Raw genomic sequence first — 1141705 nt, forward strand, 5'->3', positions numbered from 1 at the left:
CTGGCATCCAAAGGATGACTTGCCTTGCTATCACTGGGGCTTTTCCTAGTGTGCCGGGTGCAGCTCTAGACTGTTGCCCCCTGAGCATTGTTATTCGGGCTATGGCCAGGAGGAGTGCCTAATGTCTTCAGCAAGCGGGACTCTGGTCGCGCTGCAGCAGTGGGCACCGTAAAATTAGTATCCTGATTCAAGAGGATGCTTTGCACATGATCTCTGATCAGATGACACCAAAATTTTCGTTTGACAAACCCTTTAGGATCGTGATACCTCCTAGGGACGATTGGTCGGAAGGAAGGAAACTTCTCCTACCAGCGGAGCTTAAATGGTTTACAGATGGCTCTAAAACAAAAAGCGGCACAGGCGCTGGTATTGTGGGAGTGAGACCGTGCTGGGAGGTGGTCGTCCCTATGGAACAGTTTTTCTGGCGGAGGTTGCAGCCAGACCGTGCTGGGAGGTGGTCGTCCTTATGGAACAGTTTTTCTGGCGGAGGTTGCAGCCATTATGAAATGTACTCGTGATAATCTTTGTCTGCGTTATAGGAGTAAGACGATCAATATTTTCACGGATAGTCAGGCAGCAATGATGGCGCTGAACTCTTGTGTGTTTGAATCCAAACTTGTCTGGGATTGCTATCAAGTCGTTTCTTCCCTAATTACTTCTGACAGAATCAACTATGTGACTGTTTGTTGGTGGAGGTTGCATCCGGACATGAGAATGAGTAGAATGGTACTACAGTCGCTTTCTCCTCCAATTCTGGAACAACAACAAAATATATAAGCAAAATATCAAATAGGTTGGTTATATGGCCAACTGCAAATATTATGGTCAGGACTGGCCATATTACCATCAAGTGATAATAATAATGTACCTAAATATTTGCTCCCTTAGTAATGTTATCAGTCTATTAAGTACAAAACACTGTTTTGATTGAAAAAATCAGATCAATTAATAGTAGTAACTAACAAAATAGTAGTCGTAAACTTACCTGAATAATCTAGTAACAACGTTTGTATTTCCACAACAACTTAGGAAAAGAATGGCTACTGTTCACTGAAAAGCGTCCTCCCCTTAAAATAACGTACTCTACCCGTCTTTATGACATACCAGAAGAGTATCCTCACGCATTCTTGTGGAACTCATGCGAACTAATTATACTATTAAAAATTATTCACATTATCATCACCCACCTTATTTAAATTATATATAATTGTGCACTAAGAAACCTATTGAATCGACTGGACACTGTGTTTCACAACCAAAATATTAATACTTGTTGTGTCTGCAAACACTCTGACTGACTTTGTTATGTACTTACTGAGTAAGAAGCAAAGAACTAAAAGGGCTTTGAGTTAGGGGAATGAAGGGATGCATCGGACTACAGTACTTCTTTGCGATCAAACAGATCTGTTATTGGGGCCTATATCAAACATGTTATACATTTTAGGGGTGAACTGAAATTGTATCATGTTTGAATTGATTTCGGTCGGTTTCCATACTATGCCATGGACTTGTATAAGGTTTTGATTTGATTTTGAGCTCTACATTCGTTCAGTTATTGGGAAAACATCAGTTTTAATTAAACAAGGCATAATAAATTATCCATCACAAATTACGTAATGAAGAAGTACTGTGTACAAAGATAGAAAGATGTGTGTTTTACAAAATATTAGTATACATTGTGTCGTTGTACTGTATGTCTGTACTAATTGGATACGCCACTACAGCGCACATAGTTTTCTGTATATTAATTGTATACGCTTAAGTTGTGCTCACAAAAAAATCGGTGGTACTAGCACATGATAAGAACACTGAAAATTGTAGTGTGTGGCAAGAATCGCTGTAATCCCACCCACTCAATAACAGGTTACGTTGTAGAAAAAAAACACTGCGATTTTGTAAATAGTGTTTGTAAATGACACTAACTATAACAGTGTTAGTTGATGACTCTAACTATAATAGGATTTTTGTCTGTTACATCTAGCTTGTGTTATGTGATTTTTCAAAGAATGGTATAACCGCAGCTATTCCCTTGGTAAACAGTATAGTATCTATTATTTGGGATGTACAATACGCTGATGTCTGCCTTACATGCATGACCGAGAGAAAGTCGACTAGTCTCAAAGTTCAGCACACCGTAGAGGGAACCCCGGCTCTGAATGCGGTAGCTCCGCCTATTACAGGCATTATTATGTAAGATCGATAGAGTCGGGCTCCGGAACGCCACATTGACCGGCTGTCTGAAGTATATTATATATTTCGTCCCCCCTCTTAATCTCCTTGTGGGATCAGCTCAGCGGTATTGTAGGTTAGTGAGGATCCACAATCTTCTTCTATCTGGGACTTTATCTATCACCAGAGGCATTTCTTCTCTGCTCTGGTTTGAATCAATGATCTGTATTAATTCTGGTCTACTGTGTCTGTCCCACATTTCATAAAAAGTTAAAAAAGTCAAATAAACCAGCGAAAAGAGATTTTTGAAATACAAGAGGAGCCTTTGGGAAATAAGACGCAAGAGCAGTTGACCGTAAATATCGCTTTGCGTCAGTAAGTAGCCTAGTGTAGAAGATCGAGGCCAACGAAAGGAAAAGACGGAAACGGAAACCCCTTCCGACCTCGTTCAGAAAATCGTAACCTCGTAAGAAGACGTCAATAATCACTTGTCTCAGTACGACACTACCATTCCTCCCGAGACACTGCTCCTTCTCTTCTGATACTTTGCTGTGTCAGTCCTAGTTGAAATTTCTTTCATTACGTTATACGTTCTGAAACCGTCCAACTATGTTAACCTTAGTTGTTGGGTTCTAAAATATTTACTTATTTTCATTGCAGGACAAATTAAGTCCATGTTATGTTATGTATAATAAGGAAAATACTGCATTTACAAAAAAATGGCATAACTTATTTTTCGATTAAGCAATGACACATAGTTCAAAGTTCTAGTCATTCCAAAAACCGTAATTACCTTCTTCAGCGAATAAAAGACGTCTTTAATCATTTTGCATCACAAATTGCAATATCCTAGCAGATGTGTAGGAACAGATCACCGAAATATGCCACTAAGAAACGGTCGTATTTGTAAACTAGTCAAGTCAATGGGAATGAAGATCCCTCTGTGTACTTTGCTTAAGAAATTATCAATAGTATTTGAATGTCACGTATCACGCCAAGAATTAATGACCAGAAGTAAGACACAGACATTTTACAAATGTAGAGTTCTGACAAGAATCAATTATATTTTCGTCCTAGTTGTATTAGAGCAATGTTCGGGAATCATGAAAATAAAAAATTGTTGTTGATTTCAGTTAACATACAGTTGAAAATTCATTATCAACAATCACCGAATTAGTAAACCATTTCGAACGTAAGTATACAACTCCCGTCTGTTCTAGCCCCTGAGTAGGCGGCTGATGCACCAATTCTGCTGAACGTGTTAGTTGTATTTAATTTTGAGATTTTCTAAAGCTTTAGTATATACATTTGAACGATATAATTCGAAGATGTACAACAAAAAACCATGTCGAACATGCTAAGTTAGATTTCAACAAAATGTAGGTTTAAGTTTGTATATTATATTTTCTCTGCCGTATTTCAAATAGTTTTAGTAATTTTTGCAGCGTTATATTATTAAAAATCAGTACAATTCATGTTTTCAGCTATTCTAAATATTGAACGAGACTGATAACTGATGAGTCAATACTAGTCCTGCTGCTGGGCCATCGGTTGGGTTCTGTCCGTTTTATAAGAAAGCCATTGCGACAAACGTAGTGACGTTAACAAAATCATAAGAAGTATCATGTTCTATATGCCGTAAAAATATTGATTTGTAGGGTCGTAGTAAACTGTAAGGCACTCACCTACTGTTAGGGTTATTAATAGTATTTGAAACACATAAATTACTCATTCCGTCCAGAAATTAAAAAAAAATACTTGGAAACTATCGTAAAAACGTGATTGAATGGAAATTAAATGACGCAATTTTATTTCCTGATATCTGATCTTCATAAAAATATATAGCTTATATTATTATTTTATTTTGTTATTAGTTTATTTACAATTATTGTGGTAAATCAATTCTTGTTCAGGCACAGGCAACCTTCTTATTGGGTAACTTTGCAGCATTGAAGTAGGCTACAAGAAATCGTATAGTGTTCTTGTACTGTTATACGATTTGAAATGGATTACAGCTATCTAGAATCGTTGAAAAATATTTAAGAATATTTTGACCTTTACGTTCCATCAATGAAGAGTATTTCAGTTTGAAAACACAATAAGTTACATTTGGATACTGAAAGCATTTCAACGTTCTGTTATTTCGCTCACCTTTAACGGCAGGAATATATTACAGGAAAAACTATGAGTTCTCCGAAGTTCTAAATATAAGGGTAAATTGATAGTTACACATAAGTGATTAAAACATTTAATTATAAAACCATGACTAACGTAAGTTACAATCAGTATCTTACTTTATTCTATACAAATATATAATAATAACAATAAATTAGTCTCACCTTGTGTTCACATAACTTATTTACCCAACACCACTAAAATTAACTTCAGCTGAAGATGGCAGTTATTGATTAAATAGGTTGCATGTGTTAATACAAAGCTTGTGTTGTGAACGAATTAGCAAAACTGAAAATATGAAATGTAGCCAATAGGAAATCGATTTGGGCGTCATTCCATATTGACAGAAGCGAAGCACGATGCGCTCGGAGTGATTAGAACTGAGAATTCTCGTTACAAAGTGCGAATAGTAGCATTTAATAAACATTTATATCTGTTTAAAGTAGTGATTTATACAAAAGAAGATGCAAAAATATAATGAGTTTGCCCTACAGTCGTTGGAAAGAGATGAACACTTTTATGACTGGGTTTTATCGTACGTCGATATAGAAACTATAATCGCGTATCTGTTATTTATTGTGTTCGTTGTCATGGAAGGACTCAATCGATACACTGCATATATTGCTGAATTAGATACCCAGGAACAGAGAGATCATGCTCTAGCTGAGAGGATAAGACTGAGGAAGAGAGGTAAAAGAAACCGATACAGGAGAAATGTGATGTATGCTAACAGGAGTGGACAGGACACTGATGAAGATGTTACTGAAACAACCGCGGAAGAAACTGAGTCTGGAGGGAGTGGATATTGTGGAGGAATAGAATCTGGAGGAAGTGGAACTTATGGAGGAAGCCTTGACGAAAGTAACTAAGAAGAAATGTAAACAGTTACTGGTGTGTTACAATAACCTAGGCTAACTAAGCTAAAGACAATGTCAATATCATAAAATTTTCTGGGTACGTTGTTTGGATTTTACATTTAATAACATTGATAAAAATACTTTACACTTCAATATTAACTATCTCATTGATATTTCTTCAATTCTTTTGTGTTTTGTGGAATATTGTTTATTGACATGATTTTTAGACTAGGCCTGTCATTTTTTCACCTTGAATTGTTTAGCCTAGTCAGTAATAAATAACACTTATAAAAATAGTGAGTTATTATTTACTACCTAGTTTTAGCCTATAATGAAAATTGTTAAATCTTAACAGGGATGAGGGATTAATACTACTAAATTAACTTGTAGATTGTAGATCAAACTAAGACTATAGGCTACTGGTGCACATTCAGACCTCCATAATCATCTGCTCAAAATATATACATACTAGGGCCTACCATTGTTTTATTAACTCAAAATTTAGTAAAATTCAATGAAGTGTTAATGTAGGCTAACAATACACACTAAGTTTAATTTAAAAATTCAGGGGCCTAATAAGCAACCTACAATCTTTATTCTATTGCTATTAATGAAAGATTCTATATATTATCCCACTTTGATCTTGTATAGTAATTGTACGCAACAAGATTAATGCGTTAACATTTTTATCACATAAATTTAACTCAACATTACAAAATAACAAAACCAACTATGGCCTAGATGTACATATCAAAAAAGCGTTACAATATTTAACTTATAGCTTACCCATACAAGTGAGCAACTGCATCTGTGAAACGGAGGAAACCATTCCCCCCATGGTTTAACAGGAACCAAACTCACATTTCAAAGCCATTTAAACAAATCTTATTACTCTTAAGAAATATTTCACATAATTTCCTCATATTGAAATTTTCAAAATATTTCTTGAGAATAAATTTCGAATAAAACTTTTTCAGTGATGAATCTAGTAAACTTAGAGTTTTCTAAAGTTGAGTTAAGTTTAGTTATTAGATTTAAAAACATGATTAAAAAAAATTAAAAACTATATACTGACAGACATTGAACAAATAAAGGATAGACCAGAGCTAGCATTTACTTTTTTGCTTCTCTTGGTTTATGGAACAATATCTAAATTGTATGCAGAGAGAGCTTTGAAAAACTCTGTGTATAATAGGTCACCAGTGGGAAAAAATAAAGGATATGTGTTATTTATTCATCATTAACCAGAATTTTATAATTATATGATTTTCACTCATTTGCATATGCACATACAGGAATGGACATTTGAAGAAATTCACTCTGCGACTGAATAAATTAATCTTTTATCTATCAATAAGTCTAAGTTAACACTTAAAAAATAAAATAATAGTTGTTTAATAAAATATTTAATAGTTATTTTTTAAATAGTTTCCAAAAACTATTCCAAATGTAATTTAATGAAGTTTGGGGTAATGTAAAGAATTTGAGACATAAGTAAACTAAAATTTTTTGGTTTGGAAGTAAATCTGTGTATTTAATAGAATACCACCGGATGCAACCAGGTAAAACATCAACACTTATTTTAATCGTATAAATAAGAACTTCATATATATATACAGGGTGTATATTATGTCTGGAAACACCCAAATATATCCTTTAATAATTTAAATATAAATTTTAAACCTCTTACAATCGTGATAGAGATTGGGCATCTACTTTTTGGAACAATGTTTTGTTATGTCACACCAACGGGGGACGTCCCTGCCGAGGGTATCGTGAATATTCTTAATGGAAGCCTATACCTTGTGATACATAATTTTAAAGGTAATAGCTTACTGAATTGAATGCCACAAACCGCATCTCAAAGGAATTATTCTATCAGAAAATAGAGCATTTTTAGTATTGAAAATTTACTGATGTTCAACAATGTAATTTTAACGTGGTTCTTGCCACAAAATGTGTTACACTAATTTTTTAGCATTTTTTTTAATGTTCAATTAAAATAAAATAAACAATTTATTTTTAAGCTGGTTTCATTAGTACAAATTTACCAGTTTTATTATACAATGAATAAAACTTATGAGTCACTTTCTCTGATTACTTATGAATCTGTACTTGGTGTTTTCCAGTCAGCAGGAAGGTTTAAAGAGACAAAGGTCACTAGCCTATGAGAAACATTATTGTGTTATTAATCATCTGGTCTACAGGTTTCAGTTTGTTGAGCATGGAGCTTTCACTAGACAGGTCTAAGCTTGGGAATTACAAATGGACAAAGGTCATATCATTCCTGTCGAGTTAATCAGTGTCTCTGAAGCATTGCTGTCAACAAGTTATCTAATTACAGTAGTTCAGTTTTTTATTTGGCATTTTAATGGAATTGTCTGAAAGAGAACGAATTACTCTGTTGATGATGCGAGGATATGGCGATCGTCAAAGATCTTATCGGGAAGTTTGTAATTTGTTTTAATGACACTTTCCCAGAAAAGGAATCCCATAAGTGTTTTCAACAGTATCAAAAACTATTGAGCGTTTTGAAATGACAGGGAGTGTACGTAATCGGCCAAAGTCGGGTAGGATACAATCTGCAACAGATGAAGAACATGCACTAGATGTTTTGCAAACATTTATTGAAGACCCACATACATCGCTCAGAAAAGCTGCACAGCAACATGATATGCACCCTATGTCTGTGAGTAAGATTTTGAAAATTAATAAATACAAACCATTTAAAAGTTCATTTAGTCCAACAGTTAAGTGAGGATGATTACGACAGAAGAGTTGAGTTTTGTGAACTTGTGATGCGCAAATGTGATGACAATAGAGATTTTCTGACCAACATACTATTTTTCTGATGAGGCAACTTTTTTCCTAAATGGCAATGTTTAACAGGCACAATTGCCGTTACTGGGTAGTGAAAAACCCACATTGGATTACTGAGTCCCATTCACAGCAACCACAAAAACTGAACGTATGGTGTGGAATTTTAGGTAACAAAATTGTTGGACCCTTTTTCATCAATGGAAATTTAAATGCCAAATTTTACTACAATATGCTCCAAAATGAAATAAATCCCAGCTATTCAAATTGCAATCAGGAGAATACTTTGATAATGTATGGTTTCAGCAGGATGGTGCTCCACCCCTTTATGGGAGACAGGTAAGAGAGTATTTGGATTTAAGGTTTCCTCATAAATGGATTGGCCGAAGAGGAGAAATCGAATGGCCTCCAAGATCTCCGGATTTGTCACCAATCGATTATTTCCTATGGGGTCATTTAAAATCCAATGTTTATAGAAGAAAGCCTCATAATTTGGAAGACCTAAGAAACAGGATTATAGAGGAGATTGCTTTGATAACTGAAGAAATGTTAGGCAACTCTGTCGAATCATTTTACACAAGATTGGCTCATTGTCAAACCGTAGAAGGAACACAGTTCGAACAATTGCTTTGACACCAAATGCAGGTAAAACGTTTGTTGTAAGACTTTTCTAACAGCATACATTATTTTTTTATTTGTAATAAGAAATCAATAACATAAGTATTTCCATAATTGTACTGTAATAAAAAACTGGCAAATTTGTGCTAATAGAACCAGCTTAAAATGAATTTTTTGTTTTATTTAATTGAACATTTAAAAAAAATGCTAAAAAATTTAGTGTAAACACATTTTGTGGCAAGAACCATGTTAAAATTACATTGGTTGAACATCAGTAAAATTTCAATACTAAAAATGCTCTATTTTCTGATAGAATAATTCCCTTGAGATGCGGTTTGTGGCATTCAATTCAGTAAGCTATTACCTTTAAAATTATGTATCACAAGGTATAGGCTTCCTTTAAGAATATTCACGATACCCTCGGCTCAGGACGTCCCCCGTTGGTGTGACGTAACAAAACATTGTTCCAAAAAGTAGATGCCCAATCTCTATCACGATTGTAAGAGGTTTCAAATTTATATTTTAAATTATTAAAGGATATATTTGGGTGTTTCCAGACATAATATACACCCTGTATATATATATATATATATATTGTAATTTGGGTAGATTGATGTAAACAGTAACCTGACAGAGAAGAAAAAATATTTAAAATAACAGAAGAGTTACATGCATACAAAATTGTTACTTCTAATGTTTGGTAGTAGATGATAATATCCACCAGGAACAAAGTTAAACCCTAGGTCCAGCGGAGTAACTAAGGATGGGATAGGCTGGATAAAACCTCACAAGTCCTCAACAATTGTTTTTGCAAATGAGGTGTAAAAAATGTATGACCGCACGAACCCTTGGCCTTACTGTAAACTAAGCGAGCAAGTGTGAGACTCTCCGACAGGTGTATTCCTGAAGGCGTACCCACTAAAAAAAAAAAACCATCTTCTTCTTGGACCAGGCTGGAAATGGTGTCCCCAATACTTTGGGCTAGGCCTTTTGTTCAAGCTTTATTTAAGCTCTCATCTGGTTTCCTTTGTGCCTAGATTAGTTGTTTACAATGTAGAGTCACCTTTTTCACCTATAGGATTTTCTCCACGTATTTGGTCACCATATTCCAGCATCCCTGTCCTCAGAGCATAACTCCAATGACAGTCTGCGGTTAAAGATCTTCTTCCTCCAACTGCGTCATCAGCTCTCTTCTTTCTTCTGTCCATCGTCTGCATCTAAAGAAGGTATGTTCCGCATCATCCAGAGGTGAATCTCCAAAGCAGACAACTCCTGATTCCCCATCCTATGCAGGTACAAAATAACTGTGGCCAACAACAACTGTGGGAGGAAGAAACCCACAATGCTGTCTCTCAATCCACTCTGTGATGTTTTCAATCAACTTTTTCGTTCAACTTCCACAGGATTCAGCATCCCAGCGATCTTGCTCTCTTATTATTCAGCATACATGCTCTCTAATTTTGCAACTCGCTCTCCTTCATCATTTCTAAGCTCTTCCTTGCTGTCAAAAACATACTTATGTACTTGCGCTTTTAAATCGATGGACATTACACTTGACAGAGATTGTCAGATACAAGCTGGCGGCCTTCAAAGCAGCTTTATTCTGAGCAGATGATATTCTCTTTTGATATTTTCCTTTCCTTATAGTGTTGGCCCAATCCTCAGATCCGTAGAGTGGAGTCAGTAATCGACATCAAAAGTTGCCTTCGCACTGCGGTCAGGCCCCCAATATTCACCATAAGTGTGCTCAATGCTGCTGTTTCTTTGGTAACTTTTTCTGATAAGTACCGGATATGCATCCAAAATGAGAGCTTGGTATCCAGTCATTATGGTACTTCACTGCAGGGTTTATACATATTTCAACCCTTCCAACTTGGGAGTTGGATGGTTGTAGGAGTTTTTTTATGTAGTGGGTCCTCTGCCGTGCCCACCTGGAATGTACTTACCACTTCTTTGATGGCATCAATGGTTGACTTCGCCTACCTGAAGCCATACTGTGTGGAGAGGTCGCCAGCCTCCTGATTCCCTTCGGACAGATGTGGCCGGAGGAGTTTCTCCAACACCTTCCTTGCAACATTGAGCATACAGAGACGCTGCATGCTGATAGGGAGCTTGGATCTCCCTTACCTTTGCTGACAAGACTAGATGCTGTATTTTCCAGATTTTTCTAAATGCCCTCCTCCAAACAGTGGCTGTACACTCTCAGGAGCACTTCTGGACACACCTCAACTTTTTATTCTGTAAACAGTGGTATACTCTGAACCGGCGCCCCATGCACATATAAATCTCTCATAAGATGAGTTGGAAAGGGAAAGTCGACAACATGCACCATCATTTCTGTGTCTATCATGAGGCTGGTAGACAAAGATCTGAGCTTTCACATTATGATCGTTTATCCCAGTGGTCTGTGTTAACATGTCTAAGGTGTTCCCTCTTGAGGAGAGAATTGCTCTTATTAATTACTGAAAACTTAAGTTCTCTTCTTGCACCCTATATTCCAAGTGAGCTTTGTCTGAACCATTACCTGATCTCCTTCTCACCCTGGTCAGGACCCTACGCCGATACAGACATCATATCCATAGACCTGCAATCTCATCTGTCCACCTCGCGGTTTTTCTCCCTTGTAGCATCGACTTCTTGGGCATGAAGGCATTGCAGGCCCTCCGTAATAAGACCATGGTTGCTTCCACAAGGTCCTCGGCTGTGCCTGCCCCATCCAGTTCTACCCTGTCTTGAGTACCTCCAAAAGTACTTCTTCATTCATTTTCCTCATGTTTCAACTAGCAGATGATGAGCTCACAGAAGGTAGCAAGATCATGGTTTTGCCTGAACTGCAAGCTGAAAGTGATATACTGGTGATCACTACCAGTATAGTCCTCACTTACCCTCCAGCCTACAATATAATGTGCAAATAATATGTTTTTAAATTTTTGAGCTAATTTATCATATTTCTACAACTTTAATATAATTAACAAAAAACTAACCTATCACCTGATATTATTGTATTAATATTTTGCACAAACAATATTTTTTTTAACTATGGTACTCAACTATGGTACTTTTTTTATGGTACTCAAGAATTTGACATAAAAAAATGGTAGTTTCAAAACAACAACCAACAGCTGAGTTTGACATTTCCCTTCTTAAGGTATAGTGCTGACAATGAACAGGACATTCCAATGATAACAGGTTTTCTTCCTGCAAAGTGACTGACTGAGGCAAAGTGCAGCTTATCTTATCTGTTACTATATAGAGTAATAGCCCAACTGGTATAGCACTAACATTCAAGTCTGAAGACACCTGGATCAAATTCTACTGAGGAACAATACCTTTTTGTACTCTGGAATATTAATTGTTTAAAAGCATTTAATAACATATCTAGATCCAACAATTGAATTTAATTAGAAAATGTTATTATAATGTGTGTGTGTGTGTGTGTGTGTGTGTGTGTGTGTGTGTGTGTGTGTGTGTGTGTGTGTGTGTGTGTGTGTGTGTGTGTGTTTGTTTGTTTAATCATGTGTATACACGTGTATTTTTTTGATATAAATACATTCACACTAAAAACATTGTCTTCTGCTTCAGTAAAACTAAAAAAATCAACTGAATTTATTGGAAAACAAAATATTATTTTTCCATTACTCTAATATGGGTTATCAAAATTAAAGGTTGGAGAAGAAAGGTAAGAAAATGGAAAAAAAGGTATTTGTTAAGGAAAAATTTATATTTATTTGTATATAAAATCACCACAAGGGAAAATATTTAGATCAAGAAAAGAATTATTGAAATATATTGAAGAAAAAAAAACTACCATGCAAAATAAAAGACATATTTCTACAAAAAAAAAAGAAAAATCCAATGATAGTTTAGCTACTGAGTCGGACTGCTCTAATTTAGTGTCAAATAACACAGAACATTGCTCCATATTTTATGACAGCATCTGTGAAGAAAATGAACAGGAGGTAAGTGAAAAACAGTACTGACCACAGAAAATGGGTCAGGTTTCCATGACATGAAAAAACCACACGTAATTGATAAGGAGATGTTAATCAAAATTTTGCCAGTACCCCATTACATATTAATGTATCAGAAGCACATATAGACTACAAAGATAGGTTCAGCCTCTCTCTCATTAATAATGAATGGATCACTTATAACATGTATCAGCTATATTTCGATCTTATTGGTTTTCAGATAACGAATAGTCAGACTACCTTTATCGGTCCTGCAGTCAGTCATGTTGTCAAAAATTTTAATGACATTGACTTTATGTTAACACCTTTACAGCTTCAAAATAAAAATTATATATTTGTACCAATTAATAATGCTGAATCATTGAATAAAAACAGCTAGCTTCCACTATATTTTAATTTTTACCATAGAAATTATAATATTTTCTATTACTTTGTCTCTATGAGCTTTAATTCTCATCTGGTTATGATTACATTCCAATGCTAGTCATTAAGCATGCCAGTTCATTTTTATTAAAACCCTTAATACATGTAATAAATTCATCTTTTATCATAGGTAATTCTCCTACTAGCTTAAAAATTGGAAAAATGAAACCAATTATCAAAGGTGGAGATCCAAAAGAAATTCAAGATTCAAGATCTTTATTGGTCTTTAAACACATTCAATAGTGCAATGGACTTCGTCAAGTTACTAAAATATTCTAAACTAAAACACTAAACTAAAACAAAACAAACTACTCAGATCTACCTACTTCAATCCAGACCTACCAGCAAATATATAGATCTATACAATTAATAAACAATAATAACCAAACAACCAACAGATCTATATAAATTAACAATAATAAATAACTATTAACACATTTAACATGGATAAAATTTTAAAAGTCAACAATATTAAAACTAAATAAATAATAAATAACTGAATAAATAAATACATTGAGAGACAAAATTTAAAAAATTATTCATTTATGTATATTACAGATAAGTTAATAAATTAAAATACATACTATATCATGAATAAATAAAACAAATACAAACAAACAATTACGGTTTATAATTTAACAAATCAATGGGACACACAACGAATATTAATTTTAAAAAGCATAAACATGTAATATCGCTGCTTAAGAAATCTGAGACTGAGTAATAAATATTATTCTTGAACCAGTTCTCTAAATACTCTCTTAAAATTGTTTAAAGGTACAATCCATGCATTTTGTGGTAATTTGTTAAACAGTTTAATTTTCATAAAAATATGGCTACCTCTAGTTTTTTCTAATCTTACTTGAGGAAGATCTAAAAAATACTTCCTCCTCGTATTATACCCATGTACTTGTTCCCTAATTGTAAAGCTGGGGAGGACTTCTTTTACACTTACTAAACAACAGTAAATATAAAGATTTGGCAGTGTCATAATTTTTATACTCTCTAAATAGAGGAACACAAGTTTCTCTGTCTGATACATTTTTTATTGACCTAATCGCTTTTTTTTTGCCATATGAATGCTCTTTGTGCACTAGTACTGGTTTCCCCATAAAGTTACACCATATCTTAATTGCGATTGAAAAAGAGCATTATAAACTAATAACAATGTTTCAATAGATACATAATTTCTTAACTTTCTTAGAAGATAAACTATTCTAGATAGTTTTTTACAAAGGTAATCAATATGATAGGCCCAATCCAACTTACTGTCCAAACAAATACCTAATAACTTAGCAGTTGAAGTACTCTCTTCTAATAATAGATTTGTTTAAAGAAAAAACTATTTTCTCCGTCTTATTACTATTTACAACAAGTGAGTTTGCTTCAAACCATTCTAATGCCATTTTTAATGCTTGATTTTCTTTGTCCATTAATTCATCTAAATGTTTTGTGCTGTTAATCAGAGTAGTATCGTCAGCATATAATACTGACTTACATGTCACATTGAATGAGAAATCATTGACTGCCATTACAAATAAAAAAAGGACCTAAGATCGAGCCTTGAGGCACAACCTCTGGTAATATTCTTAAAGCTAGATTTATCAATTACGTTGTACAACCATCTGTTTTCTGTCATTCAGATATGACCCTTAGTAAATTAAGCTCATTATTTTCTAATTCATAACTGTGAAACTTATCCACTAAAATTTTGTGATCTATACAATCAAAGGCTTTAGTTAAGTCAATTAACATAGCAGATGTTGTCATACGCTCTTCAAAACTCATTAGAATATTATCAATTACAGTCTCTACTGCTTTGATTGTACTTCCCCCTGGAATAAACCCAAATTGTTCTTGACAGTATACATTATTTTGGACAAAGTAAAAAATGAAGTTGCTGTTTAAATGTTTAATTCAAAATATTTTACCAAGTATAGGTATTAAGGAGATTGGGCGGTAACTTGAGGGATTTGATTTGTCCCCTTTCTTGATTATTGGACACACTCTAGTTAGCTTTAATGCCTTTGGAAAAATCCCTTGCTCCAACATCTTATTAAATAACCATGTAAGAGGTGTTACTATTCCTTCAATAACATTTTTTAATGGTTTTATTCGAGAATCCATATATATCTACACTACTTGAATTACTTAATCTAGAGACACAGTTTAAAACTTCTTCTGCTTTAATCTCATGCCAATTAAAAGTTAGGTTTGTATCAATATTTTTATGTATAATTATACTTAATTAACTAGGTTTAAAGCTTTATAATCAGGTACACTTTTACTCTTATTAAGATTTAAACTACTCACAATATTAACAAAATAATCATTAAAGGTACTAGAATCTATAATACACTCTGAACTCTGGGCTGTTGAATTAGACTCTTTTTTAATTATCTCCCAAGCAGCTTTACACTTATTACTAGAGTTTTCTATGTAACATTCATTCTCCAACCGTTTGGCTTGATCTATTCGTATTTTAAAACAATCTTTTGGCTTTGATATAATCTTTTTTGTAGTCTGGTTCCTGGCTGTACCTTTGCTAATTTTATATCTATCGTAGAGGGCTAATTTGTACTCATTGATTTGTTTCAGCTCAGGTGTGAGCCATTTTAATTTTTACCTTCTTTTGCTTATCCTTAACCTTAACATCTTTAACTTTACAATTTTTTCTCAAAAGAAATCGTCAACAACTCCATAAAATAATCAAAGGCTTGTTCTACATCATTAAAACAGTTTAAAATACTCCAGTTTGTTTGAAGTAAGTCATACTTAAAATTAAAAATTGCTCTTTCACTCATATCTCTAATACATTTTTTTTCAAATTTAGGCTTATTTTTACATACATACATGTCGAAAAATTGAGCAAATACACCAGAATGATCAGATAAATGTGGTTCTATAACATTACAATTAGTTTTTATTTCTACTGATTGATGTTACAATGTTTGTCTAGGCAAGCCTCGCCCCTAGTTGGCTCATTGTTTAACAAATACATGTTATGTGATCTTAAAATATTTAAAAACCACTTCACTTCTGGTTTATTTTGTCGTACATTAATATTGAAGTCTGAAGAAATTATATACTGTAAATTATTGTATTTGTCATGTAAAAATAATAAAAATAAATCAAGAGTATTTAAAAACTGTGGTACATTAGAGTCTGGCGTACGATATAGAGTGACAGTTATTAACTTAAGTTTAGGCAAGAGAATACCTGCTACCTCAAAAAGGCCTGTTACACAAAAAGGTCTTAAATCAATTGTTTTAAATTCAATCTCTGGCTTAATATAAATAGAACATCCACCACCTCTTTTAGATAGATTATTCCTAGTAAAGGAATTAGCTAAAATAAAATTTATTTGGAATATACAAAGAAACTTCCTCGTCAAACAGCCAATGTTCATTCACCATGAAAATGTCACAATAAAAATCATTCAAAAAATAGGTTTATTAAGTTTAATTTATTTCTAATTGACTGGGTGTTTAAATGTAAAATACTAAGAGGTGATGTTTGTAAGTTTGCTACATTATCTGGGTTGTTGATGCTTCCCGGTAGTTTCCCATAGAGGCCTCCAAGTTTCCTGCCAATTCCACGCCAAGCGACGAGGGCTGCTGCAGTTCAACGTTGCCCTGTTCAGGGTGCTTCATGCCTTCATGCCTCTTCAGTGAAGAACCCTGAAGTTCTGCACCGCCCTGTTCAGTGTAACTTCTCAGATAGTTCCTCCTTCATTAAGGCTCAGCTCCATATTGACCAGAGCTTGGCTTTGTGCATTACTGCCCATCTTGTTTATTGCTTTTGATATTTTTTCTGCTAGCCAAACTTTCCCCCTGTAGTTGTAGTGCATACCCTGTCGGGTGTGAAAATGCCTTTCTGCCTCACTTGCTTTTACCAGCGTGACGTTTGGATGCTGTCGACAAAGTTCTTCCAAAGAAATATTTGTTTTCCTAACCTCTTTATTTACACACGACCATGATTTCAGATCGTACCTATTTGGTAAGTCCACAAGTACAATATTTGTATGTTTATATTTGTTTAACGTACGAGTTAACCCCTCAAGGGCTTCGCTAGCCTCATTTCTGGCCACATCGTTTGTACCACATATTAGGATTAAGACATCATTCTTTTTTCAAATTTATTGTCTCTAAGTTTGTATCATTTAATATATCCTTGGTTCGACCTCTAGGCCTAACAAAACCACATGCATTATTCGACTTGCGCTTTTGGTTAATATGATATGCCAGGTCCACGCCCATGGCTGTCGCCATAGATGTTAGTATTCGGATTGTGAAACTTCTTTTATCGCCCACATCATCTTCTTCCCCCTCCTCGTCAGCCCACAGCCAAGGGTGGAAAAACCCATTTGTGCACTGTAAACCTTGAGGTGACTGTGGATGCTTGGGCCAGCCAGCTCCTCTTCTAGATTGTGTTATCCAGGGGGATGATGAACCTGAAAGGTCCATATTGGAATGTGATTGTTGTATGGCTGGGAAGCAACTCAAGCAGGTTCTCTTAGATGTTTGTATTTCTTGAATTTTTATTTTCCAAACACCTGATTTCTTCCTGTAGGATTTTAGATGCTGTTCTTAAATTTTCACTTTCCAGCTTTTCCTTTTTTAATTCCTCCAGAATAATCTGCGTCTGATAGTCCTGTTGTGTCGTGGGATGCTTTTTTTTCTGTTCATTTAATTCTTTTAACTTGTTTCGCAATTCCCCATTTATTTTTTTTAGCTGTTTATTTTCTTTTCTTAATTCGTTTTCTGTTTCCTCTTCAATAATTGAGATGAGGTTCTCGTTATCTTCTTTTTCATTTTTAAGTTTTTTTTCTAAAGATTGTATTTGGCTTATTAGTTCTTTTTCTCTTTTATCAAATGATTTTTTTTGTGATTCAATGGTTTCTTCATCATGTCGTATCTTATCTTCGAGTTCTAGTACTGTAACGTGTCTATAGTAAGGTTATCTTCTATAAAACAAATCACAACTATTTTTGTTTTAGTATAAGAGCGATTAATTGTGTTCTGAACTAATAACCCTTTATTTTAAGAATGCACAAGTTCCAATGGAATTCAATAATTAAACTCAGTATAAAATAATAGTAATTTTAATAAAATTTTAAAATCAATAATACAGCAACGCCAAGCTATCTTTTTTACTTAGAATTTATTCTCAATTATTTCATGTTTTTAACCCATCAAAAGTTCACAAGTCCAGTCTTAAAACTAACAATCAATCAATCATTCAATAATTGTGTCCTTCAAGTTCTCAGTGCTAATGTTTCAACACAAACTCAAAATAAAAAATCTTCATTAAACTTCAAAATAAAATAATCTTCTTATAATATAAAATACAACAAATAATAAAATACGACTTCTTCTCAAAATAAAAATCAAACAAATTAAGATAATATTAATATTTAATTTATGATGAACAAAGACAATGTCCAACCAGTTAAAAGTCAAAATTGTAATCAATTTCAAACTACTTATTTTCTGTAAATTTCCATTTACTAATTATTGAATTATCTAGAATTATCCGCTTGGCTTTGAATGTTAAATTTTAGGAACTTGTTAAAATATATATAGAATCTCAGAAGATTAAATAAATTTTCTTTTGCAGTAGATTATTCCTGATTAAACCAAATTGAACAGGAAAAGATCATCAAGTAATTTTCTATTTCAATATTAAATTCTAACTTTCACAGTACCTCGCACATCTGCTGAAGACTTCTCCAAGTAAACTAAAATGACTATTATAGATTAATTAATTCAAACTTGAGACTTTAAATTTGAAAAATAAATTTTAATCTTACAACTCAACAAACTCAACCTTCTTCCCGAAAAATCAAAACGGCAAGAGTAGGCTAAACCTTAATTACGTCTACACTCTCTGAGCACACAGCAAAGAATCTTCTGAAAAAACGTGGTTGAAGCCACCGGAAGGATCTAGAAGTCCCTCCCACCATTTAATCAACCTAACATTGGCCAATCAAAATTGAGCAACACAATGTCTGAGTTGAATGGTACCTATCCAACCCAGACCTGTAACCTGTGCTCAATAACCTACATACAAAAGGAAGCTTCCAGCATTCCTCGAACCCGAATTGACAAGAAATTCAGCACTGCTGGAAGGTTCACAATCTTACAATTCAATTACTATATAAGTTTACAATTCTCTTAATTAAAAATAAAAAATATTCCTATAAATAATTCAATAATATAGGAAGCATCCTATATCCTCCCTACCTTCAATGCTAGAAGCAAGGCTTCTAGTAATAATACGGGCAAACTACTAACATCAATTAGCAAGGGGCTTTATTTAATAATGAGGACAAACTACTAACATCAATTAGCAAGAGGCTTTAGTAATAATGAGGAACAAACTACTAACATCAATTAGCAAGAGGCTTTAGACCTCACCTACCTTTTACCAGAAATAAAAAAAAAAATTTTTATACAACATTCCACCTTACAAAGTTCAACCTTGAATATCCCTTAAACCAAGCAGATCAAAAGAATAATTTCTTCCTACAATATGTTTACTTACAATTACTTACAATATGTTTACCTAATCACCTACAATAAAAAACAAGTTAAATTCAATTTAAGTTCAGAATATTTAAATTAGTACATCATCAATTAAGTTTTACAGTTTAAAACACTAAGTTACTTCTCTAAACATTATTCTATTGAAAAAACCATAATTTATTCTGTTAATTTAATTACACTACATCAAAACAATCAATATTTTAGAAATCACTATAATCTTGTTACCTAACAGACTCAGCTATATATAAATCAAATATTTACATTTAATGTTTGGTTAAGTCCAAAACTGATGAACATATGTTTACAAACAAAGTTTAAAATGTAAAACAAACAAGAATTATTAATGAAAGGTTAAATATATATACTATGTTTCTTAACATCAATTAGACTACTAAAATATTATTTATTGTTACAAATCTTTGAATTTTAAAACCTTAATTCTCCAAGTTTGTTTTGTACCTTAAAGGTACATAAAGTAATAATAACATATTTTGAATTTATTATCATTAAGTCAAAAGTTTAAAAAATCCTTAAAACTAATTATTTAATTATAACAAGTTTACTTTTTACAATCAATAAGATACTAGTCAGTGTATAAACAATTGATTAATTTTAAAATGAATTTAAGCAAATACAATGATCTAATATACAAATGATGCAAATACAATGATGTTTTTACATTTATTATCATTAAATCAAAATTTTAAAAGATCTTTAGAAGTAATTATTTAATTATTACAACTTTAGTTTAACAATCAATAAAATATTAGTCTGTACATAAACAATTGATTAATTTTGAAATAAATCATAGCAAATACAAAGATCCATATTTTTACATAATTCTTTTATTTAAAAGTAAAGTTAAGTATTCTAAGACTAACTGTTTTGATGAATTCAGAAAATGGAAAGTCTGTAGATAACGGTCCTGGTTATTGATCGGAGTAGTTAACAATCTTATCTCGGTCCTTTGTTTGCGATGCCCACTGATAATCGACAGTCGCTTCCGAGACAGCTTGGACGGTAACGACGGTATACAGCTCCTGGCCAGGTCGCTCATCATCTCCTGCACCTCGTACATAACCAATGACTTCGTTCCCTGATGTTGGATTTGTCTCGTTCTCAGCAATCGTTCCATATGAAACCATTTATTTAGAACCCTTTAAAAGTATATCTGTAAAGGTTAAAATTATAAAAATGTCCCTTTTTTATTCACTCAGTACAATTCTTTGTATACCCCCAAAACGTTTAAGTTATTTCATAAATACATTTATTTCGTCAGTCAACAACTTCATCAATCCACAGCACAAATCTTTACCATAAGGAGCTTTCTACAAGATCATCTCTTCTCATCTTTAACTGTCCAGTGCAGTGCTGTTAAAATAATGTTCTTTCTTTAAAAATTTTGGTAATCTTGTGGTGCAAATTAATACAAGTTAAATTCTTTTTATTTTAATTTTACTCAGTGCTAGTTACTTGTTAAGTTATTATGGATAACCAATCCAGGTAACAATTATATATAAGCTGTATCCTTTTTCACTAATTATTTTAATCTTAGTTTAGTGCTTATAATGAGATAATATCATGTTGTATTTTCTCACTTTCACTGTGTAAACATTTACTCAGGGTTGTTGGGAAAATTTCCTGTTATAGACCACAACCTGGGATTTCCACAACAAATACAGATTATTTTTCCATCCAAATTTGTTATTACAACAGTAAGGGTAGGACTCACATTCACCAAATATATATAGTGTAGCTGTATGCGTGAAGTAAATACCTATCTCATTGTACTTTCACTCATATAGTAACATGTATGTAGATTTCATAAAACATTAGTAATATCTATAACTAATTGGTTTTGTTTATAAAATCCCACATTATTACATACTCATTAATCGTACAAGTTTCATGTATTAAACACTCATAGTCCATGTCCAACCCTACCGCACACATGTCTCATTGTACTATCACTCATATGGTAACATGTATGTCGATTTCATAAAACATTAGTAATATCTATAACTAATTGGTTTGTTTATAAAATCTCACATTATCACATACTCATTAATAGTACAAGTTTCATGTATTAAAGACTCACAGTCCATGTCCTACCCTGAAATTTACACCATACACTTTCTACACCTATATTCATTTTACCATCATTGTTTTACCAGCTTCATGTTTATGCTGTGAACTCGCTTATATATGTTTGCATCTCTCAGATCTTACACCACAAAACTGACATCTGAAATTACAGCAATAATTTTGTAGGGTCCTTCGTAAATGGCATCCAACTTCTTTCTCTGAAAATTAACTTTACAAAACACAATATCACCCTTCTTAAATCTAAAATTGTTACCATATTTACTTAGTTTCTGATTTTTTCAAACATTGTTGCTTCAAATTTTTTGACTGCACTGATTAATTTATTTTTATTCTTTCCCCTTAATTCATTATCTATTAAGTCCTTCAGATTCCAACCTCAAACTTAAACTATTATTTGGTTTATAATTAAACATCAGTTCAAACGGGGTCGATTTCACACTTTTATTGAATGTACAATTTAGTGATAACTGAATTTTTTCCCAAATCTTTAGCCCATACTCTTTTATTTTCAGAATAATAACCAATTAAAAACTTGATTTAAAATTTCTAAGTATCTTTCACTCTTATTCCCTTTTAATTAAAAAAAAATTTGTATTCTTCAGTAGTTAAACACATTGCGTTGTCATCCACTATACATTCAGGTAATGAGTAATTATTAAGTAATACTATTTTCTAAGGCTCTTATCACATTACCTGATTAGAAGGTACATTCCCGCAGTGGAAGGCACCAAGTGAATTTATTTCATATCTTCTACAATAATCATTATATACAGATATCCATCTAAGATGTTCCACATTGAATACTACCTCTAATTTAATTAAGTTGTCATAATCTTTTTCTTGACTCTACTGCCACATACCGGTTTAGGATAAACACCCCTAAATTTAAATTCAAACAACAGTTCGTCTTTACTAAGTACGTCCACCTTCAGCGACATCGTTCACTAATTAAAGTTCAGTACTGTTCACAAAAGTCACTTTATATCACAGTTTATTCATAACAGAATTATTTTTTATTAAAAATAATTTATCAATAATTTAATCTTCCTTAAAGTTCACACAAACACCAATCACTGTTCAAATCTCCTTCACATCAACCGCTCAATTATACCTAGCAGAGTGGCGCAATTATGTAACGTGTCTATAGTAAGGTTTATCTTCTATAAACAAATCACAACTATTTTTGTTTTAGTATAAGAGCGATTAATTGTGTTCTGACTAATAACCCTTTATTTTAAGAATGCACAAGTTCCAATGGAATCAATAATTAAACTCAGTATAAAATAATAGTAATTTTAATAAAATTTAAAATCAATAATACAGCAACGCCAAGCTATCTTTTTTACTTAGAATTTATTCTCAATTATTTCATGTTTTTAACCCATCAAAAGTTCACAAGTCCAGTCTTAAAACTAACAATCAATCAATCATTCAATAATTGTGTCCTTCAAGTTCTCAGTGCTAATGTTTCAACACAAACTCAAAATAAAAATCTTCATTAAACTTCAAAATAAAATAATCTTCTTATAATATTAAAATACAACAAATAATAAAATACGACTTCTTCTCAAAATAAAAATCAAAACAAATTAAGATAATATTAATATTTAATTTATGAACAAAGACAATGTTCCAACCAGTTAAAGTCAAAATTGTATCAATTTCAAACTACTTATTTTCTGTAAAATTTCCAATTTACTAATTATTGAATTATCTAGAATTATCCGCTTGGCTTTGAATGTTAAATTTAGGAACTTGTTTAAAATATATATAGAATCTCAGAAGATTAAATAAATTTTCTTTTGCAGTAGATTATTCCTGATTAAACCAAATTGAACAGGAAAAGATCATCAAGTAATTTTCTATTTCAATATTAAATTCTAACTTTCACAGTACCTCGCACATCTGCTGAAGACTTCTCCAAGTAACTAAAATGACTATTATAGATTAATTAATTCAAACTTGAGACTTTAAATTTGAAAAATAAATTTTAATCTTACAACTCAACAAACTCAACCTTCTTCCCGAAAAATCAAAACGGCAAGAGTAGGCTAAACCTTAATACGTCTACACTCTCTGAGCACACAGCAAAGAATCTTCTGAAAAACGTGGTTGAAGCCACCGGAAGGATCTAGAAGTCCCTCCCACCATTTAATCAACCTAACATTGGCCAATCAAAATTGAGCAAACACAATGTCTGAGTTGAATGGTACCTATCCAAACCCAGACCTGTAACCTGTGCTCAATACCTACATACAAAAGGAAGCTTCCAGCATTCCTCGAACCCGAATTGACAAGAAATTCAGCACTGCTGGAAGGTTCACAATCTTACAATTCAATTACTATATAAGTTTTACAATTCTCTTAATTAAAAATAAAAATATTCCTATAAATAATTCAATAATATAGGAAGCATCCTATATCCTCCCTACCTTCAATGCTAGAAGCAAGGCTTCTAGTAATAATACGGGCAAACTACTAACATCAATTAGCAAGGGGCTTTATTAATAATGAGGACAAACTACTAACATCAATTAGCAAGAGGCTTTAGTAATAATGAGGACAAACTACTAACATCAATTAGCAAGAGGCTTTAGACCTCACCTACCTTTTACCAGAAATAAAAAAAAAATTTTTATACAACATTCACCTTACAAAGTTTCAACCTTGAATATCCCTTAAACCAAGCAGATCAAAGAATAATTTCTTCCTACAATATGTTTACTTTACAATTACTTACAATATGTTTACCTAATCACCTACAATAAAAACAAGTTAAATTCAATTTAAGTTCAGAATATTTAAATTAAGTACATCATCAATTAAGTTTACAGTTTAAAACACTAAGTTACTTCTCTAAACATTATTCTATTGAAAACCATAATTTATTCTGTTAATTTAATTACACTACATCAAAAACAATCAATATTTTAGAATCACTATAATCTTGTTTACCTAACAGACTCAGCTATATATAAATCAAATATTTACATTTAATGTTTGGTTAAGTCCAAAACTGATGAACATATGTTTACAAACAAAGTTTAAAATGTAAACAAACAAGAATTATTAATGAAAGTTAAATATATATACTATGTTTCTTAACATCAATTAGACTACTAAAATATTATTTTATTGTTACAAATCTTTGAATTTTAAAACCTTAATTCTCCAAGTTTGTTTTGTACCTTAAAGGTACATAAAGTATAATAACACATATTTTGAATTTATTATCATTAAGTCAAAAGTTTAAAAAATCCTTAAAACTAATTATTTTAATTATAACAAGTTTACTTTTACAATCAATAAGATACTAGTCAGTGTATAAACAATTGATTAATTTTAAAATGAATTTAAGCAAATACAATGATCTAATATACAAATGATGCAAATACAATGATGTTTTACATTTATTATCATTTAAATCAAAATTTTAAAAGATCTTTAGAAGTAATTTATTTAATTATTACAACTTTTAGTTTAACAATCAATAAAATATTAGTCTGTACATAAACAATTGATTAATTTTGAAATAAATCAGAGCAAATACAAAGATCCATATTTTTACATAATTCATTTATTTAAAAGTAAAGTTAAGTATTCTAAGACTAACTGTTTTGATGAATTCAGAAATGGAAAGTCTGTAGATAACGGTCCTGGTTATTGATCGAGAGTAGTTAACAATCTTATCTCGGTCCTTTGTTTGCGATGCCCACTGATAATCGACAGTCGCTTCCGAGACAGCTTGGACGGTAACGACGGTATAACAGCTCCTGGCCAGGTCGCTCATCTCCTGCACCTCGTACATAACCAATGACTTCGTTCCCTGATGTTGGATTTGTCTCGTTCTCAGCAATCGTTCCATATGAAACATTTATTTAGAACCCTTTAAAAGTATATCTGTAAAGGTTAAATTATAAAATGTCCTTTTTATTCACTCAGTACAATTCTTTGTATACCCCAAAACGTTTAAGTTATTTCATAAATACATTTATTTCGTCAGTCAACAACTTCATCAATCCACAGCACAAATCTTTACCATAAGGAGCTTTCTACAAGATCATCTCTTCTCATCTTTAACTGTCCAGTGCAGTGCTGTTAAAATAATGTTCTTTCTTTAAAAATTTTTTGGTAATCATTGTGGTGCAAATTAATACAAGTTAAATTCTTTTTATTTAATTTTACTCAGTGCTAGTTACTTGTTAAGTTATTATGGATAACCAATCCAGGTAACAATTATATAAGCTGTATCCTTTTTCACTAATTATTTTAATCTTAGTTTAGTGCTTATAATGAGATAATATCATGTTGTATTTTCTCACTTTCACTGTGTAAACATTTACTCAGGGTTGTTGGAAAATTTCCTGTTATAGACCACAACCTGGGATTTCCACAACAAATACAGATTATTTTTTCCATCCAAATTTGTTATTACAACAGTAAGGGTAGGACTCACATTCACCAAATATATATAGTGTAGCTGTATGCGTGAAGTAATACCTATCTCATTGTACTTTCACTCATATAGTAACATGTATGTAGATTTCATAAAACATTAGTAATATCTATAACTAATTGTTTGTTTATAAAATCCCACATTATTACATACTCATTAATCGTACAAGTTTCATGTATTAAACACTCATAGTCCATGTCCAACCCTACCGCACACATGTCTCATTGTACTATCACTCATATGGTAACATGTATGTCGATTTCATAAAACATTAGTAATATCTATAACTAATTGGTTTGTTTTATAAAAATCTCACATTATCACATACTCATTAATAGTACAAGTTTCATGTATTAAAAGACTCACAGTCCATGTCCTACCCTGAAATTTACACCATACACTTTCTACACCTATATTCATTTTACCATCATTGTTTTACCAGCTTCATGTTTATGCTGTGAACTCGCTTATATATGTTTGCATCTCTCAGATCTTACACCACAAAACTGACATCTGAAATTACAGCAATAATTTTTGTAGGGTCCTTCGTAAATGGCATCCAACTTCTTTCTCTGAAAATTTAAACTTTACAAAACACAATATCACCCTTCTTAAATCTAAAATTGTTACCATATTTACTTAGTTTCTGATTTTTCAAACATTGTTGCTTCAAAATTTTTTGACTGCACTGATTAATTTATTTTTATTCTTTCCCCTTAATTCATTATCTATTAAGTCCTTCAGATTCCACCTCAAACTTAAACTATTATTTGGTTTATAATTAAACATCAGTTCAAACGGGGTCGATTTCACACTTTTATTGAATGTACAATTTAGTGATAACTGAATTTTTCCCAAATCTTTAGCCCATACTCTTTTATTTTCAGAATAATAACCAATTAAAACTTGATTTAAATTTCTAAGTATCATTTCACTCTTATTCCCTTTTAATTAAAAAAAAATTTGTATTCTTCAGTAGTTAAACACATTGCGTTGTCATCCACTATACATTCAGTTAATGAGTAATTATTAAGTAATACTATTTTCTAAGGCTCTTATCACATTACCTGATTAGAAGGTACATTCCCGCAGTGGAAGGCACCAAGTGAAATTTATTCATATCTTCTACAATAATCATTATATACAGATATCCATCTAAGATGTTCCACATTGAATACTACCTCTAATTTAATAAGTTGTCATAATCTTTTTCTTGACTCTACTGCCACATACCGGTTTAGGATAAACACCCCTAAATTTAAATTCAAACAACAGTTCGTCTTTACTAAGTACGTCCACCTTCAGCGACATCGATTCACTAATTAAAGTTCAGTACTGTTCACAAAAGTCACTTTATATCACAGTTTATTCATAACAGAATTATTTTTTTATTAAAAATAATTTATCAATTAATTTAATCTTCCTTAAAAGTTCACACAAACACCAATCACTGTTCAAATCTCCTTCACATCAACCGCTCAATTATACCTAGCAGAGTGGCGCAATTATGTAACGTGTCTATAGTAAGGTTATCTTCTATAAACAAATCACAACTATTTTTGTTTTAGTATAAGAGCGATTAATTGTGTTCTGAACTAATAACCCTTTATTTTAAGAATGCACAAGTTCCAATGGAAATTCAATAATTAAACTCAGTATAAAATAATAGTAATTTTAATAAAATTTAAAATCAATAATACAGCAACGCCAAGCTATCTTTTTTACTTAGAATTTATTCTCAATTATTTCATGTTTTTAACCCATCAAAAGTTCACAAGTCCAGTCTTAAAAACTAACAATCAATCAATCATTCAATAAATTTGTGTCCTTCAAGTTTCTCAGTGCTAATGTTTCAACACAAACTCAAAATAAAAATCTTCATTAAACTTCAAAATAAAATAATCTTCTTATAATATAAAATACAACAAATAATAATAAAATACGACTTCTTCTCAAAATAAAAATCAAACAAATTAAGATAATATTAATATTTAATTTATGAACAACAAAGACAATGTCCAACCAGTTAAAGTCAAAATTGTATCAATTTCAAACTACTTATTTTCTGTAAATTTCCAATTTTACTAATTATTGAATTATCTAGAATTATCCGCTTGGCTTTGAATGTTAAATTTAGGAACTTGTTAAAAATATATATAGAATCTCAGAAGATTAAATAAATTTTCTTTTGCAGTAGATTATTCCTGATTTAAACCAAATTGAACAGGAAAAGATCATCAAGTAATTTTCTATTTCAATATTAAATTCTAACTTTCACAGTACCTCGCACATCTGCTGAAGACTTCTCCAAGTAACTAAAAATGACTATTATAGATTAATTAATTCAAACTTGAGACTTTAAATTTGAAAAAAATAAATTTTAATCTTACAACTCAACAAACTCAACCTTCTTCCCGAAAAATCAAAACGGCAAGAGTAGGCTAAAACCTTAATACGTCTACACTCTCTGAGCACACAGCAAAGAATCTTCTGAAAAACGTGGTTGAAGCCACCGGAAGGATCTAGAAGTCCCTCCCACCATTTAATCAACCTAACATTGGCCAAATCAAAATTGAGCAACACAATGTCTGAGTTGAATGGTACCTATCCAACCCAGACCTGTAACCTGTGCTCAATACCTACATACAAAAGGAAGCTCCAGCATTCCTCGAACCCCGAATTGACAAGAAATTCAGCACTGCTGGAAGGTTCACAATCTTACAATTCAATTACTATATAAGTTTACAATTCTCTTAATTAAAAATAAAAATATTCCTATAAATAATTCAATAATATAGGAAGCATCCTATAAGTACATAGAGAGAGCTATTGTTCTTCGCTATATGTAGTTCTTGTTTAAGTTCCTCATTTTCATGTATGATAGATTTGTTAATCTCATCGGCAAGAGAGGGAGAATTTACTTGATCAAAATTTTCTTCATTATTTTTAATTAATACACCTTTAGGGATTTCATTTGTTTGCATGTTATCTTGACAAGTTATACATTTCCACTCTCCCACGAAATTCCTCCTTTTCCCATAGTTTTCACATTGGATAAGGTCAAACTTACGCATTTAAAATGAAACCATTTGCTGCATAGGCCAGTACATAAGATTGCTGATGACCTTACATTAATTTCACAAATTCCACAAGGAAATTTTTGCCATATTATTTTCTGTGTGCCTAACGTGTGTCTTAAAAACTTTTGTACAAATAGTCAAATTTGTTTACAAACAACAAAATAAAGCTTTAAATTTAAAGCAAATTTATTTTTCAGTGGAGCAAAAAGATTAACACTCCTAGAGGGAATTGAACCAGGTATCTCCCAATTAGAAGTACAGCACTTAACCTTCTGAGCTATAGTAGTTGTTATCAGGGGCAACAGATAAAGCCAGATAAGCTGTATCAGTACCAGCTGTTTGGTGTCCAGATAACCTGCTTACACTGGAAAACCCCCAGTCCTATCTTATGAAAAATGAAAAAGTCAGAATCAGTTGTTGGTTGTTGTTAAATAGGGTTTCTTCTTCAAATATAATCAAATAGCCAAAATTGAACTATAAAGTATGACTTTACTTAAAATACCTGCTACCAAAATGTGCTGCAGAAAGGTTAGTTTTAGGTTGTAACTTTAAATAATTTGATGATTTAAATAATTTTAACTTAAAAACAGAAACTATTTGTTAACCACTTTAACACTGTCTTGATATACAATTTTACCAAAAATCTTGACAGAATTCACTTTAAAATAAAAAGTTTAAACACTATTCAAATGAACTAGTTAAAACACCTGGGTCCCACAAACTAGAGTAGGTTTTTAAAAAAATGAAAATGAAATAAAGAACTATCATCCAATTTCTCTATTAACTTCATTTTCAATTTTTAAAGATGTAATGTTTAATTAGTTATCTAAATCCTTGGAAACAAACAATTTAGTAGAAACAGATCAGCACAGCTTTTGGAAAAACACATCTGTCATCACGACTGCAACACATTATATTGAGTCGGTAATCAACTCTTTAGATAAAGGGGAGGAGACTGTTGGGATTTTCATGGATATATCGAAAGTCTTTGACAGTGTTTCACATTAGAAATTGTTACATTTTTTTATCAAGTAAAGGTCTAAATAAATGTCTCTCTTGATTTCGGTCATAACTAAATGATAGTGAACAGTTTGTTGAAATAAACTATATAGATAAGTTGATAAAAAAGAAGCCTTCGAAGAGCTTCACTGAATATTTTGATTGATGATCATGTCTTGGAGGGGTTGTCAACAGGACAATGTTATAAAATCAACATGTTAGACATGTCTGTAAAAAAATTTAGCTCAAGTTGACACAGATGTGACATATAAGTAATACTGAAACAATACGGGTAGTTTATTTTCCATTATTACATTTCCATATAGCATTTGGAATAATTGTATATGGAGCCACACCTTTAAAAATGATAATGAAATCCTTTTAATTCAAAAGGAAGCAATTAGAGTAGTTTTAAAATCAAACTGGCAAGATTCTATAAAACATCACTTCTCCAAATTGGGAATTATGACCATTTTCTGCCAACATATAATTATGACACATTGCTTTAAGAAAAAAAGAACAGCATTGATTTACCCATTCTTGGTATACGTCACCAATACAATACTCATGGTCGAAATGATCTTGCCTTTCCCTCATAGGTTACAGCTGTATGCTAACAGACCATCATATAAAGGAATAAAGTGTTTTAATTGTCTTCTAGATTCCATAAAAAAGAATGAAATTTTAATATTTTTAGGAATATATTGAAATAGTACTTTCAGCCAACTATAACATTGACTTTTTTGTTACTATTTATTTCAAAGCAAATGTTATTTAATTTAATTTTATACCATGTTATCTTGTATAAATTTCATAACTTGTATAAAGCTTACACATGCAACTTGCTCGTAATTATAATTTATACATGTATATTTTTAACTTCATATCTGACATGATTCATACTTCTGCTTTGTATCCTTGGTGGAAGTAGGTGGGTTTTAATGGAAAAGACATTTCTTAGATACTTCCACAATAAATTTATTAAAAACTGATGATGCCTTAACCGGCGAAAGCGCTATTTTTAATAAATTTATTGTGGAAGTATCTAAGAAATGATTCATACTGTACATTGTACTTTTAACGAATAATGTTATTGATTAATTGCTTGAAATTTCTCTGTTGTCTGATATTATCTGCATATACCATGGCTTGCAAAAATTGGATGAACTTCCTTTGTTAATCTTTGCAAGTTCTGTAACCATATAAAAAATTTATTTTCTTCTGACATCTGTACATATCAAACCCATATCCAAAGCTTTCGTGTTGAAATTACCGGCAACCGCAACATTACCATCAAACGTTCTTAGGGTATCCTCCAAATTGTCAATCTTTGCCCGGAAGAAAAGTAAAATCCGCACAACTCACCCAAACGAGTTCTCTTCCAGTGGCATAAGTTTCAACAAGCATCTTACCATGTTATTGCGATACTAATCACTGATGAGCAGAACATCTATCTATGTGTTTTCCCAACTTCGTTTGATATAAAATAGCATAAGATATTTAACCTCTGTGAAGATTCTCCTGTCCCTGGCAGATGCTTCAGTTCAGCAGGCCTCACATTATTCTCCTAGCAGAGAAAACAATGTGATCGGTCTTGGATTCCTTCTTTAAGTGACCTTTACCTCCTCACTGCAGACACACACCATCTTTTCTTCGGACAGGGCCATTACAAGTCGCTTGCTAGTGACCAACCCCAAAACACTGGAAACAGCAAACAACTGTCACACGGGATCGCACTCAGCAGTACATCCAACCAATCCTGATACGACCAGTGTCCACAAGACAGGTGGCAGCCGGCTCACCAAGCTCGACTATTGCAAGCCGTTGCTCCCATGACTTCGGTCTAGATAAGCTTAACCTGACTTCCCCCATGATAGCCCCAGCCTTCTGCCGGCTCTTCTTCCTCTGTTGGGTAGCCCAGACATTTCGTGATTACACCTGAGAGTCGGAGAGAAGTTGCCGTGGGAATATTTCAGGAGGCACTATCACCTTCACCCTCCACCTTGTCCATCTGTCCTTTACTTCTTTACATCATTGCTGTTCTTAACTGGGTTAGTTGTTCCTCGCTTTGCAGTAGGTGTGGGTGTTCCTACCATCGAGGCCATTTGCACAGGTGTCTGAGTGCACGAGACTTGCATTTTTGCTGCTACATCAGCTATTCTCTTTTTTCCATGGTACTCTGCATGACACTCTTTGGTCATAGTTCACAATCAATAGTGTTACACAGCATCAGAAAAACGTTCTTCACTTCAGAAGACATGGTTTTTTGTTTTGTGGTAACCTGGCGCATCTGCTCTAGGATCTCCTGTCAATAGTGCCACATACATAGGTCAGTGCCATACCCACTCTTCTTCTCGGGAATGATCTTGTTGGATCATGCGAGTAGAAAAACCGAAATCAAAATTTTCCACTTTGCTAATATTCAGCCAATTAAATAGACCTGAAGCCAAGCAATTACTAGATAATTCCTCTCATATATTGCAACAACGTTGGATTTTAGTAAACGAAGAGTAGGGACTAAGTCAATGTATTTTTATTATTATTATACTGTAGATAGTAAAATACAAATCAGGTGGGGATTATGTTAATATACAGTGCTAAATGCTTTTGGTTCCATAATTTAAGTTACGCCTACCCAGAGTGAACATCATAATGTTTTAATTTATTAATACTATGCGAATGTTGAGTAGGAGGTGTCTTTGTACAACATACTAGCTCATGAAGCACTATAACTATTATAAAGAGCCACATAATAGTGATCAATTATTTCTATTCAAAAGTTTCATTTTATATAGATGGAAATTACTAAGAAAGTCACTTACAGTACTATATAATATAAAATCGTAGCTTGTTATTTGTCAAAGATTATGTATCTATACAACATGGCATCTGTTTGGAATCCACAGCCGCCTATGCATGAACCACTAGTTGCAATATTCCAGGTCCCTTGTTTGAAGTTTGCTTTTGGCGATGGAAGGATTGTGGAGGAAACATGATTTTTCCAGACATTTTCCATCATTCAGTATAAAAAAAATAAATTTGTATCACTTTTTTTGTATCAATGTAGCATTTTGTATCAATGATTTTTTTGTATCACTGAAAGATGGCAAATGTCTGGAAAAATCCTGTTTCATTCTCAGTATTCCAGGTATTGCATGAAAACTCCTTAAGAGCACTTGATTTTTCAGCATAAGATTAGCAAATTCACTTTTATGTCCTTACCATTTGATCATAGAATTATGAGAAGTCTTATTTAAAAGAATGACATTACTATTGAAATTAATGGCTAAGACTACCATTTCAAAAATTTCTTTTTTTATTGCTGATGTGGGCAATTTTATTTTGTGTGTGTGTTTTTTTAATTGTATGGGAAGAATAAATCTTTAAATGTTTTCCTTTTAAATAAAAATTCTCTATGCCTTAATAATTCATTGTCAGACCTTCTGGAATTTCGATCTATTATCCAATGGGTTCTATCTTGAATGATGTTTTGCGTTCAGAGTTTGGTATAGTCCTAGCAAAACATAATCAAATGCTAAGGCAACGTTATTTCTTAGGTAAACATTAAAGGTACCTTTCATTTAAAAGTGATTTTTTGAGATGAAGATACGCATAATGTTAATGTACCATACAGATATAATTCATACGCCATAAAAAATTTTGTTTGTAAAGCATATACTTTTTGTAATATGTAAACAATGAAGTAAAAGTATATTTCAAATTTTTGTCTAAATAGCCAATAATAATACCAACAAACCAAAAAGCATTTTGATGTGTAAATTACTAAAGATTGTTGGGGACCTTTCCTGTTTGATATTTCTAAATAAACCTGAAAAATTGCATTATGTGATTAGAGATAAACACATCAGGCCGTTATTGTTCCATTTTCTTAAAGTCACTCTTAATTTTTAGCTGTATTATTTTTTATGTAGTGAACCTACACTTTCATGAACAATTAATAAAGTGTTACTGAATAATATAAAAAAGAAATGAAAAGAAACAAAAAGATATTTATAAATTATTCTGATGCACTGGTAAATATATTTCAGATTGCTAAATAGGCTTACATTAATTGATTTTTTATATAGTGATCTTCATACATTTCTATAAGTCAATTTATTTACTTAAAGCTTATTTTTACTGTAAATTATTTGAATTGGTAAAAGGACTGCTTGGACAACTGCCATTTTGAATGCTACAACACATTTTTATCAGTAAACTCAAAAATTTAGATGGTTGACCGAAACATTACAAAATAGATATCTGGATAAATAGTTATGTTTTGAGACAATAATATTACACAAAGTGTCTTACAAGTTTCACCTTCTGATTAACTTTTGAGTGGGCGATGTTTTATGAGATGATAATTACTTTTTCACATAACAAATTATTTAAAATCAATACAATTATTTGTAAAAGGCTGTAAATGTAAACATGGCATTTATTTGCCAATATTTCCTCTACCACTATCTTAAGTGTTAACAATTCCTTGATGACAGTACATTTACATGCAATATATTACACTACTTTGCAATTTGAAAAATTTGACTTAAAAGGTCTCCAAATATCTTATGGGTATTAAGGACATAAACAAAATACATGATTTACAACCCAAGAAGCACCTTTTTATGCTCAAATTATTCATAAAACATAGAAATAATGTAAAGTAATGAAAATTAACGCAATAAAGCATTACTGCAGTTAAGCTAACTTCTTGATTACTATACTAACACAGAGGAAATATTTTCTGTAATGTTTGCAACAACAGACTGGTGCAAAGTTTATTCGGTGCAGAATATTTGGCGGAAAAGTGACCACGTAGAGAACCAGAATAAGTCACAGATGGAGCATCAAGCAGGTGAATATTAAACGTTTGAACACGATTGAATTTATTTGAAAATACATTATCATTAAACAACTGGTTTAAAGAGGAAAAGCTCATGTCCTCTTGGTTCTTTTGACAACCACATGCTCCCTTAAGCAAATTTAAAGACATATTTTAAAATTTAATCAAAAGTAAAAATGTATTTGTAGTAAATTATAGCATACATTTTACATAAAATATGGACATACAGTATTTCCTACTTATTTGCGATTAGTTAGTCACTATACCCACTGTGAGATTTAGACAAGAAAATACTGGAAAATAACAACAAAATCAATATTGAGCAAATAAATACTCTACCACATGAGTGGATTCTATACATACACCACAGCTATCCCTATTTTAAAACACAGTTATGGCTATAATATTGTGTAAGTTTAGAATGACATTTTTGGTAGTTATAATAGATTCCTCAACCAGGCTCCTTGCCAAAACAACTGATTAAGTTGATTTTTCCAGTATTTTTGAGATTATTGATGTACTGAAAGTATTGCGACTGTTTGATTTACATTGATTGTACTGGATAAGAACTTATGTTGTTTATGATTGATTCATATCTAATACATTGTACTAATTGTACATTTGTATGTTCAGCATTACCATGTGGAAAAGTATTGTTATTAGGTTTGTTGCATTACAAATACACTACAAGATCTGTAATCTGACAAGTTAATGTATAAGAAATTATTGAGAATAATATTAGTAAAGGACTCCCAAACTTCATAGTTCAGTGGCTCTCTTACTCGCTGTGAACCAATATTAGGATTATCCTAAATATCATGGAATACATTTAATATCACAAACTTAAGTGTTAAACCTTCTGTCATAATGGGAGGAATAGACTTGATTATACTTTATCATTTCATGAATCCTTTTATAAATTCTATATAAGAACACAGTTTTCTTGAAATGGCTGAGTAAAATTTATATTTAATTTTTTAATGAATATTGCACAAAGCCACCATTAAGCAGTTCTCACAATTGAACTGTATTAACATTTGATATTTTTTTATTCTTATTACTGGTTACTCACCTCTAATTTAAACACTTAGACTGGAGCCAGGTTTAAGTGTGAATCTGTAGAAAATCCATCAGTTGTTCTGCTTCCTCATTCCTGGAAGTGTCTCTGCATTCTTGATGAATTAAGTTTAAATACAAGTTCCCAAACGTAATGACTAGTTCAAAGAAGGAAAAGCTCATATTGTATGTGACAGTTTGTATTTGGACTCAGTGTTGTCATCAGTATAGGATCTGTAACCTTCTTGGGCCATACGCTGCCTTTAGAAATTGTTGTCAAATTTAATTATTTATATTTTTAACTTTTATCAAAAGTAAACATTTATTTTTAGTAAACCATATTATATCAAATATTGACATATAAGCATGAAAAATGTTGTTTTTATTTCATTATTATTATTATTTTATTTAGAGAGACAGCCATAACGCTCATTCATGCCATTGATGCCACCCATGAACGTTGTGAACATTGAGCTAAAGAATGTTATAAGGAAAAAAAATTGGTGTTATGCACTGCAGTTAAATATAATGGTCAAATCGATCTTGAAATACAAAAACCCATTAACCTACATAAACAATTACAACAGTATAATTTTTGAGAGTGGCAAATGTGGAAAGAGACACCTTTGATAGTTCAGAACATGGTGTATGAGGTATTTTTATAATGCAACTTTTATTCACATTGATGTTTGGTTTATTCCTTTCTGTGCCAACGTCCATTTTTACGGATGACTGAAAAATGTGCAAGAAGAGCCAATGTCCATTTAACAGGACAAATATAAAATATCAACAAATACTGAAAATAAAGTATAATGATTGCAATATTGTGGGTTTTAATAGCCCTAAATGTTTAATTTTTGCATTTGAGGGTTTTTATGTCAATAAAATTGTGTACATAACATTTGTTTATGAATTATTACCAAATCATGAAATATTGCTACTAGATGTGTCTCATATAATTGAGCCTGAAAAGTGTATTTTCCAAGATAGTTTAGTGAATTTTTGAAGTTATGTACTTTAAATGCTTCTAGTACTAATTAATATATATTCTTCACAGATTATCTTTTCAGCCTTCATACTTTACTTTTGATTTCCAATCACCAGTCTTCGAGAAATAAAACTTTATGTGTACGAAATGTGTAATAACACATGTTAAATTTCTCAACACTAAACATTAAAATAGCTACTGAACATTTGTGTAACCAGCAATTGAACTTCAAAAGTAATGGGTTGGAAAATGGAAACAAATAAGAAAAGCTAAGTAATTTAAACACATAACTATAGTAGGCTGTATATAATAAATCAAAGCAGAAGAGAAACTAATAGGTCTACTCTTTTATCATTTGAATGAGTTAGTTACCATTCCTTTAACTAATTCCTTAATCCTTTCACTGTCTTATCAGCAGGCCTCAACAGAGACTCCCTTATCATACTGGGTTTTATCATTATAAGTATTAAATTTCCCAGACTATTTTATGAAAATCTTAATTACTATTGGATTCTTATTAACTATGAACTCAAAGAAAATTACAAAACATTGTACTTCGACAACAAAGGGGCTTATAGATGATATAATAAATGATTATAATATGAACAATGTTTTTCATATTATTATTAAAATTCTCAATTCACATTTAATATGTTTAAACTAAAAAAATTTAACAACTTAAAACCTATTAGTTTGGTTTTCATTGCATAAAGTTACTTTTCACAAGAAAAATTTTGAGCTGTATATGTTAGTGTATTTACAATTGAATAATTCATCATCCACAAAACTTTTATAAAACAAAAGACATTTTTGTTATTTATACTAGTTCTTACTCAAGGCTAATAAAATGTAAAATATGACAATCCATGTGGAGGGAAAGCATTATTAAAACATTACCTCAAAACCAAAGAATGGGGAGTTGTGATGAAAGTCCCATCTGATACCACCTTACACTGATGAGCTGATAATACTTTACATAAAATAATTAAGGTAACAGTGCTGGGCTTAATAAATATCATTACAGACCACATGTACATATAGTTTAGTATAAGTTATGGAATATAATACAGGCCTAGGTACTTAATGAAACTTCATTTATAAATTGATATGTACTTCATTAACTTTACTTTGAGGGATGGAAAAGATTCAGGGACAACTCTGTTGAAGGTAGCTAAATCTTACTTAAACTGTTCTAAGTTGCTCCCCTTCAGAAGCAAACATCCTAAAACTGCTCTGCCAGATAATATTTTTGCATATATGGATTTCCCGTATTACTAACAAAATTTTAATTTGCTCCTGTTTGTGTTCTTAAATTCATTTATTGCTTTATAATTTCTATTTTAATTATTTTCATCCATTATTGTTTTATTGACATAAACCGTTATTGTTTGTTTGATATGGTTTATTTATGTTATTGCCAATTTATCAGTAAATAACATAACCATCAGTAAAATCCTTTCAGTTCTGTTATTAATCATCTCTATTTATTGTAATATTAAAATTGTAAACCATTACACATTTTTCTCAACTTTGCTATTATGATACACCCATGTATAAAAGACACCGCTATCTGTATTGCGGTGTATTCTTCTATTATTTTTAAATCACATCAAGCTATTGTTACAGTATACAATACATGAATGCTCGGTAAGACATATTTATTCTCAAGCATGATTCGAACCATGGTAGAATTTTGGTGTTCTGTCATCCAGCCATTCATTGTTATCAAATATTAATAAATTAGAGGAAGTGATTAGAAACTTGGGCTATGGCCAAAAATTGGCTAATAAGTTTGTGTCATTTTATGGTGGTGTAACTTGGCAGTGAAAGATTTAACTTATTCCTTATTGCTGTCAGGCTGCACAAAATTGGCAGTTACGGAGCAACACATCTCTTTCACAAGCGACATTTTCTGTTTCTGCTGCATTCAAAAATGTTCAGGTATGCAATCATTTCATTTGGCTGTATGTAATTAGTTATTTGTATCGTTAGGTCTTACTCAATACTGTATATAGCTCATTATGTAAGGATAGAACTGTAAATTAACAAATAGATAAATGATAGGTCATAATAGTTTTTCTTGCCAGCTGTGACAAAAATGCCTGTTTGTATAACAGTTGATCTAAATTTGTGTTATGGTTTGCTGTCTAAAATTGGGCTAGTAATCGAATTTTAGACTTTACCTATTTACTACACTAAAAAGGCTATTTGTGCCAAGAAAAACACCCAAGTAAATACAGAAAAATAAAAAAATGTGCAATAAATCAGATATGATCACTAACTGCATAAAACAGAATGAAATCCATCAGGATTTGATAAATATATTTATTTTTTCAGGCATAGAACAATATTTTGTGATTTAATTTTAGTTCAGCTGACTGTAAGATATGGCGTTTCAGTTAGCCACATGTAATGCGTTAGAACATATTTTCAATGAATCAGTAGCTGAATGGTCTCGGCTAGATTTATTTCTTGATGGATAATATTAGTGCATGCCAAGGGAGTCACAATTGTGTATTAATCGCATTACCAACCCATAAGTTACAAGAAATGAATAAAAACTTATTGATTTACTGAAAACTATCATTATGTTTTCCGCCGATAAAATAACACATAAAATAATCTTATATGTTATTTATGCTATGCCATCCATATTTTTGTACATTTATCTGACAAAAAAATCTGACCCAATCAGTTTATGTTACTATGAAACACTTTTGGGAAAGCTTACCTGAATATTCAGAACAGCAGGAATACTGGAAATGGTTGAAAGAAAGCTTCTCGATGATGGCAATCTTAAGTGAAAGTTGAGGAAGCTTTTTTATTTTTGTAAAAGATCATTCTTTACAAATGTAAGGGAATGGATTCCGTGTTTGATTTATGGTACACTGATTGTTGAAGTGAAAAAAGATAAGTTGATTCGCGACTATTATAAATAGTTTCAGAATAATATTCTAGTTATTTGAAACAGATGAAATATTAAATCTGGTATTTTCATATATATTAATACTTTTTCTCAACAAATAGTTTTAAAAATTATAAACAAATTTTATTATACATTTACATTTTACAGAAGGCAATATTTGGATCACATTTCAAAAGTTTTGAGGCATACAAAAATATTAATTATACCTTTTAATTTAATTATTAGATAATATGTAATTCTTTCTATATAAATAAATATATATATATATATATATATATATATATATATATAATCATGTATTGTTTATTTAAATTGTTTTCTTAATAAATTTTAGTTCATTGTTGTGAAATGTTTTTGGCCAGTGAATACAGAATATAAATGGTAGCTGAGGCTGGACCAACATCTCTACTAACTGAAAGTTACAATTTTATACAACCATAAATGAATTAACGTACATCTTCTAGATACGCATTGCTTAACAAATTAACTGTAGGATCATTTCATGTCAAATCAATACAGTCATCTTATTTCAAAATCTCAGATTTTAATGAAACTTGGTATAGCATACACCCCAGTTAGATTAGGAAAAATAGCAAATTTCAACTTGATTTCTCTTTTGGTTTCAAAACTTTACCTCATTTGAAATAAAAAAAACCTTTTATAAAACTTTAAACTGCTTTAGCATATCACGCTACAATGATTTCTGTAAGAACCCATTATGAAACATATTCTATCAATTAACCAATATAAAAGGAGTATTTGAGATTATTTCCATATTGTAAAGGGATGCATTTATCATTATTATAAATTTAATTTTTAATTTTTAAATTGGCAAAAATAATGTTATCAAGACCCCTGTAGTGATACAGATTTTTGTCTATGGCTTGAAAGATGCTGTAGAATGACACCCCTCCCATCTTTCCAACTTGATTCTAAGACATCCTGTAGCAGTATAAAGTTCATAAACAAGGTGATTTTGAGTGTTGTTTACAAATATTTATGAGCCATAATTTTGAAATCAGAAGATGTATCAGGGTGATAATTTTCTTAGTACAACTGGGTTGTGTGAGCATATGAAATGTCATTAAATTCTGAGACGGTTAGGTTAAATTTTTATTACAACTGAGTTGAGTAGATTGGAACGACCCTCTGGTGGACAATCGCTGCCAGTATCGTATCTGTCATAAAGTTGGTACACAACGGGTATCGCAATGAAAGTGTTAACGATACTGTAGCTAAAGATGTATCGTAATGTAACACATTGACTGCGGTGGACAATCACTGCCACTGTCCCAGCTGTCATAAAGTTGGTTCACAACGGGTATCGCAATAAAAGTGTTAACGATACTGTAGCTGAAGATGTATCATAATATAACACATTGACTGCGGTGAACAATCGTTGCCACTATCCCAGCTGTCTTAAAGTCGGTATAAGAAAGATATCGCTGTGAAGGTTTTAATGGTACTATAGCTAGAGATGTAGCATAATATAACACATTGACTGCGGTGGACAATCGCTGCCACTATCCCAGGTGTCATAAAGTTGGTTCACAACGGGTATCGCAATGAAAGTGTTAACGATACTGTAGCTAGAGATATATCATAGTATAACACATTGACTGCGGTGGCCAATCACCACCACTATCCCATCTGTCTTGAAGTCGGTACACAACAGATATCGCTGTGAAGGTTTTAATGATACTGTAGCTAGAGATGTAGCATAGTATGACACATTGACTGCGGTGGACATTACCCACCACTATCCCAGCTGTCTTGAAGTCTGTACAGGACGGATACCGCTGTGAAGGTGTTAATATCCACTATAGGTGTGTATAGCTAGAGATGTAGCATAGTTTAACAAATTTAGTGCAGCAGACAGTCACTGCCACTATCCCAGTTGTCCTAAAGTCAATACAGTTACTGCAGCAAAGTGAGCAGCTCTCTCATTTATAATAGCACTTTTGGAAAACCATAACAACCCTGGTACCTTATGTCTTGGTTCAGTAGCCTATGTTATTTGAATGCCTCTCTTGCTATTTTAAATTATTCTTAGTAGCCTAGTTATTGATATCATGAAACACTGCATTTTGCTAGTCTATACTTTTTATCATCTTAAATATTATGTAGACCTAATTGTTAACTCTCATTGTAGAGTAATGTGTGTGTAATACATATAAGCTATTTTAGAGGTAATCTAGTCACATCTCTCAGAGATCAAAGGAATATTTGAAATGATTCTGCCTTTATACCATTTAAGGAATATGAAAAGTTAACTCTTTCTTAAACGTGATAAAAATTAAATTATTTGCTGCTACGTAAAGCAGTATAGGCGCTCATGAGTTTCAAAACAAGGATTTTTATTGTTATACAGAGTTGTCAAGCTTAGCCGAATAAAAATTGAGACAATATTTAATAGAATTGGTGATTCTAAAACCGAGGTCAATTTTAATATAAATTTGTACTACTTTTTATAATATAGTTACGTGTAGATGGATAAAAAAATATTCTGGAAATATGAGCTAGCGACACGTTTCTTTTCTGCTTTCTACATTTTCTATAATTTTATTGTTTTTATGCTTATCTATTACAGGCTATAGTTGTCTGCTAGCCAATAGAAGACTGAATTTACGTTGGATTAGCTATAGCTGTTATTTTAAATCTTAAAATTTAGTTTTATTATTCATAAGATACCTTTAACTCTGTATATACAATTGTATTCTTTTTAAATTAGGTGTACAGTGTTTAATGTCAGTTGTTTCAGAAACATTTAGTAGGCATAAGGTTAAATTAAATAATACATAGAACTAATATTTTTTTTTCTGTTGAGTTAATATATGTACTAGCCTTCCTAAGAACAGAGACCATAAATATGGTTCACCACTAAGACTCACCAGTTAATTACATCCATCAGCAAGTTGCGGTCTTAGCTATCATGCTGGATAACTGAATTACTATATGGTAATAGAATTGTCTATCGATATTATACAGTTAACACCTTCACTGCGACTCAAAAATGAATGATTCTGGCTACTCATAACACTACACTATACACTAATGCGTCTTCTGCTGCTGAAATTTTTGTGTAAATTGGCTTAGGATACTGCTAGTAGGACTGATAAGATAAAGTAACAAAGTACAATTTATTAATAATTTAATACATGAAAAATTTTGAATAGGATAGAAATATCACAGTATTCTTGGCCATCTCATTAAAAATTTTGAGCAGGATAAAAATGTCTCAGAATTCATGGCCCTCTCATTAACAGTCTCTACATTGTCTATCTCCATACAGGCCTAGGCCTGCACTTTTCCACCGTTCGACTTGATTTCTTCTTAGGTATTTCCTTGGACGTTTTTCTATATTTCAGTTCTTCCAAGCTTGCCGCATGAGCTTCGTCACCTTCCTGTATTGTTCTTATCTTCAGTTTCGGGAATACTGTATCACGCAGCCTCATGTGCGTTTTCGTGAATTTTCCCGCTTCTTTGTAAACTCTTCTCCTGTATTCAGCTAAAGATTCCTCATCTTCCTCTCCGTCTTCTTCTAATATAATCTCAGGGACTTTTAACTCTTTGAATACAACACTGAGTCTTTTGTGGGGTCCCGTGTACGGAAATTTCTCCATCGAATATAGTTCATTGTTCAAACATTTAATTGGGCCTATTTGAGCTGAGGGTTGATTCTTTCCCCAATAATATTCAATAATTTTACGAATCTCACGAAGAAAAACGTGTTGCAACACATCGCTTAGCGCTGATACAGCCACACTTGTAAACAAGTTTTCTACGAATTCCATAATTAGTTTTATTTAAGATTAAACCGCAAACAATTTTGAAACCCTGTCTAGTATTTGTAAACAACTTGGCCAGAAATGAAATGGCTCTCTGAGTTTTCTCCTAATGCATGAATCAATTCGCAACATGTGATTGGTTGACTCTAGTGTGACGTCATACGTCAAAACATCGGATATATTAATAATTGGTCTGCGGCATAGACGTATAAATAACTGGATTGCTAATTCAATGCAATATACCGGTATCCCACAGTTCCAACTACTTAATGTATATAATTTTTGTTCAATACTTTTATTGAATGTACAGTTAACAATCTTGTTACAGTTTTGTAGCCACGTAGACTTTAATATTTCCAAAAGTAATATTTAGTCGGTTCAATGTAACAGTAAAGTTTCAAATGTTGCAGGCCTAATTGTTAATACCTTAAAACAAATTGGATTGAATCAAACAATAACATTATTAGTATAATAATTGAATTAAAACTGATTCGCCTAGACAACGTTTAACACCTTCGATGCCACAAGAGTCACGTTACCAACTATAGGATAGCCGGAGGGCAATAGTAAAGTCCTTGCACCACAGTCAATGTGTTAAAAGATTTGCAATTAAATTGGGTTTGTTTTTGGACACATGAATATTGTAAACAGATTTTGTAATGGACGTTCTATAAATAAATCAATATTATAACAGTTAACTCGTAGGTTGATTATCACGTTTTTAATCAAAACGTTTTCCGCAAACAATATGCATTAATATAACTAAGTTTAATTTAGTTTACGGTATATATTTTGTTTTAATGTTTACACCATGATGCCATTTATTCGTGATTATTATGTAAATAAATGATTTATTTGTGTTGCTTTACAAACTTTAGTTACCAATGCACATTGCAATTAAACAGAATAACTGTTCTAAGACCGACCAAAATTGACCACAGTATCGTAATTTTTAAAATCTTCAGCCTTTAAATTGTCTCAATAATTTTAACCTCCCTACTCGTAGCACTGGTCAGAGTTGGCTGTTGCTCTCGGTTAAATGTAACGCATATGCAGGAGCAAAAGTAAAAAAAACAAAACGTTTGATTCATAACCAATTTTAAGAATATTACCACGGAGACCGTTAGTGGCTTTACTTGATGTGTCATAATAATCAGTATCCAGACTGAGGATAAACGGAAGCAGCTACTATTTTTTTCACTTGTCTATAGGTGAATGTCATTTCCTGAATAATTTGAGCCCGATATTAGGACTGGAGATCTTTTAATGTGTCATTTTAGTTGTGTGCTTCATGATAAACACAAATATTGGCTTTTAGAATTGGCTAAGGAGGCCATAACGTGAGTAAGGAGTGGTGATTTCACTGTTCATTACCAGAATGTCCATTGTATAAAGACCAAATTCGAAAGAATGTTTCTGTCCTTGGCAGGCATTGGCTTTACTTTGGCTTTTTGCCCTGTCGGAATCGTGCTTTCATTCTAACAAAGCTGAGAACTACCAACCTCATCTGTGTAATGGAGAAATCTTGCTTGATATCCTAAAAGATCTATTTTCTCTCAGAATATGAATGATTCAAATAATTTATTCAGCCTAACTACAAGTTGTAATAGGCTGTGTCTAGAGGAAACAACATTCAACTAAAATACTTAGATGCGTGCAATAATTAGAGTCCGTGCACCAATAGATGTCAATCAGGTCATGCACTAAAAATATAGATTAATCTAAGCATTCATGCGGGTATTGAAACTAAACACTAGCCAACATTTTGTAGAAGATTACATCCAAGAAAATAAAGATTTGACTAAGAATTACAAGTTAGTGTGCATTAGTTCAGGTGCCTGCACTAATTAATGTATAAGGGGCCATTCACTAAAAACAAATATAATTAGGCATATATTTGAAGATTAAAACAAAAACTAGGCTACATTTTGTGAAAAGCTACATTTATAAGAATACAAAACGGTCATTATATAACTAAGAACTACCACTGTAATCAGGGCGTATTAATTCAAGTTCATGCATCAATTGAAGGTCCATTGGGCCATACATAGTGTAATGACCAAAAATACTAACACTAAATGCATGCAGAAATTAAAAACAAATTAATTTAAACAACCAAGCAGAAGGGAATGGTCAGATTTAAAATATTCAACCAGGCTGTAGTATGGAGTGTCTGACAGCCAGGATTTAAGGGCAGGACCAAATTTCTGTACCGGGAGCTGTATAACTGTAAAGGGTATCGAGTCGAGCATTTTAGTGTCTATGGCAGGAAAATTTGTAACCCTGTGTAACCTACATTTATTTACATGAACATCGAGGCATTTCCTGGCCCCATACCTATCTACACTTTCATTAGTGATGTAGATCTTTATGCTTCATTGCTGAAAGACATTGGTGTATATGTAGGCTACAATGCACACTGCCATAATCTGGTGTTGAGAAAACAGTGGTAACAGTCTTCAAGCAGCTGTGCCCCACTTAATACCCTAAGGGCTTTCTTCCGTAACCTGAAATCATTACACTTATAATTACTGTGATAATTACTATTATGGGCACGAAACATATTCGAAACGAAACATACCACTTTACCTATTTCTAGGTGTCACTGATGTCGAAACGATGTTTCGTTTTGAGCTTTTTTGTCGTCGAATTTCATTAGATCTCTTCAGACGAACATGGCTCCAGATTCCAGGAGTCAAGCCTGACACAGAGTCAAATACCAGACGCTGCAATAAAAGGAAGGTGAACTGGAGCTAAATTCCAAATTTAATCTAATATTATCTTGACTTGCAATGGATTGTTTATCGGGAGTTCAAGATTAAGTGGTTGGTATACAGATCTCTTGTGTCGGTGATTTACTGTGTAATCGCTTGGAGAAAGTGTTACAGTCTTGAGTTCAGAGAGATTTTACTTTTTAAACTATGTGCATAGGCTTAGGACGCATATAAAACACGATGTTGACAAATATAGCATTAGCTATGAAAGATGTGCTTGATGGTGGTCAGTAAAAAGTAATGCGTGTAAGTGTGATGATGCAACATTCCAAATTAGTTTATCCAACCGATTTGCGGTCCCTTCAGTGGTAGTCATGGGTCCCTATGATCTTGTTTCGGCGCCTGCTAAAAGGAAACGTAATAGATTTGTTCGAGTGTTGCATTGACAATGACTGTACCGAGAATGTAGGCCTAAGTTTCATTTTATCAGAAACGCGAATCAAGTCAAAACCACACATTGCATCGCTAGATGTCGAAAGGAAAATAACAGCACGAGTTGATTTTCCTATATTAATTTGATTGTAGAATTGACCAAATTTTAAGGGTATTCGTAACCCGAGTTTGGTGGGTTTACTTCTCGCATGTGTTATTACGTGAAATGAGTTATATCGACGTGGAAGTCGAAGGCTGAAGTAATTTTTCGCACTCAAAGCTTCTGTGAAACTAAGCAAGAGCAGCTGTTCCTACGGCCCTCTTGCACTTGGTATCCTAGTGTCCTCATATTTCAATAGTATATAAAATGTATGCATAACAAATACAATTATTTTTCTGTATTCTATGGAAAGTTTTTATGGCCAAACAAACAATATATGTCCACATTAATAACACATATCGTGAACTGACATTCAATATTAGATTTTTGTATTTCAACAATCGGATGTTGAATAAATATCAAATGCGATTCTTTATTTTAATGCTCATCCATGGCTCTACATGCTGGGTGTTACCCTAATATTTGATAACTTTAGTAATAGTCTTAATAAAAGCACAAAGATACAAAACGGCACACTTTATTATAAAATACCTTGTAAACCTAGATTTTGGTTAACTTAATACTTTGACACGATATCAATTACTATCTCAATTCAAAGCTATAATGAACATGTTATGACACTTTAAATATTTTACTTGATTAATCAGTTCCAACGATGTGCAAATAATATGGTTAGTGATTGATACTCTAAAATGTACCCAAGGGAACACAAAGTAAGGTGGAATATGGTTTCCTGTAGCTGAAACTGGTGTAGTGACGGTGACTTTCAGCTGTAACGGCACTGCCTGTCAGCGTGTATGCTTAAGGAGCGACTTCTTTTTCAAATGCGAACAATCTTTGCAAGAATGATATAACTGCAGTTATTCGCTTGGTATATAACTGCACCATAGTATACCGTATATATATACATATATATATATATATATATATATATATATATATATATATATATATATATATATATATATGTGTGTATATATATATACATATATATGTATATATATATGCATATATATATATGTTTAAACATATATATATATATATATATATATATATATATATATATCGCGTATAGTATATATTATTTGTGATGTACACTACGCTGATGTCTGTCTTACATGCATGACCGAGAGAAAGTCGACTAGTCTGGGCAATTCAAAGTTCACAACACCGTAGAGGGAACCCCGGCTGTGAATGCGGTAGCTCCGCCTATTAGGCTACAGGCATTATTATGTAAGATCGATAGAGCCGGGCTCCGGAACGCCTCAGTGTCTGAAGTATATTATATATTTCGTTCCCCTCCTAATCTCCTTGTGGGATCAGCTCAGCGGTATTGTAGGTTAGAGGATCCACAATCTCTTCTATCTGGGACTTTATCTATGACCAGAGGCATTTCTTCTCTACTCTGGTTTATATAAATGATCTGTACTAATTATTCTGGTCTACTGTGTCTGTCCCACATTTCATGAAAACTCAAATAAACAAGCGAAAATGGTTTCTTGAAAAACACCACCAAGAGAAGAATTTGGGAGGAAAGACGCAAGAGCAAATGACCGGACTCTCGCCTTGCGTCAGTTAGTAGGCTATTGTCGGAGACTCTGGGTCGACGAAAGGAAGAGACCGAAACGGAAACCCTGCCTGGAGATAGGGAAATCCCAGAGATTACAACGGCTCACGGGCCGCAAGTAATGTGATATTGCACTATTGCTTGGGAAGGAGCTTTTAAAACTGTACTCGCGTAATACAAAAATCTATCTTGCTGAAATTGCAACTCCTTCACAAAACGGTAATTTTTCTCTCTGTCCGTCAACTTTTTGTAAAACAACTGTTAATTTACAATTTAAAAGATGCCCACTTAATACTATTTCCATTCTCTCAGAAACGTAACACACGATATGCTCAAAATGTTCAGATAATATCTGTCAGCATTAATAAATCTATTTCTAGTATTAATTCGGTTTGTACTGCCCGCATATTGTATAACAAATTATTTACGTAAGCAATATCCGCTTGATAATGTATTTGAATCGTATTCTTATTTATTTTCTAGAGATGCATCGGTGAACCGCTGTCACAGTTTGGAACAGAGCGAGTCCCGTCAGCGGGTACGGGCGGACTTTGATGTCTCTGCCCCGGGGTCCCGCCATCACTGTTATATTGTGCTTTACCACCGCACATCTCTCGTCCTGGCGCCCACTGCGACCGGCCCAGCCCTGTTATTGTGGAATGGGGTTGGGGAGACACCTTTCCCCTATAGGATCTCCTCTACCTTCTTCGAGATGTTTTTACACCCAACTATTTTACTACAGTTGTGTAACTAGTATAATCAAAGGTATAGAGTGATGGTACAGTGTACTCGCTGTTTTGAGTAGTATTATATATACTTATATTGCGCTTATTACGATGTAATGCTTATAAAAAGAATGAACTTCTACTTGAGAGTTTAAGATTTAAACTTTCTGAGGACAGTCAAGTCCGAATATGTTGACTTCTTCTGTTACAAAATTGTATCCTAAGAATAACAAATTTAAATAATGATGTAATAATATTATAGTTGGAGTATCCACCTGACTAGAAACGTTTACAAAATAACTGGAATGTGAAGGTTATGAGTTTTTATTCCAGAAATCCAGTTGTGAACAGTGTTCTCAATTTTTGTCGTATAGTTTTATTCCTGCTCCAAAGGAAGCCGTTGTTATTTCCTTAGCACACCTAAAGATAAACTTTAAATCGCGACCATTTTAGTTAGGTTTGACCTTGAGATGTCTGTTTCACGGCATTGTTTTCTATTACTTATGCCATTGTGACGTAAAACTTACACCACGACATTATTTAAGATTTCTCTTCCTTGTAGGCCGACCCCTGGCGTGATAATCAACTGATTGTTACTTAAAAAGTAAGTTTTTTAAGGATAGTATTGATACACACTCTGTGCCAAGGAGTTTACATTTTGAACAGCCACCAGAGTAAACCAAATTGTGTGAATGTTTGTATACAGTTGGAAACATTCAAAAATATGAAATTGGCCGATGCCAACGGCAATGCATAGGTTTGAACAGTAGTTTTAGAGTGAATTTTCATGACTACTATATACGTTTTATGTTTTATTTTATCTATATCGGTTAAAAAGTATTAAACTGTTCCGGGCCTTTCGTACCACACTACATAGACGAATACGATTAGCAAATATGTGGGTTATTATAAACAAAGACTGAAGCTGACTATATAAAGTGATACACAAGACTCATACCTTCTCGTCCAAAATTACCTCTACATCTTTCTCTGCCCTTCAATCTGACCACTACATCTAAGATCTGAATCTATAGTAATACCAAGAAGAAATATTGAATTCTAATTGTGCACCAAATTTTATACAGCATACTACTACTGCAGTACCTTGAGTTAAAAAGTACTGCAGTACCCTATATGGAAATGAACAAAATTACGTTTGTCAACATTCAAGATAGGATTATCGCATGACAATCACCTTTGAAGTTGATTTAAAGAGGGGTTAATTATATTGTTCCATGTCTCGCGTGACGACTTTAAAAAATCTTGCGGTACCATGGTGTGACATAGGAACTGCCGACCGAATTGGGGCGGGCCGGTCGGACTGGGTGCCGTGCCTCAGAGCGGTTTCACAAGAGACACAAAGTGCCGTCAAAACATTTGGAAATGTACATACCTTTCGCAGCGAATTATCGGGTTCCTTTCAGACGGCTAACGCAAGTTTCAGCGTTCTACTGCGATTCACGTATGACTTCACTGTCTCTTTCAACAGTAGTCTTTTGATGAAACATAGATGAACAATGTTTATTTATTACAATACTTCGCTGCTCCTTGTTATTCAACAACGAAGAAGGGTGGCAAGACCGATCTGAGTTCATCTCATCCTGCGATCCAGATTTGTATCATGAAGTCAGTTTTACCTACTGCACTCAGAGCTTAAGATGCTTACAATTTTTGAATTATTAACTTGTGTCCGATATATCGATTATAACTGTGAAATAGTAACTTGTTTCTTGATTCCACAACACAGGCCTACACTCTACTTCTATTATAAACCGTTTAGTGTCAAAGTCGCACATTTTTAATAGAAAAATATGTTAAGCAGAACTGAAACGAAAGACACCTGTATTCAAGCTGAGTTGATAACGCGAAAACCGGATTTGGCGCCAAAGTGCCGAGTCTTGGGTCACTACACACGCTCATGTCAGTGGCGAAAAAGAAAAACCTCAAGATAGTACCTAAATTCAAGCTGCGCTAGCATGTAATGTGTCTTCTATTTTATTCACGTTTTTTAAAATGATTTTATAAAATTTGTTGTGTTTTATTTATTCTGTGCATTATAAGTTTGTAACCATGGTTAGTAGTTGAAATTTAGTTTAAAGCGAGAGGAGGTGGTTTTGTGGTATGACATATGTTCGTAGCCTAACCTAACAACAGAACTAATCAACTGGCTAAACCAAGTGAACATGCATGCCCCTTCGCTTCGTCACGCACCTTATATACACCTTGCGTTATCTTATCAACATCACTCTCAGTCTAGTGGCTAAATTACCAAACTGATAAGAGGGAGTTCACGAGTTCAAATTCACTCTATCATTCCTATATTTTTTGCTGATCGACATTATGAAAGTACAAGTTCAATAATTATTTATTGACTATCAATAAACTTACTGATTTTAAGTTTTGTAACTGAAACTTTGTTTAATGTTATTGTTATCGACTTATTTATTTTAACTAACGTCATTATTATTTTAACAGTTTAAATCGTATTTATTTGTTATAAAAATATTTTAATCGTATTACGAAATATTCGTTAGAGTATATCTTTTTATAAAATATAAAAATATTACTATTCTTTTTTATACTGTTTAATGTTTTATTGTTGTTACTTTAAGTTATTTAGCTAAATTATTGAACAGTTTTAATATTATTTATTTATTTTTAATAGAGTGGTTTAATTAAGGTTTTAACTGCATTACGGAATATACGAGCTAGCTACAGTGGAAATTTCGCTTGAAAAGACAAAACCTGGGAAGCCCCTGTATAATTTATAATGACTACAAATAACGACAATATAGAATTCTAAAAAAACGAGCATATTTCCTGGCGCTGCCTTGGAAGAAATTATAGCGCTTCCCTAAAATCTGATCCCGACATCAAGTCCGTGATTGTGAGTAGTGGAAGACATACAGGTCCACACCCGGTCACCATGAGGCGCCTGTCGTCGCAGTGTTCGTCGCCTGCCAGTACACCCACCAACTTGTCTTCTACCCCGACGTCAACAGTCTCGACTGCCACTGTCTCGCCACCTGTGGCAATGCCCCTCGCTTTATCACCTCAGGGAACCCCGTTGTCATCTTTAGTGTCCGCAACATTGTCACTGTATGTAACAATGGGCGCCTCATCACCTGTCTTGTCACCTTCAGCCTCCTCTGATACGCCATCGCCTGTTGTGACCAATGACATGGACTCCATCCCTGCAGCCTCGATTCCACTGATGAGAGAACTGATCGTTGAGAATGCAAGTTTAAAGAAGGAAATTATCCAGCTTAAAACTGGGCGCAGTGACTTGAACCATTTAATTCAGTCTGGCCCTCGACTCCTCCAGTACCCAGTATACTGTCAGATATTCATCGCTAATGTTTCTGATTCAGCCGCAAAATCTAGTGCAGACGAATCGAGACGCACTTTCGCCGATTTTTGCATACAGTGAGAATTGACTCCCGACCCCATTAATTCTGTCTACACAGTAAAAAAGAGCGATTTTTCTGCTCAATGCAATTTTTTAACGGGATTGGCACAGGAAACTGATGAACTTATCTGCGGCCTGAGGACTACAGTGGAGGTTTTAGAGGCAGTAGTTCAATGTTTGAGTGACAAATTGAAACCAATAAATTGCACAAGTGGAAAGGAGAAGCCATGGGTAGTAAAAGGGAAAGAAAGAAATAAAGGCAAAAATTTAAAAACACTACAAAACCAGAAGCAAACTAAACATTTCAACCGACTCAATAACTTTACTGTAGGAAAAACTTATGGGACGAGAAAAAACAAAAATATGAAGAAACCAAAAAATACCTGTCAGCAGCCCTCAAGTACCTCCGATAATTTATCCAAAGTAAAGTCGGTAACAATAGAAGATGATAGCCATACTAGGCACATTGCCGGTCTGCTAGCAAAACAGGTTACTCTGGCCACTGTTGTCTGCGAATTTTGCAAACCAGGAGCTAAATTTCTCGAGGTGACGGCAGCCAATTCCCCACCATCTGACTGCATTGTGCTGATTGTCGGGACTAATGACGTTGCAGCCAGGGAACAGCGCAATATATATCGCCACCTGGAGGAGTGGATTGTATCCAAACCCTTTGAAGGCAGACTGATTGTCACCACACTTCCACACCGCCATGATCTGTTCATCAACCATACCATCAACGAAGAAGTCGTGCACGTGAATACCTATATTGAAGAACTTTCTGTCAGGCACAACATCCAGGTCCTTGACTTTAATAAAATCAGCCGGAGGTACTTCACGAGACACGGCTAGCATTTAACGAAGAAATGCAAATGGCTCCTAGCCAAATTGATAGCGGTTACTCTGTATAAGGTGGACCATGAACTTCACGAGAAGGCTGACCTAGCTAGCTGTAGACGCTCCCCTCCGTCAACGCAGGATGGGTCTTCTGGGACACTGGCTGCGACACCGCTCTCACATGACACCTACGCGGATGCTGTGAAGTCGCCGGGAAGAAGGAATGAGGAAGATATTGTTAGCAGACGTAATTTTTTAGGAGAAACTCCTGTCTTTTGGCAGCAGAGTTAGCTCTAATGAAATCTAAAACTCATTACAAATTCAAAATTATTCATCAAAATGCGCAAAGTGTCACAAATAAAGTAGAAGAATTTGCATTGCTTTGTGATGAATTGAAACCCGATATTTTGGTTGCATCTGAACATGAATTCACCAAAGAAACCATTGGCATTTTGGCAATTGAACAATTTTGAATTGGCAAATTCTTTTCATCGTGAACTATTTAAAGGAGGGGATGTAGCTATTTTTGTGAGGCAAAATACATTCAAAATCAAGCCCTTCAAAAAGTCTGCTATAGTTCGGAAATTGAATTTGAAGTTGTAGGTGTCAGTTTTCTCTAAATGTATCTGAAACTTTTGTTGTTATTGGATTGTATAGATCTTCAAGTGGGTGTTTTAGTATATTCCTAGATAAACTAGATTTACTTCTAAATCCTCACCAGCATCATAAAATCTTCTAATTGGCGATTTTAACGTCAATGTCCTTGACCTCACCAACCCAGCGATTCCGCGACGTACATGATTCACATAATTTGAAATGGTCAGTGAACTCACCAACTAGGGTAACCAAAACATCGAGCACCGCCATTGATAATGTGATTACGAATCTAAAATATTATCGCGTATCCGAATTTGATTCCTCTATCTCCGACCATTTTGCACAGGAGGTAGTCGTTTTGGGATGTGACCCGCTGGTAGAGAGGCCCAGACTAGTTAATAAAAGAACATTTCTACCCCAAAACATTAGAGAGGTCAATAAAAGACTTGAAAATGAATCTTGGAATATTTTTTAATAATTTGTAATTTATGCAATGACATGTTTAAAGCTTTTCCTAAATGTCTCTTGTATCACTTAGATTATTAATGTCCTCTTAATACTTCAAAAGTAAAAGCGAAGATACACAAAAGTTCTTGGATTACCCGCGGAATTCTTATATCACGAGAAAAATTAAATTTTTTCATTCAATATATCGCCAATCTGACAATGAAAATTTCAAAACTTTTTGCAAAAATTACGAAAGAATTTACAAAAAAAGTCATAAAGGCCGCAAAATCTTATGACGTAGATTCAAAATTAGAAAACGCCGAAGATTTTTCAAAAACTGCTTGGCATATTGTTAACAAATCGAAATGGCTTCATTATTGATGGCTGTAACGGAAAGGCGTCATCACCCAAGAGTACAAAGGGGACATTAAACTCTCTGCCTGGCAAGCATATCGATTTTGGAATACAAAGAGCTGATATTTTTAAAAGTGTTTGCAAACAGCTGTGAGCAAACACTCCGCCGTCTAAGAGCCGTCCTTGGTTACCTACCGAAACGGAGATAAAGCAGTAATTGGCGTCAACTACTGCAAATAAGACGATGCTGAAAAACGTCTTGTAATACTCACTTCCAGTGTTTATTGGGGCTTGTATAGAAATATGTTTACCATCCATGCTCCCGAGACAGTGAGGGAAGTTACACTTGTCATTGTAGACTATTCATTTACATGATATAACCACTCCTCTTCAGTTGTTGGTAGCTGAAAATATTAAAGAAAATACATTGATAATAATAATTTTTATTACTGTTAACAAATTTACATTGTTTTAGCAAGTTTTTAACCTAAATAATTTGAACATAGCTCACATTATAAGCTTTTTATTATCAATTAGTTATGTTACATTGGTAAAAAAAACTCACTTTGTGTATGAAATGCGTTAAAATTCTATTTAAAACTTCATTTATATTTAAAACTTTTTTAGGAACTAGAGGACAACAATGATAGCGTGAGCCAACTGGAAGAATCGCCCTCTTATACTTCTCGAGCTTCCAGTGCCATTGGTGAAACTTCTACAATCAGACCTTCTCCTACAAGCGCAGTCAAGCCTTCAAATAAAAGACGTCGCAACACCATGGTTGATGAAGCTTACTCTCTAATGAAGGAAGTGGGGAACAATAAAAAAAGTCGAATTTGACATTTTTGGCGATCTTGTTGCTTGTGAATTGCTTAAATGATCTGATAAAAGATTTGTAGCATTTGATGTGGAAATGCATAAATTTAATATGGAACCAAAATCAAATTAAGATTGTTCCAGTTCACTTTCTCACCATGATTCGTCTTCACGCCCGGTTGGAAACGATGAAGACGTCTTCCAAAACTCTCCTTCTACCTTGAATCCGGTTATAGACAAAGCTAAGGGAAAGGCAGTTTGGGATACTGAGTTGTTCGGGTCCGATGAACATGTTAACAACACATTTATCGATCTATAGGTTTCCTTTGTTTGTTCTGAAGTGTTTTTCGATTTCATAAATTGTGTTAATACATTCTACATTGTATTTGAATTATTAACTCAACTCTTAAGTTCAAATTTTATTAATAAGTTAACACTGATTGCAACTGTTTTTGTGTAAATTTCTTAATCAATACATAACATAAAACAATAAAATGTATCTAAAAATAAGAATATTCACTAACTTATTTAACATTTACTCACCTGTATGTTATCCTTCAGGAAACATATCAAAGGCTCACAAACATCTGGCACAAAGAGAGACATCGCACTTTTTGAAAATTTAAACAAATAACTGATGCTTGTATAAGAGTCGCCAGTTGCCAAAAATCGCAAAGTTATAGCTAACCTTTCACGCACTGGAATTGCTTTCCTGTAGTTAGTATCCTTTTTCCTAATTATGTGTCCAGTACCAGCAATTAAACATTCAAAATCGTTGCTCGGCATTCTTCAAAAGTTTTTTATACTGCCATCGCATCTCAATTCTCCCGTCAAAGGATCTGTATCATCTCTATTTAAGTCATTCAATAGATTGATGCACTATACCTTGCTCTTGCCTGCAATGAAGGGCGAACCCAGAATCTTCTCCGTCTTCTCAATTTAAATAGAACAACATACGCTGCCACAGCAAGTACAACCTCTTCCGCACTCGACATTCTATATACTGTCTAATTTTTTGGTTGCAAGTTGCAGTAAAAATTAAGCAAACTGTGTTCATAGTTGCAGATACAAATTGCAAACTTCCATCGGCAACTAGCGTCGGCAATCGGAGTTGGCAATTTTTGGTTGCCAATTCCGGTGTAAACGCGGCTTTATGGTAGGCCTCAGTATCTGACATAACTTTTTATTACTTGTGATCACTGAACTTATTTTAATCTTCGTATTTTATAATATATGTTTCTTCTTTTTTCAAGTTTTATTGCATTATATGTTATTGTATGTTATATATTTATTTATTATTAATTATTTGTTTTATATATTGATAATTATTTATTTATCCATAGCTATTTATTTATTTATTTGTTAATAATCAACAATTATCAATTGGTTGATAATTTATTTATTATTTATCAAATGTTTCAAATTGAGAAAAAGAGACCTGGTAAACCCGGCATCATCTTCAATGGGATAAAGTATAGGGTTCTGAAAAACGATGAGACATCTTGGCGATGCTTGGGGAGAAGTTGTAGTGCTTCCGTCAAAACTGATGTAAATCAGTCTTCAGTGACTGCAGGTAACCAAACCCATACTGGAGAATACCACCTCACTATGCGGTCGCTCCTGTCACTGTGCCCCGAGCTGTCGCATCACCCGGATCCTCGGCGCCCCACACGCCGCCTGCAGCACCTGCGGCTGTCTGCTCCACGCCCGGCCCAGAGTCTTCACTGATCGCCACACCATCCGCACCTACAGCCTCGACCGCACCTAGCGTTGAAACATTAGCCAGCTCGCCGCTTCTGTTGTACAGCTGATCCGCGTACACCATCGGTTCCTTGTTCGTCACAACTCCTCATAGAAAATAAAGCTCTCAGTCAGAAGATTCTCGACCTTCAGGAACAGATGAAAGTCATCCTTGACCACACGACATAGTCGGATCAGAGCCTATTCGTGTACATGGATCAGGTTATTGTCGCACGTTCTTCTGTGAACGTGTCTAATTCTTCACCTCATGCCAAAAAAAAACCAGTATTGTCATACCTCTTAGGGCTGTCTCTATTGTAGGCGACAGTCATGCCCGGCATCTTGCCAGTATGATGAGGGTGATGGTGGGAGGTGATACTGGGGTAAGTGGAACATAGTAGAGATGCTCGAAATTAAATGCATCAGGCGACAGTTATTTATCTCTCAAGGCCAACATCTTCGCGAGGATGGGAAGCGACTACTGACGGACCTCATGTCTTTGCACCTATATAGGCTGCATGGCATCGGACCCTCGCCGCCACCATCTGACTGACATGACGATAAAGGATACAACATGTATCGTTATGAGAGATTTTAACATCTACGTCATTGATATCGATGGTCCCATGACGAAACATTTCTCTGACTTGTTGGGATCATTTGGTCTTGTCTGGTCGATAGACACACCAACGGTTGATGAACGGCTGGTACTGTACATTGATATTAAATGAAAAGTATTGAGGTGTGAATCAGAAACACAGTTTGTAGATGTGGCCGAGGTGGACGTTACTGAGTCAATGTAATCATACAAATAATCGCGAATTCTTAAGCAAACTTCAGGAATAGGTAGCCACTCTGGTGCCGCATAGACATGAAGTAGGACAAACAGCGTGATACAAATATAAATTGTAATATTGATAAGAAGTAAGCTAACTAAAGTCGTTTAAGAGGAAACAGTTCAGTTTATTATTAGTACATATCCTATGTTTTCAACAGATAATGGAAAATATTACGTAGAATGGAAATATTTTATTGTATGATAAGTTTAATATTGCACTGTATAGGTAATTTGCTCCCCACCAATAGAAACCTTCTACATTCCTAATAGGGCAGTCTTGGGCAGCAGCAGATCAATTTTGAGCAAAACTCATGTGAAACACAAAATATAGGTAAGTATAAGAGCTGTAGATTATAGCGGTTATTCTAAATACATTCATAATTCCAACTAAATCTTGTACAATTTAAAAGCACAATTTAATTTTTTTACAGAATATTAATAAAATAAGGGTATGTATGCCAGCAGTTTACGCAGCAATATTGAGTAATTTTTAAGTTATATTTTATTTTATAAAATCGTAATTAGTATAATAATAACATTCATCATTTTGTCATTAAACACAAAAGTTCATAGATAACACAAAAATAAAAATACAAGTATAATTAATCAATTAAACATCCCTGCAACATTGTTCTTACTTTTTAAGTTGCTGAGGGTTTTTATTGCAGAGGGCAGAGTATTATATTCTTTTGGTCCAAAGTGTCTAAATGCCTTTTTTCCTAGCTCTAATCATAGACTAATCCTTAGTAGGTGTAACAGACCATCCTGTTGAGTACAGCGCTGACTCACCTCGTGCCTAAAAACCAGCTTTCTCCTAAAATATTCTGGCCTCCCTGTCTGCAGAACCTTATGAATCAGCTCAACGGTTTGAAGATGGCAGTAGCCCTCCACCGATAGCACCCCCAGCACTTAATCGGTACTCGCTGATGTGCGCTCATATACCGGATGACCAAGACATTCACTATATCCTGTCCCGTGTGAGGTGTTTGAAAGGTACGCCTTATGGACACAGGGACTACCCTCAACAAGTACGAGACAAAAGAGCACAGACGAAATAAGCGTATTGTGAAACTAAGACATGAGGTGGAGCGAGTCACGGGGAGACGGAAGATGCCTCTATATCACGATCATCTCACCATTGACGGCATCAAATTTTCTTGGACTGATGGGAAGCTGATATCCGGGCACCTGGACGGCGCTAAAAAATTAAGCGAGTTGACAGGATACGACTTCACTGAATTCCTGACCACGCTCGAAGGTGAGGATGACGGTGACCGACCGAGGAGTCGGCGGACACCTTCACCGGGGGCAGTAACAACGCTTCAGGCCGACAGCAACCACCACCGATGAAGGGACTACGCCAATCCCAGGATACAGGAGAAGCGGACGCCGGGACTTCGGGCTAATGTTAATATGTTAAAGTACACCAGGTTCTAGTGTTTAATGTATGTGGCATAAAGAGCAAGCTTTCTGACGTAAGTTTTATTAATTTCGTTAGTAGTTATAATATAGCAACTTTATTAGAAACTTTTGTTTTCTAAAGTGAGCAGAATAGTATTGTTAATAGTTTTCTAAGTCATAAAATTATTTTTGATTCTGTCTAAAGAGTGGGTAGGTTCGGGAGGAATATTGGGGATCTGCTATGCTTATTCTTAACCATTTTATGAATCAGATCATTAACATTTTTCATTTAAAAAACTATAATAATTGGTATCATTAATTTAGAAAACTGCAAAGTTGTAAATATATTATTAATTTAATTTTTATGGGGGATTTCAACGAAAGAATATACGCGAGGAACAGGCTTTTTATAAGGGAGAATTAATAGGAACAGACAATGCGTTTATTAATGAACACAGAGTTTCTAAAGATTTAGTTTTAAATTAACGGGGTAAGCGTATTTTGATTTTGTTTGAAGATAATGTTTCAAAAGGAAAGTGAATAAGCTGATTGCCACAGTCCTAGTAAATGATAACATTCAAGAGACGTAGGTAGCGTTGTTAACTGCATCGCCAATTCTGATCATTCACAATTAAGGCCAGGGGGTAATTAGTCCAACCTAAAACGGAAACAGCCATGTTTTGATTTTAAGTGTTTAAATTTCAGGAAACGCGTTTTCCGTCTTGAGGAATTGTCTATTGAGGAAGTCAAATTCTCCTGAGGTTAGAAATAATTACTTAGCTGAGTTAAAGCGGTTTAATATTATTTGTAAAGAAAATAAGAGATGCTATATTAATAGCTTATGACATAATTTAAATCAAGCATCAGACGCAAAACAATGTTGGATGGGCAATTAATAGATTTAACGTGAAAAATGAAAACAAAGTAGGAAACATTCCATCGAGTGAATGGGTGAGGCATTTTAAAACCTACCTGTGACTGGTCCGGGTAAACAAAGCAACTGGTTATGACAGAATACCCTATGCGTTTTATAAGAATGAGCCTGAAAGTTTAGTAAATAGAATGTTTAAATTTTTAATATTATTTTTTTAAAAGGGCAGAATTCCTGCTAACTTTAAAAAAACTATTATATTGCCTCTTCATAAGAAGGGTGATATCAATGATGTTAAAAATTACAGGGGTTTTTAATTAATTAATTGTATTTCAAAAATATTCACCAATTTAATGAATAATAATTGATTGTGTATGAGTAAGAAAAATATTACAGAATTTCAGGCCGGATTCAGAAAAAGATATTCCACTGCAGACAATATTTTTAATCTGTCTTGTATGGTTAACCTGCAGTTGAATAACAATAAAGAAAAACTATATAGTTTTTTGTTGATTTCTCTTCAGCGTTCGACACAGTTGATAGACGTTCATTTAAAACATCCCGTTTGGAGGTCTCCACTAGCATATTAATTAACCATATTAGATTACACAGGCCAACGAAAAATTTTTTTGTGAAAACTTTTTTTACTTTAATAGGTGATTTTTATAAATTTTTATGTGCTGAATCCAAATCTGGCCTTAGTTTTTTTGTATCACCCATAGTTTTTCTGCAATTTGGGTTTTTAATGTAGTATACATTTTTATGTAGTTTCTTATGTAGTATAAATACGGTATATGGTGAAATTAATGAAACACTATGTTACATCATAATTATGAATATATTAATACAATAGGTTACTTGAAAGAGTTATACATGTGGTATAATACAGGTTCCATTAGTCATCTGGGATTGGTTTGTATTTTCTTTCCCTCTTTTCTTTGAAACTTCTTGTGTAGCTTTTTCTACGATGAGTCGCCTGCTGAACTTCTCTGTGAAGTGACCAACAGTAGTCCCCCATCATGTTAGTGTTCCAGCGGCCCTGATAGCGTTTTTTCCATCATTTAATGTCCTGGTGAAAACGATCTCCTTGCTCCTCACTTACATCGCCCAAGTTTTCCGGGAAGTAATCAAGATGACAAGATGTTCAGGAAGTGAACTTTCAGGCTCATCAAACATCCTAACTTTTTAAAGTTCTTTAACATGTTAGCAACAATAGCAACATATTCTGGATCTTTTTTATTCCCCAAGAACTTGGTAACCACTTGCTTGAATGACACCCATGCTTCTTTCTCATTTGAGGTCATTGTCGATTCAAAGTTAAGGTCTAACATCATTTTTCTAATGTCTGGTCCGACAAAGACGCCTTCTTTCAGTTTAGCTTTCTGAAAGGTGTGGAAACTTTAGGCAGAGATACATAAAAAACATGGCCCATCTTTAGGCAAAGCCTTGACAAACTGTTTCATGAGGCCTAACTTTATGTGAAGAGGTGGTAGGAGCACTTTTTTTGGATCTACGAGGTTTTTGCGAAGAATGTTCTTTTTCACTTGGTTTTAAAGATTCCCTAGCAGGCCAGTTCTTTTTGCACCAATGTTGATCTCTAGCCCTACTGTCCCATTCACACAAGAAACATGGAAACTTGGTAAAACCACCTTGTTGACCAAGTAGCATACATGTTACTTTTAAATCACCACATATCATCCAACCATGATCACAATAGCCTATTTTATTCAGCACTATTTCTAGGTTTTCATAGATTTCTTTCATGTGTACAGAATGACCAACAGGTATAGATGCGTACTGGTTTCCATTGTGTAATAAAACAGCCTTTTAAACTTCTTTTGGATGAGTCAATGAACAGCCTCCAGTCTTCCTTTTTGTACTCAACACCAAATTCATTCATCAGACCTGGAATGTCTGTACAGTACACCAAATCACCATCTTGTTCAAAAAACTTTGAAAATTGTTGCTCTCTCTTTCTATACACATAAATGCTGGTTCCAGCACCCCAACAAGTTCTTTTCTTTTTAGTCTAGAGCCAAGCCATTCAGCTTTTTCTTTAGTTAAGCCTAGATCCCTAACACCAAGTCATTAAGTTCAATCTGAGTAAAACAATTTAGGCTCTACATTTTCTGTTAATACATCGAAATTCTTCATCATCTTGTTCATCTAACTCAGATTCTATATCATAAGATGGTTCAGTTTGAATGGAATCCAAATCATCTGGAGGTTCAGGGACCGGCAAATCTTGACCGTGTTTCACTGGTCGGATGGCAGACATAAGGTTAGGGTAGCTTATTACCTTCTTATTTTTTGAGTTGTGACCAGTTACATCAACACTGCAAAAGTAAAAATTATCAGAATGATTTCTTGGCTCTCTCCATATCATAGGAACAGCAAATTTGAATGATTTTTTCTCCTTTTTTGACCATTTTTCTTAGATCTTCAACACATACATAACATACCTTATGCGGCGCCCAAATATTTATCCTGATCTCCAAGTAAAGTTCCAAAGTATGATCGATAAACATTTTTCACAAAGTCCGTAATGTTTCTTTGGTGTTTTTTAATCACAAACTCACCACAAATATAACAAAAACTGTCAACAGAGTTTTTACAACCGCGGTTAGACATTGTGTTGAGCACGTGTACAAAAACGTGAAAGTGAAAGTGAGGTTAGATTGACAGTAAACAAACATCAGCTGTTAACGTTTCAAATGGAATCTACCTTTTTTGATCTTTTAGTGTGTTTCAGCAGTTGCTACCAACACAATTTAAAGTCCATTACCTCTACTTTTTGATTATATTTAAACTCTGTAGAAATCGCTTAGTTAAAAAAATGTTACTTCAAAATGTGAAGAAATTTGTGGGTGATACAGCTTTTTTAAGCATCATATTTGGATTCAGCGACCTAAAAAAACATTAGAATAAGGTATTTTTTAGTAAAAAAGTTTTTTCATCGTTGGCCTGTGTTATTATTATAAGGACACAACTGTAGGCGTGTGGTGTAATGATGAAGTGACTGAACGGTTTTATATAAAATAGGCCTCAGGCAGGGATGCATTCTCAGTCAATTAATGTTCTGACTATTTGTTAATGTTTTGACCGATATTATAGAAGGGGGTTGTAACTCGGTGGTGTTCGAGTTAATGTACTCCTTTATACCGATGATATGTAATTCTGTCTCCCACGGCTGCAAGTTTACAACATATGATTAAGAGCCATGATACCTATTGTGACACCTGGAAACTTCAAGTAAATTTAATCAATCAAAAATTATGATTTTCAGACAAGGTGGCAAATCCAGAGTGCAAGATAAATGGTGTTTTAAAGGTACCAAGATTGAGGTGGTCAATGAGTGCAGGTATTGACTACCACACCTGCACCACCACCTACCACCTACCACCTGGTGGTTTGGGTATGGTATTGACTAGCACACTGTCCTGGAATTCCCATTTAACTCAGACAGCTAAGGTGGCGAAAACTGCTGTAAATTTAGCTTGGAACTATTTAATAACCAATATAATAGGTGCCACTAAGTGCTAAGCTTTTTTGTTTTACCTTCGTACCTTGAGTTTCAAACCGAAACAGCACCAACAAAATACGAAAGCAGCTGTCTGAGGAGTGTTAAACAATAGTTCAGAGTGTTATAAACAATAGGCTGAACTAGTTCTAGTCACTAATAGGCAGAAGCACTAGTGCAACTAATGTCTGAGGTACCTCATAGGTGTAAAATCGGTTCATGACAAATAAATAGAAAAATTCTGTTTTTTCGTGTACAGTATAGTGTACTATTTTGAAATATTGAGTCACAATATTTGGAAAAATCAGGTCTGAAGAGGTTAAAACGGTACAGTTTTAGTAATACGAGGTGTGTTCAAAAAGTATCGCGAATTTTGTGTATTTTCTAAAATTATTTATTTATTCGTGAATATCTATTTTATCCCCTTCAAAGTAATCCCCCTGGGATATTATACACTTGTGCCAACGTTTTTTCCAATCTTCGAAGCACTTCAAAAAATCATTTTTTTTGTATCTTGTTCAGCTACTCCTTCGATGCTGTCTCTATCTCGTCAATCGTGGCGTAGCGTCGTCCTTTCATGTATCTCTTCAGTTTCGGGAACAAGAAAAAGTCACAGGAGGCCAGATCTGGGGAATATGGTGGCTGCGGTATCATTAGTGTGTTTTTGGCCAAGAAGTCGCGTACAAGCAGCGGTGTGTGAGCAGGGACGTTATCGTGGTGCAAAAGCCAATTTTTGTTTTTCCACAAATTCGGGCGTTTCTGGCGGATTGCTTAGCGCAAATTGCGCATAACTTGCAAGCAATATACCTTATTCACCGTTCTACCTTGTGGCAAGAACTCATGATGCACCACGCCCCTGCAATCGAAGAAAACTTTCACATTCGACCGAACTTGGCGTGCTTTTTTCGGTCTTGGTTCGTGCGGCAGCTTCCATTGAGATGATTGAGCTTTGGTTTCCACGTCTAACCATAAACCCACGATTCGTCACCAGTTATGACCCTCTGGAGCAAATTCGGGTCGTCGCAGACAGATTCCAACGTCTCATTAGCAATGTTCATGCGATGCTGTTTTTGATCGAAATTGAGCAATTTTGGTACGAATTTTGCGGCGACACGTCTCATGCCCAAATTATCGATTAAAATCGAATGGCACGAGCCAATCGATATGCCTAGGTCCTCGGCAATTTCTCTAACGGTGATTCGACGATTGGCCAATACCATTTTCTTCACTTCATCAATTTTTTCGTCTGTTGTTGAAGTGCTCGGGTGTCCGGCACGCTCTTCGTCGTTCACATCTTCTCGGCCTTCTGAAAACATTTTGTACCACCGACAAACGTTGCTTTTGTTCAAAGTAGCTTCTCCGTATGCCACAGTCAACATTCGGAATGCATCCGCGCACTTTCGTTTTTCACACAAAATTTGATACAGGTTCTTAGTTCCATTTTTTTGAATAGGTAAAAATCGAAGACGAACTAAAACACGTGCAAGCAAAGCAGCTGTCAACAATTAACTGAACATTCAAAATGGTCGAAATTGTCAACGTAAGTGAGAGACATATGTACCAACATAACGCCACAAAAAAATCGAAATTCGAATATACGTAACCCGCGAAAATTCAAAATTCGCGATACTTTTTTATATACAGTAACATTAGGGAAATATTGGTGAACACTGTAATGCCTTAATGTCTAGCCGAGTCGAACTATAATTGGTTATTCACCAATAAAAAAGTCTATTTTCATACAATAAAAGGTTTCAAGCAAGAGAGAAGCTATTGCCACTAAAGTTGTGCAAAACGTTATTCTCCGGTATTTTACATGATTGTCAAGCGTTAATTTTATAATTCCTACACATTTTTCACTTTTCTGAACTTCAAGTTGCAAGATAAAAAGTCCTAATTCCTAATTATTATTCTAATTTTAGTTGGTTATATAAAATTTGGAATATTAATGTTCATATCTCAGATGTTACCCATTAGACCCCAAACTAAAACTAGGGTTTTCAGAGTATTCTGCTCAGGTCATTTTCAACAACATGCGATTTTGTTGTATGTCATTAGGTTTTGTAATATCGGCTATTCAAAAGCTTTGCAAGTATATAAAGTATAGTATATTAGAATCGGTATAAGTAAATACGTTAACAAACATAAGTCCTGATTGTAACGAAATCAATAATGAGTTTTTACAAACAAATTTATGTGTCTAAGATTTTTGTTTGCAAGGTTTCAAGACGATATTTGGAGCTGTAGTGAGTAACTTACCAACCTTCATAGTAGTCATACCTTCAGTGTTGTACAAATTAACTATCTAAACAAAAAATGGTTATTTAGTTTGACATTTCAAAGACGGATATCCCACGTAACCTTTCACTATTTTGACTAAACCGGAAGGGATATTTATTCTTAAACCGAATATATTTTTCAGATTTAAATCTTACTCGTAATGCGAATGTGTCATACCGGGGTGTCTATATGTTTTATGTAGTAAAGATAAAATCAAAATATTAGTAGCACGGAAGGCCCTGGTTTCGAATACATACTATAACTGTTGTAAATAGGAAAATAATTTGCCTTATAGATATAGCTATCGACACTCGTTGGAGAGTTCACCGACCAAACAAGGCCAAATGATTTTAAAAAGTAGCGGAAACGCTTGGTCATGGGGTTATTGAGAACTAGAATGTTGATATTATAATCCCCTATGGCAACAAAAAATACCATTTTTTGTCAGATCATACAAAAGTTGTTTGAATTTTGAGAAGAATACATTTTCGTCTCCTTGGAGATCTGTACAGTCCAACTATTACTATTTTTAATCGTTTGTTTGAATTTTGACCGTTACTTCAAAATGTTTGTCAATCGACTTTGTATGTTTGTAGGGAGTGAAAGTAAGATTGTTTTCTTTAAGAAAATAGCTGCACCACCCAATTTAGTGGATGTGAAGCAGTACAAACTTGCGGTTTGGTAATTCGGAATTTTGAAAAGATTAAATTTTCTGCCGTTGAAACCGTGTTCAGTGACAACTAGTAGTTAGCGATTGGGTTTCTCACACATGAGCGTTGGCTCATCCCCTTTTTTGTTGCCATTTGTGCATTTTGGTGCACTAATGTCAACTGGTTGTTTGTGATGTTTGAATTTGAACTTTTTTATTTTTCCTCGGTTCTCAGTTAATTGTGTAGTCGGCTGAATGCGGATTCTCTAAAAAGGTTTGATTAGTTACACTTGAAATATCTTCACTGGTGTCTTGCTGTTTCTCTGAAGCGAAGATCCTCTGGAGTCACAAGGGCTTCTTGGCAGATATGACGGCCTCTGAGTGCGAGTCATACGGCAGTGTCTTCAGTTCTCCAGGTTTAGGATTGGATGCAGTCACTCTTGGCGTTGGAAGTGGCTCGGTGGCTGGAGCCGAGTTGTGAGATTTGGGTGACATTTTGGCCAGGTGTCTAACTAGCTGCACTTTCCCTCGTGTTCGTAGATGAATCCCTTGATGCGTGAAATATTGACGATTAATATCTGTGATGTAGAACATTTCGGTTCCATCATATCGACAGCAGAGCTCTGCCATGTAGTGGTTTGCCAGTGTAATGGCGCTGGTGGATAGGGCTGTTTCGTCAAAGGTCATCTGTAGGAAATAGTAGAGTCAGTAGTATTCTAGGGGACTTGGAACAGTCTTGAATGATTTTTTTCTGTTTGTTTGAAGATTATATGCTAACGTCCTGCACTCATATTGTTAGCTCCAGCCAGTAAAACAAAACAATGCTCTGTTTTGTGTGAAGACTCTGGTGTTAGTCAATGTTCCCAAGACATGTACCCGGCTTGCACATCCCGGAGACAGAAGATCCCTGGGTCGCCTTTAACATCAACGAGCGAGCCTAAGTGCCGCGCGTGGCTATCGCCTACGACAGTCACGATTTTGAAGGGGATTTTCTTTTTAAGGTAACTACTGTTGTTTAGGTGTGCATTATTTTTGTTAGCCTTATTAAACTTTTTAGCGAATGTGGGCTTGGTTTGAGCTATTTTTGGAAGCTTATTTCTGTTTTTATTTTTTCGTTTAACAATTTTGAAGGATTCCTCCTCTTCGTCTAAGGCGCAAAGAGGGTCGAGTCTGCTACGCAGCTCAGGTGAGGTGGTAGTTGATGTAACGGAGGTGGAAGCTGAAGCTGCAACGATCACATCCTTAAGAGTCTTGTTTTCCGCTTCTAGACATCTAATTTACTGTAATATTTTATTTATTTCTTCTCTAAAAATCTTACAATTTTTACAGGGAACTGACGAAGATCCAATGTATTGCTCTAGTTGTGCATTTTTCAACTTAAATTCGTCCAGGTTGTTTCTAAGTGTGACATTTTCTGTAACCAACACAGTAGAAGACCTTGGTGCCTCTGTTGTAGGAAATGTCGGCGTTTCTGGTGTATCAGGAGCCTGCGGTTCTGTACAGGGTTTTCATTTCAAATTTTAAACTCGTATTAAATGATAGCCCAAGTATCAAAATCCTGTAAACGGGAGTGTATAGTACTAATTGGGGGATGGATTATTTTCAAAATGGGAGTGCTCACCCCATCCCCCCGTACCTAAAGAAAAAATTTTGAAATGGCAACTAATCCCTTGTGACACTTCAAATTAAAGCTCATAAAAAATGCTGTATTTTGGTAAAAAAATTGAAATCGGCAAACCCGTTTGATATCAGCAGCCAATAATGTAACTTCCTACATTACAATTATTAGTCTACAAACTACTGCTAATAACAACACCATTACTTACTGAATCCAATGATATTGCCAAAAAGCAAAAGGTTTTGTGTAATATTAACATAATTACTAATTTCGCTATCAGTATTTGTAAGTAAACAGGACAAGCAAGTGTTTTATCATTCAATGTTTCAACACACCAAACATTTGGGAATTCAGTTTCATTTGTTTAGTGACAGTGGTGCGTGTTGTACGTCTTGCTTCACAAGGAAAATGGTTTACAGCCTTCAAGAACGAGTGGAAATTATTTTTATCTTTGGATCCGAGAATAAGTGTGCGAATAGAACTGCTAACGCATTCAACACACTACATACTGGAATGAATGTGTCACCTAGGTACATCATAGATTTAGTTACAAAATTTACTGACAGTGGTTCAGTTAATAACAAGAAAGGTCTGGTAACAGAGTTGTTGACGAATTATTTCAAATTGAAGTGATCCATAATTATGTTTAAAACCCTAATACACCCATTCGTAAACTTGCTGTTGAAACTGGATTATCTGTTGGTTCCGTCCAAAAAGCGTGGAAAATTAAAAAAATTTCATCCTTACAAAGTTAGTTTGTCATGAACTTAATGAAGATGATCAAGACCGTCGGATTGAGTTCTGCGAACAAATGGGTGCAATCATTACTGGCAATGAAGATTTTATGAAAAACATTCGCTTTAGTGATGAATGTACATTTTATGTTAACAGTTTTGTTAATAAACACAATTTCCGCTTTTGGTCAGACCAAAACACACACGTATTCTCGTTGAAGAATCAACCCAATGGCCTGAAAAAATTAATGTTTGGGCAGGAATACTTGGCGACACTATTGTTGGACCTGCATTTATTGAAGAAAACTTAAATGGAGAATCGTACTTACGTCTGCTAGAAAACATTATTGATCCTATATTGTGGAAACACTTGAAAACCGGTTAAATTAAGTTAAATTTAGATGTTGGTATGTTTTATTTTCAACAAGATGGAGCTCCTCCACATTATGCTCTTCCTGTGTAACAATGGCTAGATGCATACTACCCGGATCACTGGACCGGAGAAAAGGATCAACTGAGTGACCGGCCAGGTCTTCAGACTTAACACCCTTAGAGTTTTTTGTGGGGCCACTTGAAATCAGTAGTTATTAAAACACATCCTACTTGTGTCCAAGACTTAAAAAACAGGATCACTGCTGAGTGCAGACGCTTATACAGAGAAAGATTTAGAAAGGTTATTTGAAAATAGGTCATTTTTTGCTTACAACAATAGCTACCAATTTAAACATTTGATTTGAAGTTTACAAAGGATTTACAACAGTATTCAGTAAGTAATTTTGTTGTTATTAGCAGTAGTACAGTAGTTTGTAAACTAATCATTGTTGTGTGAGAAATTACATTATTGGCTACTGATATCAAACGGCTTGGCTGATTTCAATTTTTTTTACCAAAATACAGCATTTTTATGAGCTTCAATTTGAGGTCTCGCAAGGTATTAGATACCATTTCAACATTTTTACTTTGGGTACGGGGGCATGGGGGTGAGTATCCCCATTTTGAAAATAATCCCCCCCCAATTAGTACTACACACTTCCGTTTACAGAATTTTGGTACTTGGGCTATCGTTTAATACGAGTTTGAAGTTTTCAAATGAACACCTTGCATGAAGAGTTGTTTGATCTGATGATGACGGTTGTAGTGTTGGAGTGCTGACTTTCATCGTAGGTATTGTAAGATTTGAAAATGAATTTTCTTGATAGGTAGCCGGATGATCATGGCTGCCTTTTATTTTTGTGATTTTAATATTTTTGAGACATGTTTTGTGCGCTGGAAAAGCCCTTAGGAAAACATCTCGAAGAGACAGTTCCATTTATTAATGTGTGATTCTCTAAATTTAAAAATTCGATCAATCAAGTGTTTTTTTTCAGCTATAATAATAATAATCTTCAACGGCATACTAAGGTTGATCACAGAAAAAATTATGAATGCATATAAAATGTAATATTTAAGTTTGCATTAGTGGCAAAAGTAAATATTATTAGGCTACTTGTACACAATATTACGTTGTCATGTGCGTTGAAAGTTCAGTAAAAAGTTTAATGGAGTTACCTGTTATCGAACTTGCCACCTTGAGATGACAATTAGAGAGCGTATCCATTAAGCTGCTTGATGACCTTGCTTCGCTCCGATAAGACTCTTACTGATAAGGTGCGTGAGAGATGAATGCAGCGTGTGCATGAGGCACGTTTGAGTTTAACGTTTCCTAACCTAGAAACAACTAGCGAACTACGATTATGGTTGTTAGATAAAGAAAGTCTCGAATAATCACTCTTACACTTCTGTCACTGTCTAATTCTGCTTAATAGTTGTCACTGAACGTTTTTTGATTGAACAACACGATTAGATAAAACTTAGTATTTGTTTGAAAAAGAGAATTTAAAGGAGCGATACTGTGGGGTTGTTTAATGTTGGCGCTTGCTCGTCCAGTCATACAAACTTAGTAGTAGTAACAACTTAGTAGAACAAACAGTACAAACTGTTACAATCACCATTGCCCATATGTTGGTTTAAAAGGTAAGATGTCAGTCAACATGAATTGGGATTTCAATACTCAAACTTTAAACTTGTATGCAGACAATATCACATAAGTTCTCATACATGTGTATCAGTGTAAACGTGCCTTACCTTTCAGTGTTGTGTGTATATGTGATCCTACTCTCTCGGCACATGTACAGTATACAACAATAACAGACTTGAATCTGAACACTTCACCAGTTCACGTGTAACTAACATCGAGGCCTTACACTGGTGAAACGTCTTTTAGAATGAAATTTGAGGAAATTTCATTTACCAGACCTGTCAACTTTATTATCAGCAAACAATTTAAAAAGTAATATCGTTTTGTAAATTCATTATTTAATTTACAGATATTTACTTGGTAAGATCAACTTAAAATAATAATGTTGCAGAGTAAATTAAAAATAAATAAGCTTTAATCAAATTTTCATTCAAATAAAAATGCTTGTATCAAGTACACCGTTATTGAGATTTCATTATTTTAAGCTCGTATCTCCACACCCCTTGAGATTAGTATATAAGTACATTCCCATCAACATATTATAAATATAATTAATTCGATTTTATACAGAAATGATATCAGATTTAGAGTTCGATTCCAGCCCTTTCTTAATACTTTTTGCTTGGTAATTTTAATTTGTGTTACTTTTCTTTTATTTATAATGTCTACATATCTGAAAGAGATAAAACTACAGCCCTTATTAATTTGTATAAAATTGTTATTGATAACTATACTGACAAACCGTGAGTGGTGGAGCACAGTAGGTCCATGAGCCGCGACATCATCGCCACTGTGTTGGTCGAGAGGATCTCCGAGATTCCTGCCTTGAGGTCTTGTGGCAGGACGACAGCGAGTTTTTCCTCTGTGGCATCGTCTCTGGAGGGCTGCGGGGCAGAGTCCTCTGAGCTAGGAGTCGGTCTCTGGACTTCAATGGAGCGGGGTTTAGTGTTGATGGCTGGGACAGCCTATCTTCTGGACCTCTCGGGTTGCTGGTGGGTGGGAGGACGGTGAGGCTGCGAGTCCTGGGCCTTCGTCAGAGGACGGGCTCCACGGTTCTGCAAGGCGCTGGCGGCGCCTTCTCACCGGCTGGAAGTCGTCCTCCTGGCTTGGTGTGGGGACTCAGGGCCTTCCTCCTGAGCGTCTGCAGTAGTAGCAGGGTTTTCCCGTGGAGTCGGCAGCTCGGTCTTGGAAGGTGCAAGTCTCTGCGTCACAAGTCACAAAAAGCTTTATTCAATAATGAACAGGATAATTTACAGTCCCCATGCACCACAAGAGTGCGTGCGAGGAAAATTAATACATTTAAAAAAAATATATAATTCCTTAATATCTGGCAGTCTTAGGAAAGTTAAACACGTTCCATTTATACTACACTGAAACTCCCTTACAACCACAGACAATGGTTACATGTTAAGTAATTGGCGAATCACTTTTTAATTTATATTAATTAATTAATAACATTTTTTAAATTAAACATATTAAACTATTTAAACAAAACAAGCAATAAAATATAAAGAGAGTGACGTGCGATAAACTATATAAACAAACAAGCAATAAAATGTAAATTGAATATAAAGCAATAACAATTAAATATAAATACAACAGGAATCAACAACAAATAATGTATAATTTACCAGACACCACATAACTATAAAGAAATAAATATACTATAAACAAATAAACAAAACCCATACTGATTCTTTGAAAAAAGGCTCTATCAAGAAAATGCTTCTGGAATTTATTTTTAACGACCGCTTCAAAAATCTTACCCATCGTATTTATAAGAGAGACAGGTCTATACGACGATATTTCATACCCTTCACCAGACTTAAAAATAGGCACAACACACGCAATCTTAAATTTATCAGGAAATATTCCTTGTTCAAGTGACTTATTAAAGATACTATTCAGCATTGGAGCAAATATGTTTAAATTTCTCTTTATTGTAATTATACTGATACCATCAGTTCCGCAACTACGCTTTTCCTGCAAGTTACAAATTACATTCGGAATTTCGTAATAATTCATCTTTATTGCATTAAAAACACTTCATACTCTTGATTGTCCTCGTAAAACAAATCACTTCCAAATGATTCAGTTCTTAATTTAGCTAACAAAATAATTATTGAATTATTCGCTACCTCATACTCATTACCTTCCACCAAACATTCTTTACCATTTATCCTAATGCTGCTCAATGACGTCTTTTTACTCTTTACAATTTTCTTTATAACCCCCCAGTATTTATTTGAATCCCCATTGCAACTGTCTATCGAATGAGAATACAAGGTTCTTTTCGCATATTTTATTTCTCTATTTAACCTTCCAGATAACCGTTTATGTTGCATTTTAACATTCAAATCATTTCTGTTTCTAGCGTAAACTTTAAAAAGATTATTTTTTCATTTATAAGGGTAATTAGATTACCTGTCACCCAGTCGCTGCTTCACCTGGTCTTAATATTATTTCCCTTTAAAATGCACGCAGTATCATAACAAACATTATAAATAATATAAAACTATTAACACAAGAATTTACATTATTACAGTCCACAACCTTACAGAACCCTTTAATCACTTATCTATTTACATAGTCAATATCATACAATCGAACTTTTAATCCATAATGATCCGTTATATTTAATAGTTCAATGTTAGATTAAAAAAGAACGACTTTTGGAATTTCTAATGAGAACATGATCTATACAAGAAGCTGACCCATTGAAAACCCTGGTAGGTTCATTAATATAACTTTCAAATCCATAAGACGAAATTAAATTAAAATAACCCTGACCAGAACCTTTGTTTTTTAATAAGCATAAATTAATATCGCCGATAATCAATACTGGGTCATAATCAAAGCTTTAATATGTTTTCGAAATAATTTTTAAATAGATTAAAAGTGTATTTACAGTTCTGATAGATTCAAAAAATAAAAAAACTCAAGAAACTATGTTTAAACCTTAACTCTAATCTAACATTAACAATCTCGGAGGTAGGATGTAGTATCAGCTGATAAGAGTGGGAAAGTTGACAGTCGATGTACACAATGACTCCACGATCTGCGTTATCTAATCTGGGCTGGAATAGCATGTCATAACCGGGTAACTGATATCTGTCCTCCTCATAGATCTTTATCCATACTTCGGTCAGAATTACACTGTCATATTTTGAAGTTAATAAGTTTAAATAAATAACAAGTTCATTATAGTGTTTACTGATGTTTCTGATATTTATGCAAAATATAGTAAGATTACGGTAAAAATTCGTAGGTTTCAGAGTCATTGGAACATTACATTTTTAACACCTTTAAACCAGCTTATTTAATTTTCCTCGTCCACTTACCCCACTTCTGTAGATCAGATACATTTTTATACGAATTTTTCCGTCCGTCTCAGATTTCCTTGCAAAAATCTTCTCTTCCGCAGTCCATACATATTTAAAACCCATTTCCTTAAGTCTTTTGGCATGAAAAAGACCGTTTTTATTTTTTTTTCAGTTAGGTGTTCATTTATGTAAATATTAGTACCTACTTGGAACACCAGCAGTAAAATTCGTTGATTTAAGACCAGGTTTCTTCGCTTTGCTCAACACGGCATCTCGCTTTTGCCGGTTTGTTAACTGTATTACAATCGGCTTTGGACCGCGAGCACGCCTGGTTGGAATTCTATGCATTGCCTGGATATCCTTATTACAAATTATTTCTTCACCAAATTTATCCGACAACTTCATAATAATATCGGTCATTCCTTCATTGGCGACCTCTAGAACTCCATCTACCTGCAGATTTCTGTTTCAATGTACTGTTCCAATTCATCCGTTTGGTGTTGTACATTAGTTAACTGTCTCTTAAGTGCTAAGTTTTCAATTTTAAATTCTTCATTGAATTTATTAACGGATTTTATTTGAGTTAGAGCACCATTTAATTTGACTTCGTAATCATAGATTTTTAAAAACAAAATCTATAGATTTTTTAAATTCAGCCATTTTGACAGAAAAGTTTTTGTCATAAATGGCAAATTTTTGTTTGATTGTCTCTTCCATTTTTACCAAAAATTCCTCATGCAATTTATAAATTCATCCTTTGACAATGGAGGTTCTTTATTTTGGTTTGAATCTTTACCTTGCTTGCAGCACACCTTACAATTCCAGGCATCCTTTCTCTTCACTCCCATTCGGCTCCATGTCGATTCGGCAATATCCACACAGTCGAAGTAAAAACACAAATTGCACATAGAGCATTTGGCGAAATCGCTATTATCGGGTAACGGATAATAGAACAAATAGCACATTCACTACTCATCTTGACGAGATAAGGCAGGTGTAGAGTTATAGGTTAGGTTTAATGAGCTCGATGCAAGCATGTGAGAATCACAACTGCCAGCGGCAGACTGTCTGTGTGGACTTGGCTGCCGATACGTAGGAGAGTTTGCGCTCTCTCTTGTAGCTCACTCAATCCCTATAGTTTGCCGTGTGGGCCTCGCCACAGTTGCAGCACTTGGTGGGGGTGGACGCCCCTTTCGGACATACACTGTCAGGGTGGCCCTCTCCACAGCGGACGCAGTGCAGATCCCGCTGGCAGTGACTGGATCCATGCCCGGGATAAAATACTAACCCAAGGAACTCAAACCATTATTGAAACATAATTTTAAAATAAACAATCCCGTTGAACCAGAACATGACGATAAATTAAATGAAAAAAATACACACTCACCTATAAGTTCCTGTAATAATTGAAAATTATTCACATAAGTGACTAGTGAGAGACGGTCTAGTGGACAAGAAGCTGGAACTCAGTGGATGTGGATCTCGCTCTTCTTCAGGAGACCCAATTCATGAAGCTTTGGGAGTAATGTTGATGGCCTGGGGAGGGAGGGGGTGAGTCACAGTCAAGTATCCAGATTCCTCAAACGCACGCCATCCCGCTGCTCTGCTCCCAGTGTCACCATACACTAGCCTTGTACATTCGCAATTATGGTGTTTACCAACTATGTACCTAAAACATACTATCTAGGATAATAAAACAACCAGTGACCAGTTTTATAATTGTAATTATGGTGCGGACCTCTAGGCGCGCGCCTATGTTGCCTATGCTTAAATACGGCCCTGGTTTCACAGCTAGTTGTTTTGGCTTAAGGTGCGATACAAGTTTATCCCATCTACATGTGTTGAATCAATAAAAAACGTTCATAATTGTTGAACCAAGTGAAACAGATTACGACCTACTGCAACTTTCGGCAGCGTTATTGCCAACCAAGTTTAAAGTGTGGCTGGTGCAAGGCACGTAGAATGCTTTAGGACTCGTCTCCAGTATCGTGGCTTGTAGTCCTGCACGTACTCCTGACATATTTGAGGCATTGTCGTAGCACTGACCTCTGCACAGCGCTATCTATGTCCAGACCTAGAGCATTCATACTTTCAGTACTTTCTCTATCAACTATTCTGCTTTGTGTAACTTGATGGGAGTAAAGTCAAATAATCTTTCAACTGGCTGATCATCAAATGTGACGTATCGTATTACAAATGTCAACTGGTCTACGTAACTCAAATTCAGGTGTTGTAGTCCAGAGTTATGGCAAAATATTGAGGTTCTTTAACTTAGTCATTGAGAGTTTGTTTTAGGTTTGCCATGAGGGTTAAAATCTCATCATAAATCTGATGAGACAAGTAGTTAGCTTTACCTGGACCACAGGTTTCATATTTCAACAAATAATGTTTGTTTAACAAACTCTTATTCAGATACTTTTATTTGTACCAAAAATCTGAGATGATTCATGCTCTCTATGAGATCTAAAGGAAGTCCAAGTTTAGCGAGCGGCTTAACAGTGGCTACTAAATGATGTAGGACTTTCCTTCAGTAACCGCGCTTCTTTCAATTTGAGATCCTTATTCAGAATCTACTCTACTTTTTAAATGGCTTCTTGCAAAGAAACTTGTCATAGCTGTTAAATGAGCTTTTCATGTTTCTTGGATATCTAATATTCTTGATATTCTCAACCTCAGAAAACCTTTCAATTAGGATATGAGGACGATCAGAGTAACACACAGTGTTGAAACTGTTGTAGGATGTGCGTGATGCCAATATGTTATTGAATACGTTTAATAAATCAAAAGCTACTTCAAAAACTGAGTCTTAGTGTTCGTATTCCTATTACTAGAAACAATTGACTTATCTATTATATATTTTTTTTCTAGTTACAATAAACTTAATAAGTTGCATTAAAAGTTAATTAGGTTGTTTCGTTATTTTTATATGATGATTTTTAGTTTTTCTAAAAGTATAAAATACAGTACAACTAACAAGCTATTGTGTTAATCAGCAACAAAAATGTCAGTAACAATCATTTTCAGACTGACCTTGTCAGATACTTTCGATATTTCACATAACAGCTGATATCAAAACCGTGTGAAGTGAAATATCAGTTAGTTATACCAACTATCCGAATAGTAGAATAAAAATCCCTTCACACGGCCGTACAAAACTGGGCTTTCATGAATTATTTGATGAAAACCGTGCGGAACGTACAACACATAATTATTTTTAAATCAGTAAAAAATCTCCTTTGTGTTGTTGACTAAGTAAAAAATGAGTCGTTCCAATTAAAGATATTGAGTCAAACCCTATACCTCCTACATGCTGGTGTTTTTGTATTTTCCATTATGATATTTAAAGAGAATTTATGCAGATTTCATGTAATAAACATTGCAATATAGGTACTAATAAGAGAGCTGTGAAAGTTCGAAAATGTTTAACAAAAACAGTTGTTTGAGCGCAGCGACTGAACGACGCAACCAATAATTAACTTTATCAATTTAATCTTTGCTGTATCTCTTATAGTTACCAAGCTACTTCAGTGTGCATAAGATTTTAAACACAAATTAATTCAAAGCATATTAATTCCTAAACATAAAATTGCACTCAAAACTAAGCTTTTAAATATTCTACTTTAAGAGTTCTTCATCTAGATTTTATCATTATACTATAAGCCACTGTTTGCAATGATCTGTGGATATGTTTCAGGAATATTTAAAAAGAGTAACAACCAAAGATGTGGCTACAAAATGTATCAAACAACTTGTTTCTGCTTCATATACAATTCAGGTAGGTCAGTCTCAATTTGTCACTTTATGTTTTAACTGTTGGAATTTGATTATTTTTGTTATGTTGTTCCATGACCTTAGGAGTACGCTTATTCCCACCGTATCAGGATGAGTGAATACACTACACACAGTAAATCTATACAACACAGTGTTTGTTTTCTTTAAGAAAATTAAACAATGAATTTTAAACTTCAGTTATTTAAAAGTGATGTTTATGTCAATTATGATTTCATAATGAGAGTCATAAAAAATAATCAAAAGTGCTTAAAAGAGGATATATTATTGTAAAGCCAATTTTTATCCCATAGACTAATGTCATGTAGACAAATATGAGTATTTGGCTAAAAGTCACCACCCCTACCCCTATAGCGTTTGGCAGTTTTTTGTTTACAACCCACATCTTTGTAAAAATGATGCATTGTAGAAGTAAAATCTCTTAACATTTATTTTTGTAGTTACATTATATTAAAATAACGTCACATTACATATTTTGGTAAGATTGATTGTTTAATAGATAATAAACTAAAAAATTAATATTTTTGTGTTTTCAACTTCCATTTCTCGTGTATTTTCCACCGTAACACTTTGTATTTCGGCAACATTCTACAAATAGCAGTTGTAGCACAATTGTAATTTAGCACACCTCGTATACTACACCCGGCCACTGCTCCAGTGTATCAAAATAACGATAACTTTTGTTTCGTAAGGCATGTATCGTTATAGTTAAATGACATGCTTAAACAAATCTGTTAGCCTTCAAGCAAAAATGATAAATTTCTAATATAAACTTTATTAAGATATATGCATTTATGCTAAATTTATATTCAAAACCCACATCGGTACAGCTTTATTCTATCTAGGTTAAAAATTCGACCGTCTTCATACAACTCCTTATACCTATTAGAGTTTTATCAATAGAAAAATATTAAATATAAATTTCTGACTATTAGTAATTAGTACTGTTTGTTGTATTAAGGAAACCGATTATAGAAAGAATGCAAATTTACCAAAACAACTAACACGATACTTCTACAATGTATATTTACACAGGTATGGGCTGTAAACCAAAAGCTTGTCAATAATACCTTTAAGGGTTAGTTGATGGGGGAGCATTAATTAGGGTTAGGGATTGGAAAATTAATCCAGACACTTTTCTGTGTGGTTGTAATCGATGGGAGAAAAATTAGTCTTATGGTTATTAGATGTTTTACGGGACACATTGTCTGGACTGTTATTGTCGAGCGACTATTAATAGTCAGTTATCAATTTTCAAAACTCCCTCGTTAAAACTAGGCGTAACATGGAGGACCTTGATGCTGTTCTCGTGGTACGATATGAAATATGATTCGTGGCAGTGATAAGTGAAATTTATTCGTTTTAGTAGTATTTCATCCAGGGGCCATTTAAGTTCATCATAGTAATTTTACTAGTACTTATTAAATTACTTTTTTATTTCACACATAATGTTGGTATGGACTAGTAGCATTTGTGAATAAAAATATAATAATTTATGGATTAAAATATGATGAAGATAAACTGGGAAACAAGATTTGATGACAAGTCTTCATATAACACCTCTTTATGTTCAGTGTTATCTTCATCACCACTTGTACTAGCGATCCGCTCTGTTTCCTGACATCAATAAACTCATTGTCATAAAACTCAGTCACCGTTATTAATTTCTTTTTTAATTGTGATTGTAATTTGTTAGATAATTAGGTGTACAAACAAGGTATTTCAGTTCATAGCACGGAAGCATATGTAGCTTATGTAGGTAAGTAAAGAATGTAGGCGTACGTGTGCATGTGTGGTAGTCTGTATGTCCACTCCATAAATTCATGTTAAATGTGAGTTTGTTTCCTACGCTTCTGCTTTCAAATCTTTAACACATATCTCTCCATAAGTTATCAAACGGCTTCATAAATACCTACAAATAGTTTTTACACAGTTGTTCGCAATTATTACATTTCTATTAATTGTATTTATAACATAATTTATTTAATGGTTATAACAGCTGAATCATGATCACCGACCGATTAATTATTGGAGTACGAGACTTTCGACTCTCAAAATATTCCTGTATCATAAATGTGTCTGTGCTTTTCTGAACAAGAACTTGCTTTTGATCCTATCCCAATTGATTTGATGATTGTTTCTGTTTCTCTACTTCAGTATGCCTTGAAGGCCAGTAACGCTTGCCATACTTGTGGCTTAGATAATTTTTAAGGAACAGAACTCAAGTTGTCCAAATTTCAAATCAGCTTTCAATTCAGTTGAGCTATGGAGTCCCACAGGGGCCAATTCTTTGCCAAATTATGTTTCTCACATATGTCAATGACATCGGGTCATCAATACTGCAGCGAAAAGTCGTACAGTATGCTGGTGAGAAGACTCTCTGATTCAGTGTAAAATTAAAATCTTTTTGAAAGATCGAATTTTTGTTGAAATCAACAATTGCGATCAACATTTCAACAGTCTCAATTCCAAAACAAACACTCAAAGTCCAATGTCATTAACTTTACTCTGCGGCAAAAAAACACAGAATGTGGCCCTGCCGTCATATTGGTAGATTCAATTATGGAAGAAGTCTACAGTACTAAATTCCTTGGAATACACCTAGGTCGAGGGTTGACATGGAATGATCACATTAACCATGTTTGCAAATTATCCTTAGGTATTTATGTTTTGAGGTCATTAGCCGACTCAGGTTCTGATGACGGCGTATTATGGCTTGATTTACCACCAGCTTACCTACGGAGTGGTATTGTGGGGTGCCAGTTCAAACAACCAGTTGATGAAAGTGTTCAACTTGCAAAAGCGAGCGATACGGATAATTGCCAGTTTGAATTTAATAGCCTTGTAGAGAAACCTTCAAAAAATTGCAGCTGTTAACTCTGCAAATCTCTATATTTTCGAAACAACTCTGTTCTGTGTGTCTAAATGTGCCATCACTACTGGCCAAGACGTTCATTCGTATGAGACCAGAGGCAGGGTATACCGTACTACCAAACTACCGAACTGGTAGACACAGAATGGTAGTTTACGAACATTTGCCCTCACAAACAAGTGTTCACTTCATCAACATGTTGCCCAATTGGATAAAGAATGCCGTAACACCCAAGGTGCTCAAAACTCGTCTGAAACGCTTTTTAACTGCACAAGCTTTTTGTAATGTTGCAGAGTTTCTGTCATTTGACTGGGAGATTGACTTCAGTGATGTAGGTGGAAAATTGGCAAATGGATAAAAGATGTATGAATGTTGAATTGTATGTTTGAATGTGAACCTGATGAGGTGATAATGTACAAAGTTTTAGCTCTGATACTGACGGTTGCTATACATGTGTATCATGTCTCTGCAATAAAACATTGATTGAATGTTTAACAGTAAACTAAACATTTCAGGATATGTGTACGCGTGACAGCGAAATAGAACCTCGACCGAGCCGAACCTTAGTTGAACGGCTAGTAGTGCCAGAGCCGCGAGCCCAGACTAATTATTTCCAGTGTACCTGTACATGAAGATAATTTATTTTTTTATTTTTATCTAAAGAATGCGCTCACTAAATTTGTCCATTGTGCCTAGCTCAGGCTTATGAAACCCTATTCAATATTCATTAACGATCGCTAGTTTGTTAAGTTTCATTAATTCGATGCTCTGAAAAATAACAATTGCGAGTAACGCCATAATTTATAGAGCATACATGTGTAGCTGTGTATCGTTCATTTAGTAGTGTGTTTTATTACCTCATATAGTAACGCTGATGTTTGAATTTGATTTGAAAAGTGGAAGCTTCACTACACATCTGCTGGGATTGTCTAAAGAGTACAAAGAATAGTTATGCATTTCTGTAATCATTTCTATTTTTATCTATAATTATGTCTTGTAAATGAAATATTCCTTATTATAACTAATTTATTTATTTATTTGATACACTACCACGTACTGCTTCTTCCCAACTGTAAATTGTTATTATATTCGTATAAACATGCTTATTATAAAAATGATCTGACAGAATAATTAAATGCCGTATCTCCGAACAAACCAAAATAATGTAAGGACAACAAATGGACATTGGTACCAGGTACTGAGGTTCCTGGCAGCATAACTTTACTATCTGTATACCTTTACTATCTGTATACCTTTACTGTCTATCAGTTGTTTATATCGCGCCGTCATTATTGCTGACGCAGTTGAACGCCACTATTCGACCGTCGAAAGGTGATAGACTGTAGAGAGATGTTGACTATAGAGACGTGTAGTATGTTTCGCTATATGTAAAAGGATAGTTAGATTTATTCTACGTTATTACACTACTACCAGACTTCGTTTCATTATTACTGATGTAAGCATAACTAACACTAACATTGTAGATTTTACGCTTATAAATAATAGTTTATGTGGGATTAGTTCGTTTATCGGATGGAGCGAGGAACATTATGTTACACGATGGAGGGTTTTGACTGTAACTTTGTGAATATGGGTATGTTTACTGTAACTTTGTGAACGCGGGTATTTTTACTGTAACTTTGTGAACGTGGTTATTTTGACTCTGGTAGCATACACATTTTTAATTTTAGTATGTTTTTAGAGTTTATGTTCTATTTTATGTATTTAATGGATTTAAAATGTTCATATAATTTAAGAATACCATGTTAGTCTGTCATTTTTAGTTGTTTTTGGAAAAACTCTTATTAATGAGAATAATATTGTCCATTTCAAAAATTCCTTAAATCAAAATTAAGTTAAAAATGGGTATCTTTTCGATTATCCATGATTCCGTCTATACCAATTCCAAGTTAGTCCATCAGTGTAAACAAAACTATTCTTTCTACGTTAAACAAATCGATGCTACACTTTGCTGAGCAAAGCGACCTAAACCAGTTTTCAAGGCAGGATAAACGAGTATGTGAAGAAAACAACTAAGTTGTTGAAGCTAAAATAATTGCAAAATACATTCAATCTATGTGTTTTGCTGTCGTACGTATTTGACAGTAAAATGTGTAATAAAAAAAACAGTACTATCCTGTCCATTACTTAAAAATTAAGTAAAAAAAAGATAGAACAGCAATATTTCAAACAAAATCATGCAGATTTATAAGCCACAAATGTACAGCATCTATTTGGAATTGCTGCATTTCGTACACTTAAATTGTATCGTCTATAGTACTTGATCTGGCGTTTATGTTGCTTTAAATACAATAGAGTTTTAGATGTTTGTGGGTAGCTAATAACAGTGCATATAATGTTTTAATATTTGTATGAATCCTGTAACAATTATCAGGTTTTTGAGATAAAATATCTCATTTCAGGATGGCTGAGGAAAAAGTTGTGCTGAGAGTAGCAGATGTTAATCACTGCATTACTTGTCCTCTTTGTAAAGGATATTACATCGATGCCACGTGTTTGATAGGTTGCGGTCACACATGTAAGTATACTTTTAATAATCTACGTTGATATTCTATACTTGTGTAGTTGAAATGGCAACAACAAGAATACAGCGCAATGACGCAATTAGTTTTTTTCCAAAAACTACATTTTTGTTGAGCTTTATGTACAACGGCAACAATGAAATAGATACAACATAGTATAATCAAACAAAATAATGTTAAGGTGAATCGATGTTTGGGTGGAGCTTTATGTTCAAATAATTTCTTTCACTTTTAATGGAATACTATTGCATCTAAAAAGTGATCTTTGACTACAGAATTATCAAATAAAGCCTAATTTGGTGTTGTGAGCAATATTTTTACAAAGTTCAGCAGAATTCATAATAATTTAAAAAGTAAAGACCTTACAATTCTATAGAAAAATAGAATATGTTTGTAATGTTTCAGAAAGACGAAACTGTAAATTATCTACTTTTTTATAAAATGGTTTGTATTAATGACATTTTTCTGTATAGGTATATTATACTATGTCAGGTATAATTCTCCTGTATTGTTACAACTGCAATTTTAGGCATTCATTGCAAATCCAGTAACGTCCTATACACCAACAAACTACATAAACTGGTATTTATAAGTACCTTATATAAGAATAATTTGAACACATCATAATGGTTTTAAAATTAAATTCTAACTTGTAGAAAACGTTTCAACATTGCCTGAGCAGTAGATTTATTTAAAGCATGGTTTTAAAACCATAATATCACATTGTTTTTAGCTTGTTTACAATTGTTACTAATTAGCAATACATAAAAATTCGGCTTATCAAAGCAAATCTTGGTAGTTTAAAATATTAGAAATATATTTACGTTTAAATTAGGAATAGTTTAGGCATAAGTGTACATAACATATACAAGCACAATATTAAATTACTACAACTAACATATTTTAAAAGTATGAACATTTTTGATAGTGTTGCGGTGGTTTTAACTCCTTTGTTAAAGGTTTCCTCTGTTGAAACATCTCGGTCTCACCGTAAAAAACCATTGTCAGTCAGCAAATGTTGAAACATAACTAGCCGAAATATTTCAAAATTGTAGTATTCCAAAATGTATTACTATTATGAAATAACTATCTGTTACTGATTTTACAATTTAGTGCAGAGCAAGAATAACGCATTTTAAGATATGTGACTTACCTTCCTTTAAATTATTTTATAGTAGTTGTGTTCATACAGGATTTCAGGCAATATGCATTCTGAAAGAATTACATTCTTTTATGGGTTTTCTTATGTGTGACGATATTATATAATTGTAACATATCTTATAGTACTTTGTTTATACATAGTTTTTAAGACCCTATTGCTGTTTGAAGGGAAAAGTACCATGGAAAAGTACCATAGGGCGAAAGATCAATCTTTGACAGAAAAATGCTCTGTCCTTTGTTAGTCCCAGTAAAATTCATTTTTAAATGTAAAATTTAACAACAATTCAAACCAGAAATCTTATTCCATTTATTAATACACGTTCTATATTCAAATTCCTCAATAAAATTACAATAATTCCGCCCTGTTATCCACTTTAAGCATCATTACCTGAATAAAATCCAGATTTTTGTTATTGTAATTTTATTCTAGAGTTATAAGTGTGTGTATTGTAAACATCATATCAAGAAAAATTATACCAAACAACGTATAATATGCTGGAATTGTCACCGAGCATTGCGTAGTCGTGAGTGTAAAATGTTAGTGAAACTAACAGTGATACTAGGCAAAAGCAAGTGCCGGGCAAAATCCCAACCCAACGCCGTGCCTATGAGTGTGGAGGTGCGTGTGTACGAGGTAACTACTACCTAGCCCTTCAGTAGCAATCACTAATTGCTAATACTATAGTTCCTGATAGCCGGGCTATTCTGACGCTGAGATAGGCTCATTCTACACACAGCAACAAAAATTCGGCGGCCCAGTAGCTTGAAACTTTTGCTCATTCTATACAAGCGCTTTGACTCTGCGCCGTTGTGGATGGGAAAACCGGCTAGAAAAACGAGACCCTTTCTAGAGCCACAAAACTCCTCATATTTACCATGCATCCTGTACAAGTAGGGTGTGTAGCTGTGCACCAATTAACGTTATCACGTTTACTGGACAATAAACATAAAAAGGCGTTGACGGGTACGCCCAGTTGGTGCGATTTGCCTGACATAGGTTTTTCATCTCAACTTCGTAGAACAACTAAAGTATCCATACATTTTTCATTACTATGGGATGTCTGAAGAACTTCGGGGGTTAGCCAACCCACGCATAGCAAAAGCAGACACAGTTATGAGAAGTTTAGCCTTGATGTCCCTGGTGAGACTTATACAAGTTTTAATTTTGTATTAATTACTATACAAGTTTCAACTAGAAATACTACAAACTTTGAGATGGTATGTTGACAACCCGGCATATTAAAATATTTTATTACTCCCGTTCTTGAATAACTTGATGATCCGAGCGGTACTGGTGTTCCTGAGAGGATACTGCATGTTATTTTCATATTGTACACATGTGCATGAACCTGAATATGTAAAGCAATGATGCGATCAGCACTAATATGTTGGAAAATGTTACTGCGTGCTATTCACATATTGTATGTAAGGTAACCTGATGATTTGAGTAGCACTAATGTGTTCCAAAAGGTTTCTGTGTATTATGTGCATAGTATATGTATGATACTGTATACAAAAACTTGATAATCCAAGCAGCACTAGTGTGCTCGAAAAGTTAACTGTGTGTTATGTGCGTATTGCATATATGGCAACTTCATTATACAAACAGTACTGCATATTTAGGTTTGTTTTACTGCATATAATTTTGGTTTTATAATTTTTTCTTAGTTACGTGTTACTACCATTACTAATATAAATGTGCAGTCATTGTGTGTAATGCAAGTAATTTGCGAAAAGTTTAATTCAGTAAATAATTATTCAAATAAAAAGATAGTATGAATAGAAATGAAGTTTTTTTATATCTTAAAACTTTGTCAATAGGTAAAAGTTATTATTGCTAAAGCAGTTATCTGGAGTTAATAAGGTGATAAAAAGCTCACATGGCGTTAGCGTTATTATTATGTTATTGTTTATTTTCACAGTCTGTAGGAGTTGTATTGTCTTGGCCCTGAACAACAAGCCTGCTTGCCCTGTTTGCAAGCTACATGTTAACCAGGCTAAGCTAGGAAACCATTTGAAGCGTGACAATACACTTCAAACGCTGGTATACAATCTGGTGCCTGGCCTCTATGAGTCTGAGATGACGAGGAAAAAGACGTTCTACGAGAAACGTGGCTTTAAAGGTTCGATTTATCATATTTAATTAGAGTATTTAATTTACTATCAATTTTATAACTTAATTCTTGGTATTTCATAACATATTTTCCTGTTTGATTATTTAATGACATGGTTGCGGGTTAGCTGTTAAGTAAGACCCGCAACGTTGTTTATACTTTTAATGCCTTATAACTTTTATTTGTTGACAAACTTTCTTGAAATTCTACTCAAAATATTATTACAGTACTGTTTAAAGGATGCCAAACAAGTGTTATAGGTGTATTAAAAATTGACAACAACACAAATTGTTGAAAATTTTCATACAATACATTTCAATAGAAACAGAACAAAAATTATTATTATTTGTATCTTAATAATAATTATTATTAATAAATATAGTTTATAAATGTCAAAACCTCTTCGAATAGATCTTTACTTAATCTACATTACCGTCTGAACCTCTCTTCATCACCCTCTAAATAAGCTATCAAATGGTGGAATTCGCTAAACACTTTTCATATTTTATTAATGGGGCGCACCCAACGTTTTCGATTACTAACTGAATACAGTAGGGCTGTATTTTTGTCATCACTGTGGAACTGTCAGCAGCAATCCATGGTACACTTCACACAAAGTCACTGCTACACCAAGGTACACTAAGTGTATTTCAATGTTTCCCTGACGGAGGTCACAACTCAACTGAAATACGAGACCCTTACTTGATCGGGAAGGTTTTCTACAGTCTTCAAGATGCTCTTGTGATGACCCATGTCTTGATGAGACCGATAGTGTTTTGTAGAAGGAATAATTGTAACAGTAATTGTAAAAACTTATACAAAACTGTACTTTGTTTACATTTAGATTTTATGTTCCAGTTCTGTTCCTTTGCTTTGGTATTAATTACTTTGTATACTTTTTATTTGTTCAGAAAACCTTTGTGTTATATTATGTAAATAAATTATTCTCATTCTTATTCTTGTTCGTAATATTTCTAATATTTCCCGGGGGAGGGCCCCCTATTGCTCCGACTGATCTGAAGAGTATTCCATAAAAAAAGCGGGTAGTGGCTAAACGAGATTTTCTCGAACTATGTTTATATGCAGAGAAAGATCAGAATAGTTCCGTGGAATATTTTACAATTAAAAAAATATTGTAATAATGATGTTTTCTGATCAAAATTTAACGAGGTATATAACAGCTGTTGACACTGTCAGTTGAATTTCGTCAAGCAGAAAAAAACATTTGTTTACAGTTTAAATTTTATGACAGTGCTTGCTCAGAAAAGATGCAGGCAGAACAATATTTGATATATATCTTTTATTCCAGATTGCGCCAGAACGCTGAATGTTTCGGACTCAATCAGTTACACTCATGTGTTCTCCGTGTACGTAGAAGGAAAACACAATAACTTACCGTTAGATTATGATGATAGATGATATTATAAAAAAACGACTGAATCACAAATACCGTTTTACTATCTCGGTCTCACTACTTTCTTGAGTACATTTTCAGAACTTACTAAGTTGTGTTATCGGATTTCAAATTAATGTGATAAATGTAATGCAATTTTTCGTAGGTTCGGTGAACACTCCAATTTTTATTTCTTCGCTGGACCATAGTTATGCTCAAGTAATAGATAGACGTGTCATGTAATTTCTACTGAAATTTGAACGTATTAACACGAATTCTTACATCAATAGCGGTTTGAAAATCCGTAGTAGGCAATTTATTCTTAAGTAATATCTTATAACACGTAGCCCAGTCTGGATCCTTTCGGCAGGAAGAAGGCATAGCGCCATAAGTGTGCCCAATGCATTGCCACCCGCCTCGAGATTACGAGCTATTTTAAACCCTTTAAGGACCAAGGGACACATGTGTCCCCAGAATAAATAATTTTTTTTCTACATCCCAGTCAAGTTAATATTCATAAATATTAATTATTATCGATTCAAAAAGCTTAGAAATACATTTAAAAAATATTCCCACCGTAAAAACAAAGTCTCCTTTATTTTATTAAAAATATCTAATTATGCAATATAATTATAAATGTGTTTCTTAGTTTTATTATTTTTGCACAAACATTCATAATGCACATTTTTATGAATTGCTTGATATATTATCATAATACAACATGACCAATATATTCAGGAAGAAAATCTGATAATATTATTTTTTTATTTGCTTATAATTACACTTTTTTTTTCGTTGGGACACATATGTCCCTATGGACTGTGAGGAAATTAGGTTGGCTAGCCTTATTGAGAACAGCTGACTACAGTTACCTTCAGTTTTGGCAAATTAGATTTTGAGGTTATGCCATTTTATTCTTTCTTACTAGTTAGTTAGGGTATTGAATTGAAGTTGGTGAGATGGATTCTGTTAGTGAACGTTTTATTTTACATAAAACAAGATGAAATTTTACAGTATCTTGTGGCAGAAGATAGTGATAATGAAGATAATTTACTCCTTGATGAAGAAGATTGTCAGTTTTTAGGTGAGGATGTTGGATATACTAATAAGGAAGTTATAATTGAAAAGCCTAAATAAAAGTAATACTCAGAAAAACTGATTTGACTATTGTAACTCAAAACCAAACTGATTCTAAAGTACAGAATGACAATTTGTCTGATTTTCTTTCAACTTCACATTCTTTCAGTGAAAATGTACATCAAACCGAACCCCATGCTGATAATAACATACAATTTGAAAAACATAATATAACTTCAAAAAGAAAAAGTAATTTGTGTAAAAATGTTAGTGATGTATCCTCTGAAAGGCGTAGACCTAATTCAAAAAAACAAAACCAGATCAAATTTTGACCTGGAAAAAATGTTTACAATAAGCCTGTTACAGCCCAAAATACAAATGAAGAAATTACACCAACATGTTTTCAAACATTCTCAGATATCAATATTCCTTATGATGGTAACAATATCGAATCCTTTACAAATTTTCAATGAATGTGTAGGATTTGACAGTCTTGTTGAACTTATCGTGCAACAGTCAAATCTGTATATGGAACAAAATGGTGAGAATTTTAAAACTGATGAAGATGAAATAAAAGCTTTCCTCGGAATGAACTTAGTCCCATGGGATACCATATTCTTCCCTCAATAAGAGACTATTGGTCAACTCAACCAGACCTTCAAGTGCCATATGTTTCTAATGTCATGCCCCGTATATAAGATTCGAAAAAATTCGCTCTGCACTGCATTTCAGTGACAACTCCACGCATAACGCTAATACGCGATCTTCCTCAACCTATGACAAAGCAAAAAAAATTAGGCCAGTAATAAATCATCTAAATTTACATTTTCAAAAAGCCCGAGAAAATTCAGAAAAACAATCAATTGATGAGCATATGGTTAAATTCAAGGGTCAAAATGCCATGAAACAATACATAAAAGAATAAGCCTGTAAAATGGGGTTTCAAACTGTGGTGCAGATGTGACTCTGAAACAGGTTATTTGTACCAGTTTTGATATCTATACTGGAAAGAAAACCAATCCAGAACGTGGCCTAGGGGAAGGTATTATTCTACAAATGACAGAAAAACCTTGGTGGTAAAGGTATCCAGTTCTATTTTGATAACTTTTTTCAACTCTCCCCTTTTACAAACTGAAATGTTAGAAAAACAACTGATGGCATGTGGTACTGTTCGTTCGGAACGTAAAGAAATGCCAAATGCTTGAAGTCAGACAAAGAAATGAGCCGGGGTGACATTGACTTCGCTTTCAACTGACAAAGGTTGTATCATGTGTCAAGTGGATGGACAACCGTTTCAGTTTTCTTATGATATCTAATTTTATTTCTCCATTAGGCAAGGTGACTGTTGAAACGCAGACAAAAAGGTTCTAATGAAAAAAGTGAAAAATTGACTGCCCTAAAATGGTAAATGAGTACAACAAGTACATGGGCGGCTGTTGACCTGATGGACCAGAAAAAAGTGACTTATGAAGTAGACAGGAGGTCAAAAATTAAGTAATTACCTTAGGTTATTTTTTGATCTTTTTGACATTTCTGTCAATAATGCTTGTATTATTTACAATCAGTTGTTGAAGAATGAGAGCTCAAAAGCTGTTACATCTCTTGAGTACCGACAAATGATAGCACGAGGTCTAATTGGTGACTACACAAATAGAATGCGTTCACTTCCCAATACTCCATTGTCAAGGAAATCTAAATATATTAGACCCTCATTGAAGCCAGAACATATCATGAAAAAGACAAATATCAGACGTCGATGTGTTGAATGTGCCAAGAACAAAGTAGAAAACCGAACAAACTGTACATGTGTAATATGTCAAGTTCATTTATGCTTTACCCAATGAAAGAAACTGCTTTGAACAGTTTCACTAATCAACATAAGAAACAATGTTCTATTGTTATTTTTTTATAATAAAACTGACACGTTTTCGAACATGTATATTGATTAATTAAGTTTTGTAATTTCATAATTTTGTAAATAAAATAACTTTTTTATTAAATAATATTTACTTCAATCACCTAAATAAACCTACAAAGACTTGTAAAATTACAGAAATATAGAGGACTACTCAATTTACTAGGTTTTACTAGAGTCCGCTTGGGACAAATATATGGCATTGCAGTATCTTTGTCAAGTTCCGTTACCGTCCGTAGGGACATATTTGTCCCATGCCATATATAATAAACTAGGTGTACTAATTATTTTAAATACAAATAAATAGTTTAGTTACATAACTGCAACATGTTTTTACAAGAAGAAAAACTTTTTTTTCATGCCACATTTCTTATGGTCCTTAAAGGGTTAAGGGACGCAGTTGCACAGTGGAAAGCATGCGGAAAATTGCCTGGAACGATTGGAAACTTCATGATGTCAGCATTACAATTTATACGTGGAGTAATTTACTTCTAAACTCGTCTGTTTCTTCTTAAATTATGATGCAATTTATTTCAGAGATTTATGTTTGATGATGATAATTTGGAGAAGTAAAATCCGAGTAGTATTAATCTAACCTGGGCGTAATGGAAAAGCATCTCACTATACTTGCATGAGGCCAGACCAGGCGAGCGGCATTCCGGATAACCATCTCTAACTGTCCATGACTATCTCCGGATGCCACTGCGGCACTAACTGCATGAGGTACTGGAGCACCCCCTCGTACGCCTGTTGAGTTTTTCTCGTCACTATGGCGAATGCTACAGGGAAGAGCTGAAGAAACCATCGAGTCATTTACCAACGATTCATTAAATTAAGAGTTGTCTTATGTAAGATATCTTCATATTATTTGTACGTAACAACAAATTTCACTCAGCTATTCACGTAATTCAGGTATTCCGCGTGGACTGTTAGAAATTAGAACCGTGTCCCAAGCTGCAGCGGCAACATCTTAATTGTTGCATCCATGTGGATGCGTATATTGCTGCAGTCCACCCTTCTTCACTAGCCGGTCCAATTAAACCCCTGAAAAGGGATAGGCTTCACTATCTTCAGAAGTACTCCGTTCCAACTCAGGCTATTGCTGTTGCTGAAGGATCTCTGCAACTTCTTACAGTGAACTAGGCACTTCTTGGTGGAATACTCTGATGCAGGTGACGGATACAGAAGATCTGACTTAGGAAAGCCGACCCTTACCGCAGCGCGGGGAAATTACGTCAAAAGTTACGTCAAACAATAAGATATCAGAATTATCAGTAACATTTAAATTAACTAAATGTATATATTATACATTAGGTAAACATTGTGTACATATAGTAGTTAAATAACGGTAGAGTCTTCGCAAAACACTCAGCCAATTAAATCAATCAATCAGCCAGTAAATAATAATCATAGTCAAATAATTTGCCGATAAGGTGTCCCTCACGAATAAAACACGCTACATTGAACAAACTTACATATAGAACCTACAAAGTTTCAGTCAAACATTGGATTAAAATACCACTATGTTTTTCTTACTATGGTCGTGTGTCTACAGTTTTTTGAAAACATTTTATCGAAATATGTAATAAAATTCATGTAAAGCAGTTATTACATAGCTTCAGATATAACAGAAATTCGCTATCAAAAAGTTGTAAGTTATTTATTTTATTCTTTTAGGTTAACTAGAAAACATATTTCCTATACATCTAATTTATTTTTGTTTCAGGCTGTGATAAGCAGGATGTTGATACAACAAAATAATGAGAAGCATACTTAAAATGTTGTCTACAAGTTTCTACAGTTAAAAATAAATCTGGTATACGTAATAGGCATATTAGTTTTCCCCGCATCTCTACCGGTTCACCCGAAAATGTTGTCAAAATCAAAAATGTTGTCAAATTTTGGCAACTGTCACGTGCATATTTGTATTTGAGTCCCTGTAGCGTCTAAACCGTAGGTAGTAGCTCTGATCTGACGGATATCGTTAGTGCGGAGTGAAATTATCTATACAACTTTCCTGTGATTTTTTTTACTCTATCTCACTTGATAAAGCCACTAAACGCGTTTAAGGTCAAAAATTTTAGTTAAATCTAGGAAATTTTTGTGTTTATTTGTAATCAAAGGCCATTGAAATTCGGGAACATACTTCCTGGTCAAGGTTTTGAAGTTTTTAGCATTAGTAGATAAGGGCAGTATGATTTTTACATCTACTAAAGTATCAATTGTACAACATAATGAACTATTGCCTGCTGCTATATGCAAGTACAAGAAACCAAGTACAAAGAGAAACTTATAAAATGATATGATATAATGAATTCAGCTGAAGGAGAAGGCCCTGACGAGTACTATTGTGTGCTAACCTGACTAAGAATTAGATTTCAGGTGTCTAGTATTAAAATCCACGAATTCACTTTTTTGGCAGCAATCACTATCACAAAGAAAGCTTTGTTCAGATAAATATAATTTTTAATAAGAAGAAGTAACGTCAATCAAATGTAGAAAATGTTAATATTTTACAAACATATTTTCTTTTCTTTATTTAAATTGGTATTAATTTATGTTTGATTTGAAACTCTAAAGATGGGAGGTGAAACTGAATTTCACTGTAAGATCCTTCTTTTATTTCATTTCCATTCTTGTTTGTTGGAGGTTTTCATCTTTACGAGTTTCTTGAAACATGGAGTAAAGTGTTTATAGGAAGTAATATCTTCCTATAATGTCTCTTTCCTTATCAAGATATTAAATTTAAAACACGTTATGTTATATCTTTCAATACCTTCAATTGCTAATCAAATTATGACTGAAAGTGAAGTAAAAAAGATCACATCATGGGAAGTCACTTGACTTACTTGAACACGCTTGGGGTTCATTGGCTCACTTGGATGCAGCGAAATATGAAACCAAAACATGGTTTAACCCTGGTTGGATTTGGCAGATTTTGATAATAAGCATAGTTTTGTGGTTTTTAAACGAATCAATTTAATTTTGAATTCAGGATTCTTTTTAAACTATAAGGAATTATATACAACTCAATTTTTATAAAATTTGGATTTTGGTGGTTTTGACCATAGGCACCCCATATCAAAAACAAGACGAGGATACTATTCCACAACTCCTTCTGGAGTAATACATGAAAATTGTTTAAAGTTTTTTCTGTGTTTACATGAGTATAAGTCAACAATATGAATGTTTGTAAAATTAGACAATTTAACTAAGCGAGACTTTTCAGACCTGATGTTCAATAACTACAATGATAAATGAATACCATTACGTAAAAACATTACGTACCAATGGGGAAAGGCCCTTTGCACATTACAGTTCGAGGACTTTAGCTGTGCGCGTGACCTTGCCGAGTGTGTGGTGATTGGACTGGAGAGTTGGCGAGGTAGCATTATGCGCTGCATCCCGAAAACATTTCCTGTGACTCATGGGCATATTTCCCTCCTTTCAGGAATCATATTGACCCAAATAACTAATCACGCTCACTACAATCAGTCTGTTTTGTGACAGTGCTGATTGTGGTGGAATTAAATATAAGAGAATACCAGATAATAGCAATAATAAGGACTTATCCTATAAAATGGTGCTATGGTGGTGGTGCTATGGTGCTTGGTTATAGTGTTTTTAACGTGTTTTTGAAAATAACGTATTTGTCAATACTAATATGCAAATCGAAATCGTGAGTTTAAAGTCTTTAAAGAGATTGTTGCGCCTTCATCTCAGCGGCTAGCACATAAACGCAACCCGCCACACAGATAGCGTTTATTTGTTGAAAGGGTAGTATTTGGGCCCTACGAGAACAGCTAAATTCCTAAATACACGATTTTGCCCGTCCGGGGATAAACTAGACGGTTTCAAAACGGGGTCTGTTGATTTTCACAAGCACGATTCCGCCCCGGCGGAAAAGACAATCGGACAAATCGAAAAGAACACCAGTTCTATTGAAGGTGCGGTCTTATTAATATAGTTCGTGAGCAAGTTGTTGCATTATGGCTACTGTATCGTCGGCAGAAAAGAAAAAAAGGTGCAATCGATTCTGGTTTCGTTCAATTTATCAGAGACGTGAGGAATTCGGGACCTTTTACGTATTATTTTAACACCTGAGAAATGACGACAGCACTACTTTAGTATATCAGTTTCTTCTATTGATGAATTGAACTAGATGGATAGCTTTAATTCAACTAATGATATAAACATTTCAACAGCAATTACTTCATAACTTTTAAATAAACCACTGAAACACACAAACTTAAAACACCGCCAAAACGCAACCTAAAATCAAACTGAATGCACACTCCAAGGTACAGGTGCTGACGATTAAAATCGTCTAGTGTGAAAGCGTGAATTTGGTCACATAGGCCATTGAGTTGGGAGGGCTGCTCCGTGTGGCTCCATTGGCACTGGGCGGTACAACCAGGGCTAGTTCTGTCTGAACAGGACGGGAAATGTATGGTCCCCGGTTGGCCTGTCAGTTTGGACTGTACAGGAGGCCGGTGATCGAACGAAAATCTATTCGGCCATCCGGCCGGCCGGAAGATGATTCAGGCGAGCCGGTCCGTGTGTGGGGATTTCCGGCCACCAAAAAGCGAAAAAAACGCGTTTAAAGTCAAAAACTTTAATGTGCAGCTACCGAAAAGAACTAAAGAAGGTGAGGGATGCTCCGAGGTCTGGTTCTTCTCGAGACGAGATATGTGTACCAAGACTCACGTAAAACAATCTTATACAGTTTGTGGATGACCAGGAACTCGAGAAATTCAAGAAGCAACTTGGGTGACAAGGGAACTACTGAAAATAACGATGTAAGTATACATAATAAAAATGTATTTTATTTTAACGAAACAATAACTGATTTATTGTAAAAGTCATACGCATGTTAGGTACTGTACACCACGTTTATCCTTGCAATGACATGCCTAACTTGTTTTGGCAAACACACTTGCCGGTTATGAACGTTTACAGTTTCTTAGTCAATGAAGTTTATTTACCAAGGAACACTTCCTTCATTAACAAAATAATTCATAAACCTTTTCCGAACCGTTCTTGCAACGGTAATCGCGTTTCCAAAACCTCTTCACTGTAAACTGCGCATGTTCGCTGTTGCCATGTTCACAACGATAACCAACACTCGTAATACCCGCTCCCGTGTCATCGACATCAAAGCATTCTGGAGAAGAGTGTGTGTTCGGAACAGTATTGACAAAAATTGAGTAATGCACAGCACGCCATCACAACTGGTTCAATTTTCTTAGGACCCATATTAACGGAAGAATGAAATATTCTGAACCTAGCGCTCAAAATTCCGAACTCATTTTTCACTATGCGTCTTGCTCGACAAACTCGATAGTTGTATATCTTAGTACTGTAATCAGTTAGGCTTGCCATTCGAAATGGCTTAATCATGTCGACGCGCAACTAAAACGCGTCATCCGCAAATATATTCAATTGACTACGTTTTAGTTTTTAAAAAAATGAAGTGTTTTGTAAAACTCTACCATCAGACACCCTAACATATGTTCCAAAATCACACATAACGAATCTATAGCTCCCATAGGCAATTGCCATTAACACCATGCTATGATTTCCTTTGTAATTAAAGAAATCATATCAACTCAGATCCACTTTCTGGGACAGGGATGACAGTCGCATGCTTTCCATCGATAGCTCCAAGACATTGTAGGAAATTCCGACGCAGCTCAGATTGCCTGGCTATGTTCTTGGATTCGTGGAAAATGGAATAGCAAAAATCAGTATTTATAAAGTAAAACTAAATATTTCCTTATTTGGCATAAAGTTTGCTACGTTATACATATTTTGAATTGTAGTTTTTTTTAATAAAGCAACAATTATTCTTTAAAACTCAAACCATTCAATAAGTTTTCTTACGTTACACATGGTTTATCTTACCTTCAAGTGATCCTTATGTAGAAGTTTGTAAATGGCTTCACAGATTTCAGGTATTATTTTGTCTAGTGCTTGTGGTGAGATGATTGTAGAATATCTAATGTCCTCAAAACTCCTCCCAAGAATCTGTTAGACTGTTGCTGTTAGATGTTCACGAGGGGGATATCACACTTTTCATCACAGTATTTTTTTCAATTAAAGGAGCAACCAATGACAAAAGGTTTAGGTACGTACTTTCATCCATTCGAAGGTGGTTGTGTCAATCGTAAGTAATAATTTAAGTTTCTAGACGTTTGCTATACATGTTAAACATGTTTTCGCAATAAGCAATTTGACTTTGACTTGACATCGTTTGGGGTTCCCTTCAATTCACTTATTAAATTTACGTGTGAGTAGCCTACGTACCCCTCTTCGACAACCACTGTTTACACCACAACTCGCATTTTTTGCCCCTTTCCTATTACCATTTAAGACTACTAATAAGGCCAAAGTGTCATTCGCATCTTCATCACAGGAGGACATTTCAATTACATAACACGCATTGCAAGTAATTCACTACACATAAAAATACCGCTTGCCGGACTGGATTAAACAGTATGGTGTTATCAGGTCAACATGTTCAGGCAGGACTGTCGGGCTTGTCGGTACGTGTATGGACTCCGGGCCGGGCAGGCTCCTTTGTGACGTCACAAATAGTCCCAGATACTGATCTGTGCCCGTTTATACAGCATTGGGAGGACGCGCACTCGCTCTTTATTATTGGCCTAGTTCGACACCTATTGTTCAAAATGTATACAAACTATATATAATTTGGATCTTTATTGACCAGCGAACAAAATTATATCAATTATGTTTAATTACGATTGAGTAACTGATTTATAATAAGAAATTAGTGTCACAACAAAGTTTGTTTATTTCTTTTCACATATTATTTTGATGACAAGTTTCTAGTTTTTTCTTATATTTTTTCTAATTACGTAATATGTCTTTATCAGTATGTTGCAAAGTATAGACACATGCCTGTTTACCAAAATTAAATGAGATATTTTACACTGAACATGTGTAGTTAAATATAAATTGCAGCATTCTTGAAGCATTACTAATTAATCTATGTACAATATTTTTCTTTGCAGATTCTTTTGAAGGAAACCTTCTTAGTGTACTTCTATAATACACTTAAATAAGTTCTATGAAAGTACACACTATTACATACAGGTTTAGGTTTCTTCAGACTACCTGGAATTCATTCCTTTCTGAGCTTCAAACCTACAAACTGGATGTATATTCTTAATATTTCATGTAATACTGTCCTTGACTTACAATGTAAATCACTTTTATTGCTTACCAAGCTAAACACTTTGTAATCGCAACATCCTTCAAATAAATATTAACTTGCAAAAGCGTATGCAAACTGTCAAACAGGTCCCTTTATAAATGTGTTGATTTTACAAAAGCATATACAATTTTCATTTTTTATTAGAATATAAACATGTTTCTAATTTTAAAAGTTGTCAACATTCTTACTAAAATTACAAAAACTATACATTTTATACTGTTTGAAGTCAATTTCGGATTGTCTTTCTTCATGCGTTTAATATTTTTTGTAAAGTCTCTAACACGAAACTGGGTTTATTTTAAAATAATGTAAGAAAACATCAATTTCTCAATTTTTTATCTGCCATTTTACAATTAATAAATGTTCCATCTATTCTTTTTACACAATCTTCCCTAATATTCTATTCTGTAATGAATAAAATAAAATGATCTTCACAAACTATATAATTTGTATTAGGTTCGAAATTGTCTTTGATAAATAAATCTAATCCATATTTGCTTTGATATTCGAGCTAACCTTTTTTTTTAAGTAGTACAAATATGCAGTGACTTAAAACTACCTATGGAATTTGTAATATCTTGTTTTCTAATGAAAATTTATAGAATAGGTTTTTATGAAATACACTTTTTATTATTGTTGACCTTGCGCAAAATGAGTTTGATATAGTGTAATATCTCTTAAGAATAATATTTTATACATTGGTTGCTGCTATGTATTCTCCAAGATGTATTTGGAACGTGAACCATAAAGATACCACAGAATATACTCTCACTGGTCTTTGTGAAGTTGAACGTGGCTGGTGAAGGAAGCTTGGGATGGCTTGTACCTGGAGGGACTGCTATTGTTTGAATTATTTCCATTTGTTTGAAAAGAGCCCTTTCATAGTTTCAGAAGGTACTTCTACAACACTGTACTAGGAATGTGTGGTCAAATAGATGCCACCATTAACTTTACAGTTATACTGTAAGATTAGCTATTAGTGGTAAGAAGGTGTTCACATTACCTTCATTTTGTTACGATTTATTGGCCCAAGAGTTCTCTTATTTGGTATATAATGAATTAAAAAAGACTCTGCAAAAGACAGCAAAACCACATAGTCATTTCTGAATCTTAAGGAAGATTAGTGTCTGTCAAAATAATAAAATAAAATGGAGTAAACTGGTATGTTAAGTTTTGTTAGTTTACAATATATCATTCATTAAATTTAAACTATTTGTTTCCAAAACTATTTCTAGAATTTATTAGATCGTGAAGTGACTCTGGCTGGAGGGTGAATAAGAGTCATTTATAAATTTCTTGTTTTAAATCTGGTTCTAGCAGAACCATGTATATTCTACAAAGGAAATCCGCATGCACTGATTACACGGATTTCATCATGATCAATGTGTTTCATCTATATTCTCATAAAACGACAGTTCATAATAACATAGTCAGATACTACTGTTGACTACCAAAGGTTATGGAATGTAACTAAAGTGTATATAAATATCATGGTGAAAAACGATTTAAAAAGTAACATTATTAACAATATTATTGAAAAGCAAATATACTTCAATTATACCTGAATAGGAACACGACCTTTTGACTGACCGTCCATAAGAATTAGGTAAATTTCTGTTGCAGTTCATAAGACTAGTATATTGGAACTTACGTCCACAAGACATGCATGCACTGAACCACCTAATTCCATAAATCCACAAGAATGTACATTACACTAACTCTGAAAGCTCACATCTTCTGAGAGTTACCACCCTCTGTCTGATCCCTGATTTTGGAATTTCTCATAACTATACAGTTCTCAGCCTCTAGGAGCTTCTGGCAGGTCCCGGTCTCTAACAGGTCTCGTCCTTTGGGATCTTTCGTACTTTGAGAGATCTCAGCCTCTAGAACCTCCCAGTCTCTGGAAGTTTCTGGCCAGTGAAGATAAGCTTAAAAGAAGATGCTGGAAATATAGAAGGCCAAAATAGTCTGACAAGTATGTCTAGATTCAGTACCCAGCTGGTAAAGTGGTCTACATTATTAACAGGACTTTATTTTTGTTTTCATAAGTACTATAGTAACATAATAAGGGCTAATTTAATTTAATGTCATCATTGAGCGCCACTATTAACAGACAAATCCACCAGCTGTATATTTGATCAATCAATCCAATGATATATATTTCAAATTTTTCTCCTATAAAATATACATACAATTCAGCATTTGTATTATTTATTAATTTTACATATAAATTAAAAAAACACCTATGGAGATAAACATATTGCTGAATCTGTTATAGTTGAAATAGTGCTGAAACATGTTATCAATAATATACCTTATTATCACACACATGGTTTATAGAAATAGATTTTAGAAATAAAGCCTAACATTTTTCATTTTTTGTGTCCCCTGGAGTTTTGACCACAAAGAATCGTTTGGTGCTGATCCCAACATTGGTTAAATTTAAGATACCTCAGATTCAACCCACGTTTATGACCAAGCTTTTCGCTAAATTAACCCCCTATTTAACTTCAGGGCCCTATAGTTTTATTTATAACCAGCTGCATGTGTCATTAAACCAATTAACAAATTATCAGACAATCAGCGGATAATTTCCCATATGGTTATTTATACATAACCACATCTTAAAGAATTATTGGTTGTGTGTTAATTTTTTGAAATAATGTGTGAAATATTTTTGGATTTTTTTTGTTTTCCTTGATGGATTCAATTAACATGCCTGCTGGAAGGCCTCCAAAACATCCAATCACAATCAAACTCGAAAGAAGTAATGGATCATAAAACAAGCAATTGAATGAACATCACTACTTCTCTAATTAACGTGTGCAGAACAAAACTGGCAAAAGTTAATTAGGCAACTGTGGTCTACATGAGAGTATTGAATACACAACGCTGCAATTTCTCAAAGAACTAGTGCTACTATTTAATGCAAGGAGTTGCTTTTTAATATTATAATCGATCATAATAAACTGATTTGTCAGTTGTAGCGAGTCACCCCTTTGAAGTTTCTAGCTCAATACTTGATGAAAAGCACATCATCCAGAAATATCCGAAGTATATTAAGTGTGGTAATTAAGTGTGATATCCAGTAGTGCAGGACAGCTCTTTTTTTTTTAGTTAATATAGTTGAGTTTTCTGTAAAATTATTATAAAACTTGTACATGAAAGTGATCAGTAAGTAAGCCACATCATTATTACATTTCTTATTTTTGAGGAATTTCACAAAATGGTGCTGAATTAGTTTGTAGATTTGAATATACCTGGTTCAATTCCAACTAACATAAGCTGAACTTTTTGCTTCAAAAAAATTATTATTAATTATTGATATTTTTTTTCAAACTGTACATATTCACACAAATTATTTTTCTTCAACAGTTTGTATAAATATACAGGTTTATCTTCATACTTTTAAAAAACAAGTCCTAAATACCAATACACTGAAAGGGAATAGGCATAATTTATAAATAAAGTGATACTACATATACAGTTCGTTTTTTTTTTTTTTTTAAGAAACGTGATGTATGCAAATTACAGGACCTTTTTGCATTTGATAGCTACAAAGAGCATTATATCTCTAAAAAGAATACTATAAAAACATTATCTGCGAATGGTGATTGATGAAGTAAATAACTTTAAGAAAAACACTCTCAAGGACGAAAATGTTATAAATATGGCTGTAGAACTTATGAACAAGAAGGTTGCTGATTTTGCCCAGCAAAGCTACAACATTCTTAACAGTATATGTTTGAAATATTCCAGTGAAATAATTACCTATATTGTGCCTGTGCTTGTGTTGCTTCTAAATAAATTAGAACTGTCACTTAAGGACTCAGATGACCTTAGAGTGGCTTTGAGAGAATCCTTAATGGAAAGAGAATCATTCAGGGGGTCACTTGAGGCAGAAAAAAAGATCCACAAACTTGATCTGGAAGCCTCTATTTCATATGAAGATGATGTAGAAAAGATATGTTTCTTTTGAAGAACAAGTCTTTTGTTGAACCTTAGAACTGAACAAAACTAAATTAGTGAATGGACTTAAGTCTAAAAGTGGACCTTCTCAAAGCAGATTGTGATAGGCTCTCCAGTACGATTATTACATATGAGAAGATGTTAAACACATGATCTTTAGAACATTTCCTTAAATGAAAAGCCAAAATGTAGTGTCATGCCATTAAATCACCTTCAACATGACATTGTCTGAAATAACGGATATTCCCTACTCTTCTGTGGTGAAGAAACTATTTTTGAGCAGCTTGAGATCTTGAAAGTTGAAGCTAAACCACAAGTATCACCGTTTCAAAGACAAACAAAGCCCCATACTCCTCGTAATGACTCACAAAACAAACTTATGTCACTTTATGGCTGGTCTTGCTATTGATCACAATGTCTTCGTCCATTCACAACCTGGAGTGCAATGAAGCAGGTATTGGCTGCAGTGAAATATTTAGTCTCAGAGCTGACTGAAGATGACTTCTTAGTACTAATGGCTGGTACTAACGATATGGGAGAAAATGACTCAGAGCATCTAACTGTGTTTCAGGGACTGTCTGAGCTCCTTGCATGGAAATTGAAGACAAACATTTTTGTGGTAGACATTTCCTACTGATATGATAGTACATCTCTTAATAATAGCATTTACTATGCAAATCTGATAATTCGGAAGATAATAAAGGTCTCCAGTGGTTTTACTAACTGTACATGTCCCTGTTAATGACATACTCACTAGACCTATGTACACCCGTCATGGACTACACCTGAATGGCAGAGGTAAACTTACTATCGGTAAAGTGCTACTTAATACTGTTAGAAACTTTAAGACAGTCAACCATCTACATCTGAATACCTTCCGGCTCAAGTTCATGTCCCAAAGCCTGCAGAGAATAAGATTCTAAGGACTGGTCATAGCATAACGCCTTTATCAAATGACTGCTGTTTCCTGACACAGGGGCAAGTAGCCCTTCTGACAATCGTCTCCACATACTACTCGGCAGTCAGCAGAAATCATCGCAGCTTCCTCATGAAAACTTCAGCCTAATGTCTCTGGAAGATTTTTCACCTATAAACGGTAGTCATATCGTGGAGACTGATTCATCTTCGTCTCTATTGTCCCAGCACCTTGACCGAAGTTTTTTTAGAAGATTTAACCCGAAAATGTGCAATGAAGTGTGTCTAGTGTAGTGACCCCAGCTTTCAGACTTCCCAAACCTTCACCAGGATGTATTCTACTGCTTGTGATTCTCATATAACCTGTATATTTCATTGTAACATTCAAGGTATCAGTCAAAGTTTAAAAACAGATTTTTTAACATCTGTCTGGAAACTATTCAAATCAAGCCAATTTTTTCTGTTTTACAGAACACTGGTGAAACAAAGAAAGTATCTTTCTTAATACACTTCCTGATTAAGATCTTGTTTCTTCCTTTGTTAGGGAAGACACAATCAGGAGAGGGGTGTGCATCCTGGTTAAGGATGGAGCCTTGGAGTTCACAGTTCCTGAATTGTTTGATTTCTCTCCCAAAATTTTCATTTAATTTAAGTTTTAATAAAAAAAAAAAATAATAAACCAATGTAGCTTTAAAAACACTACACTTCTCCATACAGGATGTTTAAAATATGCTGCCACTCTTTTCAAGTCTTCTAAAGATTCTATATCGTCAGTAATAGTATTTATTTATAGACCTCTTAAAATGATCAACTTAATTTAGATCTTTTTTTAAGTACATTAGACAAATTGCTTACCAAATTAATACTTACATTCAGACATGCTCAGATATTGATTACTGGAGATTTCAATGTAGATACTATGTCTAATGATAATATCAAACATAATTTTGTAAATAGTTTCAAATCATTTAATCTTAAGCCTAATTTTAACTCTCCAACTAGCATTACACCGTCTACTGAAAGCTGTCTTGATACATTTTTACCAATTTTGAACCAGCTTCTTGTAATTTGGTTGAAGCTGGTCTTTCTGACCATTTGGCTAATGTTTTATATTTTTAATTGGAAACGATAACAAAAAAATAATTTATGGTCCTAAATTTAGTTTTTCAGTAACGTTTTCAATTTCCTTGAGATATTACAACATGGATTCGGTGATTTACAATACCTTTGACATTAACGTAACATACAAAATATTTATAGGCACCATTGGGAACACTCTGTTCACAGCCTTTCCACTAAAAAGTGGTAGAAATCTTACCTATAGAGCAAGACAAAAAAATTGTATAACCAATGGAATTCGTATATCAAGTATACAAAAAAAAGACAACTTCAATATGGCTAAATGGAATTGAGATCCTTTATTTCTGACATATGTTAACAAATACAGTATAAACTTATATTAAAAAAGGTGTGAGAGAAGCTAAACTTAAATATAATTGTAATTACATTAAACAATCCAAGAATAAAATAAAAGCTGTTTGGGAGGTACTACCTAGGAAACTGGACAAGAAAACGCAGAAACAAACTAGGCAAGATTGTTTTCAATTACCAAATTATTACTAATAAGAATGACATGGTATCCATTTTAAATTCTTACTTCTGTGATATTAGTGATAGGTTAAATGTAGTTTTCAGATGTTGATAAGGCTATAAGTCACATGTCACATGCAAACAAACACAAGGACAGATTGAATTGTTATCATTTCACAACTGAAAAGTAGGTGGTTGGTATTATTAGATCCTTACAACCAAAAAAGCAGCTGGCTGGGATGATGTGTCTCCTTTTATTTTAAAGAAATGCTCTCATTTAATTACCATACCTCTAGTACAACTGATAAATACATCCTTTGAAAGTGGCATTTTCCCAGATGTTTTGAAATTTTCAGTTGTAAAAGCAGTTCCAAAACAGAAACACATACATACAGTTGATAATTTGAGACCAATTTCCATTCTATCTAGCTTTTCAAAGGCATTCAAGAAGATCGCCTTCAAAAGAATCAATGGTTATCTTGAAGCAACAACTTCTTGTCCAGTTGATGCCATTTTTGAGTTTGTGGACAAGGTTTCAAGGGCAGTGGATGGGTCACACTTTGTTGTGCTTTATGTGACTTATTCAAGGCCTTTGACTGTATTGACTTCAAATTGTTGCTGCTGGGTAAGCTTAAATTTTATGGAATTTGCGGAGTTGCCCTGAATCGGCTACAATCATTATTGATGAACTATCAACAAAGAGTGGCTGTGGATGATAATGTTCAGAGCAGCTATAAAAAAGTCATCTCGGGTGTCCCTCAAGGGTCAGTTCCATTCCTCTTCCTTATCTATTACAATGACCACTTCCATAGTTGCTTTAGCAAGTATCCAACAACTCAATTTCTAGTTCGATGCAAACCAGCTTAAAACTAAATCCTAGTAAAACAAAGTTTATACATTTTCATTTAAATCATTACAATACCCCTCAGGCAGACTCTTCATATCTCTAATCTGATTTTAATACTGTTACATGTACTACATTTCTTGGCTTGTTCATTGACGATTCACTCACTTGGTGCCAGCATATTGGTTCTTTACTTCCTAAACTCAGCAAAGCTTTCTATTCAATTCTAACTCTTTCGCAAGTTGTTGATCATCTAACTCTCTGCCAAGTGTACTTTGCTTATTTCAATTCCTTAATATCCTATGGTTTGATTTTTTGCGGCACCTCCAGCAAGTCTTCTAGAGTGTTCTTTATGCAAAAAAAGTCATCAGAGTTCTGACTGGCACTGGCTTCAGAGGCCCTTGCCGGAAATTGTTTAAAAATCTCAAAATGTTATCCCTTCCCTCTCTGTTTATATATCAATGTGTTGTTTTCGTCAGAAGTAATTTAGACAAATTTTTAAGTACGAACCATGTACATTCCCATGCTAATTGAAATTCTTTTTTGATACAGTATCCGTTACATAAAACCACCTTCTATGAAAACTCTCCATATTATACCTGTATCAGCCTGTTTAACCATTTCTAAGATTACATAAAAAAGGAGAAATCTTTTACAAAGTTCAACTGAGAGACTTTGGTTTTTCTATCCAGCCACTGCCTTTTATAGTGTTCAAGAATATTTGGCTTTTACTTCAAGAGCACAAGTCTAAACCTGTCTAAATATTTTCTATCTTATCATCTGGATTATAATAATTAAAAATTATGTTAATAGAGAGGAAAATTGTCACAAAAAAATCTAGTAGACTTAGATTATACTCAATAGAGGAATTATATATATATAATTATATTGTATAAGAATACAATTAAAATGTTATGACTATTATGAAGAGTATGTGACCCTATTCAACAGTATCACTTCTCTTATAGTCCCCATAATATCTTCTTTAGTCCTTAGTCTTTGCGAGGTAAAGAATGCCCTTAATCCTTCCCCACAGTTTGGCCTCCATAGGTGTCATGTCTGGTGATCGAGCAGAAAAAAGTACAACACTATTCTCCTATCCATTGCTACTATAACATGAACACCCAGAGAGTGGAGTGGTGGAACAATATCTTTTGTAGCCATATTCTTTATTTGACTACATTATTTTTTATTCTCAAAGGACCAACAGGCCTGCTGCATATTATGACGGTTTACTTTACTGTTTCTATGAAAAGTTGCCTTGGCAGACTAAAAAATATACTTGAAAAAGTCCTTATCCTCCCTTAGCTTTTCTAGGGCCCACACACAAGAATAAATGCAGTGGAGATAATGATCTTCAAAAAGTTCTTGATGTAAGGACATCCTGTTTGGATGCATCTTATACAGGTATTGTTTTAAAATTCTGCACACTGTCTTGTGACCAATGCTTGAGTCAGCCACTAGTCTTCTGATTGAATTTTGCAGGTTTTGCTCAATAGCACCCAAAATACCACTAGCTCTCCTGTCAACAACTGGCATTACAGTCTCTTTACCTTTCTTGTGATCAGGCTGAACGTTCCCAGTCTTTCAAATATGATCTGCGAGCCTTCAAAACATCTTGCATGAGTGATGTTCCTTTCAAGAAAGCAATCTGCATACACTGCAGCGGCTGCAATAAAGTTTTGAAAATACTCCCTAACTCAAATTGACATAAGATACCCCAATAATATTGCTTATAATAATATTGCTTTTATTCTCAGCATTAGAATAAGGCGTCTCAGAATGAAGAGCACTGAAGCAAAGACAAACTCAAAAGTGTTTGAGTCTAAGAGCAGTAAATAAGCAAGAAAAACTAAATTGCTAATAACTTTTTATTTAGGATAATGTTATCTACGAATTCCAAATACTACACAATGGATTTGAAATTTCTATACTGCATTTAAAGTTATTGAAACAATAATTGAGATCGTATCGTAAATTATGAAAAATGATAAGAACAACAAAGAGGTAAAAGGAAATCCAGGTAATGGTTCTAATGTACGATAGAAATGGAAAAAAATAAATATTGAGTGATAGTGTACAGTGCTAATTAAAAGTCTAAAGTAATCAGCAATGTTTATAAGTTGAACAGTTTATTGGTAGGAAGTTAGTTATAGTAAGACAACAAACAAGGGCTCAGACATTAGACACCAGCAGTGATCAGTGACAAGTAGTTGTGAGTCTGTCTGGTACAGAAGCAGAGCAAGGCCAGAGCTGTGACAGTGAGGTTCTGCACGCACACACGTAGGTGTGCACTCCGGTTGTGGAGAAGACTCCTAGTGCTACCTCTGTGCCACCACAAGCACTAACTTAAAAGCGCTCTCACTCAGTCTAAACTTTTAACACAGTTAGTGTTCTCGTAGTTTTAGTATTGATTGCTATAACTCAAAAAATATTAGAACAGTTTTGAAATAAAAGTAATTTAGGTTTCAAGGTACATAATTCATTGAGAATAACATATTTACATTCAATTTTTTTAATTTTAGATTTTACCTCTGTATTACTATCTTTCAAGTTAAGATTCCAAAGTAATGAACCTTGTGTGTAACAGCAGTTTATAAATTAACTCTGGAAGCACAATTTTCACGTTGTTATTAAAAAAATGTATACATATTTCATATGTTTATAATTTACGTCACTGAATAAAATAACTGATTTTCAAAACAGAAATGATTATCAGAATATATATGAAATAGTATAGAAATATTCAAGAGTAAAACAACTTGAAAAACACCTTTTCACACTTGGTGATGATAGTAAAAAAAGTGTATCAAACATAAAATTATTTCCAGCAGTTGTGAAAACATACAAGTACAAAAATTCTATAAGAGAACCTTTGATAAGCAGATAGATTTTGATAGAAAACTTTAAATGTCATGTTGAATGTTTTCACCTTTAATTTTAATCCTCTAAGCACTGAAGAAAATTTGGCCTCGGTTCAATTAGTGTACATTTAGATTTTTTAAATCTGTTTTTGCCAAAGTTTAAATGTATTTTTCAGTTCTTAGAAAAAAAACAAACAATTTTTTTAAGCTGTTTTAAACGTAGCCATATGGTTATATACTCGTGACGTACAGTTATACATGCACTAGCTGTCGCATCGTAAGAGGAAATATCAATAAAAGAATAGCACAGTTTTTTTTATGGATTAATAAATATTAGTAATAGTAATAAAACTGAAAAGATAAAATGAAAAATCAAGTTGGTGGCTGAAGCAGGAGAGAGTAGAACGGATGAACACTGTTACAGAAACGTTCAGTGCGGCTAACTGCATATGATAATGCAAGTAGTGTGTGTATGTACATATATTTTGCTACACACAGTAAATGCTAGGTAATGTGTTTGAATGGTCGACAATTGCAAGCCATCAGGTTTGCTGGGCCTATTTAAATCAATGTTATACACTTAGCTGCAACATAAAATTACAGAAATAATTATTCTAATTAATGAAATATCCCAAAATAGAGGAAGAATGTAATAACACTGTACTTTGTAATTTTCTTTATTTACATTTTATATATATACACGGCAGTTACTATATATATATATAAAACTCTCTTTGGCTATCATGCAACAATAAACATTTTTATGGGGAATTTGACAATCATACATTGACAAGATCCATATTTCTGTGGTGATTTAATATTTAGAATTACACTGGTGCATCTTTAAATACAAATAATTAAAACAGTCACAGTTTACAGCTTATGGGTGATTACAAACAATAGCAATGATCAGGAAGTTACAACACAGATAAATTTAAGTCTTATAAAGTGTTTGCTTGAGAGTTCAGAATCAATATGATTTCAAAAAAGCCATAAAGAAACATTTACTGTTATGGAAATTAGATGAAAACATTAATAGGGCAAAGATACCACTGCGGTTATAAATTAAACTTTGTTGATTCCTATATTTGACCCGGCTTTTTTATATTACTACAAATACCAAATAATATTAAACAAAACTACCTTGTCACAACAAACACGACATGTAACAGAAACACTATTACGTTGTAACCCATATTACGCTTCAAAATTTCAATCATATAACTTTTGCTGGTTAACCCTAGATCTGTGTGTTAATGGATGCGTAACCTGGATCTTCAGCATCGACTTATCATGTGTCAATGGAGATTTTCCGTGAAATAAGATTAATTCATGAATAGAAAGAATGTTTATTTTAAAATCAATAAAAAGAGACAATTAACACTCTGAGGATTTATTCACCTGCATGTATTGTACATCAGAGCTGAACTTTAATTTGAGGGATGTACCACGTCCTGTTCCTAATATTCAACAATAGCTGTATGGCGTCTATGTTGGTATTTCATGATTCGTAAATCAAATGTATAGTTCTATCATAATATTGAGTCATAATGGAGTTTTAGTGTTATTTAGTAATCTATTAGTATGCCTACTAATGAAAAATGTTAACTATTGACGATTTTGAAAGAAGTCTGCAAATGTGAGTGGCATAAAACTATTTTCTTATTTTTACTTGGTTCTAAGCAACCATACTAAAATAATACTAAAGTGAAACTGTTTTTGAGATTATTTTCAAACATTGCAATATACAATAATCTTTTATGAGTCAAAAAAGTAATTTTTAAAGAATAAACAATTCACATCTGCAAAAAACTAATTAAGTGACATGTTGTTATTGCTGATTAACAGAGAAACTTTGGATTGTTTTGAATTTTATGATACATAATAAAAAATACATTAATTAAAACTGAATAAAGTTTATTTGACTAAATACTTACTATTATTTTAAATAATATGAAAACATTTAAATTTTCTTATATAAAAAACTATGTAATAAGGTACATTTATAGTAGGCCTAATAAGTAAGATTTTCAAAGTAAATTTGTAAAGTGCTGAAAACCGGATGATAATTTTTAACATTGAACAATGCACAGATCTAGGGTTAAACTCTGCCAATTCTACAATGGTTAAAATGTTACTAAAAACTATTCCATTTTTGCATCCAATTGTGTAAGTTTTTGTAATTTTATAACCATTTACACCATAAAAGAATGCTATGCACATGACATTTACTTTCTCGCAAGTGCTTATATAAAAATTTTTTAACAACAAAACCGTGTTACTATGAATTAAACAAAGTATAGTAAAATATAACTGTACATGAATACTGTAACAAAATAGATGCTCTTGTAAATTGTACTTTTCTTCAAATTTTAAAAGACAATTAATTATTAATAAATAACACATGATTAGTGACACAATTAGTGAAATGCTGCCAATTCTACAGTTAAACATTCAATTAAGAATCTTTCAACTGTTTGTAACAAAGTATTTAAGATATGGAAACTCCAAAACGTAATGCTTAAACTGCATTATATTAACCTTTGGCCTTAACAATTGAAATTGAAAATATTTTTGAAATAAAATCTCAGTTATAATATGTAAGTATCTTATTTTATAAACTCTAGCATATACAGGGTAGAATTACAATAACCCAAATTATACCTGACAATAAAATCCTAAGTTTAGACTTATAATGGGTGATTATTTATAAGAAAACTTGGAAAAAGTTTGGTTTCTAATATTGTCATGATCTTTTTTCTCAAAAAAGAAAAGGGAGGGATTGTGTAGAGTGTAACTTAAAATTGTCAAATAACCAATCATATCCTTGGGACACATGAAATAATAAACAAAAACTAAATGCAGTACACGGTTCAAAAAACATTTGAATTGTTTTTATAAAATATGATGGGTGATTAAAAATTAACAAGATCAATGAAAACAAAACAAAAGATGTTTTAGCTACCCTTTCAAAAATATGGTGGAGGTTAATCAAAATTCTGAAATAGTAACACCCATTATGTACTTATAAATAACTAAATCCAAAGCCACTTAAAACATATTTTGTTTTGTGATAATATAAAAACTGGACTGACTGATTAAAAATACTTATATAATAAACCTATATACCTAACAATGTAGTGTATTTTTTTGTTTTATATATGCAACAACCAGTTTGGGAATAAGAAAATATAATAATATTTAAATGTCCAATTTAAGAATTCAGTGATATTTTCCAGAATATATTTATTTCAAATTTGAATAGTTTTGATGAGGGATGTTTATTATTTACATCAAAATAAGGAGCTCCGAACACTCATTTAGAATTTCAAATGTTTATATAGAGAAGATGACAGTTTTATAAATGGTGTTGCATTTTGGCTTTTAAAAACATTTAATAGATCAAAACATGATGAATGCAAATTGTAAAAGTTCCTTCCTCCTCCCCCACCCTTATGAGAAAAGAAACAGACAGTTACTGGAAAAAAATTATTTTTGACAAGCTTATGGTGTTTTTGTAGTAACAAACATTGAAAATCAATAATTATGCAATATACACTTTGAAATAAAAACTATTTTGGCTCATTAATGTTTGACACAACATTAAAAATCTATTTTAGATAACAATAAAGTATTTTAATCATCAGCTAAATTATAACAATCGCCTCCTTATAAACAACCTTATAAATCAGCTGATACTTGTTTTGCAATGGTGGGATCTGATTAGGATTTTCCCTTCATGCCTGTTCTTTTTCGGGCATCTGTAGGTTATATATTTTGATTTATTTAATAAGAAATTTACTTTAAATTCCCAAAAAGTATTTATAAAAAATTTAATAACAAAGAAATAAAATAATTTAAAAAACTGATGACATGATGACGGACAGATCTAAAAATAAAAACTTTTACTCAGTATTTATAGGGTTTTGTTATTCTTTTAATAGATTAAATTACAGTTGCAAATTAAGTGATGTTAGATTGAAGATTTCTGACCTTTCCACTTGCAGAGGCAACATGTGTCTTGCAATTTTTATGCTCTATATTAAAAATGAAAGTACAAATCAGTAAAATGGGGGATGAAAACAAGGATTAATTAATTTCCACCCTGTACACCTCTTCTAGTTATATTCTCAGTAAATATAAATCATATTCATTTATGTTAAAAATCTTAAGTGGATCCTGGTATCCATAGATCATTCAAAAATATGTTATTATTATCAGTCAAACCCAAATTTAATGCTATTTTGGATCCAATTATTTACATTCAAAATAATTCTATTTACAACTCTACAAATACCTCTATTCCATTATCAAATGTTTTGCCAACCTATTAAAAAATTCGTATTTGGTTAAATACTAGAACTAGAAGATTGGATTTTAAAACTTACTGAGCTGTATGGTATAGCAAATTACAACAATACGTTTTTTAATGATCATTTACAACTGGTATTGTATTCTTGGACATTTTTACAGCTATGTTAAATTCATAAAAAAACATATTTATCAACAAATATATAAAGATTGTTTACATTCTTAATGTTTTGTTTCATAATCACGATTAATTAATTTAACATAATATCACAAAATAAATATAAAAATTGAACATTATCCTCTTAAGAAATGTTCATATATAAATTAATTAAAAATATCTTGTTCCGCTCAGTGAAAATAATAGTTGCCATAAATTACTGTACATTACTTATGATTATACAACATTACAAACTGCGGTAACAAAACTATCATTCGTACGTACAAATTAATTCTGAATTTATTTATAACATCACATGATTTGGTTTTCATCCAACAGTATTCAGCCTTATTATTACAAATAACTTTACATAAATAACTTCATAAATGTTAATTCTGTACTGAACAGTTAAAACTGTTTTCTTGAGATTCAATTGACGGTGGATGTGAAAAACTAAACTAAACCTCTAACTCCTCAATTTAAATGTATAATGTTTTATGATTTGATAAGACAATACTATCCACTTTTGACTCTTTATGCTATACAAACAAAGTAGCTATTGTTTTAGAGCCACAAAATACTTATTTAAATTTGCCACTGAAATCATCGACAAAATTGTTAAAAACGTTTGAGATGTTTCAATGTTTGTAGCATATCTGTAACCAAAGTATTCTTACCAAGTGCAGACCAAGCAATTAATGTGTTATCTTTGAGCCTTTTTCAATAAACAAATTTTATCTCGATATCTATGTATATTTATTATACAACAAAATTTTATAATTACATTACACGAATTTAAGTAGAATAATTCATGGCTTTACCCATATGAATAACACAGAAAATGGATTAAAATGTATGCTTACTAAAATTATTATACGAAAAGGAAATCATGGACAATTCAGATCTGTTCAGATCTATAAAGAGATTTGATTAACTTGTAAATTCACTAGAAATAAACAGCATAAAGAAGACTTATATTTAATATACATACAAGAAACATCACAACTAACAGAACATTTACCCTGATACAATCAACAATAGTAGGAGTCCCATGAAAAGCGAAAACTTACAGTTACACTGGATGTAGTTGGTGACTGAACTCGGCACTTAACATCTGGGAACAGTAGGAGAGGGGCAGGGTACTGCTGAAGGCGTGGTATAAGTACACTTGGCTTGAGCGTGAAAGTTTCTATAAAATCACCGCTGCTACCGTTTGGTAAATATTGATTTCTGTACAGCAATTAATTTAAAACAATATATACAAAAAAAAACTTAAAATTATATTTAGTTTACAAATAAATAATAAATACACGATGCAGTGTATAGTACAGTTATAAACATGAGCAGCTTGCAGACATGAGGAAGGTGAACAGTAAGTCCGGTTACAAAGAGACGGGAGACAGGACACGAGGACGAGGACGGGTACCACAATGGCAGTAATCCGCCTTACTTACACTGTTACATTTTTACACTGAATCACTTTTCATTATACTTCTTGAATTGATTGTTAAGACAAGAAATTAAAAATGGCCGCTCTATTGACAAGAGATCATTTTAGTTCCTTTTTGTGACTGAAATATTCAACAGAACTATTAGTTAATTTTTCACATTTGTCGGAATCAAATTTTACTGTGCACCTAATAAAAAAAGATGATAATCTAAAATTGTTTATATAAATCCAGTGTTAGTACTATTACAGTTACTTCACTTTTCCTTTCAATCTTTACAATAGATTCAATTACATATTCCATTTATATACACATAGCATAAATTTAGTTATGCAATTTATTTTAATCATGATTCTTTAATAATTTCAAAAGAAAAACATAGTTTTATTGGGAAAAAAGTGTTTGATATAATGGACACAAACAAACTGAATTTTCATGATATAGGGTTTTTTCATCCACTTTTCCAAATAACTAAGAAATCATGCATGTATTGTTTTATGTTTGTTCGTGTATTTTCAATGCATCAGTATTTTATGAAAAACAGAAATAATATATTAATGTTTGAAATAATTTATAAAGCTTTTGTTAATAACAATAATATAATTCACAGTATGCTACTGCCTTACCAGTTTCTAAGAATGGTACATTTTATGTGTAATATTTATGTTTGCTTCTCTTTATGGATATTAAATTAAATTTCATTCCAAATGATATTAAACATTACAACATAAAATATGTACTAAATGTGTGGCCTCTAATAATTTATTTTAATAGCACTCCTATTCCTTGACCTGTGTCCCAATCTCCAGAATATCAAGTGGATTGCCAATCAAGCTTCTTCATCTCCAAATATACTGTGAACAAACCATTAACAAGACCGGTGCTTTCTTCAAGGGATTTAAAGTATATAAGGTAACTGAATATCATCATAGTTGTACCTCATTATAACACAATATATAGTTATTTACCCACTACATAAGATAATAATTAGGTAGAACAATTTCCAGCAGTGTGGCCAAACCAAGAGAAGAAGTGGGTTTCTAGATGACACTGGCAGGCAGCTTGTCGAGGGCCGGAATGTTGTTGTGTCGGGCGGTTGTCGGGTTAGAAGCATGCTCTGGAGCACCGGTGGCCACCAGCAACTCCACCAGAGCCCCTGCTTGTGCTCCACTCGACTCCGAGGCTCCTGCCGCTCTGTGAGCCGCTCTAGCCAAGGCTAGGCATGTCCTTCCATCCTGGTCCACTGACTTCACATTGGCGTTATACTGCAATACAACAGAGTTAAATATCTACAGATTTACTCCTTTTACTGTGATTAAAAATTTCCTGCTGCTTTCAGTAAACGGTTTCTAGTAAGAAAGCAGAAAAGTTTACTCACTTCACACACAAATATGTGTGTATATATTGTCTGTTTTAAGTTTACATATGGTTCAATGCAAATATTTAAATAGCCTTTATAGTCAAGCCATTCAAAAATGAACTGATAGATAAAACTATCTTAAACTTATCTGTATTTTACGTATGACACAACGGGGTAGTATTTCACAAAATACACACTAAAAAATCTATACTGCTTTAATAACATCAAAAAGTATCAAAGAAGTTTAAATTTGTTTTCCACATTTGGTATGGATACGTAGTATTTCAAAATAAATATAAGGATTTTAAGGTATTTATTCCTTAGTATTCCTTATTAATAGTATTATTTCATTTGACTTACGATTTAAATAATACATCAACTGAAGGAGCACAACAATTACAACTACAATTATTTAATGTGAGTAGCATCTATCAAACTGCAGACATCCAGTTGATGTGCACATTCTTGCCTTACCTAATTCTAATATTTTCAATAGTATTTTATTACAAAATTATGAATAAAGTCAACAGAAATGATTAAAATACACTTGGAAAGTCACGATTTACTAATATCTAACCACTAGTGATGTGTCAAAGCTGAATCTCAAATCCACCAAATCTCAAAAGTTTATTCACGGATGACAGCAGGTCAATGGTACGCAAATTACAAATTGCTAAAACGTGTTATTGTTGTGATTTCTGTAAGAAAAAACAGGGACAGGCAACACAATGAAAGTTGTTTTTTTGGAACAATACTTGGCTCACAGTTCATATATTTATGTCTGCTGTGACTATTTACAGACAACAGCAGATCGGCAGTACGAATATTACCGATCACTAAAAGATGTAATATTTTGCTTATAGTTTTAATATTTTGTATATTTGTGTATGGCCAGTTGTCTGTTGCATGGACGTAGGAATAGTGGGTGGCTGAGAAAGGGTTCTCAATGATCGCTAATATTTGTTTACATTGTAATTTTTGCAGTTGTATAAATGTTCTTTAATATATGAATGGTTATATCTTAATAAATGGTTTTACCAAAGATAAGGATTTTTGGAAATTTTTAGTTGGCCGCTCCAACTGGCCAGATTTGCTTTAATGGTAACAAAACAAAACCATGTAGTGTATTCTTGGTTACTATTCATGATTAAAGAGGACAAAAAGCAAGGTTTTAAAATCAGAATTTATATTGGACAGGATGATCAGGCTTACTTTTGCCAGACTGGAAGGATATTTCCCTTCTTCTTCATAGTGCATTTCTTAATGTCTTTATTACGTACAAGAGGAATATCTTTCCAAACTGGTAAAAATAAGACTATTCTTCCTATCCTATCTAAATTCTTTAAATACTATTTAGTTATTATTCATACAGGAATCAGTATTATATTTAGAATCAAGACCAAATTTTGGTATCGATATATGAATCAGAATCTAAAGCAAAATTATTTGGTTTTGGCCCATCCCTAATAAAAATGGTGATACAATTTTTTAAGGATTGGGTTATATCCTTATTTGTTAGTACAAATAACACAGGAATCAATATCGAGAATCGGTCAACTACTAATATTTATCATACTCATAGATAAATACCTCACGTCATCAATTCCCTTTAGATTTCAAGATAGTCATATCACGACATATTTGACACGGTTCCTTTTTTTTCTTTATTAAATAACCTACGATACAGCTATTTAAAACTGATGAGAATCACCATAAGCCCAATATGGTATACAAAAGGAGTCAAATCAAATTTGTGGATTTGATCACCAAATTGCACGATAACTAGTCAATATTAGCCTATTCCTACCTGCCCTATCATGATCAATTTCTTTTATTTGTTACACAGAATGTTCTTTTATTTATTTTTTCCTTGCAGTGTAAAATATAGTTCCCATCTCCTACACTGTAATGTAGCACTCACCCATATCAGCAGCTGAGCCATGGGAAGGTTCCCCATGGCACAGGCAAGGTGCAAAGGTGTCCTCAGGTCACGAGGACTCAACACAGTGTTAGCCATGTCTGATCCCCCATGAGCCAGCAGTAAAAGAAGAGATTTCATGTCAGACCTGTAAACAGTACACAGAATTATTTAATTTGCTTATTCAGTTACCGTATGTCTGCTACGTACAGAACACTTTAGTCTTTACTACATCGTATTGTTGATTTTTAAAAGATATAAATCCACACAGAGGATGTCAAATAAATATTTTTTCCTAAATAGGATGTATACTTTATTTTGATAAAGACAACTTTAAAAACTGTTAATTGTAAACAAGAGTGTTTAACATACACATCTGTATATATGTTTGAATTTGAAATAAATAAAAAATAATGAAAAGGGACTAAAAAAACAAGTAATCTTTTCAATAACTGTGGTTGAAGTAATGATAAAGAAATGGGTATTTAACATAAATTTATATTAAAGTTGATTATTGTACCAATGAACATAACTAATGTTTCTAAATAGTAAAACAAAAGTTTAATTCATCTCACATTAATAAAATAATGGTTATAGAAACAAATAACAAATCTTTAGAAACGTTCATACTTTTATTTTTTTTCTTCTTCAGAAACAGATTTATTCCAATGTATTGCATCATATTAAATCTCAAAAACAACCTTTTAAATACATATTTATATCATATTTGATTAAAAATGAAAGTACAATACACTAAAAAAAGATTTCTTTAATGTAACCTCATTGTGTGCAATTTTACGACAGATATTAAATATAAATATTGAGTAGACCTGTTAGCTCCAGCTCAGAGGGTTTACATTTACATTTTACACTAAAAGTGTTTGACTGAGCACAGAGCAGATTCTGTTCCTACAACATGATGGCCACATTAAGTGTCATGATGCTGCTTGTACACAATACACAATATGGTGGTGATGTATGTAAGAGTAGTTGTAGGACACTGTAGACACGATATTGTCTGCAGAAGAGGTGACATGTGTTACCGACACCCACTTACTGTGTAGAGTGGTCTGTACATCATGAAAGTGGGCAAGTATCAGGGGCGACATATGGACGGACAGCCCTAAGGCCTTTTGACAGCAAAATCATTAAAGTTTTTCCTAGGACCAAGAGAAATTGACGTTTCAAGTTTCCAGGAACTTTCTATTAGCAGTTAATATACAGATGAGCAATATGGACTTCCCTTTGACCTTTTGACCTCAAAATCAGTAGGGTTTTCCTTGGAAAAAGAGGAACATTGTACCATGTTTCAAGGTCTCTAGCACCTTTTTATCAAGAGGTTTTTCACAGACAGATAACGACATGATTTCAAGAAGTCACTGTCAGGTCCGTAATAAGTAATTATTATGGTGCAGTATCTGTCTCGTCACTGACCTGCAGATTGCATCAAAAAGCTGTTGTATGGATGAGGGCAGGGATGGGCTGGTCGGCAGGGAAGGCAGAAACTCCTTGGCTTCATATTTGCTGCGTATCCAGCGCTCCTTCTCCTCCCTACTGGACCCAGGTGTGGGCTTGGCCCTCTCCCGTACCACAGCTTCCCAGACGGAATTGCCCATGGCGTTTCCAATACTTAACATCACAGCCAAGTGGCCAGGACTGAAAAGTTCAAAATCACAATTTAAACTGGGTAGCAGCAACACAGAAATTAGTTAGGCTCTCAAACAACAATAGCAACTGCAGCTCAAAATGACAGCATCGTAAAGATTAAAAAATGGTAAACCTTTACATACAGTTTGTATTCAAATAAATGTTAACACATAGACTGCAATTACGTTTCAAAATATTATTCACATATCAAAATTTTTAATGCAACCATATTACATGGGAATATCTGAATTATGGCAGGTTTTGTTAACTCTAATGACATCTATAGTAATATAGTCTCATCAGTAAAATGTTAATTCAGTCAGGTTATTTAAGTGTAGAATTCATAGCTTCTATTTTTTACCATGTAAAAACTGTCCACATGGAACATGTATTTGTAAATATGTTCAGATTAATTTGTTAGTGACAAACTTTAAAACCATTTGTTCTTAAAATACATAAACAAATAATAAAAATCATTGTTTTTTATACTCACAACTGAAGTACAGTTAAATAATTTATGCAGAAGTCTATGAGGAAAGTAATGAATTATTGTATGAATTTTCATCTATAAAATAAAAGCTTCCTCTTTTTACATATTACTGATAAATATAAAATCGATTGGCTTGAAATAACTTATACACAAAACTTTCAACAGAGATAATTATGCAAACTTTCCATAATATCAAACTTACATTTCAATCAATAAATTTAAAAAGATACAGTAAATGTCAGGGATGTTTTGATGTTAAAATTTCTTTTATGTTAAGTTATAAAGAATGCAACAAACAAAACGTTACTGTATTTTATGGGTCATTAAATCTACCAAAGCAGGTAATGTAAATGATGAAATAATCTTACGGCCACTCGTCGAGGTGTAGAGATCGCACCCTGGATATGTGGGAGCCAAGATTCCGATGGACGCCACAACATTCGATACACATCAGCACTCCCAGGTTCAGGCTTGCCCATTCAGGGTCTGTGATAGCAAAGATGAGAATATGTTATCATATATCAATATCAATCAAAATTACATAGCTTAAGTATGAGTATGTTTTATAACATGACCTTTCCATAGTAAATTATCAATGAGTACCAGCTTTAAATATTTAATGGTGTTAACTTTACCGATCTGTATAAAGATACCCTCATACCCTCATTTATAAATTCAATATCATGATAAGATGGATTTTCCAAACCAAATTCTTGACAGGACAGATAATGTTTACAAAGTTTGATCACTTAATGCCACATAGAGTGATTTTTAATGTCCTCTTCCTACTTTTCTTAAGTTTATGATTATCTTTTACGTTCTACTACAAGTATTTTATGTAGTTACAAAAGATTTAGTTTATATTGTGTTCTTGGAGTATTATGCACTGACTTCTAGTATACCCAGAGGAAAGATCAGTAGTGTAGAGTATAAGACTAATGTGTCACACTAAAACAATAATAGGAAGTATACACACTTGGAGCATCACAGTCAACACAGTGAGTGTTGCCTGGCACCCTGGTCCTGATAGACTGGAGGGAAGCCACTTCCACTGAGCTTTGTAGTCGAGACTTGACCTTGCTGCTCTCATTACCCTGAAATCATAATAAATTGTCTGTCATGTTGTTTGTTGTTGTAACCTTAAAACATGATCCATCAACACAATGGAATCATATTGTTAAAAGTTAAATTAAAATATAGTACACAACACAATCTTTATATATATATTTCTTGTGTACGTGTGTATGGGGCTGAACTCCTCCTAAACGGGTGGACCGATTTTAATGAAAATTTTTGTGTCTTCAGGTGGATCCGAGAATGGTTTAGATTCACAATTCGATCCAATTTAAATTGTTTATATAATTAATTTTTTATGTATAAATAAATGTTGTTGATCTTGGAATATTTTACATTGGATCTGCCAGACTGCGCTACGATACGTAATACAAAGTGAACTGTTACTTAACAGCTGTTAACACTTTAAGCTTAACCCTTTTAACCCCGGCCATTAAATCAAGTGATGTGCCAGAAATCCCAAGCCATTTTCAGACAAAATGTAAGGGTTTTGTAAAAAATTCATAACTCAGTTATTTTTTTAAGATATTTAGGTAATTCTTTTTTTGTTTTACTTCTTTATACATGTAGCTTACAGAAATATACAAATAAAATTATTATTTTGAAATTAATTTTTTTTAAATGCATATACATATATAAAAAATAAATAAAAATGAAAAATTTTCAAGTTTGATCATGGAAACCATATAGATAAAAAAATATTTGACACAAAAATACCCATTTAATTTATGATACATTTAATCCTTAATAAAAGGAAACAAAAATTATAGGCCTACCTTATTTACAAATTGAGTAACATCAATTATTGTAAAGCCGTGTAAATTTTTCTTTTTGCCATTTCTGGGCAAGGCAATGTAACAAGACCTTTGAAATTCACAGTACTTAAAATAAACATAAAACCAAAGTTATTTCTGACAAAATAACTAAAACTGTTCATAATCTAAATTTTAAAAAGTTTTAAAACAATATTTACATCACTACAAAATGTAAATTTTCAAGATATCCATCACTCAAATCGTCGTCACTAATCACATCCACACCATTTGCAACTAGGTTACTAATTACTGTATTTTTCACTTACGGGAGACTTTGAACGATGTCTTTTACTCATTTTGAAATAAAACAAATAATAAACTAAACTTTAACTGCCGTACTTTATACTGCTTTAACCTAAAACTGTGAAGAAAACGGAATATTCACAACCACGTGATATACAGCTGTCTGCAACAAGCGTGAGCAGTCAGTCGAGACGAACTGCAATTGCTCAGTCACAGACTGACAAAATACGAAGTCAAACCATTACAAACTAATATATTTCGATGCAAAATATCTTTGTGCACAAGTCTGTGAAATTTCAAAGCATTTGGTGAAATAGGTGGCCAGTAAAGTAATAAAAAGTGCACGTCCGCACTATACGGACGTCGGGAGTTGACGCCATTTTTTACGACGTCCGTATAGTACGGACGTCGGGGTTAAAAGGGTTAAGTTCAACAAAGAGGCAGAAAGATTTGTAGAAAATATAACGTTATTATAAAGTCTTGATCAGTAGTGTAATGCAGATTGCAAAGATGAAGTTTCACCAATTGTTCTATGTAAACATTATAATATTACAACACAGCCATAATGTTTTTTTCTATTTTAATTCCAGGTTTTCCCGACAGTTTGTGCTGCTATCAAATTTGTGTGTTGTTTTGTAACATCTGTAATTATTGTGTGAGTGCTAATTGTAATAATACATTAATAGAGATTGAAGATGTTTGAAGTGCATAAAAAACTATAGTTATTTATTAAAGTTATTGAACTCATTTTGCAAATTTATTGAAGAAAGTATATTGGTCGCATAACCTCAAATAACCTAAGTAGCATACAAATCAAAAGGTTGTGTTTCTATGTGTGAATATTGTTAACAGTTTAGATAATCAAGTTTTAAACTAATTGGATTTAAAATAATTTGTTGTAATTTACATTTTTAATCTGCAGTCAGAATTGGTCACATAAGTTCAAATTAAGTAGCATACAAATCACATGTGTGAATAACTACTTATTGTTAATAGTGTAGGAATTGGTTTTAAATTAAATTCTGTTGGCCAGTTCCGATACTATACTGTAATTTTAAATTACTAATTTTATAACAGGTATATTTTTTCAATTTACAACTTAATTTATCGTAATGCCATTGAATGTACAATATTTTTTGTTAATCCTTCAGGAGTGTACACAAACAAATTAGATGGTTTTCCGATAGGGCTGAAGTATAATAAGTGGCCTCCATCACAATCGAATTATTGATATTTCTGAATAGCCTATCAAAACTACTATCCAAATTAGATTATAGTTATTTAACCCATTGCCGATCACTGACGAGCTGGGCTAGTCACGCAGCGGCCGGGCCTAACAGCACGGTGACGAGCTCAGGTCGCAAAAGCGGTCTGCTTTTAAATTTCCCTCCAAATAGTTTTGTTAATGTCTGATAGATCGGGCGATCGTCTTCACTTGTCTACTAAGAGTGTTTAACAACGGTCTACGTTTAGAGTTTTCAAAAGTTTTATAAATATCCTACAGATCGCAGTTGTATGTCGAAGTTGAGAAATAAATCATTCATATGAGTTTACTCCCTGTTTTTTAGCACTTCTGATTGGGTGTTTTCCTCAGTTGTTATTATAATACTTTTGAGGTTAGTGACACAACTAAACGACGCAGACGTACATGTTGGTGGGTTTAGTCTAGACAATGGTCCGAATGTTGCAATCGATTCGCCCGAGCCGCTTTATTTAGACTATGATTCAGACATCATCCCTGCCACGCCGTAACCTTGCTCGCGTGTTATCGTTCCTACATCACGGATACCCCAGCAGGCCCATGTTCCATCTGAACGAATACCTTCGCAGCTGAATTTTCTAGTATACAATAGCGAGCGATACGATGTGGCGCACCATTGCTGTTCGTGCGGCCGCTGCCCATGAATGAATTCGCGTCCGCTGGTGCCCGTGCGCCAAAACAATACGATCCGCAATGGGTTAAAGGCTGAAGTGTAATAAGGGGCCACCATCACAATTGAATTATTGATATTTCTGATTAGCCTATCTAAACTACCGAATTTCATTATAGTTATTTAAAATTACAGTATAGTATCGGAACTGGATCCGAATTAGATTATAGTTATTTAAAGGCTGAAATATAATAAGCGGCCACCATCACAATCGAATCATTGATATTTCTGAATAGCCTATCTAAACTACTAAAATGACGATCCGAATTAGATTATAGTTATTTTAAAGGCTGAAGTATAATAAGCAGCCACCATCACAATCAAATTATTGATATTTCTGATTGGCCTATCTAAACTACCGAATTTCATTATAGTTATTTAAAATTACAGTATAGTATCAGAACTGGTCAACAGAATTCAATTTAAAACCAATTCCTACACTATTAACAATAGTTATTCACACATGTGATTTGTATGCTACTTAATTTGAACTTATCTGACCAATTTTGACTGCAGATAAAAAATGTAAATTACAACAAATTATTTAAAAATAACTTGATTATCTAAACTGTTAACAATAGTTATTCACACATAGAAACACAACCTTTTGATTTGTATGCTACTTAGGTTATTTGAGGTTACGCGACAGTAGCGTAGCCAGAAATTTTGTTCGGGGGGGGGTCCGAAACCGGGGATCCGGGGGACGTTTTGTGTGTATTTACCAATGAGTTCACTGGAAAAAGGTAAATACCAAAAATATGGAGCTTTAGTAACTACGCCTTATAGAAAGTGGAAAGATGTAATAGGCAAATTCAACTCTCACAGCAACTCTAGTACCACAAATTTTCTTGTATAGCTACAGAAACTTTACGAAGTTCGATTTTGGCCTAGTAGAAGGCACCAATGTATGTTGCATTCACTAGATAAGAAAGAAGAAGAACAAAACAGAGCTTCACTCAAGCATATAATTGACACAACTATATTCTGTGGAGAATATGAAATCCCCTTCGGGGACATTGGGCCACTAGCGGCCGAAAACCCTTTAGAAAAGGAGGGCAATTTTCTAGCGTTGCTCGGGTACAGATCAAACTAATGGTCGGAAAATGCATCTGAAAAACTCTACTGATTAGAAGTTCGGCTGCTTTTGGATTTCACTGATTGAGGTGTTTATAAATGAGTTAGGGCGACGATTTTTTTTTATCATTAAACTGTACTCGGCTAACTATATAATTATCGAGAAAAAAAAATCACTTCCGGTCGGTAAATACCGAAGAAAAGCTCTCTACAGATTCAAGTTTTGACGTAAAATGACCGCTTAGAATTAAGTTACGACGTTGATTTTAGATGTCATTAAACTGTAGGCGTGTATATAATTATCGAAAAAAATATAAAAAATCACTTTTGGTCGAAAAATACACTTGAAAAACTCTATTGATTAGAACTTCAATTAATTTGGACTTCAGTGATTGAGGTAAACGTGGTGTTTTCGGTTGAGTTAGGACGACGATTTTTGTTATCATTAAACTGTACACTGTACCTATATAATTATCGAGAAAAAATCATTTTCGGTCGGTAAATACCGAAGAAAAGCTCTCTACAGATTCAAGTTTTGACGATTTTGGATTTCACTGGTTGAGTGGTTGAGGCAAAAGTGGTACTTAGAATTATGTTAGGACGTCGAATTTTTGGTATTAATTCGACGCCGACTAATACATATATAATTATCGAGAAACAAAACAATAAAATCACTTCTGGGCGGAAAATACCGAGGAAAAGTTCTTTACAGATTTAAGTTTTGACGATTTTGGATTTCACTGGTTGAGTCGTTGAGATGAAAGTGGTACTTAGAATTATGTTAGAACATTGATTTTAGGTATCAATTGAACGCCGACTAATAACTATATAATTATCGAAGAAATATTGAAAAAATCACTTCCGGTCAGATAATACACCGGAAAAACTCTACTGATAAAAAGTTGTTCAACCACTCAGCCGGTGAAGTCCAAAATCGTCAAAACTTAAATCTGTAGAGAGCTTTTCTTCGGTATTTACCGACCGTTAGTGATTTTTTTTTTCTCGATAATTATATAGTTAGTCGAGTACAGTTTAATGATAAAAAATCGTTGCCCCAGCTCAATCAAAAATGCCACGTTTACCTCAATAACTGAAGTCCAAATTAGTTGAAATTCTAATCAGTATAGTTTTTCAAGTGTATTTTCCGACCAAAAGTGATGTTTTTCGATAATTATATACACGTCTACAGTTTAATGACACCTAAAATCAACGTCGTAACTTAATTCTATGCGGTCATTTTACGTCCCCAAGACGAATTTGAACAAAGTAGTCGCTAATTTAAACTGTTCGCCGTGTTACGGTTCAGGTTACTTTGCGACGTCACGTGACCGCGCCCTATAGAAATACCGTGATTACACTACACTATCCGAAAGGCCGAGCCCAAAAGTATCGTTTGATACTTCATGATTTAAACGAAAGGACAATTATATTTTTAACAACGGTCACTTTAATCAATTTAATGTTTGTAGACAAGAGTAATGATAACTCTCCTTTTTTTCTCCTGCTCCATGCTTCATTTTTTAATGTCTTAAAATTTCGGGGAGGGGGTCCGGACCCCCTGGACCCCCCCTTCACTACGCCACTGTTATGCGACCAATATACTTACTTCAATAAATTTGCAAAATGAGTTCAATAACTTCAATAAATTAACTATAATTTTGTATGTACTTCAAACATCTTCAATCTCTATTAATGTAATATTATAATTAGCACTCACACAATAATTACACAATGTTACAAAGCAACACACAAATTTGATAGCAGCACAAACTGTCGGGAAAACCTAGAATTAAAGTAGAAAAACATTTGAAACTGCGATCGTAGCGCATTCTGCTGGATGCAATGTAAAACATTCCAAGATGGTCCATCCGTTTAGGAGGAGTTCAGCTCCATACACACGCACACAAGAAATATGTATATGAAGATAATGAAATTCGGTAGTTTAGATGGGCTAATCAAAAATATCAATAATTCGATTGTGATGGTGGCCACTTATTATACTTCAGCCCTATAGGGAATACTAATTTTGTATTTTAGATAAATTAAATTCTGTTTGCCAGTTCCGATACTATACTGTAATTTTAAATAACTATAATGAAATTCAGTAGTTTAGATGGACTAATCAGAAATATCAATAATTCGATTGTGATGGTGGCCGCTTATTATACTTCAGCCTTTAAATAACTATAATCTAATTCGGATCGTCATTTTAGTAGTTTAGATAGGCTATTCAGAACTATCAATGATTCGATTGTGATGGAGGCCACTTATTATACTTCAGCCCTATCGAAAAACCATCTAATTTGTTTGTGTATATTCCTGAAGGATTAACAAAAAATATTGTACATTCAATGGCATTACGATAAATTAAGTTGTAAATTGAAAAAAATATACCAGTTATAAAATAGTCTGTTTCAACTTTTTTACCTTCAGATTAAATAAGTTTAAGTTTTCATTTAAAACATCATCTACATTTCACTTCACTCATGTTATACTCACACACTATTGGTTGGTCAAAGTGTGATTAAATGTACATGTAATGAAGTTAGATATTGTAATAACTTTTTAATAGACATTTTTATCAAAACAGCCCAGATTGTTACAGATTAATCAAAGTTTAAAATTTTCGAATTAAAGCCGTGTGTACAGGATAACGTCTGTCAGGTCTGCTAGTTACTTATAAATAAATGAAAACATTGAATTTTTTATAAAAATATGAAAATATTTTAGCACATCTAAAAATTAAAAATAAGTTGATTCCAATGCTTGATACTTAGTAATATTAAGAATTCTCAGTACCACGGCTCTTTTCACTTCATTCCAATACCAATATTTTCAACTTTTTTATTACAAAACAGTAAATAAAATCAAGAGAGGTGGTTCATGTACGCTTGTAAAGTTATGATTTACAAATTCACAGCTACTAATGTATTGAAGCTGAATCAGATCCACCAGACAGATTTTCAAACAAGTGTATTTACCGTACTTTTTGTATTTAGAAATACAATGCCATGTTAAAATACAAAACTTGCTTTATATATATATATATATATATATATATATATAGACAACTATTTATAAGCTAAACTGCTGTTACAAACTTTAATCTTCCCGTTTTCTCTGGTGCCTTCATACCTGTAGAGAATTAAGTATTTGCTGTTCGATGGCCGACACCCATTCATCTCTCTCTTCCGAGTTGCTAGCCTCGAAGTGCCACTGTTTGTTATCTAGTGAAACTATGAGGAATTCGTAACCATCTGAATCTGTAAAAATAAAAAAAACAACTAAATTGTTAGTGATTTAATGTCCTGAGAAAACTTGTAGGTGATTTGTTATTGTAATATGTACTTACTACTAAATTGGTTATTATTGAGCACTACTCAAATGTCAACTTACACTAAAAATTAAGTGGAAAATGTATGAAAGCAGTTCTTTTTTAAATTAATATAAATTACAATATATTATTCAATTCTAAATATAATTCAGCATTACATTTAATATCCTATATCAAATCTAACAGAAGAAAATTACAACAGTAGCATTAATAATAAGTGTGACCATGTAATTAATTAGCTAACCATGTCACAAATATCCCTATCTTTATTATTTATATATCTGATGCAATGAGTAAAATGAGGAGGAGAGGATATGGAAGCGGTAAAAAGCTGGTCTTTATTGTATTACTGTATCTATCAGGTGGGCTAACTGAATGTTTTTTATTCTCTATCTACGTTCTCTAACTTCATTTTAGTTTTTAGTTTGATTAAAACAACTTACCTGTCTAAACGCTTAGCAAATTTCTGGAGATATTTTGGTAACGATTTGGTAACAATTTACAAACTGTAAATACTTTAAAAACGCAAATTAACAGTAATTTATAATATTTAATAATAAACTAAATAATAGCTGCAATTATAATTAATTGTGTTCTAAATTTACATTAGAAAATAAAAAATATAAATAAATCGCAAATTGTGTTGTTAAGCACTAACCTAGAAACGACTGAACAATTTCGGCTAATTCTTTTTATAAAATATTTGTTGAAATCCGAGGAAGGTTTATAAGAAGGGAAAGATTTGAAAAGTGACCTGGAATATTTTGGAATAATTCTGAAAAAATTGGCATTTTAACAATGCTTTAAGGAAAAACAGAAAAATCAACACTAACATGCCTCAACAATCCACTCTTTCCTAGACAATAGTCCGAAAAACAACAAGACCTCACAACGCAAAACCTTATAAGCAATTATTTTGGTAAGTTGCATGATCTTAATAAGAATTTCCCTTTATACCTGAAGGAAGTAGGTAGGATTTGAAATAATGAAATAATGATTTATTTCCAATTATTTTTTACATAGTTATATACATACATAAATCATCTGGAAATTTCCTGGCCATTTTTACAAGTATTGTGGCGAGGTGAAAAAAAAAAACAAATTTGTAATTTAAATAGAAATTAAAAATGAAATTATGAGTCTAGCATTAAAAAATTATAGTTGAAAAAAATGTAGTTTTCTGCAGCACCTGAAAAAATTCTAAACTGGACTAAACTGGAAAAGGATTTCCCCCTGGACTGAAATAGGCTTCTCAGTCCTACATATGCATGTATATTTTTTCATTGGTACAGCAAGGCAAACTCAACTATGGCACTGGAAACACCTTAGATCGAAAGTATATTACAAGAGCCGGAAATAGTCATGCATTGACCAAACTAGACTTCCAAGAGTATATAACTTTTTCATAGAGGCAATAAAGCAAACTTAACTGTGGCACCAAAAGTGATTTTATACAGTTGGAATTAGACACCTTTTAACGGAAGTAGTTTCTCAGACTTACATATGAACAACTCTACTATAGTATTGGAAAAATCTTAGACCGGTGTAAATGGCAAGGACTGATGTAAACTCTTTTTTGACTGAAGTAGGTGAGACCTATGTATTTGTATTTTTGATCAGGGAAACAAGGCAGACTGAGATGTGGAAATACAATTAATTTAAATCATAAATGCTCCTACACGTACAAAACGTGATATAAGAGTCAGGTTAAACTCCAATACTATTAAGGATGAACACTAAAATAATATGTACGTGATGTAAGCCTACTTTAGTTTGGAAAATTTCATAGGATTCTATCATAAATGCTTTAACTAAGTATTATAAGGTCTTTGATTTTGAAAATTGTGTGTGAAGCTGGGGATAACAGCTAGTATTGTTATATTATTTTTCCATTTCCAAATTTAAAGATTCTGATATGATATTCATTTATGGTATATATGATAAATCTTTTTACAGAATTGTAACATACACAACAAAAACCATAACATGAGTCACTGCTCTATGACATGTTATACTGCTATAACTGTAAGAATATTTTTCATACCATTGGAGTAAAATTATCAAATTAGTAATACTGTTGCGGAACACATTGAGCGGAATTACTATTTATTTGGTAAAATAAAAAGCTACATGACTTAATGTCAAAACGAAATGTTTTATAAAAATATTTAGTAACTGAAATAACTTTTTAACTAAGGTTACTATCTCACCATCACACTCCTGATTCTTCACGCCACTGCTCTTGATCCGGCGGTGCCGCTTCTTGACGTTGGGAGTCTCAGCCTTGCAATCGCCAGAGCCGTTGTATAGTGAGTTGTTGGAGATTATCATTGACTCGTCATTGCTGGAAACATAGACATGCGAGTATGTTAGTCTGTATTTACATACACCACAGCTTATAAAATCCATATAATACCAAATCTCTAGAACCATCACATGGATTAATATTAAACTAGCTAAAAGTACCTGTGCTTTGTAATGGTAAAATAGTGCATAAATTACGTTTATGATGATAGCTTTAGTTGCATAGTTCTGTGTTTTCTTTGTGAGCACCTAACAAACTTATAAAAAAGTTCTCATGTAAAACTTTTATGTGTTTTTAATATGTAATTGAAACGGACATGTTTAAAATATGATATATAAATGTTATTGGTACTTTCAGAGGGTTCCTGATAATAAAAATTGTACTAACTATAATTGGATTTTTCCTGAATATCATCCATTACTTATGAAAACAACAAAAATCAATTTGAGCTTATCTATAGAACATGTTTACAAACGTAAAGGTCTTTGCAATTTTATAACAACTCTAATTGTGATAAAAATTGTCATTAAAGACATCACAGTTTTTCATGGACTTTCAAGGTTATGCTGCAATATTTTGTAAAAGTGATCAATAGTTTTGAAGATATCACGATAATTTACTCAGTGACTTAGGCTTTTATATATTTATGTCATTATAGGTATCACAGATTAACTAGTTTAGGCTGCAAAGTTTTCAAACCCATTTCTAAACGAGCACTTAGAAGGTAAAATGAACATGTTTACAATATAACATATTTGTGAACGTAATTAGGTAATTATAATGTATTAAAAAACTCATAATGTGATAAAAGCTGTCATTAAGACTTGCACGGTCTTTCCCAGATTTTCACAGTTGGGCTGCAATATTTTCAAAACCGCTTCTTAGTGAGCACATGGAAGGTAAAACAAACATATTTATTGTCTGTAAGACAAACTTGTATACGGAATTACATATATATGAGTTCTGTAGTTTTCGAGATATCATGATGAGTCAGTCAGTGGATTTCACTTTTATATATACAGATTAAATATGACACTTAATCCCACTTCTTAGGTACTTATGGTTAAAAGAAAATGGAAATGGTTTCAAAAATTTTAATCCAATAAAAAAAACTGAATCTTAGCAATCACAATCATTCTTCTACCTATTAGGAGCTCAGACTAAAAACATTTTACTACAGTCTTGTTCTTGGTCATAAGTACCTCCATAGAAATGGCATTGAGAATTTTTGTATTTAAAGTGAGAAAATTCATTAGATATCTGTATAAATTCATGAAAATCCATGGGATCAGTTAAATATCATATTTAAAACACTTCCTAGCCTGCAGAAGATTCCATAAAAGTACTAAACTTCACAACATTAAATTTAGTGCACACATTCATGTATCTCTTAGATGTATACTAAAAATATGGTTTTCTTTCCAATATTGAGGAGGTGGGGAGAGGAGAAGGGAATTACTCGTTTTTACATACGAGTTTACTTTTTCAGGGGAGCAATACATGTAAACAACAACTTGTAAAGGTGCTAAAAAGAAAAAACAGTCAAGTGGCATAGGGAAAGCAAAGAGCAACATGATATCACATTCATACCACATTTCCATTGTTGGTGACAGTCAATGAATTCTTTTGGTTAGTTCGGACAGTTTTTAAATTGCTTAAGCATAAAAAATGTTTAGATTCAAGAACACATTCACAGTTTCTTCCACGTTCCAAAATCATTCAATTGTAGAAGCCATTGTGTGCCATTTCAACTCACTTGGGAGGTTGAATAACTCGCCCTGGTTCCTTGAGAAGCTCAAATGCAGTCAAGAGGACTTTATCAGCAACCCGCTTCTCCTTCGACTGGTAACCTGGAAATACAGACACTGCGCACTTGTTAGTTTCATACATTTTGTAATACTGGTGGTAACATAATATTGGTTGAAATTGAGAGAGAAGATGGTGGAGAAAGGCTGGAATAAAGAACATTGGATTTTACTTAATGGTAAGCAAATGGTTAAGATCTTTACTGAGATTCATAAGGAGATTGGAAAAAGCAGAGAAGAATTAAAAGGGTGAAACATTTCAAGACAAAACTTATAAAAGTTAGAGAAATAAATTTGAAACACAGCAAGCATAAAATAAACACTTATCCAAAAAGAGAAAATAATAATTGGGACATGTTAATATATAAATAAAGTGTAATCCTAAAATGGATCATAAATGATCAATTCAACTGGTAGTACTATGAATAACAGTCTAAATCATAACCTGCTAACATCATATCAATCAAACAATGAAAAATTGATAGAACATACAATGTATAATGATCAGCATTTTCATAAACTGTTATCAGTCTTGATAGTGAGCAACAACTTAATTAGCCAGAAAAAGCCTAGGATACGATTAAATAGTTATAGCTTAGTACACTTTTAGTTAAGCATACATGATTAGTAAAACAGTGAAGCAGACTTATCTTGTGCAAATAAAAGATATACCTCTGATTATATCCACTAATATGATCAAGATATTGATGGACTGATGTATGAATGAAACTTTGATTTACTTTGGTCTTTTGTCACCCTGTTTTCAGTCTATCATTCCACACCCTACACAGTCAATATCACTGTTAGTATTTGAAAACAGTCTGAAGATCCATGATCTGATATATGTATAATCAATTACACTGGGTTGAGAAAGAAATCTCTAGTTTCCACTGTCCTTCTTCTTTTATCAAGACCTTTCAGATGAGGTGTCACTTCATAGATCTTGACATTAAAAAATGTTGAGCCATCTCCCCCAAAATCCCATTTTGGGAAAATGAGCAAAGTTGCAACAGTGACTAAAAGGGTCACTTTTATTTCATAGAAAAGTGTCCCGGTTCCCATCCCTCCATTTTTATCCATCAAAAACTAAACAGAGTGCATCCATACTTTTAACTCACACTAAATATATATATATATATATATATATATATGTGTGTGTGTGTGTGTGTGTGTGTGTGTGTGTGTGTGTGTGTGTGTGTGTGTGTGTGTGTGTGTGTGTGTGTGTGTGTGTGTGTGTGTGTGTGTGTGTGTGTGTGTGTGTGTGTGTGTGTGTGTGTGTGTGTGTGTATGATTGAAGTATATAATAGACCCCGGTCTATTAAAAACCTAAATAAGTTTAACAATACAGCTATGAGATAAAACAAAACAAACACTTCTAGATACTTTATCTTCACATAATTACAATGTAAATGCCCTATATTTTGTTTTATTTTTGCTAAAAAGATTATCTGCAAAATATTGACTTATTATCAAAGAAACTATGACAATATCTAATTTGTGGTTTTAATTCTTTGTCTTCTTTCTTTTATACCTGAAACAAAATTATAATTCTGGCAAGCTAAACCGTTACAGGTATCTAATATTCTGCTATTTGATTTTTATAGATCCAGGTTTGTGAACTAGAAAAAAATATAACATTTTTTATATTTAAAATTTTTTTAACTGATAACTTTCAGGGTGTAGTACAAAATAGCTAAATAATATTTTATGGAGATTTCACTTGAAATTGTTAAAGAAAGGTTAATATTCATAACTAATCATAGTGAGATATAAGTTAAAATAGAAGAATGAAACGTAAAAGGTTAGGAACTTACAATTGGTGGTAATGGAAAGGGAGCCAAGAGAATCATGTATGCCATTGGATGTGGGTTGAGAGATGGTCTTGGATCCCCTGGGCTTCTGTCCTGGGACCTTCACAGTGACATACTGTAGGGAGATTTCCTTGCCATGGACATCATCCATGTAATCCTGTCAACATCAATACACAACAATAAGTAAAGTGGATCTAAGTTTCTAAATGTGTTGAAAATGAGGTTGTATATCCTCTCAGTCAACTTAATTAGTTACTAACAATATTTAAATGTAAATTCTATTAAATTGATGTTATCATGTGACTTTAATACTGATTGAAAGTAATGACAAAACATAAATAACATACCTAATAAGTTGAATCAAACTAGAGCAACCACTACTTTCTTAACGTTTTTCATAAAAAATCTGTAGATAATTGTTTTTTTAGTCTTGAAAATAAATTTAACCAAGTGAAATTGACTAGATTTGATAGAACTAAACCTACATATTTTGTGATTAACACTAGCCTAGAGTAACAAAATTACATGATTTTCTGGGTCATTTATTATGTTAAGCGATATATAAATGAATATCTATCAATACTACCATACCAAATTAAAAGTAGTATTCTTTTTATATGTGAATTCTAAATATAATATGAATGGCTTTTTGAGTACTTTGTATAAGTGCTTTTAATAGAAATGTCTTAATTCGTGCAGTCACAGTTTTTATAGTGTCTACTAGAAGTTGATTTGAAAAAAATAATTACTGGGTAGCTATACCAAATCCATATTAATATATTGTGGTTTCTGTATTATCTGCAACAATGAAACAAATGGTAGACACACTACACATCACCATGTTATATATCTAGGCTATTTTCTGATCTTCTATGATCAGGTCTGAACTTCTAAGTTTAGTCTTCTCACTTAGAAATTACTTTTTATTATGATCAATGAGTGCTTTTTTATTTAGCACAATACAATTATTTTTAATTAAACATAATTGAAATTAAATAGACCATTAAAAGAATCATTACATTTTGAAGGTTCATTGCCATATCATAATCTTCTTGCACTTGGATGACCCTACTCATCCTGCACCCCAAAGTATTCACTTGCGTGTTTGTCATGAGATAATGATAAGATCTGAGAACCCTACTTACATGGAGGCTCGGATGGTAGGTGAGTCTCCCATCATCACAAAGGGTCACATACTTCTTCTTCCACTCCTTGTTGAGTGCCTTGCTACTCCTCTTGTACAGGTATCCTTGCTTCAGTGGAATAGCTCTCCCACTACCCAGTTCCCCTCCGTTACGCAGCTTCTCCTCCCCCTTCTTTGATGGAGTGAACAGGTTTGATCTTCGCCTTGTTTTACTGCAATCACAACTTAATTATAGAAAAATAAACATATATTTGGTATATTTGCATACGTTATTGTGACATGGAAAGAACAATATCGTCTATATTTTACATAGAAAAGTGCTGACTAAAATTAATTCAGGCAAAACAAATCAAACACATATTTTTGTTACAAAGTGGTTAGTGACTCTAACTGGCCTTTGTTTTTTTAGCTCATTTCACATCAGATCAGATTTAGTGTCTTGAAATAGTAATCACTTGAGTTCTGCCACTCGAATATTCGCCTTTACTGAACTGTATGACAATTTTGATGGTTCGCACTGCACTCCAATTTCAATTATTAAACACTATGGTAAGCTTATTCTTGTTATAAAATGCTGAACACTCTAGTTAGTGAATAGAAGATTAGAAGACTCTATAGGACAATAGTACTTTAAATGTCTACCATTTTTTTAAAGGGTGTCCAAATGTTGTTTACCTTGTATCATAAGATTTCTAAATTGATTTACAACTTGAATTATATAATTACTTTTAAGTTTTAAACAGTCCTTATGGGCCATTCTTAGGAAATACAAATTTATACAGATGAGCATATGTCTGCTGTATTTTAACTTTGTCAATGAATATAAAATATTAGCATAACAATAACAATATTAATATTACTATAGATATATAATAAGATCTAACTTTCCCTTTTTAAATAAAACTAGGTTCATTAATATTTCTAATATAACTAAAAAAACTCTTGTACCATCAGTCTTGCATACATACTGATAGATAGAATATGGGCCAATTACTTAGTTCACACTACAAATTTAAAAAAAAGTTATTCACTTGTAAGCAACGTGTTACTGATGTGAATTAAATATATACAGGATTTTATTTTTTTTAGTTTATTAATTTAAAGACACCAGGCAATTATAATTTATGTTTCTACATTTTCCCACTTCAGAAATACATATTTCTTGTCAAGTCAAGGCATAGTCAAAACAACCTTTATTAACATGAACCATCTGGCATACACCTTGTAATCTATCATTAGTGACTTATTCTGACCTGTTCTACAATTTCTGATGGTCTCACGTCGATCGTCCTCAAGAATATCTTGAACGGCACAAATATTTTTATCTGTAATGCTGGTCTGACAATGGCAATTGTGTTACTGCATTTGCACACACTCTACCTTCCTTGAACTCTTTATGCTAGGCAAAAACACGCATCCTTGACAATGTTTGATGACTGAATTTTGCTATTTTCCACAGTCATCAACTTTGAGTCTCTGGAAAATATTGGTTGTTTGAACTCATTCACAACCAAGAAAGCTTATAATTATCTGTTGTGCAAATAGTGCTTACTGACAGAGCGGTTGGAAGAATGAAATGGCAAGCCCTCCCCACTCATGAAGGTTCCAACTAAGCATACTAGAAGAGTGGGTCCAATCCTAGACACTGCTGATGCTCAGGAACAAAAATACAGTTTTTATTTTATTTACCCTTGTAAAGAAGGAAACATTATCAAGTAATATGACCTTACTATCCACAAAGCTTACATTTTTTTGTGTAGGAGGGACATTTTCTTCACTTTATTAGCAAAATTATGAACATTCTTTTAGATACTATTGTACAATAATAACTCTTTTGACCAAACGCAGATTTACAGAATATGGCCCAGCACTGTGTGCATACAATTTTGGAAAATGGCTGCAGCAATCAAAGGGTTAATTTTCAATTAATCATGGGCATTGATAATTTATGACTAAAGTTCAGTCAGGACTAATAATTAGTTATTGTATTATTATTGTATTAGATAACTAACAACGATCATGCATATTTTAAATTATTTAGAAGTTAAAGTTATAAAACTTAATACAAAGTGATGTTTCTCATTAACTGCAGTACTATTATTACCAATTAACTTTTTGTGTTCTATGGTTTTCATTAAAAGCAATACAGTAGATGCTCACCGAACAGTGGTGGGGGTAGAAGAGGGGGTGGGCAGATCCTTGCAATTGACTGACAGGTTGTCCATCTTGGTAACATTGTTGTTCTCAGAGAGCAGGTCGGACTTGTGTAACTGGTGACTAGAGGACGATAGAGCATGGGACAGCTGGCGTCCCAAACCTCCCTCCTGCTCAGAAACATTACACAATTTATCATTTCTCTGCTTCCCACTGACAAGACTTGCAAAGATTAAAAGTTGGTATAATTAAGACAACTAACAATCAACCTCAAGGAAAATACAGATTTGATGAGTTGAGCTGCTAAAATTCTTTACTTGCTGTATTTATTGTCAAACGTGTTTAAGTTACTTAGGCAAGACTTGCAATAAAACTGGTTTAAAAACTGGTAACCAGAACCAGATTCAGACAACAATCAGAAGAACCTTGTGAATAATGAGTTGAAATGAACAAAATTATTTGTTTGTTTTATTACTTTCAAAGATGTCTATGTTTACTATTAATAAGTTTGCATCGTTGATGATATAGTGGTGTTAGTTATGCAATTTTGTGGAAGTTACAATGTTTTGAGATTTTCTTGTAAGGTTTAATTTAAATATTTTTACACTAGGCATATCATAGGCAAATCTGTTCAGACTCCTTCACCAACTAAAATAACAAATAATTTTAATATACAAGTTTGGCCTGACAAAAATATTGCATGGTTTTTCATAGGATTGACACATTTCAACCATACTGAACCAGAGCCAGCACATCAAAGACCAAAATGATTCGTTACATAAAATATGTAAACTAAATATTTTATCTGAGCTTGTTTACTTTCCCTTCTTGCCAGTTTGAACTAGAAAACCACTACATTTGCCATTGCTGTAAGACAAACCTCAGACGAAGTTGCCAGTCACTATGACCAAATTGATATAAAATACCAATTTTATATCAATCTATTTTGATCATTCTATATTGCGGTTTTATAGTTTAAATAGAGAACTTTTTAAAAATAAAACTAAATATCAATTTTTACATTAACCGTAGTATAGGGATAAAGCTGCGGCTCTCCAAACTTTGATTCCTGAGGGACCAATACAAATTTGGAAATAGATTTAGATTGTTAATTGCATTTAGTGCAACTTATCAAAATGCCACTGGCGTAGATATCAACGCATTAACAAAATTGTGATGGATGATTCACATGATTATTACTGGAATTGCTATCTCAAAATCAAAACAATCCAAAACTTTCCTCTTAAACAAGTAATATTCGGACTCTCAAACTAGGTGTAGCAAATTAGTGGTTGTCCAGAACAGGCTTTACATTTGCAGCCTCGTGTTGTCGCGATCGGAAGAAGGCACCTTTCCAGAGGACTAAGTATTTACCGTGGATCCGCCACTAGACTTCCCCTATCCAAACCTAACTGGCTTTGATGAGGAAATGATAAACTAATAATTTAGATATGGTTCCGAGAAATTCCCTAACTATAACACTTAAGCCTAGATGATTTACAAACACTTCTATCCGGCTTACTCTATATGATAGCCACACAATGACTCCAACAAAACGTGCGCTCTCTGCTAGCTATCCTAGGAAGGAAATATCCCACCAGAATCTGTCCAGTAGAATTCTAGATAGTAGGAGGCTCCCATTGTTAAAGCTATGACCTAAAGGTCGGTGCAGCTGGCTATCATGTTCACGGTTACTGATAGATTACGCGCCAAATTCAAATCTATAGTGGTACTCGCCGTGCACATTATCAATTTACTGTTGCGATATTAGTAATAAAAGAACAGGACTTGATATTGAGTGACACTGATCCAATAGTAAATACCAATTGAGAGCATATACCCAGTTGATGATATTTTAAGATCAAATAAGGTTTTAGAGGAAGCCTTCAATCCTTTTAGTGATACAGATATAGATTAATTTACTCCTGTAACTGCTAGACTTTTCTTTCCAGTTAGGTAAAACTATGAACTCACTAATCTAACGTGGGTATTAATCTGTGTTTGTTAGTTGGAAGAGTGATTGATTTATATGGCATTTAAAATGTTTTCCAACAATGAAATATAATATAATATTAAATATAATAAATAAAATAAATAAAATAAATATTAAAAATATTAAAAACCCAAAACAAATTCTGCTTTAATATATACAGTCAAAGTCTCAAAATGCATCAAACAAGCAATGTTTGAAAAAATAATTATTGTAGTAGTATAGCCTAATTTTAAAAAACAGTCAGTCATACATAATTAAAAAGTAAAACCTGATATAAAAGTAAATTTCTTACTAGAAAGCAAGGGGCACTTTGCCAATCTCCACAAGCTTTCATAGCAGAATAGGAAATAAATAATTATATAATGAAAGGCATATTGATATCAATACTTAGACTTTATCAGTGCACTTTTCATACTAAAAGTGTGGCATTAAATTGTACAGACAGCAATATTTAATTTAATACATAACAAGAAGTCAACAAAAGACAATTTTATTTGAGACATTTCTTTAATAATAACATAACATAAGATGTTATGGTAGTTAACATTTAATTGGATTAAACTCATTACAGGAAAAATATTGATACCGATATTATTAAAATATTGATACCAACAGATATTTATTCAAAACTGAATACAAATTCATATACTGAAATTAAAAATTTAAACTAGGTAAGACAGCATTTATGGAAACATCATTAAGGTGTCTTACTGAAGTAAAATGATAAGAAAATACCTGAAGTAACCTTGCCAGATTTTAAAACTTTTATATATATATATAATATATATATATATAAAAAAACAAGTTGAAAAAGTTATCATGCACATTCATCCCAATAATTCATTTACAGGGAGACATTTTAAGAAAATGATCGATCTCAGATTAAGATATAAGTTGTTGAAGTGTGGCATCTGTACGTAGCGATTGAGATTACATATTTATTCTCATAACTAATGATAGAATACGGGTGTGAGTTATTTTGTGATTGTGGGAAAGTCGGTTACCCTCTAATACATATTTTAGTATGTACGTACCTTGAGCGAGAGCGTGTGGGCATGGCTGGGCGAGTGGGGGACAGGCTGGGGCAAGGTAAGAGGTGGTGAGGGGGCGGGGGCTAGCAGACGGGGCGGAGGTGGGGCTCCCAGAGGCGTAGAAGGACGAGAGTTGCTGGGAGTCGCCAGGCAGGTGGTTGACTGAGATAGCCTCTGTTGCACTATTTTTTGACAAGCTGTAACAATACCAAACAACTCATGTAACCTTGCAAGGGTGTCACTATAATACTAGGCAGGTACAAGTAATACCAGCTGAGCAAGAAAACAGTCACCTATGGAAATCAAATAGGTGTATATCATATCATACCCATATTTATTTTTTTATTAATTTACAAATATTTCAATGTAACGTGATTAGATCATATTAGATAATGCATATCATCATGTAAACACTAAGTAAGTATAGTCAGCCTTTTTTATAACTGAAAGTCAGCTTAGTATAGATTGAAAAAGTTACTGAAAATAGTAAGAAAGTCTAAAGTATAAAGTACTCTAAAATACAGTGCATTGCATTTTGTGTTGAACATGTGCATGATCCTATTATGGGCAGTAAATCCATGTGTAACCAAAACATCAAACATTTGGGATGCTAAGTATTTCTAGATGAGAGAGTGGCACATACTGTACTGCCATTAGGCTTAATTAGTATCTTCAATATAATACTACAGAGTGAACAACTACACAAAATCAATATATGAAGTTTTTAAAAAATAATCCAGATTAACTTTATTAAGAAAGAAAGGTTTAACAACAATTTTGAAGCTTACAATCAACCCAAATTGTTCCCTCCTAGTGCCTCACACTTTTCCCAGTGCAGTTTCTAATGCTTGAAGCAGGTTTTTAAGACACTGTTTGGAACCTCAGTAAGTTATTGTGTCACACCAGTAATGATTGTTTTGAAACAGGTTTCATGATTTTATAGCACTGGATGACATCTTGAGCAGTTGAGATGCAAGCTTTTTTTTTGAAAAGATCAAAGCAATTTCGGGACAAATTATGAAGAAACATGTTTCAAACCCAACTGTAATTCCTAAATCCTCACTGATTTTTTTACAGTTAATCAGTTGCTTAATGTTTCTAATTCCCAAATGTTATCAAATTTGTTATCACTTCAACTTATGTGTTCAAATAATTTAAAATCCAAAATCAAGACTATAAGTCACTACTTAATGTAAACAGCAGCTAAAACTCTTGAAGATCAGATATATTTTTAAAGATATACCTAGTAAATAGTTTGAATGAATTTCCTTGAAAAGTATTATTTTGCAGTAATATTAGTATTAATCGCCTAATGATAATTTAACTTGGCTCCCAGAATCTTTAACAAATTTGCAGATATAAAATAAAAACAAAGTAAGCTATTCTTCAAGGTGGCAAGGCCAAGTAAAAGCCTGATGCAATTATAGTAATAGAGGTAAAAGGAAGAAATTAAATCGTGTGAGTATTCAAATCCTGTATTTTTACTATTATCAGTAACAAATAATATATTTGCAGTTCTGCATATAACTTGTGTATAGTGTTACTTCGTTTGACATACTGTCTCAAACAACAAAATCCCATAATCCAATTATTTCTAAATTTATTAAATATAACTTTTTAATGAACATTACTTTACTACAAATACTTGAATGTTTTACTTTTAGAATTAATTTATATATGTCTTTCGATTGTAAATGTAATTTTATGTCTGAAAGTGTTTTTCAGTGCACTTACCTAGTTTGAACTTATATGCTAACAAGTATATAAACTTGAACTATTTATGCATAAAAATATCACCAATTAAGAACAAAAATACTATGTATTTAACTCTATGTAAATATGAATTATGTGCACTTTGATTTCTTACCCTTATGGAATATACTCAGGTAGATTATATATTTTTTAGTCTGTTTATATATATATATAAACATATATATATATATATATATATATATATATTCAATTTGGGTGGTAAAGGGCAAAAGAGTAATAATATACTAAAACAAATGAATTAACACTTTTGAGTGCTGTTTCTTCAATGCATGGATATTTATAGCCAGTTTTCAGTGATTTTCAAATAATAAATAAGGACAAAACATTTATAAAAAGTCATGAAAGGGCTTGGTCACCTTTACTTTCTCCTTTCTTTACAGGGGAGTTTGTAATTTCAGTTATACATTAAAAATCTTTGGATTCATATTAAAAAAAATATAATAAACCAGGTTTTATTCTCAAAAACGTATTGTAAACATATGTTAGGTGTGCTCAGAACAATTGTTAGAGTTTTTGTAAATATTTTACTGCATTTTTTTGTTTTTTTTTCACTATCAATGAAGCACTTGACTAACTAAAACAAAAACCTTACAAGCAAATCTGCTTTAGGTATGGAAAGTGGCCAAACTAATGCAGTGATTCCATTTTTGTAGTGAATTAAGTTACTAATATTATTACAGAAATCATATAGTAGGAAAAAGGCCTTCATGATTAAATAAATATAAAACAATGATTCCTAATCTGCATTCCTAAGCAGTTTCGCATTCCACCAAATGATGAAATGCACAATATATGTGTTAAAGTACTCCAAATCATATATAGTAATAATAATTAGAAATTACTATTTTATTTTCTTCCCATCTTTCTAAAGTATAAGAAAGAAATCAACAACTTTGACTAACCATCTTGGAATACTCTTTCCACATTGAGCCCGTAGGTTGCACAAGTCTCGTAATAGGAACAGCGCTTGAGGTCAGATGCCAACTTCCGAGCCCTCGCATCATCTATCACCCTAGGATTGTTCTCACTGATAGCATCTGTAACAACATTGCCATCATTACTTTACTACATGTTTAAAGTGTAATAAAGAAAAACCACATTTTGTGTTACATATAATCCGTAGAAAAAGGAATAATAATTTAACATTTGTGAGAGAACTCAATCCTAGTTAAAAATTATTTTTTGTCTTTCTGGTATTATGAAAATGAAAATAAATATTTTAAGATGAGGCTTTGTTATAAAACTTTTGAGAGTTCAATTTTTAACATTTAAAAATAGTGAAAATAACATAACATTTTACAGTTTTCCTCTTTACTTCTTTGATAAAATGTTGTTAGTTTAGGAAAAACATTAAAACTCAATAAAAAATTAAATATAACCTTAATATATATTCAAACAAAAATTAAATTACTGCACAATAGGATATTTGAAAAATAAAACCCAATGTAATTCAAAATGTTGTTCCTTGTATAAAAACGAATTTATAAAGTAATATTGTCACTAAATACCCATAATTAGATAATATAATATTATATCATCACAACTATGAATGCTACGTTGTGCAAGAAAAGGAGGCTGCCAAACCTTGACCATTATTCACATCACCTGTTTTCTAATTTAGATTAAATAAAAGTAAGAAACTAAATATTATCACTCTTGATACAGAAACATCTAATGTTGGCTAAACAGACTTTTGAATTTAACAAATGCGTGGCCAACGTAATTTAATACTAAAAGTCGGATTACACAGGTCACTATATTGCTTTAATAGATATGTCACAAAGGAGTCACACAAATTGGAGTTTTCACCGGATGACTGACCTTGGGTGCCGACCAGGATGAGAGGTATCTCAGCAGAGTTGCGATAGTGTGCCATCTTTGTATAGTAGCTGTAGATGGCGTTGAAGCTGGCTTCGTTTTCCAAACTGAAGACAAAGATCACAGCATCCACCCACGCAGTAAACTGAAACATAGTTACAATCGTTAATCAAACAATTCATAGTAAATCGTATTCACTTACAGAAAATTAAAATAAACGTAAGTTACACATAAATCGCGGAGAAAACGGACTGCAAGATTTCAACAAGTCAACCAGATCTCAGGCTCATTATTGCTCTGCTGTTCTGGTATCAATCTTCATTTAACTGGATAAGACGCTTCAAACTTGGTCCCCAGGGAATTAGCATAACAGTAAATAAACCACTCTCCATTAAAAAGGGAAGAATTGTGGTATTAAATTCAAATATACTTCAGTAATACAAACAAAAGTTGTATCTGAATTGTATAATTTACAGTTTAATCTAGAGCAACACGGTTATATATTTAACATTTTTGAAATTTACATATAATAAATTGAGCAAAAAGTTACACAGGCACTGAAGTAAACTATGAGTATTCAAACATAAACATGATGCATAATATATAAGGGTTTGAAATAAATTTTAAATATAAAGTTGCTTTGCTTTTATGCTGAAAAAGCTAACAGAACATACATTTTGACATTGCAGAACATGATCGCAGTATTTTGGACGAATAGGGTAGGACAACTAAACCAGGTGACCATGCGGGTACTGACAGGATTAAAATAAACAGGTTCATAAATCAGTGACAAGGAACAGCTAACTTGAACCACCAGCTGATTGATAAGAGGGCTATTTGGTTTTATCAACAATAAACATTGCATGTCCTGTCAACAGCAGTGATAACTCAGAACATATGCTTATGAGTGTGAATGTAGACCCCAGACTCTAAATCTTATTTCATATAGCAGACTCTCATGAGTTCTCTGATAAAATATCAGTTAAAATCATACCGTTACCTAACTTATAGAATCTATGTTGCTTGAGATGCCTTTTAGTAAAACATATACATACAAAATATAGTATATACATACATCAGATGATATTGCAGTCCAATGTACCAGTAAACATGAAATTTAATATAATAATTGCAGCACTTGTCATTTTTATAGTAATGTATAAAACTACATCTTCTTGCAGTACAAAGGTTTCATGGATAGGAGAAAAATTGTAGTACAGTAGTAACCAAAAATTGCATTTTTATATTCTAACATACTCACTTTCAAAAGTTCATATAGAATTTCCCTAATTTGGTCTCACTTTGTATAACACTTTTCAAAATTAAAACCGTATAAAATATACTTCTCTTCCAACTGTTTTGTGGATGGAATATTTTCGGATTGACACAAAACATGACAAATCTGTAGTTATGGAACAAAACGTTCGTGGCATCCAAGTGAAAAATGCATGATGCGCGTCAGGTACGTAAATCTGCGCTAAAAACATCAAACAACATAATATCCATAAGTTATCAAAAATAATGATGTAATTTCGTTTGATAGCAATGGCTTACCAGAGAACTCACGAATTAGCGTCCGAATACATAGACAGTGATACGACGCGAAATTACCAAATACACAAATACATATGGATTAAAGTACACAGATCGCGTTGGGTCGTGTTTCAAAATATTTTCTATGTAATGTACAGTCAAAGACAGTGTAGCAGTAAATCGCAGTAAAAAGATTTTAATTGTAACCCCACAAAACAAGAGAACGAACACTTTTCTTGAAAACGTTTGCTAAATACCGACAAATATTTCTTCCGGCTCTTTTTGAGAAAATAAGCATCGCACTCAGGAACAAGAAGTGGGCTTTGATAAAGTGTTAAGTATGAAGGATGGTCTTTGGGGGAGGAGATAGTATCTGCAGACGTGGCCAATCTGTTATCTGAAGGGCGAGGAGGGGGTGCGGGAATTAATAAAACTTGCTGCCACTAAACCTTCGACCTGACTCCGCGGTTATTGCTTTTTGGCAAAGCCCTTGCTCTTCTTACTGCCTCATTTTTATCGATAACCCGTAATTTGTTTTAATTTCGCTACGGCAACGTTACAACATTCATTGCTCAAGCAAAAGAAAGACAATGCACGAAATTGAAGAAATTCCCTCAATTATTTATCGAATTGTTTCGTAATTTAGATTTCAGTTTTTAAATCTGTAAAAGAACATAATGCTCTTGTCCCATACATCAACAGTGACGTCGGAAATAAATGTGCTATTGAAATCGCCAGAATGATGACGAGTATATCTCGAACTGTACGATTTAAAGGTTGGGACACACATAACCGCACCGTGCCCGACACGTGAGTCGGCCGAGTATCGGTGCGGGCTCGGCTCGGTTACCGTGAGGCCACACATGTCCGTATGCAGTCCGAGCGCAACAATCTCACTGTTTGTACTAGAGCATGTTTCTTTTGAATTCGAAGTGACAGATACTTAAAAAATATTCGGAAGATTAAGTATTGCTTGAGATAATTGTTAATTTCATTGTTGTTATTTTTATTAATCGCTGTGGTGAATGAAATATTGCAATGCTACAGTAAAGCTTTGTACAATCAGCTAGTATGTAAAATTTGTAAATATCTTTATCTTGGTTATATTTTTTATCCCTATTTTTTTAATTCTTGTTCATTGTGTTTCATTGCAGTGAATTTTGGTCAAATACACTATAAACAGTATATTTGGTGTTTTTTGTATTAAACCCAAAAGCTATAGAGTTTGCCATGTTGCAATATTTGTAAAATATATACTGGAGAACATACAAAAAACAGATTTTACCAAATGTTTTTCTTTTATAGCTCCGAGGACAAATAATTTATTGCCAGAATTACTCAAAAATAGTAGAAACATAAATATATTTTCTAAAAAAATTAGAGTATGGTTTATCGGTCAAAATGATATTGAGTATATGTTTAAGATAATAAATTAGTGTATGGTTAGTCTTGTCTGCTAAGTTACAATAATATTTAAATAGACACGTTAGAGCATTATAAAATAATTATTTATAATATAATATTTAATGTTACATGTGTAAAGCCTAATATTTGAATTAATTGTAAATCATGCATAAATCCTTTTTGTTTAATACAGCACACTAGTTATACTAAATTTAAACTTTGAAACGTAATATTACATTATTTACTACATAAGCTACAATAACTCATTTTTATCATTTTATTCTTGCTCGATTCCGCTATTTTTATTTTGTACCCTTTTTGTATATAGTATCCCCAACACAGGCACAGCCTCTTATTGGGTACCTAAATTTCCCTTATTTTGTAAATCTGTTGGCCTAATTATTAGTTAAAAAAAAGAAAGAAAAATCTAAAAGGATGTAACCTACTTTTTTATATTTTATTACTCTAAGTAAATAAATTAGAAATAAAGTAAGTAGAAAACATTTTTTTGTATTTGTTATTTACTGCTATTGTAAATACGTTATATTATAGTATTATTTATTAATAAGCACTGGCAATAATATTTATTTGTAATATTCAGTTTGTTATTATGGGGAAATAAATGATTTATTATTATTATTTATTTTTAACATGGGTTTTTCTTGCTTGAAAATCTTATTGTAAATAAAATATTTTTACTTTTACTTTATTGAAGTGAAAAGAATAAAAAAATAAAAATGTCATAGAAACATTCTAAATATGACCCTTACAAAATACCGGAATAAATGTATCAAGTAACTTCAATACAACAAAGAAAGATAGATTTTCGCGCAAATAATTACATGCTTGTTATTTTTTTAATTAATGAAAAATGTTTATAGATTTTTCATAATTTGAATTTAGTTGTTTAAAATCACTTAAGGTACAACATGGTTTTCAAATTTGTTGTAATGCCGGGTCCACACCAAACCAAACAAAACAAAAACTCCAACAAATCAGCAACACAACAAAACTGCAAGTTTTCGAAAACAGGAACTAATTGTCAACTGCTGTCCACATTATGAAAACAAAAATCAGTCAACTTTGTGATCCCGATAGAAAATGTGGCGAGCTCGAAATTTGGAAATTACAAAGGAACAATTGAATTATTTATTAATGGCAGCTGGTTTTCTATTCCTAAACCAAAAAAAGAAAAAACGTTTTTGGGTTAGGCCGAGCTTGAAGAACCGACAAAAAAACTATGTTGAGGAACTATTGGAAGATTTAAGAAAAGACGATAGAGGTATTAGTGAAGAAATGCGATGCAGCTTCAAAAACTTTTTAAGAATGACCAGTACTGATCTTGAAAATCTAATAGAAATCATTGGACCCTCGATACAGAAGAAAAATACAAATTTTCGAAATGCCATTAGTGTAACAGAACGTTTAGTGATTACTTTTAAGATTTTTGGCAACTGGGGAGTATTACCAGAGTCTGATGTATCTTTTCAAAGTATCCAAACAGGCAATATCAGTAATAATTCCAGAAACCTGCGATGCTCTCATAAGTGCCCTAAAATACATATGTCAAGGTAAAATTTAACATTATTAAATAGGTAGCTGTTAAAAAATAAACAGATTTTTTAAAAATAACTTTTATTTGGAATGTATCTGAAAAATTACATGTATGACTGAGCTGATTCATTTTGTTGTTATCCGCGTAGCTGGCCAGGATTCATCAATCTGGGTGGTATGTTTTTGATTCGATGAGCAAGACGGACTAGTCAGTATCTCGTAGGTTTGAACGCTGGGTGGGTTTTGAATAAGGTTGTATGCCGCCTGGATTTGAGTAGGTTCCAACGCTAAGGGTACTTGCGCAAGACCGAATGCTATCTGGACTCATATAATTGTGGTTGTTTGTATCTGTAGAACTAGTGTGAACTGCAATTGGAGATCGAAAATGAAGGAACGGTGTCAATTGCTCTTGAGTTTCTGTGTTTTTTTTGGTTGGTCATATTCTCCTATTTCTGCTTTGTAGAGAAGATCATTGATCAAATGCTGCACAGTAGCTTGCGCATAAGGAGTACGAAGTTTTCGCACTTTTCTAGCAACTAGCTCACCAAATATATCAAAATCATCGGGTTGTACAGATGTTCCTTGCTGATTTTTTTTATATACTTCTTGTAGCATTCCAATAAACTTCTGCATTTTTGGCTTCTCACTAGTGGTTAGAACTCTTTTCTTTGGTGTGGTAGATTTTGCTTTTAAGCTTTTGGTGTTTTTATCAGTAATTTCCTTTTGAGCCTGCAAATCTTCGTAGCTTTCTTGTAATTCTCCCATATTACTTGTACTCTGGCTGACGCTAGCGGTATCATCGTCATTTGTTTCGGATTCTTTTGCCTCTTCATCACTGTCTGAATCATCACTTTCCTGTAAAGTAAAGAATGTATGTTATTAAAAAACTGCATAAAAAATATATTAAAAAAATGTATATTAAAAAAAAATATATAATAAGAACTTTCAATTAAATTTAATTTGTATTTTATTTCAGACTCCTAAAAGTGAAGAGGAATGGGAAAAAGTTAGCGATGATTTCAACAAGATTTGGCACTTTCCACATTGCATAGGCGCAATGGACGGAAAGCACATTGTAATCGAGGCACCTACATTCAGTGGCAGTGAATTTTTTAACTATAAAGGAACATTCAGTGTAGTTCTTTTTGCTGTTGTTGACGCAAATTATAATTTTCTGTATGCAAACGTTGGTTGTCAAGGACGAATCTCTGACGGAGGTGTTTTTAAAAATACGCCATTTTACAAACTATTGGTTGAAGGAAAACTAAATTTGCCACAAAAACGTGTTCTTCTTGGAAGGGACAAAGAAAGTCCTTATGTTTTAGTCGCAGATGATGCCTTTCCCCCTTAAACCCATGCATTATGAAACCATATAGCGGCCATCAAGATTAAGGGGTCAATAGAAAACGTGTCTTCAATTACCGAATTTCACGGGTGCTCGAAGAATAGTTGAAAATGTGTTTGGCATTTTAGCGTCTGTGTTTCGAGTGTTTCGCAAACCAATGCTGTTACAACCAGAAAAAGGTAGAAAAAGTGACTTTGGCATGCATTTGTTTGCATAATTATCTAAGGTGTGTCTTGTCGAAAAATAAATATAATCCACCAAAACAGCTTTGATGTAGAACATATTGATAGTGGTACACTAGAAGATGGCGCATGGAGAAAAGATCAACAAAACTTTACAGTCGTTTTTTTAATCTACAACAGACTGCAAGAAAATCATCTGTAGAAGCTATGGAAATAAGAAAAGAATTTGCTGAATATTTTATGTCTGAGCAAGGTACAAGTTCCATGGCAGTTAAAATTTTGTTAATCTATTGAGCAAAAGTACTGATTTTTTTAGGGGAAAAATGATTTTTTAATTGATTTAATGATTTATTATTCTAATTATTAATAACTAATAACAAGTTCCATGGCAGTTAAAATTTTGTTAATCTATTGAGCAAAAGTACTGATTTTTAAGGATAAAATGATAGAATGTATATATGAATAAATATAAGTAAATAAATAATGCATTAAATATATGTAAATTTTATATCTAATAAATAAAATAAATAAATAAATATCTACCTGTGTATTCGATAATCCGCCTATATTCCCACTTGGTCTTGGCTTGTTTTTTTATCTTTTAAGAAACTTAATAGTGAATAACCCAAACCACTTCGAAAACGAAAGTTTTTACCAGCTCCGGATTTTTTCAATAACTGATAATTTCTGTATTCTCTTTGGTACTGGGTATTGATGTTTTTTTATCTTTCTGTCTACTTCCTCTGAAGAAACATTACACAATATTCCCTATTTCCTTTAAGGCGTCTGCCTTTTTATAACGATTTTTATAATCAGGGTGTCGGGCATCCCATAACAATTTACTTTCTCTATAAAAGTTCGATTAATTTACATGTATTTTCAACACTCCATTTTATTGCTTTTCCCGATGAAAGTCATTTTGCACACAGCACGAGACAAACTGAACCACAAATTTTTAAGTTTTGTTTTTTCTTCCTGTGGAAAGCGTACACACTAGACCAACAAAGTTGCCAGAAACACAAACAAAACAGCAACAGTTTGATCTTTACCGCCAGGCGACGGGAAAACAAAAAGTTGTTGAAAACACGAACAAAACAAAATTGTTGCCGAAATGTTTCGCTTTTGTTTCAAAAATGTTGGGAAACATTGAGTTGCTGTTTTGTTTTTCTTTTGTTGGTTTGGTGTGGACCCGGCATAATAAGAAAATATGCACAATAAGAAAATATGACTAGTTTACTCTAAGGTAAGAAAATGTAATACTTTTAATAATAAACATGATTTTGTACGCGAACACAGGATGTAGCGTTAGTAGGCTATACTAAATAATTCACTGAAATAGAACGTGTAGACTACTTAAATAGTTTTAAAAAGAAGAACGCAACAGTAAACAACATTTGATGCCGCTCGTAGACCGCACCGTGCCCGTCAAAATTCAAACTAAACATATCGGTGACGGTGCGGGCACGGTGCGGCCACGACGGTTTGGTGTCGGTGCGGACATGTGTGGACTTGCAGGTTGAAAACTGCGCTGCAATTCTTTCACCGTATGACGGCCAGCATACGGCCGACTGACGTGTCGGGCACGGTGCGGTTATGTGTGTCCCAACCTTAATGCTTTTGACCACTAAATTTTAATATACTGCTTTTCCTTTTATTATATGTAAAAGGGACTAAAAAAGTGGGTGGTGTGGTAGTTCTAAGATTTCACTAGGAACACATGTATAATATCTATAATTTTATTACAGTTCAAAACTAACATCGAACAACCATTACTTATGTTGCAAAATCTACCTGATACAAAGAAAATGTCAAATATTTTAAATTTCCTTACCTTTGAATAAGATATAATTGAGCACAGAGCACAGAGAGTTACCAGAATAATTGAATATATGTGTAAAGGTCTACTCACCTACTATACAATTATCTCCGGAGCTAGTCTACAGAGCTTGGAAGAATGGTTACAATAATGAGACTCGCTAGTTTTATTGCAAGTGAACAATTGAACGTAAAACAATCAGCTTGAAATTGACAAAGAGTACGTTCTTTCTATGTACCTATACAATTGATTTGATCTATTTTAATCACAACAAGTACAACACATTAGTTTTGTGCATGTTTATTATTCACGGATGATTTGATAAACTAGACGAAATTTGTGATTAGATCATTGTGCAGATCTCTAATGTTTCTATATCTTAATATTATAATTGTAGCGAGTTTTACTGGGATACAAAGCATTTTTAAACACTTTGACTGACTGTGATATGCTGTGATACAACACTGTACTGTGTATAAAGTACCAAACCAGACCTTTGTAAGGGTTGTAGGGTGAGAGGGGAAGCGGGGGTTTATTAGCAAGTTGTGATCGGCTCGGCGCCGCGGCGCGCCGTGTTGCCAGGACGCCAGTCTGCACGTACGACAGGGCTGTGTGCCTAGTCTGCAGGCGCTTTGTGTGTCAATTGTATGTGCCTAGTCTGCAGGCACTTTGTGTGTCAATTGTATGTGCCTAGTCTGCAGGTGCTTTGTGTGTCAATTGCATCAAAATGTTGGTGTGCACGAAAACCCTAAATTATTAATGTCAGTAAAATGTTGCTCTTGGAAATAAGACATCAATTCTTTTTGTGAACGAAAAATTTTAAGTAGGCAGACTTTTATGGTTTCTGCAAGATAGGTGACGAAAAATTAAAATTGTGGTAAAAATTGTATCAAATATATTTTGGGCGCTATTTCCTGCGCTTGAGGAGGGCTGGTGAACTTAATTTCTACCTGTCTGTCTTTCCGAACGATATATCGAAAAACTTACCTATAGAATAAGCATGGAGCTTCATTTTTATAAGAGGAACACCGGGTACGATTATGGTGCATGTCACTTCACGGGATTTGGCAGAGCGTTAGTTAATACTTTACATTGGGCTTATGGGTAGCCATGATGGCAACGAGAAAATAGCACACTAAATAAATATGTAGACAAACTCAGTACACTAATAAGAGATTTTAACATTTAACATATAAACACATGTAGTCTAACTATCCTAATCATACATCATTTTATGGTGAATTGGTGTGTGAACTTTTATTATTTAAACACTGTTATTAAACCAAACTTAATAAACAAAAATGTGAACGTATCAAGTAGCAATAAAACTAAAAAAATATTTCAACTGTGGTCTTGAAACTTTGCATGAAATTTTATTTCTAAATACACAAGAATGAACTGATGGTGCTTGTCTAACCATGGAATTTTGCTGAAAGTATATCAGTCAATAGGACACAATGAATTTCTCTTTTGTTTGACGGAGAGTGTAAAAATGTCTTCTTCACATGATTGATTCACTGTCGTTCGATCTGCCAATTAGTAAATTACTTGAAATTTTGAATTGAATCTGACAGAAGCCTGATATGCAACACATGGTGTGGCGTACCCTGCCTTATTCATATAAGTACATAACATTTAAAAAAATAATACAACTAATCAGTCTTCTATGGGAACACACATATACTTCATGTTACTTTTCAAAAACTAAAAAAGATGTAAATACAGAGTTAGTAACACACATTATGATGAATAATAATTATTCTGTTTCCTTAGTACAAAATTGACAGTTTACATTTGTTGTACTTACATGAACATTTCCAAAGAAAAAGAGGACTTTACAGAATAAATTCTCAAATAAACTTTAGTTACAAAATCATTATGAGATAATAAACCTTCCCCCCTCGGGGAAAGGTTTGAACAATTTTATAAGACTGAGATTTCCCATATAGTTTTTATAATTTGGATCAATTGTTCATAAGATAATATAACCAAATATCAGAGTAAATAACTTTATTCGTAGACGTCTGTTAGTACTATATAAAAATAGTACTAGCCACTTTTATATAGTCGATGGGAAGTGGCCATGTTATGTTTAATTAGAGAGTGTCTGCAAACGAGAAAAGTCCCGCCAAACGCACCCACAATGCATGTAGTAGTTACATGGCCTCACAGGCGCCACCGCCATCCCCTTTACTTTACGTCTGGCAGTACAAATCGATGTGAATTGCGCATAATTAGAGTGTCTGCAAACGAGAAAAGTCCCGCCAAACGCACCCACAATGCATGTAGTAGTTACATGGTCTCGCAGGCGCCACCACTATCCCGGTTTTACTTGGTACATGTCAAAATGTACAGTTAATAAAATTTATGGTCGGTTTTTACGTTTTACGTTCTATCCTTAAAATAACTGTTTGCTAAAACTGTTATTATCTGCTTTTCTTTTATAATGCCTTTTACCGATGTATTTTATTAGAGAGGTAAGAGTTATTTTGATATACATTTATATATTATCAATTAACTCATCCTGTACAATTTTGAAGAAAACGAGACTTGTATAGCTTTACCCATACATATAACAAGTTATAACATTTGAATAGAGACTGTTATCGAAGATATGTCAAGCTAAAATAAGTTCAATTTTACAATAGTTTGGGTTGTTATCAAAAGTCTGCCGGCGGATGTAAGACTGTATTTCTGTACAATTGTCTGTCTGTCCACAAGACATGTCTAGAATGAAATGAGCTATACATTTTACACTTTCCATGCAATCTCAGCGCAGCCTGTTGCACGACACGTATGTATCGTACTCCTCCTACCTTGTAATGAATTGTTCAATATAATTACTTATTTTAATTGCACAAATCGTAAACAAACTGACTTGCACTTGATCACTTGAATTGGTACACATCTACTATATCTGTTAATTTGGAAGTGAAACCAATATGTGACAAATTATTCTTTCCCGTAGATTTGACGACAATTAGGAGTAATGAAACACCACGTTTTATAACATGAAAATAGTTTTAATTTAATCGCCATAAATAACTTTCGTGTCCTATTATTCGAATTTTGGGCACTCCAAAACCGTATGACCTAAAAAATTATTCAAGCTAGGGAAAATTACTTATTGGCTATACGGCTTATTGACTACGGTTGATATTTTCAGCACCTCTTGAACGCGGCCATCACTTAAAGGGTTTCATTCCCTTGTTGAATCCCGTGTCCGCCATCGCTACCTCCACCCCTCACCCACCTGACTACATAGCTACCCTCACAACCCTTCTCATACTTCGGCCATTATTCAGTCACGTACGGCCTCCACTAGTGTTTCCCAGTATTCTTGATTTTATAAGTACTTCATTGTCTTACGTAAAAATGAACAATAGGACATTTTTAGAAGGAACTGAATAGCGAAAGTATCCATGTTCCCTGACGTAACATAATAATAAACTATAATCGAGGTCCACATTATAAAACCATGTATAAAATGAGATACAAAATAAAATAGAAGGATGTATGCATGTAAGATAATCACATATTACATTAAATTTTAATATAATTTTTACTAAATATCTGATTATAGATAATAAAAATTACGACCAAGCCAGAATCCAAATATTCGCTTGTAGTTAGTTATAGGGCAGGACAAATTGGCAGGCTACGAACACCACCGCTGTAAAGCATGGAGTTTGTAAACGGTGTTTCAAATAAGGCAACTCAAAGCGATTGTGAGAAAATGTGTTATTCTAGAATAACAATTCTAAATGGTTACGTTACAAAACCCATTCTTGAGAACAAGATTTAAAATACTTACACGAGTGTTTTAAGTATAGGGTGTGCCAAAATGTGTATGTCTGGGGTTAATTAATTTGAGTTTTTTTAATACGAATTTTTAAGTCTACAATATAAGTCTACAAGATAATGCCCAATGGAACACACAATAAAGTATATTGCTAGATATAATCACCATTAATCAACCACATAGCACGATGGAAAATAAAGAAATAACCAAATCACAAAAATACATGCCACAAATGAGAACTGGAAATATTTATCGAGTATAATCAATTCTGATTCTAATGGTTTATTCGTTTAATCGAATGGAACTAATATCATATTGATGTAACTAACAGATTTTGAGGTAATCAGATTTTTGGATCATCTATATATTATTACTATATTGTTTTTTTTTTCAATAAATTATTCTAAACTTCAGACTTATGTATTTATTTTGCATTAAAAAATAATGTTTCGGGATAGTAAAGAAAAGTAATAAAAAGAAATAATCGTCCATCTGCATTTTATTTGGGCTATTTTAATTGGCTAGGCGTTAGCAAGGCCTGTTATCTGATGGATGTAAACATTTATCGACAGTATATTTTTTATTCCTAAAAATACATGTAGCAATAGAACTATACTGCCGTGAATATTTCTCACAAAAATCTAGTACAACTAGATAAGCACTGACTGTCAATTAAAAGCTGACGTTATATCAGCATATAAGATAGCTAAATCTATAATTTTTAGGTTTCGGAGTAGTACAGTAACAAGCAACGAAATGTGATATTCAATGAATGAATATGAAGTACGAACTAGACAGCAAACATGAGGCCATGAGTGGAAATAAGCAGAGATAGGATTGAACTAAACAGTGGCGCCAGACCATTACTGTGTATTATTATCGCACTACCCTGATAGACCCTTCTCGAGTGGACTATGGACGCAAATGGTGGGATATGACGGTAAAATCTATAGACTATTTTTTCAATATGTAAATCTATGACAATTCTACTCCAGAGGCGACTGTCATCGACAGTTTTGATTCTAGTTCTATTTAACTATAACCTCTGCTGAACGTGCTGTAATTTGTTATAAAAATTCCTTAGTTTTATATATACTAAACATACAATATATTATAATAATAAAAACATTGGCTTTCAAAACGCTGTCTATTATTATGAGGAAAATTTTAATTTTAACAAATATTAAAATTCCTTTATAACACGTCATGTATACAATACAAAATAAAAAAAGAAACCAGACAAAATATATTTTTCAACGTGTATGTTGGAGTCGAAAAACATATTTTTCAACTGAAATGAAACAATGGCGGAGACTGCGGAGATTTCTTTTCCAATCATCGAACCACTGTGCGACTTAATAATCTTCTAAATGAAAAGAACGGATACCCAGTCAAAACAGATATTAAAAACCCTTTCGAATCATGACGACAAGACAAGTTGAGTTAGATGTATATGTAGATATAGAAATGTAAATAGATTTTGAAACCACTTGTATCAACGGAAGTCAATAGTTCCGAGTATCTGAACGAGTTTATAGACAGAACTTTCCCTCCCTATAATGAAGGAAGGGGTGAAACGGGGTGGAGGGAGGCTAGGACAGGCAATTTGTCAGTCTGACATTTATCCACATTGGCGCCTACAATCCTACTTGAGGCTGCACGCACATCTTGCACGCTCTCCGGACGCACTAACACCGAAAGCACAAAAACTCTGGTACGCATACACCAATCAATGAAAACTATTTAAAATTATTAAATGACCGTAATAGTAAACTATTCTCTTTTTTGAAAGATGTTACAGCATTTGGGAGAAAACTGGAATAAGTTATGGCGAGAAAGTCTTTTGTAGATCCGTTCACACGGTATATTTTAGTGAGTATGTATACTCGGCTACCAATTTGTCAGCATATGCGATCAGTGGATTCCAACCTGAAAGCGATAACAACGATTAGTCTAGTATTTGGCAACCATCCGCCGGATACGACAATCAGACCGCAATGTGTTCACTAAAATATTAAGTAAGAATCTTGTTATTTGTCGTTTCATGCGATACACCAAGGAATTGCTTGATAACTAATGCAATTCTCACGTCTAGAATAACTCTGTAAAAAATAGGTTTGACAATTTATTCAGCAGGCACGAGGGCGGTAATTTATATGAGCGTCATATTTACATCTTAGTTGAGATCTGTTATATAGTTTAGTAACCTAGTACAACTTATAAGCATATTTATTGACACACAACGAAGGCAGGTCATCATAATTACAATTACTCCTCCCAATACAATCAATACTTCATTTCAATATTGTCCGAAAGATTTTTATTACAATAACAAATGTGGGAATAAAATACAGTGGCCGCATTTAAAATACTTATTCCAACTATGCCAGATCATTCTTTATAGGTTAGGCTGACATAAAAAGATTAGCTACTTGAAACCGTGTAAAAAACCGATCTAATTTTAGAGCCGTCAGTGACGTAACTAGAATGCGGCAATTAGGGTGCGTGATGACGAAATGAAGAGGGGATATTTCCGGCAACTAAAAGCATTGTCATTCGAGTTAAGAAAATAATAGAACAGGTATGTGAAAAAAACGTGAAATAATACTGTGACTTATGTCATTAAAATCGCGAAAACCTTTAACATGTGTCATACAAAACGATAACACTTTTTCAATAAAAATAGAATTTTAAATATCTTAAAAGTGAAACGTTTTTAGCGGATATTCAAAATTAGGCTTACAGTCTGGATTTCAACATTAGACCATGCTAAGGACTAACATTTTTAAATTTATAGAATTCTACCAAATTCATTCCTTTCAGTTTGTAAGCGAATTTACTTCAGTAAATTCCATTTTGTATCATTTAGCGATCATCTCACTTTAATGTGCAATTCAAATACAACAGCATATCTATTGTGGTGCGTAATACAATAACTAGAATTTCCGCTAAGCTGAACTGATAAATACAATTCATATAATCTTTAATGTAGAAAGACAACGTATCTGTCGTCTGTCAATGTCTAACTCACAAGACAACTTGACACACAATATTGGAAACCCAAGGCTAATAAACACAAGTGTTAAGAATCGTGGGTATTCCAGATTTCGAGAGACTGTGAGTGTATGGATATATAAGCAAGAGTGATACACCACGAACTCGACATTGCATAAGTTACATCTGGATGTATAAATATTGTTTCTTGCATACATGGAACTGTATATTGAAATTTGGAATATAAACTCGTTAATGATTTCCACATTGTGTTTACAAATGAGTTGCACGGACTTGCGAACTCATGTTTTAATAATATTTTTAAAATAATTTTCTACTTTTAATTTCACTGTTGTGAGTTATAGCTAGGTGATTAGACAATTAGTCCAGGAGCGAAGAGCCAATTTGCATTGTATAAACACAAAACCGATTTATATTGGAACTCCCCGTTTCAACTACCACGAAAACTAGCGTCGCTGAGGAATTCTCAGGATAAATTCCTCTATCTATTTCAAGAAAAATAAGGGCGGTGCAAGTTCTCTTGGCTCCTGCACTAAGTGAAAATGTAAAATGACACAATACTGTTTGGATACTAATGCTTCGTAATGCAGTGATCAGGTGCAGTCATCACTTAAGTACAGATTCCAACTAGTCCCTGTTTCCGGCAATTTATCTTGGCTTTTTTTTGAAAAACAACAAAGTTAAAAACCTTAGAATTCTTGTCCAACGAATACAGACTAAAAGTTCGTACGAAATATATACGTGTAAATGTGAAAAGATTTGTACTTATGACTGACAGCAACTTGAAAGTAGCTTTAAACTGACAGTGGGCGACGGAACAGTAAGAAGTGCTCGGGGTGTGGGAGACAAGTTTGCAGCGCAATGTTCCCTCACAAAAGTGGCGAACTCGTCAGCAATACGAGACCGTCGTCAAAACTCGCTCTGAAAGCGGGTTAAACTGTGGAGGAAGTGGGTCAGATGAAATTACGACAACCACGAACCGACAATAATGTACCAGCTGTCTACTCCCGGATTGGAGATTTTGCAGTCAAGCGGTGGTCAGGAGTAATTAGTTTCACTTCGTTGGTGGTTATTGAAGTTAGGATCTATAGTAATCAGTAACCTATATATTTAGTGCATAAATACACTATGTACGAGGTACTTTAATACGTATCATATATGTTTTACATGGCATGTTGATTACATTGCCATTACGAAGACCGTGACAACATCGATTCTAGTATCATAGTACTATTAAAGTAATTTTGTTTTCGTTTTCCAAAATTACATTAGCATTCAGGGTAAATTAATGAATAAAAAACATCTAATTACATACAGCAATTGTTTATTGGAATGTATGGTTGTTTAATTAGAAGATTGCTGTTCTATTTGACTAAACGTGGCTTTCAATGCAACAGATTTGCCTCTGTAATTTGCCTCTGTAATACAGAATAGAACACAGAAACACAGTTGCTTTGTGGTTTTTGAAACGTTACAACGTTTTGTGAGTCCTAAATTTGTAACGTTTTATTTAAGTAACGTAATTATTTGTGATAATTAAGTATCTCAATTACCACCGGCCATCCAGTCAAGAGATAACAAACTAAATGTCAGTAACCCGTCGTCCAGGCTGGTGGTTGTGGTTGTTAACTCAGGAACCCATCTCCCCATGGTGATCTTCGGTTGGTGGGAAACGTAATGTCCCTAAACAATTAATGTAGCTACGAGACTAGACGAATATTCATTTATTGCTATTATTTAATTATATACCTATTATATAACTATATTACCTACGATGATTGAGTTGTACCATGAAGTGCTTGTTCTACAAGCAATAAGATTAAAGAATTATTCAATTATACAATTTTAGAGTCCATGATATATATTTAAGAATGGATAATAAGGGATTTAAGGTCGGATGTACGACCAATTATTACAACCCTAAAAGGTGTAGAACACGAAAACAGAACGTACGGCTGGTGTGATACGCCGTATTGCGGTGCAGCACGTCTTTCCCGCCATCCAAGGTTTCACCTACGACTGGACCGCAAGTAAAGGAGCCAATTACAATCAGGAAACCCGACAACTGCTTAAAACTACGTTGTGCTGTAAACACCCCCTCCTCCTACACCCCCTCTCCTTACGTGGACACGACAGTCATGTTTGTATCGCCTACAACAACAAGTGGAATCTCGTATATATGTTGTATGTATTTCCAGTTCTGTATTATTTACATAAATGATGTTCACTTGTATATTTATTTTTGCTATAGCAACCTTTACATTTAATTAGTACCACGATTTATTTCAGGTTAAGTCCCAGTATCAGCATTGTACCACAGGATTGGCCCAGATCTACATACATATCAAGAACCCAGCGGTGTGTATTAAAGTTGAAGCGCATAAACCGCGAGAAACACGTACACGAATATAGGTCACAAGGGCGTCCATACTCGCACTAAATCTCACCTTACACTTGCCACTGACAGCTACAACCGCTTGGGGGAATCATGGATGTTTAACACAACACAAGCCACGACATATCGCTATGGCAAGTGTCGAACACGAGTTTACTACATTGAGTAAGTTCAGGAAAGTAATTCCAACTCCTTTTTCAGCTTTTTTCAGTAAGATATCCTATTCCGCTCTCATAAAATGAACGTAATTTGCAATTAAAAAAAATAATTCAACTCGTGTTATTGCTATCTCCTAAAGTTGTCCTACTCGTAAATGTGTAATAAATAAAGGTCACATTTATTAACTTTAGATTGATAAAAAAAGTTATATAATTCTAATGCAATAACCAACAATAATACTTTATTGACTACTATTATACTACACCATAGTGTATTATACTAAGCAAATAAACAATGTTTGTCTTTGCTTAGTTATTAAAAGGTAAATATTTCAATACAGCAAGAGACTGGCTTTACAAATGGACATGTTTTGAAAGAGCAGAAGTAAAGAATTTTAATTACATTGCCTTGCAGCAATGCTAATTAAACGTTGTATTTTTCAATTAGAGCTTCAGTAAAAAGGAGTTTGTGAATTGTAAACGTTAATTCGAAAAAACGTTACAGCAGACTAGACAAAAATGACATTTACTACAGGATAAATGTCGTGAAGCGAATGAATGGAGGGAAATGTTTGTCCGATAATCCTACAAAATATTTCCAGAGCTCAAATGCCCTAAGGAAAAAGGGTGATTAAGCATCACAAAATAGAGATGAAAACATAAAAGATGCCTTCTTACCTTATTTAAAACATATTAGAAAATACAATCCATGAAATACGTTTGTAAGTCTTAATGATTTGTAATGAAAGATATGCTTAAAAATAATGATATTTCTTGTTCACAAAATAACGCAATATTACAATTTGCTATATTTATAACAAAATATATGTTATATCTGAATGGGCAGTCATGATATTGCATAGATAAAATTGCATATAAATTATAAGTAGTAAACGTTTGTTACAAAATATAAAAGTTTGTAATGGTTAAGGTTGCGAAAATAAAGAAATTTGTTTAATAGTGTTGACTTTTGATGTATCTGTTATTGTTCAGGAATATTACATTAGCTTGATCCCGCATAAATCTCTACAATTTAACGAAAGATACTCTTAGTAATTGGACTGATATGATTTAAAAGTTTACTGCTTAAACTAAGAGCTCCATTTTATGCATATTGTATGACACAATAAAACGACAAACTGGGTCAGCAGATGACCCAAATAGTCTACTCCCCGGTAAACTAGGTTGACCCGGAACGTAGCCAAATCATTTTGACTTAACCATGCACGAGTTTTGGAGATACAAACAGCACTCTGTCGAAAATTAACAAATACAATAAATTCAGTAAAGGTTCATTAAAGTACAATAACAATTTGTTTGCATGATGTATATGGCTGTTGATGAGGTTTTACTATTTATAATAAAATTGAACACTAATACGCATATTTAAAGCGAAATAAAAATGTAAGGTCGCTAAGACAACAAGGCGCCTATTAAAGTAAAAATATATTATAGGAAATCTGACATACAATTAATAGGGGAAAATATAAATAGTAATTATTTATGTAATTGGAGCAGCAGTACAGATACTGAAGGTGAAAATGAGGTAAAAGCTTTTCCTGTTGTATGAAATTACTTGAAAAATTGCACACCTCCTCATCTAACGCTTAACTTAAAAAGTGATATTTACTCGATGTGTACTTTTTACAATTTGGAGGTATAAACTCACTCTTGTATGAAAAACTTCTAAAAGTCCAGATTTACGAATTATAAATATTTAATTCATGTCTTTTTATATTTTATATAATATCTTAGTCTTCAATAGTCAACACTTTTATTGAAGACTTGAAACGTGTTACTGTTATACATATGATAAATTGTGACTTTTCAAAAGTTTTCAATTGTAGTATGATTATACTTTAATTCCCCCAAAAAACCTTATAGAAGACCTACCTACACCTTATAAAAGATACCATCTATTATTGAAACATAGCTTTAAAATTAAATTTATGGAAAAGTTGCGTAAGAATTATATTTGGATGAGGATAAATTTCAAGAAGAAGAGGAACGAGACAATCCTTCTTATGCCACTGGACATTATTAAAATGGTCAGTTGTCATTTTATTCATGAAACTTATTTTTTAAACAATAAAATCATTTATCAAACTATTATTACATGTTTTCTGAAAAACTATTTTACATATAGGTACACTTTTTTTTAAAACCACTTGCGCTAGAACCTTGAAATATGAAACTCATATAGTGAACAACCACTCCAGTTGGTTAAAAAACCTTTTGTGTATGATTTTTAAGGGTTTCAAAACATCTTTTGAAACCAATTATAATTTATTCTCTGACGAAGAAAGAATGATTCCTACTGGATAAAGTCTTACTAATGAATGTATAAAGAACTCTTAAAAAGTACAGATATTTATCTGCAGTAGTTCCAGAGAAAAGTGTACCTAATCTAACATGGGCGGGGGTAGCGAGGTCTGCTCCCATTAACCTGTTAACATTAATTTAACATTTATCCAAATTTAAGATTCTAAATCCGTCTAAACTCTCAACATTTATTTTAGACATATGAATAAAGTAAACTGGTGATTAATTAACGGTACGCTTAATTTTAATGTTTGCTGTCGAGTAATAAATTTTAATACCGATTTCTTCTCCAAATCAAGAAAACAATTTTATTTTCATTGTAAATCCATTAATTTTCAAACTAATGACTTCTACTTATGTTCAGTTTAAAGGTTTTATCAAGTACTTCAAAAATGTTTTTTTTATTTTTTTTTTTTAAGAAAAAGTTTGCGTTTAGCTATCTTGAAAATTGACATCAACTTCAAAGATATAACTCAGTTTATATATCACCTAGAAAAATAAAACGAAAACCAACCTCTTTGTTATTTAATAGCTTTAATATTTATTTCTTACAATTTTTTTCAAGATTACACTTGTAGTTTTTGAATTATATGGAGACAACCGCTAAAAAATATACATTTTTTGTGCTAAAAATTACCACCTTCAGGCGCCAATGTCTCAAACCGTAGTCACTGTACAAAAATACAGTACAGAATATATTTTTCTTACAATTTGTTCTTGTCTTGAATGGTGAGGTTATTTAAAAAAAAATTCCAACCTTTAGAAGGGGTGGCATTTACTCTTTAGGGTAAAAGCCCACATCGGCACTATATCAATTTTGTTTCATGGTAGCCCATGCAATCCGAAAAAAATGGTACCATACCCAAAATGCTTCAGTAAATGTAATACAGTTGGTTGACGTACACAATTGCCGGTATGCACCACAGGGCGCTCTGTTCTGCCATTAGAGGCTTTCCTACCCCAGTAACGAGTAAACACATTCAATACGACGTTTTCCTCTAAACAAGTATGCATGTCAGTGTAATTGGAGCAGTTGGCTGACGTACACTATTGCCAGTCTGCACCACGGGGGACTCTGACATTAGCGGGTTTCCTACACCATTACCATTAACGAGTAAACACATTAAATATGACGTTTTCCTCTAAACAAGTGTGGATGTCAGTTTAATTAGACTAGTTGGTTGCCGTAGACTATTGCCGGTCTGCACCACAAGGGACTCTGACATTAACGGGTTTCCTACACCATTAACGAGTAAACACATTCAATATGACGTTTTCCTCTCAACAAGTGTGGATGTCAGTTTAATTAGACTAGTTGGTTGCCGTAGACTATTGCCGGTCTGCACCACAAGGGACTGACATTAACGGGTTTCCTACACCATTAACGAGTAAACACATTCAATATGACGTTTTCCTCTCAACAAGTGTGGATGTCAGTGTAATTGGAGCAGTTGGTTGACGTACACTATTGCCAGTCTGCACCACAAGGGACTCTGCCATTAGCGGGTTTTCCTACACCATTAACGAGTAAACACATTCAATGTGACGTTTTCCTCTAAACAAGTATGCATGTCAGTGTAATTGGAGCAGTTGGCTGACGTACACTATTGCCAGTCTGCACCACGGGGGACTCTGCCATTAGCGGTTTTCCTACACCATTAACGAGTAAACACATTCAATGTGACGTTTTCCTCTAAACAAGTATGCATGTCAGTGTAATTGGAGCAGTTGGCTGACGTACACTATTGCCAGTCTGCACCACGGGGGACTCTGCCATTAGCGGGTTTTCTACACCATTAACGAGTAAACACATTCAATGTGACGTTTTCCTCTAAACAAGTATGCATGTCAGTGTAATTGGAGCAGTTGGCTGACGTACACTATTGCCAGTCTGCACCACGGAGGACTCTGCCATTAGCGGGTTTCGTATCTGACTTAGTGTTTGGGTTATCGCTAATTTATTTATTATTACTCATGTTCGTATTTCCAAGGGCCTAATTAATACTAAAACTTGTTGTATTGACTAACAGGTCTGTTTTATTGAGGTGTGCAAGTATATTTCATGTAAGAGGGTAGCGACTTTTTACACTTGAATGTTACTTCACTGGAATATTCACATCGAGATAATTAAGTGCCACTAACTTTAATACTACTCAATAGATTTTTCTGAAAACCTATCTTAGTATAGAATATACTGTAGGGCAAAAGGTAAGTTAGTTTCAACTTATAATATCAACTTATTATGTTATTTTAACTGATTGAAAAAAAATTAACACTTGTTTCTTATTGGAATTATTATAACATTTTTAATCTTTGAAAGTTTGAAAAATACTAGCACACATTGTAGCTATATTAGTAAGCAATATTCATTAAAAAATTCAATTATTTGTTATTTGACTGTAAACATTATGAATTTACTATATATATATATATATATATATATATATATATATATATATATATATATATATCGCGTTTATACACTTGGACAATCACAGTTTTTATAGAAATTAGCCCGGCCTAAGTAGCAACACAGTCTGTTAGTGACGAGTATTTGTAGGCAAACAGACCGGACCGAACAGTGCAGTGGTTGGCTCGATGGTGAAGTGGTGATTGATACCGTCAGCTTTGGTTTCTGCGGTCACTTGGGACTGAGGTCGCGGGAGGCGTCCAATTGCGCTTACATACGACCAGCAAACACATATTTTATACTTGCTTCTTGACGTTCAGCTTTTCCGTATTTGAATCCTAGACGCTCTTTACAAAGCATCTTCCCATAAATCAATGTTATTAGTACTTAGTACTTGTTAATATGAGTTCGTACGCCACAGTTATCCCATTTTTGCCGGTAATAAAGAATATATACTTCACACTGTACAGCGATGAATAGAAACATTAGAACATTCTTTTCTTTATAAATTTTTAAAGAAGTTATGATCTGTATTAAATTTTCAGTATCAGAATTGCTTTGTTGTGATTGAAGGTCTAATAGATCCAATATGTATAAATCGCCACTAGGATAGGAGTTTCCACAAAATTTTACCTAATAACTGGAAAACAAGTATATGAATATAACTCGTAATAGTAGTAAAAGCGCAAACTTTAGAATACCGGAGCGTACAAATTGTATACACGAGTACACAGGTAATCACTGATTTTCTCACTTCCGCTCTGATAAAAATTTGGTGAACAAATAGTTAACAACATACTGTGAATATAGCAAGCATTCAAATCCACCTATATACATTTTTATTGTTATAGGTACGTTTTCTATGCTCGATTAAGTATCTTGTATTTGCATCAGGAGTGTTATGGTGAAGAACATTAATTGTTTCATATGTGAATATAAAAATTCGATAGAAATAAGTTGTTGCAATAAAAAAACAACTTAACCAAGCATTTAAAAATTGTAATGACTAAAAATTATATATCATAAGGTACTAAAACATGAGTTTCGAGGAATCGATGATTCCCCATTTCATTAATTGGTTTTTCCCAATTCAAAGAAAGATATTAAAAATAAAACCAGAAAAATATGCCCTTTGAAAAATACCTGGAAACCATTTCAGTACATAATGTGAGAAAGAAAAAAAATACTTAGAAACATTATTAAATTGAATACATTGGGATCAGAGAGAAAATCCCTTTTTCAATATTTTTTCATAGAGCTAAAACTTTATATAACTATAAAATAAACCGCTGATATCTGTACTATCTTTAGTGACGATTGGCTGTTTCACAGCCCCTATAATATTTATTACCAACACTACAAGAACTGTTACGAGAACTGACAGAAATCTTATAACTGTTCTGTACTCTACTGATAAAATGGTGATGCCCTTACTTGATACGACGGTGATGGCGAGGTCTGACGCGTCCTGCGGGTAGCCAGGGACACAACGAACTGAGACAGTCCTGTAGTACCGCGTCCCACCCTCCGCCACACCACACTGTCACATCGATCCTACCCCCGTCCCGCACCCACACTACGGTCTACTGTGTACTGTGTACTGTGTACCATGCAGTGTAGCAGTACTGTCTGCTGTGTGGTACTGCGCATCGATCAATTACTCCGATACTTGATTACTAGACAGTCTAATAATCACAGTTGACCTCGCTCTTCAATCCGGGTCTTACCTGACAAATACCTCATGTCACGTCAAATCCTATATCAGACGCACAGCTAAGCGCGTCGATCAACTACTGTGATACTTGATTACTAGACAGTCTAGTAATCACTGCTGACCTTGACCTCAACATGACCTCGCTCTTCAACCCGGGTCTTACCTGACAAATACCTCATGTCACGTCAAATCCTATATCAGGCGCACAGTTAGGCGCGTGGATCAACTACTGTGATACTTGATTACTAGACAGTCTAGTAATCACTGCTGACCTTGACCTCACCATGACCTCGCTCTTCAACCCGGGTCTTACCTGACAACTGCCTCATGTCACGTCACATCCTATATCAGGCGCACAGTTAGGCGCGTAGATCAACTATTGTGATACTTGATTACTAGACAGTCTAGTAATCACTGCTGACCTTGACCTCACCATGACCTCGCTCTTCAACCCGGGTCTTACCTGACAACTGCCTCATGTCACGTCACATCCTATATCAGGCGCACAGTTAGGCGCGTAGATCAACTATTGTGATACTTGATTACTAGACAGTCTAGTAATCACTGCTGACCTTGACCTCTCCACGACCTCGCTCTTCAACCCGGGTCTTACCTGACAACTGCCTCATGTCACGTCACATCCTATATCAGGCGCAGTTACGTACTGTGATACTTGATTACTAGACAATCTAGTAATCACTGCTGAACTTGACCTCACCATGACCTCGCTCTTCAACCCGGGTCTTACCTGACAGCTGCCTCATGTCACGTCACATCCTATATCAGGCGCACAGCTAAGCGCGTCGATCAACTATTGTAAAAGCTCTGTAGACGTGTAACCATGTATGGAAAAAATAAGTGAATGTGTATTGAAAACTTATTAACTATAGAGGAGTGGACGATTAAACGTATGTTTAATTCAATTCAGTAATTTGTACTAAACTTCCCGTTCGCTTTGGAGCTGAAATGCAAACGCCTGCAACGAGACAGTGTATGCAATAACATCGCGGCAATGTGTAACCGATTCAGGAAATACTGTAAAGGTGTTCAAATGTCACGATGTTTTTTCTTTTCAATTTTCCTTGTGCAATATAAGATATCTAGCAGTTTATGACTTATCGAGTTATTTGATAGGTATAATAGTATTTAAAGTATTAGTATTTTTGGTAATAGGAATTTGAGCTAGTTTTATATTATTGGCATATATGCTCCTTAAAAGGAAGGAATAGAACGCATTGCTATAGATTTTATAAGAATTCAATTGTGTTTCTCTGCCTAGTCAGAAATTCAAACTTATTCATTAAAAATAAAAATACATATGTCAATTTAAAACCGTGGGTTTTGAGGTACTTAAACAGTGCTTACTAGCCTCACATTACTGGTATTACATGTAACCAAAACACGGTCCCTGTAAATTCAGAAAACACCTATGTTTCTATGACAGCAAAAAATGTATATGTTTGGACAATGAGAACATCAAAACTTGTGTTAGGAATCTGATTTATGTCGGTGGAAATGTCGTATAAACAATAACCTGTACGGTTGGACTAATTATAGGCGATGTAAATATTTACCCTGATTCGTTGGGAAAGTGCTCATTCCGGAACGTTAACTCATCCCAACTGCAGATGGAAACAGAACGATTATTCGATGATTCTACCTCACTGAACCTGCGGCAGTACTCCGCTATGAGAAACAAGTTTAAGAGGCGTACTTTTACGCTTTATATTTAAAACGATTAAATGGTTATATTTAAAACGAACAGATTTATCACTAATCCAGACCGGAGATATTTATACAAACAAGGAGTGTGTTAATTACTCTACACATATTAAGGGTTTTAAGATTATTAACAACAGCCCTTTATTATATTCTATCAACGTATATATTTCAGGTAAACTCATTCAGTACCTAGTGTACAGTTAACAAGTCTCGAGGCTGGCGTCTGACAAGATGTTGCACTCGAATATTGTTGTCATATTTGGATTTCTTTGGCAGACATCTTATTTAAACATGAGCACTTGGCAGTATATTTTGCATTTTAAATGCATTTCTCAATCGTAACTCCGTGTTGAATATTAGTATACAGTAAACTTAAGATATTTAATTGCCGGTTGTACTCAAAGGACCTTGAGTATTACCCAATAAGTAGAATGTTGACACATATAATCGTAGTATCATGAAACATTTTTCATTTTTTAAATACGATTAATATGTAGGTACCTAAACGCTGTTTAGTTCTTTCTTTTAAAGTGTATACGTTTTTAATATATAAATTATAACGTTTAAAATGTTTTTTATAATCACTAAACATATCAAAAACTGTATAACAATAGGAAAATTATTGGTTATATGTTTAAAATGAGACATCGCCCATAACTGTACGACCAAAATGTGGGAGTAAAAGTGTTAAATGTATAATATTTTTCTTATTGTGCTAAAATGCGCTGAATTCAAAATTATCACCGACTTTTAATAACGACTCCAGTCTTCTATATATTTTTTTTACTCTATAAATAAAAGTGTCACCTTTACACATCTCGTACAATTCTTGTTCATTTCATTTTGTTTACAAGTGTATTTAGTCAGTTATTATCTCGCTTCTATGATGATTACCCATAAAATAATGATTACCCAATGTAAAATATTCGCCAACCCCCAGGCAAATCCAATGGAGTGAAAGCGACTATCACCGAACTCAGAGTTCCTCATACAAAAATGAAGTTCCACGCAAAATTTCAAGTCTGTAGGTCAGTTTGTTTTCGAGATATCGTGCGGACAGACAGACAGACAGAAATGAAGATTCTCCAGCACCACCATCGATATGCTGGCTAAAGCTCGCCAGTAAACAAAAATGTAAAAGGTATATGAATAACAGTGAAAACAAACATTAATATTTCAGAAACTACTAACAATAAAAAATGTTTAAACAATAATTTATATAAAAATAAATAAAATAATTCTTTGGTTGAAGTATTGAATAGAAAAAGTAAAATTTGATGTGATGATCGAGAGATAAGATAACAAGAGACAAGTAATAGCGGCTGGCGTGGTGCAGGAGAGAAGGCGGACAGGTACAGATCAATAAACTAACCTTGACCGGATATCAGCAGACTCTCTTCCAGTACGCGTACCAGATGTGGTAATCGATAATTACTAATTACATTGTAATTATTGTATGTAAACAGTTGTACAATTATTCATTAAAAACAAAAAATTTAAACCGGAAGCTGATTACAAGAATTTCATGAACATCTATTGATAATTTTGTTTTATTGAGTAAGTAGTATATGAGACAAAGTGCTTCATACATTAAGTTTTGACTAAAGTGGCTAGCCTTCTTAAGTTTAAACAAATGACCTGCAAGTGTTCACCCCCAAAAGTCGTAAACATTTATTTGTTAAAACATAGTTTGGCGCCTTATAATCTGATTATTGTAAGGATTTTGGTTCTATGTGGTGATTTTCATTCCCTCTTCAATTAAAATTCACATAAACGCACAGTGAAGACTTAAAATATAAATAAATAAGCACCAAACGTCCATAAATGTCTAGGAAAATATTTCTGACAAATCGGTTATTCAGCAATGTTATTCTTAAATCATAAATTATCAAATTGTAAATACAAGGATTATAACATAAATCCCGGTTTTCACACCTTATAAATTGTGAACTCGTAGAGAGTAAGCTTCGTCAGTATTTGATCGATATGCAGTGTAATCCTTGAAGATTGTTTTCGCTAAGGTATAATGGAAACAAGGCAGACAGCTATGTTTTATACTCATAACAACAGCAAGTAATCACTTGTCTTGATACGTAACTTTGTCTTTAAAACTTTTAAGTAACAAGCACCGAGCCAAGATGTGCAACTTCTTAAATCTATGTCACCTGATCAGGTACTACGATAGCTGGTCTTGAATGATAACCACACTAATGTCACCAATCAATAACTGGAGCCGCACACGACGATGGAAAGATCATACTACATAGTCAAGGTAAAACGGATGCAAAATAATCCCAAACCCACCATAGTTTTTAACTATTGATAATTTTCCACTTCACGTGTTCGATGGATTCAAAATTATGTCCCTCTTCCCCAAAGCGGTGGGCGAGAGCCTACTCAATCCTACATGGGATGACGCATCAAGTAATATATCAAATTAATATTCTTGATAATACAAAATCAACGACAGCAAGAAATTGACTTACCGATCACTTCGATCCAAAGAGGTACAATTTGAACAAATCTAAAATACTAATTTCAAATTAATGCCATGTAGAATAGAGTCAACTTAGATCTCTGCGATTCACATTACTTCAAATGTTTTTATGGTCCCTTTTATAGTAATTTTATGGACCTTTCAATATGAGGTATCATACCGGATTACTCTTAAAATAACATTTGTCCCTCCCCATAAACTTGGTGTTCGTACAAGTAACACGCTTTTTAACACTAAACCCACCGTGTGACACCTCATTTTAAAAGTGGTCCTAATAAGTTTAAAATGGTGAAGTTTAGATGGCTTTAAGTTTACGTCATCCAACGTAGTATGGAACTGACTGGATAAGAGTGAGTCGTTACAGCCAAGATTGGCAATACCGACAAATGATATCAAATAAAAATCAAACTTATTTCTGTAACTTGCACACATACATAGTACAATTTATAAATATTCTTTGACAAATAATAGTACGTTCACTGACAGGATTTGGACCTCCGTTATCTATGGAGTTGACTTAGTCCCACGCCTCGGACTTCACATCTACATCATACAAAGACGAGTTCTTTATTAAAAATTCCAGAATGCTCCGAGGATACAGATATCATGAATATGTCACCGTTAGTATTCAAAAAATTCCTAGAATTATTAAATTTTTAGACTAAACCCTAATTGTTTTAGATATTGTTGAATTTACGTGCAGTTTAGCTATGCGGAAAGACATAAAAACATATAATGAACTCCTTAATCCTTGTAATTTAAATCAAAGGTTTCTTAGATAGTATGCTACGTGAAATCACTATTAATCTTACTGTTATACTACCACGTGAAGTACAGACGGTAAAATCAAAACTTTTATCTTGAATTTAACAAGATGTAAGTATAAACAAAGAAGTCGCCTTGAATAAGGGCACGTCAGGTAAAACGTGTAAAGTGCTTTATATGTAAGTTTCACTATTATTGAGATACTGAAGTACTTGAAACAAAACATTTGAGATATTTTTGGATTTCTTTAATATCATTGTTTGGATTTGTAAATGAAGATTTAAATGTTTACTACTAATAGCGAGTATCATTTTGACTACTAAATATACACTATAATTAAAACTTGAAATTTAGTGCCCGTAAAAAAGATGTTTTCAACATTCTTCGATACATTAGGTGTGTAATTTCTATGATGATTTCCCGAAATGTGAAGCAAATTATTCAAAATACTTGTTATTCTCCTATATCTAAATGAGGTATAAAACGTAAATTGAAAAATGTTATGATCAACCAAATAATAAATACGTACAAAAAAAAGGTTTTAAGAATGCAATAATGATGATCTGTGTGGACTAGCGAGCGTGAATTGACAATGCAGCAGCAATTGCAATTAGATAGCACGCGTCATTGATAATGGTCCATTACATATTGCAAAAAACAGCTCCTTAAAAATAAACGTCTATGTCCACAAATTTCAGTATGATCCAAACCAATCAAATTACCTTCTTTATACATAGACTACTTGATCTGTTATGCACGTCCTACGATGTATTAACGAGTACTTAATGCCATTATCTTGTCTGAGCACAAACCATCCTCGCTTTACAATTAATTAATAGGCTAGCACTGCTTCTGATGTTACATTACGTTGGCAGGTATATTAAGAAATGCGTGCTTAAGTTTTGAGCACTATGAAGCGTTTCATTTTTATCACAGCTCAACGCTGCTAACATTGGTAAACCGAAAAGCATTGCATGGGGCAGGCTTACACAGTTTCCAGAAGTAATAACAGAGCTGTTATAAGCTCAATCCTTTACATTGGCCAGTGCTGGGTACTTTACTTTGGGCAGACGTGGGCAGGATACGGAACAAATCGTTTTTAGTGGAAGAAAAGGAATTAGTCTTTATCAATTATTTTGAATTAAGATTAGTATTAATTATCAATTATTTTAAGAATCTAGTTTGGACCTTTGACCTCTTTTTCTAACATGGAAAACCCCATTACTGTTAAAATACAAAGCTGAAAATATCTACTAAATGTTTATAGACAGTTTTTAGATGTAAGTTTGACATCCACTATTTTCCACAATTTTGGTCGTGAAAGTTTACTTACAACTATCACTTTAGTTTGTGTAAGATACTAAGTTAAATTATTTATCAGTTACAATCCAATTCAATTATCCAATTTATCAATTATTTGTATGTAATTTACAACCCAATATCTTGTTTTTTACGATATATAAGAAATCAATTGATAATAAGACCCCTGACTTACTGGAATACTGGAACAAACAATAATATTCTCTAAGTGATTTCAACACAAGAGTGACTCTAAAATATTAAAATGTACTCTACATCCACAGTTTAAAAGGGGGGGGGAGGATAAAAAGTAACCTACACAAACAAACAATGCGCAAGTGGTTGAAGAGATTGTGCACCTGGGCAGAGCAAGTACGCGGGTCGGACTGATGGAGGGACGAGGACCACTCTGCCGGATAAGTGGTACCGATTAGCGCTATACTGGTTGGCTGGCAGTTAAGTCCAAAACTCTACATTCTGAACTGTTCGAACGTGAATACCCAAATAGCTGGCAGTTAAGTGCACAACTCTATACTTTATACTATCACATCAAGAAAACATAGGATAGCTCAGTTAAAATCCAAACTCTTACATTATATATAGTTAGATCGACAATATCAAAATAGCTGGCAGTTATGTGTAAACTTTACTCTGTTTAATGTCCAATCATAAAGAATCGACAGTAATATTGACATTATAAAAAATTAAATTGTAATAAAAATCCAAAACGTTGCTTTCTTGGCTCTTAGTACTTACATTATGAGACTCCACTGCATCAATAAATAACTAGATTTGGAAAGTGTGTTGCAAAGGTGGATTGTTACAAATCAATGGTCAATACATGCAACAGAGTTTAGGAATTGGAGATTGACTATGAATAAGAAATGTGTGCAGTAATTAATTACACAAACATTTTTATTACGGATTACGACATAAGCACGTTTTACATAAGAGGTAGTATATTTACGTATTTCACTACTTGCATTAGTGATAGGTCGACAACCTCTAACGTAGAACTAACTTTATAAATCTTGTATTAATTGGTTGCATAAGAAAACAGAATCATGGTGTTCTAACAGCACCGGTTGAATTGTTATATTTGTAACGATACTAATTTCAAATGATAAGTTGTACACTAAGGGCGCGATCCTTTTCCGAATTTATACACGAATTAATACTCAAAGTAATCAAATATTAATCTTTGATTTCAAAAAACGGATTGACTAATGTTCCTCTGCAACTGAATTGTGTTCCTTTGCTTTATGTATTTTGCCGTTAAAATATTATACATATGATGTTTAGGTTGTACGAGAATACCTTTTTATTGTTAACTATATTGCATTATTATAGTATTAGTTTCACTCCGGTATGTAAACTACACCGTGTTGCAATACATTACAGCCTCGGTTACACGCTGATATGTAAACTATACCTTATTTGCAGTATCCTATCACGTTGGTTACATTCAGATAGTTAAACTATAACGTGTGTGCAGAGCCTTACCACCTTAACTTACCTTGAACTACTACTCGTACTTGACAAACAACAAATCGAAAAGTTATGCGGTTTCCGAAACAGCTATCGATGATAGTTATTGGACGTACTATTTTCAAACTTCGGCCCGATTATTGTTTAACTGCAGTTCTACTATACACCTTGTATTTCAAATGTCACGAATTCTCACAATAAGAACCAATACCTATGGTCCTTTCACTCTTCCGCTTAAAACTTCATTTGCGCCTCACGGCTAAAGCTACTGCGCCGATCTCGTGGCAAGGCTGGCATTCCCCTCAACTCGAGTAGGCGTAAATTGAACATTAACACCGTCAATTCGTCGTTAAACGGAAGCAGAAATCTTGGCTTGGGACGTTAAGCCGCAACTACACTGCCGGCCCCTCACCCTCCAACAATAACAAATTCATTCCGTTTGCTTCCCTCAGTTCCGATGTACGGCGACAGTCAGTTATCACACGTGATCGACATTTGGCGACTTCGTGCACTTTGGTCATGTGCTAGTCTAATTTGTCGGGAATCTCGGTTAAAGAGTGTGTAACAATGATTAATATCTCAGGATAAGTTTGATGTACCGTACGGTACTTTATGGGATGTAATATAATACTAATACTTTACACAGACTTTTAATTATATTTTGCAAGTATGTCTTATATTCCTTTTAATCTCTAACTTTTTACATACTAAGTGCCTGAGTTTTTTAAATCTTGTTTTTGCTCCCTGACAACCATAAAGTATTACGATACACAATTATTTTCCCATTTATCACTGTTCCACAACGCGTTGCAACACCTTTTTGGCAGAACAATCCATCGACGATGCATTAGTCGATCGGCGCCGGCTAGCCGATAACACAAACCGTGTCGACAATTGGACAAAATCAATCGTCAACCCTTCAGAGCAGAAGCAGTGCAAGGCCCCATCAACGCGGGGGATGGGGAGGGGAGGGGCACGTGGCTTCACCGAACTTTGAACACCGCTGAATTATTTAAAGGAATGAAATATTAATCGCGCCTTGATAAGTGGACTCTAATCCAAGCAAAGAAGGGTTATTGACGGTCGATAGGATAACGCGGGTGTTTACGACACCATGGACAGTACAGCCAAGGAAAATCAAGTCAACTTATTACAGAAAAATCACCACAAAACCACTGGTTGCTTTCATACAAATTTCAATCGAATGTCCTTATGTACAGCGTCGAGAATAAACGGCGAGTAAAACATCAAAATATGCGTATTCTCGTCATGATAGTATTACTGCTCACTCTAGTTATCAGTCAATTCATAATGCACATTCGGCATGGTTTACAAGTCAGGGTAACAGCAATTAAATTCACTAATTTTATAATGAATTCTACGCAAACCGCATAATAAGGCAAGGATAGATTAGGTCTTTATTATGACGCACTCCATATTTGATGCACATCTCTTGGGTAGACTAGACACTTCAAAATTCTTTTTGTATTATTTAATTAATATAAAACAACTATAACCAATTGTTCTATGAAATAAAGATCCTCCAAGAGTTTAAAATGTGTCTTCTACAGGGTAATTAAAAAGTTATTGTTGTTATAGTGCTTTTTTCATTCAACACTTAATCTGAAGCAAAAGACCGAATTTATTTTAGAATTTATACAGACAGTTTAATATGTCTGTTTTAGGGGTTTTTTACTCAAAAATCCATAGCTTACAAACTGTACAAATTACAGAACTGTGGTTTTCTAATGAGTGTTTGTATGTTTTTCTGAGTGATACCTAAGATAGGAAGATAAATTTTCTCTGTTTAATAATAACGAACATTTTAAAACTGTAATGTAAACTTTTATAAAAACTGGATCGTTACCAAATAAAAACACGAACGTTATCAAATTACTAAGGTAAAAACTTGACGATTTCGTAGTTGCCCGACATACGAGTAATTACAGACAGTTGCCATTGCCATTATGATACGTGCATAATGCTTTTTCAGCAGCAGACGTTTGTTGTCTCGTTAATTTTTGTTTGTGCTGCTAAATTGGTGCTCGGTTCTAGCATATGTTAAGTTTTGAAGGATAATTTTATACTGCTATAGTTGACTTATGTGTGTTCATCGCCATGTATTTGAATTGTTACTTTAGAATATGATTAATCTCGTATTTTAGGATGTGTTACCTGAGGAAGAGGGCACATATCAATCATCGAAATGTCGTGCTCATTTTATTGTAACACACAATGATAGAAAATTTTTGTAATTCTGTCCTCCTTTCAAATCATTAACTATCAATGACGATTTTGAATCAATGAATACCATATATGTAAGAAGCATATTAACATTTTCAAATTTACGTTTAAATAAACGCAAGTAAAATTTGATAAATCTGTAACACGTGGCTGCACAAGCTAAGAAAACCTCTTCTATGAATCAAGATAGAAATAAAAATAGAAATATCAAAGGTTGAGATAAATAATTAATTTTTTATTAGAAATCTATCAAGGAACTTAAAATGTTTTATACCTTGCACAAATTAGACACAACACACAGAGGAAAACAGACACTAAACAAAAGGAATTTGCTTTAAGCCGCAGGAGGACCTTTTTCTACCTAAATTAAATGTAAAAACATAAATTATACTCATGGTTGAAACTAGACAAATCAGTTCATATAAGACATCCTCACATTTATTAACAGGATGTCACAAGTACCTCAGTCGAAGCCAAATAATATTTCCAGCATTTCTAACTATCTAGTAATGTGATAAGATCGGGTAACAAAACACAAATAGTTTGCAGGATAATCCAATTTAGTTTATGTATACTGAAATTAGAAGTAGATATTTAAATCCTAAACCAATTTACAAACCCTAGCAATTGGAATTAATTCCGATCAGGCCATGAATTTAAGGGTACAAATTCTTCCACTGAAACTGATATTTATTGGTATTAAACTCTTTATAAACTAGATTTTCAGTTAAAGCAGTTCAATTTACAATCGTTATAAAATTATATTTAAATAATGTGATATATTGAGGTAAGTAAAATAGATATTAACTGTGTATTAAAAATTAGCGACAACATTATTACGATTGGCTAAAAATTACAAGTTTAATTTTATTATATAATCACAAATACCACGTAGTTTAGGATTTATTTTAAGCTTTTTTAAGGTTTATGTGAGCTTAATGGTTTAAAGCGTTTTAGTAATACACCTTTAATAAAGAAAACTACTCGTTAACGTTCAATTTTGTATACAGATATGTCATGATTTGTAATTTAGTGTTAGTAATGTCCTGTGCAAATTTTATACAAATCAATTGAACAAACAACTTAAATATGTAGTATTTAGTATGAACGGAAACAAATGATTTACTATAACGTAGACTACATGTTTAACATTATAAAAAACAAAAAAATCAAGTTTTTCTCTTTGTTATAATCAAGAATCTTAGTTTGTCTAATTGATTGAATTTTGAGAAATAAAATTTGAATAAATGCAATCGATAAGTTTGTTTTAATTTTGAAATTTTGTTCTTATTGCAACGATAATTCCTTAATTTTTTCGCATTAATTCCCATAAGATTTAACGCAATAAAGGTGCCAGTGTATGCATACTCAAAATAAGTGAGAACGTCGTGTTGCAAAGGTTTATGAAAAATAACCATAAAGATCTGCAATTTAGAGTTAGATTTGGGACTTTTAAATACCGTGTTCCCATAGAATCACAACGTTGTAAAATTGATCAGTTATATTCTTGGAATTTTACATGTATAAATATATACACTTTTCGAATATTAATTATGTACTCTGATTATTTAAATTACATCTAATCTGTAACCAAAGTTTGTACGTGTAAAACAATTTTTAAAAGTTAAGAAAATGTAACATAATTATTATCTTCTGCACAGAAGAGGAAACAACGTTCTGGTTCGACATTAATGGACCTCAATACCAATAAAACTAAGCGGTATCTTCATAAATTAGTCACGATCAGTCTGAGTAAGCGGTCTACACAGAGTAACCATTATCCTGAGAGCAGAAAGCGCGTGATGGGCGCGGCCGTGATCACAGCCAGATATAGCCGTGACAACAACGCGCCCCAGGAGAATGTCATCAATGAATGTTGCAGTGCTGAGCGAATCTATGGGATCAGTATGAAAGCCCCTGCTGATGTCATACATCGTGTTGCCCGTACAATGCTGTATCCTGTAATAGAACAGGATCCAATCAACTGCACTTCGATTGCGGTTAAACTGTTTCTAGTAACAAATTTATTCTATTAAACAATTGTCGACATATAATTTTGTAGATGTTAAACGAAAAATGTTTTAGTGAGATATGTACATATCACGGATGAACCGTACTTCATGGAACCAATAAAGTGTGATTAAAGTATGTCACGAGGAAATTGGTTCGTAGGTGTGGAAAAAGGAGACGTGAAGGGTTTTAGAAACTAATACAAACGCATAATCAGTAATGAAGTAGTACTAATATTCTCAGTGTGTGTATGGAAGATTGTTCATCAATATTTGCGCCTGAACATCGAAATCTGTACCATACAAACAAGCTAACTCACTTTGCTTATTCTGTGTTCTGCACGGACACACACAGTTAGTTGAGCTGACACAAATAATATTTATCATTTCCAAATTTTAAAACCATATGTTTTGAATCGTCGTGTTACGAATAGATGTACTGAAAAAAAGGAATTTTAAACCTAAAACAAATTTTCTCGTTCAACTTTGATCGAAGAGTTTAACAACATGTCTATTTTTTTTAATGCGACAGTAATCTAACTTACAACGTTTTAAAGTGTTTTGCTAAATAATGTATCAGAAATACCTGAACTCATATAAGAGGCTTTTGACGCTTTTAAATCGTAACTGAAAAATTACAAAAATTAAATTTTAGTACACCAAATTCAGGATGATCGTCAGCAAAGCTTGCTTTACATTTCATTTACCGTGAGTTAGAATAACAAAGTGGACCTCATCATAAAATCGCAAAAACCTCGAAAGTTTGTTCCTATATTGGAAACGTTATACAATAATGTCAAACCACAATAGAGTATAAAGAAAATCTGTTTCTTTTGTGCACTTTTAAATCAAAACAAAACAAAACAATAGTTATAGTCGACGTTTGCATCAATAACTATTAGATTACATACCTGGTAGAGTTACTACTATTATACAACTATACCAGAGCTAGACATAGCAACTACTAGACTAGGTCTATTCTCAGAGTTAGCATTAAGACAACTATATCTTGCAAGTGCATTAACCGTACACTAAAAATGGAAAGATACGACAGTCGGAGTTAAGAAATATGAAAGGAATTATGAATACTGCATGAGCCACGATATTCTCTACATCTGCTGCGTCTTTGAAAAACTGACATCGTAACAGCAGCTGCTAATGGAAATTAATGATTCATACTTTAAGAGGCTTTGTTTTCTACATGTTAACAATTGCATTATATTATACATTATAAATGCTCACTGAATCAAAATAGACCATATTCTCGAGCTGATTATGTTTCAGTTATAATCATAACTGTAAACTTATGTAAACAAACTTAAGTGCATTAAAAACATATACATTTTAAATATTATCTACACATGTTATCTCTATATTAATAAACTAACAGATGTAGGTTCAAAGTAAATAATAGTGTTCTTTGACACTGATTTCATATACGGGGGCGGCAGGCGTTCTCACCCATTCTAGAACACATTTTATTCGATTTTCACCTTCAGAACCTTTAAAAAGTAATCCGTAAAGGCCTATGTTATAGCAATGCAAATACCCCCGGTCCAAGATGTAATATTAATCACATGAAAATGATGCATGTGTTATTAACCATATAAAAATAAAACCGTGATATAAATACATGATAGTAAGTGGTTAACGGCATGTTGTATACGTACTTATCAATAATCAAATAAATTGGCCGGATTTTATTAAATTTAATAGGACGATGATGATTTTCGTTCAATTACTTATACGCAACTGGATAACGTCAAGATATAGACACCAAATGCTTAGGATCTGTAACAATTTAAAAATACAATTACTAACATTTATGGTTGGAAATATAAAAAAAACACCAAAAAGCTATAAAACATGTTTTTGATCTCGTACTATCATAGACTACAAACGAATTTAAAGAATGACACCAATTTAAGTATTGCCCTTTTTGGGGTCTTCACTGGCACACATGTTTTATAAAATTACCTTTGAGATAACAAATACAAATGACAACACTAAACTTGTTTAAAGTTAATACTAACCATTCTAATTACTACTTGGTTTCAATGTTCCCCTAATAATAAGTATTTGTTTGATCTAAACTTCAAAATGAGCCCTCCTACTTAACGTCAACGGCATGAAAATGTGATTTTCTCCAATTTACTGAATCACTTTTGGCCTTAGACCAGACATCAGGGGAGGACGCGAAGTAAACACATTGTCATCGTCCATTCATAGACGTGGCGTGGCGTTGCACTGTTTATTAAACCCAACTTAGGTCCCGGTAGGGCTTCCACTTCTGGGGCCTCTTCTGTCTGCATTTGACGCCCCCCCCCACACCCACTGTTTACATCTAAATTCCAACACGTAGCTATGACTGGTGGCTTCAGGGTATTAGAGAAGCCAGTCTTGCTTGAGAGGGCGACACGTCAACAACCTATATACACGATAATCCATACATATTGTTGTTTACTATCATGTACAGGGACATAGAACCATTGTTTTTAATTCTTGCAGTATAACCTCTTCAGACATCTCAAAAAGAAGAAATCTAACAATTTATTAACAAAGCATTAAATAAACTAACAATTATTTGTGTGACAACACAGGGGTATACAACATGTTGTTCTTGCAGACGAAGAACCCCTGTGGAATTCCGAGGAATGTACCATGATCATAGTCTCAGGGGGATAACTAACTAGACATCGCCTTTAGAAATCCTTAAAATAGTCTCTGTTTGCGTCATGTACCCATATTTGGCTTATGGGATAAGAGCAGTTGTGCAAGAAACGAAAATTTTCGTTTTTTAATTAAGATGAAGCAGTAAAAATCATACAGGGGAGCCTTCAAGGAGCTTAACTATTCCTTTTGCCTATCCTGTTTGTCTTTGAAGTACCTTTACTTCCTTTCTGTTGATTAAAACATGATATGACTCATAAGAGAATCTTCTGACAGTATACAAGAGGCAGGGTTTGAAGTTAACCAACCAAAGTTCTCAAAGAACTTAAAAATTTAGGGTAATCAAAATTGACTAAGGGTTTAAATAAAATACATACTGGAGTTAAAGAGTTTTTAACTCTTTCATGAGTGTTATTGTATATCTCCGTCATGTTAGATTAAGTAATGAAAAGGAAATAGTACTATCATATAATTGTTGGTAAATTAAAATACAATGGAACGGACTAATTACCATTACGAATGCTGATGTACATTATTTAATGAAAATCATGAGTACAAAAGATGACATAACAGCTCAGATTGTAAACAAATGATCTAAGAAACAAACTATTTGTAACATATACTGTAGATACACTTTCATTATAACTAAAAATCTGCAGCCTATCGGGTAAGATTAAAGATTATTTAAATTCGATACGACACTCCTTGTATATTATTAATAAGAATCAGGAAATTAAACCAAGTGGCATGCATCACACAATACCAAGGGTTTAGAAAGGGTACTAACGTTATTAGGAAGTAACGTCGAGTACCTACACCAACGAAACCTGCCAGGAAGAATGCAGAGCACAAAAAGAATCGATCAGTACTCATATTTTGTTTAAAGGAAACACCGGAAACTTGTAAACAACGAAGATTAGCTAGCGGTAAGGATAAAATGAAAAAATCGACGAAGAACAAGATAGGTGAGGAAAATGTCGTCTGATAGATGGTGTTAAAAATAATTTACTGGAAATAGAAAGATATGATACCTGTAATTCCGGCGGACCTCCTTCGTCTCTGATCAGGAGCAGGTGGCTCTGGCCGTCCAGGAGGATTTCCTTCTTGAACCGGCCACCCTCCGGGCTCTCCTCCTGCATGTAGGAGCCGGTGAGGTAGCGATGGACCAGGGCGGATTTCCCGGAGCAGAGGGAGCCGACAATCCCCAGCCGCAAGTCCGGTACACATCGTGACACCGTCCACTCCTGAGAGTTGACGAAGGAATCTGTAAAAGCCACAGGCAGTGTTAAGAATATTTCATTTACATGAGAAGAACAACTATTTATCAAGTACACGATTGATATGTTGTTAGCCTAAATTCTGGAACAGTTCAAATGTAACTTGACAGCATGATAGGATGCTCAGTCGTACACTTTATGCTCGTTCATGTTATGATCAACCCGCCTCCAGAATATTAACGCCATGTGCAGCTTCACTGACTCAGTTGCCCTGTCTAAACCTAGACCGGTTGTCATGCATAGAGAAAGGAATTGTCAAAAACTGATCTGTATTCCGTGTTTGGCCAGTCTGTAGTCAAGATGGTCAGGAAAGCGGTGTAACCTGTAATCCCTTATGACCTACACAAAAAGTGAGGACTTGCGTTTAACTTGCTTAACAGATAAGAGGTTAGTGCTTCCATCGGTTGAAATATTTCTCCCGGTTGTGTAATAATATTTTTTTGTTGTCATTAGTATTTGGCATAAAATGTGGTTGAATGGTTGCACCACAACTCGGAGGGTTGGCAAGTTCAGACTTCATCTCGGCTAATATAAAAGAGCAATCCTATAGTGGTAGAACATTAATAAATGACAAAATAATGACAACTGGTAAACCATATGCTAAAATATTTTTAGTATTATCAATTAACTAATACATTACGTATTAATTGATTTACTGAAAACTGTAAGATTACCCAAATCACTGATCACAACACGTACTAATTTATTTTAATGAGATTATGCAAGTATTACAAGGATGTTTGAGCCTGTTGAGAAAATAGATTTCTAATTGTGGTAATTTAGTATTAGAATCAAGCAGACCTACATGGATACATTCAAAGTTATATCTACCAAAAATATAATTACGGTGTCTATATCTAGAAATTGTAGAACTTATTTAGTGTAATATAATAATTAATTCAATGTAGGTTTCAAGTTTACAGTCTGAGTAGCATTGTATCACTACTAGAACACAGCCACTACTAGGTGTTGCATTAGTAGAGGACTTAATTTAGAACGATAAAATAAAACCAATGAAAGCTCCAATATGAAATTTTAGTGTTAGAAAATGATTACATTTTCTATGAATCTCTTTGTGGTTTCTTTCGAGAGTTGAGAAATAACTTAAATTGCTTTGAAAAAGAGACAAAATTCAACTGTAAACAAGGCTATAGGATTAACAACGGGAAAAACAATACTATAAAACCTCAAGAGTTTGATGATCCGACACATGAAGTTCCTGGTTATTTTTAAGTTCTGACAATTTATCTGTAAATACTTTTCATGTAATATTAGTTTCCACGCATTCAGAGCTGAAGAGACGAGGGGGGAGATGCAAACATTATTCTCCTAAAAGGTTTGGATTTTTATAAATATTTAAAATGACTGGAAACTCCAGAATTAACATTGCAAGCGCAGGAGCTGTTTCTAAAAGCACATTTGTTGTAAAACAACGACGAAGAGAAACAAACTATGGCTCTACTTTGCATGAGTAAGAGTGTCTGTGAATCGGGCGTGGTAGATATATACCCCAATATTTATACGAGTATAGTCTTGAGAATGGCCCTTCGTGCTCCTGCAACAAATTGTACATGGGAAAGATCCTCCTCTACACTTCCTCTAGATCTAGCTGACCGCCTGACGGCTGCAGCCTTGCTAAACTATTAAAGGATTGCTGACACAGTAGATTCAATACGATGACGTGACTGATAACATTCCAACAAAAAAGGACGAAAGTACGCCCTATATATTTGTTTAACTCTCATTTAAGTATATTGCTAAATTTATTTTTATTTATTTATTTGTTATTTCTATTTATGTATTTTAATTACTTGGCCAAAACAAGTGTTAAGTATATGTCTTGTAGCAAATTACTCAACTTAAAATGTTAACTAATAATTTAATATTTTAACTATAATGATTAGTGGAAGGACACTGCATCGCACAAATGTGACATTTCTCACTACCTCCAATAATTATATCGTTTAGATAGATCAATCTAAACCTATATTCGACAATAACACATCGGAGATTACTAGTGTCCGAACGAACGTGCAACGTTCGGTCGAAAGAAGGGACTGGTCGACATCTTCCGATAGCCCTAGGGGCACCACATTTGTAAGTCCGGGCCTAGTTTCAGAGCAGCGTTGGACAGTTCTATCTTTTTTCACGAATTATTCTATGATAAGAGACCTTGAATGTCTCTTGCACCATACTGTCACACATATACATGCATCACCCTGTGTGATGATCACGGGCTCACAGAACGAAAGCTATAAACCCACAGAAGGTACGCCTGACAAAAACAGACCGGGCCAGTGGCCGGTGGCACCGGATGCAGGTTTGAGTAGGAGTGTATCCGGTCGTTTCTTCAGCTGATCGGCATGCTAACGTTACAGAACCGCGCAAAGCTAGCGAGTCGCCCGTTGTGTGGTGTCCGGTCCTGCGCTCCTGTATAGTATTACGAGTGTCTCTAGACTCCGGAACTGTTAAAACTGTACACCGCTTTGTCTTGGGAGTGACTTCAGATTTTAATGGATATTAATACAGTTTGCGTAATATAACGGTACCGGTGCCTGCGTTGTAAAACTTGTGATTAGATTAAGCGTTTACAAAAGTACTTCGATTTAAAAAAATCAAATAAAAAACTAACCTACACGTATGAACACTTTTTAAATATACAAATAAGTGTTCTTAAATTTCTAGTCAGTTTTATTTTTACTTGTAACCTACCAATAAACTAAATTTATTAAAGCTCTAAATATCATGAAACTATTAGAGAAGACAAACAATGATTTATAAGTGAATGGATTGAAAGAAATACTAATAAATGAAAAACAATCCCCTACCCATCGTTTTTATAAGTATATTCTAGTTTGGAGTGAATCAAATTATGTACCTTACAATTCTGATAGAGACCACTTTTTACACCACTTTGGGCAGAGAATAATATATTACTTTTTAGAGTAAATTACAAGTCCGGGACTAAAAAAAACCGCACCTGAGAATCAACGCGAAGACTTCACGGGGAGGCAAAAATCTTTCGTCGGATCTATTTCTTAGAATTAGTTAAATTTAATGTAGACATTTTGCCCAGAATAAATAAAACCTTTATGGATAACCCCATATTTTAGTAGGACATTCCCCCATTGCTGTGCGGATCCAAGAGATTTATGGCCACCTGTTGATTCCAGCAGTAGTTAATTAACGGCGATACAGATGCGGCGAAGGGACTACGGGTCAAGAGGTCAAGGTCGAGAAAGGGTTTGAAACAATAAATTATTTCCGACTCCATGTCATTGCTTTAGATATTTTAATTGGTGAAATGGCATAGCATTTTAGTGCTACAATTCACTAGTGAAAACAAAAACGTACTTTTGAAATTACCTGTACAAACCTGTATTGCGGTAATTTCAAAAGTACTGTGTTAAAATCACTAACACTAAATAATATTTTTTAATAAGGAAATTAAAACAACAGGCTTGTGAGAAAAAATATGAATTAAAACAGTTGATTCAATTCAATTATCATAATGATATATAATGTACTAAAAAATACACTTTTGGGCAAAAATATACTTCCAACGCCGCCGTACAGTAGTACAAGAATATTGAGGATTTCATAAAACAAAAAGTATTATTAAAATATTTAGTTGCATTGTTCATTATTATAACTAACTCGAATATCATGAAATCTACAACATTTATATAAAATGGTTATTATTTTTGGATATAATTATCGTTAATATGGTCATAACATTTTATATTTTTTACGTATGGTTCCGTAATGCCACCGATTATCCTAACCGACATTTCATCAAATACAAAACTCGTCCCCTCCGAGTGTATAAAGTATGTAGACACGGCTGCTTTGAAGAGTACAAACAGTAAAAGAAGAATCATTTAGTTAGTATTTATAAAACACATTCCCTTCAAAACTGAATTTTGTTACATTTTTCCAACGTCAAAACCTAACGTCGAAATGTATCTCACGTCTAGTTCATTAATGACGGCAAGGTTTATGGAAAATAATTCAAATACTTAACTCAATCCTTACACGGCATATAACTTTAATGAAATGAGGAAGAAGGGAATACAGGAGTATGTACTTACATAATTTACGACAACCAGTAAATTTTAACGCTATCTATAATTTTGATCAGTAACAAATGAAGACGTCAGGGGAAAAACAGGCTCAGTCCCATTTTTTTCAAAATACGTTTTTTTCTATTTATAATAAAATTGAACATTGTTAAACATATCTATACATCAATTTTGGGCAAAAACAAGCTCAGTCCCTAGTAATAAGAATAAGAAAAATCCACGTCCTGGGGAAGAACGAGCTTAGTCCTACTTTTGTGGGGAAAAAAAGGCTCAGTCCAGCTGAGAACTGTGGGAGGGGGATCAGCTGATCTGTTTATTTTGTCTTTCTTGGATTTGATTGGTGGTGTTGTTTTAAAAGTTAATCCTGTTAACATGTTCACTCTGTTATGATTGTAAAGTTCCTCTGCAAGTGAAGATAGTAAGCTTATGTTTTTATGTTTGTAGTTGAGCTAAAGAGGGAAATGTGATGTAGGCTAATTTTTTAGTGAATGTGTCAGAACAAGTGCAAATTTAACATAACCTCCAAACATTAGTTGTGTGAGTAGCAAGATAACTGTAGATATATTGCTTAGGCCTTGTATATTTAAGTTATTGGCATGGATAGTGGAGAGGACGATATTCCTCAAGTGCAATGCCTTGCTGCAACAAAGCAAACCAACGAGCAGCTTTCAAAAAAAACGGAAAAAATATGGCAGGATGTCGGCTGTGAGTAAAATGCTAAAAATTCAAAGCCATGAAATGGGCAGTGACTGTCAGTGTTTGCGTGGCTGTTTCAGACGAATAAATGAGACATCTCGGAATAAGATTCTCTCCGACTTTAATCTTATGAGGTCACATGATGAACAAAATAGCTATTTATGTGGGTTAATAACTGTCATACCTGTTCAGCGTAGAAGGCCTAGAGTAGAAAATGCTAGAGAAAATCAAGCATCTTATGCCTATAAAGTACGAGTATTGAAAGATAACATGTTAGTAGAAGAAAGCATTTGTCGTAAGGCATTCATTTCTTATTCACGGAATTTTCCAAAGCCAAAGTTGAGTTCTTGGTTAAGAGTCTTAAATCTGCTGGCACATCACCAAAGGACAAACGTGGTAAACATTTAAATAGGCCACATAGAGTATCTAATGAAACTGTAGATCTTATACGTGATCACATAAAATCATTTAAAAGGAAGATCATCGCACTATAGCCTCCACAAAAAGTAACAAAACCTACCTACCTGAAGAATTGAATGTTTCGAAAATGCATCAAAATGTTTCAGACAAAATATCCAAATGCAAAGGTATCATATGAAACATATAGACAATGTTTTTGCAGTGACTTTAACATCAGTTTTGGCTACCCCCAGAACTGACACTTGCAGTAAGTGCGATGAACTAACGGCCAAAATTACAGGGCTACAGAAACAATTAAAAAATAACAGAGAAATCCGATGATGTTGCTAACATTTAATAAGGAAATAACTTCTCTTGAAAATGAAGCAAAAACTCCACAAAATCAAAGCAGATGTGTTCTACAAAAGGAAAACACGTGCCAAACAATTATGTAAGGCAATCAGTGGAACATGAGGCCATAAGTATGGACTTTGGTAAGAATTTACAATTGCCCGAATATTACCACTAATGACATCTACTACAAGCGGCAGTTATCAATGTATGCTTTTAACATACATGAGTTGTCTAGTGCGAAAAGTATTTTTTACCTATATCCTGAGACTGAAGGAAAGAAAGGGAGTGATGATGTTTCTTCTTTCCTACACAATTTTGTCTATGAACATCTGGATGAAAAAATTAGACACCTTCACATATTCTGTGACTCTTGCTCGGGCCAGAACAAAAACTTCACAATGATAAGATTTTTACATTATCTTGTTTACGAAGCAAAGAAAGTTGACTCCATCAAAGTAACATTCCCTGTGCGTGGCCATTCATACATGGAATGCGACAAGAATATGGGGCTTTGTCAACGCAAAATCTAAGGCAGAACTTCCTTCAGATTGGATTGAAGTTTTTGAAAATGCTAGAAAGAACCCTTTTCCCTTTAAAGTTGTGAGTATTGACAATCAATTCTGTAGACAGTGGACAAAATTCTTGGACACATTATATATGAAAAAATGCCCATTTGCTACCAGGACTATAAAGGAGCTTAAAAATTTCCAAGGAAGGCAATGGTAATGAACAAAAATTGATGCTGAGGAGTTCTTACTATGCAGCGTGGGACAAATGTTCAATCCTGCCAAAGAAAAAAACCCATTCTTCAACAGTATGTGCTGAAAATGAATTTCTAATGCCAGAAAAATCTTATGATGGTAAGTGAACATTTTAAAGAACCTAATTTAACTGTTAAAACAATTTTAACTTGCTAGGCCTTATTGCAATTTATTATTTTGTTACAGGTCCACTGCCTATCAAGAAGGCCAAATACAATGACTTGAAAGATTTAAAGATATTTTGTAGTAGTGCTGCCCAAGAATACTTCACCAATCTTCCCCATTTGGATGAATAAAATTAGGGTCTTAAATGAAGCAATCCAAATTAAAATTATATTTTCAATGTGCTAAGTTTTATATGTAAAATAAATATCTGTATTATTTTGGACTTGGGTTTGTGTTTAACTATCCTAGTCTCAATCCTCGTTTAGTACGATGGGGAAGAACAGGCTCAGTCCGGGACTGAGCCTGTTTTTTCACTGTAAAAACTGTATTTTAACCAAATATTTTAAAAACGTTGATGTTAATATTTATTTTTTTTTTAAATACACAATTAAATAGTGAAATTAAAAGAGTTAAATATTAACAAGAGCATTAACCTGACCTTAAAAACTAACTTAGAAACTAGACTTTAAACTTTAAAATCTATTTCCTGAAAAGTTTGCAAAATGTGACTGAGCTTGTTTTTCCCTGACGTCTTCAAATGATAGATAATATTACTAACCTTGTTTATTTTAAGAGTTAAAAGTAGCTACACATTTGTTAGCTATACAGATTTATAAAGAGCGCAGATTTTGTGGTTAATGCCGACTAGAGCGTGATTTATTGATCCACGATGTACTCCACGTGATGACCTACAGAACAACCGAGTGGAACAAAGAAATGTTAGTTTTATAGTTGGGTAGGTCAAGAGAACGCGGAAGCGCCGCGCACCGTAAAACAACAGCAAAGTAGCGGTCGGAAATTAGCGGCCTTATTGTTATTACTGTTGTAACTGGAGAGAAAGAAGCAGTCTACTTATGTCCTCGGGTTACGGTTCGTGGCGTTTACTGTTTTATGCAGGAATATCGACACTGTATGATGCATTAGAACTAACGTTTTTACATCACGGAGTTTCTGTCTGTAGTATTCCTGATGCAAACAATGCCCGTATTGTTTATTTACTGAAAGTGAGAAGCTTTGAATACACATATTAAGCTTCATTAATATTTGTGTGATTTTACCACATGAGCCTCGGTGTTGAATGTACCTACAGAAGGCACATAACTAGTACGTTTCACTTAATGTGTGAACATGATTGTTTCACCACAAGTAAGACAAAGACATGTGTCAAAATATGTCCATAATATCAGTACACTCGGTGACTTACAACAAGAATCTAATTTTAACCACTAAATCGGATCTAATAAAAGCAGTAAAACGCAGTTTTTTAAGGCTAGTTAAGTGTTAATGAAGGTCATGAGATTATTTCATTATGTCATAGAACAATTTAAAGAGCCGTCTTTAGTGAAACGACCTCAAGTTTACAGCATATGATAAGTGTTAAACTTCAAACACTTTTACACGCGTATTTATCGCAGTATAATTATGGTTATCGTCTCATTTTCAAGATATGGTCTATACGCAATCAACCACTTTTGTTGTTCTTGTAAAGTGTATACTTTTTGAATGTTTAAATAATAAAATATAATAATGTTTGAGATTGTTCTGGAACACCAATAAACATTTCGATAAGTATAAAACAGCGTTTAGATGCGTATTGATTTTTTAATGAGTCATCTATAATTACACGACCCAAAATAATGGCATAACATGTTTTAGGTTTCACGATGTACTTAAAGGTCTTTATAATATATTAAAGAGTATAGTATATTAATTTAGTAAGAATTGTTTTCTAACAAAGAATCGGGATAGAGCAGTGTTCAATAATAAGTACGAATTATGTACACGGCATGAAGTTTCGTAATTCAACCAGTAGCCACCTCGAAAGATTGCATTTTGATTCCTCGATGAGCTAGCTACAGCTTTGTGCGAAGCTCCGTAAGATTGAAACTTGAGGTAGCTATTTTCGACCGAGGAGCACTTACATTATCGCCTCAGGGGGTGGAATATGGAACCAACCTACCCGTACCATCATTACGTACACGTACACGTACACGTACACCGTACACCGCTAAATGTATTAGAGGCCTGACACCTACAGCCCCGGTTGCTGCGTAATAGCCCCCACCCATCAAGACGCCCTAATTTGAGGTATTATCTTGTGCTCCACTTCCATCAAGCCAGGCTTAGTTGTAATTAGTAGCCATCTTCCTACAAATTTCCAAGTTGGGCGGTGAAATACAGTGCAATTAGTATTAATTAACACTATTACAAAACGCATCACTTAACACTATTGCTTAAACTTAAATAACATACACGATGTTAATTTTAGGCGCGACGGCTAGATACGTGCATGGCAACTAACCAATTATTGTATTCTCTCTATTAGTATTATAAGCATTATTGGATAGCGTGATTCGTTTTCGAACTTTTTACTGTGCGATAATAGCGGTCAGCAGTTCTAACTTCTTCATCGCAAATTATTCGCCAGCAAATTGTCCTTCAATCTGGATTATGCACGCAGGCTTCAGTTTTGTGCTTCAACTTACGGCTCAGCTCGAAGTCGTGCAAATTTTGATACTAAACACTATCATATTTATCCTGCAAAGTTTCGGCCGAACCAGGCATTATTATCTACAATAACATGAGGTTTAGTTATATCCTGATTAACTAGAAGAAGAGATTTCAGTGTTATTATTCAAGCCACAAACGTGTTTCATCTGTAAATTCCACACAGAATATTCTCGGTGTAGCCTATCTACAGTTGAACTCCAGAATTAACTAAATACATTAACTTGCGTGACGATGTGAAAAAAGAACTGTTATACTCTAAACTACTTGCTATTACGATTTAATTATGAACATATTATTTTAGTTTATTTCCTTATTTAAGGCTTTAAATTAAGCTTAAACTTAATGAAGCTTGTAACAAACAGCTGTATTAGTTACATGAAAGTAATGAGTAATGTTACTTGCTACAATTCCTATTCTTCGAGCAGTTTTGTAATGATTTAAATGTTAATTTATGGGATAATTGTAATACAAAATATGGCAAAGTTTAGAGATGTCCTGCAAAAAATGTTTTTATCTTTAAGAATTTAAAATAAAGCCATTACATTTATATAAAATATTCTGTAATTGTACAGGTTATAACATGGAAGTTACATTTCCTGACCAAAGTGGAGTACGTGAAAAAGTTATCTAAATTGCAGTTTTTATATAAAAAATAATTTAATAACAAATATATTAATTAGTATTATGTAGTTAGTTCAAGGATGTAAATTTGTCTTTCAATAGGCCACTCTAAAAATAAAGAGGAACCTAAAACCAACCATTCACACAATGGTTCGCTATTATTGTTGTCTGAGGGAAGGGAAGAGATGTGAGCTCGGGTAATAACACGAAATTCCACTAAATACGATTTTGCAAATCCGATCTACTTCCGGATTTTGCTAGTTGTTCGGTCGTAGGCATTTTCCGTGCCCTCGAAAATTGATCACACCCTTTGACCTCATTCAAACCTTATTTCAGGTCCCTAATTGAATGTGGAGTCAACTGTTCTAGGCAAACCAAAAATGGTCAAGCCTGTTCTATACCTTTAATAGATTATTTAAAGATATTCTATAAATCCTGCAATATTTAAAATGCCAGTACTGGGGGCAGATAAGAACGTGCTATAATTTGATGTATTGATTATGTATTGGAAAGAAATGATTATTCCGTCATCTTTGACCTCACTTACAGCAGACCTTGGCTGCCAATCACGTAGAGAGCCACATTATACGCCAGTAATTTGTAAGTAGACAAAGTAAACATCTGATTTTGACGTAAAAAGAGTTTAAAAACCGTAGTAACCTTATTGTAAATGATAGAGTCACATGATAAGGAATTTCATTTTAAAATTTAGAGCTTTCTTCAAAATGTCCAAGTTTTTGGCTTGTGGGCACATTGAGCCATGAATAAAAAGTACTATTTATGTCTTATAAATACATTATGAACTTGGTTTTTCTATTCCAATACACTAAAAACTCACCTGAGTGTCTAGATCTATAATTATCCCTGTATTACTTTATTGTTTAAGTTGCTATTTTGATCATAGACTTCAGAACGAAGTTAAAGGTAGTTAAATATTCAAATAATATACAGCACATCAACGAGCGAATTTCGTAAATATAATATTTAAAATCTACGCAGATTTATATATGATGATATAAAACAAAAGGATTTTAACATAAAAAATCGTAAAGACGCAAAGGGAGACTCGACGTAGTGCAACAGAAATAAATTTACACTGGTAGAAAAACGTTAACCAAGTAACTATTAAGTAATAAATAATTAAGGAATTTTAAATGTAACAGTAATCTCGAAAATTCTTGTAGAAGTCAAGGCAGGGTTGAACAGCCCTGATGTGACATTAACCATCTAAATGGCAGCCATTTGTTCCTGAAATGGCAGTCCCATGTTGGCCTTCTTGCAGATACTAGACCTATTCCTTTACAAGATTAATCTAAGATAGCCAACAACCTTAAAGCCCATAGTGTTATACGTTTTTACCATCAAGAATTGTTTCAGACTGTGGATCTAGTAAGCATTAAAAAGTAACTTGTTCTTTTGATTATTTATGACTTCAATACAAGTTTTTCATTTTATAAAGTATAATTTCAAAAGTAGACGTTGTAAAAAAATAGACAACCTTACTGAAAACTGTTAAAATCGCTGGTTGGAGATTGATTGTTTTTGTACTTAACTTCCCACGCAAAAATACTTTGATCAATATAGTTTTTAAATGGGTTTAAGTTTTTATCGAAAATCGATGCTGTTAATATTAAAAGTTATATAATCAGACTTTTGCGAATGTTGAGTTAGTACCATTTCACCTTTCCGCTCAGTATTCATATCCCGAAAGTATTTAACACTATATCTATGAGCACACTGCTATCCACTGTTTTATCAAGGTTAATGCCATAAAATGCAGATTTATTATATTATTTATAGCTTGTAAACTCTTAAGTTTGCATAAACATAATCATCTAATCAATTGTAACTACAAAGACAGCTAGCACTTTTCAATGACACCAGTCGTAAGTGATTCTTCGAGCCTCGAAAGAGTGAGAACCACAGGTGGACCGTAGTTAATTATTCAACACAATCATGGCCACTACTGAATGCTTTGTAGCCCAGATTTAAGTGTAAGCACTTTACAGAGAACTTACTCTGCTCATTGGGATATTAATAACCTTTTCGAAGGATCAGCCTGCGTAGAAACAGGACAACAGAAACAAAGTTCGGTTTATTAAAAACCATTAAAGTATTTCATACAAAATCTTTTTAACAGCATTTTTTAAATATTTTCACTGTAACAAATGAAATAAAGGAGGGGCGTGAAAAATAATTCATGTAGTAAAATTGAGAGATTCAAACCTAAGTACTTAGAAAGTTATTCGATTAGTTCTACCAAACCTTGATCGCTGGTGATTTGAAATTTATGGATACGTTGAACAACTTTCACTGCGAAACACATGGATACCACAGCGTCGTGATGAAGCGTACATGTCCAGTAGCTTACACGGATTGGATTGATTTGAAAAGCAATCTACAGGGGAACATGGTATGCTGAATTAAAATTCATGAGACGAAATTATTAATAATTAAAACATTTGCATTAATTGTGGAAATTTTGCACACTTTCGCTGAGAAAAAGCGGACTTCGTTAATTTACATTCACATTAATGATCATCTATTAAATAAATTAACATTCGATGACAAATCCTGTAAATTGGCGCGTATATAACTAAGTTACGTTCACCTGAGTTAAAATACGAACCACTTTTGAACTACTACAATACAGACACTAATATAATTTTTAAATGCAAATCGTGAAATTCACAACGTTCTTTGTAATTTATTTTAAATCTTTCTTGTACAAGGAATGTACAAAATTCCTGAACAGACAGTGTTATGCGCCTTAATTATTTTTTAAGTCTATATTGTTGTATCGTAATAACTCCGAAATTGCTACAAGACCGACATAATGTGCCTTGTAGGAATGTACTATTCATTACATCTACTCGACATTGTCAATTTAGAAGTTAGTAGTTATGCTACATTGACTAAAATCCTTTCCTACATGGAAACAGCGAATCATTCAACTTTGTTTTATATAAATACTTTTGCTGTATTTAACTCATGTTGAAATTACAACGCAATAAAAGAGGAAATATTCCTAGTCTATTCAATTTATTACTACATGGAGAGAGTTAGGGCTATAGAAGCGGGCATATTGAACATGAGAGGTCCGTCTAATTCTAATAATCTATCAACATACGTTGTCCTTCCAGCCAAGAATGTTTGGGTTCGAGCCAAGTCTCTTCCGTGGAGGAATGTATCGGCGACATAAAGAGTCATTCAACCAGGATATTCACTACCGGAGAGGCTGCAGAATTTCAAAACAGGAGGCAGGGAAATATGTCTTCTTGCTAATTGATAAAACACACGCCCTCCAACATGTCAGCACTATTACTGGACGATTAATCAGGAAGACTCTACAAAGGTGTATTATTTTTAAATTCACTTTGGAGTGCCAAGTAACAAGCGATGTGTGTATCCTTATTCCTTGCATTATTAAATAGAAGAAATCTACACTGGAGATTGGATCCTCTACAGGTGATAATTATCAATGAAACTTGATCACGACAAATTTACGATATCGCTAAACCAGGCTCGGTGCTCTAGTACCACAGTTGGACAACCGATATCTCTTTACTACGGTTGGTCCACCAAGCCAGCCAGGTATGATCGGATAGCTGACTCCAACCACAGCTTAACGAGGCAGATTGCTACCAATTGGCGGTCCTTCAATCACTGCCAATGGACTACCGTACTACACCAGTGGACGATACCAGTGTGTGTCAGTTAGTAACACATTTTCCCATGTAAGTTAAACATGTTCCTGCTACAATCCTAACTAATTATATAACAGTGCACTATTTACGTATTATTTTATTAGACAGACCACATGTTACAACGGAATCAATATTTATCGGAAGAAAATTTGAATACCAATCAAACAAAAACAATGCAATCAATTTTTGTCTTCTGTAACAAGAAAATACCACCAATCTCTTAGCGATCGAAGACGATATACTCTTAGTTGCATTGTAACAACTGGGCTGACTGGGGACTATCACATATTTTGGGACGGTGCTTCCTCACAGGCTGCAATATATATATTTTTATCTTACATGAGTTAGCAATCTTTGGATCCTATATAGTCTTCCAGACTATAACTAAATACCTACAGGCTAACCTAGAGTTGCATTGTAACAAACTGGGCTGACTGGGGACTATCACATATTTTGGGACGGTGCTTCCTCACAGGCTGCAATATATATATTTTTATCTTACATGAGTTAGCAATCTTTGGATCCTATATAGTCTTCCAGACTATAACTAAATACCTACAGGCTAACCTAGAGTTGCATTGTAACAACTGGGCTGACTGGGGACTATCACATATTTTGGGACGGTGCTTCCTCACAGGCTGCAATATATATTTTTATCTTACATGAGTTAGCAATCTTTGGATCCTATATAGTCTTCCAGACTATAACTAAATACCTACAGGCTAACCTAGGTATGTTTCCAAAGGATCGGTTGTTACACTATCCCACGACATTACTCGTACAAGAAGAGGTTGAGATGTTCATCTGTACGAGACTCCAGTAGGCAACACACTACTACTACTAACTGATGTCACAAGTTGATATCCGAAAATGACACGTTGAGATCAATGAACTCCCTGACAGTATGAAAACGAAACGAATTACCATTTCAACCAATTCAAAAATTGGTGTCCATTGTTTTAACGAATTCAATATAAGTTGCAGGTCAACTACATGTAAAATACCAAAAAGGAGCTGGCATATATGTCGAGCGAATATACACATATATTTATGTGTTTATATTGCAATAATTGGATCTATCCACTGAATCATTTTTAGTTAACGACAAAAGTATAATCTACTGTGATTCAATTGTATTATTGTACTCACACACCAAATAAAGTTATCATTACTAATAATTGTTGGATATTTTACGTAATTGTTCATTGGACCAAACAAACAAAAAACTCCAAATAAATTATCCCTAGTTAGTTTCGCTTTTACTACCTCTATGGGAATATATTTAATGGAATTTGCGTAGGATTTCGTTAATTTAAACGGCAAAAATTAATTGTCTTAGTTAATTTTTAAGCCATCTAAACAAATTTAAATATGACAAATTTTGCTGGTCTTTCGAATATTTGTATGTTCCATGAACAACTTTTTACCTATGTCTGCTTTAGTGAAAATTTGTAGGGATGTTAATACGGCCGCCATTTTATGATTAATGTAAATGTGTTTTTAAATGTTTGGCTAAAATTTGCAACATGCCTTGTGAGTCGTGAATTTTTAAGTAAAAATACATTCAGGCAGAAAAAAGAGTTTAAGCGTTTAAATTTTAATGTGGTTACGTTTTATACGGTTCAAAAATAACGTCTTGAAATGCTCGCCAAGAACAAAAAAACGCCCTGCATTCAATACATACTCGCAGAATACTTAGTGACTATACCACATAACAAGCTATAGTTTAAGTGCAAATGAGATACAAATGAATGTATTCTACTATAACCCCAACCCGTCCATTGCACATAACGGACCAGGGGTAGCATGTGAGGGTCTAATGTGGGGTAGGCAGGGTGTGTGACAAGTGAGCACTATCAGACTCCATTATCTACCCTATATTGTATCTATTATGCCCCATCTCGGCTTGCTAATCTTTCGCAAACACTACTCCAGTAGCTGATCTACCGCGTATCGTTCATACTGGGCTTATGCCCAACACCATAACAAACATTTATTCCGCATACACTCAAATTTGTACAATGAGTTTAGTTAACACATAAAAAACGATTAAACAATTTGTACATACCAATAGCATGTTAGTTATATCCACGTATTCCATTTTATTATTTCCTTTATTCCATTAATTATATTTTATTATAATTTGTATTGTAAGTTAACGTTAAGAATAAAGAAATGTTAAAAAATAAGCAAACGTTGTTAAACTCATCATTATGTTGAAGGAAAGAAGTTTGAATTGAATTAATAAAGAAATGAAGACGAATTTGTTTTTGTTTGAAAAAATATTGAAGCTACTGATTGATAGATATATTTCCTAAATACTGAAATCAATACTCCTTCAGCTGTTTAAAGCATCAATCAATTAAGAGCTTTACAAATACAGACATTATCTTAATTTACTTGGCTTTAGGTTTGTTACATTAATTGCAGAAAGTACATCTTGGAAAGAAGTCGGAAAACATTGGTTCTCTCTTCTCCACTAACTGTTTAAGACTGCTATTTTTAAATCCAATTAGAATATTAGAGGCGTCAGTTTTAACGAGAGACAATTGTTTAGATTTGATTAAACGCGTGAGGTATTATGTAAATAACTGCAGTGAAAATCCTTTCACAACATGAAATGAAAGGGGCATAGCTAAATTATGGAAACAATGGAAGATGTTCGCGAACAACCAAGTGTTTGACTGTACGGTTCGAGTTTAAGGGTCTACGGGAGACTCCACAATAAAGGTGAGTGAAAGAACGCCTGCCCCAGGAGATGGGAGATAGGGGAGGAGTAGGCAGCCACCTCGACTGCGACCATAGTTACTATTATCATTAATGACTTGTCGTTATCACCGAATGGAAGAGTCCGAGGGGAGTAACTCTTGGTGTATTCATTAAAAAGTTGAACAAACTGCCTATAAAAGGACCATAATGTCGACTCATTTACCATCCCACCTCCATTGACTACAGGGTGGGTGGAAAGCAAGCGAAAGCGAAGGAAAACGGTTAAAAGATAGTTGTAGTAAATATGCAATTTTAATAACAATTAAATTAAATCCACATTCTCGATTACACAGTAAGCAATATAATCCGTATGAACTAATAGGAATTTCGCGGCACAGAAATATGTCAGTGGTAAACCGATATTAAACCATCGAGTACAGAGACAGCAGTTAAATTCAATAAAAGTCCCACGTAGAAGCAAGTGGTTAAGCCACTAGAGTATTGAATTTATAGGTTGGTAGGTAGCAACCAAGACTTGATTGCTATCGCAATGCCGACATCTGTAACAAATGCTGGCGGTTCAATATTTTGTTTATCAGTATTCTGTGTTAGACCGTCACCGCCTCCGATAGAGCTAATCTGTAGTGCTAGTCAGGTTGACAGAATGAGACTTACAATCAGACAAGTATTATGTGGAAATCTCGTTTGATGTAACAACTTGTATCATTACATCTTACCTAAAAACTGTGCTCGTTGAGATGGTTGGATTATACAAAAAAACAACTAGTATATTTTTGGTGTTGATAGGATACTGAATATTACGCGAATACTGTGCAAGATAAATAACACCTTAACTTAGTCAAGGTTTTAATAAAAGTTCTAACTAGAACTTTGATACAGTTGTTATGTAACTCTTGTGTATCTTCTATAACATCTCAACCATCAGGTACGGTACCGCTCAAAACCGTGGAAACAAAACTTAAAACCAAGAATGTAGACGTAAAACAAGAATAAATCGTAATGACCTTTTTTCAATATTTATCCAAAATAGCCGTTATAAATACAGTAATAAAGCTATCAATCACATATTTCAAGCTGTGGTTGCATGAGTCTGACTTATTCACGTTTTTGTACTTAAACATGGGCTAGTGCTAGTTGAATGATATATGTTTTACATTAGCTCTAGGTATATGATAGCCACTTTTAACACTATAACAGCTCAAATTTAAGTTATATATACTTATAATAAGTGCTGTCTAAAATTTGCAGGATGTCTAGAATGTTTTCCAGTTTCCAAACATTACGAATATTAGTTCGAGTTTTCAAACTTTAAATGCAGCACTTCAATATAGGACCTACAACACAAACATTTTGTACAAACATCATATTTTCAGGGGCTAGCCCGTGAGGAGTCAGTGGAACATCTTGAATACAAGCATAAATAAACTTTCGTGTAATTTTAAAGGTCTTAAATGATAATAAGCTATGGGAATGAAACAGCTACGAATAAAAATCCATTTCTTGATCATTCTGAGTTTCTTGTGATTCTTCTCTCGTAAGCCTTATGTATAGAATAATATGGACTGCATATAAGAAATTACTAAAACATAGTCATTATTTTATACGACCTTACAAAATAAATTTTAATGTCATTATTTTGTCTCATTAAAACCTTTAAAATAATACAATTCCTAAAGATGAGAGTTACCTGATGACACAAATACGCGGTTTTGTACGTCATATATTTAAATTGTTTTTATCAAAAGTGTAAAACCTTACCAAGCCGTTCATGTTTTACGGCGGATTCTTGCGATGACAGCAGCCGTTCTTGGGCGCTGATGATTGTATCACACGATTAAATATTTGTATAAACGGATTTCATTACTTAATACGATATGCCTTACTCGTGTACATCATATGATAGCAAAACATGATGACGAACCGAATATCTCTGCCAATTTTAAGTCCCTTCCAATATATACTTGATCGCGTTTTGTTGAACGTTAAAAGTTACTTAAATTATTTCTTATTTCATGTTACAGCTAAGGAACAAATTTGCCACTGAAAAAATTATATTAAAAAAAAAAGAAAAAAATCTGTTACTCCTGAAACGGGCCGGATAACCTCCCACGGACAATTAGTTAACCAGTCCACTAAGGAACAAATTTGCCACTGAAAAATTATATTAAAAAAAATCTGTTACTCCTGAAACGGGCCGGATAACCTTCCACGGACAATTAGTTAACCAGTCCACTAAGGAAAAAATTTGTCACTGAAAAAATTATATTAAAAAAAAAATCTTTTACTCCTGAAACGGGCCGGATAACCTCCCACGGACAATTAGTTAACCAGTCCACTCTGTAAAGCACACCTTGCCCCAGGGCGTCGAAGTTCCGAGGACACTTCGCTCCCCAGGGAGATTTAACGAGTTCCAGAACTTGTTCCGACCCACTTTACCCTCCCCCTTTGTCGCGAGAACCGCCCTTCACTTTCTGGACCGCTTCTGCCGGCGACAACCCCCCCACTTCTTGCAGCTAACAAACGTAACAAGGTGTTGAAAGCTTTTAGAAAAACCATTTATCTTATAACGCTATAAGGATCTCTTATTTCATAAGAATCATCTATAATTATTTTATTTGTGGATGGAGAAATGATTGCGTAGTCACAAACATTGGTATATTACGTGTATATCAGTATACACGTAAAAAACCTCACAGTATTTTAAACATATGTAGCAAACAGAAAACCTTAATGCAACAACGAAAACATTATATGCTGCACAGAAATATCGGAAACCGACGATTCTCTGACCGTGTATTTTTTATAGAAAGAAATTGTTCAGCTCTCTCCGTTATAAAAATTGTTAATGCCCAAATTAAGATTACGTATACGGATTTAACTTTTCCAAAAATCTTAAAATGTGAAAGTGTATGTATAATAATTACACTGTGGCATTAATGTGTAACACTAGAAAGAGAATTAAGTGTCTTACATTTTTTACGAAAAATTTGTCCTGTTTTCAATTTTTATTTTAGCGATTTCATCGCCATATCAGAAGTATGTGCTTGCATAACCTTGTTTTTTAACTTGAAGAAGAGGATGGCTTCCAATCCAAAACACTATACAATATTAATTTCGCAAGAATATATGAATGGGAGAATTATGAAGACGAATTATTAAATTGTGTTTTTTTAAATAGTTTATACATGACTGACAACACGTACTAAACTTGTTCGTTCAATAAACATCTGTCAACCTATGTGCTATTTTAAGACAAATTATTTTACCCACAATTTTAAAAATTAATACTTACTATCTATGAAAATACAAGTATTTAGTATATAGTGAACCTTTACATTGAAAGACAAACATATTATGCGTATAATGTATGTTAAGGTTTGTAGTAGCGGCTTTTACTTACTTAATTTCACGGTTTACAATATGGTGAAAGTAAATCGAAACTATAAAATAACAAAGGGTCAGATTAGCGTAATCTTTATAATAAATAAACTCAAATGGAGATGACAGTTAACTTTTGAAACAATTCGTCTGATCATTCTTAATAATGTTACACTCTTCTTCATTTTGGAAGCTTGAAATTGAACCAGCAGTTCTATAACTAAAGGTAAGAAGGCTATATGCACAAATCACATTATTTTCCTTTGAGCCGCGTACCCGCGAAATGTCCTAACCTACAAAAGCATGACCGTGTAGTTACGTTACAGAGTCATATCGATTTAAAAACATTTATGCGTGTATCATTTATCGTAAACAACATTCAATTACTTTTATGCAGGATCCTAATCACATGGAAAAGCTAATCAGCATTATTTGACGAGACGCTGAATCTGACGGGATATGAAGTGCGTGATGATGTACAGTGCAACAGCGTCAGCATAAACCATTTGAAAAGTGATACGGACAATAAACGATCTAATCTGCAGTAACAGTCATTCACATAAGCAATGGTTCTCAATTACATAGGAGGGATAGAAAGTAGATTAAAATCAAAGCTTAAAAAGATAAGACTACCATAAATAATCTGATTGTTTGTTAGCACGTAAAGCGAATTCGATTTCTAAGCGTACTGTAACAATAATCAATTTTGGTTTGAAAGCAACGAGGAATTGTTTTGTGATATGGATCACCCAATTTTCCAACGAAAAAAATTCTTACTCTGCTTTGTGTATCCAATGAAAATAAGGACTGTTTTTTTTTTTTGAAGTTATGAAGGATGGTACGTGGATCAAAAACGAATATTTTGTACGACAAATATTCATGTCCGATCCTTTACAGATCCCGTTGTCAGGAACACGAGGAGCAGGGGTTACAGAGATGTAGCAATTATGAACGCTACATCCTGATCATTTAGATGTTTGCGGAGCTGGTTGAAGTAAAACAATATTTACCTCAGGGGGATCACTGACATTTGCATTATCTAATGGATGAAATTCACAATAGCAGATCTTCCAAGTTGACTGCTTTATTATCTGAATCCTAATCGAAAGTCAACCACTAGTACTCGCGGCGTGTGGGCCAATTATTTCATACTTTGCTTAGCGTCACATTTCAATTAAGACGAATCAAATAAAAGCGATAAACTACCCAAATTCACTGACGAGGTAAAACGATTTTGTTTGAGGTATAAGGCGGAAGAGCAGAAGCCAAGTAAGAATACTTTAATAAAAGGTCACCCAAATAAAACATACTTAACTTTAATCTTGAAATCTTAAAGTATAGTTATGCTTCGTTATGAAACTGGTTAACTGATAGTTTAACAGTTTTGTACTGGAATGTGGTACTCCATTGTTTTACAGGAACCTAAATTTAAAATGAAAGCCTTAGAATATATACTTAACTTGGGTTTGATGTAATGACATCAATATGGAGTGATTTATTTATTGCTTGGATCGCTGTTGATACATTAACAGTTAATAATGGCTATGTTGCACAGTTGTTAGTACTTATTTATTACATTTTTGGATTTTCTGACATTTATTGTTATTAGATATGTATTGCTTATTCGATATGTATGTTTGTTGGATATTTATTTAGTTATTTCAAGTATTTTATTGACCATCACAACATTTATATTATCAATGTATTTTTTTATTGTCACGTTAATATGATTATAGTTATTTATTGTCATGTTAGATTATATACATCACTCAGTTATTTATTTATTCATTATTAGTAATTTATGTATTAATTATTCTGTTTGTTACTGTACTTTATAGAAGTATGGATAGATTAATTTCCTGTAACCATATGAAAGAGTAGGTGAAAGTGTAAGTGTCTGATAATACACGAGTCATGTATTAAAGACTGAAAATAAAAACAGCTAGAAGACTCTGATATAAATATAAGTGTTTGTACATTTTTCATTTAGAACGTGCCATCTTGGCATATGAAATGTAATAAAACATGTAAATTTTCAAAAAAGATTTTTGAACTTGAACTTCATTGTGCGCCACTCTATAAACAGAACTGCGTTTCTCCATCCTTCCAGTTTATATGAGATTCGTTTTGCTAAATTTGGATTACGAAAGGAAATTCTGGGACAATGGCATTACAAACTCGGAGGAAACCATTTGCTGCGGCTCACTTTTCTAGGCTCGTCAAGGCCCGGTGATTGGCCAATCCTAGACTCGCTCCACTCGGCGTGAAACGCTAGCGTGGATTTAAACACTGTGATTAACATCCAGTAAACTTCACGTGTCCCGTAGGCCTCCCGCGTAGACAATCTGTGTGTTTCGTTGCTGTAGGGTCGTATTGGAAAATCGTATTTGTTCCCACGTCTGGAAGGAATTACAATATCGATGAAGTTATTGGCTAGAACCTGCGATCAGATCATGCTGGTCAGATCATGATCTATGAAGCGATGAGGCTTGAGAAGCAGGAGCAAGGTCACTTTACTATATCTTAGGCCACCCTTGAATAATATTTAATTCCAAACGTCAAAAGAATAAGAATGTTGGAGAAAAGCACTTGTGATTAGGTTAAATTCTTTCCTTTTAAAACATCTACCCTACATTAAACTCAATCCTGTGTATGATATCACTATAAAAAGCTTCTTGTTGTCCTCTGCTTACTAAAAAGAAGTAGTATTAATAAGTAAAATACCATCAGAAATAGAATAGATTCGAATTAAGAATACTGAATTATAACGATAACGATGACTTTTCATAATGTTGCGAATGTATTTTAAAGCGAATATATAGAAATAATGGGCGAAAACTTGTAGTTAATGGTTGATTTCTATTACTGCTTTGCGCAATAACCAACGACAACTACATGAGTTCTACAATGTCAGGTCTATTCCGAATCAATGGGAATTCGCTATTGGCTATAATATATGTACGCTGCTGAAATTCAGCTTTCAATGCTGTACACCAACCCTTCAACCCATCCATCGATAAGTGACCCGGGCAGGACACGTTCACGAGAGTCATGTCATGGAAGGGGTTAGCAAATACTCTGGTGACACGGAAAGACCCATCCCAATACGCCCTTGCCTGTCTAATCATCCTCAAAGTCGGACCGCAAAAACCTGGATTGCAGGTCTCGTTACCTCAACAACACTCTCCGCATTACACAAACCACTAACTCTATTCGGTGTAATATACATGGCTGGGCTGAAATCTACTACACAATTCAATCTTATTGATTTTGCAAAATATTGTGCATGGCATAAAACTATCAGGTTTTATATCTAGAAATTGATAGCAATTATTTTTCCTTGCATTACCTGGCTCGTCTTCAACACAAATTATCACTAAACTTTATTGTTATTACGAAAGTCTAGGACTAGAGAGCCTATGTTCATATATGCAACCAACCTAATCTTTCGTGAAATATATAGAGGAATTTCCTTCAGGAAACAATTTATTGGTAACCGTTTGTTTTCATGGATTTAATTGCTTTAGATAAAGGCGACGTTTGAGGCTGTCAAGATGATATAAATGATAAAATTTTACGTATTAGCTTAAAACGTTTAAAAGCAACCATTAGATAATGTAAATAATAATTATGGTTTACAGTCAACTAACGAGATCTTAAGAATGAAAGTGGCTATTTTTAGCCAAATCGTCAGGCTTTATGTGGTTAGATGACGATTAAATTTTCCATGCATGTTGCAGGTGGTTGGATTAATTCTGTCAAGCTAAAAAAAATAAAATCTTAGAAAAAAATTACGGTTTGAATGAATTTTAATACTCTCCGTTTTTGATCCCATTAAAATCAAATTGATTCCAGAACACAGAGTACTAAGAACGTCATCGGTACTGCATTGTAAAACTAAACAAATTCTTGGGGTTTTTAAGCGGATTAATCGTCGTTTCTGAATTGCGATACACAGAACAAGAACACAGTTGTCAGTCTCTATAATATACGTAAAATGTGAACAATGGAGTAAAAAAAAAAAAACACACGGTTTACACCGGGTAAGTATTTCAAGGTTGTATCGTGCATGTGAACCTCTTATCTTATTAGCGCAAGGTTTCTGCTATGAGCAAACTGTTCTAAGCGAGGGGAGGTAAGAACAAACTCGGTACACCTCAGATGATATTAATTGGAACAATAATATACAAATATTGTATATTTATAATATATAAATAAACAACAGTATGGATGAATCTGAAAGTCTGTAAGCGTTTACCCATTAAAAGTTATTGTAGCAGGTCCTGAGTTAGGTCTAAATAGGACTCAATGTAAGATGTCAAACCTCTATCTCATCGGATTGCAAAAACCTTACAGCCAGCAAAAAGCCTTCATCCGCGGGCAATGTTTAGGAGAAATAATACCCATTTACAATTCGTGGTGCAAATACTCGTCTATGGTCCACGGAGTTTATTGGCTGGAAACCCAATCCACTAAACATGATCTGTTATGTATATTTCTATAAATAGAAAGAAGTATGGGAGTAATTAAATACACGCAGACAGAGTACCAATTTTTCTAAGTGTCTCACTTCAATGAGTAAGCCCTAATTGGATGGCTAGGGTTCCTATCACTTTTTGCCTCAATAAACAATTTTTCGATCAAAGCCTTTTTTAAGGTTTTGTTGTGTTGTATATTATGTATTTATTGCACTGAAAACAAAGCTTGTACAAATGCAAGGTCCTGCTTGTTCAAATCATTCCGATTCCCACATTCCCCCAACTCAATCACTCCCATCAATATACATCAGAACACCGATCATCGACACTGTACATTGACGCGTAATAGTTTTAAATGATTTATTTCACGGCTTCAGACTTTTATTTTATAATTCAAACAATAAGCAAATAATTTAATAAAATTACAGTGATAAAAATAATTCAAAAACATTCATAGAAAATGACCACAAATATTTTACATGTTTGTAAAACATTAACACTGTTGATGAAACAACGTTAAACATAATTGATACTAAACCAGATACCACATATCTGTAATATAAATGGAGGAAACTATTTTCTGTCGAGTAACATACGTGCCTGATCTTAAGTACACTTTTTTCCATTTCGTTCGATCTCGCAACTACTTCGTGGTCAGAGAGAGAGAGAGAGTAAAAGTTGTAGTTTCTGCCTAAACTCAACCGTCAAAAATTAATTGTGACCAACCGTGGTTGCCGAAGGCCGCCTGTTCGTGGTTGGATGGGGGTAGCGGCCACCGGGTACCAGCACGGCACGAAACTTGAACTGGTGGCCGTCGGCAAACCGGAAGAACCGAGAACCGGTTAGACCGTAATTATAGGCTGCAGGTGTTATCGGTGTAAATGGTACATTTTTAGTGTGCCTTTCATCAATCCACGGCACTTAATCTTCATAGCCTGTACTTTCTTCTCACAGGATATTAATCGAATACCAGTTAGAAAATAAAATAAATCAGTTCTGTTTCGAAACGCACGTTTCACTGACTTATAGATAAATAAAACACATTAACTAATTTCAATTGGATGCAAACAGATGAACGCTTCTCTGAGTATTTTTTATAACTTTAATACATGGCGTTACATACAACTAATGCTATTACAACATTCCTCAACTGCATAACTTAAATTAAGAGACTCGGACTATATTGGAACAATCATAAGGACGATGGGACATTGAAAATTAATTATTGCTTTAAGAAATTAAATTAAATTAATTGTTGAATATTGTTTACTATGTACTTTTCTATATTGAAATTAATCGCCTAATATTATTAAACATTGTAGCCAATTTAGTTACCAACCATGAGCTACATTACTACATACCATCACCGTAAGTAACAATGATTGCGAATTATGTATACGATCTGACTTGTCGGTGGCGGTATCACGGCAGCTAGTATGAAAACGTCCAGTGCAGAAAACGCCACATAGACACAACTACGGTATCGACACTGAGCATCGAGCACACTATATGGTGTAGAGGACTCTGTGCTCGTTTCTAAATATATTGTTAACCAGAGTATCACATCAACACCTTATTCAATCCCCTGCCAATCGGGACCGAGCGCTTGCCAACATCTTATTTATGTTAAGCGTATTGAACACCTGCAGTTACCTCGAATATATTTGGTACAGTTGTGAAATGAATACATAGGTTAGAATAGGACAAAATGTCTACAATAATCTTTGAAACGTTTTGTATGAGAAAGACTTAGAAAATAAAATAATAACATATATTTGCTTCTTTAATAATATACTTCTTAATATTGTGAACAGTCGCGTCTATAACACAAGTAGTCTATCAATTACCACATTATCGTATGGTACTTACGTACAGAGCTATCACAGTATATCTCATTACCTGAAACAATAAACATGTGTTAGATTAAAAATTTTTTACATCATGTAGGCTGCTTCAAATTACAGCGTTTCTTACAAAAACAATATTGTTACAAAACTGAATATGAATGATATGCCTAATGTGTGGAAAAAGTAAAAATTAAATTAGGTTTTGTCTTTTACTGTCATGCTGGTTTCCTACTGTATTTTGGTTTAAGACTACTTCAAAATTACTTTAGAAGAGACGCTTATGAAACTTTTCAAAGTTAAAAATGGATACAGAAGAAATTGGCTATGCCAATTAACTGACTGGATCAATGTAAGCATAATATAATTTTAAATAAAAAATGTGTCCGGCAGCTTCAGAACATTTCTCCTAAATTGGCATCACGATTTCGAAAATTTGGTTGGTAGCTCGGGGTATCGTACAGTTGTAGGTCCAGAAGCATTCACACGAAAGAAAATTGAGTAATAAAAGTGAAGTTCTTTGTCAGCACTCATCATTGTGTACTTGCGAAATCCAGTTTCACTTTTTTTCGCCTGACTTTACGTGCTCGGCTGGTAACCTAAGAGCCGCAACGGTTCTTAAGTTCAGGAACAGTTTGCGTTAGAACTCGTTCATGAAACACTTACTCCGAGTTGACACGCCCAAGTGTTCCTAGTTATATTTAGCAAACTATTATAGTGGACACGCACGTGAGATCAAATAATTACGTTGGCTATTCTAGTGGCATGCCAGTCCCAGGCAACATTAAACACAAGAGTTCGAAACTTCATGTCGGAGTAAAACAGACACTGTACAACGAAGTTTGAAAATGGTGGTATGTTTTGACAACTTATACACATTACATTTACTTTAATAAATTGTATATGTGTACGATGCAGACAAACGCGATTTTAAACTGAACAAAATCGGTAAACATTCAAATGAGACAACAATAACAAATTTATCGTGTGAAAGTTAGAATTCGTAACCTATCAAGGATTTACGTTATTGAATACAAGACATATTGTAATAATTGTGTTTTCTACTTAGAAAACTACCGGAAGTAAAGTATATCGTAAAGAAAAATCTATGATTTAATATATTACAAGATTAAGGAATAAAATACACGAATCAGACAAAGTCTGCAGCTCGCTGTAGGTTATTGAGAACTGAAATAACCACTTCACACACAAAACGAAGCTGAAGTTGATGGGATATTGCTAACACCACTTGAAGGGTTCACTGCCTGATTAATATTGTTTGCGACTGCATGTTGAGCTACTTCCACGCTTCGCATTTTCACTTTTTTGCAAATTTCAGAGTATAGAGACCAAGACAACAAATGATGAGTGGCATAGAAGATCACGGATGGCAAATTAAGAGGTTTGACAAGACTCATCGTCTCTAAGTGAAATTGAAGTTGGTTAACTTGATGGTGGAATTATCTGAAGGCCTTCCCTCAAGTGGTGTTAACATCTATCTGGACAGGTTTAAACTAGAAAGAAATTTCTAAAATAGATAAAAACTAATATTGTGAAAAACTTTTTTAGTCCACAAAAAAACAAGTCTTAACTGATATACTCCTTAAAACTCGTACAACTTTATTTGTTTATAAAATGTATAATTCCACTAAATACTTCCCGCATTCAACATCAGTTTTAATTATTCTTTACCTTAATGAGTAGTTAAAAATATAATACGATGAGTTACTAGAGTACAGGTTTGTTGAATTATTTAATGCGTGAATTAGCTTTTACGATAATACTTCAACAAAACAGTGAGTAGTAAATGTTTATTTACAAGTTAGATAAGATAAGAGTCCTAGAACACTCCCAACACTTTAAACGCGTCTTATAGGTAACGAATACATATTATTCGTTACCTATAAGATGTAGGTGAAAGACGAATACATGTTTAATAAAGGGTGTTCTAAATTTTATGCACGCGGATGGGAGCTTGGAAACTACAAAAACAGCAAACAAGACATGCAATAAAGTGTTCAGACGTTATTACCAACGAAATCCGCTGTCTCCAGTTTTGTTTGCAAATGTAATTTAAGACAACATAAACATAATACGAGTTAATATAGAAACATTTTTGGCTAATAAATTATCGAAATTACTCATAGAATGCACAACAGCAACTTTTATTTTATCGTTATACATAATATCTTTCTACTATAGAATAGGATTTAGGTTGATTTTTTCGACGCTATTGTAAAAAGTGAGCTGTACTAATGCAATTTCATTTTTCAAATACAATCCTTCTCATCATGCAAAATTCTAAAGGGATTTAATTAAACACATTTAATGTAAAACACATTTATCCCGTATATAGATTCATCCATGAAGTCGCAACCACAGTATAACAGACTGAAGAGCGAGGATATTTACACATAACAGTTTTAACCCTGCTTAGAAAGCCATGGAACAACTAAGTACAGTAACGATTCCCTGCGTGACGATCGCCAGACTTACCACCAGTTCACATACCAGTTACAAAGTCACATACCAGACTTAACATACCAGTCCTGGGTTACTGCCTGGACAGGTGCCTCTGCACTGGCGTTCTTGATTGTAATAAGAGTATTGCCGTGAAAGAATACTGTCTGTTCGAACTAGAACTGACTTTAAAGGAAAGAAATAGGTCTAATACTAAAACGCCAAATTTTAGAATTAGAAAAATAATGACAGTAAGTTTAAAGAATAGCTGACAAATAATACAAAATAATTCTTTATAAAAAAATCTACCATGATATTTTTAACTCAAATTAAATATAAAATGCATTTGACAAAATATCGTATAAAAACCATAAGTATTAAACTATATATAATTAACGTATATATATATATATATATATATATATATATATAATATATATATATATATATATATAATTACGTATCTTATGCTGACATCGTGTGGGGTTCTGCAATCTACATGGCTTTAATTTAACCTTTAAGTGAATACTCATTTTTAAATTGAGTCTAGTAATGAATAATCGTCAGTTAATGAGTTGAGTAGTCAGTAACATACACCTGTCGTATAATATTTATCTTATCGTGCATATGACATTTGTTCCTGACTTTAGATTAGTTTTATACTGATTAGTCAGTATAAAACTTATTGTCGGGCTTGTGCCCCTCCAGACTATAACGCAGAACAAGAAACGCTAAGTTTAAAAAAGGACATGATCATAACTTCGCCTGGATAGATAAAGAATTCATTCATTCATAACAAACTCATCACTACAGAACCTACATTGCATCACTGTTTGACATGTGCCAGACATAATGCCGATTATATAAATGAGAGGCATCATCCGTACTACGCAATCATTTCAGATAAACAACTGATCAGCGATATGAATCCATGTGTCATTACGATACAATATTCACTTGTTGAACTGTGTATACCAATATTTAAACTCAGTTAAATGCTATTCAATTTGCACACTGCCAATAGTAAAATATGTATTCTCGAAGGTATATTGGAACTAAACTGAAAATACACATTGCATCAACCCTTCCCGCCATAGCTAAGTTACATGTAAAAAAGTCAGTTGTTCCACCGTGCATAGACATCGTGTCTAAAACATCGTAGAGCACTCGATTGTGAACTTGAGGTGACAATGAGAATAACTCTTCACCTAGATTACACTATACTTCGTTGTTTGGGCGTCACTGATGTCGAAATTATGTTAAGAGTTATATAGCTTCATCATCGCCGACTTTTTTTGGATCTCTTCAGACGAACATGACTCCTGATTCCAAGCGTCAAATCTGTGACAGCACTCAACTAAGAGGTAGGTGAACTGGAGCTAAACTCAACATTCACAAAGTTAGTGTCGTCGGATAATCCATACGTACCATAAGAATCCAAGAGCTAATACGTTATTAATGCTCGAAGACAAATATATCCCATTTAACAAGAAACTTAAAATGAAACATTTTAGTTATCAGAACCATCACCTTGACACGTCTTCAAATACGTGATAAGCCACTACGTGAAGTCAACGTTGATAAAACAAGTCCGATGAATGTGTTGATTTAGAGTCACATAATGAGTTTATTTGTAAAACAGTTTATTGTAAACTGAAATCGGATAACGAATAAGGACCCTGTTTATTTATTATATTTGCTAAGCATTGAAATGTTGTATGAAGCTTCATTTCTATATAAGGCAACACTGAGTTCGATGATGGTACACGTCACTTCATGGGATTTGGCTGAGTGTTAGCGAACATCCTTTTATTGTTCTTATGGGTAACCATGATGGTAACGATAAAATACGAGAATAAACTTGTACCGAGTACAATCATACGAGATTGCAACATGTGACAAGTTAACACGTGTAGCTTAACTACCCCAATACATATAACATCATATTTTAGTGACTCGATGTGTAGAGTTTTATTATTGAAAACTGTCATTAAATCAAACTTTATAAAAAATAAAGTGAATTGATCATGTAACAAATTGTGTTAAGAAAGATTGCGTCAGTAAACTTTAAATTTTGCACGAAACTTCATTTTTGTATAGATAATAATGAGTTCTATGATGGTTCATCTCCAACCATGGAATTTGTCCGAGCGTCATCATGGAAGTCAATCAATAGCCTGACACAATTCCTCTGTTGTCTGCTGGGGGATGTACAAATGTCTCCTATGTACAGTATGTCTCCTGTATGATTATCTGTCAGCCTACTTGTACGAAGGACATCTTGAGAGTGAAATGTTGCATGACACCTCAGCGGAGCCTGTTACGCGACACTCGGTGTGGAGGGACGCGATTAGAATACGAGTGTATTGTTATTATTGCACATTAAAATTCTCCCTGATCGGTAGGACGGATAGAGTATTTAATAGAATTGCTAGTATCAGGTCTAGCCCGTAGCCACAGTTGAGCGGTCCGTGCTCACCAGCTGTCGACCTTTGGCAGGTTTCGCTTTCTCGTCGATTTCCATACGATTACAGATAGCAACTTCCGTGGTGCGGCGGCGGCGGGCGACCGACCGTGAGCACACTGAGTGCAACACAGTAACATATGTTATACAAGTATTTGAAAACAAACTTATTCAAAATATCATTTAACACAAAATTTATTGTCACGAAAGGGAGTCAGTTTTTTGTACATCATGCGAGACGGATATTTTTCGAAGTAAACATCGTTATTTGGTTTAGTTAGAGAAAGGTCCCAAAGAACCATTAACGTAACCATAAACTTATGTAGCCTCACCTACTTGTACATGAATCATGTCCCATCACCCAATACCCAATTCTGTGTGACCTTGGACTATTTAAAACACGGTCACGATCAACGGTACCTGACAACTTGGCGAATGTAACTGAATAACCTCGAACAAAACATTCTGTCCGTTGAGGAATTAATTACGAAATGGTTAATCGTACAATAGACAAAGAGATTAAAAATTTCCAGTGAAAATAAATAAACTACAAAGTTAAGTTTTTACTTTTTTAGGTCAAAATCAAGGTTACTAATCGACGGCGTGTTTAGTCACTGCAGCATATATCAAAGTTAACTTGGCATTTAATCGTGAAAATAACGAGGATCATGATTTGCATGTCTAGGCATAGGAGATTGGAATAACCATTGACGACATATAGACAAAGCCTATCCTCAATGGGAACAGCAGCAGACGCACTCGGGACACAATAGATGGGGGTTACACAATGGGTGACTGGTCTGTAACAATGGCTATTCGCATGTCTAGAAGCTTGATAAATTCCAGTTTCAGGTTAGCTGCATTATTATTTTTTATTAACATTGCAATTTGTATTTCATGTTTAAAAAATTAAATTACAAGAAAAGCATTTAAACCATACTTTTCAAGAAAAGTATTTATCTAAAAGTAATTGTAAATGTACACTAATTGTATTTAATTTCCTAACACTACCGACAGTGATAGTTTTGTTACCATTTGTTATTTTATCTTAAACTGTCATGAGTTAAAAACAAAATTTAGGTAAAATGCTCTGAATCGACTTGAAACCTTAAGGGGCAGTTCTTGGCTCAACTTGGCTTGGGCATTGGTCCACGAGTATCTCCATCCAGACACACAAGTCAGTTAAAACCGTAGGATTTTCATTACAACTTTTAGTGTTAACTAACACGATTACATCTTGCGCACAATTACATTCTAGGCATGAAAAGCTAACAACTTACTTATGAGGGTGGTTTATGTTGTTTTGGTTTTAATAATTGTATCGTAAAACACGAATACAATAAATATAACCTGTTCATATTAATAAATGGTTTATAATTAACTTTCATTATAGAATTTGTTCTGTGACAATCTATACTAGATATACTTTATTATAAAAAATAATCGTATTTTTACAATGCATTAGTAATGAGCCACTAAAGTCAAAGTTTCTATAAAATTATGGATTTTAGACGAGTTATATTCATAAGTCAGTTTCAAACTTTAGCCACGTTACAAGCGGAGCCTGGGATGCGCGCGACAGGCAGTACACTAGCGTGTTCTCTTTATATCTCTGTAGTGTTGCAGCAGCTACTTCCTCAGTAAATACTGAATAGCACTTATACAATTATTCTCCAAATAAATCTTCTACAGACGTAACCCACTTATAACTATTAAAATATGAGTGACTGCAGGACTAGCACCACTCCAGTACTCGCTACACAAACGACAACCCTCTTAGGGACTCAATCACTAAAGTAATATGGTCAGGTATTTGTTTCCTAGAAACACCAGAGCCAACGACTCTGCTAGAGTTCAACAGCTGGCGGCAACTTTGAGGTGACACGTGGGACCTTGCCGTAGCGGCTACACGGTGGACACAAATCGAATTACGCCTCTGATGGGCACGGGGTCCCTGCGCGGAGGGGATGATTTATTAGGCGTAAAGTCGAACTAATGTTGGACAATTCACCGGACACCGACGAGGTATAAACACGGAACACTAATGCGTATCTGTGGTTACAGTAACGGTTATACGCCACCAGTACATGGCTACGGTTTACTTTCCCATCTAGTAGAAATCAGACACCAACTAAATCCTGACAGTTCTAAATGTTACCAACAGTATCTGACATTTCGTACATATTTCAATAACTAATTTGTCACAGAATTCAACAAATTAATTTCATATGATCAACTACGCAATATACTCTATTTATATACTCATTTGTTTATTTTGCGCTTTTCTCGTGGTTACCCAAAACACCAATGTAGAAGGGTTAGGAATTTACTTATTAGTTTGCTAGCCTTTGACCTCTCAACCCCATATTCAATAGCGATTTTTCTTGGACAAAAGGAACCTACTTACGAAGTTTCTTATCTGCAGGTCCTGTCCTCCCTATCAAGAGTTATCGCACAGACGTATGGGCAGAAACAGACCTAATTCAAAAAGAATCTGTCGTGTCGTTAATAAATAAATACCTAATAAAAGAGATTAAATTATAAATTTAAAAAAATACAGACATACAATTTCATAATCTTCCTTCTTGTTTAATAATTGAGATGATTGAGATTATTTTCGTCACTCATGTAAGTTTTCAGTTCTTTAAATTGATTACTATATTGATATCTATGTTTTCTCGTGTATTAGTGATAATTCTGATGCATTTATTTTTTGTTCTGTGCCTAGCTGAGAAATTTATTTCCTACTTGGTTGAAAATACGAGCAATGATGTGTTGATGCAATAATCTGCAACTGTTCTGAAAGTCTTATGTGGTTTCTAAATAACTTTAACGGAAAATAAACATTTAATTCATTTAAGAGAATTAGAATTTTTTTCAAGGTGGGGAAGAGTGTCGGTGTTTGACCATAAAAACCAATAAGTACTTTATGCGAGTTGATAAAATGAAACAACCTCAATTGTGCGTTTTCAGCAAACTAGTGTTGCAAATATTGATAACAATCGGCATGGACAATAGCTGCAGCACTCGAGACAATCCATTCATTAACACCGAAAATTAGTTCAAACAAACCAAACGCGAGGTCAGTATTGGTCTCTATAGAATCGACACTGGCGAAGCTCTGAAATCCATGTACTTTGCATATTACTATACAACCCGTCCATAAACATTAATAAATGATGAAATCTGAACATTTTGTCATTAGCAAAAGTGATTTTATGGAGCACCGAATCGCGTGGAAGCTTAAATCGTTACCTTGTCACGTATGGGAGTTCCAAATACATTATACATATTGCAAACGAAAAGATCATGAGAGAAAAAATTGCATTGAAAATAGAGGAGAACAAGAGGGTGGGATGAGGTTGGAACCGCTAGACCGTGAACAGCAAACTGTGTTCCGGATTCTCATTTGTTATTGCTGCCGTTGGCAATTGTACAATTTCTGAGTAAGAATCTTAAGAATCATCGACAATCTTTCATAGCAATATATTTGTATACATGTTTAAAGAATTTACGAAACTATTGGCATATTAAACTCCAATTATTGTCAGATCTTAAAAAGATTGGCATTTAGGTGATAAAAAGGTGAATGCTGATTACTGGAAAGACTATCATATTAAACTTTAAGAGGTTAATGTGAAACGTACTGTAAGAACGGCTTAGGTCGCACACGAAGATATTATCTCCGTATCGTTAGAGATATTCTCTCTCTAAGTATTTGTTGTTGAGACCAGTTAAAATCGTATTGGGGACCTTTTTACATGTCCAAAAGTCTACTAATTTAAAAAGCAACTTGACCACGAGACCAGTAATCGCACGTGGAAGGATTGCGATCAACCATTTCTCCGAATGATGATGGAAGTGTCTGTAATACGTATTGTTGCATTTATTGACAGCAGTACTTCGAGTTCTGTCGTGTTGCCACAACGTTCTAACCATTCCAGGATAACATACATTTATATTTATGGGACTTAAACTCGTCAAGTTGTTGCAGCCAAACTACTCGCTCTTCTCTTATCGTCACACGCTATATTATCGTAATAGATGTTATAACCAGACTCGAACCAGTCCCATGATGAAAATGTCAATCCACCGATGTGAAGAGTACAACAAAGATCCCCGCAAGAGAGGGGAATGCCTCAAGTATACGGCGGAGTTGAAAAGATGACGTCACAGTAGAGAGCATCTGTCGAGCAGCTGCCAAGTTGATAGCAAAAAACCGATATCTTCCGACGCAATGCGTCTTCGATCTCATTATGGCTGGCTTACCGTGGCAAGCCATTTAAGTGTTTCCATAAAAGGTATTTATTGCCTCTGGACATTTCTACGGTAAAAATGTCCAAATAAGCTAGGTTCATAACCTATCGGTTATGTTGAATATAGCAGACAGTTAAATGAAAAAAATATAAATTAATCATGATTAAATTAATTTTTAATAACTGCCAAATAGATAGCAAAAGCTGATACCTTCCGATATAATGTGTCTTCGATCTTATTGTAACCGACTTACCGTGACAAGCCTTTTAGGTGTTTCCATCGAATATATTTATTGCCCCTGGACTTTTCCACGGTAAAATGTCCAAATAAGCTAGATTTACAACCTATCGGTTATATTGAATATACCATACAGTTGAATGAAAGAATATCTTAATATATTATCATACGATGGATGCTAATTAAAGTCATGCATTACATAACAACAATGCACATATAAAATACTCCAGGAAATCCTTTTCAATCAATTTCTTAAATTCGCCCCAGACTGTTGTATGTTGAAAAAACTAACGGCCATTCAAACTTTACATTAATAATTTACTTTTTCCCAAGTTATATAACATTTTGATTTGATTTTGAGCCGTAAGAACCCCCAACGTTTATCTCAATGCGACATATGTTTTTCTAAACGATTATATTATTTCAGCAAAATTTGTTTCTGCCGACATCTCCTAGAGTGACACATAATTCGATGTGAAACGTTTTTTAAGAATTGACTAATATGCACTCTTTCTCAACTTCGACATCAAATCATCATGAAATATTTCTTTAGTTTTATTTAAGGATGGGAGTTTTTTTCTAAATCTAGTCCCTAACAAATCCTCCTAGAAAAAAGAGAAAGCAGCACAAATTTCTAGCAGAGATCTTGGCACTACAACCTACCTGATTTCCGCTTCTCCTGGACGACCAAGCTCTTGGACCGCTTGACCCTGAGAGATCGCCTCCTCAGCGACCTGAGGAAGGACTCTTGAGGTTCCTTCACCTTAGCGGGGGTATCGCTGGTTTTCCGAGCCGGAGGGGTAGCAGGCACCAGCCACTTTGTGGCCAACATCATCACTTAACACTGTCACTTCTCAAACAAGTCACTTGTCACTCAAATCTAACCACTTCAAACCACTAGCGTTGTCATCTTGAAAGTTCTGATTTTCTTTCCTGTTGTGCCTGTCTGTACGCGTACTTTCTAAGTGAAATGTTCGAACCACGTACGTATTGTTCAGTCTAAGCACAATGAATCATTCTGTGATATTATGAATTTAATGAGACACTATAAAAATATTTAGATGATTTTGCGGCAGTTAGAAATTTTACTGTTTTAAGATAAACTAATAATCGAATGGATGTACAGACCATTAACAGAGTGGATACGGAAAGAGGACTCGGTGTGTGCTATTCACACAGTTGCGAGTTTCAACACCAGCAAATTTCCGTTACAGTTCATCAAATACACCGTGCATTCATTCAAGTACGCTATTCAGCATAACTCACGGGGTTAAAGAACAAATCTATGTTAAATACCAATATGTTTCCTGCTGTATCACTTGAATGCTATTTCGTTGTAAGTAGCTATAAACCCTACTTTGGCAGCAAAGAATGAAAAATTATACTCATTTGAACAGTTCGACAAAAGAGCACAAGACTCGGTGCATCCATATACAACCTAATTTTACTAGATAAAGGAACTATGGAATTACACTTTAAGGTTTAATAGCGCTAATAAACTGTCGGTTTTAACACACATGCGACATTTATGAGTTTTCCCTATCAACGACAAAAAACAAGAGGTGAGTGCATCGCGTATCGATCGGGATCGGGATCGGGATCGGCGAAGGCGGGCGGATATGGATGTCGGATCACTGACACAGCCTTATCTCGGCTTATCGCTGCTGATACCGTATCTGACACGAGGATAAACAGACAACTCTCAGACATCGACGTCGGCCTTTCTGTGCTGGAGATCAGGATATCGGCCTTTGAAGAGGCTAGGAAACTACTATAGGATTCACAATTAATTTGACTTAAAACTACTTGTTTTCTATCTATATTGGAAATTAATTTATACATTCCCTACTGTAATGCAAGGGGTTTTTTCACAAGCAGATTAGTTCAAGAAAAACCAAACATAGACAGAGTTTTGATAATCCTGGCGAAATAAAGCGCTATGGCGCACTCACTGATTATGCTGCGCCTGTTTATTAATTAAATTACATTCACGGTGTTGGGCAAAGACTGCAACGACCTTTCAGACGCAGTGACATTTAACTAACTACTCTTCAGGCAGAGAGAACTCACAAAAACGTCAATACAACGAACCTTACCAGGCAGCCTTCCTTTACTCTCCCAACAAATACAACTACAACATACACTTGTTTACTGTGTTTATATTGTTAAGAAGTATTTGCAATGGTGAAATGAATATAGAAGTTATTTTACATTTGCTAAAGCACGTCAATATTTACACAGCACAGTTATATTTACAAAAACAACGTATAGCCCTTAATGTGCTTCTGACGTAGGCTGTCGTATCGAAGCGTATTTAAAATAATGTAACTTGTGACTTTGTACACCATAATCTGCTGTTTTGAAATGTGTCGATTACATTAAATATTTCAGTAAAACCCAACCAAGTTGTCTCGAAAACCAAGTTCGGAATGTCTGCTGATTATCAATACATTCACAAGTTAAATCGTACACTCCACTGTTGGCCATCGTACACAGGCATAGGCTAGAAACAAATGTCTATGCCTGGTACGATGTAGACCTCTAGCGGTAAACGAAAAGGTCCAGTTAAGGAAAAGATAATGACGGTGTTTTGTGGATTATAGAGTGAAGCAAGTGAGAATGAATCATGGGAGGAAGCACGTGGGACGAGATGCAGACGACGAGGCGGACTAGCATACTTATGAAGGTAATAGGGAACGGCCGCAGCTCAGGTCTCTGGAACTGTGAACCTCGCCGCCTCGTTTAACATTATATATGGTTTATAAGAAACCATTTCAGGTGAAGTATTTTAAAAGTACCTCATCTCATATGATGAACCGTCCTAGCTATTTTCTAACAAAATTTGTGACTTTTTGTGTCAACAGCTCGTCGATGATTATTAACAAACATCCCAATTCTTTTAAATCACATAAATGACTTGATTGGTGTCTAAAATAAGAAAAGGCTGATTTATGTTTATTGTATGATAAATATGGAACAGTGAATGTAGAGTCAAAATAACAGTTAATCACGTTTCCTTCAAATAACAGTGATTCATGTGTATTTAAGTTTTTCTTAATAAGGTGAATTAGACTAAACTTGATCATTATACATAACAGCCTTTCATGAAATATACGTTTTCCAGACAAACAACTGAAAAATACAGTATGCAACAAGTAAGGTTCAAGCCTATTAAAGGATTTATTTGGAATAATTGATGTCCGAGATGGACCCTCCCAATCTTTTTAGGTAGTGTACTGACGAAAAACGTTATTAGTTCATTAGATTTATAACGTTATAATTCAATATCCGTGCACCAGTTTTATAAGTGTTTCACAAATTAATTAACACAGTATTTGTTTGTTCACCAAATTACTAAACTATCACAACCTAGTAACGTCCAATGATAAAGTGTTTTAGAATGATAACAGTGCACATAATCAGGTCATGAAAATACTACTGTTATATACATTGCAGATTAGTTAATCGTATTGACATTCAATAACAACTTTATTATCATTTTATGTTTTCCGTTACCTCTTACTACACCACATTTACAGTACTAAAATCATACTTGTGTATTTGTTTAGTATTTACACACTGGAAATAAAATAGACTAAATTAAAACGGCCTTCCAGATCCAATGCCTTAAAAATATATAATTTAAATCGAATTTAGATCGTCGTTTTTCGAAACGATTTTCAAATTGACATTTAACAGTAAATTAATTTGAAAGTATTTGGTATTTAACTGGTCGTTTATTAACCGAGGTACTCATTAGTTATAAATGTACAATGTAAATTATTTAATACATTAGGCAACATTTAAAGGTATTAAAAGTAACAGAAAATAATTATTGTAACTTTTTTAAAAAGGATATATTCAAAACAAATTGAATAATTAGTTCTAGTTATGAGTTCAAATTCCATGCTTGATTGATAAAACAATAACACTGATTCCTAAGATTGTTCCCACTGATATAATTGGTTGATAACATTATCAAATTGACAAGAAGTAGTGGACTGTTACTTATATAATGTATGGTAAGTAAATAGGCTACAATTACAATGTAAACTTTTACGTTTGCTCGATTTCGTATGTAAATTGTACAATGTAGCATTGGCTCAACTAAAATGGCTTTTCAACAACTGGATTAAATATAAGTTAGGATTAAAGATTGAGTTGAAATGTTCTCGAATTTCGACAAAAATTGGGACCAACTAATATGTATAATTATAATTAATTAATTTAATTTTCATATTTAGATACTAAAGAGTAAAAGTTAGAGAAAATTATCTAAGTAATACCTAACTATTCCGACAATGTGTGATAAAAGTAGTTAAAATGTATTGTAACAATGATAGAACAGACTGCACAAAATCACATAAACTGGCTAAAAGCACTGTAAAATCACTCGGACTGTTATTAAAACAGAGTTGTACTCGTCAGTGTTGACGTGAGACCCGCACGGCGACACCGCAACAGATGAGAAGTGAGGGGTTACAGCTCGCGCTCACTTGTATCGGGCCAACAGCACACTACATTCAACATTCAGCCACAGCGGCAGCCGCGTCACCCCCCCCCCCCCTGCTGCCGTTATCACAATGGTCAACCTCCCCTCAAACTCCCCCCTCCCTTACAATCATCATCTGTAGCGACCTTGCAGTCAGACACTCATTACCATACAGACAGGTATCCCACCGCTTATCTCAGACTATCTGTCTTGGCCGGGTCAGTCCATGAAATGCCTATTGTCACACACAATGCACCGACCAATTCACACAAAGCACATTAGTAAACAGTTTTGAGTAATTGTAGTTTGAGCAATTTTTCCACATTACTTTTCGCAGTTTATTGGATTTAAAAGTATTGATGATTGATGATTGAACAGTTGCAACTCATTCAATTTTTTTAGCTAAATACTACGCAGTAACCGAAACATGTAATTAACAAACAGTTAAGCTATTCAGTCAGTGTTTTTTATACCAGTTCCTGCCCAAAGAATACAAATAATACATGTTAAATGTTTCACAATCCTACGAATTGGCGTAGAGGTATGGTTTAAAATGTTTAGCTCTAAACTGGGCCCTCATTTCTATAAAATGGGTATTTAAGAAACTAAGTATCATATGCGGAGGTTACTTTGTTGCTTGTATAACATTGATAAAATAAGATGCATTACAAGAGATAAATTAAATACAGAGAAGACACGGACCATTTCATGTTTTCAATGTTGGATCATAGCATTTTGTAATTACACCGTATCGAAAAATGTATTTCCTAAATAATTCACAATGATATGCACTAACTATTGGGTGAGTAAAAAATTACAAGTGCTTGACATTGTTTTATTTTACTACAATAAACGTTTTAGATAGAAACTTGCCTTATCTATAGCTGCGTTCTGAAAATCGATTCAATTTTCTCCTACTTACATTCTGAAACTGTTTCTGTTGATCGTATTTTCGTAACACATAAAATTATAAAGGTCGAAGGTTTTAATTTAAATTAATATGATCGAGAATAGAAAACGTTCAAATTTATGAAATACAGAATCGAAGCACATATATTAGCAAGTTACGCAGAATAATAAAGTTTCGACTCTCGTGATATCAGGTCTAAAATATCGTTCTAAAATAGGATAGATGGTCTAGTTGTTTATTAATATTTTCCAATTAATATATATGCACGCCGCGGATGCAGCTTATCGTTGCAATATATATGTTTATTAATATTTCTGTAATGTATGTGGTCCTTTTAATCCTACACCGAAACTGCACGTCGGGAAAATGTAAACCACGAGCAACAAACAAACTGATCCCATCCAGAAATGTTACACGATGGAACTGCATTCCATCCTGTTTAATTGTATTTTAGTGGGAATTCTTTCCAGATGAAATAGATTAAGGTAATTGCAAACACAACAAAGAAACAAACAGTTGTGGATGTACTCCTTGCACACCTACAAACTCACATGAAAATGCGACTTACCATTTTACCACTTTATGTTGAAATTTAGGTTTAAAATTAACATTGAGGAAGACATTTTACTGAGAGTGTCTAACTCGATAACTCCTAATAGAATAAGTTAATCGCTCGAAGGCGATCGGTACATTTGGTCTTGTATCAAAAAGGCTTAAATTATAACATGGGCGAGGCTATATTAAATTGACTCGCTTTCAGATGTAGGTAGGGACTCATTACAAGAAGAGACTGGTAATGCGATGTAGCGCAGAGAGGAGCGGCGCGGCGGACCAGAGCGAGGTTTCAGACTAAGCTCGCCCGGCCGGATCCCCTTGGAGTCAAAGAGAGCCAAGAGCACGGCCCGATTCAAAAAGCCCCTCTCCCTCAGGGGGGACTCACAAAAGAGCCTTCAAGTCACTGAATCACCGCAGGTCGTCGCCTCCCCCTTCATCTAAATACGAGCAAAGTACGTTACTTTCGGCTCATATATGTAACTGGGATTTTTATTTTTGACTCTGCCAAAACTGACTCCAATGTTTGTTATAGAAAGGTTGGCCGTTCATCTGAAGACGAATGCAATACTATTCGGGGTTATATGGTATAGACTAGTTGTACAACACAATCTATTACAATAACAGAGTAGCAGGACGGTACAGCCTGTTTGGAATCAGGAGGGTCAAAGTGCCTGCACTCCTTGCACTACCTGATATGTGGATTGAATCCAACATTACTTAGCGATAAAAAACACCAAGTGAATCGGCAACCGCACAACACTAGTAGCGTCTTTCAAGACACGAATAACGGTTCTCGTCTGAATATTAAGAGTTGAAGAAATATTAAAATAGTTTGAGAAATGATATCACTGATACGTAGTAGTTTCCAAATTTAAAAATTAAAACAGTTTTCCATCTAACATTATTTACAAACTTTACTAGCAAACTGGATGACCACAGACATATCTTAAATAAGTTTGTTTATTAATTTACGTTACACACAAACATTTCAATATACAATCATCCTACGGGATAGCAACAAAATTATAGATTAACAAACTGAACAATTATTAAGTTCTTTTTTAGTTGATTTTGTCTCTACTATTTATATTTTATTCTGGTAAAATTGATTGAATTTTTTCCAACCCCTACCATTTAAAATACTTTACATGCATTTCTGATTCAAGTTTTAGAATTTAAATTACATAAATTATGGTTCATGAGTTTCGGATATTGTTCGGTTGTACAATTGTATGTTTGTGGGAATATCTCGGATAGTTTATTCGTTTATAAAACATTTGCTGTGGTTTCATTTTATTATGAACAGTTCTTTTCTTTGTATATCAGGATTGCTGTATTTGTGATAGTTGAGAGAAGTCGTTTTAAGGGTATATTCTCTTATTTTGGTTACATGTTAAAAGTGTGAAATAAATTACAGTTAGCGTAATTTTGTTACAAGTTATTTCGGTAATAATTAAAATGTCAATACCAAGATTTTCATATTTAATCACACAGTATGATGGAAATATACATTTCACTGAATGGCAAAAGAAGTTGGAATTGGTGTGTGAGGTACAGAAGATTAACGGATTTGAATTAGTTCTTCCATTATGTTTGTCTGGTGGAGCTTTTGCAGTGCATGATGGACTTTTCGAAGACGTGAAGTGAAATTGCCAAACTCATACTCTTCAACAAGCATTTTCTGTAAACGGTTTCCAACGTATGAGCAGTTCATATTAAGATTGCTCCCAGGTACGTCGCTACTTCATGTTACTGAATCGAAGAGGTTCCATGCTTAAAAACTTGTGTATCCTTCCGTATCCGATGAATGGGTCAAGAATTCTATGGTGCATAGTTTACCGCCAAACACAGCACAAACAACAGCAAACAGGGTACAGAGGCAGCTTGTTTCCCTCAAGATATGAACTATCACAAGTAATGGAGAGAGTGCTAAGTTTTATAACTGCAAGTGAAAATAACATTGGGACAGTAGCCAATCAAGCTTGAAACTGTACAAGGATACTAATAAAGATAGCATACGATGTTTTGAGTGCAAAGTGAGGGAACGTTTAGCATGGTTTTGTCCATTTAAAAAACAGGAATACCTCAAATTTGATCTGTTCCGTTATGTAGGGACAGGGCATAATGCCTCAACGTGCCAACAGTCTACAAAACACTAGTAAGAATAGCCGCTGTTTGTTGCGCAGGTGCCACAGTTGGTCTGCGGAATTGCCTACAGTTGTTTTACTGAACTCAGGCTATACAAGGTCAATTACTTCACCTGATTTGGCAAAACATTTGGAATGGAACTGAAAACAACGAACCAATGAACAATGAATACAGAGTCCGTTCTGTGTAATTGCATGTACACTTTGTTATTTTGTTAGTTTGTTATTTGTGGGGTTCAAATTGAGCTGGATTACTTAGTTTTACAAGTTTTGCCCAAGTATATAATATTTTTGGGGTTAAATACATTATCAGTAATGGGCGGAGTCTCAATTCAAGGAAATTGCAATGTGAAGTTTAAGACGCGTCAGTCGGACATAAATTTGGGTGTAATATCAAAAACGTATGTAATTTAAATTAATGATTGTGATTTTTGTGCAAAGTTTGTAAAGGAAAATTGATTGTCGAATTGAATTATTTGGGTTTGGACATAACACATGTAATAAAAAATCATATACCAATGTACGAATGTCCCTCTGATGCTCAGCAAGCCTTTGAAGATGAGGTGGAAACATGAATTGAAAATGGATGGCTTGAAGCTTATGACGGAGAGTTTTACGGAGCCATCCCTTTGATGGCGGTTATTCAGCCTAATAAAGAGAAGGTAAGGACGGTTCTGAATTACAAAGAGCCGGTACTGAATAATCAATGTGTTTTAAGTCACAAGGCAGGTAGTAAAGTTTGTGGAGCTAAATTAAGATTATAATTAAGACAAATATGAGAGCAAGTTAGTACCATTTCCGTAAAGCGTATCTACAGATACACATTGCCCCACACTTGTGGAAATTGCAAGGTATTCAGTTCAAAGGGAAACGTTATTGTTTGATACGACTTGATTTTGATCTAAACGTTGCACCAAAAATTATAAGTAGTATTGTCAATAAAGTTTTATCAATACACAAACTAGTGTTAGCATTGGTACTGATTCTTATGTCATTATTATTATTATAGTAAATGATATAGTAAACGATATTATAATAAATGAAAAAGTTGTAGACAGTCAAAGTGAGACTCAGTTATTGTAAAGTACAATATGGAGGCAAAACCAGTAGAACCTCTTGTTGGAAGTAGAGTGTTGGGATTAAGACCATCGAAAGTAGATGGAAAGATAAGGTGGGCCAGAGACAACAAACTTAACACTTTGGGGGACATCAAAAACAAAGAGAGACTTATTTTCATTGTTAAGTAGCCATTATACTGTAGCAAGTGGGCTCCAGCCGCATGTAGTTGGGTTGAGATGTTTGTCTGAAATAGGGTAGGAGGATAAGCTTGATGAAAAAGCTTGTTGATGTTAAGAGATATAATTAAAGGCGTCAATAAAAGGGATCCTGTATTTGGAAAATGGGCAATAGGTCCATGTGAAGAAGGTACGTATAGTATGGTGCGACGTCAGCAGCCTTGCAATAGTAGTTTGCATTGAAATCAATAGTGAAATAAGTTGAGGATGCTTCTTGGTTGAGGAATAGAATGATGTTGCGGTCATAACTTGCTGAACTGGAGGCGCTGTTGAAAATGTTGAATATGGCTTTGAAATGGGGGTTGAAAAAAGTACGCGTGATCACAGATTCAGTAACAGTCTATGATTGAGTGTCATCTACGTTAACTCAAGATTATCGTTTTAAGTCCCACGGATTAAATGAACTACTGGAAAGAAGAAGATTGTATTGGTTAAAAGACCTTATTGATGACTGTGGTCTGAACGTTCAAGTAGAGTTTGAACATATAAGGTAAATCCTTTAACGAGAGCTTCTAATCGATTGGGCTCTTTTTACAGCTAAATTTTGTAATCCAGTATTGATTTTAGTAAGTATGATATAGGAAAGGTTATACAATCACATAAGAAATGTTTGTCTATAGACCCTTCATCAATTAAGTGGGAATCCGGTTATTTAGACTGTAAAGAAACAGTGTAAAAACTCATTATGGATCACTGAAGTATCTAACAATAAGACTGTAGCCCCAGCAGGTTTTTTATTTGGAGGCGGATTTGTAATAAAACAGAAGAACAAATTTCAAAAGTTTTGCTGGAAATGTTTGCTAAACGAGGACGACAAAAAGTGCTGATGGACAACCTAATTGTGAGACATTGTATGATCTGTTTTTTCTCTAAGTAAATCTTTTTCCTGTATCAATCTCATTAAAAAACGTTAATTTCTAGTCACATCCACTCTACAAATCATTTTTAAATCTCATTTTAGCAAATTAGATATTAAATCAAATGTACAAATATAAGATCAATCACACCTACCATTAATCTTATTATTGAGGAAAGTTTTCACATTTGATTTAAACAGCATCTTGTATTTTAATATAATCTTGTTTCAAACACATCACGGTCAGGAAAAAGGTAAGGTACGCTAACATAAAGTTTACTAAGGTCAAAATCAACTATATACTTTTTTTGAGTATAGGCAAATGTACATGCCAAATATCAAACCTACACAAAGACACCATCGAGTCAGCCACAACCGCTATTCATGTGTTCTAATTATAACAATATTTGTCTCACCCGTACCGATAACGTTAACCTGTTCCTTATCAATTTATTACACGAGCGAAAGTACCTGACCTTGGCCCAGCAGCAAGGACCTCAGTAGCGACAATCGATCATAAATCCTACACGAGACCTACTAAACCAAGTTAGCAAACAAAGGTAGGTACGCAACATTAATAAGCTAAGCAACAATCAACACAATCAATAGCACGAGCCATAGTTAGTTATTTAGTGTACCCGTCAAGCGCCAAGTCTTTCCAATGTATAAGTAACATAAAAAAATAATAATAGTGTCTTTATTAGACCAAAAACTAATTACTAGAAAATACTATACAGTAGATAAACTTTCGTTATGAAATGAACTGTCTAAACTAAAACATACAGAATTTATGCGATTGGCCCTAAAATCAACCAGTTGGTAAACTGCATCACGTCGACATTTCTGAATTGCTTCCTTTAAAAGAGAATATTAATGAATCTGCCATAATATTAAGTATATCATATTGTCCAAAGAACAAAGAAATTACCAAGAGATTGAAACGCTCCCACTTCTCTTATTTACCACATAAAGCAAGAAAGAGGCATGTTGTTAAGTAGTATCGTGACTAGAATCACTGAACATAGGGAATTAGTTTGATAAGTCAGACTGGTGCGCAAGTTTGTACACGGTTGAGTCTGTCATAATGATAAGTGTATCGCATTGTCCGAAGATCAAAGAAATTACCAAGAGACTGAAGTGCTCCCACTTCTCTTATTTACCACATAAGGCAAGAAAGAGGCATGTTGTTAAGTAGTATCGTGACTAGAATCACTGAACATAGGGAATTAGTTTGATAAGTCAGACTGGTGCGCAAGTTTGTACACGGTTGAGTCTGTCATAATGATAAGTGTATCGCATTGTCCGAAGATCAAAGAAATTACCAAGAGACTGAAGTGCTCCCACTTTTCTTTATTTGCCACACAAAGCAGGAAAGAGTCATGTTGTTAAGTAGTATCGTGACTAGAATCACTGAACATAGGGAATTAGTTTGATAAGTCAGACTGGTGCGCAAGTTTGTACACGGTTGAGTCTGTCATAATGATAAGTGTATCGCATTGTCCGAAGATCAAAGAAATTACCAAGAGACTGAAGTGCTCCCACTTTTCTTTATTTGCCACACAAAGCAGGAAAGAGAGTCATGTTAAGTAGTATCGTGACTAGAATCACTGAACATAGGGAATTAGTTTGATAAGTCAGACTGGTGCGCAAGTTTGTACACGGTTGAGTCTGTCATAATGATAAGTGTATCGCATTGTCCGAAGATCAAAGAAATTACCAAGAGACTGAAGTGCTCCCACTTTTCTTTATTTGCCACACAAAGCAGGAAAGAGTCATGTTAAGTAGTATCGTGACTAGAATAACTGAACATAAGTCAGACTGGTGCCCAAGTTGTAACCTGTTGGGAGATGAGTTTTGCCCTCTAAATGCGATTGTAGCCTATCTCATATTTACAATTTCATTTTATCCTACTAATAGGATTTGCAATGAACGGTACGGGGGAATGTTAATAAACTTCAACCACAAAGAAAAAATAGTGTTTTTAAAAGCATTTAAAATTACAAATTAAAAGTTCTGTCTGTGTCCCATACGTTCTTATCACAGACTGTAAACTTGTTTGAGTATGGCTAAACTCTAGCGAGCAGGCCGAACTGACAGCTTCGCCCATTTAAATTATGAGTACAGTTAGATGGTAGGAGTGGTATAATGGCGAGGCTGCCTCTAAGTTAATTTAGGTTCTGCGACATTTGTCTGACTCAGTACGGCGCGGCGGTGTTCCGTCAGTCACCGACCGTGATCTCAGTATTCCATCAACCGCCCTCCGTCATCCTGAGATCATGATGACACGCTCGAGACTGCAGGATGTGAGATACGCCGAGTTGTATGTGAGGTTTTACTTACTACAAACATTTACAGATTTCTACACAGTTCCAAATCCAATCCTAAACTGTAAACACTTTCCTCGTCACTAGATGTCCACGATGAGTGTGTGTCTAGTCGCGTCGTCGTTGGAGATTACCCAGAAAATTGTCCGATTCAATGCGTGTGATTACTGGTTGGTTTGTACTTACTTCACAGAATCACGATTACATCCCTTTTTAGGAAATGATCTAGTAAGAACAGAACGCGATCTATCTTCCATTACCAAAAAACATTATACTTGATAATTCACGTTATTTGTCTCAACAAGAACAAACTGTTTGTGACTATTCGTTATCCTTTCAAGATCTACTGTTTTTTATTAGACAAGAACTTGAAATGTATGAAATGTTACTTCTGAGCAATATAAGATAATGAATTACGTTACGAAAATAGGCTTGGGAATAGTTCTTGATTTATTCTTGTAGGTTACAAACATAACGCCTTTTATCTACACACACTATAAACACACTTCGAGAAAACCATGTGTTCTTACTGACGATAATTATTCGAAAAATATTGATGGTTTCCCGTTACCGTTGCACGGGATTCCTGGCTCATTCGTCGAAACTCACATGACCGCTCTGAAAAATGAGTTATAAGCGGACGCTGCAATACCGATTGCTGACAGACTGGCGGCTAGCGATGCGGTGCTGATCTGTGGATTTACGGGTAGCCGCACACAAAGCGTCAGCAAGTACCACGTCAGCACGCAGCAGCGATAGCTTATGTAGTTCGTACGAGACACTCGGTCACATTTGGTCACACAAAACTATTTATAACTAGAAAAGACGAACTGGTATCAATATCCTAGAGTTAGCTGTGACGGTCATACAGGGCACTTGTAGTTAGTTATAATATTTGTACCACAACACATGATGACACTATATAATGATGATTTAAGCAAAGTTTAAAGAAAAGCTTCACTTTTCACTAATAACATTGAACGTATTAATTGAATTGTATATATCTTCAAGGAGGACATCAGAAATGAAATAGAACTCTTCTTGGTATGTCTAATTTGTTATTTCCAGGCAGACTCAATTACTCCTGGGAATTACTTCACCAAATATGCAGAAGTGTACCGGAGACAGGAAATTTGTTAATGTTTCAATCGGTTATAAAATGTATTTTTTGGAAGAAAGTAACTTTTATTAATATGTGATATATATATTCGTGCACTTGAAATATATAATTAAATAATCTTTTATCTCTATATCATAAAAACCAAGGTTATATAACTATTCAATTTAATTAATCCACAGTACACATACCGGTACAGGACAGGATTGCCGCCCAGTGTGTTCAACAGGAGACTGACGAGATACCTACCTACAAAGCTGAAATATTTTCCAGGAGTAATTGGTTCTGCATACCAAAATTTGGTTTTGCAAACCATGTGCTTATTTGCTAAAACCCCATGTCGGCATCTTAGAAAGAAGTGGCAGTGGAGCAGAGATACGTCCTTTTCCTTCCTTCTTGTGGCATCACTCTAGGACATCTTGTGACTTTAACAGTAACGATCAAAGGATACAGGTATGGTGAACACACCCTTCCTCACCCCAAACAAATCTGCATTCGTATCGTGCTTTGGTTATAGGTATTTGGGTAATTACTTTATATTGAAAACCCTCCTTCCACGAAAAATTACAATCACGAGTCCAACGTTTGAAGCTTGATCCTACTGATACGTTGTGACAGCCACACTTTATCAGTAGCAGTATTGCATTGATTGACAGGGTAGATATGTCGGTGTGTAATTTAAAACACTATATTGTATTTTTGTATATTCCAATACGTGACATTGTACTGACACGTATGATAACAACAGTTTTAATCGTTACATTTATGTCTAATGAATATATACATACATATAATCTGCCCCTCACTGCACAGTTGTTTTTTCGAGTAGGCCACGGGGGAAAGAAAAGAAATATTGAAATGGCAAAGTTTAAACATATAATGTGATATGTATTTGAATACTTTACTTACAGCATACGACATGTAGAACTACTTCCATAAAACACTTCATTTACCTGAAAATAACAAAAAAGCATATAGTTTTTGGTGAATAGCCACAAAATTAAATAATTAAACTAAGCAGCTTATTTCGTATCACGCATGTATGGACATTTCATAAAACATAGCTTCTAATATCACATAGCTTAGGTTACAAAGTCTCCTTATTAATATTAATTAATTAACAGTCGTTTATAAGTAAATAACAATTTTACACTACCGACCCAGAAAATAAAAACTGCTGTGTGTCTCTCGGAGTGACTAATCTGATTATTTTGCCGCATTGCGAATCGACAAGTAACGGCAATAAAAGTTTAACAGGACCGGCTCGACGATCACGGCCAAAGTGTCCCCGAAGGTCTTCCCTGGGGTTGACCCTTGTTACCGAGCTAGACCCGGCCCTAGTCTAGAGGTCACATGAGGTGCCTTGTCAGCAGCACACTGCAGCAAACTGGATAAATACTTTTGCAGTATAAAACACTAACATTTTTGTTCATGCGAAGTCTTCGTCAGTGCTCTCCGCTCTCCCAGTTGCACTGCGAAAATCCTCCCTCCCCAAATGAACATAACTACCATTTTAAAATTGACTCCATCATCTTATATGTTTTCAGAATAGCTTGTCTTACTATCGTGCACAAAGTTAGGAAGACTTATTCAATATTTAGATGTATAATACATTATATGTTGATTGATGGATTATATGACCGTACATCGTATGGTATTTGAGCACACCCTTCCAGTGTAGTTTTCTTCGATAAGAATGTTACATTGAGTATATATATATATATATATATATATATATATATATATATATATATATATATATATATATATATATATATAGCGAATTTGTTTACAGAGGTTTAGTAAACAGTTGTAAAACACACTTTATTGTAATTGTAAGACGAACGGAATTGGAAGACCAAAAAAGATATATATATATATATTATATACTTGGGAATTTTAAACAACTATAGGAAAAACAAGAAACAACTAAATTTGTTAAAAGCTGATTGCTCGAGCAAAACAGGATAACAATATATTTTCTTCTAGAAGTCTACTTATACGTCCTTGAACATGTAAGGCCGCGATAAACCTATACAAGTTACTTATCACAGGAATATGACCCAAGACAACTGACTGTGTTAATACGAAAACTGCACGTCCACAAAGCACGCCAATAGTTTTATAAGCATGACGACCACGGTGAATCTCCAAATTCCCTCTCCTTAACATATACCATCTTTACAGCAGGGAAGCGCCCCAAGTCAAAACAATGGCGCGAATTACCATATAAATGTCTTGTATAACGACTGTTTTGTAGACATCGTGGCATTGTCCTAGTACAATAGAACTGTAGCCTAGTTCGACGGAGGTAGTACGGGTCGGACGCACACACACACGCGCAGACACAGAAAGAGGGAGGGCATTCTCAGGGGAGAATCTGGAAAGCACCTCTATTTTGGAAAGTTGTAACACATAAATTTTAATAGTTATTTCTAAAAACTGTTAACTAATTATGAGAACTACAGTGGTTTTGTACTGGATATTTAATTTGAGGTGAAGTTTCTAAGCTGGTCAAAAATGTCATCGCTCTAAGTGTTTTTAGCTTGCTTTGAATTTGATGTTAAAAAACTAACAGACCATCGAATATTTCACCACATTATGAAATTAAGTACTACCAAGTGGCTGAGCATACTAAAACTATTTTGGTCTAGATAAACAACCAAATGACCCCGTACATCATGTCTCGAGGAATATATTTAATTTACACAGTCCATGTAAATTAAATTAAGTCAGGTAAATGTGACGTGGAATGTTCGGTGCATTGGGGTTTCTAAACGATTGGATTAGGGTATAACACGATAACCTTGTTACCTTATTATGTCGTTATGGCATGTTCAACAGATTATGCACGTCATTTTATGGGATGCATCAGTGAGTTAAGCAGTTGCAAACGAAAATGTTGTTGTGAATGTTGAGTTTAGCTCCAGTTCACCTTCTTCTTAGTGCAGCGTATGAAATCTGATGCTGTCACAGACGTTGACTCCTGGAATCTGGAGAGTCATGTTCGTCTGAATAGATCCAACTAAAGTCGGAAGAAATTCAAAACGGGCTCTTTGCATCGTTTTGGCATCAGAATCACCTAGACTGCAAAATTTAGTGTCATACAAGTGAAGAGGTATTTTCATTGTCTCATCAGGTCCACAATTGAGCGGGCTGAGATGTTTTAGATACGATCCTAAAGCACGGTGGAACAACCCAGTGTTCTACACACATCGTAGCCCCGGTAGTAAGAATCGATTCAATGGAATGTTGAATTTAGTTCCAATTCACCTTCCTCTTAGTGCATCGTTTGAAATCTGACGCTGTCACAGACTTGACTCCTCGAATCTAGAGTCATTTTTGTTTAAAGCGATCCAAAAAAGCGAGGCGAAGAAACGAGACTCCTAGACTACAAAACATAGCGTAATCCAGGTGGAGAGGTATCCTCAGATATTTTTAGATTTGAGATTGCATTAAGAGGAAGGTGAACTAGAGCTAAACTCAGCATTCACATTGAATCAACCCTTCCCCCCAACTTACGTGAAAATGTTGTTAAGACACTAATACTACCGAGTAGCTGGAAATAATCCGACATCAAATAAATATTTATGACCAACCAATGAAGCACTCGGAAATTAATTAGGAGGCCGGCTGTACTGTAGCAATCTTAAGCTTTTCCTGTAGGAACAATGTCAAACGAGAATCTTATTCCTCTGTGTCTTGTAACTTAAGGTTCTGTAAGTTGCCTCATTTTACACAAAAGACGCTAAGGCATCATATTGACTTTGATATTTATAATACGTTAAGAAAGTGACTATATCCCCAGACCATAATAAAGGTTATATAGCATACAACATTAATTAACCAACTAATAGCTCTATTACTAAAAATAAGAAAACATTCCATTTATGGGATCTCGGTGTGTTATTGACAACGTTATAATACATATTACATACGTGTAAGTGAACTAATAAGTCATGACGCATCGTCAACTAAAAAGCATATCCTATTTAAAAGCAAATATATGGAACACTCCCAAAGGAATCTATATCCAACCATCAGCCGCCACACGTAAAGGCAACAAACCTGAACCATGAAAGCGACAAAAACTGTTTGTACATGTAGTGGGTGTCGCGGCTTCAATATCACCTTGTTCGGTTACAGGCATCCGTGCCCTTTCAAACGTAATGAGGCCTTGTTTCGGGTGTTGGTTGACAAGTTTGCATTTATAACGGGTTCATCGAGGCGTTATTTTGCTTTCCCTACGGTATAAAACTGACAAATATATAAACTGTTGTTAAACGATTGTCCTTTAAAAAAATAATTAAAATACAATATTAACTTGTTATGCCAATTGCTAGCAGAAATGTGATCAGAAAATACTACTAGAAAATACTAACCTAGGCAAAAAAGGAATAGTCACGAAATCGTGATAGGATTTTACCTGACACGGGGACAAGGATAATGGGAATACTACTCGATATTCTGTGAGCGCATTTCTCCCCTCTTCACAAGGGAACGTTCCTCGCGAGGGCTGCTCCACAGAGACAAGGAATGCAAATAAACAGAAAATGTAAGCACAGAAACCCGTTGCCTAATAACGGTAAAGTTCACACCCAAAATAATGACAACAACCTTGCATTATAAAACTAAACCAGAGCATCCATAACAGTTTGCTCAAACATGAATATTTATAATTGCGAAGGTCCTGTGTGTGTTGATTGTTTGTCAGTTTACTAAAACAAGTTATGACTGTTATAGTATCCGTACTCTTAGAACTGACAAGCATAATGATGTCTTGATTGCAATGTAATCCAGAGTGTGTAGTGCCAGAATTCCAAAGAAACATTGCGTTACAAATAACGATATACATAGTGAACATCAATGACTCTACCACACTTCACCATTTGATTTGTCAGATCCTTTTCTTGCTTAGTTTACCATTTGTATGTATGTGTGTTTTGGGGAAATAATTTTCTCTTTCAATTGAAAAAGGTATAAAATTCTAACTTTTCAAAATTATTCTAATTAAGATCTATTTAGAAAAAAGTTCAGAAAAGTATCGTTTAAAATGGTGACTATACAAACTTTTATAACTGAAAAACGGGGTATTTTATTAAACATTTACAACGAAAATAAAATAAGGATTACATTTAGATAATAACTTTGATACCAAGTTTCATTCATTACGACAACTAATAACTTAGTAGTAAAGGTTTGACCAAGGTTTGCCAGAGAACTACAGGTTTGTTATGTATGTTTGTGTCTCTATGATTATATAAAGCGCCATCCCTATAATCCACTTACCAAGTTATTAACGTTGCTTAACCGCTGATTAAATTGTGACTGAAAAGTATTTTGTATGTTCAACCGTCTTGGACATGTTCACATTTGTTTCTGGAATACACACGAGTCAGACGGTACAAAACAATATTTTGTGTCATTTCATTTACGGTTTTTTTATTTAAAATTATTCACATGCATGTTTCATATGACATTTGGGGTACTGTACCTTTTCAAAAATTATAAAAATATAAAAAATTAGATTCTATTTATATCCTTGTATGTGTACACTAGGACTTGCAGCAAATTTCAAGTCTGTAGTGGATCCGAAAGTATTTCAATCCGTTACATCAGTGAGTGAGGGAGCCATTGAATTACCTTGACTGGCTTTGATTGAGTCACCTTTGTCAAACAAATTCCAAACACAAAACTGTTTCACTCTCCCCTTAAATAAAATGTAACAATATTCAAATCTGTATTTTTGTACATAGTCTTCGTTAAACTTTTGTCACGCTTTAATCAGATTATTGCTTATCAGGTTAATAATCAAATTATTTGTCCGTGGACAAAGAAAAGCACTGGCATAAAACCAGATTCAGTGAACAATAAAGTTTTATATAGTCTTTGGCGACCTTTATATGTTAGCTGGTGACCTTTCGTCAGCTACAGTGAAAAGACGGCGGGGAACGTATTGACTAAAACACATATTTTAATATATCATTGAAACCAATAATAGTAATTACATTCTTAGACCAAAAAACTCCAGAAATGGATAAAAGATAATTTTTCCTTTTAAAAAAATGCAGTATTTAAAAATACATTCTCCAAAACGACATTTAACAGTCTTTTAACTCTCTTAACGTCTTTCAATAGTAAAAAAAAACTCTTGGTAGCCATAGGGTGTTGTCTTGAAAGAATATTTTTATTAGAATCATTGCTTATTATTGATTTTATGAAATCCATCCGCATAACAATGCGAGGTCATGTAGCGTCCTATTAACCACGTGCAAATTTTAAACATACCATTATATCAGCCTGGAGAGTCAACATAGACATCTTACAAGAGGGCATTGTTAACAATAAATTGTAATAACGGGTCCAAAATGACGTATTGGTTGGTCTATAATCTCTAAGAAGCTATAAATGTTAAAATTGATTTATAACATCAAACCTCATACTAATTGAATTATTTTATTTTGCTTTCGTTGATTATCAGTCGAGGAGCTGGAAAAAATTCAATTTCTATTTGTCTTTCTGTCGCGAAAACGAAATTACCTATAGGCTTGAAATTGTGCATGGAGCTGCTATATGTGGAAACCAAGTTCGACAATGGTGCGTGTCACTCCATAGGATTTGGCTGAGCGTTAGCGAACATGTACATATTGGTCTTATGCGTAACCATGATGGCAACAAGATAATAGTAGAATAAATAAATTTGTAGACAGACTCAGTGCACGCATAAGGAATTTTACGTATGACATACTAATACTTGCAGCCTAACTATCCAAACGCACTAAACGCCATTTTCGGTGACGTATTTTTATAAACAATAACATAAAAACCCAATTTCATGAACACAAATGTGAATGGATCATGTAGCAAGACGTCTAGAGAAAGATTCCATCTGTATGTTTTAAATTTTGCATTAAAATTCATTTCTACATATACAAAAATAATTTCTATGATGGTGCATGTCTAACCATGGAATTTGGCCGAGCGTCGTTGAATCGTTGAGAAGGCTGACACAATTTCTCTTTTTGTGCGCTCGGGGGTGTACACATTTCTTTTACGTAAGGTTATCTGTCATTTTCTTGTCATTTTACGTAAGGTTTGTCAGTAATGAAATGAGCTATAGATTTGAAATTTTGCATTACACATTAGGGAAACCTGTTACGCGACACATGGTGTGGCGTACTCCTACCTTGTATCGCCTAAGTGTCTTACGATTTTATAAAATTTTCTCCAAACAGTTAAAGTCCAACCCTAAAAGAAACTTGAATTTTGTTGTCACATTTACATTGCTTATGAAAGTAGCCTTTCATTCCAAGTGAAGCAGAGATCATTAGAAAATCTGGACCTAAACGTTTTATATGGCCGGTATTACACAGAATTTCCACCGCTACGAATATAAAAGGCGAATGCTGCTCGTTATCAAACGGAAAACGCTAAAAACTGTGCGTTAAAGCAGCTTTATGGGCCTGTGGACCTGCGTAGGGACGCGGAAGCGGGATACGGCTCAGAGCAGAACTGACACAATAGTTTGTCAGTCTTCCAGCCATGGCGAGTCTTTTGTTTGGCCTCAGTGACAGGGTTTGCTACGTCAATACAACCTTCAGTTAGCTTTCCCTGTCACTGAACGTGCTCTGGTAATAGTGGTGCGGGCACGTAATCGCACGTTTAAAATACATCAACGTGAATCTCGGTCACAAAACACTTCACCTAATAATCTTTTTATTTACAGCTAATAAGTAAACTGCTCACAAATCAATAGTGGTAGTTGCCTAAACCAATATATATCTGCCAGACACTTTTTAACATATCACAACCTGATATATAGTGTGCTGTAAAACCTTCTTATTTAATAAGCATTACATTATTTTCTACTTATAAAATAAAGTAAATATACATTTTCAATTTTTCATCGCTGAGGACCGATGCGAAACCCTTTCGTACCTATAATACAAGTTTGAACTAATCTATGTGTGTTATTCTTTCTAAATGTTTCCTACTAACTAAATAAGTATACACTATTGGGAATTGTAATGCTATAATGTAGTTAATGATGTAGTTTTATTTTCACGGAAAACAATTTCTTATTGTATTGTTATAACAGAATTTTTTATAATGTGAATGTTTTTTAAGGGAACGGAATCATCGTTATTTTAGGTAAGAATGTTGAATACAGTGAAGTAAAGCATGCGTACCGTAGTGGATTGTTGTTACCCTGCAAACCTCGGTCTGGCACTCAATAGGTAAAACTTTAGTCGTAAAACATGTTGCATTAATCTTGCTCAAGACACTTCGTAAGACTTTATACTAACTTTATACTTACGTAATAATATAGAGTACCTTTATACTCCATACTATGGCATACAGCTTCATATAATCGTTCTCTAAGGATGATACTTGTTTCCTCGAGGTGTTCATTTGTTTAGAATACATACTGAACTCTTGAAGGTTGTTACCATTTACTCTAAAGCTAATACATGTTTCGTAGAGGGTTTCAATGCTTTTTTAGAATATCATACTGAATTCGACAAGGTTGTTACAGAATACTCTAAGGATAATAGTTATTTCCTAGATTATTTCATTGGTTTTCTAGAATATAATACTGAATTACCCAAGGTTGTTACCGGTTAACTCCAAGGATAATACTGGTTTCTTCGAGGTAACTTACCAACATTTTGTTTTGTCTCCATTATTTTGCTATAAATATAAAATCCATTTGCATGACGATAGTCTTTGACATTTTGAATGGAAACTATAAAATTATGTTAATGAGGCATTTTTTTACACGGTACCGTTATTGAGGCCTTATCATATATTATCGTAAATGGTAATGAAGATTCGGTTATTTATGCTTCATTAGGAAGGAACACAGATAATTTAATATGCAAATAGCAAACAGTTGAACTCAATAAAATAAAAATTCGTGAACGCTAGTTTTATTGGCAACGAACTGTGAAAATATCAAGTGTTGTTTCTTTACTGCTTAATTTTGAAGGCGCACATACGCCTAGTATTTACGCTTAGTATATTCAAATCTAATTCACTAGTAGTAGTAATCACTGCAAACCTAAAAAAAGGTTTGATATTTATTTCAAATCAATGTCTGTGATGTATACAACTCTAACTAAACATCATTTTGATAAAAAGTGATAAAACATAAAAAGAAAAGATATTATCTCTATTTGAAACCATTATCGGCAGATGTCTTGTTTATATGGTATTTTGTATAAGATGTAGCAATAATTTTAAATAAACTATTTATATAGCATAAAATGTATAATGATTAAATTTATTGGTACTTATATAATTGTAAAACGGTCACAGAACTAAACATTATAAGGTGTGTAATATAGGTAATATTCGGTATATTTTCATTAGAAGTTATAACCCAAAACATAGTCAAACAGTCAGCCTGGGACTGATGCGGCACAATCTTAAGACGTTATTTCTGTAATCCTCTAGAAATGTTAAATTATAATTGTAATTTTTTCAAACGTAAAATATGGTATTAGTGTGGTCCACGAAATTTGGCACCCGTATAAATCTATTAGCTTTGTTAATAATCCATAGCTCTTAATGGATAACAGTTGTAGTCCTCACCGATAATGATAAGGTACTTTATGAGGCGAATATTTAAATCACAAATAAATAAATAATATAATAAATAAATATGTGAAACGTATAAGATACTCATTTATAATAAAAATGTATTGCACGAATAAGATGCCAACACTTACTTGTACTTATTTCTCTACACAGCAAGAAGGAACTCCGAATTCTAAACGAGTTACGAGTATAACGGGCACGATTATACAATTTTGTGCAAGCAATACATATTAATGTACGTAGTAATCCATATAGTTCTGGAGTAAGTAACCGAAACGTCCAAGTTTATGACATGGTTTATTGTAAAAGTAGATATTTTAAACTGCCAAAGTTGAGCTGCCAGATACGATTACATCCGGCAGCTTCCATACGTTGTTTGTCAATTATTGACAATTCCAAAATAAACTACTGTAAACAAAAACATTATTGTACTTTTATAAGAATTATACAATTCCACACCATTAAGTTTAATTAATTAGTTTAAAAGTGCACTATTGTAATTCGCACGAAAATTGTCCGCTGCCATTAGAGGTGGTGTTGCCATATAGCTGCTGACCGATAAGACGTGAATGGTCAAATACTGGCTGCTGGATTTACACGTTGTTTGTAAAACGAAATCAAAAGTACTTTAATTTGTTTACGATAACAGCTGGTGATGTTCGTTTATTGCAACAGATGTCGAAACGGGTCATTAATTTTCCATATAAATAAAACAGACAACAGTAATGGACGCGGGGTATTTAGGAGAGCCATAATCGGTCTATTTCCGTGCGGACCGTTCTGGAAACATACATCCTACATTCACCGAGATGCAGGACGAAGTAACTGTCAGAACCAACATCGAGTTAGTGAGAAGAATGGATAACGCGAGTCGGATCGCCCAGTGTACAGCATAAGTGAGAAAATAGTGACTGAAGTGCACGGCTCCTGAGCCACCCCTCACACACTGACTCACGCGTCACGGTGCCGGTCCCGGGAGTCTCGCTAATCCCAGATGATCACATTAAGTAAAGAGAGATTGGCTGTCCCCCACCCTCCCCGCCTCATCCAACCTAGTATTATAGAATTAGTATGCAATAGCATACACCGACGACTTCTTATTTAACTGATACGTCGTGAATCAAAGAAAACAAAACAGTGTTGGAGTGGTCTGTATGAGAACAAGTTTACAAAACATGTTGAATGTCAGTTGATTCCTACTCTGCCAGTTGTTTCCGGTTCACCGTGCAGTTCGGGTCTAATGGTAGATAGCCACGCTAGTAACATTTACTGTGAACAAAATGATTATTGTCAGGCGGTTTACGTCAACTGCCCTCGTGACCCGCGGGAAGGTGTTTACGAGCCGGATGCTGAAAATTACCTTTGTTTTACCATATAACAACAATGCTAAACTACTTAGTGCCCTCACTTTTGGTACTAGAAAATTAAGGTACGATGAATACGTTTATTTCGGTTTTTTTACAGTGTAAACTTTTTGAGTAATTGGACAATGAAATACAACAGTTTGTAGAATTATTTCTAAATATTCCATAAAAATATCGAAAAATTAAAAAACGTTCGAATGTATATCGACTTTAAAATGAGACAGTCCACACTTCACCACAATTTCCTATTTATTCTAACATACAACAATGCCAAATGTCCGAAATCCAATTATCCGTACAAATCTTTTTATAAGTATTTAATTTTAATTAGTTCAATAAGAAAAGTAGTCATAATGCAGATGGAAACGGAAAACTTGTATTGCACTTACTAATGCACAATAGGCTGTACTCGTTGGGCTGATAACATCGATACCAAATAATGAAATAGTGTGAACAATTTCTGACTAATAAAAGGTGGAATGTTATCAATTATGTTGCTACCGAATAACGTGAAAATCGTTCTCAATACAAGTACAGTAGAGGTGGTCCATTAGCTAACGAGACCAGTCGTTGGCTTCACAGTCGAGGGCTGTGTTATGTGAGTATTATGGTAAGCTTGCACCGAACGTGAGCCTAGCGAACAAAAGGCCTGTGCCCCAATTACTTGTCGCCCCCGCGTGCAGCGTCGCCCACCCCCCGGTGCATGTATTAATTAACAGGAACCCCTTTTTAACTGGGGAGAAACCCCTAGCCCACTCACGGGCTGCATCGTCAGCTACCCATAATGCCGCGACACTCCTCCATCCCATCCCCCCTCGACATTCGTACTATTGTTGTAAGATGGGGTGCGAGCGACGAAACGATCTCTCCGAGACGGAGATGGAAAGGGTTCATTCGCGTATGCTAAAGTGATCTTACTTACAAGCGTATTTTGAGGCTAATTTGTCTCCAAGTAAATAAAAACATACTCGATCTTATCGGTTGGTCGTTTAATTATGATTAAACTCCCTGAAACAGAACCTAGCAACTGAGAGTCTTTTGATTACTATAAGAGCTCTGCCTCAGCTGATAATAATGACCAATTCGTCAACAGGGTGTTTCATTAATGGTGGCCCAAACACAAAATATTTGTTTCAAACATACGCTCCTTTATACTATACATACATATTATCCTTTACAATTCCAAAGTGATGGACGAAAAACTGAGAAATGTAAGACTACATATTGCACCTTAATAAATGCAGTTATATAAATAGTAAATTTGTATTTATATCTACTTTCACGATACACTTATGATTGTGTGTACAATGATAATTCTCTAAAAGTGGTTCTCTAAATTTTTATAGCTCAAGGTGTTAAAATGCTAACAAATGGCATATTATAACATAACTTTGTTCACCTTTGGAAACGAAACCACTTTTGCAGTAGAAAAAATCTACCTCCAACGGTATTCACATTGGAATAATAAGGTGTTTTAACCCTAAAATAAAATGTTAGGTCGATTTAAGTAAATTTATTCAAAATAACAAATATGCGTAATGCCACTCATTTCTGACGTTTCGTTTCATTAAATAAGGAGGCAACCATCAGCATAAAAATTTAAAAGGAAACTTCCAGGAAATGTATGTAATGTTTAGTCAGTGAACCAAACATAGTAGTCACTAAGTGATGCAAAAGTTTGAACATACGAAGGATGTCTTAAACATTAAAGAAACACAACATGAAAACTGCTTGTTTACATCAACTAAACTGCCCATCAAGATCCTCTAAAATTATAGGAAGGTTTCCATCCTTGGGGAACTAAACTATTTAACACCGTTACAGTTTATGACCGTCAAGTTACAATACATTTAAATTTTAATGTTTATGATAATTTGTTTGAAATTTGCAGCAATACCACGTTACAAATTCAACCAATAAATGAATATTTAAATACTAATTGTTTATTCACAATATCGTAGTACATATAGACTAATCACGATCAACAGTTTTCAATAATACAAGTGAATAAATAAAAATTATGTAATGGTATATATATTTTACTCATTAACTGAAGACTAAATGAATCGTTGTGTTGTTTAATGAACAATAATATAAGTAAACGAATGAGACAATTTCGTCTGTATAAGAATTATACTACACAAACATCAAGCTTTTATTTCAAGACTAACAAACGATCGTCTACACGAGTGAATGACTGAATTAATGAATCAATGAAACATTTCTTTAATTACAAAGGCATATTGAACATGCATACCCTCCTTACAGTTTAAACATTAATCAACAAAGGAAACGTGTTTTTAAATAAAAAATACATGATTATTGTTCAGAGTATTTTACACTAAACATCTTTTGGCAAACAATGGACTGGGTTTAACCCTTAATTAAAAGAAGATAGTGGTTTCTATGTTAGTATCTACGAAAAGTGCAAGATCAGGTGTAACTAGCCAATTAACACAGTTGTATGTAATTGTTCACACACAAAAACAGGTGTGGTGGCCGTGCTGGTAGGGAGCGACTAAAAGGTTTACCACACATAATTACTAGGACATAACTTCATTTTAGACCTTGTTACTTGCGCACTATACTCATTTTAAACCAGTTGTTACATAGCTGATGCCAAAATACTTTACCTGGTTTTGTTACTAATGCCCCTAATAACTTACAAAATATATGTCCTATTGGATCTGATGGCGCAATAATAGTTGGATATAATATCGGGTGGTTCCAAACGTTTGGAGATATAAAACAGACAATAAGAAAATTACAATGTTTTGAAAATAAAGTGTGGAGCTGTAAGAGGAAGCAGTAACGACCACTTGAACGGTTTGGATCAACAAACAAGATCCGTTATTGACCTGGAATGAATTCAAACAAATCGATTTCAAGTCGATGCTTTACGTCTGATATAAATCTCATGTCGTTTACTTTCGTATACTTACCCTCCCAAACAGTACTAATATATTTATCTCGCAATAATGTCTTAAAAATTAATAAGATAGTTACAGTTTTGTTTAGTATTGTAAAACTGCAATACAAACACTGTTCAATATAGGCCTACTTGTTTACATTTTATCGAGATTTATTACATTTTTAGTGTATTTGTCCATTTTACGGGTCTATAACCAATCCTGAGCCTCCATTCATGGTTTTCATTCTTGTAACCCACAATTACTAACTTCGTTTTTTTTTCAGTTTTTTGTAGGCGGTATTTATAAATGGTTAAGTCCTCTAAAATGCAGTAATATAGCGTTAATATGGGTATTAATTGTCCATATAATTGCTACTCAAATTTGACATTGTTTTCACGATACAACTGTTATAAGTGTTTCGGAGTTAATCATCTACAGTACCGATTTGCAACGGCATCTGCGTTTTCCAAAAAAGGTAAAACAACACTAATGAGAAAAAAGGGGAGAATAGACAAGGCACAGTGTTATTTTTTTAAACGTGCAGTTATTAAATAACCAGTGCTCAAACACTCATACACTTTCAAAAGATATGAAAGGAGGAATGCGAAATTACGGAAACAACGAAATGATGGCTTTAAAATGAGAAGCAAGTATGAGATCATCTCGTGATAAAGTAAGGCACTTGACCATTGCATAATGCAACATTTATAACAGAGAATTCCGCAACTCCTGGATTCAAACTGATATTTTATACTTCAAAAAGCCATAATTCACATGTTTAATTTATTCCAACTATATTTTACCTAATTTTTGCACTTACAGCATTCATCTCCTTCTTTGAGTCAAATAACTATAGAATTGTACAGTAATAAATGTAAACTATGCTTTGTATCTAACAATATTATGCTACAGTCTAAGTATCTATTAATAATGAAGTTCCAATAACCTATAAGGAACATTCTTAAGTCGTTGAAACGCCTTCAGATCACTAACCGCAATTCAGATACTGAACACATTGTACGGTATTTGTTATCAACCAGGCGTTAGGTAACATTTCTCTTATTATTATTACGATCGAAGCTCCTTCCCGGAATGTTTGATATATAAACTATGAACACGAATGTAGGTGTAATTACATATTAGTACTCCAGTAATAGACATGTGCAAAAATAACTAAAGCACTGGTATTGATCGGAAACCTGGGCAACTGTAGAACTGGGTTCTATTGGAATCGTGTGGTTTTACCATTCCAATACAATCTAGAGGAATGTAGTTCCTGAAATTGCAATTATTGAGCACCAACTATTAACACACATCCAAATTTACGTATTCCCGTAAAAATGTGCTAGATTTAGGAATGAAATTTCAACTGATAGAGCATTAAATGTCAATAAACAATATGAAAGGATTCAGTGTTGTTTGTAAACTAACAGTTACAAATGTTGTTTAAATGAAATTTATTTGATACAGTTAAATGTATATTTAAATTAAACTGGAAAGTCCGTAAATTATTTGTTTTCAATTACCGAGATAAAAGTTGGTAATTCAATTCAGATAATGAAAAATATATCAAAGTATTACTATTACTCAAAACCATTTTCCTGTTAATATGAATATTTCAATCACAAAAAGAATCAACGATATCTTGGAATCACATTCCATATATTGTGTTTATACCGAGACAGCCTATTCCCTTAACAATACTTAACTGTAAAATATAAACTAATTTTATAAAATAAACTGTCCAATATGATTGAATAAATGACATATGTATTCCAGTGAGATGCCGCAACGCTGCGGAAGTGCCTCACACGACATCTTGCGGCGAAACTAGAAACTAATAGTAGTCACGTTGTGCCGGTAGTTCAGGTGGACACCGGGTGATGGCAGTGTAGTCGCGCTCATGTTGTCTGGAGTATATCAAGCCTAGTATGCAATTTATGAAGAAAAGCTAATCACACACGTTTACAGATCTAAAATACAGATATTTAAAATGAAGTTTATTCCTATAGTAACAGAAAATTTACAAAGACTATAATAATACTAATAATAATAATGTGTTTTTATTCATACTGTGATATAATTATTTGCATTAATTTGCTGAACAAGGATAAAAGATAATGTTAAATGTATTTTTGCTTTTTAAAATTGATTTTTAATTTGTTAAAAATTAGCACCTTTTAAGCATTCATTTGTTAAATAAACTTATGGAGCAGCTGGTGCTTGTTAGAGACATCGCAGTTTAAAGTAACTGTAAAAGTTTAAACTGTATTGTTGTTGAAAGACGAGAACTATTTATTTTGTGTTGAACATGGATCTTGTGTATGGTAGTTTAAAAGTTTCTATTAAGTCACTTTCTTGTCTGTCCATTAAATACATATACTTTATAGACTTTTACAATAACTTCATTACCTAATACGAAGAGGTCATGAACTTTTAGAACACAGCTCAGAACAGTGTTATATTATTCAAATTAATAAATTTTACATACGTGTATATTATCATGCGAGTACTTCCATATACTTGTGCCCTCAAACAGATACCTTCTGCTACACGAAAATCAATAGATATTCGTCACAGAATAATGCACGTATTATTTATTAGACGCAAGTGAACCGGTTTGTACCGATTTTTAAATCCAGATTTGTTCCCTTAGAACATATTCACACATTAAGAGTGGCCACTACTACATAGTTTTAATTGGTTGAACATTAAGCGAAGTCTGTCCCACCAGGAAATTTCCGGCCTTGTGTGTGTCAGTCTGTATCACCCAGGGAGGATTTAGTCTGAAACTCTTCCTCTAGCACCTCTATATCGAAACTGAAAATGGTAAACATCGGTCCATTAGGAATCGCTCTCCGGGCCAGGATGTCGTCCGTTGCGGGACGAATGGGAACTCTCCCAAGCTGACCCGAGCCTGCCCGTACGTTTCATGGTTTATATCTCAATGGAAATTTATTTTAGTGAAAAGGAATAGTTCGAAATTCATTTATACGTAAATCTGCGTTTGGAAAGTGTGCAAAGGTTGCATGCAGAACACGTTTTTAGTAGGAGTTGGATTACCTGCATCATAAAATGTTATTGCTGTGCGTAACAGATAGAAAGAAACTGGCGAATGGAAAAGTTACAAGGGTAAAAACGTAAGGACTGGAGAGTCAGGACTGAAAAATTGTAAAGAGTTCAAGAACAAGTTCTTAAGGTTTTTCCAAGCTGTTCTAGAATAGGCACCTGAAAAGTTTTAGTGGTGACCATAATGTGCAATACATTTTGGAAATATGAGTAACTGTATAATTATTAACACATGTGCAGACTGTGTATAATAAGGACTTACTTTCTGAGGAGTCTTCTTCTAATTGGTTTTCTTAAAAAAAATAAGTGTATTAAAGGTCTGGTTAGTTCTTATTTTTTGAAATTGTATACAGTCTCCAAATAATATAATTACCGTGTCAAAACTGTAAGTTTTTTACGACAGCGACAATGTTGTGCATACAAATTTCAATAATATGCTACAATCACTCATTTAACAGAGTCGACAGGTTGTCAAATAAATTAATATATTTATCTCTATTAATATAATTTATCATCTCAATGTCCATATTAACCTAATACACTGCAGAGATATTCCTACTTTCTTCGATTAAGCAAGGATCGGTGTGTGGTTTCGACTCCGTTATATTTATCTAAAAGCCCCATCTTGTAACTTGATATTGAAATGTTTATTAAAAAATTACAAATTACAAGACGTGTTCGGCAAAAATCATTACGTTTTGAAAAATAACTAAAAAAAGCTATAAGGAAATCTGTACATGGAATTCGGTATCTAACTGCTCCATCGTGAGGTGTGCTATTGACAAAAATTACTTCAGAAAAAACGGCAAAAATTAAAATCTAAGTTGTCACTATTTAAAATTATTTCTAAACAATTCAATTCAATAATTCTTTATTGTCATTATTTAACAATAATACAAAATTGTATGACATGCGTCACTAATCCTATTTTTCAGCCAATAAGCTTCGTCATGTATAAAACATTAAAAATTAAAATTAAATAAACATTTCAAATAAGTAACAGTAATAGTAATAATAATAAAATTACATCCAATAAATAACTACACATATTATAAAATCTGTCATATTAACTCAGTCGCACACCCTTCCGCTCCCCACATCTTTCAGCTCTGACAACGTTGGTTGCTGAGTTCCAGGAACTCGCCCATGGAATAAAATGTGTTTTCTATTAAATATTGTTTCAATGCCTTTTTGAATTTTGATTTATTTGTGATAGATTTGATATTTTCTGGTAAACAATTAATAAATCTGACACCCATCTGAGATGGGAGATGGCCATGAAGCTGTAGTCTGTGTTGAGCAACTCTGTAGTTTTCTCCAGCTCTTGTATTATAGCCATGGACATCCCTACCTGAAACGACAGAACATGCTCGTCTCAAGCACGTACAGCGCAGGCAATGTCAGTAATTTGAGCCCCTTAAAGGATTCTCTACAAGACTCTCGGGAAGTTAAGTTATTGACTATGCGAACAGATTTCTTTGTAATATAAATAATCTTTGAAAATACGAATTTGGACAAGTACCCCACAGTGTAATTCCATAAGATATGTGTGGAAAAATTAGTCCATAGTAGGCAATTCTCAATAAGGGCTTAGGACAATGATGTGATAATTATCAAATATATATTAGACGAAATTCTTTTACAAATATTTTCAATATGCGTACTCCAGGACAGACAACAATCTATGTTGATACCGAGGAATTTAGTTGTATATGTTTCGATCAATGATTTTTCACCAATCATTACCGGTGGTAAGGATTTATTTAAAATTCTCTGGCTATTAAATACCATATAGGTTGATTTGGATTCGTTGGTTACTAAATTCATTTCTTGAAGATACTGAATACAACTATTTAATTCCGTGTAGGCTGATAATTCTACTAGGGCTTTTGATTTAGCCTTGAAGGTGAGGCTTGTATCATCGGCATACTGCACAAGATTACCGGTATGTACAACATCTTTAACGTCATTTACGTATAGCAGAAATAAAATAGGTCCAAGGATTGAACCTTGTGGAACCCCATACTTTAACTTGGATAACCAGGACAATTCGCCCGAAACCTGTACTTGCTGACTGTAACCAGAGAGATAGGATTGCAGCCAACTTAGAGGGATTCCTCTAATTCCATAATTATACAGCTTATCAAGTAGAATTGCATGATCTACTCGATCAAAAGCCTTTGACATGTCCAGAAATATACCAAGTACTGTATCACGTGCCTCCAAGCCTTCAGTTACAAATTCAATAAGACTATTAATTAATTACAATTAGACTAATTAATTAAACGTACATGATGCAAATTCGTTTAGGTACAACCTCTTCGGATTTTTTATTTATACTTAATTTGTGAATTTCATAGTTGATGACATAATGTTTCTGACGTTTTTCATCGTTTATTGGTATAAGAAAACCGTAACACGATGTTTCTATATCTACAATCCAAGACCTACTCTGACTAGTCTCGTTTAGTTCAGTTTATAATATTAGTGTTTGTGTTGGGTCTAAGATGGTTCATACCTTAGATATAGTGTGCATGTGACAGAACATGATGATTTGTGATTTCTAACTTAAGCGTCCCACAATATTTTGATGATTTGATTATTTTAACCTAGATTGTAGATATGCTAGTTATACATCTAACTGCAGATCGCGAAAGGTGTTACTGATTTCTTGTACCACTGAAAAATGGCGAATGTAAAAAAATAATGTCTTTGGATTGTGTTTCTCGGAAAGTTATAAAATCTGCGAGATTGGAAATTTATATGGAAATATAAATTATATTAAATTTGTATTAACAAAGTACAGGTGAATAGGATCAGAAATTAAATGGGGTTTCGCGCTAGTATATAATGCACAACTGGATTTCGATAAAAGTAAAAATGGAGCAAGGAATAAAAGTGATTTCCCATTGTCAATCCCATTACAATTTCAGATTTTTATTATACCAAATGTGATCGCCATGGCTAAAAAGTCCATATTCAAAATCCAAATAATGCCGAGAAAAATATTTTAAACCAGATTTGTGGATATTACATTTACCGCACAGCAAACTAGGCTAGGTCCACAAAAGACGAACACTAAAGTGTAAGAACAAACGGGGGCAGGAGCTGAGAAGGTCGGCGAATGGGTGTTGGTGTGTGTGTGTGTGTGTGTGTGTGTGTGTGTGTGTGTGTGTGTGTGTGTGTGTGTGTGTGTGTGTGTGTGTGTGTGTGTGTGTGTGTGTGTGTGTGTCCTATAAGATATTTACCAAAAGTCCTGGCATGGCTGCTTGCAATTTGTAACTGTTGGCTGGGAAACAGAAATCTAGCCCCGAGGGGTAGTATTAAATGTTAACTTACACTGATAATTGTTGGCTCATTTATCTCTAGTTAATATTAAATAAGGCCTTTCAACATTAAAATTATTTCAACTATAACTAAGCATTAAGTCTTCATGTAACACTGTTAAAGAAATTTCCGCTTCATTACATGAATTTCACTGGAGAATCTTAAGAAATATAATGTAAGGCAGTATGCGACTTTTATCTGACGAGGCGCACTATACTTTCAAATCTAATTACAGGGACTTTAACTTGCTTCCCTGATTGGCATTAATGTGGCTAATTTGCACTTCACGATATGTATCTGCACTTCACGATAAGTATCTGCACTTCAAGACAAATATCACCGACGTGACAGACGTGACGTATTAACGTTTAGAAATTAATCGAGTTATTAAACACGATTATCGAATTGTTCTAAATATTACAGCGTAACCAGGTGAAGATTGGGCGAAACGAGAAGAATGAGATGGAAACGAGACCGGTGAGATGGCCAGATACCGTATGATCGATAAACCATTGAAGCATCGCTTATTGGGTTCGGCCGACTGATTACATTATGGCCGGGGATAGCCCTTCTCGGCGAACTACCTGCAATGGAGTATTGTGGCACCTTTTAGCACATTACTAACTAACACTGTTAGGCTGGAGTTGTTGTCTCTGTGTTGGAATAATTTGATTGCTATCCATGTACTTCCTGTGGAGGTAACACAGCATATTATATCTATTTGCAATTATTCGTCTAGGGGGTCTATAGATGTTTACTTGAAAATACGTACATTGACGAAGGTGAAAATTAATACATATTTCAACTCGAAACTTTTCTTAAAAACCAAGTGCAAAAGAATTGTTTAAATTTTAATAAATTATCTGTATTAAATTATGATGAAATCTACTAACTTGAGTACCTACCGGATGTTAGTAAACATATTATTAGCGTAATCTTAGATAACTATTCTTCTAAACAAAACCTTAAGATGTTTCAAAATCTCTTTAGACGATTTATTGACTACACCCAAGCGAAGGCTCTCCCTCAGGTAAAAATATCGTTACTTTTATGTACTCGTACGTTTATCACAGCTCCCGTATAGCCGAGGACATCGCTGACATTCACTGTGTACCGAGACAGTAAGGTACTATGACTTTTATGTACTCGTACGTTTATCACAGCTCCCGTATAGCCGAGGACATCGCTGACATTCACTGTGTACCGAGACAGTAAGGTACTAAGACTTTTAATTATGTTAATGGGCACTTAGTGATTATGAAAATGCAGTCGTTCCCTAGGGCGGTGGCACCTTGTGAGCAGGGTGGGCTGAGAGAATCAAGTCACGAAAAATGCTGTTGGGGATAACGACCTAGTTACGTTAATTATATAGTAAGACAGTCAATATTCCTAATTAAGTTTCAGAGGAGTTAAATTTTATAAAAGTAATTGTCATCACGCAAATCTTTGTTACACAATGTTAGTTAAGGAATATTTTGCTTTAGGAATTCGAGTTTAATTGAGAATAAATATTATAAACTGCGACAGTTAATACTCTCATTTCTCATATCAATGACCATAGAGCTCCATGTACTATTTAATAACGTAAAAATGTACCTATCTCGGCCGGTGCGCCTTCGTTTTAACTGGCAAAAGAAAATCGATCTGGAAAACGAGTATTCAATATTTATGTACGAATATAAAATTTACTTCATTTATATTTCTTGTTAAACAAAGTAAATGATAAGTTAAAAAACCGGGTTTGTCCATGTAATTTAAAACGTATAAAAGTCAAATTATAAATTAATTATGAGTAATACTGCGTAGTACTCACTATAATTCTTCATTGGAGAAACTATTTTTTTATCACAAGGTACTGGTTTTAAACCAATGTATTTTAAATGGAAAGTTACTTGACCAAAGACACAAATTCAAATTAGTATAAAAAATAATAATAATTGTGCTTTTATAACGCAGTGGGTACAAAATTAACATATGAATATAACTAATCTAATTATTACCAATGTAATAACCTGATAGGGCAATGGTTAAGATACGGTTTGCATACGGATATAGGTGTTACATTACATCGATTTCTGTTTGGTATACATTTCTGATTTATTACTTGTTACAATAACTATAATTGTTGTATACATTTTCATTGCAATAAGATAGTGACATTTTAGTTCGGGAATGCCATTAAAAATTGATTGTTTGCCATTCAAATTGTATACGCGGTGGGAAACTTCTTTTTTAGCTAAAAAAAATTAGATTTCCTTACATAAAAGAGTATCCAGCTGCAAATTCTATTATTTCATCGATGATAGGTCAATGAACACAATAACGAAGTTCAGCTAAGAAATCAGCTTTCCTTACATTAAAAAGTATGCTGTTGCAGATACTGCTATTTCAACACAAGTTCATAAAACCTACATACAAATTTATTAAAATTGAGGTAGGCGAATCATCTTCATATATTAACTGGTTTACTTTACATACGAAACTGCTCGCTGGTGATACAATTGTTGTACGTTGTGTTTGTAGCAACTAGAACCGGTTTCTAGAGTATAATACGTCTGTGGTAACGTACAATATTTTGATATCCATCAGGTAATTATATCCATTAACAAAAAATGTGCCACCCGTTGTGAAATTGTGGCTGAAATTCGTGATAACAATCAAGCAAGCATGTCCCTTCACAAATGCACCACCCATTGTGAAATTGTAGCTGATAAAACTCAAACAGGAATGTCCCTTCAATACGCCACCCATTGTGAAATTGAAAATGTGGATTACTGTCATATAATTTTGTAGTATATTTTGTTCGGATAGTGACAGCCTGCTCGTACGTCAAGGAAAGGCCTATGTTACATCCATCACATTTTATGAAATGGGAATATTTGCGAATGAATTTACTAAATTCGGAAAAGAACAAGTTAACGATTTAAGAATGAATATGAAGTGCTCGCTACAAGGGGGGGGGGAGGTTATTCCTTTGAACACCATGGAAAACCTGAGAAGTGAAATGCCCTTCACTCCCACTTGAAATGAAATACAATGGAAGTACTCACAATGAAAAGCACTAGCCACCTTTGCCCACGCCCACTCCTGATGGATGGCTGGTAAAAATGCCATGTTTGGCTTCTGCCGTTTATAACACGAGATATTGCAGGAGCCTTAACATTCCATTTGGATACAAAAAGAGGAGGAAACATGCTCCTAGTCTAGAGCTTACTTATAAATAAAAAAAACATCTTCATTTGCCTGTTTCAAAGATCCGCGTTCGGTATTGTTAATTACCGCTTATTTAAAGAAAGTTTATACTTTAAAGATTTACCAAATTATACAGAATCATGCTGTAGACAACCAAAAATCAATTCGTTTTGGTACATTCTGTACTATAATTAATCTTTCATAAATAATACAGAATACTGTAAACAGTGTGATACAATTTTATATCGGAGGGATAAGGCTGGTTTGAATCAATATTAAATCAGTAATATCCACAATTATTCATAAATCCACTTTAATTCAGGAGTTGCGATAAGTAGGGATGACGAGCTGCAAGTAATTCTTCATTGTACTGTTTCCACGGATATCTTCAGTATCACCCTTATCAATGTCATCAATTAAAGGTGTAACCGCAGATAATTTCGGTTTAGCCGGGACTCTACCGCTCTGACAAAGTAAAACCAAATGAATGTACTAGAAGATTTCTGGAACATTTCTGCAAGCTGTCATGCTATTGCCATCAGAATGCATAAAATCTTATTTTCCTCATTAATCAAAACATTATTACTATTTAGAGAAGCTGATCTTAACAAAAAAAAGAGTTTAAGGCACTAAGGGTATCATATAAATTGATCAGTGGTGAAGGAAGACAGTGTGAACCTTACATGCCCTGCCTGTAACGTTAGGGGTAGACCGGACACACACAAGCCGCCACAACCACAACACAGTACAACACAAGTATCCAATTTGTACTCCCCTATGAGCCGAGCCAACTGCAAACATATTTCTCGAAACCACTACCGGCCCCAGTTAACTTGTTCGACCCCAGATCACCCTTGCTTGGAGTGTACCGCCAAACCCATAAACAGGGCGTTACCAAACTTAACTATTCTTACCTACGTCGGGCTGTTATCCGCGATTAAAATTAAGGAAAAACTAAAAGGTTCTCAGTAATAAGGAATCCTAAATACGAGAATAACTTTAATATACATCTTAGCTGATCCTATTTATTCATATTTCTGAGGCATACTCTCAATGTTAAAAGACCCTTTGAAACCAAAGCAAAGGGGTTTGCAAGCCTAAACGTCCCTGTCCCTTTGACAGGTAAAGGCTGGAACTGACATAGTGTTGCCACCTCATGGCATGGTTATTGCGCACTATGGGATCTCGGCAGGAGGTGGCTTCGATCCTCCACCCTACACAATCCTGAATATCCTGTCACTCCAGAAGCTACGGATTATGTGCAGTGAGCGGTTACATCAGCATCTGTTACATGAATAAAAAAAGAAATGTACAGTACTCGTATATCGCTTGAGTCAATCACTGACAAATCGTTCTGAAGGATGTACCGAACTTGAAGAAAGTCAGATTTTATAAGAGTTCTGATGTTCCTAATCGATTACGGATTACAGTAGGAGTATATCAGTTGTTAAATAACTTCTGATATGACAAAACTTTAATATTGTGATTACTTATTAAAATAAATTATACATACTTTTACTTAAATGCCAAATAAAATACGACAAATATACCAATGTAAACCCATTTCGTAAATAATAAGTGTTCTTTTATTTTTAGATAGACTCATCCCTACATTTTGCAAAATCAGTGTAGTGTTCCGATTAAAAATCATTATGACAAAAACTAGATAAAACTTTGCAAATGCAAATTCATTTGTAAACAGTAACGGTTATGGTTACTTGTAGGAAGTGACTCCTTAAATTTAACAACATGTGTTACGTACTGAAGATGAGCATTCCATGTATTTTAGCGCGAAAAAACAAGTTTAACATCTCGCAAAAAATATCGCCATTTAGAATCGATATATTTACAAGATTCAAACGTACTTTTATTTCTTTGTAGTCTTCTCGTCTATTTACACACGGTTGAAGTTAAATTTTGTACGAACCACTCTTGCTGTTGAAAATCAAATTCCATAAGAAATTTCTACAACGGGTGAAAAACAATTCAAATTCTGAGCTATTCCACTATATAAAGAAAACGTGTTTGAACTGTATAAATTTTAGATGTCACGATTAAGTGTATAATGTTTAATTCCGTCTCATTGTCTTTTTCACATGTGATAAATTAGGATAAACCGTCATATGATATTATAGTTTCACAATATTTCTCGAGTGAATTAAACCTACGATGTTACGAGTCAGGGACTCTAAACTTGCTCAGACGTGTATTGCAGAGGTGGGGACGTGTATTACAGAGGCCGTGGCGGTGCTGATGACCCGCTTGTAACGCTGAGGCCGCAATCAGCACGGACCCCCCTTCTAACATAGGTACTACTCTTGCAGCTCCACCCCCACTCAAGACCGTGTGTTGGGAAGTGTGACTGCTAGACGGAATACTTGGTACGATGCCATTTGGCCGGGGTTTCCTGCCCTCACGCTTATCCCACAACAATCACGTATCACCACTTCAGAGCTTGAAAATTCTTAAAATACTTTAAAACATATACACCATAATAATAAGATTTGTATTGGTAATAGAAAGTTACCATTATAATTGTGGAAGATTCGTACTTACAAGTTCTAGAGAATATAAGACATATACAAAATATAATATAAAATATGCGTATATATTTACTGTTGTCTACTTATTGCAGAAATCAAAATACCTAATAAACATTTCCGCTGAGATAATATTGCTTAGCTTGCAATCCAGCGCCCCTTCCACCAGAATACTGTGGTCACAATATCAACAGATTACTGTACTGAGTTGAAAAGTTCAAAGTATGGGTCCAATTACAAAAACTTGAAACGATAGTATAAAAATATTCACAAGAAAGATCTTAAATGTCATGAAAATAATACCAGCTTATTACTTTTGTGTCTATTGTGGTTTAAAATACACACACTCGCCCAAAATCCACTGCTTTAAGGTTTAAACGATAGAATCTGTGATCAGTTTGTGTCACTTCCATAATCATCTACTGTGTTTTAAATAAGGATAATGTAATTAAAACTGTAATATACCTTTTAAAGTATTTTGGAATTTTAGTTAAACAAATGTATTCTAATGCTAAATAAATTAAATATCTAGAGATAGTAATTCAACAATTACATCTACATGTCAAATTTTATCAAAATCGGTTTCTAGTTTTCTAGGTTTCACAAATCGGTATCACAAGGTTTCTAGTCTTCCTTGTAGTTTCTAGTTGTGGTTTTGGACGGAAAGACCTACGATGTTTCATAGGGATAAGGCTGGTTTCAATCAATGTGGATTCAGAAATGTCCACAGTTATTTATAAATCCTCACTTTAATTCAGGAGTTGAGATACGTAGGGATGAGGAGGTGCAAATAAGTCTTCATTGTCCTGTTTCCACGGATAACTTATCAATATCGCCCTTAAGTAAAGTAAAGTAAGTATTTTCACCAAAATATCAATACAAATATTTTGCTCCATCATAATAAGTTCTCTTCCATGTATATTCTCAAAGTAAAACGTTTACAATCACGTGTAGTTATTCTTGCAATGACTATTTGCTCTACACATGACATCCAAATGCAGACAGAATAAATCGCCAGTACATACGCCTTAATTCCACACGCCACTCCAATCTTGGTAAGCAGAGCGGACCTTCTAGCCAATCGTCAGCCATTGGTTGTAAATAATTGAATATAAATTGACTGTTAATCTGTAATGAACATGGAGTCCCCCCTTTTCCCTCTCCACCGCTTGCAACAATCACCGATATACAGCTTTATCAGCATATCTTTATAAGTATCAGATGGTAGAGACGGCTTTGTATTTTTACTTTATCAATAAAAATAACCAATCAATATACACACACATACATATATTTATTATATATATATATATATATATATATATATATATATGTAATCGTACCAATTTTATATGTACTTATGAATTGAATTCCGCATTTTATCAAAGGTAATACCATAAACTTAAAGAAACCTCATATAGTACTTGAATTACGAATTACACGTGTATGCAAGACACCTCTACGATTAATAATGTATATAGAATCCTGTTATTTTAACCTACCATAATCACTTAAAAATTAATTATGAATATTTGAAAATCATTAATTAATTACTTATTTTGATGACGTGTTTGAATTTTAAAGAGAATATAATAATTTTTTGAGTAAGCGATAGATTTATATACGAATAAATTAAGAGTAAATACTTAAAATTGTTAAACTTGTTATTTAACAAAACGTGATTCTCCAAAGACTTAGCACTTTAAACCATCACTGTTTTATCGTATGATGATATTATTTAATTTATTTGTTTGTATTTAACGTTAAAAATAAATTACTTTCAAACAATAAATTAATATTACTCCTTCCCTTTTTCTTTTTTCTTATATATATATATATATATATATATATATATATATATATATATATATATATATATATATATATATATACGGTTGAGAAAGAGAGAGCGAGAAGGAATCGTGTATATGGCTGTATCGGAATCATCAGCTAGTTACATGTATCGTATACCTTAGCGCGTCTTTATCCGCAAAATCCTTAAAGACATTCAAGCGAGAACTAAAATAATCCCAGCTTACCTTCACCTCCCCAAGTACAAGGCAATGTGATGTCAGCCTCTTCCCACCAGCCTGAGAATATCCGGCTTTTACACAAACACTTCAACGTTGTCATCTGAATTGTTCAAATATATATCGTTTACATTTCTGCACTAAGAAAATAGGTATATAACACAGCCATGTCTTCCAAACAAAAGAGTTACATGATATGAGACGTTAAAATATAATATCTTGAACACGTAATAGTGGTGAAAAATTACGATTTGTAGTTTCAATGTAAGGAGAGTGGAAAGGCCCTATTCCTGTTAATTTGTGAATTTTAGGTACATAAGAGATATGGCGTTGACATTTTAAATCTGTATTCCCCTATGTAATTTAAATTAACAGCACAAAAATTATTGTATTATGTTTTTAAATAATTAAAAAAATATTTCTTTTTTGAATCCATTGTGTTTTACCGATTTTTTACATACAATTTTTTTCTTAAATCACAAATTTAACTACAATAATTATAGTACTGTAGCTTGTTATTACAGGCATAAAGAATTTCCAATCTGTATCATTCATAGTTCCTTGGTACAGAAAAATCAATTATTGGTAAACAAACGACAAAGAAAATTTACTTTCCGTTCTGCTAAAAAGAGCCTGCACCATAATATGGATCATCAGCACCAACCTTGTGTTCTTGTAGCTCTCTTGGCATGTCCAGCTGCTTTTGACATTTCTTCAGTTGCCTTTTCTGCTTTCTTTAATCGTATGGTAAGAAGCGCGTCGACCGACTTTTAAGCATGTTTAGTCCTAATTTATCAAACACTCTCAACTTACTGGAATAACCATCATTTCAGGTTATAACTGCATCATTGGCACCAGGTTTCAAGAAATCCAACCTAACAAATGTGTTTTTTTGGAACTTTTGATTAAAACTTTCATTTGGGTTTGTGTTTGGCCAAGAGGACACTTTTTTAAAGGTCAGGATTTGATAAGTCATAAAATATAGTTTTCATGGCAAGTAATATAGTTTCAGTAAGGCTGCTTCAGTTCTTTTACTTTATTAAAGATACAACAAGAATCAGCTAGCTCCCTTTGGGCTTAGGCCATGCTGAGGGTTTCGTTGGTTGACAGCTTTAGGAAATAAACGGCCCTTATATTCTTTCTCATGCCTTGTACTCCCGGTTTTATCTGACACAGCTCGTCTTATGGCTAATCCATAATGTATCTGTAACTGGACAACATCAGTAAGTCTATTTTTACCTCTAATATTTTTACCATCATCCAACATTTGCCTTTCAAATCCCTTTTTAGAAACACTAATTTTGTTTATGTTGAGTAAAAGAAAAAAACAAACTCAGGTGTTAGCAGTAAATAGTACTGACTGTTACTACCAACACAGCAGAATCAAAACACACCGACAATTTTGTGGAAGTAGTAAGACAGTGAGCCCTATAGTAAAAAAAAGAGTCATAGTAAACCAATTTTAAGACCAGATCAGGATCTTTCAGTAAAAAGGAAGTTTCGTCCTATAAAACTTAATTAAAACAGAAAATCGCCAAAAAAATGTATATTTTACCCTTAACTTCTTATAACAAATATGAGTCTGCAAACATCTTTACTACGAACATACATTGTTTGCGATATTCTGTCTAAATCCGTTCTGACAACAACTTAGTTTGTAATTGATTTCAGAAGAATAAAGCATAAGCTTTAAAAGCATTTCATAGTTTATTTTCCTCCTGACGGGTCATACATAATTCACTGGAGAAAAGGGGTCCAATGTCAAAATGATTCAGTTTGAAATCAAAACCGACGTACATAATTAATGTTGAATGTCAACATTTCAAGTGGCGTGTGGCATATTGGGGGGTCTTTTTACTATATTTGTACAACTTTTGGTGCAGAAACGTACGCGTAAACGAAAATAAGGAAGAGGATTAAAGTTCTGATCACTCTATTACAACAAAGTTAATGAAATACTTCTATAAGAATTTGGGTATGAAAATACATCATTCAAAAAAATCATAATTTAAAACAAATCTGTACAGTGCAAGCTTGTCTGTGGCTAAAACAAAGAGTGCTCGAATGAGCCCTTTTTCAGACGATCAATAAATAATAGCCTTAGGCTGTGCTTAAGTTTACTCCCCCACCTCCGGTCGGCTAAAAGTTAATTAATTCGCTTGATGAGTCAGTACTTAGTAGCGCTCACTCTAGGATCCGTCGCTACATGAGGTGACAATTCTACATGAAATTCTTCTCATCCTTCTTGCAACCTGAATTTGAATTCTCAATGGCAGCTTGTGATCGTAATTGAAACGAGCATATGGCATCTTTAACGCTTTGGACTTCAAGGACAGATTTTATCAGTGAAGTAGAGCTCTACGCAAAATTTTATACAAACGTCAAGTTCTTGATGAGAGAGCAAGTTAAGTTGTTAGTGTTATGAATGGCGAGAGTTTATTAACACTTAAGAAATAATACTTAGAATTAGACACTCACTGTGCGTAATATATCACAAAAACATTTAAATGTCAGAAACATTATGCTTTAAAAGAAATCTAAGCTATTTAATTGCTAAAACGTTTGAACATTATTTCAGTTTTTATAATCCGGTTATTTAAATTTGAAATTTTTAACTACTCTAGCAAAAATTGTATTCATGATTTTGTGGCAACAAAGTAATTTATATGTCTCGATTAGTCTCTCTAAAATAGCTTCCTAGCTACAGAAAAATTAAACGTATACTATTAAAACAGTACTTGAACTTTATTTGTTAATAATTGCGTACAATTTACTTTTATTCTTTATTTCCTATGCTGTAATTAGGATTAGTTTTCTCCTAAACTAAGTTACCAAGTTTTTTTTACAATGGCCTGAAAATATGTTTTGGGGCCTTACATCCTCAGAAATGTTCTATAAATTACTAATACAATTATACAAATGAATTCTTTTTTGTATCAAAATATGAAGATATTAGCTGTTAATCCTGTAACAAAAACCGAGATTGACGACGGAATGTATAAAAGTACACCCTATTAAGAAAGGATACAATTAAATGTGCAGTCTATTAATAGTTTCATAATTACATTATACAACATTACTTAAATTATTTTTTAAATTATATGGTATAAATTTAAGAATGATCTAAGTGAACTTTTGAAAATATAGTTTGGAACTAATATGTATCACTTTCCAAATATCTTTCGCCGGCTATAATGTAACAACGTATTTTTCTTCTTATTATTAAATTTCGTTATTATTTAACATCTATAGGCCATTCCTTTTACACAAAGTGTTCCCTAGCAACCATTGTTTAAATGGTTGAGAAAACCATTTAACCAGGTGAAAAGTTTTCATATGATGGATTATTATTCATAATTCTACCCGTACCAACTCTCATTTGTGAAGTGAAGGGTAAAAAATTTTAAATATCCCTCGATTCCTTTTTTATTTTTTGAACAAGTGCAAATGAAAAGTTTAATTCAGTGACTGTTTACAAAGTACAAGCAGGAGCATTTTGAGTAAAGTTAAATAATAACATTTTTCATAAGTTTTATGTGAAGTTATTTCATACGTAATCTAAGAGCTAAGATAGACTAAGACATGCTGAAGATAGAATATCCATAGTATAAAATCACAATTTGTAGATTGAAACCAACAGTACTTTCAACTGTAAGAACAGTTATTGTCGAATAAACCGCTTTGTCCACATGATCCCTTATACTGGTTTCAATAGAGCCCCGAGGCAAAATTAGACGGAATTTCCAACTACGAGGTCTGAATGGTATGCGGAGACTTTAGCTCAATGGCGTTACCACAACAATTGTAGTTAGCCGCTCTGTCCGGTGTTCAGAAGTCTTTGTTCTCCAAACATTTTCGGGAGAGTGCTTAAGATTAGTAATAGAAATTTTTCAGCCAAGCTTGTTAAAAAGTGGTATAAATCCAACACAGACATACTAATAATGCCTGGGAACGTAACATAAAACATTCATTTGCTTTAAAAAACTATCTTATAAATTCATAAAAATAATGAACGTTTCTAAGGACCTACATGTTTCAAATATTTTCGGCAATGCTGGAGTGATTTCTAATATAGGTATAATTCTTAAACCCCCTTCGTGATTTGAATGCCCCCTCTCTTCGTGTATCACACTCAAATCAAGATAACGAAAAGGTATACCTTATGCACGTATGCCGTTTTATGTGAACTAGCATTAATTAATTGCTTGATTATTAAAATGTTGCTTAGATCTCATCTTTTAACAAAATATTTAAAATAGCATAACAAAAGCACTATAAAAATATCTTACGCGTTACATTTACATGTTGTATTTAAATTTTGTGTGGTAAATAATAATCTACTTCTTTGTGAAGTATAAATAATCGAAACGTATGTATTGTAGTACAGGTCAAAAACATTTATTTGGTGATAACATAGAACATAGATGACAACAAGTTTAGTGTATATAATCAATGTGCGCTTTGTAACAATAACGCCAAACGCACATATTGTCGGACGTAATAATACTTGATATGTAAATAAAACAAAGATTATCTGAATTATCGCATCATTTTCAAGGAACTCTAACAATTATTTACAAAACAGCTGATTGTACGTAGAATTGGATTTGCAATCTGCTGATTACAGGCGGATAATCTCGTTACCATCAGCTGGCTGACTTGACAATTAGCCACATCGCCAGTGTTTGTCAGTACCGTTACAGGGTTACAGGCCAGTGAGTTAGTCGATACGCCTGGGCCGGCCTACTTTTTTTGGGCTTTCATACCAGCAACATGACAGGATTTTCTCAGTCTATTCAGTCTTGCCGTTACTCTGAATTTAGTATTAGCGGAGATAGAAATTTCTACTACGATCAATGTTTACAGAGCTAAAATAATGCTTTTTTATGGATCGAATAATTTTTCCAAATGACGGGAATATAGAACTCAAAACTGAAATATAAATCTCCATTGAGCCATATCGTATTTCTGTTTATTGTCTTGAAAACTAATAATTTTATTTCAATTGTTTTGTAGGTTACAAAAGTATATATTTTAGAAGTTGACAATTTAAACACATACTAGTGGAAATGTGTATCCATTTCCACGTGTACTTACTGAACAAAGTGGAGAATTAAATTCTGAAAAAGTGACAATATATATATATATATATATATATATATATATATATATATATATATATAAACGAATTATATAACACTGTAGAAATTTGTAAAAATAGTAAAGTTAAACGACTAATAAAATCCGAACTTAGTAAAAAGAATATTTAAGATCGGCATGAATGAGAAAGAAATTTCAATGTTCTTCAAAGCTGTCATTGTTTATAATACATTTACGTAGTATTACAAACTAAAATTGATTCGCCTTCAAAGTTCATTAGAGAGAAGCAGTGTAACCTATTCAGGAGCGCGTTATACATGTTCACAAATTTCACCAGAACAATCAATGCAATTGTTACATAGTTTGTGTTATATGTGATTCCTGTCTACTGTTATTTTATGAGAGCAAAAGCATTTAAAATGGAGTGTATTTTGCTTTACTTTATGAATGTCAATTTCCATCTACCCAATACGCGTTAATCCAAAGGCATTAGATCTGGAGACCGTAGTGGCCAATGTATAGTCACTCTAAAACTAAAACACTTGTACTTTGCCACATAGCTAACCTATGGTTGGAAGGGTTGATTCAATGTGAAGGTTGAGTTAAGCTCCAGTTCACCTTCCTCTTAGTGCAGCGTCTGGAATCTGAGGCTGCCACAGACTTGACTCCTGGAATCTGGAGTCATGTTCTTCTGACAAACAGTTTGTCGCCAACTTTTCTTGGGCCTCTTTAGACGAATGTGACTGCAGATTCCAGGAGTCCAGCCTGTGAAGCTTCAGTTTTTAGAAGTTCTACTAAGAGTTAACTAAGGTGAACTGGAGCAAAACTCAACATCCACAATATACTGTTCTACAAACGTTTACTTTAAAATGCTGATATTACACAGGTTGAATGTGAAGAAGATCCGTCAAGCTAAAACCACATGTCAATCCGGTTCTGCAGTAGGATTTCACCCATAAGTAGAAAAAGACTATTGTACAAGACCTATGCAAATTTATCTAGCAAGATAACGATTTAAAATGGTGGATCTATGGACAGGACATCAAGCATTTTGCACCACAAGACATCATCACAGCTAAGCTGGATATTAGTATCCATAATATCCTTTGTATTTAGTTGCGTTAAATAGTTTCTTTATATTGTTGATACCAGAATGGGTAACAACAGCTTAGACCGTAAACAGTAATGTTCAGCATAAGTATCTGACATTATTGAACCGAAATTAAGACAAGAGTTTAGTTCCAAAACTAAGACCACAAATGATAGACACAAATCATAACTAAAATCTTCTCATCCACAACGATAAGATATTATTCAGTGGTGGCAGCTTGATAATCGCGGTAACAATCTTAGAATTCCATAGCAATTAGCTCCTTTGTTTACAAGTCAGGATTATCCAATGTTTTCTTTTCCTTAATTAACTTATAATTAATATTAATTAAATTTATAAAAGTATAATTATCAAAGTATACTGTAATTTATTTTCTGTAGATAGTTTAATGAAAATTTCTCAAGAATTCTCTACATGATCCATTCACAAACCGTATAATTTAACATTATATTTACTACAATTACTGTCCTTAAAACAATAAAACCCCCAGTTTTATCTAGGAGGTAGATTTTTGGAACTAAATTTATTCCATTTTCAGGTGATAAAACTATTAAATCATTCATGTTGCCCTGTAATTCTAGTTTTAGGATTTTATACTTATATCCATCTTTTTCTTGAAGCTAACTTATGTGCAAAATCCTTCTATGCCTGTAACTACCTAACAAATCTTATTTAGACGAAACTTTTATAGACAGGACATCCAAATGTCAAAGTCAACTGTTTAAGATGATACACCTTCCAGGCAACACAACAACTTCTTCAACTTCACCATAATCAAAATAAGAAACGATATTATAGTGTTTTATGTGTTTCTTGGAATAAACAAACAAAGTAATATTTTCAAATTCCATGTTACTCGACAAAAATCGTCACTAGAAATTTTCCAAGTTTCTTTAAACATTGTTTATGGAGGAGTTACTTACGAAATACATCACAAACGTCACCACCCACCTGTAAAAACGAAAATATATTACTACACAAAGAAATAAACAAGTGTTTAAAATGTAATATGTTTCTAACATGCTGGACTTAATTATTATAACTATTAAATTTAACGATTACATCTTCTGGTTGCAGTGTATGTTGTCATAAATAACGTTCGTGTTATTTGTTTTACTATATATTATTTACAAATTAAATAACCTAATAAACATAAGTTGAAATAATGTGAATTTCATTTTAGAACGCTCTAGAATGAATCAGGTTTGACTAAAGAAGTATATATCAACGATTACCATGGATAAAAATTAAATAAACAAGCAACAGACAAGGAGTTGAAAAAAAGGAAAAAACTGAAGGAGTGATTAAAGTATATTTAAAGAACAGGAACATTAATCCTTCCTAGTAAAACTCAAGATCAAAGCTTAGTGTATATTTGGGCGCAGGAATAGGAAGATGTGAAAGACGTGAATAAGATATAACGTTGAATAGGCAAGGAAGCAATGTGGCAGCTTATGAAGGATATAAGCGTGAGTTCAGAGACGCGATGAGAGAAATTTCACACCAATTCTCGGTAGACAGAGTATCTCACATCAACGTGACTGCACTCTGTGTACCTGAATTCGTGTGATTTGGGCTAAGTCCGTGGATCCCTGGAAAATATTTTTGATGTGCAGGAATATGAATATATATATATATATATATATATATATATATAAAATATCCTTATATATGAAGATATATAATCTTATAATATATTCAGGTTAAAATAAGATATAAGAAGATATTCATAAACGATTTCTATATTTCGGTTTAAACTGTCTTCAGGAATTTAAACAAAGTAGTAGAAATAGAGCTATAAGAACATTGGAAAACCCCTATACACAATTTAAATTGGCGAAGAAGACCTTTTACCAAACATGGTTAAGAATTGTTTCGTAATGTATTGGATGATTTGACAATAAAGTGTATCCCATTAACGACTAACATACGGTTTCATATAAATATGCCCAAAATTTTTTAATTGGTATATCCAATCATTAATTGATATAATTCTGTTACTTGACCCCAATTCTAAAACAGTTTATGTATAAAAGTTGTTCTTTTACAACGTGTCAGTTATGTAGGGCATTAGACGACTTAATAACTGCTAACTGTCGACCAGAGAAGAAGGTTGCAGACAATAATACGAGTATATCATTCCATACCAAGCTCGGATAAAGTAGACTGTAAGATATGCCCCAGGACTGTAGTAGGTCAGAACCATTGACCTACTACTGTAAGGGTCAATTTTGAACAATACCATTGTCATTTACACTATCTAATGTGGAGGATGAGGTTCAAGAAATCTACCTTAAAAATTATATGAGCACAACCATTTACCAATTAATAAAAATATAAAAAAGCAGTATTGAATTGCATTGTTACAGTATATTCAACAACTTAAGACATAATGTAGATTACACATGGGTTACTCCTTACTTAAATAATCCGTTATAGTAACATGGAATACGTCATTATGACCTGCCATAATTGACACAGGTCATCTAGGTTTTGGGCAAGATAAACTGATTGTCAGGGGAGTGGTTATTTCAGAAAAAAAAGGAATATACGTCCAAGATTTTATGTTTCCAGGTTCCACTACGCAAATCCGTGGTTCACAATACATCTGCCTCGTTCTTGTATATCATCATCGCCTTCGAGGGTAAAGGTAAAATATCCAAATAATCTGTAATGTTATTTTTCAGTAACATTATTTGATTGCATATGCACTAAAAATAATGTTTGTTATCGAGAACTCACTTATATGTACGTGCCCCTGTCCCCTGTCAATGGGGACATCAATCACTTCCCCCCAGAAGAATCACACAACCAATTACTGAACCCGTTGCCTTGTATCTGTGACAACTCCAGACTTCAGCTACACCTCCATTAGTATTCCAGGCATAGTGAGTCACGGGTGTTAAGCGCTTCCTCCAGTGAGTAACGGCCAGCGCCCGCGCCACCCGCCCATAGAGGCCCTACATGGAAGTCTGCAGGAAGTCATCACCGCGCCGCGTCTCTCACAGCACAGTAATTGGCACAGCCTTCACCTTTTTAGACCTGTTGAATCGTTATCCCAAATTCGTGTCCCAATTCTGACAATAATAACATTGCAAATATTATAAGTATTTGACGAACCGCTTGGGATACTAAAATTTGAATAAATATTAGTTGTAACACTTCCAGTACGCGACGCCCAACCTCAGTTCAGAATTCTTCAGAATTCATCTATTACCTGACATTCATACTAAAGTAAAAATTAAGCCGCTGTGGATTTGTGTTGTGAGAGCTTATGATTGTAAAAGCATGTGCGTGCGAAATTAAAACATTATATGGAATTGATTTTGATCTTGAACTAATACACTGAACTATGATGTAGATAACAGTTCTAAGTTCAAACTTCCAGCAGCTAACGCAAATTTACAACAAACAAGTTAGCCATGAGGTCTCCAGTAGGGAGAGATGAGTGATTAGATATTAAGAACGTTTTCTTAACAATCTACCAAAATTTGAATGGCCTACAGTGTCCCCCGGTATCCCATACTCTTTTACTATTTTTATTTCTGATTTTAAGAGAAAACGATTTGTGTTATGAGGACGACACGACTATTTGTTTTAAAGGTTAAACGACAATGTATGAATGTGAAATTACCCATACAACGGAATTCGTGCATTTAATATTTAAATTAAATTGGAAAACAATCTAAATCAAGATTGTACAATTTTATCTATGACTAATATGAGTATACCCGTATAGCGCGACCTGCTTTTGTGACATTTTAGAGAAAACTGACTCCACAACATTTATTTTTTGATACAGAATTGATCCGGAAAGATCTATGTTATATGTAGCATATGTTTATGTGCTAAAGTTTATTCCCAATGTGTTCCTCTTTGCTGGTGAGTTTATAATAAGCCGCAGGGATGTCTAAAACACTGCGGGATATAATTTTTATGACAGTTTTATTGGTGGAGGAATACATACATTTAAGTCAACTGTGAAATTAATTCATTGACGGGTGTTTGAGAAATTAATAATCGCGTTACAATTTTATATTGTACAATAACTGCAATACTGCTTATTATTGTTAATTCATAACATGTTTATTTTTCGTCAAAATATTAAATACGAATTTTAAAGCAATTACTGTGCTATGTGGGAGTTATAAAGCTAAGTATTGTATACAGAATGACAAGCGACTTCTGTTTTAGGATTGGCAACATCCAAACATGGACGTTCAACGGGTTGCATCGAGGACACTGCAGGAGCCTTCAAAAAGCTGCCGCCACATTTCGACGATGTAATAATATTGGTGATATAATGAATAAATATTAAATCTACTATACAGTTGTAACAAACAACCCATGGTAAACCTCTGTAATGAAACGATGCATTTTAACTCAATAACATACAAGTAAATTAATGCACTTTTTAGGACATGACAAATGGAAGACGTACATACACTCGTGTTTACACTATCAAGTTTACATTGAGTAAAATTAAAGTATTAAAATAAATATCACAAGAAACAACTATTGAGGAGTTAACTTTAATCTACTTTTTGTTATTGAGAAACATAGTATTAAATATAACTTTAGCTTTTGTTAATTTTAATACAAAAAATGTGGAACTCAACAAACATATATTTATGAATGTGGATAGACGAACTTAATTTTGAATGTTGCATCAATTTGATGTTTAACTGCAGTAAATATATCAAATTTTGTAATTAATATCAATTACACCAAATTCACTGGCCAGCTAGGTAATCTATATCTCATTTACTGCAATTTAAATTTGTTTACATTAAGATAAATCAAATTAAGGTGTTCAGAAAAATAAAATGTTAAAACTCTGCAATCATTTGATGATTTCTGATTAGATTATAAATCTATGATTTAATCAAAATTAATAATCAGAGTAATTTCAAGTAGGGGAAGAACACAGTGAAAAGTACAAAAAAATAATACGTTAGATTCTAAATGGCGACTCATGTTTAATACAATTTAATTAATACTTCAGGACAGGATATGTATATTTTAGCGTTCATGTATTACCATTTCCAACACATCTTTAAGAATTTTATTTTGGAGTTTGGTCGTTAGTGATTTTAGTTCGGAAGTTTCCCCTGACTAAGTATTTTTACCAAATGCATATTAAACATTTTAAACTATTTTTGATTTCTGGAAGTTGGTCGGAATGTTTTTGAGTTACTTTGTCCAAGAGAGGTAAAGAGGCATATATCTTATAAATCCAAGTAATATTGTTACACCATTCTACAAATTCACCGGACGGTTCATGAAAATTTGTTCAGAATATTAGACGAAAGTATTTGGTCTCAATTTTACAAGCAGTCTTACCCATTTGAGAAGATTTGTCTTGCTTTTAACTGAAAAAACACCCAGAAATGAGGAATAATAATTGTTTGCACTGAAATGTACTTTTAAAACTCATAAAATACACATTTCGAAGTTCCACATATAAAGTGTGCAAAAGTTAATTATGTGTTCCAGTACTTTTCGTATGAGAACAGTATATACGCGAATAATTCTTTAGGATTCCAGGTCATAATGTTATTGAATTTTTACTAGATAGTTACTAGTTACTAGATAGAATCAATGATAGTTCATTCGTCGAAACTATTTTCCTTGACAAGCCAATTATAATTTTTAAACAGACCGACTTTCCAAGAGATTTTGCCTTCGCGATAAACACTGATTCTGCAGTATCTAGTTAACAGATTGTATACCAGCGAGGACGACAATGGTTGTAATTGTTATTTTAAAAACCTGTCCAATTTTATACACAGTTCGATCTGATTTAAATTTTGGTGATTGGCTAAATGAACAGGTACAAGAAAGAGGGAAAATAGCTAGTCTAGAGATCTTACTCGTTAAAAAAATCCAATAACTTTACATTTATTAGGTAGGCCTCTAAATTCCTTTTCTAGGTTTTCGTTTCTTATGCAATAACTAAAACTAAAAATCCCAAACTAGCTACATATATGGAAGGTTCACGTTCTAATGGGACATAAAACCTTATCAAATACCTAGTATTCAAGAACCCGGCAAAGTTTACATTCGTAACATTGTAGGGACAACAGTTATAATAGTTATAATTTAACGAAATAAGGAGTTAATATTTTGCAGTAATGTAATTTCAGTAACTGACATAACTTAAATCTAAACTGGCACTTAAAAGTAGAGTTTATTGGATTACAATAAAACAATAAACCGCTCGACATCAGACAAGTTTTTGGTATTTCTATTCTTCATTTCATGACAATAAAAATGTAGTAAACCGTGAAGTAACTAGAAATGAAACAAGTTCTTCTTGTCTTTATACGTTTATTGATTAGATTTTCTATAAACTATTGGTCAGTATAGATTTCGGCATCTTTCCCGACTGCTTTCATTTTTACATGATAAAATTCAAAGGATGTACTGCTTTTTAAAAGTTTGACTAATTTTTAAATTAACAAACTGAACTCTCACAAAGCTGCACACGGCGGAAATTGGCGAACACGTAAAAACAAGAACAGACAAAGTCAGTGTACTCGTTTACATCTAGGGCGAATTCTTGTCCGAATTTATCACTGTTATAGGATGAATCGTTACTTGTGACGAAGGAGAAAATTAATGGTTTGCAGAAGAAAAATGATCCAACTGAACAGGTGCATTATACGGAACAACTGATATGGCCAATCTTAGCGAAAATTCTTAGTCAAGAAATGTGAAGTTGAATCACAAGTCGTTCTGATTACTGTCCAAGAAGATTTATTATCTCCATAACTTCAGTATTGCTGTAATAAATATTTGTCAATCCACCGTTGGGTTATCAATAACACAAATACGTAGTTTGCTGTATCAGTTCTAAACTAATGATACTTTTGGTGTACGTTTACGAATGAAGTATCCATATTTCCTTGGATCTGATTACAATATTGACCATAATTACTATTTTAAATGCCTACAATTTCCCATGGAGTAATCACGAAATTGTTTTCCTATGTTTTTGTTTTAAATGCCTATAATTCTCCATGGAGTAATCACAAAATCGTTTTCCTATGTTCGTGTTTTGTTTACAATGAAGTAAGCTTAAAAGGGCGGATACTTAACAGGCTGACATTAAAAAAGTAAACCAAACTAAAACAGAATAACGGGGAAATTCTATATACTCGGGGTCAGAGAGTTTGAGCAGGAGATTTAATTAAATGTGTATTACTAGAATTCAAATTGCTTAAATGTGTGTTCAAAACCATAGCTTACCGAATTAAATAACCTCTTGCAGGGGAAATTAGCGCGGTAGCGCTAATATTATATATTATACAATATAGATAGCTTTTCAGATATGTATGTGTGTTGTCATAATATACACTTATCTACAATATTTATACATGTAGATATATATTCTTGCTGATATATTGACATACATTGATAAATAACTGTTAATTTATCTCTAGTAGTTACAAAATATGATATCTACGGCTACAAATGAAACTTGTGACAGTATAATGAACCGCTTGCGAATGAGCGGGCAGTAAGGAAAGTAGCGCGATAGCGGGGACAGGAAGGAGACAGATAGTATGACAGGACACGGATGTATGGGAGGGAAGGGGGTATACGGAGTGCGTGTACGCGTGTATTGTGAAGGATACGAGGCGCGGTGTATCCTACCCCTGTACGAGGTATTGTTGATACACAACGGCAGACAGGTGAACAACAGCTGTATCACCCGTGTAATCTCTGCCTCTGCCTGCCTTCTCTTCCGCCTGCGTCTCATACAAGTTCGATGTCATAATATTGTCTCATAGGTTGGTACAGAATATCGTCCAAACCTCCCAGGAACAACAATGCGAAGACAATTAGACGAATAACACATATGTTTGCCATTATTGCATTCGCACGATGTATTTTGTAACGTTTTTCTGTGAATGTTACGCAAAGAAGAAAAACAACAATCAAAGTTACTTTATTAAAAAAAAAATCACTTTATGGATCACGAAATGTTATTTCGTATAATTAACGCACAAAAAAATGTTCATTATTTTTATCCAGATGTTTATATTAAAAGCATTAATTAATTAGAGTGTGAGCCATTCTAAAAGTCAATTTTTTTAATATATTCAAAAAAATATATACCATACGATTACATTTACTTTTTTGGAAACATTTAAACTCACAAGAATATACTAATCAGAATCAGAAAACTTTTATTTCTTTGAAATCACACATAAAGAGCCACACGGGACGAATCCTGTGCGTGGCTCTGGGTTCAATTAAAACATTGTGCGTTCGCTACGTAATTAGATATTTGAGAAAGATTTTTTAACCAGTACTAGATATATGAAAATTCAAAAAAAAATAAAACAATTGGACTGAACATTAATTACTAAAATAGGTAACGCTACTAGTTAATGTAATTTCTGTTCTAACGCATTCACTGTCATATACACTTCTCTATAAATATTTTTTATTATTATATAAATACTTTTTCAGCAATATGTGTTCCGTTTTCGTTCATTTGAAATTTTCGGAGTTTTATTGTTAGCTTAACGAACAATTTAATTTAGTTTTGATTTATTCGATGAATAACATACGCCTTTACGCATGTCAATAAACATTTGCTAAATTGATTACAACTAGTAAAGAAATATGAGACATTTTCAAACTAAACACTACCGCGTAAATGTTATTAAACCACAAAGAAAGAAATCTTCCTTTGTCTGAGATTAAACGTTAGTGTTTTCACTTGTTCAATCAAACCTTTAGGGCTTGTCCGGGATGTCATTTTCGATCAGTCAGAAGAACTTTACATGTGGTTGTTCTACAATCGATTCTTTTCGATTAGTTTATAATGCTATTCTTGTTATACGTAGAGTATAGCAATTCAATTTATTGATTCATTCTAATTGGAAGAAAAAACTAATTGGGACTAGAGAAAACGAGATGGTTAAGGTAATATGGACATGTGTCGACTAGAGCTGGAGAAAGGACACATCGACAACGAATGCCATAACTTACATATTTTAATGCACAATCTTCTGATCTAGTAGTTATCTTATACAATATATACATGTGTGTGAGTTACGTGGGACCTTTTGTTCCATAACCATAAAAATAGCTCCAGAAGGAGGAGTTGCAAAACGATGACATGACCACTTAACAAACCATCGTTATCAGAATCGTAATCCAGACTGAAGTGCTTTCCTCGTAATGGAACTTTTATTGGTCCCCATAGAACAATCTGAAAAACGCATAAACCTCAAGCGAATAGTCTTAACTGTTGACTAGTACACATTAGAGCAGCCAGGCTTCATACTCGACACGTCATGTGCTCTATAAAGAATTGAAAACTGCAACTGCAAACATAATCGGAACAAGACACAGAAAAGATTCGATAGTGTTTTTCTACATTAGTCTCATCTTGTAGTTCTGTTTACGTAACATTATAATTGAGTCAAGACTCAAAAAGTTCGTAAGATCACCGTTATCTATATTCTACGGTACTAAGTGATCTACTTCAATGTAGCTGGTTAATCTCCCAGGTTTAGAAAATTTCTGCACACAACCATTTTAATATGTCTTAGGCTCTTAGCGGTTATAGTCTTAATGTTAGATAGATAGATATGACCACTTCTGGAAGAAATTCCATGGTAAAATGTGAACTACCGTGATGTACGGCAAATAGTCGAACCTGGTAATTTAGTGCTGCATCACCTTCACTGAAGGTAACGTAGACTGCCGCAGAAGGCGGAGCCGGGGTCATGATTTGCTTGTTCATACCATCGTTCTTTTTATTAGCCCATGTATAAATGAGAGAAATAACCGCGTTGTGTCAACCACCGACTGCTTCTCTCATAAATTCCCCTTTACCTGATCCCTTCCTTGTTTCTGTAATATCTACGGAATTTACAGATCGTGATTATCCAACTATTCTTTTAGCACTGCTTATTTCAAAAATGACCGTTATCCCTGGAAGATACCTGCAACTGTAAGGTACGCCAAGGAACCAAACTAATCCAAAACCTCTTGCAGGGAAAATTAGCGCGGAATAATGCAAAACACTTTACACCTTAACCAAACCACACACACATTTGCAACTTTGACTCCTCACAAACACAAAAACTATCAACCATACCTAAAAATAATGTGTGTCAGTATGTTTTGTCTGTAATATTCTTATATAGGCGTGAACGGACTTGCCAAGTGTATGAACTTAAGAGTGGAATAACTCACTTGCCTAGTAACCTTGTTGCTGTAGGTGATAAAAGTTTATGGAACACTCACCTCATGGAAGACGAACAAATTATCATCCGTAATCTGTCTACGGATGACATAGTTCAAAATGTGAGTAAGAATATTGTACAAAGTCGTCGACGGTATAGAATTGCGGACATTTTTGAATGAATTGATTGTAAAGATGTAACCGATAGTTCGCAAGCTTTGTGATAACTGGATCGTAAAACATCTCACTTTTACTTAAGAGTTTATTTAGTACCTAAAAAGATCCTATATAAAAAATACAACCTATAAAATAAAGAATATTACACAAATCGCTATTACATAATTAGTTTAAATTATAGAGATATTATATAAGTAATACAATTTTAGTGTTTTGTATATTTATCTTGGATTATAGTAATAAATATGTTTTTTTTTAAATTTAGTATGAACTTGCCATAACAAACATAATGTATACAGCCCTCGTACAATGCTTGTAATTAATGTGCAATGTGTCAAATGAGCCTCTTCACTATTAGTGATGTTAGATGATGTAGGCTTACTGCCTAGACATACAAATAATGCCACAGAGCTCATTATCCACTTCTCAAATATCTTACAAAACAATAATTTTATAGAAACATGTTCCAGTTTATCCTAAGAAATACAAATTCATCTCCATTCCTCCGAAACATAATGTATTATTATCATTATTTATAATATCTCTACTGCTTCAGATAAATGCAATCAGATGGAAACACGGCCGAATGGAGAAATGATATATTTTTTAAAGGTCAAAAGTATTTGTTAAGTAATGTTTTATTTCTTCATAACCATACGATGAAAAAGTAACTACTTAAATAATAAAATATGTTTCAACTCTTTTTACAGCTCATATTTCACTTTCACCGCGATGTAAAGCAGTTGAGAACGAATGCTTTTGGAAAATAATTAAATGCAAGCGACTGTTGACTAGAATTGGGGCGTTGCACAACGTAATAATCCAGAAATGTCAGCAGCCCGGGCCGCGCGGTTTGCTATGCGGATTGAAATACCTCACCTGGAGTTATGATTGCATGCAAGATACCTTAAATGTCACTGCACAATGGAAGACGGCATCCGATCTAACTTACTGAACTGTTATATAACTCTCTGACAATAGGAATAACTCACTCGAGGTAGCACAGATTTGTATAGCTTGCCTAGTACGCTGTACTGTATTATGTTGGAAACTTATATAGTAACAGAGCTGGAATTTATGGAAAGCAGAAACTGGAACTGATTATGATGTAATAGTAAGTCAAAATTCTCTGCTGTAGTCTAGTCGGGAATGCTCTAAGCGTAATGACGTTTACACATAAATTTTCCACAACTTTTTTTTAGTTCATTGCAAAATATGTTGATATATGATTTTCTTTTGTCCTTATTTCAACAGAATTGCTATAGGAGTTATAAGAAAAAGAATTGGTATTGAATAAATTAGGAATACACTTTTTATTACAATTTCCATGTCTCTACTTTCTGTTTTTTCTTTTTATCTAATTTAGAAAAAATGTTATTTTTGGAAAAAGACTTGTGAATTCAGCCAAAGATTATCTGAAGAAGTACCATGACCCTGTACTTGAATATACCCTAACAAATGCCTAAATTAAAAAAGAATGCCTAGTATAAACACTTTAAGGTTCATACGTCGAACTTATTCACCTCCCCCCGCCGCTTACACGCATTAAGTATGATGACAATCAGTAACCGTGTGATATATGTAAAAGATTTAACGAGGTGTAATGAGTTGAAACTTCAGATATACAACAAATACACAACAGAAACAGAAACATATATTTTATTCTGTAATAACATCGATCCCACAATAATACAAACATATGAGTGTATGTTAGAAATGTATCTGTAAATCAAAGATTCCACAATGTAAATCATAACATTTCATTTGTTATAAAAACATTGTAACTATCTAAAATGCAGTCTCAAATTCGAATGGTATATCATGTCTTGTCGAATAAAAGAGACTGAGAACGTTACAAGATTTACTACTGGAAACGTGTAATGACCAAAGGTGATATGTATTCACTGTCTAGGACGATTAGAAGTTGTACTGCAGTTTTATATTTAAGAATGGCTGATCACATGAACCATGAACTATATGAAGGGTGCCCATCCAGAGGAACCGTAAAAGTAACATATAACGGACTCGGACTCCAGCATATGTAGATGTGAATGTGTTACAGTAATACAATGTACGGTGCTTGGCACAATAACGGTTTGACGACCGCATCAGTTCTCTCGCCACGAAATGTATGCCCAGGTCGTCACGACAGCGTCAGGGACCCGCTGAAAAGCTCGCATGGCTGAGTGACGCTCGTGTCCGCCAGAGCATACCAGGAAGTGGACATGGCATGGACACGACTATGACCCTTTCAGTATCCGTCCTCGGGCACAAATCAGTTAGTAAGATGCGATGTAGGGTCAGAAGGGTATGATCCACGTAAGTGAAGGAAGGCTATTACAAACAAACTATCTTTCACTTTGTACGCGATAGATGACTCAAAAGACAAACAAACGAATTATTTTCTTCCATTGACCAACGTAATACACCATTTCTTGTACCTGCTGTTAAACAGCGTATTAGGCGTAAACGGACTTGCCAAATGAATCTTGCAAAAGATTTTAATGCAGTTTCAGGAAGTGTAATTTAATATAAAGAAATACGAGTCCAAGTCGTAATTGGGTTTGTTGGTGGACGGAAATTATCTATCTGGCAATTTCACCTTGCACGAATAAATTATGTATTATTTAGATCGTCACTATGCTCAATCTAAATGTGTAAACAGCCTAATTCTTGGGATTTTCTCCTAATCATGAACATTAAGTTAAACTTATTTTAAATACAATATTAAACTGGGAATTTTGATCTGGATTTACTTTTTATTACTAAGCATAAAAAATTATTACTCATGACAACCTGGGCATATATTTGTCCCAGGAAGTGTCTTGGTTTCAGCACTTTCAAGATAAAAAAAAGTAAGAATAATATAAATTTATCTGTGATTTTAATTCTTAAAAGGTTCTATTGAGTCATGAAATACATATACATTTTAGCGAATACATATGTAAACACATAAGAAGAAATAATAACATAGGAATATGGTTTGTGACATGTGATTAATCAATAAGATTCTTCTGCCAATAAAAAGTTGCACTTAGGACCTTGGTAGATTATGGTGTTTATGTTTACACACAGGAAACATATAAATAGAAACACTGTAGAATTAATAGAACTGTGAAGCTACAGTTAATATAGCAACAATTTACAGTGGGAAATTAAGGATGATTATAAAGGATTTGTGTCTATGTAACGCAATAATAGTAATAATAACTTTTTATGAAGTTTTCAAAGAATAAAAATTAAAATAAGAATAGAAATTATACATACAGTATGGACAATCAATGTAAGTATTGAGTAACGAATTGTGTGTTTGTTTTGTCACGGTTTACCATATATGTTACAGATTTTTACATTTATATATGTACGCAGGTTAGTGGTATAAAACGCGTGTAATTTTTTGTTACAGTAAATGAATAGAAAACTAATACTGAAAGACCAGGGAAAATTACAACTAACACGAACAATTGTATCAGACGCCATTACATACACCTACAGTCCAGGAAACCCACGCAATAATTGATAAATATTCAATGTGCTGAACGCGCTGGAATAAACGAGGTATTGTACGAATTCAAATGCAAAATTACACGCTTTAACGGATCTACGTGACATACTGCATGAAATAATTTACTGCAGAACAATAAAGTGGTCCGACTTCATCTTAACGATTTTTACTCGACAGCCACGCGGTAATTAAAATTCCCAGACGAATTACTCCTGAAACATCACCTGCAGTGAGTGTTATGTGCCCGGAGCTTTGTTCGCTGATCGAACGGAAATTTCAATACTGCCATTCCGCATATTTCCAAGGCAACCGTGTAACAGAAGACTTCCAGTTATTGTTTGTTGTGTTACTGCGTCTTGTAGTCTGTGTTCTGGGTTCCAGCTACATCAGTTATTTTTAACTAACGTGTTTAGACAGACCAATTTGTAAATGTCCTCTCTTCAGAGCAAATTACTATCATTCCGCCTATATGTCTCCTGGTGTTATGACTCTGTTACAGCTGAAGTTGACTTAGGTTTATAACGATACACTAACATCGTGTTTAGGTAGACATTTCGAATGACATCCACAAGAAAACACGTTCAGAACGACGGTCAAATTGTTATTGATTGTATCAGTGTATAAATAAGAGAAGTTTTAAACCAGTGTTTCGCCTCCATACATAGTACATAAATACATTTACCTGTATACGTACGCATTTCTCGGTTCATACAATTTCAGTTGATGGTTTCTGAAGTAACGAGGCGCTGTTACTGAGGGTGGAGTCGCAGTGGCACGACCTATAACCCCGTCATCTTAAAGCTATTAAGGAAAGCCGCGAGGTGGAAGGTGGAAACATAAATCAGCCTACGGTGTTACCCGTCCATTAACTCGTAAACCACTCAGCTCGATTCTTGACAGATTTCAGGATTCAACGCAGGTTTGAGGAAACAAGTTTCTTATCTCCCCATCCAGTAAATATGAAACAGACCAAATGTTTGATCAAACTGTACATACAATGTATATTAAATTTATAACGTTAGATGTCAATTCAAATTCAGTTTTTTATATATATATATATATATATATATATATATATATATATATATATATATATATATATAATCATAAGTACTTGTCTACTTAAAAACGTATGATTCTTTCTCAATATTTGGATGTTACATGGTTGCAATAAGGTAACAAATGCTCCACTCTCATTTAAGTAGGGATATGTTGTGATTGGTTCAACTTCATATAATACCAAAAGAAATATTTCAGGGGCTATAAAATATTTTAAAACTTCAAACGATTTAACCGGATCCGAAGAACAAAATGTTTATTCATAAACTTACAGCATAAATGATTCTATAGATACAGAAGAAAAAATGTTTTTTTATACATAGGGTGTTTAATTTAGAAACTATTTAGAAACTGTTAAGGAACGAACAACTGAAGTTGCCTTAGTTTTATAACGATGCTGTAACAACGCGTTTAGTTAAACATTTAGAATGATATTCATAAGAAAATATTCTCCGAACGACGGTCAAATTGTTATTGGTAATTGTTAACAGTGTAAAAAGAAAGTGTCACAAGGGAGAGCTGGTTGCCAAGCGATCTAGGGTGTCGGACTTAGGGTATGAGTTGATAATAGCGCAGGTCCAAATCCTGTTTGTGGCGTTTGTACTTTTTATCAGTACTGTTCAATTGTGCTAAATCAACCTTCCTTCTTGTTCTGTTTGATATGATCCTCGCACAGACCCACGAGGAAGGGCAGAATGCGGCTAAAAAGGAAATCGGCCTCCCCTTTTATTAAACAAAATTCCATACAGGAAATACGATAGTTTTAACGACAAAATAGCATTTCTCCGCTGAGGCAAACGCCCATGTAGTATGGTACATTGCTGTTATATAACGATAGAACCGACATAAAAATAATGAAGTACGTTTCCATATTTACATAAAATTTACTGACTGCGCGTCGACGTAAGTGGGTGGCACTTCAAAGAAGACGTCAAGCGAATGTGAAAAGCGTCAAATGACAGCGGCATGTGTTTTATTTTATTTGATTTAACCTCGTTAAATTCCCTGAAAGGTGAATGAGAGTGGAAACGAAGACAAATTCGATATGAAAGAGGAAACGCTATGAAGCTGCAAAAGGCTCTTGTTTGGTGCGAACGTTTTTCTCTTTTCCTGCCGCTTTTTCACGCAGTTGTTCAAACTGAGGACTGCCTTACACAAGTAAAATGTGCCGTTCCGTTTTAAGCGGTACGAATGTAATTTTGTTCAGAATACAATACATTAATTCTAAACATACAGTTTAAAAATATCGACCTAGAAAATAAATACATTTTCTTTATATACTTTCAAAAAGTTATTATTAAATTTAGTAAAGACAATATTATTTAAACCAGCACCCAGTATTAAGTAGTTGTTAATGAATGTATAATGATGGATTTTCACTCAACTGTATGCCTCTATCTGTGTACATACCAGTCATAATTAGATGGCATTAAGACAATAGAATCAAACGTGCGTACGCCAGTTAAGATGCCAATTTAAACTGATGTATAAGTAATAAAACTACAATTTAATTATATTCTTTTGTATTTAATTCCTCTTAGTTGAGTATTATATGTTTAATGTTTATACGCATAGGAGGGAAAATTGTGCCCGAATATTACTTTGTGCTATATTACTTTTAGTGTAGTATATGTTATCGTATAGCTCAAAAAGTACACATGTTTTGGCTTTTGTAAAGAAAGTACGTACCATGGTAATACGTGGGAACATTTTAAACCTTTTTGGATTTAGGAAAATCTAACAATTATTTTCCATATAAGCTAGTGCAATTTCCTCTTTACACTTTTTGATATGTTAATGTCTATAGTATCACATCTTCAGTTTTATTTTACTACAATTTGAAAAAAGTACACATATCCAATTTACAAACTTACAACTTACTCTCGTAGTGCTTGAGCTGGAAGTTTTTTTGGGCAAAAATCCCTTACTATTGGAACCCTGAAACTTAATTTGACCATCAAATACTCATTTCAGTCTATTTCTTCGAAAAAAATGTCGGAAATATTGGACCTAAAACTCCATTTTAAGGCTTTTTTAACTCATTTAGTTAAAAGAAAATACAACTAAAATGTTGCTTCTGGAGCTTCTGGGAAGTGATTACATAAGATATTTTAGCCCCCCTCCTACCACCAAATATAATATTTTCCCCCGGTTTCTAAACCAATTTGGATTAGGGAAAGTACTTATTTAATTACTCTTTTAGAAATGTGTGAGAATGTACAATTGAGATCCTAATCTTTTTAGCAACGTTTAAGCCATATTTTGTTGTGGAAAGTTTAAATCTTATCAGTACCTTAGTAATTTAAAAGACGTTCCAATACATTCAAGAACTATTAAACGTCAACAAGTTTTATTCGATTAAAAGGCAAAACAGAGTAACAAATGTTTGTGAGACATAGCTAAACGTTGTTATAGACACCTAACTAAACAGTGTACGAGTTTACAGAAATGCAGCTAAAGAATGGCAAATAGCAAGCAATAGTTAACATTAGTTTATGGGAAACCACATGTCTCTGATCTTTATACCTTTGTTATACAGTATACTAATGCATATTTCAATCTGTGATCTGTGTTTCTGCAGATGTAGGCGGTATGTTCTTATAAATTGTACCATAGCCACTAACGAGCACAACGAAATCTCAACCTGGCTAGAAGTTAAACTATTCACTAATCAAATTTGGTTTTACTGCATGTATTTGAAAGGTTACAGTGGCACCTTTTCGTTTTTATTACAACAATCATAGTTTACCATTTAGACAACTATAATAAGGAAAGTACAAAGAAGAAGAAAGCCTACTGACATAGAATACCAAACCACATATGCAGGCGCGACCTTCGAATTATCGACTGTATATGTTTTAAAGTTATATTTAAGGTGGTGCGATTAATTCATGTTTGGAAAATAGCTTTTATGTTAAATTCATAGATTTTTAAGATAGCCTCCCTGAATACTGTTACCTGAGCTGTTAATTTAAGATTAAAACAATATTTTCCAAGCCCAAAATCGACAGCACCACCTATTACCCCAGAGTGACTCAATTTTCAATTAATTTTCTGCAATGGACCAAAGATTTTGATAGGCCAGAAAGAGTGTGGACTTACGAGTGTAGCGCACCTTACAACGATATCATGACTAACAGGTGTCCTACCTACATAAATATGCATATGAGTCGTGTTCACCCATCATAGTCACTTGGTCACTACAACGTAGGTCGGTCACTTTGATGTGTTTTATGCATTGTTCAATATAATCAGCATGGCAGAAGCCCACAAGCGCCCTGTTTCCAACTACAGAAACCCGGTTTGAATTCTGTAACTCGAGTCAGTGCTCATCTCGCAATCCCTGCAACAGACCAGTAGATGCTATCCTGAACAGATGGAACTGTTTACAAGCGACGACGGGGCGAGGGCGAGCGGTATGCCCCGGGTAAACTAAGGGTGAAGCGGTGAAGGGAACAAAGGGTCGAGTCAAGGGTTCTTATAAACTGACTAACTCACGCCCTTCCTCCCATCTAGGGGCTTATCGTTACTGCTTCAGTGGCAAGCAGAGCCCTTAGTACACACTCTAGTCGTGCCTTCAACCTCAGCAGTTCATTCCGCATTAGTGCTTCCAATACAATGAACAATCGTGTACCATGTGTGGGATACATGTGAATACCGAGTACCTACCAACAAATCTACAACCTCTACACAATCCGCGATATAGATACACTGGGGCCATTCACAATCTGGTAACGTGTTACCCGCTCTGTTATCTGGACGGATGTTTACACCTGTCACTCAACTATCAAACCAACAGCGTTGTAATGGACAAATAGGCGGACAGTGCGACGTTGTCACTTTTAACAAATGGTCTTCGACAAATACAAGTGCAACATTAGTTCGGTCTGAACGCTAATTAAAATGTTATCCAGATGACGTCACCAAATCGTATGTTCAACAATCAGGCTTTATTACTGAATTGATTTTTATTTGACCATTTTTTAACGCTCAGGGATCCTGTTGATTAACTTTTTTCCCACCTGCGATGGTAAATACTCAAATGCCATCCTTCGGTTTAACTAGCCACAAAGTTGTCTCTACCGCCTTCTCGCGTTGATAGACACACTACAGTACTTGCCTTGCGTCAAAGTACACTCCAATCGACAGAAAACGATCACCCCAAAGACAAAGAGCAGGATAAAGTTAGCAATCATAGCTCCTTGAAGGCTTATTTAATCATACAATTATTCTCATTACTTTCTACAACCGAAAGATTTATTCTTTTTTGTTCTTGTGTTTTTCACAACAGTCCGAAAGAGTTATTCCATGAGCCAAATGTGTGTTATACACGACTTATATTCAAAAGGTTTTGGAGAATCATTGTGACGCAAGTCTGTAACTGACATTTTTTTTCCTACGTCAGACCTCGAGCTAGCTGCAACATATAAAAATTCATTTATAATTTAGAGGTTGTCAGGATATTGAATCGCCTTTCGCTTTCCAATCGATGAATTTCAATTATTGACAGAGAGAGACAGCTAACATGCTGACCCCATGATTGATCCCTGAAGGACTCCAGGTGTCACTTTTTATTTTCTCGGCGGAGCATTCAACATCTGAATGCATTGATGTCTTCTCTGACGATACGACGAGATCAATGGGACATTCAAATTGGGCCAACAGTGTCCCATGATTTACACAGTCGTATTCGTTATAAAGATCGAGACGTATAGTGAGCACTTTATATTCTCTCACAAATCCATCGACAACAGCTTCAAAAAAAATACTTTTACCGCATATATTGTTGTTTTTCGGAAACCAAGTTGTTCAGAGAGTGCCGATTGCTGTGCGGTGTAGAACGTCGAACTTTGGACACAGATTAAAGATATCGCAAGTTCAAATCCTGTCTAAGATCGTTGTATTTTTTATCAGTGCCATCGCCCTTGTATTGTATCGACTCTTCTCATTATTCTGTTTGACAAGATTCTCGTACCGGCCAGTGGCCCATAAGGAAGGACAAAATAGGCTTAAAAGGGGATCGGATAACCCTAAAAAAACATATACTTCTAAATAATCTTTTTTTATAATAAAACTTTTTGATATGGAATTGATATTGTTGTTATTGACCATATGATAACAAGGTCAACATAGTTATAATAATTCTATAAATAGTAAAGTAAAGGTTAATTTGAACACTGTCTCTAAATTCAGTCAGGAGATCTAAACGAGCTGTTGCAATAATGTGCTGAGCCATTAGCAATAAACAATTAACATTGTTAACGTAGATTAACAATAACGGAGACCGGTACAATTCTTGACGTTCTCATTTCAAGACATCTCTACACGGCACACAAAAACGAGCACAAATTCCTGAATTCCTTCGTTACTTGCAATACAGGGGCGAGGAGCCAACATGTACTTTACATGAGTAATTTTTGATTGCGTTTTATTGCCATGGCTATCGTTACATAACGGTGTTTTAGTAACGCAAAATCTAAGGGCTTCGAACCAAGTAAAATAAATATTTCACGTCGAAATCCTGGTTAATTACAATAGAGCCTTATGGTTAGCCTGTTTTTATTTTTATTTTTTTTTATTTTTTTTTGGCTTTTATCTTCTAAAACCATTTTTTTAGGAATGTTTTAAATAAAAACAAATAAAAGGACCTTGAGATAATATACCACAATAGTTATACACCACAAATATTAAATATCCACCTTAGTTTATACGCTATCAAACTGTATGCATATAGTAGTTGATTTCACGTTAGAATTTGATTAAGTACTTTCACTAACATATCTATATCACAGAACAATTTTATATTTACCCCGTAAATATGAATAATCCAGGCGTTGTAAAAAAAGACACTAACCATATGAAAAATTCGTTCGATGAACTTAAGAGCTTCGAACTAAGTAAAATAAATGTTTCCTGTAATCCAGTCAGCACATACATAGTATAATACAAAGATAGCTTACTCAAACCAATAGATGCAAGCATATGTATCTAGTTTAATTTGAATATGGCCAATATCAGATTAAAACAATTTGTGAAAAAAGTTATTGAAATAGACTTTCCAATTGTGTTCATCTGCAATATATTAGTAGCCCACGAACAACAGCAGAAACATTCCGGCACTATAATTACCGGTCGTCAGCCGATCTTGGCCCTCGCACGGTTCGTTACGGTAGCATTCCGATGTTTCTTTACATCACAAAATGTAAATTAAACCTCGTCACGTGTATGAGGATGGTGACATTTATAATCAGCGGGAATTCCTTAACACCAACTAACAAAAACAGAACGGTGATTAATTAGTATTTGAGCCGGTAAACAATGTGGACGACGGCGCCGCTCTAGGCGATTTGGAGACCTTCCAAGAGCCGAATACCGTCCACACAGGCGCACGCACGCGTACACACACGCACACATACACGGTTACACCGAGGACAATGGTAAGCGACGACTCGTAATCGCCGCGCCGGCCTGAGATTTGTTGCTAACACCTTGCTGCTGAGGTGTGGCTAGTCCGTAGTGTCAGGCTAGGTTCACGACTTACTATCCTGCCGGCATATTCTGTTGAGCGGAAACGTGTTATATTGTGGAATTCTACAGAGCTTTTGCGGACGGTTGAATGGAAAATTTAAGGGAGGATGGACCATTTCAAAGACTGGTGGAATGAAAAGAGAGGCGTCCTTTATGTGTGGAAGTTCACAGAAGCCTGCATTATAGAACCTGAAGGTTCTATAATCCGGGACAGAATCTACGAGTGCGCCCTTAGTTTTGGAATACTATTCACAATGAATAAGGCAAACATGTACTTCTAGTATTCTTGAAATAATACGTTCTATAAGGAGTACAAAGCTGGATGATGCAGATTGGGATGCGCGAGAACTGCGAGCGTGAGGGCTGACAGCGAGATGAGAGAACTGGGTTAGGGTCAAAGGTTAACCTCACTAAGTCACGAACCTTTTACTCGTCACTGGTCAACACAAACACTCTAAAACTTATGCCAAATCATTAATGGAACAGACTTCAATCTTTCTTCTAAATAAATAAAAGTTACCTTCGATTTCAAAATGAAACCTGTCTAAAGTTTGATATCGAGTTTAATATTTTTATATACGAGATTTATTACACTATTGAACACTTTGGTTCTATAAAAACTTTGTGCTGCTCATTACAATGACTTTTTACGTTTCAATTCGTTTAAATATTCAAATTCGAACTAAAATGAGGCTTTTAAATGGAATAAGAAATTATATTTAAAATTAAAAATACACGTTTTTAGGACATGTGGACACCCATAGAGTACTCGTTTTTTTATCAATTACAGGGGATCGTGAAATCATCAAAGCTATTTATAAAATATAACCCCATCAATATGTGGCACTTCTAGTTCTATTTCATTATATATTATTGCAGTTTTAGCTGTATCATTAAATCGCTCTTTCCAGAAATAACAGAACAGAGTTAAAATATTTTCAGGAATTTAACTTTTTATAAGACAACTCAAACTCAAGAAAATAGACAGCGTGAACTAAGAATGGGACCCAACGCTTTAAAAAGGTTAAGTAAAGATACAAAAAAAGTTTCCCTTACTATGTATTTTATCTTACTTCTTTTATTAACGGACTGTTTTTTAATTCGTCATTAAAAATAATTTATGTAACTTTATACGTAATTTGTAACGTCTAAGTATGATTTAAGATATTCCAAAAATTTAAAGACTTTAAAGAATTCAAATAAACACCGTTTTCAGTTACAATGTAAAATTTAACTGTGATATTATGTCGGTAAAACTTAAGAATAATCAACATATCTCATACAAGGCAAAAGCAATGCCTCATGTTTTTTAATTACATTAAAAGTAACTGTTAAAATAAATGTTTACTATTAAAATATCAGTAAAAACAACAATAATACGAAATCCTCAAAAGTTTTAAGTTTCTAGTTTATTTATTTTCTTAGATATATATGGAAACTAAGCACTAACCTAACCAAAAATTTAATTCTACGCATAAAACATTAAATTATGTTTTTCCGTATGAAAATATTTGCAATTACATTTGGAACCGTGCTGTATGGCAGTCGTTAGTTCACCGACTTAAGTGTTTAACGGTAATTTTTAATGGTTAATTCAAGAAACGTTATATCAAATATTCCATATTTTAAAAAAATAACAGTTCCAAATATTGGGTGGGCCACTGGAGCGGGTATAGTGAACGTTCGGTAATAATTAACAGGTTGCTGTCGGTAACGGGTACTAGCGCGCTCCTGCTAGCCGTGCCCGGTCTCAGTATGACGGTCTGCCGCTGCCGATGATGCTGACCCCGATGACCACTGTCCAGTCAATTCGGCCACTCCATAAACCTAGTCCCGGTTCCGTAGCGCCGCGTCGTAACGGGAAGAAACTGGTTTATCGTCGGCGATATGCACAGTGCGCGCCGGCCTCACTCCAATATCGGTTTCATTGAAGGCCACGAACGGAATTCTGTAATTAGTTCGAGATATCGTTTGAAATTATACGGCGAAAACGGGAATGACCGACTGGATGTCGTACTCATGCACCAGATCTACAGAGTAGAAACCATTGATCAACTAGTCGCTACAGGATCGATTGTAACCGACAAACTATTTTTATTGATACAGACATTTTCTTTCATCTACAATAACGAGGGAAATTGAATTACAACAGATCTTTAAGTATGTGATACACAAAAACGTTTATATTTTCAAGAGTGCCCACGAGACATCTTATACTAACATACCAAAGTGTAAACAAAAAATTAGACTACAGTCTTTATACCACAGTAGACCAAATTTCCATACATTATCTGAGCGCAGGTACACAAAATTGTGCTACAATAGTGTAAGACGAAGGAGTAAGATGGGGAAATGTCTTTTCGTTCAACTCTTGATAAGAACCACAACTCAAAATACGTTTTAAAATGTTACTAAAACTTGAGAGCCGACAGTATCAAACCTTAAGAAGAAACCAGTTCAATGCATATGATTAGTAATCCTTAACACCTTAACACTGAACAATAAAATTTATATAACATTACTTTCATAGGTTTTATAATTCCGCATAAACAGTTGGGATACAACTAAATACTAGTGGTGGTTCGGAAGTCACCTTTAAGCCGTTGCGTTGGTCCCCAGGTTAAGTGTTAGAGAGGCCTTCTTAGCCCTAACTTCGCCTGGTAGAATAAGACATCTTTACTTTACTTTTACTTTTTTAAATACAAAATACGACATAACAAAAAAAACCCGTACTCTTACGTTGACTCAATAGCTAACTGGACTTGCAGAGATGGACTATAACTAAATTAAACTAAAACTAACTGTATATTAATAGGCGGCTATCAAAGGCTTAATAAAATCGACATCAGTTCTGTTACAAAACAGATACTGAACAGCAAACAATTAGTTAACAACGAAAAAGTAAAAAAACCTGGAAATAATTGTCAACAAAAACCTAGGATGGGCTGAGCAGGTGTCGCTAATAGTCTCAAGTGCTTTGCTCAATACTTGCCGTTGGATGCCAGAGTGATGCTGGTGAAGACTAGTTTTACCTCACTTCAACTTCTGTGACGTGGTGATGACTGTTGAGCTTTTTAATAAAATTCAGCGTGCACAGAATCATTGTATTTTGTTCATTTTCAATTTAAAACGTGATGATCATGTATCTTCTTATTTTGAGCAGTTATCACTATTAAACCCAAAGAACTTAGAGATCTCCATTTACCTAGTCTGTTGCACGCTGTAATCCATGATGGTTGTCCAAGTTATTTGGCCAAAAAGTTTGTTTTTATGTCTCATATTAGTGTTGGTAGAAGTCGTAGGGGGGCATCTTTATTACCAATTCCAATTCATCGGACAGCCTTATATAATAAATCTTTCACTATTTCCGCATGTCGATTGTGGAACGCTCTCCCAGATAATATCAGAATTAATGACAAGCGCGATCGGTTTGGGGCTGAAGTTAGGGCCTTTCTGCTGAGGACTCGGCGGGAGTGACGGTTGATGGTTCTTGTGGTCGCACTTGGGGTAACTGCATGTAAGTTGAGTGAATCGAGAATATAAGCTGATAAGGATGTCATAATTATATTATTTTATTGTTTTATTAGATCGTTTCGTTATAGTTCAATCAATATACTCAATGTTTAAGTTTTAAATGTAAATTTTTATGTTGTATCGTAATTAATTATTAAACGTAATTTAGTTTTACATGCCAGTTACAATATTGTAATATGAATTATTTTCTTTTTTTGCGTTAAGAGGTTAAGTGGAAGAGAGGACTTTTTAGTCCTAACTATCTCTATAAATAAAGGATAACTCAAAAAGTCTAGAGAGAGGAACCTTTTTGAGAGTTGAAGTATGTTTGAATATATGTATGAAGTTACTATCGGTGCACGTTTATTTAAAGGCAAACAATTATTAACAGTTTGAGTGAGGATGCCGTATTTACACGTCACATAAACGGAATGACGTCATAAAGACAGAACGACGTCATCACGTTTTGCCGTCGTCAGACATTATCTCGCACGTACATCCCAGAAGTAAGAAAATAAACCAAAACATATTCAGGTTATTAATATCCAATATCATTTTGAAACATTGACAATTAGTTTTACATAAGTAGAAAATATACCAAATCAATTCCACTGCAAAGGGATTTTGCTATTGTACAACGTGCCTGTAATGTGAATGTTGAGATAAGCTCTATTTCACCTTCCTCTTAGTGCAGTGTCTGGGAGCTGACGCTGTTACAGACTTAACTCCTGGAATTTTAAGTCGTGTTCGTCTGAAGAGATTCAAAAAGATCGGCGATCCGGCGATCAAGAAGCTCAAAACAAACTCTTAGCATAGTTGCATAGTAATCAGAGGCACCTACATTATGAAATAAAATGTAGTCTAGGTGAAGAGGTATTCTCATTGTTCCACCAGGAGCAAAATTGTGATGCCAATCGTAGAGCACACTCTCTGACACTATCAGAAATAGGCTAACCGCACTAAATAATGAGATATACATATCCAGGAGTGAACGCGAGACCAGGTTTTGTGCAACTGGCCATTTTTTATTAAAGAATGCCAAGGGAATGCTTCTACTTGAGATTTATAGATACCCTCTTAGCCCCCACCTGATCCCGTTTTGTGTAAAGACGCAAATAAGAAAAAAATTCAAAGATAACTCTTAAATTGCAAAATAAATAACCTCTAAAATCTTTTACTTTTTATTTAGATCCTAAAAACAGGTTGGTAGATTCACTTCTAAATTTCAAGAGTTTCACGTATGTTTATATTATTACAAAATAAATTCGAGGTCGAGGCTTCTTTACGTACCAATTATTGTCCTTGTTATTAAACACTTGAATCATTTCAGTTTCGAGTCAGTGTAGAATACATTCATAATCTCTTACCAAACGTGCGTAATTAGGACAGGTAAACGGCTAATTTTTTCACATTCCATCTGTACATCGTACGGTATAAAAATATAGCTTTAGACATGTAACATAAATTGGTATTCAGCTGCAGTTATTATTAGTTGCACACGGAAATAACAGAATGGGGGCTGGCATTCAGAGACTCAATGAACAATATATTTCTTCAGCGAATTTATAAACAACGCAACAAACGTGTCTTTTTGTCGGTCCATCGAGAAATCTTAACTTAAACCCACACTCCATGCTGAAGGGTGAGTAAGCCTAGACAGTATGTTTAGAAACTACCGAAGGAACCGGGTTCGCCTACAAATCACGCTCTGAATCACCCACTTGAAGGCTTGACAGTCGCTATATACCGACCGACCGTCAACAGCACAATAAGACGACCTTGCTGACTGATTGTATACGGAAGTCGACTGTTATCTAATCAGTCAATTGAGCAGCAATATTGACGCGCTTATAGCTGCACATATCTTTGCCAACTGTCTTGATAACCTATCAATAGCTAGTCAGAGCGTCATAGCCCAGTGCTGATACCGGTTCTTGTAGAAGTCTATGCCTCATCAGCATTGTTTACACTGCGATAACAAAAGCTTGTATAAGCGAAAACATTGCAGGATATTTTCATGTTAGTGATAATATTAGATTGCTTTTGTAGCAGTATAATCATTTGAAACTCGATACTGTACTTGAGTTATTACTATATAGTTTTGAATTACCACGACCTATACTATTTTTACTCCACATTACCAACTGTCCTGATCATTCAGAACTCGTATAGTTCGTTTCAGTGGGCTGCAATGCAACAACTATGGTAACAACTCAGTACATGAGCTAGAATTCTTTCCAGGAGAGCAATCTTTTAATTTGTCGGATTACTTTCCATGCATCTGTAGAAAAAACACAAATACGATTAGTATACAACTAAACTATACTGATTTTGCAAATACTTTACCATCTATAAACTTTTGATAAAGAGTACAGTAATTTAATTTGGTGTCCATTAAATTATCCACCAATCTTCAAAAGTTGTCAATATATATATATATATATATATATATATATATATATATATATATATATATATTCCGTCTCCATTGCCAGAATCTATTCAGGAATAATAGTGGTAATTTAATATAAATCATTTTAAACACTAAAAATATAATTACAGCTTAAATATATTTCTAAAATACTTAACAGTACTTATAGTATATTATATTGTAAATAATTATTATTAACTTGTATTTTCAATACAGCTGTTTTGGGATAATATTCCTGTAGCTATTGTACAAAATAAATAAATAAAATATGGTATTTTGAGAGGAGTCAATTTAGAGGTCATTGAATAATGTTTTACAGCAAACGCTCTCTATTACCCCCTGATACTTAACATCGACTTCAGTAGGGGTGGGCCAAAACATACTTGTGTAATACTTGGTAAGGGTAACTTAAAGGCAAATTCAACTATTCAAGGGAGAAGTTAAGAAAACGCCTGAATTAAATAAATATGTTACATTTAAACCATGTTTACTTTGAAAAGAATTTGTATCAAAAATAATCATAGTAATTTAAATAGAAATCATATGTAATAACGAAATGAGTCATTCAATATATAGTTTTGTAACAAATAAATTTGAATCTATGAATAGCACTCAACTCTTACATCGTGATCTTGGATAATATAATTCAGCAATTAAGAGGTCCATATTCTCCGAGATCAAATGAGGAGATAAAAGCGGACACTGTGAGCTGGAGGAATTTCACTGTATTGCTGCATCAGATTTAAGATGGATTACACTCGCGTTGACAACTATTATTGGCTACATCTTTATGACAGCATTTATTGGTGCCAATAACTGTAGACAGTCTATAACTATAATCACCAGTTTTAGTGTTTTATAAAAGCAGCAATTGTTGAGGAGATTGTTGTTGGAGCTGCGTATATTGGTTTGGTATTGTGCAATCGTTTTTGTTTGGAATAATCTTTAAAATTACAGAAAACAATTTCGTCACAACCCTTTGATATCTGTTCCGATCAATAGAGACGAAAAAAGAATTTTCATTTCATGGTAGGCACTTGAGGCAGAATTTAGGGAGATCATGTAATCAGACCAGACATCGACGCGTAAATGTTTAAGTCGTGGATATGAATTATTACAGAAAGTACATGAAGAATTACTTTTGTATTTTTTTTAAATCATTCCGTATTCATTTCATATATTTGTATTAAAAACATGTTACTTTCTTAAATTATACTTCACTAAAACATTTATTTCCACGCTTAAGTCATTCATCATTACAAAACCGCTAAAGCTCATTTACGTACTGTAAACAATGCCCATTTTTATCTTCAGCCATTTTTATTTTACATAGTTTTTAATTTCCTACTTCAAGTTCCTGTAGCTCCTCGTGGATTGGGCCAAAACCATTTGTTTCTACTTCAGATTTATATCATCAGGAAAGTTATCTTAAAGGACTATTCTTTATAATATAAAAATATCACAACCAAAAATCGATTGTACCACAAAGAGTGGAATGAAGTGGAATTGGGTGAATAAGTGATTGCTAGGAATAACTAACTAGGTATACTGGAACCAACCAACAGACTTCAATGAAGATGCCACTGATCCTCTGTCCTGAGACTTAAGGACTGATGGGGCAAGATTTAAAAAGATTTTAAGAGTGATTAGTTAGTTGTGATTTGTATTACCTTTCACCTTTTCTAAAATTGTTAAGCAAAACAATCGTTTCAGAAAAGCTATTCCAGTGTTAGTGCCTTGAACATTCATACACAAACTTATGCCATTAAAATTTATAAATTTAAATTTTTTTGTATATGCCCGCTGATTTTTAGATTTTTTTTAGTAGCATACGGTAAGCAATTAGATAACTTCAATGCCTTTTTGGAAAAGAATAATCTGTATATAAAAAAACGAAGGTATCATGAAATAAAATGTTCAACACGTCATTTGAGTTTCAAAAAGCTAAGGTCGATTCCTAACGGCTTTTTTAACTGGTTCTTCTCACTCCACGATACATCTCCAAGAACACTCACAGAGATCGCAATAGAGAACTCGTCAACACCACTCAGACAGTAACAAAGGTTAAGCACTATACACTATACAGGCTACATTAATAGTATTAGTAGAAGATGGCACACTGCCGCAGCTGTTGCATATGTTGTGCAATTTCAAATTAAAACAGTACTTTGTGTTTGGGAATAACCTGTTTACGCAAGTCATTTTACGTATGTGACATCAAAGTTTTCTGCGTAGACGTCAAAATAATACGATTTCTTAATACTGCCATTAATTGGCTCCATAAATATAAACCATTTTACTAGAATATATGTAAGGGATGAGTACGAACTTTTAGTAAATCTTATCTAATACGCTAATAAGGAGAGCGATAACTTGGCTGTAGAACTTTCGTTCAGCATATTGTAAGTGATGTTCAGAATACTTCGTAATTCTACTGAATCTGAAAATAGTGAACTAAGAGTGGGCCTGTACGGACATTTACAACCTTTTACAAGGCAAATACGTCGCTCAAATGCACTGCACAGCCCATCAGATATTAAACTACTCAGAAGACATTGTATAGTTCCTTGTCAATAGCAGGTAGTTTGGATGCCTGCAGGTACACTATTCCGTTGAAACTGATAGCACAGAAATCTTCAAACATCAGGAAAGCTAAAACGTAAAAATTCTAAGAATGTTTTAATAGTCCCAAAGACTCTTTATTGGATCCTTTAAAGCGCACAGTAATATGTGTTGTTTGTATGTTTTGGTATAGTATTTTAAAGGGTTTACATTATGTGATAATAAATGAAACCACATTTATAAATGTTAGTATGCAAATACATGTAGGTAAGTCAAATTTGTTACAATTATTCTCGGTCCATGGCATATGGGAAGCGTATTGTGTACATGTGTGCATATATTTTACACGCGCATATTATATAAGCCTATATACACGCACACTCTTAGACAAAAGTTTCACCTACCATCGTTTTGTATAAAGTTTGTCATTGATTAATACCAATATGAATTTTACTTTTTTATTTTATACTGAAGAAATACGAAATAGTCAATAACAAATGTTAAAAAGCTATTTTATCCCAAATATAAAAACATTTATGCAACAAATAAGAGAATAGAGATAAACCCGATTTCAGTAGGAATACAAATTGTTTGCTACCAGATCTGATTAACCGATTCTATTGTTTATCGGTATCTTAAGTTTCCACCTCTCGATGATGTTCAATATCTTGTGGCATTGACTTCCACTCTTCAATCATTGAATATTGTAAGGCAGCCATGGTTGTTTGGATGAATAATTGAAACAATCTTTTATTTTAGCAAGAATTTCAAATTTAAACCAGTATAACAATATCCAAGTGCAAACTACGCATGTGCGGATAACTGTAATGAGATATTACAAGAGTTTCTGGCTCAAACCTTTATCAGTTTCCTAATTGTGCTCTACAGAATTGAGATCCGTGCTCTACTCCTTGAATGGCCATTCAATTGTGTCTGTACCAACTTCCGTAAGGCAGCCTCGGACTACTACAATTTTATAATTGTTTATTTAAAGCTGGTCTGCGAAATGCTACGAGCTCTGTCCGTGTGTAAAAACTAATACCACCTCAAATCATAAATAAACCCTCACCAAAGGGTATCCAAGCAGAGAAGCAGGTTTGAGTTAGCCTTTTCCAAACGTACTGGCGTCTATCTGAAGAAGCTACACAAATTCTGGTCTCGTCTGAGAACAAAACCTTCTTCCAATCATTCATACTACAGTTGACATGGTTTTAACAAATCTATATCCGGACACTCGTGACGAGAGGTGAGGAGATGACTTGCGCAGGTCTTCTGCTATTGGCACTCGTTCTCCTGCGTAGACAATTGACGATAAGAAATCGACGATTTCCTCTCTCTATGGCTGGTCTGCCCTAAACTGGTTGTCATGTCCAGTTTGCAGCAACCATAGCTCTCCCAACCGTTGAACAGTATATTCCAATATTATAATCACTTCTTTTAGAGAGCGTCTGTTAAACCAAAATTCTTGCTTTCAACAACAGAACGTGCCGCAGCAGAAGTCAAGCGACGGACGGTGAAAATCCATTTTTGGATTACTTACTATACAGATTATTGATTGCGATCACTAATATAGCTCCTTACAGTTCAAAAATGCTCAGAAGCGTAAAAGATAAGATATGATGATAACTGTAAGAATGACATTCATTTGACATTTGGACTGTACATTAGATAACGAACTGAAACTATGATAGTAAGAATATTTTATAGTTGTAGATTATCTTCCTTTAGAGGGTCCTAGTTGATTAGTGTATTAGCCATGATAACAGTCCTGTAATATAATAATTGATAATGATCTCCAGAATCTTACTAAGCTTATCTCACAGCATTGAGACACCAACACCAAATGAAGCTCGCTACAATCAAAAATCCACAATATGATATAATGGAATGCTTTCCATTAGCCTTGTTTGCTTAGATTCTCACGCAGCTTTACTGAAAGCCGCGAGGCTCCTTTAATAAATGTCCAAATTTGCAGAACCTATTGCAAAGTTCATTACGCAGTTACAATACATATGAGCACATAACATTTCTTACTTTCACTCATAATAAGAGCCAATATGGCCTCACTATTATTTCAACACGAGAAACAATCACAGTTACACAAAACTATTTACTGCCTTACGTTTTAGCAACATTACATGAAATTATAGACATTGACTACAATCTCAAAAACAGAACGGTACGTGTAAAGAATTTGAACAGGATAGGTAAATCTGTGGCTATAGCTATGAGAAAGGTGTAAAACAGGTGGTGCATGACGTCACACACCGGAAGTTCAAGGTCACACAGCCACATCCGCTCTCACAGGACGTTGAGGCTTCTCCCGTGCGCCTATGTGCCATGTCCTTCATCTGCTTTGCTTTCTTCACCTATTTCCAGTGCTCGCCCTTACAGAGTGGATCTCTCCAAAGCGCCGACACTACACTAAGTGCAGTGCTGACGAATGGTAATACGATGTTTAATGTGATGATCTCGCGAAATATCTTCGATAAATGGATTCGGAGACAATCAGTAAACAGGACTTAATTTCAAGTAAATTCTTCCTCGTAATGAATGTTTTAACATTTAGTGGCATTTTCCATCGTACCACTGCTTTTTTGTTAGTTTTATGTACAACATTTAAAAGTGACACGCTGAAAAGTCTTTTTTTCTGGATTCGAAAATAATTATAAAAACCATATTATTAAATATGGCAATTAAGGAGCTATGTATCCTAGACGTATCCAGGTAACCAGCCGGCCTCTAGCTTGCTCTAGGTAACCAGAGCTTCAAAACAAAATAGGCATTTTCGTCCCTTAACCTAAACAATGTTCGAAAAGGTAACGTAGGATGTGTATAGTCTTCTAAACTAAATTATTTTCAATGTGTCTAAAACGCGGTACTGAGGCCCTAAATTTTAAAAAATGTCCGCAAAATCAATCCCCACATTCACCCCACCCCCACCCATCATGGGAGGTATTGTATAATCCTCGACCATCACCGGTGGTCATCATCACACCCCATCATCATCAAGCACTCTTATTACTTAATATGGTTATGCTTATAAAATCTAAAATGTAAACTTGATTATCTTATTATAGATTGTGTTGAATTATAATGCCGTGTCTGTAATAAACAAGACATTGATTAAAATTAACTCTTAATGGTAATGAAATATTTTTTAATGGGACTCTAAAACCGGTAAAAGCAAAAGGTAAGCGATATACCTTACTTTCCTTTATTAAAACTAGGATCCAAACTCAATTAATTCAATTAAAGGATTTTGAAATAACATTGATATTGTTATTACGTACAATTCAACTACTTAAAGTGGTCCATTAAAATATGTAATTATAATTCTATTAGGCTTCAGTGAATGTCGTGTTTTACTTCTAAATATTGTACTATACCAAGGATACGTGTGTTTTACAGATATATAAATGTATTAATTCGTCAGCCATCGTATAATTTAGTTGGGGGATTTCGCAAAACGGGTGTACATGAACTTTAAACTTGGGTAGTACAGTCCCACTGACAAATCACGTTTTGAGAATTGGATCCGCCAACGGGTGTAGCGGCGTGTTAGGATTTGTTTTCATTCCATCGGATTTCCTCGCTGTGCTATTTGCCTAGGCGAGGGACGCGCCCTGTTTACATTACATTGGCATCACATCAACGTCAACAACAAAACGCGTGTCGGCGTGTCGCAACCTTCCATTCGGCAGCCGCCGTGATTCCCACACGAAATACCACCGTTGGAATTCCTCGGCTATTTCTCGCTTGCGTGCTTTCGCCGCCGCCAATTTTGCTGTCAGCACAACTCCGGGTCGCCGTAACCACTCGTCATCTTACATCGGACGGGTTTTCTCCACGTCAAATCTAACCGAATGTACATTTGACTCATGACTGCATTAGCACACGAGGGAACTTGACTACTTAATTTTTTAGTATTACTTCATCTCTATCGGATATCTCAATACGGTTAAGATACCAGAACGTGTTGTAACTCCTGGTTGGACAGCCATATATAATATGTACGAACAACCAAAAAACAGCACATGTTCTTTCGTTTTGCACGTTATTTAAAATGCTGACAAGCCAAAAGCCGGTACTTAAACTCAGACATAAGAGACTATTCTTTTACCACGTTTATTTATTTATTTAACGCATGTAAAGTTCTGCTTCTACAACTGAGTAAAAGTAACGTAAGTAAATGTATTGAAGTTCCGATGTGCAGCAGACATACTGAATCCTTACCGCCCCAGTATAGAATTTCACACTGGTGAGTCACGTGCTTTTGCGGTGAGAAGACACAACACATACGCGTATGAATCATCAGCATATGCAAGAAGAGATGAGAGAGCGGTTGTGTGAAGTAAAGAGGGCACTGAGTCTGAAAACACTTTCTTGAGGTTATGCGCTCGGAATACAAATCTCCGTTTAAGAGCAGCTCGTCTGTCCTGGTGGAGTGATAGACCTACAGATTGAGATCGATTAGACCTACCGCGTAACATGACGTAAGCCACTTCCTACCTGAACAACTGTCACGAATTCAATATTGAGGGCCCTCCGTGAATCAGGGAAACCGGAGAGGAAACGCTGAGGACTGAACAGATTCGCCGCGTTGACGCAACCACCGGAGCTAACCGGCAGAGGAAGCGCAGTGGTGCAACACTAGAAAGTGGTGCAGGACATAGTCAGAATCGAGGAACAATTGTACAGTGGAATGCAGGCTACATCAACAGTTACAGAATACAGAACACTTTCCCGTCACACTGATCCTAGCTCGGTGGAGGGGACTGGAAGCCGCATGTAAGAATGCAGGAAGAACGGCACTACGGTCAACTCTCCCTTACACTTTAACTGTTTACGTCCCTATTTCGAGCTCACGAGTCATATATGGTTTACATCTGAATGAAATTATTTACTATTGATCCAACAGTACTTTTCATTCCTCCTGCGATTCCATCACCAAGAAACACTCATATGTGAATTCAAAGAAATACGCAAATCAAACAGTATAATGATTTAAAGTAGATAATATTATACCACACATAAGATACAGTACAAAAATTTCATTTGTAAACAAAAAAGTGTAAGTAGTAATTTAAGTGCTTAATTAATATAAATGGCGAACAAAATTTTTTTTTTTTTTTTTTTTTTTTTTTTTTTCTCTCTCTTAGGACAAGAAGCTTATAAATTGCACTTAGTCCTGTAAGGAACTTTGCGCTGCTTCCGGAGTGATAGGATATTCAGGATGGGTAAGGTTAGGGAGTAGGGGCCGCCTCCAATCGAGATCCATGAGGAAGAATTAGGGCACTACATCTCAAAGTCATCCCGGAAGAAGGGAGGCCAGCTGTGAACCAGCCTCTCCAGTCAAAGTAGGCAGGGGGGGGCAAACCCTTGTTGAGGTTAACAAGAGCCTCTGAGGTAAGGGATCAAACCCCACCAACTCCAACAGCCATCTTCCACAGTAGACTAGACCTATTGAATTGCCCATGAACCCCAGAATCTCAATATTTGCGGTTAGTGATGAGCCGCTACTGGACATCCATAAGGTTGCCCAGATTGAAGTGACACATCGGTTTTTGCTGTACCCAGTGGTGGATTCAACTGGTAGGTATAAACCAGCCAGAAGTGATCCCTGCTGGGTAGGCGAATAACATACAAACTATCAAAACAGTGTTATTCTGACAACTCTTATAATGTTACCCTAAAGTTTTATTTAATTTTCTTATTTCACACGTCTAATCTGACTAAGGCAAAATTAATAATTAATATAATTTTATCATCGTTCTTGTCAGAATCCATAATATTATAATACACATTTCAAGATGCCATAAGGTATTAATATTCCAATTATTTCTGTACATTTTTGTCATGTATACTCCCTTTTTATCCAAACGCATACTTGTTCTTCTTGATGTTCCTGGAATATGTACTTCTTTCTTTCATAATATTATCGGCTGCTACAAAAAAAACCTTTTGTTTTGTAAAAACTTCCTCTTTTATTTACTGTTTTTCTAAAAACATCCAAACTCGGTAGATTTTATCTTTCACAACTTAAGATCACAAAAATTATGAGTTAGGAGCTACAAGCCCGGTCGGTCTCATGGACATAGCTGTATAATGTCATTCAACGTTTCACCCATTCAAAAACCTATCGAAAATACGGACAACAAACTCTTCAATTACATACGCCGATATGCGTTTTGAATCAGTATCTGAAAGAAGAGATCAGAGAGAGGTTGTGTGATGAATAAATCATTTGTTTCAATGTACACTGCACACACAATGTACAATGCTCACTGTAGACAGCCTAAATCTTTATAGCCTCAGTATAGAATTTCACTCTGCAGAGTCCATATGCTTGTACACTGAGAAGATACAACACACATGCGTTTTGAATCTTTAGCAACTTCGTGGTTGGAATTCGCCTAGATAATGCTTAGCGCAAGCTATAATTAACTTTCTAACTATGCTGCATCACACCGTTCTGGATGCTTCAGAGTACGAATTTCTCTTTGGCGTTAAATGAGAACTCACAAATTCAATGTTAGATGACACCGGATCCGTCCTAGAAAGCGATAAGTGAGAAGTGAGTTCAAAACTAAAGATGAGTATAAACGTGATGTATTGTTTTGCAAAAAAATCTGACTACGAAGTAGGTACAAATTCACAACAGAAGAATTTTTGTTTACTTTATAAAATCTTCTGGCGATTCTTTAATGGATTCGAGATAAAATTTGATAATAAATAAATGCAATTTCATACGATCCATTCACCCAGAGGTGAAAGTCTTCAGAAAGCGAATGAGAACCAACTGCTGATTCCAAGGACGTGAGTATGAGAACGCTTTTCTACAATATTATACAGGACCACGAAGAGTTAGTGAAACTTGGAGTGAGTACGTCCAAATACCGCCTTATTTAGAGGACACGCTATTCGGCTACCAGCCGGGGGATAAACCGTAACACTGCATTATAAATATGAACACGTCTCAAATCCATAAATGTATCATTTTTAAACCGGAGTTTAGTGTCTCAATGGATGAATTGAGTCAAAATACGAGTATGTGTTAGTTTTAATAGTTTATAATTTATATTCAATATAGAAAATGTCTTATGTGAAAATATATACGGAATATAAAATGTAAACAATTAGTATTAGCAGATAACCGTATTTTTTACAATTCATTAGCATGGATTTCATAAATGTTTCTATTTGTAACAAAATGTTAAGCTCCCTTAACATTAAAAAACGGAGTCTCAAATGCGCGGCCGGTATCTGATTAGTATTCCGATTTATGTTGCAATGTTTATTATAAACAGTTCTTAACTTGGGGATAAAAAGGGTGAATTACTGTACGAAAGATATTGAACCTCCGGCCAAAGTTCTGCCGCATGGCATGCTACATATTTTAAACAAATTTTCTTTATTCTCATAGACAACTTGTACAGTTTATTGAGACAAACTATAGTATACTTTCTTATATAATAATAATAAATTAATTAACATTAAAATTCTCTAGCCAATACCACTTACTTCAAATAAATATAATCACTGATCTCATTGAGTAATGATCAAAAGCTCTTTCAGTGAATAAAAACATTTTACTGATAAAAGTTCTTCAATTTAGTTTTAAAAGAATGTTTAATGGTACAGTGTGTTGTTACTTTTAGTTTTTTTTTCTACTGCGTTATTATTTATATATATACTTATAAATTATAAGTTCCACAATTAAGAATTTTAAATACAGAAAATTAGTCCTTTGTACAGTCTGTTTTTTAGTAGATTTTATATCTCCTAGATTTTATATATTTTCATTAAACGGAATCAGAATATTAATTTTTCATACATTAAACCATGTTTTGAGGAAGAGAGACATGGTTTGAGAGCAATCGTGACCATGCCGGACAGTTCAACATTACTGAGGTCATAAACATAGGGACTCAACCAAAGGTACCTCGCCGATAGTGCAAACTGCCAGACACATTTACTGGAATAGAACTCCCGGTGGCAGCGGCGCGTGTCCTACTGAACTTCAACAGGAGAAAGTCCATGAGAGCTACGACTGCGGCTGGAGACCGGACCCGGGAACGACGCCGAGTGAAAGACGCCATTGTCAAGGTCGTTATTGCAAGAACCTGCTTCCTCTGGAGAGGGAACATTCATAAACATGCACATGACTGGCCGAGTGAAAGTTGAGACTGATGATGGAAGTGGAGTCTGATCGTTGGACGAGACTTGGAAAGTTAGTTAGCACTTGGAGATGGGGGTTTTCAACGCACCAAGACTAAATAGAATGGTCCAGCAGAGTGAACGTTTTTACTCGTATGATACCACAAACATTTAAAATTGTTTTCAGCCACATTAAAGTAAAAAAATTTATATCACTGTATGTTCTAAAAGAATACTAAAATATGTTTTAAAATTGGAAATGTCCAACCGGCTTTGAGGAACTGAAAGTAAGCTAAAAACTTCATCCTTATCCTTATCTAAGATGATATACTAACTAATTAGTCGAGTAAAGTAGTTTAGAGATTAGACCACAGTCCAGGCGCAAACCATTTGGCAGCTCAGTTTGTAAACAAGCAACGGTTACAATATCAACAAACAATTTCAAAATAGTGACTGAAACGTTATATTAGCTTCAAATAAGTTTAAATTGTAATAATTGTTGCAACTATCAAGTCGATTAGTATAAAACTAGATTATAGATTTTAAATACCGGTAATTAATTTTAACTCTATATTACTTACAAAAACCAACTTCGTAAGCATTCTACACCAACCTGGAAAAAAACAAAACAAATGTTCAGAATACAATTCACTAATAAAACGTAAGAGAAAATACAGTAGCATAACATGGTGGTTTAGCGAGCACTACACATTTCTTGGAATTCTTGTCATATTTTACTTTGTTTCTTTAATGATGGGTTTACTGGCAATGTTAGTATACAGAACACAGTGATAATGTTCACGAAAAGTGGTGTTTGTTACCTCTCAACATACTTACTCGTACTGACAGTTTTGTCGCTTCGCTCTTGTGGCTCAATTGATAAAGCGTTTCAGTCACGAATAATTCCTAGAAAATGAGTGTTTTGCGTCATATACCCTAATGAAAGAATGTTATCCCAAAATTCCTCATCTATCTATCTTGGGTTTCTTCTCCAAACTGTTTCAAGTTTTAAGTGAATTTCCTCTTAGTCAATCATAAATAAGTTATTGTTTGCCATATTATTTTTGTTTGACATTCATGTCAGTCGATCTCTCAATAATCTTAATTTCTTAATAACAGCACTAGCTGATCTTTTTACAAGATCTCCCCAAATGACAAAAACTACAAAGATGCATATAAGACGCAAAAGATTACAAAAACGAAATATTAGTTTTTAATTCAAAAGGTATTATTATTCATTTAAGCAATTGAAATCCGTACCAGCTCTACACTTTTATTTTCATTTATTACATTTATTTATTATGTATTTTCAATCTACAAAATGATATAGTGGTGGATGTACCCAGTATGACTCTCCCAGATCAAGGTCAGGGCAGAGTGCTTGACTGTGACGTCATAGAAATTATCCATTGGTCGACAGCTGTCGTAGAGCTACTCGAGGAGCTGAGGCCTAATTTGTGCTGTACAAGAACACATCCTAGTCTTAAGTGAAATCGATAAAAGAATTGCCCCTAAGAAAGTAATCGATGAACAACCGTGCCAAGTTTTGGTAGGGGTCGAAATGGCAGGGTTGAGAAAGGGTTGAAAAATATTAAATCTCACAGATATTTTCTTTACTTGACACGCTTTGAACCAACCTTGATTCAGGTAAATAATAGTTATATTAGCGCCAGTTATCAGAACAAAGAAACTGAAAGTCTACGTTTTATGGCTCTGTAAAACACCTCTTGTTCATCATCAAACTCAAACTCTTTTATTTACACGCAGTTTTAAACCATTTTAGTGCGATGACATTCGGTGTTTGACACCGATGACAAAACAGTGGAGCTCTTAGACAAAACAACAACAAACAAATGCACAAAACCACGAGTAACTTTTGTAACTTCATAGATAACTTACATACAAATGTAGTTAAATATTTTGTAATGTAATAAACCCCACTTTATTTTCAATATCACAAGACTAACCGAGCTAAATACATTGTTTTTGCAATACATTACACACAAGTTAATGTTTATTAGGATTACCGAATTTAAATATTGTATATTAATGACCATTAAAATGTATAAACATTATTAGTACATATTTAGACATCATGTAATCTATTTCTTTTTGTGTACCTATTGTGTAATTAATTTAGAATAAATTATAGTTTCACGGATTACATAAATAAAAACAATGTGGAATAAAGGGTTTAATCTTTGTATGAAATATTTTTTCATTATTAGTAATTGATTGTTACTTATGTGCCTCTAGTGTAATTAATTTGGATTAATAGTTTCATGAACACTAGAAACGAAAACAATCTCGAATAACAAAATTTACATTTTTTAAATAATTACAGAGCATGTGATCTACTGCTAAATATGAACCTGTGGTGTGATTTAATTGTATTAATAGTTTCATGGTCGGAAATCCATACAATGTGAAATAAAGGATTTAATATTTCTTACGTATAAACAAGTTCGGATATTATCTATAAGGTATTTCTTATTACTGTTGCGTGAATATCGTGAATAGGACAATATTGACATTTATTATTATTAGTCATCAATGAGAGTAATTAAAGAGCTGAAACTCTGACGCAACAACTTAAACAAAGAATATACCGCAAGATGAATTTAAATACGACCACAATATTAGATACCGGTATCATATTTTCCACAAATAAATGTGTCAATAAACCAAGAAACAAAAACAAAACTACGTCCAATACGCTTTGCTAACTCACGCGGGATTGTGGCCGTACAACACAATTAGTTCTTCAAACGTGTTAAATGTTATAATGTTTCTAACGTTTCCTGAACGTTTATCCAACTCAAAATTCCTCAAAAGACAAAGCGTGGAGTAAAAGAAGTATGCGTCGCGCCACCTGCTGGGTCAATCATAATAGAAACTCAATATGATATCTAAACTAAATAGTTATACACACACAAACTAAACATTTCGGCCGAGTATTTAATTCCCTTTAATTAATGAAAGAGAGAAAACAAATTACATATAAGGACTGAAATTATTTAAATAGTTTTACGCCTTAACCATAATAGTGTTAGAAAAGAGATATAGCTCCATAGTAAAATATATAACCAACTACAAATTAAAATAAACGCCAAAAGGATATTACAAATAATAATGTATATTTGATGTCAAGAAAAAAGGATTGGGGAAGCACAAGAAAGAGGAGTAGGGTTTTTGGGAAAATATACCATTTATAAGGGTAAGGCGGGAAACAATTCAGTTTTCCCGAAATTAATTGTGACAGCGGGCTATATTTAGCTTTCATTGGCTGGAACGTGGGCGAGAGGGAAATTGGGCGGTACATGCGGACAAACTAACGATAACTGTGTCATTTCCCGCCGTCCTACATCCCGCTATCCCGCCCACTCGCACGCTGACATTACGAGCGGTTTTCGACAGAGACTGCCCAGAGTACATACACTCCCGACAGTACACAAATATCAAAAACCGCGAAATGAAACTAAAATTTAATAAGAACAAAATACTATTTAAAATCTTACAGAGTAGCACACATTGTTGTATTTTGTAGGATATAGTGTTTTAATGGAGTCCTTACAGTCACACTCTGGTGGCGTGTTAAGTGGTTTGCACACAGCGAAAGTGACCAAGTATCGAGATAACCAGTCATTGAGGCTGGCTCTGTCTCAGTGACATCGTATCGCTATGAATGAATACTTGGGGTGGGATAGTTTCAGTTTACGTTGGTTTAGGTCTCACTTCTCGGCATCTTACGGGAATAACGAATTGGGGGTTCTCCGGGTAGCCATATTAATTTTTAATTACTAACTAAATAAGAGGGTGCACAACTTCAAACATATTTATACTGAAAGATTTACGTAAATTATTTTGGAGTGGTAGAATAATCATAGAGATCACTGATGTCAATTAGTCAATGTCATCCCATTAGTCTCCTGGGATAGATATGGAATAGCACGGGAGACGAGAACTTCGATGAAAAGACGAGGAAGATGATAAAGATAAGTTTCTCGTAAGAAACATACGAACTTAAAAGGTTGTTAATAGGTTGTTATAACATTAATCAAAATTATTACTTTTTAATAATATAATACGTCAATCGATGATGAAAAATCCCCTTTATTCAACAGGATACTCTCTGGAAATCTATTCAGATAATGTTCTGTAAGAGAATCATACAAGAATGCAACACAAATCACACGTTCTATATATAAATAATAAAAGTCTAAATGACATCTTCCGAAAATCAAGCCTGTCCATAGTATATTTAAATGAAGCCATGAATCTACCAGACCCACAAGGTGAGTCACCATGTGCCCACGTTCGTCATCCCGAGCGCCTTCCAGTGGGTACTGTTCCAAAACACCTTATCGCCAATATAACCCACATGTCTGGATCATTTATAACCGAATGTTTAGTTTCAGCTTGGCCCGTAAACAAATGGTTTTTATCAATACATACGTTGCTATTTCTGACCCTCTCGTATTAGTTTTTTGCCTGACACTTTGTTTATCAATTGGTAATATATTTACTGACTGTTTAGCATTAACTCACCTCTGATAAACACTGACAATTTCCGATGACACGAACACCAACTGATTAATTGATGTATATTGACAGTGTTTAGAACAGCAAAGTAATATGTTACGTTGTCGGCAATGCAAAGATAATACGTTGTGATGAGTTTGAAAGGTGCTGGGCCAAACAACAAATCAGTCATCCCCACGTGTTGCTACAGTAAAAGATAACAAATGATTCGCAGAGTGACCTCATCATCTGATCCCGCATCACGAAATTCATAATGTACTATCAATATGAAATTAGCTGTAGTGTCCTCAGTGCGAATTATGTAATTACGTCTATAACTAATTACCGATTGGACGAGATTTTGTACTCTTGTGATCTGTTGCAAGTTCGGAGAACTATCTATTCCAAGCAAATTCGAAGCCGTTTACCGAATTAAATCAGGCTAGGTCCAGAAGTGTATTGCTTGTTAAAATGCTGTGCCCAACCCGTACTTGGGGCGATAAGCTGAGGTCCTCGGCACGCAACGATGATTCCTCAGTTAGCCTAAAGTACACGTCTGATTCAGATTTCAGACGACAAGACGATGGTGTAACGCAGTAGCCGGTGAGCGGCTAGGGGCTGAGATGGCAGAGGTGGGCGGGCAAGGTCGACACCCTGACCCACAACCGAAACCAGTTCCGCTCCGACCCTGCCCATTTTCCGGCCGCAATGGTCTAGACCGGGTGCCATCTGCCATCAACTAATTCATTTTCACTGGTTGAAGCAGATGGAAATGGAAAACGCAGTTTCCTTCCTCCCCTCCAGCTGATAAATAAACTGGATTACATATTTATAACGAATAAAAAATATAAAGTGATTCGCTCATCAGAAAAAGCTGCGGTTTTAATAAACGTATACAGATATTGACTTCAATACTCTGTATAGCGTGCGTACTCTAAATGTTATGTCTCCTAACAGGTGAAAGAACGGATAGAATGGATACCGAACCAAACTTTCACGATTTTACTGTAGGTTCATAGTTTAAGGGTATTTTACTGCAGAACAATTAGCACTACTATAGTTAACTCTCTTAATGAACATACACGAAATGATTGTAATGCCTCTCAAATTATGTAATAGCCGCAGACGTGAAATAAATTAGAGAAACAGGACTATTACGAGCACTATACGAACAATTAACTAACTGACTCGCGTGTTAAATAAACTATTTTAAAATTCGTATAGATACGGACTTCGGGATTGTGTGACTATTTGTTGAATTCTATGACAATTACGACAGTATAGAAAGTACATAACGAAAGAACACGTAGCGTTCTAGGACTGTAATCCAGCTATACACAGACATGGTACTGTATATGGGAAATTGATGTTGATGGTGTGTCCAGGTTGGTCAGTAAAGCGTAAATAATACAATCACACAAAAATCAAGACCTAACTACCTCGTAATACGCGTAAAAGCTTTTGACTTCAGTTGCCAAATTTATGCATCTGTGGGCTTCGGGCTAGTAATTTGACAGTATTCAACATAAAAGAACAAATCTGCAGAACAACATTTTGTATAATCCATATTTTTATGATATTATCTTTTTAATCATAAACCGAGTGTTTCTGGTCTTGTAAACCGTACTCTGATTCCGTTAACTCTTACCCGTAAACCCAGAGCCAACGACTTCATCACATTCCAGTGACCTTTATACAGGGTGATACCTAGAATGTATCTAATAAAATATTTAACCGTCAATATCAACAAAACCAAGGTGTATCTCGTATTTATCAACTTTTTGATACAGACAAAAGGTTTTGATTTCTTGTAAACATTCGATCTTTTTATAAAATAAATAAATAATAATAAATCATCTTTATTTTGCCAAAAAACAAGTACAAAACAGTACATTTTCATATACAAGTACACAACACAGTTTTTACAATACCATGAGTTCAAAATATAACAATAAAAAGGTAGAATAAATTAACACAATAACAATATAAATAAATATAAGGCAAAATAAATAGGAATCCCCTAGGCAAAGCCTGAGCTATCTAGGGATCTCCATCACTTGTTTTAAACAAAAAGAATGAAACCGCTAGCAGCGAAACGTAAACACATAGTTTAAAAATTATGTATGAAAAAGAGATTGATTAAAAAAACATACTGTGCCATTGAATGGAAATTATTTCTTCGTAACTTCAATGGTAAAAATCTCCTTCACCAACATACCAAGTAATTATATTTACAATTCAAAGAAATAAAAAAGACACTAAAGAGATAGTGACAAATACCAGTAAGCAAAACAAATAGATGTACCAAAAACACATAGGAAATTCAGGCAAGCAGTAAGTGCAAGCGATTCAAAATGTTCAAGACTCAACCTACTTTACTATTTTTAATATATTTTATCGACAGCTTCTTGTTCAAAAAGCCATTTTTTTCAATTTTTTCAAAAACTCTCTCTGTGTTGTGAAGTCGCCAATTTTATAACTAATTATGTTAAATAATCGTGGTGCAAAACTACTGTAAAATATTTGATGTATATTTAAATTTGATTTAGGCACACTAAACGACTTGTACCGCCGCTAAGATTGTAACTAGGCTGTCTTGTTATTGAAAAAGCAGAGCTTCTAATGTAAAACATTTTTAGGACTTTAAAAATGTATAAATACCGTAGAGGAAGAATTTTCATCTCAACAAACAGTGGCCAAGTATGTTTTAAACCTTGTCTTTTTCGAAATAAGTCTGATGAATCTTTTTTGAAAAATTACTATCGGATATAAGGTAGTACTGTATGTCCCACCCCAGCATGTGATACCATAGCTTATCCTGGATCCTACAAGAGCGTGGATATACATTGATTAAAATTTTATTAGACCCACACAACTGATTTAATAGGTAAAAACTTTCTCAAACTGAAATAAAGCTCTTTTTTTAATTTTGAAATATGGTTTTTCCAGGTCAATTGATAATCAATGATTAAACCTAATATTTCATATTATTGACTTGCTGTAATTCCAAACAGTCACAATCAGGAACAAGCGGAACAAGGCATTTAGTTTCATGAAATTTAAGTGGGAAATTAAATTTGGAGTCGAATCTCAGACTGAATAACATGAACTTAGTTTTTTCGCTTAATATCATAAAGTTTTTGTCAAACCATAACCTTAGGAAAAATAAATCTTTTGACATTGATTGGTAAAGCGAATTTAAGTCATGGTTTGTATAAAACAAAAGCAGTGTCATCGGCAAACGCAAACCAATTTACCATTAAAACAACCATTACAAAGATCATTGACATAAATTAAAAAAAGTATTGGTCCCAAAACAGAACCCTGCGGAACACCAAATTCAATTTTCCCTGGATCTCCCATGACGCCACCAATGTTTACCCTTTGTTCTCTCCCCGTGAGATAACTAGAAAACCAGTCAAGTGGTAAACCTCTAATACCAGCCAGCCATAACTTATGAAGTAAAATTTCATGATCAATCGTGTCGAAAGCTTTTGTAATATCAATGAACAATGCAGATACCTTTTTACTATTATTAATTGGCTCGTAAACTGATTCCATGAATGAAAGTAAGGCATCCTCAGTAGACATACCCTCTCGAAACCACAAAACTGATTATTACTAAAGAATTTGTTTTTATTAAGAAATGAAAGTAACTGCTTTTTTAACAACCTTTTCCAATATTTTTGAAAAAACTGAGAGCAAAGAAATTGGTCGGTAAACAGTTTTGGCTGTGTAGGGTCCCCACGTTTTGAATATTGGAACTACTATTGCACTTTTTAAAGCATCTAGGAAATTCCCCTGTCATAAGACTGAAGTTATAGAGATATGTTAATATCGGAATAATACTGGGAGCTATTTTTTTTATCATCGTTGGACTGACCTTGTCAAATCCTGGTGATTTGTTGTTTTTCAGACTAGAAATAAATGAAGAAACATCCTCACTTAAAATAGGTTGGATAAAAAAAGATTTAAGATTGATGCGTTGATTGAATACGTTGTCGAAAACCGTGTGCTGCGCTAGATTCGATTGATCTATTTGACCTCTCAATTTCCGAGGGGCATTTAAAAAATGTGAATTGAATTCATTGGCGATAAGTTTAGGTTCGTGTATAATACAAGATTCCCCAACGACCTCCCTTATTACAGTATTTTTTGTATTTTCACCAATTAGTTTTCGTTAACTATTTTCCATTGTGACTTAACATCATTGATCGAACCCTCAAACCTATCTCTAAAAAATGACTCCTTTGAACTTTTTAATTCTAAATTTAATTGATTTCGAAAATTAGTGTAATACCCATTTATTTCAATGATGTCTCAAAAAAGGGAGGCTAAAATTTGAAAACTTATACCAAAGTCCCTGTTTGTGAAAATAATATTAGTTTTCTCTGTTCAAATTACGTCTTACAAAGCGTAGGCACACTTTGTAAATCTACACCAAAATGTACGTATCATTTACGTAAAAGTATTTTCCAAGTAATTTTTATATATTTTGGAATCCCTCAAAACCAGCATGAAACGGCCATTTTCGCCACCTTGTTTTAGTGTACCAAACTGCACAAATCCTTTCCAAGGCCGGGGTTTGGAACCGCAAATAATCAATTCTCTCGTCCGAGAACTAACAGATCACGAGACTACACTGACATGGATTCAATCATCATACAGATCATCAAACAGATTTAGTAAAATTCCGAAATCTATACTGACATGGATTCTTAAGCCCTTACACACTATGCAATCATCGTATACATCATAGCGTAGATTTAGCAAAAGTTCGAAATCTGTGCGGTAAATGCTTAGGAGATACTGTATACTAAGCACAGAAATCGTTTCGATGCTAGCACGTTGAATAAACATATCAGTCTTTCTCCACATTTTCATCAAATCTGCATTAAATCGCATAGTACGGAGGCGGTGGCACCGATTTGGCAACGGTTGTGATCGAGTCTGGCACCGCACAAGCACGGGCCCCGGCACACCGAGCATTTACCCGTCAAAAATTGCACTGTACACATAACGTACGATTTCACTTATGCTTTGAGGAGAAATTATAACCAAAAACTGGAGATCCTCGAATCTGTGAGCAGTTCCCAGATATCTTAGGGTCTTACTGAGTCTTTCGTCACAAGTAACTCTTGCCATAATGTTAGTAAATTTTTCTGATTATAAATCTTACTACGTCCAATTATTGCACATGCAATGTTTCGTGTATTCATACAATGCACCAGTCACTAAATTCACGCCTCAATGCGCTTATTAAAGTAATGTGTGAAAACCATATTTTCTTTTCCAATCCAACCCATCATCGATTTTTAGGTTTATTTGTCTTATTTGTTCCTTAGAAAAAGACATTAAGGGATTAAATACGTCACTGATCACTGCAAAAGGTGAAACAAAAGTGTTGTTTGGAGAATGCTCGCCTGCACGGGAAATGTTCCTGCAATCCTGCAGGCCATCGCCATGCTTGTTAAATGCGTACGATATTCGATCATGCGACGAGGATCCGAACGATGATTGCATAGTGTGTTCGGGCCTTAAGATATACGTAGAATACTCAACTGTAGGATCCGGCATTTATGATCAATGCTGAACAATTAATTATCTTTCTAAGGATAAGACGGCTTTATACATCACCAAAGATGTATTTGGTGCTGTATAAGGAATATGTGGGGATTATTCCTTTACAAATGATGGTCAATATAAGTAGGCGTTAGAAAGCTAAACAATTAATTTTAAATCTGTAATTTTATAAAAAATAAAATATGAATTTACTCATTATAGTAACAGTATTTTTGTAGTATCAGAAAGCTTGGTTTTCGGTCTACCTCAGTAAACTCACCGTAAATACTGTAATTATTCGACCCATAGAATGGAACTGAAAAGGGATAGCAGAGTAGTCGACGGTACAAGCTAAATTATGGGGTCGGGGTTTGACTGTACTTAACAGTTTAACAATGCTAAACTGGCTGCTTTTGTCTCTCCTAGGGTACTAATGGAAAGCATTCGCTTTAAAGCGCCAATTGTAATTCTGGTTGTTTGTTACCGATGCGTAGTTGCTAGTAATTAACATTTATCTATAAGGCATCTTTGTTTATATTACTATGTTGACAAGATGGGAGGTTTGAATGTATAACAGGAATGTAATAAACACCATCTTTAGTGCATCAAACTGTACTCATTCACGGCCTCGGACCCTGCAGCTTTTCTCTCTGATATCAGTAACCGTACGTCGTAATTATTTAACTCGAATAACTAAACAGTATGGTTAGATTTTTTTAATACGAGAATGAGCACAAGAAATTGGTTAGCAACTTTTTTTATTATTCAATACCAGTTACGTTTCTCATAGAAGTACCTCAAAGACTCGAGTTGGCCATTTAAGTTTATCTAATTAATCAAATAAATACTTTCCTTGAAAGACCGCTTGGTTAAATATAGTTTAAAATTTAAATTATTTTCTCTTGAATTCTCACCACCTTACTAAGACTCATTGACTGTCTTGCAGATCTTTTCAGTCAACATGGCCTGACTTCCTATCAATGATTTGATTGGTTTTAAACCAGAAGAAGTGAACCCTAAACAATAAAATCCAAATTAACAAGTTAAAACGAATTATCCACATATGTTCTGTCCTTTTTAAAAACAATTCAACCCACTTCCCTTCATCCACCGTTATATTTTATTTTTACCTTATCGGTTTACATCATGGGGGTCCTTCTACATTGGGATAGTAAGAAAGAAAAAATTATAACTATGACAATTATTTTCATTTAAAAATAAATAAATAAAAAAATTTAAAAAAATCTCATGACTTGATCATACGTGCATCTATATATACACTGCACTTTATATATATATATATATATATATATATATATATATATATATATATATATATATATATAAAGAAAAAAACCGTACCTAATGGTACAAAATTAGTTCCTGAATTGGTATATGCCCTAGGTTTGGGAGACAAAACATAAAACTCTAGGTTAGGAATCAAAAATATGATAAATGGAACTAAACCCACCAAAGTTTAGCAGCGCGTCAGAGAAGTTTCATGTCATTACTAATTTAAACAAAAGAAAGATACCAACATTTGTTGTTATTGAGCGATGTTATTATTTATTTGCTTCTGGCGTCTTGGAAGGTACTCAGTAGATGTTAACAGTGTTTAAGAACTATATTTATGTCATACTGTATTGAAATTTATGTTTGTAACAAATATCTTTAATCCCGTTTTACCAAGACAAAAAGTACTTCTTGACAATTATTTTGTTCAAATAAAAACAAACTTTCCTCGACCAAACCCTTAAAACAGATGACGTTAGCTGATGAGAACACCTATATCCACAATCTAAGAGTCTGTAACAAGTTGTAATGAGTCAAATAACGTATGTACACTACACCGCACGCACGCTGTAGTTGCCCACTCCAGCGCTATCCGCCCGCCTCGACCCACGTCATACGAAGGCCGCAGGTGACTAATACGTCGTTGAAAGACTGGTTCCATGTTGATTACCGCTTGCTTATTAGTTGCTTCGATAGTAGACACAATAGGCTTTCGATTATCAACAGAAACGGCAATATTGATAAGGTTTATATAAACGAGTTCGCCTCACTGCGTATTATGTATTACATTGTTATAGCAACAGCACAAGCGCTTTAAATACTAGTACTAGATATTCGGTATAGGATCGTATAGGTTTGAATAACTACTTTTCTCTACCACTCATGTACATATAAGCAAGCCATTTCATCTCCTCCAGTCATATTCATATAAAAGATCATATCTTTACTTAAAGAATTGATCCTTTATTGTGATTATAATGGCCCAAAATAAAACAGTACTTTTATTTCCTAGTGGATCCACAAAAACATATTTCAATTTATTATTTTTTTTTCTTACGACCCGACACAGACACCGGATACATGCAATGCGCATGCACGATACAGTAGTAGAGTGAGAGCCGTGCGAATTAACGCAAGCCGCACTTGAGCGTCGCGAGTCTGCGGATCTGGCCACCATAGTAACTCCCTGCAGCGTTAATTGCTTAATACGCGTTTTAAATACACGAATGTTGCAACAGCTAACAAGCAGGCATGCTCGTTAGTCGAGTTTGTGTTTCTATTTGCAGGACTTTCTCGGCTAGGTCAATGCACTACAGGTGGGGTACGTCCCGATGTGCGTTGTCAGTGTTTCGCACATCAGTATGTATGGAAGAATAAATTTTTATTTGATTTAGGTGCAATTTGATCGGTTACTGCCTAGTGTTTTCCATGGAGTTTTAAAACACTTTGTACTGTATACTATTTTAAGTATGGAGGTTAGGAGGTAAGTAAAACCTGAAAACATGTAGAACTTAGTGCAACCCCCGGATAGGTCATTCGATCCTATGATAAACAACGAGCGTTTACTACTCGTACTTGAGGTAAATCGACATTGGTATAATAGGAAAGGTCGAATTGGTTGAGGTCAGAGAACATATGGTATCCCTATCACCAGCCGTGCTTGCGAACTTCCCCACGACAATCCAGGAGTTGTTTCAATCCCATGGCGACCTCACATTCAGCGGGGCTGGTCAAAGGCCTGGCTTGGCTGAGCAAAGACTATCAGCAAAATACTCTAATCACTAGCAAATTGTCAAAAGTTTCCCTGCTAGTTCAACCTAGCCATCTTCCCAAGCCATAGACACTCAACTGAATACATCATACGGACCAAGAATATTAGTAGAAAACTTGATAGAGATCAAGTTAAATTTGACTCATATTTAATAAAGAATGAGAAAGCCCGTATTTGGTGCAAGTGCCAGTGGTTGTTGAACTACAAATAACTGCCAACAGTTAAAATGTGAAGTTAGAAAAATTAAAAACGTGATGTCAGTCCAAAGTGCTGAGCCTTTAGGGTTATGTGTTTCATACAGAACGTTGATTTCATTTTGTATTTGTGTATATTTGAAAGTTAAACAGGTTAAGCGTTTCCTACAAACATTTACTTAGCACAGATAAAATGCTATCATGTATATTATACGTAAATCGAACAGTTACGTACAACTAATCGCTCCTCCTCATATTTTGAATGAGTCGAAAGGTTGGCATTGAACAGAAACGAAACTCACAGATAATAAATAGCCTGACTAATATAACAAATTTGTCCTAGATGGTGGAGAGGAAAGTGTTGTTAATAAGTCCAATACAAAACTAGTAAGCTAGGTAATTTATGGATTTTAAGTGTTATTAGTAATCAAGACTCAATAGTACATTTATCAATACAGTCATCAGAAAGGAACGGTTTTGACATTAAAGGCACTATACAAGATAACAGCTCGTGTACGTAGTACGAGACACGTGTCTCACACGAGATAGGAGGCACGCGCACGAGCACCCGCGTCGATATACGTCAGACTCAATCGGGCAGTCACAATACCGCCTATGCGCGCCGTCTCTATTGTGCACCATGATAAGGCTTATCAACAATAGGCTAATAGAGGCAGCTTTGCCGTCGTCCCGGTGTCCTGGTCACACTAACGGGTTTCGGCTCCACGAGTACAAAGACTTTATATTACTCAATTCAGTAATAATCTTTTACAAGGGGGTGTGACATTAATTTAATGACTTCCACTTGTATGGATGCTTCCAAGGCACGAGTCATTCCTCTCGAATATGTCTGAAGTGAAATTCGATAGCTTGTAAATAGAAATTGCGTAAAAAATCCAAGGCTGGTGAAATTTTACCAACAGTCGAATCTTAGAATTATTACTGAGTAATATCTAATAAAGATACAACAAGTGCAGATTATATGACGAGTAAAATGTGTATCTAATCACATATACTTTGCTCTCGATTAACATCATTACGATTAACATAATACCAATTGACATAATTGGTTGGGGTTGCTTCATTTCTAAAATAATACATCACGTAGTTGTAAACCACTTATAATCACATTACAATCTTAAACATGATGTTACCTGTTATAAGTCACATGAATTGTACTTAATTTAGTCTTTTGATTTCGTAACTGTTTTTATTATCACTCCGCAACTTTACGGGAACATCTACATTATCTCAGATCTGTAAACATTTAATATCTTAAGTTGGTGACATTTATGTCTAATAACGGTAATAATGTCGTGTAGTTAATAACGGAAATGTGCTCAATAATACATACGAGTATCACAGCCTCGATCAAACATACAAAGTCCCGTAGGCACTTCAATATTTCCTCAATGCCTAAATGAATGGATTGTACATCAATACTATCATTTATTGGGGTACGTAGCCCCTGAAGGATAAAGGATCCCCACCGTCGACCTTACTCACACGCACCTCTTCATTTTGACCCAATTTCCTTCTTTTTTTATCATGTAGATTACATCATTCATAAAACTATGTAAATACAATAAGAAATCAAGAAGAACTGTATGTACGCCATGCTACCAGTTTATGACTGAGGTTAGGAAGATAGAGTGGTTACGGTAACCAGCTGTGTTAGTGTGTCTATTATCTTTCAGGGACCACTATTATCTGTACAGAGTAAAGCAAGTTACATTTTTCAGGTACCGGATATCTCTCGGAAAAACTGCACGTACTGCAGATTCCAGAACACTGGCCGTCCCAGGTGCTGCCTGGCCTCCACCCCTTTATTGGTTTGAACGGCTCAAGCGACTATCCCTTTCTACTCTTCTACTGTGTTTTAGTTGTCTATCAAGTGGACACGCTGGAATAAATTTACATATCCTCCCCTCCCTCTCCGACCTTTGAGGTATCCACATACCGATCTGTCTCGCCCATCGAACATACCGGTTCCCCATCCCGCCTTCTCTTCCCCCTCCGCACTCGTCTGAACGTAATACCGACTCGTCGCCATACAACATACTCGTCCATTGTTGTACAACAAATAGCTGAAGGAAGTAAGCTCCAAGGGCTCATCGGTTCCCCATCCCGCCTTCTCTTCCCCCTCCGCACTCGTCTGAACGTAATACCGACTCGTCGCCATACAACATACTCGTCCATTGTTGTACAACAAATAGCTGAAGGAAGTAAGCTCGAAGGGCTCATCGAATCCCCGCACACCACAGCCTACTTTTGTTTGTATAGAGCTATTTCAGAAAATTAAAAATAACACCGACGTCCTAATCGGCAATACAAACACAACTATTATCAATTTATCATTTATGACTCTATAGTATCGTGTATAAGAGAGGCCCGTGTACACACATTTGGCAGTGCCACCGAAAACATTAACGCTTCAATATATTTATAAGAGATTACATTTTAACATATGAATGAATACAGGTTATTTTGTTCCACATAGTCCATCTCATACAAACACATATTAAATATGGATGTTGGGAAACGTAATCAAAAATGACCATGTGACCATAACTATGTGCAAGACGAATAACATAAAATAAACTGCTACAATTAAAGACCAGACGCGTCGTGACTTCTATCAGATTATTAAAAATAATTGTACTGTAACTGAATTGCAAAGCTTTTAACATATTATTGTCTTATTTAAAAAAGGATTAAGGTGTATTGTATTGCTCTCTTACACTATAATAGGTAGTTCCCATTACCACAAGACGAGAATCGTCTAGTTGAACAAATGCCATTACTAACGATGCCCAATCAATGCTTTAGTCTTAAATTGAACTGCAGCTGGTTAGTATGCGCGTCAAACATATGGCCGCCAATTCTCGGGACAGTAAGCCCGCCTTGGATAAAAATAAACTATCAGGGGGATTGCCGTACCGACCGTTGTCCGTGTAAAGGTGTATTCAAAACTCGGACCTTATCTGTACCGTTGTTGGTGAACTGAATTTTTTAAACAACATTTGCGTGAACGTTAAGGAACCCTGGGTGTAGGCATCAATGGAAGGATGGCATTGCGACCGCCGTGGCGTAGCGTGGTCATGGGCGACCCACGCCTACTCAATAATCCAAGGCCGCCCTCTCCCCATCATGTGACGTAACATAGAGGAGGATACTGTGCGTGCGATTCATTCCTTAGCGTTAGTAAACAATGCCGGCCGCAATATACTTTTTTCAGTTGTACAACAGAGGAGAGCAACGGCAAACTTCATCCTTACAGGACTACAGCAGTCCCCCTCGCCCGCCACCCGTCTCAGGAAAATAGAAGTAAAACAAGAACACACTAAGATACAAGGAGTTACAAGCAGAAGAATTACACTTCTTTTACTACTAACTTTTGATATCAACTCAAATTTATCATTTAAAGGGATTTTAGTTTTGAAACCCAAATAAGAGCATTGCATATTTATTAGAGGCGATAGTGTACATTTGTTACCGCCGATCGGTTCGGCGCGGCAGCGCGAGTGACGGACAGAAATACTTTGAAGGAGTATAGTGCATTCACATTACCAGAACGTCCCCCCCCCATAATTTCTTACTGACACTTCACAAATATCAAACAAATCTATAGCAATCAGATTATACATCATTGTAAATCTGGCACTACTCGTTTCCTCCTTGCATCCGTAAAACTTTAAAGTTATTACATCTGGAACTCGGCCCGAAGGGGCGTTCTTAGATGGAACTGGCATTCTAACAAGATTGCTATATAGCTCACGTTATCATTGTAAAATATTAGATGTAGAGGCATTGCTTTGTGCACATTTCTAAGCAGGAGACAAGGAGGAAAAGTTTACAGTTACAAAAGTGACTGATTTGCTTGCCCCCACAAACTTGATCGTAGGAGTTATACAATCAAAGAATCTTATAATATTACAGGGTGTACCTTTAAAAGGTACAGCTTACATTTAAATTAAAATTCTTCATCCCTTGATTTCAAACCGACCCATTTAGTCATGTTCGGAGTTAAAACGTGGGAGGGTTACTGAAGCAAAAAAAGGGCAAAGCAAAATGTTTTAATCGTGTTTAAAAATGTAGTAAGTTACTTGGGAGTTTATTTGGTCTAAGTTTTTGACAACTATTTAAAGAAAAATTCCCCTCCGAGATTTTAAGAAATTGGGGTTGAAATTGGCTGCAGAGCTGCGCACTTAGCACTAATATTTTATTATTTAAGAGTGTTCAAAATAAATGTATGAATAGTTGTAATATTCTACATTTTTAATTTCATTTAACATATCCCGAAAATACTTTTTACAAAATGAAGTATGTTTAAGTTTGAAATGCCGTATTTTGAATTAGATAATAAGCAGCATTTAAACTTATAATTTTGTAATAAACGCTTAATGAAAATAAACCACTATAAAAATATAAAAAACAAACATTATAAGTTCTTCTTCCCCAGAGAATGGTGCTGGCGTTTAGTAAACTCAAAACAAAAAATATACATTTTTTGTAACCCAAAATGATGTATTAGAACAAAATCACAATATTTTTGTAGTTTTGAATTAATCTGTAGTGCTTTTCACAAGTGTCACACGATAGCGTTACTATTTCAAACCTTTAATTCCTTCTCATTTGAAATAGAGACAAAACATTCTGAAATGAATTCAAATTTTCTTCCGGAAATTTTGTCTGTTTTTAATAATAGTTATGATAAAAGATTATGTTTTTGAATTCATATATTTAATGTTTAATTACAAAATTTACTAAACTTAAAACTTTCTATCGACCACAGTTTGAATGGTATTGTAATGTGTAAATTTACCCTCCAAGTTGATAAAAAGGTTAAATAAAAACACCTAAAACTCAAAATAGTTTATTTCCTTAAGAGGACGCAATAACCCCCGAATACCTTGAGTTTAATCCATACAACAAATGTTAATTTCAAACAGTCGTTCTGGCCTTATTTTTAATCGGATACATAGTTGTTGTATCATCGTACTCATTAATTCATTGCTTCGGGAATCTAGTGTTTGTTTTTCCAAAAAAATAATATAAAAGTATTAACATGAACTGTTGTAATTATTTTTAATTCATTATTTTTATAAACCGATAAACTGAAAATAACACTGCATTCCTTTACAGAAAATATGCTTCAAAATACTTTTTGTTGCGCCAAATTATCTCGACACGAAATTTCAAGTACCTTGATACTATATCTCGTTTAAAATATATTGCATCAACTATGCTTCACAGTACATTTATTGCACAAGAATTGTGAGCGGAGAAATGCGAAAGAGAATCATTTCGTAAATAGCTGCTTTGAAATCTAGGGGAGCAAAGGGTAGGGAATGACGAGCAAACGGCGCGGGGAACCGGGTTCTCGCTAACCTCGCCCCCTCGCACCAGTGACAGGTGGTCTGCGCTACGACAGCAATAGTGTAGTAATCACAGATCCTCGACCGCCAGATATGCTCCTTGATAACCGTGTAGGTGGAGAATGTTTACGTGGTAATCTGACAATATAAATGACATTGTTGAGTGGATTGTGCTGAACGGATTGTGATGGTGCGACAGAAAATTAGGTTTAGTAGTTCTGTTATGCTGACCCTGAATACGAACAGTATAATTAAACAAACTAAAACTCAAATTGGTGTACAGTAAAAGATCGTAAAATTATAGAAATATGATATTTTTGATTGATTAATAGAACCATCGGAACATCACGGCACCTGAGGGTGCGGGTTTTGTACCCTGATTCTGAAAGAAACCAATAGTATTTAGCTTCAAAACCTGATACATTTTTTAATGTGAAATGTGTTATTTAGAAATGCAGGAATCAACCAATATAAACTTGACAAACATTGTACTTGAACACATCTGTGGCTTGAGTAATGAATTTGGACGGAAGATCACTAGTCATGTAAATCTGGCGGCACCATTTAAAAGACAACTTGAAATATTATATATTTATATAAATAATTAGTTTAATAGGTTTTTTTTGTATTTAACACATAAATTACAACGCCAAAATAGCTAAACAAACTGTAACTGGGCGTACTTGGGTGAATGAGTGTCGCTAGCTGACCCTAATTTGTTTGTTTTATATATTTTGCACCTGAATTTCTAACCAATACTAAACATACCTAAATAATCGGTTCTAATATATTTAGAAGTATTTTTCGAGAGGGTTGAATATCAAAATCATGTTGTGATGATAACTTGAGTGTTTTAACTGTAAAAGTAAAAAAGACACATAATAGTTAAACCCTCAGTAATAAATAACCCCAAATATGTTCAGAAATCTTGTAAAAATACCTTATATACCCAGTCTTGCGCACAGTGATTTGGTATGGATTCAACATCAGCATCTAAATTACAAGTACTACATCATACATTATAGCAACTCTTAGTTATTGCAACTTGACATTTCTCACAAGCTATAGAACTAACTCAGATCCGATTCTTACACTGTCTCTGAAAGAAATAAAGTATTGCATATTACAATTATTTTAGTGACTGAGTTTTTCGTATATAGAAACATAAAATTATTTTCGGCGGTCGGTAGGTCCAGGCAACAAGCACTCTTAATTTCAATTTACTGCCGCCTCTCCTCATCCGGGCGCGACACCGACGCACCGAGAGTCCAAATGAATCCTGAACTTTTACAAAGCGTACTCGTTTATCCATTATTAAAAAGGCGCTTACGCGTGATTCCCTTCACGAATTCCATGTTATACAAGCACACATTATATTAACAAACACAACGTTATCTTCTCAGGAGGGCAATTCCAAGTCAAATCAACATACTCAATTTATCTCACCATTTTAGATTTTGCTAAAATCTTGTATTCTCATAGTAAGTACTGAGACTAGGAAAATACCAAATCGTTATCAAACCATAACTGGAATAAGGCTGTGTAAATTTTCCAACCAAAAAAGACATGAACAGACTTCTAAAATTGCTCTAGGAGCTCTCCTAATTGGTCTGGAAAGCTGGGATAGGTGTTATTTTTCAGCGTTGTTTATGCTCTTTCCAGTGATATGTAACACAACATCGGTTATAATGGACAAGCCATTCTCATCCCATATATATATATATCACTACGCGATTAAACATATTATTAAGTATTAATTGACAAATTTACAAATACTGAAGTTCCACAGCTCTCTACGTCAATTAGGCTTCAAGAGCAATTTTAGAAACTTAATTTTTTGTGAATTTTTGGAAACGTTACAGAGCCATATTTCAAAAACGGTTGGAGAAAAAAAACTTAATATCTTTTACAGTTTTAGCACACACTATAAGTATACCAGATCTACGAAAATCTAAAATGGTGATGTAAAACTGTTACCTAAAGTTTGTTTGTTGATTAGCCGTGGCAAATTACACAGGAGAGTAACAAGATCTAGTGGCATAAAAGTAGTCCTGCAAAGCCACGTTTACGCGATTCGAATTACTTTGCAACAACAAGCAGCAACATTTTTTTTATATATAATTAGGTGCACCTGTTCTACACGACCTCTAGCTACGATACTGCAGTGCTTCACTGAATGTACAACGGAGGAGTTCTTTTTATTTAGTAACCAATTCCGCATAAGCTTTGTATTTCTTGTTCCTGTCCGAATATGTTTTACTTTTCACTTATCAGAAATACGAAAGGCTTTTTTACAAATCTATAAATTCAGTTTAGAAGTCACGCGAGGCTGACATATTGCTAAACAAATCTTCGACTTGGACACAATTACACAAAACTCAGTAAAACAACGAGCACTGCTGACTCCACCACTGTAACATCGAAACTGATGTCAGGAGTGGAACGATAACACAGCGTCTCCGCCAACCTGTCGCTACGACTTCGAGAAATTGATACCGATCCGACTCCAACTCCAACAAACCGTTGCGACTTGCGATTTACAAGCTACGTTTTAAAAACGGTTTGCGGTTTGCGCTAGTCTTACGATAAATCGTAAATTGCAAACCCAGTTTAATCAAGCTAAAAACACAACCCGGTAACGTATGAATTAACTGATCGATTTTCCATACACTGTGTTTGTTATTTGGTCCCAGGTCACTGGGATACACATCATCCTGATCTGAAATCCCACCTTAAATACTGACTTCCTGTTTCTAACTGAATAGACAGTAAAAGCTTTCTGGAATGGGATACCCATACATAAAAGGCAATATTGTAAAAGCACAACAATACGTACCAATAAAACGGGCCATAATTATGTATCTTTTGAATGCTAAATGAAATGTTAAATGTCTTATGGTAAACTCATATTTAGTCAAACCTACTATTCTTCTGGTTTATTCAATCCACGAAATACTAATTTCATATTTACTGATGAATTGGGTTGGTAACTAAAACTAATCCAATGTAACTGATTATAAAAACACACTTAAATCAAATAAAAATGAGATTTTACAGATGAGTAAGTTGATTTGCGACAGCTAGTTATGTAATGTTACACTGTGACAGACAGACATAGGGCGGATTTCAATTAACATAAACGTTACACCTGACTGGAGTTTCCGCTAGGGCCGCACCCACCCCCTTAATCCCTGCTTCGCCACACCGCATTCAGCACAAAACTGACAGAATGTGGTAGAATTTGTTGTAAATGTGTGTATTGTGGTGTCGTATAATCAACTTACGATATAATACGATACCACAACTTTACGAAGGTAACTGTACATGAAAGCAGAAGCAAGCAGGAAAAAAATAGACCAAGCACTTCCATATGATTCTTAATAAATTATTAAACTTAGATGTATCTCAACGAAAAACTTTATATACCTAAAGTCCAAAGGCATACGACGTACATGTAAGTGTAGTTAAATATGTTCAAGTACTCGGTAGCAATCATTGGTTTCGTTTATATACTTCATTATACACTGAAAAATCACCATAATTATATGAATATACTTACGGAATGTTTGACAAATGACAGAAGTAATTTGATCAATCATAGTCTATTTGTAAACAAATCTAATCAGAGTGTTATTAATCCGCGATCGCTATAGCATTTAAATGGTTAATTCATATTTTAGCCAAAATCTTAGTACACATGCCTGCGAATAGCAAATCACGACTATTGTGATAATATTTTTTAAATTCAGTGAATACTTATATTTGTTCTCCCTTGAAAGCAATCTTGAACATTATTCAATCGTTTAGTAAATTGATTCAAGCAGAGCCACTTAAATATTTGAGAGCGAAACCCCTAACAACTTGTATTTCAAGGGGAATGGAGTTGAATCAAACTTGTTTAATACTATGCATCAAAGATATAAAACATTTTGAAAATGAACCAAATACAAATAATACGGTAAAAACTTGTAAAAATATATAAAGGATATGATCAACTGTAAAAAGTCCTAAATATCGTCACCAGCTTAATCAAGTACATGGAGCTACGTTACTCCTCTGTGGGAGGAAGTCTGCTCAACGAAGATTACTGTACAAGGTTCTAAACGGCTTCCTAAAAACGGGCTATCATTCGATACAGAAAAAACTAAGTTTCTGAATGTTAAGCGTTCTAATTCATCATACATTGTAAAGTGTGATTTAACATATGGGAGTCCGGCCAAATACTTGAAACAATCAATTTTATTGACCTCCATGTCGATGCCAATTTTCATTAGGATCTGAACGTGGACCACGTATGAAAACGAGTTCATCATTGTACTATGTATGCTCTGGTATTTTCCCAACTATGCAGCACTGGTGTACTTCTTGCAGTGTACCATGTAAATGTAGAGGCAATTCTACGTTATAGACTAATTTTCTGGAGATTATTAAGTCAAAAAGATTTTAGTGAAATTTTCAAATTACAGAAATGCTGCTTGACAGCTGTTGCTAAAACGAACATCAGAACCTACTGATTAATTGTAGCACTGTTCAAGCATGTGACAGCGTCAGATTCCTGGCGTTACACTAAGTAGAAGGTGAACTGGAGCAAAACGCCACATTCACACTGATTAATTTACTGACGTTTACTGGACTGGTGGGTTACGAGTGTTGTACGTTTGTCACATCATATCTCTGTTGGTGTAAAGTTAGGTTATGGAGTTTTTCATGTGCACCCTAAAAGCGGGAGGGAACAGCTTGCAGTGCAGGTTCACTACACGCATAATTATGAAGACTATTTTATCCATGCCACACAAATTTTAAGAAATTACTAACGACCTGAAAAAATATAAACGTAGCATCTGCCTTTGAAAAAGGTCATCGGACTATTTTATTAACATGTGTTTTATGGCATAAACGTATTCAATTCATTGCCATGGAAATGCTCTATAAAACTATAGTTCATTAGTAATTAGTTTTACGCACATTGTTTATTGTAACTAACTTTTTTGTAATTTATGTGAACATTAATTTTATTGTACAAAAACTATTTTGATGTGTTGGTACTGTATATATTATACTTTGTAAAGAAAGAATAAACGATTATTATTATATATAATATTTTTTTAGATTGATAGAGTAAAATAAAGAACTTATGGACAGGTATACCAACTTTCCATAATACAAGGGACGGTCATCTTTGGAAATATCTCCATACGAATACACATGGGATCAATCAATCAATGTTTATTGCAGATACATGATACACATGCATAGTAACCGTCAATATCAAAGTATCAGAGCTAAAATTGTGTGCATTATCGCCACATCACATTCAAACATACAATTCAGTATTCATGCAACTTTCATCCATTTTCCAATCTTTCACCTACATCGCTGAAGACAATTTCCTGATTGGGCGATCTCCCAGTCAAATGCCAAAAACTCTGTAACATTATAGAAAGCTTCCGACGCTAAAAAGCGTTTCAGACGAGTTTTGAGCACCTTGGGTGTTACGGCATTCTTTATCCAATTGGGCAGCATGTTGATGAAGTAAACACTTGTGAGGGGAAATGTTCGTTAACTACCGTTCTGTGTCTATCAGTTCGGTAGTTTCCCCTGCCTCTGGTCTCATACGAATGAACGTCTTGGTCAGTAGTCATGGCACATTTAGACACACAGAACAGAGTTGTTTCGAAAATATAGAGACTTGGCAAAGTCAACAGCTGCAATTTTTTGAGGGTTTCTCTACAAGACTCTCTGAAATTCAAACGAGCGATTATTCCATCTGGTTGTTAGCACTGGCACCCCACAATACCACTCCATAGGTAAGGTGGGGGTAAATCAAGCCATAATACGCCGTCGTCAGAACCTGAGTAGGACAATATTTGGCTAATGATCTCAAAACATAGATACCTGGGGTTAATTTGGTGCAAACATGATCAATGTGATCATTCCATGTCAACCCTCGATTTAGGTGTATTCCAAGGAATTTAGGGCTGTAGACTTCTTCCATAATTGAATCTACCAACATGACGGCAGGGCCACATTCTGTGTCTTTATGCCGCAAAGTTAATGACATTGGATCGTGAAGGTATGTATACTACCACACCACCAATAAACAATGATTAAAATGTATTTCTAATGTTATTACAATAGTCTATTATATTCGTAAACATGTTCAAAATAAAAGAAAGACAGTTCAGAATTACGGCAACCCTGATGTAGCTGAAAGTGCCACGATTCTACCTACGCGCAGGCGAGCCCACCCGTGGTGCCGCGCGTGCTGGGCCAAGTCGAGTCCGGCCTTACGATCGGTGGAAGTAACTAATGCAAATTTATCACTCCCAATTCAATATGCCAGTGTTTACATTTAGTTTTTCTAAAAATTCTACTAACTAAATACAGATGAAATATAAAATTTTATTTAATGTTTCAAGTTGGAAATAAAATTCATAACAATGCAATAGGGTTTTATTTTTATACGGTTTTGAGGCAAGGTCCCCCGACCAAAATTGAATGCACATAGAGAGTGCCCCAAACAACAAAATTCGCTATACAGGCGCTACCAACAAAGTACTAAAATAAAACATGACGTCATGTCCCCGTACAATGACCCAAGACGCTCCTATGTGTCCTTGTTTACACGGTGAAGTGTTTAGCTAAAGATTATAATCTCGGCAAACTTATAAGGTCTGGTAAGCCAGAACGATAAGGTGTGGTGTCGAGTGCTTTAGTGCTATATAAATCTGAGCAGATATCTGCTTGGCCCACTGCTTCGTTCTTCCTTGTTCTACTCTTTCAAATACTTCAATTAATTTAGTAGCAATTCAGTATCATACATTATTATTCGTGATTCAATTTGGTTGGAATACCTTTCGACTTTGAACCAAAATCGATGTTTTTGTGATTTGATTATTTGCTGTGTTCTTAATTCCAACAAAGTTTTATGTGGCTTTTAGTAACAAACCATAAGCCAATGTTAAAAACACACACAAATCCAGTTATTGTAATGTTTTTTTTTAACTGCTGGTGGAGTTCAGAAGAACAGAACATCCGGTATATCATATATGATACTTAAAAGGCTCATCACGAATTTACTGATTCTTCCGTGAGTCAAAGTACAGTGAATAAGGACATAATCCTCAGAAGACAGCAACTTCCTTCATCACCTGATTTAGACCTATTTGGATAATACACCTCTTGCGCACGTGTATACAATAGTCTTCCTGTACAGGCTCATTTACAATCTATCCTTGCATTTATCCCGTTTCCTTCAGAACTTTCACCTAACGGAAGTGCCCAAGGTTCACCCACAATCATGAAGGTAAAACAAGGTTACGAGATATCAATGCTAGCAGATCTATATATCTACTGATGTAGTTTGTAATTTAATAGTATCCTTACTGAAATACTGGGTATATTAAAGCTCTCACAAGAGAAAGAGCTACGGGAATTTACACATATTACATAATTGTTTAAAGATGATTTAAAATATACTGTTTAAGTGTATGGTCGGCAAAAAATTAACATTTAAATTGAGTTTCACTAATACACGCGAAAAGCACCTTTGTGAAATTTGAAAATTGTGAAAGCACAATGTGTTCAATTTAAGAACATTGGTGCAACAAAAGTTTAAAATAATGCTATATGGGTTTTCTTGTTTTATTATTACATTTACATATAGAACATAACATATTCATTATAAATTCTATGACAGCTATACTCCACTGTTTACATAAGTAAATATTTCTGTTTTAACTGTGTCTTGTATTATTCTAAGCCATGCACTGTCATTGGCCGATCATCACGAGAGGGCAATAAATACATTTTCGTATTGCAACTATGGGTGCAAAGTTGAGAATTCCTCCTTACTTAACTGTTCTAATGAAATCTATTAACAATTATTGGTATGCTGTTATTATAAATCATTTTAAAAGAGAACTTAATAATTTAATTAATGATTTTCAAACAGGTAGTGATTTTACTTTATTTTACAAATTATCTACGACAAAACGGTTTCACCTAAAACAGTTAACCAACATGTTTACATGATAAGAAATATGGGATGTAAGTGTTAAATTGCAACATGAATTGAAAATTATAAATATGATTCAATCTAAATGAATTCTTAAATCAAACATAACTTTTAAACCAGTGTGCCCTCAATCAATCAGAAGATCATATTATCCAACAGATATCGTAGTAAACGATTAAGGCAAAATAAAATACAACAGTGTAATAAAGAAAAAAGGATCGAACAAAAGTTCTACAAAATAAAATGTTCAGTTTCACACAGTTTGTAGCCTGTAAACTTTTTGCTTCTATTAATATTAGAGTTTTGATGTAGAGATGAACTAGATTGCCTTATTTTGATTATTTTCTATTTTCTCAGTAAAGTTTTTTCAGCAGATTTCCTATAACTAACCAAAGCTAAGCTGAAATTAAATAGTTTGGAATCATATGAGCAAAAAAAACGGTAGTCCTTAAATCTTCAACTAGTATAATCGTAGCTGGTCATTGCACTCTACATTATGTTGTATTTATTAAACTTATATATATCTTAAAATACTGCAATTGACTCAATCCCTCAAGAACTAGGTGCAACAAAGAACCTGTTATACTTACCGCAACTTGGCACTCAAAGATTATTATGATAACTGAGTGATAAAAATTGAAGTGCCTATAAAAGGTTACGAATTATAAGCTTGATCTGTTGGGAGGATTAACATTTTAATGCCCATGACTGGGATTATAATGGTCACAAATTGCCATGATCAAAACTATACATTAATGTTGTATAAATGTCTAATATACTAAACTACAAATATCCTTTGTAATATTAAAAACCTCTTCAAATAAAAAACTGTACATTTATTTTACTTAAACACAAAAAAAACTTTGGTGTCACAACAAATCTTCAAGATTTGCTTTTACCTTAATACAGTACTGAATATAATATTCTCCTAAACGACAAAACTAACTTAGTTATCTCGTTATATTACTAGTAGCATCTGCCAAGAACTGGCAGAAACCACAGCACTTTATGACTTCCACTCACAAATTGTGGTTCACGGTATGTGAGCATATTAAATATTACAGTGATCTCTCGCGGAGTGAGGAAGACCAGTCTGCCAATAATTTCTACACCTAAGATGAACTGAATTTGAAAAAATATTAAATTATTATACAATTGTTACTTCCTGGTTTATGATTAGCTGAACTCAACAATATAAATTAAGTAATTTTAAAGGAATATTAGACTTCTTCAATCAATATGAATTTATAAACATTGAACATAGCTACGAAAAATCTACTATATTAATTCCCCACAACAAAACATGTGGAAAAATTCAAAACTAGCTACATTTTAAAACTATACAACATACATTCAAACTTTCAAATGGCAGAGATACATTCCAAAGAAAAAGAGATAACATGATATGATTCCCTATTGGTGAATGTTGTCAACATATTTAGAAATGAAGTGAGTGACAAGAGGAAAAATTACATAAACACAACCCATAACATAAATACATATACACCCAGATACACACTCTTACACATATACATACATATTGACACAGATGTTGATATAAATTGACATGTACTTTGTCAATCTACCCATTTTTGCACTTTACTCCTGTACTGATTGGTATGTTTGATAAGATCCTCACACAAGGTTACCAAAATAAAGTGTAAAATTTTATAAGCCTTTTCTTTAGAAATAACCTCTTTTCTAGACTAAGAATGGCATGTCCTTCCTACAATAACTGCTGCCCTGACATGTTTGTGAAATATCCCAGTAGTTGAGATCGGTAACATACAACAGTAGGGTTGTACAGAATGCTAGTCCATTTTGGGATCAGATCAAATAATTTACATAGTTAAAATTCTTTTTTTTAACAAAATAGTTACAGTACTTAGCAGATACACAATCATGCTGGACAGCTACTTGATGAACAAGTACTGGGAATTGGATTTTGTACTTAAACATTTGAAAAAAGCCTCCAGGCCATATTTTCGGAGGATGACAAAACTACAGTGTTATGAAGTCCAGAAGGCCTTATGCTTGTAATATTCGAAGACCAATTAAAATTAGACTTCACGAATCAATGACTATAGCCATGACCCAAAGCAGATAATGTGAAAGCACTTTGTCATGAAATAAAAGATTGGTTTCTATTAATTAACCATCAGCGCTGGGATTGTATGTTACAATTTTCTTCTTACAAAAATTACTTGTGTGATAACATGTTATGAAGAAGTGATTATGAATGTCCTTGTATTATGAAATCCCTCAAAGATGACAGTACTACTGATTCATGAAATTAGAGAAGTCTGGAAAAACAACACTGCAGACCAAAGAGTACATAGATACAAGTAACATTATGGAATATACCATTATGTAACACTCTTGCTGTAACGTAAGGAAGAGTTATGCAAGTCTAGTAATATAATAAAACCGGTGATACCCCAGTAGTGATCCTTTCAGCTCTATACCTGTGCAACCTGTTCTTGTTGTATTCTTTTAGTACATTTTTTAATCTCCCCATCAAACTTTACCTACACATTAACATCACACGTCTTATTGCATCTGAACTTAGTACTATTATATTTTACACGAAACAAAAGAATTGTATTTTATCAAATTACGAAAAAGTAATAATATATGTAGTAGCAATAAATAATTTCAATGCTAAGTTACTAAGAAGTTGTATTTCAAAGACACAGCTAAGCTAAAAAAATTGGAGCCTAAATAACTGAAATGTGTAATCATATAATTAGATTCAAATGGTTTATGTTTACAGGTTTTAAAAAATGCCACTGCTGTAGATTGTATTGTAAATTGGACACTTATAATATCTCTTCCTGTATTTTTAATAGGAAAATTCCATGCATTTTCCTTTTAGAATATCTTGAAATTCTGATTGACCAGTTATCGATACCTTCAAGTTCCAAAAGGGGATAATTTGAGGGGTTTGGAAAGTCATATGAACTTCCCTAATATGAACTTCATATGAAAAGTCATATCATTAAAAATACAAATCAATTTTTCAGGACTAACATGACAGTATTGATACAGATTTATTATATGATATGACTTTTGTAACTTTTGATAGATTCGAAAACTTAGGGATTTTGAATAAAAAACAATGTCCTGAAGTAATAAGTTTACTGTCAAAAATATAATTTTTACTTTATAGCAACTTGTAAAAACAATTTTAGAATCAGTTCTTAAATGTAAGGAATAATTAGTCCCTCTTCTACAGCTGAGGAAAAGAACCATATATTATTTTACCAATGTTTGAAGCGTTTGTAAACAAGATTTTACACATCTTTTGTCAGATCCTACTTAATGTAGATTTACTCTAAGAGCTATATTGCTCGATAGTAGGTGTGATTAAAAAGAATAGCTTTACTGATGCTGATTATCACCCAATTATTGCTATATTTAATGTTCTCACGTGAACACTGCTTAACCAGATGGGAGCAAAGTATTGTGCAGCAGAGTACACTAGTGATAGAGTTCATGTTCAAAAGTCTTTACATTCACCCCCAAGTTGATCCAGCTGTATTTTAAATTATTAATCCTGATCTATACTTTACCTGCTATCTTTTGCAGATGGTTATTGAAAGTAAGAAAATGGTCTGATGCTGATGCTGTTTAAGCTTTACACCATTAAATTAGGTAATGGGGTTGTAATTAATCCTATTAGTGAGGTGGAAGCAGGCTACTTCTGTTTCAAAAGAGTTTGGTTTCAGCTTTCAGTTTGAAAAATAACTACTAAGAACAGTAAGTGGCCATGTGAAAATAGTTCCATTACACAAACATTTCTGTGTTAAAACACAATAGCAATTGTAATACTGTGACACTTAGTATCATTAATGTGAAAAGTATAAACATTAAAAAGAATAGGAACAAGAATGGAACCCTGGAGAAGACCAACGTAAAGCTATTTAAAACTGTTCTCCTAACATCCCAGATAAACCTTAATTAGTCAGTCATTCAATATAGCATTGACAGGGCAAGTCGTTAGTTTTAAGACTATCCTAGAAGATTATTTTTTCAAACTGTATTGTAAGCTGCTATTAGTGCTACAAGGCAACAAGTTTCTTTTCATACACAGTGTGAAGAACATTTTCATAATATTTTGTGAAAGATTTTCATACCATTTTGTGAAAGAACCATTAGAGAAGATAGTGTTAAAAAATAAGGTTTTAAGCCTAGCAAATCTGATAAATTCTTAAAATATACTGTTCCAATCCAGCTTCTCCGGCTAGTATTGAATGATATACAGCCTCACCAAGTTCATCCAATGAAAATGGCCTGGAGACTGCCAGAGAGGGCTGCTAACATTCCTTAAATTTATTTAGTCTATATGATATTAATTTATTACATAGGTTGTACGTAGGTTTGGACAAAAAATATTTCTTCTTGTTATAATCATGAGAACACATGCGTGGAAAATTTCCTTTAAAAAGTCACCACGCCTTATGGTTGCTGTGGGTAAAATCCAACTCCTTCAGCAACCTTCATGTGGCTTTAAAGTTAGGTTCTGACTTCATGCAGAAGACTATCAACAATAGGGTAAAACACTTGATTAGAGAAAAGTTGTAACCCAAAACTTGAACTTCACATGATAGTAGAGGTACAGCATCTAGAAACGCAGCACAACTAAACATTGTGAACCTGACTGTCAATGACACATAGTTCTACGCTTCTTTTTCTGTAACAAGCAACTTCTCCTTGTCTACAGCCCAAAAACCGTATGTCACCCAACAAAGCCACATAATTTTATTGCTCTGTATTTAATGCATAGGAGTTTTTTCAACCAAAAAGTTCTCAAGAAATACTGTATTCCTTTTTTACATTCTTTGCTAGAAGTGACACACATATTCTTACTGAAATACCACAGATGAACTATAGGACCATATGTCTCTCAAGGTTAAATATAAATAATCATATTGTTGAAACCATACCATTTTGATTTTGCTGAGCACAAAGCTATTTATCTGTGAATTGTTCTGGACCAAAACATAGAGTTGTCATACTTCAAGGAATTTTCATGCCTATTGGAAAATAAATTGAAGAATGACTTCATACAATTAAATTTGACAAAAAATTCATATCAGTCCAATTTTAAAATGGAATTTAAGTTTACTCAAAATAAGTAATTTAACACTCCAAAATACCTTCAGAGACACTTCTGAATCTCATGATCTTTAAATTCCTGTTGGAATCCTGAAATTAGACAACTAATCCTAAAGGCGAGCAGCCTTCGAAAAACAAGTCTTTATGCCTAGTGCCAGAGAGGCCCTTTGCTTATAAAAAATTAGCTGGTTGCTCTTCCTAGTTTAATTGGCCTGTGGTCTAGTATAGAATGTCATTCAGTTTCAGTTTCAATTTTGTATACATATTTGCAAATATAAAACCAACTTGATAAAATCACATCACTCAGTATTCATGGAATTATTACACTTACTTAAAATCATTTTAAAATGGTTTCCTGTGGTCTCCACCCACCATGACCAAGAGGAGTGGGTCATCAGACATGTTTTATTAGTTCTCATGATGTAGTCAATGAATGGTCATTGTGCAAAGATCTTACCCCACACCCTATCCTGTCTCACATTACCAGGTGAGGGTGGAACATGGATGTCATTGGGAACTCTCACTTTACTACATTTATAACGATTTGAATGTAACGAGTACCTGAAGAAACCAGATACTAAGCGGCAATGCTATAGTATTATTGATATTTGACTTTCAAATATATAACCAAGCACGGATCGGATCCTGACTTTCATCGTTATGTTCACAACCCCAGGCCAGAGAAACACTCCACTTACCATCAGAATAAAAACTCATGTCAAGTGTTCATGTGAAAAACAGTCGTGTCCTACAATATGTGATGGATGATAAGGTTGTGTCAATAGTGCTCAAATATTGTATGATAAAATCAATGCAGAAATTTATAGCAATGATAAGCTTTCAATTTGAAAAAATTATTTATTTGTGTTTCAGATTAATATTGAGTATTCTAATTCATGTTCCGTACAGATGACTACATTTTACTGTGACAGTAACTAATTCATATGTTACTGATTACAATGTACAATAAGAATATTACAAAATTTTCACTAATACATATCAACAGTTGTTAATTATCCTATCAACTTGTTACCAGTATAGTCCAGTCAATGACCATTTTCCCGTGTATTTATCCCATACAGCATTGATTCTCCTCAAAATTTGGATTTAGGTTCTACTTATCCTCTATTTCAAAGTCTACCCTGTACCAGGGGGTTGCTTTTCCCCTGGGGGTAAATGCCACCCCTTCTCGGAGGTGAGCAATTTTTCATTGAAAATAAGTGCGTAAATCGATGAATTGACTAATTCTAATGCTTACCCCACACCTAAAATCTAATCAACTAATCTAATCAACTTTTGTTCTATGAAGTTTTGTCTTAAGACCAATACTTTTCGACTTATTCACAAGTGACCATGTCGGTTTTCACGTTTCCGGATGGTTTATCACGAATAAGTGGAAAACTATGCATTTATCAAAAAACCTGCTGAGCAAAATTATAGCTTATCAAAAACAAAACAAAAAATCGTGTCTTATTGCTTGTTGAAAGTTGATTGATATTTTCAAATGCCAAAATGGAAGGTATCTATGTACAATAACCAAAAACCAACAAATTTATCGGGAAAACCTCATAGAACCATTTTTAAAACCCTTTAAAAAACTTTTTTTATTTTTTATAGCATCAACACTAAGCGAGTTATGGAGAGAATAATGTCAATTCCTATTTTTTCGTTAGGAAAAATAGTGACAATATCACATTGTCTTCCACCCCATTTGAAAAAAATCGTTGACACTTTACTTACGATTAACTTTATTTATTTTCTTATAAAATGTTCTGAGTGTTTGACTATATTAAAATGCTTAGGCCTTTTGAAAATAAATTGAGCTTGAAGTGAGAAAACATTTTTTTTAATTTAGTAAAAAATTACTTTTCCTTCAAAATAACTCAAAAACTATTACTGATACACAAAATTTTGTAGAGTACGAAATTGTAGGTTTTTATTTTCTGAAAATTTGGTCGTTTTATTATTTTGGGGGGGGGGTAAAAATTGAGTAAGATATGGCCGTTTAGAATTTGCATGCCTTTATGCTCAGTACCTTTATTGAGCCCTTTTAGCATAAACCTTTTTAAAAATAAGATCTGAAAATTTTTTATTTACATGACCTTATAACTCTTAAAAAAGCTTAAAAAGGACTTGTTTGCTTAAAAACTGAGTGAGTTATGGGGAAATTAGAACATGCATATTAGTATATTGATGAATACACATAGTGGCTATATTTTAGTCTTAGTTGAACCGTGGCTATATTTTAGTCTTAGTTGAACCGTCACTTGGTGTCCCACGAGTAAGCCGACAAACTTCTCAGGTGGTTTCCTCTCGTCAAAATAATGAAAAAAGTTCATATAAACATATGTCCGGAATTGGTTTGTTAGCAAACTACGACTAGCGAAAGATTTCACTCGATTTTCTGGAAAAGAACAGAAATAAAGCGAAACTGATGTTTTTATGATGCCAAGATAGGTGTGAAATTTAAAAATTTAGGTATTTTAAGTAAAATGAACTTAAATATTGAATAAAATACGTTCCAGAACTGTAAGACCACCCATATCTGATATATCAGACAAAATATGCAAAATTCAGTATCAAAAACCTGTTTTGTTTAGATTTGATTAACATTAACTTTATTAAATAAGTAATAAACACGCAATCTTTTTAACCAAAACTCGTAGAGAATTTTTTCATTTAATCAGTTGAAACAGACATGGGCCTTTCAGAACTTTTAGTATCCTGAGTGCTTGTACGGCTACGTTGTAAAACCTAAAACCCAGTGTTTTACAATAGTAAAGGGTAGAGTTACCTAATGTATTCACCTTGATTTTTGTAAGAGACAACTTGATAAAAAAAATGTACTCTATTCTTAATCTTGCTTCATTCTTTCCTTATGTAATTAAATCAAACTTGGTATTACAAAAAAAATACATAAGCAGAACAACACAGGATAGTTCTCTCAATGACTCAAAGATAATACTGGAAAAAGATTAAGTTGATAGTTCACATAATAGGATTTGGTCCTAAAAAACTTCATGTCAAGGCCTGAAATTTCTCATCCCGCATGAGTAGGAGTATTTGTAGGGAAACAGTAAACGAATTGTTTCCATCTTGAATTTTTATTTTTCTAACCACTGGGGTAATTCCAAGTCCATCTTATGAAACACAACAAAGTGAAAATCGATCTATAACGGTCATAAATTATTTTACTTCTAGCAACAATTTAGTACGTACATTCCATTTAGACTTGTAATATTCTCATTATACATTGTAGTTGGTGGAAAATAAATAAATATTAATTTCTGAATTTTTATGATAAAACTTCAGTGTATCTTAAATACAATCTGTTGATACAGTGAATGATTTTATCTGTTATTAAAGTACTGAATCTGCTTCATTAAAAATTGCTAGTGTAATTGAAATATTTTGACATTTAATCTGCTTTCTTTAATCATAACGAGCCAATAGCAAAATATAAATATGAAAATTAGGTAAAATCATTTATTTATTAGATTTTTATGGATTGTCTCTGATGAAGTTAACTTTTAAAATTTATTTTTTTATTAAATTATTTCAAGAGAACAAGTTTGAACATTTTTGTAATTTTGTTTTAACTTTTACGATTTATGATCCCAATAAATAATGATTTTTACGTTATGATGCAAAGTAAAGTTTCAAGTCTAAGAAGCCCTTCATACGTTTCTCATCTAGTATCATCTCATAAATTAGAGACAAACTGTTTTACTCCTCAAGTTAAGTCCCAAAGCAAATATGAATATAGAATACAATATAGAGTCCGGTAAAAAATATATACTGTATTCTTTGAATTGATACACCATAAAAGGAACTGAGCGTGAGTTTGAAAAATGTAAATCCTAACTTTAGACCAGTTTTAAAATGAACTAAAACTAAATTAAATTGTATGTTCTATCTAATTTTTTTAGAGCAGAATGAGTATTAGATTTAAAAAACTTCAACTCTCCTGACAGTATTATAATATTAGCCTACTGTAGGCATGGTTACGAATCAGGGTCAAACTTATTGCTAAAATTAAATAAAACCACTTTTATTGGTTTTGCATGTTAAATTTCACGATACTCTCTATAAAAGGAAACAAATGCCATACAACCAAAAGCTTGGCCCCTTGTTAAAGAAAGTAAACAAATGATAATAATATCTTTGGGTAACAGTAATTGTAATTTGACCTTCGTAATCGTAAAAATTGACCTATTGGATTTAACATGCCAACATCAAGTTACACAACACAGAATTGTATTCTAAATCAAACAATGTTAAACTAATGTTTTTAGTTTCGTCAATTAACTTAGAGGGCATACCAGTGCTCGAGATGTTGAGTTTCCATTGGTTTTTTACATTTATAATAAAAAACTAACGTATTATTTATTTTACTGTGAAATTAACTCCTTTAGTACGTGTTTAAATATGCAATTAAGTGTCATAAGAGAGTTTACAATTGTTAAAATATAAACTGTATTAAAGCATTTGACATAAAATATATTTGTAAGAAACATGCTCAACATTGATTGTTGGTTGTATGAACCCGTATTTAATAAATTTAAAAGTAAGTTTTATTCTTGGCTCTTTAAAACCCGTTTTATAGTATGGACAATTTTTTTAATATACCTAAATAACATTACTTATGATACATACATTTTTATTCAATACTCATTTGTCTCAAATTATTTCTCAAGTTTCTCAAGTTTTTTCCTCCAGTTGTTGTTTGTAGTTGTAAGTAGTAATTAAGATATTGTTTGACCTGGCTACATGCTGTAATATCTGACATTGTCAATGATTTGTAAAAATTCAAATGTCAAATAAAGATTACTATTAATATTGAGGTTTATAATCTTTCAATACTATATCAATTTTAGTTTTGATAGCCTATACGTCAAATAAATATAAAATTAATTCAAAGTTATAAGAATATACACCTTAATTTCCAATTTATGTCTTTTATCATCAATTTGTATTAAGTTATATGACACTTAAACTTTCAATCCAGTTGTACTTAGATACATAACACAGATGCCAAAGAGTAAGCGGATGCTGGAGAGTAAACCGAATGCTGGGAGTAAGGGTTGACATTGCGAACTATAACTACTGAGGATTTGTTGGATAATGTTATATAACTTAACTCTTATTGGACCACAACTAGGGCCTATATCAGATAAGTTATATTGTAAAGACTGTCAACATTCGACCAGTGACCTCACTGGAAGTATGATTAAATACCTATAACTTATAATTTAACAGCTAAATTCAATCATTATAATTTTTTAAGTAATTACCACAAGTCAGCTGTGCCTTTTTTATAGATATTGTACTGCTGACAGTTGGTAGATTGTTCAAATCTTAAAATTTTTAATTTTCACTGACTAATTATTAGCATACAGCACCAAAATTAATAAAAATTGTAATGACTAAAACATACAATGGCATGTAAAGCTTTCATATTTGACCAAATTCTAAAAACTGCACTACATGTAAAGAAATAGGCACGTGAAGTTGGTTTATTTTAATATTAAGTCTATGTACGAAACTAACCTAAAATGACCTACTTAACCTTACTTAGATAAGAACAAACTTTTGAGAAACTAATTACTGACCTTCAATGCAGACAACATGGTCCCTTATTTGTTGAGCTATCAAAGTATCAGGAATAAGTTCTATAAGGTCATATATGGCGTAAATTGAAGGATGTACACTTTCAAATCTCTGTATCTCCTGACGTATAGCAGACGAGTTGTTCATAAAAGTCTGCAGCTGTCTTGAATTCATGATGAAACTTTTAACTATCACATTATTTATCTAACACAGAAACGGTAATATAATAACTTTATCAATCACTTTATTTAAATTTAAAATCAGTTTTATTTAACAACTATACAGTTTACCGAAAAGAAATGACAAGTTAATTGGTAATTAAATTAGAGCTAATGAAGGTAACTGTAAAAATATTTATGCTAGTAGCACTAAAAAAGAAAATCACAGAACGTCACTCTTGCTGTGACATAAAATTGTTGATGTCTCACTTGAACTTGTAACAATCACCATTCACGTATTCATTACACGCAGTAAGACACCGAACTAACCATCTAATGCTATGCTACCTCCCACCGCCATTATACTCCTCCATCATGTTTTGGTAACTTTCACAACAAACCAGGTGGACGATAGAAACCACAACCCCATCTATGAGTAAAAGAATGAACTACGGAGTACAACCACAGAGATTTCAATATGACGCATTGAGCAGTAATGCCAATTTTTACGGGAAAAATTCTTTGTCCCTCCTGTAGCTTTTTCAAAAGTTTTGTACTTTTACAGTTCTAGAAAATCTACGAGAACAACCCACCAACCAACAACAACCCACGATCCTAGAACACGTCATTGCATTTTAAAAGTATGTATGCATATGCTCTCAAAGATTGGAAACTAGACTATAAGAGCTACTACTAAAATCACTATGTCATAGACAGAAAATAACCTTGTATCTACCTTTAATTCAATTCCAAACGTAATGCCTAAGGCCATACCAGCTCTTTTATTCGATTCTTCAATCAATTGTTATCAAGAATTAATGGTACATCTTAAATATTGTTGGTCAAGAAGGGCTGCACATTTGAAATCTTCTAGAAGTCAAAGGTTTATTTAGATGTATGAACATAACAAAGTTTTTGTCACTAGTAGTGGCTAATACTGTGGATGAATGATAACATCAAGTTGATGTTTTATAACTTGACTTCCAAAGGCATCATATATGATTCTTACTCCCTGACCATTTTGAAGAAACTTTTTGCTTTGGATTTTTACCTAGCCTTATTCACTGAATTAATCACTATCTTTCAAAATAAATACTTAGAGTACAGTTAGGTGAAGTGTATTAAGTGAGTTTCGTTAGTGACCTTCATACTCCAAGCTCCAATTTGGAACCTCTTTTTTATCTACACCTATATTGAACTGAAACATCCGTATTTGTGATATTAAGACCTCTCTAATAATTATTGAAGTTCCAGACTCTTTAGGTCTGCAATTAATTATTACTGCTGCTATAAGGCAGGCAGAAGACAACCATGTGCCTCTAAACCACTGGAAAATTATGCTGTCTTTTACTCATAAAACAAAAGTGTTTTTATGGGATTGAGGACTCTAAGATCAAAAGAAAGTATATTATACAGTATCTTGTACATTCCAATCTGTATTTTTCTGTATTCGTAAGCAGTTTCTATTTGAAAACTAGGATGTTTTGGGTCTTATATGTAGATATTCTGATTATGTTTTATGACAGGGGCATGTATATAGCAACTGAGGCTATGTAGGAATCATTTCCTTTCATGATTAATTTGGAAGTTTCTTTGTAAAGTTAATATACACTGGCCCTGCTACCCTAAAATACCATAAAGGTCTATCATTTTTCTGAATAAACTAATATGTTTAGTAATGACTTGAGTGCAGTATCAGGTTAGACCAGTTAGTTCCCTTTGTTGTTCAACGTACTCATATAACTTTTTTTTATAGTAAAAAGAGATTTGTAAAAGAACTTTATCTCCATTGAGATTTCATCATCATTCATATTGTTGTATTGTAACTGACTTGTCTTTTTACAGTGGCAAGTGAGTAATGACTCTGTAACTGATTACTCATACTCGACTTTGTTTAAAAACTAATTTTATTATGTGTGTGTCTCAAGGCTGTTTAGGATATGTGAGTCTTTATAAGAGGAAACAAGAGCTCTGCTAGTCAGGTGTCGTTGGCAAGTAATGGATGTAGTGTTATCCACAAAAAATATTGTCTGTAGAAAATTTAATAAAGTATTCAGCTGTATTCAGCTGTATTCAGCTAAAGCTTGATAACTCAAACCTGAAGGGATAGGGATACAAATCCAGATAGGTTTGAGTTACCATGGGTGAGAATCACTTACTTTGATTTATAAAAGGCCATGAAACTTACTGAACTTATATAGATTGTTTTGCTAGTCTTTAAGCTTGAGCATTCATATAAAATATCAGACATATAGTATCTACCATTACGCTACACACAAAACAGCATCATGGAAAACAAAACTTTATTGTACAGTAAAATACTTGGTGGATAATAATTAATATTCACATTCACGTAAAACAGAAAATCATAAAGCGTGGTACAGAACAGTGCCGTAAACAGGAGAAATTACAGCCAGTGGCAAGAGTTGTGGTGATTATTGTAACAACATGAAAGTTTGCATGGAAATTGTTGCCTTGTTTTCAAGCACTGTTTCTGAATTTAAATTTACTAAAGTATTTTTACTCATCTGAATATTTGACTTATATTCATGTTCAACGATCTGTGGTGTCAACAGCGATCAAATGCCCATTAATTACGGAGTGATCCAAGGAAGCACACTTGGGCCCATTTTATTTCTATTATATATCAATAATATATCTAAGTTGAATATAACAAGTAAATTGGTTCTTTTTGCCGATGACACTCTTATTTTAACGCGGGGAAAGACCTGGAATGAAGTACGCTTAAATGCTCAAAGTGATTTGGCAATAGTGAAAACATGGCTCGATCAAAATATTTTAACACTAAACATTTCAAAAACTAAATTTATGCCAATTTCGTTGTCTACACAATCAGTTTATGTACTCTCTGACTTGACCATTCACTCTTGTGGAAATTACACAAACACTAATTGTAACTGTGGAAATATACAGCGTGTTAGCAGCTACAAATATCTGGGAATCATATTTGATAATCGTATGAAATGGACGGAACATGTTGAGTATTTGAAAAACAGATTAAGGAAATATATTTTTGCTTTTAAAGAGTTAACAAATATTCTGAACGTAAACGAAATTAGAGTAGCTTATTTTGCATTTGTACAGTCGATTCTGTCTTTTGGTATTATTGCGTGGGGTGGAGCAAATAAAACTTTAATTCATAACCTTAGTATAATTCAAAAATCAATATTAAAAGCTGCTTTTAGGAAGAGTAAGCGTTGCCCGACCAGTACCCTATTCCAAGAGACTAGAGTTTTTACGGTCAGACAAATTTTCATTAAAACTGTATTAATTCACACGTTCAATAATTTTACCGAAATATTTATTCCAATTACTCATAATTACAGCACTAGATACTCTAGAAACATAGGAATTACTACCTCCAATCTTATTAAATCTTTTTCAACTACTAATTGTTATTACATTTCTCAACTACTCTACCGAAATTTGTGCTTAAAATATGAAGGCGTAGAACTTTTTCAAACAACTGCATTATCGACTTTTAAAAGGAAAGTGTCGGAGCTGCTTATCAGTCTCAGTGACGAGGAAGTCGAGGCCCTCATTGTGACCGGGTACAACAGGCGGACCTGACCTTGACCCCCCTCACCTACCCCTCAGTCATTGCGTCATGTATTGTTGCGTCCGGCTGCCCCTGGAAGGAAATAGTTGTATCCGACAGATATTAGATTGTTATGGTTTGATATATTTTTATTTATTTTTTTATTCTTTATTTTTAGCTTAAAGAGGTGGGTTTGTTGTCATTGTTAGCTGATTGCTCCAAAGCTATAAACATTAATGTATTGTATTTCTTTTATTGTTTTACTATTTAATTTTTTCTTAATTACAAAATATTCTATCACATATGATTAATTTTTTTTCCTAAAAATCCGTTCCTATATCGTTGCCATAATGGCTCGGGTCTACGCACAGGCTACTTGCCCATGTAGACCCTATTTTTCCCTGATGGAATAGTATTATTGAATATTTTGCAGCCGTTTTTTACCATATTTAGATGATTATATATTATGTTAATAATGGATGTAGGATTTATAGTAATATAGATACATTGTACGTGTTATTAATTTGTATTTGGGAAATAAATATTATTCATTCATTCATTCATTCTGCTAGGCTTTCTAGTTATATATTACATTGTTGTTAACCCAAGACTGCCTATAAAGCAGTATAATTGCTGTTGGTGAGAGTAAAGTTCTGAGAGAACTTTAATTGCAAGAACTGTCACAAGTACTTACCACAGCTGCATCGCTGGTTGTTGCGGCATATATGCAAAATCTTTTCACACACAACATTAATACCTCTACTATGTTTAGAATTAACATTTTTATTCAGGACTGTATTGCTGCAGTGCTCTCTAATACATATTAGAATATTAGAGAGAGATTATTAGAATATTTTAGAGTCATTATAATGACGATTTAAAATGTCTCTAAATATGTCTTTATTCAACTTCATGAAACAAATTAAATACAAGACGGATATAAAAATTAATTTAGAAAGTCTCTGTGATTCCCTGTAAATTGGTTTTTTTCCCTATCTGTGGAAGATTAATGCCTTAGATTTTTGCAACTTTGGAATCTTAGGTCAGTCTAATTCGTATTCATTAGATTAATTTTCCTTTTTAAAACCTACGAAAAAAATTATTATTGTCAAATCACCTTTAGATCCCAAAAAATATACCTACCTGTCACGAAAGTTCACAACCTAGGCCCTCAGCAGTCAAGTATCCAAGATTGGAGAACTAGGAAATAGCTTTCTGGGTATTCTTGAAAATTGAGGGTTCTTTTGATAGTACCTAATTAAACTAAATGTACATAGCAGCAAATAAAATAGGCATAGATCAAGCTACTCTTCTTGCTAGAGTATCATGGAGGGGTTATTCTTTATACTAGAAGCCTAAACCATTGTCCAATGACAACTCTTGAGGCTTTGTAAGTGAAGGGGAAACAGCGTGGATGTGACAGTGCCATAAGACTACTAAGGTGAACCCTAGGGAGCCAAATTACTTGGCTGGGCATTTGTATATAATTAATAACCTGAATAACTCACATAAGCATGTATCTTGATTGGACACTATGCCAAAACAGTTTTGTTTAGACCACCATCCCTTCCAGGTGTTCATAACAGAAACACCAAATATGGCATTGGGGTGGTTCTACTTTTTATAAGATAGTACACATTTACACATACAGAACAAATAGGGATGGAGGATTGGTCCGAGTGTTACAGAACCAAATTTCTGATACTCCAGTACCCTAGTTTCCTTCCCCACCAACTTTCAAGCAGAAATGCTTGCAATATTGTTTCTGGGTTAATCTAAAAATAAAAATAAAGAGGGCCAAGATCTACAATGTATCAGACAGTGAAGCTCTCTCAGCAACTGTATCTTTATGTTTAAGTTGGTTTAGGACTGTCTACTATTACTTAGAGCCATAGCTATCTGCAACAGAGTGATACTGATGTAGGTGCCAGGTCATGAAGGGTTTGAGGCAGTAGTTAAGTTGGCGAGACCTCGAGCTGTCATGTCTCAAAGTGAAATATCAAGTTAAAAATGCCATAATAAAAAAGTGACTGAAGAAACTTCTCTCGATTTAAATAGCCTCCCAGGTCTGAGATAATTGAAAGCTGTCATAGACCCCATATCGTTTGACAGTGAAGGAATTCTTAGACTCGGAAGGCCAGGCATCAGACATTTGTTACTGCAAAGCAATTGCTCTGACAAAGTAAAAAAAAACTGCTGAAGTGGAATATTCAGCTCCTAGGAACATCTTTTGATTAATTAAAACCCTCAAGGTGATTCTGGCTGTCTAAATTACTTGTGATTACAATTTGAGTTCAAAAATACTATAATAGATGAATAGCATTCAAGAAATAGTTTAAACTTTAGTAAATTGTTTTTAAATTTATTGTAATGACAAGTGATTTAAAAAGGATAATATGATTAAATCAAAATTTGTTGTGATGTACTTTTGTATTACAGCTTAAATAATATGACTTTGGTGTGTTTTACACCATATTTTTTGTTGACTTTCTAGCAATCATGTTTTTGAGTTTGTATACTGAAAAAGAGAGCAAATACTAGTTCTCAAAATTATTAAGTTTAAGTTTTTGTAATTTATAATGATGTCAAATATCCACAATTTTGTCACATACATTTTTCTAAAGGACTTTTCTTAATCTTTTTCTTCAATTGTGCAACATCTACGTCAGATTTTAACCATCAAACGGCCAATAAAAAAGCTTAAGAGTCGAGTTGAAAAAGCATGGATATTAAGAATTTTTTTATGGGATGGAATATTAGGTTTTGATTTTACATCTTGTCCTGTAACAGTGCTGAAAAAATCCAAAAATATCTGGAGTCCATACCAAAAATAACAAACTATTAATAGTACAGATGGATAGTACAATAATTTACAGTTTAAAATGGATAACCTTTGAATGTATGTGAATCTTGAAATAGATTGCCTATTTTGAATTTTAAAACTTGTACTTTAGGCTTCTTAAGTAAGCTGTATTCACAAGATACAAAGGTAGCTGTAAGAAATATTGTAAAACCTACTGTAGTTGTATCCACACTTCCATATCGCTATGATCAAGCTAATCTCAATTACAATATAACTAGTGTAAATAGTGACATAAAATGTAACTTAGGAAATGCCAATGAAGTAATATTTGAAATAAATTAGGCTTTGAGCAGGCGGCACTACGCCGGGCACGGCCTGCACCTGAATAAGTTGGGTAAATCAAAGTCTCGTGGCAGGCTTGCCAGGTGTATTGCCGCTTGCCAAGTACGACACCTAGTTACTGTTGCATCAATGCCTGTATCGCCATTGCCCACCGACCCTACTCCCATACACTTCCCTCCCGTTTCGGTCCTGTCTCATTCATCTCCACTACCTGTCAGTGAAATCAGACCTTCCAATCACTCTTCTTCATCCAGTTCAACTCAAAGTCATAGCAGTTTTTTAGAACCCAAAGTAAAAAATTGTTCTCTGTGACAGGAGCTGGAGGCTTGTGCGGCTCGGGACGGCGACGACTCAGCTCTGGGTCTAGTAGAGAGATACAGTTTACATGGCTAGCTATAATATAAGAAGTGTTAATCATAAAATGCCTGAGTTAACAGTCTTCATGCAAATCTTCCACAGCGTCCGGATGTGTTATGTCTCCAGGAACATGGACTAATAGTAACAGTGCTGCTATTTTGAATACTTTGGCATGTTACAAACCAGTAACTGTGTACTCACGCATTAAACAGCGTGTGGGTGGCACTGCAATTTTGATAAGAAACGAACTTCAATATAAAAATGTTCCTTTCCCGAATCATATAAGCTGTTCAGAAGGCAGTTTCGAGTTCTCTACAATTGAAATGAGTAAACATGGTGCATCATACTATATCATATCTCTACAGAAATCCAAATAGCTCCATAGACGAATTTTCTCCATAGACGAATTTTTTTTAAACTTGAAGAAATGCTTACATTCTTTCAGCCAAAAATAAAAAATAAACACTATTTTAGCTGTGGATTTCAATATAGACATTTTATCGGGCAATAAGGATTTTATCGAGTTTAAGAATTTAATTACATCTTTTGGGCTAAGTAGGAGTTTTAGTGATGCCACTAGAGTAACAAAACAATCTTCAACTGGAATTGACAACATAGTAACAAATTTTACTCCAGTTGAGACATATACACTTGAACCCAGTCTATCAGATAACAAAATGTTAATTCTTTCATGTACCATTCCAAGATTTCAGCAAACTCTTTGTAAGAAAACTCAATTTAAGAGAAATTGTAAATCTCTATACATTTTTAAGTTTTAAGTTTTTACAAATCCAATAGTGAACAGTTCCATAAAAATCAAGTATTTCACGATTACAATACAAGGAATCAGATACTACACCATCCTGTTCATCGGTTAAAACTCTATGAGCAGGGCATGTATTATTCTGCATTAAAACTTTACAATAAATTGCCAGAATCTTTAAAAAATGAATATTCAATTCAAACATTTAAGAATTCCTTAAAATGCTACCTCATAAACCAGGCATATTACTCTGTTGAAGAGTACCTAAATACTTAATTTACATATTTATATTTCTTATTTGCCTTAAATAAGTTTTTTGAGCAAAAGTGTAATTTGTACTTTTAATTTTTTGTATTGACTTTGACAATTCACGTGTTTATTTTAGCTCTGCTAAAGAATGTAAACATGATGTGAAACTTTTATTGAATAAATTAATAAAAGGTATTTTAAAGAAAAAAAGAAAAATCTACCCAAACAAATAAACCAACACTCATCTTCTTACATTTGTCATATATATGACAAACATGTTATTCATATTTCAAATCTGTAACCAAGACTAAACCAAGGAATTCTAATTCATATGAGCAATGTTGAACTGTTTTCTAAATATTTAATTCCTACATTTTGACAGTTTTATATTCAAAATATTGTCTACCAGTCAATTAAAATTTACTACTTTTAAGGAATATCATAATTTTGAGCTATTTCGTACTGCATTCCACTAGAGAGTGAAATCTCATCAGCATGCGGATTTCATTGCTAGACAGATTTGTTCAAATATTTGATTTTAATCACAAATATCAAGAAATTTATTACACAGTGTAATGTTTTAAGTCATGTTTACTGGGTAAAACGTAACTACAATATTGATAGATACCATAATATTTATGAAACTCTAAATGTAAATCTGTGCGTTAAATATCCACAAAGAAACTTTGGTTATTAATTAAGATGTGTAAAACCTGATAAATTATAATTATATCTAAATAAACTGATTTTGGCTTACAAGGTATATTGGAAAAAAGTGATTCATTTGCTTAAAGTTCCTTATAATATATAAAACAATTAAAAGTCACACAAACCAGATCCACATAACATTATCTTAAAACATATAATTTTAATTTAGTGTAAAATATGATTGAAACTATGATGAGCCAAAGTCCCAACCTATGCTACAGGGTGGTAGGGCAAATGGTAAATACAACTGCTAGTAAGTAAATTTAAATGTTTCTACTATATTTTGGCAAAATTTATCCATAGCAAGAATTTTATTTACAGTATTTTACTATTTTACTTTTTCAATTTTTAACATATAATAAAAATATTGAAAGTTAAAAATGTATTCACTCAGCTTTTTTGGATACAATTTTCCACTAAATCAATATATGAATTTATGAAAATAGTAAATGTAAAAAATTTGTCTTCACGATTTCTCAAGTTCTGAAGTAAGGCCTATTTCTCACATGTCAATTAAAATTCAAGCCAGATATCACTTTTCAATTTACTCATTTGTTATTCTTTCTTGGAAATAGATTTTAACCTTAAATGGTATACAAATAATTATTAAAATAAATTCAAATAAATATTTTTAGTACTCTTCTGTAGGCCAGTAAGTTATACTGTTCATACTTATATCTACAAGGTTTTTAAATAAATGGACCCTTTTAAGAATTACTTATTCTAAGGATGTAAGTATGTATTTCACATTCATTTACAGGTTTTTATACAACTTATATTATTTACACTAAAATAAACAATTTAAATCCATAATATATTTATAGTAAAATATGTAGTAACAACAATACAAAACTCTAAATGTATGGTATTTTCTATACCTAAATACACAGCCAGTATATATCAAGATAGAATTTATAATTTTAGGTTCAGGAACCTTTTGCTTTTGAAAAGTACTCAGAGCTTAACTCTAATTCAATAAAGAGGGGACACATCGACATTTATAGTATGATGCCCTAACACAAGCCTTCTACCTAATCACACAATAGAATTATTGATTGCAATTTTTTTAGTTTTTAATAACTTGAAACAATCATAAACAAATAATTTTAAATATTGTACAAAATTTGACAGTTAAAACTCTAATTAAATAGTATTGATTAGTCTAAGACCAAAAATTGTAAGTGGAAGCAGAATTTTTAATTTTATGACATTTAAATAAAAAGTAAGACTGACATTTCTGTATACCTTTTTTATTAACCTATAACATACAGAGTGTATAAGAGAAGGTAGTGAGTGTAATGTAATACAGTAGTATTATAGGTTAGTAATACTATAATTAATACATGAGAAACAGCTATGTTGCAGAAAGGAAATATCAACATTATGTCGATTACAGTATTTATACATTCAAAACTTTTGAGGAGATACAGTATTGGTTTTAAAAAACTTTTCCTTATAGGAGTAATTTTAATCAGGACTGTACTGGTTTGGTTTGTTATCTACGCTATTTGAAAGGAAAAATAATAAAGACCACTATTTAATGTTTTCCAGCTTAGAAAACTATTACAACCCTCCCAGAGTGAGCCAGAGTGTTGTACTGGTGGTGTAAGACACATTGGAGATCTATTTTTATATACAGTAGCTAAATTTCAGAATGCACTGAAAACATCACAGAACAATATTTTGTGGCATATTCCAGAAATCAACAACACAGTTTGCCAATGCTATATCTAGATGAAACACTGATGTAAAGCAAAGCACTAAAGCACTGCAATGAGGTACACATCTAGATATTAGTTGGAACCAATAGGAATCTACAGCTGAGATCAAGCTCACAATGTTGTGTTAGATCAATAGACAACGGTAATATGTATATTTCACTTTAGATATTTGTTTGTATTAAATTTCAAAATTAATGAATTCATTAAGATCCTTAAAACTCATTAAGCTGAAAAACTTTCATGAGAACCTTCAAGTCACTAATCAGATAATTCATTGTGGGAATCCTGTAAGCAGCGAATTAGGATAAAGACTAATACAACAGATGTAAATACATTTTTAGACATACTTATTAAAAAAAATAATTTTGTCAAAAGTTATTGCAACTATTTTACATAAAAAAGATTATTTTCAAAAGCTAGAAGGTAATTTTTTTACCAATGTTATAGAATTCTTGTAATCTACACATTGATTGTTCTCTCAAAATATTATCCATTGTCGTAGGTTTCCCATACTGTTTTAATTGTATTTATAACATTTTCTATTTCCTGTGATATATCTCGTATTTTCTGTTATGTATTCTTGTTTTTCTTTTTAATCTAGTAAGAATATGAATTAAATCCTGGCACTATTCTTGTATATATGTGTATATGCTAAGTGAATAAAGCTGTTTTGAATTGAAATGAATTACTTATTTTTTTTGTAGAACACTCAATTTAGTTATTAACTCGCCCAGAATTTTAATAAAACTGCTTAAATATTCAACAGGTCAAATTTACATGATTGTGTTATTAATTTATACATTAAGTAGGATCTACTTCAGAATTAAAATAGGTTGACAATGTCTAAGTATAGAACAATCCCACTTATTTGACCTCATATTCTGGGTATTTTTAGCTTGAATCACCAAAGTCTTGATACCAGCATTGCATGACTGAATTAAAGATGAACATTGATTGTATTTAAATAAGGTTTCCTCACTGTTGGAAATACTTTGTTTTCGTTCCATAAACCCTTGGATTACTTTCCAACGAAGATAGTTTTTTAAGAAAAAGCTCTTTGAGTCCTTTCAAAACGACTTATAAAAATTATTCAATCTTTTCTGGCGGTAATAAAAGTATTACGTTAACTGACTGTGAACACTAAAATTATATTCTATTTTTTGGAGTACTAATTACATACAATTTTTGGGAATGATCTTTATCAAATCTACAAAGAACAAAATTATTAGCTTCAAATCCATGCCCTAAATAACTAATAGGTTTATAATAATAATCAACAATAGTTCACAATAATCAAATATAATAATATAGTATTGATGTTTTGACCCAATTTCTAATTTAACTGAAAATACAGTATGAAGACACTCAAGAGTTGTACTGTTATTTAATTACCAATATGAATCATGTTTTATTAGCCAATTTATTGTTATTTTCGTCATCCAATAATTGATGTACTGGAAACTTTTATGTGGCGAAAAAACAATAGAGCAATCAATTTTGTTAACACAATGCCAGACTATTGTGCTGGAAATTATTACCAAAAGCTTATTTTTTCTGAAGAATTCTGATTATTTTTGCGTATTCTATTTATCAAGGATTAAGATGATCAATTCCCCAGAGCAAAATTTGAAACTGAAATCCACAAACTAAAACATACAGATTATTATTTTAAATTTTGTTAGTGGCTTAACAATAAGTTATTAATAGTTTTTTAGTATGAATTTATTATGACCAAAACATTGTCCAGAGAGTACCCCAAACCTCTATATAAAAAGTGCATTATATTTCATACCATCCTCCTTGATAAAGATCCTATTTGAGCTACTGAAACAAACAGTTAATTGTTGGGCACTATGAAACAATATGGTGAATTAGTTCAAACAAAAATTGAAAGGCAATATTCTGGTTTTACAAAATAACAGACGAAGAATGGGATTTTCAATCCTATTCTAGATTATGAGCACTTTCCTTTAACAATATTTTATGCCAGTGGGTATGAGAATCACAATGTTTAGGCATTTGTTGTTTTTGGAAGCGATTGACCATGATAACATTTAAACACTAGCAATACTTCCAGCCTGTTGAAGAATCCATATCACAAAAATGAGGATAATGTCCTTTTTTGTGTCGCCTTATATGTGTCAAGAATATACATCAAAGAAATTAATGGTAAAGTGTTGCTACAAGTATTTACAATTCAGTTTCAACTTGACTTCCAGTATCCAAAGCTAGTTGTTGATGAGCTTCTTCTTCTGGAACTGACCAGTGAATCACCATGACTCCCTAAAACTGGTGGAAAAATAAAATATATTTGTTGTTGAGACCACTCCTGAAAGGTTAAATTTACAGAGAACCTGGAGAAGAGACTGAGCAAGCCTTCTAGACTAGTTTGAACCCACAAACCGAGTAGAACGCCTGTCGGGCAGTGTTCTCGATCTTCCACTCCCTCTCTGTCTTACAACTGAAATGCACTCAATGGTCACAACACAACTTTGACAATAATCGGAGTTTTGTAATTGTGTGCTATTGAAACTTGAAGTAGAAAATATTTATATCTAAAAGTATCCTTTCAATTTTTTGTTGGAAAATAAATAATTTTACTTGAGGTTCCTAGTTTTTATGATTTTAAAAATAATTATCAATTTACAAAAAGTTACATTAATAAATAACTCATGGGGCAGTTTCTCTGAATTATCATGGCTGGCCATTGTACTCTTCCAACTCATAGCCTGGGGAGGGATCTGAGAACCTCTCCTAAAACGAAACACATCTAAAGAATAAGCAATTGAATATTCAATCCTCTAGATATCAGTCTGGGTTGTTCAAACATTTCTTTTACAAAGACATACATATTTGGAAACTTATAAGTTCTAGAATAGGACTGATAGCATATTCTGGACTGTTAAGGACTGTTAAGCAACAGATTTACCCACTTGCTAAAGCATGTTTAAATTATATTAGCCTGAATTTGGGTGTGAAGACTGTTCTGTCATTAGACCCACTTAACTATCCCATTTATTCATTTTGCATCTTGTTCTCGGCATCTTTCAAGTTTGTAAGATGTAGCATCAGTGGAAATACAAATGGGCAAGGGTGCAATAACAATTTTTAAACCTCCAATTATTATTTTAGTGATTGTGATGTATGAACATAATGTGCAGGTCCTTGACTATATTTATTATTCAATACTGTTAAAACAGTTGTTCCTTTTTGACTTGTAATATTACTCCAACAGTGTTTAATAAGATTTCAAAAAACTATAGCACAGTCGAAAGAAAAAAATATGTCATGTACAGCTTGAAAATATCCAAGGCTTAATGAATAATGTCTTCTAATCGAGAGATTACAATACCAAGGCGTTCATGAAAATTTAATATTTAGCATTATAAGAAATGAACTAGCTAACTAAGAAGTCTGTATAGTGTGAAGGCTTAAAACACATGAGAAACATGAATATTAATTCTTGCCAAACTTGTTGCTTCAATTATGTTTTAATGGTTGTCAATTTGCAATGTACATTTTTCAAAAATTTTACTGTGGGTAATCTTGGAGCATTTTGAAAAATCAAGAACATTATAAAAAGAAAGTTCTTTGAAGCTGTAAATATTCTAAAACATTTATTTACAAATTGTAACCTACATCTCTAAATACCTCAGATGTAATTGTACACTTTATGACATTTTGATTCACCTTAACCATCACATTTATGAAATAGTAAAAATGCTAGAAAAAACAAAAGTTGTACTAGTAATTTTATATTTCTATTTCCATGTTTTATTTTAGCTGCATATTTAGCATATTTTATTTTACCTTAACATTTTTTATATCTTTGTGTATAATCAAGTAATAATGCCGAAGTATCTTAACATATAGGTTGGTTGTGTTGGTGGGTTATATGGCTGTGGCCATATTTCCACAAAATCACTTAGTGATATTAATTTGGATATTCGTGTTATAAAAATTGTTTAAGGCTCAATTTTACAAAAATATTTCAGAGAGGTCCCACACCTCCCTCTCAATAACAGAGGAGAGGAGGTCAAAATCCATCAAATCCCTGATGTGTCTTTTCCAAATCAGAATCCTGGTTATTTCCTTGTTTTCAACTTGTAAATTTTTGACATTAATAAAGTTATAAAGTACAGAATGACTAATTATAAAGTAGGCTAATAAATAGCATTTTTACATTTTATTTTTACACATTTAAAAACATAAAACTGAGATGTGTAATGTCTGCAATAAAGTCACTATAAAACCTTACAGTAATTAATGTTGCTTTTCTTAAGAAACATACATTATTTGGAAACAAAGTAATATGTCCCCTCTTAGTAAAACATAAAATATAATTATTTTGCAGTCTAATGTACAAATATAAGTATATATAGTTTACTGTTTTATAATATTAGTAACACAAAACAAAAGTTTCTTCGCTCATTTTCATCAACATTATACACTTCTAATAATAAAAATAATTATTATTATCATTATCTTTTTCAAATAGGTTTCTGAATCTTTCTGCTACCTATTCAAAACTCAGAACACTTTTGACCTTTCAATCTTAAAATTTATCACAATAAACATTATTATAATTTAGATCAAATCTATGAGTATATTGTAACTGTTATAATTAATTTATATTATGATTTATACAATATTCTTTTCCATCAACAATACCAAACATCCAATTTGTATGTAGTAGTTTTCTCGAATTTGAGTAGATACAGCAAATAAAATATAACTTACAATAGAAAAACATTAACTACAAATAATATTGCAGGGTCTAAAAGTAACACATTCCTCAGCCAATATAGCCATGTAGTTCTCTGGCTTCAGAAGAGACGCACAGCCCTTGTACTTCCACCTCTGAATGTTGGAGTTTTCAACCTCAGATTACTATATTAAAAATATGGGTTAAAATATTCCATAGTCTTTACAACTGTTCCAATTATTAACCAAAACAGGTTTTAGAACCATTAACTGAAATTAAAACTTAAGTATTCCATTTCTATGATATAGGAACACATATGAATACTGTGACTTTACTGTAGATGGATGTTTGAGAATAATATGTTTAAACAAGTTAAACAGTGTTTCACGACCTTCATATAGTTAATTCACTATGTACCGTTTTGCAATTTTTATCCTCTACGTTTTTAACTTGTATGGTGGCTTCTTGAGCCAATTTATATATTTATAAATTATGTGTATATTTTTGTTATTGTGTGTAACCATTTTACATATAACTATGAACTCTTCTGGTAAATAGTGTAGTGGTTTATCACTTTTCTCAAAGAATAATGTTCATTATCATTATTGCCAGGTCCATTCCTATTTTTTATTAATCTAATTGTATTAATACACCGAAGTACAACATGCACATTTAATTAAAATGCTTTTTAGAATTATACATTTTTAAAATTAAACTTTATTTTAAAGACACTATTCAAAATACATAGATAAATAGGTAATTTTTAAACCCCTAGCTTTTTGTGTGCTTTTGGGTTTTTGAAAAACTTAAGGTAATAAGTATCTTCCAATAAGGGTGATGAAAAGAGATTCCATTTCTCTGTACATTACCAATGAAACTATTGGATAGAATTGTCTGTAAAACTGTGAATGAAGATATACAAATGATGGACTAGAGTTCGTACTCAGAGAACCCATCTCTAATCACGAGGGAGGTCTTGAGCAGCAGAGACAACAGCAGATGATCTTCTTGAAGCTCCTCAGTGGGCTGTTCTTCTCTGGTGGAGGAGGTATGACTGTCACACTGGTGAGTATTGACTCTGGTGGGAAGTGAACGTGAAGGGGAACCTCCTTTGGGCCAGTCTGCAGACTAGAGCGGCGAACTGTAGGTTCTGCACCCTCTGGAACTGTATCAGACAGTTGAGGTTAGAACTATGAGGAGTAATAAAATTTATACATGAGATATTAAGTTCTAATTTAAAATACTGCATAGTCCAATTATTATTTTTAAATGTCTTACCCATTCCAAGAAGTCCGCCAAAGCTATAAAAAAGTACTTAACATCGAAAAATGAAAGAATAATATTTCAGTTAGAAGGTAATTCTGTATTTGGATTAAATAAATTTGTATAATTGAGTAACAGAAGATTTAAAACAACACAAATTACAAGGTTTATAATTTAAATATAATAAAGGTTTTACTTCCATACTCATTGAATGTGGCCAATAAGTTTCATACCACAACCTTAACTTTTATATGGTTAAGAATTTTTAAATCCTCTTTGGGGATATGCAATAACATCAGCTGTGCCATAGTTTTGATGGCTTTCAAAATGACTCCCTCTTCCATAGAGGGCAACACAACATTTTAAATGAGATGACTCATCGAGTGATACCTCAAATTAAAGGTTATGAAACAAACTCATTAATACAAAGAAAACCAATTTATGACCTTTCTATCCAAAATGGATACCATACTGTTTGAACAAAGGTAAAATTCAGTTTAATTAAACGCTAGCTTATCAAAACTTTTAATTTGAGGTATTACAAGTATTTTATGAGTCATATAATTTCAATTTTTGAGTTACCTCCAAATCTTACATCATTTTGGAGAGAAGGGAATTGTTTTGAAATCCACGTAGAACGTCCTTAGGTGATATTACTATACAGGATGTCTCAGAACTTTCTACCAACTTGTTCAGGTATTATTCCTCAACCAAAGACAAACCAAAATATCATAATCAAAAATTTGAAAACTCAATAACTACCCAAGCAGTCGCCATTTTGAAATTTTTACTTATCTATTTTTAATTTGAGGATTACTTACTTTAATAACTTGATATGTTTTATACAGCTTTAAAACTTAAAGACCTAATTACAGAAAAACCAACAATTTTTTACAAGCTTTATTTTTAAAATGGGGGCTTATTAAAAACTTTAAGTGTAAATATCTTATTACTGAAGAAAATTAGGAAGAACTAGAATTACATTTAGAATATTAAGAAAAAAGTATAAAATTAAAATGGCTTAGAACACAAAACACTATTAGACAATATATTAAGAATTCTGCTCTCTGAAATGACCAGTTCGAGTGCCGATTTTTCATGCTTGAAAAGATAATGTTATTAGCATCAAAATCGTACTTTCAGAACAAAATCAGCCTTAACAACTGGATATCCATCTCAGTGGTGTGCAAACTACTCAAAGAAGCAATTCCACCCAATACACAGAGCTTTGGCATTTGAATTCTGAGTATCAATAGCACAGAGTTCATAGGCTCTTTTGCATGTCATATTGGGTTTATGGCGTTCATCAATAATGTCGAACATCTGCTCTTATGTTACTCCAACCACAGAGTCAAATCATGACTCTTAATGCAACCACCATGCATTCTGTGGTTACATTGCATGATAAGCGAACCAGTCTTCAATGGATGAAAACCTGCACACCACTGGACATTTAAATACTGTTGTTCATATTCTTTAAGAGATATATTTGTTTTGAATGTGGACAAACTGTACACAACCCTGACCTGGAATCCCACAGGAAGCAGGGTCCACAGTTCAAGCTGTGATAAATGAATTGTCCCCAAGTTCAAAACCATCCACTGATCTGTGAAGAGCTATGGGCCACTTCTTTTCTCACAACCACCTTTTAGTTATGCTTTACTAACCTAAGTGAGTATATTCTGAGCTCAATCAAATACATTTTTTCAACCCATTTGGAACGGGAAAACTGCTGTAAATAAAGGGAATGATGACATACCACCTATCCAACCAGTTAAGCATCAAGGCAATGTTAGTGAAAGCCAAAGTGGACCAACGTAATTTGGTCCCAACTTGACCTAGAAATCCACGTTGAGACAACACAACTCCTTAGAGACACACTCCAGAGAATAATTTCAACATCTTCTACAGTAACATCTTGTAACTATCTTGATCTTCTTAACTTTGCTGGCTGGGATGAAAGACAAAACACTGTACTTGGGTGGATAAAAGACAAGGTCCTCCAGTGCTGCTACCTCCTCCATTTGATTATAAATTTTATTTGTCTGAACATCCAACTTGAATTCCGAAAACAAGCAAACATTGTCAGCAAAATTAAAAAGATTGACTTTCTGATCAAACTCAAAGCTGTATCTCAAACACACCCCTCACAACTACCTCTAAAATGAGGCAAAAGAGGATTCACAAAAACAGATGAGCATGCTTTACACATGAAACACTTAGGATTAAACATTGTGGGCTAATCTCTTTATATCCTAAATTAGGTTCAGAACTTCTCTGACAGTACCTACTAATTTAAACTTTAACAGCGTTCATATGATTGGATAGCACCAATGCGTCTTTACCACCAATGCATTATGCAGTTAAATATGTTAAACTGATTCATAACTGGTATGCAGGAATCTCCATCCTGGGCATGTTTCTGGAATTGGTAATTAATGACTAGTGTCTAATTTAAAAAAGAAGGATTTAAAAAAATCAAACTCTAGAGTGTTTGTCAAGAGGTTTTCAAATCGCTGACTGGAGTAGAGTTGCCAGATGTATAGCTCTTCTGCTCTGGTAATATGTTTAATGTGTTAATTTAATATGTTCTTATCGCTGAACAGCTTATACCATGGGTTTGTTCTGGTCTACTTAGTATGTCTTGGTATCTTTTCTTTATCGGTGTGTCTTTCCACTGATTTCCAGAGACTCCCTGATGGCCTAAGATTAATCTGAGCTTTACATGGTTACACGGTGCTTATACTTTGACTTATAGACAATTGTGCTAATCCGAATTAAAACCAAATTTGTGGGAATTTGTACTACCATCTGATCTTGAAACGAGAATCCAACAATTTAATTGTTTTATCCTATAAAGCCCCATACTTATTATTTTATACATAGAGAATGATGCAGTATGTACAGGGTGCTCAGAAAAAGGTGTCACAAAACATCTGTGGGTGATAGTATTCATCATTTTAAACAGTAAATGTCATATAACCATAGGTCGAGAAATGTCTTGTTTAGCCGCTAGCCGACATTTTTTATTCTTAAAAAATTATTATCTCTAAAACTAGTTAAGAGTAACAGTTAACTAACTAGTTAAAAGTAACTAGACAAACCAAACTTAGCACATAGGTTTGAATAGAGAGGAGGAAAGTTTACAAAAGCAATTGAGTTATTTTCTTTAACATTAACAAAATAGTGTCTATTAAAAATGTTTAAAGTCAATTAACAACAAAACCAGTATTGTTATAAAACATTTACTAGACATCAACTATAAAATATTTAAAGATTTCATAACGAAATCCGTCATTGCATAAGCGAACACGACCACTTTAAGAGTATGTTTGCACAATCCGGGAGGAGCAAACATTTTGTCATTCGATAGGTATCAGCTGTATTACATCAGTTATAAAAAATGTACAATGTACTAACTATTTTGAAATTGTTATAACAATTCCAATAGTACTTTTTCAACGAAATCCGTCAACACATAAGCGAGCACGACTAGACTAAGCTTCCATGTATTACCTAATTTTAACTAGTTTCTAAAACAAATATTAAAATTTTATTAATTAGCTGACCCTTATAAAGTGTACTCAATAAGCAGGAAGGAATAATTTTGTGAGTTTACAAATTCTCCAGTAATCTTTGATATTAATTCAAGGTTAAATCTGAAACCTGTACTAAACCCACAGCACACTAAAAAAGTACTGTTGGAATTTTACTAAATGTTTTTTACCATGTATCAAATTTGGTTTCTTTAGCTTAACTAGTTTTAGAGATAATAACTTTTTTTATAACAAATACAAAATGGAGGCTAGCGGCTAAATGAGACATCTCTCGACCTATGTTTATTGGACATTTTTTGTTTGCGTACCATCAGCCACAGAAGTTTGTGACATCCTTTTGTGAACATCCTGTGCATATATTAGAGCTTATATATAACATATACTCTATACATAATATAAATGTCATACAATAATATAAAAGTGTAGTAGGGTTTATATACAAATAAATACAATTAAGAAGAATCTTACCAGGGATATAAAAGAGTTGTAATATACTTTTATCTTCTGTATTTCTATATCTGGAAATATGAACTTAATTTTAAATTCAAGTGGAACCATATTAGTAACTATACTTTAGAAGATCTCTTGTGTTTTTATTGAAGAAAATCTAATCTAATCATAATCTAAGAAAATAATCGTGTACTATAAATAAGCATTCATTTATTGATCTCATTTATCATGAAAATTCCAGAATTGCTCTGCCTCATCTATTCTGCTTATTCCTAACCACAGCACTTTAGCTTTTGATAAAACTTTCACTATTATTCCATGCTACTTGTTATCCTTCCAATCCCCATCATATCCAGTGGAATCCATCCCGGTTTTTAGCTGCAATGAAGTTGTATATAGAGCAGATGACCGGAACCTATTCCTTCTAGGTAACCCAGATTGTACCATTGACGTATAATTGTATGTCTTAATGATTGTGTACAGTATTACTTTTACAGAGATCTCTTATATAGATAATGTCATTATGAAAATTGCACAGCTATTTCTAGTTTACAGCACAAAATTAGTTCATTTTTTTAAATTTAAATAAAGGTTTAAGAGTAAGAAAGGGCTATGTGGTCCTACCTTTAGCTGTTTATTATCTATTTAAAGTTATGTTTATTTTTCTTTTCTTAAACATGTGAAAGAAATATTTTTATTTTCTACATTTTTACACCATTAGATTGGTTAAGTTTTAAATTCAATTGTCTGGAAATGGTGTGCTACGTTTTGAGAAATAAACTGTATTTTCATTTTTATAGAAAGGTCTGATTTAGATTAAGGAAAACATTATAGCCACTATGTAGGTTTTAATGATGTAAAGGTTTAATTTAATCATACAGAATATCATATTTGTTTAAAAACAGTGTTTGGTATTTAAATTAGTCATGTAGGAGATGGAAGTAAACATTTAGAAGAATAGTAAAAGGGGACATGAGTTAGGATACAGCACAGTGATAAGGGGTAAGAGGATAGTATATTATAAACATGCAATGTATACTTTTAGCTCATTCAGTCAATACATCAACATGGTAATAGGATTAGGGCTCATTGACTAAGGGTTTCACAACCCCTTCCGCACCCCCTCTACTCCATTCCTACCCTGAAGAGACCCGAGTAACAATCCCTGAAATTCATATGATCTCGTCCTTTTTATTATTGACTACAATGAACACTAGATATTAGATTATTGATCATTGAATGTTAGATCTGATGCATGCAATGTTGGACATTTGTTTAGGAATATTGTAATATAATATAATTTTTACAGAATATACATTTTTATCGATAATGTACAAATTTACCATTCTAAGTTGCATGACATCTGAGTAGTAATCTAATGACAATTCTGAAATTTAAAATGATTAAGTGATAAAATGTTAATTATATGATTAACATTTATGATAATGTTTATGAAATAAGTGTACTAAATTTTGAGTTGTTGTATGAAGGTTTTTCAAAGAGTTTCAATGACTGTAAGTGTTTCACAACAAAGCGTTGGTAGGTGAGACTCACTCCCACTGAATCTACCCTCTGTTCCAGAATTAATTCCAGAAATACTTTAGCTGTTTTGAGATTTTCAGTTTAATTGTGATGGTCAAAGACTCCAACTATTCTGGTTGTCATACTTCCATCTCTTACTTCCATTTTTTAGATTTCCAAGTGGGAATGATAAGACTATGGGTATGATCCATGAAAGTGAAGGTGATTTCTTTCACCATGTTTGTTGCGCAATCTTATGTGAGGTTCTCCATGACGACAGCCATAGAAAGAATACTGACATTTTAATATGATCCAATATTACTTCATAGAATAAATCCCAATTGAAAATTGTCTATTAATAATTCTTCAGATAAGCAAGGTTTGGGGTCAAAATTCTTGCCAAGACTTTACAGCACTCTCAGTTATGATACGTTCACGGTTTAGTTGAGCACTTATGATTGTGTCCATTAAACGTCTCAGGACATGATCACCCTTCTAGGTTTATCCGTGTATCCAACTGTGAAGGTCTCCCAAGTATTACTACATGGAGGATCCTATCATACGTGATGTCCCATAGATTCAATACCAGGATTAAGATTTAAACTGTAACAGCTTTGGTGGCCCATTGGCTGTCATAATATTACAGCTAACGATCTTTAAGAGGCATACTGAGGAAGTAGTAAGGACATTGTCACCAGGGCCATACTCAGCTTTGGCGGACCCCGGAAAAGATATTCGGCCAGGCCTTGTGCTGTCCCATCGACACGGTTCCTTCAAACAGACGTGTGTCGAAGCCCAGCCCGAACCCTGGTAAAATTGTTCGAAGAAACCGGTTTGAGTAGCAGTAGTAGGCACTACCGGCCAGTTCAGATCTTCTCCTTAATACCAGAAAGATTGGCTTAAAAACCGCATGTTGCTGCTCCAAAATTTTGCTTAGAATCCAGAAATGGGGTGAGAAAGATGATTTGGTGGATACCCAGTCTACGAAAGAGTCATCGTTAATGCTAAATTTAATAATTTGCTTTAAAAATAAGCTAAAGATTTATTTGTCCCATTTGGCGCACATGCTCTAAATTATGTGCATTTCTGTTGCCTAGTAACGTTTGTGGTGGTTATGTGAATCATGCAAGTCTTGTTTTACTCCTTAGAAAGAAAACTCTTTTGAGGAGGGCAATGTCCTTTGACCAATAATAAACTAGAGTTCAACTGTAGTGCCTGGACACACTACCTATGGCATCAGGGCGCTGCAGGCCCACACAATAAATTCCATTATCCGAACCCTGTTGACGTCTAAACTCGTTCCCAAGACTGTATCTTTTACCCAGACTTTAAAGTTCATCAGAATGTCATATTTTAGTCTGGGTGTATTCGGCCCTTGAGGTCGAGTTCTTTTATGTGCTTTGTGACTTAAGGTGATGTTCTCATGGTCTGAAATAGTGTAGTCTTTATTCACAGTTCCCAGGCCGCCAAACATCCTGATGTCACTAACACAAGGACCAGTAATATTTCCCAGACGATCGCTCTGCAAGGGCTTTTTTCTGTTTGGAGTCCAACTGCAGGTAACTATTATATATATCCTCGGTTTACTCGAACACTTACGATTGTGTCCATTAAACGTCTCAGGACATGATCATCATTCTAGGTGAGGCTTGTCCGTGTATCCAACTATGAAGGTGTTCCAAGTATTTCTATATGGAAGATCATAGGTGACGTTCACAACACAAGTTCAACACCAGGATTGAAACCAAAACTGCACCACCTTTGGTGGCCCATTTGGCTTCTACGAGTATTACTTTGAAGTCCAGCGGTTCATTATTTAAAGTGCTCACTTCTGAGCATGACAAGAACTTAACTGGCTCATGTTTGCTAAATGCTGTGAATTTCTACACCCGAGTTCTACAGCATGACATTAGTCTGGTTCTCCATATCAGCATAAATCTTGCGATTACAAGTTTAATGGAAACTATTGTATCTAGGTAGACCATTCTCGTAGCTCTTGCCCTCGGGAGGTCTCTGCTACAAGGACGTGTTCGGCGTCCTAGAGACTGCTACTCTCTTCTCACCTTCCTCTGTTGTTCCCTTTTGTCGCATAGCCTTTCCAGCTGGCAGGAAATCTCATAGCTAAGATTTCTGTCCACGCTTGGCAAAAATATTGCAGGAGGAAATGTGATAGTTGCCGCCAGAATCATTGTTGGTCTTTTCTTGATCTGGGACTGACTCGGTGTCACAGCAGTTGTTTTAGTGGTAACCGTCCCAATGTGTCTGTTCGCAGCGGCGAAACCACATACCTTTTTTCTTTCTTTATACCTAACACCAGTCGGGATCTAGGGGGCAAGCTGGATTTAGCATTTAATAGTCTAACTCAGTAGCTTGAGATAATAGCCCTCGTCCTCACAGCATTGTCGATCTAATCTTGAAGTTTCTTCTGATTTATGTATAACTATTCAGGCTGGATAACGGCGAAGGGTCAGTGTCTTACAGACCGTATAACTTCATAGAAAGTGGGTTTGACCCCTACTGCGTCCTTTTAACCCGGTATCTGGCACCTGCGCAATATTGCACAGAGTCTTGCCCCGGGGGTTTTCCCGTGAGCCAACGTCTTTCCTCTTAGCAGTGCGTGCAACAGCGAAATGAAAATGATCCCACTCAATCCCGGAATAAACGTACTTAAAATGAAACGAATATATTCCCCCTCCAGTGGGAAATCTTCCCTCGACCGCCATTCGTTTCCAGGCTTCCCTAATATCCACTTCTTTTAACTCATCATAGCTTGTAATGAAGTTCCAGTTCTGTGCCCGGCGCGGTGTAGTAAATTAGAATGAACACAATCTAATGCAATTCACCTATTTATCACTCAGCACGGTATAAAACACCGTTTGTTTAGTGTTTGACCTACACCTTAATTAAATAAACTTGTCCTAAGTGTATACTAGTGTGAATTCTAAGAAATTGTAAATCCATTAGGTAATCTTCAGCGTAGATTTCGAGATATAAGATTAGGATTACTATAAACAAAACTGAAACATTAGCAACTTAACCAGCAACTTGGTTTCATACCAAATGTCCATACCAAAAAATTAAAACTATCTTAACTTACACTCTTTATGTTAACACAGTTCTGAAAATGCATAACGTAGTTTCAATTTTAAAGAAACTGGCGGACACGGAATACCTTTAAAGTAATTTTATTGTCGACTGAAATGTGTTTATTTAATGTGATATAGGAGAAAATGCACAACATTTCAAGGTTAATACTCAAAACAAGCTAATTGTTAAACATAAAAACCACACAGAAGTAAGTATTTTAAAAATAATTTAGGCTTGGAACCTCACCACCTAGTAGAAACATCCCTCGATCAAGAAACTCTGTACTTGTTTTATATGTTTTATCCCTGCATTATACATACATAGACGTAAGGGAATATTTTACGGTTCAATCTACCGTATTCCAGGAACCAATAGTCAATTTGCACTTTACAAACACAACATTATATACATAAATTATAGTAATATCAGTGCCAGCCAATGAAATGCAGAGATTGAAAGTCGCCGTTTTCAGTTCTTAGGCCGTCTTTATATCGTTCGGCTGTCGTTTTACATCTTGTTTACATATCTGACGGGTGGTTTTAAGCGTGCCACTACAAGAAAATATAATCTGTAAAAATGGTACTTTTTGATATTTTCTTTTCCATACCCTCCCGTTCAGCCTTCGCCTCCACAAAATCTAACAGGACTGACAATTAATTTCTTTCTCTAGAGAAATCTCTCTATTGATTTCACCAAAAACTGGGTCGTGTGTTTAAACAATACCAATTTGCTCCTGACTCCTGGACTACTCGTATATTAGGTTCTAACGCGTTGGAAGTGGCTGTAATTTATTCAACAGGTGGGGGTATGGCGTGCTGAGGGGTTGCGAAAACTCGCGAGGTCAGGGACGGCAGTGGTAGGGTCGGGGTATTTCCGTTACAGGCAAACCGCTAGCACTAATGGCGTGGGAAATGTGGCAAAAAGTCTACCAGTAGGGGTCGTCTGGACGTGTGGTGAGCCTTGCCCGGTGACCGAGCTGGCAGAGTGGAGAGAAACTGCCCTTCAGATCGTTTGCAAACTTTATAAGGTCAATTCAAACTGCATTAACTCTCTTCTATTTAAAAAATGTTTCATAAGAGTTCTTTATTGGGACTACTCACTCTTTTTAAACATAGCCATCGAAAACATATAGTCCTACAATCTTTAAATTTATCTCTCAAATCCTAGAGCCTCTTCAAAGTTACATGGATAGGTTACTTTAACAGATCATCAAACTGACAACTGTCCAAATATATTTATTTGCATTTATGACGTGAAGAAGAAGCTCCTTCCTTGTTACAATAAAGCATAGTGCTTGGTTTAAGTAAGCACAGAATTGTTAAATGCCAGTCTTATGGCTATCTCGGAGACTTTGTCTGACGGTGTTACCCAGTATTAAACAACATAAATAAATAAAACATAAGAACAGCTCTCCTTATTAGATGTCAGGAGATGTCAAATACCACTCTAACTCGGTCAGCATGAGATGCTCCAAATTTGTGTAACAGATTTTACAATTACTACATAGACTCACGTTTGCCGCGACCACTGCACCATTTTATGCTTCAGCTATGTTATTACATTATAAAATATCCTCAGTTTTCGAAAAGTATCTTGGCAATTTTTGGTTGCCAATAACTGACGCAATCCGTAGTGACCAAGCGTAATTATCTATTTTTATTTAGGACGATATTAAATCATCAAACTCTTTTAATTGGATTGACACCAATTACAAACAGGCTAAAATATAATAAATATAATTTTTATCTTACACCATACATGTGAACGAATATAGGTGATATGAACATGTTTTAAATACACACAAATTCTAATTTTTCTAAGAGTGTTTTTTTGATTTGGAGCCAAACTGAATTAGATTGTATATATGCTTTCTTTGTGTGCATTCATGTAAACACTTATTTACACCGAGGAGGATACAGATAACACCGACTCCTCCGACCGACTTGAAGGAGAGGCTTCGCCTATGCTCAGCCAATTAATTTTATTAATCATGCTCTAACGAAGTACACTCTTACTTGTGTGGAGCGAGCTCGGTAAAGCAGTAGGGGTGTGAGGATTCAAAAGAATAAATACCCATAGCTGTGGTATTAGTGATGAGCGTGGGTAACGGACTAGTTCCCAAGGAAATTGTATTGTTTATTTCCAAGAGGTGTGGGACAATATGCATCATACCCATAAAGAAACAAACCATCTACATTATTAATACTGTATAAATACGTTTCTAACCCTTCTTACAAAAAAAAGAAGTGTCTGGAGACTGGAAAACCTAAAACCATCAGTAAAATACTTGCCGTTGAAAAGGTTACATGTAATTAAGGTAAGTAGAAGACTATGGGCTAGAACATTAAGACGAAATGAAGACATGAATATCTGTGTAGAAGGAAAGGGGGTTGTAATGCTTTTACCAAACAGCCTTTAAACATTACAACTTCCTAAGTAATGGCAACTACATCAGCATATTAACTCCCAGAGTAAAGTAGTTACCAAAGTAATGCGAATTAAGTAATATAATAGAATTTCTCCATATAAAATTTGTATAAAATATTTTGGGGATTTAAAACTGCCAGTTTACACATATTCTAGGGTGCTACATTCAAATGTAACTATTTTAAAGTAATTATGGATTAATTCAAATGAATTCTGAATTTTAGTAGATTCCTAGGTTAGTCTCAACCTCGTAAAAAGACAATAATTAATAAAAACGACGTACTAATTGCGACACCACATCGATCATGTTGTGGTATTCTCTGCATATCAGAAACAGAATACCATAACAACACAATAGTTACTCAACAAAACCCTTGAAGGCGAACTTGAATTGCTCGGAAGGACCTTCCACATTAATCCCTAAAGCTAGTTTAAAAGTCACATGGAGGGACAGCGAAGATTAATTCGTAATTTGTGAACTATATCTATGCAAACAGCTGAACACATAACCGCCGGAGGTGAGGTTATTGTATGTTTAAAGTTATTTGTATGCCGTGACAGTAGCAAGTTCCTTACAGACTATCTGGAATACAAATGTTGAAACTTATCTCGCTGATGTATTTGATGCATACCAGGTCTCCGTTGAAATTTAGTCTCATTTGAAAATTAAAGAGGCTCAAATTTATAGGGTTTCATTTTTTAGCGTAAAAAGATTTACTACTGGATTCCTGGAATATATTTTTTGCAATAACTCTTTCCCCCTTCAAATATCTTCGTCTCAAGTGCTTGGGTTTGAAAATCCCCCTAATTCATAAGTCATTGCAGTCGAACACTTTTATATGAATGTCTTCCAAGTTTACTTAAAAAAGAATAGCAACAAACAAACAACGCACAAATAAACATATTTTCTAACATTAAAACCTTATCAATTGGTACTTTGAAAATGTTATTATTACACTTAGGGATATATTATTTGTGTTTTGTGAAATTATATTTCCCATTATAATAGTTATTTAAAACAATCAAAATGATGTCTTTTTAAGACATAATTTAGTAAATTATTAATCTAGTCTCTCCTAAAAAACTTGTTTGGGCACTAAGTATCTCAGTATTGCCGAAACTGAATTTAATAATTTAACATTACTATTAAAGTAACAAAATGTGTTTGATTTGAGTTTATATTACAATTCAAACTCTAATATAATTCACGTTCGTAAGTAAGCTTCCTCTTGAACAACCATCTTGACAAAACAATCGTATGGGACGAAAAGGAAATGATGAGAAAGATTGACCTTGGAAGCTATTACCAAAGTGATTATCAGTCAATCACGATGACCACCAGTTGTACCAGTGGCGTCGCCTCTGTAATCTTAGGGACCTGAGGCAGGGGTCCGCCTGCTTCCTCGCTGCCTGTTGAGGCCAGCAAAGTTCGGTCGGGATCATTTTGAGCGGAAATGGAGCAGTCATCGCAATGAACAAATGCAAAACCATTTAGCTTTAGTTACGGGTTTAAAACAGTAAAAACTAACTGTAATAGATGGGTGATTTTTTAAAAATTTGTTCATGAAAGTAAAATATATAATCAATGGTGTTGCATGATCTTTAAAGTTACAACTTTTTAATCGAAACAAGTTTCGAAAAATTAGGTTTTATTAATTTTTAATTGTGTTAAAGAAACTTTTTTACAAATTCGCGTCACAAATAATAAAACATAACTATAAAAAAACACAATATTAAAAAAAAAAATAATCTTATAACGCTTTTAGAATTGAGAAATTTATGTTACGCCATTAAAAATACACTTTTGGAAAACATCGGAAAACAAAAACAATTAACTTTATTACTTTACGTACCTTAATAAGACCTACTTACATTAATACTGTCCAGGAACGTTAGTGAGAACTACACGTTAGAAAGAACAAATATACACAGATGCTAAGTTTTTGAGATTCTGCAACTAAAAACTCCACTAAAGTACCACATTAAAATGTTTGTAAATTGGAAGCAAAGCTGGTATGGTCTTGATTTTGACTTTTTTACTGCAAACAAATAAATTACTGCAAAATAAAAATACAACAAAACACATTTTTGAAAATTTTTGGACGGTTTTTGGAGCGAAATACCCAATTACTTACTAATCCTTAATTCATTTAGCCCAGCTATTGATAATGACTGGGTTTGCTCTCACTCTCACGCTGTCTATTCATCTGAGGGTCTTTACCAATTTAAAAAGTAAAAAAAGAAACACAGAACATTTTATTTCGATTAGTCATCTGGTTGTATTAAAAAATCCAAAATGATAGCTGGAATTATTTTAGATATTAATTTTATAAACTAGTTACATCGAAACCGTGAGTTAAAATCCAAGAGTTTGTCAACTCAGTAGCATTTTAACGGTAGAAAGTCGAGTAGTTTAGAAAAACGAGACGCGTTTCCCAGGGATGATAGCAGTATGAGATGTTTATTTCAATGCGTCACGCGACAGTGAGTGATCAATATTCCTGCTACACGTGTGTTTTCGCTAAAATATAGTTTACTTACATTTACGTTTCTGAAGAACCTACCTAGCCCTTTTCACTCTAAATCATCAATTCTTATATTATTCGGCATTCTGTACAATAGCAATAACAGTATAAAAAATTACATTGATATTAATGAAATCCCCTATTTGAGCTATACTATCTCATTTTATAGATTGAGGATTCACTTATATAATTGGCAGTAGACGAAGACTACACTACAGGTTATGAGTAATATTCCACGAATATTTCTATAATATTAAAAAAAAAAAACCAAATATTAGTAAAAAAAAACCATCTCCGTATAATAACTTAGAAACATATAAAAGTCGGCCTTGTATGTCTTTCAGTACTTCCTGCAGAATGAACGTTGTTCAGTTTTTATACGGAACTCCACATCTAGAAGTGCTGCACTTACCACCGTGGCAAAAAGCGTGTTGAAACCATAGATTACAATAAGACCAAAATAATTGTAATAATTGGTCTTATTGTAATCTATGGTTAAAACACACACTACTCCGACTTTACTAGGTACCATTCAACTAACATTTGCAAATTTAAACCTTTCAGAAGCTTTATTAAAACGATGTTGTCTTGTCAAGCACCTTTTGGAAGTTAATTTAAATAGTATCAACCTAGCTTCGACACTCAAATGCAGTGTTAGTCACGGCAGAAGGTGAAGGATAACTCTTGAAAGAATAAAGAACGTATAAAGAAAGTGGACACAACCTTTACATATATCTTTTGAATTACGCGTACAGTAGAAATTGGTATAAAACTGGAGAGAGTGCGAGGGCCAATTTTTGGAATCGGCGTTACCGCGGTCTTCCAAATAGAAAAGAAATTCCTTTCAATGAACTCCATGTGAACAATGATCCACTGTAGCAACGATATCGGATTATGATCGCGGGATTATCCTCAATCCTGGCTGAGAATTCATAGACTCTGCGATCTTAAGGTTAGTGATGGTAGACTAGACTTGGATTGTCAACGCTTCAGATATCTTTATATTGCAACTGTTCTTCATTATTAACCGATCATTGTGTAAAACGGTTAAACTGTCGTGTTAAATATTGTGATCAGCGGTGGTAAACTATACCAACCGCACGAAATAATCCGATAGTGGCCGATACGTCTGAATCCCGTCTCTACACCCCGCGCCCAGCTCTGTCGCCAGCTTTATGTGTATTGAAAATTACTGATCCATCTCAACATCCGTCTCAATAAACATCACCAGTCGTTACCGTAAACATCTTACGTTAGATTTCATTCATCTGTTTTGTATTTAAATTAAGCATACAGTAGGTGACCGTAGTACGCCATTGCGGGAACAAAACGGTGGTCAACAACGAGATGCCAACACCGCTTTAAATATCATCGAACTATTTTCGTGCAGGTTATGCTGGTAAGGCAACCCAAAGGAGCTGGAAGCGAGATGCGGACCCACAAGGCTATAGGAGAGAGTTAACTCGCCCGCTATACCTCAACTGTAACAGTGAGAGTCAATAGGGCATTGCGAAACACTTTACACCAAGATTACACGATATATTTAGTGATATATGTATAATCATGTAGTAGAATCTTGACTTTACTGAAAAATGAGTTTTTGTATAGCTTTACTTCATATTAATATTGAAACGGAACACATTTAACATACTCTGTAAGTATTACTATTATTACAAGATAATCGTTGTTATATTTACATGTTTACACTTTTGCAATACTGCGTGCGTGTGTGCGTGTGCGTGCGTGCGTGTGTGTGTGATGTATAAAGATTATGTATATGAGCGCGCGCGCGCGCACACACACACAATCACACATAATCACACGTATATACATGTTACTATTAAACCTCTGAAATAAGCATCTCAAATAAAACAGTTGAAGCTTATAACTGACATTTCTTTATATTTTATTATTTTGTAAAAATTTACTAAACTAAATAAAATTTACTCGTCTATATTAAGTGGAACTATTTCAGTGTACCTCATATTGTAGAGTAAGACTGTGTAGAGATATTGACTTATTATTTAGAAGATAATCAAACAAAAATATAACACCAGTATTTCAAAACAATTTTTATTAAAACAATGTATGAGGGAAATTATAATGTTTGTATGTGCCCTACAAGTGCAAATACAGTAACAATTACGGTCTGTTATACTTTTGTGCGTTTTTAGAGTGATTCACGTAAAATAACAGTAGCGCCGAATTGAAGAGATAGGCAAGATTTTGAAAAAAATAGTCCAGGAAAGGCAAAAGGATATGTGCTTTTGTAAAATAAAAATTATGTAAAATACAACATTTTTCTTAAACTATGCTGTACGGGAGAGGACGTTGTGTAGTGTTAAGGGAAGGGAGATATATGAGGGGAAATTGGTGGGAGGGGAGGTATGAAAACTACTGTAGAGAGAAGGTACTAGTTATAGGCACTTATTTACTGCATTTTTACACTACCTTTTAAAGCTCTTATATCCAGTCTCATAAACCTGAGGAATTTAAAGTGCACATAGCCGTAACAGCAAACAAAGATCTTTTAAGTGCCACACATCTTGCACTCACATATATTGCAGGGATTGACGCAATGTGCCATGCTCCATTGTATGACAAAAAGAAACATGAGGCACAAGAAAACAACAAATTGATGAGTAGCAAATAATAGTAAAATATAATACGTGAAGAGCACAGTCAGCATTGATTTTTTATATTATCAGCAATGTATGTTATAATTTCAATAATGTAGACTGAACATTTAAAAATTCTCTCTTATTTTAAATATACCATAAATCATCAGTAATTATATAGTATGATCAATATAAATATAGCAAATAAAATATAACTTAAAATGTTGTTATTTTCATTATTAATTGTTTTTATAATTTGTTATTTTAGATAGTAAATGCGTAATAGTATATAATGAATATAAACTTACAAGCGTGATGTCATCAACTAAGCCGACAGAGGGAAATTACAAGCTCAAGGTTTCAGTCAAGGATAACAATAAACTTTAGAGCTTTGAACTCCATATATTATATTGTAATGTAAATGTAAAAGAGTAAAGAATGAATATAAACTTACAAGCGTGATGTCATCAACTAAGCCGACAGAGGGAAATTACAAGCTCAAGGTTTCAGTCAAGGATAACAATAAACTTTAGAGCTTTGAACTCCATATATTATATTGTAATGTAAATGAGTAAAGAATGAATATAAACTTACAAGCGTGATGTCATCAACTAAGCCGACAGAGGGAAATTACAAGCTCAAGGTTTCAGTCAAGGATAACAATAAACTTTAGAGCTTTGAACTCCATATATTATATTGTAATGTAAATGTAAAAGAGTAAAGAATGAATATAAACTTACAAGCGTGATGTCATCAACTAAGCCGACAGAGGGAAATTACAAGCTCAAGGTTTCAGTCAAGGATAACAATAAACTTTAGAGCTTTGAACTCCATATGTTATATTGTAATGTAAATGTAAAAGAGTACAGAATGAATATAAAATTACAAGCGCGAAGTCATCACTAAGCCGACAGAGGGAAATTATAAGCTCAAAGTTTCAGTCCAGGATAGCAAAAAATAGTGTTATGTATTTGTCTAAATAGTTTATACATAAATAAATAATATTTTTTGTGGTAATAATCGTATTAGTACAGCACTTGAGTTTAAAACAACTATATATTATTTTTAGATTTTATCAAAACGTATTCTAAAATATTTTTTAAAATTAACATTTTATACATTGGCGTACAAATCTATACATTTTAGTCTAAGAAATAAAATAAAGTAAAACTTACAAGATTTTGCAGGCTTCATTTCTTTTCTATAATCAGTTTGAATTTCTTGCGATATATATTCAAAATGTAAATTAGGAGATCGATAAGATACTTCACTGAATTATCTGTAAATTTGCAAATGGGAAATTGTTCTTCTATGTTCAATATCCAATATGTTTAATATGTTAATATAATATAATTATTCTGTTTTTATTTTATTTTGATATCTCACTAGTTTATTTAAATAATAATAATCTATTCGTTGGATAATGTCTATAATACACAGAGCAAACTAGGTTAAATACACACAGATTGGTGGCAAAACATTAAATGAGTGGTTGAGGTGTTATATTATCTTATTGTTAGCTTGCAGGTTTTTTATTGCCTTATTGTGATCATGAACCATTTCATGTTCTATTGTTGCCATGAAGCGTATTATTTTCATATTGTCTTTCCGAACAGTTTTATGGCCTTACTGTCACTTGTCTTATTATCAGTTTCATATGGTTTATTTAGAATGATAATTAGCATGTAAATGTAAAATATATCATATTACAGGTGAAATACTTTCCATGAAATAACACATTTTCGCCGTTGTTATAAATCAAAATTTTTAATCTCTATTCGGATATGTTTATTCATAAATTCTGAAAAGAAGAGAAACATGCACAAATTATGACCGTATATTTGAAAATAATCTCCTTCCTAGTCACCAAACGAGGATATTGTACTAGCCAGTTAGGTATTCGTTAACGATTCTATTCTATTATTTTATACAAAAAGTAAAAGACGAGTAAGAATTTAAGGGTCAAAAGGAGTCGTATGACTAATTCCAATGCATTGGCGGGAATTTGACATATGTCTTATATATCACCGCATAAAAGTGAACTTCCGCCGGTAGTAGCCTAGACCGCTGAGTCGCGCTGATAACGGTTTTGATAAGAGGTGGTCCAGTTCATAGTCAGTTCTCGACACACCAGTGACTACAGAACACAGCTCTCTTTGATAGCACGCTGTCATTAGTCATTAGCTTAACCTAGCTCAGGTTCAGATAACGATATGTGTCAAGGACATATTTAAATGAATTAGGCTTCAATGTGGGCATGGCCACAGAACGGTTTTCACTCTCAGATAAGTTTTCGGTACAAAGGATGAGTGTTGGGGCATTCGTCCAAAATTTACATTTCGAAAAAAACCCCACACCTAACAGTGAGCACAATGAACGTACACTGTATAGCATCAAGTTGGATAAATGTTGGGCCATTTCTTTGTTACTTATTGAACGTATTTAAATTTGTTCTAAAGAATTTCTGTATGATTATTTTTCAAGGTAACTCTCGTTTTATAACTCAATTCAATCATAGACTTTATGAAACGCAATATGATTTTAGTAACACGTATGAGATTTTGTTTATCTTGACCATTAACAAAATTTGTTACAAATAAAAACCAGCCATTCATGTAGTATTAATCTATTAATAGGAATGTGAACACAATATTTAAATATTAATAATGTGTGTGTGTGTGTGTGTGTGTGTGTGTGTGTGTGTGTGTGTGTGTGTGTGTGTGTGTGTGTGTGTGTGTGTGTGTGTGTGTGTGTGTGTGTGTGTGTGTGTGTGTGTGTGTGTGTGTGTGTGTGTGTGGTGTGTGTGTGTGTGTGTGTGTGTGTGTGTGTGTGTGTGTGTGTGTGTGTGGTGTGTGTGTGTGTGTGTGTGTGTGTGTGTGTGTGTGTGTGTGTGTGTGTGTGTGTGTGTGTGGTGTGTGTGTGTGTGTGTGTGTGTGTGTGTGTGTGTGTGTGTGTGTGTGTGTGTGTGTGTGTGTGTGTGTGTGTGTGTGTGTGTGTGTGTGTGTGTGTGTGTGTGTGTGTGTGTGTGTGTGTGTGTGTGTGTGTGTGTGTGTGTGTGTGTGTGTGTGTGTGTGTGTGTGTGTGTGTGTGTGTGTGTGTGTGTGTGTGTGTGTGTGTGTGTGTGGTGTGTGTGTGTGTGTGTGTGTGTGTGTGTGTGTGTGTGTGTGTGTGTGTGTGTGTGTGTGTGTGTGTGTGTGTGTGTGTGTGTGTGTGTGTGTGTGTGTGTGTGTGTGTGTGTGTGTGTGTGTGTGTTGTGTGTGTGTGTGGTGTGTGTGTGTGTGTGTGTGTGTGTGTGTGTGTGTGTGTGTGTGTGTGTGTGTGTGTGTGTGTGTGTGTGTGTGTGTGTGTGTGTGTGTGTGTGTGTGTGTGTGTGTGTGTGTGTGTGTGTGTGTGTGTGTGTGTGTGTGTGTGTGTGTGTGTGTGTGTGTGTGTGTGTGTGTGTGTGTGTGTGTGTGGTGTGTGTGTGTGTGTGTGTGTGTGTGTGTGTGTGTGTGTGTGTGTGTGTGTGTGTGTGTGTGTGTGTGTGTGTGTGTGTGTGGTGTGGTGTGTGTGTGTGTGTGTGTGTGTGTGTGTGTGTGTGTGTGTGTGTGTGTGTGTGTGTGTGTGTGTGTGTGTGTGTGTGTGTTGTGTGTGTGTGTGTGTGTGTGTGTGTGTGTGTGTGTGTGTGTGTGTGTGTGTGTGTGTGTGTGTGTGTGTGTGTGTGTGTGTGTGTGTGTGTGTGTGTGTGTGTGTGTGTGTGTGTGTGTGTGTGTGTGTGTGTGTGTGTGTGTGTGTGTGTGTGTGTGTGTGTGTGTGTGTGTGTGTGTGGTGTGTGTGTGTGTGTGTGTGTGTGTGTGTGTGTGTGTGTGTGTGTGTGTGTGTGTGTGTGTGTGTGTGTGTGTGTGTGTGTGTGTGTGTGTGTGTGTGTGTGTGTGTGTGTGTGTGTGTGTGTGTGTGTGTGTGTGTGTGTGTGTGTGTGTTGTGTGTGTGTGTGTGTGTGTGTGTGTGTGTGTGTGTGTAAAATTGTTATTGTATCCATTTTTAGAAGCCAAATAAATAATAAAAACCAGTAACGCAACAGATATTAACTTTTCATATTTGTAGGGTAGATTTTTTTATCACTGAGTAAGCTGTTGCAAGAAGTTTCGTAACTATTATACATGATATTAAAACTTAAAATTAGTGCTTGATTCGCAGGGTAGACTTTAAACCAAATTTGTCTCTAAAAATGGTTTAATGTTTGATTTTAATTGATTATTACATGAGACCTATACCTATTGTTTATTATATTGCTTTTAACGGGTGTCCTTTTTCTGAAGTCGAGTATCGCTAATTTATATACTTAAATAAGCTCTGAAAAAAGCGCTTAACCTTTTAATGTTGTAACTCTTTTCAAAGCCATTGGACCATCATACAAATAAAAGTCTAGTGTATTTAAGATGATATGTTTCCCACGAAATATTAAAACTTATTATTCTTAAATGCTATTATTAAGCCTTCGTGATTATTTAATGCTAAGTGAAGATCGTTGTCTCAGTTGAGCCAACAATGTTTATTAGTTTTATTCGTGTTAAAATAAACTACACGCGTTTATGATCGGCCCATTTGGTTTACAGATTTTTGTAAGTCTGCACCCTGCCTGCAGATAATCTAAAGTCGGGCTTGTAAGTAATGTTTGCAATTAAAGATGTTGAGCGTTAAAAGCAATGTTGTTAGTAAATCGCACATGTATCAACGTAATTACGTTTTATATTTTAATCTTACCGGATTAAATATCATAAAATTGACAATGGGTATTAAAAACCCATTCATCTTATCAGTTGATAACATTTCGTTGGAATATGATAATAAAAGCCGATTAAATTTTACAATTCGTATGAAGTTCTCAAAAAAGGAAACAAAAGGTCTTCTACCTCTAAATTAAATCCTAGGGTTGGATCCTACCTTCATTATGAATCCGCCTCAGCAATCTCCTCCTGAAGTATTCCAAAGGCATTCGGCATTGATGGGACCCACTACTGAACGCAACGCACCTATGTGTAGTCGCTGACTCTCTGGCTCTCTAGCTCGCGTACACCGGCATGCCACAAGGTCCCACATCGGAGCCTATAATTTTCCTTATGGGCTATTCAATATTAACGACCCGACCAATCAAACAGTGATTCCAACATGAATAAAAGCTGAGAGAGAGAGATAGAGAAGGGGCATTGATTGGCATTCATGGGTATATCTGTGACGTACGCCCATGTGTTACGTGTTCCGCTCGGCGTAGGGCGCTTCGCGATGTTCAGGTGGTGAATACGACGTCATACTCTGTCACCTGTAGAGCTTCTCTACAGGGAGAACAGCGACTTCGCCGTCTTCCAGCCTCTTAGTGCAGGGACTGACTCGAATTTGGCCATACCTCGAGGTATATCTACTCTAATATGTACCAGACTGCGGTGTTTAAGTTTCTCTATACTACGGTACAGTATAGAAACATGTTTAACCATATTTATACCCAATTATGAGGTCCACAACGATTCCCCCACCCCCAACTGCTCGAGAGTAAATGAAGTGGAATTTTCATATTTGTGAGTAATCCCTCTCTCAAACCCTACCTTAAATGAAACCAAATTTCTATATTGCCCTAAAACAATTTTTTGCATTATAAATTGTCAATGACAGCATTCTTATAAGGTTCTGATATAAACGTAGCTGTTATTAAAACCTCATTTTATAATTCCACATTCAAAAACATCAGCGCGGTGAACCAACCCTACTGCAACCCAAAAATATTTGGTTTAAGACAGGAGAACTTGGGAATAAAGTTAATAGTATTGATTTTAAGTATCGGCTGGCACATACGTTGAATTTCGCTCCAACTAAACTGTAATCCAAACCACGACTTGTGCCTACACGCTTTCACTTCACTGTAATAATCTTACGGTTTCATCAGAATTGTGAGATTCACTCACTCGCCACCTTCTGAGCACACGTAAACATAGGACAAACGATTAGCCGTAGCAACAGCGACAAGAATACGTTTTACCTGATTTTAATCAACCAGCTTAGTTGACAGGATTATCTGATTAAAATCCGTCAATAATTTAATTGTATTGTTAAATAAACAGTAAAGCGTTTACAAGCTACGTGAAAGTATTTCAACAATACGGCATCCCAAGTTTTGTAATAAATTAACTATTGATGTTTTTATACCCCTAATAAATAAAACTGATGCCGAATAATTACTATTGAAGAAATTATTCTTGGCCCAATTAACCTTTGGCCAATGACCGAAGCATCTTGCCTGTACATACTACTGGAATAATATTTTACTGGATAATAGGGCCGGGGACACGACTATGTTGGTTAGTTAGTTAATTAGTGACGGAGACTGCACAGCGTACATTGGCATCATAGTATATAGAGGGTAAATTAAACATGTAAAATAATAGTAGTCTTTTAATTTTAAGAGATTATATGGTATTAGTACATCTGTGTTCTGGGTGTCAAAAGTACTTTCTGGTTGTCAAAAACGAACCTCCAAAACACAGCGTAAGAAATGGATTTCAGTGATCTCTTGTTGCATTCGTGCTTCATTTCTATAGCTAATCTTTTAACGTTTTATATGTATATATAACATGAGAAATATAACATCACTAAAAACGTGCCACATATAAACATAAATTGATAGTTAGTATTTGCTTAAAACAGCTCAAACTTTGCGATTTACATATATTTAAAGTTATACTTTTGATGTTCATTCGGAAATTGTAATTTATAGAATCAAAAGTCTTAATAATTCCACGTCCTTACAAATTAATCGTGGAATTATCAAAATTTGCGTGTACTGTAATTTTGACGAGGTCTATATTAAATTTCAAATATTCAAAACTGACAGCAGTTTAGAGACAACTCAGTACAGTCAGTACGAGTCTATACAAACAATCTAGTACATCCAATTATCAAAACTGACAGCAGTTTAGAGACAACTCAGTACAGTCAGTACGAGTCTATACAAACAATCTAGTACATCCAATTATCAAAACTGACAGCAGTTTAGAGACAACTCAGTACAGTCAGTACGAGTCTATACAAACAATCTAGTACATCCAATTATCAAAACTGACAGCAGTTTAGAGACAACTCAGACAGTGAGTACGAATCTATACAAACAATCTAGTACATTCAATTATCAAAACCCTCATAACAATATTCAACGTGGTTTTTCTTTTCAACAAAACATTTAAAATGGAGGTAAATAAATTTGAATAAATTAAGTTCCCAACAAATTGTAACAAATGATAAGCAAACTTTCATGCTCAATGTTTTTACTGCAATAAGTATAAAACAGGTGAAGAATGGGGCAATAATGTGAAAGGGATTCTGCAATAAACATGATATTAAATTGCATAACGTTCAACTTAAAAAATAGGATTTGTAGTATTTTTACAGCATTTTACAGAACTATACTGCACTCTCACTATTGTACTGCTCACACAACAGTGTCTATCCAGATACAGAGTGTTCGAGACATTCTACTACATCAATTACAAATGGAACGTTGAAGCCCAATTGGCATACATGGGGATGGGATAGGAGTTTCCATGCCTATTTATATTTTAATTGAACAATAAATCACTGAACAGGTCCGAGAACTATAAGCATTTAATAAGGAGGAGGGCTCTACCACACCGCTGTCGTCGAAATCAAAAGAAGGGAAATTGTTTGAAGTTTTTTGATGAAAGGTATTAATTTGTAAGTGAAACTTCCTGAAAAACGGTATATCGAGTCTAGAAAATATAGAAATAAAAACAATATTCTTTTCTTTATTCTATTTAAACAGTGATTACTAACCTATATTATACCTTTCACCTTTCACCACAGAAACTTTATCTCCCCAGATTACGACACAGAATGTTACATCGTGATTGTGAAATTTTAAAAGTGTTTAATCATTTAATATATGTATTTATTTGTTTGGCAGCCTCTGGTTTGTCCTCATAATGTTCAAAATCGACTTAGAATATATTTTTAACAACAATGATTCTAATGGATTCTAACGTGCTAGAGCATTCAAGTATAAAATTTTCTGGTTCAGGATACTACAAACCGAGGTGGTTGAGGCGACGTGTTTTTAAATACGATTAATTAGGTTCTACTGATACACGTTTTTTAATACCAACTAAAACTATTGTTTCGTAGTTGCTAAGTTTTCAATATATCACTCAACTATATAAAAGTAAAATGTCGACAATGTACATACGCCTAGAAGTCATACAAAATTCTTGGAATGTTATAAAGGCCATTATGAGTATTAGGAGAATAAAGTAAATAATACCATAAAATTAAATTTAGAAGGCAAACTTCCTTGAACTGAATTTGACTTGTAATAGAAGAAAGCAATTTCACTTATTCAAAATTACAAATCTCACTAAGACGAAGTATTAATTGTAAACTGAACTCTACGTTATCAGTATAACGATCAGTATTGATAATTACAGCCTGAGTGACATACAGATTTGTACCCCTTACAGGATTATTATTTTCATAAAACTTATTAATATGATAAGTAGCTGAATTTTACGAGTAATTTATGTTTACATGGTACAATAATAGATTGTACTACGCGATGCGCCGGCACGCGTACAAAACTACAGTTGATTGAAATTAAGAATGATGGTTGGTGCTCCCACATGTAATCAATTCGACTGTCTTGTCTCTCATGACACTGAAAAGATTGATAGACTGATGTATTGAGAGTAAGCAGTGTTGTTCAGTCTTTCTTCAGCTTGTGCTTTAGTCTGTAATTCTACAACCTAATTATGTTAACCAACAGGGTTTTGAAAGAATATGTTACTGAGTTTCACCTGCAGATTTTACTTTGTGTAATTTTATCGAATATTGGAAAGGAATTAAACGATCTGTTTATGTATTTTAATCGTTGAATTGTTAGCTGCTTTTTAAAAATAGAATAAAAACAAAAAATGTTTGTTTCTAAATATTTATAAATAAATTCTTTTGTTTTTATTCTATTAAAAAAGACAGCAAACAAATAATTTTCTAAGTCTTAAACTGAGGCATTAGAAGTCGTACAGCTAACGCAAGGGGTTTGGATCTGATGCCCTATTCCAGAAAACTACCCCTAAAGAAGAGTAGTTTACAATAAATAATAAAAGTTAATTCTTTTAAAAATCAAAGATATAAATATAGGCTATATCACATATTTCGTTTCTAAATGTTATAAAAATAGAACTCTGTTATTGAAGTTATTATATGTTAAAGTTAAATGTTGAATATATCATATTGAAGTTAGTATTTTGTGTTTATGCCTACTACAGTTTCCATTTCTGATAAAATATTCAAAAGATTAAATATCTAGATATGCAGCCACATAGACATTTTTTTATTTAAGCCTCTATCAACTATAGGAATGGTATCAGTTACTGATAAGACGATTTAATACGTGACCTGGCACTACTCACATACCAAAAAACGAGTGATAGTTCGAGTTTATGGATTTGTTATATTAGCAAATAGACTAATAGAATCCATCAAATAACAGATAATTATTCAAAGTTGATGTAAAACGTTCCAAAGTATGCAATTATCTGAGTTAAATATTAATCGATTGATGTTTACATAGTTATTGAAGATTTTTTAATTGATAGCATATTACAGCTTCAAAATACAAACGAAAGTGTCTTATCTGCATTAAAATGTTCTAAAAATACTTTAATTATGATCCACTTAGTACTTATCCACAACGAATTCTAACTCGTATACTTACAAGTGTAACTGATGGTGTACAAAGTAAACTACAGTCACAAGATTTATGTTTTAAAAGTAATACGATAAGAAGTTATTGATACAACAAAAGATAGCAGATATTTTATAGACGCGCATAGCTGTCATTCTAGTAATAAGTAGTTACGCTTTTATCAACTTAAGGCAAAGCACCCGAACTCGAGGTCTAAGACATCTGATAGCACGGGAGAGTACATGGCAAGAGATCAGACATGCCGCACGAGACAGACCACTAGTTGATGTAGAAGGTTGCAGATGCATGTACATACCCGGCGACGTCTCCGGCGGTGCCTCGCTCATGACCGACCATGGTGCAGTGCCGCCCAAGACAGGAGTCGGAGCCGGACTGCCATGAGCTTAGCTCGGAGTTGTGCGGCTTCGCAGGAAATCGATATCAGCCCTGGTTGACCGCAACACAGGCCTACTACTCTTGTCTGTGCCGGACTGTCCCCGAGCCACACAGTCACCGGCCCTGCCACTGCCTGCAACAATTAAATAATCACTTGCCCTCATTGGGCACCAGTACACAAATAGTCGCTTGGCGGCGCGGCGTCGGCGTTGTGCACGCAATGGAAACTTTTCGTGATCAAGCGTTTACTTGAAGTTCTCCTTGAAATTTTTGATCCTGAAGAACTGTGGTACAACAGGACCGCAACGACCACGACCACTTCTTTACCACCCACATTGAACAACCGTTTTGGTGATCCAATTTGTCGGCAGTTGTCCAAAGTTGAAACAGGTTCATTGTGACTCCGAGTCAATTTCTAAGAGATATGTCGTTATTAAAGGAATGCATTGAAATTCGACTTACCCATACTGGACATGTCACAAATACCAGAATGTTATAGAAATGTGGTCATATCAGATGCAATGACTATTTACAAACAAGATTTATGTAAAGTAAACACATATGGTAAGTTAGAACATTTCACAGTTCACATTTATTTTAAAAATTTCAGTTTCTCTTGAATTTGAAGTGAAAACAGTTTTATACGATGCACGAACTGTGCAAATTGAGTACAGAATTTAATGCAGTTAGTTACGAAAATTACCAACATATAAATATAGTTGTAAGTGTTACACAGACAAACCAAGAGAATGCATCCTGTCAGCCAAGTTTGGCTATAGTGTGAAACACAGAACGGGCCAATTTACCTTATAATAACCAAAATCGGGTGTTTCAGTTTGGCGCTCCCACCGTCGATTGAAGACCACTCTAAGAAAGAAAGAAATCTTCAACCACGGAAATTTGGTGGGAGCCAAAAAGGAAGGTCAGATAAAGGATTAAATATTTAAAGTTATAAAAAATGTCATTAATGAATTAATGAATTGATGAAATGGTTATATATATATATATATATATAATGTACATATAAATATATACATATTATTTTTGTTTCAGATTGACACACTTAAAACTAAATATCAGATTCGTAAAAATTAGTTATGACAGCGTCAATCAACGAGATAAACAAACCTAAAGTAGCTATTTTCAGTATCTTTGTCTCGTTAGCTGACGATGGTATATTATTTATCTGTCGCGTGTTTGGCGGTTTGTTTTCAGTGAATCAGGCTAATACTATGACATATTAAAAGTTTATAGTTTGACATTTTAACTACCCTCTCATTTCGACCTCCTCCAAAATTAGCGTGACTGGCAATCAATTCCTTTCTTGGAGTAAATTCCTTTATAGATTTTACGTCAAATCGACTAGTGTTCTTAGAAAATACAAACTTTTCACGCCTACCTAACTAAACTGACAGTCTACAACGACCAAACAGTGAAATAAACGCACCGTCATTAATCTTTCTATTCATAATTAGTATTGAGGAGGCTAATAATAAATTATCCTTAAAGTATAACATTTATAATTAAAAACACACGTATTTCGTTGTAATTAAAATTGCATTTCCTCAACTATTATGTTTTTTTGTTTTGGCCTTTTTATAAATCGGTAAAATTTGTCTAAACGTGCCACCAAAAAGCAAAACATGCATGCAAGTGATGTTATTCTTATAGCAAACAAACTCGCTGCGGGAAAATTAGAAATGGTAAATATACTGACTACTGAACTTAGTTTATCTGCGAAAATAAATTTTTACAATGGCATGCTCTTCCCAGTTTGGATGGCAGCTAATGAAACTTCCTAAAGTCATCGACAATTCTTTTATTTAACAGATATATCTCAATGGGATTAGACTACTTTGTAAATGAGTGCAAATGACGATTTGTTTTGTAATTACTCTGCATAAGCTTTTTAAAATAAGCACAGTAACTGTTTGTGCTTAATGAATTGTTCCGGTCTATTTCCAGGCCAGCTAGAAATATTTTTAAATTATGAAAAAGTAATTGCAACTTCATATATGGGGTATTGCGCGTTATGTAAAAACTTTGATGATCGCGATAAATTATGCAATATGAATATTATAAGCATAATATTGTTTCTACACCCGTCTTGGGTTTCAGTATCACTTACTTGAGCTCAATAACTGACTAACAGGTCGTGTTTGTGCAGAAAGAAAATAGTTTTTTCTTCATCACTCCACTCTCCAGACATGTCCGTTCAGAAGAATACTCCATAATAACCTTAAATGTGGGTATTTATAATCATCTGAAAATGCTACAAACTAACTGAACTATGGACTACACAGTTTAATATCTGATGTTCCGATATACCAATTCCAATAAGGGATTTTCACTCTTGGCCGGCGATACTTCCAGGATTGTTTTTCTCTCCGAAACAATGTTGTCCTACTGACCGTAGGACAACAAATGTTGTTCAACCCAGGTAGTTTACAGGGACGGTTAATAGTATCTTGTTGTGTGACAGAAGTAGAATTTCTATAGCTGTAGGGTGGTGAAGAGTATGTTGTTTACTAGGAATCTCTTTTATTTCAGGAAATCTGATCTGGAAGTATTCCTGAAAGTGTTTGGTTCGAGGTTTGCGTATCTGGGCACAAATTCTCTTTATTTTCTTACAACTGCTTGTCTTTTTAAGCATTACTATTTCCTCAAAACAAAAAACCAGGATTACCAAATTTTCTCGAAACGCAGTTGAGGAAAATTAATTTAATCTACGAGTACTGTAACATCTTGATGATGGTCGGCTTTAATGGCTTAGGTTATGTCTTTCGATGAGTACTCCATTTTTATTGTTTTTATTTCAGTGCAAGAATGGATTCTTTTATAAGATTTATGGATTATTTGAATTTATCACAGACCTATAGAGATCAAAATGTTACTTCATCCTCACTATCTATAAATCCTCTGGCGTTATACAGCGTTGTCTGCATAAACGGAGACCCTTCATTTTTTTATAGAGACATTGAAAATACATAAGTAGAGGTATAAAAATGGCTCACTTCCATAGTCGTTACATTGAATAGTCGCTAATCTGGAAATTACCTCGGGAAACTCCCAGGTTTTCTGATATCTTTAGATAGAAATCACTGCGTTAAAACATTTATAAACACTGCTTAGAAGCTGGACTTGTCTAATGTTTTAAAAATGTCTTAATTGAGTACAAAACCACTGTACGTTTGAAACTTAAAACACAAAACCTCACTGTTATAAAACTCTTAATTCGGATGATGAATTGTGAAACTAAATGATAACAACAAAATATAAAATCAACAAATTGTTTAAAACAGGGTAAAACATAATTTAACTAGTACACCTTTTATTGAAACCAATGATTACTATTTTCTGGAACAATTATATATGTAACGTTTCCTTACTGGATGACATGAACTCCCAAGCCTGATACAGCAGACACGATGAGATAGAAGGATGATGATTTGTTCTGGTAATCAGACACGGCCTCAGGGCTGCTTGTCGACTCCTTGCCGTCCAGTAAAATGTCGTTCCGGTTAGAGAAATGGAAACACTGATGTATAGCACTGCTTGTAGAACAGTAAACCCCAACCATTATTGTTGTCGCTGGACATTGGCGTTCAGGCAATAGTTCTTGCACTTTAGGGGGTTTGACGTCCAACCAACATCAGTTTGGCATAGTCAATAAGGAATGGACTAATAAAACAAAGCGACGCTACCTGTCATGCCACGGCATAAATCTAATGAAACCACGTGTAACCATAATTGTAAAATACAATTAACAACAGAATTTTTCTAAAAATCAGATAAGTCTACGAGGGCTTAAATTCTGAAGAACTCATAAATGTTGTTATAGTTATAACATCCTGCTTATTCACAAAGAAACGTATAGGGTGAAAGATGGAACGGAGGATGTGTCGGATGTGACCGACACCAAGTCGGTTGGTCAAGCGAGGGAGGCCACTATTGTATTCCAATCTGGGGAGTGTAACGATAGCTCCAGACATTCTGATTCATCTCCTGAATGTTGTGAGTCACCTTATAAACTAAAACAAGGCGGCGAATTATTTTATTGGACCATAAATTATGTTCTCGAATAAAACATTATTCAAAACCAACTGTTTCGGAACTTTGTTGCAATTTATCGCAACATCTAGCAGCTAAAGAAGCAATCAAAACTATTGATAAACATTGAAATTATGGAAAAAGATGATCCATTGTATAGGTTTTCCAGAAAAGTATGTTTTTTAGCATAAGATAATTTTATGCCACTGACAAAGCGTTAGAACAGTTTTACAGCTCATGGACAATGGACGAGCTAACACCCATGACGGTTTAATCAACGAAGCGGCCTACCTCGGTTAAATTTGGCTATAGAGGAAATGAAATACGGACAGTTAGAAATGGTGGTTCAAGTACGGAAGTGTATGACTTTGTAGTTCATTTTGTTTTATAAGCAGTCGTTCCCTCGGAGAATAAGTTCCAAAAACAATATTTCCACAATCCCGAAAGACGGGTTAAATTCATCTTCATGTGTAACGTCAACTAATCAGTATATTCTTTGTTTGAAGGTTATTTTTGACGATGGAAGGATTGTGAAGGAAACAGGATTTTTTCCGGACATTTGCCATCGTTCAGTGAAACTAGAAATTATGATTTCTTGTATATTTACCAAATCTTGCATGAATAAAAATCGGATTTCAACTGTAATACAATGTAACGCAAGGTATATTAATCAATTATGCAATGAATAATGCCAGATTTAAATTAATGTGTAATTTTATTTCTATTATTCGTAAACATATATATTATAATTAAATTAAATTACGATTATTTTGATATACATTTAAAGTTTTATTTTTTAAGGATCGGAGAGGCCCTTTTAAACCTTCTTCTGTCCTTCCTCATGGGCCACTGACCTGTGCAAGGATCTTATAAAACAGATTAAGGGTTGAGAGTCGATATACGGAGGCGGATGAAAACGTTTTGAAACTAAGTTATAAAGAAAGCAGGACTGGCTTATCTATTAGCCCGATTCCTTATCTTATCTCTCTAAGAGAATGCACTCCTAATATCTAGAGGAAGGGGTGCAAATGTGGAAACATGAGGGTAATGTGGAAACGTCAAGTATCTCGACTTCAGGGAGATTGCCGTAAATATTCACTCTAGTTCCTATTTTAAACGGTACAGCGCTAGGAGTTAGTCGGGCATTGTAGTTGATGGTGGTGCATCGGCCTCTGTTTCGTGAATTTCCAAAAGTTTTGGAAGGTAAGTTTTAGATATTAGTTAGTATATCTTATCATAGAGATAGCGTAGTGCGTATCATCGTATTGGAAAAAAGGGAGCTGTATGGAAGTTATTGTTGGGTTTCAATGAATATGTAAGCTAACTTTTTCTTGAATTAACTCGTAAAATCCAATATGGCTAAAGTGCGGCTAACCTGGAAACATGTATATGGGAGGCAATTGGAAACGTTTCCACATTACCCACATCATATGCATTGTTTCTAATATGCTATGTGCTTCTGTTTTAGATGCCAAGGAAGCACATCGGGCCGAGGCGAAAGTCTCTTTTGAAGAAGTGGGATCCTGTAAAATATGATTAAAGCTATAACAGCATACAGGGAAAAATAAGATGGGATTAAGAAAAGTGTGTAAAGGAGTTTAAAGTACCCCAGACAACACTTCAGCGATTCGTCAAGAGTGGTCTATCACCTGAAGAATGTGTTGGTTTAAAAGTAGGACGTAAACCTGTCCTACCTGATTACTATGGAACAGCAGTTGATGGAGTTTTTGGTCGAAATGGATCATCGTTTTTATGGCCTTACTAAGTTTGATGTCAAAAAGATAGCTTATCAACTAGCCCTAAAGAATAATATCAAGCACCCATTTACCTCAATGCAACTGGTAGGGCTTGGTTTGATCTTTTTATTAGGCGACACAAAAACAAAATCACAATTCGCAAGCCTATGGGAACCTCATTTTCACGTGCCAATGGGTTCAATAGGGAAGCAACAGGCAAGTTTTTTGACTTTCTGGAAGCTGAGTACGACAAGCACAATTTCACAGCTGATCGTGTCTACAACGTGGACGAAAACCAGACTAACTGTAGTCCAGAGCAAGATACCTCATGTAGTAGGGCTTAGAAGTAAACGTAAAGTGGGGGGCAATTACAGCAGCTGAACGAGGTTCGCTGGTGACTGTGATATGCTGCATGAGTGCCGGTGGAAGCTTCATTCCACTGATGATCTTTCCCAGGAAGAATTGGACAGATACTCTAATGAAAGGAGCATGTAACAAACGCCTGCATTTTGATAAAGTGTCGGATGCTGAAGAACACAACGAATCCATATCTTCAGGAGAGTCCAATCTAGAACTTCCAGCTGGTGTAGAAAAAACCCTCTGATGAAGATGCCCTGTGCATATTTTGTGGCGATCCATTTTCAAAAGATGTGCATGGTGGAACTATGGATCCAATGTCAGTTTCTGTGATGAATGGATCCACTCTGAATGTGCCGGTGTGGAAAAAGACATTTATGTTTGCGATTTCTGCAAGTAAGGACTATGTTGACTATGTGAACATATTGAGACTATGTTAAATAAAACTTTAGAAAAATTTAAAGACTTTTAAATTTAAAACTCATCCAACTTTGTAATAAATTAAAATATGTTTTATTTATTTTTCCTTATCTAAAATTTTTTCTATCAATAAAAAACAATTAAAAAAGAATATAATGTGCAAATTTCAATATTCCTACTTGTTTAAGACATTATTTACTGTACATTTGGGATGTTTCCACATTACCCACACTTTTTTTTAACAATCTGAATTTGTAGTAAGTTTGCTAAACATTTTTATAGTTTTTAAGTACATGGATTTTGCAATTATGGTTGATGATTATCTGTTATCAACATTACAACGTATTAAAAGGTAATTTTTCAGGTTGAAAATAACAATCCTCTGATTTTTTACTAATTAAAAATGAACAGGGTTTCCACATTTGCACCCCCTCCTCTACTCATTTGGTTCAGAGTTTTTCAGCTGCTTAACAAACATGGCAGATTCCAATGAGTTTAAATCTGAGTACCGCAGTGCAATCATATGTTTATGTAAATATAGGAGTTCCGCGAAGGAAATTTACGAAAGAATGATGAAATTGTGCGGTAAGAAATTTCTTTCTTTTTCTTACAATAACTCGGTGGTTCAATGAGTTTAAGCGTGAACGCGAAACCATGGAAGAGGACCCACGGCCAGGGAGCCCTTCCACCTCGACTGACCCAGATCATGTTGCCCATGCTGAAGCAGTGATTTAGAAATATCGGCGGTTATAGGTTTCTGAAGTTACTATTAAACTAAATATATCCTATGGCAGTGCATTCACAATAATTTATTATTACGTTCTGGCTATGTCCTAAGTCTCAGCCAGATGGTTGCATAGAAACCTCTCCATTCATCAGTGTCATCATCGTGTGACTTCCTCTCTGGAGCTTATTCACTTCTATTACAATTACCCAGAAGACTTCATGACCCGACTAGTTACTGGAGATGAAACATGGCTTTACCAATGGGTCCGTGAAACCAAGCTGCAGTCCATGCAGTGGCAGCGTAAGAAATCTCTACCCCTAAGTTCATAATTGTAATCAAATGACTTTATTTGTATCATAATCATAATGTACGAGGGGTGAATCCAAAATCAGTCAGAAAAATGATAGCCACATTTTTCTGGGATTCCAAGTGTATACTGATAATTGATTACCTTGTCAACAGAAATACAATAACAGGAGTATATAATGCTGAACTACTCCAGAATTTAAGACAAGCCATACTGGAAAAGAGACTAGGGATGACCAGCAAATGTGTTCTCCTGCTGCACGACAACACTCCAGTTCATCAGTCTTGTGTTTCGAGCAGCTCAACCACTCACCCTACATTCCAGATGTGGCACCTAGTGATTATGTCCTGTTTCCCAACTTTAAAAAAACAGCTTAAAGGAAGAAGATTTGAAGACTTGGAATCCGTGAAAGCTGCTATAGAACAGTAGTTTGCGGACCAGGAGGAAACATTTTTTTACGAAGACGTAAGTAGTCTTCCGAACTGGTTGATTATACTTAATCAATTAAGGGATTATTATGTAGAAAAATAAATTAGTTTCATATTTTTTATGCCTTTCTTTATATCTTAGTTACAAAACTGTTTGATCCTTCCTCGTAGTACGAGTACAAGGTCGATGGTACTGACAAAAAGAGCTAAGATCACAGACAGGATTTGAACCTGCATTATCTAGCTCAGATTCAAAGTCCTTAGATCTTAGACCTTAGGGCCATCGGCACTCTATTGTATCCAGTTTCGATGCCAAGCACGCTGCTGCACTCCACGATTCGCTTGTCGAACTACTGGACTGGTCAGAGTTTTGTCCCGCTTGATCTTAAGTTATTATATTGTAGTACAGCTTACAGTCTGTAGTTGTAGAACCACATCTCTGGATGTTCCCTCTGGTTTTCATATGAACTAACCCTTGAACTGAAGGCAGTGTACAGTTGGCCAAGGGTGAGCAGTCACTACTCAGCTTCATGCCTTAACTAGAAACTGTGGATGTTTGAACTGGAAGTGGTGGCCCGATGGGCTGAGAGGAATGGAGAAATAAATACACTTTCAATTTGGAAGACACACTTTTCACACCAGTAAACATTGTATTTTCTAAAACATATTTATTTTATTATTGATCTTCATGTACTGATGTACAGCTTCAGTTGATTGAGGTTTTACAATAGTGTGTAGGCAGTATTTCAATGAGCCTCCCAGTGGAGGGGGTGTTAAGTGAGCGGAAAAAATTATCAAAATGTTAGGTTAAGTCCTTTGCTTTCACCACAAAGTCAGCAAACTCATATCTCACTAGCTGAGTAGGCAAGTTCTCTGACAGTGTGTTACTGGAAATTATGTAATCGTGTTTAATGTATGCCTTTTCTTCATTTTCAAGGTGGACAGTAAGATATAATACAGGTGGAAACGTTCATGAATAGAAAAGCTCAATATCCATCATACCACCTCAGAGCTGCAAATGAAGCACCCAGCATCAAATTAATACACCTCATACCTCATCCAATTCCTCAATGGTGAATAATGCTAATGCCTAGTCAGTCCGTGCATTCACACATTTACATATGGACTTTATTTCAAAGAGTTGTATTATCCAGCATTGATATGAGCCCATGTGACAGGACAGGGTTAAAGGACTCTACCCTGAGTTTGCAAAATACTATCATATAATACTTAGGCTTGAAATCTCGTAGACTGGATCATATTCAATATTACAGATGTCGACACGTTTGACTTTGTTGATTATATCAACCTTAATCTTTTTCTCTAATTCTGAAAAATATGTACATCAAATATGTTTTCTGTCACTTCACATGTGACATCTGGTAGCTCTAAAAGTGCTGCTCTTAATAAGAGTTTGTATTATGTTTCATTTTTTAAATTAAATATCTGCTTTATCATGTCATGCCTATTCTGAAGACTTTGACCTTCTTTTTAAATTGCATTGATTTCTAACTATTTTGTATTATATGTAGACATAACAAAAAGGTGAAGATGGTTCTTTACAAAATGATGGCAGGAGCATTAATATTTTGTCCATTCAGAAAGTTGACTGTCAGATATTATTACAGAGGCACTTAGGTGCACAGTCTTTGTAACTCAATGAAATCTAGTTACCAAAGTCTAGAGCCAAAAATTCATTAATGAGAATGATGTTGAAGTATCCATCTATTTCATGGCAGAATATCCGTACTGAAAGGCATTGTAGATACAATTTGTCTTTTTGATCACACTTACCTAATGTGTCTATTATGCAGTAAGATTTTATTCGTTTAAACTTCGAGACTTCTTTGAGTTCGAGACTCTTGCATTAGAGTGATGGAACCTCTCAGCACGCCTGCAAGAACTCTGTCAGTGTTGATTAATACTTGGAATTCTTACTGACCCTCAGGAGGGTATTTGAGCGTGGACTTGAAATTCTGAACAAACTAGTTGTGTTGAACCCAAACTAGCTGTGTATTGAACCTACTCAATTGTATTTATTTATGTAAATAGAATAAAAATATGTAAGTTAGATGTGTTGGAGTACTTAAATGTATGTATTTTATCAACATATATAAAAGCCATATACTACTGATTGTCTCACCATTAAATCTGCAAAACTACAGGACAAATTTACAAGAAATTTGTTACACAAGTTCGTCTTACCTCTTTGGTGCTTGCTAGAAAACAGTTTTGAAAATTTTGCAGCCTAACCGAGGAAATCCATTAAAAATCTAAATACTTTAGTGACAATTTTTATCACATTCAGAATTTTTAAAACAATAAATTACTATTAGGGTCCCACGTGAGTCCTATAGATACACTAAAGAAAGTTTGGTCATGTTTCTAGCCAACATTGGAAATCCACAAAAAACCGTAATAATTTATTAACAATTATTATTACATTCAGAATTGTTAAAAACATTAAATCACTATTAGCGTCTCACATGGGTCCCATAGATACATTCAATATAGGTATTTTTGCATGTTCTCAAAACCAATCACGAGAACTCATGGAAAACAGCGATATCACTCACGTAAACTCAACACTTTTTGTTATTATTGGATACCGAGGTTTGAAATATGGATTGGAAATTGAAAGTTTCCTTACAATGATGACTGTAGTGGTATTCAATGATGTCCATATTTGAATCCATGAGATTATGGGTCTGGTGCCGAGAGGAGAGTTAGGGTAAGAAAACAGTGAGTTTTTCTAATGTCTGTCACAGATTTTAGCGTTGTTAAAACAGTTTGAACTACAACGGAACTCTAGTCATTCATTTGTTTATTGACAACAATAAATTTCTTTTTAATTAGCTTTGATGTAATAAAACAAATACTATTCGGTACTTATATATAATCAGTTTTCAATGTTAAAACCCTACACTTTAGATTTGTAAATTCAATCAAAAATATTCTCCATGAAGGCTAAAAGAACTGCAAAATATTTACATTACACTTAGAAAGCTGTGTATAACATATTACATAATAGACATATAGAGATTAGACTGTCACAGCAGTAGTAGACTACAGTTTATTCAAATATTTAAATTCTACATATTAGGAAATACAAATGTCATGTTAATTACATGTTAAGCATAGCTACGTAGAGAACTAAACATAAATAATGTTCTTAAAACATATGAGAATGAAAACACTAAAGCATCATGTGACAGGAAGAGGTCTGTAAGATAGTCGGCTGTATTAAAATTCAGGTGTCATCTATTCTATTAATTAACTTAATTCTTAAATGACTATAGTATAAACATAGTCTTTTGCAAGCTGTTTTTGATGTATTTGGCTAAATTTGTAGAAATGTTCCAAAATGATCAGTGATGTTTATAAACAGAGTGCCTCTGATTGATACTCTTAGATGATTAGAGATTACAATTACTATTTATTAGAAAGACAGATAATGCAACATCAGTTCTTTTTCTTATTTAACTTTTAAACCTCCTGATTTACTATTTAGAACTCACCAACTTGTTTCAACAAACAAAGGTGGTAAGACACAATAATGAGAGCATTAATAAGTAATAACGGAAGTAACATATTGCCTTATTAACATTCAACTATTGTGTTTATGCATTAAAATGTATTTTTATAGAGCTTACTTTGATAACTTCACTGGTTATAATAATCTATGTTCATATCAGTTGTTGAGATTCATGAATAAAATATGCAAAGTAGAATACAAATTCTTTGACTTTAATAATTTCTGAAATTTAATGTTAGTTTTTACACACATTTGTTTCAATCAATTCCTAAAGAAATAATTACAATGTTTATCTCCGTTTTAATATGTTTATTAATTTTACTCACCAAAAAGCAGCAGTTGATTTCACAATTGCACAGGGACGATCCACAGAACACATAAGGAGCAAACAATAAACGCAACATACCTACAGGGTGGTCAAGCGGCGATATTCAATTCCATCCCTTTTATTTGTTTAATTGGAAAATTGATTACTGTGCATGTTTAGTAGCAGCTTTATTACACTTTCATTCACTCTTCTAGTCTTAATCACTGAAACACAGACATAACCCTACAAATGAGACAATTACTTAATCAGTTCGAGATAAGACTACACAGTGTGCATCCCGGCTAACTAAAGCAAATTAAATGTATTTATTATATTTAATGGTAAGGCACAATGACTGTCTCTTAGATTAAATATTATTAAAATAAATTTTTACAATTTGTACTTTTACCATAATGTAGGAAAATAAATATTATTTTTTATACAAAAACTTGGCTGTTATATAATTATCCAAAATTTAGTTTATGTATGAGAGGATTTAGAACATTTTACAATACATCATTATCATTCAAGACATGCCAACGACTTAGATTAACCAAATCTGCCTACAATTAGATTAACTAAATACAGCAAGAGTTGTAAATACTTGCAAATCATGCTCTTTGACAAAATTCCTAAAGAATAGAGAATATTAGAGTTAAAAATCATCAAAACCAAAATTTCCAAAAGGCTCACCACTCAAGGTTCTTACTCTGTAACTTTGACCTCAGAGGTGGATATCAATGTTTAAACTTCTTGTTACACTGTATTTTGTACATTGCTGTTATATATGTGTTTTATAATTGGTTTTATCCATTCTGTCATGGAAATCACAATAGAGTGATTCTGAATCTGTGTTAAACTACAATTTCAAACTAAATGAGTTGTGAAAAGCTTTTTCATTAAATAGTATTAAAATAAAGTTTTAACGTTTACTTAATACAATAATTTATGTATTTTAATATAAGCAACATATTATTATTGCTAAGTGCTAACATACATATTTAGGGAATAATATTGTAGGTTCTGCCCAAACTGTCTGTGAAAACATTCTCTGAAAAAATATAATTTAACTAACATGTTTATCATCATATAAAGTCTATATTAAATGCATTCATTGTTTTTAAAACTCAAACAAAAACAATAATATTTGTTCAAGAATACATACAAGAATAGTTACTTTCACCTATTTTTCTTATATCTTTTGTTTAAAGTTTGTTTTTGATGATGGAAGGATTGTGAAGGTAACATGGTTAATTTTTTAAACATTTGGATATTTGCCATTGTTCAGTGATACAAGGAATCAGTAACACAACCTTTCTGATGCTTGCAGTTATGTGTAAAGTTATTTATCAACCTGAGAATGAGGTCAGATTGCAGATCTCAAAATGTTATGTTAATAATTTCTTTTATCACTGAAAGATGAAAAAATCGTTAAAATATATCCGTAAAAATCCTTTCTTACAATTCCTTTCTTATTATTCTTTCTTTATATTTTATATTTTGATAGGATGTGCACTGCTGTCAACAATACAGAGCCCTGTTTGACTCACTCAAATTTCAGATGAGAAAGTTGAAACGATTATCTGACCACACCCAATCCCTGCAATTCTCTTTGCTGTTTTATTTCATCTTGTACAACTCATGGCTGCCTCTAAGAATCCTACTCGTGAAACAATCAAACCCAGAATTGGTACTCACCAATTATGATGGAGAGATTTGGCAGAGGCGTGGTCATGAGCTGGCGGGAGAATAACATCAAAACTGAAGAACAAGGAGGGGAGGAGGAAGTCGAGGACGGGATTTCGAAAAAGGAAGTTCGGGAGTGCTAGTGCTTGTGTTTGTGTGCGGAAAAATATCTCTAGGCGTAATAAGTGTGAAGTGGAATAAAATGTAAGTAATTTTAGGAACTTAGTATATATCAGGGTTCATTAATCATTTACAATTCCATATCTATTTAAATGTTCACAATTTCGAAAATGTAAATTCATGTAAATGTTTAGCTATTTTAAAAGAAAATTTCTCACGTTAGTCCATGAATTCATAATTATTGCAACACTACAAAATTACTAGTAAATGTTATAATAAATTAAATTAAAAATAAATTGTAATGAATAATTTAATATTAAATATGTCTTCAAAGTATTAAGGTATTAAAACTTGTGCTTAATATGTCGGTTGACGCAATCAATTGTTAATTAAAAATTTTAATAAATTTAATGAGATGTTGTCACAAATAAAATATGTGTTGGTTCATTTGAGGGTATTGTACTGCCAATCTAACCTATTATTAAATCCTCTCACAGCAACCCTTGCTCATAATATGTCACAACCTTAATCTTAAACTAAACCAAACTTAACAACCTTACAGAGTACATTGAAAATATCAGTTCTCTTCAACTATAAGTAAGAGCATTTCGAGTATAAGCAATGTGCTCCTTGTCCCAATCGGAAGAAGGCAAGCTGGATGATTAGAAATGATGATTTATACAAGTTTTATAGCTTGCAAAGTATCAAATATGAAAGTGGACTCCTAGTCCATCATAGCACATAGTAGCATGGATAAAGGCCATAGACACGTCCTTGGAAGTAACAACCGTTGTTGAACCAAACATTATACAAAGCAATAATATCTCAGCTTTCCATATGTTATGTTACATAGCATAAACTAGTGATAAAAATAAGAAATGTGAAATGGGCATAACATTTGTATGTGTTAATGTAAATATACCATAAGCTACTATTGTAACCTTTGGTAGCAAATGTGTTATTGCACATCTGGGAATCCCCAGGGAATAAACGCACCCTCTCCCAACGCAAATTGGATAGCTATAAATATAGCGGTTTTTATAAAAGTTTGTTGGCTGGAACAACAGCTATAAGGCTGCATTTTGCTTTTTTGAAGGAAGCCAATGTGCTGTTACCTTTCCACCTGATCTAGGGTTGTCTGAAGATCCCACTTTGTCTCAGCAATCAAGAGTAGATTGTAAGTGAAAGCCAAAGAACTGATCTGCTAACTCTAATGTCATAAAGCCAATGTCAATATACCCCTGAAAATGAAATTCACAATGAAGTAAAATAAAATTGATGACATTGTAACTTCCTGTCTTACACCATAGCTACACAATAAACCCACAACTCCTTGCCTGCCTCTTGCTTGAAACAGGTTGAACTTTGTTCATAGAGGCTTGTCATGTACTCTCTTACTCATATGTCACCTAAAGATATAAATAAATGTTTGGATGTTATAAATCCTAACTCCGAACTACATAACTCTATATAACTATAACTGAACTCTGAATGGAAACTTTATGATAAATTGTCACATGCTAAAATAAAGAGTTAATATTATTTTTTAATTTAATACAATTTAACTTTTCAAGACTTTTTGCTGCTATTACATTTATTTGCCAAATAAGGTGTTTACGCGCCTTAATGTTGAATTTATATGGTACTTAAATTTGTTAACTTTTCTAGATTTCTGTGAGCAAGTATATTGATTACGTCAAATAAGAATTTTGTGCTCTTTGATGTTCAAATAATTCAGTACTTAAATTTGTTAATGTTTCTTAGTGCTATGTAAATATTTTTTATTAATTTCATCTTGCTATCCACAGAAGTGAAAGAGTCAGGAGGAAGAGTAAGGAATATTTTGAGTTATGTTGTGACTTTTTGGTAACCTTCCTCTAAGTGTTGCTCATAAATAATAATTTTAAAAGTCAAGAGACGTGTAAAATTTCGTAAATTGTTATCCATTTCAAGGCCATGCCACTTAAAACCTTCTATTTCTTTGACCAGTTTCTCTTTGTTTACATCTTCTAGATAACTATCAGCTAATATCTTTGCTCTGATTTTTAAGCTCTTTGAATCGATTTAATTTATTTGAGAGAAGTAGTGTAGCGAAACACAACGCCGAGTGGGGCATGGTGAATGTAGCTCCCTTAGACTGGGCGCACACTGGAGGAACAAACCGTCAAGCCGAAAGCAAGTGCTATGAGTAATTTTGTCAAAAGTATTTTGACACTTTGCTCCTCCAGTGTGTGACAGCTTGTGACAAAGACACATTTTGAATTGAGAGGTTATAAAATAACTTGTTGTCTGTTAAACTTTCAACGTAAATGAACAAGAGGACCTTTTGCCTCTGACGGTTGTCGTGGAACATAAAATTTGAGTTAGACATCTGACACTGTTTTAAGTGCTCACAACTTCTTTAGACAGACACTCCATTTGTTTGCAACGGCCCATTTGAATGCATGGAGAAATAGGTATCCCACAAAATTGTAGGAGCAAATTAACTCGCAACGCTTTCTTCCAACAGTTTGGTTCTCCAATGTGCATCCAACCATAGTGTTATAGGTGGCCTAGCTTTAACATACGGAATGCTATCCCTGGCGCTTTGACTGAAGAGAATGGTGCAGGGCAGGCCTCCCCTTATTTCAATGAGACATTACTGAGATACAGTGCCCTCTTTCACCCTCCTCATGTTTCTCGACATGAGGCAGTTACTATACCCACTGCACCCATCCTAAATATCCTGTCACTTCAGAATCAAGTGTCCTTTTTGGACTAATGAAGTTTAGTGTAATGAGAAGTTTCTCATTTTCTTGCCCTAATAGTACAAAAAACAAAAACAAGTTAATAGTTCATCAAACTTAAAGTATTTTAGAATTTTCAAAATTTTAGGGGAAGTCTTGAGCCCCCTGAGTTCCCCTTTATATAGACCCATGATTGTATATGCATTGACAAATCATGGAGAACTACATATTTTCATGGAGAACTTCTATTTAACTATTTACAATCCGGTTTTAAATCACAGAATTGTACATTAACATTACTTTATTCATGTTGTAAATGACATTAAGAAGTCTATGGACTCAAGGCAGCTTACTTTATTTAACATAAGTAGTGTTTCATGAGTTCTGTATACCACTAGTTAATAATGATTAAACAATGATTGTCAGTGAAAGCTTAATCTGAGTTCTTATGTACCTATGGGATGTATCAATGTGTTTGAAGAAAACTGTTCATGTTATAAAGCAGTACATACAGAAAGACTAAAAGTTCACTTCTTAGTCCACTTTTTATATTAATTACTAACTAACTAATGTACTGACCTGTTAAAACAATCACTTATGTCCTAATAACCTCTAAGTCTACTGACAATTTCCATCATCTCACTTTATTAAAACAGTAAACTACACTAACGATGCAGCCTCCATTGTTCCCTGGGACAAATTAAATGGCCTGTCTCAATGTGCAAACTGAGCTTCTTTTAATCATCAGACACGCTGAGTTGCTAAATAGAATAGAATTTTATACACAAAGAGAGTCATTACTAATGTGAGAACAATACTCAGTTTTAGTGTTGTAATTCAACAATGGATCTTGTCTTTACTATCAGTGTCATTAACATGTATGGATCATGTGACTTGCATTTGTAACTGTGTGTTTGCAGCTACCTGTAAGTTCGTTCATACACCATTATTTCCATCTACCTGTCACTATTAAAATTATTAAGTCCCTTGCGTTTCCATGTTTTGAGTATTGTGCTGTATACTACGATAACATGCCCATGGAATTTAAACCAAGCCATATGGATGGCATTTATTGTAAATGTCAGTCCTAGTGCTGAAATCACGCTACGCGATATCAGCAAGCCATCCAGTAGTGCTAACATCATACTGTGCGAGGAGAGGTCGATGTTTACAGCAAACAACACAACATCCATAATTGATGATATTTCTCAATGTAAGAGTAATAAACAAGAAAAACAGCACTAGTAATATATCTACATGCCGCCTATAATTTTCTTAAATGCTGTTGCTAGACAACAGATGATTTTAGCTACATACATTGTCAGCTGATATTATTATTTCTTATGCGAGTAATTCTTATATAAGTATTTTGTTTTTGTAGATAACTAAAGAATTTTAGCTTTTTTAAATTGTAATAGATGTCAGAAATTTTTAAAATATCAACAAGAACTGTTTTGGTTGCTATAAAACTCACCTGTTAAAGTAATTGTTTAAATCTGCCAAAGTTTTAGGGATTTTCAACAGGCACAAGCCTCAGTTTAGTTCCTGTCCTTTTTTTTATAGAAACTACATGTGCAATTTGTATACATTTTTTGAATTTTTAATGAATTTGTCTTTATTTTGTATATTTTGGATATTTATTTGAGTGAGTTAATAAAGTGCTGTTCTAAATGTGAATAAAGTAAACAAAAATTTTTTTGTCTACAAAACCAGTCAATAACTTTTCAACATGCAACAATAAGTAATTGTAATTATTATTTTATTATTATGTAGCTCATTAATAATTTTTAAGTACTTATTATTTATTTTCAGCTTAGAAGTTTCATAACAGTGCTTAAATCTATAATAAAAGTTTGACTACATTGTATCTTATATCTGCACTGCTAGCAGTTACCCACTCATTTGCACGCAATTTAGTAGGCATTGCACGTTCATGACTACTGCTGGTTCGAGTAAATTATATTTCCGATGCCAATGTTGAATTTGCCTATTGCCACAATCAAGAAAATATGTCAAACAGTTTATAATTATGGCCATGTTGTTGCTATAATTAAGAAAATACGTCAACAAGTTGTATTTATGGCCTTTGTAATTTACTTTGTTCTTAGTATATTTTGTTCCATAGTTGATTGTTTTGTTTCCCGATCAAGAATATATATATATATATCTCACAGATCAGAGACGCCTACTTCTCTCTAAAGAGAACTAAGATAAGTTTTACATCAGTCTTTAAATATATAGTAAAAGTGTTTTAATATTTTTGAAAATTTAGAGCTGGAATAGGTATATTAGTTTAAAAGAAATTTCATCCAACACAGTTCTTTTCAACGGTTTTAAAGAGTGTATTCGTAGTCAACTTCTGACCTTCTCATGCTCTAGGACATTTCCTAAGGTAGATTAGTACTTACCGAATTGCTGAAATCTAAATTCTTAATAAAAAATCTACTCTTTAGACAATTTACTCACTATAAATGTAAACAAATAAATAAAAACGTATACACAGAATAGTTGATTACATTTTACAGGCTCATTCAATTAATATTACACAACTGATGGCATTTTTTGCTACTCTAAAGACCAGTGGATTTAGGAAATATAGAATAGGCCTATCTTCATCCTGGGGACCCTAGGATCCTCCATGTAAAATTTCAGTACGATGAGTTGAATAGTTTACGTGTGAAAACAAATAAAAGAAACAAAGCAATTCCGCATATATTATATTATTAGGATATACATCTCATTAAACATTTTTATAATTGGTTATTTTGTGTTTCGGTATGTAGATATTGGAATAATCTGCCTTAGTCAATTAAACATTTTAAATTAAACTAAATTTCAGTAATGTTAATATATCCTTTAACAAGTAACACATAAAATTTTAATTCATACAAATTAAAAACGGGAAGAGTGTACTGTATTTTTAAAGATAAAACTGGTTTAGAAATTAATTAAAGAAGAATTCTCAAACTTCCATCTTAGTTCAAATCCAAATTAAAATTGCATTTATGTCCATAAAAGATAATTCTACACACAGAAGTAAATATAATAAAGAATAAAATAATATGGAGCGTTTGAATGAACAAATAATGCATCATAATTCTGACAAGTAAAAATTAAAGACTAATAATTAATATAAAAACATCTCATACTACACAAAATAAGTCCATATAACGAAATTAGGCAAAAGAGCATATATTTGTCTAAATGCCCTCTGCAGAATCAATTTTAAAGTTATGATTTATTTATATTTTTTTATCGTGAGCAGTGCATTTATCATGAAAGATAAATGAGCATTCATTTATAATTATTTTATTTATATTATTAAAATTAGTGATGTATTTGATTTACAAATTCTGATACATTAGTAAGTCATATAGTAAAAAACAAGTAATGAAAGTAAAACATTACCAACAATAGGATAATTATTGTAAATGAAACCAGTCTTTCATTATAGTTTGGAGAGGTAACTATGGTCCAGTCAGTTTATGTCCATCTATGTCAACAGAGATAAGTGACTGGGCATCCTCACTGCTGCTAAGAATCAACGTCTTTACATTTCTCTTGTAAACTTCAAAAGAGCAATCAAACAGCTTAAAATTCAATAAAAATAATTATGATATAAAATATGTGCTACATAAAAATAATTTGTTGTTAGAAATAGTTTGTGTTGGTGATATAATAGTGAATATTAATAAATAAATTCAGTATAGTTACAATAATTGGTAGAAGTGTTGTTTAAAAATGAATAATACTATCCAGATTGTAAATTGGTTTGACATACTAGCTATTACTATTACAGTATTAATAATAGAATTTAATGAGATGTTTTTGGCCTACACTTATTAACCCCAAAGTGGTAAGACATCCGATAAGAAAGGGTGTGGCGTAATTAGCATAAAAACACAATGATTGAAATAACCGGTTTGTATGTATGTGGTTGTTTATGTGAGTTATAAAAGAGTTAATCACTTTAAAAATCAAAATGGGCTGCAAAGAATACCAAATCTATCATCAATACCAGTTTTTGTTGCTTTTTTTATTTGCTTTCTTTACATTCATTGTAAAATTATACTGATCTACTCAGTAAGCAGGCAGCTGATTGAGTAGAGCCACACTTCTTCTCTTGTAAAATGTGTACATTATTAGATGCATTTAAAATAAATTATTTCACTTTTAAATAATTCCTGAACATAAATTGCTTCAGGATATTGTGTACAGAACTTGATATAAATATACTTTTAACTGGTCATTATAGAACAGGTAAAAGAAAGGAACAATAAGATACATTTTGTAAAGTGTTAAGTTGCGTTGTTTCATGCCGCATCCTTTGTTAGACTTTTAAACCATTATTAATTTCAAGATACCAAGAAGAGGCATTCCATCAATAATATTATTAAATAAGTATATATTCTCCTTATCAGAACACTACTCAAAATCCAGTAGTTGGTAATATGTGACAGGGGCTTAGGTTTCTGTTATTAATTACACAAGATTATCAGTACTTGCCCTCTTCTACTGATCATTACTTGACATAAGTAAGTGACTATCTTGGACCATGTGCTCCTAACTGGTTAACACTTCGCCTCACCAGGTGTAAGCGAAATGAACAGCGTGTTCTAGTTACCGGTCACAGACCGGAGACCCTGAAGTGAGTTTCAATGAAGCTTGAAAATTCATTTCTGGATCAGTGTTTTTCAGAGTTTTAATCTTTTGTAATAGATTTGAGATCTAGAGGTCTTGCACTTTGTTGCACTTCAGGTAGTCATACATTTTTGTTCTTCAGAACGATTCTTGACTATATGTCCATTTTCACAACACAGAGTACACTTTGTTGCGATATGGGCAATTCCAACCCTTATCTACATGGATCATCTGCCAGCATGGAAAACATTGTAACTTTGGCTTTCAGGGAATTGCTAGGTAGTTACAACTGTATTTTATTCAAAGGCAGAAGGGAATTCAAATTAAAACAAAACAGTTGATACATATAATTTAATTTATTATAAATTATTAGCTAATTTAACATTTATTTCAGTCCTGAAACACAAAAGCAAAAATATGCCTCAAAACAAAAAAACAGATGCAAAAAATTGCCACCATATTGGACCATGTCATGTTTAAAGGAAATAAGAAACATAATGGCATAAGCATAAAATTGAAATAACTAGCTGTAAAATATATGAAAAATATTACAAATGATGAAAGTGGAAAAAAATAAAGATTTGCAAAATTTATAAATTGATATAAAGACTTAACTAAAAACACTAAAATTGTATTCACTATTACAAAATTAAATCAATGTATGCAAACTAAATTCGGTTCTTACAACCAATTATAAAAAAACTTTGGTAGGATAAGTAAACACATTCAAATATAAATGGCTTTCTATAAACAATATGATACAAATATAACTTGTATAAAACCCATATGGATAATTGTCATAATATTATAAATCTAACTATACAAATGTTTTGAATGCAATAAAAAAATTCAAGCAAATACGAGCTATCGTAAATGTGGATAATTTATAGAATGGATCTTAGAGAAAGTGGAATGCGCAATCAAAAAATAAATAATTCGATTAAAAAAATGTATCAGCAAGATTCATCTCATTAAAAAGAATCAGTATTATAACATTACTGATTAATTTTATATCTTGATAAAAAAAAACTTTTAACAATGAAAGCAACAATATATAATAAGCTTTGAGTATGAAATAAAAAAGGCACCCAACTTCTTCAGACATGGTATATTTAAAATCTACTGTATTGCATGAAATAATTATGTTGAAGACATTCAAAATTAACAATGCTTAATTTACTTCCTTTTTTTAATATAGTGTATTAAGTTTTTTTTAGGAACTGAAAGAAAGTTTTTCCTACAATTACTTCTGTGCTGCTTGTATACCAAGTTAAGGGCACAACAGTAAATTATCAATTTTTGGGTAAAATCCTCAACAATGACGGTTTTAGTAAAAGTAGTAGACATCAAAAAATGTTTCATATAATATTTATCTACACATGGTTGACGACCAAGTTAATAAACAACATGGAAAAATATATATTCTTTTCATGAAATCCTAAACTTTCCATCTAAATAAGTATGGCAAAATGTTCAGAAAAGCAATAAATTAGTTATTGTTGATGTGCACCAAAATTTTAAATTTAAGTTATCCAATGGGAATTTATTTTCTGCCGGAATTTAGCATATTTGCTATAAATTAGTTAATATTTCAAATCCAGAACATAATATAACTCAATTTATTCTACATGAAATATAAACAAACATAATACAATAACTTACAAGTAAAAAAAAGTACGTAATTTCCTAGTAATGTGTGAATGAACAAATTCTTGAGATCATCAGGGTAGCACCTCTTGCTCGTTTCACAATTCAGACTTTAACAAAGTTTTATCAAACAAACATATTGCAATATGCGACTAGATTTGTTCTATTGTAAAGTTCACACTCAGTGAAGTAAGAAAATAATAAAATGAAGAGATTAATGTAATTTGATGGTGCCAAATTCATTCAATAACTTAGATATATCCAGTATATCTCAAGTATTTCAAGTGAATTGGATATCCTGGAATGAAATGAAGTGTATAAATAAATACATAATAACCCAGATCCTTGTTCTTTGTTATAAATGTTTACCATATAATGAAAATTAAAAAAATAACATTAGAAAAATAACTGCATTCATTAACACTACTTTCTGCAACGAACAGGACAAATACACATTTAATTTAAGGTCTTTGGTAAACAATTTTGTTCAGAACTTCTCATAGCAGTGTCTTTATTGTGATCCCCATTTCTCTAAACTAATTGCAAAAATAAAAGAAGTATACAATCTCTGTACATGTTACGTGTACTGGAGCTCATTGATGTATTTGACACAACAGGCAAAAGACCAGGAGGAGCATATCAAGGTGTATTTCAATCTACAGTTCTCTGATTTGACATTTCCACAAATAGTTCCAAATTAATCTATTAGAATGCATCACCTGTGTTATTCCTTGTGTATTGAATATTATGGTTGGTGAAATGTTGGTGTTCTCTAGTCTTCCGTCAAGTAACAAGTTATGTTTTGTGTATTTATGTATTGTGCTTATTTTTTTGCAGAGAATAATTAATTTTGAACCAAGCAGGCATATTACCTTAAGTTATGGTATGAATTTTTGTTTTTGATTTTGCAAACAATTTATTTAGATTATGTCTGTAAAAATATGCACAATGTAAACATTTGGATACTTTTGTATTAGAACGGCCTTGGGTTTTACAACATAAGAGTGATATTAAACATTACCCATTTTTATGTAATTATTTTGAATAGTTAGCGGAGATATAGCATTTTTAAAGTTATGTTTAATACACATCCATAGCTATTCTATAAAATGTATATTAATTTTCAAACAATGTAGTAGGCAAAACTTAAGATTTTTTAAATATAAAAAACCAAAATGCGTTTGAATGTGTATTATTTTATTGCATCTCTAAAATTATTTTTATCTCTATCATAAAACTATACAAGATGGAAATAAAGTAACCGCACTCTGAACTCAAAGTCTTTAATCATGAAAATAAAATTAAGTAATAACCATTTCCTATAGCTTTTAAATTTTATTCTCATTATTCTCAAAGTTAAAATGGGGAGTAGTTACTTCCAGAAAAAGGAAAAACACATTCAAACATTATATTGATATCTGTAGAACTCTATTTCAATAATCTACCCCTTAAAAAAACCCATTTTTAATGGAACTAGTCTTGTATGCACTAACAGAAAATTATTGTTATACAATTTAGTAACCAGAAGTCTTATCCAAACATGAAAACTTAAGATTATAATAAGTTAGCATAGAAAACCTAATGGCAAGAGCTGTAAATATGCACAATGCCACCCAACATCAATGTGTAAGACAGCAGAGTAGTAGCTCACCCATGTACCTTTGAGTGCTGGCACTATAGCTCGCATTTATGGCTACGGACACTGGCAAGAGCTGTAAATATGTACAATGCCACCCAACACCAATGTGTGAGACAGCAGAGTAGTAGCCATGTTTTAGTGCTGACATTAGAACTAATGGCTACAGACACTCAATATTCAAAACCTGCCCGCAGTTGCTAGCTTATTTGCATTTTCAATATTTTACATTTATATGAATATATGGTCAATAAAATTTAAACAGTTAACATATTGTATGGTGGTTATTTTTATTATAAACACAAACACAACCCAATTCATTGATTAAAGTTAGAATGTTTCCCATAGCATAATTTTGCAAGGTATTATCTAAAATTTCACCTGAATAATTTATCAAAAGAGTGCATACTAGAGAACTATTTAAATCTGTTTAGAGCCCATACAAAGTTTCAAGGGTGACCACAATAAAGAAATAATGTCCAGGAAGTACAAAAATATTTTGGTGAAACATTTTAAATCACGAAAAGTTACTTATTTACTGCTGGTGTGCTGAAGAAAGTTTTATTTTATAGCTAAATACACTTGATGCTGTTTTATTGACATGTGTATTTATGTCAACCTATCCAAAAAAAGGTGATTATGACAAACAAAGTATTAAAGAACAATAGAATCGGTTTAAAAATGTAACATGTATTTTAACACACTAGCGAATGCAGGCCAAAAAAGAAACAGGTATATTAATATCTTTCTCTTAACATAAAACAATTCTTTGTTTAAAAAGACAGCATAAAAATTGAATAAAAATAAAAATTTAATTTGCCAGACAAATAGTAAATAGATTTATGTCTAAAAAAATTTAATTCAGAATATCTGTAAACACTTACTCTTACGTAAGGAAAGAGAGCAAAACTAAGATGGCTGAAAAGATAAAGATATACTATGTAAGAACAAAATCTTTGGAGACAAATTATGTATTACAGTGTCATCAACATTTAGTTCCAATAATGAAGTTAAATTAAAAAATAGTCTATTTAGTAAACCTGCACCGTTTTCTTTTCAGCCACCTTGTCCTAGTTGCAAACTAAAACTCACTTGCGAACAATGCAGCCTAAGTGATATACTTATACAAAATGTGTTAAAATACAGCCCTAAACACTCGATCCATACAAAACTCTGCCGCCTGTGCTTAATAAAAACCTGCACTATTGCTGGCGCATCTATAAAACTTAAACAATACTGTGATTATATACAGTCGGAAGTAGACAACTAGATGAAGCCATGGAGAGCCAGGCGACTACACAGCCTGAAAAAATATCACAATTAATATAATATTTAACCCTTGACTACTGTAAACACACACGCGCGCGCACACACACACACACACACACACACACATTTCTGTGCATTGAGCTCTCACTACATCTGTAAATATATGGAACTCGATATCTGCTGCTTTAGATTAAACAGGTGCATGACTAAGGGATGCCTGCCATGATCTCAGTTTTTATTTGTAAGGGCATTTTTGTCGGATTTATGTTTATTAAAAGAATAAAATTTAATACGTTACACTCCTGATGACGTATGATGAGACCCTCCCAATGGTAATACAGTTAGTTAGACCAGTCCAACCACACCTCCATAATTCATGCACCAAATTGGGGTGATGGACAGTAATGTGCAGAAGCAAACGCTAGCCTCTACAGCTCCAATGGATGACTAACAACCTTTCCCCACATACCCAATCTAACCCAGCATGTTTAATATTTTAGGATATAACAATACTAACAACTCTTTTCCACATACCCTATATAACCCAACAGCTGTTTGATCTACCAAAATCATTTTTAACATTGTAATATTGTGAAAATAAATACAATCATATGAATATAATCTAAATTAAAAGTAACAGATCATAATAAAGTGTTTGATATGCATAAATCAGGAATCACAATTAACATGTTGTACATTACATACACACATGCACAAACTATGTGTGGGTGTACTCTATGTACACCATCTCTTTAAAAATATGATTTAGTGAACACTAATAATTACAACCGTTGTTAGTGATTGGTAATTTTAGTATATGTACTGTGAGACCTGTACTCTTTAGTTCAGATAATAAAATCAAACAAATTATTTTTTCCCTTTTATTTACTTATGTTTGATTACGTTGTGTATTATGTATTTTCCTTTTAACATTTATCGTAACACTAATGCATGGATACCTGAATAACGTTCACTATGTTGACAAAACGCATTGTAATATTACAATAAAAAGGGAAATTTACAATTATTAATAACAATTTTAGTCAATAACAGAAGTATAGGTAACATCACTAATATAAATATTATTCTACTGTAAGGTAGCACAAAATTATGTGCCACAAGTAAGTTAGTTTGGTACGTGTTGTGTACACTTAAACCTAACAGCTGGGTTTAAGCTGAGATAAAAATTTTCTTAGCAAAAATGCTACAAGCTCTTCAGACCTTTCAGCAAAAATATTTGTCCTGTAGCATTTATTAATAGCATTGGTGTTCAGCGGAGATATTTTAGCCTCTAGAAACATTATTTACATTAATAAATATAATGGTGTTAAAATAAAAGAATTTAAAATACTCAATTATTAAGTTTTATTGTGAAGAAGCTTGATAAAAACTGTTCACTTAGAAAAGAACATTTTAAATTTATTATAAAAATATACAAAAAAACTCAAAGTCTTCTCTCAAAATGAAATAAAGTATCATGATTTTTATTTTAAAAGATTACTTTTAACATCAGTTCATCTTTAAAAACTAATTTGGCCCTACCAGCATCATTAAATCTATAGCCTTCTTTGTTTTGTAAACACCAATGTTTAAACTTCATTGAAAAGGATTCCTTTCTATAGTACCTTTAATAGAGATCATTAAAAAATTGCTTAAATTGGTTATCCTTAACCTTTAATGAATGTCTGTCATTTCAAAATAAAATCTGACAAACAAAACCTCAAAAAAATCTGCAGTACTAGTTACAGATGCCAGGCAAGATGTTTAGAAGCTTATAAAGTTCGGTTTTGTCTGTGTGTGTGTCAGCCACGGCGCATCAGCACTGCTCTCATAACAACAAGCATGGCCGTTCGTTGGATACTACTCTCGTATAAAATAGTATAGATAACATAGTTGAACATTCACCACAAACTAACTGGATGAGCAAAAATTACGGGAGTTAAATCTGAAATATTTATTTCTGTCAAACAAAGCAAATTGTTTACAAACATTAAATTTAAGTTTTGATGTCAGTAAGAACGAAAAATGATGCTGTTATTAGGTGTCTTCAACCAAAATGCAATTTTGAACATTCCTAACCAGGAAAACTTGTAATCCTATTAACACGTTTACTGCGGGTGAGGTCTCGGGACCTCAAGCGGAGGGTCCGGCGCATGCGCATGAGGTCTCGGGACATCATGTGCACATCACCTCTTTCTTTCATTAGTGTGTCCTTGGCACTTGCACGGGACGGTTGAGGTTATGTTTGTTTTGTTGTATGGGCTCGGCTGAATTCTCGGCACCTGTAGTTTACACTTCCTGTGCTCGGCGAGTCTGTGGCGTTGTATTAAAAATAAACGTCACAAGTATGGAATCAAGTTGTATACATTGTGCGATCCCCATGGATTTATGGTTACATTTTTAATTTACTGTGGAGTTTTGGACGATATGGGAGAAAAAGGGCACGCCACAAATGTTGTTCTGAATCTAATGAGAGAAAAACTCCACAACAGCCACAGTCTGTATATATGTAATTATACAGGACATTTGGGTGGCTGGTAGGGATGTATATATAATTGTAAATATGTAGTTATGCATATATTTTAGCTTTCTCACAATATTTCTAGACATAAGAGACAAAATGTGTTTTGCACGCAAATGATAGTGACAAATCGGGTGCTATGTGCGCGTGAGGTCCCGGGACCTCACGTTTTATAAATCGCCTAAATATATAATTGCCCCTTTTTCGGGCTACAATTGAATATATTTTACCTTTCTGACAATAATTCTATACATAAGAGACAAAATGTGTTTCCTTTGCGCAAGTGATAGTGATAAGTCGGGCGCTGTGTGCGCGTGATGTCCCAGGACCTCCAGTTTTAAAAATGGCCAAAAAAACTTTTCCAAGCTACATCAACAAAATACGATCCCCAGTCTACAAGAAAACATCTAACCTTAAGTTTAAACAAAAAATATATTTTAGTATATTGGGTACGTAGTGGGCTGAAATTCAGCAGTGAACGTGTTAAGACCAAAATTTTATACAAGATACGCACAAGTGCACTAATTTAAAGTATGTAATTTTTGAATTTCTGAATTATATGGATAAAATTTTTTGTCTAATAACCATTTTAGCTTTTGTTCTTAACCAGGTTTAGTTAAAAAGAAACTCTGCATTGGTCACATTATTAAGATTATAGTGTTATTATGTTTATTTTAAAGCTCATTTATTTTTGTAAATAATTTTAAAAGTATAGTTTTAGACATAATTTTAATTACACAGTTTTTGTTCATTTATCGCGGTTGGCGGTGCGACGATTGTGCGAGGTGCACTCGCGGCCTTAACTGCAAGAAGAAGCTGTAATAAATTAAATATTGTTTTAATGTATTTGATCATTTTCCATCAACTTTTTTTCATATGGGCCTGAAAAACTGCAGTTTACTAGTAAAGTACCAAAAACCGATACCTTGTTTCACTCTTATAGACATAAAATCTGGTTATTGTTTGTAAATAATTTGCTTTATACATCTAGACGCAGAAATAAACAAGCTAAATTTTAATGTAACTTCCGTAATTTTAGCTCTATTAGTTTGTGGTTAACGTTCAAACTCAGGTATTTAAACTTCTTGATCAGAGAGTAGGCAAGCGTGTTCCAACGAGACAGTTCGTCGGTCAGTGGCAGTGTCTAATATTTCATATACATGAAATTAAATGTGATGACAGATTATATCTTCCTATATTATAATTCAAAAACTACATTTTTAACACTGTAAACTTGTTTTCAAAATGCTATGTACTTTTCTCAGTTAGTTGTTCTTTATCACTTTTCTCACAATTTTGTGAGAGCTTTTCTCAAAAGCCACATTTTCTCGGCGATCACAACTTAACACTTAGAGTGCTAATCCCGTAATTTTTACGGAACGGCGAAACTTCCGAAGAATGCTAATCCCGTAGTTTTACGTGGTTGTCATTTCAATTGGTATTATATTACATTGTCCGTATTTAAACGGGTTTTGCCTACTCTACAATGTTATTTGGGTTTTTAGTAACACAATTCACCGCTAGAAAGCGTCAGATGTATTGTATGAGCTTAATGACAAAGCAACTTCGCTCGCGTTGTTTACGTGCCGCTAACGTGATGTTCGTTGCAGCCGGCAGTCGATGTCGCAATCATGGATTCTCGCAGCTTGAACGACGTTGCGATCAGTGATGTATTAGATAAAGATAATTTTATTGGAGTAAATAGTATTTTTGACGATTCTGACATTGATCCTGATTTAATGGAAGAAGATTAGACACATACTTCAGGTAAGAATAAGTAAGTCTATTTATCATATAAACATTAGTCTAAAAGTTTTGGTTATGTTATTGTTTTCGTGAATCAAACTATAATTTGTATTATAATAAATTAACTTTATACAAGTAATATTTTATTCTTATGAATAAAATAAAAATATATTCATATTTTACATAGTATATTATTATGTTACAGATGCTGAAAACAGTGCTGACAGCGAAAGTGATGCCGACGCATCAATATGACGGCATAGTTTTTTTGTCAAAAAACTACAAAACATAAAAACATGATTTGTATTATTCAAAGGACAGTTATATTTGTAAATGGGTCATTGTAAATAATTGTATGTATGCTTAGTTTAGTAAGTTAGATAAAAAAACTGTCTCAAAAAATAATTTTTTTTCCAAAAATATATGTTTTTAAAAAAACATTTTTTATGTGTAGTTTTTAAAAAAACCACAAAAAATCTCACGTTAAAAGAAAGACGAAAGTAAGCTGAATTAAGGTATGTAAGTATTTTTCTCATACCTTAAATACTTTTTTTTTAAATAAATTTTTGAAAACCACCAAAAACGCCCAGCATTCTTCAGAGTTACATGTCATTTAGGGCCAGCACTCAAAGTGTTAAACCCTGCCTATCAGTGAAATGTTTTGTTGAGTAATGAAGGCAAAAGTCAGATTTAATATATATCTATATATATATATATATATATATATGGATAACTAACCGATAGGTGACAACATAACTACAATCTGCGTTAAAAATTATCAAATCATACCAAAAATGTTGTGAGAAGCATAAGTCAGGGATTACAACAAACATTACAAGGCAACTACAAGCATACTATTTCCAAAAAACTGAATAACGCAGCACTAACTGTTATAAACTAAAACACAAAAAGACCACTACAAATTATAATGAAACTACACAAAGGAAACACATGAAAGAGTCTAAAACAAAAATTAAAACATTTCCCAAAGTTGTTGGTCCAAAGATAATTGTATGAATTGGGATGAATATAGCATAATACATGAGGAACCTCATTTCTTTAAAAGGAAATTAGTTTTAATTTCATATGTAGATCTACCACTCAATCAAATTTCATATGAAATCCACTTTCCAATAACTAAAAAACAAATGGTTTTCGATATAAGAATGTTTTATTCAATAATAAACTTAACCGATTCACACCAATCAATTACAATTTTCATTGACAACCTATAGTTTTAATATGAGGAAATAATTTCAAACAAAAAAAGGATTTAATTTAATGCACTGAAAAGTATTTGTATGAAATAACAATGAAAAAACATTTCCAATTAACTGTAATGAGAATTTACATAACAATTTTAAAATAAGACATTTCTTAATGTTTTTTAAGTATAGATTAGTTTTATATAACAATTAATGTAACATTTCATAATTTGTTACGTAAATCCCTAAACAGAATGAATTTTCTTTTAAAATTAATGTAAACATCAATCACAACAGAATTCCAAAAATAGCTCTTGCTGGATTATTATATGAATAATCCCAAGCAAAAGTCAAGAGGTAGGATGGAGGGATTACCAAAGATTAGCATTATATATAGATCTAGTACTGTAGCAGATCACATTACCTGTTTGGAATGTGGATGGGTGGCATTCGGACCAATCCAAACCCTTTTATCTTTGCCCTCAGCCTCCTTTTTCTTCTTTGAATCTTCCACTTTTTTCCAGAGACTAGCGATCTTACTGGTTGCTTCTTTCTTCCCTCCAGGTGTATTCAAACTTGAGTTGCTATTCCACCTGGCACCGCCAGAGCTCAGACTTGTGTTGCTTCCAAGAGTTTCACTTTTCAAACTCTGATTGCTCTTTGATGATCTCACCCCAGTTGCTTTCTGAGGAGGATCGCTCCTGGGTAAACTTCCTGCCCGTCCCCTTCCTACACTGGTTGCTACTTTCTTTGCCTGAGTTGATGCTGAAGTAGTAGTAGTAGCTGTAGTAGTAGTGGGAGTTGCTATATTGGTTGTTTTTTTCTTCAAGCCTGTTTTAACTGGGATTTGTTTTTTAACACTGGAATATACTGGGATTCCAGATGTCACTGGAGGAGTTGGAGGCTCATCTTTAGTGAAAGTTCCTTGTCGTTGTAAAGGTGCTGGAGGTTTGGGTGACTTTGATTTGTTTGCAGGGCTACGGTTGACAACTGGAATGTGACTTCGAGCCTTCTTTCTTCCTCTAATTGATTTCACTTCTGCCGGTTTTACCACTATTGGTTTTGGTTTATCATCATCACTTTTCTCATCTTCATTTGCAAATTCTTTTTCATCACCACTTTCACAGTCTTGCAGAGCAATAGCTTCATCATTCACGGTTGTTTCTTGGACTACAGTTGTAGATATTTCTGGTTGACTTTCAGAGGATATGACTGCAGGTCCTTCTAATGTTTGTGTTCGGAAACGGTCTTTGTCAGCTAAACGCCTTTCTCTAGGAGAGAGTGGGACAGGAATCTGCTGATCACCTAATGTCCTTGTACGGAATCTCTCTTTGTCAGCCAATCGCTTCTGTTTCGGTGTAAGTTTCTTTGGTTTTCCAGGAGACTTTTGTTCAGCGAGTTCTGTCTGTGGCTCTCCTCCTTCCGAGTCCAAGTTTATATCTGCATCAAGTGAACTGTCTCTGCTTGATTTGTCTCCTGTGATCGTGTATGTATTAAACCTGCAACAAAAATAAAATATTTATTACTTTAATCATAATCATTGCTATAATTTCCATAAATTTATACCAACAGATGCTAGGATTTTGCAAAAAACAGAATACTGATATTGTAAATATTTCAAATTATGGACACATATAACATATTTTATGAACACCATAACATTCTTTTTATATACTAACATTGTCACTTTAATAAACCTTAAATTCTCTTGCCTTATGGAGTTAGTAAAATAATTAAAGGCTATACAAATTACTATAGAAACAAATTGTATTAAGGTAAGAATAGTAATTAGTAAGATTGAACAATTGGTTATTGTTATTAGATTAAATAACATTAGGTATTAGTATTTTGTTTATACTTAACTTTACTACTTATTGGTTTACCTGATATGAATTTAGAAATTCCACTACATATTTCAATAATATTACCCAAAAATAACTAATTTATTTGTTCAATGTTTTCCAGAGTTAATTCAAAATTTGTTCTTTGATCTAAATTCTTTTAAAAATGTTGTTTGCTCCAGAAGTCCATATTGCAATGTTTTAGCATATTTCTCAGATTTGTTAGTGTATTTTTATTTTTCTTTTACTTAGGTTTAGGTCTTTCAAACAAGATTAAATTACAACTAGATGTGTTTTATTAATAGTTAATAATTTCTACTTTTTCTGAACATTTATAACAGTTGATCCTAGAGGCTTCTTCGTTCATTTATATAGTTTTTTTATATGCAAACAGAAATTATAGAATTGAATATTTCAACAATCAAGATAATAAAATTAGGGATGATTTTATTTTATTTTTCAACTATTTAGGTTATTATGTTTATGATTATAAAAATTATTATGGAAAACCAAGAGATTTTTCAATTACTAAGGACTACATTTTTTAATTTTCAGAATCTGTAAAAAAATAATCTGTAAATTATTCTCAACACATAATTTTATAAATACAATTTTTCTTAAAAAATGTCAAACGAAAAAAATTGAACAGTCAATTTTGTGATAAAAAAATAATAAAGAAAAATTTTGATCTTCTTACTATTCTAAGAAAAAAATAGAGAATAAAAAAAAATAGAAAGTGTTATTATTTCGTGAATGAAAATCACATTTTTAATTATGAAAACTTAAGTTTAGTACAATTGAAGAATCATAAATAATCTTTTAAACAAAATCAAAATAATTTGAAAAATTGAAAGATATTGCAGAAAAACTTTCTTTTTGAAAAATTGATGGCTTATTGAGAAAAGTTTTGATAAAACGTATACAAATATTTTTTAAATGCCAATTTATTTTGGCTTTAGAAATACAAAATATATTCAACTCTTACCTGTTCAAAATGGTGTGAATATTGCTAAAAATTGTGATTGAAATCATAAAGTTTTAAAAATTCTTCCGAAATCCGAAGAAAATATTGTATATAGCCAAATATTATCATCTATAAAAGGGTATTTTAAAGAATATGTTCTTTCAAATTTAGGTGAAGATTTTTACTTCCACATATTTAGCATCTGAAAGAGCTAAAATTTAAAAATTGATTGAAAAAATGTTGAAAAAAAATAATAAGATAAATTAAGATTAGAATGTGAATATGAAAGAAAATAAGTTAATAACGAAGCTAAAACTACTAAAATGCATTTTCAATTGAGTCAGTTTGATAAAAGTTTTATTTGTGAGCAAAATAACTAACCAAATAAAGAATTTGATTGTATTTTAAAAAGATGCACTCAAACGATTTAAAAATCGAACAAACATGATTCTTTAAATGCTGCATCATATATTGAGAATTACCTAGAGAAATTAAATTTACAAAAGCTTTAATTATTAAAAATATGAATATTCAAAATAAAGACAATCTTTGTTTTATGTATGCTATTAGATGTGCTATTAAAAAACCCGGGACTCATGTTAACAGATTTAAAAGATATGAAAAATTTATAAAAAACGAAATATTTTCTGGATTGGACTACCCAATGTCATTTAAACATGTAAAATTATTTAAGAAACGAAGCTTTGAATCAAAATATAATTATCAGAAAATATTAATAAATATCTATAGTTATGATAAAAAACTCAGTACTGTTCCAATGTAAATTTCAGAAATTTATGATCTGGAATTAAATATTGATTTGTTTTATATATATATATATATAAGAAGAAAACTCCCATTATATTTGTATAACAGACTTAAATAAACTTCTATTCTCACAAATATCTAAACATACACAGAAAAAAATTTAAAATAGGTTATGTTTAACACATTTTTACAAATACTGTAATTCATAACATCATTTAAAAATTTGTCAAACTCATGAGGTTTTTAAGGCAATAATGCCATATCCAGGTCAAACAACAAAATTTTTCAATTATCTAAAGAAATTTCCTCATCCTTATGTGATTTAAATGGATTTCTAAAGTATTTTAGAAAAATTTACGACGTGTAAAAATAATCCACAAAATCCAACAACTAAGACTCAGAAGCATATTCCCTACTGTTTTACTCTACATTTCGTTTCAAATGTGGTAAATAAAATGTACAAGCCTTTATGTTATAGAGCTAACAATATTTGTAATTTAAATAAAAAATGTCCTCAAAATATTCCAGTTTATCGTCATAATGTGTCAAATTACGACACTCATTTATACATAAAGAATTCACAAAACAATATGGAAATTTTGATCCAACAGCAAATATAGATGTAAAATATATTAATCATTCTGTCATTCTGGCTATGGATATGAATTTGAGGGTGAAAAACAAGAGAATTTATAAAATTTTCATTTGTACATACATTTAGATTTATGGCTTGATCCATTGAAAAGTTGCTAAAAAATTTGAAAAAAGAAAATTTTAAACATACAAAAAGATGGTAAAACTTTAAATTAAATATTAGAAAGACAACCAAATAATGAAGAAACAAATCTTTAAAATTCTTTCAGGCATATTTCCTTAGAGTGTATCGTTAATGTTAAAAAAACTTGATTATACAGAAGAATTAAAAATTCAGGATTTTTATTCAGTTTTAACAGATGAGAAAATTTCTGAAAAAGATTTTCAATATTATTTAAAGGTTTGGAACAAATTAAAAGTGAAAAATCTAGAAAACTATTTGGATCAGTACAACAATTCAAGATGTTCTATTGCTCGCATATATATTTGAAAACTTCAAATTTGCTTAAATTGTTATAAATTAACAACAACCCGTTAACAGCACCTACCATTAGGAAATAACCTGGAAATGATAAGATATTTCAGACTAAGAGAGTTTTTTCGTATGAAAAAAAAACTCCTACGAACAAACTTTATGTAGTATAACTATAAAAGCAGTAAAAAATAAGTATTGAAAATTCAGTTGACCGTAGTAAATTAAAATGTCAAATCTACCTGTCCTTAAGCATCTGCCGTTTCATCTTGGGAGTGAGGCGAGGGGTGAGAGATGATGGTTGGTCTGTCTCAGCTAGAGTAACATCCTCGCTGACTGAGTTGGCAGGAGACACTGCTGGCGAGTCCGCCACCTCTGACGTTAGGCTTGCACAAGACAGAATACTGTTCTCCAGCTCCAAAACCTGTTCAGGATCACCATTAGCACAACATACATAAGATACATTAAAGTTTACTCGTTTAGTTAATCAGTTTACAATAACACATAATAAATCAAAATAAAATTGATTAAAAAGAGTTTTATTTAATCCTTTGCACGCTGTAAGTGGAATATATTGCGGTATCTAAGAACAAAACATTATATTAACGTTGGTTCTACAGAAGTCTATCAAAATACGCGAGGGTGTTATAGTGTGACACAATGTGCAGCCTGACTCATCAAACACCCGTTGACAGTCTCAAGTTAAGCTTTTGTTTATTTGTCAGTGACGCACTCTCAGTGACCAAGCGCACAATAAGCAGAAATGCTCATGTCAATCAGCAGCTGTGAAGATGCTTTGTAAACTGATAATTCGCTATTAGTCACTGTTGTAAGGTAGTCTACTTTTGAAATGTGACTTCAATCGTAGTTTAATATATAGTTTATAAAGTTATATTTGATTAGTATTTTTTATTTTACTACACAACCATAGCAAAGTATTATCTTGTATTAGTATTTAATAATTCTTTAAGTAGTACAACATTACTATTATTGTTCAGGGTGGCCACTCAAAACCTCTTTTCAAATTCCCGGTTTTTCCCGGTTGAAAATTTTTGATTCTCTAGTCTATTTTCAACCAAACAACTGCAATACTGCATTTAACCCTTACGCGAGTTCAACGGTGATGATTTATTGTCACCAGCTGTATTCGCAAGAAACGCCACAAAGCTGCGGTGCTCTAGCACTTTGTCGCTAGCGATACGCGATAAAATCGGTGACGATTTATCGCTATTACCTACTTAAACTGCTTAGTTTATAACTCTGTGTCTTTCGATGTGTCGACGAAACATCGTGTATACCTAATAACTTTCCTTTCTGTGATGTTTGGGAAATACATGTATCGAATATGGAATAGACAAAGATAACAAATAAATACCAAAACAGCGCTACCTGGCTGACTGCAGTCCAGCATTGCGGGCCAGAGGTCTGCGGTGGACGAACTTCCGGTACACAAGGTCGGTCCATATGATACTTCATCACATACTTTCATCTGAAGTCTACTTAATCAATTTATTATTTTTTTTGAGGGGGGAGCAAGTCTAAGAATACCACGCTACTTTAAAGTAGTTTGCAGAGATTCTCCTTTTAAATTATAGAAATAGTAGATTATAAAATGAGCTTCCAAAATATATTTCATGTACGTGCATACATTTTTATGTAGCCTATGGATATATTTACATTTATAGAAAATCTTTTTATGAACAACAACTCAAAGTAAGACTATATACTTAAAAGAAAAATGAGTAATCACCCGTTTTCCGCTGAGGAGCTAACGTCAGCGCATAGAACAAGGAGACACTATGGCGTTGACAAATATAGACATAGAAATATGAACATCAATTTAAATATCATTAATAAATCCTGGTATTTTGTTACTACATTTTTCTACATAGTTTTTATAACACACAGAACTACAAAAACACGTGTCACCAATCAGTAATTTGCGTACTGCCGATAGTTTTTGTCCACAAATAGACGGAGCAGACTCTCGATGATGCATCAAAATAAATATAAAAAATACTAATTATAGCTAAAACATTATTTTTAAACTACATCAGTTTGTTAATTTGGTTGTATAATATAAATTTTTCGTACGGAAAGCACTAACACGTTTTAGCAATCGGCAATTTGGGTACTGCAGATCAGTAGTCGTCCGCGAATAGAATTATTTTTATTCAGCTTCCCAATATCAATAGGATACTGTGAAAACATGATTTTTCAAGTGTATTTAAGTACTTCTGTTGCTATCGGAATTGAGTGAAAAGAGCCGCGGTATATGGTATCGGAAATGATCCATCCCTAGTAAAAATTCACGCACATCTACGCATGTTTACCAGAGTCCGAAATTCATGCATAATAAACGCTTCTCCAGATTCGCATCGTTGGCTATAGCCCTGATTAGAGTCCCGTGAATTTACCGTGGCTCTTAATATATATCCTACTGACAGACAATACATGAAGAATGCATCAGAAAGTTATCTACTACGGCAGTTACCGAAGTGCGGTTAGTTATCTGTAGAATAAGTACATAGACACTAGTACAGAATAGCACCTTCTACAGTTGCACCCAGAATACGAGCACAATTAATGTTATTAATTACTGGCTCCTAAATATTTTGTGTCAGCCTTTAATATAATGCAAGAATAGAATCACCCCATCACGAAAAAACACAACTACAAAGTAAATAAACGCACGAAAGGCTGTGGTTCGTCAAACGAGTTCGTTAGATTATAATCATAGACTCTGAAACAACATGACATAAGGCTCCTTATACATGTTGGACTATTTGGTTTGGACCGTTTGAATCGTCCGACCGACCGATCGTCATGTGTGCGGAAAAGTCGTTCAGGTAAATAGCTGATCGAAGAACTGACAATTTCCAGCCGTCGTCCAATCAATTCCGCTCTGACGACGAAACTGACGTGTGTGGTTGATTTGGTCGCTCACTGTCTGCCGTCTGTAGACTGGTGACAATATTAAGTTGCGTTCATACTGGCAAGTAAAGTTGCAAGAGAATTTGCATAACTATTGTAGCATAATGTGATCAGTATAAGCAATTTTACTCACGAGAACTGTCGCAAGTACTTGATACAGTTGTATCACTGGATGTTCTGAGAGTCAATTCGAAATATGGCTCTGTTCACACACGGCAGTGATGTCTCGGCAATTTTTATAATTGAAATTTTAATAGTCGAGAGACAGATCTTCAGTTTTTTCAAACAACTGTCCGACACTGGTTGCGGCAGCGCTCGTGAGAGCTCAATTATCTCAACCCTTTGAGACACAATTTTTACAGTCGAACAAAAAACTTACGCAATTGTTTGCCAGTGTAAACGAAATTCAGTCGAGGTTTGGATGTGACCGTGATATCATAACATAACTTTCTTCGTAACCTATGTAATCTGATGACCGATCGGAACGTGTGCGAGGAGCAATCATTCATAGACCAACTGAGGTCTCGACCACGATACAAGTCTTAAGTGGTGGGCGGTGAGCGCTGGATCAAGCGGCAACTTTAAGGTTTAATGTTACATTTGGGGGACAGACGTGAGCGGCAGGGCGGTACCACACGATGCCGCGTATCTGCCGCCAATTCTGGACAATAAATGTTTCTCCTGCCGCTCAGCCCTCAGCTCATTTTTATATTGCTGTGCAACATGTTCCAACACAAAGCCGAAAACCAATGCGCCTTTCTTGGCGTTACTTCTTATAGCTTACCCACTATTTTCTTCTCCAAAAGGTATTTTATCAGGCCTGGTAAAACTCCCAACTGAAATTCTGGTGTACTAAAAAACAGGATATTTTAAACCGTGAAACATATTATATTATTCAACGAACCGAACTATGAAGCCTGTTTATAGCCCTACTTCGACGACTGAATAATACTTAAATACATAAAAGCCACTTGTATCGTGGTCACTACCACTCTGCCGCTTTAACCGCTTAATGCGTACCTCGTTTAGTGCCGAAGTCCGGAACAGCCGCCGATTTCAAATTGTCCTATGCATTGATTGTTACGTGTTTTTTTTGGGGGTGAGGGGATTGCCGTGGCTCAGGAGTAGAACTAACAAAGATTACACTAGTGGAGGCAACCCTCAGATGAAACTCGCGAACATATGTCGATCTTCAATCACAATTTCACGATCCACGTCGCATATGATACGATGTTTAGAGATTAATACATTATTGATTAAAGCTGTCAAATAATGTCTTGATTTAATAACTTCTTAGAGATGGAATTTTGCAATTTTCCCGCTTCTCAGAAAAATTTCTGGCTTATTCCCGGGTTTTTCCCGGTCCGTTAAATTCCCGGCTTATTCCCGGTTGGGTGACCACTCTGTCGTTACTATAATAATTATAACTTTGTGTACTTATAATTAATTCATCAAAAATTTATTTAAAATGTATCATACTTCAAGTCAATTTTAGTGTGCCTTTATTTATCTTTGCATCTTTTTTAAATTTATTCTCATTATCTTGTATTTACATTTATTTTTTACTAATATAGAATTATTATCAAACCAACTATTATAATTATGTACCAACTGTATGTAATTATAATTACATCAAAAACTTTATTTTGGTTTATTTTTATTACACCATTTAAGCAAGCAATAAATGTAATAAAAATAAATATTTTAAAAATAACATATGTTTTCATTAATTTGGACACTAAGAAATCGAATTAACTTTGATACAACCCTCAAAGTTTTTTTAATTTTTTTAATTGGGCTTTACAGAAATAGTAAGCGATTTCATTTTAGTGTACAAAAAAGTTAATTTATTACTTTATAATCAAGTTTTTAATTTGAACTTGAACAATAAAATTATAAAATAAAAGTTATATTAAAATATGTTATTCAAATAAAATAAATTAATAAAATTGCTTAAAAAAATGATAATGAATTAAATTCCATCAGAGAATCTAATTAACTTGTCTTGGCTTTGTGGTAGGTTCAGGTAGTTGCTTGCACCACAACGCTACCACCCTGTCAATCGATATTAAATGATGCGCAGAAAATGCTTAGCTTTGAGCACTTCATTTAGAATTAACTAAGTAAGATCACAATATTGTTTAATATACGAAGTTTTGTGAAGTTATCATTAGTTATCTGACATGACCCTTGCAGGTTCATGCTAAAAAGGTTAACCATCCGTCCAATATTATTAGATTGGAGGTATAAGTTCTGGCGGACATTTATTATGAAGTTCTGTTTATATAAAATTTTCAGCGATACATTTGATGGTTTTATTGAGAAGCAAAAAAATCAGTAATAAAGAAGTCAACATTTATGCCTACAATACATCCACATATTAGTGGTCAAAATTCATTGGTAACACCTGTAAAATTACCTACAGTAATGCTCGTAAAAATTTCTGAATACTTTTAGAATACTAAAGTACAGAATAAAGAAATTAAATTGCAAGATAAACTTAAACGGAAGAGAATGAGGTTTATTGCATCACCTCGTCCATGCCCTCAGGAGGCCGGATACTATCCAGATTGTGCCAGCTGAGACTGTTGTCAGTAGTTGTGTGTAGTGCACGGCGAGCCAATAGTGAACGCTGTGTGTGCCTACGCTTGTCGGCTTCGCTCACAGACGCTGTCAGTGACAGCAGACTGCCCATGCAAGAGGGTGGCCTCACTGATTCCAGGTCCACTGATGTCAAGCTGCTCTCCATTTCCAAGTGGGAAATTATGCCCACCTACGACATCATAAATTTTACTCACATTTTAAAGCCAATAGAAATGTTTCTATTTAAATAAAATTGTCTTGTTATTAGGGAGATGAAAATAGTGAAATTTTAAATTAAATACGTCTAATATACAAAAATTTAATAATAAAAACATAAAAATTAATGGTTATTCTTGGGTTAGAACATTTTTGTTAGAAAGGAACCAATTGGTTCCTTTGATCTTCCTTTTATCTTGTTGCATTTTATCTTGAAGATTGGCATAATTTTATTTTACACCCAAGAATTAGCCAGTGTCCTTTTTTTTATAGGCAAGTTGTCTGTCTATACCTTTTTCTGATGAAAAGTACTGTGGGGGAGCTGTCATAGGCCATGAAGTGGAGAAGGCCTCCCTGCCTGATCAGTTATCGCATATGACACTTGGCGAAAGTGAAGCGCTACGGAAAATTTGAGCGCAGATTCCTGAGGTGTTGATGTCAAAGTTAAATGTCACAAACCTACTTGAATATGAGATTGATCTTAGCAGCACCTGTTCTGTGTGACCCCATCCCTATAAATTTGTCCCACCCAGATTGGAAAGTATCAACACAAATCTTCTAGAAAATGGAGTGATACAGCCTTTGCGTTCGAGGTTTGCCAGTTGAGTTCCTTACTTCAAAACCAAATGGTAAATGTAAACTGGTGTTGAATTATCAGAAATCCGAACTCCATAACTCTCCCAACCTTGTATTCAACATTTGACAAGGTTCAGTAAGGACAAATAATTTTCCAACTTCGACTTCAACAAAGTTTATAGTCTCAGATTCCTGATTCTAGACCTATCTCTTTTTTCAGCATTTAATGGAATTTATACCAATTAACCATGTCCCAAATAGCTGTGGGGACTCAAATCATCACTAATATTCTGGATTCAGTTTTTCATGATGGTAAGTTTAAATTTGTATTTAACTACCTGGATAATCTTGTGGTATACAATAAGAATTTTATAGAACATTTGATTCATCTACAAGTTTTAGTTAGGTTGCAAGAGGGTGGCTTTACTGTAAATATGGAAAAGTTATGGTCAAGGAAAGATATCTTTTATTGGTCATCTAGTGTCATCCTGGGCTGTCTGTACTGATTCGGCTCGAAAACAGGCTATCAGACAGGGCTATTCCCTCCACCCAAGGCTGCAAAGGAGCTTGCTAATTTTGTGGGTACGATAATTATACGATCTTTAGAACACAAAAAACAGCAAAATTAATGATTTTGTTACAAACAGACCACCAAACACACTCCAGAATGCTTCCATATCTCTTTTGGCTAAGAAAAAATGTTATTGGGTGATAAAAATATTGTTCTATAAGTTTAAGGTGTGCCACATGTCCATGGTAGCAAAAATGTTATTGATATTAGTATGTACCATTCACCCAATGATCAGCCTTCTGATTCAGAACTTACATGAAAAAGATGCTATGCTCTTGTATTGTTCACAGGTCTTTTCTAAAACAGGGTGACTACTCAAAACCTTTATTAAATTCCGTGTTTTCCCAGTCGAAAATTTACGATTGTCTAGTCCATTATAAAATGAAATGTAAACAACTATAATACTATCTTACCTATACTAACTTTACTCCGAGTGCCATGGTGACAGTTTTTTGTCACCAGCTGTACTTGCAGGAAATGTGATATATACATACAAATACTGTGTGAGTAGAAAATGTTGTTGCTAGTGCAAGAAATTCGGCAACGATTCATCGATACACCTCTATTATGCTCACTTGTTTATATCTCTGTGTCTTCAATGTGTCAACATAGTATCGTGTAGGCCTATATGTAATTTTAGTTTCTATGATGTTTGTAAAATATATGTATTCGTTTCAGAAAATAAAGGGAACAAACAATTACTAGCACAGCGCTATCATAGGATGGATTGCAGTCTAGCATTGCGGATCAGGATCTGTGGTGCAGGATTATTTGGTACGACACTTCAATTTTGCTGATATATAAAATCTGTTCGGCACAATAAATAAATAAACTAAAGAATCTTTTTTCTTATCTTTACTTTTAAATTTATTTATCCTTTAGAGGGAAAAACAAACCTAAGAATACCACGCTATTTCAAAGGAATTTGCAGATGTTCAGAGAAACGATTATATTGTTAAAACTACAAGTCATATCCTCCCAGTAAAAAATATAACAGGAATACTAAATTACAAATTGGGCTTCCAGAATATATCCCATGAACGTAAAAACATATGGGTTAGTTATAATACCAAAATTTGGGAAAAAATAAATAATCTTTATTCGCGATTAGATAAATTTGAGATACGGTTTTAGCATATAATGTACATATATATATATATATATATATATATATATATATATATATATATATATACACACACAAATAGACTCACCAGAACCAAAACAATGCGCCAATATAAATACAGAAAATACGAATGATACCCTCTGAATCCTCCCTCTATACCCAACACTCAACACTGGTTTTACCTGTATTAAAATTACAGATCCATCTCAAAATCTCTGTTGCTATACACTAACACCATCAGCTGTTACCTTAACAAATGTATTTGTGTTTTATTTCACTATCTCATTCATCTATTTTGCAGAGAACATGTAAATTAAGCATGTATTACTCTTTTAAGACATAGCCACATCATAGTGTACTCAGCTGGTTGTTAGCAGCGATATGGCAACATCACCTCAAATGTCATTACACTATTATGGTACGGCCTGCTCTAGTCTTGATGTTGTGAAATCTTGACTTTACAAGCATATTTTAAGTACTTCTGTTGAATGATTCAAATGATTTTATTCAAGCCATTCAACAGACAAGCTATAAGCTACATCAAATATACATGTTTAAGATAAAATATAGTTAGCTAGAAAGCAGTTAAAATGTAATAATAACTTACATAATGCTTAACGAAAACATGCTTCCATGCTATAAGTTAGGCACTATGAAAAAACTACATGCTGCACACCATGCAATCGGGTAATGGAAAGAGGAAATAAAATTAGAATTACAATAGTTGTTCTATAAATTTGATGAAATACAGTGCAGTCTCTATAATCCGGCCGTGCACTAATACGGCACGTCCAGTAATCCGGCACTGTGCGAGCGATGACGGGTCGGGTCAATGCCCTTCGGTTCATGTCACTGCAAGCACAGATGACTCACCGGCCCGCCAGATTAGGCATACTGTACTGTTTGTTTATTACGTTTTATTGTGTATTTAGTTATTTTCCAATTGTACTTTTGCGTTCTACTTATGTTAAACTATACTTTAACTGGTTTCTAATAAATTTCAATGTACATTTGTATGTTTTTCGTACGTTTTTACCCATACATCCATTAATCCGGCAATTTCGGTAATCCGACACTACCAATCCCGATATACTGCCGGATTAGCGAGATTGCACTGTATTAGCCTAGATAATAACCCAAAATTCATTTAAGATATAGAAAGGAGTGTCAAGCCAAGACTTGGCAACAGTTTTAATTTATTTAGTGTCATTACCTTAACACGTTCACCGACGACCAATATTTACTGCAGTTTCTAATATGACGACGCCATTTTAGGTATAGTATAAAATTCTGACCTGTGGACGAAATTGAGATTTTCGCACAAAGAGGCCTGTTATGACTATATAAAAGGCCATGCGTCATCGAAAACTAAAAATATTAATTGCAAACATATGATTTTCAAAATTTTTTTGCGTGACCCACCGGTGAGGGGGGGGGGGGGTGTCACGACGCGTATTCTAAATACTGTATTACAAAGGCGCGTCGTGACCCACCGGTGAGTCACGCTGTATTTCAGCTGTTCTCATAGCCCCACGTGTTCCGTTTCGTGCTCAGCCAGACTGCTTGGCGCCAAATAACACGTGAGCCAATCGTTTTGCTCCATTTGTTCCAATCGTTTTGCTCCATTTGTTTACAATGTAATTTATTTGTTCTAACCTCACTTACACCAGTTGTACTTCGTGGTCTCACATCGTTTACATTTATTTTCGTTTGTGAACATTGTAGGTGCAAAGTGACTGGTAAAAATGGATGACTGTGATATAGAAGACGCGTTGTTCTCTGACATTTCAGAACTTAGTGAACTTCAATACTCTGGAAGTGAGTATGTTCCATCGGATTCTGTGAATAGTGAATCAGAAGATGAAGTTACGGAGGACGAAGATGAAACGATAAATACAACTGCACTATTGTCCTCTGTAAGTATTTGTGTAAACACTGTAAATAGTTTTAGGTGCCAGTATTCAAAACTATGGTCAGGCTAATGATAACCGACCTGGACCATCACATACTATATCTCCTGCATCTAATGAATCTACTGTGGATAATTGCAAATGATGTAGGTATTCAAAACAATGGCAGGCCTAATACCAACGAACCTGAACCATCACGTACTACATCTCCTGCAGTTGATGAAGCTACTGGTAGTGATAACTGGAGTGACTGTACATTAACTGAGAGGGATTTCCCTTTCACTGGAGACGAGGGTTTGATGTATGACTTTGATAGAAGCGATCCCATGACAGTTTACAGGCAGTTTTTTACTGATGAGGTTTTACAGTTAATAGTAACTGAAACCAACAGGAACGCTCGTAATTACTTATCAAGTCATGAGGTAAGAAGACGATCTCTAATGAGAAACTGGTTAGACTGTGACGAGATAGAAATTATGAAGTTTTTTTGGAATCATTTTGATAATGGGAATATGCCCTCTTCCACAACTCAGACTGTATTGGTCCAAGAATAAACTTTTTGAAAATGAAGTAATTAAAAAAAACCATGAAAAGGGACCGTTTTGAGGCAATTTCTCAAATGCCTCCATTTTTCTAACAATGAGGAAGTAGCAGAAACAGAGCCAAGGCTTGCCAAAATTAAGAAAATTGTTGATATGCTGAACAAAAATTTTCAATCAGTTATGAAGCCAGGAGAAAAACATTGTCATCGACGAAACAATGGTGCCTTGGCGTGGGCGCCTTCATTTTAGGCAATACAACCCCAACAAGACACACAAGTATGGAATCAAAGTGTACAAGTTGTGTTCTGGTGAAAGCATACACGTACAATTGTAAAATTTATGCAGGTACAAATGATATTACAGGGAATGAAGGACATGCCCAGAAAATAATACTTCTGTTAGCTTCTGATTTGTTGCTTCAGGGTCGCACTATATTTGCCGACAACTTCTATAATTCTGTTCCTCTCGCAGAATTTCTTCTCCACAAAAGAACATACTTATGTGCACCCTTCGTGCAGACAGGGTCAATAATCCAAAAGAGCTCGTCAAGAAAAATATCAAAAGAGGCGAAGTATCTGCTCTTCAAAACGAAAGGGGAGTCAAAGTTATACTCTGGAAAGATAAAAGGCGTGTCCTCATGAATTCTACCCGTGCAGAAGACCAAGGGATTTTAAAAGACACTGGTAGAAAAAATAGCAAAGGACAACCTATTTTAAAGCCGTCGGCAGTGCTGGCATACAATGGAGCCAAAAAGGGAGTTGATGTTTCTGACCAGCTGTCGTCGTATTATACCCCTCTCAGAAAAACCATTCGGTGGTACATGAAAGTAGCATTTGAGCTTCTTCTTGGCACAAGCGTGGTTAATTCACTTGTAGTATACAACCACGGTAAACCTAAAAAGGACCATATGGACATGTTAGGCTTCCGGTTAGCACTTATAAGTAAAATGATTGCTAGCCCAGTGACCAACAGAATACAAACACCGGCTCTGCGTGCACCAGATGGAGAAGTAAGAAGGCGGCCTTTGTTGACCCACAAACTATCTCAGCGGGAAGGACCTGCCCGGACTTCTCGCAAAAGATGTCTGCCGTGTTATAGTGAACTGGCCGACAGACTTGGAACTAGTGAGGCGAGGAAGAAAGCAAGAAAAGTCACTACATTTTTGCAATGATTGTCCTAATTTTCCTTCTATGTGTATCTTATGTTTTAACTCTAAGCACAAGTAAATTGTAAAAACATTACTCACTCTGCATTGTTTGCCATATAGTTATATATCTTACTATGTTTTTCAAAGTTAATAACGTTTTTTAAATCCATGTTCTGATATTACACATGCTGCATTTTATAATAAACCGTTGTCCATATAGGCAACATGAAAAATACTAGTGTTTATATTTTTAAATCCTATAATATCACTGTGTTAGTAAACGTGTTCCTGATATGCCTACATGTTCCCACAATCTTCCTGGTGGACGTGGTTAACATTAACGGCCAATTCTTTGACTGTATAAAAATCTACAGCCATACAGAAACGCATTGTTACGTGACTCACCGGTGGGTCACGACGTCCATGTTTGTAATGACCGTCGTGACCCACCGGTGGGTCACGTCGTCCTTTTACGAATGGGCCCGTGACCCACCGGTGGGTCACGTCGTCGTGAACGTGTTAATGGCTACTGGCAGTTTATTAAAATATTTCATACCAGTTACAGGAAATGATTTGGAGGTTAGGTGCAATCTAGATCTATGGATACAAAATGTTTCCTTTAGACCTGGTATCATATGAGTGAACATCACTGTTGAGAGGTAATAGTAAATAATCCTTCTTAATATTGTTGGTATCAGAATCTAGCAGAATTGAGTATTGGAATCGACCCATCCCCAGTAAAAATTCCATGGGCAAAATATTATTATAACACATAATACACACACTTTTTCCCAGAGCCAAAAATTCACGCAAAATACACACTTTTCCATGATCAATGTCAATCTTGACTGTAGTCTTGTGGAAGTGTGAACAATGCATCTGAAAGTTATCTGGTATTTAAGTTACAGAAGTGAATAAGTAGACACTGCTACGGAACAGTACCTTCCTTATTTTCCGCTAGAATGTGAACATAATCAATGTAATCAAAAACGGGTTCTTAAATATTTTGTGTTTACCTTAAGATGATACCTAACAAAAAAATAAAATCACGCCATCACATGTTCGTTGGATTGTAGTCTTGGACTATAAAACAATACGACGTAATGCTCCTCATGCACGTAACAATTTGTTGCACGATTTGGTTTGAACGATTCAAATTGTCCTAACGATTATCACATGTGCGGGGAAATCGTTCAGACAAAGGGTTGATCGGCAAACTGAATTTCCACTAGCTGTCGTCCAGCCATTACCACTCTGATGATGAAAACTGACGTGTGTGGGGATTGGCAACAATATTAGTTAAGTTGAGGTTTATAATATAAATCATAACCTCAATTCTTTGTTTTAACCAATGTAATCTACAACCAATTGGATCGTTTGTGAAGAGCAATCGTTCACAAACTACATTCAAGACGATTGGTCAGCAGACGAAATCAAACGTCGAACAGATCGTTAAGTGTATGGAGGACTAAATGTGACGTAGAGATAGAACTAACCAAGATACATACCACTAACTAACTAGTAGAGTGAACCTTAAATTAGCTGAAGTCAGTTGTGACTCAGGAGCATATTGTTGATTACACACATTGTAATAACCACACACTCTCTAAATACCCATACCCCAATTTCTTTGACTTCATATTCAAATTATTTCTTGGTATTTCTTCTATATATTATATGGAAGACAGGAGAATACCATCTTGAATTACTTTAAAAATTGTTTATTAATAAACCTCAAATTAAATCGGTATAAAATAACAATTCTTTAATAATAATATCATTTATTGTGAAAAGACAATATGACAACCGTCCTTAATCTAACCTAACCATTCTTGCTTACAATGACCCACTCAAAAACCTCTCTCTTACAGTTTACAGGTCCGGCATTACGATTTTGTGAATTTTTGTGCTCTTAATTGTCCTAGCGATTCATTATAAACTCATCAACAGAGTAAAATGCCATTGACACCAAAATGGTTTTCAACTGAGCTAAAACTAACCTTATAAGTTATGAATATTTACATTTAGTTCCCAAATGCTTACTCAATCACTTTTGTTCTAAAAGTTTTCTCAAGAAAAGGTTTTCTTAACAAAAAAATAAAATAAAAGTTAACTTCTTGATTCAAAATTAAAATCTAACTAAAAATTTAATTTTCATATACATTGCAAACAAAATAAAAATTTATAATTTAATTCAACATAAAATGTACTTTTCTTTATTATAAGCGAAGCTAAATATAACTAAAAACTCACTGTAAAATTCTTTGTACCATGTGTGTACCTGTTACTGTCAAAGTTAAAACTGTAATTTAACTATATTTCACTCAAAAATATTTACTATATACTTGATACCTTGATGTATTAAATTTATTCTGAGGGTTGGATACTAAATTTCTTTTGCATGTAATTTCTTTTGTATTTTAACTAATATTAAAATTGAAAACTTTACTTAAACAATACTTGCAACAACTTTAAAAATCTTGTGTTACTTATTTAGTGATTTCCAAATCTTCTTAATTCCCCTTTGTATCAATATAATACAATAATCCCTGTTAAAGAGGGATAACATTAGTTGACAAGAAACTTCCCATATGAAAATTGTAATTCGACTATAAAAGAGCAACTTACGCAAATTCCACACAGATTTATAGAAGAATTAGAATCGGAAAAACGCTCAAAAGACGCAGAGATGCACGTGTCAGAGGTTTTTATACTAACTCCTGCCCTTTTTTCTCCCCTTGGGGCGGCCTACTGCCATGCACTTAAGCCTCAAGGGCTTTTTGCGCACCCCAGAAACACACCATGAGGCCTACCAGTCTATGATTTCAGCAGTTCCACAAACCGCCGAAAACAACCTATCAGGTTCTCCTGGGGAAATTCTCCAACCTTGCCCAAACTACCAAAGATGGCATACTGCTCAGCAGTTTCATCCTGCTCATCACATATTCTACAGAGCGGATCCTCCTGAAGGATGCTGACTCTGTGAAGATGCTTCCTCAGGTGACCATGTCCCGTGATAAGACCAGTAACCCGAGAAGACATTGATCTATTTAACAAGAGAAGGTCCGACGCCACTCTGGAGGAAGGCGACTGTAATACCATTCTGCTCATTCTCAAGCCCGGATGCAACCTCCACCTTATCTCATGCTCCGCGCGAACCCATTTCGAGACAGCCCTAAAGGATTCACACCTTGAAACACCGCAGAATGGTTGAGGGCCCTTCATAATTGACACTGAGCCCCGGTTGGCCAGGGCATCAGCTCTTTCGTTCCCAGGGATCCCCCCATGACCAGAACTCAACAAACGGTCACATTGTTGATTCTGGCAAGGGAGGAAACGGCTTGATAGCAATCCCAAACTAGTTTGGATTTGATCACACAAGAGTCCAGCGCCATCAGTGCTGCCTAACTGTCCATGAAAATATTAATCGTCTTGCTCCTATATTGCAGACGAAGATTCTCACAAGCACATTCCATAATGGCTGCGATCTCCAACTGAAAAACTGTTGGATACGGACCCATAGGGACCACCAGCTCCCTACATGGTCTCACTCCCACAATCCCAGTGCCTGTGCCGCTTTTTGATTTAGAGCCGTCTGTGAACCATTCAAGCTCCGCTGGTGGAAGAGGTTTCACAATGCGATAAATATTACAATAGACAGATGTCTAGGAAATGTACCATAAATGAAGTTATATAATAACACTTTTGCAAGAATGCAGCCAGAGTTGGAGAGCCGTGCTTTATACATAGTAGTAATCGAAGTAAGAGCAGCAGGCTCATGTTTCATTGATAAGTATTTTGTTATCACTTTTCGCTGAGAGCTTGTACACAGCTTATTTTTCTTAATTTTTCCGTGCTCGTATTGATAACAAGCAAGTTTACAACACTAATACAAGTTTAATATTGTAATTGTGTGAAACATTCACCGTAAAATAATTGACTATGCCATTACAAAAGCGGTTTCAGAATTAAATCTATTTGCCTTACCTTCGGTACACCAGCAAGATGAATAAACCAATATCAACTGTGTGTTTTAACAATGATTTTAATTAGTGAAAACGTTATATTTAACTTAAATCACGCCTATCTCTTGTTTTCGTTATAATTCGTGATATATCTTGAATGGCAGATAGGATTGCCTAAATCTATTATATGTGGATATCATCAATACGATCATCGATAGTTTGCCACAAATTTAAACATAATTTTCAATTTTAAAACATACAACATTGGCCTGGATAATTTAATTTAGAGATAATACTAAAACATTAGTAAAACACTATCTATGTTGAAGAAACCATTCTGGAGTCTATGTAAATGCCCACTTGAAACAGCCGGAAGAGCAAACATTATTGTTAGTTAATTATCATCATCGTTATACCTAGAGGGTATAACAATCCTAAAGGGTTTGTCACAAGAAAACTTTTGTGGCATCTGATCAAAGATCATATGCAGAGCATCCTGAATCAGGATGCTAATTCTACATTGCCCACTGCTGCAGTCCGACCAGAGTCCCATCTGCTGAAGACAGTAGGCACTCATCCTGGCCATAGCCCGAATAACAATGTCCAGGGGACCCCTGCCGTAACCAGACTATATCATCATCGACGCCCTTGACTGGCTTCTGACTATCCAGTCACAAGGCTAGAAAAATGAATTCGACATCCACATAAACCGGTATACTATACCATCCCTTACATCTGTGGACCCTTGCTTGAGAACTTACATTATTACTTTTACAAAACTATTTAAATCCTAAAATATGTTTGTATGTATTTCTCCCATAATAATTTGGTCATTACATATTAATTTACCTATTTAGCTAATGCTACAAGGACTGTGCCTAGAGAAAAGGGTTGTCTGCAGAGTAAGGATAAAGTCGTCCCTTTAGCCGTATCGAAACTACTCTTTATTCAGATTTTTAATTCCCAGGTATACATGGACTAAATCGTTATCGCACACCAAGGGACCACATAGCGGTATGCCCACCTAATGACTGTACCTACCTGATGTGACACCATGGCCTACGACCACAACCAAAATAACCCTAGTATCTCAAATCCAAAAAAATAAAAACAATTTTAAAACAATAAATAAACTTCTAATTGGCTTTACAACTAATACCTATAATTTCGTCGATCTCTACCTTGGATGGTCGACGCTGCAATCCATAGTAGCTAATAGGATGTGGCAGATACGTCCCACTCGCTAGACTCCCAGTGACTGACTCCCTGCCGGCCGCACGCCGCCCCTCCATACCGCTCGCCGCCACTCCACGCCCGCACCCGCACCACGCTGCCGCCGCGTCTCGCCCCGCCTCCTCGTGGTGGGGGAATGTCTGCTCATGCTCACCTGATTATTGCCTTTATATTTTTCTCTTCTCACGCTTTTTACCCCAATTTTAGATTTGACCCATTACTCCTCCTTCGAGATAAAAAAGAAAAACCATAAGAAAAAGAAAAGTCTTTATGATTTATCTTGAATTTGGCCTACCCTTACCCTACCATCTCTTCTTCATCTCATACATGTTTGCGGCTACGCAAGGTTGCAATTTGCAAGGCCCCTGACAGTGGCGTAGCGAAGGGGGGGGTCCAGGGGGTCCGGACCCCCCCCCCGAAATTTTAAGACGTATTAAAAAAATAAAGCATGGAGCAGGAGAAAAAAAGGAGAGTTATCATTTACTCTTGTCTACAAACATTAAATTGATTGATTTAATTGATTAAAGTGACCGTTGTTAAAAATATAATTGTTCTTTCGTTTAAATCATAAAGTATCAAAACGATACTTTTGGGCTCGGCCTTTCGGATAGTGTAGTGTAATCACGGTATTGCTATAGAGCGCGGTCCACGTGACGTCGCAAAGCAACCTAAATTGTAACACGGCGAACATTCGACCTCCAGCGCTCGTTGTGTAAACAACTACTGGAACAACATGAGTGACATATTCAGAAGATGGCACAGCGTGCCTTTGGAAACGCCGGGAAGCCAGCTAAGAGGCCTAGCTCTCTACCTGCCCAGCTCGGCGCCTAAGAAGGTCGTTGCTCCAGCAAAGGGCCTTTTTAAAGGCCACAACGTCACCACTTCTACTGTGACATCTGACCAACCTACGGCTTCGGTTTCCTACGCCCAGGATACCCTTGCTGTTCCTGGACAGTGTTCCGGACTGGCCTACCCACGCCAAGAAGTTGGAGGAGTTGGCGCGGGACGGCCTGACGACAACATTCCACGGTGCTCACTATCGCTTGAAAGTGACCACCGTGGAGGACTTCAGGGCAGTTCAGCGGTACCTATGTTCCAAGAAGCTGCCCTTCTACAGTCACAACCTTGGGCGTGAAAGATCGCTTAAGGTTGTGATCAGCGGACTGGCCCGACACCGATGATGTGGAGCTCTTCGATGTCTTAACTGACGAGGGCTTCGCCGTCGACGAGGTTGCACGACTTCGGACAGCCAGGGGGACCTACCAGGAGCTGGCTGAGCACGGCTGACCAGGGACAGTGAGCGAGAGAGAATCCTGACACTAAGCGGGCTTGCCAAAATCAACAATGTGACAAGCCTGCTCCATGTCAGGGTCTCAGTCACTATCTACAAGAAGCCGGTCGGCCCGTCGCAGTGCTACCGGTGCCAAGGTTTTTGGCCACGGCTCCGGCAACTGCGGGAGGCCGAGAAAATGTGTCCGCTGGGGGGGGGAAATCATCTGAAGATGAACTGCCCCAAAGTCTCGACGGAGAAGGGTTCACTGCTGCAATTGTGGCGGCGATCACAACGCCAACTATCGTGGGTGTCCAGCCTACAAGGAGGCCAGAGCGGCAGCTGTCCCAATTAGGCCGCAAGTCCCGGCCTACCAAACCAGCGGCGAGGCGATCAACGGCCCAGCCGCCCAAGCGACCAGCGCGAGATGAGTCACCAGCGGACTCCGTATCGGAGAATGAAGCTGGAGGACCACATGCCGCAGAAGAAGAAGCGCCGGAGGAAACCCCAGAACCCAGCCAACCGACTTCCTCGCCCGCCGGCATCTGTGGCTGACCTTCCGGTCACACAGAGGCCCAGGGCGACTCCCAGGCAGAAACTAGAGTGGCCACATACACCAGCCACTCTGCCGCAACAAACGGAGGCGCCAGCAGCTGATGCAGCATCAGAACCAGCCGCCCCCGCCCAGCGCAGCCTACAAGCCGTCTTGAAATAGCTGCGCAGCTGACCGCCCTCACCCGGCTCTTCAATGAAGCTGTGGCCCTCAGTGGCACACCGACCAACTGATAGACTGCTGCAGGAGCAAATGGTACAGTTGACAGGCAAGTCATTGAGCTCAACTGCTCAGATACTGCCCACAGACCAGGAGGAGCGCCCAGAGGCCATCCTAGCGACCCGACTTGGACTTGGACAGTTTAAATTAGCGACCACTTCGTTCAAATTCGTCTTGGGGGACGTAAAATGGCTGCTTAGAATTAAGTCACGACGTTTTATTTTAGTGTCATTAAACTGTAGACGTGTATATAATTATCGAAAAAAATATAAAAGATCACTTTCGGTCGAAAATACACTTTAAAAGCTCTACTGATAAGAAGTTCCGACTACTTTGGATTTCACTGACTGAGGTTGTTTGTCTTTGCCTACATTTTCCTTAGTATATTCCGATCTGAAGTGATTATTTTTGTTTTTTTTTCTCGATAATTATATATTTATTCGTCGGCGTTGAATTAATACCTAAAATCAATGTCCTAAACAAAATTATAAATACCACTTTTACCTCAACCACTGAACCAGTGAAATCCAAAATCGTCAAAACTTGAATCTGTAGAGAGCTTTTCTTCGGTATTTACCGACCGGAAGTGATTTTTTGTCGATAATTATATAGGTAGTCGAGTACAGTTTAATGATAACAAAATCGTCGTCCTAACTCAATCAAAACACCACTTTACCTCTATAACCGAAGTCCGAAGTAGTTGAAGTTATAATCATTAGAGTTTTTCAGGTGTATTTTTAATTTCCGACCAAAAGTGATTTTTTAGATTTTTTCCGATAATTATATACTCGTCTACAGTGTAATAATACAAAAATCGTCATTATAACTCATTCATAAATACCTCAATCAGTGAAATCCAAAGTAGCCGAACTTTCTAATCAGTAGAGTTTTTTCTGGTATTAGTAACATTTTTAGCAACATAGTACATTTTCCGACCGTTAATTTGATTCTGTACCGGAGCAATGCTCGAAAATTGCCCTCCTTTTTCTAAAGGGTTTCGGCCGTCAGTGGCCCAATGTCCCCGAAGGGGTATTTAATTTTTTCCACAGAATATAGTTGTGTCAATTATATGCTTGAGTGAAGCTCTGTTTTGTTCTTTTTTCTTTCTTATCCAGTGAATCCAACGTCACTTTGGAGCCTTATACTCGGCCAGAATCGAACTTCGTAAAGTTTCTGTAGCTATAAGAAAATTTGTGGTACTAGAGTTGCTGTGAGAGTTGAATTTGCTTATTACATCTTTCCACTTTCTATAAGGCGTAGTTACTAAAGCTCCATATTTTTGGTATTTACCTTTTACCAGTTAACTCATTGGCAAATAACACACAAAACGTCCCCCGGATCTTCCAGTTTCGGACCCCCCCCGAACGAAATTTCTGGCTACGCTACTGGCCCCTGACTTTGTTTAGCTAACTTGCCCACGATCGCGTCCGCTGCCGACGATAAGACGTAAATCTGGCATAAGTCTCCCAGTTCATATACAATTTTACGACGAGGTTGTAATGCTTCAATTGCCGTTCAAACGCACTTCTTAAATTCTACCAGTATCTATCGTGAATCTGTTTGAGCATCTGCTCCCGCTCGCCATGGATTTGCTCTAATATTTTCTCTTTAGGCTCCAATGTGTTTGTGAATACTGGACCTCGGAGATCCAGTAGGAGTCTTAGTCGCGACCCATACAGAACATAGCCGGAGTGAATTGCGTTGAATCGTGAGGCGCTGTACTCATCGTAAACTGGGATTATCCAAACAGTGAGTCCCAGCCCTTCACAAACTGTGACAACATAATCTTGACGACGTGGTATGCTCTTTCGACGGAGTTTGATTAGGGACTATAATTCCGTATTCCTAAACTCAATTTTCAGTTAGTTGCTTAAATGACTTTGAAACGAACTGCACCTCGTAGTCTGTAATCGAAACTTCCGGTGTATACCATAGTAGGATTTCTCCATAAACTTTGAAGATACTGATTACCAATTGCAGAAATATAGGACTTAACTCGGCCCATTTGCTGTAAGTGACCTTGAATGCGAGGATGAAACGGTATACCCCTTGATATTGACAATGGGCACAAAATGTCAGCGAAGACAGTGTGCTACGGGCCTTGCGGTTTTCTGAAATACATTTTCCCTGCTGGAGTTTATGGCGACGCCTTTTCTCCTGACAAGTTGAACAGGACCTTACATACTAGCTCCAATAGTAATTAGCTCCAATTCTACTTTTTGGACATTACATTGGCCTTTTTAATATCCAGATGACCAGCCAAAGGACTGTCATGGTTCTCCACCACGTCAGGTCTGCGGGCGGGTGGTACCCACAGGTTACAGATAGGACCTTTCTTTAGCTTCCATTTGCCGAAAGATCTGTGTAAGTTTTCTTCACGGAGACAAAACTAAGAAACAACAAGAAAAAAAATTTGATGCTGAGGAGATTTAAGGACATTTCCCAAGTGCGTTCATACCACGACACCTGAGTTGCCTCATTGTTCTTAAGCGTCTATCCTTAGTCACAATTTTGTGGACCTCTGGGATAGGCCATCATCTTCGACTATGACCGCAACATTTGCAGAAGTAGTCAGACTCTAATGGTTGTTGGGATAGGGCATTAGCACTGGTTGTCGACTCCAAATCACCTAGCACGTCTACTCGATAGTTCCTTAAGCTTCAGAGCTATATGGTTGGTCATTGCAACAAAATGTATAGTCGGAACTTTAGGACTGCCCAGACCAACGTCAGTCTTTCAATGTTTTTGAGAAGTTCCTCTCCTAGTCAGTATATAACCGGTTGGAATAGCAATTATAACTTCTCTCCCAGTCTGGTTTGAAGTGTCAACTTGCCTCCAAAAATCAGGATACGAAAGCACCGGCATTCAACACAACTTAATTTTTAACTCCTAAATAGTAGCTACTATTTAGGAAGAAGCTTCTTGCTCTAGGTTCCATCACCTGTTTTTATTTTGAAGAATTTGGAAAGATCAGTTAAGTATGGCGAAACCACCAACAAACCTTCGACACCAGCTCACCAGCCCCAAAAAGCTGCCATAAGACCTCACAGTTTTGAGGGTAAGAAACTCCTCTATTGCTCGCACTCTGACCGGGTCAGTTACAATATCACTGAAAATATGTCCCATATACATCAGTTGTGTCTAACAAAAGTGACATTTTTCTATACTTACCCTTAAGTTATCCTCTCATAACCGAGTAAAAACTGTTTTTAATAGAGCCAAATGCCCGTAAAATATATTCACCAGCACCAGGTCATCCAGATAAGTAAATGTGGTTCTAGGTCCAACCCAATCACCATGTCCAACAATATTTGGAAGGTAGTGCCAGCGGAATGTAACCCAAAGGTGGAATAGTCCCTTGTCAGACACTGTAAAGGCCGCAATAAATGATCCTTGCTGAGATTAAACTGCCAACAGCCACCCTCGCAGTTGACAGCATTTGGCATTTTATTAATTTATTAGTGAATAGTTGTCACTACTAGGTTTTGTTGCTTTTGTTGTCATAGCCAGTTTCTTAACCTTTTTCAGACATGTTTACATCAGTAACTCAATATATTGTTACTGAACACTGAGTATATCTTTTCTTTCTAATTTGGAGGTTATTGCTGAGAAAGAGAATGATGATGAGTTTTGAAAATATACAAAGTGATGGTGATCTTCTTTAGATAACGTTCTTCCAAGACTGAAAAATGTAACTGACAATGATTCTCTGTCCTATATCCATCAGGCCTAGGTTGAGGCTTAACAGCAAATATTAATGGTAGTGATGATGGCTTTGACAATAATTGGTTGTTTATAAAGGACCTGATTTTCCTCCTTTTCATTACACAATTATTGTTAGGTGAGAAATTACCTTTAACAATGTGTAAGGAAAATTTCCATGCAAATGCAGCACCAATCGGAAACATGAAACTGACTGAAAATGAAATAAAAGTGGAACAGCAAAGTCGTGATTTCGGACAATGACCAATATATTTCTGATGTAACCTCACCACTCACACAACTGACGGTTGCCCACTGGCCACTGACAGTGAAAGGCAGTGATGGCGGCCTACCCCACCAGCGAGCCCCACCACTTCCTTTTAGGTGGTGTGATATTAAGTGCTATAAAACTCCGGAACAATCCTTTAGGTGCCATGCGACTCTTAGGCATTTCTTTAGGTGCTGTGAGATTAAATACTATGACATTAGGTACTATGAGAATCAACCTTATTAGACGGTCGAATTTTAGGTACTAAGACACAAATACGTTTTTAAGTGCTATGAGATTAGGTGCTGTGAAATGCCACAGCCAAGCTGTCTATATGAGCTGACAGTTAAGCAAGGTCATAGATCAGGACAATGTTAGTAGTTGTGGAGACTTATCATTGAGAAGGACAGAGGAAGCAAAGTGCGCGGGCAGGGTATCTGCCTCGTGACAGTCAGGAAGCAACATCAGACTTTATTCATGGGGCAATATATGAATCAAATAAACCAATTAAGAGCAAAGCTTGGTAATTATTCTAATAAACTACTAAAGCAATAGAAAATACTCCATGCAAGATACAGCATGAACAAGCAGACTTAAACAGAATTACTACGTTCTAGAATATTTTGAAAAAAATGTATCTCAATAAATTAATTTCCAATTGGCTAGACAACTAATAACTATAATTTCAATCTCACAGCAATCGCATGGCAGTAATAACCACATCACAGAGAACACATAATCATATCTGTTTATCTCTGACTCATTTAGGTTTGACCAAGACACTTCACGGTGACTCAAAAATGTAAACAATGATCTGTCTCTACGCTTACGTCAGATTCTTAATAAGGCAGCTATGATGACATTTGTTTAGCAGCCTTTCAGCTCACACCCTCTTCATTTATTACACTTCAGATCAGTTTTGTGACTAACTTATTTACTGAGGGGGACATCTTTCTATCTAGGTGAATTTCTAATGCGTTGTTAAAATTACAATCAGCTGTATTCTTTCTCCATATGGTTAAACATTTCTTCTTCAAATATATATATATATATATATATGCAGAGTGTCACAAACTTCTGTTCCCAATCAACTAAAGACATTTTTTGGCAGTAAATCAACATTTGGAAACCAACTATGTAAAGTACGACATAGATGTGGGAATTTGGCACTGCCTTCCAAAAAATAGTCAAGAACACAAAAAAACTCCTTCCAAATTTTGCACCAAAACTCACAGGCCACTACAAATAAATGTTTAGTTTGAATTTGATGACTGATGAAATTATACCTGAGGTGATGTTTTTCACTGATCATCACTTCAACAAGGATAATTTTCACCACTTCTAGCTGGAAAACTATTACTTAAATAGTACTTTGCTCGATGTAATTGAAAAGGTGAAGATGTTGCATTGTTTGTCAGAAAAGGAATATTTGAAATTGGATGCATTGCCAGTTGGTTTAAAAAAGATTTTGTAGTTGCATCCATTTTAATTACAATGTAAATAACTAATTTTTTTCTGAAAGGCCTCTACAGATCCCTTAATGGTGATATTGAAGTGCTTACTAGTAAAATAGATAATTTGTTGTTGTAAGCAACTTTAATGTCGATGCACTCTACACAACAGACATTAGAACCCGGAAGTTAGGGGATCTGTTGAAAACATTCAATCTGCACTGGTCTGTGAACTCGCTGACATGGCTTTTGAAAGAAAAAAACTTGGGGCTGCCTTGGGAATTGTTTGGGAGGTTACAATATGTTTATAACGTTCAATAGAGTATTACTATATTACTTGGATATTGGATGCCCCCAGAAAAAAAATGGTAAAAAGAAACAAAAATACTGTAAAAGTAGCTGGATTAGAACTGGAATATTAGTAGTGATGGCTAAATTAAAAGAATATTATCAATTTTCAAAAATAACAACAAATAAAAAATTTCAAAATATAAAAAAAAACAAAAAATATTATCAATTGAGTAAAAATACAAACTTTGTGTTTACAATGAAACTGACATCTGAGGGAAAAGTTAACAAAACACCCTTTTAGGGTAGCAAACATGTTTGATACATTTTTTTGTAGGCGTGGCAGTGAGAAGTTGTAGCGCACATTTGTCAACTCTAACAATGGCGGAGGTTTGTGCACCTAAGTAGCATTGATGATGTTGACACCTGTTACAGAGGAGGAGGTGGCTGCAGTGATCTGGAACTTAAAGGCTAAGCACTCTAGAGATGTTTATGAAATGTCAGAGTGCAGAGTGGCTTCTTAAACAGTGTTTCCACACAATGATGCTGTCTCTCAACTGATCGACATCGTGTTGAAGGGCATAGACAGTCAAGCACATACACTCAGTGTGTATCTTGACCTGTCTAAGGCATTTGACTATGTGGACCACATGACTCTCATTTCCAAATTACATGACTGTGGAATACGAGACAAACCACTCTCGTGGGTTGAGTGGTACCTGTGTTGCCATCTCCAACAAATTCATATAAATGGTATTTCATCAAATAATGCCTTTATAAAATATGGGATCAATTCTCGGCCCAGTTCTTTTTTTCAGTTTACGTCAATGACCTCAGGAAATCCATATCATCTGGCCAAATGATCCAATATGCGGATGGCACCACTCACTGTTTTCAGGGCAAATGCAAAGCATCCTGGTAATCAAATGTTTTCATCATGATTGCAATTTTTATCAAACCGTCAATCTGCAGACAAACAATTCTAAATCCAACTTAACTTATTTTCAGGGCACAGAGAGCTACAGAAGAGTCCATCAGTTGTGCTAAATGACACTGTCAATGAAGAACTGAACAGCATCAAACTCCTAGGAATTCACTTTGACAAAAGTCTGACCTGGGACATCCATGACTACAACACTAGAGAGTGGGGCGCATTGAGATCCAAACAAAACAGGATCCAGACTTTTGAATTCCTGCCATCAAGGGCCAGACTTATCAACAAGTTGCCTATTGACCTATGTGCTGAAAAAAGAAAACCACATTTTGGGAGGATGTTAAGGCGCCTATTGGGGTAAGAAACCTGTTGCTCTGTTGTTCTAACATTGTTTAGGTACATGCACAGCTCATGTGTATTTTTTGAGAATTAGTTTATGAATTTAATTTACAAAATTTTATTTGTGTATTTACTTGAAGCATACCATGCAATATTGTACTCATTGTGGATACAGCAATAAATCAATCTTTATTATTATTATTATAGGTTATGACAACTAAGAGAAAAACCACTTTAAATGAACTCCAGTCCAGTCTCCAAAAGTAGTACCTCTAAAGTGGTAGTACTCAGTTATGCGTTGACGAATTTTTGTGAAAAAAGTATCATTCAAATTGTTATAAAATTTGCAAAATAGTTGGTATTTTTTTAATTTTGTATAACTGATGCAAAACATCTGATGCCTTGCAACTGTACTACTTCTAGATTTATAATTTTTTTTCTAAAAAATACAAAATGGTGGCTAGCAGCTACATGACATATTACTCAATCCATGTTTATAGAAAATTTTTTGTTTAGAATCATCAGCCACAGAACTTTGTGACACCCTTTTGTGAACACCCTGTATATATAAAATAGAGTATATTTCATGTCTACATTGTTTAATGAAACTTTATTTATTACATGTAAAAAAGTGATGGGAAGTCTTTTTTACCTTGCCAGCTTCTAATTGAATTATCCTCGAATCGGTTTGTATCTCCGGTTTAATAGGATCCTCTTCGAGACTCTTGTAGCTGGTTATGAGAGGGGCTGTGAGGCTGATGCTGGGGAATGTAGGGCTGGTATCTTCATTCCATGTGTCTCCACTCTCTTTCATGATGTCGCGGTCACTACTCTCTACGTGTCTTGCGTCTACGTCTGCCGGAGTGGTTCCGACAGACGGATTTATCCCGTTTTTTGTCTTGGGCATGCCAGAAGTGATGCACTGTTCTAGGAGAACCTGCTCAGAGAGTGATACTTGGTCTTCCGTCCAGTCGGTTAGAGACCCCACACTTGGCTGGCGAGAGAGCACTGTCACAGCCTCCTCCACTAGACAAAACAAGTTTCTTACCATATGTCAAATATCATTGTCACCTATACTATTACCAGGACACCTTAGAGAATAATAAATAAACTGTTGACCAAGGAGTTACAAAGACCTTCCACTTTCATACTGGTGTAATGATTAATGCTAATAAGAGAGGTTCATCTTTCTCACATCACACCCCTATCTATAACAACATCATATTAGTGAAGCTCTACATTAAATAAATACATTGAGGCACATTATCAAGCCTTAACATATTATTAAAAATACGTTAAACAATAGTGTTTCTTTCAAGCCATATGTTGGGCATGTGCATTTATAAATTTTTAATTTGAATGAAATACTTCAGTATCTTGTTGAATTTTGTGTTGAATCAAGTACTGGATTACAAAATAAACATAAAATGAGAGCTATATCAAAAACTTTAAATTTAGTAACTACAGTAAGAAAAATAAATGAACTAAGCAAAATAAAAATGATTAATGCACATACAATTTCAAAAAGCTGTATCATTAAAATGAAAAAAGATTACACTAACACAAAAATCAATAGAGATAATTAGGAATAAGATGAGTGATTTTGATAAATCTTATGAGAAAAATTCTAAATGATGGGTAAGATAGACACTGCAATTTGAGAATTTTAAAACAATCCATTTTTCTACAGTAAAAAAATGCTTCAACACACTTCAAGCGGTCTAATGAAAGATACCTGTAATGTATTGAATTACAATAATAATTATAATAATAATTATTATACATATTATAAATTGTTACTGGCAAGTTAAAGCCACAGCCAAAGACCAACTGTATGATCTATGATGCTGTGACGTCATATGGGGTGATTAGTTTGAATAAATGCCATTGGCTGTTCTCATCACGCCACCAGATCACACCACCTACCACTTCCAGTGTCCTGCCCTTGTCTCTCTCTCTCTGTTACCCTCCAACCTTAACCGAGCACAGTCGATGATGTAAACTAATTCAGTCTTTTATTTCCGATTCCCCGTAACCCGTACACAACAATTGGCGACGAGGTATTAATGCGATCCCCGCGAGTGCAATGCAACCTGTTCGATTGTGCGTAAATAATTTCTCCCGAAAATTATAGTGGGAGGAAGTGTGTCTGTAGTTTGGCGTCACGTGGACTCAAAATCGGTACATTTTGATGTTGGAAGACAAGGTCGTAAATTAGAACATTTCGTCTTTATTTAGTGAAACAGTAAAAATGGCGGGAATTATTGGCGGAATCGGTGACTTCGACAACAGTGCAGAAACTTGGAATTCGTATGTTGAACGATTTGAATTATTCGTTGACTGTAACAGTAATTAGTGAAGACAAAAAGGTTAGTACGTTACTAACAGTCGTGGTGTGAAACGTACAGTTTGTTACGAGATTTATGTACGCCGGAAAAACCTTCAGTGAAAAAGTTTGATGAATTAGTGAAGTTAATTCAGGACCATTTGTACCCGAAGCCATCATTCATAGCTGAAAGGTACAAATTCAGCAAAAGGAAATCAACAGGAAGGAGAATCATCGCAGAGTACATCGCCAGCCTCAAGAAATTGTCTGCATACTGCGAGTTTGGCGCATCCCTCAACGACTATCTCAGAGACAGACTGGTGAGCGGCATCAGGAGTGAGTCGACCAAGCAGAGGCTGTTGGGAGAGACCACCCTAACCTTCGACCAGGCTGTGAAAATCGTCTGCTCAGTGGAAGCGGCGGAGAAGAATGCGGCGGCATTGACAGTGAACGGCGGCAGCCGGGTCCAGCGGATGGCAGCGCATCACACCACCCACATGTGAGAGTCGGCGGCAGCGGTGGCAGCGCGAGCTACAACGCAAGGCACGAAGTCAAGGTGCAGTGTACCTGCTGTGGGCAGTGTGGTCACTATAGGTAAGCAGTGCAAATTGTTTGGTGTTGTGTGTCACAAATGTGGTAAAAGAAATCACATATCTAAGGTATGTCGATCTACTGAAATTAGTAAGTTACCAGACAATCAGCTTTTCGAAAGTTAAGAAAGGTATATCTTAATCAGTCTAATTTTCAAAACAAGAAAAACAAAGATTAATAAGAAACATAATTTTGTAAATGATAGTTCAGAACTGTCAGATTCAAATAATTCTAAGAATTATGTTCAGAGTGATGAAAATCTTGAGAGTTATGTCGAGGACATACAGAATTTTATTTAAAGTAAATGAAACTCACCGTAAAAGAATTAGAGTTGACCCAATTAAGATTAAAGTCCTAGTGCAAGGTCGAGAAACCATATTTGAAGTTGATACTGGAGCTAGTGTCACAGTGTGTAGTGAGGATTTTTATGAAAATAATTTTAGTTCTTGTAAATTGTTAGAAAACGACCTAACTTTGAGTTCGTACACTAATGAACCTATTATACCTGTGGGCAAAGTTAATGTTGATGTTTGCTATGAGAAAATACATAAATGCTTAGATTTGTATGTGATTAGAGGAGGTTCACATCCTTTAATGGGTCGTGATTGGCTTAAAGTACTGGGAGTTGACATTTCATTTAAAAATAACTTGTGTGTTTATAAACAGACCTATAGATAACAAGGCTAATTTCGAGACAATGACGTCCGAGCTAACTAATCAATTTCCAGAAGTGTTCACTGAGAAACTAGGTCAGTATACAGGCGAACCAGTAAAACTAAATCTAAAAGAAAATGCTAGACCTAGGTATTTTAAGCCAAGACCGATACCATTCTCATTGAAAAGTAAGGTAGAAAAAGAACTACAACGCTTAGTTGACGAACAAGTGTTAATTCCAGTAAGCAGCTCGGAATGGGGAACACCCATTGTACCAGTATTAAAAAAGAACGGTGAAATTAGGTTATGTGGAGACTTTAAAGTTACTCTAAATCAGTATCTAGAAGTAGACAAGTACCCTATACCTAGAATAGAAGATTTATTTGCAAATTTACAGCAGCATAGAGAACGTTTTCTTTCTCTAAAATAGATCTTAGTCAAGCCTATATGCAATTAAAGTTAGACAGTGAGTCACAAAAAATTATGTACAATTAGCACGCATAAGGGTCTTTTCTCATATTGTAGAATGCCTTATGGAATCTCATCAGCCCCAGGCATATTTCAAAGAGTTATTGAACAATCTTTGCATAATTTTAGAAGGCATATCAGTGTTCATGGATGATATTCTTATCACCGCACCTAATAACGAAACTCATGTAAGTAGGTTGCAAGAGGTTTGTAAACGCCTGAGTGAAAAAGGATTTTACCGTAAAGAAAGATAAATGTACGTTTCTTTGTAGACAAAATCGAGTATCTTTGGTTTTAGTATCGATAAAGATGGACTGCATACCTCTGAATCTAAAATTAAAGCTATAAATCAAGCACCTGTACCTGAATCTGTCACTCAAGTCAAAGCTTTTATTGGCTTGGTAAATTATTATGGAAATTTATCAATAATTTGTCAACAATCTTGAGTCCGTTGTACAACTTGTTAAAAAAGGACGTGCCATTTGATTTTGATGAAAAATGTCTCAAATCATTTAGCCATGTCAAGGATGTTTTTGACTAAAGCCACCAGTTTTGGCGCATTATGATTCAAAGTTGCCTGTAAAACTAGCAGTAGAACGCAAGCTCGACAGGGCTGGGCTGCGTACTTAGTATCATAACCCCTGAAGGCGTTGAGAAACCTATTGCATACCACTCTCGTACTTTATCACCAGCAGAATGTCAATATTCACAAATAGATAAGGAAGCTTTAGCAGTAGTATATGGAGTAAGGAAATTTCATCAATATTTGTATGGCCGAAAATTCACATTGTGTACTGATCACAAACCTTTAATTAGCATATTTGGACCGAAAAAGTGGTTTTACCTGTTTTCGCAGCAAGCCGATTACAAAGAACGCATTATTTTTAAGTGGATACAATTTTGATGTACAGTATGTAAGGTCAGAAAAGCATGGTAACGCAGACGCATTATCACGCTTACCATTAAGCACTAAACACGTTGTAAATAATAACAATGAACCAAGGTGGAAAGGTACCTATTTACACTGTATCGCTGAAAGTTCAGTACCTTTAACTTTTGAAGATGTAAAAGCTGAAACCCCAAAATGATCCTATTATAAAACAAATACATAACTATGTGATGTACGGATGGCCAAATTTTTGTCAGGAGAGAATAGGGAATTGTTACCTTATTTCCAAAGGAAGGACGAGCTAACAGTTGAGCATGGCATTGTTATGTGGGGATATAGAATTGTTGTTCCTAACAAGTTGCGTAGCTACATATTAAATGAGTTACACGCGAGTCACTTGGGAATTGTAAAAATGAAGTCAGTAGCAAGATCCTATATTTGGTGGCCAAATATAGATGAAAACATTGAAAGCCTAGCGAACAAATTGCTCTTCCTGTCCTTATGGAACGTTCTAGTCCTAGTAAGAGTAATCTACATGTTTGGCACTATCCATCTATGCCATGGGAAAGATTGCATATTGATTACTTGGGTCCTTTCAAAGATAAGACCTACTTGGTAGTAATTGATGCTTACACTAAGTGGTTGGAAGTATTTGAAGTAGGCTCTACTTCAGCTAAGCTAGCTATAGAAAAGTTAAGAGAACTATTTTCTAGATTTGGATTACTGTCACTATCCATAGTGATAATGGACCACCATTTACCTCCATTTGAATTTAAAAATTTCATGCAACTTAATGGTATAAGACATACATTTTCACCAGCTTATCATCCTCAGTCTAATGGTCAGGCTGAGAACTCAGTTTAAGTATGCTAAACGTAAAATAAAGATTGGCTTTTCAAGAAAATATTGATACTAAAGTAGCCTTGAATAGGATGTTATTTGATTACAGAAACTCCGTTCATAGCACTACTAAACAAGACACCTGCCAAATTAATGTTTAATAGACCACTAAGATGCAGGCTAGATTTACTCAGACCTAATATAGCCAGAACTGTGCAATTAAAACAGGACAAACAAAAAGAATATTTTGGCGGTAGAAAAACGAGAATTCTATTTCCTAAATCAATCTGTATTAGTGAGAGATTATCGCTCTAAAGACAAATGGATAGAGGGCATTGTAATAAAACAGTTTAAATAATGTAATGTATTCTGTTTATGACAAAAACTGGTCTAATTTGGAGTAGACATATTGATCAGCTGATAGGACTACACAGTAGTATTGTTGACAGTGACAGTCAAATTCCACCATCTCAGGACCGTACAGTTGCGGAGCGTGAGACACAGGCGCTCAGTGTCCGCCAAACTCCAAGCCCAGTCAGAATTAGTAACACTGACCTCACTAGATCAGCTGGTCTCTCCCCCTCCTCACCGCATCATACCTCTCCATGTCACATCACTACCCCTCATTCTAGACCACGTCTTTCTCTACCCTCAGCTGTTCCTTCTCCTGTCACTAGAACAGCTGATCATACAAACAGATACCCAACTCGTATTAGGAAACCTGTAGAGAAAATTAAACTTGTAAATAACTTACAGTACTTAAGGATGACATTTAATAATGATATGTGTTATTTATATTTATATGTGTTTATTATATATTTTATTATTACACTTGTATTGTTTAATTTATCTATGACTTGTGTGAATTCAATTTATTTTGAAATTTGGAAGGGAGGAAATGTAATGTATTGAATTACAATAATAATTTATAATAATAATTATTATACATATTATAAATTGTTACTGGGCAAGTTAAAGCCACAGCCAAAGACCCAACTGTATGATCTATGATGCTGTGACGTCATATGGGGTGATTAGTTTGAATAAATGCCATTGGCTGTTCTCATCACGCCACCAGATCACACCACCTACCACTTCCAGTGTCCTGCCCTTGTCTCTCTCTCTGTTACCCTCCAACCTTAACCGAGCACAGTCGATGATGTAAACTAATTCAGTCTTTTATTCCGATTCCCCGTAACCCGTACACAACAATACCTTAAGCCTTTTTGTTTTTCTATAAATCCAACAGTTAAGATATATGTTAATTTGACTTCAAAAATCACACTTTCAACTTAGACAAATTTAGATCACATTTTTTGTAAAAAGCATTGGATTTAGTACATTGAGCTCTATAATTTTATGGTTCACAAGATAGGGATTGCTGGTTGAAAATATTAAGCTGACCTCTACCCACAACTTTGGAAAAGTGGCACAGAGGTTTCAAATGGCAGAAGTTTACTTTATATTCACTCTATATATAATACAAAACACATTGTGCACACAAGGACTTTAGGAAAAAACTGTTCTGTAAAACAAAAACAAAATCTCAACATAATAATAAATACTAAAGTGTAAAATATTACCATCAGGTTCGAGAGATGACAAAGGCGAAGATCTATCATCAGGTATGGGTGACATCAATCGGCACCTACAGAACAATTATTGGTTATCAGACTACACAAGTTATTATGAACCTAAAAACAAAAAAAACTTTTACAGTCTTATAAATATATATGCCTATTAATCTATTAACCCATTTAACAGTATAAGTTGATTACTTGTTCAAGGTCCTAAACCCATCTGGTGCATTATATTGTGTGACAGTAACACTGTTACATTTGGTTTCTCTCTCCTAAAATGAGACTTATTGTTGGCTTTCATCATGTCAGCTAATGTTTTAGTTAGTCTTTTGCGTTATAATGTTGTGCCATGTTTTTGGTGCACACTGTGTTTCACCAGATTATATTCTCTGGATTTTAACTCTAAAGACTCAAGTACTGAAAGCTTGTATAAACTACTGAATTTAAAATTCTGTATTGCTTCCTAATTCAAATACCTAATTTAAAATTTTGAATAAAATTATTTTTCCAAAATATCTGAATTTTCAAGGCCTCTCAAGTACTTCCCATACTTGTTTGACAAAATACACTTAAATTATTCTTATTACTTAGCTACTACTTAATACAGGGTGGCGGAAAAAGAACGCATAGATTTGAGTAACGTAGTACCAGTGGAGGGGAGCGGTCAGTGACCGCCGAGTGACGCCATTTTGTTGGTTGGAGCGTCCAGTTTTAGTAGCAATGGAGCAGTGCAGCATCGCGTGTTCGCTGTTGAACACTATTTCAAATCATATGAATCTGTCATCACTGTTCAACGAAAATTTCGTTTATAGTTTAATGTCTCGGTACCTGATCGCAACTCGATACTTCATTGGGTTAACTCGTTTCGTACAACAAAATCAGTGTTGAAGAGTAAATTGACTGGTCGCCCTCGTACGGCGCGAACTCCGCAAAATGTTGAAAGTGTCAAAGCCTCAGCAATTGAAAGTCCTCACCACTCGACTAGACGGCGTGATCCGACCTTCGTGATATCACGTCGATCGCTACAGCGCATCCTGACATGTGAGTTACAATTCCACCCTTACAAGATAATGATTGTTCAGAAGCTCCATGAACGTGACTTTCACGAACAAAGAGTTTTTTGCGAGAGAATGCTTGATGTCGTTGGATATGACAATAATGTTGTAATGCTGAGTGATGAAGCTCATTTCCACTTAAATGGCTCAGTAAACAAGCAGAATTGCCGCTATTGGGCAGCTCACAACCCACAGGAAATGCATCAAAAACCACTGCATTGTCCTAAAGTTACAGTATGGTGTGGGGTCTCTAAAATTGGCATCGTTGGACCTTATTTTATTGAAGAGCGTGACCAAACTGTCACTTTTAATTCTGAACGTTACGTGACAATGGACAATGCTACGCACATTTTTGCAGCCAAATCTTGAAGCTTTGGGGGTTGATATGGAACAAACATGGTTTCAACATGATGGAGCCATAGCCCACCCGAGTAATCAATGTATGGCTGTCGTTCGAGGAAAGTTTCCTGGTCATGTGATTTCACGTTTCGGCGGTCTCCATTGGCCTGCACGTTCGCCAGATCTGACGCTGTGCGACTTCTTTTTATGGGGACACCTGAAATTCAAAGCTTACCGTCGTAAACCTCGGTCATTCAAAGAATTGAAGGCTGCAATAAGTGAAGAAATTGCCGCTGTATCACAGGACACATTGAACAAAGTTATGGAAAACTTTGAAGAGAGACTTCTAATGTGTATTCATGCAGGAGGACGCCATCTTTCCGATGTTATTTTTAAAAATTAGTTAAGTCTTTTATAATTGTTAACACCCAACTCTCAAATTGGATTGATTGATGATTGTTTTGGTGTAATTAAAATTTTGGTGTGATTAAAATTAATCAACTTATAGCCTTTTAAAATCCATGCGTTCTTTTTGCGCCACCCTGTATTAAATTTTATAATTTCTAAACTAGATCAATGTTGTGAATAATTTTGTGAATGTAATAGTTTATAACTAAAATAAACAGTAAATTTAAATATGTCCATGTAGGAGGAGCAATGTTAACATTACTCATAACATAGACACGTTTGACATTTTATAGAGTTATTTGACCTTCGAAACCACAGACATGTACTTGATTTAAAACCTTTTCCTACACTCAACTCAGCTTAAAATTCCTAAAATAAACCATGTATAAAGTTAAAGATTAGATATTTACCTTTCTGGTTTAGAATTAGCATCAATTATGTTTTCCGAGTATGTTACATCATTTGAATCTGTGGTCCTGTGGAAATGAAAACAATTAAATGATAACAAATTGCACATTTACAACTATTAAATTTACAACTCTGTAAGTCTTATTTTTATTTGTTATAAAGACACATTATAAAATTGTTTTTGGCTTAATAGGTAAAAGTTAAAAAACACTACTAACTCTCTAACCTTCAAGAGTATTTAAGATACAATAATAGTTTCTAGAATGGAACAAATCTTTCTCCCATAGAACCCTAAAAAGTTAATTTATCTTTTAACTCAATAAAAAATAACAAAGCTGATTATATTCATATATTATATACACTTATAGATATAAAGTGTATATTATATCTTAAAAACTATGTTGTTCCAGTGTACAAAGACAGATATAAACAATTGGAAATTAACTATAGACTAATATCAATTGTACCAGTAATATCAAAAATATTTGAATCTCTACAACATGAAAAAATATGTCATTATTTGAGGACCTCTCTATATTTTCAGATAATCAATATGGTTTTAAGCCTAAAAGTAGTATATGTACTGCTGTTGTTAAATTAGTAGATCATACTGTTAATGTTTTGGAAGATGGTTATGTGTTAGTTTTAGATCATTTGGCATGTCAAAAGCTTTCCATACTGTAAAGCCTAATGTATTGAATATGAAACTTTATTATTATGGGTTTGAACCTGGTTCTGTAAAACTTATTGATTCATATTTGTCTGATAGAACTCAGTTTTTTTATGATGGACTTAAATCAAAGGAAGTGTTGAGTATAGTGTACTACAAGGTTCTATTCTTGGACCTATACTTTTTAACATTTACATTAATGACTTGCCAATGAACATTGAGAATACAGATGTCAAGGGTTTTCTCTTTGATGATTACTTTGAGCTCAAAGTTAGTGGTAGGTAAAGGATTATACATGTTGATGAGACTTGCAGCTGTTGTAAGCAGGAGTGCATTGCTCACTGTATATTATGCTCAGATCTAAAGTTTGCTGACTTATGGTATCGTTCTCTGGGGTTCAAGTTCTTCTTGTCAACAAATTTTTATTCTACAAGAAAAACCTATTAGAACTATTTGTGGTGAAAAAAGTTAAACATCTTGCAAAACCATTGTTTGGTCAGCTTTATGTATTAAATTTGTATTCCATTGTACATTCCCTGTATGTACTGCATTTGCATTATGTTCTTAAAAATGCTGACTAATTTAGAACCAATGCTGATTTTCACTGTTCACCAATCAGAAGGTAAAAGTCAAAATATCTTTATTTACATTATGTACATGGGTACAATAAATAGTGTCACTACAACTAAGTTACATAATTGGATGATTATAGTAGATCATGTTGTTGAATAAAATTCTTCAAATGAATAAAATGCTTTTCTAACTAAATAATCTTTTAATATTGATTTAAATTTCTTAATATCTTCAACTCTTGTTATTGTTTTTGGAATTGACTTAAAAAAATTTATTCCTGCATAAGAAGTTTTTTTTGTATAAAATTCTAAATTGTGTCATGGTATTACTAATTCCTTCTTATTCCTAGTATTGTAAGTATGGGTTTCATAATGAATTTTAAATTTAGATTGATAGGTCCTAACATACATAACACATTCCAAAATATAAAGGCTATGCTCTGTTAAAATATTTAGTTCAGTGAAATTATTTTTCACTGACTCGTCCTTCTTCATTTTCCACATCATTCGTAGTGCTTTTTTTTGCAAAATTAGAATTTTATTTAGGTTTTGGTTTGTGGTTCCTCCATACACTCCTATCCCATATGCAATGTGGGATTGAATATGTGCATGGAAAACCATCTTTAGTACTGACAAACTGCATAAATAAGAAAGTCTTTTGATAGCATATAACCCAGAATTTATCCACTTAATTATCTGTTCAATATGTAGATTCCAGCTAAGGTTTTTGTATATTGTTAGACCGAGAAATTTTGTGTAGGAAACTTGATCCAAACTGGAATCGTTTATCAATATGTTAGGATTTAAACGTTTTCTGTCTTGTTTTGTATGAAAAGAAATAAAATTAGTTTTATCGGTATTTAAAACTAATTTGTTGTCAATGAAAAATGTTTGTACATTTGAGAGTTGCAGATGTGCAGATATCTCCAATTCGACTTCTGTTTTTGCAGATATAATGAGATTTGAGTCATTTGCAAATAGGCACAGCTGGTTTTTTGAACTTTCAAGATTACTAAGGCAGTTTGGCATATCCTTTATATAACATATAAATAATATAGGACCTAAAATAGACCCCTGGGGTACTCCATTTTTTACTAATTGGGTGTTGGATTGAAATTTTAGTAATTTGTTATTTTTTATGTGAGTTATTTCAACGTATTGTTCTCTTTTAGATAGATATGACTCGAACCACTTTAAATGAATATTATGGATACCTAAATTTTGCAATTTGTTAAGTAAAATTTCATGAGATATGCTATCAAAAGCCTTTGATAGGTCCATGAATATTCCTGTTACATTATCATTTTTATCGACTGACTCTATTACAGACTCAGTGAATTCTATCAATGCAGTTATAGTAGATTTATTTTTTCTAAAACCGTGTTGTTCCTTGTCATAAAGATTATTTATTTCTAAATGTTTGACCAATCTATTGTACATGGTTCTTTCAAAAATTTTTGAAATTGATGGTAAAATTGAAATCGGACGATAATTTTGAATGTCTGTTACAATACCTTTTCTGTAAATAGGTACAACCTTAGACAATTTTAACTTACTAGGAAATATGCCAGTAATGAGAGAAGAATTTACCAAATGCATTAATGGTTTAATTAAAGAGCTTTTTGCAAATTTTATCAAGGTTAAGAAATTATTTTAATATAAGCATAATGCCTTTATCCCAGCAAGAAGTGTAAATAACTCACTTTAGCCTAGGTGTAATGGGCTGAACTGCTTTGGTCACAACTGGGGAAAGGGGAGGCTGGCTCTGACGGTGTGGCAGCAATGATTGCTTTACTGGCATAGGCAGCACTGTCGCCACCTTAGCCGGCTTCTTCAGGGTGCTGTTTGGTGTAAGCCGTGCCTGTACAGACCCAACCTTATTATATATTACTCCTATACATATCTTAAACTTATGAACTAAAACAAGGTACTTTCAAATTTTGGGGGTAAAAAGTTGTAAATATGAAGGTTATTGAGAAAGCAATCTCTGCTGTGAAATAAAATTAAACCCGTGAAGATTTCAATTTTATTGTGACGACCCCCAGCATATAGTTCTAAAACCAGACCGGTAACATTGTATGCGGTCTTAATCAGCCAATTTAAAATATTAAATTATCAGTAATATATTTTATTTTTATTCAGCATAACATCTAATTGTAGTAACGAGTAATGAAAATATGCAGTCAGACTTATTAGGTTAAGCAGTGCAGGTGGAGAAGATATATAGTTTAATTCAGCACATGAATTGTAAGTGCAGGTCTGTCAGCAGTAAGCCTGGTAACTTTCCATACTCAGAGCAGCTGCGCAGTTACTGGGTGGTAAACAAGCAGGAATTTTGCTGAGGTAGCGTCTGGTACAACGCTGCTCCCTGGAGTTCGTTGTTCTGAGTCGCAGTCGTGTCGGGATTTTGAACGTGTCAAGCTCGCGTGAAATCGCTCTCTCTCCCGTTCTAAATTTGTAATTGGTTTGGAACTGGTTTTAAATTATGTAATAAAATTCAAATTGTTTTCACAATAAATTAAATTGTTTTATTTGGCCAACCGAGGAGAGCATTTTTATTACAACAACCTGATTGATCTGGGCTAGTTTCCATCACCATGTCCGATATTTAGAACGGTGTTTGATATTTATTGAGGAGAGAATGTTTACTAAACAAGGATATTGTGCCTTGCTCTCCACCTCCTAGGTAACTGTAATCTGTTACCTTGTGTAGCAGAGTTGCTGGAATCTGCAACTCCTCAGCTACTTATCAGAAAATCAAGTTTAAATTTATATACATTTGAGGTTTAAGTTCAGTCTCATTAAATTTTGAAAAAGGGCACTCCAGAAAAGAAGGAGTATGTAAAAGCGAGTCGAACGCTCGTACCGCCCAGTGAATTGTGATTATCATCAATGACATGACATCACTTCTTTTCACTATAATGTTGTCTTGTAGTGGTCTTCGGACCTATCTACGACCTGAAGAGACTAAACAAAGTCGAAACAACAGAAGCACACCTCCATCCTGAAAGACGGAATGGGTTGTAATTTATTGACGCAGGCTCAATCAATTTAGAACATTGCAAGCCACGCCGGAACGGATTCGGACACACACGAAACGTAAACGTGCGCCGACATCAATACTCGGAGAGGTTGATGTTTTGGTTTTGAATTCTAAATGTAATTAAAAACAATTGGCAAAGGGTTTATCCCTTTCAACCTTATAAAATGATAACCTGTAATGGCGTCAATAATTCCCCATCACTATTACGCGCAACCGGGTTAAAGACGTGGGGCACGCTGATGTTGTTTTTAATTACATTTAGAATTCAAAACCAAAACATCAACCTCTCCGAGTATTGATGTCGGCGCACGTTACGTTTCGTGTGTGTCCGAATCCGTTCCGGCGTGGCTTGCATGTTCTAAATTGATTGAGCCTGCGTCAATAAATTACAACCATTCCGTCTTTCAGGATGGAGGTGTGCTTCTGTTGTTTCGACTTTGTTTAGTCTCTTCAGTCGTAGATAGGTCCGAAGACCACTACAAGACAACATTATAGTGAAAAGAAGTGATGTCATGTCATTGATGATAATCACAATTCACTGGGCGGTACGAGCGTTCGACTCGCTTTTACATACTCCTTCTTTCTGGAGTGCCCTTTTTCAAAAATTTAATGAGACTGAACTTAAACCTCAAATGTATATAAATTTAAACTTGATTTTCTGATAAGTAGCTGAGGAGTTGCAGATTCCAGCAACTATGCTACACAAGGTAACAGATTACAGTTACTAGGGAGGTGGAGAGCAAGGCACAATATCCTTGTTTAGTAAACATTCTCTCCTCAATAAATATCAAACACCGTTCTAAATACAGACTCGGGTGTGCCCCCGTGAACTCAGAAATCAGTTTGTTCCAAAATTTCAAAATTACAAGTTTGACCGAATTAAGTTTCAATTGATTTTAATTCGTTTTCGAAATTTTATACTTCAGAATCTCTTCATCTGAAGTTAACCTTTAATTATTAAAATCTGTCGTGTACTAAAGTGTACACCTGATGAGGTACGAGCTTTTTAGCTCTGAGACCGAAAACAGATGGTACTTCTTGGTGTTGCTCAAGGCAACACACATTTACATTGGATGAAACGATCCGCCACTAGGGCGTTCTTACCTGATGTAAACCCCAAATTCATAGCACTTTGCTTCTTTCCACAAACCTTCAAAATTTAGAATTTTAAATATAGAAGTGAAGTGTTGAATACTTGCACCTAACTAGTGTGTAACACTCAAAATTTGTATTGGTATAAGGTGTTGCGGTAGGGTGTGTAGTTCTTAAATCCTCGGTGATATGAGGTCGTCTTCTCAATCAGACGTTCAAGATCGTTTGTACCATCAAACAGTTGCACGTTTAGGCTCTATTTCACAATTCGTGTCCAGCAATCTGCTTATCCGGCGATCGTGTGGGTTCCCATAGCCAAGATGGCTTTTACTGGTTGATAGCTGCGATTAAAATCAGCGTGCCCCACGTCTTTAACCCGGTTGCGCGTAATAGTGATGGGGGAATTATTGACGCCATTACAGGTTATCATTTTATAAGGTTGAAAGGGATAAACCCTTTGCCAATTGTTTTTAATTACATTTAGAATTCAAAACCAAAACATCAACCTCTCCGAGTATTGATGTCGGCGCACGTTACGTTTCGTGTGTGTCCGAATCCGTTCCGGCGTGGCTTGCATGTTCTAAATTGATTGAGCCTGCGTCAATAAATTACAACCATTCCGTCTTTCAGGATGGAGGTGTGCTTCTGTTGTTTCGACTTTGTTTAGTCTCTTCAGTCGTAGATAGGTCCGAAGACCACTACAAGACAACATTATAGTGAAAAGAAGTGATGTCATGTCATTGATGATAATCACAATTCACTGGGCGGTACGAGCGTTCGACTCGCTTTTACATACTCCTTCTTTCTGGAGTGCCCTTTTTTCAAAATTTAATGAGACTGAACTTAAACCTCAAATGTATATAAATTTAAACTTGATTTTCTGATAAGTAGCTGAGGAGTTGCAGATTCCAGCAACTCTGCTACACAAAGGTAACAGATTACAGTTACCTAGGGAGGTGGAGAGCAAGGCACAATATCCTTGTTTAGTAACCATGTCCGAGTTAGAACCCGAGAACATTAAAAATTAAATTACGTGTGGTCGTCACGCTACATTATTATATATAACTGAAAAATACATATATTTTTTCTCTGATTTTCTACACAATCACCAAACAGATTCAGCCTGTGTATGTAGCCAACCTGTCATGGCGGTTTCAGCTCTTCATCATTGGTGCTCCGCTGAGATGAAAGCCACTGCTTCATGTTAGGGAAGAGGTGAAAGTTGTTAGAAGCCAAGTCCAGGCTGTATGACAGATGATCAAAAATGTCCTATTTGAACTTGGCCAAAGTCTATGACAGAACTTATTTTTTTGGTTTTGATGTCGTTACACAAAAATAAGCAACAAATAAGCACAAAATATGTGAAGGGCTAATTTTTCTGTCACTATCTTGTAAGACTCAGAGAATTCAGGAAAATGATTGGAAAGTTCAGTAACTGTGAAGCGACAGTTCTCATGACTTTCATTCACTTTGTTCAATATGTTGTCACTGAAAAGACAAGACCTCCCACTCTTTCTTCATGAATGTTTGTTCTTCCATTTTTTTAAACCGCACCCATTGATGAAATACAACATCACTCAATATTTGGGGCATAAACCACACACAACACACAAAGAATCTCAGCTGCTGAGTGATTATTCATCCTGAGAAACCTCAAAACACTAAGCTCTTTTACTCTTAGTGGGATTTTCTATTATGGCACTCCTGTTTCAATGTTATAACTGGAAATGCATGAATGTACGATGCTCTACCTTGTACACTTAGAAGGGCATTGAACCAATATACACAGCGATGTCATCATGGCGCTAATCCCACTACTTCTCATATTATGCATAAATAGTGGTTACGTTTTGAAAAATTCTTGTATTACAAGTTTAGTAACTCAAAAATTAAGTAAATTAAGATATAAAACAAAATAACTAAAAAAAAAAATTACGAGTAGTGTTAATTAACTTGTTTTATAGCAATAATTTAAAAACTATCTTTGTTCATTAAACCAAACACAAATAGAAATAAAATGAATGAAATTTAATTATTGAAATGATTAAACTGCTTTATCTATACTGTAATAAGTTGTTAAATTTATAAATCCACTGAATAAACTAAACCTTTGATTTACAATGCATTGCAGTGTAAAAGAAGGAAATCAAACATTGATATAAACTTGAATATAATACAAATACATTTTGTGTTTAATTGTGTTGTGTTGCATGCCTTTTTTTGATAACGACCAAAAATTTAGATACAACTTCCAATGAAAGCAGATATTTTAAATCCAAATTATCATACACTTCACATCTACATGGAAAATAAGAAGTTCTTAAATTCTGTATTGGAGAATAACGACAAAAAGTATTAACAAACTTACCTTAAAGAATGTAAGCCAAGTTTACACTGATCCAAAAGGAGTGATCAATACATTTATTATTAACCTTATATTAATACAGTTCCAAGATATGCTAAGTAACATCAAAATGAATTAAGCAACTTTAATGAAGTAATTACACATTTCTATAAGTATTTCATACTAAACCAAAATATAAATTTGAAGTAAAATATGTTATTAATTCCTTTAAAACTATAAGACTCTAGGTATGATTTTAGCAGTAACAATTCAAATCCACATTGCCTACAATAACTAATAACGATAATCATATACAATTACGTTGTCACCTTTTGATCTTTTTATATTGTGATACAGGATGGCGCAAAAAGAATGCATGGATGAGTAGTGTAGTATCAGTGGAGGTGAGTTGTCAGTGACCACTGAGTGACGCCTTTTTGTAGGTTAGATCGTTGAGTTTTAATAGCAACTTTCTACAAAGGAGCCTCATTTCTTCAAAGTTCTCACTGCCCGACTAGGTGGCGTGGGGATATCACGTCGATCGCTACATCTCATCCTGACACGTGAGTTGAAATTAAATCTTTACAAGCTTATGATTGTTCTGAACCTTCTCGAACATGATTTGGATCAACGAAGATTTTTTTTGGTGAGAGAATGCTTGATGTTATTGAAAAGGACAATGCGCTTTTAATGTTGCGTGATGAAGCTCAAATCCATTTAAATGGATCTGTAAAAAAGCAGAATTGCCGCGATTGGGCAGCTAACAAAACACAAGAAATGCATAAAAACCATCTCGAAAATTGGTATTGTTAGGCCTTATTTTTTAAATGGCTTGTGCAACTGTCACAGTTAATTCTCAACCTTATGTGGAAATTCTAAGCATATTTTTGCAACCACAACTTGGAAGCTTTGGTTGTCCTCACAGGAAAAATATGGTTGCAACATGATGGAGTCACAGCCCACACAAGTAATGCATCTATAGAAGTCGTTAGAGAAATGTTTCCTGATCACATGATTTCACATTTTGGCGATCTCCATTGGCCTGCACACTCACAAGATTTATCGAGTGACTTTTTCTTATAGGGGTACTTGAAATTAAGTTTACTGTCATAAATCTTGTGCACTTGAAGATATGAAGGCTACATACATAAAGATATTGTTACTGTATTAAAGGACACTTTGATAAAAGTTACAGAGAACTTATAAAAAGACTTTTAATGTGTATTAATGCAGGACGTCATCTTTCCTATGTAATTTAAAAAATAATTCAGTGCTTCGGAATTTTTATATCCAATTCTCAAATTTAGTTGATTCCTGATTTGGTGTTTTGGTATTAATAAAATGTTTGTTTTATTAAAATAAACTCACTTATTGCATTTTAAAATACATATGTTCTTTTTACCCCACCCATTATTTTTGCTTAGACTGAAATGTAAATAGTATAAAAGTATATTTTAGTTGGTGGTAAGAAAAGAAATATTGAATTTTTTACCTTAAGATTGCTATTGTCATTTGTTTCAGAAGTTATATCGACTGCATGAAACCTACTTCACCTTTAAAAATTCAATCACTGACCTTCAATACAATGTGAGTATCCATCACACATAATTATATTCATGATCAGATAATTTGGAATATTAGAATGGGCTGGGGCAGCAACATATACTAACTACTAACATACAATAAATGGCAGACACGCCGGCCAAATTACATATTGTGATCTTGACATTTTCATACCTGTAGCTGCTTAAGTGGCTGTAAATTGACTTTCAAGCACTTAATGGACATTTCTATTTTCTACTGAATATTATTTCACTCTTAAATCACATTTATATATGAAAAAATATTTAAGGATGACAACAATTATCTTAAAATTACTCTAATAAACATGACGATTATATAATATTACATTAATAAAAATGGGCTTGATCTCTTGTAGAATCTGTAATGTTAAATAAAAAAGTTTCAAGTATTGTTAATATCTGAAAAAGAAATTATGGTATATTTCCAGTAACAAGATGGATGAACACTATAGTTGGAGTAGAAAAAAGCTTCTTTTACATATTGAAAAACCAAAACCTCTTGATAAAAGCTATATGAGTTGACTACAAAACTAAAGATTGTATTATTTACTATTATAAATAACAAAAATATTAATCAAGATTGAACATGGAAGGTGCCTCACAAATTAATCTTTGCTTTGTTCCTTTATAAAAATGTAAACTGATGATAAACTGATGTTTCCTCTACATTTTATAAACACAATAAAGAGGTTTTTAGAATTTAAAATGAACCATGTGACCATGAATATGATGGAAGTAGAAGAAGAAGATATTTATGGTTCAAGAAAACAAATTAAGATTTTATTTTTGTTTTCTTCGAGCACTTTATGGTTGAGTTGGCCCAGTTTTCAAAATCATTGAGCCAAATACTAAGAAAAAGACAAAAGCAAATTTTTAACCATTAACAATATTTTAATATAAATATTTGTTTGTATATATTCTAATAAGTTATCACTTTATTGAAATATTTTAGGTTGCTTTAAAGTTTTATTCTTCCCACCCCCATATCAAATCATATTTGTATATAATTGTTGTTATATACAAATTATAATTACAGTTACAAGCCAAGTCATAAATATAGTCATATTCATTATTATAAGATTGAAACACTGGTGAGAATATATTATCAAACACGAGTGAACATTGTGATAGATGACCTGAGGAAAGTATTTACAATCAATCTGTATTATCAATTCTATTAATGATAGATAATACGTAATAACTATATATCTACCTGGGGCATGCCAGACTGTATGCACTCGGCCAGTATGTTGTCATGGTCTGAGTCGTCTGAGAGGGCACACAAGTTGGACAGATCAGAGTGGGATGTGGCGTGGCTGATATTGGCTGGAGTATCTTCTGTACGGAAAACTGTTGTTGAATCTCCAAGCACCTAACAAACAGCCATCCGTCAGTGGAACTTTATTATCAATACATGATTTAGTACCAACAAACAGTAAAAACTATCTACAAAAATTGCTTGGAGCCAAGAAAGATTAAAGTTGTGCAACAACACAACTGTGAACATGAGATTTAGGGGAAATTTGAACAATGCTGATGAATTTCTTTACATTTTTGGGCGAAGATTATCCCAAGTTCAGTACAAATATGAAACTAAATCTTGGGTCAGCTAGGAGTATCTAAACATGGGTGTACAATTCAAAAGACTTAGGGTAGCCAAAAACCAAAGGTGGATCATTCAAACCACTATTCATTGATTAATGTCAGTAATTTAAAATCCTTATTTGTTCTAAAACATAACGTTCCTCTAATACATGCATTATGAGAGCTGCTAATGATGAATTGCCTTAGGCAGCACATAAAGGATGTTCCAAAAGTTGATGTTCAGTAAAACTCAATAAAATACTAGTTATAAATTTATTAAATATACATTGCTCAGAACTACAAATTGATATTTTGAACACACTGTATGTTGTTTTACAATTGAGCTGATTTTGTGTGTGTTCAAAATAGAAGACCAAAATAGAGGTTACGATTGGTAATTATTGTCTCTTTTTGTTCAGCCAAACAATAGCCAGGTAAATCATGCCATACTACTGTAGAGTATATCAATGAAGTAAAATGTCAAACTTGGGACAGTGATTACAAACATAAAAATAAATAACTAAAGTAAAAATATATGGTATATATGGCTTCATTTAGCACCTCTCTTATTATTAGAAAATCACAATAAAGTTCAAAGTTTGAATGCTGTAAGTTTCCATGAACTTTGTGTTATTGGATCCTAGCACAATTAACATATTTCATGGAAACCAAGTCCTTTTTTTATTGTTGATGTCTGCAATATTCTTGTGGGATGAGATGGTTCCAATTCTCAATTTTGGAACTGCTTAAATCTTAGTGGTACTGCAACATATATGTTTTTGTAAATTTCCTACAACAGTACACTTTTTTAAAAGTAAAACAAAGAAGAATTAGGTTGATACTTAAACAAAATTGTATATTTTGTTAAATTTTGCATTCCTTGCAGTATCCCATATAAATTAAAATTTTAACAACTCAGGACTATAATTTTAAGCCTGTCCAAAAAGTATCTGACTGCCGACCAGTAGGCCGCATATCAGTGGAGAGTGATGACTGATCTAGCAGGCCTTCAATGCTGAAAATGTTGAATGTGTTCGTGCAGCAATTAATGAAAACTGTCGATTGACTGTCCGAGAGCTGGAAGAAGATTTAGGAATACCAAAATCGTCAGTTTGTAACATTTTACACTAAGATTATTAAATGAACCGTGTTTCGGCAAAATTTGTCCCTGGGCTGCTGACAGAAGACCAAAAGAACTGTCAACTTGAAATCGCACAGGACAATCTGGATTTGATCAAAAGTGACCCAGGGCTATTTAAAAAAGTTATTACTGGTGATGAGTCATAGGTTTATGGCTACGACCCTGGAACAAAGGCTCAATCTTCACAGTGGAAAACTCGCGAAGAGCAACGGCCGAAAAAGGCAAGACAAAGTCGAAGCAAAGTCAAGACAATGCTGACAGTTTTTTTTACCAGGACGGCGTTGTTCATCACGAATATGGTCCAAGAGGCCAGACAGTGAATAAGGAGTATTATCTTGAGGTCCTAAGGTGGGTACGAGATGCAGTGCGAAGGAAACAACCTGAACTGTGGACAAGCCGTGACTGGATCCTGAACCACGACAACGTGCCAGCTCATTCCTCAAATCTTACTCAGCATTTTTTGGTCAAACTTGACATCAACCAACTACGACAGCCTCCCTACAGTCCTGACATAACTCCTTGTGACTTCTGATTATTTCCGAAATTAAAAATTCCTTTGAAAGGAAAAAGATTTGACGATGTTGAACAAATAAAACAAAACGTGACGAAGGACCTGTTAGCCATTCCGCAAAATGAATTTAAGGAGTGTTTCCGGAAGTGGGAGGAGCGTTGGAATAAGGTAGTGGCTTGTGGAGGGGAGTACTTTGAAGGGGACTAGATTGCCATTGCCGCCGAGTAACGTCAGTTCATGCCAGACGTCAAGGTCGGATACTTTTTGGACACACCTCGTATTTACTACATCAGGCAAACATTCTTGAGATGTTTATAAAATTTTTAAAGGTTAGAAGTGTAAGAACCTTGGACAAAGACTGACATAATTAATGGCTTAAAGGTAGATATTGTTTGGGCAAACACACATATAGGTACCTCATTAAGGTGAAGCTGATACAGACTAAAATGGTATCTTTAGGTTTTTTATAATGCTGAGACAATTCACTGTAATAACAAACGAACATAAAAGGTTAAAAAAAAACAATCATTTAAATTATTTTGCATGTTATTACAATGTGTATGAGCAATAGAGCATTGTATGTAGGATATGATTTAACACTGGCCAATTGCAAGATTTATCAACATCAAAATATACTTTGCTTTTTAACAAAAAGAATTTACATTAAATTTGTACACAGTAGTTGGTTTTGCTCAACCAGCATACTGAGAAAACCCTGACTGCCTCACCACATGCATTTTGGACTATTTTTTTAATAACTACTCACTTGGCTTTAAAATTGTTATGGAACTCATAGTGAAATCTTCTGGATTGTTTTATTAACAGATAAATGATTACTCACCTTAACCATCCTCATTTTTAGGGTCTTGGAGACCAGTTTCGATTTATATTAAATCATTTTCAGTTACATGGGTATATAGGATAACTTATGTTACTTGTCTATCACCCGTTTTGGATCGTTGGATTTCCCATTCAGCCTGTGACTGAAGATGACTTCATTTAAAATCAAAATCGGTTCCACAACACTACAAATAAAGACTGATGAAGGTCAGTAATGATTCATAAATTTATGGAAATTGCAGTATTTATGACAATTAGAAATTAAACAATGTTTACTAAATAATTTGTTTTTGTGCTTATATACTTCATCATAGTGTTTTTACTTTTTGATTATTTGGCATTTTTTATTTATTATTATTTTAAACTGATTTTTAAAGAATTACAGAAATAAATTATTGGATTAGCCATGATTTTAGTTGAGTACTGAGAGTGTGAACTGGCGTTAGGTGCATGCTGGTTTTCACAGTTTAAGGCCCACCAGTGAAGAGTTGTTACTTAAAGATCACTGCTTCACATTTAGGGGGTTTTCTTAGTTTATGAGTTTCATTACAAATATAAATATGCAAAGACAGTGAAACTAATTTGATTGTGTATCAGTATTTACAAAAACAATGGTAACAATTTATCAATAAACTGTTTGTAGCTTAAATTTTTGTTTTTGTTGATTTTGAGTGGTTAGGAGGCTTCCAAGGTAGTTTGATGCAAAACTCAATATAAATTGCTTATAGAACCACTGCTGGAAATCAAAGAATACGAAACAGGAAAGGAAGATATAACGAAAGGAAAAATGAACATTTTACTCATAAATATGACGTCAAGTGGAGCAAACAGGCTCTTAGTTATGGAACAGGTGTTAGCTCTGATGCTTTTCAGAGCCAAGACACCTTAGTGACTCAATTAAGAGAGCACAAACTCTCTTTCCTGATCCTATGGTTTGTTTCTGTTCAGCCAGACTTTCACTAAGAGTGCTAGGCACCCAATGTTTTTCTCAAGATAGAAAGAATTCTAGTTATGTAATCCAGCTAAGCATAACAAAATTTCTGTGGTTTGTCTGAACAAGATTTCTGTGGTTTGTCTGAGCAAAATTTACATGTGCCTACCTCAGAATCAGGAATGTGAACAGGCTTGGCAGGACTTGCAGCTGGTGTCTTCACCGGTATTCCAGTACTGCGGGGGATGCCACTGGGGCGTTGAGTGGGTACACAACGTACCACAGGAGTAGCCTTTCCTACTACACTCCTCCTAGAATAATATCCTCTGTTGAGCAAACCGAAATTGTGTAGGTTTTAGAAATGAAAACTAATATCACTGACTGAGGATAAACATGACAAACACACATTTACAATTAATATTGACAGACAAACAATTGATATCTTATAAATGTATGTATATAACAGTTAAAATAAAATAAATAATTAATAAATTAAAAATGAATTTATTAAGTAGTCTAGATCAATACTTTGTTAAATTATCAAGAGATATTAAATGTTATGTATGTCAATGAAATTTAAGTAGATTACTTCAGCGAAGTATAAAACCTGGAATGCATTCTTACTTCGTAGACTTATACAGCAAGTGCCATGAGTACCACATAAGTTTTCTGGTTCACGCAACTAAAATTTGGAGTGGCCATGCTATGATAAGCCATCTTCAGTCAATGTTTAGTTTTAGGTCATGTGATCGGCCTGAGCATGCAAACAAAGCTGAATGCATCTATATCCTAGCACAGTCACTCGAGCCATTCCTTAAATAATAGAAGATAAAGTCGAATACTTTTTGAACAAACTTTATACTGTAGATGCTGATCTACAAATTTCTTAATCTTAATCACTTAATACTAAACGAATGCAATTGATGATTAATAATGACAGTTATCCCATCATTGATATCAATAATTTATGCTCCCAAGTAGAGCCATGTTAATTCATCATGACCTAGACAAATAGTATGTACCTGTTACTATGCTGCATGCCGATGTTGATGCATGCAGCTAACATATCTTCATCCTCCTCCTCATCTACTGGGGCCAGCTCATTTGTTGGATCACATGGAGCTTGTTTCAGGAGCTGTAGTTCACTCTTGCTCACTGGTTCCATCTTAACACCAACAATGTAATTATTCAACTTCAAATATGACTAATGTGGAGTAAATCAGACAGAAACTGAGGTAGATATTTACCAGAGATATTCAGGAAGTTACACATATTTTTATCAAGAATTTTGACTAGTACTAGTATCATGTCTTTACAATTTAATGGTATGGTAATTTTACTATTTTGCTCAACGAAACAAAAAGTTATTAAAATGGTTGCTGTCATTAACAAATCATATTAATATGGATGAATGCATTAATTGTTTTGGACAAACAATTTTAAAATAGATTAAATTCATTGTAAATTTTGTACAGTTTATAGTAAGGACACTATGCACAAAGTGCCACTACGATGTTGCCATTTTATGTGGATGAGACAATGTTCAGGATCAAGGACAAAGTGATCAGCCAACCACTACAACTTCCACTTTTTTCTTTGGTAGTTATCAGTGATATTTTTTCTTGAAAAGATAAATGAAATAATTCTAGAAAATATAAAACCAATAGAGCTTCATTTAAAATATGAAAAAAAACTAGTAATTAGTAGCATTTTCTTTTTAACTAACCGGTTGTTCATCTTCAAAGGTCAAGTCACTGAGGCTGGTTGCAGTGGAGAATTGTACAGGAGTGCTCTCTTCCTTAAAGACAGAGACTCTCTCTTCAAACACACTCACTGGCTTGACAACTGAAACATAGCAGGACATCACATCAACTGCTACTATTGCTCTTCGGAAGATCTAGTTTAAAGTGGTTAAAACCGAGATTAGCTGTGATACGCACTTAATCTACTAGAAGTTCTTGCAAAGAACACAACAAAATTGGCTATGGATATATATATATATATATATGTTTTTGGCTTAGAGTTTTGTAGGCCTACGCCTAGCCATATACATATATAGATATATATATATATATATATATATGTATATATATGGCTAGGCGTAGGCCTACAAAACTCTAAGCCAAAAACACACCCGATACCTAGGCTTTCAGAAACTGTAGATAGTACCCAAGCTATAGCTACATTAAATGTTCAATGTATGAAAACCAAACTAAATGTTCTGTCATTATTTATTGAGGACTTAGATCCTAATGTTTTATGTGTTACCGAGTACTGGCTGCGGGAATGTGAGTGTGAGCTATACAATAGACTCTGTAATTTAACGTTGGCTAGCGTGTACTGCCGCCAAGCCTGCAAACATGGAGGTTCTGCAGTGTATGTACACTCCTTAGTTAACTACAAATAAATAAATGTTCTACAATTCTGTGAAGAATTAACCCTGGAATTGGCGGCAGTGGAGCTCTTGGATAGCTCTGTTATCGTGATGTCGGTGTACCGTTCTCCGGATGGAAATTTCAATGACTTCTTAGAACGACTGGAGGACTGTTTGAGTTATCTCTCTCTCTTAGAAAAAAGAAGATTGTGGTCTGCGGAGATTTCAACATAGATCTGGAAACCCCATCCACTGACTGAGGAAAGACGCTTCACAAACTTACAAATTAGCCAAGGTCTATTTGTGGAAAATAGGCTCCCTACCAGAGGTCACTCTTGCCTAAAAGTTCTAAAAAGCCTAAAGTTGTCAGTTCTTCGAGTCCAGACTCCTTTAACAACTTTTTTGTCGACACTGTAGAGGAAACTGTGTCAAGCACACCAGCTGGAGTACAGGACCCGTTAAATTTTAGAACTATAAATGCCGAGCATGGCCAGGGCCCTTGCCTCAGCCAATGGAAAGAGGTGACCCCATCAGAGGTGGTCAAAATTGTTAAAAACTTCAAAGCATCAAGTAGCCCTGACATCTACGGAGTGTCATGCAAGGTATTAAAGGCGGTGATTGATACTGTGGCGGTTCCTCTGTATACAGCTATAAACAGCTGCCTTAGACAGGGTGTTTTTCCTGCCAAATTGAAAGTTGCACGTGCTGTGCCTATCTTTAAAAAGGGAAATGCAGAAGACATTGCAAACTACAGGCCTATCTCTGTCCTCCCGATAATGTCTAAGGTGCTAGAAACAATTCTAAAAACTCAATTGACAAATTTCTTTGAATCTCACCTTCTGTTGGGAGATCACCAACATGGCTTCAGAAGAGACCGCTCTACCACCACTGCTCTTCTGTTTTTGTCTGCTTAAATTATCGGGGCCTTTTGAGGATGGGGATTCGCTGGCCTTAACGCTATGTGATCGGAGTAAGGTCTTCGACTGTGTGCCTCATAGAATCCTACTTGATAAGATGAAGAAGTATGGAATAAAGGAAATTGCTCTACAGACCCTGGAAAACTACTTGGAAAACAGACGCCAGATAGTCTCCATCGGTGGCGCAACATCAAGCAGCAGGGAAATTATGCACGGCGTCCCACAGGGCTCCGTACTAGGACCATTGCTGTTCATCGTCCTAGTTAACGACCTCAGACTAAACGGCCAGGCATTACTTTTTGCCGACGATACCACACTGGTCTCAAGAGGAAGGTGCACGGATGAAATTCTCAGAGATGCCGAAGATCTACTGTCTGTGGCGAAAATGTGGTTTGCAGCAAAACAAGCTTAAATTAAACGAAGATAAAACCCAGGAGATCTTGTGCACTTTGAAGCGGACAAACCCGGAAGATAATGTGGAGGCTGTTAAGCTACTTGGTTTTTGGCTTGATCCTAAGCTGGATTGGAATCAGCATATAACGCAAATCTGCACAAAGCTCTCCAGGTTAGTTTTCCTTCTCTGGAAACTCAAACATGTAATTACGGAGAAATACCTTGAAATTGTGTACCATGCACTTTTTCACAGCCACCTGTCCTACGGATTGCTTCTCTGGGGACATGCCCCTATGTGTGGTGAGGTATTGCTGCTCCAGAAGAAGGCTATGCGCACCCTAACATCTGCCAAACACCTGGACCACTGTCGTCCGATCTTCAGACGACTGGGAATTTTGACAGTATATGGGCAGTACTTTTTAAACTCGTACGTAAAGAATAACCAGCAGAATTTTACTCAAAGACAAGACGTTCACAACTACAACACCAGAGGAGCAAAAGCGTTGAATATCCCGAAATGTAGACTGTCAAAGTCCCAAAAGTGTTTCTCCGTAGCAGCATTGAAACTCTTTAACAGCCTACCTGAAGAGAAAAAAGCGTTGAACAGTTTAAAGTTCAGAAGTGAAATCTACAACAAATTAATAGAAAGGCCTCTCTATTCACTCACTGAGCTGGATGCGACGCCACTCTTCTAGTCCCACCTTCCAGGATCAACCAACCAAACTGACGCAATCTATCTGGAATTCCAGTCATCGATGAAGACTTCAAGTATCAAGTAAGTATCACTTGAAATAAATTGCCTTTACCTTTAGTATGATAGCATAAAAATATCTCCAAAAGCAAACACAGAATTTAAACTTTTATACCTTCCAAAGCTTGTTTAAACTTATACAATGTAAGTTTCCTTTAGTGTAAAACTATCTTTGTTACTCAATAGATTTTACTGAGAAATTCATATTTCATTCCTCTCTCAATGTTGAATTGGCAAACATTTAAAATATGACAATTTCTTGCTGCCCATTTCCTAACTTATCTGAGACAACAGATCAGCTACCAGAGATTGTTGTTTGATTAGAACCAACTAGGAGGTATGTTAAATTTAAAAGCTGTCTCTGGAAAAAAAAGAAGTCTTTTGAGGAGTTAGTGTCAGACAAGTGCCGGTCATTGTTGGTGTCGTGTCACGAGCGGTTGCACGCTAGAGTGAAGTCGTGTCTTTCCTTGCGTGTAAATATGTAATTCTTTGTAAACTTCTCTGCACTTTCTCTTTTTCCTGATTACAGCTCCCGGATAGAATAAAACATACAAAAACACGAATATAGTGATTTTGGGGATAAATAAACAGCAGAAAACTTTCAGTCGCATATACAGTTTCTCACTTATACTATTGATGCAGGCCGTCAAAGCGAGAACATTTTATAAGTGAAACAAATATAATTAAATATAATAAGAAGGTAAATTGAGATATGCAACATGTAAATTGTGGTAAATGCAAATGTTCAACATACTAATAAAATTAAGAGAAAATTAAAGAAAAACATTTGCTGGGCAACTTTAAAGAGATTTTGCTGGTCAAGTGTATGTTAAAGATAAAGATTACCCCTCAGCCTGTCTTAGAACACATTAAAGTACTGCACACAGTACCTGGCAATGGCACTGGAGGCTTTACACAGTGAGGACTAGGAGGGACTGTCTGGGTGGGCGAGTCCGGTAACTCACTGGGTGATACCATTCCACTGGTCATGCGACTGAAACACACCACACACTTACAAATATGTTTGGTAAAGTATAGTAAGTATAGCACCATGAGTAGTCTTTTCATATCTAAAAACTATTGGGAAAAACAACAAATTTGACTGCTTTCAAGTTGAAAATGGCTTGTCCTTTATTTCTTATGCTGTAACAAAACATGATATTTTAATTTGTTTTAAAAGAAAAAGGACAATATAACTGAATATTATATTGGGATGTGCTTGCTATAATATATTTTTTTTCAGTTATACCATGTGTAATTTTGTTGTCAATGTTAAAGGTTTAATGTTATAATATTACAACTTATTATTATTACACTTGTTATTATATTAGTAACTTCAATGAAGTTACTATTATTTTAAATATTTACTATTCATATAAAATGACATATGAAACCATTTTAATTTTCACTGCCAAAATATGAGAACTGATTGACAAATACAGATCATGCCAGTATGACAATTTTTACAGCAGTCTTTCTGAATCTGGTTTGGTAGAATTCCAGAACATCCAAAATTTCTATTATTTAAAATTATTTAGAGTTGGCACAAATATCAAGTTCTAATAATAGTGCTGTGTGTGTACTGAATTATACATTACTATTATATTCCATGTAGACTCAGAGCAGTACCTGAATTCACTGACAACAGAACTTCTGTCATCTGGAGGTTCACAGCTGCTGAGTGAGCCGAGTGAGCTGCAGCGAGAAAACATGAGGGGAGTCTCAAAAGTCACTACTTTACCTATAAACAAAACATATCATGTCCATAAAACTTTTTAGAATTTTTAGAACTCAGTGTTCGAATTCAAACCAGATTAATAATCTCAAACTAACATTTAGATTTGAAAGAACTAATACATTTGCTTTTTGTTAATGTTTCAATTAACTACTAAGAGTGTGATTACTTTTAAAATGTTCTCTAAACTAGTACTATATGAACTGCACTATAAAACAAGGTGAACTTAAGTACCTTCTCTACTTTCCTCCTTGACTTGACTGGGTATAGGGACGCTGACAATGTTGTCATCATGGGTGAGTGAACCAACAGGGGACAGCCCTCCACTCTTGGCTTCCAGAGACTGCACAAACACATTGTTTCTTACTCTCATGTCCTTGCTCTAAATCAGTATATGATATTATTAATACTTAAAAGAATTATATGGATCAGGCACAATTGTAACCAAGTAATCAAGAGTCTATGAATTTGGTTTTATATACATGCTTGCATTGATACATTTAGAGATGCACTATAAACTATGGTTTTAAATATGGATAACATGAAATCAACCTAATATTGTCTCTGAATATACCAACTGATATCTGATCTATGTTACCAATTCATTCATGTTACTGAATCATTTCATCATACATAGCATTTCATCAAGTCCTAACTGCATATCAATCTAAGTCTTTGACATATTTCATACTTGCATTAGACAATTAATGAGCAATCATTAAATATTGCATTTTGTATCCACATTCATGTTGTAAAACAGTTAATGTAAAACCATTGATAACCCATAGTTTCATTTAGGTTATGTGGGTGTGTTATTTTTAACCTTTATAAGGCTAAAAGACGTACAAGGCACCCAGTAAGTTATACTTACTTTTACAGCTAACAATTGTAATAAGCATCCACAGTTAACTTGCATACGCAACCGGTGGCTATGATCAGCGGGATGCCAACTGTTTTTCAATTTGCTGGTTTATAGTTTTTCCAAATGCTATGATATTAGGCCCGTACTGCTTAGTCAAATATACAAGCTTCATAAAATTATAAATATGAATTTTTGAAAGTCTTCTTGGAATTTTGATCAAATTTGAAACATATCTTTTCTTAACTGTTGTAACTAAACTTTACAAAAAGTAAGCAATTAAAATTTGTTTTATAAAGGTAAAATATAAGTTTGGTTTCTAATATGAATGTGAAAATATAAAACAATGCTCAATATTAACACTTCGTATCTGGAGCCAGAGTAAAGCTTGAGCCTCATTCAATGCTTGGATGATGATTCAAACTTTCCAGTTATGTTTATTGATTCTTTAAGTTCATATAATTTGTTTTAACCCTTTGAAGGCCAAGCCATAAATTCATTTGTACTTCTAAACACCCCAGCCATTATATCCAGATTACTTGCCAAAAAGGCCAGCCTCAAAATGGCACTTTCGACACACTCCTACAAACACTGGTGTAACTCATCTATAAATAGTAGTATCTTAGTGATGTTTGTTTTGTTTTATTTAGTAGTATATATAAAAGCATCAAAATATATTTTTGTAACAATTAAACTTTTTTATTATTTTTTTTTTCAAAGTATTAGGATTTTTTTTTTAAATTTTTTATGTTTGATTGGTAACAACTAGAATAAAAAAAAATATTTCAAGGAAACCATTATTATTATAAGAAAGTATACATATTTTCAAACAAATATAGAAAAAATCATATGAATGTCTTCAGAAATAAAGTTTTTGGAAATATTTTTCTTGAAAACTACAACACAGCACACCATGCGAATCAACATGAAAGTTCGATATAACAAGTGTTTACCTTGTAACTCCTTGTTTGTCCATAGGCCATGTGTATTACTGTACAATGGTCACCTTATAGTTTTCTCTTGTTTACACAATTGTCTTCAAACACTTTATACATGAACATTTAAAAATGTATAGTAATAATAATTATAGTTAACAAATCTATATACACTATTTACACGATCTTTTGTGCTTCTTTATGCACATTTGTGTTTATGGAAACACTCTGCATGTACTCCTTTGGTACATTTTAAACAATGCAGTCTTGTTCTCCTTCTTTGATTTTTTGTACTGCAGACACAGCAATTTTCTTTCTTTTCAGGAATCTTATCCATTCCAAACCGACTAAGGGGCATTTGGCCATCACCTCCTCCTAAATTAGCTGGAATGTTCTTAGCAATTAGCCAGTCTTGAACAAGTGTCTCAATAACATTTATTGTGAAATTCAAACGTGACTTAGGTTTGTCTTTGCAGTTCATTTTGTATAGAATATAAGAATTCAAAATCATTCTAGACAAAATATTGAATGTGATCTTACGCCAATATTTTACGGTACGCCTCTCGTCTAGATATGAATATAACATCTGGTCCGTGGTGTCGATCCCACCCATAAATTTATTATACTGGTTGATCATGTATGGTTTTGTTTTTATTACCACTTTTGTTCCCTTACTCCTGCTTACTTGTACGTTAGCAGCTTTGCTATCAGAAGACACAAGAATCACCTGACTTTTTTGAGATGACTTCTCTCTATAAGCTAATCCTAAAATTTCCTTAATTCCTTAAAAATCTTAAAATATCTTCAAATCTATTTCTGCTGAACAATCGAGAATACCATGGTGTAACCTGAAAAGAAGAAGAGCTCCAGTACATATCTATAGAAGGTTTTTTATTCAGTCCCATATTCAAATTTGCTGCTATGAAAGTTTTCATTTCCGCAAAAGAAACTTTTTCCCATACCCTGTTCATTCCACTACTATTTATGGCATCTTGAGCATAGCGGTTGGTCTCGGTAACAAAATTTTCAATAAGGTTATTAGTGAGAAAAAGCAGCACGTACATAATGGGAGCTGAGTCTGGAGGTGGGCAATGTCTTGGACCAGGAATTTCATTGAATGAAAAATCATGGTTAGGCCTAATAGATGAATCATCATTTTCACTGACAGGAACCCATATTCTTTCTGGAGAGTAGGCTAAGTCACTATCATTAGGAGTAGCATTAGTACTACCCTTAGGCCTACCTCTAGGCCTTGGAGTATTTGTAACACTAGGGCCTAAGCTAACATTTTGCTCAGAATCAGAACTAGAACTCACATCAAAAAGTCTAGGCCTAGTTTGTAGGGGCAGACCAAATCTGGTTTGTTTGTAATGTAGACGGTCCTAAACTGGCAGGATCGAATGTAGGATCATCGTCCGTATCGTCCAAGTCACTAGTGCTGTCTTCAGAAGAAGAGAGATCGTAATTGGAAGTTTCATTACTATTAGTCCTTACATTAGCATTTTGAAGACAGGAAAACAACGTGTCCTCACTTACAGGCGATGCTTCACGACGTCTTTTGTTACTCATTGCTAAATTTAAACCAGAAAAGAAACATTACTAAACTTCACAGCAAACGTAACATAACCTCACACCACAACGTCTAAGAGCAAAACCAAGTGTACAAAGCCACAACAAACAAACAGCTGCTACCAAAGAGAACCGAACATTTTGTTTGATACGTCACTGCCTTCTGAATTGCATCTTTCTACTGAACAAAAAAAAAAGTGAAAACATTTTATAATAATTTGAAAGGATATATTTTTACGTTTCGTTTGATATTATATTACAAACTAAAAATAAAGAGGTAAGGGAATAATTTAATCAAATGAAGGGTGCCGATTTCTCGGTGCAATGCCGTTTTCGAACTGATTTTTCTATGCCGATATCTCTCGGCTCACGGCCGTTTCGGAAAAAAATCCGAGAGATAGTATATCGGCCCGTGGCCGTCAAAGGGTTAAGGATTACGTTTCAGAAAAGAAATATGCACATTTTTGTAAATTGCCAACTACTTGGACAAAAAAGCAATGTAGCTACATATGTATTTTGTGCCTACATTTTTACATAGTATTCAAGTCCATGTGATAATTTCATTTTTTAAATAACTTGTTATAAATATACATATATTTAAAAAAACCTTATACATCTCCTTTTAAAATGATACATAGTATGATATATTCATATAACTGCTGAAATAACACTAATAGCTGATAGAGTCCAGTTAAGGATCGATCAGTTAGAAACCTATTTTGAAACAAACCATTTTCTCACTTCTGCTCAGTTTGGATTTAGAAGAGGATTATCTACTATTAAGGCGGTAGAAAATCTGGTTTTCAATGTTATGGAGGGTTTTGAACACAACGAAGAAACTAGAACATTACTTTTAGACCTTAGTAAAGCTTTTGACCTTGTTCCGCATAAAGAACTTCTAGAAAAGCTTAATTTCTATGGCTTGGAGAATGTTGAATTATCTTTTATGAAATCTTATTTGGTATACAGGTCACAATTTGTAAAACTTGGAGACCAAAGATCGGACCTGAGGATGGTGACGAGGGGGTTCCACAGGGCTCTGTCCTTGGTCCCTTCCTTTTCATAATTTTTGTAAATGACTTACCTAATTTTCTTCCAGAAAAGTGCCTTCTTTATGCCGATGACACCACGCTTTATACATCTAGTCCTGATCGAGAACGTAATGAATTGGTCATTAATTATATGAAAGAGCGTTGTGATCTTTGGTTTTCATCCAATAAGCTTATCTTAAATAATGATAAAACTGAAGAAATCATCTTTAGTTTAAGTAAATCTACTCTTCATAAGACAGTTTAAACTTCTTGGAATTAATTTGGATTCTAAATTTATGTGGGACATTCATACAAAGCATTTATGTACTTGCCTTTCTAGAGTTTTATTTCTGATCCGTAAATTAAAAATGTGTACTCATTTAGATTTAGTGACCCAAGCTTTACTATGCATTTTTTCATTCACGTTTACTTTATGGTATTACTCTTTGGGGTAATTCCAGTGGAGCTCAAGAAGTTTTCATGTGGCAAACAAAAGTGGTCAGGTGTATAAAAGGTCTGGGGGATAGAGATTCATGTCGAACTATATTTCCTGAGCTTAAAATACTCACATTACCTAGTCTATTTATCTTCTACAGTCTCACCCATGTCAAGGAAAACTTAAATAGTTTTGTTTCAAGAGGTTCAATCCACTGTTACAATACCAGACGTCAAGATCTATTGGATGTAAGATATGCTAGACTGAGTAAAACCCAAAAGTCTTTTAGCTTTGTTTGTATAAAACTTTTTAATAAATTGCCCTTGAATATTAGAAATCTTCCAATTAACACTTTTAAAACAAAAATTAAAAATTGGCTGATTAATCAAGCATTTTATAGTGTAGCTGAATTTGAAAATGGGAATTTCTATTCTATAAAATTTTAATCCAAGATATTATGTAAATATGTGTTTTTTACTTTAATCTTTGTATTTATTTGTGTGTTTAATTTATTTATAGGTTTTATTCATTTATATGTTTTTAACTTGTTACACTTATTGTTATACATTTTAAAAGTAGATTTACAATATCTTATTCACTTTTGTTGACTATAGATGTATTCTATTTGACCCATATAATTTGACATGTAACCTTTAATATCTAAGATTAAGGAAGGATACACTAAGGCTTACAAGTTTGACTATGTCTATTGCAACTACTGTTGATTAATGACTATAAAAATATTTCATTTCATTTCAATATATTAAAATATTAAAACAATCTGAACCAATGATGAGACATGTATTAAGGGCCCAGGGTACAAAGTGTTAATTATAAAACATCAAACTTAAAAAAGTATATACAACCTTCTTAACTCCAACTACTTATTTAAAAAAATCACTATCAGTTCAAAAGAGTATTTTTCTTGAAAGAATAAATTATGAGAAAGAAACAGACAGATGCATTTTCTTTTGATGAAAAATTAAAATTGTACCACTTAAAAAAAAAAAACCTATGTTCAGTGGCTGAAAATGACTTGGCTTTCAAGGCACTGAGTACATGGTTAATAGATGCCCTTCTCCACACATCCCTCCTAAAATAGAAATGGCACTTATGCACTCCACCTTTGGTAATCACATCGTTCCCATAGACTTCACAGAGTTGACAATCAATCTCAATTAGTTTATTGTACTTAGCCAACAAAAACCTAATTACTAACCGTACTTCACAACTTGCGGGATTTTCAATTGCGTCAAAAACTTTAAACCACTATTTTAAAATAACAAAGAGGAACAGTAACCTCTCACTAGCACGACTGGATAGCCAATGAACGAAGAAACGCCCGGACATCAAAATGACCGCGATAGTCCTGCCCCTAGTGGCTACAGAGCGAAAAGTAATCGACTTTCTGTTATGCTCTCATACTAAAACCAATGATTGAGAAAGGTAATCTTTTTAAAAAATCAATATGCAAAGAACTACTGTTGAGTAGTTGTTTAGCTAATATGATTAGAGCAATATAAAACTGCTTGTAAAAATGAGAAAAATACACTAAATAATAAATAGTTCTGAACAGAAATAAGATAAAACGTGATGGTTATATAGACTATCTTAAAAAATATATTCTCGTTATACCTGGACCTAAAATACAGGTACAGGAAAGTAAGTCATAAGAAATAGCTAGCATAGAAACCTTATTATTAGTGTCTGGAGTCAATAGATCTGAGAGTGATGTAGCAGTGGAGAAATTATATGGGGTCCCTTCGGTACAATAGGTCTTGGGTTTCTCTGTATCTTCTTCTGCGTAGCGCAGACTGTAGTCTGTTGGCTGGTCCAAGTCAGTTTCTGCGTATACAGTACCTGTGTAATCACAAATTTGTATGTTATACCCATAGAATTCACCTCAATTCTCTACAGAAAAATTGTCACTCATGCCATCAGTCCCTTATGCAATCACTGGCCGGCCCCCAAGAGGAAGACAAAACCAGAAATCATTTCAAGGAATAAATGTTTTCTTGAGAATGTTCTGACTTGGAATTAGGTTAATTGTGTATCTTAGGTTATTTTATAAAGACATAACACCATTGAAATCATTTGACAGATGTATGCCAAGTATGTCCTAAATTTGTGAAAAAATAGGATATATTAATACATACGTGAGTTGACTCAGAATAAAATTATTTCCATTGTCAATGCAAATAACTTCAAGTTTTGAATAAGTCTTCTTGGCCTTTGCTTGACCAACTAACTCACTAAAGTCTCTGACTCTCATATAGCTTTCACTATACATATTCATAAATTGCCTTTACCCATTCTATTACTCTATAAACTCTTTTGTCTCTTAAACCTTCCAAGGATTACTGTTTAGTACAGAAAGTGGGATGAATGCAAACTTCTGTTTCTATAAATTTATGTAGTCAGTAAAGTCATTTTACTCAATGTTCAGTTGTATTGTCAACAAACAACTCTAAATACCAAGCCAAATAGTACTGGTAAAATCTCATATGTTCAAACTAATTTTGGTCTTCAACAGCAACTTCAGTATAAATCAGTATAAAACATAACATTATATCACTGCTGGTGTGTTTCTATTAACACCCCACAACAGTTTTATCTTGATAACATCATTGCACCAGTCAGCCCAACATTATATCAGCAAAGAAACACTCACACATCGCAGCTTACGCAGTTCTAATACACTCACTCAACTATACTAAAAAATGAATAAAATCCACAACACACTAATTCAGTCACAAATTATAAATTAAGTTTTAGAAAGAATACAATATTACCATTATTCTACAAAATTGACAAACATGTTCACACTACTCACTATCACCAGATGGTTGATCCACCTCTGCTTGTTCGGCAGTCTCGCTATACTTGAGACTGTAGTCAGTAGGCTGGTCCAGGTCAGTCTCGGCATAGTCCTGGGCGGAGGGACTGAATACTACTCTCTCCACTCTTTCCCTCTGCTCTGTCCCCCCACCACACTTGCCTTCCTCAGGGTACTTGAGGCTGTAGTTCACAGGTTGCTCTGTCTGGTCAGCAATGGGTGGAGTTTCCTGCTCGGTATACCTATTGGAAAATTTGGCATCTTTAAAGAAAGAGGTAATAAGTGCTGGTTTTAGTTGAATATAATTTAAGGCTGATTATAAACACTCTATTAATAACTGCCTGTGTTTGAGAATTAAAATACTAAATAAGACACAAAAAAACACAAGACTGTGACCAAAATATCAAAATCTAGATAACACTTTTAATATCAATATATTAACATTTTAGCTTCCATGCTTGTCATACCAGATTGGTAGATTCCCCTGTAGTACACAAAGCTAATTTTTCAGCTCATCTAATTAAAAATGTACTAAAATCAACAAAATCACTTGTTTATCCTTTAATGCATTTTAAACTAAATGTTAACAACACATAAAATACACCCGAATAAAAGTTAGAACACATTTGACTAGAATGACTTTTTGGTTATTTTAAGAGCACACTGTATATTTCCTGGCATAAATGAACTCTCTCATTTTATCAGGAACACATTAAAAAAGTTGACCAAGGCATTTGGAGATACTCTTCCCTCCCTTCGTCACTGGAATTTCAGAACAGTGTTTATAAACATTAGAAGTTTAATTTTATAGAGCATCCAGAAGATAACAATGTCGATGACTTATTGAATAGATTTCCTTTTTCATTGGAGGGGAGGGAAAGTTAAGGAACCAGTCATTTAAACATCTTAATCTCTGATGAAAATCAATTCCAAGAGTATAATATGACTGTAAGTAAGAAAATACTCACTAGAGATAACAAATGGACTCACTTGAGACTATAGTTGACAGGCTGATCGGAAGTGAGTGGAGTCTCTTCCAGTGTTAGTCGTTCCATCAAAGCTTCTGGTTGTGGCTTCTCCTCTGTCTCCTTGACACGCTGCCCTTGACCCAGCTGTTAAAAATACCATACTGACGCAACCTCCATTTCCACATAATTTACAGTTAAAACACTGTCTAAACCTTCTTTCCTATTACTATGATACAAATACAGGTTTAATTTTTCAGACACTGCAAGAACACAGAGACCCTACTGCAAATTGCAATAGTGAGATAAATTAAATGTTAAAGGTCTATGAGATTTGTCTACATTCAAGTGAAAAAAATATAGCAGCTGACACGTGATATATATCACAACATCAATTAGCATGTACACTGACAGTCAATTAACTATTGATTATACAAATAGGAATCCAATTGCTTCAAGTTGATTTCCTCTAATAACCAACTATTTTTTGGACACACAAACGAAATTACTTTTTATTAAACTGTAATAAATGTTAGCTGTTATGCTACTTGTCTGTCAATGGTCAGGCTTCTAAGCACCCACACACTCAGCCACCACACCCACTGAGAAACTGGGGATCAGGGACAATGGTTGAAGAGATTTTGAGACACAACTTGTCAATTGTACTGGAAAAAGGTCCAAAGAAAGCAAAATTTTGTCTTAATTTATTTTAGAAGTTGCACCATTCTATATTAACACCATAAAGTATATTTAAGTGAATTTAAACATGATAAATAGCAATGAAATAAGTATATTTAGCAACTAGTTGAGAAATAGAATGTTTAGGCTGTGTTTACACTGGTGAGTAAATTGCACAAGGACTTGTGCAACTGCAGTCGCATAATTTGAGTGAGAATAAACTTTTTTTGTAGTGTCACAAGTGCTTGTGACAGCTGCTGTCACTGGTTGTTATGAGAGTCAATGCAAACTCTGTTCACACACAACAGTAATATATCAGTAACTTTTAGAACTGAAAATTTTACTGCCCAACACCACTCTCCGATTCTCATGTACAACTGTCCGATAGGGCTTGCGAGAGCTCTTGACCCCCCGTTTAGACTAGCAACTAGACTGCAGGACACAAAACTTGTGCAAATTCTTGACAGTGTACAAGCAGCTTAACATTTTTAAAGGTGGGTTTTTCAGAGTGGCTGTGCCCACAAAAGTGGGTTTTAAACGAGTTTACACAACAAAATGTTGTCAGTATTTTTATAATACATGTAAGGCACTACATGATCCATTCCCAAATTTGATTAAGTACCTTTAGAAGTTTTTAGTAATGCAAAAGGCTCAGAAGAATTTTGAGACTATAGCAGAACGTTACGCTGACATCCATGCAGTGCTCCAAGACGGTGCTGCTAACCGACACAGTCTTTATCTGTTGAATCGTTTTCAGCACTATTGGAATCATAATTACAATATTCACCCCATTCTACACAATCGCTAATTGCACTAATGATTATTCCCTAAAAGTCACTTGCAATCCATAAATATCACGTTTACTAACTACGTAAAAATGAGTACTGCACCCAACTTTAAAAATAGCCATTACTTCACAAAAGACAAAAAATATCACCAAGTCGGGTTTTGAATTATGATCTCTGTTATTAATTAGAAATCAAATTGTATTTTTTTTCATTCTTACTTGTTAATAATATTATTTGGTTTGGTTACAAAAACTTTGAAATTACTTTTTAATACCAAATGATTTGCGTTTCCAGATCATAACTGATCTAGGCTCTAAGTAAATCATCAGTTATTTTATTGTAAAATAAAACTTTTATGTGAATATTAACAAATATTTTTATTAGTTATGTGTGGTATTTATTATTTTAATTTATATTCTACCAATCTTTTATATATTGATTTTTGTTCGAAGTACATTATTGATGTTTTTTGTTTCAAGTGCATTATTATTATTCTTTCAAATTGTAAGTTATCGAGGTTTATTCAGCAATTTCAAATATTTTATCTTAACTTTTTAGATAATGATTTTTGAATATTAAAAAGGGGGTTTAAATATATTTAAGGTATGTGGGCACTAGCTACAGTCATTTTTTTTTGAGTTTTTTTGTTATTGAAAAGATAGTTTATTGATAATGATTGTATGTACTCACAAAAATAGAACTTGCAGGTCCTTAATAGTTGTATCCAGCAAATTCTTATTTTGAGTTTGAAACTTATGTTGGTTCTTAGTTTTAGAAGGGTATATAAAAGTTTAAGTTAATTTAAGTTAATTGCCTGTAATATAACAAGGCCATATAAACATATAAAAAAAACAGTCTTTTAAACTCCATAATTTATAAATCCCTTCTAACAACTCAAATACATTTTTTAAATTAAACCTCAACAGTCAATTCTCCCAAAATCTGTATTTACTGAGTACTCACCTGTAAAGAGCCAGATCGATGACAGATGGTCCTGTTCCTGTCAAAGATGTTATCGGACTGTGTGCTGGTCACCGACTCCCGACTGTCCCAACGCTCTACAGGCTCAATGTTGTCACACGTCTCTGCTAGCGTAGTATCCAGCTCCTGCTCTAAAGCACGTCGCTTGCGGACGAGCAGAGTCGGCATGCCTGTGTATACAAATTCACTTACTACAGAGTTAGACATAAACTTACAATGTGACTCTTCTAAGAAATAGTCCTTGGAAGATTAATAATTTGTTGCTTGATTACTTTTATTAAATTTGTTTAACTTCTTTACCTAATTATACTGATTACGATAGTAAATTCCCTCTTTGATTAACATTGAGCTTTAAAAACCCTTCAACTGAATAATAAGAAGACAACTCAATACATAATAATACCAAATCAAGTGCTGAAAACATATATTTTTATTACATATTACTATAGAACATCATACTACCATAAAAAAATATCAAATATGATAGAATTAGTACCAAGGAAAAGTTGTGAATACTGTGTGGCACTATGAAAATTTCTACTGGCAGATAGAGATTAATACCTACATACAGGGTGTCCAGTAATCAATGACCAGAACTTTACCAACCAGAAGAAAACAAACAAATTTACTACTTAGTTAAAATAAAATAAAAATTTGTTGGTCAACTCAGAGTTCACATGACAACTTTTAACGCTTTGACTGGTGGGGTTTTCCTCAGAGTGCTCTAAACAATGAATTTTTGTTTATTTTTGATATTTTTTTAGGTGATTTGGGTTTACTGCAGTATATGTGTTATGAAAAACACTCAATTAAACTTTTGAGGTTTTTTTTATTTATACAGAAATTAATCTAATTATGCACTAAAGTTATTATATTTACAAAATATAAGAATAATATAAAATATTCAGCATTTTCTCATAAACATACTAAGGTACAGGTTAGGTACAAGTTAGTAACAGTATAAAAGTCTCCTCAGAAAACTTAGTATGTAAGGTCCAAAAATAGCCTGTCACACAAAGTGGAACGTCGCAATCCCGGCACATCGTGTCCCAACGTTGGTCTATCTGCACATGTTGCATGCTCTCTTCGGCTTGTCTTTCTTATCTGTAGTAGGGATGGTGGTAAGAAAATACAGAGCAGAAAGTCTCAGGGAAGCATCTTAGCCAAAAATTTCTCACACCATTTTACGTAATCAGTAATTACACAAATAGCCATGTTTATTTACTCATGGTAAACACAACAAAACGTTTAGAATCAAGGCGACCGGTAATGTGAAAGTGAGGTTACTTAGAACAACTGATTGAATACCGTCATATGGCCTGAGTACCATCAACTGTGTCTGAAAGAAATAAATAAAAGAACAACTGTGATCTAGTGGGAACAACAAAAACTATTTAAAACTGTTTCTTATTTATTCCACTAGATTGCATTCGTATTCAAGAGAGATTATTCATCACGCTAGACATTATTATAAAGACTGTTTAGCGTGACAGCACTTGCCGCACGGCAATCGGGATTACTGCATGCAGCACGTAGGGCACTCCCAAATTTATTGCGGGATTACTAGTCAAGGGGCAGTAGTTTTAATCTATATACAACAGTTTAAAATTCTTTCGTGTTAATAAACCACATACACATACATACATAGTGTTAATAACACTTTCACAATACACTCCTCACCTCTGGAAGCCCTATCCATGATATCGGCTTCAGGCATGGCTGCCAGCAGATTCTTGAGTGCAGCTGCTGACCCCATGCTAATCATCTTGTGTTTTGAGTGCACCAGTGAACGCAACATGGGGACAGCACCGAGGTCCCACAACGTCCTCTGGTCTTGCGCACTGCGTGCACTCAAATTCCACAATGTACCACAGGCATTTGACACTACTGTCAGCGAGGCAGACTTTAGCTGTTGGAGAAGGAGTGGAATGCAGTTGTGTTCCCTCAAGATTTCTCTGTTGAAATCATACAATATGAGTAACTGTAACTATACAAAAACATATTTCACTAAGAACAAGAAAAACATATACCAAACATCTTTAACTAAAAATGAGAATACATATACCATCTCCTTCACTATATTCCTTTTGCATTTCTTTCCCATATCAGTCTCTCACCTTCTTTCGTGTGTTCCGCATGTGTTGTGGAGTAACATGGTTTTTGATTTTTCTGACTGCTCAGGGCTTTCAGGTTATGCTCAATTTTGTTGTTATCATCAAGTTTAACTTTGGCAAGTTTATCGCCATACATTGGTTAGTTTTCATTTTTTATGAATGCTCAATCTTATGTCATATGGTTTTTTACACTTGAAGAAGAGGATAGATCCCAATATTCAAAATTTTGTGTTCTATTTTTGTAAAATACAAAGATGGTAAATGTCTGAAATCCTGTTATCATTTTAAATTTTATTTGTCAATAATAAACTAAAAACTTTACCATATATTAAAAATTACGCTTACTAATTCAGTTCACATGCTATATAAATATAATATATTCTGAAATAAATGTTTAGTTTCCCAAAGTTTTACACAAAATTTTAATGATCATCTAAATATTTAATAAACTATAGTGCAATATGTTGCAGTCAGAGTATTTATACCAAACCCCATAGTAAAATAATGTATAGTAACAAGGTAAATGCAGATAAGTTTATTAGGACAAATAATAAATTACAATAACATTCAATACAGAGAGATTGAAAAATTTGAAATAAAACTTCATACTAAAATTCAACTTTAATAGTACAGTAGAGAGAGCATCAGCTAACCAAATAAAGTGAACAAACTAAATTGATCACAAAAAATCTATGAGAACATTTAAAATAAGGTAATAGTTTAATACTAGTTTTAATTTGTATTTTGCTGTATGTTATGCACAATTAACGAAACTGAGTTGAATATTTGTTCATATTGTGTATATGAACTGCATTATGTAGTTCTATGTCCTTAATTTGTTTCCATATTCACTTCTTCCTAGTAAGATTTCATTATGATTTTCAGTACCAATGTTTCAGTTTCCGAGTTAGTCAGTTTGAAATAGTATCGAGAATCAGTACAGAAAATTGTCAAATCCCTATCTTTTTAGGATTAGGCTTCTTACATTTAACGTAGGAAAGGACTCTTTTAAGCTTTTATAAATAGGATTTTTAAATAGCTTTTATTAAGCCTTTGGCTGGTGAAATGGTGCTTTAAAAAGAGTTATTAATATAATTTGGTGAACCAAATGTAATATTGAAAGAAACACTGATCTAGAAGGAAGAAACACTGTGCCTATTTTAATTTTAATTAGTAGGAATGTTTTCAAAATTTTAAAATTGTTTATACTAATAATATACAATACAAATGAAATTAATTTACAATTACAAAAATGCAGGAATATACAGAAAATGAAATAACAACTAATTACTTTCATTACTAACTGTTCTGATCTATTTCACTATTCTAAAATGGATAACAAACCTCAGTTATTCAGTGAGCAATTATACCTAAAAATAAACTGAGAAAACAAACCACTACACTCTATTGGGAACAACAGAAACTACGTGAAAGTACTTCTATGGTTCTTCCCTAGTCACCTACATGTTCAGGCTTACAATTATAACTAAAGAAACAGTACAGAAAATATTGCTGAGTGACGTAGCAGATCCTGCAGTAGCAGATCCTGCAGAGTGAAGGTACTACTAGTCAAACTGTTCAATAACATATCTAGAGTTTCAGGACAACGCCACAAAAAAAAAAAAAAAAAAAAAAAAAAAAAAAAAAAAAAAAAAAAAAAAAAAAAAGCTATGCAAGCTATTTTACTGGAAAAGGCAAAAATATTATATTCAAAATGTTCAGCAACAAACTGACTAAAATGATATTAAATATGATTATTCTACAAAATTTTATTGATTTATGCTTTCAATTTTGAGAACATCTTAAACTTTGTATTTGGTAATTATTTATTTGATAAAAACCAATCACATGCCTCTTCAAGGCCATTCTCTGTCAATTTACTATTATTTAAAGGTAAATAATGCTTATTTTATGATCTTAATTTATTTACTGAATTACGTAGTGCAGTGCAAAATAGTAAAAATGGCAGTGTAAGTTAACATCTCTGATCAGTTTTAAAATCTTTTTATAGGACTATTTAGCATTACTCTAATTTCCATGTAGAGTATATATGGAATGTACCTGTAATCCTCTCTAACTGCTATATGACTAGAAATGTTCCTCAGAATTCCTCCAGCATTCTCAACAATGGCAAGTGTTTTCGAAGGTGCGTCCTGGTAGCGTAACATCTCCACCAAATATTGCAGGGCACCTTTCACAGCGCAAATGTCAGCCTGGATCATACATAAACATAAATTCTTCGTAACATTAAACTATCATACATGTTAGCACTGTCATAATATATTTCTACTGAACATTATTTTAGTATCATTTAATTTTTATTTTTGGAACATTTACTTGATAGGAATGTTAAAATTTGTTGTGCAAAATGAATAATATGTAGATGAGAGAGTTTGTGTCATCCTGTGTAGCCTTATTACTATGGAAAACAGGCTAATCCTTCTTAAAGTTTAATAATCATCCCACTAATGATTACATTTTACATTGATGATAATATGGTAAGTTGTCTAATCAGGAGCAATCTTTATTTTAAGATTAAAAAGTTTCCTAACAGTGAAAATATAACAAAACTAGCAGTCCAATAATATGTGTATATGTAAAATATGTTATTGTGAGACATCTAATTTTGTACAATTTTTACCTGTTATATAAATTCTTTGTAGAACTCTGAAAGATTAAAAAAATAATCAAACTTTCACCATAGTTTCTTGTTATTTTTTTATAGTTTATATTGTTATTTTTGTTTCTTTAAAATACTTTTTGCAAACCAAATCTGAATATGCTGAAGAACTAAAGAATGTGGTACTACACAGCACTGACAGATGAGTGGCATAGTGCTTACAGAATCAATGAACCTGACACAAAGATACACCTTGCATTACAGTCCAGTTCCAGTTCTTTGCTTGCAATTTAATTTCAACACGTAATAGGATATATGGATGTTTATTTTACCTGTATAAAAGCCAAGTATCTGTTTAATTCTTTTTACAATAAAGAAACCAGATATGTGTTCTTTACAAAATGTATTTGTTTGTTGTTAATTTAATATCAGGTTTCCATAATGCAGTTTTGTCTATTGCTAACCAAACGTATTTTATGTTTTCTGTACCTAAACTCACCCCTATGCCTGTAAAGCTTGTTTTCAGGCACATGTCTTATGTCAAATCTTATTAACACTTACAAAATAAATATCCACCAGAAAGAATGAACATACAAAATTACCTTGTTCATATTACAATGCGCTGAGAGATTCCATAGAGCAGACAGAATAGACTTCATGGTGGACTCTTTTTTGACGTCCATTGCTGTCAACATGAGAGCGGTGCATGCATTCACTTGCCGTAACGCTTGCTTGCTGTGGGTATCTGCACGCCAGGACAGGTTACGTAGCACACTGGCAGTCACCTTATGCAATAAAAACATATGTGAGATATTTTTTGTAATTTTTAGTAATATTTTTCTCTCATGATCATTTGAGAAAATGTCTTACAAAGGAGTTGTGAATAAAATTCAAATGTATTTAATGTCCTGTATACTAGTCACAGCTAAAGGTACTTTTTATAAGTTGCAAACGCCATCAGCTGTGTCTAATTGTCATGAACTACATATTATAGCAAATAACTGAATATTGGTGGGATAGGAGATGAATTCTTAGACTTTATACCTCAGCTTTTCAAACCAGGAATTAATTCTAGTAAAATTTCTGAGAATGTTTTATTTCTGTGTTTTAAATGTCATCAACTGAATTATTCTCAGGCATCTCAAACTATAAAATATTTGTAGAGAAGTTTGGGTATCATCCACAAATAATTTATGCTAGACTTGTATTGAGTTGAAGTTGATGTGATATAGCTATGTTAATTTCTAATATGCATAAAAATATAATTGCAAGATTTTTTTAACACGTTCACTGCTGAAAAAATATGACGAATTACGCCGAATGCGGCATGTCAATTTTTATGCTCTGTTTCTGCTTAAAACTATTTAAATGGGTATCTTTTGTACATTCAATGACTAATTCATCAATAAAATATAATAATAATAAATAACGCCAATTGGCGTTATTAGCATATATCATAATGACAAATACAATATGCAGGTAACGCCAATTGGCGTTTTATGCGTATTTATTACTAAAAAACTGTAAATAATTGTATTTATAGTACTTACCATTTCCGTTGGTTCAGTGATGAGTAATATATATGTTGTCAAGTCGTAAAAATACACATAGAATACAGTTTGAGCTGTAGTAGTCCCTAAATTACTATATACACGAACTTATCTCAATTTAATTCTTGTGATAAGCTTTGAAACAGTCTCCGAGGCATAAAGCTGGCTTATTTTCACAAGCCTCACAAAAGTAGGTAGTATCCTTTCTTATCCCATTGCCATTACACACGATACAACGTCTTCGTAGAGGTCTGCCTTTTTCACCCATTTGGAATTTTGATGGGAGGTGTTGTGTTGCTTTTCTTTTGGGTTCTTCAGTTTTTAGTGGAGTCAGGAGACTATCAATCACTTTTATCCTGAATTCCAACAGTGATAGTTTATTATCTATGTTGTGTTTGTTGTATAAAAAGATAGCATTTACTATGCACATCTGCAAAATGTGTATGAATAACTTTTTATACCACCTAATGGTTTTTCTTTCACACGGATAGTAACTGAGTAGCAGATCTTGTCGGTCGATTCCGCTCACATACTGATTATACTGTACTTTACAATTGGTAGTGGTTTTTCTTTTGCCTCTCCTCTTTTATTAACATGTTCTGTCATTTCATTTTCATACTGGTTTGATATATAAAAAACAGCCCTTTTGTCCTTCCACTTCCCTACCATTGTCCCCTCGTGATATTTTGCAACAGTTTCTCCCTTTTTTAGTTTTTTGGTCACAACTTCTGAAGGATTGTTGATCCTATTGACACACAGTGTCCCAGTAATGTAGGTTTTTTCAGTCAGAAGTTTCTTGGTCAGTGACACACTGTTATAAAAGTTGTCAACATATACAGCATGACCTTTACCTAGCCTAGAACCTAGAATAATTTATTTGTTTTCCAATAGTGTTGAATGGTTGGCATTTTTACTATTCCCATATGAAAGAAAAGCCCTAAAAAGTTTTTGAACTCAGCTAATGTTATATCTTTCCACTGACTTATTCAGGAATTCTCATGAGCGCCAGAAGACAAAAACACTTCCTCTGCATTTGCGTTGGTTTCACTGATAATGGCTTTGAGAAAGGGTTCGTCAATAACAAGGTTAAAATAATCAATAGGGCTATTATTTTCTGGTGTAGGAACACGTAGTCCAGTTGATTGATTAAATAAAAAAGTTTTCATTATTGGGTTATCATCCCAAACTAGTGGTATTTGAGAAAGATTTGTGTGTCTAATTTGACTGGTGCTTGGTTGGAGAGAATCGGGATTTGAGTGGCTACTCACGGTTGACGCGTCTGGGCCGCCACTTGCAGTATCTGCTTCCATTTCAGACTCAGAAATCACTTGGCCTGTAACTTACTCCACTACTGTATGCCTCTGATCCAGATTCAGAGTCGTAATATCTATCAATTTTACTAACTGTCAAATTATTTGGATCTCGCGGCTCACGGTTCCTATTATTATTCATTTCGGAAAACTATTAAAAGTATTGCATGGAAACGACACGCACAGGATAATGTCCCAGACCGTACTCAAGGCTAATCAAGGTTAGTTGTTCTGGCTAATCAAGAGATAACGCTGAAACCAGTCGGGAAGTAACATCCCGCCCAAAACGCCAAATAGCGTTCGCCGCATTCGTCATAGCATCACAAAACGCCAAATGGCGTTTGCTGCAGTGAACGTGTTAAGAAGCTCTAAGCCTTTGAGATTTTATGAACAAGTACTACAAAAGTTCAGTAACTTTTTAGTTCAAAATTAAACAGCACGATATTTGGACAGTGCCTTTTTTATTAGGCAAACATGTTAACTTCATGCTACTGCTAATCTGAATTCAAGTTTTTGGATCTCATAATGAACTGATGACTTTGTCTGTCACTACAACTAATATTACAGGGTCTGTTCAATAAGCATTGGGACTGGTTCCAAAAATCAAAATTTATTGCAGGCATCATTACAATTACTTAATAATCTTCAAAATACATTCCTCCTGTATCGATACACTTAATTTGGTGAGAGTGCCACTCGTCAAAAGCCCACTGGAAGTCGGTTTTCGGAATATTGTTCAGAACCTTTGTCGTTGCCTCTTGAACCGCCTCCATAGAGTCGAGTTGAGCTCCCTTTTTATTTTCAGAAACAAGAAAAAGTTTGATGAAGCTAGGTCTGGGCTATAGTGGGGTGAGACAACATTGTCACACCGGATTTCGCCAGTAGCTGCCACACAACAACCATGGCATCGCGCATTGTCAAGTTTCCAATTCTTCGCAATGGCGGGATCACACACGCATTACGCGAATTCGTAGGCATGTCAGTATTTGCACATAAAATACAGCGTTCACGGTTATTTCAGTAGGCATGAACTCCTTATGAACCATGCCACGTCGGTCGAAAAAAAAACAATCAGCATGGTTTTGATTGACATCCGATTTTTGTGCCATTCTGAAATTTAACATTCTGTTTCCGGGTCGTACTAGAACACACACAGTTCATTGCTGGTAATAACGTTGTCAAGAAAATCTTCAACTTCCTGGACACAGTCCGAAATTTCTTGCAGAATTTCCACTTGCAACAGTTTTTGTTCCTCACTCAAGGTTTTAGGCGCCAGTTTCACTCACACTTTCCTCATCGAAAGACCCTTTGTTACAATGTTGTGAACGGATCCAACTGAAAGGCGGTCTCCTCACCAATAAGCATGATGGTTAAATACCTGTCAGAGTCCAAAACTGAGTACCTGAGCATCGGTTCAAGCGGTTGTCAGGCGTCCGACGTGGTAATCGTTTTCGACGAGCTACTGGCCTTCCTTAAACATTTTGTGCCACTCAAAATCTCTTGTGCGGTTTAAAGCATCATCTCCATAAGCTTGTTTCATGAGTTTATGTCACACATCACAAGAATCCACCTCCTGTTTCAACACATGCCTGTAGGCAACTGAATTAAAGTGTGCCTGAGTGGCGGGGAACTTCTCTACTGAGGTCGGCCGGTCGGCCCCCCCTGCATCGCTCCATCAAGGATACAGTGAACCAGTCCCGATATTTATTGAACAGACCCTGTACCTACATGGATCATATTCTATGTCAGTTTTAACTACCTTAATGAACACCTGTTTAATTGTAAAAATATTTTACAGTCTATTACATTAACTACACTCTTCAATGTCGGTAATTTTGATGCAACAGGTCTAATTCAATGAGATTTGATACACTATTGATCCTACAGGTACAAACCTGTCTCAAATCTTCACTGGGAGACTGCAGCTGAGCGACCAGGGCTGCTAGGAACCCTCTCATGGAGCAGAGGAGGGCTTTGTTGTTGCAATCTCCAAAAGTGAGGTTGGTGAGAGCCATCCCGGCGTAGCGGCGGACTGTCACACAACTGCTGTTGTTGCTGTCACTGCCATGGATCTCATTGTCAATCTGAAAAATTACCGCACAATTCAACCTCTTCAATTCAATATTTGCTTTATAAATATTTTCCCTGTAGTAAGACGTCAAAGTCATAAAGCCTCAAATATTTTCAAGTCTTAATAGATTTTTCCACAGAAGTGTGTGCATTGTTGATTGAATATCATATTCAAGAAAGTTAACTTAACCTATTGGCTACCGATGACATATACTACCCATCATCAGTTAGCACCTTGTAATTACAGATCATGGGCACTGCCCGTCACGCTAAATTTCACAATTTTCAAGTCAAAAAATATTCCCGATATCAATTATTTTTGCATTTTTCAATATTTATTGTATCAATAGTCATAACATGTTCGATTTTGAAGCTGATTGGCTCTCTCGAAATCGATTGTTGTTTACTGTTTCATCTGTTGTTTGTTTTGATTAGTTGCTGTCTGAAATGACGTCGAGGAAAAATCGCGTCGTTCTTTTCAGAGAATTTATTAACTTTGTGGAGAACAAACTCAATAAAAATACAAATAAAGTGAGTGATTTGTAGACTCTTGGAGCAATTGGAAATTCTTTAAATATTATTAAATATTAATAAAAACACTACTTTTCCAAATTGTTTATTATTTCGGGCGAGGCCTCGCCCGAAATAATAAACAATTTGGAAAAGTAGTGTTTTTATTAATATTTAATAATATTTAAAGTGAGTGATGGTAACCTTGATGACGAAAGTTTGAGTGAAAGTGGCAATGAAGAAAGTTTTAATATATGTGACAACGCCTAACCTTCTTGGGAGTGGCCAAGGCAAACTTATGATCCATGTAATTTTATTTTTAGTGATAGATATGGTATTGTTGCAAGGCAACTAAATACTTAAGGTATAAGATAATAAATACAATGTAACGTATTACAATTTCATTAAATACTTTTAATTGAGCCTAAACACCTACACAATTATTTCCATTGCAAAATGAAATTTAAATCTGTACAAAAGGGTAAAAATGTTTGAATTTTAATTGGTGATAAAAAAATGGGTAAATAATACTAGTTGGAGCACAAAGTTTTCAACCAATGTTTTAATCAAAATATGAACATTGCCAAACAAGATTGGTAGGTTACACTTGAGAAGGTATTGTTTGGATCTCGATATGTCTGAGCACTGAGTCTGGCCTTGTTTATAAATAATCCCAGAAGAAAAATATCTGCACATTTAGATTACATTTTAGACTGCAGATATTTCATATAGAAAAGCTACAAAATGCCCTCTCTAAGAAAGTAATCACTAATAATAATTGGATTACATTATTTATTTGGAAATAACAATTTTTGAGAAACCAATCTATAACTTTAAGTTTAAATCTGTTAAATGATGTGGTTTGAGCATTAGTGAAAAGTTTATTAAAATATATGTGAAATTCTATTCTTTCATTTTACTATTACTCGAAAGTGTTGCAGAATGTCATGCTTGGTTCCGAACCTTTGTTTATTATTGGAAATGGGTGGTTTGAAAGTATGGACATTAACCGCTATTAAGCATAAAAAATATCAAATCTCAGCATTTTGTAAAATGATATCTACTTCCTTCTTTATGTGACAAACAAGATAAACATGCAGTAAGGCTTTTATGTATTGTGCGATAGTAAATGTGTTGATGTTTCATTTTACTTAACTTGGTGGTGTGTTTGGTTTTCCTCTGTTGTGCTGCTTAACATCATGTTTCCCAATTTGTCAGTTTTTGTGCATATTTAAAATTATGTTTTACGTTTTGCCTTTGAATAGATAAGCAATGACAAATGCTTGTACAATTTATGTTGTCTATTTTGTATCTTAAGTTTTGTATGTATCATGATTAGTGAAAAATACAAAATACTAGGTTTTAGTATAAATTTAAAAAAGAAAATCTGAAGTATATACACATTAATAACTGTAAGAATATCTGTAAACTAAAAACATATGTCACACATTATTTTGGCCCAGCAACACAAATTATTTGCATTACCTTCTTCTGAAATTACAAAACATTTAACATTGGAATGAACAAACAAAATCATACCATAGGCAATGTGGAACTGAAAACAACCAAAATAGGTCATTCTAATATGCTCACTTGATACACAATCTCTGTATATACAATAAGCTAATTACTTTAGTAATATTTTATATAAATAATTGACTTGGTTAATACAATTCAATTTTTATAAAAGTGAAGAAACCCAGCGTTTACATACAAGACCATCAAGATAAAAACAAAGCAATAAATTTTTCTTTCAAAATTTACATGAAAATTTATCAATTAAAACTAATTGTGAACATCAGATTGACCTATTTCTTGGTTTAGCAATAAATAAATAAATAAATAAATAAATAAATAAATCTTTATTTGTCGTTCGAATTCTTACAATCATTGACAATGTCATATTGCAGCCTAGGGCATGGTCAAAATAAAACAATTTTATCAAAATAATTTAAACTTAAACTAACATACAAAAAAGAAAAAACAGTGCTTTAGTAGCATAAATTAGTCAGTGAAGGTTAATTTAAAATAAACTAGGCCTAGATATATAAATTAAATAGTAAATAAACAATTGGTCAACATTTACATATAAAAATTATTATATATCTAAAATGTAATGTTTTTTAATTCTAAAAACTCGTCTAAACTATAGAAAGGCGTGTTTCAAAAGCCAACTATAAAAGAGCTTAGTGAAGGTTTTATGTGGATACTTATTTACCAGAGGTTCCAAAAAATTATAGATTTTCAGGGATGTTACCATGTGACTATTTAAGGTTTTACTGAGGCGGGTGATAACCAATTGCAGCATTGTTTTTAGTTCTAGTATTGTATGAATGAATTTCGTATATTAAATTTTAAAAAATTTTGGGATTTTTTTAGAATATAGTTAATTAAATCAAATATATATAGATTGATAACCGTTGAATCTCTAACAGAATAAAAAGTGGTTTACAATGTTCCAGCGGTTGAGAATTAGTCATTAGTCTAATAGCTTTTTTTTGAAGAATTAAGATGTCTTCAGTTCCTGAGCAGTTGCCCCAAAATATCAAACCATATCGAAAAACTGCTTGGAAATACGCAAAATAGGCAGTCCTCACATAGTTTTTAGGAACAGCACTCTTAAGGCGACTTTAACAGGTAAATAACTCTAGAAAGCCTTTTGCTTATATATTCTGTATGTTGGTTCCAGTTTAGTTGGTTATCTATATAGATTCCTAAAAATTTTATATTGGAGCTAAAACTGTTATCAAGAGGGGCCAAATAAGGTTTCAAGCTAAAAATTATATTTTGTGTCTTTTCTTCATTTAATAGAAATCCATTAGATCGAAACCACTGGGAAGCACCTATTAAGGTTTCATCTGAAAATTTTGAGAGTTCTCCAATGTTATTTGCAATGTTAATAAAAGTTGTATCATCAGCGTAAAGTATTGTTTTAGCTGTCACTGAGAAAGGTAGATCATTTATACTGATTAAAAAATAGAAGTGGTCCAAGGACAGAGCCCTGTGGGACACCATATGTTACTGTTATGTCCTTGGACCTTACCCATTGATGGTAACTATCTGTTGTCCGATCATGTAAATAAGACTTGAAAAATTTCAATGTAGGATCTGAAAACCCGTAATAATTTAGCTTTGTGATAAGATCACAATGGTTAACACAATCAAAGGCTTTGCTAAGGTCACAGAAGGTGACCTGAGCAAAAAGCCTTATTTTTCAAATACCTGATTAATTTGTCTAATCAAATCATCTATTGCATCAACAGTAGATTTAGTCTTTCTAAAACCAAATTGAGATGCATTAAAAAAGATAATTGCTCTCCAAGAAATCAACAATCTGTTCGTAGACACCAGCGTTTCAATTAGTTTTGATAGGACTGGAACAACAGAAATGGGACGATAGCTCCCAGGCTCATCCTTCGGACCCTTTTTATATATTGGGCAAATTCTGGAAACTTTAAGTTGTCTAGGAAACACCCCCTCTTTTAGTAATTGGTTGATACAGGTTGCTAGAGGATTTACCAAACTTAAAGCTATTTTTTTTAATAAGTTATTTGACATATCGTAAAAATCAAGGCTGTCAGAAATTTTTCATTTTTTTAAATGGCTTTCAAAACGTTCTCTGGAGTTATATTTTTCCAAGAAAAGTACTGGTTTGGACACAATAGCTGGCAAGCAACTCATGACTTTGAACATTATTTACAGATGATTCTATGTTTCGTTTAACTTCATTTACAGAATTTACAAAATAATTATTGAAAGTATCAGGATCAATGTTGGTTTTGAAATTATTAACTTGAACATTATTATTTTTTATAATATGCCAAGCGATTTGCATTTATTACTACTTTGCTCTATATAATTTACATTACTAGCTAGTTTTGCTTCTTTGATGGACTTTTTATACTGATATTTTAATTCGTTATACCTATCTTCTTAAGGAAACATTTTGATTATGATTGCCCTTTATCAAGTCACTAAGAAACAATAATTTTTCTTTCATTTTCCTTAAATTGTCAGTATACCACATTTTATTCTTTTTTTTTTGGATAATTGTTCGGTTTTAATTTTTTTAATACTTTAAAAAAAATTATATTGTTAATGATAACAGTGAACAGAGACTCAAACATGTATTCCGCACCATTGAATTTAGTTAGATATATTAAATTTTTTCCAGTCATAAGTAGCTAGCTTTGAAGATAGATTTTCAAAATCACATTGAGGGATAAACAATTTAATGGGATAGTCAGTTCTAGAATTATTGTAATCGTTTTTAGTAAATGTTCTATTTTTCATCCTAATGTTGACAGTGATGCCAATCATGATCAGAGAATGGGAATTTGAACGTACTGACTGAGGCTGTCTTGAGAGAATGTCTTCTTATAAAGACATTAATCTAGACAATTTTTTTCCTCTAGTTGGTGTATTATTTAAATAGTAAAAATCATTACTGTCTTAAGATATTAAGCAGTTTGCTAACTGTTGCAGTGTTTTTTGTAACATCAAAGCAAATATTAACATCGCCTCCCAATATAATATCACAATTAGTCTTTTGCGTAATATATGACAGCAATGTGTCAAGAGTGCATAAAAAATATATTTGGGGTCACCATTTGGAGAATGATACAAAGATACTACCAATATTTTAAGATCATCAATAAAAATAGCAGAGGCTTCAAAGTTTAATTCATCACAAAATCCACTAATGTCCCACTCCCTAGATTGTGAAATTTTACCATTTACAAATATGGATGTCCCCCCTCTAATGTGGTTCTGTCTGCAATATGCAGCTGCACAGTAATAATTATCCGGAAATGATAATTTAATTTCATCATATCCAAGCCAATGTTCTGACAGGCAGATTACATGCACATTAGGCATACTAATAAAAAAACTTGCTAAGACATCAATTTTATTTTTTAAACCTTGTATATTTAAAAATATTATGTTAAACTCTATGAAATGCTGGTTAGATGGATTTCCAGAAAGAGTGCGGAGTTCAGTGATTGAGCTAGTTCCTGTTTTACATTGGCTAAATTGGTAACTTATTAATAGTTGGGTTAGGTGAAAAGACATGATTACTTAAATGTATTAAACTATTATCTACAGAAGAAATGTTCCGAAACGTGTCTTGCAGTGTAGTAGTAGTATCTTGCAGTGTAGTATCAGCCACATTGACTTCTAGCACATCATTTGATATAGAAGTATTTAGAGCATTAGAGTCTTTAGTAGTGGTTTGAGTCAAGTCAAGTGTAAAGAAATTTCACACTTCAATTTTGCAACAAAATCAGAGTGCATCAGTCCATTTCTAAGTTTACCAGCAGATGCTTCGTCAGTTTTAACTATCTTGACACAGGCATTTGAAGCTTTCTGGAAGAGAATAAGATTAGCCACAAAATGTTCTATGGTAATGTGATCCCTTACACATCCCATTGGAGAGCAGATCAGTGTTCTTAGTTTTCTTCTTTTAAAATCTTCCGTTAGTTTAGTGAAAGCAGTATCATAATCACACTTTTCTGGCTTTTGATGATATATCTTTTTGTCACCAGACCGTAAACAGATGCTCCAAACCTGGATGTCTGATAAGTCAAAAAATCGTTGAGGACAATGTGACTGGGTGGGTTTCCCAAAACGGTCTCTGATACCAGCGCAACCCCTGCACTCATCTGTTTTATCATCACAGAGGTCAGCGGAGATACAGTGGGCAAAGCCAACTGTTTGGTCATGACTAAACTCATCCATTAAGTCATTCATGTCAGCCTCAATTACATTGATGAGTTCACAAACTGACTTGTTACTGGATTCAACTTGATTGTGTGATTTACCAGTAGAATGTGTGTTTGCCATAACACCTTTTAAATCACCAATGTGCACTTCCAAACTCTGCTGTTCCTTTTCTGGAAATACATTTTTCAGAATGTCCATAATTAAATAGCCTAGCTTAGTCCTACCCTCTGCCACTAAGGTGAAGGCCATGTCTGGTTAAAATGAAATCGTTTTAGTCTGTCTAAGTCAATAAGGATAGGTAGATTTGATACGAAACACCAGTTCTCTAATGTAATTATTAAGAAGGTCAATAGTGTTGTGTACTGGGCTTAAATATGTCTTGGTCATATCTTCTTGGAACTGTGGCTATTATTACTGGCTTGTTCTTGCTTAAAAGTAATTAGATCACTTTCCAGTGATTTTATATTGAGGAGACATCACTTTGTAGAACATCATTAGTTCCCCCCAAAAGAACTATGGCATCATCTGTTGATGACAATGCTGCTTCTGTCACTTGGAGAAGACGAGCATTCGGCATTACACATCCCACGGCTTTGATTTCGTTTTGATTTGCCCTTTCAATACCTTGAGCCACTTCATGCCCCTGGCTGTCTGAATAAACTGCCAATTTAATTTTTTTCCCAAAAGTTATTTTTGGTCTTGATTGAATTATTTTATTTTTAAATTTCGTTTGGTTTTTTGTTTCTTGTAAGTTGAATGTTTTCTTTTCTATAGTTTTGTTTGTAAATCATGATTACATAAGATTTGATAATTATTTGAAGTTGATATTGCTGTTTTCTGTAGCTGAGGTAGCTTTTTTAGGTTAGTACCATTATTATTTTTGTTTCTTCTAGAAACTGCTAAGGTCCACTTATTTTCTGAATGATTTTTGTGTGACTTATGTTGTACTTGATTTTTAAGGAGATCTGTAGTGTTATGTGTTAATTTGTATATCTCTGAGACAAGCTCTTGGTTTTTCAGAAGTATCTTATTCATAATTATCTTGTAAGATTTTTATTGCTAAATTTGGAGATTATCAGCTCCTGTATGGCAGATTTACTCAAACTCAGGTACCGATTCTTATGAATTATTAATGCAAGCTGGGCACGCTTTGTCAAAATTTCCCATTCAGTGGGAGTGCTAAGGCTTGTGTTAGGATCTCAGGATGTAAAGCAAAAACTTCACCTGGTTAAGGCAGAAACAATAGCATCAGTTACCAAGAGCATGTATACACCGCAGTCAATGCTGTTGTTTTTGTTGAGGTGTCAGCCCTTTGATTAAAGGAAAGACTGTTGTTGGGTCTAGATAAGTACTGATTCTTTTAGAGATCTTCTTTGCATGTTCAAGATTCAAATCACTTCCTGAGTCAAAATGATAAAAGTTCTTTTGTTTTTTTATCAAACACTAAAAGGCTCCAGTGGGAGGATCCAGAACCACCAATATTTTGAATTTCTGGCGAATTATTTACTGGAAAGAAAATAAAGTCTTTATTTTGCAAACAAATGGGTTGAATAATTTCTCTGTAGTCTTCAAGAGTTTTTATTGCTATTGTTATTACAGGACTGACAAAATAAAACTTATCATTTTGGAATGCATTGTTCAAGAGATCATAGTAGATTTGAACCGCATCATCTGATACCCATTCGGGACTCTAGCAAAGATTCACAGATGTTCATTTTTTCATTTTGTGAAACTGAAGGATTGGGTTTGTTGTTATGGTTATTATTCATTTTAGCTGAATCTTCAACTACTGTACTTTGAAGAGGTAGTGTGTCAGGAAGGAAAGTGTTTTTTGATTTAAATTCTTGGTTTCCATTGTGGTGTTGTTAAAAATCTGAGGTGTTTGTGGAGACTTAGGTGTAGACAAAGACTTTTTTTTGCTTCCACTTGTTTTGGTTTGTATATTTTTCGGGGTAGTTTGTCATTACAGTTTTGGGCTTTGCGAATTTGATCCAAGGCCAGGTTGAATTTGGCGTTATTTTCTCTCTGGATACCATATTTATTTTTAAATTCCTCATACGGATAAATGTTTAGTTTGATTGCATTTTGAAGTTTTCGTTCGTCGTTCCAAAAAAAATTACACGAAAAATATCTATATTTATTGTTTTTGTGTTCAATTTTATCTATTTGAGCTGGCCAAGGAGGATAACCACGGACAGCAGCAAACACAAAATCCCCTTCTTTTAAGTCATTTGTATTTTTTACCACCATTTTAATGAATAGATAAAAGTTCAGATTTTTAGATTTACAGGCAGGTGTCACAAAAAACACAGTTATTTAGAAAAACACCAGTAAAGCATGATACACTGTTTAGCCATATTCTGCCTCAACGTATTACACCAAATAAATCAATGAATCAGAGATATTGTATTGGTGGGCGGTCAGTTAAAGATAGTGATAATAGTAGTTGACCTTGAACTGTTATTGTCTGTCTACTAGATCTACCTGCAGACAGATTAGGTAGACAGGTACAGCTGATGACCGATAATGCAATCTATTATACTCTGCTCACAAATTGCTTGTTACCACTGGAGTCATGTTAGTAGGCCACTTCCTGCCAGTAACCATTTGATTATTAAATATTATTATTATTTGTTCTTCACAAACTACTTTTCAAATAGCAATTACAATTAAAATAGTGAGTGTTACTGTAAATGGTTAAACTGTGGACTGTCCCAAAACTCTTTAGTTCACTATTAAAATTTTGCTTACAACCATGTGGTTTTATCTCCTAGAAGAGTGAGTAGCATATATTTTATTGTAAATCTTACATAGTCTAATATAAATAAAATTTAATTGCCCTGTGAAGAGTTTATACTTATACCAAACTTTTAGTCCACTTTTTAACTATACTATAACTTTGGTGTAAACTGAAAAAATATAAATTACTGTCACATTCACTGATACTGTCACTCACTCCTCATAACCCAGTCCAGTCCAATGAAGCCATATATACTTCTGTCATTATTAAAAAATAATCATCAGCAAATATATCAACTGCACTCCAATACTGTTATGTAAGCTATTCATCTCCCAGTCTCATAAGTAAGATTCAACACATCAACCTTCTCCTAACAACTAATTTTTGTTTGTGTGCACTGGATGATTCAATGAAATCTTTAGAATAATTAGATATGCCAGATTTAAAAAAATTTGATTCATCATCGTCAAAACTGCCAAGGCACTAACAACTATGTCCAACTGTCTGTTATAGCATACCACTTCTTAAGTCAAATTGAGAATTATAAAATAAAGTATGAGATCAAAATAGTTAAGCTAATGACAACATAAAACACATAAATTAACAAAAAATTCCATTTTAATATCCTGAATTTATGGTAAATTTATATTTTTTACTGAACTAGCCTTATGATCATATCTTCAAGGTTCTTCACAAAAGTTTACAAGGTAATCTGGTGTTTTATTTGCTTGCACGTAGTCCATAGACGTCTATCTACCAGATCATATCACAAACTGTGTTCTACATTAGTAATCCAAATCTCCAATATCATTTTATTGATAGTAAACTATTTGACATAGCCAATTGTCTCATATGACAGACTGGATAACAAGTAATATACTTTTATTGTTAACTCCTTATTATTGTCTAATGTAGTGTATATTATTGTAGTAGCGAAGTCCACTACATGCTATTAATGTATGGCTCAATAAACATCACATAAATTTCAGTCCAATCTTAACCTTTTAGTAACAGATGGCAATTTAATTCTACTATAGTTCACTTCTTTGCAATCAGCCAAAATTACTCAAAAATAACACTGTGTGTACATATTTGTTATATTAATGTAAATAATCATTGAATGCAACAGTGTTAATCCTACTATATTATTAAATGTTGATTTAGAAAATAGTTTTTGTTCTATACTGCATTACTGAATTAATGATTCGGTAAAAATTGGTAATCATTTTATATCAAATTCAGATAAAATGCAGAGAGAGAGTTATAGATTACAGCTATTGTTATCCTACTCTTATTACTTTTTCTGTCCGAAAGTAGAGGAAACGTAGAAATAAGATGAGATTGTTAACAAATATTATTTAATTTATTAAAACTAAAATATATATGTTCAAAAGAAAAGAAAGAACATTTGATGTAGAATTGAATGGTACCACAATAATTCTTAAATCCATAAAAAAGAATTGTTTACAAGTGAGCAGTTTTTTACTCTTATAAAAAATAATACCATTTATGACTTTATGGCAGTTTAAATGCATTCATTCAGTTCAAAAGGGATTAAACTCCATTAGTGTGACCGTGTTCTTAATGCATGAATTTGGTAAACATTCTACATCAGACCTATAAAATAAATTTTAGAGTGTAAATAAATATTATGAATATGACTAAACAAACCTGAATAAGAGCAGCAATCGCTTGCACTGCCCCCAGTTGGCACATGGCATGTCTGTGTTCCTCATCAAATGACAACTTCATGAGCGCTGCTATAGCAACTCCAGGATGTGCATCCTCTGTAACATTTTGATTGTGTAAGTGATACTTCTATTGTCTGTGCATGTAGGGAGATTCAAATTTTAAAATGTCTTGTAGACGATTGTGGTAAATTTAAATTTGCTGGTTCAGTTTGGAGGCAGAAACTGATGTAATCTTAATTGAGATGATACATTCCAAAAAAGTTAAAATATTAAGAAAATGGTACATATTCTGGTAATATTCCTTCAAATGTCTATTTATTGTAACCAAAATAATTTTTATACTTTTGATGCAGTCATTCTCAAAATGTATGTTTACTGTTAATAGTAAGTAGTACTAGTACTAAGTAGTAAGTAGTACTGCCAAAATTTAGTGGCATGTATCAAAATAAACATTTGTGTAACAAACTTTAAGCTACATACATTTACAAGCTTTTTTATCAAATGTTCATGTTGTTACCAATGAAACTAAATTTTAATTTCCTAACCAGATCCGCTATTGTTACCTTGATCTAAAGGTTGAGGTGATGTTATGTTCCCACAGTACTCTTGTATTTGTTCTATGAGCCGCAGCACCCTAGCCTCTCTCCTGCCTCGCTTGTCATCTGTGTGGCAGTGTACAAGATTGTGCAAGGCTTGCGCTGCACACTTGCGCACAGATTTGGACTCTTGTCCACCATGCACCAGCTGTACAAGGAGAGGAAGGCAACCTGCAACAACAGAACTTAGGTTTTCACCAAAAATGTAAAATTTTCTAAATAAATTAAAGTTAGTTGTTTAAAAATGTTTAATTACACTTTTTTTGCTCTATCACTCTTCACTTGTTACCAATGTAAGACTTATTTTTGTTTGTCCTCAGAAATGTATACAGAGAAATTACTTCTGGGTTTTAAAAATAAAGTGAAAACATACCTTAATTATACTGTATTACCACATAAAAATGCAAGACACATTACATTGGTTTAGTAAAAATTGAAAAACTTTAATTTTATGATTATTCTTAATTATAATAAATTCATATTATTGTAATTATTAAATACAGTTAATATTACATCATTGTTTCCTAAATTATAACAATAGTAACAACCTTTATATTAATTCTCATTTTTATAAAACTGTATTTCTATTCAGATTATATTAAGAACAAAAGCTACAGTTTTATATTATCACAAAATAATATTGCACATACAATTACTGTAAAATAGTTATAATGATAATAACTACAAAATACACTTATATAAAAAAATGGGAAACACTAAACAAAGGATACTTCCATATTTGTACACAAAAGCGTGTTTTAAACTATGCTTTAACTAAGTCTCTATCCTAAGGCAACTTCTGTGTTGTGAGGTTAAATGGTGGGATCTAAAATACTGTATCATACTCATAGTTGAGTGCTGTTCAAATCAATATTAACTAAGTGTATTTGGTTTTAATAAGTTATATAGGCAGCAACCTCATACTTCAAAATTTAAAGACTAAAATTCTTCTTGAATATAAATTTTTAAATGATTTAAAACATTGTATTTACATAAATAAAAAACTAAATCTTGTGTATAAATTGATAAGATCGATGACACTATAATTAGTATAATAAATAACAGTGCCCTGGAAAGTAATTAAGAAAAACACTCAACCCTAGCAAGCCCCACCCCTTCCGTTACTTCCCCAATCCAAACAACTACTTCCCTCTACGTAACATAAAGGTTTGGGTCTTAACCATAATTGTAATATCATTATTCAGAGAACCCAGGACTTTTGGAGAAAAAAGGGGAAAATACAGACCTGATGTGTGAAAAATAGGGACTTTTCAAGACCTCTTGTAAGAAAATGGCCTAAACTAGGGTTGTTTAGTTCCAATAAATATAAATAATATTCCTCCCCATGGTCAATCCATGTCAAACCAACACATAATTTCAACTAATTAAACCATGACATCAACTGACCATTTTGATACAATGTGATACACAGGTAATGTGTAGAGTGAATAGAAAAAATCTTTTAATATACTAAATAGTTGCAAGAATATACTTATGTAAGGTTTCTAAAATGGACCAAAATCACAATACCCACATATTTTGATATCATCAAAGCACCTGTAGTAACTAACCTAGACAGGGAGTGGTATCATTTTAGGCTGTTCTTCGTGTTGTTTCCTATGATATACAACACAAAATACTTGTAATAAAAAGGTTTTCAAAATTTTAATTTTCTAAAAAATTATGTCCTTATAGTTTCAAAAAAATCCTGCCCATATTGTGCATCATTAAATTACTGCTAAAATTTAAAAGTGGGTGATATTGGGATGATATTATCTTTTAAATAATTTGCTTTACATTAAACAGTAAAATTACACACATCCAAATGTGCTCTATAAAAAGTATAATAATGTAAATTTTGTTACTAGTGTTTTGTAATTGATTTCCAATGTTGTGTTGTTGCTCATTAATTCCCAGTAAAAATGCTGTGCTGTGAAACTTTCCTGGACAAAACAACGGCAAGCATAACAATTTTAATGTTTATTCGGCATCAGTTAAATTGTTTCTGGTATGAAATTAGAGCTTTTGATTCAAATAACCAACATTTGAAAAAATGATTGGGGAAACAATTGTAGCAGGAAGAAATTATATTCCTGACTGTCAAAAAATATGTATTTAAACATATTATAAAACAATTAGGTAAGTGACTTAAAATTGAATTAACTTCTTATGTTGGTTAATGAAACAGCAGTTATATGGCAAATATTATCATATTCGTAAATCCTGCGATGTTATATCAAAATATCAAATAAAGGCTTCTGGTTTAAAAATAATTATTTTCAATGTTGGTATTATAAGAAATTTGTAAAACACGAAAACAGGAAAATTTGTATAAGTTATATTATAATTTTAAGCTAATTGTAACTGGCATTAACAAATGCATTAAACTCTGTTTTGGAAGACCTACTTTTGAAAATGTTTCAGGAAAGGACTCCAAAGTTTATGCATTCTGTTAATGCAACCCTTTCCATGACAATACACTAGTTTTTTTAAGTGTGCACCCATGCCACTTTATGACACGTGAGGACTGAAGATAATCTCACCTGATTGTTTCATGGCAATACAGCTCTCTGGAGAACTGCTCATAGCCAACAGAGTTCTTGTCATTTCGTCCCTGTCATGTGTTCCCAGCATGGACAACAGGCTGTACACCATTTCCACCTTGGCGCCCAGCTGGTGCTGACTGTAGCTACGAGGCCCCATGCTAACTTCTTCTTGCTATTGACAAATGCGTAACTTGTCAAGATTTTTTTATGTAAGAAGTTTTAAAATTGTTATGCATAGGTGAAGAATCTTTTGAAGTACTAATGTATTAAAGTTACATTTTACAATATTGAAACGACTCCACATGGCTTTTAGTTTTAGTTTGTTTTTAAAGAACACTTCAAATATATAAAAATAGCTAGATAAATGTAAAATGACTCCAAGAATCTAGAAAATTACAATGATTATTAATTATATTTGGCCTGTAAGTAAAACTAAGAAAATTCAATTTTTCAATAAACACAATCTTCTCAAAATTACAAACCATAGCTTATAAGTTTTGTCAGTATTACATTTGAACAACAGACTACTACATTTGGAAATATCAACCATCCATACTAGAGGTTACTTTCAACATGTTCAAGTTACTAAATTTTATTTATAGGACAGTTATCTCCCAGTTTGAACTCATTACATAAAATTTTGTTGTGATTGAATATTTTTGCACCACAATCTGCATTAAAAATTATTAATGGACATCAGCATATTCCATAAGATTTCAATAAAAATAAACCAAATACCAAGAACATGACAAAATAAGCATTTTCTTACAAAATTATAACTAAATAAATTGAAGGGATGTCCCTTTGTTGGATAACTTGAGGGTTAAATTGATAGTACTCACCGAAGACGACTGCTTATTGGTCGCTGGCCCGACACTGTGCCACAGGTTGAACTCTGTTGGTGCCCACTTGTGCGTCGGATCCCCTGGCGACATGGTCACTGACGTCTGAAACACAAACATGTGTAAGCTGCCTGAATAAGTGAATATTCACTTTAACTAACAGATTTCTTTTTCTGAAATAGGTAATGGAAGTGATGACATTTCACAGATATGATCAGTTCATCAAAAAGTAAAGCAGATTCACCCAAGTACCCAAGTTTAATATTTATCTCTCACATCCCACTCGACTTCAGAGTGTTGGGTAGGTGGATGAAATTAACCAGTTCAGCACCAGCTGCTCTATTACCCAAGTTCATGTGGTTGTGCCAGAGAACTCTAGGTGAGATGTGAACTACCAAGATTAGTCTACTCTGTCAACAGATTTTGTGCCAAATGAATTACAGAGAGAGTATTAATCTCAAGATAGCCTAAGAGACAAGCCAACCAATGACTGATTAGCTTGATATAAGCTCACTTTCACACAACCAGAAGACAAAGTTAGACTGTTATTGAAAGTTCTAATCCATGCATACACTCCAAATCATTTAATAAACACTACATTAAGTATCTTTACAAACTTACTTTAAGTTTGACCTACTTTCAAGCCAGCCCTAATTGGCAATATTTATAGGGATGGACAGTATATACAGTCGGGACTTGAATGAGTAGGAATTATTTTTCTTCCACAATTCAGAATAAAAACAAGAGCAATTTTGTTCTAGTTCTTAATGTAGGCATTTGAAATTTTATTTTTACCTAAGTGAAAAGTGGGATCACAAAAGTGTACACATTACTTGCATTGTTAAATTAATTGTTATATGAAGGCTATAAATACATTTAAGTAATTTATAATACATTACAGAATTTAACTAAAATTAATAGTAACTGTATCCTAGTAATTTAATATATTATATATTTTATTTATATGTTAATTACTACCGACCAATTGCTTTGGTGCCTGTTGTGTCCAAGATAATCGAAAGCATTATTAAATTCCAGGTTGAACATTATTTTGAGCAGAATTGCTTACTCTCATCGGAGCAATTTGGTTTTAGACAAAACCTCTCCACTGTTAAGGCTGTAGAAAACATTGTCTCCTATATTATTAATGGTTTTGAAAACAAAGAAGAGATATGCACTTTATTGTTGGACCTTAGTAAAGCTTTTGACATTGTACCTCACTCATAACTCATTGGAAAGCTTAACCATTATGGACTCGGAGATGTTGAACTATCTCTTTTTAGTTCTTACTTGTCTGATAGGTACCAGTTTGTCAAACTAAGTGGCCAGAACTCTGATCTCAAGAGAGTGACTAGGGGGGTTCCCCAGGGCTCTGTCCTGGGCCCCTTTTTGTTCGTCGTCTTCATTAATGACCTCCCAAAATTTCTACCAAACAAGAGTATCTTATATGCTGACAACACTACTTTGATGTGTTCTAGTAAACTTCCTGAGCTTAATCTTGTTATGATGGACTATATGAAAGAGAGATCCTACCTTTGGTTTACTGCAAATAGTCTAAGAGTTAATGAGGATAAGTCAGAGGAAATAATATTTAACCTATGTGTCAACTCTGTAAATAAGTCTGTTAAGTTGCTAGGTCTCCATCTTGACTCAAGGCTTACATGGAGAGCACATACTGATGCCTTGTGTGCTCGTCTATGTAGAGTTATCTTTTTACTTAAGAAACTTAAACTTTGTACTAGTTGTAATTTAGTTTTAAAGGCTTATTTTGCTCTTTTCCACTCTCACCTTCTGTATGGCACCCTTCTCTGGGGTATTTCTGGGGTGGATCTAGTGGTGCTAAAGAGGTTTTCTTGTGCCAAAAGAGGGCTGTGCGTACAATTTTTAATATTAGCTATAGTGACACCTGTAAACCATATTTTATAGAATATGGTATACTTACGCTTCCTTCAATTTTTATCTTACAAATTTTATCGTATGTAAAAGAAAACTTAGAATTATTTAATTTAAGAAGCTCAGTCCACAATCATTATACTAGAAACCAACATTCTATTGATCAGACGTTTGCTAGACTATCTAAAACACACGGTGCATATCTTTATTTAGGCGTAAAACTCTTTAATAAGTTACCATTAGTTGTAAGAGACATTTCATGTAAAGATTTTAAGAATTCAATGACTAAATGGTTAAAAGAGAAAGCTTTTTATTCTGTAGAAGAATTTTATTCCTGTAGTATAAGTGATTGCATTTTCATGTAAATTGTGCTATGTTGATTTTTATGTGTCATGTGATTTATAAACTGTTTTGCTGTAGGCTATTTTAATTTTAATTTATGTGCTCCTATATGTTGGTCATATTTATATATTTATTTAGGCCTACTAGTGCTATTCTGACATTGTCAATACATTGTTATGTGGGATGACAATAAAGATTCTTGATTCTTAATATAGTTGTTTTTTTTTTTAGAAAAATTTCAGACAAGTGCCGCCTAGTTTCTTAATCTACATTTCACTGTTTCATCAAATTTCCCTTTTTATAACATTAATTTTTTATGAAACTCGACAATTGATATTTTATTAAAAATGGAGATAAAATCAAATATTTTTAAATTATTAAGAGGTTAAATGATATTGGATGATTTAGACTCCAAAATGTTCTCTAAGTTCCTAAGTAAGTGCTTTTAGAAGTATGATATTACTAATAATGCATTAAGAAATATTCAAATTATATTGAGGAATGATAATTAAAAGTGAAGTTGTCTTTAGTGGAACTAATAACACAGAGAATATTTAGAGTGTTGTTGAGTTACGTCCATTCTTCTTACCACACGATCGAGTTCGTTTGAACTACATCGTTAAGAATTTCCTTGTGCCGCCCAAGGTTGTTCAAACTTGTCTGTGAAGCTGTGGTCTATGTCGAGAAACGTTTGCAATGTATCGTTACTTATTTGCTTGTATCACGGTCATTCATGCTTAACAATTGCTATTCTTGTCTGTGCCGCATCGTTCGTGTAGCATCGGATCTTTGCGCCATGGTATTTCGTGCTTGTCAAGTCGTGATTTTAGTATGAACCGCAATTGTGCATAGTTGTCAAAGTGTATGAATCACAGTGGTTTGTACCGATTCGAGTTATGTACTTTTTGTTGCACATGTTCACATTTTTCAAAGTGAACTTTAGTTTTTATTGTATTGAGTTATGTATTTGATGTTATGCACTCATGGTGTTTGCCTAGTAGCGACCTTTGTTTGTATCACAACTGTTTAACATATTGTCGTACTACTAATTCATTTGCTTGTGTTTGGCAAGTTAGACGGTGACATGTTGGGTTGAATCTTTATTGTGCTGATAATACTATTACTACAAACCTGCGTCTTATTGTATTACATACTTAGAAATTGAACTTTGCAAATTGATTTTAAGTTTGAGTTCTTTAACTGAGTAATAATCATAATATTTCTTTATTAAATAATAAAATTGTTGTATACAACTTATCATAGGGGGGGGGTACCGCAACAATCAAGATTCAAACTTAAATTGATACACTACATTCACACACACTAATTTACTTGACACCAACCAATATCTCTAGCTATATTTGAAAATATTGACTAACTTGAACATGAACAGTATATTCACCATTAAAACATTGTAAAACTATTTATCATTTCACATTGTACTGCCCATTAATACAAGATATATCAGTAACAATTGTGGCAGAAAGAAGCGCACTTACAACTTCTAGTAGTTTTTCCAGCATTACATAACAAAATTTTCACTGAAATACAACAAGAAGAATTAAATTGTTACTAAAGAGGCGGAGAAAGTAAGTTTTCCTGAAGTCAGGTAGAGTTGAATAAGCAACTCAGAATGGCTTCAGGCACAGCCTTTGTAAGAGTGAAGTCAATAGGATTGTATAATATCTAGTAATGAGACCATACTATTTTAATATTATATTTTAACAAGTAAGAATTGCCAAATAAAATTACATTATTCATATTTATATTATCAAATTTACTTTCAATAAAACTTTTTATGCTAAATATCAATATGTAATTTTCTAATCACAATGTAATAATTTAATGTTTTATGTAATTAATTTTACAGCCAAATATTAATTTTAAATAATACTAAGAGCAGATGTTATTGCAAGAATTTTATTTATAAATAGCTTGTATTGACTGGCCACGCTAATTTCATTTGAGCTTTTCAATGTGCTCATTTCACTAATCTTTCTCTCCTTGTAAGGTTTCAGTAGAAAACGGTACTCCCGTTCCCTCAGTATAAACACAAAATTGTTATTAGCATGTTATGTCACGTTATATCTGGTTAATCCCAGTAAAGCATTCAATATTTAATAATACATTATATTTCATATTATTATTTTATAGCAAAGTCATTAAAAATCCAATATTCTAAGCTAACAAAAGAGTAAGTCATAATAATAACAACCTTACATCTTTAAAATATAATATACAGTGTAAAATATCAGAACTTTCATTAGTGATAACCCAATAAGTTAGCATTTTAAAATGGAGTTTACCAATCACTTGCCTGTTTTAAAACTGTTGATATTCTGTGACATATTTTAAGAAAAACTTTAAATAATTAGGCCAGTGAAATTAATACTAATACAGATTTGACAAGAGCCAAAAATAAAAAGAGAATATTCATTTTTTACAGATAATTTAGCTTTTTTACATAAAAAGTCTCAAAATACATAAAAGGCAAAAACAACCTGTATGTAGAATCAACATATTTTAAACAAATGAATTCTATAGGAATACATACTAAGTACCTATTTGACTTGTGTTGAGTGAGATAATAAATAAGTGAGGATATGAATGTGCACAAAAGTAACATCTTTGGTCAAATAATCGTAAAGTTCAATTCATTAAATACAGGTTTTATTTGCAGCAGTATAGATTTAATTTCCAATAAACTTTATTAAACAAATCAAAAGACATTTTTTTGAATAGGATATTGAATGTCATAAATATAGAAAGTAAAGGGAAGAAATGAGAGTGATAACAGCAAGTGTCAATTACTCAGCAAGGAGAAGGGAAATGGAGAAGTGTGTGTTGGCTATTGTACAGGAGATCTAAAAGCTATTATGCTGCTGGAAGCAACCATTCACTGCCATGGAACCTATTATACTAATGTACAGTTTTGCTCCTGCAAACTTCTCCACATCTACGAGTAAACCTCCCTACACTGTTAGGTTTTTGTTCCACCAATGTTAAAAAATGGGTTTTTTAACTATTCACTATGTTATGCAAAAGGTAAAATATCATTTATTAGGGTTTTTTATTATGAGACTTAAGTTCCGTATTAAGACTACAGTATCATTTTTTTATAGTAAATATGACAAATAAAACCTGCCCTTGTACACTTTATGAGATGCAAATACTGTTCAGAAATACCATGGATTTATAAACTACAGTGGAAATTAAAATAGAATTATTTCAACAGATTACCAGTTTTACAAATTAACACAATTCCTTTATGGCATTTTAACATTTTGTAATAAAATCTCATTGTATAGTTGTCGATCAACAAAAGAAGAGAAAGTTATTTTATTGTTCAAGGAAAACCTTTGTTGCATAGTAAAATTTAAATAGCATTCTTTTCCATTTTTACATATCAAAGAGAGCAAACTATTTAAATATAGTCTGATTAGTCTCCAAATCAGTACTCATTTCTTGTAACGGCCATGGGTGGATGTGAGGGAAGAGTATCACAACAGTTAATTTAATGTTATATTGAAGATTAGTCAGTTTGAATTGTAGTATATATGTACTTTTAGCTGTTTATAACACAGAAACGTATATAGTTTTTCCTATTAATAATGACAACAAACAATACATACTACCATAGTCTACATACAATTGTGATAATGAAACTAAACTCTTATCAATCCACAAAATGAAATTCAGAGTATGTCACCGAAAGAATGCGAAAAACAACAAAGTGGAATACAAATTTAGATAAATTATTAGAACTTTTTCATAATAATTAAATGTAAAATTATAATGTAAAATGATCGGCTCACCTGGTCATGAACATTTATAGACTTACTAACTAGAGAAAATAAAGCAATCTCAATGCTTACTAAAATCAGGCATAACTTCCGATTTTTAGTCATGTCACAAACACCAAAACATCAATGGTATACTAACTTAACAAAGTTGGAAAACACAATAAACAAATTTTTGTTATTGATAATATAATAATATTGTTTATGAACATACAACATAGCAAATAGCTTCAGAAAAAATGCTCAGACTGTTTTATAAGGACCGTTTTATAACCAAACTGCAACTTTTACTTTATGCATTTCTGTTTTATTTCATTGTGTGTCTGGACAATAATTTTTTAAACTTATTTAATATGCTGCCCAGTACAATAATGAATATGATTAATTATGAAATAATGCAATACATTTTATGTATGATACTTTATTCATACTTTGGTCTATTAACCACAGCTTATTTGTTTCATATATATTGTATGATTGGAGCAACCCACAAAAAAATAGTCCAATGACATTTGAGACAATGTTGTTACTACCGTTGCTGACCATCAGCTGTTTCCTGATGTTGATGCATATCAATAAGTTTTCATACACTTACTATTTTGGTGCAGGTTGCATTATTTAATATTCTTAAATATCAATTTATAGGTTTAATATGTTAATATACCTGTGTTTACAAAATGTTTTTCACCTTTCAAATAATGAAATGCACGCAAGTATTAAAACTGATAGAGTAATTTGAATTAGATAACATCAACGTTAAATACTTGCTCTTTGTATGAAGTAACAAAGGGTCTTACTAAAGTAGGATAGGTCATTAGAGTGCGCTACTGTAATTGTATCATTATAGTTGACATAAACTGTCAAATTAGTGGTTGGATACGCTTTCTCCATTACTACTAAAACACCTGACGTTGGATATAATTTCCGGTTAGAGTCGATGATAAAAATTTACAATTACTTTCATGATTTACAATGTCTGAATTGTGTTTACATTAAGTGCAAAACAACTAAGATAATTATTTCATGCACAAATCTAAACTTTTGTTTTAATTTAAAATTTATAGCAACAATACTGAGAAGAGAAGTCTATTTTAAGTGTCAATAACAACATACAAAGAGAAGCAAGGAAATTGGCAATGGAACAGTTTACTAAACAACTAGCACTAGCAAATGTGGAAACAGTACTGCGTTAGCTCCATAAATAACTGGTACATCTGTGGTTTCTCCTGAATTACAGAAAAACAACTGAAATACAAACAAAAATGTTTGAATTTCATTGTTATAGAAACACTTTAGGCACACTTACTTTTTCAAGAGTGGATTGGATCTTATGACAAAAATGTTTGAAAAACCATTAAAGAATTCTGAAATTACACACTAAATCTGTATAAATATTTTCTACAGCCTATTTGTTAGAGCTGTCTAACACCAATCATAACACTGTAATGGTTAACTTATAAAACAAAGTCATTTGTATAGAATTATTAAGTACAAAGCTTCTACAATGGTCCATTTTAGTATTTTTATCCAGTATCACTATTCCAATGGCTAAAATTGCTAGATATTAAGTAGTAGACAAAACTTGTTAGCCCTAACTATGCCTCATATGTAATTTTTCTTTTCATTTTTATACATTGGTAATTTACGAGTAGATAGTTGGACTGTGAAAAATTATACTTTGATCCAAGTAGTAATGGTTTATATATTAACGATTGTTCATTGAAGTTTGACAATATTCTGCCAAACTTAACCTGCCAACATATGTATTACCTTAAATGTTTGTTCTGCCAGGGAAGTTTTGAGTTTTACTTATTTATAGTCTTCAATCTGAGAGGCTTAAATTTGTTAACTTATTTATTTTACATAACAATCTATATTCAGTTACAAATTAGTTACAAGTTACAAGTGTTAGTTAATCAAATATTAAGCTCAAATTAAATCTTACACAAGGAACACAATAAAAACAAATGACAAAATACACGAAAGAAATAAAGCAAATAAATAGTACAACAAACATGATAAAGTGATCAATTCATAGATTAAAGATGAGAAAAGAGATTCCATTTAGTTAATATTGTATCTAGGGAAATCGCCATAGCTTTAATTGAGAAATCAAGCATATTTAACTGTATTTTAATTCAATTAATAATAAAGTCATAATTGAATGATTAATAAGTAATATAGACAAACAAAATTGAGTCTTAAAAGACAGTAACGCAATCTTTTAAAAATCTAAACTGACACAAAACACATGTTATAACCATATTGTATATTCTTTTTAATATATTATGTTTTTTAAACAAATTCAGACTTGTTTAAACATTTTTGATCTATCAAACATAAATTAAATTCATTATCTACAAAGCTGCAAAGCATATATAACAAAGGTAACATAAAATTCCCAAGTGTGAACACAAAAAAAACCATCTTTCGAATACATAAATATAGTTTTTGACACCTACAGTTCAGTTGCAAAATAAAAAGATGGAGTAGAATATATAAAGAGGAAACCTTTCTTTTCATTTCACACTAATGTGAAAAAACTATCAGTTTTGTCTTTTTACACATCTTTCTTGGATTTTCATCCCCCTCTTTCCTAATTCCTTGCAATACTTACTTTTTTAACTGATAATTTACCAAATGATAATGTCTTTCCTGCTCAACTTATTTGAAATATCTCTTGATTAAAGATTCATTAATATACATTACTAATTGATACTTCACACTGCCATATTTAAATTTAAGTCCATTATGGTTATTACTGAATTAGTTTTACTGTTCTGGCCTCGAAAGCTCAAGTTGGATCTCTGGTGAGTTTTGCAGCTTCCTTTAAATAGTGTCCTCAGAACTAACAAACATGTTCTTAGGAGCAGGCCAAAAGTATCAGAGGTTTTATTGATGCCATCTATGAGTTTGTTTTTCAGCATGTGACAACAAATATGAATGAGTTTCATTGCCATAAAGAATGTTAAGCTTATTGGGATGGCATCTGACTATGATTCTTAATGCAAATGTTGTGAGGCTTAAGAAACTGATCCAATATTTCAAGTGAGTTAAATAGCTTGGATTCTACAACTGTAAAATGATTGGTCTCCTAACTGGGAGAGTCTGTGGTTGGGCTTTTCCATTCAAAAAGAATTTGGAACGTACCATTACACAGGATTACACTTGACACTGAAAAAATGGAAAAACACCCTGAACAATTAAAGACCTACACTCACCTCTGGTGTAGTTCTCTTCTCATCCTGTTCCTTAGCTTCTGGTGCCGTTACCTCTTCTTTATTTGGCCAACTGAGCAATCGGGCCAGTACTGCCCCTCCTCCATTGTTCAGTACCTGCAACAGGTGTATCTTGTAAGCGTTACTGATTACAGGACCGCCAAGAGAGAAAATAATAATCAGGGTATTTTGTCCGAGAACAACTTTCTTGCAATCTTTGAATATTAGTTTATAGTCTGTGAGAATCATGTGGAGAAAAATCAGTACAAAACCAGCAGCATGTCCACAAGGAAGGTATGAAGTTATATCTTTACACCAATTTTGAGATGTACAATATTCTCTGTATTCCCTTATCCCCATATCCTCTCTGTCCATCAAGTATCCAGTGCTTTTCATGTGCAATATTTATAGCCTTTTATTAAAAAAAAAAACAAGTTTACCAACAAAGCTCCTAATTAAACTAATTTTTCTTTTGTAAGGAAAATTCCTCTATCGATTATCATCACAAAAAATAAGCACACAGCTCACACAATGCATTGGTTCTCGGCTCCTAGACATAACTCTGAGTAGTAGACTTACACTCAAAGTGCCATTTATATTTTTTGATAAATCATCATGTCAGACGATTAAGGGAAACATCTCTGTATGAAAGTTAAACAAAAATAAAACTTTTAAGATGAGTGAAGTAAGAATAAAAATAAAAATTGTAATTTAGACTAGGAAAGCAAATCAATTCAATTCAACAACAGTATAGTATTTATTTTCTAGGTCAGTACACTCTGTGAAAAGAAGGTACAGGTGGCAACAGGATGATAAGGGAAAACAGGCATGAAAGGGAAATGAATCCCTTCAACCTCCTTCATTATTTATAGAAGCTATAACTGTAATTGATACATACATTCAGAGAAGATTGCTGGGAAAGAGTAGCTGATTACAAGTAATTATGTCTGCATACCAGTAATACAGACATAGTTCTTCAGTTAATTTATGTATACTTTATTGATTTGTATGTCTTCACTATGTACAAAGTATACATTATTAATAAGGCGTATGGAACATGACCAGAACTTCTCAATTTTGGATTACGTCTCAGTTAAAAGTAACAAATATGAAAATTTTTGTGATATACACCTAATACTCCCTCCAAAAAACACTTGATTGGGTTATAAATTACTCCCTGTAGTAGTAAGATCACTGTAAATCATAACCCTACTTGGTATAATCTCTACCTTGGTCCTTCCATGCAGGTGGTTATTGTTGATGCCAGAGTCCACCATGTGGTTGATGTTCACCACCGCCAGTTCCCGCCACATGCTGCGGACACCCATCATTGTCAACTGTCCTGTTACCGTTCTTACAACCCACACCCTACTGTCTCATAGGCTCTCATACAAGTACAGTTTTGCTAGGATATTGTGTGTGCATCAATAAATCAAACATATCACTTTCTGTAATACTTTATTTTTTAACTGTTTAAAAACTGTATTACTTTTCCAACTATTTAAAATATCAAGACCATTGATATCAACACTACTTAAAAGTGAAGGTGCAATAAAAGAAAAATTATTACACTCTATTGAACACAAAGTATAATTACGTATAATTCAACTAAACCAATTCAGCACTAACATGTTAGCATTAACAGCTTGTAAACTCTAGTTCCTAACAGATCGGTACAGACTTGATTTATAAATAGCAAACAGTAAATATTATTAAGGTGTTGTTCTATGGAACACTATCATTAAATTAGTTGTTAATTTCACTTTAGCTTGAGAATCTTTTACCTCGTGAAAATGATCTATTTACTTTGGAAAAATGTATTAAATCGTTTATACTAGTTGTAATTTGTATTTTATAATATGAACCTTTGCTAATGATGTTATTATAATTTATAAACAATGTAGGTCATAACTAGCTCTTATAGATCCAGTGGTGATTCATTGTGTACACAGAAAAGCTGCTTCACTCCATTATAGTTGTATCTTAATTAACACCTACTGCAGCCCATTCTCCCTCTCCTGGACAATCACCTAAATCGCCTCCGCTTTATCATTGCTCTCTACTTTGTGCTGCCATCATACTGCTAATTATACAACTGCTAATGTAAATATTTAATAATAGTATTGTTTTTATCATTCATTGAATGTTTCTATGACCAAGGATGCTATCTTTAGGAATTGACAGTGATTTAGTTGGTTTAAATCCTATCTTCTTACATATTGTGCTACTATTTTATACAATTATTGGAACTATTTGCAACTTTCTGCAATATTACTGTTTTACTGACATAATATTGTTATGTTGTTTCACAGTCTGCCGTTAGCTTACTCGTTCTTTACTACTAAAATGGATGGTTGAAGCCGGCGTTTGCGTAATGGTGAATTATAGATAAGTTTTTTTAGATTTAATTTACGTCATAAATGTAATAAATTTTAAAATACCACCATATTATCCACATAATTTAATAATCTTTAAAACAGCGTATAATATGTAACAGTTGTGTTCTAATAGAGTTTTTAAAACAATATAAACGCCAAAGGGTCCTCCCGCGGCCGAGGAGTTGAATCAATTCAGCCCGTTAACGCCATGAGCGCGTCGCGGTAATTCGACCGTGAGAACGTTCAGGCACATTCTTCATCACGTAATTAGTAAAAATCTTGACACCTAAAATTTAAAATTGTGCTTAAAATGTTAGAACTAAAAAACGTTTAACGTTCCATAATTAAAATTAGTGTTGGAATAGTGAATTGCTGATTATTTGTAAGCAAGTTAATAAATATGTATAAATGGCAATAGCCTAATTTAATTTCAATAAACATTGAATCACAAAAAGTACTTGTCCCGGCGGAGCAAGTACTTTTTGTGAGTCAATGTTTATTGAAATTAAATCAAATTAATAAATAAAAAATATGTGAACAATTCTGACATAAGTGTTAAGTATTAGTTTACATTTCAGGCGTGTGATGATGGAATTTGGATTCCACAATATTAAAATACTTTAATTTCAAATGTAATTTAACTCATAGGTCTATTAGGCTATAACAAATATATTCAAGATGCAATAACATTCTTTGGTATACAAGTTGGTAAATTACTATTTATATACCAAATTTCAAACGTCTAGCAGAATTTTTGGATGGGTGTTAGTTAGCGATATTTACACGAAAATACTAAATGGTAATCAGTTAATCTTGCTAAGACAGTTAATTAGACAGCACAATCTGGACTCAGTTATGCCAATGCCACAACTAGTTCACCAACTGCAGCAACATACTTGTAATAAATTACAGAACTTTAATCTCTACATAAACTCTCTTTAAATATCTGCAAGCCACGCAATTCTCATTATGTTAATGAACTTTTATCTCCGTTTTTTGCATTCCAAAAAGCTTTAATTTATGATTTCAACGTCTAGTGATTAAAAGTTAGTTACGTGCCAAATTAAACTAGTTTTTATTCTAGTTCTAGTTCAGATTTGCTCTTTGAAACATTATAATGCACTACAATAAGTATTTTTATTGAAACTGATATACCTATCAGAGAGGAAGGAAGTGGAGCATCCAGGATATTTAAACAATCTCTTATATCGTGTTTTTTTAGATAAGAAGTATTTGTAAAACATGTAGTCTTAAGTTCTAAAAATGGTTTAAATGGTTGTAATTAAAATGTTTGTACGGTATAAAACGTTCTACTTAGCAGCGCATGGATGTATGTCCATACTTACAACATTGCAATAAATACCATAAACTAAATAATGTATTTACTTCCCGTATCTTATTTACTCTCTTACTTAGGTGTTCTCTGGGGACACCTCTAAATTGAATTCCAGTTGTAATATACTCGATCTATGCCCGCCACAGAACCTATTACTATTATCTCAGAGGTGTAGTAAAAGTAGAGGTATTTCCTCTAGACCACTCTCTAAATAAGCCATTTCAGCAGGAATATTGCAGGATTATACTGTTAAGTATCGAATATTGCCACGTATGATTTCACTATTAATCTGAATGGAAACCAAAACCTTAGTTATAAAACCTATTACTGCCCAATGTACACTTCTGCTGCAATTATAATGAACATCAAATTTCAACTAAAGAGAATTTCATTTATAAACCCCTTTTAATTTCATTCACGAATATTTTAATTAGCCTTTATTACAGCAACTAAAATTACTTGCCGTATTTTCAGCGATGATATATAAGAGATTTAACAAGACACAGTACGTAACCAAACGGAAATTAAGTGTTCAAATATTCACTTTCTTACATTTTTACTACAATCCCAGAAGAACTGAACGAAATACGATGTACTATAACAATTTGCCAGTAAATATATTTGAAACAGGCACTCTGAAACACTACGAAGGTTACCAAGTATACAGATAACCAATCATTAAGGCTAATGCCACGGCCAATTAGTTACAATGGCTTGTCATAGTGCATTTATTAACTGGAGTGCTATTTTGTGGTCTTTGGGGGCACAAAGGCTTGGATACCACAAGCTTAGACTGTTCGTATGAATTTTAGTAGTTTAAGTAGGGTGAACTAGAGTTTCTTGTGCTGCACGAAGTCGGTTAGACTCATTTACTTCAAAATGTGGAAGCAGAATTAAAAGAGTAGGCTATTATGTTGAGGGTGCCCCCACCATTTATACATAATACTCGTACTTTCCTGTCCTTTTCCATCCAAGTTTTCTCAAGTTCCTCATTTTCCTTCAGCTGTGCTTCTTGCAATAAACAAAAATTTATTTTTATGAGATAGTTCAATTTATTGAAATTTTTGGAAACATCCAAATATTAAATGAAACAATACATATTGCTTTAAAACTCAAGCGTGTATTAAAGAATTTAATCGATTAAATTATTTTAAATAACATTAGATACTTGATATTACACGCTATTTCAGGTAAAAGAGAACTAAAAAAAACATGCAAATCAACATGAATATGAACAATATAAGACTTAAAAACTTAATGTACTATGTTTAACAATAATAAAGTTTAAGTGAGTTGTCAGAGTACAGAATCTAATGTGAATATATTTATACGATTTCTCAGTTTCAGACAACACAACTGAATCAATTCCAACACAATGAAGCACTAGAGTTTTAAATCCTTTCTAATAAATAAAAAAGTAATATATTGAAGTACAAATTCTAAAATAAGGGAAGTATGCATATGAATCCTTTTGTAAAAGATGTGACACACAATTACGTTTTATAACTCAAACTTCAAAATCAAAATATACAACATTTAAAAGAAATGGTACTTGAGCATGGATCTGCAGCGTTAATATGTTGCAGAGTCAATTAATTAGTCGTTGTGAGAGAAAGCAAGGGTTAGTCAAATAAAAATGAGCTGGGCTGTAATTACACACTCGGTGTGCAAACACTTAAAGTGATCACTGGAGTCAAGCAGTGTGCAAACTCCAGTTCTCTTACACGAACCATGGGTTATGTGTGGGTTAACTGTATTCAACACGATGCTACTGTCGATACTTTTTCTTTGTTTGTACTGTAACTACAAAATTAAGAAATATGAGGCCTACAAAAAAGATATCACAACCGTGTTATGTCATATAACTAAAATGTTCAGATCTTAAATCTCAGCACCTCCGTTCTTCGTAAAAAAACACCCATTACCAATCTTAAGATCAAACTGAATCTTTTTATAAATCAAACTTCAGACGTTGACAGACATAATGTTCTTTACAAGGATGTTAGACATTTAACAAAAGTAGTAAGTTATCTATAACAAAGCTGAAAATTTGTATTTAATTTTTGTTATAGTTATTTACAAATTTCAAGATTTAGCAAAATTTAATAAATCCTAAAAACTTCCTTGTTGAAAAACTATTCTTGTTGACAAGCCTACATTACCTGGACACAGCAGGCATGAGAGATACAAAGACTTTTCATCAATTTTCAATAGAGCTGGCCCATTGTTGGTCCCTTCCTCTAGTCTGTCCGCAACGTAGCACGTCCCTGGAGTTACTACTCATCTTATGTGATCGCTGTTACTACTGCTGTACTCGCCTTGAGGACATCACACTGTTAGCCGTATGTAACATTATTAATGAAAACATACTAATAACTCCTAAAATTTCTGATGAAATATAAGGTCGGTTTTGTCTTTAACTAGATTGGTTGAAAATGAAGTGAATTCGTTTGCGGCGGTTTTTAAACTACGTACTCACCATTGTATGTGAAACAATAGGGTGGCTTACACGAGAACAATAGTTGGACAAGGGGTGTTTCTCCCCCCGCTTCTGTCACGACGCCGTGATAATCCCTCCCGATGCTAACCACCGCACCCGCACTACTGAGCCACATGGCCTGACCAGCCACCCCCGAGATGGAAATAGTCTGGGCGCTATCTGTCAGTCAGCGGGTCTGCTGTATACAACCACTACGACCTCGGCAACCCACAACTGCCGCTATCGCCACTACTTATCTGGCACGAGGTGAGGATCAACGGAAGATGGCTGGGGCAAGTGGCTGAGGCAATGCCGAGCTTCATCTTGCCACACAATCGTTTGGTTAGCCGGCATTTGTAACATTAACCGTTGTTGACCCTTTGAGACAAAACACCATCACGATGCTAGAAAAACTATGAAAATATGTTATATTTATGTTTAGTGTATTTAGGGATCAGAATTCCGAGATTCAGGATACCGGTATCCCGCACGGATTTTAAGCCCTGACAATCCCGGGATCCCAACACAGCAATCCCGGGATTTTTGGCATTTAAAAGTCAGGACATATTCATAAAAATAATTCAATAGTGAGAATGTTTGTAGCAAAGACATACATTTGCCATTCAAACTAATCTATATTAGGTTTTCCCGTTAAAATAAAACTGCAGTAATACCATTACCATGATAGTGTGTCATCACTTTTACCTTACCTTACATCGTTATACTACATATTTTAATTGTCAGTTAGATCATTAATATTTTTTGCATATGTACGGAAATCATTGAGCACAGAAAGCGAATGCTTAGCAACTAGAACACGTCAAGACCAGGCGGAATAGCCTGTTAAATATGATGGATCGTTTTACTGATTTAAAATTATGCACTCAATAAGCAACATTAGATTTTAACAAAAACATTGTGATTACAGATCGAGATTGTTCAAAGTATTAGTTTATGTACTTTCTCCAATTCAAATGGCAGTAAAGGCTTTATGTTGTAGAGATTCCAACTTACACACAGATTATGCAGCATTAAAATCCCTTTTTTTAATTGGATGGAAATTATAAGGATATGACGATAATACAACACACGCATCAAGCAAAGATGGCCGACGGGTAGTTATCTTGTATCTTGATGTTTCTTCAGAATGCACATGCAGTAAATCGAAGGAAGATTCGAACCTAATTCCACGAACATTTTCTATCGCTTCTCAAAATGCATTGGTAAAACAAATAACTAGTTTAATTGAACGAATAAATAGCAATAGTTCAACGCACAAATTCCTAAAATTTGCCCACCAACACAACTATTGGAGGAACACATCAATAAAAGTATGAGATCATTCTAACCTAAAATATGACCAGAAGACTTAACACGACCATTAAAAAAGATATAGCCCTTTTCATAAATGGAGGGAGGGGCCAACGGACATAATTTAGAACTAGTTTACAACTATCTATTAACAATACCACCAAGTGTTTAAAGCAGGCAGAGCTTTTTCATATTCGGGCTGCCTGTGCAATTAACTAAGAATACGACTGGGAGAAACTTTAAATGCACTCGTGTTTCTCCGCACGCACTTACAGTTAGTAAAATGAAAATACCAGGATTAGTGAAGGACAATAAATAAAGCAGTAATCAATTTTAATTTTATTATTTAACTGTATTTTAATTTAGTAAATATCAGTAATATCAGTAAATATAGTAATATCATTAAGTATTTAAAATATTTTATTTCATTTTTAATTTTGACTACATCTTTTTAAAGAAACGTAGGCTACGTCATTTTGTATTTTTAAATTTTGTTACGAATTTTAACATAATTTGTATTATTAAATTTACTCACTCGCTATAGATGTAAATCAAAACTTAAATATAAGTAAATAAACAGTGATAATTCAATTTCACGATTTTCTATTTGAAATTATGAATTATCTGAAATTATATAATTTAACAGATAATTATTTTCGATAGTACTAATAGCCGCTAGATATGGTACAATTATACACCGCGGTTAAATAAATTTATAGTATACATAATTATTTCAAATATTTTGTTGTCAAATTTACGCTATTTAAACGTGAAAAAACATAGTGTTTAAATCCCGGTATCGGATCTCGGGATTGAGCTGTTAAAACCCCGAAATCCATACATTACAAAAATGGTCCGGCACTACAACCCCTAATTATATTATAATAGTGAGAACTAGTAAGAAAAAATTTAATATAGTAATAATACCAGTACCTTTTTATAGTAGCCCGAGTTTACCGATGAGTGACAATTGATGTTAAGTGATTCCGCACTTCCAAATGTTGTCATCAACTTAACAATTGAGAGGTGCGTTGCTTATTAGGCGAGTGAGATATTAAGGGACACGATAATGTTGGGAAATATGTATATTAACTATTCTTTGTACGCAAAGAATACAATGTAATCAGAACTGAGGAGTATAAGTTTTTCAAACAAATTCAACACTTTTACTACAGACTTTTACTTATGAGTCATGTTCAAAATTGTTGAAACAAATGTTTTTTTAAATAGGATTAAACAATCGCGTGAAACAATAATGTTACAAGGCACTCCTAGATTCAAAGCCTCTTAAAACATTGTAACATTTCTATTCTAAGGCTCCAGAACTCATGTCGAGGATTGAAGATGACGTGCTCGCTGCAACTACTGGCGACAGACGAGCACCAAGAAGATACTGGTCACTGGGTACTGGGCAGCAAGAGAGGAACGGCAGTGAGTTTAAAGACCACAATAAGAATAAACTTGATGCAAACGCAATTTACAAAACTCATCCCTACTTAGTGCGTGAACACTAGATGTTCTCGTGTCGGGCAGAAGCAGAAGGATAATACATGTTTGCACCATTATATCCTTGCACCAGACAATACATGTTTGAGTAATTATAAAACATGACTTATAAGGTTTAAAACTTTCTTGAGATTATTGGAAACATTGTGATTCAAACGCCACGCTGCGGTACAAACATGTACTTTCATGCAGTAGTGACGAAAGGGGGAGGCTAAAGGGGACTGACTGCCTTACCAAGCATCTGGCGGATTTTTTCATTCACTAACAATCTGCGTGAAACAAATGATTTTAAACACTGGTAATACATTTTTAACCCGTATAATTTGAAATGGAAATAAAGATACTGTAGTATCTTATTCACTATGTTTTACCTGGTTACCTTTAACGCTGAAAGAGGTCTAAATGTTGTTTGCAGCATTCGTTCTTAAACCACAGGGGATATTTCCGGGAAAAGTCACCCCCTTGACTAAAACTCAAACATCGCAAATGGTAATATAGGGCTTGATAGATATTATGAGAGCAGATTAAAATACCAAACAAAAATCATTCCAAAACACCCGTCCAGCAGTTATAGTAAAAAAGGTATATTTTTTAGTAACGGAAAATTACTAAACAACGGAATATTAAGATAAAAATCTATAGAGTTCAAAAACAAAAGTCTTACCTATTATTTGGAAATCACTTTGGACCATTCTACAATGTTTGTTTACCAAAAACTTTTTTTTGAAAACTAAAAGAGAGATAAATATGCGGTATAATTATTTGGTGTCGATCTGATACTTCCCTACCCACCATCACTCATACTTTAGAATGACCTACAAATTAATAACAGACGACCGCATCAAACAATATAGTTGTAATTCAACCTTAAAATGTGCCATACCAAGAAATAAATCAACATTTTAACGACAAATTTACATAGAACTTACTTTTATGGATCATATTGTTAAAATGTAGAAGTGAATATTCCATGGACACTTCGCTGCACTGGGAAGTTTGTCACATTCTCCAAAGTGGCCTGACTTCCCATTGAGAATAAAATCACATTCTTAGCTAATAATTAAGAAAGTGTTAAAGCTCATAATCTTCAAGAATACATATGTTGTGGTTCTTGAAATAAGACAATTATTACAAATATTAAACATTATTGATCTGTGTATTTTGGCCGAATGAATGAACAAAGAAGTCTCAGTGTATGGCTGAAACTGACTGTCAACTATATGCATGGTGCTGTCCCTAGGAGTTTGCCTTGATGCGATCTGTAGTGACCACATCAACCCTCTCCTGAGTATCGGATGTATGTGGCACACCGACCTGACTGCTGAAGAGGAGATCCGACTGCGAAACGAGTTGTGGATACCGGTCGTTCTCTGGCCGATCCGTGGTCTGCCTCCAGTTTTTCGTGTAATTTAACACTCGAGGCGATTCAAAATTTTGCAAATCTTCGAAGTTTTCACCAGGTGGCCAATTTGTAAGCATCGATTGTCGCCGGACGCGGTTTCTCCAACTGGCGAGGCGTGGCAGAGATGTAATTCGCTGAAAATGATAAGTAAATTGCCAAAAGGAAGCAACGTAATTATCCAAAAAAGCAAATGGAGAACAATTCTCTAATTTATTTGAAGCGATTTTCTTCAAATGTATTTATTATGATATTTAAACAGTGATAATAGTGAAGAAAAAACCACAAAAGGGGTCCAAACTCCAATTTCAAAAAAGGTCACGGTTTTAAATATGTTACTTATTTAAAATATCTTATTAAATGTCATATTTAAAACGAATAATTAGAGGGGGAAATTAAATATAAGGACATGAAACATATTTTATTCAAAAATATTTATGAAATTACAACTATACGTTTTAATTGACAATTGTTATAACTGTTAACACTTGCAAACCTGTAACCGTTTTAGGTGAAAAACAAAACGGAAACACCTCCCAACCTACAAGATAAAATCTCAATATCTACAATAGTTCCTGGGGCCACATATTACAAACTACAAATTCTTAGCCACTGGCACCTTCTAGAACACGGTATTCAGGAATATAACTACTTGCGAACTGTTATATGACATGCCAGGATTGACGTAAAGCAGTCTTGAAATCGATGAAGAGAAGTTTGAATTGATTATTTTAATATTGAACTTAAACAGTAGTTGTTCCGAGTTCTCATGAATTTACAAAAATAAAAAAATAGTGTACTGACTTCTTTGAACTACTAACTTACTTAAGAAAGAATTATTGAAGCGGTATTCTATTTCTTCAAACTGCAAACAAACGACCAACCAATCCATATATGATTTAAAACTTTGTAGAACGCATATCCATCATAACAAGAACATGAATATATTTTCCGGAAAATTTATTGAATTACTACTGTACTGAATTGTTACGCGTAGAGAAGTTATATGAACTCAAGTGTCAGAAGAAGCTCCAACCCCAATCGGTATCCAATATGTTGGGAAGACAGCGATTGGCAGCGCCCAACGACCTCGAGCGAGAGGTGCCAATCGATACCCCTGTGGTGTCCTACCATGTGTCAATTAAACCAGATGTTGTTAGCAGCGCGGTAGATGACGAGTGGAGGGGGTGGGGAGATGACGTCAGCTGCGGTGGGGAAGTGGAGCATGACATGGGGGGGGAGTTGGGAGGGCCAATTGCTTTATTTTGTCTCCCAGTAAGGTTTCCTGTCAATAAACTGTTTACTCCACCTGCTGGATTCACTGGGTCGACAACGCGCTTCGACCTTGAACTCAGCTGGGATGAACAGGAATATTCCTGACTAAACAAACTAAGAGAAGGAACCAAAAGGTTTTTGGTCACACTGCTCATCGAAAAATCATTTTGAACAGGACCATAATTGGTCAAGTGTTTAACAAAATGGAAAACGTTTCTTAAACTATAACGCACTACTGTAACCACGGTGCCAATACAGACAAAAAAGTATAATCTTTTCCCATAGTGTCCGTTTCTCACAATGGCCGGAGGTAATCCCTCCTCCGCAAACTATATGACATTACAACGTGCACAATCCCTAATTCGTGTAATTATGGATGACATAATCAGACTTCATGATTTAAAACATTTACGTTGTCCTCTAGTTTGGTTTAGATCGAGAACGGATTTCTTTTATATCCAAATTAAAGTTAATCCTGCAGAATTTCCAAATACGGGAATGGTTTCACTTTTCCTGATATTAGAACTCAAAGTCACATATTTTGGTTGTGTACGGATAAATATTTGTCAATTTATGCCTGTCACCTTAAACAGTATTTTTTGCCTACACGTCTATGCCATCTTTCGTGATCATAACACTCTGTGCACAGTTTCAATTATTACGACCTAACGGAGATGTGAATGTACTCGTACACTAGAACATCATGGTTGTTCCGGCAATTTCTGTTATAAAATACGAGGTCTTCAGCACAGACACACGTCCATTTTACGTTCGACTTGTAACTTTCAAGAACAGTGACAAATTAAATAAGGCCTAGGACTTATGGCTGCAGATTCCTAGGAAAACGTAAACTTATACTGTCACTCCCTACCATAAAAAGGTGACTAATAAGCTTTCCTAAACGAAAATGTCAACAATATCCTTGGTCCTCTTAGATGAATCACATAGCATATGTGATTAATGTATGAACCCCCAACAACTCGAAAAAAAACCAAGAAAACGCTACTAAACTAGCCTATGATGGCTCAAATTTTCTGGTCTTATCCCTGATCCATCCAGTTCTTCTCTTAGAGCTTTATTCAAACCGTTTACAAACGTGATCTAAATACCCCTTGCAGCTTTCTGCAAGTCAAGAAAACTGCCCTAACGATTATTGATCATTGCCACAATTTAGCTGTCTGTATTGAAGTGCTGAATTTTATCAAGTATGAAGGGCGCTAGATAATATATCATTTACATAAATCTCAAATGCCTTAATTACAGCGTCATGGCAGGATACGCCTGATATAATGCTTAACAGGCAGTCTAACTTCTGCATATAACGAGTCAATGGACCTACAAGTCGAAAATTGCAGTTATATAGCTCTTCAGCAATATATTCGTGCGAACTTTTATCTGTCGAACTCCGTGCTTCAACAGGTTGACGGGGATGCAACAAGACAGTCATCTCATGGCTTCGTGGATTTGCGACTCAATTTAGCATCGGCCCGTGAGGGAACAAAACACCTTTAATCCTAACCATTTAAAATAATCCCATTTGCCGTCTGTACATCCATTTCATAGATAATGGCAAGTCAATTAACACAATCCAAGCCGGCAATTAATGTCACAGCTGACTTAATACTAGGTCCCTTTAATAACTGGAAACCAAGTACGCATGATCCAAATTGATGACAAACTATACTCCCCAGTAAATTCTTTAAACAGTTGCAAAAATATAAAAAAATATTTCTATATCATCATTGCTGATTTTTAAAGACATATACATATGAAATATTAAAGATTTTCAAGTGCCCCTAACTCAAAATGTTCAAATTGTAAAAACAAGCATTTTGGAATGTACCCAAGACCATTATTCCTTCTGTGTTACGAGTTACAAGTCTCACACTATTTTACCATTACCTACTTATTAAAAAAATGCTAGAAACCCCTTTCTATATAATCTTAAAAATTGCTCACCCAAATCCACAATTCACATCTAATTACAATGTTAAAATAATAAGAATATTTAACTAGTATTAAGTGAAACTGTTCCAACACTATTACGATATTTAAAAAAAAGTACAAGTTAGTTTCTGATGTCAAAGGAGCAATGTTAAGCAAGATAAGACAGAAAGACTTTCTTTGAAACCCCTTAAAATGGATTTAAAACATTAAAACATTGAAAACGTTACAAAGGGGATTCCCTGGATCTATATTTTTACAACTATTGGCATAAAAAACTCTAATTTGATAGTTTTGAGTGTTAATGGTGTATTTTTAAGAGTACAGTGGCAGCGAAACTAAGTGTTTAGCAGTAATACATAATTTATAAGGAGCGTTTAAATTTGATTTATATGTTTTTGTAAATAGGGTGAGGTTTAATTTTTATAAAAATATCTCAAATATATACAAAATATGAGGGTATTCAGTTGCACCAAATGTTGTTTGTATACACTTATAGAATGTATTCCAAATGGAAGGTTATTATCTGCGAAAACTTTGAATCGGAGGCACTCCCCCCTTCGTAAATTTAATATTTATGCATAAAAATTTTGTATATACAAAAATTAGGCATTATTGACCTAGGTACATTGTGCTAGTATCGTTTTTCTATCTATAACCGTTCAATAATTAGTAGGGACAAGACTTCCTGAGAAGCAAAGCTCTCGTTTTTTGGAATTTCGAGTTACGTGTTACCACAACAATTAATTCTCTAAATCACAAAATTTTAATTTACAACTATGTTTAAATTTTCTCAAAGTGATTTTACTTCAACAAATCGAGACACGACTCAACGGATACGCTGCAAGTTTTATCCATTGATGAAGTACAGCATTTTTGTTAATTAACGTTTTCAAAAGTGGAAAATTACGTTCCTTAACTCAATATGAATAATTATATGCATAGAGAAAAGATACATTCGTCACTTCTGTCCATGGTTTGGCTTAAGGCACTAATTATTTTGCCTTAAACGCAAAAATGCAAAGACCAGTAGGGCAAAAAAATGATAAGATTCGAACACGAACGTGCTGCTTAGAAATGTTATGATAAGGTGTGATGCTGGTTTTGTTGTTTGATTTAAGGTTTGGTTAGATGCTCTTGCCAGCCGCACACAAATAACCAGGATACAAGTAAGAGAAAGGTAAAACCCGAAATTGGAGAAATCAGAAAGTGGTATGAAAGATTCACCACGAATAATCTCCATAAAGAGGAATGATAGTGACTTAGTACATACAGGGCGCAAGATTAGAGATTCTCTCTTTAGGTCGCGAACGGGCAGTGAAAGTGAACATAAATGTGCAGCAGCACGGTGTGCCATGGCATGGTTTTCGTGACGTCTTAATAAAATTAATGCACGCAACACCTCCCGAGATGTGTCAGAGCAGGAGTGGTAAGTGCACTTTCACAGCGCACGAATGCCCTGGGACTGAGCCGTCGCCGCAGCCGCCTACCGTACCTTACTTATACTAGGACCGTACAACACGGCAAGAGTTCCATATCGCACGTAGTCCGCAATCAAAACCCTATCTTCTTAGTTTTGACACGACCCACAACACTAGTGACGAATACATATAATCCAAATTTGATCTCTCTAAACTTCCTGCGAGACTAATTATTAAATAACTTGGGTTTTGTACTGAATCGTGTTAGCTGCGTTAAAACTAACAAACAATTCTCACACCGTATGTGAAAACTACTCAACCCTTGGCGAATGAATGGAAAGAAGTAAAGCAATGCACGTAACTTGTAATTTCACTAGTAGCTTATGGACAATGTACTGTTTCAATTAATAAACATGAAAACAAATCCAGATTGAGTACATATTGCACATATTTATTTATGAAAGGGTTTGTGAGTATGTGTATACACATGTGCAAACTACCAATGAGTATTACACTAAAGTAAACTGCAGACGTTCAATGCTGAAAAATAAGTATATACGATCTCTTATGGTTAAAAATATTTCATATCGATATAGTTTAGTTGGTTTAAAGCCAAATATTTGTCGGTGACAGCGCAGGTGACGCCGAGCATTAAACGTATTGATGAGCATGATTATATAGTAGATATATGGCTTATAGAACAAAATTAAACGGACTTGAGGGACTGCTGAAGTGCTGAAATTGAGGCATCACACGAGTGATAAAACAAGACTTGCTGAACAAACCAAGAAATAATAAATCGAAACTTTGATATATTTTTTGCACTCTTTATTTAAAACTATTATCAATGTTAGTTTTAATTGAACATTTCAAGTACAAAATGAAATAGCTCGTGTTTAAATAAGCGAATTAAATAAAAACACTAACAACTTTAAAAGGCACCATTTTTGGGCAGCGTCATTTTGATCATTGTTCGCCCTTGAATTTTAATACCGCTTAACACAATGTTTCTTACTTTGAACTTCCTCTCTTGCCTTGACAGAGAATGTCCCTCATACGATGAGCAGAGGAATGTGTACATTCTTAGCATACTTCTCTAAACAGGACGAAGACGGCTTAAATTCTTGGTAAATAATATTAGTTTCCCAGAATTTACGGCTGTGTATCATTTGTAGTTGTCACTGTAACTTGTAGTATACTATATAATAGTAGTTCGACAGCTGTGCTGGCAAGGAACGACATACATAATTTTTAACAACCGTGTAGCATTGTCGTTTAAAATTAATGCAGGCGCGTTACCCCAGCGCTACAGGGTATGGGCGTGACTTCGTAACTAATTTATTTTCTTCCTCACTACTTTAAAATCCCGGAACACTCTATATTACAAATATAACTATATAAAACTCTAGATCAAATAAAAATCTTACTTACGATGTAATTTTACTTTCTTTCTGTAATTCAAAATCATTATAATTCGAGACTGGCCCTGGGGATGTATCTTAGAAACAATGTTTTAATCCAATATTAAATATTATAATATATACGTGACATTGCTTGACAGTATTGCTTGCCAGAAATTTTCTTCGACACTAATGTAACTCCACATATTCAAAGTAGATATTGCTAACATTGTTGACAAATAAAACGTATAAATGCATCTAAATTGTTTATATCACACTGGGAATTTCATTTAGTTTTTAACTGTTGTGAATTTTATGTCAGGTTTAAAAATATTTTTCGTCAGTTAGAAAGAATATGCCCGTTTTTGCGTGATATATGACATTTTTCCAATATTGTCAAATATTAGTGTCTATTTGAAACTATGACAAATATATTACATCGGTCAGTGGCCAACACATGGGTTTAGGCAATAGGTTCATTGCCATATTTGTTTGTAAACAGTTATTCATGAAACAAGAAATTCAATATCGAACAGATTTTCTTGTACTACCTTTATGAGTATCCTATCTATAACTGCATACGAAACTGTACTTACTAACTGGTTCGTGATTGTTATCACACAACAATTCTACGTGTTAAGAATTTTCACTGTGATTAAAACTACTATTGGGATTTTTAAATATTGCTAATTATCATGACTGGGAAACAAAAAGCTACCATCACAGAGAACTGTCTAATCCGTTTTGCTGATGAGATCAATAGTTAGTAACATATTTGATGTGATTTAACGTTAGTTGGAGTTGCAAATCCGTTTCAAACTATCAATGTATTTCAGTCTATCCTGCTGAGATTGAGAATAACTTATCTGTAATATCATAAATTTTAACTTAAAAAGAAATTATTATTGAATCAAGATTTATAGAACCAATCAAGATCATCATTACAACAGGGAGCTCTCGATATGCGTGATATATAATATATTATGTTATTATAAATATTGACGTGTTAATAATGGCTCACATTATTAATATATAACCTTTTGAGCAAACATGCGTAAGTGAACATACCAAAATAAATAACTTACATTGTAATACAAAATAAACAACACTTAGGATAATGTGTATGGAGAGCCCGTGAGACAAGTATTTTAACAGTAACAGGACAATTGAATACGTTACCACCTACCTCGCCTCCGTCAGGTCCACGCTCTTATCTTACAAATGAAAATATCCAAACTTTACCGTAACACTTATCAGAATTATTATGTAAAGTTGAACAAGGATACATTTAAACATCTCAACATCTTCCAACATACCGATTTCAGTAATCGAATGGTATGAGTTTTATGCAAGAGGTAGGCCTATTGGAGATTTTTCAGAGAATTGGTGGAGCCGGTGACCAGTAAGTACAACACGGATTGAGCGGCTGGTACTTCTACTTCATCCGTAAGTACGTATGTCTCGCTTACTTCCCCCTGTACTCAATTACCTGACTTGCACAACTATGTGGGTTTCGAATTTTGCGATGATTTGAACGACATTCTTTGCAATTGGAATAACATTTTGATAATTACTAGCTCCAATATTGATAAATACTAAATGAATAGTGCTCTTTTATCCTATATGTAAAAAGTTAAATACAACTTTAAAAAAAATGCTTTGTTGCTCTTACTTGGTTTTAGAAGAAAGGATTTCTAGCCTAGGAGAATAGTGATATTACGCGACAATGGGACAAGAAATACGCTAAAAGAATCTTTCGACATAATATTTGTGTGGTCTTGTTTTGTTGAATGTTTTCAACTAGGAGTTTATCGAACATTGTCCCCCGGAGAATTTTAGAGACTCGACAGATAAAGACCACTGAGTAAAGGCAATCGATCAAATTCACTAACTAGAACTTTAGTTTCATTTCGAGTTCTATAATGATTTTAGAATTACCTATTTGTACCGAAAGATACCGAATATGTCATTTTAACTGTTTCTTTTCAAAACAGTAGTATATGCTTTTATCTTTTAAGACGTTTTTGTCGTCATAGAATATCGCAATTCAGCCCTCTTTTGACAAAAATGCGTTGAAGAGACAGTCATAGGGTCATCCTCTGATTTTTAAGACAATCAGTGGTCTTCTAGCGGACAGATGGGGGGTCTGAAATGACGACTTACCGCGCACCGTGACCGGAGATACACTTCATTTATGACTTGACACTTGTCTGTCTGTGTGTTTCAAATGTTTGTGACGATTGCGACGTGACGGTGACAACAATAGCTGTGGTGAGGATGCTACATACGTGGTACAGCTCACCAACCACGTTTAGCATTTCCATTTAAAAAGATTCTCCGGAACTATAGGTTTTGATATCGTCAGAATCCAGGAAGTCATATTCAAATGTATCAATTGTTGTATGGCTTGGTTTATTAAGAGCTCGAAGAGAACCTCGTACCGCTAGAGTATGATCTCAGAATTCAGAAAGGAGAGTTAGGATTCATGTCAATTGTATATATTTATCAATAGATTCATATGATGGCTAGTACTCAAAATGCATCTTGCCTGAACAGAGCAATGGCAAATTTCGCGGTCTAGGCTTTTTGTTTCATGAAACAAAACATCATACGTATCTGAATTTCTCTGCAAAAGTAATTTACAAATTTCAGATTAGCCTATATATTTTGAAATGGTCCATAATGATTAAACTACTCACAAACACGCTAGCTTAGGGCTCACGATACTTGTGGATCGTTTCCTGTTCATTTTCTGGTTTAGTACCAAACTATGAAAAACGCTGCTTAAACTATGGTGGGAGGGGATAAGTTTGTCAACGATGAACTCAATTCACTTAAAAAAAACTACTACTAGGAAACTAAACAAGAAAGTTTTAGTCGGTAAGCACAATTATTAAGAGCAAACATGAAGATCTTTTATAAAATTAACTAATATAATAGATTCGCTTATTCTCTCGAGCTTTCAATTGTGTAAGAGGCTAACAATACGAAACAAAGCAACAATAGAAATCCAGCCAACGCAGAACACTCCCACTTTTCCGTGCCAAATCCGATCCAGCTATTATGTCAATGCTGCAGCATCTTTACTAACGATATTGTGTTATAGATATAGCGATATCGAAGGTTCACTTTTACAGTGAGTAGCTACTATGGTTTACAAACTGTTGTTGAAAGTAGCATTTAACATTTTTACAAACTGTTACTTTTAATGTATCTGCAGTCTTTATCCTTTACGCCATCCTGTTTTAACAGTCCATTATCAAATTATAAATTTCATTACACAATAAAAATACCTACACCTCAACTATTAAGCCTTCAGTTCACAATCAACCCATTTTTAATTTGATTTGACTAAACATAACATTTAAATTCAAACAAAATGTTTTAAAGTTCCTAACAGGAAAGGAACTACTACAAAATCCCTAAAAAAGTATTCCTGAAATTTACTAGCTGGCTGAGTTCGACGATTCCCCCCCTCTCACCACCTGAATATTACCCTTTTCATATATATTGACTAATACTATGAATATAGTTTATACTATTGTACTGTATTTTGAGAACCCCTCTTCAGAAGGATAAGACCTGTGTTTTGCATTAAATTATAAACTCTTAATACACGGATTTAACAAGTATCCAAAAACACTTGATAAATAATAAGTTGTATTATATTTGACCACAATAACTATGCGAGTTACAGGTAGTTATGGAGTAATTTCACAAAGGATCTTCGTTTTTGTTATGCCGAAATTTTGAAGCATACATGTAACGGGCATAAAAGACGTGTGATTTGATTAGACGAATTTAAAAAAGGATGGGAAAATAGCAGAATACCTTTCTTAAACCATGGTCTGTAGTACTCTTTAATTTTGTGATTCTTAGCTACAAATTTAAGTCCCAAATACTGCATAAGAGCGATACAAACGCACTTTACTATGAACGGCGATAGTAGTATCGGAAAGCGACAAAATAAAAGAGAAATGTTTCTCCCGGAATCGGACGCGGAAGACGATTGCTGCTCGGCACGGGAGGTAAAGACGATGGAGCGCAACGGACGATTGAACGGTCAACAATTAAGACGTCAAGATAACAGTCTTGGCTGCACTCGGTTCACTGGTTGTGTACTAGTACTGTACTTGACAGGCATGTTGCTTCCGCTCGAGCAGTCAATCGATCATCCTGTACAACAAATCTCGCAAAAAAAATGATAAAATACATGTAACAAAGGATCCGCGCGTAGCTGTAGGATCACGATTCTGTAACACTATAACGGATCTTAGACAATAAATCTGGCTGCCATTCTTTACAAATACTGACCGAGTAGGGTGTGAAGTTACAAACTGAACAACTGACTGACAAAAGACCAAAGCGAACAAAATTGTTTGCTCACATTGCATTAGTCCACCAATCTCTTGAGGTTGGTGGGGAGGCCACGTGTGGCCAGCACACACTCATTCTTCACTTGGTCAGTTTGTTGGCTTTTCCTGCCCCACCGTGCCGGCGACGTGACAAGTTCCTACTCCAGTGACCGCTTTAAGTGCGCCTCAATTAAGCTACCTAACCAGTAATTCTTGTCGTGTCTCTGCCCGTTTTGTTATTACCATGCTGATGCGCACAACTGAACCTGACGAGATATAACCGATGCGCATACTGACCTTGTATAAAGCAGGGTGGTATGATTGATGTCTATATAATTCTCAACACTGACAGTTAAACTTATCGAGTAATAGGATACAGCAGATAGTTTTTTTTTTATTCTAAGACCACAAACGACTATGCACATAATCTGTTGGGAACATTTCTGTAAAGCAGCGGATGATCTTCAGCTTAGAGCGAAACTTGAGGGAACTAAAACCATTTCCAGGATTAGTTAACTTCACAGCCCACCAACTTTAATGTGAAACCTTACTTGTAGCCCTCCATACTCAAAAACTAAACAAGGTGCGACACATACTAACTTACATTCAAGGGGAAATGTATTCACATAGTAATTTTGATTTGTATTCAACATGTCCAAACGTAGAATTTTATTCATGCCAAGGAGAACTCATTTGTAATGAAAAAAGTCCAATGTTAGTTTACTCTAACGGTAGTACACCCTTCAATTCTGTATAAGCAATTTTCTGACGGATACATAAATAATCTTCCGTACTTGTAGTTTAAGAAATAAAGCAAGGAAAAGAAAACAAGAAATTGCCCAGATTAAAAATCCGCATCGAGCGTGGACCTTTCGGCAGAGGTTCGGTAGTCTTACTCAGGGGTCGGAGCGGAGAGCGTAAGCAGGTCGTCCACATTGTTGTTGTGACTGGGGGCAGCCTCGTTATCGTTCCGTCGCTGGAGTCGCCTTCTCCGTCTGCTGGTGGCCGCCATCTCGGAGGTGTGTTCTCACTACAACCACACTAAGTCTACTATCTACTGGACTACGTACACACACTGACAACTGAAACTGAAACTGAACACACGGCTGGGTAAAAGCTACTGTGTGTATGTGAGTGGGTGGTTACAGAGCAGGTCAAGGCTTAGGGTCGATAAAACAGGACTGTTGGTGGTATGGAGGATTACAAAAAATGTAACATCTGCGTTACTATACTATTATGTAATTTTAACGTTTAGGCATGAGTCACACCAGGCCGTTTACATTTCTCACAACAATAATGTTTCCTTTTAAGGTTACAAATAATTTACAACAGCTATTTATACGTTTGCAGCTGTTTGAACTCAGACTTAAAGGGATGAGGCTCAATGTCACTACTGTGAAGTGAACTGCACTTGTTTGGTAGCTTAGGTTCATGAATTGTTTATAGATAAGGCTGTAGAGGCCGGTAAACAATGTGCGTTGGAGAATTAAACATAGACAAAATTTAAAAACACCATTAAATTAAAGTTATGAAACTAAATAAATGTGTACACTGCCTGATTAAGGCCGAACAACACTGAATACTGTACAGAGCTAAAAAGGCGAATAGTCCGTGATCGACGCATGCCTCTAGCATTACCGATAAAATAAGGCCAGGGGCTTACTGATCTCGGGCTGGTATATTGCAACAAAGGAATATAACGGAGAGAGAAAGAAAATACATATTTGATATTTCACAAAGACCTCGCTATGCACTCGGTTATTGAAGTGGAATAAAAAAGTGTAATAAAAATATTATAAGTAAATAGCACGAATTACATCAAAATTTAACCAATTGAAACCTGTTAAAACAAACTGGAATGAACATTTCGCAATTGCGGACACGAAAAGAACTGCCTTAAATACACGCTGTTAAAAATAGACTTTCATCGTCTTAGGATGGTTTTAGAGACCTTTTCGTCAAGGTTGTACAGTATGGTGGGAATTATGGCTGACCAGCTTCTTTAACACACACAAAGTTAACGAAGTGAATTACTACTTGGTAACCGTAAGCATTTAACAATGCAGACAAGGGCCTACATTATAGCCAAACGAGTCCTGACCTATCTAATATGTTTTTGTAGAAGAATGTCGAGAGTCTTCGTAACATGTTTTTGTGAAGATCCATTGTGCATGTTCTAGGGCTGTCAGCGTTATTATTATACTAGCTTATCTCTCTGTTGAGTCTTTTAAAGGTGCGAGAATAAACTCTGATCCTGAGAACATAAAGACGAGGTCAATCATACGTGACCTCAAGCTTGATGTCTGTAAATGCACAGCCTTCCACATCTAACCACGGTAATTAGAGAGGAGTTAACAGGTGGTAACGTGCATCTAACAATTGATGTGGGAACGTCAAATACAGTTTCAAACGTGAACACATAGTGAAAACGTCGGTTTTAATCCTCATGTTTTCTGATTGTGTCATCTACGTCATCCAACATGATATTGGACGACATACGGGCCTGTACAAAAATACTGATCCTAAGGCAGAAAAGATACCTCTTGACCGCAACCGCATTTCGAGAAAAGACATTGACAGAATTGAAAAGGGGTGGAAGGCGGCTGCATGTTACATTTATAAGCTTTACGTAAATACGACCTAATTTCAACTTATGGACGTTTCGCAAAGTCGGTGTTAATATTAAGCGGGCTGCTGATTCGTTGCCTTTATCAAACGTGTCCTTATTCTTCAGGAGACCCTCGGAGTTTGTTGGTCGCAGTTCCTGACAGGATCACTTTCACTAAAAAGCACTTACGGCCAAATAAAGAACTTATGGCCTGTTATATTCATTAGTGAAAAGACGCGCAAATGAAGTGTAGTATCTAAAACAGAATTAAAAATTGTCATTTCGTTAAGATTATTATTCCTGTGCCAATTGAGTTGTTCTGAAATACCATTTTATCGTACCGTGGGACCGCTCTATAATAAATTGGTCTTCATTACTTAGGTTCAACAGCTTTGACAGAAGAAGGTTGGATTCCACAACTAATAATATTGAAAGTGATAATGTTTTTATATCTCAGATATATATTGATATATCTACTGCTCTAACTTCATTTGCACAATTCTTCATATGATTGCCACAATCATATTTCGCATAATACAGTTTCAAACCTGACAACAGAGTGAGAAGACCTGTATGTGTGTATATATAAAAATTTTCGATTTGGAATATATATATATATATATATATATATATATATATATTAGTATTTGATGCATATAAATTAATCTTATTATAATCAAAACTAATATAATGGGAAAAATAATTAAGTACGTTAGTTAGATTTACTTTTTATGGGTATAATCGTGGATTTGTGAAAAATAAACACAAAAATAATTTGCCAGTAAAAATTAGCATAAATTTACTTTAGTCCTAGTAGTGTTCGGATTACTGATCTTAAAGCAGCAGTCAAAAATATACATATTTCACCAATACATACACAAATGTATTGGTGAGGAGGTCAGTTTTGATTCCTCTTGAATCAAATCAGTATTCTCAAATCCTTTTGAACTAGTATTCTCAAAAACGCTCGGGTTTACGACGTTCCCTTAATTTTTCTAGAACCTAGAGTGTACAGTGTAGGAGGTTGTGTATGGTTTCACCTTCACAGTCGCTCCTTCCTCCATAAACCGGGCCATAAGCCGTTCCAGACACAACAATCGGGGACCAACAAAACAAGACCGGAACGTAATTAATAAGAACCGGGCATTGGTTCCGTTTCGGAGCGGCGTATGCCCGCACTACTGCCACTCCACTCACTGAAGTCATAGCGCGGAAAAACAACGACGCGGAGTTACAGCCGAGCTGGAGTCAGCCAGATGCTCGCTCGTGTCTGAGGAATGGTTTACTGCACACTGTAACCCATTTCATGGTAGGCAACTCTCCGTTTCTGGTACTGAACCAGGATTATAACGGTTTGAAGACGAAGGTAAGCTCACTTAACACTCTAACGTATAGTTCTAGTTTGTCGCTAGTTTGATTATACATTTTAGAGCAGATCAGTTCGGCGGTAAGGATGTTGCATGTGTCAATGGAGAAAAGCGATGCTCGGGTTAGGCTCCAGGAGCCACTTCCGGTAGCCGATTCAACGAGGAGAGTAGGGCATCGAGAAAGTTCCTTTCATCGAACGAGCACGGCACTGTCCATCTAGGACCGAATCGACTTGCTTCGTAACTCTCCTTCTACTTTATTCCACTTGGATTCCTGCACGTCACTCTAGATAGGGGGTCAAAAGCAAAGGATTCGAGGAGAGATCCGAGTACCAAATACATTACTTATGAGCGATTTCCCCACGTTCCTAAAAATCGCACCCGCTAAAGGAAAATAACTTTAAGCCAAAGTAAACTACAAACCCCATTACACCCGGACTTGCGACTGTCACTTTAACTGCTACTAACACAGGAGGTAAGATGGCGACAGAAACCTCAGAGTTATTGAATACGTGCAAACCATTCAGCTCATGGGAGAACGCTTACCATTGCACGTTATACAGTGTGCTTCAGATATTTTAAAAAAAATACTGTAATTGTAGACTTAAAATAAATATCTTTCGTATATTGGTTTCATTAATTTACAATCTTAAAAGGATATAAATTTAAAATGACCTATTGTCAAATGACACTCGAGTGTTTAAACGTAGAGAGCATTTTAACAATACAGGCTATTTAACCTATCAGAAATTAAATCAGAAATTTTCCATTCAAAACATCAATGATATATTGGAAAGTCTAGATAAAATGTAAGCCGTCACTTAAAATACACACAAAACGGGACTTGTGCAACACACGGCACATCGCATAATACTTGGAGTAACACAACCGCAAGCAATTCAAAAGAAATGGTTCAGTTGCTCCCTTCCCAGTACCCAAATTAGTGGCACTCCACTTCGTGACACATCTAAAATTCCAAAATTCCAAATAAACAAAGTTCTAAACAACTGCATAATTCGACTACAGATTAGACATAGCCTACAATAAAAATATTCTTCATTAATTTTGAACTCAATTAATTTACGAAACAGTAAAGTGAGTTTCTTAAAGCGTTTTATAAATAGAATAACATCACAAAAAGCTCAATGGAATAGCACTCTGTTAACAAGACTTGACAGAACGAAATTAACATTTAAACAGTTGGAGCCCGCATGCTGATTCATACAGTTCAGCAACTTCAAACTTTTCGACGTTTTGGACTGAACACTGTCGTCTACGAATTTGTGCCGTTATTTATATATGGCTTAGACTTAATTTTTATAATCGGATACTAAGTTCACCGTAATAGTAATGTATACTAATAGCTAAATAATAATGTAACAAGTAATCACAACGCATAGACAAAACATTAAATAGAAAATTGGAGCAGCTAGTTAAAGGATACAGAATCACTACAATAAATGTAGTAATAATATACGATATTGATGAAATGTTACGGTAGTAGTTTTAAAACTGAAATTTACACTGCTCGTATTAACTCATAATTGCTCTTTAATTGAATTTCTCAATAACTGTCATGCTATAATCTTTGCATTATTCTGATTTTCACGTAAAACACACAACTCTGGCTACAGGAAAGTGAACGTATAAAAACACAAAGTTTATCTGTCCCATGCGTAGACAAGTTAACCACAGACTGATCTCCACCCCACCGCCCTAAATGTACTACGTAAAACACTCACTTCTGACTACAAGACGTGACAAATGGTACAGTACACAGTTTTAAATATCTCTAAAACACATATGCGTTTTTTATTTCAAAAAAATTTATTTGTTTCCAAATGTGGTGTACCAAAGAATGACAAAATTTGGGTTTAAAACCCCATTATTTTATATCTCTACAAATAAAATAATAAATACAGCAGTTTCTTAACCTGCAGTTAATTTTTTATAAGTGGAATATGCCATATCTCTATTCAAAAAATAAATCTATACTACATGATAGATGTTTAAAAAAAAGAAATACTTTTTGGCGATTTATCATTCATACAAGTAAGTGAACGTTTAAAACTACAAAATGTATCTCTTAACGCGGAAATGTATCATTCACTGCTACAAACCTGCTAAGACCACTCGCTGTATACGCTTTCACGAAAATGTCATATTTTTATAAAATGCAATGAGGAGAACAAGTTTACCAGGTCAATTTATAGTAGCTGTGTGATGTCAGCCAGTAAGTTCCAAAATGCAGAGAGGAGGACTTGTAAAATATATAAAACGATACAGCGGTGTATAGAAGGCCCTGAAGGAACGTAACCGAACTGACTGTAGCTTTGCTGCCCTTTGACCTTTTGACCCCAGACCATTGGTTCTTCTTTGGACCAAGAGGAATCTATAAGTTTGTATACGTTTATTTGTCTGTTGTATAAATTTCAAGTCTCTACGACATTTCTATCAAAAGTTACCTCACGACAGAACGTACAGTGAAAAATAAAGTACTTATTTAGCATTATTTGGAACTTTCTCAAAATTGGAAAACATAGATTGTCCACCTTAAATATAATTTAGTAATAAAAAAATTAAAAAAGTTAATTAAACAGTAAATAAAATGTAACAAGCTTTTTAAGTTATAATTTACTAATATTTACTAATTTATGGATATTTACTGAAAAATATAAGTACTAGTTTTATAAGTAAAAAATATATAATTATTTTTTATTTATAATTCATATTTTACAGTATATTTAACAAAGTTTTATTTATGTAATTCACATAACACTATGTGCATATCTTATCAAAATAACAGCGTATTGGGTTTTTTCAAATTTAAACTAATGATATGACCGATCGTAAAGGTTTGGGGTTGTAGGTAGTAAGCCTGAGATTCATGAGATTCCGCGTTTAATAAGAATCTTGGAGTAATTAAGAATACAGTAATTAATTACATTTGCTCTTACGCCAATAAAATATGTTACTCTTTGGTTACATTCGGACATACAATGTTTAATTCACTTGATTCTGAATTAGGAGAGGCCAGTAGGAGAGGCTCTTATTATGTATGTATAACCATCCCCGTTTATCACATTATATCGGGTTTACTTCCACTTCAATATCCACCGGTAAGACATATTCTTATACTGTATAACCATCCCCATTCATCATATTATATCGGGTTTACTTCCACGGCATTATATCCACCAGTAGGACATACTCTTATAATGTATAACCATCCCCATTCATCATATTATATCGGGTTTACTTCCACGGCATTATATCCACCAGTAGGACATACTCTTATAATGTATAACCATCCCCATTCATCATATTATATCGGGTTTACTTCCACGGCATTATATCCACCAGTAGGACATACTCTTATAATGTATAACCATCCCCATTCATCATATTATATCGGGTTTACTTCCACGGCATTATATCCACCAGTAGGACATACTCTTATAATGTATAACCATCCCCATTCATCATATTATATCGGGTTTACTTCCACGGCATTATATCCACCAGTAGGACATACTCTTATAATGTATAACCATCCCCATTCACCCAAATTATATCGGGTTTACTTCCACTTCATTGTATCCAGTCACAAACAAATCGCCCACAACTAATACCCGCCGTGTGAATAAGGGTCTCGAACAACACATCAGGATGATCCTCCTAGACTTGAATGAGAATCAATGATGTCGGTAGATCCTCCTTTGGAGTGTATACGCGGTACATTGTGAGAACACGACAAGGACGCCAGACGTTTATAAACTCACAAGACGCATGACTAAGTGACATCCTTGCGGGATGAATAATTAATGAGAATTTGGCTACCTCGACGCTGCTTCACCCGTCCGAACCGAACATCTCACGTACAGCTGGTACAGTCGGTAAGTCTTTATTTCCACAAGTGGAAACCGGTTTTATAGCTGTCGCATAATTAAAGCTTTTCAAATTAATTATTCTTAAATATTAGGGGGATTTCATTAAATATGATCATTTTATTGGCAATTCATTTTATTTTTTTCTTCTCAAGTTTTTTTATCAAATGATATATCACCAAAAATGTTTTTAACATGTATCATGTAGTATAGATTTATTTTTTGAAAATGTAGAGATATAATTTAAAGGTATTACTAAAAAAACTATAGAGATAGACAGGTAGTTTAAGAGTAGATACATTTCTATATTTAAAATAAGGCACAAAATGACATACTCTTCCACTGAATTTTTGAAGTAACACATATTTCAACTTTTAATGTTTTAAGATGGAAAATTGGTAAATATATTCGAAAGTGGCATATTCCAAGTTACTTATAAAAAATTAACTGCAGGTTAAGAAACTCCTGTATTTATTATTTTATTTGTAGAGATATGAAATAATGGGGTTTTAAACCCAAATTCTGTCATTCTTTGGTACACCACATTTGAAATAAAAAAACGCATATGTGTTTTAGAGATATTTAAAACTGTGTACTGTACCATTTGTCACAGATTTACTTCAGAATCTTTTAAGATCCCTCCTGCCCACAAAATCTCACGAAACAATTTTTAATTAATTCCCTTAATGTGGTTTAGGAAGGTTTCACTGTTGTGGCTGCAATCGTTCTCTCAATACACGTTGTCCGCCTCGCCGACTAATGACAGCATTATATAGTTAGTGTTTATTCGTAATTTTGGTAGAGCAAGACATCAACTTTTTAAGGAGAAGCCGCCCCTTTTAAGCCTTATTCTAACCGTCCTCATGGGCCACAGGCCTGTACTAGGATCTTATCAAACAGAATAAGGCGGGGGAGTCAATACAGTACAAGGTCGATGGTACTGATAAAAAACGGTCACAGAGGATTCGAACTTGCGCCATCTCCAACTCAGACTGTTTTTCTTGAAAGAAAATTTAGAGTATCGTTGGGGAATGCCGATGGCAGAGCGGTCTAAGACGTTGGACTGTACTCATTTTTGAAACTCTATGAATATGACACGATACCGCATACCGCGGAGACAATGTATTCATGGTGTTATACACGTATATATTTGAATAATTTGTCAGATTTCAGTAGACTCAGGCTTATTATTATGTGAACATTATGTATAACATACATTGTATAACAACGTCATGCGGTCATGCGACATCAACAACAATAAAATAATCCTATGATGCAGGTTGTACTGACGAGTCACATACATCAATACATTGAAATATAAAGTAGTAATACATACAGATCAAATCTATGTTTAATTGTATAGTTTTAGTCTTTACATAATTATACAAACATATAACATATAATTTAATACTTAATAGTTGGTCATGTATGTATTAAATAAACATTCGTTATTTATTCATAATTCACACAAGAACACACAAATACACGAATGTCTCTTGGGAGGTTTTAATTATTGGCGATTATTTGTAACTGGCTTTATCCAATAAATTTTTGTTATTAACCTACTGAACTATTGCTCATAAGCTGCAAACTGAATCTAGAATGCAATTCAAAACAAAATTATGAATTATATATAATACGTCATCTGAGGCAAAGTTTGAAATTGAAGAGCTTACGGGGAAAGCGTGGAATTTCATAATTTTTTATTAGACAAAATTTTAATGAATATTGTTAATTTAATTGTGTTATGACTGGAATTGATCAATATTTGACGTTAAACTGGTTATAAAGGTTAGTAGTAACGAAATGAACAATTAATACCCAGCACATATATCGTCCTGCAATATTATTAACCAAACAAAAAATGACAAATTGCTAACTGTTATGGTCACTAAAGTTTTGATCTGAATTGACAAAAATAATTTCAAATGTTCTGTTTCATTTGCTTAATTTTATAGTTACTGGCCAGGGAGAGTGGTGAATTCGTTCTTCAACGTAAAACGTATGTCATTATACAGTTTATACGATTCTCATTGAAATCCAGGATTGATTTATTATGAAATCGTGTACCTAGGTATTTTATGACATATTTACTTATATACAAAGCACATATCTATATGTGGTAGAATAAGTATAAAATTTAGTATGCGAAGAGATAAGGTGAGCGAGCCGATTGCACCACATACACCATCTGACGGCCAAGGACCTGATAACGGATCCTCCGTGTCTCGCGGACGAGGACAAGGGTTCAGGAGACAGTGGTAGAGGACAAGGAAGGACTCGGGAGTAACACCACACTCACAAAACAAGCGCTACAAGCGGTGGCGAAGCGACCCGCGATGCCGGGGTGCACTCCGGTTCGGACTGAGATGCTGTGCTCCCCCGTTCACAGATCAATCCACGCGGCCGCGCATGTGCGTACGTGCGTCCTGCGTCCTCCTTCCTTTACCCTTGAAATTCTGCCGGTAGTATTATTTAGTGTTAGCAGCATCTGTCGACGACCAATATTCATTAATGCTACCGTTTCATACATTAATTATCAAATTGTTCTCTTCACTTCAGAGGCACAGGTTACAGTCCACTGCGTCATTTTCTCGTTTTACGCGATATTACTTTAGATGAAGCCATGCCATCAACTCAGAACATTTAGTATTAATTGATAAACAGCTATTTCGGGATAAACGACTACGTAAGTTGCAGACAAATTGGGCCACTATGTCTTTTAAGGATCACCCACGCGATCTACACAATCGTCAGTGGCAACAAATCTGACCACGTCCATTTTTTACACACCCCGACAAAGTTTACATGCTGACACTCAACCATTTTCCTCATGCTCCAGAGTGGCCGAGCATGGGCTTTCAAACTTAAATAGCACGTGACATATTGGGAATCAATCATTCATTCATTACCAAATATTTTTTAGAACTTACCGGAGGATCTATAAGAAGGTCATACGTGTAGCTAAAGCCTATGACATTAATAGAGCCTTGGGTGAATGTGAAAATTTTTCAAAGACAGCCTGGAAAATCATCAATAGTTCTTCTCGAGATATGAGTAAAGACAAAAACAAAGGTTCCAAGGTAATTGCAATCAAAGTTGAAGGCAAAATTGTTGAAGATCAATTACAAGTGGCAAATGAATTCAATAAATACTTTACTTCTGTGGCTTCAATGAACTCGTCATTTGCAGGAACACAATCTTGTGAAGGGCATGTTCTGGAGCCGGTTGCACCCATGACTCTGACTCCTGTGTGTGAGAGGGAGGTAGCACGCGTCATACAGGGATTGAATTCGAAAAAAACATGTGACAGAAACGGGATGTCAGTGTGGTTACTTAAACGCTGCTTCAGGCACGTATTGGAACCACTCACAAAATTAATAAATTTTTCATTTGAATCTGGAACTTTTCCATCGCTTTTGAAGACAGCCAAAGTCATTCCAATTTTCAAAAAGGACGGACGATCCTTGCATTGCCAGCAACTATCGTCCTATTTCAATTCTGCCCGTGTTTAGCAAAATTTTTGAAAAGGTTTTCTCTGAAAGACTTGAAAGCTTTCTGGAAAACAAGCTAGTTCTGAATCAAGAGCAATTTGGATTCAGAAAAAATAGATCCACAATCGATGCCGTGAATAACCTTTTGGACAATGTTGTCGATGGATTGGAGAGGCGAGAACATGTGCTTAGCATATTTCTTGACCATTCCAAAGCATTTGACTGTGTGCATCATGAGACACTGTTGCACCAGTTGGAGAGATGTGGCGTTCGGGGGCTTCCACGGTTATGGCTAGCCTCCTACCTAAAGGAGCGAGATCAGACAGTGGAGATTTCGAACGTCTCATCAAACAAAATTAAAGTGCCTCATGGTGTCCCTCAGGGATCTATTCTTGGGCCTCTTTTATTCCTGATTTATGTCATTAGACTGAATTCTGTGATCCAGCATGGAAAACTCGTTCAGTATGCTGACGACACGACTCTCTGTTTTAAAAGCAAAACATTGCAAGAACTTGAAGTCACAACGTTCATAGAACTCAATTCCTGCATTCAATACTTTGCTGAAATGAACTTGGAAACAAACCAATCCAAATCGAATGTTGTACATTTCTGCCTTAGGCAGAATGAGCTTTCAGAGCGGCCAGCTGTATTTGTGGATGATGTCCTTTTAGAGGAAACATACTCCACAAAGTTTCTAGGATTGTTCCTTGACAGAGGATTGACCTGGGATGACCACGTCGACAATATGTGTGCTAAAATTTCAGCAGGCATATACGCCTTGCGCCACCTAGCAAAGCTATGTTCCCCTAAAGTTCTAAAAATGGCCTACTATGGCCTAATTCACCCACACTTTGCGTATGGAGTGAGACTTTGGGGAGGCTGTGCCAAAAACAAATTTGAGCGAGTCTTTAGACTCCAAAAAAAGGCTGTCAGAATAATTGGAAAGTTAAATTACAGAGAGTCATGCAGGGAATCTTTTAGGGAGCTTGAATTTCTGACATTGCCCTGCCTCTATATATACGACGTGATCATGTATTGCAAATCAAAATGCACTATGGTCCGCGGTGTGGACATTCACCAATATGAAACCAGAGGCAGGGACAACTATCGAGCCCAACAGCACAGGCTGACGCTTACGCAGCATCTGCCACAACAAGTTGGTGTCGGATTAATCAATAAGCTCCCGGAAAGTATAAAGAACTCCAACAATAAGAACCAATTCAAAACTCGTATAAAACGCCTATTGGTGTCTAGAGCGTTCTACTCTGTCGATGAATTCATGATGAGCGGCTGGGATTTATGAGAGGCATAGGATCTAGAGTCAGTGAGAGTGTGCTTGGGTGAATGTGTGGAAGTGTAGGTTTGGATGCATGTGTGAATGCTTTAACTTTGGCATGTGTGAAACTATTTACAAAATGATTTAGAATGATTTACTGACATTTGCAATGCAAAGTAAAATTGTAAAAATGCAATAAAATGTGATTTGATTTGATTTGACCAACCGGAGTTAAAAATGTATTGTTTTCATCTTGTTTTAAAAGTCTTAAGTTTTGATTACCTAGATAAAAGAATAGTATTAACACCAAATATTTTCTTAAATAGAACGATAACGCAATATAAACGAGTTCAATGATATCCCTACTTCTACTCGTCATACCCGGTACACGATAGTTTCCGAGATCCCGCTACCGAATATAACAACACTATAAGATTTAAATGTTGGTGCTCTAAAGATTTCTGTTCACTGATACCCCTACTTCTACTCGTCATACCCGGTACACGATAGTTTCCGAGATCCCGCTACCGAATATAACAACACTATAAGATTTAAATGTTGGTGCTCTAAAGATTTCTGTTCACTGATACCCCTACTTCTACTCGTCATACCCGGTACACGATAGTTTCCGAGATCCCGCTACCGAATATAACAACACTATAAGATTTAAATGTTGGTGCTCTAAAGATTTCTGTTCACTGATACCCCTACTTCTACTCGTCATACCCGGTACACGATAGTTTCCGAGATCCCGCTACCGAATATAACAACACTATAAGATTTAAATGTTGGTGCTCTAAAGATTTCTGTTCACTGATACCCCTACTTCTACTCGTCATACCCGGTACACGATAGTTTCCGAGATCCCGCTACCGAATATAACAACACTATAAGATTTAAATGTTGGTGCTCTAAAGATTTCTGTTCACTGATACCCCTACTTCTACTCGTCATACCCGGTACACGATAGTTTCCGAGATCCCGCTACCGAATATAACAACACTATAAGATTTAAATGTTGGTGCTCTAAAGATTTCTGTTCACTGATACCCCTATTTCTACTCGTCATACCCGGTACACGATAGTTTCCGAGATCCCGCTACCGAATATAACAACACTATAAGATTTAAATGTTGGTGCTCTAAAGATTTCTGTTCACTGATACCCCTATTTCTACTCGTCATACCCGGTACACGATAGTTTCCGAGATCCCGCTACCGAATATAACAACACTATAAGATTTAAATGTTGGTGCTCTAAAGATTTCTGTTCACTGATACCCCTACTTCTACTCGTCATACCCGGTACACGATAGTTTCCGAGATCCCGCTACCGAATATAACAACACTATAAGATTTAAATGTTGGTGCTCTAAAGATTTCTGTTCACTGATACCCCTACTTCTACTCGTCATACCCGGTACACGATAGTTTCCGAGATCCCGCTACCGAATATAACAACACTATAAGATTTAAATGTTGGTGCTCTAAAGATTTCTGTTCACTGATACCCCTACTTCTACTCGTCATACCCGGTACACGATAGTTTCCGAGATCCCGCTACCGAATATAACAACACTATAAGAATTAAATGTTGGTGCTCTAAAGATTTCTGTTCACTGATACCCCTATTTCTACTCGTCATACCCGGTATACGATAGTTTCCGAGATCCCGCTACCGAATACAACAACACTAAAAGATTTAAATATTGGTGCTCTAAAGATTTCTGTTCACTGATACCCCTATTTCTACTCGTCATACCCGGTATGCGATAGTTTCCGAGATCCCGCTACCGAATACAACAACACTATAAGATTTAAATGTTGGTTTTCTAAAGATTTCTGTTCACTGATACCCCTACTTCTCTACTCGTCATACCCGGACACGATATGAATATAACAACACTATAAGATTTAAATGTTGGTGCTCTAAAGATTTCTGTTCACTGATACCCCTACTTCTACTCGTCATACCCGGTACACGATAGTTTCCGAGATCCCGCTACCGAATATAACAACACTATAAGATTTAAATGTTGGTGCTCTAAAGATTTCTGTTCACTGATACCCCTACTTCTACTCGTCATACCCGGTACACGATAGTTTCCGAGATCCCGCTACCGAATATAACAACACTATAAGATTTAAATGTTGGTGCTCTAAAGATTTCTGTTCACTGATACCCCTACTTCTACTCGTCATACCCGGTACACGATAGTTTCCGAGATTCCGCTACCAAATATAACAGCACTATAAGATTTAAATGTTCTTGCTCTGGAGATCTCTGTTCACTGATACCCCTACTTCTACTCGTCATACCCGGTACACGATAGTTTCCGATATCCCGCTACCGAATATAATTAAACATGCTTTTAGATGTAAATTTTAGATTTTTAATAAAGATTGATGCCTTTATTTATAGAGGAGCAATATTGTTTTCTTGCACAAATGCAGTTAAAACTATAAGATTCGAACTTCCCAAAACCCATAGTGTTTAAACAGTAAAATAAAATGTCTGGTATGTATGATGTAAAGGCAGAAGTGTGCCTTGTTTTTAACTACGGATTTATTTTTGTTATAGTTTATTTTATTTAGTTAAATAAATGTAATACCTTCATTCGAGTTACTTCTTTTGCTTGAAATTTTTTATTTTATTTTTTAATCAAAGTACCGATAGTAAAATGTAATTCATGAAGCTAGTTTAAACCTTGTTGAGAAAATCTTAATAGTTTTCTGTATAAAACTATTTAGAGTGATGGATTTATTAGACAAATCTGATTTGTAACCAATACAGTGAGAACTTTACAGTAAATTAAATTTCGTTGCTTAAATAACTTGATTTTAAAACCAAAGATGAGTGTTCTTTAATAATGAAATGTTTGGTATAGTTAGTATGAGACAGCTGCAGGATAACACCCAGCGAACACACGAACACACACACCGACCAGTTCTAATAACAACCAATTACCGCTGCAGCTCGGTTCTCCAGACAACTTCATTACTCGGTTAATTCATTTGTTCAACACACAGCCGTGAAGCTCAGCTGTTCATTTTCTTGGCTTGACCTCTCCAAATCAAAAAGTTTACAAGGCACATAATCTGGCACAGGTTTCTAACTGCAAAACACGCTTTTATTTTCACAAAACCCTGATAGTATTACTACTTTTTAATTTCTATAGCACAGATCAATCTATTCCCTCATGCTATGTACAAGTAAAGCTCCAAACCTCTAACTACGTGACTACTATTGACTACTTTCCTCTTTTAAAACTCTATTGGGTGAGTATTAATGAACTACACGTGAATTTCTTTGTATAATTTTAAATATTTCAAATCGGATAGTCTTCAATCCATAACTTCAGTCGATGGGCTTATGAAGAAATAAATTACCTAATGTTTGGAAACAACAAGTATTTTACACACATTTACAAATGTTATCACATTTAAAAAACATAATCAGTTTCAACACTTAAAATCCTAAAAAAGTGTGAATGAATCTGTTTTGAAAAAGAATGTGTCTCCAAATTCATACAAAATTATAATTTTTACTACTCTAGTTTTGTAAAGGCCTGCAATCATCAAATGTTCTCAATACTACATAAATACTCTGTTTAAATAGATTGTATAGACCATTCTCATTTAGCTGCATTAGTATCAGGTTCTGTTTTGACATAGAAGATGAAATTTTCTCTTTACTTAAAATAGAAATAAAACTTTTAAAAAGTACAAGGATAATGTTTTATAAACACAGAATGAAAGTCATCTTTAGTTGAAGAGAAGTAGGCAATCGTAAGTCCTCTTTTCGAAATATCCCCAAACAGGATAAAATAAAGCAGCATTCCTTTTGCTTTATTTTGTGGTAAATATTCAGATGGAATAATATTTTTTTAATTTATTTATTTAAGGTAAACTTGAACCTAATATACATTTATTTATAATGTTTGTTCTCTTCTTTCCCTTCAGAATAAATCATACAAACACGCCATTCTCCAGAGTCCTCTATAAATTCAACACAAATTTGCATTATCAAGAAATAACAATACGAACAACATATCAGAAGAAATTATTCTGGAGATATTTCAATTCATGAAGTGTGTGCCAGTGTATGTATGCAAGCCCCATCAACATCTCGCGGACTAACGATGTTGCGTGATCAACCCAAGGATGGGAGCGGTTAATTCATTTCCTAAAACAGCTCACTCCCCTTCGACACAACTTACATCATCACCCCCACGAGTCACACTACTAATATTACTTTGTCGTCTTTATAAATGTCACTATGTGTTGTATTATCCACTATATACTACCACATTTAGTTCATTTTAAACTCTGGGTAGCTCTATGAGGGGCTTAGTAACATCACTATCCAACACCATTTTGTCATACTAAGTTTTGAATCAAAGTCTTTCATATATTGATGTTATTTTTTAAATGTGCTTCTTGTTTTAAATCACATAAGAACAATGTTGAGTTTGAAACAATTTAGCGCCTTATTGTTAAGAATAAAAATGTGTACAAAATTTAATTTTAAAGACATAATTAATATGCAATCAAACACTTTTTAGTTTCATCGGTAATTTTATTTATTAGTTATTTCAAATTAAATATCAACAAATTTGATATTTCATTATTTGAATTTTCAAACAGTATTTATTAACTTTACAAAAAAACGAAAAAAGATTTGGATGTAACATAATAATTGAAATCCTATCTATCTTACTTCTATAATGAAACATAAATTAGATATTATTCTTATGTGAAAAAACTCAATCTTCTATTACACACAGCTTTTCATAACACATAGGATAATTTTGTTATCTGTGCCACCATTGGAATCCAATCTTAATCTTTATGTGTCCACCTAAATACACACATTCTTAATTATTGTTCTAGTTTCCGTGATGTGCCTAAGAACTATATAACATGTCTATAAAATCCATATCATTCTTACTAGAAATCTTGAATGGACTATTATTTTTTTGTTTTACACGTTGAAAAGGTTAACATTTTCTTCAATGTATGTCTTAATTAAAGTAAAATATTTTTTATTACATTTCATTGCTGTTTTTTATCTGAATTAAATATTGAGAATTTAGTGAAAGTGGGTCAATTCATTAAATAACTGTTTTAGGTGAGATTCATCTTTTTTGAAATTTATATTAAAATAGTTTTAAATATCAATGTATTCTTAAGGATAGTTTAGTGCATTATCACAAAAATATAAGATATAAAATAGCATAAGAGGTATGCATTTTTTTACTTGTGCATGCCCTTAAAATGTAAATCTACTAAAATATAAATAACTATGAAACTATCAAGAATTAGATGAGAATTTATGGGGTTTTCTTGGAAATGGCCTTCCAAACAACTTTCAACGTTTGATCGTGCAATACCGAAAAAAACCAAACAGCACTATAAGATTTAAATGTTGGTGCTCTAAAGAATATGCTCTATTTTATTTTATTTTTTTTATTTGTCTGATCTATTGGTGGTGTGCTGTGTATATGTACTAATGGAACACCAAGTATACATATTGTATGATGAGAAATCCCAGAAAAGATATTCATTATTCAACTTTTAAACAAATTAAAGTTGAAAAAATAAAACTTTATATACATATTTTTATCATTGTGGATTAATATTTATGTATTTTGCACTGATATCTTGCTAAAGGGGGATAACTAACTGAAGGTTAAAAAATTCCTTACTAGAAACATAGGTCATATCATATTTTTTATTAAAAATCCTTGTTTGTGAAACATTTAGGTGACAATCAAACATGGCATACATTTTAAATTGGCAAGAGTTAAAATAAAATAAAAAAATATTAAATTACACTCTTAGCTATGCCACTGGTAGTTGGTACAACCCAGATTCAAATACTCCATAAATAATAAGAAGTTTGGGGGGACTTTAAGTCATTCTGTATAATACTAATTAAAAATTATAATGCACTGTAATATACTGTTTTGAATATGTTAATGTATTATTGAATTTCTATTGTTTTTAATCTTTGAATTTACCTTCATAATTTTATATATTTGGTTGACCAAATCAGTTGAAATTTACTTAACTTATTCTCTGTTTTAACACCACTGTTTAGTTCATTTTCAGTTTTAACATTACTGTTAACATACTGTTATTGTAGATAAACATGTTACTGTAATAATGTTGGGCAGAAAAGTTAATAACATTTTTCAACCAATACTGAAGTTAGGTTTATTTTATTATGTTCATAAATTCTAGAGTTTCTGAGAGATTTTTATTAACCCAGTCCAGTTTTATTAACCATTAATATTTAATACTTAACTAGGTGTAGTTAACTTATTAAATCATACATTGAAAAACATTATATTAATTAAACTGCCACCTTACAATAATACTGCACAATAGTAAAATTACTCACATTAGGGTCAGGTAACTGAGGGGGATCAGAAGAATGCATCATGGCAGATCTGGAAATAAAATACAATATTTAGTTTATATTAACTTAGCTCCATAGTATTTTATTGACGTTAGTATATAACTACCTTAAGAATTATTGTTAAACATATATTGACATTGTGTTTAATGGAATTTGATTCATTAGTGATAAGAATAAGAAGAATAAGAATAAGAATTCGTTTATTGTCATAGAGCTTACACAAGCATCGACACAAGTCATGTATAAAATATAAAAATTAGCATAAGTCCAGACAAGGAAAATTCAGTACCCAAAATATGAAGTTGCCAAAACAGTCACGCCACAATTTAAATTATTTTAAAATATAAATAAATAAATAACAAATTAAAACAGGTATGTAACAAATAAACAAATAACAAATAACAACAACAAGTAAAACACAGCCTCAGAAATTACAACAACAGAATTATATAACATTGATACATTTTTTAATATAGTTTGTATACCTAAATAAAAAACCATGACATTAACATTTAAAATCTAATCATTAAAACTAAATAAGTTATGTCTAGAAACTAACAGTTCTACAGTCAAAAAAATTCTTTCAATGAATAAAATGGATTGACTAAAAGCCAGGAATACAATTTTTATTTAAATTCATTACAACTCTGGCTCTATCCATATTAATTGCATGATTCTTTAAAAAATCCAAAAAGCACAAGATAAAAAACAATTCTCTGTTTTATTGGGCTTGTTTGGATCTCACTGTGTAATCTGCACTCAATAAAGTAAAATTCCCACTCAAACACTACAATTTACTGAATTTTCGAATGACTTAATATACAAAATATCCAGAGCAGCAAAATTGTTTCATGGAAAATTATAATCAACAATTTAATAAACAGATGTTCTCAAATAGTATAATTCACTTCTTGCTGACATTACATTTTTATTTTAAAACATTAATTACTCAAAACTGTTTACTGTGAAAGCTTACAAGTGGCGAAACTGGAGAAACACACCCCGTGCTGCCACTGTATTATGATAAAATTTAACTTATCAAAACAAAATTAATCAGACATAAAACCACATGTTATGTACGGCTGAAGGTTTTCTTTCATTATGATTGATTAGCTAGAAAATTAAATATTTTTGTAAACATGTGCATGCATGTGAGATAAACACTTGACTTTGCTGATGTTACTCATCACGATAATACTGTGAGATAATGATTCATAGCATCTCTTCTTGTACAAGAAACAAATGATGCCACATGTGCTCACAGCTTAGCCAATGCCCATCAGTATGCCTACAGCACGCCCACTCACTCACTTACTATTGTAGTGTAAACAGCTGTTGTGTCTAATTGCCTGTGTATGACTCACTACTATCTAGCCTGCATACCCTAGTATGCACAAGGTTGCTGGGGTAAATGGTCCAGTGTGCTCAAAGCTTAGCCAATGCCCATCAGAACGCCTACAGCATGCCCACTCACTCACTTATTATTGTAGTGTAAACAGCTGTTGTGTCTAATTGCCTGTGTATGACTATACAAAGGAATCCAGTTCAAATTTAAACTTTGACATTTTTCTAGACAATGACAGACTTAAACAAGTAGACCACACAAAGTTTTTAGGACTTATAATAGATAAAAATTTAGCTTGGGATAAACATTTAGATCATGTTACTAATAAGATGTCTACTGGTCTATATGCATTGCAACAGATGAAAAAATTAGTAATTTACATACACTGAAATTAATATATTTCTCACTGATCCACTTACATTTAGCTTACAGAATAAAATGTATGGAGTAATAACAATAAGCAATTTAGATAGGTCCTACAAAAAAATCTTTGAGCATCATGACAAATTTAAGATATACAGATTCTGTTAAACATGTTTTTTCTAAACTTGGAATTCTGACAGTATATGGTTTTAACATATTTGAATCAATAATTTATGTAAAACAATTTTTTGATCCGATACTAAAAACTAATAAACATACATATAATACTCGTTTTAATAGACATATCGATCAATACAATCTCGAATTTTACAAAAAGAAAACATATTCAGAGGTGTGAGATATTTACATAATTTACCAACAAAATTTATAATGGAAACATATCTGTTAAAATTTAAAAAAAGAAGTAAAGGATTATTTAACTAATTTGTCTCTATATTTTTTAGGAATATTTCAATACAAAAACCGATTAATTCATTGAAAAAGAATTGAAGATAAATTGTTAAGATGTTACCATTTGTTTTTATCTATATTTTAAAATTACTATTAGTATTAAGTTTTATTGTAGTGATGCTATTCTTTGTACCTTGTACATATTACGGAATAAAGTAGTTTGACTATGACTATGATTATTTGTGTATAACTCACTACTCACTACTATCTAGCCTGCATACCCCAGTATGCACAAGGTTGCAGAAATAAATGGTACATTGTGCTCAAAGCTTAGCCAAAGTACTAAAAAGTCATAGAAAAGGTTATACTGCCATATCTCATACAGTATCTGAAGATAAATCACAATCTACCTAAGAGACAACATGGTTTTTATATCTGGAAAATCAACCACTAGTACCCTTGTAGATCTGTTTGTAAACCTCATAGACAACCTTAAGGAAGGAAAAAATTAATATATTATCAAAACTTGGTTATCTAGCCATCAAGGGTACAGCACTAAAATTGTTAAAAGCTACTTGCAGGGAAGATAGAATGTAACAGAGAACAAGCAAGTTTTTGAATATTAAATTTGGAATATCTGTCATGGAGATTAAACAAGGTGTTTTTCAATAATCTGTTTTGGGTTGAGAAATGTTTGTACCTTTTATTAGAGAAATTCAAGAGCACCTGAGTGAGTGTTGCTATCCATCTCTAGATGGATAAATTAATCTCGTCATGTACAACAAATCGGTTCAGGCACTGGAAATTGATACCTACACATTAATAACTAGAGCTCAGCAATATTGCCTGGACAACGATTTGGTCTTCAATGCATCCAAAACAAAATGTGTTATATGCCAAAGACATAAAGATCTTTGCCATTATCTGGAACGAGATAATTAACAATCATCTCTCATGGAATGAACAAGTGTTATGTTAAAAGCTCAGCAAAGCACTTTTTGTTTTAAAGAGACTCAAACCCATTATCACTCTTGAAGCTACCAGAATAGCTTACTTTACACTATTTGAGACACATATTGGCTATGGAATAGTGTTTTGGAAAGAGGGGTCTTTATCACCAACCTCCAGCTAGTGCTATTTTGAACATAGTGCAGTGTGAATCATGGCTAGCTTAATTCCTCAAGACAGTTGTAGAGAGACTTTTGAGTGCTTGGGTATACTTACAGTGGTGTCTGTTAACATCATTGAAGTAATTCAACAGGCCTTAAAGGGAATCTTTTGAGGAACAGCGATGAACAGTGATGGCGATGACTTTAATTTGCCAGCCCATAAATCAGCTATATTTGCAAAAAAGCCATCTTATGTAGGTGCCAGGCTTGGCCCTCAGGTTTTGAAGAAGAAAATGTTCAAGTGGCTATTAAAAAGAAGTGTTTATTGTCTGGAAGAGTTTAACACCACCATCAACGACTAATATAAGTTTACATTAATGTTTAACTTTTAATTGTAACTAATGTATTGATGCTATCTCTGTTCTTAATGAATATAAATAAAAGAATGTTGTCTATATACATTGAACAGGCAGTGAGTGAGTTAACAGCTAGAGTTGTGGGAGAAAAAGGATAGACACATCCCTGTCACTGACAATATTTTGTTACTACTACAGTAACATCCACCACAGAGTTTACAAATTTTGATTGCCAAATTAATTATTGTTATGTTTTAAGAACAAAGGTGCTTATATGATGAAATAATACATTCACTTCATAGTTCAGATAAAGGACACTATAAAATTAATGAAAAGGTAATACTGTTATAATCTAATCTAAATTCTCTGTGACAACAGAATACCTACTACCATTATCTATTTCTAGTTAATTTTACTCCATTTCTCCTTATTTCTTCTTTCATTATTGGTCTCTTTACATCAATTGTAAAGACACCTATCACCTTCAATAATAAATCTCCGAGTCTGTGAAACTTCAAATTGATTTATTACCAGACTTTCATACCCATCCTTAAACGGTAATCATACACATGACATGTTACCTCTAAACAGTGCCGTTCGTTTAGTAAGAACTCAATTGATCATCTATTTGAACCTCGTCAATTATCTTTTAGTGGTTTTGAATGTTATAGTAAGTGTTCACAAATAGATTAATATTATTAAGGAACATAAGCGAACTATGTGTGGGTTGTGAAAGTGAAGGAAAGCATGAAAGTAATAAGTACCCTGTGAGGACAAAACTATCCTGCACAACCCAATTGCCTGGTGGCAAGGAATAATCCAGCTTAGCAAGGAGTAACGTTAACCCATTGTTATGTATGGAATATTGTAGAATCTGATTATTGAATTAAACTTTTAAGGGGTTCTATTAAAAATATTTTTATTCAGAACTGAAAAATGTGTTAAAACCAAATAACTTTCATTTGGTGGACCAAAATCGCATTAAGGAGAACAATATTAATTCCAAGTCAACTATTTCGTTAAAATCTTTCATGAAATTCTTCACTTTAACTCATTAATCACTTATGATACAATCAAGTACAACACAATATTATTAATTATATTTCTTGTTTTTAGTAAACATTATCTTAATTTCTCTCATAGGTTACGTGGAAAAACATAGGACAAATTCTGAAGAAAAAGAAGGATACTTTTACAGCATAACTGAATGTCAAAGAACATAAACAGCAATAAAATTCACAAATAAACAACAACCTTTTAATAAATCACAGATGTCTGCCAATGATTATAACGGTTATTTTACTAATAATTACTAATGTACCATACTATATTCAACCAGTGCTACATTTAATCTAAAAAAAATAAAAATAATGACAGATATATAAAGCTTCTATTGTATTAATATGAACTGATACATATTACTTTTGTATGTAACTAAAAACTAGTTAATTCATCTTGATTAATTAACAAAGAAATATTCAAAAAGAAATATACACAAAGTTAAATACACTTCAAAGTAGATTTTGTACGTTAGTGAAAAAATGGTACATTCTATGAAAAATATAAAAAACAGAATAATGACACGTACTGCATCTATGTTCCTTAATTACTTTATGACCACACAATAAGAAACAATCAAAATACAAATATAGAAACAATGTTGAAAATTATGATTTTCTAAGCAATATGTCATTACAGTGAATGCAACAAAGTCCATTAATTTTGTTTCGCAATTCCTATCTATTTTTCCAGAGCTTATAGGGAGGGATAACATTGGTATCACAATGAAAAATAAAAGTTTTCATTTTATCTATAAAATTGATAAGTAATATTAATTTCACATGTACATGACCCATGCTAATATTACAGTATACAAAATATATATATATATATATATATATATATATATATATATATATATATATATAAATATATATATATATATATATATATATATATATATATATAGTTGAAAGCCTCTAGCATAGTAGTAGCCTTGTAGTTTCAGTGTCTCAATAGGTCTGTGACTGTGCCAACAGCTGACAAATAGCCAGGTGCTGGCACTGAGACAACCCATGGCCACACAAAGCCTAGCGGCCACAAAGCCTAGCGTTGCTCACAAAATGTGCTACCAGACAGATAGGCAGACATTACAATGCATGATATCTTAAATATTATTAAAAAAAGCTACTTTTCACACACTCAAGGGGTAGGTCGATGAGGTAGAGGAGTATATAGGTGGTATGTCGATAGTTGTACTGTCTCTAAGTTAGTTACCAACCCAGCAGGGATCATTTTTGGCTGGTTTATACCTTCCAGTTGAACCTACTACTGGGCATAGCAAAAACCGATGTGTCACTTAAATCTGGGCAACCCTATGGATGTCCAGGAGTGGCACATCACTAACCACAAATGTCGAAATTCTGGCGTGTAAGGAAGGGCAATTCAATAGGTCTAGTCTACTACGGGAAATGACTGTTAGAGTTGGTGGGGTTCGTTCCCTAACTTCAGAGGTTCTTGCTAGCCTCAACAAGGGTATGCCCCCCCCCTGCCTGCTTTGACTGGAGAGGCTGGTTCAGAGCTGGCCTCCCCTTCTTCCGGGAGAACATGACTTTGAGATTAGTGCCCTAAATTCTTCCTCATGGATCTCGATAAGAGGCGGCCCCTACCCCCAACCTTACCCATCCAGAATATCCTGTCACTCCGGAAGCAGCGCAAAGGTTCTTATAGGACTAGGTGCAATTTAAAAGCTTCTTGTCCTAAGAGAACAACATAAAAAAAGTTGCCTGTATGGATTGTTCTAAAGCGCCAGATATATATGGGCTGTCAAACTATACCCTTAAAAATATTGTTGATGTTATTCTGATACCTCTGACCCATTTAATTAATCTTGCGCTCTGTACAGGAATTTTACCTGACTGTTTAAAAGTGTCAAAAATTACAACTGTAAAATTATTAGGCATGTGCCTTGATAATAAACGAATTAATCTTGCGCTCTGTACAGGAATTTTACCTGACTGTTTAAAAGTGTCAAAAATGACAACTGTAAAATTATTAGGCATGTGCCTTGATAATAAACGGACTTGGTACTCCACATAACATATCTATGTAAGAAACTCTCTAGAATAATATTTTTGATGAGGAAACTTAAAAATTGTGTGAGTAATGAAGTTCAGATTACTACCTATTACGGCCCATTTTATTGTATTCTGTTGTATGGTATTTGGCTATGGGGTAATGCCAGCTCTGTCTCCAAAATGTTAGTCCTTCAAAAGAAGGTTATTAGAATAATGGCTGGTTTGTCAGATCTTGAATCATGTAAAACTAGCTTTAAGACATAAAATTATGACCGTGCCTTACCTGCATATATATCCTAATTTAATATATGTAAAAAATAATCTAGAGAATCATCCTTACAGCACCAGGAACAAACATAATATTGTACCCCTTTCAATAGACTTAGTAAAATGCTACTTAGTCACAAATATCGACAATATAATTTTTATAATAGATTACCGCTTTGTATTAGCTACTTGGCATACATGCATTTAAAAAATCTACTTACTAGATGGTTTAAAGAAATGGGCTTCTACTGAATTTTAATTTTGATAACATGATGAATTGTTAATTGCCAATATTTAAGTAACTCCTAGGTAGGCCTACAATATACTATACTTTGTAAGCATTGTTATAAAATTATGACAACCTATAGCACAATTGTGTATAATAACCAAATGAATTATTGATTGATTGGCACTTCAAATGAGACCAAAAAAACTAAAATATTAAAAATAGTATTCAGGCTACAGTACCCTGAAAATTACAGTAATTAAAACCTTAAGATCAATGAAGATAAAAAACTGTACTTTATTTAAATACATACGCTGTAAAAAAATGGACTATGAAGAATGGAATATTATCCTAAATTCATTTTCGGTTTGTTTTATATTTATTGATCTCAAGTTTCTTCATATATATTTTAACTTTAACATATTTCTAGATTTTGTTCTACCTTTCTTTTAAATGGAGCTGAACACAACATTTGAATTTTCTTTTAAATTGTTTTTATCTACAGCAGTAATAAACACATATGTACTAAAAAAACTTGTTAAATCTCATTTTTACATAAATCTGGGAATTTTAGTGAATTGCGCAAGCTGAAGAATCTAAAGAAATATTTCAGTTTTGCTTGTATTTTGCTTATTTGCTACTGGCAATTTTTCTGCAGTATAGCACTTAATAACAAAATGAAAGTTTTATCCAGCCCATCCTAATGTATGTATTTAATCATAAAGATCATTGAGTAGAATCTTCCAAAAACCTGTATACAACTGTAGTAAACTGGTTTTATTTGTTTTAAGGAAGTTTTTTGTTGGTTGTGCTCATCAAAACTCATCAAAGAATAAACCAAACACAATTCAATTAACTAACAAGCAAACATGGTCTTTGGCTTGATTACTGTAGCCATCATCATCAATTAGGGTTGTTCTACACCATTTCACAAGGGCTATTGTTCCTGGCTCTGTCTAAACATAGAGTAACAAATTATAGAACTGAAAGGTGTTATTACTACAGTTGAAAGAGACTGTGACAGCAAGATTGATTTGATGTAATCAGCAAAGACCCACAGAGACAAACTAACTTTGTAATGGTTACATTCATGCTATAAAAATGGAAATAGGCCTTTTTTCTAATATCGAATAAAAAGTTTTACTAAGTAAAAAATTTAATATATTTGTTTTATGTGCAAACATTGTTTTAAATTTTAGCATCATATAATACAATTGTATTTACATTAAGCATGTCTTTGTTTTTTAACTATGGTTTCAACTATAGTAATTTAAGATATGTGTCTTAAATTTACACAAATTTTTATTAATTAATATAAATTATTATCTTGAATGTTTTTTATTATAAAACTTAAACTCAAAATATTTGCCACCCTCCAATGAGTTAGAAACATTAAATTTGAAACATAGGTGGAATTTGAGTTCAGAACACTGTAAACCATACTTTTCAAATATTTTGTTATGTTATCACTTGACTATAAAGCTGAACCACCTGCTTGATACATTTAGTTGGAAATTTTCTGCTGTTAGATTAAAACTTTAAAATTTTGAACAAATTTGATTAAATAAAAAATGTTTGATAGGATCCTCGCACATGCCAGTGACTATGAGGATGGGCAGAATAAGGCTTAAAAGGGGATCGGCCTCTCCTTTTAATTTAAACAAGTAAAAAATGTTTGATTTTTTTACCCCCAATTGATTAGATGTTTGAGTTTAAACATGATCGACACATACAGTTTAGTGAAATTGTGCTTATTTCCCACAAACCAAAAGTGAAAACTGGACAACGTTTGAATTTTTCCGGACAAGACTTGACTGCCACATATTGAATTGAATTGAAATTTCTTTATTCATGTTAGTACATAAAAAACACATGAATGGTGTCAAGCATTTAAAATAAAATAACAAATATATTTTGACTAAGGATTATACTATAGTTGTGTATTGACTAATACGGTTTAATTTTGTATTAATAATAACAAAAAAAGGAAAAATTATCTATATTATGAGTCTGGTTGCTATTATGAAATGATAAATTGTGTTTTACAAGTGGTTTCAATGAATAAACCTCTTATAAGAGTTTCCGATTATATTACGATAGGGGGATTGTCATTTGAAAAAAAGTTTGAAACAAGACCTGTACGCTCCATGGCAATTTGTACCAAGTGATGTAAAAAAATTGAGACAAACAAAGTTTAATTCATTTTTGTAAAATAAAAATTTAATAAAATAAAACAATTTTTTTTTTAATGAGGATATTTTTTAAATTATGATGAATTTAAGCATTTAAAATGATCGTAACTCCTAATCCAGTTTTTTTACAATTCATAACTATTAACTGTAATGTTAATTATAACACTATGGCTTACATCCATACCATAGTACTAGGTCTCATTATCTGCTGGGAATCTTATCAGAAGATAAAATAAGTTATTAATTAACACCATTACTTTCATATATTTGTAACAGAAAGGAATTTTCTAAACACCTATATTAACACTTTATGTTTCCTATTAATAAGTTACACTAAACTTAGAGAAAATTACAGATAAGGTATGAGAAGATTACATTTCTTACTAAGTAAGAGGTCATCTACCCAGGGGTACATGGTTTTAGGCATTATCATTACTTTAAAAGATATCTTACCTACTTTTTGTACTTCAAGAAAACCCAAAGACCATTTTTCACACAGACATACTAGTCACTCTGCAGTTCTAACCTGACAATTCAGTGAATCTGAAATTTCTGACAATGCTTTTGTAAGATTGTTCAAATCTCAGAGTAAAAGTGTACCATGACTGAGCTGTTCTCGGAACTTTAATATTTGCTTAGCTCTCTACTGTATATTTGAATAGTTATCACTTAAGAATGTCACAAGCTGTCTGTCAACAGCAATCAGTCACATCTCAATTCTTCAATTATAAATTCACTTTTTGTATAACAAACATTTTAAGCTTTCATTCATAAGCAATTTCAGTTTCTTGAAAATAAGACAATCTTTGCATTATTTGTCTCATTTACTTTTAGATTTATATTGTTTTAGATAGTATTATGTCATAGGATTACTTCACTATAATATATCTAAAGATTAAATAATGTATTATAAAAAATCTCAAGTAAGGTAAATGACCCTACACAGATAAAACCCTATTTTAAACATTTTAAACTGAACAAACTAATTTGTGAGGTCTGAATATAGAAAATTATTTTATTTGAAGGAAATGTATTTAACTTTCTAAAGCTTCTATCCTGGTTACTGTAGTATTACTACACAGTAGCTTTGAAGTATTTTATTAAACGGATTTATTACAATATTGTCACAAGTATTAAAATCTACAAAATACTTCATAAATTTTATTTTAATATCGTTTTGATGTACATAGTAAAAAATGTAATGTTCTAAAAACCTAAAATAGTTTAATAATATAAATATAAAAATTTGTATTTTATAAACATTTACCTTTCTGACTCATAAATTCGATCATTTACTCGCATTACAACAGTGATAGATATTTCAGAGATATAGATTATTAAGTTATAATGGTAATGGCTGAAAATAATTGTTATTTTTTAATATAAAAGATTCACTTTGAAATGGAAAACTATTCTGGATTGCAAAATAAACAAATAATAATTGAAAAATCTAATGATGTGAACTGTGTTTAACATGAACAAACCTTTCTTTCTCTATATCTCTTCATTTACAATAAAAATTAATATATACTGTCTGACAATAACGTATTTATGTATGTATTAGATATTAAAACTCACCTGTCAACCCTGTGAGAGTAACTCCAAGAGGAGCTGCTACTCTCCCAGTTGTTGGTCAAGCGTTCTGTAACAAATATGGAAACAAACTTAGTAAGCAGTTTAACCATTAACAAACATACAAAAAGTGGTAACAGGTACTCAAATAAATCTTAATTAACTGTTATAAGAGAAATCATATTAAATATGATAGTAAGAATTTAGTATTAAATGACTATTAAATTGGTTTGGTAGCTTTATTTTGTACAGAGACAATTTAATAAGGTATGATGAAAATCATTTTCAGAGGTCTTTTTCTCTCTTGCATTAATACAATGAATAATACGTCCTAGATCATTATCTCAGTTGGCTATGGGGCCTGACCTGCCTCTTCCCTCCCCTAAGCTGATAATAAATGTTGATTTTTATGTTAATGTTTATACTCGCAGCTGATGTTCATTCTGTTTAAATGTCAATAGTATAAATTCAAATCATATCATTGTTTTCATTCCCCAATTTTTCTTTAAATTAACTGGTACAAATAATATTCATTAGGTATTACACCAGGCACAAATTTTATTTCAATATATAAAAAAACACCTCAAGCCTACGCTCAGGCTGTACTACCTGTGTAGACTTACTTCCTTATTTACACCCGTTAGTTTCTTTTCAAACTTAATTTTCAAGCATTGTAGTTATATTTTAATTTCTTTAATTTTAAATGTTGTTTAATTGTATTATTAATTATCAAGTTTTAAATTAATAAATTCTATTTTAGTGTTCATAAATGATACATGTTATGATTGTTCATAGATTACTACATAAGGTTAGTTGAATTTTATAACAAAAACCTGACTGTTGTATGTCCCATCAATTTTTTCTGTTAATGAATTTGAAAATAAATTTTTTCTTTTCATTCATTTACTTCATTTCAAAACAAGTTTTTTTGCTGTTACTAGTAAATTAATGGATGCAGTTCTAGAGATAAGTAACTAAAAAGGATCATTCCTATGAATTTGAATAGCCCTTTGCCACACAAATAGTACTTTAAATAGTACACGTACAAAGAAAAGATGAATGTTGTGAAAATGATGTGTTATAAAACTATAAGTGTTATTTGAAAATTTTGAGTTACCCCCCACCTCTTTTCCCCCTGAGGGTCAAAGGTTTGAAAACTATAATTAATTGTGTAACCCTTTGTAGCTATTAAGAGTGCCACAGACAGATTTCACATATCTAAAATAATACACAAGTTTAGGGGGGTGCAACTTACTTTTCAACATTATACGTTTGGGGCTGCGATTTCTTGTAGAGTGGTCTGATTTCAATTCTTTCAGTGTATTTGTTGTTGACTAACCAAGACCTTTAAAATGATCTGTTACAAGACTATAAGTGGTATTTGAACATTTTGAGTTGCCCCCCCACCCCCTGTCCTCTGAGGGTCAAAAATGTGAAAAATATCATTATTAGTGTAGTCCTTTGTAGCTAGTAAGATTGGCGCAAACATATTTTATATATATATATATATATATATATACATTTATTTATTATTTTAACCACATAAATTTATTACAGAAAATTAACAAAATAACATAATAATAAAATAAATAATATAATTGCACAGACAACTAGAATCCCTCAAAAAAGTTTCATCTGCATTTGGTACAGGGAAAGTAACATCCTGTAGTGTCTGTTGCATCCAAGTGTGATGAAGTGCCATAAAGATAAAAGACGTGGAATAAAACTAAAGCAGTAGTCGCTGGCGAAGGCAGAGTCAGTAGCCTGAGAGTCATTAAACTAGTCGTAAACTGGAGCCGCTGAGTCAAACACCAGGCAGCCAATGACGACTGACACATGGCAGCTTCCCAAGAGGCAACTCAGCCTACTTCTGTTAGCCCATCATTTTTGTGCACTTACTTACTAAAACCAGTTATGGGTGATTAAAAAAAACAATGCAATTGGCAAAGTTGAAAACAAGATGTAGAGAAATCAGATTGATAGTTAGAGATATTTACAGAATAAGAATGAGTTGAACTGTTACATATGTATATTTAATTAGTAAATCTTCAACTGTGAAAAACATAAATTGAACATTGTTGGTTGCCAAGTAAGTTTACACAATATAAATGTACATTTCATACATTTTATTTTGTGTAGTTATTTCTAACCTATTCAAAAAATATGTCATCATTGAATGGATGAACTTTTATCTTTAACATCTCAAGGTGAACACCAAAGGTGACAACAGAGTTTTCTCAAATTACAAAATACATTACAGTCAGCTTTGAAATTGATGTAAATGTTATTTTAGCACTGAGGTATATTATAAACATAAAATATAGTTGAACAATTACAGCACTGTAACATGAGTAAAAAAAGGGGTTTATCTTGAATAAAAAACATCAAATGAAAAATTGTTGATTGCTTGCTTATTTAATATGAGTGTGTGTGTGTGTGTGTGTGTGTGTGTGTGTGTGTGTGTGTGTGCGCACGCGCGCGCGCCCGCCCATGTGTGCGTGTGTGTGTGTTCCATACTTTAATCATTATGTTCATTATCAATAACAATTAATTTTACTGTGTTTTTTCATCAGATACATGATTGATTGGGTGAATAATAACTGAAAACACAAATTTGTTTTTGACACAGCAATGCATTTTTGAGTAAAACCACCCAAAAATAATTATATTTCTAAGGTTTTAAGGTCACACTTTTTCATATTTGAATTATAAACATTATAGTACATAATGTGATAATTGATAAACTTGTTTCAAATTAAAATAAGTCAGTGCAACTACAATTTTAGACATGTTAAAAAGTTAATATATTGTTGATATGTTCATATCATATCATTTCTTGTTTACACTTTTTAATCCAGTAAGAACTTTTTCTCATTTTTAAACTTTAACTAAAACAGGCAATGTAAAGTAGGTAGCTAGTTTTTAAATGGGTAGATTGGTTTAGGATTCTTGTTTTCAATATTCTAACACTGAAGGCTTACTTATCAGGGTTGGCCTAGGAGGCCAAAACTCACAAATATAGACTTAAGTTTCTATGGATATAACTTAAAAAAAAACTATTGATAATGAATAAATTTGTTCCTTTACTGTGGCGTGAAAGAAAAACTAATCACTCTTGCAACCACGACTGCATCCCGCACAAAAAAATCAAATCACAATGTAATATTATCAACATGAGTACTGTTATCATTTCGCAAATTTGCTAATGGTCTTGCAAATTTAAGGCTCACCACCTGATAAAAACATATTTTATTGACTATTTTAAATCAATTTTATTATGAAACACAACAGTAATATTAATTCAGCAATATATTACAATTATTTAAAGTATATTGAAAATGTAGATGAGTTTTTATTAACAAAACACCAGATAATATGAGAACACTTAAGACACCACATTGGTAGATACTACAAAATTAGAGCTACCAACATAGTACACATGCGCACTGCTATCCTCGAAAACCTTCCAACTGGTAGTTAAAACTCCCTCTTAGTGTCTGGCCATATTTGAGTTATTAGTACCCTTTCTATAATGCTTAGTACTTGATGGGGAAATGACCATTGTATCTTTAAATCAATTTCATTTTGACATATAAAATCTCTAGCAGCCATCATCATGTACTGTTACAAATAACATCGATGTAAACTAGCAAAATGACATTTTTACAAACACACAATTTCTAATGATTCACGATCATGTGATACTCAGCTGTGGAATCAAAAGTAGACATATCTGAACTGATTTCAGATATATAATTGATCATAGCATGCCAATGGTTTAAATAGTAAACTCTGGTATGAACGGAATGGTATATTTGTTTTCTACTGCAAGAGAATTATTTTCTTAGTTTAATGTTTAAATCAGAGAAATTTTAATTCACCACATGTAAATGAATCACTATGTATAATTTAAGTAACATACCGTTGTCATTGTGGTCAAGCAGAGGACTGTCAAGCTGACGCTGAAGTTGTCGTGTCTCCTGCGTGAGGCTGCGCACGCGGTTTAACAACTCTTCGTAGCTTGAAACTGGGAGTGTCATCACCTTTCATCTAGCAAAAATCAAAAACACACAATCAGTGATAATAACATATAATATTAACAGTAGCATCAATACTATCAGCTTTTTCATTCCATTTTCACATACTATTTGTACATAGTATGGGTTTGATCTGGCATGAATTTGGTGGTCTGCAGCTACACATAATTTAATTATCTACAACCAACAGAAATTTAAGAGAGCAAACAAATATTATATATACTTCTCATTATACTGATTAAATATTTCCTAAAAAAAGTTTAAAAAGTTTCAATTTCCAAGGCAAGTTTCTCTTAAAAATAAAGGTTGTTAATGAGGCTACAACATAATATCTAAAAACATATTGTTCTTGTAACATAGATAAATATAAAACAAGTACAAAAACGAATCAACAAACATGAATCAAGAATCTTTATTGTCGGCCCACAATAAATGCATTACAACTGATACATCTCAACTGTGACAAGTTTGGCGCTCCCGGCTTGTGCAAGCATATGTTTAAAGTGGTCACGCTCGCTTATACGTTGACGGATTTCGTTGGAAAAAATACCATTGGAATTGGTATAAAAAGTTCAAAATAGTTAGTATCTTGTAAAATTGTTGTAACCTATGTAAAACAGCTGATGCCTATTAAAAGACAAAATATTTGCTGCTCCCGGCTTGTGCAAGTGTACCTTTAAAGTGGTTGTGATCGCTTATACATTGACGGATTATGTTAAAACAAGTATCATTGGAATTGTAATGAATTTACTCAAATAATTGGTGTCTAGTTAAGTTTCTATAACTACTATAGTTGTTTTGTGCTTTGACTTTTAAAATTTCCAACAGAAGCCATTTTGTTAATAATAAAGAAAATAACACAATTATTTATTTTTCTTTTTCACTTATTTATTCAAACTTGTGTCCAATTTGTTTTCTGTGGCGTAAATAGTTCTAGAGATATTAATTTTTTTCTAAAAAATACAAAATGGCAACTAGCGACTAAACGGCACTTTTCTCAACCTATGTTTATAGGACTTTTTTGCTCTATATATAATATATATAATTATATAGGGTGATTCAAAAAGAGCGCCGGTTTTAATATATCAAATTAAGAGATTTATTTTAATGAAAATCTGAAATCAAATACATAAACATGTTCATCTAAACTTCCGATTTAATGTATGAAAAAAAATGTCATGCATGTGCCCTCCTCTGGTACGCTGGCACGCAACAGCTCTGCCCATGAAAATAGCCATGACTGCACGACAAGTTTCAACTTCAATTTGGCCGACAACTCGTCGAATTTTCTCATTCAACTTATTGATGGTTCGGGGTTTATTGGCATAAACTAATGACTTTAGATAACCCCAAAGATGAAAGTCACAGGGTGTTAAGTCACAAGACCTTGGTGGCCATTGATGGTCGGAATTACGAGAAATGACGCGATCTTGAAAGCGGTCACGGAGGAACACAATTGTTTCACAGGCAGCGTGGCAGGTGGCTCCGTCCTGCTGAAACCACAACTGGTCAATGTCTATGTTATCCAAATGAGGCCACAAAAACTCCCTAATCATCGTACGGTATCGGTCTCCATTCACTGTCACAGCTTGCCCTTCCTGATCTTCAAAAAAATAAGTTGATTGGGTATTGAGAAATTCGCAGGAGGAAGAAAACTTCGCAATGAATATCACCTTCAGTGATGAAGCGCATTTCCAATTGAATTTGTTATTGAACAGAACTGCCGTATCTGGGGTTCAGAAAACCCTCGCATGATTAACGAAAGGGAAATGTATCCACAACAAGTGACAGTTTGGTGCGGCTTTTGGTCGGGCGGCGTCATCGGCCCTTATTTTTTAGGAAGGGCAAGCTGTGACAGTGAATGGAGACCGATACCGTACGATGATTAGGGAGTTTTTGTGGCCTCATTTGGATAACATAGACATTGACCAGTTGTGGTTTCAGCAGGACGGAGCCACCTGCCACGCTGCCCGTGAAACAATTGTGTTCCTCCGAGACCGTTTTCAAGATCGTGTCATTTCTCGTAATTCCGACCATCAATGGCCACCAAGGTCTTGTGACTTAACACCCTGTGACTTTCATCTTTGGGGTTATCTAAAGTCATTAGTTTATGCCAATAAACCCGAACCATCAATAAGTTGAATGAGAAAATTCGACGAGTTGTCGGCCAAATTGAAGTTGAAACTTGTCGTGCAGTCATGGCTATTTTCATGGGCAGAGTTGTTGCGTGCCAGCGTACCAGAGGAGGGCACATGCATGACATTTTTTTTTCATACATTAAATCGGAAGTTTAGATGAACATGTTTATGTATTTGATTTCAGATTTTCATTAAAATAAATCTCTTAATTTGATATATTAAAAACCGGCGCTCTTTTTGAATCACCCTATATATTATTACATTACATTAATTAAATTTGTATAAATGGCAAGAGCTGATATATATATAATTATATATATTATTATTATATATAATATTTTGTATACACATATAATATTACATTTTGATTGGAGCGACTGTCTTCATCCATGTTCAAGTTATTAAATATAGTAATTATAAAAGTTTTATAAAATTTGATGCCATTCTTATTATACCATGTACAATTTTATAAATAAAGCACATTTCATGCCTGAACAAAAATTCTCTTAAAAATGTTAAAATATCTATAGACCTAAATGGGTAATCTTAAAGATTTTCTAATTGAAGTATAAAATTTTATATCAGTTGATATTTTGAATATAAAATGTGTTTCTTAAAGTAAGCTATAAGTGGTACAGTATTACGAATTATAAATCACCCACTCTCTTCCCATGGCCAAATGGGAAAAGATAAACTCATACATGAAATATCCATTTATTTTGTAACAAAAAATCTCTTAATTTTATAATATAAATATAAGTTAGTAATAAATAACAGTTTTTATTAAATGAATAAACAGTTCTTCTTAACTTTCTCTAAGCTAAAAAATTACAACTATTAGTGTAAAAAGACTGCATGTAAATCGTTTAGAAAATGAAACTGCAAAAAAAGGCTCCTAGATTGTCTGATCCAACCAGATGCAATCACCTTTGGAGAGGGAAAACTAAGGTTAAAATTGTAAAAATTTCATTTATTACTTGAATATTCATATTATGAGTTCATTTATTTCATTGATTGCATTTGTCTTTTTTACTATCCTTGAGAATATGAATAATCCTAGAATTTAATTTTGTAATAAGCTCTCAGGCTCTCAGAGCACATTTCTCGGTTAATATTTTTTAGCTTAACACACTTTAAACCAATGTTGGACACGTAATCAATAATTTTATCAGTCAGCCAGACATGTTAAAGAGTCTGAATGACCTTTAGGTCATTTCAGTCTCTTTTATCTTGTTGGTTGATGCTCTTGATTCTAGATTCTGTTTTAGAATTGAGGTTGATGCTTACTATTATTTACATGTCTGACAGTTAGTTTCATTGCATCAAGCTGAAAGAATATAACATGAGCAGAAATGTAACATCATTTTAACAATTTGTTACTTTCCCATTTTAATCCACAACATAATTAGCTCTACTAACAACCAATATGTTTCATTAGGGAAACTTCAATATCAACTTTATAAAAAACCAAGTTTATTTGTACTACAAAAATGTATATTCACCTTGCAAATTATTATTTATAACATGCACAGATGGTTCTCTATTCTTTATACTATAATAATAACCTAAAATAATGTGTACTGAAATTTCTCAAACAAAAGGCATCGAAAATTACTGACAAATCGACATTTGAATTAAATAGATTTAAACAGATGCTGATTAATAAGTTCATAATAAAAATAAAATTTAATTTTGGTGAAATAATTAAATAACGATTCCATTTAGGCTATTGAAACTTGAGAGCCAGCCGTATTGATGGCCATCTTAAATAATGACTCCAATTAGGCTATGGAAACTTAAGAGCCAGTCATATTGATGGCCATCTTACATAACATCTCCAATTATGCTATGGAAACTTAAGAGCCAGCCGTATTGATGGCCATCTTGATTTTAGCCCCATATGAACAATGGTAAACTTTAAAACACTTAAACAACCTTAACTTTAGCAATAAAATTATGAGACATATGTCTCATTTTTAAGATACGCTATCAATACACATGTGACACATTTTAGTGTTTTGTTAACTGTTTAAAACAAAATACAAATTTATTTTGAATGTGGTGATTTTTAAACCAAAACATGATAGTGTCTTAGGAATTTTTGGTAAGATCTATTCATTATTTTAATTTTCATCAGACTTTCACATAGAATTAACATTTTAAGCATGGTTAAAGTAAACACGTAAATAGTCAAAATTTTAACTTAAACCAATATAAAAATATGTTAATCGAACACGTTAAAACCTTCACTGCAGCTCTGTACTGAGAGAGATAACTAGTATCAACAAGATTCTGCGCTGTAAGGCGTACAGCACAGTCTACATGTTAAACGACTGTACAATGACTATCTAGCTATAGAAAACATAGTTAAAACTTTCATTGCAGCTCTGTACTGAGTGAGACAACTAATATCAATCTGTTTCTGCGCTGTAAGTCAAGGTGTTAAACTACTGTAGATTGACTGTCCAGCTATACATGTAGTTAACACTTTCTGTGCAGCTCTGTACTGAATGAGACAACTAGTATTATTCTGATTCTGTACCATAAGGCATCTGCTGCTGTCAACATATTAAAGAATAGTTATTACTTTTGAAAGCAAATATGGTTTCGGTAATGTGGAGTGATAGTGAAGTAGAAATCTTATGGTTTTTAAAAATATGATTATTTTTGGTTTAAACATTATTACATATAGTATGTTTGAGTTTTTAATATTTGTTTTAATGGCTTGAACACCGAATTTTCCCAAAATATTACTCCATACCTTCAAACTAACTTAAACTGCTTGTTGTTTACGACTTTGGTATATATACAACAAAACTCATTTATATCAAAAATATTATGTTTAATAATGTTTTTAAATCCTGACCATAGTTGCATTTTAAAAATTAATTCTTTTATTTAAAAAAACAAAGAAAACTATAGCACTTATTATAGTTCAATAAAGGTCAGCATGACCTACCCGATGCTTGACAATGGTGGCAGGATATTGACAGACCTAGCGAGGTCTGGGTTTACTGCACAGTTTGAATGTCAGCTTATGATACTTTGACCTTCAAAGAGAAGAAAATGTTTCGGTAACTTGGACATTTACTGATTTATTATGGTTTCTTTATACACTTATGACCTTCATAGTTTAATACATTACTAAAGTGGGTTTATATGTTAATAAATCAAAATAAATAATAACAAAGCGTGTAAAATGATCTTGTTTTATTTCCATTAACATGTTTACTTTATTGTAACACAAATACTAACTTTTCAGATAAAAAAATCTTTTTTAAATATATATCTATTTTAAATATATACCTCAGGAATTCCTAATAGAATTCACTTTAGCATCTTGTCTGATACTATTTTGAAATATAAACCTCAACTAGAAGCAAGGCTGCCCTTGGCTCGTGGATGACCCGCTGTAAAGTTTTACTGCGAGACCCAGGGCCGCATTTACAAATTCAGCGCTCCTAGGCCTACATACCAAAGAGCGCCCCCCCCCCCCCCCAGGGGACTCTGATTACACTGACGTAGAAATCCAGTAAAAATTCTTAATTACGTAATTTTGATGAAAGATAATTACAATAGTATATATATGTATATATATATATATATATGTATATATATATATATATATATATATATATACATATATAGGAGTGTTTTGAATAAATAAAAGCAATGAACCAATGAATGAGTCAACGTCGCACCCCGGACCTAGTCGACCTTGGCCACCCGCCCCGCCGAGCGCCAACACCACCCGCCGCCGCAACTTTTTTCTTTTGTGTACTTTAAAATTTATGCGCCCCCTAAAATTTTACGCCCTAGGCCTGGGCCTAGTGGGCCTATAGGGAAATGCGGCGGCACTGGCGAGACCTCTTAATTTTGCATCCATCTTGCACCCCTTTACCCTATAATTAGGACTAAATATTACGTAAACTCCAGAAGACTGTTGGAGTGGGAGCTACCTTTGTGATAAAGGCTGCTGCTAGCCTGGACTTAAGTTAGTGCTGTCCCCAGTCTGCTTTTACTGAAGAGGCTGGAACAAAGCTAGCCTCTGCTTCTTCCAAGATGACATAACTAAGATATAGTGCTTGTTATCCTTCCTTATGGGATCTTGACATGAGGCGGCCCCTAACCCCAACCTTACCCATACTGAATATTCTGTTACTAAGGGAACAAGCACAAAGGTCCTTTTAGGACTAAAGGCAATGATTGGCTTGTCAACTTGTTTTCTTAAGTAAATACGGTATGAAACATATATAATAAAAGAAAATATGTTATAATATTTATAACAAATAACTCAGAAATAAAATAAGAAAATATATTAGGCTATTAATAAATTAAAACAAACTTATTGAGGATTTTTTTGACATTCTCTTTAGTTTACATAATTGATGTGAATTGTAAATGAATAGCAGTAATTCATATCCATAAGTTATGTTTTTTATTGGTGCATTACTGTCTGAAACATTGTTAAATCTTAAGTTCTGAGTTTACACACCACCATACACTATATACAAACTTTCCTTAGAATTTTCTAGCTGGTTTTAAATAACTTTATATAAAACTTTATCGTCCATTAAGACGAGCAAATAACAACTGAATCTTATGTTAATTTTGTGAACGATATGACAGAACCATACAGCTATCCTCTTTTATACTGCAGAAGTCACACTGAATTCCAATAATGTTCTTTAGGCTCGTAAAACTAACTTTATTATCATTGTAAATTTCTATTAATAAATAGTTTACATCAGAAAAACAATTGTAATTAATAAGTAGTGCTTGTTGGATCAAATGTGAATCAAATTTTTAACAGAATAGTTCCATTTTAAACCTTTATTTATATAGAGTTAAGTTAAATAAAAGGATTCACACAATTTTGGCAAGAGTACACATACACAGAACCTGCAGAGTGTATCATACAGAAGATTATTTTTTAATATTAAAAAATATATAATTATAGGATGATATACGTTTGACAATCAGAATATTTTACAAGGCATGTGAAGCATCCTGAAGTTATAATTATAATTAATCACATTTTATAACTTTGCTTTGGTTATACATAAATGTACCTATATTTGCATTCTGGTGAATATATTTTTGTTGAAATTTTGATTCAGGAGGTTAACATTGTGTTAAATGTTATCTAAATGTCATACACAGATTAAGTGTATATAATCTACTTAATCTACAAATGTACCATTGGGTGGTAAGTCACTTTTTATTACATTTTTGAATATAATTTAAATTAACTGAATCTTAAATTTCTTGGTATTATGAGATAAGACTCCTAGTATTTTGAGCCACTATCATAAGCTATAAGTGATGACACTAGACACCAATGCTGAATTGGCGTAAAGACAAACAAGATAATGAATTTACAGTAAATAAATTAATGCATTAAATAGGTGTGCTATTGATATAAAATAATTTTTTCTGTAGAGTACTGAAGGAGCAAATAAGTTTAAACACATTTCAACACAATGTGAGATGGGTTTGGAGTATTGGTACCCTGTAAAGTCTGCATTTCACTGTTCATGATCATGTAATTTCTCTACAGTGAATCACCTGTGTCTCCTCCTTCAATTAAAGGTCACTACATGCTGACCCACTGCCACTGCATCAGCCCCTTCTCCCTGACCTAGATTTCTCTGAATCAGTACAAAAACCTAAATAAGTTTTCTTTCTCTTCCAATACGATACCAATCTGTTGATAATTTATTGGGTAGGACAACCGAGTTACAACATAATTTAAAGGTACAATTTGTCAATTTCAATTATTGGAGTGTTTGAAAACCTAAGGACTATGAAACTAATAATATCTTCACCAATTTTGGTGTGAAACAACTATGGAACATCAGGTGAAAAACTTGTTGGCAACTTAAAGAATTGGGAAAATATATGTATAATAGACCTTATTTATATAGGCTAAATAAAATAGAAAAACAAAAATGCTAAGGTACATGAGAGTTTCAATGAAGTTTAAAATCTACATTTTATGATTTGATAAAAGCTTGTGATACGGTAAATCCAGGGCATTTTGGTTTCTAAGCTGAAGTTTCATGGATTTAACAAAATTACATGTAGATTTTTATCATCTTACTTCGAAGATAGGAAACAATCTGTATGTTTTAATGGAATATTCTCTACTCAGTCCTTTGTAAGAAACGGTGTTCGACAGGGATCAGTTTTGGGACCTCTTTTATTTATAATTTATATCAATTACCTGCCCAACAACCTTAATTGCCCGAACTCTTCTTGCTACCTTTTTTGCACATGACATTGCTTTGAATTCAAACCATAATAATTTATTTGAATTAGATAGTTTACAAAATCCTTGCTTTACACAATTTATAATTATCTGAAGGGTGAAAAGTTTGAGAACGAGAGTCATTATCCTCGCCAAAAGACTAGTGTAACTTACATCAACATTGAAGCAGTCCAAAAGCTCATTAAGGGAAATTGGTGAGCCTCTTTTAAATTTTTAAGGAACTCAATATTAGCTAAATGGGAATGACCGGCCGATAAAACAGAAGACTTGGACTATTACAAAGTATCCGCTGAATAGGTTACATATCTGTATCAGAGAATCACAAGCGACATCGATTCGAAATTTCACAACAGTTCTATTCCAACAAGGAGACCTTTGTGAATCGCTTATTGCCTGTGATGAAACTTGGTACACCTGATACTAAAAAGGCAAGTATGGAGTGGATAAAGAGCAGTGAGAGGGCAGTTATGAATGCAATGCCACAGCTGTATGCTGGAAGGTAATGGGAAAAATGTTTTTTACTGGTAAGGTGCTTAATACAATGAATTTCTTCATGATCAATATACAATATTATGGTGAAGTTTACTAGAATCATAAAAATTATCATATAAAAAGAAAAGGAAGCAGCAATCGGCCAGAAATATCATTCTTTTACTCGATAACGTCACGCCTCATGCAGCTAACCCCACAAGACGATAAATGGTTGTACATTAGTATATGAAACACTGACACATCTATCCCCTATAGCCCAGATTTGCCACCTAGTGACTTTCATCTTTTATACCAAATAAATAGCCTCCAATATGATAGAAAAAGATTGATTTCAAGAGTACGATAATGTGTAGAAAAATACTATATATTTGTAAGTTTAGTCAAATAAAGTTCAAAGTTAAAAAAAATACAGTCACATTTATATACAGTGTTTGATACACACTGTCGTACAAAGTTTTTTACATCCCTGCCAGATTATCAAACGTGATCTAAGGTCGGGGAAGTTGAACGATCTTGGACGTCATCTGAAGTTGGAAAGTACCAATCGAAAATTCCCTAGCATTCGGTACGGGCTTCGTCACCACCCTGCACTTCTGGCAAGAAAACAAAAAATCCCTCGAGATAGTACCTAAATGTAAGCTCATATCACATAGCATGATGCTACTACCGAAAGTGGATCAGCTGGTAGCAGGTTACTGGAATGTAATACCTGACCACGTTATTTTGGTAACAGATTATGATTATTGAAAAATAAAAGTATTTTCCATCTCTAGCGGAAATTACTCAAATAACATATACATGATTTAACTTTGTTTGAATTAATTTTGAACTATAATGTCCAACCGAATTACGTTACAGGCATCTAAGATTGTGTTACACAGTATTGTTATTCTGTAAAATAAAAAAACTGGTAATTATTAATAATGAATATCTATAAGTAAAATCTTTTTATATTTAATAGTTTAAATATTTCTAATTGATAAATAATTCGATCGTAGTGGTTGGTCACTTATTATACTGTACTGCAGCACGTATAGGCTAAGGGCCAGATAGTTAAGAAATTTATTTTGTTGATGAATCTGTATATAGTCAATGAGCAACCTCTGTTGTATAATAACAGCAGTAACTCAAGGCTTTGTTCTTGATCCGCTTTCATTAATATTGCTTATTAATTACAACTCGTTTAGCTTTAGGGGTGTGTTCAGCATCATCCCGTGCTTCTGGCGAAGAGAGAGAAACATCTCTTAGGACAAATTCAAGCTCAGATTATGTGAGTGCTTATAAAGGTTATAATTAGGTACTACTAGACCTAGTAACATATTTATGATAACCTAATCTAAACCTTATATTGCGTAATGATATTTCAAACCGTAATATCCCATTCCTAGCCTCATTGCTTGCAAGAAATAGCCTCAACTGTTACAGTTTACTGAGTAACCTAATACTAGAAAGATGGGTACCAGTAAGATTAAACGCCGGGGCGGCAAATCACGAATTTGACGTTACCAACGTATTCTGCTCACCCTCCTGAACAAAAAATATATATAGTACTATGGGGTGCAAATGACAAATAACATGATTTTAGGGGGTATATTGATATAAGTGGTAAAGTTTCTAATGTTTTAATGTTCAGTTTGTGTGCTGTGTCTGGATAATCTGTTTACTTGAATATTATCTGCGGCCGGGACTGATAGCAGCCTGATAGCATACCTGTTATCTGAGTTGTCCGGGGCATAGGTCAGTTCTACACAAGATATCGTGTTCAGTAGGTCGGATTGAGTGAGTGAGTTTACAATGATGAATCAACCATCCACTAGTTCAACCAACCCTAGTGAATTGTGTGTGTCGGAGTGTTTCGTAGGGCACGTAAAGAGCTTACGTTTTAACCGAAACGAAATTATCTCTTTTTTAATAGAACAGGGCATTTTTAAAAATGAGTGTATTTGTTCGTCGTGCGGTCGAGTGGTGTTTTTAAACCGGGAGACTGTGTCGTTTCGTTGTGATAGACCACTTTTTTGTTGCTGCTGTTTAGCTATATCCGCCAACACACTAATGGTAAGTGTTCTCTGTTAATATCCATCTATATATTTGAGTTTTTAATGATTTATTTAGTTTTTAAACTTTACATAATTGCCTTTGCATTACATTTCAATTTATATTTTTGATCAGCCCCTCTAGAATTTTATATTTTACTGATAGGTACTATCTCGAGGGATGTTTTTCTTTTATTGACATCAGCGCGGGGCAGCACCGAAGGTGCTGCCGAAGCCCGCGCTGATGGCCGGAGGCACTCGTAATTAATTTTTTTCTCGAAATTAAGAAAAACATTATTAATTTTGATCAAAATTCTGCTCATTTCTGTAATTTCTCATTTACGTTTGCAAAGATGGCGGCGCAACCGATGACGTCATCACGAGGTTCAATCATTGGCCACAAAAGGTCACGTGACGCTAGACGTGGATGTAGAACATGGAGATATTACTGGAAAGTTATTTAATTTTTTATTTTCTAGAACTTCGTTATTTCTCATTTCCACCCCATCAAACCTTATACTTTTTTTTATATAGGACGATTCCAATAAGTTAAGAACGCAAAACTCGTATTTTTCCGCCCCGGCGGTTAATATGATAATTACCGAAAGATGTGATGAGAACGCCAAATCATTCAACCAAGCTGTTACTGAAATAGCAGGGTGTTACTGGTAACACTTTATGCTGGTAATAGGTTATAACCCCGTTACTGACACTAATACGTTATAAACTGCACATCTCTAATGGTCACAAAACAATGACAATGGACATACATGTGTTATTTATGTCATAACGTGTTGTACAGTTGATCCTTCAAAATAGTACATAGGTAGCTAAATATTACACTGTTTTGTTTCTTACATTTTATAAATATACATAGCCTAGATAGTGTTTTATTCATAATTAAATTATTACTTTTTTAAGGAATAAAATCAGTCCAACTATACTGTAAATTGAAATACCTATAACGTAATTTGGTTTCAGTAGTTATGTAGGGGATTCATTACTCAAGGATATCAGTGATTCAATAATCATGAATATCGAAGATTCGGTTGTCACGGTGGCACTTATTGTACTGAAGCCCCAATTCAATAGCTCCCTTCAATAATGAAAATACAGAATCAAATACGTCTCACCTGATTCCATATTTCCAAAAGTAGTTTACACAAGTTTACATACTGAGATAGAACACTATACCTGGAAATGGGTGAAACAAATGTTGTCATTTAAACTTAATTATGGTAAGTTCTTTTAACCCAAGGGTTAAGAGGCTAATGGTTTAGTAGGGTCCAAATCTTGTTTAGGGGTACCACCATCAACACACTATACAGTGCTTGAGAAAATGTCATGAGAGCAATTTGTTAGAGCTGCATTATCACTTATAGTCAAAATGTAAGGCTAAAATATTAACCCTACATATATATTGGCACATAGTAACACAGGTCATTCAATACTTTTAAATTGAATAACAACCCTGTTGGGAATGCACTTGTCAGTCTATCGATTGGCATCAATTGTCATACATAATAAGACTAAGATCGAAATATAATGACTCACCTATAGGCAAAACGCCTAAAATTAATCCAAAGGCACACTTAAAGATTTACCATAACAACAACACCCGGTAACGATCCATTATAAAATACAAACACACCGCCATATTTCCATTAGTGAATCTCACCGAAGACTAAATATTGGCTTAGGCCTACCTAACTTTTACTTGCACAGCAGCCGTCCAGTAACCATATGTTCTTACTTCATAGAGAAAGAGATTTGTTAAATCAAAGATAAATATTATTAAACACCACTTCCATGATCGCATATATCGTAGTGTTCTGTAAAGTTACGTTTGACTACTCATTCTAATGATTATTATTGTATTGAAAATAATTCAGTTACTTGATTACTATTGTAACTTTATCCATTTCATTTCTTTTCTTTTCTACATATTGTTTTGAGGAAACAGATATAGTACGAGGTTGTATAAGAAATATACCAAGATAGCTCTACTCACTCTTAATACCAACAAGAGTCCTGGACCTGATTCAGTTGCTCCAGCTGTTGTGAAACATTGTGCTCCTTGTTTTAGCCCTTACCAATTTGTTTAACAAATCTCTATCTGAAGGTGTTTCCTGAACGTCCTCAAAGTCCGTTCCTATTCAGAAGAAATGTTCTACTTGTGACAAAAAGTATTGGACATATATCAATACTGTCTGTTATGTAAAAATCTTCGAAAGGTCTGTCCTTAATAAGTTTAATTTTAACATCAAAAATCCAATCTTCGACAGTATACATGTTTCAAGGAATGGAATACCTGCGTCCACAAATCCTGTTGTGTTTCATACTTAAATTATTGATTCATTTGCTGAGGGGTTGCAGGTGGAAAGTTTAACGGTAGACTACTTTTAGCCTTAGGGCGAGTGTACCATCAGCTTCTAGTGCTCAAGCTTAAAACATTGTTCATGAATCGTTATTTTTGTTATTATAATTATGTTTACCATTATTCATAATTACGAGGTAGGTCCAGAAAGTAAGTTCCGTTTGGGAATACAATTCAAGTGTATACAGATACAGAAAAACGGTTTATTGCACAAAATTCTACAACTCTTCAACTACTTTTCCACATAACCGCAAACTTTTGCAGGCATTTGTCATAGCGTGGCACAAGTTGTTATATACCTGCTTCATAGAAGTTAGCCGCCTGTGTTTTCAACCAGTTGGAAACATTTTATGTCAGCTCCTCGTCATTGTTGAAGTGTTGACCGCCAATGAACGATTTGAGATGTAAGAACAGATTAAAGTCGCTAAGAGCGAGGTCAGGGCTATACCGAGGATGGTCAAACAATCCTAGCCTAATCCTTGTAGAAGGTGTTTCGTCACATTTGCATTGTGTGGTCGTGCGTTGTCGAGAAGAAAAGCAACACCTTTGGACAGCAATCCTCGGCACTTATTCTGTATTGCACGGCGCAATTTCCTAAGTGTCTCGCAATAAAAATGTGCTCTGATTGTTTGACCACGCAGTAAGAAATCAATGAATAAGATGCCTTTCCAGTTTCAGAACACTGTACATATCAGTTTTCAAAGGTGTCAAGATCTGTTTCGCCTTCCTTTGCTAGGGATGAAGTGTGCCTCCATTCCATTGACTACCGCTTACTTTCATGGTTTTCATAAGAAACGTTTCATCTCCTGTGACTATCTGTGTCAGAAATCCTTCGCCGCCTTCATCATAACGGGTCAAAAACTGAAGTGCACTACCCATCCGTTTTGTTTTGTGTTGCTCAGTAAGAATATTTGGTACCTAACTTGAGCAAAGTTTACGAAATTTCAGTTTTTCAGTAATAATTTCATGAATTAGTGATCGTGAGATTTGAGGAAATTCCATAGCGAGAACACTAATTATAAACTTGTGATTTTCCTGGATCTTGTCATCAATCGCGTGAACCAGTTTTTCTCTAACCAAAGATGGACGTCCACTTCGTTCTTCATCGGGCACTTCATTACGTCCTTCATTGAACTGTCGGACCCATCTTCTCACCATTGAATCACTCATCGCATTTTGTCCGTAAACTTTTCAAATCTGCCGATAAATTTCAATTGGTTTCACTTTCCTAGCATTCAGAAAACAAATCACAGATCTGATTTCACAAGCGGCGGGATTTTCAATTAACACCGACAGTGTATACAAGCACAACAAAGCGTACGTGGCGGACAGCGATCTCACAATCGCGCACGTTTTTTTTCTTGATACAGAGCGTCTACCGTTCATTGCGATCGCAGCGCTGCTGGGGCGATAAATTGAAACGGAACTTACTGTTTGGACCTACCTCGTATTTTTACGAGAGTATGGGAGAATGTTCCAGACAAATGGTCCAATCCCCGATAATAAAGGAATATTAGATGAACAGCGTTGTAGAAAGGGGAGTTGTCAGTGGGTTAAGTCGGGTCTTTTTATCCGGCCACCTACGCGTCCGCGGAAAGAGTTTCGGCATTCCGGTGACTAGTTTCTGCACGATAGATCAATTGCTGATACAGGAACAGCAAGCAGCTCCGTACTCGTAGAAGACATTTTGAAGACAGTTCGAAATCCAGTTTATTCCACCTAGATATTGACGGAAAAGTAAATGAAGGGATTCGGAAAAGGACTTAAGGGAAAAAACAAACCATTCCGAGACTTCTCGAGTGCGCAGGTACGTCACGTGGCACATTGTCAGAGCAAGTACCGTAATTTCGTGTTCGATATTCCTGCTAGCAAGGTCTCGCCAAAGCCTCGCAGTTAATTGCGAACCGTTATCGGTTATGAAAGTCTGGAGATACATACCTAAGTATGATGAGATTTTGGAACTCGATCGAGGCGAAAGAGTTTACGCACCTTAAGAGAGTCAGTTCGATGCATTTTTAAATAAATCTTACATGACGAGGTGGTATGTGTCATCTATATATGAATGTGGTATAGGTCCGATTATGTCTTCTAACCACTCAGCCTCACCAACGACTTATCCCGAATCGCGCGGTGATACTCGACCACTGCAAGAACTGTTTTGGTACTTGGGTCCGAGAAACTAATGTACATCAAACGAATTCAATACTACGACCCCAAACGACTGGCCCAAATGTGGACAATTGTGCCTTGATGATTTAAGGCTATAGATGACCGTTGGTAAGAGTTTTACTAATATAGAAAGTGCGTTTGAGCGTGATAAATACATTTGGAGATAATGCTTTAAAAATGCTTGCAGTGCCAAATTCAATGAGGTGATGATGGCCTGTAATGAAAAAAAGTTTTTCAACATCTGGATACACAGATAAACGAAAGTTTGTAATATGTGCATCAAAACGATGAGTTGAAGACCGTGATGTCAAACAACATGTGTATGCACAGTTAACGCGCCTCTCAACAGAGGGTCTGTCGGTACACTACAAAATGTTGTGGAAACAGTTCACAGCAATCTCACGTCACACATATAGAAAGCGGATGAGTTCACCGACAACGTAGAATTTAGTAACAACAAAGTAAACGTGAAAAATAGTTAGATCGTAAACGCTGCAAGATTAATAGACAAACACCATGTGGTCATATGAATAAAAACAAGCTCTCGAGAAAATTGGCTGAATCAAAATTGTTCGAAATGGTTCCGTATGTATTGAATATTACATGCAGCATACGAATATTACACGTGGCCAAGACACAACATAAAAACTATGTTGTCGATGTTGTTGCACTCCTTCAGATGTCAAGTGCACTGGAGAAAAACATCATTAACATTTATAAACAACATGACACGAGGTCCACACAACTTAACCACTGGAAACGGCATTATTAAGACACAGTATCAAAACTTTATAAAAGTGTTTAATACACAAGATCTTCCAGCAGCATATTGAATAGTGTATGAGTGCAGTGTGCGTTGACACTTGATTATAGTAAAACAGCGTTCTAAGATGCCTGTGTTGAAACTGGACGGAAAAAATTTCCACTTTAAATTTACACTTGGAGCAGCACCCTCATCCACTTGGAACTGTAAAAAACTGTAAAATGTAAAGTGGCCCTGATTGGGTTCTACTCGAATAAACTATTTCTACAATCAAAGATCAGGTGCCTCCTGAGTCTAAAGTTTGCCACCCCACCCCTGGAACCGGGGTATTGGCGGTCACGGCGAATGATCTTCCACCGCCTGCAGCTGTGCGATCATCATCGCGGGTATCAAGCATCACATTGATATTCGCCTTGCTATAGATCCTAGGTGATCGTCACAACTATGTCTTATCGGCACTACCTGCCCCCACAGCACCCAATTAACAAACAAACCGAGTTCGTAAATTCATATTTAAGGAACTCTGTGAGAGATTTCATGACACCCATTTGGACTTCAACAGAACCCATAGGAAATGCTTCATAGCTAACGAGATGCGCCTCCAAGTGAAGCAAAAACGGCTATGGGCGCCTGTTTTCAAGCAAAATGAAAGGAAGAAGTTGAAATTTAAAATGTTGTGGTTTAAATTCTTGCATTCAAGGATTTTCTGAATTTCAAAAATACTTCAAAATCTCCATTCATTATTATTATTTTTTTCTTACATCAAAGAGATATTTTTATTCGGTCTGCGGTAAAAGTGAGGTCATCTTGGAAGAAGCAGAATCCACAAAGTTCCTAAGACTGATCCTTGATTGGGGTCTTACTGGAACGATCAGATTGACTATGTCTTCAGTAGTATTACATCGGGTCTTTATTCCTTGCATAACCTTGCTAAATATTGCTCAGCTGATATATTAAGACAGGCCTATTACGGGCATATTTACCCACATCTTTCTTATAGAATTTCAGTTTGGAACAGCTGTGCTAAATATAAATTAAACATATTATTTAGGCTCCAAAAGAAAGGTATTAGAATAATTGCTACACTAAAATTTAGAGAGTTGTGTCAGAATACCTCCAAGAAGCTCTAGTTACTGAATTTGTCTGGCATTTACATCTTTGAGGTGTCAGTTTACTGCTGGTAGAAGTGTGTTATGGTACAGGCGAGAGACTTCCATCGTTATGAGATCATGAGCAGGGATAATTACAAAATACAACACACCGAACGGTAACTTTTTAAAGGCTGGCATCGCAGGCTGTTTATGTTTATGCCGTATTTATTATGGCTGCTATAGCATAGAGGGCACTACCCCTATACTATGCACCTGACTTGCTTGGAAACCAAGTTTGAGCAAAGGAGTATATATTCCGCCTAGTGATAGCTGTTTTGATGTCGAGTCATCTCTTCAAACGCAGATAGGCAGCCGATTTCAGCTGTCACTGTGTTACAGCGTACTCAGTTGAAGATTGAGAATTTTACTCTCTCTCTACAACTATCATCCAAGCAAGGGTAGGAGACTCTACTACTAAATTGTACTATTTAATAAAATATATTTTTATTTAAGAATTATGTTTCATAAAAGTTGATAATTTGTTTTAAATTGTGAACTTTTCAAAAGAATTTTGTTGAATATCGTCAGTTTTTAATAAAGTTTTTGAAAGTTAAGAATTTTTTCATAACATCTTACAATATTTTCATGAATTTTAGCTTTTTAAACAAATTTGGTTGAAAAAGCTTTTTCCTCGATAAAAAAATGTTCTGTTTGTTTTTTATAAATCTGTTTGTGGTATTTTAGATAGTTCACTTGATATTCTGTTGGCTCCAATATTGTCTTAAAAGTAACATATTATATCGATGTACATGATTTTGATATTGACATAAAAATCCAAAATTGATTAAAATACAAGTCAATTTTTTTCTTTTCAAGGTTAAGTGTTTGTTGCAGTTTTTAACTCTTCAAAAGTGTAGATGGATTTATCCCAGAGTCATAGAGCATAGTCGTCTTTTTAAGGTGTTGGAGTCACAATTTTTGAAGTCTTGTGGAAGCATGTTGATTAGTTGTACTTCAACATAGGAATATTTCTTGGAGAAAAGTGTAGTTCTTTGCATCGGTAAGAAAAAGTCATTGCCATGTTGCGTGTGATGATCATGAACTGTCATTCTGGCAAGTTTCCTTGTGAAACAGCATGACTGATGACCAATTATGTAGATAGAATGCCAAGGGTCTTAAAGGCTTCTCAACAGTTATCTCAAGGTTTAATAATAGCCAGGACCCTCACAGTCCGCTTTTGTGTAACAAAGAGCTCTTTCGAGATTATCAATTGAAGAGCTCCTCCAAAGGATTATCCCATAACAAATATGAGATTCGAAAGGACATAATGTGTCCTTACAATTGTGATTACAATTCTTTTTTCTTTTCAATTTAAAAATAGCAGAACTGAGTTTAGAATACAGCTTGTCAATGTGAAGCTTCCAAGAGAGTTATTGATTTAATATTATATCTAGATGCTTGTTTGCCTAAACCCTTTGTAGATTTGAGGTTTGGTAATTTCATTTTTTAGCCTTCCTAATGCTATCAGTTTTGTCTTGGGGGAGTTAAAAACAAGGCCATTTTTATTTCATTACTGCTGCACCATGCTCATTGTGATGTAGAAGTAGAAGTAGAATATATTTATTTCCTCAAAATAAAGTAAATATTTACATGTAATTCATTTTACATAAAAAAATTAAAATTAAAACTCAAATGTCTTTTTGCCAGATTTGTTTTAGGCTACATAAGCCCTACATAAGAATAAAATAAAATAAAATTAAATTAAATGCTAGTTTAATTTAGTAGTTTTAAAACAAAATAAAAAAAATTGTATTAATATGTTTGAGGAAATAATAGGTCTTCCAAAGCTAAGCCTGTTTGGAGGTTCCATCAGTGTATTATGACAAATGGTATACACGAAACCAGCTTCAGAGTTACAGAAAAATAAAATTCAACTTCAACTTCTTGCTCAAAAAACAAAACTAAACAAAACGCACATCTTTAATATGCTTAAATTGTGCCATATAATGTAAAATAAAATAACTTCTTGTAAAATATACAATCACACAAATATCTACATACATACAAACATATAATAATAAAATAATTTTAATTCAGTCATTAATAATAAAAAAATATAAGAAATCAAACAATTAATTAAGAATACCTTGCTGCAATGTATGCTACTACAACTTTAATTTACTTCATCCAGGAATCATTAGCAGTGTTTCAATCTCTTTCATACAAAATAACCAATGTTTATGTCTTTTTACAAATATATTTACAAATTTAGAAGTTTTAATATGGTCTGGTAATTTATTACAAATCACTTGCAAAATCATCCTAAATTTATAACAAAATTTATTCTGGTTAGCACAAATACAATACACAATATAGCACAAATAGAGTTATGAAAATTGGCTACGAAATTTTATTAAACTCGCTCTTAACTGAGAAAATATTGTCCAGGCCACCTAGAATATTATTTAAGAGACCTCAAAATTTGAAGAATATTCTTGTAAGGCCCAAAATTCATGTTGGAAAACATTCTAAACATTTATCTTTTGCCTGTGAACCATGTAATAAACCAAGTTGTGCTATTTGGAAAGAATGGATAAGACCAATCAATTTAAAAGTAGATTCACTAAGAAAATTTATCCAATAGCTGATAAATTTGACCGTACCTCCAACAATACAATTTTCTAGCTAAACTGTAGGTTTTGTCCTAAGGACATGACCGGTCACCGTTTTTCAATTAATCACAAAGACAAAACCCCAGTAGTTTGTACTGCTAGTTCAGTTCCTGTCCACCAGGTTACGGGCTGAATTAGTTTAAACTTGATCTGTTGGGGAGCGCCATTTTTGTTGTGTGTTTCTTCTGTAGAGAATAATTATTGGTACTTAATTAAAATTACAAAATGTTCTTAAAATAAATTATACGGAATTTCACATTAGGCCCATTAAAATTATGAGAACTGGCCATATCACCATAGGCTGGGATAGGCTTTGGATTCCTCTTCAACAAGTCAACGTACTTACTTAAGTATCCAGTTGTACATTGTGGGTGTTTTTCCAAAAAAAGAACTATTCTCCTCACTAAGGTGTTTTCGTGAGAACCAGAATCGATTTACGTACGTGGATTCACAACTAGGTCAGACAATAAAAATTGAATAAAAAACTACAGAGATAAAGAGAAACAACATATAATTTTATTTATAAATCGATCTAGCAGTCATAGTGTGCAATATGAGACATAATGGACAACCTTAGTGCAAACAGGAATGTATCAATCTCCTGGGTGCTAACTTTCGTTGCCTACCTTTTCAAAATGTCTATTTGTTACGAATGCCTGTTTGGGCCCAGGCGAGAAGGTATCCAAATTCCTCATCTTTAATTCCTGAAGCTAATATTTTTTAACTTTTCCTAAATCAACATTTCTAATAACATTATAAACATATATGTAATCAATAACACCTAAATAACATATCATGCCTGTTGAACTTTAATCTTGAGGAATTGGAAGACTCAGGATCGGCAACTACAATATAAATAAATATTTAAACTGTATAATTAAGTGTCATTAGAATACTGAAAGTGTACGACGTGGCTGCATGGTTATCTCCAGTAGCGTAGCCAGAAATTTCGTTCGGGGGGGGTCCGAAACCGGGGGATCCGGGGGACGTTTTGTGTGTTATTTGCCAATGAATTCACTGGTAAAAGGTAAATACCAAAAATATGGAGCTTTAGTAACTACGCCTTATAGAAAGTTGAAAGATGTAATAGGCTTCAACTCTCACATCAACTCTAGTACCACAAACTTTCTTGTATAGCTACAGAAACTTTACGAAGTTCGATTCTGGCCGAGTAGAAGGCACCAAAGTGATGTTGGATTCACTGGATAAGAAATAAAAAGAACAAAACAGAGCTTATACTCAAGCACTCAAGCGTATAATTGACACAACTATATTCTGTGTAGAAAATGAAATACCCCTTCGGGGACATTGGGCCACTGACGGCCGAAAACCCGTTAGAAAAGGAGGGCAATTTACGAGCGTTGCTCGGGTACAGACCAAACTAACGGTCGGAAAATGCACCGGAAACACTCTACTGATTAGAAGTTCACCTACTTTGGATTTCACTGATTGAGGTATTTATAAATGAGTTATAATGACGATTGTTTTGTATCATTACACTGTAGACGAGTATATAATACCGGAAAAAATTTAAAAAAATCACTTTTGGTCGGAAATAAAATACACATGAAAAACTCTAATGATTAGAACTTCAACTACTTCAGACTTCAGTTATTGAGGTAAACGTGGTACTTTGGTTTAAGTTAGGACGACGATTTTTTGTTATCATTAAACTGTACTCGACTACCTATATATAGTTATCGAGAAAAAAATCACTTCCGGTCGGTAAATACCGAAGAAAAGCTCTCTTCAGATTCAAGTTTTGACGATTTTGGATTTCACTGGTTGAGGTAAAAGTGGTACCTACTTATAATTATGTTAGGACGTTGATTTTAGGTATTAATTCAACGCCGACTAATAAACACATAATCATCGAGAAAAAAAATCACTTCCGATCGGAATATACTAAGGAAAATGAAATAATACCTCAGTCAGTGAAATCCAAAGTAGTCGGAACTTATCAGTAGAGTTTTTCCTGTGTATTATCCGACCGGAAGTGACGTTTTCAATTTTTCTTCGATAATTATATATGTATTAATCGGCGTTCAATTGATACCTAAAATTAATGTTCTAATATAATTATAAGTACCACTTTTATCTCAACGACTCAACCAGTGAAATCCAAAATCGTCAAAATCTGAATCAGTAGAACTTTTCCTCGGTATTTTCCGACCGGAAGTGATTTTATTGTTTTGTTTCTCGATAATTATATAGGTATTAATCGGCGTTCAATTGATACCTAAAATCAACGTCCTAACATCATTCTAAATACCACTAACTCAACCACTCAACCAGTGAAATCCAAAATCGTCAAAACTTGAATCTGTAGAGAGCTTATCTTCGGTTTTTACCGACCGGAAGTGATTTTTTCTTGATAATTATATAGGTACAGTGTACAGTTTAATGATAAAAAAACCTTCCTGACTCAATCGAAAACACCACGTTTACCTCAATCACTGAAGTCCAAATTAGTTGAAGTTTTAATCAGTAGAGTTTTTCAAGTGTATTTTCCGACCGAAAGTGATTTTTTTATATTTTTTTCGATAATCATATACACGCCTATAGTTTAGTGACACCTAAAATCAAAGTCGTAACTTAATTCTAAGCAGTCATTTAACGTCCCCAAGACGAATTTGAACGAAGTGGTCGCTAATTTAAACTGTTCGCCGTGTTACGGTTCAGGTTACTTTGCGACGTCACGTGACCGCGCCCTATAGAAATACCGTGATTACACTACACTATCCGAAAGGCCGAGCCCAAAAGTATCGTTTGATACTTTATGATTTAAACGAAAAGACAATTATATTTTAACAACGGTCACTTTAATTTATTAAATCAATCAATTTAATGTTTGTAAACAAGAGTAATGATAACTCTCCTTTTTTCTCCTGCTCCATGCTTTATTTTTTAATATGTCTTAAAATTTCGGGGGCTTTGCTACGCCACTGGTTATCTCATAGCCAAAAATATAAACGTATAAGTATCGACTGTACTACTAGTTTAGTTCCTGTCCACCAGGTTACAGGCCACGTTAGTTTAAACTAAACATAGTCTGTTGGGAGCGCCATTGTTGTTGTGTTTTTCTTCTGTAGTGGTTATTTATTGGTATTTAAAATAAAATTACTAAATATTCTTAAAATATATTAAACGCGATTACGTTTAAAAGTCTATCGCTACAAATATAAATTGCGTAAAGTACAATATAATTACAAACAAAACAATACAATCAAACGTACTTTTATACACTCTCGTCCGCAGATTTAACTGTATAATTTTTAAATACAATGCTGCTACATCATTATTCAATCCCCACGACCCAACGCAAAATAGCCCCTCTTGGGGCTGGACGTACTGACGACCAGCAGCCATTCTGCTTGTTGCAGAGAAGCTGCCACAGAAGGGACAAGAGTCCCGGCCTACCCGCTGCCTGCCTGCCTGCCATTATTCAAATCGCGGAAACACTGCTCTCACTTTACTGACTGACTGAGTATGTATTATTTGAAAGCTGCAATCAGTCATTCTTACCTGAATGTTGATATGCAGCTCATATGCTAATCTAGAATAATATTTAGTATTCTTCCTTAACGACTGTATAATATTTTGAGTAGGTAAAGGTTATTTATAGACACAACAATATAAATAAATATTTAAACTGTATAATTCAGTGTTATTAGAATACCGTAATCACGTAGTAAGAAAAGTATATGTACGTTTTTCAACTAATCACAAAGACAAAAAAGACAGTAGCTTTACACGGTATTCACCATAACAAAAGCTTTTAGAATTGCTATAAACTTAAAGCTATAAGCAAAATTAATTACGAATTGGCAGACCAACTTATATTGAAATCCAAACAACCATATGGACTTAACATAAGCTAAATTACTGTTTCCACATGAATTCGTAGATTCTGATATACAAATTTACCTAAATCCAAAATTATAATATGTCATATTATTTTTTAAATCGACAACTAATCAAAACTTGTTTTGGTGTCAAAATTGTTATTTCTGTTTGGAAAGTGTTCTATCAGGTGTTTCTTCTTTTGTTTGTTTATTTTATTCAGTGCACGTTTATACATTGTACTTGAGAAAGTTAAAATTACAACGAAATATTGTACAGTCAATATTTGCAGTTTTCTTTTAAAATATACATCATTATCATATCATATATACAAAATGATGGAAATAAAGATTTTTTTATTCGATTTGATCTTTAGCAGCCTTTAAGAAGTTAGCCAGTAGCCTTACAACCGACCAATCCAAGCACATTTTATTCCTAATACAATAGGAAGATGATGGTATAAATAGTGTCAATACTTCTGATCCAGCACTGGTATAAAAATATTAGATTGAATAGATACAATATATAATAAATATATGTAGATTAATATTTGGTCATGCTAAGAACAATAGTAGACTTCATTGAATGAAACTCTATTTCACTCTACTTTGCCTCAAATGAACATTGAGTGTTAAGGAAACTTGGAGCATTTTATTTTAGACTGTCCAATGCATAACCATGATAGAGAGAAAAAATATTTTACATATTAAACATAAATTCAGTAGACATTCCTACAGTTTAGTAGATTTGTTGAGATCTAATGACATAACTGTTTATGAGGAAATAAATACTTATGTTAAGCAAATAACATTATTCTATGAAACACATTCGGATAGTGTTACTGGCACTATCTGAGCCTTTTGTACTATAAAAAAATAATGAGAAAAGTTCATATAAACATAGGTCCGGAAATGCTTTGTTACTGAGTAACAGCCAACAAAAGATTTCACCCACAATTTAGTACCCGAGGTTAAATGATCACTTGCTGGGAGTTTGGTAAGAGGGATTTAGAGACAAGTTCGCTTCTAAATCCAAATTGGTTTTCTATTACCTAAAATATGATTAAGGTCCAAATACGATTGCAATTAATATTTAATACACGTTTCCAATATTTTAGATAGTACAATGTAATGAGACCAGCCTATAATTGTTTAAATCAGTTCTACCGTTTGCTTTTAATATTGGAATTACCATTGTAGCCTTGAACTAATCTGGATAGAATCCAGAAGTTCAACTATGATTAATGATGTAGGTCAAAGGTAACATCAAATACTCAATATAATTTTTATAATAGTGGCCGGTAAACCATCCATATCGGGAGCTGAGCCGCCAATCATCTCTCTGACATACCTCCAGAAATGATGCAATTATAAAACTATTATTTTTTTATCACTTAATATATTGACTGTTATCCTGAAAGATCTTGGATCGCCCAATGAATCCAATATTTTTGACAATAATAAGTAATTTTTGAAATTTCACTAAGCCAATAAGTTGATTTCTAAACCGGATGTAATAAGTTCTCAAATTTTCATTCGAAGGTTTTTTTTTAAAGTTGTTTATTCAACTTATATCTTTCTCCATTATTAAGTATTAGAGTTATTGTTATCCAAGACTTTAGTTTTTATTACGATTATTGGGGATTTTGGAGGATTTGACTGATTTCTAAAATTGTGATACATTTCGAGAAATTTGTTGCAGTTCATAATAACGTTTTCCTGGGTCATGATATTGTCCCAGGAGTGGGACTATATTAAACCTTGAAGTATGTCCATATCAACATAGGTTTTAGTCAAGTCTGTGGTATCACTGTTCGCAAATTAATTGCCAAGTTTGATCTGTTGCGGTAACGCATTTATGGTTGTCCGAATGTAAACAATAACTCCATAGTACCTATTCTAATTTTCAGAAGTTCAAACTATGTCATAATTGCCTAAATTTACAAAGAATTTATTTTTGTTAAACCTTTTAATTAAAAAAAAACTATTTAAGCTGTTCATTATACATATACATTTGATCAGATACAAAGTGAGAAATTGAACTACATAACACGTAAAGACACCAACAGAACATTAGTCACAACTGTGTGTCAACCATTACAATTACAAATTCATAAGGTGACATCTAATGAACTTATTATTCGCTATTTCAAAACGTGTAATGGAATGCAAATTGCTGCTGACAGAGTTTTTAGCAAATATCTAAGGACTATCCACGTTCCATACGTAGCATAGCAATGGTGGGAGGATGATTCAATGAGAATGTTGCGTTTAGCTCCACTTCACATCCTCATGCCACCCGGTTGTACGCACAGCATGATTATAAAAGACATGACTGTCTTTGAAACTTTGGTTGGTAGAATCGCGTATGAATCGATGCCATTGCGCTCAGTTGATATAGGGGTTTGTGTCCTTAAAAAAATGTTGTTCGATGATAGAGACTACTTTCATTTATTTACTTAAATCGCGTTTAAACACTGGTTTCCTATTTATCTAAAAAAAAAAAAACAGTAAAGTTATTTCTTTTTTTTTAATCCAGAGATTCCCTTTTAGCAGAAAATTACAAACCAATATCGATTTCCCCAGTCTTCTCTAAGGGCCTTGAAACAATTACGAGACAGCAACTAGTAGAATATCTTACCAAAATGGTATGTTGAGTGAACACCAGTATGACTTTTTAAGGGGAAAATCAACGTCTTCAGCTGTAACTGAATTCATTGCATCTTCACTTGATAAAAACCTTTCATCGATTGGTACTTTTTGTGATCTCAGAAAGGCGTGTGATAGGGTGTCCCCGAGAGCATAAAAATGTCAACAACCCAGCACTGTTTAAAGCTTGATTAAAGGACTTTTTAGTATCTGAAGTGTTTTAATCTGTAGATGAGTTCATGTTACGCCGCTAGGACCACTAATTTTTGTAACTTAGTACCGATACTGAAGCCATGTATGAATGAGAGGGAGAATGGTAGATTGTAGATGTTGCTTTGCTTTGCTATAGTGATATAAAATGCTTTAGTACCGTTGAGTTTGTTTTTGATTACACAGTAACACTGTAGTGATTAGGCTATTTCATTACTTGCTTCTTTCTGTTATGTTTAGGCCATGGAGCGTTATGAACATTTATGGTGCTCAGTACAGAAAGTTAAAAGCCCAGTAATGCTTAAAAAGATAAACACTTTTTAAATACTGGTATTTCTTTTCTTTAACTTTATCTTCAATTGATCCACAGGGTCTGGGTCAACAAAACAGGAGTTTAAGTCATAGGTTGTAACCCCTCTCTATTTATAAAAATATTTGGGGTATGTTTTAACTTTGTTAAACTGAAATTATACTTATAGTTGAACCATGCTCATAGTTCAGTTTCATTTTAATTTTCATTGATATTTTATTTAGAACAGCTGACCTACACTAAAACACAACACTTGCGCTTAGTATTTTTTTTAGAATGAAGTCCATGTGAATCCGTAGGATTTCAGTACAATAAATGCCAGTAGTAAACTTGAAACTGTTTTTATTTCAAAAGACAGAGTTAAATTATTTAGGACCAAAGTAGAGAATTGGGTTTTTATACAGGGTGTCAATTAAGTCTGGAACCTCTTTTTTAATTTTTAAACCACAATTTAAAAAAGTACCAAAGTTCACACGTGCTTACTGGTGATAGTAACGCACATATCTGCCCAATTACCGACCAGATAATCCCTTTGGGGGACGGTCCACAAGGAGTCAGACAAAATTCTTAAATAGCAGCATAGGTCAAGTTTGGTATCAAATTAAAGGTCTTACTTAGCAGAGTACAATGCCGCAAACCGGACTTAAAAAGGTGGATTCATTCAGTAGTTATAGCTATTTGAATTTTAAAACAATTGAACAATGTAAATTATTAAGTATTACAAGTACACCAATTTTTAAGTACCTGTGATCAAAGTAAGTGTTCAAAATGTTCCCCTACCATCGTCTGGCAATGTCCTAGGCGGTTGTAAAAGTCATCCACTGCATTTTGAAGGTAGTCACGAGGAATATCTTGAGCTTCTTGGACTATGAGATTTCTTAGGTGCTCCAAATCTCGAGGCTTAGTACGATAAACTTTATCTTTGAGGTATCCCCAAAGAAAAAAATCCAGCGAAGATAAATCAGGGGAACGAGCAGGCCACTCTACTGCACCACGTCTTCCAATCCATCTGTGAAGGAATATTGTATCCAAGTATTCTCTAACAAGGAGAGCAAAGTGTGGTGGTGCGCCATCTTGTTGGAAATAAATTCTTTGAAATTGTCGACCAAGAGCAGCTTGTAGTGCAAGAATTAACTCATTTTGGAGCATTGCTAGATACGAGTCACCATTTAAATTACCATTGATAAATAATGGGCCCATAATTTGATTTCCTATAATACCTGCCCAAACGTTAAGTTTCTGTGGATGGTGTGAATGACTCAATCTGCCACTTTCACATTCTAACAGTAGTTGTGTTATTCGTAATAATTATTGATTCCTGGCTTCGATTACTACATTGTCAGATGATGGGAGGAGAACATTTTGAACACTTACTTTGATCACAGGTACTTAAAAATTGGTGTTTAATTGTAATACTTAATAATTTACATTGTTCAATTGTTTTAAAATTCAAATAGCTATAACTACTCAATGAATCCACCTTTTTAAGTCCGGTTTGCGGCATTGTACTCTGCTAAGTAAGACCTTTAATTTGATACCAAACTTGACCTATGCTGCTATTTAAGAATTTTGTCTGACTCCTTGTGGACCGTCCCCCAAAGGGATTATCCGGTCGGTAATTGGGCAGATGTGTGCGTTACTATCACCAGTAAGCACGTGTGAATTTTGGTATTTCTTTCTATTATGGTTCAAAAATTAAAAAAAGAGGTTCCAGACTTAATTGACACCCTGTATAATGTTTAAATTTTAGTCTCTATTGTTCTAACTATGTTCTAACTAAATTAATAAAGAGGGGAGTGTTGAGAAACTATCTGGCCGAAACTGTCCTTTACAACTCTCTCATGGTCCGAGACCGCAGACTATCCAGAAGACAATGCGCAACAAAAAGCTCTATTGAAATTCCGAAGAAAAACTCCACAAAACTATACCATATCTCAGCCTTGATTAAAATATACCATCTTAAAAAATCCTGACAGTATGTGTACAATAATGTCAAAAGCCTTATTTACCTCAAAAAAGAGAGTCAAATTGTGCTTATTTTGACTTAACAGAAGCCACAACCTTTCGAAGAAATAAAGATACAGTGGAAATTGTAGAGAGATTATAATGAATCCCTAACTGAGATGAACACATTATATTATTGGTTTGAAGAAAGAATTACAGTACAGTAATGAACTAAATTATTGTACTGTAATACAATAATGCACATTAGGTTATACGTTATGGGGAAATACACAATTTGGATTAATCAATATTAGTCTGAAGCTATCAAGTTTAAAATTTCTTTATTTTATATTGGAAATAGCTTTAATAATCTTCAAATCTGATGTGAGGACACCCGAGTTACAGGAAAGTTGAACAAGAGAGTCAAGATAGAGGATAGCTCAAATCATATTCTATGACGAGTAAAGAAGATAATTTGTTTTAAATCAGTTTTACATGTATACCTGATTCAATTTTCCATTTTTAAGAAAAGTGAATTGATCCAGATATTAAAAAAAACTGGATTTTGTGAAAAGAAATTAAATTCAATACATTAATTAGTAATGGGACATGTTACGAACTTAGATTGAACGTTGATAAGATTGATCTGTTTGCTGGAAGATGATTTAGATTTCAATATACCAGAGTAGTTGTTGATAAAGTAATTATGTAGAAATTTCTTGGAGATTGTGTATGATATCCCATTGAGTTTCAATTCACCTACCTCACAGTTAGATGACAAACATGATTATTTTTAACTGGTGATAATTTTCTAAGTTCCTCTCAAAGGGATATGATTGGCAACAATCAAGTCCCTGGCATGGTCGGATTTTACTCTAGTGATACGTTTTTATATTCAAACTTCTTTAATTTATACTAATTCTTAAATTCTGGTGGGCCATTGATCTGTAAAATATAAGCCTGTTGAAGTTTTTGTGTTATTTGTAACATTATTATTTGACAATATTTGATTGTTATAAACTTAAATTGTTTTATGAATTAAAGGGGACAATTATTTACTTCTGGATTATTTAAATGCAGTATAAAAATACATTGGCTGCTCCCCTCTGGAAAAATATGTGGATATATATATACATACATACATATATATATATATATATATACATATATATATATATATACATACACACATATATATATATATATATATATATATATATATATATACATACATATATATATATATATATATATATATATATATATATATATATATATATATATATATAATGTATATATTATATACACACAAAAGTAGTTTTTACCATGCTTTGTTTGTAACCCATTTGAGATATTTTCTCACTGCTTGGAAAAGCTCCTCTAAAGGAAACCTCCATAGGGTCTTATAGTCCATAAAAAGGCAATTGACATTCTCTCTGACCCAGGCCCACTTGACTCTTGTAGGGACTTACTGAAACATCTAAACATCTTAACAGTTACAGGACTTTCATCCTGAAGATAACAACAAAGAACAAAATGTAACAAGAGGAGCAGACATTAACAATTATCAAACAAGGAAAGCCAACAATTACGAGTATGGTATGCCCTCCTTATCCACTGCCTACATATATTTGAGAAACGACCATCATACAATAGTGCTAAATATTAGAACATCATTCCTGATGAAATCAAAGCTCCCACCAGTAATTGAGGAGGACCCTCTACGAACGATTGCTGATCTGGCCATACTAGTCTGGAGGAGTTTATACATGGCTACTATGAATTTTAAACTTTGACACTTTTAATACATAATTCAATGTACTCAACCATATAAGTGCTAAGCAAAAATATGTTTTCTTGAAAAGTGGCAGAGCATACAAAAAAGTACGAGCTAAAACAAATTGTATGACTCTAATTTAATTCCTCCTTGTACTTTTGTACACTTTACCCTTTCTTTTGTAGAAAAACTATATATCAATATAAATTTAAAAAATAATAACAAATATGACAATGGGGGTTTAATGTTGTTTTTACACAATCTAATAATCTTTTAACTTTTTTTTAAATGATACTCTAATTTTTTTATTGTTTCATTATTTTTTGTAGGTTTACTCTATGTACTATTAAAAAGAACAAATAAGTAAATAAAAAAATTTATTTTATTTATATTTTTACTTTATTTCATCTGACAAAATGTATGTTATAAAGTATACTGCTTGTGATTAATGCATGGTTGTTGAGATAAATGTTAGACCATGATGAAGTATACTAGTATATGACTGAGTATACTCACAATAATAAAATATTATGAATGCATTAGTTTGTTTAAAATGAGAAAACAATAGGTTATTGATTTCAAATATAATAACACTGTGTTCTAATACTGCTGTAACAGACATTGATCACTGATGAAATGAACAAACATTTGTTTTGTTATTCACCGGTCTATGGGTAGTACAATGCATAACAGTGTTATATGATTAGTACTACATTTTAGTTATTCTCATATAGTCTAGCTGCAGTTTATTAGAATAAATAATAAAACTAAACTATATCAAATGCAGAGTTTTAGTCTAACTTTGGTACTTTTAGTATGTACATGAAGTGCTTCAGAGCATAACTTTTCAGTATTCATCTAATAAACATAAAGATTGCACAATGCAAGTATGTGACATTAAAAGGGTTATTGGTTTAAAAAAGAATAGGTACACATAATACTGAGTTTGCTTGTAAAAATTATTTTTCCTTGGATAAAAAACTATATAAAAAAATACACAGTCTCTGAGGAAATTTTTAAGTTATCATTTTATTAACAAGTTGTCATAAAATATTTATCATTACTACACAGTCTGTAAGCTATATGGTTTCACAAAATTCAGAAAAAATCAAATACAATTAACTGTCCTTATATCAATAATTAAAAGTTTTATTCAATGAGGTACTTCATCAAATCAAAGTCAAGCAATCACTGTTGTGTATCTATCACAGGCCTTTAATATATCTTTTTCAGAGGCAAGAAAAATAGGAACAATGTTTTAGTAATTTCACAAGGATTTTAGGCATTTAAGGTGGTATTTGGTAGTTGGTACCTTGTAATCACAGTCATAAACAATTTTCTTGTATTACGTTTCATTAAATAAAATATACCACTAAACGCATGTAATTCATTGAAGTCATAACTCATATACATATTGTAAAATATTCTCAACTTCAACTGGTTTTTCTTGGACCTGGATAACATAATACACAAAATTACCACTTTGGCTATAAATCCTTGTAGAGTTATAAAATATTACTTTTTAATATTTCTACTGTCTCAAGGAAATAACTTTCTTAAAGAGAAGTGACTCTCAAATAAAGTAGAAAGCAACAAAACTAAACACTGATTGCACAACTGTAAGTTGTTTGGGTGCACAGAGCAGAATAATGAACGACTTGTGCAGCGTTGTATCACAATCTGTCTGAATTAGGGGTGTGTGAGCTTAACAAGTATTTGTCAACCATTTATATTGCCCATTACCTATTGGTAAGTTTTTAGAGTAATAAATGTGTGATTTATTCAAATAACAATTCTGTTGTATTCATTCTGCTGCTTAGTAAGATTTACCAATTTATGAACTTACAATATTAATAATTCTATAACATCAGTAATAACATAATCAAAAGACATCTGAAACTTACGCCAATTTGGATGTTCAAGAACACAACAACGTTAACAAAAAATAACAGATTATAACACAGACAGTGATGGAAGGAAATGGAGAGTGAGTGATTCATAGTCACTTAATTTATGGAGGTTCACAGCTAAAATTGCATTTAGTCTTTCATCACACGAGTAATAATTTTGTTACATCCTAATTTGGATACATGAAGTGTGTCCTGCTAGATGTACTGAAATAATTTCCATATGTGTACCCGATTTTTGAGGTTAATTTAAAATCAGTAGAATAAAGAAATTCTACCAAAAAAGTTACATTAATCTGTGGCAGAAGCAAGGACAATAGGTTCTTAACCTTGATACCTCAAAGTTGAGCCATAATGTGTAGTAGAATATAGGAGCTTAATCAGATAGAAAATTCACATAAATTGTAGTATTGTTTTTGTTTTTATTCTAAATCTTTCAGCACAATACAATTTAGCATACTTAGTTGTATGTAACAATCACTTTATTTTCTTTTTCTCAAGTGTTTGCTTTAAATTCAGAAAATATTTCATTTTAAGCGATGACACACTCAAAATGACAATATTGATACCTTTAGCTTTACTAATGTGCATTAGGTTACTTCATACCACTCTGATTTGACTATTGGCCATTGCATTAAAAGGAAAATTTTAAGGTGATACAATAGGCTTTGTTATAAAATTTAAAGATAGATCATGTCTATAACGAAGGACCTCATGTTCATAGATATCAAGTTTTATTCAGAAATACATTAGGTTCACCAGTAAAATCAGTAAAGAGGTAGTAAAGTTAGTAACTTTCTCCATTTTCTCAACTTATTTGTAGTCCAATTTTAATGTGTGTATAAAAATCCCAAATATCTTTCAAACAGAATTTATAAATAAAAAATAAAAACAGAAGGAACAAAAGGATAAAAATGAACCAAATCAAATAACAGGAGTTTGGTTTATTTCACATGTACCTGAAAATTTGTCCTTATATAATACTGAGTATTAAACACTGCGAGTAAGTCGAAAACGGAAATAGACAGGTGTACTTGGCTGAACATAAATAACTTAAAGTGTACAGAGCCTTGGCTCACAGTCTTAGGTACGGAAACTAAACAGAGAAACAATAATGACTACGGTTATAATAATATATTATTAAATAATAGAAACATACACAAAGGTAATACCATATTGCCAGTATGAGGTAGATGAAACGGCTGTAAAGTTACGGCCAGGGTGACAACTGAGCAATGTGTCCTATTACTGAGCAGAGCCTAACGCGAACATAGTCTACCAAGCGACATTTACACTTCACACTCCGACAGCCAAGGTCTGACCAAAAACTGTTGAAACTTATATCTATCTTGCTATCATTCAAATATACCATTTGAAACAATTGTAATTCTTTAAAAAAAACTGCATATAGTTTTTACCAAGATATAACCATTTTGCATGTCAAGAAATTAAAAAACTACAATATTCAATCTTATAAGACAAAAAAGTATTCTTATAGATAAATAAAAAAGTTAAAAAAAGATTTCACTTTATAACATTATTTTCAAGAGAACAGTTATATGGAGTGAGAGTGAAAATGTTAATCTAAAATTTGCGAAATTGTAATTAATCTTTGCTTTGATTACACTTTTTATATAGTTTCACTTTTGAGTATCAATTATGTAGTTTTTACTTGTAAATTTCATTGTACAAAATTACTGTCACAAGCTTATTAAAGCATGTCACAATATCACAAATCTGCATCTGTAATTTAGCTGGAAACGCAGTGGTAATTTAATAAATTACAACGTAACCGTTGTTAAATAAATTTAAATTATGTCATGATAATTAAATTTTAGGAAAGTAATAAATACAGAGTGTGGTCAGACCTAATTCTAAAGTTAGACGATTGTAATAACAAATGTAAAATATACAAAACAAAGTTGTAAAAATAAAACGTTCCAATGAGTAAAACTCATTCCAAGTACTATGCATTGAACATTTTAATTTACACTATAGAAAAAATAGATATATTTTTACAACAACAAACTAAAATCCAAACCCTCTCCACTATTTCACATTTAACAGTACCACAAGCACTGATTTTACAGAACACTGTCAACAGTATTATTGGGGATTTAATAATGTTGAATCTGCATCATTACTTGCTAGTGTATTATGCGTATACATTGTGCATGGTTTGAACATCTGAAAACTAAACAGTCATGTGCTGCAAACAAACTTTTATCCTAATAAAAGCCATTTTAATTAAATTAAAAACTAATTTTATTCTGTAGAGAAAATATTGAAAATATTTAAAGTCCATCCATAACTTAACCAAACTTTTTTTGTCCTTTTCCATTTTTGAATGTCAACGAACAATAACGAAGACACCACGAATAAGAAGTTTACATGGATATATTACAAGTGGAACGGCGTCATACATCGTTTGACGCAATTACATCACACCAGTTACAATTGTTACGCTGTGGTGTAAGGTAGCAAGCTTCTCAAGTATTAAGCTCAAGTAAAATAAATGTTAAATATAAATGAGCTAATGAATGCAATTACCAAATAAAAATAACATAAACAAGCACCATCAGACTGGGAAAATGTGCGCAGCTAAAATTAAACAGCAAATGACAGTGCGCTCGAGAGAATGGAATTACATTTATATTTTGAGCCATTTATGTCTACAAGGTTGTTTTATTTTGTTAGGAAATCATAAGCCCTCACAAAATTTGATATTCTTGAAATTATTAGTGCTCTATTACCCTGTAGACACTGAAATGTTTCCAAAGAACGGAAAAACAGTTCCGACTCCTAGTTTTATGTTCTCTGGTGCACACTGTCCCAGAACGCCAAGGATACCAGGTACCGAGAGTGAGCGCGGGTTCTCACAAGGTCCTCTAACGACACCTATCATATAAAATCTACTGCATACAAAACTTATCAATACACCATTAAATACAAATTTTGTACTTGCATTGCTGTTGTACATTTTGTTACAGTGTAAAAAACTTGTTTGTACGTTTCTTACAAAACTGGCTGTATAAAATAAACATTACAAAAGAGCGCCAAAGTGGGGATAAGTTAGTGTACAAAATGTCACCAACCGCCCAATCCATGTAAGGAACTTTAACAGGAGGTCCATCTTAGCTGGAGTTGCTCTAAACAAGTATACAACTGCTACATACTGTCTGACTTGACAGGTTATTGCCTATCTAATGGCGTGCAAAATTGAATTTCTCTAATTGTAATTATTGGTTTTGAACAAGTTTACATTTACAAAAGTACTTCAGCAGAAACTTGCATAAATTCTTGCGATGCTTACATGTAAATAAGCAGTCACATTAAAAATATAGAACAGAAAGTTAGAAAACTTAATATTTAAGATTACAGTATTTCACATGTAAGTAGCTTTAAACGTAATAATACAATAGTGACTGCTGCGTTCATTGTCACCTTTGGCATAAAACTAAGAGAATGCAACAGTCAACTGGTGTCTGTTCTACACCTTCATAAACTTAATCTAAGGATTATTATGCGATGATAAGTACTTTAAGTTATAAGAGTGGAAAGCTTAAACTTACAAAAGTACAAAAATCGGACCTTGTGAGAACGAGGAGATCTATATTCAATCGTTATGGGGCGACGAGTACAAAAGTATTGCATATTAAATCGCATGAGCAAACAGTAAGGCAGAGGCAATACTGCCTATTCTTAGTAGGCCGTTGTGTCAGAATCATACATAAGTACAACAGAAACTGACCTGCAAGTGTCACTGTATCCTACAAACAAACATATTTTTATTAATAAATTAATTTCAAAAACTGTATTGTACTTATTTACCATCAATTGCATGATTAAGTTCATTTTGTAATGAAAAAGTTTACCTTAATTTAAATTTATAGACGATAGTGTTAAAATGTATTGTGATGTAGACTCAAATATAGATTTGCTGAACAGTAACCACTGTTATTAATTAGTTTTTAGTCAATTAAGTACATAGCACTAAATTTAAGATTTATTTCTCACTTCAAGTCATTGCTAATCGAGATAATCAAACAAAATTCTTCTTTAAGGAAGATTATTAAGCTAAATTGATCCACCTATATTTATGCAGAACTGCCTTCATATCATGAAATTAAAACAACTTTATTAAGTTAGTTCAAATGTAGAGGGGTGAATGAGTGTAAAATGCTTCAAGCAAAATTAGCACAGCATTGGTGACTAAAGCATATAAAAATTATATCACTTGATAAAAATATAGTTGTTACAATTTTTTAACCCATTAGCGTCTGGTCACAAAACAGTTCTGTGATGCTGTGACACCACGTCCGTCATATTACACATTACACAGCTTATGAATTTCTAATATCTTTTCTAACCTTGTGAGTTTTTTATGATATTACATAACATGCGCAAATAAAAATACTCTGAATAAGATATACTTTTACTCTTTTTGCCTAATTAGGTATTTAAGTTTTTGGCAATACGCATAGTTATAGAGTGGTATTTTACTTTATGGCAACTTGTATTTTAGTTTGGATGCCTATGACCCGATAGAGTTGTGTAATGTGAGAATTTCAAACATGACTGAGCTTTAAAAATAATGTTTTCCTTGTTAAATTGGATTTAAGGTTTGAGAATGCGTTTAAAAATTTTGTTCGTAGAAAATAGTATACTTATATTAATATAAATATATTTTATACAATTATAATTAGTGACTGAAAAGTGACAGTTTAAAATGTCAACATAGCATAAAAAACTACATCGCATTAAAAATAAAAAGATAATAAAATAAAATAAGTAGTAAAAATAAATATGCCATAGATAAAAAAAAAAAAAAAAAAAAAAAAAAAAAAAAAAAAAAAAAAAAACCACCACCTTTTCTCTATTTTCTTTTTATAAAACAAATTTGCTTAATAATTCAAATTTTTTAAAACAAAAGCATACTCTAGTTTATTTTATTACCTAAAAGTACATACAAATAAAAATTACACTCAAATTTTACACTGAATCTTTTCAGATTCTTCATTTTTGTTACTGCCAATTAATATAAACAAGGTTTTTTTTTTAAAAAAAAGGTCCATTTGTGAATGAGGGTATGCTATGTGATTATTGCTGTATGAAAGTATGTCTGTTCTCAGCATGCTTTGCTTGTGTAAAAGCGTCACTTACAAATATACCATCTGTCTTATATGCTGAGCTATATCATTTTATAATGTTTAAGAAAACTGTCACCTGCCAAGTGTGACGTACAATCTGTAATTAAATTTCGAGTGTGGGAAACTTGCCAGCAGTGGAAACTAATTCTCAGATTTGTATAATGTATGGTAATAATATTGTGTCAGAAAACTTTGCAAATGAATGAGAACGTTCAAGGAAGATTTGACATAGTAAGCCATGGCTTGGCCAACCTTTAATTTCTTACAAGGCAAAAAGACTATGCTCTATATTGAAGCAAACACAGAGTGAAGCCATAGAGTTAAGAGTTTTAGAGTCAAATGAATTATCATCTCTTTTCTTGATGAGTTCCAAGACTGCTTTCTGATGATTGAAAAACAAAAACAGACTGTGCTTTATTATTTTTGACTCAGTTAGGAAAGGGAAGAATTTTTTTATTACATTTTTACAAGAAATTTGATTTAGATGTCTCATGTGAATCACAACAATCCTAGACATTATTTCAGCACCAATCATAAATGTGTATTTAATTCTGTTGTTAGATTTTATTAGGTGTCCAAACAACAATCTATGGAATGTTACCTCTTGGATAAAGAAGGGAATTTCACTTCTGGAGTTAATGCTGATACACACAATACATTTTTAGAATTGTGGATTAACCTACCTTCTTGTGTGATGTGAATTAATGAATGTTGTAATGAATTATGCAGCACTAAACTTGTTTCAACACAAATACAAATAATCTAGAAAAGAAAAAGTATGTGAAACAAAACATATTTTTGTAAAATTGAATTTCACTTCAAACAGCTTAAAAAAGCTATTCCTCCTTCAATATTTTTCCAAAAAGTCTCATATAGTGACCACAGCTTCTTCCCTCCATAATGATTGTGCACTACACGTAATTTTTTTCTCCTCCCAGATAGTTTCTATTTACGCCACAGTTATTCTCAGTGCCTTTCATCTTATTACAAAATGGACCCTTTTTAAAATACAAACCTTGTTCCTAGAGATTGCTAGTCTCTATACTGATTCTCTAATCATGACTATTGTTTGGGAAAACTAGTCACTATTTTTTTACATACAAATATGTTTTGTTGCACAATCAGAATGCAATGCATGTTGGAAGTTATTTTAAAGCGATGGAGTACTTGTTTAGCTTTGAATTTCCCAATCCCTGTTTGTGTTGATTTTAGAAGTATCTGCTGTTATAATTAGTAATAAAGACAGGAATTGATCAATAATTAAATACAATTGGAAAGTTGTAAACTTTATATAAGATAAATGAGTAATTATAAGATGAAATAGATATACAACAAATAATTGGTTCCGCTGCTATTAAATTGAATAAATCTTGATCTAATGGAAATTCTTACCAAATATATTGTGGGAAGGGTAGATAATAATTTTTACAACGCTTTTAAAAATAACTAAGCATTTGAATCCAAATGCATAGTTTTAAGTGTTTACATTTTTGTAAGTTGTTATAAGGGGTTAAACTAAATAGAGAATATTATTAAACATTTAAGAAAATAGAATCAGACAATGGAGCAGATATTATGTGTACCGCTTTGTCAAATTGACCATAGCTGTAAATAGAAAATATTTTAGTTAAAAACAGGAAAATAAGTATAAACTTTCAATTCAACATCAAACCCCATATCTACTACCCATCTTAAGCAGCATCCTTGCTAAAATACAATACAAATAATACTGAAATGTCTTGTCAAATACTAAATTACACTGTGATTAAGGATTTTTTACAATAATATGAACTTAAGCATGAAGGTAAAATTGTAATCTTCAGTAGTACCAACTAAAACTTTAAATTCACGTGTTCAGATTTTGTCAAGAAAGTTGGAACGCGAAACGTAGCATTCATATTTTAATCAAAAGGTCATAATTGAAATAAAATCAACTTTGGAATTACAAATAATATTATAACCTAACCCAACAAACTAAAGTTATTGAAAATAATTTTTAATATTAAATAAGTAAAAACTAAAAACGAGAAGCTTGCAACCTTGCGCCTGAGCTTATTATCGAGGTAGTTGCGATATTATACAGTGTACAACTAACTAGTAACTAGGGGTGTGCGAATAGTGAAATTTCAGGTAGAATAGAATAGTACATAGTGATAGATTTAAAATGTCTAAAAATACCTGAAAAATAATCGAATGGTTGACAAAATAGATGATCTGTATCCAATACTACAATCATTTGTTTTATTTTTTATTCTAATGTAATACATAATAAACAAACCAATAAATAGTTTTTTTTAGATAACATTTCATTTATTTTTACTCATTGTTTAAGTATAAATTCACCACAAATGAATTTGTACTTTAGTTAATGCTGTTAATTCTGCTGATTCGAATGCTCTGCAGAGATTTGTCATTCAGCAGAGAATTCAGGTCCCCAAGCATCAGGTTATTCAAAATAACAGTGAGCCTTTAGAAATCCGACTGGGATGATCTTGACAGATGGGAACATTTTTCAAAAACACAGTATTATTATAATTTAAAAAATTTCCATTACAATTCAGTCCCATTTGTCTGACCTTGTCTATTTGAATATTAGTTTTATCCAACCTGATACAATAAAATATTGAGCCTCTGTAACAGATTATGAAAGCCAGAAGGCAATCAACAACAGTATTATTATCCTATATTGTACTTAAAAATACTCTACTGTACACATTTTACAGTACCGTACATAACTATAAATGTCAATAATACTGTATAGTAAATTACAAATAATCACTCTTATGTGTATATTAGTGTTTGATGATATATCCGGCGTACTCATCACAGTAATCTAATTAGTTTAGGCAAAGAACACTGTTCTGTAGATTAATTCATAATCCAAGTCTTGGTGACAATTAGTGCTGTTTTTCAGTATTTCAAAAATGTCACATCTACAAATAACTACGAAAGACAGGACTTGGTTATGGGTGCCTTTTTTGGTTGTAATTAATTGGCATATTATTTTATATAAATGTGAGAAATCATATTAGACTTCTTATTTATTACTCACCATTTCTGTTTTTCATATGAGTAACAAATTTTTAAACATTCAACTCATAGAAATTAATCGTTTTATATCAACATAGAGTATAAGATACTATTTTTACATAATATTAGAAGCTCTCCAACTTTTCAATGGGACAAGATGTGTTACAAAACCGTTAATGTTCCATTTCATTCAAAAAATCATAATAAGACAAGAATAATGAAAAAAGTAAATATGAATTCAAAACAAAATGGTGCCATTCAGATTTAAAGCATCAATTTTGGATAAGGAAGACTACATGATGTCACAAATGGAATCTCCTTATAAATTTGTTACCTTCTGAGATCCACTTGCTAAAAAGTGTGTAAACATATGTTTTTGGGAAAAACAGCTTTTGTGACAGATACTTTTTCAGACCTCACTATCTGAATTTCATTTGTGAACTAGCTTTTTGATAAAAACTTATGTAATAAAATTAATGAACAAAAGAACTACAAAGTTTACAATGTTCAAAAACTTAACATTTTATGCAATATGACTTGTGTTTACATTAAAGCTTTTCCATATACTCTTAATGGACTATTTCCCTGATTTGGTGGAGTGATTTGTGTTATAATAGTTGATATGCAAAGATTTATTTCTATGAGTTGGGGCAAATACAAAATTCTTAAGCTGTGTTCAGAACTTTTCTACACTACGTATATTTTTTACAACAGATAGGCTATATTCGACATTATTCAGATATTCAGAGGATTAAATATAAATCAAATAATAATATTACATCCCAATTCATATTCAATTCAATATTTGATTATTCGCACACCCGTAATAGTAATCTTAAATATTGGATCATACACTATGGAAAATATTGTAGATCTATTGTTACGGTAAAAATACACAAAGTACAACAAACGAGAATGCAGAAAAGCTATAAGTACATTTAGATACATGCAAAACCTACGAGGCACCGTTGTTGACAAGGGTAGTGTAGTGAGGAACTGAATGTTAGAACTCCTGCAACGCAATCCCAGGTGTCTACACAAGCCAGTCTACTGCCTACGCAATATTAAGTAAATATGTTATGTACATTGACAGTAGACACCTGTTAAACCCTAACCCAACACAGAAAATAACAACACTGACATTCCCATTTCGTTATTAAGTGATACCGGTACATTAAAAATATAACTTTTGTTTTTGTGGTCAACAACAAATACAAAAGCCAATGTGAATACGAACAAAGACCTGCTACTTCTGTATAAATTAAAGAATTATGTGTAAAACTAAGAGGTGGCACTTAACCTAAACTGGGTTTGTACAGACTGGAATTACCTTAAATAATATGGCAAATTGTTTATTGCATTTTGTCTTATGTTGAGGATTAAGCTTTCAACCTAAGCTTAAATTACATTATAAACACAGAGTATTGATCAATGCTACAATACTTGACACTTTCTTAAAAATTTAATACAGGACAATACTACTAATGCAAAACAGTACCTGAACTATCATTATGTTACTTAATGATGACAATTTTTTTAACAATATGAAATAAAAATAAAGTATACTATGAAAGTTTGTTGAAGTGTTTATTTTTAATAAAAAGTAAATAACACAACAAATTAACAAGAGATGTTAAGTTAACTTAAAGTAAGAGCTCAACAAAACACAAATGATAAATGCCCTCCAATTGATGGAGTATATAACAACAAACACAATAAAAATGACAAAAGGCAAATTGCAATAAACACTAGACTAAATCAACTTGGAACATGACCGTGGATGAGGTATGTATGTGGCAATGTTCAGTTTCAGGTCAAATTGAGGAACAGTGTTCGGCACAGGGACTGAAGTCCTTACTGGTAACATTGTCGTTGTCCTATTACATTCCAGTTTCAATTCAAGAAATATAAAATATTTATAATTTTAGACAGGGAGAGAAGAGAAGAGAATGTGGACACGGGGCTGGATGTTTTAAAGTACGATCAACAAAAATTGTGAAACTGTAAACTTTACTAGCATATAAAAAAGTCTTGGATTAATAGTTTTCTTTTGCTACCTAGTCCACTGGTAAGAAAGGTTGATTTGCTGACCAAAAACCATAGATGAAAATCCAACCGATTTTCCAAGTGGGAAAATAAATCACATAATTATTGAAAGAAAAATGTCTGGTTTTAGTTGAAGTTGGTCATCTTTAATAACACAAATACTTGTTTAACCTAAATGCCTGTTTTGATTATTATAAACCAATTGTTACATACAGACATTAATGACTACTACCTAATAGCACATAACAACAACAAGTTAACAAACAAAATGTGTTAATTAAAAAATTTATGATTGGTACAGAATGTTTAGTTCCCTAAGAAGTCAATAATGCGGTATCTTTTGCATGTGGGACACATATGATTATTCTGGTTAATCTGTAAAGTTAGTAATCTTAATAGTTGGTCCCAACAAAATTGAGACTAGTAAAACTCAATGGTATATCTTAATTGCAATAAAGCAATTTTTCTATTAGAACAGTCTGTTGTGTTAGGGCATAGTATCATCTGCTGTCAGTTTCTGTGCTGCTCATCATCTCGTGATTTCAATAATTGCAGCAATATGCCAATGGAATGTGCTATTACAAACATAATGACGTTAGGCTGAAAATTAATACACACATGCTTGTAGCGATATGACAGTTCACTGGAATATGCATGTGCAGGTTTGAAATCGTGCATTGAGTGTATTTTGTGAAGCAGATGTACAGACACATGTTCTAATGCTATTTCAATGGGAATTATTAGTTTCAGTGTGTTGTTATCAAAAGTGACTTCTGAATGAAAAGAGACTGAAATTCACAATGGTTTATGGCTGTTTTTGTACAATGCTGTTAATTCACTGTAAATTGATAAACTAAAATCAAACTCAAGCAAAAAAGTTCAAATGACGACCATCCACCAAAAACTAACTTTTGACTGTGTTTTGGGATGCTTACGAAGTTTATGTAACAAGGGGCAATGTTAAATCTTTCTCACAGTACAAACAGGCTCTAAAACGTATTCTCCATAGAGTTTACTATGTTACAACCTCTTGTGCTACTGAAATGTGGATCTACGAGACCTCAAGTTTGAACTGATTCCACACTATCCTTCCCAATTCTTAAGCTTTGCCATTTAAATGTTGTTTTACTCAATAGAGACTTTAAAGGTAATTGTTACACTTTGGGCGATGAAATAAACTCTGCTATTACCTCATTGGTTCCAGAAAAGTCAAAAGAAGTTTTTAGTGACATAGAGTGAAAAACTTTTTTCATATTCAGAGAATTTGGAAACTTAAGAATTTTACTTTAATATACTTTTAGCCCGATTTTGCTACTTGTTTTGTTTTATGATGTATAAGCATGTGTGCTTTATTTTTCTGCCAAAAGTTAAGTCTTGACTGCATGATATTATACCTGAGAGCAGCAGAGAAGATAGTTGGCAATAATGACACAATGTGTCGTCGCTGCTGCCATATCACATCAAGTTTGGAAAACTCTCTCATTATGGTGGCTTAATTTTTATCACTAAATTAATTAAAGAGTTTCTGAAATATATTATAATTTCTGTGATACAGGCTACAGTACAATGTCATTACTTTGATTTATATTATACACTGTTTTTACTGTACCTTGTCATTGTCGACAGAAATTACATCAAAATATTTATTTTGAGTACATTTTTTGAACACTGATTAGTAAGAAATTAATAAGACCATATATAAGAAGTATTTACTGAAACTTGTTAGTAAATAATTAAATCTATACTGTTTTCACCAGCTTTTTGACGTTTTGTTATAAATATAAAGATGGGACATTCTTATACAATTTTTTGTCCATTGTATGAACGAAGTAATTCATACTATATTGTATGAACAATTTACATCATGGCTGTTCACTTCCTGTGTTAATGCAAGTATTACTTTTGTTTAGGTTTACCTCTGTAGAATATTGGTACCCTCATCTATTAAAAGACGTCTAACACGATTGTAGACGGCTAAGAAATCTCAATTGTAAATGTAAATGTGTTAAGAAGTTACTCGTCACTGTTACTGTCATTTGGATTTACAACAGTTTTTCCATGGTTGGTAGGAGCTGACATCCTTCGCAACCAGCCTCCTATATTTTTTCAGCAATACAAGATAACCAAATCCTCTTGAGTGACATGTCTGTATCTGTCTCACAGGGGGACAAAGCATATCTCTGGTTCGCTGAGTTTTTTTGATTTATATAAACGACATCGCAGATGTCGTTCCTGAAAAAAATCTTTTCATTTTTGCAGACGATACCACTCTTATCACCAAACAAAGAAGTAGGGAGGCTCTCGAAATTGACTCTTTCACCAAAATCAACAATCTTGCACAATTCTTTTCCCAAAATTTTCTCAAACTCAACCCAGAAAAAACAAAATGCATGGTCATTCAGACCCAGCAAAGAAAATCCAAAACTGAGCTTTCAGGAGCCCCTGTCATTTGCATTGGTGATGTTGAGTTGGAAACGACCTCAACAGCAAAACTGTTGGGGGTGATGTTGGACGAGGGTTTGTGTTGGACTGAGCAGTTGGTGGCATTAGAAAGCAAGCTCTCAAAAGGAATCTTTGTCATTCGAAGCCTCAGTGCTTTCAAAAATCTGAAACTCATGAAAAATGTCTACCACTGCTTGGTCGAATCGCACATCTCCTACTCAATCGCCCTGTGGGGAGCAAAGGAGTCAGCCTTGAGCAAAATTTTCATTGTTCAAAAAAAGGCAATCAGAGCAATGCTGAGACTGCCCCCTCAAGCCCATTGCAAGCAACACTTTCAAAGGCTGGAAATCTGTACTATACCTAGTCTTTACATTTATGAAATGGCAAACTACATTAAGTTCAACCATCTTGAATTTGTTAATAACACCCATAGGTACAATACTAGAAACAAACATTTGTATTCTGAGCAGCATAACCTAAAAATGTTTGAAACAAAACCACTCTACTCAGGTCTTAAAATTTATCAAAAACTACCACTTTCCATTAGAAACATAATTCCTGTAAACAAATTCAAGAGTGAACTCAAAGATTTTTTAATAAAAAAAAGTTATTACTCATTGTCAGAGTTTTTAACAGAAAGTTAACACCCCCCCCCCCCCGTGACCCTTTCCTAGGGCACTAATGACTTGTCCAACGCCGTTACCAGGCCAACTGGACATGACATCAAGTACAAAGTACAAGTACAAGTGATGGGCTGTACGGGCTATGCCCTCAACTGCTTTCTCTGCTGCACTCGAGATTAAATTAAAATTCAAGGTGTATAATCATTATTGGACAAATTAAAAGTTAATACATTAATACATCTATATATATATATATATATATATATATATATATATATATATATATATATAGTGAGGTCAATTTTATACTGCCAACTGTTTTTTTCATTAGCATGTTGTAAGTCTGATATAAAATTTTATTTTTGTTTTGAATTGAAAAATGAATTGATAATATTACTGACATAATAATTTTATTGGGGACTCAAAGGATAACTTTATGCTACAGTTACTGTCCTCATCTGTGGAATCCAAGACTATGTGGACTCTATACCCCACCTGTTTACTGAGAACAACTCATTATACATTAAAATATTTAAAAAATACAAACCAGTTATTCAGTAGTTTGCAGGCAGGTAAGAAGGATCCACACCATCTCAAACTTTTGTTCTAATCAGTTTAACTAAACATTCAAACTATCATCCTGACACATTGGGTGGATAATGTACAATATACTAATTCACAACTCTATATATTTATATATTTTAAACGTGTTTATAAAATCACTACAATATTTCAGTTTAATTTGATCACTATTTATATTTATTATAATTTTAAATGAAAAATATTACAAAACATTTTACTGGTACTTCAATAAAATTTGAGAATATTTTTAAAAACACACAAAAACTTAATTACCTACCACATAAAAAAATGTAATTTTAGGGTCTTAACAACGACCAGGAAATGTAGCTGGTGTGGGTGGTTTTTATTTAGCTTTTCTGAGTCAACAAAACAAAAGCTACACTTTAATATCTATTTTAGCTTGGTTATATTTTTATAATTAGAAGGTTTAATTCATTCAAAAAGTACCACCAAAATAATTACTTATAAACAACTAAAATGTTTTCTGTTTCATGGTTTTCAAATATTAACTTTCAGCATTAATAGGTTTCTAAAACTTTATTAAGGTGTCAACACAAGAGTATGATTGGACAAAGTTACCAGTAAGAAGTCCCAGTGAGTTCAGTGGGTGCCAGGTACTCAGTATGGAATATCAAAATGTTCACTTAGGAATGTTCCCGTACTCGGTTATATCGTACATGAGGTCGAGAATCTTGTGATAAACAAAAAACAAAAGACCAAAAATGGACGGAAAAATAAGAAAAATAAAATTACTGTTCTGTCGTTAAAGTTATTAATTCATAATTTTGTTATTATATTTATACTACACGTTATTTATGAAAGGCACCAAAGACGAATCTAACCTCGAAAATAGTGATAAAAGCAAAACATTCAATAAAGCACCAAGATAAAAGAAAAAGTGGACAAGTGAAACTCACCCTTTGTACTATGTCTAAATACACACCAAGAAAGAAACGATGCTTACACGACTATACAGTACAACTATCATACAAAAACAATGTTAAAAAAAATAAAATCAGGTACCAGTTTATTAATATCTATGTAATATATATAAAAATGTTGTGAACGATCGAGGGAACAAGGAAAACGTTCGGAATTGTTTCATCGGTGTCGTACAAAATTCCCTGTTTCATAAATTGAACTTCATGATGTTGTATCGGTTGACAGCAACAAACAGCAAACGTAAAAACATCTCATGCGCAACAACCACTCTCACATGTTAAGTTTAATAACAATTAAATCTAAAAAAAAATATAGACTAAGCTATTATCTCTTAAAATCCACTATCTGACTTAATCTAATAAAATAAATGTACATAAAAGCTGCTTGACAAGTGGAGAAGACCCAAGTATCGTTGTGTGTAGGAACAGCATCCTCACCCAGGCGGACCCTATCTTATATTTGGTAACAGTTAGCAGCATCATTATTGCAGTTTGGCGTTGTGGGTTGGCGTCACTAGAGGCTTCCTCACTCACACACTCCATATGCTTAACGCATAATGCTTAACTGCTTAACAGTCACTTTTTAAATATATCTCATCATAAAAATAGAAAATTAATTTCACAGAATATTTATCAAATTTGTTCAATTTTGAAACTTTAATTTTAATGCAAATCTATTCCTTTGATTGACATTATCATTATCAACTATACTGGAGAAAAGTTTCATGCTGATTAAGAAACAAAACTATTTTTTTTGACTAAAACGTAAAAAAGGAACATAATTTTTAGAATAACTTAAAAAGATTTATGAAAATAATCCATGGCATATAAACGAAGAGTCATGGGTTTGCTCTGTTACTGTTCTTTTGATGCTCATTATCTAACATTTGATGCTAAGAGATAATTTTCCAAGATTAGCACGTCTCAATATACAAGACAAAAAGTACAGAGCTGTATTATACAAACATTTAAATTTAAAAAAAGTAAAAAACCTAAAATTTAAATCAATCTTACTGGAACAGAGTTTGTCAAACGAAATTATTATTTTGTAGAAACGCCATGAAAAATAGGCCTAGTGATAATGCGAATGTCAGTGTGAATGTGGAAGCCGGGTGCTGGGTGAGCGTGGGGAGCATAGAGTACAAGTAACTCAGCCGTTGGGCCCCACAACGGGCAAGTGACTCTCGTGGAACCCATCATCAGGCTCTTGCTTATCGCATACTGCCAGGGCTGCTGGAGTCGGTGCCAGCTGCTGTGTGTCATTGAGGCTGTGACCACTTAGAAGACTGTCCCCTTCATCGCTAGGCTGCCTCAGCTCTTCACACGACACTGTTACACCGCACTCAAACTGCAAACCAATCATGCCATGTTAACTTTTCCTTTATCACGATAACTTTTTGTTTGAACATGTTAAGCTAGTTGTATGTATATACTTCAAAAGCAAATATGTAACTACTAGAATTTTAACATTTTTGTAATAAAAGTACATCAATATTCCAGATAAACGTGTCACTCTATCTTAAACGTTCAGATCTTGAAATGAATAGGCCTAGTAAAATAGGTATTGGAAGCACAATTATACATGATTTCCAGCTTCATGAAAAGTAATTTTGAAAGGCTACAAAATTTTGTGTTGATTCCGAAAATTAGATCAAGAGAACCAGGCTGATTGAAGGCATGGCTAATTCAGTGGTCCATTTTCAGCAGCACATATCCTGAGAAAAATTGTAATGTCTATATCTGTTACATACATTTTAAAGGTTAAAGAATGCACATTGGCAAAAGCTTGTGACAGTTTGATTAAATTTTGAACGATCACTCTGATGTGAGAAAATCAACACTAATGAATGATAAAGCTATATATCAAAGTTTACAATTTGGAATTAGGAATAAATAATTTTTTTTAATTTGCCTAAGCAATACGAATATCAAAAGGAGTAATAATAAAAAATTACTGACTTTTATTGAGATCTGTAAATTTGGCAACAAAGGTACAATCCACAATAACTGTAATCTCAACAAATCTCAAACCACACACATTATTTCGTACAGAGATTAGTAAGGTAAATTGTTGAATTAAAAACCTTCATAATTTGTACTGTGCTATTGTATTAGAGTCCTAGACATTATCAGTAATATTAAATTGTCTATTACAGAAAGAACTTTCAAATAAACAAACTTTTACAGCAGCAAACAAACATAAAGCAAACAGCAACCAACATTTGGAAGTTTAATCAAATAAGTTTTTACGTCTATTTCAGTTTATTGTAGAAACTCTGACTTAAAGATTTCTAAACTTGCACACACTTTTTGGAACTCTGTGATACTTCCAAGACAAACTATTTCAACACATACCTCTTTCTTACAGAGATATTATAAACAAACCCCAAGAGAAGTTCTACAGTAGGCAGAGATATACTTCTTCTTTCCATTTCACTTATATCTTTTACTGACCTGTGGATTTTCTGTAATCCGGACACTTCGATCTCTTGTAACCAGGCCATTTGGAAGTCGTCCATTGCTTAACAAAGGCAACCTCAAACCGTTAACCTCATTGTTAGGATGACCACCCTAGAAATAATTAAAAGTACAGTTAATAGTTTTAATTTAATTTTCTTGGTATATCCCGACAAATTCAGCCCTTTAACACGCACAAAGATCTGCCATCATTTTCTAACTCTGCATCTTATTAATTTGTTGAGGGAGAAGGAAGAGGACCAGGTGCCCTTGGTCTACTACTTTCTACGTGAAATAGGGTCTGATAAGTTACTAATGTTTATGGAGTTGTGTTTGTTATGTATAAGCATTGTAATTAATAAGTTTTCTAGTTCTTTATTTTATTTAACAACCACTCAGTTAAACATTTGTGTCCTACTAGTTTGATGTGTATAAATTTGTATACAAAAAATATAGAAAAAAAAGCTAACCAGAAACAGGCATCAAACTTAGCACAAAGAAATTACACTAAGAGAAATTACTAATCAGATGTCAAACTTTCACCTCATAATTTCTTTATTCACTTCCAATTCTACAACTAGTAATTAAAAAAGTTACAGAGTTTCAGTTACAATACCAGCACTTAGAGAACTGTTGATTGAGTCAGTTTTTCCTATTCACAGACAAAGTAGATTCGGCATGCATAAATCATAAGTAAAACATGTTTATTTAGAAACCATATTGGGATATTATTATTATTATAAAACAAAACTAAAAATAATCTAATAATAAATTTACAGCAAAATTATTAAATACACTATTTCATCGTTCATATTTAAGTTTGAATAAGTAAACATATCAAACAAATTTTCCAGATTGTTTAAACAAAAATTGTTTGATAATATATCTTTAAGCTAACGTATTAAAGACTGTACCTAATGGTAACCACAAAAAAAATGGAAATGTTTTTATTAGTCAACATTGAAATTAAATCTATTTTAAAGAATTTACACATTTATTTGTGAACAAAAATGTTCAATCCTACACACACAAAATTGTATTATATTGTTAAAAATCTATATAAAAATCTATCTATCTATAAAAATCTATATATATCCTCATTGTGGTACACAAATTAAAAAAAAACTTTGACAGTGGCCAGAAACAACATTCCTAGTCCATAAATATTAATGATTATTGAATTTCATAGTCTCCAATGATCAAAACACTGTAGAAACGGACTGTTACACTTTGGTACTCAAGATATTTAGTTTATCACAAAACTCTGATAGTTAATAAATAGTATGTTTTATAAACATTAAGTGATGTAAATGTGAGTTGAGAAAATATATCACTAACCAAGAATGCTAAAAGTGATCAATTGATTACGGTATTGGATTACATTGATTACATTGTGTCATCTTGATCATCTTGGTGGCAGGATAGTAGCAATTACTGTATTGGACCAAACTGAATGCAAGATGAAATAATATCCAGATCATAGAGCAATAAAAACTCTCAGTACCTAGTAACAACTCCAACAAAGATTAAAATATGCCTCAAAGATAATATGCAAAATCCAAATGTGACAGCTATACAAATAGAGATAACAGAATAACGATCAACATTCATTTTAAATAATACATTGGTTGTTTTATAGTGAATGTTCTTCAAGTGTTTATTAAATACACCTTACATTTTAGTATATTAAGTTACATGATCAGATTGGTTTATCCCATGAATACACAAGTATTTAGAAACAATCACAATGTGACTTATTTTTATTAAGTATGTAGAAATATTTTACACTTCTAATCGGATACAAATAATAATCACAGTTTTATTTAATTAAACATAAAAATTATTATTCTCACCTTTTTGGTATTTAGGCGCAACAGCAAAATATATTGAAGAAGACTAATATCAAATATGAAAGCGAATAAATAAAGAAAAATTATTTAAACTGATCATTAATATTGGTAAGTAATATATGTATGACAAAAACCCTCAGACCCTAGTTTCCGGATTACATCATGCTGATGTTGATATGTTTATTGTGTTCTAACATTAATTAAAAACATCTTGTTTAGTGGTAACACTGACAGGAAAATAACTTATATGTAACCTAATGTAATTTTATGGTGGTGTTTTGACATCTAACAACACTTTAATAATATTGGTTATTATTCTGTTTCATTCAGAACCATTAGAAACAGTAAAATATTTTAAATATTTATCTTATCATAAAACACTACAACCTCTGCTAAAAATTTAAAATTTGTAATTATAAAACTATTTCTTGATTGTTGATCAATTTTAAGAGCTTTTTGTGTTTTTGAAATAGGACAACTTTTGAGATGTTTTTTACTCAAAGCACGTAAATGATTCAATAAAACTGATTATAAATGTTTAAACATCCAACCTCAATGCCTTCAAATAAAAAGAGACAATTTCCATTACAATATTTTTAATGTTTAAACAATGATTTTATAATCAGTACATGCTATACTTTAATATTAAATTATTTATCTTCATAGTTTTATTTCTTTGTTAATTAAAAATGTCATTAACATAACTTTTCACATTAGTTGAAGATATGCAGTAAAATGTTATTTTATTTCCATTATAAAATTAATCCTTCTTCATAAAAATACAAGCTGTTAACTCGGTCAAACTAAACAAATATCTTAAACTTGCAGAAAAACTTTAAAGATGAAAAATTCCTTGAATTGAAGTTACTTTAAACAGTTGGTTATTCATTATTTGCACTGTTGATTTTTCATTCTCTATTTTATATATACATTGTGTAGTCTTACATTTTTCTGAAATCATAGTAAGGAAAAGACTAGATCATATTACACCTGATATACGAGGAATTGTTAGCCTCTCTTTATGTTATTTGATGTTTTAACAGATAAAAGGTTTGCACTTCACTTGATTTGGAATGATTACCACATTACTCACTGTCTAAAGGTTAATTAAAAATATAATAGAATAAGTATTAGGATAAACAATACTATTCCTAAAATATGAATAAGATAATAAATTATTTATGTCTCTGTGCAGATTATTTTCTATTGTAAACAAAGTATAGCCTAATGAAAATCTTAATAATTGTACTAAACAGTAGGACACAAAATGATACTTTTTGAAAAAAAAAAAAAAAAAATAGGATTAGTGGTAACCCTGTTTTATTGATTGCCTTTTACATGTTAATTGATTCAGACTAAAGACTGAAAATCCTAACTTCCATAAACATTATAATAAAATTAATTAGTAAAAAGTATTCTTTGTAAAATTGTGTTGTTTCGATTTGATAGCACTTCACATAAAAGGCAATTGTATCGAGTGTGGACTTTCAAGCCAACATATATTATGTTAATTATAATATATCATATTTTAAAGGCAAAACAAATTATGTTAACAAAATTTCTATGAAAATAACTAAAACCCAATCAAAAAAAAAGTCAGTGTTATTTTTTACCTTGGTGTCCAGATGGCCAGGGAGGCACTGCATCTCATGATGTTCTGAGGACGAGTGGAAGCATGGTGTCCCATTGCTACCAGCAGTACGGCACTGCCCACGCCCTGGCTTGGCACAACGGCGACGGTAGATAAGTGACACCATGCACAATACAACACAGATACCCCCAATAGAACATCCCAGCAGGATCCCTACAACAAATTAGTCACTCAAACACTAACATTGCATCTGAAAATATCTGATATTATTACTTAAATCTAATGTTTCTCCATATAAATCTTCTTTTAACAAGTAGAACGGCCTGGTGTTTTAGCACCATCTCCAGGTTCTCCCCTTTGAAAACTTATTTCAGCTGGCAAGTAGTTCTTTGTTTAAAATGTATTATCGTCAATCAATGATTTGAAAGATAAAATTTCGGAAATTTGCTATTGTTACATGTAACAAAAATAAAATACTGTGTTTCGAGGATTGAAATTTATCCTATTCTGCAGGTGTCAAAGCCTTATAAAGAGGATTGTTTGATTTGTATCAATCCTCAACCAATTTGTGTTTGTTTCCCTATGCATGAAATTTATTAAATTTAAAGAGGATAGATTCCAATCCTTGAAATGTAATGTTCTATTCCTGCAACATATAACAATGGCAAACATCCAAAATACTGTTATCCTTGGAAATCAGTAGGTGAGCTGTAGTAGCTTTTTGTAGACATAATGAGAATGATATTTGTTGCAGTTTATTATTTTTGAGTTGTTGCATTCTTAATATTACTGCCTACTTTTGTTATACATAAGTGTTTAATAGATTAATACAAATTTTAAGACAGAATTCACAATAGTTTCAACCCCTTATGTGACAGTCTTCCGATTTATCAGAAGTTATATTGGCAAGTAGTTTATTTCCAATTTTTTTGTTATTATGCGATGATCTTCAAAGGTTTAAGAATAGTAGAAATTTATTTAGTGATAACTTTATTTAAATCTAACATAGACTATAGAAAATCTTATTACGATTCAAATTTTGAGAATCATGAATGGACTTTTTAAGATTGACTCATTTCATAAGTGCGGAGTAGATGCATGCATATCACAGTATTACAATACTGAACTGGAAAAACTCATCTGTGACCAACAAGAACTGAAGAAATTTGTAACTGGAAAAATGATGTTTAACTTAATTTACTTGCTTGACTTATTAAAATGTTTGAACAAAACCTTATTTATAAAAAAATTACAACTTAGGTATCTTACAGGCACAGTGCTGCCCACAAGCGGCTTGAGAAATATTTGCACGTAGACCCACGTGGTTTTATTTAATTTGTAAGACAAGAAGCTAATGAAACCACACACTGCACTTAACCCTATAAGGACTTCTTAATGTTATATTTTAGACAAAATATTCAGAATGGATACTGGTAGAGGATTGGGGCACTCTTCTGCTACCTTGGGGATTTCAATAATGAGACCTTGGGAGAAGTTGGGAGCCTTTCTCCGTTTCAACCTCTACCACTCAAAGTAGATAGAGAACAATGGCTTGCAAAATTCCATGGTAGTAAAATCTTTATCTATTAGGAGCACCCATATAATTTTACGTATCTAATTTTTTCTATTTTCTTCTTAAAACTCACCGAGGAACTGATCATTGGTCTCTTGAGGAGGCGGCGATGATGGTGTTGAACTACTGCTACTAGGCCTCTGTCTGGCCGGAATAACCAGCTCTAAGGCCTCTGATGGGCTCCCGAGCCCAGCATTGGTAGCAGCTCTCACAACCAAGGTATACCTCGTGTTTGGGCTCAAACCTGTTACCTGGGCAGAGACAAAGAAATATAATTTATAGGTTTTACTAAGTCTTCATTCTTACTAAGCATGATGGTTAACACCTAATGAAGGGTTTCGACGATTTGTGTAATCCTTAGAAAAAGTAAGTTAAAAAGGTTTAAGGATCTAAATTTTACTTTAATATTTTAAAAATAGCTGTTTTACTCCACACGAATCTTTACAGAGATTTTCAAAGGTTCAAAATCAAGAAAATGATTTGGCTGACTTTACCCTTTAACACGTTCACTGCGTTCGGAACCTTTCGGTTCCGCTCGGTTTATTCCGTTGCTATGCCAGTCTGAGATCGACAGCACAGCGGTGTGGCCAATTGTTATTTTGCAGCGTGTTGTGAACGTTCTTGGTTAGCTTTTGTTGGCTTGGTGGAGATTGATCGCCATTACCATACCGTGTACCTGTGTTTGAGTATTTGTAGTGTAATGTAGTGTTGTTATCATTGTTTTTTTAGTGTTTATTGTGTGAATAATGGCGGAATTGCCAGGACCTTCATGTTTAAATCCAGTGCCTGTGACTGACAGTGACTCTGACACAGACTCGACACGACTCGAGCGACAGTGACCTTCACGCTGCGCAAGCGCATCAGTATCCCCTACCAGATGACAGGGAGGAACTTGATAGTGATGGTGAAGATGTAGTTTATAATTATAATTATGACTGGAGTAACACTACAATAGGTATGAGAGAATTGCCCTTTACCAAAGAAAATAAATTGCTAATACCAGTCCCAGGGAACAATGGTCCATATGATTGGTTTTCTGTAATGTTTGATGTGGTCTTATTGGAAAATATTTGCCGTTACACCAATGCATATGCTTGGGATGTGTTTGGACTTCCATCTTTAACTCCCAAGTCACGTATTAACAAATGGACTGATTTAACAGTCACAGAGTTGAGAACATTCATAGGCATATTATTGCATATGGGGACAGTTCGGACCAACAGGTTCAATGATTATTGGAGTAAAAACCGGTTTTTCAATTTTGTGTTTGTCAGAGAACAAATGAGCCGGGACAGGTGGCTTTTGATTTTGAGGTGCCTCCACTTCTCAAAAAATACACAACAAAATGTTGATGAACGAGATGAGAATGGGCTAGATAAGGTGAACCTTTTGATTAGCAATTTTAACAATACGATGAGTTCAATCTATTATCCTGGCAAACAACTTTCCCTAGACGAGAGTATCATGTTGTGGCGGGGACGTCTACTTTTCCGCCAATATATAAAAAATAAAAGGCACAAATATGGAGTCAAGTTGTACTCGTTGTGTGAGCCAGAAGGTCTATGCCTAAAATTTGCTATCTACTCTGGAAAAGGAGGTGAGCTAGGTGGTGTCGGCCACTCCAGAAAAGTTGTTATGCACCTCATGAGTCAGCGATTGGGTGTTGGTCATGCGCTTTACATGGACAACTATTATAATAGTGTTCCACTTGCTGCAGAGTTATTGAGAGAGTCAACCTATTGCACAGGTACGCTTAGGGCTGACCGTAAATTTTTACCCAGAGATGTCACAGCAGCTGTTCTTAAAAAAGGAGAGACTGTGGCAAGATATGCAGAGGGCATAGCAGTGGCAAAATGGAGAGACAAAAGAAGTGTTCTTTATATTTCAACTGAGTTTGAAAACACCATGGGGATATCCCACAACAGAAAAGACATTCCAAGGAACAAACCCCTGGCCATAATTCATTACAATGCCGAAATGTCTGGGGTGGACCGACACGACCAGATGATGTCGTATTATCCGTGTGAACACAAATCACTCCGATGGTACAAGAAGGTATTTGTGCACATCCTGCAGATGAGTATAATAAACTCATTTCGACTTTTCAAAAAGTCTAACTCTAACTCTAAAATGCCTCTGTATGATTTTAGACTCGAGGTAATTCATGCCCTGTTGCCTCCAAAAGAACGTTTGGAAATGCGGCCTGTCCAGCGAAATCCAAACAGGCATGTCATCTCAAGAATCGCCAGGCAGCCCAACCAACCATGCATTTCAAGAAAGCGATGCAGACAGTGTAAAAAAGAAGGTCGCGAGACACGCACAGTTTATTATTGTGCAGAATGTAATGAAGAACCAGGTTTGTGTGCGTTGGCCTGTTTCGACAAGTGGCACACCTAAACTTAAAAAAAAACTTGTAAATATTTGTAAATATTCTCTGTGCTAAGCAAAATGGTTTTATTAATTTTACTGCTAATAATAACTTGTATTTATGTCATAAGTGTTCATTCCTAGTGCTGAACATTCATGGAATGCTGCCGGAACCCATTGATTCCACAACAGTTTTTTAATTTTTTGAACATTTCTATTTAATTCAATTCCTCGAAAGTGTTTGTACATGACATAAACTTGCAAAGAATTAATCATAGTGCTGTTTTGTGCTCCAAATAAAAAACTTTAGGTCGCTGACCGTTCACAGGGTGCTGCTGGGACCCTTCGGATCCACAACAGTTTTTATAATTTTTGAACATTTTAATTTAATTTCATTCGTTGAAAATGTTTTTATATGTGTTTAATTTGCAACAAATTGAATATAGTGCTGTTTTGTGCGCCGAATAAAAAACTTTAGGTCGCTGACCGTTCGCGGGGTGCTGCTGGGACCTATCGGATCCAACAATTTGGCGGCCATCTTGGCAGTGACCAGATAACATCTGATGACTTCCAGTGTGATTTTCTGTATAACCACGTCATACGGTAAGTTAATCCACACAAAAAAAATTTAGCACCTAGGGTAAGTTTAAAAATTTTTTTCAGCAGTGAATGTGTTAATCACATAAAGTTCATAACAATATTAAATTCTGTTTTTTTTTTTCGTATTAATATAGTACATTGACTTTGTAAATAACTGACTTATACTAAATAAATACAAAAGTTAATGTTAATCTAATTTAAATTTTTATGTCATAAATTTTAATGAATTCCAGTCTAATATTTCTCTATTGATTCAGTTCCTCACCAACTGGTTGATTCTTGCTCAGTACATAAACTTTGGTTGAGATTGTTGGCTAAGTGGTTGCTACCGTCCACTACACCCTGTGCACTACGCTTGTAAGTAAACCTGGTTAGGCTCAATCTCTGATTGGCCGAGAGTTGGTTACGTGATCTAAGATGGCAGCTAAAACCCACCCCCTTTGACACGACAAGACATGTCAGAGCTCTTAACGTCACACGCATGCTAATTTTTCTAATTTTAGTACATAGTAACAGAATGTTCTACTTGTTTTGATTCTTGAAACAGATAGGGACAAAGTGTACTCACTTTTTAATTATTTTAACCATTAATAAACTGCAAAGACATCACATGATATCTCTGTAACGCTCTATTAACAAAATACTAATCTATCAAAGTTAACTTTTTTAGTGTTGTTGGGTGTTCAAACAAATCAAAAGAAACGTATTGTTTTATATTTATTTCTATTGACTGTATGTATCTATGCACAGTAATTGAAACAAACTTAAATTAAGTTTATTTACTATGCAACTATAATGACACCAATTTAGAATTATTATTTTTGGCATGGTAGTTATGTTTTTTCCACTTAGGATATAAAGCAAGAAACCTCTCATTGCATTTGGTCCTAAAAAGACCTTTAATCTTGTTTCCGGAGTGATAGGATAATCAAGATGAGTAAGATTGGGGGTAGGGGTTGCCTCATGTGTGAGGAGGAATTGCCGGCACAAAATCTCAATCATGTCACCTTGGAAGGGGAAGCGAGCTCTTCCAGCCTCTCTAGTCAAAGCAGACAGGGGAGTTGTAGTCTTATCATGAGCTGAAGGACATTATTAATTTATAGTTTATTACATGGTTTTAGTTGTATTGTGGGGTAGGCGCATCTTTGAGTCTATCTGTGATAATGAATAAATGTTGGGTGCAGAGTGGGCGTTTTTTGATAACATAATTGAAAAGAGGAACTGGAATGGCTCTTGGAAATGAAGGGGGATGAGATGTGGACTTTTTGTAAGTGCGGATGGTCACAATTCTGTGCATGTATATGAATTATGTGTGAGAGGATTTGATGTGGATATTGAGTAGGTTCATAAGATATAGAACATCAGGGACACAGGTATGGACCCAGGGCTAAGAAGCGAGATGTGACTTAACAGAGTACTAAGTGAAATAAAGCATGGACTATGAGGTATCAGGATATGACTGCTTTCCATTTAAGTATGACTTTTTGTACCCAGGTATATCTATCACTTGTCTGATCCTGAGATTCAATGTCCAAGTTTGGATGCTCCTCGGAAGATATAGGTGGGTGAAGGCTTTCATGTGGATTATGGTAGGTAGGCGGTGAGAGTGCCAAACAAATATGTGGCTAGTTTTGGAATGCTTGAGTGATCATAAATTTGGATATGAGCCTCAAGGTTGTTTTAGTAGCCTCATTTAGATTACATGATAAGCCGACAATTTAGAAATCAAGTGAGTCTCTCGCATGACAAGAAGTAAGGGCTTGCTCAAAATGGATGGGCAGTTATGGGTTCCGGTACTAGTCCTATACAATAATTATTTTTTTTCAACGCATGAAGAAGCAGCTTGATTAAGGAGCATCCTGGAGATGTAACAATATTAAGGTTTAAAGTCCATGTCAAATTAAGTTAGTGGTGGTTATGTTGATGCCAGGCTCACACTCTAAGTCTTCTCTGAATGATCAATGCCTACGATCACTCTGAAGGCCTTGTACCAACAGAGTGCATATCTGTCCCACATGCTAATTGTTCATTGTGAAAAGAAGAATCATTTCTACTTAGATAAACAAATACTAGTTCTTAATTTTTATTTACATCCAAAACCAAACACTAAGCCCAGTCTATTTTATAACTCTAAATTATAACATAAGGACCTTATTTCAATACATTTCTAAAAAATACTGGCAATAACTTATCAATGATCTAAAAGCTACAGAATAAATTATAACATTATAATTACATCTGTAAAAGGCCTGGTTCCAAGCTGGGTGACGTTCTTCCACCGCTCTAGTTTGAACACTTTGGTATACGAAACAGTGTAGCCTCTAATCTGGCCATTGGTGACGTTGGGCTCCTTCCACATCACCCTAACACTGCTTGTGTTCAACGGTTTCCATTGCACCTCCAATGGCTTCTCGGGCACTGTGTTAACATAATACACATGTCATCTTACTTATCGCAGTAAGGCAATTGCAGAGCTGGAGTTCTAACCTAAGTACACAGCATCTACGAAATGTTCATGCGTGAGTGGAATTGAAAAGTGCCATTTATTATTTTTTTATGTTTCATAATAATATAGTTATAACAATAAATGGGCATGGGCCGAAGTGAAAAAAAAGCATCCAATCAGATACTGATACCAAAATAAATTGTGGTCTCAATTCTCTATTCTGAATTCAATATCGATTGCTTATTTAGAAAAATTTTAAACATGTGTAACTCCAGACAATAGCTAACTGGCAACTGCATGATTATGATGTGTACATCATTATAATTAGACCATAGAACTAAAAGGTGAATAAATAATGGAACACTCACTCAAGTGTAACAAGAGTGGTAGGATCCACATCTTTAACTCCGGTTTCACCAACAGGTGACGTTTCCACAGTAAAATATACTTGTTAGTAAATCTATTTTGTTAATGAAATTATAATATTACATTAGTATTATAATTCATTATTGCACACATTATGGGAGTAATTACCGGTCTTCATTAGTGACGATCAAATCCAGAATTTTTATGAATTACATTTGATGAATCTAGGTTTATAAATTATATTTAAGTATTGTTTATATGGTTACATTTTTTGTTATTATAAAGGCTAAATCAATATAATACGCCTGATACATTTCTGAAGTTATATTTACTATTTCTTTTGTTTGTCAATAAATATCGCACAATATCAAAGTTTTGGGTGGTAACAGATTTGAATGTTTTATGAAATTTCTTCTCATAGACAATTACATTATCTAAGGTGGTAGGCTGAGGGGGAGGGCAATATGGCAGGCATCAGTAAGTAGGAGAGGGAGTGGCGCTACCGCGATAGCCCATGAGCGGCAAATTTTAAATCCACTTCCGGTGCAGCATTATTTAGGCTGATTTGCACAGGTTTTTAGAGATATAGGCTGATTAACTGCCTTGAGATATGTTGTTTTTATTCAAAAGCATGCTTCTATAAGGTTTTTCAGTATGAAATGAAGTATCTTGTTAGTCTAATATTGCCTTTCACTAATATTAAATATTAACCCTTTGAACGCTGATTTAAATGTAGAATTTTTTCAGATTACTCTCATTTAAGGTGAAAACATGAAAATGAAAATTCCTTAAAGCTAATTTTTTTATTCATTCTTAATGACTAATAACACACAAAAAATTTTTACAATAATGTAATACTTGCATTAAAATAATTATATTTTTTCATAACAATGGAATATATAAATAAAAATCAAATTCAGGTTACAGAGTAATCATACATGTGATGAAAAATATGAAAACATCCTCATTGTCAGTATAATTGTTTAAAAGAATATCACTAATATCATCTTCATCCACACCATTATAAGCACTAGAAAACGTAGCATTCAAAACTTTAGCAACAAAATCGTCATAATCAGAATCGTCTGGGTGATGAGCCATAATTACACAACAGAAAAGAAACAATAAAAACGTGATTATAACACCGAAAACATGGTAACAATAACTTTTTACAACTTTACTGTTTGTATAAGGAATGACAACGCAAGAACACTTCCCAAAGGCACAATGCGTGCTTCATTGACAGTCGGTAATGGCGGATAGTATAGTCATTGGCGTACAGACGGGAGTGGGAGAACAGCTGCCAACAACAAAACAATTTATTGCTTACCTACTGCGGCCAGCTGACAGCTGCAACTGGATTATTTGGTCAAGCCAGTACATTACTTAGTATTGTGGCTTATATATTGAGCTTATAAACTTCAAAAACAGTAATTAAATATATTTTTATCCATCGGCGGGTTATTTCGTCTTTGGCGTTATAAGACCTAGATACATCGCGGATTATTCCGTCTACGGCGTGCTAAGGGTTAACAGTAACAAGTTAGCGTTATAAAACTTTGTTGTAAAACTGCATTATTGGAGTTTCCTTGTTCCTACCAAAGATCTTTTAGCATAAATAAATTAGTAAAAGATGGCACATATAGACATGTATATAAGAAATTATACCAACAATATAAGAATATATGCTATACTGAAACTTAACCACTTAACGGATTAACCTGAGTGTACTTGTTAACACTATTTGTACAGAGACTGAATAACTCAAGTCAACTCGGCCCCCACTTTAATTGTTGATAGAAAATGGATTAACCCAAACAGACTTGTGCACGGTGTTGTAAATGTATTTTACACGATTCTCACGAGACTGCAGTACTTCCCACGTGCATTGTGTTTTGTTGATTAACCCTCTACTGCACAGCGCCACTGGCTCGCCTGCACCGCTCTGTGACTGTCATATGAGGCTGTAAACAATCTAACCTTCTCATGCACCATTATAAATGTATTTCATTTATTGTTCTATCAGAACAATTTTGAAATGAACAATGACGATGATTGTGATTCTGAAAATGAACAGTTGGAAGAAAGTGGCAGTGAGAGTTGTAGTTTAGAGATAGAAACAGAGACTGACTCCGATTCATCTGTGGACTTGGACAAAGCGCAAGTGTGGACAGAAGTAAGTACAATTAATCCTCCAGCAGCCCCTCAACAATTTATTTTAACAGCTATACGGCGCATAAATGTCGGACCTTTCTATAATGACACTGATGTCCTCGAATTCTTCGAAAACTATGTACCGGACAAACTCTGTCAGCTGATATGTAACAAAACCAACCAGTATGCAGCTGAATACGCTCAGACACATTAAAGAGCAAGACCTTTTTCTGATATGTCCATAAGCGAACTCATAATATTTTTTAGTTATAATTGTTGTGCTACAGGGGTTTGTGATAAAACCTGAAATTGAGCAACATTGGTCAAAAATCCCTTGATAACAGCTCCATTTTTTTACAAGCTTTGCCTTATCGTAGATTGAAGCAAACAAAACAGTATCTGCATGGGCAATTTTTAAAGATAGTGTTATACCTGAAAAGATGTCCCGAAGCCAATGAAGAAAAAGGAAGTAGACAAAAATTGAAAAAGGAGATGTAGTCTCTTACCAAAAAGGGAAAGTAAATGTCCTTGTTTGGCAAGACAAGAAGACTGTTGCCCTTCATTCAAGCATTCACTCTATAACAATGGTGGACGTGGTGAAAAGGGGAGTTACAACCAAAAGGTCTAATGTTGTGGTAGCCTACAATGACATTATAGGTGGAGTGGATCATGTAGACCAACACGTTTCCACTAGGAAAAAAAGTATTAAAAAAGTATTTTTTCATCTAATTGACCTGTGTATGTGGAACACACATGTCCTTTACAAAAAGTGTGATGGCCAGCTTAGACCCCTTCTGTTCAGGCTGGAAGTAATCAAAAGAACAATTGAAATGCACTTGAGTGAATACATGAAGACGAAACAGGGATGACCAAGCCACTCTCTCAATCCAGTAAGGCTGATTGAACGTCATTTCCCTTAATAATTTCAGCTATGGCAGGGAAGGAACACCCTATTCATCACTGTGTGATTTGCAGCAAAGTGTGGGACACACATGGTAAGAAGATCTGCAAGGAATTCAGATACCATTGCCCAGACTGCAATGTTACTTTGTGTGTAACTCCATGTTTCTGTGTATACCATACCGCTGTTGACATGAAACTTTTCATGTTGGTCATGTAGCTGTGCCAATGATTTCAACCATATACATTTTTCTCAATACACATCCCATTGTTTTTAGAAATGTGGTAATTTTTCTGTCAATATTATTTTAACAAAAAAATATTTTAAAATTATGTGCAAAAGTATATATAATAGTAAATGTTCAGCATATAGACAGTATACAGATAATCTATCATAACAATTTTTCAAGTTTATAATTTTATTTTCACACTTTCACTTTTACAGATATTATTTGATATACTATACCCAATATATATATATATATATATATATATATATATATATATATATATATATATCCAATATGTTTACCCAAAATAATATCTATACATATTTTATTGATTGTTAGCACAAAAAATCGATACCCACCTGTTTTGACCTGAAACTGCTTATGTATATTCATTTACCACCACTGCTTGGGTTAATCCTATGTGTTAAGAGGTACAAAAATTGTTTTGTTTAAAACAAAGTGCATGAAGATTATAATAGGCATAAAATAATGTACTCATTTCATCAATAAAAAACATGACCAAAATGAAACGTTTTGCAAAATAACAATACCGTCAAGTGGTTAAGCAAGAGTTTCATTGACAAATAAAAATAGTGTTTTACAATTTACGTCTACATTTGGGCAACTATAAAAATGTATGTTTTCTGGATGAGTCATTTTTTTAATTGTATCCTTTAGAAACATTTGAAACCCTATTGACAATAAACATAATGTTATTTTATAGCTGAGAATATAAGCTTTTGAATGTATACAACACTTGTTGAACATCTTCAGTTTATTTGTATCAAAGTTGAAATGCTAAAATAGTTTATCGACATGGCAATCCGCATCAACCAAACTTTAATATTTTTAAGGTTAACACACTGAACCCTGAGCCTATAACATCGAATTTGCTCAGCATACTGGCCGTTTTTTGTGATTTAAATTTTTTTTTAATTATAAAGACCCTGTTTTAACCTAACATATTATATATGAAATTAAAGAGGATAACACACAGTTTTAGAAAATGTGCATTTTTATGATAAAATAATTATTTGAACAAAATTATAAAGTAAAAATATAATGGAAAAACATAAAATTTTAAAAATTGTAACTTTGTAGACGTTTTATTTTACAAGTACCTAATGTTGTATAAAAGTTTGTTTAACCACCTAATGTTCTATAAATGTGTTTTTGATATAAAATTAACATAAAAGAAAGAAAGTATTCATGTTAGTACTAATGGAAGGCTTATCATAATCATACTCAGCATCATTCATGTCTTGATCATTAGGCCTAATCTCAAAATCTGGATAAGGATCATTGTCGTTGAGAAACTCACCCTACGATCCAGAGTCATAAATTTGACCCAAGATTCTTTCAAACTGAATCGCAGATGATATTTAATTTTCATTAAAAATACGATCATCCTCCTCCAAATCATGCTCAGAATCTGACATCATATCACGTATCATGCACACCGTTATTTTGTCTAAATGATTACTCATTTTACACAATGATCAAGAAAAATAAAACTTGTATCACTAAAAAACCAAATAAAATAAATTAAACCATCACTAAACCAACATTTATCACTTTATTCAGTAACAGTGGAACTTTGTTTATAAACAACAATGCTCGCTTCACTGTGTCGTCAGTTGGTTACGTAACTAAGCAGATGTGCAATAGTTGAAAATACTATTTTTACAGCTGCAAAACTGTTACTTGTCATAAAAAGACGTATAAATATAAACAATATAACATAGGAAATAGTCTGAAACAACTAAAACCAACTTTTTACAGAAAATCTAAACTTATTGAATTAAGTATCGGAGCCTGAGTATAGGTCGGGCTCCGTATTCAATGTGTTAACCCTCTAAGTGGCAAGCGCCGTCTGAGACGTATGATTCACGCCGCCGCGAAGTGGCAAGCGCCGTCACAGCTATCGCTTCACATTTAAGGCTGTTGCTCCGCAGCCGTCCATTATGTTTAGGCCTAGTTTGAACTATCGTATTCTCCATGAAATTTCCTATACATATCATATAGTATAGTGTGTATTCATGTTACCAATGTTTGCTGGCTTAAATGAATCCAACGGTTTTCGTTTGACCTGGCGGCAGACGAGAGAACAGCTGTCTACTCGTCTCGTCACTGTTTTGTTTGGCGACTTTGCGTACTGTTATTGTCAGTATATTATTGTTTATCGCATTGTATGTGTTACCGGTAAATGTTTAGTTTATTCGTTCGTTATGGAAAATGTTGGGGTACTTTGGGATTATATCGACTACACCAGTATGAGGAACACAAACATATAAATTTATAGAAAAAAAAACATTATAGAACGAAAAAGAAACTCTTCAATTATAAACTTACAATGATTATCAATTGTTAATGGGTTTCCTGTGACGCCCAGAAAGCAGCAATATCAAGGATAAGTGAGTCTAGTGGATTTCCGCCTTCAGCAGCAACTGCCGACCGCCACGCATATTTTAGATGTAGGCAATTAGTCATGATCTTGTAAAAAATGAATGGCCCCCTCTTCGCTCCTGGGTAAATCCCAAATTCTAATAGTGTCACCCATCACTAATCTATTATACACACAGTAAAACACGGAAGTACAACAAAGCGACGCACTCGACAGACACTTCGGCATGAAAGTACAAGAATGCGGCGCACCAGCTGAACGGGCGGCGAGATTCTGTAGTCACGTTATCTACTAGATCGCTCGACTTTGACCTCTGTCTGAGGATGGGGAGGGGTTTGTGATAAGACAATTCCTGTTTTATATTTACGAAATATAATGTGCTATGACAAACTAAGCCACTATTATAGTCCCTACACTACTGGGAGGAAAAGACAATCCCCTTCTAGTGACTCGGGAGTAAAAAAAACCAGTTATACATAGATTTAGTTTTTCCCATCTAACTTTTTTGTTCTTGTAAATAGAAAAAAATGTATGAGAAGTAATTTGTTTAGAATAAAATTGTGTATATTCTGTGAATTTAAAATTATTTTGTAGCTCCAGTAGTTTTAAAGTGACGGACAGTAGAACTTAAAAATAATTTTTTCTAAAAAAAATTTTTTACACATCTACAATGATATTATTCTGAAAATAATGTTAAGGCACCAAATATTATATTTATTCTTATTCTATAGTTCATAAGGAAAACAAAAATATATAATGTTGCTAGGTTATCACTTAGATAATATTTTCTAAAAATAGTTTAACGATCACGGCAATTTACCCAAAAACGGCCTGCCACTGAGACCACAAATGACCGCCACTTAGAGGGTTAAGCGAGATTTGAATGTGACCTTACTTAAGTCAAATGATCCAAGAGATCAGAAATGAGGACCACGTGAGTTGACTTCCCTTAAGCAAAATAGAGGCGCTGACATTGCCTAGCTAAAAATGAAGAGGGTTATTATGTTTATCTCTGAAATGTAAGGAGATTTCAAAACATATAAATGTAAAACATGCCATTAGTCAAAATTTACCAACAAAAAACTATTTTATAATCAAAATCAGGCTCAAAATAACAAATTTATAAATCAACCCATCTCTTTATAGTTCACAATATCATATTAAGCCATCACTGTTACAGACCAATTCAGAATATGGAATTTTAAATGAATTACAACCAATATTTTCTACAAGCATAAATGCTGCACATAGGACTTTAAAGTTAAAAACCTCAATCTCATTGATTAAAAGAACTTAATAATAAAGTGTGGTTGAGTGTCTGGACCTTACCGTCCTCAAGAGTTCGACACTCCAGGGTCTGGCTGTACTCGCTGTGTCGGTTGTTGTGGTCATGTGTTCGCACCTTAAGTTCGTATAGAGTGTATGGCTTCAATCCAGTCACTTGGACGCCGTTGCTGGTACTGAGAATATGAGAACAAGTTATTGTAAACAATATATTGTACAGATAATACTATTAACAGAGGGTTGGTTGGTACATTTAGTTTTATCATTCAAGATTTTGAATACACATTGAGACCTGTGATGTAGAGCATGCAATTTTTTACTGACCATGAAAGAGAAAAAGAGCACTATTTTATCTACAAAAATATTAATTGGTGTTTTGTAGTTAATATGATCTGTTAGTTTTAATTTAGTTGTTTAATAGTATTAATTTTTAGGGATGTACACATGGAGAATAACCAAGAATTCCAAGATTTTTTCTTATTATAATAGTATTTTCCAAAGTTCGACATGTCTTGTTTAATTTAATTCCCAACCCCCTTTCCCAATAATCTTGTTAAATTTGAAATAAACAATAATTATAAATACTACTCGATATAAAGTAGCCACATGGTAGGGATACATAAAGTATTGTCCGGTGACATAAAACATAATCCAAATAACTAAGATCTTATGTAAAATTGTATAAGTTACCATATAATTCCATAAGAAAAATAATTTTATATTTTCTGAATGGTTAAGTGAAATACAAGTAGTCAAGCATTTTGACAATACTAACACAATTAATAGTCCAGGAAATGAGTAAAAACTAAAAGAAACAATGATTGTTCATGGTAAATATATATCTGGGGTTTCAGATCGATTGCATCTTGTTCTTGTGTTTTCAGTTCAGTTGTATAAATGTGAATTGTCACCTATGTAAGAAGTTGGTGTTGTTGTCATCTCCATGAACGCTAGAAGGCACCACAAGGTAGCTGATGGTGTAGTAACTGGCATTGGCTGGAACAGGAGTCAGGGGTGGGTCCCACGTCACATTGATCGAGGAGGAGGAAGTTGGTGTGGCCTCCAGGTTGGTGGGAGGGGACAAGGCAGGAGCGGGGGACGCTTGGAGGGGTGGGAGGGTGTGGATGGCCCTGACGCCCATCTCGCCCTCCGTCATGCCTGATACCCCTTTTACTTGCACCTCGTACCAAGTTTGAGGCTCTGTAAACAATAATATATTATAATAAGGTTTAATCTAACAGTTACTTGTTAAATAATTATATGCAATAAATATATAGTCTACATCAATATACAGGGTGTTTGATTAATCAATACTCATCTTATATTGGAAATAAAACATGTTATTTTGTTTGGTCAAAATTATGACTGACATAAAAAGATAGTTTAATTTATAAGGTTTTTACTCTATAATTGATTTAGCTACAGTACAACATGTACTCCAGTGTTGGCAAACATTTCTCCAACCGCGGGTTGGACACCTGCCACTGAGGCTTGCAGCATGTGTGCTGGAATATGTTTATGAATATGATAAGTCAATACCAAATTTCGTGTTAGCCTTACACAATTAGCCCAGAAGAAATGTAAAAAAACAGGCCAAGAATTGTATAAGATCTTGAAAACAGAGTTCAGAAAGTGTTAACAAAGATTCAAGCACACATGATACAAGTCTCAGTGGCAGATGTCCCACGGCGGTTAGAGACATGTGTTGCCAACAATGGTGTACATGTTGAACTCTTGTTGAATAATTTATAGGGAAAAAGCCTTATGAATTAAGCTTTCTTTTTATATTGGTTACAATTTTCATCATAAAAATCAAATATTTTATTTAAAATATAAGATGGGTATTGATTTACCAAACACCATGTATATTGCAAAGTGAATAACGATTTTTGGATTCAATATTATAATACAGTTTTTCTGATATTACACTTCTAGTAGATAGGATTACACTTAGAGTAGATTATATTCTTGTGAAACAATAACATGATTGCTGTTATAAAAATAAAAGACACAGTTTGAAATTGTTTTGATTCATAAAGTTTATATATATTGAATGGTAGACACCAAATACTGGTCATTACCCATACAATTTGCTGTTGCTGATTTATTGAGCACCAAGTTAGTTAGAGCAATACTTCTGGTGTACTGAGCACTGTGGTTGTTGTGTGGGGTTACATGTACATCAACCATACAGAGATTAGGAGATTAACCTACTGTATTAGAAGGCTAGCAAAGTGATAAGTGGTTTTAATACTCTTCGTTAATAATTAGGCTAACGTCAGCCTATGCATACGAGATAATACATGTTAAATCTTGCATAAAAACTATGAGCCACACATTTTCAAAAACTATTGATTCCAATTTTGGACGTAAATATTTAAAAAAATCCCTTCAATTTCAAATAAATTCAATTTAAATTCTTTGTGGAAAATATTGATCAATTATGGTCAGTTTGAACATTCAGTAGAGTTTGGTCAGTGAGATAATTCTCCATCTGCTAAAAGACTCTTCGTTTTACAAAAATAGGCCATTAGAATTATAAGTAAAATTTCTAGTCACGAGCATTGTAAACCTTTTTTAAGAAACTAGCATTGCCGTCCATGTATATTTTATCCATTTTAATGTTTGTTAGAAGCAATTTAGATAGCTACAGTTCACAATCATGACACAAGAAACAAGCATAGGCTGCTTAATAGCAAGTGTGTCTTTAGTTTAACCCAGAAATGTTTAAAATACCAAGTGATTAAATTTTATAATGTACTTCCTAATTTCATTCAAACTATGCCAGTCAATTTGTTCAAGAAACACATAAAAGAAATTTTGATAAAGAACTGTATCTACAATGTAAACTTTTTAGATATAAACGACTTTTAAATTTGAACATGATGTAGCTTAGCAACATTTTATTTGATTTTTTACCATTTTTACAATTTTTATTAGTTTTTGACAAAAAAGATTGTCTATTGTCTAACTGTGATACAAGTTCATTAATGTAAACTGTAAACTTTGTTATTAAAAAAATTATTGTGTCTGTTTTTAACTTTGTTATTTATGTATAAATGTGTTTAAGCGGTAATTTTAATTGCTTGAATTTTAAGCGTTACTGTTAAAGGTCTTTTGTCTTACTGTTGGTACTTAAATTTGTTTTCCTGTTTCTGTGTATTTTTATTTGATAAATTGTGTATTTTAGTTGATCACTTTTTAATTTTTAACACTAGAATAATGTTTATATTCAGATTACAAATACATCAACCACCTAAAGGAAATAATTGTATTGTAATATAGTTTTTACTTATAGTACATGTTTACTATGTTCATGACAATGTCTATTGTACACTTGCGTATTTAATGACAATAAAGTTTCTTGATTTTTAATTGTTGATACACTAATACAAGCTGAAGAAAGTCAAGCATGTTTAAGGACATTCTGAGAAATTAATCTGTGGTGTTTTGTGACCATTTAAGAATTTAGAAGTTTTCCAAACATAAAATTAATTACTGACATAATATTTTAAAAATATTTTAGTTTTTTGTTGAAGTTTTTCTAAAAATGTTGATTTTCAAAATATGATTCAGATGTGTTCTTACAGTAGTACAAACTTAAGATAGCTACTCTACTCACCCAAGTCGAGAAGAAGATACTCTGATGTGTTTGCCGGGAGCTGGATGGGAGTTGTGGGCTGAGCATTGTGTTTACGGTATGAGAGATGAAATCCCTCTACATGTACCGAGTCGGACACCAGTGTCCATCGCACCTGTTCAATAAAACTTTAGTTCCATCGATCATCATGATACCACACTACAATTTCAAGCCATCATCCCTTAATTTGTTCTGCAGAGGAAGTTGTACTAAAAACACCAGCCCCTAACCCACAGCAGAAAACGTTTGCAAAACAAAGGCAATTAGTTTAGTGTTTTTACAAAAGAAACTCTTTACTTTACTAATCAGAAAAATTACTCTATTCCACAAGTGTATTATAATTTTGTAGAAATAATGCAATAACCAGAGAGACCTTCTCAAGTGAATAATATATGCTACTTGATGTAATAGTATGAAGTAACAATGGATGGTTTATGAAAACCTTCTCCTGATATGTTTATTTAATATCTTTACCATAGAAACATAATTATTACTAGAGTAATAGGAAAACAAACTAACAACTCTAAATTTAATGATCGAAATTATCTGTTAATTAAATACAAAATTGTGTGTCATTCTAATTTTAAATTGCTGAAGCTCGAAAAATAATTTCTTTTGGCTAGAGATTGTCAGTCATTCCCAATCCTAATTAATTTGATTCAGATGCATTTTTACAGTAGTAAAAACTAAGGATAGCTACTCACCAAAGTCGAGAGAGGAAAGTGGCTTACGTAAGCAAAATAATAGAGTGGGTGTTAAACTGTCAGGTTGACAAGTGTTGTAACACACACGCTGAGTTATACAGGTGCAGAGATTAAGAAGAATTAAGTAAACCGTATAAGCTTCGAGAATTACAAGAAGTTAAAGCATTCGTCTAAGAAAACAGACCTAGTACTAAAATAGTCATACCTGTATAGTTGTAGCATTGATGACTGTTAGTTGTACAGTGGGTGGGGGTAGGAGGGGAGTGAGCGATAAAGTGGTCACTTGTGTCCAAGGCATCTCGTGTTCAGAAAGGCTAGACCAGCCCACCTGCGTAGCAGCCAGTACTCTCACTTCGTACTGGGTGTCTGGCATTAGGCCTATAACATACACGGTTTTATATATTTCAATGTGCGAATCTTATATACATGAGAACTGAATTACAATAAAAAGAATGTATTTCTGCTTAATTGTGACACAGTAGTTTTGTTAGTAGAAAAATTATTTGTATCACAGAGAATTAGGTTTATTAATTGTTTATAATTTATGTTTGGGCTCTGCCACAGATAGATTATGACCACTGATTTGGAACCAACAAGACTCATTCACATGAAGCAAAGTTCCAATTAATAAGTCACAATAAACATAATTATTTCACCTAAATTTATTATTATCTCACCAGACTTCTTCAGAGCTGGTGAGAGAATAGAAAGTTAATGGCACTCGTAAATTGAACTGCTACTCTGAACAGTCGTCAAAGTAATGATGTCAATTGTTGAACACAGAACACTTGAAATAGGAGAATTTTGATGTGATACTGTTTATTGATTTTGTGTATAGTGGCTGGGGTGCAACTAAAATAGCCTCTCTCCCAAACTGACATCTCTTATCCTAAGAGTATTGGAACTTACCTGTCAGTGGATCGCAAAATCACACAACTTTTTTCCACCTCAATATCGGATAAGATAACACCTGCACTACCTTCAAAAGGTAGCAGGCCCAAAACAAGTATAAATGTTCATATATATATATATATATATATATATATATATATATATATATATATATATATATATCTGTTTTAAATCTTTAGTGTGTAACAATTGAGCAACAGTTTAAACTACCTTGTGTTATAACACTGTGTTGACAAAATATTACTGTTTGTTGTAGCTTATTATGAGTAACATTCCTAGTGTTCCATCTAGAAGGATTTTTAAAGCCCCTCTATGAATTGTAATTACTAAAATACTAATGTAATAATTTTTACATAATTACTGAATAATCACTATTCAGTATTTTCTGAAGTGATTGGTAGAATTAAAATAATTTATGTTAGTTTAGTCCATAAATTTGTGAACAAAACTAATACTCTTGATTTATAAAGTTTGTACATTAAATAAATGTACAATAACCTTAAGCAACACAGTCACACAATGTATAGCTATGCCCATTACTGGCAAGTAACCTGACAGCTATTGCCATTGAGCCATTCAGTTAAGGAGATTAAACAGTTTCTTTTTTCTCGTATCAGTTGAACACTACATATTACAGTTACTTATTAGACTTTGTCTATGTTTTATACACACAATTATACAATGTCAATGCTCGAATCATTTGCTTGTTCATTTCCTGATAAAAGTGAGTTATTTGAGTTTTAAAAATGACATTTTTGGTTTTAAAAAATTATTGGATTACATTAAAACGGTAGAAAATAAAAAAAAAGTAGGGTACTCACCAGTAATGACGTATCTTAAAACGTCAGGAGGCACATAGTCGACATGGGAAGAGGGACTGTGTATGCGCCGCCACTGCACCTTATATCCAGTGACCACGCCACGAGCCTCTTTGGTGGGTAGTGGATGCCACTCCACAAGCACTGTCATTGCGGACTGCGGCCTAGCTGTCATCTGTGGGGCTCCTTTAGGCACTGCCACACACAAATGGATATTATTACATCTTCTGAGTCTTACATAACCTAATGACCGCTCATCAAGTAAGTGGTTTTCAGACAGCAATTTTATTTGTTTAAATTTCCCAAAAAAAAAACGGTTTTTTTTAAAGAGAGTTTCTATTTTTCTTTCTTGTCGAGTGAAGAAAGCCAAAAATGTTAACAAAACAAAAGTCTTTGATTGCAAAACAGATAAGAATTATTCACTTAAACCAAGCAGAGGTCATTTAAGACATTGCATTATGGCATTTTTATGTGCTTCAACATTTAGGTGCTTAAGGAAGATTACCTATGTATTTAGAACAACTATACAGAAAAGCCTGTAATATTCTACCTAATGTGGCAATGAGGTAAGCTAGATGCTGTTAAAGCCTAATATGAAATTGTAATATGAAGAACACTAGATATTTAAGGAAAATGCTTGATCGATGTTACAGTTTACCTAAAGCCTTAAAACTACCAAAATTCTTTCAGAAACATAAAAAGAACTCATGCACCTCAGTTGACAACTACCATCCCATTTCCATCCTCTCCACAATATCTAAAGTAATTGAAAAATTGTACTTGTCATATTCTGTACTTTTATGAGAGGAAGGAAAGCTATACAGGACCCAAGCTCTTCAACATTCTTCCAAACCATAAGAAAGTAACCAGTAGACAAAATGAGACTCCAAGAATGGCTTCTACAAAAGACATTTTATTCACTTGAAGAATATACAAATTGGAGGAACCATGAATCTTAGTATAACAAATGGTTCCTTCATTCTCTCTGTTTTGTTGACCATGGTGTATTGTAGTGTAATAATATTTCCTCCCTGACACCAATTATGTTACTCCAGGTACATATTTGTATATTGTTTACTTTTTAAAGGCATAACATAATTTTGAAAACGTTGAATACAGAGCAGGAAGTATTTCTCAAGAAATTGCAATACACAATAAATTTCTGAACCAATTATAAATCAAAGCCATCGAGCTAACTATATAAATGAAATGTTTTTGAGTGTTTTAATGGAATATTACAATTAATTTAATTTGTAAATAAAAATGTGGAACCCTCACAAACAGAACAAATATTTTATTTTAAGATAATTTAGTCTTGGGTATTCATAAACTAAAGATACACTTATCCAACGTACTGAAAATAAAAAAGTACAGTTTTATTTAAATGATTATATTTAGCAGGAGTGAAGAAGGAAGCACTTTGAATAAACTTCCTTTCTGTACTTGTAATGTTAATTTTTTTCTATAAAATAATTTCTATGTATACTGTTTATATCTTAACATGATCCTCACTTTAAATAATTTTTAATGTGACTATTAATATTTGATAATTATTTTGCAAACATCCAGAAAACCAGACTCAGCACTGGAAAGATAAAATATCATACATTACAAACTTTTTAACTTAAAATATATATCTGTATTTAAAACCTTTTGTAAGTATGTTTTATTTTACATGTATAACATAAAAACTAAAATAAACTATAAAAGTATCTGTAAGAGAGATGAAAGCAATCAATGTATGCCTACTTACCGCTCTCTCCTGTCTGGCAAATCACCTCCTCACTGTTGTCACTGGCTGCATTTCTGGTGTACGACCGCACATAGAACGTGTAGTTGGTATAAGGAGGTAATTTTTCAACGGTGAATGTCTGGTTCTGCTGGCCAACCTCCATCTCCATCACGGACATACGTTCCTCCCCACCATCTGGAAGTTACCAAAATTTAAAACAGAAGCCTACAGCTGGTTATGTAAAGGATCAATTATTACTATAAGTTTCAATCAATTATTTGGAATAATGTTAATGGCTACGCACCTGAGATTGACATACTTAATAGGTTTTTCACTGCACAACAGCACTGAAAGTTTTAATTGGTTTTTATATTGCACCCACATGTGATTAACTTTCTTAAAATGGTCCATTTTAGTTTTATGAAGGTTGCAAAAGGTTGGAGGTCTTCTGACTCCTAGACATGTGCCAAGTCAGTGCATCCTCGAAGGAAGCCACAAGAGCTGTATTATATTCTACACTCTATCAGGTCAATTGCTTTCCAGGAAGTTGGACTTCTTGTATTTTTTTCATAACTTGGTTCATTTTTTTCCTTTTCAAGCCAAGGTGGAACAACATATGCTTAGGGCTGCGTGGTTAAGTGCTTGATCAGAAAGATGTGGACTTTGAATATCAGGTGATCTCCGGTCTAAGCCTTTCTACATCATGCAGGGCTCTAACGTTAATGACTTTTAGTTCCCTAGCTGCTCGTGGAATTTCCTTGGAATACAAAAACACAAACCTGAGGATGATATCCCTATAAAATACCAAACATAACTGAGTGTGTCTTGTCATCTTAGTCTTTATCGGTGGATGCTCTTACGGATTTTTCACACAACCCATTCGTTACAACACAATAAAGTTTTTTCTATTCTATAATCTACTAGTCCGGGATACTCCCCCTCCTCCACTACCAATACATTAGTTGAAGGTGTTGCTCCAGATATTGAGGACGGTATCCAGGACCTCAAGGTAATGACACTAACAGTGCAAAAACACGGCTACTGGGTGCAACATGCAAAAGATTCAATAGGTTCAGAATGATGGTGCTAAATTACCTGAGCTAGGGCTCTTAAGGAGGAGTGTCTTCGGGATCTTATACTAAAAACCAACGGTCGGATGATTCAGCTCCCTGGAGTTGTTACAACCAAATAATCTAAGGTTCTAGTTACAGGAATGTAGCAAGTTTAATCAGGGTTGAGCTGTTGGCCTCTAACTGTTATGCCATAATTATGACAGATCTGATGAAGAGCACAACAGAGCCCTTCTTCATCAGAAAAATCCTTGAGCTGCTGGAGGGAGAGGGCTTTAACCATCACCGTATGAACGGTGAGGCAGTCCTTAGTATGGCGTGACTACTTCAAGGGGCAAATTCAAGGATGCCAAGTTTCTTGGGTGAGGCATATGAATATAATCAATAATTTGGAAAACTCAAATATGCTAACATATTGCTCGGAAACAATGCTGAAACAATTCTGCTTTGATCATCTTTTAGGTTGATGATATCCGAGCACCAATATGTGGGAGCACATTTGTGTTACCCAGATGGATCAAGGAGAAATGAAGAGATGGAATCTTTATGAAAAAGGACTAAACTTCTGGGACCAATCCTGGGTTCCTTCAAGAAGAAATGCTTACAATACTGGATCTAGAAAACCAGGTGCTAAGATCTATATCCTTTTGGACACTGAAGCTGCACTGAGATCTCTCAGCAGCTGTACTTTTGAGTCCAAAGTGATATAGGCGTGTCTCATATTACTTTGTCTTATATAAGCCCTGCCTACCCGTAAAAAATTACTCTATGTGTACTAGGTAACAGATGGTATTACCTTGCCCGTCTGATCTTATAGTATTGTATTGTATCGTATAGTTTCATAATTTCATGAAATCTTCTAAAAAATAGTACACTGTGTTCTTTTAAATAAACTCTCACAGTTTTCCTCAGATTTCTTGGACTGTATTAAACATAGTCACGAATGAAATTTACTTTGGGTTATTGATTACCAAGATTCCATCATGTAATGCAGCAGAAGGTCTACTGAAGAGATACTGAGTTGTCATGAGATTTTAATTCTAAATCAAAACAGCACTACTCAAAGATGTAGGATTATACTATCTCACTTAACAAACTTAAAAAAACCTATCAAACTCTATCAGCTAGAAAGATTATGAACAATTTTGTATGAGTAGATCGAACAAAGCAATCACAGTGTTGTATTTTGAAAATAATGCGGTAGATAAAATAGGTCACTAAGTATATATACAGAGTATGATATTTCTTTATATTTTATATTATATATGGATAACCCAGTCATTTTTATCTTGCCTAAAGTTTGGTCTTGAGTTAGTTATAAAAATGGTTGTAATGAATTTTAGATATTTTACTATGAGGACAACTATAACTAAAACGTACAAAACATGTTAATGTGTGTCTCCAGATATTTCAATTATCCAAAATTCTTCAAAAGTACACTAAATAAATTAAACTAATACTTCTCTTCACCATTACTAAGAACAATTTGATTAATTATACATACTATTTTATTATCTACATCAAATCATAAGATCAGTACAGGGAGATGGGAGGGAATTATTAACTCTCTCACTACCTGTAGGCAGCAGGTGGATAGTGAATGCATTGACAGGGTTGATCTGCTCCCAGGTGAGGTTGACCGTAGTGGCGGACAGGGTGGTGCAGGTGAGGTGGGTAGGGGGACGAGGCTGGTTTTTTGAAGCATTCACTTGCAGCCTTGCTGCCGCCCACACAGAACCAACGCTGTTAGTGGCAATACACTGGTATACTCCGCTGTCATTGCTCACAGTGTTACTCAACACCAACTCGTCACGCAGCTTTATTCTCCCTGTACACACATTGACAGTAAGTCCAAGCAAATAACTTGTAGTATAAGTTTAAATCTGTATAATGTAAGTAAAAAGATAATGAAGTTAATGTGAAAATGAATTGAAGATATATCTTTAATCTATTTTTAAACTGATGTCAAAGTGATGGCAAACTTATTTTAAAATCAATACAAAAATAATTTTAGAGTAATTTTAAAATTTATTTAGCAACCATCTGATTGTAAACTCTGCAATGACGTAATATAATTGTACAACTTGATAATGTTATAATGTATGATTTTCAAATAACTTTAAAATGGGTCATAAAATCATTTTAAAAAGTGAATAAAAGAAACTATACTGGTGAAAAAATTATTTAATCATTCACCCCGTTATTTTGCTGCTAGGGTTAAAAAAAAATGCCTAATATATTAACATTTTGTATAGCTTGGTAGGTCGGAGCCAAGTACTCTGATGGATAGCTTTTAATACATACCCTACTTTTCAGATTTTCAAAATTCCCTGAATTTACCCAAGTTTCCAAGTATTCCAGATTAGTATATACCCTAGTTGTATTAGTTGCAATTATTGTTGAGAAACAATAATTCTAACCCTATGAAATTGTTTAAACTCTTCAAACATTGAATGTAAATAACATCATTTCTTTAGATCAGGATCCAGGATATGGCATTATGAACTAAAAAGTAAATAAAACTCAACTTCCACCAAGTCTTAAAAATAAATAAATCTTTTACAGTAAAGTTCAATAACAATGTGCGTTTAAGTAGAAAACTTATATACATTTTAAATGATATTTTCTCACTTCCATTGAACTATTTCGATAGTTCAAAAATGAGAAACTATTGTGGACAATTTCCAAATATGTCTGAATTTGAAAGCAATGGACTCAGTACGAAAATCTCCATATGCCTTCATATAAAGCTGAGGAAATGATCAGTCACAAGTTAAAGAATTATTGTGATGTTGTACTTTTTATCTTAACAAGTTTTGTTAATCATCATAAAATTTCAACTTCAGTATTGAAACATAAGTATGAAAAGCAATGGAGGTAGGGAAATGTGTACTACCCTCAACAATTTTCCTTAAGATGTTCATAGTTTTCAGCATTATGTCACATGATAACTACAGCAGTGGCCTGTGGTGGTGAGTTGTAGTATTAGGGTTAATGATCACCTTTAAAATACAAAAATAAATTCATTAATGTAGTAAAGAAACATCTTTACTGCATTACTTAATAATTATAATTATTATCATAATTATACAATCACGTTTATACATTTTTATTAACCCTCCGAGTGGCGGTACTTTTTTCTCCAAGTGGCGGGACATTTTTACTGATTTTGTATGTTCGCAAAAGAAAATTTATATAAAATCCTGTATATTATATAAGTATGACATATCATACATCGATTTAAACTTCATAACACACAGAGTAGAATGGTAATAATATGAAACACTTACCTTGGATTGGTGTAAAAAACCAATGGGTTGAATTCCAAAAATAAAAATTCAAATTTTTTTGTTTTATATTAGGCTGAGTAAATGTTCCTAAACTTAATTTTTTAACACAAATCCAAAATAGCCATTTTGTTTAAAATTTAATTCTGAACAAAAATATGTATCCGTTATATGTATTATTCCTAAAAACAACGCACTATTTGCTGATCGAAACTTTTATGTACACGTTTTTTACTGCATTTTAGTCAGTATCAGAGCCAACCTCATTCCTCATCATTCTTCCTGGTTTGAGAGGCCTCCAATAATTTTCCAGGTAAGGGAAACACTCCCTATGAACCCCAAAATTACAAGTTGGGCACCAGAAGTGACTTTACCCCCTTTTTTGGTGTGTACACACACTGCACAAAGTCTGGTAAATAAGCAATCCCGTGAAGAAGACCTACACTTGGTCCAGGAGGTAGTACAGTAGGTGGATGAACCGTTTGTAAGAGTTCCATTAGTACCAGCATATCTAAATACTATATCAAATTAAAGTTTAGAATCTGGTCTTTCTAACCATACCTAATATATAGCGTTTAAGTCGCGGCATAACATCGGAAATACCGGAACAAGAGAGGCTTGCGTTAATAGACGCTAGAGCGTCTTTGCCACTCGCGAACGAGATTTAATAGACGCTGCAGCGTCTTTCACCACTCGGAGGGTTAAGAACAGATTTTTATCAATTAGAAGTAATGTATTTGTTTATATGCATCAATCAAGAAAATTCAATCAATTACTGATAAAATTAACTACTAAATCTCTAACAGTATATAATACATTGTTGCCAAGTAATAAAAATAAATATAAGTTCAATATTTTGACTTTAACTTAATAGTTACATTTGCAGCATCAATAAGTTGTACAAAGGAAGAAAACTAAAACCACTTAGCTTTTTTGAGTTTTATTTGCCTTTAACACATTACTTCATACATTGAAACAAAATCATCCACACACTCTTAACGTAATGGACAAAGCAGCCTAAGCAGCAAAAGTAATTGTGTATCACCACATCCTCAGTGCTTATTACCTTCCTTATTGCCATTTCAAATACCACTTCTTTATATCCAAATCTTATTGAGAATTCTATTAACCCACCATTGATATGCAGCTTGTATCCATTCTTGTACCAAACCACTTGAGGAATAGGGTTGCCTTCTGCCTCACATTGGAATCTGATTGTTTTGGCTGTCGGGAGAACCTGGGATTTGGGTTTCTTGGTGAGCACAGGTGGAGTCAGAATCTCTTCCACCACCACTTCCTGCGCAATGAATGACATATAAGTAACAAAGAATAGTCTACTACCAACTCTGTAATGTATTTAGTTGTTATTAGTTTTTTTAACAGCAATAAGCTTAATAAGTAAAATTGTTTCACACACGCACGCACACACACACACACACACACACACACACACGCACACACACACACATACACACACGTTTACATGGAAGTTTCTTTCTGACATGGAAGGATTGTCAGGGAAACAGGATTTTTCCAGACATTTGCCATTGTTCAGTGATTTGAAAAATCCGTAACAATTGGTTTTAAGATCAGATTGCAGGTCTTGAAACATACTATCACTAACTTTATGTATCACTGAACAATAAATGTTCGGAAAAATAAATTATAAAAAGAATTCAAAAATATATTATGAGATCATACTATAAATGGGAAGAAAACTAAACAATAGAAATGAGAAGGGTATAGGCACTATACTTGTTACTCATACAATTTAATCTATATATAGATATTACATGGAACAGTAATACATATTAATTACTATGAAACTATTTGCACCTATAATTGAGTACCTAAATGCTCTTATCTTATGGACCATGGATGATTGTACATTATAATACGAGATTCATTGAAGAACACAAGAACATAGAGCTGTTAAATTTCAAACCCATCAAAATGAATTGCTACTTGATTGGTTACTTTCCGATTGAAGTTCCTTCTTTGTTAAAGTTTATTATTAAGATTACGTTTCGAGTATGGGAATATATCTCCTTTTCAGATGTCAAAAACCCACATAACATTAGGCATACACAAAAATGTTAAACTAATCAATCTACCTATGACATGAACAAGTTGTATGTCAATAAAAACTCTAGTCCAGAGTTGGTAGAATAAGCATAAACCATGTCACTGCACAAAACATCACTTAATTTGAAGATTTCAAGTTCATTAATTTCTGGTCTATTCCTTGTACAAACAAATTTCACGGGAGGTTAATGTATATAACGTATTAGACACCATACCGTGCCGATGAACATTCTTGTTGGAAAACACCTGCCTACTCTTGAATCAATAAGTATAGATAGCTGAGTTTAAACATTAACCACAAACTAACTAATAGAGCTAAAATTACATTAAAATTTACAAAAATACCAAGTTCTGTGCCTGTAAGAATAAAATAGGTACCCGTTTTGCTTACTACTAAACCGCAGTTTTGAAAATTAATTATTCATTGTTCAACCTGCCATTGGAGGCTCGAAGCCCATATGAAAAAAGCTTAAGTGAGATGGACATATTAAAACAACATTTAATTTATTACGGCTTCCTCTTGCAATTAAGGGTGCGAGTGGAGCATGCATGATCGTTGCAACACCGCCCTTAACAGTGTAGTGGTTCGCTACTCCAACGAACAGGCACCAGCCCCAATAAATTAACAAAATCTGTTCAATTAAAAAGTGTTGTAATAAACTATAGTTTTACCTAAACTGAGTTTACAAAAATTAATTGCCTTTAAAATAAAAACAATGACTATAAATTCAATAACGTGACCCAATAACGAACCCAGTGACATTTAATATGTTATTTGACAATGTTTATCCATATAATTCAAAAATTACTTGTACAAACATGTATCTTGTATAAAACTTAGGTGTTAATAGGATTACAAATTGCCCTAATTCTGAATGTTCAAAATTGCAATTTGGTTGAAAAGCACCAAAATACTGTACCATTTTTCGTTCTTACCAACATAAAAACTTAAATTTAATGTTTGTACACAATTGGCTTTATATGTATTGACGCAGAAATAAACAAGCTAAATTTTAATTTAACTCTCAAGATTTTTGCTCAACTAATTAGTTTGTGGTCAACGTTCAAACTAGGTTATCTATGCTTTTTGATACAAGAGTAGTAGCCAACAAACAACCATAAAAGGTTAAGTATAACCAATTAAAGCAATGTGTTAATGATTTCTAATGAAGGTACTAATAGAAAGGAATCCATTTCAATGAGGTTAAAACATTGATGTCTACAAAACAAAGAAGCCTATAAAGGTAATGATGTTGGTAGGGCCTAAATAGTTTTTTGAGGATAAACTGATGTTAAAAGTAACTTGTTTCATTAAAAAATTACCATACTACATATTTAATTTTATTTCGTATTATTTATTGAAAGAAGACTTTTTTGTTACTTTTACAATAAATTTAAAATTTTATTTTCAAACTATGCTGTTTTTAATCAAACCTCTTCACAAAAATTTAAATGATCGAAGTTCTAAATATTTTAACAACAGTATATTTATTAATGTAAATATTGGTTCTGGAGGCTTAAGTATTAGAGAACTCCAGACAGTTTTTTGATACGTATTATTGGAATAACCTCTGAACATCAGAGCTATTAAACCTTTTAACCCCAGCCATTATATAAAATGATGAGCCGAAAATCCCAAGCCACTTTAGACAATATGTATGAGTAAACAGCTTAAAAGCTATTATTATGGTAATGATTCAATAATAAATGCCTCATAGAGCATAATAAAACCATAAATCAAGTGGTTTTTTTTTAAATAGTGAAGACAAAAATACAAAACAGGTGTTTTGGGCCTGGTACACTTATATACGAATATCACTGATCCTGTCAACTTCCAACCAAGCCAACCACCGTTAATTTAAGGTGAACCATCCCACCGACTTTACCATAAACCAATGACACTCATAAGTGTACACTAGACCGCAAAACTCCCTTATATCAGTTGCAGGAATCAAACCCATGACACCAAGGCTAACTCACACGTCTGAGAGTAGTGCCTTAGACCACACAGCCACCCTGAATTGATGTCTTTCATGTGTAGATAGTTCACTTAGTGATTTCTCACAATCACAGAATGACAAAATACCAATTCAAAGCTTAACGAAGTAATATATTTGGTAAAATAGGTGGTCAGTAAAATGATAAAAAGTGCATGACCGCACCATAGTTCACCATAGAGACATCAGGAGTTGACACAATGTTTAAGATATCTATGTACGAACGTCAGAATTAAAAGGGTTAATAAGTGCTGCAGGGCAAATATTTTTCCTAAAGAGTCTGAAGAGCTTGTAGCAGTTTTGCTAAGAAAATATTTATCACTGCTTAAACTCTGCCTGTCACCAACACAAATAATTGAATTTTAATCTAAGAAGTCTTTCCCCTTTAGCATTTGATGATAATGAAAATAATAAAAGAAACCCTTAGTTCCAATAAGAATGAATCCTGATCAGAGAATGAATGTGTATATCATAGATTTTTATGATAAAGATGGATCATTTTCAGATTCACAAGTTATATATAGCAATAAATATTTATGAAATAATTTTGAGAATTACTTACTTTGGTAATGGACACAGTGTTAGTCTTGCGTTGGGAGATGACTTGAGAAGCGATGCACGTGTACACACTGGCATGGCTAGCCGTCACATTTTGAATTTTGAGTATACTGACCCCCTCCGTCACATCGGTCACCAGCCCACTGCTCTGGTCTTTAACACAATCAAGCATCAATTACAGTTCACACAATGGCAGTATTTATTTACTAAATTCCTCTTTATAATTCAAAATTGTTTGGTAAGTAAATAAAATTGTAATAATGTTAAAGGTCTACTAGAAAGTGCACCAGGAAAATCTATTCCATGTTTTTTAATTCATTAAATTATAGTTTACAAGTACAACTATATTCCTCAAAGCAAACAAAATTTGGAACAAGCTTTTTTGTTTAAGGACTTTAGACATTTTATTGTACTAAAACAGAGAATTAAAGATTATGTGTTGTAGTGTTTTGGTAAAATTTTTAGAGGATGGTGATATGTGCAACACAGGACTATATATAACAGTGAAAATGACCACTTAATACAAATGATATACTATGTTTTTTCAGCATGGAAGAGAAGGGAGATGATCAATAAAGAGTTTAGATGTTGTGATCGAAGGCTTAGCCCCTGGACAACCCGCAAACTCAACATTCAAACCTTCCTTGATACCTTCCCAACTTTTCAATTTTTAATTTCTCCTGTAAAACCTTATTAGTTAAGTATCAGAGATTGAGCTTGAGGGACGTTTCATTCAGACTGATATCTACAGCCAACACAAATCAGTAGCAATACCTCTATTTCTCCAGATCTCAATCCATCCATTTCTACAGCCTCCAACACATAAAATTCCTTTGCTCAACATAGTATAATTTCCAATTGTTCAGTGGCTTCAAATTCAAACTAGGTCCAGTAATTTTGGGAAAGCTTTTTGTCTTTTGTTGTTGTTTTATTCACTTATCTCAGTGACTGCCAAGACGTTCAACCCTGTTTCTTTGTTGACAAACACTGTTGACCTTCTAGTGCCACACTCTACTGTAGATTTTGTTTTACGTTACATTACTCTGTATAATTTTGATAGTGTAAGGAATAAATGTTACCAGGGAAAACATTGCAGATCATAGCAATAAGGTAGATCGTAAACTGGTGTACATTTTTTAAATATTTCGATAAAAGTTCATTTAATACTATATACTAATAAAAATAATAGGTCTCCTACTGGTAAATAATTTTATTCAGGTATATTGTCAAAAACTTTGGATGCTTATCACTTAGCAAAATTGTCATATCTACATTTGTGAAAATTTGTTTGCCCTAAAAGAAAAAAAAAGATTGATTACCTGGTAACAGTTTGGTCCACTTGACAGTCGGAGTGGGGGTTCCTTTGGCAACACAAGCCAATGTCACGTTGTCTCCTAGAGTCCAGTTGGTTCTCAGGGTTCCAGGGATCAGGATCTCAAGTGGTGAAGGGCTGGTTCTTGTCTCCACAGAGAGTGGGGATACGTCACTTACCCGCGTCTTATTCACCAGGCTGTTCCAGGCGATACAGCTGGATACAAAAGGAGTAATTACTTGACATGATGACAAAACATACTGGGGGCACATTTACATAAGTGGATGTTCCAAGTCACATCACTAACCCCTTTAAGTGGTCATAATTAATACTTGTGACAATAAAAAGGTTAATTCGAAAATTAAAATTATATTTGTTTATTCAACAATAATAGTGGTATATGAATCACAACTCAATAAAATTCCTATTTCATGCTATTTCTATTTACAAAATAAACATATTTATGAAGCCTGTAGCATGAATTTTGCTATTTTACACTCAGCAATAACAATGAATAGTGATGAATATTAATATAAATAATAAATAAATCATATTCTTTTTCCTGAGGTAAAAATGTATGAAACACAAGTGTAATTTAGTGCTATGGATAGTATTACAATAAAAGCAATATATACATACCTGTAGTCTCCTTCATCTTCTTTCTGGACTTGCTTTATTATGAGAGTTCCATTATCTAGTATTATGTATCTGTAAAATAAAATTACTGTTATTTAAATAGGTCTAATATTTAGAATAGACTTTGTTACTGCCAAAAACTGTAGTAAAAATGTGCATACAAACATAAGCACACATACAAACTCAATGTACTTTAAAGAAGTAGATATAATTACATGACTGCAGGTATAATTTAATACCAGATACTGTATCACCAAAAAGCTCTAAGACTTAAGCCTAACTACACTAACAAACAAAAGCATAGATTTGGGTGGGCAGTGAACATGAGAAACAGCTTTACTCTCACTTTACACAGCTTAGGAGGTTCAGAGGCTTTGTACATCACTTTCTCGTGTAATTTGGTAATGTTATCTTATATCAGTTTTCAATCTGTAAGTCTTGAAATAACTGATCCAATGTTACAAATTGAGGCACGACGAAAGTGTACACTAGGGCTTGTTATCTGTGGTCATATAACAAATATTTGAACAGTAACAAGTTACATGACGCAACCCTAGCAAAGGTCCTCAGAACAAACTAAAATAATCGCCCGAATCTTAACACAAAACTTCCGAATGAATGATTTATCTCATATATTGTAACTAATAAAATCAAAGGTTGTACTTAATAAATCTAAAAGCATAATAGGATTTTGTACATTCACCATCATTACATAGGTTATCCTGAACCCGATCCTTTCAAATCATTCATCGTCAATAACTAACTAAATCAATCTGATTCAATAACTAACTTAATCAATCTGATTCAATTTAAATCTTTAAAGTGAATTTAAATATCATTGGAAGCTACCAAAGTTATGGATGAGGTATATATATTGATGAGGTATATTTACATATGTGCCACCCTGTATATAATACTGTATATATATATATATATATATATATATATATATATATATATATATATATATACACATATATATATATATATATATATATACATATATATATATATATATATATATATATATATATATATATATATATATATACAGGGTGGCACATATGTCAAATTCCCCATAAGAGAAATTTAAATGTGTTGTAGGTTAATTGAATAAAACACTTTTGGGCAAGAAAACAAATTCATTATATCAAATTACTTACATATTACCATACAATGTTATAGCAGTTATTAGAAATGTCCACCTTGATTTTGTATACACTTCATACGACTTAGAACAGAATCACAAATTTTTAGCAGTAGAGGTTTATCGTTATTAACAAGTTCAAATGCATTGCTAATTAAGTTTCTGAGTTCGTTAAGATTTTGAGGTTTTGAAGCATACACAGTCTCATTTATAATACCCCAAAGTGAAAAATCACATGGGTCAGTTCTGGCGAGCGCGCAGGCCAATCAATTGTACCACGGCGACCAATCCATTCATTAAATGTGTTATTTAAAAAATCTCAAACTTGGATACCGAAATGTGCACCATCTTGTTACGAGATGAGTGAATAAATATTGAAAACAGGATTGTTTCTGAGCTCGGGAACTACTACTTCTTGCAGCAACCGTAAGTAACTTTCTGAGTTAACATTTCCTTGAAGAAAATAAAGACCAAGCAGTGCAGTACCCGAAATACCTCCCCATATCATAACACCAGGCACATTGAGTTCTGCTTGGATTACGTTATGAGGATTTACATTCGACCAGTACATGCAGTTATGCCGATTAACGCATCCATTTAGTTTGAAACATGCCTCATCACACCACAAAATTGATCGTATGAAATTTTGATCAGCCTCTGATCAGATAATTACTGTCTCACAGAATTCCAATTGCCTATCAGAATCAACATCGTAAAGCGCTTGGAGTAAAGATGGACGGTATGGCTTAAATTTTAATTGCTTTAACATTCTTTGCACACTTCTTCTTAATATTTCTAATTCAGCAGATGCCTTACAAGTCGATTTACCGGGACTGGCTACAAAAACTTGAGCAACTGTCACCAGGTTTTCTTCATTGCAAATCGATCGTGGACAACCACACTTCAGGGCATTTAAAACGCTTCCTGTGTTTTCAAATTTCTTATTTAACTTCCGCATATACTGTCGAGTGGGTATTGCGACACCTGGATATTTACCACTAAATTCTTCAATTATTATAACAGTACTGTTATTATGCTTCCAACACAACTGAACTATGTAAACTCGTTGGTGGATTGTAAACATTTTTAAAATACACACAAACAAATAACAGATGCAAAGAGCGTCACTTTACACTAGCCACTTGAACAGACAACAATGAACCTACCGAAACAAAATATTCCAATTTATGGGGAAACTGACATATGCACCACTCTGTGTGTATATATATATATAGCGGGTTTTTAAGTCTTTGCTTGTCTAACACTAAGAAGACCATAAAGTTATGGGATGATTCACTTGAAAGCTTTACTTAACAATACACACTTCCATTTCCACAAAACCCATCTAGTATAGCTTGAAATTAACAAACATTTTTAAAACGTCCACTAACACTGAAAGAAGACAATTCACAATTAGACAGACGTACATATCAAAATAAACAACTGTGCTTTCACTAACTTCAATTATACGAGGGGGTACCTAAAAGAAACCGGAATGGCATTGCCATGGGCGGAGCTTATGTAGTACGCACTTCTGCCACTAGGTGTGTATAGCACAACTCGTAGCCAGTTCAGTGCCACCTGTATTGTCTATCTGTCTTGTTCTGTTCATCTGCAGTGATTATTTTCGCTAGTGTTGTTTCTTGTTCTTGTTTTCGTTTTTTATGATGGCAAGTTTAAGTGAATTACGTGCAGCTGTGAAATTTTGTTTTATACTCGGTAAAAATGCTGCTAAAACTGTTTTAATGTTGAAAACAGCTTACCAAGATGATGCTATAGGAAAAACTCAAGTGTACAAATGGTTTGCTTGATTTAAAAGTAGCGACAAGTTGATTGATGACAAACCTTGTTCTGGACGTCCATCAACTGCCCGAATTGACAAAAAATATTGAAAAAAATTCAACAGCTAGTGCTCACAGACCGTTGACAGACAACTGATCAACTGTCAGAGATTAGTGGGTTATCTTGGAGCATGATTCAGCAAATTTTAACGGAAGATTTGGGAATTAAAAGGGTTGCTTCCAAGTTTGTTCCTTGGGTTCTGACTGACAATCAAAAGGAACATCAAGTTGAAACATGTCATGTTTTGAAACAGCAGCTTGAAACTGATCCAGATTTTCTGTCAAATATCGAGTGGTAATGAGTCATGGTGCTACAATTACGACCCAGACACAAAGCAGCAGTCAAGCCAATGGAAGTCATCACCGCCGTCACCCAGTCCAAAAGTGTTTGTTCCCCCAGGTCAGACCGTCAATCAAAGCTTTTATTTGAAAGTTTTAAGCAGATTGTGCAACAGTGTTCGTCAAAAAAAGATCTGATTTGTGGCAAAACAGGAGACTGGTTCTTCCACCATGACAACACACCTGCACACACAGCCATCTCTTATTAGACTATTTCTGGCTAAAAATAGCATTGTTCCGCTGCCCCATGCACATTACACGCCTGATCTGGCACTGTGCGACTTTTTCTTATTTCCACGTAAGAAAGGACACCAATTTGACAACATCAAAGAGGTCAAGAAAAAACGACGGAAGAGCTGTCAGCCCATTTCTAAAGATGAGTAAAATGTTTGAAAAATATATAGCTTTTAAAAATAATGCCGGTTTCTTTTGGGTACCCCTTCATAATCTGTTGAATGCTTGCATTGGCAATTTTGCTAACTGTAGTAGTGGATGTGAGGAAAACTGAAATAATTATCTAGGTATAACACATGGGAATACAAACAAGTATTTGATTTCAACATGAAACGGAAATTTAGTCTACCAGCCCAGCTCTCTTAACAAAATTAAGGAACAGAATTATTTGAGACACAATTAGTATGAACAATAGAAATAACTCTTAAGAAGGTGATGTAAGGCATCAACATCATAGACGAAGTTTGTCTGAAAAGTATTTGACCTCACTTTGTTAGACAATTATTACAAGACTGAATGTGTCAGATCGGCTATGGGGATGGAGGAAAACCCTTCTGAGACTGCTGGTCACTCATTCCCTACAATCCACCCAGTCTGTGAGTCGCAGCACTCTGTTATATATATTTTTTTATATCTGCTTGCGTTGCTATTTCAGTATGACTATATATAGCCCTGAGCAGAGTTTGGAGAAACTTGACCATTCTCCTTCAGAGATGACCTCTGTTATAGAATAGCTTTGGACAACAAATTAGAAGTGACAACTGGATAAACTAGTGGTTTAATGATCCAAGAAGGCCACATTTCAGTGAAGAGTGATCCAGAAACGACTAGAAATCTAGCAATAATAATTACATATCTTCGTATACAATTTCACAAACTGCATATTTAAAAATACTATAATCTTCTAACTGACAAACAATCAATGGTTTTCTTTCATTGCTACACATACATGTTCAATGTTAGTAATATTACCAGCCTTTGAGGCCTACCAGGTCACTTTCCACTCAAATGTGAACATCTTTGAATTGCCTAAACCACTCCTTTATCTGATATCACCCATAAACTCGCCACCAAAAGCTTTTTGTATCATAGACATTATGTCAGAAGCAGAATCGCCAAGTTTCTGGTAAAACTTCATGTGAACTTTTTTTATTCAAATCATAGTGAAATGCAACACAAGAATTGGTAATAACAACATATGAAGGACACGGTGACTTACTGACTGGGTGGAGCAAAGTGAATTCCTGGCAGTGAGGAAGGGGCCCACTTCCACCACCACAACCGATCTGAGACGGTCATTTAATAATTGCCCAGGAAAGGGATGTCGGATACTTTTTAGACAAACCTTGTATATTGAAATGTTATTAGACTGGAATGTAAATTATTGCAATTTGAGTCCGGTTAGGCAATCAATATAGCCTAACGAGCGCTTATGAGGATGCTGTCTGTCACTATAAAATTTGTTTTTCACAATCTGACAGCATTGAAATCTCTTGGTTAAAAAAATGTGAATACAAAGTTTTTCATGTTAGTTTTTAAACCTAGCTTCTTTTTCAGGTTTAACTAAATATTTCATTTAATTTTCAACATCACAGACAAAATAGATGTCTTAGTGACTCAGACTCTAAGATTAGTAATAGGTTTTTGGCCCAAACATGCATTGCTAAGTAGTTTTGAGTGTTTCAAATAAGGTACAAGAAACTATTAAACACATTAGATACTTATAAATGCAATATTTTATCACCATTATGTTTAAAAATAACAGTTTGGAATAAAGCATACTTATTTAATGCCAATGTATATCTTAATACATTAAATCTATGTATTAATGAATCGAGATCAAGAGAAGAACTTACTGCTTTTATGAGGTTAACAAGATTCTCATAAAATCTCATATATTGTGGCTTTATAAAAGATAAGTCTGAATTTAAGAGATAAAATATAAAAAAACAGAACAACTGGTTGCCATATTATAATTCCAAGTTAGTGCAATAAGTATATTGTTTCAAATTTAGAATTCATAAAAGTTCACTCATTAAGATGAAACTTTTAAAAGAGGGGACTACCATAAATTGATTTAATTAACACTCAAGATCTCAGTTGGTGAAGTTAACTTGAGAATCTTGCTTCGATAAGAATTAACAAGCAGAAAACTTTACGAACTATAAACAATACTTGAAAACCGAAATTGAAAATATTCATACAAAAATCCTTGTTCTACGCATTGCTGTATGATTTATAGAAATATTATGTTAATAAACCATTTCCACTATCAGATTATATGTTTCTAAATCTATGTTTAATCTATCAAAAGCATATTCTGGTAGTTATTTTCTTTACAAATATGGGTTCCCAAGTGCCTCTATTGAGGCCAAACTACATCTGCATGAATGGTGAGGGTACTGGATAGGCGAAAAAAGTTAAAACTTTTCTGGTGAAAACATTTCTTTAAGTACCTTTTGAACGGTAAAAAAGCAGATTGACACAGACGTTTCCATCTGTATTTGTAAACATTGTCCGTAACCAAATCAGGAGACCGACTGTGACCAACTTTGGTATGTGAGTAATGCAATGTATGAATATTTGTGTTAGTTTTCACTTCTTGAAATTTTAATTTTTCAGATTTAGTACCCGAAAACCATGTTTAGAGTAAAAAAGTCAACACTTTTTCAAAACCAAGTGATATTTTTAAAAATGCATTTTCAAAATATACAGGTCATTAGATGTAAAAAAGGTTCACAAACTACCACACTAAATAAAGGTCCACACTAAATCTTTATTTAACAGTTATAAGTTACTGAAATTACACTAGGAGAAAATGATTAAGCCATGATAAAGATAATTGGATTTTAATGAATTCTGTAGTTAACTATATGTTTCTGAAGATTTTTTCACATTTTAAACAGATTATTAAAGACAAATTAATAAAAATTTTTTGAAAAAAAAAAAAATTATTTTTCTTCATGTACTGTAAGCACACTTTAATTGAGGAAGCTTTTAGAGATCTCAATTCAGTTATTTCCACACACTTATAGCCCAATAAATATTTTCAAATGCCACATATACATGAAAAACTCTGAATTTGTATTTAGTATGGAAATGCAAAAGAAATTAAACAAAGAGCAACATGATATCCTCGTAAGCTCTCTTAGACCATAGTGTGCAAATGACAGGATATAGCACAAGTATACCTGTTGGACTGAAGCAGAGGCTGAGAGTTGTACTGCCACTTGATCTCTGCAGGTGGGAGGGATTCTATGCTACAAGGCAGCACGGCAGGGTCTCCTTCCACAACACTGACACTTCGCCCGTTCACCAGAAACTCGTGAGACATGGCTGCAACAGACAGATTTACTCTTACCCATTAAAAAAACTATATCATCTTTTAATCTTCATGACACTGTCTATAGCTTATTTGACATTGTCATCTTCAGCTAACTACATGGCAAGCACAATTGATACAGCAATGACCTCTCGTTTGCAGGTAATAAACATACACATATATAGATATTACAGGTTAAGAAATGTATTTGTATAAAATGTTAGAGGAACCATGTAATATATAAAACACTATTTTACTCCTGTAAATTTAGAAGGAAAAATATATATGTTAGCTCAAGAAAACAAATGTTCCTAAAATGTTTAAATGATTAAATACTTTGTCATTGATATCTTTTTAGTATTGTTGTTTTTTTTTTTTTTTTGTTACTACAATAACTGTATAAGTCATATTATTATGCTCAATCTTTAGTATTTATTTATTGCATTTAACTATTTATTCATCTGCTTCACTTCATTAATATTTTTAGTTATTGCTTTTCAAGTTGCTGTGTTTTCTTGATATTGTTTCTCGCCTTTATATTTGGATTCCATTACTTGTTCATTATGTACTGATATTATTTATTGTTACTTTATGCATATTTACTGTTATTAAGTACCTATAGGAGAAAGATGGAGACTTTAATTATTTAGTTTGGACTATAAAATGTTATAGTTTACAATTTATTAGCTGTTATTTATATGTATGCTTATTATTATTGTTATGTGTGTCTAGTTATACTTTGCATGTCAAATCCTAATGATGACCTGTAGTGGTCTTGTTGTTATATGTGAATTGTCTTAAAAACCACTGACCGTGGGAATAAAATAAAAATAAAATATTAGTTACACTAGTCAAATACTACAGCAATTGGACTAATAGAGTAAAATAAATGTTGGCTATGCAAAACTAAAAAAAATAATTAAATACTAATTAAAAAATAAATTTGAAAACTTTCAAAATAAATAATGTTTATATTTGCTTAGGTAATTTGACTTCTCAAATGTACCATTTACGATAATGATCAAGTTTCCAAGAGGGTAGGACTGATATTTGGAGATTTAGAGATTTACGCTGAGTCGTGCTGCCGAGGCTTCGCTGCTCCAATTAGGAGGTACTTAGGAATATTGATTTACATCCTTGCCATTGCCTAACACCATAGCCAGTGTTAAAAATGTACTTAATTTGTATTACAAAATTAAAATGAAATTTTTGCATGGCTTTTTGAGAGGAGGTCTCTAATTGAGGTCCTAGCTGTACCCATAATTTTGTACAGTGGAATTCCAGGTGACTTTCGATCTACCAACAATGGAGAGAGCTAATGGTCTGTGAGGCACGAATTATTTCACACGTCACACTGTTTACAGCTTCAAACTTAAACCCTCATGAGTCAAATATGCATCAGCATCAAGATAAACATACTGAAAATGAAATGAAAGTCACCAATTCTCAGTCTCCTTATCAAGTATACAGTGTTAAAAATGTGGCAAAATCAGCTTCAAAAGTTTAAATGATATAAGTCATAATCCACACATTAATACAATAGGGCATAAAACTGTATGTTTTGTATCATTGGTTACTCTTCACCTCTCCAGAGCAACTTTATGGAGTCTGTATGAAGTTCTAGATTATAATAAAGTAGCATTTTCCAGTTAACGATCCTAATACAGAAGAAGAGTTATTACAAACATTTATTAAGCCATCCTTCATCAGTCTGAGGGTCAATTAGCAACTTGCACTGCTTGAATCTTGGATACTCAGACAGGATTTAAACACACTTCATCAGACTGAGAGATAATTAGCAACATACACTAATTGATAATTAGCTCAAACTGAGGATACTCAGAATGAATTAAAAAGTAGGCCTACTTTTGGGTATTTCCATAGAAAGAAACTTAACAGTGTTTTTTTAATTCAGAAAACTAACGAGAATTATGTGTTTGAGTTAAAAAAAAAACATTTTTATTAGTTCTTCAGAAAAAAATCTGTATAATTTTTGTACATCATCTTTAATATTAAAAAAGGAAAAACTCTACAAGAAAACTAAAATGTGATTGGTTGTGTATTTATCATGTTTAAAATGAGACATCTCCATAACAATACAACCCAAAATAAGGACATAAAAAGTTTAACAATGTTCTTATGAGGTATAACTCAACTTCATCTCGGCAGTGTGATGCCTAAATCCAAGAGTTACCAAGAATTGCCTAAAGGACTATGGTTAAGCGTTATCGTCCACATAAACATCGAACTTAACATTTAACAAACAATACTAGTATTTTAATTGTCCAATGTTGTACTTTTACCCATCTTAAGAGCCGGCTTAACTAGATTTTTAGCCCCTTAGAAATAATGTTAAACCTCGTGGATTTTTACGACCTTATTTTTAGACCCAGGACTATGAGAGATGTCTCATTTCAAAGATATAATTATATGAGCATCCAAAGAAGTCTTTGGTCAAGTTTTTCTTGACATTTTTAAAAGTTATTAAAAAAAATCAAACTTTTTACTTCATAAATATTTTTTGTAATTTGAGTTTAAGAAAGCTAAAAAGGATTTATATATGTATTGGTTATATCTTCATAGTGAAAATAAGCAGTACACTGTCAATACCAATTTATACACTACTAGAATTCGGTATTTTAATTTCAATATTCATTTTACTAACTCTCCGGAGACTTTTGATTTTTTACTTTTGGGCTCCTATTGAGCACATTTTCCCCACTGTGCGGCCATTGATCGCGTTTGATGCGCGGGATAGGCCGGGATAGGGCAGGCCGCGGATGAAATGAAACAACGTCAAACCTGCAATGTTTGTATCGTTTAAAATGATACAAGGTGAACTGTGTGTGTAAACTGTATTCAGTGCGGCCATTGATTGCGTTTGATGCGCGGGATAGGCCGGGATAGGGCAGGCCGCGGATGAAATGAAACAACGTCAAACCTGCAATGTTTGTATCGTTTAAAATGATACAAGGTGAACTGTGTGTGTAAACTGTATTCAGTGCGGCCATTGATTGCGTTTGATGCGCGGGATAGGCCGGGATAGGGCAGGCCGCGGATGAAATGAAACAATGTTTATCGTAATCAAAGCTGCGGGCTGTGGGAATAAACCACTCGAAATCCAATAAGGGCGTGAGTAAAGCGGGGGATGGAAAGACGAGGAGGGATGGGTTGGGGGGACTCTCAAAACAGCAGGGCGCAATCAAAACAATCGCCCTGTACTCAGCACAGGGGACGGTGGCGCCGCGCCGAGCCGGGCATGTCCGAATACTCCCGAACTCGGAGCTACGCAGTGAGGCAGGCTTTCAAAACCTGATTGATTCGAGTTCGTGGGCCCCATTTCCTTGCTCTTAGGTCATACTAGACTAGGACACGTTTCGAGTTACAGGACCGAAGCTTGGGATTATTAGTACTGTATTGCGTGAGTTATCGTGGGGGTTTATTATTTTAAGGTATACCTAAATATCTAATACGGCCTTTTTGCACAGTGAGGCTGACCGGTTTACTGTAAATATCACACTAAACAAGAGTGCACGCTGTCGCCAAACTTCAATGCAAACGATAGTGTCACAGGAAATGTTGCTTACCAACTAAAATAACTTATTATGCAACAGCGTCCAACCCCCACGGACAAGTTAGTGGTGAAGAGAAGGGGGGATTGCATAACCCACTCCCCCTGAGACTTGTTAGATCGTTTGTCATGCGCAACGTGTGTTCGAAATCACTTACATTCGATACTGTTTATGAAATATTGCATTTACACGACATTTGTAATTTTAAAAAAAATCAAATACAGTATATATCACACTAATAAACTACGGTGTTAAACAGTCAGCTTATTCTAATTTTCACCCGAAGGTTCTTTTGACTTGAAAGTTCCCAAGCATACTTAATTTTAGTCCAACTTAAAGCTGATAAATTTAAAGTTTAGCCTAGAGAATCATTGAGGATTCGATAATAATACTAAATCGACATTCTCCTATATAGATAGTCGGAAATATCTCCCGTCTAAAACACTTCCTGGTGCTTGATGAAAAATAAATAATTTTAACTCGCCGACAAATTTAAGACCATTGTGTCAAATTAACTTAAACTGAGCACAAAAGTAAACAAATCTTTGTTAAATTAAAAATAAAACAACACTACATGTATTAACACATAACTATCACTACTAAAGATAGCAGGATTGATTTCGAAAATAGATGCTAGCGATGGAAACAGTGTTGGTCTACGGCTATTTTATACGAATGGATAATTCATATACTCGTATACAGTGTGATGAGCACTCGTAGTGTACGTTATGAGAACTGCTTAAAAAATCAAAATCAATAATTTCCAAAGAAACAATACTAATATAGCTAACCAATAAAAATAAATTAAAAATCTTTATTGTTTTAAAATTAAGTTTAATAAGTTCAACGTAATCATTGCAAAAAGCTGACTAAATTTGTACAAAATATATCGTCGATAAGAGATTAAAATAAATTGGACGTAATAATAATGCGAAATGCACTGGATATGTTTACTACGAAGTACTGAATATTTTTAACACGAACAAAACACTAACGCGCTACCACTGTATGGTTCAAACCCAGAGCTATGAAGGAAAATTGGGCCATTGTTGTTTTACTATGAACGAAACACACTAAACGAAGAAAGTGACACTGTGTGGAACGAGGTGTCACAATGTGTAAACAGTGACGGAGTCAGACAATCCAGACATCTTAGGGGATATCCATTCTAGCCATAAATAAAAACCTACACCATCAGAAGGAGCAGTTACCTCACTAAATCGGAACGTCAAGTCACTTATCATCACTAATTTAACACTTTAGCTGCCATGTGTATCAATATGATACACACAACGATTTCCTCTCAGGCCATGTGTATCAGTCTGATACACAAAGAAATTTTCCCTCTGGCCAAGGTAAACAGCTGTGAACATCACACCAGGCCATTACTGTTTTTATGAATAAAACATAAGAACATCCCTTCTAATTTAGTAAATAGCTGAAAATCTTGCTCAAATTGTATAAATAAGTTATTTGTATAATGTGTATCAAAGTGATACACATGGCCCTGTACATAAAAACATATCTAAGGAAATGGAAGGAACATAAAGAAATGCTAATTATTATTAGGATGACAAAAATATTTCAATTATCAGGTTTCAAAATTATAATGTGTAATAACGTTAAAATAACATTTTATCGAAAGATTTCTTTAGGAAATACTTGTTTAGGAACTAAAAAATAAGCTTCCAAAAGTAATATTGAGAATGTCACTCTGAAATATCTATAATAATCATGTTATAAACTTGTGAAGTGTTTTCGATGGATCTTAGTTTTTCAGAGTCGATGTATGTTTATCATAAAAAACATGCTAAACACATAAAGTTAATTCCAGGACAACCACCACACATAGTGTACACTTGTTTTGCTTGTTTAGCCGCAGTTGCTCTGCCATAACGTTCCGTCAGTTTAGTGTAACACAAGGTGCACCGACCTCTTTTGCGTTTTCTTCAGGTTCCAATAACTCATGCTTACGAAAATTGGGATTTCTCGGACTATTATTACGAGTTTGTATTGCCTCTCCAAAAATCATCGATGTTGCTAACTTCTCGCGAAATTCTGTGATTTGAACTTTAGAGTTGTTAGTTATTATCTTGTACAACGCATGGGCATTCACTACTGCAGTATTAGTAAGGAGCTCTATTGCCACTTTTCGATACCACTTCACACCTTTGCGAACTGTTGTGGCGTAGGACGCTAATTGGTCTGAAACATCAATGTAAGACTTGACGGTGTTATACTCCAATATCGTTGATGGTTTCTTGATGGGCCCCCGTCGAGATGGCACTTCAGTCAAAACAGGGACAGCCTTTGTTGTAAGAAATAGCACATCTCTCTTATCTTTCCATTTTGCCTACAATACAATTCTTATCACTCTGCAGTGTAACCATTTCTCCTCTTGAGAGCTTAGCAGACACAATCGGTTTGAGGGTTGTATTTCCTTTTTTTGTTTAAAGGTGCCTATAAGGTGGGTTTCTTTTTCATTTAGCTGGTGAGCCAATTCTACACTTGTGTAAAAGTTATCAGTCACAAGAGTTCTTCCCGAGTTAAGTTAATGGTGCCATTAGTTCCATGACAACTTTAGTAGACAGTTTCCCTGAAGTGGAGTTTTCCTTACCAGCATAGAGTTTTACATTCCACGTATACCCACCTTGTAAGCATAGTTTGAACAATTTTAAACCGTACTTATGTCTTTTGCCAGGAAAATATATTGTCTAAACCCCAATCTGCCTCGGTATGGAATCATTGTTTCATCGATACAAACATTCTCATGGGGAGTGTATGCATTTTGAAATGTACTGTTCAATTTATCAATAAGGACCTGAATTTTGTACAACTTAGGCAGATTAGTTTCTGAAGATTCATTATCTGATAAGTGAAAATTACGTAGCAGCAGCTCAAAACGATTTCGGGACATAAACTTTACTAATTTTACTCTCATACAATGGGTTTCTTGACCAATACTTTTGCAGTGATGGTTTTTTGTCCAGTCCAAACCATAAGAGTAAACCCAGAAATGTACGAATTTCCTCCTTATTTGTATTTTCCCAAACTTGTAGTCTTGAATGTCGACTAACAGATTCTTCTAAAATAACCTTTACAATTGATTGATCAGCATATCGGTTTGTCTCTATAACTATAAGTTCAATAACTGAATCATCTACAAAGATATTGTAGCAATCAAGCTCACTTGGGGCTCCCTGCAGCTGTTCGATAATGTGATCTTTTATTCCGCCAGAAACAGTACAAGGAAATTCATTTAGATTACCTGATACATCATTCCACAAAAACATTCAACTCATTAGGTGGTCTTGTACGAGGTCCAACATGACGGGTTGTAGGTGTTGAGTCGCATGTAGCATCAAGCTCGTTCACTCCGGTAGCATGTGGTGGTAACAGGTTGACATGTAGAAGGTTGTTGATCTAAATCATGACGTCTTGTGTAGTTATGATTTTGTAGGCCTACTCACACATTTTCTCTTCGCAGGACGACTATCCAATTCACTATCACTACTCTCACTGGACATGACATATTCAGGATCATCTGGGATCACTCATATTCCGAAAGAAACTAAGTTCACTACTTTTATCACTTTCACTGTCATTTTCCTCTAATTGATCAAACAATTCCCTGATCTGGTCTGAGTTAGCCATTATGGAAGTAAAGACAATTGCACGTGGACTAACCTAACCTAACCTGAATGTCTTGCTTCTAAATCAAAATACAAACAATAATTTATAAACAGTTGACAGGAAGAAAAATTAGTTGTCATATGATTTACAGTTCTGCCAACTTATGCATGAATTATTTGCAAACAATTGTGTATGCCTCTTCTACCAGGCCAAGAGAAGTAAATTATGCATGTTTCTTATGGTAAATATGCAGCAGTTTGATACACAAGGCAAGGAACACTGGAATGTTGTGTGCATCAATATGATACACACGGCCTAGGGGTTAGCCTGGCAATGTATCAAAATGATACATATGGCCTGGTGAAATAGTTAACGTAAAACACAATGGCTAATGAGGAAGTATGTATGAAAACGTTTGGCAGTTAAAGTGTTAAGTCGTGAAATCAAATTTCCCGAACAGTGTTTCCACGTAAGTATAGAGAACATTAGGATGGACTGAAAGCGAGAAGTAATTGAAAGAAACACTTAATTCTTACTCACAGGAACCCGTACTCAGCCAATACTCTTCGAAGAAAAACTTTCATAGATCTTAAGAAATAAATAAATATAGGGTGACATCATGTAAGACTCACTCCGATAGTATATCTGGCACTGCAATATTGTCAGTTACGAGTATTTAAGTAATGAATTTATTGGTAACAAGGAGGTTGAGAGATGATCAGACGACAGCCATGTTTCCAACCGAGCAAATACTGTAGCTAGCTCCAGTCAAGGATGACAAGATCTTATCGGAGTTGGCCCGAGGACCTCGGACGTTATTGTACAAGATAGTAGAGGCCATCACTGTTTAGTCACGTTTGAATCTCCTTCTCCAGAGAGATATTCTACGAATGAAATTTGTGAATATTGTGACCCATACCTCTAAAGGGTACGTTAAAATACCGCCTAATCAATATTTGGAATTATTAGTTTTCCAAAAATCAGTTTAAGGTACTGGTCTTTAATTTTTAGACTGGTTTCCACCACACGCGTCGTCACAAAGATTTCCTTGAAATGGTGAATTGTTTCGTCCATGACACTAGGATACCTAGTGATAAAGACTTATCTTTTTGACTTATCACACTATTACAATATTTATTCTATCGCAATACTCGTCACAATTATGAAGGATTTTTCGTTTCTTGTTAATGCTCTTTGGGTTGGTGTTGTAGCTTGATACTCACTCTATTTAATGCAGTAGAGCACTATACGAGTTCAGAACCTGATTACTGGGCAACAATCTCAATCGGCGCATCATGTATTACAAGTTACATCAATCTCCTTCAGTACAGGCTTTATTGGCATCTAAAGAAATAAAGAGTCAACATGAACGGCTAGGATATTTTTAGACATACTGATTCAGACCATAAACTGGGGTTTATTTTGATATGTGAGGATGGTATGCAGAATACACATTAAAGGCAGAAGATGCCGGCAGTGCAGTTGGACTATGCTATCTAGACAGTGAGTGCTACACTAGTTGTGGGGAATTTCCCATCGAATTGCTCACTTTCAAGGGAAGGCAGGATTTCATAAAGCTGACCAGTCCTAAACCACGAGTACGCACTGCGGAGAACTGAGAACAGAGAGCACAACAAGGGACAAGAGGTCGCCCGATGGACAACCAAGTTTATTACGCTCATGATAATGGGTAAAAGGAAACAAGGTGAGGTGAATATTTTTATTACACAATTCATTTCTAGCCATGCCAATTTCCTAGAATACCCCCAAAAGGAGAGAATTCGGGAACTTAAGAGTGTCTTTAGTGGGACTTGCAGAATGACGACTACTACCACACTTTCGTGTAGAAGGTGGAAATAAGAGTGCCCGAAAATAGTTTTCGGTCAACTCCCGCCGGAGTTTTGTTCGTAAAATGGTGTCTGCTCAGTATGCATTGTTCCGTGTCACTACATACAAGGGAAGGTGTAGGAAACCAAGAAAGTACAATAAAGTTAATATGGCATCAGTGTTGCCCCACTCCATGGGATAAATCCTAAGGAGTACTTTGAGAACTTAGTAGGTATTAATACGAAAGTACTAGAGAAAGCGATCAGGAGAGGATGGAAGTTTTGTTCATTTTGTTCTGTTGACTTAGTAGGTATACAGTGGAAGTATTAAGGAAAGCGGTCCGAAGAGGATTTATGTTATTCATTCACATTAAAGTTCTCTGAGAACTCAGTAGCTATACTCTGGAAGTACTGGGAAAAAAGCGGTCTGGAGAAGGCACTAAGCACGGACGGGTGAGCCTTGCGAGAATCCCACTGATTTATGATCAATGACGATGAATTTTAATAATAAATAATCCATACACCGAAAAAAATCCTCACGAAACCGATGGTAATCTGACAGTAATTCTTTAATCGGTAATCTCCTGAATAATCTTCTAACAAATTTCGCTCAGAGCAATAAACTCATTATGTTAGTCGGATTCTTAGTCAACGTACTACAATTGTACAACGCTAACGCTACACTTGTAAATAAAAACCAATTTAATGAGGTTATTAGTTCATCGAATACGTTAATACGATCCCAATACAAAAGTACATTAACTTAGAATCGGTTCAAGTCACAAAATCTAATTGGAGTCGAAGTAACGAGAGTTTTGTTCAGGGTTCAACGGCAGATCGAACTATCGATTGACAATGAAAACAATACACCTGGATTCTGAACGAGCGTAATTCCTAAAACGTAGAATGCAAAATCAGATAGTGATCGACGGGGTGGGTGGACGGGGTCGTGCGGGAGTAGGGAGGGAGGGGGGACTGGACGTTGCTCCCGACCTAGCCCAAGCCCAACTCTAATGTGGCTGTGCCGAAGCGCCGTGCCCTGTACCCACTCCCATAGCTGCTCATTACAGAATCACACACAATGCGTGTTTATGCTCGGTCGACCGAGTATCGATCTCACAACGTTGCCACCATCTACATGTTACTACTAGAGGCGGCATTGAAACGAGACGACTCAGGCCATGCACCTAGGACGTGTGACACCTGCCTCTCTTGTTGCCGCCACACTCGTACCATTACTGCTCGGTGATATGCTAGCTTTAGACGTGTTCTCTACACTTGCTTTGTACTTGCTTTTTGAACCGTGGCTTATGTCTTGATGTCTGCAGGAATTAATGTTCTCCGGTCACCCGAACTAATAAGGGCTCACAAAATATCCACAACTCGCAGTTCAGAACGGAAGGGAGCGTTCACGGATATGTATTCTGATTTGTTATTTCTCTTGTATGCTTAATATTGTATTTCGTGGCTGAGTCTTGATGAAGAGGGCACACGAAAGACACGTCTTTGGAACGACGTGTTTTTGTTTTCACAGAACACATGACGATGGCAAATATCCGTAACAGTCTCACTGGTCTTTACAATCAAACATCGTAATAACAGGAATAAAAAAAATGAGTTTATATGAAACCGCATATCGGAATGTACGGTTACAATTTATAGGTTTCTTTTTAACAGCCGGAAATGTGATCCTCGAACGCCGTCTGGCAACACAACATAATTTCATAAAATTTAGAGTAATAAATATCCCAATAAATGGAGAAAAACTAGCGCAGTTTAGCGATACGACTATAAAGCGTCCTATGGACGAGAGAGGAGGGGAGAAGGTTGAACGAAAATATCTGGCCGAACTCGACTTGCACTATTAAAAGTAACACGATTCCTACAGTGTAGTGTAGGTGGTGGTAGGGTAGGCTCCCCGATCCCCGCTCCCCTACGCCACCAATCAGGGTACGTTGCTCCTAACCTACCCCAACACTGTCATTACTTCCACCTTCCTCCCCCGTCCACATCATGTCGTAAACCGCGCATTTTTAACAAGTCTTCAATTGATTATAACCACTACAACGTTAATGTTGAGCTTTCCGCCCCCAAAACCCTTCGGTAGACTCCTCGTTTATTCAAACTAGGGATTTCATTGATTGAATTATTCTTGACAACGGAGAGAAAATACCAGCCGCCGATAAATGTTTATTTTATTGTCGACTGGTTAAAACCGTTTGATAAGAGATTAGGTTATTTATTATCAATATACGCTGTATGTTTTATCATAGATTACTGAGAATTATCGGATTCTAAATACCCGTAATTATGAATCGCATAAAATGCACGAATTCAATATAATTTAAAACGATTACAGCAATCATTTGGGTTATTTCGATAAATTATTTAAACAATGTTCCAAATACTTCAGATAGAAAATACATCTCTTCGAATTGATCGAAATAGAGAAGGCACGAATGTTCTTCATTTTTTTGCATTAGAAAATTCAACAATTTTTGTTTTACATTTACAACATTGCGACATTATGTAGAAAAAAATCAAGTTACTCACTAAGGTCACGTCTTAATAATTAATACCTCAACGTGACGACGCTTAACGGTTTCAAGCAAATGTCTACAAAGAAAACAAGTTACTGGTTAAGATTGAATCTCAATATTCAACGCGTCAAAAACGCGATGCTTGCTGGTGCCTTTAAGAACTTTACGGACAAAACAAGTTACTCGCCCAGGTTGAATATTTGGAAACCCCATGAGTTATCTCGTCTCAGCGGGAAAAAACACGACTGACACAATATTGTTACTTAGGTTTAGTAAAAAATTATCAACTGCTGGAAGTTTAAAGAAATTCAACTTTATTCAATATTACTTATACAAAAAACTAAGTTTTAATTTCTGGCATTTCTTATACAAGAATATTAAAACCTACAGAAAACTCTTAAAACACAATCGGAATCCTCGGAAATGTAACGGTTTAACAACGACTCTTTACGACGAAAACTCATGAACGACAAAATACCGATTACAAGTCAAATACCAACGCGCTTTCGTGAAACATTACATGTGGATAATCAGTGAGCATTTTTTTTCAGTGTTTGCTGAGAAAACAAATAAAAATGAACGATCACTAGTTGACACGATCTAGATTTTATACAATAGAAACGAAGCCGAACTTTGCTCATAGAGCTCTGCAACACGTTTTAAATGTGCTGACACAACAAAATGTCTTTGGGGGTTTTAATGTGTAGGATGACAAGCCGACCGCGCAGTATAGTACGTGTGATGCCGCGATGTTTTGGCTGGGTGGACTCGCAATGTTTTGAGTGCCCCCTCCCGACACACCGCGTCGCATTTCCTGCCGCATGCAACTCTGTACGGTGCACTGACCCTTCCACTGCCACAACCGCTGAGCCGTGCCGTCACCCGTCACCGGATTGGGCCAGGTCAGGGGCATCGGGCATTCCTCGCGGCTACACGAGTGTAGAGGGCGGCGGTACCACACTTACTGTACTTCCTAGCGACAAACGCGTAAGAAAAATATATCATTGTTATAATAAAATTATTAATGTCAGTTTTAGTAGACTAAGTTGCAAAATATGTCTGCCAAAAAGTAATTTTAGACAATTAGGTAGACACTATACAATCTACATTTACCCGGGAAATATTTCGGCGTGTTCTGCATTCTACTGCAGTATAAGCAATTAGGAATTGGGGTTGAAGGGCCAGTTCGTTGCCTCATACGCACGCACCCCCAAACATTCACGAGCCCAGGGTTAGGGCCAACTCGGCGCCTGCCGTTTATTGTTACATGTTAGAATCAAGACTAAGCAATATTCTGTGATAATTTCAGTGTTTTTAGGTTATTTGGTATCATTTGTCTAGTCACGATGTTTACAAATAACACAAATCTGAGTTTGATAGGGTATGTGCACTGAGTAACTGATCCCCGCAACTAACACTACAGGAATCTCCTTCTCCTATTATAATAGAAAAGATCATTGGTACGCGAGTGCAGTGTCGGACCCCTCGGTTCAATCACCACGTGGCGTTGACGCGTCGGTACGTCATTCTGATCGATACAGACTCATGGTCCCGCACTGCTCTCTCGGTGGAAAAAAACAATCAAATCAACAGAACACTTGAGTTTTTAAAAGACGAAAATCGGACGGATATCATTCAGGAATTCAATAAACTCATTTCACAAGTTTTGGTACGTAAGGATGAGGTAGAAAGGCGCGACTTGTACCGAAGCCTTTCTCAATCAAATTGATTACGGCCGAGTTGCACATCGATGTTCTCAGCCCGAGAGTGACGAATCCACCGACTGCCTTGCCGGTGAGGACGTGTTGCGGTCTCAACTCCAGGTCCAACTGTGTTGGTAGCAATGCTTAAACATTGTTACGGCTTTTACTATGGCGAAACATACTTACGTATAATATTGCTATAAAATAAACATCAACAATCTGCGCTAGTGAAAAATATAGTACAGTCCATGACAAGTGCTCAATAAAACTTAACTGTCAACTAAGTCTACGTAATAATAATAATAATAATAATTAATACTACACAGTAGCTTAATTTTTATTTTATTTTCTGCCTTGTTGTACAAAAAAGTACGCCGATACTACTCGACACTAGTATCTGTGCACGGTAACTGGCAATCCGCTACCTGCTTAACTGAATTTATTTGCATTTTTCCTGTAATACACAATCAATTCAACTTTACTTCAGTAACCGACAGCGTATACTCGAAACCTGTTTCGATTAATTATTATTAAATGGTTTATTAAATAATAATCGATTCCCATGTAATATGTATGACAAAAGAAATAAATCTAGTTATATGTCGGAAATATTATAACTGAATTACCCTCCCTATAAGCTATTGGATGTGTAATACAATTTCCAAAAGGTTCCCAACATTCCTCCTTGTGCCACTTCACCCACACTTCGAACATCTTTGCAGAACTTTAGGAAACTAATTGTAACTCAGAACACACCTGTAAACAGTTTTATTTTGTATGTTTTATGAATTTTCCAAATTTTTTCTGAAAACCCCTTTTCTGTAATAATTGCAGCGCTAAAACAAAATATGTAATATCATTGGTAGCGTTTTACGCCAGTTAATACTAATGGAAGTGAACAGTAAAAATATGCTTAAAATGAAAGTGAATCTTACCTTTAAAATGAAACGTTAATAGAGAATTTGTATGGTAATTTTTAGAAGAAACTTAAACGTACGACGTGTTATTGGGCTGGCGCGTGGTGCGAATACACGCTGCCGATCGAATAGCCCATTTAACAAATGCCATAAGCTGGGAGTAGTTTCCGGAGAGCTGGATATTTCCTTGTTGATAGCCTGCGATAAGATGTGCAATTTGTCAAAATTCCCTAAATCCTCCCCTCTTGCCACCCTTCTTTCCGACGCTCTGGCAGTTTAAGTGGCAACTGTAGGGACAAGATACAGACAAGAGCGAAATCGGTACTTTCTGATTAAACGGAGGCCACCCGTTTAAGGATTAAAAAGTAAGTATTTAAGTAAAATTTGATTATGAACACAAAAACTATACCGTTATTAAGTATTTTACAAAATTATAAACACACATTTATATTTTAGTATTCAAAAACTCGATGAGGTCGGTGACGAAGGCTTTGTTGCTCGCACCAAAATATAGATGTTAATTGTTCGCACTAAAAATATAGAAATCGGAAAATTGTGATAAATGGCAGCCTACTGTGAGAAAACTGTGTACCCAACGAAGTCCGATATTTTTGGCACGGTCTAGTGTTACATTGCCAAAATGGATTATTATTAGTGGCACTATGAAATTTCACGTTATTTACACGTTGTTTCAGCGACGGCAAACATCCTTTACTCTGTAAAAACGATACAGCTTCTTCCTCGCTCTTTGGCGAATCCCAAAAATCAAAATAACACCACTCGTTCTACTGTCTCCAAATCACTAGAACAAGTGTACAGTACGAAAACAAACATAACATTGAGCTACAGAGTTAGGTTATGTATGATAAACCGAGACACGAATCTGATAAGAGCACTGCAGTTATTGACCTTCGACTTGACATACATTCACTGATTTGACTGTCCGAGCAGATAACAGTTCCTATAACGTGATAATTGTGTACAGATGATAAACAAATATGTTTCACAGTATGTATTGTGCAACTGCCCACTCAAAGTTGCTAAATCCCGTTTATTATCGGTGGCATCCGTTTAATCAGAAAGTACCGTGAAATCTTTATAATTAATTTGATTATTTTAATTATAATTATGACAATAACAGTTATATTTATGATATTTCCCGAAAACTCCCCACAGACTCGACACTGAAACAATTTAAATTCACTTGTAGTTGTTCACGAAACTTAATCCTAAAAATTTACGGATAACAAAGCTTCACCCGCCACGGAGCAACAGCCAAGGCAATAATTATGTTGGTAGTAATTATCAGAGAGATCAATTTTTCCTTATTGACAAGATATCTGATTAACAATAGTCCCATCTCCCCTCCCCCAACACCTAACCATCAGTGTGACGGTCAAAAGGAAACTGAGAGGCTGTAAGTGATTAATGAACTCTCACTAAATGTTTAATTTGTTGTACAAAGTATTACTATAATAAGGTCGTAGTTGCGGGCGCTTCTAGCGAAATTGTGTTCAGAATAAAAGTTGCAGACCGTTCCTGATTGTGTTTGTATTTAATACCATATATGATCGCAAACAGAAAGGTAGTAGAGTGGTTGTTAAAAGGTGTGGAACAACAACGGAGATCACTGAAACACTAATCCTATGAGATTAAGAACATAAGATATGAACTTAAGAAGACATTTTTCCTCTCCAAGAAAAGGAGAACAAACATTATTAAGTCTACACATGTAGAGTTTGGCGACAACATTATAAAACAAGTTGTGACTGAAAAAAGGCTGACACCGAGATAATAGTAGCAACATAATTAAAATACTGACAAATTTCCCACGGTGATTATTGTCGGAAATGACTAATTGCAATATCATCAGAGAAAAGGTAGTTTAAACAATGTCTTAGGTAAGAATGGATCCAGCACTTTTGTTGATATCATCAAATTTAAATATAAACAAGTATTGACACACTTCTCCCTTTTGCTCCAGTTGTTTCATAGTCTGACACAAAAAAACCTTGTTATTGTACTACACCAATTGTACTACCGGTAAATGGGGCATTTCCAAACTAAATAACTGTGCAACTACTGGAAGTGAAAATGGAGACAGATAGATTATGATTGTGATTGTATGCCAACAATGTGAGTGGCATTGTTATACAGAAAAGCCCTCCACTTACTTGAGGAATTAGACTTGGCTTATTGGCTGGATAAAATATTAAAATTACTTTATTATTCTGTTCTACATTTTCCACATTTCTTTAAAAGGAAATTAATAAAGGCATCATACATTAAATTGGCAGACCAACCAATCAATCAACCATCAGTCGAGATTAGGTCGCTTTGGTTGCCAATTATAAAAAATGAACTAAAAAAAAACCAAAAGTATCAAATGGATTAGATATTTGTAATAAACCAATACGGAGTCACAGTATGGTTTTAAGAAGTTCATCTAGCATGAACCAATAATAATAATAATAATAATAAATAATAAAAAGGCCCATTCCTGACCCCCTTCCTTTTTATTTCTGCCTCTTGTTTCAGCTGTGAAGATTGCCATTTGCTATGCCTCCTGTATTCTATAGTTCAGTTTAATGATTGATGTTGTGTATAGTTTTTTATTAAGTGCATGATTTAGAGTTAGTGAAGTTGACACACAACATGATGGTTGTGATTCCTGATTTAGGCGTGTTGCAACGCTTTGGTATGATTTTTAAATTTTAACCTAGTTTGTAATTATTTATTAGGTTAGTTATTTACCTGAAGAAGAGATCAGATTGCATATCTCAAAACGTGGTGTTACTGATTTTTTGTGAAAAATCCTTTATCCTTTACAATCCTTCCATCGTCAAAAATAACTTCAAACAAAGAATTTTCTGAATAATTAAGTAAATCGTATGAATAGGAGACCAGTGATAACCCCTTTTCTATTAATGAAATAATATATAACCAGCTGAAGTGTGGGGTAAGAATTTCTATTGTAAATATTCAGACATAGGAAATTACATCTATCAACAGATTTCAAGAAAGATTTGAAGTATCACAATACAAAGCAAAAAATATAAAGGAGATTTTATTAAACATTAAAAGACTGGTCTAATCAAGACATTTAGATAAAAATATTTCAAGATGGCAGTTATTAATAAATAAAATAATCTAATTAAAACTTGAAATTAGGAAACTTACTGAGCTTACTTAATTATTGTTTTATGTCAATACTCATCTTTACAACTTTATACTCATCATTACTAATTTAAAAAAATCAACTCTGTATATCACCAATGGTTGTAATACATTGTAATTTGTATTAAATTATTATTTTAGACACTATTATAGTACTCACAATACTGATAGTAAGATAATTATTTCACTGAGCCTAAATTATTTTTGGACAAAGTTTTTCAGAGGAATTATGAAATTAGATAAGTATTTTACATTAAAAATTTAGATCTGAAGGGCATCTATTGTATTGTTTTAACATTTTCATTTAATCCTAGTATAGTTTATGTATGCTTTAAATTATAAAAGTAAGTAACTTTATCAATATGAGCACTCTGGAACAATAATAACTGTTAAATTAAAAGTACAAAATATTCACAATTATAGTGATACAAGACTAACCAGTCACACTAAGCTATTGAGCTTACTTCAAACTGAAAATTGTCACATGAAATAAAGTATAGTTTATAATTTCACAAGTACTATATTAAGTTTGTTTTAAAAACTTTTCATATGTTTCTAGCTTAGCTATTATTCATGATGTAAATACACAGTTAGTCACTATACATTAGCTGATGCCAATAAACATTTAACCAAATCTGTTTAACAAATTTTGGATATTTATTAATTATGCCTAAGGTGGTAACAACATTAACAGAGGAGAGAGAATCTAGAATGAGATAATATTATGAAGTGCTTCAAGCCTAATTAGGTGCACATGTATCAAAGAGTGTAGAGCATGATTAAGTGACTCATTAGTAACAAGAAAAATATGCTTAATAAAGAGGGCACTCCAAACTAGCCAGCTAATATTAGCTAGCTGCTGCTCTTGACCCTGTGGTTGCTTACAGAGCATTACAATAGCAACTTATTTATTGATTAATTCTTGCTAATCATTATCTTTTAACAGTATAGATATTGACTTAGAAAAAGTCTAAAGCATTCTAGACCAATTGTTATGTCAATCGCTATAATTAGTGCATTTGAAAAGAAGCATTATATGAAATGAGATAATATTTGAATTCAACTATTTTTTACTATAAATAAACTAGTGTTCCAATAGTTAATCAACGAGAACTATTTGTATTTATACATATTTAAGTTTTTGTATAGACTATCATAAAAACAAATAAAACTAATTTAATTTTGGGATGTTTTATGATTCATATGTGCTTCAGTATACACTTAAGAAAATGTTTATAAAAGCCAAATACAAATATTTAACACCTTTTACCTGTGTATCTCTGTAATTTTATCTCAGTTTTCACTGGTGTTTCAATGAATGAAACTTCTCATATAAAAAGGTTTGTTTTAGCTGATTAACGTACGTGTTTATGCTATTCTAAATTAAATATGAAGGTTAATTTGCATAGAATATCCAGTTAAGGAAACATGCTTTGCTTCAAAACAAACCACATTGATGTAGGCTAGCTTTGTAGATTCTTTTTTTTTAGTTTTCTGAGAAATATAGGATTTATTTTACAGCGGATCAGCAATGGTGGTATGCAATCAATCAAAAAGGAATTTTAATATGCTGCCAACTGTTCTCAAAGAAAGGCACAGATTGACAGGGAACTCATCTGATATCAAAGAACCAGAATGAAACAAAACTACTGGGAGTGAGAACCAGAACCAGTTTGGATGTTTGGCCAAGTAATTGTCCAAGTTGGTGAGTCAGTAATTGGATCTGACCACAACGCCAGCGACAACCAGGTGTCACTTTGTACTCCTCTAGTCCTCAAGGTGGTCATCCACACCTTGCTAGGGTTTCTCACCTATTGCTTTGGAGTCGATTACAGCTTCTTTCTCACGTTCAACAGATGTACAGATCTCTCGCTTCTATGCTAAATGCGATGTTAAAGAATTAATTGAATAGTAAATCATACTCTTTAATAAAGATGCTACTGTGAGACAGAATAACAAATCTAATTGGATTCAAAGATTTCCCATACAATGAAAAGAGAGGAAGATACCTAAGATTTCATTAAGACCAAAAACTCAGATAGCTAAATCCATTTACTAATGTACGAGTATAATGTGTTTATGCTCAACACTCCTCCTAGGCAAAATATTTACTTCTAATCAAGAAATTATACTTCTATAACGTGTAGGAATGTGTTTGTATAATCATGTGTTTTTGATCGTCGTATCAGTCTTTCTGCTCAAGATAAAAAGTTTCCCTTAAGAGCCAGCTGTACTGTTCTTCATTGTGTCAATAGTAAAAAATTATATAATTTACAAAAAAATGTAAAAGAGTTTGGACCATAATAATCGTATCTTTTAAAGTAAAATCTCTCATTATTCTTCTAAAAATTCATATAGAAATGAAGTTTAAAATTTCATATGGTTTAAAATCTCAAGGTCGTTTAACCACACCCGGCTCTTAACCTTAAAGAATATAACCCTGGTTAAATACACAACCAATTTAATTCATACCCTAGAGATGGTCTGTCTGGGGCTCGCAGTAAGAGAATATTTGGTACTGAATAGCAATCCCATATTCTCAAGATTTTTTTCTTCCTCTCCTTATACAGTAGTACAAAATATACCTACTATAAAATACAGTAATGGATCACTAAAAAGTAAAATTAACTATGTTGATGTGTTAGATATAGAAGCTAAAAATCAACAAGTTACCCACCTCTACTGGAAGGATAGGAACATTGTTGGCACAGACAAACTTGAGTTTCTCCAAGTTTAAACAGTTGCGCGACGCGACGCAGTATTGTAATTCAATGTTAATTTAGATATCCTTGAGGTTGCTTTTATTGCCTCAATACATCCTTGGGGAGAAACAAATAAATACAATTAAAATACTCTGAAGCTAACATATTTTGTGTGATCACAGTATGAGAAATTCTCAACTGAAAAATCTTACTGTATTACTCTCTCTGGTGATCATTGGCTGAGACCTAACATTACAGTCTTAAATGGTTGCGATATTAAAACTTCAGTTTAAATCCAACAGTGGTAATCAAAGTGAACTTTGTTCATGTTCAATTAGGATGAGTTAAGTTTAAAACTTCTGAGGTCATAGATAAAAATGTGTTAATAATTTAATCTTCTATATTTCTAAAATTTTGGAAAAGGCATGGTAGGCAGATTTTTAAGTCAATAGACAACAGATTCAGAATAAAAGGATAGAAATGGATTTACTGGAAGTGCTAACATATGACTAATTGTGATTTTTACAAAACACACGAGGAAATAAAAAACAATAATGCAGAGTTCTATTATTAAGTTTCTTCTATGGGCCACCGACCTGTAGGAGAATCTTGTCAAACCAAAAGGGAGGAATGATTGAAATGCTAAAAATCAAAGAATGAAGATTTGAAGACACTGCAAATGCTCGCTACTAAATGTATGACACTACCAGTGTTCTTGTGGATGACCAACAAATTGGCACAAAAATGACGCAACAACTCAAACCATTAGTGTTGGCTCTATGGCATGTAAACTAGATTATCCAATCACAGAGCACCGAGATGACTCAGATAATTACCCATAAAGGTCAATACGATTGAGCCAATGATGGAGGTGATGACCCTTTCTGCCGATAGCGGCCAATCAAATCAAGGCTGACACTAGAGTTCTGTCACAAAACAACACACAGCCAGCTACACCATTATTGTGACATATGGCTGCACTTGTGACTAATACATCATGACAAGTGGCGGCAAACCCAACAACATCAAAGAGAACACTTCATTCGAGTGTTTCAGCAATGATTATTTAAACCCATTCGTTATTTATTAAGTATCACTCTGTAAGGACATCAATAATAGCAATTCAGTGAAACATAGTGTATCTGATCAATATTGTTAATTAACAATTAGGTATATTAGGAATTATCAGTATTGGCCTTATAATAGGTGTCACAATATTATGGAATATGACAATTATATTTATAATATATATGGAATTCAACATTCACTTTTGCTCATTAGAAACAAACAGGTTTTAATATTGTTAAATGTTATGTAAAACCTTATTTGATCACAGCTTATCTAAAAAAGAATATTTGGCCATGAAATAAATTATTAACATGTAGACTGCAGTAGATGTGTTAGTGTGTTAGGCTCAATATGGCTGGCTAGTCAATATCACCCAGACCACAGTTATAATGTTAATGCTTATACCAAAATATAGACACACATTAATTAACAAATTAAAATAGTATAAAAAAAGTAACAACCTTTCATTTTTTTCTTATAAGAAAGTCAAGGTTAATGAAGGAATCATGAAAGGAATCAAGAAAGGATCATGATTTGATTAAATACAACAGTAACAATGAATAAATGCCAGATTTCAGGCTGCGTTGAAGTTACATACTAGGAGATTTTAACGTGGCTGCAGGTCTTCTAAGGAACAATTTGATAGTGTACTCGTCAGTGAAATTACTAAATTCAAACTACACCCTATCACATTTGGTAATAGTGAAAATAACATTAAAAAGCTGAAATATATCAAGTTTAAGTTTATCAAGAGATTTTCTACAATTATGGTTATTTGGTTTTAAAAGTATGTGTGTTTTTAGAAAAATCAATGATTGGGTTGAGCAGAATAGTGAAGAGTCCAGTCCAAGAAGAAATCATACACATCTGTCTATAGTGATTATATGTAATTGTGATAATGTCACTTTCTGTTTATGCATATCTGCTGTTACTTCAATCCTACCCAAGTAAGTGTTGTATTCCTCTTCTTCCTATTTTAATTATATGGGAGGAAGTATTGTAATGATATAATGAGTCTTTATTATGTTTTACTGGAAATATCAATTTTTTTATGCTAAAACCAACATGGTATATTTGTATGTATGCCTGAATTATATTAACAACACCAGTTACCAAATTGAAGTATAATTTTCTTTAAAACAGTTTTACAATTAATTATGGCACATTTTTCATTGCTTCTACATCTCATCATACACCGAAACACCACAAACTGCAGAACCAAGACGAAGAACATTATAGTTCAACATTTCATCTTTAAATTACATATTATGCTCATTGAAACCTGCCAGTGAACCCTGTTTATTCTTAATATTGCTGTAAAACTAAAAAAGATAGTGTGACAATAAACAGTATATTCCAAATAATGCTTAAAGTCTTGATAGGTAAGGTCTTCTGCTAAGCTAGTTTATATTCAAAGTTGCCAAAAATCTTAAAAGATAAGATAACTGCCTAAGACAGTAAATTCTTGAAGTTGTCTTGAATTTGAAAAGATAGAAGATGCAGCAAAATCAACACGATTTATCCCTTATATTCTTGATGCTGTGTTCAGACTGGTTTAGGTTATGCAACATTGTTACAAAACACCAGAGTATTCTTTGAGGCTGGCAAAAAAAGAAAGGCATCCATACTGACAATTAGTTGGTTATGGTAGGATTATGACAATGCACTTATTTTTGTGAAGATCACCTGAGTTCCAATGATAAAGTTTTGTTTTAGTATCAACATAAGAATTTGGTTTATATATTAATTCTTAAAAGTTTAACAGTTTAAAAATGAACTGCACAATTGTGAATTGAAAGGAATTAAGGAATCAAATGATTACTATATATGATAAATAACTTTAAATTTGGTAAATAGAGAACAAATTAGTTGTTGGTACTGTCATTGAGTCTTTGATAACTTAAATAGTTTATTTTCTTATTTAGTTCTGAGTTTTAATTTTATTGATGCTTATGTGCATTATTGATATTTACATTCATACTGTATATAAATTAAATTAAATTATATTTGATAATCTTCACTGAAAACTGTATCATTTGTTCAGCTGCAATTTCCAGATTTTTTTACTGAGAAGATTTGTTGGCGATATTATCACAACACACACTTACAGTGCTTGCGTGTGGGGGCGGGAATGGACTCCCACTAAGTCTAAGTTGTGTGCTAACTTGGAAAGCAATTATATAATCACTGTAGACATGCACCACTGTTAATAAAACATCCGATTACAACCCAACTGCTTACTTCTATTAGTGTTCCTCAGTCAGCTTATTAACTACTAAGAATAGAACTATATTATCATGGATATGTGATCAGTTTTATTTTTATTTAAGCTTGTACTTATTTATATGTTTAGAGAGCACATTTTCTAAGAAAAGAAAAATATCGGAACAAGATTTCTACTACATTATTGTGTGTGATTGTGACCATTTATACTACAATTGATAAGTTTTATTACATTAATGCTAAAAGAAATAAATGTTTATAAAGGGGCATCATCAAAATATTTTATTCATAGAAATATTATATATGATATTGATTTTAATTTAAGAGTTAATTTTCTATGATAAAATGACAAATTAGAATAATAATTTTCTTAGGTTTACACAGACATTGTAATGACTATCATTTTAGTTTGTGGTTAATAACTTATAAGATTTCAACAAATAACAGTATTTAATTGTTAATGTTAATTTTAGCTCCAGTTCACCATGATCTTAGTGCAGTATCTAGAATCTAGAATAATATGTGTATACAATTTATATGAAAAGGAATGTGAAAAATTATGTTAATGTCAAGGTACATATGTTCCCACTAGTAGACACACTATGCTCATACCTTTAGAGAATAACATAGTGCCAACTATTACATACTACTCCCCTACTCTGGTTTGATTGGATATCACAACAAAGTAAAATATAGAGAATATTAAAGAGTAATTAATCATCTTATATTTGCATGTTTGCAAAGAATTGAACTGATTGAGATATGCACTAATAAGAGAATACTTATTAGGTACCTAACATATTATTTCCAATCCACCGATGGTGATACACACAAGAGCAATATGATGTCCGACAACGTTGATGAGCTTTTAAATAAACTAACATTAAAATGAAATGTTTCCTGTAAACACCAAGAATTGATATACTGTGTGTGTGTGTGTATATATATATATATATACATACATATATATATATATTATATATATATTATATATATATATTTGGCCAAATCTTACAAACATGATGAAATAAAAAAAAAATTGTAATGGAAAGGTTGTAAAGAAGCCTAAATATTTTATTCTATACCATCTAAACTCCAAGTATGTTTCAAAGAGCCTGAAACCTATCTGCAGAAAGGTACTCCATACCCTTACTCCCCCTCCGATATCTTATCAATGATGTCTGAATGCTGAAATATCACATAGATTGGTGACCAGAAAACATGGAAAAGAGAAATATAGAGAGATATTGCACTTACAGGCAAAACGCAGATGAGCAGGTTGGGACACCAGGGCCCCAGTGGAGGTGCGGATGATACATCGGTAAACCCCCTGGTCAGACGGGCCCTGTCCTGACCTCTTGTGGTACACCTGGAACAGTGAAGAGGACCCTGTGAAATCAGTTGTGTTTCTGTGACTGGTTACTTCAACAAGATATAGAACCAACCAATAAACTTACCTCTGCATTTTCCACACAGTCACCCAATGACATGTATGTAACGAAGGGTTGGGGGTACTGAGCTCATTTATCATAACATAATAAATATCAATGGTCTTTTTATTTTTTTCCACAAAATACTTGTAACTCTTGTGTCTTGTGTTCAAAGTTAAAACAGTTTTCACTGACATATAACAACATTATGGTTTTGTTAATTATCTAAATAATTTACATTAAGCAAAGTAGTTGAAAACAAATTAAATGCTCAGTGTTATTTGTGTAAAGAAACAACTTGACAACAATGATTCTTGCAGAAATCAGACGTTTTATTGGCCATTAAGAACTCCAAAAATTACAATGGACTTCATCAAAATAACATTATTTTTTAGATTAATTTATAGTGATATAGTATAAATATATACTAGTTTTCAGTCATATCTGTTATAATAAATATTTAAATCTACTCAAATAAATAAAACATAAAAAACACAGAGACATGGAGTTAAAATCTAAAATTTAAAATAAATATAATAAATTACGGAGTATCCTTATTTTATTTTATATACAACATATAACATTTCATATACTCCCCAACACTGTAAAATTCTTTACGCTTAAGCCACTATGATATATTAGATATTTGCAGATATTTGTGTAAAGAAGCAACTTGACAATAATGATTCTTGCAGATCATATTTCCCTGGATTGGGAACAGTGACTGTATATTCAATTCTTCACTAGTAAACAATGCAGAAAATATTCAAACACATAAAGACTTATATGAATAAAAATCTATATAATACAAAAAAATATATGCTGGTTCAAATTATATTTGAATTGCATCCCCATACAAGAAAAAATCATATAATGTTAAAAAGATTAATAAATATTTATAAAAATGTCTCTCAACACAATATATATATATATATTCAATTTAAATTTCTTGTACATATACGATTATTGTACATTGGATATCTATTTAAATGAAAGGGGATCATATATAAACATGGTAGTTTACTAAAAGATAAATAATTAAGAAGGTGCTAAAAGTAAATTGTCAAGTAAAAATAACTGTACATAAAAAGTAGTAGTCTAATGAATTATTAACAGACTTCCTTAACGCTATATATATATTATTACTATATATTACTACAAATTTATTATTAATTCTAACCTTTTGATAATGCCATCATTGAAAAACAAGAGGACAAAGCTTAGGTTGAGAGGAGTGCCACTAATGAGCAAATTTAAACTTGTTTACAGCGCAGAGAAATACACTAAACTTGTCTGGGATTTTATGGGTTTTGAGAGGACAGTCAAGTTATAATATATACAAAGCTGTGTTTTGTATTCATTGACATTATCTATTACTCTCTAATCAATTGCTAGTTGTTTTCTACTTTTAGTAACCAGTATTCAGAAGTATTCATTAAATCGCTTATTCATTTATGTTATCTCAGTTTAAAAAAAAATACTTATATTGCATATTTATGATTTAATCCATATACTTGGTACCAATGTTATTATTTGTACCAAATCTGTTATTTGTTTAATATTTCGCATTGGTACAAGGTAAATCATAAATTTAATTAATCATTATTCACTTTTTCCCTTACATCCACGCGCCAATATAATGCCAATAAGTGGAATTAGGAGAATAGAATTTTTAACTACAGTAAAGATAAGTATTATTCACAATGCATAATTTCAGAATGCTGTTGCTAATTGACAGGCCAATAAAATAGGAGGGCCCATTTAATTACAAACATGTTTCAGACTTTGCTCCATTACATTACCACTTCCGAGTTGTGAAATGAGTTGTAAGATGGGTTTCATATTTATTTAAAATTACCAAGTGTAATGATTTTAACAAGAAGTTTCTGCTTTGATATTCTTATTGTTACAGTGAACATTGTATCCAATACCACTAGTTCAATCATCGCACAACACAAACCTCACTTTAACTTGATCACATAATTTTTCCTAATTACAACTCAAATATTACTAAAGGTATCATGTGCTGTGTAGATGGCTGAACATCAATGATAAAACATTATTCATCTCTTAGAGTCATAAGTTTGATAGACTACAGTAGTAATAAGTCTCAAACAAACCCAACTCAACTCTTTATTAACATAAAGTAATTTTAACAACAGCCGGATGTACTGGCACCCATCTTGATTTCAGCCCCAAAGAACAATGTTAAACTTAAAACACTTTTAGAACCTTATTTTTAGTTGTAGAATTATGGGAAATTTCTCATCGTAAAGATATAATTAATACACATTTAAACACTTTTTAGTTTTTTATACATTGTTATTAGTTATTCATAAAAATATGAAATATTTGTTCTTTATTGTTCAAATATTTAAAAATTATTCACGTTACAAGAAAAAGTAAAAAAAAAAAACTTATGGTAAGAGACAAACATCTGATCTCACAGTTTACTTTAAAAGACAAACTGAGTGGACAGACACAGTTATTGACCATTGAGTTTCAATTGATCTCACATTGTAAGAAAACAAATTAACTACGTTAAGATGATCTATATATTGTCTTTTTCACTTCAGAAGGTTATTTCTGATTGTTAATATCCTATGACTACATTAGATTCTTTTCTAACACTTTTTTTAAAAGAAATAAATGTTAAGCATTTGCTAACACCAATTGGTATTACGATTTTTTAAATACTGGAATGTAAATACATTCCATTGTTAACTGAATATTAAAGACTGCCAGTGCCTACTTCTCTTGTTGTTTCAAGCCAAGTTGGTTTCCGTACTAGGACGAAATCACTTCATGAATCTTCTCAATATCCATTATTCATGCACATTTCCTGTTTCTAACTCATTAAAATTGATTAGCCTATGCTTTAACAAAATTGAATATTAGTAAAGTTCTAATCCCTAAAAAGATTATGACACACAATCCGGTTTTTTCACAAAATCGTTAAGAGGAAGTTTCCCCAAGAATGTAATTTATATCATAAGTCCCACTAGTTTTTCTTCGAGTGGCTGTTACTTGGATGGATGACCACTGAGTGAACCTGTCCTTGCAAGCAGCACACCTGTCTGGTCATTGGTAGTGGTTTGGAAGTCACCTTTAAGTCAGCCGTTGGTCTCCAGGTTGTGTTAGAGAGGGCTTTTCTTAGCCCTGGTAAATTACAACATTCTTTATTTTTTTAGTTGTGGTGGAGTTGAATGAGTGGGAATCTAAACCAATCTATTTCAACTAATCGTATATCTACTTCTTCATTATAAAGTGTCCAAACATGATATTATGAATAAAAAGTCCTAAAAATGTTGTTATAGTTTATTTTAAAGTTATAAATTTATACATTTATTTAAAGCTTATTTCTTAAATGTATAAACATTTACAAATTTTGTTTTAACTTAAGCCAAAATATTGCCTGACTTCTGTCTTTTAGCCAAAATGTTGTGAATAGGAAATACATATTCTAAAGATTTATAAAAATAAAAGGATGGACAAAAAGTCACACAAGAAATTCGTTTTGTTTTGAAGTGGAAAGTAACTATTTCCTAATATTGTTTTTTTATTTCCAATAAAAAGCTATTTTATTTTTTTTTATAATTTATTTTATTTATAACCACCAAAAAATTAAATAATCCAACCTTTGCAAAATTACTTTTTCATACTTATAAACTACAAATAGTCAAAAATATAGTTTTTCTTTTCTTACAATACTATATACATGATCTTATTTCTAGTAGAATTCTACACGTTTTTGCTACTTTTTATTTTGTTTTAACTCTGTTTTATACAATTTTTGAGGGTTCAAAATTAGAATTTCCAATATAAACTTGTATATGAAGTTTCATTTTACAGTAAAACTTCCCCAAAAAATTACCTGATCTTCAGCATTTAAGTGTTTTTTAAAAGTAATTACTTTCAGCAAAGATTTTATACATAACACTAAAAACATTCTATGGTTTTAGTATTTTAAACAAACTTTTTCATAAAGCCTTGCAAAGTGCCAGAAATGGATACTGTATCAACAGTTTTGCATGGCCACAGTATTAGGGTTACAGGAAATTGATAAACATGATTTGTTCCCTTATCTTTTTATCAATATATTTAATCAATATTTATGTACACTTCATAAATTGGAATATACTGTATATGTTTTGTTTTATGTACAACAGTCCACTGATGTACATGCTGAAACATAATGCTAAGTAGTGGTGTAGGAGTAAGGCTGAGGTAATGCTAAACTTTGATAGATATAATCTAATATACTATTATATTATTTTTAACAAAAAAATCATCAGTCAGGTGTTTCTCTCGTACATAATAAACACTCTACCAAAAGTTTTTTGATAAAATAGTCTACGACTTTTAAAAAACCAAAAAATATCTTACAGTTAGTCACAACTAAGACAACCTAACTTTTTATACCATTTCATATACTTTATTAAATTGTAAATGAACTACTAATTAATTATTCTCCTCAGTTCACTCGTTAAAAACTTTGTAAAATAATATTCTTTGTTATGGGCAGAAACACTTTTGTAACACAGCATACAGAAACTCCTGTCATTCAATGGACAATACAAATCTGCATATCACAGATGTTTAAAAGAAGCGGAAGTACTAATTAGAGGTAAATTACAAAGAACAAAAGTTTAATTTAAAGTTGATCCAAAGAACGGGAGAGATGTGAGATGCGTTTAATTACAATACTTTGGTAAGAAGAGACCTGAAAGAGGTGCAGAGAAAGGGTGGAAAGATCCTTGCCACCCACAAAAAACTAAATATTGATTATTCTGACCTTTTATTAATACTGTAAAGTATTAATATATTCAATAAATGTTTAAACAATATTCCAACATCTTTGATCCAATAGTGAAGAAACTTTCCTTGACATTGTTCTAGAATTTTTTATAGACTTTCATTTATGGCATTTAAAAGTACTATAATGTTACAAATTACCAACATCATGAGGATATGTTGACTCTGAACTAGAAAAACAAGATTACTGGAAGTACAATCCCAGAGCACATGATTTGATACTGAAATGTAAGAATTTGATACTGAAATGTAAGAACTGCGTTGGACTGAGTATGCAAGCATACAAGTTTTAACAGTATTTAAAAGCAAACAAAGTGAATGAACATTTTTTACTAATTGAAACAGAGATAACCAATGGACAAACACTTAATTTTTGTTTTGGAAGTTTCAACGCATAATTAATTACATGCATACTTAATGCCACAGGGCTCTGTCCTTGGCCCTCTTCTTTTTTCAATTTACATCGACGATTTGACTGCTATGATCAAACACTCATTTTTTCACCTGTATGCCGACGATTTACAAATTTACAACCACTTTTCCATTTCGAACTATCTAAACATTGTTGCTGACATGAACACTGACATTGACGCTATTGCAACGTGGGCCTTCAAACACGGACTGAAACTTAACGAAAGCAAGACTCAAACTATTCTTATTGGAACTTCCAGACTTCTGAGCGGTATCGACTTGAACAACACTCCTACACTCATTTTGAACGGTCATCCTCTTTCATACAGTGATAAGGTCAAAAATCTTGGACTGACTATTACAAAAACTCTTAGTTGGGCCAATAATGTTACTGAGACTTGTGGCAGGGTGTTTGCTGGTATTCATAGTCTTAAGCAATTTGCTATTTATTTACCTTTGAATTTGAAAGTAATGCTAGTGAAGACCCTGATTTTCTGCCATTTCAATTACTGTAGCGAAGTTATAAATGACATGACGGTTGAGCTTTCGGACAGATTACAACGTGCTCAAAATTATTGTGTTCGCTTTATCTTCAACCTCAGACGATATGACCATATAACACCCTTCATCAATCAGTTACATCTGTTAAAGTTGAATCTACTCCGTCAGTTCCACATTCTCAGCATGTTACATTCTATTTTGTATAACGATCATTCCCCTTCCTATCTGTCTGAACGCTTTTCTTTCATTTCTGAAACAAAGCAATTGGAATACTCGACGTGGAGCCTCTCTGTTATCTATTCCTGTTCATAGATCCTCTATTTACAGTAAATCATTCACAGTCTCTGCTTGTCGACTTTGGAATAATCTCCCGGATCATATTAGAGGTATTCGTAGTCGGGAACGGTTTCGGGGGGTGCTTAGGGACCATCTGTTTTGGGCCTCTTCGGGTTGACGATATCGTGGCATAGGGTATGGGACGATGGCTTTGTATGAATGGTGATGGATGAATGTCTGTTAAATTCCTTGTAAGTTTTATTCTATGTATTTATTTTTAGTTTCATAGAAAACCTTTGTTTCATTTTATTACTTTATATAAATAGATATTATAATTTTCGATTGTAAAATAATAATGTAAACTGTATTGTGGCTCTTGTTTTACACTAATAGTAGAGTTTATTAATTTATGGTTAGGTGTAAGAGAGGACTTAATAGTCCTAACCTCGCCAATTGAATATGTTTTACGTTGTATTCAATAAAGTCATTTTTCATTTCATTTTCATTTCATACTTAACGAAATTTTTGTTTATTATTCTATGAAGTTGAATAAATAGAAACCTTAAACATAGATACTTCAATTATTCTTTATATTATATACTAATAATATGATACAAAATAAGACGCAAATTGTATTAGTAAGTGTGGGTGGCTTCATGTAAGTTGATTACATGTACTAATTCACTGTGCATAGTATAAAAACAAATGCTACTCTACACTTATTTTCTTTCTGATACTGAACTACTAATTAATAAAGTTCCTCAAATTGAAGAATATTCGTAAACATGATAGATTAAAGGTGCATAATAAAATTAAAACTTTATTTCAATGAATATTATTTAAATATATCAAATACACCCTTTCTGTTCAATTTTTGAATGTCTGAACTCGAGAACTTGGACCCTAACTTGAACTGACCACATTACTTGCAGTAACATTTGTGACAAACTGTACTTCTCTATAGGAACTGTGCAAAAGATATTGTTTATTATCTATTTTATGTAGAGGACCTAATGTTATACATGTAACCTACAAAAGAGTTAAGATTTCGTTTAAATATTCAAAAAATAAACACAACTCACTTCCCTTTGATTATTGGCATCCACATTTTCTTGTTACTGCAGATATTTAGGAGGGAAATAATGAACTAAAAGAACCCATAACAACAAAAAGCAATTATATTGTACCCTTCCATATCCAAGCAAGAAATTTTATAAACACTTATACTACCCTTTATTTTGTTACTTCTGTATTTTTACTTTACCTTTTTGAAGTAAAGTGAGCCATTGGTAAGAAGTTGGATACGGGAGTTGTTAACTAAAGGGAGGGGCTTGTTGTCCACTGTCCAATGGAAGGAGACATTCTGAGTGGGAGATGAACATTGCAGCAGTGTGGGCTTGTTGCGGCTCACCACAATGTCCTGGGGTTCTACACCGAACTGCAGACCCAGCTCCAGCCCTGTAACAACAGGTGAAATTAAAAGCTTAGAATCATCAGTCGTCCTTTATGATGAGATAGTTATGATGAGTGGAAGAAAAACCTAGTATGACCTTGTTAGAATAATGTTAGAACAATTCACCACTGAGTCCTGAGTTGAGCTCCTCAAAAACTGCAAACCCATCCCAGCTCTGTTACAACAATCCATCATAGAACTGAAGGCTTCAAATACCATTCTCCTTCAATGATGACCATCATGTATATATGGTTCGAAGTATTGGTCTTTTACACAAGAACCTCACAACATGTGAATGTACTCTACCTTAACACCGAACTTCACACCCAGCTACAGACCTAAAAGAATTCATCATGGAATCGATACTGAAGTTGTAAGATCGCATACACTGTCATTACTACTATCTTCTCTCATGTGTTTATAATTTTTTCTTCTTGATGAATGTGTCCATTGTTTTTTCTAAAAGGTAAGAAGTGTCATTTGATGATTATGATATTGTAATTCATTGAGCATGAACAGCTCGTTTCTTTATGCAGTTTTACAGTTTCAGTATTGCATTATTTTCCACAAATTGTTTACGATAAATTTTGTAGCACAATACTTTTATTATTGTAAGTCACACACTTAAGATAGGAAAGACTATTGTCTTCAATGTAACTTTATTTAAATTTCACACAAATCTCGAAATTACAATAGTGGTGTTCTTAATTGATGTTGCATGGAAATTGCTAACAGAAAGCAATTAGAAGTGAACACTTGCTGGAGCAAACATTTCGTGGAGTCGGCCAATCATTCAGAGTGACAATGTTTTGAAGTTGTAGGACACTGCACACTAACATAAAGTAAGAAAACTGTACATGTATTTTATATTTTATGTTGATATGCTACTGTACAGTATTATTACTCAGTCTTCCATACAAAATACTGTGTGTACCATACATTAAAAACAACATAAATTATGCAATACATGACAAATTATTTATTACAAATATCATACAATATATCTGTAGAATATTTAACCAACATTTAAAACCCGTGTAAAGAATATTATTCATCAGAGCAGAGTGGTTTGTAAATAAACAACTGAGCGGGAGTGTGGAGAGAGTGCAAGAGACCAAACATAAAACTGATATGATTTTGTAGCACAAGCCGACAAGCGTAGCAGTAGCAGTGGCAATATATCCCGAACGAATTCCATTGTTGTTAGCCAAGAGGGGCTGCAGCATATTGCAATCTACAGACATGCATGTTTTGCCCTGATGAAGAGGATTAGGGGGTAACCCTCTACTCCATTCTCTTCAACATTACATTATCAAACATAAACTCCATAGTTTACTTGTCAGATTTCACACTAAACTAATTATTGAGTATTACAAAGTATATTTGTGCTTAACTTTTATAAAAAGTGTTTTTGTTAGTTGTACATAAAACAATATGCTTTGACTCAATTTAATGGTTAAACTCAATATAAATTTAATTTTATATAGTGTTTTACTGGGTTTTATTAACCATTTGTATTGTTACAGTATAATGTACATTTTATATGTTTTTTCCGTGTGATTCACTGTTTTTATCATTACATTTTCAACTGTCACAAAATAGGGCAACAAATTTACTTGATTACGAAACCGTAAAATTACAAAAAATTAGGAGTTCATAATTTGAACAACAGTTCAGATTGAGTCGCGTATTTTAATAACAAATCTTTACAGGAGGGACAAGTAAACAATCCGAACGTTCGGTGAGGAGCCTCGTAAATCAACGAGGCTCCTCACCGAATACAAATAAACTCAACACTATTCGCAGTGTTCAGATACATTATATGAGGTCTGAACTCTGAGCAATCCCAAAACACAGTTTACATGTCAACACAAGAATCATTAACTTTCTGTCTTTGTGGCATGCTGAACTTTTCAATTCGATCATTTTCCTTTCTTTCTTATCAACACCCACGCAGAAACTAATAATTTGTATCAGAAAACAGATATATGTCTATACTTTGTCATGTGTTATAATTGAAAGAAAACAACATTGCTGTAAGATTCCTTTACCTCATAGCACAATGACATTATACGGAAACTCTGGATCTCATATCAGTTAAGCACAGAGCTAATGTGTTGACATTCATAGAGTATTATGTGAAAGGAGCGTCAATATAGCTTCAAAATCTATTTTGCAACAAAAAGACTGCATCCTAATTTGTAATGGGCCATAGCCTCAATGTTTCGAAAATCTTTTTAATATTGTTTTATTCAGTCTTAACAATAATCATATTTGGCCATCCGTCTAGCAACCTTTTAAAACTTTAATTTAAACATTTACCTTTTTTTTAATGAATACAACTTGTGAGATGGCTGCCCTCAGAAATCTAAGAAAAACTGTTAAATGTTGGTAATAGTTGTACGTGAACAGCTCCCTGATGATAAGACAATGCTACCTTGGAGTGTTCCATCTCTCATTATTGATACCTGCATGTATTTATATAGTTAATAATACTATAACCTTTATATAAATAATAATAGTCAAATATCTAAGATGGTTTGAGCTGGAGCTTCAATTAAGAGAGGTATTTGTTGTCATGATAAAGACAATCGGTATCTGGCATCAGTTAGGGTTGATATGGGAAAATCAACTTATGCCCAGCCCAGCACGCATCAGAGTCTAGAATGATGCAAGCCAGTATAGTTGTTCCTGGATTGACCTTGACCTCATAAATAGCCCAACTGGTGTCATTTATAGTGTGCGCATCACCACTGGTTAAACAGAACTGGTGTCATCTGGTACTGTTGCGTATCGAGTCCTCACTGTATACTGCCTGTCCCCTCCGAGGATACACTTAGGATACCGTAACCGATATTGTGTTATAACCCAAATACCTAATTACAGAAAAAAAATAATATTTTGAACAAACTACTCAAAATAGCGGCTATTTAAACACCTTACACGTAAATATCTTTAACAAATTTTAAGATAAAAAACTTACATGTATTTTTGTAGTCAATTTTATTATAAACTCAACGATACCAAGTTTATGAAAATCGGTTACATAAGAAAATTATAAATAAGGGAGATAATTCTCTTTCAAAAAGCTGAGTACTAAACAATATCAACTGCAATTATGTGACAGGACTGCTTATCAACAAACATTTTTTTAATTTTAGCGCCTCTTATCAGCTGATTACAACAATATAATGTTAGATTGTGATAATAATTTCCATAATAATTCTAGAACTTAGGTTTAATTTGAAATGTATGAAATGTAACGCTATAATCAGCTACTAAAATTAAAACAACCGATTGTCGTGGCTCACAACAAATGCTGTCACGTAATGACAGATAATACGGTTTAGTCCTCGTTTGTTTAAAGCGAATTGTTTCCCTTTATTTATAAACCGATTTTCAAAATTAACTAGCTTATTTGTCACATAACGTGTTTACGATACAGGACGTTTAAATTATTTAAAGGACCGTCATTTTGAAAATAAGCTTGTAAAGATTATTATATCTGTGATTAGTTCTTTGAGTTATAAAGCTATAAAGGCAATTCCAACTAATTAAAACAAGCTGTTCCCAAATTTTAAAACTAAGTGAAAAATACAAATTAGCAGCCGTTTAGTAACTTTTAATTTTTCCACAGCTGAATATGATAGTTTGGTTTGTCTCTGATCCAAGAATAATACCTGAAAAGATTGGTAGAGAGTAACGCTGAACACCTGTATGTAAATTTTAATGACCAATCTAAGGCTAAGATGAACTCTATCAAACAAAACTTTTGAGCAGAGACAGAAGGGTGAACTGGAGCTAAACTCAACATCAACCCTTCCCGCCATGGTTACGGTATGTGTGACGGTTTTTGTATTTACAAAGTCTTAATGTCGAGAGACTTTTTGTTATAGAATCTCAGAAAATGTATCTTTTATGCCTCATGTGTCTTACATTAAAATGTTTGATACTGATTTGCATGCAGATTGTTGAGATCGATAAATAGAACTACTTTATAAACTCTATTTTGGGTCAAGAATGGGAGGGATAACTCAGGAGTAATTCTCAAGTAGTAAGAATGTGGTAAATCATTATGACAATATAACAACATGAGAAGATATTTCTGACAACATTAGAAAATAAATGCAGAAACTAAGTTTGTTTTATCTGTGGAAATAAAAAGGCCATACCATTACTTTCCGATGTTGACGAGTAAAATATAAATTAAAATATTAAATTACAACAGTTAGATCTGAAAAAATATGAGTTATACAAATACAGCAGTTGTACTGTAATAGTCATTCTTCATAGCATTCTGCTGAGACGAGGGACATTGCATCAAAAACATACACCATAAACGAATTCCATCTCGCTTATATGAAACATATTTAAAATCATTCTCGAGATATCCTGCGCACAGAGACAGACATAAAATAAATTTTGTGTCTCTTCGCTGACGCTCAGAAGAAAGGGTTACCCAGTTTTTGTGCCTCCACAGTTGCAAAATCGTAAAAAGTGTTTAAATGCCATACTGTTCTTTAATGTGTCAAAATTTCTTCCCTAAATACTGGAAGAAATTATGTATTTAATCAAAATATTTTTCTTAGTTCCAAACGTGGATTGATCCGCTCATTCCACAAAAGGTACAATGCCTACCGACATTCAACTAATGTATGAAACTGAGCAGGTACCATCTGTTCACAGGAATAAAGAAAACAACACTGCTAAATATTACATTAAAGGAACGCCAATGTCTCATTAATATTAAATTTGTTTTAGCATTAAATAGTATACAAATATTCAATCGAAAAAACAAATGGTATACAATACTGTTCGAACACAAAAACAAACAAAGCTAGCCCGACGGCGAAACGAGACGAGATTGTGTACGAATTGCCATCTCTATGTTTAGTCCCCGGCCAAAAGTGCAGCGGTGCGATGCAAGCCGGGTGCATGTACAGCAATTGTAGAGGCGTAGTAAACACATATAGTAGTAGAGGGTGGACTACTACAGCACGTCACCGCTCGATAAGGGTGGAGATGCGCGCGCACCAGGGGTGTGGCTATTGCGCAATGCCCCATTTCATCCCCTTCCCCACCGCGGCAACGTCACTGTAGCTGGCTGGCGCGACTCAGCGCGCTCTCCCCGACTTTGACAACTCCACTGGATTACAAACTAACTTTACTGACAGGGGTGGTCACAACAGTATGGGAATCTTAAGACCTGCCGATCGATAGGTTTTGTATTTCATAGTCACATCTCTTTAAGATATATTTCCCTTAAAACAGAAAATAAACACTTTACAATAATTCCAATCCAAAAGGAACTGTAGGCAAATAAGTTGTATTTTGGGTCATCTTGAAATCAGACCTATGGAAAACTGCCTAAGATACGATGTTTTAACAGTATCTATAAGTAATATGAAGGAAAGAAACTGTTATATCCAGTCATTAACAAAATGTGTTATTCCTAAGTCGCATTTCGTCATTTTAAACATGTTATTGCCTTGGGTCATCAATACCTATACATGAAGTAAAACATTCAATCTTTATCTTCAGCCGTTTTTCTTGTGTTCAATATTCCGTCTTCCTAGAGCAAGGACATTTTTAAAACGAACCAAAGCTAAAACCGAGTGCAACACAACCCTGCCTGAATTGCTTTGGTGTGCGATCTGTCGATAAATCGCTAAGACATCTCATTGCTCAAATATTGGGGTGTTTAGTACGTTTTAAATACCTTATGGGCTTGTACTGTGCTAAATAATATAGTCTATATTATGAAAATACATATTTATTCTTCGTCTATTTCTAGTCTATCAATCAAGTCTTGATTCCGGTGCCAAAATTTCATGGGCAACTAAAACACGTTCGTAGGTAATGACTACAAATGAATGTAGCCGATATGCAAGTGATGGTAAAGAGGTTATTAGTAGTTAATATTACCACTATTCCAAATGCACGGTCACTGTGCAAATGCCTTTAAAAATAAATAAAGAACCTACTTACCAAAAATGTGTAAAGTATGTTTAGTAAATTAAGCATTTACCTTAATAATGAAATAATATACCTACGACGTTGTGTCACAACTTTTTTAAATACCCTTAAACTGAGTGTTAAGTAACATTATTTATTTATTACAAATGTTATTTGTTGACAGAGTTTTATAGAGCAAGACTATTCCGTCGATTAATTTGGATTGCATACACAAGGACTGCAGAGTAGCACTCACAGGTAGTACCCAATTCTCTCCAAAGCGATTTCCCATACATGAGTTTTGCTAGCCTTCACAGCAAGGGTTTTCTTCCTTATCTCCATTGCTACTTTACCTACAAAAAATTAAATTGTTTCTTTATATGACCTACTAAAAATGTTTACTTATTCGCTATAGTTCTGTTAAGTTTAAAATATTATAGTTTTTAACGAGTAATTGTGCTATTTTTTAATGTCTTCAGATAGTAAAATGTGTAAACGGCATGAAATAGCATAATATTAAAAAAAAAAGTTTTATAACAAAGATGTTGAGATATCTTCACATTTCTAAACATGTATATGACAATGACCAGGGTATTACGGCTTTCATCAAAAGCCAAAATGATCACCTACCTTAATATTTTCAAATAATATTTTGCGTGTATGCGATTATTCTGTACGTCAACGATAATTTTAAGGGTTTCATAGACTACGCCACTCAGTGAACTGCGCAAATAACAAAACATTACTCTTATAAAATTTGCATGCTTTTTTAGTTATCGATATGTTTATGACAATTACAAAAACAGCTATTTCCGATGAATATTTCACGCATCACTGCTACAAAACTATTGCTATTTTGTAACCAATTTTTAATTTGCTACTTTTCATTATATGAGTAAATCGGATGCCTTTTAAAATTAGTTGATTGCAACCACTATTTTTTACAAACCTTAAACCATGTCAAACTACGAGTGCCTACCTTAATTTAGATATCAAGGTTTCAAGCCGGCGCTCGGCGACCGTTCAAAATTTCGAAAAGGAAGAGTTACACATTTCTTATTGTACCTCGTAGAGCAAAATGGTAAATTGTTATGGAATCATTAAATCATTTACAACAAAGTTTGTTTTTAGTTTGTATTTTGTGTTGTTTAAGATAGCGACCGTCCAAAGTTTTGAAAATTGCATTATATAATAATAACATGCCGTAGCGGCAGAACGAATAAACACAACTACCATCATTTTTTAAGTGATCCAAACTAGATTTTGTATTTGAACATTACGTAAGAAATGTCATGATGGCGGCAGTTAACATTTGTGCAAAATGTTTGTATGGACCATTTCTGTATAGATAAAAATTAAATAATTTTCAGAAATACGGAACGATTTGTATAAACTTTTAAACAAATTTGTTTGGTATCTCCGAAGGTCTTAAGATGGTGGTCGTACAAATTTCAAAAAAGAAATGGTTATATCTAAGTTATTACTACAGTAATTTATTTTCTAAAAATATAAATCATCGCGAAAATGTTTATTTGTTATATGATCTAAACAAAAGTTTTTTCTATCACACTGACGTTTCTAAAAAAGTATATTTTATAGACCAAATACACATTTCATACGTCACTTTTATGGAGATATCCAAATAAGGCATTTACAGATATAAAATTCGACTATATTTACCAAACCAGCCGTAATCGAAGATTTTATTTTATAGTAATTAAATTGTGATACACGAAGCAATATTACTGCCTTCAACAGTATTTTAGGATTGATAAATATGTTTAGGATATTACCGATTAAGAATTCAACGTTAACTGCGTAATTATGCCTATATTTACCGAAAAGAGTTGCTTTCAACCGTACATTTATCTCATTTTAGAACTGTCTTGAAACATTGAGAAATTTAGTTGATGGTAAAATAATGTCGTTATCACAACTTCTTATGGGTTAAAGACGTACACTAAGGTAAACTGGGAGGCATGGGAAATAATGTTTTCCTTAGCTTCGCAAATAGCACTACTACTAATGTAACTTTCATTTTCAGTTTTGGAATGTACAAAACGATTAATTAAATACCTGGAAGAATGAAAACATCAGCTCAATGTCAAGTACTCATTGCAAACTGTAACGACATGACTACACAATGGCTTTCACGATTTATTACTAGCATATGTTTTAAATATGAATGGCCGCAATGTAGATTAGACAAAAATTCACAAAAGAAAATTAAAGTTTGTTACAAGAACCCATAAAGTTCATAATACCTCGAGTAAGGTCGTCCACCCTAGCTTCTTAAAGAAATGTTCCGAACGAGCTAAATGTTTTAAATTATAAACACTTGGAAATGCATTTACGCTCCAAGATTTGGATTTGTAACAAAAATAAAACTATACACATATATGGATATACTGCTGCTACACTTCCACCCTCGTAGAGCCAAACCAACACCTTCATTAGAACGTGTCATTCCATCGAAAACACATAAGATATTATCATTTCTCGATAATTGCTTCTTTGTAACAGAAAATTTGGTTTCCACGCGTCGTTGGACCACAAATAAAAATATTCATGTTTGTTTAACATGACCTATTAGATTAGCTGGTACCAAACTAGTTACAAAACTAGTTACTAGTGTTTTACGTTTTTACAACAAATAATGACTCGTTCCGTACATAGCGATACCCTAACACTTACAAGAATACCGGTCATTCTTGAGTTTTGTAACGGAATTTCTGTCTTTCCCTAATTTCTGAAATTTAATATTGCTCCAATTTTTCATAATATAAATACGAGAACTATACTAATGTAAACTACTACATTTGAGATCGACAAAAAGCGCAAACGTTTACAGTCAAGTGGGATTTGTGTATAAATTAAAAAAGATGTAATTACTGATGTTTTCTATTTGACAATTCTGTGAACCCTATTAATGCTTACAGAAAATTTTGGAAATTCGCACAAAACTACTTAAAGTATTGTATTTTTGGCAAGTTTCCACGCAGACGCTGCTATGACATATCATGTTTCTATTAGTTCTTATCGCCGTTATGTACACAAAAAAGATAATAACGCTGTACGCTACTATTAGTATTACAAATTAATACACAATTTTAAGAGACACTCAAAGTTGCCAAATTCTAGCACGGTTAAGTCAGCCATTAAAGTGTTTTCACACACAGATATACAAATGCAAAATTGAAACTATTTGTATTAATATCAATACTTTTGTGAACCAAATTTTAAAATGTTAACCCCATAAATCCAGCTTATTCCATTAATAAGTTTTAACTGACGATATAGACTGAAACAAAAGTGTTCTGGAATTATGTGTTGTTAAATAAAACCAAATCTGGTCATGGCATACAAAATTTTTTTACATAATCAAAAGTCTTCAGAATAAGTACATAATTAATTAAAATTTGACTCCACACGGGTTTCACTAATACCAATAATGAATACAAAGTGTTTGAATTAAAACTTATATTGTTAAAATAAAACATCTTTATACTTTACTTAACAGCTGTTAGGAGTATACAGTGCTATTACTATACTATATGAATTCAACTGGAAATTCTTCGGTTACTGCGTTAATTATTTATGCGGTGTAAAATATCTTTAGTACATACATATTCCAAACATTGTCAACCAATTTAAAGAAATTCGATTAAAGCGTTATTAACTTCAGGGCTGTTATGGTAACAGGTATATATGTGAAACCATTGAATCAAATTCAAAACCAACCTACAAACCTACTTTGCTGTACCGGAGGTTCGTTGCCTCCACAAGACAGAGGTAAAGATGAACATCATGCACAATAGGAAATAGGACTAACACTAAATAATTATATAAAGTTATTTAATTTTAAGTAATTCCACGTATAACGAAGCAATATAACTTTCGGTATTGCTCCTCATAAATTAATATATATATATATATATATATATATATATACTGCTTCTTAAGCCTAGGTCCAACAAGGCTGAGAAGATATTCCAATGTAATGTCGAAATTCGTATACAATTTCTATATTGCTGGACATCTTCCAACTGAATTTCGAAATTTGTGCGGTAAGTTGATGAGAGATTCACGGTCACGTATTTGCGCTAATTAATAGGTATGTTAATTCATCACGCTAATTTTAATAAAATAATAATCCATTATGCATTTTAAGGCATATACATAACGAGGTAACAAAAACAGGATTGATGATTACAAGAAAACTTAGTGTTGTTGACCTCTACGTCCAAATCACCACAGCGTGTACTGACACTACAAGTACACAATTATAAGCTTACCTAAAATTATTCAGTTGTCATTTATTGAGTAAACACAATTTAAAAAAATACTCCGTCCTCTCGTCCCTCAGTAACCTCAGCGCCCTCGTACTGTGTTTCCGATAGGCGATGAACAAATGTGATAATATCGTTTACCTACTGAGAACTATGTAGTAGGGGTTGCAGCGCTAGCAGTGGAAGTGTGCGTTAATGGTATGAGTATTAGCAGCCACTGCTCGCCACACAAAAGGTTCAGATGTTAGCGGTTCACACACACGCAAACACAAACCTTTTCATATATCCTATTACTTGCCCTATTCAACAACATAATCGTATACTGTATGAATATAAATTTTGCATCACATCAATTGGTACTTCATTGATTAATTTTATCCCAGCGACCTTTCATTTTAAATTGAAGCATTTTAAAACGCAGTCAATTACCTAAATTTGATCTGCTCTACATAAAGCTGGTAAACACCTATAAATTTAGTCCTAGAGCATTAGCGAAGTAAATGAAAGTCTACATTTCAACACAAGTAAAAAAAAAACTAAAACAAACTACAATAAAATCATTATTAATATCGAATAATTAAAAATATGATTTTCAAATAGCATTCATATACAATTAGAGATTTTGTTTTAAACCTGGTGAAAACAAAACGAAATTATGTTTACATGACATAAAATGAAGACATAGCTTTAAATACTACTATAAGGATATCTAACGTATTAACTCCCTTATTTAAGTCAAAATTATTGTTATAGACTTTTGTTTATTTGAGAAAATATGTCAACCTATACTCGCACAACAATCTTAAAATTAACTAATTTGAGGAGCACTCCATTATATTATGTTGACGATTTCAAATTTATTTGTAACAAGATAAGCTTAAGAAAACCCGCATTGGATCGTCTATGCTGACGATTTAATTTCAGAGAACAGCAACATTTAATAAATCCTTCATTGTTATCACATGTAGAGATTCTCTTCCTCGGTTCTATTCAACTTTGAAAAAACTCTTCTAGAGCGGATGGCCGCGGCTGCCGAGGCGGAATAAATTATTGAGTAAATGGGTTAAAAAAGTATATTTTTCTCTTTTACGTACAATATCTGTTTAGTAAAATAATATTTTAGTTTTAATTTTTATTTAAATTTTTAAATTGTGAAAACCTTTAGCTAGATTTAAGTTTATTTATTTTGCTAACCGTGTTTATTAGTTGGCCCTCTTAAAAGGTTAAATGTAAAAATGGGACATAAGGTCCTGTTTTCGCCTGTGCACTTCACGCAGATACAAAGAAATTATTGACTCATTAATTATTTCTTAAAAAGAATAGTTATAAGGCAAAAATGTCCTTTGTTAAAAATACATGTATTGGTGTAAAAACGCACTTTTATAAAAATCACAGACACCCAATAACTCGGAAACCATTACTAATAACAATAGACAATACTAATAGGAACCACTCCTAATATATACAGTATATAGGAATCGGATCACTTTGCAACACTTGGTCCTTAACACATATAAAAATAATACTTAAAACATTAATATCACGGTTGGAAATTTTATATTACTGTCTTATAATCTGTTTGTAGTGTAAGGTAAATAGAACTATTTGTCAATTCAAAGAATAAATATAACTTTAGGTGGAAAACGAGTATGAAGAGATAAAATCCGCTAGCAATGTAGTTCTTATTTCGATATCAAAGAAATTCCTTTACCACTATAAGTGGCTTACGACAATAATTGTCGTTTGACAACATGACTTGGTCTAAATGCGTCGCACGTCAGCTTTGAGGAATAACAAGAAATGCTCTTTTCAACATGACTAACAAGGTCTTATATGCGCCAGAAAGATTCGATATTTTCCAACTTCAAAGAGGGGCCTTGAGAGCAGTCTGTACAGAAACGACATTGACTTTTGTGCCATAAAAACAATATGAAACTTTAATCCTCAACCTCCTCCTCATTATTTTGTTGTGGAATTGTGGTTGAAGAAATGTAGTTTTAAATGTACGGTATATGCATTTAAATGCCTTGTGAAGATTTTATAAATTGCGTATAACTTTATCATTATTAAGTTTTAATTTCAGAATCATGAAGGTTTCTTAACAACTAGCAATTATAACCATACCTTACAATTATATTATAATATTTGCAATGTTATATTGTATAGCAATCGTCAACAATCGTATTGAATAGGCAGGCCTCAATCTAGACATTACGCCCATTGAGAATTATATTTCATACATTATCTCAGAGACAATCGCATTAACGTCAAGTCCAGTACTTTCAGGTATCCAGGCGGTTCATAATCATAACCAGATTAGAACGCACTCGACACCAATGGGGTTCCAGTCAAGTTTTAAATTAATTTTGGTTCTTGGAATTTTGACACTGTCTGGGAGTTAATGATTAGACTAATGGCAAATTATAGCGACAGATGTTGAAATAACGTCAGGCTATGTTTTTGAGTTCAAAAATTGTCCTTGCCTCTGGTTTCATATTGATCAACTTCACCGGCTCGAATCAAGACGCACCTAGATCTTCAGTACACGACTTAACTCTCTGTAATTCATCTTTCCCATTATTTTACCAGGTCCTGATTTTTTGCACACAAAACGTGGATGAATTAAATTATATTAGGTCATTTTTAAACTCCTGGGGAACAGAACTTTACTATATTACGAAGGGCATAGTCTAAGGTGATTCTAATACAAATCCCATAAATATGATCGCTTAGTTAGGATCTGTCTATTTATGATCCTAAACTTTGTGTCTTAGTCTCTTATAAAACGACATTATTAATTAATACAACCAGCCGCAGCACACGATCGTGCTAACTTAGACAAACCGATAATTAATTTCTAATTTATTCTATATTGATTACAGTCGTGTCGTTACCATATTCAACTAGTTCCATACTGGATCGCTGGACTAAGTATATCTACTAACATAGATCGGAAATAGAAAGGGGCCCAAGGATAGATCCCTGAGGAACACTAGTTTTCACAGTTTTGTTTTTAATTTTCAATACCATTGATATAATAATTACATTACATCAATTACATTTTAATAATTACTTAAGGTTGTGAACGCCTGCTTGACTTTGCTACATACCCTCCAGTACTTTTCACGCAGTTTTAGATGTCTCTTTATAATTACTTAAGGCTCTATCTTGTCACGCGCCTGTTACATTTTCCTATATATCCTCCTGTACTTCATTAACTGTTTTGAAATCTTTTGAGTTAAAATTGTATAGACGAATCTGAGATTTTCTCAGAATAAGAGATTTCGTTTATTAACCACGATCTCTTTGCGGTTTCTAATTGTGTTTGGTTTTTGACGTTCAAGCAACATAAATATAATAATTGAAACTGTCTATATATAAGTATTCGATAATATTTAAATATCTACTAGTGTTATCAATATTTAAAGACATGTCCAAGATCAGTTTTTCAAAATGTACTTTGTTGGTAAATATTTTAAAAATAACTTCCCTAGTAATTTTAAATTGAGTAATAAAATACATTCCAATTTGCATCTACGAACAAGATAGCTGATGCGCAATGTGGTCCTTGGTTGCTAAATTCATTAAAGAGACTCATGTCCACAAATCAATTTAGTTAGATCATATATTGGCAAAACTGCAATAGCATATACGAGGGAGTAAATCGGAATGCAATGGTTTAATGGAACAAAATCAAGTATAGTTAGCTCTACAAGTGGGCAGGTAAAAGGTTCTGGGAAAAAATTAAGTGTCGTTACTTTACCGAAGTTAATTCTCAAATAGATCGTATTAAATGGTCGTGTAACCAACCCGTCAGAAGTGTGAAATCGTACAAACTAATGTTCCAGGAATGTCAAAACGGTGCCGTCATTCTATTCCTGTTACGCGGCACCTACAATACTGATCCCACTCACCGTTTACAGCGTTCTTTTGAACTAACATAGAATTCCATTACCTTTTCTTAGCAATACAATAAAATTGTCAATTGTAGTATACATTTTAATACTGATCGATACATTTATGTGACATTTTTATCTTCCATTACAAGCATGTATGTTTCGTAAACGTATTTTTTACATTCTCCGCCGTACTGAACCAGTGACGACTCTATGACTAGTCAGCTGGTTTACTCAGCTGATCCTCATTCCACCAATCATAATATTTCTTATTTGTTTTTTTGTGTAAGTGTATATATAACTACCATATTGTTTATATAATAATGTTTTTAGTAGGTTACACAATGGACCGTCGTATCCACGATCATTCAAGCGATCCGCAATGGCGTGTAGCCTACATTGAGGAGTGCATATACGTCTACGAATAACAGGAAACTTGTGTAAATACACATTTAAATTTTTTGGCTAATAACACATTTTAAATATGAGGCTAATACATGGTACAAACAATTTCCCACTAAGAGACATTAAACAGATTTATTGAGTTTTAACAACGATAAAGGTGATAAATAACATTATAAATTTAATGTGAACACCATCACTGGTAATTAATTTTACATATCTACTAATGTACGTTCCTCATCTATTAGATATTTATTACATCAGGTGTTGCTTTCGCACGTCTAAAGCAGAAATAAAAGTACTATTATTTAAATTTAAAAAATCGTTAGATTTTATGTGATAAAATATTTTATGCAGTACTATATTAGTGTACAAATTATATGTGTGTGTGTGTGTGTGTGTGTCGGCGAAATTTTACCATTAGAGGCTGAAGCTAAGGGCGTTAGTCCACTACAAGTAGTGGTCCGGGGGAGAGGATTTAATCATAATAAGCGTCTTATTTTTAAAACCCACGTTGGCTGAATTATATATTATGCAGAATGGAACGCATTGCTTCAGTATTAGCTCCTTAAGTGACGAACTATCTGGATTTCAATGTACGACAAATTAGTTATTTTCAATATATATATATATATATATATATATATATATATATATATATATATGTTTTTATATAGGAAATATATATATATATATATGTTTTATATAGGAAATATATACGTTTTATAACGTTGCGCATAGACTACCAGTGCATGCAAGCCCGTTACGAGTACCATTAATAATAAAATCAAGCCTAAATTTATTGCGTAGCCTTTACCATGAATACGTAATAAATAAGAGCAAATGCATTACAAGTATCGTACTTCACATCTAGCAACGATACAATGCAATTTTATCACGTATTATACTTATTACTAAGAATGTTCTATAATACACTAGCAGTGAAATACACGAACGGTTTTACTTGACTTCCCCTAATTGCATCTTTGAAAAAAGCTGAAACATGTTACTAGAAATATATACATTTTAAAAAGTAAGCCATATCGGTATCAGATTAGAGATAGTAGAGATGTTAGCGACGAGGCTAACATCCCTGGGCTGGAAGCTGCGGTACGGGAGGACGCGGAGACATAGAGGTGAGTGAGTCTAGCTAACTAGGGCGAGCGCGAGGATGTTAGCGACGAGGAAAGCCCTGGGCTGGAAGCTGTGGTACGGGAGGACGCGGAGACGTGGGGGTGTGTGAGTCTAGCTAGCTAGAGCGGGAGCCAGGATGTTAGCGACGAGGGAAGCCCTGAGGTGGAAGCTGCGGTACGGGACGTGGAGACGTGGAGGTGTGTGAGTCAAGCTAGCTAGGGCGGTCGCGAGGGAAGCCCTGGACTAGAAGCTGCGGTACGGGAGGACGCGGAGACGTGGAGGTGTGTAAGTCAAGCTAGCTAGGGCGGTCGCGAGGGAAGCCCTGGGCTGGAAGCTGCGGTACGGGAGGACGCGGAGACGTGGAGGTGAGTCAAGCTAGCTAGGGCGGTCGCGAGGGAAGACCTGGGCTTGAAGCTGCGGTACGGGAGGACGCGGAGGCGTAGAGGTGTGTGAGTCTAGCTAGCTAGAGCGGGCGCCAAGATGTTAGCGAAGAGGGAAGCCCTGGGCTGGAAGCTGCGGTACGGGGGGACGCGGAGGTGAGTGAGTCATGCTAGCTAGGGCGGTTGCGAGGGAAGCCCTGGGCTTGAAGCTGCGGTACGGTAGGACGCGGAGACGTAGAGGTGTGTGAGTCTAGCTAGCTAGAGCGGGCGCCAGGATGTTAGCGAAGAGGGAAGCCAGGATGTTAGCGAAGAGGGAAGCCCTGGGCTGGAAGCTGCGGTACAGGAGGACGCGGAGACGTGGAGGTGTGTAAGTCAAGCTAGCTAGGGCGGTCGCGAGGGAAGCCATGGGCTGGACGCTGCGGTACAGGAGGACGCGGAGACGTGGAGGTGTGTAAGTCAAGCTAGCTAGGGCGGTCGCGAGGGAAGCCCTGGACTAGAAGCTGCGGTACGGGAGGACGCGGAGACGTGGAGGTGTGTAAGTCAAGCTAGCTAGGGCGGTCGCGAGGGAAGCCCTGGGCTGGAAGCTGCGGTACGGGAGGACGCGGAGACGGAGTCTAGCTAGCTAGGCCGGTCGCGAGGGAAGCCCTGGGCTGGAAGCTGCGGTACGGGAGGACGCGGAGACGTGGAGGTGAGTGAGTCAAGCTAGCTAGGGCGGTCGCGAGGGAAGACCTGGGCTTGAAGCTGCGGTACGGGAGGACGCGGAGGCGTAGAGGTGTATGAGTCTAGCTAGCTAGAGCGGGCGCCAAGATGTTAGCGAAGAGGGAAGCCCTGGGCTGGAAGCTGCGGTACGGGGGACGCGGAGGTGAGTGAGTCAAGCTAGCTAGGGTGGTCGCCATGATGTTAGCGTAGAGGGAAGCCAGGATGTTAGCGAAGAGGAAGCCCTGGGCTGGAAGCTGCGGTATAGGAGGACGCGGAGACGTGGAGGTGTGTAAGTCAAGCTAGCTAGGGCGGTCGCGAAGGAAGCCCTGGGCTGGAAGCTGTGGTACAGGAGGACGCGGAGACGTGGAGGTGTGTAAGTCAAGCTAGCTAGGGCGGTCGCGAGGGAAGCCCTGGGCTGGAAGCTGCAGTACGGGAAGACGCGGAGACGTTGAGGTGTGTGAGTCTAGCTAGCTAGGCCGGTCGCGAGGGAAGCCCTGGGCTGGAAGCTGCGGTACGGGAGGACGCGGAGCCGTGGAGGTGAGTGAGTCAAGCTAGCTAGGGCGGTCGCGAGGGAAGCCCTGGGCTGGAAGCTGCGGTACGGAGGACGCGGAGGGAAGTCAAGCTAGCTAGGGCGGTCACGAGGGAAGCCCTGGGCTGGAAGCTGCGGTACAGGAGGACGCGGAGACGTGGGGGTGTGTGAGTCTAGCTAGCTAGAGCGGGAGCCAGGATGTTAGCGACGAGGGAAGCCCTGAGGTGGAAGCTGCGGTACGGGACGCGGAGACGTGGAGGTGTGTGAGTCAAGCTAGCTAGGGCGGTCGCGAGGGAAGCCCTGGACTAGAAGCTGCGGTACGGGAGGACGCGGGGACGTGGAGGTGTGTAAGTCAAGCTAGCTAGGGCGGTCGCGAGGGAAGCCCTGGGCTGGAAGATGCGGTACGGGAGGACCCGGAGATGTCTGAGTCTAGCTAAGTAGGGCGGTCGCGAGGGAAGCCCTGGGCTGGAAGCTGCGGTACGGGAGGACCCGGAGATGTGTGAGTCTAGCTAGCTAGGGCGGTCGCGTGGATAGCCCTGGGCTGGAAGCTGCGGTACGGGAGGACGCGGAGACGTGGAGGTGTGTAAGTCAAGCTAGCTAGGGCGGTCGCGTGGATAGCCCTGGGCTGGAAGCTGCGGTACGGGAGGACGCGGAGACGTGGAGGTGTGTAAGTCAAGCTAGCTAGGGCGGTCGCGAGGGAAGCCCTGGGCTGGAAGCTGGGGTACGGGAGGACGCGGAGACGTGGAGGTGTGAAGTCAAGCTAGCTAGGGCGGTCGCGAGGGAAGCCCCCGGCTGGAAGCTGCGGTACGGGAGGACGCAGATACGTGGAGGTGTGTGAGTCAAGCTAGCCTAGGGCGGTCGCGAGGGAAGCCCTGGGCTGGAAGCTGCAGTACGGGAGGACGCGGAGACGTGGAGGTGTGTGAGTCTAGCTAGCTAGAGCGGTGGCGTGGGAACCCCTGGGCTGGAAACTGCGGTACAGGAGGACCCGGAGATGTCTGAGTCTAGCTAGGTAGGGCGGTCGCGAGGGAAGCCCTGGGCTGGAAGATGCGGTACGGGGGGACGCGGAGACGTGGAGGTGAGTGAGTCTAGCTAGCTAGAGCGGTGGCGTGGGAACCCCTGGGCTGGAAACTGCGGTACGGGAGGACCCGGAGATGTGTGAGTCTAGCTAGCTAGGGCGGTCGCTATGGAAGCCCTGGGCTGGCAGGTGCAGTACGGGAGGACGCGGAGACGTGGAGGTGTGTGAGTCTAGCTAGTTAGGGCGGTCGCGTGGATAGCCCTGGGCTGGAAGCTGCGGTACGGGAGGACGCGGAGACGTGGAGGTGTGTAAGTCAAGCTAGCTAGGGCGGTCGCGAGGGAAGCCCCCGGCTGGAAGCTGCGGTACGGGAGGTCGCAGAGATGTGGAGGTGTGTGAGTCAAGCTAGCCAAGGGCGGTCGCGAGGGAAGCCCTGGGCTGGAAGCTGCGGTACGGGAGGACGCAGAGACGTGGAGGTGTGTGAGTAAAGCTAGCCTAGGGCGGTCGCGAGGGAAGCCCTGGGCTGGAAGCTGCGGTACGGGAGGAGGCGGAGACGTAGAGGTGTGTGTCTAGCTTGCTAGAGCGGGCGCCAGGATGTCAGCGAAGAGGGAAGCCCTGGGCTGGAATCTGCGGTACGGGAGGACGCGGAGACGTGGAGGTGAGTGAGTCTAGGGCGGGCGCGAGGATGTTAGCGACCGCCACAGAATACTGATAAGACTCGAGACAGAGCCGGTGCCTGTCCGCCAAGGATTGGGCGGTGGTAATGTATGTGAGCTAGTACTGAGGCCAACATTTCACGATGAACGTCAATTCCACAATTTTAATGAATTACATGAGAATTACGGACAATTAACTAATTTCTCCTAATAGCCTGTTTCAGGTCACTGTTCGATGAGTTCAATGTCGAGAATACGATGTTATCATCAGCAATATAAAAACATCGTGCCGGCGGGAGGAATTATGTGATATCAAACTACCGGCTTAATGTGTAACTAATACTTCAGTGATAACACATTTATTTTTACCGAAATTGTTCCAAACAAATTAACGATGGAGTACGGCAGTTAACAAACTAAGATTAACAAATAAACAAATCGCCGGGTTGAGCTTAGATAAGTTTACATGTAAACAACTTTAGATCAATTTCTTACTTTATTATAATATAATGGTACACAATGGCACTATTTCAAGTCAATGTAATAACCACCGTACGACAAATGAATTAAAAGTACGGCAGACATGAAAAATGTACATCCATCTCTAGGCGAGCATCAACATCTAACGCTAAAATACATTTTGTGCAACAATAAAACTTAGTGCATGTTGTGTGCACTTTCACTATTTATGTTTTAACATTACCAAAATATATGAGAAGTAATATTTAATTATTCTGACTATTCAATACTTTAACATAATCGATTGATGTTAAATCGATTTGATTCCTGACCTAACTTTCTGTAGGAACATGTACATGTTACCATACTTAAAGCAAATCTCCAAATGTAATGTATGTGATGCGATATACAGGGACAGGCACGCTCTGCACTAGTGTTTGCTAACACCAAGTGTCCGTGGCCCATATAAGTTATTTGGACTTGTTTACCCACACAATCGTCTGATAGAAATGTTTACAGTTTACTACAGTGTGAAATGTGATGGGTAAAGAAATACAAGCATTCTGTGGCTAGTATTGGGGGTAGCCGACAAGTTGTTTATTCGACTAGTGTAAAAATTAGTCGATTAATCTATTGATTTGACTTAGTAGCAATATAAGGACTAGTAATTCATTAGTGCATTAACAGAATGGTATTTTACTATAGTCTACTAAATACAGAAACGACTAGTGAATTCAGTTGACTGACGACTAATAATTTAATTAGAAGATGTAAAATTTGTAAATTTTTTATTTGCTAATAATGATTACATTCACACATCTCACTATCTGTCCTAAACCAGTATACCATAAATGACTGTGTACTATGGCAAATGCCAATCTATTATTTTCACGATCCATTAACAATTTGTCATATTTTCTACATGTAATCAAGGATTATATTCTAATTTGTAGATGTAGACTAGGTAATGTAAAAAACTAAACGAGTTCAATTTATTAAGATGTATATATATATATATATATATATATATATATATATATATATATATAATTGATAAGTTTATATTACACAATTACTGCCTTATACAACATTTCAAAATTAACAATTCGCTACGTACATTTCTAGTTAGAACTAGATTTTTTTCTATAATATCGGTGAGTAAAACAACATATGAGCAGTCAATTACTGTAATAATTTACAGCAGTAAAGCTAATAAAATACTGGATGATCCTTAACAATGGAACTTATATAGGTAATGTTTACATTGCAGATTGCACGTTTAAAGTGTCTCATGTACCACACCGACTGACGACTAGTAGTAGTTTTATAAGCGAAAATAGACATGCCAAAACATGGAAAACTAGTCAATTACTTTTTACGGCTTGAGAAGTCGATGTTTAAATGTAGTCGAGCAGTCACCATTCGATTGTTAAAACGATAATGAGGCTATCTGCGGCACCAGTGACAAGACACCATTCGATTGGCTTTGGTCGGTATTAGTGTGCACGACACAGTCACTGTGTACTAGTGACTGATTCCTCTATGATAGTGCAGAATATTTAGGATTGTAGCGTTAGTCACAGACCGATAGTGTTAGCGCTCCGCAAAGGTGAACAACCCTTTCCCGTTCAATTAAATCAACTTGACATTTACTGGGCAATATAACTATGTGTGCTAACAATAATGAATACCCCCTTCAAATATAAAAACCACTGTCCGGATACGCCAATCAACTACCGAGATGGAGACGTGGTTTTGGGATGACTTTGGACACAAAACGGAAAACATTAACTGCCATGATGACGGTTAACGACCGTGCAGTAGGGAAGGAAACACTGGTTTCTGCACGAAATCAATTATTTTTTTGTTGTTGTCGACAAACGTCTCACGGTCGTCGGAGAATCAATCAACACCTGCTAGAATATAATGAGCACCGGACATATACACCCGCAATAACTTCAGGTTTGACTAAGTAAGGTTTTGGCTCGACACTGGAGTACCGTACTAGAATTTCTTAAAATCGAAACCAGAAATTACACGAACATATCCCTAACTTGACAAGTTCCAAATAAAACTGCGTGACCCGGGAGTCCTCCTCATCCGTGCTATTCTTGCACGCGCGGACATTACAACCATTCAAACAAATGTTAATAGAAATAGCACAATTTCTGCACGTTCTTTCGGTTAAACTCGTTCAATAAGCACACATTGATTGCTAAATAATACAACAAGAATATTAATCTTTATCTGTAATACCAACTATTATCCACTGAGGCAACAATGTGTGACTGGATGAACATGTAAATAGTCTGTCTATTCACTTTCAATCAACTTATTTTATTTAACCCTTATTCCTGAAAAAGGCCTAGATTGATGATGCCTGAAGACTGTTTCGGTAGCATACTGTACTGGACTAACGGACGAGGATCCAACAGAATTAATACGCCTGTACGGGGAGGGATTAAATGTAACAAGACATTCGCTAGAAATTGTACCGTATATAGTTGCAGGAACTTTTATATCAAGACAGATGATTGTAGCTAACACAGTGTTGGAGTTCACGATGGTTTTATAGAGTCCAAAGGCGACGCATTATGTAGCTAACACAATGATAGGGCACGAATATTGAGTTCAGCTCCATTTCAGTATCTAATCAGTATAGTCTAGTTTACAGCGTATATCTACTAGAGCAGGATAGGACCGCCGTATCTGACACGACGCATTATGTAGCTAACACAATGATAGGCACGAATATTGAGTTCAGCTCCATTTCAGTATCTAATCAGTATAGTCTAGTTTACAGCGTATATCTACTAGAGCAGGATAGGGCCGCCGTATCTGACACGACGCATTATGTAGCTAACACAATGATAGGCACGAATATTGAGTTCAGCTCCATTTCAGTATCTAATCAGTATAGTCTAGTTTACAGCGTATATCTACTAGAGCAGGATAGGACCGCCGTATCTGACACGACGCATTATGTAGCTAACACAATGATAGGCACGAATATTGAGTTCAGCTCCATTTCAGTATCTAATCAGTATAGTCTAGTTTACAGCGTATATCTACTAGAGCAGGATAGGGACCGCCGTATCTGACACGACGCATTATGTAGCTAACACAATGATAGGCACGAATATTGAGTTCAGCTCCATTTCAGTATCTAATCAGTATAGTCTAGTTTACAGCGTATATCTACTAGAGCAGGATAGGACCGCCGTATCTGACACGACGCATTATGTAGCTAACACAATGATAGGCACGAATATTGAGTTCAGCTCCATTTCAGTATCTAATCAGTATAGTCTAGTTTACAGCGTATATCTACTAGAGCAGGATAGGACCGCCGTATCTGACACGACGCATTATGTAGCTAACACAATGATAGGCACGAATATTGAGTTCAGCTCCATTTCAGTATCTAATCAGTATAGTCTAGTTTACAGCGTATATCTACTAGAGCAGGATAGGACCGCCGTATCTGACACGACGCATTATGTAGCTAACACAATGATAGGCACGAATATTGAGTTCAGCTCCATTTCAGTATCTAATCAGTATAGTCTAGTTTACAGCGTATATCTACTAGAGCAGGATAGGGCCGCCGTATCTGACACGACGCATTATGTAGCTAACACAATGATAGGCACGAATATTGAGTTCAGCTCCATTTCAGTATCTAATCAGTATAGTCTAGTTTACAGCGTATATCTACTAGAGCAGGATAGGACCGCCGTATCTGACACGACGCATTATGTAGCTAACACAATGATAGGCACGAATATTGAGTTCAGCTCCATTTCAGTATCTAATCAGTATAGTCTAGTTTACAGCGTATATCTACTAGAGCAGGATAGGACCCCCGTATCCGACACGACGCATTATGTAGCTAACACAATGATAGGCACGAATATTGAGTTCAGCTCCATTTCAGTATCTAATCAGTATAGTCTAGTTTATAGCGTATATCTAACGAACGAGCCAGTATCACGGTTTATTTAGCGTGGAAGTGGGAACGACTCCGCGAGTTAACAGCCAGAATGATATCTGTGAAGATGACTAAATTTGTTTTCTGCATTTAATCTAGTATACATTCAAAAGTTTTTATAGGTGAACTAAAACAAGAAAATTAGTACTAATAAACATTCTGAATGATTTTTATGGTACTGAGTCACTGTCGTAAATTGCAGGATTGCCATAGCAAAGGCAAGGATTGACATATAACAATAAAAGCAAACTGGGACAATTTCAAAGGGAATATTAATGCTCAACGATGTTTTTCTATCATACTTATGTTACTTAATTTTAGATGCTATTTTAATACTATGTTACTATAAAATTACAACCTAGTAATTTCCAAATTGATGGTGTTAATCATAAGTTGTGTTGATTTCACAGCAGATTGTTTTACACTCAAATTAAAAAACGAACCAATAGAGCGTACACATTGCAGTTTAATGTAATCATTATAGTAGCGATTTATCGATGATTGGCATCTACAACCATAAGTATCTTCTGGGAATTTTATCTAACTTCTGAGTTTTAATATCTTTCCCTTTTCCAGTTCCAAGGGAACGAGTAAGGGTAACGGACTGATACGTGTGAAAAGCTTCATTAAGCTAGTTTAAATTGATGCAAAACTAAACCATCATAAGGATCCGCACCGCACCCTCTGTTTGAAATGGACTTAATTCGGTACGGACAATGGACTCGGGACTGAAATACGGTTCTTCTGTTTCCCGCCAGAGATCTTATTGGGGCACTAAATCGCATCTACGGGATAAACTACTAACAGTTCCCATACTTGAGATCTTGCCTGAGGCCGGTGTAATAAACCGTTTACAATAATTGTTTTTATTTAAAAACTAAAAAATATAATATATTATATTTGAACACGTAGCATGACAATAAGACATAATCAACTCTCTTATTTAGGTAGTAAAATCCTACGCAGTGAACTGTGCATTCAGGATATGTTTTACGTTCTATGTTCTACGATTCTTTGTAGGGTAATACTTCAGGCGAAAAAGAATTTCAACATTGATTACATTTAAAAAAGCAGTAATCTGAGTAGAGCAACTTGGAAAGTTGTGAATAATGAGCTTGGTAATTCAAAATCTTCAAACAACCCTATTATCCTCACCGATGGTGATGTAGCTATAAGAACCCTAACTGATGTAGAAAGAAAGTTTAACGAATATTTTGTTTTAGTTGGTAATCAACTATCACAGCTGGCTTCTTTTGATTCGGCTCTCGAGTATGTTGCAAATGTCCCAGCTCTTCAACAATTAGATAAACCTTCTCTTTTTTTGTTTGAACCAACCACTATGGCTGAGGTTCTAAGCTCGATTTCAAAGCTGGGAAACTCGAAGTCGAGTGGGTGGGATGGGGTTACATCTGAAGTTCTTAAGAAGTGCGCATATCTTATAGCTTTTCCTCTGGTACACATAATTAACCGATCTTTTTCTGAGGGAATTTTTCCAGAAAATCTAAAGCTGTCTGTCATACGCCCAATCCATAAAAAAGGCCAAAAAACTGAGATTTCCAATTACAGGCCAATCAGTTTGCTCTCTTCTTTTGCTAAGGTGTTTGAGATGATCATTCTGGCAAGACTTCAATGTTACTTTGACTCTAATACTCTCTTGACTGCATCTCAGTTTGGTTTCAGAAAAGGGTTTTCAACTTCTAGCGCTGTCAATGATGTCATTGGTGCCGTGTTGGGAACCTTGGATGGGTCGCAGTGTGTCGGTGCGATATACTGTGATCTGTCCAAGGCTTTCGACTGTGTCAACCATTCTGTTCTTTTGAGTAAACTTGAAAGATATGGCTTGAACGGTGCAGCTCTCTCACTCCTTTCCTCATATCTTTCTGAGAGAAAGCAGACAGTTTCTGTAACAAATAAAGGACAACTTCAAAGAGGTTGGTTGAGGACCAGCTCAGGAGTACCTCAAGGCTCCGTACTTGGTCCTTTTTTATTTTCTATATATATAAACGACCTTCCTTCCAATATGAAATCAGACATTGTTTGCTATGCGGATGACACAACTGCTCTATCGTCTTGTCGTGATATTCACAGCCTCTAAATTATTATGAATCAGTCGTATGTCAGCTTGAATAAGTGGTTTGAGTCAAATGGTCTCCTATTGAATGAAGAAAAAAATAAAATCATGGTTTTCTCACCAACATTTCGTGATATAGCGGGTTTCAGCGTAAATGGTATCAACCCATCAGAGTCTGCCTCTCTTCTTGGTGTTGTCATTGATTACAAGCTCAACTGGTCTAAACATATAGCTATGCTCAAAGCTGTCTTCAATTACCTTTGCTTTTCGAGTTTTACGCTATTGGATTCTGGGGATCTTCTAATTAAATTTTAAGGGTATTTAGATTCCAAAAAAGAATTGTTCGCATTATGTCTGCAGCGGGTAATCGTGCTCACTGTAAGCCTTTTTTTCAGCAACTGAATCTCCTCACTCTTCCAAGTATCTATATACTTGAAGTTTTGACTTTCTTCAAAAATAACCCACATCTTTTTGCAGAGAACACTTAATCATCAGTACAATACCCGCCACAGGGGTAATATGGTCTACCCGATCCATAGATTGACAATTTTTGAAAGGGGCATGCACTATTTAACTCTACAGCTCTATAACGCGCTGCCTCGGCACCTGAAAAACATAACCAGCTCACAAAGTTTTCTAAAAAACGTTAAGACTATTTTGCTTGAAAAATGTCCGTATTCTGTTGAAGAATTCCTGTCAGATTGCACAAACATGTGAAATAACCTATGTTGACTATTTGATTGTGGATTTTATTAAATTATTATTATTATATTTATCTACTATTTTATCTATGACTTATTTCATGTAACTTTATGTTATTAACGAAATAAATTATTTCTGATTCTGATCCGTTTACCGTATCTAAATATCAATATTCTCTCGCATCTTACATTACAACATTCTTCCATTTCAAACACGATTAATATAAACGTAAAAATACGACAATATTACACCATACAGATTTTATGATTTTTAATTAACGACATAATAAATATATGATACGGTACAAAGTAAAAATTTACGAGCATCTAATTAGTTTATATATGGTAGATGAGTTATTATATAGGAATGATCGAAGTTTATAACTTATTCCGCTACAAGTGGCTATAACAAAAAGGACATTATAATACAATTAGCAAAAAATATACAGCGAGGTTCATTTTTAATCTTGAAATCTACCATAAAGATTATTGATTTTGTCATGATATACAAAACAGTGATTAAAACTCGCGGAATACAAACGAAGCTGATTTAATAATATTGTCGGTGTTGTTAAGCATATCAATTTTTTTTTATATAGCCTTGTAAAATATTTTTAATTTTAATTATAAATATCAGTATCTATAACCAAACCGTGTAAAATTCTTCTATCGCCCATTTTTTTATAATAAATCAGCTTATTCAGCATTTATTTATAGAAATTTGTTATAATTTATACAGTATAAAATCTGAGTAAATCTCTATACTCTGGAAGCGAACAATTGATTGAAGGCCGAGACCGTAAATACACTCATCGATTACCGTACTGTGGCCACGGTCGCAAGCAGATGTCCCCAAGACGGCCTCACGCGGCTATGCTGGGCTACGCAGCCGAGTTTATCACTGACAAGGGCAGGGGCAGGTGAATGTTAAGTGAACACTCACTGTAAGTGGACGTGGATGCGTAGTGCGTACACACCGCAAGCGGCCTCACGCGGCTATACTGGACTACGCAGCCGTGTTTATCACTGACAAGGGCAGGGGCAGGTGAATGTTAAGTGAACACTCTGTAAGTGGACGTGGATGCATAGTGCGTACACACCGCAAGCGGCCTCACGCGGCTATGCTGGGTTACGCAGCCGTGTTTATCACTGACAAGGGCAGGGGCAGGTGAACGTTAAGTGAACACTGTAAGTGGACGTGGATGCATAGTGCGTGCACACCGCAAGCGGCCTCACGCGGCTATGCTGGGTTACGCAGCCGTGTTTATCACTGACAAGGGCAGGGGCAGGTGAATGTTAAGTGAACACTGTAAGTGGACGTGGATGTGTAGTGCGTGCACACCTCAAGAGGCCTCAAGCGGTTACGCTGGGCTACGCAGCCGTGTTTTATCACTGACAGGGGCAGGGGCAAGTGAATGTTAAGTGAACACTGTAAGTGGACGTGGATGTGTAGTGCTGCACACCGCAAGAGGCTTCAAGCGGTTACGCTGGGCTACGCAGCCGTGTTTATCACTGACAGGGGCAGGAGCAGGTGAATGTTAAGTGAACACTGTAAGTGGACGTGGATGGTAGTGCGTGCACACCGCAAGATGCCTCAAGCGGTTACGCTGGGCTACGCAGCCGTGGTTATCACAGACAGGGGCAGGGGGCTGGTGAATGTTAAGTGAACACTGTAAGTGGACGTGGATGGTAGTGCGTGCACACCGCAAGAGGCTTCAAGCGGTTACGCTGGGCTACGCAGCCGTGTTTATCACTGACAGGGACAGGGGGCTGGTGAATGTTAAGTGAACACTGTAAGTGGACGTGGATGGTAGTGCGTGCACACCGCAAGAGGCTTCAAGCGGTTACGCTGGGCTACGCAGCCGTGTTTATCACTGACAGGGACAGGGGCAGGGGCAGGGGCAGGTGAATGTTAAGTGAACACTGTAAGTGGACGTGGATGGTAGTGCGTGCACACCGCAAGAGCCCTCGAGCGGTTACGCTGGGTTACGCAGCCGTGTTTATCACTGACAGGGGCAGGGGGCTGGTGAATGTTAAGTGAACCCTGTAAGTGGACGTGGATGCTAGTGCGTGCACACAGCAAGAGGTCTCAAGCGGTTACGCTGGGCTACGCAGCCGTGTTTATCACTGACAGGGGCAGGGGGCAGGTGAATTCGTTAAGTGAACACAATGTAAGTGGATGTGGATGCGTAGTGCGTGCACACCCTAAGCGGCCTCCTAGGTCTTCGACACCGTTCGGGGGTCCGCATTAGGTTCGCACCGCAGCTTCACGGCACGCTCGCCGCATCGCGTTGTCCTCGCCCGCGACCGTGCACACCACACACCGTACATCGCACAGTCGCACACCTCCACACCGTCCCGCGTCACCATACAAGGCAGGCCGAGACATAATGAGATTATCGTAGTTACTCTTTAATTGTGTGTGTATGTATTGTGTGTTTTGTGTGTGTGGGTGTGTGAGTGTGTGTTTGTGTTATATGCACTCATAAATACACTAACATAACATTAAAATTACTACAAAATGAGAGTGCCAATGAAGATTAAAATTAAGTACAATTGTGAAGAGTGACCGAAATGTCTACAATTAATTCTTGTTTCTTCCTTGCTTTCTTCCTAAATGTACTACCTCAGCATGAGGACGATTTCAATGACTTTTGAACAGTTGATTTTTAAAATTAAAAGGTCCTAGACCAAACGCTACCTCTACTACATTTACTGGACAATAAACACTATTGAGCTAGTGAAAGTGTTGATATGTGTATTACCGCATTAGTGTATGGACATTATCCCTGTCAGTTAAACGAGAAGCTCGTGTTATACCAATCTTTAAAACGGGATCGTCCACTTCTATGAAATTATAGAATAACATTCCTGCAATAAAGAGGAAATATTACTAGAACAGTAAATTTGCTAGAACAAATTATATTATATTAGATTGATTTTTATAGAACAAAAATTAAACATATGTTATAATGCACAGTTTGGTTGTAAGAAGCGATTTAATTCCGAGATGGCCCGAACATTTATACAGCAAATCATAATACATTTAAACAGTAAACACGGAAATAAAGTATCTGGTCAGTTACTTATTCAATGTTATAAAGACATTTCACACTAATTTTAAATCATGAATAGTTACTTTTGAAACTAGATCGCATAGGTATTGGAGGATTACATAACACTTTTTTAAATGTTGTTACGAGTAGTTGTCAAAACTATCAGATGTGGTAGGCACCATCATGGATGCATCAGTGCTACGGCCAATTTTAGTTATTATATTTATAAATAATTGATATTCAGATTCTTTTAAGGAATTTCAGATTACACAGCGCTGTCCTATGGACAAACGCACGCGCCTCTGTGGAAGAAATCATTATGGTTTGCTTTGTTTTTCTAGAACCAAAATCCTTTAATAAATTATCGTTCTCATTCGAAACTGACATACATTGTTAGTATGTAAAACTAGAGTTAACAGTGGCTGTTTGGGCTGAATAAACATTCAGTTACAGACCTATAACTTACTCATTAAAATATTTAACTTTTGTTGTGTGTGCAATCTGATCGCACTTACATAACATAATACGACTGATACAATACATTTACTGATTGCAAGTACATGTGTAAATGTTGAAGAAAATGTATATTTAGGTTGGTCTATCTTTTAATCAATCAATAATCTGTTACTGTCTTACACATCCTACAGCTAATGCAAACTAACATCTTAAAAGGACAATCAGGCAAAGTACTCCCTAACTGAATATAAGCATCTCTGAATTAGATATTCCCTTTGATTTATGTCACTTGACAGGTATTTGGTCTTCCGATCATATGTTAGTTTGGTTATTTAAACGCATATGTGACAGATACGGCCAAATACAAAATAATTGAATCGTAAAAAGTAAGCGCTCTGTGGTGTAATGGTAGCACATTCACCCGGCAAATGAGAGATCCGGGTTCGAGTCCCGGCGGAGCAAGTACTTTTTGCGATTCAATATTTAATTATATATATATATATATATATATATATATATATATATATATATATATATGTATTTTATATATATATATATTAATTATATATATATATATACATGTACATTTTTATAGAACCTGAGTTCCGATTTTTTAGGCAGGCCACCCACTAGAGCTGAGAAAGGTTGGACTTTTGGACTGAGTAAGGTGTTTACTATCAGTGCCAGGTGCTCGGAGACAGAATGCTTTGACTCAGTGAGAGGGGTTTAGCATAAATGTATTACATTCTGCATTTAAAAATCTTTAAATGGTATTCCTCTATTTAGCTTATTTCTTTTACCTCGAAATAAATTATTGCTTTAAAATTTCAACTTTGTTTTAAATAAGTGTAAGAAATTAACACTTTTATAAAAATTTGAGTTTTTATACGACAACAAATGTATTTAAATGAAGAGTTTTATATTCTAATTACTTGTTGTTGTCTGCTTTAAAATTACATATATACTCACTGAGTACTGAACTTGGCAATGATTCAATCCTACACTACTATCAATGTGTAGTCAGTCAACCGAACTCCGCCACGCACAAGGATAAGACTCCCTTGCGTAAGGTTGTATTTGTTTTGGCAGTATTTCGGGATAAGAGATAGTATTTAATGTTCGGCGTAAAGTATGAATTGTTTTAATATTGATTAGTATTGAAGCCACTTTGTGCAAAACTGAAGAAATTTAAATTAAATGTATGTTGTACTATTTCCATTTTTATTCTATATAGTTTTTGAATAAAGATGTTGTGAACTGTACAAATGTCCATATTCTTTTCCTTTTTTTTTAAGTTGTATTGTAATTATGTGCATTGTATGTTTTGCTGTCTGAGCATAAATTTCATTTCATTTATTCCAGGAATAATTGTTAACAGTACTTCTCTAGCACAGATCACAATCAGAGTTCGGCAACGGTACTCTGTCCTAGCTTAGCTCGCTTCCTTATTCTGGATATAATACTTTTATTTTTATAGGTCGAAAACACTAAATTTTCTAACTTATTCACGATTTTCCTTCGAACTGCTTCTAATCTGACACAACTCCTTTGCCATTAGTTCTTAAAATTAACAATATGTGGGGATATAGGGACCAATCGCTTTTGAATAATATAAAAATAATAATAATTAAAGGATAATACTCGAAAAATATTTATGGGAAGGGTGATGGTAACCACGATACTTGTCCCTTTTAATTATCCCCACCAAGTCTCAAACGATGATGATGAACAGACTGTCTTAGCGAATGGTTTTCTCGTCCAGACACTTGGCCTTTGAAATCTCTTGGATGTACCACTATCACATCATATGCAGGACCTTGACACGTAATGCACTACCGTGCCTGTGTAACAGCTTTTTATAACGTACACAAGAATTTTTCATGCGTCACTGGACGTCTAAGTGCCGTTTTCGCCGTTGTAAAGTCTCCTTGTTTAGAGGCGGTGTATTCGAACGTGGACAAAACAATCGTAATTCTAAACCGCAAAGCACTGGCGCCCAATCTGTAGAGGGGGGATTTACGACCTTCTGGTAATAACCACCCAATAACTCTCAAATAAAATTCCCCCTCGGACACTTAGTACGAAATTGTTCTCCGACCACGTGAGTAAGCATGCTACCTCAATTGATTGTCAACCCATTTAATTAAAACGGGATAGTGGTAAAAATATCGGGGAAGATGACTGAAGGAAGCTTTGCATTCTTCCGAGCATGGATGGACATAACCATGGATGGAGTATCGTCTATGGCGGCGTACTGTGCGGCGTGACCAGTTCGCACATCTTTAGAGTCGCTCTTATCGTACTTACGTTAGGTGATGGATGCGACAAACAAAATCACTTCCATCCACCTTCTCCACCTATGAATAATATCTCATCTATTCAAAACACGCCATTTGAATTGAACAATTCCTAACCCGACCGTATTTAACTGTTATTCTGTACGAAACAGATGTACAATCTCACTTAAACCATAACCCTGTACTGATTGTAAGAAGTTTCTAATCTGCCTCCACTTATACCTTCGTTCCGGATATACCATTCTGAAAACCCCCCTACCCACGCCATTTCTATCAGCCCCGTTTCTTTATTAAGCTTACATCAACGTACGAAGTTTTAGGTGGTTCCTAAATGAATTCAACACTGCAGTACTGCTTACATATGTTCCTAACTTGTTCTAGTTTACCCGTCCCTTCATTTTGCTCGGTGCCCACGATTCGATCCTAGCATTTTATACCTTCCGTTTACTTGTACAACTGCCGTCTGGCAGTTCTAGTTATTGTCGGCACGGCGTGAACAGGTCGGCACCACGACGTTCCGCAAACGCAAACGAGACAATGGCAGTGTAACAACAGGGAAGTGTTAACGTGAAGTCGATAACGGATAACCCAGTAGTCATAAGCCTTATCACCGAGCTACGCTTTACAGGTTATCACTAGCGATAACACTGGGTGATGGCGCAGTGAACATGTGCGCCTACAACCTCTCGGCATCCACCCTGGTTGTATTTGCTCTTTAAACTTAAAAGCTTTTTTAAATTTAGTAGTTATTTTTATCAAAGTGCATAACCGCATTCGTGCATCGTTTATCTAGTCTTTTCAAAACATTGTTATATTTTCACATTCGGTTATGCTACTACAGATTTTAGTGACTCCAAGTTGGTACCAAAGGACTGTAAAGGTAAACTGAGAACAATGTTACAAATCAAATGATTTTGCGTCATACTTCAAGGTTATACTATATAACTTGCGGACATCCGTATATTTAATTACGTTTTTATTAATACATGTTTTTGGGTAAAAATAATTAAAATTAGAGAATTTTTCTAAAATAAAATCTTCAATAATTAAAAACCAATACATACACAATATACAAAGCATAATAGACGCTGCGATCCGTATGAACTATACATTTTAAATTACTTCGCACGAGTGACAGAACAAACTTGCATTCAAACTGTTAACGATTTAACACTGAATCTTTAAAAACTAAACCCAAAACCATGTTGTTACACTCTTAATAATTGCTTTTAGTAATACATTGATTAACCTAATTTGGTTACAAAGTTTTTATTTATTTTTATTGAGTTCTTTCATTAAAATCTAAAACTTTTGTCAAATGCGCATTGGTCGAATCTGCGATCGATAATGTGAACTCGACATCAAACGAAACATAATTTTATATTTTTAATTTTTAATGTTTGCTTATAATTATTACAAATATAAACCAAATAATGTACTGACAGTCTTGGAAATCCGACAAAACGTCCACAAAATTACCTAAAACTTTTATTGCGGACTATACGCTCGTGTCCTCAGGTTCCGTGTCATCAAACACGCACGCACGCACGCGCGCGCGCGCACACACACACACACACACACACACACACACACACACACACACACACACACACACACACACACGTCGTATCGCTATAATTGACTGCCAATAGCGTTGGGCAGTCACATAAGTCACATATACACAGAGCTGTTTTGTTCGGCCGATTTCAACATAGTGGACTTACATCAGACATACAATGAAGTCTAAATTTATTGGAAATTAGAGTAATGTTTAACATTTAAATATTGTTTGCAAATACATTAACATCTTAATTCTGATCTTTTATTCAATTTCATTTGATTGAATCTGCTTATGAGCCTTAATAACCTCATTTCCACGGACGACTAACAAATGTAAGATCTAATCAGGTTAGTCGAGCCAAGAGCGGGCACCGAACGATCAGAACATGAAAAACTTAACAAGACGAGTAGCATCCCAAAGCAGAATGAAGGAGTCAACTGAAATCGACCCCAAACAAGAACATATAGTTAATCAATAGTGTAAACCCCCCCCCCCCACAATACAAGCTGAAATGATAAGTTTTTGTGATTTATTTCCAATTTATTATGAAATGATTATGCGAAAACGTTAGTAAAAGTTAAGCCCCCAAGGAAAACAATCACTTCAAGCGTGCGTTGTGTAAGATCAACTGTGCTAATGGAATGATCCAGTAGAGGCGTACAACAAACAAAATGAGACATTAAAGTTAGCAACACTAGGAATCGCCTCGAGTAGAACTGGGATTAAGTTGACCTACTTTAAGTTTTATTTCCAGATTATTGTTAAGAGGAATTTCAGGTTAGGGATTGGAACCATTCCGAAATGAGCAAGAAAGTAAGTTAATAAGAACCGCTCAAAACGAAATAAATGATATAACAAGCAATATTACTACAACTTTCATCATAACTAAAGGGCATCGTTTCGACATCACCAGATACAACTAGACTTCAGAATGTAGTACAGTCTAGGTGAAGAGGCATTCTCATGTCCCATCACAATTGGTGCATTGAGTCAATGAGAATGCTTCTTCATTCAGACTGCACTGTATTCTGTAGTCTAGATATCTATGATGTCGAAAATATGTAAATAGTTCGTTTTGAGCTTTTCGTATTTTGTTGCCAACTATTTTAGAATTCCTTCAAACGAATATGACTCCATATTTCAAGAGTCAAGTCTGCTACAGCATCAGACTTCAGATGCTGCACCGGAAGAGGAAGGTGAACTGGAGCTTAACTCAACATTCGCATTAAAAACACAACATCAAGTCAGCGTAGGCCTATGCACAGTCTACAACAATGGGAGAAGTCAAGTAAGCTCGAGAGGGAAAAATAAGAGTGTACAATCTGAGACGTCTAATACTCAGCCACAAAACTGAAATAATTCCAACAAACACACGATAACTACACAGGAGGTAATGCACTGTTGGCAAAGATTACATACAGTGTTCAGAGTATACAGTGCGATACCACTGAAACCAGCGTATTAATTGTAACGCATGACAATTAGGTTTTTATTATTTTGAAAGATAAGCCATTACCACATTTGCACGATTTTGTTGCTAATTACGGCTTTAATATTGTCTTGAACTATACAGAAAACCAAAAAAGGTTATATACAAGTCCATACAGACGAAAATCGATTATTTATATTGTATTTATACGTTTTATTTTAGGAGTTTAGGAGCGGGAGGCTTACTTCTCCCTCCATAAGTAATAGACATCGAGCCTGTGCAAAGATTATAAAACAAAGGAGAGAGTCAGTGGACAGACTGATAGTATTTTAACAACGATTTTCATTTGCATTACTTGACGTAAACGTAAGGGTAAAATAATATACATATATGTGCGCGCGCGCGCGCGTGTGTGTACGATAAACAATGAACGCGCACAGTGATGTGTTATCTGAATACTATTGTGGAGGCATAATTACATAATGTGTAGATACTCTTCTGCGGGGTATCCTGCATTATCACATGGTTTAAAGATAAGCTCGCTATAATGGTTTCCGGTTTTTTCCGAAGCAATCTCCGATAATTGTTTCGTTACTTAATTAATTGTCCCCAGACACTAGCCGCTTTCACTGGTATTGTCGGGGCGCCCCTCTCCAGGACCCTTTATTTAGCTACAAAACAACGGAATTAGATGTGGAACTGGGGGGCTGAGTGAGGCTGAAATCCAATTACCTTTCCAAGATGGCGGACATATTCTACGAGGTTTAGGATTTACTACTGCAGGATACTGGCTCAAACTTGGTAAATATCCACGCAAGTCACCATACACTTTTTAATTGGTTGGAATAAATGTATTGGTGTATGTGTAGCCGCTTGATTCGTAGTTTTACTATAGTAAGACTTCCGCTTTTTTCTGTACTATCGCACACCACGGCCGTCTCAAAATGAGTCCACGAAAAAAAAGGTAAGGCTAACTGCATCCAATTATAAATTATTTTAGAGGTCTTGATCACATAAAACCTTTACTTTGACTTATATGCATTGTGAATTACCTCATCGAAAATAGTAGTTACGTATTTTGTGTTCATAAGTAGAATTCTGGTTATTTTAGTTACTGACTATACTTTTTCTCTGAGTTGTATTTCGTGTTATAAGAATAGCAGCTTAAATGAGTACACTATTGTACTACATTTTAGTGCTTAAACTTTGTGGTTAACAAATATACAACCGATACTCAGTCAGGTTAACAGAGTTGTACTTTTCGCGTTATACTACTTTTAAGTTCCTTTTTATAACAAAAGAATTGAGCAACAAGAGAAGAATTTACATCATCCTAGTTACTTTTGACCAATATATTGTAAGAATTATATTAATCAATTTGAAAACTAAATCATATTGTTGTATGATATTAGACATATCCTATAACAATAATAAACTATAAATTAGTAACTATAAACATGGATAACAAGTAAAAAATATATACTTTACTACTGTAATATACGATTTATTACTATTAACTAATCAGTAGACGGCATTTGCTAAGTTAATGTCTAATTCATTGATTCTTACTTCTGATTGTCGCTGTTGTTTATTTATTATTGTTGCAAGGTTACATTTTTGTTTGTTAAATTGAATTGTTATATTTAAATGATTTATGTTGTCACTACAGTTAATGCAAATTAGTGTACAGGTTATTTTGCCAGCCTATACTTGTTACATGGGATTTATCATGATGTCCTGACTAAGAGTCCAAATCTCGATTCCCAGTCAAAATATGGTGGGTCGGACTAAGAGTACACTGTACTCTTAATCCGGATACTTGAATCATGCACGGGTTCTCGGATTCATGTTTCTATAACTTGTAACAAAACTCCCACATATTATTTTAAAACTTATATAATGTAATTATTAATAACATTAATTACTGAAACTCATTTCAATTGAGAGGGTGTTTTTAGAGGTATAGAACTTTGAAATGGAATAAAACAAAGATGATTTTTTTATTGACAAGAAAATTACTCTATTAGAAAGATTATATCTTCAGGCATTATAATTTAAATACGACTTCTGGCTCAGACGTAGTCTAATCTGGAGGTCCAATTTTCGATTACTTTTTCCAACATTTGTGGTCGTATATCGGCAATAACGCGGCGAATATTGTCCTTCAACCGTTTCGGGCTTAACGGCGTAGACTAGCGACTTAACATATCCCAACAGAAAATAATCAAGCAGCGTTACATCGAACGATCTCGGGAGGCCAATTCACGAGTCCTAAACGTGAAACTACGAGGTTACCAGACGTTTACTTCAATAAACCAATTGTGGCACGAGCTGTGTGACATGTTGCACAGTCTTACTGAAACCTCAACTGCACATCATGGTTGTTGAATTAATAAACTAAAAAGTTAGTAATCATGGCACTATAGCAGTAACCGTTGACTGTAACGTTCTGGCCAACACATTTTTAAAGAAGTACAAACCAATTATTCCACCAGCCCATAAAGCACACCTAACAGTCGGTTTTTCTGGATGTAACGGTGTCTCGACATACATTTGAGGATTACCATAACTCTAAATACGGCAGTTTTGTTTATTGACGTATGCATTCAACCAAAAGTGAGCTTCATCACTAAACAAAATTCGCTTAATAAAAACCGAGATCAACGGCAATCTTGTTTTGGGCCCATTCACGAATTTACGCCTTGCTAGGAGATCGTGTGGCTACAATCTTGCACGAGTTGAATTTTGTAAGCACGTAAACCAAGATTTTCCGCAAAATCTGTGGATGGATGGATATCCAATTCCTGTGTACAATGGCGGATAGACTGATTCGGGTCTTCCTCTACGCTTACGCTCTACAGCAGCAATGACTTATGTACGCACGATACGAAGTCTCTGTGGATGCGCATTACCGTTTAGAGTAAACGTGTTGCTCTATTTATCCATATTTAATAGAATTAATTGCTCTGATGGACCATTGTGTCGACCGTAAATGGACGTATTTCAAACAGAGCCTTGATTTTCAAAATAATTTTATTTGGAAGCGTTGTTCAGGCGTCCGTCTATTCATGTTAAAGTGCCAAACCAAACTAAACATAAATCACTTAACAGGCGACAAAATGGCCATCAGTTAAAAAAGTTTAGTTCTATACCTCTAAAACAATACACGTTATTTATAACAAAATGGACAATCGATTAGTTAAAATTAAATATTACTATTATGCATGTATCATAACCAATTGGTGCACGAGCACACGTTATATGCGATGAATGTTTTTGTTTTGGTTTTAAACTTGAAAATAAATTAAAGCAAACACCGTTTCCAAATCCCAACTCGTAATATCCTTACTGTGTATGTAGATAGCAATTTATATATCTAAGTTATCATGGTCGAATAGAATTCTAAGATAATTTAAAGCACAGTCTGTATCTTACAAGTTTTATATGTTGCGTAAGGTTTTAAGCTGCTGCACAAATTTTTGAGAAGTATAGAACATAGCGGCAATACGAGTTGGAAAAGTAACTGCTATAATCTGTAACTGATTGAAACAAATTTGGTACTTGGAAAGTACGAGCACATGCCTTGGGTAAGTTAGTATCCAGTCTCAACCAGTCCTAAGATTCAATATTGTGATCGTAGCATTTGTGCAATTTTAATATCCACATAGTAATTACACATGCCTAGTATAAGTTAGTATCCAGTCTCAACCAGTACAAAGTTTCAAGATGGTGCCATTAGCATCGGGCCAAATATATTATCAACTATTTCGCAGCACAGACAAAAGACACATTTCAAGAAATTATAATCTTCTTTTTCAATTTCTCATTTGGATATGTATTGAGGTTTCAAAATAGTGGGAGATCAAGATTTCGAAAAGGGATGGTTATGCCTTTGTTATTATATGTTCCTAAGTAAACAGCACATATTTTAGTATTCTCTGGTCATTTACAGCATTTCTTACAATTACCTGACTCTGTGGTATTCCAGTTAGAAGAGATAGGGTAAGGAGTAACGCGAGAGATACCTCATTATCCGATCAATGGTTCCCTTCTGGAGGCTACTTACTACCCATCCATTGATAACTGATATTTTCCCCATGACTATCACTGATATCATGGTGAGACATCGGCTTCCAGGTAAAGACCATTCCTACAGCGAGCAGGTGAATTAGCAAAGTGAACGCAAGTATTGATATAAGAATTTAAGCCAATTGGTTTCTGAAGCATCATATTATAAATGTAAAAATATGTAAGAAAATACTCAAATTTACAACTTGAAACACCGTTTTGTACGGTGGTTTAGTATTAGCCGATTAGTTTGTTATCTTGAAATGATAATTGTGTGACCGTTCTGTGTTACCTCTATCGGTAAAAACAATACGGTGAGACGGCTAGGAACGGGTTGCGGTTACACGTGCAGGGGGTGAAAACAAGACGAGACAAGATACTGGTCGTAGAAGTTAACCAATTAGGCGGATTAATTGACAGTTAGCGGCTAGCAGGGTGGCGGGTGGCAGATGGGCGGTGTTGTGGCAACAGTTGAACGCAAGGTAAACAAACAGTGCTCCCGACGAAAACACCAAATGAAGCACTTAACAAAAGATCTACAGATGCACAGTTGTTTCAATCACCACTCGGCCGTCTCGCTCGTGTATGAACTTATCTATGAGCTGGATTGTTGCTTTAAAAGATGATTGGCATCTCTGATTGTACCACACTAGATGTCAGGGTGTTTCCAAAAAGGGTATTTAACTTATGGTTGGAAGCGTCGTGTACTCCCACATGTCAAACTCCCTAATCAACCTTAGACAGATCTCGCGCACACGCTAAATACGATGGAGGGAGCGAGCTATGAAACATCACTAACTGATGACATATATAATTTTGTACGAGTTTCACTGCCATAAGATAAAGCAATAAAATTAATTATTACCGCCAGGTGGGATGGGCATGGCCGGGAAGTCATGGCACGCTGCCGCTGCCGCTTCACTATCGTACAATAGAACAATGAGCTTCACAATAGAAATAATTACTAATTAATAATAGTTAAGTTGAATGAATAATAAGTTTCGTAGCATTAAGGAAAAAAATCTTTGTTGAGAACGATCTTTCAGCAGTCCATCTCAGCAATACTGAATTATTTAAATAATAATAATAGTTTACTAAAGTAATTGAAACAATTAAAAATTGGAGGGGGTCCAGATCCCCTCGCTGGCTACGTCCGTGATGATTTTGTGCACATAGGGTCTGGGCGAATTAATCCAATTGCTAATTGGAAGAAACAATTATTTTTACAAATAATATAACAAAAACACTTATTCAAGATCAAATTATATACCCACGATCTCTTAAAACATGCTTCGCAATGACTGAAATAGACTTAATACGCCAACAATAACCGGTTTTGTAACGTACCGTACATTAATTAATTTCATGAGGCGTTGCAATTCCAATAAGTATTATGTAATTGCAATTGACTAATAATTTATTTTAAAATTTATAAGGACGTTCATTAAGCACCGGTGTTTCGGTAATATACAGTATACTGTAATCATAATCATTTGATGATGAATTAATTTTTAAGCGGACTTAGATCAGTGGCAATTCAGGTCAAATTACTATATAAAAACCAACACGCTTAATAGTACGAGAAGGTCGACGTAATCACTCCATGATGTATATATGTATTATGTACTAAAACTTGCAGTCTCTCGTTTTTTTACGTCATTCATGAAATAACTAACGTGTCCCTTTTCTGATGAAACGTTATGACTACCTAGCAACTTAATACAGTTTGAGAAAAATACACGTAGGGATTGAGAAAGCAAAACAACGATATTATATTGTATACGAAAATCTGATTGTCGGCGCCTCTCACCACAACATAAAATCCTCATCGGCGTTTGTACCGATTTTACAGCCGCGCACATAATTACAACAGAGAACGCTGTATACAACTCGGGAGGAGAGGTCGGGGAAGCGTCTATGTATTGTTTCTTCAGTAATATCTTACGCCGCGCCGTACGAGTTATGAGGTGGGATACATTCCGGCATTACCTTGCATTGGCTTCAGTATGTAACACTTTACAGTGACGATGTTACATATCCGACATTCACATATACGTTTTAGCAAATAAAATATCTACAAATCTTAATTTTTAATATGTATAACTTGTAAACAAAACAAAAAAAGAAATTAGTTTATGAAATAAAAATGTGACGGAAATGCTGCTAATAACATTACTATTATTATAACACTGCAAGTTATTACTTTAGTTCCAGAATAAAAATATGAAAAAAACCAAAACATTGTAAAGTTCTCCTGTCATAAAGAAACTCAAAGTGACTGACATCCCACCTGCAGACACGTACAGACCCGGTCAAACCGCCTCCATGAACACGTGAAACGGATTGTAATTTTGATATTTTTTCTTTTATATTTTTTGTTTGTTAATGTGTTGATTTTAAAAATTAAATATTGTTTTCATTAAATTACAACGACACTAAAAGGTCACGCAAATTTTTCAACGAATCCTAATATATGTAGGTATTTGATGATGAACAATCCGAAACGCGACACACTAATAATATTTCGGTTGTTTTGAATTGGAACTCTTCGTTTTGCCCAAACTCAGACAGAGAATAATTCGAAGAAATTTAGGTAAACAGTGTTAAAAATGTACACTGAAAATCATGTACTCGCGGAAGTAATAACACGAGCGTAGTCGCTACCCTGAGCGCGCGGGTGGGAAACAGGTCCTTCGGCGAGGAATTGGCCGCAGGCAGCACCATTTTGATGAAGTGACCATCTATAAAATTTGCTCCTCCCGTAATACGAGGTCGTCGGCCCGGGCCTCACCGCAAGCTCTGCATTCCGGCTAGTGAGTCCGAGACCCGCGCTCGGTCCCGCAGTTGGCACGTTTTGCATGTAGCTTCTGCACAGCGATAGTAGTAACCCAGTTCACAGACGAGACCAGTGCTCGTCCTGCAGTTGCGGCACAGTTTGCAGGTCTACTGATGCATCAATATCACACCAGTTTACAGTCGAGACCCGCGCTCGGTCCCGCAGTTGGCACGTTTTGCATGTAGCTTCTGCACAGCGATAGTAGTAAACCAGTTCACAGACGAGACCAGTGCTCGTCCCGCAGTTGCGGCACAGTTTGCATGTCAACTGATGCATCAATATCACACCAGTCTACAGTCGAGACCAGCTCTCGCTCCCGCAGTTGGCACGGTTTGAGTGAAACAAGCTTTTGCAACGATACCCCTCCAGTCCACAGATGACACACGTGCTCATTCCCGCAGTTGTAAATGATCTGCATGTAAAATACTGCAGTATTAACCGCACACAGACGACAGAAAACCGCGATCGTTCCCGCAGTTGACAAGGGATCCGAGTAAGCTTCGGCAGCGATAGCACCGCAGTCTACCGATATGACCCGGGCTCGCTCCCATAAGGTATGTAGTGCGAGTAAGTTTTTGCGACAACAGTAAGTACCCTTAGCACTCACTATCGTTACAGCAGTTGATATGCTGGCGACCTCAATTCACAAACGAGGTCCTCGCTCGATCCTACATTTGGGACGTGGTGCAGGTAGGCTTTTGCAGAACTTAACACTTATACATAATAGTATTTATATGGTCTAAAGGAGGGAAGAATCCTCCTTTAGTAAAAATATTTCTTGAGTGTATTTTTAATTTACAAAGAAACAACCGTATTCTGAAAATGTAAGGAATATTTTGAAAAGTTTTGCAATTGAGGAAACTTAAGTTTTACAAAATGTGAAAAGCTATTGACATCTTACCGGTAAAATAAATTCCTTTCGAATGTAATAAAATTTTTAAAATTTAGAAACGTTATTTCCAGATTTTTATTTTGTAATAGAAATTTATACGTGTACGATTAATTACGAAAGGCCAACTTTAACAACTACTATTTTCCCTACAAGATTTCATTGGATTTCTTGTTATAGCAATAGTTTGTATTTAAATTTTCCTCAATAAACAACTATTGATTCGAAAATGAATTCTTGATTCTTCAAAATTTTAAATGTGACTAAACGTAATTTTTCAAACTTTACCATGAAAAGAGAATTTCGGACAAAAACGCCTAGTTACTAAATAAAAACTATAACTGTAAACCACGTTAAAGCGTTGGTAAATGCAATTCACAAAAGTTAAAGGTTTCAATGGGAATCTGACAGAGCTGACTAAATAAACTATATCACTGACTGAAAAGCATAAAATGTAATATTTTAGTTAAACAAGTTGAACGTACTAAAGAAACAGCTGAGGTACAAACAAACAGTAATAGTCATGAGTTCCACATATCCAACTCGTGTGGAGGTACTTGATGCAATATATTTCGGTAGCGAACGCAACAACAAGGGGTTTAAAGCGATTGATTAAAGTGTACTTGTCATTTGGACTGACAAAGGATATTGTGTAGAAAGGGTTTCCCACTAGTATGCATCCATTACTAAACAAAGAGCACAAATTTATACAAACCAATGAGGTGATTAGAACAACACTTGTCTCTTTCAATGCAAATCATTTTAAAACAAACTGTTTACTAAAAGCAAACCATGTGAATTTATTGGTAAATTAAACATTAATTGTTGGTTTTCCCATGTCTACAGTTAATAATTTGTAAGTGTGTAAATTAAAAAATCAGGAGTTTGCATCTAAAGTAAAAAATTCTTTCGTATCTAACAATTAATTGATACTGAATAAAAACTGAACAAAAACCTTTATTCCGGATTTATTTAGTGGATAGATTATAACGTTCTGAAGAAAGAAATTAAATTGGAGAGAGTAACAAGTAATACACAGCTGAAGATTTCAACTCATAGAACGACTTAAAAGTTAATACTTTTTACGTATTTATTTTTATATCATTGAGGGAGATGCGATTGATAAGTATTCAAACGTATGTATTTCTTTCAATTGTTGGCTATAAGAAAAATGTCAATCCTCAATGATTAAAACATTAAAAGTGTACATAGAAAAAAATTTAATTTAGATGCATATGAAATAATCTATAGAATGCTAGAACGCCCATAATTCTCGCTCAAATGAGACAGATTTAAAAAGAGGTAGGCTTAGTTAAACTACATAAGATTCTTTATAATTTTATTTAAAACACGCCAATAAAATCAAAACATCCTAAGTAAAAATAAGTACACTAGGCGAACTCTCCACCACTATTGTTTCAGAGTAAGCCATACAGAGTATGTTCCGTACAAACAATGCTAAATCTGAAGCCACTTAACTTTATTGTTCTTTATCGAAGTTTTATTAAAACTTTTAATTTAAAGATATGATTTATACGCGCCCAACTGTGTCTTAAATTTATCCGCTATTACTATTGTTATTCGAGAAAATCATTAGTATCTGGCAAAAGCTTTCAGATGCAAAACGCCTAATTATGAAAAACAATATAAATTTTAAATGATAACAAAATTTTGACAGATGTTAAAAGACAAACTTTTGTACGGAAACATCACGAAAGTTTTCTATTAAAAATAACAGTAAAAGGGTTTATAATTAGAACAGCTAACTATTATAACACCTTAATGATATTTACGAATATAGTTTTTCTTAAACAGAATGAAAAGTTTGAATTTTCAAGGGTCACATAAGTAAAGGCCAACTACATTTATATGACAGCTCTCACTAGATCACTGGCAGTGTGGAGGTTGGAAGTTAAATATCTGTAGGAAATGACAGTGTAACACAGTGATGCGGGTGACGCCGAACTGTAACACTACTTACATTTTTTTAACTACTTTGAATTTAACAGTACATGGTTCGTTTTTGCATTTATATCAAAATAAATTTCGGTATTTACAATAATATTAACGTTAGGTTTCCTGCCTTAAACATTCACTTAGCCTCATAAATAACACTGCAATGTGTTCAGCAAAGGTTTACAGAAGGCCTATGACGTAACGAATGTCGCATGTCTGTTCTTATTAAAAAGTAAGAATATGGGTGGATAAATAATTGTCATTTTTGTCACAAAGGTTACAAAGCCATGGCATTACATTATTACACGTTCCCACGATCAAAGCTAACTATTCAATCGTTGAGCCCATTACAAGTTTCCCATTCGGACAGGAAAAGTAAACTGTTGGAGCCATTTCAAAATTAAATATTTAATCCCACACAAAATTTTAAAGTATGTTGTTTTTTTGAACATTTAATGCAAATACAAAATGCATTTAATGTTGTACCCTATGCATGTAAATTGGTTAAAACAAGAAGCTATTGCTATTTTATTTGCTAGATGGTTGTAAAAATAAATTCCATTGTGGATAGAAACGCAAAACCTTAGGTAATCATAAAGCACTCACCTAGCAGTATCTTTTCCACGCAAAAGAAAGCATACGCAACCAACAATTAAAATAACCGTATATACATTTAATACAGATATATGTATGAACTGCAACATTTAGCCTAAGAGTGTATTATAGTAGTGTTTCAGTTCGGTGTTAATCCCATCACTGTGTTACAGGGTTGTTTCCTACACGTATAAATTAAAAAGGTTGTTGAATACGGAGTGAGGACCATAAAACCGTAAATATATTAAAAATACGGTTTTATGGTCCTCACTCCGTATTGAATAACCTTTTTAATGTTATTACTAATCCACTACCAAAGACTAAAACGTATTAGGTACATAAAGAATAATATGTTATACTTAACACATCTGCGTTTTACATCAACGAACCTGAAAAAAAAAACAACTTTATTAATATCAAGCACAACAAAATACTCATTTATGTATTTTATATTCTACATTTAAAGACGTATTTGAACTGAGTCCTTCAGATGCACTGTAGTTGTGGTTACCATAACCTAAAAATGTAATCATATTCCTAACAGTTTACTTAGTTTTCGTCGTATTATAACATATTATCTGGAATCACATGAACATGTCTTTACTAAGCGCCATCGTGTAGTCTCATGTGCAGTTAAAGCTGGCAGGAAACACTTAATTAATACTTAAATACCTAATACTTAATTTGACTTAGTTAAATTGTCTTTAAACACTCAATAACACAAAAAGTAATTAAATTAAATTTTAATTCGGATGGTCGGGCCGGCCGGTTGTATGGAGTACTTTGTTGTATACTGTGGTCCAAAACAAATTATCCTGAGCAAAATTCTAACAAAATTTGTTCTTTACATATCTGGCAAAATATCGATATTGCTCTTATATTAAGATAAACGGCCGAGACTTTAACGATAAACTTCAATATTATTAATTTACTTATACAAAGTTGATACGCGTTGAGAAGGGTGGCGCCCCCTTGTCCCAGCCGCCTCTCGAAGGGACGATTTTTCCCAATAATTCTCTCTCGCACTAAGACAGGTGCCTGCATTAAATTGTCGTTAAAGGATGATTAGCCGAATGGTCTTGTCCATTGACGCTTATTGAAAACGAACAGCCCCCGCTCGCCTTCGCGTTATGAAAATCGCCCCAGCTTTCAAGAGGCGATTAGACACTCCATTTATCATGCCGAATCATATTTGATAACTGGAGGGTTCAATCTTTCACATCGTCACGCGCCGTAAAATACTTCACACCCGCTTTCTTAAAAGACCACAGTTACCCACACGCTACATAGCCGAAAATACATTATGTACGTGACCTGTAATTTACAAAAGTAGTTTTTTCCAGTAGTCAGTCCCGGCAAAAGAAAACTGCATAAATGTAAAGTCTAAATACAAACTTAATTCACGCATGCCTTTTATGTAGTTTATTATATACTTGTTTTTATATGGAACGTAAAATTAGTTACGTGGATCAGGTCATTAAGTATATTAATTAGCATGTGAGTTTAATTCATAAAATAAGAAACTTCTTTGCGTCAATAACTGAAATTATTTAGACACAAACACTAGGATTATTCAATAGCCACTGACTCAGGTACATCTAAAAAGCTAAACAATGCAATTGGAAATCGGTAATATTTCATTAGGTCGAAAATCATTACCACTATATAGTTTTATTATTACGGCGTTAGTTTCTATTGAATTGAAGGATATGTTAATAAAGTACATCATTAAACGACTTTTAGTGGCAGGAGGCTCTTTAATTTAGATACAACTCGACCCGACTTAGACCTGTACCCGTTTTTACATTCGTTTGTTTGTTTTTGTGATTCCGATCTACTGAGTGAATGCGTAGCTTGCAAGGCAAGACGGTGGGAAGAGGCATCCACCCAAGAAACTGCCATGGAGGAGGTCTGAGATGTGGTTCAAATTTGAAGATGGAAAAGAGAAGGGAGATGCGACCTCATTACAATAATGTTCCTAACAGAAACACATTTTTTTTTATAAATTCCAGGCGAAGTAAAAGAATTCACTTAAGTTATACTGTATACTCGCCTTCGGCTCGCTGGGGGCTACCCCCAAGGCTCTTAAACGGAGTGTTGGCCAAATTCTGAGGAAATTGGGGTAAGAGGAATTGTGTGATAAGTTAAATTCCTAGAATGGGTTTGCCAGGGAGTTAAAAATAAACCTTAGTTCAATTTTCCGGATTTACCTAAGGTTTTAACTTTGAAGGCGTTTTGTGGCTTAACCGTTGGAGATGTAACAAAGTAACAGGAACTTTTTTGTAGGAAATATAATTGTGAGTCAGGAATCTACCGTCAGATGAGTCTGGTTTGCCCGGTACAGAGGTTCGGAGAAAAGACTTAACCGATCAGGCATTGTGAATTTTTATAGTAAATAATTGTTAGTGTTTTAGAGATTTCTAGTAATTACACATACTAAGCTATAATTGTGCTATATTTCAAATTTATAGTACAACAAGAAGTGGGCTCGACTTTGCATAAAGTCAGTACCACACAGAGTTTAAAGATGAAGTGTACCTGAAGAATACTTAACCAAAGACGGTAGTTTTTATCAACCGAGTAAATTTATAGAATAGCAATTTATTGACTAAAAATTGCTAACTTGTAAATTGTAAAAACTTCCCCTTTTCCTCTTTAGTAATAACATCCCGTTTGTGAACACTACACAGCAATTTCACAAGGCGCGAAGTGCCGAACTCTATCCTCCGATTCCACTATTCTGCTTATGCAAACTAGATGGTTCTTGGAATGCAGTATATCAAGTATTATTGATCTAGTCTGTAGTAATAAGTGTTCACTAATGCGCATTGTATTAAAAACTTTAGTAACATGAACCAAGTTAAGGGAGCACTCCTCCCCAAAGTGCAAGCCAAAACAGTTGTGCACTGAGCGTGCCCCAACCACTTCACTTAGATTCGAATCCAAGTGGCGTGTACCTCTCATTTCACTTAGTTTTCTTGGTTAAAGCGATTACACACGTTGCAAAATAAGCCGTATAGACTTTTTTTAATAGCAAAACAGCGATAACTAATACTTAATGCCATAAACATAGCAAGATAGAATACAGCCCTAAGGTCCCGTTTCATAAACCATCAGTATAATATCCGTGGTTTGTATAATAGCAGACACAGTATTGTTTTCTGACGTAACATTTCTCATAAACGTAGATGTATTTACAAAGCACACATTTTGTTTAAGCCGGATTACTAATTTTTAAATCTCATCAGGACCTCAGGTAAGGTACACGGTGTCACGGGATGCATGTTAATAAATTAAACTTTCACTTAAGTACATTATTACAAAGATGGCACTAAACTTATAAATAGGCAAAGTAACGCAGAAGAATCGTATTGGTATCGTTCGTATCCTGCCAAACATGAGTTCTTGTACATGGACTTCGCGTCATCAAGGTGAGTTTTGCGATAGTGCAGGAGTCCGAGTCTTGCCAAGCGTATATACACGTACACTACCCGACACTGAGTACGTGAACAACGCGTAACGAAGGGTTTTTCGTGTTTGTGGTAGAATCCGTGTTTTTCCAAGCGCATCCAAACTACCCAACCTTTTATCTGAAGTAAAACCGTCGCAGTTTAAAATTCTACTCTAGAAAATATTCATATGTAAATGTTATGTCGTCCGTTGAGAAAATACAATTTTTCTCTAACAAGGTACCTTTATGTTTTGTTTCTACTATTTTTATAACTTTGTTTGACCCCCAGTAGGGTTAACGTCTGGCTGATACTTTTAATTTTACCCTATACTTGGTACAGAATAAACCTAAACCTATGTGTCACATACATCTAGCCAACCCCAAGGATGTCCATGGAGCGGAGGCACAACACTAGCCGCAAATGTCGAGTTATTGGGGGGAAAAGGTTGATCGATAGTAGACCTACAGCGTAGGATGACTGTTGGAGTGGGTGGGACTCTCTTGGTGTTAAAGGTTTTTGCAAGCCTAAACATGAAGGAGTACCACTCCCTACCCACATGACTGGAAAAGGCTGGAACAGAGCTAACCTCCCCTCCTTCCAAGGTGACATGACTGTTATGTCCTTCCTCGTGGTGGATTTAACATAGGATTCCGACAAGATGCGGCTTTCTGGCCCTAATAGTCCCAATCCCGAAGCAGCGCAAAGTTCCTTTTATGATTAAGTACAAGGAGTAGTTTCTTCCGCTTCTTCTCCCAAGTTAACAGAACGTTATTTGATGCTGTGTCGGTTTTATCTAATTATATTTCGAAATCACATACAAATTTGTTTCATTTTGTGTTTTAAGTTTGATCCACATAAGATATGATATGATAAGAAGAGTAGAAATGTAAATTACAACGCCTAAACTGAACTATTAGTGAATTATGAATATTAAATCGAATGAAATATACAGAGACAGAGGGATGCTAAAAATAGCAAGATAGAATACAGCCCTAAGGTTTCGTAGGTCTACCGTAGTTTGGATACAAATTCTGAAACATCCGAGATGGGAGGTATGTTCCCAAAAAACATTTATTTGACACAATATATAACTAGACAGCAAGTATGTCAAGTGCAAAGAAACGAACGGAACAGAAATTACATAATGGTATTAACATATAACTCTTAAACAAGATTAACCCCAAAAATCGTTCAAGACCATCTGTACCGAGTATTTCCTTCCAACCAAATGGCATTTTAAACTAGTATCGATGAATTGTAAATATTATGTAGATTTTAAACTGAATAGCAATAAATCTAAAAGTAATGGCTGAAATTGTCAAGATTCGTATGCGTTCTAATATCTTTGTGTTGTGGCATAACAGAGAGAGACTGTTCTATTTATTCAAACAAATTGCAAGTACTTTTCAGAATGTTTATGGTTAGTTTTGAAAAGAACTTTTATCCTAATGTAATTAATTTACTTCAAAAGTAAACGTACTTGCAACTTTTTTATGCTCATCACCAGTTAACTTATAATATAAAACAATCATGTTTACACAACTTGAATGACATTCTTACATTACAACTATCAACATCAAAATGTCTCAATTTTCCTATTTAGGTTCAACATGAGGTGTGTTCTAAATTTCAGATTTCGTGTACACCGGAAAGGAGGGTAAAATTTACACGGTGAGTGATTAGTGTTTTACATGTTATAAGTACGCCTCTAAAATGTAAAGTGAAACATTTGCATCCCTCAAGTGCAAGGCTAATGGGAGCATCCCCATTTCTTTCTCACGCACATGGTCTTCGAGTTAACACATGTAGACTTACTATAGACATTAAATGGAAAATGGCGTGTAGTTTATAGTATATTAACATCCAATTTGGCGGTTTGATGGCCATTTAGAAGATAACAAAGAAAATTATAAAATAACAGTTCAAAGGATTGTTACTCTTATCACAAACCCCAATAACACAAATCTCGGAATGTTTTGGATTTTTTTTAATACTTGCTCGTAACAACATAAATGCCGAGCCTCATGCAATTTCGTCTAATCTCGTACTCTAACAGCTGTCAGTAAAACCCTGTTGTGTTGCAATTCTTGCGAGTGAATCTGAAGTTTAAAGGAGTACTGGGGCTCTCAGAAAATGACATGAATATTCCACGAAGTGGAAATATTCACGTCAAATGTCAACTTTGTACAATATTGGTAATGAGGCAGTGAGAGTGTCGCCTTTGCACATGAAGACAGAAACTGACTTCGATAAGTTAAACAACAAAAGTAATCGCCACAGGAGTTCTAAAGCGTGTTGAGCTCAGCCAAAAAGGAAACAAGGGCCTGAACGATTGTCGTTAATGGAGTTCCATTAATACGACGGGAAAACAAGAGCTCCAAAGAAAGAAGATTTGTACAATACGTATTGGGAGTATTCGGAGAATTCCATAGATAGATATCGTTTTACAACCTAACTCCCCCTCCCCCTCAGCCCCCAATGGAACAGCACCCCACCTTCACCCTCCGATGACGTCATACCAAGTACTCCTCCCTCATTTACGCCACCATTCATGCTCTACCCCTCCCGGCCTTCTTCTGTTCTCCGACCTACATACCCTCCCTTACCTAGATCCTAGCTTTCCCTTTCGATCTGGGATGTTATTGAGGTTACTCTCGGAAATTGAGACAGACCCTTGGCCTTATTCCGTGCTTTGTACAACAATCCTCGTCTCGGGTTGAAATTCAAGTGTCCCGGTAAATTGAGACATAATACGAAAGTGTTAAAATCCAGTCAGTACAACTCTCTTACAGATATTGTCATGGCTTCTCGATTTACTTACATATTTTGTAAAGCGATTCGAATCATGATTCGGATTTACAAGTTACGGAATAAAAGTGTAACAAAAAGACGATTTTTCTTTTAAATCGAAGAAAATAAAAGGAATTTTCACCGAACATTGTAAACATGTTCGTCTAACCTCTTGGGTGTTCGCAAAGAAACTGTTTTGATAATTACGCAGCTTAACCGCGGAAATACGTGACCTTAACGTAGAAGACGTGATTCTTAGACACGCTCCAGCCGAATTGTTTTGAATGTCTTTTTAAACCAATATATATAACGCGATATCACCGTCATAATGTTGAGTACCGAGGCTAAGAGTATGTTCGAACCCAAGAGATTACGGGAATGGTACAATTGGGAGGGTTAAGGTGCAAAAACGGTGAATCTAATGACTATCGTAGATTTTAGCGATGTGTAAGAACAGGTCGATACTAACCTTAAGGTTTCTGACAATCTTGCAGTCGGAACCACAACGGGCGAAGCCGCAAAGGGTCTCTAGTGTAATATAAAAACTACTCGTTAACATTCAAACGAAAGGCCACACATATTTCCGGTAACTGAGGATCAATTATGTAAGCACAAGACAGATGAACAACGTACACGTTCCGAACCCCATCGTTACGTTGACTCCCACAAGAGTATTCAAAACGATTGTGTATGGAGCGGATTCACATACATACCCGTCTATGATAGAGTACGGGTCTGGCAAGGAATTGAGCGGATTTTCGGTCAATTCGGCGCTGTGTGGGCTCGGCCGAAACTGGATTTGCGGTCGCAGGAACTCGTTCTAGCCTCTTCAAGTGACAGAGACGCTTCGCGGTATCGTCCTAACTGTTTACCTGCAGCCTTCGACATTTTTAATAAATATATTACATGATATTGGTTGTCGTTATCTAACCGATATCCACATCACTAATGATCCATGATGTTTAACTGAACGAGTACATCTCTACTTTGGAGGCCAACTCGAACTGACTAATAATAAAGTCAGTCAATAATTACAGAATGTCAAACTATAACGTGTATGAACTCACTCACTTTTTATTAGGCGCTGCTTCCAATGCCAACAAAGGTTCTTTTATACAACCGGCTTTATGGGTTGACCAATCAATTAAATTAACGACTGTCGCCAGTATTGCACCGAATGTTTCAGACCATTGTGAGATGGAGTCTAGAAAAACAACACTAGGCGTCGCTAGATCGCGACAAAATGGGTTGACGACTTACAGGGCTGTTCAATAACAGGTTTTCAGTGGCCAGAAATTTCAGAGGACCATTTTAACAGGCTCTCTGCTCGATAAACTGGGCTGGCAGAGACTTGTTGATACTTCTAATATTTTATCAAACCTCTTGAAATATTAACGAATTGTAAAAAGGACAGCTTTTTTAAATTACCTGTGATTTTTAATGTAATTTTTTTTATTTTTGAGTTACGATGCGAATAACTGAGGTGTAACTTCCTTACCTTTCAACACGTAGAATTGCCACAATCTGAAAATTCTATTCGGTATTGGTAGCTACTGGCTACCAAACATATGTAAGGCTAAGGACAAGGGTTATGGCCGGAACATTGAGATAAGTAAGAAGCGGAGAATAGTATAGGACACGAGGCGAAAATGAACAAAGACAACAAAATCTTGGAAGCCTGCGGTTTATGAGGTAAACGCCAAGATTCCCGCGCTGAAAACATTCATATGATTGGCTAATATTGCTTCTGTGACATATCTTTCTGTGTTTACAAGTGCCCAACCTGAAGGAAACTGGAAGTATGCGCTACGTTTCTATAATTAGAGTAATTCCAGGATTGTCGCAAATAGCTTTAAGGTAACGACTATAATGATAGTTATATCAGTAAGTTAGTTATACAGGATGAGGCAGACCACCCGTTCGCGATATATAGCGGCTGGTCAGAGAACTAGTGTCGGTAAACCCATTTACAAAAATAATTTGATTTTGAAACAGAAACAATTAGAAAAAGCATATGTTGATAATAGTAATCTATAGGCGGCGTCCATAGCAAAAGAAACACTTGAATATGTTGAAATAAGAACGCTGAAACAAGGGCGTGAGGACTGTTATAATTGTTTTCAGTTGTATAACAAGTTTATTTTGATCCAAGCGTATCTTCCGCGAGTCATGACAGTGGTACGCGGGTAAGGTATTCCAAGGGCGATTATAGGTGACGCGCTTTCACCACGGTATTCTCACGCTGATTAGACGTTCTCGGTCGGTTTGGACACATTTGGATAAGATTGAGTCCGGGCCCCCTGAACAATGAACAATAGCAGTCAAGCCTCGGCAAGCTAAACAATCAAGAGTCTAGCGTAATTTAGTTTGTAAACACGGTCAAACCTGTAAACTGCTTTACTAATGGACTATTTAATCCAAAAATTATCCTTAACATATTTAAAAAAATATTTATTAAACAATATTAATCTCATAAACGAATTTCAAAGCACATTTCTTTCTTGAATAAGAAAACTTTTATCACTGAAGTTTTCTCGTGTGTATTAATGTCTTCAAAGAATCATTCTGGAACGATGTAAGTAAGAAGAGGGGTTTTTCTATTTCCAATAGAATATTTTGGCTTGTTTACGAACAACTAATCATTGTGTAGTTTAGAAAAGATATAGAATGGATGACTGTCACAGACTGCATAATTCACATGACAATAAATTTTAATGCGTTTTCATTATTACATTTTTGCTAAACGCTTCCAGCTTGTAACACTCATAACAAAAAAGGTTAAATTCGTTGCTGTGCTACAACAAAATTTGTATAACCAAACTCACTAGAAATATTGAGGATCTGAACAAACAATTTATAATCATTTTTATATTTATAATCACGATTTTAAAGCTAATATTATTCTGAAAGTGTAACGTATTTATAAATAATTTCACATTAATAATCATGGTTCCCCCAACAGGCGGGAGTTTCCTATGAAGCTTGGTGATTACATAAATGTCATTACCGAACTCTCTTCTGGCTACAATAACCTGCTTGTTTAGATAGTGCAGTGTATTAAACATACAAATAACCATTCACCACTGTTTGTATTTTCCCATACTGCTTGCCACACAAAAAGTAAAAGTATCTTCATATGGAAGTTTTTTAACTGTGATACAATGAAGAGTTGTTAATTCTTTATCAATCTCGTTCATATAAATTAATTTGAAACTCATTGAAAATTTTAACTTGATAAAATCACAGGACTAAGGTACAGTTAGCACCATTCGAAAACTCATTTAAACAATTATATGAAGTCATGTAGACCGTCACTGCTCCGGACTGACCCCACCTGTCGAAGACATCGGTTGCCTGCAAGTCACTGGCTGCAGTGGAGCTCCAGATGCTGACCTTCGAGACGTTGACGGACGCAGAGAAGTTTAAGTACAAAAAAAGGCGACAAGCAAAAAATTAAGTTTCCACAATAAAAATGTTCTGTTGTGCACCAAAACGCACAAATAACAAATTTGATGACCATCGCTCATGGCTGGGGAGCTCCATCCGGACGTCACTGAGCATAGCTTCTCACCTGAAGCGGATATTGAGTTTATAATTGATAATTTTCAATTGACAGCATTATTTAACCGAAAACATTACAAAAGCGGGGGTGTGGCAATTTTCGTTAAGGAAATACTGATATTCCAACACTTCAAAGTTGATTACAGTTTTGATCTAGACTTTGAAATGGAAGGTATAAAAGTCAATCTAAATTCCGTAGGAAAAATTACAATCATTAGTTTATACAGATCCCCAAATGGTTGTTCCACGAATTCTTTTGAAAAATTTGAATCCCTTCTAAATTTTCTCGGTTCTAATTCATTGAAGTTTATCATTTCAGGTGACTTTAACATCGATGTTTTGGACCACACCAAACCCCTCACCCAGCAGCTACGCGATACGGCTTAGCTTTGTCCGAGTGAGTGTCACATCGAGTGCGGCCATCGATAACGTCATTACAAACGTATTAGTTGTTTCGGTTTCCGCTCTGGATGCGGCTATCTCCAACCACTTCTCGCAGGAGGCCGTGATCGGAAATATTAGTCCAAAGATCGAACCTATTTAGGTAAATATAAGGAGAGATCTTAAAGTTCAAAATATCCTAATTCTTAACAGATTTCTGATAACCAGGGAGAATCCTGGTTGTTTATAAATAGTTTCGATCATGCGGAGGAAGCGTTTTCTGCGTTTTCAAAAGACCATTTGAACTTTTAGTTGAACATCACTTGCCCCTATAAACCATCCCAAGAGCGATTGAAAAAAGCAAAACACTTGGATTAATCAAAACATTCTCAATTTAAGAAAAACATTAAAATGTTATCATTCAATTTACATTAAATCGACAAATGAAGAATTCAAAAATTTCTTTCGAGCATACAAACTAAATTACTGCAAAGAAATAAAAGCCGCTATGGCTCGGGATATCGAAAATAGACTAACGAATATTGAACATTGTTCTAAAAGTGCTTGGAATATAATTAAAAACACTACTCAAACACAAACCCCAAAACATTTCAAACATAAACTTAAAATACACGGTAAAACAACAGAAAATCCGCTTTAAGTGGCAAGTGAGTTTAATAACTTTTTCTCCACGGTTGCTGTGCCGGACACATGGTTTAATAGGATGAGCACCCGTAAGGACTCATTGACGGGACCGGTCTCGTCCATGGTCCTGTCTCCTGTGAGCGAGGCGGAGTTGGTCCGTATAGCGCGGGAACTGAAGTCGAAAAATCTGGTGACATCAACGGTCTGTGTGGTTACTTAAGCGCTGCTTTAAGCACTTTTCAGTACCACACACAAAATTGATTAAAAAAGGACGATCCTTATGTCAGAAGTAACTATCGTCCTATTTACATTGTTCCGTCCTCAGCAAAATATTTGAAAATGCCTTCCTTCGACGATAAGAAGATTTCTTTAATCATTTTGAAGTTATGTGCCATGAACAATCTGGATTTAGAAAAAACAAACCTACTATTGATCCTGTCACGAGTCTCATTGATTCTGTTGGTTTGGAAAGGCGGCAACATGTGCTTAGCAAATTTCTCGACCTCTCAAAGGCCTTTGACTGTGTTCATATGAAACAGTGTTGCACAGTTATGGTCAAGCGGTGTTCGTGGGCTGCCTCACAAATGGCTCTCATCATACCTAAATGATAGAGAGCAGTGTGTACAGATCGCCAATACCATCTCAGACAAAGTTAAAATGCCCTATGGAGTCCCACAGAGATCGATTCTAGGACCAAATTTAATAGAGTGTTTAGAATGCAAAAAAGCTGTCAGATTCATTTATAAATTAAATCAAAGAGAGTCGGGTAAAGTGGCCTTCGGGGAGTTTAGGATTGCTGACTTTGCCTAGCCTCTGTATTCTCGACGTCGTGCTATACTGCCGATTCAAGTGTGTTTTACTTCGGGGTAGCAACATACACCAATACGGAACTAGAGGCCGGGACGACTTTCGTATGGCACAGCACAGAACTACTGTTTTTGAATGCTTGCCATCTCAGGTTGGTGTAAGGCTAATCAATAGACTCCCTGAAGAGATCAAACGCGTCAATAACCACACAAAATTTAAATCTCGATTAAAACACTTCCTAGAGTGTCCGAGCATTTTACTCAGTTGACGATACTCAGTTGACGATACTCAGTTGACTATCCCAGCGATGGGACGCTGGGATAGTCTTCAGTAGCATTTAAAAAACAATTTTTCTAACTCCCCTTCTGATATCCGGTGACAGGTGTCACGTACCCAAAAGGTTATTTTAATTTGATATTTATCTATTATCTGTTATTTTTACTTATAATTAAATTGTGTTAGTTATTAGATTAGTACTTTTATTTTTATATGACGCTATTGCAATACAACTATTATTAACAGTTTCCTGCAATAAAGAACATTATTATTATAATTATTTTATATATATATATATATATATATATATATATATATATATATATTATGGACCACGAATAGTTCAGATGAACACCTAGTCGAGTTTATATACAAACCAATACACATCAAACGATGAAACGTGAGTTAAACTGGAATAGGCGCATACATTATAATTGACAGCTGATTTAGTTAATATTAACCTTTACATCGGAAAATAATGCTACCTTTTGTACGGAGAACGGGTTTAGAAGTCTTTATCATCAGGTAAAACTTTTAATTAATTTATATTTAGTTTAATTTCACTTAATTCCTATAGTTAATAACTATACTTATATATTTTTTTTTTATTAACTAACAATAATAATTATACTTAAATTTTAGAAATCAATAAGATACATATATTAAGTATATACCACTTTCATCTATTATTATTACAGTTTTTACCTCATCGCAAACTTTGAGGGAGCAACCGATATATTTTACAACTAATCAGCTCTAATTCTATACTGCAGTTCATTAAAATATACTGTGCATCAAACCAACACAGTCCTGATCAGCGATTATCTGGAACTTCGATTGAAATGCATTTCCTAATAATTCGACTAAAACATGTTTCCGACCACGCTGTTCCAATGTTCCAAGCTCAACTATCTGCTATATTCGAATAGGTTAAATATTAAAACAGTAACAGTATTTGATTAATCATCGAACCGTACTGAAAACTAACTTGTTTCTAGAAACGTAATCGATTGAGGTATGGGTCAATTTAATAAACCTGAACACAACAGACGATCATTATATAGTGAGATTTAATGACTAATTTAATAAAACTGATTGCAATGTCATTTTAGGAACTGTTACGGATCCAGTTTTATTAGTTAATTGAATAGAGTTCCCTTGCCACACCGATACTCGAATATCGGTTTGTTAGAGTTGCACGCTGTTCGAATATTCAGGGGATGTGACACATAGTATAATTATCCTCCAAAATTACCATGACAAGGCCTGTGTGCAAAAGCCTGGTAATAATATCAGACTGTCTGCACAGGCAACCAATCATATCTAAATGAAATCCACACGTGGCTCAGCTCATCAATTGCCACGACCAACCAATGTGTATCTGCTATTTACTTATTATTACTTATTGCGTAGTTTTTATAGAGTGCAGCGTAAAACCACATATGTTAATTTATAGCGTAAATTAATAAGCTTTCTTCAAGTATTGCAACTCGGCATGTTTCAAGTAATTTCAAGTATAAATCCATTAATACAGATACGCCCTTATGCGGAGATCGTTTTTAAGATTGTTCCTTCGGCTTCCTGCTACAAGGGGCGAAGTCCCTGAAGCGGCCTAGCTAGCTAGTAGCTGAGCACTGGTTAGCGTTGTTTCATATGGAACTATTGTCCTTGACGCGACTGCGACTGGAGCAGCTAGCTACTGTAGCTAGCGATTGTAGCGAGTCTGGTCTGTGTGTTGGTTCCTTTTTGAGTGTGTGATGGTAACGCAGACTATATAACGTTTCTAACCAGGCAGTGAAAACCGCCAGCGTTTAAATACGATTGAAAAAATCGACTAACAACTCTGCTAGTCTTCTTCAAAAAACGAATTGCGATGAAATTGATGTTTTTGGCAACAAAGCTACAATTTTCACTGACATCCTAATTTGATATCCTTCTAATGCTAATACGAGGCTTGGGGCATGACAAAACACCCCACAGCTCGGGACAGCTCAAGAAGGAATAAGAAGTCAAGATGCCACAAGCAGATATTTTAACATAGTACCTCTCGTTTACGTACTGTATACAGGTTCATGGTAGCAAGTCGAGATGCCTCAAGCAACCATCGTAAAGGTACTGTACTTAGGCCGACCCGTTATCGTGGTTGAGCAAAAGCAAAAGTGCTGATATGAGGATTGGTGGCGCGATGACATCATCAAACTCAGTACAACTCCGGACGGAGTAGCAAGTCGAGATGCCACAAGCAACCATCGTAAAGGTACTGTACTTAGGCCGACCCGTTATCGTGGTTGACTAAAATCAAAAGTGCTGATACGAGGATTGGTGGCGCGATGACATCATCAAACTCAGTACATCTCCGGACGGAGTAGCAAGTCGAGATGCCACAAGCACCCATCGTAAAGGCACTGTACTTAGGCCGACCCGTTATCGTGGTTGACTAAAAGCAAAAGTGCTGATATGAGGATTGGTGGCGCGATGACATCATCAAACTCAGTACAACTCCGGACGGAGTAGCAAGTCGAGATGCCACAAGCAACCATCGTAAAGGTACTGTACTTAGGCCGACCCGTTATCGTGGTTGACTAAAAGCAAAAGTGCTGATATGAGGATTGGTGGCGCGATGGCATCATCAAACTCAGTACAACTCCGGACGGAGTAGCAAGTCAAGATGCCACAAGCAACCATCGTAAAGGTACTGTACTTAGGCCGACCCGTTATCGTGGTTGAGCAAAAGCAAAAGTGCTGATATGAGGATTGGTGGCGCGATGACATCATCAAACTCAGTACAACTCCGGACGGAGTAGCAAGTCGAGATGCCACAAGCAACCATCGTAAAGGTACTGTACTTAGGCCGACCCGTTATCGTGGTTGACTAAAAGCAAAAGTGCTGATATGAGGATTGGTGGCGTGATGACATCATCAAACTCAGTACAACTCCGGACGGAGTAGCAAGTCGAGATGCCACAAGCACCCATCGTAAAGGCACTGTACTTAGGCCGACCCGTTATCGTGGTTGACTAAAAGCAAAAGTGCTGATATGAGGATTGGTGGCGTGATGACATCATCAAACTCAGTACAACTCCGGACGGAGTAGCAAGTCGAGATGCCACAAGCACCCATCGTAAAGGCACTGTACTTAGGCCGACCCGTTATCGTGGTTGACTAAAAGCAAAAGTGCTGATATGAGGATTGGTGGCGCGATGACATCATCAAACTCAGTACAACTCCGGACGGAGTAGCAAGTCGAGATGCCACAAGCAACCATCGTAAAGGTACTGTACTTAGGCCGACCCGTTATCGTGGTTGACTAAAAGCAAAAGTGCTGATATGAGGATTGGTGGCGCGATGGCATCATCAAACTCAGTACAACTCCGGACGGAGTAGCAAGTCAAGATGCCACAAGCAACCATCGTAAAGGTACTGTACTTAGGCCGACCCGTTATCGTGGTTGAGCAAAAGCAAAAGTGCTGATATGAGGATTGGTGGCGCGATGACATATCAAACTCAGTACAACTCCGGACGGAGTAGCAAGTCGAGATGCCACAAGCAACCATCGTAAAGGTACTGTACTTAGGCCGACCCGTTATCGTGGTTGACTAAAAGCAAAAGTGCTGATATGAGGATTGGTGGCGTGATGACATCATCAAACTCAGTACAACTCCGGACGGAGTAGCAAGTCGAGATGCCACAAGCACCCATCGTAAAGGCACTGTACTTAGGCCGACCCGTTATCGTGGTTGACTAAAAGCAAAAGTGCTGATATGAGGATTGGTGGCGCGATGACATCATCAAACTCAGTACAACTCCGGACGGAGTAGTAGCAAGTCGAGATGCCACAAGCAACCATCGTAAAGGTACTGTACTTAGGCCGACCCGTTATCGTGGTTGACTAAAAGCAAAAGTGCTGATATGAGGATTGGTGGCGCGATGGCATCATCAAACTCAGTACAACTCCGGACGGAGTAGCAAGTCGAGATGCCACAAGCAACCATCGTAAAGGTACTGTACTTAGGCCGATCCGTTATCGTGGTTGACTAAAAGCAAAAGTGCTGATACGAGGATTGGTGGCGCGATGACATCATCTAACTCAGTACAAATCCGGACGGAGTAGCAAGTCGAGATGCCACAAGCAACCATCGTAAAGGTACTGTACTTAGGCCGACCCGTTATCGTCATTGACTAAAAGCAAGAGTGTTGGACTGTGCGAAGAACGGCATTTAAATTTGAGCCGACAGGCCTCCCGCGCTGCCGCCGACTCCCCGCCTGACGCCTGACCGTTCGCGGCGATGGCCCATGTATTATGGCAATGGCATTGTTTAAAATTCCGTCTAGACCTAGTTCCAGACCTCCCAATGTATTCTGTCACTGACCCGACCTTTTCTGTCCATTCTCGCTGAAAACATCTCCGCCGCATTGATGTACCAGCCCCTCCCTCCCCCGACAGTCGCGTTGGAAGCACTCTCATACGAGGTAAAAAACCTTCCTTATTAAGGAGCAACACTTCTTTTGTAGCTTACATTGCAGCTTCTGCAAATGCATAAAATGATTAGTTATCGAACTAGAAGTGACTTGAATTATGCAGTGTATTAAAGTGCATTAGTTAAGGTGAGATGAGTGTACTGAAGAAATCCCAAAGCTTAATATACTAGATTAAATACTATTCAAGCCACGTTACAAACACAAAACTAAGCCAATCAATTACAAGTTCCATGATATTTGGATTTTGTGTGTAGTATATACTGTGTGTGTATGCATATATACATATTAAGAAAAGTTTAAAAGAAAACAATAATTATCTGTATAATATCTCGCTGTAATTATAACATTTTAAAGTTCACAAAAACACTGTATATAAAATAAACAAACAAAAGAAAGTTTGCTCAAGTTTGTACCAAATCGTTCAACATTAAAATACCTTTAAAACGATGTGCCACATGACCTATCTTGTTATTTGAAATTTTTGTATATTTAAATTCTCACTATTGAGTCCACATACAAACCAGAGGTTGTAGATTAAAATGTTGAAAACGTCATGGGGGAGAAGTGAACATAGGGCGGAGAAGGGATTTGTGTCTATCAATAACTAATAAGGATTCAAGAAAAATATATACTAAATACGAATATAAATAAACAAAACTGACGAGTAAAGTTGATATATAAACCTTGAATGGTAAACTGAATACAATGGCTAGGTGACGAAACAAGTATAACGGCGACTCAACTGCTGTTCGTTAAACCTGCCATACAACACGTATATGAGTCTTTAATAGGCTCCTCAAGCTGTACGGGAAAACACAAATGTATGTATGAATGATTTGTAATCGTATAGTGCAGCCTGAAATGCTCCCCCATTCTTAACGCTTGAATATTGTAAACGGAGATCTAAGAGTGTTCTTCAGTGTAACGACCTTGAGCATTGCCATATGAGAACAAAGATACATCTCAAAACAGTTTTACGCTTTTTTGGAAGATGTCTAATTTTTCAAATACGGTTAATAAGCTTACGACCAGATTTGCAATTTTCTCATAAAGTTTATACTTTTTGCCATTGAAACCCTGAAGTAAGATTAAAAATTGAGCCTTCTTTATAACCAATAAAACTATAAAAAGCGATTTTAAATGCGATGCATAAATATTATACATACTTAAATGAGAAATCTCTCATTATGCTGCGATTAGAAATTCGGGGAAACCCTTACAGGGTTAAAATCAAGGTTTGCCGTCCAGCTGCAGTTAGTCAATGTGGTTCGACGTATTGGAAACTCGCGCATTCTAAACAATCGCTTTTGTTTATTATCTTGTTAAATGGTGTCCTCCATTGTGACAAAATCTAAAAGAATGTTATTTTATATATCGTTTAGACGAACAGCTGAAGCTAATACTTGTCCCTACATGTTCAATTGGAGAGCGTTACAGTACGTTTACAACGAAAAGGTAACAACCAATCCTCGAAACTGTAATAATAAAACAAAACCAACGATATGTAATAATTTGTATACAGTATTTACACAATTCCCACATACAACACAGTGTGAGAAGAGCAGTCGCCTTGTCAACGATGACAAAATGTCAATAGAATTTCAAACGATATATAGTCAAGAATTAAAGTTTAAAAATAATTGTTTATATAAAATACAATAGAAATTAACACTGAAGAAACTAGAGCTGGACAACTAGGTATACTGTCGAGGTGTATGTTTGCTTGTAGCGCCTCCTCAGCTGTAACGTGTCTTGCAACATGCGCATATCTTCACTTGGGAAACACAAGACGTTGCTTTATGAGCAGTTAGCATCCTAGCGGCATTTAAATTTTAAATGAAATTAAATGGTTGAAAAAGCCATGCCGATTTTAAATAACCAACTTCAGAACATGTATTTACCAATTAAAAAATGTAAACTTTTCTAATTTGGTACTTTTTATGAACGGGACAGCCGAAAAAGACTAAGGGCAAAAAGAGCATTCTACAGTTTCTGAAAAATGCTAATAACATAAACTAGCGTAAAGATAAAGATATGGGTTTACTGTCATCTTTTTCAGTAAAATATACTATAATACAACCATAAATTTAAGTTCAGTAACTTGTAAAAGTTTTAGTTCTTTTAAAGTTTTATGAATATATTTACAAGTTTTACAGTCGGAATCCTGATCAATTTTTGTAAAATATAGTTATCTATAAAATTCCCAGGTTTCATAGGAATGTATAAAATGTATTCAAGAAATAAAAAAATATAATGTACTGTATTAGAATTTTGATTGAAAACTAATAAGTACTCAAACTCAAAAAGTAACTAATACCTGGCAGGTAATAAACAGGCACTCTATTGAGTAATTGAAGAAGAGTAAAAATAAAAACAAATATTTACTTTACTTTTTTATTTTTCTGCATAATTTTCCACGATGAAAAGCACTAGTTGAGATAAACTTAACCACATTTGGGGCATATGGGCAACGTATCTGTTATTTATTTATATGTTACCGTCAGTGTTACTAACATCATTATCAATTATTATGAATATTCTAAACAAAATACCAACATGTATGACAAAAATGACAGTTGTAACACAAAAAATATTACAGTTAGCGCAGTACAACGCTTCGCCAGATAACCGGATCAAGCAACGTCGAGCGTGGCTGCTGCTTGGATGGGTGACCGCTTAGCGTTCCGACCTTGCAAGCAGCCCACCTGCCCGGCCATTGGTGGTGGTTCAAAAGTCACCTTTAAACCGTTGGTCTCCAGGTTAAGATGACTTCTTAGACCTAACTTTGCCTGGTAAAATAAGATATATTTACGTTACTTTACAATTTTCAGGTTATAGATTGCTAGGGTACCACTAGTAGCCTATGTCCCGATTTGGCCGTATAACCTGGGGACCGACAGCACCGAGAAGGTACATATGGAATGCTAGACAGTGATTGCGAAGCTACGAGTAATAGGCGTATGTAAACCCCGTTGGAAAAAACAAAGACTGTGACCGTCAAACTGAGGTTGCAAGTGCGTACACTTGGATCTGTATATTTTTTATGAACAAATTTTGTCAACAGATTTGCGTAATAAAAATTACCGAACTCAAAAATAATCTAAATGAAAGATCCATGACGGTTGTCTAGATGGTACCGGTCCAAACTTGGACCAAAACATGAGTTTTTGTCTCAAGATTTCACCCTTGATACTAACTTAACGATGCAATTTTGGACCAATCGCTCCAACGATTTTAAACCATCGTTGTTATAGCAGTTGTTAAATGTTAAAGTCAGCCATCATGTAAGATAACACTGCATTTTTTAATAGTGGGAAATAGATATTTTTATTATGAGAGAAGGGTGTACAGTTTCTCATATAAGTTTGATGTATCACCACCAATGGTGACACACACGACAAAATCACCCTATATGTTATTAAATGCTGGGTGAAATAGAAAATTCACCCCATAAGAACAATATGTAATGGTATGCCCCTATGTTTCGTCATACAAATAAGTCATTTTAAAAATACGATTTTATCACATCCAACCGTGTTTGAGTATTTCTTATAGACTGTATCCTTGAATATTTAAACAATCGCGTAATATAATTTGGCTTTTTGGATAACCATACAACCGCCTGGATAACCGATTGAAAGTAATTAAATCATACACTTAAAACGAGGCACCTCTTAAAACTCTTCAAGATGACCTCCAGTACAGCCGGCACTCGACACAATTACACAAAATATTTATAACCTCTTATAAATATAATATATACAATTTTGACTCTGTCTGACTCTGACACAGGAGTGCTTGATGCTGAAGAGGTATCAACAAGTAACGGAAAGCCTTACTGTGTACATGGACGGCCTTGTCTTGGTCACAACGTAAAATTCAGTGATTGGAAACTAATAAATCATTAAAAATGTATACAGATTTAACCATACATACACTGTCCTATTATTTACAGACTGATGTTTTTAACAGTTTGAACATTATACTTTTGTACTACTGAGAAGAGGAAAAGTTAAAAAACCAATTTCAGGACCAAACATTCTAACCGCCGCGATTCCGATCGATCTGACTTCCGACTCGGGCATATCTATTTTATGCAGGAGACGCAAAAATCAGATGTAGAAGATAAATTTATCTTTTGAGGTAACTTCGAAGTACTAAATTGTTAAGTAATGTTCGAGGACTACATAAAATTTTCAAACAAGTGCAAATATTATGATGGAAAGTCGCAATATAACTTATATTTTAATAATAACAAACACACGTAGATCCTCAAATATACAAAAGTGATTTTAGCTGTACCGTAAAAAGACAAAAAAAAGGAAATATTAATGAGTAATTACATTAACGGTTAATCACTGTCACAAATTAACCCGCTGTCACGCTCAAACCTGAGCGAATGCTACAGGACTGAAAGGTGCATCTAAAGTAAATTGGTTTGCGGACTATAACGTTTTGGTGACCAGGTAGAAAAATCTATCTAGTCCTAACGTCCCTGGAGTTAAGGATCGGAATTCTGAAACCTTATAGGAGTCCCATTTGCCAATTTCCACGTGAGCGGATTTCGGAGAGGCGGAAACACGATATGACGACGGCACATCGGGGCATACGCTTCGGCCATGTAAAACACAAAATTCCAGGCAGTCCAATTTAGTGGAAAGCAAGTCGTGTTGAATAAATCTACCTTTTTAGCCGAAATAGTTGTCCTAAGAACTCCCGCATCCACAATTTTTGCTAATATTTTTTTGTAGCCTATAGAGTACGTACGTGTGAATAAGCGATAACCAAATTCTGTTAGATTTGGGAGTTTGCGTATACCCGAATACTTCTTACTGTTATAGAAAACCTTTTTAGTATTTTTAATAATAATAGCCTTTTTTGACAAAACACAAAACTGTCTTTAAAACCATTGAATAGTTGTGATGTTAAAACACATAATAATTTAAACGGCTCAAACGGTGCTTAACACAAAATGGCACAGAGGCAGTGACCTAAACCTCTCTTGTTCAAAAGTTGCACAAGACTGAATTTTTATTTGAGTTAAAGACAGCAATTTACACAGCAGTGAGTTTATACGGCAATACAGACCCGATTGCTTGATTTTGATCAAACCTGGATGTCTTTTACACTCATATTGTGACAAAAATCTATATATAGTTATATACTTTGTATTATCAACATTGTTTTAAATCAAATAAATTATAATTTGAGTGTTATGATACACTTATTCAAATGTCTAATATGTAGTCTAAAGGACGAAACTTTGTGTCAGATTTCAGCTATAATGAATTGTAAGTAAAGATGTTGTTTAAATACTCTATTTTATTTACCATTTGTGTTGTATTTTATATTCTAGTAAGTATAACGTAACATTGGTACTAGGTTAGCTGTTGTAAACTATACGCTAATTGAGTCCGGCATCGGCCTGATAGGAAACATAAAATAAAATATTGTGTTAGAATGACAGAATACTAAGATATGAAGACACTAATTAAAAGAAAATGCCGATTGAACAATTAAAAATATAAAGAACTCATTTAATCAGGATCTTATTGTAACACGTCAATACGGAATAAACTAATGCAGGCTACGTTTGGTGTGCTACGCTCTTTAATAAATAATACCAGGAATAGAAATTAATTTGACTTAAGGGTGCTAATGGACGACACAAAGTCTTGTATTTCAATTTCGTGTTGCCACATAATGAGTAAGTGCACAGATTACAAAACTCATACTATTTAAGAAACGTAGATAATATTGTTTTATAATTCTTAATTGTTTTATAAAGAATATCGTAAAAGTGTATTTTTAATGCAATGATTTTGTACGGATTTTCAGTACAGAAAATTAAGCAAGGAAAAATATAATTAGTTGCTGAAAAAAGACCGTGCTATTTTTATCTTACCAACCAGAAAAGATGCATGTTTTGCAATAACGTTTTATTAACTAAACGACCTTTCGTTTCAAGCAAATTTTATCTGAATATTCTGTCTAAATTATTTGTCGAGTTTCGGGCACTCAAGTGGATCGCCCCTCCACCACACACCCACCCATCATCACGTTGTCGCGCGGCGGGGGTCATCACTACAATGCCTTTAACAAACAAAAATGAAAGTTTGATAGGCGTTCAGTGCATCAAGTTGTTATACCAATACTACATTACCGGCGCGCCTATAATCTTAGTCGCTGTTGTTCACAAACGTTACATAAACAGACGTAGATTAGGCTACATTAACAGTGCCTACTTGCGTTAATTTTTGTACTTACTATTGCAGATTTTAAGATTGAATTTGGCCAAAGGAATATAAACCACATCTCAGTCGATTTCAAATTATTGCTGCTCAGTAGATTATTCAAATAAATCTTGTTTTTATCTCAGAAATTGTTTGTGATTAAGCTGTCAACTGTCAATAACAATTCATAATTGATTACTGTGTAACAGCAATTTCAAAATGGAGTAACTTCTATTGCTAAACTAGGTTGTATTTAATGTCCCTCGTCTAACTGTTTTGAGTCATGGACGCTTAAATAGATTACGATCCACGCCAACTTCCCCTCCCCGCCGCAACGTATGTTAAAATTACTAACAACCAACAATAAAATTGAGTTAGGCTTTCGTTGTACGCTGAAACTCTATTACTTCCCGGTTTAGTAATTGAACTTTGTCAGTTATGTTACGCTAACTGTTATTATATATTTGAAGTACGATGATGACTTTAGTTTCAGTGTGACCAAAATGTAATTAGTTATACAGCTGGCTAGTTTAAATGTGTTATTGTCCAATATTATTGTTTTATTACACGTAAGAACCGTGGTTACCAATTAAGACACAATTAATATTTGAAATGGCAAAAGAAATTGAAAAGGATATTGCCACAATCTAATTCAGTAAAAATTGATAAAATGTTCAGAGAGGAAAGTGTTTATCAGGCAAAAAAAATTGGACGTACAAGGAAATAAATCTCAAATCCGATAAATGTCCGTTGTATATAATCGAACAAATGTCAAAGAAATACATGTACAAACTTAAAACAAGACAACGTCCTAGGAACTATAAACGCTTCACCAATTATTCGAGAGCTGTCTTTTGTAGGATCAAAACTAAGATTTGCATCAAGTGAAAGTTGGTTTCTTCCATAATTACGTATTTTTTATATGTAATTTAATTTGGAATTAGCTTGACCACAAAATACGGTTGGAAGGTATAAAACAACATTATTCAGCAGAGGATTTAACAGCGTAACTGTGCTGTTTGGAGCTTTAATAACACCAGGTATAAACGTAACTTACTTTGTTTTATTGAGAATCTAGAGTTTTGCCACAAAACGTTTAAGCTACATTTCCAGGGGTGGTGTTGAGCGTAAAAGTTAGAGCTGATATTTTAAACAAGAAACGTACATTAAAATAGGACAAAAATTGTATTGCAATATTCGTAATAAAAGTAAAAGGACTTGACTTAGTGCTGGCTAAGTGGACTTGCTGTGTACGATGACCTGGAAGTCTAATCTGGATTACAACTTTGCGTGTCAATTGCGTGTTGTACCGATTTATGCACTTTCTATACAAAAAAAAAAACAAAAAAACGCAATAAATCGTTAACGCTAGATGGTGAGTGTACACAGTCGGTGCCACGTTCGCGTTATTGTTGCTTGACTTCCTGCAGGACGTAAAGTTATCGGGCGAATGATAGATAGCTGGGAAAAATTATATTACGGACAATAAATACTTCGACAGTTGGACGCCACATCAGTTAGATACTGTGAACCAGCATAGAGCTGAGTGAAAGCTAAGCAACGGTCATTAGTAGTCTTAAAATCGGTAAGTTTACTTTTTCTGTTGCACTAATATTCCGAGAAAAGGCAGGCTGACGAGTTCTAAATCCACAATTCCTGAGCACATATATGACGTGCAGCTACTGACTACCGTGTGCACTGCAGCGGAAGCTGCGTCATCGACGCTGGACCTCCTGGAAACCTCCCGTTATCTCCAATGCCAGGGCACGTCGCGATACTAACAGCGAGCACCACGTTACTTACAACACGAATTTTTTGTTAGACGCCTAAGAAGTTACAATACACGTATTTTGCTTATTTTTTATGACACAACTACTCACATAACTGTCTAACAAACAGAACGTCTTTATAATCCCACACAAGTATGAATAGTATAGACACGTATATAAGATACAATTCTGGTTTATTTTTAATGACAATATACACTTCTTAATAGTGTCATATGTTCCGAGCGTGTACAGGCGTCCATGCTAACAATTTTCCATTTATTCCAGGTTTCTTAATTCAAACGTTTAACGACTAAAAGTGGTAAAAATACAGTTAGGAGAACTTGCAGCAACAGTCTACACGTAACTGGATTACAAGACTCAATAAATGTCACTCAACTCATATGTAATATTTTAAATTGTCAATCGAGTACATGAATGTAATTTCTTCCTTTAGTGAACTTACTATCACACATCTTATATAAAAACGAGGAAAAGAGACGTCCTGCTAAATTGTATTCAACACAAGTGTACGCGTCCAGCAATAGCCGTAGCAGCAGCCAAAAGCAGCGTGAACGACAAACAACAGAGATGGCGTACGCGGACACGGAGAAGTAATTTAAAAGAGAGCACAAAAGAAGGCATGTCTGTCTAAAAGAGAAATGAACACTTCAGGACGGATGACAAGTCCAATTTCTGCAAGAATGGAAGACAGCCTCGCCCCGCGAGAGCGGGCCACGTTTCTGGCAAACATCGATCTATGAGGTGAGTCGAACCCCTCACATCGAATTCAGATCAATTAGTAATTATGAAACACGTGCACTAAATGCTTTTTAATGAATTAAATTTAAGCAGCATGGTTATTTAGACAGCGGATGTCTCAGACATCCCGGAATTGTACATGTGTTGTACATTGTGTGTGGAATAGATACAAACAAATTCATAGGAAACCCCCGAATCCTTCAAACAATAATTTGTTTGTACATCGTGACCCATAAAACAGTAAAATGGTGAAAGAGCAGGAGCTAGCTCCTTTTGCGTATCTGCTACATCAGCCACGATAACGATTTCCTACGCAAAGCCTTGCCTAATATCTGTGTAACCCTAACAATATTCCAGACAAGGGATATTAGAGCTATAGATTGCGCCCAAAATAACAACAACAAAAATTACAATAATAATAATAAAAACAATAATAACCTTTATTTTGGAAAATCGGCCGATCCACATAACCCGATCCAAGCTTTCGAATGCCTCTCAAATGATGAGAGAAGATAAACTTGGAATCCATGAGATAACCATTATCCTGCACAGTGTTTTTTCTCTTAATCACGCTGTCTCTAAACTGTTATAAAAAGAGCGAGTTTATTTGTTATAAGAGTGAAGGTGAGGTCCAGAAGAATGTGGTTGGTATCAGCCGACCTTATAGGCCCTGAAGGGTGATTGCAAATCTTAAGGCCCTGACGTCAATCCGACGATCTACAGAGAGGTCTTATCGTCACCATAAAGCTGCACGTCTAAGTTAAGGAAAGATTTGGAAAATGCAGAAATCTAGAGACACTCCTGGATTACATCGTATTCTAAATGTTCTTACTTTTAATTTAATTTAGCGAACAGGAGAACATCAGAGTAGGAGAACATCAATGTGACATCACGAAGAACCACACTTGCACATATAACCATAATTGTAGCTACATAGCCGCAACGTTCATCTGCATTTAGCGTGTAAACAGATTTTTAAAATTCGGCCAGGAGATCAGGCTATCTACAAACTATCTCTGTACTGGGATCCCCGTGACAGAAGTAAATATAAATACAACCATTCATAAATCAACAAATGAGTAATATAAATAATGTGTCATTTAATCAGAGTTTAAAAAACAAATTTCGTATTTAATTAATTTAGAAACTAATTTAAATATTTTTGATTTATTTAGGCACAATTATTACAATTAAAAAGGGCTATGTACTTAATCTAACGTATATAACATTTGATAAGTTCAAGTGTAAATTGTAATAGATAAATGTTAGCTATTTGTGTAGTGATACTGTATGGTAGTCCATGAATACTAAATGTCAGATAACAAAAGATCGATAAAGGTACTCCTTTCCACTTACACATCATTTAGTATTTGTGTGGATATTTTACTGTATGTGTAATCTGTCATCTGTTTGTCATCTATAATAAATTCAGTTAAATTCATATAATTTCGCTTAAAAAGTAAATGTAGCAAAAGGCAAACGGGGATTCAGATTAATAATTTTACTTGAGACAGTGTATTGTGAATGTTAAAAAGGCAAACGGGGATTCAGATTAATAATTTTACTTGAGACAGTGTATTGTGAATGTTATCAACAACACAGAGATTTGATACGAAGAAATCCTATATTCATGTCAATAAATGAAGAAACCTTTATTGTTTTGTTGTCAATTACAGTATGTTTTGAACAGTACAAAGACAAACCTTTTAACGAGACTGGGGGAATTGGAAGTCAGATCTCAAAGTGTGCAGTAGCAGAGGAGCACGAAATGGTGCCTAAGATCCTGGCAATTAAACCCAGATAAAGCGACGTTGATGACTTTCACTCAAACATGTTGTTTATTCATCTCTTAGAAACCAAATCCATTAACAATTTGTTAATATAGATCCCTTTGAGTTTGTTACAGAAATGCCAATACCACGATATGAACCCTTGTAATTTCAAGAAATCATTAATAATATGTTATAGACGATTACTGATACTTATTACCTGAATATTTCTTCGCTGATTCCAATTTATATTAAGTAGGTATAACTTAATCAGTTGGGGTTCTTCATAAAAGATAATAAAAAGCCATAAATTTTAAATCTTTATGTAATACATTATCGTATTATTAAATCTACATCCATACAATAAGAAAATGTCCTTGCTAAACTTCAATTCTGGACTGTTTAGAGCAAGCAGTTGTAATAGAGGAGCAAGATTAAGATCGGAAAGGCCTTGACCGTGGTTGTGTCCTTGGCATGTATCAGAAAGATGAAGGTAAAGGGTAGATGCTGGTTGCGCCTAGCCTGAACAGCTGAAGGAGTGAATGGACGCGTAGCTAGCAGTTGTAATAGAGGAGCAAGATTAAGATCGGAAAGGCCTTGACCGTGGTTGTGCCCGTGGCAGGTATCAGAAAGATGAAGGTAAAGGGTAGATGCTGGTTGCGCCTAGCCTGAACAGCTGAAGGAGTGAATGGAAGCGTAGCTAGCAGTTGTAATAGAGGAGCAAGATTAAGATCGGAAAGGCCTTGACCGTGGTTGTGCCCGTGGCAGGTATCAGAAAGATGAAGGTAAAGGGTAGATGCTGGTTGCGCCTAGCCTGAACAGCTGAAGGAGTGAATGGAAGCGTAGCTAGCAGTTGTAATAGAGGAGCAAGATTAAGATCGGAAAGGCCTTGACCGTGGTTGTGCCCGTGGCAGGTATCAGAAAGATGAAGGTAAAGGGTAGATTCTGGTTGCGCCTAGCCTGAACAGCTGAAGGAGTGAATGGACGCGTAGCTAGCAGTTGTAATAGAGGAGCAAGATTAAGATCGGAAAGGCCTTGACCGTGGTTGTGCCCGTGGCAGGTATCAGAAAGATGAAGGTAAAGGGTAGATTCTGGTTGCGCCTAGCCTGAACAGCTGAAGGAGTGAATGGAAGCGTAGCTAGCAGTTGTAATAGAGGAGCAAGATTAAGATCGGAAAGGCCTTGACCGTGGTTGTGCCCGTGGCAGGTATCAGAAAGATGAAGGTAAAGGGTAGATGCTGGTTGCGCCTAGTCTGAACAGCTGAAGGAGTGAATGGACGCGTAGCTAGCAGTTGTAATAGAGGAGCAAGATTAAGATCGGAAAGGCCTTGACCGTGGTTGTCCGTGGTAGTGGCGAACCACTGGCCGCGCTGAAAACATCGGCCATACCACCGCCACAGTCCAGAGTGAGAACATCAGTCCATTCCTTCCAATGCACGTGCTATTGAAACGATTTCTTTATTAAAACGTCTACCACCAAATGGAAGTGTACTGATATGTGTAGGCATAAAACACACAACGTGATGGACCAATTACACTTTCTTTACGAGTACCCCACCAATCACTTCTTCATACTTCTTTTTGACAGGAAGGTTTAAGAAAAATTATCATAAATGTCATAGCTCCTAGTTTAATCAAAATTGGCGTTCAAGAAATGGTGCAGTAACACCTGTTGCTTCTATTTGATCATAGCGACTCGTTTAATTGGTTAAATAATGAATTTTGACATAAGACTATCTTCAACATAGTTTTAATGGAAAAAGCTCAAAAGTATGACCGGAAAAAGATTCCTTTTGTGGTACGGCCACTAATCTTTAGTATTTATAATTGCTAAACAATTGTTCTTTTATCAGAATTAATGAAAAATAATTATCTTTTTACATTTATAAATCAACATTCCACCAAGAGTACGGATCCCTCCTGAAGGCTTGTCTTTGGAGTGTATACTCTAAGAGACTTCGAGTGAAGCCACTGACTACAGCTACTATGTATGTTTCATGACATCCGACAAAGGACTTTCATCTTGACATCCAATTTTCTTATTACTTGCCAACTTTCTGTTGACAAACGCCTGGAACGAGAAAGGTTCGGGTTTACATAAATTTAAACATCCGAATCATGTATTAAAGCGAAATATTATATTCATAATTTAAATTTGATTAAAAAAAATGTGGTCAACTATGTGTTTCATTCAGAAAAAGTGATGTTAATGTTTTTACTATCCGAAAATGTATTACGATCCGTCACTGTTATTTCCAAGGCATCAGTATGTGAGGATAGTATCCTAGAACTGTGTACCTCACTACATATACACATTGTGTGTGTTGTTGTTTTTGAAGGCGACATACACCCTGAATAGTGGACTTAACAGATGTGAGGATTAGTAAATATATACAACTAGTGAGGGGAATGTGCGGTTCTCTACTGCGCCTCAGCGAGCCTTTCACAAGTTTGGTATATAGTAAACGTACAGTGTTAGGTAAAAGTGTGGAAACCTCCTCATATTTTAAGCACTAAAACTAGTAAAATTAAACACAGTATATCTTAATAGTGTATGGAAATAATGTACTTTGAAGTGACTCGTCTGTTATCAAAATAGGGTATTGGGGCAGGGGGGATAACCCCAAAATATCTTATGGAAAGTCCCATCAAGTGACACCTCATTTTAAAGGTAGTGAGTGGTGGGGAAATGCGCGATTCTCTGCAAGGCTCTCTGCGAACCCCTCACAAGGAAATAGTGGAGCTATGTGATAAGTGTGGGGAGTGCGCGATTCTCTGCGAGCCCCTCATAAAGAAATAGTGGAATTATGTGACTAGTGTGGGGAATGTGTGGTTCTCTACAGCACTCTCTGTAAACTCTATACAAAGAAATAGTGGACGTATGTCAATATTGTGGGGAGTGCGCGGTTCTCTGCGAGCCCCTCATAAAGAAATAGTGGAATTATGTGACTAGTGTGGGGAATGTGTGGTTCTCTACAGCGCTCTCTGTGAACTCTATACAAAGAAATAGTGGACGTATGTCAATATTGTGGGGAATGCGCGGTTCTCTGAAGAGCCCTGTGCGAGCCCTTCAGTAAGGAATAATATTAATGTTTTTCCTTAAGTCTCTTTCCTTTTGAGAGAGTCTGCAGGCTTGGAGTTCGGATATTTGTTAGGATTTTGAAACGTGTAATATTACATAATGTTTATGTATAGGTACAGATCTTCGTGTCTGTAAAGTATAACACGACTTAACAATTAGGTGGAGAATTCTCAATTGAAGAGTCCAATTTACTATTCTATTAATATTTTTACAGTTATGTTGCATAAAACGTAACATTTTTTGATTAATCTTTAGACTATCAATGTCTGTCTAAAGACTGTAAAATCGATCATGTACTCTGTTAACCATTACTCACGATATGCAACACTCCCTCTTTCATATTCATGCTGAGAACAAGTGCTGACAGTAAAAACCTCATTTTACAGAATGTTTTCTGTTCGCAATAAAATCGGAAAAGCACCGTATAACCTAAAGACGAGAAATGGGGTGCCTCGTTTGCACCGCCCCACCACACTCGCTTTATGGCAGGCTAGGACCACGGCCACCCTCCGAGATCCGCATGAGATCGGCCACCGTGGCTCTAGGTTATATCTCATTTCTCGTTTTTCAGAAAATCTTTTACACCGTTAAGGAATTATACATATAAAGGAACACGATGAAGGCCTATATAACGTTTTAATGTTAAGAAATATATTGTCAGAATGGAATACCTCCTTACTTGAAATAAACAATTTCAAAACAATGTTTTCACAAAATTTTTCTGGATAAATTACAAATTTATTTACTCACAGATAAAACGTTTCTAATAAAAAAAACTACTTTGTAACATACCGCTGATCTAGTAGAATACTTTGTTAAATGAATGCGTGTCAAACGCAAGAGAACGCTATTCATTGACCCATTAAAACCATTTAAGTGATTTCTTGTGATGTTAATTTTGTTAACTTGAGCGAAACACAGATTGTGTTAATGGAATTATCGTGGTTTAAAGTGGAATTATACAAAATTAAACAAGTTACAATTTGCATTAATTGACTTCTTTTGAAAATGTGTTATTCGCATTGTTGACGACACATTGTTATTCGCTTTTATTTGTTGTTTGACACGCGTCAAAGCGAGCGATATTCAACTTCAACCGGTATTTGTTGACATCATACTGTCTTTTGATTGCACTTCTGTTACTATTTTATTATTTGATGTACCACTGTTTCTAAAATAGAAGAGGAGAACAGGTATCCATGTCGCTTTTATTTGTTGTTTGACACGCGTCAAAACGAGCGATATTCAACTTCAGCCGCTATTTGATGACATCATACTGTCTTTGGATTGCGCTTCTGCTACTATTTTCCTACTTGATGTACCACTTTTCTTATTATAGAAGAGGAAAACAGGGTTCCATTTCTTCATAAACATGCAGGAATCCGCATCTTGTGATGTTTATAGGAAGTGACGTATTAAAAAAGTGATAAAGTAAGAGATAATAAGGAAGGGTATAATTAAATAAATGCATGGTCTTATAGGATAACTATTTCATTGATTCGTGCAGTAAACATTGTTGATATAAGAAATTATGCGGTCAATTGTTTAATATTTTGGTAGTTACATCTTAGAAGCATACCATTCTTTGATTAACACTATGCATTTCTGTGCCATCTATAATTTTATACAATTTGTCAAATAAGGATACTTTTAATGATCAAAACAAACAAAATATACAGTGACAACTCATTATCTGTTTATTCCTCAGATGCCGTAAATAAACATGTTGAAAGACACTTATTCATCAGGATGCCGGAATATGGTACTACTGAAAGTCGTTAACAGTCGATAACCGAGTAAGTAGTGACTGTTTTTGCGTAGTCATTCTCACACAAGACTGTTCCCAATTACATCAATCAATTACTCACTAGATACTGCTATCAAACTTATCATATCTAGATCTGACCATGCGAGGAGACAAAACGCGTGTTTGTTCAGTCACACTGTATACATTTCTAATTTATCTGATAGTTACTGTCTACTATATGTCATAAGTTACAGACGCTGTTCATGTGTCAAATAGCAGTATCGAAATAACTGATGGGAAAACATTTAACTAGTTATACTTAGATACAAAATACTACATTGTGGAACACAAATATCTATTCCGTGCACTTGACGTTGGCGATGATTGGGGTAGCATCTGACCGATCAACTCAGGGCGTAATGCCCTGGCACGAGCCATGTCCTATTGGAAAGGGAGAGCCAATTACTTCTCATATTAGAAATCGCACAGTATTATGAAATCGAAAAGAAGTCGAGTTCTATGTACTTTCTATCAATTAACACTACAGTGTAAACAAGACAGCTGCCGTCCATAATTAAATTAAATACCTCTATCGTGTAAAGGACGTAGCTCATTAATTTAGAAAACCGCACAGACATCGGCAATTTAAGCCTCACGTCAGGTACGCCCGCGTAAACGAGATGCGACCAGTTTTATATGTACTCTGTAGAATAAACTCAATTAAACAAATTCTATAATATGTAAAGAATCCATGATATTGTGAAAAACGTGTCATTGCAGCAGGCCTGAGAATATAGCACATTCAACTTTCCTTTTTAAAGTGTTCAAAAGCGAAACAAATATATATATATTGGTTTTACTAACTGCATTGAGAATTGTCTTGCTTCTAACTGTATATGTATTGTATGCGTAAAGGACACTTTTCAAAATTAGAAGAGTAACACCGATATTTCAACATTACATTTCCAATTATACATCATGAAAATTTAATTTTGAACCTACAGGGCACACCCTTTTTCAAAGTCCATGTCACAGAACTGTCTGGGTACTGAAACTTGAATTACCAAAACACACAATGATTGACAATACACAGAGGTGTAATGGATGCCCACATACGAGTTAATCCATTATTAAGGAGTTAATCGTATTATTATGACGAATACGATGTATCTGAACGAAAGGAATGTGTCTGTCATTGATTGAAAACAAAGAAAAACTATCCAAAGCACCATAATATATACATACGTACAGTAAGGGGAAGGTGGCTGACTGTTCACAGAAGTTGGAATAAGCTAGGAAACAATATATCTTCGGAAACCTATAGTGTGAATGTGTTACAATTTTTTACATTAAAACCAAGATAATTATTTCTAAATTACGTTTCATTTTGAATGGTACTTAAACGTAGGTACTGGCATGGCCATACAACAATATAGCTTACTTCTACTGAGCCCGTAATGAGTACACAGTATCGGTTACTATTACTAATGACATCCTGTTAACAGCCATTGCTAACATTGACCCGCAACAGTGAGGCACCAGTTGTCCTGCTACTTAAAAAATGTAATATAATAGAGAGTGTACAGTACTGTATTGGTTGTAGTAAAGTTTGACGTTAACAAGTTTTCCTTCAGGTAGATGCCACGTCGCCGAGTCCTAACTCCAGATTTGCATTGATGTCTGCTACCAATATAAGTGATATAACTCAACCATTTTATCTATATAACAGTGCTGATTAGAGTGGAAGTGGAAGAGAGGAAAACTACAACTGAGAACAGAGTTCCTTATAATCATAGCTTGTAATAATTTTAGCTATGTAAATTGCTTATGGCACTATTTAATGAGTATGAATTAGGAATACAATTGAATATAAGTCATTACAATTAGTAGGTTAAATTAATTATGAAACAAATGAGATACCCAAGAACAATAAATAAACCTTTGCTGTTTGGAGTTGAACGAAATTACTGTTATTAATTAGTTAAAGAGGGAAACTCATCATCCAGTGCGATAATGACCATGTAGTAATTAAAACAAAACCTGCAATAACCTGCTCAACTATTCATGTTGATAAGATTACATAACAAACATTAATCTCCACATCGTCAACATCGTTTTACCTAATCCTTTAAATTCAGCAACTTTAAAAGTATGTAACATGCAGAAGAGGAACTAACGACCGAAGCTTTACCAACTGCATTCTAAAAGTTTACCAATTCAAAGATATAAATTTGAGGAACATGAACTAGTTTGGAACGTCCCACACAATAAACAATGTTGGATAGTTCAGTGTTTCTACACAATTGGACGTCAAACGCGAATCGATTGTTGGAAGTGGGGCTAAATATACATAAACATTGCAATTGTTTTATATATTGATATACTTTACCTACAATTAACTGTATTATTCAAGGTTTGCCCAAATTACAAACAAACGTATAAAATGACCGTTAGGAGTTTTATTTTATTATTAATCTTAGTGTATATGGGAATGCAATTTATCAAGATATAATGGGTTACTGTAATAGTAATAAAAAACTGTTTTCAAAACCTTTTAAGAATATAATGTAAAACTTCACTGAAATAACAGTGATCCTGATTACTATTTCTAAGCCTGAGGCATTCACTGGATAGTAAATGCCTTTAACATCAATGTGCCCCTCCACCAAGTAGTGATCCTGACTAGTATCCTAAGCCTGATGCAGTACTGTACTAAAACTGCCTAAATCTTTGTTATTTTATTGCAATGAAGTGAGAAAGCGTTAACTGAATGATACCGTGTGCAAAATAATGTAACCAAATTTGTTAGTTTTGGTCACGTTACACGTTCTCAATAAAGGTTCTACGAAGTGGCCCCTTCTCGCCAACTGTGACTTTGACAATGCAACCTGTTCAAACAGTAATCAGGAGGGTTTCCTTGCTCCTTTGTTAAATGTGAACTCTCAAACACTATACCTTTGCTAAAATGATAATTGCAGTGTTTGGGAAGGGTTAAGAGGGAGCCGAATAATGGAAGTGGAAGGGGAGAGGACATACCACTAATATTTGCGAGTTCTTGTTCCAGTTCGAGTGAGCTGACCTCGCGCCAGGATAGCCGAGTGACTACCTCGCCGGGTCGGTGGTGAAATAGTAACGTATGCCCGGACCAGCGCACCCCTATCTGGCGCGGGGTGGTCCGACTGTAACTATTCATATTGTAATGGCTCCAGACCATAACAAAGCGTGGCGACATTGGTCCTGAGCACTCTTAAGCTAGTACCGGTACTTTCATTTTTGCCCCATTGAAATGGAAATTTCACAATTAAACCAATTATTCTGAAAGAACCACATCAAAAGAACTCAATATGATGTTGAAACCGATATGATTTTCATGCTGAATGAAACTAAGAGAAGATTATTCGTTAAAAAAGGTTGTTCCCAAAACATGGCGGTAGGATGTAAACATGGGACGTCTTGACGCGCCTGGTTCGGTCCGGGATTAATAGGAAAAATTGAACCAGAACTGTAGTATTCAGTTTCCTGTCAACAACTTGCCTGTGATATTTCTTAAATTTATATTAGAATAGTTAAACAATTAAAATTGTCTATATTGAATTGTCGGGAACGTTTAATAAAACGTTAAAAATTGAAAAATATTGCTACTAGTTTTTGGATAGTTTGTTGCATTATTTCAGGAACCGAAGATTAATACAGAGAAATGCGGGGTGCAACCCGAAGCCAAAGAAGAGCGGAATGCCAAAACAAAACGATGAGCGCCGAGCCTCTCGTGACACGTATTAGCATATAAAGCACCTCCCCATCTGTAATTTGGCTTCATAAATTCCACTTTTGCTTTGAAGCCGCAGGTGATCATCGGCATCGGCATTAGTTAAACTATCGAGGGCCGACATACAACATTGTTACCCCAATGACGTCATGGATAGGACGGTCACTTTAGTTTGACAACCAAACGGCACCTGAATCCTCAGTATTTCTTTATAGAATAACCGCATCGTTTGACGCAAGGTTCAAAATTGCAATTACTAGAAGACTGCCCCACGAAAATAAGGCAGTAACTTACACGTTAGGCAGTAAGACATGAAGATTTGTTATTTTTAAAAATCCTCTTAAAATACGCAATATGCGAAAAATCTAGTTTCTGCTTTTTGTGTCATATTTTATGCATTATTGGGACATCCTGCATATTTCTCCGGGAATTCGTATTGCCCTGTACATAAATAAAGCAAGAAATTTTAAAATACCGATTTTGATTCAGTCTCTATGATAGCTAAAAGAGAAAACAATACTGAAATGCCATACTTTTGTCTCAACCTGTGTATATCTTCTCCCAACGAGGTAGAGGCAATAAATACACTCCGGTGACAGCAGGTGCGATGGTAATTTCGGCTTAACATTACAATTTTATTTTCACCACAATCCTCCCCAGAGCAAGATATCGGACGTACGATGAATAACTTTGTTATATCTCCATGTAGTGTCAATGATAAAATGATCATCCAAATTCCTAGTACAAAGCTTCGGCATTAGTTATAAACAATGAGCGCCGACATCATAATAAAATAACTGTCACCTTGGTGACTTGTCCGATGGGATCATTATGTCGGATTGACAGGCAATTTGTTTGTACATAGAACCACAATTTCCCCATAGTAAATCCCAGGGCAATCGGCGTTAACTGTACTATCGAGCACTTCGTGTACTATGTGACCTGCTAGACAACTATCAGGATAGAACTAGTAGCTTATATTAAAAACTGTTAATAGTGTGTATACATATATTTTTTTGACTGAAATTTAATATATTAACGTAATTTTCTCATACACGACACTAGTTTAGGTTTTAGAAGCTGTTTTTACTTGATTATTTAACGAAATATAACCTAGCTCACTATTTTCGTCTCGAGAACCTTAAAGATTTCATCAAGTAACTTTTATAGAGGGAGCTAAAATCGGGTGAAATCTTTCAATAGCCGTAACTGTCGATTTATGTTTGTATTACTGGTTTTTATCTTCACATAAAGAATTTACATGTGTTGTTCAAATAAAAATTTAAAAAAAATAGAAAGACAAAAAACAAAGCCTGTCTGAAAGTAGGCGATGCGACGAATAATTATAGAAACTATTCACTTAACATAAATAAACCTGTTTCATCCCTAGTCTCGGTTATTGCAGTGACGTAAATCCACATCGAAGTAACATAGCAGTTGCTATCTGCAATATCCAATCGCAAATCTCGATATAAGCGTCTTCTTAATTGTCACCGGGAAAATGTCACTGCACTGGCGCACGGTGACAGATGAAAGCTGTCACTTCGCGGACTGTAAAGTTTGCAACGCGACGCGAATGGAAACTAGGGGTCTGATACTGACAACACTGCAAATTAAAATGACAACTTAGACGCGTGGGGTGGAGGATAAACTACCGACTCCCGTCAACCTCTTATCTTCTACCTTCCTTCCACAAAATCCTAATATAAACAGGAAAAACTGAGTGACAACCAGTGACAGTTAAAAACCTACCAACAAACGACCGATAGCGGGCGAAAACATCAGGTCAGGTGACATTGGTGGAGTTAAATGTTTGACAGACGTCGGGGGGACGGTGGTATCGTGAAAACATTCCAAAAAATGCAGTACTGATCAAACATTAAAATTAAAATATTTAAAATACAATTACTAGGATGTACACGCATTTACCCGATATCTGCAAGTTTGGGTGCATATACCATAAACAAGATTATGCGATTGTACCCATTGAAAAAACAAAACTACTATCGTGAAAAAGTGCACATGTTAATATTACCTCACAAAAACGTTACAGGCATAATCGTAACATAATATTACATAAAAAAATTAAAAACAAGTCTCGATTGTGGAATATTAAAATAGTGGAGATGAAAAAAGGTGTAACTAGTTGTATATTGACAGCTTTAAATCATTTTGGATACATAGTAACTAACGACGTGTCATTTTATTAATTAAAAAGTATTTGAAGAAAACCTCTTTTCTTTAACCTCCTTCCTTTAAAAGACATGGCAACCACAAAGAGTATACTCATTTGTTTTACTTGGTGTGAAATGCAATCGTAGTCATCTTAGAGACCACGCCACACATTCACAGATTTGTTATAAACGGATGGTCATTTAAATTGCCAGTAAAAATAAACGGAACATATTTCTGTAAAATTATTACATTTCTCATTACCTCAAAAAACTAAATTGCAGTTTATTCCAAACATATAGTGTTTCTAAGAGTTACTCAAACGTTCATTCAGACGCAAACATCCCGACCGCGACAGGGTGGGTGGTTTACAAGGAATCCTACGCATATTTTGGGCGTCTGATCCGCATATTTTAAGCTCTCTCTTACATCCCTCTGTGGTCTACTATAGTATAATAATATCTTATTGAATAATTTATATCTGACATTCAACAGTGCTTGAACGAGAAGCATAGCATTTATCCATTAATTAGTGTAACTGTTGGCAATGTCGAACCTGTTCGTGTTAGTGATGTTTAAGGAAATAAGGGGCACAAACCGCAGGCTCCATATGAGCAAGGCAGTGTCACTGAGCAGATCTTGGGACAACACGTGCTGAAATGTTTAACAAAGAAAGTGCATTCTTCACATTACCAAAAATGACAGAAACACCTGATTCAAACTGATACGATGGTCCAGCGTCTCATAGCACTACATCTTACGTCCCATAGAGGTTTAATTTTAAAATTCTAATTACATTTTAAGAGGCACTGCACTTAGTAATGGTCCAACCCGGTTCTCTCCCCGAGATGGTTCAAAGATTTCTGTGAATTCACTCTTCATATTTTCTGTGGATTCACGAAACAAATTTGGTATACAGAGAAAATAAAATAACTATTTCACTGGCTGAGATTACTGACCTAGTCTTGGGCACCAAAGAATTTTTCTATCACAATTAACTAGCCGCCAGGTCCACACCCCGCATCTGTCTAATCGGTAAATATTTGACCGGTCTCGGAAAGGGCAATAGGATCGGCAAACTGGAGATAAAACGATATCCTTAGTAATACTCTAACCTTTCCTGACAACCAACGGACGTCAGAGATCGGGTTGCCACGGGACCACAGAATATTTTCACCTTACAAATTACTACTGGTAGTAGTTTTCAGCTACCCATTATGTGACTAAACATTCCATTATTACGACTTACTGAGGACTTTTGTGAATTCAACTAAAGGACTACGATGACAGTCATCCATGTGACCGTAGGAAACGGGTAAATGATAATGCGTTAACACATTATAAAACCGCAATACGTAATATTCTTTAACTGATACACTATAACTATATTAACCAATAATGTGTCTCGAATTAGTTTAATGGCATTTACAAACATGGGTTTATATTCATTTCACCTTAATTGTATATATTGCTTAGTTCCACTTGCTAACAATACATTGTGTAGCTGATATCATAATTTTATATTTCAAAAGAGGTAATATATAACACAAAATTCATATCAAAATATTAAATAAATACCATGATTTTTAAAACACAATTTAAATGTTCTTTTACATACATGTTGGGCAAAAATACATTACGTGAATGTAAAAAAATAAATGAATATAAGAACATTTTTACCCAAATAGTAAATTTTCTTTCACCTACCAGTTATAGAGCAAATAAAAAGCGAATGTATGTCAAGTGGTAGTTCTGGGACCCATTTATTTTTTAACCCACGCAACAAGAGCTAGTTTCTAATTGTTTATTTCATTTTTATGGAAAGTCGTTATGTAGCTCTCTAGCCATCAAAACGTGTTTTATGTTAAAGAAAATTGATTTCAATATTCAGCATTAGAGCCTCAAACGAAAACCATCTAAAACCTACATGAATAAATAATTAAGGTAGGTACTGATAATTTTGAAAGCCATTTTGAAAGTAACTATGATACATCACTAACCGTTTGGCAGCACAAACCAATTTTAGAAAAATTATACGTACACCTGTATGGTGTCTCGAGAAAGAAAATACACCACATATATTCATTATATCACGATATGATATGATTTGTTATTGGGATAAATAAGGGATTTTTTTTATTGAATAACAAATTTACAAATATTATCGAGGTATTTGTCTTGCTTATATAACATGTATATCAAAACAACATACACACTTCTATTTTAGTAACAATTATTATTTACACATTCATTTGGTTAAAGAATTCGCTCATGAATACCATACCTAATTTTTAATATTAGAATGAACTTCAAGAACATAATGAGTTGAATTCTAACAAAACTAAATGTACCTAAACCAAGTTTCATTACCTACAACTGAATAAAAAACTAAACGTTTTATTTTACTAGTGGAACTATTTCTTCATACATTGGAAGTACTTAGGCCAAACTATGACGATGTTTCATAACACTGAAGACTTGTATTTAGTGGATAAACATCAGGAGTTTAATGAGTAAAAGCTGATAAAGAAGAGATAGAAATAAGCAGTATTTTTTTAAAATAAATTACGCCAAACGAACTTCGTTTCCGACTATTACACCAGCGTAATAATGTAGACTTGAAACATTATCAACAGAACAAGCGTTGAGTCGGTAAATTCGTTGATGACATTAAATAATAATGTTAACCTTTGACCCGCGGCATTATTCTCTCTATGTACTCATATTTACACCGCACCTCGCCTACACGGCTACATTTAATATTTACAAAACTGAAATGTTTATAACCAGACAGAAATTAGTTACAACGTCATTTTGGTAGCTTACTTGCTGGAAATAAAAGTGGCGAATTTCTTTGAGAATCTGGGTAAAAATTATAACAAGTTTAGATTATCATTCATTGACCCCACTTGGACTCGTCATGTTGATATAATTCTTTTCAGATCATTAAATTCTGATTGTAAACTACGTGAAAACGCGTCAACACGGTATACGTACTCGCTTCAAAGACATAAATTTATCAGCCTAATGTCTGCTTAAATGCTTGGAAGAGTGCCAGAAAAGTTCAATTTGGAATACAAGGTATTTATAGATCACTAAGATAAGTTAAATTGCTAATTTATTATTGTATGTGTCAACTTAAGAGGCTCTGCCCACCTTCGTGTGAGTTTAAAATAATACTTATTGGGTAATCAACTCTTCATGACCGTCTATTGAGAAGTTCATTAAAAACTTGACATACAATCATGTAATAGATGCACCGAGCAACTAACAGAGAAGCAAAGTGACTGGTTAGTGGTAATATGCAACATATCTGGTTACAATATGTAACTGATTAATTCGATTAGTCCTGACAAGCCAGTTATTCGGTTTCAATAATTCCAATTTCTTTATAAAATTTAGTTTCACAGTAGATTTAATCATTTACATGTGCCAATTCATTATTTTTATAATTTTTAATTCATACAATCATTTTAATTCAAGGAGTAATAGATAGTTCAGTATAATGAATAAACTATACCTGACTGTATAACCTTACTCTGTTGCTTTGTAAAATATTTAATTTCAGTTGAGCGATAAGCTCACCAACGGTTGAAAAATACTAAGGTGTTTTTCAAGGGAAATACTAGAGTATTTTAAAAATTTAATGAAAAATCAGTCTAGGAATAAGTGTAAATATTTTAAGAAATAGCCTATAGGGAAATTATTTGCCGGAAATTTTTTAATACTAGAAAGTCTTTAATATCGTCCAATTAGAATTAAAACTTATCACCTAAATCACAGGGTTAACGTTTTTTCAGTATTTTGCTATGTACAAGTACAATACACTGTAATGAAATGTGACAACTCTTTTACAATACTTCAGCCTACATTAAAACAAATAAAATGAGGTTTTCTAATTTACTTCTAATATATCAATCCTTGTTTGCCCAACACTTCATCAAAACATAAAAAGGCTGAAAAAATTGTTATTTTGTTGAGAATAATGTTGTATCAGCGCCCTCATTCAGCATAAAAAGATGTTATCTTGTTAATCGTGTCAGTTCTTTTTACGATATCTAAATTGAATTATTTGCTACAAAAGGATCAAATTTTGTTTACGCTCAAAAATTTATAGACAAATGTTTCTTTGGCTTATTCCTGAAGACTAAGTAATGCTATTATTATTGTTTGTATAATTTTGTGTAATCTTCATCATAATATGGTAGTAGGAACATATTAATTTACTTACAATATATTTTTTTATATAAGTATATCACCATTACAGTATACTTGCATATTTAGAAGTACAGTTTCACACGTTGCTTACATTAATGCTTGGGGAATGGAACTTCTCTAAATAATATTCTAATTTAACCAAGGAGATAAAAATAAATTATCCTCGTACTTTCAGTATGTAATAGAACGTTTTACAAAGTGTTGAATGAATTACAATCGGTACATAGAATCCGGACACTCAAGGGTATTGTAAGCTGTGGGTTTTATATTTCTTCTCTCATCTATATTCTTCGATCTCGTGTTCCTCTCCATTAAATTTTAATGTTAAAATCAATTTTTAAATTTCAGAAATTAATGTAACTCCAAACAAACATCGATTTAATAACTACAATAAATCTAATTAAGTTGCAAGCTCTTCGACTTTAGAGCTCTGCCCTACTAGCATGTAACAATGGCATTTCCAGAGTTCCGCCACTTCGCCTTGGTATCACTGATTGTTGTACCAGAAACGTAAGCGATTGCGCTTCTACTAGAGCCCACGACTTACTAGCGCAGTGAGACAGGCAAGAGACGGAAATGGGACACCACGCAATAACTATCACTGTACCGAACCTGACGAAGTCAAATTAATATTTTGTAGATATCCTGTAACAAATTAGGTCAGCATACATTTGTTACATATAGCTGTATGGCACTATATACGAGATTAGTTAGTATTACATGTAAATCACATATAGGATTGCATTGCATTTCGAGTACACCTAGCAAAGAGTCTTTCCCAAGCCGAAGGCCTAAGAATCCAGTACGGGGAAACTGATTTTTGCACCAAAGTCACATTTCAACAGGGTAGCCACATAGCCACAGTGAGTCTACGCCGACTCTTGGACTACCGATCCTACTTTCCAAGGCCGTGCATTAATGTTCTACCTGAACCCTTCTTCACTTTAGGCATGCTCCCATTTCACTTGTATATCGTTTTGCTAAGGTATTAACAACAGTTTACTCAAACGAAAATTAGAGCAAGGTCAAAACGCCAGTTATCGTGTCAACGGTCTAAAGAAAAGAAATACAAAAGTGCATGGTGTTACATATTAGCTAGGAACTGTTAGAGCAGCAAAATTATACCAAAATATGTTTTGCAGCCAAATCGCGCCATTGCTATTGAGAATTTTGTCAAGTAAAAATTAGAAATAATTGCTTGGTGTTAAAATCAGTATTTTTGTAAACAAGAACTCGCATTGTATTGAAACTGTTGTTATTAAAAACAAATATTGGCACGATAAGTCATAACATGTAAAATGAAATGTTTCAATTGACGCAGTTGTAATATTTACTCACTTAAAACATATTTGATTGCTTAACATGTTTGTTGATAAATTACTGTGCTTATATTGTATTGTATTCACATCCAAGAGCAAGCGCGTGGTTCAGTGAAAAATAATCTCTAATTTTGTGAAATCTAGAACGATAAATATTACATTACAAAAAATATTAGACGCGTAGTCAGGATTTTACTAGTAGTAAGAATACAATGATCATTGCACGAATAAAAGTTACAACCACGTAGTTATGATTGACCTAATTATTTTTTTATTGGATGTGAAATATCAAAAGTCAGTTTTATTGTACTAAAATTAATCTATATAGATGTATTACTGCGTCAAAAACTCTAGAGCCACAGGTTCATGTTAAAGCGCCAAGATGTGCCCGTTTAAACGCTCTCAGAAACGGTAAACACAAAACTTTCCCGTGCTTGGATAAAAGGTAGGGTACTTAGAAAAACAAAATTAAAAAGTGTATGGCTCATAAACATTTTATTTCCAGTTCATGGAATATTAATTAAATATTATTAATTTAATTTCTAAGTAATACAGAATCATACTAATGTAAGAGCATCAAATTGTTCCTAATAACGTATAAACTGTTAATGGATATTTTTTAGTAAAGTAGAAGTAAAATTCTGCTTCCGCTATGTTCCGTCGTTGGTATAATACTTGTAATATACCAGGAGTCAATAATTGAACAAATTGCTGATTTATGTTCAATATATGTCACATTTACAATTTTAACAAATTACTGGAAATGGTTAATTATTCAGGCCGAGATATTTAATTATCTTAGTCATATGCGCGGTCTAAAAATCTAAAGTAAAATAGTTTGTCACAAATTATTTAAACCTAATAATATCATATTACAAACCACTATTTTAGAATTATACTATTAGATATTTTGCTAATCTTTACGAATGATATGCCTACAATAATGTTCTGAAAGAGATTATTTTACTACGCAGCTCTGTTTGGATCTCGAAACACCCGTTCAAGTACTGCCGTGTAAGATCCCTTGTCAACCCCTCGTCAAAAGAAACCAGTAAGTCGGGCAGTGGGTCCCAGGCCGTGACCGTGGACCTAATGTACGCCCATAATGTCCAGTTTTATGGCGTGGGCCTACAGTCCGTTTTCCGGTTATTGTACGCAGAAGTCGTTACTTTCGCTCACCGTCCAGATCCATTCTCCAGCATCATGCTCCTTAGAAAGTTTATCACTCTACGATTTTGAATTGTCTTTGGAGATGGAGATATTTTCTATTGACAATCATCTCAGGTAAAGTTAAGATCCAGTTAAAAAGATTAACTATAACGTTCTTGTCATACTGCGGATAAGTTCATGCGAAGCCGCATTAAACAGCTAGTATGGATGCATTTGGAAATTGTTTAAGAAAATATCTCATTGTAAAATTTTAAAAAGGGTGTATTTAAAATTCCACAAATTAAGTAATGAAGAATTGTGGGTCCCGTAAATACTACAGAATCAAAACTAGTTGGTTACAAAAAAGATGACATTGATTTGTCATTAACTATTAGTAAAACGCGAAAGCACCTTGGCGTATCCGTTAAAATGTGCTCGAAATACACTATCGACTAATACTCGCTAAAACACGCAGGCTAAAACTCGTTCTTAAGAAGTTAAAAATAAAGTAAGTCGTATAGCATTTCCATTACACATTGCGCAACTGAGGACGGGACGATGACAGTAACTAATACAAATAAGTATAATATGTGTATGGAAGCGAGGATATGGCAACGAAAACAAAAATATTCCAATCCAAATTCTGATTCAGAATAAGTATCTGCTATTTATAATGTAATCGTAGCCTACATTAGCATAACCAGGGACATATTTTAAGAGGAAAAAGCCTCAAATCTATAATTCTAAGGATAGTGTGTAAGATATTATAGGATTTCTTAAAACATTGAACGGTCGGAATTAATATCACTTTGTGAAATTGATAATTAACTGGTCGCACCTTCGATCCAGACTGAATGCAAACACAAGATATGAAGATATTCTTGGCTCACCGGCATAACATTGTCAGTTAGGTCTAAACAACTGTCTTAGCTTGACAATGCCAGTTTAATGTACACTATCTGTTTTACGAGAAGAAATACAGCACATTATTTTTCAAAACTGTACTTGTTCAACGTGACACAAAACTAAACTGTGTGTTGCCTGACCTCATACATTGGAGTGGAGATGTCATTAATATTGTTATGAATAACTCCGGTGTAGCACTCAGCTACTGGTTTTCCATGCAATTGTGATTAAATGCCTGTGAAAAAAGAATACAATGCCAGAAAAATAATGTCCTATTCTTGATTTTTTACCATAAATTAAAATATTTTGTTTCTGATTATAAACCAAAATATAAAATTACTTGCCGCAACTTGCGTTGATTAATGCAACTGGAAATCGTCCATTGTAAAACCTATGAATGAGAAATTAAAATAATGCAAAAGTGACTGTAAACAACATAATATGTTGTAATTTACGCTATCGTTTTTTTTTCAAATTTTATGTTATACAAATAACAAAGAATCATAATGTTGAAAATAAAACCAAGGGCTATACTATATTTGTGTTTCATACGCCACAAAACCAAATATACACCATTTGGAAAAAGTTCATTTGATCGAAATTCAAATTCAGACAGAAAACTACCAGTAGTTTCAAATTAATTTCGACATTTACAAAAGTTCAAAATTGAAAACAGAAATTGGAGAAATTTCTAAAATAAGCAGTCTACAAATTGATATGGAGTGAATGTGTCAAATATTACATAGATCATGCCGGTCGATATTTTAAATCAAGATTTAGAAAACATATTCAAGCTCAAAAATCAAAACTAGTAGATAGCGAAATTTGCAGAATATGTAACAACATCAAATCATTCTTAACACAGGCTTAAAAACAGTTGTGAAATTTTAAAATTAGGAACAAAAGGCGAAAGCGTTAATGCCAGATAAGTATTAATAATTTATTTAACTACAGATAAGATCCTCAAAGTTTACTCGATATCATGCAGATCAATGATAATAATCCTACATAAGACAAATTATGTATCGTAGAAGAAAAGTCTACATCCTTTTACCAACCAAAACTATACTTTAATCCAATAAATGTATTACTTCTTTTTATTTTATTATTAAATTTGTCATTATATTTTGAGGTCATTACTACTTCTATGGTTACTATTAGCTCGGTAACAAAACTAGTTAATTAAAAAATGTTTAAAGACTACTGTGATCTATTAAATATACTTCGTAATATGTACTTATTTCTGTTATATATTCACTAATGTACATGAGGTACTGAGATACTACTTGAGTACTGGGAAGTACTTTTAAATTATTACAATTATTATAACATTTACTTAAAAGTGAACAAATACGTGAATTTACGTACGAAAGATGCATTTACAAGGTATCACAGTTTGCTTCCACGTTTAGAGAAAAACGTATTCTTTTGTTATGTTTACTACACGAGTTCGTAAACAACACTGCAACGCATCCATCTTAGTGAGGAAGAATTTGTTAGTAAGAATAAAACAGGAAGATCCACCTGCCCGCTTTCTATTTTGCAGAGTACTCAATCTGTTTTGTTCTTACATCTTTTTTACTGAGCGGCTATGAATAGTAAATATAATAAAGGATTAAAAATAAAACTAATAAGTTGTATCTTAAACAAGTGACAACAACCGTCCCTCTTTGGGCAAAAATCCATCTGTACTGTAAAGTTATTCCATTGCGTACATTTAAATTATTTGAAAATGACACCCTTTACTAGAAACAATACTTCAGTTTTTATGATAGAACTATTTTTGGCATATTTGTATTGTTAAGTTTAATAGTTTGACTATTTTTAAAAGAAAAATCGTTTATGCGCGGCTAGTCCAGACAGTTACTTAAAACACCTTTGTTTACAAGTTTAACTACATTTTGACATTTTAATAAATTATATTTAAAAATAAGGCTATTAGAGTGAATACAAAAATTATTGACTTATAATAAGTGTCTTATATTTTTCAAATATATATATATATATATATATATATATATATATATATATATATATATATATATATATATCACTAGATGGCTAACTCGTATGTATGGTGTAAATACAACAAGCATGTTGAATATATGGGCTTGTTGTATTACACCAAGCTATATTACACACTACTCGTTTATTTACGAACAGGAAAACATACGTTTAAGCATAACTAAGTAATTTTTATCAATATTCTTTGATGAGAACGCTTTAGTATCATTTACGTGTGCCACAAAGGCCGGCCGTGCGCACTTTAAATAGATGACAAGAGTTAGATTTACAATATATATGCAGAGTTTGCATGTAATTTTATGACCATTTTTCAGTTCTTATAATACATTTGTAAGGTGAACACACTAAATCGAAAATTGCAGTAATATAGGTAGAATGGTTAAGGACTGAGCGCTACTACTACAGACGTGAGCGTTGCTAAAACACTGACACAACGGTGTACACCACCCACCGCCGCGCCACCGTGTGTGACCGATATCACCGAAGATACAAGAACAAGGATACAATTGCAGAAGGTATATATAACAAAAAGTAAACCGTTTTTAAACACATGCATTACAACAAAAATATTTTGGACTCTCTATATTCACGTATCCTACTTAACACCATTTTTAAGACCACTGATCCAAGAAGTTAAGTAAGAAACACTTCTCAATACACGATTTTTATGAAAAGCAAAGAGTGTGACAAAATATTCACTTTTAAGTCACTTGTAGAAGGAAAATCGGAGGAGATACGTGGAATTGAAAGGCTATAATAGAATAAGCTACTTGCAGTCATTTTATGCAGCTAACAAGTTTCCGATAATCCGATATATGAATGCAACACTTTTCTCCATATCTTACGGATTTCTCTCAGCACTTCCTTAGCACACGGCGGCAGACATCTTCCTATAACCCATTTATAAGGAAAACTGCGACTCTGCGAGGTTTCTAGAGAAACGCGATAATCTAAAACCTCTTGAACGCGTTTGATCGTGTTGTTCATATTGTTCATATTTATCCGTATTATGTTAAAGATATTAGCAGATGTTTTGTAAAAAACTGTTATTTTAAGAAGATTAAACCTATCGTGAAAAGTAATTAAAAATCCCTTCAGCGTGGTTTTTCCCTATAGTACGACGGTGCTTTGATTCGGTGTTAGGAAATTTGACGGCCCTTCAAACTAGTATCATATTACGTATATGGGACGGAATTACAAAGTGCCTCATCAGCCAACCTGTCGCTGACACATTTATTATACCTATGTGACAATCACACACAATGAGGGGTGCCCCCCCCCCCCACGTTCCGCAGTCACCTGTCAGGTAGGAAGGGTGTTGGGAACGCGGACTATTACAATGTAACGTGTTAATTAATCAGACCAAAGTGGTATTGTGACGAGCACATTTACTATTCACACACATTGCGATTTAATATTTATACAATCTCGATCCAGCAAAATACTGTCAAATGTTCGCCATTACATTATTTCGCCGTTTAAGTCATTTATGAGCATGTCGATGCAACTTAATAATTTTCACAATAAATAAAACATTCGTATAAATTCAGTGCAACATGTAATGTAAAAACATTAAAATCACAAAATAAATTTTCTATAACTGAAAGCAACAAAATTGCTTCTGAAAATTCTAACACAAAATGAAGCCTAGTACTACACACAACCTTAAAACAGCGTTAGTAAAAAAGTATATGTAAAACGTATGTTACGTAATACGACTTTTAAACGTAATCTAATTTAAGCATCCAATTTAAGCATGTACATCATTAGTACAAGAGTAGCTTCAAGGAGTGATGTGTTTTGTATTTACAAAATGGTCTATTTTCTATAAGAAAGATTTTAAAGTGTTGAGTTTTCTTAAATTGTACTTAATTAAAAGTATTTAATTTCTTAACAAATAAATAAATACAAAATAACGTGTCACTTCCTGAAGCTATCAACCGTGTACATACTGCAAATATTTCACAATGTGTATCTTAAACTGTTAGAATGCAGGAATAACGAAAGTAGTAGCTAATTTCAACTAATAACACTTATTAACACTAGCACCATCAATTAATAACGCCCTAACCACAACGGACTTGGCTATGGCTTGACCGCTTGTTCATACTTCTTTACTCCCTACGGCAAAGAGTGATATGCAACTCAAGTGTAGACTTTCACACCTGGCCCCAGGCAGTAGGATGACCGGACATAGCCACTGAGAGGGTTAAGATATACTAAATCTTTCAGTGCCATACCAGATAGTATAGACTAAATACCTGGCCCCAGGCAGTAGGAAAACCAGACATAGCCACTGAGAGGGTTAAGATATAATCAATCTTTCAGTGCCATACCAGATAGTATAGACTAAATACCTGGCCCCAGGCAGTAGGAAAACCAGACATAGCCACTGAGAGGGTTAAGATATACTCAATCTTTCAGTGCCATACCAGATAGTATAGACTTTCATACCTGCCTCAGGCAGTAGGATAACCGGACATAGCCACTGAGCGGGTTAAGATGTACTCAATCTTACCATGCCATGCCAGGTAGTGTAGACTTTTATACCTGCCTCCAGGCAGCAGGATAGCCCTACGTTATAGCTGTGCGAGGATTAAATGAACGCTCCGATAGGAATTTACCCAGTTTTCAAGCAATTTTATTAGTCAGTTGTGAAAACGACGGAGAGCTGGTAAAAAGTACAATGTAAGGCGTCAGACTTTATAGTCCAAGTTTAAGATAACTCGGTTCATATCCTACTAGCTGTACTCTTTATCAGTACCGCCCATCTCATCATAAATGTTATGGTCCAATACAATATTAATTATATACAGAAAATACATGGAAGAGTGCATTTTTTATGAAGTATTTTGTTGTTAGCTTTAGAATGTATAGCTTTTATTAATTATTCTTGAAGTGCTGTTGATTTCACTTAATTTTATTTTTGTTTTGTACTTGTATTAATATACTTGTTACGTGTAAGAAGGGACTATGCAGTCCTAACTTCGCTTAAAAACGTAAATAGAATGTTCATGTCACCTCGTGGGTCGTAAGTGTATTTATATAGTTATCGCACTCTCCACGTAAGAGAGGTGATAGACCAGCGACCAAGCAAGTTAGTGACAAAGGACAATTACATCACACCAAACCACACCACACGATCGCACGTGCTTTTACGCTGTCAGAATAACCTCTGTGTGGCCAGAGCTCAATTTACGGGACAGTTCCTTGTCAAAGCTGACCGCTGTCATGTCATCACGTTATTAACTTATTGTGTTAAACTATTTTTGTACAATCTTGTTTTAAATTTATAAATGCAACGAAACTGCATACTGGCATATGTATTTTCCCATCAAGTAAATTGTGTTTTACACGAACTAGTTAACCAAGCCTTATGTATCGATACAATAGTTTCAATCTCACTAATATACCTAGATCGTGTATTATATCTCTTTCCTTGTGTATCAAAATATGAAACCTCTACAAAAATTATGCATTACCAGAGATTCCTGACGTAGTAAAAGATTAAGACAGAAGGTGTTTCCTGAAAAACATGAGCTGGCAGCACTCGTAAGTTTCTTTCCATTTCCTTACAATGTTCCTTCAAGTCCAGGAACTGTGTATCATCGAAAAATAAACTTTTTATAGCAAACCAAGCAAAAGATGTTACATGACGAGAAAGGAATGTATCTCGTGTAGTAAGATTACAAACAGCAATGATTATTCAGTAAATAATGCACCATACTTTACCACGGCCCTAGGTGTTTCACGTATTTAACTTAGTGGGACGAGAAGATAGTATTGTATGCATCAAATTGTCATACGGTATATGGCGGTTAAATGATCGAATGTCACCCGCCACCCAACGGAAATGGCGTTTAATACAAATACGATCAAAATGTGATAAAACAAGACCAAAAGCATTTCCTAAGTGTGGTAGGACTCGGATTGGAACCCACGGCCTACGGAATGACTCACATTTCCGGCGGTCGCCGCGACTTGTCTATAAATCAGCTCTAGGAGAAAGTCTGCGTGGGACGCGCTGCGCAAATAACCAATTTGTCTTCATCCTGACCCGAATAATAGAGAGTCCGAATTCCGCAATTTCTTTACGATTCAATTTAAGCCTCAATTACTGCTATTCTTACGCAAAAAACGACAGAGATTAACGAAAATTCCAACCACCGATTGCGCCGGATGAACAAGCAACCGACATCGGCAGTGAGTATCTACGCGATTCTACTTACTTACGTCGATCCACAAAATCTTAAAGATAAATAGGCCAACCAACAAAAAATTCTTATATTATAATTTCTTAGTTTAATTATATCAATAGCTATCAAACAAATCCAAATCTGTTTTATATCGACTACGGAGGAATTACAAAACTCTAATACAGTGTCGGCCTACTTAGAACTATATACCATTTCACAGTTCTAATTATAATATACAATTATATTTTTACGTTTTCGTCAATTGTATCTCTCCTCCACAATGCTAGTTGGTTATATCTACAATCAATAATTATCTTTTTATATTTTTTAATATTAAAAATTAAACTGAATGTTAACAATTGTGTTTCTTATAATTCGTTTTTGTATTTTTGTTCTCGAATACCGCAGTTAAAAGGTAGGGTTGTTGCTATATTAGTTATTGGTGTATCCACGAAGAAAACTGTCACTTTGCAACACATAGAAAAGTTTGACTAAACAGGGTGAAACTGAGGAGGGACAAATATACACCATTTTTCCTTTGAACACGATTTTAGCATAGCACCCAAAGTAACTTCACCTCGCCATTATGGGATTGTAGTGACTGTACTTTACTTCATCACACAATAAGATACATAACTGTTTAAAATGAATTAATATTCATACTCTAAATAAAAACATCCTCACAGGATTAAAAGAAAAACTTCTGAGAAATATAACAAAATTTGGGGAATAACAATATTTTTAACATACTGACATTTGTCACCAGGTTAATATTTCTAAATTTCTGAGCAAATTCAAGACTTTGGAACATAACTAACAACACGCATGGAAACAATAACATTTCAATGTGACGAGACATGTCTGTGATTAATATTATGAGACATTTGAGAAAGACAGAGTTAACTGTCAATGCAAGAAATTAAAATATTGCTTGAAATTAACAAAATTTATAATTTAAAAAATTCTTTTAGGAGGACACCCCTGATATTTAATAGAAGAATGGGTTGACTTGCACCCTGAAAGTTCATTCTTAAATTCATCAATGGCTAACTGAATAATACAAAGGTAAAATATTTTGGATTTGTTGTGGCTAGAAGTTAGTAGCCACTACTCATTTATGATTAGTGTTGAGAAGTGTTAGGTATTTTAATTAAATACGTACAATTAAAATTAGTTGAGCTATAGACCACTTTATAAACAATATAATTGACCAAAGTTACTTTTCTATTAAATCTGGGGCATCTGCATAGGTTGGGCTTAGTAAACAGTTATTACCTTATTACCATAGTGGTATACTGCTATAAAACTATGAAGACCTAATTCTTTAAAAGACTTAATATTAAAGTAACATTATCAATGCAAACAAATCCACAGAAAATAACATGAAGTTCTCTTATTTGTGATCCATGTTACAACAGGTAAAGATGAATTAGAATGAAAGGTTTTTATTAATTAACTGTGGGAAAATATTGTCACAACTGGAAGAACAATGCAGCTCATTTCTCCACACTTGACATAGCACAGTTCCATGCATGTCCAGAGCAGGAAAAACGAATGTTGATAAAGTAGTACCTAATTTCAACTAATAACACTTATTAACACTAGCACCATCAATTAATAACGCCCAGCCCAAACCACAACGGACTTGGCTATGGCTTGACCGCTTGTGCCTACTTCTTTACTCCCTACGGCAAAAAATGATATGTGAGGCAAACGTTTTCGATTACGGGCACAAAATATAACAATAATAATTTTAAAAGCATCAAGTGAGTGGTAATAGTATGAACTATTATTATAAATTCTTTTCATTATCATTCTAAAAATATGTTACTCTACATGGTGTAGTACTTATTAAATGACAAGTTCAGTTCTTTAGCCTTTAGATTGGGATGTACAAATTGGCATCTGGATGTCTGCAACCACACAGTCAGCTGCCACAAATAAGCAGCTTGGTTACTAGGGAAAACTTTTATTATATCTCCATTACATAGCGACATACAAAGGAACCATTTCACAAACTCTTTTGACGTATCTTGATCTCCTCCATCCTTGCCAATTATTGAGCAGTAAGTTTTATGTAACAAGAGCTTTGAGTATAAGAGTGCTCAAAGTGACAACAGTAGACTGGTTTGATAACAATTTAAGAAAATTTCAAGATGTCGCAGTTAATTCAGATCTAGTCTTTTACACTATCCATAAATAATTCTCTATATTTTACCATGTCATGTACTAAGTTACAATTTTTATAGACTATACACCGTAAAATAGAGATATTTAAAACACATTAATTATACAATAATACATGATTTCATATGATTGCAACTTGCTAACTCTTCTTCATGTGTACGCAAATTATGTGGTTATAAATCCAGATTTAAGCAGGAAATTAAACTTTCTTCATGATATCAGACATAATAAGAAACTGTAAAACATTCTACTAGCTTTTATACAATCTTTAATGTCTAAATGTTGACATAAACTAAAAAGATTTAAGAATCCAAAACGATAAATTAGGTCAGGTATTTCAAGACACTACATGAAAAACTTCATCATTAAATGGTTAAAAAAATTACATGTGAGAAATTCTTTAAAATCATTTAGCTCTGATGCAACTGAAATCATGTACTCAAACAATGCATCAATCCAGACTTAACAGACTTTCTGCAAATGTGGAAATAGAGAATTTCTTTTGTGTTTACACCATATTTTGGCATAATTTATTTTAATCACGGCTGGGCCAATAATATGCTATGATGATGTATTTGGGTTTAAGAACATAGTTTCAACCGGATGGTTATAAAAATAATTCTGTTAACCACTACAGAAGTATACTACCAATAACATACAAAAATAACTATGGATTTCTGGAGTTTTTAATACATTTTCTAGCATTAATAGGACTGTAACATGATTTCTTATGGTGATTTTTTGCTACTTGTTCTAAATGAATGGGTGGTTGGTTATAACAACTGTAAAACCCAATATACATATACATACTGACATATACTAAGAAATATTACTAAATATTGACATGAATTTGAGTACATTTTTCAATAGTAGATGTGTTGTGACATGCTGTCTCCGATGACAATGTTCAATGTTAAACTCCAAATTTATGATTATACCAATTCTGTAAAACTGATATACAACGTAAACTAAATTGTAATCAATGATTACATAATACAGTTTTCAACAACTTTTCCATTATGGCCGGGCCAATGACAAGTTTCCTGCCAAAATGTTTTTGTTACTTTTTCATTTCCTATGTATATGTATATATATATATATATATATACTAATTTTGAAAAGTGGTATTATAATTCATATCCAAGTACTTAATAACATTAGATATAAACAGGATTGTTCCGGACATTTGCCATCATCCAGTAATGCCACTGTTGATTATAGTGATTCCTGACATATGCGTGTAACAATGTTCGTGGTATGGTTTGTTAATTTTAACCTAGATTGTAGTTATGTGTCAGGTTAGTTACGCACATGAGGAAGAGATCAGATTTCAGGTCTCAAAATGTAGTGTGACTTCTTGTGTCACTGAAGGTGGAAAATTCCCGGAAAAGTCCTATTTCCTTCACAATCCTTCCTTTGCCAAAATCGAAGTACTTCTCAGGTATTTTGGTGATTAACTCGGGCTACAAAAATATTATTCCTGTTATATCAAGCACTGATAACAATCCTTCCACCCGTCTTTAATAAATCTACATATGATTGTATGATTTCAAAAGCAAGTCTTATATGAATATCAAGAACACAGTGTAATTAGGCATTATTTGCACATATTTTAATCACGTTTTTACACAGGAGACAATGTTGATGTTAAACAAAAAATTAAATTGCATCTTCCTTTTTTTATACTCATTTTAAAAATAAAATCTCACTTGCCCTAGACAGTGTTTGAAAATTAGAAATTTATTAGAAGGAGAACAAAAATACTTGAATATTGAATAAATGGCAGGAATAAAAAATTACTCAGTTATCAATAAATACTAACCACTAACCAGCATCAAGCACAAATGCTATCTGGAAACATCAGGGAGATTTGCATTTTATGAATTATTCAAATCTTAGGGTCATGCCTTTTTTAGAAAATCTTAATGTGTTATATGAATTTTGAAGAATATTTTACAAATTACCATTGTTTTAAAACTTATATCAAGCTAATAAATAAAACTTTGAATAAAAATATATTTAAATTAATTATATACATTTTATACCTAAACCTTTATAAAAAATCTCACTGGTTGGAAAAAACCTATTTAAGCCCGAACTTCTTACCAAAGCTTATTATTTGGCTCTATCAAGATGCTACATTTAACATGTTTATATTATTAAACATTACAATTAAAATGTAACAATTAACTTTTACTATAGCACCGAGCATTAAATAGAGTGAATTACATACAAAATAATATTTTAGAATTGAATTTTGAGATGTAGCAATATAGCAACCAATATAGCAGGATGTTATAAGATATATATGTATTACAATTGACGGCTGATAGGGTGCTGTATTTTCTCCTAGATATTTTAAACATTTGTATAACTAAAAACATTAATTTATTTTGATGAAAATTGCATAATTGAACCTATATCAAATAAAAATGTAAATAGTAAGCAAACAAATACATTTAAACTTTTAAAAAATTTGGTTTTATAAAAAATAATAATTTCAATATTCAACCAAAATAAAGAATGGTTTTACCACCTCCGAACTTATTTCCGGAACTGCCACCTTACAAAGGAAACATTGCAACACCTCTGGCCACATCAAAGTCAGTGAGAAAGTCATCTAGAAAGGCCATCAAAGCCTTACGTTCTAAACTGAAATTAAGGATATGGAAATGAAACATTCGCCTCCAAATAAGATAAATGGTAGAAATTAGTTTAAATTTTCTAATTCTGAATGTGATACTGAGTAAACTAAATTGTATTTCAATGAAACTTTACCCCAATCAGTTAAATTCACAAGAGACATATCAACAGTGAAACACACTGCATGCTGATTTTACTGTTTAAATCACCACATACATGACAAATTTGAAATTAATAAATTCCATGTTTTATAAATTGCAATTTGTGGTTGAATTAAGTTCAATAATGTGAAATTTCCAAAATTTCATCAAAGTCTTAATGTTAATTATTTTTGAATACATTGATTAGTTACATTTTACATAGAATTAAAACAATAAGGATACAGTTCATCAACTAAGTTAATATGCCTAAATGAGATATCAGCCTTGTGGAGAATAATAGTTTAAAATTAGAAGTGAGCTTTGAAATCAATATTATTTTAAATTATATAGTTGTCAGTAAAATAAGAAATAACAACATTAGACCAGTGAAATACAGTGTTGTTGTAATGGCGGATAAGTTATCAAGGTAACAATTTCTTGTGCCTTCACGTCATCCACAAGTTTTCTGTAATCCGAAAACCATGTGATGATTAAACCAGTATTAAAAAAGATTTGCAAGAACTGCAGACTCTATGTAACGATCATTAAAAAAAAATCAATAAATAATTTCAGTGATAGAATTTGACTACATTTATGCAATAGGAATAGTAAAAATTACAAACATATGGACCTCACCTTCAAAGACCATTCTCCACACACTTGCACAAAGAGAAGAAACCACTCAAAAACACAGTACACACATGCTTCCTCATTCAATCAAAAATATTACTTAGACAGGTTTAGCCACACCATACAATTAGCCTAATGTCCCTTGATTCAGAACTTAATGTTGCTTTATTATACCCTGTGAATATCAAGGGAAAATGCTGATGAATTTATTCTTGCCAGTGTCTACTAACCATTCATTAATTTATTGTACACTAGGGGAGTGGAGGTACTGAAGTTTTTACAATTTGGTAATTTACAAAAAAAAATCATTTAGTGGTTTAATGAAATAAGACGATTCTAAATAAATTGTTTTTGTGAGTCATAAAAAATAAGTGTAGTTTTTAGTATTGTGTCTACAAAATACTTCACTTGAAAATGAAGAATTCTAAAATCATAGTGATCTACTACAAATTAATATTTTAGCTCAATTTTTAAAACCATACAAAAATAATGTTCTGATGCATAATCATAAGAGGCTGACAATTTTAAATGCTTCAATTAATAAGTTGGAAAAATACAATTTCATCTGAGAGCAACTGAATAATGATTTCTTTGTATAACTTCTGAGGGTTTTAAGGGCTCAAGTAAATTTTAACAACAACCACAAAAACATTAGGCTATCAATATACAGATTATAAGTATATAACATACACAGTTTAATACTTCTATGGTAAGAATATTTTACAGGATCAAAAATACAGACAAAGCTACAAAGTTTGTTTTGTTGATGCAACACATGGTTTTTGCTCTATTCAGTACCAAAACTACATCTTAATATTTATGCTCATTCACATTGTCAATAAATTCACACAAAACACACCCAACACAACCACTTTAATTAACCTCGAATTAAAAACAATAGTATCATCATCAGCTTGTACTGAAACTGTCACACATTTGGTTCTGATTATAATAATTGGGAACTGACTTTCATCAAACCAGCACTTGACAATGAGCTGACCGCGCTCGGCTCACCTCTTCTCAACTTTCACCCTCAAACAACAGAGCAGTGTCGACTGCATATCTTTTACACAAGTTTTATTTTCATAGACTATTAATGAATATTAAGAAAATCAAATTAGCAAGGTTATTACTAATTCGATTAACACCATAATACTTCTACTGCTAAACAATTAATTACAAATATTTTATATTGATCTAATAACTTTCAAACAATCTTCAACAACTTCCTTGTATTCATCCTCTTATATACAATTTCCAGTTTAGAGTCCACCACAAAATTCGCATCAATCATCCCATATCTATTCATTCCTAGCATTACATTCCAGTTAAAGAAAGGGAAGGCTTCATCAAAACCTATACGTATATTTACAAAAAAATTGTTGTATTAAATTCTTTTACTTTAATTGGTGCTCTATTGACACTCTGGGAAAACAAGGTAGTACTCAGTTATAAGGTTTAAAAGATGATTTAACTTCATATCATATTTATTTGTAACATCTGTAAATATGGGATCAAAACTGCTTTTAGAAAATCCTGTAAATCTGATTGATATAGTAATACAGCTTGTAAACAGCTCAATACAAAACATCAAAATATTGTGACAGGTTTTCTTAGTAAAATACAAAAATCTATATCACTAATCAACCAGTGCCAGATATCTAAGTTTTAAGGTAAGTCTCAATGATGTTAAATGAAGCACTCAAAATCTTGGGACAGTATCTTATAAACAACATGCAACAACAAACGCTTCCCACCAAATATCTACTTTCACACATACTGTGCTATCCTGATTCACTTTCTAAATGACATTGTGACACAATCAAAATATTTATTTACAAACACAATCACTCTATTCTTTTATTTGATATTCCTCTTATTTACAAAACTATCACACCTATCAGTCCTTCCAAGATAATAATGTGAACTTTAAGTCTATAAATATATATATATATATATATATATATATATATATATATATATATATATATATGTATGTGTATATGTATATATGTGTGTGTGTGTATATATATGTATGTGTATATGTATATGTTTATATATATATATATATATATATATATATATATATATATATATATATATATATATATATACACATACACACACACAAGCTAAGAATTATAGAATTGTCCGAATGCTTAACTAACTCTGGTATTATTTCATCTATCTAATGCTTTGTTCAATGTATTCCATGTTCAAGCCCACCTACCCAAATCTATCTAATGCATAGTTCAACACATTCAACGTTCAGCTCACCTGCCCACTCTATCTAATACATAGTTCAAAGCATCCCATGTTCAGCCCACCTGCCCAAATCTATCTAATGCATAGTTCAACACATTCAACGTTCAGCTCACATGCCCACTCTATCTAATACATAGTTCAAAGCATCCCATGTTCAGCCCACCTGCCCAAATCTATCTAATGCATAGTTCAACACATTCAAAGTTCAGCTCACCTGCCCACTCTATCTAATACATAGTTCAAAGCATCCCATGTTCAGCCCACCTGCCCAAATTTATCTCATGCATTGTTCAAAAGCATTCCATACTCAGTCTACCTGCAAACACCTATCTAATGCATAGTTCAATGCAATAAATGCTTAGTCCAACTGTCCACATCTATCTAATGCATTGTTCAACACATTCCATGTTCATACTACCTGCCCACAAATATTAATAACATTTATCATAAATAATAATATATTATACAAAATAATTGTTCCTGGAATAAATAAAAGTTGTTAAACATCATTCATGCTCTATTACATATTTCATAAAAAACATATTAATAAAATATTACCATAATAATACTAGAAAATGATAGTAATATACATACATTCAACCTTACACTCAATGTTTACCTTACACTCAATTTTTATAGGGTAATTGAGATTTTAATAGTAATAGTGCCAACTGATAAAAACAGGACAAAATTAATTTATATAGAGTAAGGATAAAGAATTAAACAAACCAGACAAATAAGCAACAGCTAAAATTTGCATTTTGAAATTCATTATACAAACAAGAAGGAAAGTTGTATTTAAATATCCAAGGAACATCTTTTAAAAGTTAATTTGTTACAACTAGCAAATAACAACAAAAAAGAATGTGTGGTATTGATCCTACAGAGGTTACACATAAGTGTGTATGAATTGTCACAGCCTCGTTTAAAACAATACTGAAATATTTTCATTTTTTTGTGACAGAAAAACTCTTTATATCTATTTTAAGATTCCAGAACGCTGGACAATTGTCACATGCAACTCCCCCCCCCCCCCAAAGTAACAATTCAATTCAATTCTATGACACTCTTGACAGATTCATTCATGGTGCGAAGTTCAACACTTTCTTCGTTACAACCTTCTTAATTCCCTAAAAGAACTAAATATTATATTATTATACCCTACGTGGAACTTAATTTTCAATCGTAATTTTTTTATGGCCTACATGACATAGAAGTAATAAAACTAAAATAAAGTTAGAATATTTTAACAGCTTTTAAGTGCAATATGTTTATTTGGACTACATCCAAAATTGTTTACTGATCAGTTCTAAGATTATAATTATAATGATGATGGAAGAAAAGAGATATTTTTCTATGTAAATGAGAGTAGATTAATTACACTGCACGCTATATATGCTCTGTGGGTGGGTAAAGAAATCAATAGTTAATGAAAACAAATGATACTGTTTTCCTAACTGACAGTGCACGACTAGGCAAAAACCATGCTAAGCAGTCCACGATCGTTCCACTGTTTCCAGAACAGTCAATAAATCAGATAGCTGCTGAGGATATAGTTTCTTTGTGGCAAAATACCCAACACAAATTTCTGCTGTAAGTTTACATCAGGCACCAGGCTTTTGGTACTTGATAACATATCTTGTTGAAAATAAATTATTCTAGTTTCAAGAATTTCCTATCCTAAAACAATTCACTAAATGTATCAAGGTTAGTGTTTGAGCAGTATTTATCTTGCCATTCAACTCTCATTACAGAGCAAAATAACATTCAATACCCTTTTTTGTCCATAGCTAAATACTTTTTTATCTTCAATTATACAGGGTGGTTCGGGTGAGAAAAGGAAAAATGTTAACAGGTGATTGTAGACCTAAAAACAAAATAAAAATTTCATACAAACATACGCCTGGAAATGCTTCATTAATGAGATAAGGCTAGTGAAAGATTTTACCTAGATTTCCATTCTGAGGATTAAATGCGACCGGATTTTTAACATTGGAACGGTATTGAGACCAAACATTAGATCATTTCATTCGAATTCTGACCTTAAAAATTGAATACACTAGGTCCTAAAACTGCCTTTATTGTCGTTTTCCTAAGACAAGAAGCTTCAAAATTGTACCTAGTCACTATAAGGACTTTTGCGCAGCTTCTGGAGTGACAGGGTATAATGGATTATGTTGAGGAATTAGCTACAATATAATAAGAGGCCACCACCACAATAGAATCATATTTATGATTATCTAAACTATAGAAACAAAAATGTTGACACGAATTACATTATACAAAAATTATCTATGTTGTGTATCTATAAAATGTAACAAACAAACAGTTTAACATTTAGTTACTTATTACTGTTTTTAAGGATGTACTATGATTCTATTGTGGTGGTGGCCTCTTATTATACTGCAGCCGAAGAATTTAGGGCACTAATCTCTAGTAATGTCCTCTCTGAACCAGCCTCTCCAGTCAAAGCAGCCAGGTGGTGGCATACCCTTATGTCTAGGCTAGCACGAACCTTTGACACATAGGGATGAAAACCCACCGACTCCAACAGTTATCTCCCACAATAGAATAAACCTATTGAATTACCCTTGTATTCCAGAATCTCGACATTTGTCGTTAGTGATGTGCCGCTAATGGACATCCATAAGGTTGCCCAGATTCAAGTGACACATCGGTTTTTGCTATGTCCAGTGTGGGTTCAATTAGAAGGTATAAACCAGCCAGAAATGACTCTTGCTGGGGAGTAAGTCCCTTAGTTTGTGAAATAACTTGCTTAAAAAAACAAGGATTTAAGTTTGAAGTACTATAATTTCATGAAATTACTAAAAAAATGCATAAAATCTATAACAAAAATTATAGAGTTTAATTCTGAGAAAATTGATGTACTTAATAAAGTCAATAGCAAACTAATTAAAAATTAATCAATTCAAATTTAATGTCACTTGTATTACCCTCCAAAAAAGTAAAAATACTATATTATCATAATAAACATTAAAAAATTTAAGCTGAAACAGCATAACTAATTACATTCATTACATTACAAATAAGGTTAAATAATTCCGCCATTACAGTCTATACACTTCTTGACATGCTTCAGAATATTTTGTCGCTGTTGCAAGAAAATCTTTCTTTTCCTTTATGAGAGCAGCAGCATCAAAAATTTGAGTAATCTAAATTATGTGTATTAACTTTCTTTCACTTTGTTAACTTCACTTTTCATTCAACTCCATAAGCATCCAGTGGGTAAGGTATAGATACCTTGGCGACCAGTTAATAACTCCTCCAGTACCAATCAGTTTCCCTGCATAGTGAATCCAATGTGACATAATCCAATCACAGAATTGTAGATGCACAGTATTCTCTCCTGGTTGAAGATGTTACACTATATGTATGTGAAATGGATTCAATCCGTGTAAGTGTAAAGTTTGCAACACAAGAGTTTTTGGGATATTAAGTTATATAGATATTCACCACGAACTTGAAATGGGACTACGTTCAACTGCTTGAAGAATACTTTCAAGCACTATATCTATAGAATACTATCATGTTGAAACCCTCGGTCAGATAAACATTCTTGCACTAAGAAAACAACCAGTCTCACGAAGATTAATAAAAATCCTGCTAAATACGTTATGATTTGATATTCTTCATTAAAGAAGACAATGTTTCTATTTTGCAACCGAAGCTGTAGCATTGTCATTGCAAAAGCCATACGTACATAAACCATATCTATGTATTCGGCGTGAGAAAATACATGAGACATTATAAAAATAAACGTGAAACAAATCCGGCAAAGATCAAAAGAATGAACTTCAATTTAATTTGAATTATTGATAAACAGAGTAAATGTTAAATGGAATTTGAAATTAAGTTTTCTCACAGATAAAAATGCAATAACACTAATCACAACTAAAGTAACCAAGCGCCTACAAATAAGTCATACTGTGTTTAAGCAGCCACCAACAATATCAATGATCAGTGCTAATATATTCAATAACAATAACAATGATCACTGCTACCAACTTATTAATAAAATAATAAATAATAAAATTGAATTGAAACTGATCAGCTGAGATGCTACAAAACAGGAGTTATAGTATTCAGTCTGTTCAAAGTAAATTTCCTTCAGTGTTTGTTTTCTTGCAATTAAATTTGAATTTATTACTTTTGAATTTTTTCACTATTGACTTTAATTATTTACATCAATTTTCTCAGGAATAAATTCTTTACAATTTTTGTTCACGGATTTCATGCATTTGTTAGTTAGTCATTTAATGAAATTATAGCACCTCAAATGTAAAACCCGTGTTTTTTGATAGTAGATTTTTGTTTTTAACCAAGTTATATTACAAACAAAGAAACTCACAGTTTTTGGATTTAGCTTATTCAATTTTTCAGGTAAAAATTCATATGAAAAAATTAAATGTTTGTCTTAATTACCGTTCCATAATGGTTTTAGCCTTGTTAAGTTTTTATCTTCAGAGTGGAAATCTGGGCAAAATCTTTCGCTAGCCTTATCTCACTAAACAAAGCATTTCCAGACATATTTTTATATGAACTTTTTTTCTTGTTTTTAGGTCTGGAATCACCTGAAATGTTTTCCTTTCGTCCCGAACCACCCTGTATAAACATTCTCATTTTGATGAATTAAGTCTAAATATATTGTAAATGTTTCTTGTTTTTATTTTCAAAGTTAACTCAATTTAAAATACAATCAAACTTTGATAATTCAACACTTAATAACTCAAAATGATTGATAAGCTTTAACCTCTTACAACAGTCAATGTTTATTTGACCTCTACCACTCAAATATTTCATTAAATATAAACATCTTATTTATATCTATTATCTATATAGTCGAATTTTACATTGTCTGAAACAGTACAATTAACCCTCTAGAACTTGAAGTTCTAGCTATGTCAACCTCTATAGGGTGGTTTCTATTAATTCGCCTCTATAACTCAAAGTTTAAGATATGGCATCTCAGTAAACCAAAGTTCACCTACTGTACTAGTAAGCAAGCGCAATATTACCATGAAAATTTTCATATTTTAACAAATATATCTCTCCAACCATTGGCTGTCAATTCACTATTTAATGTGGTGTTCTGTGCCAGACTTAATAATTTGCTATCTCACATGTTTGTGAATGTGATAAATTACCTAACTGGTTAATTCTGAGCAATTATTTGATTAACTTCAATTTTTTTACTATTAAATATATATTTAAAACGAAAATTTGTAATACTATTTTAAACAATTTAAAGAGTTGGAAATATGAACTAAAAATAGGAATTCAAATATATTTAATGAAGCAAACAATCCTGTTATATATCTTTATCTATTATTTGTAACTTATGCTGTATTAAATGCTTATGCCATTAGGTAAATATATATATAGCCTACATACATATATATCCATTAATCGATACAATAAACATTGATATTGGAGTACTAACATGATCTGAGCTTGAATATCTTGAGGAATGTTTTCTTTGTCTACCAGAAGTGTAGTGTGGCGCTCAAGGGGCCATTGAAGGCCCTGATAGCAGGAGCATTTTTGATCTGCACCATCTCGTGCCAAATCAGTTAATGTGCTCTGAGCACAGGAAGGAACCGATCACAAATGCCCTGGCCATAGTGTGGGGTTATTATGGCAAAAAACTAAAAGCATCCCCAGAGATAGTAAATAACAATCAAGCTTAAATATCAGGGGAGCGCCTCAAACACTTCAGGTACAACAAAATAAGAAGCAACACGGTGAGGTGTGTAGACAATAAACATCTCATTGTTGTCTGAATCTTTATTTATCTTTCTTTCATTGTTGTCTGAATCTTTATTTATCTTTCTTTTTTAAGTTAGTTTGCTTCTTCTTTTATTTTGATATCAGAAACAACATGTTCAAGTTATTAAAAACTAAACATGGGATAGTTTAAAATCACATAGTTAAAAGAAGATGAAGACATAATATTTTATGCACTTTATTACTTTGTATTATTTTTATTCATTTCATCTTTGAGGCACTTAAAATCATCTGAAATATAATTTTATAATATATTTCAATAATACAAAAATTTAACTTGATCAAGTGTTTGCTCGGAATGACCGCTAAACTAGAATAATACACTAATAGAATATAGAATAATTTTACTGAATAATAAAGTTTTATTTTCCTCTGTGTTGTTCTTTTTGTTGATGGCAGATGTTGTAATTACAAAATAAAATAAAACTCAGTAAAATTCTTGGCTCTTAATTAATAACTTGAATCTTAACTGTCTTGAAATATTTCATAGAGTTCATGTGTCTTCAAGTTCAAATTATCAAGGTTCAACTGTATTTAATATTATTGGGTAATGTTTTTACAGCTTCTCCCACTATGCATGTATAGCACAAAAACACAACGTTACAGAGAGGTAACAGATTTTATCAATGGATGGTGTCTTCTTGTATATAACAACCAAAAGCATAATTAAACTTAATGATAAATCAGTATATTTTAACATGAAAATGGTTGCAGAACCAGCAGTTTGCCACAACTTTCAAAATTTATGGACTATTTTTAGTCTCGCTATAGTAACAGTTGTGCAATTTGTCTCATGTCTCTTCAATCTTACAAACAGACCAACACAGCTCTCACTCACTTTTGTTTCTAAAATTGTGATTATATTGTAATTGTAACACTGAGCCCACATATAATTTTTGCATCTTTAGAAAAAACACTAATATATTGAAAGCGTGAACAACTGGCTCTGTAGAAACTCATGTCCACTAATGGGTTACATTAGATGTGAATTATCAGTGACTACGGACTGTTCCATAAAAATATGTTATCGGATTGTACCAAAACAAGACATTTGCTGCCCCAAGTATTAAGCTTTTTGAAACCTTTTAGCCTTGTGCACTAGTGTTATAGGTGCAACCAGCATCCGACGTAACAGATGTCATATGTTTAAGCAACATTATAGATGTCCAATCGGACATTCCAGTAAATGCAACTAGGAAAAAAGCATCAGGAAACAAATATTTTATGATATCTTCATTTACTTAATTAGCAGTCTAACCACTATCTTTAATAATTTACGATAATTACTTAAAATGTAATTCATTAAAAATTTGGTCAGGTAAGATAGTAGCCAAATTTAGAATGAACCATAACAATTTGATAGAGTAAAAATTAATTCATTATGATTTTAAACAATAAAAAAGTGTATAAAATACCATAAAATAGCAATATTAACGTTTTTCTGTTATTCAATAAAAATACAGAAACAAACTTGTAATTGTCAGCTTCAAGTTGTTTTATATTTTGCAGTAGGTCCATTAAAGATAATACTGTAGATAAACAACTATACATAAACTAAATATTTTGGCAAAATAAAATATAGGCCTAACTGAAATTTATTTTATTATAAAATTGGATAGAAACACTTTTATGACAACTTTGAAAAAGTTTTGTAACTTTAAAAAAGTTTTGTACATGTGATATTTAGTAATCTACAAGTTCCTATGACAAAAATAAGATCAACAAAACAAAAAAAATCACTATTACCATTATGGTAAGAAAATTTTCATATTTTAGTAATTAAGTTTTAAGCGTCAAAATTACTGAACTCAACTTCAGGGTCAAGGTCTACAAGTCCGTTGTTTTCTTCGGCAGTGTTTATTAAAGTTTGTTTACAGCTTTAAGAGTATATTGGCATAGTTTCAAATAATAAATAATTCGGGCAATCCCCCGTAGCACGTAAGAACGTGACAAAATCAACCATTGGTTATTGCAATGTAGACCTACGACAATGTATTTTAGGAGTCATTATTGCAAACTGTCAACAAAACTCGAGTTTTATTGCATCATGTTTTTGTAGTGACAGCTGCTGTTTTAAACGCTACAGAGGTTATATTCCAAACACACAATCTTTGTTATGTTAGCTAACAAAGTAGTCATACGCTGCAACTCTATTCACAACAAAGTAAACAAAATCCGAAGTTAACAAACATTTAAAGAACTATAAGATCGCGCGGCCATATTGAATGAAAGTATGGGAAGCACATTTCTCTACATCATGTTTATTAATCTACTTTAAATAATGAAATGGAAAATCCTCTTACCTGTGCTCCTCCTTGCCGACAATCCTACGGTAAAGAAAATGCTGAGCAGTAACACTCGCGGCGCCATAAATTCACAATCATTTGGAACTTAATATGATAGAAACTCGGCTTGAAATATCCTAGTGAAAATGTTCACTCCACCACTGATTCTCGCGCAGCGTGCTTGCGCATAGAGGCGCTTGCGCAGCGCCAATCGCCATTCACTCCCCCGTTCCAAACGAATGATTAGCGCCAATTTCAAACGTTGTAAACATCCGTCAATAACACTGCACTTTACTCACTATGCGCTCCGCACCGGCTGCGACACTGTCGGTGTGTGGCTAGCTAGGGAGGGGCGACTAGTAATATTCATTACATCGTTCAATCAGTATTTACATCTTCGCTTAGAAATTAAAGTCTATATTATGTGTAGAGCAATGTTTTTAATTACTTCATAAATAGTACATTGAACTAATTATGCTTTTTTTATTCTCTGAGCGTTGACACGCTATATACTTTACAGTAAGTATAAATTTGTACATTGATATAAACCGTATATGTGTTTGATGTTGAGGTGGAAAAAAACTCTATAAATCTTTATGTAATTTTAGGCGCTGCTTATTGTACAAAGTAAGTATTGACAACCCGTGCTCGGAGTGCACAAATTAACGTCCAAATCTCACTTAAAATTATGTTATTTTTACTTTGTAACATTCTAAGGTAAACAATTAAAAAAATACCCAGTTTTGTCCGTTACATACGCTACAGACCATTCGATTTGTAACACAAGGTCTGTCACAATACTTTATTTTTAGTTTTACATTACCCTTTTATTTTATTGGATTATTTATTACACTTATGTGCTGTATCAGAATAAAATCAAACTAAAAATCACATACATGCCGTTAAAGTATCTAGAGTTCCACAGACTCTATCCAACACTTTTTTCTACATGGGTCTGTAATGTTATCAACTTTTAGGAGATATTTTTAGATTTATTTCACAGATATGTTTAAAACACGACAATAAAATTCGTGAAAAACCTGTGAAATGTCGAATCTTATTGTGGAAACGTGTGTGAATTTGGCCTTTACAGATCTATGAGCCTATATGGTACCAGGATAACTTCTTGGTTAATTGCACGGTAATGCTTAACCAAACTAAAATTGAATTTATTTCTATAGGCACAATTTCCACTTCGTTGAGGTCCATGACTTCCGCAATTTCTAGTTTTATGTCAAACGTGGGTTTATTATGTTCGAGAACATTATGCAACACAGCTTAAAATCAAATTTACAAAATTCTTCAATCTTTAACTTAATGACTTTCCAGCACGTTGTGTCCACCAACAGTTTTAAATTTTTTCTTAGGCATTTTCAATTTCAGGAGACATTATTATATGACTGAATTTCAGCAAAACGAAATTCGTCATTTTGAGATCAGACGTTATTCTCTGACATTCAAACATTTCATATTGTAATGTGAGGGTCTATATAAATGTTTTAATTGTTGGAAGAGATTTTTTTGGTTCTGTATTTATCACACGTTTGTGTTAACTTGGTCAATATATATTTTATCTTCAAACAAATTGTGTCCCATAGGAAAGTTTTATTTGCTATAGATACACAAGAATCTTCGGGGTTTTAAGGTAAATTTCCAATTAATTATAACGCGATTATGCTTCTCAGAATGAAAATAAAATTCGTTGGCCTTTAATCAACACATCTCTCACATTTTAAATTATTGCCCCAAGAGTTCTTAGGTATTCGGTTATTTATCATTTTATTATGCTAACCCGACTAATATAAAATATGTGGCTGGTTTATTGGCATCACTTCTTCTACATCATTTACGTGTATCATTTTCCGTCCTGAGTGGATCCATAGGCAATGTTTCATTTTTAAGGAACATTATTCGAGTATTTATGTTTTGCTTGCATATACATACAGTTAATAGCAACTCGTAATCTCACTTAGCTTCAAGTATCTTGTGACATATAATTTTAAATGTTTATCCTATTTGACCTGCAGGAGATTCGCCTACATTTCACTTGGAGTGAACATTTTCTTTACCTATTGTACAATTTATATATTTTTACAACGTGCTTTTATATTCTTAAACTTTTCGTTTTTTCGCAACTTACAAGGTCAAACATTGCGTTGTCTAATAACACCTTCAATGGTGTACTTCTTTTTGATTAATAAATACATGGAATTTTAACAGTAGTAAATTTTACTACTACGTTTGTAATTCTTGAATTACTTTTATACTTTTCATATTACTTCCAGGAGCTGCAGGTAACCTGTTTACCTCTCCGTTTGGGTACCATCACCCATCTCATGATTTCTTTCATTTCATATTTATATTTATATATAACTTACTCTTCTGCATTTTGCTGGGGGGAAAATGTGAACAAGACTTATCGAGAATTCTAGGAAACATTTCATTCTATGTCCATTTAAAAAGTGTTGGATAACCGCAAATAAAAAACAGCCTCAGAAAGGTAAAATCCATTTTAGTTATTTAATATATTATACAGATGCGTGATCAATTATTTAAAACAAATGTATCATCATTGGATTATAAACGACAATCAGACGTGTAGTTGATCCGAAGACGGTAGCCTAATGTGTAGAGAAACATAGACACCGATAGGGGTAGGAAGCTACTGTCCCTCACCATAATACGAGTAGTTAATGTCTGTGAAGTTGGCAGTGCAACTTTAAAATATTGTTATAAAACTTATACCAATTGTTTGTGCTTCGTTTGTGCACGTAATCCCAACGTTTGTGCTCGATTTCTTGATGCATAAAAATGAAATTTAAAAAGCATTACCAACTTCACACGGGCAGTGCAACTTCAAAACCTTACTGTGTATTAATAGGATGCGTGTTTATTACTTGGGCTACCATCGTCTCGAGACCTGCGTCTTTCGACAGGGAAAACAGAGATGAGTGAAGAAAAACAATACTCCTGTTTTTCGACGATTGCATCAGATTAACATTTTTCATTACTTCCTTTCTAAATTTGTTCTGAAAATATTTCAAACGGCAATCACAGTTAGGCCCCGTTAAGTCTACTTTCTTAGTAACTTCAGAGAGCCTTCCAAAACTCTTTCTTTTTTAGGAGTTATCTCATCCCTCACAGATTGATTATCATTTTCACCTATATTCACTTATAGAAAACAACAACGGTATATAATTGAAATTACTTACGTTATTAGACCTATATAAATAATAAAAAACTAAACTTAGAAGACACAGACACTACTAAACACGACTGATCACTGCATAATAACACTGAGAATGTATAAATAACAACACTTCTTTATATGAAAAATCCAGCCAAAATACTTGAAATTTCCAGACAGATAAACTCAACTGGAGGAGAGTCCCTTCTTTCCCTCAAATCGTAGATTTAACTCCTTTATTCACAGTACAAGGGTTTTCTCACGCCATTTTATCCCGGGCATGCCTCTTGTATTCCACAATTATAGTGACCATTTGATAATCAACAGTTTCTACCAATTAAAAAAGAACAGAAAAATTCAAAAATTATACTTGGTCCCTTTATTCCCTGTAACCTTCAATTCTTTGTGCTTCGTTGTCGCCAACTTCACACGAGCAGTGCAACTTCAAAATCTTTGAACAAAACCGGTGGCAATCGTTTGTGCACCCAATCCCAACGTTTATGCTTCGTTTTAGAAGTCTAAAAATGAATTTTTGTAGCACTGCCAACTTTATACGATCAATGCAGCTTGTTTATAAATAGTCTATAACAAAGAAATGTAGTAATAAAACTCATTGTATTATAACAAAATTATATAGACTTTTTAATTGCAATTATTATTAATATTAATATTAAAAACAACAAAACAATGTTATAAGCAATTGCATGTTATTGTTATAGTCATACACAATGTATGAATATTCATACTAACACTTTTTGTGTTATTTAAATTGAAATGTACATACCGTTACAAAATCATTAATTTACACTCAAGCTCAATTTATAAGGCTTTTTTACTTTTTTTATTTTATATCTTACATGTGAAACAATAGACTATTAATATTTTAATGTATATTTTTAATAATACATACAATTAATCTAAACATAATTACATTCGTACAATAAAGTTTGTCACTATTAATTACATTATAAACTACTATGCATACATGTACTCGCATATACATATATAGTATAACAAAATCAAGATAAAAATGTGTATGATGAAGTATATTGACAATGATACAAAAATAATATTAAATGTTACACTTACAATAGTTCATGAATTATACAATCGGCCCCGGTGGCTTGACGTAAAAAATTGTTTTAATTATGTGAAAATTGTACTAATAAAAGGTGATAAAAAAAGGATAAAATCATTATTCTTATGTAACATATGACTATTTTAATTAAATTTCAAACACTTTAAAAGATAACTTGTTCGTATAACCAAACGATTAGAAAAAAAAAAAAATTCCAATGACATGTAGGGCCTAGTGGCCATATAGATAAAACCGTCACTGATATTAAAGAATAGTATAAATAATAACGAAAGGACAATTATTTTTAATTTGGTGTAGTGTTTCCACGAGTCGGTAGACGATAAGAAAATATAAAAAGTGTTGTAATATACTTTTAAAAAATATTAGAATATACATATCAGAACATATACAATGTGTCTCAGAACTCTCTACCAAACTTTCAAGTATTATTCCTAAAACAAATGCAAACCAAAATATCATGTTTAAACTTTCGAAAACTCAATAACTATCCAAATAGTCACCATTTTGTATTTTTCTCTTATTTCGTTTTACTTTTACGGCTTATTATAAAAATCTAAATTATATAGCTTTATTACCCAAAGCCCTAATGACTAAAAAGATCTAATCTTCTACAAGCTTTATTTTAAAAATATTGATTATATAAAACCTTTCAACGTAAATATCTTACAAACTTCATAAGTTGTATGCAACAACCTAATTTTTGACAGATTAGCTCAATAGCATTAAGATCTGGATGCTAAGGAGTCAATCTTAAAATGTCTTGACCATGTTTGTTTAGTATGTAATCTACTACATATTTATTGTTACAGGCTTGAGACGTTTAATAAGCTCGAACGATTCAACTTTAAGCATATAATTTGTAAAGGGAATATTTTTTACAGCCAGGCTTGCACAAACGATTGGTACCAATTTTGTTAAACATTAAGAAGCTGTACTGCTCGTGTATACTTAGCAGTGTTTCAAAAATTCCGTTTCTTGACTTTCGCAATAAAGCACAAACGTCAGGAATGCGTGCACAAACGATTGGCACCGAGTGTGTTCAAAGATTTTTAAAGTTGCACTGCTCGTGTGAAGTTGGTAGAGCTTTTGAAATTTCATTTTTATGCGTTAAGAAATCGAGCACAAACGTCAGCAATGCTTGGAAAAACGTATACAGAGGATCGGTGTAGGTTTTATGACAATATTTTTAAGTTGCACTGACAACTTTACATACATGAGTAGCCGCACAAGATCTTGTGCGCCGCCTCAGTGCCATTGTCGCGAGTTTAATGTGCCCTAGAGCTGAAATGCAGCCTTCTACAGGTTTTCTACCTCTATCGTATATACAACAAAATTAGTCATCAATCGTTCACAGTTAAAACTTATAGTCTTCGCTGTGTATCAGGCACATACATTTGAGGTAAAACTTCTTTTTCACATATATAAAGTATAACTTAATAGGCTTACTATTGTAATAAGTACACTCTCTATTTCCTACTAAAACTATCAAAATATAAATTACAATAATTAAAAATAAACCTTTATATTCATAAGATATACATTAAACATTATTAGTCACATTGTTTTAAAATATACAAATAAATACCCTTGCTGATGTAACAATAAATATTTATTTTATTCTCTTGAAACGAACTGAAATCACATCACCTTCAGTGTTTTCCATAGAACTTTGAACAATATTTTACTGTATTAAAGGCTCATTATGAAGCTGAAGACAGGTCTTATTGCAATTACGTTATACAAATTCATGAAACACACATTGCGGCCATTTGAATGTATCACCCTGTCATCTAGTCTGTGGGGAGAGTCATGTCTAACAAAATGGTAAAAACATGCTTGATTGTATCAATCTGATATACCGTGACGGACTCTGAGTTAGTCAAACAAAAACTGTGCAACATCTCAGCTACAAGTCACTTAGCCACCTCGAAACCCATGCGGATCTATTTTTATAAAAATTTTGTTTTTAACCAAATGTCTATATTAGATCAAACATTTTAAGGTAATTTTTATCCAACTAAAGTTTGCATATTTTGTGTAGCAAATACAACAGTCCTGTTGCATAAAATTATAACTACAAATTAAGTACACGTTCAAAATGACATTGCACTTATTAATAATCTACAGTATTAACACGTCCAGGGCCAGTGACGTCATACCGACGTAATGAACCAGTACCGACGACGTTACGTGTACGTACTTACACGTCATTGTTTATGCAGCCGAATTTTACTATATCTTACTCATTGTTATGAACTTGTTTATTTAAACTCTTAAGAATACCGCTGACTTTGTTTATATACATTAATTCTAACAATATTTGAGTTTTTATTGTTCAGATTTAAATATTAGAACATCTAAAAAAACGGTCGATTTGGATTTCCTCCTGTTTATCCGATGTTCCGCTATAAATCCAGCAATTATTAAAAATAAATTGCAATAATGTGCAAATTGTTTGTCCTGATACTGCAGTTCGCTAAACAACCCATCAAGCAGTAGCATGTATTTGTCATCATCGGCAGGTTAGCCTATTAATGACGCCATAAGTACAAATATCGTAAGACTTAAACACTGACATAGCTAACTTCATAAGGTGGCATAATGAAACGTTTTGTAAACGACATAAAAAGGTACTAATCCTTTAATATAATTGTATTGTTTGAACCTCTTTAAGGTTAGTGGAAAATCATTTATACGGATAAAATTTATGGCTGATAACCCGAATATGAAGAATTAAGCATTATAATAACTTAACGAGTAGACGACATAAATAGTTTTTCAAATTTTAGTATATTTAAATACAAAGAATTGTATATAATAAACGCATTTAACTATATTTCTGTTTGGCCTATACCGTTTTATTTATTGTGATTGTATGATAAATAAATTTAGTTCACTTAGTTGGTTTCAAAATATTGAGAGCATGCTGTGATTTTGTTGATAAATTCATAAAAGCATAAATTATAACAGACTTATAAACTTATTCACTAACACAACGATGAGTTTTGAATATGCTTTAACATTTTTATACGCCCAGAGTATTGCAGTGTTTTTACAATGGAAGCAAGCATTTGGTAAATGTGGTATCACCAGGGACACAATTGAGTGCACTACATTGTGACGATGTTTCTGACACAATGTCTAAGCACGAAGGAGCAACCAAATGTTCTACACATAATGTAGCCATGATAGGCAGGGTTGATTCAATACGAATATTGAGTTTAGTTCCAGTTCACCTTCCAGTGCAGCGTCTGGAATCTGACGCTGTCTCAGACTTGACTCCTGGAATCTAGAGTCATGTTCGTCTGAAGAGATCCAAAAAATCGGAGATGAACAAGCTCTTTACATCGTTTCAACATCAGAGACACCCGAGTTATAAAATAGAATATAGTATAATATCGGTAACATTTAAGATGTAGTGGAAAAATTAACTCCACTACGTATTACGTAAAGTATTTGTTTGAATAAAATTATGTTAAGTAAGTAAATATAAATAGAAAGCTAAATAGTAGGTATACACGTACCCCCTCCGGATATATTTAACAGACCTAATGTAAAGATATCACATCCTTATATTCACCTGCTTTTCATTAAAACTAATTTTTAAATGGGCCAAGATGTCTACTCCAGTTTGTACAATTTCTCGTGCAGTGGACAAAAATTGGTTTCCTTTTTTTCTTTAGGAAATGCATGTTAAAGAGTAGTTATAACAATATTTCAAACATTTACAAAATCTATAATCGATTGAATCATTTAAAATAAACAATATTTTAATACTCCACACTATGTTGAATTATAAATTTGGCTATACTATCAGTTTGTGTATGAAAAATTAAACAAATACAATACCTCACATTTTTGAATTATCTTAAATAAAGTATGAATCAAGATAGCAGTCTTCTGCTTAAATTACATGTCAGATACTGCCAGAGCAGATCAGATTGCAGATATCGAAGCGTAGCGTTACTGATCTTTCGTATCACTGAACAATGGCAAATGCCCGGAAAATCCAGTTTCCTTCACACAGGAAACTCTCCGCCTGTACTTTTTGACATGTTTGTTTATACTCGTGGAGGTCACCAACAGTGTTTGTGTTGTTTGCGACAAGACAAGGTTGCTGTTGATTATTTAGTGGTAGTAAAATTTTGCTATTCCAACAAATACTAACATTTCACCAACACTGTGATGCAGTTTTCAAATGTTGTTGCTGGAAACCAAAAAAAACGCGTAATGGACTTATGACCTGGAAAGGAGGCTATATGTTGATCGTTCTTCTTAGGTTGTCTTTTTTAAACCACTTACTTATCCAACTTTTAATATTTGTTATTGTTGAACTGTTCAACAATTTATTTTTCATTAGTCTTAGTATCGGGGTTTGCATATTGATTGTGAAATATGTGCATCCATCGTGATCGTATATAACAAAATTGATGTGATTTTAACCTCGAGTAAGACGTCCAAGAGGAGTAAATTGCATACCTCAAAAATAATCGTGATAGTTTGTCGTTGTGGTTGTCTCTGCCTCGAAAGTGCTATATTCAATCAATTGACACCAGTTGTGCAGCGTGAACCATCAGCAAAGCCGCCATCACTCAATACTACTGGCTTGTCTAGACACTCGATTTCCTCAAGAATATTAAAATAAGTCTTGAAAATCCAACTAAAGGATTATCTTGCTGGTTTTACTCAAATGGGTAGTTCTTAGTTAAAATTATATATGAATAGTTTTTTTAACTTTTTTACTTACATTTTTAATAACCAAATGTTTATTTATAACTTTTAAAATTTAAAACATTTTGTATAGAATTGCAACTCTAAGTTAACTTTTGTTATATACGTAAGACATGCCGTAGAAAGTAACACGGCAATTTATGAAGATCTCATTTTCTCGTAGTGACGTTCACTTGGCATTGATTTATGAAACGTCCTATTAGTTACTTCGGGTGTCACAATATCAAACAGCCGAGAGAAGAGATTTCTGTAGAATTCCGTACAGTAGAATGAAGCACTTTGGATTTATGTGATCATCAGATCTGCACTTGCTAGGGTTAGTTTTGTCACCTATATTCCCCATTACAGATAAGGTAAATTGGAAGGTAAACCTAATACCGTTTACAGTATCCTTTTATCTGTTTTATCAGTTCTGTTCGAATAAGTACGCTTAGACACAAACACGAAAATAAAAACTTTAATAAAAAGTTTTTATGCTACAAATTTCAAGATAGTAAAAAGATAAATTTACTGAACTAAATTGACTAAATATACCATGTAGAAAGGACAGAAAACACTATCATTTGGCTCAGTGACCAGAAGACTAAGGAAGGTACCCTTCATATGACATTTTAGTATAAATAAATTAACTACCCCAGATTTTATATCTGGCTATTCTGTTGACAAATTAATGAACGATTCATCAGTTCATGTACTCTGTTCATTGAGTGTTACTGTTCATTCCGAATGCTTGGAACACTCCAGAATTTCCTTGATGATGTAGGATTCTAATGAATTACTCGTATTTTGAATTTTGTTTGGGAATTTCCCTTTTCGAATTTAACTACTATTTAATATTCTGTAGCACAGCAACAATATTTATTGCAAAGAAACTTTTGATTTAGTTTACTGTGCCTAATCATTCTATTAATAAGTTTTTCACGTGTATTATTTATTGGAATCCTATGTCCAATTGGGTAATTTTAGGTTAGAGGTTGGAATTTTAAGTTAGAGGTTAGAGGTAAATGTTAAAATAACATAGAATAAGCATAACTACGGTTCATTTAAAACTAATAAAACAATTTATAAAATTCTAGTATAACTTTGAAGCTTACTTGACTGTTACATTAATTATGACATCTCCAAACAAAAAAAAAAAACAAACTTAAAACTGTAATTATGGATATATAAATACTCTAATAAAGTAATAAAACAACTTACATTAATAGATTACAATATTATATTAAAAACGTTGACAGTAAAACGCGGATAAATAAAGAAAAATAACACGTTTTACAACACCGCCACTAGGCTCCCAAACTAGGTTTAAACGAGGTTAGCCTGTGGTTTCGGTGAAATGATCTAATGTTAAGTCAGCAAGTAAAGTTCGCAGCTAAACCAAACATTAACTTAGATCTACAACTTGATGAAATCACTATGGCTGCTCCTCGAAATTGTGGGGACTCAGTATACAGTAGCGTTATAAAGTATCTAATAAAGTTTTTAAAATTCAAAATCGAATATTTAGAGAGTCATGTTTTGGCTGAGCCACAGACAGTCTTGTACTCCTCAATATTGTCCAAACATAGTTCTTACTCTGATATATATATTTAAATTTCTTTATTATTACAAGGTTAAACCAAATTTAATTTAAGCTATTAACAACATCGGTACTGGGTAAGTCATTAAATACTTTATTATCCAGTCCTTACGAACGAGCTACTTGTGCGGCATTGAGACTATATAATAGGCGTAATTAAGATTACACCTAGAGCATCACCCCCTAAACCTGGCATAATACTATGTCAAACAATTATTTAATTAAGGCAGTGTTAACATTTATTTTGATTAGTCATTTTAATTTACATTTTATGTTACAATGTGTAATTATTACAATCATTGTCTTTATCTTTTTATTAGATAAGAGTAAATTTTAGTTATTTCAGAGTTAATATATTTCAAGTTTAAGAAATTGAATTTAAATTGATTTGAAAAGTCATATTTTTAATGAACTAAACGTCAAGTATAACCTATTGTGACACTGAATGAATAGAAAAAAAAACAATTACTGGGGAAGTTGTTTAGTAAAAAAATAAGTACATTCATCCACACAATAAAAATACAATAAGGATACAAAACTTTACGTCCAGCTTAAAAACATAAAAACAAAGTATAAAAATTTGAACTATAAAAAATTAAAGAAATATTATTTCTGTAATAAAATGAAAATCTAAAATTAAATGTTATAATTTTAAATTAATGTAATATTAGGATGTCTGAATTACTATTAGGGGTAGTATTATAGTTAAGTTCAGGGTTAGTTTCCCTGCAATATAAACGGAGTTAATACCTTAGGCTATAAATGTAAGTCTTAAATAAAGATACCAGTACGGTAATTAAAACTGTCATGGAGTAAATCACGAGAAAATGTTCTTGCTGTCAACATACCTAAGATTTTAATTGTAATGAAGACATAAATTTGAATTCGTAGTGGAACAATATTATCAGAACGTTTTGTAGATAGTGATTTAAATAACAAGAAAGGATAATAACGAAATTTGATACAATGAGTTATAATATTCATCAATATAACAACTGGAAGTATAAGTCTACAGATATTAAAATAAACAGGAAGGGAAGGCGGAGCCAAAATATCGTAAGAATTTAATTGTGTTAAACAATGTTTCGACGCGGCTAAAACGGAAAACTTGGGGGTAGTTCTGAACCCAATCGCTACAGATTCATCAGATTTTGTTGCTTCGTACTTCCGATTATTTACAGATTGAAGTTTAGTTAAAAGCTAATACCCTTGAGAACATGTTGATTCTTTCCAAATATAAAATGAATAGATACAAACATGGTAATAGTTAAAGTTACTTTTATCGAAGAGTGTGAAAGTTTCCAATTCAGCCATAAACACTATTGTAGTATACAAAATACCTTACTAATAAGTGTACGTGGGATTTCATCTCAGTCATAACAATAATCATTATGATGTAGATGAGAATATCAAATGTATTACTAAATCGGCGTATGTGGAAATGGTTACATTGTGTATGATTAAGGTTAACGGAAATAGTAACGGTTTCATCTCAGCTACATCAACAATAATTATAATGTAGATAAGAATATCAAACGTATTACTAAATCGGCGCATATAGAACTAGTTGCGAAGTGTCAAGGTCGAGGTTAGCACATTGTAATGGTTTTATCTCAGCCACAACAATAATAATTATAATGTAGATAAGAATATCAAACGTATTACTAAATCGGCGCATATAGAACTAGTTGCGATGTGTCAAGGTTGAGGTTGGCGGACATTGTAATGGTTTTATCTCAGCCAAATCAATAATAATTATAATGTAGATAAGAATATCAAATGTATTACTAAATCAGCGCATGTAGAACTAGTTACGAAGTGTCAAGGTCGAGGTTAGCACATTGTAATGGTTTTATCTCAGCCACAACAATAATAATTATAATGTAGATAAGAATATCAAATGTATTAGTAAATCGGTGTATGTAGAACTAGTTGCGATGTGTTATGGCCCAATTTAGCGGATATTGTAACGGTTTCATCTCGGCTACATCTAGTAATAATTATAATGTAGATAAGAATATCAAATGTATTAGTAAATCGGTGTATGTAGAACTAGTTACGAAGTGTCAAGGTCGAGGTTAGCAGACATTGTAATGGTTTTATCTCAGCCACATCAATAATAATTATAATGTAGATAAGAATATCAAATGTATTACTAAATCGGCGCATGTAGAACTAGTTGCGATGTGTCATGGCCCAATTTAGCGGATATTGTAACGGTTTCATCTCGGTCATATCAAATCAAATCAAATCAAATTCTTTATTGTTCATTGACATGAGACATGCATGGAACATGGTCAGAGATTATAAAACCGATTAATACTAAACAGAAGAATACAACATCACACATTTACATAACAGTTAAAAACAGTTTAAAACATAAAATATTACAACTTAAACTACAAACTATCTTATCTATATCGTCCACTAGGCTGGAGCACCGCTCACCAGTTCGTTAATGGAGTAGAATGCTTGTCTTATTAGGTATTTTTTTCAGTTGTTTTTAAAAGACGTCTCAGTCTCGCACGTTGTGATACTAGAAGGCAAAGCATTAAAGATTTTAGGGCCCATATATGACATTGATTTTTTAAATGTGTTATTATGGTGTTGCGGAATGATTAGAGCATCTCTATTTCTTGTAGAATACACGTGGTTAAATGATGGGAAGGATTGAAGGTTCTTAAATGTAAATGTGGCAACCGAATATATATAAAGTGATGGCAATGTCATTATGCTTTCCCTAGGGAAAACCTCCCGACAGCTCTCACGATGACCCAGACCACACATCAGTCGAACAGCCCTCTTCTGCAGTTTAAAAACCCTACCGATAACAATAATAATTATAATGTAGATAAGAATATCAAATGTATTAGTAAATCGGTGTATGTAGAACTAGTTGCGATGCGTCAAGGTCGAATTTAGCGGACATTGTAACGGTTTCATCTCAGCTACATCAATAATAATTATAATGTAGATAAGAATATCAACCGTATTACTAAATCGGCGCATGTAGAACTAGTTGCGATGTGTCGAGGTCGAGGTTGGCGGACATTGTAACGGTTTCATCTCAGCTACATCAATAATAATTATAATGTAGATAAGAATATCAAATGTATTACTAAATCGGCGCATGTAGAACTAGTTACGATGTGTCAAGGTCGAGGTTAGCGGACATTGTAATGGTTTTATCTCAGCTACATCAATAATAATTATAATGTAGATAAGAATATCAAATGTATTACTAAATCGGTGTATGTAGAACTAGTTGCGATGTGTCAAGGCCCAATTTAGCGGATATTGTAACGGTTTCATCTCAGCTACATCAATAATAATTATAATGTAGATAAGAATATCAAACGTATTACTAAATCGGCGCATGTAGAACTAGTTGCGATGTGTCAAGGTCGAGGTTGGCGGACATTGTAACGGTTTCATCTCAACCAAATCAATAATAATTATAATGTAGATAAGAATATCAAATGTATTACTAAATCTGCGCATGTAGAACTAGTTACGAAGTGTCAAGGTCGAGGTTAGCAGACATTGTAATGGTTTTGTCTTCAGCCACATCAATAATAATTATAATGTAGATAAGAATATCAAATGTATTACTAAATTGGTGTATGTAGAACTAGTTGCGATGTGTCACGGCCCAATTTAGCGGATATTGTAACGGTTTCATCTCGGTCATAACAATAATAATTATAATGTAGATAAGAATATCAAATGTATTAGTAAATCGGTGTATTTAGAACTAGTTGTGATGTGTCAAGGCCCAATTTAGCGGATATTGTAACGGTTTCATCTTGGTCATAACAATAATATAATTATAATGTAGATAAGAATATCAAATTTATTACTAAATTGGCGCATGTAGAACTAGTTGCGAAGTGTCAAGGTCGAGGTTTGCGGACATTGTAATGGTTTCATCTCAGCTACATCAATAATAATTATAATGTAGATAAGAATATCAAACGTATTACTAAATCAGCGCATGTAGAACTAGTTGCGATGTGTCAAGGTCGAGGTTAGCGGACATTGTAACGGTTTCATCTCAGCTACATCAATAATAATTATAATGTAGATAAGAATATCAAATGTATTACTAAATCGGCGCATGTAGAACTAGTTGCGATGTGTCAAGGCCCACTTTAGCGGATATTGTAACGGTTTCTTCTTGGTCATAACAATAATAATTATAATGTAGATAAGAATATCAAATTTATTACTAAATTGGCGCATGTAGAACTAGTTGCGATGTGTTATGGCCCAATTTAGCGGATATTGTAACGGTTTCATCTCGGTCATAACAATAATAATTATAATGTAGATAAGAATATCAAATGTATTAGTAAATCGGTGTATGTAGAACTAGTTGCGATGTGTCAAGGCCCAATTTAGCGGATATTGTAACGGTTTCATCTCGGTCATAACAATAATAATTATAATGCAGATAAGAATATCAAATGTATTACTAAATCGGTGCATGTAGAACTAGTTGCGAAGTGTCAAGGTCGAGGTTAGCAGACATTGTAACGGTTTTCATCTCAGCCAAATCAATAATTATTATAATGTAGATAAGAATATCAAATGTATTACTAAATCGGCGCAAGTAGAACTAGTTTCGAAATGTGAAGGTTTGTGTGTCCAATTGTGAGGAATTTCTTTTCAATTATTGCAATAATCATTATGAGGTAGATAACAATCTCAGATATATTACTAATTTGGTGTATTTAGAACTAGTTGCGATGTGTCAAGGTCGAGGTTGGCGGACATTGTAACGGTTTCATCTCAGCTACATCAATAATAATTATAATGTAGATAAGAATATCAAATGTATTACTAAATCGGCGCATGCAGAACTAGTTGCGAAGTGTCAAGGTCGAGGTTATTACTACCTTGCGTTCTGAATATCGGCAGTGTTACTAACATTTGGGCGCCCTGGTTATGCAGGAGCATTCCCAACATTACCTCAACTGAGAAGCGCTTATTCTTTCTTTCATGTACTGGTGAACACTTCTGAAGGATTCTATACCAAACAACCACCAGCATATTTCTAGCAGGTGGATGACACTCTTACCCTAGTGGCCCCAGGGCTAAAACGCGATTGTTGAACGTCGGGCGAGTCGATGTGGAGATGTTCATGGTCCATGTGATGGAACCTGTGGGAGGATTGTAGGGTGTCACGGCACCCAATACTTCAACGACGACCCTCATCGAGAAGGCATGGACTATTCGATGCTGAAGAAGTTGGTCTGCCGAGGAATACCCTCGGTGTTATGATGGGCTTTGAAATCGCCATATTGTGCTGGAGTCTACAAAGAATAGTGCAACTTTCAAGAACCAGGGATAATACCAAACCTAAATCAGCTGTATACAAGGTAGCGATGAGAGAGATACGACGAACCACTAACACGGGGAAAGTCCGCTAGCTGGAGTTAGTGGGTTCTTGGGTATATCCCACAAAATTGGTGCTTGATGATCACGGACACGATGGAAGGGTTGCACCGTTTCCAATTTTGCGATTTGACAATATACGAATTAGTCGCCCACATCGAAGATGACCAACTTTTTTCCTTAGAGGAACTGGAGAAGGCAATTTTTGTGCGAAAGTAGGCTTCTGGGCCAAAATTGATATGCCGGTCCATCTTTTGCGGATATTGTGGGATTACCCGAGGGATTATGTCCTGCTCTTTGGCATCATCAGAAATGGGCAGCGTATGTTTCAACGATATGGAGCGACGATGGTGGTTTCTGCACAGTGCCTGAATCAGCAGTGCTCGTGATAGCTGGGATAATTGTGATCGATATCCTAACCAAAGAGCGGCGCCCAGCGTTCCTTAGAAGAGCAGAGAACGATACAGAAACGATAACTCTGGCGGAAAAACTTCACCCTCCAAGAGTAGTAGCGATAATAAGATGTCGAGATAAGAGCCCGATGGCCACGACTCTCATCTTGGAAATTGAATTGGGTTAATTTATTGCGCAATTATATAAACTGATGCAATACATATAATGCAATACTTTTGACTTGTCTAACTGCTTAACATACAAATATAGCAATAAACTATTACTAATTATCACAGAAAGGCCTTACTCAGGCACTCTTGAAGACAGTAAAAAGCCAAGTGACATTTTAATTTGGACATGAGGGACTTAATATTTTCAATTATTTTCAGGTTTTCAGAAAGACTTTAACAGTTTGGGTTCGAAGAAAACAATCGAGTTTGAAAAAATTTCCAGTCTAAAACTTACCCTGACTAAGTTTTTTTTTGTCTGAACTCATACAGTGATTTGGATGTAACATGTGTTAATTTTTAAAGACAAAGATTATAGTCTGATAGACCAGATGACTGGAATTGCACACTGAGGCACACACATTTAAGTAATAAAAATAAGGTACGGATTTGAACATGTTATAAAAACCCTCTCAAATAAGGTTCAAAATACCTCAGCTAGCGACCTCGAACACCACAGCTCTCTAGTATATTGACGAGCATGGAATAGTCGAGAACATCGAACATTTTGCTAAGATTGTATAAAGGCCTTCGATGTGATAACCAGATCAAGAGAAATAAGGATCCTCCTCAGAGGACAGGCAGTAGCATCCGATGTATTCAAACCTGATCGAAAACAAAACAGGTTTGGGGACAGTACAACTTTTATATTAAAAAATCAACAAGTCTATTAGAAATGATCTTTCAAACCCTTAGAGAATGTGATAGAAATAGATCTGAATAAGTTTAGATATGAATTCACGGCAGGTGTTAAGGTAAAGGATTTGTTTTACTTACTTTCAAACCCGTGGGGAAACCTGCGACAGAGATGCACGAATTAAAAGAGAAGGCCAAAACAGATGCCAGCACGCTGGTATAGGTGATACGAATCCCTAGATTTACTAGATTTCAAAGAAGAAATAGCACATAAGGTTTAGAGCAGTAAATGTTATAAAAAATAAAGAACTTTGGACTTGTTCAATAGATGAAAAACATTCTCTGCTGAAAGATGGAGATGTATTAGCCGTTTCCGTACAGGATAAGTTTTCAGCAACATCAATGTGGTAATTAAAGATTCCACATTTGGTTTGATTTACTCTATCAAGTGCAGTGCGCATGCGCGACAATTTTTTACAGTAAATAATTATAAAAGCTTCAATATATTTGGGTCAGCAGCAGTACATAAAAGCTGTACATAACGCAGTGTGGAGTACCATAATATATAATTGTACTTCAATGCATTTCACTCGTCACAAAACCGTAGATACGATTGACAATCCTGCAACTCAATGATGTACGAGTATTTATGTGTATATAGAACTAGCTAGCGAGTGTGTAAAGTTCAATGTTTAAGAACATTAAGAGAAATTTCATCTCAGTTATAACAATACCGTACTTGAAATGTAGATAACAAAGTAAACTGTATTACTACATGATAAACTAGTAGCGTTGTGAAAATTGGACTAAAACTAGACCAAACTAGAAAGTAAACAATAATAGTTTAGTCATAAATGTTTTGCTTACGAAAAATATTATATTTGTAATTATATTTATTAACCTCCATCAAATAAAATCGATCTTTGATAAAGAAAACATTTATTGTAAGTTGTTATTTTCAGACGGATGATTTGCTGGATAACGTTACCAGGAAAACTGATGCTAAGAGTTAACAATACTAAGAGGAAAGATTGGGACCGTGTTGGTGAGAGCTTTCCCAGTGCGTGGGTAATCGTCAGAACTTATTATCCGCTATTACTTGTGGCATTTAGTAAGTAACGGAAACTATTGATCGATAATGAATAAATAGATTAGACGGGAATTTTACACACTTATATGTTGGTCTAAGTTTTAAAATAATAATAATTTTTATCCGTGCCTTATGAATTTCAAAATGTCTCAAGGCGAATATTTTTGACTTTGGTGTAATGCGGGAAAATGTTAAGAATTACATTATTCGCTTCTCCAGAATTTTAATGTTGATTCTGTCGAATTGTAAGGGTTTATCGTTTATCACTTACACTGAAATGTTAGTTTGTTGAACAACTGGCTGAATATAAGTGTAAACTAAACCGCGTATCGACGCAATTCCAGCCAGGATTTAGGAAAGAACATTCTGTAATATACAGGGTGTTTGAAAAGTATGGGTACGGCTTAATATTTAAAAAACCATAGGAGATAACATCTATAAACTTTGCACAGTGTCATATGGCTATGTAAACTATTTTTCCTTGCTATTACCATGACATGCCAACTATGGGGGGACGGCCCACAGAGGAAAACATGGAAATCTTAAATTGAAGCGTGGGTCGAGTGATACCTCATTTGAAAGAGCTCACTTAGTAGAGTTGAATGCCGCAAACCGCATCTCAAAAGGTTTATCCAGTCAGAAATGGCGGGTTGTTTTAGGTACACATTGTGAAGTAGGCTACATTATGCGCTGCCATTTCTGACTGGATCGTCGTATTCTGATGCGGTTGGCGGCGTTTCACTCTACTAACCAATGTGTTTTCACTGACTTTTTTTAATTAGCAAATTATGTCATAAATTTATAACACAATAAATAAAACACAATAAATACCGATGTTTTTTTAGTTTTTTAAATATTAAGCCGTACCCATACTTTTCAAACACCCTGTATAGTCCTTTTTAGCTTAATTACTATAATAAGTTTTACGATAGAAAAGAAGAAAGATTACAGGTTTGTGTTGACTTTTCCTTGGCTATGACACAGTCGTAGGAAAGGATTGCTTTTTAATTTTTGTGTTTGAAAATATATAAAATTCCTTAGTTAGTATAAGTAAAATTAAAATTCTTTTTTCGGTACAGCGACGGCGATGTGATATGAGTGAGGGTCAATAGCATTTAAAAATCACCATGAGACTGAGAAAAGGCTGTATTTTGACACATTTATGTTGTCTTTATTATTAATTTATCAGTCAGAAGTGACCGAAAGGAAGTTATAAATACTTACTGGTATTTTTCACCAATATAAGCTTAAGAAATTGCATTTTACAGAGAAATCTAGGTAATCGAAATTGGCAATTAATACGAGTACAATTTGGGGAGATGTGATTCAATTGTTATGCAATCGTAAATGCACTATAGAATTACGGAGAGTAAGGTCCGAGGATATGGTAAGAGTCAGACTAGTAGATTCGGCTCAGAAAAAGTTTTCTAATGATTTTTAGTTTCCTAATCACACTAAAAATTAAATATTGCTAATACTCGTTGAAAACATTACCTCGACCACTTCATTGCGAATTTTTGATTCACTGTGCTGTGCTGTCCAAGTTTAAACTCTCTTATGGAACGCACTATATATTATTGCAGTTTCGGATGTAAAGCAAACTTTGTAAACGATTTTATTCTTGATGACGCGTTTGAAGTGAAAACGTAGAATTATCATCTGCCACTGTCACCACAGTATTACATATATGTACATGGGAGTTGTCGGCAATCCCTTTGAAACGGCATACTAACCATACCCTAGATAAGTCATAATTCTGTATGGAAACTGCTTTCAAATTTGAATAACTAAACTTAAGTCTTCAACTTTGAATTAACATGCATTTCCGTGCATTATTTAATTGCATTTAGCTAAGTGAGTTCTGAAAATTCAGTAGTTGCTAATAAACCGTAACACTCATAAAGCCTGCAAACTGAGATCGGATATCATTAATATTTGTGCAATGTTTCATGGCAAATAATTGAACTATTCCTGAAATTTCACTGGTCTCTAACTTTAATGTTAGTGGCGAAAGCCTGAAATTGAAGTCCACATCCGTTCGAACTATAAGTGTTTGAAAGTAATATGAATCATTGCTAAATAACACATTTAATAACTTAATAAACAGGATTTGAAGATATATATGTATATATAAGTAAAAAATGGTATGTATATATATATATATATATATATATATATATATTATAATGCTACAACCGTAAATTAAAGTTGGCATAAATTAGGATGAAAAACTTTATTTTAGTAAACAAATATAAGGTTACATGAATGTCTATGCAACATTTCACACTATTTGGTTGAGTACGTTAATTTGTTGCATTTCTATTGACACTCTCAACCTCAGTGGGACGAAGTATCTGAGGTCAGGTAGTAAACCTACTTCAGTACACATTTATGAAGTAACATTCCATGGCGTTATAGCATTATGGTCAATCAGTGGCGTAGATAGTCAACAGTCAATAGTCAATTTTTTATTGCGGAGACAAAATACATTTTTATGGCAAACGTCAAATATGTTAAAATTTGGACTTACATACCACATCGAGCTCTCATTCAGACATACATTTGATCACTCATTCCACGTTCATCCATCACCAATAATTCCCACTTCGTTCGAGAGTCAGTCTTGTTATTGTGTGGTCTCCCAGTCATATTCCAGAAACTCTTTTACATTGTAAAATGCATTTGACGCTAAACAGCGTTTTAAACGAGTTTTTAACGCCTTGAGCGTAGAGGCTTTTCTTAATTCATTAGGCAATCTGTTAATAAAATGAACCCCTGCCTGTGAAGGCAAGCGTTCATAAACCACCGTCCTGTGTCTCCCAGTTCGGTAGTTGTCTCTGCCTCTAGTCCCGTACGAATGAATGTCTCGGCCCGTAATCAAGGCACATTTAGACATACAATACAACGTTGTTTCTAAAATGTAGAGGCTAGGCAGAGTTAACAGTTGCAACCTTTTGAAAGTTGACCTGCACGACTCTCTAAACTTCAATTTTGCAATGGTGCGGATCGCTCCCTTCTGTAAGTTAAACACTCTTGAAAATTGGTTACTTGCACAGGCACCCCACAGTACCAATCCGTAAGTGAGGTGTGGATAAATAAAGCCATAATACGCCGATATCAGAACTTGACTTGGGCAGTATTTGGCTAGAGACCTCAGAACATAAATGCCTGAGGCTAATTTTGAGCAAACGTGATCGATGTGAACATTCCATGTCAAACCTTGATCAAGGTAAATTCCAAGGAATATTGAGGAATAAACTTCTTCTAGTACTGTATCCGCTAACATAACGCTAGGTCCATACTCAAAGTCTACTGGGTTTAAAGTGGAATTTAAAACGTTAGATTTAGATGAATTTGTATTTAGATTGAGGCTATGAAAATGTTGGACACAATTGTTCATTCCAACAAATGCGTTTTGTTCCAAATCTGATTTCGAAGATTCGTTAAAACAAAGAGTCGTATCATCAGAATACTGCACGATTTTCCCGTGTGGCAGTGATGATTTTATGTCATTAACATACAGCAGGAAGAGAATTGGACTGAGAATGGATCCTTGGGGAACTCCATAACTCATATTCACAGAATTTGAAATATGATTAGAAATTTGGACAACTTGAGTTCTATGACTTAGGAATGAACTAAGCCATGTGAGAGGCACGCCTCGAATGCCATGCGATTCCAGTCTGTCAAGCAGTGTAATATGGTCAACACAATCGAAAGCTTTAGATAAATCGAGAAACACACTTAAAGTGTGATTTCGACTTTCCAATCCCTCTACAATCATATCGACAAGACCCACAATTGCATCTATTGTCGATTTGCCCTTTCTGAAGCCAAATTGGTCATTTGAGAGCTGATTGCGTTTTTTTTTTTGCTTAAAATAGGCAAAATAGAGACAGGCCGATAGTTATTTATAAGTGTAGGGTCGTATTTTTTTAAAGATATGGGTTACTTTTGACATCTTCAGGAGTGAGGGAAAAACTCCCAATTGAAATGAGGAATTTATCAAGGCGGTCAGAGGCCTCACAATATGCTTCGAGCAATTTTTTTATGAGCCACATTGAGTTTGAATTAAGATCATTCGATTTTTTGGCTGGGAGCTGCTGAATAATACTGACGAGCTCTTTCTCGTCGACCGGTGCCAAGCCCATAGAGGCTGATGGAATTTGTCTTCTCGTGGAGTTTGCTAGAGGAGCCGATGGCCGAGGGCCTTGGTCACAAGCCACAGTTGCAAAAAACTTGTTAAACTCGTTAGCCACCTCAGTTTCATCATCCAAAAGCCGATCCCAAATTTTGATCTGGGCTATTTTTGAAAGATTTGATTTATTGTTAATGATGCCCCAAATAGTTTTAGAAATGTTTTTTGAAGATATAATAGCTTTTGAGACATCATATGCTTTTGCTGCATGGATCACCTTTCTATAAATCGTTTTATATTTCCGGAAAAATGTTTTAAAATTTTCATCTTGTGTTTGTTTATAAATTTCGGAGTAAAACTTAAGTTTTTCTCTCGAGATCAGAATTTCTTTAGTAATCCACTTATTGTTTGTAATTTTTTGACCAATTTTGATGGTTCTTTTTGGACAACATAGATCCAAATAAAAGTTTAAATAACTGTTAAAAGTTTCAAACTGTTGCTCAACTGGCTTGGATAAATTTAGAAAGTCCCACTTTTCTTTCGAAAGGAAAGAGTTGAGGAGAGCGAGATTTTCTGGCCTTGTGTCTCTTACGGTTTTGGAAATTTTGGGCTCCCTTATGAATTTTGTTCCACTAATTACGGCCTCTTGGCCATAGTGGTCAGAAATCGCTGTATTCACCACAGACACTGCGACATTAGGAAGGTTGGAGATAACATTGTCAATAGCCGATTTTGTCGTTGCTGTCACTCTTGTTGGGGTCTTGACAAGAAACTCGGGGTCAAATGACCTTAATAAATCTGCTAATCGTTTTGTGGTTTGCTGGTTATTGTCCAAGACGTTTAAATTAAAATCACCCATCAGGATGTAGTCAAGGTGATGATTCGTCAGGTCCGTTAGTAAGGTTTCTAATTTTGTAAAAAACATGTTTTCGTTTCCACTGGGAGACCTGTAGATGCCAATGATAATTAATTTTGAATTTTGGGTTTTAAGTTTAATTCCGACTGCTTCAAAATGTTTCTCGTCTGTTTCTTGAATAGGAAAAGTTTTTGAAATGAAATTTTGTTTCAAAAATATTGCGACTCCACCACCTCCTTATGAGTGATTACGACAGTACGAGTTCGCCAATTTAAAATTTGGAATTTTACATTGCTCAATGTGTTTACTGTTGAACCCGTTTTCGGTTACAACAAGTAAATCTGTGTTCAGATCTTCAAACATGAGCTGAAGTGCATCCAGTTTGTTGGTTGCGAATTGAGCGTTTTGGTGAATCAGTCTCAATGAAATTTGGAATGGAACTTTTGCAATATTTTTTTGTTTTTGTTTTGATATATTCAATTCTGCCTGTCGATCCGAAGTGGGGGCCCTAAAAATGTATGGGGTTCTGTCGATCGAGAGTCAGTCTGTCGTTGACTTGGTGTCGTTTGGACGCTGGAAGTCTCTGGTTGATCTGAGGATCTGACGGCGGCGGCATACGTCTCATGACGTAAGGTTATTGGTCCGGAGAGGTCCATACAGGTAGGCGGCGACTGCAGCTCGGCGACAGGTTTTGGACGTCGAGTGGAAACCAGGCGTAGTTTTCTCGCAGATACAGCGATCATACCGCTGAGTACTCGTTTTCCCAACTGATTGAGACGTTGGCCGTGTTGAGTAAACAATCGCCTACCCAACATCGTCACGTCCACCACTGAAGCTCCCACCTTCTCGAGACACTCATGTAGCGTCATATTAATTCGCCTCACTTATCTGTTAATGTATGAGTCCCAATGGTCTTGATGGCGATGAAACATAGAAACCACAATGACATTAGTGTGGTTGTGCTTCATAATAAAGTTCATCATCTGGCCTACGAGAACTCTAGCAGGTCGATTATTTCTTGGGGTGATGTCTGAGAGGTCGTTGGCCCCAGCCATAATAACGATCGTGTCATCTTTTGTGAAGTCTTTTGTCATACTATGAGCATTTTCCAAGACATGGCTCAAAGACGCTCCTGAGCACGCATTGATGAATACTTCACATCTCGATTAAACTTTTGGTTCTAACAGGTGAAATATATTTTTACCATGGCTGTCAGCGAAAATATGAAGTTTATGTGGTATTTCCGTGGCCTTTTCCTTATCAGACTTATTTAATGTTTAGTACTTTTGTGTTTTGTTGATATACTTATTTTGCTTCTTTGTTTTCCTGTTCTTTTTCTTACTTTTTTTAATCTCCACAAAATCTTCAGTGTCCGAGATATGTCCAGACAACAACGTGAAACCGTTGCTTAAGGGTAGAGGTGAATGGAGTGACGAGCTCTCACTAACATCAAGTAAGCTGACTCCAGTAGTATTGCGCTCAGCTTCCGGCAGCACCTAGGTTAGTTCCAATACTCGGTAGCGATTCCGAGATATCGCGCTAGTCTTATTTACTAATTACTTGTTTCCGAGTAATTCTCTAAATGATATTCTCTCCACTTTATTTTAATCGTTTCTTCAATACCGCCGATGAAGAACCTGTTAGTGATTTAGATTAGTCAGGAGATTAAGGGATGTGGAGAGTAAGAGTACTAGTAACTCTGAAACAGACGCCAACTCATTTGGAGAAAACAGACGTCAGCCTTTTATGAATATAAATTACATCACATGAATACAAATCATGCTACTTATGACATATACTACTTATACTTCGCACACAATTCTTTCACGTCAACAGCCATTACTTCATCTACAATAGATATTGATTAATGTTAGCCGTCAACTGGAACGGGAACGTTGTCGCTCTGCTCCATCTGTTTAATATCTTTATTCTCAACTGAAGCACTTTAAAACAATCATATTAGCAGCTTAATGTACTTAATGTACGTCGGTCACACTCCGAGTGACGGGTGTGTGTCGACAACTGGGACGGCGGATGCCCTAACTCGACCAATTAAGATCAATTCTAATGAAGTTATACTTTTATTATTGTCAGAATTAAAGAATCAAAAATATTCGCCCATTTAACTGTGAAAAAATCAATAATCGGTAAAGAGTTCACCTTAAGAAATTGTATGATTAACAAAAATTCTGCACATGGACATCTGATATCTAAATATAACTCTTGAAAAATTAGCTCATTAGATAATATTATATGTATAAATCGACTATAAAGGACAGTTTACATTTTGAAACCATTATTGTTGTTGTTATTTTTGCTGTACACTCTCATTTTAAAAACTATAAAATACAACATAAATATTACTCGTTGAGCCAAAGAAATACTCAGTTGAACAGCCTTGAAAGACTAAATCCTTGTGAAATTACGTTTTTCTATGCAGTAAATAAACCGTAAGATCAGTCAATGAAAATGACCAGAAGTGTATCGGGAAAATTGAATTGCCAGTCGTATGCTGTTTTCTCAAGATTTACCTCTCCTTTCGGTTTAACACTTCAGCTACGGGGTGAAACAATGTATCTCAAACACGAAAACGCATATAAAACTTATAAATGTTGCATCATAGTTATAACCTGATATATCGTAACATTATAATTAACAATCCAAGAGCTTAGAGTTAATTTGTATTGTCTAAGCAGAAAACCTGATTTTTATGGAAAACGATACAGGTATTTCCCCAAGAACGAAATCGATCATTAGCCGCGCTAGTTTTAGGGTTATCGAAATTGGAAGGTATCAAATGGGCTAAACTATGAAAGTATAGTTTTCTCGGATTATATTCTTCTTAGCATGTCACACATAATACTAAATGTCATACACTAAATAAATTTAAATCAGCTTTAGCGAAATAAAAACAAATGGACTATGTATATGGCTAAAGTTGCAAAAAATCAGTGTCTTTATCTAGTTGTAACACGGTCATACATTAAGAATATTTATCGATCTGACTGTCGGTTTTAAATGTCCAAATATTAAAAAAACATGATTTGAGAAAAAAATATAGTTTGATATTTTTAATCCTTTTGATACCTTTCTATCCCAACCCAACCAAGCACTTTTGACAAACAAATCCTTTCTTAGGGGAAATTCCTTTATTGATTTCAATAAAATTCAGATTGTTTACTTAAACAACACGTATTGATTCTCAACTCCCGGACTATTACATTTGTACCTTGCCCAGTTTTATTCTGTTGGAGACCGACACAGGGAATGACCACTATAACAGTGTTATGAACCATTAACTAACACAGAGTGAACTCTCACATTGAACGAAATGCAGCTCATCCAAGCGCTAAAAATCAAAGAAGACAATATTTTATTCATATTACGTTATTTTATCTGGTTAAATTTAAAATAGGAGCTGGGAGCTAAAGCGTGCTAATACAATTACGCAATTGGTATGCAAGTTCTCGTAAAGGGGAAAAAGAATGTTACAAAAGTCACGGTCGACATCTAGGCATCGCAAATTTTTCTTGTATCGAAATGTCAAAAAGCATCCAAAATTAATCATCTAACATTTCCGATTCACACCGCGTAGTTACATTTCTTAATCACTTACATTTTTGAAATACTTCGGCCTCGCTGTGAGAGCCATCTTAAGTCAACAGATGAGTTTAGGTGGTGGAGTGGGTGGGCCTTTTGAGACACCCGATACTATAGATTGGTTATAATTAGACATAAATATTATAATGCATACGCCTATACTACGCATTATTAGTGGAAACCGTGGAAAACTTCGTCGTATAACGCCTTAGAAAGTCTGAAAATGTATAATAAGCATTTTGAAACGTTGAAGTTCATTTAGTCTTCTTACAAAGCAATTGTATTTACTTTTATATTAATAAAAGATGTGGAATGGATTTCAGCCAGACGCGGATTTAACACACGGTTTGGGAGGAAGCCACTACCGGGTGAACGAATATCCCTCTTGAACGGAGCAGGATTCAGGGATCCTCCCACGAAAATTTTTAAAGAAATACCCATCTTAAAATATATTATACGCATTTTTTATGTCGAAAATTTTACATTTTTACGAAACGTAAACAAAAAAGTTATATATTTGGAAAAGATTTGTAGAGGGTTCATAACTCCTTTGATCCCCTCCCTAAACTCGTCACTGACATCAGCATGTTTCCGTGTTGGCACTAAGCAGTTTTCTAACAGACTAGAGAAAGCTAAATTAAGCTAAAGTTATTTGAACCTTTCACTATTCAACAAGTTACATGCAACACATGAATTAATCTCAACAAGCTTAACGGTTAGACAAATTACACGTCAGTGAGTATTGTATCGATGATGGTTGGTTACAAGTGCTTGTCATCCGGGGCGGTTTTTTGTCCAGGCTTTACAGTATATATATATATATATATATATATATATATATATATATATATATATATAGAACGTAGTTTGTTCCATATATAACAGCACGATTCCAAAAAATTGTGTAATACATCTAACCTTACCGGTAATTCTGTATTACCGCGGGTATTAACTACGGGTTGCAATGTTAAGAAGATTTACCACTTGACTAACCTTGTGGACGACCTTGTAATGCGAAATACAGTATAAATACAGTACGCAACAAGTAAGTCTAGAGCAAGGGGAGACTGTACCCACTGGCCACCGCACATTGTATAAACAATGGAGTTTAGAGCAGTGGAGACCTGTCATTATTCACTCGACATCATACTTGTCATCATTAAATTTGTCAATTTAAAAATAATCTCATTCAACTTTGAACTAAACTATTTAAATGAAATATAAAAATATATTTTTATGCATCGTACAACTAAGCTAGAAAATAGCAAGACTCGTCAATGAAAACAAGAAGTGTATTCTCTTTTTATTACTAAAATCTATTAATAACTATTTCTGTTGATACTAGATACACGTGGTACCTTTCTGTAGGTTAGGAGGGAGGATTCGGTTTATAAAAAAAAACATGGTTACTCTTGTATGTAGAGAAACCCCAAGCACTTAAGTAATTGGACTGCATTAAAGACCTGTCTGGATGATGCTGGGCTCTCAGCGGTAAATTGCAAAACTACTTCGCTATCGTTTAATTTGTTTTGATGGGGTTGATGCCGCCATTATGAGGTTTTCTGTCGGCTGGAGCCGACATTTATTAGCGCAATTTGCTTGTTGTTCGACAGTTCTTCAGCATTTTAAGTAGCATCGGGCATGACAATTACAGATAGTACTGATACCACTTTCTTGAATACTCTTAACGATAATTTAACGCAGTGTTCGACGCTTTGTGTGAAAACACAAATACGATTTATCCCCAGTAACTCCATCTTGCAATCCAATTTTCAAGCCCTAGGTTTACCCTACAATTTTACAAACATGCATTGAAATTCGATATTATATCACTTTTGAACGAGAGTGATTGTGTAGTACGATTTATAACTTTTCGATAAACATTTAATGAGCTGTAATTTGTGAAAGGTAGTCAAAACCGTAAGATCCGCTTTTCTGAAGATTTTAACTAATAACTAAAAACACGATTTTAAGTAAAATAAGTAGTTGCAGGACTCCAAGACGTCATTACAAGATTTTCTTCTATGCTATGGATATGGAAGAAAGTTAAATGCAACTACAAATTTCTGTTTTACTTACAGTATGATTGAAACATATTTGAAAATTCGTTCAAATAAAAATGGCCAAAGAACAAAAATGTATGAATGTGATTAATTTATGAGAAATATAAATAAAATGTTCGTACCTGTGGCCATTGTCCCATTAATAAAGAACACTCTGATCATGAAGTCTCGGATACGAAGAGGGGCCATTCTGCATTAAAACTGAACTACTTTCGAAACAGTCTTCAATAGAATGAGTCGATAACAATAATTCTCAACTCTTTCAACACTGCTTACTTGAAATATTTTTCATTGATAATCGTGACTATGTTCACAATTCCTATAATAACGAAGTGCTGAAGCAAGGGTTCACTATTTTGACCTATGATAACAGATGTATCTGCTGCATTCACAGCACTTTAAAATGTCCAATCATCAGCACATCTTCTAGTCGCCACTCTACTTAGTGTGGTATGTTTATCAGAGGCGTACTCATTTCAAAAGTTTGCGGAGATTAACCCCATATCATCCCCGGGAATATTGCTGTTGCTGTTTATCGTAGCACAGATACCGAACATTTTCTTCTATATACTTTAGATTAATTTGTTTGAACTTTGTGATATATAAAATATTAAAATATTATATATTGAATTAATTATAATCTTAGGAATTTGTTAACACCGTTAGTAGAGTATTACATGTGGCTATTTTGACTATCCTCTTCTGATGATTGTCAGTCCATTGATGTAAAATGTAATTATTTATCATTAATATACGTAAAACAAATATGTGGATCCAATTTTGCCGATATTCTGGATGCCGCAGCCAATAGCTCTACTGTAAGTTATTGCCATCATACATTGTGTCGTCTGTGGTACCTAATAGTAAAATATTAAAAGGCCAGCAGAACTATCGCGGTTGGAAATTTCCCGTTACATTTGTTTATGTTGTCAGTAGTGTTTCAACGACTTCATCAATGACGTTAACTACAATAAGCGTTACAATACATGTAAAAATTGCCAAATCTTCTAAATAAATTTGGAGACCGCATCTCCAGGCGGTTAATAAAGAGAGTAGTGCGAGAAAATTTTTGAAAATTCTCAAATGATGTAGTATTGCACAGGACAATTCTTCTTCAATAAAAGATCCAATTTCTGGAATCCATGTCACAGTTCAAACATTAGGAGACATCAACGAAGTTATAGAATACGTGTGGATACGCGTAATATGGTGTTTTATAGAACTATAAGACAAAACAACAAAGGGCCAAAGACAACGGTGAAGTCAATGAACAGAAAGTATTTTTGCTCAATGGGAATGGGAGAAGACGATTAGTCGTCAGACACATCATCATCGAGCTGGTTACTGAGGACTCGGAAGAAACCATTGCAGAAGTCTAAAAGTGCAGACAGGATTTATTGGTATAAGTGTACATGGTGATACATTCCATGAAAGGTTTAACTGTCTGTCATAAATTGCAAAACACAAGGGATACTCAGTTATCCACAAAATTGGTGTAAAAATGTCTTATACTACCAGTTATTCAAAACCTACACGGTCTCGTTATGTGGAAAGTACTGCGTTGTGGGTTAAAATAAAAAGAAAAACTAGACTGATATAACGTGGCATATAAATACTGTAGTACGAATTAAACTCATCTTTTTTGTATTTATATTAATTTTAATTTGCTAATTCTTTAAATAAAACCTATTAGAATACAAATAAATTACTTGGAGAAAACAAAATAATACGTTTACTTCAATTTGTAATTAATAAGTCATTAATTACAAATAATAAGTCTTTAATTGGTTAGGTTAGGTTATCTCGTACTTTTACTATTACACACAGTCTATTACATTATGTAAGCAATTATAATAGATCAGTTATAATTGTTTACTTGACTTACCATAAATGGTATATATACACAGGGTGTAAATAAAGTCTATCACGAGCTAGATAATACCCGAACTATTACAGGTAAAGCAATAAAACTAGGTACATCTTTAGTGCACCTGTAAATCAAATTTTTGAAGTAACTACCATTTTTTCGTGTCAGGGGGATGGCCAGCAAGGAGTCAGAAGAAAATCTTCAATGAGAGCATACGGCCAGTAGTACATCAAATTAAAGGTTTTATAGTACAGTACAATGCCACAAATCCGACCTCAAAAGGTTAATTCTTTAAAAATCTGGAGGTGAACAATTCGAGTGTTCACTTTAAGAATATTTTATAAGTAAACATCACTTATTCAGTAAAAACTTTGAATGTCTGGCATTTTATACTGGATTAACCTTTTTAAGTGATGTTTGCTGTATTCATCTGTGCTAAAAACCCCTTTAAAATTATGTACATCTTGAGCTATGCTTACGTAAAATATTTTGGCCGAACTTCTTGTACACCATCCTCCATTATATGTGAAGAGTCACTAACTACCTTATAAAATATTTCTTAAATCCAGTATTCATTTACTGAGTTTAACTTTCATAACTTGAGCGAAGACAAGAATATTAAACCATGTAGAACAGGGCATGCACTGTAAATGTTTCAAGTTTTAAACCAGCGCAATTTTTACAGAGTGGACAAAAAATTTACAACATATATATAAAGACATGTATATCTTTCCTATTACAATTGTTTACATGTGCATATTATGAACTTAAAATTACCACTGTAATAGAATGTGAGCAATTAATGTAATAGTAAAATTAAAGCTCATTGGAATTGGAATTGCTTGTTAGGAACATTTATCTCGGCTATTGAGTACCCGGAACTGTTGGGTGATGATTAATAGGCTAAGATAAGAGTATAGGCTAGATTTAAGGGTTTCTAGAGCCCTCCTCTTGATGTTTTCAGAGAAATACGCAACCGACTGTGTTTTCTTATGTTATCTTGAACTAGTTTTAAGGTATACCATATACTTAGTATGTGACGTATAAAATATACTTTGTAATTCTTAATTCTGTTTAATATTTGCACAATCATAACGAATTAAATTGTCATGTACCCTATTTGAGATCCAACAGTTTGTATCTTTAAACAAATAAACACAGACCATACATGCATGTTCCAAAAGTGTACGATATATACATATATATATATATATATATATATATATATATATATATATATATATATATATATATATTGTCTTAGAAAATATCTGACAACCGAAGTTAATTAAAATTTAACTAAATCAAGACAACTCTAAAAAATATATTGAACTTATATGTGTTCAAATGAATAAAAGTAAAATAATTAACGATCCAAATCAAATGCATAATTTGTAGAACATTTCAGACTAAATGAAAATGAAATATATCAAAACCTATTTATACAAGTCTTACTGTAGTTATAATCAGCTAAACACATTATATAAGTTATCTATTCTACGAAGTAGGAATCATTTTCTTGCAGTTCATCAAAAGAATTAGATTCTCAGGCAGGGTGGCCACTCAAAACCTCTTTTCAAATTCCCGATTCAAAAGTCGATTATCTAGACTATTTTGAAACAAAATAAACAACTGTACCGTAATATTGTATTTGACCCTTACGACGAGTGCAACGGTGACGGTTTGTAGTAACCGTAACCAAATTTCGTCGAAAAAGCGATATACGAGAAATATGGTGACGATTTATGTTACCAACAGCTCCTTAGTTTTTATCTCTGTGTCGACATCATCGTGTATAACTAATACATCTTACTTTCTGTGATGTTTGGAAAATACATCTATCCAATTCAGAAAAATAAAGAGACAACGAATATCAACACAGCGCTACTGTTTGGCAGACTAAAGTCGCCATTGCGGGTCAGAGGTCGTCGGTGGACGAACTTTCGGTATGAGACAATGATTTTTTCGCCTCAGAATAAAAATGGTAGATTATAAAATAAGCTTTTAGAATATATTCAATTTACCTAAAATTGTATGGACATATGTTTATATTTATAGAGAATATATTAATTTGTGTACAGCAACACAAAGTACGACAAAATTGAATAAATTGTTTTATAATTGTATCTCTCTTATTGTCTAAGATGTACTATGAAAACATAAAAAGAGCATTCAAAAAGCGATGTTTTATGTATAACGGACAATTAATATGTTAAATAGGCAATAAAAAGACTAATTTTTATACAGAAACTTGTAGAAAATGTAATACTGAAGAAAATTATGTACAATAAAGAAATTATAATGAAATAATAGATTTTAAAATCAAATTTTACAACACTGATTGTGTAGAAAAACAAATTAACGAAATTGAATGACTTAAAGTCGAGTAAAATTTAATATAACAACTATAATGTCATTGTAATTGCCTTGTTGTACATAGCTTTCTCTCAGTACTAAATTGTCTACAAGTTTATCTGTAAAAAATTGTGTTTTTATTACTTATTTAACAAATTAATTGTACGTTAAACATAAAAATCGTTTTTTCGAATGTTTTTTTTAATATTTTACATAGTACATGTTAAACAATAAGAGAGATACAGTTATGAAACAAAATTGTTTCAATTTATCATGTCAAAAACCATTAGAAAAAAAACTGCATTCGTCTCTAAATCTCCTTTCCCATACTCCCAGCAAATAATCATTTAACCTCTAGTACTAAATTGTAGGTGACATCTTTGCTTGGCCGTTACTCAGTAACAAAGCATTCCGGACCTATGTTTATATGAACTTTTTTAATTATTTTTTATAGTACAATAAGCTCAGAAAGTGCCGGTAACACTACCCGAATCACCCTGTATATGGATAACACTCGACACTGGCCACGACAGACGTGAGCGACAGGGCGGTACCACACGTGCTGCTGATCCGCCACCAATTCAAGACATTAAATATTCCTCTGCCGCTCAGCCCTCAGCTCATTCTGTTATAGCAGTGCATGATGTCGGACGCAAACACCCTCTTCTCGGCTAGACTTGTAGCAAACATCCAATAGACATTATAGTGTTCTCAAAAAACCAGGTTGCACATCTTATCAAACCGTTAAACATATTATAATATTCAACGAAGTATAAAACTGTTTATAGGATAAACACTATTCATTTTAGGTCTATGCTATCTATCTAAAAAAACGTCTTTTCAAAATACTATGTTCACTCGAGAATAAGAGTTGGATAACTTCGTCCGGAGAACCCACTTCGGCGACTAAAAAAATAACAAAAACCCATTTATATCGCGGCTACTTTGCCGCTTACAGCTACCGCTCGTATAGTGGCCAAGGCCCGAGACGATCGGACGGCTGACTTTATTTATCCAATTCCCCAATGCATTCTTACGTGTTGGGGGCTTGCCGCGACACATGGGTAAAACTAAGATAAACTCCACTATACTAGAGGAGGCAACCAGGGCCGTACACAGCTTAGGCTGGCCCCGGAAAAGATATACGGCCGGGCCCCACCATGTCCCGCCACCGCTTCATCCCCCACCCCGTTATCTCACTGACATCTTATTAAAGTAAGATTCAATATATGTCGCCAAAAATAAGTACGGAAAAAATCTTATTGGTCGGATCATTTTAAGCATAGTTTCAATTGAGTAAACTCTAATTATGCATAATTAGTCTATTACATTTCCGATTGAAAGTATTTTAATATATTGATTGTGAGAAAAATCTTTAAAGGGCGTGATTTTTCACTTTTATTCTCAATTGAAAATAATTCGTCTTTTGTATCGACATTCCAGTTATGACTCACATCGGGTCAGACGCAAGTGTTGAAGTATTTGTTGTTTGATCGCAGAAACTATAATCGACTTCCGCTTGATTGCACGATATAAATAAACACGATTGAGATTGTTAAATCAAAAGTAAGATTATAATTTAAAAGTAATATTGATAATGTCTAAGAAATTGTAATGAACGATATTATAAATAAAGCCTATAGCGTTACAGTACATATGTCGATCTTCATGCACAATTTCATGGACCATGTCGTGTAAAATACGATGTTCGAGATTAATCAGTTCTTGATTCAAGTAGATATCAAATTATGTTTTGATTTTATAAGTTATTGGAGATGGAAATATTGTTTTTCCCAGTACTACATGAAGATTCTCGGCTTATTCCCCGGCCCATTAAATTCCCGGTCGGGAGGCCACCCTGTCAGGTATTCGTGAGCCATCCTCAATCAAAATTTAAATTTTGATTTGTCAAACTTGAACCTTTTGCAAAGATTCTTAATTCCGAAGTCGTCATACGTACAGCTTTGTCAGGTGACCATTGATTACTTTTCAAGTACTTTAAAATCAGACAGAGTGAGTATGATTCATTCTGTTTTGGAAAACTCATTCAATGATTTTGATTCTTGCCTGGATTATGTTATAGCGTTCTCCTGTTCAGATTCTTCATTATACTTGTTTAAGTTAGCTGTGATTGACAACTTAAATATTGTTAAATTTTAAATTGTCCTCCTCTGCAACATAAGCCTCAAGCGACTAAGTTCACGGTGTTTTCTTTTAATCATTCAAAAACTCTTGTTCCTTTGAATTTCTTTCTTAGGTTTATTTTACAGTTTTCAAAATGATTATTTAATACAGCATAAAAACCCATTCTTTGCAGATGATAAAGCTCAGAAGGTACTTTCTACTCATCTAATGTCTAGAACGTCTAAAGAAAGTAAGAACTTGCGCAGAAATTACATACCCACGAGTTTGAATGATGTTTTGGCTAAACCAGTAGAACTAAAAAAAATCAAATCAATACCAGGAAGAGCCAGTGGCCGGTACATGACTTGTTGACTGATGGTTCACGTACTTCACAAATTATTAGCTGTCCTACCAAACCAAGAAAAGATTGTCTACTTATAGTCATATAATTTGAAATTTCCAAGCAACTTTGAGTGGTTATCATAGCTCTAAAATTACATGGGATAATTTACTGTAATTCAACACTTCTCCAAACTGATGCAGCAGAATGCCACATGACAGGAGAAGTTAACCCTGGGTTATTTTACATCTTCACAGAGAGAAACTTCTAATGATTGGTTAAAAAAGACTCTAAGGTCTTCAATTTCTCAACCTCAAACTTTGGACATTGTACATGTGTATCCTAGTTAGACCTGTCTTTCCTTGCCTTACTTCATCCACACCTCTCTGCTGACACTGTTTTGGAATTAACACCAGGCCTATAAACCTAAATGATCATCTTAGGGATTCAGTAAACTGTCTATAGATTTCAAAAGTTCTACTTAAAGTTTTCTATAACATTAAGCTTCTGCTTGGTGTTGCAGAGTAAGATGGTACTGCCAAGCAGTGGCACAGCCAGAAATACTCTCTGGGGGCTGAAACACCGGAGAGTCGGGTGTATGGAACCCCTCCCCCAGGAAATTAAAAGAACCTATATTCTAAAAATCATGAAATATAGTACTTCTTAATTAATAGTTCATATGAGTTTATTTAACTAAAGAATGAATCATAAAATTAACTCTTTATTTGGCAGTATATAGTGAATGTGTCGAGGTGTATCACACATTCGAGGTAATAGACAATCAGGATGACGTATCTAAATGGATACATTGCTATGTAAAGGAGTATTGTACTAGCTAGTTTAACTCTTTACTTGGAAGTACATAGTGAGTGTGTCGGGTCTAATGGTAGAGAGGATTTTATAGTCCTAACTTCGCCTCTAATAAAGAAATTTTTCATTTAATTTTATTTTTTCGAGGCAATAGACAACCAGAATGATGTATCTAAATGGGTACACTGCTATGTAAAGTGTTAACAAAATATTGAACAACATAGTTAAATTTAAATCACGAATCAAGAACAAATCTAAATCTCGACGTCTACTCTCGAATCAGAGAGTACAGATAACCACAAGTAAGTAATCAGAGTGTGAATGCTGACCACAAACTAACTAATAAAGCTACAATAACCGGAGTCGTATTAAAATTTAGCTTGTTTATTTCTGTGTTTCTGCAAATCAAACTGTTTACTAACAATAACTACCAATTTTTATATCATTAAAAAAATACTGTTTTTATGCAAATTTCAATCAAACTCCAAATTTGAAAAAACTCTAAAACCTGTGATCCGATAAGGACTAAATGTTTATAAAAGATAGATACGTGCACTGTAATTTTAAGAATAGTATGAAAAACATGTTATTAAATTACCATCTTAACTTTATTCTTGACCGTGTGGTCCACAAAATTCAACATTGGTACTTATTGAACTTAGTCATTATACTGAGCGTGTGATTTTGTATATCACTAATTAAAACATTTAATTTTTAACCCATATTAAATTGAGAAAGTTTTGTTAATTTACCATAACAGGTAAACTGTTTGTTTCAACGCACAATCGCCAGACTGCCCAGGCGGTGTTGCCTTGTAGTGACGATTTACAAGCTAACACAGTACAGAACTGCTCAGTGCTACATTACACAGTTACCGTTGTTCATGGTACAAAGTACTCTGAGTCTTAGCAGCAACAGTAACTTGAACGTGTACCTGTACCATTTTAGGACCACCCTGTAATGTATAAGTCTAAATCAGTACAATTACATTTGTGCTCAGTTACTGAAGTACCGGATACAGGTAGAAGCCAGTAGATATAGTAAGAACCGACCTCACTTTCATGGCTGTTGCATGACAATGAAATTCAAATATGTCGAGTTTTGAATAAAATAAAATAATTATATGTGCAGTCCCATGTATTTTGTACATTAATATAATTATAAGGTTTGCATTTATATACTTGACTGTGATTTATTTCAAAGTTACAGAATAAATGTTATTTTTAGCCAAAAATAGATAATTTGTCTATCGATTACTTTGAAATAAAATGCTCTTGGGGGGGGGGGAACAGGTACTGTTCGTCCCTCACCCATAGGTGCGCCCCTGCTACCAAGCCTGTATTGTACGATCATACACATCTAATAAGGACAGCTGCAATGCACTCGTCCGCAGTTCATGTGTAGTCTTGTAACATGTGGAATACGCATTTAAAGTTCATAACAAGTAGAGTATATTGCCCCAGATTTATCCAGAATGTGTTATGGGTAGAAAGTTTGGGCAGTGCCAATTCTGCAATTACATCTAACATACACAACTTTACCAATGCTACAATTTTTCACACACTCCTTGTGGAATCCACTCTTTTAAAGAGTTGAGAAGTCACTCATAGTAGCTTATTAATTACTATATTGATACTTGTATTGAGATTAGTTAAAACTTTAGACATACAATGTATTTTTAGTGACTAAATAGGTTGAGTTTAACTCAAAACGTAATTCGAAGTTATTATGTACACTAATATAGTCTATTATGTCATTAACCCATTCTCAGGTGAATTAATTACACACGCAACTGAGCTGAATTAATTTGGCTGCTATGCTGTGAGAGAACACTCATTCACATGAAACTGTTACGTGTTATAATGTTTATTTAATGCTCTACAACAGAGTAGTATATAAATAATGGGAGTATCATTACTAAATAAATAAAATATTAATTTGCATTTACATTTATAAATAATAGTTTTAACATTTTATAGTTCTTATAAATGTAGAAATTGTGATTGCACTATCCTTAATTTCTAATAGTCAGTGAAACATACTTTGACATAGAATTGTAATACTAAAATGATTACATCACTGTCAACGGAGCAATGTACAAAGGTTTAACAATATGTTAACTCATAGTTAATATATTATACCCACAGCAGTTTGTTTCTAGAATAGAGACGTTGTTGATGGACAAGGAAATAACTCTTTGTGCATTTTGTAATGTATAGTAAGGGCATAAATCTGGTTACCATCAACAGTCACCACTGCTTCTGATATGGTGATCCCTGGAATCTGAATCACAATTAATTATGCTGGAGCCATGAACTGAACTTGAAATAGTTACTTACTTCTAACCCTATGACCAAATGAAACTCCAATTGATGTCCTGTTGTAGAGTAAAGGGTAGCGTCAGTGGTGAATCTGTCTCTGTAAATACATTTAAAGGTTGTCCTCAGTTAGGAGTCCTCTTCTACGGTTGTTGATCATACTCAGCAATGAAGGCTTTGAAGTACCTTTGTGTACAAGTTGGTCTGTGACTGTCCATTAATCCTTAGAGCCTTGGACATCCATACATCTAAGTTACTCTGATGTGGGTGTAGGGTCACTAGAGGATTGAAGATAATGAAATAGCGGATAGGTTGCCAAAACCTGGAGGTATATCATAGGCCCAGAAACTTTAAAAAAATGCTGTTACAGAATAGATGATTGTATACAATTTCCTTTACCCGAAAACCCTCCCAGATCTGACATAAACAAAAGTTGTCAAAGACTCCTTATCAACAAATAGTGAAGCTATTCTAGAACATGGAAGCCCGAAAATAATATTATTCCCTAAACTTTTCACTGGACTTTGCCCACTTAACTACCAGCTGTATAATATGGGTATTTTTAAGATTTTACTTCTGCAGGAAATTCAAAGTGGGTGCCAAATACATAATTTTTTATTGTGAAGTGATTGCCCTGATGAGGTGGAAACACCTCTGTAGGGCATTTCTTACTTACTGAAATGGAATTTTTGCTCTAAGGTACGTCTTGGTATTTGTTAAATGCCTCAAGATGACCTGGGCTGTCTAGATGCCAGGGGTCACAATAACCTTTAGGGTTATGGTGACGGGAGTACCCTCTTGCCCTATTGACCCTCTGTATTCTATCATAGTGTACTCATAGGTAGTAGCACAAAGCAGAAAATAATCGCCAAACAATGATATTACTGGCCATAAATAATTTCGCAGCAAGAAGCAGAGAGCAAGAATAATGCATTATGAGGTGTTTCAAGGCGCTTGGATGTTATTGACAGAGTTCCCATTGAAGCACATAGTCGATAAAGGGTGAACTCCATCTTCCAAATCTTAATATCCTCTATAAGTTCAAGTTTTGATTTCTGCTGACCTTTGGAGAGTTGTTGTACCTATTAAACAATAATGTAAATCTAAAAACAAAATGTGTAATTTATTTTACTTATATTCAATCTAAGTATTTGTTTTTTTTAATTCTAATTTTTTAATCTAGAGTTAAACATATTATGTTAATTAATAAACCAAGACTCTATGTTACCTGATAGACTATTGGACATTCAAACATAATAAATAAAAACATTACAAAAAAAAAACTTTATTGGAAAAATCAGTATTTATATAACATGTATAACATGTTAAAACCTTATAATAGAACAAAATAATGTTAGTTCTAGTACGTAACAAATAAACTTATATGGACAACTTTTTAATAAACATCATTGATTCACAGCACTTATCTTCTGATCCAGAACATTCTATAATCACTGTAAAATTAAGTTATAAATGGTAGCTGTATAACTGAATGAAACACAAAATAAAATATAATATTAAAATCTTATAAAATATGTAAATGTTGCAAATTATGGAAACATAAAGATTAAAATTATGTACAAACAGGTTCACAACAAAATATTATTTAACCTTACAATAATCTGATTTTATGATATAAATAATTTATGTAATACAATAAAATAATCTATAAATGGGCAAGGTAGGAAATAAAAACCATAAAATTACATATAACAGACAGGAATCACTTCCATTTGAAGATGTGATAAAAGACTTATAAAAAACTAATGTGTATGATTAATGATCAGGTTAAAACTACATCCTTTCTTTATGAAGTGTTAGTAACGAAAAAAGGAGTCCTCCGTTCCAGAAGTTTTATTTAACTAGTGTATAGTACTCAAAAGAATAAAATTGAAAGGAACACAAAACTAAAGAAGACTAATAATATGGTACACATTTAAACAAAAAGCATGGTTACATAACTTTAGGAAAATCTGTATACATTTTTATTAATACGTGAGACATTCAAAATTCATTTTATTATGTTATGAAGTAACGTGTTCATTTAAAATCTACACATGTGTAAGTTGTAAATGGATAACACAAATAAAACATTTTAACCTATATTAGCTGGTTTTCATTGTTACGCTTCAAAAAACAATTCAATTATTTAAGGCAAACAGTCAGCCGGCTTTACAATTAATTACATATTGGATTATTAGGTTTACACTAAAACCCCTGATTACTCTTATTTACATTGCCAATCAGCTCATTTCTGTATTTAGAAAGATATATTTAGTTCCTCTAAGGCTGAGCTGCCTGTTTAATAGCAATATTTTCACAGTTTGCCAGAGATTGTTTTTTAATACAAGTACGATTTTAATTTAATACCTTGAACCAACATACATACGTGTATGTATAGACATTATTTGTAAACATATATAGATCATAAATGGTGTAATCTTTGTCAAGTAGTTAATAACACTTTTAAAATACTCTGTGTATGTAGAAAGAGACAGTCTAGAGAAGAAAGACATGTTAGGAGTTGTAAGTTTTCTTAGTGTCAAAGAGCACATCATCTTAAGCAAATTGTTTGACCTGTAGCTATTCCACTAATAGTGAAATCCATTATGCATAGCTACTAGAATCACATCTATACAAATTCTACACATACAGGGCTGTTACACAGTTTGTCAAATATATAAGACCACAATAATAACAATTATTTCATAAAAAAAAATGAAACTCTACAGACAGGATTTGTAAAGAAACTGAAGAAACAGTGGCTCTTCACTTCTCAGCAAGACATCCCATGAGAACATGTCATTGACAGTAAAGAGAGTCACCAAGACAGAAAAGCTTTTATGTAAGCATTAGCCAAGTTGCATACTATAGTAAAAGTTTCCAAAATATAAAGTCAATAATGTAAGAAAAATACAACTAAGATAGAATATCCTGGCTATTTGAAATTTTTTAACGTATGTTAAATACACCATTTTTGTGTACCATATATTACTGATAATAGATTACAACGATTAGTCAGAAAATGACACGTCCCATGCATTTTTGAGTGTATTTTTTTAGTAAGTCAAAGGTATGTGACACAGCTTTCAAAACCATTAAAAGGGTAATAATTTTGTTGTCAGGTTTTCAAAACAATTACAAAAATTGTATCCATCTAATGGAAAACCGTCAAAATGATATGCAACTTACACATGCTTACAAATAAGGGTTTCTACTTGTGTATTTTGTGGGGTCTACTGGAGGGGAAGAGACGCATTCTCTAGATGCATTAGTTTTTCGTATTGGTTTTGAACAACAAAAAACCTAAGAGAAACCCCTTATCTCCATCCCTACCCATACATAAGTTAATTTCTTAATAAAAATGTATCAAAAGAAAACCATTCAGGTGAAAAATCATTCAAATGTTGTGAGGTTTATTGTTATGGCTGTTGTTAATTTCATATATTGGCAAATAGTAACTAAAGATTTTGGCATGTAGAGTGTAAAACTTTAATGCCAACATGTGACTCCAATTCTATAAATGCAAAAATTTAACTCCAGGCTTATACTACGTTTTATACATTTACATATTTAACAAACACACACTTTTATTAAAACTGTTCAGTTGTTTCTACGCTTTCCATGACTGAATGAACTCGAATCTGAGGAGCTAGATGATGAACTTTGTCTGTCTTCTTTTTTTTTCGCTTCACGCATTCTGCGTAGTTCTTCCATTTTCTCAGTCAGTTTACGCTTTGCCTCTTCTCCACGACTTTTTTCGTTCGACGGTAAATCATCCTTATCTTTTTTTTTGGGAGGAGATTTTGATTTTTTTATCAAATCTCTAGTGTTACCATTTTTATCTTTTTGAGAACGAATCGAGGAGGGGGATTTTGCTTTTTTCTTCTCTTGAGTTTGAGATCTCTCTCTTGATGACCCATCGGAAATTAATTTCTTCTTTTGGTCACCTTTAGATCGAGACGAATGAGATGCCCTGCGGTGATCTCGATCTCTAGATCGTCGATATCTGTCCCTTGACCTAGATCGTTTATGAGACCTTGACCTGTCCCTCCTGCGATCTCTTCTTGGTGAAGATCTATGCCTTCTTGATCTGGAACTGTCTCTTCTTCGTGACCTAGAACTCCTCCTGGATCTAGATCTGTCCTGTTTCCTTCTGGAGTCTGAGGACCTTCTCCTAGATGATCTAGAACTTCTGCTGTCTTTTCTTTGCCGGGAACGTGACCTCCTTCTTTCTCTGTACCTATCTGTGGATTTTATATCACTCTCCTTATTAATTTGTTTTTCCTTATAAGCCTGTTTTTCTTTTTCTTTCTGCTTCTCTTTTTCTCGTTCAGTTTTAATAGAATCTAGGATTCTGATTTTCTCTTTAATTTCATCAATTTTTTTCTCTTTTAATTCTTTAATTGTTTTACTTTCAATAGTATTGGCTTTTTGGTTAGGCAAGTCATGAGTATCGTTTTCTTTTGATTTGTTACCTAAAGACAGATCACTTTCCTCATCTACTTGATTTTCTTTGTTGTTATCATCATCTTCCATCGTGAGAGGAGAAGGTTCAATATCATTTGCAGGTTTTAATACAACACTACTCTGTTTTATGGAAGCAGATTTTGGAGAACAGTCTCCATCACTTTCTTGATTAATTTGACAATTCTCTTTGATGTTAGAACTTTCTTTCCTGATTTTATTTTCTCCTGAAGATTGGAACATTATGTTGGATTCGATCTTGGACTTTACCTAAAAAAAAGAATACATTCATAAATTGACAATATTTAAAATAACATATTACGTTCATGCATATACTTATTTAGGTTTAAACTGATTACCCTTACGGTAGCACTCAATGGTTATCCACCAACTGACAGACTGCCATCACGCAACCACTATTTCATTTGTTACAGTACAAAGAATCAGATGTATCAACAGGATTTAAACCGAGATGAAAATTTTCTTAGCAAAAATGCTATAAGCTCTTCATACTTTGTAGCGAAATTATTTCTCATGTAGCATTTATTTAACATTGGTGTTCAGTCAATATTCCAATACTACTTATCGAAAATGTCTGAAGTTCTCAAATACTTTAGCCTCCAGAACCAATAATTACATTAATAAATAGATTGTTGTTAAAATAGTTAGAACCTCAATAATGAACAGAATTTTGTGAAGAGGTTTGATTAAAAGTTTAGTCAGAAAATAAATTTTTTAATTTATTGTAAAAATATTTATAAAAAAGGAAAAGGCTTAATATAAAACAAAAAATAAAAACTGTATGGTGATTTTTTAATTAAAAAAAAAAAAAAAAAAACAAGTGACTTTTATTTAACATTAGTTTATGTTTTAAAAACTAATTAAACCCTACCAACATCATTAAATCTGTAGTCTATTTATTTTGTAAACACCAATGTTTAAGTGTCATTAACATGGATTCCTTTCTACTAATACCTTTAATATCATTAACACATTGTTTAAATTAGTTATACTTAACAGTTTATGAATGTCTGTCATTTCAAAATAAAATCTGAGTATAACATCAGGGGTATGGCGACGAACAGTAAAGGCGGCTAGTGACAAGGAGTATTTTAATCTCCGTGATTTAGTTGAAAACCTGATGGGGTTAGTAAAAAACGTTGTAAATGATAATGTTCAAATTAACAAAAAACTGGAAGAAGTTACATTACAGGTTAACTCAGCCAAAGGGAAAAGTAAACAGAAAGTCGAGAATATAGTACCGGAAGTTGAAAAAATTCATCTTGACAACAGGAATATTGGGGAGATTACGTCTTTGGAAAGGAACGAGTCATTGAACCAAAAAAGAGTACTTCGTTCTACCACAAGATCAAAGAACAACAAAAATATCAAGAGTTCTGGTTCGGATTTGACAAAAATAGAGCAATTGGAACGGAACGGTTCACAGAAAAGAGTAGCAATGTAGATGACGGTGGAACAGTAGCTTCCAGTCAGACATCTTTAAATGGCGAACTTGTTTCTATGGTTCAACATGAACATAGTGTCGGGACGAATTCGGACGATGTCGATGTGTCAAGCGACTGTAGTGATTTTTACGGTTTTGACGAAATCCCAAATTCGGGTAATGATCAAACAGGAAAAATGGATAACTGAAATAGATAAAAAGGAAAAGAGTTTTGCATCTGTAGTGAAGGAGGTTGGAACTCGTGTAAATGCCGTTGAGGCAATTGACAGAGTTCTAAACAAATTCAAACGTAGGTCAAACAAAATTTTGGTTGGCACGGGTGAAACAAATCTCATTCAGGGAACAAAAATGGCTTGGTTTCACCTTGGAAAGGTAAAAAGTGGAACTTCTGAAGAGGAGGTAAAGAATTTCATAAAAACAAGCTTCCCAGGTACAGGTTTCATTGTGGAAAAAATGGAGTGTAAGGGAGTGAATGAACGCTTCAAGATTGGAGTGGATTTTACAATGAAGGATAAAGTCACAGACATTTCACTCTGGCCCAAAAATGTAACGTTAAAACGTTTTTTGTTCAAGAGGAGAGAGAAACACCACCACAAAGGTAGGACAAACCCAATTTTACCAAGCTAAGACGAATGACCTTAAAATAGTATTTATCAATATTAGGTCAGTTTTTAATAAGGTTGAAGCACTGGAATCATTCTTGGATAACGAAGGACCAGATTTTATTTGCTTAGCGGAAACATGGTTAAATAAGGATAAAAATAAATACTTTAAGATAAACAATTATTGTAAAATAGCTGAGAAATATAGAGAGAATACTATTGGTGGCGGTGTTGCAATATATGCTCAAATAGGTAGCCTAAACAAGCTTAAAGTCAGCCCCTTAAATAAGTTGCAGACTTTAGCAGTGGAAAACGTGTTTGAATGTTGTGGCCTCCTCATATCTTGTAATGGTAATAGGCCTAGATTCAAATTTATTTTAATAGTTTTATATAGACCTCCTAGTAGAGATAACTTTTGTGAATTTATTGAACTTTTGGAAGATTCTCTAAGCATGATAAAAAATACTTATTGTGATCTGCCGCTGGTATTATGTGGTGACTTTAACATTGACAATTTAAAAGAAACTTGGGCCAAAGAATGTTTTTACGATGTCTTAGAGTCATACAACCTTCATGTAACACTTAGAACATCTACAAGAGTTACGGAGAAGACTAACAGTCAACTAGATTATTTCATAACTGATTTACAATCAAACTCATACTATACTGTAACTTTACCACCGTTGTTATCAGATCATAGTTTTTTATCCTTCAAAATGAACATAGGTACAAATAATATTATAAAGAGGAGAATCGAAAAAAGGAAAATAAATAAATCAAACTTTGGCACTGTTTGAATATTTACTGACGACCCAGAATTGGCTGGTAAACCTAGACCATATTGATCTACAACAAAAACGTAGATAAATTGTTTGATGAGTTTTATTGAACTTTCTTGTACATATTTGATATTTGTTTTCCTAAGATGATTTTTAGTATTAAGGACGAGTCACATGTTAACTGGGTCAATGAAGAAGTTATTATATCCCAGACAAATCTAAAGGATCTGTATTGGCACACTAGGGATAATCCTAGTCACATTGTTAAGTTACAATACGCAAGAGCTAAAAGCCAACATGCCAACTTACTATGTCAAGTTAAAAAACAATTTTACAGGTCGAAGATAAGCAATGCAAAAGATTTTTGCAAAGAGTCTTGGGACACCGTTAAACACTTAACATGTGATGAAAATGTAAATAGTTTTAATATTTATTTAAAGGATAAGGACGAGCTCATTTCTCACCTAAGCAATGTAGCAAATGTTTTTAACAATTATTTTGTAAGTGAAATTTTAAAACTAACCGGACCAACGGTGCATCAAAATTCAGACCACCAACATGACTCATCTGATGAATTTATCTTGTGGCCTACAGATGAGGAAGAAGTTAAGGAAACTATACTTAAAGTTAGTTCAAAGCGTGGTGCTGGTGTGGATGAAATTCCATGTAGCGTATTAAAAGTATGTAAAGATATTATTGCAAAGCCACTCACTATTATCATTAATAAGTCTTTTGAGGATGGATACTTCCCAAATGAAATTAAAACCTCCAAGGTTGTGCCTATACACAAGTGCAATGAAAGAGATCAAGTTAAGCAATATAGGCCAGTAGCTGTGCAAAGTGTATTCTCTAAAATAATTGAGATCATCTTTCTGAAAAGATTAATCCCTTACTTGGAGAAAAATCAAATTTTGAACAACCACCAGTATGGTTTCAGGAAATGTAAGCCCGCAACAGATGCAATATTGGATTTGTTAATTAATTTATATGAGAATCTTGATTTAGTGGGTGAACAGTTGTGTATATTTTATGATATGACAAAGGCTTTTGATCTACTATCACATGATGTACTTCTCAAGAAACTGTTAGCTATCGGGATAAGAGGCAGGTCATTGAAGTGGATCCATAGCTACTTGAAGGACAGAAAAATGGTGGTAACTTTACGATATTCAGGAGCAGATGGTCTAACTCGACACTAGCGTTCAGAGGTCTCTCCCCCTATTAACACAGGTGTTCCTCAAGGTTCAAATTTGGGACCCGTACTGTTTCTGCTATATGTGAATGATTTACCACAATCAATAACAGAAGGTAAGGTCTGCCTATTTGCTGATGATGTTTGTCACTGTTTTGAAGACCTGAACAAGGGTTTACTAAGATGCAGAGCACAGGAAGGTCTTAATGAAATGAGCAAATGGTGTCAGGAAAATAAGCTACTGCTAAATAAAGGCAAAACTAAGGCTCTAATGTTTTACAACAGGAAAAAACCAGATAGTGCCCCTTTACTACGGCTTGAGGGAGCGAGCATAGCAGTAGATGAAAGCGTGAAATATCTTGGCTTAACCATAAGCAGTGACCTAAGGTGGCAACAACACATAGAATCCATATCAGCGAGGCTTACTGCAGTATGTTACATGGTGCGAAGGCTCCAATCAATTATGGACGAGGATGTGCTTATGAAGGTGTACTTTGGATGCTTTCACAATATCATCAGCTATGGAATTATCTTTTGGGGAAATAGTTCAATGGCGCAACGAATTTTTTTGATCCAGAAACGCATCATAAGAACTATCTGCAAAGTACCCTATCTAGCTCACTGTAGGGCACTCTTTGTACAGTTAAAGGTGCTAACATTGCCAGCCATCTATATTCTTGAATCCGCAATAATGGTAAGGAGGAAGCCTGAAATATTTATAAAAAATGACCAAGTACATCAATATGCTACAAGACAAAAGAAAAACGTTTATGTCAGCCAAGTAACATCCAGCCTAGCAAGAAGTGGCCCATGATTCATGTTTGGGAAAATATATAATAGAATCCCAGCTGAAATTAAAGTAATTGAAGATATTTCAAAATTCAAGACAGCCTTGAAGGAATACTTAATCCAAAGACCCTATTACTCAGTAGAGGAATATTTTACTGAAGAATAGACACTACATGACATGACGACCATGGCGCAATTGCGCTACCAGTGGGAGATTATCAAGTATCAAGTAAGTAAGTAAGTAACATAACCTCCAAAAAGCTCCAGTACTAGTTACAGATGTCAAGATGGTGTTTAGAAGCGTAAAATGTTCATTTTTGTCCGTATACTTGTCAGCCACGGTACATCGCAACAAGCATAGCCGTTCATTGGATACTACTCTCGCATCAAAAAGTATAGATAACCAAGTTTGAACATTAACCACAAACTAACTAGTCGAGTGAGCTTAAACACTCAAGAACTAAGTAACTTGAGAAAACTGGAAATTTAGCTTGTTTATTTCTGTATCTAGACATGTAAAGAAAATTGTTTAAAAACATAAAATTTAAGTTTTCATTTCAGTAAGAACGAAAAATGGTGCCGTTTTGGGCTTTTTATGCCAAACTGCAATTTTGAACATTCATAACCAGTAAAACTTGTAATCTAAACCAGTAATAACTTAAGACCAAAGTTTCATACAATATATGTACAAGTGTACTTATTTAGAGTATTTCATTTTAGAATTATATGGATAAAAGTTGTCAAATAACCATTCCAACTTTTATTTTTAACCGGGTTCGGCATTGAACTTAAAGTCATTATTTTTATTTTAAAGGTCATTTATTACAATTTAAGACTATAGTTTTTAACACCACTTTAACTAAACAGATTTTCTTAATTTACTGCAGCTGGCACCTGCTCGTTGGATCGCGCAAACCATCAGACTGTCGAAGGGTGGTGTTGCGACGACTTTGCTTGGTTCACTCGCACCCTTAACTACAAGAGGAGGCAATAATAAATTAAATATTGTTTTAATATATTCGACCATTTCCCATCAGTTTTTTTAATATAGGCTTTGGACGTCCAATGGCAGGTTTAACAATAAATAATTAATTTTCAAAATTGCAGTTTAGTAATAAAACGTCAAAAATTGGTGCCTTTTTTCATTCTTATTGGTTATTGTTTGTATATCATTTGCTTTATATGTCTAAACGCAGAAGTAAACAAGCTAAATTTTAAGGTAACTCCTGTAAATTTAGCTGTATTTATATGGTTAACCTTCAATAGGCAGACGTTTTCCAACCAGAAAGTTCGTTGTCCAGTGGCGTGGTATGGTGTCTAATATTTTATATACATGAAATTAAATGTGATGACAGAATATATAATCTTATAGTATCATTGAAAAAAAATGTTTTACTGCTGTAAAATGCAATGTACTTTTCACTTTCATTGCAATTTTGCGAGAGCTTATCCCAACAGCGTCACATTTTCTCGGCTTGTTTTGCAAAATGTGAAAAATTCGATCGCAGCTTAAACCCTGTGCATCAACATCATTCAGGAACCATTCAACATCAGTTTCTTCCCTATTTATTAACATTATCTTTTCAATGTATGAAGTGAAACAATGGCTAAATAAACTGTTTATAAAGTGGTGCTTATTTATAACTTAGTTTTTTCAGTCAAATTCAGTTGTTATATGTGCTATTCATTATTATTTCTAGATTGAAAAATACACTAATAATTTATTGATGCTAGAAAATTGTAAGGGCTTGAAAAATATATTGGCACACAATACAAATAAGTATTTTGAGTAATCATACTTGAAGTTCTATGAATAACTTCAGTTTCCCTTTTTTGTACACCAGTGCACCTACACACTTTCAAAAACTGTTGGCTATTTAGGATTTTGAAAATTCCAGGAAGGAAAGTTTCTAAACTGTATTCCCACCCAATAGGTGTGAACATTATCAAGTTCTAACACTAAAAAATCTCAGTTGGAACTTCTATATTGATAAATTATAATTAATAATAACTCTAGGTCTATATGTTTTAAAATGAATGGTACTTGTGTAATAAAATTACACTGAAACAAATTTGTTTTGCCCTTATAAATTTAAATATATTATATAGCACCTCTTTATATAAAATAAAAACCTTTAAATACAGTATCATTACTTCAAGGAATAAGTCTTAGCTTAGGTTATCCTTAGATCCTTTAAGGAATAAATTAAAAGAATTTAAGATAATGACAGTATACTTCTTTTATATATTTTAAACTTTAATACATATTTAGAACACCAGACTGTTATCTTAGGCATTATAAGTTCAAAAGTTATTTAAAAAATGTATTGATTAATTTAGCAACTTATTCAATAATAGAATTTGAGGAGGAATTCTCTAACAAATAACATATGTAAGCAATAGTTATATTTTATTTGTTTGAAGTTTGTTATTGTTGATGGATGATATAATAGACATATGTTTGAGTGGTTTATTCACTTATATTATAGTGTCATTTATTTCATGTTATTTGTGTACGCTGCACTATTTTTATGTCTTACTTGTTTTGTATAATATAGTTAAGTAATAATTTATGCATTATATAATAGTTAATAGAAATAAACAGTTTTATGCAGCAACCATAACCAGATTGCCAAAGCAAAAGTGGAATAATAATAATAACTGCCACTGCTAGGGTTAAATATGAGCATACGCTGTATTTTTGTTTTTGTAAGCCATGATATTGGTGTTTCAGCATTAAATCAAAAAACTTTTCTGACAAGTAAGGATAGTGAAAAAATACAAACAGTTACAAGTAAATTTTTATATTATATTCTAAGTTAGCAAAAAACAGAAATTAAAACGATCTGATTCCAATTATTTTAAATATTTATAATATTTAGGAGGGTTAGAGGTCTGCGGTGAATAAACTTTTGGTACAGGCCAATGATTTTGCTAGTAGCCAATTGTTAAAGTAAGCTTAACAATGTCATGTTAATATACATAAAAAATGTAATAAAGAAAACAAATAAAATTTGTGATTTTGTAAGAGATTCCTTAGGACTTACAACCCGATAAGACCGACGGATGCTCACCACTGAGTTGTAGTGTTGCTAATACCAATCCCACACATGTAACGTTATCTCTTAAGTCGGACTTAAAGGTGGCAGATTATTTCACTGTTGTTACATTTAAGTGAGTGTTTCATTATTGTATTCATTATTTATTTGTATAATTCAATTATAACGACGCTACACTTTATAAAATATGTATTTTTCTTCTAGTCATTGTTTAGAGCTACACATGATTAAAATGGTGATATAATTTTTTAGAATCAGCCTATATTTTTAGTAACAAATAATACGGAACTGGTATTGGATTATGAACTATGAACACAATTATCGGAATTGTTTTGTATCTCATTTAGTTGCACTTCACATCAGTAAAAATAGTATTTTTTACATGGCTGGATTCTGTAAGGATAGTAAAACTTTTCTTTTTCACAGAAAAGAAAATTAATTCCAACAGACCCAAAGTTAAATATGGAAATACATAAATAAATGTAATAAGATGTTCACAAAATCTACTTAAGGTGAAAGTAATAAGTAGTGTGCAAAACTGTACGGGGTTAGGTTGCTTTAGTATTCTAGTATACTGTATATAACTGAAGGACGACAGGGAAATGATTCACACACTGAATGCTACTGGGCCCAGGCAAGTGATCACGCCACTGGTTGAGATGATTACTCTGTACCAAACTTCTAACGCCAGTTAGTGCTCCTTTGCTTAATATATTGCTGATTTGTTCAATTTTTATTTATGAATAATTTTACTTTCTTGTTGTTTTAACATTTTTGTTACATAAAAAGATGTGTAAAATTTTGCTGTGTTCACGTTAGTTATTTCTCCGAACATAACAATCTGGCGTATCCTTTACCACTTTGCCTCTTTTCATATGATCATGACTGAATATTGAAAAATATCATGGCTTTAACACATAAAAAATGCAGTGCAAGCATTTAATCCTAGTACCAGCAGTAATTTCACTTTTAGCAACCTATTTTTTGTGTTGTGTCATGTTCTTAAGATGATTTAAGATTTTATTGTAAAAAAATAGAAAAGAAAATTCTTTTCAGAAAATTCTTTCTTTTCTTAGAGTGGAATGAACCAATACTACTTCTCACTTGTAAATTATATGATAAAAGATGAGAAACCACATGTTACCTTGGGTGAAGACTCAAATCCTCCACCCTCATAGTCCAGAGCATTGTAGTCGATTGGAGGTTGCGGAGAGGATGTGTTACCGTTGTGCTGACTATCATCGTGCAATTCTCCCTCCTCAGTGTCAGAATCAATGGTGGGCGCACTCCGTCTGTGGGGTGGGCTGTGGTCAGGTGTGTGGCTTTCACTGCAACATGTTATAAATCTCAATATCCAATTGTTATTAACCCTTTAAACTTTGGAGGCAAAAATATTGTTTAACTAATACTGTAGCAAGAAAATTTTAGCCTAGGTCAGTGAACTGCATGATGTTTTTTTTGCATTTTTGTATGGTCAAGTTACGTAGAGTAGAAAAGTGAAGGTATATCGTCACCAGCTGTATTTGCAGGAATAGCCATGAAGCTGAAGTAGTATAGCACATTTTTTTGCTAGCGATATACAAGAAATTCGGTAACGATTTATCACTACCACCTATTTCAAGCAGCTTATTATTTATCTCTCTATCTTTCAATATGTGGACGTAACATTGTGTATACCTAATAACTCTCCATTCGATAATTTTTGGAAAATATAATGATCTAATTTGGAAAAATAAAGAGAACAAACAATTACCAATACAGCAATACCATGGGGTAGTCTGGAGTCCAGCATTATGGGTTAGAGGTCTGCGGTGAATAAACTTTTGGTACAGGCCAATGATTTTGCTAGTAGACATGGTCCGTTCGGTATACCCTAACACAAAAAAATTAACCAAATACTTTCATCTGAACTTTACTTTTAACTTGACCTTAGGAAAATGCCACGCTACTTCAAATGAATTTGCTGAGGTTCAGGAAAATGAATATAATTTATAAACTACTAGTCACATCCTCTACCATCTCCTTTCAAATAACAGAAATGGTAGCTTATAAAATGAGCTTACAGAATATATTCCGTTTACATAAAAATGTATGGATATACGAGGTTAGTTTTTTCAACCTCAGATCTCATTACAGGACGGCCAGACACATGGCAGGTTTGCAATGTGCGCAGAAGTCAGTTGTGCATCTATCCTGCTATAAAATTTGCCACTGTCGAGTTCAAGTAGCTAATTTGCACTGAGCTGCATTCGCATAAACATAACTGCCTATATTGATTCATCTGCCAAATGTGAATTGAGGAGTGTTATTCGTTTCCTGCAAGCAGAAGGGAATAACACAGCAGAAATCCATCAGAGAATGTACTGTGTTTACGGAGAAAACATTATGAGCGATAGTCTCAAGATCTTCTCTTTACTCTATTGTTACAGAAAATTTAGGCTACAAAGAGATTTGTGCTTGCTGGGTGCCAAAGATGTTGACTGACACCAACAAAACTCACCCAATGCCTTTAGCTTTGACATTCCTTAAATTTGACCATTTTAAAATTTGTGTTGCGATTCACGCACAACACTCATGATGTTTTCTCCTTGGAAGACCTTAATCCAATGGACATGGATTTTGTGGTTCTAACACAGTTATCAATATCGAGTATAGTGACATTAGGTAGGTAGGTGACATAGATCTGTTGCTCAGGCCAATGATCACTGGGAAACTGTAACTGTAATGATCCAAAGCCAAGAAACACAATTCCAGTATACAATGCAAATAATTTACTTTCATTTTTTAAACAACAAACAAGCCCTTTTAAACACTTTTCTTTGTTCTTTTTTTTTTAAATAATATCTCATACAGCTTATCTGTGATGAGACTAATTATCATCAAAATAAAACAATATTCCTCAAATCCTGTTTCAAGTATTGGAGACACTGGTGCAAAAACTTTAAAAGCTTTTCTGGTAACCATTATAAATATGGGGATTATGACTCTACCAAGTCTGGAATCATATTTTAGCACAAGTTGGGAAATTCATAATCCATTTTTCACTAATTTTTTCAGACAGAATTTTTCAATAATTTCTGGACCAAACTTTTTCTACTCACAAGGATATAAAAGGATTGTGCCTAACGGACTCCTTATAAAACGAGTTAAAGACCAATGAAGACTATTTGTAAATTACTCTACACTACCGGCACCAATGTATCAACTGATGAAAGCACTAAAAATTGAAAAAAAGGTCAGTATTGTGCCAACAAAAAGATTACATGCTGGTAATGTTTTGGAAGAAATGAGTAGTATATTTACTGAGCACTAAAAGTAAAGTTAGTAAGGATGACAGGGCAAATGTACCTAGTACAAGGACTAATAAACCAATAACTGCAAAGTCTAATTTAGTAATTACTACATAAAAAACATGGGTGGTGTACACCGGAGTGACCACTTCATTGCTGCTTATCATTTTATTAGACAAAATACAAAATGGTATTGAAAATATTTCTTTTGACTACTTAAAATTGTTTGTCTTACATTCTCTACAAGCAAATCCAGAAGGAACAAACTGCAAGTTGCTTTCTCATGTCAGCTTTAGAAGAAGCCTGGTTCATACAACAAGGTTTTAACAATAACCTTAACATGTGTACAACAATAACCATAACAAGAAAAAGACTGACTGACCGGCTCAAAGTTCAACTGTGAGAGAGATTTCATGGAAAACACCTTCTTTGAAAGTATTTAGTTTGGGCAGTTTGTGGAAAGAAATGACTGTGACAGAGATTCAGCATTCAAGACTTTGCAAGACTTGCACAGATGAGCTTGCGCTCCACCCTGAGAAATGTTTGTAAGTCTACCACATGAGGCAAAAATACTAAATGTACGAAGTTGTACTTTTATTTAAATTGAAAAAGACTTCAATGTTCACAGCAGTAAAAAATTATTATATAGGATGTAACAAAAAGGTTGGCTGGCTATGCATTTTCAGATTCGATGTGTGATTCTAAGTTAAGAATGAAGAATAATTTGTTTCCAATTTATATTTCGTTTAGCAGCTATACACTATTTTGTTTTTTCATTAAAACAATATTATATTTGTTGTTATCTTTACCATAGTTACAAAACTTGGAAAACGGGTCCATGTCATTACATTAGGTATTACATCAGAAAAAATATTTTAAAATAATTTTTAATATTTTCAAAATGATGACCATTTAATTTTTGTTTTATGAAATACATAATAAACCACTAATTTTATCTAAATATTACAAGGAAAAAAGTTTTAAATAACTTTTCCTTTCCAAGAATATCTAATTTGTAAAATTCAGTTAATAAATAACTATTTTATGGGAGGTTTCATATTACACATGCAAACAAAATGACCCATAATTTGACAGTATTTGAACAGCTGTTACTGTAATTAACCCTTTGACTAGTAATCCCGCAACGCATTCGGTAGCGCCCTACGTAATCCTGATAGCCGTGTGGGGAGCGCTACAACGCTAAACAGTCTTCATAATAATGTTTCGTGATTAATACGTTCTCACTTGAATACGAATGCGATTGATTGGAATAAATAAGGAACAGTTTCAAGTAGTTTTCATCGTTCCCATTAGATCGCATTTGTTCTTTTATAAATGTATTTCTTTCAGACCCAATTGACGGTATTCAATCAGTTGTTCCAAGTAATCAGCTGATTCTATTTCTGTGTGTGTATTGAATACAGGTTGTAACCTCACTTTTATGTTACCGGTTGCCTTAATAGTAAACGTTTTGTTATGTTTATCGTGATTAAATAAACGTGGCTGTTTGTGTAATTACTGATTATGTAAAATAGCACAAAACATTTACAGACGAATTTTTAGCTAAGATGCTCCTCTGAGACTTACTACTTGGCATTTTCCCGCCACCATCCCTGCTACAGATAAGAAGGACAAGCCGAAGAGAGCATGTCACGTGTGCAGATTGACCAGCATCGGTGCCGGGACACGATGTGCTCGGATTGCGCTGTTTCGCCTTGTGTGTTCAACTGTTTTCGTGCCTTTCATACCAAAGATTTATGAGGAAACTTGTGTACTATTGTTACTAACTTGTACCTAACCTGTACTTTAATATGTTTATGAGAATATGCTTAATATTTGATTTTATTCTCATATTTTTAAATATAATAACTTTTGTGCATAATTAGAGTATTTTCTGTATAAATACAACAAAAAAAACTTCAAAAATATTTAATTGAGTGTTTTTCATAACACATATACTGTAGTAAACCCAAACCATCTAAAAAAACAAAATAAAAAAAAATCTTTTTAGGGCACTCTAACTGAGAAAAAACCCACCAGTCAAAGGGTTATTATGCTAAACTGAAACTGACTATCGAACCTTGAACATCTAATGAATGTAAACATAACCAAACCATAATTGCAAATTGATCTTACAAACGTGTTAGTTTGGTTATGTTTATTTGTATGTTTGGTTATGTGTAAAAACACACAGTTTTTGTTTTGTTTTGTTGATTGGGTAGAGAAGTATTTTGAGCAGCACACAGGATTGGTTCAGGTACTTGAAATAAGGGCAATATTTAATTACCCTCCCTTACAAAAATAAATAACATAACCAGTGTTAATAATAATCACTTTATGATAATAAAGGTGAATTATATTTTCGGTCCATTTCAAATAACATTAACTAACCTTCCATAAGCCAACAAAGCTTTATTCTTTTCATGATGTCTTTTCTTGCGATTTTCCTCTCTTCTTTTTATTTCTTCTTCTTTGTGCCTTTTTTCTAATTCCTTCTTCTGAAAAATATGCATAATTCACATTAAAACAAATTATGACAAACAATTTTACTGATTAATATACAATGGGAAATAAGAAGAAATTACAGTTACATTTGAACATTTTGTATTACTAAATAAGTACAATGGAACCTCACTATAACATCTTTAGGATGTAAAGATTTTGCTTATAATGTCCAGTTTAAATGTGTTAAATACAGGATAATTGGTTGGAGCAATTTCAAAAAATTATAATACAGTTACTATTATAAATAATTAAATTTGTATTATTTTGCTAAGTAGAGTAAATCAAAAAGATTTTATACACCATAAAATGTTTTAATACGAGTTCCGTTGGTAGCTCTGCTAACGTCCAGCCGATAATTGATTTCTACCTAGGTTCGCTGAATCGGGGCAGACTTGATTGTCGTTAGAGCAAAAGTCTCTGGTTTTTGCACTGTAGATGATGTTTTTCATGTATCCCCATTATAAAAACTCTAGAGGTGTCATGATGGGTCTTACTGGAGGTTAGGGAATAGAACCGCCTACTGATCCAATCAGGGCCAGATTTACGAATTTGCCACCCATGGGTCCAAAGCATTTTACCACCCCTATTCAGAAATGAATATTTTTTTACTCAATTTAAAACCACTTAGCCTACAAATATAAACAAACAAAAAATCAATGCTGTTTTTTTTCAAAGTGCATCCTAACCTAAGTTTAGGTTAGTAGTAAAAGTTAGATAAGGTTATTAGGCAACATCAGGAAATAAATAAAAACTATTCAATGATAAAATTGTGTATTGAGAGCTGAAACAATTTATTCATAGTGCAACTTTAAAAAAAGTTCAAACTCAAGTTTTCAGATTTTTGTATGCCTAGCTTTAATATTAGCAAATGTATTAATGACATAATTAAAGTCAAGCTAACATGTCAAGTGTTTTTCTATGGCTACAACAGTAAACTAGCAGCTAAGTTAACTAACCTTTTGTTGATCTTAAATAATTCTTTATTCGTGAAAGAGTAGAAAATGAATGTTCTGCTGCACAGTTGCTGGCTAATGTACACAAAAACATCTTAAGCGCTACACTTACATTTGGAGATAGGTCCTGGAGATCTTTTGACAAAATATATCTGTTCAACTGTGACAGCGACACTTCTTCTGAACTAGATGTCTTTTCTTTGCACAACAGACCTTTCAAATGAAGACATTCAACAACAAAAGAAGGAGCTTGAATGTAGTTGAGTATGATTCAAGAAGACATTACAGCAGATGTAATTTCAGTGGCAGAGGTTTGACCAGAATAAGAATCTGTTTAGAAATTCATTGTAAATAGCAATTTCTTGTTTAACTCAGACAGAATTATATCAATTATTACATTATAGGTTCCTTTCAGTTTGTAATCCGCTTTTTTCTGTGATCTCTTTTTCTTCTTCAGAATCAGAAGAATCACTTTTGACAGAAAACTTCTTTCTTCTACACAATATCGTTGGCTGATTTACGACACATCATCTTGTACCAACCTTAGTTTCTTCTCCCCTTTAGATTTAGAGAAATTAGAGGTTTCTCTTAACTCACTGACAAATGTGATAAGCGAGCAGTACAGAGTTACAACTGTGTTCACATTCATTTTTGGGGATTGAACTTTTTCACTTACAGCGTTAAAACTCGTGTAAAGCATCTCCCCAAAAGGTAGCCATAAATGCAGTTTCTTTTGTCAAGAGCTGGTTCAAAAGTCCTTTGGCTTTACTTTTGGTAATTGCATTCACACTCTCTTCTTCACTGTCAAGGATGCTTTTCTATGCCTTTGTAATACGTTAAAAATCTTGGTGTAGGCTTTTGTGGGTTTATTCTCTCGTCAACCATCTAGTAATACTCAGCGACTTACAAGATAGGTTCTTATCCTGTGGTTTAAAATATGACTCAATTACATTCCACCTGAGAGTACAGGAAGAAAAACCAGTTAAAAATGTTGCTAAAAAATCAAGAGCGTTTTATGCAGGGCTTTTCTTTTTACTCAGATTTATTACAACAAGAGTAAAAAGAAAAACTCTGCATAAAACGCTCTTGATTCCTTAGCAAAATTTTAATTGGCCTTCAACATTTGCTGCCCTGGGCCTGAGCCCATGCCTAAATCCGGCCCTGGATCAAAAAAATTGGGGAATCATTCATTGAGAGTGTCTTGTACTTGTAGGTTAAAGTGTGAGATGCGCCATAGTAACAACTGTCCGCTTTGAATTTGGTGTAACTGTGTGAATACATACTGCTGGATCATTGCGAGTAAACAATGCCCATGATACTTCATTCAATAAAGAAGTTGTGCATCAAACCGCATACAAGTTTAAGTTGGAGAATCTCTAATATATACTTGACAATTTCATTAGGTTGTTCAGACTCCTGCATCCTACAATGACAGTTGACGCAACCACTGACAGGAAATATAGCTTTATCTGTGAAGATTAGTATTACCACATTTTATCATTGTCAATTTTTATCATTCTCAAGCAGGTCAAATGCAAACTTGCTCCGTAGGTCTAATTTCATGTTTAAGTTGGATTTTGTAAGCGTGAAGACATAAATGCTAACATAACATAATTTGTATTGTTGTTTTGGGAATTCCGAGTTGTTAACTTCACCTAGCATTTGGTTTTTATGGGCTGTTGGCTAGCAGTTGGAAAATGCGCTGTAGAGAATAAAATTAAGTTAACCTTTGCACATACTGTACTTTTTTCTATCATTGCACTGATTGTGAGATGCGCAGCGGCTCTGTGTTGTATACCTGTTCTTGCATGAAGGTCAAGTATAGTACAATCTTGTTGAAAACAAACTCAATAATATTACTATTAGTCAGGTGGTTGAATTATCACTTTATACAAAATACAATGGAAGCTATATTTATAATGTTATTTCCTCACAAATTGCTGTCTTTAGTTAAACAATTTGGCTGTATTAGATAAAAGGGTTGATGTGACATACCAGTACGACACCACTTCTTCCATTGGCTACTGCTGCCACTCAGGGAATGCTCCATCCATTCGTAGTAGTATGGATGGAGAGGAGAATGTTAATGTCAAAGGAGCAAGCTGTTCCCTTTCAGTTTAGTCTCTGCCGGTCAAGACTTAGTGCATATAGAATTTGATTAGAAGTTTTGCTTTGTCTTCTTAGGCACCTTTTTATGATTTGTTGTATGTATTTTAGCACTTATTCTTGCATAGTCTGAATTTTTCATAAGTTACAAGGTACTAGAAAGTAATTGAGATTACAAAAACAATAGGTAATGTTGGTTATACTATTTCCAACTTACAGCAATGTGTTAGCCAAGTGACAAGTGTGTATACACAAGGTGTCCAAAAGGTCCCGGGACGTTTCAATATTTTTGAAATGATTTAAGATAGAGCTACATAACTTGGTGGAGACTTACTGGACCAAAGAATGTAATTTAACACATATCCAGTGACCCGCTACTTTCTCAGGGGTATTTATGTTAAATGCTATGAATTGCAAAGCTTGTGTTACATTTACTTGCACAGAAATGGCAAAAAGGAAATGATACATCCTTACAAAATAATTTTTATTTCCTTAGAAATTACATTTATCATAAAACAAATAAATATTTGTGTGTAAACTATTTTTAGCTATATGGTTTCCATTAACAAATTTACAATTTTTATTAATTCCCTCCTCCCTTCTTCTATCCTTGTGATCTCTTATGACAAAGCATGATTGCATAATTGCCAGACCCAAAGTATAATATTTTATACCAATACTTATTCCAAATCTTATTTTTATTAAAGCAGACCCCTTATCTATTTACATTAGCTGATTTTGCTGAAACTGATCACAACTTGGTGGATTCTATAGTCTGAGAATCTGGTCTAGCTACAATTCCCTAGGGATTTTGTTGTTCTTTCTTTCCACAATTTCTCTTTGTATATGTTTGTATATGATTATTCTCAATAAAAATTGTGCTTACCTCATAATCTCCCAGTTTAATTGTATGTTTTTGAGCCTGTTTCCAATGAGGAGGAGTCAAACTACGAGATCGACTCCTGGAAGGGGTGCGGTAACGCTGGAAAAAGTAGAAATTATTGGTATAATGAAACTGAACTCTACATAACTAAACCATTTTTACAATGACATTTAAAAATCACTTTACACTGTGAAACTAACGTAAATATGTTCTAATGAAATAATAAGAACAATTTTACTTAAATAATACCTAAGTTTTTAAAGTTTCATTGAGTTTTTCTTTCCAAATTGTATTTTGAATAGGTTACTTTGCATTCTACCTTTAATAAATCTAAAAAAACATATTAACACATTTTTTTGACAATGTTATTTTAATTTGTACTGTGAAGGAGATGGGGAAAAAAACAAGCATATATTTATAAAACTTCAAATTAGCATATAATTTTCTTGTTTCAATTTTCTTATTACGAACAATATTTTTACTATATATAAAATATGGTAGGAAGTTAAGTGCTGGCTGTACCGATGGCCATTTTGAGAATAGCTCCATAAAAACAATGCTAAACTTCATAGGGATTTACAACCTTATTGTAGTTGTAGAATGATGGGAGACCTGTCTTATTTCAAAGATATTTATTACATGTTTTATTTCTTTTCAATATTTTTACAAATCATTCCAAAAGAAATCTAAAACTTTTAGGTATTTCATGGTTTAAATATTTTTAAAGCTTAGAAGAAAATATTAAAAAAATGTTTGAATGGATATTAATTATATCTTTAAAATGAGACATTTCCAGTAATGCTATGATAAAAATATAAGGGTGTGCATGAGGTTTAACACTGGTCTTATGGGAAAAACTCAAGGTTGTCTCTTAATAGACGGCTCTTATGAAGCTTCTTTCATCTGCACATTAAGAAGAAAATATGAAAAACAGTATGTTTACAAGAGGTTCTGATGTGTTATTGATGAACTTTCTTCCAATGTCCAAGGGTGAAAATCCCTTGTAATTTGTGCTTGTTCAAAAACGTGTAAAAATATTAATTATATATAGGCTATTCACCTATACCACAAGACAATGTAAACATTTTTCTCTTAGGTTTTGTATACTTACAAAAACTCCCCTTCCTTTGATAACTCGTCCACTCTTTGTAATTCCACGAATTTTTTGTTTTTTTTTCCTCCTTTCTTCTCTTAACTTTTCTTTATCAGGATTACTGTCATATCCACCCTCTCTGAATAAAAATCTATGAACACAAATACAAAAAAAGAAATGTATCAATATTGAATTAAAATAATTTGTTATAATAATCTTTGAGAACTAAACCATCAACTTCACTCATAAATCCACCTTTTAAAAAACCATTTTGAGGCAGAACATGGAGTTCCAAAGAAGTAAACTGTTCCTATTCCAGAGCGTTCCGATGGAAGCATTTCCAATTCTTTTTACAAATCTCTAATACAAAACATAATTTTATTTGATTAATAGTTATTTATTCCTCCCAGTGGTAACGCCAATTCAATAATGAATAAATAATCAATCCAACATAGTAATATAACTGTATAAAAACTTAAATTAATCAATCAATCAAGATATAAACTTATAATTATTTATGCCAATTTTTATATTATAATTTAAGCTAATTTGAATTTCTCATGACATATTTCACATTTATGTCAAAAAGGTTAGTTGAAAGAGCTTGAAAAATTTAACTAGCTGAATCATTAAAAAAATTGGAAATAATGATAATTTTTACTACAAAATACATTAAATTCAGTATATGGCCTGTCTAGCATTTAGAGGCTTCAATGAGTAGTATGTTTTCATTTTATTTAGAAACCTCTTGAAACAAAATGTACAATATCAATTTGCAAAGCAACATACAAACACAATAGTATATTCATACACACTGGAGACTTTGCTGAACAGCTGATGATGTCATTTGCTAACCTGAGATGCCAGAAACAGCCTATGGTTGTCAACAACTAATTCCATATCTAGCTCTGACTAAAAGCCTACTAATTGGTTAATATTATGTTTCCTTGTAAATCCTGACTGTTACTGATTCATGTTTATAGTCTTCATTCTATATTTCCTTCTGTCCACTATCTTTCTCTCTTTCTACGGATGTTGTATAATCCAACAGCTAATTGCCTCACACATTAGTTATTTTTTCGCTTACTAGCTAATTCCTAGCTAATTACTAGCCATTCCATTTTATTAAATCTATCATTGTTCTCAAAGCATGATTAGAGATTAATTGTACTGGGATTTTATTTGTAATGCTATGGCGAGAGTTACAGTACAGCAGTAAAAATCTTCTCAACACTACACTAGTAATAGTAGTCCCGTTATTCCGAAAATCCGCCTATCCGAAGAGTTCAGAAGAAATGTAGATTTTAAAGTTTTTATCTAAATAATGAATGTGAAAATGATTAAATCTACGATTCTAACTTCAAAACTGTAGAAATTAAAAAGGCGTTTGTGAAAAAATATAATTTGTTGTTAAACAAAATATACTGTACAAGGAAGATTAATAAATACATGCTTAACCTGTGTTTAGAGCCTAGGTTAGAGGAAAAAACTAAACTAATTAAGAAGTAAAGTCTGTGATTTTTCAGACAAGTGCAGTGAATTGATTTGAGGTCACAATGTTCCGCCATCGCTGCATAAACATAACATAATTTGGTGTTGATGAAGCATGTTTTTTGACATAGCGTAAGGCGATGTCAAGAGCATTTGCTGCGTCTGAGTGTGATTCGATTTCAGTTTGAGCGTTAACCTCCTCCCAGCTTTCCTCCGAGTCGATCTGAGATGATGAGCCCTGTACTAGTATGATCTCTTCGTCTCCATACTCCTGGTGGCCATTGTCATCCACAACAAACCACTTCCCAACACAGCTTTCTTCTGCTTCTTCACAGCCAAGAATTTTCTTAAGTAATGGAAGAAGTCACAGTCATTTACTGGTGTTTAAGTTATTTAAATAAATTCCAATAAAGAACAGAGATTCTTCCACGATTTTTGTATTGCACTTTTATTGGCTCTATCCCACGCTTTAGCTACTCAGTAAATCACATCTTTTGATGTAGTTTCTTTAAGGTTTTGAAGGATTGTAAGTTCATTTTCATCCTCTTCAAGTAAGGTAGGAAGCAGCATTTTTTTGAAGTATTGAAGGGCTGAAGAATTGAAGTAATATTTGGTAGCAGAAGAATTTCTTTGATGTCTCCACAAACAAATTTCATTTCGTCTGCGTTGGACAGTGCATTGTCTAAAAACAGTGGAGCACGATTCGGTAATCCTTCGGTGTGAAGCGACCTGAATGGAGGAGGCAAAAGGTCAAGAAATCAGCCAACGATAGGAAAAGACTGAGGAAGCAGAGGGAGTTAGTACCGGGTGTAATAGTAGGTGCTGACTCTACTCTGAGTGGGAAGAGAGGGTGCTCGGGTGGTTCTTTGGCGGAAAAGTCCTTGCCAAAGAGGTGCTCGACTGCACCTCTAGAGCAGACAGGCAATCAAACCACTCCCTCCACTGAGGAGGGAGTAAGAGATACATTTAGGGAAGTTCTGAGAAGCTTTTAAGACTTTAAAACTCATAACTGTCATAGCACTGTACATCTACTCTGTAGTTGTCCAGACAGTTGAAATGGAGTTACCAAGAGCTAAGAATACTCACTCCCACAACACCCGGAGAGCAACTGACTACCTTCTTCCTGGACACCATACTACACGGTACAGCAGGAAACCATCCTACATGGGAAGAAAAATTTTCAACACCCTACCTCTCAACCTGAAAAATCTTGGAGGGAATGAGTTCAAGAAAAGCCTTCAAGACTGGCTCGTGGACAGACCCTTTTACACCATGACAGAATTTTTTGATTCTGTAAACAGAACATTGTAAAGCAAAAGACCTGAAGATTTTAATTCATTGTAAATTTTGACGCCATTACACTTCTTTATGCTGTTGTAAATAAAGAACTTTTGACTATTGACTATTCTGATGGAAAACAAGCTATCTTTGGTCCCTGAGAACTTTCCTGAAAGGAGCTGTTTTGGAGGAGGAGGCCTCGAAGCTGTGGAGGTACTCCTTGACTAGGTACTCTCAGCAGAGGGTGTGTGTCTGCAGTTTAAAAGGTACTTTCCTAAAAGGGGAGCTCTCGTCATGTTGTGTGGCAATGACAAGACTAGAGATTGGCTCAGGGTCTGCTCCGGGGCTAGGGGGCGGCTCTGGGAGTATAGGTGTGGTCTGTGGGGACTATAAAGAACACATGAGACCTATCAAGGTCTTCCTCAGGGTCCATTCTTGGGGCCATTGGCAAGCAAAAAGCTGGAATTTCTGTGTCCGACTGGAGGGTTGTTGGAGATGTCCACACAGGATGATGGTTTTGGTTAATGAACAGTCATAAGCCATTCTTAAAAGGAGGAACTGGAGAGTGTACATTGGTGTAGAGCAGGTCCAGCTGAGGATGCAGAGTGGGGTGGCTGATCATGGGGGTCAAGGTCCCTCAGGTCAATCTGCAGCACAATAAAGTAGTTTCAGCTGTGTTCTGCAGAAGCTGTATGTTGGAAGATTTTCACGTGGCCTTGATATAGGAACTTTGGATTTGTAAGGGTAAAATATCAGGGCTTTCTATGACTGCGGTCAAAATTGTTAGTGCCCAGGTTAATAATGCCAGAGATTGTATTGTTGTAAGCAACAAGGTGGACAGCATTCCTGTTCTGGATATTTGTTACAGGGATCTCGCCACAGTCAGGCTAATGGCGGCTGGGACTGGATGAACCCTGTTGATTGCATCATCATACCTCCCATATGATGAGTGGATTCTACACCCTCCATAGAGATGGGTGCCCTGGTGGACCATGTTGGGAGGAGAAGCTTGGAGCTAGTGGTTGGTTGCGACACCAATTCGCATAACGAGGGGTGGGGCAACACCAACAAAAACAGCATGAGTAAGTCTCTTCTGGAATATATAATGTCCCATAGCCTAGTGATTGCAAATGTGGGAAACGTACCTACATTTTGCACGTGGACGTGTAGGGAGGTGATAGACGTGACCATGCTGACGGAGGGTATGGTTAATCCGAAACATGACTGGCACATGTCTGACGAGCCCTCCCTCTCTGATCATGCTCACAACTGTTTTTAAAATCGGAGAACTAGTGCTTGATAAAGTTCAGTGTAGGAATCCGAGAAACACAGACTGGGTATCATATAAGGAAAAACTCAGAGCATAACTAGAATCTGACAGTAGTAATGGGAAAGATTCACAACACGGTGCAGTTGGACAAATCTTGACTTCTGCAATTGTGGGCTCTTTTGATCTCAGCTGTCCTGTTATCAATAGGAGAAGATCCAAAGTAGCTTAGTGGAGCGCCTGAACTAGCTAGCCTCTTTGAGGAAGAAAGTCAGGGCTTTATTCAGGAGAGCTAAGACTTGGGGTACTTGAGAGACCTACCACGAGGCTCTCTCACTGTACAACTGCAAGGTCCAAGGAAACTCTGCACCGACATCGAATGTAAGGTTAAGGGGTGAATTAAATCATTTTTTACGGTTTTTGTACTGATAGATTGAATAAAATGGGTCCCAGTACTGTATGTTAAGTAGTTTTTGAAAAATCCACTGTCAAATGAAAACAAAAAATGGAGTAGAAAACACATTTTTATCTTCGGGCAACAATTTTTTCACCAAGAACATTATAATTTTTTATAAAACTTGTAGAAAACTTTATTCTGAACAAAACGGTGTAAATAAAGAACACAGAAAATGAATAGTTGTTTGATTAAATTAATTTTTATTCATAACAGTACAACATGCCTTTTACGTTTGGCTGACAATAGCTTTGGTAATTACCCGGTAAACACATTAAATTTCTAATAATTGTTTCATAAAGAAGATTGATTTTAGCGTAACTTTTTATTTCATAAGTTGTCAATACAATAAGCAGCTATTCTCAATGATATGATTTTAATTGTAGAAGTCTATAATTTTGAGCTAACACTGACAGTCCATGTGCGTGTTGTTCTGTTTGTAGTAATTGAGTTTCAGTTCATTAAGTATGTTTTGTTCATAGTAATTATTAGATTATTGGAGTAGTAATGCCACACTTATTTACAAGTGAAGAATATGCCAATAAGATGTTTACTTATGGTGTATGTGAAGGCCTTACCGCAGAATTCCATAAGCTAAAACAATTAGTGCTAAATTTCTTATGCTACATGAAACAGGATCACTTCCTAGCTCAAAAGTTCCAGTATGACCACCCTGCCAACATGATGTTATTGTACAGAAAAACATTGTTGCTGCTGTTGAACATAGTCCAGGTATTAGTACAAGACGAATTTCTAAACAGTTCAGGGTTACGCAAAGTAAAGTATGGAGAACAATAATAACAAGCTCTATCCCTACCATAAACAAAAAATACAGCATTTACATCCAGGAAAGAATGTTAAGAATAACATTTTCTGTAAGTTTTATAAAAATTATAATCTGTTTCTTGGTGAAATAACAAAGTTATTGTTGCCCAAAGTTGAAAAAGGGTTTTTCACTTCATTTTTGGCACTGGGTTTCTCAAAAACTAACAGTTCTGGGACCTGTTTTATTCAATTTATCAGGTCAAAGACCAAAAGAGATCATTGAATTCGGACCTTAATCTATCTACCTTAACAGAATTTCAGGAAGACCTTGTTATACATGGTGAGCTGAAATCCATGCAAAATCTTTCACTAGCTGTAACATGCTAATGAAGCAAGTTACGGCTAGCGAAAGATTCATAAAAACACATAATTTTAGATAATTAATAAAACCGTTAAGGAGTTAATGTGTAATTTTGTTCAGAGCTCCATTAGTGAGTCTTGCAGGTTCCTTATTACTTTTTCTAAACTTTTTAAATTTAATTAATAATTTCTAAAAATTTAACCTTAATGAATAATTATTTTATTACATTTACAAATCTTAAAATGAAATAGTAAAATCTACATTTATTTAATAATAGTATTTGAGTACAATGTATTATTAATATTTTTATCAATCGTACTATGCATCCCCGTGTATTATTTATGCATAGAAATTGAAAAGATTTGATTAAGATTTTACAGAGACACATCTAAAACTAGAGATACATATACACACACAATATATTTTTTATTCTTGTTTCCTGAGTAGTAAAGTTCCCACAATATGCAAGTGCTAGACATTTCTTATTTTGTGGTAGGGAATTTTGAATATTAAAAATGTGAATAGAATACAAATAGAAATCTATTGAATTTAAGATAATCATTATCTGATAGTTTAGGGTTAATTGAGTGGAACAGAGATTTACTTTATTGTAAAACTAATACGTAATGGGAAATCACATTATCTGGTCTAATAAGGAATATAAAAGACACAGTCTAGTTATTTATACGGTAGAGAGTGAAGGGAGACCCATCATATGTTTCTCACACACTACTCTCTACACTCAGCGTGTTTCTAATATTAATACATACAAAATATTTTTGTAAGATATAGAATGAGAGAATAATTCGGTCAAATGACTCAATGTCTACTTGGTTGCAAATACTTGTACTGCGTTGTTCTGATTTCACAACTACTCCTTCATTCATTGATTCTCATCCCTCATGTAGCAGCACTGTCACAGCAGCAGAAAGTTTTTATTTTCTCACAAATTTACATGCATCACCAAATGTGAATCAATATCCTTGAGATATTCATTACTGTATAATACAACAAATTGTTACAAAAGCACAAGTTTAATATATTATCAGACATTTACTTTACTCACACATTGGACAACTTTAATGAATTTTTATGATATAAAGTTTAGCATGGTAGTGTTCATGGAAAACAAATATACATGCACTTAAACATTATAAAATGAGACCACTTCTTTTTTTTAAATAAAAAAGTTTATATTTCCAATAAAAATAAAGTTCTAAAATCCTTGAACTATTTTATAGAAAAAGCTAAGATCCGCATGCTGAATAAGAAAAATCATAAAACTATGAAAACTTTACCTGTGTGGAGGAACCTCAGGTATCTCCTCAAGATTAATGTTTGACGTTGCTACTTGAGCATTAGTTTCTTTATCCGACACCTCCTCTTCTTCCTCTTCTTCTACCTCATTTTCTTCAACAGATTCAGGTTTCCTAAAATGTACAACAATTTTTTTGAAACAATGCCTTTTTTGCAATTGAAAATCCTGGTGTTTCTGAAATGCATTCAAGTGATTTGGTTTTTGTTGGCAACCGATTGGAATCCAATGCCAAATTTGTGATGTTTATGAGAATGGAATAGCAGGGAAATAGAATGGAATGATGAGGGAAAGCAGAGTGAGGCATTGGTGTAATAATTTATAAGATGGTCACACCTATGAAGATAATGATCATAATAGTTGGCTTAGTCTGGTTACTGATGAAAATCAATGAAAAAATCTTAAAAAATTACCATGATAACTGAACTTTCACACAATTTCCCCAAGTTTCAAGTTTATAAAATGATTTTAAAGAAGATTGCCAAACACAAATTTTGTGCCATAAATCTTTACAAAAGACCACAAAAAGAAGACTTGCTATATCGCTGAATTTTCTTGATGACTACGATAAACAGTGTAATGAACTTCAGGACTATATTGTAACTGGTGAAGCATGGATTAAGCATGTTAATTGTGAGATGAAAAGTAAGAGTATGGAATAGGAAACATGCACTCTTCCTCAGAAAAAAGTGTAATTCTCATTGATTTCCCTAAACAACGCTTACAATCAATGCGGAAAGGTAAAGTAAAGCACTGCATGAACTATAATGAGTGATACAAAACAAACAGAGGAAAACTGAGCTCAAAATGTTTGTTTTATTCCACAACGCACGTTCATAGGCAGAAAATCGTGTCTGATAGCTTTTAAATGTTTTGGATGAGAGATGTTCGATCATCCTCCATACACCCCCAATCTTGCCCCGCCATATCTTAGAGCGATAAAGATTTCGGTTGCAATGCAGCGCTTCTATAAAGTTATCGAACTACATGCCAGCGTTAACCAGTGGTTAAGATCTCAGGTGGCAAATTTCTCCAGGTTGGAATAAAAAATTTATGTTTTGGTAAGTGTGTCTATTACAATGGGGAATTACGTTGAAAAATAGTCTAGGATGCAGTTTTCAAATGTATATGAGTTATTTCTTTCACTCTGTTAATTTATTATTTTAAAACATCTGAAACGTTCTGTAAAGTCATTGTATCTCAAAGAATTGACAAAAGACCCAAAAAATCATTTACAGAACAATTATATATATATATATATATATATATATATTTCCCATCCCATATTATCATTTTTTCAGTTGTATATATGTTCCAAAAATATGAAAGAAAGTGTACAGACAGCTCTCAACTATCCAGGCTTGATCAGTACTAGGTGACGAGCACAAGTCAGATAAAGATCAGACTTTGCTAAGAAATTTAGTATTAGGCAATAACATCTGGAATTAACTTCATTTAGCTTCAAATTATAGTATTAGTATGGCTTGTCTGTATACACTCTTCTCAATAATTAATAAAGAGATTGTTACTATCTTAAGTTGTAAGTTTAACATGTACTTATTAGTTTTTACGTTTGAGTATTCAACTTAAATGTTTAGATAATTATTATGTTCCTTACATTGATCATGAATTAAATCGGTCTGATATCAAGAACTTAATAGGATTATAATTTAAAACCTCAACTTAACTGTATTTATTTACCAACTATATACCACATTCCATAAAAATCTGACTCTTTAGTAATGGAATTCACATTCTGTTTTAGACAAGATACTTAAAAATATTTCCACAAAACTCTCCAAATTAATTACTTGAAATTTTATTAGTTTCCTTGTTTTGCATGTAAATATTGTTTGGTAGGCCTATTACATATGTATTTAATGATTTAAAATTAAAATGACGTTGATTTAAAACATAATAATAAGTATCAGAATTACTTTTTTACAAATTAATTATATACTTCTACTAACAATGCTTTGAAGAATGGTGGTGGAGGAAATTGGCACACTAATCTAACAAGTACCTTGTAAGAATTGCTACTGCTTACTTCCCAAACAGCACAAAAGACAACAATAAGAAGATTCTTCAGCTCTTAAAGGTACAGAATAAAGACTTTATGCTGAGGGAGTGGATTGTCCTGCTCAGGAGTGATGAGGGTAAGTCTGGGCTGCTTACCCTGACTATAGACTGTGCCTAGAGAAGAAAGATTATAAGACGTGACACATTCACGAGAGAACAGAGCAATGCTGAAGAGATTGAAGTGGAGCAAGCTGCTGTGGAACCCACAAGTTCCAGAAAAAACCAACACTGGGAGGTCTGCTCAAAAAGTAACAGTTGCTAAGGACAAGGAAACACCAACCTACTCTCTCTTCTTGAAGAAGAGTCCTACACTGAAGGGACCTTCAGTTTCGATCAAGGGAAGAAGGGGGCACAGTTTTGAAGCATTCCAGGAATATCCTGAGGCTGAAATAATAAATAACTTATGTTACTGAGTGCATAGTAAAGAAATACTCCTTTGAAAAACCATATCTCATCTCTACAGAAAATGGAGATAAATGGAATAGAAAGGAGACCTATCCTAATAAAAGTGTTCTGAAGTTTTACACTGATAGCTCATACGTAAACTCTATGCAGGGTTTGGAGTAATATTTAGGCCAGGACCCAAATTGGCAATGCTCTTAGGAAATACACTATGTTCTTCCAAGCAAACTTCATGGCAAGTGAAACATGCACTAGAAGGCTCATACAAAGGAGGCCTAAAAGTACAAAATATTTTATACTTTCAGAAAGTCAGACAGCATTAAAGGTGCTTGATGTATGCTCCTTTGACTCAAAGGCAATATGGGAATGCAAGAATACATTAATGGAACTGGCAAAGTGGAACAAAGTTGCCCTTTGATGGGTGCCGGGCCATAAAAGTATTCCTGGGAATGAAATAGCTGATGCTCGTGCTAAGATTGGCTGTGACAGCCTTTTGGTAGGACCAGTGACAGGCTGTGAAGTGGCCTTCTACTGCAGTAAACGTTTAGTAAATGTTTGGGATAAGAGAATTAGATCCTAAAACTTGGAGAAAGGCCTCAAGACTCAAACTTGTTCATCTCTCCATATGCAAAAGGATGGTTAAGATTCCTAGATTTGAGTAAGGATGATATACGACTAGTACTTGGGATGTTGACAGGACATGGCCCTCTTACTTCACATCATTGACACCTGTAGAACTCAATAACACCTGGACTCGTCAGTATTATATTACTCTAGTACAATATGTACACATAAAATATTATTACCAAACTACAACCAAGTCAAACTAGATGAAACTCTATAACTTGGATTTAATTACTTTCAACAAGAATAACAACAAACAGCTCAACTAACTGTGTTTGGACTAATTTAGAATAAATTGACACAATAATAGTTATCTTATATACTTGGCTATCCCATACACATCACAACTATGTAAAAACAATATTATGGCCCAGAATCCAGTACCTTATCACATTCATTTTAACCATGAAAACACTGTACATCTGAAAATTGTCCTCAAACAATCAACCTGGAAATATGTACTCTCTGAATAATGCAGAAGAAGCATACAAAAACTTTGGCTAAACAATCGTATTGGCTATAGTTCTGAAGATTTGTGTGAGATAAAACACCTCCCTAGTACAATTGGTGAGCACACATGTGATATGCAGCACATTTCTAACATGCTTTCTGCACACCACAGCAGACTATAAATTTGTAACTACCAATACGATTATGAAGTTGAAAGGAGAGCCATCCCTTGTGCGTATACTTGGTTCAGAGCTTCAAGGGTGAATTTCAGCTCCATAGTGACTCCATTACGGTTGATAAGTCTTATACTAAGTATTCACTCTAGCGATTTAACCAAATTGATATTCCTATTGACTGTAAGATTTGATTTATGAATGTAAGGGATGTTAAGGCAGCCGAAATCTATCATTAGATATGAAGATTTATGATGAATGTGCAATGAGCGATTGAATGGTGTGAAATGTATTAGGCAGTTTAATGAAGTATGGAAAAATGTCCACGGCAGACCACAAAATGGTAGGTCTTCTGTTGTGATGATGACTAGGTTAAGAGAGTGAATGAGAAAATTAAAGAGGACAGACGATTCACAATGACAATACTTTCAGATGAATTTTCACAGTTTTGAGTACTGTTTTGCATGAGATTGTAACTGACTGCTTAGGCTATCATAAAACTGTGCTCCCACTGGGTTTAAAAAATACTCACAGATTTTCCAAAAAGGCTGCCTGATCAATTCAGTTTGGCACAGTTTTTTTTTTTTGAATGATATGTTTGAATGTATAAATAATTTGGACACTGATTCTGTACCAATACTTACAATATAATTCTTACACTGTTTTTTGAAAATATAAAATAAAGTATAAATTGTAATCAATATTATTCTGTTAATCACCAGATTCAAAGAAAACTTTGAAAAAATTATTTTGAGCGATGTAGGTATTATAAGGAAAAAATGTGATAAACATAACTGTTTTAATTAAAAGAAAAACTGAGTTATATTTTAGAAATTGTTTCTAATTTGTTGATTAAGAAGGATTTCTAGAGCCTAATCAAACATTTCCAAAAAATGTGCTTGATTTGAGGTTGTAACAAAATATATTGTTCTGCACAACTTGTCAGAGAATGCAATGCGGTCTCAATGCCAGTGCCGTAACTAGGACTTGGCTTTGGGGGGCAGGGAAATGAATCTAATTGAAGACCACACCACACCTGGGGCGGGCGATATGGAATAAATCTAAATTTAAATAGATTAGATAGGAAAGTAAAACATTTAACTGCTTCACTTCAAACAAGATAGATTTATATTATAATACATTTATTAATTTTTTAGGATTATTTTTGGGAGGAGAGGTGTTCTGTCCTCCTTATCCCGTCAGACACGCCTCTGACAGGGTTGCTACAGGAGTCCAATAATGAAATTTCCTGACTTTTCCCTGATTTCCAGACCAAATTGTTCATTTTTCCCTGACTTTTTTCGACGCAATCCCCAGGGTTTTTTGCAATTAATGGGTGGGCCAGCCGAGCCGCCTCGGCTGCCTGCTTCATGCGCCGCGTCGTCTGCAGGCTTGGACTCGGCGCTGCGGCAGTAAGTTTATTTGTGTAAAGGGATTTTATATTTTTCCCTGACCAACGTTGAAATTCCCTGACTTTTCCCTGACTTGAGACCGGATTCCCTGACTTTTCCCTGATTTCCAGTCCTGTTTTTTTCCCTGACTTCCCTGATTTCCCTGACCTGTAGCATCCCTGTCTGATCAATGCCACTCCTCCAAATTACCATCAGGATAATGAGGTGTTTTGCAAAGGTTGGTCTAAATAATGTTTTAAGGCTGATGAGAAAAAGGACAAATAGAGAATTATTTTAAATATTTTGTAATATAGTACAAGGAACGAGAGATGGTTTGTGCTAATTATATGGTACCATTTATTTTCAAGAGAAATGGATTAATAAGCTGTAAAAAGATTTTCAGACGTGGTATAATTTTATTCTTGGAGGAAAAAATGTATCTTCATATCTCCCCACAGACTTCTCCTAAGATTGAAATGTTTAGTTGAATAACTATTGAAAAAAAGTTTGACAGATGTAAAATACACAATGCTTTTTGAAAGAGCAATCAATACTACTTACTTAGTTTTTTCCTTCTTCTTTTTATCTCGTTTTTTTTCTTTCTTGTATTTTGATTTCTTTCTTTTACGAACTTCCTCTTCACTTTCATCTGACTCTTCAGAAGACGATTCTTCTGATGACACTTTCTTAGCTTTCTTAGCTGAAAATTTAAATTAAAATAGCTTACAACATCCACAAATGTTTATGGTTATGTATATAGTATATAAAACTTTTCCAGTGAACCTTGAACATTTTATATTAATGGTGAGTTACCATTTTGACTATCTGTACTTGCATGCCTTAAAAAAAATTTACAAGATATAAAAAGATTTGAAAATTTCTATTATTTTTTTTTAGTTATAATTAACGGCTCTTCCTTTTTAATATTTTATACAGGGTGATTCAAAACTAAACGGCACTCTCTGGAGCTTATTCTATAGCTAAAAACAAGTAAAAAAGTTCATATAACCATATGCCCGGAAACGCTTCGTTAGCGAGTTACGCCTAGCGAAAGATTTCGCCCGGATTTCAGAACCCTTGGTGAAGTCAGGCCGTAAAAAAATGGTAAAGGTAGTTACAAAGATACAAATACGATTGTTTTTTTATGTTTTTATATCTGACAAATTTATTAAAATTCGTCCCAGAGCTGTAAATGCAATACTTTCAGAGATATCTTACGTAAAACACAAGAATTGGTGCAAAGAAATAACACATTTTTGTGTTTAACGTAAGATTACTTCCATAAATGTTAAATAAAGGTCATTTTTTTCTTAAACAGATTTGTAGAACATTTAATTCTGAAAAGATTCATGTGAATTACTTAGGAAAAAAAATTAATAATAGGTATTGAAATTTAGCTTTATTTAAAAATAAAACAGACGCACAAAAAATGCATATTCTTATCTGCATAAAATATTAACTAATGTTTAGGTTGTGATTAACAGCTGATCATTTATTCAACACTTTTTATCGTCATATTTTCTTTGCAAAGGTTGGCAATATCAGCTGATCAACAATTAAGTTCATGAAGTAATATTTGAATAACCTTTATGGAGGTTTTTGTATTGTGGCGTGTGAAGATTGTATTTTGTGAGATCCTGTGATTATTTGGAAATATTTTATACAAGTGTATAAAATATTTTATTAAATATTTATTTTTAAAATATTTTATTAAATATTTTTATAAAAGTGTATGTAATTATCTTAGTAAATAATGGCAGATAATGTAAATGGTATGTATTCGTTTGAAGAGTATACGGACATGATACTGATTTACGACAAAGTTAACAAGAATGGTTTAGCTGCAGTTCAGGAATATCGTGATACTTTTCCACATCGAAGAACACCTGATCGCAAAACATTTGAAGCTGTGGAGAGACGACTTAGAGAAACTGGTAGCTTTAAACCGAAGCGAATAGATACTTGTCGTCAACGTAGCGCAAGGAACTATAATAATGAACAAGCAATAATAAATGCTGTAGAATTATCACCAACCACAAGCACCAGACGATTATCACGTCAGTTAAATATTTGCCAGTCAAGCGTATGGCGGACACTTCATGAAGCACAGTTGTACCCATTCCATATAACACGTGTTCAAGACTTATTACCGCAAGATCTTAATAAACGGAAGATGTTCTGCCGCTGGTTAAGAAGAAATTGTTTACGACATCAGTATTTTCTTCGGCGTATTCTCGTTACTGATGAATCCTGTTTTACTAGAAATGGAATTGTAAATTTTCGTAATACCCATACTTGGGCGTACGACAACCCACATGAAACTGCGACGAGGCATTTTCAGTCAATGTATGGCTTGGTGTTCTGAGTGATAATTTGATTGGTCCATTTTTCCTCCCTAATCGACTTAATGGAGTAGCGTACTTAAATTTTTTTAAGAACAAACCTGCCTACCCTCTTGGAAGATATTCCTGTTCAAAACAGAATAAATGCATGGTTTATGCACGACGGAGCACCTCCACATTTTTCTAATGATGTGAAAAACTATTTAAATGATACATACGGTAGACAATGGATTGGTCGAAATGGACCAGTAAAATGGCCACCACGTTCTCCTGACCTCACGCCAGCAGACTTTTTCTTATGGGGTTGGATGAAGTCAATTGTTTATTCAAAACGGATTAACACCATAGAGGAGTTACGTAATCGCATTACAGAGGCGGCAGAAACTATCAAGAATGCTCCAAACGTTATGAAACGCGCTAGAAAAGAGTGGATTCGTCGTGCGAAAACGTGCATTGCTAACAACGGAGGACACTTTGAGCAACTATTATAGGTGATTATTACAGTTTTATAAAGGTAAATACATTTTATGTTAATGTTCACTCTAGAATAAATGATCAGCTGTTACTCACAACCTAAACATTAGTTAATATTATATGCAGATAAGAATATGCATTTTTGTGCGTCTGTTTTATTTTTAAATAAAGCTAAATTTCAATACCTATTATTAATTTTTTTCCTAAGTAATTCACATGAATCTTTTCAGAATTAAATGTTCTACAAATCTGTTTAAGAAGAAAATGACCTTTATTTAACATTTATGGAAGTAATCTTACGTTAAACACAAAAATGTGTTATTTCTTTGCACCATTTCTTGTGTTTTACGTAAGATATCTCTGAAAGTATTGCATTTACAGCTCTGGGACGAATTTTAATAAATTTGTCAGATATAAAAACATAAAAAACAATCGTATTTGTATCTTTGTAACTACCTTTACCATTTTTATACGGCCTGACTTCACCAAGGGTTCTGAAATCCGGGCGAAATCTTTCGCTAGGCGTAACTCGCTAACGAAGCGTTTCCGGGCATATGGTTATATGAACTTTTTTACTTGTTTTTAGCTATAGAATAAGCTCCCAAGAGATTGCCGTTTAGTTTTGAATCACCCTGTATATTTGTATTTTTGTGTTTTATATCACCAATCATAACTTTTGTATAAATTAAACACTTTGAATAGGTTTTTGGTAATTTATGTTTGCAAAGATGCCATGACTAAATTTAATTTACAAAACTTGATTATTCTAAAAAAATTACATTTACACTGAGTATTGCAACGTTTTTAAGTGTCGTAGTGTTTCTTGTAACTCTAGATGTGGCTATGTTAAAAACATATATATTTATTACATTATAAGAAAAATGTTCCTTGATATTCTTGCATGAAATGGTGTATTATATAATTGTTTTATATTATACATATGACAGTAAACTAAAAATGAGGCAAAGTACAAATACCCAAAACAATCTGCCACTGAGAAATATTTGACTACCAGTTCCAGGGTTAAACAGGCTAGGTATGAAATATTGTTGATATTAAGAGGAAATTAAAAAAGCATGTGTAAAAGAGGGCTATCCAGAGAGTATGATATAAACAAAACATACAAATTTAGGCACTTATCATACGGAGAACTAGTTTTGAAAATCCATTGTTATAAAATTCTGATGTTTGATACTTCAACCAGGTAGTCACACCCTCCCGCAGTTCCATGTCGTCATTAAAGGTTTTCATTGCTGCAAACAGGTGGTAGTCGCTGGGTGCAAGGTCCGGTCTGTATGGCAGATGTAGAAACACTTCCCACTTAAAAGCATCATGGAGTTCTCGAGTCCGATTTTCTGTGTGTCGCCGGGCATTGTCGTGCAAAAATAACATTTTCGAACTTAACATTCCTGTGCGCTTAAAAATTTCACAATACCTCACAGAATTTATGGTTGTGCCATGTTCTAAGAAACTAACAAGAAGAAATCCTTTACTGTCCCAAAAAATAGTTGCCATAATCTTCCGTGCCGACAATGTTTGCATGCATTTCCTAGGTTTTTTTGGGGAATGTGTGTGCCCCCACTCCATAGACTATAATTTGGTTTTGCAATTCATGTGTTTTACCCAAGTCTCGTTTCATGTAATGAATCGATCAAGAAGCGAGTCCCCATCTTTTTTGTAAGTGTCCAAAAATGTCATTGAAGCAGCAGTACACTGATTTTTATTCTGTTAAGATATTCAGGACCCATTTTGCACAGAATGTATGGTAACCTAACTTCTGCATAACAAGTTTGTGTAACAAACTCCTTGAAATGTTAGGAAAAAGTGAGAGCTCTGTTATTGTAAACCAGTGGTCTTCATTAATCCTCTCATTAACTTTAAAGATAATTTCATCGGTCACAATACTTGGCCATATACTTCCTTCATCATCATGCACATTAGTTTGACCATTTTTAAACCTAATGCACCACTGACACACTCCACCTTCAGTAATCACATCGTTCCCATAAACTTGACAGAGTTGGAAAAAATCTCAATTGGTTTATAGTGCTTAGTCAACAAAAACTGTATTACTGACCGCACTTCTCAACTCGTGGGATTTTCAATTGTGTCACACATTTTAAACTGCTATTGTAAAACAACAAGGAGTGACAGGAATATACAGCTGGATAGCCACTGGACAGAGAAAGCCCTGACATCAAAATAGCCGCAATAGTCAACGCCCCTAGAGGCTATATAGCGAAACATAATCTACTTTCTGAATAGCCCTGTTTTATATATAATATTATAAGCACAAAGTATACAGTAGAGTTATATTTTTTTGTGGTTTTTAGCTAAACAAACTTTAAGAATGCTCACAACAAAGTAACTATTTTAACTTCTAACACAGCTTCAGATAAAGGATTAATGTTTACTCTAAGGGTCTCTAAGGTCTAATATAAAAGTCATCTATTACCAACTAAAAAAAAAAAAAAAACAACTGGTATCTATCTACCTTTGAATTTGGACTTGAGGACAAGCTGACCACAGTTTGAGACCTTGGCGTCCTGCAGGGGGCGAGACATGCGATCCACTGGCAGCTGTTCTATATGGGATATCACAGCATCTCCCATCACGACGTGTCCAAACACCACGTGCACCCTGAGGCACCACCATAGTCGTTTAATTATTATACAAGTACAATGATAATATGATAATCATTTTAAAAGTAAGAACCTATTGAGCATTAAGATATAACAGCCTATATATGATGTCCAATCAAGATTAGCCAATCATATCCAGTCCTAACTACACTGTCATTAGATTTGATATGACTGGTGGTGTTGAATATGTTTTTATAGTACTATGTTGAATATGTTGTCCCAGAGTTGATCAATAATTCCACAGATTGTTAGGTGTGCTCTGTTATTCTCGGAGCAGTATGAAAAGAGTGGTAACAAGTTTAGATTTACATTGTAACCAGCAACGAAACCATGGATTATGAATTCTCGCTCCTGAGACTATGTCAATCCAGAGAATCATTTAAATTCTGTGATAAAATCAGAACATTCAAACAAGAAACTTCTACATGGAAAATCAAACCACAGTTTTTTACACTAGAATGGCATTTTTCTGAAAAGACTTCTTACAAATGATAATAAATGCTGAGAGGTATTATGAAAATATATTATTAAGTGTCAGTCATGCCAGACATCTGCCTGCGCTAACTGTTCTGCTTCATGATAATGCTCGGCCTCATGATGAGACAAGAACAAAGACATAACAGGAACTTTAATTAGGAATTACTTAATACCCAACCCCCTGACTTTGTACTATCAGACTGTATCATCTTTTTTCCCAAACTTGAGAAGTTTTTTGGAGGAAAGTGATGATATATGTTATTATCATGTTTAATGATCAGCTGGTATTGTCCTCTGATGAGGGGATCCCAGAAGATCATTCCAAGGCTTAACAAATGTTTTGACAATAATGATGATTATATTGAAAAGATCAAAATGTTGACATATGTTGTTTCGGGTTAGCTCTGGCAAAATTTATGTTCATAAGTAAAGTTTCTTTTAGTCCATTACAAAAGGTTCTTACTTAAAAAATTACCCCCATAAATAATACAGTTTTGTTTTCTTTAATTTTGAATCAGATTCATACTTCCTAAAAAGCAAATTACATGCTTATCAATGGCAATACTGTGTAATTAAAATTTTCAAATAGGCTGCTTAATATAAACATTAACCTAGGTTTTGTAGGTAGTTTCTTAGTTCAGTTATTTTTGTAATTCTGTAATGTCAGACTGGATTGTTAAAATGTGCCTAATTTATGGTCAGAATGAAGGTATATTTTGAGTGAAAAATTAGCAAACTTTCTTCTCGGGTATTTAGACAAGTAACCTTGACTTATGGTGTTTTAGCCCCTTGTATTAGGAAGGTTTTAACATTATTATTACTGTGTAAATTTACAAAATAGGAACTTTACAACAGCTCTTTCTACACTCACACTATTGCTTATTAAGCCCCATCAATAAAACAAAAATATTTACAACATTGTGATTATTTTCAAGACTACTAAATTATTAAAACACACATATTCAAATTATATAATCTATTACATTGTAGGAGAAAGAAATAACATTTTATATGTGAAATCTTGTGGCCAAACTGAACTCTGGTTCAATGTAACACAGCATAAAATATCCATGGATAAGTGAGGAGGGAATACTTTTTGTTATTGTAAGCCTCTAGATCACTGTTAAAACTGATAAGTGGTTAATAAAATCATCTTGGTAAATCAGGGGGTGCTTAGAAAGTATACTGCCAGTTTCCAGTTAATGAATTAATTATCTTCAAGACTCAGTAAATGACCATTTCATGAGTACATGAACAAATGTTTCTCATGTGTAATTTAATTTATTTATTTAAGTTATTTAATTTATCTCGTTATATGCAATTAAGTGAATACATCTACAGATACAGGCAAATGTGTCACTGACTTGAAAGCAGTAATAAGCCTATTTCCTTATCATAGAAATCCTTTAATTAAATATAAGTGAGGTGAATTAATATACCAAAACTCTAATAATTGCAATAAAACAGAATACACATTCCCCACAAAAAAGATTCAACATTTAAACATATTCCCACATCCATTTTCTTGTGTATTTAAGTTTTATCAACTAGTATTATAAGAAGAAAAATTACTCACCCGTCAAGATGTGGCGCTGGCTGTGTAGTTCTATAAAAACACAAAACATGTGAAAACACGAGCATGAGTAGGAGCAGTAGTGAAGGACGCTGCCCTCTCGCTACAGCTCTCAACTACACAAAAAACACTGAGACTAGCTATGTGCTCAGGTAATTTAAAAACACTAACACTACTACAATGTCAAGCTGTTAACTAGTTGTCAGTAGAATAAGTTTATAATAGATAACTGTATAAAAGACATTGAACAGCAATTAGAAAGTTATGGTTTCAGACTATATTATATACATTTTAATAATGTTGTCATACTTTTTATTTGTTCTGATTTGTACTTTTAATTGGTTGACTTAAAATTTTTTTTAATATTTATTAATCATCCATGCCCTCATCATTTTATTAAGTGGTGTTATATATGAAAAAGAAATACACAATGTCTACTTAAACCTAGCCTAAGGACATTAATAATGTTTATCTGTAATTGTACAATCACATGAACTGATAAGTACACATTTATATTTGTTAAAGGAGAACGTGATACACATCAGACTATTAAAGGTTAATTCATAATAAAAACTTGATGAGCAGATTACATGATATTAGCCACACACTGGCTATGTCTTTGTTAGAAGTTGTTTAAAACAATTCTACCATCTTCTACCAGTTGATTATTGTAATTTTTAAAAAACAATCGTTTATATTTAAAGCTGTAAGCCACACGTGCGTGTGCCATCTGCTACAAGTCTTGTCACTTGTAATTCAACTGGTTGATGAATTATCTAAATAAATAAATAATTATTATCTTATTATCAAATAATGAAATTGTATTTTGATTTGTTTTTGTGCTGTAAGTCACTATCCATAAATGCTGTCTTTAAATTATTCATAGCAAATTCTGCTGCTACTCCACTTTTATAGAGTAGTTTTTCCAATAATTGTTTAGACCATGCATAAAAATACTAATTGTAAAAATCTAGTTTCGTTACAATACAAATGTAATAATCCTGTCACTAAACACTGCAATTTATTACCAATTTTTGATATATAATTTTTTAAATGAAAAAATGACTTAATATGGAGTATAAATGGTGTATAGATATTTTTCACACATTAACATTGAAGAAAAATGTTTACTGAAGAAAGTGGCACAATTTGTTTACTTTTAATTACTTGTTCCAAGATTGAACCATAGTTTAGGTTTTTCATTACAGTTATGGATGACCTAATCCTAAAATATATTTTTTTTAGATCATACAATACCTATGACTTGATTTGAGATTATTACATCATCTTCCTTAATGTAGGCAACTGGCTTCACATTTCAGATCCACATAAGAATGGCATCACAAATTAAACAATCAGTAGATTGGATAACTTCTGATTAGATAGTAAACTACTTATACGGTCATTTAAGTTGAAAATACAGTGAAGTAGCAAATCCAGCTGCGCTTCATGACAAATAAACACAGGACTCCCTAAACGACTTCTGTGCAGCAGCCATATTTAATTCAATGTGAATTAATAACAATTACATTCATATGCATATAATTATCACCATGGTGAAAGTAGACAAGGATGAGCCTGTGCGCATGTAGGCGGGGCGCTGCCGAGATGTCACCCTGGATGCACACGTGGGTCTCAAGTCTGCATGTCAGATCTGCCACTACATGGTTGTTGTTTACATACTGTACTTAACTCGTGTTGATTGTTTATTATTCATTAATTCAAAATGATCTTGAAGTGCTTGTCATATGCCGAATTGTGCAATTATTTGGGACTAACAATACTGTTTCAGGAAGCTTTGGAGCAATTTCTAATGTAAATGAACCAATGTTGATTGAACACTATGTAAATGTGAAGACTGCTTCAGATAAATGGTAGGAAATAAGAAGAATTTCCAAACATTACAGGTGGAAAATGAAATAATAACATTGTAGCGTAAAGAATTGGTCTCGATGTTGAAATAGCTTATTTGTATAATAAGTTTATATGTATTCACAATGTAAATAATGTTCAATACCAAGGAAAATGTATTTTAAGTTCCATATTTCTCCTAGTAAAAATCCATTTTCTATTAAATCATAATAATCATACAAATATATAATAATCATAATCATAAAAAAATATACAAAGGAATAATGAAGATTTTCCCTAAGGAGTGTCAGTCCTACGTTATACTGTTATTTCAAAGTTCCCCTTACCCACATTAAATTCATTGCATAGGTGGATTTCATCTGTAATATTTGTACCAGAGATTTTGTCAGTTATGCTACAAAACAAAAGTAATTTTGAAAAATTAACAACATTATCATTTGATGAAATTACTTTAAGTAAGTACATTGTTTCCAGCGGAAAACAAATAGATCTTTGGACCTCTCACCCACCATGCTTGAATGATCATGGTAAGATGACTGACACATAAATGGATACGTCTGTTTCTTTCGCTAGGTTTGTTTATTATTACTAGCCTAGCTATGAAGCAAGACAATTAGATTCAAATAATAAAATCAATGGAGAGGTCAGGTTATAAAATAGTATCATTTGGATGGAGAAAACAGTGGTAGGTGAACTGAATGAAATATTTCTGCTTTGCAAAATTTGATTTCTCAACCTCTTGGATGACTCATCCTAAGTATTTGTGTGCGTAGACGTTGTTTCGAATTAAAACTTCAAGCAATTATTTAGTTGACAAGAGTTATGTAGTGTGTGGCAAGAGCATGTCTAGAAGAAATAAGCTAAATCTAGGAAAGAATTACTAAAAAGTAGTGTTCAAACTAAAAATGACTACTTGTATAAAAAAAATCAGAATTTCACTTCTAATTTAAACATTAACGCACTCAGATTTTGTGCACAGAAAACGTTGTTGAAAGGCAAATGAAAAAAATACAACGGATCTGACAAAATTGATTATAGTGTACTCAAACTGAAAAATGTGTTTTCAGTGTTTACTTTGTATGTATAAAATAATTTTACAACATGTCTTATTTTATGCAGGCCTCACTAGAATTGGCTACAAAAACACTACCTCTTCAGAAAGGCTTTTTACTGAGACACAAGTCATGACATAAAGATTATTCTTAGCATGAAGCTAAATCAAAATATTTTTGAGAATTTTTCTCCAGAATTCATAGTATGGGCAGAATGGCTGCCCTGATTTACTTTTTTCATTACAGAATGTGGTGGTTTGTGATGGGAAGGCATTCCACAATGGCAGTGTCTATTCAACACACCAATGAATCTGATGGAAAAGAGTGCCTAACTGCAAATTATAACCAATATATTGGATATTTGGAACCTTTAGATATAGAAACTAGTACAGCTGTTTTCCTCTATTACAATATTATGAACTAGAAATTGAAGAGAACAATGATTCACTGTGTTTGGGGTTGACAATTATTTTGACGAACAATCATCCAAAGAAGGTGGCGACGTGATGAAAAGCGAAAATCTCTGTTACATTGCTGGATATGTAGCTTTTAAGCTTCAAGTAAAATATCCTGACTTAGATTATAAGACTAGAGCAAATTTTGAAAGGAGCGATGACTTGTCTTGGATAGGATCTGCTTCAAAAGGAGATTTAAGAGTTCCCAGTGATGAATTTTTCAGTGTGCTAAGATTGTAGAGAAAAGTTATATTAAATTTCAAGGTAAATGTAATATACAAAAGAAAGTGGTGCAATACAAAAAAAATATATGTATTGCTTATGACAAAATGAATACATATCTCAAAATTAGCTGTGGTGCATTTGATTTTAGTTTGTATATTCCTCAGCATTTGTTTATAAACAAAGTAGTTCTAACAAAAAAGAACAGCAGAAATAATGGTAAACCAACTTGACAAACTAAAGAATTAATCAGTGTTGTATTAAAATACTTGTCAACATAGCATGTCTGATATTGATAAATTATAATAAAAGTTATACATTATTTACCAACTTAATAATATTTTAAATTATCCCAATTCAACCTTGAACATAAGTTTGTTTGTAGAAATAAGTTGTGTAAAAGTCTGTAACAATATAAAATAAATTGACAAACCAATTTGATATAATAGTAAACATATTGACAACACAATATATTATAGAGACTATTCTCTTTTTTATAAAGAGATTAGTTAAACATATTGAAAGGCACAGTATTTTTAATTCTTGGAATTTAATCTTTTTGTGCACGTTTTACATCATGTACAGAGCTAAGAATAATTATAATTGAACAAATGCTTTCCTAGTTTACAACAGTCCAGCTTGTACAACACTATGTAAACATTTAATTGTAAATGTTTCTGTAAACATTTGCAAAGTAATTATTTGCTGGACAGTCCATAATCCAACAGTCCATTATTTAAAGTGGTCAATATCATGTTCATGTGTATAATTACCCTTTTTTGGAAAAAAATCAATATATTGTTTACAAGATTTTACTTGGAAAACAATTGTAAAAGATTTATATTTAACTAGTATAATAATGATCAATACTGTACAGTGTTGTAGTAAATATTACAATAACATAAGAAACTCTGTGTTGTATCTACTGTGTGTGGCAGGAGTAGTTAGTGGCATGCAAATGCAGCCAGAGTGACGTCATGTGTGAACATCACCAGTTTGTCTAAGTACACCCATGTCTATTTCCACCATGACTTATCACCAAGTGATAAAAGTGTAGGCTATTTACTTGACAGGAGAGCTGGACAATTAACATGATGTGTCTCTTTTTATGTTACTTTTGTGGTGCTCCTAAATCACAAGTTATGGTGTTTTTAAGTTTAAAAAATTTAAAAATTGTCACATAGGTCCATAAAATTACTGTACAATAAATTTATAAACATTTGAAGTAACTGTGGGTACTTTAAGTAAATGAAATGAGCACAGTGTTGCAGTGATATTTCTTAAGTAATAAATCTGAGGTTAGAGATTTTTACTTCAACTATTCTTTTTCAGATTTCTCTTATCTAAGGATCTTAGATTGTAATCTTGTGGTAATACACAGAAATCTCTTTTTAAAATAAAGAATTTGCAGGTATATTAACCCCGTTTATGTGTAGGGTCATATGAATACCTCTATATGATATAAAATAAATCAAGTGGAAGGCATCTAGCTGTGACATTTAATACAAATCAACCCATGTAAGCAGCCTTATTCCTTCATGATAATTGAGTCTCTTAAAGAAAACTGCCTCATGTTATATTTGTGTAGGGTCAGTATCAGTGGGGTTGCAATAGTTTAAAGTAAAACAACAGAGTGTTATTATAGCTTACAATACAAGTGAATAGTTCTGAATTTAGTTAGGACCGATAACAAAGATACCTTCATATACAAAACATACAAATTCATTGTAAATGTACGATCTGCTCCTCAATGACACCTTTTTGAAATCAAATAAACATTACACTCATTAATTTTAATACAGTTTCAGAATATATACACAGTTGCATTCACTTGGAAAATGTTTATAATTACTACTTTAAAACAACTTTGACTGCAAAAGTTTTATATTTAAAAGCATTAAAATGTGATGCATTTATTATAGGAACGAATTTTGCTTATTACAAGATTTCAGTGTAGCAACAATAACAAAAGTAATTTTAAACATCACCAGATTTAAGCAGGTGTAGTTTATTGTGTATTCGGTACTTGATTTAATACAATTTTTTAATCTGGTTTCCTATTGTTATTAACAGATGTTGAACTCATGATGAATTAAAATTCATTAAATTTGGTATTTTTTAGATATATTATAAAATAATTATGCTATTGTAACTTCCATAAAACTTACATGAAAAACTGAGATCCATTCGTGTTTTTTCCTCTGTTAGCCATTGATAAAAGCATAGGGCGGTCATGTTTAATATCAAAGTTTTCATCCTCGAAAGTACCTCCATAGATAGATTCCCCTCCAGTACCATTGCCAACACAAAAATCCCCCCCTTGAATCATAAAATTTTTGACAACTCGGTGAAAAATTATTCCTTTATAATGTAGTGGTTTTCCTGATGTCTTTCCAATACCCTTTTCACCAGTACAAAGGGCTCGGAAATTTTCCACTGTAATCGGACAAATATCCGAATATAGCTCAAACACAACTCTGCCTATGTTCAATCCTCCAACTTCCACATCGAAAAAACATCTTGGTCGAACCATCTTCGTTTTATCTATGGCTTCAAGAACCACCTGTAACAATAAAATGTATAGTTATAATAATACAACACCATTAAATTATAATTGTTTTATAGAATGTTACATATTTAAGTCTAATCTATATCGTTTATTACCCTCAGTCCGTAGTGTCTATGAACCTATAAAAACCCTCTAGGAAGAAATTAATTGTTTAATTTTCGTCGAACACTACATAAATACAAATAAGTTTATGTATCCTATAAGAAAGTGCAAAACTAAACAAGTAAAACTTATAATGTAGCCTGCTCAGAAAGTGAAAATACTATACTTGCTTTAAAAAAGTTTAAACTAGTCCATTATAAGAATTTTAATATATAACATATTTTACACAATTTCTGTTATAGAACTACAATACCTTTAATTCAATACAAGTTTAATATTTGATTTTTCCTTGCCTAATTCATCAATCAAAGTAAATTTTCTTTGTATTGTTCGGATTAAGTGCCTTCAATAATGATATTATGATTTCTATTATATTTAACTTGCTACATTACCTTCAAACGTAATTACCATTCATATTATATTGAATATGCACAAAGAAAACACGAGAAAGGGTCTCACAGAAAAGTCAAAAATTGCACACCATTGTTGGTCCGAAGACCATCATATGAATTGGGATGAAGCCAACATAATACATCGGGAACCACATTTCTTCAAAAGGAAATTAATTGAGGCAACATACATTAAATTGGCAGACCAACCAATCAGTCAACCATCAGTCGAGATTAGGCCGCTTTGGTTGCCAATTCTAAAAAATGAACTAAAGAGAAAACCAAAAGTATCAAACGGATCAGATATTTGCAATAAACCAATGCGGAGTCACAATATGGTTTTAAGAAGTTCATCTCGCATGAACCAATAATAACGAAAGGGCCCATTCCTGTCCACCTTCCCTTTTATTTCCGCCATCTTGTTTTAGCCAGCCGTGACGATCACCATTGGCTAGACCCTCTGGTCAGTCGTAGGTGGTTAGTAGACGAGTGAAGACGTATTGTGACCTGTATTCCGTAGTTCAGTTTTAATGATTAGTGTTTTGTATAGTTTTTTATCAAGTGCATGTTTATAGAGTTAGTGAATATGACAAACAACATGTAGGTTGTGATTCCTGACTAAGGCGTGCCACAACGCTTTGGTAAGATTTGTTTATTTTAACCTAGTTTGTAATTATGTATTAGGTTAGTTCTTTACCTGAAGAAGAGATCAGATTGCAGATCTCCAAACGTAGTGTTACTGATTTCTTGTTTCACTAAACGATGGCAAATGTCCGGAAAAATCCTGTTTCCTTCACAATCCTTCCATCGTCAAAAATAACCTTCAAACAAAGAATTGATTCTCGGTACGGACCCGGAACCTGTAAACAAATCAAAGACCTTGAGAGCTTGCATCTTAAGTTAACTAAACACATTAATCATTTAACTTTTTTGCATAAATGTAAGGTTGAAAACCTTATGCCTATAGGGTTAACTCTAAAAACTCCTTTTCATAGTAGGAAAGCCAGGAAAATTTTGTCTTCTGCTTCTAAATCTTTGCTTAAAGAAAGAATTGCATATCATCATCGTGAAAGATGCCTCCTCCAAAATAGTATTGAGTGTAAAAAAACTGAATTAAAAACACTGATCGGTACAGAATTCAACAACATTCTCGAAAGCATCCAAAATAGATGTAAAAAATTTTCTGAAACAGATAAGAAAAAGAAAATGAAATGAAATGAAATGAAATATGCCTTTATTCAAGAGGCGGAGTTAGGGCTATTTAGCCCTCTCTACCACTCAATCTCACATAATATACAGATATATATATACATATTTACATTTAATGACCTTAAAACTATAACAAATTCCATTTTAAATTTAAATTTAACCAAAATATATACTACTATGTAATAATTAAAAATCAAATGTATCAGCTGAATATGTAGAAAATTTTCAAACAAAGATAAATTAAAACTTAAATTAACAATTTACTTTTTAAATAGTTTCTTGTTATTGCTACATTCATTCTCTCAAACACACAGCCTGACCACAAGCACGCCACGAGCACCGCCATCCGCCACCCCTACAGACCGCCCAGCAACAAGTCCCTGACCCCCGCCCCAAAACGAGCCCGACCTTCTATAACACGAATATCATCAGGAAGAGAGTTCCAGAGGCGACATGCCTGAACAGTGAACGACCTACTGAAGAAGTTCGATCGATGAACAGGAATTGAGAGTAACGTGGATCCCCTTCTCGTAGGTCGCTCACTTATATCGGAAATAAATTTGAAATTTTTCGGACAGGTAAACAGGTGACTTGTTTCTGATAACTGAATGTAGAGTTGAAAGAATGTGAAGTGGGCGAAGTTGTTGAAGTTTCAGAAGCGATAGCTGTTTGAAAAATGGAGTCACATGCTCATAACGTCTGAGATTGAAAATAAATCTGATACAATAGTTTTGAGCACGTTGAAGCCTGTCCGAAAGCTCAACAGTCATGTCACTGATCACAGCGTCACAGTAGTTGAAGTGTGGCAGTATGAGAGTTTTAACCAGCATAACCTTGACACTGAATGGTAGATATAAAGCAAAACGCTTTTAAACTGTGAATGCCAGCAAATACTCTATTACACGTTATCGTAACCTGGTCATTCCACTTAAGAAAATCTCCAAACTGGAAAAATTAGGCCCAAAAAATGTGATTTGCCTAAAGATGGCAACATGAATACGGATGCAAATAATAAAAAAGTAATCAACCTCTCTTCAAAAATCCTAAATGAAGCGGAAATATCAGTCTTATCCAAGGGTTTAAACTTTTCTGTGGCACAAAAATCGGTAAAGGCACTGGATTTCATAACTGGAATCGAGTCGGCTGTTTCACAGTTACCTGAGGAACAGGGTGACCGGTTTCGTTGTGAGGCCAGTCTTTTACTCAGAAAAATTCCTCCCACAAAACCCAATTTGACAATAGAGGAGAAAAAGGCCATGTCAATCCTTGGGAAAGACGACACGGTCAAAATCTTACCAGCCGATAAAGGCAACGCTACTGTTGTACTTGACTCAGTAGCGTATAAAGAAAAGATTGCGGAAACTTTAAATACTGGCAAATATACAGTTTTAAATAAAGACCCAACTGATTCATTTGAACGCAAAGTAGCAAACACCTTAAGAAAACATAAAGAATTTTTTTCAGATAAATTTAGATCTAAATTAACTCCTCACCACTCCAAAATCCCCCATATGTATGGCCTTCCCAAAATCCACAAACCCACCATCCCTCTCCGGCCCATCATTAGTTCTCGTGATTCACCTTGCAGGGAATTGTCTAAAGTCCTCTTGGACATCTTTCGCCATTGGTAGGAAAAACTGACTCTTTCATCAAAAATTCCAGGGATTTTGTAGAGAAGTCAAAATCCCTAAAGTTGACTGAAACTGACAAACTGGTAAGTTTTGATGTCGAAAGTCTATTTACAAATGTACCAGTTCCAGAAACTCTCGGAATTATTAAATCACTTCTCAAAGAAGACCAAACATTAAAGGATAGAACTAAACTTCCCGTGCCAGTAATTATGGAACTGTTAGAACTATGCACTCAATGCAATTATTTTGAGTTAGAGGGTAAAATTTACCGTCAAGATGAGGGGATGGCAATGGGTTCTCCACTGTCTCCTATTTTCACCAATATCTTTATGGAGGAATTTGAGCGAAAAGCTTTGGCTTCAGCTCAGTTCAAACCGAAGATTTGGTGGAGGTATGTGGATGATACCTTTGTTATTTTTTCTCATGGAGACATTGAATTAAATAATTTTTTGAATCACATTAATAGTATTTCTCCTTCCATCCGCCTCACAATGGAAGTGGAAGTCCAAAACAAGTTTCCCTTTTTGGATGTGTGTGTATTAAGAGATAGGGATGTCCTTAAGACAACTGTTTTTCGAAAGATAACACACACAGGAAAATATTTAAATTATCAATTCAACCATCAAAAATCTGTCAAAGAAGGAGTAGCCTACTCGTTGTTTGATAGAGCAAAGAGCTTGTGCTCAGATAAAGATGGACTAAAAGAAGAATTTAAGAAAATTGAATCGGATCTCAGAAGCAATAGATACCCTCAATTAATAATAAATAAGTGCAAAAGAACCAGAAGAATCATTCCTGAGTCAGAAAAACAGAATTGTGATAAATTTGTGTTTATGTCAATCCCTTATGTGCCGGGATTATCGGAGAAAATTAGAAGAGTAGGTAGAAAGTACAACATTAGAACCGCGTTTAAAACACACAACACTCTTAGACAAAGTCTCGTAAAAACTAAACCAAAAAATGGCACACAGGATTCCAAAAACTGTGTTTACAGTATAAAATGTAGTTGCAATAGGGAATACATAGGCGAGACAAAAAAAACCACTAAACGTAAGGATAAAAGAGCACAAAGAAAACACGAGAAAGGGTCTCACAAAAAAGTCAAAAATTGCACACCATTGTTGGTCCGAAGACCATCATATGAATTGGGATGAAGCCAACATAATACATCGGGAACCACATTTCTTCAAAAGGAAATTAATTGAGGCAACATACATTAAATTGGCAGACCAACCAATCAGTCAACCATCAGTCGAGATTAGGCCGCTTTGGTTGCCAATTCTAAAAAAATGAACTAAAGAGAAAACCAAAAGTATCAAACGGATCAGATATTTGCAATAAACCAATGTGGAGTCACAATATGGTTTTAAGAAGTTCATCTCGCATGAACCAATAATAACGAAAGGGCCCATTCCTGTCCACCTTCCCTTTTATTTCCACAATATGGTTTTAAGACGTTCATCTCGTATGAACCAATAATAACGAAAGGGCCCATTCCTGTCCACCTTCCCTTTTATTTCCACCATCTTGTTTTAGCCAGCCGTGACGATCACCATTGGCTAGACCCTCTGGTCAGTCGTAGGTGGTTAGTAGACGAGTGAAGACTTATTGTGACCTGTATTCCGTAGTTCAGTTTTAATGATTAGTGTTTTGTATAGTTTTTTATCATATTTTGTTATTTAATTACATAAATATTAATAAATATCATCAAATAAAACATCAGTTTTTGTGTTTTAATTGCTTCCCTACTTTAAGTTTAATAGTTTTATAAATAAATTAATGCTGTTGATCCACAAACGATTTAACCAATATTACCATGTGTGTGTAACTTAAGTTACTGAATACATATGGGATTATAAAGCAGTAAGACATGATTCTATTTATAATTTCTCTTTTCTCGCTTTGAGAAGAAACCTAAAATAATTGTAACCTTCACGATGTCTGGATACTGTTTCTGATGTAATGACTTTATTAATTGCTAAAGTTGTTAGGATAAACTATTTAGCTGCCTCATTTGAATGCTTTATTACAGAACTTTTGTAAAAAAACATCAATTCAGCCATTCCTTTGTGTATGGCCTTTAGCCCAAAAATTACATTGAACTAAAAAACAAAAACAAATTAAGTAAACATCGAATCCTATACTGTTGGAACAATCAGCTAATATAAATCATGTGTATAATTTACCAACTTAATAATTGAAACAAATTGTTGAAGTGATAACCAAAAGATAGAATGAGTTGTTCTCTATTTAGTCAGAGAAATAACCGTTTCAAGTATTTTCAACTGCCGATGAGAGATGACATGTAAATACTGTTTTAAACATGAAAACTCGGTTTTAACATGAAACTACACAACAAAAATGTCATTTATTAATAAGTAAACACTACTTTTTGAAACTTCGCACTTAAAAGTGGGATGGACATAACATCTAGAGGTAGTTTTCAGTCGGTCAGATCTAACCATTACAACAGTTGAGTGTAAATTAATGTATATAAGTTAAATTAAACTTTAGTGGAACTGAAACAGCAGGTCTATTTGTATCACTTTCTAATTGTAGGCCTACTAAAGATCTTGGAAAATTAAATTATTTAGTTGAGGTAGTTAAATGTAAATAACATCATGATCTTCCAATGGACAACAATATGTTCAGCATGTAGGAGGAAGCTCTGATGGCTTAAATTTTTATCATACTCTCACAACAAAGATTAATTTTTTAATTTTAAGTTCAATGCAACAAGATATGGACAAGACAGACACTAGACATCAAGGATGCCAGTTTTTGTTGGGGAAAAATCGGGGTGAGAACGTGTTGGACACCCCCTCCCCTCACGTCATGAGTTAATTCATCTAGTCTTGATCTTTGGCAAATGACAAACTGGACAGTTTCCCAAAGCAGAAATTAACAGGATTCAACTTGTTTATTACGTTTCCGCACAAAAACGTAAATAAATAATCTCAGTTCAGTTGAGGATCAATTTAGTTTATTACGTGACTAATATTTTTCATTTGTTTATATCTTAAGTGTCTGCAGGAAAACATATTTTAAAAAATGAGTAATAAACGTAAACATACAATGGTGAGTTAGTGCAAAGCATTTGTAGGGAGTTCAATTTGGGTAAAAGTACTGTTTATGACTGGTGTCATAAAAGACAATTCATTAATGCTTTTTTTATGCAAATTGAAACAGAAAAATTCCCTGACAAACAGATCTACCTTAAAAAACTGAAACACGAACTAGTTGATGATGCATTGTGGCTCTGTTTAAGCAGGAGCGTAGAAGAGGCACTCCAATAAATTGATCCATTTTAAAGCCAAAGGCAATTAAACTTTACACAAAACTTGTTAATGTTAAACATTTTTGGTGAGTGATGGTTGGCTGACACGATGGAAAAAAACCCCATGAGGAACATTTCCTAGGAGTGTGTGGGGAGAAGCTCTCAGTAGATCACCAGTTTGCTAGTGAATTTTCAGAAAAACTTAAGCATGTAATTGCTTGTGTGCAAAATTGAGGACTGAAAAAGTTTGCAATTTTGACGAGACAAGTTTAAACTACAAACTTTTGTCTCAGAAAACCTTTACTATGGCTTAAGAAACTTCAGCATAAGGATTTAAGGTAAGTAAAGAGAGAATCACCGTCACATTATGCTCAAACGCAACCGGTTCACACAAGTTGACTCTGGTTGTTATAGGGAAAGACATTTAAGAACTTAAATACATCTTCTTTTTATGTGTACTACAGAGCTCAAAGTCTGCCGGGATGGGCAAATATTTGTTGAAAGAATGGATCATCAATGGATTTGTTCCAAGAGTTAAAGAACACTAGACACCCTTGAAGTTGCTGATTAAAGCACTTCTTTTGCTTGATAATGCGTCTAAGCATCCCGTGAAGGACTTTTAATGTGATGGTTACAGTGACGTGAAACTATGTTTATGCTACCTAACGTCACAAGTATCTCTCAACCAATGGACTAAAGCGTCATCAAATATTTAAGAACAAGAACCTCAAGAAGTGTCTGTCTGAAATCCTATGTAAAATGAATAGTGAAAGCAGCACACGTCTTATTCAGACTCTTATGATAATTAACATTAAGGAAGTTATTTGTATGTTGGCTAAGTCTTATAATGAGATACCATCGTCTACATTCGCCAAGTCCTGGAAAAAGGTCTGGCTGGAAATAGAAGATAACATAGAGATGAGCAAAGGAGGAAACCAAAGAGCAGAAGAACCAATTTTCCATGTCTCTGAATCGGACAATAACCAGTCCATGTTGAATGATGTACTACTCCTGCCCAATTGTAAAAATTTGGATGAGAATGATGTTGTGGAATGGGTTTCAATGATGATAAACTTGAGATGAGATACTCAATGAATATGTCATATTCAAAGCAGTCATGACAGAAGAAAAAGAATTAGAAGAGGAAGACGAAGTTAGCAAAGAGGGAAACAGCGAGGGAATTTTGAGCATGAAGAGGGAATGGGACAGTGCTGGAGTGTGCAATGACCCATATCAAGCAACAGGCCATTCATTGACCATCGCATCAGCTGTCTATGTAATTTTTATGAAAAAGTGAACAAGAAGCAGAAGAAAATGACCGATTTCTCTTAGTATTTCTTCTTTAAAATTATAAAAGAGACTTAAATCCATTTCTTTTAAACAGTAAAGTCACTACTAGAGATGCCACGAATAGTGATTTGGCCAAATACCAAATATTCAGCAAAATATATGCATTTCGTGGTTCTGAGACAACCTGTCTCAGTGTGGAAGCGACGGACCGGACTTACTTGTTCCATTTCCATGTGTATTGCGTCACAACAAGCATCATTTATTCAATTTTGAGTTAAAGTATCATTGTTTGCTTGCCAAAACCTATAGAATGGCATCTTCTAAGGAATTACTCATTTGGAAATATTATGAGATTTTTAGTACATATAATAATCTGGCCGTGTGTTTGCTATGTAACAACAAGATCTCGCAGGGTGGAGAAGGAAAGAAAGCAAGTAAAATATTCACGCTTATTATGTATTAACCCTTTGAGTGCCACGGCGTTTTGCTATATGGTATGCATAAAATGCCGAGCCAAAATGCCTGATTTTGCAAGGGTCTGGTTAAAAATCATAAAAAAATTATTTATTGGTATAATGTCCTGGGGTTTTGTTTGTTTTGTAGATAAATATATTTTCTTTATGAATATAACACATTCATTAGTTATCTAACGTTTTTATACCAATAGCCTAATAAAAAAATTAACAAAAAATGTATGAGCAAAAACAATTTGTTTTTTTATTTTGACACAACGTAGTCTTATTGTTAAACAATTTATTTTTCATTTTCAGTTATGCTATCTTATACTCCATTTACTTCTTTACAAAAAAAACATATAAACACTTTTTTTATACTTATAAATACAGTTTTTGGAAAATAAATATGAAAATATGAATCACTACAAAATTAGAAAGTTTCTCGTTTATAGACAGTGTTTCAAGACTTAGATAGTATTTCCGTTGTTTATCAAGGCATGTTTATAAATTGTTCACTGTTTTATAAATTACAACATAATACAAAAAGTGTGCTTCACCTCATTTTTATTTTATTTTTTAATGCTGTTACAAATATATTTACCAACTGCCTAATGGTTTGCGTACCTGTATGTTTCTCTTGTCAGATTACTAAACAATTAATTCAGTAAAAAATAAATAAAGATAACAGGGCTAGATTCAGGATGAAGCATATGTTTTGGTCCAGGCAGTTCGTTGTATTCAATTGGAATAAGGGGGAAATCTTCATCAGGCCCTACTTCAATCCAATCGGAAGAGGGCATTGAGCAACTGGACGTCAACAGGCACAACAGGCGCCGGCTCATCGTCATTGTTTGTCATGTCTGGGTCATGAATGTCAGGGGAACTATAGTCACTATAAATAGGACTTCTTTGTAGGCCTACGCCTAATTTCAACCTTTTCTGATTACCTTGTAATTCAGGATGTGTTCTCTTATTAGGCTTTTTAGGTGTGGATGTAAACATTAGGCCTACGTTGGTATTACATAAATCTGGTTCATTATCAGATGATGAATAGTAATCTATGTCAGCATCAGTATTGTCTAAGTCTGAGGAAGAATCTTCAAAAACGTCAAGATCACTCTCACTGTCTCAATATTGGTCATTTGTATCTTGGTCACCCTCGCCTAACCGTAACCTAACACTCTGTGTATTGTCTACACTGCTAATGCTTGAATCTAATGCCTGCAATACTATTCATTATCAGCAATTTTTTACAACTTATTGTTTATAAATATCACTGAACAAACATAAAAAACATAAAATCTATACAAATGTATTTAATAAAGTACTAGCTGCTTATGATCACCGTAACTCACGGTCAAGTCATTGTTCTACTTACACACAGACTAGAACAACATACACAAACTAAATAATTTGAAGATACTAACACTATAAACCCATTTACACTTAAAAACTTTCAATATTTACAATAATTTGTGAAATAAACACCAGCGCAAACAAAACATGTGCCGGCTCGTCCGCATAGCGGTCAATTCTAAACTCGACTGGCGCGCTTACTTTACAACCGCTGTAAAAATAAGAATCTACGCAGAATGCATATTTAGGTAATTCTGAGCAAATACTTGGTCAACCCCAAACTTTTTCATATTTTACTACGGTCATAAGGATGTTCTCAGAAAGCAAGAAGCATATAATTCAAGCCCCACAAGGCCGTCCTACAGGTTGCCGAGCGATAAGAAGGTTCAAAGTCCATGTGATAATAGTGGCTTGCGGGAGACGCGCGGAAGGCCAGTTGTGACAGTACCGTTATGGCTAGTGGTTCCTCCCGTAATACTTTTTTATGTGACGGGCGTGAGAACACGTTACTTAGTTTCACGGTTTCAAGTGAAGATCAGGAAAAGTTCAAACGTTTTTTGTACGAACACGACGTTTTGCAACGCACCAAAGTTTGCCCTCTAGAATTTGATATTTTACTGATAGGTACTATCTCGAGGGATGTTTTTCTTTCGTTGACATCAGCACGGGGCAGCACCGAAGCCCGCGCTGATGGCCGGAGGCACTTGTCTCAACTCGATAACAACTAATTAATTTGTAGCTCAAAATTTAAGAAAAACATTGTTCATTTGGATCAAAATTCTGCTCATTTCAGTATTACTTTTCATTTGTAACGTTAACTTTCCGGGGCCTAAATTATGTTTTTTTAATTTAACATAGCCTACATCTCTAGATTACCGTAGTAAAATATGACAAAGTTTGAGGTTGACCAAGTAATTGCTCAGAATTACCCATATTTATAGTCATTGAGCCAATTTAGAAAAATACTATTTAAAATATAAGCATTATATTGCAGAAGTTGCAATTAGCGATTCTGGCATTTCTTGCGTATAGTGCAGGATCGCAAATAGTGATGCTCCAGCACACAAAGGGTTAACCCTTCAACGCGTTTTGCCGTACTAGGTACGTCATGACACTTTTACTTGAGATCGCGTTTTGCCGTACTGAGTACGTCATGGAGTAGTCGGTTATTTTTGTAGCTGTAACAGACGACTATCGAATGTTTTCAATGAAAAATGTATACCAATCGAAAGGAGAAGATTCAAACTTTCGATTAATTGAGTCGATATCTCGAAAAATCGATCTTTAGAAAAAAATATCTGAGAAATCAGCTGCATTCAAGACGACGTCATTGCCGTGCAGCCGATCGTTTGTCAGCTTACGTTTGTTGTTGTTTACAGTCATTGTTAGTGTGATGGTTATGTTCAACTGACATATTTTTGTGTGTTTTACGTTCCTTTGTTTAGTTATTATTATTAGTTTTACAAGCTAACTATATTGTTTTGAACAAGGAAATCCCGTTTTGACAGGAACAATTTGTTGTGTTTTATAAACATGAGTTGGGGATGGTTTGTAGGTTAGCTAGCTTTTAGGGAAATTAACCTAAAGTAGGTTAATTTTGTTTAATTTGGCTAATTTTAAACACTAACAACATAGAAGTATAATAAAATAATTATAAACTTGGGTAATTTGCTTATATTATTTATAAAACACAAAATCTCTAAAAAACCGCCAGAAAAATCAACGCAGGAGGGAGCATGACCATGAAAAAAAAAAATAACGCGTTGAAGGGTTAAGCAAGATAACCCCCAATTTAGGCATAATTTACATAGTATTTAATTTAGCTCTTACTATTTCATTGACAGACTTGATATAGCCTAAATAAAATTTTAAAAAGTACAACTTTAATCACACATTTTATTTGTTATCTTTAGTACTCAGAGTAAGTCATCAGAGAGAGTAATAACAACCATTTGGTATTTCATTGTACATTTATTTTCTTACAAAGTACCTACAGACTTGCGCGGTCAAATCTCGGGGCATAGACAATGTATCCTAAAGTGCTTCTGTTTCTACATACAAACAATTTTAATACTCTTGTAAAATACGTTTTAATACGCTAAATAAGCAGTCTTTAAAGTTCTTTTACATTATTGTGTATTACTAATGTGGAGGAGGCTTATCATCCAGCAGTGGACTGTAACAGGCTATCGATGATGATGATCGTTCACAAAAACTATTTTGCCGCTCCGGCTGTTAATTTCACAATTATCATGGGTGGTATTTAAACGCAATTATAACATAACATTACAGCTATGACAAATATTGGGGCAGGATCAGTAAAAATCAACTTTTAGCTTTTTCCTTTTACATACAGAGGCTATCTTAAGTCAGGTCCAGGCTACGTAAAACTTAGTTTTTAATTAGGCTTAGCCTACAACAAAATTACAGTAAAAAGAGCTTTCCCAACACCATGATTCAAATAGGCCAGGCTAAATAGAACTAGAGAGCTAACTTAAAACATTCCTGCCCCTACACTTATAATAAAAGCTTTACTGTTATGCAGCCTAGTTATACTGGTAAAAATAACTTTACCTGATACAATAGAGAAAACAAGAGTTAAATCTTCATTTGATATAAAACTGAAGTTCTCCTAAATCCATCAATCTCTCTTGAATGCTGTCACAAATAACTATTACATATAAAAACGGTTACAACTGTCAAGTTAGGAAAGGAAGCATAACTTTACGAATAGCAATGTAAATCAATCACTTAATTAACCAATCAACAGAGAATAAATAAACAGAATCATAACTAGCTCTTTAACTGTTAGTACATTCTATTTTAATCAACTCTCTCACTTTAACACTCCTCTAAAACTCACAATTCCAACACCAAACCGAGTAACCGACAAAACATAAATTTTTCGTACTGGTTTCTTTTCTCCCCATTCAGTGCTTCCACTTTACTGAACGTTTTCCCTTAGTACGACATAACATTCTATTTTTCCCTCATAAAAAATAAATTTCCCACTAAAGATTGATTTGTATTTAAATACTACTGTATACAATTAGTGTCTTTCATATTATGAATTGAACGTTGTTCCTCATATTATTTTATACTTACAGTGTACCTATGCAATGGTACATAGGTATTATATATCTATGTACCATCGAGTAGACACGTATTAGAGATTTCCAATATAAGTAGCGTGCTTATTACGGTGTTCAAAGTAACTTAGCAGATTTTAATATAAATGGTTTCTATAATTACTTCAATGAGAAATCACCCAAATAGGTACCCAAAAAAACTCTTGGAAGTGAAAAATTTCTCCCCGTACACTTAACCTTAAGTATTTAGTTTACCTGTCTGTATGTAAGTGTTTTAACTAAAAAATGTAAGGGTCTTATAAATCTTTGTTAGAGTGTTGAAATTCTGCATGGATTTTAAATTTCGCCTTACTAAATAAATACTAAATTAAAATCAGAAAGTAGTTTGACTAAAAACTAATATGCAAGGTTGGCACACTTATAAATAATACTTTTAACACAGACTTACATTTATTAATGTTGTTTCATATTTACATTAATAAAAAACAAAAATTTTCTCAAGTTGTAGTATAAAAATTACTTCACAAAACCCTTCAAAACTACAAAATCATAAAAACTCCAAAACACAAAATGTGTGTTATCTTATTTAGATTAAACTAATAAATAATGAGTAAATAAACTTTTACTACTCTTAAGAGTTGTAGGGTTCGTGTATGTTGTATGGTAGTTTCTTATGGTAAAGCATTCCCATACAATCAATTACAATATAAACCAAAAGATATTGTAAAAGGATTTGTAATTTTGTAAAATTTAAAATTTGATACGGTTTGTCAAACATAAATTTGTGTAACCTAATTATTAAGGATGGAGTATTTTTGCGAAAAGGAAAATAATTGTCAGAATGTGAAAGATTTTCTGAGAGGTAGCATTCATAGGATGAAAACAAACGATTACAAATAACGAAGAAAGTTGATACAGAAAGTGTGTGTGTGTGTGTGTGTGTGTGTGTGTGTGTGTGTGTGTGTGTGTGTTTTCAAATTCTTAATTCAAGTAAACATATATCAATACAAATGGCACAGATCCCAATGCGCCTCATCGGGCGCGTGCGGGAAAAGTAGTTGACAGAAATATCAGTTTATAACTCTTGAAACTTTCGCAGTCTAAAAAAGGCCATTTCAATCTTTCCCCACCATCAACTTTTACCACAATAGAAACAAGTGAATTCAATTTCATAAACATAACACAATTTCCAGCTTATTCAATATATACAAAATTGTGAACAGAGAAGAGATAATCGATAATAATAAAAATATATGTATATGTTTGGCATAGCAAGCACTAATAAATATGAAACTATGTACTAGGAAGGCCTATTACAGTAAATCAACTATGAAACAATAACAATAACAGTAAAAGTAACGGCGAAATTAATATAATAATAGCAATATTATCATTCTATAAACTGTGAAGCAGAAAAGACCTATAACAATTAATTGATTAAACTATAAATAATTAACAATACAAATAACAACATTTTAATAATAATACAAATTGTATCAACTCTATAAACTAAGAAGTAGAAAGGCCTATAAAAAGAAATAAACTATGAGGAACTAATAGTAAACTAATATAATATAACTATAGCAATATCAGAAATAAACAGTACAAAATAAAATAAAAATGTAAAACTAAAACAATGACAATGATTTTCCACAAATTAAAATGCCATTAAATTTTATATCAATACAATATTACCTTCCTTAAGAGAGAGGCAATAACTGCAGCACATTCATGTATTGTAGTCCGCGCGCGCGCGTGTGTATGTCAAATTAAATCAAATAAACTTTTTTTTATTGCAGCGACAATATGTACATTGTGTGGTAAACGTCTTGTTGTTGTTTTTTTTTTTTTTAACTCTGGCATTCATAAACAATACACACTCATACATTCAATTTTACAATTAAGCTTCTTTCATTCATCGCCAATGAAAACCACTTAGTACAGCTACAGATGGGCCAAGCGATCTGAGCGCGCGGTTGAACGATCTTCTCGTGGGCCACCCACATGACGTGCTGATCAGAAACCTCGTAGAGGAAGAGTGGGGGCAGAGCCGAGCAATACTGAATACCGAGCGGCTGATCAGTGACCTCAGTTCGGTTCGGTTCTGATTTCTATTATCTATTACGAATTAATGAGTCGTTTTATTTACGAACATATCTGAAAAATATTGGAGTTATATAGAACGTATACTGCAATAATGTTTATCCAATTAATTATACTAGGTTTGTATCCGAACAGATTTTATAAACATAGCAATTATATAGAACTGAATATAGAATATATAGAAGTTAATTAATTATGTCTTTTGGGCCAGCCAGGGTGGATGAAATATAGAATATATAGAAGTTCGATTAATATTGAACTTTCTTTATACCTCCAAAAGACACTCGACAAAACGTGAGATGGTGCAAAACGAATGTTGCAATGAAGTGTCATAATTTCATCATATTATGCATATAGGCTTAAAAAGATGGTACATATTTTTTTATTCGATTGTAAAGCTATTAAATATAATAGGACAAAGCAACACATGCATATGCATGAATGCAACATATTTTAATATAGAGTATTTAACTGGTAGTACAGAAATAATGAAATAATTATTAGAATCATTATTTTATTGATGGAAATAAATCATTTATTCATTTATTCATAAGCGGAAACAACTGTAATAAAGAGTTATCACAGTAAAAGTGTTAAGCACTATGAACTAAGTGCATTGAACCAGAAACTTGTGAGCAAATGTTTAACAAAAACATAAATATAGAAATATGACATAATCAATCACATATACCTAACTTAAATACTTTGACATGCAGGAATGAAATACATTCAAATTTGAGTGAGTAAGCAAATAAAAAAGTTCAATTAGCTTGAAAATACAATTTTAAACAAACAAATTTTGCGAGTAGTGCTCTTTTTAACCTCTGGGATGTTTAATCCACCATCGAACTTTTTCTGGTTAAGCCACTGCATGTAACGAGGTTACTTTGTTACGTTAGACTTCCTTACGTGTTGTTGGGTCTTTCGATACTCCGTTGTATTGGTTTATTTGCTTGTAGGCAAGATTAATTCTTTATTATTTATTACGTTGTAAAATGAAGGTTTAATGAAATCAATGCGATTGTACTGCATCCTGCAACATCCAGCTTGAAAATGTAATTTAAATATATTTTTATGCTGTACCAAACTACTGAAAGGTGTTTAACTTAGAGTATAAACTGAAAACACAGCGGTAAATTTTAATAGATTTGCCAGGTACTAAACAAAATTAAATTCAGAAGAGTACGGAGCGAGACGCGAGGGACAGCTCATTCCACTATTCCGAAACACAGGCTATCTGTAGTTGACAGGAGAGACCCGTCCATCCTCACTCTTTCTCTCCGAGGTTTCTGATCAGCCCATGTGGGTGGCCCACGAGGAGCTCGTCGCAGTGTTGAGGCTCTACTAGCCATCCACGTAACATTCACCTCACTTACGCGCTGTGATTTTGTGATTGATTTAAAAGAACTGAACTACCGGGAAAATTGTATTTCATATTTAATTTACCTTTGATCAAAACAGACTGTTATTGTTAATATTGCTTTCGTACCATCTTTTTCCTAACAATATTCACAGCGCTATAAATAAGGCGTCACAATAAATAAATAATAAGCTATAATTTATTTGTTTAAACTGCAGAATCGTGGAAAACTTCAAATGTAAAATATATTATTCTGTTCAAACTAATGAAAAAAAACACAAACACATTTACTTATTATATTCCAATTGCGATTCGTTTTTGAAGTTCCTCAATACCACTCATGATTTCACTGCCAGAGTCGTTTTCTGATGATTCCAAGTCACCCATAGATATGACAAACTATCCCCCTTTACAAAATCGACAATTTTACCTTTTTTGGTGAGATATATGTCCTCGATCTTCATAACATGTGCACATTTGTGTACCAAATTAAGAGTCCCCATGAACTTATCCAAGCTTCCTTCAACTAACTTGTTATCCCATAATCAAACATGGTGCACGATTTTACTAAAAGATATTCATTCTTCCTATTTTCAGTAGAAACTCACTTAATTTGCCTATCATACCAATAACACAAGTGACAATAATAAAAGTTGGGAGTTGATGTTCAGTAGAAAATACACAGTACTATCCTGAAGTAAAAGTACTGTCCATATTTTCTCTTCTACGGTTATGTTGACTTAAGAAAAACTGTAGTTTATGTTTTTGAAGGTAACATGACTTTAATATCAGGCCATATCAGCTCGATAGGATTAAGTTCGTGATGATGGAGTAGTCTTTTATAGTATGGCCATTTTTTTGTACAGTGTCATCCAGTAAATAGCGAGATAATCTAGATTTATGTAAGTATATTAATTTGAAAAGTTCTGGGACAAACATGTTATCACTGTAAGGGAATTAATTTTTCCAAGCTAATCTTTAAGGTTTAGTTTTTTGCTTTTTGAAGTTGGTGCTTTTCCTCTTAAAAATTACGATATTGGGCATTGTCTATTACAATAACAATTGTAGATTCTAAATTAGGCAAGAGTTGCGCAGATATCCATTTCATAACCATTTCGGTGTTAACACTATCATGGTAGTCTCCCGAATGTTGCTGCCTTCCATATTGTCAGGACATGAGGAACGAACCTATTTCCCGGATTCATTTATTCGACTCTTCAGAAGACGATTGGGTTTTAAGAAGATTAGAATGAGTGTACTTTGCGTCTACATATATAATAGGTCGGCCTTCGTCTAGAAAAAGATTATTTCCGTTTAATTAATTTTATTTCACTTTATATAGGTTTTATTAAAAAGCAATTATTCTACCAGGTGTAAGTGGTTTTCCTAGTACAAATTTTCTATTATTTTGTGTTTTTCTTCACTATATAATTTACTATATTTTTAGATAACTTTTCAACTAATATTCTTTCCTCCAATGTTAATGCTTTCGCGAAGTTCATTTAAAAATGGGTGGCGGGAAAAACTAAAGGGATGGGCTCAAAGGGAAAGCCCGATGTTCTTGGAAAGAACCCACCTCTCCCACGCTCGCCCATCAGGGGCCGGTCGGCCCGCACGTACACGTCCCTTGGCCCATATGTACATGTTTGCATTGAAGTAACAATTTGGAAACTGTCCCGAGGGTCAGGGACCCAAAGTGCAACCGATCAAGCCTTGCCTTACACTGTTCAACTTGTGTCCCTCACCCAGGTTAGGTCTTTGCTGTGATGGAATGTGTGCTAGGACAGGCTTACAGTAACTTCAGACAAGTTTGTACATATTTATTACTTATGCTTAATTTTGGTCGCTAATATTGAAAGGGCAAGACAACAAAAAAACCATGTAAAGTGAAAATTAAAAAAAACTTTGTTAACTGATTTCTTTTATTGTGGCTTAAGTGTAGGTCCGGACTTAAGTGTTTAGAGTGTTATTTATTATGCTCAAATGTTACGTTAGTTAATTTTAATGAACCATAATGTGTGTTTGTCAATAGAATTTTAGCAGCCAAAAAGTTCTTAAAAATTTTCTTTTTGTGATAATGAATGTAACTTCTCTCATGCGACTAGTGGGCTTATCTCACTGTTATGTTTTTTGTTTTTAGAATGTTAGAAATGTTTGTTTCTCAGTAACCTGCATTGTTCGTAGTACTCCGAGACTAGTCAATAAGCTCCTGAGAATATTAAAACATCCAAATAATCCAAAACAATTCAAATCTCGATTAAAACACCTCTTTTGGCATTTTTATTCCTTTGACGAGTTCATAGTGGGCCGCTGAAAAGAAAATATTTGAATATTATAATTGAGAGTTCAAGTGACATCCCAGTTCTGAAATCAAAAACCAATAGTTGGCATTGTCTTTAATACTATAATTATAGCATGCTATGTACTCATATGATTGTTTTTAAGCAATACAGGATACTATTATTCATTGGTCTTTTTACCCACATTTTGATTTCAAATTTTCAACCGGAGTAGGAAAACTTAAAAACAAGCCTCCACAGAACTGTTTGAGCCCATTCCATAGGAGAAATGTTTAACGGGGTAGGGTTTGATATGCCAGGATCGTTCACAAGGACTACTAGGGAAAAGATTCGTATAATAGTGGCAATTGATTACTCAACTAAATGGACATGGGTATATCAGAACAACCACTGCTGGTGATGTTGCTAGGTTCCTGTTCAATAAGATAATTTGCAAATTTGAACGCATAAGAGCAATTTTAATTGACCGAGGTCGAATTTTAAATCAGCGCATTTTAAAATCTCTTGCAAAGCCTGAGATTTTCGAACTTCATTTACCTCTGCATATCACCCTATCTGCAATGCAGTGAGTCCAGCCTCCCCTCAAAGAAAATCATCCGGCACAGTCAGTGCAAGCAAAACTAGAGTTTGATAAGAGTTCGATGTATCACCTTATGTTCTGGACGCCATCTAGGAAGAAAAGAAATCAATATATTATTGTTGCATGTTTGTTTTTACGATACGGAAATGAACGCCAAACGTGCTTTTCATAGAATATATTGGAAATAGGTGAACGAGGTAGTATTTTATGAGTTATCAATTCCCCTCTTGTGCCAAAATGTCTTGCCAGGAGTGGACATGCATATCATTTGCCGCATAATAATGGTTTTTGTAAAGCGTTTTAAAGAATCCCCATTGGATGTTGTTTAATGTATTTTACAGGTAGATAAAAAGACGTCAGCAAGTGCAATGGCCGAAGTCGAGCCTCAACGGAGAATTTGAATTACATAAGAAGTCGCATAGTGTAGGTTTTCGGTACCCTAGACGTTTAAGTTTTATATAGACCTTTGCTCATTGGTGCTGTGGAGTGATAACCAAACGTCATTAAGGGGAGTCGGATGGCCCTATACTGCACATGTTAAATTTCACATATTAGGTACATTTTTCTCAGAAACTGTACATGATAGAAACAAAATCTATTATGTTTCTGAAAGATGACTTCTTCCTCTACAATTCGAGTGTATACAATTTTAAAATAATAGTTTTTTTATATTTTTTCAATTTTTACAAAAAAAACTACATTTTTGTTTGATTTTTCCCTTCATATGGGAGCGTAAAAAATTAATAATGTGAATTATGAAAAGTTGTACACTCGAAATGTGTAGTTAAATGTAACAAACAAAAAAAAAAAAAAAAAAACTGCACGGTTGTATCACTTTTAGTTTCTGAGAAAAATGTACCTTTGTATAAAAAAATGTAGTTGTTCAATAATCGAGAATTAAGGTTAGTATTACATCAATATGGTGTTTATCCCACCTTAGTGCATTCCAGCTCCATACGAAGGATTGTCTGGGTCTTCCTCTTGCTGGTACATATCTTCTAATCTGGCTTTGGCTAAACTGGTCTTCTTCCAACACTTCTTTTCAAGTTCATCAGTGGCTTTCTCGGCTTTACGAATCCTGACTTCATCCAATTGCTTCATACTTCTTACCAAGTTGTTTCCTGGTGACACCCCTAGCTTTTTTAAAATGTAACATCTAATTATATATCCTTTGTTAAAAGTGGCTATAGCCTCATATACTCCAAGTTCTAGTGTTGTTTTCATGACAAACCGTTGTTTACTATCCAATATCAGATATCAAGTTTTGATTTGGAAATGCAGGTAATTTATATGATATAAAATATTAACTCGGGCATCAAGAATTATAGTCAAGTAGTAGTAGTGTACCCATTTTATTGATGTTGGAGTTAATATAACTAAAGTTCTCGATATTTTTAAAAAGGTAGTGTTTGCGGACGAGCAGAAAAATAAACACACAAGTATTATTATTATTTTGTTACCAGTAAGTACACACCATATAGTGCTGTAGCTGCAATAGTTACAACTTATTACAGAGATATTGGGTCAGTGTCGAGAAAAGAAGATCCTGCATTCAATAATAATTTTAGATAAGTTAAGAGACGAATTATCTATATTGACAGTTGTATTAAGAGAGAACGGCTTTGAACTGGGGATACCAGTAGAAGAACAGCTGTCCACATATCTTACGTAAGAATTATCAGATTGTTTAGTTTTCCAGTAACTCAATTGCAGTAGTTTTACAGGTCCCAAGAAAGAAATTGACATTCCATTGGGAGTTGCTCACTCCTTGATCGTATCATTTACATTGAATAATAAAACTTGTACTATTAAACAGGATTGTTAAATTTTTAGATACCTTAGTTGTGATACAAGGACCGGCCCTGAGCCGCCGCAGTGACCCATTATGTTATGTTCCTAGATATGCCGAGGATGTTGCTTCTAGCCTGCTGTGGTCCAGAAAAATGTTTGTGGGAACTGCTCTCGTACAAGAGTTTAGTTCACTTTGTGTACTTTCAACAATTTTTTGTGGAATTTCAGGAGAAATTCCACTAATTACCGAGATAGATGATTTGACCTATTGTCTAGCTCACGATTGGATGATTCATATGTAGATACAATGCCTGCTGTAACCAGGTAAACCCTCCTATGAGGTTGCAAAGGTTTATAGACCAATAAGCCTAACATCCTTCCTCCTCAAGACCATGGAGAAGGTTCTGGATAGGCATTTAAGGGACACAGTCCTCATCAGTTGTCCCTTACATCCAAATCAACATGCTTATCAGAAAGGTAAATATTGTGAAACAGTCCTACATTATTTGGTTGGCAAGATTGAGCAAGCTATTGTACAAAAGGAAATAGCTTTAGCAGTATTTTAGAATATAGAAGGAGCTTCTGACAAAACGAGTACTCACTCTATAGTGTCTAAGCTTACATCCAGGGGTACTGAGAAAACTGTTGTCAGATGGATAAAGAACATGCTTAGTAGCAAAAAAGAACAGGCATCTCTGTGCGGAATCACAAGAGATGCCAGAACGCAGCGAGGACGTCCAAAAGGTGGTGTACTATCACCAAGCCTGTGGAACATAGTTGTGGATAACGTAGTACTCTGGACTCTGAATGAACAGAGTATGTACGCTCAAGGCTATGCAGATGATGTTGTCATACTCATTATTACAAGCATATGGTCCAGTGCTTGGAAATAATGCACTGTCCATTGTGGAGCGATGGCGTGGTGGAGAAGGACTTGCAGTGAATCCTTCGAAGACCTTCATGACACCATTTACAAATAGGAGGAAGCTGGAAATTGTACATCCAGTCCTATGTGGGGGCGAGATACAGGTACGCAGGGATTTCAAGTATCTAGGAGTCAAATTGGATGGTAAACTCAACTGGAAATGTATATACATTCAGCCGATCTCAGACTACCGATGTTGGTGAGACATGTGGTAGGATGCACATGGGGGCTTAGACCCGACATGTCACATTGGCTATACACCAGAGTCATTAGACCGATGATGGTGTATGGCTCATTGGTATGGTGGCCAGAGGTCCAACAGATGACTGCCGCAAAAAACCTGTCAAATGTACAGCTTTTAGCATGCTTGGGACAACGGGCGCCATGATAGGCACACCAACCGCTGCGATGGAAGTTGTGCTAAACAAACCTCCCACCCCTTGACACATTTGTCATAGGAGAGGCTAGGACGGCTACCTACAGACTGCTAAACATTGTCTATACAAGTGCATTGACATAGGCCTAGTAATTTCCCCAGTTGTTATATTAAAACCAAAACAATAAAATAGGTTCATTAAATATCTTTTACAATAAGAGGTGCTGGCAGCATCACCATGCTAGCAAGCACTCGAAGATCTATGGCATTCTCAAACTGGACATTCTACAGGTGATATCTGACAGAATGTCAAAGGTTACGGACTGGGAAAAATCATTTTAAGTCAACATTGTTGAAAGTGAGGAATGGTGAAACGGTGAGCCTGTCTACACGAAGAAGGCTGTAACTTGGTATACGGACGAGTCGAAAACTCTCAATGGTACTGGGGCAGGGGTCTGGGGAGCCAAACCCAGAGCTAGCTTAAGCTTTAGCCTAGGCAAACTAGCAACTGTCATTCAGCCTGAAGTTACATCCCTTGCAGAATGCGCAAGAATTAATGTGGAAAGAGGCTACAAAGGCAAACCCATCTACATTAACTCCGACAGCAGGGCTGCTTTGCAGGCCTTGGCTATCCATGACTGTATTTCAAAGACAGTATAGGAATGCCATAAGGTCATGCTCAACGTCCCTCAGTTTTCTTAGGCATACGGAAAAGAGGTTGGAACAGTTAAGCATTGTTCAGAAGATCTCGTGGTTTTGTAAAGCCCTGGGATTTGACACAGCTTAAACCTGGAAGAGGGTGCACAATAAACCGGATGGCTAAGAGGCAACTAGCAGGCCCAGGAAACCTGGCCCTCTGTTAAAAAAAGATACAGTGCCAGTATGTCAGTTGAAATAACAGAGTGAAAGATGCTGGGTGTACCCCACATTGAAGTGCCGATCAAGTGGATAGGCAAATTCAAAATTTTGGTTTCTGAAAGCTATTAGTGTTTTAAACAAGCCATTAAATTAGCGGTAGTTCATATAGTTCCCTAGTCACTGTCAAAATTAAAATCTTTCAAAACAACTTCCATAGATATGAATGTTTCCAGGACATTTGAGACACTAGATGATCTACAAAGCCTACACAGCTGCCTCATTGTTTTCGCATCATAAAATAATAGAATATCTGTTGCTGAAGTTACAGCCAGAATAGACAGAGACATTTACACAATATTGCCAGCTGTTCTGCACACTGTTTATTTTTATTTAGTAACAATAACTGTTATAATGAATCCATATTTAATAGGAATTGGTATATGAGTATTTGTGGGGGTGGAAAATGAAACACCGGTGGCAAAAGAACAATTGTTTGTAAAACTATTTTGTGGCATAATAATAATAATATTGGTTCTTATTGTTTGTCTGTATATCGTGGGATTACCAGTAAAGTGGAGGCCCAGGATTGTGAGACGAGAGAATAATGAAGATATGACAACCTTGCGTGAAGTCTGTAATGATCTAGGTAGCTGGAGGGAACGATGGCTTCCAAATGGTACCCATAACTGAGCTTGATGGCTAGGAACTGAGAATTTCGCTTGAATAGTGGGACCTAGTTGAAGGAAAGGTCGTAAAGAATATATCCACAGTAACGTAAAAACCCACAGCACTTAAAAAAGGAACTGTTATTATTAAAAATATTCTTATTGGTTAGCTGGGGAATAAATAAACATTGTTTTGGTTAAAACAGTATATTTTAGACATTAATTTGTGTGAGTGTGTGTATGAATGGATGGGGTCCATGGCGTATTATACGTGTATCATATGTATTGTTCAATTTCGAGTTTTACATAAAATGTAGAAATACTCCAGCAGAGATATTAAAATATAAATAGTATAATTTTGAGTAATAACTGTCTATTATCTATTACAAACACTTTTAAAATGAAAATATAGCATGGAAACTAAATGGAATATAAAAAATGGAGTCTGAATGTTATGTTTTTGTTATAATGGGGGTTTTAATCCCCCTCAGGACACCTATTCAGATTTGTCAACTATGCGGAAAGTAGTTAGTTCCCATTAACCTAGATATATTCTCAAAGTTTTATATTTCTGCTTCATGTTTCTATTGATCAAACATTAATAGAGTGCAGCTTTTTTTTATAATCCTGTCAACATAACCAAAGATTGAGACATCTTCTTTGTCTTAAATTAGTCAAGAGGTTTATTAAAGAAGTATCCGAAAGAAAGTATGAATTATATTTTGAACATTGAAGACGAATTTTAAAGATTTCATTTTAGCTCTTGAAGTAAGTGTAGTAAAATGTTTACATAATTGAAGAATTTAATAAAGGCACTAATATCTGCAAATTGGTAATTTAGTTTTATTGTGTTCTGTACAAATATGCACTTTGGCTGAATGAAGTGACGCTGATAAAACTTAAGCCAAAGAAGAAATTAAAGAAAAAAAACTTCTGAAAATAAACATACAAATATAATCAAGAAAATAAAAAAATTTAAATTAATTTTATATATAAAATTTAAAATATAAAATTCTACTAAGTTAAAATTGAGGATTTCTCCATATTACGTAGGATCCACCGAGATGGTTGAAAAGATTGACTTTGCTCCAGAGGCTTTAAGGGCGTTGTTGGTTGTAATAATATAGAGTCAATCCCTTAAAATTTGGTTAAGTTGTCAAACTAAGCAGTTATTTCGTTGATTATGTGGTTAGAAGAAAGAAAAGAACGTTGCTGTCTTTTGCAAAGATGGAGTTTCTGCTAACAGTTTTGTCAAACAACTTGCCTTCCTGGATATACTGTATTTATCCCAACCAACAGGGAAAAGGTAACAGGTATGGTTTATGCTAAGCCCTTCATAGAAACAACCGTATTATTTATCAGGTAATAGAAAAATCCCAGTACCATTATGGAAGTTTATCGTATAATCCAGTATTTAAAAAACAACTCTAACCTATACCCACTAATTTCAAGTTAATTTAGCATAAATTAAATATTTTCCTGTAAATAATTTTGCAGGCAATACCCTGACAAATAAAATTTGCCTAAATTATGTCATTCTTACATCGTACTCTTTGTACAGAAAGTTAGACAGAGTAATCGCTATCTTTCTTTTAATCATGTTGCTAGTTCACCTTGTTGTAAAGAAAACTGTGATGAGAACTTAATATTGAATGCTCCAACATTAGCAAGTGTATTAACTGCAATGAAGGCCATGTAAGTTATTCTAAAAAATGCTCCGAATATAAAATACAATGCGCAATCCACAGTAGGATATCTAAACAAAATGAGGACTTCATTTCAGCATTACATTTATTCCCTTTTAACTTAAACAATTGAAATATATTTGATCATAATGTACCTTTAAGATAGAAGATAAATGTGCAATACCACAACATCTTTACCATACTGTTAGTGATATGAAGTCACTGTTTGACAAGATGTATCCTAACAAAAGCCCAACTTGGTTGAATGAGGGGGCAATTCTTATTCTACAAATGTAATAAACCATTCTTTGTTGGAAAAATTACCTTCTGCTGTTGTGAGATAATAATTAGTAGATTCTGTGGTCAGGATCTTTGAGACAGGAGACGCTGTTCACTATGCAATGGAGTTTCTTCACACTCTGAACCCCCTTGAATATCAACTCGTATTATTTCTCTCAAAGATTGTGCTCTTATAATGCTACACCGCAACTTAAACCATCCCAAACCCTGTAACGGTTTTCACAGGCTGCATGTGAAAACTCTGCATAAACTTGTTATTGAAGCAACATTATTTACAGTCGTGCGTCAAGGAGAAACTGTGTTTATTCCCCGAATTTCTCTTATTCCGCCGGACTATCACTTTCAATTCAAACGTCTGCAGTTCACTGTAAAGTTATGCTAGTTATGACTATCAACGCAGTGCAAGGGCAGAGTTTGAAGATGGCTGGCGTCTGAGGAGTGACTGTTGTTGTTGCCTCTCATGGCCTGTTGTACGTACTATGTTCCAGAGTAAGCTTATCTGACAGCCTGGTCGTCCTTCAGCCAGAAAAAGACTAAAAACTCTGTTTACATAGAGGTACTCAGGACTTAAGAAGAAAAAATATCAAATTTGGTAACCCACACTTACCTTGAAGGGTGTTAGCAGAAGGTCTATAACTAACAGTTAAAATTAAATTGAAAATTAAAAATTGCAACTAAAAAATTAGGAAAAGAAAAATAGGATAAAAATAAAAATTATTCACTTTTGCAAGCAGTCCAATTTACTTGTTGAAATTATTATAAGAATAGAATTTTTAGGTTTATTTAATTTATTATCCAATTTAAACTTAACTTTTACTAATTTCAGTAGTCTTTAATCCTAATGATATTAAACCGTAGCGAAGCACGACCACTTTCAGCTAATACTGTTTAAAATTAAAGGGTGGGCTGTCATCGTGACCAAAATAGGGAAACGTAATAAAAACTACACTGTATTTAATGGCTATACTTTTTTTAACAATACAGTTGTAAAAATGCAAAATAAATGTCTCAAACCTTTTTTCATACTTAAAGGTAAGCTCATACAATTTTGCGGTTAAAGGACAAGATAGGCCGGCTAAATCTTGTTCAAATTAAGACAATTTAACGTTTTCAAATGAATTCATAACTCATATCCAGTCAATTCTTATTCATAACTCATATTAAGTTTCTTCCAGCTAAAACGTTCAAACATTATTTGGTATTTATGTATGTGTTTACATATGTAGAAAGACTTCTCGCAGTTCTTCTGTAAAGTTCACGTTCCAGGTGATGTAAACAGCATCGATTTATTTTTTTATTATTACAACACCAACCTAATATTTACTTAAAACACATTTTTAGTGTGTTTTATAATAATCAAAAAATAACAAAGAGTGCTAAAATTTCAATCATGAGTTTTCTATTTTGAAAAATCAGTATTAGTGCAATAATACATAATTTGTGTGAGAAATGTATTCTGTCACAAAACAGTATGTGTATTATTATATTTTTTCTAGGAAATACGTAAGTATCAAATACATGGTATGTTTTGAGTAGTTTACAATGGTTAATCATTTTGTTTCTGAAGCGTATCATAAATTAAGACGATTAACGGAAACATTTACATTTAAACATATGTCAGACATACTTAAAAAAAACTATCCAGACCCGGTTTAGCAGGTTGATAAACATATTGCATGATGTTCCTGTGAAATGAAATATAAGTACTAGTTTAGAATCCATTAGTGATTGCCCTGTCTCCTAAAAGTTTAGTCTATGAGCATTCATTTGTGACGTTTGTTAAAATTGGTTAATGGTCTGTTAGGGAATGGCCAGTCCAAGTTAAAAATAAAATCGGCAGATGCACTGCAAACGAATGACGCAATATGCAGGCAGGAATATTGTCATTGCCTACTTCCAACTGAAGGCGCCCTCACAAATACAGTTCGGATCTCAATTTGACCATAAATTAAACAAATAAAAATTATTCTTAGTATATTATATTATATGTATAGTATTGAGTATATTTATGAGTTATTTTCGAGGGAAAGTAATAAAAAATGTAACAGAAACTTCTCTGTAGGAATTTAGCAAATTGAAAAATTGATTTTTTAATTAGTATTATTGGCATTTTTGATCTATCAAGTTAACTTACAATATGGAGCCCGTTTAGTTTGAAATATGCAATTTGATTTTATAGGCCATGTATAGCAAATCATAAGTATTGTCAAAACATATGATGTTGTTTCTCTGGCCAATAGATTCATTCATTTAAGAAGGTGGCTATTTATAGAGATCTAAGAATTAAATGTAAATAACGTAATATAGCTCAGTTAAATTAGCTATTAAAACAGTGATTAGGAGAAAAATTCTAATAGTTCCCGGTGGTGGGGAATAAGCTAAGAGGGAGGTTGGTTGAGAGGTACAGCTTTACAGGGTTTCGTAAATATCTAAAAAATAACTCAGTATTAAATTAAAGAGAATAAAATTGGGTACCAAAAAGAACCTATGCATATTTGTCGTAGAATCAAAATTATTTGTGATATATGTGGGGGAACTGCCCTATAGGCGCAAATTCTTTGAATATAATTATTATAGCCAACAACAACTAAAAGAGTTATAGACTTTAATACTCTTTTTTATTTTTAACCACTACTACTAAAATCAACTTTAAAAATATTAACAAATCAGGTGGAAGAAGCCCAAAGCAATGCTTGGCTAAGTAGTAGATAATACATTAGATGTTAAGATATTAGATGAATATTTCAAAGCTTTTAACAATGTCAAAAATGATTGTAATACGCTATTGTTTGCTCCTAAAATTCCAAGATAATAAAGCATGGTGATCCAGGTGTGGTTGAAGATATAATGAATCAGTGGTACAGGTATATTAATTCAGCAGACTATGTATGCATTTATGTGCCTAAACAAAAATCCTCTGTCATTTAAAAATGATTTTCTTGTATCCATTGGAACTCACCTTTCACTGATGTAAAAACAAAAACTTTTTACCAATTGGATCGCTTAATGATTGTAATGACTCCTCTGCAAAACTTGTGCTGGATAAACTTGATTATGAAAACAATATCGAATTTTCATGTTCCCAGCAGCAGAATTAATATGAGTGTGGAATCCAGGTTCTAGGTAATTGTAGGATAATAAGTGAATGAGTTTGTAAGCATTTGTATTATGAGCAAATGGAATAAAAAATTAAAATTAAAATGCCTTTTATTTCTAGCGCTTTTCAGTACATTGCTTTCCAGAACAACTCAAGTCATCTTATACTATTTACATCACAGATATATATATATATATATATATATATATATATATATATATATATATATATATACAGGGTGAATTTAAGTTAGTGTCGAAAATTATTTTGGGTGATACTACTCAGTATTATAGATCAAAATATGAAAATAAAAAATCCCTATCCCATCTATATTTTAACTACGACCAATTTCGCTATTTTGTTAAAAAATCATGTTTTGTTTCAATAAAACTCAATTTGCTCCCTTATTTTTAATGTTTTTTTAATTCTGAATCCATTTTTGAAATCTAAACAACATTTTACATGGGAATAATGCAGAAAAAATGTCTTGAAAATAAGTTTGATACAAAAAAATTGTTAATAAATCAAATTCTTAATATTTCGGCAAAAACATTAAACAGATATTAGCCTCGAGGAATTAAAGGAAGTTAATTCTAAAGAGAGGCCAATACCACAAAAAACTTGCCCATTTTGTGGGCTTTAAAATGACATAATGCAACATTACTTTTATTTTCATCTTCTACTGGTTATTAAAGAATCAGTATTGGAAAACAAGGTCTACTTAAAATATCACGGTGCCAAATAACCAGTCAAAATTGTGTTTAATTCAATAATAAATCAAACATTTTCACGCATACATTTTCCATTGTGGGCAAACTAACAGTAACTCGGAAGGGAGACACATGACCGAAGCACCTCACATTGAAAATGAATCGAACTGCTCAGTTTTGCAGCTTTCGAGTTTGATCCATGTCTTCCCTATAGATACTTTTTCCGTTGGTAGGATAGCAGTAAAAAGTACTGATAAAACAGCTGAACTTTATAAATAAACAAGCTGTTATAAATCTGTACAAACCCCTCAGTCTACTAAGGGCTCGCTGGATAGCATGAACGACATGATTATAGAAGGTGAGATCCTTGTCCAGCACAACTCCGAGAGTTTTGACTGCGTGATTGATACACAGGCTCTCCCACTGAGCCTAACTCCCATCCCTCTCTGACCAAAGGCCTGCACCAAATTGTGTTGGGCAAGATGAAGGGCAGAGCACCTACCTACATTGAGTTTAATGCCAATGTTAACCGACCATGTGTTGATGTTCACCAGATCGGAATTTATTCTATTACTAGCCTCATCAATGAAGGCTATGGTAACTGCTCGTATGACAAGTGCAATTGACAATCAGCTGTCTAAAGGTGAGCTCTAAAGCTTTGAATACAACTGGGGAAGTCAGACGTATGTAAGTTGAACAGTATAGGTCTAAGACAACTTCCTTGAGGCACACCTTGTCGTTTGACAAGCGAAGTTGAAGTCTCACTTCCCATCTTTGTAACGTAACTTCTGTTTCCTAGTTATGAGTTTAACACACTTGATTGAATTGCCATCAAAGCCATAAAACAGCATCTAGCACATAACAGTGCATGGTTGAGGAAACCAAATGCTTGAGAGTAATCCAGCATAAGTGAACTATATATCCCATTATTTGTCATATAAATTAAGTCGCTGAACAGATTTACTAATTTAAAGATTTATCATTTTTACAGTATACATTTTACTAATTTTACAGATTTATAATTTTTTCTAAATCCAGATTGTGTTTGTGGCAATATGATTTCTTCGTTCATATACTGTACCATTTGAAGTGTAACTATCTTTTCGAGGATCTTTGACAGTGCCGGTAAAATTGAGATGGGTTTCAGTTGATTGACATTTTTAGGGGGTGTTACTTTTTGGAATGAATGAACAATACTCATTTTCCAGCTCTGTGGCAGCACACCGTTCTTCAATGATTCATTAATGAGATGAGTAATTGCACCCAAGACATATGGCGCAGTGTAGCGGATACTACGGTTCTCGTTAGATAACCAGATCAAGCTACGTCGTGCGGTGCTGCTGCTTGGATTGGCGACCGCTGAGCGATCCTGTCCTTGCAAGCAGCCCGTTTGCCCAGCCATTGGTGGTTATTCGCAAGTCACCTTTAAGCTGTTGGTCGCCAGGGTAAGTGTTAGAGAGGGCTTCTTAGCCCTAACTTCGCCTGGTAAAATAAGATATCTTTACTTTACTTTACATATGGACTCACGACCTTGGATGGATGGATATATATTTAATTGATTGTATTTAATTTAGTGCTGCTTTACAGCATCAGCCGTGACAGCAGAAGTCATTCATCGATTTAGATCTCTTACTAGCTCTGAATAAATCAATTTATTTAATACTGGCTTCATTTCCATTCCCCATATTGATAAAATACTGATTGATGTCATCCAGCTTCAGCTGGTGTGGGATGTTTTCAATTTAAATTCTGTCTTTGATAACTATATCACACTGCTTTAAACACGCCCAAAAATCTTTGGGGTCCTTGCTATCTTTGCTCTCCATATCAACCCATTTAATTCATTTCGTATTCTTTTATATATCTCCCAATATTTATTGTCCTTATTTTTAAAAATATATTTTACGGATCTTTTTAAAAATGTAACCTGCTTGTTTATGACATGTGGATCAGCGGATTAAAGCTGATAGTGAGGTGTACCTTACATGCGGTAGCCTGTATACCACACGTAAACCAAGCCTTAATCACCTGCAGGTTTAAGTCGTGCAGAACTTTATAGACAGTATCACGTTGAATTAGTACACTGTCCAAGTAAATTTTTGAATTTTGAAAATTTGTTTTGATAGTGAACAGCAGATCCGCTATACTGTAAAGAGCCTCCCGCTTACCGTGCCCACTACTATACCCTGGACCCCCCACCAAAGCCATCTACGCCAGCAGGCTGTCGTCTGCTGATCCCGCCGCAGTCTCACCCGTGACTATGCCTGATTCAGCTCCACTCACAGAGCTCTCACATCGGCCTTCAGTACCTCAAAACATGTCACCAGACACTGACGCTCCGCTGTCAGTGTGGCAATTTTTTCGCGGCTCTCTACTAGCAGCACGTCGTTTTCTATGTTTAGCTGCCGGTTCAGTGCCTCTTGAAGTCGAACGTTTCCTTCTCTACACTTAACTAGTTTAGTATTAAGTTCGTTTATGTTAATGCCATACTGTTCCTCTGGCTCACAACACGCTATAGACTTGTCCTTACAGCTATTATTTAGGTCCATGCAACGATGTCCCTCAGGTGTTACATTGCAAGTTATGGATTTAATCTCTTTATTATTATTGTCAGTTAATTATTCTCCATCGACAAGTCAATTACTTTTCTCATCAGTGAGATAATATGAGGAACTAATAATTTAACTGGATCCCCTCCAAACGTAGCCATGACAGATTTAAGTTTATTGTATAAGACAGATGCAAGATCAGTATCATCTTGGTCTATAAACTATAGATTGTCGATAACATTCAGCAGTCCGCTTGAACTTGTTACTGGAGGCATTTTAGTCAAGAAGAAGAAAAACTAAGTCTATATACGATATACTCGTATTTAAATAAATAAATAACTATAATAAGTTAAAGTGTTAAAATACTACAACTACGAAACTAATGACTAATTAAAAAGGCGTGTCTACAATTAATTACCAGCCATACAACTACAACAACAACACAGAATATCATCAATTATCAAAACTCTAAAATAAATAAATAAATAGGTTTCTGCTTCAATAAAATGTAGAAACCCGACTAACTATAAAAACTGTTAACAAATGAAAAATACCATTTATTGAATGGTAGGCTACAGTTATTTTATCTAGGTTCTATAACTTGGTAACACCATAAAATGGTTTGATAGTTATGAGACGACTAGTACTAAAAGTGATTCACATACAGTTAAGGCTGATACAGGCACGTTACGTGAGGTGAGACTTAAAAGGAAACGAAAAGTCAATCCAGTTTCAGCTAATTATAAGAAATCACGTGTTCCAGAACTTGAACAGTTATCTAAACTAATCTAACTTATAATTAATAATAATATAATTATCTATTTATATAAATGAGTTGTAATAATAGCGTTTTAGTTTTAAGAGATGCTGAAAGTTATAAAAAAAGAGAACATTCCTTAAAACGGTTCGGGTCTATGGACAAAAGAAAAGAATAATGCATTTCTGTTATAAAAATTGACTGAATAAAATAAAGGTAGACTTTAAAAGTTACTTAAAAATGTATCTCATATCAATCCAAATTTGTAAATGAAGTTCAGCCAATCAGGCGCTGTAGCCGATTATCCAACAGGGTGGTCCAAGGATGTTGCAATCTGCCGCGATAATTATTTTAAAGGTGTTCTCATTATAGGCGATCGTTGCTTAGATACGCTGGATCTCATTGTGCTTCGAAAGAGGCACTTGTTAATATCAGTCCTTGACAGAAGTGATTCACCTATCGAGAAATAATTATTAAATTATAAATGTATGAATTTACAGTGATTTACTTGCATGTAGGTACAAAAAACTTAAGTGCGAATTATAACGGAGGATACGATTGTAACGGTGGTCGCGGGAAGAGGGAGGTACCCCAGAGTACGGCCGATTTGTTGAGTACAACAAAAAAGAGCTTTCCACAAGCAAAAATCGTTCTAAGCAGTGTCATAATACGAGTTGACATCACCTGGAAAGCACTATATGCCTTCAATAAACAGCTAGGTATGATGTGCAGTAATTTCGGGGTGTTTTTGCTGAGGCTATTGTATTAGTGAAAAGATATGATAGGCATGGGACGGTAGGAACCTTAGCACATTAAGTAATAAAAACCTCGGTGAATATATTTGTAACAGTATTTCAGCAGTCTTGGGAACTTGTTTTGAGAGTCCGTCTGAAGTTTCTGCCGTAGATATAATACAAGAAGCTAAATCTGTCCACTCCTGGAGTGAGCGAGGCTTCACAGCTATTGGGAAAGGAGTAGCACCGTCAGGAACTGACAACGGGATAGCTCATGTCAATATCAGATCAAGTTTGATAATATATCAAGTATTGTGGAATATATATGTGGCGTTGTAAATATAAATAGTTATTAGTTGTGTGTCTGTATAGTGTAGTGTCTGTATAGTGTAGTCTCTGAATAGTGTAGTCTCTGTAGTAATCTCCTGTTAAGTACGCTTGTCTCAACTCGTTATTGTATTTACTGTTTATTTACATGATGTTTGAAGTCGATCAAGTTGTAACGATAAGAGATTTTAACATCAATTTATTGCATACAGCATGTTTAGACAAAAATACTTCAGTTGCCTCCTTGATTCTTTTAATCTAAAGCAAATAATTCGGGAACTCACACGAGTCAGTAGCCAATCGGTCTTCTAGACTGATAGATCACATTATTGTAAACAGTTATTGTCAAAAAGTCAAATTGTGGAAATCATTGGTTCTGATACATCTCCTATTGTTGAATTTCGAGAGAAGAATATTACGGATCATAATTTCATTTTCTGTGACGTCCCTTTTCCCAAAAAGCAGAAAAAGATCCAAATTAATTTTAGAATTTTAATGATTGGTTCCATTTGTCACCTCTCAACAATAAATTGGAATGATATAACAGCAATGCATTCTGTTGATGCTGTTTGCAGTTCAATAACTTGCAACATCTTATAAATTTTCAATTTGTTAGCCCCGTTAAAAAGCGAATTACCAGAAATAAAGCACCTAGGTACAATGATCAAGTCAGGGAGTTAATCAAAATAGAAAAAAAAACAGTTGCAAACGGTTGTTATACAGAAATAAGGAATGCGGTTACTCTGAGTTATGTAAGAGCATTTCAATTAGTCAACAACATTCACAATAGAAAATCTGTCACACCTCATAACATGAACAAGTTTTTTGCCAACATGGGATGCAACAGTGTAATAAACATTGGTTTGAATATTTCCGTTCGAATGAAAATAAAGGTGATGAACAAGTTGAGTTTTACAAGAGTCAATGAAAGTGAGGTTACACGAATAATGAATCATATTTCAACTAAAGCCTTTCATGGAACTTCAATAGAAACAGTAAGGACAGTCAGTCTATGGTGCATCGGGACTCTAACTCACCTTTTGAACATCTGATTCGTTTCCACGTTTCCATAGGTACCGGGGATACTATCGTGGAACCTCTTTCTTAATCCGAGTGGTCTCCTGCTTAACTCTAAACTATGTTAAGTTTTTCATTTCACTACTTCTAAGAGTATCTCATTAAACTTGATTGATCTTATGTTAATTAATAATGTATATCTGATTGAAAGCCAAACTGCAGAGATACTTGGGGCTATTTTTGATCGCAAATTTGATAAGAATTTAAATATACTGCTGAGTAATATCTACAATATTTTATATGCAGATGTATAAGATATTAATCCCGGTTGATGCAAAGCTGATGCTTGTTAAGAGGCTTATCCTAACAGTAATGCATTACGCTCTTCCTATATTTGGATATGGTGCAACTCAGGAAATTTTTAGCCCCTTACAATGATTGGAGAACAGTGCAAAATTTGACAATATTAGTGAGTTTCGTAACGATGCTTGAGTGATATACTTTAAAGGAACTGTTAAGAACGAAATATTATCATTGGTACGTAAAGTTTTACTCACAGGTAACCTCCTTAATTGAAGCAAAAGTAGATAGCACGGTCTGTTGTAGAGGAACGGAACACTTATAGGCAGTTATAGAATGCCAAGCTACAGTTGCCTCATATAAGAACTGAAGCTGGTAGAAAAGCTTTTTCCTATTTTGAATCTTGTGTTTATAATGCTCTTTTAATGTATATATATATATATATATATATATATATATATATACATATATATATATATATATATATATATATATATATATATATATATATAATATATATATATATATGTCATCTCTAATATGTAAGCTTTAGAAAGAATTTAAAGGGATTGACTGAATAATGTTATATTGGATTACCTTGTAACCTAATCCGTAACGTCACTATTCAAAAAGTACACTTAATAGCTAGTGATAACAAGTCTCGATTGATTCAGTTTTATTGAAAAATTTTGAATATGAAAATATTGGAACCCGAGTGTTTGAACAGTACGTTAACCAAAATTATACGAAGTTAAATCGACGCAGACTATAGTTGCTGTTATTGGGATATATGCCGATCTTTTTTACTTTTGATGGCAATAATACATCAAGATAAGAATATGTTCCTTAGATGCTTTGTCAGGAAGAGGAAAATTTGAAACAACGACGTTTGCTTTCTAGCTACTTTAATGTAAATCTTCTTCTTCCATCATTTTTCTGAATAGTTTCAGTGGTTGTGACACTATCAAGAAGAACAGGGATTATCAAGCTATACGAGCAGTAAACTGCACTCAATTAAATAGCTGCTACTTATTCCCATGCCAGTCATGACACGGAAGAAAATGCAACGGAAAGAATGTTTCTAGCTGCATTTGAAGTGTGACCATCAAATGAAACAGAACTTAACTATTTTGGTACCCAGGTTTCTTAAAATCAACTACTAATAAGAAGTCAGACTTTTCTTTCCTTCCACCAACCAAACAGGCAGCAAAGCAGCACTTCTACGGAACATATCGTCAGGTACGAAAATGGCTGGAAAACCAAACTGCCCCCTCGAAAGTGGAGCTGGGAACAAGGAACTAGAGGGAATTTAAGCTATAACCACCCTGGAAGCTTGAGCTCCTAACACTGTGATGAACTTAATTTTTAATAGGTACTGCACGATTTAGCGAAGGTGGTTTGTCTACGTTGCCTAATTTAGCGTGCAGCTGCTGTCAGAGACGTGAAGCAATTATAGTCTCCAGAAGATGAACTTAGTACCTGAAAATCAAGTCTTTTAATCTATTTACTGATGTTATAATTTATTATTCAAAATGTTCTTGCGCAATATAAAGGATTAAAAATACACATATTTCAAACACAAAGTATTTTTATTTTTTACATTTTCCCTTTAATATTTATTAACATATAGATTCTATGAAAACTAAGCATAGAATGTTTATTGTTTGCAATTTTCTTTGATTTAGTTTAATATGGAACAGTTTTTGCGCTACACTTAATAGTTTTTGGGATATTTGCGAATTCTGAAATCTGTACCTTTAAACCTCCCACCCCTCCTTAGATCACATTGCACAACCGGAATATTTTAGTATATTTATCCGGACTCTTTAAGGTACAAATGCACCAGGTTTAAAAACTAGGCTAGTCACATTAGCCATTATAACTATGATTAAAAGAAAAAAGTTTTAATAGTTTGAATTATGTGAGGCTAAATTAATCATAATTTCCTACACTTATATCACGAATAATATTAGTTTTACATCTGATGCATATCCCCTTTTTGCACGAAATTATATTCTTTTCATTCAATTTTGAATAGAAAAACTAAACGCGTAACTTTGAAATCCCCTCCCTCCTTAGCTCACCTCCCCCCCCCGCAACACCGAGTACTTTTAGTATGTTTCTTAGAGTCTTTTGAGGTACAAACGTGCCAATTAAAAAAAAACTATTATAATTTGTTCTTCTATTTTTACAGGACTAATAATGTCAGTTTGAACATATTCAGTTTAACATCGGCACATTGTTTAGCAATTCATATAGGTAAGTTTTGAATGAGATAATGAAACATGGTTCATTATAATAAATCTGCTCTTCATCTTACTTTAGGATGAAATATTTTAATATTTATAAGGAAAATAGATGTAGAGTCAATGGAAGGAGGCGGGAAATGGCGCAGACTGTGCCTTGAAATTGAAGAAATATAGTATTAAGTTTGCTTATGAATTCAACAATAAGACTATACTTAATCACACTAAATGATGATTTGTATATTAATAAAACACTTGTTCGTATTGTTACGTCGGGAATTTAATCAAGACTCTGATTAGGTGACTCACTGCGCATGTTAGTATAAAATTGTATATAAGTAAATATTGCTTAGAATATCCAATACATGTTCTGGCTTCAGAGATGTAATAAAGAAACGAACCACTGGTTTTGTGAAAAACGTCGAGTAATAAAACCAGAAATGCAATGACTTTTTGCAGTGACTAGTTCAAAAGTTAGATCTTAAAAATGTTTTGATGATATAAACAGTGCCTCTTAAATATAAAAACCAACTCACATTGTTTCGCTGTTAAAAGGTTCAATAAATAAGTGTTTCATGCCACCGGTAATATTATTTTGATAAGATATTTCACTCCAGGTCTGACTCCTATAAATTCTTGTTTCAGAAGACAGTGTAATATTTTACGTTTTAAGGTAGCACTTTGGTAGTCTGTGTCCCTTTTCAGCATTTAGTTATTCCGATAGACCTCGTCAGTTTATAATACTGGTACTTCTAATTAGCGTTAATTAGAGTTTAATTAGTGCTGCTCTCATTTCACCACTTGTTGGAGTTGATTGTAGAAATAGACATAATAATAAATGTTTAACAAAATGCAACTGTGTTAAAATTAGATTCGATTGAGATCAAACAATTTAGGAAAAATTACGATGAAAATAGAATAAATCTTAGTCCTGAAAATTTACCAGTATGCTGACATATACCAGTATCTTAAATTAAAATAATACAACTGTGAATTTATTAAAAAATAATAAAATAAGTAAATCCAAAGTAAAACACTTGTAATTATCATAAAGAAAAGGGGCTTGGATTGTTTATAATAATTATCCTAAGTGAGATAAAAAGAGGAAACTGTACAATATTTTTGAATTATATTTTGAAACTCATATTGAATCTTATAGTGAAAGATTCTATTTCAACGTTTAGTGTGTCATTGATACATAAAAAATAATTAGTCAACGACGTAAATTTAATCAACGATTGCAGACAAAACGCACTGAACAACAATGGAAATAGCAAATAATTTAACAGGAAATTCTGAATCAAAAGATATAAAAATCCAGAAAATTTAGAGTTATAGAGGATTTCCAGTAATTTGCTCACGTAATAAATTATAGCGCTGTCCTTTTCAGCGAAGCAAATATGCAGATAGAGGACAACTGAACGGTCCTTGCTCTGTACATTTCTCTCGCCATATTTCCATACCGTTCCTTCTGTTGGGAAGAAGAATTCAAAGTTATTAATGGTGAGTATAAAATAATTCGCGGGGTTTGAATAATTCATTCTTTGTGGTATTAAAAAATATGGCTAAAAATATGTCCAGTATTTCACACTTATAAATTACTGTTCTACTCTCAAAATATTTTCACAGTTGTTGAAAAGTAGTATTGTTCTCGCAATGTAAAAAGTAAAAACAAATAATTTTATAAATTCAAAATCTGTGAGAAAAACCAATTCTTATCCATATTTTAAAGAATGGTTTAAATATGTACGAAAAGCCACTTTTAAATTTCTCACAAGACACAAACTTTTAGAGCGATTTAGTATTTAAAAAATCAATCCAGGAGGATGTGTTCGATTTCAGAATTACCTTATATCTTATAGGTTTAGACTAATTAAGAATCACACACATAGTGTGATTAAAGTGTTTAAAGTGTTTCAGAAATGTTTTAACTGGTCGTTCCCAATCGGTTAAACTTGACAATCACACTAAGCCTTCATTGTCTGATTGAAGCTGTAGTTCCACAGCAATCCGTATTTTATGCAAATAAATTTATAATCTATATTAATGATTTACTGAAACAGAACTTCAATTTCAGTAATAGCGCCTTTTCTCAGGCTATGTCTTTGAATCTTCTAAAGAAGTCGAGCATTTTATTTCAAAGGAAATGAAATATTATTTAACTTTCCTAGAACTAGGTGTTTTATCAATAAAATACTCGTATATGTCATTATTAAAAAAACAACCCTGGTAAATTCTTAACGGGGGGATATTTGTTATAAACTGCTTTTGTTTACTGAGATCATGAATGAAGTAATAATGATATTAATAGTAAATTATACATATTTCAGCATGGGTATAGTTGTAAACATTTATGAATATGGTACATTTTCTTTAGGCCAATGCTGTAATACTTTATTTTTTGCCACTTTTGTGTACAATGTTCTACGACTTGGTTCACTCCAATGTTGTCGACACCATCATAGTCATCATATATCATTATAAAAGAATCGCTTGGTAATTATAATTTAATTTGTTTTGTATTCTAAGAAAGCTGCCGATTTAACATTTACTTTGCTTTAAAAATGTATACATCACAAGTGGCTACAGAGAATAAAATCGTGACAGTATTAAATTTTCGAAGTATTACAGGATTAAAGAATGTTTATCAAACCGATTATTGAAGTAAATTGAATATTCTTTAAACACTGGTTTGTTTGATTTAGACATGATATTTTTCACAAGCTTTCATGAGATACTAAACAATCCAAGAATGGACGAATATTGCAGGAAACTGAGAAAATTGCTTTTATGTTATTGGTATGGATGTTGTTGTAACATGGTGTAATTAACCATGGCAAAATTAAACATAGCAAATTTTGATGGTAAGCTACTTTAAAGACTATTGTAAGAAAACTGCCAATACAATCTTTTAACCATTGCTTTAAACCATTACTAAAGTTATCATAAATAATTAATTTAAGTACGTTATTTTATAAAATGATATATTTCTGAATTTCAACAGCTTTCTAACATTCTTTCTAACCGAGTTAAATATTTTTCTTTGCAAATGGAAAAACATGCCTCATTTATGAATGTTGAAAAATCTGTTTCCGAAACTTTCAGGCGCTTCTCGCGACTAAACGGTATTTAAAATAACAACAAGAATAAACAAGTCTAAGAGTTGCATTTTAAATCCAAATCCGTCAGAAAATATGGGTTTTATAAGATATTGGAATTGACTGCGTTGTGGGATAGTGGCGACCGAATTTTAAATTTTAAGAAGCATAAAATAAGGTTAAGTTCTCAATTTAAGGTTTGATGTCAAATAAATATTTTATAAGATACCAATGGTGACCGCCTTGATCAGATCACCCTGTTTATTACGATTAAAAAGACTAGAAATTATGTCTAATAGTTTAGACCATATACATTATATTTTTTAATTAAATTTATATGAATGTAAGTTACTCTTAAACAAATTTCATGACATACACTATCACTGCATCCGCACAAAACTTCACAGTAACATTGAACCGTGTTGACGCATTGATCTCAATCAAACAACTGTAATCAAATTCAAGCTCTATAGGTAGAGGCGTCCGTTTGGCCTTTCATCCTGCCACTTCAGTCATGAATGTATGACTTAATACAATACTTAATGTAGTTAATAACAGTATTGCAGTATTGCTGCTACTGTTGTTAAAGGCAGAATTCGTGTGTTAATATTATATCAAAAATATTTGGGTTATGGTACTTTTTAATAGAGATTAAACAACAACTCTCGCGTGGTTCTTTCGGTGCAACTTATCAAAAGGTTCATAGTATATTGCTATTTTAACTATTAACTAAATTTAATACTTGCACATTTTTAGCGCGAGTGTTGTTTAACAAAGATGTTGTTTAATAAAGTACTACATCTTTGAATCCACTTCAAATTCATACAAACAGAGAAGAAAAACTAACTTGACGAGACAAAACAAACAATCTCAATTAAACATTCTCTTTGAAACTTCGTTGAGCCCATCTTATTGATACAATAATATTTAACTGACGACGGCTTCATGAGGACGGGCAGAATAATGGATAAAAGGAGATCGGCTACTGAAGATCCATTGCCTGAGTTTCATCACCCATTCCTATGTCGTCAACCCTGGTCTATCAAATCCTAATTTCTATAAGTTCTGCAAACATAACTATTACTACAACTTATCCAGTGGAAATAACCCTGCCCCATTTACATTATTTCAGCATTATGTAGATGACAATTTACATAGTAATAAATCATTTAACACTTTACCTTTTTAGGGCAAAATCACCGTGTAGCTTATTGGGGTTTTCGGAGAAGATGACCGAGACTTCTCTTGCTGGTCACGCAACTTCATATAACTTCCTTGTCCTTTAATTGTTTACAATTTAATTGGTTAAATTCAAGTTTTTATTATTTAATAATTATCTTAAATCCTTTTAACCATTACATAACTGCATAACTTCTTTTTCTTGTCTCACACGCACGCGCGCGCGCACACGCGCACGCACACACACACACACACACACACACACACAATTTACAGTTCAGAATTTAATTTAGTTTATTCAAGTTTTAATTATTTAATTTAGTACTTTAGTTACATTTTAATTAACGAACATTAAAGGATTATTCAAAAAGGAGTCTACTTTATGATATATATATATATATATATATATATTATATATATACATATAGTTATGTATTTCTACAACCTAATTGAATTACGCGGAATTTGAATTTTCAATTTTATAAATATTTTATGCTATAAAATAAAAATAACCATTTTAAATTACATAAAAAATATAATAAGATATTTTTATACGATATTGAGTATAAGAATAAGTATTGTGGCTTTTTATGAAAAGCTTATTAATAAAGACGCGATAAAATTTAAGTTAAAAATTAAATATATCATGTTATATATCAATAAATCCTGAACATCAACATCTTTAATATGAAGTATGTGCAAAATCTATTGAAACATGATAGATATAAATATACATAAAACGAACAACACAACGAAATAAATAAAAAACATTTGCGTAATAATATTGTAAACATGTTTAAAATTGCCATTTTACCATTTGAAGTCAAGAGAAACATTAATTAGCAAACCAAATAACAAGGAATAAATACAAATTTACATATTGATTTTAATGGGGGGAGAGAGACATATTGTAATGAAGGTGTGGATGTTTTATAATGGCTTCAAACCACTCATTCAAAGTGTAGCAGAGGGAAAGCACAATTGAGAGGTGTGGAGACGTTCTTGAAAGTGTTCTTCATAACACTCTTACAGTTGGTTAAAATTTAGCGTGTTACTAATTTGCCTCATCATTTGACGTATTTTGCTTTAAATATTTATTTATTTCCAACGTACTGTAGAACTAAATAAATAGAAAAACGATCTCTTTTTTAACTAATAGTACACACTGGAAGATCCTAGAGCTTAGGAACTCCCGAGGATTGGAATCCTTGTTGGTCGGCAGAACTCAAAGGCCAAAATTCTCTTCTCATATTCCGATAGCGGCCAAAGCTGGGCACACTCATGAACTTTTTACTAGAGGCTAGAGAGATACGAATGTAGGTTGTTCTCATTGTTTAGGTAAGGATGGAGGCCCCCCTAAAGGTCTGGTGGAACTAGTTAAAGTAAAATAAAAATTCTTGTTTACTGGTACAAAATTACAACTATTGTGTTTCTTTCTAGCAAGATCTGGAATTATTGGGGGCAATTTTCTTCCCGTAAGGCAGAGAATTGTAAGAGATCAGTAAATTCCATAAATCGTATGCTCCCAGACACAAGTGGTTATAAAGGCGAAAGGCTAGGGTCAGATCAGACGATAACTATGATCTGGTAATTAAAAAGGCTAGGTGAACACATAAGTGGGTGATCATATTAGCCGTTTGAGCCGGGGAAATCAAAGTTGTGTATGGTGGTAAAAAGAATTCTAAATTTTTTTGCCTAGATCGGACTGTGTTTCGCTGACTAGGATAATTGCTACGCCACACTCAGCCATCAACAGCTAGTAATAATATCCACATATATATTTGTTATGAGTTCTGCCATTTCATAATTAATTCACCACTTTTTGATGTGACAGGAGCTTGCAAGCAATATATGTCAAATGAAAACTAAGTCACAGTTTAAATCTAAACACGATTTGGGATTAAAAACATTAATAAAAGTAACTGACTAATATAAAAATCTGCGAGTTTTCGATCTCCTACAAACATCTTGATGACATCTAGTTTTGTATATTATTTTAAACATCATGATAAAAACGAAAATTTACAGCAATCTGAAAACTTGTACCGAATGACGATAACACATGGGGGTGGTGACTTCTGAGGTCGTAGTAATAAATACTCGAAATGCAAAGTTTACTTATAAGTTCAATTTAATTAATGAAACTTAAAAGCACCACTTTTAGTTGGTAAATTAAATGTATGCCTTGCCACGTTGCTGCCAATTAGAGTACAAGAACTAAAAATGTATATCTGATAGGTGGGCCTAAAATATCCAATGTTCTATGGAATTATGCCTAAGATATTTTACTTTATAAAACTTTAAGATTTTACTTCCCTTCGCAATATGTAGACTCACAACCCGGGCGTCGGCGTCTTGGCACGAGACATTGAACCTGTAGTCTAAAAAGGGTTATTTCTAGTCGGTAATTACTAGAAGAGGAGTAGAAGTTATGAAAGTGGTAGCCATCTACTCAAATAATACGTGAGCTCGCCTAAAACAAATTCGCGACGGTATTAGCCATTTAATGAGACAAAAAACTTATCACGACAACGTGCTCGTCAGAAGGACAACGCCACAACTTGTATCAATCAAGCAAATAACAGATCTTCAAGGGTAAGTTACTTTACTATTTACAACTTTACTTTACGTTACATTCTTTTTTATATGTTTGGCAGCAAAGGGCTAATTTAATAATACGAAAATATAAATTTTACTTACGGACATAGCGCGCGAGGTGAAATCGGTCACGTAGTTGGGCTGCTACGAAGGTTTACCATAAAATATTCATACGCGTGCCAATTAGGTAGTTAGTCCGTCGATAATTTAGTTCCGGAACATTGGATAAAAAATAATATTAAGTTGTACTGGCTTACTAGGTTGTGAAATGTTGCATTATATAAAATGGAATTAACTAACGGTACAAACTATAGGGAATACATGAATCATGCGTGGCTCCCTTACCCCCCCCCGAAGCAAACAATGGGATCATAAATATATTTTATTGCAACAAAGTAGTCAAGTTTTTTTTCTATAAATGTACAGGCAAGTATATAAAAAATTAACGGCCCATTCAAAGTTCATGGAATTGAAAAAGATATAATTCGTTCATAAGAATTTGGATACTGGGGTTACGTATTTTTTGTTTATGCAATAGATCCTTAGAACCTTACAAAATTACAAAGATGGATATTGAAAGCGAAATTGTTGACCAGCTAAGACTGCTTTTTCTAGATTTATTTTTTATATGTGATTAGGTAAATTTCATAATGTATTGGGAAGAACAGGTCTGCAAAAAATAACGACACATTGTGACTCCTTTAATGTTGATGTTTTAAATAAACTCAGTAAATCAAGAGATGCAACAATTATAATCCTCAATTACTATCTCACAGGCTTCAATTCATAAAGTTCTTGATGGTGAAATTGAAATAAATGGTATTGCTATTCTTAGTAACAATGGAACTACTGTGAGAAATAAAACGCTTAATGTTCTTGAGAGATTAAATATTTACGCCTTGACAAATTACCTGAGCTCTAACTTTTAAAGCATCGTTTATTTTTATGGCATGGTTAAGTGTTCCTTGAGTTTAATATGATCAAGATGTTTATGGTGATGGTTTATGTCTTTACCTCGATAATTATTAAAACTAAAACAATACAGTAAAAACATTTAATTGTTTTCAAAACATGTAGCGTGGTATAAAACGAACACCGATTATAACTCATTATTGTAATTATTTCAGTCAGTATAAGTTTTTTCATGAATATTTTGGCCCTGAATGGCAGAAATACAATTGTAAATTCCAAAGGATCATTTTGAGCAAATATCCAAACTCATATACTGATAACGTTTTATACCTGCAGAATTATTTATTATTGGATCTAGTAACCCTACTTTTGTGCTGTATTTTGTAAATTGCTTAGGACATGAAAGATAACCTGATTATTACGTTGTAGTCTTCGGAATATACATAGTTATTATGATTTCATTCCTGACTTTTTAACAATACAATTGCAATAAGAGTAAATATACACTAAATACCACTATATTGCCTCTCTGTTGACTGTGCTTATATTTCGTGTAATAGGGACAATAGGTGGTGAGTAGACCGATGTAGTGGCACTGTTTCTACACAAAGTTCTTGTCTCTGCACAACTACAACACCAAGCACAAGCAGGCTCTGTCGTCCACACAATAGCCTCTGATTGCGCCAACATCCACCGCTACAAGTGTCTAAACTTCTATCGTATTACAAGTTGTATAGCGCTACCCTTTGTGATGATATTGTTGTTTTGGTCAACTTGATGTTTAACCGTTCGGATCTCCATTGTCTTTGTTTTTTCCCTCCCCACCACCTCCGAGTGCTATTGGACAATAACCTTGAACAAAACAACAATATCAATAGCAGCCACAACTCCGATGACCTAAAACATAAATGATCATATCGTGTATTTTGTATAGTCCTTTCATCTAACATGATGGACATGCTTTATTGCAGTGGCAAAAATGTGCTAATACGCACTAAATATATGAGACAATAACGTGCAAGAACATTAAACAGAAACCATATCATTATATCAGGATGCCTATCATTAGTTTCGTGATAGGCAGAATCATGAAGAACTAGGGAGGGGATGGTTTATGCAACCTATTATACATCCTAAATACTTCAATAATAAAATATGATAAATATAGGGCAATTTAGAACAAAAAAAGAGTAACAGTAATACAACAAACATTGCCAACAAATACAAATATACAGCAACAGTATATATAAATAACACTACATATAACAACAATACAATCTGAGAAATAATAAACTGTAACAAAAATAAACTATAAAGAACAACTTCGCAACAAATAAATAATAAATGTCGGCAGGTAATAACTTTAACAATAAGCTCTGTGCGTAGTTCACAATTAGAGCATTGTAAACTCATATGACGCAACTACTGGGGCAGGGAAAGTTTCCTCTTCAGTACAGTGACGGTGTTAAGAGGTCCAGGTGATCAGCCAAGGAATTGCCGTGCCACATACTCACACTCTCCTCATTGTGCTATTAGCCGAGTAGGTTATAGACTCGGTCACCGTTGCAAACAAAGCAGAAATTTTTCACGTTCCAGAAGTTAAGGGCAGCCAATTTCACAGTTTATATGCCGAATGAGAAAGAGCACATCTTGAGAGAAACGACGGCCTTCCAGTGAAGGTAAGTCGAGCAGATCGGTCATCTTGTCAGTGGACATTGAGAGTATATACAACCAAAAACCAAATCAGCCGGAAGAAACGCAGGTGCCTCAACTCAACCTCTACTTCCAAGGATCGGTGGCGAGTTAACCAAACCACATTACAGTGTAGTCAAGATGATGTTGTACTAATGCACAGGATCCGAGAGGTCTTATTAAATGTAAGTGAGTCTATAAATAGTTTGTGTTTCTAAATACCACGTACAACACTATCTTAAATGACTAAGAGACACAGATAAATACAACTCAAAAATAGAGTATATGTGAAGTCACCTGTAGATTTCAAGCATATGGTAATGGAATGAATACAATAGGTGTGAATCCACCCTCATTACCTGTAGGTGGGACTCTAAGAATCTCTATGAATTAAATGGCAGATTTAGAACAGTGAGGGTATTTAATGGGCTCAATTGACTTATGTTAATAGACAACCAGACAAGATAGACAAAATACCGTTGAAATAACTGTATACTCGTACTTGGTCAGAAATATTCAAATTGTAAGGTTTATAGTGGGACAAATGCACCCTAGCGCTAAATGTATAATTGAATGGTCAAATGTAACATGAAACGGTTCAGTCTTCTCATTAAAATTCTTTCATGAGTATTGTATTCTGTTCAGATCATAAAGGTACAATGAGATATGACATGTGCTATACTGTATATTCTCTTTACAGACTACATACTGAATAATCAGTTTTTCTGGTATACCAATGTATAAAGTGTGTTTTTTCGCAATTTGGAATGGATACAACTTTGTGTCTGATGTAATATAGAATAGTTGGAATTAATTTGTGCCGAAACAGAAAGAAAACAAAATTTTAAATTATTCAAAGCATTTTTTCTTGTACGAAGGATATAAGAACTATATAATTTTGGCCTAGGGTATCAGATCGCGAGAACGAATTACATGATAGACTATAAATACAAAATAGCACCAGAGAAGAGTAAAAGAATAGAATACCGTTGGATTCTTCATTAGCATTAACAACTATAGTTATATAGATTATGTTGTATCACCCTATGAATATCAAACATATATCAAAAATCTATCGAAAGTGAGGCTGGAGTCTGCACCCTTTCCCACCTAACCCATAAAGTGTTTGAATTTCCAACTGTAATTACTCAGGTAATGTTACACCGTATAACCCTATGATCATTCATATATATATATATATATATATATATATATACACACACATATATGTATATATATTTGTATATACAGTGTGACTTAAAAGAAGTATGGATACACTCTGTTTAGTTTTTAATTGATAAAGAAGGAGGGATGGAACTTGGGACACCTTTCTAGGAAACAGAAGTGAACTTTTTAATCACTGTTACAACTCTGCTAATTTCCTCTAAATGAAATTTGGGAGGGGGAGGCTCAAAATTTTGAAATTTAAACACCTCATCTGAAAGTTCTTAATAAAAGAAGAAAAACCGTGAACACTAGAGCTTTCTACCTAAACCCAGTAAAAACCTAGTGGTATTCAATAATCACTGTACCGTTTTTAGTGAAATTGATTCTATTTGATATTCATATCTTATAGCGGCATTACATATAATTAAATTGTTTACAATTCGGTTGTTTGTTTTTGCTACGTTGCAAACTGATTGTCCTATACTGGCAAAAACTTATTCATAATATCACTTTAGAGTTTTTATACAATTGAATTCATGGGGTTTAAAATTACATTACAATCACGCGACGTTTAGTTTTTCATCCAGTATCCAAGTTTTCTGTTTTTTCGTTCTCTAAAGTTATTCTAGGATTGTCTTCTTAAGTTATTGTATAATGCAATTATAAACATTATAATAAATATTTCCATTATTTTTTGTCTTCGTTTATTTAGGCTCATATCCTTCGCATATACATTTCAAAATAATATGCCTAACGATTTATCGTTCATTAACGTAAATCATATGTGTATCGATATTTCTATCCATGTAGTCGATATGACCAATACCACTTAGCACCATGTCGATACTACTGCAAGAGTATATTACTCCGGTACAGGTGCTGTTTTACATCAGTTGAACCCACAGCATTGATTTATATCTTATTGAATTATTTTACCTGTACAGGCTAATATAGGCCTTTATAAATAAAGTCAATTGTAAAAGATAATAACTTAGATTCATATTACGAAATATTATTTATAAATAATAATGAAGTAAGTAGAGTAAAAATAAATTTGGCTGTACTTTAGCGAAAACAAATTAAATATTCCACATATGAGAAATTTACGATATATCTGCCATGATTAGCTGATTTTATAAGCTAAGTAAAATTTAAATGTTTAGAGTTGGGGAGCTATTTTATCGCTACTCCACAAAGATGGAAATAAATTACTACATTCCCTTAAAATGTTTGGGAAAGTGGAGTTGTTCCCCAAACACAAGCAATCTGCAGTACATTAATGCTACCTTACGCACATAACCTTAAGATACAAGGTGTGATCAAAAAGTTCCAGGACTTTTTATATATTATGGGAATGCAATGTCTCACAGCGATGCGGTTGGCAGCATTGTATTTCCTGACTCAACAGTAACACAGCTGTGTTTGCAGATCAATCATAACATCACTGAAAGTAACATTAGCACAGTTTGTTTGAGATTAGTTTTATAGAGTTGGAATATTTTTTTGTTTAATGAAAATGAATGTGAAAGAAGAGCAATGTGTTTGTGTGAAACTGAACAAAACGTTTTCTGAAACCTTTTTGATGTTACAAGAGGCTTTTGGTGAAGAATGTCTAAGCCGATCATGCTACCATCAGTGGTTCAAGAGGTTTAAAGATGGTCGAACATCCACAGACGACGATGCTCGTTCCGGACGCCCTTCAACGTCAATCAATGATGACAATGTTGCTAAAGTGAACGCTCTCGTACGATCAGACCGTCGACTAACAATCCGTGAAATGGCAGAAGAGTGTAACATTTCATTTGGGTCATGTCAGGAAATTTTAACTGAAAAACTTCAAAATGCGTCGTGTTGCAGCAAAGTTTGTGCCAAAACTGTTGACTGAAGACCAAAAACAATTCATGCTTCTGAGGAACTTCTTCAAAAGGCAAATGACGACGAAAGCTTCTTGGATCATGTCATTATGGGAGACCAGACATGGGTTTTTGGTCACGATGTGGAAACAAAAGCCCAATCATCACAATGGACATCAAAAGGCTCTCAAAGACCCAAGAAAGCACGTCAAATCAAATGTGAAGGTCATGCTTATGGTTTTCTTTGACTGTAAAGGTGTCGTCTACTATGAATTCCTTCCACAAGGTCAAACAATTAATCGTTTTGTTTATTTTGAAACCCTCAGAAAATTGCGTAATGCTGTGAGAAGAAAGGGACCTGACCTGTTGCAAAGTGGTGATTGGGTCCTTCACCATGACAATGCTCCTGTTCACTCTGCATTAGTTATCCGTGACTTTGTGTAAAAAACGCAATGACTGTCATTCCTCAGCCCCCCTACTCACCTGACCTGGCTCCAGCAGACTTTTTTTCTCTTTCCGAAGCTCAAGAGACCCCTGAAAGGACGAAGATTTCAAACAGTTGACGAAATTAAAGAAAAAAAAACGACGGAGCTGCTAAACACCTTAACAAAAGAAGAGTTTTCTGGGGCCTTTGATCAGTGGAAACACCGGTGGGAAAAGTGTGTAGCTTCCCAAGGGGAGTACTTTGAAGGAGACAAATTCGAATAACCTGTATGTTGTATGAATAAATGTATAAAAATTCAGTCCTGGAACTTTTTGATCACACCTCGTATTAGCAATGTACTTGACATTTTTCAGACTAATAACCACAGTTAACTACGAATCAGATTCAAAATAAAAACGAGAAATTAAAAATAAACAAGACATAAGTGATATGGATATTAGAGGTGTATTGATACTTTGGTTTCCAATATATTGATTGATACATTGAAACCTATCGCCCATCACTACTGTGATTGGTTTGCCTTTGTTACTGAAAACTGAAATTCAAAGGACGCTACCTAACCCGAAATACGACAAATATATTCACATATTTCTACTTCTCCTCCACTCTTCACGCTGCCCGCTATACCGCATTAGTATGTTTTAGATATTTATACTTTCTTCCACTCAAGTAGTAAAGGCTTACTTTATTCCTGCGGAAATTAAATTAATTTGTTTCTTTATAAAGTTCTTAGACTTTCTAATTTTTACTGTTATGACTGTTATAATAACAGTGCTATTTAAAATAGCTATTGATTCAGAATATATGTCAAAATGTGCTGATGAGTCCCTAATGGGAACGACATGATGAAAAGTTTCTTGTCATCTTTGACACAATTGCCACATCGTTAGGGTAAAACATCATCGTCTGGTGGAAAAGGGACACTTTACTTTCTTGATATGTACACAGGTAGTTAAAAATTATAAAATAACTCAAACTGTACATAGTGAATGAAATGACGTGAAAGAAACTTATTCCTCATTAAAATACTTATACCTAACGATTTTATTGTTTAGATATACGATGTCGTTAAAAATATCCTCCTATGAGTATTATAAGCGTGACTGTATACGAATAGTTAACGAGTAAATGCTAGACAAATACAATGATTTTTTATGTTTACTAAAAGAATTAAATTAGTTTTCTTAATTAATTTTGCAATATCAGTCTGGCCATCATAAGTATTTAGTTCCAAATCTCTTTAAGCAGGTTCGATTATCTTACAAGGGCACTCCTCCAGAACCTCAGGATTGTCTGTAGACGATTCACGACCCTTGCGCTTCCGTGACCCCCCTCCCGTTTCTTTGCTCAAAAGAGCAATGGTCTAGGTAAACTAGTACCTCTCTAGCATTGATACTTTCCTTATACGAGTACATCGGAAATCCGCTCGTAGTCGCTACCCATGCTAAATTTTAACGACAGTGGTTTCCTAGGTACACTCTTTTTCATCTCTTTTACAGATGGAAATCGTTAACACCCACATTATTCTTTCAGTCCCGCCCAAACATCTTCCGATGGAGCTTTAGAGGCACCGCACTATTCTTGATCCTCAAAAGCTTGATCAATTGCTATTGGTTTAACCCCAATGGGCTAGCTTACCTCCTGTCACAGAAGTAACCACAAAGCTGCTCCACCACAAGAGATCTTTTTTGGAAGTAAAATACATGGTCAGCTTTTCCAGTAAATTAAAAAATTACATTACATTCGCTTCCTTACTTTCTTCATCTGTAATCTAAAACGTTCCCAAAGACTAAAATTCCGTGTTTATGAGTATCAAGTTTCAAGTCCATCAAGGTTTTGAATATCTCCAATGCCTTCTTCCGGACTAGACCCGAAGTTTAAGCCTCCTTGGACACTCCTAATCCCATCTAGAACAGTCGCAGGACTGTACACTTAGTAGTAGAAACTTTATTAGGTGATGTTTCGCGTACAAAAATAAATGTTTGTTCAATATCGTCGAGGAAAGCAAGCCCGAGGCCAGACATTTATTTACAATTTGAAATAGAAACCTGATTAATTATCAATTCTGCTTCCTAATAATACTTCAGCCATGTTATAACAGTTTTGAAACACTCAATGGTAAGGCGAGTGCCTCTCCATATCACGTTTGAAATTATCCAAAATGAAATTTTAAAAATAAATAGTTTTGCTCCATTTTGAGACTTAATGAAACACAAATTTAAAAAATAATTAAAAAAAATTCTTTCGTAAAATAGCATTCCTTCCACATTAAAGAATACAAATAATTCTTTTAATGAAAAACATATTGATTTAATTTTTGTAACTCAAAAAGAAGTCATTCATTAATTTATTGTTAGTGCGTAATTATACATTTTTAACCCCACTTTTTGCGAGAGTTTCATATGCTTTGATGCGCTACAAATATTTCCCGGAAAAATTTTTGAATATACCTTACTCTTTGCATTTGAATTTATATACTTACCTGTTAAAAATGGTATGCCATAATACTTGTGTGGTTTATTTGATCATAAGTATTTCTATCAGCAAAGGCAAATGGATTCTATAAGTGTTGTTATATACAAACTAATGATTTAAATAATATTTTTATTGAGATAACTTTTAAAATAAAAATCGAAAATACATGATTTAATGTTTTCCCTACTATATGATTTTATTAATTATGAAATCATAATTTGTATACCATTAACTATTTTTATGTAATTTGTATAAAGCTATTGGGATTTTAACGCGTTAGTATTTTAGTATGAACAAATATATGGACACTATTGAATATAAAACCTGTTGAAACACATTTTTCCTACCAAACCTTTTTTGAATTCGGTGACTCCACGGACGACTTAAAAATAGATGGTTGATAGAGTACTGATGGATCAATGTAGAATATTCATAGCGCAGCAGAGTAAACTGTCATTTAATATTCATAGACCGCGGTGGACAGGCTCATAGTACATTATTCAATTACTGGGGGTGTACCGGGACTCCGAAGTTCGATACACTAATTCCAAACAATTATTTACAGTGATGGAGTAGGCCTACAGAATGGCTTTAAAAACCAACAGTTGCATATTTACAGGAGCAAAGTGAAAACCTAAATTGGAATGATGTTTTAAAATTCATAAAACATTTGTTTAAAAATGAAATCACAATTCCGTGACGTTTAGTTTTGGCCACAGAATAAGAAGTCGTATAAGGATCATATGATTTTGGACATTTGCCGCCATTATATGTCACAAAATGTGGTGTTATACATTTCATAACATATAACGATGGAAAATGTCCAAACTTCTATGACCCTTTCGAACCTCCAATCGTCAATAACAGTATGTAAACAAAGAACTTGTATAAAAGAAAGTTTCTATCTCTATTAAGGAAAATATTCTAACGGTTACATGCAGAAAAGATAAATAATCATTATTTCAAAATATAAAACAATTTCCTTAGTTTATTTATTGATATAAGCATTATTTTAAGCTTTAAAGATGCGAGAAATCAGTAACAAAATTTCAAATACGAAATGATTTTACTATTTTATAAGCTAAAAGTTTTTAGATTTTTATGAAAGAGTATATATGTCATTATTGGCTATTTATCATGATGGGTCTAAGTTGAAGAAATAAACTTAATTATCTTGAAAATTAAACAATAAATATTTATGTATATTGAAGTGCAATAAAACAGTAATAATATTATGTTTAATACGAAAGAGATTTTTAAACACATTCAGCTATTCCGAGTTTTACTGTTTTATTGATTTGTATTTAGAATGCTTTGCATGAAATATGTATAAAGAAAATGAGAATGGCTCTTCCCTAGATTACATTATATTTTTATAATTTATACTCTAGGTGTCTGGTGTAGAAACGATGTAAGGAGTTCGTTTTGAGTTTCTTCGTCGCCGACTTTTTTGGATCTCTTCAGACGGACATGACTCCAGATTCCAGTAATAAAGTCTGTGACAGTGTCAGATTCCAGACGCTGCAGTAAGGGAGGTGGACTGGAGCCAAACTTAGCATTCATATTAACATATATAGTGTTAAACTATGTAAAAACTGTATTTATATCTACTACATACATTTTGTGCAAGAGTATAATTTCCTAATAACCATTTAACACTTTTCGTTCTTGGAATGGAAGGAACCGCACAAAAGATCACTCGTATTTCTTATTCTTCTGTTCTATAATATATATCTTGTTCAGATAAATGCAATATTTCAACGTACTCGCATAAAAGTTTCCTTGGCATTTTCAAAGCGCATAAACCATATCTACGAGCAAAGTAAAACCAAACGCGGCCGAACAGGGTCCAATAATGTACGGGTGTAATGTGAGTAAAACAGTTGGTGTTTTCAACAAAAAGACACTATAAAACCTTTGGAAATCATATTTTGTTTGCATGAAGCAAGTTTAAAATAAATTCAAACCTTATAGTTAAAATTTGTTATACATTATACTGAAACCAACAACAATAAAAATACAAAAAGTGTCAGTTGTTAAGCCAGTTGCACATAAAATTATCAAATTATTAATTTAAAATGTTCTAAATTCTAATCTTTGGGGAAAACCCACTATAAAAAAAGATTATAAACATTGGCCCATATATTGAAATGCGTAGTAAAGTAAATACTAATTATTATTTATTAATAATTAATATTAAATATTATTTATGGGTAGGGAAAATAATCGAGGAAAATAATTTCTGGTAAATTATGAAATTACAAATTTTGACAGCAAAACTTTTTACACAATATTATGAAAAATAAAATTAGTACTTCACCATGTGATTTTCATAATTTAAAATAATTGGGTAAAAAGTTGCAATCATCGTTGTTAAGAGTTTAGAGTGTACATGGAGTTGTTGCAAATTATCACAAAGACATAATGGAAATTTGTGATTAAGAATAATCAGGTAGATATAATGTATCTTCTTGAGAAATTAAGGTAAATACTTCCGCCAGGAGGGTTCACTTCTGGCTGGTGTATATCCTCCAGCTGAACCTACACTGGGTACAGAAAAAACCGACGTGTCACTTAAAACAGGGCAACCTTATGGAGGTTCAGGAGCGGCATATAATTAACTAGAAATGTCGAGATATTGAGGTGCTAAAGTAGATCGATAGGTCTTGTCTACTGCGGGAGATGACTGTTGGGGTTAGAGGGGCTCCATATACAGTATGTTGAAAGGTGTTGCTAGCCTAGAAATAAGGGGATGCCACCTCTGCCTGCTTCGACTGACTTCCCCTTCTTCCAAGGAGAAATGACTGATATTAATGCCCAAAATCCTTCCTCGTGGTTCTCGACAAGATGTAGCCCCTACCCCCATCTTACATATCCTGCCACTCTGGAAGCAACCAAAGGTCCTTTAAGACTAAATTAAATTTCTCAGCTTGTTGTCCTAAGAGAACAAAAGAAAGAAAATACCTATATATATATATATATATATATATATATATAAATAAATAAATAAATGTATATATATATATATATATATAATTTGTGATTCTTCTGAAAGTTTGCCTGCTTCAGTTTTCTGATGTATCAAGATCTGTTTAAGACGCAACAGACTCTAGACTAAATTAATGCAATGTCAGTTCAGTAATTAGTAATATAATGTACAGCCTATTAAGCCTACAAAATTATTATCTGTTATAGTTCCCTGATATTGTATCATGATCTGTTTAAGACGCAACAGTCTCAAGGCTTTAATAGACTCCAACAGTATTAGCAAAGTTGGAGATACTTTAAAGTTTATCCACTGCAGTTCCATGAGTTTATATACAATTCTTAAGACGTTAAAAGGATAAAAACAATAGTAGCCGCCAACATTATCTGCAAAGATGGTTAAAAATTGTCAGTAAAGATGATTTGAACGTTTATACTCTATAGTTTGCTGATGCTTTTTCAAACTACACATCTTTAAGACATGGCAGATTCCAAGGCTTTAGTAGTTACTGACATTGTTAGCAAAGTTGGAGATGTTTAGAAAGTTACAGCACTGAAAGTTTCATCTAAGTAGACTCTGTTTCTGATGCTCAGGGTCCGTGGGAGAAGAAATGAGTTTATTTTCTATGATAAAATGATTTTGCTATTAATTTAACTATTTATAACTATCCGGATCAGTTAAAACATTTCTAAAATATAGATTCACAGTTAATCTAAGTGATAACTATTAATAATTATACGTAAAGCCAATGTATTAGTTTATTTACATACTCTTTCGTTCAAATAGTGAATAGCCTTTGAGAAAGATAACATTCTTTGTTTTTATTAAAACTTAATATTAAATGTACACTTTTTGAGCTCTACCCACTTTAATGTTATAATATTGTAATATTTGGTTATTAAGAAGTTTGGCATACTGGGGGAAATATGGTCATGTTACATCTAATTTTAAAACAAATTTATTTAAATGAGAGAATGTAATAGTTTATTTTTGAAGACTAGAAAATACAGGTTTTTGTAAAATTTGATTAAGTTTTGGTCTTCTATTTTGAACCGGTTCACTATTTTTTCAAAGTCTCCCCAAAGTATTTCTTTATATTAAAGCATCAAATCAATCACGGTTTGTCATGATTGTTCAAATTTGAGGTTTGGGATGTGGTTGTAATGAAATTGTAATCTCCAGACTCACTCAGTGCGTAAAATATGATAATACTATTTTAAATGGATATACTGTAAGTGGTTTATGGGGACTGCAATTTGTTCTTTGTTTATTCGAGTTATTGTGTTGCTTGATTTACAATCAGTAGTCTCTTTCATTGGATACATTTTGTTAGTCATTTTACTGCAAAAATTTTCACTAGATGACATGATTTTGTATGTACCACAACGTGGTTGTTTTGGTTTTATAAAGATGACCCTAGGTGAATTAAAAAGCATGTTTGTTTAAAGGGTTTATTTTGAGTCCAGGGTAGAATTTTTTAATAAATTTAGATTCATTTAGAGAAGAAGAAGTGTTATCATTAAAGAATGTTAGTCTATTAATTTAAAATGTTTACAAGTTTGTCACGGAAATTGAAGTTTTGGAATGTGATAGTTAATATTTTAATGTAATTTTTGAAATATGACTCTTTGCAACATAATATTTTGCAAGTATGACTAAACTTTTTGGAATACACTTTTCACATGTGGGTGGCAGCTAGTATAGTTTAGGTATCACATAGTGTTGAATTTTTGTTTTAAGAAAGTATCCTTCTAAAAATAAATGAACATCTAGGAAAGTAATGATTGTGTGACTAATTATTATAATATTAATACAATCATATTATTAATATAAATATGAAACTTATTATTTTTTAATCTATGGTAAATGCATTAAAATAATTCCTAAATTTACATAAAATCAAGCTTAAATTAAAGCGATGATTTAAATAATACCTATTATAAGCTGCTTACAACAAGATAATAACAATGCATTAATACAATTCGTTTAATTCTTTGCCATTGTGGTGTTATCCAACTTACAGTAAAATCTATTTGGAACAAATTATTTTTGATAAGGACATGAAACCATCCATAAATCCCTAGTAACAAAATTAAAAATTACAAAACATGCAAAAACATAATAATAAACAATTAAATAATGTATTAAACATAAAATGTATATTTATGGCTAATATACGCGTATTAACAGCGCAAACATATGTATATTTAATTTAAAATTATATCATTATAACGTTTGAAAATTATTTACATTGTAGTATTGACAGAATAGAATAAGCTTGATGGTAACAACACGTCTTATCTGAAACTTTTCTGTAATGGCTGTTGAAACAGTTTATCCAGATAAGTATTAAAAGCTTTAATAAATATATACGTTTAACTATTCGTTTTAGCAGATATTAAATATGAAGTGCTTGATCAGTACTGTAATGCTGATATCAAAGACAAGGTAACTATCTTGATCGAGACAACAAGCCGAGCTCAACCTTGACGACGGACATATACTGTAATTCATTAAAGTGCAAAGCCTAAAGGCCTAAGAGCCATCAGCAATAGCTTAAAATGTGAAGTTTTAAACGATGAACACTGACATAATACCGGTATGTACTTAACATATTTACGTTTCTAAACTACATAGATAGACCATAATCATTCATTACGCTAATTCCTAGCTTTTCACTAAGGAGTTCATTAATTAGGATTCCTCCACACTTTTCTCAAATAGTTCAACCGTTTAACTGAAGTCGTTGAAGCTCTTCAATCAAACATCACGGAATGCTGTCGAGAAACTTAAGTTACTACACGGATACTCATAAAGACTGTTTCCCTCTCCGATTTTAAGGTTCCAAAACACTGTTCTCTAAAATCAAATCTAAAATGGACCAGGGGTTTGGAATAACTTTAAATGATTATGACTTATTTCAGCAGTATTTAAACGAATGTGCCAATGGTGTTCCTGTTTTGCAACAGCACTACTAGAATAAATATTTAAAAGGAGATATCATGACTGAGGTGAGCTTCATCAACGCCCGTTAAAAACATGAAAGATAGAGACGTATAATTCGGTTCATAGTGTTTCCAAATGTGGTGAGAGAAGGGAGAGTTGAGTGAGAGAAAGTGTCCCACCTGAGCCTTAGTGATTAACAGTGAAGCAACACCATGGTGACTGGTTAAGTAAGAGCAGGAGGTGGGGGAAGGGAGGGTTAAGTGAGTAGCGCACTAAAGAAGGATTTTTCTTTCCGGCCTCATTGCTCCAACCCACAGGCCTCTAAATTTGTGAAAAGGCCCATAAGAAATGGTTTTCAGCAAACACGGTGTGTTTATTTTATATATTATATTCAATGTAATCAGCTGAACGATAGCAACCTATTACAATACTACATGGATACCTTAATACATCGACGTATCACCAATTCTTGATACCACGGCTTTTTCTACTAGATTATTATACCAATATTTTCAAAATACTTTATTAAAAAGGAATGAATAAAATCAAGAGCTTGCATTTATATACATACAAATTATATGTTGTTCCTAGTTAAGCATGTTACCTGATGACGACTGGTCGGATTTTGTAATTTATTATTTTATTTTTGAATGTTCTAAATGATTTATATTGATGAATTATATTCTTATTGTGAGAAAAAAATGAGTTTTTAATGGGAAATGGTTTCCAATTACTGTTGAATGTTAAAGTTTTGTGAAATTTGAAACTGGGTTTTTAGTTTTGGGGCTCAATTTGTGTTTTGATGTAAGTTTTCCAGATTGGTTCTGAAATGAAAACCCTTGAAAGTTTTGTTTAACCAAAATGTTAGGCTTACTAAAAACTTTGACTAATGTATAACACTTGAACGATTCAAGAATAGTACTCTAGATATACAACAGAGTTTGGCACATTGTGTTTAAAAAATCATGAAAATATTACTATATCGTGTTCAAGTGTTTATTTTTAGAAGAAACTGTGTAGTTCGCTATGCATCGAAAATCAAGTTGAGTCACCTTATGAAAAACATCTCGTATACTACAGTCTGTAAGAACGGTGTAAACTTCCAGGGTTCATTGGCGTTCCTAGACCTTAAGTGTAATAAACATTATCCCGTATGAAAAGAAAATTGAGGAAATGCTAATTGCGTTTCCAGACAGCGCAATATTAAAAAAAAGATTCCTCGGTAAGGGGCATTACTAGAATCACGGTCAATGATCGGAGGTTTCTTGAAGATCCACATACTGTAAGGAAATAAGATTTACCAATAAAGACACATGGCAGATGCAACTAGATCATAGGAGGTCTAATTATAAACAAAATAACTTACCAATTGCCGACCAGCAGGGAATTAGAAGCGAGGTGAAAAACGGACATCGATTGAGAAGTGTGCGGAATGGAGGTGACGTGGAGTAATTAGTTCGCGAGGGGAAATTTGGGAATTTATGTAAGTTAAGGAAAAAACGTAAAATAAGAAATTAAAATTACAGAGTAGTTTTTGTTTTTGGTGAAGTACTGATAATAAATTTTAAGTCATTTTAATAGCCATTAGAATATTTTAAAATTAAACTAACTTAAATGTCATTGTTTAAAAACAATTCTGTTTCATATTTTTGATTAACTTAACACTGTTAATATCTCATTTGGATAATACTTTCTATAGCGTTCAGCTAAAGAGATCAAAGAAATGAAAAGTTAAAAATGTCGTTATCTTATACTCTTTGACAGTATTAAATGGGTCCTAAAGTGTGCTATACACGTGGTTTTAATATTGATACAATAATAATGCTGATAATGATAATGATGATGCTGTAGGTTTTTATTCAGTATTTTCAAACCATAGGTAGATAAATGATGGCTTTACACAATGGTAGTTCTTTTTTTAACGTAAATTAATAGCCTAGGGTATAGTAAACCACATTTGTGTATTATTATAGTCAACCTCTTACTTATATTGCTTCAAAAGGCGTGTTATGAAAAAAAAATGGTTTAAACCTTACTCTTAACTGATCTGTCTTAAACATAAATATTCAGTATAAAATATTCACTGTGGTGAGTATGCATACAAATTAATATTACGAAGCTTAAAAATAGAAAACTACGCTAGCTGGATACCGTCTAGGTTTAGGTTGTACAAGGACTGTATTGTACACTCGGCAGGTCTCTTGTGTGGGCAGTAGTCGATCGCACATATTCCCCGCTACAACATTGTTCACTGCCGAGTTCAAGTAGCTAGTTTGCGCTAAGCTGCAGTCACATAAACATGGCCGCCACTATTGATTCTCCCGCCAAATGTAAATTAAGCAGTTTTATTAGTTTTTATCAGTTTATTAGTTTGTTAAGTAGAAGGGAATAGTTCAGCAGAAATTCATCGGAGAATATGCCATATTTATGGAGAAAACATTATGAGTGATGGTGTTATACGCAAGTGGTTTAGAAAGCCAAAGATGTTATGTAACACCCAAAAAATCGCCGAATGTCTTCATCTTTGTCATTTTTATTAGAATTGATCCTTGAATTTGACATTCGGCCATCTTTAAACTTTTGACGTGATTTACGCACAAAACCATCATTCATAATGATTCTCCGTTAACACGGTACATTTATCCAATGGATTTCTGCTGCATTATTACATTATGCTTTCTGCCTTCCAATCACGATATATACCTATTTTCCTACAGTTCAACACGTCAAATTGAAAATATTAACAAAATACTTAGCAAGTTAGTATAAAAATGTATTGGTAAATCACTGGCATGTACTGTATGTTTAATATAAAGGAATACACAATATGTATAATTTACTTTATACTTTAAGCTTTGCTGATAAATATTCTATTGTAAACCAACCATTTTTAAAAAGAATTACATAAACACTGTACAAATATTTCAGGGAAATTACGGATAGTCTCATTGTTGTTACTGAAACGTAGCCTATTAAAACACTCATGAATTTCATATACAATTTTAAAACATTACAACGCAACTTATATTTAGTGTGTTGTTCAATAAAGTAGCCTTATGACTTTTTGTTCTGGCAATTCTGTATAACATTTCTGTAGATATAATCTCACCTCCAAAAGTACAAATATGATTATACACATCCAAACACTTTTTAATTTTTCTTGTAAAGTTTATACTTTTTGAATATTAAACGATGAAATGAAACGTTTTTCTGAATAATCAATAAAAGTATATATAAAAACTAGAAAGCGTTTGGTTGCTCTCCCATGATTCTATGATGAATAGTAAGAACGTAGAAGTGTTTAAGGTTTAAAATTTTTTAAATTTGGTTAAGATGTCGGTTCTTATCCCATTTATCAAATAACTCGACCAGCAAACATTACTTCCATGCCGCCTTAAAAGCTTGCTTTAATTAACTCTCTGGGCTATTAAGTACGACTTATGTTTATCGCATTTGTAAACTTAAATCGAGCACTGAATATTAAGTCCTCGCCGTCTAAACTGCATACTAAAAGTAACCTCATGTTCAACTTAACTTCTCAGGCTAATTAATTAACCCATTTGTCAAATTAATTCTTTTAATTCCTGGTTAATTTTATCCCCTGTGCTACGCAAAGCACATTTAATACGCATGAGACCCCTTGTTAATCTTAAACCCACCAACACATAAACTATAGTGACTTACCTAACAGTAACCTTTGGGGATATCCCACCCTGATCACTTTCATGAGTAGGCAGGTTTACGATGGAAAACGGGGCCTCACCAGTCCCGAGGCCCTATTGACACTACAAGGGGCTGGCAAAGATGATAGTGGCAAAAGGTAACATTTTGCTGGACTGCAACACTATAATTTTAGTGAGTGGGGAGGTGGAACAGGTGGGGAGTGAAACCCCTTAATGTAAATAGCTCCCTACTGTAGGAAACATGTATCAGTTGAATACAGTTGAACAACTGATCAATTAAACTACAGTTGTTTAACTTGAGCACCTAGTCGAAAGCACATTGTATAATTTTTATAGTGAGCAATAACTTTTAAGATACTTTACACCACCTATTATAGAATTGTATTGGTCTGTTCACCGACTCAATAATTGACGCAAATATTGAAGTAAGTATCTGCAACTTTACACTTTAGAATTACAACTATTCAGCTTTATACATCAACATGTTATCTTGAAAACTATAAATAAATGCACAAAAGTGATGGCAATAATCTGAAACTACATACTTTGTCTAAAATATACGTACTACTGGTTAAAATACCACAATAAACATTTGTTACAAAATAGCGGAGTGAAAAATTTGAAACGCGAGCTCAAATTCCATTCAGCGTTAGCATCCTCCATAAGTTGAAGCAGTGGTGGTGGTGTTACAGTTCAATGTCAGGGCTCTTCGTGTAATAACTAATAAACTACCTCACAAGTTGTTGTTGCCAATTTTTAACAAAAACCTGTTACTGTATTTTTGTATTCACTTAAAATACATAACAATTCTATAATAAATACTTAAAACGCGCGTAATGGATGCTTCATATTCTACGGCTGTTTTCTCTTGTAGGTTTCCAGAGTGGACTAAATTGCTTTACATATTCTTGACCCCAAATATGACAGACGATGAATTTGTACTTACCATGTAACGCTAGAGTGAACCAAATGAGTTTTCATACTCAGTCAAACGTATGTAAACCTTTAAATTTATCAAACCGTATATCCGATAGCTGCGATAGTGAAGCATGCTAATAAATTCTACTCCGAATTTCCGAGGCCGATGGGAAACACGTTATCAGAGAGCGCTAATGATGCTTGCAAAGGTTTTATTTAATTCCGTTACTTTATATTTCAGTAGAATTAAATAAATTACATTCTAATGACTTTATCGAACCTGTTTTTCCAAATTAATGCGCACCTAATGAGTACTCGTATAATTGATACAGAAATGATTTGAATTATAAACATTTAAGGTTATCATTGACACTTTAAGGCTTTTGTAACACTTTTAAATTTTATTCAACAATTTGTATGCTAATTTATGTTGTTTTATGTCGCCAAAGGGGCAGTGTAGCGGGTACGGCGGTTATCGCAAGATAACCGAATCAAGTAACATCAAGCGTGGCTGACACTTGGATGGGTGAGCGATCCTGTTCTTGTAAGCCGCCTATCTGCCCGGCCGTTGGCGGTGGTTCGGAAGTCACCTTTAAGCCGTTAGTCCCCAGGTTAAGTGTTAGAGAGCTTTTTAGCCATAATTTTGCCTAGTAAAATAGGCATTACTTTACTTTACTTTTACTTTCATTACTTTAAAAATTAATATGTAAAAATAGTATTAAGGTAATTTTAAGAGTCGACTATGAGTATGTATGACAAAGTTGATGTTGCCAGTAGTAGACAGAAATCCGGTTATACGACAAAACCAATACTGGAACAGTGAAACATACGTTTCCCTGGGCCTAACACGCTTCCGTCCGGTCTCAACTGGTTTTCTGTCAATTATAAGAAAGTTCGAAAGTTGTTTGGTTGCGTTTAAGGTGTTTCTCGTGTTAATTTGAGGAATAGACCTTTTAAATTTAGATTAAAATTTCATTAAATAAATCTGTTTTCCAGTATTTATTTTCTAAATCATCTAAATATTTGCAATTTCATAAATATCTCAGTTTAATGAATAAAAACCTTGTTGAAGCTTGAATTGGTTTACATTTACAAGAACATTTATTTTTTAAAACCTCGATTAATTTTTGAGCTTGATATATTATTTTGTAACGGAAAGTAAATATTAAATTGGTCTTTTATTTTGTAATTGGAAGATAATTTTATTTTGTCGAGTTTGTCATTTTAATGTGTTTGATTATAGAAGAAGCCTTTGGTTTGTCTATCTGAGAAGCTATACTTTGATTTAATATTTGATAATACGGTAAAGTAATTTATTTTTTTATTGAAGCCGACTTCATTAATTATTGAAAGCGGTAGAAACGGTACCACGTGATCGTGTAATCTATTTGTGAGAATTATAAATATTTGACAATGAGAAATTTGCTATGTTATTTCAATTTGTTAATCTTTATTTTTTGAAACGTATTATCATAGTAAATGCTTTATATTAGTAATATATAATAATAATAATAATAATAACAATCATTCTAATAATAATGATAATATATGTACAAGTATGTAATCGATATCTTTGTATTTATTTTGAACATTTTCACACTTATAGTTTTTCAAAACTTTGATACAATAAAAATAACGTCAACAAAATAAGTTACTATAAATTTAATGCCAAATAATGACTCAGGGAATACATAGAATAGCTATTATAATTTTATATTTAGCTCATATCAGGAAATATCCTTTAGTTTAGCGAACGATATCTGATCATCAACCTAAATGGGGCATCGTTCCCCCGTACCGCACACCCATCTGCCCTAATGACAGCTTTCAGAAAGAGGACGCGACAAGCTAGCTCAATGAGGTGGTATCCATCACTTAAGGTCTCACCGATTATTTTCAGAATAATGTAGCCCTAATTTGGCTTCTTGATTAGTTTGAAAACAACAAAGAAGGTTTATTAATGTTGATTACATTTTCATTTATGGGTCGTTATTGTTTAAATAAGAACATAATAGCCTTAATTAGGAATATTTCTCTTATATGTAAAATATATACATTAATAGGATTAATGTTAGGAAAATATGCAATGGTTTACAAGTGTATTTTAAACATGAAATTCACTTAAATCCCAATCATAAGTGTTGACGAGCCCCTCTCTAAGGATAGTATTCGTTAATAGCAGACGTCATTCCGCAGAAAGTGGTACTACTGGAGGAACTGATTGAGAATCCAATAGTTTGTTTGATTATAATTTTGTGAAAATAAATTATAAAAAAATACACATATCTATGATATAAATTCGGATTGTGTAAAGTTTTATCACTTCCTTTGATGTTAGTACATGACTAGAACAAATGACTTAGTATTATTTAAAACTGTTACACAATTTGAAAACAAAGATAGATTGTGAAGTGGCATCGTGCTTGGAACTCTATTGTCTTTTACTAAAGACCTTGGAAGGAATGAGAAGGACCATTTTCGCAGTTTGAATAATGGCATTCAAATGAAATATTTAACGCACATAGGAACTAAAATTATTTGTAACTAAGTTAAGAGCAATATATATATATGAATTCAACTTTGAGTCTGTAAGTTTTTAAAGGAAAATGTCTTTCACTCGTATGTCTTATAACGCCCAGGAATAATGACTTCGGTTGCAGCACGAAATGATTAATTATAATCTCCCAATTAATTATTCCAAATTGGTCATATTTAGAATTATTAGAATGTATCTCGGAATTTATACTAAGAGAAAATTCTATTATATAATTGTATTCTGTATTCACACACTCATTCTCTGGCGTCTTTATTAGTAGACAATAAGTAAACATATTCGGGTAATAATCTTCATTAAAGTTTTTATGTTAAGAAATAATTTTATACTGTATAAACATAATCAACCTTTCATGTAAATATTTGCTGGTTTATATTAATAATATAATAATTCGGATAGAAAATATAAACATATTTTTCACATGTGAAGGTTACTAGTAGTTGTAATTAAACTAAACTTAATTTATTATTTCAAAGCCAACAAGGAAACAAATATACATTCATAGTGATAAACTGTTAAACACTGAATTTTGTGAGTGATTAAACCCAGGATACGATTTCTTAGTTTGCAATTTCGGTGTATTGGAACCCCCCTTTCCCACACTAGACTATCTGCTCCTAGCAAATATCTAGGAACCCATTAATTCGGTCCTAGATCTTGAAGTGGTTGTATTGTGGTATTGTGCCTAATTATTTATTGATATTTTATAAACTAAACAAGATATTCAATTTTTCTAACGTTAGCTCACATTTCTATTTTATTTTCCAACAGTCAGTTTTTAATACAGTCATTATCTTAAATAATAAGATGTTATTTTATTTCAATTTTTACATTCTTATTCTTTCTTCAATACTTTTCTTTATTTACATTATGAATCCCTGTGTTCGAAAGAGCACAAAGCCTAGCCCTGTCTTCGCCCCTCCTCCATCGAGCACGAAGATGGGAGAGGTCATCGCTTCAGATCTCCAGGTTTCAGAAGATGACATGTCAATGTTAAAAACTATTTTAAGAGTAAGTGCTGAAGAAAGATCTGGTATAGAAAAAAAACAGGAAGATATGTACTCCGATAGTTCGGACGAAGAATGTTAATATACAACAGAGGAAAACGAAATTAATATCTCCTTTGGCTATATTATAAAAAAAACTCAAACCAGAGAAAAAAATTCCTTGCTCGTTCATTTTGAAGAAAGGCCCTTGGAAGGGGAAGTCATGTGACGTGTCGTCTAGAATTCGATGTTGATCTCAACATTAAAAAAAATAGGACGAAAACAGAACAGAAGAAGCCAGACTAAGTTGCAGTGTGTGATCTTCAAATGCACCTCCAAGAATTGGAACTGTGTTTTGAAGAAATCTAAAGATCTAGAAGACAAAATTACCCATTAGAAAAGATTTCTAAGTTAGATCCGAACAAATCATACAAGCTTATTGGATATACAATTGGAAGAAACGTACTGTAACAAAATGCCGCAGAGAGACTAAAAGTAAAAATTTCGAGAAAAATGTCTACTCCGGAAGAAAAATCAAATTGGAATCTCGCGTCTGATGAAAATGAGAAGAAATTTAAATGGCTTTAGTGAGAAACTAAGATATATTAATAAATGTTTTTTAAATCTCACCTCTTCTACTTTCCCATCAAATATACCCCTTCTCCTCATTCTCAAGACGCCCCGCTTCCCAATTACATTCCACTACCGGAAAAGATTGTCAAGATCAAATATTGTATAAACGCTCAAAATATAAATAATAATGCAAGTTTTAAGTAGGCAATGCTAGCTAAATTTCTCACCAATAAAATGCATCCACACTTACCATCTAGAAAATATCATGAAATAGCATATAAATATAACTGACAAGGTATAATGTATCCTGTCGGAATAGATGGTATAAAACAATTAGGATATCTATAAATGTGTTTGCTTTAGATGATAGAAAGAATGTATACCCACTTAACATCAGTCGTTGTGATATCTTTTATTACTAAAAGACGGTGGTTTCTCACATTTTATATATATATATATATATATATATGTGACAACACCTTTATATATATCAAGGATTTTAACAAGCTTATCGTTGGGCAACTATCCAAAGCTAAATTGTGGTATAACAGCATGTAAACGTGGTTTATGTTTTGTACAAAAGGCATTCAACAGAGGAGGATCAAAATGTTTAAATGAGCATATACGTTTATGCAATCAGAAATAACAGGTTAAAGTGGTATATATCTGTAGAACGACCTATATTAAAATTTACTAATATCCATCCACCAGTATCGCATTCCTATAGTTGTTTATGTTAACTTTGAAGCATCGTTACTAGTAGGAGAAAAAGTTCCTAATATCTTCTGCATCTTGTTAAAATAAACGTTTTCTGAAGAAAATTTAACCTACTATAGTCTTTCAGCAAAACAAAATGTTTATCGAGGATTAAATGCAGCTGTAAAGTTTATGGCTGAGCTACATGATATAGTAAATAAGGTGTAAGTACTTTATAGTTATATTGTTCCAATGAAGAGTCTGGAAGAGTTGAAAATTCAACATCACAACTCAACTGTTAGATGTTATATTTTTAATAAAAATTTTACTATTAATAATGTAAATACGAGAGATCATGTTCATTTAATCGGAATGTATATAGGTCCAATTTTCAATTCAAATAAAATTAACTATAAGCTTCCAAATTTTATCCCCCTCATAATGCACAACTTAGGTTGTTACGATGCTCACTTTGTCATACCGGAGCTTGGGAGGGGACCCAAGTAGTATTGATGTCTTATCTACAACTACTGAATACTTTATCAGCTTTTCCAAAACAGTTGGTAAAATTAAATTAAGATTCTTGTATTCTTTTGGGTCTTTGTCTTCAAGCTTATTGAAATTATCGGAAATTAATGAACATAAAAATATAATTGAAATTAAAAATTCGTTCCTGATGATAAAATTGACCTTTTTTGTGAAAAGGTGTGTTCTGATACGATTAATTTTCATTGGAAAGGTTCAATGACACTCCATTACCTTCAATAGATAAATTCACGCTTGCAATGTATGGGAACAATTGAACTTTTCAACCTTGGGAGAATATAGTTATTTTTATGTAAGAATTGATGTAACCTTATTATGTGACATCATGGAGGAATTTCGTAATAAATGATTTTCAACTTATGGTCTTGATCCTTTTTATTCATTCACTGCTCCTGGTCTTGTTTGGCAAGCAATGATGAAAGAAACGAATTGTGAACTAGAGTTACTGACTGATATCTATATGTTGCTAGTGGTTGAATCAGGTGTTCGCGGAGGAGTCATACAATGAGTGCGAAGATATGTTAAAGCAAATAATAAATATTTACCGGAATATAATCCAGAAGAAGAATTACTATACTTAGGATATTTTGATGCCAATAATTTGTATGGCTGAGTAATATCAACCATACGGAGGGGTTTAAATGGATATATCCTAATGAAATACAAGACATTTCAGACCCCACAAGATGAAAACATTGGTTATATCACAGAAGGCGACATTGAATATCCCGAATCAAAATTACGATTTATTCATACTAGCAAAAACCGAAGTTCCTCCAGAAAGTAAATGTTTGAAATTAATTTAAATTTAAACTCTAACCAAAAAATGAAAATATATTGCCCATTTTTCTATCGTTTAACAAGATTTAAACTTGGTTAGTTACTTCGTGTAACTAATATAAACCGTGTATTACAGTTTTCGCAACCATGCTGGTTAAAACTATACATTGACTCTAACACTGCGAGGAGAGCTGCGTCTCAAACATAATTTCAGAACGACTTCTTTAAGCTAATGAATAATGCCATTTTGTTAAAACTCTTTAGGATGAAAGAAAACATATAGATATAAAATTAGTAACAGATGAAAAATTGAAAAATTGGTGGTTGATAAACCTAAAGTTAACACTACAATCATCATTAACGATAGTCTAGTAGGAGTATGCATGGATAAAACCGTCTTAAAATGAATAAACCTTTATATGTTGGGACGGGTATTTTAGATATATCTAAAACTCACATGTACGATTTCCATCATGATGGTTTGTTATTACGGAAGAGATCGAGTTGGTATATCATTTATACTGACGCTTCATATATTGGATAAAAACTGAAGATATGAATGAAGATTTAAAACAATTTGTATATTATAAAGATGATTTTGATTTTTTTCTAACTATCCTCATAACCATCCTTTGTACAATGACTACAACAACAAAGTGCACGGAAGGTTCAAAGATGAAACTAATAGCAAACCAATGAAATAATTATTTCGCTTTCTTCAAATATGTATGCCATAGAATTATTAAATCCAAAAAACACTGATGATGAAAACACAAAGTCCATAAAGAAAGCTATAGTTCAATTGCTAAAAAATCAATACAATACAATCTGTACAAAAAGTGTTTACATGAAAAGCTAACATATAGCTTACTGCAACCTTTAATTAAATAAGAAGCTACAATCATAGAGTATATTCCATTAAAGAAACGAAAATATCGATATCTCCATATGAGGACAAGGAGGTAATCTTAGAGGATGGTATTCACACACTACCCTATGATCATTACTCTATCAATCCAATAGAAACGTAACATGTAAATAGACTATTAGCTAGTTATATTATTAGACATTTGAAAACATGTATTACAACGTTATAACATATTAGAGTTTATTTTTTAATTATTTTGTTATCGTATCATAGGGGTTTTAAGATAATTACTATATTAATTATTATTATATTTTTCATTCATGTATTCACTGTTATTAATACAGCTTTTGTTTGTTTGCATATGTTTGCAAAATGATATTATCGGCTTAAAATGTAAATATAAATGATATATTGTTACGTGACTCGCACACGCACATGGCCCACGGAAAATATTTGTAAATACATTTGAATAAAGTTATTTCAAATTTGAATTTGATTAAATATTTCTTTTTAAATATATTTATATTTTTTAAAACGCCGTTTAAATGAATTTGATATCTAATAGTAAACTTTAAATATTCCAGTTCTTAAGACTGATATGAATTTTAAAAGTATGGTTATTGATGAGCTTCGTAAAGTCGCTAAAAACAGTTTTCAAGAAGAGCAACTGTAGTAAAAGGTATTAATGAATTATACCAAGCTGACTTGGTAGAGATGATATCATATAATATAATAAATAAAGCGCTGTTCCATTGAAATATACGACAGAGAAAACTGTAAATGAAGCTATGAGTAAACTTATAAGTAATAATAAATGAAAAATGAAACTTCTTACAAACTGATGAGTATTTCAACAAACTATTTTCTTAACTAATGACAAAGCACGTTAATAATCATTACTCAACACGAAGTGAAAATAAAGGAGCATGTATAGAACGCTTTAATAGAACATTGAAGTCAGCAGTGTAAACGAAATTATCATTCAGAGGGTAATACGAGTGGATAACAAGTATGATGGTAATAATTCTTTAACAATTCTTTCTATAACAATTTCCCTCTATAACAATTCTTTCACCGTTGATTGCAGACTACAACAAAAGAGTTCATAAAACCATTAGTATGGCACCTAATGATGTAATTAAATCTAACAAACAACGTTTTTTTAAACTCATAAAGCAAAACAAAACACCAAAAACCTGAAAGAAGACCAACTAATAGATTTGAAATAGGTGATAATGTTATAATTAGTAATCATAAAAAATATTAAGCAAGGGTTATTTACCTAACTGGATGCACGAAGTATTTGAGGTATTTCTCGGGTTCAACCTACGATTCCAGAGACGTAAATTTTCTAGGGATAAACGAGGACAGATACTACAAGGTAGATTATATGTATATGAAGATGTTTTTGATTTTATGTTCTAGTGAAATAAATATTAAAAAGAAAAAAAGATTATTATTTGTTCTATCGTTGGAATTTGATACATATCGAGATTCGTGGATATATGGAAAAGACTTGTTACTAAAATTAGAAATATGATTTACAACTTGTAATTCTACCCACACACACGTATTATATAAACTTATGGCTCTTGAAAATTTGCAACAAAAGGATGACGTCAGTGCGGATTATATATACAAGTTAACTGTTGATCAAATAAATAAGGAAGGAAGTAGTAAACATGGAAACTTGTTGCCAAATACAGTGCGTTGTATAATAAAAGGACCATAAAACTCTGGTAAAAGCAATGTAGCATTTAATCTTATAACACGACTGAATGGTTTTCGCTACACAAATATATACGTGTTTTTCAAAATCTTTGAATGAACCAAAATATCAATTATTAGAAAAGATACTGCGTAAAATTAAGGAGATTAATTATTTCAAATATAATTCAAGCGATTGTATCATGGATCCCGGTGAAGCTCGTCCTTCCCGATATTCATATTTGATGATATAGCTTGTGAAAAGCATGATAGGCCTATAATTAAAAGCTATATTGCAATGTGGAAACATAATGATACAGATTCAGTTTTCATAGGACAAACTTACAACAAAATACCAAAACAACTCTAGATAACAACTCAAAATACCAAATAATAGATAACGTGAAGCTTCTCTTGAACGTCCAATTTCAATTTGGCCAATGTTCAGCAACATTTTTGACAAGGTTTTCTATGAAAGGCTTGAAAGCTTTTTGATTTTTATAAATCAACGAAGTTATAAATCCTGAAAATTTTACCTTCAGGAAAAAAAGATCAATAGTTAACGCTGTAAACAATATTTGTTGTTGATGACTTGGAAAGGCGAGAACAAGTGCTCAGCTTATTTCTTAACCTATCTAAAGCGTTTGACTGTGTGCATCATGAAACATTGTTGCACCAGTTAAAAAATGTTGTATTCTGGTTTTGCCAAACGCGTGGCTTGCTTGTTATCTTAAGAATCGACAGTAATGCGTTCTGATTTTGAATGTCATTTCTAGTAAAATAAAAATGCCCCACAGTGTCCCTCAGATTTTATTTATTCTCTGGCTTATTTATATTTAGATGTTCTATGGCATATTCTATAGTCTGCAGACATAACTCAGTGATCCAGCATGGTGTTTTGATTCAGTATGCCGACAACACGACTCTCTGCTTCATAGGAAAAACTACGCAAGATTTGGAAGTTATATCTTTTGTAGCGATAGTTTGTGTTGTGTTTGTTCGAGTATTCGAAAAAAAACTTGGATGATAAGAATAGACCCGGAACGTTATGTTTGTTACAAAAAGACGTCAAAATACAGTATATAACTTTGATAGTTATGGAAATTTACCTCCTCCTAAAGAATTAAAAGCAATACTTTCAGAATGCTGATCAAATTATGTACAATTAAAAACGATATAAATGTTATGATAGCTTAATGTGTGAACATTTATGTTTAGAGTTTTTATCCTCGAGTGTTAGTATGCTGTAACATGTCCTCATATACAGCTAACCCTTGGTAAAATCGTGTGGAAAGTACGTCATATGCGTTTGTCAGAAAAGATTTTTTACTTGCTACAGACTCATGTCTTGGAGACAATAAAGCCTGAAACCCTGTGCATCGTTTCTCATGGCAGTATTGGAAACTGAACTTAATCTTCATTTCACGACATGACGAAAACGTCTTGTGTCTTGTTTAATAAAGGAATAGTTTTTAAGCATCCCTACAAATAACCTTGATCTATATTAGAGATTTAATACAAATACAATTCCTTATAAACTCATTTAAAAAATTAGTGTTTATAAGTTTGGACGGCATGAAGATTTTATACAGCGTAGAGGAATAAGAGGACCTCCATGTGAAGGTTTCCATCTTATTCTTGAAGGTTATTATAGTATGGATAATATAACTATACGGAGAGTCGGAGAACGAAGTTTAGGACATGATGCTGTTAGTTTAAATATGTAAAAAAAACAATGGTTTTCGTAAAGTCAATAAATGGTAACTTTGAATGTAATGGAAGTTACGTAAGAAACTTGGAGACTCAAATTTTACATAATGATGTTGTTACAATGGATTACGTGCAAAAATAAAAAAAGTTCTTAAGGATTTTGTTCCACAATAATGTGTACATCATTTTGGGATTATTTCGACAAAAGGAATAGCAACATAAGATATGCACTATACGCAGGTGAAGAAGTTTATTTTAGGACACTTAATAAGACAGTACTAACTATTAAAAAGGAAAGTAATTATGACGTATCGAATTTAAAGGTAATACATTTAGCAGATGTTACTAATGATAACGCTGCAGTAAATGTAAGATGTCTCAGATATGCAATTTACAAAATGACGAAGGACTTGGAAAATCAGGTTATAAATATTAGGTGAATTCGATTTAGGATATGGTTTGTTCATTTCTACAAGCATAAAGCTGATGGAATTACTAAAAGTGTAAATAAAAGGAATGATTTAGACTGGGATTTTATTCATGGTACAAAACAGGACAAAAATAATCAACTGACGTTATAATACTCAAGTATCGTACTAATTTTACAAATGACGATGACTCATTGAAAGTTTAAATCCCCTATTGTTCACATAGAAATAGTGTTGGTGTGGGTGAGGTGGGGGGAGGGTTTTATAAACAAACATATAATGACAAACACCAGTTTCATTCCAACCACGAGTGAGTCTACTTTATGATGAGTATAAAACAAGCTTACATTGAATATCGCCGTGTCTACATCAGCACGTATTCAGATTTATCTATATTGAAAGGAGAATTGAAGAAACTATTGAATAACCGATTTACAATCAAAGTAAACATCACCGGTTACAATTTGGATAAGGATAGTTTGACATTGTGTTCTAACCTCACAAAGGAAGAGCAAGATACTCCTGATAAAATGAGCCCTAATCCATTCCCCTGTTGTGAACCTATTTACCAAGATTTTTGAAATATTATAATTAATCAAAGTAAACATCACCGGTTACAATTTGGATAAGGATAGTTTGACATTGTGTTTCTAACCTCACAAAGGAAGAGCAAGATACTCCTGATAAAATGAGCCCTAATCCATTCCCCTGTTGTGAACCTATTTACCAAGATTTTTGAAATATTATAATTAATCAAAGTAAACATCACCGGTTACAATTTGGATAAGGATAGTTTGACATTGTGTTCTAACCTCACAAAGGAAGAGCAAGATACTCCTGATAAAATGAGCCCTAATCCATTCCCCTGTTGTGAACCTATTTACCAAGATTTTTGAAATATTATAATTAATCAAAGTAAACATCACCGGTACAATTTGGATAAGGATAGTTTGACATTGTGTTCTAACCTCACAAAGGAAGAGCAAGATACTCCTGATAAAATGAGCCCTAATCCATTCCCCTGTTGTGAACCTATTTACCAAGATTTTTGAAATATTATAATTAATCAAAGTAAAACATCACCGGTTACAATTTGGATAAGGATAGTTTGACATTGTGTTCTAACCTCACAAAGGAAGAGCAAGATACTCCTGATAAAATGAGCCCTAATCCATTCCCCTGTTGTGAACCTATTTACCAAGATTTTTTGAAATATTATAATTAATCAAAGTAAACATCACCGGTTACAATTTGGATAAGGATAGTTTGACATTGTGTTCTAACCTCACAAAGGAAGAGCAAGATACTCCTGATAAAATGAGCCCTAATCCATTCCCCTGTTGTGAACCTATTTACCAAGATTTTTGAAATATTATAATTAATCAAAGTAAAACATCACCGGTTACAATTTGGATAAGGATAGTTTGACATTGTGTTCTAACCTCACAAAGGAAGAGCAAGATACTCCTGATAAAATGAGCCCTAATCCATTCCCCTGTTGTGAAACCTATTTACCAGATTTTTGAAATATTATAATTAAATCAAAGTAAAACATCACCGGTTACAATTTGGATAAGGATAGTTTGACATTGTGTTCTAACCTCACAAAGGAAGAGCAAGATACTCTGATAAAATGAGCCCTAATCCATTCCCCTGTTGTGAACCTATTTACCAAGATTTTTTGAAAATATTATAATTAATCAAAGTAAACATCACCGGTTACAATTTGGATAAGGATAGTTTTGAACATTGTGTTCTAACCTCACAAAGGAAGAGCAAGATACTCCCTGATAAAATGAGCCTAATCCATTCCCCTGTTGTGAACCTATTTACCAAGATTTTTGAAATATTATAATTAATCAAAGTAAACATCACCGGTTACAATTTGGATAAGGATAGTTTTGACATTGTGTTTCTAACCTCACAAAGGAAGAGCAAGATATCCTGATAAAATGAGCCCTAATCCATTCCCTGTTGTGAACCTATTTACCAAGATTTTTGAAATATTATAATTAATCAAAGTAAACATCACCGGTTACAATTTGGATAAGGATAGTTTGACATTGTGTTCTAACCTCACAAAGGAAGAGCAAGATACTCCTGATAAAATGAGCCCTAATCCATTCCCTGTTGTGAAACCTATTTACCAAGATTTTTGAAATATTATAATTAATCAAAGTAAACATCACCGGTTACAATTTGGATAAGGATAGTTTGACATTGTGTTCTAACCTCACAAAGGAAGAGCAAGATACTCCTGATAAAATGAGCCCTAATCCATTCCCCTGTTGTGAACCTATTTACCAAGATTTTTGAAATATTATAATTAATCAAAGTAAACATCACCGGTTACAATTTGGATAAGGATAGTTTGACATTGTGTTCTAACCTCACAAAGGAAGAGCAGATACTCCTGATAAAATGAGCCTAATCCATTCCCCTGTTGTGAACCTATTTACCAAGATTTTTGAAATATTATAATTAATCAAAGTAAACATCACCGGTTACAATTTGGATAAGGATAGTTTGACATTGTGTTCTAACCTCACAAAGGAAGAGCAAGATACTCCTGATAAAATGAGCCCTAATCCATTCCCCTGTTGTGAACCTATTTACCAGATTTTTTGAAATATTATAATTAATCAAAGTAAACATCACCGGTTACAATTTGGATAAGGATAGTTTGACATTGTGTTTAACCTCACAAAGGAAGAGCAAGATACTCCTGATAAAATGAGCCCTAATCCATTCCCTGTTGTGAACCTATTTACCAAGATTTTTGAAATATTATAATTAATCAAAGTAAACATCACCGGTTACAATTTGGATAAGGATAGTTTGACATTGTGTTCTAACTCACAAAGGAAGAGCAAGATACTCCTGATAAAATGAGCCCTAAATCCATTCCCCTGTTGTGAACCTATTTACCAAGATTTTTGAAATATTATAATTAATCAAAGTAAACATCACCGGTTACAATTTGGATAGGGATTATTTGACATTGTGTTCTAACCTCACAAGGAAGAGCAAGATACTCCTGATAAAAAGAGCACTAATCCATTCACCTGTGTGCACAACAATTTGGATAAGGATAGTTTGACATTGTGTTCTAACCTCACAAAGGAAGAGCAAGATACTCCTGATAAAATGAGCCCTAATCCATTCCCCTGTTGTGAACCTATTTACCAAGATTTTTGAAATATTATAATTAATCAAAGTAAACATCACCGGTTACAATTTGGATAAGGATAGTTTGACATTGTGTTCTAACCTCACAAAGGAAGAGCAAGATACTCCTGATAAAATGAGCCCTAATCCATTCCCCTGTTGTGAACCTATTTACCAAGATTTTTGAAGATCTTTATCAAGAGAAGTATCAGTTCCAATTAGAACTTTTTTAAACGGGGACTTTCCATCGTAGAGACTGAAAATTACAAGTTGATTATAATTATTTATATAAATATATAGCACTAATCTATTCAAACTTTGTTATAATAAAAACGTACTGTTGTACTTTGTACAATTAATTTAAATAAAGGTAAAAGAACATTATCTTGAATGGACGGTGTACTCCCAACATATTCTAATTTGAATATTTATATATTACTCATTATCAAATAATTAATATCTAAGAAAATTATTAAACTTTAAACAATATCATTAATATGCCCATCTTAATTTCTCCAAATAACCCTATCGTCAGAAAAATACTTTCGCCAAGTCAGCGAACTATTTTAGCTGAGTCAAAAACTGCTTCAGTCCCCGTAAAACGCTACTACTCATATCATATATCATCAAATTGTAGAAACATATTTCATCATTTTGTAATTATAGAATCAAACATTACAGATGTTCAATCTTTAATTTTCACCGAAAAATCCGTAGATTACATTACCCACGTATCTGGAAGCCCTACCAGTATTAGCAGGTATTTGAATCATTTGAAGTATTAGCACAAAAGTTGAATCATTTTGTAATGAACTTTAAAGTTATCTTTGGTACTAAACACAGAGGATATAATTATTCGTCTGTGGTATTATTAAAGTAACAAAGCGAGTTCGCGTAAAATGTGACAAACGGAATGTAAACCTTTTAATAGATTCTCATCTTTTCTGTAGTTAACTTTTGAATCTAAGACGCATATCTGTGATCTACACTGGATTCACTAGAACCCTCGCGTGATACATAGTCTCCTGCATTGAAGATTATTGAATGCGAGTATATTTGACAGTAAACGACCAAGCTCAGCCAAATTTCTTTTATTACTTAAATGTGTCCGTATTTGCTTGACACGTATTAATTTAAATTAGTAGGTATATTAATTTAAGCATCGGTATATTCATACATATCATATATTTAAATTATAAGCTTACCAGAATGTTATAACAGAAACTCAATCTCTAACTCGTTGTTTTTCAAACTTTATTTAATTCGTGTCACATACGTTTTATGTTAGTTTTGTTAAAATTATGCACAAAATCTTAATAGTATTTGGGATATAAAATTACAGCAGTTATTTTGCTATGATTGGTATTTTTTAAGACTTAAACTATATATATATATATATATATATATAAAGTAAAATCATTCAGCCATATGCTGCAAACGTTCATAGATAGCAAGCAGTTTAATTTAATCCAACTTTTGTTCTAACACTTGTATTATTATTATTTTTTCTAATACTATATAAATATTACTTGTGATATAAGTAATAAGAGAATTCAGCAATATACTTTCAGTTTTATTTTCCTTCATTAGTAAAAAAGATACATTGCTTAGCATTGCTAGCATTCATTTGCGTGAAATATCCTTACGTTTCTTGACACGCAACGGTATATTTTTAACTGCATTGTCTAAATTTAATAAACAGTTTGAATGGCTATTTAAATTTTAGAATAAGTAATTAATAAAAATCCTTATAAACAGTTGAATCCATGACCAACCTCTGCGTCCTTAAATATTTAGTTTTTTATATTAATAGCATAACCACCTGAAAAAATACAGATAGAAACTCGTGTCCCTGACCAAAGGTGTGGCGGCCTCAGTGTTTGTAGCCAAAGTGAGAATATTCTAAGGAATTATACACTTATCATCCACATCACTATATAGAACGTGAAATATCTATTGCTTAGTTCAACAAACTAACTTACACAAGTTACATTATTTGAAACAACAATCTATTCCACAGCCACTCTAACCTCACTTCCATTCACTCCAACGCTGTTGCACGTAGACCGCTACGACAATAACAACTCTGACAACTGGTCAAGAAGAAGAAGCAGAAGAAGAAGAAGAAGAAGAAGAAGAAGAAGAAGAAGACTCACGCAAATTCTTTTCTTAGGCACAGCGTTTCAATTGCAAGTCTCTTCAAATGAACTAAAGGCTGTATTTTGTGAAGGCCGCTGTTCCACCTGGTATCACAAGGACTGCATGGAAATGCTGGATATACATTATGAAGAACTAAGTAAAGATTCCCTAGCAGCTTGGAAATGCCTTAAATGCCAAACCTTCTCCACGAGTATTGAAGGGAATTCTCAATCAAAGTACTTACATGCTTATGATCGGAGCAGCGTAAAGCTCGCGGCGCTATTTGATTCACTTCGAGAAAGGGAAAACGGGGGACGACAATGATATATAAGACGATTCTCAAGAGAGCACTATAATGGCGGCTGAAATAAGGTCTGTTCTACCAGAGAGGGTCACACAACTGGAATAAGGAATTTCAGTATATGAACAGCAAATCTCTCAGCATTTAACAAGGACCTGAGAAATGAAGTCCAATCACTGCACGAGAGAGAGGGGGATCTTGTCGAAACAATAAGCGAGCTGAGCAGACAACTGGATAAGGAAAAAACCCCACGGGGACACTTGCAACGCACTTTTGAGGAGCATGAAGAAAATCAAGCACGAACCATTGCTGACCTGGAATTTAAACTACGCAACCTCTAAAACTCTCTAAAATGTCCAAACACCATCACAAGCTATGTCGAGAATAAAGTGTTTAAAGCAAGAAGTTCAAAAGGACCGATATCTTCAATCTTAAAAAATCTCAGGCCTATGACAATAAGCAAAGTAATAGCCAATGGATTGATGCAAATGAGGTACTCAATAAGGCACTTTCCCAAGAAAGAATGGAGATCATACATTTCCCAGAAGGCGCAAATAGAAATTCTTACCATGAAAACATCGTACACATCAAGATCACAAATGACCGCTTGCTCTCAAAGGGTGCAAGCGTCAAGCCTCCTAAGACAACTGTACACTTAATGCCGGACGTCGACCTTGAAGATGTATTAAACAAACACATTGAGTGTATGGAAAAAGCTGGTAAAAGTGTGAAAATCGCAACTAAAGTAGCTTCTTTGCTAGACATGGATGGAGATGAACAATTGTCAGAATATCATGAACCTCTTCCTACCTCGAGCCCAAAATCGAAAAGAGTTTTTAGGACTAAATCAAGGGTGGTGGCACAGAGGGAGATCCAAACAAAAACGTCGAATGTTGGTGTAAAGGTATCCTTGTCGGGAGGAAAACATCTCTACATTTTAGGTGTATACCGTCTTCCAGGTACCTGGCTTGACGAAGGTCTTGTTTCACTGTCTTAGAGATGTTTCCAATAAACAACACTCCAACATGTGTAGTCGGAGACCTAAACGACGACACCCTAAACCCAACAAAATACAATGAAAATAACACTTTAAATAACCTCCTCGTATCTTTCAACATCCAATGAATCGATCTGCCACCTACGAGAATCACAAATACCACAGTATCTGCTATTGATGTAGTTTGCTCCAATATCAGCTCTACAGAAATAGATTTCAAACTGGTACATGAACATTTATCCGATCACACTGGTCATTTGTGTACCCTTAACCTCCCAATCTAAACCAAACTTCAACCGATCTCCACTCGTAGGCATCTAAATGAAGACATCCAAACACAACTCCATGTTCTTACGGCGGAACTCTCCTGGGATCCAGTTTTCCAGCTAGATGATGTAAGCGAGGTATTTTATACTTTCATGAGCCTATTTAACTCTGCAATAAACGCATCCCGCCCACTATAAATCACCAAAGTGTATCCTCTCTGGACAGGTGACTGACCATTATGGTCCTAAAGTATGGCAGCTTAAGACCCAATTCCTGCAAGCCCAGGGCGTATAGTATATATATATTTACTGGAAGAGAAGAGGACAAGCTGGAAGCGATTCGAAAGAATAGAAAATGTGATTTAAAACTGAAAACCACGAAAGGCTAGTAAACAGATCGTAGCTCAGTCTTCCAATAAAAGCAGGACTATGTAGAGCATCGTTAATGCCGAAAGAACGGAATGTGGAGAAATAAAGGACTCAACCTGGAAAGTAAAGGTCTGCAACAAATTCGTGGAGGGCCCAAATGTGGTAGCTAACAGTTTCAACACATATTTTATTACTGTAGCCGAAGAGATTCTGAAATAGAACAATCCACAGAAAACAGTTGATCCTAATAACCAACTTACTAATCCGGAACACACACTTCCAATGATTTTATTGGCCACCACTGGCGAAGTCTATGGCATCATAAGAGCTCTCATGCAAACATCATCGACCCGCATTGATGACATGTCCTTTAGACTACTAAAGTTCTGCGCTAGAGAACTCTGCTCACCTGTCACTTACATCACTAATATATCTCTGATACAGGCAAGGGCCCCAGATAACCTGAAGGTCTCCAAAGTCTACCCTCTTCACAATAAAGAGGGCAAAGAAGACATGGGCAACTTTAAGCCAATGACGATGGTCCCTACTGTTTCCAAGGTCTTGGAGAAAGTGGTCTTGTTTCGGCTGATGAACCACCTCAAGTCAAACAACATCCAACCAAAGGGACAACGTGGGTTTCTTCCTGGCAGGTCCACTATGATGGCTGTTACTGGGATTGTGGAACACATTATTGACAGGCTAGAAACTGAAAAAAAAAAAAAAAAAAAAAAAAAAAAAACTGTTGGAGGGGCCTTCCTCGATCTCAGTAGAGCATTCCACTTTTTGGATTACCAACTCATCCTGAAGAAGCTTGAGACTTTTGGCATCGTTGGAGCGGGTTAGGCCTGGTTCCGTTCTTACCTCATTGGAAGACGTCAACCAGTGGAAATAAAGAACACACAGAAAGGAAGAACAAGCACAGTCAGATCAGGACCGTTGAAGGTAACTCGAAGCGTACCACATGGATCAGTGTTAGGACCTGTTACCTTTACAATGTTTTCCGCCGACATTCCAGTGCACATGGGGCCTTACAGCCACACTGTGACGTATGCAGACGATTCGGTCCTTCTAAGCAGTAATAGCGCTCTGGAATCTCTAGAGATCAACTACTATATCGCTATCAACAAGGCCATGGATTATTGTGCAAACAATGACCTGGTCTTTAACGAAAGCAAGACCTTGCATCTATTCTTCGGAAATCTTAAGAATTACGTTTCATGCCCACAGGGTATCCAAATTGTAGACTCATCAAGACATATTGGTGTGATCCTGGATAACGGTCTCCGCTGGGATATCCACATAAACTCCCTTTGCCAGAAACTCAGCTCCTCGATTTTTGCTACCTAAAGATGTCGCTACCCCTGCTGCCACCACACGAACAGTATACCACGCCATAATAATACATCAGGTATGGGATAATCTGCTGGGGCGACTCTCTAAAAAATGTTCAACGGGTTTTCGTTATCCAAAAGCGTGCCGTGAGCATCCTAGAAGATGTTCAGCTGGGAGAGAGTTACAGGAACACCTTCAAGACCCTTTGTCTTCTAACCGTAGTGTCAATCTATATATGTGAGGCCGCCTTCGCTATTAGTCAAAATATACTGAGAAATGAACATTTACACCAGCATAAAACATCAAGGTTTTCAAAGAAGCCTTAATATGCTGGGGCTAAGATCTTTGATGAGATAAACAATGGCAAATGGTAAAGTTCCTCAAGACAAGACTCCTTACCTGGTTGGTAAAGCAACCCATCTACAGCATGAGTGAATTTATCGTCTGCTGTGACAGAGAATTTAACGTAAATTGACCACTGACACTGCATTTGATTTTATGTTTACTGAATTTGTTATTTATATTGACACCATATCTGAGCTCCACGCTCAAGTAATACAGTCTCTCCCTCCCTCTCTATCACTCCCCCTCTCTCTCTCTTTCTCTCTCTCTCTGCGGCCGTGCCCAATCTAAAAGGACTAGGGCCTTTGTGAGAGGCTAGCTAGCCCTGGAGTCAGTAATTTGTATCAGCAGTGCACGAGGCTACCTGCACAATTCCAGTTCTAAAACTATTTTCTATTTCTATTTATAAGGAAGGTTACTTATAACCTATGTTTTTTGGTTGAATTTAGAAACACGGCGTGCACTGTCATCAACTAAATTCACGATAATTACCAAAAAGAAGGCCGAAAATTATGAGCTCGCAGTTTTTATAGTTCCCATTTTCCCCTTCTGATGGACATCCGCGGCGTTCTCTCATTGGCCCAGCCGTATCCAACTTGAGAAACAATAGCCCTCTCAGATCTGACGTAACTGCAGTACGCAAGACAAGTTCTCATCAATTCAAGGCAGTGAACCACCTTCCTAATAATTTAAAGTTACCAGCACTAACTTGCCAAAGGATTACATATTCGTCTTTATCCTAACTTCTCACAATCTAATCAAAATTAATTCCCAATATTTCTTTCCCAAAAATTTCATTTAATTTAAGTTTTAATAAAAAAAATCAACCAATGTAGCTTTAAAAACGCTACATTACTGTAATGAAGTTATTAGCATGTTTAATTTAGCATAATAATATCATTCAAAACTCCACTTCTTCATACCTGTATTACTTCAAGTTTACTATTTAGAATTTAAATCAATCTTAGTCTTTCTAAAAATATTTCTTAACAGTAAAGTTCACCCAAATTATAAGGATTTGGGTTCAGGCTATACGATACGCTTCATTATGAACAGTATTTAAACCACGTGAGACATCAAATAGCGTATCCCTTAATTGAATCATATGCAAAATGGAAGTTCCTGTGCAAATGCAAATGCCCGCTGTATTTGTGATGATGTCAATGTGATTTCGATGAGGCTGCCTATGAATGTGTCTAAGTCATTTTTATGCAATTAATAATAATATGATAATTTCAGTAGAAAGCATCTAATATTACGGTAGTTATCGTGTTAACAGGCCATTAAAATATGACTCAACAATAAGACGTTAACAACCTCATTTCAAAATCTATTTCAGTTAAGGGTTTGTATTATATTAGTGTCAGATACAGTTTAAGATCTCATGATTGAAAACTTTAATTTTGTTTTATACGTTTTGACGTGGTGTAAAGCGAACAAACTTAGGATGTTTAGATGTTGCATACAGTGTCACATTTTATGAAAACCAACATATAAATATAGTTTGTGAAAACCCCATATATTGTGTCTCTTTAGAGACATAAAATATAGAGGAAATGAGCACTTGGTAATTTATTTGTTGGGTTGGTATGAGAGATAATCCATAATATGCTTTTTTACTGTTTGAATGAACATAAATCCTATGTAAGTTAAACTAAAAGCTATAATGGCCCCTACTATCAAACTGAAAAGCTGAACATACTCTAACTATGAAATCTGCATGCATATGGGATGGAAGTGATAATAAGCACTGTATTAACTCTTTAAGTTAAGGAATTATGCTAACTACGAGTACTTATTAATTACTAATTAATTCGTTTTACATTTAATTTAAACATACAAAGTTCTGCTAAAGCGTGATACGCAGATTTTACATTGTAAGGCCAATAATGATGTAGCAAATAATTCTTCACACCCACACTGCCAAGATGATGTATATTCCTCCTTACAAGGCACCCCAGGCGAGTCATTTCACACCATTCTCTGCATGATCACTCTCGTTATCCTTTCTCGCGCTCATCATTCCACACAATGGCTCGCATCCTTTCACAAATGTGACGACTTTGTTGGAAAGTCCCCTTCCCAGAAAAATCTGAACAGAATTTAAAAGGAAGGGTGAATTATATCAGATTTGCAAGATAGAAGTAGAATAGAATAGTTATCTATTTATTTCCAACCTAGTAAAATTTCCAACACAGTACAATTTCCAACTAAATTCTGTATAAGATAATAGAATTTGGAAACACTATTATAAAAAAAAATTGGGCATCGTATTATGTTTGAGTCGTCAAGGGCCTTCATAGAGACCATATGGTTATACAAATTCAAACGCATAAAACATACTAAAAGTATAAAAATGCATTAACGGTACATATACAAGGCGAGAATTGATCTGACTTCGTGGATTTTGTTAAAATTTATGATTCAATACAATAAATAACATGTATCCAAGTGACACATAAATGCATAAATGTATTGTAAGGTAACATTTATATTTACATCTTTCTACGATGTATAGTGGTCTTTTTATAATTTATTAATTCTTTTTATTATAAGGGTCTTTGTTTCTAAATTAAATAATAAACACACTTTATATTGTAGAGTTTGTAAAGGTTCAGTACGACAAATCAATACGTATTATGTATACTTTATTGAAGACATCCTAAATTGTAGGTTTTCCGTGGACGTCTAGGAAATAAATAAAATAGATATGTGAATTAAGGCTGTAATATTTGGAACTAAAAATTGATTGTTAATACGAGTAGTTTATTAATCATCACACAATTTTGTGTTTCGTACTGACTAATTTTAAGATGTTGTCTACTCCAGAAATGACACCGGCAAGAATTCCACCGAATAATAATTATCCTCACACCATGTGATATAGTTTATATTGATGGCTCGAAAGAAAATGCGAGGATTGGGTGTACTTTTGTTTCTGTAAATAGTCGATACGACTTCCAACTTTACTAATGACTCATCTATATATAGGACAGAACTTACAGCCATAAAAAGGCCTTAAGCATACTACGTCAGGACTGGTAGGTTGGTGGGCTGAACAGACTCTCTCAGTGAGTGCGGATCATACTTGGACGGGATATTTGGGGCTCCCTCCCCCCCCTTTCAATCTGAAAGGGTAGTTGTAACCTTTCTTTTGGTGCCAGTTATGTTGGAATATCTGAAAACGAGTTGCCAGATAAACGACGTAAAGAAGCACTTGAACTCCAGCCTTTTTCTTTACAATATATGTAATATATTTTTTCTATACAATATATTTTTATATGTAATATATTTTAATATATTTTTTAGCCGTATTCACCGTTTGCGGTGGTGACATCAGACATTGTCCCAGTGCTGAAGACGAAATTAAAAGGTAGGTGGAGTTCCGAGTAGCGGTCAGACGACAATAACAAGCTAAGGATATCAAAGACAGCGTTATGCCATGGAACCCAGCGCTCCGGCTGAGCCGTCGTGAGGACACACGCTGCTGACTCTACTTCATGAGCCATACATGTGACACAGCTGTCAGTGCAGCATTGCTTGTCGGTTGTTCTCGCTACTCGCAGCATATACGCTACGTGAATCTGCCAACTTATTTGAAATATATCTTATCTGATAATGCACCTGTGAAAGAGAGGCTCCTTTCTTTTCGCAAAGAGACTTCTCTAGTAAATGATATATAATTTGTACTCTTTTTAATTGTTGAATTTAACTAAATTGCTACATAGGTTATACTTTTTTAAATCATTGATTGTTATTTTTATCGAGTCGGCCCATATACAATCAATTTAGTCTTAGAACGTTAAATCAGCTTTCAAATTTTGTACGGTACTCATACGACCATAGCTTAAAATATTGTAGCTTGAATAATGAGGGCCCATCATTATAATATATTAATGGACATTATTGACCGTTGACATGGCTATCACCATGGGCCTGAATAAATTGTTGAATAAGTGGTGAATAATGTGGATGGGTTCCAGGGTTGTTCAATATATTATCTTTATCAGTTATTGATATTTTTAAAATGTAGGTATTATTGATGATGGGTTACTACTTAACCTTATAAATTCCTGCCTTGTACTGAAATGTGGAATAAGGGCTCATCATTTACTTATCGAGCATTTATTATTGGTTGTATTAGTTTACCGACAAAACCTAAAATTATTTATTTATTTATTTCAACGGTTCCACCTTTTTTACAATATTTTATGACAAAATAATACAGTCAAGATGACAAATATGTTTCAATGTAACTTATTATAACCCGCTGCTTAGTACTGAAATAATAATATTATGACACTGCAAAACAGGAAAACTAACAATTCAATAAAACTTCAAAAGAATAACAAATAACTAACATAATCAACAATAAATTAATAACAATAGATTAACAATAACGATAACAATAGTATGTACAATAACAATGCAACAATTTATTTAAAACATGCTAAAAACAACAAAAATTATAATAAATTAATAACAATAGTAATGCTGAGAAGACTTTAACTTAAGTGATTATTTGAAAAAAAAGACTTAACTGGAAAAATGCATGTCTTTATTGCTAGGTCTATCATTCAATATGTGTGTGTGTGTGTGTGGTGTGTGTGTGTGTGTGTGTGTGTGTGTGTGTGTGTGTGTGTGTGTGCGCGTGTGTGTGTGTGTGTGTGCGTGCGCGCGCGCGTGCCCATGATATGTTCAAAGTTGAAGCTGCTGTGATCGTAGATAGTATTTCTTCTTCAGGGAATGCATAGATTATAAAGATCATATGAGGCTTAGCATGTTTTTTTTATTGTATTGTAAAACTTATAAGGAACTATATTGCTATGCTCACATGTATTAGAAGAATGTTTTCTTAAAAGTATATTATAAAAAATGTAAGTATTACTTCACTATTTAATTTTCACATTTGGTTGAGGATTTTGAGTAAAACACGAAACGTACAGGAAATTTTATCCTTGATATTCTCGAACTATCTGGCGTCCTTTGACTTAAGTTCACTATGGACAACAAACATAAATTTGAATCAATTACTGGAATCGGCACATTTGTAATTTGGCATACGAGTGTGTTGTTTGGAAACGGCAAATTTCACTTTATATTTGGAAAAGAGTAAAGTTCGTTCTTTATTTCCTATGTATTATTTATTGTATTTGTGAGTAACCTGCTAAAAACCTAATACAAAAGAATGCTTACCTAAAAATTAAAATTAACTACCAAATTGAAAAATATATAAAGAAAACATTATTGTTATATTTAATATAACAATTTGAACAAATGATCTTAAAAATATTTAACAAGCCAAAATTTACTTAAACAATTAAGAATTAAACTACACACAGAATACACAACACGAGGCTCGGTCTTCAATGCTTCATAATACAGTATATTTAAATTACCGTCCTAGCTATTGTGATGTAATGCAATTAATATCTGTCGTTGTTGTATTCATTACGGTTAGAGGGCTTGATTATTTATTGTGAGGATTATTAATTAAATAATGTTTCAAAGCACAAATATTAGCTTTTAAAAAATAAAATACAAGTTGTAACAACATATTTAATATTTAATAATACAGCAGCACGAGTAGTTCAAGGTCAAACAGGATCCAGCTTACGTCAATATCGAAGTGATTAGTTTTGGTCATTAATGTTTTCTCACTACGCATTTTCAATTGAAGTGTTAGCCGTTTCTCGCAACTTAATAGGCAATAATTGGATTGTTATAAGTGTCTTATAAAGTCTAAAGTGTGCTCATGAAAATTTTTAATAATGACATAAGAAATGGCAACTTTCACATTGGCCATAGCAAATTGGTGTTGTTTTAAAACGTTGTATTAAGTCGAGCAATATTTAACTCATAACCACGAGCATGTTATTTACCTTTTTCTGGATTAGTTGTTAACTCACACAAAATAAATGAAACACAACATTTTAACATGACACTGATGTGTAGGTAGACACAATTACTAATGCAACGGTTAGGACAATGCTATCGAAAAAAAGGGACCTTAACGTTTTGAACAACAGGACCGTTTTCAAAGACAACGTCTCTAGGGCAATTGTACGGATTGCCTGTATACATCGCATTTCCTAAATTTCTCGAGGGTATAGGAGAACTTTTTACTTTTCTGGTGGATAGATATTGAGGCTTACTCCATAAACATGGATGTTTTAAAGGAAATGCGACGGTTTTAAAATAAACCATTCCAGGATGATAGTACGTATTCAATTCAATAATGTTGATTATAAATTTATATTTGTAATATATGTTAAACCATAGTACTAGAGTTTGCATGAAAGAAATCTTTTGGTTAACTTGTTTTAGTTTGCACCAGTCCACTTTGTAACTAGTATTAGTTTCCAACTAGTATTTGTAAGTACTTGTCGACTGCTGCTACCCGTAATAGACTATACTGTGCAGCCGAAAACTATGATTAACTTCTAGATTCTTAGATCTAGTCATACAATGTTGAATACTGAATTGACTGAATTGCTTATTACACGCACTTTATCTTAGTATTGTCACTTTATTGGCTATTTGTTCCTTACTGTATGTATTTGTCACTGTGTAAATGTTACTCACATTTTCAGTTTCTAGCATGTTTTTTAAAACATCAGCCATTATTTTTAAAAGTACTTAAAACTTTTCTATGAAATTTGTGTTTGATGAATGATATTATAGTGTGATAAAAGTGTTTGCTGTTTCACGTTGAGTATGTAATATTGTCCTCAAATAAATAGAAACTTTACGCCAATGATGAAAATCATAAATAACAATAAAAATGAACTTATTTCGCAAAAAGTGACCATCTGAAATTAACTTTGTTTAACTTTGAATCCAGTTTTTAAAATATTATTTTATAATATCTATTCTCTAGCCACCGAGAGACTTTGTCAAATGCTAAGGATATTTTTGACCTATGTCACGAATTCAGTACCTAACTAACCTGAGAAAAGTTTCAAATTGAATCAAGATACTTGCTAGATACTGAAATGAAGCCCTTAAGGCAAATTATGATACTAAGGGTGTTTATATAAATTACTGCTCTATTAATGAGATATTATATGAAATAATAGATCACATAGCTAGGAAATAAAACGTTATACTTCTGAATAATTTCTCAGAAAGCTGAAACACCCAATCTAATTTTAAAGGAGCCAATTTTGAAGTCTAGTTTGTTACTTCAATAGATTCTTCAGTACAACTAGAATGCGGCAATTATGCTCTACCGATCGAATCTTTCTCTCTAGTAACGGTGTCGGTTTACTGGCTGCAGTTTCAAACCAACTGCGGTCATCAACATATGTTCTATCTAGGTCCTCTTGGGAATCACCACAACTCTTATAGGATGTGTGTTTATTTCCTCTAACCAATCTGCCTCTTCTTATATGGACTTATATTCGAGGACGTGTTGGCCCTCAACAACCTTTCCAACACCCATCTATCGAGGGATTTATCCTCCATGTTATGTTCACGAGTTGCACGATAGTAGAGTAAAAACCATCGTAAAACGTTATTGTTGTACTAGACACAGTAACATAAAAATAAAAAAACAACAAATTTGTACACCGAAAAATAAAATGTGCACAGGAAGGATCCAGTCGATGTGTTTTCCACCGGAAAATAGCGAAGAACTACAGGATTTGCATTCATAGAGAAATTCGTTTAATCCGATACAACCAAATAATGTTATAAGGAAATTTATCATTTGTATCCTGTTGAACGATCCAACCACTCAAATATAACTGTCTTTCTTAATCTGAAGGAATTAACGTATATAATGCAAAAAATAGTACTTGAAATTTTCAAATTACTTCGTTATGAACCCCACTGACCCATGGAGAACTCGAACTAAACCTTGGATGAATAGTTTCAGACATGCTTAAAGATAGGCCAGTGTATCTGGTTCCATATCTTCACTGACTCTTGTCCACAATTAATTATTGTATCACACTTCCCATCAAATCGTTTGAAAACTTACATGTAAAACAAGAAAAATACGTTCTATGAATTTAATCTAAATGGGTTTTGAAGTTTGTATGCAAATGTTTTCACAAAAAATTTTAAAAGCGTATGCAGTGTTCTTCAATGTTAAAATTAGGTAGACAATTAAAAAATATGTTAAAAATAAACATATTAAAATTATTAATAATAATGAAAAAGAAACCTTATGTTTCAAACCGTAGATGAACACAGTGATGTGGTTACGAGTGATTTATCTATGATAATGCAAGAAAACAGGGTTACGATAACAACAAGAACACTCGGACTGAAAGCTTCAGTAATGTATAACAAGCTGATAATTTATTGATATAGTCTAGATATATCTTATGTACAAAAGTTCATAATTTTCATATATTTTGATAGGGAAATGCAGTGCACATCACGTGGCTATGATGGGAAGGGTTGATTCAATGTGAATGTTGAGTTTAACTCCAGTTGGCCTCCACGCTGTTTTAGATTTGACTCTTGAAATCTGGTGTCGTGTTCGTCTGAAGAGACCCAAAAAAGTCGGTAACGAAGAAGCTCAAATCAAATTCTTTACATCGTTTCAACATCAGATACACAAAGACTACAAATATAAAAATATAGTGTAATCCAGGAGAACAGGTCTTCTCTGTTGCTCGCTTTGTTATGGTTGCTGTCTCCTTCAGTTACTATACGTGCCTACAAAGACATTATAGTTCTCCAGTGAGCCGTGGCCTATATTTTCAAAAGTTCACGAAAACCTTTATCATTGAAACCACACTACTAGCTACAACCAGAAATAGTTAAACCGTAGTAAAATCAAGTATTAATTTATTAGTATTAATTGTTAGTATTAAACGTGTGTTGATACCTTCTCAGTTATACGTCTCTGTAACATTTAAAATCGTCTATTATAACAATGTAAATGCTAAACCTTTGTGTTATTCACCAATAGTTCCCTTTGTGTTTAATAATTATCATTGGGAAAATACTGCATCCTCATTATAGGCTCATAAATATTCCAACACAAATCATTAACTGACACGAATCTGATGATAACATCTTGCATAATTTATATGTACATTAGTCGAAAACTGTGAGTTTGTTTGTCGACTGAAAACAATATTTTACATGTATCATCAAATATTTTATTATTGAAGTAGGCCATCTGCGTATGGGCTAACTTGTCATGTTTTATATTGACATTGTTAAGCTGTATGTGTTATAGTAAATAATATAATTACATTTTTTATTCCTATTACGTCATAAAACGTGCAGACTTCTCCCTTTAATGTGTCATCATATTGGTGTTACGATTTTAATTCTTTTGCTATCAAACACTTACACAAATTGCCATTTTGTAAATCCAATAAAATAGCCCGGACCGTGAAAATTTAATAAGCTGTGTGGCCACTATGTATAGTTTAGATAAATTAACTTAGATACCTGCAGCGTGGGTTGGTTTTCCAGGAAAAAACATTATATTAATATTCCAGTGGAAGAAAAATTCTACATCCATTGTTTAGAGCTGTGTTAAGGCGACCCACCATTAACAATTCGACGCTCCAATATTCCAGATTCAACAGTCTAGAAACGAAGCGCTGCGGCGCAGCAAATTATGCCGGCTTCCTTCACAGTTATTGGCTAACTAGCGTCATTATTGTTGGCGAACGAACCCCTCCTTTGCGAACTGTGATTTAGAGCTCGTCGTTCCCACTCCGTATTCCCCTAAGACGTGAATGGAGTGTGTGTGTTTGTTTGTATGTGTGCTCTGTGATTTAGTGTTTGTGTGTATTTATGGGTGCATACGAAGTGACATAGTTTTTCATTTATATTATCACGTTATGTCCTAGATTTTTGTTAGGATAGTGTCATAATTTTCTGAAGTAGTGTTGTTTATTAATTTCATTTTTCACGTTTATTTTAGCAGAACCAGTATACGACATTCTAGTTGGCGTTTATTTATCCAGTATTTTTTTTTATTTTTTAGCAGTTGTCCAATGTTTATTTAATCATACTAAATGACTTGAACTACATGGATGTGGTATATTTTTCATATTTATTAGCTACTGGATTGTTTAAACAATAGAATACAAAGGCAACTTACCTTAACTTAAACTATCCTTGGACATACAACAGATAATATAACGAAAAATATGATTTGTTAAGGCATGTTACTTGTATATAGTAATAGGTTTTATTGCAGTGATCGATCATCACTGTTATTACGAGATGTAAGTTAATATATTATATTCTATTATTGTGTTTGTTTTAATTTGTGCTTTTTCATTTATTTCCATAATCATATAAACGAGTAAATGTTATATTTTGTATTACATTAACTCAAAACTAACATGGCTTATAAATACCTAAACAAAAACTCTGTTCTCTTCACAATCAGATATAAATTTTCGCTGTACGTTTCTATTGGTTGAAATAAAACCTGCTTTATTTCGAAGATGAGGATATATTTGAATACATATCAATAAACTACTTTAAAGACACAAAAAAGTAAAACAAAGTAAAGAATGGCATATTATACCAGGCGAAGTTAGGGCTAAGAAGCTCTCTCTAGCAGTGAACCTGTGACCAACGGCTTAAAGATGACTTTCTAATCATCACCAATAGCCGTGTAGGCGGGATACCTGCAAGGACATTATCGGTCAGCAGCCACCCATCCAAGCAGCAGCATTGCTTTGGCTCTTGCTACAACCGTCGTACTCGCTTCATTGCGAAACATATGGCATATGGCATATGAATTGAATGTCGAGACAGTGTTTAAGCAAAGCTTTCATCAAGATTGCATGAAAATTCATCAATCACAGATAACCTTGTTTCCTAACCATCCATTTATACGTTTTTAGTTGTATGTTCAGACCTGATGAAATTGATCAACAATCACAGTTATCTTATAAATTGCCAATAAATATTCTTTCTGTCTTACAAAAAGAAAGTTGAATATTAATTAATTAATAAATCATTATATTTATATTTACCATACTCTATGGTTTACATTTCTGACATAGGGTATTTTAGTAGAAGTAACATTCTTGGAAGTATATTTAATGATAAACAATTCACATGTTAAACAAAACAATGAAAGTAAGCCTTCAACTGTCCCTAAAAACAATATACATATTAATTTGAAATATAAGGGATTCAAAGTTCAAAAGGATTAAAAGATTGTTATGTTAATATGCAAAGATTCGATTTGCAAAGTAATGGATTTGAGATGTAGATTTTAAGGGTGTTTTTACGTCAATGGCATTTGTAATTGAGGATACTAAACTTGTTTTAAGGGAAACCTGGCCAAATCCACTTAAAAATATTTTTTGACTTCCCTAGGAATCAAACACTTGACCTCTCGGTTAGAGAGCCGCAGCCTCACACTTACTCTACGACGAAAATCAAGAATTTTATTTAAGTTATAATTATGATGTGAAACTCAATAACTGCAATTCTCCATTATTTCTCCTAGATGCTGTCATGGTGGACAGCATGGTTAATATCCTGCAATGCTATACAAAGTTGTTCTCAGTATTAAAAATGGAGATTTTATATAATACTATTCAATAATAATATGCAATTTATTTCATATTTTTATACTTCTGGTATTATAATATATAAATCTTACATTGTTAAAATATGTTACTTGGTGTTGCGTTTTGTTGGTCTAAGACTTTTATGATGATGTATAATAATATTTTAAATATAAAAGTAGTTTTATTTTGCATTTAAACAATCTAAAAACGAGTTATCTGTTGAAGGTATAACAAAAAAAGTTTTAAAGGATGTAGAAAAAATTCACGTTCAAATGTTTTTAAATTAGCTTTTTTATAAAAAAGAAAGCTTTGCACTTGTGTCTTAGAATATTATGGATATAACTACAATTATTGGTTATGGAACATGCATCTTGAAGGCTAAAGCTTAGATGGGAGTGTAGAATAAAGAACGCTCAAGAAGGATTTGCATGAGATATCCCTACAGGACGTTTCTCTGGATGAATGTTCTGTCCCTAAACTCGATCTCTTTCAAACTGCATAAAAATACCAAACCAAATTTGAATAACGTCTGCAAGTGTTTTAAATGGCTCATAGCATTTATTTAAATTCAGGTGATACATATTTTATTGGCTCCACTCTGCTTATTATCAATGTTTATTATTTTAATACTTTGTATGAATTCATGTAATCTAAACTAAAAATCTATATAGAGAAAGCTGCGATCCAGCTTGAAATCAAAACGCAGTTAAGACCTTATCTTTTGAAAATGACAATTTAATTAACAAATTGTTCTAAATTTACTTCGAAAATATAAAATAAATATGTGAATTTACTACTAATATGAACATTATACACATTGAAAATCTCACTGGAATGATGGTTTATGAACTTGCCGATGTGTAAATGTGATATTTGGTGTGCCTTAAGTTTAAAAAAGTTAAAATTTAGAGATGTAATGGAGGTTTTAGGAATCCAGAAACCACCAAGTTTCTTACAGTAAAATGTTATATAATATTCTATGAGAATGTTATTTAGAACAGCAACAAAAACGAGGAATTTATCATGCATGACTAGTCTTACGTGGGGTCCAAAAAGAAGCCATCAAATATGAAGGATTTTCTCCGGCATATAAATCTTATAAAATATGGAGTATATATTTGACAGTTAAATAATTTCATACCTACCTTTAATACTAATCTATTTTATATACTAATATTTAGGATACTCCATGTATTTATCTTATAAGTTTTTATTTTAAAAGTTTGCTCAATCGAAGCGGATTTGATAGGTCTTTGCTAATCAATATAGCGTTTTAAATGGTATCCTATTTTTGTCTATTTCTGTAACGTATAAAGATGGAAAATGTTTGAAATACTGTTACCTTTCATTCTATGTTCATTTGTCTGTATCAAGAACGTACATAGCTTCTCTCATGAAAACGGTATGAATTCCACACATGTGACATTTAATTACTGCAAAGCTGGTTCAACATACCTCAGGCACCTCATCTCTTTACATCTTTCTATAAGGCCCGCTTTTCCAAAACCAACTGTAAGGTCCGCACTACTTTCGTCGCTCTCAAACCCATTGCGATTTACTTGAAAAAAATAATAATTATGTCCCATATTAGTTCTGTGAATGGGATAAATAATTAATTGATAATCGTACTCTTTATCTAGCAGCCAAACCATTTCTGTACAGCACAATAAACTCTTTTGCTTATACAATTAAAATTTCTCGTTACGCTACAGAACAAAACGAGTTTGGGCCAAACACGTTTAAATACTTGAAGATGGAAGGGTGAAAGTGTGAACGAGATATTCAGCACATACAGTGAAAAACAATAAAAAGTAGGATTTGTTATATGTACATGAGGATTTTTAGTGTTAATGTATCCGAAATTTCTCAAACTCTCCAACAAGCTGAGGATTTACATTTTCTAAACACGGTTAAAACAACTGTCGTAACATTAGATAATGCGAACGTAAGAAATCATAATTTGGCATATAAAGTCTGTAAGTACTTTTACAATAAAAAAATAGAAAAAGTTGAGAGTGGAAGCTTTTATTTGGTGCCATGTTGTAACAACTGATCTGGAGTTAATATACTAATTGGACGTAGTTTTATTCTTTTCGGCTAAATATTACAGGTTGTACGTATATACCTGCATAAGAAGTTTAAAACTATCAGAAAAAAACTGATGGAGTAATAACAATAAACCAATAGAAACAAAGTATCTACTAACCAAGTAAGATTTGGTAAACCAAATGAAGTAGATTTAATAATCCATTTTGAAGTAATTAAAGTTAACTAGTACTAAACGATCAAGTTTCAATAAATCTTAAAATAGTGATTTAAATCTTCTAATGTAAGTAGCATACGATAGTATCAAGAGGCTATGGAACGACCACAGTTCTGAATTAAATAAATTCTTCCTTATAAGCTAGCTCTGATAATTGTGCTCTGTCTTGGGTAAAACTTTGTAGGTACCTATCTCAATTACATTTTACAATATGACTATCGAAAAAGTAACTGACATTATTGTTAATAGTTTGTAAATAATGACACAACTTTACTGTATAATTTCAAATTGAAATACAGATTGATAATTTAATTATTTATAAGTTTCTTTACATTATAATAACAGTCCTTTAGAAGGATTGGCGAATGTCTTATTCAATTATATGAACAAAAGAAAGAATTTAGGCCGGGATCTGTTGCAGTTGAAAGGCGAAGTGATGAAACGGCGGGGAGTGGCGCAGGGTTTTGTTGAAATATTGCTCCAGTTCCTTATAAGATTCCCTAGTGAAAAACTTCAACGGCGTTTTTCTCAAGTATTTTAGCTTAAAGTAATATCGGTGGGTAGTATTTTCAATTAATGATAATTGGAAGAAGAAAAATAATTTTTGGAATGTTTAATTTGAAAGAGCTCGAAAACAGGAGTAAATTCGTTACAATGAATCGTAAATTTTTATCTAACAAACCGTTATTAAAGGAAAAAAACACTATAGAACTTCAAAAGATTAAAATGAATGATTTTAAATTAATAAATTAAAATCTCGTTGTAAATAAATATTTTTTAAATTTACGATGGATCAGTCATGTTTATGAAGGGCTTGGTAAATGTAAAAATGTAAATCATTTATATGAATATGGTTAATGAGGAAAAATTAAGTATAAAAGATTACTAATTAAAATATGAAAAGTTTTATTTATATATATACAGGGTGATTCATGAAGTTCTCCCCCCACTTCTACAGCACATTGTACTAGTAAAAATAATGAAAAAAATGTTATATAAACATAGGTCCGAAAACGCTTCGTTAGCGAGTTACAGCTAGCGAAAGATTTCGCCTGAATTCCTGGGTAAAGAGTAAAATAAAGCCATACTGAACTTTTGGAAAGGTTAATTAAGTAAGAAATATCGTGGATTCTTATGTATTTTTACCTGATAAAGCTAATAAAATAGGTTTCAGAACTGTACCTGTAGTAGTTTTTGAGGGATTCAGGGTTAAATGCAAGAAATTGGGGCACGAAACAATGTTTTTTTAAGTTTGATGTACAATAACTTTGTTAAATTGGTAATAAATACATAAAATCAACAAACATTAATTGTAGAGAATGTAATTCTGAGAAAATTGATATAATCAAAGTCTAAAATAAAACAGAAATAAGTACCAAAAAATCGATTTTATTCAGTATAATACATTACTAGCTGTAAAGAAATACCGTACGGTATTTAGTTAAAATAAAACAAAAACAAAATGTTTGTTCCTTAATGATGAGATAAATTGAGAAAACAAGATTAACTGTTAAATAAATTTGTTTGTAAATAAAAATATCATGTTTTATTACGTTTATTACATCAAATGTTCGAAAATAAATGAAGCAAACATTTCCCCATTATTGTTTACTAATCATCGAAATGCAGTTTTTTGTTTTATTAATTTCTAAGTTGGTAACGCACGAATAACAGCTGATCAACAATGGTATTCTGTACTGTTACGTTAGAACTGTGTATTAGTGGTGTTTTGCAAGCTACAGCAGGAGATCGGGTTCTGTGAATCGTGTTATTAAATGCAATTTTTCTGTGAGTTATAATTCGATTGTTTATTCAGCGAAAAAAATGCCTTACTTATTTACATCAGAGGAATACGCTGATATGGTTTTTATTTTGGGTTACTGTAATGGTAATGCTAGAGCTGTTGTAGAAGAATATGAACTACGTTACCCTAATAATGGTAAAGGAGGATTCCAGATACCAAAACAATTTCAGGAACTTTTCGTACTCTTCGGGAAACAGGATCACTACCAAGTACTAGAACCAATTATGAACGAGCTGTCCAACTTGATGATGATATTGTTATTAATGCTGTTCATCGCAGTCCAGGTGTAAGTACACGACGTATTTCTAGGCGGATAGGAGTTTCGCAGTCAACGGTGTGGAGGTCACTTAATCGAAACAAATTTTATCCGTTTCATAAACAAAAGGTTCAACATCTACAGCTAGGGGATGGTCCGCTTCGCTTGGAGTTTTGCAACTTTTTGAATATTAATAATCAACTCTACAAGCGTATTTTGTTTACGGATGAGGCACAATTCACTCGGGATGGTGTCAATAACTTGCACAATGAACACTCATGGGCAGAAGAAAATCCACATGAGGTAGTGGAACAGAACTTTCAACACCGATTTAGCGTCAATGTCTGGTGTGGCCTTTTGCACAATCGGCTGATTGGACCTTTCATATTACCTGGACGCCTAATTGCTGAGTTCTATTTGCATTTCATTCAAGAAGAGTTGCCGCAGCTGTTAGAGAATGTTCCTTTACATCTCAGACAAAATTTGTACTTCCAGCATGACGGAGCACCTCCCCACTTTTCACGTGCCGTTTCTGCTTACTTAAATCATCAATTTCCTGGACACTGGATTGGTCGTGGAGGGCCTCACCCTTGGCCACCAAGATCACCAGATCTATCTCCATTGGATTATTTCATCTGGGGATGGATGAAAGACATTGTATACAAGACAAAAGTGAATTCTCGTGATGAATTAATTGCCCGTATTATGGATTCGGCTGTGCAGATACAGGGAAGTCCTGAAAAATTAAGAAACGCAACAAAAGCAATACACAAACGTGCTGCAAAATGTATTGATAATGATGGCCTCATTTTCGAACATTTATTATAAAAAGGTGCGTATGTTGGCCCAACCTGATTAATTTTGCTTAAAACTAGTAATGTATTATACTGAATAAAATCGATTTTTTGGTACTTATGTCTGTTTTATTTTAGACTTTGATTATATCAATTTTCTCAGAATTACATTCTCTACAATTAATGTTTGTTGATTTTATGTATTTATTACCAATTTAACAAAGTTATTGTACATCAAACTTAAAAAAACATTGTTTCGTGCCCCAATTTCTTGCATTTAACCCTGAATCCCTCAAAAACTACTACAGGTACAGTTCTGAAACCTACTTTATTAGCTTTATCAGGTAAAAATACATAAGAATCCACGATATTTCTTACTTAATTAACCTTCCAAAAGTTCAGTATGGCTTTATTTTACTCTTTACCCAGGAATTCGGGCGAAATCTTTCGCTAGCTGTAACTCGCTAACGAAGCGTTTTCGGACCTATGTTTATATAACATTTTTTCATTATTTTTACTAGCAAAATGTGCTGTAGAAGTGGGGGGAGAACTTCATGAATCACCCTGTATATCCGGATGAGAATTCGGTTCTTAAACGAACTCAATCGACGGCTTAAATTCAACTTTCGGCTATAATTTTGGATGGAATTGCATAATATTGGACGTGTAAGTAAGTAAGTAAATAAACTATAAGGTCTTTATTCGTAAACGGGGTTTCAGTTTTTAATCAACTGTTTTACAAAGCAACCATTTTCATTACCTATGCTATACCCAAATTTTTAGAATTATGTTAAAAAAGTTTTATCGTAACACGAAACAGTTTATAAAACACGCACACGTTATTTTATTTAAGAAATATACAAAGTTTTAACGTATTTTTAAACTTATTAAAAGTTAATCCCTTAATAGGGGTGTCATTATACTAATGACATTTAAAGTACGATAAATGTTTCTTTGTTGCCTCAATCACATAGCATCATTGACGCCCGAAGGAGGGTAAACCAAAAGTTTAGTATCGTCTGTATTGTCTGTCTTTAAAGGGAACACCGTGACAATTAATTTTTAAGATCAGTGGTGTATAAAATGTATATAATTGGACCCGAACACGAACCATGAGGAACATCCGTAGCTTTGCGAAGCAAACTAGATTACCATTCTTTAATGTTTTTTATCTGTGTCCGTTATCCGTAACCTTTAAGAACCAAGCAATTTTATAACCGTATTACTAAACTTGTAGAATACAAATTTGCAAGCAAAAATTCAAAATTGTCTGAATTTAAAACATAAGAAAAGTTCAGTGCCGCCTGGATACTTAAATCCCACGCCATATGCTGGTCATCAGAATGTTGAGTAAAGCTGATAAAGTGCTAACTCAATTTCCATATTTATTTTGAGGGATAATACCATCAGCCCCCACATTGTCAAGAATTTTGGATAAAGATGGCAAAAGCGATATAGTATACGATGGATACGGTGTAATAGACAGCCGATTAAATGATAAAGCGACCAGTTAGATATGAGTTTAATGATACTTTGCTTGAAATCTGTAAAAAATCAGGATAATATAAGCAATAAATCAACAAAATAAGTGACAGCTACTATACAGTATAGACTCATTGCTTTCACTATTTGGATGGTGATCTGTCAGTAACTGAGGCTTTCGTTGTAATGCTATTAATTAAAGTCAAAGTTAAAAAGCCCTCTCTAACACTTACTTTTATTTTATTTATGTATTAGCTTCACATATGTTTAAAAATACATGTAAAGACATGAAATAAACGTGTAAATTGTCAGTCATTATATAAGAAGTATCTGATACATACAATGGTATCTACGAACTAATTACACAAACAAAATAAAGGTATCTGATATATCTAACACAAAGAAACTGATTATCTATAATTTAAAAATCCAGCCACAGGGTAGAACCTGCCTTTCTTATGTGATGGTGTCTCAGGGAAGCTCTAAAAGATCACACGCTTCATCCACGCTTCAGATGCATTGTAAGGACATTGAAAAGTTTCTTAGCGGAGTAATAAGCTCCTTCCTCGTATAGTGTAAGTCTATGTATCGGATACTGGTAAATAGATGGCACAACGAGTAACCAGTACAATTATTGGGAAATATGCTAACATTACTTTGTAGAAAACTAGACATTCAAATATGTAAATTGATGGAAGTGTTAGAATTTTTCCGGACATTTGCCATCGTTCAGTGAAACAATAAATCAGTAACACTACGTTTCGAGATCTGCAATCTGATCTCTTCTTCAGGTAATAACTAACCTAATACATAATAAGCCTAAGTCAAGAAAAAAGTATATAATGTGCAGTATAATGCAGTATAAATGTAGTTTCAATACGGAATACATAGGCGAGACAAGAAGACCACTAAAAAAAAGGATAAAAGAGCATAAAGAAAACACAAGAAAGAGTCTCAAAGAAAAGTAAAAAACTGCACACCATTGTTGGTCCGAAGACCATCATATGAATTGGGATGAAGCCAACATAATACATTAGGAACCGTATTTCTTCAAAAGGAAATTAATTGAGGCAACATATATTAAATTGGCAGACCAACCAATCAGTCAACCATCAGTCGAGATCAGGCCGCTTTGGTTGCAAATTCTAAAAAATGAACTAAAAAGAAAACAAAAAGTATCAAACGGATCAGATATTTGCAATAAACCAATGCGGAGTCACAATATGGTTTTAAGAAGTTCATCTAGCATGAACCAATAATAACAAAAGGGCCCATTCCTGTCTCCCTTCCTTTTTATTTCCGCCATCTTGTTTTTGTCTGCCATGACGATTGACATTGGCTAGTGCCCTCTGGTCAGTCGTAGGTTGTTGGTAGACGAATGCAGATGTATTGTGACCTGTATTCTGTAGTTCAGTTTTAATGATTAGTTTTGTGTATAGTTTTTTATTAAGTGCATGTTTTTATAGTTAGTGAAGTTGACAAACAACATGGTGGTTGTGATTCCTGACTTAGGAGTGCCAAAACGCGTTGGTATGATTTGTTTATTTTAACCTAGTTTGTAATTATGTATTAGGTCAGTTATTACCTGAAGAAGAGATCAGATTGCAGATCTCGAAACGTAGTGTTAATGATTTATTGTTTCACTGAACAATGGCAAATGTCCGGAAAAATCCTGTTTCCTTCACAATCCTTCCATCGTCAAAAACAACCTTCAAACAAAGAAGTGTTAGAATTTGGTTTTTTTATGAAAATTTGTTTACAGGAATATCTGGGTTTCAGGTTAAACATTGTCCTTACGATACTGTTCTGAATCAAAGAAATTGAGTTAGACGCAACAGAATTTCCCCAAAACATCACCCTATATCTCAAGTGCGAATATGCATAGGCGTAATAAATAGTATAGACAGTATCATAGTTGGTTGACCTTACAATAACTTTGATAGCAAAACAGGCGGAGCTTAACTTGTCAGCCAAGTATGAAAAATGATCCCTCCATTTCAGATTTTGATCTACTACAATACCTGAACATTTTACCGATGACACTCTTAATATGTCGTCAAATTTCATTTCGACATCAGGACGTTGTAGTGTTGAGATATATATGAGTTGAATTTTATTGTGATTTAATAAGAGCCCATTCATAGTAAACCAATTTTGAGCTTCTAATAATGTTAATTTTAAACTAGAGTTTAGTTCATTAGTGTCTTTATTCGATACAACTAGTGTAGTGTCATCAAAAATACCTTTCTATTAGAACCTTTAATAGATATAATTAACAAATTGGTTATTGTATTGTTTTCGCTACATAGAATTCATGAGGGAGTCGTTGACATATAATAAGAAAAGGACAGGTCCCAAAACGGACCCCTGAGGTACTCCAGTTACTATCGTATGCCATTAAGATGTATGTAAGATTCTTGAGCTATCGACATTTGCGACCCTCTGCTTCCTATTATATAAATACGATGAGAATCAGTTCCATGCTCTGCCTCGCACTCCATAGAACTAAAGTTTATGACAAGTCACAAAGCATTGATGATACATATTGTTTTGAGTCTAATAATTGAAGAACCATTTTTGTAAAAGAAAAAACAGCAGATGTCGTAGAAGACTTTTCACGAAACCCAAACTGGTTATCATTGTGGATGCTATTTTTGTTTAGATAACTATAGTCTGTGGAGAAATATCTTTTCAAATATTTTTGAAATAACTGGAAGGATAGCGATTGGTCTGTAGTTTGATACATTAGTTCGTTCTTTATTTTCGAAGAAAAGGTTTTATAATAACAAAATTAAGATAGTTGGGAAAAACTCCTTGTAAGATTGACTGGTTGATGAGACAGGAGCAGAACAATTTGTAAAGCAGAGGCTGATTATAACAAAAGTGGGAATCTCATTCCAGCCTGATGAGTTTGCATTTTAATATTTTGAATAGTTTGAAGCACCTCACTAGGGTTAGTAGTGAAGAAACCTAGAGCAATTACTTAAAATATTTGTTGATGCCAAAGATTATTACGAGGAAGTAATAATCGTAGGAAGTGTTTTGTCAATTGAAATCGAGAGATTATAGCATAGACCATGCAGGAGCCATATCTGGCTTGGCAGAGGGAAATCAACAGTATTGTAGGTTGTATATTTTTCTACATGACATTACCTCGATCCAGGTTCTTAAGTTGTAAAGTTGTAATTTTTCTCTCCCTGTACCAAACAATTTTCTATAGCATTATTATCTTATTTTTCTGACAAATCATTCAATTCCTTCAGAATATCATTATTAATTGTACAGTTTAGTACAGCTCTCCTTTAAGCCCGAAAAGTTACGTACAAAATCGAACATTTCTGAAAATGTCACAATGAATTCATTAAAATCCTCGAAAATCCATTTAATATACATATAGTTTATAGTTTAAGCAGTTGCATAGTTACAGACTTCAGTATTTACTGATTGGTAAAATACACACACATACGTAGATTAGTACAAATAAAAATACCAAGTTTATAATCTTTGTTTGTTATAAGAAAACAACAAGATTTAACAGTAATAACAGTTATACTATCTTCATCACTAAAGTCTGATTTGACCCTGAAATACAGATTAACATTATAAAGACTGGGCAGAATGCTCATCGTATATATAGACAGTAAGTGAAAAATTGTGTGCACCTGCCATTTGGTTAGTTACCATTATCATATGTTAGAACATTAAAATTTGATCTAAAATAATACTTGTAGTCATCAGTCTCTTCACATGCTTAAGTATATTTTAAGTCACTGGAAAATCTTAACTGGAACATAAGTCAGATTTGATATATAAATTTAAAATTACCAATGACGAGAATTTCAACATAAGAAAAATAAAATGTCAACAATCCAAAAGAATTATGCTGGTTCCTTGGATGCATTAAAAACACCTGTGGTGATTTTGCTATTATCAGTAATATATTGTTAGACTCTAAAATGTTGGAATGTGTCTACGTAAACCACTTTCATCGTTCAAACTGGTACAAATAATGCACTGTTGTAAAAATCTTGATCAGTTGCCGTAACACCATATTGTCATAGAGGTATGCGCTATTTTGCAGCTTAATAATGATGAATTCAATAGAATTTCAATATTTAAGGCACTTTTATTGCTACTGTCTTCATTGTTTTTCTGAAAGGAATATAGTGTTACATATTATCTTTTATTAGGTTGACATAAACAGAAATGACAGTCCCGAGTCTTCTGTGTTCTCCACTCAATCAATACAATATATCAAACCCTAGACATCATCTCAGAAGAATTGGTAAATAAGCAAGAATTGGAAAGGGTGTTGTTAAATTTTGGATAGCTATAAACAAAGCTACTTAGCATTGTTTACATATTTGTTACTGTAGGCAGTGTTTTACAGAAGTAGAAGTAAAACCCAGGCAGCGTCCCACTGGAAGTATGTGGTTTAAAACTTTTATAAATAGGGTTTCATACAAAAATATTTTTAGGCTCACTTTTGAATCAATGGTGGCAAAATAGAAAGAATTCTAATGTTTATGTGTAAATTTTCATGGTTACAGATATTTAAAAATGTTACTTTGAAATATATTAAGCTGTTTCGATGCATAATCAATCATATAGTTTTGATTCACGTACTAAGAAAATAATGAAAACTAATTTTAAATATCCAAAATGCACATATAAATTCAACCAATCCCCTTCAATAATGTGTTTTCAGTCTGCCGCCATAGACATTCGACGAGCGCAGGGAACTATATTATTTATAGTTTGTTCCTCCAAGCCGCAAAAAGATTGTTAAGCTTGTCCCCATTTCCTGGGATTAAACATTCTTTACACTTAAGGATCATACCCCCTACCTATCGTCGAATATTACTACCCTATCTCAGCCTTAAGCATTTTAAATTACGGTGAACAGAAAATTGAAAATGAGATTCCAACGTCATGTAGCAGTTTGTTAATTAATTTGAATTTTATAAAAAAAATATAGTTTAAATTAAGGTACAAGGAATATTTCAAATTAAAGTAAAATAATAGTCAGTGTGGTTAGTTTGTAATAACTAATTACAATTCAGTAGCATATTTGGCATCTGAAGAATCTGAAATACATGAAATTACTAATTTATTTACATTTCCTACATTTTATATAGCACAAATCAGATTTTGGATGAAAAAAATAATGTACTAGCTAGAAAATATTTAAACAGTTTTACATGCTAAATATACCTTTAATAATCTGGCTTTCTTGAGCCAAACAGTATTTAATGCACGAACTTCCAGAACCCACATACAAACTATGTGGTTTCTTATTTCGCGATAAAGGTTTGAAAAGAATCATGTGGGTCTCTTTACGTAATGAAACTCAATGTTTATGTAAATAAAGAAATGATAAAAATATGTAGTGATTGGGAAAATCATAAAATGCACAATATAAATAGCGAGATAATCTGTGCATGTGATTTCTTTTTGCTGGTTAAGTTAAAATTTATAAAGGTGTTCAAAAAGTTATTTATTTTTAATCGAACGTTCAGAAAGACAACTAATGTGAACGATGTGACACTTATAAAAAAATATGTGATATCATATATATTAAAAAAATATCTAATTTTGTACTGTCAATTGATTTATATTTTAATTGACTATTATAAATTTAAATTCCCAACAATAGAGTATAGTTTTTCCGCTATCGGCCAAGTAAAATGTAATTGTGAAATCTAAGAATTCATCATTGTAAAGTTTCAGCTATTTTTTTATTTGAAATATTTTAGTTTTTATTTTGAACAATTGCGATGAACAGTAGCTACGTGTCTTCCTTAAACAGGAAAACACAGTAAAGTAACATATCCCTTTTAATAGTATAACAATTAAAACATTTGCGAAAAAACTTCTAAAAAAAACTACCATTCTTGACTGTACAATTGTACAAATTGCAATCATCTTTATTTACTAGAGATCCTGACTCAGAATACAGGTTACTATTGAAAATATTGTAGGGAGGGAAAGTAGCTTGGGTGTCAAGAGAGGAAAGTAGCTTGGGTGTCAAGACTTTTATGTAGCTTGGGATATTTAGACTTTTCCAAGGCCTTTGACACTGTTGACCATGCCTTATTACTCAAGAAAATCTCTGCGCTTGGTTTCGATGACATTTCAGTTCGTTGGCTGTCGAGTTACCTTTCTGAGCGCAGGCTTGCAGTGAAGTTTGCTGGCTCAATATCCTCTGAGTTTATCTCACTTTCCGGTGTTCCCCAGGGCTCTATCATTGGACCTTATCTCTTCGCACTCTTTATAAACGATCTTCCTCTGAATATCAACAGTGACTGCCTATTGTTTGCGGACGATGTCAAGTTATACTCACAGATTACTCATGTTGCGGATTGTGAATCACTTCAAGATAGTCTTCATGGCGTATATGAATGGTGCTTAATAAACAAAATGTCACTAAACGCCAAGAAATGTCAAGCCATATCATTTTACCGTTGCACTTCGCCTATAATATACAATTACTTGTTGCAAGGAGAAACCATCGCTAGAGTAAATGAAGTGAGAGATTTGGGAATTACTCTGACACAGAATTTTAGCCCTGAGGCTCACGTTCATAATATTTGCTCGAAGGCAAACAGAATGCTTGGTTTTATCTCCCGTTTTTCTAAACATATAACAAATATGGTAGCCCTGAGGACAATATACTGTGCCCTGGTACGCCAGATTCTGGAATATGGATCGACTGTTTGGAATCCACACCAAAAGTACCTTTGTGATGATCTTGAACGAGTTCAGCGTCGTTTCATCCGTTTGGTGGGTGTCAGAAATGGATACCAATACCAACAAGTACCAATTGATGATATGTACGCCAGACTTAAACTGGAACATCTTGATACTCGCAGGACTGTAGCCGACTTAGTGGTTCTCCATAAGTTGGTGAACGGTGAGATGGTTTGCCCGGACGTCCTTCAACTCCTCAATTTCAAGACACCATCCAGCACTCGTTCCAATGACCTCTTCATCAGGCAACACTATGGCACAAACTATGCAGCAAACAGCACGGTGGCTCGCCTGCAGAGGGCCGGCAACAACCTGCCTATAACTGTCGACCTGTTCCATGATGGCGTGAGATCATTGAAGTGGAAAGTGAAAGGTGCAGTGCTGCCAACGTAAATGCCTCCACTTAATGTCTATGTTTGTTCATTTTCTCGGTTTATTGTATGTCATAGTTTGTCTATTTACCATTGTTATTTTTACTGTCTGCTGTTTTGAAACACTGTTACGAATATCCCTGTTATATTATTTTATAGTTTATTATGTTTTTTTCTGTTGTTACTGTTATTAAGTTATTTCTGTTATTATGTTATTTCTATTGTTATAGTTTATTTATTGTTGCGTTCTTTCATTATGGTATTGTTATAGTTTTTAAAACATTTAAATACGTTTTTATTCTAGCATATATCATGCCTTGCATTAGAGTATTATGTAATATTTCCTTTCAGTCATTCACATGTTTTTGTTGAGGTAATTTTTTGGTTTAGGTTAAGTTGTAGTTATTGATCTTGAATTATGGATCTTGAATGTAAAAATGGAGTATGTCCGTTGGAAATAAATAAATAAATAAGAGAGGAAAGTAGCTTGGGTGTCAAGAGAGGAAAGTTGCTTGTCGCTCTCAAGAGATATAACGCCTTCGATTCCATCTAGTTTGGTCAAACCTTCTCTCTCTCAATTCGAAATGACACTCTCCTACCTTCATACATAACTACATTCTATGATGGACACCGTATTGACAATGTTAGTTGTTATCATGTACTAAAGAAACCTTTATTCTTTGCTACAATACTAAAGCAGAACCATATTCATGATTTACCCAAGCTCTCCCGAGACATGGTATAATAAGGAACTTTTGACTCAGACAATCTAATAAGTGTTTCAAGTTAAATGAATGAAATCGGAATAGATATCCCACATAAATAAAATTCATGAGTTTGACAATGTGTACACTGTACCAACTGGATTAGAACTTTATCTATTTTCCTCGACGAACCGTAAACACGCAATGAGGTGATGCATGAACTGAAGGTTTCTAGATGCCTTCACAGTTTTATGCCACAACAATACGTGCTTCAGGATCCAGCTTTTCGAGTCTGATGGTAAACTCTAGTTCTGGTTTTGTTCTTTGTTTGACTTGTATAAGCAGTAAATACATACAAATATATCTTATAGACACATAATAGAATTATAAAAACAGGCAAATCTCATGGTTATCGATAACACTTATATAATTCTTTATAAATGAGGCTTTAAATACATTTGACCCAGCTTTCCGCTTGGATTGCTTTATAACGAAAAAAAGCTAATTGGAAGATTGTACTAAGAGTTAAATAATAGTTTCATACAGGAAGACCAGATAAAGTAGTTAAAAAAGAATTAGAAATGGCACTCAACTCACAAGTAACACCTTACACGTTGAAAATGTTATTATACCTTCAAAAGGGATGCATTTGCAACTCCAACACAAGAAATAAAACTAAGGCTGTATGAAATTATGTACTACCTAAAAAGACAAAGAAGAAGTTTTTAATTAGACTATGTATATATATATATATATATATATATATATATATATATATATATATATATATATTATATATATCTCCAATATTTTTGGAAAAAGTGATTACCTAATAAAAACACTGGTTTGGGAAAATTATCATAACAACGATGTTAGAGACCTATTTCAGGTTTGTTATTTATAACTTTCCATCGAGAAATTTCCTCAAAATAGTAAAAAAATGCCAAATTCAATTATTTTGCTGCCGGTGCTTTCTATATTTCTTGTATACTGTTAATGACTAAAAAATCTTAGTCTCAAAGTCAATAGCTGAAGTTTTTTGTCGCAATAATTTATTGAAGAAGATATTAAAGGTAATATTTGAGTCTACTGTATTCATCTCATTTTAGCGTTTGTAATACATGGAGGGTAAGTTAAGATTTGATACAGTAAAAGTTTGAAAAGGAATTTTCACAAGAGATATGATAGTAATTGATTTTTGGATCAAACATGTTACAGATATTGTTTACAAGCAAACACACAAATAAGAGCATCTATTTCACCTGTTAAATATTTACAATAATAATAAGGCAATTCGAAGATACTAATAATGAATAAGAGCCTAAGGTTTACATATAAGGTTCATTGGTTTCTCTCAAACTTCTGTTCTGGTATCGAAGGGCCCGCCCGTGTAAATATGCTAGGACTGGCATTGACGTCGGCTCCGCGGACCGACATCCAATTTTTTAGAACAGCCTAACTAAACCTGTCACCGAAGCCTTGTCGATAAATACGCCAGGCTTGGTGTGGTGTTCGTCCCAGATACGATTTGTCGATGAGTTCGAAAATGTCACGATGGCGGCGCTCAACCAGCCATCAACGGATTATCCATCGCATTGCAAAGTTCGCTGTGGTTGCTTATTATACATATACTGTTGAACAACCATATGGTTTATATATACCTGAAAAAGTGACGAACTGTTGAAATCGTGATGGCAACAAATAACAATAATAATAAATAACAACGATAAATATGAGAATGACAAAACTTCGAGGGTAACTTTTCAACAAACTGAATCACTGTTGCTAAGCACGCATCCAATGTTATAGTGTGTTATATGTACATTGAATCTATACAGAAACCTTCTTACACTGGTTGTAAACTTTTCACTAAACTGCGCTATAATTAAGAAAGCGAATAATCTTTGATAAAGATCAATATTCCACAAAAACACATCTCATTAAACCAGCATATCATTAAACAGAACATAATATGAGTGATTATAATACTAAGCTAATAGTGTTAAGATGTTGAACTATACACAGATTTTGCTTAGTAAATTAAACACGTTGTACGTGATAGAGTAGAATTAGAAATAGCTTCCTCTATTCAATTGGTGATTGGATCTTAAAATCGACCTAATAGTACTGATATGACTACTAGACTGATGTAACTGTAGACTTACGTGACTGGTAGATTGTGTTCGGTACTCTTCCGAATTCAGTACCCAGCCCGGTACTGTGTAAGTGTTACATCTAACATAATTTTCCCAAATAGTTTGCCAATGGCGCAGAGTAGCGGATACGGTGGTTATCGCAGGATAACCGAATCAAGCAACGTCGAGCGTGGCTAATACTTGGATGGGTGACCGCTGAGTGATCCTGTCCTTGCAAGCAGCCCGCCTGCCCTGGCCAACAGTGGTGGTTCGGAAGTCACCTCTAAGCCGTTGGGCACACGATCAAGTGTTAGAGAGGGCTTCTTAGCCCTAACTTCGCCTGGTAAATAAGAGATTCTTTGACTTTTGGGTTGAACACCCTGTATATCCTGATTCAGATATTTAACATATAGAATTTCTTGGATATAACCTAAAATTAACCGTGGCTACCTTATTATACTTTGTTAAGGATAATTAAATTATTATTATAAGACATTTGCCAGGAACACTTCCGACATTTGCAGGAAAATATTTACAAACGGAAGTATTCCTGAAAATATTCTTGACACTGCTTGCCAATAGATCTCTTCATATAGCGTTCTCTCTTGCATTATAAACATCTTACCTCAATTGAAGTAGTATCTTCGATTGGCAATCCATCTGTTAAGCACAACATTGTGTAGTATAATGCAGCAGTTCAGTATCAAGAGAAATCTGGTCGCAAATTTATAGGCGGAAGGACACATGTCACTAATTACTCAGAATGCAAAGAGTACACTCAACATATTTTTGCTCTTGAATATAGTTAAATACTCTTTTCTCTATACTTAGATGTATACTTTCATAATAATTGTGTACGTGTGTGTGTAATCTAAAAGCTCATCTCATACAAAGAAGTATTATAGTTTTGGACCTGCCGTTCTTAAAAAACGGGTTTTTCTTGTAACTGTTGACTGTTGTTCTCAATCAACTGCTGAAAACTAGACTTATTAAATATTGAAGAGTCGCATTCTTTTCCATAGCTCCCATCGTTTACAAAGATAAATCTTTATTTTGAGTATGCTACTGCCATTATAATAAGAGAATAATAATCTTTTTAATTAAAGAACACGGAACCACTACCACAGCAATTCAGGCAAAAAAGTTTTCCAACCACCGTCCCTAAGTAATGAGGAAAATTTGCGATGGTTTAATAATAAGAAGCTATGGATTCCTACATCGTTTGTGTAGGTGACGATATTTATTCTTGAAGCACCCCTGGCCAGATGTCATTGCGTACATTTTCAGATTCCATATGTGTAATTATTGTAGTATAGATCGGTAAAGGTGCATCTACTTCCCATTTATCTAAAGGAAAAATATTGCTTGTATACTTTTTTTTGAACCAGAATTGTACTAAAAAGTAATGAACAGCTAAAACAGTATTAACTTTAGTAATTAGTAATTATTTTTCTTTTATTTTAGATAAGATGATATTACGCAGGTGGGCTAAAGAGAATTTAAAAATATTAAAAAGTCCAAAAAGAGTAACAAAAGTGGTTCAGATGCAAAAAATCCAAAGGAGTTTATATACAATGACCTATTGCAATTTTTAAATCCATTATATGGCATGAGAGATACAGCGGATAGTTTAAACGCGAATAGTAGGGTGTAGAAGAAATTACTGCTTTTATTTTTATTCCACTAAGACTTGTGCAATTAAGAAATATGTGGCTGCTAAACGACAGAGAAGATATGGAAAACATAACGAAGTTAACCTTAAAATCCTAAAACCAGAAACCAGAAAATCCAGAACCGAACAAACTAGTAAAATGTAACTTTTTTCATAGTCTGTCGATATTATATAGATAAATGGGATGGTAATGAAACGATCCAACATCAAATGGGGGTGTTTGAAGTTATAGCAAATAATAACGAAAAAGGGAACTGTTGCTCAACCACCTCCATTATTCACTCACCATCATCATTCATCATCTTCTTTTTCCTCTTCTCATTCCCAGCAGTTATAGTCCAATCTCCACCTTTTTTCTCTCAACCTTCACAATTTTAAGCTTATTATCAAAATTCATTCCTACATCAATCAAGGTCGAGATTATCTTGTCACTTACAATACCAAATATCAATCAGAACTGACCCACCACGCAGTTCAGTAAACAAAGAAACTTATGAGAATAAACAAGGTTACTCTGCAACTAAGCTTTATCAAGAGGAAAAGTGACTTTAACGGAACGCTATTAGGACAGATCAACTCAAAACTCTGCAGGATCTTCATCAGCTGACATTGGTTTTAAAAATTTATAATACAATTGCCTCTAAAATATTTCCTAGTGCCACACGTATCTAAATGTAAAAATTAAAAGTGAAGAATGTCTTATATTACTAGGCGAAGTTAGGGTTAAGAAGCCCCCTCTAACACAACCTAGGGATCAACGGCTTAAAGGTAACTTCCGAACCACCACCAATGATCGGGTAGGCGGGCTGGTTGCAAAGACAGGATCACTAAGCAGTCACCCTTCTAAGCACCAGCCACGCTCAACTTTGATTCGCTTATCTTGTGATAACCACTGTACTTGCTACAATGCCAAGAAAAGTTTCATATTACACCGTAAATTAAAAAATATAACGCGTTTAGAAATGAGGATATTGTTAATATACCTTAAACTTCTATTCAAACGTTCTCGTCACTAAAGTTCGTTAACTGTATAGCCTTATAAACGCTAAGTGATAAAGCCGTCATCCTTTAATTGGATTTACCCAATCTAAAATTTTTTTGTATTCCTTATGCACAAATAATTCTTTTATGTCTTTTCTACTAAATGCTAAGTTTTGCAACGTCAGTGCAACCAATAATCAACTTGACAAAATTAATTTGTCGGTGTTGTTATTACGCACAACGTTGTATATTTAATATTGGCTGTATGTCTTATAGTTTCCAAGATCCCTTCAGTGTGCATACAATTTGGTATATAAAAGAAATAAATGCTATAGTTTATTTGAAACATTTGAAGATGGCAAAGGTTTACAATTCTAATATCATATACGTCTCTTTAGATGAATAATTCTTATAAGTTTTGTCGATTTGTTGTAGGTTTCTGAATATTTTAGACGTTTGACACTAATAAATATTATACAATTTCTAAGTGATGATTCAAAACTAAAATTTGTGTGGTGAACACATTTCCATTTGAACCTGGTCTTGCAGCTGTTCAATTTGCATAGAATCAACTATTGCAAACTTTGCAACATAATCTCCAATATCAAAATGAGAAAAGTTTCTAAAAGAATAGTTTTTGTTCTTTCGATTCTCTTAACCAAAAAAGTATTGCAATTTACAGACTTGTAGTCCTCAATCCCTTTCACCGCTTAGTAGTTAATAACACTTGAGTGACACTAATTATCTCTAACTTCGTTAACTTAAAAACTATGATTTAGTAAAATGATGCCGGGGTTCCAGTGGTGCATATCATTGGCACATTAAAAAAATTCAATTAAATTAGATTCTTACAGTATTTGGACTTATTTATACGAGTAATTACATTATTAGGAATATTTTTTATTTATTTATTTATATTTTGGCCTTTTACATTATGTCAAACAGTGCTTTGCATAAACAATTCAGTTGTGATAAAAAAAATAAATTTTAAAAAGAAGGAATGTAATTTGCGAAATCTACGCAGAAAAGGAGTTATGCTTAACAGATGGAGGTCTGGATACAATGAACAAGTGTTGTCTCCGCTTCTCCGTCTTAATAGCACAACTGATGTTTCAGTACCATGCTTAATATCATCAGAGATAAATATACTCCTCTATGTCCAGGGCAACATTAGATTCAAATCTCCTATGCGGCTGATCACGAGTATCTATATACGCTCAGGTATCTTTTACAACGTCCTATGCTACAATATTGTATACTAATTGGCAGGGGTGGGTCCCCATGATTGCATATGCATGAGATGTACACACAAACTTAGTCAAATAATTTGTTTCAGGTCAAAATTTACAAAATACTTTTACATGTCTCTTTTATTTTTACAATAAAATTAATAACTCCAAAACTGTTTTGAGGGACTGAATGGCGATTTTGCTAGTATTGAAATTACTTCGAAAGTGCTGTAATTTTAACACATCTGAAGGTTCTTTATATAAAAGTAAAATGTAAGTGTTTTGAAAAATTTCAGCTCGTTTCTTCAAAACATTATGGAGTTATTAAAAGTATTGTAATAACCAACTGAATTATTTGGAGACTTTTATGTACTTCGTCCAAGAATACTCTGTATACATATTCTAATATGAAGAATCTGAAACCAAAAATATACATATTTTTATTGTACTAAAATATATGTACCCTATACAATCATTGTATGGAAATAATGGTAGAGAATCGTTAAAGAACTTAGTAAAAATTGCAAAATATTAACTGATACGAATTTAAAAAAATCAAACGCCTGTATTTATACTTTTTGTAAAACTACATACATGACCATTCAAAAGTATTCTGTAAAGCAATCATATAATTATGAGTGGTTAGTGAGACACAGGTAGGCCTAATAAAATATAAGCGTTTACAAAATACACACCAAGACTTACATTATCCAATTTATTGTTAAATGCAACTTGCACTCTATCTTTGTTTTACTTACTTGTCTTGCTGTGAAGTTATAGGTGGGATCGAGCTTTTGAGTGATTTTGTTCGTAAAAGTCTTCATCAGCTTTCACGTTTTTTCTACTTCTTGGATTGTTCGGTTGCATTCGAACACATTCGAAGGTCCTGTCCTAGCCGGGTGTGGGAAAAAAAGTCGGTGAAAATGTCAAATAGTGTACACAGTGCCCCCAACAGAAGATTGAGATACGAGGCGCGACGGATGTAACGAAAGATGTTTTCATTCATGTTGCTGCTGTCTCTCGTCCGTAGAACATGTTTATCTTTAGTTGTCAGCAAGTATCGCTGTCGCTATAGTTGCGCCTCCTGTGGGTCAACCAGCCTTATGGTACGACCACAGCGTGCGACAGAGAAAATTGTTGAACACAGCGACTTGTTTCCGAACGCATCAGATTGCGTTTTCTGGTTGCAGCGTTCACACGACGTAAATGCGCATCTCGTGTTGCCTCACGGCACCGGCCACACTAGGCGACAAGTCGCAACTTATATCCTCCTCACTTCGCTCACTTATTTCTCTCCACCCTATATCCGGTTCCCCGTTTGGGTTTGTTCGTTAACTTCGATATCAACAGTGCTTCAAAATGTGGGTTGTGCATTATTTATTACTGAAATAAGACATCGCCCTGCTTTGTGGAACAGCACTCTTAAAGAGTATAGTGACAGGGACATAACAACTAAGTCATGGATTTTGTTGCTCGAGCAGTGACAAAAAACTAACCAACTTCAGAACAGTGACACAATTATTAGTTCTAAAGCATTTGAGTAATAAAATAACTGCACACTACGATTAAGCAGAATTTTCTAGAATTTTTTTTATCTTGCCATATGGAAGATCTCGCCACTCTACTGGCGAAGTAAAATAATCCGAAAAACAGACTCGAATACAACTAAATATGATAACGTTTAAACACAGTTATCTTATTTAAAGCGATAATGTGTAATACTGTATTACGGTTTAGTTATGAGTCACTTTTATCAATATGTCAAGGTATAGCAATCACTTGTTAATAGTACAGAGAAGTTATAATTTATCGCGGATGCCATTGGCTCTCAATTAATTGTGACTCATTCAAGAATAATTCGACTAAGATAATTTCTATTTCCTCTTTACTATCTGCTAATATACATTCGCTGGATGCGAGGGTGTAGATATTTGTGCACCATGTATTTTATAAACTCAAGTATCAGTTTGGTGAGAATTATATAGTTTAATAAATTCCTTAATTTCTTTACTTAATATTTATTTTCTTATCACAGTATGCTATTACGAAACATTATTTACGTTTATATGAAACATAAAAATTTCGAATCTGTAATCGAATCTGTACTTTTAAATGTGAATACATAACATTATATTTTCGAAAACACGTATTCTTACATTCTATATAGGACTTAATATTCTATAATATTAAAAGTGTTCATCAAGTTCATTAGGATAATATATAAGTAAAAAATGATTTATGGCTGTACGTTTAAAAAGCTATCTAAGGTATAGTACAAGTGCAATTTAATTTCTAGTAATATCTTTTTGTACCAAAACTTAAAAATATTGATTTTAGTTATTTTAAATAGTATATTCGGTATATTCTTTATTATAATAAGCATTTGCAGCATAAATATCATAATTTAGTGAATAAATCAGCATTGAGGGTAACATACTTGTTATTTGGTTTCCGCATACTTTTTCTGAGCGTGATCACGGTATATAAAGGGCTCAAGCCTTATTCTGATTCTGTTTCGTGACAATTTAATGATCATCGTAATCCGATAGGGCTTTTAGAGGCTTTATCGCAGTAAGCCGCTTTCAAGTAATCTGATCCTCTTGCTAACAGGATTATTATGTCCCATTTGGGTAGTTTGACACACCCAGTAGAATGTAAACGTGAAATTTTATTAAGTAGCGTGTTTTAAGCCAAAATTGATTCAAAGAAAGAACACAAAATTCAAATGGTACAGTATTCTATTTCCTACATGAAAAAGCTGATGGTGTGGTTCCATTAGCAAAAATATAGTGATAGGTTAACTCCCAGAAACCTTTATACTGTGAATTTACTAGTCAATACACAACCGTCGATACCATAAATAACAAAATGCGAGCTAACTATTGAAGACTTCACGATTGTTTTGCATGAATTTTGTATTAACCTCCAAACTAAGAAATTTACAAAAGGAAGCATTACCTAACAAGTGCTACAGTTTTTATATTCTTAATGTACTAAATATAAATATAGCTTTTTGTATATGAAATAAATCCAATGTTTGAGCACTATCCCTAAAAAGTGGAAATATGTCAGGACTTTTCGTTATTTATTAAGGTTGCTAATTATGGTAAATTAACTTTATATCCTCAATTTTCTTTTAATTGTTTGGTATGTTTTATGGCTAGGTTTGATTGAAAAGTTGAAAGAAACCCATAAAACTAATACTTAAGAGGTCATGCCGTGTGGTATTTTATTGTCAACATTCAGAAATTGCACCATAATCATTGCGGAACGCTGCGAATATGTGTCAACACATATGGACCTTATGGCCTAACTGTTCGTATGTTTGTATTGAACACAGTTCCATTCACACATAAAAAATAATTAATGGAAATAAACTGTTTAAAATTGATGCAAATTAATTTAAAATTCCCTAAACTACATGTTTAAACAATCTGTGTGGACTTTTGAATTCAATTTCATGTAAGATCTGGAAACTCTTCACGTTCTCCAAAATGGCTTTTCTTGTACCAAATTTGAAGTATCTTTGTTAACCCTCCAACTGTTGTTTATCAAAATTTTGATAAACATAACCCTTAGCGGATTGTTGTTCGTCAAAATTTTGATAAACAAACATTCCCTTGCATAATCACTCATAACAGTATATTCCGGCAACGTATCGATTCGATTCATGCACCATTGGATTCGGGGAAAAAAAGCCTAAGGAATACTATAGTTTTATTCCTCTTTATATTGTAGTTGCAACGTACCAAGTTCGTAGTTTGGAACGTAAAAGATGTGACCGCCACGTTGTCGATGCCGTCTGAGTTGTTGATGTGACGAGTCGTGTTTATTAGTAAGTTTTAGTAGGTTTATTTGTGTTTTAGTGTTGTGTTTAGTGTGTGGTGAATTGTTAAATATTGCAGTAGTGCAAATAAATATATTTTAGAATAAATAAATTTCTCGAAAATTTTTCGCAAAATTTTTGAGTAATGACAAAATGAAACTTTTTTTGACTCTTCAAAAAAAAAGTTATGGAATTTATTTTACTACTGCTGTATAGTTTACTTCATTCTGAGTAATAAAATATGCAATATAACATGTATAGAAGTAAAACTGTATTAGTAAAACTTTTATTAGCAAACTCTTACATATACACCCTATTTTCACAATTTATGCGCATCGCTGCTTTTTGTTATATAGTGTTATTATAGTTTCATAAATTTGTATAATGCTTATGTGTTTCTGAAACTAGAATAAATTTGACACACAATGGTACTCTTACTTTTATAGTTTTCTTACTATAACTTGGTTTGCTAGGTATAGTCCCCCCCAAATAAAAAAAAAAAAAAAATGTAAATTTTGAATTTCATGGAAAAAAAATTTTAGTAAACATTTTTTTAAGGCCAAATTTAAATACTAATATTATTATATGTTTAATTCTGAACACAAAAATATATACTTCTATATATATTACTTTTAATTTATATTTTTAATAAATTTTTTAAAAAACCCTTGCACGAGGCTCGAAAACATGCCGCCACTACAGGAAAAAATGACTGCCAGTTGGAGGGTTAAAGTTTATAAGATTTTACTGGTTTTATATAATTGAGTTTTTAGTATTAATGTAAGCTATAGGTACCTCGTAAATTTTTATGTAATTATTTTAAATGCTTGAAACTGATTTATAGTTTAGCACCTTTCTGTAGTGTATAGTGTTTTGTACTGTGAACGTGATGGACTTCATCAATATTTATACATGAAGCCATTAAATTTCCAGTAGATAGTTAGTTGACCACGATATACCCAGGGGATGTCAGCTAGGATGATATCTGTGACAGAAAAATATGTAAGTAATTGTTGCTGTTTAAATTCTTTTTTCTACTTGGTATATTAATCTAGTTCGAAACCTATCGCTGGAAGTTTGAAAGCTAAACATACCATATTTAAATAGAAATATCATTGCACACTGGAAAAGGTATCTGTTTATCATTTTAAGCTTTATGTTGCTTTACTTTAATTTTTCAAAAGAACGTGATCAGTGTTTTAAGTATTAATCCCTTATTATTTCTTGATTAGCGTTACTTTGAATCATAGTTTTTGCCCAAGTTTCTCTTCAATGTTTATACAAAAACAATATAAACTCAAGTTATTATATACGTGAGCTTTCAAAACGTCTTACCCATCTATTATCCATTACCTATTATGTTTCACATTTCATAGCATAACAGAAATACTTTATGCAAAATCGACCGACCTTATTCAATAATCATAACGTTTTTGCTTGTGTTACCATATCAACGACAATATTGTTGGGAGGTTAAAAGGGGTTTCTTTTTAAATTATATTTCTTAGGCTTCTCCACTTTATCGAATGTTCCTCTACATTTGACATTATCAGATATGAATATGCAAACATAAGCAACTTTTTAACATTAAAAGATCTTCTAATATAAGAATCAATAAATATATAAAAGATTTATGTATTTAAATTAACATAATAAATTAAATAAAGTGGGCTCACACTGGGGAATCCTGCACATGTATATTCTTAAAAAAATATCACACACATATAAAATCACACAAACATGCAAACATTCATTGTAAAACATTCATTTGAGATCTTTCATTATAAATAAATGCAAAGATAGTACTTGTCTGATTTATATTCGAAGTAGTTAATGATTCCATCCACTTACTTTCATTAATTCCACAAACATGAGCACTGTTACACAAAGTTGATCGTGTTACTGAATTAAAATCTGCCTCTTAATACTTAGCGGCACTTTGGCGGATGCTATCACTTTATGCTATGCATTTTAAAGTGCACTTTGTAACGTAGCTTTGTCTAAAAATACCTTTTCTATAAAATTGCTCCAAAAATATTCTCAGATATTTATATCTACCTCCATTGTTTCCTGTTATACCTTTAGTTATCACTGACACGTAGCGTTTCCCTCTCCTAAACATTACAATCTTTGCTGTAACAAGTAAAGTTTTAAATTCCACATGTCGCAGTATTTTTCTAAACAACTAATTGTGTGCTGAATGTTGGTCACTGAAATTTTCCATTACACAATTTTGTGCATCTGATGAGGTAATAAGAATATATCTTCATTTAGAATGCACACTTGATATTGTTGAGACAATGCAGAGTTCGCTTTGAGCTTCTTCGTCACCGACATCTTTTGGAAATCTTTAAATGGACGTGGGCCCTAGATTCCAGAAACTGCTTATGTTATATAGTCATATATTAGACGTTGTAATAAGCAGAAGGTTAAATGAATATAAAATCTTGTAGTGAAAAATCAGACCAGTTTCATTGTATACGAGTATAGTAAAACATTATACATGTAAAGAGAGTTTATTGCTCACCACTCTGTAGAGATCATTCTATCGTGATGGCTTTTGATAATATTTAACACCTTCGCTGATACTCCAATACAGAACAATCTTAGGCAATCTTTTCGCGATTGCAAATGTATAACCTACAAACATGTAGTATGATTCTTGTCTTAATGGACAGTTATACAGTTTAATACCTGATAAATTAAACATAGTACCGACTGTCAGCCTTTCCTGGAATCCGCCTAGCACTCTCTAGAAATCTATGATCTGAAAAAATACTTGTAGCCTATTAGTTATTAAAGACATGAAAAGAGAATCAATAAACAAGAATGCCATTATCGACCCTAATGTCTCTGTTCTTATGCAAATTAAATAAGATGGATTGTTTAAAACTGTCTGGAACTAATCCAATTATATATTTGTTCTCTATTTTTGCAGAAGTCTATTAAAAGAATTTTATAACATTGCTTGGTACACAAACTAACCACAATCCAATAGTTTTAACATTCTCAGTAATCAAAACAGATTTTAAGCCTATTAATTTAAAGTCAATAACCTAAAATACACCCAGAAAAGATGATTTAGGAAAATGCTTGGCGACGGAGAGTGGGATTTAATAAATGCTTGAAATGACAGAGCTAATCCTCGGTTTAATATTACACGCTGCCTAATCGAGCTTCCTCTTAAAGTCATTTATAGCCTTCCAATACTAAAATTATTTAAATATATTATCATTTTATTATAGTTTATTTTATTTTCACAAAATGCCAAACACTTTGGTTACTTAAACAAATTTAAATTTTACCAAATCTATAATTATTCCAGAAACAAATTAAACATGTGTGACGTTTTTCCTAACACTTAGAAATGTTTAATCAATCGAGAGTTGTTTATTTTAACATGATTTCCCTGGGTAATGTGGTTACAATTCCCCAAGGAACCTGCAGTTTCGCATTCAATCACGCCATCGACCAGTGTAATTACTACTAATTCTCGTGTAGTCATTACACCTATTCAAGTAGACATGGAAATTTTATTTTAACTCTAGAAATAGATTAAACAGCGCAATCTTTAACAAAAAATGAATAATTTTAATAAAAATATTAAAATGAAAGCAGTTTCTGTAAAGTTATATATATATATATATTAATATATATATATATTAATGAAAATATAGTCTCATCAAAACAAGGAAATAATAATATCTCCTCAGTTATGCTGAATATTTTGTTATCGTGTGCAATGAAAATTACGTTTGCTTGGAAATGCATCGTTGCTAGGAATATAACTTGTCTCAAAGAGTTAACAATGACTCTTGTTTCAGACATGTTCGGGAAGAGGAAGTGTAAGCAGCAATGAACAGCGACGAACTTCATCATCAGCTTTTGGAAATAAATGGTATATTAGTCCATATGATTAAAGTTGAAAAAGTTTTGTAAGAGTTATTATCTACCTAAAGGACAAATTACTGTTTTACGATACATTTCCGGTATACTGGAAGCATACGTAGTGATTATTTTAAAGAAAGTAATTCAGCGTTATTTTCACACTCTCGGTCAGTTTATTTATTACCAGCTCTATTCTATTCTAAAAAAGGTTGTTTCATATAAGTGATGGAATTTATTTGTAGGAAAAAATATTTTACCGGATTTAAAGTCCGGTTTTAAGAGTGGTTTCAGCACTTGTTCGACTTTTCTCAATTTTATTGATGGAACTACAGAGCCAAAATTTTAGATTTAGGTAGCCTCATACTATCTTTGGATTTTAAATATGTCTTTGACTCAGTCAATCATTGAATATTATTAAAAAAACTGAAATGTTATAAGTTCGACGATACAGCCCTCAAATGGCTGGTCTCCTATTAAAGTGGTAGGTCTCAGTTTACTATGGGTGATGGAACACATTCAATAACTCTTCGTAGTAGTGATCGTCTTCTTTAGGATATTTTTCTGGAACCGTTACTGTTATATTTGATATAACTGAATTGGAGAAGAGTACTGGACTTTTCCCCTTACATGCTCACGCTGGTATTTGTCAGCTATTCTGCCTTATAATGTTTCACTTCTACATATTGCTTCCGAACAGATGAATAAAGAACTTTCATATGTGGCAGAGTGGATTCGTCTGCCTGTGGAATGGTTACATTACAGGGTGTACAAAATCTACAAACATTACAATGCCTTACCTTCTGTTTCAGACAAAATGTTCCTCAGGCAATTAACAATATTAGTAAAAATTGTTTGACAGGCGAAGACATCAACCTATACATAGAAAACTATTAAATCCCGATGAAACACTCTAGTTATGAATGAAAGATGTCGCAGTTCTTCGATATGGGTGAGGAACTGTGGCAATGGCCGTGGTGATGAGCGTAATCGAATTTGACTACGTATCAGCATTTTTAGTGACAGCGGGTCTCCTTGTAATGAGGGAAGCCACTGGAGCTTATTGCTATACTAAAAGCCTATGAGGACCGTTCATTTCAACTCATTCTCGCTACTGAACAATACGTTCGCAGAAGAACTAGCAGACTCAGTAAATGATGAAACGGCGACTCTGCTGTTGTGAGTCTCTTGAAACGTTGTCTACAGAGCAACAGAGTTAGTTTTGGAGTGTATCAGTGGCGAATATAGGAAAATATTTTGAGGGGCTAATAACCGGGTTGTCTGGGGTTATTCTATATATATATATATATATATATATATATATATATATATATATATATATATATTCTGGAAAATAAATTTGAGAGTTGTTCTCCAGAACTCACGTTTTTAAGATATTTTGAGGTTATTTTTTCCTTATTTATTTGAGTGAGATATGCCAACATAAAAATGTCCAGGAGTTATGAGCACGAATATTTGTATACATTTTGTTTCTAAGTAAACTGTCATTGTATGATTTAGCTACTGTTGTTAAGGTTCTGTAATAAAGTAATCTATTTTTTTTTATAATTGTGAATGTGGCTTTTGATTTTATTTTCAAATAAAATACAATTTCACTTGAAAAGTTAAATTATATGAAAATAGTTTTGTTTTATATTAAGTTTACAATTATAATAAAATCAAGATTTCTTGGTACACTTGCAATCTCGTCAAGAACATGTTCATTGCATATTGCAAAGTCTCTATTGATTGATAGCAACGCTAGCCCATTATGCCTATTTTCCGAAGTATTACTTCTCAAGTATGTTTTTATCCTTCTTAAACACGAGAACGTGCCTCTCCACGGTTGCAATAGTAACATGCAGAACTGATAGCAGTTATAATATTGGGGAAGAAATCTTGGTCACATTTATGACTGACTTAGAAACTTTTCAGACTTCTTTTGGCTGCATTTTCTTTCCTCAGCATGAATTCGCTTTTCATTTGAAGGCAGCAAATACCACGAACTTCCTCTTTAATGTTAATTTTTTCAGCTAGCTCTCCTACTCGACTATACAGCGCTTTAAAGTTGTTATCAGAATTTTCCCTTTGTTTTAAAAGCAGATCTAAAATATTTGTTAAAGCTTGTGTGAGATCTAAGTTTTGTTTTTGGAGCTTCTCACACAAGTTTGTATATATTAGACAGCATATGACTAAATACAAATATTTACAATAACTCGAAATTTAGTGATAGCACAATCAAGGGCGATTGCCTTAGGCATTGAGTTACTTGATTCTTCTTTAATATTTTAAAAGGAAAGAATGATGGGTTTCAATAGTTCCTTAAATTAAAGAACCGAATCATGCCTCTCCACCTATCTTGTTTAACGTAAAGAAATAAGTCTATTTTTCTTTTGTTTTAAGACAACATACAGAAATGGTCGATTTTAGTATTTCAGTTCTTTTGGCTGACATATGAAAGAATTGGATACTTCTTTAATAACACAGATACAATGCCTTATAGAATATATATTACTAGCATCTGGTAAACTTAAGTTTTGGGTATGTGAAGAACAGGGTGTATACATGTGTGTAGATGCAGTTTCTGTTTGAAGCAAGTTTGCACCCCTCTGAAGTGCCCTCACATTGTAGCTGCACCTTCGTACCCTTGGCCTCTCAATTTCTTCAGGTCAAGGTTTAAGGTTTACAAGGTATTCAAAACTGTGTTAGTCAATACTGTCTCAATATCGCCAACCACTGTAACGTAGTCAGGAAATATTCTCTGACGTTGTATGATAAGTCGTCGACATATCACACACAAGGAGAAAACTGTTGAACTGGGACTAATGTCAGTTTTTTATCTGCTAAAACAGAGTAAAAAATAGATTTTCAGACATTTGTGACAGTCTGACTTTGAATAACATGACCAAACGTGCGAATCAGCTTATTTTGAATAAAAGAACTCGTGTACATTCAAAACTGTGTTAGTCAATACCGTCTCAATATCGCCAACCACTGTAACGTAGTCAGGAAATATTCTCTGACGTTGTATGATAAGTCGTCGACATATCACACACAAGGAGAAAAACTGTTGAACTGGACTAATGTCAGTTTTTTTATCTGCTAAAAACAGAGTAAAAAATAGATTTTCAGACATTTGTGACAGTCTGACTTTGAATAACATGACCAAACGTGCGAATCAGCTTATTTTGAATAAAAGAACTCGTGTACATTCAAAACTGTGTTAGTCAATACCGTCTCAATATCGCCAACCACTGTAACGTAGTCAGGAAATATTCTCTGACGTTGTATGATAAGTCGTCGACATATCACATACAAGGAGAAAACTGTTGAACTGGACTAATGTCAGTTTTTTTATCTGCTAAAACAGAGTAAAAAATAGATTTTCAGACATTTGTGACAGTCTGACTTTGAATAACATGACCAAACGTGCGAATCAGCTTATTTTGAATAAAAGAACTCGTGTACATACACACAACACAATTTTTTAATAATTCAAGTATTATATCGTTGTATGCACTGTTAGCCCTGTATCTCTGCAAAGATCGGAAACTTCCAACCTTTTTTCCTGGCTCTTCTATGCCTAGTCGTTCGCTGTCACGGTGGCATCTTAGTGCTATTTGTTGCATCCCGCAAAATATTATAGTTTCTACTATTTTAACATTTATTTTATTGACACTCTCATGTATATTCGGTTTGTACTTTAAGCTACAAAAAATTGTTCATTTGTGATATAATCTTTACGTTTACCAAATACTTCTTTTGAATTTTTAAAACGAATGAATATCTCTCTTACCAATTGCCCTGAAATTTGGTGGTTCCCTTTTCCTACATTTTCAGAGATGTGTCCTCGGAATACGCTAACCACTAAAATTCTTCAAGACATTTAATTAGAAATGATCTATATGGTTTGAACTAAAGCAGTAGGAAGTTTATGTCCAGTCGGAGGTTTCGAAACATTTTTAAACGGTGACACTCTTTCTTGATTTCTTAAGCTTTTAATAGATATGATTTGACAATAGTGTCCAATATCATTGTTTTCTCTTAATCGGAATAAGCCTAACTGGTTGCTTTCCTCTGTTACTGGCAATGGATCGGCGCTCGTAGTAGTGCCAACAGAAGCAGCAGCATTATTGCTAACTGCACAGTTAACTTCACTACGTTCACTTACGTTTAGCCTTCTAGCAAAAATGTTTTGAATTGAAGCTTTTCCCTTCATACCGAACTGAGCTAAACTTGATAACAACGGATAAAAACTAAGAAATAACCAATCAAACGAACTCAATACCGTGACAAAAATAGCGTTTGTAATTGAAGCTTCACTACATACAATCAACACAGACAAAATGGCTTGTAGGTTATGTTACTGCTGTTAAAGTGTTAACATAACTCTGAGCCTTTACAGCCGCCACCGATTTGTCAACAGGTCAGTTCCGATATCTGCGAATGCATTGAGAACGTCCCGCACACCGTTGCCATATCGCTTCACCGTTTTCATGTTTTAAAATTAATTATTACTAACAATAGTAATATCAAAGTGGCGTACACCAAAATTAAAGTGGTACTTCAATGTATATATCAAATTCCATGAAAGGCTTTACATATATATATATATATATATATATATATATATATATATATATTGAGAATATAATATAAGGCATTAACGTATCCAGGAGACAACTCACTCCAAAGTTAAGTTTTAACTTGTATTTATTTAACGCCATTAAGCATTTTTATATTTATTTATGTTTATTTAGGGGGGAGAGAATTGTCCCTTGGTGTGTATACTTTGCAAAAGTTATACGCTGATTTATATCGGATAGGGCAAGCCAGCTTCAGGAAAGTCTTTCTGTTCTCCACATAACAGAGGATATAAATAAAATAAATTCTGCCAGAAACGTTGATCAATACAGACGCAGAAAAACAGAAAATGAGGAAAATATATTGAATAAAGTACAACGTATTGTTAGTACAGAATTTGGTGAAATTGAAACAACTACTATTTCATGTGATAAACCCTTCTACCATGAAAAAAATCATTTGAAAACCGTAACAGGACGAAAGTCTAAAATAGAGAGAAGTAAGAAAAATGTACGTAACGTCAGAAGGCAGCCTGAGCCAATAGAAATATAAAATAAGTATTTAATACACCAACAGTAAACCACGATATCTTGTTGACTATAAAAAAATATATGAATAATGTTATCTTAACCAAAAAACATTATTAAAATTTTGTCTCCTCATACGGAATCCATATTGAAGAGAACGTGAACACTCTCTTCCCGGAAAAAAGTAACAAGTACAACTTAACATCCTATTGTGAAAACCTGGTGCTAACCTTCAACAAGTAATATCTGATCTAGCATTTGACATTAATATCCACACTAAGAATGATTTTGTCATTATTCTTGGAGGTTCCAATGACATAGTTTTACACTGTGATAGAGACTACTATTCGGAAAGTGTTTAACAGCGTTAAAGTGAGAAAAAACAAACTTTTTAATGTTTTCTGTACCTTTCTGTTTTGAAAATGACTAATTGAATAAAACTATATATAAATTAATAAACACATTTCCACATTAGGCCAAATTAAAAAGACATAATTGAATATTACTGATGCTATTTATGAAATATTTATTCGAGGGTATTTTACACACAGCTGAATACAAAATTACACTGGAAAGGAGAAAGTTTTAACCTCTATTGTTTATCAACTCAATCGTTTAGTCAAAGTAGATCAAAATAATTTAGGAACAAATCAACATATGTATGCTAAAGTTAATCTTAGCAATGCCCCTTTCCTCCATTATAAAAATGCAACTAAAAAGATCAAATTGATAATTTCAGCACACAATGGCAACCGGCCTAAAGGCAGGAAGAAGTTGACGGGAAGTGCTAATGACACTAGACGGCAATGCAAAGTTTATTGCAATGTAGGACAACTATTAGACACAGAGCTTTGCAGTTTCTTTTGTATAAAATACTTTCCGCAAGATATAACTAAAACAATCCTTAAAACCATTGAAAGGAGCGACTCTATATTTTTGTGAACCTACCTTCAAATTCTGATGATGATAGCTGTAATGGTTACAAAGATATACAAAATCAAAGCCTAAATATACCAACTTACGCTGAAACTAAGAATAACATAACTAATTCATTGAAACTTATTATTTATTACCCACCAGTTGAATATGATGGATTGTATACATCTTCTGCCTTAGAATATTTGGTCCTCAAGCTTCAATTTTTTTACAGTTGGATGATGCCGCGTACTGAAGAAACAATACCACTTACGAAGAATAATAGATTTAGGTGCACTGATTACTGATGTCGTGAAAAATGAAATAAAATATAAAAACCACGGCCTTTGAGCAGTGAAAGCAAAATAAAACTAACACAGCCAACAAAACAACTATCAAACAATGACCGAGGAGGTAATTTCAGCCACCAGCTCCTAATCCCAGAGTGCCACTGACTTTCCGTGTGGTCTGAGTCAACGGAGGTAACCGTAGCCGTGATATTGCCGATCTAGTTCGCGGCAGAGTGACATGGACACTACGGTGGAGGACGTCCATCTACCACACAGTGGGCAAGCAGATCAGCATTATATAGACACCTGGAGATCTCAGACGAGTCAATGAATTTCAACACGAAAAAGAGTAAAACATTTCTCGAATAAAACATTTTCTGTTGTCAAAGACATTTTACTCTGTTGATGAGTTTACGCCGGGCTGCTAGGATAAAGTTAGCATTATACGAGTACCATTATTTTATTTTTCCTTTTCTGTTGTAAAACACGTAAAAGTATTTTGCAAGAGTTGATAATGTAATTGACTGTGCCTATTATGAACTAAGTAGTATTAATTTTAAAACCAGTATTTTATAAATAATGTTTGCAATGCAATGTTTTACAGTAATATAAATTATTATTTTTATAATTTAGCCCAATCATACGATGCAAGTTTTTAATCCATGGATGACTTTCTTATGCTGGACGATTCGCTCTAATATTAAAGACTTCGTAATCCCTGTTAGGTCTATTATCTATAAAAAGTTTTGTACCAAACTACTTGAAAATGTAAAGTACAGACAGCTTATGCTATTGGAAGGGTCAAGTTCAATGTTTCTTGTGTTGCCATATACAAGTTAAACACAAGACAAACTCGGTGCCTTGGTTTTGTTCAATATTAATATAAAAATGAAAAAAAAAAAAAAAAAAAAAAAAAAAAAAAAAAAAAAAAAAAAAAAAAAAAAAACAGTTATTATCCTGTTATTGAACTGCTGGAAAATATCCTGTAGATATTGGATAGCTAGACAAATTATTTATTTATCTCAACACTTGGATAAGAAAAATTAAAACTATTAATGTCATATCGCAATGTTCTATTATGATATCATCTTGACAGTTTTTCTCTACAAAACATTCCCACGGAAATTGATGTTCAGATATCGGTATATCCAATTAAATTGAACGAAAATAAGTTGAATTTAGAAATATAAAGTAATCCACAACTGACAACATTTTGTTGATTTAATTTTTCCAACGGCTGTATCTCACAGTGCTGGTTGATTGATGAACCAATGGTTGACAGTTAGTTATCATTACATTGTTGGTTTCTGTGTTGGACATTTTCAAACACTTACTTTAGTGAGTGAATACTTGGCATGCCAAATATTTATTCAAATATTAAATTTCTGTTACTATACAATTTATTTTCGCTTGAAGTATAATATAGCTAACAAATTAGGAATGGTATTTTCAAGATGTTCTCACTTTATTTAAAAATACCTGTTTGGATAAAGTTAGTCTATTACATATTAAACAGTCAGCACAGACAAATGGGAAATCGATAACTATAGATTGCCCTATCAATTGTACGATTAAACGCTGCCAAATGAATACATTAAATCACTTAATTAGATTTAATGACCTAAACAATGCAATATCACATTATGTCCTCATAATTGGTTGAGTGGAGATGACTAAAGATTCGACTGTCTGTTTAATGTTTGTTGTTGCATTTAATAAAAATTTGAACACAAGATATTGAACACATTTATTATAAAATACACATTATAAAAAAATAAAATGAAGACGACAAATTCCACTTAAAAATATAAAAAAACATTTAAAATTACAGGACTTAGGGTTATACTACTATAAAAAATAACATACTAAATATATCTTATGATAAATCAAACAATAAACGTGTCCGTAGGAAAAAAGCTTTTTAATTGCTTAAAAAATAGTAAACAAACCCTTATAAACTCATAAACAAAATATTTTAGATTTTGAAACAGGTGGTACACCTGAGACTTTTTGTAATTTTCAAATATAACAATGTAGTACGTAGTAAACAAACTAAAAAATATATTCGAAAAATACCTATTGGCCCATGATGATATTTTCGAACTGCTGAATATTGTGTTAAATTCAATAATGTATTGCATAAAGTTGATATTCATTGAACAGGTAGCTGAAACGTATGAACATTAAAAACTAATTTTGTATTTTTCCCTTTTACTCTCTAATTTTTAAGGCTACCAGTACTAGCGCTATTGGCAATCTATTTCTTTCATGGATGCGATTATAAAGAAATCACGAAAAGTTAATTTGTGTTCTTATAGATCGTATACAAACCATCCGGTGGTGTCCTATGTGTTATAAGGCACAAAGCTTCAGGACCAGATACAAGAAACGGGAGATTTGTTATAATAGAGTATTTACATAGATTATAACTAACCTCATAATAGATGCTTTATGTCAGGTACGTTTGAAAAGCGCCATTTTGGTCAAAGTATTGTCCTATTTGTAATATCACCTTTTTAAGTATTAACTTTCTTGTAAAAGATGTCAGCAATCGCAATCGTAGATTTATCACTGACTTCATGGATGGTTTGGAATATCCCTCGTAAAATTCCCAGAGTTCCCAATAGTACCCCCGTTTTAGGGTTGAAATTTCAGACCATTAGAAGATACATGGAATTGACTACCACACAGTGGGAATGCAGATCAGTATATATTGACACCTGGAACTCTCAGACGGAGATTGGAGATAATGATTTCGCAGCACCAAAGATTTCATATAAAATTCATAGACATGTATCACCGCCTTATAATAAATTCTCGACATCACCTTTGATCACCTTTTAGACCATTCGATTTCAGAACTGGTGTATTGAAAATAGATTTAAGTTGAGCTGAGAATTTATAGAAGAGGTCGTCAGGGATACTGAGTTGTCCTAGAAGAAAATGTTATCAGCAAAAAACCGTGTGTAATCAGAAGCTTTTTAGTGGCAGTGTTTGTGATTGTAAGATATGATGTAATAGATGGAATGGAGGCAGAAGGTAAAGAGGTTCTCCAGTTGTCATTCTGATCTTGGTCATACTTGAGGACAGTTTAGAGAAAAAGATAATATTTTTTAGTAAACACCTCTATTGAAAAACGCACTGAAACAGCGATGAGGTGGGTTACAAACATAACGATAATCCAACTTTGATGGTTGTTCCACTACTCATCATCGAATACAAGTTTTTAATGACGACTCTGTTGTTAGCTAATAGTTTCTGAGATTGGTACAGCAAAATTGGAGAAATTGGGATGATGAGGATTTTTAAAAATTATTATGCTTACAGAATTTTTACAATATAAAACATTTAGTTGGAATCTATGCTGGTAGATTATCCTGGTTTAACAGCCATGGCGACTATAATTTAAAAAGTTAAACAAACTTACGAAAATATTAAACTTTTTGGTTTGAGACACACAAGTCATAATTAGATTTTACCTCTATTATATGGCGTAATATGAAATACAAAATAGAAACAAATTAGGTTGCTTCATGCGACATATTACGTTTTTACGAACTGTCACATTTTAAAATCGTCTTTATATTCTAATGATTTCGAATGTACCACAATCTATTACCGAAATCCAAACAATACATGCAGTAACACATACAAACAACGTTTGAATTTAATGTAAGATTGTGTATACAGTTATGGCTTTGTTTACATGTAAATTCTATCTGATAGCAAACACAATACGACTACATCTTAATTTTTAAATTTTCTTTTTATAACAGAGGGCCAGGTTTCCTAGGCGTGGTAGTTGCCTCTCAGCCATCCGGCTTATTGTGCCCCCTCTTCCAGGTTTAAGCTGTATCAAATCTCAGGGCTTTACAAAACCACGAGATCTTCTGAACAATGCTTACCTGTTACAACCCCTTTTCTGTATGCCTAACAAAACCTTGAGCGTTTGCTCTGTAATGCCGAACATTCAAATATGACGTGCTCGGCTGTTTCGTCAGCCTCGTCACATTTCCTTCACATTGTTTCCTGAACCGGAATACTTATTCTGTTCAGGTGGCTCTGGTATTTCCGATGACCTGTAATAAAACCAGTCATTCTACGGATCTCCATTCTACTCATTATAAGGGCATCTGCTGCAATGTTCTTTGATGGTCCGTTGAGCATCCGCTTTTCTTGCACGTCCTCTCAGTTTTTCTCCAATGTATGTCGGTGTTTGTTAAACACCCACTTTGCAACTGATCTACGTGCTAAGTTATATGAAACCCCACAAGTTGGTTTAGGACCAATAAGAGGACAGTTGGCTCCTAAGTTACCAAACTGTGTGCCCCTTCATTACCTGTGATTCCTCTATGTCCATGCACCCATGTTAAAATCAATTTATTGGTTTTATTAAGCAATTTCATGACCTTATGTCATTCCCTTACTGTCTTTGAAATACAGTAATGGTTGGCCAAGGCCTGCAGAGCAGCCCTGCTGTCGGAGTTAATGTAGATATGCGTCAAAACATCCGTAATTTAAGGTCTAATTTTGACGATTTTTTAGTGTTTCTTGAAAGTTTGAAAAGAAAGCCTGACATTATTGTACTAACAGAAATTTGGATAAGTGACAGTGAGGTGGGTCAGTACAATTTGCCTACTTTCTTGTTAAATGTTCAATGTAATAATAAGTACCGTGCGGGGGGCGTGGCGGTTTTTGTATCCGACCAATTGAATTGTGTACGTCAAGTTAAAACAACAATGGCGACGGCAGATGTCGTACACCTTCACTTCAAACTTGAACGGGGCATAGCTGTTGATCTTTTAGCAGTTTACAGATTACAGGCGTTCTCAATCAATATGTTTAATGACGAATTTCAAAACACACTAAGCGGTATAAAATCTGCAAATTTCATAGTGAAAGGGGATTTAAATATTAATTTGTTGGATACATCTATTAGAAGTGTAGAGGACTATTTAATTTTAATGGCAAGTCATGGACTCAACTCACTTGTCAATGAACCCACAAGGATAAATAATCATTCAGAAACCTGTATAGACCATGTTTTTTGTAGAAGTAAGTTTGATAGCTCTGTTAAGTACACAGCAGAAGTTTTGAAGATAAATATAACCGATCATTGGATGACAGTTTTGGGTTTAAATATTAAAAATAATTGTATATCACGTATAACAAAAAAATGTTTTGAACATGTTTCAGTAAATTTAAATACACTTAAATTACTTGTAAGCCAAGAAAACTGGTTGGAAATATACAACTGTACTTCAATATCCGATGCATTTGAAATGTTCCTGATTAAAATTCAATGTTATGTTTCAGTCTCTACGAATTGTGTAAACGTTAGTAATAAGTTTTTAAAACCCTGGATCAATGCAAGCATTGTAAAAGCCGTTAAAGAAAAAAATAATTTGTACAAAAAAGTTGTTAAGCGGCCTAATGATGTGAATTTAAGAAATAGGTACAGGATTATTAACAACAGTTTAAAAAACCAAATAAAGCGCACTAAACAATTCCATTATTCACATGTTATAGAGTCAAATAAAACCAATACAAAAAAACAGTGGAAAACTATAAAGGAATTAGTAGGGGATAAAGTTAAAAACTCAGGTGTAATTCTGGTGAAAAACCACAATGATATTACAACTTCAAACCCGAAAGAGGTGTCCAACATTTTGAATAATTTCTTTTGTTCAATTGCAGTAGACCTGAGACAAACAATAGAAGCAGAAAACACCAATCCCACTCGTATGAATAGTTGTCACCAAAATATCTTCCATACTGTGGCAATAAAAGACTCGATGTTTTTGTATCCGAATAATAACAAAGAAATAAGCAATATAATAAAATCTTTAAAAAATAACAAAGCTCCTGGTTTTGATAATATTACACCTGTTATCATTAAAGAAATATCCGAATCAATTACAGACGTGCTAGTTTATTTGATAAATCTTAGCTTGTCGACAGGAGAGTTCCCAAAAATTTTAAAACATGCGGTAGTCACTCCACTCTTCAAAAAAAATGACAGATCAGATCCTGGCAACTATCGACCTATTGCGTTACTTTCAATATTTTCTAAAATACTCGAAAAAGTTGTTAAGGTGAGGCTAGTGAATTTTCTTACAAAATATAGTTTTTATAGTAAAAAACAGTATGGGTTCCAAAGTAAGTTAAATACAAGTGCTGCCTTATTGGACTTCATGTCTCAGGTCTACACAGGCATGAATGAAGGAAAAGTGTGCGCTGGACTATTTGTCGACGTCATGAAGGCGTTCGATACAGTGGATCATCGAGTACTTTTAAATAGAATGCATGACGCAGGCATCAGGGGAATTGCTTTGCAATGGTTTTGTTCTTATTTGACAGATAGAACCCAAGTAACTAGAGCTAATAAAACTTTCAGTGAAGTAGGTAAACTAGGTATAGGGATACCCCAAGGATCAGTTTTGTCTGGCCCTCTTTTTCTAATTTATATTAATAATTTGTGCAATGGTAATTTCAAGGGCAAGATTGTAGCATTTGTGGATGATACTGCTTTATTTTATAAAGCAGACTCACTAGCACAAGTACAACTGAGTATGCAACATGATGTAAATGCTTTAAGATGGTGGTTTTCTAATAATTTCATGGTAATGAGCCCTAAAACCAAATACTTATTATTTAACTTATGTAGAAAAGTATCCTTTATTTCACCTGTTAAATACCATGTTTTGAGTTGTCATTCTAATAATAATGTAGTGTGTAATTGTTCAAACTTAGAACAGGTTGATAGTATTAAGTATCTTGGATTACTGGTAGATTCAAAGTTGAATTGGAAATCTCATATAGCTGAAGTTAAGTCTAAACTAGTGAAGTATGTTAGACTTTTTTATTCTCTTAGAACGGTATGCTATACAGGATTGCTTAAACAAGTTTATTTTGCCTTTATAAATTCTAAAATTGAATACGGTTTAGAAATTTGGGGAGGAACTTATATTACAACCCTCAAACCAATTGTTACTCTGCAAAAACATTTCATAAGAATAATAAAATTTAAGAATAAAATGGAGAGTTCAGCTCCAATTTTTAGAGATTTAAATGTGTTACCGATAAAAAATCTGTATATCTATAAAGTATTAAAATCATTTTATAATCAAAGCAGCAGTTTTTACAATGCAAATTCACATTATAGTCAGAGAAGAATAAACGTTCAAGTTCCGAGACCCCATCTAACCTTGTTTAAAAAATTCTATCTTTTTTTAGGACCAAAGTTTTTTAATTGTTTACCAGAATATTTAAGAAAATGTAAAATCAAAAATAAGTTTGTTAAAATGCTTCGACATGTTTTGTTATTGGAAGAAGATGTAGACAGGTTTTACAACACTATAGTATGATCATTACACTTTTAAATTGTAACTTTATATTATAATTTACTTGAAAATCTGATCAACATTTCACATATATTTCCGTTTTATGTTACTTTTTTTAGAAGTTAATCTAGTTATAGTTGTTTTAGAGTGTATCATTACGAGGATCTGGTAGGGCAGTCCTTTTTTTCGAGTTGCTGTTTCTTTATGTGTACTAGTGTAATTCCCGAACAGGTATTTTGTTACCTCGGGCTTTATTGTTGATTTTAGTTTAAGATCTACTGTATGTAAAATGTACAACTGACAACAATAAAGAAATTTTTCATTCATTCAAAATTCATTCAGATAGGTTTGTTTTTGTAGCCTCTTTCCACATTAGTTTTCGCGCATTCTTCAAGGGCTGTTACTTCAGCCTGAAAGACAGTTGCCAGTTTGCTTAAGCTAAAGCTTAATCTAGCTCTGGGTCTGGCTCCCCAGACCCCTGCCTAGATGCCCTGCCTAGGTACCCTTCAGAGTTTTCGACTTGTCCGTTTAGCAGGTTAGAGCCTTCTTCATGTAGACAAGCTCACCGTTTGACCATTCCTCTCTTTCAACAATGTTGACTTGAAACGGGTTTTCCCAGTCCGTAACCTTTTAAATTCTCTCGGACATCATCTCTAGAATGTCCAGTATGAGAATGTCAGAGATCTTGGAGTGCTTGATAGTATGGGGAGGATGTCAGTTCCTATTGCAATGCAGTCTATAAGCAGCCATCCTAGCTTATCCAAAGACAAATATGGGAGGTTTAGCACTACTTCCATGCCAGCGTTTGGTGTGCCTCTCACGTCGCCTGTTGTCATACCAATGAGCCACACACCATCATAGGTCTAATGACTCTGGTGTATAGCCAATGTGACATGTAGGCTCTAAGTCCTCATGTGCATCCTACCACACATCTCACAATCATCAATGTAGTCTGAGATCGGCTGATTATAAATTCCAGATGTGTGTTCCAGGTAAGTGTATTATCCAGTTTGAGTGCTAGATAATTGAATTCCCTGTCTATTTGTATCTGGCCCCCACAAAGGACTGGCTGTATAATTATGGAAATAGTACTTTCAGTTTCCTCCTACTTGTAAATGGTATGATGACTGTCTTCGAAGGATTCACTGCAAGTACTTCTACATCACACCATCGCTCCACAGTGGACAGTGCTCTCTGCATCATTTCCAAGCACGTGACCGTATGCTTGCCCCTAATGAGTATGACAACATCATCTGCATAGCCTTGAGCATACTAATCCTGTTCATTCAGAGTCCAGAGTGAGTCATCCACAACTATGTTGCACAGGCTTGGCGATAGTACAAAACCTTGTGGACATCCTCGCTGCGTTCTGGCCTCTCTTGTAACTCCGCACAGAGATGCCTGTGCTCCACTGCGACTATGCATGTTCTTTATCCATCTGACAACAGTTTTCTCAGTACCCCTTAATGTAAGCCTAGACACTATAGAGTGAGTACTATTATTTTCAAAAGCTCCTTCTACATCCAGGAATACTGTTAAAGCCTTTGCAACTCATAGGAGGGTTTACCTGGATTCGGGATAAAAATAACACTAGAGGTCCTCCAAGATGACGGTTTGACTCCTGTAGCTAGGCTAGTTATAAACAGCCGTAGAAACAGAGGTATCACCAAGTCCGCACTTTTCTGCAGTAGAGCAGGAAAAACTGCTATCGGTACCTTGTGATTTCAACGGCTTAAAAGACTCTAGGGCTCATTTTATCCCTGAGTAGTTGATAAGAGTCTTTTCACAGTTCCAGTCCTCCTTAGACGAGCTCTCTCTAGGTTCTCGCTGGCATTCACTAACAACTGTTTCACTGGTCCGCCAAGGAAGTGTGTGTTCAGTAAGCACTGAAGGGTCTCCTCAGGATCCTTGGCCTGAGTCCCATCTTCACTAAGTATAGTACCCACCATATTTATGGGGCTTCAAAGCTAGGACTTTTTGAAGTTTTTCTCAGTTAGGTTCCTTATCAATACTGTGACAGAATTGTCTCTTTGAGTTTCTCATAACTCTTCTCACCTCTTTATTGTACTCTGTTAGGGCAGCAGAGTACCTATCCCAGTTCCTTGCACGTTGGCATATATTATATGCTCTACGAAGGTTTTACTAAACATATAGTATTTGTCTCTACTTAAGTATTAAAAAAACTGTTGCAACAAGAATTTTGCGCGGATGAATGGTATATGTTGTTTGTTTCTATGATAGATGTTGTAATTCGGGCTAATCTGCATTGCATAAGCACAAAACGTGATGTATGTTTAAATCTATAGAGAAATTTCTCCTAAGAGAGAAATCGAACGTCCGCCGTTCTAGATTTGGTAACTATAGAAATGGGAGGGTATCAAAAGAGTTAAACATATGAAACTATAATCTTTTGCTCAGATATATTATTCTTAGCTCGATACATTAAAACCAACCATAATACGCGTAAGTAAATGTTAAGTCAGCATCAGCTAAATATATAAATAACCTGAATTTGGTGACGACTTGTAATCTTATTATAAGTTATCTGACGTTAATATAAACGTTTATACGTTAATCTGTTGATTCTAAGTGTGAAAAACTAGGAAAAATAAGGTCTGAGAAAAAATATTATTTCATATTTTAACCCTTTCGATATCCAACTATTTCGACCCCCACAAAAACGATCGGAGCTGACGATCGATTTCTCTAGATTTCAAGAATATCGGGCTGTGTAATAAAGTTAAGTAATGTAAATTGGCATCTAGACTATTACCCAAGTTCTTAAAAAAGAGCCGAGCTTTCGTGTTTCAAATTAAGTAAATGTGATATTTTGTGTTTTATCATTTATCTATTTATAAATGGTTTGTAAAGGACTCGTTTCCTACTAAAATTGGTGGGTTTATACATCTAGTAAATACAGCTGGTATTAGGTCGCATAATAGAGAGATATTGAGCGAGCTGTCAATCGGTGGCAATGCTGTGACGTATAATCTCAAGCGATTACCTTAATGTGACATGCAAGTGACTAGATCATATTACTTATGTACCTGTAGAATGCAACGGGTGACACCAAACAAACAATCCTCAATTTTTAGTACACTGTAATATAAAGGTATATATATATATATATATATATATATATATATATATATATATATATATAAATAAATAAAATAAATTTTATTTCAAAAAGTATTTGACTTTTTCTGTGTGTATAAAGGTAAACTAAAACTAATTTATACGCTAATTTTTTTTTACTTTTCAAATTGCATATCTCTATAAATGGTTATTGACAAGCTATAAAACACAAGCAATATAAATGGTTATATATTTATTAAACACTTTGACTATACTGCGATCAGCTCCATGGTACTGACTACTGACGCGACTAACCACTCCGCTGTCACAGCGAGGATACAGAGTGCAAACAGTAACACCACAGACACATCTGACTTGACTAAAACACATGTTGATATGGACAAACTACAAGGTTTAATACAGTCCCTGACTAGAACAGTGTCTTGACTCAGGAAAACGTTATATGATGTACAAAGAAGAATTCCTCGAAATTAAAGCTAAATTTTAGAAGAAGTCTCAAAACAACCCAATAATCGTAATACAAAACTAAAAAGCCTTAGATAACAATAACTCTCATACTCAACATTAGAAAAATAGATAGTGAACAAATAAAGACTTTAAAAATCCATTATTATAGACAAAAATATTGGAGTCATCTGGAGATCTAAGACTGATCTGATATCGGCGGTCGGGGGGTGGAAGTGCTGGCACACTCCTCTAATAAATATTTTTCAAATGTAGGGAATAAGTTGGCCACTGAGTTGCCTCCGCCCTTAGACCTGCCGTTGATCGATGCTTCCGCGTTGAGAACGAGTTTCATCTGGAGCCCGTGTCCGCCAGCTAGGTGCTGAAGTGTGCCAGAGAGATGCGTGGCAACTCGGCTCCCGGCAAGGATGGTTCCCAGCCACTATTCTCAAAAATTGTATCGAGTATATATAGTTACCTTTGACCCACATCATTAATCAAAGTTGAACTTCTGGGATCTTTCCAGATCAGTTCAGGGTTGAAAAGGTTATTCCTATATTCAAAGCAGTATTCTGATTTAAACAATTATAGGCCGATCTTATTACTTACTGTACTACCTACAGTAGTGGAGAAATGTGATAAATAACAATTTACCCCGATAAAAGAAATTCCATTTCAGACAAAAATGAAAACAAGTTTTATTGTATTTGAAAAAAAAAATTATATTGGTACACTTGAAATGGTGTGATAAGTATAAGTTGAAGTATATGAAAACTAGTATTACCGAAAAATACAATAGAATTTGTTAGAGATGTTTTAACTGTACCAAACATCTTACTTATTGAAGTATACGAGTATGTGCAAATGTTTATTTCCAGAAAATATACCAATTCAATATTTACTATGGATTCAAAAATATTAAACAATTGAGTGTCAAGAGCAAGAGATATAAGGGAACCATGTGTTCCCACTGGAAGATATGAAAGAGTCTATATGATTGGTATACTTAATCATTATGGACCTGATGCCGACAGACAATTCGCATTTTAAGTGCACAACCATGTTATTTAGGACCAAAGAATTTATTTTTGTAGTTAAATACCATAGTAATAAAATATTAAAATAATACATTTAAAGTGAAAATCAGGCAGTACGTGGACCAAAATCAATCAGTACCTGATCTCTGTTATATGTCTAAACTCATACCATGATGATGTTGAATTTTAATATTTTATTTAAGTTCGTTTTTGTATTTGTTGCGAACATATAATACATAATATAATAGAGGTTTCTGTAGCTGTTACATAACTATTGCTGCATGACTTGTAATTGATTTCTCGTTAATTACTTTTTATTTTTATTGTTTTGATAGTTTGTAAGCACTCACTGCTAATCTAAGTAAAAAATAAAAGTTACATAATGAACCTATGTTTTCAGCTGCTATTAACCATTAATTAAAGTGAGCGGTTTGAAATAATAATTAATTCGTAATCCCATGGACACTGCTTGGTGCGTGGGATACGTGCATATTGATGTCATGTAATAGTATTTCTGGAGGTTAAAATAAAAGGGTAAAACATAGGTAAGAATACCAGATTATAAATAGTTTAATATGTGATTTTTAAGTTAAGGTATACTTATAATCAGCCTTCAGACACATTAATAGTAATTATTTGAGCAATCATCAACCAAATCTACCTTTATCTCATTAGCTGAGACTCAGTTAACTTTTATTTACATATCTGATGATTGATTTTACTCTGTTAAGCCAAAATAATATGATCTCTAGAAAGCTAATACTTTTAACACATTGACGCCTGCCTATTTCACGAAAAACTAAGTTGTGCGCTTATCTAGAGAAAATTAACGAATACATGTGCTTTATTTCAATTAACGAATAGGTGGTGTTTCACGCTTAGGCCAAGAGAGCAATGCAAGCTGCAAAAAAAGGAAGCCATCACATTAATGTTATCATAATGAAGTAAACTGCTAAATTTTAGGAATAAGGCACTCCTCTATTAACACTATTTAAGTTAACATCACATAAAAACATAGATTATTGCACACGATTTTATAAGCTATACTTGCCATAACATTGTTTTTGCAAAAATTGGTTATGCAATCAAAAAAATATTTAAGTGGAAGCACATTGCCCGAGTGATATAGTTATAAAAATTGGATTTCACTGTCATGAAAATACAAGTTCAAATCCTTTATGTATGCTAAAGTAAGTTAACTGCTTTTCTGCACCAACGAAACGATGGGAACTAGTGCAAGTTCAACCTGAGACTTAACATGACCGATCGTACAGAAATTGATCAAATATGCACAGTGAAAAGTTCCCGAATAACCATTACACAACGTCAATTTATGTCAATAATTACTAACACATACAAGGTGAAATTAAATTCAAATAGCAATGAAAGTAGAAACAACATATTGCTTGACATTTAACTATTGTAGAAAAATATAAATATAATATAAGTATACTATTTAGTAGTGTGGGGCTATAATGAATTAGTTGAAGAATAAAAGTGTGTCAACATTTTTTTCAGTTTCTGTTTATGAGATTATATCAGTGAAAAATGGAATTGACTGGTATAAAAAAATAAAAAATTTATTTTACATATCGTAAAATACCGATTTTAATATGTTAAAGCGTTGTTTCCTCCGTCTCCTATACAATAAATATATAACGTTATTTATTGTATATTATTAATACATATTTCGTTTAGTAGAAGGTTAAGAATATTTTCCATAACCTTAGGTGAATATAAACGATCACCATGATACATTTATAGGTGTTATCATTTAAGAACCTAGCTCAATCAAATTTTATCCATTAATTATTGCCGATTTTTTAAGTAAAAGAAAATGTATTATTTATCATAAACCGTTGGTTATGTCTTTAGAGAAAAGGAAACTTAATTGCGTGTCATTCATTTTGTGAAAAGCTCAATAGGGATGTCACTGAACAGAAAGAATATATGCTTGACAAAGATAACAGCTCAGGTATAGCATGTAGCTGCTTTGATTCTTTACTCATATTTTAACCATGTCCCTCACAGGGTTCAAAGTGCAATTACAAACGGAATAAATTACAGTTGTCACAGTAGAGTAGAGAGTCAAACTTTTGAGTCTCTTTTGTGATGTTGCACATTTTACAATGACCGGCCCTGCTCAAAACTCAATAAATTCGATGAATAATAATAATAAGAGGAGAATTGTTAAGTTTGGATGCACTGGGGCTAATGGATATGTGATTTTCCCGTCTGAAACTATTACGGTACCTCGTCTTTGGCGTTAAAATAGGCAATAGGTTTATGATTAACATGGAATATTATTGTAGAAATTTTAATCTGACTTTTAGTAATTAATCTTCTCTAAAGAATAGAGAGAGTACATGTTTGTGTAAATTGAGGTCACGTTCAAGGTTTATTGTTGATGGTAAAGAACAGCTATTTGGCTGAAAATATCATTTTAAGATACTTCTTTAACATAACTATTATTTAAGTTTATTGCGGTTGGTTTCTTTGCAAGTGTATGAAGATACAAATTCATGGTCTGGTTAAAAAATACCGTTTGCAATTTATAATTCTTCCGACCAACAAAACAGCTGAAATTGTTCTCCCCGGTGAAGTCAATCGATTTTACGAAAAAGTAGGTTGCTGCTACTGCATCTAAAAATTGGGCCTTGTCTCCTTAACTAATGGAGAGATTTATAAGCCCTCTTAGTTGATTAATCGCGTATTGGTCATGTCTTGATACTTAAGAGGTCTGAAACGCAATATATATTTCGTGAATCTCCATGAATGCTAATAGTATTGACAAGTAATTGTGCAGATTATATGCGTTTTACAATTCAATTCTACCATAATGTCTGAGTCAGTTTCTACCATGATGTTTGGCCAGACTCTCTGCCGCCTGTGAGGGGTGTAATGCAGAACACGAATGCTCTTAATCTGCAGTTTTGTGACAATCACATGTAAAAATGTCACGGATCCATGGAGATGAATATCCTAGTTACACAGAAGATTTTTAAGTGACAAATTCCAAGGATTTGCTGTGACATAAGTAGTAACAAGCTGAAGAAAAAAGCTATTATATACGAGTACAAATATTTTACGTGTCTGTAGTTGAGCGTGACTTCCAGAATGATAATGACCCAAAGACTTTTCCAGAATATTTTGTAATATGCACTTTCATAGGTATGTTCCATAATAACCATAAACATGGGTCTGTCGTACTATCCAAGAGGGCTATAAACCAGTGTAGCAGTAAGGAGCTATAATTCATTACAAGAAAGTTTGTGTGCTTTACGGACCAAATCCGAAGAAAGTATTTTCATTCTTGACAATTACTGGCTCCAGCATTGTTGCTTTGTTTGAAACATGGGTAATATTTGACATTTGATATTCTATTGCAAATGGTTTAGTTTATTACAGTGCTGAAAGGGGATAAGATATCTCTTGCTATAGTGGGTGGGGGGAAGGAGGGTCGCTGTTGACCACCTTGCTTTAGTACTTGATTTGACAGTTTTCTTTCACATATCTAACACTTTTTTTTATAACTAAAAGACTGTTCTGAGGGTTGAAAAATATATAGTAAAAGAGTTTTAGATAAGTAATTTATTTTGCATCTAAATCATTACTATACATCCCTAATCGTTTTTGAGAGATAGGTTTAAGGCGGTTTCCATTACTGAAAATATAGACAACATTTTTAGTATTAATGCTGGCGCATTTTCATATATAAATTAGTATATTCCTTCAAAGTCAGATTATATATCAGGAAGACGTAGTTTTGATTTAGAAATGTGTAATGAAAAGGTTGGAGTAAAACAACAGGTTAACTTTATTAAGACAAATGTAGTTTAGAAATGGAAAAAAGAGGTCTTGTTTTTATTTATCTCGTTTTTTTCAAGATTTGACATAGCCTGTACTTTCTTATTTTTTGATATATCCAATTCGACGGGGTATGGACACTTGAGGAACGAAAGTATTTAACATCTAAAAACTATTTTATGCCAAATAAATGCACAAAATTATTAGCATTTTTAGTATAGATTAATAAATTTAATCTTATTAGTTACCTTTCTGGGGAATAGACTATTTATGAATCAGTTTTAAATTTTTAGGCATGCTTTTTAATTCGAATTTGAAATTATAATTGCAATTCTTAATTCAGCTCCTTGTTAGACGTTTCCTAACTCATAGATAGAGCCTTTTAGATCAATATATTGTTTGTTAATCCTCAATATACTTCCTTAACATTGAAATAAAATATTGTTTTTGTTTTGATAATTTTATAGTTATTTTAGTTGGTTCAATCAGACATAGATTGGTTAGGAATTTTAGTTGAATCTGAGAAGTAACCGATACCATGGAAGAAAAATATGAATTGAAGTTAATGTGAGGTAGGTTAAGTTTAGGAGCCTTTCCTGACTCTAAAGGTCGGTCTACCGCAAGTAAATACTCATTTCTGATAGTGGATTGTTGTGTTTGTAGGAGCTTTGCACCGTGGACGGTATTTTGTGTCAAAACTATCAAATATAAAAGGACTGACCAAAAAGAGAATCTGGAAGAGAGGAGGGTTTCATTTCAAAAGGAAATGTGCGGCAAAGAGTTGGTGACAAGGTGTGTTGCTGAATTATTTACAACTCTCTGAAGCCTCAATAATGACCTAACCGGAGATACGACCCCAAGCTCTTCAAACTTTCATTAAGTCGCAAACAGTCACCTTGTTTAAATACTCTACCGTTCTTTGTCAGAATACTTTACTTATTAATTTAGCTTACGCAAATTGGACAGGTGTATTTGTTGTCTGCTTTATTTTTACTTGCGTAGCGTAAAAACACTGCACTTGTAAGTTGAACGAAATTTATATTTCAAAACATATCTATGAATATTAAAAATCTATTTAAAATTTTATTGAAACAATATATATTCAAACCCGTTATATTTAGCTGCTTGTAATTGAAATACTGTTTTGAGGAACCCTAGTATTTAGAATTATTGCATGTTACTATTTACCAAAAGCTTGATTTAAGGTCTCTATTTGGTTGCCCTATGCCCACGTAAATATTTACCAGTAAATATATTTACTTATTTAAAACGTTCTAGCTAAAAATGAAAACAACTTAATTTTAAAATGTAAGTATAAGTATGACAAATAAAATGTAGTTATAAGTATGACATTAAAAATAGACTCTTAAACCGTCCGAGTCATTTCAAAATTGAAATCCACAGGGTTGTGTAAAAACATCTCCGTGGTGTCGGGTTTACTGACCGTAACCTACCGCAATGTCTTTGAAGTCAATGCTTTTCCATCTGATGAGACTGCCTGGGGAGCAAAGTTCTTACACTTCAAATCTCGTCTCTAATGCTTAATGTTGCATGAAACGTACCATTTGATATAAACCGTTATTTTTCATACATTCTTTGCTCTGTATTTCATCTAAATGTAAATAAAAATAATATTGTTGGTTTGCATGAACGCCAGAAAAACTGAGCAATTGAATTTTGTACCATTGCATTCATTGTTTTTCTTGCATTATATTTTAATCAATATTACTAGTTGAATGACAAAATAAATTATAAAGTAAAAGTCATTAAGAGAAGTAAATTACATTACTATTAAATAAAGAATGTATGAGTAAATAAACATGTGTATTGATATACTTGATATACTGACTTACCTTATGTTTAAAACTAGTTTAAAAATACAACCCCTGTAGATATTCAGTCGTTATCAGTCAGTCAAGATGGAAGATCGCATCGATATGAGCTCCGTACAACCGTAGATCTTGTGTGTGCCTGCCTGCCCAGTGCCTGTTATAACCACCAAGTATATACCACTCGCATTTACAACTTAATTTGTGTTTCATATTTGATATATCAAATTGTGCTTTGTGAACAGTGGTGTGTACTAAGTGCAGCAAGGAATTCTCCAATACCAAGGAGATAGCTAAGTGTGTGGAGTGCAAGGTTGAATACCATCCTGGGTGTTGCCGCATACGTACTGCCGCCAAACTGAAAGCCCTGGTCACAAGTGGTGCAGGTTGGTAATGTGAGGACTGCCACCAGGATATGTCATCCATTGGAAGCAAGTCTGACACAGAAGATTCCTCCGTGCTCAATCTTCTAAATACCATACAGACGCAGATGAAAGAGGACAGTGAACAGTTTAAGCTGAGTTTGACTTCCCTAAATCAGAGGATGGGCAAGTGGAAAGTTCTCTCGCCGCAGTGATGGCAATACTAACTATCTTAGAAGACGAGAACAACAAGTTTAGAGAAGAGTGCGAGGAACTGAAGAGTAAGAATGCCGCCCTCGTCAGAAGAGTGAACGAACTCAGAGGTTCTGTAATTGAGCAAGAACAATATTCAAGGGTGACGAATCTTGAAATACGTGTCCCGTAAAAGGAAAAAGCGGATGTTAACGCAGTTTTGGAATCACTAGCGAAAGCACAAAGGTAACATTTGATCAACGTGACATTTCCATCGCCCAATGTCTCCCAGCACCCAGAGATCACCGCTTCCATCCAGCCATCGTAGTCCAGTTCGCCCGGCGCTCAGTGAGGGGAGAGTGGCTCGCTGCAGCTAAGAAGACACGTTTCCAGACGACGGACCTACAACGCAGGACCTGTGTTTGTGATCGAGCACCTAACCCTACAGACCAAGGACCTGTTGTGGCGCTGCAAGACTAGGGTCAAGGACGGCTCCCTGGCTTACGCATGGTGTAAGGACGGCAAGGTGTTCGTACGCCACACCGAGAAATCTCGCGCCATCCGAGTCTACCGCAGCGTCGAGGAGATCGATCGTGAGCAGAGCCCAGGACACGGCAAGTAGACAGTGGATAAGCTATGTTAGTCAATCTACAGTTACTTTGTGTTAGTTTTTACTGCGATCAAATTTCAAAAGATGATTTGATTGTTTTACATATTAAAAATGTTCGCTTTAACAATTTTCATAAATATTACTAACTATTTTCGCTAAAACAATTTTTCAATATTGATTTTATAACTACACAGATCTGCTATTGTATTTATTTTTCAGTGCCACAATACGTAAGTTTTATAAGAATAATAATATTAATACATACTCAAATGTTACTTCATCAAAGCGTTAACAAGCATGTAATGTAGTTGTTGAAAAATAGTTCTTGGAAGTTGTAGTTTACGTTTATTAAATAAAATAATTAATTCATAATGCACGGCTTATAGATAAACAACATTGCTCGGATGTTTTCATTCTGTTCTAACATTATATATAATAATGAACTCTTCCATACGTTGAAACAAGAGTACAGTATAGTAATACCTAAGCTATTATTGTAAATGCAATTTCGATTAATTTTAGTTTATAAATTAGTAGCATATAAGTGTTATGTATTAGACTAGTATTAAGTTATCAAAAATAATAAACTGTGGGTTTTTAGCATGTTGTTGGAACGACGTTAAAATAATAAATTATTTTAAATTTTAACTTGAACCATTGTTTCACATCACGTTTTATAAAGCCTTTAATTGACAATATAAGAATGTAATTTATAAAAGTTGAAATTGTAATCCTTTGGGTAATTAAATATTCGATAAACTAAGTAGTACCAATAAAAGCACTGATGAGGTGTTTATATTATCATTAAAGTTTTTAAATTTTCGGTCTATCCAGTAATCAGTTATTCTTACGAACACATTATTACTACAATATTATAATTATGTACTAGGAGGGCAAGCAGCTAGTAAATAAAATGGTTTTTGAAATTGATGACGGCTTTTTTGCAAATGACCGCTTGGAAAAGAATAGCTTGGAAGAATACATAGAATATTATAGTTTTTATTTGAATAGCCAATAAGATCATATCAATGTATTCCATACTAATATTATGAGTATTATCACAAATTGCTTGTTTACTTGAATTTCATGGTTGAATGTTTAGATATAATTCTTCTCACCGATTGTTTGCTTTGGATGGGAGGGAAGTGAGGTGAACATTGACGGATTTGACCTTTTACGCACTGATAAGACTATCAACCAGAATGACGACGTTGTTAGCTTGGTAAACAAGCGGTTACCTGTAACTGCAACACAAACCACATCGGGGAACGTATATAGAATTTCACTAAACTTTACTCACTCAAACAAACATTTTAACATACTAGAGTTTTACATAAAAGAATAGAAAATACATGGAAAATACATTAGAAAATAAGTTACTACATAGTAATGTAAATAACTTTATTTACGCTTTAGACAATTATTACAATAACATGGAACGAAGGGAAAGGTGCATTTTTCTGGTAGACGCCAACATAGACTTGCTTACATGTAATTACGACATTACAAACAACTACTTAAACTGTTTTAACGGTTACGGACTTGCACAGTGTGTGGAAAAAACCTACACGGAACAGCATGACATGCATCGATCACATCTTTGTGAGTTACGACGAAGTAGGGTCTGTGCAGCCGTGTTACAGACTACAGTCACAGACCACTACAGTACAGGACTCAACATAACACTCAACACGACTGTCAGTAGGTCTACTGATACTCCACTAGCACCTATCACATACATTGACCAAACACTGCTCACTAACATTCTTTCCAACTCACACTGGGAATCCGTCCTGGACAGTCTTGATGCCAATGAGTGCTCTACTAATTTTTATACAATTATGAATAATGTAATTTCACAAGTAAAAAAAGAAATAAAAAAACCGTTACCACCCGAAAGAAAAAGCTAACAGTTTTATATTCAAAGGGATAAAAACTATTTGTTACACTATTTGCTTTTAATTTATTACATTGCGTTGTTAATTATTATATTATTGTGCATTCCTGTTTTAATTATGTTGAGCTAAAAATACTATCACTACAAGTAAACATAAGGAGAAATCAATGTGCCATCTCAATACCCAATGGTCAAGGTCTCGAATTCAAAGCATCTTATCTAACTTTTTAATAAAAACTTCAGCAAACATATTATCAATTCCTCTCCGAGAAATACTAATATTAACGGCTCTCGTGTTGCCACTGTTATCTAATCTTGAACTCCTTAAATATTGCTTTGCTATTGCTTTTGTATAATAGAAGTTTTAAGTACAAAATCTAATGCTATTCAAGAGCGCAGTTAAAGTAACTGATTTGTTGGAAATCTGAGCAGTGAAATAGGCGACAGAGCGCGACTGGAGACGCTACAGGAGGAAATGTTCGAGAGGAAGGTGTGGAAGATCGCTAGACAGCTAGCTATTTTTATCGATGTTGAAATATTGGTTGCGGGATCTTTATTGGACATGAAAGCTTGATTTAAGATTGTTTCTGTCCTTGACTGGTTAAACATAATATCGCGAGTACTTTTCGATTCATCCGGAGTCAAAACCAATTCTCCTTACACTGTTCTTTCGTTTGCAGACAGTTTCCTGAGACAAGGGTCAATCCAAAACGTCCACAAAAGAACACGAAGAAAACGTCACCTCTATTGTGAGGTTTTCAGCCTCGAAACTATTAATGTTGCAAGCAGAATACTCATGAGTCAATGTTTCTCGAGATCAATTCTAATGATAAGGTTGAGTAAGATGGATTTGGAGGATCCATGACCCACGTAATAGAAAAGTCAGTTATGACCTAAGGGTCACAAGATTGTAAACCTAGTATCTTAATGGACATTCGGTAGATTTAGGTATGAATTTTTAATTGACACATCATAAACTAAAAATACTCATAATGACATAAAAATTAACATTAAAATAAAATTAGTTTTATGAAAAAAATTATAAATTAAATTATAGTAATCTTTTTCGTTGTGAGACATTAATGTAACAAATACTTAGGTAATGCGTAAATGCGTAAAGTGGGTTTTAAAAAGTATCTTAAATTGTTAATTTTATTACAATATCGATTCACAATTATTCTTGCGTTGCGGAAGTATACTGTGCCACAGGTAATACTTTACCACTGTCACAAGCTATCTCTCTATAACTGGTACAAAAGCGTATGAAATATTCTTCGCTGTAATATTCTAAAATACCGAGCAAGAGATTCGAAGGTGGCGAATGAATAACCACTAATGAATGTGCGACCGAGTTGAAGACGGGTTAAGTGGAGCACAAGCCGGACTCAGAGCTAAGCGGTGCGGATTAAAGCACTACAAGAGGCTTACCATATTGTATAGGCCTGTCCCTATCTCCCTCTCTCCCTAAACTATTCATATCTTTGGATAAGTCTCAACATGTCGGAAACACTACACAATGATTCACGGGCAACGAACGTGTAACATATCTCACCAAACAAATCATCGATTCATTAACAAACAAATTTTATAAACGTTTAAAAATTTAAATCTGTATATTTGATCTAGTTTACAACTCTGATTAATAACCTACATAATTTTAATTTTATTCAGCCAATTTTTTTACCAGTATCAATAAATTAAATTGAAGAGCTATTTCCAAAACTTAACAAAACGCTTTTAGTTGAAAAACAATTTAGAAACTCCAAACTATCTATATTGATTGGTAGACTTAACTGTAATTTTATATCCATTGGTGTAATTTATGAATTTTGAAGATAACTACATTGAAGATTTTACTTAACTTTAACTTAGTACCTACGCACCTACGCACTCGACGAGGAAACTTCATACTTTATCTTTATAATCCCCGACATACATAAAGATAGTTTGCCTACTTGGAGTTGTTATCATAAAGATTTTTGAGGTTAATTGTAGTCCGAATAGATCTTATTTCTAACTATATTTTGTGAAAGAGTCGTATTTAGTTAGATAATTTTTTCATATACAGTTTAACATTGTTAAAATTTAAAAGTTATAGCAAAAGTAGTTAATTGGTATTTTTAGTATTGTAGCGTAGTTTAATTTGAGGTTTAAAATAATTAACAATCCAATTGAAAACTTTTCGGTTATTCCCGCCAACCTATATTTTTGAATCCGAAAAAATAAAACAGACGTCCATTAAAAGTATTAAACAGTATACCGTGTAAGCATTTCAGAAAAACAACAGTATATCATCAATGACGTTTCCATAAAAATAGCATGTGCTGAAAAAAGGTATTTGGCAAAGTGTCACTTGTAGCAGCAAAATCTAGCGCTAACTTTGTTCCTCGGATACTTTGTTATCGTCATAAGCTGTTGTTTGTTAGTTACAACAATAATTTATTCGTTTGGCATGGTAATACGCTGTTATTTTGTGGCACGCAGTAAGCGTTTTGTATCTAGCAAATTAAAATGTAACAGTTGTAAATCTCTACTGATTGGTATGGATCGTGTAATTATTTTATGGTGCTACTCCGGTATTTATCGTTGGGTGTTTTATAAGTAGACATACTTGGATATAAAGTACTTGCAACATTATCGGTTTTTAATCATTTTTGAGACAATAGCCATTTCTACATTATTCAAAATTTAAGACTTGAAATTATTCTATTTTGAAATGAAGGAACATTAAACGAAATTAGTTATACGGAGTTTATCAGATATACATAATAAACTAAGCGTTTTGGAATATGCCACAAAAGGAAAATTATTTTATTAATTCTTATATTAATAACCAATCTATAATTCTAGAAGAATATTTTATTAACACCATATGTAAAAAATGAAAAAATATAAACCTTGGACAATTCAACACACGATATGACTAGTTATGAACGTTACCGAAATCTTAAACTAACGAAATGCGCGGGCTAATCTATTACTTTCATTTTCTCCAAATTATTTTCTATATATAATTTTTACCGTAAAATAAGTTAACGTTGTCCGTTTATACTTAGTAGAGTTGACATAGAAAACAGTGCCAAGACGTTCAACAATATTATTTTGGTGTTAAGAAAAGCTTTTTTTCAGACTTAACAAAAAGGAAATCACTATATATGTAGTTCTTATAGTTTAATATGCAATACGAATACATTATATATGTATACACATACATCAAAATTACCATAAAAACTGTTTCCTACAAAGTTACCTATACTTGTATAATGTACATGAAACAAAGTGATAGCTCAAGATAGTACATTCTTTAAGTATATAAGTTATGGATCTTTATTAAATTAGTAGAAACAATTTTATAGTTAATCAAGGATACCATGAAATCCAGTATTGTAAATTGTTTGCGTCCCTGGTTAAAATATAAGACATATGATGTATAATTTGTAATGTAATTTGTAACTAATGAATTAAAGTTTTAAAAATACCGATGCATATTTTCACAGTTTTCGGCTTTTATTACGAATTTTATTTATTATACATTAAAGTTAGTATTAATTAAATCTATAAATAATCATTTGAGATATTAAATCCTATTAAGAAAACTAAACTGATATAAGAAGGGCAGGAGTATAATAATGGATATAAAGTTAAGGTAGTCAGAAAAATAAGAGACATCTACATTTTACACAAATGGCCTAAGGTTGGAGAAGGGTCTGATGGTCTGATGGAGGACAAATATATGAGACAATCGTGTAAGGTGAGTCTGGACTTGTGCCAGAGTACTAACAGTAGAACGGTTGCCGAATCTCGGTCAACTTTAGAAAATATAGTTCCTTAATCCTGATTTTATTTTGTTCTACGTTTATTGAGGAAACCCCCAAATAATGTATTATAAGACCAGTATTTCTATATTTCTTTTATATTCATAATGTGATAGTATCAGCAAATTGTGTCTCGTCTAATAATTTCTCTCAAGTACGGAAATGAAAACTCCACATCAGAATCCCCATTTAACTCCCCCACCTATTGCGTATGTATCTGCTATATTATGAAATGTCATATTATGGTACTATATCCTATTTTTTGACAAGTGGATTTATATATGTAGGCATCTTTTGAGAATCAGGGGTTATGTGATCAAAAGTCTTAAACACTTTGGTTTATTTGCGTTATTTTTATATAAAAATATACATACCAGTTTAAAGAAAATAATGAAAATATGATCATTAGTTGAAATATTTTATAAAGTTCCAAATAATGCAACCATATGATAATGCAGGTAAATAAAGTAAACAGTACTAAAGTATTGCATAACGTTTATAACTTAAACTATTTTAACCAGAAAACATGGTTAAAATAGGACGTAGTAACGTCAAATGGGATATTTACCGTAAAAATATAATGAGTTTCTTAACTAAATAGTACATTCTTTAAATAAAATAATCTGTAGCGTTTCAGACTTTGAATATTACTTCCTTACAACATGGTTATACAAATTTGAGTAATAGTTCTCTAAAAATATTAATAAATCATACTTATTTTTGAAATATTAAATAATTTGTAAGTTTTATGCAAAGTTAAAGTGTTATTGTTTATAACTTTAAATAAAGAATATAAAATGATGCAGTTTTCGCTTTTTGCCGACAATGTAATCGACTATAACCAAGTTTTATTGGCATCTAAAGATGTTTTTTTTTTTTTTTTTTTTTTTTTTTTTTTTGGGAAATGCTTTGTTTTAGACTAAAACACAGGAATTTCTGATTTTAAACACCTCTCCTATAAATTTATCCTATAATTTAACATACTCTGCTTCAAAACTACACTGTATACAGCATCAGTGTGTGAAAATATTAATAATATTGTCAAAATTTCTTATTTTTAATTCCTACAATTCCTCTTATGTTAAAATTTTGTTACTCTATTCTCTCTTGAAGAAATTGAAAAAAAATCCTAACCAATTGCACTGCACCACCTTAATTTCATAACAAGAGTTAGGCCAAAGATGTGACAACACTCGTGGTAGTAACGCGTCTAGTTTTATTACGCTTCCAGCAACCAATGACCCTGTCTTTATGCGACTATGGTTAGACATTACTTGTTCGATATCGTGAAAGACTTTGTAATGTCGATATGGTCTGTTCAAGATATAAGCTATATAGGTAAATATATCTTTAAAACTGTCAAATCTGGAGGTGTCCTATGGAGTAAATGAGTTTTGCTATGTACAAATAGTTTAGTACAGTAAGATCTCGTTTATTCAGTTAATTGGGACGGAAATAACGAAATCCAATTAATTAAAATTTTTTTAATTCCATGCTTTAGATTTTCGTTGATTCAAGAATCGTGACTGCACGCATGGGAAAGTGAAAAGTGTTTCAGGAAGGAAGTCAAAGATAAATTTTAGCTCGTATCCCCAAAATGTACATGCTAGTGTTGTCACCGTGCTCATCTCGTAATATGTTAAAGTTAAGGTTACTGTAGGTATATTACTGGGATTACTGACATATTTATGTTAAAGAGCATTAAGCAAGTGATGTCTCGAATCATAAACTATAAACTTTGAAAAAAACATGAATCATTTAACGTAATAATAAATCATTTTACGTACTTGTATTCTTAACGAGAGATTCAACTGCTATAGTTAACTGTTATAGTTTATAGTTAGTCACATACCCATGAGAAAGATTTCATCTATAACAACGATTCGGTATATTATTACTGGAATAACCATTCATGCGATTAAATTTTGATTAAAGCGTTTAATATTGAACATTTTCTTTGATTGTATTATACATATATTATATATAGTTTACATATTATTAGCCTAATATTAGTTCCGGAAATCAATCTTAGCGCAGGCCTGTGGTAGTTGTCGTTCCTGTAAAATATAATTAACACTGATCTAGGTCATGCCAAATCAACACAGTCACAATTCAGGTATGTAAATACAGAGTACATACAAAACTACCGAAGGCAAAACACAGAATTACATATAACATCTATATAGAAAATCAATATAACTCTTATTAAATTATTTATATTCAAAGAAAATTCATGTTTTAGTTTAACGAGATGCTAGGCTAGAATTAAATAGTTGGTCAGAAAGATTAGGTTACCTGAAGGAATATTTATCGAATTGCTCTCCACTAGCAAGTTCCATTCTTGAGTTGGAGACTGAATTCCACAGTACTTGAGATGTTTCAAAGCTTTTGAACATGTTTGTAAAAACAGTTTAAGGCCATTAATCATGCGGTCACAAAATATTCGTAGGTGACCGGTCAATGAGAACTAATCAAGCTGTGTTCATGAACACGTGCTAAATACACGACCCTGAATGTTAATGTAAGTACTAAAAGAATTAGGCACTATTGAGGTATTTGCTCTATGTAATATTTTATTTTCTACAAATTTTTCAAAATTAATAGCAGGTTACAGTAATGAAACACTGGAAACTAAAAATGGTGGTTCTTGTAACGCGTGTTTTATTAAACTTAACCAGTCAGTGATTTCATAACCAATTACTTAAAAACATTTTTTTGCAGTTTAAAAAAAATGATCTAAACAATATTAATATTGTATAACTTAGCTTTTAATAGTGATCTGGATCAGATAAATGACTGAATCCACTACGTTGCCTATTTTACCACAGTTGTAATAAAGTATATTTTCGCCGATTTGAATGTAATGTACTTTAAGGTATATTTAAAGTATCGTAAAAATTCTTCGTAAATGATTACTGAACTACGGCTGTACAAATACCAACGGATTAAAAGCTAAATAACCAAATTCCATAGTGTTCCATTTCAGGTTTAGTAAACCATTTTAATTATTGTTTTTGACATTTAAAAAGAAATGAAAGTTACATAATTGAAAATGTCCTCATACGGAATATAAACACTTAGTTATGGAAAACATGTATGAGCTCACGTTGTTTATAACGTTTTAAAACGATGGGATAAAGGGTATTAATTTAAATTAAAATGATGAAATAAGAAATGATGTCAGATCACTACTAGTTCTTGCAAAGTGGTTTGTACTCGGACTGAAAATTCGTTAATAATTTACCACCCAACCCGAGATCTCGGATTGTCTTACCAGCCAACACGAGTATTTCGCCAGCTCTATAAGTTACACTAATTTATTAAACGATGCACCATAATTTAAAAAATATCATTCATTCTGTACCTATTCTGTACTCTCCCACTGTGCAATTCTCTCAAATTACCAATTAGATATCAATTAATGAAATCCACAGCATTAATTAATTATTTAAGTTCTCTTGTTAGTATCAATACAGTTAATCAATGAAAATATCATTTTTGGGATCTCCCCCACCCACTTTAATTGTATAAAACAAATTGGTATAAGGATGTACCAACAGTTAAATTTTATTTACGTTTTTTTAGGAGTGTCCTAAAAAGCTATTCTTGTAGCTATTCTTGTTTCATCTTAAAACCTTTACCAGTCATTTTATATATTTAAAAATAACTCTAAATGCATATTTATAACAGTTAAAAATACAAAGATACACCGTTAACATTTAAATAACTCAATAAATTATTTATATTATTAATATTAGTTAACAATATTATTGTAAATATTTTAGAAATTCAAATTTCAGCTAACAAATATAAATCGTAATTTAAATTGTTATCTTTTTTGATGTCGAACTGATTTTGAACGAGAATATTATTGACGTTTAAGTATTTTTTTAGCTGAATAAATTTATCGTACTTCTTCAATAATTTAACTAAAACGCTAGTTAACGTTATTGGCCTGAAGCTAACGAATTGGTTTTTTGGACCCCCCTTATAGATTGGAAGTACTTTACCCATTTTAAAAGATGATGGGAAAATTCTCTTTGTTATACTGTTGTTTACAATGAGTATAGATCGAAATTTAAGATATGAAAAATATCTTTTAGTAAGAGTAGGTGGGACTCCGTCTTCCCCCGAAGCAGACCCGCCCCTAAGGCTTTTTATAACACGAGCAAGGACATCCTCGAACATTGGCTCTAGATGGAAGTTAGAATACGCCTCGTAATCCTCGTCATTCATAACGAATTCAGTCACAGGGGATATAGCACTGGCTAAATTGGCATCCACACCGACATAGTACTCATTATATGTGTTAGCTACGTTATTTATATAATTTGTCTATATTTTTATTTTGACCTCCAGAAACTAATAAACAGGAAAGGAATATTAAATTTTAATAAAGTTCATAATTCAGAAATATTTTTCCATAAGAGCTTATTGTGGTTTTTTATTCTATCAATTTTATTTCTAAAATACATTTCTTTAGCCGATTTATTAGTTTAATTTCATAGATTTCTATAGTGCTTAAAACGGGGTTTTAACATACTATTAAAAGGCTGGTTAGGATTGATATAGACTATCTTGAACATTTCCAATAAATTTGTATGCAGACAGATTTACATCCTCGATATCTAAACTCGGCGTCCAATTCCATTCAGAATCAAGACGGCTAGCAATATTAAAGTCAATATACCGTACGTGTTTTTAATAAAAGATTATTTTTCTTTTACTTTTAATCAGACTGTGTTGACATTGCGAGACAATACAATAGCGATCATTCATTTCAGCATTGATGACTGCCGACTTAACACCGTACGTAGTTTTGACTTACGTAAATATCTGATCAATACAAGTTTGGGAAAATCCAGTAACTGTGGTTGGCACCTTATATTGCGTCAAGACATCGTTGGACATTGGGTGTTTGGCTTCAGATAAAATACAACAATAACACTAATAAGCCAGTGAGCCTGATCCCTGGGCCTTGTTTCAAGATAAACCTCGAGACTTTTAATGAAACAGTCAAGGTCATAGGACGAACTTCCATAGATGGCGAGTAACTACATCCGCTCCCTGCCAAATATCTTTTTACACACATGTGGAGCTGCTTAGATCATCATTCTGATTAATACTGTCCTTATTGTCGAATCTTTCATGCCCATCCATACCCACATTCACACTATACTCATCCATCCAAGTCTCTGTTAAAACAATTATTTTAAACGTAAATTTAGAGTTATTCAGAATCAAAATGTTTTTTGGTCATCAAAATTCTTTTTCAACTACGAATATTCAAGCCAATAAACAACAATCGATCTTAATTTACGTCTTAATTTTCTAAGAAAAAAATCAAAACAACATCATCATAAACACATGCATTCACAGCTCTAGAATTGATAGTTTCATCTAAAACATTCCCATGCTCACCACCACTATGCTCAGCCCGCCCTCTCTGAACAAACTTATGTTACTACAATATTGATAAAAACTACAATATCGTTGTTAAAAGAAGTAACTAAACCAAACATATGCTACTTTGTAGCTCGGCTTATAAGTAATTGTAAGTTAACTTAAAATGTAGATTTCAATCTAAAATATACAGATTTCCTGATTTAAATGAATAATTCATTATTAGGCCAAAATTAAAATTAAACTTCAATAATAACTAACAAAAATTGACAAAACACAACTGTTAGAAAAATAACGAAGTTTATCACTTACATGTTCTAAGGATAAATACTTTTTCGATACAGCACCGTTCAAGATAAGACGGACAGGCCGACCGGATTGCACATTTACGAGCGACCTATCTCTAAAACCGTCCTCATGGATGACTGATCTCTGAGGGTGATGAGATTATGTTGCCATTGGAGCTGGCATATTCTAATTACCAATCTTTCAGTGAGCCTTTTATCGAGAGTTTCTTGCCAAGGCACAAATTTACAAAATACCCTTGAGGATGATGGGATAATGTTGCCGTTGGAGCTGACATATTCTCATTTCCACTCGTTCAGTGAGCCTTTTATCGAGAGTTTCTTGCCAAGGCACAAATTTACAAAATACCCTTGAGGATGATGAGATAATGTTGCTAGTGGAGCTGGCGTATTCTCAATTCCATTCGTACAGTGAGCTTTTTATCGAGAGTTTCTGGCCAAGGCAGTAAATATACAAAATCCCCTTGAGGATGATGGGATAATGTTGCCGTTGGAGCTGACATATTCTCATTTCCACTCGTTCAGTGAGCCTTTTATCGAGAGTTTCTTGCCAAGGCACAAATTTACAAAATACCCTTGAGGATGATGGGATAATGTTGCCGTTGGAGCTGACATATTCTCATTTCCACTCGTTCAGTGAGCCTTTTATCGAGAGTTTCTTGCCAAGGCACAAATTTACAAAATACCCTTGAGGATGATGGGATAATGTTGCCGTTGGAGCTGACATATTCTCATTTCCACTCGTTCAGTGAGCCTTTTATCGAGAGTTTCTTGCCAAGGCACAAATTTACAAAATACCCTTGAGGATGATGAGATAATGTTGCTAGTGGAGCTGGCGTATTCTCAATTCCATTCGTACAGTGAGCTTTTTATCGAGAGTTTCTGGCCAAGGCAGTAAATATACAAAATACCCTTGAGGATGATGGGATAATGTTGCCGTTGGAGCTGACATATTCTCATTTCCACTCGTTCAGTGAGCCTTTTATCGAGAGTTTCTTGCCAAGGCACAAATTTACAAAATACCCTTGAGGATGATGAGATAATGTTGCCGTTGGAGCTGACATATTCTCATTTCCACTCGTTCAGTGAGCCTTTTATCGAGAGTTTCTTGCCAAGGCACAAATTTACAAAATACCCTTGAGGATGATGAGATAATGTTGCCGTTGGAGCTGACATATTCTCATTTCCACTCGTTCAGTGAGCCTTTTATCGAGAGTTTCTTGCCAAGGCACAAATTTACAAAATACCCTTGAGGATGATGAGATAATGTTGCTAGTGGAGCTGGCGTATTCTCAATTCCATTCGTACAGTGAGCTTTTTATCGAGAGTTTCTGGCCAAGGCAGTAAATATACAAAATCCCCTTGAGGACGAAAAGATAATGTACAGTGACCCTGTTCTCGAGAGTTTCTGAAAATGGTAATATATGTCCTTGAGACTCAAAAGGGAAAGGACTCATTAATAGTGGTTTTCAAACTTTTGCATAGGAAATTTTTAGTTGTACTTACACAATATAATTTATTGTAATGGTATAGATTCAAGTTTATAATGGGTTTTCACGTTCATCTGGCTGTTGATAATAGTATTGGAAGGGATTATATTGATATATGATAAACACGTAAGATATGAATATAATAAACTTTAATAAATTGATTTATACAATTGAGTAACAAAAATTTAAACTAATTACGATTTAATTTTTAGGACGCCAGTAATTATTTTAATTTAGTAAAATTCCCAAAAGGAATTTTATCAAGAATTTTCAGCTGAATAAATTACTACTCGAATACAGGTCATTTATTAACTTAAGGTTACAGAATGATCAGAGAGAGATTATTATAAAAGCTGTAGAAAACTCGGCGCTTGACAGGTCGCCTCCTGATTACCTCTTCGTAGCCTTTCACACGTAATAGCTTATGGATTTTTCATGAATGTAATGTATTTCTAAAGTACTGCTATTTACCTGTGAACGATCCACCTCCGTTCGTTTATCTTGCTAAACGTGGCGTTTACCGTGATAAGTACAATCATTCGTTTATCTGCCGAGTTCAAATTAACATTTAATTCCGTGAGTGCATGTGGAAATATACGTATACTACGATTTATGTAATTCTAAAACATTTTTTTTATTTTTTTTCTCTTTTATTTTTTAAATATAAAGATGTCAAAATGTATTGTAGTGTTTTGGAATCATTAAAAAACCGCCGCAATAAAGTGTATTTAAAAATGTTTAATACATAGAATCTCATGGATAAATTTTGAAAGGAATTATATACGTTATAATAAATTGGGGTACACAATGGGCAAACCATTTGTTCACCGCTGTCTGGCTTACTATCACCAAACTGGTGGGATAAACTTTGTTACCGGTATTGCCGTGATTCTCTTGCGAATGTTCCAAGTAACATTACCATCGCTGTTTGAATACTATTAACACTTTCGTATATTTATTTGACATCACTAATCTATGCATTGTTAATGTTTAATAACACGTTAAGATTATTTAAAACTTTAATTTTGGTTGCTACATTCTGAAGTATAATTTTTAAGTATTAAACATACAATTTATAGTTTTAAAAAATTATTTATTAGTATCCAAATGATTTAGGCCAGAATAGATCATCGCTGATCACAGGAGCGATGATGCGTCAGTACGCATTAATGTAAAAACGAAACAATAGGTAATGGTGACTTAATTGGCTGTATACCTTACAAAGCCTTATGGAGTCGCTTTATCAAGGTGTAGGCCACTTAACTGCATTATAACTGGTTATACAAACAAAAAATATGCAATTAGTTATTATATCAAAATTACATACATAATAATTTCTGGCGTACTTAATGAAAGTAGAAATTATAATGTTTAAACATATTCTCATCCTACCTCTACATTAGTTTATTGACGTAGTTTATATTCCATATTTATTGTTTGTATCTTTTGTAATATGGATAGCTTATATCAGTAATGTCTCGTTAATCCAATGTTTTTTTGGATAGTCCATATTGAACTTATGTAGTTGAATAATAGCGAATTATAAAAATATATCAACATTGTACAATGTAGAATATGAGGGGATAGTGCGATGAACATGGACACCTTTACATAATTTAACACTTCCAGTCCATACTAGTTACAAAATACATACATTTAAAACACACTTTTTTATGAATTGAAGAATTAATTTAAACGGAAAAGCAAATTTTTTGTATAGTTGTTAAGCTTAAATATAAAAACTTTTAGATTTTCACTAAGCATAGTTCAGTTTTTTAATACCCGATGGTTATCATAATGTTATTACCAACTCCCATCACCATTATATGATGCCTTCCTTCCATTAAAAAATATTATTTAACTTGAGGCACAGTTTAAGGAAATGTAATAACATAACCCTTAACTTATGTAATGGCTTTGTCTTCTATCTCTAGCATTAAATATACGTTAAAGGAAACAGTCAAATATATCCTGAACAGTATTACTAACGTTTTCACTATTCAGTTTGTCACATACTTACATAATGTTTGAAAGTAGAAACGAAAGATAATGAGCAAATATATTTGATGATTTGAAACAGATATTCAACTACTCTTCTTTTCTTAATAGTAGTAATCATAGCATTGCTTTGGACATGTGAATGTTTACCGAACTGCTTGCCTACTCACAGAAGGGAACAGATCTCACTGTGTTATGTTTTGTTTTGACGTGCACAAAAAACATATGTTACATACGTGTAATAAATATTCATTATTACCTGGTTACTGAATAACTGAAGTGTATTTAAGCTGTACAGTTAGATGCTTTATAGTTAGATATCAGGTAGCTTTTCAGTACTAAATAACGTATTATATGAAGTCTGTTCACTCAACCTGTCATGGGAAGATTAAACGTATTACTAGTGTAATAAGTGAACATAATTCTACAAAAACGCCTGTGAATGCAAAACACAAACTGTTAATAGTATTCCTGTATAAGTTGTTCATTCTGTGACGTGGACCATCATTTAATCTTTGTGGCCCAGAGGGATCCAATCGGACACAAGTGCTTCCGTATATATGAACCACTCCGGGAGTGAGTTATCCCTAAGCTGCTTAGCCTAGCTTTGTGTCGACATTAAAATTATACCTCCTGCATCCCGTCCGAGTAAATAACTGATCGAGTGACCTATCAGTCAGTGTACTTCTGATATCAATAGACTGCTTGTAATGACGTTATATAGTTCACCAAACTATTCATTTCAGCTCGATTACAGAACCAAATTATACTGTTTGTAGGAAGCTAGTTACAAAGTCTTACGTTTACGTATGCAATGAATAAGGGGTTTTGTACCAACGTCCAATACTCCCTCTCCTTCTAGGACTAAGAATCAAACACCTCTCATTGATAAGTTTGAACGAATATACAGGGTGATTCATGAAGTACTCCCCCCACTTCTACAGCACATTGTACTAGTAAAAATAATGAAAAAATGTTATATAAACATAGGTCCGAAAACGCTTCGTTAGCGAGTTACAGCTAGCGAAAGATTACGCCTGAATTCCTGGGTAAAGAGTAAAATAAAGCCATATTGAACTTTTGGAAAGGTTAATTAAGTAAGAAATATCGTGGATTCTTATGTATTTTTACCTGATAAAGCTAATAAAATAGGTTTCAGAACTGCACCTGTAGTAGTTTTTGAGAGATTCAGGGTTAAATGCAAAAAATTGGGGCACGAAACAATGTTTTTTTTAAGTTTGATGTACAATAACTTTGTTAAATTGGTAATAAATACACAAAATCAACAAACATTAATTGTAGAGAATTTAATTCTGAGAACATTGATATAATCAAAGTCTAAAATAAAACAGAAATAAGTACCAAAAAATCGATTGGGGGGAGAACTTCATGAATCACCCTGTATGTAATAGCTTTCAGCATGTCTGTACCATGTCGTATAAAGAATAAGAATTATAATATATAAAAATCTAAAACAATAAATGATTACCGGTGGGGCAATGTAGTACATGGCGTAGGCCGGTAGTGCAAATTAAAATTAATATATGAATGTATTCTAGCGCAATATAGAAAAACTCTTTGCGATCCTTCGTAAATTTATATGAATGGAATTATTTCATTTGACACAATCTTTCGGAATTACTCACATTGAATATGTACGATGGTAATACGAGTCCGGTTGATGATAGTGATGCAGTTCAGTTCTACCATTTCTAGACGTGGCCTTCTGTGCTGAAATTATGAGAAATCCGCATGAATGAGTTTTATTTAATAATTTGGCTCCAAGAAGTTAATAGGACATTAAATAGAACACAAATTAGATCAAAGTGTAATTAAATTTTAATAAACCTACATACATAACATATATATATTTTTTTTGATAAGAGGGAACATTTGATTTAATAATTCCACACACTTTTCGTAGTGTTTTGAAATGAGCTATTTCCCTCTAAGACGGTTTTATTAAACTCTCGTAATCTCCCCTTATGCTGTCCTGATACTATGGCACAATAGTAATAATAGTAGCAAGGGACGAACACAGAAATAAAGTAAATGACATTTAGTCGTAAAAAGACAAACAAAACAATCCATACGTCTATACCAAGAACGTATAGTTATACAAATATCAATACAGATTACAAAAATCTTGACACACAAAGATGGATACACGACTCAACATTACTACACAATAGGAGGGATAAATACGTAATATAAATTGAAATTTTTATCCGAGGAAGTCATTGTTTAGATTAAAGGGAAATATGGCATGGCGTGTGTGGTGGCTTCCACTTGAGAGACCCTTCACTCTCAGTATTCAGTCCAGTTCTGCACAAGCGAGCATTGTTCTACTTCTCCCTCTCAACCGGCTGGAATAACCTGCAATAAACGTGAGGCCGAAATTGCAGCAATCTTGTTCAAATCAATGGACAGGCGTTCCTTTCGTTGTGTTTGTTCGCAAAGTTTTAGAAATCATTAATATCAAAACCTTATATTTGATACATTGCTGTAGTTAATTAATAGTTGTATAATATTTATTAAGATATCCAGAAAAATGTTCTGGATTAAATACTTATTCTGTGGTACCATAGAAATACTGTCAGCAGAATAAATTCAATAATTACGATTTCGTCACAATACAGTGCTGCTGATGTACGTAGTGGGCCGTGCTCAAAAACATCCCCGTTTCACATCAACCGCTAGAACCGACAAATAAATATTGATTTAGCAAAGTAATAACTCAATTATAGATTTATTAGAAAGAATATTACTAGTTTGAACAACAGATTTTCTTTGATAGCTTTCCACAATCATTGGGCTTCACAAATTGGAGAAAGGTAGAACTGTCACAGATTTCTGGGAATAGTAAGAACTGTTCAAACTTAAACAGTTAGTAGTTAACTTCGTAAGGATGGCGTTTTCTTAATTTCAATTGATGAAATATAATAACAAAGCAATACATTCAGAAGCCATGCACCGTGTATGTTTATTGTAACCAATCTTTTTGACATCGTGACTTGGCAAAGTACCCCTCACAAATCGGTTAGTATCACGAAAAAATGTAAATACATACTTTTGTTTTAAATATTTATTAAATTATTATATTAAAAATATGCTGTCTCGTCTTTAATTCAGTTTTCGATGGGAGAAGTGAAATCGTCATTAATCTTCTTCATCTCTGACATAAATTGGAAGGAATAGGGGAGAAAACTGAAAAATAACATATAATGATCATGCTTTGGTAAAATAATCCTTGAACTCTTACCTATTGACTTTTCTTGAACCAATATATGAAATAATAAAGTAACATTTTCAAATTAAACAATGCAAGCAAATAGTAAGTTTTTAATAAAATCTAACAAATTATTTTACAGTACAATTAATACTACATTTGAGAAAATAGTGATGTGAGAATTTAGCTTTTCAATGATTTCTTTCATCATATTGCGTATTTAGGCTTTCATCTACTAAGCTATAGGCTTTTTTCACTAAACGTTCAGCTATAATCCCTCACATTTATTAATTTTTACTTAATGATTACTTCTTATAAAAGAAATATCTTTCGCTTATCTATGTCTTTTTAAATTGCCAGCTGTATTGAAATGACCTTAATTTTTACCCTATAAGAAAAATGTTAAACTTCAAACACGTAAAATTATAAGGAACATCTTAATTTAATACTTTGATAAATGTGCATAGAAATGTTGTTTGGTTTTGCTTGTAAAGTGTCTAGTTTAAGAATATTTAAACAATATAATATAAAAAGGTCGAGATTTTTGAACAGCCAATAAAGATATCAAAATAATAGTTTTTATTGGGCTGAAGTCAAAATGGCCACCAGTACATCCGCCCTTAAGCGACGTTAAAAATAAATACCTCTGTTATATACATTTTATAAAAATCGTATAAGTATACGATTGCTTGCTTGCGATCGACTTTAAACATAAAGTTAATTGTAAAAGCACAGTAAAATTACCCTAGTTAAATCCTACAGAAAGTAGTTTCTTTAATGGTCCTTTTGTTCCCATTGTACTCAAACAGCATTAGGCGTATGTTTACACATGTACCATATGGGTTTTACGTTTTGTGCTTGTATTTACACACTCAGAGTGGTTCTTATTGTGCCGCCAATTCTCATATGTTTGTTTGTTTAGAACTGTTCTTCGTTCACCAAGCCAGTCCACTGAAGTATAGTTGCACAGCTACCTACATTACAATATAGTTGTGTAATATTTCCTTCGTACCGTATTCAGAAGAAACTTTATAGAATAACGAGACTTACGTATATGGAAACTATGTAACCACGTGAACCTTTTTAAATTGGCATTACATTCCTAATCGTTTCCTAAAATTAATTTAACGGATTAATGCATTAAGTTTTTGGTTTGGTTATTGGTTTACTATTATTATTATTATTATATATCAGATGTTGTAGCGATATAATATGCAACTTAGAGCTATATATATATATATATATATATATATATATATATATATATACATATATTCTCTCTCTCTCTCTCTCTCTCTCTCTCTCTCTCTCTCTCTCTCTCTCTCTCTCTCTCTCTTTCTCTCCCTCCATTCTCAAAACACTAACGGGAATTCTCCATCATTTACGGAAAAAGCTGAATATATAATATACAGGAATGTTTAGTCATGATTTTTATAAATTTATTAATTAAGTTATAAAGACTGTTAATAAAAAAACATTGTATCACCAGAAAAATAAAAATTACAATCTCCTGTCCCAAATTTTTAAGTAAATGTAAAACTTTTACGAAAGAGGAATAATTGAACAAATAATCTGATTTAACTTTTAAAATAAATTATTGTTAAATTGACCAATAATAAATAAACATCTGGAATAATATCTGTGAGATTATAATATGTAACTCGTGAGAGTTATCCTTAACTGATCTGTAAGAAAAAGGTGAAAACAAGGATGCGGAAGTTAGTCTCACGATCTATGCAGCAGACCAAGGAAAGCCAGGGTCCTGACATGAATAATAAATACCTGGAACAATTTCTGTGGGATAATAGTATACGACCAGTGAGAGTTATCCTTAACTGATCTGTAAGAATAAGGTGAAACTAAGAACGCGGAAGTTAGTCTCACGATCGATGCAGCAGACCAAGGCAAGCCAGGGTTCGGCCATATATAATAACTATCTGGAACCATATCTGTGGGATAATAGTATACGACCAGTGAGATTTATCCTTAACTGATCTGTAAGAATAAGGTGAAAGTAAGAAAGCGGAAGTTAGTCTCACGATCGATGCAGCAGACCAAGGCAAGCCAGGGTCCTAACATGAATAATAAATACCTGGAACAATTTCTGTGGGTTAAAATCAGAACCAGGAAGCCAGGGCCCTGAAATGAATAGTAAATAACAATCTAGAACAATATATTTGGGATAATAATATCCGACCAGTGAGAATTATTCTTAAATGATCTGTAAGAATAAGGTGAAAGTAAGAAAGCGGAAGTTAGTCTCACGATCGATGCAGCAGACCAAGGCAAGCCAGGGTCCTGACATGAATAATAAATACCTGGAACAATTTCTGTGGGTTAAAATCAGAACCAGGAAGCCAGGGCCCTGAAATGAATAGTAAATAACAATCTAGAACAATATCTATGGGATGATAATATCCGACCAATGAGAGTTATTCTTAAATGGTCTGTAAGAAAAAGTTGAAAATAAGGATGCGGAAGTTAGTCTCACAATCGATGCAGCAGACCAAGGAAAGCCAGGGTCCTGACATGAATAATAAATAACTATCTGGAACCATATCTGTGGGTTAAAATCAGAACCAGGAAGCCAGGGCCCTGAAATAAATAGTAAATAACAATCTAGAACAAATATTTGGGATAATAATATCCGACCAGTGAGAATTATTCTTAAATGATCTGTAAGAATAAGGTGAAAGTAAGAAAGCGGAAGTTAGTCTCACGATCGATGCAGCAGACCAAGGAAGACCAGGGTCCTGACATGAATAATAAATATTTGGATTAATTTCTGCGTCAACAGTATTCGACCAGTGAGGGAAATCGTGTGAATACGGTACGTAGATTCGCAAGAATGCAATGGCATTAAAAGAGTTATAACAGAAACAGTTGGTGTTATTGTATTAAAAGACATTTCCTGATTTTAACTTTACAAATACCTTTGGTTGATTAATTTATTGTATTTTAAACGCTTTAACTGTAAAATTAGTTGATGTACTTCTTATTAATTACATACAATTATCATTCTACTTTGGATCTTTTACCTACACATTAATAAGGACAAATATATTACCCTGATAATGAGTTTCTTCTCACTTCTCAGTGTACGGCATCTGTTTTAAACTTAAAGTAACATTTAAAGACTCATACTCGATTTACTACAGTCATTGTAAATTTAATTGCAATTTATTTATTTTACTAGGGCCTAAAATAGCACAAACATTAAAATATAATGTTTTTTAAAAGTAGAGGTCAATTGTTAATTTTGATGTAGTATAGTAACAAATAAAAAAATGAACTGTAATAAACAATAAAAAATGACTGTTAGTATTTTCTATACCTACCTATAACATTCATGTAACTTTATTATGAAGACGTATCGTTAGATAGCTAAAGATGTACAATACTGATAAAATATATTTCTCTATATAACAAGGAATTAGAAGTTCATTGTATTTTAGTTTCAATAGTGTCCGTGTCTTGTATTTATATCTCTAGAGGCTATTGTGCAGGGGAGCTCGTGGATTTAAATTCGTATAATACACCAGACCAAAGTATGATAGGTTTATCTTATGCTGATTCTGACCTTACGACATTAGAACCAAAGCTTATGAAAATTGCGATGAAGTGCAATCTCTTTTAGTTGGAACTATGAGGACCTCTTATTAGTAACATAAGAATAATACGATATAGAGTAATATTAGTTACGTGAGCTGCAGATTTGTCTTGACTCATTTGACTGTGAACGCAACAAAAGCAATCTGTACAACACAACCTACTGATTATCAAAGTTTAAACCACCTCCAGCACAACCATAACCATATGCGTGTCGCATTTCACCTAAGTCTCCAGATGTGTCAAAGACTTGCCAATTGGTAGTCAGTAGTCAGTACAGAATGTAGATGGATAGTCAGTACATATAACAGTTGGATTGTCAGTACATACGAGACCTTAGATATGAGGTCACATATCTTCTATATGTATCCAATCTAAAGTCATGATACTCTAGATTTTCCTTCTATCATATCATTAACAGATAGTGAAATGAGAGATTTTACCATCTATCTTTGATGTCAGACCTTGGTACCATCTATACCATGGGGGATGGCAGACCTGGTCTGCTTTGCACGCTAGCTGAATTTGAAGCTCCTTGTTTTTTACTGTGTTTTGGCAGTTTACAAGTGTTGTTAGCACTCATGGTGCGTAGTAGTATATAGCGAATGGCTTGGCGCGGCATATTTGACGCCGCAGTGCTGCTCACAGACATTGCAGTAAGTAAAACGATATGTGGAATTGTGTCTGATAGCTGACAAGAGGGACAGTGGAGGCCGGCGAGATAACAGCAGTCAAGTTTCTGCGCAATCACCTGGCGCACGCCCCACTCCGCCTCACCAAGAGTACCAACCACGGTAGGTACTACCTACCGTGGTACCAACCTAACCTGTAACTAACCTCTGTCAAGGAAAAGGCACTGGATCACCCACCCACTGCGAAGATTTTCTGTTGCGCCTTCAGATAGTTCACTGCTACATACGCTACATCCCTGCTTGGACATTGCATATAGGAATATTGAAGCTTTTATCGTTTAGTTTAGAGATATAACGACTGATCCACAATACAGTATTATTTTAATTAGTTTCATTGTAACTTAATTAATAGTTTAGTTGTAATAAGTGGGTTACTAACAATAGTTTAAATAATAATTGTGTAATTGTATAGTAATTGTAACAGTAATTGTATTGGTTTAAGTGGTATTTTTTAATTGTACAGTAACTGTTATTTATTGAATTTATTTATTTATTACTTATTTATTTATTTATTTTTAACTAGTTTTCATAGATTTAGTTATTTTAGTAACCCGACAAAATGCCTCGTCTGACTAGATCCAGTGAGTTACTGAATATTATTGACGGTCTATACTTTATAGACAACTATGTTATTGACCTGGCCTCTATGGTATAAACCTGGCGCTGCAGGTCTGACGTGAGACGCGACTGAGGTACGAGCTGTCATCCAGCGACTTCTGTGGCGCCGCGGTGGCGTAGTTGGTTGGAGCGCCGGCGCCGTCCACATTGCCTGTGTTCAACCGCGCGGCGTGGGATCGAATCTGAGTACTGTTTAATCTTTTTGCATCGCATTTTGTGTAGTATTTGTATAGAAGATTTAATTTTATTTCATTGATTTTATTTTATTTTGTATCCTGTGAGAAACAGACCAATTGAGTTAATTTGGTTTTTTATCGGCCTTAAATTTGACTAAAGTTATTATTGGCCATGGATAGCTTTATATTTGACTGCACTAATTTTAACGATGATGCTAGTACGTTAGTTTCTGAATTTTGTATTCAGCTAGATAAACTTGTATCAAATTGTGATTATGACTGCAATGAATTGATTAATGGAGCTTCTGGCGTTGTTTTGAAGTTTGATGACGTCTGCGGACAGCTGAATGACGTGTGTGGTAAATATGAGCGCTTGAAAGAAGAACTGGACTATTTGAGTGCACAGAGGGATGTAGAAAGGAATTCTCACCGTTCTGAATTAAATATCTCTCTTAGCAATAATGACCATTTAGTTAATGAAAAGAATACTTTAGAAGTTAAGATTAAGGATATTAGTAAAAAGTTGTCTAAGGCAGAAAATACAAATTCTCAGTTGAGAAATCTGCAAGCAGAACATGATAACATTGTAAATGACTATGAAACAGTTCAATGTGCTAATCGTAAGCTAATTGTAGAAAATAGCAGACTAAAAAAGTTGGTCGAAAAAAATGAAAGCATTTGTAATGTTTTAAAAGATAAGCTGCTAGTAAACACTAATAAGATTGTTCAACTTGAATCTTCATTGAAGGTTTTAAACAATAAATGGTTATCAGATGAAATTATAACTGATCATATCAGGTTACCGAATTCTGAAGTCACTAGAATTCAAAATGATATTTTGTTTGTTAATCCAACTTTGACGCAACTTCTCAAACTGCATAGTAGAACTTATGTAGATCAGGCTTTAAGTGACATGTCGTTTTATAACAAATCCTGGGTGTTTTTTGTATTAAACAATTGTGACCAAGGTCTTGAGCAGAATGGTGGGTCACACTGGAGCCTACTGCTCCTTGATAACACAACACGAACAGCAATACACTACGACTCGGTGCGCGGCCTGAACGAGCGGCATGCTGCAGCGTTGCTTGTCAACCTTGGATTAGATAGTGTTCCAATAAGTGAGGGGCAGACTTTTCAGCAGACAGAGTCTTTTGAATGTGGTGTTCACGTTCTTGTTAACGCTCGGCTGTTGCTCGGTCAGGTTTGCGACCGATTCGCATTGACTCACAACACACTGCATCACACTGACACCTCTGAGACACATGGTAGTACTAATGCCACTCTTGTACCAAGTTCTCAAAGTAGTAATAATTCTAGGTCAAATTTGGCAAATGATAAAGTGTGGAAAGTTGTGAAAGGTAAAAAATGTGCCAGGCGAAACTTAAATCCGAATAAACATAATCAAGTACCTTGTAAAAATAGATTTGTAGTTTTAAGTAACCACACTTCTGTTACTGAGTCAGTTGTTAAGGTTGTTAAGAGCTCTTCAGGTGTATGGAGTGAAAATTCTGGTCATGTAAAATGCAAGGAAAAACGTAAGACAGACTCTTTGAAAAACAAAGATAAAAGAAACCCCTCTAAAAATAAGAGTAAAATAAATGGTGAAAGTAGTAGTTGTACAGTAGGCCTAAATAATGCAATGGTTTTGAGTGGTTTGTGTGCCACTGATGACATGTTACCGGCTGTAGAATGTGCAGGCCAGACTACTCTGGAGGACAATCACTCTCTCAAACCCGTTGGGGAAAGTAATTATATGCTTATAGGTGATTCAATTCTCCGATATTCGGGGAAGCTTTGTAAGGAAAATGGTTGTACTGTTAGGGTACACCCTGGGGCGAAAATCGAAGATGTAAAAAATAAGTTGATGGGTTTCTTGCAGCACCAACCTAAAATAATTCATTTTCATGTAGGAACCAATAACTTGCCTATAACGGTGGTGCTGGGTACAATGGGGGATGCGGCAAGCGCGAGGCATTGCACTGTATGGCGGACCTGTTATACACAACACGAATCCGTTTTCCAAACAGTGTTGTTTTAGTTGACAGCATTTGGCCAAGGTCTGACATAAGTGGAACTGCATTAGCACAATTTAATGAGCAGTTGGAGCTGATGTCTGGAAACTTTGGTGTCGTTTTCTTGAACTGGAATCAGCTGGTGCGAAGGTACCATCTTGCTCGGGATGGCAGACACCTTAACAGAAAGGGGGTGTCTGTGTTTGGAGCAGCACTTTTGAATGTCTACGAGCAGCTTACATCCTGTGAAATGGCTTCGGATGGGGTTTTGTCTAGCGCTGAAAGCGCTGTGACGAGTGGTGCGCTTCCAGTTGATGTTGTCGGAGGTTGCTTGTTGAAACCTGTGGCTGACGGTGTAGACGCTGTAACGAGGGGTGAGCTTGAGGTGGATGATGTTGAGGTTGGGTTGCTGGAAACTGTAGTTGACGGTGTTGAAGCCGTATTGAATGTTGAACCTCCGGTTGACAGTGACAAATCTGGCTTGCCGAGACTTGTGGATGATGGGAATGTGGTTTGCGATGAGTGGATATTCATTGTTTATGAGCGACAGAAAGGGAAATGCAGTTGCCTCCAGAGGTGGTGGAGTGGCACTATATGTGAAGAACTGCCTACAATTTTCGCTGAAATCACTTCAATTTGAAGATTTTAATTTTCCAGAGCATATTTGTGGAATATTGAAGTGTAAAAGTGAATCTATCTGTATTTGCATTATCTACAGACCAGGAGATATGCCTTACACTTGTCTAGAGCCCGCTCTCCACTTTGTATTTTATGATATGGCCCAGTACGGAGATAATATTGTTGTAATGGGTGACTTGAATATTAACTTGTTAGATTTATCATCCCCAGAGACCCGCTTTGCAAATAAACTCTTTAAGAGCCTTGAGGTGACTCAGTTGGTTAAAGTTGCTACAAGGGTTACTAAAACCTGTGCAACTTTGATTGATCACATTATTGTAAATAGCAATGTTAAATACGTACAGTGTGACGTCGTGGATATGTCAATCATCTATGACTCAAGAGGTGTTCGAGTATCTGATCACAAGATGACATATGTCGATATAAAAACAAAAACATCAAGAAGGCCCCCTAGATTTGTTACTTATCGTGACTTCTCCCGATTTGACATTGACAAGATGATACATTGTACGTCCAGTATTAGGTGGGAAGATGCTATGTCTATGAACAATGTAGATGACATTCTAGATTTTATTAATTCTGCTATTATTCAAGTTTTTAATGAAAATGTACCTCTAGTACATAAGAGAGTGACCAGAAAGAAATCTCCATGGAGAAATAAACAAATCATTCAACTAACCATAGAAAAAAAATTATTATAAGAAGAAAATGCTATCTACAGGAAATGAAACTTGTAACAAAACATATTGTAAGGTTAGAAATATGCTCAACAATGAAATAAGACGATCAAAACAAAATTATTTTAGAACTGAAATGGAGAAATGTAAAAGCTCTAGAGACTTTTGGACTAAAATAAGGACAAGTGGTGTCACTGATCCATTCGATCAAGCCATACCCAACTTTGTAAAAGATTTGGAAGAAATCAATAAGTATTTCGTTAGTATGGGCTTAGGTATCATGGCAAATGATGATTGCGTACAGTTATATGAAAGAAACAAATCAGAGAGTGTCACTTGTGATTTCTATTTCAGGAGTGTTACAAGGAGAGAAGTGCAGGAGGCTTTGAATAGCATCACATCAGAGCCAGTTGGAGCTGATGGCATATCAATAAAAATGATTAAAATGATAAGTCCGTATTGTATTGATGCCATAACACATTTAGCTAACCAGTCATTGGCCACTTCCACTTTTCCGGATGCATGGAAGGAGGCAATTGTACTGCCTCTCCCCAAAGTCAAGGCACCTTCATCTGTATCCGAGCTGCGTCCAATTTCGGTATTGCCTGCCCTGTCGAAGATAATGGAGAAGCTGGTTGTTTCACAAATGGTACAATTTCTGGAGTCGGAGAATATCCTTCCAGCCTTACAGTCTGGGTTCAGGAAGGACCATAATACTGCAACTGCGCTTTTGCTCGTTTGTGACGAGTTGCTTCACGCAAGGGCGGATAAGAAAGCATCTCTTCTTGCAATGCTGGACTTTTCACATGCATTCGACTCAATAGACCACAGGATGTTGTTGGCTGTCATGCATTTTTATGGTTTTCGATCAGAGGTGGTTTCTTGGTTTGATTCCTATTTGGTGAATAGGAGACAAAAGGTTAAAATTGGGATGGATTTCTCCTCATCTTTAAGTAGAGTTGCTGGTGTTCCACAGGGAAGTTGCCTTGGGCCCATTCTATTCACCCTGTTTTCCGCCACTATGGGTTCAGACTTGCAACATAGTCGCTTGTATTCATACGCCGATGATGCTCAACTGTGTGTTTCATATCAAGCCGGAAGAGCTGACTCAGCAGTTTCCATTTTGAATGCTGACTTAAGCATTGTCCATGATTGGTCTGAGAGGCATGGGATTAAACTGAACAAGGAAAAGTGTAGTGTGTTGTCGATTCCTTCCAATGTGGGTTCGGAGACAGTGGGTGAGGTGTTGCTTGGCAGTGTCAGACTGAAGGAGTGTGAATCCTCAAAGCTCTTGGGCCTCATGCTTGATAGTGGGCTCACACTATCTGGTCATGTAAGTGCTGTTTGTCGGCGAACACTTGGTCGACTGAGAATGCTATACAAGCATAGGCACATGTTTCCTAGAGAGCCCAGACTTCGCCTTGTCCGGGCTCTTGTGCTCTCTGTGATCGATTATTGCCTCCCTGTCTATGGCAACATTGTGTCTAAAGGAGATTTAGAAAAATTACAGAGGGTCCAAAATATGTGTGTAAGGTATGTATGTGGTTTAAGAAGGTTTGACCATGTTTCGGAGGCTCGACGATCGCTGGGTTTGTTGACTGTAGCTGATACTTGTACCCTGCGCTCCTCATGCCTGGTTTACAGAATCCTGACCACTGGCAGGCCGGGATATCTGACAGAAAAACTAAAAAGCAGGTCTCAAGTCCGATCTCGCAATACTAGACAGGATCAAGTGTTGGAGATGCCTCGCGTTCGCCGTGAATTTGAAAGAAGGCGATTTGCGTACTTTGCTCCCAAATTATATAATGAACTGTCCTCCAGCGTAAGAGGCCAGGGTGTATCTGAAACGACATACAAAGAAAATATATACAAGTATTTAATGTACAATACAAGGTGATATAGCCATATATAACTGTATGTCTAATATTATGTTTTATTTATTAATAACTATAAAATAAACTTTTAATTTTTTAAGAACTATAATAAGACATGAGTCGTTTTGTAAACCAGCAATTATTGTTGAAAACCGCTCCAAAATAAAGTCCTTATTTATTTATTTATGTCAAGCAAGTTACCAGACAGGATGGCTAAGTCGTTTATATACTGTGGTGCTGTCTATCCGATGTATAATACGTATCGGAAATATTTATATACTCTTACAGATTGCACAATATTTATTGTCTTATAAAATTTTTTAAACGTAATTAGGGGGCTTTGTTTAGACTGAAATGATTTTATCTTATGTAGCGATTGGATAACTGTCAGTGTCCTGGAAATTTCCTTTCAGTTGAAATATATTTGATATTGTCCAATCACAGAAGTTCATAGGGATTTCCACTAGTGCCATTATAATATTAATAGAAATTGCATCACCAGCAATCGTTTGGAATAGTATTAGAAACGTTCCCAACTAATCTAATACTTGTCACTCAACAAAGTTTACCCGTTGGACCCACCATTTTGATGTTTGATGTAAACTTGTTTAAAATCAATTGCACATCTGTCCCTCTCAGTTGTAGAGGACAAAAATGCTTGATATCCCTGGTATGGCAGCATTTATGACAATTCAGTGTTTATTTCCTTAGATTTGTTATTAATCTCTTGGTTATATTCATAGTAATAATTTAATTTAACACTCATGAATTCGTATTATTTTTATTACAATATATTTCTTGGTCGTTATATAATTTATCTGTTTTCTCATGAAGCATAAATTCTTTTATGTAACTTAATTACATGCAATTCGAATATTTTTATAATGTGCGATATTTTAATGCTTTTAATTTAGTCTATAATACAAAAAATCGCGTCCTCCTGTTTTGTCTACAGTCCTAAATTTAAATATACTATATACTCAAAATCACACACACAATTAAAAACAGACCTCCATATAGAACAACCAAACAATCCTTCGCGGGAATTTTTAACTATTCATCAAAACTCCATTCAAAACTGGGACACAACATTTTTTTTACATATTTTAAATAAGTTTTTTTGACAAGAATAGTCCTTAAAGTCATGTCTCTATTCAGTACCATATAGCCTACCATTACTGTCTTAAACTTAAACTTTGTACCCTGCTGCTCTTTATGTGATGAGCTTGATTTTTATTAGCAAATGTTGCAGTTTATTTGTTTTTTAAGGAATGTCTTTAATTAACTTAAAAGAAAAAAATTGGGTATCACACACCCACGAATTGAGTAGATCACTGACGAGTATTTCTAGCTTGACAAGTTTCTAAACATTGAAATAAATTACAAAACTTAAAAAACAGGACGGCCTTTAAAACCCTTAAGGTTTTAATAGAAAGTATATGAGAATGATTGAGATGACGAATATAAAAAAGAACTTGTGAAATTTACCTTATGATATAACCTTCTGCACTCTATATTTCTAAACAGAAGGCAACATTTCATAGAATCACACTGTTAACTTAAATGCGCCATGACAAAAAATACATTAAACTTATACCTTAAAAAGAAATATTTTGTACCTTGCGGTGTCATGGTTGAAAACAAATTTAACCATCTTAAAATTGGGTGTATTCCGAAAATTTTAATGCTAACCGACGTGAATAATGGATTAAAAAATTAACCACTATATATCACTGAAATCACTCATAAATCTTATGAATGTGAATGAACCAAATATAACAAGAATATAACCAGATAATCAAATATGCCTGAAGTAATAATTGTAACAATTAAATTAGCTTAGAAATAGTTGAGAACACTTATGTAAATGTCACGAACTAACACATTAGTCCACCAAGTGTCATTCTCTTGTATGGACTTTAATATATAATATTTCTAGACTCTCGTAGTAACAACTTAGCTCCTCGACAACGAGGGTCTTTAAACGTAACCGTGGGTAATGGTTTGGGAAAGTGCCAAACCGGTATCACATATGTTTGGGAATCCCCTCCAATCACGACTGTGTTTCTGAAGTGTTAGACGAATTTATTTAAATGTGTTCCTAAAATATACTAAAATATAACGTTTGACAAATGTTTAGTAAAAAAATTGTATTAATATCAAAAAGGTATTATAACCAAAAAGCTTCATCATTTGCATACCTTAAACCCGCAGACAATCTGATTGTCAAAAAGCATTTTTTGATATATTTATTGTAATCTGTTTACACATACGTATTTTAATAGATGAAGTAGTTTTATAATTTTTAATGTCAGTTTTCTTTATTGAAATTCACACGTACTCTTTATTCATCTTTCATTTAATTTACTATCTATTTAATTTGTTTTACTTTTATTTAATTTACCTTATTGACCATATATCGAGAGGTTCTTCTAAAATTTAATTTCACTCAATACATTTTCTGTTTATATAATGATATTGAACTATGAATAATGAATGAACTATACGCGTATTTAAAAAAAAGTAATTTTTACGTTTAAATATAATTTACTGTGTAGTTGTTTACCTGGAAAAATTTTTCTCGAAATATCCCGCCATGAAAGTGACTTATTACCTTAATAACTTTGAATATACTGATTTAGTGTGTTTACTCACTTCAGTAATGGTGTAGTGTGAAATAAAGGGAGAAATATTGTACCAGAAAAAATAACTTTTGATAATGCCAATTTGTAATTTTCTATACGAGTCAGAAATTGGCAAATATGAGATGAGCGATTGTTGATTGTTTGCAGAATAGTGATAATTTATTTTAACTGTCCCTTGCATGAATGAGGAAACTGAATCAGGTACCGAAATAATTTATTGTTTTATTTTAACGAAGTCCAATTTAAATAAATGGTTTGTGGTTCGAGCTTTAGTTTATTATTTATAGAATTTTATCCAATTTGCGTATTAAAAAAAAATAGAACTGTGTTTAAAGGGATAATAGGGTTTCACAAATTCGTCATCGTTATATTTAAACAAATTTACAACACTAGCTTCGAAGATTGAAATACATCCTTTTCGTCAAGTTATAAGACAATTAGTACATACTTCGTCTTCACACCTGACGAAGAGGATACATTTCAATTACGAAACATAGTGTTATACATTTTATAACATATAACGATGGCGAGTACCCCAAATCTTGTTATCCTTTCAAACGCTTCGTCAATAGCAAAACTTAAGTAAAGAGATTTGTGTTTGTTAAATCAGTGTTGAATTACGTGATATCAAGCGAAACAATAAACCATTGCCACTACCTTTTTGAGAGATGCAGTCATAATCTTCGCTCAGTCAAGATAGGGATTCTAAAAGGTTTAATGCTAATTCCAATTGTTTTCAATGCTTAAGGATCTGCTCTAGAGATATAGTTTGATTTTAGCCGAGTAATATTTGTTTTGATATCTGTTGAAACTCTTGTTACTACAAATTTTGTTTTATTTTTAATCATTTGCAAAATTTAAAGTTACTTATAAGATGGAAAAAAATAAAACGTAATCAAAATCTGAAGATATATTTTATCAATATATAGTATTTTTCATATGACAATTAAAATATACTTATTTTTGAGTGATTCAGTTTTGATTTTGAATATTAAGAGTACAGCTGAATATATTAATAGGCTAAATATACATATTTTTCAATTTCTGGTTTACGTTAAGTAATTTTAGTTAATTAGTAAAACAATTTTTCTTGAGGCTATCCTTGTAAGGGAAGGTGCCCGACTGTTTAATAATACAAAAAACACACTACTTACTCGAATATATTTGGCATGCCACCAAGAACGTATGAAATTTGAGAGTGCAAAACCCTTTTAGGACCAGTCGTCTTCCTGATTGAAGTAAAATCACCGGTCAATAAATTCCATCTATGCAAACACAGAAGTAGCAATATAAAACATGTCTTTGGTAACAAAACGCAGAAATACCGTCAACTACACAAGATAACTCAAGTTTTAAAGTTTCAAGGGCAGCAGACTAGAATGACGGCAGTTACGAAAATAATATTAATTGTTTTTAGAAACTGGCATATTAATGTGTTAAGATTAATCTTAACACCCCCACTATCAATGTATTGATAGATGAAAGCGATGTATTGTCTAAACAGTTTGATATCAGGACAGTAATGGGAATTCAAGACCAAGGGAGAATCTTCTCGAAACAAACTCAAAGTTTAGGAGTATTTTGTTTTGTATTAGGGATTTTTTGCACCTGAAAAAGAGAATAGATTTACATTCTAGAAACGTGGTGCTCTGTTTTTGCAACATATCACAATGGAAACTGTCCGAAATACTATTATCCTTTCAAATCATCCATCGTTAATAACAAACTTTAAGCAAGAAACAAAAATCCTTTTACTGCAAACATCCTGTAGTCTCTTATAACTATCTGTGGCTGATGTACTTACAAGTCAAGGATAGTCATATATGTGAAAGTTCCCAAATTTAGACTAAATTTGCTTTCAACATTAGTAGAATTCTTTGTTTAAAGTTTGTATTTGACGATGGATGAATGCAAAGGATAATAGGTTTTCTGACATTTGCCGTCTTTATATTTTACAAAAAGTATAATACTACGTTTCGAGGATTGAATCTACTATCTTTCTCATGTGTTGAAATCCCTTAATACATAAACATAAACTTAAAAGTGCGGCAATGTACTGCCACTGAAAAACATTCATCCTAATACCGGGCTAATACACCAACATCTTGAAATTCAGGCTAAAGAAAATGAACCCAAGAAAGTCACTGCACAAAAGTCAAGAGCACAAACCACACGTCGCACCAACATCAGCGAAAGTCCATATGATTGATTTATCTTCTGTGTAACTAATACAGTCTAAGGTTGTACCTAAAATGTTAGTGCACAAACACATTTACGTAGCTTTCAGCGGTTTCAATCAGTTCAGGAAAATTGCTTTGAAAAAAAAAAAAAAAAAAAAAAAAAAACAGTGGGTTACAATATAACTCATAATAAAGGAATATATTGTGATACGTATTACGTGAAGTGAGTGACAATATAACCTTACAACCAAGACTTCAAATCAAATCGTGTACGAACACGCTCTTCGATATCAGAAAAAACACGGCTTATAAACATCTATCTGTTTAGTAACGTTCCTAGCCGAGTGGTTATGAAGATACACTTTCCGAGATATGGATATTCTTTAATAATCCTCTGGATTATATTTTCCTGTTGAAAGACATAACTAGTTGTACTTTAGTATCTATTATAATTTAAGCCACTTCCTCTAATTCAGAATTTTGGAAATTTCTTTAGGAGTGTGAAAATGTCCCTCAGCCCTCTTTAAAAATTGAAGACCGTACATTAGGGACGTTACATGTGAACAAAAATAATCGTTCAACATCAAAGTTAGGTTTGCGTGAAACAAACAAACTTTTCTTCTAACAACCTAAAATTCGTACAACTAATAATGTACAAATTGTTATCAACAAGGTTCTAGAATTCGAATTTCTTCGCAAAGATCTAAATCTGAAAGTGTTGTTGTTTCCTTACATGGGTTTAAGGTAAAATCGTCTGGTTATTTCAAAACTATTTTTTGGTGAGATATTTTTCTTAGCAAAATTTCAATTGGGATGGAGTGAAAATATCTATTAAAACTGTTTGAGATTTTAAACCATTTCCAATTAGCACCAGTTTTTATCTTGATTTTGGGGCCAATAGTGTAACTGTGATTTTTAACCTTTTGAAGAAAATTATTATTACACATGACAGAATAATCTTTCCTGAATATGATGATACTTCTGGCCACCCACCCGATGGCTCTGCAATATACTTGATACTATTAGATTAATCCTTAAACCCAAAAAATAGACAAAGAAAAATACGACCATCAACAATTCAATAACCTCAACACGTTTCAAACACTAAACCCTCAGTATTTAATGTAATTCTGCACAAGAAGCTTGGCGGGTGCTCATCTGAAATAAAAAAAACCAAACATTTGGATACACAAAATTCAGTGACCAAATAATAACATTAAAAAAGAAAGTTTTCAAGAAAAACTTATTTAAAAATGGTAAAATATTTACATTATTAATTCCGGGAAATTGTAAGACCAAGATGTGATCTACCGGTTTAAAAGCGAACATGGTAAATGAGTATCCGCGTAAGTTAGTTATACTTGTACCGGAATACTCACAATTCAAACTTAGCGTCGGTTACCACACACTAAGTAAATGAATTGATTAATAAGGAATGCGTTTGAACCCAGAACCCATTCTGTTAGGAACCAGATTTAGGTGTTTTTGAAGGAAGACCGCCATCTTCACTGCACTCGTGAGAAAATAAACTTGTTTTAAGCTATGTTACTGTTTACTTTACTATGTACAAAGGAGGAGAACAATGATACGAAACAAGAGGATGGGATGTATATGCGTATTAAATAAAAGACTTATTTAGTTGATCTAATTCTAGTTTGAACTGCTTAAATTTTTGAAATAAATATCCCACACAGTGTATAGGGAATACATTTTCCAAGATGTAAGATAAGAATGAAATCCAATTAAATATAGTGTGGTAAGTTTAGTGCCCCAAACGGTAAATCCTGGTTACTATCATTACGGAGTTTATAGACATTTATCATCTCTATGTGCCAAACGGTAAAAATGGTAAATAACCGTTGATCTATTATCATTTAAAGTTATCCATGTGCATATGAGCGGATGTAGCATTACACCTAATTTTAACTATATTCTAAACACTAATAAATAAATATTTATATCTGGTTTTCCCCAGATACCACTCAAACAGTGGTGTGATATCATTATTATTTTGGTAGTTAATAATAATACAGCGTATTTATCTTGTTATTTGTACAAAATGTTTATTATATTATAATTAAAATAAAGGGGCAAGGTACAAAACAAAAGTTTGGATGTTATTTTAAATAGTAAAAATCTGTTATTCATCACTTAAAAGTACGGAGAGAAACTTGTTAAATTTAAGTTGTGTTACGTGGGTATAAATGCCCAACATAAGGTTTTTTCCTTTCGAACCATAACAATGTTATTCCTTTATTAAGAAATAATTAGTAGTTTTAAACATTGCTTGACGTTAAAATATGTAATAAAAATAATAATACATTATATATTTAACAAAATTGAAGTTGTTAAGTTGCCTTGTTAAAAGATACGCATTTTAATCATGTCTTACAATTAGTAACGTGAAACGAATATCAAGCACCCTCTTGCTAACACAATTATCTTCTGAAGATATTCCAGCCTCGCTGTGAAGAGGCGTCTTCAGTCAAGAGATGATAAACTGAAACTATGTAAGATGATAGAAATCTTTGTTAGGGTATGAACTGGAAAACTGAATATTAAACACTTCACAGGTCGTCTCTATACTTAATAAAATACACATTTTTGAAAACTGCAAAAGAGAAAAACCGATAGTTATTATTTATTTACAAGTTATGTTTAGTTATCCGACGGCAATTAGATCCATATCAAAATGATTCATGAGAAAGTGATTACGTATTTTTATATAAAGGAGAGGAAATAAGCATTTAATTGAATAGTATTGCTACAGATGTATTTATAGGAATATGCAGAAAGATATTAAAATAAAATAAGTTATACTTATAACATTATATGTAAATAAGGTACCAATAAACTTTTCTGTACTTTTCAAATCTACTGTTATATTACGTAAACCAAATCTACTTACGATTTACGTATTGATAGTTTGTGCATGTCCTACTCGCATGAGAAAAAGGATTGTCACCGAAGGACGTGTACATGAAATAATTTTACGTTTCTTATAATTATATATGGCCGAATAACTCTTTTTTCCATGTAATAACCTATTTACAGGGCTAACAAAAATGGGAAAAGTAAGGCATGGACCACTTTACACGTTATTTTAATATATATAGCAACATTATTGAAAGAAACCGTTCGTACCCGACTATGATATATTTATCGTTATTTATAAACATTTAATGTGTAAACCCTTTATATACAACCTGTATGTAAGGAAATTGTGTTGCCTAACATTAAAAACTGGCTGATCAACACCAACGCTTACACTGACTATGGAAGCGGGTAGGGAGAAATAAAAGGAGGGACTGAAGACCAAGAAGAGGACTGTTGAAGGTTAATATAACGAAGGAATATATTTATAATATTATACGTCGGAAATTAAGTGAATAGTTGTTTAAAAATTACATACAACATGAAATATCGAGGAATTACTTGTAAAAAAGTGTTTGTAAAACATTGTCGACACTAATTGCGATTGATAATTGATAAATGGTGTTGCAAGCTAGTATTACCACAACGCAGTTTTATTAGTGGGTTAAAACTGTAGTTATAATGAGACTATTTAGTGAGACAGTTGATTTATTTTGTACCGTTATTTAGTTTTACTTTGTATAGTACATATTTTCGCAACCCAGTTACTTGTTACTAGTTAGTATAAGTTACATCCGATGCTCTTGGAACTAAATTCTTGGTGAATTGATAACCTAATTGGCACGCGTATTATGTTTTTTCTCTCGGGAACTTTGTAGCTGCCGAACCTCGCTACATCTCGCGCGCCTTGTCCGTAATTAAAAATTTATATTTTCGTATCATAAGTTAGCCCTTTCATGCGAGACATCTAATTTGAATGTAATGTAAAGTAAAATTATAACTTGTAAAGTAACTTCCCTTGAATGTGTTTTATTTGCCAGATCAACTAGGATAATATTTGTGGCGATGTCCTTCTGACGAGACCACGTTGTCGTGATTATAAGTTGTCTCGATAAATGGCTAATACCGTCGCAATTTTGTTTTAGACGAGTTTCAGTTCGCTCTTCGAGCTCACTTCTTGAGTTCAAGCCCGATTACTTCATGTTTTAGACTTACAATCTACTAATCTTTCCCTTTCCCGACTACAGCTGCATTGTCGAGCCAAGAATGCTGATTCCCACGTTTGTGAGTTGAGTCCATCGAAAGGGAAGTTATTTTTAAAGTTTTAGTAATTATTAATTTAGAAGGTACAATCCATAGAACATTGGAATATTAAGGCCCATCCCATGGTATCATATTTTAGTTAATTCATACTCTATTTGGCAGCAACGTGGCAATACTTTATTTTATTTTACCAACTAGAAGTGGTGCTTTAATGTTTATTTGCCAATATTAAACATATACGTAAACTTCGAATTTCAGGTATTCATTACTGCGACCTCAGGGGTATCAAACCCCATGTGTATTGTCCATTCGGTACAATTTATATTAAACATTGCATTTCTTTAAAAGGATATACAGGATGATACTTAAAAGACTGAACAATAAAACAACGTCCTTCCTCGCCTTTGTACAGACTGTTCAGCTCCTCCATTTCAGTCGCGGTCAACCACAAATCAAACACCTGAAAGGATCTTATTACATCAAAATCCAATGCATATATATATATATATATATATATAATATATATATATATACGAATTCGAGAACAAATCAATTTTTGATGACATTATGATATGTAACATAAGAAATAGTCAAGTAAATTTATTATGTCAATAATACAAAAAAACAATAAATATTCTGTACCGTCCTTTCGATAAGTGTTTTAGATCGATAATGGAGTTAAATCGCGAGGAAAAAACAAAAATATTAGAATTGTTGGTGAGAAACGAGTTTAAAGACTGGAACTTTCATGTTTGTACTAACTCATTTAGTTTGTACAAAGTACACTTGAAGTTCACTGTATAAAAATATAAAACAAATTGTATATTGAAGTTCTTAAATTCTAAGTACAAAAAAATGAAAACTTTGAATGTTTTTGAAATTTATTTTAATTGTAATAAAGAAGGAATAAACTATTATTTGCCCTATTTTAAATTGTATGGTTACAAATATTACTACAATACTATAATGTACTTGGTCCAAAAATGTTACTACTTTCAATTGCCTAAATGATAATTTCGCCTACGATAAAAAAGCATAAACCTTATTGTGTTAGTTCATCTTACACAAAAGATTTAACACTACGTTTTAAGCATTAAGTTCGATCACGCTAAATATTTTAAAATTAAGAGTTTTGAAATAAATAAATATACTGAAAAAAGGCGGTAAACGAAGACATAGGGGGATGTAGAAGGTTACATACATAAAATTTCGGTTCATTAATCTGTATTATATGACTTACCGAAATTATGTCATGATTCCCGTGACATTCTCAGTTTTGTACTAAATAAAATGTGGTTTTCACCCTGGATTAAACTGTACATTCCCTGAAATGAACTTCTGGAGATCCCGGTGACTCGTACGAAGTGAGTGTAATCCCATCCTTTATACTCGTGTTCCACCTTGCTCTGATGTTACAGGTACAGTTCTATCTGCAGGTTAGCCGGAGGTATACAAGCTGTGTTAATGATACGTTCAATTGATTGTTGGTGAAGTTTGAAATACCGGAGTCAACCAGTTTCCCCGTCTTCTGCAAACCATGCGTAGTGCACCGATCCCCTTTTCATTGTACGAGTTAATCATTGTACGATGAATATAATAAACTATTAACTACTAATTTGAATTACTTCGTAGTAGTATTATAACACTTCTACAAAGTGAACAAATTTTGAGAACATTTTATCCAGTAATGAGCAATATCCAGTAGCCGAAGTAATGGAAAATGCTTATCAAACTTAGTCTAGAGTGAATTTTCTTTATCTTGAGCGTTTTGTTACTTTTAATTCCTAATTTTCGATTGTTCACTTTCCTGTTTATTTCATAAAACATAGGTAATGGATTCAATGACTATAAAATAATTGATTTATTGATTTGTCTAAAAGCGCCATTTAAACATTTTGTATTTGAAACATAAATTGTCTATTTAGTTGTCAAGAAAGGCTGCATTGTCATCAGCAAAGATTATTTACTTTGTAAGGGCGATCATGTGTTAAATAAATCAATACTTTAATAAAATATAATATACAACCCGATAAGCGGTGAAAACTGGCTTTTGTCACGCACCTTGTCAAGTACTACTTTAGCGTGGTTTAAAAATTCAATATTTAGTACTGAAATCCATAAATATAAAAAACCTTAGCTCAAATACATATACCTAGAAAATAATGGTAGTGTAGGAGAACGGATAACATAAATTACACAAGATTCTAGCCGTTATATTATGTGTATAACAAGATTCTTATATAAGATAATTACTTTAACATTAATTAAAATTGTATCCTGTAATGTCAACAACTGCAATAGAAGAAACACCTCTAAGATTGAAAGTATACATACCAAGCTTAATATTTTTCTGAAATTTCTACAAAATATTGCTTTATTCCGAATGAGACACGCAAACAGTTACGTTTTATGAAATGTAATAAGTTTGCGTTCAATTTTAAAAAGAAGCTTAAAGTTAAACCTTAAAAAGAGATAAATATACCAAAATTTTGTTAACTCACAATTTTTAAGAAATATATGTCCAACAGGGAAATGTATCAACGCCTACGTAGTCCAGCTGAAGTCTCTGTATGTTTTAATTTACAAGATGGCTTATTTTCTAGGAGTGAAGCTGGAAAACATATAATTTCTATATGAAAAATAAATAATATGCGTTTATTTAATTTTAACGCTCTACAATACAAAAAAGAAGCCTAATTATTATTATAGACTTATTTCTAGTTTGTTAAAAATCTGGATTGTTTTATTAATAGTTAAACAATTTACTTGTTTTAACAGGGCAAAGATCAATGATTACATAGTATAAAACCTTATACTATGTAATCATTGGCAATTATATTATGAAGACATTTTAGATTTTTACTTCTTTAAATAGATGGTTCTTAATACACTGATGGAAATTGTACGACTTTAACATACATTAAGTAATATACTGTCATAAAGTTTTAAAGAATATTAAATTTTCGTCATGTTCAACTCTTTTAGTAATCGTGGCAATTTTATAACAAGATCCTTATCAATTTCCATGGTACTAACTTAGTAAATAAACTTCGTTACAACGTATTTACTTCACTGAGAAACGCTATATTTTGTTATCATAAACAGATAAGTAAAGACAAACCTGACATTAATCATTGTATCAGCTCAAAATATCTGGAAATTACATATTTATTGGTTACATATACATTAGAAGATTAAATTAGTACCAACAAGGTGAATTCTTCAAGGGTTCATATCGACGATATAAGTAAATAAAAAATGACCAATGCAATTTGCCCAAATTTTAACTTTAAACAATCTAATTTAAGTATAAAGTTTTAATTGTAATATATTTTAGTCATCGCTTATGTTATAATTATAATAATATTAAATGTTCATTTCTTCTGCCCCTTGCCACTTGGTCATTTACGTAAGTTGCCTGACGAGTAAAAAGTAAATATATCTTTGATTATCATTACAGATTTTATATTTATGACAATATTAAAAATAATACAACAATCATAAATGATTAAAAATCTACATGATGATAGGTATAACGTTTGTAAATGTATAGTTTATGTATTTAAATCTTAAATTTAAACCTGTGTAAGTATTATAAGCTGTGAATTAAACAGGGTTTTATTATAAACTGTCTTTATTAAGTATAAATGTCAACTTTTAGTACTCTAATTTAAGATTGATGCACACATGTTAAAATAATGTGCATTAATCTGGATATTATATTGTTTTTTTACATGAGCAAGTGAAAAGGGACTGAAAAAATGAACATTTAATATTATTATTAGTATAACATATGCGTTGACTAAAATATATTACAATTAAAAATCTATACTTATATTAGATTATTTAAAACAAAACATGACGTTTCATTCAATCTGGATTATTATAATAATCCCATTGTATGTTTTAAAGAAAAAATCAACGAATTTACGTTCTTCCCAACAAAAGATGATGTAGTACGGATTAGTTCTGTCAATGGGGTATAAGCACTAGGAATAGGTCCATTGTCCTCACTCTTAAGCTGGTACGCTTCCAGAGCTGTATTATCTGTATATTTCAATTACATTTCCACTGTTACCTTAGAGGCCATGAAAATATCGTGTCGTTTGAGTTTTCCTGTCGACACCCACTAGCTAAACACATAGCCGATCACTGATCCATTTCTTAGGTACTCGGTCTCGAGAGCAACGTGCATAGCTTTCTCTAGAGCCGCATTCAAACTATGGGTATAAAAAGGAGTTTAATTTCTTACACTGAAATTCTAGTGTAATTCTTAAATGGCTAAATGGCGCAGTTGGGAACAGAAGTCAGCTGAAATTATTCAGTATATCTACAGACTGCAGTAAAATAAAAATTGAAATTTAAACTTGCTTTTTATGAAAATTCAGAATAGTTTGATAACTGAGTATAGATATTGAGAAACACCCTTCTACATAACTTCAGACGTTACATACTTTTTGTAATGTCCCACACTATACGAACATTTCGGATAAAAATTTGAAATTTAGGTGGGAAATATAATTTCTCTAGAAATTGTATTGATGCAATGATATATCATTTTAAGAAACACTAACTATTTAATTAATAAAAAAAACTTTGATTATATTTCGAAAGAACATTATAAATGTACATTTCCGATCTAATTAACATGCCTGATTAAATCTCCTAGTATAAATTTGAAGGAAATTCCTTCTTTGCATTGCTAATCCGTCAAGCTATGGTCCTCTCGATCATTCCTCGTGCTCAATAATCGTCAACCCAATTATCATAAGGACATTTAGCATGGCTGTTCGAGCAAGGACGAGTTACAACAGTTCTAACAATTTCAAACTCTTAACTTTACCATCTGGAACTCTCACAGGTACACTTCCTCTCTATCTGTGCCCTACACAACGTGTTTTTTTGCATTCTGAATCTTGTTTTAAGCTTTAATTGCGTCTTTATTACAAGGTGCTCTATATATAATAGCTTTTTTGTAAAATATTTGTAAAAAACCTTTTACATTTTAAATATAACATAAAAAGGTAAACATTATATGTATAATAACAATAATTGATCACAAAACATACGTTTTCATATTTTCACAATCAAACAAGTGGTACCAAATTATTGTTAAACCGGAACCATAATTTATGAAGATACAAAACCAAAATGTATGTAATAGCCATAACAGCTTTTATATGCAGTAACCAAGTTACCGGTTATCGGTTGCTGGTGGTTGTGGCATGTCCTGATAACTTTTAAAAATACCGAGTAAAAACTGAAAAAAGGAGAAAAAAAGAAAGAGAGTGAGCAGAGTTGTCATGGGATCTGAAGAGAAATAAAAACGGGTGTAAAAAGAAAGGAAATGGCTGAAATACATGTATAATAATAATAATAGTAATCTCTTTATTAAATTTTCCACAGTTCAAATTTTATCGTATGTTTAATTGTAACATTTCACAGTTAAAATATCACGCACAGTTAAACATACTTTGTCATATTTTCGCTCAAAAAAGTTTACACTGACTTCATACACAGCCTTTTACGTATATCATACAGGCCAGAGGCTCAGCATGATCACATAAGAAGAGCAAGGCGCTTTGGACACCAAATGTCCTTTGAGACGAGTTTTGCATTGATTTGGGTGTTGCAACTTTTTTTACATTCTGTTAAATTGATTAATATGACACCAAATTGTTTCGGTAGATGTTGAGACAACATCAATTTGTTGAATTCTAAATTTATCCCTACCTACAGTCTGAGTCATTGCCACCTATCAAAGTGAACTTTAATCTGGAGCAAATGATCACCTTACATATGGAGGCAAGGTAAAGTCAGCAATCCCAACTCCCAAACGTTTCCCAGCACGAATCTCTGTAATACAGCCTCCCAAAAATTTCTGATTGCTTGTTTTGAAATCTGAAGGCACACCATTTTAGCTTTGGCAAAAATTTAAAAAAAGTAAAAACCTCATTAAGGATCAAGGTGGTTTGGCATTATTTACAAAACAGTACCTGGTAAAATTTTCTCCATTGTAATAAAATATATTCAAATAACGAGCATATTCCAAGGCTACACACAATTATATCACAAGTCAAATTTTCCAAACTTTTTCGAGATGAAAAAAGGTAAGTTAGCTCTTTTAAGTTGGGATATAATTAAACTCATTTTTAAAATGCACTTTCTTATGAAATTTTTGTGCTCATACAATTCTACATAATCTAAACTTTTTATATAAAATTAAATTCATATAGGAAATATAACAAAAATTAATATAAAAACACAATCAATTAATTTAGTTTACAAAAATACAATTTTCATTCATTTTACTACATATTGGCCGAAATATGATTCGAACTTCTATTTTGGATCATCAACTGAAATGTTTTGTAGTTTGTGTACATTTATCATTTATACATAAATACACCATGAAAATAGCTAAGCAACTATAGGAGTTTCTAATCCTCTTAGGATATTTTGGAAAACATTCTTTTGGTTTATTTAAACAAAATATTTGGGATCTCCAGAAATTTCAATCGGAATTGAAAAGTAAGCAAAAAGTTTCGGTCTGAGGAGAGAAACACGAATGATAAGTTAAAAAATGGTTAGAATTACAGAAAAAGAAGGCTGGCAAGACAAGAGTGACGAAAAGAACAAGAAGTCTCAATGGATCTCGAAAAGAGAGGGTCAGGTCCCCTAGAGTTCTCCGGGGTGTGGCGTTGTAATAACTATTTTATTTATATTCTATATCCTGCCAACCGATGATGATGGTTCAGAAGTTACCTTTAAGCTGTTGGTTCTCAGGTTGTGTTAGAGAGGGCTTCTTAGCCCTAACTTTGCCTGGTAAAATAAGACATCTTTACTTAACTTTATATCCTAGTATAAGAAACACAATCATCTTTTTACACCACTTAAACGTTGTTGGTGTTTGCTAAAATGTTATAAATCTCATTTATTAATTAATTATTGAATGAATTATAAAATTAAATGTTGTAATCTAAAATCAACAACAATACCCTTCAAATTTGAAAACCGTCTTATACTAGAATTAATAAATTATTAAATGTAAACACCTAACACATGCTTAAACAGATCCACTTACAGTAACTAACAGCTACGATTGTATTAATTATTGATAGTATATTGTTGAGTTTCTAAATTTTATTAATGTTATAGCATTGGTCAACTATTTATTTATCGTTGCTGTTACTGTATTGTTATTATTCCTTGTTATTTATTGTTGTTTTTGTTATTTATATTTATAGTATATCACTCTGTTATTGCCTATGTTGTTCAAGTTAGAGCTTACATAAGACTGTGTATATTGATTATGATTTGTCATCTTGATTGCTAAGTACTTGATTTGTTGAATTACTTTTGTAAAAATGGTGGAACCGTTGAAATAAATAAATAAATAAATATTATTGTGTAATTAAAAATTATTATACTGCATTTTAAACCTATTTAAATATAATATAAGTAAAATCAAATTAACGTACTGATAACAGAAATTCAGCAAGCGATAATTGGTAACTGAGAATTTCCAAACGGGGTACAGGAAAATGTATGAGAATGAAGAAAGTTTCAGGTAGTCTGATTATCAGCAATGCTTGTTTTGGTAGAGGTCGAAACGTTAGGAATTTGAAAGAATTAAAAATATGAAACTATAGGACCTTTGCTGTAGCCTGATATAATAGAGAATCTGTTACGCGTTGAGATGTCCTCTTGGACATCTTAACGCCATTGGTAGGAAAAACTGACTCTTTCATCAAAAATTCCAGGGATTTTGTACAGAAGTCAAAATCCCTAAAGTTGACTGAAACTGACAAACTGGTAAGTTTTGATGTCGAAAGTCTATTTACAAATGTACCAGTTCCAGAAACTCTCGGAATTATTAAATCACTTCTCAAAGAAGACCAAACATTAAAGGATAGAACTAAACTTCCCGTGCCAGTAATTATGGAACTGTTAGAACTATGCACTCAATGCAATTATTTTGAGTTAGAGGGTAAAATTTACCGTCAAGATGAGGGGATGACAATGGGTTCTCCACTGTATCCTATTTTCGCCAATATCTTTATGGATGAATTTGAGCGAAAAGCTTTGGCTTCAGCTCAGTTCAAACCGAAGATTTGGTGGAGGTATGTGGATGATACCTTTGTTATTTTTTCTCATGGAGACATTGAATTAAATAATTTTTTGAATCACATTAATAGTATTTCTCCTTCCATCCGCCTCACAATGGAAGTGGAAGTCCAAAACAAGCTTCCCTTTTTGGATGTGTGTGTATTAAGAGATAGGGATGTCCTTAAGACAACTGTTTTTCAAAAGATAACACACACAGGAAAATATTTAAATTATCAATCCAACCATCAACAATCTGTCAAAGAAGGAGTAGCCTACTCGTTGTTTGATAGAGCAAAGAGCTTGTGCTCAGATAAAGATGGATTAAAAGAAGAATTTAAGAAAGTTGAATCGGATCTCAGAAGCAATGGATACCCTCAATTAATAATAAATAAGTGCAAAAGAACCAGAAGAATCATTCCTGAGTCAGAAAAACAGAATTGTGATAAATTTGCGTTTATGTCAATCCCTTATGTGCCGGGATTATCGGAGAAAATTAGAAGAGTAGGTAGAAAGTACAACATTAGAACCGCGTTTAAAACACACAACACTCTTAGACAAAGTGTCGTAAAAACAAAACCAAAAAATGGCACACAGGATTCCAAAAACTGTGTTTACAGTATAAAATGTAGTTGCAATAGGGAATACATAGGCGAGACAAAAAAAACCACTAAACGTAAGGATAAAAGAGCACAAAGAAAACACGAGAAAGGGTCTCACAAAAAAGTCAAAAATTGCACACCATTGTTGGTCCGAAGACCATCATATGAATTGGGATGAAGCCAACATAATACATCGGGAACCACATTTCTTCAAAAGGAAATTAATTGAGGCAACATACATTAAATTGGCAGACCAACCAATCAGTCAAACATCAGTCGAGATTAGGCCGCTTTGGTTACCAATTCTAAAAAATGAACTAAAGAGAAAACCAAAAGTATCAAACGGATCAGATATTTGTAATAAACCAATGCGGAGTCACAGTATGGTTTTAAGAAGTATGGGTTATGGAATAAAGGACCCATTATTGTCGTGGGTTTCAAGTTACCTCAGTAATCGGTCTATCACTGTCAGGATTGGCGCATCTACATCGGCTGCTTTCTCACCGTCATCGGGAGTTCCGCAGGGTTCCTTATTGGGCCCATGCCTCTTTAATGTCTTCATAAACGACCTTCTGGACACTGTCAGTGTAGAAGCCTTGCAATTCGCCGATGACTTAAAAATCTTTGCTGAAGTTACTTCAGTAGAAGACTCCCAAAGAATTTAAGAAAGCTTGTCAGCGGTGGAGGTTTGGTGTGTTAGAAACAACATGTCTGTGAACCGCAGCAAGTGCTCAGTTATCACATACCATAGGAACAAGTCTCCGTTGGTTACTTCTTATTTCATCTCTGGTTCCCAAATTTCAAGAACCCAACATGTAAAAGACTTGGGTGTTTATTTTCAAAATGACATGTGGTTTTGTATACACTTGAACCACATCTGCAATCAAGCCAACAAAATGTTGGGTTTTATTACAAGGTTCTCCGGAGGCATCAGTAGTCCTGCTGCGCTTTGTTCCCTGTAATCTTCTTTTGTGAGGCAGCTTGTGGAATATGCCAGTCCTGTGTGGTCCCCTTACACAACCGGTGCTAAGATGAGACTGGAGGATCTTCAGCGCCGCTTCGTTCGCTTGGTTGGTGTCCGGCTTGGCTTCAACTACATGGAGGTTCCGGTTCGGGCTTTGTTCTGTGAGCTGAATCTTCCTTCCCTTGCTCTTCGTCGTGATGTCGCTGATGTTGTCCTTCTTCTAAAGATAATCAACGGACTAATACAGTACCCTGACCTTCTAGCTGAGATCGACTTTAGGGTTCCAACGAACACCAGATCTCGTGATCTCCTGAGTCGTAGATATCACCTCACGAACTTTGACTTCAACAGTCCCCTAGCAAGACTTGTCTGCCTGGGGAATCTAGTGGCGCTGAGTGTGATCCCTTCTTCGATGGAATCCCTCAAATCCGAAGTCGGGCCTTCAGAATTCTAAGCATCAGTGATACTTAATACTTGTCGTTCTTGTGCGTAGTGTCCAGTTCTGTGTATTATTGGTTTAATCCTTGTTAATTATTGTTGTTGTTATTTTGTTGAAAGTTTGTTATAGTTGTATGTATATATATTTAATGTTTTTTTATATAGTTTATTTTTTCTCTACCGTTATTATTATGTTGTTAATGATTTTGTTGATTTGTTATCATTATAGCTTTATATAGTTTTTTTGATGTTATAACCTTTATAGTCTATTTACCAAAGTATTATTACATTTATAATTATTGTTAACATCTTGTTGAAAGGTTTTTGTTATATATCTTTATGCATATTTCACTCTGTTATCCATCAGTTAGTCTGTTTTGCCACGCACTGGTTTGTTTTCTGATCAATAATTGCTAAACTTGTTCAATTTTTCTTTTTTTTAACTCGATGTTAATTTAATAGTAGATCAAGTAAGCATTGTCTGTGTCTTGAGCCTTATGTTATTGGTATATGTATGTATGAATTGGCTGCTTGCCGTTAATAAATAAATAAAGAAGTTCATCTCGCATGAACCAATAATAACGAAAGGGCCCATTCCTGTCCCCCTTCCTTTTTATTTCCGCCATCTTGTTTTAGTCTGCTGTCACGATTACCATTGGCTAGTCCCTTTGGTTAGTCGTAGGTGGTTAGTAGACGAATAAAGACGCATTGTGACCTGTATTCCGTAGTTTAGTTTTAATGATTAGTGTTTTGTATAGTTTTTTATTAAGTGCATGTTCATAGAGTTAGTGAAGTTGACAAACAACATGTAGGTTGTGATTCCTGACTTAGGCGTGCCACAACGCTTTGGTAAGATTTGTTTATTTTAACCTAGTTTGTAATATTATGTATTAGGTTAGTTCTTTACCTGAAGAAGAGATCAGATTGCAGATCTCGAAACGTAGTGTTACTGATTTATTGTTTCACTGAACGATGGCAAATGTCCGGAAAAATCCTCTTTCCTTCACAATCCTTCCATCGTCAAAAATAACCTTCAAACAAAGGACTAAATCCTACTTTTAACTAAACACATTTAAAATATTGTAAACACGACAATCCAATTGCAGGCGGCCATTTCTGTTCTGAGAATACCAATGGAAAAATCAAAGAATGATATTATTGACCAACTATGAGATTTAGCATAACTAAACATAATACAATTTATAAAACCTACCAGAAACATGTTTATTCTAAAGCACTATGTTTTCCTTTAACCAATATTTTCTTTCTACCATTAATCTTTTTACGAGAATCAAGGGAAATAATGTTAGTCATATAGGTCAAGTGGACAAATAATAAAACATATTTTCTCTTTTTTATGCATATAAAGAAATATTAATAAAATAAATGGTTTGAGATTCATAACATTTAATTACAAAGACGAAGAACATTGTAACTACTATCAATATCAGTAGTATAGTTTATCAACAGGTTTTTTAATCACTCCCAAAATATAGAATAAATCATATGCCACTAAGAACACATTTTAATGTAAAATCCAGGTTAGCATCATATTTGATCAAGTATATCACATTGACGTAGTGATATTAAGTTAAGATGATATTTTAAAACCTTCAATTTCCCATTTCCAGGAAGAATTGGTAGTTTTGTAGACTACAAATATAAATTAATGTCAATAATTATACATTCCAAATAGTGCACATTTAACTGCCAGTAAAGTGCTAGTTTTTTTGTACATAATCCTTTTAATTAGATGATGGTGTTGATTTATAAACTACCTTTAATAGATTTATCTATACTAAGTATAATTTGAAAGCAATACGTCCATAACGCTTATATCAAAGTGTTTCGTTGAATAAACATTTTTAGTACTCCACTAAATTTATATAAAAAAGTTTCTGGAACTACACTTAATCCGCTAGAAATTGTATGTCCCGTAAAAATTATAAATACAAAGCAAATTTCGTTGATTTGGTCACTAAGAGGTGTGTACAAATATTATTTTGATTTTTCCATTTAAAAAGTGGATTCTGGACAAACGATGAAAGTATAAAAACTTGTTGCATATCACTAAATATACAGTCTATTTATGTTAAAAACTTAAAGTAATTATTAAGGGAAATTTACTACACGTAGTAGCAATAAAGTACAGCCTGGTGACGGCAACTGCAATTTGCTGCATAATGCGTAAACCAAGCAGTTAATTGAGTTACACCGTTATCTATCTCTGTATAATTGGTAACATCTCTCTTGATCATAATTTGAATCCACATAGTTTAGTATCCGTGGCTGTATTATTAAACGCATCTTGCTACATTATTCATTAATTTGTATTGGTTTTTAACCTACCACTTATCAAAAACTTTTATAAATTTGGTTGTATTTGGATAAGAAAATATAAGTATATAATTAAATATAAAAACACTCTGGTTGCTAAATGAACAGGATTTAATTAAAAAGAAATCTATGGAACACTTTTTGCTCCCAACTTGGGTATAAAATCCGAATATAGATAGCCAACCAAAAAAGTTATGTAACGCTCTACATATATATATATATATAATATATATATATGCTACGATATAGCTTAAAATAAACATATTTGTGTATGTACATAATAAATGTTATACATTAAGTGTGTGACGAAGTTGCTTGGACGTTGACCTGGTAGATAGCGTACAAACGAGTTTATTAAAGTCAGGGCCGTAGGTTGCCCTGGCCCGCTGCATCGATCGCGAAGCTAACTTCCGCGTTCTCGCCCATACATCGGCAGGTTAATCACTGCATCCACGAATGTAACAAAACAAATGTATTAATAGCTCTAGCTTAAGTCCAAACGAAATAACAAAACTGTGTATGTATGATGATGTAATAGCCGTACAACTAAATTATAGTAACACGTTCAATTGTTTTAACCTACAACAAAGAAATTATTATTTAATCCAATGTACTATTTATTCCATCAAAATCTGTTTTAGAACTAACTACATGAATCGAATAAATGATTTGTTAATCTTCAAATTTCCTGCGTCATTCATCTAATTATTTGTTTTAATTACATTTGTATTGCCAGTCAAACACATGTGCAATTCCCTACAATCTCCTTTGAATTTCTTAACAAGTCTCAACATGCATCGTATATTTTTCACAACAATGACTGAGCGAAAAAAACGTGGTACATACACTGTTAATACACTGCATAGGTTAATGAGTGTGGTGTAAACACATACAGACATCACATCCATTTTAATGCAGGTGTGTGTATAAGTCTGATTTGTGTTGGTGTACCAACCAAATGGACCGTAAAAGTTGTTTAAACCAGTTTAGAGACAAGCTGACTTAAGAAATGTGAACCTTTCTGTTCCTCATCTCTCTTTTCTCCTACATTTCTCTCTCGTTGATCTTGCCGACTTTTGCAATACCGGGATTCAAGATTCAAAATCGTTAGCAGTCTGATGTAGGATTTTGTTTTATTTAAATCTAAATCCAAGTTTTAAATATTGTAATATTAATTACAGGTCATATTGTTTATATTGCAAATTTCAGTAGTTCGTTTTATATTTTGACATAAATATATTTGTAACTATAACATTTTGTTTTCAATATTTTCTCCACATTCTTACTTATGCTTAAAACTGGATATTAGGTACATTTACCTTTTTGCATTTCTAAAAGTGTTTTTTTCGTAGGTTGATGACGACACCGTCTTCTACCACTGCTCGCCATTGTGTTCTTGCGTTATTCAGCCTCGTCATTGAACAAAGTATGAAAACTTTGTTTAAAAACTTATCAGCGTTAAAAACCGCTACTTAAACGTTTGAGACCCATATAAATGCTGCTTTCCAAATCCCAATCCAAATGCGTACAGTCAAAATCAACCGTTCCCATCCCACGTTGACGCTGTTCGCTTATTACATTTTGTAGTCTAGATATCAACTCACAAGACGAGTATAGTATAAGTATGTATTATGTTTTTTTCGCCTGGGTAAAATTTAAAACAATTATTTATACTCTATTAATATTTCATTGATTATTTTAGAATTTTTGATTGTTATTCAAAGTAAACTTCGTATAAGGTGTTGGAAACCCATTTTCGTAGCTTTATTGCATTCAAGCTTTTAATGTTTCAAGCAATGTCTGTCTTACAATAATGAGTAAACTATGATGATGATGAGTACTGTTTCTTTAACTTGTTGACTATTTTGTAAGTGTAGTTATGTTAAAACCACAAGATATTGCGACGATTGTACTATTCTGAGTGAGCAATAAATGTGATTTGATAAATTCAAGTAAATGTGATGGGGAAATCTTACCAGAGACTCAGTTTTTGCTTAAATAGAGAGATAACCACCAAGATTAAAATACTCGCTTAGGGTGATTCTAGTGACAGGGGAAATTAAAATCATTACAGACGTTTAACTATACTTTTAAATTTAAAAACATGAAAATTTTAATACATCATTACAATTAATAATAGCGTGATATATGCTGGTATCAAGTAATTGGTTCAACTCTTTTCTTCAAATACTAGTAGATACAGGGGCAATTATTTATGCTCTACAATTGATGCTATGTCCCAAGTACCTCGCCTTAGGTGATAATTAATAATTTATTATAAGTAAGGAAAGTAAACGCATACCCAACATAGTAGTCACAAAAAGCTAAATTGTATAGTTATAGTATAAATTATTACAACTTTGTGAAGCATAGTGAGAAGGGTCGATTACTCCTGAGCTCCTTTTTGTTGCTTACTAAGAAACGGATTTGCTGTTCAACCTGAACACTCCAGCTCATTGACTCTCAAGGTTTAACAATTTATTTGATCTTAGGAACTTCAAATTTAAACGCAATTTTCCTTGACGTTTAATATTCAAATAAACAAGAAGAAAATTATTTTAAGGGGAATATGATGTCTCCACCATATACTACCCTTAATGTTTTAGATTTCATCTTTTAACAGTAACAATACTTTTCTCATTAAGATGGTAAATTTTCCAGGTAGAGTGCTTTTTAAGTAAACTTTAGGCAAGCCCTGAAAACAGAAAAAAATATACTAAACGTTTTGGTTCATTGCACTAAGCAATAGGTTAAAACAACCGAATAAAACATGCATTATTCGCACTGTGTATATCAAATATAACTTTAGAGATTAAAATATTTTATTTATAAAAGTAATTTCGGTCAGAAATAGTCAATTAAAAATGGTATTAAACATAATTTTAAAAACATGTCTCTCACTCCCTTTAAATCATGCACGTACTGTACAAATGTAACATTTTTATCTCCTATCTAATTTTACGTCAATAGGAACAAAATTTCTGCAAATTACGTACTTTAAATACCTCTATGTTTTCATTGAGTGAAATTGAGATTATATTTTCTGTCTCCAGAATCTCAAAACGCTGTGACTTCAAAATAAACAAACCATTTTGGAATGCCAATTCTTTGGCAAACCGAAGTTGGCCAAATACTGATTTAACCACTTTAAAATAATTTATACAGATTTTTACGAAGTAAGATTTTCTTATAGCATCCCCTTCTCTAGCCCATGTGGTTTTAGGTCTGGTGCAGTAGAGCAGAATATAGTGTTGAGAAGTGAATTAATGAGATACTCACAATGACCATCACTTACTCAATGTTGTTGAGCGATATCTCGCCCTCCATGTATCATGTTTCGGTTATCTTGTATATTAATGCAGAAACACCAGGTATGAACTAAACTTTATACTGATTTCATTAAGAATTATCTACCAATCGCTGGAGTGTCATGGCAGTTAGCTTTGTAGATTTAGTTGTAGGGTGGAATGAAATCATCCAAATGACTGAACGTTGTCAATATGAGGTTGTCATACATTGCAGTGGTAGCGATGGGTTTAAGAGAAAGTACGCCATTCAATATCTTGCTATTCTCATACATCCCAAGTTTATCTCTAAAGGTATCTAGAGCTCCTTTTTTAAATCCAGCTATTGATTCGAAAACTTGGCGAAAATAGATTTTTAAATTGTTGTTAAAAACATTTTTCTACAGCAAAGAATATTGTATTATGATGAAGCCAGAGGCCATCATCAGTACATTACCTGTGTATGGAATAGGGACTGAGGTTAAACCTGAATAGTAACCGAGGCTGTGAGATCAAGGTTCGTGAAAGATTTGGACGTTTTAACAGTTGGTTTGTTTATTGACAGGGTTTCATAATAATACGTAGCAGACATCATGAAACATTCGCGTGTCCATAAGTCCGATGGCCGCTTACATAAGACTAGCTGATTCGTATAATGAAACGTCCACTTCACCAAGTGGGCCCGCGAGCGTTTTTTTTCGAACGGGGCCCCGTGGATGCCGTCTATAGTTGGTGTGAAGGAGGATGTTAATCTGAAATCGATGTTCCTAAGTGGGAATATGCATCCGAATGAAGTAAAAGTTCAATATCAATAGAAAATTTAAAATTGCATGGCCTGGAACACTTTAAAAATACAAAAAGTCCCTGACTGGTAGTCAAAGATCTAAATATCTGAAACAAGCAAGTAACGTAAATCAATGTGGTTAGGTGGGAAGGGGTTGAAGAGATCTATCAAATTGGCTATAAACTGGTTCAACCATGTTTACGGCCCATCGGATTGACTGATGTAACTGATTCACTCCAAGCACACATCACACGCACTCATTCTAACTCGATACACTACCACACAGTTTTATTAATTAGTAAAACTAAGAAGAAGGCGAGGCTAACATATCAGAAGAAAACTCGGTTAAGGAACGCCTGCCCGTATAGTATTTATGCAGGATACAAATTACTAATATAATTGGAACAAATTCATTTTATTTAAATATTTTATCGAAGTATTATTAATATTTATTATTCGAAGAGAATACAGCAGATAAAGGAAACCACTTCTTAAATACATAATTCCATTGCTTCGGAATTTAGTTTTGCATCCAGAAACAACAAATTTGGTTCCTGTGATGTATACAAATGTAATATTACTGGCATGTTTTGTTTTGTTACAGTCGTGGTCGTTATGAGTAATTAACCTGCAGATGTATGGGTGTGAAAGAGGAAGTTAGCTTCTCGATCGATGGAGCGGATCAGGGCAACCTTGGGACGGTCCTGACTTGAATAATAACTCTCATATACATTATCCACAAGGTCAAAATAAAAGGAACATGTACAATGCTTTGCACACAAAAGACACGCCAAACATATGAGCGCACACATACTCACAAATTAAAACATACAAAACACACGTTTACAAATGGATTCGACTGCATACTCTATAATACCAACTCACCATTGGGCTCATGTTGCCCAGATAGGCATAGTATATAAAATAATTGCATCTTTACCATAAAGATTGAGTAATATTTTGATAATATCTATCAACTATTAAAGTTCCTGTTTATAAAAATTCGTGACTGGCCTCGAAAGCTGTAGCTTCAATAGGGATATAATTAAGTATGGAAGTCTTATCAATGGGGTGGTTTACATAAGCTGCTTTGATACAATGGTGATCATCGTGAGTCGTTCACATTTCTCTGTACTGTTGTTACCCTATACCAGAACTGAAAACTCATGGACCCACACAGGGGCGTCATTTGGTTCGATGCTCTTATGGATGATGATATGACCCCGATCCCTTGAGACAGTCAAGGTCATTGTGAGACGTCCCCAATTACAGAACGTGTCCTGTCGCATTACACCTGGACCGTAAACTCGTGAGTTGTATCAGGAATGAAATCGGAAACCTTTCCTAGTACTTTTCTGAGAACACTTTACTACTCGTATTACTATTGGCATAAATCTGAAGGCCAGTGTGGTGGAGCTGTTAGTTCTACTGAGTAAAATGGTTTCTTAAAGAACACTTAATATGTAAAAAGGTATGTTATTTTGAATGAGTCTTTGCTAAATCATACAGTACACACATCCACATGTACCTCCGAGTGTCACCTTGTTACCGTTCTCTGAAATTGGTCCATACGTGTTATTTCTATTCAGATGATATTGAAAGAGATGGTAGAACATGAAAATATTTTGGAAGAATACACTATGGTCGGGAGATGTTGCTGCTGTCTCCCGGGAAAGCCAGATAAACAGTCTGGTTTGCTGACAGTGGGTCACTACTTCACTTGAACTACACCAGTTAATGAGTTTGACAACATGACTCATTTGAGAATTGTGTTCCAAACTTCACACAAGTGCAACGTACATTAATATGAAAGTTATTTTCACTCGATTCTGATATTAATATTTTCAAATTAATTTATTAAGAAATAATTAATTATATACAAATTATTCTTCAAATACGTTTGCAGAGCAACTATATTTTATTTATTTGCTGTTAGCGAAATCTTGTTTGTTGTTAGCGCTCATTACCTGATGATGGCTGGACCGATTTTCTACATATTGTTTTAAAATGTTCGATTTGATCCAAATCAGGATTATATAGAAAGAAAAATGAGAAAAAATAGAAATATATATTTCATAGTCTCTTACTTCAAAGCAAATTTTTAGCAAATCGAGATTATTAGTGTTCTGAAAAAAGCAATGAATGAATTTTTGATATTATTTAAACATTGCTATAAAATTCAATTAACGATAGAAATTCTACGCGTCATATGTGCACGTAATGTTCCTTTATTTTGGGTTCCTTTGTCACGAAATATTTCCAGTAACTGAAGAAATAAGAAGAGGGAAGAAGAGAAATAAAATAACTCAAACGATTTATTTCCTCTGTGATTATAATTTTAGATAAAAAGCTAGCGTAGTGAGCCTATGACCATAGCAAATGCAATCACAAAGCAATGCAATGAGAAAGCGTAGATTGACTGATGAGGGATACGACACTGATTAGGATTGTAAAAGTAGAGAGAACCAAGGAAAAAATATAATATAAAGAACAGGGATTAAAGAGATAGAACTCGCACATTACTCTATCAGGTTTGTAAATATTTATATTTTCCAAGAATGTAAGCCTAGAATATAAACAGGACGGTAGCGAGCCCGGTTGTGCGCAAAACGGACAGATGTTTGTTTAAGGCTTTTAATTTATTTGTGAATATTTTAGATGTGATTGGTTTTATTTTTGACAACTAAATGACTTTAATATGCCTCCTTCCATTAAAAACTTATCATGGGCCTGCTTCATATTACATAACACTTCATATTATATCATGATATTCTCCCTGATCCTAAGATAGTTCAAGTGGTACTAAAACATTTTGGGCTATTCAGTCAAATATCATGGAACTCGTAAGGAAATTTGATTTTGAATATCTTCCTCTGGCCATCACTTATCTCATACGTGCTATGGCACTTATAAAATATTATGCCTATAACGTAACTGTTATTGAGACACCCCTCCACACACGCGCGCGCGCACACACACACACACACACACACACACACACACACACACACACACACACACACACACACACACACACACACACACACACATTGCAGAATATTATGAAATTAAAGTAGATCCAAAATACCTCCAAAGTTCAAATTAAGATGTTCTAAACTCTTTTTCAAAACTGCTTCGATCGGAATAAAATTTATTACAATTAATTGAACTTCACAGTATACGTTTTTTTTTAAAATTTGTAACTAATATTTAAATATCATTATTGACTTTTTTAATGCATTTTGGAGTAGTTTTACATTGAGAAGAGACGTATATTTAAATAGGCATAGTTATAAATATTCTAATCTGAAGACCTAACGTCTCCAATCTGTGAATGTTCCATTTGTTCTAAAATATTACATTGTTTATTCGAAAATTTTTTGTTTTTAACCTTTTAGTAACTGTAAATATTGTAAGTAAATAACAAGATTTTGCTTAGTGAAAAATTCTACTCTTATGCTATGAACGAACAAAAACTCTCTTAATGCGAATAAACGCCTTTTCCTGTTTATCAAATTATAAAATGTAAGAGAAATTTTCGGTTTAATGTATTCAAATGGACGCCTATTTAAACTCTACCAAGAATATAAACACTTTAAGCGCTCATATCTCGTTATTAAGGAAAATATTAAAAACGCCAAGAACAAAAATTCTTAATAATAATATTCATAATAAAACTTGGACTATTCCATAAAAATAAATTTGACCGCCGTATTGACAAATGGTGGCAAAATTTTAAAGTTTGAAATAGACATTTTGAAAGACCTTTAAAAACATGGAAAGAGCCCACATTTAAAGTCTGCTTGGGATTCATAATTTCCAAGATCACAATGGTGTCCCATTTAAAAAATCAGCGTATATAAAATAAAAAATGTTTGTAGTTAAAATTATTTAATAACTCCTCAATTTTATATTAATAGTTTACACGTAAGTATTCTGGTGAAAATATTAACATCCTTCTGCACAGCTTTATGAGTCTCTAAATACTGCGAGTATATTAACAATTGAGTTAAAAATATAAAACAATTAAAGTATATTTGAATTATGTTTATTTAAACATCAGTGAGGATGAAGTTTCCATTCCACCATCGCAACCTTCTGCCACAATTATATAGATATATATTGAACCCCGTCAAACAATTACCACTTATTGTAATTTCAAATTAAAAGTATGCTTTATAATATAATTTAATGAAAATAAATTAACCTTCCCATTAGTTGATATATATATATATATATATATATATATATATATATATATATATATATATATATATATATTTATGGTTACCTTTTTACAATGTTGCTTCCACTGTATGCAGATATAACAGATTACACATAAGTGAAACAAAACAATATCTACTTAACTTTTCTTGAAACCGTTAACTACTAAGGCCACGTAGATTATAATCGTGCAGTATGTTTATTTATTGTCAGTGATTTTGGCAACGAAATATGTACATTTAGATCAAAGTTTGGTGTTAACTGGGTTTGTTTATATTTCTTCGAGAATAGTCATTGCACCGGTCAGAGTCCGTTCCCAAGTTTAATACAAATTGTGTCGGTGTGATGGTTATTTTTTAAATGACGGTGAATGAGTGGTAGCGCTCACTTTTCATCCCAAACTTTTTGTTAACCTAATGTTTTACATAGACTCAAGACTGTTCCGCCTCACCAGTTCAAGCTATAAATATGTAGTATGTCTCTTAACAATTCATGTCTTAATATAAATTGTCCATAACGTTTAATTGAAAATGCAACAAAGAAGTATTCATTAAATCATAAGGGAAAATAAATATTTTACACATTTCATATAATTTTTACTAAGAAATAATAATCATGCAAAATTACTTGTACATGTTGGTTTTGTGAAAATATTTTATCTGATAATTTACAATGCGAGGTAGTTTTATTTATAGTTTATTAGTTTATTTGGAATCACTCAACAGGGATATTGATTTTATCGTTTTAACCGAGTCCTGGGTTGGTGACGACATGATCGTGTCGCATCTCGACGGTTATGAGGTAGTGAAGACTACAAGAAAAGGAAATCGTAACGATGGTACTCTTGTCTATGTGAAGAGGTCCTTATGTGTCGTGTCCGCTGAGGTAGCATTGGGTGATGTTTATGGGCTTACGTTTGATTTTGTGTTTTATGGTAGGAGATGTAACTTAACTGCTTTATACAGAACACATTACAGTGACACTGACCTATTTATTAACGAACTGGAACGGTATTATAGTAGTACAACAAAGAATAAAACGTATATTTTTTTAGGTGACATAAATTTAAACTTACTGAACACTGATATGTATGCAGAGCGTTACCTTAACATTTTGACAGAAACTGGTTTTGTGAGTTGTATAAATATACCCACAAGTGTGACGGGTGACAGGGGCAGTGGCTCGTGTATTGACCACATATTTGTTAATCATGATAACTTCTATAACGCTCGGACAGCTGTCTCACATACAGGCATTACGGATCACTACAGCACTGCGGTGGAGATACAGTTCAGTGTGTCAGGAGGGAGGGTGCAACAGACAAATAATAGCTATATAGATCCAAGTATTTTTCGGAATATGTTAAGAAATTAAAGCTGGAATTCGATCATTTTATCAAATGATATTGAAACTAGTGCAAACAATTTTAAAAATATAGTTGACGAAATTACGCGCAAGGCAAATAAATCAAATATGGGTGGTTCTCGTCTCACTAAGTTAAAACCTTGGATCACGCCTGGTTTAATTAGGCCGATTAGAAAAAGGGACAAGCTAAGCAAATTGGTTAAGAAACGACCATTTAACACAGAACTTATTAACTATTTTAAACGCTATCGAAATTTCTTAAATAACTGCTTAAAACAGACTAGGTTGATTTACTATAGAGAAAAAATAAATCAGTGTGGGAATAATCAACGTTTATTTTGGAAGACAGTTAATGAACTGTCAGGAAGAAATAAAAATAAAGATTCTTTCCCAATAGGGAAATATATGCAGGGGACGGACAGTAACATTACTCACTATGACTATGTAGACATAGCCGACGACTTCAATAACTATTTTTCAACAGTAGTATGTAACTTGGCAACTGCAATCAACTCAAGTGGCCCACCAGTGTTATGTGACGAGGATTACTCTACCGACTCCACTTTTACTTTAAGCACTGTAACTGAGACTGACATTATTGAACAGGTTAACAACTTACGTGGACTGTCCGCGCCTGGGTGTGATGGTGTATCAGCCTCCCTTCTCAAAAATAACCTTGAATTTTTTTTAAACCATTATTGCATATATTTAATTTAAGCATTATTGCAGGCAAATTTCCATCTGTTTTTAAATTGGCAAAAGTTATTCCGATCTACAAAAATAATGATATCCGTACCAAAAGTAATTACCGTCCAATGTCATTATTAAGCGTTTTTTTCTAAAGTACTCGAGAAAATAATTAAAAATCAATTAGTTAAGTATTTAAATAACAATAATATTTTAACCTCATGTCAGTATGGATTTAGAAGAGATAAAAACATAACAGATGCGTTGTACATGCTGAATAAAGGAATTAACGATGCTATTAGTATTTTTAGATTTGGCTAAAGCATTTGACTCCATTTCACGGAGTAAGCTCTTACAAAAGTTACATTGTATAGGCTGCCGAGGTAGCACATACTTATGGTTTGAGAGCTACCTGTCGGACAGGAAGCAATATGTATCGATCTGTGGAGCAAAGAGTAGTGAACATTGACCAACAAATGTAATATTTGTTCTGTGAGAAATTTATTTATTTATGTAACAGTTTTCGCTGTATTATAATATATATTGTATGATATTTGAAATAAAATAAACAAGATTTTGTTAAATTAGTGAAAGACTATCTTAGGTGTTATAAATACGGTTATTGATTTATATATGTCTAAATCAGAAATCTACAAACCTGAGTGGGAAGCTATAAAATAAAACTTCAACAACAAAAATGCCAGACATTGAATATAACAAAAGGAACCTTGATCATACGAAAAGAGATTATTAAAACAAAGCCGACGTTTTAGTCTTACATGGACCGTCTTTTTAAGCAAAAGTACTTTGTCATTTAATATCAACGTAAACATATAGTGACTGACAAATAAAATGCCATACTATACATGCATACATACATGTATATATATATATATATATATATATATATAAATTTATGTTTAAAATTTTTATGGAAAAAGTAAGACTACTTTTACATTAAATTTGGAATATTTATGAGTATTTTTAACGTTTATCATTGAAAAAATCTAAAATACTTGTATTTAAAAATACTCGATACTAAACAATACATTTCACAATTAAGTATTAATTGTGTATTATACTGTTTTCGTTTGTATTGATTTATAATTTCTTTTCTCTCTTTCATGCATTTTTTGAGCTGCACAGTTAGAATTGTAATTACTTATTAATTATAATTGTACATATTAATTATAACTTTTAGAATTTACCTCCTAGATTATAAACTGTTTGGAAGGTGATGATTCCAGCCACATAGTTATATAAGTTAAGGAGATATTACATAACATAATATTTTATTAGAAAGATTTTCTATTCTACCTTTAATACCTCAAAATTACACTATACATCATCAGTGTTGCAAGTGTCAAGCTGAGACTTACAATTTGTACAGTATGCAGATAGGGCACGGGTTGTAGTGGGAACTGTTATCTCACTATGACACTATGGTTTTCGTTACAGCTCGCGTTTACTTCACGATCAACTACCATCCATGACTTAATATTTTATATTACTCCAATGTATCCTTAAAAATAAATTCATCGTGGTATTAGATCGTATAAACTTTGGTAATATATTTAAAGATTTACAATTTAAAAAGTACATTTATTACATGCTACTAAAATGCATCCTAGCATACCATCAAGGCTGTAGGTAAACATAGCTGACATGGTTAAGTCCCTGACGGTCATTCACGCTTTTCTGTTCACAGATCAACATATAAACGGAATGTTGAAGTAGAGGTAAGGATAGATTAAAAACTAGCCAAAATCGCAAAACCTCTTTTGTAGTGAAAGGAAAAGTTACGTTTTCTCCAACATCCAGAAGTTTTGAGATATTATAATCATAAAAATATTATAACACAATTAAAAAACAATGCCCTTCAATATATTGACGCTCAATGGTCTTCTGCAGAAAAAAACCACATAAAATATATTTAATCTTACTCGCCTTTCCCTAATATTTTTAACAGTCCTTAAATGAATGTGTGTGTGTTAGAATGTGTTCCTTAAATTAAAACGATTCTTCTTTCTCTGAACCTCGCTTTTGGTCTTAACTTTGGGAAATGATATGTTATATGATAAAAGTTTGTCTAAAATGTCAAATATCCAAACATATTCCCAAAACGAAAACATACCAGTTGATATTTGAAAATTTTATTGAACATATGTCCCCTTTATAAGCCAGTAAAAGGCAACGAATGTATTCTTACAACCATCGAGTTATTTTATGTATATCCTAGATATGCGAGAATATTCCCATAATATAATTTTATCTAATACAGGTTACATCGGTGTTGGCTGTAATATTTCTAGTTAGCAGAAACTCCGGATATTAGCACCACGTGTGTCAGAAGACATTAATTTTCCAATAGTGAAAAATAATTGACAGGTTTTCTTCAGGCGGTACAAGTCAGTCATCTATAACTCATTAAGAATCTATACTGTAAGATGTTATGTAGGAAACTCTCTTGTGTAAATAACTGATTAGTTTGTACAACAAAAGTTTCAAGAACATTTCTGTGGTTTTAGTTATCTATGGGAAAAAAAGATAAATAAACTGAGACATGTAATTCGTTATTAGTATATAACAATTCATGATTCAAGAGAAGGTCGTCGTAGGAATAGAAGTCTCATATTACAAATAGAAACAAACATCCCCCGGATGTAAGTGGGTACCCACATCCGCCTAGACACCGCTGCTACACATACAGGACATGCAACCACATCGTTTTCTACAATTATGCAGAAACTATTGACATAGATAGACAGTAACGCTGGAAATAACAAGTTCAAAGAGTTCAAGGACAGGCGTCCATTCTGATATTAATAAAAATATTGGTAATCACTAATTACCAATAAAGGATGTGGCAGGGACGTGATCACACTGGTTAGAAAGATCTTGAACAAGGGGATGATCGGCAGTCTGGTGAACGATGAAAGGAAATCGTTCAGGAATGATGAAGATGAACGGCGAAAGGAACAAATCGAGAGTGCGAGTGAGAGAATTCGAGTTCGGGATAAAATTAATTTAAGTGAAATAGTGTCATGTATTAGTGTCAAGTGAAAAGATTTTATTTGGTTTTACAAGGAACGTAATATTAGGTAATATCAGGATTTTCATTAATCGTCTTAATCTGTTTAATTTAATTTTCCAAGGTAGGATACATGTACCTAAAGTGATTAATTAAATTATCAGGTGTAGAGTTCAAATTAATAGTTTGCTAATACATATTTATTACTTTCGTTTATTTTATGTAAATGTTCTTAATTTGGAAACGTAACTCATTCATTTCAATAATGTAGAATTAATGTAAATGTTTAGATATTTTTAAAAAGAAGATTTTCCACGCTTTGTTTATGAATGAAAATAAAGCGAAATAAAATAATTTTGGTTGTGATGTTTAACTATATAAAAGTTGGTATTAAAATTAATGAAATATAATTTATTATACAGAATCCAATATAAATTTAGTTTCATGTTTAATTAGTATTAGATTGTTATGTGCTATATATATTGCTGATCTCTGTTGTTATTTAAGATAAACTAAAAATAATTTGATTTTGCTGTAAATAAAATAATATGTGCTGGTTCATTTGAGTGTGTTGTAGCCGGCCGAATCCACTAATTAAATCCTCTCACAATATCCCAAGATTGAAATATATTTTAATTTACAGCCAAACCTTGGTGAACCCCAATTAGGGGGTATAATTTAACCACAACTTTACAGGCACAATAGGGGAATAATGTTTTAATAATACGTCAAAACTGTAATATATTTTAAGTACCCATTCTTCTCAGCCATGCACATGGCTGAGAAGAAAGTATTCTGTTTTCTATTTAAAAGTCAGATTTTTGGTGTAGATATCCATTTTGAAATTCTATGAGTAAAACATGTGGTTTTTAGAACATAACAGTCTATAAGTAAGTAGACAGGTGTGTGTTTGTTTTGTGTATAAGAATGTATGACTGTGCTCTGTAACTTCGTGCGGATTTGTATAAGAGCATTGACCGAGGCCAAACGAACAAAGATGTGGACCGAGTGGAGCGAACCGGTGTAGTAATTCAATACAGTAATAGATTGTCTATTGGCTTAAACCCGTGTCGGAAAGCAAAGGTGTCGTCTGACTTTGGTTAAGTTCAGGAATGAGTACGCTTATAAAACCTATTCTCCTTAAAATATTTGTAAGATTTTGAAACTAAAAAAAGTCTTTAGCTATCTAACTTACCAAGTTTTTGGTTTAAGCGTCTTAAACAAGTTTCTAGTTAAACACTTCTTTTCATATTCCAGATTGAAAGGCTCGCCAAGTCTACCCTGGATAGCCTATATCTTCCTGACAAAAAGCTATTTTTAAAAGCCACCATATTACCCCTTTCCCAAAAACACGCAATGATATTAAAAATTACAATACCTATTTTCTAAGCGGCGTCGTAAATTTGTGATAGGTCATTGAATAAAAAGAAAAATGTTTCCTTTGAATAGAAGAATTTAGAAGAACCAGTTCAAAAGGTCAGCAAGTAGTTACTAGCTAGCCTAATTAAGCGAAATCTAAATTGGAAAGATAAAAGTTTATTTTTTATATGAGAAAAGGCTCCAATTAAATCACCCTTTTCATTTCTTTACATAGGCTATTAGAAAGGAAGATAAACTAACAGCTTCCTGGAAAAATCTGTCCTGACTCAGTATATGAAGATACATATGAGCAACTTAACAAGTAGTATTTCCTAAGTAAATTCTGTTACACAAATTATCTTTTAAAAGATCTTGCTTCGCATGGTCCATCAGACAATTCGTGACATAACACGCTCGTAGATGGTGATTGGAAGATTTAATCAAAATTCAATTACAGTCATAATAAGCGGTGGTCTTTCTTAGATGGCTTTAAAACTTGAAAATTCGTGATTTTAAGTGCACGCTTGCATAGAAATGAGTTTTTTTATAGGTATAGAAATAATCCATAATGAATTAAACGACTAAAGGAATAACGCTTTTAAATATTAATTACACTTTCAACGAACAATATCGTTCGCAATTTTTTGAAATGAAATCAATCGTAGTAATTATTTTTAAAATTTAAAAAACAAAGATTCTTTTTTTAAGGATTACAATTTTAATTACACTACTTCGGAAACTTTGGAAGTGACTGACTTTAAAATAAATAAAGCAAAAGCGTATACATAAAAAGATTTTAACTATTTCTAATTTAAGATTAATGGATCTAAGATCTAAGATCTAATTTAACCCTAACTTTAGAATCAACATTGTAGATTTATAAGAAACATACAAATCTAAAGTCAATATATGAGAAATTAGTGCATTGTTTTGGAATTTCTACAATTGTCAACAGACCATGAACTTCGATTCATTCCTACGTGAGAATTCACCTTATCTTATAATATTTCTCATTTTCACATGTAATCCTGTATTTGAAAAACTTTAAAATGATATAATTTTAGTTAACAATATGCGGAGTTATTGAGGAGATTGGTGTCTGCTAGAAACATTTTACAAATAATTGTATGTAAAAACGTTTTCCGTTTGTTTTCTGAATATTTGTCTCACACTCTGTGTCTTAGTTTATAAATTGTATCTTTATTGTCAATGGAATCCGAACCCATATTCAATTGGTTCACCCAAAATGGAATAAGAGGGAGTTAGTGTGTGTATAATATGAACCAGTAGTAATGGATATCTACAGTTCTTTCTCGGTAAACTAAGAATAAATATAAATGTTTAAATCCTAGAAGTGTGCCCAAAAGCCAATGTATCCTACTAGATTTTAATCTGTGTTTGCGTGACTAACTTCCACGAGACCCACTATCGCTTCTGAGAAAGGTATACAATTACCCTGGAACAAATACGCAGTAATTAGATATTAACGCTTTCTTGGTTTTATTTACTCCATTATAGCAATTTATAAGACATTGTATGCCAATGTCGCAATCAAAGGTTTAGTTCTCACCGATAAGAAACCACCCTTAATTAAGGAATAACGTAGAAACAATAAAAGTATCTATAATATGTAATTGACAAATTGCTTTTCAAGTCTATTAGTTGCTGAGAAATTAAATCTCACTGAAGTAATATCAAATTTATTGACTAGTCGTCTTAGTAAATAGATCAGAAAGCATACTTCAACCCCTCTTTAATAGATATGATGCTATAGACTCTCTTTACATGTTAGACGATGTATTGATGTATTTTTGTGTGTGTTTTTTGTTGAGGTTGAGTGGTAGAGAGGGCTAAATAGCCCTAACTCCGCCTCTTGAACAAAGGCATATTTCATTTCATTTTTTTAATTTATTTAGTATCCATACTGCTGGAGTTATAGAAAGTCCACGTAAGTTTGTAGTTTCGTTCTTATGGTGAAGGTTGTATTTTTATAAGAAGCAAATATTTGTTTTTGAATATAGTCTTTATATTGGTCACTTAATGGCCAACAGATGAGGAAATAAATTATATTACACCTTTTGTCATTTTCCCCAAACACTGTTCTGTATTTTAAACTATTTACCATTTTTATCTCAACAAAAAATTTGCCTACATCGGAATAAACTTACTATCAACTGACTAAAACAGTACAGTAGACTTCATAATAACTTTATATGTTCGGCTAATCTATCAGTAAAAGAAAATGACCTCAAGATCACGTGTTTAAGATCTGATTGGTTAATGGTCTGTACTGACCCTCACAGCTGCTTGTTCAACATTAGTATGTTACTTGTCATCCTGTTCCATGGAACTCCTTTAACAACCCCTTAGTCTGAAGGGGTTGTTAATAATATTGTCTAATGTCCAGAACATGACAGTGTCTCAAGAAACGTACTGGCGGATAAATGAGCAAAAAGCACTGGAATTCCAGCCATTCATCTCACAGATGGTGGCATCTGACATCGTGGTGAAATTAGATTAAAAGCAAAGTGCAACTCTGAATAGCTGGAAAACGTAAACAAGTGGCACTTAATAAAAGACAGCGGTAGGCGGTGGCCCATGGTCTAGTGGTCCAAGTTGTGTTTTTTCGCCTACGTCTAAAGCACACACTTCTGACTAGCGCCTATTATCGCAGTCAATATGTGCAACATATGATACTGTAGGTACAGTGAAACTTGTGTCTGTTAGTTGCCCTCACTAGGTACTAGGTCAATGTTATCAAATTGATTGTATCTACTTAAAGTAATTCACACTATCACTTCTTCACAATAATGGGTACATTACTTCGTAATACACCAGAGTTAAATATTCAGCTACAGTATTGAGAGGAAGAAATATAATTATATCAAAACAGTTCTAAGGTCATAAAAACAGGTAATATAAAACCAAATAAACCTCGGATGGAAGGTTAACGCTTCAAGCACGTTCTTCAGCCACATAAGCATAGACAAAAATGTAAAAGAATGAACATAATCCTTCTGTCATGGTAGAATTCCTTGAAAGTAATCTATAAAAAGTACGTATGGGATATTTTGAGCCTCATGAACCGGTGAAAAATTCATAAAATTTGTGGATATTAAAAAGCCTATTCTAGTCCTGGAATGAAAACTAAATCAGCTGGCTTAGAAGAACTCGCCTCAATAATAACGTAGACCATTAAACTCACCATCATTAAAATATTACGCTGAGTTGAACGAGAGAATAGAGTGCGATAAAAATTTAATGCCTTGAGGTAAGTCAGCCTCAACCCCAACATGATACTTTAAAATATTAATTCCATATCAGATGTTCTGAAGGAATTTATATATATCTTCAGTTTAAGTGAGTAAGACAAGAAAATCCAGTATATCGCAAAACACCAGTGTAGTTGGCACAAAGCCCAGCCAACGAAGGCTCAGAATGGCCTTGCGTCGAAAATAATTTTCCTAAATCTGGAAATCTTCCTGTTCGCGGCTTACTATAAAATTTGCTAACTTCCCAAAAGTTTCCGATTCTATTGCTTGTACTTTCTCCCCAATTTGCTATACAACAAACATGCAGGCCTTAATTACAAGAAATCAATTGAATCCAAAGTAATAAAATGAACTGTAAAATTTGTAATTTTCTTTGTATATCTTATAACCGCATAAGAATGTATTATCATATTTATTGAAAACTGCATAATTTTGTGATAATTAGAGCAATAAATAAAAAAATAGAGTTCTACTAGCATTTTTTGACTGGTGAAAATCTATTTAAACATATATGAACCTAAAAAGAGTACTCAGACTTTTTAAAGTTTATTATAGTTATTTATATTTCTAATAAAGAGTGTACTTACATTTATGACTTGTATCAAAGAGTACTTGAATTGACTGTACAGGGGCACCTCAAACGAGTAAAGGAAGGGCAAAGTTGCAATCCCAGCTCGTTAAAACATCTTTTAACGACTCTTTGCAATTCAACTTTGAAATGCATCCGACAGTTTTTTATTCTATATATTCTTTCCTGTTGGTGCTCAGCATGGCTACCCGAGTCTTAGTTTATACACTAAGTAGAAATGTACAAACTTCAAATGGTAAAATATGATACTTTTATATTCTCAGGGACTTCTAGCAACAGTATGGAAATGGATTAGAAATATAAATTGTACAAGAACTTGGAACAAATTTGTAAAATTGACCTTACAAAGAATTTAAAATACAACTGTGTTTCAACAGAAAATAAAATATCTGCTTAAAAATATAACTTTTTCAACTATCTCTAATTTTAGTCATTAATGCATGACGCTTTTAATTTTGTAAAGATGTATTTATTAAATGTTTGTTTTCATGTAATAAAGATCCGCTTCAGCATAATCGTATTCACGAGTGTATTAAAAATGCAATACAAACTTATACCGGTAACCACGTAATCTATTATCTATTTCGTGATACATATTTTACTATATATAATAGTATTAATTCCAGTAGAACAATTCGTGCAGTTGGTGATTTACTTACAACATAACAAATAATTTGATTCATAATTAAACTAATGCTATAACTGTATTATGACAGCATAACAACGATCATTATTTTGTATTGAATACTAGACATTCGCTTATTTGCAAAAGTTAGTTACTAAAACCTTAAAGATTGAGACTTGGTATGTAATGGTATAATCTAACACCATCTTTACACAAGCATATCACATGATGATGATACAATTGTTGAACAATTTCTACATTTAATAAACCCTATATATAAAGCATATCATTAGTTTTTTCTATGTATTAATGTAAATGTTGAGTTTAGCTCTATTTCACCTTCCTCCTAATGCAGCGTCTGGAATATGTTCGTCCATGTTCGTCGGAAGAGACTGAAAAAGTCGACAACGAAGAAGCTAAAATGAAACAATTTACACAGTTTCGACATATGAGACACATTTATTACACAGTATAATATATAGTGTAATCCAGGTGAATTTGTATTCTCGTTGTCTCATCAGTTGCGCAATTGGGTGCACTACGATGTGGAAAAGGTAGATTTAATATGAATGTTGAGTGTAGCTCCAGTTTACCTTACTCTTAATGCAGCGTCTACAATCTGATGTTATTACTTGACTTCTGGAATCTGGAGTCATGTTGGTCTAAAGAGATCGAAAAAAATTCGACTACGAAAAATCTCAAAACGAACAAATTACATTATTTCAACATATGATATTCCTAGATTACTAATATAAAAGGTGGTGTAATACAGGTGAATCGGCATTCTCATTGGCTCGTCTGGTGCAAATTCGGTTAGTGCACTCAATTCGAAGACTTATGGAACATGGCTCTAGATTCTAGGAGTCAAGTCTGCAACAGCATAAGATTCCAGACGCTGCATTAAGAGGAAGCTAAAATGTAGGTAACCTCAAAATTCATATTAAATGAAACCTTCTCAAAATGGCTACATTGTGTACATACTAACGCTTACTCATACAAAGTAATAGTTTTTTATTCGAATGCAAAGCTCATGTTTTAGTGATATAGACCATAACTAATTGGAACATTGACATCATTTATTTAAATTTTTGTAAGCCAAAACCTAACCCTTATAAAAGTCGCATTTTTTCACCTCAATAATAATAAAACAGCTAAATAAAAGTAAATTGATCTATCTTTTAACGGCATTCCTATAAGAAAAGATGACATCCCACAAGGATAACCCTAGATCGATATATTACTTTTAAAAGTCACATACAAACCACCGTAGCCAAAGGTAGTAGTGGGGTATACACCATACAGCATCTAACAAGAGAAAAATTGAGCCAATGAAAAGCTTCGGGCACATCTGCATTTCTTTTGTATACTACTGAGTACTGCATTCCATTGTGGATAAGTAGTGCACATGTGGAAAAGATCATAGCGTTATCAGTAAAGGCAGTGAGAATGTTGAATTTAGCTCCATTTCAATCTCTGGTTAGTGAAGCTTCTGAAATCTAACGCTGTCACAGACGTAGATCATGAAATATGGTGTCCACATCCGTCTAAATTGGACCAAGAAGAAGCTCAAAACGAAATATTTGCATCATTCGACCTATATTACAAAATCAAGTGTAATCTAGATGAAGAGTTGTTCTCATTGTTTCATCATTTAGTGCAGTACGATATTTTCAACACGATCCCAAAGCAACCGAGATTTCTACACCTCGTAGTTATGGTTGATTTAACGAAAATGTTGGATTCAGCTCTATTTACTCTCCTCTTAATGTAGCACCTGAAATCTGACCACCCATCAAGACGACCTGCTACAGGAAACCGGATGGGTCTTCCTTGTAGGATCTTTAATAAAACGTTTCCGTGGACCAGAGTAACTTCTGGAAGGTTAGGAAGAGACAGGCTGAAGACGAGGACTGTAATTGTAGTGCAGTCACAGACAATGGATCATATTTTGCGTTCTTACTCCAGTCGGTTGTTTTAAGGAGAAATGAAGGATTCCTAAAAAAACAATTGCGAAGCACTTTCTTGGCATAGAGGATTAGATTTGGCTCTCTAATTCGTAGACAATGCTTAACACGCGTATCCTTCTTTTTTAATGCTAATTCCAGCACCCTATGCTGTAAACTTTACCTATTAACGACTTTAATTAAGCATACTAACTTAAATAGAACTATAAGATATATATATATATATATATATATATATATATATATATATATATATACAAGGATTACAAGGATACCAACAACTAAATATTTTTAATCTTGAAGTTTGTTATAAATTTTTCACTTTGCAGTTATTATATTACTCATTTAATTACACTTTGCAGTTATTACATTACACATATGGAACACGTTGCGAATAGTTTTAAATACATACTCAGAAAATACATTTTTTCTTTACTTTAAGTCATTTAATTTGATACTCCAGAAGAAATGTATTTCCGTTTTTAGATATCGTTGTAAATGAACATCTTGAACCAATCGAAATACTCTTCAACAAACCCTTTGAATACTGTGTTTGTAGTATTATACTCAGAATGCCATATATGTTATATTAAAACATATACTTTCTAAATTGTTTGTTAAATGTATATAGCTTTCCTGTAATAGATCTGATTACAGAAAAGATTAAGCGCCTAACGATTTATTAAAAGAGGTACTAAAAGAGATTTTATAAACCAAGGAATATTTATATGTGCCAAAATTTTTTCAGCTTTTGTGTAGAACCATGAAATATATTAATAATCCACCTCAAGTAATTAGGAAGAACATTTCAAATATATTCGTAGGACCTAAATCTCTTGACGAACTACACCAAGATAAAAAATTGAAGTTTAAAAAAGCCACTTTTCAATCTTTGTAATTTATTGTAAGAACGGATGCGGCAGCGAAAGAAACTTTCTGATAGATGGAAAAAGTACGCCTTTCGCAACACCAATTACAATGCCAATATATATTCATACATCCTACACCTCGCAGAAGGTTTGTGGATATCTACCATTGGCTTTTTATACCTCTTGCTTTGATACGTTCTATCACACTCGTGTTCTCACATGCAGTACACTCATGTTAAGTGTATAGCATTTAGTGCTAAAATGTGATCGGGTTCAACTACAAAATACATTTTTCATAAAGGTTTCTAAATAAGTGACTTTTAGATTGTTGTATCCAGAAAGGTATTACACAATTGTGCTATTAATTATAATGATAAGCATAAGCAATATGTAATGTATAGTAAGTTAATGAAAAAATAATCTTATATCAATATTTTTGCAAAGATGAAAAATTTCGATGCCCGACTTGTTTGTTGTTTGACTTATCATTCTGTCTCCTATTAAAATCAATGCTGTCAGTAGGTTGTATACTTAATATTGTGCGGCTTTTTAGGATTAGAATATTTTTTTTTTAATTTTTAAGGTAAATGTTTTACATTCCTTTATAACATGCCATTTCTGAAGGCAGAAGAATATCTGAATAACTTTTTCGTGTCATTCTAAGTGGAGTGGTAGACATTTAAAGCTGAATTCAATGAAGCCCTTGAAAAAGAAAGTATATTACATTATGCCAGCGTTTGCATGAAAATTGACAGGAGTATGTGAATAAGTATGATTTTTAATAATTGAAAATATAATTTTCTTCAGGACAAAATTTTAAAAACCAGTAATTTTATTAATGTAGATCACTAGAAAAAAGATAGTGTTTTATAGCTTGTTGATTTCTACATACAGTGATATATAACTCGTACATAGTAAAGACATATATAAATACTTTATTTACGTTTGAATGTGGCCATGTTCTTGCTAGTCTCAGCTAAAAAATAGATTTCACGGTATTTAGAATATCTTGGTGATGAAGACAGCAAGGTTTACCCTGTTGCATGTGAAGGTAGACATAAGGAAAAAACCAGTATCTTAAAAATTGGGTGCGTAGGACACATATAAAAAATATACAACAGCATTGACCAAGATATTACTAATGGAATGGGAAGGGTACAGGGTAAGAAGGGGGAATGTAAAAAAATTTTGTTTTGTTTTGTTGGTCTATTATATAGGTTATGCGCTGTAGTTTTAAGTGCATAAACAAGACTGGTTAAAATGGGTAATGATGTTAGATAAAAATATAAATAAAATACCCATACAGGTGAAAAAGGGGGAATGTCATGACGTTACCGGCTAAGAAGGAGGAATGTCAGCTGTGAGTCTTGCAGACACGAGTAAACACGTTTTGATTGTTACTTAAATGTGATGCCTTGTGTAAGTTAGAGGTTAGTTTGTTTATGTTACGTACATAAAGTGTTTCACGATGAAAAGTAACGAAGAAATAAGTGATATAGAGAGTGATTGTGATGTGCGTAGTGCAGTGAATGTAAATCATTCTCAGGCAAAGAAAAGAAAGACATTTGGCCGCATAACTGACGTGAATACTTGTATACTTGTACTGAATTACTTGTATCATGATGCATAGTCGAATAAAATTTTTGTGTCAGGATACTTGCCCTAACATACCATGATAAGGAACTCGTTTTTTACAGCATTAATACTCTATTACACATTTTAAAAAGTTAAGAAATAACTAAGAACATAAGACTGCGTCAATTTTATATTTTGTATATTGTGGTATCATCTTTTGGAAACCGCAAGTATTCTGTGTTTGGTTTTAGGTTTGATTCCTATTTCCAAGGCAATGTTTGATGACGTTGTGCACCTATCCAGATTCTGCACAAAGAATGCCGAAGAGTTCTTCAAAGCATTACCTCATGCTGAATGAGGGCCTGGAGCACTGTTGTCTTAACCAAGTAACATTGTAACTTAATAATGTTCTCATTTTATCAATTAAATTTAATCTGTATTAAAACAAGTTTTGATTTAACTCATGACATTCCCCCTTTTTAACCATTAAAAGTGTATTATTGACATAATTCTTTAAACAAAGCGTTCTAGTCATAACAACCTACAAACCATGTGGTAAAGATATCAAAAATATGTTTTTAAAATTAATATTACATAATATAATACAACATACCATTCATATCAGTCTTGAAACTTTAAAAATGTTCCCCTGTAAAATTAGTTAAAAGTGACATTCCCACTTCTTCCCCTGTACCCTTCGTATATTAAGGAGGGATATTTTTAATTAGTTTGCAGGTTTAAGAATGCTCATATTTTTTATACGTAATTTTATTTCTGTATTTGTCTTGCCTTAAAATTTTTGTCATAGCGTTTTTCAATCTTTGTTATAGTTTGCGTGTTATAATGTATCCTATTGTTATTTAGTTGTTAAGTAGTTATTAGGCATTTCACACAAGTTATTCTGAAAAATAGTGATGTAATGAGAAACGTTTAAGAAATACAGGCATTTTTTAGTTATCATTTATTTATTTACACAGAGAAAAGAATGGCTATAACACTAAAAGTTTGAAGTTGAAGACTAAAAAACTTCACAATGGTAAATCAGTGGGTGGTAAAAGACACCTGAATGAAATGAATGGTGGTAAATACCGAGTAGCAATGAAAAACAAAGATCTCTACGATCACACTAAACACTTCAAAGTTCATTAAATATATGTTCAAAGATGTAAGTGCTACAAGTTTACTAGAAAAGTGTATTACAGGAAAAACCCAGAATACAAACGAATCTTTGAACAATGCCATAAGGAATTACATTCCGAAAACATTTATAAGGCTAAAAACCCTCAAGTAGTTAGTATTTACGGCAGCATATAATTCCAATGAAGGTAATATAAGTAACTGCAGGTTTATTGAAAGATCTGATGAGGGGGAAACAACTTCATATGAATCAGAAATGTTTTATAGCTAGAATAACAATTGGTTTTGCATGTTACACCAGTTGTTTTGCGTTTTCCAGAAATAAGAATTTTTAATACAAATGTCCCAGAACCTATCAAAGGCATCTGCTTGAAATGTTTTATACATACAAATGATATCTACCTATATAACTGAAAACTCAAGTATACCTAAAAATAGAAAAAATGGCGTATCAAAAAATAAATCACGCAGTTTGAATAGCTTGGTAGAGTAACGATTTTACTGGCCACAACATTCCGGGGCTGAATCTCTATAATGTATCAAGTACATTAGTAGCAGACGACGCTGGCCATTCTCTTGCATTGTGTTCCTGTTCGGTGGGTGTACAGTATACTTTGTGACTCGATTATCTTACATAAACAATTAAGGGCTCTTCCTTAATTGTGTCTCCGTCTCCTGACGACCGTTCATGTCATTGTGATTTAACTGTTTCGCAAGACTGTGCTTGCCGTTAACTGTATGTCAGAAGTCGTCTTTAAACCTGTGTCTACCCTATCTTGGAGGCCAGCAGCCCCCCCCTTCATGCTGTGGGGTCACATTTTTACAATACCGTTTATGGTATAAACCTTATAATCCTATATTTACCCTGCTCTCTCCCTAGGGTACATAAAGTGTATGATTAAGTTAACATTTAATATGGCCTAACCTGGGTTAACTTCAAAGTTGCGCACTGTAATACATGTAATAATCGCGCGTTTCGTTACTGATCCATAACGCGGTGTTGTTTTCTGTCACCTGATATATACATACTACTAGCAAGATTCATAGGGTCAGTGTTTCACAACATTTCTTGAATAAATATCTGATTAATTGTAATATAAAGCATAATAACTTCATAATGTTTATGTGACTTTTCAACAGAAGGAATATTTCTCAAAGTAAACCTTTATATTCTACGCTTTTTATAAATACGCTTCCTCCTATTTTCAAACCTCCTTTTATTTGCTTTTATGTTATTCTAAATGTTCCACGTTCTGTGAGTTTCAGTCGTAACAGGCTTTACTGTGTCTTCAGAAATATTTAATCAATCCGCGGTTCTCTTTACAAGTGCCGCTTAACCCTGTGCACAACACGTTTTCTTTGTGTTCGCATTCAAGTTCCTTTTGGAGGAAGATTTTTAAATTTGTTACAAATGATCGAACTAGTTCCAATGAAAATACCTAGAAAATTACAAATTACAAATTTTACACTTTAAATAAATTAAGAAATTTAAAAAACGTATATTTATTTGACAAATTACTCTTTATACAAGATACGCAAAGGAAATTGCTTTTCATTACAGAAATTGCATGTGACAGATGAGTTGAAATAAAGCAGATGCAGCAATACAATACTGTACAATAAACATAATAATGGGTGTGCGCCTGGAACAGACTGTAAAGTGTACATGCCATGTTGATCACGCCTGCCCGTCAAACAAAACTACTTTTAATGTAAAACGTCAAAATATGATACCTCTACAATCATTATTTAACAGTTATTATTTAAAACATTTTGGGAATATAATCTAGGGCAGGAATTCTCTCTAGTCTAGAGTAAAAATAAACTCGTCGTTATCAATCTAATGTAAGGCATGAAAAGGGTCAAAATATAATAAGGTGAAAACTTTACTGACCGAGCGTCAGCGAAGGACGGGAAAATTTACATTTATGTTCACGGGTTGTTTCGAAAACGAACCGATTGGATTTGGCTGAGCTTTAGCGTATTAATTTCCATTAGCCTTATGGGTAACCATGGTGGCAAAGAGAAAATAGGTGAATAAATGCATTTTTTACCAAATTGACTACAATTATATGAGATTTTAACATGTGAAACGTTTTATTATAGAATCAAAATAATGGAGTGCAAAGTGAATGTTAAAAGGCGGTAACAAGATTTGATTTTAGCGTAGTCTTATGGTGCAGTAATCTGCCTAGCTCAACGGAACTTTTGTTATTTGTTCTTCTGTAGAATGTATTTCATCTGTTTATAGGTAGACAAGAATAAGTTCTATTCCCAACCATAGAATTTGGCTATCACTTGATAGGCTGACACAATTCTTTACTTGCTTAACCGGGGTGGGGTGTAAATTATTTTCTATTTGATTATATCAGGGCATACCAAGAATATCTATTGTTTTAAAATGTTGTAAACCACCTCAGCGAAGCCTGACACGTAGCATGCGGTGTGGCATACTTCTACCTTATCATAAAATTGAAATAGCAAAAACATAATCACAGAAATGTAATGCGTTTAATATAAAAAATAAATCCGTAATACTTTCCTGGTTTTATGAGCAGAATGTCAGGTTTCAGAACCTTTCGTGAAACGCAGTTCCTTTCAGTTGCAATTCACTTACATTCTATCAAGAATTGCAAATTTATGTATAATTTGTATTTATCACAATTACAGAAAAATGTAACGATTATAGTAAATTATAAAGGTAAGATATAATGGCCGTGAAAATCAAGATTACTCACAAAAATAGCATAGGATTTTTCATATATTTCAGGATATTGAACTATTGGAGGTTTATGAGATGTCTTATATAAACCTTAACTTTAACATTGTGAAAGCTAGATGTCTTAATACGCATTGTAAAATGACAAGATTCAACTCTTTTTTTGTTTCCGTAAATAAAACCATCGTAATTAGATTGTTCTTTACTCATATCAATATACCAGAGAAGGATTTACACTTTAAAAAGTTTTTGAATCGAATATAAAGTTACAACTGTTGAAGTTATTTGAAGTTAATAGTGGGTTATCCACTAGTGGAGGAAACCACTCAATTCACAAACCTTACCAACTGTATGAATATCAATTACACTGTCATTGGTTTTTTTTGTGCATTTACCATCGTTATATATTACAAAAGTTAAAACCTCCATGGCGATTCTCACCACAATCAAAATTTAGAACAGAACAAGTTGTAAGTCAAAACACTTTGCGTGAGAGTACAGACTAGTTAGAGAACAGACTAGAGAATGCCGAACAATTAGAGAATAAAGATCTGTGAGTCTGGGGAAATATCAGAATGGGCACTACATGTGGCACATCATAAAAAAATAAAAAACCTTGATGACGGTGGGTGGTAATATGCAGCGACCTTTGACCATACTTTCTGCTCTTAATCTCAAAGGTAAAATGAGAGTTTAAATGATATTAATTGCAGTTTCTTTGGATATTACAGTTTACTTAGGTTTCTTAGTAAATTATTTTTTAAATATTGTTAACTTTAATTACTATATTGTTTTCACGATGTTTTAGGTTGCCTTTAAACCACTTCATGTAATAGTTTTCACACCAGTAGTGTTTAGAAATTTTCCACTTTTCCACTAGCCACGTTGTTTGAGTCTTACATTCTATGTTTACTTTCGTTATAATGAGACAAAGAGTCTTTTGGACTTCAAAAGCGGTTCTAATGTTGTGCTTTCTTCATACTCTTATGATTTTCTCCTACAATTCCGGTACATATGAGAGTGATATGTAGCCTATACAAAGTTTGCTAAAATTAGGATGTTTCCAATTATTAATTTTTCACTTAATTATAAGACTTATTCATTGATTTTCCAGTCTGTCAACGTGTGATATATGTTGTTCATATTTTGTACAGTGACGTGGTTCGTGGTTATTCCGTCCTACTATGGACCCTTCAGGTACATGCTGTGTTTCTTTGTCGTACAACTTCTGTTGTTAACTTTGGTTTGACGAGTCAATCGCCATACATTAATTATTTTTGTCACCTTCAACATTGGCAAATGACCGAAATTCTATGTCATTTTATGACTTTAAACCAATTTATAATATTTTTAATGTAATATCTTTTGGTGAGAGATATAAACATATTCATAAACAAGTAAAGAACTTGAGTTACTACTTGAAGTCCAATACTGACCACTTGATGTAATATTAATGTTTTACAGAAAATTCTGTACATTGGAAAAACCATTATTGTAACATGTATGAAAATATGAACACTATCTAATCATGTTGAAAAAGTGATTTTGTTTGACTAAACTATTATATAAGTTAATAAAAATAACATTAACTTATCCAAGGTGAATAATAAGTCAGTACCCGTTCCCCTTTATTTTGTTCTAAAGTGATATATCCTTTACGTGGGTGATAAATGCTACGTGTTTTTCGAAGATATGGCCAGCGAATGGTCTTGGAAAAAAACCGTAACAATAAACTCGCGTCTATTCACTTTGCGTGAGATATTGGAAACGGACCCGCTAAATCATTCAATCATGATACTTACTAACTTCCTGTTAGCATGGAAATACATATGTAAAACTGGTATCAGTTAGCATAATCACAAAAACTGGTACTACTGAATTTCCTTTGCTTTCAAAAGAAAGCTAAGAGAATTCTTCTCTTTAATACTATATGACGCAAAGTTTTGGTAATAATAAAAAGTCTTTAAACCGTGTTATATCCACACGTTGTTTGAAATTTCTCATGATGTTTGTATAAAAAATTACAAATAAAATAAGTTAAATAATAGTAACTATTAGCAAAATGAATAAAACAAAACAAAAAATACTCATGAGCTATCAGCTGATTTAACTATGAAACTCTAAGTACTCTAATAAACTAATAATATAAAGGAGCAACCATTTTGTCTTCAGTTTGACAAAGGTCTCTTAAAAGTTAAAAGCAGGGTGACCTTTTTACACGCCGGTTTGTTTATATTTAAGAGGCAATTCTACGGTCATCAACTATGTACCCTCCCCAGAGCTGTTTGTGCTCAACGGTCGAGGAAACGTTTTGTTTGTTAAAGTGATGTTGTTTGAGTCAACACTGCTGGGTTCAGATGCGGAATAAATTTCCCGATGGGAATACACGTTGTCTTAGTGTCGCACATTCACTGTCAAATGTAATAAAAACAACCATTCAGAGTCCACTTACCTTTATTACTTTTTATTATACTTCTATGTGGAAGTTAACTTAATACTAATGGTTTAAATAGGCGAAATTGCATCCGAAACAAGTCTATCGAACATGAGCCTCCTCCACAGTATACATACAGATAAACGTTTCAATCATGGAGTATAAAAACTGAAATTTTGAAAGAGGAAAATAGTCAAATGCAATTTAATTGTATTGTAATATTTACAGAACGACCAAAAATGTGCTAAAAATTAACTTTGTTGAAAGCAATTAGAATAAATTAATAATTAAAATAAATTAAATATAAGTTATGAAATCAAATAAATATTTATTTTAATATCATTATCACGCTATTTATATCCATGATTCAGGATGAGATGCAACGTAGTTCCTAGATAATATAACGCAAATATAAAATTCACGGTGTACTTACAGACAATTAAAAAAGAAGTGCTCCAAGAATAGAGATTCTACATGTAAAATAGGCTGAGAAGATGATTAAAGGAATGTTTAAAAAAAGAAGTCCCAATCATAACTGTCAATAAGAGGTGTAATTTGATTTATAATATCTGCCGTATTCACTTTTTAAGCTTGAAATCACAAACCTTATCATACTTCCAGAAAAATGTTTCTTTTATTTATGCACAGCCTCTTTTAACCGTAGTAATATAAGTGTTGGTGAAATATCTTGTTCGTTAAAGTTTACATCGACTACTACTTGTAAGGTCAAGTAATTGATTGAACTTATTATTTCTACCATTATTCTGAGAAATACTAATGTACTGTTGGTATTTATTTGGCGCAATAGTATTTATGGACTATAACACGTCTATCAATGATAAGAACCAGAATATCTCGATATCAGATTTCATTAATTATGTTAATTTCCTGGAAAATTAAATTTTGAATTTATTAAAAAAATGGAGAAGATAAACATTAATGGAACCGTAATTTAACAAGTATTCTGTAGAAATTAGATTACGATGACTGGCTCTGTAACCGAATAGTATATCTTGGAATCATCCATAATCTAAATATTGTGTTTTTATAAAACACCGAGGCTTTTGCATAGACATAATTCCCATACGAAATTAAAGAAACAAAATAAGTCTTGTAATAACCTAAAAACATCTTCGTCACTAAAACGATAAAAATGTTTCGAAAAACAAATAACAATCAATTGTGTGTAAACGAAATCAACGTATTGGAGCGAGCTGAAATATATCTATACGAATACCCAACAAATCAAATCTTTCTGTACTCCATAGGTGACATGTCAGAGAGAGGTGGTGACAGTAGTTGACACCATGATATTAAATATTGTAATCACATCCGACTGAGTGTTTTAAGAAAAAAAGTAATTGAATTGTTTTGGGAACCAAATATTTAAACGTACAAGAAAAACACTGTTTTTCATTTTCAGAACTACTTGTGATTTTGACTGAAAAACTATCGTATCATCCACGTTTGGATATGAAAATAATTTGAGAGTTCATAAGATGGCTTTCTTGATGATGATTCCATAATCTTTTAATTCAAAATAAAAAAAGAACCTTCAGGATAGAGCCTGTAATGTTTCATAAAAATAAAAAAAACCTTTGTTTGAAAGTCTGCCGTGGAATCTGAAGTGCATTCGTTCTTAAGGGTTCCGAATTGAGATATAATTTCGTTTTGCAAGAAAATATGATTTAAAATGAGCGTTAAAAATCGTATTCAAAACAATCTCAGTGCAAGCGTTGGTAATGATTTAAATACAGTAATATTTCTTGTGGAAGCTTTAATAAACTAATTAGGTTAATTGATCTGTTTCTTGCTCCTTTTATCTTTGCTAGAGTAATATGCAATCACTTACAAAACAGCAATAATCTACTTTGACTGTCATTTGCCCTAGACCAAGGGGTGTACTAAAGAAAAAACCTATATGAGTTTTAGGATCCAGCAAGGAAGAAATCGATATTTTAAGGATGAACTCAACCTTTTACACAAAATGAAACACTGTTAATCTGAACGCTTCCAACGTTGGTGTGAAAGTATATTAACGTAAAAGGGCTCCTGCGTAATTAACGTTGATTCTACAATAATAACATAGTTCAGTCAAAACAAGATCCTCCATTGCTGTTCCAGGCTCGAATAACCGATTAGATAGAAGTGCACGTCCTTATTGCCAAATTATGGTGCATTTCATGTTGATACACGCAACTGATGGGTACCACATTACTTTATATTATTCCAAATAATTTTGCTTAAACCACTTTAGGCACGGTCCGCATCCGTTTCGCTTCCGTTCCTCATTACTTCAGATGTTTGCCTGACTGACGACTGATCAATATCCACACTGCTGGCCTCTTATAGGTTCCGCACCACTTTCGAACCTTTTCAGATTATTCTCAACATCCGCTCTCCTGACCTTTACTTCTGGTTACCGAGGAGTTTCTGAAAGTAAAGTCACTTTTTTATTTGAAAATTACAGCCACATCTATCCTCGCGTAAGTTATCATGTTAAATAAGTCTCGTAAAATGTAATGTAGTAAGAGTAACAAGTAGTAAAATGCAGCCAAGGTTTCGATGGGCTCACTTGGCTCATTATCAAAAGCACTACAAAAATTATTACTTTCATAAAGTTACTTTAATTTTGTTTCTTGCCGCATAGTGGTTTAGACAGGACGTTATGGTAACAATTTTATCAGTGGAAGTTTAATTTGGTTTGCTGTGTACATCATTATTTCAAAGTTATTTATGCCACTACCATAAATAACAGTAATTTGAAATATCGTTTTTAATTTTTTTAAGAATCTACAATCAAAGTAGGTGCATGAACTCACGTATACGATTGGCCGCCACCTAGCAGTACAGTGATTATTACTGATATCGGCGGTGTTGTCAGAAACGTTTCTAACACAATTTATGTTTTAGATCATATCCAACATGTTCTGCAACGAGTTCTCAAGACTTGTACCTAGTTTATGATTGCATTTGTAATTAAGGATTGATTTTTTCAAGCTGTGTTTATTTACAAGGTAAAAACATTATTATTTACTTTCAGAATTAAATCAAACATTTTTATATATTTTAAAGTATTAGTTATATGTACCAAGCATTTTTCAATATATCAACTATTTTATTCACATTGCTTGCCTATTTTAAAACTACGCTCACTAAGGAATAGCAACGAATGATAAGGTTGAATAAAGTAATTCTTTACAAAACTAATAATTTATTAAGATAAAGTGAATTTTTCACGAAATACTGAAAATAACTGAAACCACGTTTAGAACGTCTCCACAGTATCTGGAAAACGTTTATATCAAGAGGAGTTCTGAAAGTCAGATAAATCGATAGGTGAGTCTGATATATTTCAATATAGTACATTTTTCGTGTTTACATTTAAATACTCGCTTCTTTTAATAACTTAGAGATCACAGATCTACGGATACAATAAACTATGAAATACTCCAATTATTGCAACACGTCATGTGTTTTTGGTTTACAGTTACCGATTGATGATTTGACAGGCTATCAGGTTTTCGGAAATTTGCCATAATTAATGTTACAAAAATAGAACACTTCGTTTCGAGGATCCATCCCCTTCATCAGATGTCATATTCGGTATGGTCTAGTAATTGAAGTAAGTACCACCCATGTAACTGCACAGAACACGCGCTCCCAATAACACATGTGCATGCACACATGAGAGCCTTTAGGGGTCTTTATATCCACATTTTACTTCAATTACAGTTACTACGTTATAAAAATCACAACGTTCATGTGATAAAAACTAAATATTCTATTGTTACTGTCTGGAAATTTTCCTTTTAATATATAACTAAGAGCATTTAAAACAAACAAAATTATAAAACGTATATTGAATTGTTTAGTGTATAAACAAACAAAACTTTCAAATTAATTGGAAATAAGATTTTCATTTTTGTGTTCATTATATAGATAAAGATAGTACTTCAAGTCAGGAATAAAAAGCAATAATTTTAGTTCATTATAACGCTGTTGAAAGATTTGTATACCAAAACAAAAACTAAACTTAAAAGGGTATTTGCTTTGGTTTCTATAGCTTTTGTGAAATCAAAAGCTGAGTGGTCCTTTTCTAAGGTAATGTATATCTTCCAATTAAAATTGCGACAGCGTTTGCAGCTTGCTTTGTAACTTCACTTATTCAGAAAATGTTATTTTGGTACAAAAAATCCGAAGATTATTTGAATAGATAGAAGTGGAAGATTTTAGAAAGTGCATAGTAAATATATTTATATTTGAAAAATATATTTAACTTTACAAAGTTTTATGTTTAATCATTTTAAAATGGCGTATAGTTAAAGAAAAGAATAAATTTCATTTTTTTGCATGTATGTGAGCCATTTGGTACCTAACCCTATTACGAAGTATACATATATAAAAGTATACACATTCTTAGGTACCAAATGGCTCACTTAGATACAAAAAACCGAAGTTTACACCCTTTAATAAGGATACGACACTGTAAAATGGTTTAAACCATTTAAAAATTTCATATAATAATGCATTTATTCAGAGAAATAAACGTATAAATATTTACAATATTTAAAAAGAAAGTATGAAATTAAACAAGAAAAATATGAACCTAACGTCTGGAGATAAGTTGAATATAATCTTAAATTCAGACCTCTTGAAAGATTTATTTCGTAAGAACACTAGGTGGGCAGTTTTACTTTTATTTCAATAACAGTTGAAGTTCTTTAGACTCAAGTTAAAGAAAATAGGTGTAAAATAATAAAAAAATACAAATTGGTTATGAATTAAGAATGAAGTTAGTCTTTAGTCTAGTCAACGGTAGCATAAGTCATTGTGTATTGAAGCTGGTTTTTTGTTGCAGTTTACATGTTATCAAAAGACAGAAGCATGTATATATATATATATATATATATATATATATATATATATATATATATACATGCTTCTATGTCAATGAGTTTCACATATGCTTTAAAATGCCCGGTGTAGTAGGCACTGTGTTACAGGCTTACGTGATGCAAAGATAGTTGGTTCAACTCCAATATCAGTTTTAAGGTGAGCCTTCCTTAACAGTTGTCACCTATGCTTCGAGTTTTATTGCAGCAAGCAGGAAAAATATTTTGTTTTAGTCAGAATAGATAGATTGTCATATAAATTAGATAATTTGTCAGTTTTATAAATATATTTTGCCTATCCGGACATAATATAACACTTTTGTCATAGTCTATATTTCTATCTATGTTAGGATCTCATTCATAAACACGGCAAAAAGTAATGCTGCACTACAATGACTGACAGTTCACATACTCACTTACTTAAATATTTTGGTATAAACTACAGTAAAAAGACACAAAGTAAATAATTTAGAAATAAAGTGTAGGTTTGTTTAAATATAATAAATACAATAATGGAACTTCTTTTAGTTCGGATTTTACCATAACTGTTTGTTGGTATCTTTCAATCGAGTATCCAATATGATATATAATTCTGGGAAGGGAAAAAGTTCTCAAAATACAACAATTACTCTACAGTAAAATATATTTTGAAAAAGAGAACTCTTAGAGAAATCTGCTTATCTTTAAGATATATATATATAAACAGTGTGTGGAAAAAGTATGGATACACTCTGTTTATTTTTTATGGATAACGTTGGAGGGAAGGAACTCGGGACACCTTCCTAGGAAATAGAAGTAAACTTTTTAGTCACTGTTATAACTTTGTCCACTTCCCTAAAATGGGATTTTGGGGGCGGCGACTGATAATTAATTTTTATACTTAAAGACCCATTAAGAAGTGACTGGGTTGAGATAGAAAGCTCTAGTTTCCACTGTTCTTCTTCTTTTATCACGACCTTTTAATAAGTTCCTTATCTCCATCTTTCGTTACCTCATCTTTATTTATCAAAAACTAAACAGGGTGTATCCATACTTTTAACTCACTCTGTATATATTTAATAAGGAAGATTCTATTACAATAGAGATGAAAAATACAATAGTAATACTAATACATACAGAATAAGAATATAAGAAATGAAATTAAGAATATGGTAAAAAGCATTTATAAACCATATACGATTGGAATGGTAGTTTTTTAATGCAACGAGAATGTGTATAGGCAATTATGCTCTCACTATTTATTACTTTATTATTTACCTATAGCCTATAAAATAAGTTATTTTTTTTAAATGTATACTTAATTTATTCGTACTCAGGACAGTGTACATTGGATACCCAGTGAACTTGACAACAGTGACTAGAGCAAGATTTCCAGTACGAACTTTTATTTTTGATCAATCCTATCTTGTGTTTAATGTTCAAATACTTTGGTGGTATTTGTTTATTTAAAGTTACTGGTACCTAATATACAGGTCAGAAGTTCTCAACGGTGGCATTATGATTTATTTATATTAATTAATAAAACAATGTTTGAAATAAAAGTTTAAGGTTGGATATATATTCGTCATATTATGAACTGTTGAACTTAAATCTTTATTAGTTAGCATTGTTGCATGGAGAAGCAACATTCCATCATTTCATGTTATTGTATCATTTACTTGTACCTACTAATGAATATGGTAATTTTTCTATAGAAAGTAAGTTTTCCCCTAAGTTCATGTTGTTTTAACAGCGTTCTCTAATTACTAACTCCCTCACATATACCGTGTTCTCAGCATAATATATAACTAATGGCAGTAATATTTTACCTAAATAGAAGGGGAAATAATAATCTAGCAGCGGTCCTATAATATTTTATGAAATATACAGACTAATCCTAATCCTTATATCTCCATTTTAAATATTACATCACAAAATGAAATAAAAATAAATAAAATCTGGAACTGTATAAAAATTGTGAAAACGTTCAAAATAATAATTGTTATTGACTAATATTTATGAATTGTAAAAACACTTCATTAAAGCATTGTGTTACTTGAATCGTAGGTGTATAGGTCAATTTCAAGTACACTACTTCTTTAATAGTAAGTGAACCCAATACATTGATTATAAACATTGAACGCTTATAAACGTTTTATATCTTGAATATTCTAGAAGCATTAATATTTAAAGGCGTATACGTAACTTTTGATGATGGAATGAATATAAATAATTAAAATCTAAAAGTTTTTTAAAGTTGAAAAATGTAAAAAAAATTACTTTTCAATTTCTACACACTTCATACTGTATAACGATTTCTAATAGGAATAAAACAAAATTTTTGTAAACATAATAATTTAAATAAAAGCACCGACAAAGTATGATTCCGACACGAAAATTGATTGTCTGCATGAAAGAAACTAAAAATAGTAAGTTTTGGAGATTGCTATAGTTTTAATAAATCAATTTAAATAAGTCCATAGACTTAGGGGAAAATCTACTTATATTATTATAATATAATAATATTTCAATTCTGAGATATAAAGTTTGCAGAAAATTTAATGCTTAAAACTAAAACCACAATGGCGTTGAAAGTATATATTAAATAACAGTATGAATTTCCCGCTAAGTATAATAACACGATTAGAATTATCATCTCAGTTGAATACTTTTATTTCAAATTTTATTGGTATAGCAAACTTAATTTTAACTGATAGTAAACAACGGTACAAAGCAGTTCTCCATTCAAGTAATATCAAAGGAGATAGATTGACATAATTCCATTCTATTTATAGGCATTTAAAAAATTATTAAAATCTGCTTTGCAGGTTGGGAATATATGGACATTTTAATATTGAGAGTGAAGAGCTCGTCAAAGACTGATCAGTTGGTAGAAGCTGAGATCAAACACACTAATGAGCTGTTGTTTATCAAAGTCTGTACAAGCGTTGCCTCTGCACTGCTCCCCAATACGTATGGATTGGTGTTGCTGATACATGAAGTACATACCCGCATAGTGTAGTATACATTAATACTTGATTAGCTGTACTTTAATTGATTGATACCTTAATTACTGATTAACTTGGTTTTTGTGCTTGATATTTAGTACCTAGCCATGTTCTTACAATTTAATTACAGTTGGCAATAATTACGACTTTGCAAAGAATAAAAGAAAATTGCTAAGCTATTATGCAATAGTAAAAATGTTGCAGCATAAACATTTGGTAAATATTAATAAAGCAAATCAGATCATGCCGCAAACCGATGATGGACAAAATAAAATAAAATATTTAATTGTCAGCACTATGATTAGAAATGCATTAGTCACAGTAGAGTATAAATTACGGAAGTTTTATACTAATCTAAATTTACTAAAGATAACCTAATTTACGTTAGTATTTGGCCAGACTATATATTTTAATAAGGCCAAACTGTGTTAAAATAATGCCAATGTGTCCTCTAGTTCAATATAGCAGTAGTAACGTAGGTGTTGTGTGGATCTTTTTTTGGATTTCTTCAAACTGGCATGACAAACAACAATTATATTCATAGCACCTTAAGATATACTTCTTTAAATAAAAAAGTGAATAAAATTCTTTTGATAAATCCACGAGGAATGTCAGGCATTGGAAAGTAGGCATTTTGGATATTTAAAAATGAGGCTCAAATAAAAACAGCTCAATAAGAAAATTTTAAATTTTGATGGTAGTAAGTTCTAGGATCTTAGTAAGTAGTACCATCTTAGGATGGTAGTAAGTTCAAAGATCTAGGAAAGGTGTTTTTTATTTACGACAGGGATATTACGTCTTAAAATTAAGTAAGAAATTAATGATTTTTGTTTTTTTATGGACATGCGTTTTTTGTAAATACAAACACTTCATTCCATCTAATCATATTATATATATATATATATATATATATATATATATATATATATATATATATATATATATATACTGTAAAAATTTAATTCCCTACCGAATCTTTCTGTCCTGAAGATAGATGTCCCAAATTGATGTCCATAAATTGGTAAATGAAAATTGGTTGAGCGAATGTACATATTTGTATGTTTGCAATGAGAAAACTGTGGTGACCTTGTTAAAATTAATACTTAATAATCTTAACTTTTGCAATGCAATATATATTATTGTCAACTGCAATAAAAAAATTTGAATTTGAATTTGACCTATCTACCTGAATGTCAAACCTACCAAAGGGCCGACCGGTCTTCGGAAGAGCTGATTTGCCTACCCAACAGCTAAAAGTCGTAGCATTCTTATTTCCCGCCTTAAGTTCTTTATCCCATGTTTCCTCGCCCAGAATGTTTTATACCCATTATATTGCAACATATATCTAGTTTTATACACATTTTGTATTGCGTAAAAATCTACAAACATGTTTAATGTTCAGTAAAAATTCTTTTATCATTTATTACATATACTTGCTTATAAAAATACAGTTGGTGCCCTTCAGTTACGAGATTTTACTTTGTGCAGGTCCATTAAAATTAGTTTATGTTATTTAAAACGGAAATTATTAATAGAATAAAACCTCATTCATAGTGATACACTTTGTAACTTCCTTTAAAGTACTACGTGTAATACGTTTTGAATTGTTTCAATGTGAAGCTGTTCTAAAATTTGAATGATTTTTGTATGAATAATAATCAGTGCATACTTTTTTATATATGTAATCACTTTATTTCTTGAAGTTTATAGTTTTTCTGTACAAAACTTTGTTGTTTTTAGTTTTATTTTTAATTGTTGACTGAAGGTTTTACCTGAAGTAACTGAAACTATATGTTACTTACTCATTTTACTATTACATGGAACAAGTGTGGATGAACATTATTTGTTACTTTTATAGTTTCATATAAAACTGTCACAGCTTCACATCCCTTGTCATAAATAAGTAGAAACATCATAAATCAGGAAATTTACTGTATAATTTTAACCTGTTAAGGTGGTGAAATAAGTTTTTGTTGTAAAGATTTATTCGAGTTATTAAACTGTATTCACAGATCTTACGATATCTTCAATTCCATTTCTGAAAACAAGAAAAATATAAATTTTTTATTATTTCACGGGGATTGTTATCAATATGAATATCCATAAAAAAACTAAAATCATTAATTTCTTACTTAATTTTAAGACGTAATATCCCTGTCGTAAATAAAAAAACGCCATTTCTAAATCTATAACTTACTACCATCAAAATTTAAAATTTTCTTATTGGGCCGTTTTTATTTGTGCTTAATTTTTAAGTAGCCAAAATGCCTACTTTCAATGCTTGACATTCCTCGTGGATTGTTCAAAAGAATTTTATCCACTTTTTTTATTTAAGGAAGTATATCTTAAGGTGCTATGAATATAATTGTTTGCCTTATTCCAATAAAAGGCACTGAAAAAATAATTTTCGGTCTCATAATAACTTTACTCAGTATTTTAATGCCACACTGTGAGTTCAAATCAACCACCCTGCCCAAAAGAGACAATTTTCTAAATAGTGTTAATTGATCAAATGTGCTAGTGTCAGATTCATTAATTTCTTGTAATAAACCTGTGGAATTCTAATTGGTGGAATGAGATTGGTTTCTCACGTTTTTCTAACACAAACATGAGTTAGGATCCAACCTCCACACCATCATCAAATAGCACCAAGTTTTCAGTGTCATCCCATAATAGTAATCAGTGTGAGATCTATATTATTACGTAGTGTTCATATCGGTTTTAAAATATGGTATGTTTTATTTGTTTGATTTTGAAATGAGGGATTAAATTTGCTGTTTTAATTATTGTTTATGTCATTTATTTTTTGTAGCATTGCATTTCTTTAGTACCACTTTATTAATCAAAAAATCTTCCAAATTAGTTGAATAGATTATCGTTTTACGTTGAAATAATTCCCTTACAAGTGCTTGCTTGTAACAAATATATTTTCTATATATTTTGATAAACAAAACTTTTAAAGTGCAGCATATAGGGTGTGTATACGTCAAATCTTTTATATAGAGGTGAAAATGCATATTTACATAACTTCAGTTCCATAAATTATGCATTCTTCCATAGCATGAAACGTGAAAGTTTATTTCAACAATAG

General features: G+C 33.8%; 5 protein-coding genes and 2 long non-coding RNA genes across 17 annotated transcripts; 2 read left to right on the plus strand and 5 right to left on the minus strand.

The window, feature by feature from the left end:
- Positions 1 to 83081: 83081 nt before the first annotated feature.
- Positions 83082 to 93517, plus strand: LOC124369490 (polycomb group RING finger protein 3-like). The gene is made up of 3 exons (XM_046827502.1): positions 83082 to 83085; positions 87118 to 87318; positions 93421 to 93517. Exons 1-3 carry the CDS (start codon positions 83082 to 83084, stop codon positions 93453 to 93455), a joined length of 240 nt encoding a protein of 79 aa, XP_046683458.1. The 3' UTR covers positions 93456 to 93517.
- Positions 93518 to 109774: 16257 nt separating this feature from the next.
- On the minus strand, positions 109775 to 343594 carry LOC124369246 (centaurin-gamma-1A). Of its 9 annotated transcripts, none has more exons than XM_046827137.1 (17): positions 223801 to 224018; positions 220178 to 220559; positions 184125 to 184357; positions 144753 to 144894; positions 143834 to 143968; positions 141162 to 141355; positions 138141 to 138304; positions 135982 to 136192; positions 134840 to 134993; positions 132977 to 133070; positions 131126 to 131259; positions 128717 to 128844; positions 121421 to 121538; positions 120813 to 120930; positions 119742 to 119963; positions 118311 to 118455; positions 109775 to 116294 (listed from the first exon to the last, which is right to left on the minus strand). In XM_046827137.1, exons 2-17 carry the CDS (start codon positions 220347 to 220349, stop codon positions 116070 to 116072), a joined length of 2589 nt encoding a protein of 862 aa, XP_046683093.1. In that variant the 5' UTR covers positions 220350 to 220559; positions 223801 to 224018; the 3' UTR covers positions 109775 to 116069. The 9 variants fall into 9 exon arrangements, with proteins under 9 accessions (XP_046683093.1, XP_046683092.1, XP_046683090.1 ...); XM_046827136.1 differs by having other exon boundaries at positions 132977 to 133085; positions 220178 to 220513; positions 223801 to 224017; XM_046827134.1 differs by having other exon boundaries at positions 132977 to 133085; positions 220178 to 220532; positions 223801 to 224017.
- A 97-nt stretch (positions 343595 to 343691) lies between these two features.
- LOC124369249 lies at positions 343692 to 354409 on the plus strand. Its single transcript, XR_006923059.1, has 2 exons — positions 343692 to 343863; positions 350242 to 354409. It is a non-coding gene; the product is annotated as an uncharacterized LOC124369249 (long non-coding RNA).
- On the minus strand, positions 352718 to 403128 carry LOC124369248. The gene is made up of 4 exons (XR_006923058.1): positions 402973 to 403128; positions 397961 to 398085; positions 385915 to 386127; positions 352718 to 359594 (listed from the first exon to the last, which is right to left on the minus strand). It is a non-coding gene; the product is annotated as an uncharacterized LOC124369248 (long non-coding RNA).
- Positions 403129 to 407371: 4243 nt separating this feature from the next.
- On the minus strand, positions 407372 to 589657 carry LOC124369250 (adenomatous polyposis coli protein-like). 2 transcript variants are annotated; one of them, XM_046827142.1, is made up of 32 exons: positions 589510 to 589657; positions 576907 to 577034; positions 572991 to 573054; positions 562049 to 562097; positions 522211 to 522324; positions 512955 to 513059; positions 512110 to 512284; positions 509534 to 509737; positions 508951 to 509066; positions 498131 to 498319; positions 493978 to 494160; positions 492817 to 492968; positions 490322 to 490596; positions 488624 to 488811; positions 486220 to 486341; positions 485227 to 485471; positions 484087 to 484253; positions 477798 to 477906; positions 477458 to 477569; positions 476719 to 476822; positions 473120 to 473238; positions 472416 to 472558; positions 471563 to 471704; positions 467600 to 467758; positions 460028 to 460185; positions 457085 to 457150; positions 454876 to 454940; positions 448177 to 448550; positions 427165 to 427404; positions 421940 to 422121; positions 417483 to 418557; positions 407372 to 411620 (listed from the first exon to the last, which is right to left on the minus strand). In XM_046827142.1, the coding sequence occupies exons 2-32, from the start codon at positions 577022 to 577024 to the stop codon at positions 411612 to 411614; spliced, it is 5523 nt and encodes a 1840-aa protein (XP_046683098.1). In that variant the 5' UTR covers positions 577025 to 577034; positions 589510 to 589657; the 3' UTR covers positions 407372 to 411611. The 2 variants fall into 2 exon arrangements, with proteins under 2 accessions (XP_046683098.1, XP_046683099.1); XM_046827143.1 differs by lacking the exons at positions 562049 to 562097; positions 572991 to 573054; positions 576907 to 577034; positions 589510 to 589657 and adding exons at positions 523437 to 523521; positions 543908 to 544105; positions 553176 to 553258.
- A 33680-nt stretch (positions 589658 to 623337) lies between these two features.
- LOC124369251 (protogenin-like) lies at positions 623338 to 815581 on the minus strand. Its single transcript, XM_046827144.1, has 20 exons — positions 815373 to 815581; positions 702395 to 702588; positions 694955 to 695066; positions 670206 to 670350; positions 663457 to 663525; positions 662825 to 663033; positions 661510 to 661658; positions 658000 to 658162; positions 655155 to 655406; positions 652530 to 652703; positions 650780 to 650971; positions 649252 to 649424; positions 648325 to 648457; positions 645614 to 645902; positions 644748 to 644878; positions 637155 to 637336; positions 632025 to 632202; positions 630401 to 630591; positions 626935 to 627051; positions 623338 to 625828 (listed from the first exon to the last, which is right to left on the minus strand). The coding sequence occupies exons 1-20, from the start codon at positions 815437 to 815439 to the stop codon at positions 625631 to 625633; spliced, it is 3318 nt and encodes a 1105-aa protein (XP_046683100.1). The 5' UTR covers positions 815440 to 815581; the 3' UTR covers positions 623338 to 625630.
- A 42061-nt stretch (positions 815582 to 857642) lies between these two features.
- LOC124369253 (peptidyl-prolyl cis-trans isomerase G) lies at positions 857643 to 904326 on the minus strand. 2 transcript variants are annotated; one of them, XM_046827145.1, is made up of 11 exons: positions 904264 to 904326; positions 902675 to 903069; positions 896909 to 896938; positions 894708 to 894853; positions 889959 to 890097; positions 884262 to 884393; positions 877366 to 877498; positions 876258 to 876353; positions 872199 to 872305; positions 867662 to 867845; positions 857643 to 858901 (listed from the first exon to the last, which is right to left on the minus strand). In XM_046827145.1, the coding sequence occupies exons 2-11, from the start codon at positions 903037 to 903039 to the stop codon at positions 857768 to 857770; spliced, it is 2466 nt and encodes an 821-aa protein (XP_046683101.1). In that variant the 5' UTR covers positions 903040 to 903069; positions 904264 to 904326; the 3' UTR covers positions 857643 to 857767. The 2 variants fall into 2 exon arrangements, with proteins under 2 accessions (XP_046683101.1, XP_046683102.1); XM_046827146.1 differs by lacking the exon at positions 904264 to 904326 and having other exon boundaries at positions 896909 to 897021; positions 902675 to 902814.
- Between the last annotated feature and the right edge of the window lie 237379 nt (positions 904327 to 1141705).

Source organism: Homalodisca vitripennis, chromosome X (assembly GCF_021130785.1).
Source record: "Homalodisca vitripennis isolate AUS2020 chromosome X, UT_GWSS_2.1, whole genome shotgun sequence".
NCBI classification, from domain to species: domain Eukaryota; kingdom Metazoa; phylum Arthropoda; class Insecta; order Hemiptera; family Cicadellidae; genus Homalodisca; species Homalodisca vitripennis.

Bases quoted from the DNA above. Each gene is read 5' to 3' on its own strand.
- LOC124369251 (XM_046827144.1), bottom strand. From the start codon at position 815,439: ATGGCGCCGCGAGTGTTACTGCTCAGCATTTTCTTTACCGTAGGATTG. The intron at 661,659-662,824 runs GTAATCAATCTT...ATTGTGTTAAAG, and splicing joins GTGGACCAAACTGTTACCAG to ACCAGAGCAGTGGGCTGGTG. The intron at 645,903-648,324 runs GTGAGTAGAGTA...TATTGTTTACAG, and splicing joins GTATCTTCTTCTCGACTTGG to AGCCTCAAACTTGGTACGAG.
- LOC124369490 (XM_046827502.1), top strand. The intron at 87,319-93,420 runs GTTCGATTTATC...TTTTTGTTTCAG, and splicing joins CGAGAAACGTGGCTTTAAAG to GCTGTGATAAGCAGGATGTT.
- LOC124369246 (XM_046827133.1), bottom strand. From the start codon at position 343,238: ATGAATTCAAGACAGCTGCAGACTTTTATGAACAACTCGTCTGCTATA. The intron at 136,193-138,140 runs GTGAGCATCTAC...TTGTGATTGCAG, and splicing joins TCTACCCCCACCACTGTTCG to TAAAACAAGGCGAAGATCAA. The intron at 120,931-121,420 runs GTGTGTATACTT...TTGCTATCACAG, and splicing joins TGTTGACTGTGATGCTCCAA to ACCCTGAATGGGCAAGCCTG.
- LOC124369250 (XM_046827142.1), bottom strand. From the start codon at position 577,024: ATGACACTCCCAGTTTCAAGCTACGAAGAGTTGTTAAACCGCGTGCGC. The intron at 484,254-485,226 runs GTGAGTAGTGTG...GTGATTACACAG, and splicing joins GGATCAACCATCTGGTGATA to GTACTGTATACGCAGAAACT. The intron at 448,551-454,875 runs GTAATATTTTAC...TGTTTTGTCTAG, and splicing joins GTCATCTCTCGAACCTGATG to TGGAGGAGGCTGTGACAGTG.
- LOC124369253 (XM_046827145.1), bottom strand. From the start codon at position 903,039: ATGGTTCGACCAAGATGTTTTTTCGATGTGGAAGTTGGAGGATTGAAC. The intron at 890,098-894,707 runs GTAGATAGATAC...TTAAATTTTCAG, and splicing joins CCTCAAGTCCAAATTCAAAG to CTAAGAAAGCTAAGAAAGTG. The intron at 858,902-867,661 runs GTAACATGTGGT...TCTTTTTTTTAG, and splicing joins GATTTGAGTCTTCACCCAAG to GTAAAGTCCAAGATCGAATC.